This window comes from Symphalangus syndactylus, chromosome 13, assembly GCF_028878055.3.
Source record: "Symphalangus syndactylus isolate Jambi chromosome 13, NHGRI_mSymSyn1-v2.1_pri, whole genome shotgun sequence".
Lineage (NCBI taxonomy): Eukaryota > Metazoa > Chordata > Mammalia > Primates > Hylobatidae > Symphalangus > Symphalangus syndactylus.
Window position 1 is genome coordinate 8,162,214 of NC_072435.2, and position 1,153,433 is coordinate 9,315,646.

A 1,153,433-nucleotide genomic window follows, 5' to 3' on the forward strand; every position below is an offset into this window, starting at 1 on the left:
AGAGTTAAACCATACTTTTGATTGAGCAGTTTTGAAACACTCTGTCTGTAGGAAATGCAACTGGACATTCGTAGCGCTAAGTGGGTAATAGTGGAAAAAATATGTTCAAATATAAACTACACAGAAGCATTGTATGAAACTTCTTTCTGTTCTGTGCATTCAACTAACAGAGTTGAACCTTACTTTTGATTGAGCCTTTCTGAAACACTCTTTCTGTAGAAACTGCAATTGGACATTCTGAGCGCTAAGAGGCCTATATTGGGAAAAATAATATCTTCAAATAAAAACTACACAGAAGCATTGTGTGAAACTTATTTCTGATATGTTCATTTAGCTAACAGAGTTAAATCATACTTTTGATTGCGCAGTTCTGAACACTCTTTCTGTAGAAAATGCAAGTGGACATTCGGAGCGTTAAGAGGGTAATAGTGGAAAAAGGAATATATTCAAATATAAACTACACAGTAGCATTCTGTGAAAATTCTTTCTGTTCTGTGCATTCAACTAACAGAGTTGAACCTTACTTTTGATTGAGCCGTTCTGAAACACTCTTTCTGTAGAAACTGCAATTGGACATGCTAAGCGCTAAGAGGCCTACATTGGGAAAAAGAATATCTTCAAATAAAAACTACACAGATGCATTCTGTGAAACTTATTTCTGATCTGTAAATTCAGTTAACAGAGATAAAGCATATTTTTGATTGAGCAGTTATGAAACACTCTTTTTGTAGAAAATGCAAGTGGAGATTCGGAGCGCTAAGAGGGTAATAGTGGAAAAAGGAATGTCTTCAAATATAAACTACACAGAATCATTCGGTGAAACTTCTTTCTGATCTGTGCATTCAGCTAACAGAGTTAAACCATACTTTTGATTGAGCAGATCTGAACACTCTTTCTGTAGAAAATGCAACTGGACATTTGGAGCGCTAAGAGAGTAGTAGTGGAAAAAGGAATATATTCAAATATAAACTACACAGAAGCATTCTGTGAAACTTCTTTCTGATCTGAGCATTCAGCTAACAGAGTTAAACCATACTTTTGATTGAGCAGTTTTGAAACACTCTGTCTGTAGAAAATGCAACTGGACATTCGTAGCGCTAAGTGGGTAATAGTGGAAAAAAGAATATGTTCAAATATAAACTACACAGAAGCATTGTATGAAACTTCTTTCTGTTCTGTGCATTCAACTAACAGAGTTGAACCTTACTTTTGATTGAGCCTTTCTGAAACACTCATTCTGTAGAAACTGCAATTGGACATTCTGAGCGCTAAGAGGCCTATATTGGGAAAAATAATATCTTCAAATAAAAACTACACAGAAGCATTGTGTGAAACTTATTTCTGATATGTTCATTAAGCTAACAGAGTTAAACCATACTTTTGATTGCGCAGTTCTGAACACTCTTTCTGTAGAAAATGCAATTGGACATTCTGAGCGCTAAGAGGCCTATATTGGGAAAAATAATATCTTCAAATAAAAACTACACAGAAGCATTGTGTGAAACTTATTTCTGATATGTTCATTAAGCTAACAGAGTTAAACCATACTTTTGATTGCGCAGTTCTGAACACTCTTTCTGTAGAAAATGCAAGTGGACATTCGGAGCGCTAAGAGGGTAATAGTGGAAAAAGGAATATATTCAAATATAAACTACACAGTAGCACTCTGTGAAAATTCTTTCTGTTCTGTGCATTCAACTAACAGATTTGAACCTTACTTTTGATTGAGCCGTTCTGAAACTCTCTTTCTGTAGAAACTGCAATTGGACATGCTGAGCGCTAAGAGGCCTACATTGGGAAAAGGAATATCTTCAGATAAAAACTACACAGATGCATTCTGTGAAACTTATTTCTGATCTGTAAATTCAGTTAACAGAGATAAAACATATTATTGATTGAGCAGTTATGAAACACTCTTTTTGTAGATAATGCAAGTGGAGATTCGGAGCGCTAAGAGGGTAATAGTGGAAAAAGGAATGTCTTCAAATATATACTACACAGAATCATTCGGTGAAACTTCTTTCTGATCTGTGCATTCAGCTAACAGAGTTAAACCATACTTTTGATTGAGCAGATCTGAACACTCTTTCTGTAGAAAATGCAACTGGACATTCTGAGCGCTAAGAGGCCTATATTGGGAAAAATAATATCTTCAAATAAAAACTACACAGAAGCATTGTGTGAAACTTATTTCTAATATGTTCATTAAGCTAACAGAGTTAAACCATACTTTTGATTGCGCAGTTCTGAACACTCTTTCTGTAGAAAATGCAAGTGGACATTCTGAGCGCTAAGAGGGTAATAGTGGAAAAAGGAATATATTCAAATATAAACTACACAGTAGCACTCTGTGAAAATTCTTTCTGTTCTGTGCATTCAACTAACAGAGTTGAACCTTACTTTTGATTGAGCCGTTCTGAAACACTCTTTCTGTAGAAACTGCAATTGGACATGCTAAGCGCTAAGAGGCCTACATTGGGAAAAGGAATATCTTCAAATAAAAACTACACAGATGCATTCTGTGAAACTTATTTCTGATCTGTAAATTCAGTTAACAGAGATAAAACATATTTTTGATTGAGCAGTTATGAAACACTCTTTTTGTAGAAAATGCAAGTGGAGATTCGGAGCGCTAAGAGGGTAATAGTGGAAAAAGGAATGTCTTCAAATATAAACTACACAGAATCATTCGGTGAAACTTCTTTCTGATCTGTGCATTCAGCTAACAGAGTTAAACCATACTTTTGATTGAGCAGATCTGAACACTCTTTCTGTAGAAAATGCAACTGGACATTTGGAGCGCTAAGAGCGTAGTAGTGGAAAAAGGAATATATTCAAATATAAACTACACAGAAGCATTCTGTGAAACTTCTTTCTGATCTGAGCATTCAGCTAACAGAGTTAAACCATACTTTTGATTGAGCAGTTTTGAAACACTCTGTCTGTAGAAAATGCAACTGGACATTCGTAGCGCTAAGTGGGTAATAGTGGAAAAAAGAATACGTTCAAATATAAACTACACAGAAGCATTGTATGAAACTTCTTTCTGTTCTGTGCATTCAACTAACAGAGTTGAAGCTTACTTTTGATTGAGCCTTTCTCAAACACTCTTTCTGTAGAAACTGCAATTGGACAATCTGAGCGCTAAGAGGCCTATATTGGGAAATATAATATCTTCAAATAAAAACTACACAGAAGCATTGTGTGAAACTTATTTCTGATATGTTCATTAAGCTAACAGAGTTAAACCATACTTTTGATTGCGCAGTTCTGAACACTCTTTCTGTAGAAAATGCAAGTGGACATTCGGAGCGCTAAGAGGGTAATAGTGGAAAAAGGAATATATTCAAATATAAACTACACAGTAGCACTCTGTGAAAATTCTTTCTGTTCTGTGCATTCAACTAACAGAGTTGAACCTTACTTTTGATTGAGCCGTTCTGAAACACTCTTTCTTTAGAAACTGCAATTGGACATGCTAAGCGCTAAGAGGCCTACATTGGGAAAAAGAATATCTTCAAATAAAAACTACACAGATGCATTCTGTGAAACTTATTTCTGATCTGTAAATTCAGTTAACAGAGATAAAACATATTTTTGATTGAGCAGTTATGAAACACTCTTTTTGTAGAAAATGCAAGTGGAGATTCGGAGCGCTAAGAGGGTAATAGTGGAAAAAGGAATGTCTTCAAATATAAACTACACAGAATCATTCGGTGAAACTTCTTTCCGATCTGTGCATTCAGCTAACAGAGTTAAACCATACTTTTGATTGTGCAGATCTGAACACTCTTTCTGTAGAAAATGCACCTGGACATTTGGAGCGCTAAGAGAGTAGTAGTGGAAAAAGGAATATATTCAAATATAAACTACACAGAAGCATTCTGTGAAACTTCTTTCTGATCTGAGCATTCAGCTAACAGAGTTAAACCATACTTTTGATTGAGCAGTTTTGAAACACTCTGTCTGTAGAAAATGCAACTGGACATTCGTAGCGCTAAGTGGGTAATAGTGGAAAAAAGAATATGTTCAAATATGAACTACACAGAAGCATTGTATGAAACTTCTTTCTGTTCTGTGCATTCAACTAACAGAGTTGAACCTTACTTTTGATTGAGCCGTTCTGAAACACTCTTTCTGTAGAAACTGCAATTGGACATTCTGAGCGCTAAGAGGCCTATATTGGGAAAAAGAATGTCTACAAATAAAAACTACACAGAAGAATTGTGTGAAACTTCTTTCTGTTCTGTTTGTTCAACTAAAAGAGTTGAACCTTAGTTTTGATTGAGCCGTTCTGAAACACTCTTTCTGTAGAAAATGCAAGTGGAGATTCGGAGCGCTAAGAGGGTAATAGTGGAAAAAGGAATGTCTCCAAATATAAACTACACAGAATCATTCTGTGAAACTTCTTTCTGATCTGTGCATTCAGCTAACAGAGTTAAACCATACTTTTGATTGAGCAGATCTGAACACTCTTTATGTAGAAAATGCAACTGGACATTTGGAGCGCTAAGAGAGTAGTAGTGGAAAAAGGAATATATTCAAATATAAACTACACAGAAGCATTCTGTGAAACTTCTTTCTCATCTGTGCATTCAGCTAACAGAGTTAAACCATACTTTTGATTGAGCAGTTTTGAAACACTCTGTCTGTAGAAAATGCAACTGGACATTCGTAGCGCTAAGTGGGTAATAGTGGAAAAAAGGATATGTTCAAATATAAACTACACAGAAGCATTGTATGAAACTTCTTTCTGTTCTGTGCATTCAACTAACAGAGTTGAACCTTACTTTTGATTGAGCCTTTCTGAAACACTCATTCTGTAGAAACTGCAATTGGACATTCTGAGCGCTAAGAGGCCTATATTGGGAAAAATAATATCTTCAAATAAAAACTACACAGAAGCATTGTGTGAAACTTATTTCTGATAGGTTCATTAAGCTAACAGAGTTAAACCATACTTTTGATTGCGCAGTTCTGAACACTCTTTCTGTAGAAAATGCAATTGGACATTCTGAGCGCTAAGAGGCCTATATTGGGAAAAATAATATCTTCAAATAAAAACTACACAGAAGCATTGTGTGAAACTTATTTCTGATATGTTCATTAACCTAACAGAGTTAAACCATACTTTTGATTGCGCAGTTCTGAACACTCTTTCTGTAGAAAATGCAAGTGGACATTCGGAGCGCTAAGAGGGTAATAGTGGAAAAAGGAATATATTCAAATATAAACTACACAGTAGCACTCTGTGAAAATTCTTTCTGTTCTGTGCATTCAACTAACAGAGTTGAACCTTACTTTTGATTGAGCCGTTCTGAAACACTCTTTCTGTAGAAACTGCAATTGGACATGCTAAGCGCTAAGAGGCCTACATTGGGAAAAGGAATATCTTCAAATAAAAACTACACAGATGCATTCTGTGAAACTTATTTCTGATCTGTAAATTCAGTTAACAGAGATAAAACATATTTTTGATTGAGCAGTTATGAAACACTCTTTTTGTAGAAAATGCAAGTGGAGATTCGGAGCGCTAAGAGGGTAATAGTGGAAAAAGGAATGTCTTCAAATATAAACTACACAGAATCATTCGGTGAAACTTATTTCTGATCTGTGCATTCAGCTAACAGAGTTAAACCATACTTTTGATTGAGCAGATCTGAACACTCTTTCTGTAGAAAATGCAACTGGACATTTGGAGAGCTAAGAGAGTAGTAGTGGAAAAAGTAATATATTCAAATATAAACTACACAGAAGCATTCTGTGAAACTTCTTTCTGATCTGAGCATTCAGCTAACAGAGTTAAACCATACTTTTGATTGAGCAGTTTTGAAACACTCTGTCTGTAGAAAATGCAACTGGACATTCGTAGCGCTAAGTGGGTAATAGTGGAAAAAAAATATGTTCAAATATAAACTACACAGAAGCATTGTATGAAACTTCTTTCTGTTCTGTGCATTCAACTAACAGAGTTGAACCTTACTTTTGATTGAGCCTTTCTGAAACACTCATTCTGTAGAAACTGCAATTGGACATTCTGAGCGCTAAGAGGCCTATATTGGGAAAAATAATATCTTCAAATAAAAACTACACAGAAGCATTGTGTGAAACTTATTTCTGATATGTTCATTAAGCTAACAGAGTTAAACCATACTTTTGATTGCGCAGTTCTGAACACTCTTTCTGTAGAAAATGCAATTGGACATTCTGAGCGCTAAGAGGCCTATATTGGGAAAAATAATACCTTCAAATAAAAACTACACAGAAGCATTGTGTGAAACTTATTTCTGATATGTTCATTAAGCTAACAGATTTAAACCATACTTTTGATTGCGCAGTTCTGAACACTCTTTCTGTAGAAAATGCAACTGGACATTCTGAGCGCTAAGAGGCCTATATTGGGAAAAATAATATCTTCAAATAAAAACTACACAGAAGCATTGTGTGAAACTTATTTCTGATATGTTCATTAAGCTAACAGAGTTAAATCATACTTTTGATTGCGCATTTCTGAACACTCTTTCTGTAGAAAATGCAAGTGGACATTCGGAGCGCTAAGAGGGTAATAGTGGAAAAAGGAATATATTCAAATATAAACTACACAGTAGCACTCTGTGAAAATACTTTCTGTTCTGTGCATTCAATTAACAGAGTTGAACCTTACTTTTGATTGAGCCGTTCTGAAACACTCTTTCTGTAGAAACTGCATTTGGACATGCTAAGCGCTAAGAGGCCTACATTGGGAAAAGTAATATCTTCAAATAAAAACTACACAGATGTATTCTGTGAAACTTATTTCTGATCTGTAAATTCAGTTAACAGAGATAAAACATATTTTTGATTGAGCAGTTATGAAACACTCTTTTTGTAGAAAATGCAAGTGGAGATTCGGAGCGCTAAGAGGGTAATAGTGGAAAAAGGAATGTCTTCAAATATAAACTACACAGAATCATTCGGTGAAACTTCTTTCTGATCTGTGCATTCAGCTAACAGAGTTAAACCATACTTTTGATTGAGCAGATCTGAACACTCTTTCTGTAGAAAATGCAACTGGACATTTGGAGCGCTAAGAGAGTAGTAGTGGAAAAAGGAATATATTCAAATATAAACTACACAGAAGCATTCTGTGAAACTTCTTTCTGATCTGAGCATTCAGCTAACAGAGTTAAACCATACTTTTGATTGAGCAGTTTTGAAACACTCTGTCTGTAGAAAATGCAACTGGACATTCCTAGCGCTAAGTGGGTAATAGTGGAAAAAAGAATACGTTCAAATATAAACTACACAGAAACATTGTATGAAACTTATTTCTGTTCTGTGCATTCAACTAACAGAGTTGAACCTTACTTTTGATTGAGCCTTTCTGAAACACTCTTTCTGTAGAAAATGCAATTGGACATTCTGAGCGCTAAGAGGCCTATATTGGGAAAAATAATATCTTCAAATAAAAACTACACAGAAGCATTGTGTGAAACTTATTTCTGATATGTTCATTAAGCTAACAGAGTTAAACCATACTTTTGATTGCACAGTTCTGAACACTCTTTCTGTAGAAAATGCAGGTGGACATTCGGAGCGCTAAGAGGGTAATAGTGGAAAAAGGAATATATTCAAATATAAACAACACAGTAGCACTCTGTGAAAATTCTTTCTGTTCTGTGCATTCAACTAACAGAGTTGAACCTTACTTTTGATTGAGCCGTTCTGAAACACTCTTTCTGTAGAAACTGCAATTGGACATGCTAAGCGCTAAGAGGCCTACATTGGGAAAAAGAATATCTTCAAATAAAAACTACACAGATGCATTCTGTGAAACTTATTTCTGATCTGTAAATTCAGTTAACAGAGATAAAACATATTTTTGATTGAGCAGTTATGAAACACTCTTTTTGTAGAAAATGCAAGTGGAGATTCGGAGCGCTAAGAGGGTAATAGTGGAAAAAGGAATGTCTTCAAATATAAACTACACAGAATCATTCGGTGAAACTTCTTTCTGATCTGTGCATTCAGCTAACAGAGTTAAACCATACTTTTGATTGAGCAGATCTGAACACTCTTTCTGTCGAAAATGCAACTGGACATTTTGAGCGCTAAGAGAGTAGTAGTGGAAAAAGGAATATATTCAAATATAAACTACACAGAAGCATTCTGTGAAACTTCTTTCTGATCTGAGCATTCAGCTAACAGAGTTAAACCATACTTTTGATTGCGCAGTTCTGAACACTCTTTCTGTAGAAAATGCAAGTGGACATTCGGAGCGCTAAGAGGGTAAAAGTGGAAAAAGGAATATATTCAAATATAAACTACACAGTAGCATTCTGTGAAAATTCTTTCTGTTCTGTGCATTCAACTAACAGAGTTGAACCTTACTTTTGATTGAGCCGTTCTGAAACACTCTTTCTGTAGAAACTGCAATTGGACATGCTAAGCGCTAAGAGGCCTACATTGGGAAAAAGAATATCTTCAAATAAAAACTACACAGATGCATTCTGTGAAACTTATTTCTGATCTGTAAATTCAGTTAACAGAGATAAAACATATTTTTGATTGAGCAGTTATGAAACACTCTTTTGTAGAAAATGCAAGTGGAGATTCAGAGCGCTAAGAGGGTAATAGTGGAAAAAGGAATGTCTTCAAATATAAACTACACAGAATCATTCGGTGAAACTTCTTTCTGATCTGAGCATTCAGCTAACAGAGTTAAACCATACTTTTGATTGAGCAGTTTTGAAACACTCTGTCTGTAGAAAATGCAATTGGACATTCGTAGCGCTAAGTGGGTAATAGTGGAAAAAAGAATATGTTCAAATAGAAACTACACAGAAGCATTGTATGAAACTTCTTCTGTTCTGTGCATTCAACTAACAGAGTTGAACCTTACATTTCATTGAGCCGTTCTGAAACACTCTTTCTGTAGAAACTGCAATTGGACATTCTGAGCGCTAAGAGGCCTATATTGGGAAAAAGAATGTCTACAAATAAAAACTACACAGAAGAATTGTGTGAAACTTCTTTCTGTTCTGTTTGTTCAACTAAAAGAGTTGAACCTTAGTTTTGATTGAGCCGTTCTGAAACACTCTTTCTGTAGAAAATGCAAGTGGAGATTCGGAGCGCTAAGTGGGTAATAGTGGAAAAAGGAATGTCTCCCAATATAAACTACACAGAATCATTCTGTGAAACTTCTTTCTGATCTGTCCATTCAGCTAACAGAGGTAAACCATACTTTTGATTGAGCAGATCTGAACACTCTTTCTGTAGAAAATGCAACTGGACATTTGGAGCGCTAAGAGAGTAGTAGTGGAAAAAGGAATATATTCAAATATAAACTACACAGAAGCATTCTGTGAAACTTCTTTCTGATCTGAGCATTCAGCTAACAGAGTTAAACCATACTTTTGAATGAGCAGTTTTGAAACACTCTGTCTGTAGAAAATGCAACTGGACATTCGTAGCGCTAAGTGGGTAATAGTGGAAAAAAGAATATGTTCAAATATAAACTACACAGAAGCATTGTATGAAACTTCTTTCTGTTCTGTGCATTCAACTAACAGAGTTGAACCTTACTTTGATTGAGCCTTTCTGAAACACTCTTTCTGTAGAAACTGCAATTGGACATTCTGAGCGCTAAGAGGCCTCTATTGGGAAAAATAATATGTTCAAATAAAAACTACACAGAAGCATTGTGTGAAACTTATTTCTGATATGTTCATTAAGCTAACAGAGTTAAACCATACTTTTGATTGCGCAGTTCTGAACACTCTTTCTGTAGAAAATGCAAGTGGACATTCGGAGCGATAAGAGGGTAATAGTGGAAAAAGGAATATATTCTAATATAAACTACACAGTAGCATTCTGTGAAAATTCATTCTGTTCTGTGCATTCAACTAACAGAGTTGAACCTTACTTTTGATTGAGCCGTTCTGAAACACTCTTTCTGTAGAAACTGCAACTGGACATGCTAAGCGCTAAGAGGCCTACATTGGGAAAAAGAATATCTTCAAATAAAAACTACACAGATGCATTCTGTGAAACTTATTTCTGATCTGTAAATTCAGTTAACAGAGATAAAACATATTTTTGATTGAGCAGTTATGAAACACTCTTTTTGTAGAAAATGCAAGTGGAGATTCGGAGCGCTAAGAGGGTAATAGTGGAAAAAGGAATGTCTTCAAATATAAACTACACAGAATGATTCGGTGAAACTTCTTTCTGATCTGTGCATTCAGCTAACAGAGTTAAACCATACTTTTCATTGAGGAGATCTGAACACTCTTTCTGTAGAAAATGCAACTGGACATTTGGAGCGCTAAGAGCGTAATAGTGGAAAAAGGAATATATTCAAATATAAACTACACAGAAGCATTCTGTGAAACTTCTTTCTGATCTGAGCATTCAGCTAACAGAGTTAAACCATACTTTGGATTGAGCAGTTTTGAAACACTCTGTCTGTAGAAAATGCAACTGGACATTCGTAGCGCTAAGTGGGTAATAGTGGAAAAAAGAATATGTTTAAATAGAAACTGCACAGAAGCATTGTATGAAACTTCTTTCTGTTCTGTGCATTCAACTAACAGAGTTGAACCTTACTTTTGATTGAGCCTTTCTGAAACACTCTTTCTGTAGAAACTGCAATTGGACATTCTGAGCGCTAAGAGGCCTCTATTGGGAAAAATAATATCTTCAAATTAAAACTACACAGAAGCATTGTGTGAAACTTATTTCTGATATGTTCATTAAGCTAACAGAGTTAAACCATACTTTTGATTGCGCAGTTCTGAACACTCTTTCTGTAGAAAATGCAAGTGGACATTCGGAGCGCTAAGAGGGTAAAAGTGGAAAAAGGAATATATTCAAATATAAACTACACAGTAGCATTCTGTGAAAATTCTTTCTGTTCTGTGCATTCAACTAACAGAGTTGAACCTTACTTTTGATTGAGCCGTTCTGAAACACTGTTTCTGTAGAAACTGCAATTGGACATGCTAAGCGCTAAGAGGCCTACATTGGGAAAAAGAATATCTTCAAATAAAAACTACACAGATGCATTCTGTGAAACTTATTTCTGATCTGTAAATTCAGTTAACAGAGATAAAACATATTTTTGATTGAGCAGTTATGAAACACTCTTTTGTAGAAAATTCAAGTGGAGATTCAGAGCGCTAAGAGGGTAATAGTGGAAAAAGGAATGTCTTCAAATATAAACTACACAGAATCATTCGGTGAAACTTCTTTCTGATCTGAGCATTCAGCTAACAGAGTTAAACCATACTTTTGATTGAGCAGTTTTGAAACACTCTGTCTGTAGAAAATGCAATTGGACATTCGTAGCGCTAAGTGGGTAATAGTGGAAAAAAGAATATGTTCAAATAGAAACTACACAGAAGCATTGTATGAAACTTCTTCTGTTCTGTGCATTCAACTAACAGAGTTGAACCTTACATTTCATTGAGCCGTTCTGAAACACTCTTTCTGTAGAAACTGCAATTGGACATTCTGAGCGCTAAGAGGCCTATATTGGGAAAAAGAATGTCTACAAATAAAAACTACACAGAAGAATTGTGTGAAACTTCTTTCTGTTCTGTTTGTTCAACTAAAAGAGTTGAACCTTAATTTTGATTGAGCCGTTCTGAAACACTCTTTCTGTAGAAAATGCAAGTGGAGATTCGGAGCGCTAAGTGGGTAATAGTGGAAAAAGGAATGTCTCCAAATATAAACTACACAGAATCATTCTGTGAAACTTCTTTCTGATCTGTCCATTCAGCTAACAGAGGTAAACCATACTTTTGATTGAGCAGATCTGAACACTCTTTCTGTAGAAAATGCAACTGGACATTTGGAGCGCTAAGAGAGTAGTAGTGGAAAAAGGAATATATTCAAATATAAACTACACAGAAGCATTCTGTGAAACTTCTTTCTGATCTGAGCATTCAGCTAACAGAGTTAAACCATACTTTTGAATGAGCAGTTTTGAAACACTCTGTCTGTAGAAAATGCAACTGGACATTCGTAGCGCTAAGTGGGTAATAGTGGAAAAAAGAATATGTTCAAATATAAACTACACAGAAGCATTGTATGAAACTTCTTTCTGTTCTGTGCATTCAACTAACAGAGTTGAACCTTACTTTGATTGAGCCTTTCTGAAACACTCTTTCTGTAGAAACTGCAATTGGACATTCTGAGCGCTAAGAGGCCTCTATTGGGAAAAATAATATGTTCAAATAAAAACTACACAGAAGCATTGTGTGAAACTTATTTCTGATATGTTCATTAAGCTAACAGAGTTAAACCATACTTTTGATTGCGCAGTTCTGAACACTCTTTCTGTAGAAAATGCAAGTGGACATTCGGAGCGATAAGAGGGTAATAGTGGAAAAAGGAATATATTCAAATATAAACTACACAGTAGCATTCTGTGAAAATTCTTTCTGTTCTGTGCATTCAACTAACAGTGTTCAACCTTACTTTTGATTGAGCCGTTCTGAAACACTCTTTCTGTAGAAACTGCAATTGGACATGCTAAGCGCTAAGAGGCCTACATTGGGAAAAAGAATATCTTCAAATAAAAACTACACAGATGCAATCTGTGAAACTTATTTCTGATCTGTAAATTCAGTTAACAGAGATAAAACATATTTTTGATTGAGCAGTTATGAAAAACTCTTTTTGTAGAAAATGCAAGTGGAGATTCGGAGCGCTAAGAGGGTAATAGTGGAAAAAGGAATGTCTTCAAATATAAACTACACAGAATCATTCGGTGAAACTTCTTTCTGATCTGTGCATTCAGCTAACAGAGTTAAACCATACTTTTGATTGAGCAGATCTGAACACTCTTTCTGTAGAAAATGCAACTGGACATTTGGAGCGCTAAGAGCGTAGTAGTGGAAATAGGAATATATTCAAATATAAACTACACAGAAGCATTCTGTGAAACTTCTTTCTGATCTGAGCATTCAGCAAACAGAGTTAAACCATACTTTTGATTGAGCAGTTTTGAAACACTCTGTCTGTAGAAAATGCAACTGGACATTTGTCGCGCTAAGTGGGTAATAGTGGAAAAAAGAATATTTTCAAATAGAAACTACACAGAAGCATTGTATGAAACTTCTTTCTGTTCTGTGCATTCAACTAACAGAGTTGAACCTTACTTTTGATTGAGCCGTTCTGAAACACTCTTTCTGTAGAAACTGCAATTGGACATTCTGAGCGCTAAGAGGCCTATATTGGGAAAAATAATGTCTACAAATAAAAACTACACAGAAGAATTGTGTGAAACTTCTTTCTGTTCTGTTTGTTCAACTAAAAGAGTTGAACCTTAGTTTTGATTGAGCCGTTCTGAAACACTCTTTCTGTAGAAAATGCAAGTGGAGATTCGGAGCGCTAAGAGGGTAATAGTGGAAAAAGGAATGTCTCCAAATATAAACTACACAGAATCATTCTGTGAAACTTCTTTCTGATCTGTGCATTCAGCTAACAGAGGTAAACCATACTTTTGATTGAGCAGATCTGAACACTCTTTCTGTAGAAAATGCAACTGGACATTTGGAGCGCTAAGAGAGTGGTAGTGGAAAAAGGAATATATTCAAATATAAACTACACAGAAGCATTCTGTGAAACTTCTTTCTGATCTGAGCATTCAGCTAACAGAGTTAAACCATACTTTTGAATGAGCAGTTTTGAAACACTCTGTCTGTAGAAAATGCAACTGGACATTCGTAGCGCTAAGTGGGTAATAGTGGAAAAAAGAATATGTTCAAATATAAACTACACAGAAGCATTGTATGAAACTTCTTTCTGTTCAGTGCATTCAACTAACAGAGTTGAACCTTACATTTGATTGAGCCTTTCTGATACACTCTTTCTGTAGAAACTGCAATTGGACATTCTGAGCGCTAAGAGGCCTATATTGGGAAAAATAATATCTTCAAATAAAAACTACACAGAAGCATTGTGTGAAACTTATTTCTGATATGTTCATTAAGCTAACAGAGTTAAACCATACTTTTGATTGCGCAGTTCTGAACACTCTTTCTGTAGAAAATGCAAGTGGACATTCGGAGCGCTAAGAGGGTAATAGTGGAAAAAGGAATATATTCAAATATAAAATACACAGTAGCATTCTGTGAAAATTCTTTCTGTTCTGTGCATTCAACTAACAGAGTTGAACCTTACTTTTGATTGAGCCGTTCTGAAAAACTCTTTCTGTAGAAACTGCAATTGGACATGCTAAGCGCTAAGAGGCCTACATTGGGAAAAAGAATATCTTCAAATAAAAACTACACAGATGCATTCTGTGAAACTTATTTCTGATCTGTAAATTCAGTTAGCAGAGACAAAACATATTTTTGATTGAGCAGTTATGAAACACTCTTTTTGTAGAAAATGCAAGTGGAGATTCGGAGCGCTAAGAGGGTAATAGTGGAAAAAGGAATGTCTTCAAATATAAACTACACAGAATCATTCGGTGAAACGTCTTTCTGATCTGTGCATTCAGCTAACAGAGTTAAACCATACTTTTGATTGAGCAGATCTGAACACTCTTTCTGTAGAAAATGCAACTGGACATTTGGAGCGCTAAGAGCGTAGTAGTGGAAAAAGGAATATATTCAAATATAAACTACACAGAAGCATTCTGTGAAACTTCTTTCTGACCTGAGCATTCAGCTAACAGAGTTAAACCATACTTTTGATTGAGCAGTTTTGAAACACTCTGTCTGTAGAAAATGCAACTGGACATTCGTAGAGCTAAGTGGGTAATAGTGGACAAAAAATATGTTCAAATATAAACTACACAGAAGCATTGTATGAAACTTCTTTCTGTTCTGTGCATTCAACTAACAGAGTTGAACCTTACTTTTGATTGAGCCGTTCTGAAACACTCTTTCTGTAGAAACTGCAATTGGACATTCTGAGCACTAAGAGGCCTATATTGGGAAAAAGAATGTCTACAAATAAAAACTACACAGAAGAATTGTGTGAAACTTCTTTCTGTTCTGTTTGTTCAACTAAAAGAGTTGAAACTTAGTTTTGATTGAGCCGTTCTGAAACACTCTTTCTGTAGAAAATGCAAGTGGAGATTCGGAGCGCTAAGAGGGTAATAGTGGAAAAAGGAATGTCTCCAAATATAAACTACACAGAATCATTCTGTGAAACTTCTTTCTGATCTGTGCATTCAGCTAACAGAGTTAAACCATACTTTTGATTGAGCACATCTGAACACTCTTTCTGTAGAAATGCAACTGGACATTTGGAGCGCTAAGAGAGTAGTAGTGGAAAAAGGAATATATTCAAATATAAACTACACAGAAGCATTCTGTGAAACTTCTTTCTGATCTGAGCATTCAGCTAACAGAGTTAAACCATACTTTTGATTGAGCAGTTTTGAAACACTCTGTCTGTAGAAAATGCAACTGGACATTCGTAGCGCTAAGTGGGTAATAGTGGAAAAAAGAATATGTTCAAATATAAACTACACAGAAGCATTGTATGAAACTTCTTTCTGTCCTGTGCATTCAACTAACAGAGTTGAACATTACTTTTGATTGAGCCTTTCTGAAACACTCTTTCTGTAGAAACTGCAATTGGACATTCTGAGCGCTAAGAGGCCTCTATTGGGAAAAATAATATCTTCAAATAAAAACTACACAGAAGCATTTTTTGAAACTTATTTCTGATATGTTCATTAAGCTAACAGAGTTAAACCATACTTTTGATTGCGCAGTTCTGAACACTCTTTCTGTAGAAAATGCAAGTGGACATTCGGAGCGCTAAGAGGGTAATAGTGGAAAAAGGAATATATTCAAATATAAACTACACAGAAGCATTCTGTGAAAATTCATTCTGTTCTGTGCATTCAGCTAACAGAGTTGAACCTTACTTTTGATTGAGCCGTTCTGAAACACTCTTTCTGTAGAAACTGCAACTGGACATGCTAAGCGCTAAGAGGCCTACGTTGGGAAAAAGAATATCTTCAAATAAAAACTACACAGATGCATTCTGTGAAACTTATTTCTGATCTGTAAATTCAGTTAACAGAGATAAAACATATTTTTGATTGAGCAGTTATGAAACACTCTTTTTGTAGAAAATGCAAGTGGAGATTCGGAGCGCTAAGAGGGTAATAGTGGAAAAAGGAATGTCTTCAAATATAAACTACACAGAATGATTCGGTGAAACTTCTTTCTGATCTGTGCATTCAGCTAACAGAGTTAAACCATACTTTTCATTGAGCAGATCTGAACACTCTTTCTGTAGAAAATGCAACTGGACATTTGGAGCGCTAAGAGCGTAATAGTGGATAAAGGAATATATTCAAATATAAACTACACAGAAGCATTCTGTGAAACTTCTTTCTGATCTGAGCATTCAGCTAACAGAGTTAAACCATACTTTGGATTGAGCAGTTTTGAAACACTCTGTCTGTAGAAAATGCAACTGGACATTCGTAGCGCTAAGTGGGTAATAGTGGAAAAAAGAATATGTTTAAATATAAACTACACAGAAGCATTGTATGAAACTTCTTTCTGTTCTGTTCATTCAACTAACAGAGTTGAACCTTACTTTTGATTGAGCCGTTCTGAAACACTCTTTCTGTAGAAACTGCAATTGGACATTCTGAGCGCTAAGAGGCCTATATTGGGAAAAAGAATGTCTACAAATAAAAACTACACAGAAGAATTGTGTGAAACTTCTTTCTGTTCTGTTTGTTCAACTAAAAGAGTTGAACCTTAGTTTTGATTGAGCCGTTCTGAAACACTCTTTCTGTAGAAAATGCAAGTGGAGATTCGGAGAGCTAAGAGGGTAATAGTGGAAAAAGGAATGTCTCCAAATATAAACTACACAGAATCATTCGGTGAAACTTCTTTCTGATCTGTGCATTCAGCTAACAGAGTTAAACCATACTTTTGATTGAGCAGATCTGAACACTCTTTCTGTAGAAAATGCAACTGGACATTTGGAGCGCTAAGAGAGTAGTAGTGGAAAAAGGAATATATTCAAATATAAACTACACAGAAACATTCTGTGAAACTTCTTTCTGATCTGAGCATTCAGCTAACAGAGTTAAACCATACTTTTGATTGAGCAGTTTTGAAACACTCTGTCTGTAGAAAATGCAACTGGACATTCGTAGCGCTAAGTGGGTAATAGTGGAAAAAAGAATATGTTCAAATATAAACTACACAGAAGCATTGTATGAAACTTCTTTCTGTTCTGTGCATTCAACTAACAGAGTTGAACCTTACTTTTGATTGGGCCTTTCTGAAACACTCTTTCTGTAGAAACTGCAATTGGACATTCTGAGCGCTAAGAGGCCTCTATTGGGAAAAATAATATCTTCAAATAAAAACTACACAGAAGCATTGTGTGAAACTTATTTCTGATATGTTCATTAAGCTAACAGAGTTAAACCATACTTTTGATAGCGCAGTTCTGAACACTTTTCTGTAGAAAATGCAAGTGGAGATTCGGAGCGCTAAGGGGGTAATAGTGGAAAAAGGAATATATTCAAATATAAACTACACAGTAGCATTCTGTGAAAATTCTTTCTGTTCTGTGCATTCAACTAACAGAGTTGAACCTTACTTTTGATTGAGCCGTTCTGAAACACTCTTTCTGTAGAAACTGCAATTGGACATGCTAAGCGCTAAGAGGCCTACATTGGGAAAAAGAATATCTTCAAATAAAAACTACACAGATGCATTCTGTGAAACTTATTTCTGATCTGTAAATTCAGTTAACAGAGATAAAACATATTTTTGATTGAGCAGTTATGAAACACTCTTTTTGTAGAAAATGCAAGTGGAGATTCGGAGCGCTAAGAGGGTAATAGTGGAAAAAGGAATGTCTTCAAATATAAACTACACAGAATCATTCGGTGAAACTTCTTTCTGATCTGTGCATTCAGCTAACAGAGTTAAACCATACTTTTGATTGAGCAGATCTGAACACTCTTTCTGTAGAAAATGCAACTGGACATTTGGAGCGCTAAGAGCGTAGTAGTGGAAAAAGGAATATATTCAAATATAAACTACACAGAAGCATTCTGTGAAACTTCTTTCTGATCTGAGCATTCAGCTAACAGAGTTAAACCATACTTTTGATTGAGCAGTTTTGAAACACTCTGTCTGTAGAAAATGCAACTGGACATTCGTAGCGCTAAGTGGGTAATAGTGGAAAAAAGAATATGTTCAAATATAAACTACACAGAAGCATGGTATGAAACTTCTTTCTGTTCTGTGCATTCAACTAACAGAGTTGAACCTTACTTTTGATTGAGCCATTCATAAACACTCTTTCTGTAGAAACTGCAATTGGACATTCTGAGCGCTAAGAGGCCTATATTGGGAAAAAGAATGTCTACAAATAAAAACTACAGAGAAGAATTGTGTCAAACTTCTTTCTGATGTTTGTTCATCTAAAAGAGTTGAACCTTAGTTTTGATTGAGCCGTTCTGAAACACACTTTCTGTAGAAAATGCAAGTGGAGATTCGGAGCTCTAAGAGGGTAATAGTGGAAAAAGGAATGTCTCCAAATATAAACTACACAGAATCATTCTGTGAAACTTCTTTCTGATCTGTGCATTCAGCTAACAGAGTTAAACCATACTTTTGATTGAGCAGATCTGAACACTCTTTCTGTAGAAAATGCAACTGGACATTTGGAGCGCTAAGAGAGTAGTAGTGGAAAAAGGAATATATTCAAATATAAACTACACAGAAGCATTCTGTGAAACTTCTTTCTGATCTGAGCATTCAGCTAACAGAGTTAAACCATACTTTTGATTGAGCAGTTTTGAAACACTCTGTCTGTAGAAAATGCAACTGGACATTCGTAGCGCTAAGTGGGTAATAGTGGAAAAAAGAATATGTTCAAATATAAACTACACAGAAGCATGGTATGAAACTTCTTTCTGTTCTGTGCATTCAACTAACAGAGTTGAACCTTACTTTTGAATGAGCCGTTCTGAAACACTCTTTCTGTAGAAACTGCAATTGGACATTCTGAGCGCTAAGAGGCCTATATTGGGAAAAAGAATGTCTACAAATAAAAACTACACAGAAGAATTGTGTGAAACTTCTTTCTGTTGTTTGTTCATCTAAAAGAGTTGAACCTTAGTTTTGATTGAGCCGTTCTGAAACACTCTTTCTGTAGAAAATGCAAGTGGAGATTCGGAGCTCTAAGAGGGTAATAGTGGAAAAAGGAATGTCTTCAAATATAAACTACACAGAATCATTCGGTGAAACTTCTTTCTGATCTGTGCATTCAGCTAACAGAGTTAAACCATACTTTTGATTGAGCAGATATGAACACTCTTTCTGTAGAAAATGCAACTGGACATTTGGAGCGCTAAGAGAGTAGTAGTGGAAAAAGGAATATATTCAAATATAAACTACACAGAAGCATTCTGTGAAACTTCTTTCTGATCTGAGCATTCAGCTAACAGAGTTAAACAATACTTTTGATTGAGCAGTTTTGAAACACTCTGTCTGTAGAAAATGCAACTGGACATTCGTAGCGCTAAGTGGGTAATAGTGGAAAAAAGAATATGTTCAAATATAAACTACACAGAAGCATTGTATGAAACTTCTTTCTGTCCTGTGCATTCAACTAACAGAGTTGAACCTTACTTTTGATTGAGCCTTTCTGAAACACTCTTTCTGTAGAAACTGCAATTGGACATTCTGAGCGCTAAGAGGCCTCTATTGGGAAAAATAATATCTTCAAATAAAAACTACACAGAAGCATTTTTTGAAACTTATTTCTGATATGTTCATTAAGCTAACAGAGTTAAACCATACTTTTGATTGCGCAGTTCTGAACACTCTTTCTGTAGAAAATGCAAGTGGACATTCGGAGCGCTAAGAGGGTAATAGTGGAAAAAGGAATATATTCAAATATAAACTACACAGTAGCATTCTGTGAAAATTCATTCTGTTCTGTGCATTCAACTAACAGAGTTGAACCTTACTTTTGATTGAGCCGTTCTGAAACACTCTTTCTGTAGAAACTGCAACTGGACATGCTAAGCGCTAAGAGGCCTACATTGGGAAAAAAATATCTTCAAATAAAAACTACACAGATGCATTCTGTGAAAATTATTTCTGATCTGTAAATTCAGTTAACAGAGATAAAACATATTTTTGATTGAGCAGTTATGAAACACTCTTTTTGTAGAAAATGCAAGTGGAGATTCGGAGCGCTAAGAGGGTAATAGTGGAAAAAGGAATGTCTTCAAATATAAACTACACAGAATGATTCGGTGAAACTTCTTTCTGATCTGTGCATTCAGCTAACAGAGTTAAACCATACTTTTGATTGAGCAGATCTGAACACTCTTTCTGTAGAAAATGCAACTGGACATTTGGAGCGCTAAGAGCGTAATAGTGGAAAAAGGAATATATTCAAATATAAACTACACAGAAGCATTCTGTGAAACTTCTTTCTGATCTGAGCATTCAGCTAACAGAGTTAAACCATACTTTGGATTGAGCAGTTTTGAAACACTCTGTCTGTAGAAAATGCAACTGGACATTCGTAGCGCTAAGTGGGTAATAGTGGAAAAAATAATATGTTTAAATATAAACTACACAGAAGCATTGTATGAAACTTCTTTCTGTTCTGTGCATTCAACTAACAGAGTTGAACCTTACTTTTGATTGAGCCGTTCTGAAACACTCTTTCTGTAGAAACTGCAATTGGACATTCTGAGCGCTAAGAGGCCTATATTGGGAAAAAGAATGTCTACAAATAAAAACTACACAGAAGAATTGTGTGAAACTTCTTTCTGTTCTGTTTGTTCAACTAAAAGAGTTGAACCTTAGTTTTGATTGAGCCGTTCTGAAACACTCTTTCTGTAGAAAATGCAAGTGGAGATTCGGAGAGCTAAGAGGGTAATAGTGGAAAAAGGAATGTCTCCAAATATAAACTACACAGAATCATTCTGTGAAACTTCTTTCTGATCTGTGCATTCAGCTAACAGAGTTAAACCATACTTTTGATTGAGCAGATCTGAACACTCTTTCTGTAGAAAATGCAACTGGACATTTGGAGCGCTAAGAGAGTAGTAGTGGAAAAAGGAATATATTCAAATATAAACTACACAGAAGCATTCTGTGAAACTTCTTTCTGATCTGAGCATTCAGCTAACAGAGTTAAACCATACTTTTGATTGAGCAGTTTTGAAAAACTCTGTCTGTAGAAAATGCAACTGGACATTCGTAGCGCTAAGTGGGTAATAGTGGAAAAAAGAATATGTTCAAATATAAACTACACAGAAGCATTGTATGAAACTTCTTTCTGTTCTGTGCATTCAACTAACAGAGTTGAACCTTACTTTTGATTGGGCCTTTCTGAAACACTCTTTCTGTAGAAACTGCAATTGGACATTCTGAGCGCTAAGAGGCCTCTATTGGGAAAAATGATATCTTCAAATAAAAACTACACAGAAGCATTGTGTGAAACTTATTTCTGATATGTTCATTAAGCTAACAGAGTTAAACCATACTTTTGATAGCGCAGTTCTGAACACTCTTTCTGTAGAAAATGCAAGTGGAGATTCGGAGCGCTAAGAGGGTAATAGTGGAAAAAGGAATATATTCAAATATAAACTACACAGTAGCATTCTGTGAAAATTCTTTCTGTTCTGTGCATTCAACTAACAGAGTTGAACCTTACTTTTGATTGAGCCGTTCTGAAACACTCTTTCTGTAGAAACTGCAATTGGACATGCTAAGCGCTAAGAGGCCTACATTGGGAAAAAGAATATCTTCAAATAAAAACTACACAGATGCATTCTGTGAAACTTATTTCTGATCTGTAAATTCAGTTAACAGAGATAAAACATATTTTTGATTGAGCAGTTATGAAACACTCTTTTTGTAGAAAATGCAAGTGGAGATTCGGAGCGCTAAGAGGGTAATAGTGGAAAAAGGAATGTCTTCAAATATAAACTACACAGAATCATTCGGTGAAACTTCTTTCTGATCTGTGCATTCAGCTAACAGAGTTAAACCATACTTTTGATTGAGCAGATCTGAACACTCTTTCTGTAGAAAATGCAACTGGACATTTGGAGCGCTAAGAGCGTAGTAGTGGAAAAAGGAATATATTCAAATATAAACTACACAGAAGCATTCTGTGAAACTTCTTTCTGATCTGAGCATTCAGCTAACAGAGTTAAACCATACTTTTGATTGAGCAGTTTTGAAACACTCTGTCTGTAGAAAATGCAACTGGACATTCGTAGCGCTAAGTGGGTAATAGTGGAAAAAAGAGTATGTTCAAATATAAACTACACAGAAGCATGGTATGAAACTTCTTTCTGTTCTGTGCATTCAACTAACAGAGTTGAACCTTACTTTTGATTGAGCCGTTCTGAAACACTCTTTCTGTAGAAACTGCAATTGGACATTCTGAGCGCTAAGAGGCCTATATTGGGAAAAAGAATGTCTACAAATAAAAACTACACAGAAGAATTGTGTGAAACTTCTTTCTGTTGTTTGTTCATCTAAAAGAGTTGAACCTTAGTTTTGATTGAGCCGTTCTGAAACACTCTTTCTGTAGAAAATGCAAGTGGAGATTCGGAGCTCTAAGAGGGTAATAGTGGAAAAAGGAATGTCTTCAAATATAAACCACACAGAATCATTCGGTGAAACTTCTTTCTGATCTGTGCATTCAGCTAACAGAGTTAAACCATACTTTTGATTGAGCAGATCTGAACACTCTTTCTGTAGAAAATGCAACTGGACATTTGGAGCGCTAAGAGAGTAGTAGTGGAAAAAGGAATATATTCAAATATAAACTACACAGAAGCATTCTGTGAAACTTCTTTCTGATCTGAGCATTCAGCTAACAGAGTTAAACCATACTTTTGATTGAGCAGTTTTGAAACACTCTGTCTGTAGAAAATGCAACTGGACATTCGTAGCGCTAAGTGGGTAATAGTGGAAAAAAGAATATGTTCAAATATAAACTACACAGAAGAATTGTATGAAACTTCTTTCTGTCCTGTGCATTCAACTAACAGAGTTGAACCTTACTTTTGATTGAGCCTTTCTGAAACACTCTTTCTGTACAAACTGCAATTGGACATTCTGAGCGCTAAGAGGCCTCTATTGGGAAAAATAATATCTTCAAATAAAAACTACACAGAAGCATTTTTTGAAACTTATTTCTGATATGTTCATTAAGCTAACAGAGTTAAACCATACTTTTGATTGCGCAGTTCTGAACACTGTTTCTGTAGGAAATGCAAGTGGACATTCGGAGCGCTAAGAGGGTAATAGTGGAAAAAGGAATATATTCATACATAAACTACACAGTAGCATTCTGTGAAAATTCATTCTGTTCTGTGCATTCAACTAACAGAGTTGAACCTTACTTTTGATTGAGCCGTTCTGAAACACTCTTTCTGTAGAAACTGCAACTGGACATGCTAAGCGCTAAGAGGCCTACATTGGGAAAAAGAATATCTTCAAATAAAAACTACACAGATGCATTCTGTGAAACTTATTTCTGATCTGTAAATTCAGTTAACAGAGATAAAACATATTTTTGATTGAGCAGTTATGAAACACTCTTTTTGTAGAAAATGCAAGTGGAGATTCGGAGCGCTAAGAGGGTAATAGTGGAAAAAGGAATGTCTTCAAATATAAACTACACAGAATGATTCGGTGAAACTTCTTTCTGATCTGTGCATTCAGCTAACAGAGTTAAACCATACTTTTGATTGAGCAGATCTGAACACTCTTTCTGTAGAAAATGCAACTGGACATTTGGAGCGCTAAGAGCGTAGTAGTGGAAAAAGGAATATATTCAAATATAAACTACACAGAAGCATTCTGTGAAACTTCTTTCTGATCTGAGCATTCAGCTAACAGAGGTAAACCATACTTTTGATTGAGCAGATTTGAAACACTCTGTCTGTAGAAAATGCAACTGGACATTCGTAGCGCTAAGTGGGTAATAGTGGAAAAAAGAATATGTTCAAATATAAACTACACAGAAGCATTGTATGAAACTTCTTTCTGTTCTGTGCATTCAACTAACAGAGTTGAAACTTACGTTTGATTGGGCCTTTCTGAAACACTCTTTCTGTAGAAACTGCAATTGGACATTCTGAGCGCTAAGAGGCCTCTATTGGGAAAAATAATATCTTCAAATAAAAACTACACAGAAGCATTGTGTGAAACTTATTTCTGATATGTTCATTAAGCTAACAGAGTTAAACCATACTTTTGTTAGCGCAGTTCTGAACACTCTTTCTGTAGAAAATGCAAGTGGAGATTCGGAGCGCTAAGAGGGTAATAGTGGAAAAAGGAATATATTCAAATATAAACTACACAGTAGCATTCTGTGAAAATTCTTTCTGTTCTGTGCATTCAACTAACAGAGTTGAACCTTACTTTTGATTGAGCCGTTCTGAAACACTCTTTCTGTAGAAACTGCAATTGGACATGCTAAGCGCTAAGAGGCCTACATTGGGAAAAAGAATATCTTCAAATAAAAACTACACAGATGCATTCTGTGAAACTTATTTCTGATCTGTAAATTCAGTTAACAGAGATAAAACATATTTTTGATTGAGCAGTTATGAAACACTCTTTTTGTAGAAAATGCAAGTGGAGATTCGGAGCGCTAAGAGGGTAATAGTGGAAAAAGGAATGTCTTCAAATATAAACTACACAGAATCATTCGGTGAAACTTCTTTCTGATCTGTGCATTCAGCTAACAGAGTTAAACCATACTTTTGATTGAGCAGATCTGAACACTCTTTCTGTAGAAAATGCAACTGGACATTTGGAGCGCTAAGAGCGTAGTAGTGGAAAAAGGAATATATTCAAATATAAACTACACAGAAGCATTCTGTGAAACTTCTTTCTGATCTGAGCATTCAGCTAACAGAGTTAAACCATACTTTTGATTGAGCAGTTTTGAAACACTCTGTCTGTAGAAAATGCAACTGGACATTCGTAGCGCTAAGTGGGTAATAGTGGAAAAAAGAATATGTTCAAATATAAACTACACAGAAGCATGGTATGAAACTTCTTTCTGTTCTGTGCATTCAACTAACAGAGTTGAACCTTACTTTTGATTGAGCCATTCATAAACACTCTTTCTGTAGAAACTGCAATTGGACATTCTGAGCGCTAAGAAGCCTATATTGGGAAAAAGAATGTCTACAAATAAAAACTACACAGAAGAATTGTGTGAAACTTCTTTCTGTTGTTTGTTCATCTAAAAGAGTTGAACCTTAGTTTTGATTGAGCCGTTCTGAAACACTCTTTCTGTAGAAAATGCAAGTGGAGATTCGGAGCTCTAAGATGGTAATAGTGGAAAAAGGAATGTCTCCAAATATAAACTACACAGAATCATTCTGTGAAACTTCTTTCTGATCTGTGCATTCAGCTAACAGAGTTAAACCATACTTTTGATTGAGCAGATCTGAACACTCTTTCTGTAGAAAATGCAACTGGACATTTGGAGCGCTAAGAGAGTAGTAGTGGAAAAAGGAATATATTCAAATATAAACTACACAGAAGCATTCTGTGAAACTTCTTTCTGATCTGAGCATTCAGCTAACAGAGTTAAACCTTACTTTTGATTGAGCAGTTTTGAAACACTCTGTCTGTAGAAAATGCAACTGGACATTCGTAGCGCTAAGTGGGTAATAGTGGAAAAAAGAATATGTTCAAATATAAACTACACAGAAGCATTGTATGAAACTTCTTTCTGTTCTGTGCATTCAACTAACAGAGTTGAACCTTACATTTGATTGAGCCTTTCAGAAACACTCTTTCTGTAGAAACTGCAATTGGACATTCTGAGCGCTAAGAGGCCTCTATTGGGAAAAATAATATCTTCAAATAAAAACTACACAGAAGCATTTTTTGAAACTTATTTCTGATATGTTCATTAAGCTAACAGAGTTAAACCATACTTTTGATTGCGCAGTTCTGAACACTCTTTCTGTAGAAAATGCAAGTGGACATTCGGAGCGCTAAGAGGGTAATAGTGGAAAAAGGAATATATTCAAATATAAACTACACAGTAGCATTCTGTGAAAATTCATTCTGTTCTGTGCATTCAACTAACAGAGTTGAACCTTACTTTTGATTGAGCCGTTCTGAAACACTCTTTCTGTAGAAACTGCAATTGGACATGCTAAGCGCTAAGAGGCCTACATTTTGAAAAAGAATATCTTCAAATAAAAACTACACAGATGCATTCTGTGAAACTTATTTCTGATCTGTAAATTCAGTTAACAGAGATAAAACATATTTTTGATTGAGCAGTTATGAAACACTCTTTTTGTAGAAAATGCAAGTGGAGATTCGGAGCGCTAAGAGGGTAATAGTGGAAAAAGGAATGTCTTCAAATATAAACTACACAGAATCATTCGGTGAAACTTCTTTCTGATCTGTGCATTCAGCTAACAGATTTAAACCATACTTTTGATTGAGCAGATCTGAACACTCTTTCTGTAGAAAATGCAACTGGACATTTGGAGCGCTAAGAGCGTAGTAGTGGAAAAAGGAATATATTCAAATATAAACTACACAGAAGCATTCTGTGAAACTTCTTTCTGATCTGAGCATTCAGCTAACAGAGTTAAACCATACTTTTGATTGAGCAGTTTTGAAACACTCTGTCTGTAGAAAATGCAACTGGACATTCGTAGCGCTAAGTGGGTTACAGTGGAAAAAAGAATATGTTCAAATATAAACTACACAGAAGCATGGTATGAAACTTCTTTCTGTTCTGTGCATTCAACTAACAGAGTTGAACCTTACTTTTGATTGAGCCATTCATAAACACTCTTTCTGTAGAAACTGCAATTGGACATTCTGAGCGCTAAGAGGCCTATATTGGGAAAAAGAATGTCTACAAATAAAAACTACAGAGAAGAATTGTGTGAAACTTCTTTCTGTTGTTTGTTCATCTAAAAGAGTTGAACCTTAGTTTTGATTGAGCCGTTCTGAAACACTCTTTCTGTAGAAAATGCAAGTGGAGATTCGGAGCTCTAAGAGGGTAATAGTGGAAAAAGGAATGTCTCCAAATATAAACTACACAGAATCATTCTGTGAAACTTCTTTCTGATCTGTGCATTCAGCTAACAGAGTTAAACCATACTTTTGATTGAGCAGATCTGAAAACTCTTTCTGTAGAAAATGCAACTGGACATTTGGAGCGCTAAGAGAGTAGTAGTGGAAAAAGGAATATATTCAAATATAAACTACACAGAAGCATTCTGTGAAACTTCTTTCTGATCTGAGCATTCAGCTAACAGAGTTAAACCATACTTTTGATTGAGCAGTTTTGAAACACTCTGTCTGTAGAAAATGCAACTGGACATTCGTAGCGCTAAGTGGGTAATAGTGGAAAAAAGAATATGTTCAAATATAAACTACACAGAAGCATGGTATGAAACTTCTTTCTGTTCTGTGCATTCAACTAACAGAGTTGAACCTTACTTTTGATTGAGCCGTTCTGAAACACTCTTTCTGTAGAAACTGCAATTGGACATTCTGAGCGCTAAGAGGCCTATATTGGGAAAAAGAATGTCTACAAATAAAAACTACACAGAAGAATTGTGTGAAACTTCTTTCTGTTGTTTGTTCATCTAAAAGAGTTGAACCTTAGTTTTGATTGAGCCGTTCTGAAACACTCTTTCTGTAGAAAATGCAAGTGGAGATTCGGAGCTCTAAGAGGGTAATAGTGGAAAAAGGAATGTCTTCAAATATAAACTACACAGAATCATTCGGTGAAACTTCTTTCTGATCTGTGCATTCAGCTAACAGAGTTAAACCATACTTTTGATTGAGCAGATCTGAACACGCTTTCTGTAGAAAATGCAACTGGACATTTGGAGCGCTAAGAGAGTAGTAGTGGAAAAAGGAATATATTCAAATATAAACTACACAGAAGCATTCTGTGAAACTTTTTTCTGATCTGAGCATTCAGCTAACAGAGTTAAACCATACTTTTGATTGAGCAGTTTTGAAACACTCTGTCTGTAGAAAATGCAACTGGACATTCGTAGCGCTAAGTGGGTAATAGTGGAAAAAAGTATATGTTCAAATATAAACTACACAGAAGCATTGTATGAAACTTCTTTCTGTCCTGTGCATTCAACTAACAGAGTTGAACCTTACTTTTGATTGAGCCTTTCTGAAACACTCTTTCTGTAGAAACTGCAATTGGACATTCTGAGCGCTAAGAGGCCTCTATTGGGAAAAATAATATCTTCAAATAAAAACTACACAGAAGCATTTTTTGAAACTTATTTCTGATATTTTCATTAAGCTAACAGATTTAAACCATACTTTTGATTGCGCAGTTCTGAACACTCTTTCTGTAGAAAATGCAAGTGGACATTCGGAGCGCTAAGAGGGTAATAGTGGAAAAAGGAATATATTCAAACATAAACTACACAGTAGCATTCTGTGAAAATTCATTCTGTTCTGTGCATTCAACTAACAGAGTTGAACCTTACTTTTGATTGAGCCGTTCTGAAACACTCTTTCTGTAGAAACTGCAACTGGACATGCTAAGCGCTAAAAGGCCTACATTGGGAAAAAGAATATCTTCAAATAAAAACTACACAGATGCATTCTGTGAAACTTATTTCTGATCTGTAAATTCAGTTAACAGAGATAAAACATATTTTTGATTGAGCAGTTATGAAACACTCTTTTTGTAGAAAATGCAAGTGGAGATTCGGAGCGCTAAGAGGGTAATAGTGGAAAAAGGAATGTCTTCAAATATAAACTACACAGAATGATTCGGTGAAACTTCTTTCTGATCTGTGCATTCAGCTAACAGAGTTAAACCATACTTTTGATTGAGCAGATCTGAACACTCTTTCTGTAGAAAATGCAACTGGACATTTGGAGCGCTAAGAGCGTAATAGTGGAAAAAGGAATATATTCAAATATAAACTACACAGAAGCATTCTGTGAAACTTCTTTCTGATCTGAGCATTCAGCTAACAGAGTTAAACCATACTTTGGATTGAGCAGTTTTGAAACACTCTGTCTGTAGAAAATGCAACTGGACATTCGTAGCGCTAAGTGGCTAATAGTGGAAAAAAGAATATGTTTAAATATAAACTACACAGAAGCATTGTATGAAACTTCTTTCTGTTCTGTGCATTCAACTAACAGAGTTGAACCTTACTTTTGATTGAGCCGTTCTGAAACACTCTTTCTGTAGAAACTGCAATTGGACATTCTGAGCGCTAAGAGGCCTATATTGGGAAAAAGAATGTCTACAAATAAAAACTACACAGAAGAATTTTGTGAAACTTCTTTCTGTTCTGTTTGTTCAACTAAAAGAGTTGAACCTTAGTTTTGATTGAGCCGTTCTGAAACACTCTTTCTGTAGAAACTGCAAGTGGAGATTCGGAGAGCTAAGAGGGGAATAGTGGAAAAAGGAATGTCTCCAAATATAAACTACACAGAATCATTCTGTGAAACTTCTTTCTGATCTGAGCATTCAGCTAACAGAGTTAAACCATACTTTTGATTGAGCAGTTTTGAAACACTCTGTCTGTAGAAAATGCAACTGGACATTCGTAGCGCTAAGTGGGTAATAGTGGAAAAAAGAATATGTTCAAATATAAACTACACAGAAGCATTGTATGAAACTTCTTTCTGTTCTGTGCTTTCAACTAACAGAGTTGAACCTTACATTTGATTGAGCCTTTCAGAAACACTCTTTCTGTAGAAACTGCAATTGGACATTCTGAGCGCTAAGAAGCCTCTATTGGGAAAAATAATATCTTCAAATAAAAACTACACAGAAGCATTTTTTGAAACTTATTTCTGATATGTTCATTAAGCTAACAGAGTTAAACCATACTTTTGATTGCGCAGTTCTGAACACTCTTTCTGTAGAAAATGCAAGTGGACATTCGGAGCGCTAAGAGGGTAATAGTGGAAAAAGGAATATATTCAAATATAAACTACACAGTAGCATTCTGTGAAAATTCTTTCTGTTCTGTGCATTCAACTAACAGAGTTGAACCTTACTTTTGATTGAGCCGTTCTGAAACACTCTTTCTGTAGAAACTGCAATTGGACATGCTAAGCGCTAAGAGGCCTACATTGGGAAAAAGAATATCTTCAAATAAAAACTACACAGATGCATTCTGTGAAACTTATTTCTGATCTGTAAATTCAGTTAACAGAGATAAAACATATTTTTGATTGAGCAGTTATGAAACACTCTTTTTGTAGAAAATGCAAGTGGAGATTCGGAGCGCTAAGAGGGTAATAGTGGAAAAAGGAATGTCTTCAAATATAAACTACACAGAATCATTCGGTGAAACTTCTTTCTGATCTGTGCATTCAGCTAACAGAGTTAAACCATACTTTTGATTGAGCAGATCTGAACACTCTTTCTGTAGAAAATGCAACTGGACATTTGGAGCGCTAAGAGCGTAGTAGTGGAAAAAGGAATATATTCAAATATAAACTACACAGAAGCATTCTGTGAAACTTCTTTCTGATCTGAGCATTCAGCTAACAGAGTTAAACCATACTTTTGATTGAGCAGTTTTGAAACACTCTGTCTGTAGAAAATGCAACTGGACATTCGTAGCGCTAAGTGGGTAATAGTGGAAAAAAGAATATGTTCAAATATAAACTACACAGAAGCATGGTATGAAACTTCTTTCTGTTCTGTGCATTCAACTAACAGAGTTGAACCTTACTTTTGATTGAGCCATTCATAAACACTCTTTCTGTAGAAACTGCAATTGGACATTCTGAGCGCTAAGAGGCCTATATTGGGAAAAAGAATGTCTACAAATAAAAACTACAGAGAAGAATTGTGTGAAACTTCTTTCTGTTGTTTGTTCATCTAAAAGAGTTGAACCTTAGTTTTGATTGAGCCGTTCTGAAACACTCTTTCTGTAGAAAATGCAAGTGGAGATTCGGAGCTCTAAGAGGGTAATAGTGGAAAAAGGAATGTCTCCAAATATAAACTACACAGAATCATTCTGTGAAACTTCTTTCTGATCTGTGCATTCAGCTAACAGAGTTAAGCCATACTTTTGATTGAGCAGATCTGAAAACTCTTTCTGTAGAAAATGCAACTGGACATTTGGAGCGCTAAGAGAGTAGTAGTGGAAAAAGGAATATATTCAAATATAAACTACACAGAAGCATTCTGTGAAACTTCTTTCTGATCTGAGCATTCAGCTAACAGAGTTAAACCATACTTTTGATTGAGCAGTTTTGAAACACTCTGTCTGTAGAAAATGCAACTGGACATTCGTAGCGCTAAGTGGGTAATAGTGGAAAAAAGAATATGTTCAAATATAAACTACACAGAAGCATGGTATGAAACTTCTTTCTGTTCTGTGCATTCAACTAACAGAGTTGAACCTTACTTTTGATTGAGCCGTTCTGAAACACTCTTTCTGTAGAAACTGCAATTGGACATTCTGAGCGCTAAGAGGCCTATATTGGGAAAAAGAATGTCTACAAATAAAAACTACACAGAAGAATTGTGTGAAACTTCTTTCTGTTGTTTGTTCATCTAAAAGAGTTGAACCTTAGTTTTGATTGAGCCGTTCTGAAACACTCTTTCTGTAGAAAATGCAAGTGGAGATTCGGAGCTCTAAGAGGGTAATAGTGGAAAAAGGAATGTCTTCAAATATAAACTACACAGAATCATTCGGTGAAACTTCTTTCTGATCTGTGCATTCAGCTAACAGAGTTAAACCATACTTTTGATTGAGCAGATCTGAACACTCTTTCTGTAGAAAATGCAACTGGACATTTGGAGCGCTAAGAGAGTAGTAGTGGAAAAAGGAATATATTCAAATATAAACTACACAGAAGCATTCTGTGAAACTTTTTTCTGATCTGAGCATTCAGCTAACAGAGTTAAACCATACTTTTGATTGAGCAGTTTTGAAACACTCTGTCTGTAGAAAATGCAACTGGACATTCGTAGCGCTAAGTGGGTAATAGTGGAAAAAAGTATATGTTCAAATATAAACTACACAGAAGCATTGTATGAAACTTCTTTCTGTCCTGTGCATTCAACTAACAGAGTTGAACCTTACTTTTGATTGAGCCTTTCTGAAACACTCTTTCTGTAGAAACTGCAATTGGACATTCTGAGCGCTAAGAGGCCTCTATTGGGAAAAATAATATCTTCAAATAAAAACTACACAGAAGCATTTTTTGAAACTTATTTCTGATATTTTCATTAAGCTAACAGAGTTAAACCATACTTTTGATTGCGCAGTTCTGAACACTCTTTCTGTAGAAAATGCAAGTGGACATTCGGAGCGCTAAGAGGGTAATAGTGGAAAAAGGAATATATTCAAACATAAACTACACAGTAGCATTCTGTGAAAATACATTCTGTTCTGTGCATTCAACTAACAGAGTTGAACCTTACTTTTGATTGAGCCGTTCTGAAACACTCTTTCTGTAGAAATTGCAACTGGACATGCTAAGCGCTAAGAGGCCTACATTGGGAAAAAGAATATCTTCAAATAAAAACTACACAGATGCATTCTGTGAAACTTATTTCTGATCTGTAAATTCAGTTAACAGAGATAAAACATATTTTTGATTGAGCAGTTATGAAACACTCTTTTTGTAGAAAATGCAAGTGGAGATTCGGAGCGCTAAGAGGGTAATAGTGGAAAAAGGAATGTCTTCAAATATAAACTACACAGAATGATTCGGTGAAACTTCTTTCTGATCTGTGCATTCAGCTAACAGAGTTAAACCATACTTTTGATTGAGCAGATCTGAACACTCTTTCTGTAGAAAATGCAACTGGACATTTGGAGCGCTAAGAGCGTAGTAGTGGAAAAAGGAATATATTCAAATATAAACTACACAGAAGCATTCTGTGAAACTTCTTTCTGATCTGAGCATTCAGCTAACAGAGTTAAACCATACTTTTGATTGAGCAGTTTTGAAACACTCTGTCTGTAGAAAATGCAACTGGACATTCGTAGCGCTAAGTGGGTAATAGTGGAAAAAAGAATATGTTCAAATATAAACTACACAGAAGCATGGTATGAAACTTCTTTCTGTTCTGTGCATTCAACTAACAGAGTTGAACCTTACTTTTGATTGAGCCATTCATAAACACTCTTTCTGTAGAAACTGCAATTGGACATTCTGAGCGCTAAGAGGCCTATATTGGGAAAAAGAATGTCTACAAATAAAAACTACACAGAAGAATTGTGTGAAACTTCTTTCTGTTGTTTGTTCATCTAAAAGAGTTGAACCTTAGTTTTGATTGAGCCGTTCTGAAACACTCTTTCTGTAGAAAATGCAAGTGGAGATTCGGAGCTCTAAGAGGGTAATAGTGGAAAAAGGAATGTCTCCAAATATAAACTACACAGAATCATTCTGTGAAACTTCTTTCTGATCTGTGCATTCAGCTAACAGAGTTAAACCATACTTTTGATTGAGCAGATCTGAACACTCTTTCTGTAGAAAATGCAACTGGACATTTGGAGCGCTAAGAGAGTAGTAGTGGAAAAAGGAATATATTCAAATATAAACTACACAGAAGCATTCTGTGAAACTTCTTTCTGATCTGAGCATTCAGCTAACAGAGTTAAACCATACTTTTGATTGAGCAGTTTTGAAACACTCTGTCTGTAGAAAATGCAACTGGACATTCGTAGCGCTAAGTGGGTAATAGTGGAAAAAAGAATATGTTCAAATATAAACTACACAGAAGCATTGTATGAAACTTCTTTCTGTTCTGTGCATTCAACTAACAGAGTTGAACCTTACATTTGATTGAGCCTTTCAGAAACACTCTTTCTGTAGAAACTGCATTTGGACATTCTGAGCGCTAAGAGGCCTCTATTGGGAAAAATAATATCTTCAAATAAAAACTACACAGAAGCATTTTTTGAAACTTATTTCTGATATGTTCATTAAGCTAACAGAGTTAAACCATACTTTTGATTGCGCAGTTCTGAACACTCTTTCTGTAGAAAATGCAAGTGGACATTCGGAGCGCTAAGAGGGTAATAGTGGAAAAAGGAATATATTCAAATATAAACTACACAGTAGCATTCTGTGAAAATTCATTCTGTTCTGTGCATTCAACTAACAGAGTTGAACCTTACTTTTGATTGAGCCATTCTGAAACACTCTTTCTGTAGAAACTGCAATTGGACATGCTAAGCGCTAAGAGGCCTACATTGGGAAAAAGAATATCTTCAAATAAAAACTACACAGATGCATTCTGTGAAACTTATTTCTGATCTGTAAATTCAGTTAACAGAGATAAAACATATTTTTGATTGAGCAGTTATGAAACACTCTTTTTGTAGAAAATGCAAGTGGAGATTCGGAGCGCTAAGAGGGTAATAGTGGAAAAAGGAATGTCTTCAAATATAAACTACACAGAATCATTCGGTGAAACTTCTTTCTGATCTGTGCATTCAGCTAACAGAGTTAAACCATACTTTTGATTGAGCAGATCTGAACACTCTTTCTGTAGAAAATGCAACTGGACATTTGGAGCGCTAAGAGCGTAGTAGTGGAAAAAGGAATATATTCAAATATAAACTACACAGAAGCATTCTGTGAAACTTCTTTCTGATCTGAGCATTCAGCTAACAGAGTTAAACCATACTTTTGATTGAGCAGTTTTGAAACACTCTGTCTGTAGAAAATGCAACTGGACATTCGTAGCGCTAAGTGGGTAATAGTGGAAAAAAGAATATGTTCAAATATAAACTACACAGAAGCATGGTATGAAACTTCTTTCTGTTCTGTGCATTCAACTAACAGAGTTGAACCTTACTTTTGATTGAGCCATTCATAAACACTCTTTCTGTAGAAACTGCAATTGGACATTCTGAGCGCTAAGAGGCCTATATTGGGAAAAAGAATGTCTACAAATAAAAACTACAGAGAAGAATTGTGTGAAACTTCTTTCTGTTGTTTGTTCATCTAAAAGAGTTGAACCTTAGTTTTGATTGAGCCGTTCTGAAACACTCTTTCTGTAGAAAATGCAAGTGGAGATTCGGAGCTCTAAAAGGGTAATAGTGGAAAAAGGAATGTCTCCAAATATAAACTACACAGAATCATTCTGTGAAACTTCTTTCTGATCTGTGCATTCAGCTAACAGAGTTAAACCATACTTTTGATTGAGCAGATCTGAAAACTCTTTCTGTAGAAAATGCAACTGGACATTTGGAGCGCTAAGAGAGTAGTAGTGGAAAAAGGAATATATTCAAATATAAACTACACAGAAGCATTCTGTGAAACTTCTTTCTGATCTGAGCATTCAGCTAACAGAGTTAAACCATACTTTTGATTGAGCAGTTTTGAAACACTCTGTCTGTAGAAAATGCAACTGGACATTCGTAGCGCTAAGTGGGTAATAGTGGAAAAAAGAATATGTTCAAATATAAACTACACAGAAGCATGGTATGAAACTTCTTTCTGTTCTGTGCATTCAACTAACAGAGTTGAACCTTACTTTTGATTGAGCCGTTCTGAAACACTCTTTCTGTAGAAACTGCAATTGGACATTCTGAGCGCTAAGAGGCCTATATTGGGAAAAAGAATGTCTACAAATAAAAACTACACAGAAGAATTGTGTGAAACTTCTTTCTGTTGTTTGTTCATCTAAAAGAGTTGAACCTTAGTTTTGATTGAGCCGTTCTGAAACACTCTTTCTGTAGAAAATGCAAGTGGAGATTCGGAGCTCCAAGAGGGTAATAGTGGAAAAAGGAATGTCTTCAAATATAAACTACACAGAATCATTCGGTGAAACTTCTTTCTGATCTGTGCATTCAGCTAACAGAGTTAAACCATACTTTTGATTGAGCAGATCTGAACACTCTTTCTGTAGAAAATGCAACTGGACATTTGGAGCGCTAAAAGAGTAGTAGTGGAAAAAGGAATATATTCAAATATAAACTACACAGAAGCATTCTGTGAAACTTCTTTCTGATCTGAGCATTCAGCTAACAGAGTTAAACCATACTTTTGATTGAGCAGTTTTGAAACACTCTGTCTGTAGAAAATCCAACTGGACATTCGTAGCGCTAAGTGGGTAATAGTGGAAAAAAGTATATGTTCAAATATAAACTACACAGAAGCATTGTATGAAACTTCTTTCTGTCCTGTGCATTCAACTAACAGAGTTGAACCTTACTTTTGATTGAGCCTTTCTGAAACACTCTTTCTGTAGAAACTGCAATTGGACATTCTGAGCGCTAAGAGGCCTCTATTGGGAAAAATAATATCTTCAAATAAAAACTACACAGAAGCATTTTTTGAAACTTATTTCTGATATTTTCATTAGGCTAACAGAGTTAAACCATACTTTTGATTGCGCAGTTCTGAACACTCTTTCTGTAGAAAATGCAAGTGGACATTCGGAGCGCTAAGAGGGTAATAGTGGAAAAAGGAATATATTCAAACATAAACTACACAGTAGCATTCTGTGAAAATTCATTCTGTTCTGTGCATTCAACTAACAGAGTTGAACCTTACTTTTGATTGAGCCGTTCTGAAACACTCTTTCTGTAGAAACTGCAACTGGACATGCTAAGCGCTAAGAGGCCTACATTGGGAAAAAGAATATCTTCAAATAAAAACTACACAGATGCATTCTGTGAAACTTATTTCTGATCTGTAAATTCAGTTAACAGAGATAAAACATATTTTTGATTGAGCAGTTATGAAACACTCTTTTTGTAGAAAATGCAAGTGGAGATTCGGAGCGCTAAGAGGGTAATAGTGGAAAAAGGAATGTCTTCAAATATAAACTACACAGAATGATTCGGTGAAACTTCTTTCTGATCTGTGCATTCAGCTAACAGAGTTAAACCATACTTTTGATTGAGCAGATCTGAACACTCTTTCTGTAGAAAATGCAACTGGACATTTGGAGCGCTAAGAGCGTAATAGTGGAAAAAGGAATATATTCAAATATAAACTACACAGAAGCATTCTGTGAAACTTCTTTCTGATCTGAGCATTCAGCTAACAGAGTTAAACCATACTTTGGATTGAGCAGTTTTGAAACACTCTGTCTGTAGAAAATGCAACTGGACATTCGTAGCGCTAAGTGGCTAATAGTGGAAAAAAGAATATGTTTAAATATAAACTACACAGAAGCATTGTATGAAACTTCTTTCTGTTCTGTGCATTCAACTAACAGAGTTGAACCTTACTTTTGATTGAGCCGTTCTGAAACACTCTTTCTGTAGAAACTGCAATTGGACATTCTGAGCGCTAAGAGGCCTATATTGGGAAAAAGAATGTCTACAAATAAAAACTACACAGAAGAATTGTGTGAAACTTCTTTCTGTTCTGTTTGTTCAACTAAAAGAGTTGAACCTTAGTTTTGATTGAGCCGTTCTGAAACACTCTTTCTGTAGAAACTGCAAGTGGAGATTCGGAGAGCTAAGAGGGTAATAGTGGAAAAAGGAATGTCTCCAAATATAAACTACACAGAATCATTCTGTGAAACATCTTTCTGATCTGTGCATTCAGCTAACAGAGTTAAACCATACTTTTGATTGAGCAGATCTGAACACTCTTTCTGTAGAAAATGCAACTGGACATTTGGAGCGCTAAGAGAGTAGTAGTGGAAAAAGGAATATATTCAAATATAAACTACACAGAAGCATTCTGTGAAACTTCTTTCTGATCTGAGCATTCAGCTAACAGAGTTAAACCATACTTTTGATTGAGCAGTTTTGAAACACTCTGTCTGTAGAAAATGCAACTGGACATTCGTAGCGCTAAGTGGGTAATAGTGGAAAAAAGAATATGTTCAAATATAAACTACACAGAAGCATTGTATGAAACTTCTTTCTGTTCTGTGCATTCAACTAACAGAGTTGAACCTTACTTTTGATTGGGCCTTTCTGAAACACTCTTTCTGTAGAAACTGCAATTGGACATTCTGAGCGCTAAGAGGCCTCTATTGGGAAAAATAATATCTTCAAATAAAAACTACACAGAAGCATTGTGTGAAACTTATTTCTGATATGTTCATTAAGCTAACAGAGTTAAACCATACTTTTGATAGCGCAGTTCTGAACACTCTTTCTGTAGAAAATGCAAGTGGAGATTCGGAGCGCTAAGAGGGTAATAGTGGAAAAAGGAATATATTCAAATATAAACTACACAGTAGCATTCTGTGAAAATTCTTTCTGTTCTGTGCATTCAACTAACAGAGTTGAACCTTACTTTTGATTGAGCCGTTCTGAAACACTCTTTCTGTAGAAACTGCAATTGGACATGCTAAGCGCTAAGAGGCCTACATTGGGAAAAAGAATATCTTCAAATAAAAACTACACAGATGCATTCTGTGAAACTTATTTCTGATCTGTAAATTCAGTTAACAGAGATAAAACATATTTTTGATTGAGCAGTTATGAAACACTCTTTTTGTAGAAAATGCAAGTGGAGATTCGGAGCGCTAAGAGGGTAATAGTGGAAAAAGGAATGTCTTCAAATATAAACTACACAGAATCATTCGGTGAAACTTCTTTCTGATCTGTGCATTCAGCTAACAGAGTTAAACCATACTTTTGATTGAGCAGATCTGAACACTCTTTCTGTAGAAAATGCAACTGGACATTTGGAGCGCTAAGAGCGTAGTAGTGGAAAAAGGAATATATTCAAATATAAACTACACAGAAGCATTCTGTGAAACTTCTTTCTGATCTGAGCATTCAGCTAACAGAGTTAAACCATACTTTTGATTGAGCAGTTTTGAAACACTCTGTCTGTAGAAAATGCAACTGGACATTCGTAGCGCTAAGTGGGTAATAGTGGAAAAAAGAATATGTTCAAATATAAACTACACAGAAGCATGGTATGAAACTTCTTTCTGTTCTGTGCATTCAACTAACAGAGTTGAACCTTACTTTTGATTGAGCCATTCATAAACACTCTTTCTGTAGAAACTGCAATTGGACATTCTGAGCGCTAAGAGGCCTATATTGGGAAAAAGAATGTCTACAAATAAAAACTACACAGAAGAATTGTGTGAAACTTCTTTCTGTTGTTTGTTCATCTAAAAGAGTTGAACCTTAGTTTTGATTGAGCCGTTCTGAAACAGTCTTTCTGTAGAAAATGCAAGTGGAGATTCGGAGCTCTAAGAGGGTAATAGTGGAAAAAGGAATGTCTCCAAATATAAACTACACAGAATCATTCTGTGAAACTTCTTTCTGATCTGTGCATTCAGCTAACAGAGTTAAACCATACTTTTGATTGAGCAGATCTGAACACTCTTTCTTTAGAAACTGCAACTGGACATGCTAAGCGCTAAGAGGCCTACATTGGGAAAAAGAATATCTTCAAAAAAAACTACACAGATGCATTCTGTGAAACTTATTTCTGATCTGTAAATTCAGTTAACAGAGATAAAACATATTTTTGATTGAGCAGTTATGAAACACTCTTTTTGTAGAAAATGCAAGTGGAGATTCGGAGCGCTAAGAGGGTAATAGTGGAAAAAGGAATGTCTTCAAATATAAACTACACAGAATGATTCGGTGAAACTTCTTTCTGATCTGTGCATTCAGCTAACAGAGTTAAACCATACTTTTGATTGAGCAGATCTGAACACTCTTTCTGTAGAAAATGCAACTGGACATTTGGAGCGCTAAGAGCGTAATAGTGGAAAAAGGAATATATTCAAATATAAACTACACAGAAGCATTCTGTGAAACTTCTTTCTGATCTGAGCATTCAGCTAACAGAGTTAAACCATACTTTGGATTGAGCAGTTTTGAAACACTCTGTCTGTAGAAAATGCAACTGGACATTCGTAGCGCTAAGTGGCTAATAGTGGAAAAAAGAATATGTTTAAATATAAACTACACAGAAGCATTGTATGAAACTTCTTTCTGTTCTGTGCATTCAACTAACAGAGTTGAACCTTACTTTTGATTGAGCCGTTCTGAAACACTCTTTCTGTAGAAACTGCAATTGGACATTCTGAGCGCTAAGAGGCCTATATTGGGAAAAAGAATGTCTACAAATAAAAACTACACAGAAGAATTGTGTGAAACTTCTTTCTGTTCTGTTTGTTCAACTAAAAGAGTTGAACCTTAGTTTTGATTGAGCCGTTCTGAAACACTCTTTCTGTAGAAACTGCAAGTGGAGATTCGGAGCGCTAAGAGGGTAATAGTGGAAAAAGGAATGTCTTCAAATATAAACTACACAGAATCATTCGGTGAAACTTCTTTCTGATCTGTGCATTCAGCTAACAGAGTTAAACCATACTTTTGATTGAGCAGATCTGAACACACTTTCTGTAGAAAATGCAACTGGACATTTGGAGCGCTAAGAGCGTAGTAGTGGAAAAAGGAATATATTCAAATATAAACTACACAGAAGCATTCTGTGAAACTTCTTTCTGACCTGAGCATTCAGCTAACAGAGTTAAACCATACTTTTGATTGAGCAGTTTTGAAACACTCTGTCTGTAGAAAATGCAACTGGACATTCGTAGCGCTAAGTGGGTAATAGTGGAAAAAAGAATATGTTCAAATATAAACTACACAGAAGCATTGTATGAAACTTCTTTCTGTTCTGTGCATTCAACTAACAGAGATGAACCTTACTTTTGATTGGGCCTTTCTGAAACACTCTTTCTGTAGAAACTGCAATTGGACATTCTGAGCGCTAAGAGGCCTCTATTGGGAAAAATAATATCTTCAAATAAAAACTTCACAGAAGCATTGTGTGAAACTTATTTCTGATATGTTCATTAAGCTAACAGAGTTAAACCATACTTTTGATAGCGCAGTTCTGAACACTCTTTCTGTAGAAAATGCAAGTGGAGATTCGGAGCGCTAAGAGGGTAATAGTGGAAAAAAGAATATATTCAAATATAAACTACACAGTAGCATTCTGTGAAAATTCTTTCTGTTCTGTGCATTCAACTAACAGAGTTGAACCTTACTTTTGATTGAGCCGTTCTGAAACACTCTTTCTCTAGAAACTGCAATTGGACATGCTAAGCGCTAAGAGGCCTACATTGGGAAAAAGAATATCTTCAAATAAAAACTACACAGATGCATTCTGTGAAACTTATTTCTGATCTGTAAATTCAGTTAACAGAGATAAAATATATTTTTGATTGAGCAGTTATGAAACACTCTTTTTGTAGAAAATGCAAGTGGAGATTCGGAGCGCTAAGAGGGTAATAGTGGAAAAAGGAATGTCTTCAAATATAAACTACACAGAATCATTCGGTGAAACTTCTTTCTGATCTGTGCATTCAGCTAACAGAGTTAAACCATACTTTTGATTGAGCAGATCTGAACACTCTTTCTGTAGAAAATGCAACTGGACATTTGGAGCGCTAAGAGCGTAGTAGTGGAAAAAGGAATATATTCAAATATAAACTACACAGAAGCATTCTGTGAAACTTCTTTCTGATCTGAGCATTCAGCTAACAGAGTTAAACCATACTTTTGATTGAGCAGTTTTGAAACACTCTGTCTGTAGAAAATGCAACTGGACATTCGTAGCGCTAAGTGGGTAATAGTGGAAAAAAGAATATGTTCAAATATAAACTACACAGAAGCATGGTATGAAACTTCTTTCTGTTCTGTGCATTCAACTAACAGAGTTGAACCTTACTTTTGATTGAGCCATTCATAAACACTCTTTCTGTAGAAACTGCAATTGGACATTCTGAGCGCTAAGAGGCCTATATTGGGAAAAAGAATGTCTACAAATAAAAACTACACAGAAGAATTGTGTGAAACTTCTTTCTGTTGTTTGTTCATCTAAAAGAGTTGAACCTTAGTTTTGATTGAGCCGTTCTGAAACACTCTTTCTGTAGAAAATGCAAGTGGAGATTCGGAGCTCTAAGAGGGTAATAGTGGAAAAAGGAATGTCTCCAAATATAAACTACACAGAATCATTCTGTGAAACTTCTTTCTGATCTGTGCATTCAGCTAACAGAGTTAAACCATACTTTTGATTGAGCAGATCTGAACACTCTTTCTGTAGAAAATGCAACTGGACATTTGGAGCGCTAAGAGAGTAGTAGTGGAACAAGGAATATATTCAAATATAAACTACACAGAAGCATTCTGTGAAACTTCTTTCTGATCTGAGCATTCAGCTAACAGAGTTAAACCATACCTTTGATAGAGCAGTTTTGAAACACTCTGTCTCTAGAAAATGCAACTGGACATTCGTAGCGCTAAGTGGGTAATAGTGGAAAAAGAATATGTTCAAATATAAACTACACAGAAGCATTGTATGAAACTTCTTTCTGTTCTGTGCATTCAACTAACAGAGTTGAACCTTACTTTTGATTGAGCCTTTCTGAAACACTCTTTCTGTAGAAACTGCAATTGGACATTCTGAGCGCTAAGAGGCCTCTATTTGGAAAAATAATATCTTCAAATAAAAACTACACAGAAGCATTGTGTGAAACTTATTTCTGATATGTTCATTAAGCTAACAGAGTTAAACCATACTTTTGATTGCGCAGTTCTGAACACTCTTTCTGTAGAAAATGCAAGTGGACATTCGGAGCGCTAAGAGGGTAATAGTGGAAAAAGGAATATATTCAAATATAAACTACACAGTAGCATTCTGTGAAAATACTTTCTGTTCTGTGCATTCAACTAACAGAGTTGAACCTTACTTTTGATTGAGCGGTTATGAAACACTCTTTCTGTAGAAACTGCAATTGGACATGCTAAGCGCTAAGAGGCCTACATTGGGAAAAAGAATATCTTCAAATAAAAACTACACAGATGCATTCTGTGAAACTTATTTCTGATCTGTAAATTCAGTTAGCAGAGACAAAACATATTTTTGATTGAGCAGTTATGAAACACTCTTTTTGTAGAAAATGCAAGTGGAGATTCGGAGCGCTAAGAGGGTAATAGTGGAAAAAGGAATGTCTTCAAATATAAACTACACAGAATCATTCGGTGAAACTTCTTTCTGATCTGTGCATTCAGCTAACAGAGTTAAACCATACTTTTGATTGAGCAGATCTGAACACACTTTCTGTAGAAAATGCAACTGGACATTTGGAGCGCTAAGAGCGTAGTAGTGGAAAAAGGAATATATTCAAATATAAACTACACAGAAGCATTCTGTGAAACTTCTTTCTGACCTGAGCATTCAGCTAACAGAGTTAAACCATACTTTTGATTGAGCAGTTTTGAAACACTCTGTCTGTAGAAAATGCAACTGGACATTCGTATAGCTAAGTGGGTAATAGTGGACAAAAAATATGTTCAATTATAACCTACACAGAAGCATTGTATGAAACTTCTTTCTGTTCTGTGCATTCAACTAACAGAGTTGAACCTTACTTTTGATTGAGCCGTTCTGAAACACTCTTACTGTAGAAACTGCAATTGGACATTCTGAGCACTAAGAGGCCTATATTGGGAAAAAGAATGTCTACAAATAAAAACTACACAGAAGAATTGTGTGAAACTTCTTTCTGTTCTGTTTGTTCAGCTAAAAGAGTTGAAACTTAGTTTTGATTGAGCCGTTCTGAAACACTCTTTCTGTAGAAAATGCAAGTGGAGATTCGGAGCGCTAAGAGGGTAATAGTGGAAAAAGGAATGTCTCCAAATATAAACTACACAGAATCATTCTGTGAAACTTCTTTCTGATCTGTGCATTCAGCTAACAGAGTTAAACCATACTTTTGATTGAGCACATCTGAACACTCTTTCTGTAGAAAATGCAACTGGACATTTGGAGCGCTAAGAGAGTAGTAGTGGAAAAAGGAATATATTCAAATATAAACTACACAGAAGCATTCTGTGAAACTTCTTTCTGATCTGAGCATTCAGCTAACAGAGTTAAACCATACTTTTGATTGAGCAGTTTTGAAACACTCTGTCTGTAGAAAATGCAACTGGACATTCGTAGCGCTAAGTGGGTAATAGTGGAAAAAAGAATATGTTCAAATATAAACTACACAGAAGCATTGTATGAACCTTCTTTCTGTTCTGTGCATTCAACTAACAGAGTTGAACCTTACTTTTGGTTGAGCCGTTCTGAAACACTCTTTCTGTAGAAACTGCAATTGGACATTCTGAGCGCTAAGAGGCCTCTATTTGGAAAAATAATATCTTCAAATAAAAACTACACAGAAGCATTGTGTGAAACTTATTTCTGATATGTTCATTAAGCTAACAGAGTTAAACCATACTTTTGATTGCGCAGTTCTGAACACTCTTTCTGTAGAAAATGCAAGTGGACATTCGGAGCGCTAAGAGGGTAATAGTGGAAAAAGGAATATATTCAAATATAAACTACACAGTAGCATTCTGTGAAAATACTTTCTGTTCTGTGCATTCAACTAACAGAGTTGAACCTTACTTTTGATTGAGCGGTTATGAAACACTCTTTCTGTAGAAACTGCAATTGGACATGCTAAGCGCTAAGAGGCCTACATTGGGAAAAAGAATATCTTCAAATAAAAACTACACAGATGCATTCTGTGAAACTTATTTCTGATCTGTAAATTCAGTTAGCAGAGACAAAACATATTTTTGATTGAGCAGTTATGAAACACTCTTTTTGTAGAAAATGCAAGTGGAGATTCGGAGCGCTAAGAGGGTAATAGTGGAAAAAGGAATGTCTTCAAATATAAACTACACAGAATCATTCGGTGAAACTTCTTTCTGATCTGTGCATTCAGCTAACAGAGTTAAACCATAATTTTGATTGAGCAGATCTGAACACTCTTTCTGTAGAAAATGCAACTGGACATTTGGAGCGCTAAGAGCGTAGTAGTGGAAAAAGGAATATATTCAAATACAAACTACACAGAAGCATTCTGTGAAAATTCTTTCTGACCTGAGCATTCAGCTAACAGAGTTAAACCATACTTTTGATTGAGCAGTTTTGAAACACTCTGTCTGTAGAAAATGCAACTGGACATTCGTAGAGCTAAGTGGGTAATAGTGGACAAAAAATATGTTCAAATATAAACTACACAGAAGCATTGTATGAAACTTCTTTCTGTTCTGTGCATTCAACTAACAGAGTTGAACCTTACATTTGATTGAGCCGTTCTGAAACACTCTTACTGTAGAAACTGCAATTGGACATTCTGAGCACTAAGAGGCCTATATTGGGAAAAAGAATGTCTACAAATAAAAACTACACAGAAGAATTGTGTGAAACTTCTTTCTGTTCTGTTTGTTCAACTAAAAGAGTTGAAACTTAGTTTTGATTGAGCCGTTCTGAAACACTCTTTCTGTAGAAAATGCAAGTGGAGATTCGGAGCGCTAAGAGGGTAATAGTGGAAAAAGGAATGTCTCCAAATATAAACTACACAGAATCATTCTGTGAAACTTCTTTCTAATCTGTGCATTCAGCTAACAGAGTTAAACCATACTTTTGATTGAGCACATCTGAACACTCTTTCTGTAGAAAATGCAACTGGACATTTGGAGCGCTAAGAGAGTAGTAGTGGAAAAAGGAATATATTCAAATATAAACTACACAGAAGCATTCTGTGAAACTTCTTTCTGATCTGAGCATTCAGCTAACAGAGTTAAACCATACTTTTGATTGAGCAGTTTTGAAACACTCTGTCTGTAGAAAATGCAACTGGACATTCGTAGCGCTAAGTGGGTAATAGTGGAAAAAAGAATATGTTCAAATATAAACTACACAGAAGCATTGTATGAACCTTCTTTCTATTCTGTGCATTCAACTAACAGAGTTGAACCTTACTTTTGGTTGAGCCGTTCTGAAACACTCTTTCTGTAGAAACTGCAATTGGACATTCTGAGCGCTAAGAGGCCTCTATTGGGAAAAATAATATGTTCAAATAAAAACTACACAGAAGCATTGTGTGAAACTTATTTCTGATATGTTCATTAAGTTAACAGAGTTAAACCATACTTTTGATTGCGCAGTTCTGAACACTCTTTCTGTAGAAAATGCAAGTGGACATTCGGAGCGCTAAGAGGGTAATAGTGGAAAAAGAAATATATTCAAATATAAACTACACAGTAGCATTCTGTGAAAATTCTTTCTGTACTGTGCATTCAACAAACAGAGTTGAACCTTACTTTTGATTGAGCCGTTCTGAAACACTCTTTCTGTAGAAACTGCAATTGGACATGCTAAGCGCTAAGAGGCCTACATTGGGAAAAAGAATATCTTCAAATAAAAACTACACCGATGCATTCTGTGAAACTTATTTCTGATATGTAAATTCAGTTAACAGAGATAAAACATATTTTTGATTGAGCAGTTATGAAACACTCTTTTTGTAGAAAATGCAAGTGGAGATTCGGAGCGCTAAGAGGGTAATAGTGGAAAAAGGAATGTCTTCAAATATAAACTACACAGAATAATTCGGTGAAACTTCTTTCTGATCTGTGCATTCAGCTAACAGGGTTAAACCATACTTTTGATTGAGCAGATCTGAACACTCTTTCTGTAGAAAATGCAACTGGACATTTGGAGCGCTAAGAGCGTAGTAGTGGATAAAGGAATATATTCAAATATAAACTACACAGAAGCATTCTGTGAAACTTCTTTCTGATCTGAGCATTCAGCTAACAGAGTTAAACCATACTTTTGATTGAGCAGTTTTGAAACACTCTGTCTGTAGAAAATGCAACTGGACATTCGTAGCGCTAAGTGGGTAATAGTGGAAAAAAGAATATGTTCAAATATAAACTACACAGAAGCATTGTATGAAACTTCTTTCTGTTCTGTGCATTCAACTAACAGAGTTGAACCTTACTTTTGATTGAGCCGTTCTGAAACACTCTTTCTGTAGAAACTGCAATTGGACATTCTGAGCGCTAAGAGGCCTATATTGGGAAAAAGAATGTCTACAAATAAAAACTACACAGAAGAATTGTGTGAAACTTCTTTCTGTGGTTTGTTCATCTAAAAGAGTTGAACCTTAGTTTTGATTGAGCCGTTCTGAACACTCTTTCTGTAGAAAATGCAAGTGGAGATTCGGAGCGCTAAGAGGGTAATAGTGGAAAAAGGAATGTCTTCAAATATAAACCACACAGAATCATTCGGTGAAACTTCTTTCTGATCTGTGCATTCAGCTCACAGAGTTAAACCATACTTTTGATTGAGCAGATCTGAACACTCTTTCTGTAGAAAATGCAACTGGACATTTGGAGTCTAAGAGTGTAGTAGTGGAAAAAGGGATATATTCAAATATAAACTACACAGAAGCATTCTGTGAAACTTCTTTCTGATCTGAGCATTCAGCTAACAGAGTTAAACCATAGTTTTGATTGATCAGTTTTGAAACACTCTGTCTGTAGAAAATGCAACTGGACATTCGTAGCGCTAAGTGGGTTATAGTGGACAAAAGAATATGTTCAAATATAAACTACACAGAAGCATTGTATGAAACTTCTTTCTGTTCTGTGCATTCAACTAACAGAGTTGAACCTTACTTTTGATTGAGCCGTTCTGAAACACTCTTTCTGTAGAAACTGCAATTGGACATTCTGAGCGCTAAGAGGCCTATATTGGGAAAAAGAATGTCTACAAATAAAAACTACACAGAAGAATTGTGTGAAACTTCTTTCTGTTCTGTTTGTTCAACTAAAAGAGTTGAACCTTAGTTTTGATTGAGCCGTTCTGAAACACTCTTTCTGTAGAAAATGCAAGTGGAGATTCGGAGCGCTAAGAGGGTAATAGTGGAAAAAGGAATGTCTCCAAATATAAACTACACAGAATCATTCTGTGAAACTTCTTTCTGACCTGTGCATTCAGCTAACAGAGTTAAACCATACTTTTGATTGAGCAGATCTGAACACTCTTTCTGTAGAAAATGCAACTGGACATTTGGAGCGCTAAGAGAGTAGTAGTGGATAAAGGAATATATTCAAATATAAACTACACAGAAGCATTCTGTGAAACTTCTTTCAGATCTGAGCATTCAGCTAACAGAGTTAAACCATACTTTTGATTGAGCAGTTTTGAAACACTCTGTCTGTAGAAAATGCAACTGGACATTCGTAGCGCTAAGTGGGTAGTAGTGGAAAAAAGAATATGTTCAAATATAAACTACACAGAAGCATTGTATGAAACTTCTTTCTGTTCTGTGCATTCAACTAACAGAGTTGAACTTTAGTTTTGATTGAGCCTTTCTGAATCACTCCTTCTGTAGAAACTGCAATTGGACATTCTGAGCGCTAAGAGGCCTATATTGGGAAAAATAATATCTTCAAATAAAAACTACACAGAAGCATTGTGTGAAACTTATTTCTGATATGTTCATTAAGCAAACAGAGTTAAACCATACTTTTCATTGCGCAGTTCTGAACACTCTTTCTGTAGAAAATGCAAGTGGACATTCGGAGCGCTAAGAGGGTAATAGTGGAAAAAGGAATATATTCAAATATAAACTACACAGTAGCATTCTGTGAAAATACTTTCTGTTCTGTGCATTCAACCAACAGAGTTGAACCTTACTTTTGATTGAGCCGTTCTGAAACACTCTTTCTTTAGAAACTGCAATTGGACATGCTAAGCGCTAAGTGGCCTATATTGGGAAAAAGAATATCTTCAAATAAAAACTACACAGATGCATTCTGTGAAACTTATTTCTGATCTGTAAATTCAGTTAACAGAGATAAAACATATTTTTGATTGAGCAGTTATGAAACACTCTTTTTGTAGAAAATGCAAGTGGAGATTCGGAGCGCTAAGAGGGTAATAGTGGAAAAAGGAATGTCTTCAAATATAAACTACACAGAATCATTCGGTGAAACTTCTTTCTGATCTGTGCATTCAGCTAACAGAGTTAAACCATACTTTTGATTGAGCAGATCTGAACACACTTTCTGTAGAAAATGCAACTGGACATTTGGAGCGCTAAGAGCGTAGTAGTGGAAAAAGGAATATATTCAAATATAAACTACACAGAAGCATTCTGTGAAACTTCTTTCTGACCTGAGCATTCAGCTAACAGAGTTAAACCATACTTTTGATTGAGCAGTTTTGAAACACTCTGTCTGTAGAAAATGCAACTGGACATTCGTAGCGCTAAGTGGGTAATAGTGGAAAAAAGAATATGTTCAAATATAAACTACACAGAAGCATTGTATGAAACTTCTTTCTGTTCTGTGCATTCAACTAACAGAGATGAACCTTACTTTTGATTGGGCCTTTCTGAAACACTCTTTCTGTAGAAACTGCAATTGGACATTCTGAGCGCTAAGAGGCCTCTATTGGGAAAAATAATATCTTCAAATAAAAACTTCACAGAAGCATTGTGTGAAACTTATTTCTGATATGTTCATTAAGCTAACAGAGTTAAACCATACTTTTGATAGCGCAGTTCTGAACACTCTTTCTGTAGAAAATGCAAGTGGAGATTCGGAGCGCTAAGAGGGTAATAGTGGAAAAAAGAATATATTCAAATATAAACTACACAGTAGCATTCTGTGAAAATTCTTTCTGTTCTGTGCATTCAACTAACAGAGTTGAACCTTACTTTTGATTGAGCCGTTCTGAAACACTCTTTCTCTAGAAACTGCAATTGGACATGCTAAGCGCTAAGAGGCCTACATTGGGAAAAAGAATATCTTCAAATAAAAACTACACAGATGCATTCTGTGAAACTTATTTCTGATCTGTAAATTCAGTTAACAGAGATAAAATATATTTTTGATTGAGCAGTTATGAAACACTCTTTTTGTAGAAAATGCAAGTGGAGATTCGGAGCGCTAAGAGGGTAATAGTGGAAAAAGGAATGTCTTCAAATATAAACTACACAGAATCATTCGGTGAAACTTCTTTCTGATCTGTGCATTCAGCTAACAGAGTTAAACCATACTTTTGATTGAGCAGATCTGAACACTCTTTCTGTAGAAAATGCAACTGGACATTTGGAGCGCTAAGAGCGTAGTAGTGGAAAAAGGAATATATTCAAATATAAACTACACAGAAGCATTCTGTGAAACTTCTTTCTGATCTGAGCATTCAGCTAACAGAGTTAAACCATACTTTTGATTGAGCAGTTTTGAAACACTCTGTCTGTAGAAAATGCAACTGGACATTCGTAGCGCTAAGTGGGTAATAGTGGAAAAAAGAATATGTTCAAATATAAACTACACAGAAGCATGGTATGAAACTTCTTTCTGTTCTGTGCATTCAACTAACAGAGTTGAACCTTACTTTTGATTGAGCCATTCATAAACACTCTTTCTGTAGAAACTGCAATTGGACATTCTGAGCGCTAAGAGGCCTATATTGGGAAAAAGAATGTCTACAAATAAAAACTACACAGAAGAATTGTGTGAAACTTCTTTCTGTTGTTTGTTCATCTAAAAGAGTTGAACCTTAGTTTTGATTGAGCCGTTCTGAAACACTCTTTCTGTAGAAAATGCAAGTGGAGATTCGGAGCTCTAAGAGGGTAATAGTGGAAAAAGGAATGTCTCCAAATATAAACTACACAGAATCATTCTGTGAAACTTCTTTCTGATCTGTGCATTCAGCTAACAGAGTTAAACCATACTTTTGATTGAGCAGATCTGAACACTCTTTCTGTAGAAAATGCAACTGGACATTTGGAGCGCTAAGAGAGTAGTAGTGGAACAAGGAATATATTCAAATATAAACTACACAGAAGCATTCTGTGAAACTTCTTTCTGATCTGAGCATTCAGCTAACAGAGTTAAACCATACCTTTGATAGAGCAGTTTTGAAACACTCTGTCTCTAGAAAATGCAACTGGACATTCGTAGCGCTAAGTGGGTAATAGTGGAAAAAGAATATGTTCAAATATAAACTACACAGAAGCATTGTATGAAACTTCTTTCTGTTCTGTGCATTCAACTAACAGAGTTGAACCTTACTTTTGATTGAGCCTTTCTGAAACACTCTTTCTGTAGAAACTGCAATTGGACATTCTGAGCGCTAAGAGGCCTCTATTTGGAAAAATAATATCTTCAAATAAAAACTACACAGAAGCATTGTGTGAAACTTATTTCTGATATGTTCATTAAGCTAACAGAGTTAAACCATACTTTTGATTGCGCAGTTCTGAACACTCTTTCTGTAGAAAATGCAAGTGGACATTCGGAGCGCTAAGAGGGTAATAGTGGAAAAAGGAATATATTCAAATATAAACTACACAGTAGCATTCTGTGAAAATACTTTCTGTTCTGTGCATTCAACTAACAGAGTTGAACCTTACTTTTGATTGAGCGGTTATGAAACACTCTTTCTGTAGAAACTGCAATTGGACATGCTAAGCGCTAAGAGGCCTACATTGGGAAAAAGAATATCTTCAAATAAAAACTACACAGATGCATTCTGTGAAACTTATTTCTGATCTGTAAATTCAGTTAGCAGAGACAAAACATATTTTTGATTGAGCAGTTATGAAACACTCTTTTTGTAGAAAATGCAAGTGGAGATTCGGAGCGCTAAGAGGGTAATAGTGGAAAAAGGAATGTCTTCAAATATAAACTACACAGAATCATTCGGTGAAACTTCTTTCTGATCTGTGCATTCAGCTAACAGAGTTAAACCATACTTTTGATTGAGCAGATCTGAACACACTTTCTGTAGAAAATGCAACTGGACATTTGGAGCGCTAAGAGCGTAGTAGTGGAAAAAGGAATATATTCAAATATAAACTACACAGAAGCATTCTGTGAAACTTCTTTCTGACCTGAGCATTCAGCTAACAGAGTTAAACCATACTTTTGATTGAGCAGTTTTGAAACACTCTGTCTGTAGAAAATGCAACTGGACATTCGTAGAGCTAAGTGGGTAATAGTGGACAAAAAATATGTTCAATTATAACCTACACAGAAGCATTGTATGAAACTTCTTTCTGTTCTGTGCATTCAACTAACAGAGTTGAACCTTACTTTTGATTGAGCCGTTCTGAAACACTCTTACTGTAGAAACTGCAATTGGACATTCTGAGCACTAAGAGGCCTATATTGGGAAAAAGAATGTCTACAAATAAAAACTACACAGAAGAATTGTGTGAAACTTCTTTCTGTTCTGTTTGTTCAGCTAAAAGAGTTGAAACTTAGTTTTGATTGAGCCGTTCTGAAACACTCTTTCTGTAGAAAATGCAAGTGGAGATTCGGAGCGCTAAGAGGGTAATAGTGGAAAAAGGAATGTCTCCAAATATAAACTACACAGAATCATTCTGTGAAACTTCTTTCTGATCTGTGCATTCAGCTAACAGAGTTAAACCATACTTTTGATTGAGCACATCTGAACACTCTTTCTGTAGAAAATGCAACTGGACATTTGGAGCGCTAAGAGAGTAGTAGTGGAAAAAGGAATATATTCAAATATAAACTACACAGAAGCATTCTGTGAAACTTCTTTCTGATCTGAGCATTCAGCTAACAGAGTTAAACCATACTTTTGATTGAGCAGTTTTGAAACACTCTGTCTGTAGAAAATGCAACTGGACATTCGTAGCGCTAAGTGGGTAATAGTGGAAAAAAGAATATGTTCAAATATAAACTACACAGAAGCATTGTATGAACCTTCTTTCTGTTCTGTGCATTCAACTAACAGAGTTGAACCTTACTTTTGGTTGAGCCGTTCTGAAACACTCTTTCTGTAGAAACTGCAATTGGACATTCTGAGCGCTAAGAGGCCTCTATTTGGAAAAATAATATCTTCAAATAAAAACTACACAGAAGCATTGTGTGAAACTTATTTCTGATATGTTCATTAAGCTAACAGAGTTAAACCATACTTTTGATTGAGCAGATCTGAACACTCTTTCTGTAGAAAATGCAACTGGACATTTGGAGCGCTAAGAGAGTAGTAGTGGATAAAGGAATATATTCAAATATAAACTACACAGAAGCATTCTGTGAAACTTCTTTCAGATCTGAGCATTCAGCTAACAGAGTTAAACCATACTTTTGATTGAGCAGTTTTGAAACACTCTGTCTGTAGAAAATGCAACTGGACATTCGTAGCGCTAAGTGGGTAGTAGTGGAAAAAAGAATATGTTCAAATATAAACTACACAGAAGCATTGTATGAAACTTCTTTCTGTTCTGTGCATTCAACTAACAGAGTTGAACTTTAGTTTTGATTGAGCCTTTCTGAATCACTCCTTCTGTAGAAACTGCAATTGGACATTCTGAGCGCTAAGAGGCCTATATTGGGAAAAATAATATCTTCAAATAAAAACTACACAGAAGCATTGTGTGAAACTTATTTCTGATATGTTCATTAAGCAAACAGAGTTAAACCATACTTTTCATTGCGCAGTTCTGAACACTCTTTCTGTAGAAAATGCAAGTGGACATTCGGAGCGCTAAGAGGGTAATAGTGGAAAAAGGAATATATTCAAATATAAACTACACAGTAGCATTCTGTGAAAATACTTTCTGTTCTGTGCATTCAACCAACAGAGTTGAACCTTACTTTTGATTGAGCCGTTCTGAAACACTCTTTCTTTAGAAACTGCAATTGGACATGCTAAGCGCTAAGTGGCCTATATTGGGAAAAAGAATATCTTCAAATAAAAACTACACAGATGCATTCTGTGAAACTTATTTCTGATCTGTAAATTCAGTTAACAGAGATAAAACATATTTTTGATTGAGCAGTTATGAAACACTCTTTTTGTAGAAAATGCAAGTGGAGATTCGGAGCGCTAAGAGGGTAATAGTGGAAAAAGGAATGTCTTCAAATATAAACTACACAGAATCATTCGGTGAAACTTCTTTCTGATCTGTGCATTCAGCTAACAGAGTTAAACCATACTTTTGATTGAGCAGATCTGAACACACTTTCTGTAGAAAATGCAACTGGACATTTGGAGCGCTAAGAGCGTAGTAGTGGAAAAAGGAATATATTCAAATATAAACTACACAGAAGCATTCTGTGAAACTTCTTTCTGACCTGAGCATTCAGCTAACAGAGTTAAACCATACTTTTGATTGAGCAGTTTTGAAACACTCTGTCTGTAGAAAATGCAACTGGACATTCGTAGCGCTAAGTGGGTAATAGTGGAAAAAAGAATATGTTCAAATATAAACTACACAGAAGCATTGTATGAAACTTCTTTCTGTTCTGTGCATTCAACTAACAGAGATGAACCTTACTTTTGATTGGGCCTTTCTGAAACACTCTTTCTGTAGAAACTGCAATTGGACATTCTGAGCGCTAAGAGGCCTCTATTGGGAAAAATAATATCTTCAAATAAAAACTTCACAGAAGCATTGTGTGAAACTTATTTCTGATATGTTCATTAAGCTAACAGAGTTAAACCATACTTTTGATAGCGCAGTTCTGAACACTCTTTCTGTAGAAAATGCAAGTGGAGATTCGGAGCGCTAAGAGGGTAATAGTGGAAAAAAGAATATATTCAAATATAAACTACACAGTAGCATTCTGTGAAAATTCTTTCTGTTCTGTGCATTCAACTAACAGAGTTGAACCTTACTTTTGATTGAGCCGTTCTGAAACACTCTTTCTCTAGAAACTGCAATTGGACATGCTAAGCGCTAAGAGGCCTACATTGGGAAAAAGAATATCTTCAAATAAAAACTACACAGATGCATTCTGTGAAACTTATTTCTGATCTGTAAATTCAGTTAACAGAGATAAAATATATTTTTGATTGAGCAGTTATGAAACACTCTTTTTGTAGAAAATGCAAGTGGAGATTCGGAGCGCTAAGAGGGTAATAGTGGAAAAAGGAATGTCTTCAAATATAAACTACACAGAATCATTCGGTGAAACTTCTTTCTGATCTGTGCATTCAGCTAACAGAGTTAAACCATACTTTTGATTGAGCAGATCTGAACACTCTTTCTGTAGAAAATGCAACTGGACATTTGGAGCGCTAAGAGCGTAGTAGTGGAAAAAGGAATATATTCAAATATAAACTACACAGAAGCATTCTGTGAAACTTCTTTCTGATCTGAGCATTCAGCTAACAGAGTTAAACCATACTTTTGATTGAGCAGTTTTGAAACACTCTGTCTGTAGAAAATGCAACTGGACATTCGTAGCGCTAAGTGGGTAATAGTGGAAAAAAGCATATGTTCAAATATAAACTACACAGAAGCATGGTATGAAACTTCTTTCTGTTCTGTGCATTCAACTAACAGAGTTGAACCTTACTTTTGATTGAGCCATTCATAAACACTCTTTCTGTAGAAACTGCAATTGGACATTCTGAGCGCTAAGAGGCCTATATTGGGAAAAAGAATGTCTACAAATAAAAACTACACAGAAGAATTGTGTGAAACTTCTTTCTGTTGTTTGTTCATCTAAAAGAGTTGAACCTTAGTTTTGATTGAGCCGTTCTGAAACACTCTTTCTGTAGAAAATGCAAGTGGAGATTCGGAGCTCTAAGAGGGTAATAGTGGAAAAAGGAATGTCTCCAAATATAAACTACACAGAATCATTCTGTGAAACTTCTTTCTGATCTGTGCATTCAGCTAACAGAGTTAAACCATACTTTTGATTGAGCAGATCTGAACACTCTTTCTGTAGAAAATGCAACTGGACATTTGGAGCGCTAAGAGAGTAGTAGTGGAACAAGGAATATATTCAAATATAAACTACACAGAAGCATTCTGTGAAACTTCTTTCTGATCTGAGCATTCAGCTAACAGAGTTAAACCATACCTTTGATAGAGCAGTTTTGAAACACTCTGTCTCTAGAAAATGCAACTGGACATTCGTAGCGCTAAGTGGGTAATAGTGGAAAAAGAATATGTTCAAATATAAACTACACAGAAGCATTGTATGAAACTTCTTTCTGTTCTGTGCATTCAACTAACAGAGTTGAACCTTACTTTTGATTGAGCCTTTCTGAAACACTCTTTCTGTAGAAACTGCAATTGGACATTCTGAGCGCTAAGAGGCCTCTATTTGGAAAAATAATATCTTCAAATAAAAACTACACAGAAGCATTGTGTGAAACTTATTTCTGATATGTTCATTAAGCTAACAGAGTTAAACCATACTTTTGATTGCGCAGTTCTGAACACTCTTTCTGTAGAAAATGCAAGTGGACATTCGGAGCGCTAAGAGGGTAATAGTGGAAAAAGGAATATATTCAAATATAAACTACACAGTAGCATTCTGTGAAAATACTTTCTGTTCTGTGCATTCAACTAACAGAGTTGAACCTTACTTTTGATTGAGCGGTTATGAAACACTCTTTCTGTAGAAACTGCAATTGGACATGCTAAGCGCTAAGAGGCCTACATTGGGAAAAAGAATATCTTCAAATAAAAACTACACAGATGCATTCTGTGAAACTTATTTCTGATCTGTAAATTCAGTTAGCAGAGACAAAACATATTTTTGATTGAGCAGTTATGAAACACTCTTTTTGTAGAAAATGCAAGTGGAGATTCGGAGCGCTAAGAGGGTAATAGTGGAAAAAGGAATGTCTTCAAATATAAACTACACAGAATCATTCGGTGAAACTTCTTTCTGATCTGTGCATTCAGCTAACAGAGTTAAACCATACTTTTGATTGAGCAGATCTGAACACACTTTCTGTAGAAAATGCAACTGGACATTTGGAGCGCTAAGAGCGTAGTAGTGGAAAAAGGAATATATTCAAATATAAACTACACAGAAGCATTCTGTGAAACTTCTTTCTGACCTGAGCATTCAGCTAACAGAGTTAAACCATACTTTTGATTGAGCAGTTTTGAAACACTCTGTCTGTAGAAAATGCAACTGGACATTCGTAGAGCTAAGTGGGTAATAGTGGACAAAAAATATGTTCAATTATAACCTACACAGAAGCATTGTATGAAACTTCTTTCTGTTCTGTGCATTCAACTAACAGAGTTGAACCTTACTTTTGATTGAGCCGTTCTGAAACACTCTTACTGTAGAAACTGCAATTGGACATTCTGAGCACTAAGAGGCCTATATTGGGAAAAAGAATGTCTACAAATAAAAACTACACAGAAGAATTGTGTGAAACTTCTTTCTGTTCTGTTTGTTCAGCTAAAAGAGTTGAAACTTAGTTTTGATTGAGCCGTTCTGAAACACTCTTTCTGTAGAAAATGCAAGTAGAGATTCGGAGCGCTAAGAGGGTAATAGTGGAAAAAGGAATGTCTCCAAATATAAACTACACAGAATCATTCTGTGAAACTTCTTTCTGATCTGTGCATTCAGCTAACAGAGTTAAACCATACTTTTGATTGAGCACATCTGAACACTCTTTCTGTAGAAAATGCAACTGGACATTTGGAGCGCTAAGAGAGTAGTAGTGGAAAAAGGAATATATTCAAATATAAACTACACAGAAGCATTCTGTGAAACTTCTTTCTGATCTGAGCATTCAGCTAACAGAGTTAAACCATACTTTTGATTGAGCAGTTTTGAAACACTCTGTCTGTAGAAAATGCAACTGGACATTCGTAGCGCTAAGTGGGTAATAGTGGAAAAAAGAATATGTTCAAATATAAACTACACAGAAGCATTGTATGAACCTTCTTTCTGTTCTGTGCATTCAACTAACAGAGTTGAACCTTACTTTTGGTTGAGCCGTTCTGAAACACTCTTTCTGTAGAAACTGCAATTGGACATTCTGAGCGCTAAGAGGCCTCTATTTGGAAAAATAATATCTTCAAATAAAAACTACACAGAAGCATTGTGTGAAACTTATTTCTGATATGTTCATTAAGCTAACAGAGTTAAACCATACTTTTGATTGCGCAGTTCTGAACACTCTTTCTGTAGAAAATGCAAGTGGACATTCGGAGCGCTAAGAGGGTAATAGTGGAAAAAGGAATATATTCAAATATAAACTACACAGTAGCATTCTGTGAAAATACTTTCTGTTCTGTGCATTCAACTAACAGAGTTGAACCTTACTTTTGATTGAGCGGTTATGAAACACTCTTTCTGTAGAAACTGCAATTGGACATGCTAAGCGCTAAGAGGCCTACATTGGGAAAAAGAATATCTTCAAATAAAAACTACACAGATGCATTCTGTGAAACTTATTTCTGATCTGTAAATTCAGTTAGCAGAGACAAAACATATTTTTGATTGAGCAGTTATGAAACACTCTTTTTGTAGAAAATGCAAGTGGAGATTCGGAGCGCTAAGAGGGTAATAGTGGAAAAAGGAATGTCTTCAAATATAAACTACACAGAATCATTCGGTGAAACTTCTTTCTGATCTGTGCATTCAGCTAACAGAGTTAAACCATACTTTTGATTGAGCAGATCTGAACACTCTTTCTGTAGAAAATGCAACTGGACATTTGGAGCGCTAAGAGCGTAGTAGTGGAAAAAGGAATATATTCAAATACAAACTACACAGAAGCATTCTGTGAAAATTCTTTCTGACCTGAGCATTCAGCTAACAGAGTTAAACCATACTTTTGATTGAGCAGTTTTGAAACACTCTGTCTGTAGAAAATGCAACTGGACATTCGTAGAGCTAAGTGGGTAATAGTGGACAAAAAATATGTTCAAATATAAACTACACAGAAGCATTGTATGAAACTTCTTTCTGTTCTGTGCATTCAACTAACAGAGTTGAACCTTACATTTGATTGAGCCGTTCTGAAACACTCTTACTGTAGAAACTGCAATTGGACATTCTGAGCACTAAGAGGCCTATATTGGGAAAAAGAATGTCTACAAATAAAAACTACACAGAAGAATTGTGTGAAACTTCTTTCTGTTCTGTTTGTTCAACTAAAAGAGTTGAAACTTAGTTTTGATTGAGCCGTTCTGAAACACTCTTTCTGTAGAAAATGCAAGTGGAGATTCGGAGCGCTAAGAGGGTAATAGTGGAAAAAGGAATGTCTCCAAATATAAACTACACAGAATCATTCTGTGAAACTTCTTTCTGATCTGTGCATTCAGCTAACAGAGTTAAACCATACTTTTGATTGAGCACATCTGAACACTCTTTCTGTAGAAAATGCAACTGGACATTTGGAGCGCTAAGAGAGTAGTAGTGGAAAAAGGAATATATTCAAATATAAACTACACAGAAGCATTCTGTGAAACTTCTTTCTGATCTGAGCATTCAGCTAACAGAGTTAAACCATACTTTTGATTGAGCAGTTTTGAAACACTCTGTCTGTAGAAAATGCAACTGGACATTCGTAGCGCTAAGTGGGTAATAGTGGAAAAAAGAATATGTTCAAATATAAACTACACAGAAGCATTGTATGAACCTTCTTTCTATTCTGTGCATTCAACTAACAGAGTTGAACCTTACTTTTTGTTGAGCCGTTCTGAAACACTCTTTCTGTAGAAACTGCAATTGGACATTCTGAGCGCTAAGAGGCCTCTATTGGGAAAAATAATATGTTCAAATAAAAACTACACAGAAGCATTGTGTGAAACTTATTTCTGATATGTTCATTAAGTTAACAGAGTTAAACCATACTTTTGATTGCGCAGTTCTGAACACTCTTTCTGTAGAAAATGCAAGTGGACATTCGGAGCGCTAAGAGGGTAATAGTGGAAAAAGAAATATATTCAAATATAAACTACACAGTAGCATTCTGTGAAAATTCTTTCTGTACTGTGCATTCAACAAACAGAGTTGAACCTTACTTTTGATTGAGCCGTTCTGAAACACTCTTTCTGTAGAAACTGCAATTGGACATGCTAAGCGCTAAGAGGCCTACATTGGGAAAAAGAATATCTTCAAATAAAAACTACACCGATGCATTCTGTGAAACTTATTTCTGATATGTAAATTCAGTTAACAGAGATAAAACATATTTTTGATTGAGCAGTTATGAAACACTCTTTTTGTAGAAAATGCAAGTGGAGATTCGGAGCGCTAAGAGGGTAATAGTGGAAAAAGGAATGTCTTCAAATATAAACTACACAGAATCATTCGGTGAAACTTCTTTCTGATCTGTGCATTCAGCTAACAGGGTTAAACCATACTTTTGATTGAGCAGATCTGAACACTCTTTCTGTAGAAAATGCAACTGGACATTTGGAGCGCTAAGAGCGTAGTAGTGGAAAAAGGAATATATTCAAATATAAACTACACAGAAGCATTCTGTGAAACTTCTTTCTGATCTGAGCATTCAGCTAACAGAGTTAAACCATACTTTTGATTGAGCAGTTTTGAAACACTCTGTCTGTAGAAAATGCAACTGGACATTCGTAGCGCTAAGTGGGTAATAGTGGAAAAAAGAATATGTTCAAATATAAACTACACAGAAGCATTGTATGAAACTTCTTTCTGTTCTGTGCATTCAACTAACAGAGTTGAACCTTACTTTTGATTGAGCCGTTCTGAAACACTCTTTCTGTAGAAACTGCAATTGGACATTCTGAGCGCTAAGAGGCCTATATTGGGAAAAAGAATGTCTACAAATAAAAACTACACAGAAGAATTGTGTGAAACTTCTTTCTGTTGTTTGTTCATCTAAAAGAGTTGAACCTTAGTTTTGATTGAGCCGTTCTGAACACTCTTTCTGTAGAAAATGCAAGTGGAGATTCGGAGCGCTAAGAGGGTAATAGTGGAAAAAGGAATGTCTTCAAATATAAACCACACAGAATCATTCGGTGAAACTTCTTTCTGATCTGTGCATTCAGCTCACAGAGTTAAACCATACTTTTGATTGAGCAGATCTGAACACTCTTTCTGTAGAAAATGCAACTGGACATTTGGAGTCTAAGAGTGTAGTAGTGGAAAAAGGGATATATTCAAATATAAACTACACAGAAGCATTCTGTGAAACTTCTTTCTGATCTGAGCATTCAGCTAACAGAGTTAAACCATAGTTTTGATTGATCAGTTTTGAAACACTCTGTCTGTAGAAAATGCAACTGGACATTCGTAGCGCTAAGTGGGTTATAGTGGACAAAAGAATATGTTCAAATATAAACTACACAGAAGCATTGTATGAAACTTCTTTCTGTTCTGTGCATTCAACTAACGGAGTTGAACCTTACTTTTGATTGAGCCGTTCTGAAACACTCTTTCTGTAGAAACTGCAATTGGACATTCTGAGCGCTAAGAGGCCTATATTGGGAAAAAGAATGTCTACAAATAAAAACTACACAGAAGAATTGTGTGAAACTTCTTTCTGTTCTGTTTGTTCAACTAAAAGAGTTGAACCTTAGTTTTGATTGAGCCGTTCTGAAACACTCTTTCTGTAGAAAATGCAAGTGGAGATTCGGAGCGCTAAGAGGGTAATAGTGGAAAAAGGAATGTCTCCAAATATAAACTACACAGAATCATTCTGTGAAACTTCTTTCTGACCTGTGCATTCAGCTAACAGAGTTAAACCATACTTTTGATTGAGCAGATCTGAACACTCTTTCTGTAGAAAATGCAACTGGACATTTGGAGCGCTAAGAGAGTAGTAGTGGATAAAGGAATATATTCAAATATAAACTACACAGAAGCATTCTGTGAAACTTCTTTCAGATCTGAGCATTCAGCTAACAGAGTTAAACCATACTTTTGATTGAGCAGTTTTGAAACACTCTGTCTGTAGAAAATGCAACTGGACATTCGTAGCGCTAAGTGGGTAGTAGTGGAAAAAAGAATATGTTCAAATATAAACTACACAGAAGCATTGTATGAAACTTCTTTCTGTTCTGTGCATTCAACTAACAGAGTTGAACTTTAGTTTTGATTGAGCCTTTCTGAATCACTCCTTCTGTAGAAACTGCAATTGGACATTCTGAGCGCTAAGAGGCCTATATTGGGAAAAATAATATCTTCAAATAAAAACTACACAGAAGCATTGTGTGAAACTTATTTCTGATATGTTCATTAAGCAAACAGAGTTAAACCATACTTTTCATTGCGCAGTTCTGAACACTCTTTCTGTAGAAAATGCAAGTGGACATTCGGAGCGCTAAGAGGGTAATAGTGGAAAAAGGAATATATTCAAATATAAACTACACAGTAGCATTCTGTGAAAATACTTTCTGTTCTGTGCATTCAACCAACAGAGTTGAACCTTACTTTTGATTGAGCCGTTCTGAAACACTCTTTCTTTAGAAACTGCAATTGGACATGCTAAGCGCTAAGTGGCCTATATTGGGAAAAAGAATATCTTCAAATAAAAACTACACAGATGCATTCTGTGAAACTTATTTCTGATCTGTAAATTCAGTTAACAGAGATAAAACATATTTTTGATTGAGCAGTTATGAAACACTCTTTTTGTAGAAAATGCAAGTGGAGATTCGGAGCGCTAAGAGGGTAATAGTGGAAAAAGGAATGTCTTCAAATATAAACTACAAAGAATCATTCGGTGAAACTTCTTTCTGATCTGTGCATTCAGCTAACAGAGTTAAACCATACTTTTGATTGAGCAGATCTGAACACTCTTTCTGTAGAAAATGCAACTGGACATTTGGAGCGCTAAGAGCGTAGTAGTGGAAAAAGGAATATATTCAAATATAAACTACACAGAAGCATTCTGTGAAACATCTTTCTGATCTGAGCATTCAGCTAACAGAGTTAAACCATACTTTTGATTGAGCAGTTTTGAAACACTCTGTCTGTAGAAAATGCAACTGGACATTCGTAGCGCTAAGTGGGTAATAGTGGAAAAAAGAATATGTTCAAATATACACTACACAGAAGCATTGTATGAAACTTCTTTCTGTTCTGTGCATTCAACTAACAGAGTTGAACCTTACTTTTGATTGAGCCGTTCTGAAACACTCTTTCTGTAGAAACTGCAATTGGACATTCTGAGCGCTAGGAGGCCTATATTGAGCAAAAGAATGTCTACAAATAAAAACTACACAGAAGAATTGTGTGAAACTTCTTTCTGTTCTGTTTGTTAAACTAAAAGAGTTGAACCTTAGTTTTGATTGAGCCGTTCTGAAACACTCTTTCTGTAGAAAATGCAAGTGGAGATTCGGAGCGCTAAGAGGGTAATAGTGGAAAAAGGAATGTCTCCAAATATAAACTACACAGAATCATTCTGTGAAACTTCTTTCTGATCTGTGCATTCAGCTAACAGAGTTAAACCATACTTTTGATTGAGCAGATCTGAACACTCTTTCTGTAGAAAATGCAACTGGACATTTGGAGTGCTAAGAGAGTAGTAGTGGAAAAAGGAATATATTCAAATATAAACTACACAGAAGCATTCTGTGAAACTTCTTTCTGATCTGAGCATTCAGCTAACAGATTTAAACCATACTTTTGATTGAGCAGTTTTGAAACACTCAGTCTGTAGAAAATGCAACTGGACATTCGTAGCGCTAAGTGGGTAATAGTGCAAAAAAGAAAATGTTCAAATATAAACTACACAGAAGAATTGTATGAAACTTCTTTCTGTTCTGTGCATTCAACTAACAGAGTTGAACCTTACATTTGATTGAGCCTTTCTGAAACACTATTTCTTTAGAAACTGCAATTGGACATTCTGAGCGCTAAGAGGCCTCTATTGGAAAAAATAATAACTTCAAATAAAAACTACACAGAAGCATTGTGTGAAACTTATTTCTGATATGTTCATTAAGCTAACACAGTTAAACCATAATTTTGATTGCGCAGTTCTGAACACTCTTTCTGTAGATAATGCAAGTGGACATTCGGAGCGCAAAGAGGGTAATAGTGGAAAAAGGAATATCTTCAACTAAATACTACACAGAAGCATTCTGTGAAACTTCTTCTGTTCTGTGCATTCAACTAATAGAGTTGAAGCTTAGTTTTGATTGAGCCTTTCTGAAACACTCTTTCTGTAGAAAATGCAAGTGGAGATTCGGAGCCCTAAGAGGGTAGTATTGGAAAAAGGAATATCTTCAAATATAAACTACACAGAATCATTCTGTGAAACATCTTTCTGATCTCTGCATTCAGCTAACAGAGTTAAACCATACTTTTGATTGAGCAGATCTGAACACTCTTTCTGTAGAAAATGCAACTGGACATTTGGAGTCTAAGAGTGTAGTAGTGGAAAAAGGAATATATTCAAATATAAACTACACAGAAGCATTCTGTGAAACTTCTTTCTGATCTGAGCATTCAGCTAACAGAGTTAAACCATACTTTTGATTGAGCAGTTTTGAAACACTCTGTCTGTAGAAAATGCAACTGGACATTCGTAGCGCTAAGTTGGTTATATTGGACAAAAGAATATGTTCAAATATAAACTACACAGAAGCATTGTATGAAACTTCTTTCTGTTCTGTGCATTCAACTAACAGTGTTGAACCTTACTTTTGATTGAGCCGTTCTGAAACACTCTTTCTGTAGAAACTGCAATTGGACATTCTGAGCGCTAAGAGGCCTATATTGGGAAAAAGAATGTCTACAAATAAAAACTACACAGAAGAATTGTGTGAAACTTCTTTCTGTTGTTTGTTCATCTAAAAGACTTGAACCTTAGTTTTGATTGAGCCGTTCTGAAACACTCTTTCTGTAGAAAATGCAAGTGGAGATTCGGAGCGCTAAGAGGGTAATAGTGGAAAAAGGAATGTCTCCACATATAAACTACACAGAATCATTCTGTGAAACTTCTTTCTGACCTGTGCATTCAGCTAACAGAGTTAAACCATACTTTTGATTGAGCAGATCTGAACACTCTTTCTGTAGAAAATGCAACTGGACATTTGGAGCGCTAAAAGAGTAGTAGTGGAAAAAGGAATATATTCAAATATAAACTACACAGAAGCATTCTGTGAAACTTCTTTCTGATCTGAGCATTCAGCTAACAGAGTTAAACCATACTTTTGATTGAGCAGTTTTGAAACACTCTGTCTGTAGAAAATGCAACTGGACATTCGTAGCGCTAAGTGGGTAATAGTGGAAAAAAGAATATGTTCAAATATAAACTACACAGAAGCATTGTATGAAACTTCTTTCTGTTCTGTGCATTCAACTAACAGAGTTGAACTTTAGTTTTGATTGAGCCTTTCTGAATCACTCCTTCTGTAGAAACTGCAATTGGACATTCTGAGCGCTAAGAGGCCTATATTGGGAAAAATAATATCTTCAAATAAAAACTACACAGAAGCATTGTGTGAAACTTATTTCTGATATGTTCATTAAGCTAACAGAGTTAAACCATACTTTTCATTGCGCAGTTCTGAACACTCTTTCTGTAGAAAATGCAAGTGGACATTCGGAGCGCTAAGAGGGTAATAGTGGAAAAAGGAATATATTCAAATATAAACTACACAGTAGCATTCTGTGAAAATACTTTCTGTTCTGTGCATTCAACCAACAGAGTTGAACCTTACTTTTGATTGAGCCGTTCTGAAACACTCTTTCTTTAGAAACTGCAATTGGACATGCTAAGCGCTAAGAGGCCTATATTGGGAAAAAGAATATCTTCAAATAAAAACTACACAGATGCATTCTGTGAAACTTTTTTCTGATCTGTAAATTCAGTTAACAGAGATAAAACATATTTTTGATTGAGCAGTTATGAAACACTCTTTTTGTAGAAAATGCAAGTGGAGATTCGGAGCGCTAAGAGGGTAATAGTGGAAAAAGGAATGTCTTCAAATATAAACTACAAAGAATCATTCGGTGAAACTTCTTTCTGATCTGTGCATTCAGCTAACAGAGTTAAACCATACTTTTGATTGAGCAGATCTGAACACTCTTTCTGTAGAAAATGCAACTGGACATTTGGAGCGCTAAGAGCGTAGTAGTGGAAAAAGGAATATATTCAAATATAAACTACACAGAAGCATTCTGTGAAACATCTTTCTGATCTGAGCATTCAGCTAACAGAGTTAAACCATACTTTTGACTGAGCAGTTTTGAAACACTCTGTCTGTAGAAAATGCAACTGGACATTCGTAGCGCTAAGTGGGTAATAGTGGAAAAAAGAATATGTTCAAATATACACTACACAGAAGCATTGTATGAAACTTCTTTCTGTTCTGTGCATTCAACTAACAGAGTTGAACCTTACATTTGATTGAGCCGTTCTGAAAGACTCTTTCTGTAGAAACTGCAATTGGACATTCTGAGCGCTAGGAGGCCTATATTGGGAAAAAGAATGTCTACAAATAAAAACTACACAGAAGAATTGTGTGAAACTTTTTTCTGTTCTGTTTGTTAAACTAAAAGAGTTGAACCTTAGTTTTGATTGAGCCGTTCTGAAACACTCTTTCTGTTGAAAATGCAAGTGGAGATTCGGAGCGCTAAGAGGGTAATAGTGGAAAAAGGAATGTCTCCAAATATAAACTACACAGAATCATTCTGTGAAACTTCTTTCTGATCTGTGCATTCAGCTAACAGAGTTAAACCATACTTTTGATTGAGCAGATCTGAACACTCTTTCTGTAGAAAATGCAACTGGACATTTGGAGTGCTAAGAGAGTAGTAGTGGAAAAAGGAATATATTCAAATATAAACTACACAGAAGCATTCTGTGAAACTTCTTTCTGATCTGAGCATTCAGCTAACAGATTTAAACCATACTTTTGATTGAGCAGTTTTGAAACACTCAGTCTGTAGAAAATGCAACTGGACATTCGTAGCGCCAAGTGGGTAATAGTGCAAAAAAGAATATGTTCAAATATAAACTACACAGAAGAATTGTATGAAACTTCTTTCTGTTCTGTGCATTCAACTAACAGAGTTGAACCTTACATTTGATTGAGCCTTTCTGAAACTCTATTTCTGTAGAAACTGCAATTGGACATTCTGAGCGCTAAGAGGCCTCTATTGGAAAAAATAATAACTTCAAATAAAAACTACACAGAAGCATTGTGTGAAACTTATTTCTGATATGTTCATTAAGCTAACAGAGTTAAACCATAATTTTGATTGCGCAGTTCTGAACACTCTTTCTGTAGATAATGCAAGTGGACATTCCGAGCGCAAAGAGGGTAATAGTGGAAAAAGGAATATATTCAAATATATACTACACAGTAGCATTCTGTGAAAATTCTTTCTGTTCTGTGCATTCAACTAACAGAGTTGAACCTTACTTTTCATTGAGCCGTTCTGAAACACTCTTTCTGTAGAAACTGCAATTGGACATGCTAAGCGCTAAGAGGCCTACATTGGGAAAAAGAATATCTTCAAATAAAAACTACACAGATGCATTCTGTGAAACTTATTTCTGATCTGTAAATTCAGTTAACAGAGATAAAACATATTTTTGATTGAGCAGTTATGAAACACTCTTTTTGTAGAAAATGCAAGTGGAGATTCGGAGCGCTAAAAGGGTAATAGTGGAAAAAGGAATGTCTTCAAATATAAACTACACAGAATCATTCGGTGAAACTTCTTTCTGATCTGTGCATTCAGCTAACAGAGTTAAACCATACTTTTGATTGAGCAGATCTGAACACTCTTTCTGTAGAAAATGCAACTGGACATTTGGAGTCTAAGAGTGTAGTAGTGGAAAAAGGAATATATTCAAATATAAACTACACAGAAGCATTCTGTGAAACTTCTTTCTGATCTGAGCATTCAGCTAACAGAGTTAAACCATACTTTTGATTGAGCAGTTTTGAAACACTCTGTCTGTAGAAAATGCAACTGGACATTCGTAGCGCTAAGTTGGTTATATTGGACAAAAGAATATGTTCAAATATAAACTACACAGAAGCATTGTATGAAACTTCTTTCTGTTCTGTGCATTCAACTAACAGAGTTGAACCTTACTTTTGATTGAGCCGTTCTGAAACACTCTTTCTGTAGAAACTGCAATTGGACATTCTGAGCGCTAAGAGGCCTATATTGGGAAAAAGAATGTCTACAAATAAAAACTACACAGAAGAATTGTGTGAAACTTCTTTCTGTTGTTTGTTCATCTAAAAGAGTTGAACCTTAGTTTTGATTGAGCCGTTCTGAAACACTCTTTCTGTAGAAAATGCAAGTGGAGATTCGGAGCGCTAAGAGGGTAATAGTGGAAAAAGGAATGTCTCCAAATATAAACTACACAGAATCATTCTGTGAAACTTCTTTCTGACCTGTGCATTCAGCTAACAGAGTTAAACCATACTTTTGATTGAGCAGATCTGAACACTCTTTCTGTAGAAAATGCAACTGGACATTTGGAGCGCTAAAAGAGTAGTAGTGGAAAAAGGAATATATTCAAATATAAACTACACAGAAGCATTCTGTGAAACTTCTTTCTGATCTGAGCATTCAGCTAACAGAGTTAAACCATACTTTTGATTGAGCAGTTTTGAAACACTCTGTCTGTAGAAAATGCAACTGGACATTCGTAGCGCTAAGTGGGTAATAGTGGAAAAAAGAATATGTTCAAATATAAACTACACAGAAGCATTGTATGAAACTTCTTTCTGTTCTGTGCATTCAACTAACAGAGTTGAACTTTAGTTTTGATTGAGCCTTTCTGAATCACTCCTTCTGTAGAAACTGCAATTGGACATTCTGAGCGCTAAGAGGCCTATATTGGGAAAAATAATATCTTCAAATAAAAACTACACAGAAGCATTGTGTGAAACTTATTTCTGATATGTTCATTAAGCTAACAGAGTTAAACCATACTTTTCATTGCGCAGTTCTGAACACTCTTTCTGTAGAAAATGCAAGTGTACATTCGGAGCGCTAAGAGGGTAATAGTGGAAAAAGGAATATATTCAAATATAAACTACACAGTAGCATTCTGTGAAAATACTTTCTGTTCTGTGCATTCAACCAACAGAGTTGAACCTTACTTTTGATTGAGCCGTTCTGAAACACTCTTTCCTTAGAAACTGCAATTGGACATGCTAAGCGCTAAGAGGCCTATATTGGGAAAAAGAATATCTTCAAATAAAAACTACACAGATGCTTTCTGTGAAACTTATTTCTGATCTGTAAATTCAGTTAACAGAGATAAAACATATTTTTGATTGAGCAGTTATGAAACACTCTTTTTGTAGAAAATGCAAGTGGAGATTCGGAGCGCTAAGAGGGTAATAGTGGAAAAAGGAATGTCTTCAAATATAAACTACAAAGAATCATTCGGTGAAACTTCTTTCTGATCTGTGCATTCAGCTAACAGAGTTAAACCATACTTTTGATTGAGCAGATCTGAACACTCTTTCTGTAGAAAATGCAACTGGACATTTGGAGCGCTAAGAGCGTAGTAGTGGAAAAAGGAATATATTCAAATATAAACTACACAGAAGCATTCTGTGAAACATCTTTCTGATCTGAGCATTCAGCTAACAGAGTTAAACCATACTTTTGACTGAGCAGTTTTGAAACACTCTGTCTGTAGAAAATGCAACTGGACATTCGTAGCGCTAAGTGGGTAATAGTGGAAAAAAGAATATGTTCAAATATACACTACACAGAAGCATTGTATGAAACTTCTTTCTGTTCTGTGCATTCAACTAACAGAGTTCAACCTTACATTTGATTGAGCCTTTCTGAAACACTCTTTCTGTAGAAACTGCAATTGTACATTCTGAGCGCTAAGAGGCCTATATTGGGAAAAATAATATCTTCAAATAAAAACTACACAGAAGCATTGTGTGAAACTTATTTCTGATATGTTCATTAAGCTAACAGAGTTAAACCATACTTTTGATTGCGCAGTTCTGAACACTCTTTCTGTAGAAAATGCAAGTGGACATTCGGAGCGCTAAGAGGGTAATAGTGGAAAAAGGAATATATTCAATTATAAACTACACAGTAGCATTCTGTGAAAATTCTTTCTGTTCTGTGCATTCAACCAACAGAGTTGAACCTTACTTTTGATTGAGCCGTTCTGAAACACTCTTTCTGTAGAAACTGCAATTGGACATGCTAAGCGCTAAGAGGCCTACATTGGGAAAAAGAATATCTTTAAATAAAAACTACACAGATGCATTCTGTGAAACTTATTTCTGATCTGTAAATTCAGTTAACAGAGATAAAACATATTTTTGATTGAGCAGTTATGAAACACTCTTTTTGTAGAAAATGCAAGTGGAGATTCGGAGCGCTAAGTGGGTAATAGTGGAAAAAGGAATGTCTTCAAATATAAACTACACCGAATCATTCGGTGTAACTTCTTTCTGTTCTGTGCATTCAGCTAACAGAGTTAAACCATACTTTTGATTGAGCAGATCTGAACACTCTTTCTGTAGAAAATGCAACTGGACATTTGGAGCGCTAAGAGCGTAGTAGTGGAAAAAGGAATATATTCAAATATAAACTACACAGAAGCATTCTGTGAAACATCTTTCTGATCTGAGCATTCAGCTAACAGAGTTAAACCATACTTTTGATTGAGCAGTTTTGAAACACTCTGTCTGTAGAAAATGCAACTGGACATTCGTAGCGCTAAGTGGGTAATAGTGGAAAAAAGAATATGTTCAAATATACACTACACAGAAGCATTGTATGACACTTCTTTCTGTTCTGTGCATTCAACTAACAGAGTTGAACCTTACTTTTGATTGAGCCGTTCTGAAAGACTCTTTCTGTAGAAACTGCAATTGGACATTCTGAGCGCTAGGAGGCCTATATTGGGAAAAAGAATGTCTACAAATAAAAACTACACAGATGCATTCTGTGAAACTTATTTCTGATCTGTAAATTCAGTTAACAGAGATAAAACATATTTTTGATTGAGCAGTTATGAAACACTGTTTTTGTAGAAAATGCAAGTGGAGATTCGGAGCGCTAAGAGGGTAATAGTGGAAAAAGGAATGTCTTCAAATATAAACTACACAGAATCATTCGGTGAAACTTCTTTCTGATCTGTGCATTCAGCTAACAGAGTTAAACCATACTTTCGATTGAGCAGATCTGAACACTCTTTCTGTAGAAAATGCAACTGGACATTTGGAGCGCTAAGAGCGTAGTAGTGGAAAAAGGAATATATTCAAATATAAACTACACAGAAGCATTCTGTGAAACTTCTTTCTGATCTGAGCATTCAGCTAACAGAGTTAAACCATACTTTTGATTGAGCAGTTTTGAAACACTCTGTCTGTAGAAAATGCAACTGGACATTCGTAGCGCTAAGTGGGTAATAGTGGAAAAAAGAATATGTTCAAATATAAACTACACAGAAGCATTGTATGAAACTTCTTTCTGTTCTGTGCATTCAACTAACAGAGTTGAACCTTACTTTGATTGAGCCGTTCTGAAACACTCTTTCTGTAGAAACTGCAATTGGACATTCTGAGCGCTAAGAGGCCTATAATGGGAAAAAGAATGTCTACAAATAAAAACTACACAGAAGAATTGTGTGAAACTTCTTTCTGTTCTGTTTGTTCAACTAAAAGAGTTGAACCTTAGTTTTGATTGAGCCGTTCTGAAACACTCTTTCTGTAGAAAATGCAAGTGGAGATTCGGAGCGCTAAGAGGGTAATAGTGGAAAAAGGAATGTCTCCAAATATAAACTACACAGAATCATTCTGTGAAACTTGTTTCTGATCTGTGCGTTCAGCTAACAGATTTAAACCATACTTTGGATTGAGCAGATCTGAACACTCTTTCTGTAGAAAATGCAACTGGACATTTGGAGCGCTAAGAGAGTAGTAGTGGAAAAAGGAATATATTCAAATATAAACTACACAGAAGCATTCTGTGAAACTTCTTTCTGATCTGAGCATTCAGCTAAAAGACTTAAACCATACTTTTGATTGAGCAGTTTTGAAACTCTCTGTCTGTAGAAAATGCAACTGGACATTCGTAGCGCTAAGTGGGTAATAGTGGAAAAAAGAATATGTTCAAATATAAACTACACAGAAGCATTGTATGAAACTTCTTTCTGTTCTGTGCATTCAACTAAAAGAGTTGAACCTTACTTTTGATTGAGCCGTTCTGAAACCCTCTTTCTGTAGAAACTGCAATTGGACATTCTGAGCGCTAAGAGGCCTATATTGGGAAAAATAATAACTTCAAATAAAAACTACACAGAAGCATTGTGTGAAACTTATTTCTGATATGTTCATTAAGCTAACAGAGTTAAACCATACTTTTGATTGCGGAGTTCTGAACACTCTTTCTGTAGAAAATGCAAGTGGACATTCGGAACGCTAAGAGGGTAATAGTGGAAAAAGGAATATATTCAAATATAAACTACACAGTAGCATTCTGTGAAAATTCTTTCTGTTCTGTGCATTCAACCAACAGAGTTGAACCTTACTTTTGATTGAGCCGTTCTGAAACACTCTTTCTGTAGAAACTGCAATTGGACATGCTAAGCGCTAAGAGGCCTATATTGGGAAAAAGAATATCTTCAAATAAAAACTACACAGATGCATTCTGTGAAACTTATTTCTGATCTCTAAATTCAGTTAACAGAGATATAACATATTTTTGATTGAGCAGTTATGAAACACTCTTTTTGTAGGAAATGCAAGTGGAGATTCGGAGCGCTAAGAGGGTAATAGTGGAAAAAGGAATGTCTTCAAATATAAACTACACAGAATCATTCGGTGAAACTTCTTTCTCATCTGTGCATTCAGCTAACAGAGTTCAACCATACTTTTGATTGAGCAGATCTGAACACTCTTTCTGTAGAAAATGCAACTGGACATTTGGAGCGCTAAGAGCGTTGTAGTGGAAAAAGGAATATATTCAAATATAAACTACACAGAAGCATTCTGTGAAACATCTTTCTGATCTGAGCATTCAGCTAACAGAGTAAAACCATACTTTTGATTGAGCAGTTTTGAAACACTCTGTCTGTAGAAAATGCAACTAGACATTCGTAGCGCTAAGTGGGTAATAGTGGAAAAAAGAATATGTTCAAATATACACTACACAGAAGCATTGTATGAAACTTCTTTCTGTTCTGTGCATTCAACTAACAGAGTTGAACCTTACATTTGATTGAGCCTTTCTGAAACACTCTTTCTGTAGAAACTGCAATTGGACATTCTGAGCGCTAAGAGGCCTATATTGGGAAAAATAATATCTTCAAATAAAAACTACACAGAAGCATTGTGTGAAACTTATTTCTGATATGTTCATTAAGCTAACAGAGTTAAACCATACTTTTGATTGCGCAGTTCTGAACACTCTTTCTGTAGAAAATGCAAGTGGACATTCGGAGCGCTAAGAGGGTAATAGTGGAAAAAGGAATATATTCAAATATAAACTACACAGTAGCATTCTGTGAAAATTCTTTCTGTTCTGTGCATTCAACCAACAGAGTTGAACCTTACTTTTGATTGAGCCGTTCTGAAACACTCTTTCTGTAGAAACTGCAATTGGACATGCTAAGCGCTAAGAGGCCTACATTGGGAAAAAGAATATCTTTAAATAAAAACTACACAGATGCATTCTGTGAAACTTATTTCTGATCTGTAAACTCAGTTAACAGAGATAAAACATATTTTTGATTGAGCAGTTATGAAACACTCTTTTTGTAGAAAATGCAAGTGGAGATTCGGAGCGCTAAGTGGGTAATAGTGGAAAAAGGAATGTCTTCAAATATAAACTACACCGAATCATTCGGTGTAACTTCTTTCTGTTCTGTGCATTCAGCTAACAGAGTTAAACCATACTTTTGATTGAGCAGATCTGAACACTCTTTCTGTAGAAAATGCAACTGGACATTTGGAGCGCTAAGAGCGTAGTAGTGTAAAAAGGAATATATTCAAATATAAACTACACAGAAGCATTCTGTGAAACATCTTTCTGATCTGAGCATTCAGCTAACAGAGTTAAACCATACTTTTGATTGAGCAGTTTTGAAACACTCTGTCTGTAGAAAATGCAACTGGACATTCGTAGCGCTAAGTGGGTAATAGTGGAAAAAAGAATATGTTCAAATATACACTACACAGAAGCATTGTATGAAACTTCTTTCTGTTCTGTGCATTCAACTAACAGAGTTGAACCTTACATTTGATTGAGCCGTTCTGAAACACTCTTTCTGTAGAAACTGCAATTGGACATTCTGAGCGCTAGGAGGCCTATATTGGGAAAAAGAATGTCTACAAATAAAAACTACACAGAAGAATTGTGTGAAACTTCTTTCTGTTCTGTTTGTTAAACTAAAAGAGTTGAACCTTAGTTTTGATTGAGCCGTTCTGAAACACTCTTTCTGTAGAAAATGCAAGTGGAGATTCGGAGCGCTAAGAGGGTAATAGTGGAAAAAGGAATGTCTCCAAATATAAACTACACAGAATCATTATGTGAAACTTCTTTCTGATCTGTGCATTCAGCTAACAGAGTTAAAGCATACTTTTGATTGAGCAGATCTGAACACTCTTTCTGTAGAAAATGCAACTGGACATTTGGATTGCTAAGAGAGTAGTAGTGGAAAAAGGAATATATTCAAATATAAACTACACAGAAGCATTCTGTGAAACTTCTTTCTGATCTGAGCATTCAGCTAACAGATTTAAACCATACTTTTGATTGAGCAGTTTTGAAACACTCAGTCTGTAGAAAATGCAACTGGACATTCGTAGCGCTAAGTGGGTAATAGTGGAAAAAAGAATATGTTCAAATATAAACTACACAGAAGAATTGTATGAATCTTCTTTCTGTTCTGTGCATTCAACTAACAGAGTTGAACCTTACATTTGATTGAGCCTTTCTGAAACACTCTTTCTGTAGAAACTGCAATTGGACATTCTGAGCGCTAAGAGGCCTATATTGGGAAAAATAATATCTTCAAATAAAAACTACACAGAAGCATTGTGTGAAACTTATTTCTGATATGTTCATTAAGCTAACAGAGTTAAACCATACTTTTGATTGCGCAGTTCTGAACACTCTTTCTGTAGAAAATGCAAGTGGACATTCGGAGCGCTAAGAGGGTAATAGTGGAAAAAGGAATATATTCAAATATAAACTACACAGTAGCATTCTGTGAAAATTCTTTCTGTTCTGTGCATTCAACCAACAGAGTTGAACCTTACTTTTGATTGAGCCGTTCTGAAACACTCTTTCTGTAGAAACTGCAATTGGACATGCTAAGCGCTAAGAGGCCTACATTGGGAAAAAGAATATCTTTAAATAAAAACTACACAGATGCATTCTGTGAAACTTATTTCTGATCTGTAAACTCAGTTAACAGAGATAAAACATATTTTTGATTGAGCAGTTATGAAACACTCTTTTTGTAGAAAATGCAAGTGGAGATTCGGAGCGCTAAGTGGGTAATAGTGGAAAAAGGAATGTCTTCAAATATAAACTACACCGAATCATTCGGTGTAACTTCTTTCTGTTCTGTGCATTCAGCTAACAGAGTTAAACCATACTTTTGATTGAGCAGATCTGAACACTCTTTCTGTAGAAAATGCAACTGGACATTTGGAGCGCTAAGAGCGTAGTAGTGTAAAAAGGAATATATTCAAATATAAACTACACAGAAGCATTCTGTGAAACATCTTTCTGATCTGAGCATTCAGCTAACAGAGTTAAACCATACTTTTGATTGAGCAGTTTTGAAACACTCTGTCTGTAGAAAATGCAACTGGACATTCGTAGCGCTAAGTGGGTAATAGTGGAAAAAAGAATATGTTCAAACATACACTACACAGAAGCATTGTATGACACTTCTTTCTGTTCTGTGCATTCAACTAACAGAGTTGAACCTTACTTTTGATTGAGCCGTTCTGAAACACTCTTTCTGTAGAAACTGCAATTGGACATTCTGAGCGCTAAGAGGCCTATATTGGGAAAAAGAATGTCTACAAATAAAAACTACACAGATGCATTCTGTGAAACTTATTTCTGATCTGTAAATTCAGTTAACAGAGATAAAACATATTTTTGATTGAGCAGTTATGAAACACTGTTTTTGTAGAAAATGCAAGTGGAGATTCGGAGCGCTAAGAGGGTAATAGTGGAAAAAGGAATGTCTTCAAATATAAACTACACAGAATCATTCGGTGAAACTTCTTTCTGATCTGTGCATTCAGCTAACAGAGTTAAACCATACTTTCGATTGAGCAGATCTGAACACTCTTTCTGTAGAAAATGCAACTGGACATTTGGAGCGCTAAGAGCGTAGTAGTGGAAAAAGGAATATATTCAAATATAAACTACACAGAAGCATTCTGTGAAACTTCTTTCTGATCTGAGCATTCAGCTAACAGAGTTAAACCATACTTTTGATTGAGCAGTTTTGAAACACTCTGTCTGTAGAAAATGCAACTGGACATTCGTAGCGCTAAGTGGGTAATAGTGGAAAAAAGAATATGTTCAAATATAAACTACACAGAAGCATTGTATGAAACTTCTTTCTGTTCTGTGCATTCAACTAACAGAGTTGAACCTTACTTTGATTGAGCCGTTCTGAAACACTCTTTCTGTAGAAACTGCAATTGGACATTCTGAGCGCTAAGAGGCCTATAATGGGAAAAAGAATGTCTACAAATAAAAACTACACAGAAGAATTGTGTGAAACTTCTTTCTGTTCTGTTTGTTCAACTAAAAGAGTTGAACCTTAGTTTTGATTGAGCCGTTCTGAAACACTCTTTCTGTAGAAAATGCAAGTGGAGATTCGGAGCGCTAAGAGGGTAATAGTGGAAAAAGGAATGTCTCCAAATATAAACTACACAGAATCATTCTGTGAAACTTGTTTCTGATCTGTGCATTCAGCTAACAGATTTAAACCATACTTTGGATTGAGCAGATCTGAACACTCTTTCTGTAGAAAATGCAACTGGACATTTGGAGCGCTAAGAGAGTAGTAGTGGAAAAAGGAATATATTCAAATATAAACTACACAGAAGCATTCTGTGAAACTTCTTTCTGATCTGAGCATTCAGCTAAAAGACTTAAACCATACTTTTGATTGAGCAGTTTTGAAACTCTCTGTCTGTAGAAAATGCAACTGGACATTCGTAGCGCTAAGTGGGTAATAGTGCAAAAAAGAATATGTTCAAATATAAACTACACAGAAGCATTGTATGAAACTTCTTTCTGTTCTGTGCATTCAACTAAAAGAGTTGAACCTTACTTTTGATTGAGCCGTTCTGAAACACTCTTTCTGTAGAAACTGCAATTGGACATTCTGAGCGCTAAGAGGCCTCTATTGGAAAAAATAATAACTTCAAATAAAAACTACACAGAAGCATTGTGTGAAACTTATTTCTGATATGTTCATTAAGCTAACAGAGTTAAACCATAATTTTGATTGCGCAGTTCTGAACACTCTTTCTGTAGATAATGCAAGTGGACATTCGGAGCGCAAAGAGGGTAATAGTGGAAAAAGGAATATATTCAAATATAAACTACACAGTAGCATTCTGTGAAAATTCTTTCTGTTCTGTGCATTCAACTAACAGAGTTGAACCTTACTTTTGATTGAGCCGTTCTGAAACACTCTTTCTGTAGAAACTGCAATTGGACATGCTAAGCGCTAAGAGGCCTACATTGGGAAAAAGAATATCTTCAAATAAAAACTACACAGATGCATTCTGTGAAACTTATTTCTGATCTGTAAATTCAGTTAACAGAGATAAAACATATTTTTGATTGAGCAGTTATGAAACACTCTTTTTGTAGAAAATGCAAGTTGAGATTCGGAGCGCTAAAAGGGTAATAGTGGAAAAAGGAATGTCTTCAAATATAAACTACACAGAATCATTCGGTGAAACTTCTTTCTGATCTGTGCATTCAGCTAACAGAGTTAAACCATACTTTTGATTGAGCAGATCTGAACACTCTTTCTGTAGAAAATGCAACTGGACATTTGGAGTCTAAGAGTGTAGTAGTGGAAAAAGGAATATATTCAAATATAAACTACACAGAAGCATTCTGTGAAACTTCTTTCTGATCTGAGCATTCAGCTAACAGAGTTAAACCATACTTTTGATTGAGCAGTTTTGAAACACTCTGTCTGTAGAAAATGCAACTGGACATTCGTAGCGCTAAGTTGGTTATATTGGACAAAAGAATATGTTCATATATAAACTACACAGAAGCATTGTATGAAACTTCTTTCTGTTCTGTGCATTCAACTAACAGAGTTGAACCTTACTTTTGATTGAGCCGTTCTGAAACACTCTTTCTGTAGAAACTGCAATTGGACATTCTGAGCGCTAAGAGGCCTATATTGGGAAAAAGAATGTCTACAAATAAAAACTACACAGAAGAATTGTGTGAAATTTCTTTCTGTTGTTTGTTCATCTAAAAGAGTTGAACCTTAGTTTTGATTGAGCCGTTCTGAAACACTCTTTCTGTAGAAACTGCAATTGGACATGCTAAGCGCTAAGAGGCCTATATTGGGAAAAAGAATATCTTCAAATAAAAACTACACAGAAGCATTGTGTGAAACTTATTTCTGATCTGTAAATTCAGTTAACAGAGATAAAACATATTTTTGATTGAGCAGTTATGAAACACTCTTTTTGTAGAAAATGCAAGTGGAGATTCGGAGCGCTAAGGGGGTAATAGTGGAAAAAGGAATGTCTTCAAATATAAACTACAAAGAATCATTCGGTGAAACTTCTTTCTGATCTGTGCATTCAGCTAACAGAGTTAAACCATACTTTTGATTGAGCAGATCTGAACACTCTTTCTGTGGAAAATGCAACTGGACATTTGGAGCGCTAAGAGCGTAGTAGTGGAAAAAGGAATATATTCAAATATAAACTACACAGGAGCATTCTGTGAAACATCTTTCTGATCTGAGCATTCAGCTAACAGAGTTAAACCATACTTTTGACTGAGCAGTTTTGAAACACTCTGTCTGTAGAAAATGCAACTGGACATTCGTAGCGCTAAGTGGGTAAGAGTGGAAAAAAGAATATGTTCAAATATACACTACACAGAAGCATTGTATGAAACTTCTTTCTGTTCTGTGCATTCAACTAACAGAGTTGAACCTTACATTTGATTGAGCCGTTCTGAAACACTCTTTCTGTAGAAACTGCAATTGGACATTCTGAGCGCTAGGAGGCCTATATTGGGAAAAAGAATGTCTACAAATAAAAACTACACAGAAGAATTGTGTGAAACTTCTTTCTGTTCTGTTTGTTAAACTAAAAGAGTTGAACCTTAGTTTTGATTGAGCCGTTCTGAAACACTCTTTCTGTAGAAAATGCAAGTGGAGATTCGGAGCGCTAAGAGGGTAATAGTGGAAAAAGGAATGTCTCCAAATATAAACTACACAGAATCATTATGTGAAACTTCTTTCTGATCTGTGCATTCAGCTAACAGAGTTAAAGCATACTTTTGATTGAGCAGATCTGAACACTCTTTCTGTAGAAAATGCAACTGGACATTTGGATTGCTAAGAGAGTAGTAGTGGAAAAAGGAATATATTCAAATATAAACTACACAGAAGCATTCTGTGAAACTTCTTTCTGATCTGAGCATTCAGCTAACAGATTTAAACCATACTTTTGATTGAGCAGTTTTGAAACACTCAGTCTGTAGAAAATGCAACTGGACATTCGTAGCGCTAAGTGGGTAATAGTGGAAAAAAGAATATGTTCAAATATAAACTACACAGAAGAATTTTATGAATCTTCTTTCTGTTCTGTGCATTCAACTAACAGAGTTGAACCTTACTTTTGATTGAGCCTTTCTGAAACACTCTTTCTGTAGAAACTGCAATTGGACATTCTGAGCGCTAAGAGGCCTATATTGGGAAAAATAATATCTTCAAATAAAAACTACACAGAAGCATTGTGTGAAACTTATTTCTGATATGTTCATTAAGCTAACAGAGTTAAACCATACTTTTGATTGCGCAGTTCTGAACACTCTTTCTGTAGAAAATGCAAGTGGACATTCGGAGCGCTAAGAGGTTAATAGTGGAAAAAGGAATATATTCAAATATAAACTACACAGTAGCATTCTGTGAAAATTCTTTCTGTTCTGTGCATTCAACCAACAGAGTTGAACCTTACTTTTGATTGAGCCGTTCTGAAACACTCTTTCTGTAGAAACTGCAATTGGACATGCTAAGCGCTAAGAGGCCTACATTGAGAAAAAGAATATCTTTAAATAAAAACTACACAGATGCATTCTGTGAAACTTATTTCTGATCTGTAAATTCAGTTAACAGAGATAAAACATATTTTTTATTGAGCAGTTATGAAACACTCTTTTTGTAGAAAATGCAAGTGGAGATTCGGAGCGCTAAGTGGGTAATAGTGGAAAAAGGAATGTCTTCAAATATAAACTACACCGAATCATTCGGTGTAACTTCTTTCTGTTCTGTGCATTCAGCTAACAGAGTTAAACCATACTTTTGATTGAGCAGATCTGAACACTCTTTCTGTAGAAAATGCAACTGGACATTTGGAGCGCTAAGAGCGTAGTAGTGTAAAAAGTAATATATTCAAATATAAACTACACAGAAGCATTCTGTGAAACATCTTTCTGATCTGAGCATTCAGCTAACAGAGTTAAACCATACTTTTGATTGAGCAGTTTTGAAACACTCTGTCTGTAGAAAATGCAACTGGACATTCGTAGCGCTAAGTGGGTAATAGTGGAAAAAAGAATATGTTCAAATATACACTACACAGAAGCATTGTATGAAACTTCTTTCTGTTCTGTGCATTCAACTAACAGAGTTGAACCTTACTTTTGATTGAGCCGTTCTGAAACACTCTTTCTGTAGAAACTGCAATTGGACATTCTGAGCGCTAAGAGGCCTATATTGGGAAAAAGAATGTCTACAAATAAAAACTACACAGATGCATTCTGTGAAACTTATTTCTGATCTGTAAATTCAGTTAACAGAGATAAAACATATTTTTGATTGAGCAGTTATGAAACACTGTTTTTGTAGAAAATGCAAGTGGAGATTCGGAGCGCTAAGAGGGTAATAGTGGAAAAAGGAATGTCTTCAAATATAAACTACACAGAATCATTCGGTGAAACTTCTTTCTGATCTGTGCATTCAGCTAACAGAGTTAAACCATACTTTTGATTGAGCAGATCTGAACACTCTTTCTGTAGAAAATGCAACTGGACATTTGGAGCGCTAAGAGCGTAGTAGTGGAAAAAGGAATATATTCAAATATAAACTACACAGAAGCATTCTGTGAAACTTGTTTCTGATCTGAGCATTCAGCTAACAGAGTTAAACCATACTTTTGATTGAGCAGTTTTGAAACACTCTGTCTGTAGAAAATGCAACTGGACATTCGTAGCGCTAAGTGGGTAATAGTGGAAAAAAGAATATGTTCAAATATAAACTACACAGAAGCATTGTATGAAACTTCTTTCTGTTCTGTGCATTCAACTAACAGAGTTGAACCTTACTTTGATTGAGCCGTTCTGAAACACTCTTTCTGTAGAAACTGCAATTGGACATTCTGAGCGCTAAGAGGCCTATAATGGGAAAAAGAATGTCTACAAATAAAAACTACACAGAAGAATTGTGTGAAACTTCTTTCTGTTCTGTTTGTTCAACTAAAAGAGTTGAACCTTAGTTTTGATTGAGCCGTTCTGAAACACTCTTTCTGTAGAAACTGCAATTGGACATTCTGAGCGCTAAGAGGCCTATATTGGGAAAAATAATATCTTCAAATAAAAACTACACAGAAGCATTGTGTGAAACTTATTTCTGATATGTTCATTAAGCTAACAGAGTTAAACCATACTTTTGATTGCGCAGTTCTGAACACTCTTTCTGTAGAAAATGCAAGTGGACATTCGGAGCGCTAAGAGGGTAATAGTGGAAAAAGGAATATATTCAAATATAAACTACACAGTAGCATTCTGTGAAAATTCTTTCTGTTCTGTGCATTCAACCAACAGAGTTGAACCTTACTTTTGATTGAGCCGTTCTGAAACACTCTTTCTGTAGAAACTGCAATTGGACATGCTAAGCGCTAAGAGGCCTACATTGGGAAAAAGAATATCTTTAAATAAAAACTACACAGATGCATTCTGTGAAACTTATTTCTGATCTGTAAACTCAGTTAACAGAGATAAAACATATTTTTGATTGAGCAGTTATGAAACACTCTTTTTGTAGAAAATGCAAGTGGAGATTCGGAGCGCTAAGTGGGTAATAGTGGAAAAAGGAATGTCTTCAAATATAAACTACACCGAATCATTCGGTGTAACTTCTTTCTGTTCTGTGCATTCAGCTAACAGAGTTAAACCATACTTTTGATTGAGCAGATCTGAACACTCTTTCTGTAGAAAATGCAACTGGACATTTGGAGCGCTAAGAGCGTAGTAGTGTAAAAAGGAATATATTCAAATATAAACTACACAGAAGCATTCTGTGAAACATCTTTCTGATCTGAGCATTCAGCTAACAGAGTTAAACCATACTTTTGATTGAGCAGTTTTGAAACACTCTGTCTGTAGAAAATGCAACTGGACATTCGTAGCGCTAAGTGGGTAATAGTGGAAAAAAGAATATGTTCAAACATACACTACACAGAAGCATTGTATGACACTTCTTTCTGTTCTGTGCATTCAACTAACAGAGTTGAACCTTACTTTTGATTGAGCCGTTCTGAAACACTCTTTCTGTAGAAACTGCAATTGGACATTCTGAGCGCTAAGAGGCCTATATTGGGAAAAAGAATGTCTACAAATAAAAACTACACAGATGCATTCTGTGAAACTTATTTCTGATCTGTAAATTCAGTTAACAGAGATAAAACATATTTTTGATTGAGCAGTTATGAAACACTGTTTTTGTAGAAAATGCAAGTGGAGATTCGGAGCGCTAAGAGGGTAATAGTGGAAAAAGGAATGTCTTCAAATATAAACTACACAGAATCATTCGGTGAAACTTCTTTCTGATCTGTGCATTCAGCTAACAGAGTTAAACCATACTTTCGATTGAGCAGATCTGAACACTCTTTCTGTAGAAAATGCAACTGGACATTTGGAGCGCTAAGAGCGTAGTAGTGGAAAAAGGAATATATTCAAATATAAACTACACAGAAGCATTCTGTGAAACTTCTTTCTGATCTGAGCATTCAGCTAACAGAGTTAAACCATACTTTTGATTGAGCAGTTTTGAAACACTCTGTCTGTAGAAAATGCAACTGGACATTCGTAGCGCTAAGTGGGTAATAGTGGAAAAAAGAATATGTTCAAATATAAACTACACAGAAGCATTGTATGAAACTTCTTTCTGTTCTGTGCATTCAACTAACAGAGTTGAACCTTACTTTGATTGAGCCGTTCTGAAACACTCTTTCTGTAGAAACTGCAATTGGACATTCTGAGCGCTAAGAGGCCTATAATGGGAAAAAGAATGTCTACAAATAAAAACTACACAGAAGAATTGTGTGAAACTTCTTTCTGTTCTGTTTGTTCAACTAAAAGAGTTGAACCTTAGTTTTGATTGAGCCGTTCTGAAACACTCTTTCTGTAGAAAATGCAAGTGGAGATTCGGAGCGCTAAGAGGGTAATAGTGGAAAAAGGAATGTCTCCAAATATAAACTACACAGAATCATTCTGTGAAACTTGTTTCTGATCTGTGCATTCAGCTAACAGATTTAAACCATACTTTGGATTGAGCAGATCTGAACACTCTTTCTGTAGAAAATGCAACTGGACATTTGGAGCGCTAAGAGAGTAGTAGTGGAAAAAGGAATATATTCAAATATAAACTACACAGAAGCATTCTGTGAAACTTCTTTCTGATCTGAGCATTCAGCTAAAAGACTTAAACCATACTTTTGATTGAGCAGTTTTGAAACTCTCTGTCTGTAGAAAATGCAACTGGACATTCGTAGCGCTAAGTGGGTAATAGTGCAAAAAAGAATATGTTCAAATATAAACTACACAGAAGCATTGTATGAAACTTCTTTCTGTTCTGTGCATTCAACTAAAAGTGTTGAACCTTACTTTTGATTGAGCCGTTCTGAAACACTCTTTCTGTAGAAACTGCAATTGGACATTCTGAGCGCTAAGAGGCCTCTATTGGAAAAAATAATAACTTCAAATAAAAACTACACAGAAGCATTGTGTGAAACTTATTTCTGATATGTTCATTAAGCTAACAGAGTTAAACCATAATTTTGATTGCGCAGTTCTGAACACTCTTTCTGTAGATAATGCAAGTGGACATTCGGAGCGCAAAGAGGGTAATAGTGGAAAAAGGAATATATTCAAATATAAACTACACAGTAGCATTCTGTGAAAATTCTTTCTGTTCTGTGCATTCAACTAACAGAGTTGAACCTTACTTTTGATTGAGCCGTTCTGAAACACTCTTTCTGTAGAAACTGCAATTGGACATGCTAAGCGCTAAGAGGCCTACATTGGGAAAAAGAATATCTTCAAATAAAAACTACACAGATGCATTCTGTGAAACTTATTTCTGATCTGTAAATTCAGTTAACAGAGATAAAACATATTTTTGATTGAGCAGTTATGAAACACTCTTTTTGTAGAAAATGCAAGTGGAGATTCGGAGCGCTAAAAGGGTAATAGTGGAAAAAGGAATGTCTTCAAATATAAACTACACAGAATCATTCGGTGAAACTTCTTTCTGATCTGTGCATTCAGCTAACAGAGTTAAACCATACTTTTGATTGAGCAGATCTGAACACTCTTTCTGTAGAAAATGCAACTGGACATTTGGAGTCTAAGAGTGTAGTAGTGGAAAAAGGAATATATTCAAATATAAACTACACAGAAGCATTCTGTGAAACTTCTTTCTGATCTGAGCATTCAGCTAACAGAGTTAAACCATACTTTTGATTGAGCAGTTTTGAAACACTCTGTCTGTAGAAAATGCAACTGGACATTCGTAGCGCTAAGTTGGTTATATTGGACAAAAGAATATGTTCAAATATAAACTACACAGAAGCATTGTATGAAACTTCTTTCTGTTCTGTGCATTCAACTAACAGAGTTGAACCTTACTTTTGATTGAGCCGTTCTGAAACACTCTTTCTGTAGAAACTGCAATTGGACATTCTGAGCGCTAAGAGGCCTATATTGGGAAAAAGAATGTCTACAAATAAAAACTACACAGAAGAATTGTGTGAAACTTCTTTCTGTTCTGTTTGTTAAACTAAAAGAGTTGAACCTTAGTTTTGATTGAGCCGTTCTGAAACACTCTTTCTGTAGAAAATGCAAGTGGAGATTCGGAGCGCTAAGAGGGTAATAGTGGAAAAAGGAATGTCTCCAAATATAAACTACACAGAATCATTCTGTGAAACTTCTTTCTGATCTGTGCATTCAGCTAACAGAGTTAAAGCATACTTTTGATTGAGCAGATCTGAACACTCTTTTTGTAGAAAATGCAACTGGACATTTGGATTGCTAAGAGAGTAGTAGTGGAAAAAGGAATATATTCAAATATAAACTACACAGAAGCATTCTGTGAAACTTCTTTCTGATCTGAGCATTCAGCTAACAGATTTAAACCATACTTTTGATTGAGCAGTTTTGAAACACTCAGTCTGTAGAAAATGCAACTGGACATTCGTAGCGCTAAGTGGGTAATAGTGGAAAAAAGAATATGTTCAAATATAAACTACACAGAAGAATTGTATGAATCTTCTTTCTGTTCTGTGCATTCAACTAACAGAGTTGAACCTTACTTTTGATTGAGCCTTTCTGAAACACTCTTTCTGTAGAAACTGCAATTGGACATTCTGAGCGCTAAGAGGCCTATATTGGGAAAAATAATATCTTCAAATAAAAACTACACAGAAGCATTGTGTGAAACTTATTTCTGATATGTTCATTAAGCTAACAGAGTTAAACCATACTTTTCATTGCGCAGTTCTGAACACTCTTTCTGTAGAAAATGCAAGTGGACATTCGGAGCGCTAAGAGGGTAATAGTGGAAAAAGGAATATATTCAAATATAAACTACACAGTAGCATTCTGTGAAAATTCTTTCTGTTCTGTGCATTCAACCAACAGAGTTGAACCTTACTTTTGATTGAGCCGTTCTGAAACACTCTTTCTGTAGAAACTGCAATTGGACATGCTAAGCGCTAAGAGGCCTACATTGAGAAAAAGAATATCTTTAAATAAAAACTACACAGATGCATTCTGTGAAACTTATTTCTGATCTGTAAATTCAGTTAACAGAGATAAAACATATTTTTGATTGAGCAGTTATGAAACACTCTTTTTGTAGAAAATGCAAGTGGAGATTCGGAGCGCTAAGTGGGTAATAGCGGAAAAAGGAAAGTCTTCAAATATAAACTACACAGAATCATTCGGTGTAACTTCTTTCTGTTCTGTGCATTCAGCTAACAGAGTTAAACCATACTTTTGATTGAGCAGATCTGAACACTCTTTCTGTAGAAAATGCAACTGGACATTTGGAGCGCTAAGAGCGTAGTAGTGTAAAAAGGAATATATTCAAATATAAACTACACAGAAGCATTCTGTGAAACATCTTTCTGATCTGAGCATTCAGCTAACAGAGTTAAACCATACTTTTGATTGAGCAGTTTTGAAACACTCTGTCTGTAGAAAATGCAACTGGACATTCGTAGCGCTAAGTGGGTAATAGTGGAAAAAAGAATATGTTCAAATATACACTACACAGAAGCATTGTATGAAACTTCTTTCTGTTCTGTGCATTCAACTAACAGAGTTGAACCTTACTTTTGATTGAGCCGTTCTGAAACACTCTTTCTGTAGAAACTGCAATTGGACATTCTGAGCGCTAAGAGGCCTATATTGGGAAAAAGAATGTCTACAAATAAAAACTACACAGATGCATTCTGTGAAACTTATTTCTGATCTGTAAATTCAGTTAACAGAGATAAAACATATTTTTGATTGAGCAGTTATGAAACACTGTTTTTGTAGAAAATGCAAGTGGAGATTCGGAGCGCTAAGAGGGTAATAGTGGAAAAAGGAATGTCTTCAAATATAAACTACACAGAATCATTCGGTGAAACTTCTTTCTGATCTGTGCATTCAGCTAACAGAGTTAAACCATACTTTTGATTGAGCAGATCTGAACACTCTTTCTGTAGAAAATGCAACTGGACATTTGGAGCGCTAAGAGCGTAGTAGTGGAAAAAGGAATATATTCAAATATAAACTACACAGAAGCATTCTGTGAAACTTCTTTCTGATCTGAGCATTCAGCTAACAGAGTTAAACCATACTTTTGATTGAGCAGTTTTGAAACACTCTGTCTGTAGAAAATGCAACTGGACATTCGTAGCGCTAAGTGGGTAATAGTGGAAAAAAGAATATGTTCAAATATAAACTACACAGAAGCATTGTATGAAACTTCTTTCTGTTCTGTGCATTCAACTAACAGAGTTGAACCTTACTTTGATTGAGCCGTTCTGAAACACTCTTTCTGTAGAAACTGCAATTGGACATTCTGAGCGCTAAGAGGCCTATAATGGGAAAAAGAATGTCTACAAATAAAAACTACACAGAAGAATTGTGTGAAACTTCTTTCTGTTCTGTTTGTTCAACTAAAAGAGTTGAACCTTAGTTTTGATTGAGCCGTTCTGAAACACTCATTCTGTAGAAAATGCAAGTGGAGATTCGGAGCGCTAAGAGGGTAATAGTGGAAAAAGGAATGTCTCCAAATATAAACTACACAGAATCATTCTGTGAAACTTGTTTCTGATCTGTGCATTCAGCTAACAGGTTTAAACCATACTTTGGATTGAGCAGATCTGAACACTCTTTCTGTAGAAAATGCAACTGGACATTTGGAGCGCTAAGAGAGTAGTAGTGGAAAAAGGAATATATTCAAATATAAACTACACAGAAGCATTCTGTGAAACTTCTTTCTGATCTGAGCATTCAGCTAAAAGACTTAAACCATACTTTTGATTGAGCAGTTTTGAAACTCTCTGTCTGTAGAAAATGCAACTGGACATTCGTAGCGCTAAGTGGGTAATAGTGGAAAAAAGAATATGTTCAAATATAAACTACACAGAAGCATTGTATGAAACTTCTTTCTGTTCTGTGCATTCAACTAAAAGAGTTGAACCTTACTTTTGATTGAGCCGTTCTGAAACACTCTTTCTGTAGAAACTGCAATTGGACATTCTGAGCGCTAAGAGGCCTATAATGGGAAAAAGAATGTCTACAAATAAAAACTACACAGAAGAATTGTGTGAAACTTCTTTCTGTTCTGTTTGTTCAACTAAAAGAGTTGAACCTTAGTTTTGATTGAGCCGTTCTGAAACACTCTTTCTGTAGAAAATGCAAGTGGAGATTCGGAGCGCTAAGAGGGTAATAGTGGAAAAAGGAATGTCTCCAAATATAAACTACACAGAATCATTCTGTGAAACTTGTTTCTGATCTGTGCATTCAGCTAACAGATTTAAACCATACTTTGGATTGAGCAGATCTGAACACTCTTTCTGTAGAAAATGCAACTGGACATTTGGAGCGCTAAGAGAGTAGTAGTGGAAAAAGGAATATATTCAAATATAAACTACACAGAAGCATTCTGTGAAACTTCTTTCTGATCTGAGCATTCAGCTAAAAGACTTAAACCATACTTTTGATTGAGCAGTTTTGAAACTCTCTGTCTGTAGAAAATGCAACTGGACATTCGTAGCGCTAAGTGGGTAATAGTGGAAAAAAGAATATGTTCAAATATAAACTACACAGAAGCATTGTATGAAACTTCTTTCTGTTCTGTGCATTCAACTAAAAGAGTTGAACCTTACTTTTGATTGAGCCGTTCTGAAACACTCTTTCTGTAGAAACTGCAATTGGACATTCTGAGCGCTAAGAGGCCTATATTGGGAAAAATAATAACTTCAAATAAAAACTACACAGAAGCATTGTGTGAAACTTATTTCTGATATGTTCATTAAGCTAACAGAGTTAAACCATACTTTTGATTGCGCAGTTCTGAACACTCTTTCTGTAGAAAATGCAAGTGGACATTCGGAACGCTAAGAGGGTAATAGTGGAAAAAGGAATATATTCAAATATAAACTACACAGTAGCATTCTGTGAAAATTCTTTCTGTTCTGTGCATTCAACCAACAGAGTTGAACCTTACTTTGATTGAGCCGTTCTGAAACACTCTTTCTGTAGAAACTGCAATTGGACATGCTAAGCGCTAAGAGGCCTATATTGGGAAAAAGAATATCTTCAAATAAAAACTACACAGATGCATTCTGTGAAACTTATTTCTGATCTCTAAATTCAGTTAACAGAGATATAACATATTTTTGAATGAGCAGTTATGAAACACTCTTTTTGTAGGAAATGCAAGTGGAGATTCGGAGCGCTAAGTGGGTAATAGTGGAAAAAGGAATGTCTTCAAATATAAACTACACAGAATCATTCGGTGAAACTTCTTTCTCATCTGTGCATTCAGCTAACAGAGTTAAACCATACTTTTGATTGAGCAGATCTGAACACTCTTTCTGTAGAAAATGCAACTGGACATTTGGAGCGCTAAGAGCGTTGTAGTGGAAAAAGGAATATATTCAAATATAAACTACACAGAAGCATTCTGTGAAACATCTTTCTGATCTGAGCATTCAGCTAACAGAGTAAAACCATACTTTTGATTGAGCAGTTTTGAAACACTCTGTCTGTAGAAAATGCAACTAGACATTCGTAGCGCTAAGTGGGTAATAGTGGAAAAAAGAATATGTTCAAATATACACTACACAGAAGCATTGTATGAAACTTCTTTCTGTTCTGTGCATTCAACTAACAGAGTTGAACCTTACTTTTGATTGAGCCGTTCTGAAACACTCTTTCTGTAGAAACTGCAATTGGACATTCTGAGCGCTAGGAGGCCTATATTGGGAAAAAGAATGTCTACAAATAAAAACTACACAGAAGAATTGTGTGAAACTTCTTTCTGTTCTGTTTGTTCAACTAAAAGAGTTGAACCTTAGTTTTGATTGAGCCGTTCTGAAACACACTTTCTGTAGAAAATGCAAGTGGAGTTTCGGAGCGCTAAGAGTGTAATAGTGGAAAAAGGAATGTCTCCAAATATAAACTACACAGAATCATTCTGTGAAACTTCTTTCTGATCTGTGCATTCAGCTAACAGAGTTAAACCATACTATTGATTGAGCAGATCTGAACACTCTTTCTGTAGAAAATGCAACTGGACATTTGGAGCGCTAAGAGAGTAGTAGTGGAAAAAGTAATATATTCAAATATAAACTACACAGAAGCATTCTGTGAAAATTCTTTCTGATCTGAGCATTCAGCTAACAGAGTTAAACCATACTTTTGATTGAGCAGTTTGGAAACACTCAGTCTGTAGAAAATGCAACTGGACATTCGTAGCGCTAAGTGGGTAATAGTGGAAAAAAGAATATGTTCAAATATAAACTACACAGAAGCATTGTATGAAACTTCTTTCTGTTCTGTGCATTCAACTAACAGAGTTGAACCTTACTTTTGATTGAGCCTTTCTGAAACACTCTTTCTGTAGAAACTGCAATTGGACATTCTGAGCGCTAAGAGGCCTATATTGGGAAAAATAATATCTTCAAATAAAAACTACACAGAAGCATTGTGTGAAATTTATTTCTGATATGTTCATTAAGCTAACAGAGTTAAACCATACTTTTGATTGCGCAGTTCTGAACACTCTTTCTGTAGAAAATGCAAGTGGACATTCGGAGCGCTAAGAGGGTAATAGTGGAAAAAGGAATATATTCAAATATAAACTACACAGTAGCATTCTGTGATAATACTTTCTGTTCTGTGCATTCAACCAACAGAGTTGAACCTTACTTTTGATTGAGCCGTTCTGAAACACTCTTTCTGTAGAAACTGCAATTGGACATGCTAAGCGCCAAGAGGCCTACATTGGGAAAAAGAATATCTTCAAATAAAAACTACACAGATTCATTCTGTGAAACTTATTTCTGATCTGTAAATTCAGTTAACAGAGATAAAACATATTTTTGATTGAGCAGTTATGAAACACTGTTTTTGTAGAAAATGCAAGTGGAGATTCGGAGCGCTTAGAGGGTAATAGTTGAAAAAGGAATGTCTTCAAAGATAAACTACACAGAATCATTCGGTGAAACTTCTTTCTGATCTGTGCATTCAGCTAACAGAGTTAAACCATACTTTTGATTGAGCAGTTTTGAAACACTCTGTCTGTAGAAAATGCAACTGGACATTCGTAGCGCTAAGTGGGTAATAGTGGAAAAAAGAATATGTTCAAATATAAACTACACAGAAGCATTGTATGAAACTTCTTTCTGTTCTGTGCATTCAACTAACAGAGTTGAACCTTACTTTGATTGAGCCGTTCTGAAACACTCTTTCTGTGGAAACTGCAATTGGACATTCTGAGCGCTAAGAGGCCTATATTGGGAAAAAGAATGTCTACAAATAAAAACTACACAGAAGAATTGTGTGAAACTTCTTTCTGTTCTGTTTGTTCAACTAAAAGAGTTGAACCTCTGTTTTGATTGAGCCGTTCTGAAACACTCTTTCTGTAGAAAATGCAAGTGGAGATTCGGAGCGCTAAGAGGGAAATAGTGGAAAAAGGAATATCTCCAAATATAAACTACACAGAATCATTCTGTGAAACTTGTTTCTGATCTGTGCATTCAGCTAACAGATTTAAACCATAATTTGGATTGAGCAGATCTGAACACTCTTTCTGTAGAAAATGCAACTGGACATTTGGAGCGCTAAGAGAGTAGTAGTGGAAAAAGGAATATATTCAAATATAAACTACACAGAAGCATTCTGTGAAACTTCTTTCTGATCTGAGCATTCAGCTAAAAGAGTTAAACCATACTTTTGATTGAGCAGTTTTGAAACTCTCTGTCTGTAGAAAATGCAACTGGACATTCGTAGCGCTAAGTGCGTAATAGTGGAAAAAAGTATATGTCCAAATATAAACTACACAGAAGCATTGTATGAAACTTCTTTCTGTTCTGTGCATTCAACTAAAAGAGTTGAACCTTACTTTTGATTGAGCCGTTCTGAAACACTCTTTCTGTAGAAACTGCAATTGGACATTCTGAGCGCTAAGAGGCCTATATTGGGAAAAATAATAACTTCAAATAAAAACTACACAGAAGCATTGTGTGAAACTTATTTCTGATATGTTCATTAAGCTAACAGAGTTAAACCATACTTTTGATTGCGCAGTTCTGAACACTCTTTCTGTAGAAAATGCAAGTGGACATTCGGAACGCTAAGAGGGTAATAGTGGAAAAAGGAATATTTTCAAATATAAACTACACAGTAGCATTCTTTGAAAATTCTTTCTGTTCTGTGCATTAAACCAACAGAGTTGAACCTTACTTTTGATTGAGCCGTTCTGAAACACTCTTTCTGTAGAAACTGCAATTGGACATGCTAAGCGCTAAGAGGCCTATATTGGGAAAAAAAATATCTTCAAATAAAAACTACACAGATGCATTCTGTGAAACTTATTTCTGATCTCTAAATTCAGTTAACAGAGATATAACATATTTTTGATTGAGCAGTTATGAAACACTCTTTTTGTAGGAAATGCAAGTGGAGATTCGGAGCGCTAAGAGGGTAATAGTGGAAAAAGGAATGTCTTCAAATATAAACTACACAGAATCATTCGGTGAAACTTCTTTCTCATCTGTGCATTCAGCTAACAGAGTTCAACCATACTTTTGATTGAGCAGATCTGAACACTCTTTCTGTAGAAAATGCAACTGGACATTTGGAGCGCTAAGAGCGTAGTAGTGGAAAAAGGAATATATTCAAATATAAACTACACAGAAGCATTCTGTGAAACATCTTTCTGATCTGAGCATTCAGCTAACAGAGTAAAACCATACTTTTGATTGAGCAGTTTTGAAACACTCTGTCTGTAGAAAATGCAACTAGACATTCGTAGCGCTAAGTGGGTAATAGTGGAAAAAAGAATATGTTCAAATATACACTACACAGAAGCATTGTATGAAACTTCTTTCTGTTCTGTGCATTCAACTAACAGAGTTGAACCTTACTTTTGATTGAGCCGTTCTGAAACACTCTTTCTGTAGAAACTGCAATTGGACATTCTGAGCGCTAGGAGGCCTATATTGGGAAAAAGAATGTCTACAAATAAAAACTACACAGAAGAATTGTGTGAAACTTCTTTCTGTTCTGTTGGTTCAACTAAAAGAGTTGAACCTTAGTTTTGATTGAGCCGTTCTGAAACACTCTTTCTGTAGAAAATGCAAGTGGAGTTTCGGAGCGCTAAGAGGGTAATAGTGGAAAAGGGAATGTCTCCAAATATAAACTACACAGAATCATTCTGTGAAACTTCTTTCTGATCTGTGCATTCAGCTAACAGAGTTAAACCATACTATTGATTGAGCAGATCTGAACACTCTTTCTGTAGAAAATGCAACTGGACATTTGGAGCGCTAAGAGAGTAGTAGTGGAAAGAGTAATATATTCAAATATAAACTACACAGAAGCATTCTGTGAAACTTCTTTCTGATCTGAGCATTCAGCTAACAGAGTTAAACCATACTTTTGATTGAGCAGTTTTGAAACACTCAGTCTGTAGAAAATGCAACTGGACATTCGTAGCGCTAAGTGGGTAATAGTGGAAAAAAGAATATGTTCAAATATAAACTACACAGAAGCATTGTATGAAACTTCTTTCTGTTCTGTGCATTCAACTAACAGAGTTGAACCTTACTTTTGATTGATCCTTTCTGAAACACTCTTTCTGTAGAAACTGCAATTGGACATTCTGAGCGCTAAGAGGCCTATATTGGGAAAAATAATATCTTCAAATAAAAACTACACAGAAGTATTGTGTGAAACTTATTTCTGATATGTTCATTAAGCTAACAGAGTTAAACCATACTTTTGATTGCGCAGTTCTGAACACTCTTTCTGTAGAAAATGCAAGTGGACATTCGGAGCGCTAAGAGGGTAATAGTGGAAAAAGGAATATATTCAAATATAAACTACACAGTAGCATTCTGTGAAAATTCTTTCTGTTCTGTGCATTCAACCAACAGAGTTGAACCTTACTTTTGATTGAGCCGTTCTGAAACACACTTTCTGTAGAAACTGCAATTGGACATGCTAAGCGCTAAGAGGCCTATATTGGGAAAAAGAATATCTTCAAATAAAAACTACACAGATGCATTCTGTGAAACTTATTTCTGATCTGTAAATTCAGTTAACAGAGATAAAACATATTTTTGATTGAGCAGTTATGAAACACTGTTTTTGTAGAAAATGCAAGTGGAGATTCGGAGCGCTAAGAGGGTAATAGTGGAAAAAGGAATGTCTTCAAATATAAACTACACAGAATCATTCGGTGAAACTTCTTTCTGATCTGTGCATTCAGCTAACAGATTTAAACCATACTTTTGATTGAGCAGATCTGAACACTCTTTCTGTAGAAAATGCAACTGGACATTTGGAGCGCTAAGAGCGTAGTAGTGGAAAAAGGAATATATTCAAATATAAACTACACAGAAGCATTCTGTGAAACTTCTTTCTGATCTGAGCATTCAGCTAACAGAGTTAAACCATAGTTTTGATTGAGCAGTTTTGAAACACTCTGTCTGTAGAAAATGCAACTGGACATTCGTAGCGCTAAGTGGGTAATAGTGGAAAAAAGAATATGTTCAAATATAAACTACACAGAAGCATTGTATGAAACTTCTTTCTGTTATGTGCATTCAACTAACAGAGTTGAACCTTACTTTTGATTGAGCCGTTCTGAAACACTCTTTCTGTAGAAACTGCAATTGGACATTCTGAGCGCTAAGAGGCCTATATTGGGAAAAAGAATGTCTACAAATAAAAACTACGCAGAAGAATTGTGTGAAACTTCTTTCTGTTCTGTTTGTTCAACTAAAAGCGTTGAACCTTAGTTTTGATTGAGCCGTTCTGAAACACTCTTTCTGTAGAAAATGCAAGTGGAGATTCGGAGCGCTAAGAGGGTAATAGTGGATAAAGGAATGTCTCCAAATATAAACTACACAGAATCATTCTGTGAAACTTGTTTCTGATCTGTGCATTCAGCTAACAGAGTTAAAACATACTTTGGATTGAGCAGATCTGAACACTCTTTCTGTAGAAAATGCAACTGGACATTTGGAGCGCTAAGAGAGTAGTAGTGGAAAAAGGAATATATTCAAATATAAACTACACAGAAGCATTCTGTGAAACTTCTTTCTGATCTGAGCATTCAGCTAACAGAGTTAAACCATACTTTTGATTGAGCAGTTTTGAAACTCTCTGTCTGTAGAAAATGCAACTGGACATTCGTAGCGCTAAGTGGGTAATAGTGCAAAAAAGAATATGTTCAAATATAAACTACACAGAAGCATTGTATGAAACTTCTTCCTGTTCTGTGCATTCAACTAACAGAGTTGAACCTTACTTTTGATTGAGCCGTTCTGAAACACTCTTTCTGTAGAAACTGCAATTGGACATGCTAAGCGCTAAGAGGCCTACATTGGGAAAAAGAATATCTTCAAATAAAAACTACACAGATGCATTCTGTGAAACTTATTTCTGATCTGTAAATTCAGTTAACAGAGATAAAACATATTTTTGATTGAGCAGTTATGAAACACTGTTTTTGTAGAAAATGCAAGTGGAGATTCGGAGCGCTAAGAGGGTAATAGTGGAAAAAGGAATGTCTTCAAATATAAACTACACAGAATCATTCGGTGAAACTTCTTTCTGATCTGTGCATTCAGCTAACAGAGTTAAACCATACTTTTGATTGAGCAGATCTGAACACTCTTTCTGTAGAAAATGCAACTGGACATTTGGAGCGCTAAGAGCGTAGTAGTGGAAAAAGGAATATATTCAAATATAAACTACACAGAAGCATTCTGTGAAACTTCTTTCTGATCTGAGCATTCAGCTAACAGAGTTAAACCATACTTTTGATTGAGCAGTTTTGAAACACTCTGTCTGTAGAAAATGCAACTGGACATTCGTAGCGCTAAGTGGGTAATAGTGGAAAAAAGAATATGTTCAAATATAAACTACACAGAAGCATTGTATGAAACTTCTTTCTGTTCTGTGCATTCAACTAACAGAGTTGAACCTTACTTTTGATTGAGCCTTTCTGAAACACTCTTGCTGTAGAAACTGCAATTGCACATTCTGAGCGCTAAGAGGCCTATATTGGGAAAAATAATATCTTCAAATAAAAACTACACAGAAGCATTGTGTGAAACTTATTTCTGATATGTTCATTAAGCTAACAGAGTTAAACCATACTTTTGATTGCTCAGTTCTGAACACTCTTTCTGTAGAAAATGCAAGTGGACATTCGGAGCGCTAAGAGGGTAATAGTGGAAAAAGGAATATATTCAAATATAAACTACACAGTAGCATTCTGTGAAAATTCTTTCTCTTCTGTGCATTCAACCAACAGAGTTGAATCTTACTTTTGATTGAGCCGTTCTGAAACACTCTTTCTGTAGAAACTGCAATTGGACATGCTAAGCGCTAAGAGGCCTATATTGGGAAAAAGAATATCTTCAAATAAAAACTACACAGATGCATTCTGTGAAACTTATTTCTGATCTGTAAATTCAGTTAACAGAGATAAAACATATTTTTGATTGAGCAGTTATGAAATACTCTTTTTGTAGAAAATGCAAGTGGAGATTCGGAGCGCTAAGAGGGTAAGAGTGGAAAAAGGAATGTCTTCAAATGTAAACTACACAGAATCATTCGGTGAAACTTCTTTCTGATCTGTGCATTCAGCTAACAGAGTTAAACCATACTTTTGATTGAGCAGGTCTGAACACTCTTTCTGTAGAAAATGCAACTGGACATTTGGAGCGCTAAGAGCGTAGTAGTGGAAAAAGGAATATATTCAAATATAAACTACACAGAAGCATTCTGTGAAACTTCTTTCTAATCTGAGCATTCAGCTAACAGAGTTAAACCATACTTTTGATTGAGCAGTTTTGAAACACTCTGTCTGTAGAAAATGCAACTGGACATTCGTCGCGCTAAGTGGGTAATAGTGGAAAAAAGAATATGTTCAAATATAAAATACACAGAAGCATTGTATGAAACTTCTTTCTGTTCTGTGCATTCAACTAACAGAGTTGAACCTTACTTTTGATTGAGCCTTTCTGAAACACTCTTTCTGTAGAAACTGCAATTGGACATTCTGAGCGCTAAGAGGCCTATATTGGGAAAAATAATATCTTCAAATAAAAACTACACAGAAGCGTTGTGTGAAACTTATTTCTGATATGTTCATTGAGCTAACAGAGTTAAACCATACTTTTGATTGCGCAGTTCTGAACACTCTTTCTGTAGAAAATGCAAGTGGACATTCGGAGCGCTAAGAGGGTAATAGTGGAAAAAGGAATATATTCAAATATAAACTACACAGTATCATTCTGTGAAAATTCTTTCTGTTCTGTGCATTCAACTAACAGAGTTGAACCTTACTTTTGATTGAGCCGTTCTGAAACACTCTTTCTGTAGAAACTGCAATTGGACATGCTAAGAGCTTAGAGGCCTACATTGGGAAAAAGAATATCTTCAAATAAAAACTACACAGATGCATTCTGTGAAACTTATTTCTGATCTGTAAATTCAGTTAACAGAGATAAAACATATTTTTGATTGAGCAGTTATGAAACACTCTTTTTGTAGAAAATGCAAGTGGAGATTCGGAGCGCTAAGAGGGTAATAGTGGAAACAGGAATGTCTTCAAATATAAACTACACAGAATCATTCGGTGAAACTTCTTTCTGATATGTGCATTCAGCTAACAGAGTTAAACCATACTTTTGATTGAGCAGATCTGAACACTCTTTCTGTAGAAAATGCAAGTGGACATTTGGAGCGCTAAGAGCGTAGTAGTGGAAAAAGGAATATATTCAAATATAAACTACACAGAAGCATTCTGTGAAACTTCTTTCTGATCTGAGCATTCAGCTAACATAGTTAAACCATACTTTTGATTGAGCAGTTTTGAAACACTCTGTCTGTAGAAAATGCAACTGGACATTCGTAGCGCTAAGTGGGTAATAGTGGAAAAAAGAATATGTTCAAATATAAACTACACAGAAGCATTGTATGAAACTTCTTTCTGTTCTGTGCATTCAACTAACAGAGTTGAACCTTACTTTTGATTGAGCCGTTCTGAAACACTCTTTCTGTAGAAACTGCAATTGGACATTCTGAGCGCTAAGAGGCCTATATTGGGAAAAAGAATGTCTACAAATAAAAACTACGCAGAAGAATTGTGTGAAACTTCTTTCTGTTCTGTTTGTTCAACTAAAAGCGTTGAACCTTAGTTTTGATTGAGCCGTTCTGAAACACTCTTTCTGTAGAAAATGCAAGTGGAGATTCGGAGCGCTAAGAGGGTAATAGTGGAAAAAGGAATGTCTCCAAATATAAACTACACAGAATCATTCTGTGAAACTTGTTTCTGATCTGTGCATTCAGCTAACAGAGTTAAACCATACTTTGGATTGAGCAGATCTGAACACTCTTTCTGTAGAAAATGCAACTGGACATTTGGAGCGCTAAGAGAGTAGTAGTGGAAAAAGGAATATATTCAAATATAAACTACACAGAAGCATTCTGTGAAACTTCTTTCTGATCTGAGCATTCAGCTAACAGAGTTAAACCATACTTTTGATTGAGCAGTTTTGAAACACTCTGTCTGTAGAAAATGCAACTGGACATTCGTAGCGCTAAGTGGGTAATAGTGGAAAAAAGAATATGTTCAAATATAAACTACACAGAAGCATTGTATGAAACTTCTTTCTGTTCTGTGCATTCAACTAACAGAGTTGAACCTTACTTTTGATTGAGCCTTTCTGAAACACTCTTGCTGTAGAAACTGCAATTGCACATTCTGAGCGCTAAGAGGCCTATATTGGGAAAAATAATATCTTCAAATAAAAACTACACAGAAGCATTGTGTGAAACTTATTTCTGATATGTTCATTAAGCTAACAGAGTTAAACCATACTTTTGATTGCTCAGTTCTGAACACTCTTTCTGTAGAAAATGCAAGTGGACATTCGGAGCGCTAAGAGGGTAATAGTGGAAAAAGGAATATATTCAAATATAAACTACACAGTAGCATTCTGTGAAAATTCTTTCTCTTCTGTGCATTCAACCAACAGATTTGAATCTTACTTTTGATTGAGCCGTTCTGAAACACTCTTTCTGTAGAAACTGCAATTGGACATGCTACGCGCTAAGAGGCCTATATTGGGAAAAAGAATATCTTCAAATAAAAACTACACAGATGCATTCTGTGAAACTTATTTCTGATCTGTAAATTCAGTTAACAGAGATAAAACATATTTTTGATTGAGCAGTTATGAAATACTCTTTTTGTAGAAAATGCAAGTGGAGATTCGGAGCGCTAAGAGGGTAAGAGTGGAAAAAGGAATGTCTTCAAATGTAAACTACACAGAATCATTCGGTGAAACTTCTTTCTGATCTGTGCATTCAGCTAACAGAGTTAAACCATACTTTTGATTGAGCAGGTCTGAACACTCTTTCTGTAGAAAATGCAACTGGACATTTGGAGCGCTAAGAGCGTAGTAGTGGAAAAAGGAATATATTCAAATATAAACTACACAGAAGCATTCTGTGAAACTTCTTTCTAATCTGAGCATTCAGCTAACAGAGTTAAACCATACTTCTGATTGAGCAGTTTTGAAACACTCTGTCTGTAGAAAATGCAACTGGACATTCGTCGCGCTAAGTGGGTAATAGTGGAAAAAAGAATATGTTCATATATAAAATACACAGAAGCATTGTATGAAACTTCTTTCTGTTCTGTGCATTCAACTAACAGAGTTGAACCTTACTTTTGATTGAGCCTTTCTGAAACACTCTTTCTGTAGAAACTGCAATTGGACATTCTGAGCGCTAAGAGGCCTATATTGGGAAAAATAATATCTTCAAATAAAAACTACACAGAAGCGTTGTGTGAAACTTATTTCTGATATGTTCATTGAGCTAACAGAGTTAAACCATACTTTTGATTGCGCAGTTCTGAACACTCTTTCTGTAGAAAATGCAAGTGGACATTCGGAGCGCTAAGAGGGTAATAGTGGAAAAAGGAATATATTCAAATATAAACTACACAGTATCATTCTGTGAAAATTCTTTCTGTTCTGTGCATTCAACTAACAGAGTTGAACCTTACTTTTGATTGAGCCGTTCTGAAACACTCTTTCTGTAGAAACTGCAATTGGACATGCTAAGAGCTTAGAGGCCTACATTGGGAAAAAGAATATCTTCAAATAAAAACTACACAGATGCATTCTGTGAAACTTATTTCTGATCTGTAAATTCAGTTAACAGAGATAAAACATATTTTTGATTGAGCAGTTATGAAACACTCTTTTTGTAGAAAATGCAAGTGGAGATTCGGAGCGCTAAGAGGGTAATAGTGGAAACAGGAATGTCTTCAAATATAAACTACACAGAATCATTCGGTGAAACTTCTTTCTGATATGTGCATTCAGCTAACAGAGTTAAACCATACTTTTGATTGAGCAGATCTGAACACTCTTTCTGTAGAAAATGCAAGTGGACATTTGGAGCGCTAAGAGCGTAGTAGTGGAAAAAGGAATATATTCAAATATAAACTACACAGAAGCATTCTGTGAAACTTCTTTCTGATCTGAGCATTCAGCTAACAGAGTTAAACCATACTTTTGATTGAGCAGTTTTGAAACACTCTGTCTGTAGAAAATGCAACTGGACATTCGTAGCGCTAAGTGGGTAATAGTGGAAAAAAGAATATGTTCAAATATAAACTACACAGAAGCATTGTATGAAACTTCTTTCTGTTCTGTGCATTCAACTAACAGAGTTGAACCTTACTTTTGATTGAGCCGTTCTGAAACACTCTTTCTGTAGAAACTGCAATTGGACATTCTGAGCGCTAAGAGGCCTATATTGGGAAAAAGAATGTCTACAAATAAAAACTACGCAGAAGAATTGTGTGAAACTTCTTTCTGTTCTGTTTGTTCAACTAAAAGCGTTGAACCTTAGTTTTGATTGAGCCGTTCTGAAACACTCTTTCTGTAGAAAATGCAAGTGGAGATTCGGAGCGCTAAGAGGGTAATAGTGGAAAAAGGAATGTCTCCAAATATAAACTACACAGAATCATTCTGTGAAACTTGTTTCTGATCTGTGCATTCAGCTAACAGAGTTAAACCATACTTTGGATTGAGCAGATCTGAACACTCTTTCTGTAGAAAATGCAACTGGACATTTGGAGCGCTAAGAGAGTAGTAGTGGAAAAAGGAATATATTCAAATATAAACTACACAGAAGCATTCTGTGAAACTTCTTTCTGATCTGAGCATTCAGCTAACAGAGTTAAACCATACTTTTGATTGAGCAGTTTTGAAACACTCTGTCTGTAGAAAATGCAACTGGACATTCGTAGCGCTAAGTGGGTAATAGTGGAAAAAAGAATATGTTCAAATATAAACTACACAGAAGCATTGTATGAAACTTCTTTCTGTTCTGTGCATTCAACTAACAGAGTTGAACCTTACTTTTGATTGAGCCTTTCTGAAACACTCTTGCTGTAGAAACTGCAATTGCACATTCTGAGCGCTAAGAGGCCTATATTGGGAAAAATAATATCTTCAAATAAAAACTACACAGAAGCATTGTGTGAAACTTATTTCTGATATGTTCATTAAGCTAACAGAGTTAAACCATACTTTTGATTGCTCAGTTCTGAACACTCTTTCTGTAGAAAATGCAAGTGGACATTCGGAGCGCTAAGAGGGTAATAGTGGAAAAAGGAATATATTCAAATATAAACTACACAGTAGCATTCTGTGAAAATTCTTTCTCTTCTGTGCATTCAACCAACAGAGTTGAATCTTACTTTTGATTGAGCCGTTCTGAAACACTCTTTCTGTAGAAACTGCAATTGGACATGCTAAGCGCTAAGAGGCCTATATTGGGAAAAAGAATATCTTCAAATAAAAACTACACAGATGCATTCTGTGAAACTTATTTCTGATCTGTAAATTCAGTTAACAGAGATAAAACATATTTTTGATTGAGCAGTTATGAAATACTCTTTTTGTAGAAAATGCAAGTGGAGATTCGGAGCGCTAAGAGGGTAAGAGTGGAAAAAGGAATGTCTTCAAATGTAAACTACACAGAATCATTCGGTGAAACTTCTTTCTGATCTGTGCATTCAGCTAACAGAGTTAAACCATACTTTTGATTGAGCAGGTCTGAACACTCTTTCTGTAGAAAATGCAACTGGACATTTGGAGCGCTAAGAGCGTAGTAGTGGAAAAAGGAATATATTCAAATATAAACTACACAGAAGCATTCTGTGAAACTTCTTTCTAATCTGAGCATTCAGCTAACAGAGTTAAACCATACTTTTGATTGAGCAGTTTTGAAACACTCTGTCTGTAGAAAATGCAACTGGACATTCGTCGCGCTAAGTGGGTAATAGTGGAAAAAAGAATAGGTTCAAATATAAAATACACAGAAGCATTGTATGAAACTTCTTTCTGTTCTGTGCATTCAACTAACAGAGTTGAACCTTACTTTTGATTGAGCCTTTCTGAAACACTCTTTCTGTAGAAACTGCAATTGGACATTCTGAGCGCTAAGAGGCCTATATTGGGAAAAATAATATCTTCAAATAAAAACTACACAGAAGCGTTGTGTGAAACTTATTTCTGATATGTTCATTGAGCTAACAGAGTTAAACCATACTTTTGATTGCGCAGTTCTGAACACTCTTTCTGTAGAAAATGCAAGTGGACATTCGGAGCGCTAAGAGGGTAATAGTGGAAAAAGGAATATATTCAAATATAAACTACACAATATCATTCTGTGAAAATTCTTTCTGTTCTGTGCATTCAACTAACAGAGTTGAACCTTACTTTTGATTGAGCCGTTCTGAAACACTCTTTCTGTAGAAACTGCAATTGGACATGCTAAGAGCTTAGAGGCCTACATTGGGAAAAAGAATATCTTCAAATAAAAACTACACAGATGCATTCTGTGAAACTTATTTCTGATCTGTAAATTCAGTTAACAGAGATAAAACATATTTTTGATTGAGCAGTTATGAAACACTCTTTTTGTAGAAAATGCAAGTGGAGATTCGGAGCGCTAAGAGGGTAATAGTGGAAACAGGAATGTCTTCAAATATAAACTACACAGAATCATTCGGTGAAACTTCTTTCTGATCTGTGCATTCAGCTAACAGAGTTAAACCATACTTTTGATTGAGCAGATCTGAACACTCTTTCTGTAGAAAATGCAAGTGGACATTTGGAGCGCTAAGAGCGTAGTAGTGGAAAAAGGAATATATTCAAATATAAACTACACAGAAGCATTCTGTGAAACTTCTTTCTGATCTGAGCATTCAGCTAACAGAGTTAAACCATACTTTTGATTGAGCAGTTTTGAAACACTCTGTCTGTAGAAAATGCAACTGGACATTCGTAGCGCTAAGTGGGTAATAGTGGAAAAAAGAATATGTTCAAATATAAACTACACAGAAGCATTGTATGAAACTTCTTTCTGTTCTGTGCATTCAACTAACAGAGTTGAACCTTACTTTTGATTGAGCCGTTCTGAAACACTCTTTCTGTAGAAACTGCAATTGGACATTCTGAGCGCTAAGAGGCCTATATTGGGAAAAAGAATGTCTACAAATAAAAACTACGCAGAAGAGTTGTGTGAAACTTCTTTCTGTTCTGTTTGTTCAACTAAAAGCGTTGAACCTTAGTTTTGATTGAGCCGTTCTGAAACACTCTTTCTGTAGAAAATGCAAGTGGAGATTCGGAGCGCTAAGAGGGTAATAGTGGAAAAAGGAATGTCTCCAAATATAAACTACACAGAATCATTCTGTGAAACTTGTTTCTGATCTGTGCATTCAGCTAACAGAGTTAAACCATACTTTGGATTGAGCAGATCTGAACACTCTTTCTGTAGAAAATGCAACTGGACATTTGGAGCGCTAAGAGAGTAGTAGTGGAAAAAGGAATATATTCAAATATAAACTACACAGAAGCATTCTGTGAAACTTCTTTCTGATCTGAGCATTCAGCTAACAGAGTTAAACCATACTTTTGATTGAGCAGTTTTGAAACACTCTGTCTGTAGAAAATGCAACTGGACATTCGTAGCGCTAAGTGGGTAATAGTGGAAAAAAGAATATGTTCAAATATAAACTACACAGAAGCATTGTATGAAACTTCTTTCTGTTCTGTGCATTCAACTAACAGAGTTGAACCTTACTTTTGATTGAGCCTTTCTGAAACACTCTTGCTGTAGAAACTGCAATTGCACATTCTGAGCGCTAAGAGGCCTATATTGGGAAAAATAATATCTTCAAATAAAAACTACACAGAAGCATTGTGTGAAACTTATTTCTGATATGTTCATTAAGCTAACAGAGTTAAACCATACTTTTGATTGCTCAGTTCTGAACACTCTTTCTGTAGAAAATGCAAGTGGACATTCGGAGCGCTAAGAGGGTAATAGTGGAAAAAGGAATATATTCAAATATAAACTACACAGTAGCATTCTGTGAAAATTCTTTCTCTTCTGTGCATTCAACCAACAGAGTTGAATCTTACTTTTGATTGAGCCGTTCTGAAACACTCTTTCTGTAGAAACTGCAATTGGACATGCTAAGCGCTAAGAGGCCTATATTGGGAAAAAGAATATCTTCAAATAAAAACTACACAGATGCATTCTGTGAAACTTATTTCTGATCTGTAAATTCAGTTAACAGAGATAAAACATATTTTTGATTGAGCAGTTATGAAATACTCTTTTTGTAGAAAATGCAAGTGGAGATTCGGAGCGCTAAGAGGGTAAGAGTGGAAAAAGGAATGTCTTCAAATGTAAACTACACAGAATCATTCGGTGAAACTTCTTTCTGATCTGTGCATTCAGCTAACAGAGTTAAACCATACTTTTGATTGAGCAGGTCTGAACACTCTTTCTGTAGAAAATGCAACTGGACATTTGGAGCGCTAAGAGCGTAGTAGTGGAAAAAGGAATATATTCAAATATAAACTACACAGAAGCATTCTGTGAAACTTCTTTCTAATCTGAGCATTCAGCTAACAGAGTTAAACCATACTTTTGATTGAGCAGTTTTGAAACACTCTGTCTGTAGAAAATGCAACTGGACATTCGTCGCGCTAAGTGGGTAATAGTGGAAAAAAGAATATGTTCAAATATAAAATACACAGAAGCATTGTATGAAACTTCTTTCTGTTCTGTGCATTCAACTAACAGAGTTGAACCTTACTTTTGATTGAGCCTTTCTGAAACACTCTTTCTGTAGAAACTGCAATTGGACATTCTGAGCGCTAAGAGGCCTATATTGGGAAAAATAATATCTTCAAATAAAAACTACACAGAAGCGTTGTGTGAAACTTATTTCTGATATGTTCATTGAGCTAACAGAGTTAAACCATACTTTTGATTGCGCAGTTCTGAACACTCTTTCTGTAGAAAATGCAAGTGGACATTCGGGGCGCTAAGAGGGTAATAGTGGAAAAAGGAATATATTCAAATATAAACTACACAGTATCATTCTGTGAAAATTCTTTCTGTTCTGTGCATTCAACTAACAGAGTTGAACCTTACTTTTGATTGAGCCGTTCTGAAACACTCTTTCTGTAGAAACTGCAATTGGACATGCTAAGAGCTTAGAGGCCTACATTGGGAAAAAGAATATCTTCAAATAAAAACTACACAGATGCATTCTGTGAAACTTATTTCTGATCTGTAAATTCAGTTAACAGAGATAAAACATATTTTTGATTGAGCAGTTATGAAACACTCTTTTTGTAGAAAATGCAAGTGGAGATTCGGAGCGCTAAGAGGGTAATAGTGGAAACAGGAATGTCTTCAAATATAAACTACACAGAATCATTCGGTGAAACTTCTTTCTGATCTGTGCATTCAGCTAACAGAGTTAAACCATACTTTTGATTGAGCAGATCTGAACACTCTTTCTGTAGAAAATGCAAGTGGACATTTGGAGCGCTAAGAGCGTAGTAGTGGAAAAAGGAATATATTCAAATATAAACTACACAGAAGCATTCTGTGAAACTTCTTTCTGATCTGAGCATTCAGCTAACAGAGTTAAACCATACTTTTGATTGAGCAGTTTTGAAACACTCTGTCTGTAGAAAATGCAACTGGACATTCGTAGCGCTAAGTGGGTAATAGTGGAAAAAAGAATATGTTCAAATATAAACTACACAGAAGCATTGTATGAAACTTCTTTCTGTTCTGTGCATTCAACTAACAGAGTTGAACCTTACTTTTGATTGAGCCGTTCTGAAACACTCTTTCTGTAGAAACTGCAATTGGACATTCTGAGCGCTAAGAGGCCTATATTGGGAAAAAGAATGTCTACAAATAAAAACTACGCAGAAGAATTGTGTGAAACTTCTTTCTGTTCTGTTTGTTCAACTAAAAGCGTTGAACCTTAGTTTTGATTGAGCCGTTCTGAAACACTCTTTCTGTAGAAAATGCAAGTGGAGATTCGGAGCGCTAAGAGGGTAATAGTGGAAAAAGGAATGTCTCCAAATATAAACTACACAGAATCATTCTGTGAAACTTGTTTCTGATCTGTGCATTCAGCTAACAGAGTTAAACCATACTTTGGATTGAGCAGATCTGAACACTCTTTCTGTAGAAAATGCAACTGGACATTTGGAGCGCTACGAGAGTAGTAGTGGAAAAAGGAATATATTCAAATATAAACTACACAGAAGCATTCTGTGAAACTACTTTCTGATCTGAGCATTCAGCTAACAGAGTTAAACCATACTTTTGATTGAGCAGTTTTGAAACTCTCTGTCTGTAGAAAATGCAACTGGGCATTCGTAGCGCTAAGTGGGTAATAGTGGAAAAAAGAATATGTTCAAATATAAACTACACAGAAGCATTGTATGAAACTTCTTCCTGTTCTGTGCATTCAACTAACAGAGTTGAACCTTACTTTTGATTGAGCCGTTCTGAAACACTCTTTCTGTAGAAACTGCAATTGGACATGCTAAGCGCTAAGAGGCCTACATTGGGAAAAAGTATATCTTCAAATAAAAACTACACAGATCCATTCTGTGAAACTTATTTCTGATCTGTAAATTCAGTTAACAGAGATAAAACATATTTTTGATTGAGCAGTTATGAAACACTGTTTTTGTAGAAAATGCAAGTGGAGATTCGGAGCGCTAAGAGGGTAATAGTGGAAAAAGGAATGTCTTCAAATATAAACTACACAGAATCATTCGGTGAAACTTCTTTCTGATCTGTGCATTCAGCTAACAGAGTTAAACCATACTTTTGATTGAGCAGATCTGAACACTCTTTCTGTAGAAAATGCAACTGGACATTTGGAGCGCTAAGAGCGTAGTAGTGGAAAAAGGAATATATTCAAATATAAACTACACAGAAGCATTCTGTGAAAGTTCTTTCTGATCTGAGCATTCAGCTAACAGAGTTAAACCATACTTTTGATTGAGCAGTTTTGAAACACTCTGTCTGTAGAAAATCCAACTGGACATTCGTAGCGCTAAGTGGGTAATAGTGGAAAAAAGAATATGTTCAAATATAAACTACACAGAAGCATTGTATGAAACTTCTTTCTGTTCTGTGCATTCAACTAACAGAGTTGAACCTTACTTTTGATTGAGCCTTTCTGAAACACTCTTGCTGTAGAAACTGCAATTGCACATTCTGAGTGCTAAGAGGCCTATATTGGGAAAAATAATATCTTCAAATAAAAACTACACAGAAGCATTGTGTGAAACTTATTTCTGATATGTTCATTAAGCTAACAGAGTTAAACCATACTTTTGATTGCGCAGTTCTGATCACTCTCTCTGTAGAAAATGCAAGTGGACATTCGGAGCGCTAAGAGGGTAATAGTGGAAAAAGGAATATATTCAAATATAAACTACACAGTAGCATTCTGTGAAAATTCTTTCTGTTCTGTGCATTCAACTAACAGAGTTGAACCTTACTTTTGATTGAGCCGTTCTGAAACACTCTTTCTGTAGAAACTGCAATTGGACATGCTAAGCGCTAAGAGGCCTACATTGGAAAAAAGAATATCTTCAAATAAAAACTACACAGATGCATTCTGTGAAACTTATTTCTGATCTGTAAATTCAGTTAACAGAGATAAAACATATTTTTGATTGAGCAGTTATGAAACACTGTTTTTGTAGAAAATGCAAGTGGAGATTCGGAGCGCTAAGAGGTTAATAGTGGAAAAAGGAATGTCTTCAAATATAAACTACACAGAATCATTCGGTGAAACTTCTTTCTGATCTGTGCATTCAGCTAACAGAGTTAAACCATACTTTTGATTGAGCAGATCTGAACACTCTTTCTGTAGAAAATGCAAGTGGACATTTGGAGCGCTAAGAGCGTAGTAGTGGAAAAAGGAATATATTCAAATATAAACTACACAGAAGCATTCTGTGAAACTTCTTTCTGATCTGAGCATTCAGCTAACAGAGTTAAACCATACTTTTGATTGAGCAGTTTTGAAACTCTCTCTCTGTAGAAAATGCCACTGGACATTCGTAGCACTAAGTGGGTAATAGTGGAAAAAAGAATATGTTCAAATATAAACTACACAGAAGCATTGTATGAAACTTCTTTCTGTTCTGTGCATTCAACTAACAGAGTTGAACCTTACTTTTGATTGAGCCGTTCTGAAACACTCTTTCTGTAGAAACTGCAATTGGACATCCTGAGCGCTAAGAGGCCTATATTGGGAAAAAGAATGTCTACAAATAAAAACTACACAGAAGAATTGTGTGAAACTTCTTTCTGTTCTGTTTGTTCCACTAAAAGAGTTGAACCTTAGTTTTGATTGAGCCGTTCTGAAACACTCTTTCTGTAGAAAATGCAAGTGGAGATTCGGAGCGCTAAGAGGGTAATAGTGGAAAAAGGAATGTCTCCAAATATAAACTACACAGAATCATTCTGTGAAACTTCTTTCTGATCTGTGCATTCAGCTAACAGAGTTAAACCATACTTTTGATTGAGCAGATCTGAACACTCTTTCTGTAGAAAATGCAACTGGACATTTGGAGCGCTAAGAGAGTAGTAGTGGAAAAAGGAATATATTCAAATATAAACTACACAGAAGCATTCTGTGAAACTTCTTTCTGATCTGAGCATTCAGCTAACAGAGTTAAACCATAATTTTGATTGAGCAGTTTTGAAACACTCTGTCTGTAGAAAATGCAACTGGACATTCGTAGCGCTAAGTGGGTAATAGTGGAAAAAAGAATATGTTCAAATATAAACTACACAGAAGCATTGTATGAAACTTCTTTCTGTTCTGTGCATTCAACTAACAGAGTTGAACCTTACTTTTGATTGAGCCTTTCTGAAACACTCTTGCTGTAGAAACTGCAATTGCACATTCTGAGCGCTAAGAGGCCTATATTGGGAAAAATAATATCTTCAAATAAAAACTACACAGAAGCATTGTGTGAAACTTATTTCTGATATGTTCATTAAGCTAACAGAGTTAAACCATACTTTTGATTGCTCAGTTCTGAACACTCTTTCTGTAGAAAATGCAAGTGGACATTCGGAGCGCTAAGAGGGTAATAGTGGAAAAAGGAATATATTCAAATATAAACTACACAGTAGCATTCTGTGAAAATTCTTTCTCTTCTGTGCATTCAACCAACAGAGTTGAATCTTACTTTTGATTGAGCCGTTCTGAAACACTCTTTCTGTAGAAACTGCAATTGGACATGCTAAGCGCTAAGAGGCCTATATTGGGAAAAAGAATATCTTCAAATAAAAACTACACAGATGCATTCTGTGAAACTTATTTCTGATCTGTAAATTCAGTTAACAGAGATAAAACATATTTTTGATTGAGCAGTTATGAAATACTCTTTTTGTAGAAAATGCAATGGAGATTCGGAGCGCTAAGAGGGTAAGAGTGGAAAAAGGAATGTCTTCAAATGTAAACTACACAGAATCATTCGGTGAAACTTCTTTCTGATCTGTGCATTCAGCTAACAGAGTTAAACCATACTTTTGATTGAGCAGGTCTGAACACTCTTTCTGTAGAAAATGCAACTGGACATTTGGAGCGCTAAGAGCGTAGTAGTGGAAAAAGGAATATATTCAAATATAAACTACACAGAAGCATTCTGTGAAACTTCTTTCTAATCTGAGCATTCAGCTAACAGAGTTAAACCATACTTTTGATTGAGCAGTTTTGAAACACTCTGTCTGTAGAAAATGCAACTGGACATTCGTCGCGCTAAGTGGGTAATAGTGGAAAAAAGAATATGTTCAAATATAAAATACACAGAAGCATTGTATGAAACTTCTTTCTGTTCTGTGCATTCAACTAACAGAGTTGAACCTTACTTTTGATTGAGCCTTTCTGAAACACTCTTTCTGTAGAAACTGCAATTGGACATTCTGAGCGCTAAGAGGCCTATATTGGGAAAAATAATATCTTCAAATAAAAACTACACAGAAGCGTTGTGTGAAACTTATTTCTGATATGTTCATTGAGCTAACAGAGTTAAACCATACTTTTGATTGCGCAGTTCTGAACACTCTTTCTGTAGAAAATGCAAGTGGACATTCGGAGCGCTAAGAGGGTAATAGTGGAAAAAGGAATATATTCAAATATAAACTACACAGTATCATTCTGTGAAAATTCTTTCTGTTCTGTGCATTCAACTAACAGAGTTGAACCTTACTTTTGATTGAGCCGTTCTGAAACACTATTTCTGTAGAAACTGCAATTGGACATGCTAAGAGCTTAGAGGCCTACATTGGGAAAAAGAATATCTTCAAATAAAAACTACACAGATGCATTCTGTGAAACTTATTTCTGATCTGTAAATTCAGTTAACAGAGATAAAACATATTTTTGATTGAGCAGTTATGAAACACTCTTTTTGTAGAAAATGCAAGTGGAGATTCGGAGCGCTAAGAGGGTAATAGTGGAAACAGGAATGTCTTCAAATATAAACTACACAGAATCATTCGGTGAAACTTCTTTCTGATCTGTGCATTCAGCTAACAGAGATAAACCATACTTTTGATTGAGCAGATCTGAACACTCTTTCTGTAGAAAATGCAAGTGGACATTTGGAGCGCTAAGAGCGTAGTAGTGGAAAAAGGAATATATTCAAATATAAACTACACAGAAGCATTCTGTGAAACTTCTTTCTGATCTGAGCATTCAGCTAACAGAGTTAAACCATACTTTTGATTGAGCAGTTTTGAAACACTCTGTCTGTAGAAAATGCAACTGGACATTCGTAGCGCTAAGTGGGTAATAGTGGAAAAAAGAATATGTTCAAATATAAACTACACAGAAGCATTGTATGAAACTTCTTTCTGTTCTGTGCATTCAACTAACAGAGTTGAACCTTACTTTTGATTGAGCCGTTCTGAAACACTCTTTCTGTAGAAACTGCAATTGGACATGCTAAGCGCTAAGAGGCCTACATTGGGAAAAAGAATATCTTCAAATAAAAACTACACAGATGCATTCTGTGAAACTTATTTCTGATCTGTAAATTCAGTTAACAGAGATAAAACATATTTTTGATTGAGCAGTTATGAAACACTGTTTTTGTAGAAAATGCAAGTGGAGATTCGGAGCGCTAAGAGGGTAATAGTGGAAAAAGGAATGTCTTCAAATATAAACTACACAGAATCATTCGGTGAAACTTCTTTCTGATCTGTGCATTCAGCTAACAGAGTTAAACCATACTTTTGATTGAGCAGATCTGAACACTCTTTCTGTAGAAAATGCAAGTGGACATTTGGAGCGCTAAGAGCGTAGTAGTGGAAAAAGGAATATATTCAAATATAAACTACACAGAAGCATTCTGTGAAACTTCTTTCTGATCTGAGCATTCAGCTAACAGAGTTAAACCATACTTTTGATTGAGCAGTTTTGAAACACTCTGTCTGTAGAAAATGCAACTGGACATTCGTAGCGCTAAGTGGGTAATAGTGGAAAAAAGAATATGTTCAAATATAAACTACACAGAAGCATTGTATGAAACTTCTTTCTGTTCTGTGCATTCAACTAACAGAGTTGAACCTTACTTTTGATTGAGCCGTTCTGAAACACTCTTTCTGTAGAAACTGCAATTGGACATGCTAAGCGCTAAGAGGCCTACATTGGGAAAAAGAATATCTTCAAATAAAAACTACACAGATGCATTCTGTGAAACTTATTTCTGATCTGTAAATTCAGTTAACAGAGATAAAACATATCTTTGATTGAGCAGTTATGAAACACTGTTTTTGTAGGAAATGCAAGTGGAGATTCGGAGCGCTAAGAGGGTAATAGTGGAAAAAGGAATGTCTTCAAATATAAACAACACAGAATCATTCGGTGAAACTTCTTTCTGATCTGTGCATTCAGCTAACAGAGTTAAACCATACTTTTGATTGAGCAGATCTGAACACTCTTTCTGTAGAAAATGCAACTGGACATTTGGAGCACTAAGAGCGTAGTAGTGGAAAAAGGAATATATTCAAATATAAACAACACAGAAGCATTCTGTGAAACTTCTTTCTGATCTGAGCATTCAGCTAACAGAGTTAAACCATACTTTTGATTGAGCAGTTTTGAAACACTCTGTCTGTAGAAAATGCAACTGGACATTCGTAGCGCTAAGTGGGTAATAGTGGAAAAAAGAATATGTTCAAATATAAACTACACAGAAGCATTGTATGAAACTTCTTTCTGTTCTGTGCATTCAACTAACAGAGTTGAGCCTTACTTTTGATTGAGCCGTTCTGAAACACTCTTTCTGTAGAAAATGCAATTGGACATTCTGAGCGCTAAGAGGCCTATATTGGGAAAAAGAATGTCTACAAATAAAAACTACGCAGAAGAATTGTGTGAAACTTCTTTCTGTTCTGTTTGTTCAACTAAAAGCGTTGAACCATAGTTTTGATTGAGCCGTTCTGAAACACTCTTTCTGTAGAAAATGCAAGTGGAGATTCGGAGCGCTAAGAGGGTAATAGTGGAAAAAGGAATGTCTCCAAATATAAACTACACAGAATCATTCTGTGAAACTTGTTTCTGATCTGTGCATTCAGCTAACAGAGTTAAACCATACTTTGGATTGAGCAGATCTGAACACTCTTTCTGTAGAAAATGCAACTGGACATTTGGAGCGCTAAGAGAGTAGTAGTGGAAAAAGGAATATATTCAAATATAAACTACACAGAAGCATTCTGTGAAACTTCTTTCTGATCTGAGCATTCAGCTAACAGAGTTAAACCATACTTTTGATTGAGCAGTTTTGAAACTCTCTGTCTGTAGAAAATGCAACTGGACATTCGTAGCGCTAAGTGGGTAATAGTGGAAAAAAGAATATGTTCAAATATAAACTACACAGAAGCATTGTATGAAACTTCTTCCTGTTCTGTGCATTCAACTAACAGAGTTGAACCTTACTTTTAATTGAGCCGTTCTGAAACACTCTTTCTGTAGAAACTGCAATTGAACATGCTAAGCGCTAAGAGGCCTACATTGGGAAAAAGAATATCTTCAAATAAAAACTACACAGATGCATTCTGTGAAACTTATTTCTGATCTGTAAATTCAGTTAACAGAGATAAAACATATTTTTGATTGAGCAGTTATGAAACACTGTTTTTGTAGAAAATGCAAGTGGAGATTCGGAGCGCTAAGAGGGTAATAGTGGAAAAAGGAATGTCTTCAAATATAAACTACACAGAATCATTCGGTGAAACTTCTTTCTGATCTGTGCATTCAGCTAACAGAGTTAAACCATACTTTTGATTGAGCAGATCTGAACACTCTTTCTGTAGAAAATGCAACTGGACATTTGGAGCGCTAAGAGCGTAGTAGTGGAAAAAGGAATATATTCAAATATAAACTACACAGAAGCATTCTGTGAAACTTCTTTCTGATCTGAGCATTCAGCTAACAGAGTTAAACCATACTTTTGATTGAGCAGGTTTGAAACACTCTGTCTGTAGAAAATCCAACTGGACATTCGTAGCGCTAAGTGGGTAATAGTGGAAAAAAGAATATGTTCAAATATAAACTACACAGAAGCATTGTATGAAACTTCATTCTGTTCTGTGCATTCAACTAACAGAGTTGAACCTTACTTTTGATTGAGCCTTTCTGAAACACTCTTGCTGTAGAAACTGCAATTGCACATTCTGAGTGCTAAGAGGCCTATATTGGGAAAAATAATATCTTCAAATAAAAACTACACAGAAGCATTGTGTGAAACTTATTTCTGATATGTTCATTAAGCTAACAGAGTTAAACCATACTTTTGATTGCGCAGTTCTGATCACTCTCTCTGTAGAAAATGCAAGTGGACATTCGGAGCGCTAAGAGGGTAATAGTGGAAAAAGGAATATATTCAAATATAAACTACACAGTAGCATTCTGTGAAAATTCTTTCTGTTCTGTGCATTCAACTAACAGAGTTGAACCTTACTTTTGATTGAGCCGTTCTGAAACACTCTTTCTGTAGAAACTGCAATTGGACATGCTAAGCGCTAAGAGGCCTACATTGGAAAAAAGAATATCTTCAAATAAAAACTACACAGATGCATTCTGTGAAACTTATTTCTGATCTGTAAATTCAGTTAACAGAGATAAAACATATTTTTGATTGAGCAGTTATGAAACACTGTTTTTGTAGAAAATGCAAGTGGAGATTCGGAGCGCTAAGAGGTTAATAGTGGAAAAAGGAATGTCTTCAAATATAAACTACACAGAATCATTCGGTGAAACTTCTTTCTGATCTGTGCATTCAGCTAACAGAGTTAAACCATACTTTTGATTGATCAGATCTGAACACTCTTTCTGTAGAAAATGCAAGTGGACATTTGGAGCGCTAAGAGCGTAGTAGTGGAAAAAGGAATATATTCAAATATAAACTACACAGAAGCATTCTGTGAAACTTCTTTCTGATCTGAGCATTCAGCTAACAGAGTTAAACCATACTTTTGATTGAGCAGTTTTGAAACACTCTGTCTGTAGAAAATGCAACTGGACATTCGTAGCGCTAAGTGGGTAATAGTGGAAAAAAGAATATGTTCAAATATAAACTACACAGAAGCATTGTATGAAACTTCTTTCTGTTCTGTGCATTCAACTAACAGAGTTGAACCTTACTTTTGATTTAGCCGTTCTGAAACACTCTTTCTGTAGAAACTGCAATTGGACATGCTAAGCGCTAAGAGGCCTACATTGGGAAAAAGAATATCTTCAAATAAAAACTACACAGATGCATTCTGTGAAACTTATTTCTGATCTGTAAATTCAGTTAACAGAGATAAAACATACTTTTGATTGAGCAGTTATGAAACACTGTTTTTGTAGAAAATGCAAGTGGAGATTCGGAGCGCTAAGAGGGTAATAGTGGAAAAAGGAATGTCTTCAAATATAAACTACACAGAATCATTCGGTGAAACTTCTTTCTGATCTGTGCATTCAGCTAACAGAGTTAAACCATACTTTTGATTGAGCAGATCTGAACACTCTTTCTGTAGAAAATGCAACTGGACATTTGGAGCGCTAAGAGCGTAGTAGTGGAAAAAGGAATATATTCAAATATAAACTACACAGAAGCATTCTGTGAAACTTCTTTCTGATCTGAGCATTCAGCTAACAGAGTTAAACCATACTTTTGATTGAGCAGTTTTGAAACACTCTGTCTGTAGAAAATGCAACTGGACATTCGTAGCGCTAAGTGGGTAATAGTGGAAAAAAGAATATGTTCAAATAGAAACTACACAGAAGCATTGTATGAAACTTCTTTCTGTTCTGTGCATTCAACTAACAGAGTTGAACCTTACTTTTGATTGAGCCGTTCTGAAACACTCTTTCTGTAGAAACTGCAATTGGACATTCTGAGCGCTAAGAGGCCTATATTGGGAAAAAGAATGTCTACAAATAAAAACTACGCAGAAGAATTGTGTGAAACTTCTTTCTGTTCTGTTTGTTCAACTAAAAGCGTTGAACCTTAGTTTTGATTGAGCCGTTCTGAAACACTCTTTCTGTAGAAAATGCAAGTGGAGATTCGGAGCGCTAAGAGGGTAATAGTGGAAAAAGGAATGTCTCCAAATATAAACTACACAGAATCATTCTGTGAAACTTGTTTCTGATCTGTGCATTCAGCTAACAGAGTTAAACCATACTTTGGATTGAGCAGATCTGAACACTCTTTCTGTAGAAAATGCAACTGGACATTTGGAGCGCTAAGAGAGTAGTAGTGGAAAAAGGAATATATTCAAATATAAACTACACAGAAGCATTCTGTGAAACTTCTTTCTGATCTGAGCATTCAGCTAACAGAGTTAAACCATACTTTTGATTGAGCAGTTTTGAAACTCTCTGTCTGTAGAAAATGCAACTGGACATTCGTAGCGCTAAGTGGGTAAGAGTGGAAAAAAGAATATGTTCAAATATAAACTACACAGAAGCATTGTATGAAACTTCTTCCTGTTCTGTGCATTCAACTAACAGAGTTGAACCTTACTTTTGATTGAGCCGTTCTGAAACACTCTTTCTGTAGAAACTGCAATTGGACATGCTAAGCGCTAAGAGGCCTACATTGGGAAAAAGAATATCTTCAAATAAAAACTACACAGATGCATTCTGTGAAACTTATTTCTGATCTGTAAATTCAGTTAACAGAGATAAAACATATTTTTGATTGAGCAGTTATGAAACACTGTTTTTGTAGAAAATGCAAGTGGAGATTCGGAGCGCTAAGAGGGTAATAGTGGAAAAAGGAATGTCTTCAAATATAAACTACACAGAATCATTCGGTGAAACTTCTTTCTGATCTGTGCATTCAGCTAACAGAGTTAAACCATACTTTTGATTGAGCAGATCTGAACACTCTTTCTGTAGAAAATGCAACTGGACATTTGGAGCGCTAAGAGCGTAGTAGTGGAAAAAGGAATATATTCAAATATAAACTACACAGAAGCATTCTGTGAAACTTCTTTCTGATCTGAGCATTCAGCTAACAGAGTTAAACCATACTTTTGATTGAGCAGTTTTGAAACACTCTGTCTGTAGAAAATCCAACTGGACATTCTTAGCGCTAAGTGGGTAATAGTGGAAAAAAGAATATGTTCAAATATAAACTACACAGAAGCATTGTATGAAACTTCTTTCTGTTCTGTGCATTCAACTAACAGAGTTGAACCTTACTTTTGATTGAGCCTTTCTGAAACACTCTTGCTGTAGAAACTGCAATTGCACATTCTGAGTGCTAAAAGGCCTATATTGGGAAAAATAATATCTTCAAATAAAAACTACACAGAAGCATTGTGTGAAACTTATTTCTGATATGTTCATTAAGCTAACAGAGTTAAACCATACTTTTGATTGCGCAGTTCTGATCACTCTCTCTGTAGAAAATGCAAGTGGACATTCGGAGCGCTAAGAGGGTAATAGTGGAAAAAGGAATATATTCAAATATAAACTACACAGTAGCATTCTGTGAAAATTCTTTCTGTTCTGTGCATTCAACTAACAGAGTTGAACCTTACTTTTGATTGAGCCGTTCTGAAACACTCTTTCTGTAGAAACTGCAATTGGACATGCTAAGCGCTAAGAGGCCTACATTGGAAAAAAGAATATCTTCAAATAAAAACTACACAGATGCATTCTGTGAAACTTATTTCTGATCTGTAAATTCAGTTAACAGAGATAAAACATATTTTTGATTGAGCAGTTATAAAACACTGTTTTTGTAGAAAATGCAAGTGGAGATTCGGAGCGCTAAGAGGGTAATAGTGGAAACAGGAATGTCTTCAAATATAAACTACACAGAATCATTCGGTGAAACTTCTTTCTGATCTGTGCATTCAGCTAACAGAGTTAAACCATACTTTTGATTGAGCAGATCTGAACACTCTTTCTGTAGAAAATGCAAGTGGACATTTGGAGCGCTAAGAGCGTAGTAGTGGAAAAAGGAATATATTCAAATATAAACTACACAGAAGCATTCTGTGAAACTTCTTTCTGATCTGAGCATTCAGCTAACAGAGTTAAACCATACTTTTGATTGAGCAGTTTTGAAACACTCTGTCTGTAGAAAATGCAACTGGACATTCGTAGCGCTAAGTGGGTAATAGTGGAAAAAAGAATATGTTCAAATATAAACTACACAGAAGCATTGTATGAAACTTCTTTCTGTTCTGTGCATTCAACTAACAGAGTTGAACCTTACTTTTGATTGAGCCGTTCTGAAACACTCTTTCTGTAGAAACTGCAATTGGACATTCTGAGCGCTAAGAGGCCTATATTGGGAAAAAGAATGTCTACAAATAAAAACTACGCAGAAGAATTGTGTGAAACTTCTTTCTGTTCTGTTTGTTCAACTAAAAGCGTTGAACCTTAGTTTTGATTGAGCCGTTCTGAAACACTCTTTCTGTAGAAAATGCAAGTGGAGATTCGGAGCGCTAAGAGGGTAATAGTGGAAAAAGGAATGTCTCCAAATATAAACTACACAGAATCATTCTGTGAAACTTGTTTCTGATCTGTGCATTCAGCTAACAGAGTTAAACCATACTTTGGATTGAGCAGATCTGAACACTCTTTCTGTAGAAAATGCAACTGGACATTTGGAGCGCTAAGAGAGTAGTAGTGGAAAAAGGAATATATTCAAATATAAACTACACAGAAGCATTCTGTGAAACTTCTTTCTGATCTGAGCATTCAGCTAACAGATTTAAACCATACTTTTGATTGAGCAGTTTTGAAACTCTCTGTCTGTAGAAAATGCAACTGGACATTCGTAGCGCTAAGTGGGTAATAGTGGAAAAAATAATATGTTCAAATATAAACTACACAGAAGCATTGTATGAAACTTCTTCCTGTTCTGTGCATTCAACTAACAGAGTTGAACCTTACTTTTGATTGAGCCGTTCTGAAACACTCTTTCTGTAGAAACTGCAATTGGACATGCTAAGCGCTAAGAGGCCTACATTGGGAAAAAGAATATCTTCAAATAAAAACTACACAGATGCATTCTGTGAAACTTATTTCTGATCTGTAAATTCAGTTAACAGAGATAAAACATATTTTTGATTGAGCAGTTATGAAACACTGTTTTTGTAGAAAATGCAAGTGGAGATTCGGAGCGCTAAGAGGGTAATAGTGGAAAAAGGAATGTCTTCAAATATAAACTACACAGAATCATTCGGTGAAACTTCTTTCTGATCTGTGCATTCAGCTAACAGAGTTAAACCATACTTTTGATTGAGCAGATCTGAACACTCTTTCTGTAGAAAATGCAACTGGACATTTGGAGCGCTAAGAGCGTAGTAGTGGAAAAAGGAATATATTCAAATATAAACTACACAGAAGCATTCTGTGAAACTTCTTTCTGATCTGAGCATTCAGCTAACAGAGTTAAACCATACTTTTGATTGAGCAGTTTTGAAACACTCTGTCTGTAGAAAATCCAACTGGACATTCGTAGCGCTAAGTGGGTAATAGTGGAAAAAAGAATATGTTCAAATATAAACTACACAGAAGCATTGTATGAAACTTCTTTCTGTTCTGTGCATTCAACTAACAGAGTTGAACCTTACTTTTGATTGAGCCTTTCTGAAACACTCTTGCTGTAGAAACTGCAATTGCACATTCTGAGTGCTAAGAGGCCTATATTGGGAAAAATAATACCTTCAAATAAAAACTACACAGAAGCATTGTGTGAAATTGATTTCTGATATGTTCATTAAGCTAACAGAGTTAAACCATACTTTTGATTGCGCAGTTCTGATCACTCTCTCTGTAGAAAATGCAAGTGGACATTCGGAGCGCTAAGAGGGTAATAGTGGAAAAAGGAATATATTCAAATATAAACTACACAGTAGCATTCTGTGAAAATTCTTTCTGTTCTGTGCATTCAACTAACAGAGTTGAACCTTACTTTTGATTGAGCCGTTCTGAAACACTCTTTCTGTAGAAACTGCAATTGGACATGCTAAGCGCTAAGAGGCCTACATTGGAAAAAAGAATATCTTCAAATAAAAACTACACAGATGCATTCTGTGAAACTTATTTCTGATCTGTAAATTCAGTTAACAGAGATAAAACATATTTTTGATTGAGCAGTTATGAAACACTGTTTTTGTAGAAAATGCAAGTGGAGATTCGGAGCGCTAAGAGGTTAATAGTGGAAAAAGGAATGTCTTCAAATATAAACTACACAGAATCATTCGGTGAAACTTCTTTCTGATCTGTGCATTCAGCTAACAGAGTTAAACCATACTTTTGATTGAGCAGATCTGAACACTCTTTCTGTAGAAAATGCAAGTGGACATTTGGAGCGCTAAGAGCGTAGTAGTGGAAAAAGGAATATATTCAAATATAAACTACACAGAAGCATTCTGTGAAACTTCTTTCTGATCTGAGCATTCAGCTAACAGAGTTAAACCATACTTTTGATTGAGCAGTTTTGAAACACTCTGTCTGTAGAAAATGCAACTGGACATTCGTAGCGCTAAGTGGGTAATAGTGGAAAAAAGAATATGTTCAAATATAAACTACACAGAAGCATTGTATGAAACTTCTTTCTGTTCTGTGCATTCAACTAACAGAGTTGAACCTTACTTTTGATTGAGCCGTTCTGAAACACTCTTTCTGTAGAAACTGCAATTGGACATGCTAAGCGCTAAGAGGCCTACATTGGGAAAAAGAATATCTTCAAATAAAAACTACACAGATGCATTCTGTGAAACTTATTTCTGATCTGTAAATTCAGTTAACAGAGATAAAACATATTTTTGATTGAGCAGTTATGAAACACTGTTTTTGTAGAAAATGCAAGTCGAGATTCGGAGCGCTAAGAGGGTAATAGTGGAAAAAGGAATGTCTTCAAATATAAACTACACAGAATCATTCGGTGAAACTTCTTTCTGATCTGTGCATTCAGCTAACAGAGTTAAACCATACTTTTGATTGAGCAGATCTGAACACTCTTTCTGTAGAAAATGCAACTGGACATTTGGAGCGCTAAGAGCGTAGTAGTGGAAAAAGGAATATATTCAAATATAAACTACACAGAAGCATTCTGTGAAACTTCTTTCTGATCTGAGCATTCAGCTAACAGAGTTAAACCATACTTTTGATTGAGCAGTTTTGAAACACTCTGTCTGTAGAAAATGCAACTGGACATTCGTAGCGCTAAGTGGGTAATAGTGGAAAAAAGAATATGTTCAAATATAAACTACACAGAAGCATTGTATGAAACTTCTTTCTGTTCTGTGCATTCAACTAACAGAGTTGAACCTTACTTTTGATTGAGCCGTTCTGAAACACTCTTTCTGTAGAAACTGCAATTGGACATTCTGAGCGCTAAGCGGCCTATATTGGGAAAAAGAATATCTACAAATAAAAACTACGCAGAAGAATTGTGTGAAACTTCTTTCTGTTCTGTTTGTTCAACTAAAAGCGTTGAACCTTAGTTTTGATTGAGCCGTTCTGAAACACTCTTTCTGTAGAAAATGCAAGTGGAGATTCGGAGCGCTAAGAGGGTAATAGTGGAAAAAGGAATGTCTTCAAATATAAACTACACAGAATCATTCGGTGAAACTTCTTTCTGATCTGTGCATTCAGCTAACAGAGTTAAACCATACTTTTGATTGAGCAGATCTGAACACTCTTTCTGTAGAAAATGCAATTGCACATTCTGAGTGCTAAGAGGCCTATATTGGGAAAAATAATATCTTCAAATAAAAACTACACAGAAGCATTGTGTGAAACTTATTTCTGATATGTTCATTAAGCTAACAGAGTTAAACCATACTTTTGATTGCGCAGTTCTGATCACTCTCTCTGTAGAAAATGCAAGTGGACATTCGGAGCGCTAAGAGGGTAATAGTGGAAAAAGGAATATATTCAAATATAAACTACACAGTAGCATTCTGTGAAAATTCTTTCTGTTCTGTGCATTCAACTAACAGAGTTGAACCTTACTTTTGATTGAGCCGTTCTGAAACACTCTTTCTGTAGAAACTGCAATTGGACATGCTAAGCGCTAAGAGGCCTACATTGGAAAAAAGAATATCTTCAAATAAAAACTACACAGATGCATTCTGTGAAACTTATTTCTGATCTGTAAATTCAGTTAACAGAGATAAAACATATTTTTGATTGAGCAGTTATGAAACACTGTTTTTGTAGAAAATGCAAGTGGAGATTCGGAGCGCTAAGAGGTTAATAGTGGAAAAAGGAATGTCTTCAAATATAAACTACACAGAATCATTCGGTGAAACTTCTTTCTGATCTGTGCATTCAGCTAACAGAGTTAAACCATACTTTTGATTGAGCAGATCTGAACACTCTTTCTGTAGAAAATGCAAGTGGACATTTGGAGCGCTAAGAGCGTAGTAGTGGAAAAAGGAATATATTCAAATATAAACTACACAGAAGCATTCTGTGAAACTTCTTTCTGATCTGAGCATTCAGCTAACAGAGTTAAACCATACTTTTGATTGAGCAGTTTTGAAACACTCTGTCTGTAGAAAATGCAACTGGACATTCGTAGCGCTAAGTGGGTAATAGTGGAAAAAAGAATATGTTCAAATATAAACTACACAGAAGCATTGTATGAAACTTCTTTCTGTTCTGTGCATTCAACTAACAGAGTTGAACCTTACTTTTGATTGCGCCGTTCTGAAACACTCTTTCTGTAGAAACTGCAATTGGACATGCTAAGGGCTAAGAGGCCTACATTGGGAAAAAGAATATCTTCAAATAAAAACTACACAGATGCATTCTGTGAAACTTATTTCTGATCTGTAAATTCAGTTAACAGAGATAAATCATATTTTTGATTGAGCAGTTATGAAACACTGTTTTTGTAGAAAATGCAAGTGGAGATTCGGAGCGCTAAGAGGGTAATAGTGGAAAAAGGAATGTCTTCAAATATAAACTACACAGAATCATTCGGTGAAACTTCTTTCTGATCTGTGCATTCAGCTAACAGAGTTAAACCATACTTTTGATTGAGCAGATCTGAACACTCTTTCTGTAGAAAATGCAACTGGACATTTGGAGCGCTAAGAGCGTAGTAGTGGAAAAAGGAATATATTCAAATATAAACTACACAGAAGCATTCTGTGAAACTTCTTTCTGATCTGAGCATTCAGCTAACAGAGTTAAACCATACTTTTGATTGAGCAGTTTTGAAACACTCTGTCTGTAGAAAATGCAACTGGACATTCGTAGCGCTAAGAGGGTAATAGTGGAAAAAAGAATATGTTCAAATATAAACTACACAGAAGCATTGTATGAAACTTCTTTCTGTTCTGTGCATTCAACTAACAGAGTTGAACCTTACTTTTGATTGAGCCGTTCTGAAACACTCTTTCTGTAGAAACTGCAATTGGACATTCTGAGCGCTAAGAGGCCTATATTGGGAAAAAGAATGTCTACAAATAAAAACTACGCAGAAGAATTGTGTGAAACTTCTTTCTGTTCTGTTTGTTCAACTAAAAGCGTTGAACCTTAGTTTTGATTGAGCCGTTCTGAAACACTCTTTCTGTAGAAAATGCAAGTGGAGATTCGGAGCGCTAAGAGGGTAATAGTGGAAAAAGGAATGTCTCCAAATATAAACTACACAGAATCATTCTGTGAAACTTGTTTCTGATCTGTGCATTCAGCTAACAGAGTTAAACCATACTTTGGATTGAGCAGATCTGAACACTCTTTCTGTAGAAAATGCAACTGGACATTTGGAGCGCTAAGAGAGTAGTAGTGGAAAAAGGAATATATTCAAATATAAACTACACAGAAGCATTCTGTGAAACTTCTTTCTGATCTGAGCATTCAGCTAACAGAGTTAAACCATACTTTTGATTGAGCAGTTTTGAAACTCTCTGTCTGTAGAAAATGCAACTGGACATTCGTAGCGCTAAGTGGGTAATAGTGGAAAAAAGAATATGTTCAAATATAAACTACACAGAAGCATTGTATGAAACTTCTTCCTGTTCTGTGCATTCAACTAACAGAGTTGAACCTTACTTTTGATTGAGCCGTTCTGAAACACTCTTTCTGTAGAAACTGCAATTGGACATGCTAAGCGCTAAGAGGCCTACATTGGGAAAAAGAATATCTTCAAATAAAAACTACACAGATGCATTCTGTGAAACTTATTTCTGATCTGTAAATTCAGTTAACAGAGATAAAACATATTTTTGATTGAGCAGTTATGAAACACTGTTTTTGTAGAAAATGCAAGTGGAGATTCGGAGCGCTAAGAGGGTAATAGTGGAAAAAGGAATGTCTTCAAATATAAACTACACAGAATCATTCGGTGAAACTTCTTTCTGATCTGTGCATTCAGCTAACAGAGTTAAACCATACTTTTGATTGAGCAGATCTGAACACTCTTTCTGTAGAAAATGCAACTGGACATTTGGAGCGCTAAGAGCGTAGTAGTGGAAAAAGGAATATATTCAAATATAAACTACACAGAAGCATTCTGTGAAACTTCTTTCTGATCTGAGCATTCAGCTAACAGAGTTAAACCATACTTTTGATTGAGCAGTTTTGAAACACTCTGTCTGTAGAAAATCCAACTGGACATTCGTAGCGCTAAGTGGGTAATAGTGGAAAAAAGAATATGTTCAAATATAAACTACACAGAAGCATTGTATGAAACTTCTTTCTGTTCTGTGCATTCAACTAACAGAGTTGAACCTTACTTTTGATTGAGCCTTTCTGAAACACTCTTGCTGTAGAAACTGCAATTGCACATTCTGAGTGCTAAGAGGCCTATATTGGGAAAAATAATATCTTCAAATAAAAACTACACAGAAGCATTGTGTGAAATTTATTTCTGATATGTTCATTAAGCTAACAGAGTTAAACCATACTTTTGATTGCGCAGTTCTGATCACTCTCTCTGTAGAAAATGCAAGTGGACATTCGGAGCGCTAAGAGGGTAATAGTGGAAAAAGGAATATATTCAAATATAAACTACACAGTAGCATTCTGTGAAAATTCTTTCTGTTCTGTGCATTCAACTAACAGAGTTGAACCTTACTTTTGATTGAGCCGTTCTGAAACACTCTTTCTGTAGAAACTGCAATTGGACATGCTAAGCGCTAAGAGGCCTACATTGGAAAAAAGAATATCTTCAAATAAAAACTACACAGATGCATTCTGTGAAACTTATTTCTGATCTGTAAATTCAGTTAACAGAGATAAAACATATTTTTGATTGAGCAGTTATGAAACACTGTTTTTGTAGAAAATGCAAGTGGAGATTCGGAGCGCTAAGCGGTTAATAGTGGAAAAAGGAATGTCTTCAAATATAAACTACACAGAATCATTCGGTGAAACTTCTTTCTGATCTGTGCATTCAGCTAACAGAGTTAAACCATACTTTTGATTGAGCAGATCTGAACACTCTTTCTGTAGAAAATGCAACTGGACATTTGGAGCGCTAAGAGCGTAGTAGTGGAAAAAGGAATATATTCAAATATAAACTACACAGAAGCATTCTGTGAAACTTCTTTCTGATCTGAGCATTCAGCTAACAGAGTTAAACCATACTTTTGATTGAGCAGTTTTGAAACACTCTGTCTGTAGAAAATGCAACTGGACATTCGTAGCGCTAAGTGGGTAATAGTGGAAAAAAGAATATGTTCAAATATAAACTACACAGAAGCATTGTATGAAACTTCTTTCTGTTCTGTGCATTCAACTAACAGAGTTGAACCTTACTTTTGATTGAGCCGTTCTGAAACACTCTTTCTGTAGAAACTGCAATTGGACATGCTAAGGGCTAAGAGGCCTACATTGGGAAAAAGAATATCTTCAAATAAAAACTACACAGATGCATTCTGTGAAACTTATTTCTGATCTGTAAATTCAGTTAACAGAGATAAAACATATTTTTGATTGAGCAGTTATGAAACACTGTTTTTGTAGAAAATGCAAGTGGAGATTCGGAGCGCTAAGAGGGTAATAGTGGAAAAAGGAATGTCTTCAAATATAAACTACACAGAATCATTCGGTGAAACTTCTTTCTGATCTGTGCATTCAGCTAACAGAGTTAAACCATACTTTTGATTGAGCAGATCTGAACACTCTTTCTGTAGAAAATGCAACTGGACATTTGGAGCGCTAAGAGCGTAGTAGTGGAAAAAGGAATATATTCAAATATAAACTACACAGAAGCATTCTGTGAAACTTCTTTCTGATCTGAGCATTCACCTAACAGAGTTAAACCATACTTTTGATTGAGCAGTTTTGAAACACTCTGTCTGTAGAAAATGCAACTGGACATTCGTAGCGCTAAGTGGGTAATAGTGGAAAAAAGAATATGTTCAAATATAAACTACACAGAAGCATTGTATGAAACTTCTTTCTGTTCTGTGCATTCAACTAACAGAGTTGAACCTTACTTTTGATTGAGCCGTTCTGAAACACTCTTTCTGTAGAAACTGCAATTGGACATTCTGAGCGCTAAGAGGCCTATATTGGGAAAAAGAATGTCTACAAATAAAAACTACGCAGAAGAATTGTGTGAAACTTCTTTCTGTTCTGTTTGTTCAACTAAAAGCGTTGAACCTTAGTTTTGATTGAGCCGTTCTGAAACACTCTTTCTGTAGAAAATGCAAGTGGAGATTCGGAGCGCTAAGAGGGTAATAGTGGAAAAAGGAATCTCTCCAAATATAAACTACACAGAATCATTCTGTGAAACTTGTTTCTGATCTGTGCATTCAGCTAACAGAGTTAAACCATACTTTGGATTGAGCAGATCTGAACACTCTTTCTGTAGAAAATGCAACTGGACATTTGGAGCGCTAAGAGAGTAGTAGTGGAAAAAGGAATATATTCAAATATAAACTACACAGAAGCATTCTGTGAAACTTCTTTCTGATCTGAGCATTCAGCTAACAGAGTTAAACCATACTTTTGATTGAGCAGTTTTGAAACTCTCTGTCTGTAGAAAATGCAACTGGACATTCGTAGCGCTAAGTGGGTAATAGTGGAAAAAAGAATATGTTCAAATATAAACTACACAGAAGCATTGTATGAAACTTCTTCCTGTTCTGTGCATTCAACTAACAGAGTTGAACCTTACTTTTGATTGAGCCGTTCTGAAACACTCTTTCTGTAGAAACTGCAATTGGACATGCTAAGCGCTAAGAGGCCTACATTGGGAAAAAGAATGTCTTCAAATAAAAACTACACAGATGCATTCTGTGAAACTTATTTCTGATCTGTAAATTCAGTTAACAGAGATAAAACATATTTTTGATTGAGCAGTTATGAAACACTGTTTTTGTAGAAAATGCAAGTGGAGATTCGGAGCGCTAAGAGGGTAATAGTGGAAAAAGGAATGTCTTCAAATATAAACTACACAGAATCATTCGGTGAAACTTCTTTCTGATCTGTGCATTCAGCTAACAGAGTTAAACCATACTTTTGATTGAGCAGATCTGAACACTCTTTCTGTAGAAAATGCAACTGGACATTTGGAGCGCTAAGAGCGTAGTAGTGGAAAAAGGAATATATTCAAATATAAACTACACAGAAGCATTCTGTGAAACTTCTTTCTGATCTGAGCATTCAGCTAACAGAGTTAAACCATAATTTTTATTGAGCAGTTTTGAAACACTCTGTCTGTAGAAAATCCAACTGGACATTCGTAGCGCTAAGTGGGTAATAGTGGAAAAAAGAATATGTTCAAATATAAACTACACAGAAGCATTGTATGAAACTTCTTTCTGTTCTGTGCATTCAACTAACAGAGTTGAACCTTACTTTTGATTGAGCCTTTCTGAAACACTCTTGCTGTAGAAACTGCAATTGCACATTCTGAGTGCTAAGAGGCCTATATTGGGAAAAATAATATCTTCAAATAAAAACTACACAGAAGCATTGTGTGAAATTTATTTCTGATATGTTCATTAAGCTAACAGAGTTAAACCATACTTTTGATTGCGCAGTTCTGATCACTCTCTCTGTAGAAAATGCAAGTGGACATTCGGAGCGCTAAGAGGGTAATAGTGGAAAAAGGAATATATTCAAATATAAACTACACAGTAGCATTCTGTGAAAATTCTTTCTGTTCTGTGCATTCAACTAACAGAGTTGAACCTTACTTTTGATTGAGCCGTTCTGAAACACTCTTTCTGTAGAAACTGCAATTGGACATGCTAAGCGCTAAGAGGCCTACATTGGAAAAAAGAATATCTTCAAATAAAAACTACACAGATGCATTCTGTGAAACTTATTTCTGATCTGTAAATTCAGTTAACAGAGATAAAACATATTTTTGATTGAGCAGTTATGAAACACTGTTTTTGTAGAAAATGCAAGTGGAGATTCGGAGCGCTAAGAGGTTAATAGTGGAAAAAGGAATGTCTTCAAATATAAACTACACAGAATCATTCGGTGAAACTTCTTTCTGATCTGTGCATTCAGCTAACAGAGTTAAACCATACTTTTGATTGAGCAGATCTGAACACTCTTTCTGTAGAAAATGCAACTGGACATTTGGAGCGCTAAGAGCGTAGTAGTGGCAAAAGGAATATATTCAAATATAAACTACACAGAAGCATTCTGTGAAACTTCTTTCTGATCTGAGCATTCAGCTAACAGAGTTAAACCATACTTTTGATTGAGCAGTTTTGAAACACTCTGTCTGTAGAAAATGCAACTGGACATTCGTAGCGCTAAGTGGGTAATAGTGGAAAAAAGAATATGTTCAAATATAAACTACACAGAAGCATTGTATGAAACTTCTTTCTGTTCTGTGCATTCAACTAACAGAGTTGAACCTTACTTTTGATTGAGCCGTTCTGAAACACTCTTTCTGTAGAAACTGCAATTGGACATGCTAAGCGCTAAGAGGCCTACATTGGGAAAAAGAATATCTTCAAATAAAAACTACACAGATGCATTCTGTGAAACTTATTTCTGATCTGTAAATTCAGTTAACAGAGATAAAACATATTTTTGATTGAGCAGTTATGAAACACTGTTTTTGTAGAAAATGCAAGTGGAGATTCGGAGCGCTAAGAGGGTAATAGTGGAAAAAGGAATGTCTTCAAATATAAACTACACAGAATCATTCGGTGAAACTTCTTTCTGATCTGTGCATTCAGCTAACAGAGTTAAACCATACTTTTGATTGAGCAGAACTGAACACTCTTTCTGTAGAAAATGCAACTGGACATTTGGAGCGCTAAGAGCGTAGTAGTGGAAAAAGGAATATATTCAAATATAAACTACACAGAAGCATTCTGTGAAACTTCTTTCTGATCTGAGCATTCAGGTAACAGAGTTAAACCATACTTTTGATTGAGCAGTTTTGAAACACTCTGTCTGTAGAAAATGCAACTGGACATTCGTAGCGCTAAGTGGGTAATAGTGGAAAAAAGAATATGTTCAAATATAAACTACACAGAAGCATTGTATGAAACTTCTTTCTGTTCTGTGCATTCAACTAACAGAGTTGAACCTTACTTTTGATTGAGCCGTTCTGAAACACTCTTTCTGTAGAAACTGCAATTGGACATTCTGAGCGCTAAGAGGCCTATATTGGGAAAAAGAATGTCTACAAATAAAAACTACGCAGAAGAATTGTGTGAAACTTCTTTCTGTTCTGTTTGTTCAACTAAAAGCGTTGAACCTTAGTTTTGATTGAGCCGTTCTGAAACACTCTTTCTGTAGAAAATGCAAGTGGAGATTCGGAGCGCTAAGAGGGTAATAGTGGAAAAAGGAATGTCTCCAAATATAAACTACACAGAATCATTCTGTGAAACTTGTTTCTGATCTGTGCATTCAGCTAACAGAGTTAAACCATACTTTGGATTGAGCAGATCTGAACACTCTTTCTGTAGAAAATGCAACTGGACATTTGGAGCGCTAAGAGAGTAGTAGTGGAAAAAGGAATATATTCAAATATAAACTACACAGAAGCATTCTGTGAAACTTCTTTCTGATCTGAGCATTCAGCTAACAGAGTTAAACCATACTTTTGATTGAGCAGTTTTGAAACTCTCTGTCTGTAGAAAATGCAACTGGACATTCGTAGCGCTAAGTGGGTAATAGTGGAAAAAAGAATATGTTCAAATATAAACTACACAGAAGCATTGTATGAAACTTCTTCCTGTTCTGTGCATTCAACTAACAGAGTTGAACCTTACTTTTGATTGAGCCGTTCTGAAACACTCTTTCTATAGAAACTGCAATTGGACATGCTAAGCGCTAAGAGGCCTACATTGGGAAAAAGAATATCTTCAAATAAAAACTACACAGATGCATTCTGTGAAACTTATTTCTGATCTGTAAATTCAGTTAACAGAGATAAAACATATTTTTGATTGAGCAGTTATGAAACACTGTTTTTGTAGAAAATGCAAGTGGAGATTCGGAGCGCTAAGAGGGTAATAGTGGAAAAAGGAATGTCTTCAAATATGAACTACACAGAATCATTCGGTGAAACTTCTTTCTGATCTGTGCATTCAGCTAACAGAGTTAAACCATACTTTTGATTGAGCAGATCTGAAACACTCTTTCTGTAGAAACTGCAATTGGACATGCTAAGCGCTAAGAGGCCTACATTGGGAAAAAGAATATCTTCAAATAAAAACTACACAGATGCATTCTGTGAAACTTATTTCTGATCTGTAAATTCAGTTAACAGAGATAAAACATATTTTTGATTGAGCAGTTATGAAACACTGTTTTTGTAGAAAATGCAAGTGGAGATTCGGAGCGCTAAGAGGGTAATAGTGGAAAAAGGAATGTCTTCAAATATAAACTACACAGAATCATTCGGTGAAACTTCTTTCTGATCTGTGCATTCAGCTAACAGAGTTAAACCATACTTTTGATTGAGCAGAACTGAACACTCTTTCTGTAGAAAATGCAACTGGACATTTGGAGCGCTAAGAGCGTAGTAGTGGAAAAAGGAATATATTCAAATATAAACTACACAGAAGCATTCTGTGAAACTTCTTTCTGATCTGAGCATTCAGCTAACAGAGTTAAACCATACTTTTGATTGAGCAGTTTTGAAACACTCTGTCTGTAGAAAATGCAACTGGACATTCGTAGCGCTAAGTGGGTAATAGTGGAAAAAAAGTATATGTTCAAATATAAACTACACAGAAGCATTGTATGAAACTTCTTTCTGTTCTGTGCATTCAACTAACAGAGTTGAACCTTACTTTTGATTGAGCCGTTCTGAAACACTCTTTCTGTAGAAACTGCAATTGGACATTCTGAGCGCTAAGAGGCCTATATTGGGAAAAAGAATGTCTACAAATAAAAACTACGCAGAAGAATTGTGTGAAACTTCTTTCTGTTCTGTTTGTTCAACTAAAAGCGTTGAACCTTAGTTTTGATTGAGCCGTTCTGAAACACTCTTTCTGTAGAAAATGCAAGTGGAGATTCGGAGCGCTAAGAGGGTAATAGTGGAAAAAGGAATGTCTCCAAATATAAACTACACAGAATCATTCTGTGAAACTTGTTTCTGATCTGTGCATTCAGCTAACAGAGTTAAACCATACTTTGGATTGAGCAGATCTGAACACTCTTTCTGTAGAAAATGCAACTGGACATTTGGAGCGCTAAGAGAGTAGTAGTGGAAAAAGGAATATATTCAAATATAAACTACACAGAAGCATTCTGTGAAACTTCTTTCTGATCTGAGCATTCAGCTAACAGAGTTAAACCATACTTTTGATTGAGCAGTTTTGAAACTCTCTGTCTGTAGAAAATGCAACTGGACATTCGTAGCGCTAAGTGGGTAATAGTGGAAAAAAGAATATGTTCAAATATAAACTACACAGAAGCATTGTATGAAACTTCTTCCTGTTCTGTGCATTCAACTAACAGAGTTGAACCTTACTTTTGATTGAGCCGTTCTGAAACACTCTTTCTGTAGAAACTGCAATTGGATATGCTAAGCGCTAAGAGGCCTACATTGGGAAAAAGAATATCTTCAAATAAAAACTACACAGATGCATTCTGTGAAACTTATTTCTGATCTGTAAATTCAGTTAACAGAGATAAAACATATTTTTGATTGAGCAGTTATGAAACACTGTTTTTGTAGAAAATGCAAGTGGAGATTCGGAGCGCTAAGAGGGTAATAGTGGAAAAAGGAATGTCTTCAAATATAAACTACACAGAATCATTCGGTGAAACTTCTTTCTGATCTGTGCATTCAGCTAACAGAGTTAAACCATACTTTTGATTGAGCAGATCTGAACACTCTTTCTGTAGAAAATGCAACTGGACATTTGGAGCGCTAAGAGCGTAGTAGTGGAAAAAGGAATATATTCAAATATAAACTACACAGAAGCATTCTGTGAAACTTCTTTCTGATCTGAGCATTCAGCTAACAGAGTTAAACCATACTTTTGATTGAGCAGTTTTGAAACACTCTGTCTGTAGAAAATCCAACTGGACATTCGTAGCGCTAAGTGGGTAATAGTGGAAAAAAGAATATGTTCAAATATAAACTACACAGAAGCATTGTATGAAACTTCTTTCTGTTCTGTGCATTCAACTAACAGAGTTGAACCTTACTTTTGATTGAGCCTTTCTGAAACACTCTTGCTGTAGAAACTGCAATTGCACATTCTGAGTGCTAAGAGGCCTATATTGGGAAAAATAATATCTTCAAATAAAAACTACACAGAAGCATTGTGTGAAACTTATTTCTGATATGTTCATTAAGCTAACAGAGTTAAACCATACTTTTGATTGCGCAGTTCTGATCACTCTCTCTGTAGAAAATGCAAGTGGACATTCGGAGCGCTAAGAGGGTAATAGTGGAAAAAGGAATATATTCAAATATAAACTACACAGTAGCATTCTGTGAAAATTCTTTCTGTTCTGTGCATTCAACTAACAGAGTTGAACCTTACTTTTGATTGAGCCATTCTGAAACACTCTTTCTGTAGAAACTGCAATTGGACATGCTAAGCGCTAAGAGGCCTACATTGGAAAAAAGAATATCTTCAAATAAAAACTACACAGATGCATTCTGTGAAACTTATTTCTGATCTGTAAATTCAGTTAACAGAGATAAAACATATTTTTGATTGAGCAGTTATGAAACACTGTTTTTGTAGAAAATGCAAGTGGAGATTCGGAGCGCTAAGTGGTTAATAGTGGAAAAAGGAATGTCTTCAAATATAAACTACACAGAATCATTCGGTGAAACTTCTTTCTGATCTGTGCATTCAGCTAACAGAGTTAAACCATACTTTTGATTGAGCAGATCTGAACACTCTTTCTGTAGAAAATGCAAGTGGACATTTGGAGCGCTAAGAGCGTAGTAGTGGAAAAAGGAATATATTCAAATATAAACTACACAGAAGCATTCTGTGAAACTTCTTTCTGATCTGAGCATTCAGCTAACAGAGTTAAACCATACTTTTGATTGAGCAGTTTTGAAACACTCTGTCTGTAGAAAATGCAACTGGACATTCGTAGCGCTAAGTGGGTAATAGTGGAAAAAAGAATATGTTCAAATATAAACTACACAGAAGCATTGTATGAAACTTCTTTCTGTTCTGTGCATTCAACTAACAGAGTTGAACCTTACTTTTGATTGAGCCGTTCTGAAACACTCTTTCTGTAGAAACTGCAATTGGACATGCTAAGCGCTAAGAGGCCTACATTGGGAAAAAGAATATCTTCAAATAAAAACTACACAGATGCATTCTGTGAAACTTATTTCTTATCTGTAAATTCAGTTAACAGAGATAAAACATATTTTTGATTGAGCAGTTATGTAACACTGTTTTTGTAGAAAATGCAAGTGGAGATTCGGAGCGCTAAGAGGGTAATAGTGGAAAAAGGAATGTCTTCAAATATAAACTACACAGAATCATTCGGTGAAACTTCTTTCTGATCTGTGCATTCAGCTAACAGAGTTAAACCATACTTTTGATTGAGCAGATCTGAACACTCTTTCTGTAGAAAATGCAACTGGACATTTGGAGCGCTAAGAGCGTAGTAGTGGAAAAAGGAATATATTCAAATATAAACTACACAGAAGCATTCTGTGAAACTTCTTTCTGATCTGAGCATTCAGCTAACAGAGTTAAACCATACTTTTGATTGAGCAGTTTTGAAACACTCTGTCTGTAGAAAATGCAACTGGACATTCGTAGCGCTAAGTGGGTAATAGTGGAAAAAAGAATATGTTCAAATATAAACTACACAGAAGCATTGTATGAAACTTCTTTCTGTTCTGTGCATTCAACTAACAGAGTTGAACCTTACTTTTGATTGAGCCGTTCTGAAACACTCTTTCTGTAGAAACTGCAATTGGACATTCTGAGCGCTAAGAGGCCTATATTGGGAAAAAGAATGTCTACAAATAAAAACTACGCAGAAGAATTGTGTGAAACTTCTTTCTGTTCTGTTTGTTCAACTAAAAGCGTTGAACCTTAGTTTTGATTGAGCCGTTCTGAAACACTCTTTCTGTAGAAAATGCAAGTGGAGATTCGGAGCGCTAAGAGGGTAATAGTGGAAAAAGGAATGTCTCCAAATATAAACTACACAGAATCATTCTGTGAAACTTGTTTCTGATCTGTGCATTCAGCTAACAGAGTTAAACCATACTTTGGATTGAGCAGATCTGAACACTCTTTCTGTAGAAAATGCAACTGGACATTTGGAGCGCTAAGAGAGTAGTAGTGGAAAAAGGAATATATTCAAATATAAACTACACAGAAGCATTCTGTGAAACTTCTTTCTGATCTGAGCATTCAGCTAACAGAGTTAAACCATACTTTTGATTGAGCAGTTTTGAAACTCTCTGTCTGTAGAAAATGCAACTGGACATTCGTAGCGCTAAGTGGGTAATAGTGGAAAAAAGAATATGTTCAAATATAAACTACACGGAAGCATTGTATGAAACTTCTTCCTGTTCTGTGCATTCAACTAACAGAGTTGAACCTTACTTTTGATTGAGCCGTTCTGAAACACTCTTTCTGTAGAAACTGCAATTGGACATGCTAAGCGCTAAGAGGCCTACATTGGGAAAAAGAATATCTTCAAATAAAAACTACACAGATGCATTCTGTGAAACTTATTTCTGATCTGTAAATTCAGTTAACAGAGATAAAACATATTTTTGATTGAGCAGTTATGAAACACTGTTTTTGTAGAAAATGCAAGTGGAGATTCGGAGCGCTAAGAGGGTAATAGTGGAAAAAGGAATGTCTTCAAATATAAACTACACAGAATCATTCGGTGAAACTTCTTTCTGATCTGTGCATTCAGCTAACAGAGTTAAACCATACTTTTGATTGAGCAGATCTGAACACTCTTTCTGTAGAAAATGCAACTGGACATTTGGAGCGCTAAGAGCGTAGTAGTGGAAAAAGGAATATATTCAAATATAAACTACACAGAAGCATTCTGTGAAACTTCTTTCTGATCTGAGCATTCAGCTAACAGAGTTAAACCATACTTTTGATTGAGCAGTTTTGAAACTCTCTGTCTGTAGAAAATGCAACTGGACATTCGTAGCGCTAAGTGGGTAATAGTGGAAAAAAGAATATGTTCAAATATAAACTACACAGAAGCATTGTATGAAACTTCTTCCTGTTCTGTGCATTCAACTAACAGAGTTGAACCTTACTTTTGATTGAGCCGTTCTGAAACACTCTTTCTGTAGAAACTGCAATTGGACATGCTAAGCGCTAAGAGGCCTACATTGGGAAAAAGAATATCTTCAAATAAAAACTACACAGATGCATTCTGTGAAACTTATTTCTGATCTGTAAATTCAGTTAACAGAGATAAAACATATTTTTGATTGAGCAGTTATGAAACACTGTTTTTGTAGAAAATGCAAGTGGAGATTCGGAGCGCTAAGAGGGTAATAGTGGAAAAAGGAATGTCTTCAAATATAAACTACACAGAATCATTCGGTGAAACTTCTTTCTGATCTGTGCATTCAGCTAACAGAGTTAAACCATACTTTTGATTGAGCAGATCTGAACACTCTTTCTGTAGAAAATGCAACTGGACATTTGGAGCGCTAAGAGCGTAGTAGTGGAAAAAGGAATATATTCAAATATAAACTACACAGAAGCATTCTGTGAAACTTCTTTCTGATCTGAGCATTCAGCTAACAGAGTTAAACCATACTTTTGATTGAGCAGTTTTGAAACACTCTGTCTGTAGAAAATCCAACTGGACATTCGTAGCGCTAAGTGGGTAATAGTGGAAAAAAGAATATGTTCAAATATAAACTACACAGAAGCATTGTATGAAACTTCTTTCTATTCTGTGCATTCAACTAACAGAGTTGAACCTTACTTTTGATTGAGCCTTTCTGAAACAATCTTGCTGTAGAAACTGCAATTGCACATTCTGAGTGCTAAGAGGCCTATATTGGGAAAAATAATATCTTCAAATAAAAACTACACAGAAGCATTGTGTGAAACTTATTTCTGATATGTTCATTAAGCTAACAGAGTTAAACCATACTTTTGATTGCGCAGTTCTGATCACTCTCTCTGTAGAAAATGCAAGTGGACATTCGGAGCGCTAAGAGGGTAATAGTGGAAAAAGGAATATATTCAAATATAAACTACACAGTAGCATTCTGTGAAAATTCTTTCTGTTCTGTGCATTCAACTAACAGAGTTGAACCTTACTTTTGATTGAGCCGTTCTGAAACACTCTTTCTGTAGAAACTGCAATTGGACATGCTAAGCGCTAAGAGGCCTACATTGGAAAAAAGAATATCTTCAAATAAAAACTACACAGATGCATTCTGTGAAACTTATTTCTGATCTGTAAATTCAGTTAACAGAGATAAAACATATTTTTGATTGAGCAGTTATGAAACACTGTTTTTGTAGAAAATGCAAGTGGAGATTCGGAGCGCTAAGAGGTTAATAGTGGAAAAAGGAATGTCTTCAAATATAAACTACACAGAATCATTCGGTGAAACTTCTTTCTGATCTGTGCATTCAGCTAACAGAGTTAAACCATACTTTTGATTGAGCAGATCTGAACACTCTATCTGTAGAAAATGCAAGTGGACATTTGGAGCGCTAAGAGCGTAGTAGTGGAAAAAGGAATATATTCAAATATAAACTACACAGAAGCATTCTGTGAAACTTCTTTCTGATCTGAGCATTCAGCTAACAGAGTTAAACCATACTTTTGATTGAGCAGTTTTGAAACAGTCTGTCTGTAGGAAATGCAACTGGACATTCGTAGCGCTAAGTGGGTAATAGTGGAAAAAAGAATATGTTCAAATATAAACTACACAGAAGCATTGTATGAAACTTCTTTCTGTTCTGTGCATTCAACTAACAGAGTTGAACCTTACTTTTGATTGAGCCGTTCTGAAACACTCTTTCTGTAGAAACTGCAATTGGACATGCTAAGCGCTAAGAGGCCTACATTGGGAAAAAGAATATCTTCAAATAAAAACTACACAGATGCATTCTGTGAAACTTATTTCTGATCTGTAAATTCAGTTAACAGAGATAAAACTTATTTTTGATTGAGCAGTTATGAAACACTGTTTTTGTAGAAAATGCAAGTGGAGATTCGGAGCGCTAAGAGGGTAATAGTGGAAAAAGGAATGTCTTCAAATATAAACTACACAGAATCATTTGGTGAAACTTCTTTCTGATCTGTGCATTCAGCTAACAGAGTTAAACCATACTTTTGATTGAGCAGAACTGAACACTCTTTCTGTAGAAAATGCAACTGGACATTTGGAGCGCTAAGAGCGTAGTAGTGGAAAAAGGAATATATTCAAATATAAACTACACAGAAGCATTCTGTGAAACTTCTTTCTGATCTGAGCATTCAGCTAACAGAGTTAAACCATACTTTTGATTGAGCAGTTTTGAAACACTCTGTCTGTAGAAAATGCAACTGGACATTCGTAGCGCTAAGTGGGTAATAGTGGAAAAAAGAATATGTTCAAATATAAACTACACAGAAGCATTGTATGAAACTTCTTTCTGTTCTGTGCATTCAACTAACAGAGTTGAACCTTACTTTTGATTGAGCCGTTCTGAAACACTCTTTCTGTAGAAACTGCAATTGGACATTCTGAGCGCTAAGAGGCCTATATTGGGAAAAAGAATGTCTACAAATAAAAACTACGCAGAAGAATTGTGTGAAACTACTTTCTGTTCTGTTTGTTCAACTAAAAGCGTTGAACCTTAGTTTTGATTGAGCCGTTCTGAAACACTCTTTCTGTAGAAAATGCAAGTGGAGATTCGGAGCGCTAAGAGGGTAATAGTGGAAAAAGGAATGTCTCCAAATATAAACTACACAGAATCATTCTGTGAAACTTGTTTCTGATCTGTGCATTCAGCTAACAGAGTTAAACCATACTTTGGATTGAGCAGATCTGAACACTCTTTCTGTAGAAAATGCAACTGGACATTTGGAGCGCTAAGAGAGTAGTAGTGGAAAAAGGAATATATTCAAATATAAACTACACAGAAGCATTCTGTGAAACTTCTTTCTGATCTGAGCATTCAGCTAACAGAGTTAAACCATACTTTTGATTGAGCAGTTTTGAAACTCTCTGTCTGTAGAAAATGCAACTGGACATTCGTAGAGCTAAGTGGGTAATAGTGGAAAAAAGAATATGTTCAAATATAAACTACACAGAAGCATTGTATGAAACTTCTTCCTGTTCTGTGCATTCAACTAACAGAGTTGAACCTTACTTTTGATTGAGCCGTTCTGAAACACTCTTTCTGTAGAAACTGCAATTGGACATGCTAAGCGCTAAGAGGCCTACATTGGGAAAAAGAATATCTTCAAATAAAAACTACACAGATGCATTCTGTGAAACTTATTTCTGATCTGTAAATTCAGTTAACAGAGATAAAACATATTTTTGATTGAGCAGTTATGAAACACTGTTTTTGTAGAAAATGCAAGTGGAGATTCGGAGCGCTAAGAGGGTAATAGTGGAAAAAGGAATGTCTTCAAATATAAACTACACAGAATCATTCGGTGAAACTTCTTTCTGATCTGTGCATTCAGCTAACAGAGTTAAACCATACTTTTGATTGAGCAGAACTGAACACTCTTTCTGTAGAAAATGCAACTGGACATTTGGAGCGCTAAGAGCGTAGTAGTGGAAAAAGGAATATATTCAAATATAAACTACACAGAAGCATTCTGTGAAACTTCTTTCTGATCTGAGCATTCAGCTAACAGAGTTAAACCATACTTTTGATTGAGCAGTTTTGAAACACTCTGTCTGTAGAAAATGCAACTGGACATTCGTAGCGCTAAGTGGGTAATAGTGGAAAAAAAGTATATGTTCAAATATAAACTACACAGAAGCATTGTATGAAACTTCTTTCTGTTCTGTGCATTCAACTAACAGAGTTGAACCTTACTTTTGATTGAGCCGTTCTGAAACACTCTTTCTGTAGAAACTGCAATTGGACATTCTGAGCGCTAAGAGGCCTATATTGGGAAAAAGAATGTCTACAAATAAAAACTACGCAGAAGAATTGTGTGAAACTTCTTTCTGTTCTGTTTGTTCAACTAAAAGCGTTGAACCTTAGTTTTGATTGAGCCGTTCTGAAACACTCTTTCTGTAGAAAATGCAAGTGGAGATTCGGAGCGCTAAGAGGGTAATAGTGGAAAAAGGAATGTCTCCAAATATAAACTACACAGAATCATTCTGTGAAACTTGTTTCTGATCTGTGCATTCAGCTAACAGAGTTAAACCATACTTTGGATTGAGCAGATCTGAACACTCTTTCTGTAGAAAATGCAACTGGACATTTGGAGCGCTAAGAGAGTAGTAGTGGAAAAAGGAATATATTCAAATATAAACTACACAGAAGCATTCTGTGAAACTTCTTTCTGATCTGAGCATTCAGCTAACAGAGTTAAACCATACTTTTGATTGAGCAGTTTTGAAACTCTCTGTCTGTAGAAAATGCAACTGGACATTCGTAGCGCTAAGTGGGTAATAGTGGAAAAAAGAATATGTTCAAATATAAACTACACAGAAGCATTGTATGAAACTTCTTCCTGTTCTGTGCATTCAACTAACAGAGTTGAACCTTACTTTTGATTGAGCCGTTCTGAAACACTCTTTCTGTAGAAACTGCAATTGGATATGCTAAGCGCTAAGAGGCCTACATTGGGAAAAAGAATATCTTCAAATAAAAACTACACAGATGCATTCTGTGAAACTTATTTCTGATCTGTAAATTCAGTTAACAGAGATAAAACATATTTTTGATTGAGCAGTTATGAAACACTGTTTTTGTAGAAAATGCAAGTGGAGATTCGGAGCGCTAAGAGGGTAATAGTGGAAAAAGGAATGTCTTCAAATATAAACTACACAGAATCATTCGGTGAAACTTCTTTCTGATCTGTGCATTCAGCTAACAGAGTTAAACCATACTTTTGATTGAGCAGATCTGAACACTCTTTCTGTAGAAAATGCAACTGGACATTTGGAGCGCTAAGAGCGTAGTAGTGGAAAAAGGAATATATTCAAATATAAACTACACAGAAGCATTCTGTGAAACTTCTTTCTGATCTGAGCATTCAGCTAACAGAGTTAAACCATACTTTTGATTGAGCAGTTTTGAAACACTCTGTCTGTAGAAAATCCAACTGGACATTCGTAGCGCTAAGTGGGTAATAGTGGAAAAAAGAATATGTTCAAATATAAACTACACAGAAGCATTGTATGAAACTTCTTTCTGTTCTGTGCATTCAACTAACAGAGTTGAACCTTACTTTTGATTGAGCCTTTCTGAAACACTCTTGCTGTAGAAACTGCAATTGCACATTCTGAGTGCTAAGAGGCCTATATTGGGAAAAATAATATCTTCAAATAAAAACTACACAGAAGCATTGTGTGAAACTTATTTCTGATATGTTCATTAAGCTAACAGAGTTAAACCATACTTTTGATTGCGCAGTTCTGATCACTCTCTCTGTAGAAAATGCAAGTGGACATTCGGAGCGCTAAGAGGGTAATAGTGGAAAAAGGAATATATTCAAATATAAACTACACAGTAGCATTCTGTGAAAATTCTTTCTGTTCTGTGCATTCAACTAACAGAGTTGAACCTTACTTTTGATTGAGCCATTCTGAAACACTCTTTCTGTAGAAACTGCAATTGGACATGCTAAGCGCTAAGAGGCCTACATTGGAAAAAAGAATATCTTCAAATAAAAACTACACAGATGCATTCTGTGAAACTTATTTCTGATCTGTAAATTCAGTTAACAGAGATAAAACATATTTTTGATTGAGCAGTTATGAAACACTGTTTTTGTAGAAAATGCAAGTGGAGATTCGGAGCGCTAAGTGGTTAATAGTGGAAAAAGGAATGTCTTCAAATATAAACTACACAGAATCATTCGGTGAAACTTCTTTCTGATCTGTGCATTCAGCTAACAGAGTTAAACCATACTTTTGATTGAGCAGATCTGAACACTCTTTCTGTAGAAAATGCAAGTGGACATTTGGAGCGCTAAGAGCGTAGTAGTGGAAAAAGGAATATATTCAAATATAAACTACACAGAAGCATTCTGTGAAACTTCTTTCTGATCTGAGCATTCAGCTAACAGAGTTAAACCATACTTTTGATTGAGCAGTTTTGAAACACTCTGTCTGTAGAAAATGCAACTGGACATTCGTAGCGCTAAGTGGGTAATAGTGGAAAAAAGAATATGTTCAAATATAAACTACACAGAAGCATTGTATGAAACTTCTTTCTGTTCTGTGCATTCAACTAACAGAGTTGAACCTTACTTTTGATTGAGCCGTTCTGAAACACTCTTTCTGTAGAAACTGCAATTGGACATGCTAAGCGCTAAGAGGCCTACATTGGGAAAAAGAATATCTTCAAATAAAAACTACACAGATGCATTCTGTGAAACTTATTTCTGATCTGTAAATTCAGTTAACAGAGATAAAACATATTTTTGATTGAGCAGTTATGTAACACTGTTTTTGTAGAAAATGCAAGTGGAGATTCGGAGCGCTAAGAGGGTAATAGTGGAAAAAGGAATGTCTTCAAATATAAACTACACAGAATCATTCGGTGAAACTTCTTTCTGATCTGTGCATTCAGCTAACAGAGTTAAACCATACTTTTGATTGAGCAGATCTGAACACTCTTTCTGTAGAAAATGCAACTGGACATTTGGAGCGCTAAGAGCGTAGTAGTGGAAAAAGGAATATATTCAAATATAAACTACACAGAAGCATTCTGTGAAACTTCTTTCTGATCTGAGCATTCAGCTAACAGAGTTAAACCATACTTTTGATTGAGCAGTTTTGAAACACTCTGTCTGTAGAAAATGCAACTGGACATTCGTAGCGCTAAGTGGGTAATAGTGGAAAAAAGAATATGTTCAAATATAAACTACACAGAAGCATTGTATGAAACTTCTTTCTGTTCTGTGCATTCAACTAACAGAGTTGAACCTTACTTTTGATTGAGCCGTTCTGAAACACTCTTTCTGTAGAAACTGCAATTGGACATTCTGAGCGCTAAGAGGCCTATATTGGGAAAAAGAATGTCTACAAATAAAAACTACGCAGAAGAATTGTGTGAAACTTCTTTCTGTTCTGTTTGTTCAACTAAAAGCGTTGAACCTTAGTTTTGATTGAGCCGTTCTGAAACACTCTTTCTGTAGAAAATGCAAGTGGAGATTCGGAGCGCTAAGAGGGTAATAGTGGAAAAAGGAATGTCTCCAAATATAAACTACACAGAATCATTCTGTGAAACTTGTTTCTGATCTGTGCATTCAGCTAACAGAGTTAAACCATACTTTGGATTGAGCAGATCTGAACACTCTTTCTGTAGAAAATGCAACTGGACATTTGGAGCGCTAAGAGAGTAGTAGTGGAAAAAGGAATATATTCAAATATAAACTACACAGAAGCATTCTGTGAAATTTCTTTCTGATCTGAGCATTCAGCTAACAGAGTTAAACCATACTTTTGATTGAGCAGTTTTGAAACTCTCTGTCTGTAGAAAATGCAACTGGACATTCGTAGCGCTAAGTGGGTAATAGTGGAAAAAAGAATATGTTCAAATATAAACTACACGGAAGCATTGTATGAAACTTCTTCCTGTTCTGTGCATTCAACTAACAGAGTTGAACCTTACTTTTGATTGAGCCGTTCTGAAACACTCTTTCTGTAGAAACTGCAATTGGACATGCTAAGCGCTAAGAGGCCTACATTGGGAAAAAGAATATCTTCAAATAAAAACTACACAGATGCATTCTGTGAAACTTATTTCTGATCTGTAAATTCAGTTAACAGAGATAAAACATATTTTTGATTGAGCAGTTATGAAACACTGTTTTTGTAGAAAATGCAAGTGGAGATTCGGAGCGCTAAGAGGGTAATAGTGGAAAAAGGAATGTCTTCAAATATAAACTACACAGAATCATTCGGTGAAACTTCTTTCTGATCTGTGCATTCAGCTAACAGAGTTAAACCATACTTTTGATTGAGCAGATCTGAACACTCTTTCTGTAGAAAATGCAACTGGACATTTGGAGCGCTAAGAGCGTAGTAGTGGAAAAAGGAATATATTCAAATATAAACTACACAGAAGCATTCTGTGAAACTTCTTTCTGATCTGAGCATTCAGCTAACAGAGTTAAACCATACTTTTGATTGAGCAGTTTTGAAACACTCTGTCTGTAGAAAATGCAACTGGACATTCGTAGCGCTAAGTGGGTAATAGTGGAAAAAAGAATATGTTCAAATATAAACTACACAGAAGCATTGTATGAAACTTCTTTCTGTTCTGTGCATTCAACTAACAGAGTTGAACCTTACTTTTGATTGAGCCGTTCTGAAACACTCTTTCTGTAGAAACTGCAATTGGACATTCTGAGCGCTAAGAGGCCTATATTGGGAAAAAGAATGTCTACAAATAAAAACTACGCAGAAGAATTGTGTGAAACTACTTTCTGTTCTGTTTGTTCAACTAAAAGCGTTGAACCTTAGTTTTGATTGAGCCGTTCTGAAACACTCTTTCTGTAGAAAATGCAAGTGGAGATTCGGAGCGCTAAGAGGGTAATAGTGGAAAAAGGAATGTCTCCAAATATAAACTACACAGAATCATTCTGTGAAACTTGTTTCTGATCTGTGCATTCAGCTAACAGAGTTAAACCATACTTTGGATTGAGCAGATCTGAACACTCTTTCTGTAGAAAATGCAACTGGACATTTGGAGCGCTAAGAGAGTAGTAGTGGAAAAAGGAATATATTCAAATATAAACTACACAGAAGCATTCTGTGAAACTTCTTTCTGATCTGAGCATTCAGCTAACAGAGTTAAACCATACTTTTGATTGAGCAGTTTTGAAACTCTCTGTCTGTAGAAAATGCAACTGGACATTCGTAGAGCTAAGTGGGTAATAGTGGAAAAAAGAATATGTTCAAATATAAACTACACAGAAGCATTGTATGAAACTTCTTCCTGTTCTGTGCATTCAACTAACAGAGTTGAACCTTACTTTTGATTGAGCCGTTCTGAAACACTCTTTCTGTAGAAACTGCAATTGGACATGCTAAGCGCTAAGAGGCCTACATTGGGAAAAAGAATATCTTCAAATAAAAACTACACAGATGCATTCTGTGAAACTTATTTCTGATCTGTAAATTCAGTTAACAGAGATAAAACATATTTTTGATTGAGCAGTTATGAAACACTGTTTTTGTAGAAAATGCAAGTGGAGATTCGGAGCGCTAAGAGGGTAATAGTGGAAAAAGGAATGTCTTCAAATATAAACTACACAGAATCATTCGGTGAAACTTCTTTCTGATCTGTGCATTCAGCTAACAGAGTTAAACCATACTTTTGATTGAGCAGAACTGAACACTCTTTCTGTAGAAAATGCAACTGGACATTTGGAGCGCTAAGAGCGTAGTAGTGGAAAAAGGAATATATTCAAATATAAACTACACAGAAGCATTCTGTGAAACTTCTTTCTGATCTGAGCATTCAGCTAACAGAGTTAAACCATACTTTTGATTGAGCAGTTTTGAAACACTCTGTCTGTAGAAAATGCAACTGGACATTCGTAGCGCTAAGTGGGTAATAGTGGAAAAAAAGTATATGTTCAAATATAAACTACACAGAAGCATTGTATGAAACTTCTTTCTGTTCTGTGCATTCAACTAACAGAGTTGAACCTTACTTTTGATTGAGCCGTTCTGAAACACTCTTTCTGTAGAAACTGCAATTGGACATTCTGAGCGCTAAGAGGCCTATATTGGGAAAAAGAATGTCTACAAATAAAAACTACGCAGAAGAATTGTGTGAAACTTCTTTCTGTTCTGTTTGTTCAACTAAAAGCGTTGAACCTTAGTTTTGATTGAGCCGTTCTGAAACACTCTTTCTGTAGAAAATGCAAGTGGAGATTCGGAGCGCTAAGAGGGTAATAGTGGAAAAAGGAATGTCTCCAAATATAAACTACACAGAATCATTCTGTGAAACTTGTTTCTGATCTGTGCATTCAGCTAACAGAGTTAAACCATACTTTGGATTGAGCAGATCTGAACACTCTTTCTGTAGAAAATGCAACTGGACATTTGGAGCGCTAAGAGAGTAGTAGTGGAAAAAGGAATATATTCAAATATAAACTACACAGAAGCATTCTGTGAAACTTCTTTCTGATCTGAGCATTCAGCTAACAGAGTTAAACCATACTTTTGATTGAGCAGTTTTGAAACTCTCTGTCTGTAGAAAATGCAACTGGACATTCGTAGCGCTAAGTGGGTAATAGTGGAAAAAAGAATATGTTCAAATATAAACTACACAGAAGCATTGTATGAAACTTCTTCCTGTTCTGTGCATTCAACTAACAGAGTTGAACCTTACTTTTGATTGAGCCGTTCTGAAACACTCTTTCTGTAGAAACTGCAATTGGATATGCTAAGCGCTAAGAGGCCTACATTGGGAAAAAGAATATCTTCAAATAAAAACTACACAGATGCATTCTGTGAAACTTATTTCTGATCTGTAAATTCAGTTAACAGAGATAAAACATATTTTTGATTGAGCAGTTATGAAACACTGTTTTTGTAGAAAATGCAAGTGGAGATTCGGAGCGCTAAGAGGGTAATAGTGGAAAAAGGAATGTCTTCAAATATAAACTACACAGAATCATTCGGTGAAACTTCTTTCTGATCTGTGCATTCAGCTAACAGAGTTAAACCATACTTTTGATTGAGCAGATCTGAACACTCTTTCTGTAGAAAATGCAACTGGACATTTGGAGCGCTAAGAGCGTAGTAGTGGAAAAAGGAATATATTCAAATATAAACTACACAGAAGCATTCTGTGAAACTTCTTTCTGATCTGAGCATTCAGCTAACAGAGTTAAACCATACTTTTGATTGAGCAGTTTTGAAACACTCTGTCTGTAGAAAATCCAACTGGACATTCGTAGCGCTAAGTGGGTAATAGTGGAAAAAAGAATATGTTCAAATATAAACTACACAGAAGCATTGTATGAAACTTCTTTCTGTTCTGTGCATTCAACTAACAGAGTTGAACCTTACTTTTGATTGAGCCTTTCTGAAACACTCTTGCTGTAGAAACTGCAATTGCACATTCTGAGTGCTAAGAGGCCTATATTGGGAAAAATAATATCTTCAAATAAAAACTACACAGAAGCATTGTGTGAAACTTATTTCTGATATGTTCATTAAGCTAACAGAGTTAAACCATACTTTTGATTGCGCAGTTCTGATCACTCTCTCTGTAGAAAATGCAAGTGGACATTCGGAGCGCTAAGAGGGTAATAGTGGAAAAAGGAATATATTCAAATATAAACTACACAGTAGCATTCTGTGAAAATTCTTTCTGTTCTGTGCATTCAACTAACAGAGTTGAACCTTACTTTTGATTGAGCCATTCTGAAACACTCTTTCTGTAGAAACTGCAATTGGACATGCTAAGCGCTAAGAGGCCTACATTGGAAAAAAGAATATCTTCAAATAAAAACTACACAGATGCATTCTGTGAAACTTATTTCTGATCTGTAAATTCAGTTAACAGAGATAAAACATATTTTTGATTGAGCAGTTATGAAACACTGTTTTTGTAGAAAATGCAAGTGGAGATTCGGAGCGCTAAGTGGTTAATAGTGGAAAAAGGAATGTCTTCAAATATAAACTACACAGAATCATTCGGTGAAACTTCTTTCTGATCTGTGCATTCAGCTAACAGAGTTAAACCATACTTTTGATTGAGCAGATCTGAACACTCTTTCTGTAGAAAATGCAAGTGGACATTTGGAGCGCTAAGAGCGTAGTAGTGGAAAAAGGAATATATTCAAATATAAACTACACAGAAGCATTCTGTGAAACTTCTTTCTGATCTGAGCATTCAGCTAACAGAGTTAAACCATACTTTTGATTGAGCAGTTTTGAAACACTCTGTCTGTAGAAAATGCAACTGGACATTCGTAGCGCTAAGTGGGTAATAGTGGAAAAAAGAATATGTTCAAATATAAACTACACAGAAGCATTGTATGAAACTTCTTTCTGTTCTGTGCATTCAACTAACAGAGTTGAACCTTACTTTTGATTGAGCCGTTCTGAAACACTCTTTCTGTAGAAACTGCAATTGGACATGCTAAGCGCTAAGAGGCCTACATTGGGAAAAAGAATATCTTCAAATAAAAACTACACAGATGCATTCTGTGAAACTTATTTCTGATCTGTAAATTCAGTTAACAGAGATAAAACATATTTTTGATTGAGCAGTTATGTAACACTGTTTTTGTAGAAAATGCAAGTGGAGATTCGGAGCGCTAAGAGGGTAATAGTGGAAAAAGGAATGTCTTCAAATATAAACTACACAGAATCATTCGGTGAAACTTCTTTCTGATCTGTGCATTCAGCTAACAGAGTTAAACCATACTTTTGATTGAGCAGATCTGAACACTCTTTCTGTAGAAAATGCAACTGGACATTTGGAGCGCTAAGAGCGTAGTAGTGGAAAAAGGAATATATTCAAATATAAACTACACAGAAGCATTCTGTGAAACTTCTTTCTGATCTGAGCATTCAGCTAACAGAGTTAAACCATACTTTTGATTGAGCAGTTTTGAAACACTCTGTCTGTAGAAAATGCAACTGGACATTCGTAGCGCTAAGTGGGTAATAGTGGAAAAAAGAATATGTTCAAATATAAACTACACAGAAGCATTGTATGAAACTTCTTTCTGTTCTGTGCATTCAACTAACAGAGTTGAACCTTACTTTTGATTGAGCCGTTCTGAAACACTCTTTCTGTAGAAACTGCAATTGGACATTCTGAGCGCTAAGAGGCCTATATTGGGAAAAAGAATGTCTACAAATAAAAACTACGCAGAAGAATTGTGTGAAACTTCTTTCTGTTCTGTTTGTTCAACTAAAAGCGTTGAACCTTAGTTTTGATTGAGCCGTTCTGAAACACTCTTTCTGTAGAAAATGCAAGTGGAGATTCGGAGCGCTAAGAGGGTAATAGTGGAAAAAGGAATGTCTCCAAATATAAACTACACAGAATCATTCTGTGAAACTTGTTTCTGATCTGTGCATTCAGCTAACAGAGTTAAACCATACTTTGGATTGAGCAGATCTGAACACTCTTTCTGTAGAAAATGCAACTGGACATTTGGAGCGCTAAGAGAGTAGTAGTGGAAAAAGGAATATATTCAAATATAAACTACACAGAAGCATTCTGTGAAACTTCTTTCTGATCTGAGCATTCAGCTAACAGAGTTAAACCATACTTTTGATTGAGCAGTTTTGAAACTCTCTGTCTGTAGAAAATGCAACTGGACATTCGTAGCGCTAAGTGGGTAATAGTGGAAAAAAGAATATGTTCAAATATAAACTACACGGAAGCATTGTATGAAACTTCTTCCTGTTCTGTGCATTCAACTAACAGAGTTGAACCTTACTTTTGATTGAGCCGTTCTGAAACACTCTTTCTGTAGAAACTGCAATTGGACATGCTAAGCGCTAAGAGGCCTACATTGGGAAAAAGAATATCTTCAAATAAAAACTACACAGATGCATTCTGTGAAACTTATTTCTGATCTGTAAATTCAGTTAACAGAGATAAAACATATTTTTGATTGAGCAGTTATGAAACACTGTTTTTGTAGAAAATGCAAGTGGAGATTCGGAGCGCTAAGAGGGTAATAGTGGAAAAAGGAATGTCTTCAAATATAAACTACACAGAATCATTCGGTGAAACTTCTTTCTGATCTGTGCATTCAGCTAACAGAGTTAAACCATACTTTTGATTGAGCAGATCTGAACACTCTTTCTGTAGAAAATGCAACTGGACATTTGGAGCGCTAAGAGCGTAGTAGTGGAAAAAGGAATATATTCAAATATAAACTACACAGAAGCATTCTGTGAAACTTCTTTCTGATCTGAGCATTCAGCTAACAGAGTTAAACCATACTTTTGATTGAGCAGTTTTGAAACTCTCTGTCTGTAGAAAATGCAACTGGACATTCGTAGCGCTAAGTGGGTAATAGTGGAAAAAAGAATATGTTCAAATATAAACTACACAGAAGCATTGTATGAAACTTCTTCCTGTTCTGTGCATTCAACTAACAGAGTTGAACCTTACTTTTGATTGAGCCGTTCTGAAACACTCTTTCTGTAGAAACTGCAATTGGACATGCTAAGCGCTAAGAGGCCTACATTGGGAAAAAGAATATCTTCAAATAAAAACTACACAGATGCATTCTGTGAAACTTATTTCTGATCTGTAAATTCAGTTAACAGAGATAAAACATATTTTTGATTGAGCAGTTATGAAACACTGTTTTTGTAGAAAATGCAAGTGGAGATTCGGAGCGCTAAGAGGGTAATAGTGGAAAAAGGAATGTCTTCAAATATAAACTACACAGAATCATTCGGTGAAACTTCTTTCTGATCTGTGCATTCAGCTAACAGAGTTAAACCATACTTTTGATTGAGCAGATCTGAACACTCTTTCTGTAGAAAATGCAACTGGACATTTGGAGCGCTAAGAGCGTAGTAGTGGAAAAAGGAATATATTCAAATATAAACTACACAGAAGCATTCTGTGAAACTTCTTTCTGATCTGAGCATTCAGCTAACAGAGTTAAACCATACTTTTGATTGAGCAGTTTTGAAACACTCTGTCTGTAGAAAATCCAACTGGACATTCGTAGCGCTAAGTGGGTAATAGTGGAAAAAAGAATATGTTCAAATATAAACTACACAGAAGCATTGTATGAAACTTCTTTCTATTCTGTGCATTCAACTAACAGAGTTGAACCTTACTTTTGATTGAGCCTTTCTGAAACAATCTTGCTGTAGAAACTGCAATTGCACATTCTGAGTGCTAAGAGGCCTATATTGGGAAAAATAATATCTTCAAATAAAAACTACACAGAAGCATTGTGTGAAACTTATTTCTGATATGTTCATTAAGCTAACAGAGTTAAACCATACTTTTGATTGCGCAGTTCTGATCACTCTCTCTGTAGAAAATGCAAGTGGACATTCGGAGCGCTAAGAGGGTAATAGTGGAAAAAGGAATATATTCAAATATAAACTACACAGTAGCATTCTGTGAAAATTCTTTCTGTTCTGTGCATTCAACTAACAGAGTTGAACCTTACTTTTGATTGAGCCGTTCTGAAACACTCTTTCTGTAGAAACTGCAATTGGACATGCTAAGCGCTAAGAGGCCTACATTGGAAAAAAGAATATCTTCAAATAAAAACTACACAGATGCATTCTGTGAAACTTATTTCTGATCTGTAAATTCAGTTAACAGAGATAAAACATATTTTTGATTGAGCAGTTATGAAACACTGTTTTTGTAGAAAATGCAAGTGGAGATTCGGAGCGCTAAGAGGTTAATAGTGGAAAAAGGAATGTCTTCAAATATAAACTACACAGAATCATTCGGTGAAACTTCTTTCTGATCTGTGCATTCAGCTAACAGAGTTAAACCATACTTTTGATTGAGCAGATCTGAACACTCTATCTGTAGAAAATGCAAGTGGACATTTGGAGCGCTAAGAGCGTAGTAGTGGAAAAAGGAATATATTCAAATATAAACTACACAGAAGCATTCTGTGAAACTTCTTTCTGATCTGAGCATTCAGCTAACAGAGTTAAACCATACTTTTGATTGAGCAGTTTTGAAACACTCTGTCTGTAGGAAATGCAACTGGACATTCGTAGCGCTAAGTGGGTAATAGTGGAAAAAAGAATATGTTCAAATATAAACTACACAGAAGCATTGTATGAAACTTCTTTCTGTTCTGTGCATTCAACTAACAGAGTTGAACCTTACTTTTGATTGAGCCGTTCTGAAACACTCTTTCTGTAGAAACTGCAATTGGACATGCTAAGCGCTAAGAGGCCTACATTGGGAAAAAGAATATCTTCAAATAAAAACTACACAGATGCATTCTGTGAAACTTATTTCTGATCTGTAAATTCAGTTAACAGAGATAAAACTTATTTTTGATTGAGCAGTTATGAAACACTGTTTTTGTAGAAAATGCAAGTGGAGATTCGGAGCGCTAAGAGGGTAATAGTGGAAAAAGGAATGTCTTCAAATATAAACTACACAGAATCATTTGGTGAAACTTCTTTCTGATCTGTGCATTCAGCAAACAGAGTTAAACCATACTTTTGATTGAGCAGAACTGAACACTCTTTCTGTAGAAAATGCAACTGGACATTTGGAGCGCTAAGAGCGTAGTAGTGGAAAAAGGAATATATTCAAATATAAACTACACAGAAGCATTCTGTGAAACTTCTTTCTGATCTGAGCATTCAGCTAACAGAGTTAAACCATACTTTTGATTGAGCAGTTTTGAAACACTCTGTCTGTAGAAAATGCAACTGGACATTCGTAGCGCTAAGTGGGTAATAGTGGAAAAAAGAATATGTTCAAATATAAACTACACAGAAGCATTGTATGAAACTTCTTTCTGTTCTGTGCATTCAACTAACAGAGTTGAACCTTACTTTTGATTGAGCCGTTCTGAAACACTCTTTCTGTAGAAACTGCAATTGGACATTCTGAGCGCTAAGAGGCCTATATTGGGAAAAAGAATGTCTACAAATAAAAACTACGCAGAAGAATTGTGTGAAACTACTTTCTGTTCTGTTTGTTCAACTAAAAGCGTTGAACCTTAGTTTTGATTGAGCCGTTCTGAAACACTCTTTCTGTAGAAAATGCAAGTGGAGATTCGGAGCGCTAAGAGGGTAATAGTGGAAAAAGGAATGTCTCCAAATATAAACTACACAGAATCATTCTGTGAAACTTGTTTCTGATCTGTGCATTCAGCTAACAGAGTTAAACCATACTTTGGATTGAGCAGATCTGAACACTCTTTCTGTAGAAAATGCAACTGGACATTTGGAGCGCTAAGAGAGTAGTAGTGGAAAAAGGAATATATTCAAATATAAACTACACAGAAGCATTCTGTGAAACTTCTTTCTGATCTGAGCATTCAGCTAACAGAGTTAAACCATACTTTTGATTGAGCAGTTTTGAAACTCTCTGTCTGTAGAAAATGCAACTGGACATTCGTAGAGCTAAGTGGGTAATAGTGGAAAAAAGAATATGTTCAAATATAAACTACACAGAAGCATTGTATGAAACTTCTTCCTGTTCTGTGCATTCAACTAACAGAGTTGAACCTTACTTTTGATTGAGCCGTTCTGAAACACTCTTTCTGTAGAAACTGCAATTGGACATGCTAAGCGCTAAGAGGCCTACATTGGGAAAAAGAATATCTTCAAATAAAAACTACACAGATGCATTCTGTGAAACTTATTTCTGATCTGTAAATTCAGTTAACAGAGATAAAACATATTTTTGATTGAGCAGTTATGAAACACTGTTTTTGTAGAAAATGCAAGTGGAGATTCGGAGCGCTAAGAGGGTAATAGTGGAAAAAGGAATGTCTTCAAATATAAACTACACAGAATCATTCGGTGAAACTTCTTTCTGATCTGTGCATTCAGCTAACAGAGTTAAACCATACTTTTGATTGAGCAGATCTGAACACTCTTTCTGTAGAAAATGCAACTGGACATTTGGAGCGCTAAGAGCGTAGTAGTGGAAAAAGGAATATATTCAAATATAAACTACACAGAAGCATTCTGTGAAACTTCTTTCTGATCTGAGCATTCAGCTAACAGAGTTAAACGATACTTTTGATTGAGCAGTTTTGAAACACTCTGTCTGTAGAAAATCCAACTGGACATTCGTAGCGCTAAGTGGGTAATAGTGGAAAAAAGAATATGTTCAAATATAAACTACACAGAAGCATTGTATGAAACTTCTTTCTGTTCTGTGCATTCAACTAACAGAGTTGAACCTTACTTTTGATTGAGCCTTTCTGAAACACTCTTGCTGTAGAAACTGCAATTGCACATTCTGAGTGCTAAGAGGCCTATATTGGGGAAAATAATATCTTCAAATAAAAACTACACAGAAACATTGTGTGAAACTTATTTCTGATATGTTCATTAAGCTAACAGAGTTAAACCATACTTTTGATTGCGCAGTTCTGATCACTCTCTCTGTAGAAAATGCAAGTGGACATTCGGAGCGCTAAGAGGGTAATAGTGGAAAAAGGAATATATTCAAATATAAACTACACAGTAGCATTCTGTGAAAATTCTTTCTGTTCTGTGCATTCAACTAACAGAGTTGAACCTTACTTTTGATTGAACCGTTCTGAAACACTCTTTCTGTAGAAACTGCAATTGGACATGCTAAGCGCTAAGAGGCCTACATTGGAAAAAAGAATATCTTCAAATAAAAACTACACAGATGCATTCTGTGAAACTTATTTCTGATCTGTAAATTCAGTTAACAGAGATAAAAGATATTTTTGATTGAGCAGTTATGAAACACTGTTTTTGTAGAAAATGCAAGTGGAGATTCGGAGCGCTAAGTGGTTAATAGTGGAAAAAGGAATGTCTTCAAATATAAACTACACAGAATCATTCGGTGAAACTTCTTTCTGATCTGTGCATTCAGCTAACAGAGTTAAACCATACTTTTGATTGAGCAGATCTGAACACTCTTTCTGTAGAAAATGCAAGTGGACATTTGGAGCGCTAAGAGCGTAGTAGTGGAAAAAGGAATATATTCAAATATAAACTACACAGAAGCATTCTGTGAAACTTCTTTCTGATCTGAGCATTCAGCTAACAGAGTTAAACCATACTTTTGATTGAGCAGTTTTGAAACACTCTGTCTGTAGAAAATGCAACTGGACATTCGTAGCGCTAAGTGGGTAATAGTGGAAAAAAGAATATGTTCAAATATAAACTACACAGAAGCATTGTATGAAACTTCTTTCTGTTCTGTGCATTCAACTAACAGAGTTGAACCTTACTTTTGATTGAGCCGTTCTGAAACACTCTTTCTGTAGAAACTGCAATTGGACATGCTAAGCGCTAAGAGGCCTACATTGGGAAAAAGAATATCTTCAAATAAAAACTACACAGATGCATTCTGTGAAACTTATTTCTGATCTGTAAATTCAGTTAACAGAGATAAAACTTATTTTTGATTGAGCAGTTATGAAACACTGTTTTTGTAGAAAATGCAAGTGGAGATTCGGAGCGCTAAGAGGGTAATAGTGGAAAAAGGAATGTCTTCAAATATAAACTACACAGAATCATTCGGTGAAACTTCTTTCTGATCTGTGCATTCAGCTAACAGAGTTAAACCATACTTTTGATTGAGCAGAACTGAACACTCTTTCTGTAGAAAATGCAACTGGACATTTGGAGCGCTAAGAGCGTAGTAGTGGAAAAAGGAATATATTCAAATATAAACTACACAGAAGCATTCTGTGAAACTTCTTTCTGATCTGAGCATTCAGCTAACAGAGTTAAACCATACTTTTGATTGAGCAGTTTTGAAACACTCTGTCTGTAGAAAATGCAACTGGACATTCGTAGCGCTAAGTGGGTAATAGTGGAAAAAAGAATATGTTCAAATATAAACTACACAGAAGCATTGTATGAAACTTCTTTCTGTTCTGTGCATTCAACTAACAGAGTTGAACCTTACTTTTGATTGAGCCGTTCTGAAACACTCTTTCTGTAGAAACTGCAATTGGACATTCTGAGCGCTAAGAGGCCTATATTGGGAAAAAGAATGTCTACAAATAAAAACTACGCAGAAGAATTTTGTGAAACTTCTTTCTGTTCTGTTTGTTCAACTAAAAGCGTTGAACCTTAGTTTTGATTGAGCCGTTCTGAAACACTCTTTCTGTAGAAAATGCAAGTGGAGATTCGGAGCGCTAAGAGGGTAATAGTGGAAAAAGGAATGTCTCCAAATATAAACTACACAGAATCATTCTGTGAAACTTGTTTCTGATCTGTGCATTCAGCTAACAGAGTTAAACCATACTTTGGATTGAGCAGATCTGAACACTCTTTCTGTAGAAAATGCAACTGGACATTTGGAGCGCTAAGAGAGTAGTAGTGGAAAAAGGAATATATTCAAATATAAACTACACAGAAGCATTCTGTGAAACTTCTTTCTGATCTGAGCATTCAGCTAACAGAGTTAAACCATACTTTTGATTGAGCAGTTTTGAAACTCTCTGTCTGTAGAAAATGCAACTGGACATTCGTAGAGCTAAGTGGGTAATAGTGGAAAAAAGAATATGTTCAAATATAAACTACACAGAAGCATTGTATGAAACTTCTTCCTGTTCTGTGCATTCAACTAACAGAGTTGAACCTTACTTTTGATTGAGCCGTTCTGAAACACTCTTTCTGTAGAAACTGCAATTGGACATGCTAAGCGCTAAGAGGCCTACATTGGGAAAAAGAATATCTTCAAATAAAAACTACACAGATGCATTCTGTGAAACTTATTTCTGATCTGTAAATTCAGTTAACAGAGATAAAACATATTTTTGATTGAGCAGTTATGAAACACTGTTTTTGTAGAAAATGCAAGTGGAGATTCGGAGCGCTAAGAGGGTAATAGTGGAAAAAGGAATGTCTTCAAATATAAACTACACAGAATCATTCGGTGAAACTTCTTTCTGATCTGTGCATTCAGCTAACAGAGTTAAACCATACTTTTGATTGAGCAGATCTGAACACTCTTTCTGTAGAAAATGCAACTGGACATTTGGAGCGCTAAGAGCGTAGTAGTGGAAAAAGGAATATATTCAAATATAAACTACACAGAAGCATTCTGTGAAACTTCTTTCTGATCTGAGCATTCAGCTAACAGAGTTAAACCATACTTTTGATTGAGCAGTTTTGAAACACTCTGTCTGTAGAAAATCCAACTGGACATTCGTAGCGCTAAGTGGGTAATAGTGGAAAAAAGAATATGTTCAAATATAAACTACACAGAAGCATTGTATGAAACTTCTTTCTGTTCTGTGCATTCAACTAACAGAGTTGAACCTTACTTTTGATTGAGCCTTTCTGAAACACTCTTGCTGTAGAAACTGCAATTGCACATTCTGAGTGCTAAGAGGCCTATATTGGGGAAAATAATATCTTCAAATAAAAACTACACAGAAACATTGTGTGAAACTTATTTCTGATATGTTCATTAAGTTAACAGAGTTAAACCATACTTTTGATTGCGCAGTTCTGATCACTCTCTCTGTAGAAAATGCAAGTGGACATTCGGAGCGCTAAGAGGGTAATAGTGGAAAAAGGAATATATTCAAATATAAACTACACAGTAGCATTCTGTGAAAATTCTTTCTGTTCTGTGCATTCAACTAACAGAGTTGAACCTTACTTTTGATTGAACCGTTCTGAAACACTCTTTCTGTAGAAACTGCAATTGGACATGCTAAGCGCTAAGAGGCCTACATTGGAAAAAAGAATATCTTCAAATAAAAACTACACAGATGCATTCTGTGAAACTTATTTCTGATCTGTAAATTCAGTTAACAGAGATAAAACATATTTTTGATTGAGCAGTTATGAAACACTGTTTTTGTAGAAAATGCAAGTGGAGATTCGGAGCGCTAAGTGGTTAATAGTGGAAAAAGGAATGTCTTCAAATATAAACTACACAGAATCATTCGGTGAAACTTCTTTCTGATCTGTGCATTCAGCTAACAGAGTTAAACCATACTTTTGATTGAGCAGATCTGAACACTCTTTCTGTAGAAAATGCAAGTGGACATTTGGAGCGCTAAGAGCGTAGTAGTGGAAAAAGGAATATATTCAAATATAAACTACACAGAAGCATTCTGTGAAACTTCTTTCTGATCTGAGCATTCAGCTAACAGAGTTAAACCATACTTTTGATTGAGCAGTTTTGAAACACTCTGTCTGTAGAAAATGCAACTGGACATTCGTAGCGCTAAGTGGGTAATAGTGGAAAAGAGAATATGTTCAAATATAAACTACACAGAAGCATTGTATGAAACTTCTTTCTGTTCTGTGCATTCAACTAACAGAGTTGAACCTTACTTTTGATTGAGCCGTTCTGAAACACTCTTTCTGTAGAAACTGCAATTGGACATGCTAAGCGCTAAGAGGCCTACATTGGGAAAAAGAATATCTTCAAATAAAAACTACACAGATGCATTCTGTGAAACTTATTTCTGATCTGTAAATTCAGTTAACAGAGATAAAACATATTTTTGATTGAGCAGTTATGAAACACTGTTTTTGTAGAAAATGCAAGTGGAGATTCGGAGCGCTAAGAGGGTAATAGTGGAAAAAGGAATGTCTTCAAATATAAACTACACAGAATCATTCGGTGAAACTTCTTTCTGATCTGTGCATTCAGCTAACAGAGTTAAACCATACTTTTGATTGAGCAGATCTGAACACTCTTTCTGTAGAAAATGCAACTGGACATTTGGAGCGCTAAGAGCGTAGTAGTGGAAAAAGGAATATATTCAAATATAAACTACACAGAAGCATTCTGTGAAACTTCTTTCTGATCTGAGCATTCAGCTAACAGAGTTAAACCATACTTTTGATTGAGCAGTTTTGAAACACTCTGTCTGTAGAAAATGCAACTGGACATTCGTAGCGCTAAGTGGGTAATAGTGGAAAAAAGAATATGTTCAAATATAAACTACACAGAAGCATTGTATGAAACTTCTTTCTGTTCTGTGCATTCAACTAACAGAGTTGAACCTTACTTTTGATTGAGCCGTTCTGAAACACTCTTTCTGTAGAAACTGCAATTGGACATTCTGAGCGCTAAGAGGCCTATATTGGGAAAAAGAATGTCTACAAATAAAAACTACGCAGAAGAATTTTGTGAAACTTCTTTCTGTTCTGTTTGTTCAACTAAAAGCGTTGAACCTTAGTTTTGATTGAGCCGTTCTGAAACACTCTTTCTGTAGAAAATGCAAGTGGAGATTCGGAGCGCTAAGAGGGTAATAGTGGAAAAAGGAATGTCTCCAAATATAAACTACACAGAATCATTCTGTGAAACTTGTTTCTGATCTGTGCATTCAGCTAACAGAGTTAAACCATACTTTGGATTGAGCAGATCTGAACACTCTTTCTGTAGAAAATGCAACTGGACATTTGGAGCGCTAAGAGAGTAGTAGTGGAAAAAGGAATATATTCAAATATAAACTACACAGAAGCATTCTGTGAAACTTCTTTCTGATCTGAGCATTCAGCTAACAGAGTTAAACCATACTTTTGATTGAGCAGTTTTGAAACTCTCTGTCTGTAGAAAATGCAACTGGACATTCGTAGAGCTAAGTGGGTAATAGTGGAAAAAAGAATATGTTCAAATATAAACTACACAGAAGCATTGTATGAAACTTCTTCCTGTTCTGTGCATTCAACTAACAGAGTTGAACCTTACTTTTGATTGAGCCGTTCTGAAACACTCTTTCTGTAGAAACTGCAATTGGACATGCTAAGCGCTAAGAGGCCTACATTGGGAAAAAGAATATCTTCAAATAAAAACTACACAGATGCATTCTGTGAAACTTATTTCTGATCTGTAAATTCAGTTAACAGAGATAAAACATATTTTTGATTGAGCAGTTATGAAACACTGTTTTTGTAGAAAATGCAAGTGGAGATTCGGAGCGCTAAGAGGGTAATAGTGGAAAAAGGAATGTCTTCAAATATAAACTACACAGAATCATTCGGTGAAACTTCTTTCTGATCTGTGCATTCAGCTAACAGAGTTAAACCATACTTTTGATTGAGCAGATCTGAACACTCTTTCTGTAGAAAATGCAACTGGACATTTGGAGCGCTAAGAGCGTAGTAGTGGAAAAAGGAATATATTCAAATATAAACTACACAGAAGCATTCTGTGAAACTTCTTTCTGATCTGAGCATTCAGCTAACAGAGTTAAACCATACTTTTGATTGAGCAGTTTTGAAACACTCTGTCTGTAGAAAATCCAACTGGACATTCGTAGCGCTAAGTGGGTAATAGTGGAAAAAAGAATATGTTCAAATATAAACTACACAGAAGCATTGTATGAAACTTCTTTCTGTTCTGTGCATTCAACTAACAGAGTTGAACCTTACTTTTGATTGAGCCTTTCTGAAACACTCTTGCTGTAGAAACTGCAATTGCACATTCTGAGTGCTAAGAGGCCTATATTGGGGAAAATAATATCTTCAAATAAAAACTACACAGAAACATTGTGTGAAACTTATTTCTGATATGTTCATTAAGTTAACAGAGTTAAACCATACTTTTGATTGCGCAGTTCTGATCACTCTCTCTGTAGAAAATGCAAGTGGACATTCGGAGCGCTAAGAGGGTAATAGTGGAAAAAGGAATATATTCAAATATAAACTACACAGTAGCATTCTGTGAAAATTCTTTCTGTTCTGTGCATTCAACTAACAGAGTTGAACCTTACTTTTGATTGAACCGTTCTGAAACACTCTTTCTGTAGAAACTGCAATTGGACATGCTAAGCGCTAAGAGGCCTACATTGGAAAAAAGAATATCTTCAAATAAAAACTACACAGATGCATTCTGTGAAACTTATTTCTGATCTGTAAATTCAGTTAACAGAGATAAAACATATTTTTGATTGAGCAGTTATGAAACACTGTTTTTGTAGAAAATGCAAGTGGAGATTCGGAGCGCTAAGTGGTTAATAGTGGAAAAAGGAATGTCTTCAAATATAAACTACACAGAATCATTCGGTGAAACTTCTTTCTGATCTGTGCATTCAGCTAACAGAGTTAAACCATACTTTTGATTGAGCAGATCTGAACACTCTTTCTGTAGAAAATGCAAGTGGACATTTGGAGCGCTAAGAGCGTAGTAGTGGAAAAAGGAATATATTCAAATATAAACTACACAGAAGCATTCTGTGAAACTTCTTTCTGATCTGAGCATTCAGCTAACAGAGTTAAACCATACTTTTGATTGAGCAGTTTTGAAACACTCTGTCTGTAGAAAATGCAACTGGACATTCGTAGCGCTAAGTGGGTAATAGTGGAAAAGAGAATATGTTCAAATATAAACTACACAGAAGCATTGTATGAAACTTCTTTCTGTTCTGTGCATTCAACTAACAGAGTTGAACCTTACTTTTGATTGAGCCGTTCTGAAACACTCTTTCTGTAGAAACTGCAATTGGACATGCTAAGCGCTAAGAGGCCTACATTGGGAAAAAGAATATCTTCAAATAAAAACTACACAGATGCATTCTGTGAAACTTATTTCTGATCTGTAAATTCAGTTAACAGAGATAAAACATATTTTTGATTGAGCAGTTATGAAACACTGTTTTTGTAGAAAATGCAAGTGGAGATTCGGAGCGCTAAGAGGGTAATAGTGGAAAAAGGAATGTCTTCAAATATAAACTACACAGAATCATTCGGTGAAACTTCTTTCTGATCTGTGCATTCAGCTAACAGAGTTAAACCATACTTTTGATTGAGCAGATCTGAACACTCTTTCTGTAGAAAATGCAACTGGACATTTGGAGCGCTAAGAGCGTAGTAGTGGAAAAAGGAATATATTCAAATATAAACTACACAGAAGCATTCTGTGAAACTTCTTTCTGATCTGAGCATTCAGCTAACAGAGTTAAACCATACTTTTGATTGAGCAGTTTTGAAACACTCTGTCTGTAGAAAATGCAACTGGACATTCGTAGCGCTAAGTGGGTAATAGTGGAAAAAAGAATATGTTCAAATATAAACTACACAGAAGCATTGTATGAAACTTCTTTCTGTTCTGTGCATTCAACTAACAGAGTTGAACCTTACTTTTGATTGAGCCGTTCTGAAACACTCTTTCTGTAGAAACTGCAATTGGACATTCTGAGCGCTAAGAGGCCTATATTGGGAAAAAGAATGTCTACAAATAAAAACTACGCAGAAGAATTTTGTGAAACTTCTTTCTGTTCTGTTTGTTCAACTAAAAGCGTTGAACCTTAGTTTTGATTGAGCCGTTCTGAAACACTCTTTCTGTAGAAAATGCAAGTGGAGATTCGGAGCGCTAAGAGGGTAATAGTGGAAAAAGGAATGTCTCCAAATATAAACTACACAGAATCATTCTGTGAAACTTGTTTCTGATCTGTGCATTCAGCTAACAGAGTTAAACCATACTTTGGATTGAGCAGATCTGAACACTCTTTCTGTAGAAAATGCAACTGGACATTTGGAGCGCTAAGAGAGTAGTAGTGGAAAAAGGAATATATTCAAATATAAACTACACAGAAGCATTCTGTGAAACTTCTTTCTGATCTGAGCATTCAGCTAACAGAGTTAAACCATACTTTTGATTGAGCAGTTTTGAAACTCTCTGTCTGTAGAAAATGCAACTGGACATTCGTAGAGCTAAGTGGGTAATAGTGGAAAAAAGAATATGTTCAAATATAAACTACACAGAAGCATTGTATGAAACTTCTTCCTGTTCTGTGCATTCAACTAACAGAGTTGAACCTTACTTTTGATTGAGCCGTTCTGAAACACTCTTTCTGTAGAAACTGCAATTGGACATGCTAAGCGCTAAGAGGCCTACATTGGGAAAAAGAATATCTTCAAATAAAAACTACACAGATGCATTCTGTGAAACTTATTTCTGATCTGTAAATTCAGTTAACAGAGATAAAACATATTTTTGATTGAGCAGTTATGAAACACTGTTTTTGTAGAAAATGCAAGTGGAGATTCGGAGCGCTAAGAGGGTAATAGTGGAAAAAGGAATGTCTTCAAATATAAACTACACAGAATCATTCGGTGAAACTTCTTTCTGATCTGTGCATTCAGCTAACAGAGTTAAACCATACTTTTGATTGAGCAGATCTGAACACTCTTTCTGTAGAAAATGCAACTGGACATTTGGAGCGCTAAGAGCGTAGTAGTGGAAAAAGGAATATATTCAAATATAAACTACACAGAAGCATTCTGTGAAACTTCTTTCTGATCTGAGCATTCAGCTAACAGAGTTAAACCATACTTTTGATTGAGCAGTTTTGAAACACTCTGTCTGTAGAAAATCCAACTGGACATTCGTAGCGCTAAGTGGGTAATAGTGGAAAAAAGAATATGTTCAAATATAAACTACACAGAAGCATTGTATGAAACTTCTTTCTGTTCTGTGCATTCAACTAACAGAGTTGAACCTTACTTTTGATTGAGCCTTTCTGAAACACTCTTGCTGTAGAAACTGCAATTGCACATTCTGAGTGCTAAGAGGCCTATATTGGGGAAAATAATATCTTCAAATAAAAACTACACAGAAACATTGTGTGAAACTTATTTCTGATATGTTCATTAAGTTAACAGAGTTAAACCATACTTTTGATTGCGCAGTTCTGATCACTCTCTCTGTAGAAAATGCAAGTGGACATTCGGAGCGCTAAGAGGGTAATAGTGGAAAAAGGAATATATTCAAATATAAACTACACAGTAGCATTCTGTGAAAATTCTTTCTGTTCTGTGCATTCAACTAACAGAGTTGAACCTTACTTTTGATTGAACCGTTCTGAAACACTCTTTCTGTAGAAACTGCAATTGGACATGCTAAGCGCTAAGAGGCCTACATTGGAAAAAAGAATATCTTCAAATAAAAACTACACAGATGCATTCTGTGAAACTTATTTCTGATCTGTAAATTCAGTTAACAGAGATAAAACATATTTTTGATTGAGCAGTTATGAAACACTGTTTTTGTAGAAAATGCAAGTGGAGATTCGGAGCGCTAAGTGGTTAATAGTGGAAAAAGGAATGTCTTCAAATATAAACTACACAGAATCATTCGGTGAAACTTCTTTCTGATCTGTGCATTCAGCTAACAGAGTTAAACCATACTTTTGATTGAGCAGATCTGAACACTCTTTCTGTAGAAAATGCAAGTGGACATTTGGAGCGCTAAGAGCGTAGTAGTGGAAAAAGGAATATATTCAAATATAAACTACACAGAAGCATTCTGTGAAACTTCTTTCTGATCTGAGCATTCAGCTAACAGAGTTAAACCATACTTTTGATTGAGCAGTTTTGAAACACTCTGTCTGTAGAAAATGCAACTGGACATTCGTAGCGCTAAGTGGGTAATAGTGGAAAAGAGAATATGTTCAAATATAAACTACACAGAAGCATTGTATGAAACTTCTTTCTGTTCTGTGCATTCAACTAACAGAGTTGAACCTTACTTTTGATTGAGCCGTTCTGAAACACTCTTTCTGTAGAAACTGCAATTGGACATGCTAAGCGCTAAGAGGCCTACATTGGGAAAAAGAATATCTTCAAATAAAAACTACACAGATGCATTCTGTGAAACTTATTTCTGATCTGTAAATTCAGTTAACAGAGATAAAACATATTTTTGATTGAGCAGTTATGAAACACTGTTTTTGTAGAAAATGCAAGTGGAGATTCGGAGCGCTAAGAGGGTAATAGTGGAAAAAGGAATGTCTTCAAATATAAACTACACAGAATCATTCGGTGAAACTTCTTTCTGATCTGTGCATTCAGCTAACAGAGTTAAACCATACTTTTGATTGAGCAGATCTGAACACTCTTTCTGTAGAAAATGCAACTGGACATTTGGAGCGCTAAGAGCGTAGTAGTGGAAAAAGGAATATATTCAAATATAAACTACACAGAAGCATTCTGTGAAACTTCTTTCTGATCTGAGCATTCAGCTAACAGAGTTAAACCATACTTTTGATTGAGCAGTTTTGAAACACTCTGTCTGTAGAAAATGCAACTGGACATTCGTAGCGCTAAGTGGGTAATAGTGGAAAAAAGAATATGTTCAAATATAAACTACACAGAAGCATTGTATGAAACTTCTTTCTGTTCTGTGCATTCAACTAACAGAGTTGAACCTTACTTTTGATTGAGCCGTTCTGAAACACTCTTTCTGTAGAAACTGCAATTGGACATTCTGAGCGCTAAGAGGCCTATATTGGGAAAAAGAATGTCTACAAATAAAAACTACGCAGAAGAATTGTGTGAAACTTCTTTCTGTTCTGTTTGTTCAACTAAAAGCGTTGAACCTTAGTTTTGATTGAGCCGTTCTGAAACACTCTTTCTGTAGAAAATGCAAGTGGAGATTCGGAGCGCTAAGAGGGTAATAGTGGAAAATGGAATGTCTCCAAATATAAACTACACAGAATCATTCTGTGAAACTTGTTTCTGATCTGTGCATTCAGCTAACAGAGTTAAACCATACTTTGGATTGAGCAGATCTGAACACTCTTTCTGTAGAAAATGCAACTGGACATTTGGAGTGCTAAGAGGGTAGTAGTGGAAAAAGGAATATATTCAAATATAAACTACACAGAAGCATTCTGTGAAACTTCTTTCTGATCTGAGCATTCAGCTAACAGAGTTAAACCATACTTTTGATTGAGCAGTTTTGAAACTCTCTGTCTGTAGAAAATGCAACTGGACATTCGTAGCGCTAAGTGGGTAATAGTGGAAAAAAGAATATGTTCAAATATAAACTACACAGAAGCATTGTATGAAACTTCTTCCTGTTCTGTGCATTCAACTAACAGAGTTGAACCTTACTTTTGATTGAGCCGTTCTGAAACACTCTTTCTGTAGAAACTGCAATTGGACATGCTAAGCGCTAAGAGGCCTACATTGGGAAAAAGAATATCTTCAAATAAAAACTACACAGATGCATTCTGTGAAACTTATTTCTGATCTGTAAATTCAGTTAACAGAGATAAAACATATTTTTGATTGAGCAGTTATGAAACACTGTTTTTGTAGAAAATGCAAGTGGAGATTCGGAGCGCTAAGAGGGTAATAGTGGAAAAAGGAATGTCTTCAAATATAAACTACACAGAATCATTCGGTGAAACTTCTTTCTGATCTGTGCATTCAGCTAACAGAGTTAAACCATACTTTTGATTGAGCAGATCTGAACACTCTTTCTGTAGAAAATGCAACTGGACATTTGGAGCGCTAAGAGCGTAGTAGTGGAAAAAGGAATATATTCAAATATAAACTACACAGAAGCATTCTGTGAAACTTCTTTCTGATCTGAGCATTCAGCTAACAGAGTTAAACCATACTTTTGATTGAGCAGTTTTGAAACACTCTGTCTGTAGAAAATCCAACTGGACATTCGTAGCGCTAAGTGGGTAATAGTGGAAAAAAGAATATGTTCAAATATAAACTACACAGAAGCATTGTATGAAACTTCTTTCTGTTCTGTGCATTCAACTAACAGAGTTGAACCTTACTTTTGATTGAGCCTTTCTGAAACACTCTTGCTGTAGAAACTGCAATTGCACATTCTGAGTGCTAAGAGGCCTATATTGGGAAAAATAATATCTTCAAATAAAAACTACACAGAAGCATTGTGTGAAACTTATTTCTGATATGTTCATTAAGCTAACAGAGTTAAACCATACTTTTGATTGCGCAGTTCTGATCACTCTCTCTGTAGAAAATGCAAGTGGACATTCGGAGCGCTAAGAGGGTAATAGTGGAAAAAGGAATATATTCAAATATAAACTACACAGTAGCATTCTGTGAAAATTCTTTCTGTTCTGTGCATTCAACTAACAGAGTTGAACCTTACTTTTGATTGAGCCGTTCTGAAACACTCTTTCTGTAGAAACTGCAATTGGACATGCTAAGCGCTAAGAGGCCTACATTGGAAAAAAGAATATCTTCAAATAAAAACTACACAGATGCATTCTGTGAAACATATTTCTGATCTGTAAATTCAGTTAACAGAGATAAAACATATTTTTGATTGAGCAGTTATGAAACACTGTTTTTGTAGAAAATGCAAGTGGAGATTCGGAGCGCTAAGAGGTTAATAGTGGAAAAAGGAATGTCTTCAAATATAAACTACACAGAATCATTCGGTGAAACTTCTTTCTGATCTGTGCATTCAGCTAACAGAGTTAAACCATACTTTTGATTGAGCAGATCTGAACACTCTTTCTGTAGAAAATGCAAGTGGACATTTGGAGCGCTAAGAGCGTAGTAGTGGAAAAAGGAATATATTCAAATATAAACTACACAGAAGCATTCTGTGAAACTTCTTTCTGATCTGAGCATTCAGCTAACAGAGTTAAACCATACTTTTGATTGAGCAGTTTTGAAACACTCTGTCTGTAGAAAATGCAACTGGATATTCGTAGCGCTAAGTGGGTAATAGTGGAAAAAAGAATATGTTCAAATATAAACTACACAGAAGCATTGTATGAAACTTCTTTCTGTTCTGTGCATTCAACTAACAGAGTTGAACCTTACTTTTGATTGAGCCGTTCTGAAACACTCTTTCTGTAGAAACTGCAATTGGACATGCTAAGCGCTAAGAGGCCTACATTGGGAAAAAGAATATCTTCAAATAAAAACTACACAGATGCATTCTGTGAAACTTATTTCTGATCTGTAAATTCAGTTAACAGAGATAAAACATATTTTTGATTGAGCAGTTATGAAACACTGTTTTTGTAGAAAATGCAAGTGGAGATTCGGAGCGCTAAGTGGTTAATAGTGGAAAAAGGAATGTCTTCAAATATAAACTACACAGAATCATTCGGTGAAACTTCTTTCTGATCTGTGCATTCAGCTAACAGAGTTAAACCATACTTTTGATTGAGCAGATCTGAACACTCTTTCTGTAGAAAATGCAACTGGACATTTGGAGCGCTAAGAGCGTAGTAGTGGAAAAAGGAATATATTCAAATATAAACTACACAGAAGCATTCTGTGAAACTTCTTTCTGATCTGAGCATTCAGCTAACAGAGTTAAACCATACTTTTGATTGAGCAGTTTTGAAACACTCTGTCTGTAGAAAATGCAACTGGACATTCGTAGCGCTAAGTGGGTAATAGTGGAAAAAAGAATATGTTCAAATATAAACTACACAGAAGCATTGTATGAAACTTCTTTCTGTTCTGTGCATTCAACTAACAGAGTTGAACCTTACTTTTGATTGAGCCGTTCTGAAACACTCTTTCTGTAGAAACTGCAATTGGACATTCTGAGCGCTAAGAGGCCTATATTGGGAAAAAGAATGTCTACAAATAAAAACTACGCAGAAGAATTGTGTGAAACTTCTTTCTGTTCTGTTTGTTCAACTAAAAGCGTTGAACCTTAGTTTTGATTGAGCCGTTCTGAAACACTCTTTCTGTAGAAAATGCAAGTGGAGATTCGGAGCGCTAAGAGGTTAATAGTGGAAAAAGGAATGTCTCCAAATATAAACTACACAGAATCATTCTGTGAAACTTGTTTCTGATCTGTGCATTCAGCTAACAGAGTTAAACCATACTTTGGATTGAGCAGATCTGAACACTCTTTCTGTAGAAAATGCAACTGGACATTTGGAGCGCTAAGAGAGTAGTAGTGGAAAAAGGAATATATTCAAATATAAACTACACAGAAGCATTCTGTGAAACTTCTTTCTGATCTGAGCATTCAGCTAACAGAGTTAAACCATACTTTTGATTGAGCAGTTTTGAAACTCTCTGTCTGTAGAAAATGCAACTGGACATTCGTAGCGCTAAGTGGGTAATAGTGGAAAAAAGAATATGTTCAAATATAAACTACACAGAAGCATTGTATGAAACTTCTTCCTGTTCTGTGCATTCAACTAACAGAGTTGAACCTTACTTTTGATTGAGCCGTTCTGAAACACTCTTTCTGTAGAAACTGCAATTGGACGTTCTAAGCGCTAAGAGGCCTACATTGGGAAAAAGAATATCTTCAAATAAAAACTACACAGATGCATTCTGTGAAACTTATTTCTGATCTGTAAATTCAGTTAACAGAGATAAAACATATTTTTGATTGAGCAGTTATGAAACACTGTTTTTGTAGAAAATGCAAGTGGAGATTCGGAGCGCTAAGAGGGTAATAGTGGAAAAAGGAATGTCTTCAAATATAAACTACACAGAATCATTCGGTGAAACTTCTTTCTGATCTGTGCATTCAGCTAACAGAGTTAAACCATACTTTTGATTGAGCAGATCTGAACACTCTTTCTGTAGAAAATGCAACTGGACCTTTGGAGCGCTAAGAGCGTAGTAGTGGAAAAAGGAATATATTCAAATATAAACTACACAGAAGCATTCTGTGAAACTTCTTTCTGATCTGAGCATTCAGCTAACAGAGTTAAACCATACTTTTGATTGAGCAGTTTTGAAACACTCTGTCTGTAGAAAATCCAACTGGACATTCGTAGCGCTAAGTGGGTAATAGTGGAAAAAAGAATATGTTCAAATATAAACTACACAGAAGCATTGTATGAAACTTCTTTCTGTTCTGTGCATTCAACTAACAGAGTTGAACCTTACTTTTGATTGAGCCTTTCTGAAACACTCTTGCTGTAGAAACTGCAATTGCACATTCTGAGTGCTAAGAGGCCTATATTGGGGAAAATAATATCTTCAAATAAAAACTACACAGAAGCATTGTGTGAAACTTATTTCTGATATGTTCATTAAGCTAACAGAGTTAAACCATACTTTTGATTGCGCAGTTCTGATCACTCTCTCTGTAGAAAATGCAAGTGGACATTCGGAGCGCTAAGAGGGTAATAGTGGAAAAAGGAATATATTCAAATATAAACTACACAGTAGCATTCTGTGAAAATTCTTTCTGTTCTGTGCATTCAACTAACAGAGTTGAACCTTACTTTTGATTGAGCCGTTCTGAAACACTCTTTCTGTAGAAACTGCAATTGGACATGCTAAGCGCTAAGAGGCCTACATTGGAAAAAAGAATATCTTCAAATAAAAACTACACAGATGCATTCTGTGAAACTTATTTCTGATCTGTAAATTCAGTTAACAGAGATAAAACATATTTTTGATTGAGCAGTTATGAAACACTGTTTTTGTAGAAAATGCAAGTGGAGATTCGGAGCGCTAAGTGGTTAATAGTGGAAAAAGGAATGTCTTCAAATATAAACTACACAGAATCATTCGGTGAAACTTCTTTCTGATCTGTGCATTCAGCTAACAGAGTTAAACCATACTTTTGATTGAGCAGATCTGAACACTCTTTCTGTAGAAAATGCAAGTGGACATTTGGAGCGCTAAGAGCGTAGTAGTGGAAAAAGGAATATATTCAAATATAAACTACACAGAAGCATTCTGTGAAACTTCTTTCTGATCTGAGCATTCAGCTAACAGAGTTAAACCATACTTTTGATTGAGCAGTTTTGAAACACTCTGTCTGTAGAAAATGCAACTGGACATTCGTAGCGCTAAGTGGGTAATAGTGGAAAAAAGAATATGTTCAAATATAAACTACACAGAAGCATTGTATGAAACTTCTTTCTGTTCTGTGCATTCAACTAACAGAGTTGAACCTTACTTTTGATTGAGCCGTTCTGAAACACTCTTTCTGTAGAAACTGCAATTGGACATGCTAAGCGCTAAGAGGCCTACATTGGGAAAAAGAATATCTTCAAATACAAACTACACAGATGCATTCTGTGAAACTTATTTCTGATCTGTAAATTCAGTTAACAGAGATAAAACATATTTTTGATTGAGCAGTTATGAAACACTGTTTTTGTAGAAAATGCAAGTGGAGATTCGGAGCGCTAAGAGGGTAATAGTGGAAAAAGGAATGTCTTCAAATATAAACTACACAGAATCATTCGGTGAAACTTCTTTCTGATCTGTGCATTCAGCTAACAGAGTTAAACCATACTTTTGATTGAGCAGATCTGAACACTCTTTCTGTAGAAAATGCAACTGGACATTTGGAGCGCTAAGAGCGTAGTAGTGGAAAAAGGAATATATTCAAATATAAACTACACAGAAGCATTCTGTGAAACTTCTTTCTGATCTGAGCATTCAGCTAACAGAGTTAAACCATACTTTTGATTGAGCAGTTTTGAAACACTCTGTCTGTAGGAAATGCAACTGGACATTCGTAGCGCTAAGTGGGTAATAGTGGAAAAAAGAATATGTTCAAATATAAACTACACAGAAGCATTGTATGAAACTTCTTTCTGTTCTGTGCATTCAACTAACAGAGTTGAACCTTACTTTTGATTGAGCCGTTCTGAAACACTCTTTCTGTAGAAACTGCAATTGGACATTCTGAGCGCTAAGAGGCCTATATTGGGAAAAAGAATGTCTACAAATAAAAACTACGCAGAAGAATTGTGTGAAACTTCTTTCTGTTCTGTTTGTTCAACTAAAAGCGTTGAAGCTTAGTTTTGATTGAGCCGTTCTGAAACACTCTTTCTGTAGAAAATGCAAGTGGAGATTCGGAGCGCTAAGAGGGTAATAGTGGAAAAAGGAATGTCTCCAAATATAAACTACACAGAATCATTCTGTGAAACTTGTTTCTGATCTGTGCATTCAGCTAACAGAGTTAAACCATACTTTGGATTGAGCAGATCTGAACACTCTTTCTGTAGAAAATGCAACTGGACATTTGGAGTGCTAAGAGGGTAGTAGTGGAAAAAGGAATATATTCAAATATAAACTACACAGAAGCATTCTGTGAAACTTCTTTCTGATCTGAGCATTCAGCTAACAGAGTTAAACCATACTTTTGATTGAGCAGTTTTGAAACTCTCTGTCTGTAGAAAATGCAACTGGACATTCGTAGCGCTAAGTGGGTAATAGTGGAAAAAAGAATATGTTCAAATATAAACTACACAGAAGCATTGTATGAAACTTCTTCCTGTTCTGTGCATTCAACTAACAGAGTTGAACCTTACTTTTGATTGAGCCGTTCTGAAACACTCTTTCTGTAGAAACTGCAATTGGACATGCTAAGCGCTAAGAGGCCTACATTGGGAAAAAGAATATCTTCAAATAAAAACTACACAGATGCATTCTGTGAAACTTATTTCTGATCTGTAAATTCAGTTAACAGAGATAAAACATATTTTTGATTGAGCAGTTATGAAACACTGTTTTTGTAGAAAATGCAAGTGGAGATTCGGAGCGCTAAGAGGGTAATAGTGGAAAAAGGAATGTCTTCAAATATAAACTACACAGAATCATTCGGTGAAACTTCTTTCTGATCTGTGCATTCAGCTAACAGAGTTAAACCATACTTTTGATTGAGCAGATCTGAACACTCTTTCTGTAGAAAATGCAACTGGACATTTGGAGCGCTAAGAGCGTAGTAGTGGAAAAAGGAATATATTCAAATATAAACTACACAGAAGCATTCTGTGAAACTTCTTTCTGATCTGAGCATTCAGCTAACAGAGTTAAACCATACTTTTGATTGAGCAGTTTTGAAACACTCTGTCTGTAGAAAATCCAACTGGACATTCGTAGCGCTAAGTGGGTAATAGTGGAAAAAAGAATATGTTCAAATATAAACTACACAGAAGCATTGTATGAAACTTCTTTCTGTTCTGTGCATTCAACTAACAGAGTTGAACCTTACTTTTGATTGAGCCTTTCTGAAACACTCTTGCTGTAGAAACTGCAATTGCACATTCTGAGTGCTAAGAGGCCTGTATTGGGAAAAATAATATCTTCAAATAAAAACTACACAGAAGCATTGTGTGAAACTTATTTCTGATATGTTCATTAAGCTAACAGAGTTAAACCATACTTTTGATTGCGCAGTTCTGATCACTCTCTCTGTAGAAAATGCAAGTGGACATTCGGAGCGCTAAGAGGGTAATAGTGGAAAAAGGAATATATTCAAATATAAACTACACAGTAGCATTCTGTGAAAATTCTTTCTGTTCTGTGCATTCAACTAACAGAGTTGAACCTTACTTTTGATTGAACCGTTCTGAAACACTCTTTCTGTAGAAACTGCAATTGGACATGCTAAGCGCTAAGAGGCCTACATTGGAAAAAAGAATATCTTCAAATAAAAACTACACAGATGCATTCTGTGAAACATATTTCTGATCTGTAAATTCAGTTAACAGAGATAAAACATATTTTTGATTGAGCAGTTATGAAACACTGTTTTTGTAGAAAATGCAAGTGGAGATTCGGAGCGCTAAGAGGTTAATAGTGGAAAAAGGAATGTCTTCAAATATAAACTACACAGAATCATTCGGTGAAACTTCTTTCTGATCTGTGCATTCAGCTAACAGAGTTAAACCATACTTTTGATTGAGCAGATCTGAACACTCTTTCTGTAGAAAATGCAAGTGGACATTTGGAGCGCTAAGAGCGTAGTAGTGGAAAAAGGAATATATTCAAATATAAACTACACAGAAGCATTCTGTGAAACTTCTTTCTGATCTGAGCATTCAGCTAACAGAGTTAAACCATACTTTTGATTGAGCAGTTTTGAAACACTCTGTCTGTAGAAAATGCAACTGGACATTCGTAGCGCTAAGTGGGTAATAGTGGAAAAAAGAATATGTTCAAATATAAACTACACAGAAGCATTGTATGAAACTTCTTTCTGTTCTGTGCATTCAACTAACAGAGTAGAACCTTACTTCTGATTGAGCCGTTCTGAAACACTCTTTCTGTAGAAACTGCAATTGGACATGCTAAGCGCTAAGAGGCCTACATTGGGAAAAAGAATATCTTCAAATAAAAACTACACAGATGCATTCTGTGAAACTTATTTCTGATCTGTAAATTCAGTTAACAGAGATAAAACATATTTTTGATTGAGCAGTTATGAAACACTGTTTTTGTAGAAAATGCAAGTGGAGATTCGGAGCGCTAAGAGGGTAATAGTGGAAAAAGGAATGTCTTCAAATATAAACTACACAGAATCATTCGGTGAAACTTCTTTCTGATCTGTGCATTCAGCTAACAGAGTTAAACCATACTTTTGATTGAGCAGATCTGAACACTCTTTCTGTAGAAAATGCAACTGGACATTTGGAGCGCTAAGAGCGTAGTAGTGGAAAAAGGAATATATTCAAATATAAACTACACAGAAGCATTCTGTGAAACTTCTTTCTGATCTGAGCATTCAGCTAACAGAGTTAAACCATACTTTTGATTGAGCAGTTTTGAAACACTCTGTCTGTAGAAAATGCAACTGGACATTCGTAGCGCTAAGTGGGTAATAGTGGAAAAAAGAATATGTTCAAATATAAACTACACAGAAGCATTGTATGAAACTTCTTTCTGTTCTGTGCATTCAACTAACAGAGTTGAACCTTACTTTTGATTGAGCCGTTCTGAAACACTCTTTCTGTAGAAACTGCAATTGGACATTCTGAGCGCTAAGAGGCCTATATTGGGAAAAAGAATGTCTACAAATAAAAACTACGCAGAAGAATTGTGTGAAACTTCTTTCTGTTCTGTTTGTTCAACTAAAAGCGTTGAACCTTAGTTTTGATTGAGCCGTTCTGAAACACTCTTTCTGTAGAAAATGCAAGTGGAGATTCGGAGCGCTAAGAGGGTAATAGTGGAAAAAGGAATGTCTCCAAATATAAACTACACAGAATCATTCTGTGAAACTTGTTTCTGATCTGTGCATTCAGCTAACAGAGTTAAACCATACTTTGGATTGAGCAGATCTGAACACTCTTTCTGTAGAAAATGCAACTGGACATTTGGAGCGCTAAGAGAGTAGTAGTGGAAAAAGGAATATATTCAAATATAAACTACACAGAAGCATTCTGTGAAACTTCTTTCTGATCTGAGCATTCAGCTAACAGAGTTAAACCATACTTTTGATTGAGCAGTTTTGAAACTCTCTGTCTGTAGAAAATGCAACTGGACATTCGTAGCGCTAAGTGGGTAATAGTGGAAAAAAGAATATGTTCAAATATAAACTACACAGAAGCATTGTATGAAACTTCTTCCTGTTCTGTGCATTCAACTAACAGAGTTGAACCTTACTTTTGATTGAGCCGTTCTGAAACACTCTTTCTGTAGAAACTGCAATTGGACATGCTAAGCGCTAAGAGGCCTACATTGGGAAAAAGAATATCTTCAAATAAAAACTACACAGATGCATTCTGTGAAACTTATTTCTGATCTGTAAATTCAGTTAACAGAGATAAAACATATTTTTGATTGAGCAGTTATGAAACACTGTTTTTGTAGAAAATGCAAGTGGAGATACGGAGCGCTAAGAGGGTAATAGTGGAAAAAGGAATGTCTTCAAATATAAACTACACAGAATCATTCGGTGAAACTTCTTTCTGATCTGTGCATTCAGCTAACAGAGTTAAACCATACTTTTGATTGAGCAGATCTGAACACTCTTTCTGTAGAAAATGCAACTGGACATTTGGAGCGCTAAGAGCGTAGTAGTGGAAAAAGGAATATATTCAAATATAAACTACACAGAAGCATTCTGTGAAACTTCTTTCTGATCTGAGCATTCAGCTAACAGAGTTAAACCATACTTTTGATTGAGCAGTTTTGAAACACTCTGTCTGTAGAAAATGCAACTGGACATTCGTAGCGCTAAGTGAGTAATAGTGGAAAAAAGAATATGTTCAAATAGAAACTACACAGAAGCATTCTATGAAACTTCTTTCTGTTCTGTGCATTCAACTAACAGAGTTGAACCTTACTTTTGATTGAGCCGTTCTGAAACACTCTTTCTGTAGAAACTGCAATTGGACATTCTGAGCGCTAAGAGGCCTATATTGGGAAAAAGAATGTCTAGAAATAAAAACTACACAGAAGAATTGTGTGAAACTTCTTTCTGTTCTGTATGTTCCACTAAAAGAGTTGAACCTTAGTTTTTATTGAGCCGTTCTGAAACACTCTTTCTGTAGAAAATGCAAGTGGAGATTCGGAGCGCTAAGAGGGTAATAGTGGAAAAAGGAATGTCTCCAAATATAAACTACACAGAATCATTCTGTGAAACTTCTTTCTGATCTGTGCATTCAGCTAACAGAGTTAAACCATACTTTTGATTGAGCAGATCTGAACACTCTTTCTGTAGAAAATGCAACTGGACATTTGGAGCGCTAAGAGAGTAGTAGTGGAAAAAGGAATATATTCAAATATAAACTACACAGAATAATTCTGTGAAACTTCTTTCTGATCTGAGCATTCAGCTAACAGAGTTAAACCATACTTTTGATTGAGCAGTTTTGAAACACTCTGTCTGTAGAAAATGCAACTGGACATTCGTAGCGGTAAGTGGGTAATAGTGGAAAAAAGAATATGTTCAAATATAAACTACACAGAAGCATTGTATGAAACTTCTTTCTGTTCTGTGCATTCAACTAACAGAGTTGAATCTTACTTTTGATTGAGCCTTTCTGAAACACTCTTGCTGTAGAAACTGCAATTGCACATTCTGAGCGCTAAGAGGCCTATATTGGGAAAAATAATATCTTCCAAGAAAAACTACACAGAATCATTGTGTGAAACGTATTTCTGATATGTTCATTAAGCTAACAGAGTTAAACCATACTTTTGATTGCGCAGTTCTGAACACTCTTTCTGTAGAAAATGCAAGTGGACATTCGGAGCGCTAAGAGGGTAATAGTGGAAAAAGGATTATATTCAAATATAAACTACACAGTAGCATTCTGTGAAAATTCTTTCTGTTCTGTGCATTCAACCAACAGAGTTGAATCTTACTTTTGATTGAGCCGTTCTGAAACACTCTTTCTGTAGAAACTGCAATTGGACATGCTAAGCGCTAAGAGGCCTATATTGGGAAAAAGAATATCTTCAAATAAAAACTACACAGATGCATTCTGTGAAACTTATTTCTGATCTGTAAATTCAGTTAACAGAGATAAAACATATTTTTGATTGAGCAGTTATGAAACACTCTTTTTGTAGAAAATGCAAGTGGAGATTCGGAGCGCTAAGAGAGTAATAGTGGAAAAAGGAATGTCTTCAAATATAAACTACACAGAATCATTCGGTGAAACTTCTTTCTGATCTGTGCATTCAGCTAACAGAGTTAAACCATACTTTAGATTGAGCAGGTCTGAACACTCTTTCTGTAGAAAATGCAACTGGACATTTGGAGCGCTAAGAGCGTAGTAGTGGAAAAAGGAATATATTCAAATATAAACTACACAGAAGCATTCTGTGAAACTTCTTTCTGATCTGAGCATTCAGCTAACAGAGTTAAACCATACTTTTGATTGAGCAGTTTTGAAACACTCTGTCTGTAGAAAATGCAACTGGACATTCGTCGCGCTAAGTGGGTAATAGTGGAAAAAAGAATATGTTCAAATATAAACTACACAGAAGCATTGTATGAAACCTCTTTCTGTTCTGTGCATTCAACTAACAGAGTTGAACCTTACTTTTGATTGAGCCGTTCTGAAACACTCTTTCTGTAGAAACTGCAATTGGACATGCTAAGCGCTAAGAGGCCTACATTGGGAAAAAGAATATCTTCAAATAAAAACTACACAGATGCATTCTGTGAAACTTATTTCTGATCTGTAAATTCAGTTAACAGAGATAAAACATATTTTTGATTGAGCAGTTATGAAACACTGTTTTTGTAGAAAATGCAAGTGGAGATTCGGAGCGCTAAGAGGGTAATAGTGGAAAAAGGAATGTCTTCAAATATAAACTACACAGAATCATTCGGTGAAACTTCTTTCTGATCTGTGCATTCAGCTACCAGTGTTAAACCATACTTTTGATTGAGCAGATCTGAACACTCTTTCTGTAGAAAATGCAACTGGACATTTGGAGCGCTAAGAGCGTAGTAGTGGAAAAAGGAATATATTCAAATATAAACTACACAGAAGCATTCTGTGAAACTTCTTTCTGATCTGAGCATTCAGCTAACAGAGTTAAACCATACTTTTGATTGAGCAGTTTTGAAACACTCTGTCTGTAGAAAATGCAACTGGACATTCGTAGCGCTAAGTGGGTAATAGTGGAAAAAAGAATATGTTCAAATATAAACTACACAGAAGCATTGTATGAAACTTCTTTCTGTTCTGTGCATTCAACTAACAGAGTTGAACCTTACCTTTGATTGAGCCGTTCTGAAACACTCTTTCTGTAGAAACTGCAATTGGACATTCTGAGCGCTAAGAGGCCTATATTGGGAAAAAGAATGTCTACAAATAAAAACTACACAGAAGAATTGTGTGAAACTTCTTTCTGTTCTGTTTGTTCCACTAAAAGAGTTGAACCTTAGTTTTGATTGAGCCGTTCTGAAACACTCTTTCTGTAGAAAATGCAAGTGGAGATTCGGAGCGCTAAGAGGGTAATAGTGGAAAAAGGAATGTCTCCAAATATAAACTACACAGAATCATTCTGTGAAACTTCTTTCTGATCTGTGCATTCAGCTAACAGTGTTAAACCATACTTTTGATTGAGCAGATCTGAACACTCTTTCTGTAGAAAATGCAACTGGACATTTGGAGCGCTAAGAGAGTAGTAGTGGAAAAAGGAATATATTCAAATATAAACTACACAGAAGCATTCTGTGAAACTTCTTTCTGATTTGAGCATTCAGCTAACAGAGTTAAACCATACTTTTGATTGAGCAGTATTGAAACACTCTGTCTATAGAAAATGCAACTGGACATTCGTAGCGCTAAGTGGGTAATAGTGGAAAAAAGAATATGTTCAAATATAAACTACACAGAAGCATTGTATGAAACTTCTTTCTGTTCTGTGCATTCAACTAACAGAGTTGAACCTTACTTTTGATTGAGCCTTTCTGAAACACTCTTGCTGTAGAAACTGCAATTGCACATTCTGAGCGCTAAGAGGCCTATATTGGGAAAAATAATATCTTCCAAGAAAAACTACACAGAAGCATTGTGTGAAACGTATTTCTGATATGTTCATTAAGCTAACAGATTTAAACCATACTTTTGATTGCGCAGTTCTGAACACTCTTTCTGTAGAAAATGCAAGTGGACATTCGGAGCGCTAAGAGGGTAATAGTGGAAAAAGGAATATATTCAAATATAAACTACACAGTAGCATTCTGTGAAAATTCTTTCTGTTCTGTGCATTCAACCAACAGAGTTGAATCTTACTTTTGATTGAGCCGTTCTGAAACACTCTTTCTGTAGAAAGTGCAATTGGACATGCTAAGCGCTAAGAGGCCTATATTGGGAAAAAGAATATCTTCATATAAAAACTACACAGATGCATTCTGTGAAACTTATTTCTGATCTGTAAATTCAGTTAACAGAGATAAAACATATTTTTGATTGAGCAGTTATGAAACACTCTTTTTGTAGAAAATGCAAGTGGAGATTCGGAGCGCTAAGTGGGTAATAGTGGAAAAAGGAATGTCTTCAAATATAAACTACACAGAATCATTCGGTGAAACTTCTTTCTGATCTCTGCACTCAGCTAACAGAGTTAAAACATACTTTTGATTGAGCAGGTCTGAACACTCTTTCTGTAGAAAATGCAACTGGACATTTGGAGCGCTAAGAGCGTAGTAGTGGAAAAAGGAATATATTCAAACATAAACTACACAGAAGCATTCTGTGAAACTTCTTTCTGATCTGAGCATTCAGCTAACAGAGTTAAACCATACTTTTGATTGAGCAGTTTGGAAACACTCTGTCTGTAGAAAATGCAACTGGACATTCGTCGCGCTAAGTGGGTAATAGTGGAAAAAAGAATATGTTCAAATATAAACTACACAGAAGCATTGTATGAAACTTCTTTCTGTTCTGTGCATTCAACTAACAGAGTTGAACCTTACTTTTGATTGAGCCTTTCGGAAACACTCTTTCTGTAGAAACTGCAATTGGACATTCTGAGCGCTAAGAGGCCTATATTGGGAAAAATAATATCTTCAAATAAAAACTACACAGAAGCATTGTGTGAAACTTATTTCTGATATGTTCATTAAGCTAACAGAGTTAAACCATACTTTTGATTGCGCAGTTCTGAACACTCTCTCTGTAGAAAATGCAAGTGGACATTCGGAGCGCTAAGAGGGTAATATTGGAAAAAGGAATATATTCAAATATAAACTACACAGTAGCATTCTGTGAAAATTCTTTCTGTTCTGTGCATTCAACTAACAGAGTTGTACCTTACTTTTGATTGAGCCGTTCTGAAACACTCTTTCTGTAGAAACTGCAATTGGACATGCTAAGCGCTAAGAGGCCTACATTGGGAAAAAGAATATCTTCAAATAAAAACTACACAGATGCATTCTGTGAAACTTATTTCTGATCTGTAAATTCAGTTAACAGAGATAAAACATATTTTTGATTGAGCAGTTATGAAACACAGTTTTTGTAGAAAATGCAAGTGGAGATTCGGAGCGCTAAGAGGGTAATAGTGGAAAAAGGAATGTCTTCAAATATAAACTACACAGAATCATTCGGTGAAACTTCTTTCTGATCTGTGCATTCAGCTAACAGAGTTAAACCATACTTTTGATTGAGCAGATCTGAACACTCTTTCTGTAGAAAATGCAACTGGACATTTGGAGCGCTAAGAGCGTAGTAGTGGAAAAAGGAATATATTCAAATATAAACTACACAGAAGCATTCTGTGAAACTTCTTTCTGATCTGAGCATTCAGCTAACAGAGTTAAACCATACTTTTGATTGAGCAGTTTTGAAACACTCTGTCTGTAGAAAATGCAACTGGACATTCGTAGCGCTAAGTGGGTAATAGTGGAAAAAAGAATATGTTCAAGTATAAACTACACAGAAGCATTGTATGAAACTTCTTTCTGTTCTGTGCATTCAACTAACAGAGTTGAACCTTACTTTTGATTGAGCCGTTCTGAAACACTCTTTCTGTAGAAACTGCAATTGGACATTCTGAGCGCTAAGAGTCCTATATTGGGAAAAAGAATGTCTACAAATAAAAACTACACAGAAGAATTGTGTGAAACTTCTTTCTGTTCTGTTTGTTCCACTAAAAGAGTTGAACCTTAGTTTTGATTGAGCCGTTCTGAAACACTCTTTCTGTAGAAAATGCAAGTGGAGATTCGGAGCGCTAAGAGGGTAATAGTGGAAAAAGGAATGTCTCCAAATATAAACTACACAGAATCATTCTGTGAAACTTCTTTCTGATCTGTGCATTCAGCTAACAGAGTTAAACCATACTTTTGATTGAGCAGATCTGAACACTCTTTCTGTAGAAAATGCAACTGGACATTTGGAGCGCTAAGAGAGTAGTAGTGGAAAAAGGAATATATTCAAATATAAACTACACAGAAGCATTCTGTGAAACTTCTTTCTGATCTGAGCATTCAGCTAACAGAGTTAAACCATACTTTGATTGAGCAGTTTTGAAACACTCTGTCTGTAGAAAATGCAACTGGACATTCGTAGCGCTAAGTGGGTAATAGAGGAAAAAAGAATATGTTCAAATATAAACTACACAGAAGCATTGTATGAAACTTCTTTCTGTTCTGTGCATTCAACTAACAGAGTTGAACCTTACTTTTGATTGAGCCTTTCTGAAACACTCTTGCTGTAGAAACTGCAATTGCACATTCTGAGTGCTAAGAGGCCTATATTGGGAAAAATAATATGTTCAAATAAAAACTACACAGAAGCATTGTGTGAACCTTATTTCTGATATGTTCATTAAGCTAACAGAGTTAAACCATACTTTTTATTGCGCAGTTCTGAACACTCTTTCTGTAAAAAATGCAAGTGGACATTCGGAGCGTTAAGAGTGTAATAGTGGAAAAAGGAATATATTCAAATATAAACTACACAGTAGCATTCTGTGAAAATTCTTTCTGTTCTGTGCATTCAACCAACAGAGTTGAATCTTACTTTTGATTGAGCCGTTCTGAAACACTCTTTCTGTAGAAACTGCAATTGGACATGCTAAGCGCTAAGAGGCCTATATTGGGAAAAAGAATATCTTCAAATAAAAACTACACAGATGCATTCTGTGAAACTTATTTCTGATCTGTAAATTCAGTTAACAGAGATAAAACATATTTTTGATTGAGCAGTTATGAAACACTCTTTTTGTAGAAAATGCAAGTGGAGATTCGGAGCGCTAAGAGAGTAATAGTGGAAAAAGGAATGTCTTCAAATATAAACTACACAGAATCATTCGGTGAAACTTCTTTCTGATCTGTGCATTCAGCTAACAGAGTTAAACCATACTTTTGATTGAGCAGGTCTGAACACTCTTTCTGTAGAAAATGCAACTGGACATTTGGAGCGCTAAGAGCGTAGTAGTGGAAAAAGGAATATATTCAAATATAAACTACACAGAAGCATTCTGTGAAACTTCTTTCTGATCTGAGCATTCAGCTAACAGAGTTAAACCATACTTTTGATTGAGCAGTTTTGAAACACTCTGTCTGTAGAAAATGCAACTGGACATTCGTCGCGCTAAGTGGGTAATAGTGGAAAAAAGAATATGTTCAAATATAAACTACACAGAAGCATTGTATGAAACTTCTTTCTGTTCTGTGCATTCAACTAACAGAGTTGAACCTTACTTTTTATTGAGCCTTTCTGAAACACTCTTTCTGTAGAAACTGCAATTGGACATTCTGAGCGCTAAGAGGCCTATATTGGGAAAAATAATATCTTCAAATAAAAACTACACAGAAGCATTTTGTGAAACTTATTTCTGATATGTTCATTAAGCTAACAGAGTTAAACCATACTTTTGATTGCGCAGTTCTGAACACTCTCTCTGTAGAAAATGCTAGTGGACATTCGGAGCGCTAAGAGGGTAATAGTGGAAAAAGGAATATATTCAAATATAAACTACACAGTAGCATTCTGTGAAAATTCTTTCTGTTCTGTGCATTCAACTAACAGAGTTGAACCTTACTTTTTATTGAGCCTTTCTGAAACACTCTTTCTGTAGAAACTGCAATTGGACATTCTGAGCGCTAAGAGGCCTATATTGGGAAAAATAATATCTTCAAATAAAAACTACACAGAAGCATTTTGTGAAACTTATTTCTGATATGTTCATTAAGCTAACAGAGTTAAACCATACTTTTGATTGCGCAGTTCTGAACACTCTCTCTGTAGAAAATGCTAGTGGACATTCGGAGCGCTAAGAGGGTAATAGTGGAAAAAGGAATATATTCAAATATAAACTACACAGTAGCATTCTGTGAAAATTCTTTCTGTTCTGTGCATTCAACTAACAGAGTTGAACCTTACTTTTGATTGAGCCGTTCTGAAACACTCTTTCTGTAGAAACTGCAATTGGACATGCTAAGCGCTAAGAGGCCTACATTGGGAAAAAGAATATCTTCAAATAAAAACTACACAGATGCATTCTGTGAAACTTATTTCTGATCTGTAAATTCAGTTAACAGAGATAAAACATATTTTTGATTGAGCAGTTATGAAACACAGTTTTTGTAGAAAATGCAAGTGGAGATTCGGAGCGCTAAGAGGGTAATAGTGGAAAAAGGAATGTCTTCAAATATAAACTACACAGAATCATTCGGTGAAACTTCTTTCTGATCTGTGCATTCAGCTAACAGAGTTAAACCATACTTTTGATTGAGCAGATCTGAACACTCTTTCTGTAGAAAATGCAACTGGACATTTGGAGCGCTAAGAGCGTAGTAGTGGAAAAAGGAATATATTCAAATATAAACTACACAGAAGCATTCTGTGAAACTTCTTTCTGATCTGAGCATTCAGCTAACAGAGTTAAACCATACTTTTGATTGAGCAGTTTTGAAACACTCTGTCTGTAGAAAATGCAACTGGACATTCGTAGCGCTAAGTGGGTAATAGTGGAAAAAAGAATATGTTCAAATATAAACTACACAGAAGCATTGTATGAAACTTCTTTCTGTTCTGTGCATTCAACTAACAGAGTTGAACCTTACTTTTGATTGAGCCGTTCTGAAACACTCTTTCTGTAGAAACTGCAATTGGACATTCTGAGCGCTAAGAGGCCTATATTGGGAAAAAGAATGTCTACAAATAAAAACTACACAGAAGAATTGTGTGAAACTTCTTTCTGTTCTGTTTGTTCCCTTAAAAGAGTTGAACCTTAGTTTTGATTGAGCCGTTCTGAAACACTCTTTCTGTAGAAAATGCAAGTGGAGATTCGGAGCGCTAAGTGGGTAATAGTGGAAAAAGGAATGTCTCCAAATATAAACTACACAGAATCATCCTGTGAAACTTCTTTCTGATCTGTGCATTCAGCTAACAGAGTTAAACCATACTTTTGATTGAGCAGATCTGAACACTCTTTCTGTAGAAAATGCAACTGGACATTTGGAGCGCTAAGAGAGTAGTAGTGGAAAAAGGAATATATTCAAATATAAACTACACAGAAACATTCTGTGAAACTTCTTTCTGATCTGAGCATTCAGCTAACAGAGTTAAACCATACTTTGGATTGAGCAGTTTGGAAACACTCTGTCTGTAGAAAATGCAACTGGACATTCGTAGCGCTAAGTGGGTAACAGTGGAAGAAAGAATATGTTCAAATATAAACTACACAGAAGCATTGTATGAAATTTCTTTCTGTTCTGTGCATTCAACTAACAGAGTTGAACCTTACTTTTGATTGAGCCTTTCTGAAACACTCTTGCTGTAGAAACTGCAATTGCACATTCTGAGCGCTAAGAGGCCTATATTGGGAAAAATAATATCTTCAAATAAAAACTACACAGAAGCATTGTGTGAAACTTATTTCTGATATGTTCATTAAGCTAACAGAGTTAAACCATACTTTTGATTGCTCAGTTCTGAACACTCTCTCTGTAGAAAATGCAAGTGGACATTCGGAGCGCTAAGAGGGTAATAGTGGAAAAAGGAATATATTCAAATATAAACTACACAGTAGCATTCTGTGAAAATTCTTTCTGTTCTGTGCATTCAACCAACAGAGTTGAATCTTACTTTGATTGAGCCGTTCTGAAACACTCTTTCTGTAGAAACTGCAATTGGACATGCTAAGCGCTAAGAGGCCTATATTGGGAAAAAGAATATCTTCAAATAAAAACTACACAGATGCATTCTGTGAAACTTATTTCTGATCTGTAAATTCAGTTAACAGAGATAAAACATATTTTTGATTGAGCAGTTATGAAACACTCTTTTTGTAGAAAATGCAAGTGGAGATTCGGAGCGCTAAGAGGGTAATAGTGGAAAAAGTAATGTCTTCAAATATAAACTACACAGAATCATTCGGTGAAACTTCTTTCTGATCTTTGCATTCAGCTAACAGAGTTAAACCATACTTTTAATTGAGCAGATCTGAACACTCTTTCTGTAGAAAATGCAACTGGACATTTGGAGCGCTAAGAGCGTAGTAGTGGAAAAAGGAATATATTCAAATATAAACTACACAGAAGCATTCTGTGAAACTTCTTTCTGATCTGAGCATTCAGTTAACAGAGTTAAACCATACTTTTGATTGAGCAGTTTTGAAACACACTGTCTGTAGAAAATGCAACTGGACGTTCGTCGCGCTAAGTGGGTAATAGTGGAAAAAAGAATATGTTCAAATATAAACTACACAGAAGCATTGTATGAAACTTCTTTCTGTTCTGTGCATTCAACTAACAGAGTTGAACCTTACTTTTGATTGAGCCTTTCTGAAACACTCTTTCTGTAGAAACTGCAATTGGACATTATGAGCGCTAAGAGGCCTATATTGGGAAAAATAATATCTTCAAATAAAAACTACACAGAAGCATTGTGTGAAACTTATTTCTGATATGTTCATTAAGCTAACAGAGTTAAACCATACTTTTGATTGTGCAGTTCTGAACACTCTCTCTGTAGAAAATGCAAGTGGACATTCGGAGCGCTAAGAGGGTAATAGTGGAAAAAGGAATATATTGAAATATAAGCTACACAGTAGCATTCTGTGAAAATTCTTTCTGTTCTGTGCATTCAGCTAACAGAGTTGAACCTTACTTTTGATTGAGCCGTTCTGAAACACTCTTTCTGTAGAAACTGCAATTGGACATGCTAAGCGCTAAGAGGCCTACATTGGGAAAAAGAATATCTTCAAATAAAAACTACACAGATGCATTCTGTGAAACTTATTTCTGATCTGTAAATTCAGTTAACAGAGATAAAACATATTTTTGATTGAGCAGTTATGAAACACTGTTTTTGTAGAAAATGCAAGTGGAGATTCGGAGCGCTAAGAGGGTAATAGTGGAAAAAGGAATGTCTTCAAATATAAACTACACAGAATCATTCGGTGAAACTTCTTTCTGATCTGTGCATTCAGCTAACAGAGTTAAACCATACTTTTGATTGAGCAGATCTGAACACTCTTTCTGTAGAAAATGCAACTGGACATTTGGAGCGCTAAGAGCGTAGTAGTGGAAAAAGGAATATATTCAAATATAAACTACACAGAAGCATTCTGTGAAACTTCTTTCTGATCTGAGCATTCAGCTAACAGAGTTAAACCATACTTTTGATTGAGCAGTTTTGAAACACTCTGTCTGTAGAAAATGCAACTGGACATTCGTCGCGCTAAGTGGGTAATAGTGGAAAAAAGAATATGTTCAAATATAAACTACACAGAAGCATTGTATGAAACTTCTTTCTGTTCTGTGCATTCAACTAACAGAGTTGAACCTTACTTTTGATTGAGCCTTTCTGAAACACTCTTTCTGTAGAAACTGCAATTGGACATTCTGAGCGCTAAGAGGCCTATATTGGGAAAAATAATATCTTCAAATAAAAACTACACGGAAGCATTTTGTGAAACTTATTTCTGATATGTTCATTAAGCTAACAGAGTTAAACCATACTTTTGATTGCGCAGTTCTGAACACTCTCTCTGTAGAAAATGCAAGTGGACATTCGGAGCGCTAAGAGGGTAATAGTGGAAAAAGGAATATATTCAAATATAAACTACACAGTAGCATTCTGTGAAAATACTTTCTGTTCTGTGCGTTCAACTAACAGAGTTGAACCTTACTTTTGATTGAGCCGTTCTGAAACACTCTTTCTGTAGAAACTGCAATTGGACATGCTAAGCGCTAAGAGGCCTACATTGGGAAAAAGAATATCTTCAAATAAAAACTACACAGATGCATTCTGTGAAACTTATTTCTGATCTGTAAATTCAGTTAACAGAGATAAAACATATTTTTGATTGAGCAGTTATGAAACACTGTTTTTGTAGAAAATGCAAGTGGAGATTAGGAGCGCTAAGAGGGTAATAGTGGAAAAAGGAATGTCTTCAAATATAAACTACACAGAATCATTCGGTGAAACTTCTTTCTGATCTGTGCATTCAGCTACCAGAGTTAAACCATACTTTTGATTGAGCAGATCTGAACACTCTTTCTGTAGAAAATGCAACTGGACATTTGGAGCGCTAAGAGCGTAGTAGTGGAAAAAGGAATATATTCAAATATAAACTACACAGAAGCATTCTGTGAAACTTCTTTGTGATCTGAGCATTCAGCTAACAGAGTTAAACCATACTTTGGATTGAGCAGTTTTGAAACACTCTGTCTGTAGAAAATGCAACTGGACGTTCGTCGCGCTAAGTGGGTAATAGTGGAAAAAAGAATATGTTCAAATATAAACTACACAGAAGCATTGTATGAAACTTCTTTCTGTTCTGTGCATTCAACTAACAGAGTTGAACCTTACTTTTGATTGAGCCTTTCTGAAACACTCTTTCTGTAGAAACTGCAATTGGACATTATGAGCGCTAAGAGGCCTATATTGGGAAAAATAATATCTTCAAATAAAAACTACACAGAAGCATTGTGTGAAACTTATTTCTGATATGTTCATTAAGCTAACAGAGTTAAACCATACTTTTGATTGTGCAGTTCTGAACACTCTCTCTGTAGAAAATGCAAGTGGACATTCGGAGCGCTAAGAGGGTAATAGTGGAAAAAGGAATATATTGAAATATAAGCTACACAGTAGCATTCTGTGAAAATTCTTTCTGTTCTGTGCATTCAGCTAACAGAGTTGAACCTTACTTTTGATTGAGCCGTTCTGAAACACTCTTTCTGTAGAAACTGCAATTGGACATGCTAAGCGCTAAGAGGCCTACATTGGGAAAAAGAATATCTTCAAATAAAAACTACACAGATGCATTCTGTGAAACTTATTTCTGATCTGTAAATTCAGTTAACAGAGATAAAACATATTTTTGATTGAGCAGTTATGAAACACTGTTTTTGTAGAAAATGCAAGTGGAGATTCGGAGCGCTAAGTGGGTAATAGTGGAAAAAGGAATGTCTTCAAATATAAACTACACAGAATCATTCGGTGAAACTTCTTTCTGATCTGTGCATTCAGCTAACAGAGTTAAACCATACTTTTGATTGAGCAGATCTGAACACTCTTTCTGTAGAAAATGCAACTGGACATTTGGAGCGCTAAGAGCGTAGTAGTGGAAAAAGGAATATATTCAAATATAAACTACACAGAAGCATTCTGTGAAACTTCTTTCTGATCTGAGCATTCAGCTAACAGAGTTAAACCATACTTTTGATTGAGCAGTTTTGAAACACTCTGTCTGTAGAAAATGCAACTGGACATTCGTCGCGCTAAGTGGGTAATAGTGGAAAAAAGAATATGTTCAAATATAAACTACACAGAAGCATTGTATGAAACTTCTTTCTGTTCTGTGCATTCAACTAACAGAGTTGAACCTTACTTTTGATTGAGCCTTTCTGAAACACTCTTTCTGTAGAAACTGCAATTGGACATTCTGAGTGCTAAGAGGCCTATATTGGGAAAAATAATATCTTCAAATAAAAACTACACAGAAGCATTTTGTGAAACTTATTTCTGATATGTTCATTAAGCTAACAGAGTTAAACCATACTTTTGATTGCGCAGTTCTGAACACTCTCTCTGTAGAAAATGCAAGTGGACATTCGGAGCGCTAAGAGGGTAATAGTGGAAAAAGGAATATATTCAAATATAAACTACACAGTAGCATTCTGTGAAAATACTTTCTGTTCTGTGCATTCAACTAACAGAGTTGAACCTTACTTTTGATTGAGCCGTTCTGAAACACTCTTTCTGTAGAAACTGCAATTGGACATGCTAAGCGCTAAGAGGCCTACATTGGGAAAAAGAATATCTTCAAATAAAAACTACACAGATGCATTCTGTGAAACTTATTTCTGATCTGTAAATTCAGTTAACAGAGATAAAACATATTTTTGATTGAGCAGTTATGAAACACTGTTTTTGTAGAAAATGCAAGTGGAGATTCGGAGCGCTAAGAGGGTAATAGTGGAAAAAGGAATGTCTTCAAATATAAACTACACAGAATCATTCGGTGAAACTTCTTTCTGATCTGTGCATTCAGCTACCAGAGTTAAACCATACTTTTGATTGAGCAGATCTGAACACTCTTTCTGTAGAAAATGCAACTGGACATTTGGAGCGCTAAGAGCGTAGTAGTGGAAAAAGCAATATATTCAAATATAAACTACACAGAAGCATTCTGTGAAACTTCTTTGTGATCTGAGCATTCAGCTAACAGAGTTAAACCATACTTTGGATTGAGCAGTTTTGAAACACTCTGTCTGTAGAAAATGCAACTGGACATTCGTAGCGCTAAGTGGGTAATAGTGGAAAAAAGAATATGTTCAAATATAAACTACACAGAAGCATTGTATGAAACTTCTTTCTGTTCTGTGCATTCAACTAACAGAGTTGAACCTTACCTTTGATTGAGCCGTTCTGAAACACTCTTTCTGTAGAAACTGCAATTGGACATTCTGAGCGCTAAGAGGCCTATATTGGGAAAAAGAATGTCTACAAATAAAAACTACACAGAAGAATTGTGTGAAACTTCTTTCTGTTCTGTTTGTTCCACTAAAAGAGTTGAACCTTAGTTTTGATTGAGCCGTTCTGAAACACTCTTTCTGTAGAAAATGCAAGTGGAGATTCGGAGCGCTAAGAGGGTAATAGTGGAAAAAGGAATGTCTCCAAATATAAACTACACAGAATCATTCTGTGAAACTACTTTCTGATCTGTGCATTCAGCTAACAGTGTTAAAACATACTTTTGATTGAGCAGATCTGAACACTCTTTCTGTAGAAAATGCAACTGGACATTTGGAGCGCTAAGAGAGTAGTAGTGGAAAAAGGAATATATTCAAATATAAACTACACAGAAGCATTCTGTGAAACTTCTTTCTGATCTGAGCATTCAGCTAACAGAGTTAAACCATACTTTTGATTGAGCAGTATTGAAACACTCTGTCTGTAGAAAATGCAACTGGACATTCGTAGCGCTAAGTGGGTAATAGTGGAAAAAAGAATATGTTCAAATATAAACTACACAGAATCATTGTATGAAACTTCTTTCTGTTCTGTGCATTCAACTAACAGAGTTGAACCTTACTTTTGATTGAGCCTTTCTGAAACACTCTTGCTGTAGAAACTGCAATTGCACATTCTGAGCGCTAAGAGGCCTATATTGGGAAAAATAATATCTTCCAAGAAAAACTACACAGAAGCATTGTGTGAAACGTATTTCTGATATGTTCATTAAGCTAACAGATTTAAACCATACTTTTGATTGCGCAGTTCTGAACACTCTTTCTGTAGAAAATGCAAGTGGACATTCGGAGCGCTAAGAGGGTAATAGTGGAAAAAGGAATATATTCAAATATAAACTACACAGTAGCATTCTGTGAAAATTCTTTCTGTTCTGTGCATTCAACCAACAGAGTTGAATCTTACTTTTGATTGAGCCGTTCTGAAACACTCTTTCTGTAGAAAGTGCAATTGGACATGCTAAGCGCTAAGAGGCCTATATTGGGAAAAAGAATATCTTCAAATAAAAAGTACACAGATGCATTCTGTGAAACTTATTTCTGATCTGTAAATTCAGTTAACAGAGATAAAACATATTTTTGATTGAGCAGTTATGAAACACTCTTTTTGTAGAAAATGCAAGTGGAGATTCGGAGCGCTAAGTGGGTAATAGTGGAAAAAGGAATGTCTTCAAATATAAACTACACAGAATCATTCGGTGAAACTTCTTTCTGATCTGTGCATTCAGCTAACAGAGTTAAACCATACTTTTGATTGAGCAGATCTGAACACTCTTTCTGTAGAAAATGCAACTGGACATTTGGAGCGCTAAGAGCGTAGTAGTGGAAAAAGGAATATATTCAAATATAAACTACACAGAAGCATTCTGTGAAACTTCTTTCTGATCTGAGCATTCAGCTAACAGAGTTAAACCATACTTTTGATTGAGCAGTTTTGAAACACTCTGTCTGTAGAAAATGCAACTGGACATTCGTCGCGCTAAGTGGGTAATAGTGGAAAAAAGAATATGTTCAAATATAAACTACACAGAAGCATTGTATGAAACTTCTTTCTGTTCTGTGCATTCAACTAACAGAGTTGAACCTTACTTTTGATTGAGCCTTTCTGAAACACTCTTTCTGTAGAAACTGCAATTGGACATTCTGAGTGCTAAGAGGCCTATATTGGGAAAAATAATATCTTCAAATAAAAACTACACAGAAGCATTTTGTGAAACTTATTTCTGATATGTTCATTAAGCTAACAGAGTTAAACCATACTTTTGATTGCGCAGTTCTGAACACTCTCTCTGTAGAAAATGCAAGTGGACATTCGGAGCGCTAAGAGGGTAATAGTGGAAAAATGAATATATTCAAATATAAACTACACAGTAGCATTCTGTGAAAATACTTTCTGTTCTGTGCATTCAACTAACAGAGTTGAACCTTACTTTTGATTGAGCCGTTCTGAAACACTCTTTCTGTAGAAACTGCAATTGGACATGCTAAGCGCTAAGAGGCCTACATTGGGAAAAAGAATATCTTCAAATAAAAACTACACAGATGCATTCTGTGAAACTTATTTCTGATCTGTAAATTCAGTTAACAGAGATAAAACATATTTTTGATTGAGCAGTTATGAAACACTGTTTTTGTAGAAAATGCAAGTGGAGATTCGGAGCGCTAAGAGGGTAATAGTGGAAAAAGGAATGTCTTCAAATATAAACTACACAGAATCATTCGGTGAAACTTCTTTCTGATCTGTGCATTCAGCTAACAGAGTTAAACCATACTTTTGATTGAGCAGATCTGAACACTCTTTCTGTAGAAAATGCAACTGGACATTTGGAGCGCTAAGAGCGTAGTAGTGGAAAAAGCAATATATTCAAATATAAACTACACAGAAGCATTCTGTGAAACTTCTTTGTGATCTGAGCATTCAGCTAACAGAGTTAAACCATACTTTGGATTGAGCAGTTTTGAAACACTCTGTCTGTAGAAAATGCAACTGGACATTCGTAGCGCTAAGTGGGTAATAGTGGAAAAAAGAATATGTTCAAATATAAACTACACAGAATCATTGTATGAAACTTCTTTCTGTTCTGTGCATTCAACTAACAGAGTTGAACCTTACCTTTGATTGAGCCGTTCTGAAACACTCTTTCTGTAGAAACTGCAATTGGACATTCTGAGCGCTAAGAGGCCTATATTGGGAAAAAGAATGTCTACAAATAAAAACTACACAGAAGAATTGTGTGAAACTTCTTTCTGTTCTGTTTGTTCCACTAAAAGAGTTGAACCTTAGTTTTGATTGAGCCGTTCTGAAACACTCTTTCTGTAGAAAATGCAAGTGGAGATTCGGAGCGCTAAGAGGGTAATAGTGGAAAAAGGAATGTCTCCAAATATAAACTACACAGAATCATTCTGTGAAACTACTTTCTGATCTGTGCATTCAGCTAACAGTGTTAAAACATACTTTTGATTGAGCAGATCTGAACACTCTTTCTGTAGAAAATGCAACTGGACATTTGGAGCGCTAAGAGAGTAGTAGTGGAAAAAGGAATATATTCAAATATAAACTACACAGAAGCATTCTGTGAAACTTCTTTCTGATCTGAGCATTCAGCTAACAGAGTTAAACCATACTTTTGATTGAGCAGTATTGAAACACTCTGTCTGTAGAAAATGCAACTGGACATTCGTAGCGCTAAGTGGATAATAGTGGAAAAAAGAATATGTTCAAATATAAACTAAACAGAAGCATTGTATGAAACTTCTTTCTGTTCTGTGCATTCAACTAACAGAGTTGAACCTTACTTTTGATTGAGCCTTTCTGAAACACTCTTGCTGTAGAAACTGCAATTGCACATTCTGAGCGCTAAGAGGCCTATATTGGGAAAAATAATATCTTCCAAGAAAAACTACACAGAAGCATTGTGTGAAACGTATTTCTGATATGTTCATTAAGCTAACAGATTTAAACCATACTTTTGATTGCGCAGTTCTGAACACTCTTTCTGTAGAAAATGCAAGTGGACATTCGGAGCGCTAAGAGGGTAATAGTGGAAAAAGGAATATATTCAAATATAAACTACACAGTAGCATTCTGTGAAAATTCTTTCTGTTCTGTGCATTCAACCAACAGAGTTGAATCTTACTTTTGATTGAGCCGTTCTGAAACACTCTTTCTGTAGAAAGTGCAATTGGACATGCTAAGCGCTAAGAGGCCTATATTGGGAAAAAGAATATCTTCAAATAAAAAGTACACAGATGCATTCTGTGAAACTTATTTCTGATCTGTAAATTCAGTTAACAGAGATAAAACATATTTTTGATTGAGCAGTTATGAAACACTCTTTTTGTAGAAAATGCAAGTGGAGATTCGGAGCGCTAAGAGGGTAATAGTGGAAAAAGGAATGTCTTCAAATATAAACTACACAGAATCATTCGGTGAAACTTCTTTCTGATCTGTGCACTCAGCTAACAGAGTTAAAACATACTTTTGATTGAGCAGGTCTGAACACTCTTTCTGTAGAAAATGCAACTGGACATTTGGAGCGCTAAGAGCGTAGTAGTGGAAAAAGGAATATATTCAAATATAAACTACACAGAAGCATTCTGTGAAACTTCTTTCTGATCTGAGCATTCAGCTAACAGAGTTAAACCATACTTTTGATTGAGCAGTTTGGAAACACTCTGTCTGTAGAAAATGCAACTGGACATTCGTCGCGCTAAGTGGGTAATAGTGGAAAAAAGAATATGTTCAAATATAAACTACACAGAAGCATTGTATGAAACTTCTTTCTGTTCTGTGCATTCAACTAACAGAGTTGAACCTTACTTTTGATTGAGCCTTTCGGAAACACTCTTTCTGTAGAAACTGCAATTGGACATTCTGAGCGCTAAGAGGCCTATATTGGGAAAAATAATATCTTCAAATAAAAACTACACAGAAGCATTGTGTGAAACTTATTTCTGATATGTTCATTAAGCTAACAGAGTTAAACCATACTTTTGATTGCGCAGTTCTGAACACTCTCTCTGTAGAAAATGCAAGTGGACATTCGGAGCGCTAAGAGGGTAATATTGGAAAAAGGAATATATTCAAATATAAACTACACAGTAGCATTCTGTGAAAATTCTTTCTGTTCTGTGCATTCAACTAACAGAGTTGAACCTTACTTTTGATTGAGCCGTTCTGAAACACTCTTTCTGTAGAAACTGCAATTGGACATGCTAAGCGCTAAGAGGCCTACATTGGGAAAAAGAATATCTTCAAATAAAAACTACACAGATGCATTCTGTGAAACTTATTTCTGATCTGTAAATTCAGTTAACAGAGATAAAACATATTTTTGATTGAGCAGTTATGAAACACAGTTTTTGTAGAAAATGCAAGTGGAGATTCGGAGCGCTAAGAGGGTAATAGTGGAAAAAGGAATGTCTTCAAATATAAACTACACAGAATCATTCGGTGAAACTTCTTTCTGATCTGTGCATTCAGCTAACAGAGTTAAAACATACTTTTGATTGAGCAGATCTGAACACTCTTTCTGTAGAAAATGCAACTGGACATTTGGAGCGCTAAGAGCGTAGTAGTGGAAAAAGGAATATATTCAAATATAAACTACACAGAAGCATTCTGTGAAACTTCTTTCTGATCTGAGCATTCAGCTAACAGAGTTAAACCATACTTTTGATTGAGCAGATTTGAAACACTCTGTCTGTAGAAAATGCAACTGGACATTCGTAGCGCTAAGTGGGTAATAGTGGAAAAAAGAATATGTTCAAATATAAACTACACAGAAGCATTGTATGAAACTTCTTTCTGTTCTGTGCATTCAACTAACAGAGTTGAACCTTACCTTTGATTGAGCCGTTCTGAAACACTCTTTCTGTAGAAACTGCAATTGGACATTCTGAGCGCTAAGAGGCCTATATTGGGAAAAAGAATGTCTACAAATAAAAACTACACAGAAGAATTGTGTGAAACTTCTTTCTGTTCTGTTTGTTCCCCTAAAAGAGTTGAACCTTAGTTTTGATTGAGCCGTTCTGAAACACTCTTTCTGTAGAAAATGCAAGTGGAGATTCGGAGCGCTAAGTGGGTAATAGTGGAAAAAGGAATGTCTCCAAATATAAACTACACAGAATCATCCTGTGAAACTTCTTTCTGATCTGTGCATTCAGCTAACAGAGTTAAACCATACTTTTGATTGAGCAGATCTGAACACTCTTTCTGTAGAAAATGCAACTGGACATTTGGAGCGCTAAGAGAGTAGTAGTGGAAAAAGGAATATATTCAAATATAAACTACACAGAAACATTCTGTGAAACTTCTTTCTGATCTGAGCATTCAGCTAACAGAGTTAAACCATACTTTGGATTGAGCAGTTTTGAAAAACTCTGTCTGTAGAAAATGCAACTGGACATTCGTAGCGCTAAGTGGGTAATAGTGGAAAAAAGAATATGTTCAAATATAAACTACACAGAAGCATTGTATGAAACTTCTTTCTGTTCTGTGCATTCAACTAACAGAGTTGAACCTTACCTTTGATTGAGCCTTTCTGAAACACTCTTGCTGTAGAAACTGCAATTGCACATTCTGAGCGCTAAGAGGCCTATATTGGGAAAAATAATATCTTCAAATAAAAACTACACAGAAGCATTGTGTGAAACTTAATTCTGATATGTTCATTAACCTAACAGAGTTAAACCATACTTTTGATTGCTCAGTTCTGAACACTCTTTCTGTAGAAAATGCAAGTGGACATTCGGAGCGCTAAGAGGGTAATAGTGGAAAAAGGAATATATTCAAATATAAACTACACAGTAGCATTCTGTGAAAATTCTTTCTGTTCTGTGCATTCAACCAACAGAGTTGAATCTTACTTTGATTGAGCCGTTCTGAAACACTCTTTCTGTAGAAACTGCAATTGGACATTATGAGCGCCAAGAGGCCTATATTGGGAAAAATAATATCTTCAAATAAAAACTACACAGAAGCATTGTGTGAAACTTATTTCTGATATGTTCATTAAGCTAACAGAGTTAAACCATACTTTTGATTGTGCAGTTCTGAACACTCTCTCTGTAGAAAATGCAAGTGGACATTCGGAGCGCTAAGAGGGTAATAGTGGAAAAAGGAATATATTCAAATATAAGCTACACAGTAGCATTCTGTGAAAATTCTTTCTGTTCTGTGCATTCAGCTAACAGAGTTGAACCTTACTTTTGATTGAGCCGTTCTGAAACACTCTTTCTGTAGAAACTGCAATTGGACATGCTAAGCGCTAAGAGGCCTACATTGGGAAAAAGAATATCTTCAAATAAAAACTACACAGATGCATTCTGTGAAACTTATTTCTGATCTGTAAATTCAGTTAACAGAGATAAAACATATTTTTGATTGAGCAGTTATGAAACACTGTTTTTGTAGAAAATGCAAGTGGAGATTCGGAGCGCTAAGAGGGTAATAGTGGAAAAAGGAATGTCTTCAAATATAAACTACACAGAATCATTCGGTGAAACTACTTTCTGATCTGTGCATTCAGCTAACAGAGTTAAACCATACTTTTGATTGAGCAGATCTGAACACTCTTTCTGTAGAAAATGCAACTGGACATTTGGAGCGTTAAGAGCGTAGTAGTGGAAAAAGGAATATATTCAAATATAAACTACACAGAAGCATTCTGTGAAACTTCTTTCTGATCTGAGCATTCAGCTAACAGAGTTAAACCATACTTTTGATTGAGCAGTTTTGAAACACTCTGTCTGTAAAAAATGCAACTGGACATTCGTAGCGCTAAGTGGGTAATAGTGGAAAAAAGAATATGTTCAAATATAAACTACACAGAAGCATTGTATGAAACTTCTTTCTGTTCTGTGCATTCAACTAACAGAGTTGAACCTTACTTTTGATTGAGCCGTTCTGAAACACTCTTTCTGTAGAAACTGCAATTGGACATTCTGAGCGCTAAGAGGCCTATATTGGGAAAAAGAATGTCTACAAATAAAAACTACACAGAAGAATTGTGTGAAACTTCTTTCTGTTCTGTTTGTTCCACTAAAAGATTTGAACCTTAGTTTTTATTGAGCCGTTCTGAAACACTCTTTCTGTAGAAAATGCAAGTGGAGATTCGGAGCGTTAAGAGGGTAATAGTGGAAAAAGGAATGTCTCCAAATATAAACTACACACAATCATTCTGTGAAACTTCTTTCTGATCTGTGCATTCAGCTAACAGAGTTAAACCATACTTTTGATTGAGCAGATCTGAACACTCTTTCTGTAGAAAATGCAACTGGACATTTGGAGCGCTAAGAGAGTAGTAGTGGAAAAAGGAATATATTCAAATATAAACTACACAGAAGCATTCTGTGAAACTTCTTTCTGATCTGAGCATTCAGCTAACAGAGTTAAACCATACTTTTGATTGCGCAGTTCTGAACACTCTTTCTGTAGAAAATGCAAGTGGACATTCGGAGCGCTAAGAGGGTAATAGTGGAAAAAGGAATATATTCAAATATAAACTACACAGTAGCATTCTGTGAAAATTCTTTCTGTTCTGTGCATTCAACTAACAGAGTTGAACCTTACTTTTGATTGAGCCGTTCTGAAACACTCTTTCTGTAGAAACTGCAATTGGACATGCTAAGCGCTAAGAGGCCTACTTTGAAAAAAAGAATATCTTCAAATAAAAACTACACAGATGCATTCTGTGAAACTTATTTCTGATCTGTAAATTCAGTTAACAGAGATAAAACATATTTTTGATTGAGCAGTTATGAAACACTCTTTTTGTAGAAAATTCAAGTGGAGATTCGGAGCGCTAAGAGGGTAATAGTGGAAAAAGGAATGTCTTCAAATATAAACTACACAGAATCATTCGGTGAAACTTCTTTCTGATCTGTGCATTCAGCTAACAGAGTTAAACCATACTTTTGATTGAGCAGATCTGAACACTCTTTCTGTAGAAAATGCAACTGGACATTTGGAGCGCTAAGAGCGTAGTAGTGGAAAAAGGAATATATTCAAATATAAACTACACTGAAGCATTCTGTGAAACTTCTTTCTGATCTGAGCATTCAGCTAACAGAGTTAAACCATACTTTGGATTGAGCAGTTTTGAAACACTCTGTCTGTAGAAAATGCAACTGGACATTCGTAGCGCTAAGTGGGTAATAGTGGAAAAAAGAATATGTTCAAATATAAACTACACAGAAGCATTGTATGAAACTCCTTTCTGTTCTGTGCATTCAACTAACAGAGTTGAACCTTACTTTAGATTGAGCCGTTCTGAAACACTCTTTCTGTAGAAACTGCAATTGGACATTCTGAGCGCTAAGAGGACTATATTGGGAAAAAGAATGTCTACAAATAAAAACTACACAGAAGAATTGTGTGAAACTTCTTTCTGTTCTGTTTGTTCAACTAAAAGAGTTGAACCTTAGTTTTGATTGAGCCGTTCTGAAACACTTTTTCTGTAGAAAATGCAAGTGGAGATTCGGAGCGCCAAGAGGGTAATAGTGGAAAAAGGAATGTCTCCAAATATAAACTACACAGAATCATTCTGTGAAACTTCTTTCTGATCTGTGCATTCAGCTAACAGAGTTAAACCATATTTTGATTGAGCAGATCTGAACACTCTTTCTGTAGAAAATGCAACTGGACATTTGGAGCGCTAAGAGTGTAGTAGTGGAAAAAGGAATATATTCAAATATAAACTACACAGAAGCATTCTGTGAAACTTCTTTCTGATCTGAGCATTCAGCTAACAGAGTTAAACCATACTTTTGATTGAGCAGTTTTGAAACACTCTGTCTGTAGAAAATGCAACTGGACATTCGTAGTGCTAAGTGGGTAATAGTGGAAAAAAGAATATGTTCAAATATAAACTACACAGAAGCATTGTATGAAACTTCTTTCTGTTCTGTGCATTCAACTAACAGAGTTGAACCTTACTTTTGATTGTGCCTTTCTGAAACACTCTTTCTGTAGAAACTGCAATTGGACATTCTGAGCGCTAAGAGGCCTATATTGGGAAAAATAATATCTTCAAATAAAAACTACACAGAAGCATTGTGTGAAACTTATTTCTGATATGTTCATTAAGCTAACAGAGTTAAACCATACTTTTGATTGCGCAGTTCTGAACACTCTTTCTGTAGAAAATGCAAGTGGACATTCGGAGCGCTAAGAGGGTAATAGTGGAAAAAGGAATATATTCAAATATAAACTACACAGTAGCATTCTGTGAAAATTCTTTCTGTTCTGTGCATTCAACTAACAGAGTTGAACCTTACTTTTGATTGAGCCGTTCTGAAACACTCTTTCTGTAGAAACTGCAATTGGACATGCTAAGCGCTAAGAGGCCTACTTTGGGAAAAAGAATATCTTCAAATAAAAACTACACAGATGCATTCTGTGAAACTTATTTCTGATCTGTTAATTCAGTTAACAGAGATAAAACATATTTTTGATTGAGCAGTTATGAAACACTCTTTTTGTAGGAAATGCAAGTGGAGATTCGGAGCGCTAAGAGGGTAATAGTGGAAAAAGGAATGTCTTCAAATATAAACTACACAGAATCATTCGGTGAAACTTCTTTCTGATCTGTGCATTCAGCTAACAGAGTTAAACCATACTTTTGATTGAGCAGATCTGAACACTCTTTCTGTAGAAAATGCAACTGGACATTTGGAGCGCTAAGAGCGTAGTAGTGGAAAAAGGAATATATTCAAATATAAACTACACAGAAGCATTCTGTGAAACTTCTTTCTGATCTGAGCATTCAGCTAACAGAGTTAAACCATACTTTTGATTGAGCAGTTTTGAAACACTCTGTCTGTAGAAAATGCAACTGGACATTCGTAGCGCTAAGTGGGTAATAGTGGAAAAAAGAATATGTTCAAATATAAACTACACAGAAGCATTGTATGAAACTTCTTTCTGTTCTGTGCATTCAACTAACAGAGTTGAACCTTACTTTTGATTGAGCCGTTCTGAAACACTCTTTCTGTAGAAACTGCAATTGGACATTCTGAGCGCTAATAGGCCTATATTGGGAAAAAGAATGTCTACAAATAAAAACTACACAGAAGAATTGTGTGAAACTTCTTTCTGTTCTGTTTGTTCAACTAAAAGAGTTGAACCTTAGTTTTGATTGAGCCGTTCTGAAACACTCTTTCTGTAGAAAATGCAAGTGGAGATTCGGAGCGCTAAGAGGGTAATAGTGGAAAAAGGAATGTCTCCAAATATAAACTACACAGAATCATTCTGTGAAACTTCTTTCTGATCTGTGCATTCAGCTAACAGAGTTAAACCATACTTTTGATTGAGTAGATCTGAACACTCTTTCTGTAGAAAATGCAACTGGACATTTGGAGCGCTAAGAGAGTAGTAGTGGAAAAAGGAATATATTCAAATATAAACTACACAGAAGCATTCTGTGAAACTTCTTTCTGATCTGAGCATTCAGCTAACAGATTTAAACCGTAATTTTGATTGAGCAGTTTTGAAACACTCTGTCTGTAGAAAATGCAACTGGACATTCGTAGCGCTAAGTGGATAATAGTGCAAAAAAGAATATGTTCAAATATAAACTACACAGAAGCATTGTATGAAACTTCTTTCTGTTCTGTGCATTCAACTAACAGAGTTGAACCTTACTTTTGATTGAGCCTTTCTGAAACACTCTTTCTGTAGAAACTGCAATTGGACATTCTGAGCGCTAAGAGGCCTATATTGGGAAAAATAATATCTTCAAATAAAAACTACACAGAAGCATTGTGTGAAACTTATTTCTGATATGTTCATTAAGCTAAGAGAGTTAAACCATACTTTTGATTGCGCAGTTCTGAACACTCTTTCTGTAGAAAATGCAAGTGAACATTCGCAGCGCTAAGAGGGTAAGAGTGGAAAAAGGAATATATTCAAATATAAACTACACAGTAGCATTCTGTGAAAATTCTTTCTGTTCTGTGCATTCAACTAACAGAGTTGAACCTTACTTTTGATTGAGCCGTTCTGAAACACTCTTTCTGTAGAAACTCCAATTGGGCATGCTAAGCGCTAAGAGGCCTACATTGGGAAAAGGAATATCTTCAAATAAAAACTACACAGATGCATTCTCTGAAACTTATTTCTGATCTGTAAATTCAGTTAACAGAGATAAAACATATTTTTGATTGAACAGTTATGAAACACTCTTTTTGTAGAAAATTCAAGTGGAGATTCGGAGCGCTAAGAGGGTAATAGTGGAAAAAGGAATGTCTTCAAATATAAACTACACAGAATCATTCGGTGAAACTTCTTTCTGATCTGTGCATTCAGCTAACAGAGTTAAACCATACTTTTGATTGAGCAGATCTGAACACTCTTTCTGTAGAAAATGCAACTGGACATTTGGAGCGCTAAGAGCGTAGTAGTGGAAAAAGGAATATATTCAAATATAAACTACACAGAAGCATTCTGTGAAACTTCTTTCTGATCTGAGCATTCAGCTAACAGAGTTAAACCATACTTTGGATTGAGCAGTTTTGAAACACTCTGTCTGTAGAAAATGCAACTGGACATTCGTAGCGCTAAGTGGGTAATAGTGGAAAAAAGAATATGTTCAAATATAAACTACACAGAAGCATTGTATGAAACTTCTTTCTGTTCTGTGCATTCAACTAACAGAGTTGAACCTTACTTTTGATTGAGCCGTTCTGAAACACTCTTTCTGTAGAAACTGCAATTGGACATTCTGAGCGCTAAGAGGCCTATATTGGGAAAAAGAATGTCTACAAATAAAAACTACACAGTAGAATTGTGTGAAACTTCTTTCTGTTCTGTTTGTTCAACTAAAGATTTGAACCTTAGTTTTGATTGAGCCGTTCTGAAACACTCTTTCTGTAGAAAATGCAAGTGGAGATTCAGAGCGCTAAGAGGGTAATAGTGGAAAAAGGAATGTCTCCAAATATAAACTACACACAATAATTCTGTGAAACTTCTTTGTGATCTGTGCATTCAGCTAACAGAGTTAAACCATACTTTTGATTGAGCAGATCTGAACCCTCTTTCTGTAGAAAATTCAACTGGACATTTGGAGCGCTAAGAGAGTAGTAGTGGAAAAAGGAATATATTCAAATATAAACTACACAGAAGCATTCTGTGAAACTTTTTTCTGATCTGAGCATTCAGCTAACAGAGTTAAACCATACTTTTGATTGAGCAGTTTTGAAACACTCTGTCTGTAGAAAATGCAACTGGACATTCGTAGCGCTAAGTGGGTAATAGTGGAAAAAAAATATGTTCAAATATAAACTACACAGAAGCATTGTATGAAACTTCTTTCTGTTCTGTGCATTCAACTAAAAGAGTTGAACCTTACTTTTGATTGAGCCGTTCTGAAACAGTCTTTCTGTAGAAACTGCAATTGGACATTCTGAGTGCTAAGAGGCCTATATTGGGAAAAAGAATGTCTACAAATAAAAACTACACAGAAGAATTGTGTGAAACTTCTTTCTGTTCTGTTTGTTCAACTAAAAGAGTTGAACCTTAGTTTTGATTGAGCCGTTCTGAAACACTCTTTCTGTAGAAAATGCAAGTGGAGATTCGGAGCGCTAAGAGGGTAATAGTGGAAAAAGGAATGTTTCCAAATATAAACTACACAGAATCATTCTGTGAAACTTCTTTCTGATCTGTGCATTCAGCTAACAGAGTTAAACCATACTTTTGATTGCGCAGTTCTGAACACTCTTTCTGTAGAAAATGCAAGTGGACATTCGGAGCGCTAAGAGGGTAATAGTGGAAAAAGGAATATATTCAAATATAAACTACACAGTAGCATTCTGTGAAAATTCTTTCTGTTCTGTGCATTCAACTAACAGAGTTGAACCTTACTTTTGATTGAGCCGTTCTGAAACACTCTTTCTGTAGAAACTGCAATTGGACATGCTAAGCGCTAAGAGGCCTACATTGGGAAAAAGAATATCTTCAAATAAAAACTACACAGATGCATTCTGTGAAACTTATTTCTGATCTGTAAATTCAGTTAACAGAGATAAAACATATTTTTGATTGAGCAGTTATGAAACACTCTTTTTGTAGAAAATGCAAGTGGAGATTCGGAGCGCTAAGAGGGTAATAGTGGAAAAAGGAATGTCTTCAAATATAAACTACACAGAATCATTCGGTGAAACTTCTTTCTGAACTGTGCATTCAGCTAACAGAGTTAAACCATACTTTTGATTGAGCAGATCTGAACACTCTTTCTGTAGAAAATGCAACTGGACATTTGGAGCGCTAAGAGCGTAGTAGTGGAAAAAGGAATATATTCAAATATAAACTACACAGAAGCATTCTGTGAAACTTCTTTCTGATCTGAGCATTCAGCTAACAGAGTTAAACCATACTTTGGATTGAGCAGTTTTGAAACACTCTGTCTGTAGAAAATGCAACTGGACATTCGTAGCGCTAAGTGGGTAATAGTGGAAAAAAGAATATTTTCAAATATAAACTACACAGAAGCATTGTATGAAACTTCTTTCTGTTCTGTGCATTCAACTAACAGAGTTGAACCTTACTTTTGATTGAGCCGTTCTGAAACACTCTTTCTGTAGAAACTGCAATTGGACATTCTGAGCGCTAAGAGGCCTATATTGGGAAAAAGAATGTCTACAAATAAAAACTACACAGAAGAATTGTGTGAAACTTCTTTCTGTTCTGTTTGTTCCACTAAAAGAGTTGAACCTTAGTTTTGATTGAGCCGTTCTGAAACACTCTTTCTGTAGAAAATGCAAGTGGAGATTCGGAGCGCTAAGAGGGTAATAGTGGAAAAAGGAATGTCTCCAAATATAAACTACACAGAATCATTCTGTGAAACTTCTTTCTGATCTGTGCATTCAGCTAACAGAGTTAAACCATACTTTTGATTGAGCAGATCTGAACACTCTTTCTGTAGAAAATGCAACTGGACATTTGGAGCGCTAAGAGAGTACTAGTGGAAAAAGGAATATATTCAAATATAAACTACACAGAAGCATTCTGTGAAACTTCTTTCTGATCTGAGCATTCAGCTAACAGAGTTAAACCATACTTTTGATTGAGCAGTTTTGAAACACTCTGTCTGTAGAAAATGCAACTGGACATTCGTAGCGGTAAGTGGATAATAGTGCAAAAAAGAATATGTTCAAATATAAACTACACAGAAGCATTGTATGAAACTTCTTTCTGTTCTGTGCATTCAACTAACAGAGTTGAACCTTACATTTGATAGAGCCTTTCTGAAACACTCTTTCTGTAGAAACTGCAATTGGACATTCTGAGCGCTAAGAGGCCTATATTGGGAAAAATAATATCTCCAAATAAAAGCTACGCAGAAGAATTGTGTGAAACTTATTTCTGATATGTTCATTAAGCTAACAGAGTTAAACCATACTTTTGATTGCGCAGTTCTGAACACTCTTTCTGTAGAAAATGCAAGTGGACATTCGGAGCGCTAACAGGGTAATAGTGGAAAAAGGAATATATTCAAATATAAACTACACAGTAGCATTCTGTGAAAATTCTTTCTGTTCTGTGCATTCAACTAACAGTGTTGAACCTTACTTTTGATTGAGCCGTTCTGAAACACTCTTTCTGTAGAAACTCCAATTGGGCATGCTAAGCGCTATGAGGCCTACATTGGGAAAAAGTATATCTTCAAATAAAAACTACACAGATGCATTCTCTGAAACTTATTTCTGATCTGTAAATTCAGTTAACAGAGATAAAACATATTTTTGATTGAACAGTTATGAAACACTCATTTTGTAGAAGATGCAAGGGGAGATTCGGAGCGCTAAGAGGGTAATAGTGGAAAAAGGAATGTCTTCAAATATAAACTACACAGAATCATTCGGTGAAACTTCTTTCTGATCTGTGCATTCAGCTAACAGAGTTAAACCATACTTTTGATTGAGCAGATCTGAACACTCTTTCTGTAGAAAATGCAACTGGACATTTGGACCGCTAAGAGCGTACTAGTGGAAAAAGGAATATATTCAAATATAAACTACACAGAAGCATTCTGTGAAACTTCTTTCTGATCTGAGCATTCAGCTAACAGGGTTAAACCATACTTTTGATTGAGCAGTTTTGAAACACTCTGTCTGTAGAAAATGCAACTGGACATTCGTAGTGCTAAGTGGGTAATAGTGGAAAAAAGAATATGTTCAAATATAAACTACACAGAAGCATTGTATGAAACTTCTTTCTGTTCTGTGCATTCAACTAACAGAGTTGAACCTTACTTTTGATTGAGCCGTTCTGAAACACTCTTTCTGTAGAAACTGCAATTGGACATTCTGAGCGCTAAGAGGCCTATATTGGGAAAAAGAATGTCTACAAATAAAAACTACACAGAAGAATTGTGTGAAACTTCTTTCTGTTCTGTTTGTTCAACTAAAAGAGTTGAAACTTAGTTTTGATTGAGCCGTTCTGAAACACTCTTTCTGTAGAAAATGCAAGTGGAGATTCGGAGCGCTAAGAGGGTAATAGTGGAAAAAGGAATGTCTCCAAATATAAACTACACACAATCATTCTGTGAAACTTCTTTCTGATCTGTGCATTCAGCTAACAGAGTTAAACCATACTTTTGATTGAGCAGATCTGAACACTCTTTCTGTAGAAAATTCAACTGGACATTTGGAGCGCTAAGAGAGTAGTAGTGGAAAAAGGAATATATTCAAATATAAACTACACAGAAGCATTCTGTGAAACTTCTTTCTGATCTGAGCATTCAGCTAACAGAGTTAAACCATACTTTTGATTGAGCAGTTTTGAAACACACTGTCTGTAGAAAATGCAACTGGACATTCGTAGCGCTAAGTGGGTAATAGTGGAAAAAAGAATATGTTCAAATATAAACTACACAGAAGCATTGTATGAAACTTCTTTCTGTTCTGTGCATTCAACTAACAGAGTTGAACCTTACTTTTGATTGAGCCTTTCTGAAACACTCTTTCTGTAGAAACTGCAATTGGACATTCTGAGCGCTAAGAGGCCTATATTGGGAAAAATAATATCTTCAAATAAAAACTACACAGAAGCATTGTGTGAAACTTATTTCTGATATGTTCATTAAGCTAACAGAGTTAAACCATACTTTTGATTGCGCAGTTCTGAACACTCTTTCTGTAGAAAATGCAAGTGGACATTCGGAGCGCTAAGAGGGTAATAGTGGAAAAAGGAATATATTCAAATATAAACTACACAGTAGCATTCGGTTAAAATTCTTTCTGTTCTGTGCATTCAACTAACAGAGTTGAACCTTACTTTTGATTGAGCCGTTCTGAAACACTCTTTCTGTAGAAACTGCAATTGGACATGCTAAGCGCTAAGAGGCCTACATTGGGAAAAAGAATACCTTGAAATAAAAACTACACAGATGCATTCTGTGAAACTTATTTCTGATCTGTAAATTCAGTTAACAGAGATAAAACATATTTTTGATTGAGCAGTTATGAAACACTCTTTTTGTAGAAAATGCAAGTGGAGATTCGGAGCGCTAAGAGGGTAACAGTGGAAAAAGGAATGTCTTCAAATATAAACTACACAGAATCATTCTGTGAAACTTCTTTCTGATCTGTGCATTCAGCTAACAGAGTTAAACCATACTTTTGATTGAGCAGATCTGAACACTCTTTCTGTAGAAAATGCAACTGGACATTTGGAGCGCTAAGAGAGTAGTAGTGGAAAAAGGAATATATTCAAATATAAACTACACAGAAGCATTCTGTGAAACTTCTTTCTGATCTGAGCATTCAGCTAACAGAGTTAAACCATACTTTTGATTGAGCAGTTTTGAAACACTCTGTCTGTAGAAAATGCAACTGGACATTCGTAGCGCTAAGTGGATAATAGTGCAAAAAAGAATATGTTCAAATATAAACTACACAGAAGCATTGTATGAAACTTCTTTCTGTTCTGTGCATTCAACTAACAGAGTTGAACCTTACTTTTGATTGAGCCTTTCTGAAACACTCTTTCTGTAGAAACTGCAATTGGACATTCTGAGCGCTAAGAGGACTATATTGGGAAAAATAATATCTTCAAATAAAAACTACACAGAAGCATTGTGTGAAACTTATTTCTGATATGTTCATTAAGCAAACAGAGTTAAACCATACTTTTGATTGCGCAGTTCTGAACACTCTTTCTGTAGAAAATGCAAGTGGACATTCGGAGCGCTAACAGGGTAATAGTGGAAAAAGGAATATATTCAAATATAAACTACACAGTAGCATTCTGTGAAAATTCTTTCTGTTCTGTGCATTCAACTAACAGTGTTGAACCTTACTTTTGATTGAGCCGTTCTGAAACACTCTTTCTGTAGAAACTCCAATTGGGCATGCTAAGCGCTAAGAGGCCTACATTGGGAAAAAGTATATCTTCAAATAAAAACTACACAGATGCATTCTCTGAAACTTATTTCTGATCTGTAAATTCAGTTAACAGAGATAAAACATATTTTTGATTGAACAGTTATGAAACACTCTTTCTGTAGAAGATGCAAGTGGAGATTCGGAGCGCTAAGAGGGTAATAGTGGAAAAAGGAATGTCTCCAAATATAAACTACAGAGAATCATTCGGTGAAACTTCTTTCTGATCTGTGCATTCAGCTAACAGAGTTAAACCATACTTTTGATTGAGCAGATCTGAACACTCTTTCTGTAGAAAATGCAACTGGACATTTGGAGCGCTAAGAGCGTAGTAGTGGAAAAAGGAATATATTCAAATATAAAATACACAGAAGCATTCTGTGAAACTTCTTTCTGATCTGAGCATTCAGCTAACAGAGTTAAACCATACTTTTGATTGAGCAGTTTTGAAACACTCTGTCTGTAGAAAATGCAACTGGACATTCGTAGCGCTAAGTGGATAATAGTGCAAAAAAGAATATGTTCAAATATAAACTACACAGAAGCATTGTATGAAACTTCTTTCTGTTCTGTGCATTCAACTAACAGAGTTGAACCTTACTTTTGATTGAGCCTTTCTGAAACACTCTTTCTGTAGAAACTGCAATTGGACATTCTGAGCGCTAAGAGGACTATATTGGGAAAAATAATATCTTCAAATAAAAACTACACAGAAGCATTGTGTGAAACTTATTTCTGATATGTTCATTAAGCAAACAGAGTTAAACCATACTTTTGATTGCGCAGTTCTGTACACTCTTTCTGTAGAAAATGCAAGTGGACATTCGGAGCGCTAACAGGGTAATAGTGGAAAAAGGAATATATTCAAATATAAACTACACAGTAGCATTCTGTGAAAATTCTTTCTGATCTGTGCATTCAGCTAACAGAGTTAAACCATACTTTTGATTGAGCAGATCTGAACACTCTTTCTGTAGAAAATGCAACTGGACATTTGGAGCGCTAAGAGCGTAGTAGTGGAAAAAGGAATATATTCAAATATAAAATACACAGAAGCATTCTGTGAAACTTCTTTCTGATCTGAGCATTCAGCTAACAGAGTTAAACCATACTTTGGATTGAGCAGTTTTGAAACACTCTGTCTGTAGAAAATGCAACTGGACATTCGTAGCGCTAAGTGGATAATAGTGCAAAAAAGAATATGTTCAAATATAAACTACACAGAAGCATTGTATGAAACTTCTTTCTGTTCTGTGCATTCAACTAACAGAGTTGAACCTTACTTTTGATTGAGCCTTTCTGAAACACTCTTTCTGTAGAAACTGCAATTGGACATTCTGAGCGCTAAGAGGACTATATTGGGAAAAATAATATCTTCAAATAAAAACTACACAGAAGCATTGTGTGAAACTTATTTCTGATATGTTCATTAAGCAAACAGAGTTAAACCATACTTTTGATTGCGCAGTTCTGAACACTCTTTCTGTAGAAAATGCAAGTGGACATTCGGAGCGCTAACAGGGTAATAGTGGAAAAAGGAATATATTCAAATATAAACTACACAGTAGCATTCTGTGAAAATTCTTTCTGTTCTGTGCATTCAACTAACAGTGTTGAACCTTACTTTTGATTGAGCCGTTCTGAAACACTCTTTCTGTAGAAACTCCAATTGGGCATGCTAAGCGCTAAGAGGCCTACATTGGGAAAAAGTATATCTTCAAATAAAAACTACACAGATGCATTCTCTGAAACTTATTTCTGATCTGTAAATTCAGTTAACAGAGATAAAACATATTTTTGATTGAACAGTTATGAAACACTCTTTTTGTAGAAGATGCAAGTGGAGATTCGGAGCGCTAAGAGGGTAATAGTGGAAAAAGGAATGTCTTCAAATATAAACTACACAGAATCATTCGGTGAAACTTCTTTCTGATCTGTGCATTCAGCTAACAGAGTTAAACCATACTTTTGATTGAGCAGATCTGAACACTCTTTCTGTAGAAAATGCAACTGGACATTTGGAGCGCTAAGAGCGTACTAGTGGAAAAAGGAATATATTCAAATATAAACTACACAGAAGCATTCTGTGAAACTTCTTTCTGATCTGAGCATTCAGCTAACAGAGTTAAACCATACTTTTGATTGAGCAGTTTTGAAACACACTGTCTGTAGAAAATGCAACTGGACATTCGTAGCGCTAAGTGGGTAATAGTGGAAAAAAGAATATGTTCAAATATAAACTACACAGAAGCATTGTATGAAACTTCTTTCTGTTCTGTGCATTCAACTAACAGAGTTGAACCTTACTTTTGATTGAGCCTTTCTGAAACACTCTTTCTGTAGAAACTGCAATTGGACATTCTGAGCGCTAAGAGGACTATATTGGGAAAAATAATATCTTCAAATAAAAACTACACAGAAGCATTGTGTGAAACTTATTTCTGATATGTTCATTAAGCAAACAGAGTTAAACCATACTTTTGATTGCGCAGTTCTGAACACTCTTTCTGTAGAAAATGCAAGTGGACATTCGGAGCGCTAAGAGGGTAATAGTGGAAAAAGGAATATATTCAAATATAAACTACACAGTAGCATTCTGTGAAAATTCTTTCTGTTCTGTGCATTCAACTAACAGTGTTGAACCTTACTTTTGATTGAGCCGTTCTGAAACACTCTTTCTGTAGAAACTCCAATTGGGCATGCTAAGCGCTAAGAGGCCTACATTGGGAAAAAGTATATCTTCAAATAAAAACTACACAGATGCATTCTCTGAAACTTATTTCTGATCTGTAAATTCAGTTAACAGAGATAAAACATATTTTTGATTGAACAGTTATGAAACACTCTTTTTGTAGAAAATGCAAGTGGAGATTCGGAGCGCTAAGAGGGTAATAGTGGAAAAAGGAATGTCTTCAAATATAAACTACAGAGAATCATTCGGTGAAACTTCTTTCTGATCTGTGCATTCAGCTAACAGAGTTAAACCATACTTTTGATTGAGCAGATCTGAACACTCTTTCTGTAGAAAATGCAACTGGACATTTGGAGCGCTAAGAGCGTAGTAGTGGAAAAAGGAATATATTCAAATATAAAATACACAGAAGCATTCTGTGAAACTTCTTTCTGATCTGAGCATTCAGCTAACAGAGTTAAACCATACTTTTGATTGAGCAGTTTTGAAACACTCTGTCTGTAGAAAATGCAACTGGACATTCGTAGCGCTAAGTGGATAATAGTGCAAAAAAGAATATGTTCAAATATAAACTACACAGAAGCATTGTATGAAACTTCTTTCTGTTCTGTGCATTCAACTAACAGAGTTGAACCTTACTTTTGATTGAGCCTTTCTGAAACACTCTTTCTGTAGAAACTGCAATTGGACATTCTGAGCGCTAAGAGGACTATATTGGGAAAAATAATATCTTCAAATAAAAACTACACAGAAGCATTGTGTGAAACTTATTTCTGATATGTTCATTAAGCAAACAGAGTTAAACCATACTTTTGATTGCGCAGTTCTGAACACTCTTTCTGTAGAAAATGCAAGTGGACATTCGGAGCGCTAACAGGGTAATAGTGGAAAAAGGAATATATTCAAATATAAACTACACAGTAGCATTCTGTGAAAATTCTTTCTGATCTGTGCATTCAGCTAACAGAGTTAAACCATACTTTTGATTGAGCAGATCTGAACACTCTTTCTGTAGAAAATGCAACTGGACATTTGGAGCGCTAAGAGCGTAGTAGTGGAAAAAGGAATATATTCAAATATAAAATACACAGAAGCATTCTGTGAAACTTCTTTCTGATCTGAGCATTCAGCTAACAGAGTTAAACCATACTTTGGATTGAGCAGTTTTGAAACACTCTGTCTGTAGAAAATGCAACTGGACATTCGTAGCGCTAAGTGGATAATAGTGCAAAAAAGAATATGTTCAAATATAAACTACACAGAAGCATTGTATGAAACTTCTTTCTGTTCTGTGCATTCAACTAACAGAGTTGAACCTTACTTTTGATTGAGCCTTTCTGAAACACTCTTTCTGTAGAAACTGCAATTGGACATTCTGAGCGCTAAGAGGACTATATTGGGAAAAATAATATCTTCAAATAAAAACTACACAGAAGCATTGTGTGAAACTTATTTCTGATATGTTCATTAAGCAAACAGAGTTAAACCATACTTTTGATTGCGCAGTTCTGAACACTCTTTCTGTAGAAAATGCAAGTGGACATTCGGAGCGCTAACAGGGTAATAGTGGAAAAAGGAATATATTCAAATATAAACTACACAGTAGCATTCTGTGAAAATTCTTTCTGTTCTGTGCATTCAACTAACAGTGTTGAACCTTACTTTTGATTGAGCCGTTCTGAAACACTCTTTCTGTAGAAACTCCAATTGGGCATGCTAAGCGCTAAGAGGCCTACATTGGGAAAAAGTATATCTTCAAATAAAAACTACACAGATGCATTCTCTGAAACTTATTTCTGATCTGTAAATTCAGTTAACAGAGATAAAACATATTTTTGATTGAACAGTTATGAAACACTCTTTTTGTAGAAGATGCAAGTGGAGATTCGGAGCGCTAAGAGGGTAATAGTGGAAAAAGGAATGTCTTCAAATATAAACTACACAGAATCATTCGGTGAAACTTCTTTCTGATCTGTGCATTCAGCTAACAGAGTTAAACCATACTTTTGATTGAGCAGATCTGAACACTCTTTCTGTAGAAAATGCAACTGGACATTTGGAGCGCTAAGAGCGTACTAGTGGAAAAAGGAATATATTCAAATATAAACTACACAGAAGCATTCTGTGAAACTTCTTTCTGATCTGAGCATTCAGCTAACAGAGTTAAACCATACTTTAGATTGAGCAGTTTTGAAACACTCTGTCTGTAGAAAATGCAACTGGACATTCGTAGCGCTAAGTGGGTAATAGTGGAAAAAAGAATATGTTCAAATATAAACTACACAGAAGCATTGTATGAAATTTCTTTCTGTTCTGTGCATTCAACTAACAGAGTTGAACCTTACTTTTGATTGAGCCGTTCTGAAACACTCTTTCTGTAGAAACTGCAATTGGACATTCTGAGCGCTAAGAGGCCTATATTGGGAAAAAGAATGTCTACAAATAAAAACTACACAGAAGAATTGTGTGAAACTTCTTTCTGCTCTGTTTGTTCAACTAAAAGAGTTGAAACTTAGTTTTGATTGAGCCGTTCTGAAACACTCTTTCTGTAGAAAATGCAAGTGGAGATTCGGAGCGCTAAGAGGGTAATAGTGGAAAAAGGAATGTCTCCAAATATAAACTACACACAATCATTCTGTGAAACTTCTTTCTGATCTGTGCATTCAGCTAACAGAGTTAAACCATACTTTTGATTGAGCAGATCTGAACACTCTTTCTGAAGAAAATTCAACTGGACATTTGGAGCGCTAAGAGAGTAGTAGTGGAAAAAGGAATATATTCAAATATAAACTACACAGAAGCATTCTGTGAAACTTCTTTCTGATCTGAGCATTCAGCTAACAGAGTTAAACCATACTTTTGATTGAGCAGTTTTGAAACACTCTGTCTGTAGAAAATGCAACTGGACATTCGTAGCGCTAAGTGGGTAATAGTGGAAAAAAGAATATGTTCAGATATAAACTACACAGAAGCATTGTATGAAACTTCTTTCTGTTCTGTGCATTCAACTAACAGAGTTGAACCTTACTTTTGATTGAGCCGTTCTGAAACAGTCTTTCTGTAGAAACTGCAATTGGACATTCTGAGCGCTAAGAGGCCTATATTGGGAAAAAGAATGTCTACAAATAAAAACTACACAGAAGAATTGTGTGAAACTTCTTTCTGTTCTGTTTGTTCAACTAAAAGAGTTGAACCTTAGTTTTGATTGAGCCGTTCTGAAACACTCTTTCTGTAGAAATGCAAGTGGAGATTCGGAGCGCTAAGAGGGTAATAGTGGAAAAAGGAATATATTCAAATATAAACTACACAGTAGCATTCTGTGAAAATTCTTTCTGTTCTGTGCATTCAACTAACAGAGTTGAACCTTACTTTTGATTGAGCAGTTCTGAAACACTCTTTCTGTAGAAACTGCAATTGGACATGCTAAGCGCTAAGAGGCCTACATTGGGAAAAAGAATATCTTCAAATAAAAACTACACAGATGCATTCTGTGAAACTTATTTCTGATCTGTAAATTCAGTTAACAGAGATAAAACATATTTTTGATTGAGCAGTTATGAAACACTCTTTTTGTAGAAAATGCAAGTGGAGATTCGGAGCGCTAAGAGGGTAATAGTGGAAAAAGGAATGTCTTCAAATATAAACTACACAGAATCATTCGGTGAAACTTCTTTCTGATCTGTGCATTCAGCTAACAGAGTTAAACCATACTTTTGATTGAGCAGATCTGAACACTCTTTCTGTAGAAAATGCAACTGGACATTTGGAGCGCTAAGAGCGTAGTAGTGGAAAAAGGAATATATTCAAATATAAACTACACAGAAGCATTCTGTGAAACTTCTTTCTGATCTGAGCATTCAGCTAACAGAGTTAAACCATACTTTGGATTGAGCAGTTTTGAAACACTCTGTCTGTAGAAAATGCAACTGGACATTCGTAGCGCTAAGTGGGTAATAGTGGAAAAAAGAATATGTTCAAATAGAAACTACACAGAAGCATTGTATGAAATTTCTTTCTGTTCTGTGCATTCAACTAACAGAGTTGAACCTTACTTTTGATTGAGCCGTTCTGAAACACTCTTTCTGTAGAAACTGCAATTGGACATTCTGAGCGCTAAGAGGCCTATATTGGGAAAAAGAATGTCTACAAATAAAAACTACACAGAAGAATTGTGTGAAACTTCTTTCTGTTCTGTTTGTTCAACTAAAAGAGTTGAACCTTAGTTTTGATTGAGCCGTTCTGAAACACTCTTTCTGTAGAAAATGCAAGTGGAGATTCGGAGCGCTAAGAGGGTAATAGTGGAAAAAGGAATGTCTCCAAATATAAACTACACAGAATCATTCTGTGAAACTTCTTTCTGATCTGTGCATTCAGCTAACAGAGTTAAACCATACTTTTGATTGAGCAGATCTGAACACTCTGTAGAAAATGCAACTGGACATTTGGAGCGCTAAGAGAGTAGTAGTGGAAAAAGGAATATATTCAAATATAAACTACACAGAAGCATTCTGTGAAACTTCTTTCTGATCTGAGCATTCAGCTAACAGAGTTAAACCATACTTTTGATTGAGCAGTTTTGAAACACTCTGTCTGTAGAAAATGCAACTGGACATTCGTAGCGCTAAGTGGATAATAGTGCAAAAAAGAATATGTTCAAATATAAACTACACAGAAGCATTGTATGAAACTTCTTTCTGTTCTGTGCATTCAACTAACAGAGTTGAACCTTACTTTTGATAGAGCCTTTCTGAAACACTCTTTCTGTAGAAACTGCAATTGGACATTCTGAGCGCTAAGAGGCCTATATTGGGAAAAATAATATCTTCAAATAAAAGCTACACAGAAGCATTGTGTGAAACTTATTTCTGATATGTTCATTAAGCTAACAGAGTTAAACCATACTTTTGATTGCGCAGTTCTGAACACTCTTTCTGTAGAAAATGCAAGTGGACATTCGGAGCGCTAACAGGGTAATAGTGGAAAAAGGAATATATTCAAATATAAACTACACAGTAGCATTCTGTGAAAATTCTTTCTGTTCTGTGCATTCAACTAACAGTGTTGAACCTTACTTTTGATTGAGCTGTTCTGAAACACTCTTTCTGTAGAAACTCCAATTGGGCATGCTAAGCGCTATGAGGCCTACATTGGGAAAAAGTATATCTTCAAATAAAAACTACACAGATGCATTCTCTGAAACTTATTTCTGATCTGTAAATTCAGTTAACAGAGATAAAACATATTTTTGATTGAACAGTTATGAAACACTCTTTTTGTAGAAGATGCAAGTGGAGATTCGGAGCGCTAAGAGGGTAATAGTGGAAAAAGGAATGTCTTCAAATATAAACTACACAGAATCATTCGGTGAAACTTCTTTCTGATCTGTGCATTCAGCTAACAGAGTTAAACCATACTTTTGATTGAGCAGATCTGAACACTCTTTCTGTAGAAAATGCAACTGGACATTTGGACCGCTAAGAGCGTACTAGTGGAAAAAGGAATATATTCAAATATAAACTACACAGAAGCATTCTGTGAAACTTCTTTCTGATCTGAGCATTCAGCTAACAGGGTTAAACCATACTTTTGATTGAGCAGTTTTGAAACACTCTGTCTGTAGAAAATGCAACTGGACATTCGTAGTGCTAAGTGGGTAATAGTGGAAAAAAGAATATGTTCAAATATAAACTACACAGAAGCATTGTATGAAACTTCTTTCTGTTCTGTGCATTCAACTAACAGAGTTGAACCTTACTTTTGATTGAGCCGTTCTGAAACACTCTTTCTGTAGAAACTGCAATTGGACATTCTGAGCGCTAAGAGGCCTATATTGGGAAAAAGAATGTCTACAAATAAAAACTACACAGAAGAATTGTGTGAAACTTCTTTCTGTTCTGTTTGTTCAACTAAAAGAGTTGAAACTTAGTTTTGATTGAGCCGTTCTGAAACACTCTTTCTGTAGAAAATGCAAGTGGAGATTCGGAGCGCTAAGAGGGTAATAGTGGAAAAAGGAATGTCTCCAAATATAAACTACACACAATCATTCTGTGAAACTTCTTTCTGATCTGTGCATTCAGCTAACAGAGTTAAACCATACTTTTGATTGAGCAGATCTGAACACTCTTTCTGTAGAAAATTCAACTGGACATTTGGAGCGCTAAGAGAGTAGTAGTGGAAAAAGGAATATATTCAAATATAAACTACACAGAAGCATTCTGTGAAACTTCTTTCTGATCTGAGCATTCAGCTAACAGAGTTAAACCATACTTTTGATTGAGCAGTTTTGAAACACACTGTCTGTAGAAAATGCAACTGGACATTCGTAGCGCTAAGTGGGTAATAGTGGAAAAAAGAATATGTTCAAATATAAACTACACAGAAGCATTGTATGAAACTTCTTTCTGTTCTGTGCATTCAACTAACAGAGTTGAACCTTACTTTTGATTGAGCCTTTCTGAAACACTCTTTCTGTAGAAACTGCAATTGGACATTCTGAGCGCTAAGAGGCCTATATTGGGAAAAATAATATCTTCAAATAAAAACTACACAGAAGCATTGTGTGAAACTTATTTCTGATATGTTCATTAAGCTAACAGAGTTAAACCATACTTTTGATTGCGCAGTTCTGAACACTCTTTCTGTAGAAAATGCAAGTGGACATTCGGAGCGCTAAGAGGGTAATAGTGGAAAAAGGAATATATTCAAATATAAACTACACAGTAGGATTCGGTGAAAATTCTTTCTGTTCTGTGCATTCAACTAACAGAGTTGAACCTTACTTTTGATTGAGCCGTTGTGAAACACACTTTCTGTAGAAACTGCAATTGGACATGCTAAGCGCTAAGAGGCCTACATTGGGAAAAAGAATATCTTGAAATAAAAACTACACAGATGCATTCTGTGAAACTTATTTCTGATCTGTAAATTCAGTTAACAGAGATAAAACATATTTTTGATTGAGCAGTTATGAAACACTCTTTTTGTAGAAAATGCAAGTGGAGATTCGGAGCGCTAAGAGGGTAACAGTGGAAAAAGGAATGTCTTCAAATATAAACTACACAGAATCATTCTGTGAAACTTCTTTCTGATCTGTGCATTCAGCTAACAGAGTTAAACCATACTTTTGATTGAGCAGATCTGAACACTCTTTCTGTAGAAAATGCAACTGGACATTTGGAGCGCTAAGAGAGTAGTAGTGGAAAAAGGAATATATTCAAATATAAACTACACAGAAGCATTCTGTGAAACTTCTTTCTGATCTGAGCATTCAGCTAACAGAGTTAAACCATACTTTTGATTGAGCAGTTTTGAAACACTCTGTCTGTAGAAAATGCAACTGGACATTCGTAGCACTAAGTGGATAATAGTGCAAAAAAGAATATGTTCAAATATAAACTACACAGAAGCATTGTATGAAACTTCTTTCTGTTCTGTGCATTCAACTAACAGAGTTGAACCTTACTTTTGATTGAGCCTTTCTGAAACACTCTTTCTGTAGAAACTGCAATTGGACATTCTGAGCGCTAAGAGGACTATATTGGGAAAAATAATATCTTCAAATAAAAACTACACAGAAGCATTGTGTGAAACTTATTTCTGATATGTTCATTAAGCAAACAGAGTTAAACCATACTTTTGATTGCGCAGTTCTGAACACTCTTTCTGTAGAAAATGCAAGTGGACATTCGGAGCGCTAACAGGGTAATATTGGAAAAAGGAATATATTCAAATATAAACTACACAGTAGCATTCTGTGAAAATTCTTTCTGTTCTGTGCATTCAACTAACAGTGTTGAACCTTACTTTTGATTGAGCCGTTCTGAAACACTCTTTCTGTAGAAACTCCAATTGGGCATGCTAAGCGCTAAGAGGCCTACATTGGGAAAAAGTATATCTTCAAATAAAAACTACACAGATGCATTCTCTGAAACTTATTTCTGATCTGTAAATTCAGTTAACAGAGATAAAACATATTTTTGATTGAACAGTTATGAAACACTCTTTTTGAAGAAAATGCAAGTGGAGATTCGGAGCGCTAAGAGGGTAATAGTGGAAAAAGGAATGTCTTCAAATATAAACTACAGAGAATCATTCGGTGAAACTTCTTTCTGATCTGTGCATTCAGCTAACAGAGTTAAACCATACTTTTGATTGAGCAGATCTGAACACTCTTTCTGTAGAAAATGCAACTGGACATTTGGAGCGCTAAGAGCGTAGTAGTGGAAAAAGGAATATATTCAAATATAAAATACACAGAAGCATTCTGTGAAACTTCTTTCTGATCTGAGCATTCAGCTAACAGAGTTAAACCATACTTTTGATTGAGCAGTTTTGAAACACTCTGTCTGTAGAAAATGCAACTGGACATTCGTAGCGCTAAGTGGATAATAGTGCAAAAAAGAATATGTTCAAATATAAACTACACAGAAGCATTGTATGAAACTTCTTTCTGTTCTGTGCATTCAACTAACAGAGTTGAACCTTACTTTTGATTGAGCCTTTCTGAAACACTCTTTCTGTAGAAACTGCAATTGGACATTCTGAGCGCTAAGAGGACTATATTGGGAAAAATAATATCTTCAAATAAAAACTACACAGAAGCATTGTGTGAAACTTATTTCTGATATGTTCATTAAGCAAACAGAGTTAAACCATACTTTTGATTGCGCAGTTCTGAACACTCTTTCTGTAGAAAATGCAAGTGGACATTCGGAGCGCTAACAGGGTAATAGTGGAAAAAGGAATATATTCAAATATAAACTACACAGTAGCATTCTGTGAAAATTCTTTCTGATCTGTGCATTCAGCTAACAGAGTTAAACCATACTTTTGATTGAGCAGATCTGAACACTCTTTCTGTAGAAAATGCAACTGGACATTTGGAGCGCTAAGAGCGTAGTAGTGGAAAAAGGAATATATTCAAATATAAAATACACAGAAGCATTCTGTGAAACTTCTTTCTGATCTGAGCATTCAGCTAACAGAGTTAAACCATACTTTGGATTGAGCAGTTTTGAAACACTCTGTCTGTAGAAAATGCAACTGGACATTCGTAGCGCTAAGTGGATAATAGTGCAAAAAAGAATATGTTCAAATATAAACTACACAGAAGCATTGTATGAAACTTCTTTCTGTTCTGTGCATTCAACTAACAGAGTTGAACCTTACTTTTGATTGAGCCTTTCTGAAACACTCTTTCTGTAGAAACTGCAATTGGACATTCTGAGCGCTAAGAGGACTATATTGGGAAAAATAATATCTTCAAATAAAAACTACACAGAAGCATTGTGTGAAACTTATTTCTGATATGTTCATTAAGCAAACAGAGTTAAACCATACTTTTGATTGCGCAGTTCTGAACACTCTTTCTGTAGAAAATGCAAGTGGACATTCGGAGCACTAACAGGGTAATAGTGGAAAAGGAATGTATTCAAATATAAACTACACAGTAGCATTCTGTGAAAATTCTTTCTGTTCTGTGCATTCAACTAACAGTGTTGAACCTTACTTTTGATTGAGCCGTTCTGAAACACTCTTTCTGTAGAAACTCCAATTGGGCATGCTAAGCGCTAAGAGGCCTACATTGGGAAAAAGTATATCTTCAAATAAAAACTACACAGATGCATTCTCTGAAACTTATTTCTGATCTGTAAATTCAGTTAACAGAGATAAAACATATTTTTGATTGAACAGTTATGAAACACTCTTTTTGTAGAAGATGCAAGTGGAGATTCGGAGCGCTAAGAGGGTAATAGTGGAAAAAGGAATGTCTTCAAATATAAACTACACAGAATCATTCGGTGAGACTTCTTTCTGATCTGTGCATTCAGCTAACAGAGTTAAACCATACTTTTGATTGAGCAGATCTGAACACTCATTCTGTAGAAAATGCAACTGGACATTTGGAGCGCTAAGAGCGTACTAGTGGAAAAAGGAATATATTCAAATATAAACTACACAGAAGCATTCTGTGAAACTTCTTTCTGATCTGAGCATTCAGCTAACAGAGTTAAACCATACTTTTGATTGAGCAGTTTTGAAACACTCTGTCTCTAGAAAATGCAACTGGACATTCGTAGCGCTAAGTGGGTAATAGTGGAAAAAAGAATATGTTCAAATATAAACTACACAGAAGCATTGTATGAAATTTCTTTCTGTTCTGTGCATTCAACTAACAGAGTTGAACCTTACTTTTGATTGAGCCGTTCTGAAACACTCTTTCTGTAGAAACTGCAATTGGACATTCTGAGCGCTAAGAGGCCTATATTGGGAAAAAGAATGTCTACAAATAAAAACTACACAGAAGAATTGTGTGAAACTTCTTTCTGCTCTGTTTGTTCAACTAAAAGAGTTGAAACTTAGTTTTGATTGAGCCGTTCTGAAACACTCTTTCTGTAGAAAATGCAAGTGGAGATTCGGAGCGCTAAGAGGGTAATAGTGGAAAAAGGAATGTCTCCAAATATAAACTACACACAATCATTCTGTGAAACTTCTTTCTGATCTGTGCATTCAGCTAACAGAGTTAAACCATACTTTTGATTGAGCAGATCTGAACACTCTTTCTGAAGAAAATTCAACTGGACATTTGGAGCGCTAAGAGAGTAGTAGTGGAAAAAGGAATATATTCAAATATAAACTTCACAGAAGCATTCTGTGAAACTTCTTTCTGATCTGAGCATTCAGCTAACAGAGTTAAACCATACTTTTGATTGAGCAGTTTTGAAACACTCTGTCTGTAGAAAATACAACTGGACATTCGTAGCGCTAAGTGGGTAATAGTGGAAAAAAGAATATGTTCAAATATAAACTACACAGAAGCATTGTATGAAACTTCTTTCTGTTCTGTGCATTCAACTAACAGAGTTGAACCTTACTTTTGATTGAGCCTTTCTGAAACACTGTTTCTGTAGAAACTGCAATTGGACATTCTGAGCGCTAAGAGGCCTATATTGGGAAAAATAATATCTTCAAATAAAAACTACACAGAAGCATTGTGTGAAACTTATTTCTGATATGTTCATTAAGCTAACAGAGTTAAACCATACTTTTGATTGCGCAGTTCTGAACACTCTTTCTGTAGAAAATGCAAGTGGACATTCGGAGCGCTAAGAGGGTAATAGTGGAAAAAGGAATATATTCAAATATAAACTACACAGTAGCATTCTGTGAAAATTCTTTCTGTTCTGTGCATTCAACTAACAGAGTTGAACCTTACTTTTGATTGAGCCGTTCTGAAACACTCTTTCTGTAGAAACTCCAATTGGGCATGCTAAGCGCTAAGAGGCCTACATTGGGAAAAGGAATATCTTCAAATAAAAACTACACAGATGCATTCTCTGAAACTTATTTCTGATCTGTAAATTCAGTTAACAGAGATAAAACATATTTTTGATTGAACAGTTATGAAACACTATTTTGTAGAAAATGCAAGTGGTGATTCGGAGCGCTAAGAGGGTAATAGTGGAAAAAGGAATGTCTTCAAATATAAACTACACAGAATCATTCGGTGAAACTTCTTTCTGATCTGTGCATTCAGCTAACAGAGTTAAACCATACTTTTGATTGAGCAAATCTGAACACTCTTTCTGTAGAAAATGCAACTGGACATTTGGAGCGCTAAGAGCGTAGTAGTGGAAAAAGGAATATATTCAAATATAAAATACACAGAGGCATTCTGTGAAACTTCTTTCTGATCTGAGCATTCAGCTAACAGAGTTAAACCATACTTTTGATTGAGCAGTTTTGAAACACTCTGTCTGTAGAAAATGCAACTGGACATTCGTAGCGCTAAGTGGGTAATAGTGGAAAAAAGAATATGTTCAAATATAAACTACACAGAAGCATTGTATGAAACTTCTTTCTGTTCTGTGCATTCAACTAACAGAGTTGAACCTTACTTTTGATTGAGCCGTTCTGAAACACTCTTTCTGTAGAAACTGCAATTGGACATTCTGAGCGCTAAGAGGCCTATATTGGGAAAAAGAATGTCTACAAATAAAAACTACACAGAAGAATTGTGTGAAACTTCTTTCTGTTTTGTTTGTTCAACTAAAAGAGTTGAACCTTAGTTTTGATTGAGCCGTTCTGAAACACTCTTTCTGTAGAAAATGCAAGTGGAGATTCGGAGCGCTAAGAGGGTAATAGTGGAAAAAGGAATGTCTCCAAATATAAACTACACACAATCATTCTGTGAAACTTCTTTCTGATCTGTGCATTCAGCTAACAGAGTTAAACCATACTTTTGATTGAGCAGATCTGAACACTCTTTCTGTAGAAAATTCAACTGGACATTTGGAGCGCTAAGAGAGTAGTAGTGGAAAAAGGAATATATTCAAATATAAACTACACAGAAGCATTCTGTGAAACTTCTTTCTGATCTGAGCATTCAGTTAACAGAGTTAAACCATACTTTTGATTGAGCAGTTTTGAAACACTCTGTCTGTAGAAAATGCAACTGGACATTCGTAGCGCTAAGTGGGTAATAGTGGAAAAAAGAATATGTTCAGATATAAACTACACAGAAGCATTGTATGAAACTTCTTTCTGTTCTGTGCATTCAACTAACAGAGTTGAACCTTACTTTTGATTGAGCCGTTCTGAAACAGTCTTTCTGTAGAAACTGCAATTGGACATTCTGAGCGCTAAGAGGCCTATATTGGGAAAAAGAATGTCTACAAATAAAAACTACACAGAAGAATTGTGTGAAACTTCTTTCTGTTCTGTTTGTTCAACTAAAAGAGTTGAACCTTAGTTTTGATTGAGCCGTTCTGAAACACTCTTTCTGTAGAAATGCAAGTGGAGATTCGGAGCGCTAAGAGGGTAATAGTGGAAAAAGGAATATATTCAAATATAAACTACACAGTAGCATTCTGTGAAAATTCTTTCTGTTCTGTGCATTCAACTAACAGAGTTGAACCTTACTTTTGATTGAGCAGTTCTGAAACACTCTTTCTGTAGAAACTGCAATTGGACATGCTAAGCGCTAAGAGGCCTACATTGGGAAAAAGAATATCTTCAAATAAAAACTACACAGATGCATTCTGTGAAACTTATTTCTGATCTGTAAATTCAGTTAACAGAGATAAAACATATTTTTGATTGAGCAGTTATGAAACACTCTTTTTGTAGAAAATGCAAGTGGAGATTTGGAGCGCTAAGAGGGTAATAGTGGAAAAAGGAATGTCTTCAAATATAAACTACACAGAATCATTCGGTGAAACTTCTTTCTGATCTGTGCATTCAGCTAACAGAGTTAAACCATACTTTTGATTGAGCAGATCTGAACACTCTTTCTGTAGAAAATGCAACTGGACATTTGGAGCGCTAAGAGCGTAGTAGTGGAAAAAGGAATATATTCAAATATAAACTACACAGAAGCATTCTGTGAAACTTCTTTCTGATCTGAGCATTCAGCTAACAGAGTTAAACCATACTTTGGATTGAGCAGTTTTGAAACACTCTGTCTGTAGAAAATGCAACTGGACATTCGTAGCGCTAAGTGGGTAATAGTGGAAAAAAGAATATGTTCAAATATAAACTACACAGAAGCATTGTATGAAATTTCTTTCTGTTCTGTGCATTCAACTAACAGAGTTGAACCTTACTTTTGATTGAGCCGTTCTGAAACACTCTTTCTGTAGAAACTGCAATTGGACATTCTGAGCGCTAAGAGGCCTATATTGGGAAAAAGAATGTCTACAAATAAAAACTACACAGAAGAATTGTGTGAAACTTCTTTCTGTTCTGTTTGTTCAACTAAAAGAGTTGAACCTTAGTTTTGATTGAGCCGTTCTGAAACACTCTTTCTGTAGAAAATGCAAGTGGAGATTCGGAGCGCTAAGAGGGTAATAGTGGAAAAAGGAATGTCTCCAAATATAAACTACACAGAATCATTCTGTGAAACTTCTTTCTGATCTGTGCATTCAGCTAACAGAGTTAAACCATACTTTTGATTGAGCAGATCTGAACACTCTTTCTGTAGAAAATGCAACTGGACATTTGGAGCGCTAAGAGAGTAGTAGTGGAAAAAGGAATATATTCAAATATAAACTAAACAGAAGCATTCTGTGAAACTTCTTTCTGATCTGAGCATTCAGCTAACAGAGTTAAACCATACTTTTGATTGAGCAGTTTTGAAACACTCTGTCTGTAGAAAATGCAACTGGACATTCGTAGCGCTAAGTGGATAATAGTGCAAAAAAGAATATGTTCAAATATAAACTACACAGAAGCATTGTATGAAATTTCTTTCTGTTCTGTGCATTCAACTAACAGAGTTGAACCTTACTTTTGATTGAGCCTTTCTGAAACACTCTTTCTGTAGAAACTGCAATTGGACATTCTGAGCGCTAAGAGGCCTATATTGGGAAAAATAATATCTTCAAATAAAAACTACACAGAAGCATTGTGTGAAACTTATTTCTGATATGTTCATTAAGCTAACAGAGTTAAAACATACTTTTGATTGCGCAGTTCTGAACACTCTTTCTGTAGAAAACGCAAGTGGACATTCGGAGCGCTAAGAGGGTAATAGTGGAAAAAGGAATATATTCAAATATAAACTACACAGTAGCATTCTGTGAAAATTCTTTCTGTTCTGTGCATTCAACTAACAGAGTTGAACCTTACTTTTGATTGAGCCGTTCTGAAACACTCTTTCTGTAGAAACTCCAATTGGGCATGCTAAGCGCTAAGAGGCCTACATTGGGAAAAAGAATATCTTCAAATAAAAACTACACAGATGCATTCTCTGAAACTTATTTCTGATCTGTAAATTCAGTTAACAGAGATAAAACATATTTTTGATTGAACAGTTATGAAACACTCTTTTTGTAGAAAATGCAAGTGGAGATTCGGAGCGCTAAGTGGGTAATAGTGGAAAAAGGAATGTCTTCAAATATAAACTACACAGAATCATTCGGTGAAACTTCTTTCTGATCTGTGCATTCAGCTAACAGAGTTAAACCATACTTTTGATTGAGCAGATCTGAACACTCTTTCTGTAGAAAATGCAACTGGACATTTGGAGCGCTAAGAGCGTAGTAGTGGAAAAATTAATATATTCAAATATAAACTACACAGAAGCATTCTGTGAAACTTCTTTCTGATCTGAGCATTCAGCTAACAGAGTTAAACCATACTTTTGATTGAGCAGTTTTGAAACACTCTGTCTGTAGAAAATGCAACTCGACATTCGTAGCGCTAAGTGGATAATAGTGGAAAAAAGAATATGTTCAAATATAAACTACACAGAAGCATTGTATGAAACTTCTTTCTGTTCTGTGCATTCAACTAACAGAGTTGAACCTTACTTTTGATTGAGCCATTCTGAAACACTCTTTCTGTAGAAACTGCAATTGGACATTCTGAGCGCTAAGAGGCCTATATTGGGGAAAAGAATGTCTACAAATAAAAACTACACAGAAGAATTGTGTGAAACTTCTTTCTGTTCTGTTTGTTCAACTAAAAGAGTTGAACCTTAGTAAGATTGAGCCGTTCTGAAACACTCTTTCTGTAGAAAATGCAAGTGGAGATTCGGAGCGCTAAGAGGGTAATAGTGGAAAAAGGAATGTCTCCAAATATAAACTACACACAATCATTCTGTGAAACTTCTTTCTGATCTGTGCATTCAGCTAACAGAGTTAAACCATACTTTTGATTGAGCAGATCTGAACACTCTTTCTGTAGAAAATTCAACTGGACATTTGGAGCGCTAAGAGAGTAGTAGTGGAAAAAGTAATATATTCAAATATAAACTACACAGAAGCATTCTGTGAAACTTCTTTCTGATCTGAGCATTCAGCTAACAGAGTTAAACCATACTTTTGATTGAGCAGTTTTGAAACACTCTGTCTGTAGAAAATGCAACTGGACATTCGTAGCGCTAAGTGGGTAATAGTGGAAAAAAGAATATGTTCAAATATAAACTACACAGAAGCATTGTATGAAACTTCTTTCTGTTCTGTGCATTCAACTAACAGAGTTGAACCTTACTTTTGATTGAGCCGTTCTGAAACACTCTTTCTGTAGAAACTGCAATTGGACATTCTGAGCGCTAAGAGGCCTATATTGGGAAAAATAATATCTTCAAATAAAAACTACACAGAAGCATTGTGTGAAACTTATTTCTGATATGTTCATTAAGCTAACAGAGTTAAACCATACTTTGATTGCGCAGTTCTGAACACTCTTTCTGTAGAAAATGCAAGTGGACATTCGGAGCGCTAAGAGGGTAATAGTGGAAAAAGGAATATATTCAAATATAAACTACACAGTAGCATTCTGTGAAAATTCTTTCTGTTCTGTGCATTCAACTAACAGAGTTGAAACTTACTTTTAATTGAGCCGTTCTGAAACACTTTTTCTGTAGAAAATGCAAGTGGAGATTCGGAGCGCTAAGAGGGTAATAGTGGAAAAAGGAATGTCTCCAAATATAAACTACACAGAATCATTCTGTGAAACTTCTTTCTGATCTGTGCATTCAGCTAACAGAGTTAAACCATACTTTTGATTGAGCAGATCTGAACACTCTTTCTGTAGAAAATGCAACTGGACATTTGGAGCGCTAAGAGAGTAGTAGTGGAAAAAGGAATATATTCAAATATAAACTAAACAGAAGCATTCTGTGAAACTTCTTTCTGATCTGAGCATTCAGCTAACAGAGTTAAACCATACTTTTGATTGAGCAGTTTTGAAACACTCTGTCTGTAGAAAATGCAACTGGACATTCGTAGCGCTAAGTGGATAATAGTGCAAAAAAGAATATGTTCAAATATAAACTACACAGAAGCATTGTATGAAATTACTTTCTGTTCTGTGCATTCAACTAACACAGTTGAACCTTACTTTTGATTGAGCCTTTCTGAAACACTCTTTCTGTAGAAACAGCAATTGGACATTCTGAGCGCTAAGAGGCCTATATTGGGAAAAATAATATCTTCAAATAAAAACTACACAGAAGCATTGTGTGAAACTTATTTCTGATATGTTCATTAAGCTAACAGAGTTAAACCATACTTTGATTGCGCAGTTCTGAACACTCTTTCTGTAGAAAATGCAAGTGGACATTCGGAGCGCTAAGAGGGTAATAGTGGAAAAAGGAATATATTCAAATATAAACTACACAGTAGCATTCTGTGAAAATTCTTTCTGTTCTGTGCATTCAACTAACAGAGTTGAAACTTACTTTTAATTGAGCCGTTCTGAAACACTCTTTCTGTAGAAAATGCAAGTGGAGATTCGGAGCGCTAAGAGGGTAATAGTGGAAAAAGGAATGTCTCCAAATATAAACTACACAGAATCATTCTGTGAAACTTCTTTCTGATCTGTGCATTCAGCTAACAGAGTTAAACCATACTTTTGATTGAGCAGATCTGAACACTCTTTCTGTAGAAAATGCAACTGGACATTTGGAGCGCTAAGAGAGTAGTAGTGGAAAAAGGAATATATTCAAATATAAACTAAACAGAAGCATTCTTTGAAACTACTTTCTGATCTGAGCATTCAGCTAACAGAGTTAAACCATACTTTTGATTGAGCAGTTTTGAAACACTCTGTCTGTAGAAAATGCAACTGGACATTCGTAGCGCTAAGTGGATAATAGTGCAAAAAAGAATATGTTCAAATATAAACTACACAGAAGCATTGTATGAAATTTCTTTCTGTTCTGTGCATTCAACTAACAGAGTTGAACCTTACTTTTGATTGAGCCTTTCTGAAACACTCTTTCTGTAGAAACTGCAATTGGACATTCTGAGCGCTAAGAGGCCTATATTGGGAAAAATAATATCTTCAAATAAAAACTACACAGAAGCATTGTGTGAAACTTATTTCTGATATGTTCATTAAGCTAACAGAGTTAAACCATACTTTTGATTGCGCAGTTCTGAACACTCTTTCTGTAGAAAATGCAAGTGGACATTCGGAGCGCTAAGAGGGTAATAGTGGAAAAAGGAATATATTCAAATATAAACTACACAGTAGCATTCTGTGAAAATTCTTTCTGTTCTGTGCATTCAACTAACAGAGTTGAACTTTACTTTTGATTGAGCCGTTCTGAAACACTCTTTCTGTAGAAACTCCAATTGGGCATGCTAAGCGCTAGGAGGCCTACATTGGGAAAAAGAATATCTTCAAATAAAAACTGCACAGATGCATTCTCTGAAACTTATTTCTGATCTGTAAATTCAGTTAACAGAGATAAAACATATTTTTGATTGAACAGTTATGAAACACTCTTTTTGTAGAAAATGCAAGTGGAGATTCGGAGCGCTAAGAGGGTAATAGTGGAAAAAGGAATGTCTTCAAATATAAACTACACAGAATCATTCGGTGAAAATTCTTTCTGATCTGTGCATTCAGCTAACAGAGTTAAACCATACTTTTGATTGAGCAGATCTGAACACTCTTTCTGTAGAAAATGCAACTGGACATTTGGAGCGCTAAGAGCGTAGTAGTGGAAAAAGGAATATATTCAAATATAAACTACACAGAAGCATTCTGTGAAACTTCTTTCTGATCTGAGCATTCAGCTAACAGAGTTAAACCATACTTTTGATTGAGCAGTTTTGAAACACTCTGTCTGTAGAAAATGCAACTGGACATTCGTAGCGCTAAGTGGATAATAGTGGAAATAAGAATATGTTCAAATATAAACTACACAGAAGCATTCTATGAAACATCTTTCTGTTCTGTGCATTCAACTAACAGAGTTGAACCTTACTTTTGATTGAGCCGTTCTGAAACACTCTTTCTGTAGAAACTGCAATTGGACATTCTGAGCGCTAAGAGGCCTATATTGGGAAAAAGAATGTCTACAAATAAAAACTACACAGAAGAATTGCGTGAAACTTCTTTCTGTTCTGTTTGTTCAACTAAAAGAGTTGAACCTTACTTTTGATTGAGCCGTTCTGAAACACTCTTTCTGTAGAAACTCCAATTGGGCATGCTAAGCGCTAAGAGGCCTACATTGGGAAAAGGAATATCTTCAAATAAAAACTACACAGATGCATTCTCTGAAACTTATTTCTGATCTGTAAATTCAGTTAACAGAGATAAAACATATTTTTGATTGAACAGTTATGAAACACTCTTTTTGTAGAAAATGCAAGTGGAGATTCGGAGCGCTAAGAGGGTAATAGTGGAAAAAGGAATGTCTTCAAATATAAACTACACAGAATCATTCGGTGAAACTTCTTTCTGATCTGTGCATTCAGCTAACAGAGTTAAACCATACTTTTGATTGAGCAAATCTGAACACTCTTTCTGTAGAAAATGCAACTGGACATTTGGAGCGCTAAGAGCGTAGTAGTGGAAAAAGGAATATATTCAAATATAAAATACACAGAAGCATTCTGTGAAACTTCTTTCTGATCTGAGCATTCAGCTAACAGAGTTAAACCATACTTTTGATTGAGCAGTTTTGAAACACTCTGTCTGTAGAAAATGCAACTGGACATTCGTAGCGCTAAGTGGGTAATAGTGGAAAAAAGAATATGTTCAAATATAAACTACACAGAAGCATTGTATGAAACTTCTTTCTGTTCTGTGCATTCAACTAACGGAGTTGAACCTTACTTTTGATTGAGCCGTTCTGAAACACTCTTTCTGTAGAAACTGCAATTGGACATTCTGAGCGCTAAGAGGCCTATATTGGGAAAAAGAATGTCTACAAATAAAAACTACACAGAAGAATTGTGTGAAACTTCTTTCTGTTCTGTTTGTTCAACTAAAAGAGTTGAACCTTAGTTTTGATTGAGCCGTTCTGAAACACTCTTTCTGTAGAAAATGCAAGTGGAGATTCGGAGCGCTAAGAGGGTAATAGTGGAAAAAGGAATGTCTCCAAATATAAACTACACACAATCATTCTGTGAAACTTCTTTCTGATCTGTGCATTCAGCTAACAGAGTTAAACCATACTTTTGATTGAGCAGATCTGAACACTCTTTCTGTAGAAAATTCAACTGGACATTTGGAGCGCTAAGAGAGTAGTAGTGGAAAAAGGAATATATTCAAATATAAACTACACAGAAGCATTCTGTGAAACTTCTTTCTGATCTGAGCATTCAGTTAACAGAGTTAAACCATACTTTTGATTGAGCAGTTTTGAAACACTCTGTCTGTAGAAAATGCAACTGGACATTCGTAGCGCTAAGTGGGTAATAGTGGAAAAAAGAATATGTTCAGATATAAACTACACAGAAGCATTGTATGAAACTTCTTTCTGTTCTGTGCATTCAACTAACAGAGTTGAACCTTACTTTTGATTGAGCCGTTCTGAAACAGTCTTTCTGTAGAAACTGCAATTGGACATTCTGAGCGCTAAGAGGCCTATATTGGGAAAAAGAATGTCTACAAATAAAAACTACACAGAAGAATTGTGTGAAACTTCTTTCTGTTCTGTTTGTTCAACTAAAAGAGTTGAACCTTAGTTTTGATTGAGCCGTTCTGAAACACTCTTTCTGTAGAAATGCAAGTGGAGATTCGGAGCGCTAAGAGGGTAATAGTGGAAAAAGGAATATATTCAAATATAAACTACACAGTAGCATTCTGTGAAAATTCTTTCTGTTCTGTGCATTCAACTAACAGAGTTGAACCTTACTTTTGATTGAGCCGTTCTGAAACACTCTTTCTGTAGAAACTGCAATTGGACATGCTAAGCGCTAAGAGGCCTACATTGGGAAAAAGAATATCTTCAAATAAAAACTACACAGATGCATTCTGTGAAACTTATTTCTGATCTGTAAATTCAGTTAACAGAGATAAAACATACTTTTGATTGCGCAGTTCTGAACACTCTTTCTGTAGAAAACGCAAGTGGACATTCGGAGCGCTAAGAGGGTAATAGTGGAAAAAGGAATATATTCAAATATAAACTACACAGTAGCATTCTGTGAAAATTCTTTCTGTTCTGTGCATTCAACTAACAGAGTTGAACCTTACTTTTGATTGAGCCGTTCTGAAACACTCTTTCTGTAGAAACTCCAATTGGGCATGCTAAGGGCTAAGAGGCCTACATTGGGAAAAAGAATATCTTCAAATAAAAACTACACAGATGCATTCTCTGAAACTTATTTCTGATCTGTAAATTCAGTTAACAGAGATAAAACATATTTTTGATTGAGCAGTTATGAAACACTCTTTTTGTAGAAAATGCAAGTGGAGATTCGGAGCGCTAAGTGGGTAATAGTGGAAAAAGGAATGTCTTCAAATACAAACTACACAGAATCATTCGGTGAAACTTCTTTCTGATCTGTGCATTCAGCTAACAGAGTTAAACCATACTTTTGATTGAGCAGATCTGAACACTCTTTCTGTAGAAAATGCAACTGGACATTTGGAGCGCTAAGAGCGTAGTAGTGGAAAAATTAACATATTCAAATATAAACTACACAGAAGCATTCTGTGAAACTTCTTTCTGATCTGAGCATTCAGCTAACAGAGTTAAACCATACTTTTGATTGAGCAGTTTTGAAACACTCTGTCTGTAGAAAATGCAACTCGACATTCGTAGCGCTAAGTGGATAATAGTGGAAAAAAGAATATGTTCAAATATAAACTACACAGAAGCATTGTATGAAACTTCTTTCTGTTCTGTGCATTCAACTAACAGAGTTGAACCTTACTTTTGATTCAGCCGTTCTGAAACACTCTTTCTGTAGAAACTGCAATTGGACATTCTGAGCGCTAAGAGGCCTATATTGGGAAAAAGAATGTCTACAAATAAAAACTACACAGAAGAATTGTGTGAAACTTCTTTCTGTTCTGTTTGTTCAACTAAAAGAGTTGAACCTTAGTTAGATTGAGCCGTTCTGAAACACTCTTTCTGTAGAAAATGCAAGTGGAGATTCGGAGCGCTAAGAGGGTAATAGTGGAAAAAGGAATGTCTCCAAATATAAACTACACACAATCATTCTGTGAAACTTCTTTCTGATCTGTGCATTCAGCTAACAGAGTTAAACCATACTTTTGATTGAGCAGATCTGAACACTCTTTCTGTAGAAAATTCAACTGGACATTTGGAGCGCTAAGAGAGTAGTAGTGGAAAAAGTAATATATTCAAATATAAACTACACAGAAGCATTCTGTGAAACTTCTTTCTGATCTGAGCATTCAGCTAACAGAGTTAAACCATACTTTTGATTGAGCAGTTTTGAAACACTCTGTCTGTAGAAAATGCAACTGGACATTCGTAGCGCTAAGTGGGTAATAGTGGAAAAAAGAATATGTTCAAATATAAACTACACAGAAGCATTGTATGAAACTTCTTTCTGTTCTGTGCATTCAACTAACAGAGTTGAACCTTACTTTTGATTGAGCCGTTCTGAAACACTCTTTCTGTAGAAACTGCAATTGGACATTCTGAGCGCTAAGAGGCCTATATTGGGAAAAATAATATCTTCAAATAAAAACTACACAGAAGCATTGTGTGAAACTTATTTCTGATATGTTCATTAAGCTAACAGAGTTAAACCATACTTTGATTGCGCAGTTCTGAACACTCTTTCTGTAGAAAATGCAAGTGGACATTCGGAGCGCTAAGAGGGTAATAGTGGAAAAAGGAATATATTCAAATATAAACTACACAGTAGCATTCTGTGAAAATTCTTTCTGTTCTGTGCATTCAACTAACAGAGTTGAAACTTACTTTTAATTGAGCCGTTCTGAAACACTCTTTCTGTAGAAAATGCAAGTGGAGATTCGGAGCGCTAAGAGGGTAATAGTGGAAAAAGGAATGTCTCCAAATATAAACTACACAGAATCATTTTGTGAAACTTCTTTCTGATCTGTGCATTCAGCTAACAGAGTTAAACCATACTTTTGATTGAGCAGATCTGAACACTCTTTCTGTAGAAAATGCAACTGGACATTTGGAGCGCTAAGAGAGTAGTAGTGGAAAAAGGAATATATTCAAATATAAACTAAACAGAAGCATTCTGTGAAACTTCTTTCTGATCTGAGCATTCAGCTAACAGAGTTAAACCATACTTTTGAATGAGCAGTTTTGAAACACTCTGTCTGTAGAAAATGCAACTGGACATTCGTAGCGCTAAGTGGATAATAGTGCAAAAAAGAATATGTTCAAATATAAACTACACAGAAGCATTGTATGAAATTTCTTTCTGTTCTGTGCATTCAACTAACAGAGTTGAACCTTACTTTTGATTGAGCCTTTCTGAAACACTATTTCTGTAGAAACTGCAATTGGACATTCTGAGCGCTAAGAGGCCTATATTGGGAAAAATAATATCTTCAAATAAAAACTACACAGAAGCATTGTGTGAAACTTATTTCTGATATGTTCATTAAGCTAACAGAGTTAAACCATACTTTTGATTGCGCAGTTCTGAACACTCTTTCTGTAGAAAATGCAAGTGGACATTCGGAGCGCTAAGAGGGTAATAGTGGAAAAAGGAATATATTCAAATATAAACTACACAGTAGCATTCTGTGAAAATTCTTTCTGTTCTGTGCATTCAACTAACAGAGTTGAACTTTACTTTTGATTGAGCCGTTCTGAAACACTCTTTCTGTAGAAACTCCAATTGGGCATGCTAAGCGCTAAGAGGCCTACATTGGGAAAAAGAATATCTTCAAATAAAAACTGCACAGATGCATTCTCTGAAACTTATTTCTGATCTGTAAATTCAGTTAACAGAGATAAAACATATTTTTGATTGAACAGTTATGAAACACTCTTTTTGTAGAAAATGCAAGTGGAGATTCGGAGCGCTAAGAGGGTAATAGTGGAAAAAGGAATGTCTTCAAATATAAACTACACAGAATCATTCGGTGAAAATTCTTTCTGATCTGTGCATTCAGCTAACAGAGTTAAACCATACTTTTGATTGAGCAGATCTGAACATTCTTTCTGTAGAAAATGCAACTGGACATTTGGAGCGCTAAGAGCGTATTAGTGGAAAAAGGAATATATTCAAATATAAACTACACAGAAGCATTCTGTGAAACTTCTTTCTGATCTGAGCATTCAGCTAACAGAGTTAAACCATACTTTTTATTGAGCAGTTTTGAAACACTCTGTCTGTAGAAAATGCAACTGGACATTCGTAGCGCTAAGTGGATAATAGTGGAAAAAAGGATATGTTCAAATATAAACTACACAGAAGCATTCTATGAAACTTCTTTCTGTTCTGTGCATTCAACTAACAGAGTTGAACCTTACCTTTGATTGAGCCGTTCTGAAACACTCTTTCTGTAGAAACTGCAATTGGACATTCTGAGCGCTAAGAGGCCTATATTGGGAAAAAGAATGTCTACAAATAAAAACTACACAGAAGAATTGCGTGAAACTTCTTTCTGTTCTGTTTGTTCAACTAAAAGAGTTGAACCTTAGTTTTGATTGAGCCGTTCTGAAACACTCTTTCTGTAGAAAATGCAAGTGGAGATTCGGAGCGCTAAGAGGGTAATAGTGGAAAAAGGAATGTCTCCAAATATAAACTACACACAATCATTCTGTGAAACTTCTTTCTGATCTGTGCATTCAGCTAACAGATTTAAACCATACTTTTGACTGAGCAGATCTGAACACTCTTTCTGTAGAAAATTCAACTGGACATTTGGAGCGCTAAGAGAGTAGTAGTGGAAAAAGGAATATATTCAAATATAAACTACACAGAAGCATTCTGTGAAACTTCTTTCTGATCTGAGCATTCAGCTAACAGAGTTAAACCATACTTTTGATTGAGCAGATGTGAACACTCTTTCTGTAGAAAATGCAACTGGACATTTGGAGCGCTAAGAGAGTAGTAGTGGAAAAAGGAATATATTCAAATATAAACTACACAGAAGCATTCTGTGAAACTTCTTTCTGATCTGAGCATTCAGCTAACAGAGTTAAACCATACTTTTGATTGAGCAGTTTTGAAACACTCTGTCTGTAGAAAATACAACTGGACATTCGTAGCGCTAAGTGGGTAATAGTGGAAAAAAGAATATGTTCAAATATAAACTACACAGAAGCATTGTATGAAACTTCTTTCTGTTCTGTGCATTCAACTAACAGAGTTGAACCTTACTTTTGATTGAGCCTTTCTGAAACACTCTTTCTGTAGAAACTGCAATTGGACATTCTGAGCGCTAAGAGGCCTATATTGGGAAAAATAATATCTTCAAATAAAAACTACACAGAAGCATTGTGTGAAACTTATTTCTGATATGTTCATTAAGCTAACAGAGTTAAACCATACTTTTGATTGCGCAGTTCTGAACACTCTTTCTGTAGAAAATGCAAGTGGACATTCGGAGCGCTAAGAGGGTAATAGTGGAAAAAGGAATATATTCAAATATAAACTACACAGTAGCATTCTGTGAAAATTCTTTCTGTTCTGTGCATTCAACTAACAGAGTTGAACCTTACTTTTGATTGAGCCGTTCTGAAACACTCTTTCTGTAGAAACTGCAATTGGACATGCTAAGCGCTAAGAGGCCTACATTGGGAAAAAGAATATCTTCAAATAAAAACTACACAGATGCATTCTGTGAAACTTATTTCTGATCTGTAAATTCAGTTAACAGAGATAAAACATATTTTTGATTGAGCAGTTATGAAACACTATTTTTGTAGAAAATGCAAGTGGAGATTCGGAGCGCTAGGAGGGTAATAGTGGAAAAAGGAATGTCTTCAAATATAAACTACACAGAATCATTCGGTGAAACTTCTTTCTTATCTGTGCATTCAGCTAACAGAGTTAAACCATACTTTTGATTGAGCAGATCTGAACACTCTTTCTGTAGAAAATGCAACTGGACATTTGGAGCGCTAAGAGCGTAGTAGTGGAAAAAGGAATATATTCAAATATAAACTACACAGAAGCATTCTGTGAAACTTCTTTCTGATCTGAGCATTCAGCTAACAGAGTTAAACCATACTTTTGATTGAGCAGTTTTGAAACACTCTGTCTGTAGAAAATGCAACTGGACATTCGTAGCGCTAAGTGGGTAATAGTGGAAAAAAGAATATGTTCCAATATAAACTACACAGAAGCATTGTATGAAACTTCTTTCTGTTCTGGGCATTCAACTAACAGAGTTGAACATTACTTTTGATTGAGCCGTTCTGAAACACTCTTTCTGTAGAAACTGCAATTGGACATTCTGAGCGCTAAGAGGCCTATATTGGGAAAAAGAATGTCTACAAATAAAAACTACACAGAAGAATTGTGTGAAACTTCTTTCTGTTCTGTTTGTTCAACTAAAAGAGTTGAACCTTAGTTTTGATTGAGCCGTTCTGAAACACTCTTTCTGTAGAAAATGCAAGTGGAGATTCGGAGCGCTAAGAGGTTAATAGTGGAAAAAGGAATGTCTCCAAATATAAACTACACAGAATCATTCTGTGAAACTTCTTTCTGATCTGTGCATTCAGCTAACAGAGTTAAACCATACTTGTGATTGAGCAGATCTGAACACTCTTTCTGTAGAAAATGCAACTGGACATTTGGAGCGCTAAGAGAGTAGTAGTGGAAAAAGGAATATATTCAAATATAAACTACACAGAAGCATTCTGTGAAACTTCTTTCTGATCTGAGCATTCAGCTAACAGAGTTAAACCATACTTTGGATTGAGCAGATTTGAAACACTCTGTCTGTAGAAAATGCTACTGGACATTCGTAGCGCTAAGTGGGTAATAGTGGAAAAAAGAATATGTTCAAATATAAACTACACAGAAGCATTGTATGAAACTTCTTTCTGTTCTGTGCATTCAACTAACAGAGTTGAACCTTACTTTTGATTGAGCCTTTCTGAAACACTCTTTCTGTAGAAACTGCAATTGGACATTCTGAGCGCTAAGAGGCCTATATTGGGAAAAATAATATCTTCGAATAAAAACTACACAGAAGCATTTTGTGAAACTTATTTCTGATATGTTCATTAAGCTAACAGAGTTAAACCATACTTTTGATTGCGCAGTTCTGAACACTCTTTCTGTAGATAATGCAAGTGGATATTCGGAGCGCTAAGAGGGTAATAGTGGAAAAAGGAATATATTCAAATATAAACTACACAGTAGCATTCTGTGCAAATTCTTTCTGTTCTGTGCATTCAACTAACAGAGTTGAACCTTACTTTTGATTGAGCCGTTCTTAAACACTCTTTCTGTAGATACTGCAATTGGACATGCTAAGCGCTAAGAGGTCTATATTGGGAAAAAGAATATCTTCAAATAAAAACTACACAGATGCATTCTGTGAAACTTATTTCTGATCTGTAAATTCAGTTAACCGAGATAAAACATATTTTTGATTGAGCAGTTAAGAAACACTCTTTTTATAGAAAATGCAAGTGGAGATTCGGAGCGCTAAGAGGGTAATAGTGGAAAAAGGAATGTCTTCAAATATAAACTACACAGAATCATTCGGTGAAACTTCTTTCTGTTCTGTGCATTCAGCTAACAGAGTTAAACCATACTTTTGATTGAGCAGATCTGAACACTCTTTCTGTAGAAAATGCAACTGGACATTTGGAGCGCTAAGAGCGTAGTAGTGGAAAAAGGAATATATTCAAATATAAACTACACAGAAGCATTCTGTGAAACTTCTTTCTGATCTGAGCATTGAGCTAACAGAGTTAAACCATACTTTGGATTGAGCAGTTTTGAAACACTCTGTCTGTAGAAAATGCAACTGGACATTCGTCGCGCTAAGTGGGTAATAGTAGAAAAAAGAATATGTTCAAATATAAACTACACAGAAGCATTGTATGAAACTTCTTTCTGTTCTGTGCATTCAACTAACAGAGTTGAACCCTACTTTTGATTGAGCCGTTCTGAAACACTCTTTCTGTAGAAACTGCAATTGGACATTCTGAGCGCTAAGAGGCCTATATTGGGAAAAAGAATGTCTACAAATAAAAACTACACAGAAGAATTGTGTGAAACTTCTTTCTGTTCTGTTTGTTCAACTAAAAGAGTTGAACCTTAGTTTTGATTGAGCCGTTCTGAAACACTATTTCTGTAGAAAATGCAAGTGGAGATTCGGAGCGCTAAGAGGTTAATAGTGGAAAAAGGAATGTCTCCAAATATAAACTACACAGAATCATTCGGTGAAACTTCTTTCTGATCTGTGCATTCAGCTAACAGAGTTAAACCATACTTTTGATTGAGCAGATCTGAACACTCTTTCTGTAGAAAATGCAACTGGACATTTGGAGCGCTAAGAGCGTAGTAGTGGAAAAAGGAATATATTCAAATATAAACTACACAGAAGCATTCTGTGAAACTTCTTTCTGATCTGAGCATTCAGCTAACAGAGTTAAACCATACTTTTGATTGAGCAGTTTTGAAACACTCTGTCTGTAGAAAATGCAACTGCACATTCGTAGCGCTAAGTGGGTAGTAGTGGAAAAAAGAATATGTTCAAATATAAACTACACAGAAGCATTGTATGAAACTTCTTTCTGTTCTGTGCATTCAACTAACAGAGTTGAACCTTACTTTTGATTGAGCCTTTCTGAAACACTCTTTCTGTAGAAACTGCAATTGGACATTCTGAGCGCTAAGAGGCCTATATTGGGAAAAATAATATCTTCAAATAAAAACTACACAGAAGCATTGTGTGAAACTTATTTCTGATATGTTCATTAAGCTAACAGAGTTAAACCATACTTTTGATTGCGCAGTTCTGAACACTCTTTCTGTAGAAAATGCAAGTGGACATTCGGAGCGCTAAGAGGGTAATAGTGGAAAAAGGAATATATTCAAATATAAACTACACAGTAGCATTCTGTGAAAATTCTTTCTGTTCTGTGCATTCAACTAACAGAGTTGAACCTTACTTTTGATTGAGCCGTTCTGAAACACTCTTTCTGTAGAAACTGCAATTGGACATGCTAAGCGCTAAGAGGCCTACATTGGGAAAAAGAATATCTTCAAATAAAAACTACACAGATGCATTCTGTGAAACTTATTTCTGATCTGTAAATTCAGTTAACAGAGATAAAACATATTTTTGATTGAGCAGTTATGAAACACTCTTTTTGTAGAAAATGCAAGTGGAGATTCGGAGCGCTAAGAGGGTAATAGTGGAAAAAGGAATGTCTTCAAATATAAACTACACAGAATCATTCGGTGAAACTTCTTTCTTATCTGTGCATTCAGCTAACAGAGTTAAACCATACTTTTGATTGAGCAGATCTGAACACTCTTTCTGTAGAAAATGCAACTGGACATTTGGAGCGCTAAGAGCGTAGTAGTGGAAAAAGGAATATATTCAAATATAAACTACACAGAAGCATTCTGTGAAACTTCTTTCTGATCTGAGCATTCAGCTAACAGAGTTAAACCATACTTTTGATTGAGCAGTTTTGAAACACTCTGTCTGTAGAAAATGCAACTGGATATTCGTAGCGCTAAGTGGGTAATAGTGGAAAAAAGAATATGTTCCAATATAAACTACACAGAAGCATTGTATGAAACTTCTTTCTGTTCTGTGCATTCAACTAACAGAGTTGAACCTTACTTTTGATTGAGCCGTTCTGAAACACTCTTTCTGTAGAAACTGCAATTGGACATTCTGAGTGCTAAGAGGCCTATATTGGGAAAAAGAATGTCTACAAATAAAAACTACACAGAAGAATTGTGTGAAACTTCTTTCTGTTCTGTTTGTTCAACTAAAAGAGTTGAACCTTAGTTTTGATTGAGCCGTTCTGAAACACTCTTTCTGTAGAAAATGCAAGTGGAGATTCGGAGCGCTAAGAGGTTAATAGTGGAAAAAGGAATGTCTCCAAATATAAACTACACAGAATCATTCTGTGAAACTTCTTTCTGATCTGTGCATTCAGCTAACAGAGTTAAACCATACTTGTGATTGAGCAGATCTGAACACTCTTTCTGTAGAAAATGCAACTGGACATTTGGAGCGCTAAGAGAGTAGTAGTGGAAAAAGGAATATATTCAAATATAAACTACACAGAAGCATTCTGTGAAACTTCTTTCTGATCTGAGCATTCAGCTAACAGAGTTAAACCATACTTTGGATTGAGCAGTTTTGAAACACTCTGTCTGTAGAAAATGCTACTGGACATTCGTAGCGCTAAGTGGGTAATAGTGGAAAAAAGAATATGTTCAAATATAAACTACACAGAAGCATTGTATGAAACTTCTTTCTGTTCTGTGCATTCAACTAACAGAGTTGAACCTTACTTTTGATTGAGCCTTTCTGAAACACTCTTTCTGTAGAAACTGCAATTGGACATTCTGAGCGCTAAGAGGCCTATATTGGGATAAATAATATCTTCAAATAAAAACTACACAGAAGGATTGTGTGAAACTTATTTCTGATATGTTCATTAAGCTAACAGAGTTAAACCATACTTTTGATTGCACAGTTCTGAACACTCTTTCTGTAGAAAATGCAAGTGGACATTCGGAGCGCTAAGAGGGTAATAGTGGAAAAAGGAATATATTCAAATATAAACTACACAGTAGCATTCTGTGAAAATTCTTTCTGTTCTGTGCATTCAACTAACAGAGTTGAACCTTACTTTTGATTGAGCCGTTCTGAAACACTCTTTCTGTAGAAACTGCAATTGGACATGCTAAGCGCTAAGAGGCCTACATTGGGAAAAAGAATATCTTCAAATAAAAACTACACAGATGCATTCTGTGAAACTTATTTCTGATCTGTAAATTCAGTTAACAGAGATAAAACATATTTTTGATTGAGCAGTTATGAAACACTCTTTTTGTAGAAAATGCAAGTGGAGATTCGGAGCGCTAAGAGGGTAATAGTGGAAAAAGGAATGTCTTCAAATATAAACTACACAGAATCATTCGGTGAAACTTCTTTCTGATCTGTGCATTCAGCTAACAGAGTTAAACCATACATTTGATTGAGCAGATCTGAACACTCTTTCTGTAGAAAATGCAACTGGACATTTGGAGCGCTAAGAGCGTAGTAGTGGAAAAAGGAATATATTCAAATATAAACTACACAGAAGCATTCTGTGAAACTTCTTTCTGATCTGAGCATTCAGCAAACAGAGTTAAACCATACTTTTGATTGAGCAGTTTTGAAACACTCTGTCTGTAGAAAATGCAACTGGACATTCGTAGCGCTAAGTGGGTAGTAGTGGAAAAAAGAATATGTTCAAATATAAACTACACAGAAGCATTGTATGAAACTTCCTTCTGTTCTGTGCATTCAACTAACAGAGTTGAACCTTAATTTTGATTGAGCCGTTCTGAAACACTCTTTCTGTAGAAACTGCAATTGGACATTCTGAGCGCTAAGAGGCCTATATTGGGAAAATGAATGTCTACAAATAAAAACTACACAGAAGAATTGTGTGAAACTTCTTTCTGTTCTGTTTGTTCAACTAAAAGAGTTGAACCTTAGTTTTGATTGAGCCGTTCTGATACACTCTTTCTGTAGAAAATGCAAGTGGAAATTCGGAGCGCTAAGAGGGTAATAGTGGAAAAAGGAATGTCTCCAAATATAAACTACACAGAATCATTCTGTGAAACTTCTTTCTGATCTGTGCATTCAGCTAACAGAGTTAAACCATACTTGTGATTGAGCAGATCTGAACACTCTTTCTGTAGAAAATGCAACTGGACATTTGGAGCGCTAAGAGAGTAGTAGTGGAAAAAGGAATATATTCAAATATAAACTACACAGAAGCATTCTGTGAAACTTCTTTCTGATCTGAGCATTCAGCTAACAGAGTTAAACCATACTTTTGATTGAGCAGTTTTGAAACACTCTGTCTGTAGAAAATGCAACTGGACATTCGTAGCGCTAAGTGGGTAATAGTGGAAAAAAGAATATGTTCAAATATAAACTACACAGAAGCATTGTATGAAACTTCTTTCTGTTCTGTGCATTCAACTAACAGAGTTGAACCTTACTTTTGATTGAGCCTTTCTGAAACACTCTTTCTGTAGAAACTGCAATTGGACATTCTGAGCGCTAAGAGGCCTATATTGGGAAAAATAATATCTTCAAATAAAAACTACACAGAAGCATTGTGTGAAACTTATTTCTGATATGTTCATTAAGCTAACAGAGTTAAACCATACTTTTGATTGCGCAGTTCTGAACACTCTTTCTGTAGAAAATGCAAGTGGACATTCGGAGCGCTAAGAGGGTAATAGTGGAAAAAGGAATATATTCAAATATAAACTACACAGTAGCATTCTGTGAAAATTCTTTCTGTTCTGTGCATTCAACTAACAGAGTTGAACCTTACTTTTGATTGAGCCGTTCTGAAACACTCTTTCTGTAGAAACTGCAATTGGACATGCTAAGCGCTAAGAGGCCTACATTGGGAAAAAGAATATCTTCAAATAAAAACTACACAGATGCATTCTGTGAAACTTATTTCTGATCTGTAAATTCAGTTAACAGAGATAAAACATATTTTTGATTGAGCAGTTATGAAACACTCTTTTTGTAGAAAATGCAAGTGGAGATTCGGAGCGCTAAGAGGGTAATAGTGGAAAAAGGAATGTCTTCAAATATAAACTACACAGAATCATTCGGTGAAACTTCTTTCTGATCTGTGCATTCAGCAAACAGAGTTAAACCATACTTTTGATTGAGCAGATCTGAACACTCTTTCTGTAGAAAATGCAACTGGACATTTGGAGCGCTAAGAGCGTAGTAGTGGAAAAAGGAATATATTCAAATATAAACTACACAGAAGCATTCTGTGAAACTTCTTTCTGATCTGAGCATTCAGCTAACAGAGTTAAACCATACTTTTGATTGAGCAGTTTTGAAACACTCTGTCTGTAGAAAATGCAACTGGACATTCGTAGCGCTAAGTGGGTAGTAGTGGAAAAAAGAATATGTTCAAATATAAACTACACAGAAGCATTGTATGAAACTTCTTTCTGTTCTGTGCATTCAACTAACAGAGTTGAACCTTACTTTTGATTGAGCCGTTCTGAAACACTCTTTCTGTAGAAACTGCAATTGGACATTCTGAGCGCTAAGAGGCCTATATTGGGAAAATGAATGTCTACAAATAAAAACTACACAGAAGAATTGTGTGAAACTTCTTTCTGTTCTGTTTGTTCAACTAAAAGATTTGAACCTTAGTTTTGATTGAGCCGTTCTGAAACACTCTTTCTGTAGAAAATGCAAGTGGAGATTCGGAGCGCTAAGAGGGTAATAGTGGAAAAAGGAATGTCTCCAAATATAAACTACACAGAATCATTCTGTGAAACTTCTTTCTGATCTGTGCATTCAGCTAACAGAGTTAAACCATACTTTTGATTGAGCAAATCTGAACACTCTTTCTGTAGAAAATTCAACTGGACATTTGGAGCGCTAAGAGAGTAGTAGTGGAAAAAGGAATATATTCAAATATAAACTACACAGAAGCATTCTGTGAAACTTCTTTCTGATCTGAGCATTCAGCTAACAGAGTTAAACCATACTTTTGATTGAGCAGTTTTGAAACACTCTGTCTGTAGAAAATGCAACTGGACATTCGTAGCGCTAAGTGGGTAACAGTGGAAAAAAGAATATGTTCAAATATAAACTACACAGAAGCATTGTATGAAACTTCTTTCTGTTCTGTGCATTCAACTAACAGAGTTGAACCTTACTTTTGATTGAGCCTTTCTGAAACACTCTTTCTGTAGAAACTGCAATTGGACATTCTGAGCGCTAAGAGGCCTATATTGGGAAAAATAATATGTTCAAATAAAAACTACACAGAAGCATTGTGTGAAACTTATTTCTGATATGTTCATTAAGCTAACAGAGTTAAACCATACTTTTGATTGCGCAGTTCTGAACACTCTTTCTGTAGAAAATGCAAGTGGACATTCGGAGCGCTAAGAGGGTAATAGTGGAAAAAGGAATATATTCAAATATAAACTACACAGTAGCATTCTGTGAAAATTCTTTCTGTTCTGTGCATTCAACTAACAGAGTTGAACCTTACTTTTGATTGAGCCGTTCTGAAACACTCTTTCTGTAGAAACTGCAATTGGACATGCTAAGCGCTAAGAGGCCTACATTGGGAAAAAGAATATCTTCAAATAAAAACTACACAGATGCATTCTGTGAAACTTATTTCTGATCTGTAAATTCAGTTAACAGAGATAAAACATATTTTTGATTGAGCAGTTATGAAACACTCTTTTTGTAGAAAATGCAAGTGGAGATTCGGAGCGCTAAGAGGGTAATAGTGGAAAAAGGAATGTCTTCAAATATAAACTACACAGAATCATTCGGTGAAACTTCTTTCTGATCTGTGCATTCAGCTAACAGAGTTAAACCATACTTTTGATTGAGCAGATCTGAACACTCTTTCTGTAGAAAATGCAACTGGACATTTGGAGCGCTAAGAGCGTAGTAGTGGAAAAAGGAATATATTCAAATATAAACTACACAGAAGCATTCTGTGAAACTTCTTTCTGATCTGAGCATTCAGCTAACAGAGTTAAACCATACTTTTGATTGAGCAGTTTTGAAACACTCTGTCTGTAGAAAATGCAACTGCACATTCGTAGCGCTAAGTGGGTAGTAGTGGAAAAAAGAATATGTTCAAATATAAACTACACAGAAGCATTGTATGAAACTTCTTTCTGTTCTGTGCATTCAACTAACAGAGTTGAACCTTACTTTTGATTGAGCCTTTCTGAAACACTCTTTCTGTAGAAACTGCAATTGGACATTCTGAGCGCTAAGAGGCCTATATTGGGAAAAATAATATCTTCAAATAAAAACTACACAGAAGCATTGTGTGAAACTTATTTCTGATATGTTCATTAAGCTAACAGAGTTAAACCATACTTTTGATTGCGCAGTTCTGAACACTCTTTCTGTAGAAAATGCAAGTGGACATTCGGAGCGCTAAGAGGGTAATAGTGGAAAAAGGAATATATTCAAATATAAACTACACAGTAGCATTCTGTGAAAATTCTTTCTGTTCTGTGCATTCAACTAACAGAGTTGAACCTTACTTTTGATTGAGCCGTTCTGAAACACTCTTTCTGTAGAAACTGCAATTGGACATGCTAAGCGCTAAGAGGCCTACATTGGGAAAAAGAATATCTTCAAATAAAAACTACACAGATGCATTCTGTGAAACTTATTTCTGATCTGTAAATTCAGTTAACAGAGATAAAACATATTTTTGATTGAGCAGTTATGAAACACTCTTTTTGTAGAAAATGCAAGTGGAGATTCGGAGCGCTAAGAGGGTAATAGTGGAAAAAGGAATGTCTTCAAATATAAACTACACAGAATCATTCGGTGAAACTTCTTTCTGATCTGTGCATTCAGCAAACAGAGTTAAACCATACTTTTGATTGAGCAGATCTGAACACTCTTTCTGTAGAAAATGCAACTGGACATTTGGAGCGCTAAGAGCGTAGTAGTGGAAAAAGGAATATATTCAAATATAAACTACACAGAAGCATTCTGTGAAACTTCTTTCTGATCTGAGCATTCAGCTAACAGAGTTAAACCATACTTTTGATTGAGCAGTTTTGAAACACTCTGTCTGTAGAAAATGCAACTGGACATTCGTAGCGCTAAGTGGGTAGTAGTGGAAAAAAGAATATGTTCAAATATAAACTACACAGAAGCATTGTATGAAACTTCTTTCTGTTCTGTGCATTCAACTAACAGAGTTGAACCTTACTTTTGATTGAGCCGTTCTGAAACACTCTTTCTGTAGAAACTGCAATTGGACATTCTGAGCGCTAAGAGGCCTATATTGGGAAAATGAATGTCTACAAATAAAAACTACACAGAAGAATTGTGTGAAACTTCTTTCTGTTCTGTTTGTTCAACTAAAAGATTTGAACCTTAGTTTTGATTGAGCCGTTCTGAAACACTCTTTCTGTAGAAAATGCAAGTGGAGATTCGGAGCGCTAAGAGGGTAATAGTGGAAAAAGGAATGTCTCCAAATATAAACTACACAGAATCATTCTGTGAAACTTCTTTCTGATCTGTGCATTCAGCTAACAGAGTTAAACCATACTTGTGATTGAGCAGATCTGAACACTCTTTCTGTAGAAAATGCAACTGGACATTTGGAGCGCTAAGAGAGTAGTAGTGGAAAAAGGAATATATTCAAATATAAACTACACAGAAGCATTCTGTGAAACTTCTTTCTGATCTGAGCATTCAGCTAACAGAGTTAAACCATACTTTTGATTGAGCAGTTTTGAAACACTCTGTCTGTAGAAAATGCAACTGGACATTCGTAGCGCTAAGTGGGTAACAGTGGAAAAAAGAATATGTTCAAATATAAACTACACAGAAGCATTGTATGAAACTTCTTTCTGTTCTGTGCATTCAACTAACAGAGTTGAACCTTACTTTTGATTGAGCCTTTCTGAAACACTCTTTCTGTAGAAACTGCAATTGGACATTCTGAGCGCTAAGAGGCCTATATTGGGAAAAATAATATCTTCAAATAAAAACTACACAGAAGCATTGTGTGAAACTTATTTCTGATATGTTCATTAAGCTAACAGAGTTAAACCATACTTTTGATTGCGCAGTTCTGAACACTCTTTCTGTAGAAAATGCAAGTGGACATTCGGAGCGCTAAGAGGGTAATAGTGGAAAAAGGAATGTATTCAAATATAAACTACACAGTAGCATTCTGTGAAAATTCTTTCTGTTCTGTGCATTCAACTAACAGAGTTGAACCTTACTTTTGATTGAGCCGTTCTGAAACACTCTTTCTGTAGAAACTGCAATTGGACATGCTAAGCGCTAAGAGGCCTACATTGGGAAAAAGAATATCTTCAAATAAAAACTACACAGATGCATTCTGTGAAACTTATTTCTGATCTGTAAATTCAGTTAACAGAGATAAAACATATTTTTGATTGAGCAGTTATGAAACACTCTTTTTGTAGAAAATGCAAGTGGAGATTCGGAGCGCTAAGAGGGTAATAGTGGAAAAAGGAATGTCTTCAAATATAAACTACACAGAATCATTCGGTGAAACTTCTTTCTGATCTGTGCATTCAGCTAACAGAGTTAAACCATACATTTGATTGAGCAGATCTGAACACTCTTTCTGTAGAAAATGCAACTGGACATTTGGAGCGCTAAGAGCGTAGTAGTGGAAAAAGGAATATATTCAAATATAAACTACACAGAGGCATTCTGTGAAACTTCTTTCTGATCTGAGCATTCAGCAAACAGAGTTAAACCATACTTTTGATTGAGCAGTTTTGAAACACTCTGTCTGTAGAAAATGCAACTGGACATTCGTAGCGCTAAGTGGGTAGTAGTGGAAAAAAGAATATGTTCAAATATAAACTACACAGAAGCATTGTATGAAACTTCCTTCTGTTCTGTGCATTCAACTAACAGAGTTGAACCTTAATTTTGATTGAGCCGTTCTGAAACACTCTTTCTGTAGAAACTGCAATTGGACATTCTGAGCGCTAAGAGGCCTATATTGGGAAAATGAATGTCTACAAATAAAAACTACACAGAAGAATTGTGTGAAACTTCTTTCTGTTCTGTTTGTTCAACTAAAAGAGTTGAACCTTAGTTTTGATTGAGCCGTTCTGATACACTCTTTCTGTAGAAAATGCAAGTGGAAATTCGGAGCGCTAAGAGGGTAATAGTGGAAAAAGGAATGTCTCCAAATATAAACTACACAGAATCATTCTGTGAAACTTCTTTCTGATCTGTGCATTCAGCTAACAGAGTTAAACCATACTTGTGATTGAGCAGATCTGAACACTCTTTCTGTAGAAAATGCAACTGGACATTTGGAGCGCTAAGAGAGTAGTAGTGGAAAAAGGAATATATTCAAATATAAACTACACAGAAGCATTCTGTGAAACTTCTTTCTGATCTGAGCATTCAGCTAACAGAGTTAAACCATACTTTTGATTGAGCAGTTTTGAAACACTCTGTCTGTAGAAAATGCAACTGGACATTCGTAGCGATAAGTGGGTAATAGTGGAAAAAAGAATATGTTCAAATATAAACTACACAGAAGCATTGTATGAAACTTCTTTCTGTTCTGTGCATTCAACTAACAGAGTTGAACCTTACTTTTGATTGAGCCTTTCTGAAACACTCTTTCTGTAGAAACTGCAATTGGACATTCTGAGCGCTAAGAGGCCTATATTGGGAAAAATAATATCTTCAAATAAAAACTACACAGAAGCATTGTGTGAAACTTATTTCTGATATGTTCATTAAGCTAACAGAGTTAAACCATACTTTTGATTGCGCAGTTCTGAACACTCTTTCTGTAGAAAATGCAAGTGGACATTCGGAGCGCTAAGAGGGTAATAGTGGAAAAAGGAATATATTCAAATATAAACTACACAGTAGCATTCTGTGAAAATTCTTTCTGTTCTGTGCATTCAACTAACAGAGTTGAACCTTACTTTTGATTGAGCCGTTCTGAAACACTCTTTCTGTAGAAACTGCAATTGGACATGCTAAGCGCTAAGAGGCCTACATTGGGAAAAAGAATATCTTCAAATAAAAACTACACAGATGCATTCTGTGAAACTTATTTCTGATCTGTAAATTCAGTTAACAGAGATAAAACATATTTTTGATTGAGCAGTTATGAAACACTCTTTTTGTAGAAAATGCAAGTGGAGATTCGGAGCGCTAAGAGGGTAATAGTGGAAAAAGGAATGTCTTCAAATATAAACTACACAGAATCATTCGGTGAAACTTCTTTCTGATCTGTGCATTCAGCAAACAGAGTTAAACCATACTTTTGATTGAGCAGATCTGAACACTCTTTCTGTAGAAAATGCAACTGGACATTTGGAGCGCTAAGAGCGTAGTAGTGGAAAAAGGAATATATTCAAATATAAACTACACAGAAGCATTCTGTGAAACTTCTTTCTGATCTGAGCATTCAGCTAACAGAGTTAAACCATACTTTTGATTGAGCAGTTTTGAAACACTCTGTCTGTAGAAAATGCAACTGGACATTCGTAGCGCTAAGTGGGTAGTAGTGGAAAAAAGAATATGTTCAAATATAAACTACACAGAAGCATTGTATGAAACTTCTTTCTGTTCTGTGCATTCAACTAACAGAGTTGAACCTTACTTTTGATTGAGCCGTTCTGAAACACTCTTTCTGTAGAAACTGCAATTGGACATTCTGAGCGCTAAGAGGCCTATATTGGGAAAATGAATGTCTACAAATAAAAACTACACAGAAGAATTGTGTGAAACTTCTTTCTGTTCTGTTTGTTCAACTAAAAGATTTGAACCTTAGTTTTGATTGAGCCGTTCTGAAACACTCTTTCTGTAGAAAATGCAAGTGGAGATTCGGAGCGCTAAGAGGGTAATAGTGGAAAAAGGAATGTCTCCAAATATAAACTACACAGAATCATTCTGTGAAAGTTCTTTCTGATCTGTGCATTCAGCTAACAGAGTTAAACCATACTTGTGATTGAGCAGATCTGAACACTCTTTCTGTAGAAAATGCAACTGGACATTTGGAGCGCTAAGAGAGTAGTAGTGGAAAAAGGAATATATTCAAATATAAACTACACAGAAGCATTCTGTGAAACTTCTTTCTGATCTGAGCATTCAGCTAACAGAGTTAAACCATACTTTTGATTGAGCAGTTTTGAAACACTCTGTCTGTAGAAAATGCAACTGGACATTCGTAGCGCTAAGTGGGTAACAGTGGAAAAAAGAATATGTTCAAATATAAACTACACAGAAGCATTGTATGAAACTTCTTTCTGTTCTGTGCATTCAACTAACAGAGTTGAACCTTACTTTTGATTGAGCCTTTCTGAAACACTCTTTCTGTAGAAACTGCAATTGGACATTCTGAGCGCTAAGAGGCCTATATTGGGAAAAATAATATCTTCAAATAAAAACTACACAGAAGCATTGTGTGAAACTTATTTCTGATATGTTCATTAAGCTAACAGAGTTAAACCATACTTTTGATTGCGCAGTTCTGAACACTCTTTCTGTAGAAAATGCAAGTGGACATTCGGAGCGCTAAGAGGGTAATAGTGGAAAAAGGAATATATTCAAATATAAACTACACAGTAGCATTCTGTGAAAATTCTTTCTGTTCTGTGCATTCAACTAACAGAGTTGAACCTTACTTTTGATTGAGCCGTTCTGAAACACTCTTTCTGTAGAAACTGCAATTGGACATGCTAAGCGCTAAGAGGCCTACATTGGGAAAAAGAATATCTTCAAATAAAAACTACACAGATGCATTCTGTGAAACTTATTTCTGATCTGTAAATTCAGTTAACAGAGATAAAACATATTTTTGATTGAGCAGTTATGAAACACTCTTTTTGTAGAAAATGCAAGTGGAGATTCGGAGCGCTAAGAGGGTAATAGTGGAAAAAGGAATGTCTTCAAATATAAACTACACAGAATCATTCGGTGAAACTTCTTTCTGATCTGTGCATTCAGCTAACAGAGTTAAACCATACTTTTGATTGAGCAGATCTGAACACTCTTTCTGTAGAAAATGCAACTGGACATTTGGAGCGCTAAGAGCGTAGTAGTGGAAAAAGGAATATATTCAAATATAAACTACACAGAAGCATTCTGTGAAACTTCTTTCTGATCTGAGCATTCAGCTAACAGAGTTAAACCATACTTTTGATTGAGCAGTTTTGAAACACTCTGTCTGTAGAAAATGCAACTGCACATTCGTAGCGCTAAGTGGGTAGTAGTGGAAAAAAGAATATGTTCAAATATAAACTACACAGAAGCATTGTATGAAACTTCTTTCTGTTCTGTGCATTCAACTAACAGAGTTGAACCTTACTTTTGATTGAGCCGTTCTGAAACACTCTTTCTGTAGAAACTGCAATTGGACATTCTGAGCGCTAAGAGGCCTATATTGGGAAAATGAATGTCTACAAATAAAAACTACACAGAAGAATTGTGTGAAACTTCTTTCTGTTCTGTTTGTTCAACTAAAAGATTTGAACCTTAGTTTTGATTGAGCCGTTCTGAAACACTCTTTCTGTAGAAAATGCAAGTGGAGATTCGGAGCGCTAAGAGGGTAATAGTGGAAAAAGGAATGTCTCCAAATATAAACTACACAGAATCATTCTGTGAAACTTCTTTCTGATCTGTGCATTCAGCTAACAGAGTTAAACCATACTTTTGATTGAGCAGATCTGAACACTCTTTCTGTAGAAAATGCAACTGGACATTTGGAGCGCTAAGAGAGTAGTAGTGGAAAAAGGAATATATTCAAATATAAACTACACAGAAGCATTCTGTGAAACTTCTTTCTGATCTGAGAATTCAGCTAACAGAGTTAAACCATACTTTTGATTGAGCAGTTTTGAAACACTCTGTCTGTAGAAAATGCAACTGGACATTCGTAGCGCTAAGTGGGTAATAGTGGAAAAAAGAATATGTTCAAATATAAACTACACAGAAGCATTGTATGAAACTTCTTTCTTTTCTGTGCATTCAACTAACACAGTTGAACCTTACTTTTGATTGAGCCTTTCTGAAACACTCTTTCTGTAGAAACTGCAATTGGACATTCTGAGCGCTAAGAGGCCTATATTGGGAAAAATAATATCTTCAAATAAAAACTACACAGAAGCATTGTGTGAAACTTATTTCTGATATGTTCATTAAGCTAACAGAGTTAAACCATACTTTTGATTGGGCAGTTCTGAACACTCTTTCTGTAGAAAATGCAAGTGGACATTCGGAGCGCTAAGAGGGTAATAGTGGAAAAAGGAATATATTCAAATATAAACTACACAGTAGCATTCTGTGAAAATTCTTTCTGTTCTGTGCATTCAACTAACAGAGTTGAACCTTACTTTTGATTGAGCCGTTCTGAAACACTCTTTCTGTAGAAACTGCAATTGGACATGCTAAGCGCTAAGAGGCCTACATTGGGAAAAACAATATCTTCAAATAAAAACTACACAGATGCATTCTGTGAAACATATTTCTGATCTGTAAATTCAGTTAACAGAGATAAAACATATTTTTGATTGAGCAGTTATGAAACACTCTTTTTGTAGAAAATGCAAGTGGAGATTCGGAGCGCTAAGAGGGTAATAGTGGAAAAAGGAATGTCTTCAAATACAAACTACACAGAATCATTCGGTGAAACTTCTTTCTGATCTGTGCATTCAGCTAACAGAGTTAAACCATACTTTTGATTGAGCAGATCTGAACACTCTTTCTGTAGAAAATGCAACTGGACATTTGGAGCGCTAAGAGCGTAGTAGTGGAAAAAGGAATATATTCAAATATAAACTACACAGAAGCATTCTGTGAAACTTCTTTCTGATCTGAGCATTCAGCTAACAGAGTTAAACCATACTTTTGATTGAGCAGTTTTGAAACACTCTGTCTGTAGAAAATGCAACTGGACATTCGTAGCGCTAAGTGGATAATAGTGGAAAAAATAATATGTTCAAATATAAACTTCACAGAAGCATGGTATGAAACTTCTTTCTGTTCTGTGCATTCAACTAACAGAGTTGAACCTTACTTTTGATTGAGCCGTTCTGAAACACTCTTTCTGTAGAAACTGCAATTGGACATTCTGAGCGCTAAGAGGCCTATATTGGGAAAATGAATGTCTACAAATAAAAACTACACAGTAGAATTGTGTGAAACTTCTTTCTGTTCTGTTTGTTCAACTGAAAGAGTTGAACCTTAGTTTTGATTGAGCCGTTCTGATACACTCTTTCTGTAGAAAATGCAAGTGGAGATTCGGAGCGCTAAGAGGGTAATAGTGGAAAAAGGAATGTCTCCAAATATAAACTACACAGAATCATTCTGTGAAACTTCTTTCTGATCTGTGCATTCAGCTAACAGAGTTAAACCATACTTGTGATTGAGCAGATCTGAACACTCTTTCTGTAGAAAATGCAACTGGACATTTGGAGCGCTAAGAGAGTAGTAGTGGAAAAAGGAATATATTCAAATATAAACTACACAGAAGCATTCTGTGAAACTTCTTTCTGATCTAAGCATTCAGCTAACAGAGTTAAACCATACTTTTGATTGAGCAGTTTTGAAACACTCTGTCTGTAGAAAATGCAACTGGACATTCGTAGCGCTAAGTGGGTAATAGTGGAAAAAAGAATATGTTCAAATATAAACTACACAGAAGCATTGTATGAAACGTCTTTCTGTTCTGTGCATTCAACTAACAGAGTTGAACCTTACTTTTGATTGAGCCTTTCTGAAACACTCTTTCTGTAGAAACTGCAATTGGACATTCTGAGCGCTAAGAGGCCTATATTGGGAAAAATAATATCTTCAAATAAAAACTACACAGAAGCATTGTGTGAAACTTATTTCTGATATGTTCATTAAGCTAACAGAGTTAAACCATACTTTTGATTGCGCAGTTCTGAACACTCTTTCTGTAGAAAATGCAAGTGGACATTCGGAGCGCTAAGAGGGTAATAGTGGAAAAAGGAATATATTCAAATATAAACTACACAGTAGCATTCTGTGAAAATTCTTTCTGTTCTGTGCATTCAACTAACAGAGTTGAACCTTACTTTTGATTGAGCCGTTCTGAAACACTCTTTCTGTAGAAACTGCAATTGGACATGCTAAGCGCTAAGAGGCCTACATTGGGAAAAAGAATATCTTCAAATAAAAACTACACAGATGCATTCTGTGAAACTTATTTCTGATCTGTAAATTCAGTTAACAGAGATAAAACATATTTTTGATTGAGCAGTTATGAAACACTCTTTTTGTAGAAAATGCAAGTGGAGATTCGGAGCGCTAAGAGGGTAATAGTGGAAAAAGGAATGTCTTCAAATATAAACTACACAGAATCATTCGGTGAAACTTCTTTCTGATCTGTGCATTCAGCTAACAGAGTTAAACCATACTTTTGATTGAGCAGATCTGAACACTCTTTCTGTAGAAAATGCAACTGGACATTTGGAGCGCTAAGAGCGTAGTAGTGGAAAAAGGAATATATTCAAATATAAACTACACAGAAGCATTCTGTGAAACTTCTTTCTGATCTGAGCATTCAGCTAACAGAGTTAAACCATACTTTTGATTGAGCAGTTTTGAAACACTCTGTCTGTAGAAAATGCAACTGGACATTCGTAGCGCTAAGTGGGTAGTAGTGGAAAAAAGAATATGTTCAAATATAAACTACACAGAAGCATTGTATGAAACTTCTTTCTGTTCTGTGCATTCAACTAACAGAGTTGAACCTTACTTTTGATTGAGCCGTTCTGAAACACTCTTTCTGTAGAAACTGCAATTGGACATTCTGAGCGCTAAGAGGCCTATATTGGGAAAATGAATGTCTACAAATAAAAACTACACAGAAGAATTGTGTGAAACTTCTTTCTGTTCTGTTTGTTCAACTAAAAGATTTGAACCTTAGTTTTGATTGAGCCGTTCTGAAACACTCTTTCTGTAGAAAATGCAAGTGGAGATTCGGAGCGCTAAGAGGGTAATAGTGGAAAAAGGAATGTCTCCAAATATAAACTACACAGAATCATTCTGTGAAACTTCTTTCTGATCTGTGCATTCAGCTAACAGAGTTAAACCATACTTTTGATTGAGCAGATCTGAACACTCTTTCTGTAGAAAATGCAACTGGACATTTGGAGCGCTAAGAGAGTAGTAGTGGAAAAAGGAATATATTCAAATATAAACTACACAGAAGCATTCTGTGAAACTTCTTTCTGATCTGAGAATTCAGCTAACAGAGTTAAACCATACTTTTGATTGAGCAGTTTTGAAACACTCTGTCTGTAGAAAATGCAACTGGACATTCGTAGCGCTAAGTGGGTAATAGTGGAAAAAAGAATATGTTCAAATATAAACTACACAGAAGCATTGTATGAAACTTCTTTCTTTTCTGTGCATTCAACTAACAGAGTTGAACCTTACTTTTGATTGAGCCTTTCTGAAACACTCTTTCTGTAGAAACTGCAATTGGACATTCTGAGCGCTAAGAGGCCTATATTGGGAAAAATAATATCTTCAAATAAAAACTACACAGAAGCATTGTGTGAAACTTATTTCTGATATGTTCATTAAGCTAACAGAGTTAAACCATACTTTTGATTGCGCAGTTCTGAACACTCTTTCTGTAGAAAATGCAAGTGGACATTCGGAGCGCTAAGAGGGTAATAGTGGAAAAAGGAATATATTCAAATATAAACTACACAGTAGCATTCTGTGAAAATTCTTTCTGTTCTGTGCATTCAACTAACAGAGTTGAACCTTACTTTTGATTGAGCCGTTCTGAAACACTCTTTCTGTAGAAACTGCAATTGGACATGCTAAGCGCTAAGAGGCCTACATTGGGAAAAACAATATCTTCAAATAAAAACTACACAGATGCATTCTGTGAAACATATTTCTGATCTGTAAATTCAGTTAACAGAGATAAAACATATTTTTGATTGAGCAGTTATGAAACACTCTTTTTGTAGAAAATGCAAGTGGAGATTCGGAGCGCTAAGAGGGTAATAGTGGAAAAAGGAATGTCTTCAAATACAAACTACACAGAATCATTCGGTGAAACTTCTTTCTGATCTGTGCATTCAGCTAACAGAGTTAAACCATACTTTTGATTGAGCAGATCTGAACACTCTTTCTGTAGAAAATGCAACTGGACATTTGGAGCGCTAAGAGCGTAGTAGTGGAAAAAGGAATATATTCAAATATAAACTACACAGAAGCATTCTGTGAAACTTCTTTCTGATCTGAGCATTCAGCTAACAGAGTTAAACCATACTTTTGATTGAGCAGTTTTGAAACACTCTGTCTGTAGAAAATGCAACTGGACATTCGTAGCGCTAAGTGGATAGTAGTGGAAAAAAGAATATGTTCAAATATAAACTACACAGAAGCATTGTATGAAACTCCTTTCTGTTCTGTGCATTCAACTAACAGAGTTGAACCTTACTTTTGATTGAGCCTTTCTGAAACACTCTTTCTGTAGAAACTGCAATTGGACATTCTGAGCGCTAAGAGGCCTATATTGGGAAAAATAAAATCTTCAAATAAAAACTACACAGAAGCATTGTGTGAAACTTATTTCTGATATGTTCATTAAGCTAACAGAGTTAAACCATACTTTAGATTGCGCAGTTCTGAACACTCTTTCTGTAGAAAATGCAAGTGGACATTCGGAGCGCTAAGAGGGTAATAGTGGAAAAAGGAATATATTCAAATATAAACTACACAGTAGCATTCTGTGAAAATTCTTTCTGTTCTGTGCATTCAACTAACAGAGTTGAACCTTACTTTTGATTGAGCCGTTCTGAAACACTCTTTCTGTAGAAACTGCAATTGGGCATGCTAAGCGCTAAGAGGCCTACATTGGGAAAAAGAATATCTTCAAATAAAAACTACACAGATGCATTCTGTGAAACTTATTTCTGATCTGTAAATTCAGTTAAGAGAGATAAAACATATTTTTGATTGAGGAGTTATGAAATATTCTTTTTGTAGAAAATGCAAGTGGAGATTCGGAGCTCTAAGAGGGTAATAGTGGAAAAAGGAATGTCTCCAAATATAAACTACACAGAATCATTCGGTGAAACTTCCTTCTGATCTGTGCATTCAGCTAACAGAGTTAAACCATACTTTTGATTGTGTAGATCTGAAAACTCTTTCTGTAGAAAATGCAACTGGACATTTGGAGCGCTAAGAGCGAAGTAGTGGAAAAAGGAATATATTCAAATATAAACTACACAGAAGCATTCTGTGAAACTTCTTTCTGATCTGAGCATTCAGCTAACAGAGTTAAACCATACTTTTGATTGAGCAGTTTTGAAACACTCTGTCTGTAGAAAATGCAACTGGACATTCGTAGCGCTAAGTGGGTAATAGTGGAAAAAAGAATATGTTCAAATAGAAACTACACAGAAACATTCTATGAAACTTCTTTCTGGTCTGTGCATTCAAATAACAGAGTTGAACCTTACTTTTGATTGAGCCGTTCTGAAACACTCTTTCTGTAGAAACTGCAATTGGACATTCTGAGCGCTAAGAGGCCTATATTGGGAAAAAGAATGTCTACAAATAAAAACTACACAGAAGAATTGTGTGAAACTTCTTTCTGTTCTGTTTGTTCAACTAAAAGAGTTGAACCTTAGTTTTGATTGAGCCGTTCTGAAACACTCTTTCTGTAGAAAATGCAAGTGGAGATTCGGAGCGCTAAGAGGGTAATAGTGGAAAAAGGAATGTCTCCAAATATAAACTACACAGAATCATTCTGTGAAAATTCTTTCTGATCTGTGCATTCAGCTAACAGAGTTAAACCATACTTGTGATTGAGCAGATCTGAACACTCTTTCTGTAGAAAATGCAACTGGACATTTGGAGCGCTAAGAGAGTAGTAGTGGAAAAAGGAATATATTCAAATATAAACTACACAGAAGCATTCTGTGAAACTTCTTTCTGATCTGAGCATTCAGCTAACAGAGTTAAACCATACTTTTGATTGAGCAGTTTTGAAACACTCTGTCTGTAGAAAATGCAACTGGACATTCGTAGCGCTAAGTGGGTAATAGTGGAAAAAAGAATATGTTCAAATATAAACTACACAGAAGCATTGTATGAAACTTCTTTCTGTTCTGTGCATTCAACTAACAGAGTTGAACCTTACTTTTGATTGAGCCTTTCTGAAACACTCTTTCTGTAGAAACTGCAATTGGACATTCTGAGCGCTAAGAGGCCTATATTGGGAAAAATAATATCTTCAAATAAAAACTACACAGAAGCATTGTGTGAAACTTATTTCTGATATGTTCATTAAGCTAACAGAGTTAAACCATACTTTTGATTGCGCAGTTCTGAACACTCTTTCTGTAGAAAATGCAAGTGGACATTTGGAGCGCTAAGAGGGTAATAGTGGAAAAAGGAATATATTCAAATATAAACTACACAGTAGCATTCTGTGAAAATTCTTTCTGTTCTGTGCATTCAACTAACAGAGTTGAACCTTACTTTTGATTGAGCCGTTCTGAAACACTCTTTCTGTAGAAACTGCAATTTGGCATGCTAAGCGCTAAGAGGCCTACATTGGGAAAAAGAATATCTTCAAATAAAAACTACACAGATGCATTCTGTGAAACTTATTTCTGATCTGTAAATTCAGTTAACAGAGATAAAACATATTTTTGATTGAGCAGTTATGAAACACTCTTTTTGTAGAAAATGCAAGTGGAGATTCGGAGCGCTAAGAGGGTAATAGTGGAAAAAGGAATGTCTCCAAATATAAACTACACAGTATCATTCGGTGAAACTTCTTTCTGATCTGTGCATTCAGCTAACAGAGTTAAACCATACTTGTGATTGAGCAGATCTGAACACTCTTTCTGTAGAAAATGCAACTGGACATTTGGAGCGCTAAGAGAGTAGTAGTGGAAAAATGAATATATTCAAATATAAACTACACAGAAGCATTCTGTGAAACTTCTTTCTGATCTGAGCATTCAGCTAACCGAGTTAAACCATACTTTTGATTGAGCAGTTTTGAAACACTCTGTCTGTAGAAAATGCAACTGGACATTCGTAGCGCTAAGTGGGTAGTAGTGGAAAAAAGTATATGTTCAAATATTAACTACACAGAAGCATTGTATGAAACTTCTTTCTGTTCTGTGCATTCAACTAACAGAGTTGAACCTTACTTTTGATTGAGCCTTTCTGAAACACTCTTTCTGTAGAAACTGCAATTGGACATTCTGAGCGCTAAGAGGCCTATATTGGGAAAAATAATATCTTCAAATAAAAACTACACAGAAGCATTGTGTGAAACTTATTTCTGATATGTTCATTAAGCTAACAGAGTTAAACCATACTTTTGATTGCGCAGTTCTGAACACTCTTTCTGTAGAAAATGCAAGTGGACATTCGGAGCGCTAAGAGGGTAATAGTGGAAAAAGGAATATATTCAAATATAAACTACACAGTAGCATTCTGTGAAAATTCTTTCTGTTCTGTGCATTCAACTAACAGAGTTGAACCTTACTTTTGATTGAGCCGTTCTGAAACACTCTTTCTGTAGAAACTGCAATTGGGCATGCTAAGCGCTAAGAGGCCTACATTGGGAAAAAGAATATCTTCAAATAAAAACTACACAGATGCATTCTGTGAAACTTATTTCTGATCTGTAAATTCAGTTAACAGAGATAAAACATATTTTTGATTGAGCAGTTATGAAACACTCTTTTTGTAGAAAATGCAAGTGGAGATTCGGAGCGCTAAGAGGGTAATAGTGGAAAAAGGAATGTCTCCAAATATAAACTACACAGAATCATTCGGTGAAACATCTTTCTGATCTGTGCATTCAGCTAACAGAGTTAAACCATACTTTTGATTGAGTAGATCTGAACACTCTTTCTGTAGAAAATGCAACTGGACATTTGGAGCGCTAAGAGCGAAGTAGTGGAAAAAGGAATATATTCAAATATAAACTACACAGAAGCATTCTGTGAAACTTCTTTCTGATCTGAGCATTCAGCTAACAGAGTTAAACCATACTTTTGATTGAGCAGTTTTGAAACACTCTGTCTGTAGAAAATGCAACTGGACATTCGTAGCGCTAAGTGGGTAATAGTGGAAAAAAGAATATGTTCAAATAGAAACTACACAGAAGCATTCTATGAAACTTCTTTCTGTTCTGTGCATTCAACTAACAGAGTTGAACCTTACTTTTGATTGAGCCGTTCTGAAACACTCTTTCTGTAGAAACTGCAATTGGACATTCTGAGGGCTAAGAGGCCTATATTGGGAAAAAGAATGTCTACAAATAAAAACTACACAGAAGAATTGTGTGAAACTTCTTTCTGTTCTGTTTGTTCAACTAAAAGAGTTGAACCTTAGTTTTGATTGAGCCGTTCTGAAACACTCTTTCTGTAGAAAATGCAAGTGGAGATTCGGAGCGCTAAAAGGGTAATAGTGGAAAAAGGAATGTCTCCAAATATAAACTACACAGAATCATTCTGTGAAACTTCTTTCTGATCTGTGCATTCAGCTAACAGAGTTAAACCATACTTTTGATTGAGCAGATCTGAACACTCTTTCTGTAGAAAATGCAACTGGACATTTGGAGCGCTAAGAGCGTAGTAGTGGAAAAAGAAATATATTCAAATATAAACTACACAGAAGCATTCTGTGAAACTTCTTTCTGATCTGAGCATTCAGCTAACAGAGTTAAACCATACTTTGGATTGAGCAGTTTTGAAACACTCTGTCTGTAGAAAATGCAACTGGACATTCGTAGCGCTAAGTGGGTAATAGTGGAAAAAAGAATATGTTCAAATATAAACTACACAGAAGCATTGTATGAAACTTCTTTCTGTTCTGTGCATTCAACTAACAGAGTTGAACCTTACTTTTGATTGAGCCTTTCTGAAACACTCTTTCTGTAGAAACTGCATTGGACATTCTGAGCGCTAAGAGGCCTATACTGGGAAAAATAATATCTTCAAATAAAAACTACACAGAAGCATTTTGTGAAACTTATTTCTGATATGTTCATTAAGCTAACAGAGTTAAACCATACTTTTGATTGCGCAGTTCTGAACACTCTTTCTGTAGAAAATGCAAGTGGATATTCGGAGCGCTAAGAGGGTAATAGTGGAAAAAGGAATATATTCAAATATAAACTACACAGTAGCATTCTGTGCAAATTCTTTCTGTTCTGTGCATTCAACTAACAGAGTTGAACCTTACTTTTGATTGAGCCGTTCTGAAACACTCTTTCTGTAGAAACTGCAGTTGGACATGCTAAGCGCTAAGAGGCCTATATTGGGAAAAAGAATATCTTCAAATAAAAACTACACAGATGCATTCTGTGAAACTTATTTCTGATCTGTAAATTCAGTTAACAGAGATAAAACATATTTTTGATTGAGCAGTTATGAAACACTCTTTTTGTAGAAAATGCAAGTGGAGATTCGGAGCGCTAAGAGGGTAATAGTGGAAAAAGGAATGTCTTCAAATATAAACTACACAGAATCATTCGGTGAAACTTCTTTCTGATCTGTGCATTCAGCTAACAGAGTTAAACCATACTTTTGATTGAGCAGATCTGAACACTCTTTCTGTAGAAAATGCAACTGGACATTTGGAGCGCTAAGAGCGTAGTAGTGGAAAAGGAATATATTCAAATATAAACTACACAGAAGCATTCTGTGAAACTTCTTTCTGATCTGAGCATTCAGCTAACAGAGTTAAACCATACTTTGGATTGAGCAGTTTTGAAACACTCTGTCTGTAGAAAATGCAACTGGACATTCGTAGCGCTAAGTGGGTAATAGTGGAAAAAAGGATATGTTCAAATATAAACTACACAGAAGAATGTTATGAAACTTCTTTCTGTTCTGTGCATTCAACTAACAGAGTTGAACCTTACTTTTGATTGAGCCGTTCTGAAACACTCTTTCTGTAGAAACTGCAATTGGACATTCTGAGCGCTAAGAGGCCTATATTGGGAAAAAGAATGTCTACAAATAAAAACTACGCAGAAGAATTGTGTGAAACTTCTTTCTGTTCTGTTTGTTCAACTAAAAGTGTTGAACCTTAGTTTTGATTGAGCCGTTCTGAAACACTCTTTCTGTAGAAAATGCAAGTGGAGATTCGGAGCGCTAAGAGGGTAATAGTGGAAAAAGGAATGCCTCCAAATATAAACTACACAGAATCATTCTGTGAAACTTCTTTCTGATCTGTGCATTCAGCTAACAGAGTTAAACCATACTTTTGATTGAGCAGATCTGAACACTCTTTCTGTAGAAAATGCAACTGGACATTTGGAGCGCTAAGAGAGTAGTAGTGGAAAAAGGAATATATTCAAATATAAACTACACAGAAGCATTCTGTGAAACTTCTTTCTGATCTGAGCATTCAGCTAACAGAGTTAAACCATACTTTTGATTGAGCAGTTTTGAAACACTCTGTCTGTAGAAAATGCAACTGGACATTCGTAGCGCTAAGTGGGTAATAGTGGAAAAAAGAATATGTTCAAATATAAACTACACAGAAGCATTGTATGAAACTTCTTTCTGTTCTGTGCATTCAACTAACAGAGTTGAACCTTACTTTTGATTGAGCCTTTCTGAAACACTCTTTCTGTAGAAACTGCAATTGGACATTCTGAGCGCTAAGAGGCCTATATTGGGAAAAATAATATCTTCAAATAAAAACTACACAGAAGCATTTTGTGAAACTTATTTCTGATATGTTCATTAAGCTAACAGAGTTAAACCATACTTTTGATTGCGCAGTTCTGAACACTCTTTCTGTAGAAAATGCAAGTGGATATTCGGAGCGCTAAGAGGGTAATAGTGGAAAAAGGAATATATTCAAATAAACAACTACACAGTAGCATTCTGTGCAAATTCTTTCTGTTCTGTGCATTCAACTAACAGAGTTGAACCTTACTTTTGATTGAGCCATTCTGAAACACTCTTTCTGTAGAAACTGCAATTGGACATGCTAAGCGCTAAGAGGCCTATATTGGGAAAAAGAATATCTTCAAATAAAAACTACACAGATGCATTCTGTGAAACTTATTTCTGATCTGTAAATTCAGTTAACAGAGATAAAACATATTTTTGATTGAGCAGTTATGAAACACTCTTTTTGTAGAAAATGCAAGTGGAGATTCGGAGCGCTAAGAGGGTAATAGTGGAAAAAGGAATGTCTTCAAATATAAACTACACAGAATCATTCGGTGAAACTTCTTTCTGATCTGTTCATTCAGCTAACAGAGTTAAACCATACTTTTGATTGAGCAGATCTGAACACTCTTTCTGTAGAAAATGCAACTGGACATTTGGAGCGCTAAGAGCGTAGTAGTGGAAAAGGAATATATTCAAATATAAACTACACAGAAGCATTCTGTGAAACTTCTTTCTGATCTGAGCATTCAGCTAACAGAGTTAAACCATACTTTGGATTGAGCAGTTTTGAAACACTCTGTCTGTAGAAAATGCAACTGGACATTCGTAGCGCTAAGTGGGTAATAGTGGAAAAAAGAATATGTTCAAATATAAACTACACAGAAGCATGTTATGAAACTTCTTTCTGTTCTGTGCATTCAACTAACAGAGTTGAACCTTACTTTTGATTGAGCCGTTCTGAAATTCTCTTTCTGTAGAAACTGCAATTGGACATTCTGAGCGCTAAGAGGCCTATATTGGGAAAAAGAATGTCTACAAATAAAAACTACACAGAAGAATTGTGTGAAACTTCTTTCTGTTCTGTTTGTTCAACTAAAAGAGTTGAACCTTAGTTTTGATTGAGCCGTTCTGAAACACTCTTTCTGTAGAAATTGCAAGTGGAGATTCGGAGCGCTAAGAGGGTAATAGTGGAAAAAGAAATGTCTCCAAATATAAACTACACAGAATAATTCTGTGAAACTTCTTTCTGATCTGTGCATTCAGCTAACAGAGTTAAACCATACTTTTGATTGAGCAGATCTGAACACTCTTTCTGTAGAAAATGCAACTGGACATTTGGAGCGCTAAGAGAGTAGTAGTGGAAAAAGGAATATATTCAAATATAAACTACACAGAAGCATTCTGTGAAACTTCTTTCTGATCTGAGCATTCAGCTAACAGAGTTAAACCATACTTTTGATTGAGCAGTTTTCAAACACTCTGTCTGTAGAAAATGCAACTGGACATTCGTAGCGCTAAGTGGGTAATAGTGGAAAAAAGAATATGTTCAAATATAAACTACACAGAAGCATTGTATGAAACTTCTTTCTGTTCTGTGCATTCAACTAACAGAGTTGAACCTTACTTTTGATTGAGCCTTTCTGAAACACTCTTTCTGTAGAAACTGCAATTGGACATTCTGAGCGCTAAGAGGCCTATATAGGGAAAAATAATATCTTCAAATAAAAACTACACAGAAGCATTGTGTGAAACTTATTTCTGATATGTTCATTAAGCTAACAGAGTTAAACCATACTTTTGATTGCGCAGTTCTGAACACTCTTTCTGTAGAAAATGCAAGTGGACATTCGGAGCGCTAAGAGGGTAATACTGGAAAAAGGAATATATTCAAATATAAACTACACAGTAGCATTCTGTGAAAATTCTTTCTGTTCTGTGCATTCAACTAACAGAGTTGAACCTTACTTTTGATTGAGCCGTTCTGAAACACTCTTTCTGTAGAAACTGCAATTGGACATGCTAAGCGCTAAGAGGCCTACATTGGGAAAAACAATATCTTCAAATAAAAACTACACAGATGCATTCTGTGAAACTTATTTCTGATCTGTAAATTCAGTTAACAGAGATAAAACATATTTTTGATTGAGCAGTTATGAAACACTCTTTTTGTAGAAAATGCAAGTGGAGATTCGGAGCGCTAAGAGGGTAATAGTGGAAAAAGCAATGTCTTCAAATATAAACTACACAGAATCATTCGGTGAAACTTCTTTCTGATCTGTGCATTCAGCTAACAGAGTTAAACCATACTTTTGATTGAGCAGATCTGAACACTCTTTCTGTAGAAAATGCAACTGGATATTTGGAGCGCTAAGAGAGTAGTAGTGGAAAAAGGAATATATTCAAATATAAACTACAGAGAAGCATTCTGTGAAACTTCTTTCTGATCTGAGCATTCAGCTAACAGAGTTAAACCATACTTTTGATTGAGCAGTTTTGAAACACTCTGTCTGTAGAAAATGCAACTGGACATTCGTAGCGCTAAGTGGGTAATAGTGGAAAAAATAATATGTTCAAATATAAACTTCACAGAAGCATGGTATGAAACTTCTTTCTGTTCTGTGCATTCAACTAACAGAGTTGAACCTTACTTTTGATTGAGCCGTTCTGAAACACTCTTTCTGTAGAAACTGCAATTGGACATTCTGAGCGCTAAGAGGCCTATATTGGGAAAAAGAATGTCTACAAATAAAAACTACACAGAAAAATTGTGTGAAACTTCTTTCTGTTCTGTTTGTTCAACTAAAAGAGTTGAACCTTAGTTTTGATTGAGCCGTTCTGAAACTCTCTTTCTGTAGAAAATGCAAGTGGAGATTCGGAGCGCTAAGAGGGTAATAGTGGAAAAAGGAATGTCTCCAAATATAAACTACACAGAATCATTCTGTGAAACTTCTTTCTGATCTGTGCATTCAGCTAACAGAGTTAAACCATACTTGTGATTGAGCAGATCTGAACACTCTTTCTGTAGAAAATGCAACTGGACATTTGGAGCGCTAAGAGAGTAGTAGTGGAAAAAGGAATATATTCAAATATAAACTACACAGAAGCATTCTGTGAAACTTCTTTCTGATCTGAGCATTCAGCTAACCGAGTTAAACCATACTTTTGATTGAGCAGTTTTGAAACACTCTGTCTGTAGAAAATGCAACTGGACATTCGTAGCGCTAAGTGGGTAATAGTGGAAAAAAGAATATGTTCAAATATAAACTACACAGAAGCATTGTATGAAACTTCTTTCTGTTCTGTGCATTCAACTAACAGAGTTGAATCTTACTTTTGATTGAGCCTTTCTGAAACACTCTTTCTGTAGAAACTGCAATTGGACATTCTGAGCGCTAAGAGGCCTATATTGGGATATATAATATCTTCAAATAAAAACTACACAGAAGCATTGTGTGAAACTTATTTCTGATATGTTCATTAAGCTAACAGAGTTAAACCATACTTTTGATTGCGCAGTTCTGAACACTCTTTCTGTAGAAAATGCAAGTGGACATTCGGAGCGCTAAGATGGTAATAGTGGAAAAAGGAATATATTCAAATATAAACTACACAGTAGCATTCTGTGAAAATTCTTTCTGTTCTGTGCATTCAACTAACAGAGTTGAACCTTACTTTTGATTGAGCCGTTCTGAAACACTCTTTCTGTAGAAACTGCAATTGGGCATGCTAAGCGCTAAGAGGCCTACATTGGGAAAAAGAATATCTTCAAATAAAAACTACACAGATGCATTCTGTGAAACTTATTTCTGATCTGTAAATTCAGTTAACAGAGATAAAACATATTTTTGATTGAGCAGTTATGAAACACTCTTTTTGTAGAAAATGCAAGTGGAGATTCGGAGCGCTAAGAGGGTAATAGTGGAAAAAGGAATGTCTCCAAATGTAAACTACACAGAATCATTCGGTGAAACTTCTTTCTGATCTGTGCATTCAGCTAACAGAGTTAAACCATACTTGTGATTGAGCAGATCTGAACACTCTTTCTGTAGAAAATGCAACTGGACATTTGGATCGCTAAGAGAGTAGTAGTGGAAAAAGGAATATATTCAAATATAAACTACACAGAAGCATTCTGTGAAACTTCTTTCTGATCTGAGCATTCAGCTAACAGAGTTAAACCATACTTTTGATTGAGCAGTTTTGAAACACTCTGTCTGTAGAAAATGCAACTGGACATTCGTAGCGCTAAGTGGGTAATAGTGGAAAAAAGAATATGTTCAAATATAAACTACACAGAAGCATTGTATGAAACTTCTTTCTGTTCTGTGCATTCAACTAACAGAGTTGAACCTTACTTTTGATTGAGCCTTTCTGAAACACTCTTTCTGTAGAAACTGCAATTGGACATTCTGAGCGCTAAGAGGCCTATATTGGGAAAAATAATATCTTCAAATAAAAACTACACAGAAGCATTGTGTGAAACTTATTTCTGATATGTTCATTAAGCTAACAGAGTTAAACCATACTTTTGATTGCGCAGTTCTGAACACTCTTTCTGTAGAAAATGCAAGTGTACATTCGGAGCGCTAAGAGGGTAATAGTGGAAAAAGGAATATATTCAAATATAAACTACACAGTAGCATTCTGTGAAAATTCTTTCTGTTCTGTGCATTCAACTAACAGAGTTGAACCTTACTTTTGATTGAGCCGTTCTGAAACACTCTTTCTGTAGAAACTGCAATTGGACATGCTAAGCGCTAAGAGGCCTACATTGGGAAAAAGAATATCTTCAAATAAAAACTACACAGATGCATTCTGTGAAACTTATTTCTGATCTGTAAATTCAGTTAACAGAGATAAAACATATTTTTGATTGAGCAGTTATGAAACACTCTTTTTGTAGAAAATGCAAGTGGAGATTCGGAGCGCTAAGAGGGTAATAGTGGAAAAAGGAATGTCTTCAAATATAAACTACACAGAATCATTCGGTGAAACTTCTTTCTGATCTGTGCATTCAGCTAACAGAGTTAAACCATACTTTTGATTGAGCAGATCTGAACACTCTTTCTGTAGAAAATGCAACTGGACATTTGGAGCGCTAAGAGCGTAGTAGTGGAAAAAGGAATATATTCAAATATAAACTACACAGAAGCATTCTGTGAAACTTCTTTCTGATCTGAGCATTCAGCTAACTGAGTTAAACCATACTTTTGATTGAGCAGTTTTGAAACACTCTGTCTGTAGAAAATGCAACTGGACATTCGTAGCGATAAGTGGGTAGTAGTGGAAAAAAGAATATGTTCAAATATAAACTACACAGAAGCATTGTATGAAACTTCTTTCTGTTCTGTGCATTCAACTAACAGAGTTGAACCTTACTTTTGATTGAGCCGTTCTGAAACACTCTTTCTGTAGAAACTGCAATTGGACATTCTGAGCGCTAAGAGGCCTATATTGGGAAAATGAATGTCTACAAATAAAAACTACAGAGAAGAATTGTGTGAAACTTCTTTCTGTTCTGTTTGTTCAACTAAAAGAGTTGAACCTTAGTTTTGATTGAGCCGTTCTGAAACACTCTTTCTGTAGAAAATGCAAGTGGAGATTCGGAGCGCTAAGAGGGTAATAGTGGAAAAAGGAATGTCTCCAAATATAAACTACACAGAATCATTCTGTGAAACTTCTTTCTGATCTGTGCATTCAGCTAACAGAGTTAAACCATACTTTTGATTGAGCAGATGTGAACACTCTTTCTGTAGAAAATGCAACTGGACATTTGGAGCGCTAAGAGAGTAGTAGTGGAAAAAGGAATATATTCAAATATAAACTACACAGAAGCATTCTGTGAAACTTCTTTCTGATCTGAGCATTCAGCTAACAGAGTTAAACCATACTTTTGATTGAGCAGTTTTGAAACACTCTGTCTGTAGAAAATGCAACTGGACATTCGTAGCGCTAAGTGGGTAAGAGTGGAAAAAAGAATATGTTCAAATATAAACTACACAGAAGCATTGTATGAAACTTCTTTCTGTTCTGTGCATTCAACTAACAGAGTTGAACCTTACTTTTGATTGAGCCTTTCTGAAACACTCTTTCTGTAGAAACTGCAATTGGACATTCTGAGCGCTAAGAGGCCTATATTGGGAAAAATAATATCTTCAAATAAAAACTACACAGAAGCATTGTGTGAAACTTATTTCTGATATGTTCATTAAGCTAACAGAGTTAAACCATAATTTTGATTGCGCACTTCTGAACACTCTTTCTGTAGAAAATGCAAGTGGACATTCGGAGCGCTAAGAGGTTAATAGTGGAAAAAGGAATATATTCAAATATAAACTACACAGTAGCATTCTGTGAAAATTCTTTCTGTTCTGTGCATTCAACTAACAGAGTTGAACCTTACTTTTGATTGAGCCGTTCTGAAACACTCTTTCTGTAGAAACTGCAATTGGACATGCTAAGCGCTAAGAGGCCTACATTGGGAAAATCAATATCTTCAAATAAAAACTACACAGATGCATTCTGTGAAACTTATTTCTGATCTGTAAATTCAGTTAACAGAGATAAAACATATTTTTGATTGAGCAGTTATGAAACACTCTTTTTGTAGAAAATGCAAGTGGAGATTCGGAGCGCTAAGAGGGTAATAGTGGAAAAAGGAATGTCTTCAAATATAAACTACACAGAATCATTCGGTGAAACTTCTTTCTGATCTGTGCATTCAGCTAACAGAGTTAAACCATACTTTTGATTGAGCAGATCTGAACACTCTTTCTGTAGAAAATGCAACTGGACATTTGGAGCGCTAAGAGCGTAGTAGTGGAAAAAGGAATATATTCAAATATAAACTACACAGAATCATTCTGTGAAACTTCTTTCTGATCTGAGCATTCAGCTAACAGAGTTAAACCATACATTTGATTGAGCAGTTTTGAAACACTCTGTCTGTAGAAAATGCAACTGGACATTCGTAGCGCTAAGTGGGTAATAGTGGAAAAAATAATATGTTCAAATATAAACTTCACAGAAGCATGGTATGAAACTTCTTTCTGTTCTGTGCATTCAACTAACAGAGTTGAACCTTACTTTTGATTGAGCCGTTCTGAAACACTCTTTCTGTAGAAACTGCAATTGGACATTCTGAGCGCTAAGAGGCCTATATTGGGAAAAAGAATGTCTACAAATAAAAACTACACAGAAGAATTGTGTGAAACTTCTTTCTGTTCTGTTTGTTCAACTAAAAGAGTTGAACCTTAGTTTTGATTGAGCCGTTCTGAAACACTCTTTCTGTAGAAAATGCAAGTGGAGATTCGGAGCGCTAAGAGGGTAATAGTGGAAAAAGGAATGTCTCCAAATATAAACTACACAGAATCATTCTGTGAAACTTCTTTCTGATCTGTGCATTCAGCTAACAGAGTTAAACCATACTTGTGATTGAGCAGATCTGAACACTCTTTCTGTAGAAAATGCAACTGGACATTTGGAGCGCTAAGAGAGTAGTAGTGGAAAAAGGAATATATTCAAATATAAACTACACAGAAGCATTCTGTGAAACTTCTTTCTGATCTGAGCATTCAGCTAACCGAGTTAAACCATACTTTTGATTGAGCAGTTTTGAAACACTCTGTCTGTAGAAAATGCAACTGGACATTCGTAGCGCTAAGTGGTTAATAGTGGAAAAAAGAATATGTTCAAATATAAACTACACAGAAGCATTGTATGAAACTTCTTTCTGTTCTGTGCATTCAACTAACAGAGTTGAATCTTACTTTTGATTGAGCCTTTCTGAAACACTCTTTCTGTAGAAACTGCAATTGGACATTCTGAGCGCTAAGAGGCCTATATTGGGATATATAATATCTTCAAATAAAATCTACACGGAAGAATTGTGTGAAACTTATTTCTGATATGTTCATTAAGCTAACAGAGTTAAACCATACTTTTGATTGCGCAGTTCTGAACACTCTTTCTGTAGAAAATGCAAGTGGACATTCGGAGCGCTAAGATGGTAATAGTGGAAAAAGGAATATATTCAAATATAAACTACACAGTAGCATTCTGTGAAAATTCTTTCTGTTCTGTGCATTCAACTAACAGAGTTGAACCTTACTTTTGATTGAGCCGTTCTGAAACACTCTTTCTGTAGAAACTGCAATTGGGCATGCTAAGCGCTAAGAGGCCTACATTGGGAAAAAGAATATCTTCAAATAAAAACTACACAGATGCATTCTGTGAAACTTATTTCTGATCTGTAAATTCAGTTAACAGAGATAAAACATATTTTTGATTGAGCAGTTATGAAACACTCTTTTTGTAGAAAATGCAAGTGGAGATTCGGAGCGCTAAGAGGGTAATAGTGGAAAAAGGAATGTCTCCAAATATAAACTAGACAGAATCATTCGGTGAAACTTCTTTCTGATCTGTGCATTCAGCTAACAGAGTTAAACCATACTTGTGATTGAGCAGATCTGAACACTCTTTCTGTAGAAAATGCAACTGGACATTTGGAGCGCTAAGAGAGTAGTAGTGGAAAAATGAATATATTCAAATATAAACTACACAGAAGCATTCTGTGAAACTTCTTTCTGATCTGAGCATTCAGCTAACCGAGTTAAACCATACTTTTGATTGAGCAGTTTTGAAACACTCTGTCTGTAGAAAATGCAACTGGACATTCGTAGCGCTAAGTGGGTAGTAGTGGAAAAAAGAATATGTTCAAATATAAACTACACAGAAGCATTGTATGAAACTTCTTTCTGTTCTGTGCATTCAACTAACAGAGTTGAACCTTACTTTTGATTGAGCCTTTCTGAAACACTCTTTCTGTAGAAACTGCAATTGGACATTCTGAGCGCTAACAGGCCTATATTGGGAAAAATAATATCTTCAAATAAAAACTACACAGAAGCATTGTGTGAAACTTATTTCTGATATATTCATTAAGCTAACAGAGTTAAACCACACTTTTGATTGCGCAGTTCTGAACACTCTTTCTGTAGAAAATGCAAGTGGACATTCTTAGCGCTAAGAGGGTAATAGTGGAAAAAGGAATATATTCAAATATAAACTACACAGTAGCATTCTGTGAAAATTCTTTCTGTTCTGTGCATTCAACTAACAGAGTTGAACCTTACTTTTGATTGAGCCGTTCTGAAACACTCTTTCTGTAGAAACTGCAATTGGGCATGCTAAGCGCTAAGAGGCCTACATTGGGAAAAAGAATATCTTCAAATAAAAACTACACAGATGCATTCTGTGAAACTTATTTCTGATCTGTAAATTCAGTTAACAGAGATAAAACATATTTTTGATTAAGCAGTTATGAAACACTCTTTTTGTAGAAAATGCAAGTGGAGATTCGGAGCGCTAAGTGGGTAATAGTGGAAAAAGGAATGTCTCCAAATATAAACTACACAGAATCATTCGGTGAAACATCTTTCTGATCTGTGCATTCAGCTAACAGATTTAAACCATACTTTTGATTGAGTAGATCTGAACACTCTTTCTGTAGAAAATGCAACTGGACATTTGGAGCGCTAAGAGCGAAGTAGTGGAAAAAGGAATATATTCAAATATAAACTACACAGAAGCATTCTGTGAAACTTCTTTCTGATCTGAGCATTCAGCTAACAGAGTTAAACCATACTTTTGATTGAGCAGTTTTGAAACACTCTGTCTGTAGAAAATGCAACTGGACATTCGTAGCGCTAAGTGGGTAATAGTGGAAAAAAGATTATGTTCAAATAGAAACTACACAGAAGCATTCTATGAAACTTCTTTCTGTTCTGTGCATTCAACTAACAGAGTTGAACCTTACTTTTGATTGAGCCGTTCTGAAACACTCTTTCTGTAGAAACTGCAATTGGACATTCTGAGCGCTCAGAGGCCTATATTGGGAAAAAGAATGTCTACAAATAAAAACTACACAGAAGAATTGTGTGAAACTTCTTTCTGTTCTGTTTGTTCAACTAAAAGAGTTGAACCTTAGTTTTGTTTGAGCCGTTCTGAAACACTCTTTCTGTAGAAAATTCAAGTGGAGATTCGGAGCGCTAAGAGGGTAATAGTGGAAAAAGGAATGTCTCCAAATATAAACTACACAGAATCATTCTGTGAAACTTATTTCTGATCTGTGCATTCAGCTAACAGAGTTAAACCATACTTGTGATTGAGCAGATCTGAACACTCTTTCTGTAGAAAATGCAACTGGACATTTGGAGCGCTAAGAGAGTAGTAGTGGAAAAAGGAATATATTCAAATATAAACTACACAGAAGCATTCTGTGAAACTTCTTTCTGATCTGAGCACTCAGCTAACAGAGTTAAACCATACTTTTGATTGAGCAGTTTTGAAACACTCTGTCTGTAGAAAATGCAACTGGACATTCGTAGCGCTAAGTGGGTAATAGTGGAAAAAAGAATATGTTCAAATATAAACTACACAGAAGCATTGTATGAAACTTCTTTCTGTTCTGTGCATTCAACTAACAGAGTTGAACCTTACTTTTGATTGAGCCTTTCTGAAACACTCTTTCTGTAGAAACTGCAATTGGACATTCTGAGCGCTAAGAGGCATATATTGGGAAAAATAATATCTTCAAATAAAAACTACACAGAAGCATTGTGTGAAACTTATTTCTGATATGTTCATTAAGCTAACAGAGTTAAACCATACTTTTGATTGCGCAGTTCTGAACACTCTTTCTGTAGAAAATGCAAGTGGACATTCGGAGCGCTAAGAGGGTAATAGTGGAAAAAGGAATATATTCAAATATAAACTACACAGTAGCATTCTGTGAAAATTCTTTCTGTTCTGTGCATTCAACTAACAGAGTTGAACCTTACTTTTGATTTAGCCGTTCTGAAACACTCTTTCTGTAGAAACTGCAATTGGGCATGCTAAGCGCTAAGAGGCCTACATTGGGAAAAAGAATATCTTCAAATAAAAACTACACAGATGCATTCTGTGAAAGTTATTTCTGATCTGTAAATTCAGTTAACAGAGATAAAACATATTTTTGGTTGAGCAGTTATGAAACACTCTTTTTGTAGAAAATGCAAGTGGAGATTCGGAGCGCTAAGAGGGTAATAGTGGAAAAAGGAATGTCTCCAAATATAAACTACACAGAATCATTCGGTGAAACTTCTTTCTGATCTGTGCATTCAGCTAACAGAGTTAAACCATACTTTTGATTGAGCAGATCTGAACACACTTTCTGTAGAAAATGCAACTGGACATTTGGAGCGCTAAGAGCGAAGTAGTGGAAAAAGGAATATATTCAAATATAAACTACACAGAAGCATTCTGTGAAACTTCTTTCTGATCTGAGCATTCAGCTAACAGAGTTAAACCATACTTTTGATTGAGCAGTTTTGAAACACTCTGTCTGTAGAAAATGCAACTGGACATTCGTAGCGCTAAGAGGGTAATAGTGGAAAAAAGAATATGTTCAAATATAAACTACACAGAAGCATTGTATGAAACTTCTTTCTGTTCTGTGCATTCAACTAACAGAGTTGAACCTTACTTTTGATTGAGCCGTTCTGAAACACTCTTTCTGTAGAAACTGCAATTGGACATTCTGAGCGCTAAGAGGCCTATATTGGGAAAAAGAATGTCTACAAATAAAAACTACACAGAAGAATTGTGTGAAACTTCTTTCTGTTCTGTTTGTTCAACTAAAAGAGTTGAACCTTAGTTTTGATTGAGCCGTTCTGATACACTCTTTCTGTAGAAAATGCAAGTGGAGTTTCGGAGCGCTAAGAGGGTAATAGTGGAAAAAGGAATGTCTCCAAATATAAACTACACAGAATCATTCTGTGAAACTTCTTTCTGATCTGTGTATTCAGCTAACAGAGTTAAACCATACTTGTGATTGAGCAGATCTGAACACTCTTTCTGTAGAAAATGCAACTGGACATTTGGAGCGCTAAGAGAGTAGTAGTGGAAAAATGAATATATTCAAATATAAACTACACAGAAGCATTCTGTGAAACTTCTTTCTGATCTGAGCATTCAGCTAACCGAGTTAAACCATACTTTTGATTGAGCAGTTTTGAAACACTCTGTCTGTAGAAAATGCAACTGGACATTCGTAGCGCTAAGTTGGTAGTAGTGGAAAAAAGAATATGTTCAAATATAAACTACACAGAAGCATTGTATGAAACTTCTTTCTGTTCTGTGCATTCAACTAACAGAGTTGAACCTTACTTTTGATTGAGCCTTTCTGAAACACTCTTTCTGTAGAAACTGCAATTGGACATTCTGAGCGCTAAGAGGCCTATATTGGGAAAAATAATATCTTCAAATAAAAACTACACAGAAGCATTGTGTGAAACTTATTTCTGATATGTTCATTAAGCTAACAGAGTTAAACCACACTTTTGATTGCGCAGTTCTGAACACTCTTTCTGTAGAAAATGCAAGTGGACATTCGGAGCGCTAAGAGGGTAATAGTGGAAAAAGGAATATATTCAAATATAAACTACACAGTAGCATTCTGTGAAAATTCTTTCTGTTCTGTGCATTCAACTAACAGAGTTGAACCTTACTTTTGATTGAGCCGTTCTGAAACACTCTTTCTGTAGAAACTGCAATTGGGCATGCTAAGCGCTAAGAGGCCTACATTGGGAAAAAGAATATCTTCAAATAAAAACTACACAGATGCATTCTGTGAAACTTATTTCTGATCTGTAAATTCAGTTAACAGAGATAAAACATATTTTTGATTGCGCAGTTATGAAACACTCTTTTTGTAGAAAATGCAAGTGGAGATTCGGAGCGCTAAGAGGGTAATAGTGGAAAAAGGAATGTCTCCACATATAAACTACACAGAATCATTCGGTGAAACTTCTTTCTGATCTGTGCATTCAGCTAACAGAGTTAAACCATACTTTTGATTGAGTAGATCTGAACACTCTTTCTGTAGAAAATGCAACTGGACATTTGGAGCGCTAAGAGCGAAGTAGTGGAAAAAGTAATATATTCAAATATAAACTACACAGAAGCATTCTGTGAAACTTTTTTCTGATCTGAGCATTCAGCTAACAGAGTTAAACCATACTTTTGATTGAGCAGTTTTGAAACACTCTGTCTGTAGAAAATGCAACTGGACATTCGTAGCGCTAAGTGGGTAATAGTGGAAAAAAGAATATGTTCAAATAGAAACTACACAGAAGCATTCTATGAAACTTCTTTCTGTTCTGTGCATTCAACTAACAGAGTTGAACCTTACTTTTGATTGAGCCGTTCTGAAACACTCTTTCTGTAGAAACTGCAATTGGACATTCTGAGCGCTAAGAGGCCTATATTGGGAAAAAGAATGTCTACAAATAAAAACTACACAGAAGAATTGTGTGAAACTTCTTTCTGTTCTGTTTGTTCAACTAAAAGAGTTGAACCTTAGTTTTGATTGAGCCGTTCTGAAACACTCTTTCTGTAGAAAATTCAAGTGGAGATTCGGAGCGCTAAGAGGGTAATAGTGGAAAATGGAATGTCTCCAAATATAAACTACACAGAATCATTCTGTGAAACTTCTTTCTGATCTGTGCATTCAGCTAACAGAGTTAAACCATACTTGTGATTGAGCAGATCTGAACACTCTTTCTGTAGAAAATGCAACTGGACATTTTGAGCGCTAAGAGAGTAGTAGTGGAAAAAGGAATATATTCAAATATAAACTACACAGAAGCATTCTGTGAAACTTCTTTCTGATCTGAGCATTCAGCTAACAGAGTTAAACCATACTTTTGATTGAGCAGTTTTGAAACACTCTGTCTGTAGAAAATGCAACTGGACATTCGTAGCGCTAAGTGGGTAATAGTGGAAAAAAGAATATGTTCAAATATAAACTACACAGAAGCATTGTATGAAACTTCTTTCTGTTCTGTGCATTCAACTAACAGAGTTGAACCTTACTTTTGATTGAGCATTTCTGAAACACTCTTTCTGTAGAAACTGCAATTGGACATTCTGAGCGCTAAGAGGCCTATATTGGGAAAAATAATATCTTCAAATAAAAACTACACAGAAGCATTGTGTGAAACTTAGTTCTGATATGTTCATTAAGCTAACAGAGTTAAACCATACATTTGATTGCGCAGTTCTGAACACTCTTTCTGTAGAAAATGCAAGTGAACATTCGGAGCGCTAAGAGGGTAATAGTGGAAAAAGGAATATATTCAAATATAAACTACACAGTAGCATTCTGTGAAAATTCTTTCTGTTCTGTGCATTCAACTAACAGAGTTGAACCTTACTTTTGATTGAGCCGTTCTGAAACACTCTTTCTGTAGAAACTGCAATTGGGCATGCTAAGCGCTAAGAGGCCTACATTGGGAAAAAGAATATCTTCAAATAAAAATTACACAGATGCATTCTGTGAAACTTATTTCTGATCTGTAAATTCAGTTAACAGAGATAAAACATATTTTTGATTGAGCAGTTATGAAACACTCTTTTTGTAGAAAATGCAAGTGGAGATTCGGAGCGCTAAGAGGGTAATAGTGGAAAAAGGAATGTCTCCAAATATAAACTACACAGAATCATTCGGTGAAACTTCTTTGTGATCTGTGCATTCAGCTAACAGAGTTAAACCATACTTCTGATTGAGCAGATCTGAACACTCTTTCTGTAGAAAATGCAACTGGACATTTTGAGCGCTAAGAGAGTAGTAGTGGAAAAATGAATATATTCAAATATAAACTACACAGAAGCATTCTGTGAAACTTCTTTCTGATCTGAGCATTCAGCTAACCGAGTTAAACCATACTTTTGATTGAGCAGTTTTGAAACACTCTGTCTGTAGAAAATGCAACTGGACATTCGTAGCGCTAAGTGGGTAGTAGTGGTAAAAAGAATATGTTCAAATATAAACTACACAGAAGCATTGTATGAAACTTCTTTCTGTTCTGTGCATTCAACTAACAGAGTTGAACCTTACTTTTGATTGAGCCTTTCTGAAACACTCTTTCTGTAGAAATTGCAATTGGACATTCTGAGCGCTAAGAGGCCTATATTGGGAAAAATAATATCTTCAAATAAAAACTACACAGAAGCATTGTGTGAAACTTATTTCTGATATGTTCATTAAGCTAACAGAGTTAAACCATACTTTTGATTGCGCAGTTCTGAACACTCTTTCTGTAGAAAATGCAAGTGGACATTCGGAGCGCTAAGAGGTTAATAGTGGAAAAAGGAATATATTCAAATATAAACTACACAGTAGCATTCTGTGAAAATTCTTTCTGTTCTGTGCATTCAACTAACAGAGTTGAACCTTACTTTTGATTGAGCCGTTCTGAAACACTCTTTCTGTAGAAACTGCAATTGGGCATGCTAAGCGCTAAGAGGCCTACATTGGGAAAAAGAATATCTTCAAATAAAAACTACACAGATGCATTCTGTGAAACTTATTTCTGATCTGTAAATTCAGTTAACAGAGATAAAACATATTTTTGATTGAGCAGTTATGAAACACTATTTTTGTAGAAAATGCAAGTGGAGATTCGGAGCGCTAAGAGGGTAATAGTGGAAAAAGGAATGTCTCCAAATATAAACTACACAGAATCATTCGGTGAAACTTCTTTCTGATCTGTGCATTCAGCTAACAGAGTTAAACCATACTTTTGATTGAGCAGATCTGAACACACTTTCTGTAGAAAATGCAACTGGACATTTGGAGCGCTAAGAGCGAAGTAGTGGAAAAAGGAATATATTCAAATATAAACTACACAGAAGCATTCTGTGAAACTTCTTTCTGATCTGAGCATTCAGCTAACAGAGTTAAACCATACTTTTGATTGAGCAGTTTTGAAACACTCTGTCTGTAGAAAATGCAACTGGACATTCGTAGCGCTAAGAGGGTAATAGTGGAAAAAAGAATATGTTCAAATATAAACTACACAGAAGCATTGTATGAAACTTCTTTCTGTTCTGTGCATTCAACTAACAGAGTTGAACCTTACTTTTGATTGAGCCGTTCTGAAACACTCTTTCTGTAGAAACTGCAATTGGACATTCTGAGCGCTAAGAGGCCTATATTGGGAAAAAGAATGTCTACAAATAAAAACTACACAGAAGAATTGTGTGAAACTTCTTTCTGTTCTGTTTGTTCAACTAAAAGAGTTGAACCTTAGTTTTGATTGAGCCGTTCTGATACACTCTTTCTGTAGAAAATGCAAGTGGAGTTTCGGAGCGCTAAGAGGGTAATAGTGGAAAAAGGAATGTCTCCAAATATAAACTACACAGAATCATTCTGTGAAACTTCTTTCTGATCTGTGTATTCAGCTAACAGAGTTAAACCATACTTGTGATTGAGCAGATCTGAACACTCTTTCTGTAGAAAATGCAACTGGACATTTGGAGCGCTAAGAGAGTAGTAGTGGAAAAAGGAATATATTCAAATATAAACTACACAGAAGCATTCTGTGAAACTTCTTTCTGATCTGAGCCTTCAGCTTACCGAGTTAAACCATACTTTTGATTGAGCAGTTTTGAAACACTCTGTCTGTAGAAAATGCAACTGGACATTCGTAGCGCTAAGAGGGTAATAGTGGAAAAAAGAATATGTTCAAATATAAACTACACAGAAGCATTGTATGAAACTTCTTTCTGTTCTGTGCATTCAACTAACAGAGTTGAACCTTACTTTTGATTGAGCCTTTCTGAAACACTCTTTCTGTAGAAACTGCAATTGGACATTCTGAGCGCTAAGAGGTCAATATTGGGATATATAATATCTTCAAATAAAAACTACACAGAAGCATTGTGTGAAACTTATTTCTGATATGTTCATTAAGCTAACAGAGTTAAACCATACTTTTGATTGCGCAGTTCTGAACACTCTTTCTGTAGAAAATGCAAGTGGACATTCGGAGCGCTAAGATGGTAATAGTGGAAAAAGGAATATATTCAAATATAAACTACACAGTAGCATTCTGTGAAAATTCTTTCTGTTCTGTGCATTCAACTAACAGAGTTGAACCTTACTTTTGATTGAGCCGTTCTGAAACACTCTTTCTGTAGAAACTGCAATTGGGCATGCTAAGCGCTAAGAGGCCTACATTGGGAAAAAGAATATCTTCAAATAAAAACTACACAGATGCATTCTGTGAAAGTTATTTCTGATCTGTAAATTCAGTTAACAGAGATAAAACATATTTTTGGTTGAGCAGTTATGAAACACTCTTTTTGTAGAAAATGCAAGTGGAGATTCGGAGCGCTAAGAGGGTAATAGTGGAAAAAGGAATGTCTCCAAATATAAACTACACAGAATCATTCGGTGAAACTTCTTTCTGATCTGTGCATTCAGCTAACAGAGTTAAACCATACTTTTGATTGAGCAGATCTGAACACACTTTCTGTAGAAAATGCAACTGGACATTTGGAGCGCTAAGAGCGAAGTAGTGGAAAAAGGAATATATTCAAATATAAACTACACAGAAGCATTCTGTGAAACTTCTTTCTGATCTGAGCATTCAGCTAACAGAGTTAAACCATACTTTTGATTGAGCAGTTTTGAAACACTCTGTCTGTAGAAAATGCAACTGGACATTCGTAGCGCTAAGAGGGTAATAGTGGAAAAAAGAATATGTTCAAATATAAACTACACAGAAGCATTGTATGAAACTTCTTTCTGTTCTGTGCATTCAACTAACAGAGTTGAACCTTACTTTTGATTGAGCCGTTCTGAAACACTCTTTCTGTAGAAACTGCAATTGGACATTCTGAGCGCTAAGAGGCCTATATTGGGAAAAAGAATGTCTACAAATAAAAACTACACAGAAGAATTGTGTGAAACTTCTTTCTGTTCTGTTTGTTCAACTAAAAGAGTTGAACCTTAGTTTTGATTGAGCCTTTCTGAAACACTCTTTCTGTAGAAAATGCAAGTGGAGTTTCGGAGCGCTAAGAGGGTAATAGTGGAAAAAGGAATGTCTCCAAATATAAACTACACAGAATCATTCTGTGAAACTTCTTTCTGATCTGTGTATTCAGCTAACAGAGTTAAACCATACTTGTGATTGAGCAGATCTGAACACTCTTTCTGTAGAAAATGCAACTGGACATTTGGAGCGCTAAGAGAGTAGTAGTGGAAAAAGGAATATATTCAAATATAAACTACAAAGAAGCATTCTGTGAAACTTCTTTCTGATCTGAGCATTCAGCTAACAGAGTTAAACCATACTTTTGATTGAGCAGTTTTGAAACACTCTGTCTGTAGAAAATGCAACTGGACATTCGTAGCGCTAAGAGGGTAATAGTGGAAAAAAGAATATGTTCAAATATGAACTACACAGAAGCATTGTATGAAACTTCTTTCTGTTCTGTGCATTCAACTAACAGAGTTGAACCTTACTTTTGATTGAGCCGTTCTGAAACACTCTTTCTGTAGAAACTGCAATTGGACATTCTGAGCGCTAAGAGGCCTATATTGGGAAAAAGAATGTCTAGAAATAAAAACTACACAGAAGAATTGTGTGAAACTTCTTTCTGTTCTGTTTGTTCAACTAAAAGAGTTGAACCTTAGTTTTGATTGAGCCGTTCTGAAACACTCTTTCTGTAGAAAATGCAAGTGGATATTCGGAGCGCTAAGAGGGTAATAGTGGAAAAAGGAATGTCTCCAAATATAAACTACACAGAATCATTGTATGAAACTTCTTTCTGTTCTGTGCATTCAACTAACAGAGTTGAACCTTACTTTTGATTGAGCCTTTCTGAAACACTCTTACTGTAGAAACTGCAATTGGACATTCTGAGCGCTAAGAGGCCTATATTGGGATATATAATATCTTCAAATAAAAACTACACAGAAGCATTGTGTGAAACTTATTTCTGATATGTTCATTAAGCTAACAGAGTTAAACCATACTTTTGATTGCGCAGTTCTGAACACTCTTTCTGTAGAAAATGCAAGTGGACATTCGGAGCGCTAAGAGGGTAATAGTGGAAAAAGGAATATATTCAAATATAAACTACACAGTAGCATTCTGTGAAAATTCTTTCTGTTCTGTGCATTCAACTAACAGAGTTGAACCTTACTTTTGATTGAGCCGTTCTGAAACACTCTTTCTGTAGAAACTGCAATTGGGCATGCTAAGTGCTAAGAGGCCTACATTGGGAAAAAGAATATCTTCAAATAAAAACTACACAGATGCATTCTGTGAAACTTATTTCTGATCTGTAAATTCAGTTAACAGAGATAAAACATATTTTTGATTGAGCAGTTATGAAACACTCTTTTTGTAGAAAATGCAAGTGGAGATTCGGAGCGCTAAGAGGGTAATAGTGGAAAAAGGAATGTCTCCAAATATAAACTACACAGAATCATTCGGTGAAACTTCTTTCTCATCTGTGCATTCAGCTAACAGAGTTAAACCATACTTTTGATTGAGCAGATCTGAACACTCTTTCTGTAGAAAATGCAACTGGACATTTGGAGCGCTAAGAGCGAAGTAGTGGAAAAAGGAATATATTCAAATATAAACTAAACAGAAGCATTCTGTGAAACTTCTTTCTGATCTGAGCATTCAGCTAACAGAGTTAAACCATACTTTTGATTGAGCAGTTTTGAAACACTCTGTCTGTAGAAAATGCAACCGGACATTCGTAGCGCTAAGAGGGTAATAGTGGAAAAAAGAATATGTTCAAATATAAACTACACAGAAGCATTGTATGAAACTTCTTTCTGTTCTGTGCATTCAACTAACAGAGTTGAACCTTACTTTTGATTGAGCCTTTCTGAAACACTCTTTCTGTAGAAATTGCAATTGGACATTCTGAGCGCTAAGAGGCCTATATTGGAAAAATAATATCTTCAAATAAAAACTACACAGAAGCATTGTGTGAAACTTATTTCTGATATGTTCATTAAGCTAACAGAGTTAAACCATACTTTTGATTGCGCAGTTCTGAACACTCTTTCTGTAGAAAATGCAAGTGGACATTCGGAGCGCTAAGAGGGTAATAGTGGAAAAAGGAATATATTCAAATATAAACTACACAGTAGCATTCTGTGAAAATTCTTTCTGTTCTGTGCATTCAACTAACAGAGTTGAACCTTACTTTTGATTGAGCCGTTCTGAAACACTCTTTCTGTAGAAACTGCAATTGGGCATGCTAAGCGCTAAGAGGCCTACATTGGGAAAAAGAATATCTTCAAATAAAAACTACACAGATGCATTCTGTGAAAGTTATTTCTGATCTGTAAATTCAGTTAACAGAGATAAAACATATTTTTGATTGAGCAGTTATGAAACACTCTTTTTGTAGAAAATGCAAGTGGAGATTCGGAGCGCTAAGAGGGTAATAGTGGAAAAAGGAATGTCTCCAAATATAAACTACACAGAATCATTCGGTGAAACTTCTTTCTGATCTGTGCATTCAGCTAACAGAGTTAAACCATACTTTTGATTGAGCAGATCTGAACACTCTTTCTGTAGAAAATGCAACTGGACATTTGGAGCGCTAAGAGCGAAGTAGTGGAAAAAGGAATATATTCAAATATAAACTACACAGAAGCATTCTGTGAAACTTCTTTCTGATCTGAGCATTCAGCTAACAGAGTTAAACCATACTTTTGATTGAGCAGTTTTGAAACACTCTGTCTGTAGAAAATGCAACTGGACATTCGTAGCGCTAAGAGGGTAATAGTGGAAAAAAGAATATGTTCAAATATAAACTACACAGAAGCATTGTATGAAACTTCTTTCTGTTCTGTGCATTCAACTAACAGAGTTGAACCTTACTTTTGATTGAGCCGTTCTTAAACACTCTTTCTGTAGAAACTGCAATTGGACATTCTGAGCGCTAAGAGGCGTATATTGGGAAAAAGAATGTCTACAAATAAAAACTACACAGAAGAATTGTGTGAAACTACTTTCTGTTCTGTTTTTTCAACTAAAAGAGTTGAACCTTAGTTTTGATTGAGCCGTTCTGAAACACTCTTTCTGTAGAAAATGCAAGTGGAGTTTCGGAGCGCTAAGAGGGTAATAGTGGAAAAAGGAATGTCTCCAAATATAAACTACACAGAATCATTCGGTGAAACTTCTTTCTGATCTGTGCATTCAGCTAACAGAGTTAAACCATACTTGTGATTTAGCAGATCTGAACACTCTTTCTGTAGAAAATGCAACTGGACATTTTGAGCGCTAAGAGAGTAGTAGTGGAAAAATGAATATATTCAAATATAAACTACACAGAAGCATTCTGTGAAACTTCTTTCTGATCTGAGCATTCAGCTAACCGAGTTAAACCATACTTTTGATTGAGCAGTTTTGAAACACTCTGTCTGTAGAAAATGCGACTGGACATTCGTAGCGCTAAGTGGGTAGTAGTGGAAAAAAGAATATGTTCAAATATAAACTACACAGAAGCATTGTATGAAACTTCTTTCTGTTCTGTGCATTCAACTAACAGAGTTGAACCTTACTTTTGATTGAGCCTTTCTGAAACACTCTTTCTGTAGAAATTGCAATTGGACATTCTGAGCGCTAAGAGGCCTATATTGGGAAAAATAATATCTTCAAATAAAAACTACACAGAAGCATTGTGTGAAACTTATTTCTGATATGTTCATTAAGCTAACAGAGTTAAACCATACTTTTGATTGCGCAGTTCTGAACACTCTTTCTGTAGAAAATGCAAGTGGACATTCGGAGCGCTAAGAGGGTAATAGTGGAAAAAGGAATATATTCAAATATAAACTACACAGTAGCATTCTGTGAAAATTCTTTCTGTTCTGTGCATTCAACTAACAGAGTTGAACCTTACTTTTGATTGAGCCGTTCTGAAACACTCTTTCTGTAGAAACTGCAATTGGACATTCTGAGCGCTAAGAGGCCTATATTGGGAAAAAGAATGTCTACAAATAAAAACTACACAGAAGAATTGTGTGAAACTTCTTTCTGTTCTGTTTGTTCAACTAAAAGAGTTGAACCTTAGTTTTGATTGAGCCGTTCTGAAACACTCTTTCTGTAGAAAATGCAAGTGGAGATTCGGAGCGCTAAGAGGGTAATAGTGGAAAAAGGAATGTCTCCAAATATAAACTACACAGAATCATTGTATGAAACTTCTTTCTGTTCTGTGCATTCAACTAACAGAGTTGAACCTTACTTTTGATTGAGCCTTTCTGAAACACTCTTTCTGTAGAAACTGCAATTGGACATTCTGAGCGCTAAGAGGCCTATATTGGGATATATAATATCTTCAAATAAAAACTACACAGAAGCATTGTGTGAAACTTATTTCTGATATGTTCATTAAGCTAACAGAGTTAAACCATACTTTTGATTGCGCAGTTCTGAACACTCTTTCTGTAGAAAATGCAAGTGGACATTCGGAGCGCTAAGAGGGTAATAGTGGAAAAAGGAATATATTCAAATATAAACTACACAGTAGCATTCTGTGAAAATTCTTTCTGTTCTGTGCATTCAACTAACAGAGTTGAACCTTACTTTTGATTGAGCCGTTCTGAAACACTCTTTCTGTAGAAACTGCAATTGGGCATGCTAAGCGCTAAGAGGCCTACATTGGGAAAAAGAATATCTTCAAATAAAAACTACACAGATGCATTCTGTGAAAGTTATTTCTGATCTGTAAATTCAGTTAACAGAGATAAAACATATTTTTGATTGAGCAGTTATGAAATACTCTTTTTGTAGAAAATGCAAGTGGAGATTCGGAGCGCTAAGAGGGTAATAGTGGAAAAAGGAATGTCTCCAAATATAAACTACACAGAATCATTCGGTGAAACTTCTTTCTGATCTGTGCATTCAGCTAACAGAGTTAAACCATACTTGTGATTGAGCAGATCTGAACACTCTTTCTGTAGAAAATGCAACTGGACATTTTGAGCGCTAAGAGAGTAGTAGTGGAAAAATGAATATATTCAAATATAAACTACACAGAAGCATTCTGTGAAACTTCTTTCTGATCTGAGCATTCAGCTAACCGAGTTAAACCATACTTTTGATTGAGCAGTTTTGAAACACTCTGTCTGTAGAAAATGCAACTGGACATTCGTAGCGCTAAGTGGGTAGTAGTGGAAAAAAGAATATGTTCAAATATAAACTACACAGAAGCATTGTATGAAACTTCTTTCTGTTCTGTGCATTCAACTAACAGAGTTGAACCTTACTTTTGATTGAGCCTTTCTGAAACACTCTTTCTGTAGAAATTGCAATTGGACATTCTGAGCGCTAAGAGGCCTATATTGGGAAAAATAATATCTTCAAATAAAAACTACACAGAAGCATTGCGTGAAACTTATTTCTGATATGTTCATTAAGCTAACAGAGTTAAACCATACTTTTGATTGCGCAGTTCTGAACACTCTTTCTGTAGAAAATGCAAGTGGACATTCGGAGCGCTAAGATGGTAATAGTGGAAAAAGGAATATATTCAAATATAAACTACACAGTAGCATTCTGTGAAAATTCTTTCTGTTCTGTGCATTCAACTAACAGAGTTGAACCTTACTTTTGATTGAGCCGTTCTGAAACACTCTTTCTGTAGAAAATGCAATTGGGCATGCTAAGCGCTAAGAGGCCTACATTGGGAAAAAGAATATCTTCAAATAAAAACTACACAGATGCATTCTGTGAAAGTTATTTCTGATCTGTAAATTCAGTTAACAGAGATAAAACATATTTTTGATTGAGCAGTTATGAAACACTCTTTTTGTAGAAAATGCAAGTGGAGTTTCGGAGCGCTAAGAGGGTAATAGTGGAAAAAGGAATGTCTCCAAATATAAACTACACAGAATCATTCGGTGAAACTTCTTTCTGATCTGTTCATTCAGCTAACAGAGTTAAACCATACTTTTGATTGAGCAGATCTGAACACACTTTCTGTAGAAAATGCAACTGGACATTTGGAGCGCTAAGAGCGAAGTAGTGGAAAAAGGAATATATTCAAATATAAACTACACAGAAGCATTCTGTGAAACTTCTTTCTGATCTGAGCATTCAGCTAACAGAGTTAAACCATACTTTTGATTGAGCAGTTTTGAAACACTCTGTCTGTAGAAAATGCAACTGGACATTCGTAGCGCTAAGTGGGTAATAGTGGAAAAAAGAATATGTTCAAATATAAACTACACAGAAGCATTGTATGAAACTTCTTTCTGTTCTGTGCATTCAACTAACAGAGTTGAACCTTACTTTTGATTGAGCCGTTCTGAAACACTCTTTCTGTAGAAACTGCAATTGGACATTCTGAGCGCTAAGAGGCCTATATTGGGAAAAAGAATGTCTACAAATAAAAACTACACAGAAGAATTGTGTGAAACTTCTTTCTGTTCTGTTTGTTCAACTAAAAGAGTTGAACCTTAGTTTTGATTGAGCCGTTCTGAAACACTCTTTCTGTAGAAAATGCAAGTGGAGTTTCGGAGCGCTAAGAGGGTAATAGTGGAAAAAGGAATGTCTCCAAATATAAACTACACAGAATCATTCTGTGAAACTTCTTTCTGATCTGTGTATTCAGCTAACAGAGTTAAACCATACTTGTGATTGAGCAGATCTGAACACTCTTTCTGTAGAAAATGCAACTGGACATTTGGAGCGCTAAGAGAGTAGTAGTGGAAAAAGGAATATATTTAAATATAAACTACACAGAAGCATTCTGTGAAACTTCTTTCTGATCTGAGCCTTCAGCTTACCAAGTTAAACCATACTTTTGATTGAGCAGTTTTGAAACACTCTGTCTGTAGAAAATGCAACTGGACATTCGTAGCGCTAAGTGGGTAATAGTGGAAAAAAGAATATGTTCAAATATAAACTACACAGAAGCATTGTATGAAACTTCTTTCTGTTCTGTGCATTCAACTAACTGAGTTGAACCTTACTTTCGATTGAGCCTTTCTGAAACACTCTTTCTGTAGAAACTGCAATTGGACATTCTGAGCGCTAAGAGGTCAATATTGGGATATATAATATCTTCAAATAAAAACTACACAGAAGCATTGTGTGAAACTTATTTCTGATATGTTCATTAAGCTAACAGAGTTAAACCATACTTTTGATTGCGCAGTTCTGAACACTCTGTCTGTAGAAAATGCAAGTGGACATTCGGAGCGCTAAGATGGTAATAGTGGAAAAAGGAATATAATCAAATATAAACTACACAGTAGCATTCTGTGAAAATTCTTTCTGTTCTGTGCATTCAACTAACAGAGTTGAACCTTACTTTTGATTGAGCCGTTCTGAAACACTCTTTCTGTAGAAACTGCAATTGGGCATGCTAAGCGCTAAGAGGCCTACATTGGGAAAAAGAATATCTTCAAATAAAAACTACACAGATGCATTCTGTGAAAGTTATTTCTGATCTGTAAATTCAGTTAACAGAGATAAAACATATTTTTGGTTGAGCAGTTATGAAACACTCTTTTTGTAGAAAATGCAAGTGGAGATTCGGAGCGCTAATAGGGTAATAGTGGAAAAAGGAATGTCTCCAAATATAAACTACACAGAATCATTCGGTGAAACTTCTTTCTGATCTGTGCATTCAGCTAACAGAGTTAAACCATACTTTTGATTGAGCAGATCTGAACACTCTTTCTGTAGAAAATGCAACTGGACATTTGGAGCGCTAAGAGCGAAGTAGTGGAAAAAGGAATATATTCAAATATAAACTACACAGAAGCATTCTGTGAAACTTCTTTCTGATCTGAGCATTCAGCTAACAGAGTTAAACCATACTTTTGATTGAGCAGTTTTGAAACACTCTGTCTGTAGAAAATGCAACTGGACATTCGTAGCGCTAAGAGGGTAATAGTGGAAAAAAGAATATGTTCAAATATAAACTACACAGAAGCATTGTATGAAACTTCTTTCTGTTCTGTGCATTCAACTAACAGAGTTGAACCTTACTTTTGATTGAGCCGTTCTGAAACACTCTTTCTGTAGAAACTGCAATTGGACATTCTGAGCGCTAAGAGGCCTATATTGGGAAAAAGAATGTCTACAAATAAAAACTACACAGAAGAATTTTGTGAAACTTCTTTCTGTTCTGTTTGTTCAACTAAAAGAGTTGAACCTTAGTTTTGATTGAGCCGTTCTGAAACACTCTTTCTGTAGAAAATGCAAGTGGAGATTCGGAGCGCTAAGAGGGTAATAGTGGAAAAAGGAATGTCTCCAAATATAAACTACACAGAATCATTGTATGAAACTTCTTTCTGTTCTGTGCATTCAACTAACAGAGTTGAACCTTACTTTTGATTGAGCCTTTCTGAAACACTCTTTCTGTAGAAACTGCAATTGGACATTCTGAGCGCTAAGAGGCCTATATTGGGATATATAATATCTTCAAATAAAAACTACACAGAAGCATTGTGTGAAACTTATTTCTGATATGTTCATTAAGCTAACAGAGTTAAACCATACTTTTGATTGCGCAGTTCTGAACACTCTTTCTGTAGAAAATGCAAGTGGACATTCGGAGCGCTAAGAGGGTAATAGTGGAAAAAGGAATATATTCAAATATAAACTACACAGTAGCATTCTGTGAAAATTCTTTCTGTTCTGTGCATTCAACTAACAGAGTTGAACCTTACTTTTGATTGAGCCGTTCTGAAACACTCTTTCTGTAGAAACTGCAATTGGGCATGCTAAGCGCTAAGAGGCCTACATTGGGAAAAGGAATATCTTCAAATAAAAACTACACAGATGCATTCTGTGAAAGTTATTTCTGATCTGTAAATTCAGTTAACAGAGATAAAACATATTTTTGATTGAGCAGTTATGAAACACTCTTTTTGTAGAAAATGCAAGTGGAGATTCGGAGCGCTAAGAGGGTAATAGTGGAAAAAGGAATGTCTCCAAATATAAACTACACAGAATCATTCGGTGAAACTTCTTTCTGATCTGTGCATTCAGCTAACAGAGTTAAACCATACTTCTGATTGAGCAGATCTGAACACTCTTTCTGTAGAAAATGCAACTGGACATTTGGAGCGCTAAGAGAGTAGTAGTGGAAAAATGAATATATTCAAATATAAACTACACAGAAGCATTCTGTGAAACTTCTTTCTGATCTGAGCATTCAGCTAACCGAGTTAAACCATACTTTTGATTGAGCAGTTTTGAAACACTCTGTCTGTAGAAAATGCAACTGGACATTCGTAGCGCTAAGTGGTTAATAGTGGAAAAAAGAATATGTTCAAATATAAACTACACAGAAGCATTGTATGAAACTTCTTTCTGTTCTGTGCATTCAACTAACAGAGTTGAACCTTACTTTTGATAGAGCCGTTCTGAAACACTCTTTCTGTAGAAACTGTAATTATACATTCTGAGCGCTAAGAGGCCTATATTGGGAAAAAGAATGTCTACAAATAAAAACTACACAGAAGAATTGTGTGAAACTTCTTTCTGTTCTGTTTGTTCAACTAAAAGAGTTGAACCTTAGTTTTGATTGAGCCGTTCTGAAACACTCTTTCTGTAGAAAATGCAAGTGGAGATTCGGAGCGCTAAGAGGGTAATAGTGGAAAAAGGAATGTCTCCAAATATAAACTACACAGAATCATTCTGTGAAACTTCTTTCTGATCTGTGTATTCAGCTAACAGAGTTAAACCATACTTGTGATTGAGCAGATCTGAACACTCTTTCTGTAGAAAATGCAACTGGACATTTGGAGCGCTAAGAGAGTAGTAGTGTAAAAAGGAATATATTCAAATATAAACTACACAGAAGCATTCTGTGAAACTTCTTTCTGATCTGAGCATTCAGCTAACAGAGTTAAACCATACTTTTGATTGAGCAGTTTTGAAACACTCTGTCTGTAGAAAATGCAACTGGACATTCGTAGCGCTAAGTGGGTAATAGTGCAAAAAAGAATATGTTCAAATATAAACTACACAGAAGCATTGTATGAAACTTCTTTCTGTTCTGTGCATTCCACTAACAGAGTTGAACCTTACTTTTGATTGAGCCTTTCTGAAACACTCTTTCTGTAGAAACTGCAATTGGACATTCTGAGCGCTAAGAGGCCTATATTGGGATATAAAATATCTTCAAATAAAAACTACACAGAAGCATTGTGTGAAACTTATTTCTGATATGTTCATTAAGCTAACAGAGTTAAACCATACTTTTGATTGCGCAGTTCTGAACACTCTTTCTGTAGAAAATGCAAGTGGACATTCGGAGCGCTAAGATGGTAATAGTGGAAAAAGGAATATATTCAAATATAAACTACACAGTAGCATTCTGTGAAAATTCTTTCTGTTCTGTGCATTCAACTAACAGAGTTGAACCTTACTTTTGATTGAGCCGTTCTGAAACACTCTTTCTGTAGAAAATGCAATTGGGCATGCTAAGCGCTAAGAGGCCTACATTGGGAAAAAGAATATCTTCAAATAAAAACTACACAGATGCATTCTGTGAAAGTTATTTCTGATCTGTAAATTCAGTTAACAGAGATAAAACATATTTTTGATTGAGCAGTTATGAAACACTCTTTTTGTAGAAAATGCAAGTGGAGTTTCGGAGCGCTAAGAGGGTAATAGTGGAAAAAGGAATGTCTCCAAATATAAACTACACAGAATCATTCGGTGAAACTTCTTTCTGATCTGTTCATTCAGCTAACAGAGTTAAACCATACTTTTGATTGAGCAGATCTGAACACACTTTCTGTAGAAAATGCAACTGGACATTTGGAGCGCTAAGAGCGAAGTAGTGGAAAAAGGAATATATTCAAATATAAACTACACAGAAGCATTCTGTGAAACTTCTTTCTGATCTGAGCATTCAGCTAACAGAGTTAAACCATACTTTTGATTGAGCAGTTTTGAAACACTCTGTCTGTAGAAAATGCAACTGGACATTCGTAGCGCTAAGTGGGTAATAGTGGAAAAAAGAATATGTTCAAATATAAACTACACAGAAGCATTGTATGAAACTTCTTTCTGTTCTGTGCATTCAACTAACAGAGTTGAACCTTACTTTTGATTGAGCCGTTCTGAAACACTCTTTCTGTAGAAACTGCAATTGGACATTCTGAGCGCTAAGAGGCCTATATTGGGAAAAAGAATGTCTACAAATAAAAACTACACAGAAGAATTGTGTGAAACTTCTTTCTGTTCTGTTTGTTCAACTAAAAGAGTTGAACCTTAGTTTTGATTGAGCCGTTCTGAAACACTCTTTCTGTAGAAAATGCAAGTGGAGTTTCGGAGCGCTAAGAGGGTAATAGTGGAAAAAGGAATGTCTCCAAATATAAACTACACAGAATCATTCTGTGAAACTTCTTTCTGATCTGTGTATTCAGCTAACAGAGTTAAACCATACTTGTGATTGAGCAGATCTGAACACTCTTTCTGTAGAAAATGCAACTGGACATTTGGAGCGCTAAGAGAGTAGTAGTGGAAAAAGGAATATATTTAAATATAAACTACACAGAAGCATTCTGTGAAACTTCTTTCTGATCTGAGCCTTCAGCTTACCAAGTTAAACCATACTTTTGATTGAGCAGTTTTGAAACACTCTGTCTGTAGAAAATGCAACTGGACATTCGTAGCGCTAAGTGGGTAATAGTGGAAAAAAGAATATGTTCAAATATAAACTACACAGAAGCATTGTATGAAACTTCTTTCTGTTCTGTGCATTCAACTAACTGAGTTGAACCTTACTTTCGATTGAGCCTTTCTGAAACACTCTTTCTGTAGAAACTGCAATTGGACATTCTGAGCGCTAAGAGGTCAATATTGGGATATATAATATCTTCAAATAAAAACTACACAGAAGCATTGTGTGAAACTTATTTCTGATATGTTCATTAAGCTAACAGAGTTAAACCATACTTTTGATTGCGCAGTTCTGAACACTCTGTCTGTAGAAAATGCAAGTGGACATTCGGAGCGCTAAGATGGTAATAGTGGAAAAAGGAATATAATCAAATATAAACTACACAGTAGCATTCTGTGAAAATTCTTTCTGTTCTGTGCATTCAACTAACAGAGTTGAACCTTACTTTTGATTGAGCCGTTCTGAAACACTCTTTCTGTAGAAACTGCAATTGGGCATGCTAAGCGCTAAGAGGCCTACATTGGGAAAAAGAATATCTTCAAATAAAAACTACACAGATGCATTCTGTGAAAGTTATTTCTGATCTGTAAATTCAGTTAACAGAGATAAAACATATTTTTGGTTGAGCAGTTATGAAACACTCTTTTTGTAGAAAATGCAAGTGGAGATTCGGAGCGCTAATAGGGTAATAGTGGAAAAAGGAATGTCTCCAAATATAAACTACACAGAATCATTCGGTGAAACTTCTTTCTGATCTGTGCATTCAGCTAACAGAGTTAAACCATACTTTTGATTGAGCAGATCTGAACACTCTTTCTGTAGAAAATGCAACTGGACATTTGGAGCGCTAAGAGCGAAGTAGTGGAAAAAGGAATATATTCAAATATAAACTACACAGAAGCATTCTGTGAAACTTCTTTCTGATCTGAGCATTCAGCTAACAGAGTTAAACCATACTTTTGATTGAGCAGTTTTGAAACACTCTGTCTGTAGAAAATGCAACTGGACATTCGTAGCGCTAAGAGGGTAATAGTGGAAAAAAGAATATGTTCAAATATAAACTACACAGAAGCATTGTATGAAACTTCTTTCTGTTCTGTGCATTCAACTAACAGAGTTGAACCTTACTTTTGATTGAGCCGTTCTGAAACACTCTTTCTGTAGAAACTGCAATTGGACATTCTGAGCGCTAAGAGGCCTATATTGGGAAAAAGAATGTCTACAAATAAAAACTACACAGAAGAATTTTGTGAAACTTCTTTCTGTTCTGTTTGTTCAACTAAAAGAGTTGAACCTTAGTTTTGATTGAGCCGTTCTGAAACACTCTTTCTGTAGAAAATGCAAGTGGAGATTCGGAGCGCTAAGAGGGTAATAGTGGAAAAAGGAATGTCTCCAAATATAAACTACACAGAATCATTGTATGAAACTTCTTTCTGTTCTGTGCATTCAACTAACAGAGTTGAACCTTACTTTTGATTGAGCCTTTCTGAAACACTCTTTCTGTAGAAACTGCAATTGGACATTCTGAGCGCTAAGAGGCCTATATTGGGATATATAATATCTTCAAATAAAAACTACACAGAAGCATTGTGTGAAACTTATTTCTGATATGTTCATTAAGCTAACAGAGTTAAACCATACTTTTGATTGCGCAGTTCTGAACACTCTTTCTGTAGAAAATGCAAGTGGACATTCGGAGCGCTAAGAGGGTAATAGTGGAAAAAGGAATATATTCAAATATAAACTACACAGTAGCATTCTGTGAAAATTCTTTCTGTTCTGTGCATTCAACTAACAGAGTTGAACCTTACTTTTGATTGAGCCGTTCTGAAACACTCTTTCTGTAGAAACTGCAATTGGGCATGCTAAGCGCTAAGAGGCCTACATTGGGAAAAGGAATATCTTCAAATAAAAACTACACAGATGCATTCTGTGAAAGTTATTTCTGATCTGTAAATTCAGTTAACAGAGATAAAACATATTTTTGATTGAGCAGTTATGAAACACTCTTTTTGTAGAAAATGCAAGTGGAGATTCGGAGCGCTAAGAGGGTAATAGTGGAAAAAGGAATGTCTCCAAATATAAACTACACAGAATCATTCGGTGAAACTTCTTTCTGATCTGTGCATTCAGCTAACAGAGTTAAACCATACTTCTGATTGAGCAGATCTGAACACTCTTTCTGTAGAAAATGCAACTGGACATTTGGAGCGCTAAGAGAGTAGTAGTGGAAAAATGAATATATTCAAATATAAACTACACAGAAGCATTCTGTGAAACTTCTTTCTGATCTGAGCATTCAGCTAACCGAGTTAAACCATACTTTTGATTGAGCAGTTTTGAAACACTCTGTCTGTAGAAAATGCAACTGGACATTCGTAGCGCTAAGTGGTTAATAGTGGAAAAAAGAATATGTTCAAATATAAACTACACAGAAGCATTGTATGAAACTTCTTTCTGTTCTGTGCATTCAACTAACAGAGTTGAACCTTACTTTTGATAGAGCCGTTCTGAAACACTCTTTCTGTAGAAACTGTAATTATACATTCTGAGCGCTAAGAGGCCTATATTGGGAAAAAGAATGTCTACAAATAAAAACTACACAGAAGAATTGTGTGAAACTTCTTTCTGTTCTGTTTGTTCAACTAAAAGAGTTGAACCTTAGTTTTGATTGAGCCGTTCTGAAACACTCTTTCTGTAGAAAATGCAAGTGGAGATTCGGAGCGCTAAGAGGGTAATAGTGGAAAAAGGAATGTCTCCAAATATAAACTACACAGAATCATTCTGTGAAACTTCTTTCTGATCTGTGTATTCAGCTAACAGAGTTAAACCATACTTGTGATTGAGCAGATCTGAACACTCTTTCTGTAGAAAATGCAACTGGACATTTGGAGCGCTAAGAGAGTAGTAGTGTAAAAAGGAATATATTCAAATATAAACTACACAGAAGCATTCTGTGAAACTTCTTTCTGATCTGAGCATTCAGCTAACAGAGTTAAACCATACTTTTGATTGAGCAGTTTTGAAACACTCTGTCTGTAGAAAATGCAACTGGACATTCGTAGCGCTAAGTGGGTAATAGTGCAAAAAAGAATATGTTCAAATATAAACTACACAGAAGCATTGTATGAAACTTCTTTCTGTTCTGTGCATTCCACTAACAGAGTTGAACCTTACTTTTGATTGAGCCTTTCTGAAACACTCTTTCTGTAGAAACTGCAATTGGACATTCTGAGCGCTAAGAGGCCTATATTGGGATATAAAATATCTTCAAATAAAAACTACACAGAAGCATTGTGTGAAACTTATTTCTGATATGTTCATTAAGCTAACAGAGTTAAACCATACTTTTGATTGCGCAGTTCTGAACACTCTTTCTGTAGAAAATGCAAGTGGACATTCGGAGCGCTAAGAGGGTAATAGTGGAAAAAGGAATATATTCAAATAAAACTACACAGTAGCATTCTGTGAAAATTCTTTCTGTTCTGTGCATTCAACTAACAGAGTTGAACCTTACTTTTGATTGAGCCGTTCTGAAACACTCTTTCTGTAGAAACTGCAATTGGGCATGCTAAGCGCTAAGAGGCCTACATTGGGAAAAAGAATATCTTCAAATAAAAACTACACAGATGCATTCTGTGAAAGTTATTTCTGATCTGTAAATTCAGTTAACAGAGATAAAACATATTTTTGATTGAGCAGTTATGAAACACTCTTTTTGTAGAAAATGCAAGTGGAGATTCGGAGCGCTAAGAGGGTAATAGTGGAAAAAGGAATGTCTCCAAATATAAACTACACAGAATCATTCGGTGAAACTTCTTTCTGATCTGTGCATTCAGCTAACAGAGTTAAACCATACTTTTGATTGAACAGATCTGAACACTCTTTCTGTAGAAAATGCAACTGGACATTTGGAGCGCTAAGAGCGAAGTAGTGGAAAAAGGAATATATTCAAATATAAACTACACAGAAGCATTCTGTGAAACTTCTTTCTGATCTGAGCATTCAGCTAACAGAGTTAAACCATACTTTTGATTGAGCAGTTTTGAAACACTCTGTCTGTAGAAAATGCAACTGGACATTCGTAGCGCTAAGAGGGTAATAGTGGAAAAAAGAATATGTTCAAATATAAACTACACAGAAGCATTGTATGAAACTTCTTTCTGTTCTGTGCATTCAACTAACAGAGTTGAACCTTACTTTTGATTGAGCCGTTCTGAAACACTCTTTCTGTAGAAACTGCAATTGGACATTCTGAGCGCTAAGAGGCCTATATTGGGAAAAAGAATGTCTACAAATAAAAACTACACAGAAGAATTGTGTGAAACTTCTTTCTGTTCTGTTTGTTCAACTAAAAGAGTTGAACCTTAGTTTTGATTGAGCCGTTCTGAAACACTCTTTCTGTAGAAAATGCAAGTGGAGATTCGGAGCGCTAAGAGGGTAATAGTGGAAAAAGGAATGTCTCCAAATATAAACTACACAGAATCATTCTGTGAAACTTCTTTCTGATCTGTGTATTCAGCTAACAGAGTTAAACCATACTTGTGATTGAGCAGATCTGAACACTCTTTCTGTAGAAAATGCAACTGGACATTTGGAGCGCTAAGAGAGTAGTAGTGGAAAAAGGAATATATTTAAATATAAACTACACAGAAGCATTCTGTGAAACTTCTTTCTGATCTGAGCCTTCAGCTTACCAAGTTAAACCATACTTTTGATTGAGCAGTTTTGAAACACTCTGTCTGTAGAAAATGCAACTGGACATTCGTAGCGCTAAGTGGGTAATAGTGGAAAAAAGAATATGTTCAAATATAAACTACACAGAAGCATTGTATGAAACTTCTTTCTGTTCTGTGCATTCAACTAACTGAGTTGAACCTTACTTTCGATTGAGCCTTTCTGAAACACTCTTTCTGTAGAAACTGCAATTGGACATTCTGAGCGCTAAGAGGTCAATATTGGGATATATAATATCTTCAAATAAAAACTACACAGAAGCATTGTGTGAAACTTATTTCTGATATGTTCATTAAGCTAACAGAGTTAAACCATACTTTTGATTGCGCAGTTCTGAACACTCTGTCTGTAGAAAATGCAAGTGGACATTCGGAGCGCTAAGATGGTAATAGTGGAAAAAGGAATATAATCAAATATAAACTACACAGTAGCATTCTGTGAAAATTCTTTCTGTTCTGTGCATTCAACTAACAGAGTTGAACCTTACTTTTGATTGAGCCGTTCTGAAACACTCTTTCTGTAGAAACTGCAATTGGGCATGCTAAGCGCTAAGAGGCCTACATTGGGAAAAAGAATATCTTCAAATAAAAACTACACAGATGCATTCTGTGAAAGTTATTTCTGATCTGTAAATTCAGTTAACAGAGATAAAACATATTTTTGGTTGAGCAGTTATGAAACACTCTTTTTGTAGAAAATGCAAGTGGAGATTCGGAGCGCTAATAGGGTAATAGTGGAAAAAGGAATGTCTCCAAATATAAACTACACAGAATCATTCGGTGAAACTTCTTTCTGATCTGTGCATTCAGCTAACAGAGTTAAACCATACTTTTGATTGAGCAGATCTGAACACTCTTTCTGTAGAAAATGCAACTGGACATTTGGAGCGCTAAGAGCGAAGTAGTGGAAAAAGGAATATATTCAAATATAAACTACACAGAAGCATTCTGTGAAACTTCTTTCTGATCTGAGCATTCAGCTAACAGAGTTAAACCATACTTTTGATTGAGCAGTTTTGAAACACTCTGTCTGTAGAAAATGCAACTGGACATTCGTAGCGCTAAGAGGGTAATAGTGGAAAAAAGAATATGTTCAAATATAAACTACACAGAAGCATTGTATGAAACTTCTTTCTGTTCTGTGCATTCAACTAACAGAGTTGAACCTTACTTTTGATTGAGCCGTTCTGAAACACTCTTTCTGTAGAAACTGCAATTGGACATTCTGAGCGCTAAGAGGCCTATATTGGGAAAAAGAATGTCTACAAATAAAAACTACACAGAAGAATTTTGTGAAACTTCTTTCTGTTCTGTTTGTTCAACTAAAAGAGTTGAACCTTAGTTTTGATTGAGCCGTTCTGAAACACTCTTTCTGTAGAAAATGCAAGTGGAGATTCGGAGCGCTAAGAGGGTAATAGTGGAAAAAGGAATGTCTCCAAATATAAACTACACAGAATCATTGTATGAAACTTCTTTCTGTTCTGTGCATTCAACTAACAGAGTTGAACCTTACTTTTGATTGAGCCTTTCTGAAACACTCTTTCTGTAGAAACTGCAATTGGACATTCTGAGCGCTAAGAGGCCTATATTGGGATATATAATATCTTCAAATAAAAACTACACAGAAGCATTGTGTGAAACTTATTTCTGATATGTTCATTAAGCTAACAGAGTTAAACCATACTTTTGATTGCGCAGTTCTGAACACTCTTTCTGTAGAAAATGCAAGTGGACATTCGGAGCGCTAAGAGGGTAATAGTGGAAAAAGGAATATATTCAAATATAAACTACACAGTAGCATTCTGTGAAAATTCTTTCTGTTCTGTGCATTCAACTAACAGAGTTGAACCTTACTTTTGATTGAGCCGTTCTGAAACACTCTTTCTGTAGAAACTGCAATTGGGCATGCTAAGCGCTAAGAGGCCTACATTGGGAAAAGGAATATCTTCAAATAAAAACTACACAGATGCATTCTGTGAAAGTTATTTCTGATCTGTAAATTCAGTTAACAGAGATAAAACATATTTTTGATTGAGCAGTTATGAAACACTCTTTTTGTAGAAAATGCAAGTGGAGATTCGGAGCGCTAAGAGGGTAATAGTGGAAAAAGGAATGTCTCCAAATATAAACTACACAGAATCATTCGGTGAAACTTCTTTCTGATCTGTGCATTCAGCTAACAGAGTTAAACCATACTTCTGATTGAGCAGATCTGAACACTCTTTCTGTAGAAAATGCAACTGGACATTTGGAGCGCTAAGAGAGTAGTAGTGGAAAAATGAATATATTCAAATATAAACTACACAGAAGCATTCTGTGAAACTTCTTTCTGATCTGAGCATTCAGCTAACCGAGTTAAACCATACTTTTGATTGAGCAGTTTTGAAACACTCTGTCTGTAGAAAATGCAACTGGACATTCGTAGCGCTAAGTGGTTAATAGTGGAAAAAAGAATATGTTCAAATATAAACTACACAGAAGCATTGTATGAAACTTCTTTCTGTTCTGTGCATTCAACTAACAGAGTTGAACCTTACTTTTGATAGAGCCGTTCTGAAACACTCTTTCTGTAGAAACTGTAATTATACATTCTGAGCGCTAAGAGGCCTATATTGGGAAAAAGAATGTCTACAAATAAAAACTACACAGAAGAATTGTGTGAAACTTCTTTCTGTTCTGTTTGTTCAACTAAAAGAGTTGAACCTTAGTTTTGATTGAGCCGTTCTGAAACACTCTTTCTGTAGAAAATGCAAGTGGAGATTCGGAGCGCTAAGAGGGTAATAGTGGAAAAAGGAATGTCTCCAAATATAAACTACACAGAATCATTCTGTGAAACTTCTTTCTGATCTGTGTATTCAGCTAACAGAGTTAAACCATACTTGTGATTGAGCAGATCTGAACACTCTTTCTGTAGAAAATGCAACTGGACATTTGGAGCGCTAAGAGAGTAGTAGTGTAAAAAGGAATATATTCAAATATAAACTACACAGAAGCATTCTGTGAAACTTCTTTCTGATCTGAGCATTCAGCTAACAGAGTTAAACCATACTTTTGATTGAGCAGTTTTGAAACACTCTGTCTGTAGAAAATGCAACTGGACATTCGTAGCGCTAAGTGGGTAATAGTGCAAAAAAGAATATGTTCAAATATAAACTACACAGAAGCATTGTATGAAACTTCTTTCTGTTCTGTGCATTCCACTAACAGAGTTGAACCTTACTTTTGATTGAGCCTTTCTGAAACACTCTTTCTGTAGAAACTGCAATTGGACATTCTGAGCGCTAAGAGGCCTATATTGGGATATAAAATATCTTCAAATAAAAACTACACAGAAGCATTGTGTGAAACTTATTTCTGATATGTTCATTAAGCTAACAGAGTTAAACCATACTTTTGATTGCGCAGTTCTGAACACTCTTTCTGTAGAAAATGCAAGTGGACATTCGGAGCGCTAAGAGGGTAATAGTGGAAAAAGGAATATATTCAAATAAAACTACACAGTAGCATTCTGTGAAAATTCTTTCTGTTCTGTGCATTCAACTAACAGAGTTGAACCTTACTTTTGATTGAGCCGTTCTGAAACACTCTTTCTGTAGAAACTGCAATTGGGCATGCTAAGCGCTAAGAGGCCTACATTGGGAAAAAGAATATCTTCAAATAAAAACTACACAGATGCATTCTGTGAAAGTTATTTCTGATCTGTAAATTCAGTTAACAGAGATAAAACATATTTTTGATTGAGCAGTTATGAAACACTCTTTTTGTAGAAAATGCAAGTGGAGATTCGGAGCGCTAAGAGGGTAATAGTGGAAAAAGGAATGTCTCCAAATATAAACTACACAGAATCATTCGGTGAAACTTCTTTCTGATCTGTGCATTCAGCTAACAGAGTTAAACCATACTTTTGATTGAACAGATCTGAACACTCTTTCTGTAGAAAATGCAACTGGACATTTGGAGCGCTAAGAGCGAAGTAGTGGAAAAAGGAATATATTCAAATATAAACTACACAGAAGCATTCTGTGAAACTTCTTTCTGATCTGAGCATTCAGCTAACAGAGTTAAACCATACTTTTGATTGAGCAGTTTTGAAACACTCTGTCTGTAGAAAATGCAACTGGACATTCGTAGCGCTAAGAGGGTAATAGTGGAAAAAAGAATATGTTCAAATATAAACTACACAGAAGCATTGTATGAAACTTCTTTCTGTTCTGTGCATTCAACTAACAGAGTTGAACCTTACTTTTGATTGAGCCGTTCTGAAACACTCTTTCTGTAGAAACTGCAATTGGACATTCTGAGCGCTAAGAGGCCTATATTGGGAAAAAGAATGTCTACAAATAAAAACTACACAGAAGAATTGTGTGAAACTTCTTTCTGTTCTGTTTGTTCAACTAAAAGAGTTGAACCTTAGTTTTGATTGAGCCGTTCTGAAACACTCTTTCTGTAGAAAATGCAAGTGGAGATTCGGAGCGCTAAGAGGGTAATAGTGGAAAAAGGAATGTCTCCAAATATAAACTACACAGAATCATTCTGTGAAACTTCTTTCTGATCTTTGTATTCAGCTAACAGAGTTAAACCATACTTGTGATTGAGCAGATCTGAACACTCTTTCTGTAGAAAATGCAACTGGACATTTGGAGCGCTAAGAGGATAGTAGTGGAAAAAGGAATATATTCAAATATAAACTACACAGAAGCATTCTGTGAAACTTCTTTCTGATCTGAGCATTCAGCTTACCGAGTTAAACCATACTTTTGATTGAGCAGTTTTGAAACACTCTGTCTGTAGAAAATGCAACTGGACATTCGTAGCGCTAAGTGGGTAATAGTGGAAAAAAGAATATGTTCAAATATAAACTACACAGAAGCATTGTATGAAACTTCTTTCTGTTCTGTGCATTCAACTAACAGAGTTGAACCTTACTTTTGATTGAGCCTTTCTGAAACACTCTTTCTGTAGAAACTGCAATTGGACATTCTGAGCGCTAAGAGGCCAATATTGGGATATATAATATCTTCAAATAAAAACTACACAGAAGCATTGTGTGAAACTTATTTCTGATATGTTCATTAAGCTAACAGAGTTAAACCATACTTTTGATTGCGCAGTTCTGAACACTCTTTCTGTAGAAAATGCAAGTGGACATTCGGAGCGCTAAGAGGGTAATAGTGGAAAAAGGAATATATTCAAATATAAACTACACAGTAGCATTCTGTGAAAATTCTTTCTGTTCTGTGCATTCAACTAACAGAGTTGAACCTTACTTTTGATTGAGCCGTTCTGAAACACTCTTTCTGTAGAAACTGCAATTGGGCATGCTAAGCGCTAAGAGGCCTACATTGGGAAAAAGAATATCTTCAAATAAAAACTACACAGATGCATTCTGTGAAACTTATTTCTGATCTGTAAATTCAGTTAACAGAGATAAAACATATTTTTGATTGAGCAGTTATGAAACACTCTTTTTGTAGAAAATGCAAGTGGAGATTCGGAGCGCTAAGAGGGTAATAGTGGAAAAAGGAATGTCTCCAAATATAAACTAGACAGAATCATTCGGTGAAACTTCTTTCTGATCTGTGCATTCAGCTAACAGAGTTAAACCATACTTGTGATTGAGCAGATCTGAACACTCTTTCTGTAGAAAATGCAACTGGACATTTGGAGCGCTAAGAGAGTAGTAGTGGAAAAATGAATATATTCAAATATAAACTACACAGAAGCATTCTGTGAAACTTCTTTCTGATCTGAGCATTCAGCTAACCGAGTTAAACCATACTTTTGATTGAGCAGTTTTGAAACACTCTGTCTGTAGAAAATGCAACTGGACATTCGTAGCGCTAAGTGGGTAGTAGTGGAAAAAAGAATATGTTCAAATATAAACTACACAGAAGCATTGTATGAAACTTCTTTCTGTTCTGTGCATTCAACTAACAGAGTTGAACCTTACTTTTGATTGAGCCTTTCTGAAACACTCTTTCTGTAGAAATTGCAATTGGACATTCTGAGCGCTAAGAGGCCAATATTGGGAAAAATAATATCTTCAAATAAAAACTACACAGAAGCATTGTGTGAAACTTATTTCTTATATGTTCATTAAGCTAACAGAGTTAAACCATACTTTTGATTGCGCAGTTCTGAACACTCTTTCTGTAGAAAATGCAAGTGGACATTCGGAGCGCTAAGAGGGTAAGAGTGGAAAAAGGAATATATTCAAATATAAACTACACAGTAGCATTCTGTGAAAATTCTTTCTGTTCTGTGCATTCAACTAACAGAGTTGAACCTTACTTTTGATTGAGCCGTTCTGAAACACTCTTTCTGTAGAAACTGCAATTGGGCATGCTAAGCGCTAAGAGGCCTACATTGGGAAAAAGAATATCTTCAAATAAAAACTACACAGATGCATTCTGTGAAAGTTATTTCTGATCTGTAAATTCAGTTAACAGAGATAAAACATATTTTTGATTGAGCAGTTATGAAACACTCTTTTTGTAGAAAATGCAAGTGGAGATTCGGAGCGCTAAGAGGGTAATAGTGGAAAAAGGAATGTCTTCAAATATAAACTACACAGAATCATTCGGTGAAACTTCTTTCTGATCTGTGCATTCAGCTAACAGAGTTAAACCATACTTTTGATTGAGCAGATCTGAACACTCTTTCTGTAGAAAATGCAACTGGACATTTGGAGCGCTAAGAGCGAAGTAGTGGAAAAAGGAATATATTCAAATATAAACTACACAGAAGCATTCTGTGAAACTTCTTTCTGATCTGAGCATTCAGCTAACAGAGTTAAACCATACTTTTGATTGAGCAGTTTTGAAACACTCTGTCTGTAGAAAATGCAACTGGACATTCGTAGCGCTAAGTGGGTAATAGTGGAAAAAAAATATGTTCAAATATAAACTACACAGAAGCATTGTATGAAACTTCTTTCTGTTCTGTGCATTCAACTAACAGAGTTGAACCTTACTTTTGATAGAGCCTTTCTGAAACACTCTTTGTGTAGAAACTGCAATTGGACATTCTGAGCGCTAAGAGGCCTATATTGGGAAAAAGAATGTCTACAAATAAAAACTACACAGAAGAATTGTGTGAAACTTCTTTCTGTTCTGTTTGTTCAACTAAAAGAGTTGAACCTTAGTTTTGATTGAGCCGTTCTGAAACACTCTTTCTGTAGAAAATGCAAGTGGAGATTCGGAGCGCTAAGAGGGTAATAGTGGAAAAAGGAATATCTCCAAATATAAACTACACAGAATCATTCTGTGAAACTTCTTTCTGATCTGTGTATTCAGCTAACAGGGTTAAACCATACTTGTGATTGAGCAGATCTGAACACTCTTTCTGTAGAAAATGCAACTGGACATTTGGAGCGCTAAGAGAGTAGTAGTGGAAAAAGGAATATATTCAAATATAAACTACACAGAAGCATTCTGTGAAACTTCTTTCTGATCTGAGCATTCAGCTAACAGAGTTAAACCATACTTTTGATTGAGCAGTTTTGAAACACTCTGTCTGTAGAAAATGCAACTGGACATTCTTAGCGCTAAGTGGGTAATAGTGCAAAAAAGAATATGTTCAAATATAAACTACAAAGAAGCATTGTATGAAACTTCTTTCTGTTCTGTGCATTCAACTAACAGAGTTGAACCTTACTTTTGATTGAGCCTTTCTGAAACACTCTTTCTGAAGAAACTGCAATTGGACATTCTGAGCGCTAAGAGGCCTATATTGGGAAAAATAATATCTTCAAATAAAAACTACACAGAAGCATTGTGTGAAACTTATTTCTGATATGTTCATTAAGCTAACAGAGTTAAACCATACTTTTGATTGCGCAGTTCTGAACACTCTTTCTGTAGAAAATGCAAGTGGACATTCGGAGCGCTAAGAGGGTAGTAGTGGAAAAAGGAATATATTCAAATATAAACTACACAGTAGCATTCTGTGAAAATTCTTTCTGTTCTGTGCATTCAACTAACAGAGTTGAACCTTACTTTTGATTGAGCCGTTCTGAAACACTCTTTCTGTAGAAACTGCAATTGGGCATGCTAAGCGCTAAGAGGCCTACATTGGGAAAAAGAATATCTTCAAATAAAAACTACACAGATGCATTCTGTGAAACTTATTTCTGATCTGTAAATTCAGTTAACAGAGATAAAACATATTTTTGATTGAGCAGTTATGAAACACTCTTTTTGTAGAAAATGCAAGTGGAGATTCGGAGCGCTAAGAGGGTAATAGTGGAAAAAGTAATGTCTCCAAATATAAACTACACAGAATCATTCGGTGAAACTTCTTTCTGATCTGTGCATTCAGCTAACAGAGTTAAACCATACTTGTGATTGAGCAGATCTGAACACTCTTTCTGTAGAAAATGCAACTGGACATTTGGAGCGCTAAGAGAGTAGTAGTGGAAAAATGAATATATTCAAATATAAACTACACAGAAGCATTCTGTGAAACTTCTTTCTGATCTGAGCATTCAGCTAACCGAGTTAAACCATACTTTTGATTGAGCAGTTTTGAAACACTCTGTCTGTAGAAAATGCAACTGGACATTCGTAGCACTAAGTGGGTAGTAGTGGAAAAAAGAATATGTTCAAATATAAACTACACAGAAGCATTGTATGAAACTTCTTTCTGTTCTGTGCATTCAACTAACAGAGTTGAACCTTACTTTTGATTGAGCCTTTCTGAAACACTCTTTCTGTAGAAATTGCAATTGGACATTCTGAGCGCTAAGAGGCCTATATTGGGAAAAATAATATCTTCAAATAAAAGCTACACAGAAGCATTGTGTGAAACTTATTTCTGATATGTTCATTAAGCTAACAGACTTAAACCATACTTTGGATTGCGCAGTTCTGAACACTCTTTCTGTAGAAAATGCAAGTGGACATTCGGAGCGCTAAGAGGGTAATAGTGGAAAAAGGAATATATTCAAATATAAACTACACAGTAACATTCTGTGAAAATTCTTTCTGTTCTGTGCATTCAACTAACAGAGTTGAACCTTACTTTTGATTGAGCCGTTCTGAAACACTCTTTCTGTAGAAACTGCAATTGGGCATGCTAAGCGCTAAGAGGCCTACATTGGGAAAAAGAATATCTTCAAATAAAAACTACACAGATGCATTCTGTGAAAGTTATTTCTGATCTGTAAATTCAGTTAACAGAGATAAAACATATTTTTGATTGAGCAGTTATGAAACACTCTTTTTGTAGAAAATGCAAGTGGAGATTCGGAGCGCTAAGAGGGTAATAGTGGAAAAAGGAATGTCTCCAAATATAAACTACACAGAATCATTCGGTGAAACTTCTTTCTGATCTGTGCATTCAGCTAACAGAGTTAAACCATACTTTTGATTGAACAGATCTGAACACTCTTTCTGTAGAAAATGCAACTGGACATTTGGAGCGCTAAGAGCGAAGTAGTGGAAAAAGGAATATATTCAAATATAAACTACACAGAAGCATTCTGTGAAACTTCTTTCTGATCTGAGCATTCAGCTAACAGAGTTAAACCATACTTTTGACTGAGCAGTTTTGAAACACTCTGTCTGTAGAAAATGCAACTGGACATTCGTAGCGCTAAGAGGGTAATAGTGGAAAAAAGAATATGTTCAAATATAAACTACACAGAAGCATTGTATGAAACTTCTTTCTGTTCTGTGCATTCAACTAACAGAGTTGAACCTTACTTTTGATTGAGCCGTTCTGAAACACTCTTTCTGTAGAAACTGCAATTGGACATTCTGAGCGCTAAGAGGCCTATATTGGGAAAAAGAATGTCTACAAATAAAAACTACACAGAAGAATTGTGTGAAACTTCTTTCTGTTCTGTTTGTTCAACTAAAAGAGTTGAACCTTAGTTTTGATTGAGCCGTTCTGAAACACTCTTTCTGTAGAAAATGCAAGTGGAGATTCGGAGCGCTAAGAGGGTAATAGTGGAAAAAGGAATGTCTCCAAATATAAACTACACAGAATCATTCTGTGAAACTTCTTTCTGATCTGTGTATTCAGCTAACAGAGTTAAACCATACTTGTGATTGAGCAGATCTGAACACTCTTTCTGTAGAAAATGCAACTGGACATTTGGAGTGCTAAGAGAGTAGTAGTGTAAAAAGGAATATATTCAAATATAAACTACACAGAAGCATTCTGTGAAACTTCTTTCTGATCTGAGCATTCAGCTAACAGAGTTAAACCATACTTTTGATTGAGCAGTTTTGAAACACTCTGTCTGTAGAAAATGCAACTGGACATTCGTAGCGCTAAGTGGGTAATAGTGCAAAAAAGAATATGTTCAAATATAAACTACACAGAAGCATTGTATGAAACTTCTTTCTGTTCTGTGCATTCAACTAACAGAGTTGAACCTTACTTTTGATTGAGCCTTTCTGAAACACTCTTTCTGTAGAAACTGCAATTGGACATTCTGAGCGCTAAGAGGCCTATATTGGGGAAAATAATATCTTCAAATAAAAACTACACAGAAGCATTGTGTGAAACTTATTTCTGATATGTTCATTAAGCTAACAGAGTTAAACCATACTTTTGATTGCGCAGTTCTGAAAACTCTTTCTGTAGAAAATGCAAGTGGACATTCGGAGCACTAAGAGGGTAATAGTGGAAAAAGGAATATATTCAAATATAAACTACACAGTAGCATTCTGTGAAAATTCTTTCTGTTCTGTGCATTCAACTAACAGATTTGAACCTTACTTTTGATTGAGCCGTTCTGAAACACTCTTTCTGTAGAAACTGCAATTGGGCATGCTAAGCGCTAAGAGGCCTACATTGGGAAAAAGAATATCTTCAAATAAAAACTACACAGATGCATTCTGTGAAAGTTATTTCTGATCTGTAAATTCAGTTAACAGAGATAAAACATATTTTTGATTGAGCAGTTATGAAACACACTTTTTGTAGAAAATGCAAGTGGAGATTCGGAGCGCTAAGAGGGTAATAGTGGAAAAAGGAATGTCTCCAAATATAAACTACACAGAATCATTCGGTGAAACTTCTTTCTGATCTCTGCATTCAGCTAACAGAGTTAAACCATACTTTTGATTGAGCAGATCTGAACCCTCTTTCTGTAGAAAATGCAACTGGACATTTGGAGCGCTAAGAGCGTAGTAGTGGAAAAAGGAATATATTCAAATATAAACTACACAGAAGCATTCTGTGAAACTTCTTTCTGATCTGAGCATTCAGCTAACAGAGTTAAACCATACTTTTGATTGAGCAGTTTTGAAACACTCTGTCTGTAGAAAATGCAACTGGACATTCGTAGCGCTAAGTGGGTAATAGTGCAAAAAAAATATGTTCAAATATAAACTACAAAGAAGCATTGTATGAAACTTCTTTCTGTTCTGTGCATTCAACTAACAGAGTTGAACCTTACTTTTGATTGAGCCTTTCTGAAACACTCTTTCTGAAGAAACTGCAATTGGACATTCTGAGCGCTAAGAAGCCTATATTGGGAAAAATAATATCTTCAGATAAAAACTACACAGAAGCATTGTGTGAAACTTATTTCTGATATGTTCATTAAGCTAACAGAGTTAAACCATACTTTTGATTGCGCAGTTCTGAACACTCTTTCTGTAGAAAATGCAAGTGGACATTCGGAGCGCTAAGAGGGTAGTAGTGGAAAAAGGAATATATTCAAATATAAACTACACAGTAGCATTCTGTGAAAATTCTTTCTGTTCTGTGCATTCAACTAACAGAGTTGAACCTTACTTTTGATTGAGCCGTTCTGAAACACTCTTTCTGTAGAAACTGCAATTGGGCATGCTAAGCGCTAAGAGGCCTACATTGGGAAAAAGAATATCTTCAAATAAAAACTACACAGATGCATTCTGTGAAAGTTATTTCTGATCTGTAAATTCAGTTAACAGAGATAAAACATATTTTTGATTGAGCAGTTATGAAACACTCTTTTTGTAGAAAATGCAAGTGGAGATTCGGAGCGCTAAGAGGGTAATAGTGGAAAAAGGAATGTCTCCAAATATAAACTACACAGAATCATTCGGTGAAACTTCTTTCTGATCTGTGCATTCAGCTAACAGAGTTAAACCATACTTTTGATTGAGCAGATCTGAACACTCTTTCTGTAGAAAATGCAACTGGACATTTGGAGCGCTAAGAGAGTAGTAGTGGAAAAATGAATATATTCAAATATAAACTACACAGAAGCATTCTGTGAAACTTCTTTCTGATCTGAGCATTCAGCTAACCGAGTTAAACCATACTTTTGATTGAGCAGTTTTGAAACACTCTGTCTGTAGAAAATGCAACTGGACATTCGTAGCGCTAAGTGGGTAATAGTGGAAAAAAGAATATGTTCAAATATAAACTACACAGAAGCATTGTATGAAACTTCTTTCTGTTCTGTGCATTCAACTAACAGAGTTGAACCTTACTTTTGATAGAGCCGTTCTGAAACACTCTTTCTGTAGAAACTGCAATTATACATTCTGAGCGCTAAGAGGCCTATATTGGGAAAAAGAATGTCTACAAATAAAAACTACACAGAAGAATTGTGTGAAACTTCTTTCTGTTCTGTTTGTTCAACTAAAAGAGTTGAACCTTAGTTTTGATTGAGCCGTTCTGAAACACTCTTTCTGTAGAAAATGCAAGTGGAGATTCGGAGCGCTAAGAGGGTAATAGTGGAAAAAGGAATGTCTCCAAATATAAACTACACAGAATCATTCTGTGAAACTTTTTTCTGATCTGTGTATTCAGCTAACAGAGTTAAACCATACTTGTGATTGAGCAGATCTGAACACTCTTTCCGTAGAAAATGCAACTGGACATTTGGAGCGCTAAGAGAGTAGTAGTGTAAAAAGGAATATATTCAAATATAAACTACACAGAAGCATTCTGTGAAACTTCTTTCTGATCTGAGCATTCAGCTAACAGAGTTAAACCATACTTTTGATTGAGCAGTTTTGAAACACTCTGTCTGTAGAAAATGCAACTGGACATTCGTAGCGCTAAGTGGGTAATAGTGCAAAAAAGAATATGTTCAAATATAAACTACACAGAAGCATTGTATGAAACTTCTTTCTGTTCTGTGCATTCAACTAACAGAGTTGAACCTTACTTTTGATTGAGCCTTTCTGAAACACTCTTTCTGTAGAAACTGCAATTGGACATTCTGAGCGCTAAGAGGCCTATATTGGGGAAAATAATATCTTCAAATAAAAACTACACAGAAGCATTGTGTGAAACTTATTTCTGATATGTTCATTAAGCTAACAGAGTTAAACCATACTTTTGATTGCGCAGTTCTGAACACTCTTTCTGTAGAAAATGCAAGTGGACATTCGGAGCACTAAGAGGGTAATAGTGGAAAAAGGAATATATTCAAATATAAACTACACAGTAGCATTCTGTGAAAATTCTTTCTGTTCTGTGCATTCAACTAACAGAGTTGAACCTTACTTTTGATTGAGCCGTTCTGAAACACTCTTTCTGTAGAAACTGCAATTGGGCATGCTAAGCGCTAAGAGGCCTACATTGGGAAAAAGAATATCTTCAAATAAAAACTACACAGATGCATTCTGTGAAAGTTATTTCTGATCTGTAAATTCAGTTAACAGAGATAAAACATATTTTTGATTGAGCAGTTATGAAACACTCTTTTTGTAGAAAATGCAAGTGGAGATTCGGAGCGCTAAGAGGGTAATAGTGGAAAAAGGAATGTCTCCAAATATAAACTACACAGAATCATTCGGTGAAACTTCTTTCTGATCTCTGCATTCAGCTAACAGAGTTAAACCATACTTTTGATTGAGCAGATCTGAACACTCTTTCTGTAGAAAATGCAACTGGACATTTGGAGCTCTAAGAGCGAAGTAGTGGAAAAAGGAATATATTCAAATATAAACTACACAGAAGCATTCTGTGAAACTTCTTTCTGATCTGAGCATTCAGCTAACAGAGTTAAACCATACTTTTGATTGAGCAGTTTTGAAACACTCTGTCTGTAGAAAATGCAACTGGACTTTCGTAGCGCTAAGTGGGTAATAGTGGAAAAAAGAATATGTTCAAATATAAACTACACAGAAGCATTGTATGAAACTTCTTTCTGTTCTGTGCATTCAACTAACAGAGTTGAACCTTACTTTTGATAGAGCCGTTCTGAAACACTCTTTCTGTAGAAACTGCAATTGGACATTCTGAGCGCTAAGAGGCCTATATTGGGAAAAAGAATGTCTACAAATAAAAACTACACAGAAGAATTGTGTGAAATTTCTTTCTGTTCTGTTTGTTCAACTAAAAGAGTTGAACCTTAGTTTTGATTGAGCCGTTCTGAAACACTCTTTCTGTAGAAAATGCAAGTGGAGATTCGGAGCGCTAAGAGGGTAATAGTGGAAAAAGGAATGTCTTCAAATATAAACTACACAGAATCATTCAGTGAAACTTCTTTCTGATCTGTGCATTCAGCTAACAGAGTTAAACCATACTTTTGATTGAGCAGATCTGAACACTCTTTCTGTAGAAAATGCAACTGGACATTTGGAGCGCTAAGAGCGTAGTAGTGGAAAAAGAAATATATTCAAATATAAACTACACAGAAGCATTCTGTGAAACTTCTTTCTGATCTGAGCATTCAGCTAACAGAGTTAAACCATACTTTGGATTGAGCAGTTTTGAAACACTCTGTCTGTAGAAAATGCAACTGGACATTCGTAGCGCTAAGTGGGTAATAGTGGAAAAAAGATTATGTTCAATATAAACTTCACAGAAGCATTGTATGAAACTTCTTTCTGTTCTGTGCATTCAACTAACAGAGTTGAACCTTACTTTTGATTGAGCCGTTCTGAAACACTCTTTCTGTAGAAACTGCATTTGGACATTCTGAGCGCTAAGAGGCCTATATTGGGAATAAGAATGTCTACAAATAAAAACTACACAGAAGAATTGTGTGAAACGTATTTCTGATATGTTCATTAAGCTAAAAGAGTTAAACCATACTTTTGATTGCGCAGTTCTGAAACACTCTTTCTGTAGAAAATGCAAGTGGAGATTCGGAGCGCTAAGAGGGTAATAGTGGAAAAAGGAATGTCTCCAAATATAAACTACACAGAATCATTCTGTGAAACTTCTTTCTGATCTGTGCATTCAGCTAACAGAGGTAAACCATACTTTTGATTGAGCAGATCTGAACACTCTTTCTGTAGAAAATGCAACTGGTCATTTGGAGCGCTAAGAGAGTAGTAGTGGAAAAATGAATATATTCAAATATAAACTACACAGAAGCATTCTGTGAAACTTCTTTCTGATCTGAGCATTCAGCTAACCGAGTTAAACCATACTTTTGATTGAGCAGTTTTGAAACACTCTGTCTGTAGAAAATGCAACTGGACATTCGTAGCGCTAAGTGGGTAATAGTGGAAAAAAGAATATGTTCAAATATAAACTACACAGAAGCATTGTATGAAACTTCTTTCTGATCTGTGCATTCAACTAACAGAGTTGAACCTTACTTTTGATTGAGCCTTTCTGAAACACTCTTTCTGTAGAAACTGCAATTGGACATTCTGAGCGCTAAGAGGCCTATATTGGGAAAAAAAATATCTTCAAATAAAAACTACACAGAAGCATTGTGTGAAACTTATTTCTGATATGTTCATTAAGCTAACAGAGTTAAACCATACGTTTGATTGCGCAGTTCTGAACACTCTTTCTGTAGAAAATGCAAGTGGAGATTCGGAGCGCTAAGAGGGTAATAGTGGAAAAAGGAATGTCTCCAAATATAAACTACACAGAATCATTCTGTGAAACTTCTTTCTGATCTTTGTATTCAGCTAACAGTGTTAAACCATACTTGTGATTGAGCAGATCTGAACACTCTTTCTGTAGAAAATGCAACTGGACATTTGGAGCGCTAAGAGGATAGTAGTGGAAAAAGGAATATATTCAAATATAAACTACACAGAAGCATTCTGTGAAACTTCTTTCTGATCTGAGCATTCAGCTTACCGAGTTAAACCATACTTTTGATTGAGCAGTTTTGAAACACTCTGTCTGTAGAAAATGCAACTGGACATTCGTAGCGCTAAGTGGGTAATAGTGGAAAAAAGAATATGTTCAAATATAAACTACACAGAAGCATTGTATGAAACTTCTTTCTGTTCTGTGCATTCAACTAACAGAGTTGAACCTTACTTTTGATTGAGCCTTTCTGAAACACTCTTTCTGTAGAAACTGCAATTGGACATTCTGAGCGCTAAGAGGCCAATATTGGGATATATAATATCTTCAAATAAAAACTACACAGAAGCATTGTGTGAAACTTATTTCTGATATGTTCATTAAGCTAACAGAGTTAAACCATACTTTTGATTGCGCAGTTCTGAACACTCTTTCTGTAGAAAATGCAAGTGGACATTCGGAGCGCTAAGAGGGTAATAGTGGAAAAAGGAATATATTCAAATATAAACTACACAGTAGCATTCTGTGAAAATTCTTTCTGTTCTGTGCATTCAACTAACAGAGTTGAACCTTACTTTTGATTGAGCCGTTCTGAAACACTCTTTCTGTAGAAACTGCAATTGGGCCTGCTAAGCGCTAAGAGGCCTACATTGGGAAAAAGAATATCTTCAAATAAAAACTACACAGATGCATTCTGTGAAACTTATTTCTGATCTGTAAATTCAGTTAACAGAGATAAAACATATTTTTGATTGAGCAGTTATGAAAAACTCTTTTTGTAGAAAATGCAAGTGGAGATTCGGAGCGCTAAGAGGGTAATAGTGGAAAAAGGAATGTCTCCAAATATAAACTAGACAGAATCATTCGGTGAAACTTCTTTCTGATCTGTGCATTCAGCTAACAGAGTTAAACCATACTTGTGATTGAGCAGATCTGAACACTCTTTCTGTAGAAAATGCAACTGGACATTTGGAGCGCTAAGAGAGTAGTAGTGGAAAAATGAATATATTCAAATATAAACTACACAGAAGCATTCTGTGAAACTTCTTTCTGATCTGAGCATTCAGCTAACCGAGTTAAACCATACTTTTGATTGAGCAGTTTTGAAACACTCTGTCTGTAGAAAATGCAACTGGACATTCGTAGCGCTAAGTGGGTAATAGTGGAAAAAAAATATGTTCAAATATAAACTACACAGAAGCATTGTATGAAACTTCTTTCTGTCCTGTGCATTCAACTAACAGAGTTGAACCTTACTTTTGATAGAGCCTTTCTGAAACACTCTTTCTGTAGAAACTGCAATTGGACATTCTGAGCGCTAAGAGGCCTATATTGGGAAAAAGAATGTCTACAAATAAAAACTACACAGAAGAATTGTGTGAAACTTCTTTCTGTTCTGTTTGTTCAACTAAAAGAGTTGAACCTTAGTTTTGATTGAGCCGTTCTGAAACACTCTTTCTGTAGAAAATGCAAGTGGAGATTCGGAGCGCTAAGAGGGTAATAGTGGAAAAAGGAATGTCTCCAAATATAAACTACACAGAATCATTCTGTGAAACTTCTTTCTGATCTGTGTATTCAGTTAACAGGGTTAAACCATACTTGTGATTGAGCAGATCTGAACACTCTTTCTGTAGAAAATGCAACTGGACATTTGGAGCGCTAAGAGAGTAGTAGTGGAAAAAGGAATATATTCAAATATAAACTACACAGAAGCATTCTGTGAAACTTCTTTCTGATCTGAGCATTCAGCTAACAGAGTTAAACCATACTTTTGATTGAGCAGTTTTGAAACACTCTGTCTGTAGAAAATGCAACTGGACATTCGTAGCGCTAAGTGGGTAATAGTGCAAAAAAGAATATGTTCAAATATAAACTACAAAGAAGCATTGTATGAAACTTCTTTCTGTTCTGTGCATTCAACTAACAGAGTTGAACCTTACTTTTGATTGAGCCTTTCTGAAACACTCTTTCTGAAGAAACTGCAATTGGACATTCTGAGCGCTAAGAAGCCTATATTGGGAAAAATAATATCTTCAAATAAAAACTACACAGAAGCATTGTGTGAAACTTATTTCTGATATGTTCATTAAGCTAACAGAGTTAAACCATACTTTTGATTGCGCAGTTCTGAACACTCTTTCTGTAGAAAATGCAAGTGGACATTCGGAGCGCTAAGAGGGTAGTAGTGGAAAAAGGAATATATTCAAATATAAACTACACAGTAGCATTCTGTGAAAATTCTTTCTGTTCTGTGCATTCAACTAACAGAGTTGAACCTTACTTTTGATTGAGCCGTTCTGAAACACTCTTTCTGTAGAAACTGCAATTGGGCATGCTAAGTGCTAAGAGGCCTACATTGGGAAAAAGAATATCTTCAAATAAAAACTACACAGATGCATTCTGTGAAAGTTATTTCTGATCTGTAAATTCAGTTAACAGAGATAAAACATATTTTTGATTGAGCAGTTATGAAACACTCTTTTTGTAGAAAATGCAAGTGGAGATTCGGAGCGCTAAGAGGGTAATAGTGGAAAAAGGAATGTCTCCAAATATAAACTACACAGAATCATTCGGTGAAACTTCTTTCTGATCTGTGCATTCAGCTAACAGAGTTAAACCATACTTCTGATTGAGCAGATCTGAACACTCTTTCTGTAGAAAATGCAACTGGACATTTGGAGCGCTAAGAGAGTAGTAGTGGAAAAATGAATATATTCAAATATAAACTACACAGAAGCATTCTGTGAAACTTCTTTCTGATCTGAGCATTCAGCTAACCGAGTTAAACCATACTTTTGATTGAGCAGTTTTGAAACACTCTGTCTGTAGAAAATGCAACTGGACATTCGTAGCGCTAAGTGGGTAATAGTGGAAAAAAGAATATGTTCAAATATAAACTACACAGAAGCATTGTATGAAACTTCTTTCTGTTCTGTGCATTCAACTAACAGAGTTGAACCTTACTTTTGATAGAGCCGTTCTGAAACACTCTTTCTGTAGAAACTGCAATTATACATTCTGAGCGCTAAGAGGCCTATATTGGGAAAAAGAATGTCTACAAATAAAAACTACACAGAAGAATTGTGTGAAACTTCTTTCTGTTCTGTTTGTTCAACTAAAAGAGTTGAACCTTAGTTTTGATTGAGCCGTTCTGAAACACTCTTTCTGTAGAAAATGCAAGTGGAGATTCGGAGCGCTAAGAGGGTAATAGTGGAAAAAGGGATGTCTCCAAATATAAACTACACAGAATCATTCTGTGAAACTTCTTTCTGATCTGTGTATTCAGCTAACAGAGTTAAACCATACTTGTGATTGAGCAGATCTGAACACTCTTTCTGTAGAAAATGCAACTGGACATTTGGAGCGCTAAGAGAGTAGTAGTGTAAAAAGGAATATATTCAAATATAAACTACACAGAAGCATTCTGTGAAACTTCTTTCTGATCTGAGCATTCAGCTAACAGAGTTAAACCATACTTTTGATTGAGCAGTTTTGAAACACTCTGTCTGTAGAAAATGCAACTGGACATTCGTAGCGCTAAGGGGGTAATAGTGCAAAAAAGAATATGTTCAAATATAAACTACACAGAAGCATTGTATGAAACTTCTTTCTGTTCTGTGCATTCAACTAACAGAGTTGAACCTTACATTTGATTGAGCCTTTCTGAAACACTCTTTCTGTAGAAACTGCAATTGGACATTCTGAGCGCTAAGAGGCCTATATTGGGGAAAATAATATCTTCAAATAAAAACTACACAGAAGCATTGTGTGAAACTTATTTCTGATATGTTCATTAAGCTAACAGAGTTAAAACATACTTTTGATTGCGCAGTTCTGAACACTCTTTCTGTAGAAAATTCAAGTGGACATTCGGAGCACTAAGAGGGTAATAGTGGAAAAAGGAATATATTCAAATATAAACTACACAGTAGCATTCTGTGAAAATTCTTTCTGTTCTGTGCATTCAACTAGCAGAGTTGAACCTTACTTTTGATTGAGCCGTTCTGAAACACTCTTTCTGTAGAAACTGCAATTGGGCATGCTAAGCGCTAAGAGGCCTACATTGGGAAAAAGAATATCTTCAAATAAAAACTACACAGATGCATTCTGTGAAAGTTATTTCTGATCTGTAAATTCAGTTAACAGAGATAAAACATATTTTTGATTGAGCAGTTATGAAACACTCTTTTTGTAGAAAATGCAAGTGGAGATTCGGAGCGCTAAGAGGGTAATAGTGGAAAAAGGAATGTCTCCAAATATAAACTACACAGAATCATTCGGTGAAACTTCTTTCTGATCTCTGCATTCAGCTAACAGAGTTAAACCATACTTTTGATTGAGCAGATCTGAACACTCTTTCTGTAGAAAATGCAACTGGACATTTGGAGCGCTAAGAGCGTAGTAGTGGAAAAAGGAATATATTCAAATATAAACTACACAGAAGCATTCTGTGAAACTTCTTTCTGATCTGAGCATTCAGCTAACAGAGTTAAACCATACTTTTGATTGAGCAGTTTTGAAACACTCTGTCTGTAGAAAATGCAACTGGACATTCGTAGCGCTAAGTGGGTAATAGTGCAAAAAAGAATATGTTCAAATATAAACTACAAAGAAGCATTGTATGAAACTTCTTTCTGTTCTGTGCATTCAACTAACAGAGTTGAACCTTACTTTTGATTGAGCCTTTCTGAAACACTCTTACTGAAGAAACTGCAATTGGACATTCTGAGCGCTAAGAAGCCTATATTGGGAAAAATAATATCTTCAAATAAAAACTACACAGAAGCATTGTGTGAAACTTATTTCTGATATGTTCATTAAGCTAACAGAGTTAAACCATACTTTTGATTGCGCAGTTCTGAACACTCTTTCTGTAGAAAATGCAAGTGGACATTCGGAGCGCTAAGAGGGTAGTAGTGGAAAAAGGAATATATTCAAATATAAACTACACAGTAGCATTCTGTGAAAATTCTTTCTGTTCTGTGCATTCAACTAACAGAGTTGAACCTTACTTTTGATTGAGCCGTTCTGAAACACTCTTTCTGTAGAAACTGCAATTGGGCATGCTAAGCGCTAAGAGGCCTACATTGGGAAAAAGAATATCTTCAAATAAAAACTACACAGATGCATTCTGTGAAAGTTATTTCTGATCTGTAAATTCAGTTAACAGAGATATAACATATTTTTGATTGAGCAGTTATGAAACACTCTTTTTGTAGAAAATGCAAGTGGTGATTCGGAGCGCTAAGAGGGTAATAGTGGAAAAAGGAATGTCTCCAAATATAAACTACACAGAATCATTCGGTGAAACTTCTTTCTGATCTGTGCATTCAGCTAACAGAGTTAAACCATACTTCTGATTGAGCAGATCTGAACACTCTTTCTGTAGAAAATGCAACTGGACATTTGGAGCGCTAAGAGAGTAGTAGTGGAAAAATGAATATATTCAAATATAAACTACACAGAAGCATTCTGTGAAACTTCTTTCTGATCTGAGAATTCAGCTAACCGAGTTAAACCATACTTTTGATTGAGCAGTTTTGAAACACTCTGTCTGTAGAAAATGCAACTGGACATTCGTAGCGCTAAGTGGGTAATAGTGGAAAAAAGAATATGTTCAAATATAAACTACACAGAAGCATTGTATGAAACTTCTTTCTGTTCTGTGCATTCAACTAACAGAGTTGAACCTTACTTTTGATAGAGCCGTTCTGAAACACTCTTTCTGTAGAAACTGCAATTGGACATTCTGAGCGCTAAGAGGCCTATATTGGGAAAAAGAATGTCTACAAATAAAAACTACACAGAAGAATTGTGTGAAATTTCTTTCTGTTCTGTTTGTTCAACTAAAAGAGTTGAACCTTAGTTTTGATTGAGCCGTTCTGAAACACTCTTTCTGTAGAAAATGCAAGTGGAGATTCGGAGCGCTAAGAGGGTATTAGTGGAAAAAGGAATGTCTTCAAATATAAACTACACAGAATCATTCAGTGAAACTTCTTTCTGATCTGTGCATTCAGCTAACAGAGTTAAACCATACTTTTGATTGAGCAGATCTGAACACTCTTTCTGTAGAAAATGCAACTGGACATTTGGAGCGCTAAGAGCGTAGTAGTGGAAAAAGAAATATATTCAAATATAAACTACACAGAAGCATTCTGTGAAACTTCTTTCTGATCTGAGCATTCAGCTAACAGAGTTAAACCATACTTTGGATTGAGCAGTTTTGAAACACTCTGTCTGTAGAAAATGCAACTGGACATTCGTAGCGCTAAGTGGGTAATAGTGGAAAAAAGAATATGTTCAATATAAACTTCACAGAAGCATTGTATGAAACTTCTTTCTGTTCTGTGCATTCAACTAACAGAGTTGAACCTTACTTTTGATTGAGCCGTACTGAAACACTCTTTCTGTAGAAACTGCATTTGGACATTCTGAGCGCTAAGAGGCCAATATTGGGAATAAGAATGTCTACAAATAAAAACTACACAGAAGAATTGTGTGAAACTTATTTCTGATATGTTCATTAAGCTAAAAGAGTTAAACCATACTTTTGATTGCGCAGTTCTGAAACACTCTTTCTGTAGAAAATGCAAGTGGAGATTCGGAGCGCTAAGAGGGTAATAGTGGAAAAAGGAATGTCTCCAAATATAAACTACACAGAATCATTCTGTGAAACTTCTTTCTGTTCTGTGCATTCAGCTAACAGAGGTAAACCATACTTTTGATTGAGCAGATCTGAACACTCTTTCTGTAGAAAATGCAACTGGTCATTTGGAGCGCTAAGAGAGTAGTAGTGGAAAAATGAATATATTCAAATATAAACTACACAGAAGCATTCTGTGAAACTTCTTTCTGATCTGAGCATTCAGCTAACCGAGTTAAACCATACTTTTGATTGAGCAGTTTTGAAACACTCTGTCTGTAGAAAATGCAACTGGACATTCGTAGCGCTAAGTGGGTAATAGTGGAAAAAAGAATATGTTCAAATATAAACTACACAGAAGCATTGTATGAAACTTCTTTCTGATCTGTGCATTCAACTAACAGAGTTGAACCTTACTTTTGATTGAGCCTTTCTGAAACACTCTTTCTGTAGAAACTGCAATTGGACATTCTGAGCGCTAAGAGGCCTATATTGGGAAAAAAAATATCTTCAAATAAAAACTACACAGAAGCATTGTGTGAAACTTATTTCTGATATGTTCATTAAGCTAACAGAGTTAAACCATACGTTTGATTGCGCAGTTCTGAACACTCTTTCTGTAGAAAATGCAAGTGGACATTCGGAGCGCTAAGAGGGTAATAGTGGAAAAAGGAATATATTCAAATATAAACTACACAGTAGCATTCTGTGAAAATTCTTTCTGTTCTGTGCATTCAACTAACAGAGTTGAACCTTACTTTTGATTGAGCCGTTCTGAAACACTCTTTCTGTAGAAACTGCAATTGGGCATGCTAAGCGCTAAGAGGCCTACATTGGGAAAAAGAATATCTTCAAATAAAAACTACACAGATGCATTCTGTGAAACTTATTTCTGATCTGTAAATTCAGTTAACAGAGATAAAACATATTTTTGATTGAGAAGTTATGAAACACTCTTTTTGTAGAAAATGCAAGTGGAGATTCGGAGCGCTAAGAGGGTAATAGTGGAAAAAGGAATGTCTTCAAATATAAACTACACAGAATCATTCGGTGAAACTTCTTTCTGATCTGTGCATTCAGCTAACAGAGTTAAACCATACTTTTGATTGAGGAGATCTGAACACTCTTTCTGTAGAAAATGCAACTGGACATTTGGAGCGCTAAGAGCGAAGTAGTGGAAAAAGGAATATATTCAAATATAAACTACACAGAAGCATTCTGTGAAACTTCTTTCTGATCTGAGCATTCAGCTAACAGAGTTAAACCATACTTTTGATTGAGCAGTTTTGAAACACTCTGTCTGTAGAAAATGCAACTGGACATTCGTAGCGCTAAGTGGGTAATAGTGGAAAAAAGAATATGTTCAAATATAAACTACACAGAAGCATTGTATGAAACTTCTTTCTGTTCTGTGCATTCAACTAACAGAGTTGAACCTTACTTTTGATTGAGCCTTTCTGAAACACTCTTTCTGTAGAAACTGCAATTGGACATTCTGAGCGCTAAGAGGCCTATATTGGGAAAAAGAATGTCTACAAATAAAAACTACACAGAAGAATTGTGTGAAACTTATTCCTGTTCTGTTTGTTCCACTAAAAGAGTTGAACCTTAGTTTTGATTGAGCCGTTCTGAAACACTCTTTCTGTAGAAAATGCAAGTGGAGATTCGGAGCGCTAAGAGGGTAATAGTGGAAAAAGGAATGTCTCCAAATATAAACTACACAGAATCATTCTGTGAAACTTCTTTCTGATCTGTGCATTCAGCTAACAGAGTTAAACCATACTTTTGATTGAGCAGATCTGAACACTCTTTCTGTAGAAAATGCAACTGGACATTTGGAGCGCTAAGAGAGTAGTAGTGGAAAAAGGAATATATTCAAATACAAACTACACAGAAGCATTCTGTGAAACTTCTTTCTGATCTGAGCATTCAGCTAACAGAGTTAAACCATACTTTTGATTGAGCAGTTTTGAAACACTCTGTCTGTAGAAAATGCAACTGGACATTCGTAGCGCTAAGTGGGTAATAGTGCAAAAAAGAATATGTTCAAATATAAACTACACAGAAGCATTGTATGAAACTTCTTTCTGTTCTGTGCATTCAACTAACAGAGTTGAACCTTACTTTTGATTGAGCCTTTCTGAAACACTCTTTCTGTAGAAACTGCAATTGGACATTCTGAGCGCTAAGAGGCCTCTATTGGGAAAAATAATATCTTCAAATAAAAACTACACAGAAGAATTGTGTGAAACTTATTTCTGATATGTTCATTAAGCTAACAGAGTTAAACCATACTTTTGATTGCGCAGTTCTGAACACTCTTTCTGTAGAAAATTCAAGTGGACATTCGGAGCGCTAAGAGGGTAATAGTGGAAAAAGGAATATTTTCAAATATAAACTACACAGCAGCATTCTGTGAAAATTCTTTCTGTTCTGTGCATTCAACTAACAGAGTTGAACCTTACTTTTGATTGAGCCGTTCTGAAACACTCTTTCTGTAGAAACTGCAATTGGGCATGCTAAGTGCTAAGAGGCCTACATTGGGAAAAAGAATATCTTCAAATAAAAACTACACAGATGCATTCTGTGAAACTTATTTCTGATCTGTAAATTCAGTTAACAGAGATAAAACATATTTTTGATTGAGCAGTTATGAAACACTCTTTTTGTAGAAAATGCAAGTGGAGATTCGGAGCGCTAAGAGGGTAATAGTGGAAAAAGGAATGTCTTCAAATATAAACTACACAGAATCATTCGGTGAAACTTCTTTCTGATCTGTGCATTCAGCTAACAGAGTTAAACCATACTTTTGATTGAGCAGATCTGAACACTCTTTCTGTAGAAAATGCAACTGGACATTTGGAGCGCTAAGAGAGAAGTAGTGGAAAAAGGAATATATTCAAATATAAACTACACAGAAGCATTCTGTGAAACTTCTTTCTGATCTGAGCATTCAGCTAACAGAGTTAAACCATACTTTTGATTGAGCAGTTTTGAAACACTCTGTCTGTAGAAAATGCAACTGGACATTCGTAGCGCTAAGTGGGTAATAGTGGAAAAAAGAATATGTTCAAATATAAACTACACAGAAGCATTGTATGAAACTTCTTTCTGTTCTGTGCATTCAACTAACAGAGTTGAACCTTACTTTTGATTGAGCCTTTCTGAAACACTCTTTCTGTAGAAACTGCAATTGGACATTCTGAGCGCTAAGAGGCCTATATTGGGAAAAATAATATCTTCAAATAAAAACTACACAGAAGCATTGTGTGAAACTTATTTCTGATATGTTCATTAAGCTAACACTGTTAAACCATACTTTTGATTGCGCAGTTCTGAACACTCTTTTTGTAGAAAATGCAAGTGGACATTCGGAGCGCTAAGAGGGTAATAGTGGAAAAAGGAATATATTCAAATATAAACTACACAGTAGAATTCTGTGAAAATTCTTTCTGTTCTGTGCATTCAGCTAACAGAGTTAAACCATACTTTTGATTGAGCAGATCTGAACACTCTTTCTGTAGAAAATGCAACTGGACATTTGGAGCGCTAAGAGAGTAGTAGTGGAAAAAGGAATATATTCAAATATAAACTACACAGAAGCATTCTGTGAAACTTCTTTCTGTTCTGAGCATTCAGCTAACAGAGTTAAACCATACTTTTGATTGAGCAGTTTTGAAACACTCTGTCTGTAGAAAATGCAACTGGACATTCGTAGCGCTAAGTGGGTAATAGTGGAAAAAATAATATGTTCAAATATAAACTACACAGAAGCATTGTATGAAACTTCTTTCTGTTCTGTGCATTCAAGTAACAGAGTTGAACCTTACTTTTGATTGAGCCTTTCTGAAACACTCTTTCTGTAGAAACTGCAATTGGACATTATGAGCGCTAAGAGGCATATATTGGGAAAAATAATATCTTCAAATAAAAACTACACAGAAGCATTGTGTGAAACTAATTTCTGATATGTTCATTAAGCTAACAGAGTTAAACCATACTTTTGATTGCGCAGTTCTGAACACTCTTTCTGTAGATAATGCAAGTGGACATTCGGAGCGCAAAGAGGGTAATAGTGGAAATAGGAATATATTCAAATATAAACTACACAGTAGCATTCTGTGAAAATTCTTTCTGTTCTGTGCATTCAACTAACAGAGTTGAACCTTACTTTTGATTGAGCCGTTCTGAAACACTCTTTCTGTAGAAACTGCAATTGGACATGCTAAGCGCTAAGAGGCCTATATTGGGAAAAAGAATATCTTCAAATAAAAACTACACAGATGCATTCTGTGAAACTTATTTCTGATCTGTAAATTCAGTTAACAGAGATAAAACATATTTTTGATTGAGCAGTTATGAAACACTCTTTTTGTAGAAAATGCAAGTGGAGATTCGGAGCGCTAAGAGGTTAATAGTGGAAAAAGGAATGTCTTCAAATATAAACTACACAGAAGCATTCTGTGAAACTTCTTTCTGATCTGAGCATTCAGCTAACAGAGTTAAATCATACTTTTGATTGAGCAGTTTTGAAACACTCTGTCTGTAGAAAATGCAACTGGACATTCGTAGCGCTAAGTGGGTAATAGTGGAAAAAAGAATATGTTCAAATATAAACTACACAGAAGCATTGTATGAAACTTCTTTCTGTTCTGTGCATTCAACTAACAGAGTTGAAACTTACTATTGATTGAGCCTTTCTGAAACACTCTTTCTGTAGAAACTGCAATTGGACATTCTGAGCGCTAAGAGGCCTATATTGGGAAAAATATTATCTTCAAATAAAAACTACACAGAAGCATTGTGTGAAACTTATTTCTGATATGTTCATTAAGCTAACAGAGTTAAACCATACTTTTGATTGCGCAGTTCTGAACACTCTTTCTGTAGAAAATGCAAGTGGACATTCGGAGCGCTAAGAGGGTAATAGTGGAAAAAGGAATATATTCAAATATAAACTACACAGTAGCATTCTGTGAAAATTCTTTCTGTTCTGTGCATTCAGCTAACAGAGTTAAACCATACTTTTGATTGAGCAGATCTGAACACTCTTTCTGTAGAAAATGCAACTGGACATTTGGAGCGCTAAGAGAGTAGTAGTGGAAAAAGTAATATATTCAAATATAAACTACACAGAAGCATTCGGTGAAACTTCTTTCTGATCTGAGCATTCAGCTAACAGAGTTAAACCATACTTTTGATTGAGCAGTTTTGAAACACTCTGTCTGTAGAAAATGCAACTGGACATTCGTAGCGCTAAGTGGGTAATAGTGGAAAAAGGAATGTCTTCAAATATAAACTACACAGAATCATTCGGTGAAACTTCTTTCTGATCTGTGCATTCAGCTAACAGAGTTAAACCATACTTTTGATTGAGCAGATCTGAACACTCTTTCTGTAGAAAATGCAACTGGACATTTGGAGCGCTAAGAGCGTATTAGTGGAAAAAGGAATATATTCAAATATAAACTACACAGAAGCATTCTGTGAAACTTCTTTCTGATCTGAGCATTCAGCTAGCAGAGTTAAACCATACTTTTGATTGAGCAGTTTTGAAACACTCTGTCTGTAGAAAATGCAACTGGACATTGGTAGCGCTAAGTGGGTAATAGTGGAAAAAAGAATATGTTCAAATATAAACTACACAGAAGCATTGTATGAAACTTCTTTCTGTTCTGTGCATTCAACTAACAGAGTTGAACCTTACTTTTGATTGAGCCGTTCTGAAACACTCTTCCTGTAGAAACTGCAATTGGACATTCTGAGCGCTAAGAGGCCTATATTGGGAAAAAGAATGTCTACAAATAAAAACTACACAGAAGAATTGTGTGAAACTTCTTTCTGTTCTGTTTGTTCAACTAAAAGATTTGAAACTTAGTTTTGATTGAGCCGTTCTGAAACACTCTTTCTGTAGAAAATGCAAGTGGAGATTCGGAGCGCTAAGAGGGTAATAGTGGAAAAAGGAATGTCTCCAAATATAAACTACACAGAATCATTCTGTGAAACTTCTTTCTGATCTGTGCATTCAGCTAACAGAGTTAAACCATACTTTTGATTGAGCAGATCTGAACACTCTTTCTGTAGAAAATGCAACTGGACATTTGGAGCGCTAAGAGAGTAGTAGTGGAAAAAGGAATATATTCAAATATAAACTACACAGAAGCATTCTGTGAAACTTCTTTCTGATCTGAGCATTCAGCTAACCGAGTTAAACCATACTTTTGATTGAGCAGTTTTGAAACACTCTGTCTGTAGAAAATGCAACTGGACATTCGTAGCGCTAAGTGGGTAATAGTGGAAAAAAGAATATGTTCAAATATAAACTACACAGAAGCATTGTATGAAACTTCTTTCTGTTCCGTGCATTCAAGTAACAGAGTTGAACCTTACTTTTGATTGAGCCTTTCTGAAACACTCTTTCTGTAGAAACTGCAATTGGACATTATGAGCGCTAAGAGGCCTCTATTGGGTAAAATAATATCTTCAAATAAAAACTACACAGAAGCATTGTGTGAAACTTATTTCTGATATGTTCATTAAGCTAAAAGAGTTAAACCATACTTTTGATTGCGCAGTTCTGAACACTCTTTCTGTGGAAAATGCAAGTGGACATTCAGAGCGCTAAGAGTTTAATAGTGGAAAAAGGAATATATTCAAGTATAAACTACACAGTAGCATTCTGTGAAAATTCTTTCTGTTCTGTGCATTCAACTATCAGAGTTGAACCTTACTTTTGATTGAGCCGTTCTGAAACACTCTTTCTGTAGAAACTGCAATTGGACATGCTAAGCGCTAAGAGGCCTACATTGGGAAAAAAATATCTTCAAATAAAAACTACACAGATGCATTCTGTGAAACTTATTTCTGATCTGTAAATTCAGTTAACAGAGATAAAACATATTTTTGATTGAGCAGTTATGAAACACTCTTTTTGTAGAAAATGCAAGTGGAGATTCGGAGCGCTAAGAGGGTAATAGTGGAAAAAGGAATGTCTTCAAATATAAACTACACAGAATCATTCGGTGAAACTTCTTTCTGATCTGTGCATTCAGCTAACAGAGTTAAACCATACTTTTGATTGAGCAGATCTGAACACTCTTTCTGTAGAAAATGCAACTGGACATTTGGAGCGCTAAGAGCGTAGCAGTGGAAAAAGGAATATATTCAAATATAAACTACACAGAAGCATTCTGTGAAACTTCTTTCTGATCTGAGCATTCAGCTAGCAGAGTTAAACCATACTTTTGATTGAGCAGTTTTGAAACACTCTGTCTGTAGAAAATGCAACTGGACATTCGTAGCGCTAAGTGGGTAATAGTGGAAAAAAGAATATGTTCAAATATAAACTACACAGAAGCATTGTATGAAACTTCTTTCTGTTCTGTGCATTCAACTAACAGAGTTGAACCTTACTTTTGATTGAGCCGTTCTGAAACACTCTTTCTGTAGAAACTGCAATTGGACATTCTGAGCGCTAAGAGGCCTATATTGGGAAAAAGAATGTCTACAAATAAAAACTACACAGAAGAATTGTGTGAAACTTCTTTCTGTTCTGTTTGTTCAACTAAAAGAGTTGAAACTTAGTTTTGATTGAGCCGTTCTGAAACACTCTTTCTGTAGAAAATGCAAGGGGAGATTCGGAGCGCTAAGAGGTTAATAGTGGAAAAAGGAATGTCTCCAAATATAAACTACACAGAATCATTCTGTGAAACTTCTTTCTGATCTGTGCATTCAGCTAACAGAGTTAAACCATACTTTTGATTGAGCAGATCTGAACACTCTTTCTGTAGAAAATGCAACTGGACATTTGGAGCGCTAAGAGAGTAGTAGTGGAAAAAGGAATATATTCAAATATAAACTACAGAGAAGCATTCTGTGAAACTTCTTTCTGATCTGAGCATTCAGCTAACAGAGTTAAACCATACTTTTGATTGAGCAGTTTTGAAACACTCTGTCTGTAGAAAATGCAACTGGACATTCGTAGCGCTAAGTGGGTAATAGTGGAAAAAAGAATATGTTCAAATATAAACTACACAGAAGCATTGTATGAAACTTCTTTCTGTTCTGTGCATTCAACTAACAGAGTTGAACATTACTTTGATTGAGCCTTTCTGAAACACTCTTTCTGTAGAAACTGCAATTGGACATTCTGAGTGCTAAGAGGCCTCTATTGGGAAAAATAATATCTTCAAATAAAAACTACACAGAAGCATTGTGTGAAACATATTTCTGATATGTTCATTAAGCTAACAGAGTTAAACCATACTTTTGATTGAGCAGTTTTGAAACACTCTGTCTGTAGAAAATGCAACTGGACATTGGTAGCGCTAAGTGGGTAATAGTGGAAAAAAGAATATGTTCAAATATAAACTACACAGAAGCATTGTATGAAACTTCTTTCTGTTCTGTGCATTCAACTAACAGAGTTGAACCTTACTTTTGATTGAGCCGTTCTGAAACACTCTTCCTGTAGAAACTGCAATTGGACATTCTGAGCGCTAAGAGGCCTATATTGGGAAAAAGAATGTCTACAAATAAAAACTACACAGAAGAATTGTGTGAAACTTCTTTCTGTTCTGTTTGTTCAACTAAAAGATTTGAAACTTAGTTTTGATTGAGCCGTTCTGAAACACTCTTTCTGTAGAAAATGCAAGTGGAGATTCGGAGCGCTAAGAGGGTAATAGTGGAAAAAGGAATGTCTCCAAATATAAACTACACAGAATCATTCTGTGAAACTTCTTTCTGATCTGTGCATTCAGCTAACAGAGTTAAACCATACTTTTGATTGAGCAGATCTGAACACTCTTTCTGTAGAAAATGCAACTGGACATTTGGAGCGCTAAGAGAGTAGTAGTGGAAAAAGGAATATATTCAAATATAAACTACACAGAAGCATTCTGTGAAACTTCTTTCTGATCTGAGCATTCAGCTAACCGAGTTAAACCATACTTTTGATTGAGCAGTTTTGAAACACTCTGTCTGTAGAAAATGCAACTGGACATTCGTAGCGCTAAGTGGGTAATAGTGGAAAAAAGAATATGTTCAAATATAAACTACACAGAAGCATTGTATGAAACTTCTTTCTGTTCCGTGCATTCAAGTAACAGAGTTGAACCTTACTTTTGATTGAGCCTTTCTGAAACACTCTTTCTGTAGAAACTGCAATTGGACATTATGAGCGCTAAGAGGCCTCTATTGGGTAAAATAATATCTTCAAATAAAAACTACACAGAAGCATTGTGTGAAACTTATTTCTGATATGTTCATTAAGCTAAAAGAGTTAAACCATACTTTTGATTGCGCAGTTCTGAACACTCTTTCTGTGGAAAATGCAAGTGGACATTCAGAGCGCTAAGAGTTTAATAGTGGAAAAAGGAATATATTCAAGTATAAACTACACAGTAGCATTCTGTGAAAATTCTTTCTGTTCTGTGCATTCAACTATCAGAGTTGAACCTTACTTTTGATTGAGCCGTTCTGAAACACTCTTTCTGTAGAAACTGCAATTGGACATGCTAAGCGCTAAGAGGCCTACATTGGGAAAAAAATATCTTCAAATAAAAACTACACAGATGCATTCTGTGAAACTTATTTCTGATCTGTAAATTCAGTTAACAGAGATAAAACATATTTTTGATTGAGCAGTTATGAAACACTCTTTTTGTAGAAAATGCAAGTGGAGATTCGGAGCGCTAAGAGGGTAATAGTGGAAAAAGGAATGTCTTCAAATATAAACTACACAGAATCATTCGGTGAAACTTCTTTCTGATCTGTGCATTCAGCTAACAGAGTTAAACCATACTTTTGATTGAGCAGATCTGAACACTCTTTCTGTAGAAAATGCAACTGGACATTTGGAGCGCTAAGAGCGTAGCAGTGGAAAAAGGAATATATTCAAATATAAACTACACAGAAGCATTCTGTGAAACTTCTTTCTGATCTGAGCATTCAGCTAGCAGAGTTAAACCATACTTTTGATTGAGCAGTTTTGAAACACTCTGTCTGTAGAAAATGCAACTGGACATTCGTAGCGCTAAGTGGGTAATAGTGGAAAAAAGAATATGTTCAAATATAAACTACACAGAAGCATTGTATGAAACTTCTTTCTGTTCTGTGCATTCAACTAACAGAGTTGAACCTTACTTTTGATTGAGCCGTTCTGAAACACTCTTTCTGTAGAAACTGCAATTGGACATTCTGAGCGCTAAGAGGCCTATATTGGGAAAAAGAATGTCTACAAATAAAAACTACACAGAAGAATTGTGTGAAACTTCTTTCTGTTCTGTTTGTTCAACTAAAAGAGTTGAAACTTAGTTTTGATTGAGCCGTTCTGAAACACTCTTTCTGTAGAAAATGCAAGGGGAGATTCGGAGCGCTAAGAGGTTAATAGTGGAAAAAGGAATGTCTCCAAATATAAACTACACAGAATCATTCTGTGAAACTTCTTTCTGATCTGTGCATTCAGCTAACAGAGTTAAACCATACTTTTGATTGAGCAGATCTGAACACTCTTTCTGTAGAAAATGCAACTGGACATTTGGAGCGCTAAGAGAGTAGTAGTGGAAAAAGGAATATATTCAAATATAAACTACAGAGAAGCATTCTGTGAAACTTCTTTCTGATCTGAGCATTCAGCTAACAGAGTTAAACCATACTTTTGATTGAGCAGTTTTGAAACACTCTGTCTGTAGAAAATGCAACTGGACATTCGTAGCGCTAAGTGGGTAATAGTGGAAAAAAGAATATGTTCAAATATAAACTACACAGAAGCATTGTATGAAACTTCTTTCTGTTCTGTGCATTCAACTAACAGAGTTGAACATTACTTTGATTGAGCCTTTCTGAAACACTCTTTCTGTAGAAACTGCAATTGGACATTCTGAGTGCTAAGAGGCCTCTATTGGGAAAAATAATATCTTCAAATAAAAACTACACAGAAGCATTGTGTGAAACATATTTCTGATATGTTCATTAAGCTAACAGAGTTAAACCATACTTTTGATTGCGCAGTTCTGAACACTCTTTCTGTAGAAAATGCAAGTGGACATTCGGAGCGCTAAGAGGGTAATAGTGGAAAAAGGAATATATTCAAATATAAACTACACAGTAGCATTCTGTGAAAATTCTTTCTGTTCTGTGCATTCAACTAACAGAGTTGAACCTTACTTTTGATTGAGCCGTTCTGAAACACTCTTTCTGTAGAAACTGCAATTGGACATGCTAAGCGCTAAGAGGCCTACATTGGGAAAAAGAATATCTTCAAATAAAAACTACACAGATGCATTCTGTGAAACTTATTTCTGATCTGTAAATTCAGCTAACAGAGATAAAACATATTTTTGATTGAGCAGTTATGAAACACTCTTTTTGTAGAAAATGCAAGTGGAGATTCGGAGCGCTAAGAGGGTAATAGTGGAAAAAGGAATGTCTTCAAATATAAACTACACAGAAACATTCGGTGAAACTTCTTTCTGATCTGTGCATTCAGCTAACAGAGTTAAACCATACTTTTGATTGAGCAGATCTGAACACTCTTTCTGTAGAAAATGCAACTGGACATTTGGAGCGCTAAGAGCGTAATAGTGGAAAAAGGAATATATTCAAATATAAACTACACAGAAGCATTCTGTGAAACTTCTTTCTGATCTGAGCATTCAGCTAACAGAGTTAAACCATACTTTTGATTGAGCAGTTTTGAAACACTCTGTCTGTAGAAAATGCAACTGGACATTCGTAGCGCTAAGTGGGTAATAGTGGAAAAAAGAATATGTTCAAATATAAACTACACAGAAGCATTGTATGAAACTTCTTTCTGTTCTGTGCATTCAACTAACAGAGTTGAACCTTACTTTTGATTGAGCCGTTCTGAAACACTCTTTCTGTAGAAACTGCAATTGGACATTCTGAGCGCTAAGAGGCCTATATTGGGAAAAAGAATGTCTACAAATAAAAACTACACAGAAGAATTGTGTGAAACTTCTTTCTGTTCTGTTTGTTCAACTAAAGGAGTTGAAACTTAGTTTTGATTGAGCCGTTCTGAAACACTCTTTCTGTAGAAAATGCAAGTGGAGATTCGGAGCGCGAAGAGGGTAATAGTGGAAAAAGCAATGTCTACAAATATAAACTACACAGAATCATTCTGTGAAACTTCTTTCTGATCTGTGCATTCAGCTAACAGAGTTAAACCATACTTTTGATTGAGCAGATCTGAACACTCTTTCTATAGAAAATGCAAATGGACTTTTGGAGCGCTAAGAGAGTAGTAGTGGAAAAAGGAATATATTCAAATATAAACTACAGAGAAGCATTCTGTGAAACTTCTTTCTGATCTGAGCATTCAGCTAACAGAGTTAAACCATACTTTTGATTGAGCAGATCTGAACACTCTTTCTGTAGAAAATGCAACTGGACATTTGGAGCGCTAAGAGCGTAGTAGTGGAAAAAGGAATATATTCAAATATAAACTACACAGAAGCATTCTGTGAAACTTCTTTCTGATCTGAGCATTCAGCTAACAGAGTTAAACCATACTTTTGATTGAGCAGTTTGGAAACACTCTGTCTGTAGAAAATGCAACTGGACATTCGTAGCGCTAAGTGGGTAATAGTGGAAAAAAGATTATGTTCAATATAAACTACACAGAAGCATTGTATGAAACTTCTTTCTGTTCTGTGCATTCAACAAACAGAGTTGAACCTTACTTTTGATTGAGCCGTTCTGAAACACTCTTTCTGTAGAAACTGCAATTGGACATTCTGAGCGCTAAGAGGCCTATATTGGGAAAAAGAATGTCTACAAATAAAAACTACACAGAAGAATTGTGTGAAACTTCTTTCTGTTCTGTTTGTTCAACTAAAAGAGTTGAACCTTAGTTTTGATTGAGCCGTTCTGAAACACTCTTTCTGTAGAAAATGCAAGTGGAGATTCGGAGCGCTAAGAGGGTAATAGTGGAAAAAGGAATGTCTCCAAATATAAACTACACAGAATCATTCTGTGAAACTTCTTTCTGATCTGTGCATTCAGCTAACAGAGTTAAACCATACTTTTGATTGAGCAGATCTGAACACTCTTTCTATAGAAAATGCAAATGGACTTTTGGAGCGCTAAGAGAGTAGTAGTGGAAAAAGGAATATATTCAAATATAAACTACGCAGAAGCATTCTGTGAAACTTCTTTCTGATCTGAGCATTCAGCTAACAGAGTTAAACCATACTTTTGATTGTGCAGTTTTGAAACACTCTGTCTGTAGAAAATGCAACTGGACATTCGTAGCGCTAAGTGGGTAATAGTGGAAAAAAGAATATGTTCAAATATAAACTACACAGAAGCATTGTATGAAACTTCTTTCTGTTCTGTGCATTCAACTAACAGAGTTGAACCTTACTTTTGATTGAGCCTTTCTGAAACACTCTTTCTGTAGAAACTGCAATTGGACATACTGAGCGCTAAGAGGCCTATATTGGGAAAAATAATATCTTCGAATAAAAACTACCCAGAAGCATTGTGTGAAACTTATTTCTGATATGTTCATTAAGCTAAAAGAGTTAAACCATACTTTTGATTGCCCAGTTCTGAACACTCTTTCTGTAGAAAATGCAAGTGGACATTCGGATCCTTAAGAGGGTAATAGTGGAAAAAGGAATATATTCAAATATAAACTACACAGTAGCATTCTGTGAAAATTCTTTCTGTTCTGTGCATTCAACTAACAGAGTTGAAGCTTACTTTTGATTGAGCCGTTCTGAAACACTCTTTCTGTACAAACTGCAATTGGACATACTAAGCGCTAAGAGGCCTAAATTGGGAAAAAGAATATCTTCAAATAAAAACTACACAGATGCATTCTGTGAAACTTATTTCAGATCTGTAAATTCAGTTAACAGAGATAAAACATATTTTTGATTGAGCAGTTCTGAAACACTCTTTTTGTAGAAAATGCAAGTGGAGATTCGGAGCGCTAAGAGGGTAATAGTGGAAAAAGGAATGTCTTCAAATATAAACTACACAGAATCATTCGGTGAAACTTCTTTCTGATCTGTGCATTCAGCTAACAGATTTAAACCATACTTTTGATTGAGCAGATCTGAACACTCTTTCTGTAGAAAATGCAACTGGACATTTGGAGCGCTAAGAGCGTAGTAGTGGAAAAAGGAATATATTCAAATATAAACTACACAGAAGCATTCTGTGAAACTTCTTTCTGATCTGAGCATTCAGCTAACAGAGTTAAACCATACTTTTGATTGAGCAGTTTTGAAACACTCTGTCTGTAGAAAATGCAACTGGACATTCGTAGCGCTAAGTGGGTAATAGTGGAAAAAAGAATATGTTCAAATATAAACTACACAGAAGCATTGTATGAAACTTCTTTCTGTTCTGTGCATTCAACTAACAGAGTTGAACCTTACTTTTGATTGAGCCTTTCTGAAACATTCTTTCTGTAGCAACTGCAATTGGACATTCTGAGCGCTAAGAGGCCTATATTGGGAAAAATTATATCTTCGAATAAAAACTACCCAGAAGCATTGTGTGAAACTTATTTCTGATATGTTCATTAAGCTAAAAGAGTTAAACCATACTTTTGATTGCGCAGTTCTGAACACTCTTTCTGTAGAAAATGCAAGTGGACATTCGGATCCTTAAGAGGGTAATAGTGGAAAAAGGAATATATTCAAATATAAACTACACAGTAGCATTCTGTGAAAATTCTTTCTGTTCTGTGCATTCAACTAACAGAGTTGAACCTTACTTTTGATTGAGCCGTTCTGAAACACTCTTTCTGTAGAAACTGCAATTGGACATACTAAGCGCTAAGAGGCCTACATTGGGAAAAAGAATATCTTCAAATAAAAACTACACAGATGCATTCTGTGAAACTTATTTCTGATCTGTAAATTCAGTTAACAGAGATAAAACATATTTTTGATTGAGCAGTTATGAAACACTCTTTTTGTAGAAAATGCAAGTGGAGATTCGGAGCGCTAAGAGGGTAATAGTGGAAAAAGGAATGTCTTCAAATATAAACTACACAGAATCATTCGGTGAAACTTCTTTCTGATCTGTGCATTCAGCTAACAGAGTTAAACCATACTTTTGATTGAGCAGATCTGAACACTCTTTCTGTAGAAAATGCAACTGGACATTTGGAGCGCTAAGAGCGTAGTAGTGGAAAAAGGAATATATTCAAATATAAACTACACAGAAGCATTCTGTGAAACTTCTTTCTGATCTGAGCATTCAGCTAACAGAGTTAAACCATACTTTTGATTGAGCAGTTTTGAAACACTCTGTCTGTAGAAAATGCAACTGGACATTCGTAGCGCTAAGTGGGTAATAGTGGAAAAAAGAATATGTTCAAATATAAACTACACAGAAGCATTGTATGAAACTTGTTTCTGTTCTGTGCATTCAACTAACAGAGTTGAACCTTACTTTTGATTGAGCCGTTCTGAAACACTCTTTCTGTAGAAACTGCAATTGGACATTCTGAGCGCTAAGAGGCCTATATTGGGAAAAAGAATGTCTACAAATAAAAACTACACAGAAAAATTGTGTGAAACTTCTTTCTGTTCTGTTTGTTCAACTAAAAGAGTTGAACCTTAGTTTTGATTGAGCCGTTCTGAAACACTCTTTCTGTAGAAAATGCAAGTGGAGATTCGGAGCGCTAAGAGGGTAATAGTGGAAAAAGGAATGTCTCCAAATATAAACTACACAGAATCATTCTGTGAAACTTCTTTCTGATCTGTGCATTCAGCTAACAGTGTTAAAACATACTTTTGATTGAGCAGATCTGAACACTCTTTCTGTAGAAAATGCAACTGGACATTTGGAGCGCTAAGAGAGTAGTAGTGGAAAAAGGAATATATTCAAATATAAACTACACAGAAGCATTCTGTGAAACTTCTTTCTGATCTGAGCATTCAGCTAACAGAGTTAAACCATACTTTTGATTGAGCAGTTTTGAAACACTCTGTCTGTAGAAAATGCAACTGGACATTCGTAGCGCTAAGTGGGTAATAGTGGAAAAATGAATATGTTCAAATATAAACTACACAGAAACATTGTATGAAACTTCTTTCTGTTCTGTGCATTCAACTAACAGAGTTGAACCTTACTTTTGTTTGAGCCTTTCTGAAACACTCTTTCTGTAGAAACTGCAATTGGACATTCTGAGCGCTAAGAGGCCTATATTGGGAAAAATAATATCTTCAAATAAAAACTACACAGAAGCATTGTGTGAAACTTATTTCTGATATGTTCATTAAGCTAACAGAGTTAAACCATACTTTTGATTGCGCAGTTCTGAACACTCTTTCTGTAGAAAATGCAAGTACACATTCGGATCCTTACGAGGGTAATAGTGGAAAAAGGAATATATTCAAATATAAACTACACAGTAGCATTCTGTGAAAATTCTTTCTGTTCTGTGCATTCAACTAACAGAGTTGAACCTTACTTTTGATTGAGCCGTTCTGAAACACTCTTTCTGTAGAAACTGCAATTGGACATACTAAGCGCTAAGAGGCCTACATTGGGAAAAAGAATATCTTCAAATAAAAACTACACAGATGCATTCTGTGAAACTTATTTCTGATCTGTAAATTCAGTTAACAGAGATAAAACATATTTTTGATTGAGCAGTTATGAAACACTCTTTTTGTAGAAAATGCAAGTGGAGATTCGGAGCGCTAAGAGGGTAATAGTGGAAAAAGGAATGTCTTCAAAGATAAACTACACAGAATCATTCGGTGAAACTTCTTTCTGATCTGTGCATTCAGCTAACAGTGTTAAACCATACTTTTGATTGAGCAGATCTGAACACTCTTTCTGTAGAAAATGCAACTGGACATTTGGAGCGCTAAGAGCGTAGTAGTGGAAAAAGGAATATATTCAAATATAAACTACACAGAAGCATTCTGTGAAACTTCTTTCTGATCTGAGCATTCAGCTAACAGAGTTAAACCATACTTTTGATTGAGCAGTTTTGAAACACTCTGTCTGTAGAAAATGCAACTGGACATTCTTAGCGCTAAGTGGGTAATAGTGGAAAAAAGAATATGTTCAAATATAAACTACACAGAAGCATTGTATGAAACTTCTTTCTGTTCTGTGCATTCAACTAACAGAGTTGAACCTTACTTTTGATTGAGCCGTTCTGAAACCCTCTTTCTGTAGAAACTGCAATTGGACATTCTGAGCGCTAAGAGGCCTATATTGGGAAAAAGAATGTCTACAAATAAAAACTACACAGAAGAATTGTGTGAATCTTCTTTCTGTTCTGTTTGTTCAACTAAAAGATTTGAACCTTAGTTTTGATTGAGCCGTTCTGAAACACACTTTCTGTAGAAAATGCAAGTGGAGATTCGGAGCGCTAAGAGGGTAATAGTGGAAAAAGGAATGTCTCCAAATATAAACTACACAGAATCATTCTGTGAAACTTCTTTCTGATCTGTGCATTCAGCTAACAGAGTTAAACCATACTTTTGATTGAGCAGATCTGAACACTCTTTCTGTAGAAAATGCAACTGGACATTTGGAGCGCTAAGAGAGTAGTAGTGGAAAAAGGAATATATTCAAATATAAACTACACAGAAGCATTCTGTGAAACTTCTTTCTGATCTGAGCATTCAGCTAACAGAGTTAAACCATACTTTTGATTGAGCAGTTTTGAAACACTCTGTCTGTAGAAAATGCAACTGGACATTCGTAGCGCTAAGTGGGTAATACTGGAAAAAAGAATATGTTCAAATATAAACTACACAGAAGCATTGTATGAAACTTCTTTCTGTTCTGTGCATTCAACTAACAGAGTTGAACCTTACTTTTGATTGAGCCTTTCTGAAACACTCTTTCTGTAGAAACTGCAATTGGACATTCTGAGCGCTAAGAGGCCTCTATTGGGAAAAATAATATCTTCAAATAAAAACTACACAGAAGCATTGTGTGAAACTTATTTCTGATATGTTCATTAAGCTAACAGAGTTAAACCATACTTTTGATTGCGCAGTTCTGAACACTCTTTCTGTAGAAAATGCAAGTGGACATTCGGAGCGCTAAGAGGGTAATAGTGGAAAAAGGAATATATTCAAATATAAACTACACAGTAGCATTCTGTGAAAATTCTTTCTGTTCTGTGCATTCAACTAACAGAGTTGAACCTTACTTTTGATTGAGCCGTTCTGAAACACTCTTTCTGTAGAAACTGCAATTGGACATGCTAAGCGCTAAGAGGCCTACATTGGGAAAAAGAATATCTTCAAATAAAAACTACACAGATGCATTCTGTGAAACTTATTTCTGATCTGTAAATTCAGTTAACAGAGATAAAACATATTTTTGATTGAGCAGTTATGAAACACTCTTTTTGTAGAAAATGCAAGTGGAGATTCGGAGCGCTAAGGGGGTAATAGTGGAAAAAGGAATGTCTTCAAATATAAACTACACAGAATCATTCGGTGAAACTTCTTTCTGATCTGTGCATTCAGCTAACAGAGTTAAACCATACGTTTGATTGAGCAGATCTGAACACTCTTTCTGTAGAAAATGCAACTGGACATTTGGAGCGCTAAGAGAGTAGTAGTGGAAAAAGGAATATATTCAAATATAAACTACACAGAAGCATTCTGTGAAACTTCTTTCTGATCTGAGCATTCAGCTAACAGAGTTAAACCATACTTTTGATTGAGCAGTTTTGAAACACTCTGTCTGTAGAAAATGCAACTGGACATTCGTAGCGCTAAGTGGGTAATAGTGGAAAAAAGAATATGTTCAAATATAAACTACACAGAAGCATTGTATGAAACTTCTTTCTGTTCTGTGCATTCAACTAACAGAGTTGAACCTTACTTTTGATTGAGCCGTTCTGAAACACTCTTTCTGTAGAAACTGCAATTGGATATTCTGAGCGCTAAGAGAACTATATTGGGAAAAAGAATGTCTACAAATAAAAACTACACAGAAGAATTGTGTGAAACTTCTTTCTGTTCTGTTTGTTCAACTAAAAGATTTGAACCTTAGTTTTGATTGAGCCGTTCTGAAACACTCTTTCTGTAGAAAATGCAAGTGGAGATTCGGAGCACTAAGAGGGTAATAGTGGAAAAAGGAATGTCTCCAAATATAAACTAAACAGAATCATTCTGTGAAACTTCTTTCTGATCTGTGCATTCAGCTAACAGAGTTAAACCATACTTTTGATTGAGCAGATCTGAACACTCTTTCTGTAGAAAATGCAACTGGACATATGGAGCGCTAAGAGAGTAGTAGTGGAAAAAGGAATATATTCAAATATAAACTACACAGAAGCATTCTGTGAAACTTCTTTCCGATCTGAGCATTCAGCTAACAGAGTTAAACCATACTTTTGATTGAGCAGTTTTGAAACACTCTGTCTGTAGAAAATGCAACTGGACATTCGAAGCGCTAAGTGGGTAATACTGGAAAAAAGAATATGTTCAAATATAAACTACACAGAAGCATTGTATGAAACTTCTTTCTGTTCTGTGCATTCAACTAACAGAGTTGAACCTTACTTTTGATTGAGCCGTTCTGAAACACTCTTTCTGTAGAAACTGCAATTGGACATTCTGAGCGCTAAGAGGCCTATATTGGGAAAAAGAATGTCTACAAATAAAAACTACACAGAAGAAATGTGTGAAACTTCTTTCTGTTCTGTTTGTTCAACTAAAAGTGTTGAACCTTAGTTTTGATTGAGCCGTTCTGAAACACTCTTTCTGTAGAAAATGCAAGTGGAGATTCGGAGCGCTAAGAGGGTAATAGTGGAAAAAGGAATGTCTCCAAATATAAACTACACAGAATCATTCTGTGAAACTTCTTTCTGATCTGTGCATTCAGCTAACAGAGTTAAACCATACTTTTGATTGAGCAGATCTGAACACTCTTTCTGTAGAAAATGCAACTGGACATTTGGAGCGCTAAGAGAGTAGTAGTGGAAAAAGGAATATATTCAAATATAAACTACACAGAAGCATTCTGTGAAACTTCTTTCTGATCTGAGCATTCAGCTAACAGAGTTAAACCATACTTTTGATTGTGCAGTTTTGAAACACTCTGTCTGTAGAAAATGCAACTGGACATTCGTAGCGCTAAGTGGGTAATAGTGGAAAAAAGAATATGTTCAAATATAAACTACACAGAAGCATTGTATGAAACTTCTTTCTGTTCTGTGCATTCAACTAACAGAGTTGAACCTTACTTTTGATTGAGCCTTTCTGAAACACTCTTTCTGTAGAAACTGCAATTGGACATTCTGAGCGCTAAGAGGCCTCTATTGAGAAAAATAATATCTTCAAATAAAAACTACACAGAAGCATTGTGTGAAACTTATTTCTGATATGTTCATTAAGCTAACAGAGTTAAACCATACTTTTGATTGCGCAGTTCTGAACACTCTTTCTGTAGAAAATGCAAGTGGACATTCGGAGCGCTAAGAGGGTAATAGTGGAAAAAGGAATATATTCAAATATAAACTACACAGTAGCATTATGTGAAAATTCTTTCTGTTCTGTGCATTCTACTAACAGAGTTGAACCTTATTTTGATTGAGCCGTTCTGAAACACTCTTTCTGTAGAAACTGCAATTGGACATGCTAAGCGCTAAGAGGCCTACATTGGGAAAAAGAATATCTTCAAATAAAAACTACACAGATGCATTCTGTGAAACTAATTTCTGATCTGTAAATTCAGTTAACAGAGATAAAACATATTTTTGATTGAGCAGTTATGAAACACTCTTTTTGTAGAAAATGCAAGTGGAGATTCGGAGCGCTAAGAGGGTAATAGTGGAAAAAGGAATGTCTTCAAATATAAACTACACAGAATCATTCGGTGAAACTTCTTTCTGATCTGTGCATTCAGCTAACAGAGTTAAACCATACTTTTGATTGAGCAGATCTGAACACTCTTTCTGTAGAAAATGCAACTGGACATTTGGAGCGCTAAGAGCGTAGTAGTGGAAAAAGGAATATATTCAAATATAAACTACACAGAAGCATTCTGTGAAACTTCTTTCTGATCTGAGCATTCAGCTAACAGAGTTAAACCATACTTTTGATTGAGCAGTTTTGAAACACTCTGTCTGTAGAAAATGCAACTGGACATTCGTAGCGCTAAGTGGGTAATAGTGGAAAAAAGAATATGTTCAAATATAAACTACACAGAAGCATTGTATGAAACTTCTTTCTGTTCTGTGCATTCAACTAACAGAGTTGAACCTTACTTTTGATTGAGCCGTTCTGTAACACTCTTTCTGTAGAAACTGCAATTGGACATTCTGAGCGCTAAGAGGCCTATATTGGGAAAAAGAATGTCTACAAATAAAAACTACACAGAAGAATTGTGTGAAACTTCTTTCTGTTCTGTTTGTTCAACTAAAAGAGTTGAATCTTAGTTTTGATTGAGCCGTTCTGAAACACTCTTTCTGTAGAAAATGCAAGTGGAGATTCGCAGCGCTAAGAGGGTAATAGTGGAAAAAGGAATGTCTCCAAATATAAACTACACAGAATCATTCTGTGAAACTTCTTTCTGATCTGTGCATTCAGCTAACAGTGTTAAACCATACTTTGGATTGAGCAGATCTGAACACTCTTTCTGTAGAAAATGCAACTGGACATTTGGAGCGCTAAGAGAGTAGTAGTGGAAAAAGGAATATATTCAAATATAAACTACACAGAAGCATTCTGTGAAACTTCTTTCTGATCTGAGCATTCAGCTAACAGAGTTAAACCATACTTTTGATTGAGCAGTTTTGAAACACTCTGTCTGTAGAAAATGCAACTGGACATTCGTAGCGCTAAGTGGGTAATACTGGAAAAAAGTATATGTTCAAATATAAACTACACAGAAGCATTGTATGAAACTTCTTTCTGTTCTGTGCATTCAACTAACAGAGTTGAACCTTAGTTTGATTGAGCCTTTCTGAAACACTCTTTCTGTAGAAACTGCAATTGGACATTCTGAGCGCTAAGAGGCCTCTATTGGGAAAAATAAAATCTTCAAATAAAAACTACACAGAAGCATTGTGTGAAACTTATTTCTGATATGTTCATTAAGCTAACAGAGTTAAACCATACTTTTGATTGCGCAGTTCTGAACACTCTTTCTGTAGAAAATGCAAGGGGACATTCGGAGCTCTAAGAGGGTAATAGTGGAAAAAGGAATATATTCAAATATAAACTACACAGTAGCATTCTGTGAAAATTCTTTCTGTTCTGTGCATTCAACTAACAGAGTTGAACCTTACTTTTGATTGAGCCGTTCTGAAACACTCTTTCTGTAGAAACTGCAATTGGACATGCTAAGCGCTAAGAGGCCTACATTGGGAAAAAGAATATCTTCAAATAAAAACTACACAGATGCATTCTGTGAAACTTATTTCTGATCTGTAAATTCAGTTAACAGAGATAAAACATATTTTTGATTGAGCAGTTATGAAACACTCTTTTTGTAGAAAATGCAAGTGGAGATTCGGAGCTCTAAGAGGGTAATAGTGGAAAAAGGAATGTCTTCAAATATAAACTACACAGATTCATTCGGTGAAACTTCTTTCTGATCTGTGCATTCAGCTAACAGAGTTAAACCATACTTTTGATTGAGCAGATCTGAACACTCTTTCTGTAGAAAATGCAACTGGACATTTGGAGCGCTAAGAGCGTAGTAGTGGAAAAAGGAATATATTCAAATATAAACTACACAGAAGCATTCTGTGAAACTTCTTTTTGATCTGAGCATTCAGCTAACAGAGTTAAACCATACTTTGATTGAGCAGTTTTGAAACACTCTGTCTGTAGAAAATGCAACTGGACATTCGTAGCGCTAAGTGGGTAATAGTGGAAAAAAGAATATGTTCAAATATAAACTACACAGAAGCATTGTATGAAACTTCTTTCTGTTCTGTGCATTCAACTAACAGAGTTGAACCTTACTTTTGATTGAGCCGTTCTGAAACACTCCTTCTGTAGAAACTGCAATTGGACATTCTGAGCGCTAAGAGGCCTATATTGGGAAAAAGAATGTCTACAAATAAAAACTACACAGAAGAATTGTGTGAAACTTCTTTCTGTTCTGTTTGTTCAACTAAAAGTGTTGAACCTTAGTTTTGATTGAGCCGTTCTGAAACACTCTTTCTGTAGAAAATGCAAGTGGAGATTCGGAGCGCTAAGAGGGTAATAGTGGAAAAAGGAATGTCTCCAAATATAAACTACACAGAATCATTCTGTGAAACTTCTTTCTGATCTGTGCATTCAGCTAACAGAGTTAAACCATACTTTTGATTGAGCAGATCTGAACACTCTTTCTGTAGAAAATGCAACTGGACATTTGGAGTGCTAAGAGATTAGTAGTGGAAAAAGGAATATATTCAAATATAAACTACACAGAAGCATTCTGTGAAACTTCTTTCTGATCTGAGCATTCAGCTAACAGAGTTAAACCATACTTTTGATTGAGCAGTTTTGGAACACTCTGTCTGTAGAAAATGCAACTGGACATTCGTAGCGCTAAGTGGGTAATACTGGAAAAAAGAATAAGTTCAAATATAAACTACACAGAAGCATTGTATGAAACTTCTTTCTGTTCTGTGCATTCAACTAACAGAGTTGAACCTTACTTTTGATTGAGCCTTTCTGAAACACTCTTTCTGTAGAAACTGCAATTGGACATTCTGAGCGCTAAGAGGCCTCTATTGGGAAAAATAAAATCTTCAAATAAAAACTACACAGAAGCATTGTGTGAAACTTATTTCTGATATGTTCATTAAGCTAACAGAGTTAAAACATACTTTTGATTGCGCAGTTCTGAACACTCTTTCTGTAGAAAATGCAAGTGGACATTCGGAGCGCTAAGAGGGTAATAGTGGAAAAATGAATATATTCAAATATAAACTACACAGTAGCATTCTGTGAAAATTCTTTCTGTTCTGGGCATTCAACTAACAGAGTTGAACCTTACTTTTGATTGAGCCGTTCTGAAACACTCTTTCTGTAGAAACTGCAATTGGACATGCTAAGCGCTAAGAGGCCTACATTTTGAAAAAGAATATCTTCAAATAAAAACTACACAGATGCATTCTGTGAAACTTATTTCTGATCTGTAAATTCAGTTAACAGAGATAAAACATATTTTTGATTGAGCAGTTATGAAACACTCTTTTTGTAGAAAATGCAAGTGGAGATTCGGAGCGCTAAGAGGGTAATAGTGGAAAAAGGAATGTCTTCAAATATAAACTACACAGATTCATTCGGTGAAACTTCTTTCTGATCTGTGCATTCAGCTAACAGAGTTAAACCATACTTTTGATTGAGCAGATCTGAACACTCTTTCTGTAGAAAATGCAACTGGACATTTGGAGCGCTAAGAGCGTAGTAGTGGAAAAAGGAATATATTCAAATATAAACTACACAGAAGCATTCTGTGAAACTTCTTTCTGATCTGAGCATTCAGCTAACAGAGTTAAACCATACTTTTGATTGAGCAGTTTTGAAACACTCTGTCTGTAGAAAATGCAACTGGACATTCGTAGCGCTAAGTGGGTAATAGTGGAAAAAAGAATATGTTCAAATATAAACTACACAGAAGCATTGTATGAAACTTCTTTCTGTTCTGTGCATTCAACTAACAGAGTTGAACCTTACTTTTGATTGAGCCCTTCTGAAACTCTCTTTCTGTAGAAACTGCAATTGGACATTCTGAGCGCTAAGAGGCCTATATTGGGAAAAAGAATGTCTACAAATAAAAACTACACAGAAGAATTGTGTGAAACTTCTTTCTGTTCTGTTTGTTCAACTAAAAGAGTTGAACCTTAGTTTTGATTGAGCCGTTCTGAAACACTCTTTCTGTAGAAAATGCAAGTGGAGATTCGGAGCGCTAAGAGGGTAATAGTGGAAAAAGGAATGTCTCCAAATATAAACTACACAGAATCATTCTGTGAAACTTCTTTCTGATCTGTGAATTCAGCTAACAGAGTTAAACCATACTTTTGATTGAGCAGATCTGAACACTCTTTCTGTAGAAAATGCAACTGGACATTTGGAGCGCTAAGAGAGTAGTAGTGGAAAAAGGAATATATTCAAATATAAACTACACAGAAGCATTCTGTGAAACTTCTTTCTGATCTGAGTATTCAGCTCACAGAGTTAAACCATACTTTTGATTGAGCAGTTTTGAAACACTCTGTCTGTAGAAAATGCAACTGGACATTCGTAGCGCTAAGTGGGTAATAGTGGAAAAAGGAATATATTCAAATATAAACTACACAGAAGCATTGTATGAAACTTCTTTCTGTTCTGTGCATTCAACTAACAGATTTGAAACTTTCTTTTGATTGAGCCTTTCTGAAACACTCTTTCTGTAGAAACTGCAATTGGACATTCTGAGCGCTAAGAGGCCTCTATTGGGAAAAATAATATCTTCAAATAAAAACTACACAGAAGCATTGTGTGAAACTTATTTCTGATATGTTCATTAAGCAAACAGAGTTAAACCATACTTTTGATTGCGCAGTTCTGAACACTCTTTCTGTAGAAAATGCAAGTGCACATTCGGAGCGTTAAGAGGGTAATAGTGGAAAAAGGAATATATTCAAATATAAACTACACAGTAGCATTCTGTGAAAATTCTTTCTGTTCTGTGCATTCAACTAACAGAGTTGAACCTTACTTTTGATTGAGCCGTTCTGAAACACTCTTTCTGTAGAAATTGCAATTGGACATGCTAAGCGCTAGGAGGACTACATTAGGAAAAAGAATATCTTCAAATAAAAACTACACAGATGCATTCTGTGAAATTTATTTCTGATCTCTAAATTCAGTTAACAGAGTTAAAACATATTTTTGATTGAGCAGTTATGAAACACTCTTTTTGTAGAAAATGCAAGTGGAGATTCGGAGCGCTAAGAGGGTAATAGTGGAAAAAGGAATGTCTTCAAATATAAACTACACAGAATCATTCGGTGAAACTTCTTTCTGATCTGTGCATTCAGCTAACAGAGTTAAACCATACTTTTGATTGAGCAGATCTGAACACTCTTTCTGTAGAAAATGCAACTGGACATTTGGAGCGCTAAGAGCGTAGTAGTGGAAAAAGGAATATATTAAAATATAAACTACACAGAAGCATTCTGTGAAACTTCTTTCTGATCTGAGCATTCAGCTAACAGAGTTAAACCATACTTTTGATTGAGCAGTTTTGAAACACTCTGTCTTTTGAAAATGCAACTGGACATCCGTAGCGCTAAGTGGGTAATAGTGGAAAAAAGAATATGTTCAAATATAAACTACACAGAAGCATTGTATGAAACTTCTTTCTGTTCTGTGCATTCAACTAACAGAGTTGAACCTTACTTTTGATTGAGCCGTTCTGAAACACTCTTTCTGTAGAAACTGCAATTGGACATTCTGAGCGCTAAGAGGCCTATATTGGGAAAAAGAATGTCTACAAATAAAAACTACACAGAAGAATTGTGTGAAACTTCTTTCTGTTCTGTTTGTTCAACTAAAAGAGTTGAATCTTAGTTTTGATTGAGCCGTTCTGAAACACTCTTTCTGTAGAAAATGCAAGTGGAGATTCGGAGCGCTAAGAGGGTAATAGTGGAAAAAGGAATGTCTCCAAATATAAACTACACAGAATCATTCGGTGAAACTTCTTTCTGATCTGTGCATTCAGCTAACAGTGTTACACCATACTTTTGATTGAGCAGATCTGAACACTCTTACTGTAGAAAATGCAACTGGACATTTGGAGCGCTAAGAGAGTAGTAGTGGAAAAAGGAATATATTCAAATATAAACTACACAGAAGCATTCTGTGAAACTTCTTTCTGATCTGAGCATTCAGCTAACAGAGTTAAACCATACTTTTGATTGAGCAGTTTTGAAACACTCTGTCTGTAGAAAATGCAACTGGACATTCGTAGCGCTAAGTGGGTAATAGTGGAAAAAAGAATATGTTCAAATATAAACTACACAGAAGCATTGTATGAAACTTCTTTCTGTTCTGTGCATTCAACTAACAGAGTTGAACCTTACTTTTGATTGAGCGTTTCTGAAACACTCTTTCTGTAGAAACTGCAATTGGACATTCTGAGCGCTAAGAGGCCTCTATTGGGAAAAATAATATCTTCAAATAAAAACTACACAGAAGCATTGTGTGAAACTTATTTCTGATATGTTCATTAAGCTAACAGATTTAAACCATACTTTTGATTGCGCAGTTCTGAACACTCTTTCTGTAGAAAATGCAAGTGGACATTCGGAGCGCTAAGAGGGTAATTGTGGAAAAAGGAATATATTCAAATATAAACTACACAGTAGCATTCTGTGAAAATTCTTTCTGTTCTGTGCATTCAACTAACAGAGTTGAACCTTACTTTTGATTGAGCCGTTCTGAAACACTCTTTCTGTAGAAACTGCAATTGGACATGCTAAGCGCTAAGAGGCCTACATTGGGAAAAAGAATATCTTCAAATAAAAACTACACAGATGCATTCTGTGAAACTTATTTCTGATCTGTAAATTCAGTTAACAGAGATAAAACATATTTTTGATTGAGCAGTTATGAAACACTCTTTTTGTAGAAAATGCAAGTGGAGATTCGGAGCTCTAAGAGGGTAATAGTGGAAAAAGGAATGTCTTCAAATATAAACTACACAGATTCATTTGGTGAAACTTCTTTCTGATCTGTGCATTCAGCTAACAGAGTTAAACCATACTTTTGATTGAGCAGATCTGAACACTCTTTCTGTAGAAAATGCAACTGGACATTTGGAGCGCTAAGAGCGTAGTAGTGGAAAAAGGAATATATTCAAATATAAACTACACAGAAGCATTCTGTGAAACTTCTTTCTGATCTGAGCATTCAGCTAACAGAGTTAAACCATACTTTTGATTGAGCAGTTTTGAAACACTCTGTCTGTAGAAAATGCAACTGGACATTCGTAGCGCTAAGTGGGTAATAGTGGAAAAAAGAATATGTTCAAATATAAACTACACAGAAGCATTGTATGAAACTTCTTTCTGTTCTGTGCATTCAACTAACAGAGTTGAACCTTACTTTTGATTGAGCCGTTCTGAAACACTCCTTCTGTAGAAACTGCAATTGGACATTCTGAGCGCTAAGAGGCCTATATTGGGAAAAAGAATGTCTACAAATAAAAACTACACAGAAGAATTGTGTGAAACTTCTTTCTGTTCTGTTTGTTCAACTAAAAGAGTTGAACCTTAGTTTTGATTGAGCCGTTCTGAAACACTCTTTCTGTAGAAAATGCAAGTGGAGATTCGGAGCGCTAAGAGGGTAATAGTGGAAAAAGGAATGTCTCCAAATATAAACTACACAGAATCATTCTGTGAAACTTCTTTCTGATCTGTGCATTCAGCTAACAGAGTTAAACCATACTTTTGATTGAGCAGATCTGAACACTCTTTCTGTAGAAAATGCAACTGGACATTTGAGCGCTAAGAGATTAGTAGTGGAAAAAGGAATATATTCAAATATAAACTACACAGAAGCATTCTGTGAAACTTCTTTCTGATCTGAGCATTCAGCTAACAGAGTTAAACCATACTTTTGATTGAGCAGTTTTGGAACACTCTGTCTGTAGAAAATGCAACTGGACATTCGTAGCGCTAAGTGGGTAATACTGGAAAAAAGAATAAGTTCAAATATAAACTACACAGAAGCATTGTATGAAACTTCTTTCTGTTCTGTGCATTCAACTAACAGAGTTGAACCTTACTTTTGATTGAGCCTTTCTGAAACACTCTTTCTGTAGAAACTGCAATTGGACATTCTGAGCGCTAAGAGGCCTCTATTGGGAAAAATAAAATCTTCAAATAAAAACTACACAGAAGCATTGTGTGAAACTTATTTCTGATATGTTCATTAAGCTAACAGAGTTAAACCACACTTTTGATTGCGCAGTTCTGAACACTCTTTCTGTAGAAAATGCAAGTGGACATTCGGAGCGCTAAGAGGGTAATAGTGGAAAAATGAATATATTCAAATATAAACTACACAGTAGCATTCTGTGAAAATTCTTTCTGTTCTGTGCATTCAACTAACAGAGTTGAACCTTACTTTTGATTGAGCCGTTCTGAAACACTCTTTCTGTAGAAACTGCAATTGGACATGCTAAGCGCTAAGAGGCCTACATTGGGAAAAAGAATATCTTCAAATAAAAACTACACAGATGCATTCTGTGAAACTTATTTCTGATCTGTAAATTCAGTTAACAGAGATAAAACATATTTTTGATTGAGCAGTTATGAAACACTCTTTTTGTAGAAAATGCAAGTGGAGATTCGGAGCGCTAAGAGGGTAATAGTGGAAAAAGGAATGTCTTCAAATATAAACTACACAGATTCATTCGGTGAAACTTCTTTCTGATCTGTGCATTCAGCTAACAGAGTTAAACCATACTTTTGATTGAGCAGATCTGAACACTCTTTCTGTAGAAAATGCAACTGGACATTTGGAGCGCTAAGAGCGTAGTAGTGGAAAAAGGAATATATTCAAATATAAACTACACAGAAGCATTCTGTGAAACTTCTTTCTGATCTGAGCATTCAGCTAACAGAGTTAAACCATACTTTTGATTGAGCAGTTTTGAAACACTCTGTCTGTAGAAAATGCAACTGGACATTCGTAGCGCTAAGTGGGTAATAGTGGAAAAAAGAATATGTTCAAATATAAACTACACAGAAGCATTGTATGAAACTTCTTTCTGTTCTGTGCATTCAACTAACAGAGTTGAACCTTACTTTTGATTGAGCCGTTCTGAAACACTCTTTCTGTAGAAACTGCAATTGGACATTCTGAGCGCTAAGAGGCCTATATTGGGAAAAAGAATGTCTACAAATAAAAACTACACAGAAGAATTGTGTGAAACTTCTTTCTGTTCTGTTTGTTCAACTAAAAGAGTTGAACCTTAGTTTTGATTGAGCCGTTCTGAAACACTCTTTCTGTAGAAAATGCAAGTGGAGATTCGGAGCGCTAAGAGGGTAATAGTGGAAAAAGGAATGTCTCCAAATATAAACTACACAGAATCATTCTGTGAAACTTCTTTCTGAACTGTGAATTCAGCTAACAGAGTTAAAGCATACTTTTGATTGAGCAGATCTGAACACTCTTTCTGTAGAAAATGCAACTGGACATTTGGAGCGCTAAGAGAGTAGTAGTGGAAAAAGGAATATATTCAAATATAAACTACACAGAAGCATTCTGTGAAACTTCTTTCTGATCTGAGTATTCAGCTCACAGAGTTAAACCATACTTTTGATTGAGCAGTTTTGAAACACTCTGTCTGTAGGAAATGCAACTGGACATTCGTAGCGCTAAGTGGGTAATAGTGGAAAAAAGAATATATTCAAATATAAACTACACAGAAGCATTGTATGAAACTTCTTTCTGTTCTGTGCATTCAACTAACAGAGTTGAAACTTTCTTTTGATTGAGCCTTTCTGAAACACTCTTTCTGTAGAAACTGCAATTGGACATTCTGAGCGCTAAGAGGCCTCTATTGGGAAAAATAATATCTTCAAATAAAAACTACACAGAAGCATTGTGTGAAACTTATTTCTGATATGTTCATTAAGCAAACAGAGTTAAACCATACTTTTGATTGCGCAGTTCTGAACACTCTTTCTGTAGAAAATGCAAGTGGACATTCCGAGCGTTAAGAGGGTAATAGTGGAAAAAGGAATATATTCAAATATAAACTACACAGTAGAATTCTGTGAAAATTCTTTCTGTTCTGTGCATTCAACTAACAGAGTTGAACCTTACTTTTGATTGAGCCGTTCTGAAACACTCTTTCTGTAGAAATTGCAATTGGACATGCTATGCGCTAGGAGGACTACATTGGGAAAAAGAATATCTTCAAATAAAAACTACACAGATGCATTCTGTGAAATTTATTTCTGATCTCTAAATTCAGTTAACAGAGTTAAAACATATTTTTGATTGAGCAGTTATGAAACACTCTTTTTGTAGAAAATGCAAGTGGAGATTCGGAGCGCTAAGAGGGTAATAGTTGAAAAAGGAATGTCTTCAAATATAAACTACACAGAATCATTCGGTGAAACTTCTTTCTGATCTGTGCATTCAGCTAACAGAGTTAAACCATACTTTTGATTGAGCAGATCTGAACACTCTTTCTGTAGAAAATGCAACTGGACATTTGGAGCGCTAAGAGCGTAGTAGTGGAAAAAGGAATATATTCAAATATAAACTACACAGAAGCATTCTGTGAAACTTCTTTCTGATCTGAGCATTCAGCTAACAGAGTTAAACCATACTTTGGATTGAGCAGTTTTGAAACACTCTGTCTGTAGAAAATGCAACTGGACATTCGTAGCGCTAAGTGGGTAATAGTGGAAAAAAGAATATGTACAAATATAAACTACACAGAAGCATTGTATGAAACTTCTTTCTGTTCTGTGCATTCAACTAACAGAGTTGAACCTTACATTTGATTGAGCCGTTCTGAAACACTCTTTCTGTAGAAACTGCAATTGGACATTCTGAGCGCTAAGAGGCCTATATTGGGAAAAAGAATGTCTACAAATAAAAACTACACAGAAGAATTGTGTGAAACTTCTTTGTGTTCTGTTTGTTCAACTAAAAGAGTTGAACCTTAGTTTTGATTGAGCCGTTCTGAAACACTCTTTCTGTAGAAAATGCAAGTGGAGATTCGGAGCGCTAAGAGGGTAATAGTGGAAAAAGGAATGTCTCCAAATATAAACTACACAGAATCATTCTGTGAAACTTCTTTCTGATCTGTGCATTCAGCTAACAGAGTTAAACCATACTTTTGATTGAGCAGATCTGAACACTCTTTCTGTAGAAAATGCAACTGGACATTTGGAGCGCTAAGAGAGTAGTAGTGGAAAAAGGAATATATTCAAATATAAACTACACAGAAGCATTCTGTGAAACTTCTTTCTGATCTGAGCATTCAGCTAACAGAGTTAAACCATACTTTTGATTGAGCAGTTTTGAAACACTCTGTCTGTAGAAAATGCAACTGCACATTCGTAGCGCTAAGTGGGTAATACTGGAAAAAAGAATATGTTCAAATATAAACTACACAGAAGCATTGTATGAAACTTCTTTCTGTTCTGTGCATTCAACTAACAGAGTTGAACCTTACTTTTGATTGAGCCTTTCTGAAACACTCTTTCTGTAGAAACTGCAATTGGATATTCTGAGCGCTAAGAGGCCTCTATTGGGAAAAATAATATCTTCAAATAAAAACTACACAGAAGCATTGTGTGAAACTTATTTCTGATATGTTCATTAAGCTAACAGAGTTAAACCATACTTTTGATTGCGCAGTTCTGAACACTCTTTCTGTAGAAAATGCAAGTGGACATTCGGAGCGCTAAGAGGGTAATAGTGGAAAAAGGAATATATTCAAATATAAACTACACAGTAGCATTCTGTGAAAATTCTTTCTGTTCTGTGCATTCAACTAACAGAGTTGAACCTTACTTTTGATTGAGCCGTTCTGAAACACTCTTTCTGTAGAAACTGCAATTGGACATGCTAAGCGCTAAGAGGCCTACATTGGGAAAAAAAATATCTTCAAATAAAAACTACACAGATGCATTCTGTGAAATTTATTTCTGATCTCTAAATTCAGTTAACAGAGTTAAAACATATTTTTGATTGAGCAGTTATGAAACACTCTTTTTGTAGAAAATGCAAGTGGAGATTCGGAGCGCTAAGAGGGTAATAGTGGAAAAAGGAATGTCTTCAAATATAAACTACACAGAATCATTCGGTGAAACTTCTTTCTGATCTGTGCATTCAGCTAACAGAGTTAAACCATACTTTTTATTGAGCAGATCTGAACACTCTTTCTGTAGAAAATGCAACTGGACATTTGGAGCGCTAAGAGCGTAGTAGTGGAAAAAGGAATATATTCAAATATAAACTACACAGAAGCATTCTGTGAAACTTCTTTCTGATCTGAGCATTCAGCTAACAGAGTTAAACCATACTTTGTATTGAGCAGTTTTGAAACACTCTGTCTGTAGAAAATGCAACTGGACATTCGTAGCGCTAAGTGGGTAATAGTGGAAAAAAGAATATGTACAAATATAAACTACACAGAAGCATTGTATGAAACTTCTTTCTGTTCTGTGCATTCAACTAACAGAGTTGAACCTTACTTTTGATTGAGCCGTTCTGAAACACTCTTTCTGTAGAAACTGCAATTGGACATTCTGAGTGCTAAGAGGCCTATATTGGGAAAAAGAATGTCTACAAATAAAAACTACACAGAAGAATTGTGTGAAACTTCTTTCTGTTCTGTTTGTTCAACTAAAAGAGTTGAACCTTAGTTTTGATTGAGCCGTTCTGAAACACTCTTTCTGTAGAAAATGCAAGTGGAGATTCGGAGCGCTAAGAGGGTAATAGTGGAAAAAGGAATGTCTCCAAATATAAACTACACAGAATCATTCTGTGAAACTTCTTTCTGATCTGTGCATTCAGCTAACAGAGTTAAACCATACTTTTGATTGAGCAGATCTGAACACTCTTTCTGTAGAAAATGCAACTGGACATTTGGAGCGCTAAGAGAGTAGTAGTGGAAAAAGGAATATATTCAAATATAAACTACACAGAAGCATTCTGTGAAACTTCTTTCTGATCTGAGCATTCAGCTAACAGAGTTAAACCATACTTTTGATTGAGCAGTTTTGAAACACTCTGTCTGTAGAAAATGCAACTGGACATTCGTAGCGCTAAGTGGGTAATAGTGGAAAAAAGAATATGTTCAAATATAAAGTACACAGAAGCATTGTATGAAACTTCTTTCTGTTCTGTGCATTCAACTAACAGAGTTGAACCTTACTTTTGATTGAGCCTTTCTGAAACACTCTTTCTGTAGAAACTGCAATTGGACATTCTGAGCGCTAAGAGGCCTCTATTGGGAAAAATAATATCTTCAAATAAAAACTACACAGAAGCATTGTGTGAAACTTATTTCTGATATGTTCATTAAGCTAACAGAGTTAAACCATACTTTTGATTGCGCAGTTCTGAACACTCTTTCTGTAGAAAATGCAAGTGGACATTCGGAGCGCTAAGAGGGTAATAGTGGAAAAAGGAATATATTCAAATATAAACTACACAGTAGCATTATGTGAAAATTCTTTCTGTTCTGTGCATTCAACTAACAGAGTTGAACCTTACTTTTGATTGAGCCGTTCTGAAACACTCTTTCTGTAGAAACTGCAATTGGACATGCTAAGCGCTAAGAGGCCTACATTGGGAAAAAGAATATCTTCAAATAAAAACTACACAGATGCATTCTGTGAAACTTATTTCTGATCTGTAAATTCAGTTAACAGAGATAAGACATATTTTTGATTGAGCAGTTATGAAACACTCTTTTTGTAGAAAATGCAAGGAGAGATTCGGAGCGCTAAGAGGGTAATAGTGGAAAAAGGAATGTCTTCAAATATAAACTACACAGAATCATTCGGTGAAACTTCTTTCTGAACTATGCATTCAGCTAACAGGGTTAAACCATACTTTTGATAGAGCAGATCTGAACACTCTTTCTGTAGAAAATGCAACTGGACATTTGGAGCGCTAAGAGCGTAGTAGTGGAAAAAGGAATATATTAAAATATAAACTACACAGAAGCATTCTGTGAAACTTTTTTCTGATCTGAGCATTCAGCTAACAGAGTTAAACCATACTTTTGATTGAGCAGTTTTGAAACACTCTGTTGAAAATGCAACTGGACATCCGTAGCGCTAAGTGGGTAATAGTGGAAAAAAGAATATGTTCAAATATAAACTACACAGAAGCATTGTATGAAACTTCTTTCTGTTCTGTGCATTCAACTAACAGAGTTGAACCTTACTTTTGATTGAGCCGTTCTGAAACACTCTTTCTGTAGAAACTGCAATTGGACATTCTGAGTGCTAAGAGGCCTATATTGGGAAAAAGAATGTCTACAAATAAAAACTACACAGAAGAATTGTGTGAAACTTCTTTCTGTTCTGTTTGTTCAACTAAAAGAGTTGAACCTTAGTTTTGATTGAGCCGTTCTGAAACACTCTTTCTGTAGAAAATGCAAGTGGAGATTCGGAGCGCTAAGAGGGTAATAGTGGAAAAAGGAATGTCTCCAAATATAAACTACACAGAATCATTCGGTGAAACTTCTTTCTGATCTGTGCATTCAGCTAACAGTGTTACACCATACTTTTGATTGAGCAGATCTGAACACTCTTACTGTAGAAAATGCAACTGGACATTTGGAGCGCTAAGAGAGTAGTAGTGGAAAAAGGAATATATTCAAATATAAACTACACAGAAGCATTCTGTGAAACTTCTTTCTGATCTGAGCATTCAGCTAACAGAGTTAAACCATACTTTTGATTGAGCAGTTTTGAAACACTCTGTCTGTAGAAAATGCAACTGGACATTCGTAGCGCTAAGTGGGTAATAGTGGAAAAAAGAATATGTTCAAATATAAACTACACAGAAGCATTGTATGAAACTTCTTTCTGTTCTGTGCATTCAACTAACAGAGTTGAACCTTACTTTTGATTGAGCGTTTCTGAAACACTCTTTCTGTAGAAACTGCAATTGGACATTCTGAGCGCTAAGAGGCCTCTATTGGGAAAAATAATATCTTCAAATAAAAACTACACAGAAGCATTGTGTGAAACTTATTTCTGATATGTTCACTAAGCTAACAGATTTAAACCATACTTTTGATTGCGCAGTTCTGAACACTCTTTCTGTAGAAAATGCAAGTGGACATTCGGAGCGCTAAGAGGGTAATTGTGGAAAAAGGAATATATTCAAATATAAACTACACAGTAGCATTCTGTGAAAATTCTTTCTGTTCTGTGCATTCAACTAACAGAGTTGAACCTTACTTTTGATTGAGCCGTTCTGAAACTCTCTTTCTGTAGAAAATGCAATTGGAAATGCTAAGCGCTAAGAGGCCTACATTGGGAAAAAGAATATCTTCAAATAAAAACTACACAGATGCATTCTGTGAAACTTATTTCTGATCTGTAAATTCAGTTAACAGAGATAAGACATATTTTTGATTGAGCAGTTATGAAACACTCTTTTTGTAGAAAATGCAAGTGGAGATTCGGAGCGCTAAGAGGGTAATAGTGGAAAAAGGAATGTCTTCAAATATAAACTACACAGAATCATTCGGTGAAACTTCTTTCTGATCTGTGCATTCAGCTAACAGAGTTAAACCATACTTTTGATTGAGCAGATCTGAACACTCTTTCTGTAGAAAATGCAACTGGACATTTGGAGCGCTAAGAGCGTAGTAGTGGAAAAAGGAATATATTCAAATATAAACTACACAGAAGCATTCTGTGAAACTTCTTTCTGATCTGAGCATTCAGCTAACAGAGTTAATCCATACTTTGGATTGAGCAGTTTTGAAACACTCTGTCTGTAGAAAATGCAACTGGACATTCGTAGCGCTAAGTGGGTAATAGTGGAAAAAAGAATATGTTCAAATATAAACTACACAGAAGCATTGAATGAAACTACTTTCTGTTCTGTGCATTCAACTAACAGAGTTGAACCTTACTTTTGATGGAGCCCTTCTGAAACACTCTTTCTGTAGAAACTGCAATTGGACATTCTGAGCGCTAAGAGGCCTATATTGGGAAAAAGAATGTCTACAAATAAAAACTACACAGAAGAATTGTGTGAAACTTCTTTCTGTTCTGTTTGTTCAACTAAAAGTGTTGAACCTTAGTTTTGATTGAGCCGTTCTGAAACACCCTTTCTGTAGAAAATGCAAGTGGAGATTCGGAGCGCTAAGAGGGTAATGGTGGAAAAAGGAATGTCTCCAAATATAAACTACACAGAATCATTCTGTGAAACTTCTTTCTGATCTGTGCATTCAGCTAACAGAGTTAAACCATACTTTTGATTGAGCAGATCTGAACACTCTTTCTGTAGAAAATGCAACTGGACATTTGGAGCGCTAAGAGAGTAGTAGTGGAAAAAGGAGTATATTCAAATATAAACTACACAGAAGCATTCTGTGAAACTTCTTCCTGATCTGAGCATTCTGCTAACAGATTTAAACCATACTTTTGATTGAGCAGTTTTGAAACACTCTGTCTGTAGAAAATGCAACTGGACATTCATAGCGCTAAGTGGGTAATAGTGGAAAAAAGAATATGTTCAAATATAAACTACACAGAAGCATTGTATGAAACTTCTTTCTGTTCTGTGCATTCAACTAACAGAGTGGAACCTTACTTTTGATTGAGCCTTTCTGAAACACTCTTTCTGTAGAAACTGCAATTGGACATTCTGAGCGCTAAGAGGCCTATATTGGGAAAAATAATATCTTCAAATAAAAACTACACAGAAGCATTGTGTGAAACTTATTTCTGATATGTTCATTAAGCTAACAGAGTTAAACCATACTTTTGATTGCGCAGTTCTGAACACTCTTTCTGCAGAAAATTCAAGTGGACATTCGGAGCGCTAAGATGGTAATAGTGGAAAAAGGAATATATTCAAATATAAACTACACAGTAGCATTCTGTGAAAATACTTTCTGTTCTGTGCATTCAACTAACAGAGTTGAACCTTACATTTGATTGAGCCTTTCTGAAACACTCTTTCTGTAGAAACTGCAATTGGACATTCTGAGGGCTAAGAGGCCTATATTGGGAAAAATAATATCTTCAAATAAAAACTACACAGAAGCATTGTGTGAAACTTATTTCTGATATGTTCATTAAGCTAACAGAGTTAAACCATACTTTTGATTGCGCAGTTCTGAACACTCTTTCTGCAGAAAATGCAAGTGGACATTCGGAGCGCTAAGAGGGTAATAGTGGAAAAAGGAATATATTCAAATATAAACTACACAGTAGCATTCTGTGAAAATTCATTCTGTTCTCTGCATTCAACTAACAGAGTTGAACCTTACTTTTGATTGAGCCGTTCTGAAACACTCTTTCTGTAGAAACTGCAATTGGACATGCTAAGCGCTAAGAGGCCTACATTGGGAAAAAGAATATCTTCAAATAAAAACTACACAGATGCATTCTGTGAAACTTATTTCTGATCTGTAAATTCAGTTAACAGAGATAAAACATATTTTTGATTGAGCAGTTATGAAACACTCTTTTTGTAGAAAATGCAAGTGGAGATTCGGAGCGCTAAGTGGGTAATAGTGGAAAAAGGAATGTCTTCAAATATAAACTACACAGAATCATTCGGTGAAACTTCTTTCTGAACTGTGCATTCAGCTAACAGAGTTAAACCATACTTTTGATTGAGCAGATCTGAACACTCTTTCTGTAGAAAATGCAACTGGACATTTGGAGCGCTATGAGAGTAGTAGTGGAAAAAGGAATATATTCAAATATAAACTACACCGAAGCATTCTGTGAAACTTCTTTCTGATCTGAGCATTCAGCTAACAGAGTTAAACCATACTTTTGATTGAGCAGTTTTGAAACACTCTGTCTGTAGAAAATGCAACTGGACATTCGTAGCGCTAAGTGGGTAATAGTGGAAAAAAGAATATGTTCAAATATAAACTACACAGAAGCATTGTATGAAACTTCTTTCTGTTCTGTGCATTCAACTAACAGAGTGGAACCTTACTTTTGATTGAGCCTTTCTGAAACACTCTTTCTGTAGAAACTGCAATTGGACATTCTGAGCGCTAAGAGGCCTATATTGGGAAAAATAATATCTTCAAATAAAAACTACACAGAAGCATTGTGTGAAACTTATTTCTGATATGTTCATTAAGCTAACAGAGTTAAACCATACTTTTGATTGCGCAGTTCTGAACACTCTTTCTGCAGAAAATGCAAGTGGACATTCGGAGCGCTAAGATGGTAATAGTGGAAAAAGGAATATATTCAAATATAAACTACACAGTAGCATTCTGTGAAAATGCTTTCTGTTCTGTGCATTCAACTAACAGAGTTGAACCTTACTTTTGATTGAGCCGTTCTGAAACACTCTTTCTGTAGAAACTGCAATTGGACATGCTAAGCGCTAAGAGGCCTACATTGGGAAAAAGAATATCTTCAAATAAAAACTACACAGATGCATTCTGTGAAACTTATTTCGATCTGTAAATTCAGTTAACAGAGATAAGACATATTTTTGATTGAGCAGTTATGAAACACTCTTTTTGTAGAAAATGCAAGGAGAGATTCGGAGCGCTAAGAGGGTAATAGTGGAAAAAGGAATGTCTTCAAATATAAACTACACAGAATCATTCGGTGAAACTTCTTTCTGAACTATGCATTCAGCTAACAGGGTTAAACCATACTTTTGATAGAGCAGATCTGAACACTCTTTCTGTAGAAAATGCAACTGGACATTTGGAGCGCTAAGAGCGTAGTAGTGGAAAAAGGAATATATTAAAATATAAACTACACAGAAGCATTCTGTGAAACTTCTTTCTGATCTGAGCATTCAGCTAACAGAGTTAAACCATACTTTTGATTGAGCAGTTTTGAAACACTCTGTCTGTTGAAAATGCAACTGGACATCCGTAGCGCTAAGTGGGTAATAGTGGAAAAAAGAATATGTTCAAATATAAACTACACAGAAGCATTGTATGAAACTTCTTTCTGTTCTGTGCATTCAACTAACAGAGTTGAACCTTACTTTTGATTGAGCCGTTCTGAAACACTCTTTCTGTAGAAACTGCAATTGGACATTCTGAGCGCTAAGAGGCCTATATTGGGAAAATGAATGTCTACAAATAAAAACTACACAGAAGAATTGTGTGAAACTTCTTTCTGTTCTGTTTGTTCAACTAAAAGAGTTGAACCTTAGTTTTGATTGAGCCGTTCTGAAACACTCTTTCTGTAGAAAATGCAAGTGGAGATTCGGAGCGCTAAGAGGGTAATAGTGGAAAAAGGAATGTCTCCAAATATAAACTACACAGAATCATTCGGTGAAACTTCTTTCTGATCTGTGCATTCAGCTAACAGTGTTACACCATACTTTTGATTGAGCAGATCTGAACACTCTTACTGTAGAAAATGCAACTGGACATTTGGAGCGCTAAGAGAGTAGTAGTGGAAAAAGGAATATATTCAAATATAAACTACACAGAAGCATTCTGTGAAACTTCTTTCTGATCTGAGCATTCAGCTAACAGAGTTAAACCATACTTTTGATTGAGCAGTTTTGAAACACTCTGTCTGTAGAATATGCAACTGGACATTCGTAGCGCTAAGTGGGTAATAGTGGAAAAAAGAATATGTTCAAATATAAACTACACAGAAGCATTGTATGAAACTTCTTTCTGTTCTGTGCATTCAACTAACAGAGTTGAACCTTACTTTTGATTGAGCGTTTCTGAAACACTCTTTCTCTAGAAACTGCAATTGGACATTCTGAGCGCTAAGAGGCCTCTATTGGGAAAAATAATATCTTCAAATAAAAACTACACAGAAGCATTGTGTGAAACTTATTTCTGATATGTTCATTAAGCTAACAGATTTAAACCATACTTTTGATTGCGCAGTTCTGAACACTCTTTCTGTAGAAAATGCAAGTGGACATTCGGAGCGCTAAGAGGGTAATTGTGGAAAAAGGAATATATTCAAATATAAACTACACAGTAGCATTCTGTGAAAATTCTTTCTGTTCTGTGCATTCAACTAACAGAGTTGAACCTTACTTTTGATTGAGCCGTTCTGAAACTCTCTTTCTGTAGAAAATGCAATTGGACATGCTAAGCGCTAAGAGGCCTACATTGGGAAAAAGAATATCTTCAAATAAAAACTACACAGATGAATTCTGTGAAACTTATTTCTGATCTGTAAATTCAGTTAACAGAGATAAGACATATTTTTGATTGAGCAGTTATGAAACACTCTTTTTGTAGAAAATGCAAGTGGAGATTCGGAGCGCTAAGAGGGTAATAGTGGAAAAAGGAATGTCTTCAAATATAAACTACACAGAATCATTCGGTGAAACTTCTTTCTGATCTGTGCATTCAGCTAACAGAGTTAAACCATACTTTTGATTGAGCAGATCTGAACACTCTTTCTGTAGAAAATGCAACTGGACATTTGGAGCGCTAAGAGCGTAGTAGTGGAAAAAGGAATATATTCAAATATAAACTACACAGAAGCATTCTGTGAAACTTCTTTCTGATCTGAGCATTCAGCTAACAGAGTTAATCCATACTTTGGATTGAGCAGTTTTGAAACACTCTGTCTGTAGAAAATGCAACTGGACATTCGTAGCGCTAAGTGGGTAATAGTGGAAAAAAGAATATGTTCAAATATAAACTACACAGAAGCATTGAATGAAACTACTTTCTGTTCTGTGCATTCAACTAACAGAGTTGAACCTTACTTTTGATGGAGCCCTTCTGAAACACTCTTTCTGTAGAAACTGCAATTGGACATTCTGAGCGCTAAGAGGCCTATATTGGGAAAAAGAATGTCTACAAATAAAAACTACACAGAAGAATTGTGTGAAACTTCTTTCTGTTCTGTTTGTTCAACTAAAAGTGTTGAACCTTAGTTTTGATTGAGCCGTTCTGAAACACCCTTTCTGTAGAAAATGCAAGTGGAGATTCGGAGCGCTAAGAGGGTAATGGTGGAAAAAGGAATGTCTCCAAATATAAACTACACAGAATCATTCTGTGAAACTTCTTTCTGATCTGTGCATTCAGCTAACAGAGTTAAACCATACTTTTGATTGAGCAGATCTGAACACTCTTTCTGTAGAAAATGCAACTGGACATTTGGAGCGCTAAGAGAGTAGTAGTGGAAAAAGGAGTATATTCAAATATAAACTACACAGAAGCATTCTGTGAAACTTCTTCCTGATCTGAGCATTCTGCTAACAGATTTAAACCATACTTTTGATTGAGCAGTTTTGAAACACTCTGTCTGTAGAAAATGCAACTGGACATTCATAGCGCTAAGTGGGTAATAGTGGAAAAAAGAATATGTTCAAATATAAACTACACAGAAGCATTGTATGAAACTACTTTCTGTTCTGTGCATTCAACTAACAGAGTGGAACCTTACTTTTGATTGAGCCTTTCTGAAACACTCTTTCTGTAGAAACTGCAATTGGACATTCTGAGCGCTAAGAGGCCTATATTGGGAAAAATAATATCTTCAAATAAAAACTACACAGAAGCATTGTGTGAAACTTATTTCTGATATGTTCATTAAGCTAACAGAGTTAAACCATACTTTTGATTGCGCAGTTCTGAACACTCTTTCTGCAGAAAATTCAAGTGGACATTCGGAGCGCTAAGATGGTAATAGTGGAAAAAGGAATATATTCAAATATAAACTACACAGTAGCATTCTGTGAAAATACTTTCTGTTCTGTGCATTCAACTAACAGAGTTGAACCTTACATTTGATTGAGCCTTTCTGAAACACTCTTTCTGTAGAAACTGCAATTGGACATTCTGAGGGCTAAGAGGCCTATATTGGGAAAAATAATATCTTCAAATAAAAACTACACAGAAGCATTGTGTGAAACTTATTTCTGATATGTTCATTAAGCTAACAGAGTTAAACCATACTTTTGATTGCGCAGTTCTGAACACTCTTTCTGCAGAAAATGCAAGTGGACATTCGGAGCGCTAAGAGGGTAATAGTGGAAAAAGGAATATATTCAAATATAAACTACACAGTAGCATTCTGTGAAAATTCATTCTGTTCTCTGCATTCAACTAACAGAGTTGAACCTTACTTTTGATTGAGCCGTTCTGAAACACTCTTTCTGTAGAAACTGCAATTGGACATGCTAAGCGCTAAGAGGCCTACATTGGGAAAAAGAATATCTTCAAATAAAAACTACACAGATGCATTCTGTGAAACTTATTTCTGATCTGTAAATTCAGTTAACAGAGATAAAACATATTTTTGATTGAGCAGTTATGAAACACTCTTTTTGTAGAAAATGCAAGTGGAGATTCGGAGCGCTAAGTGGGTAATAGTGGAAAAAGGAATGTCTTCAAATATAAACTACACAGAATCATTCGGTGAAACTTCTTTCTGAACTGTGCATTCAGCTAACAGAGTTAAACCATACTTTTGATTGAGCAGATCTGAACACTCTTTCTGTAGAAAATGCAACTGGACATTTGGAGCGCTATGAGAGTAGTAGTGGAAAAAGGAATATATTCAAATATAAACTACACCGAAGCATTCTGTGAAACTTCTTTCTGATCTGAGCATTCAGCTAACAGAGTTAAACCATACTTTTGATTGAGCAGTTTTGAAACACTCTGTCTGTAGAAAATGCAACTGGACATTCGTAGCGCTAAGTGGGTAATAGTGGAAAAAAGAATATGTTCAAATATAAACTACACAGAAGCATTGTATGAAACTTCTTTCTGTTCTGTGCATTCAACTAACAGAGTGGAACCTTACTTTTGATTGAGCCTTTCTGAAACACTCTTTCTGTAGAAACTGCAATTGGACATTCTGAGCGCTAAGAGGCCTATATTGGGAAAAATAATATCTTCAAATAAAAACTACACAGAAGCATTGTGTGAAACTTATTTCTGATATGTTCATTAAGCTAACAGAGTTAAACCATACTTTTGATTGCGCAGTTCTGAACACTCTTTCTGCAGAAAATGCAAGTGGACATTCGGAGCGCTAAGATGGTAATAGTGGAAAAAGGAATATATTCAAATATAAACTACACAGTAGCATTCTGTGAAAATGCTTTCTGTTCTGTGCATTCAACTAACAGAGTTGAACCTTACTTTTGATTGAGCCGTTCTGAAACACTCTTTCTGTAGAAACTGCAACTGGACATGCTAAGCGCTAAGAGGCCTACATTGGGAAAAAGGATATCTTCAAAAGAAACTACACAGATGCATTCTGTGAAACTTATTCCTGATCTGTAAATTCAGTTAACAGAGATAAAACATATTTTTGATTGAGCAGTTATGAAACACTCTTTTTGTAGAAAATGCAAGTGGAGATTCGGAGCGCTAAGAGGGTAATAGTGGAAAAAGGAATGTCTTCAAATATAAACTACACAGAATCATTCGGTAAAACTTCTTTCTGATCTGTGCATTCAGCTAACAGAGTTAAACCATACTTTTGATTGAGCAGATCTGAACACTCTTTCTGTAGAAAATGCAACTGGACATTCGTAGCGCTAAGTGGGTAATAGTGGAAAAAAGAATATGTTCAAATATAAACTACACAGAAGCATTGTATGAAACTTCTTTCTGTTCTGTGCATTCAACTAACAGAGTTGAACCTTACTTTTGATTGAGAAGTTCTGAAACACTCTTTCTGTAGAAACTGCAATTGGACATCCTGAGCGCTAAGAGGCCTATATTGGGAAAAAGAATGTCTACAAATAAAAACTACACAGAAGAATTGTGTGAAACTTCTTTCTGTTCTGTTTGTTCAACTAAAAGAGTTGAACCTTAGTTTTGATTGAGCCGTTCTGAAACACTCTTTCTGTAGAAAATGCAAGTGGAGATTCGGAGCGCTAAGAGGGTAATAGTGGAAAAAGGAATGTCTCCAAATATAAACTACACAGAATCATTCTGTGAAACTTTTTTCTGATCTGTGCATTCAGCTAACAGAGTTAAACCATACTTTTGATTGAGCAGATCTGAACACTCTTTCTGTAGAAAATGCAACTGGACATTTGGAGCGCTAAGAGAGTAGTAGTGGAAAAAGGAATATATTCAAATATAAACTACACAGAAGCATTCTGTGAAACTTCTTTCTGATCTGAGCATTCCGCTAACAGAGTTAAACCATACTTTTAATTGAGCAGTTTTGAAGCACTCTGTCTGTAGAAAATGCAACTGGACATTCGCAGCGCTAAGTGGGTAATAGTGGAAAAAAGAATATGTTGAAATATAAACTACACAGAAGCATTGTATGAAACTTCTTTCTGTTCTGTGCATTCAACTAACAGAGTTGAACCTTACATTTGATTGAGCCTTTCTGAAACACTCTTTCTGTAGAAACTGCAATTGGACATTCTGAGCGCTAAGAGGCCTATATTGGGAAAAATAATATCTTTAAATAAAAACTACACAGAAGCATTGTGTGAAACTTACTTCTGATATGTTCATTAAGCTAACAGAGTTAAACCATACTTTTGACTGCGCAGTTCTGAACACTCTTTCTGCAGAAAATGCAAGTGGACATTCGGAGCGCTAAGAGGGTAATAGTGGAAAAAGGAATATATTCAAATATAAACTACACAGTAGCATTCTGTGAAAATTCATTCTGTTCTCTGCATTCAACTAACAGAGTTGAACCTTACTTTTGATTGAGCCGTTCTGAAACACTCTTTCTGTAGAAACTGCAATTGGACATGCTAAGCGCTAAGAGGCCTACATTGGGAAAAAGAATATCTTCAAATAAAAACTACACAGATGCATTCTGTGAAACTTATTTCTGATCTGTAAATTCAGTTAACAGAGATAAAACATATTTTTGATTGAGCAGTTATGAAACACTCTTTTTGTAGAAAATGCAAGTGGAGATTCGGAGCGCTAAGAGGGTAATAGTGGAAAAAGGAATGTCTTCAAATATAAACTACACAGAATCATTCGGTGAAACTTCTTTCTGAACTGTGCATTCAGCTAACAGAGTTAAACCATACTTTTGATTGAGCAGATCTGAACACTCTTTCTGTAGAAAATGCAACTGGACATTTGGATCGCTAAGAGCGTAGTAGTGGAAAAAGGAATATATTAAAATATAAACTACACAGAAGCATTCTGTGAAACTTCTTTCTGATCTGAGCATTCAGCTAACAGAGTTAAACCATACTTTGGATTGAGCAGTTTTGAAACACTCTGTCTGTAGAAAATGCAACTGGACATTCGTAGCGCTAACTGGGTAATAGTGGAAAAAAGAATATGTTCAAATATAAACTACACAGAAGCATTGTATGAAACTTCTTTCTGTTCTGTGCATTCAACTAACAGAGTTGAACCTTACTTTTGATGGAGCCGTTCTGAAACACTCTTTCTGTACAAACTGCAATTGGAAATTCTGAGCGCTAAGAGGCCTATATTGGGAAAAAGAATGTCTACAAATAAAAACTACACAGAAGAATTGTGTGAAACTTCTTTCTGTTCTGTTTGTTCAACTAAAAGAGTTGAACCTTAGTTTTGATTGAGCCGTTCTGAAACACTCTTTCTGTAGAAAATGCAAGTGGAGATTCGGAGCGCTAAGAGGGTAATAGTGGAAAAAGGAATGTCTCCAAATATAAACTACACAGAATCATTCTGTGAAACATCTTTCTGATCTGTGCATTCAGCTAACAGAGTTAAACCATACTTTTGATTGAGCAGATCTGAACACTCTTTCTGTAGAAAATGCAACTGGACATTTGGAGCGCTAAGAGAGTAGTAGTGGAAAAAGGAATATATTCAAATATAAACTACACAGAAGGATTCTGTGAAACTTCTTTCTGATCTGAGCATTCAGCTAACAGAGTTAAACCATACTTTTGATTGAGCAGTTTTGAAACACTCTGTCTGTAGAAAATGCAACTGGACATTCGTAGCGCTAACTGGGTAATAGTGGAAAAAAGAATATGTTCAAATATAAACTACACAGAAGCATTGTATGAAACTTCTTTCTGTTCTGTGCATTCAACTAACAGAGTGGAACCTTACTTTTGATTGAGCCTTTCTGAAACACTCTTTCTGTAGAAACTGCAATTTGACATTCTGAGCGCTAAGAGGCCTATATTGGGAAAAATAATATCTTCAAATAAAAACTACACAGAAGCATTGTGTGAAACTTATTTCTGATATGTTCATTAAGCTAACAGAGTTAAACCATACTTTTGATTGCGCAGTTCTGAACACTCTTTCTGCAGAAAATGCAAGTGGACATTCGGAGCGCTAAGATGGTAATAGTGGAAAAAGGAATATATTCAAATATAAACTACACAGTAGCATTCTGTGAAAATTCTTTCTGTTCTGTGCATTCAACTAACAGAGTTGAACCTTACTTTTGATTGAGCCGTTCTGAAACACTCTTTCTGTAGAAACTGCAACTGGACATGCTAAGTGCTAAGAGGCCTACATTGGGAAAAAGAATATCTTCAAATAAAAACTACACAGATGCATTCTGTGAAACTTATTTCTGATCTGTAAATTCAGTTAACAGAGATAACACATATTTTTGATTGAGCAGTTACGAAACACTCTTTTTGTAGAAAATGCAAGTGGAGATCCGGAGCGCTAAGAGGGTAATAGTGGAAAAAGGAATGTCTTCAAATATAAACTTCACAGAATCATTCGGTGAAACTTCCTTCTGATCTGTGCATTCAGCTAACAGAGTTAAACCATACTTTTGATTGAGCAGATCTGAACACTCTTTCTGTAGAAAATGCAACTGGACATTCGTAGCGCTAAGTGGGTAATAGTGGAAAAAGGAATATATTCAAATATAAACTACACAGTAGCATTCTGTGAAAATGCTTTCTGTTCTGTGCATTCAACTAACAGAGTTGAACCTTACTTTTGATTGAGCCGTTCTGAAACACTCTTTCTGTAGAAACTGCAACTGGACATGCTAAGCGCTAAGAGGCCTACATTGGGAAAAAGAATATCTTCAAATAAAAACTACACAGATGCATTCTGTGAAACTTATTTCTGATCTGTAAATTCAGTTAACAGAGATAAAACATATTTTTGATTGAGCAGTTATGAAACACACTTTTTGTAGAAAATGCAAGTGGGGATCCGGAGCGCTAAGAGGGTAATAGTGGAAAAAGGAATGTCTTCAAATATAAACTACACAGAATCATTCGGTGAAACTTCTTTCTGATCTGTGCATTCAGCTAACAGAGTTAAACCATACTTTTGATTGAGCAGATCTGAACACTCTTTCTGTAGAAAATGCAACTGGACATTTGGTGCGCTAAGAGCGTAGTAGTGGAAAAAGGAATATATTCAAATATAAACTACACAGAAGCATTCTGTGAAACTTCTTTCTGATCTGAGCATTCAGCTAACAGAGTTAAACCATACTTTTGATTGAGTAGTTTTGAAACACTCTGTCTGTAGAAAATGCAACTGGACATTCGTAGCGCTAAGTGGGTAATAGTGGAAAAAAGAATATGTTCAAATATAAACTACACAGAAGCATTGTATGAAACTTCTTTCTGTTCTGTGCATTCAACTAACAGAGTTGAACCTTACTTTTGATTGAGCCGTTCTGAAACACTCTTTCTGTAGAAAATGCAATTGGACATTCTGAGCGCTAAGAGACCTATATTGGGAAAAAGAATGTCTACAAATAAAAACTACACAGAAGAATTGTGTGAAACTTCTTTCTGTTCTGTTTGTTCAACTAAAAGAGTTGGACCTTAGTTTTGATTGAGCCGTTCTGAAACACTCTTTCTGTAGAAAATGCAAGTGGATATTCGGAGCGCTAAGAGTGTAATAGTGGAAAAAGGAATGTCTCCAAATATAAACTACACAGAATCATTCTGTGAAACTTTTTCTGATCTGTGAATTCAGCTAACAGAGTTAAACCATACTTTCGATTGAGCAGATCTGAACACTCTTTCTGTAGAAAATGCAACTGGACATTCGTAGCGCTAAGCGGGTAATAGTGGAAAAAAGAATATGTTCAAATATAATCTACACAGAAGCATTGTATGAAACTTCTTTCTGTTCTGTGCATTCAACTAACAGAGTTGAACCTTACTTTGATTGAGCCTTTCTGAAACACTCTTTCTGTAGAAACTGCAATTGGACATTCTGAGCGCTAAGAGGCCTCTATTGGGAAAAATAATATCTTCAAATAAAAACTACACAGAAGCATTGTGTGAAACTTATTTCTGATATGTTCATTAAGCTAACAGAGTTAAACCATACTTTTGATTGCGCAGTTCTGAACACTCTTTCTGTAGAAAATGCAAGTGGACATTCGGAGCGCTAAGAGGGTAATAGTGGAAAAAGGAATATATTCAAATATAAACTACACAGTAGCATTCTGTGAAAATTCTTTCTGTTCTGTGCATTCAACTAACAGAGTTGAACCTTACTTTTGATTGAGCCGTTCTGAAACACTCTTTCTGTAGAAACTGCAATTGGACATGCTAAGCGCTAAGAGGCCTACATTGGGAAAAATAATATCTTCAAATAAAAACTACACAGATGCATTCTGTGAAACTTATTTCTGATCTGTAAATTCAGTTAACAGAGATAAAACATATTTTTGATTGAGCAGTTATGAAACACTCTTTTTGTAGAAAATGCAAGTGGAGATTCGGAGCGCTAAGAGGGTAATAGTGGAAAAAGGAATGTCTTCAAATATAAACTACACAGAATCATTCGGTGAAACTTCTTTCTGATCTGTGCATTCAGCTAACAGAGTTAAACCATACTTTTGATTGAGCAGATCTGAACACTCTTTCTGTAGAAAATGCAACTGGACATTTGGAGCGCTAAGAGCGTAGTAGTGGAAAAAGGAATATATTCAAATATAAACTACACAGAAGCATTCTGTGAAACTTCTTTCTGATCTGAGCATTCAGCTAACAGAGTTAAACCATACTTTTGATTGAGCAGTTTTGAAACACTCTGTCTGTAGAAAATGCAACTGGACATTCGTAGCGCTAAGTGGGTAATAGTGGAAAAAAGAATATGTTCAAATATAAACTACACAGAAGCATTGTATGAAACTTCTTTCTGTTCTGTGCATTCAACTAACAGAGTTGAACCTTACTTTTGATTGAGCCGTTCTGAAACACTCTTTCTGTAGAAACTGCAATTGGACATTCTGAGCGCTAAGAGACCTATATTGGGAAAAAGAATGTCTACAAATAAAAACTACACAGAAGAATTGTGTGAAACTTCTTTCTGTTCTATTTGTTCAACTAAAAGAGTTGGACCTTAATTTTGATTGAGCCGTTCTGAAACACTCTTTCTGTAGAAAATGCAAGTGGATATTCGGAGCGCTAAGAGGGTAATAGTGGAAAAAGGAATGTCTCCAAATATAAACTACACAGAATCATTCTGTGAAACTTCTTTCTGATCTGTGAATTCAGCTAACAGAGTTAAACCATACTTTTGATTGAGCAGATCTGAACACTCTTTCTGTAGAAAATGCAACTGGACATTCGTAGCGCTAAGTGGGTAATAGTGGAAAAAAGAATATGTTCAAATATAAACTACACAGAATCATTGTATGAAACTTCTTTCTGTTCTGTGCATTCAACTAACAGAGTTGAACCTTACTTTGATTGAGCCTTTCTGAAACACTCTTTCTGTAGAAACTGCAATTGGACATTCTGAGCGCTAAGAGGCCTCTATTGGGAAAAATAATATCTTCAAATAAAAACTACACAGAAGCATTGTGTGAAACTTATTTCTGATATGTTCATTAAGCTAACAGAGTTAAACCATACTTTTGATTGCGCAGTTCTGAACAATCTTTCTGTAGAAAATGCAAGTGGACGTTCGGAGCGCTAAGAGGGTAATAGTGGAAAAAGGAATATATTCAAATATAAACTACACAGTAGCATTCTGTGAAAATTCTTTCTGTTCTGTGTATTCAACTAACAGAGTTGAACCTTACTTTTGATTGAGCCGTTCTGAAACACACTTTCTGTAGAAACTGCAATTGGACATGCTAAGCGCTATGAGGCCTACATTGGGAAAAAGAATATCTTCAAATAAAAACTACACAGATGCATTCTGTGAAACTTATTTCTGATCTGTAATTTCAGTTAACAGAGATAAAACATATTTTTGATTGAGCAGTTATGAAACACTCTTTTTGTAGAAAATGCAAGTGGAGATTCGGAGCGCTAAGAGGGTAATAGTGGAAAAAGGAATGTCTTCAAATATAAACTACACAGAATCATTCGGTGAAACTTCTTTCTGATCTGTGCATTCAGCTAACAGAGTTAAACCCTACTTTTGATTGAGCAGATCTGAACACTCTTTCTGTAGAAAATGCAACTGGACATTTGGAGCGCTAAGAGCGTAGTAGTGGAAAAAGGAATATATTAAAATATAAACTACACAGAAGCATTCTGTGAAACTTCTTTCTGATCTGAGCATTCAGCTAACAGAGTTAAACCATACTTTGGATTGAGCAGTTTTGAAACACTCTGTCTGTAGAAAATGCAACTGGACATTCGTAGCGCTAAGTGGGTAATAGTGGAAAAAAGAGTATGTTCAAATATAAACTACACAGAAGCATTGAATGAAACTTCTTTCTGTTCTGTGCATTCAACTAACAGAGTTGAACCTTACTTTTGATGGAGCCGTTCTGAAACACTCTTTCTGTAGAAATTGCAATTGGACATTCTGAGCGCTAATAGGCCTATATTGGGAAAAAGAATGTCTACAAATAAAAACTACACAGAAGAATTGTGTGAAACTTCTTTCTGTTCTGTTTGTTCAACTAAAAGGGTTGAACCTTAGTTTTGATTGAGCCGTTCTGAAACACTCTTTCTGTAGAAAATGCAAGTGGAGATTCGGAGCGCTAAGAGGGTAATAGTGGAAAAAGGAATGTCTCCAAATATAAACTACACAGAATCATTCGGTGAAACTTCTTTCTGATCTGTGCATTCAGCTAACAGAGTTAAAACATACTTTTGATTGAGCAGATCTGAGCACTCTTTCTGTAGAAAATGCAACTGGACATTTGGAGCGCTAAGAGAGTAGTAGTGGAAAAAGGAATATATTCAAATATAAACTACACAGAAGCATTCTGTGAAACTTCTTCCTGATCTGAGCATTCAGCTAACAGAGTTAAACCATACTTTTGATTGAGCAGTTTTGAAACACTCTGTCTGTAGAAAATGCAACTGGACATTCGTAGCGCTAAGTGGGTAATAGTGGAAAAAAGAATATGTTCAAATATAAACTACACAGAAGCATTGTATGAAACTTCTTTCTGTTCTGTGAATTCAACTAACAGAGTTGAACCTTACTTTTGATTGAGCCTTTCTGAAACACTCTTTCTGTAGAAACTGCAATTGGACATTCTGAGCGCTAAGAGGCCTCTATTGGGAAAAATAATATCTTCAAATAAAAACTACACAGAAGCATTGTGTGAAACTTATTTCTGATATGTTCATTAAGCTAACAGAGTTAAACCATACTTTTGATTGCGCAGTTCTGAACACTCTTTCTGTAGAAAATGCAAGTGGACATTCGGAGCGCTAAGAGGGTAATAGTGGAAAAAGGAATATATTCAAATATAAACTACACAGTAGCATTCTGTGAAAATTCTTTCTGTTCTGTGCATTCAACTAACAGAGTTGAACCTTACTTTTGATTGAGCCGTTCTGAAACACTCTTTCTGTAGAAACTGCAATTGGACATGCTAAGCGCTAAGAGGCCTACATTGGGAAAAAGAATATCTTCAAATAAAAACTACACAGATTCATTCTGTGAAACTTATTTCTGATCTGTAAATTCAGTTAACAGAGATAAGACATATTTTTGATTGAGCAGTTATGAAACACTCTTTTTGTAGAAATTCAAGTGGAGATTCGGAGCGCTAAGAGGGTAATAGTGGAAAAAGGAATGTCTTCAAATATAAACTACACAGAATCATTCGGTGAAACTTCTTTCTGATCTCTGCATTCAGCTAACAGTGTTAAACCATACTTTTGATAGAGCAGATCTGAACACTCTTTCTGTAGAAAATGCAACTGTACATTTGGAGCGCTAAGAGCGTAGTAGTGGAAATAGGAATATATTAAAATATAAACTACACAGAAGCATTCTGTGAAACTTCTTTCTGATCTGAGCATTCAGCTAACAGAGTTAAACCATACTTTTGATTGAGCAGTTTTGAAACACTCTGTCTGTTGAAAATGCAACTGGACATCCGTAGCGCTAAGTGGGTAATAGTGGAAAAAAGATTATGTTCAAATATAAACTACACAGAAGCATTGTATGAAACTTCTTTCTGTTCTGTGCATTCAACTAACAGAGTTGAACCTTACTTTTGATTGAGCCGTTCTGAAACACTCTTTCTGTAGAAACTGCAATTAGACATTCTGAGCGCTAAGAGGCTTATATTGGGAAAAAGAATGTCTACAAATAAAAACTACACAGAAGAATTGTGTGAAACTTCTTTCTGTTCTGTTTGTTCAACTAAAAGAGTTGAACCTTAGTTTTGATTGAGCCGTTCTGAAACACTCTTTCTGTAGAAAATGCAAGTGGAGATTCGGAGCGCTAAGAGGGTAATAGTGGAAAAAGGAATGTCTCCAAATATAAACTACACAGAGTCATTCGGTGAAACTTCTTTCTGATCTGTGCATTCAGCTAACAGTTTTAAACCATACTTTTGATTGAGCAGATCTGAACACTCTTACTGTAGAAAATGCAACTGGACATTTGGAGCGCTAAGAGAGTAGTAGTGGGAAAAGGAATATATTCAAATATAAACTACACAGAAGCATTCTGTGAAAGTTCTTTCTGATCTGAGCATTCAGCTAACAGAGTTATACCATACATTTGATTGAGCAGTTTTGAAACACTCTGTCTGTAGAAAATGCAACTGGACATTCGTAGCGCTAAGTGGGTAATAGTGGAAAAAAGAATATGTTAAAATATAAACTACACAGAAGCATTGTATGAAACTTCTTTCTGTTCTGTGCATTCAACTAACAGAGTTGAACCTTACTTTTGATTGAGCGTTTCTGAAACACTCTTTCTGTAGAAACTGCAATTGGACATACTGAGCGCTAAGAGGCCTCTATTGGGAAAAATAATATCTTCAAATAAAAACTACACAGAAGCATTGTGTGAAACTTATTTCTGATATGTTCATTAAGCTAACAGAGTTAAACCATACTTTTGATTGCGCAGTTCTGAACACTCTTTCTGTAGAAAATGCAAGTGGACATTCGGAGCGCTAAGAGGGTAATTGTGGAAAAAGGAATATATTCAAATATAAACTACACAGTAGCATTCTGTGTAAATTCTTTCTGTTCTGTGCATTCAACTAACAGAGTTGAACCTTACTTTTGATTGAGCCGTTCTGAAACACTCTTTCTGTAGAAAATGCAATTGGACATGCTAAGCGCTAAGAGGCCTACATTGGGAAAAAGAATTTCTTCAAATAAAAACTACACAGATGCATTCTGTGAAACTTATTTCTGATCTGTAAATTCAGTTAACAGAGATAAAAAATATTTTTGATTGAGCAGTTATGAAACACTCTTTTTGTAGAAAATGCAAGTGGAGATTCGGAGCGCTAAGAGGGTAATAGTGGAAAAAGGAATGTCTTCAAATATAAACTACACAGAATCATTCGGTGAAACTTCTTTCTGATCTGTGCATTCAGCTAACAGAGTTAAACCATACTTTTGATTGAGCAGATCTGAACACTCTTTCTGTAGAAAATGCTACTGGACATTTGGAGCGCTAAGAGCGTAGTAGTGGAAAAAGGAATATATTCAAATATAAACTACACAGAAGCATTCTGTGAAACTTCTTTCTGATCTGAGCATTCAGCTAACAGAGTTAAACCATACTTTGGATTGAGCAGTTTTGAAACACTCTGTCTGTAGAAAATGCAACTGGACATTCGTAGCGCTAAGTGGGTAATAGTGGAAAAAAGAATATGTTCAAATATAAACTACACAGAAGCATTGAATGAAACTTCTTTCTGTTCTGTGCATTCAACTAACAGAGTTGAACCTTACTTTTGATGGAGCCCTTCTGAAACACTCTTTCTGTAGAAACTGCAATTGGACATTCTGAGCGCTAAGAGGCCTATATTGGGAAAAAGAATGTCTACAAATAAAAACTACACAGAAGAATTGTGTGAAACTTCTTTCTGTTCTGTTTGTTCAACTAAAAGAGTTGAACCTTAGTTTTGATTGAGCCGTTCTGATACACCCTTTCTGTAGAAAATGCAAGTGGAGATTCGGAGCGCTAAGAGGGTAATAGTGGAAAAAGGAATGTCTCCAAATATAAACTACACAGAATCATTCTGTGAAACTTCTTTCTGATCTGTGCATTCAGCTAACAGAGTTAAACCATACTTTTGATTGAGCAGATCTGAACACTCTTTCTGTAGAAAATGCAACTGGACATTTGGAGCGCTAAGAGAGTAGTAGTGGAAAAAGGAATATATTCAAATATAAACTACACAGAAGCATTCTGTGAAACTTCTTTCTGATCTGAGCATTCAGCTAACAGATTTAAACCATACATTTGATTGAGCAGTTTTGAAACACTCTGTCTGTAGAAAATGCAACTGGACATTCATAGCGCTAAGTGGGTAATAGTGGAAAAAAGAATATGTTCAAATATAAACTACACAGAAGCATTGTATGAAACTTCTTTCTGTTCTGTGCATTCAACTAACAGAGTTGAACCTTACTTTTGATTGAGCCTTTCTGAAACACTCTTTCTGTAGAAACTGCAATTGTACATTCTGAGCGCTAAGAGGCCTATATTGGGAAAAATAATATCTTCAAATAAAAACTACACAGAAGCATTGTGTGAAACTTATTTCTGATATGTTCATTAAGCTAACAGAGTTAAACCATACTTTTGATTGCGCAGTTCTGAACACTCTTTCTGCAGAAAATTCAAGTGGACATTCGGAGCGCTAAGATGGTAATAGTGGAAAAAGGAATATATTCAAATATAAACTACACAGTAGCATTCTGTGAAAATTCTTTCTGTTCTGTGCATTCAACTAACAGAGTTGAACCTTACTTTTGATTGAGCCGTTCTGAAACACTCTTTCTGTAGAAACTGCAACTGGACATGCTAAGCGCTAAGAGGCCTACATTGGGAAAAAGGATATCTTCAAATAAAAACTACACAGATGCATTCTGTGAAACTTATTTCTGATCTGTAAATTCAGTTAACAGAGATAAAACATATTTTTGATAGAGCAGTTATGAAACACTCTTTTTGTAGAAAATGTAAGTGGAGATTCGGAGCGCTAAGAGGGTAATAGTGGAAAAAGGAATGTCTCCAAATATAAACTACACAGAATCATTCTGTGAAACTTCTTTCTGATCTGTGCATTCAGCTAACAGAGTTAAACCATACTTTTGATTGAGCAGATCTGAACACTCTTTCTGTAGAAAATGCAACTGGACATTTGGAGCGCTAAGAGAGTAGTTGTGGAAAAAGGAATATATTCAAATATAAACTACACAGAAGGATTCTGTGAAACTTCTTTCTGATCTGAGCATTCAGCTAACAGAGTTAAACCATACTTTTGATTGAGCAGTTTTGAAACACTCTGTCTGTAGAAAATGCAACTGGACATTCGTAGCGCTAAGTGGGTAATAGTGGAAAAAAGAATATGTTCAAATATAAACTACACAGAAGCATTGTATGAAACTACTTTCTGTTCTGTGCATTCAACTAACAGAGTGGAACCTTACTTTTGATTGAGCCTTTCTGAAACACTCTTTCTGTAGAAACTGCAATTGGACATTCTGAGCGCTAAGAGGCCTATATTGGGAAAAATAATATCTTCAAATAAAAACTACACAGAAGCATTGTGTGAAACTTATTTCTGATATGTTCATTAAGCTAACAGAGTTAAACCATACTTTTGATTGCACAGTTCTGAACACTCTTTCTGCAGAAAATGCAAGTGGACATTCGGAGCGCTAAGATGGTAATAGTGGAAAAAGGAATATATTCAAATATAAACTACACAGTAGCATTCTGTGAAAATTCTTTCTGTTCTGTGCATTCAACTAACAGAGTTGAACCTTACTTTTGATTGAGCCGTTCTGAAACACTCTTTCTGTAGAAACTGCAACTGGACATGCTAAGCGCTAAGAGGCCTACATTGGGAAAAAGAATATCTTCAAATAAAAACTACACAGATGCATTCTGTGAAACTTATTTCTGATCTGTAAATTCAGTTAACAGAGATAAAACATATTTTTGATTGAGCAGTTATGAAACACTCTTTTTGTAGAAAATGCAAGTGGAGATCCGGAGCGCTAAGTGGGTAATAGTGGAAAAAGGAATGTCTTCAAATATAAACTACACAGAATCATTCGGTGAAACTTCCTTCTGATCTGTGCATTCAGCTAACAGAGTTAAACCATACTTTTGATTGAGCAGATCTGAACACTCTTTCTGTAGAAAATGCAACTGGACATTCGTAGCGCTAAGTGGGTAATAGTGGAAAAAAGAATATGTTCAAATATAAACTACACAGAAGCATTGTATGAAACTTCTTTCTGTTCTGTGCATTCAACTAACAGAGTTGAACCTTACTTTTGATTGAGCCGTTCTGAAACACTCTTTCTGTAGAAACTGCAATTGGACATTCTGAGCGCTAAGAGGCCTATATTGGGAAAAAGAATGTCTACAAATAAAAACTACACAGAAGAATTGTGTGAAACTTCTTTCTGTTCTGTTTGTTCAACTAAAGGAGTTGAACCTTAGTTTTGATTGAGCCGTTCTGAAACACTCTTTCTGTAGAAAATGCAAGTGGAGATTCCGAGCGCTAAGAGGGTAATAGTGGAAAAAGGAATATCTCCAAATATAAACTACACAGAATCATTCTGTGAAACTTTTTTCTGATCTGTGCATTCAGCTAACAGAGTTAAACCATACTTTTGATTGAGCAGATCTGAACACTCTTTCTGTAGAAAATGCAACTGTACATTTGGAGCGCTAAGAGAGTAGTAGTGGAAAAAGGAATATATTCAAATATAAACTACACAGAAGCATTCTGTGAAACTTCTTTCTGATCTGAGCATTCAGCTAACAGAGTTAAACCATACTTTTGATTGAGCAGTTTTGGAACACTCTGTCTGTAGAAAATGCAACTGGACATTCGTAGCGCTAAGTGGGTAATAGTGGAAAAAAGAATTTGTTCAAATATAAACTACACAGAAGCATTGTATGAAACTTCTTTCTGTTCTGTGCATTCAACTAACAGAGTTGAACCTTACTTTTGATTGAGCCGTTCTGAAACACTCTTTCTGTAGAAACTGCAATTGGACATTCTGAGCGCTAAGAGGCCTATATTGGGAAAAATAATATCTTCAAATAAAAACTACACAGAAGCATTGTGTGAAACTTATTTCTGATATGTTCATTAAGCTAACAGAGTTAAACCATACGTTTGATTGCGCAGTTCTGAACACTCTTTCTGTAGAAAATGCAAGTGGACATTCGGAGCGCTAAGAGGGTAATAGTGGAAAAAGGAATATATTCAAATATAAACTACACAGTAGCATTCTGTGAAAATTCTTTCTGTTCTGTGCATTCAACTAACAGAGTTGAACATTACTTTTGATTGAGCCGTTCTGAAACACTCTTTCTGTAGAAACTGCAATTGGACATGCTAAGCGCTAAGATGCCTACATTGGGAAAAAGAATATCTTCAAATAAAAACTACACAGATGCATTCTGTGAAACTTATTTCTGATCTGTAAATTCAGTTAACAGAGATAAAACATATTTTTGATTGAGCAGTTATGAAACACTCTTTTTGTAGAAAATGCAAGTGGAGATTCGGAGCGCTAAGAGGGTAATAGTGGAAAAAGGAATGTCTTCAAATATAAACTACACAGAATCATTCGGTGAAACTTCTTTCTGAACTGTGCATTCAGCTAACAGAGTTAAACCATACTTTTCATTGAGCAGATCTGAACACTCTTTCTGTAGAAAATGCAACTGGACATTTGGATCGCTAAGAGCGTAGTAGTGGAAAAAGGAATATATTAAAATATAAACTACACAGAAGCATTCTGTGAAACTTCTTTCTGATCTGAGCATTCAGCTAACAGAGTTAAACCATACTTTGGATTGAGCAGTTTTGAAACACTCTGTCTGTAGAAAATGCAACTGGACATTCGTAGCGCTAAGTGGGTAATAGTGGAAAAAAGAATATGTTCAAATATAAACTACACAGAAGCATTGAATGAAACTTCTTTCTGTTCTGTGCATTCAACTAACAGAGTTGAACCTTACTTTTGATGGAGCCGTTCTGAAACACTCTTTCTGTAGAAACTGCAATTGGACATTCTGAGCGCTAAGAGGCCTATATTGGGAAAAAGAATGTCTACAAATAAAAACTACACAGAAGAATTGTGTGAAACTTCTTTCTGTTCTGTTTGTTCAACTAAAAGAGTTGAACCTTAGTTTTGATTGAGCCGTTCTGAAACACTCTTTCTGTAGAAAATGCAAGTGGAGATTCGGAGCGCTAAGAGGGTAATAGTGGAAAAAGAAATGTCTCCAAATATAAACTACACAGAATCATTCTGTGAAACTTCTTTCTGATCTGTGCATTCAGCTAACAGAGTTAAACCATACTTTTGATTGAGCAGATCTGAACACTCTTTCTGTAGAAAATGCAACTGGACATTTGGAGCGCTAAGAGAGTAGTAGTGGAAAAAGGAATATATTCAAATATAAACTACACAGAAGGATTCTGTGAAACTTCTTTCTGATCTGAGCATTCAGCTAACAGAGTTAAACCATACTTTTGATTGAGCAGTTTTGAAACACTCTGTCTGTAGAAAATGCAACTGGACATTCGTAGCGCTAAGTGGGTAATAGTGGAAAAAAGAATATGTTCAAATATAAACTACACAGAAGCATTGTATGAAACTACTTTCTGTTCTGTGCATTCAACTAACAGAGTGGAACCTTACTTTTGATTGAGCCTTTCTGAAACACTCTTTCTGTTGAAACTGCAATTGGACATTCTGAGCGCTAAGAGGCCTATATTGGGAAAAATATTATCTTCAAATAAAAACTACACAGAAGCATTGTGTGAAACTTATTTCTGATATGTTCATTAAGCTAACAGAGTTAAACCATACTTTTGATTGCGCAGTTCTGAACACTCTTTCTGCAGAAAATGTAAGTGGACATTCGGAGCGCTAAGATGGTAATAGTGGAAAAAGGAATATATTCAAATATAAACTACACAGTAGCATTCTGTGAAAATTCTTTCTGTTCTGTGCATTCAACTAACAGAGTTGAACCTTACTTTTGATTGAGCCGTTCTGAAACACTCTTTCTGTAGAAACTGCAACTGGACATGCTAAGCGCTAAGAGGCCTACATTGGGAAAAAGAATATCTTCAAATAAAAACTACACAGATGCATTCTGTGAAACTTATTTCTGATCTGTAAATTCAGTTAACAGAGATAAAACATATTTTTGATTGAGCAGTTATGAAACACTCTTTTTGTAGAAAATGCAAGTGGAGATCCGGAGCGCTAAGAGGGTAATAGTGGAAAAAGGAATGTCTTCAAATATAAACTACACAGAATCATTCGGTGAAACTTCCTTCTGATCTGTGCATTCAGCTAACAGAGTTAAACCATACTTTTGATTGAGCAGATCTGAACACTCTTTCTGTAGAAAATGCAACTGGACAATCGTAGCGCTAAGTGGGTAATAGTGGAAAAAAGAATATGTTCAAATATAAACTACACAGAAGCATTGTATGAAACTTCTTTCTGTTCTGTGCATTCAACTAACAGAGTTGAACCTTACTTTTGATTGAGCCGTTCTGAAACACTCTTTCTGTAGAAACTGCAATTGGACATTCTGAGCGCTAAGAGGCCTATATTGGGAAAAAGAATGTCTACAAATAAAAACTACACAGAAGAATTGTGTGAAACTTCTTTCTGTTCTGTTTGTTCAACTAAAGGAGTTGAACCTTAGTTTTGATTGAGCCGTTCTGAAACACTCTTTCTGTAGAAAATGCAAGTGGAGATTCCGAGCGCTAAGAGGGTAATAGTGGAAAAAGGAATATCTCCAAATATAAACTACACAGAATCATTCTGTGAAACTTTTTTCTGATCTGTGCATTCAGCTAACAGAGTTAAACCATACTTTTGATTGAGCAGATCTGAACACTCTTTCTGTAGAAAATGCAACTGTACATTTGGAGCGCTAAGAGAGTAGTAGTGGAAAAATGAATATATTCAAATATAAACTACACAGAAGCATTCTGTGAAACTTCTTTCTGATCTGAGCATTCAGCTAACAGAGTTAAACCATACTTTTGATTGAGCAGTTTTGGAACACTCTGTCTGTAGAAAATGCAACTGGACATTCGTAGCGCTAAGTGGGTAATAGTGGAAAAAAGAATATGTTCAAATATAAACTACACAGAAGCATTGTATGAAACTTCTTTCTGTTCTGTGCATTCAACTAACAGAGTTGAACCTTACTTTTGATTGAGCCGTTCTGAAACACTCTTTCTGTAGAAACTGCAATTGGACATTCTGAGCGCTAAGAGGCCTATATTGGGAAAAATAATATCTTCAAATAAAAACTACACAGAAGCATTGTGTGAAACTTATTTCTGATATGTTCATTAAGCTAACAGAGTTAAACCATACGTTTGATTGCGCAGTTCTGAACACTCTTTCTGTAGAAAATGCAAGTGGACATTCGGAGCGCTAAGAGGGTAATAGTGGAAAAAGGAATATATTCAAATATAAACTACACAGTAGCATTCTGTGAAAATTCTTTCTGTTCTGTGCATTCAACTAACAGAGTTGAACATTACTTTTGATTGAGCCGTTCTGAAACACTCTTTCTGTAGAAACTGCAATTGGACATGCTAAGCGCTAAGATGCCTACATTGGGAAAAAGAATATCTTCAAATAAAAACTACACAGATGCATTCTGTGAAACTTATTTCTGATCTGTAAATTCAGTTAACAGAGATAAAACATATTTTTGATTGAGCAGTTATGAAACACTCTTTTTGTAGAAAATGCAAGTGGAGATTCGGAGCGCTAAGAGGGTAATAGTGGAAAAAGGAATGTCTTCAAATATAAACTACACAGAATCATTCGGTGAAACTTCTTTCTGAACTGTGCATTCAGCTAACAGAGTTAAACCATACTTTTCATTGAGCAGATCTGAACACTCTTTCTGTAGAAAATGCAACTGGACATTTGGATCGCTAAGAGCGTAGTAGTGGAAAAAGGAATATATTAAAATATAAACTACACAGAAGCATTCTGTGAAACTTCTTTCTGATCTGAGCATTCAGCTAACAGAGTTAAACCATACTTTGGATTGAGCAGTTTTGAAACACTCTGTCTGTAGAAAATGCAACTGGACATTCGTAGCGCTAAGTGGGTAATAGTGGAAAAAAGAATATGTTCAAATATAAACTACACAGAAGCATTGTATGAAACTTCTTTCTGTTCTGTGCATTCAACTAACAGAGTTGAACCTTACTTTTGATGGAGCCGTTCTGAAACACTCTTTCTGTAGAAACTGCAATTGGTCATTCTGAGCGCTAAGAGGCCTATATTGGGAAAAAGAATGTCTACAAATAAAAACTACACAGAAGAATTGTGTGAAACTTCTTTCTGTTCTGTTTGTTCAACTAAAAGAGTTGAACCTTAGTTTTGATTGAGCCGTTCTGAAACACTCTTTCTGTAGAAAATGCAAGTGGAGATTCGGAGCGCTAAGAGGGTAATAGTGGAAAAAGGAATGTCTCCAAATATAAACTACACAGAATCATTCTGTGAAACTTCTTTCTGATCTGTGCATTCAGCTAACAGAGTTAAACCATACTTTTGATTGAGCAGATCTGAACACTCTTTCTGTAGAAAATGCAACTGGACATTTGGAGCGCTAAGAGAGTAGTAGTGGAAAAAGGAATATATTCAAATATAAACTACACAGAAGGATTCTGTGAAACTTCTTTCTGATCTGAGCATTCAGCTAACAGAGTTAAACCATACTTTTGATTGAGCAGTTTTGAAACACTCTGTCTGTAGAAAATGCAACTGGACATTCGTAGCGCTAAGTGGGTAATAGTGGAAAAAAGAATATGTTCAAATATAAACTACACAGAAGCATTGTATGAAACTACTTTCTGTTCTGTGCATTCAACTAACAGAGTGGAACCTTACATTTGATTGAGCCTTTCTGAAACACTCTTTCTGTAGAAACTGCAATTGGACATTCTGAGCGCTAAGAGGCCTATATTGGGAAAAATATTATCTTCAAATAAAAACTACACAGAAGCATTGTGTGAAACTTATTTCTGATATGTTCATTAAGCTAACAGAGTTAAACCATACTTTTGATTGCGCAGTTCTGAACACTCTTTCTGCAGAAAATGTAAGTGGACATTCGGAGCGCTAAGATGGTAATAGTGGAAAAAGGAATATATTCAAATATAAACTACACAGTAGCATTCTGTGAAAATTCTTTCTGTTCTGTGCATTCAACTAACAGAGTTGAACCTTACTTTTGATTGAGCCGTTCTGAAACACTCTTTCTGTAGAAACTGCAACTGGACATGCTAAGCGCTAAGAGGCCTACATTGGGAAAAAGAATATCTTCAAATAAAAACTACACAGATGCATTCTGTGAAACTTATTTCTGATCTGTAAATTCAGTTAACAGAGATAAAACATATTTTTGATTGAGCAGTTATGAAACACTCTTTTTGTAGAAAATGCAAGTGGAGATCCGGAGCGCTAAGAGGGTAATAGTGGAAAAAGGAATGTCTTCAAATATAAACTACACAGAATCATTCGGTGAAACTTCCTTCTGATCTGTGCATTCAGCTAACAGAGTTAAACCATACTTTTGATTGAGCAGATCTGAACACTCTTTCTGTAGAAAATGCAACTGGACAATCGTAGCGCTAAGTGGGTAATAGTGGAAAAAAGAATATGTTCAAATATAAACTACACAGAAGCATTGTATGAAACTTCTTTCTGTTCTGTGCATTCAACTAACAGAGTTGAACCTTACTTTTGATTGAGCCGTTCTGAAACACTCTTTCTGTAGAAACTGCAATTGGACATTCTGAGCGCTAAGAGGCCTATATTGGGAAAAAGAATGTCTACAAATAAAAACTACACAGAAGAATTGTGTGAAACTTCTTTCTGTTCTGTTTGTTCAACTAAAGGAGTTGAACCTTAGTTTTGATTGAGCCGTTCTGAAACACTCTTTCTGTAGAAAATGCAAGTGGAGATTCCGAGCGCAAAGAGGGTAATAGTGGAAAAAGGAATATCTCCAAATATAAACTACACAGAATCATTCTGTGAAACTTTTTTCTGATCTGTGCATTCAGCTAACAGAGTTAAAACATACTTTTGATTGAGCAGATCTGAACACTCTTTCTGTAGAAAATGCAACTGGACATTTGGAGCGCTAAGAGAGTAGTAGTGGAAAAAGGAATATATTCAAATATAAACTACACAGAAGCATTCTGTGAAACTTCTTTCTGATCTGAGCATTCCACTAACAGAGTTAAACCATACTTTTGATTGAGCAGTTTTGAAGCACTCTGTCTGTAGAATATGCAACTGTACATTCGCAGCGCTAAGTGGGTAATAGTGGAGAAAAGAATATGTTCAAATATAAACTACACAGAAGCATTGTATGAAACTTCTTTCTGTTCTGTGCATTCAACTAACAGAGTTGAACCTTACTTTTGATTGAGCCTTTCTGAAACACTCTTTCTGTAGAAACTGCAATTGGACATTCTGAGCGCGAAGAGGCCTATATTGGGAAAAAAAATATCTTCAAATAAAAACTACACAGAAGCATTGTGTGAAACTTATTTCTGATATGTTCATTAAGATAACAGAGTTAAACCATACTTTTGATTGCGCAGTTCTGAACACTCTTTCTGCAGAAAATGCAAGTGGACATTCGGAGCGCTAAGAGGGTAATAGTGGAAAAAGGAATATATTCAAATATAAACTACACAGTAGCATTCTGTGAAAATTCTTTCTGTTCTGTGCATTCAACTAACAGAGTTGAACCTTACTTTTAATTGAGCCGTTCTGAAACACTCTTTCTGTAGAAACTGCAATTGGACATGCTAAGCGGTAAGAGGCCTACATTGGGAAAAAGAATATCTTCAAATAAAAACTACACAGATGCATTCTGTGAAACTTATTTCTGATCTGTAAATTCAGTTAACAGAGATAAAACATATTTTTGATTGAGCAGTTATGAAACACTCTTTTTGTAGAAAATGCAAGTGGAGATTCGGAGCGCTAAGAGGGTAATAGTGGAAAAAGGAATGTCTTCAAATATAAACTACACAGAATAATTCGGTGAAACTTCTTTCTGATCTGTGCATTCAGCTAACAGAGTTAAACCATACTTTTGATTGAGGAGATCTGAACACTCTTTCTGTAGAAAATGCAACTGGACATTTGGAGCGCTAAGAGCGTAGTAGTGGAAAAAGGAATATATTCAAATATAAACTACACAGAAGCATTCTGTGAAACTTCTTTCTGATCTGAGCATTCAGCTAACAGAGTTAAACCATACTTTTGATTGGGCAGTTTTGAAACACTCTGTCTGTAGAAAATGCAACTGGACATTCGTAGCGCTAAGTGGGTAATAGTGGAAAAAAGAATATGTTCAAATATAAACTACACAGAAGCATTGTATGAAACTTCTTTCTGTTCTGTGCATTCAACTAACAGAGTTGAACCTTACTTTTGATTGAGCCGTTCTGAAACACTCTTTCTGTAGAAAGTGCAATTGGACATTCTGAGCGCTAAGAGGCCTATATTGGGAAAAAGAATGTCTACAAATAAAAACTACACAGAAGAATTGTGTGAAACTTCTTTCTGTTCTGTTTGTTCAACTAAAAGAGTTGAACCTTAGTTTTGATTGAGCCGTTCTGAAACACTCTTTCTGTAGAAAATGCAAGTGGAGATTCGGAGCGCTAAGAGGGTAATAGTGGAAAAAGGAATGTCTCCAAATATAAACTACACAGAATCATTCTGTGAAACTTCTTTCTGATCTGTGCATTCAGCTAACAGAGTTAAACCATACTTTTGATTGAGCAGATCTGAACACTCTTTCTGTAGAAAATGCAACTGGACATTTGGAGCGCTAAGAGAGTAGTAGTGGAAAAAGGAATATATTCAAATATAAACTACACAGAAGCATTCTGTGAAACTTCTTTCTGATCTGAGCATTCAGCTAACAGAGTTAAACCATACTTTTGATTGAGCAGTTTTGGAACACTCTGTCTGTAGAAAATGCAACTGGACATTCGTAGCGCTAAGTGGGTAATAGTGGAAAAAAGAATATGTTCAAATATAAACTACACAGAAGCATTGTATGAAACTTCTTTCTGTTCTGTGCATTCAACTAACAGAGTTGAACCTTACTTTTGATTGAGCCGTTCTGAAACACTCTTTCTGTAGAAACTGCAATTGGACATTCTGAGCGCTAAGAGGCCTATATTGGGAAAAATAATATCTTCAAATAAAAACTACACAGAAGCATTGTGTGAAACTTATTTCTGATATGTTCATTAAGCTAACAGAGTTAAACCATACTTTTGATTGCGCAGTTCTGAACACTCTTTCTGTAGAAAATGCAAGTGGACATTCGGAGCGCTAAGAGGGTAATAGTGGAAAAAGGAATATATTCAAATATAAACTACACAGTAGCATTCTGTGAAAATTCTTTCTGTTCTGTGCATTCAACTAACAGAGTTGAATATTACTTTTGATTGAGCCGTTCTGAAACACTCTTTCTGTAGAAACTGCAATTGGACATGCTAAGCACTAAGATGCCTACATTGGGAAAAAGAATATCTTCAAATAAAAACTACACAGATGCATTCTGTGAAACTTATTTCTGATCTGTAAATTCAGTTAACAGAGATAAAACATATTTTTGATTGAGCAGTTATGAAACACTCTTTTTGTAGAAAATGCAAGTGGAGATTCGGAGCACTAAGAGGGTAATAGTGGAAAAAGGAATGTCTTCAAATATAAATTACACAGAATCATTCGGTGAAACTTCTTTCTGATCTGTGCATTCAGCTAACAGAGTTAAACGATACTTTTGATTGAGCAGATCTGAACACTCTTTCTGTAGAAAATGCAACTGGACATTTGGAGCGCTAAGTGCGTAGTAGTGGAAAAAGGAATATATTCAAATATAAACTACACAGAAGCATTCTGTGAAACTTCTTTCTGATCTGAGCATTCAGCTAACAGAGTTAAACCATACTTTGGATTGAGCAGTTTTGAAACATTCTGTCTGTAGAAAATGCAACTGGACATTCGTAGCGCTAAGTGGGTAATAGTGGAAAAAAGATTATGTTCAAATATAAACTACACAGAAGCATTGAATGAAACTTCTTTCTGTTCTGTGCATTCAACTAACAGAGTTGAACCTTACTTTTGATGGAGCCGTTCTGAAACACTCTTTCTGTAGAAACTGCAATTGGACATTCTGAGCGCTAAGAGGCCTATATTGGGAAAAAGAATGTCTACAAATAAAAACTACACAGAAGAATTGTGTGAAACTTCTTTCTGTTCTGTTTGTTCAACTAAAAGAGTTGAACCTTAGTTTTGATTGAGCCGTTCTGAAACACTCTTTCTGTAGAAAATGCAAGGGGAGATTCGGAGCGCTAAGAGGGTAATAGTGGAAAAAGGAATGTCTCCAAATATAAACTACACAGAATCATTCTGTGAAACTTCTTTCTGATCTGTGCATTCAGCTAACAGAGTTAAACCATACTTTTGATTGAGCAGATCTGAACACTCTTTCTGTAGAAAATGCAACTGGACATTTGGAGCGCTAAGAGAGTAGTAGTGGAAAAAGGAATATATTCAAATATAAACTACACAGAAGCATTCTGTGAAACTTCTTTCTGATCTGAGCATTCCACTAACAGAGTTAAACCATACTTTTGATTGAGCAGTTTTGAAGCACTCTGTCTGTAGAATATGCAACTGTACATTCGCAGCGCTAAGTGGGTAATAGTGGAGAAAAGAATATGTTCAAATATAAACTACACAGAAGCATTGTATGAAACTTCTTTCTGTTCTGTGCATTCAACTAACAGAGTTGAACCTTACTTTTGATTGAGCCTTTCTGAAACACTCTTTCTGTAGAAACTGCAATTGGACATTCTGAGCGCGAAGAGGCCTATATTGGGAAAAATAATATCTTCAAATAAAAACTACACAGAAGCATTGTGTGAAACTTATTTCTGATATGTTCATTAAGATAACAGAGTTAAACCATACTTTTGATTGCGCAGTTCTGAACACTCTTTCTGCAGAAAATGCAAGTGGACATTCGGAGCGCTAAGAGGGTAATAGTGGAAAAAGGAATATATTCAAATATAAACTACACAGTAGCATTCTGTGAAAATTCTTTCTGTTCTGTGCATTCAACTAACAGAGTTGAACCTTACTTTTGATTGAGCCGTTCTGAAACACTCTTTCTGTAGAAACTGCAATTGGACATGCTAAGCGGTAAGAGGCCTACATTGGGAAAAAGAATATCTTCAAATAAAAACTACACAGATGCATTCTGTGAAACTTATTTCTGATCTGTAAATTCAGTTAACAGAGATAAAACATATTTTTGATTGAGCAGTTATGAAACACTCTTTTTGTAGAAAATGCAAGTGGAGATTCGGAGCGCTAAGAGGGTAATAGTGGAAAAAGGAATGTCTTCAAATATAAACTACACAGAATAATTCGGTGAAACTTCTTTCTGATCTGTGCATTCAGCTAACAGAGTTAAACCATACTTTTGATTGAGGAGATCTGAACACTCTTTCTGTAGAAAATGCAACTGGACATTTGGAGCGCTAAGAGCGTAGTAGTGGAAAAAGGAATATATTCAAATATAAACTACACAGAAGCATTCTGTGAAACTTCTTTCTGATCTGAGCATTCAGCTAACAGAGTTAAACCATACTTTTGATTGGGCAGTTTTGAAACACTCTGTCTGTAGAAAATGCAACTGGACATTCGTAGCGCTAAGTGGGTAATAGTGGAAAAAAGAATATGTTCAAATATAAACTACACAGAAGCATTGTATGAAACTTCTTTCTGTTCTGTGCATTCAACTAACAGAGTTGAACCTTACTTTTGATTGAGCCGTTCTGAAACACTCTTTCTGTAGAAAGTGCAATTGGACATTCTGAGCGCTAAGAGGCCTATATTGGGAAAAAGAATGTCTACAAATAAAAACTACACAGAAGAATTGTGTGAAACTTCTTTCTGTTCTGTTTGTTCAACTAAAAGAGTTGAACCTTAGTTTTGATTGAGCCGTTCTGAAACACTCTTTCTGTAGAAAATGCAAGTGGAGATTCGGAGCGCTAAGAGGGTAATAGTGGAAAAAGGAATGTCTCCAAATATAAACTACACAGAATCATTCTGTGAAACTTCTTTCTGATCTGTGCATTCAGCTAACAGAGTTAAACCATACTTTTGATTGAGCAGATCTGAACACTCTTTCTGTAGAAAATGCAACTGGACATTTGGAGCGCTAAGAGAGTAGTAGTGGAAAAAGGAATATATTCAAATATAAACTACACAGAAGCATTCTGTGAAACTTCTTTCTGATCTGAGCATTCAGCTAACAGAGTTAAACCATACTTTTGATTGAGCAGTTTTGGAACACTCTGTCTGTAGAAAATGCAACTGGACATTCGTAGCGCTAAGTGGGTAATAGTGGAAAAAAGAATATGTTCAAATATAAACTACACAGAAGCATTGTATGAAACTTCTTTCTGTTCTGTGCATTCAACTAACAGAGTTGAACCTTACTTTTGATTGAGCCGTTCTGAAACACTCTTTCTGTAGAAACTGCAATTGGACATTCTGAGCGCTAAGAGGCCTATATTGGGAAAAATAATATCTTCAAATAAAAACTACACAGAAGCATTGTGTGAAACTTATTTCTGATATGTTCATTAAGCTAACAGAGTTAAACCATACTTTTGATTGCGCAGTTCTGAACACTCTTTCTGTAGAAAATGCAAGTGGACATTCGGAGCGCTAAGAGGGTAATAGTGGAAAAAGGAATATATTCAAATATAAACTACACAGTAGCATTCTGTGAAAATTCTTTCTGTTCTGTGCATTCAACTAACAGAGTTGAATATTACTTTTGATTGAGCCGTTCTGAAACACTCTTTCTGTAGAAACTGCAATTGGACATGCTAAGCACTAAGATGCCTACATTGGGAAAAAGAATATCTTCAAATAAAAACTACACAGATGCATTCTGTGAAACTTATTTCTGATCTGTAAATTCAGTTAACAGAGATAAAACATATTTTTGATTGAGCAGTTATGAAACACTCTTTTTGTAGAAAATGCAAGTGGAGATTCGGAGCACTAAGAGGGTAATAGTGGAAAAAGGAATGTCTTCAAATATAAATTACACAGAATCATTCGGTGAAACTTCTTTCTGATCTGTGCATTCAGCTAACAGAGTTAAACGATACTTTTGATTGAGCAGATCTGAACACTCTTTCTGTAGAAAATGCAACTGGACATTTGGAGCGCTAAGTGCGTAGTAGTGGAAAAAGGAATATATTCAAATATAAACTACACAGAAGCATTCTGTGAAACTTCTTTCTGATCTGAGCATTCAGCTAACAGAGTTAAACCATACTTTGGATTGAGCAGTTTTGAAACATTCTGTCTGTAGAAAATGCAACTGGACATTCGTAGCGCTAAGTGGGTAATAGTGGAAAAAAGATTATGTTCAAATATAAACTACACAGAAGCATTGAATGAAACTTCTTTCTGTTCTGTGCATTCAACTAACAGAGTTGAACCTTACTTTTGATGGAGCCGTTCTGAAACACTCTTTCTGTAGAAACTGCAATTGGACATTCTGAGCGCTAAGAGGCCTATATTGGGAAAAAGAATGTCTACAAATAAAAACTACACAGAAGAATTGTGTGAAACTTCTTTCTGTTCTGTTTGTTCAACTAAAAGAGTTGAACCTTAGTTTTGATTGAGCCGTTCTGAAACACTCTTTCTGTAGAAAATGCAAGGGGAGATTCGGAGCGCTAAGAGGGTAATAGTGGAAAAAGGAATGTCTCCAAATATAAACTACACAGAATCATTCTGTGAAACTTCTTTCTGATCTGTGCATTCAGCTAACAGAGTTAAACCATACTTTTGATTGAGCAGATCTGAACACTCTTTCTGTAGAAAATGCAACTGGACATTTGGAGCGCTAAGAGAGTAGTAGTGGAAAAAGGAATATATTCAAATATAAACCACACAGAAGCATTCTGTGAAACTTCTTTCTGTTCTGAGCATTCCACTAACAGAGTTAAACCATACTTTTGATTGAGCAGTTTTGAAGCACTCTGTCTGTAGAAAATGCAACTGGACATTCGCAGCGCTACGTGGGTAATAGTGGAAAAAAGAATATGTTCAAATATAAACTACACAGAAGCATTGTATGAAACTTCTTTCTGTTCTGTGCATTCAACTAACAGAGTTGAACCTTACTTTTGATTGAGCCTTTCTGAAACACTCTTTCTGTAGAAACTGCAATTGGACATTCTGAGCGCGAAGAGGCCTATATTGGGAAAAATAATATCTTCAAATAAAAATTACACAGAAGCATTGTGTGAAACTTATTTCTGATATGTTCATTAAGATAACAGAGTTAAACCATACTTTTGATTGCGCAGTTCTGAACACTCTTTCTGCAGAAAATGCAAGTGGACATTCGGAGCGCTAAGAGGGTAATAGTGGAAAAATGAATATATTCAAATATAAACTACACAGTAGCATTCTGTGAAAATTCTTTCTGTTCTGTGCATTCAACTAACAGAGGTGAACCTTACTTTTGATTGAGCCGTTCTGAAACACTCTTTCTGTAGAAACTGCAATTGGACATGCTAAGCGCTAAGAGGCCTACGTTGGGAAAAAGAATATCTTCAAATAAAAACTACACAGATGCATTCTGTGAAACTTATTTCTGATCTGTAAATTCAGTTATCAGAGATAAAACATATTTTTGATTGAGCAGTTATGAAACACTCTTTTTGTAGAAAATGCAAGTGGAGATTCGGAGCGCTAAGAGGGTAATAGTGGAAAAAGGAATGTCTTCAAATATAAACTACACAGAATAATTCGGTGAAACTTCTTTCTGATCTGTGCATTCAGCTAACAGTGTTATACCATACTTTTGATTGAGGAGATCTGAACACTCTTTCTGTAGAAAATGCAACTGGACATTTGGAGCGCTAAGAGCGTAGTAGTGGAAAAAGGAATATAGTCAAATATAAACTACACAGAAGCATTCTGTGAAACTTCTTTCTGATCTGAGCATTCAGCTAACAGAGTTAAACCATACTTTTGATTGGGCAGTTTTGAAACACTCTGTCTGTAGAAAATGCAACTGGACATTCGTAGCGCTAAGTGGGTAATAGTGGAAAAAAGAATATGTTCAAATATAAACTACACAGAAGCATTGTATGAAACTTCTTTCTCTTCTGTGCATTCAACTAACAGAGTTGAACCTTACTTTTGATTGAGCCGTTCTGAAACACTCTTTCTGTAGAAACTGCAATTGGACATTCTGAGCGCTAAGAGGCCTATATTGGGAAAAAGAATGTCTACAAATAAAAACTACACAGAAGAATTGTGTGAAACTTCTTCCTGTTCTTTTTGTTCAACTAAAAGATTTGAACCTTAGTTTTGATTGAGCCGTTCTGAAACACTCTTTCTGTAGAAAATGCAAGTGGAGATTCGGAGCGCTAAGAGGGTAATAGTGGAAAAAGGAATGTCTCCAAATATAAACTACACAGAATCATTCTGTGAAACTTCTTTCTGATCTGTGCATTCAGCTAACAGAGTTAAACCATACTTTTGATTGAGCAGATCTGAACACTCTTTCTGTAGAAAATGCAACTGGACATTTGGAGCGCTAAGAGAGTAGTAGTGGAAAAAGGAATATATTCAAATATAAACTACACAGAAGCCTTCTGTGAAACTTCTTTCTGATCTGAGCATTCAGCTAACAGAGTTAAACCATAATTTTGATTGAGCAGTTTTGAAACACTCTGTCTGTAGAAAATGCAACTGGACATTCGTAGCGCTAAGTGGGTAATAGTGGAAAAAAGAATATGTTCAAATATAAACTACACAGAAGCATGGTATGAAACTTCTTTCTGTTCTGTGCATTCAACTAACAGAGTTGAACCTTACTTTTGATTGAGCCGTTCTGAAACACTCTTTCTGTAGAAACTGCAATTGGACATTCTGAGCGCTAAGAGGCCTATATTGGGAAAAAGAATGTCTACAAATAAAAACTACACAGAAGAATTGTGTGAAACTTCTTTCTGTTCTGTTTGTTCAACTAAAAGAGTTGAACCTTAGTTTTGATTGAGCCGTTCTGAAACACTCTTTCTGTAGAAAATGCAAGTGGAGATTCGGAGCGCTAAGAGGGTAATAGTGGAAAAAGGAATGTCTCCAAATATAAACTACACAGAATCATTCTGTGAAACTTCTTTCTGATCTGTGCATTCAGCTAACAGAGTTAAACCATACTTTGGATTGAGCAGATCTGAACACTCTTTCTGTAGAAAATGCAACTGGACATTTGGAGCGCTAAGAGAGTAGTAGTGGAAAAAGGAATATATTCAAATATAAACTACACAGAAGCATTCTGTGAAACTTCTTTCTGATCTGAGCATTCAGCTAACAGAGTTAAACCATACTTTTGATTGAGCAGTTTTGAAACACTCTGTCTGTAGAAAATGCAACTGGACATTCGTAGCGCTAAGTGGGTAATACTGGAAAAAAGAATATTTTCAAATATAAACTACACAGAAGCATTGTATGAAACTTCTTTCTGTTCTGTGCATTCAACTAACAGAGTTGAACCTTACTTTTGATTGAGCCTTTCTGAAACACTCTTTCTGTAGAAACTGCAATTGGACATTCTGAGCGCTAAGAGGCCTCTATTGGGAAAAATAATATCTTCAAATAAAAACTACACAGAAGCATTGTGTGAAACTTATTTCTGATATGTTCATTAAGCTAACAGAGTTAAACCATACTTTTGATTGCGCAGTTCTGAACACTCTGTCTGTAGAAAATGCAAGTGGACATTCGGAGCGCTAAGAGGGTAATAGTGGAAAAAGGAATATATTCAAATATAAACTACACAGTAGCATTCTGTGAAAATTCTTTCTGTTCTGTGCATTCAACTAACAGAGTTGAACCTTACTTTGGATTGAGCCGTTCTGAAACACTCTTTCTGTAGAAACTGCAATTGGACATGCTAAGCGCTAAGAGGCCAACATTGGGAAAAAGAATATCTTCAAATAAAAACTACACAGATGCATTCTGTGAAACTTATTTCTGATCTGTAAATTCAGTTAACAGAGATAAAACATATTTTTGATTGAGCAGTTATGAAACACTCTTTTTGTAGAAAATGCAAGTGGAGATTCGGAGCGCTAAGAGGGTAATAGTGGAAAAAGGAATGTCTTCAAATATAAACTACACAGAATCATTCGGTGAAACTTCTTTCTGATCTGTGCATTCAGCTAACAGAGTTAAACCATACTTTTGATTGAGCAGATCTGAACACTCTTTCTGTAGAAAATGCAACTGGACATTTGGAGCGCTAAGAGCGTACTAGTGGAAAAATTAATATATTCAAATATAAACTACACAGAAGCATTCTGTGAAACTTCTTTCTGATCTGAGCATTCAGCTAACAGAGTTAAACCATACTTTTGATTGAGCAGTTTTGAAACACTCTGTCTGTAGAAAATGCAACTGGACATTCGTAGCGCTAAGTGGGTAATAGTGGAAAAAAGAATATGTTCAAATATAAACTACACAGAAGCATGGTATGAAACTTCTTTCTGTTCTGTGCATTCAACTAACAGAGTTGAACCTTACTTTTGATTGAGCCGTTCTGAAACACTCTTTCTGTAGAAACTGCAATTGGACATTCTGAGCGCTAAGAGGCCTATATTGGGAAAAAGAATGTCTACAAATAAAAACTACACAGAAGAATTGTGTGAAACTTCTTTCTGTTCTGTTTGTTCAACTAAAAGAGTTGAACCTTAGTTTTGATTGAGCCGTTCTGAAACACTCTTTCTGTAGAAAATGCAAGTGGAGATTCGGAGCGCTAAGAGGGTAATAGTGGAAAAAGGAATGTCTCCAAATATAAACTACACAGAATCATTCTGTGAAACTTCTTTCTGATCTGTGCATTCAGCTAACAGAGTTAAACCATACTTTGGATTGAGCAGATCTGAACACTCTTTCTGTAGAAAATGCAACTGGACATTTGGAGCGCTAAGAGAGTAGTAGTGGAAAAAGGAATATATTCAAATATAAACTACACAGAAGCATTCTGTGAAACTTCTTTCTGATCTGAGCATTCAGCTAACAGAGTTAAACCATACTTTTGATTGAGCAGTTTTGAAACACTCTGTCTGTAGAAAATGCAACTGGACATTCGTAGCGCTAAGTGGGTAATACTGGAAAAAAGAATATTTTCAAATATAAACTACACAGAAGCATTGTATGAAACTTCTTTCTGTTCTGTGCATTCAACTAACAGAGTTGAACCTTACTTTTGATTGAGCCTTTCTGAAACACTCTTTCTGTAGAAACTGCAATTGGACATTCTGAGCGCTAAGAGGCCTCTATTGGGAAAAATAATATCTTCAAATAAAAACTACACAGAAGCATTGTGTGAAACTTATTTCTGATATGTTCATTAAGCTAACAGAGTTAAACCATACTTTTGATTGCGCAGTTCTGAACACTCTTTCTGTAGAAAATGCAAGTGGACATTCGGAGCGCTAAGAGGGTAATAGTGGAAAAAGGAATATATTCAAATATAAACTACACAGTAGCATTCTGTGAAAATTCTTTCTGTTCTGTGCATTCAACTAACAGAGTTGAACCTTACTTTTGATTGAGCCGTTCTGAAACACTCTTTCTGTAGAAACTGCAATTGGACATGCTAAGCGCTAAGAGGCCTACATTGGGAAAAATAATATCTTCAAATAAAAACTACACAGATGCATTCTGTGAAACTTATTTCTGATCTGTAAATTCAGTTAACAGAGATAAAACATATTTTTGATTGAGCAGTTATGAAACACTCTTTTTGTAGAAAATGCAAGTGGAGATTCGGAGCGCTAAGAGGGTAATAGTGGAAAAAGGAATGTCTTCAAATATAAACTACACAGAATCATTCGGTGAAACTTCTTTCTGATCTGTGCATTCAGCTAACAGAGTTAAACCATACTTTTGATTGAGCAGATCTGAACACTCTTTCTGTAGAAAATGCAACTGGACATTTGGAGCGCTAAGAGCGTAGTAGTGGAAAAAGGAATATATTCAAATATAAACTACACAGAAGCATTCTGTGAAACTTCTTTCTGATCTGAGCATTCAGCTAACAGAGTTAAACCATACTTTTGATTGAGCAGTTTTGAAACACTCTGTCTGTAGAAAATGCAACTGGACATTCGTAGCGCTAAGTGGGTAATAGTGGAAAAAAGAATATGTTCAAATATAAACTACACAGAAGCATGGTATGAAACTTCTTTCTGTTCTGTGCATTCAACTAACAGAGTTGAACCTTATTTTTGATTGAGCCGTTCTGAAACACTCTTTCTGTAGAAACTGCAATTGGACATTCTGAGCGCTAAGAGGCCTATATTGGGAAAAAGAATGTCTACAAATAAAAACTACACAGAAGAATTGTGTGAAACTACTTTCTGTTCTGTTTGTTCAACTATAAGAGTTGAACCTTAGTTTTGATTGAGCCGTTCTGAAACACTCTTTCTGTAGAAAATGCAAGTGGAGATTCGGAGCGCTAAGAGGGTAATAGTGGAAAAAGGAATGTCTCCAAATATAAACTACACAGAATCATTCTGTGAAACTTCTTTCTGATCTGTGCATTCAGCTAACAGAGTTAAACCATACTTTTGATTGAGCAGATCTGAACACTCTTTCTGTAGAAAATGCAACTGGACATTTGGAGCGCTAAGAGAGTAGTAGTGGAAAAAGGAATATATTCAAATATAAACTACACAGAAGCCTTCTGTGAAACTTCTTTCTGATCTGAGCATTCAGCTAACAGAGTTAAACCATACTTTTGATTGAGAAGTTTTGAAACACTCTGTCTGTAGAAAATGCAACTGGACATTCGTAGCGCTAAGTGGGTAATAGTGGAAAAAAGAATATGTTCAAATATAAACTACACAGAAGCATTGTATGAAACTTCTTTCTGTTCTGTGCATTCAACTAACAGAGTTGAACCTTACTTTTGATTGAGCCGTTCTGAAACACTCTTTCTGTAGAAACTGCACTTGGACATTCTGAGCGCTAAGAGGCCTATATTGGGAAAAAGAATGTCTACAAATAAAAACTACACAGAAGAATTGTGTGAAACTTCTTTCTGTTCTGTTTGTTCAACAAAAAGAGTTGAACCTTTGTTTTGATTGAGCCGTTCTGAAACACTCTTTCTGTAGAAAATGCAAGTGGAGATTCGTAGCGCTAAGAGGGTAATAGTGGAAAAAAGAATGTCTCCAAATATAAACTACACAGAATCATTCTGTGAAACTTCTTTCTGATCTGTGCATTCAGCTAACAGAGTTAAACCATACTTTTGATTGAGCAGATCTGAACACTCTTTCTGTAGAAAATGCAACTGGATATTTGGAGCGCTAAGAGAGTAGTAGTGGAAAAAGGAATATATTCAAATATAAACTACACAGAAGCATTCTGTGAAACTTCTTTCTGATCTGAGCATTCAGCTAACAGAGTTAAACCATACTTTTGATTGAGCTGTTTTGAAACACTCTGTCTGTAGAAAATGCACCTGGACATTCATAGCGCTAAGTGGGTAATACTGGAAAAAAGAATATGTTCAAATATAAACTACACAGAAGCATTGTATGAAATTTCTTTCTGTTCTGTGCATTCAACTAACAGATTTGAACCTTACTTTTGATTGAGCCTTTCTGAAACACTCTTTCTGTAGAAACTGCAATTGGACATTCTGAGCGCTAAGAGGCCTCTATTGGGAAAAATAATATCTTCAAATAAAAACTACACAGAAGCATTGTGTGAAACTTATTTCTGATATGTTCATTAAGCTAACAGAGTTAAACCATACTTTTGATTGCGCAGTTCTGAACACTCTTTCTGTAGAAAATGCAAGTGGACATTCGGAGCGCTAAGAGGGTAATAGTGGAAAAAGGAATATATTCAAATATAAACTACACAGTAGCATTCTGTGAAAATTCTTTCTGTTCTCTGCATTCAACTAACAGAGTTGAACCTTACTTTTGATTGAGCCGTTCTGAAACACTCTTTCTGTAGAAACTGCAATTGGACATGCTAAGCGCTAAGAGGCCTACATTGGGAAAAAGAATATCTTCAAATAAAAACTACACAGATGCATTCTGTGAAACTTATTTCTGATCTGTAAATTCAGTTAACAGAGATAAAACATATTTTTGATTGAGCAGTTATGAAACACTCTTTTTGTAGAAAATGCAAGTGGAGATTCGGAGCGCTAAGAGGGTAATAGTGGAAAAAGGAATGTCTTCAAATATAAACTACACAGAATCATTCGGTGAAACTTCTTTCTGATCTGTGCATTCAGCTAACAGAGTTAAACCATACTTTTGATTGAGCAGATCTGAACACTCTTTCTGTAGAAAATGCAACTGGACATTTGGAGCGCTAAGAGCGTAGTAGTGGAAAAAGGAATATATTCAAATATAAACTACACAGAAGCATTCTGTGAAACTTCTTTCTGATCTGAGCATTCAGCTAACAGAGTTAAACCATACATTTGATTGAGCAGTTTTGAAACACTCTGTCTGTAGAAATTACAACTGGACATTCGTAGCGCTAAGTGGGTAATAGTGGAAAAAAGAATATGTTCAAATATAAACTACACAGAAGCATGGTATGAAACTTCTTTCTGTTCTGTGCATTCAACTAACAGAGTTGAACCTTACTTTTGATTGAGCCGTTCTGAAACACTCTTTCTGTAGAAACTGCAATTGGACATTCTGAGCGCTAAGAGGCCTATATTGGGAAAAAGAATGTCTACAAATAAAAACTACACAGAAGAATTGTGTGAAACTTCTTTCTGTTCTGTTTGTTCAACTAAAAGAGTTGAACCTTAGTTTTGATTGAGCCGTTCTGAAACACTCTTTCTGTAGAAAATGCAAGTGGAGATTCGGAGCGCTAAGAGGGTAATAGTGGAAAAAGGAATGTCTCCAAATATAAACTACACAGAATCATTCTGTGAAACTTCTTTCTGATCTGTGCATTCAGCTAACAGAGTTAAACCATACTTTTGATTGAGCAGATCTGAACACTCTTTCTGTAGAAAATGCACCTGGACATTTGGAGCGCTAAGAGAGTAGTAGTGGAAAAAGGAATATATTCAAATATAAACTACACAGAAGCATTCTGTGAAACTTCTTTCTGATCTGAGCATTCAGCTAACAGAGTTAAACCATACTTTTGATTGAGCAGTTTTGAAACACTCTGTCTGTAGAAAATGCAACTGGACATTCGTAGCGCTAAGTGGGTAATACTGGAAAAAAGAATATGTTCAAATATAAACTACACAGAAGCATTGTATGAAACTTCTTTCTGTTCTGTGCATTCAACTAACAGAGTTGAACCTTACTTTTGATTGAGCCTTTCTGAAACACTCTTTCTGTAGAAACTGCAGTTGGACATTCTGAGCGCTAAGAGGCCTCTATTGGGAAAAATAATATCTTCAAATAAAAACTACACAGAAGCATTGTGTGAAACTTATTTCTGATATGTTCATTAAGCTAACAGAGTTAAACCATACTTTTGATTGCGCAGTTCTGAACACTCTTTCTGTAGAAAATTCAAGTGGACATTCGGAGCGCTAAGAGGGTAATAGTGGAAAAAGGAATATATTCAAATATAAACTACACAGTAGCATTCTGTGAAAATTCTTTCTGTTCTGTGCATTCAACTAACAGAGTTGAACCTTACTTTGGATTGAGCCGTTCTGAAACACTCTTTCTGTAGAAACTGCAATTGGACATGCTAAGCGCTAAGAGGCCAACATTGGGAAAAAGAATATCTTCAAATAAAAACTACACAGATGCATTCTGTGAAACTTATTTCTGATCTGTAAATTCAGTTAACAGACATAAAACATATTTTTGATTGAGCAGTTATGAAACACTCTTTTTGTAGAAAATGCAAGTGGAGATTCGGAGCGCTAAGAGGGTAATAGTGGAAAAAGGAATGTCTTCAAATATAAACTACACAGAATCATTCGGTGAAACTTCTTTCTGATCTGTGCATTCAGCTAACAGAGTTAAACCATACTTTTGATTGAGCAGATCTGAACACTCTTTCTGTAGAAAATGCAACTGGACATTTGGAGCGCTAAGAGCGTAGTAGTGGAAAAAGGAATATATTCAAATATAAACTACACAGAAGCATTCTGTGAAACTTCTTTCTGATCTGAGCATTCAGCTAACAGAGTTAAACCATACTTTTGATTGAGCAGTTTTGAAACACTCTGTCTGTAGAAATTACAACTGGACATTCGTAGCGCTAATTGGGTAATAGTGGAAAAAAGAATATGTTCAAATATAAACTACACAGAAGCATGGTATGAAACTTCTTTCTGTTCTGTGCATTCAACTAACAGAGTTGAACCTTACTTTTGATTGAGCCGTTCTGAAACACTCTTTCTGTAGAAACTGCAATTGGACATTCTGAGCGCTAAGAGGCCTATATTGGGAAAAAGAATGTCTACAAATAAAAACTACACAGAAGAATTGTGTGAAACTTCTTTCTGTTCTGTTTGTTCAACTAAAAGAGTTGAACCTTAGTTTTGATTGAGCCGTTCTGAAACACTCTTTCTGTAGAAAATGCAAGTGGAGATTCGGAACGCTAAGAGGGTAATAGTGGAAAAAGGAATGTCTCCAAATATAAACTACACAGAATCATTCTTTGAAACTTCTTTCTGATCTGTGCATTCAGCTAACAGAGTTAAACCATACTTTTGATTGAGCAGATCTGAACACTCTTTCTGTAGAAAATGCACCTGGACATTTGGAGCGCTAAGAGAGTAGTAGTGGAAAAAGGAATATATTCAAATATAAACTACACAGAAGCATTCTGTGAAACTTCTTTCTGATCTGAGCATTCAGCTAACAGAGTTAAACCATACTTTTGATTGAGCAGTTTTGAAACACTCTGTCTGTAGAAAATGCAACTGGACATTCGTAGCGCTAAGTGGGTAATACTGGAAAAAAGAATATGTTCAAATATAAACTACACAGAAGCATTGTATGAAACTTCTTTCTGTTCTGTGCATTCAACTAACAAAGTTGAACCTTACTTTTGATTGAGCCTTTCTGAAACACTCTTTCTGTAGAAACTGCAATTGGACATTCTGAGCGCTAAGAGGCCTCTATTGGGAAAAATAATATCTTCAAATAAAAACTACACAGAAGCATTGTGTGAAACTTATTTCTGATATGTTCATTAAGCTAACAGAGTTAAACCATACTTTTGATTGCGCAGTTCTGAACACTCTTTCTGTAGAAAATGCAAGTGGACATTCGGAGCGCTAAGAGGGTAATAGTGGAAAAAGGAATATATTCAAATATAAACTACACAGTAGCATTCTGTGAAAATTCTTTCTGTTCTGTGCATTCAACTAACAGAGTTGAACCTTACTTTGGATTGAGCCGTTCTGAAACACTCTTTCTGTAGAAACTGCAATTGGACATGCTAAGCGCTAAGAGGCCAACATTGGGAAAAAGAATATCTTCAAATAAAAACTACACAGATGCATTCTGTGAAACTTATTTCTGATCTGTAAATTCAGTTAACAGAGATAAAACATATTTTTGATTGAGCAGTTATGAAACACTCTTTTTGTAGAAAATGCAAGTGGAGATTCGGAGCGCTAAGAGGGTAATAGTGGAAAAAGGAATGTCTTCAAATATAAACTACACAGAATCATTCGGTGAAACTTCTTTCTGATCTGTGCATTCAGCTAACAGAGTTAAACCATACTTTTGATTGAGCAGATCTGAACACTCTTTCTGTAGAAAATGCAACTGGACATTTGGAGCGCTAAGAGCGTAGTAGTGGAAAAATTAATATATTCAAATATAAACTACACAGAAGCATTCTGTGAAACTTCTTTCTGATCTGAGCATTCAGCTAACAGAGTTAAACCATACTTTTGATTGAGCAGTTTTGAAACACTCTGTCTGTAGAAAATGCAACTGGACATTCGTAGCGCTAAGTGGGTAATAGTGGAAAAAAGAATATGTTCAAATATAAACTACACAGAAGCATGGTATGAAACTTCTTTCTGTTCTGTGCATTCAACTAACAGAGTTGAACCTTACTTTTGATTGAGCCGTTCTGAAACACTCTTTCTGTAGAAACTGCAATTGGACATTCTGAGCGCTAAGAGGCCTATATTGGGAAAAAGAATGTCTACAAATAAAAACTACACAGAAGAATTGTGTGAAACTTCTTTCTGTTCTGTTTGTTCAACTAAAAGAGTTGAACCTTAGTTTTGATTGAGCCGTTCTGAAACACTCTTTCTGTAGAAAATGCAAGTGGAGATTCGGAGCGCTAAGAGGGTAATAGTGGAAAAAGGAATGTCTCCAAATATAAACTACACAGAATCATTCTGTGAAACTTCTTTCTGATCTGTGCATTCAGCTAACAGAGTTAAACCATACTTTGGATTGAGCAGATCTGAACACTCTTTCTGTAGAAAATGCAACTGGACATTTGGAGCGCTAAGAGAGTAGTAGTGGAAAAAGGAATATATTCAAATATAAACTACACAGAAGCATTCTGTGAAACATCTTTCTGATCTGAGCATTCAGCTAACAGAGTTAAACCATACTTTTGATTGAGCAGTTTTGAAACACTCTGTCTGTAGAAAATGCAACTGGACATTCGTAGCGCTAAGTGGGTAATAGTGGAAAAAAGAATATGTTCAAATATAAACTACACAGAAGCATGATATGAAACTTCTTTCTGTTCTGTGCATTCAACTAACAGAGTTGAACCTTACTTTTGATTGAGCCTTTCTGAAACACTCTTTCTGTAGAAACTGCAATTGGACATTCTGAGCGCTAAGAGGCCTCTATTGGGAAAAATAATATCTTCAAATAAAAACTACACAGAAGCATTGTGTGAAACTTATTTCTGATATGTTCATTAAGCTAACAGAGTTAAACCATACTTTTGATTGCGCAGTTCTGAACACTCTTTCTGTAGAAAATGCAAGTGGACATTCGGAGCGCTAAGAGGGTAATAGTGGAAAAAGGAATATATTCAAATATAAACTACACAGTAGCATTCTGTGAAAATTCTTTCTGTTCTGTGCATTCAACTAACAGAGTTGAACCTTACTTTTGATTGAGCCGTTCTGAAACACTCTTTCTGTAGAAACTGCAATTGGACATGCTAAGCGCTAAGAGGCCTACATTGGGAAAAAGAATATCTTCAAATAAAAACTACACAGATGCATTCTGTGAAACTTATTTCTGATCTGTAAATTCAGTTAACAGAGATAAAACATATTTTTGATTGAGCAGTTATGAAACACTCTTTCTGTAGAAAATGCAAGTGGAGATTCGGAGCGCTAAGAGGGTAATAGTGGAAAAAGGAACGTCTCCAAATATAAACTACACAGAATCATTCTGTGAAACTTCTTTCTGATCTGTGCATTCAGCTAACAGAGTTAAACCATACTTTTGATTGAGCAGATCTGAACACTCTTTCTGTAGAAAATGCAACTGGACATTTGGAGCGCTAAGAGAGTAGTAGTGGAAAAAGGAATATATTCAAATATAAACTACACAGAAGCCTTCTGTGAAACTTCTTTCTGATCTGAGCATTCAGCTAACAGAGTTAAACCATACTTTTGATTGAGCAGTTTTGAAACACTCTGTCTGTAGAAAATGCAACTGGACATTCGTAGCGCTAAGTGGGTAATAGTGGAAAAAAGAATATGTTCAAATATAAACTACACAGAAGCATTGTATGAAACTTCTTTCTTTTCTGTGCATTCAACTAACAGAGTTGAACCTTACTTTTGATTGAGCCGTTCTGAAACACTCTTTCTGTAGAAACTGCAATTGGACATTCTGAGCGCTAAGAGGCCTATATTGGGAAAAAGAATGTCTACAAATAAAAACTACACAGAAGAATTGTGTGAAACTTCTTTCTGTTCTGTTTGTTCAACTAAAAGAGTTGAACCTTAGTTTTGATTGAGCCGTTCTGAAGCACTCTTTCTGTAGAAAATGCAAGTGGAGATTCGGAGCGCTAAGAGGGTAATAGTGGAAAAAGGAATGTCTCCAAATATAAACTACACAGAATCATTCTGTGAAACTTCTTTCTGATCTGTGCATTCAGCTAACAGAGTTAAACCATACTTTTGATTGAGCAGATCTGAACACTCTTTCTGTAGAAAATGCAACTGGATATTTGGAGCGCTAAGAGAGTAGTAGTGGAAAAAGGAATATATTCAAATATAAACTACACAGAAGCATTCTGTGATACTTCTTTCTGATCTGAGCATTCAGCTAACAGAATTAAACCATACTTTTGATTGAGCTGTTTTGAAACACTCTGTCTGTAGAAAATGCAACTGGACATTCGTAGCGCTAAGTGGGTAATACTGGAAAAAAGAATATGTTCAAATACAAACTACACAGAAGCATTTTATGAAACTTCTTTCTGTTCTGTGCATTCAACTAACAGAGTTGAACCTTACTTTTGATTGAGCCTTTCTGAAACACTCTTTCTGTAGAAACTGCAATTGGACATTCTGAGCGCTAAGAGGCCTCTATTGGGAAAAATAATATCTTCAAATAAAAACTACACAGAAGCATTGTGTGAAACTTATTTCTGATATGTTCATTAAGCTAACAGAGTTAAACCATACTTTTGATTGCGCAGTTCTGAACACTCTTTCTGTAGAAAATGCAAGTGGACATTCGGAGCGCTAAGAGGGTAATAGTGGAAAAAGGAATATATTCAAATATAAACTACAAAGTAGCATTCTGTGAAAATTCTTTCTGTTCTGTGCATTCAACTAACAGAGTTGAACCTTACTTTTGATTGAGCCGTTCTGAAACACTCTTTCTGTAGAAACTGCAATTGGACATGCTAAGCGCTAAGAGGCCTACATTGGGAAAAAGAATATCTTCAAATAAAAACTACACAGATGCATTCTGTGAAACTTATTTCTGATCTGTAAATTCAGTTAACAGAGATAAAACATATTTTTGATTGAGCAGTTATGAAACACTCTTTCTGTAGAAAATGCAAGTGGAGATTCGGAGCGCTAAGAGGGTAATAGTGGAAAAAGGAACGTCTCCAAATATAAACTACACAGAATCATTCTGTGAAACTTCTTTCTGATCTGTGCATTCAGCTAACAGAGTTAAACCATACTTTTGATTGAGCAGATCTGAACACTCTTTCTGTAGAAAATGCAACTGGACATTTGGAGCGCTAAGAGAGTAGTAGTGGAAAAAGGAATATATTCAAATATAAACTACACAGAAGCCTTCTGTGAAACTTCTTTCTGATCTGAGCATTCAGCTAACAGAGTTAAACCATACTTTTGATTGAGCAGTTTTGAAACACTCTGTCTGTAGAAAATGCAACTGGACATTCGTAGCGCTAAGTGGGTAATAGTGGAAAAAAGAATATGTTCAAATATAAACTACACAGAAGCATTGTATGAAACTTCTTTCTTTTCTGTGCATTCAACTAACAGAGTTGAACCTTACTTTTGATTGAGCCGTTCTGAAACACTCTTTCTGTAGAAACTGCAATTGGACATTCTGAGCGCTAAGAGGCCTATATTGGGAAAAAGAATGTCTACAAATAAAAACTACACAGAAGAATTGTGTGAAACTTCTTTCTGTTCTGTTTGTTCAACTAAAAGAGTTGAACCTTAGTTTTGATTGAGCCGTTCTGAAGCACTCTTTCTGTAGAAAATGCAAGTGGAGATTCGGAGCGCTAAGAGGGTAATAGTGGAAAAAGGAATGTCTCCAAATATAAACTACACAGAATCATTCTGTGAAACTTCTTTCTGATCTGTGCATTCAGCTAACAGAGTTAAACCATACTTTTGATTGAGCAGATCTGAACACTCTTTCTGTAGAAAATGCAACTGGATATTTGGAGCGCTAAGAGAGTAGTAGTGGAAAAAGGAATATATTCAAATATAAACTACACAGAAGCATTCTGTGATACTTCTTTCTGATCTGAGCATTCAGCTAACAGAATTAAACCATACTTTTGATTGAGCTGTTTTGAAACACTCTGTCTGTAGAAAATGCAACTGGACATTCGTAGCGCTAAGTGGGTAATACTGGAAAAAAGAATATGTTCAAATACAAACTACACAGAAGCATTTTATGAAACTTCTTTCTGTTCTGTGCATTCAACTAACAGAGTTGAACCTTACTTTTGATTGAGCCTTTCTGAAACACTCTTTCTGTAGAAACTGCAATTGGACATTCTGAGCGCTAAGAGGCCTCTATTGGGAAAAATAATATCTTCAAATAAAAACTACACAGAAGCATTGTGTGAAACTTATTTCTGATATGTTCATTAAGCTAACAGAGTTAAACCATACTTTTGATTGCGCAGTTCTGAACACTCTTTCTGTAGAAAATGCAAGTGGACATTCGGAGCGCTAAGAGGGTAATAGTGGAAAAAGGAATATATTCAAATATAAACTACAAAGTAGCATTCTGTGAAAATTCTTTCTGTTCTGTGCATTCAACTAACAGAGTTGAACCTTACTTTTGATTGAGCCGTTCTGAAACACTCTTTCTGTAGAAACTGCAATTGGACATGCTAAGCGCTAAGAGGCCTACATTGGGAAAAAGAATATCTTCAAATAAAAACTACACAGATGCATTCTGTGAAACTTATTTCTGATCTGTAAATTCAGTTAACAGAGATAAAACATATTTTTGATTGAGCAGTTATGAAACACTCTTTTTGTAGAAAATGCAAGTGGAGATTCGGAGCGCTAAGAGGGTAATAGTGGAAAAAGGAATGTCTTCAAATATAAACTACACAGAATCATTCGGTGAAACTTCTTTCTGATCTGTGCATTCAGCTAACAGAGTTAAACCATACTTTTGATTGAGCAGATCTGAACACTCTTTCTGTAGAAAATGCAACTGGACATTTGGAGCGCTAAGAGCGTAGTAGTGGAAAAAGGAATATATTCAAATATAAACTACACAGAAGCATTCTGTGAAACTTCTTTCTGATCTGAGCATTCAGCTAACAGAGTTAAACCATACTTTTGATTGAGCAGTTTTGAAACACTCTGTCTGTAGAAAATGCAACTGGACATTCATAGCGCTAAGTGGGTAATAGTGGAAAAAAGAATATGTTCAAATATAAACTACACAGAAGCATGGTATGAAACTTCTTTCTGTTCTGTGCATTCAACTAACAGAGTTGAACCTTACTTTTGATTGAGCCGTTCTGAAACACTCTTTCTGTAGAAACTGCAATTGGACATTCTGAGCGCTAAGAGGCCTATATTGGGAAAAAGAATGTCTACAAATAAAAACTACACAGAAGAATTGTGTGAAACTTCTTTCTGTTCTGTTTGTTCAACTAAAAGAGTTGAACCTTAGTTTTGATTGAGCCGTTCTGAAACACTCTTTCTGTAGAAAATGCAAGTGGAGATTCGGAGCGCTAAGAGGGTAATAGTCTAAAAAGGAATGTCGCCAAATATAAACTACACAGAATCATTCTGTGAAACTTCTTTCTGATCTGTGCATTCAGCTAACAGAGTTAAACCACACTTTTGATTGAGCAGATCTGAACACTCTTTCTGTAGAAAATGCAACTGGACATTTGGAGCGCTAAGAGAGTAGTAGTGGAAAAAGGAATATATTCAAATATAAACTACACAGAAGCATTCTGTGAAACTTCTTTCTGATCTGAGCATTCAGCTAACAGAGTTAAACCATACTTTTGATTGAGCAGTTTTGAAACACTCTGTCTGTAGAAAATGCAACTGGACATTCGTAGCGCTAAGTGGGTAATAGTGGAAAAAAGAATATGTTCAAATATAAACTACACAGAAACATTGTATGAAACTTCTTTCTGTTCTGTGCATTCAACTAACAGAGTTGAACCTTACTTTTGATTGAGCCTTTCTGAAACACTCTTTCTGTAGAAACTGCAATTGGACATTCTGAGCGCTAAGAGGCCTCTATTGGGAAACATAATATCTTCAAATAAAAACTACACAGAAGCATTGTGTGAAACTTATTTCTGATATGTTCGTTAAGCTAACAGAGTTAAACCATACTTTTGATTGCGCAGTTCTGAACACTCTTTCTGTAGAAAATGCAAGTGGACATTCGGAGCGCTAAGAGGGTAATAGTGGAAAAGGGAATATATTCAAATATAAACTACACAGTAGCATTCTGTGAAAATTCTTTCTGTTCTGTGCATTCAACTAACAGAGTTGAACCTTACTTTTGATTGAGCCGTTCTGAAACACTCTTTCTGTAGAAACTGCAATTGGACATGATAAGCGCTAAGAGGCCTACATTGGGAAAAAGAATATCTTCAAATAAAAACTACACAGATGCATTCTGTGAAACTTATTTCTGATCTGTAAATTCAGTTAACAGAGATAAAACATATTTTTGATTGAGCAGTTATGAAACACTCTTTCTGTAGAAAATGCAAGTGGAGATTCGGAGCGCTAAGAGGGTAATAGTGGAAAAAGGAATGTCTCCAAATATAAACTACACAGAATCATTCTGTGAAACTTCTTTCTGATCTGTGCATTCAGCTAACAGAGTTAAACCATACTTTTGATTGAGCAGATCTGAACACTCTTTCTGTAGAAAATGCAACTGGACATTTGGAGCGCTAAGAGAGTAGTAGTGGAAAAAAGAATATATTCAAATATAAACTACACAGAAGCATTCTGTGAAACTTCTTTCTGATCTGAGCATTCAGCTAACAGAGTTAAACCATACTTTTGATTGAGCAGTTTTGAAACACTCTGTCTGTAGAAAATGCAACTGGACATTCGTAGCGCTAAGTGGGTAATAGTGGAAAAAAGAATATGTTCAAATATAAACTACACAGAAGCATTGTATGAAACTTCTTTCTGTTCTGTGCATTCAACAAACAGAGTTGAAACTTTCTTTTGATTGAGCCTTTCTGAAACACTCTTTCTGTAGAAACTGCAATTGGACATTCTGAGCGCTAAGAGGCCTATATTGGGAAAAAGAATGTCTACAAATAAAAACTACACAGAAGAATTGTGTGAAACTTCTTTCTGTTCTGTTTGTTCAACTAAAAGAGTTGAACCTTAGTTTTGATTGAGCCGTTCTGAAACACTCTTTCTGTAGAAAATGCAAGTGGAGATTCGGAGCGCTAAGAGGGTAATAGTGGAAAAAGGAATGTCTAAAAATATAAACTACACAGAATCATTCTGTGAAACTTCTTTCTGATCTGTGCATTCAGCTAACAGATTTAAACCATACTTTTGATTGAGCAGATCTGAACACTCTTTCTGTAGAAAATGCAACTGGACATTTGGAGCGCTAAGAGAGTAGTAGTGGAAAAAGGAATATATTCAAATATAAACTACACAGAAGCATTCTGTGAAACATCTTTCTGATCTGAGCATTCAGCTAACAGAGTTAAACCATACTTTTGATTGAGCAGTTTTGAAACACTCTGTCTGTAGAAAATGCAACTGGACATTCGTAGCGCTAAGTGGGTAATAGTGGAAAAAAGAATATGTTCTAATATAAACTACACAGAAGCATTGTATGAAACTACTTTCTGTTCTGTGCATTCAACTAACAGAGTTGAACCTTACTTTTGATTGAGCCTTTCTGAAACACTCTTTCTGTAGAAACTGCAATTGGACATTCTGAGCGCTAAGAGGCCTATATTGGGAAAAATAATATCTTCAAATAAAAACTACACAGAAGCGTTGTGTGAAAACTATTTCTGATATGTTCATTAAGCTAACAGAGTTAAACCATACTTTTGATTGCGCAGTTCTGAACACTCTTTCTGTAGAAAATGCAAGTGGACATTCGGAGCGCTAAGAGGGTAATAGTGGAAAAAGGAATATATTCAAATATAAACTACACAGTAGCATTCTGTGAAAATTCTTTCTGTTCTGTGCATGCAACTAACAGAGTTGAACCTTACTTTTGATTGAGCCATTCTGAAACACTCTTTCTGTAGAAACTGCAATTGGACATGCTAAGCGCTAGGAGGCCTACATTCGGAAAAAGAATATCTTCAAATAAAAACTACACAGATGCATTCTGTGAAACTTATTTCTGATCTGTAAATTCAGTTAACAGAGATAAAACATATTTTTGATTGAGCAGTTATGAAACACTCTTTTTGTAGAAAATGCAAGTGGAGATTCGGAGCGCTAAGAGGGTAATAGTGGAAAAAGGAATGTCTTCAAATATAAACTACACAGAATCATTCGGTGAAACTTCTTTCTGATCTGTGCATTCAGCTAACAGAGTTAAACCATACTTTTCATTGAGCAGATCTGAACACTCTTTCTGTAGAAAATGCAACTGGACATTTGGAGCGCTGAGAGCGTAGTAGTGGAAAAAGGAATATATTCAAATATAAACTACACAGAAGCATTCTGTGAAACTTCTTTCTGATCTGAGCATTCAGCTAACAGAGTTAAACCATACTTTTGATTGAGCAGTTTTGAAACACTCTGTCTGTAGAAAATGCAACTGGACATTCGTAGCACTAAGTGGGTAATAGTCGAAAAAAGAATATGTTCAAATATAAACTACACAGAAGCATTGTATGAAACTTCTTTCTGTTCTGTGCATTCAACTAACCGAGTTGAACCTTACTTTTGATTGAGCCGTTCTGAAACACTCTTTCTGTAGAAACTGTAATTGGACATTCTGAGCGCTAAGAGGCCTATATTGGGAAAAAGAATGTCTACAAACAAAAACTACACAGAAGAATTGTGTGAAACTTCTTTCTGTTCTGTTTGTTCAACTAAAAGAGTTGAACCTTAGTTTTGATTGAGCCGTTCTGAAACACTCTTTCTGTAGAAAATGCAAGTGGAGATTCGGAGCGCTAAGAGGGTAATAGTGGAAAAAGGATTGTCTCCAAATATAAACTACACAGAATAATTCTGTGAAACTTCTTTCTGATCTGTGCATTCAGCTAACAGTGTTAAACCATACTTTTGATTGAGCAGATCTGAACACTCTTTCTGTAGAAAATGCAACTGGACATTTGGAGCGTTAAGAGATTAGTAGTGGAAAAAGGAATATATTCAAATATAAACTACACAGAAGCATTCTGTGAAACTTCTTTCTGATCTGAGCATTCAGCTAACAGAGTTAAACCATACTTTTGATTGAGCAGTTTTGAAACACTCTGTCTGTAGAAAATGCAACTGGACATTCGTAGCGCTAAGTGGGTAATAGTGGAAAAAAGAATATGTTCAAATATAAACTACACAGAAGCATTGTATGAAACTTCTTTCTGTTCTGTGCATTCAACTAACAGAGTTGAAACTTACTTTTGATTGAGCCTTTCTGAAACACTCTTTCTGTAGAAACTGCAATTGGACATTCTGAGCGCTAAGAGGCCTATATTGGGAAAAATAATATCTTCAAATAAAAACTACACAGAAGCATAGTGTGAAACTTATTTCTGATATGTTCATTAAGCTAACAGAGTTAAACCATACTTTTGATTGCACAGTTCTGAACACTCTTTCTGTAGAAAATGCAAGTGGACATTCGGAGCGCTAAGAGGGTAACAGTGGAAAAAGGAATATATTCAAATATAAACTACACAGTAGCATTCTGTGAAAATTCTTTCTGTTCTGTGCATTCAACTAACAGAGTTGAACCTTACTTTTGATTGAGCCGTACTGAAAAATTCTATCTGTAGAAACTGCAATTGGACATGCTAAGCGCTAAGAGGCCTATATTGGGAAAAAGAATATCTTCAAATAAAAACTACACAGATGCATTCTGTGACACTTATTTCTGATCTGTAAATTCAGTTAACAGAGATAAAACATATTTTTGATTGAGCAGTTATGAAACACTCTTTTTGTAGAAAATGCAAGTGGAGATTCGGAGCGCTAAGAGGGTAATAGTGGAAGAAGGAATGTCTTCAAATATAAACTACACAGAATCATTCGGTGAAACATCTTTCTGATCTGTGCATTCAGCTAACAGAGTTAAACCATACTTTTGATTGAGCATATCTGAACACTCTTTCTGTAGAAAATGCAACTGGACATTTGGAGCCCTAAGAGCGTAGTAGTGGAAAAAGAATACATTCAAATATAAACTACACAGAAGCATTCTGTGAAACTTCTTTCTGATCTGAGCATTCAGCTAACAGAGTTAAACCATACTTTTGATTGAGCAGTTTTGAAACACTCTGTCTGTAGAAAATGCAACTGGACATTCGTAGCGCTAAGTGGGTAATAGTGGAAAAAAGAATATGTTCAAATATAAACTACACAGAAGCATGGTATGAAACTTCTTTCTGTTCTGTGCATTCAACTAACAGAGTTGAACCTTACTTTTGATTGAGCCGTTCTGAAACACTCTTTCTGTAGAAACTGCAATTGGACATTCTGAGCGCTAAGAGGCCTATATTGGGAAAAAGAATGTCTACAAATAAAAACTACACAGAAGAATTGTGTGAAACTTCTTTCTGTTCTGTTTGTTCAACTAAAAGAGTTGAACCTTAGTTTTGATTGAGCCGTTCTGAAACACTCTTTCTTTAGAAAATGCAAGTGGAGATTCGGAGCGCTAAGAGGGTAATAGTGGAAAAAGGAATGTCTCCAAATATAAACTACACAGAATCATTCTGTGAAACTTCTTTCTGATCTGTGCATTCAGCTAACAGAGTTAAACCATACTTTTGATTGAGCAGATCTGAACACTCTTTCTGTAGAAAATGCAACTGGACATTTGGAGCGCTAAGAGAGTAGTAGTGGAAAAAGGAATATATTCAAATATAAACTACACAGAAGCATTCTGTGAAACTTCTTTCTGATCTGAGCATTCAGCTAACAGAGTTAAACCATACTTTTGATTGAGCAGTTTTGAAACACTCTGTCTGTAGAAAATGCAACTGGACATTCATAGCGCTAAGAGGGTAATAGTGGAAAAAAGAATATGTTCAAATATAAACTACACAGAAGCATTGTATGAAAATTCTTTCTGTTCTGTGCATTCAACTAACAGAGTTGAACCTTACTTTTGATTGAGCCTTTCTGAAACACTCTTTCTGTAGAAACTGCAATTGGACATTCTGAGCGCTAAGAGGCCTATATTGGGAAAAATAATATCTTCAAATAAAAACTACACAGAAGCATTGTGTGAAACTTATTTCTGATATGTTCATTAAGCTAACAGAGTTAAACCATACTTTTGATTGCGCAGTTCTGAACACTCTTTCTGTAGAAAATGCAAGTGGACATTCTGAGCGCTAAGAGGGTAATAGTGGAAAAAGGAATATATTCAAATATAAACTACACAGTAGCATTCTGTGAAAATTCTTTCTGTTCTGTGCATTCAACTAACAGTGTTGAACCTTACATTTGATTGAGCCGTTCTGAAACACTCTTTCTGTAGAAACTGCAATTGGACATGCTAAGCGCTAAGAGGCCTATATTGGGAAAAAGAATATCTTCAAATAAAAACTACACAGATGCATTCTGTGAAACTTATTTCTGATCTGTAAATTCAGTTAACAGAGATAAAACATATTTTTGATTGAGCAGTTATGAAACACTCTTTTTGTAGAAAATGCAAGTGGAGATTCGGAGCGCTAAGAGGGTAATAGTGGAAAAAGGAATGTCTTCAAATATAAACTACACAGAATCATTCGGTGAAACTTCTTTCTGATCTGTGCATTCAGCTAACAGAGTTAAACCATACTTTTGATTGAGCAGATCTGAACACTCTTTCTGTAGAAAATGCAACTGGACATTTGGAGCGCTAAGAGCGTAGTAGTGGAAAAAGGAATATATTCAAATATAAACTACACAGAAGCATTCTGTGAAACTTCTTTCTTATCTGAGCATTCAGCTAACAGAGTTAAACCATACTTTTGATTGAGCAGTTTTGAAACACTATTTCTGTAGTAATGCAACTGGACATTCGTAGCGCTAAGTGGGTAATAGTGGAAAAAAAATATGTTCAAATATAAACTACACAGAAGCATGGTATGAAACTTCTTTCTGTTCTGTGCATTCAACTAACAGAGTTGAACCTTACTTTTGATTGAGCCGTTCTGAAACACTCTTTCTGTAGAAACTGCAATTGGACATTCTGAGCGCTAAGAGGCCTATATTGGGAAAAAGAATGTCTACAAATAAAAACTACACAGATGCATTCTGTGAAACTTATTTCTGATCTGTAAATTCAGTTAACAGAGATAAAACATATTTTTGATTGAGCAGTTATGAAACACTCTTTTTGTAGAAAATGCAAGTGGAGATTCGGAGCGCTAAGAGGGTAATAGTGGAAAAAGGAATGTCTTCAAATATAAACTACACAGAATCATTCGGTGAAACTTCTTTCTGATCTGTGCATTCAGCAAACAGAGTTAAACCATACTTTTGATTGAGCAGATCTGAACACTCTTTCTGTAGAAAATGCAACTGGACATTTGGAGCGCTAAGAGCGTAGTAGTGGAAAAAGGAATATATTCAAATATAATCTACAAGGAAGCATTCTGTGAAACTTCTTTCTGATCTGAGCATTCAGCTAACAGAGTTAAACCATACTTTTGATTGAGCAGTTTTGAAACACTCTGTCTGTAGAAAATGCAACTGGACATTCGTAGCGCTAAGTGGGTAATAGTGGAAAAAAGAATACGTTCAAATATAAACTACACAGAAGCATGGTATGAAACTTCTTTCTGTTCTGTGCATTCAACTAACAGAGTTGAACCTTACTTTTGATTGAGCCGTTCTGAAACACTCTTTCTGTAGAAACTGCAATTGGACATTCTGAGCGCTAAGAGGCCTATATTGGGAAAAAGAATGTCTACAAATAAAAACTACACAGAAGAATTGTGTGAAACTTCTTTCTGTTCTGTTTGTTCAACTAAAAGAGTTGAACCTTAGTTTTGATTGAGCCGTTCTGAAACACTCTTTCTTTAGAAAATGCAAGTGGAGATTCGGAGCGCTAAGAGGGTAATAGTGGAAAAAGGAATGTCTCCACATATAAACTACACAGAATCATTCTGTGAAACTTCTTTCTGATCTGTGCATTCAGCTAACAGAGTTAAACCATACTTTTGATTGAGCAGATCTGAACACTCTTTCTGTAGAAAATGCAACTGGACATTTGGGGCGCTAAGAGAGTAGTAGTGGATAAAGGAATATATTCAAATATAAACTACACAGAAGCATTCTGTGAAACTTCTTTCTGATCTGAGCATTCAGCTAACAGAGTTAAACCATACTTTTGATTGAGCAGTTTTGAAACACTCTGTCTGTAGAAAATGCAACTGGACATTCGTAGCGCTAAGTGGGTAATAGTGGAAAAAAGAATATGTTCAAATATAAACTACACAGAAGCATTGTATGAAACTTCTTTCTGTTCTGTGCATTCAACTAACAGAGTTGAACCTTACTTTTGATTGAGCCGTTCTGAAACACTCTTTCTGTAGAAACTGCAATTGGACATTCTGAGCGCTAAGAGGCCTATATTGGGAAAAATAATATCTTCAAATAAAAACTACACAGAAGCATTGTGTGAAACTTATTTCTAATATGTTCATTAAGCTAACAGAGTTAAACCATACTTTTGATTGCGCAGTTCTGAACACTCTTTCTGTAGAAAATGCAAGTGGACATTCGGAGCGCTAAGAGGGTAATAGTGGAAAAAGGAATATATTCAAATATAAACTACACAGTAGCATTCTGTGAAAATTCTTTCTGTTCTGTGCATTCAACTAACAGTGTTGAACCTTACTTTTGATTGAGCCGTTCTGAAACACTCTTTCTGTAGAAACTGCAATTGGACATGCTAAGCGCTAAGAGGCCTATATTGGGAAAAAGAATATCTTCAAATAAAAACTACACAGATGCATTCTGTGAAACTTATTTCTGATCTGTAAATTCAGTTAACAGAGATAAAACATATTTTTGATTGAGCAGTTATGAAACACTCTTTTTGTAGAAAATGCAAGTGGAGATTCGGAGCGCTAAGAGGGTAATACTGGAAAAAGGAATGTCTTCAAATATAAACTACACAGAATCATTCGGTGAAACTTCTTTCTGATCTGTGCATTCAGCTAACAGAGTTAAACCATACTTTTGATTGAGCAGATCTGAACACTCTTTCTGTAGAAAATGCAACTGGACATTTGGAGCGCTAAGAGCGTAGTAGTGGAAAAAGGAATATATTCAAATATAAACTACACAGAAGCATTCTGTGAAACTTCTTTCTGATCTGAGCATTCAGCTAACAGAGTTAAACCAAACTTTTGATTGAGCAGATCTGAACACTCTTTCTGTAGAAAATGCAACTGGACATTTGGAGCGCTAAGAGAGTAGTAGTGGTAAAAGGAATATATTCAAATATAAACTACACAGAAGCATTCTGTGAAACTTCTTTCTGATCTGAGCATTCAGCTAACAGAGTTAAACCATACTTTTGATTGAGCAGTTTTGAAACACTCTGTCTGTAGAAAATGCAACTGGACATTCGTAGCGCTAAGTGGGTAATACTGGAAAAAAGAATATGTTCAAATATAAACTACACAGAATCATTGTATGAAACTTCTTTCTGTTCTGTGCATTCAACTAACAGAGTTGAACCTTACTTTTGATTGAGCCTTTCTGAAACACTCTTTCTGTAGAAACTGCAATTGGACATTCTGAGCGCTAAGAGGCCTATATTGGGAAAAATAATATCTTCAAATAAAAACTACACAGAAGCGTTGTGTGAAACTTATTTCTGATATGTTCATTAAGCTAACAGAGTTAAACCATACTTTTGATTGCGCAGTTCTGAACACTCTCTCTGTAGAAAAAGCAAGTGGACATTCGGAGCGCTAAGACGGTAATAGTGGAAAAAGGAATATATTCAAATATAAACTACACAGTAGCATTCTGTGAAAATTCTTTCTGTTCTGTGCATTCAACTAACAGAGTTGAACCTTACTTTTGATTGAGCCGTTCTGAAACACTCTTTCTGTAGAAACTGCAATTGGACATGCTAAGCGCTAAGATGCCTACATTGGGAAAATGAATATCTTCAAATAAAAACTACACAGATGCATTCTGTGAAACTTATTTCTGATCTGTAAATTCAGTTAACAGAGATAAAACATATTTTTGATTGAGCAGTTATGAAACACTCTTTTTGTAGAAAATGCAAGTGGAGATTCGGAGCGCTAAGTGGGTAATAGTGGAAAAATGAATGTCTTCAAATATAAACTACACAGAATCATTCGGTGAAACTTCTTTCTGATCTGTGCATTCCACTAACAGAGTTAAACCATACTTTTGATTGAGCAGATCTGAACACTCTTTCTGTAGAAAATGCAACTGGACATTTGGAGTGCTAAGAGCGTAGTAGTGGAAAAAGGAATATATTCAAATATAAACTACACAGAAGCATTCTGTGAAACTTCTTTCTGATCTGAGCATTCAGCTAACAGAGTTAAACCATACTTTTGATTGAGTAGTTTTGAAACACTCTGTCTGTAGAAAATGCAACTGTACATTCGTAGCGCTAAGTGGGTAATAGTGGAAAAAAGAATATGTTCAAATATAAACTACACAGAAGCATTGTATGAAACTTCTTTCTGTTCTGTGCATTCAACTAACAGAGTTGAACCTTACTTTCGATTGAGCCTTTCTGAAACACTCTTTCTGTAGAAACTGCAATTGGACATTCTGAGCGCTAAGAGGCCTATATTGGGAAAAATAATATCTTCAAATAAAAACTACACAGAAGCATTGTGTGAAACTTATTTCTGATATGTTCATTAAGCTAACAGAGTTAAACCATACTTTTGATTGCGCAGTTCTGAACACTCTTTCTATAGAAAATGCAAGTGGACATTCGGAGCGCTAAGAGGGTAATAGTGGAAAAAGGAATATATTCAAATATAAACTACACAGTAGCATTCTGTGAAAATTCTTTCTGTTCTGTGCATTCAACTAACAGAGTTGAACCTTACTTTTGATTGAGCCGTTCTGAAACACTCTTTCTGTAGAAACTGCAATTGGACATGCTAAGCGCTAAGAGGCCTATATTAGGAAAAAGAATATCTTCAAATAAAAACTACACAGATGCATTCTGTGAAACTTATTTCTGATCTGTAAATTCAGTTAACAGAGATAAAACATATTTTTGATTGAGCAGTTATGAAACACTCTTTTTGTAGAAAATGCAAGTGGAGATTCGGAGCGCTAAGAGGGTAATAGTGGAAAAAGGAATGTCTTCAAATATAAACTACACAGAATCATTCGGTGAAACTTCTTTCTGATCTGTGCATTCAGCTAACAGAGTTAAACCATACTTTTGATTGAGCAGATCTGAACACTCTTTCTGTAGAAAATGCAACTGGACATTTGGAGCGCTAAGAGCGTAGTAGTGGAAAAAGGAATATATTCAAATATAAACTACACAGAAGCATTCTGTGAAACTTCTTTCTGATCTGAGCATTCAGCTAACAGAGTTAAACCATACTTTTGATTGAGCAGTTTTGAAACACTCTGTCTGTAGAAAATGCAACTGGACATTCGTAGCGCTAAGTGGGTAATAGTGGAAAAAAGAATATGTTCAAATATAAACTACACAGAAGCATGGTATGAAACTACTTTCTGTTCTGTGCATTCAACTAACAGAGTTGAACCTTACTTTTGATTGAGCCGTTCTGAAACACTCTTTCTGTAGAAACTGCAATTGGACATTCTGAGCGCTAAGAGGCCTATATTGGGAAAAAGAATGTCTACAAATAAAAACTACACAGAAGAATTGTGTGAAACTTCTTTCTGTTCTGTTTGTTCAACTAAAAGAGTTGAACCTTAGTTTTGATTGAGCCGTTCTGAAGCACTCTTTCTTTAGAAAATGCAAGTGGGGTTTCGGAGCGCTAAGAGGGTAATAGTGGAAAAAGGAATGTCTCCAAATATAAACTACACAGAATCATTCTGTGAAACTTCTTTCTGATCTGTGTATTCAGCTAACAGAGTTAAACCATACTTTTGATTGAGCAGATCTGAAAACTCTTTCTGTAGAAAATGCAACTGGACATTTGGAGCGCTAAGAGAGTAGTAGTGGAAAAAGGAATATATTCAAATATAAACTACACAGAAGCATTCTGTGAAACTTCTTTCTGATCTGAGCATTCAGCTAACAGATTTAAACCATACTTTTGATTGAGCAGTTTTGAAACACTCTGTCTGTAGAAAATGCAACTGGACATTCGTAGCGCTTAGTGGGTAATAGTGGAAATAAGAATATGTTCAAATATAAACTACACAGAAGTATTGTATGAAACTTCTTTCTGTTCTGTGCATTCAACTAACAGAGTTGAACCTTACTTTTGATTGAGCCTTTCTGAAACACTCTTTCTGTAGAAACTGCAATTGGACATTCTGAGCGCTAAGAGGCCTATATTGTGAAAAATAATATCTTCAAATAAAAACTACACAGAAGCATTGTGTGAAACTTATTACTGATATGTTCATTTAGCAAACAGAGTTAAACCATACTTTTGATTGCGCAGTTCTCAACACTCTTTCTGTAGAAAATGCAAGTGGACATTCGGAGCGCTAAGAGGGTAATAGTGGAAAAAGGAATATATTCAAATATAAACTACACAGTAGCATTCTGTGAAAATTCTTTCTGTTCTGTGCATTCAACTAACAGAGTTGAACCTTACTTTTGATTGAGCCGTTCTGAAACACTCTTTCTGTAGAAACTGCAATTGGACATGCTAAGCGCTAAGAGGCCTATATTGGGAAAAAGAATATCTTCAAATAAAAACTACACAGATGCATTCTGTGAAACTTAGTTCTGATCTGTAAATTCAGTTAACAGAGATAAAACATATTTTTGATTGAGCAGTTATGAAACACACTTGTTGTAGAAAATGCAAGTGTAGATTCGTAGCGCTAAGAGGGTAATAGTGGAAAAAGAAATGTCTTCAAATATAAACTACACAGAATCATTCGGTGAAACTTTTTTCTGATCTGTGCATTCAGCTAACAGAGTTAAACCATACTTTTGATTGAGCAGATATGAACACTCTTTCTGTAGAAAATGCAACTGGACATTTGGAGCGCTAAGAGCGTAGTAGTGGAAAAAGTAATATATTCAAATATAAACTACACAAAAGCATTCTGTGAAACTTCTTTCTGATCTGAGCATTCAGCTAACAGAGTTAAACCATACCTTTGATTGAGCAGTTTTGAAACACTCTGTCTGTAGAAAATGCAACTGGACATTCGTAGCGCTAAGTGGGTAATAGTGGAAAAAAGAATATGTTCAAATATAAACTACACAGAAGCATTGTATGAACCTTCTTTCTGTTCTGTGCATTCAACTAACAGAGTAGAACCTTACTTTTGATTGAGCCGTTCTGAAACACTCTTTCTGTAGAAACTGTAATTGGACATTCTGAGCGCTAAGAGGCCTATATTGGGAAAAAGAATGTCTACAAATAAAAACTACACAGAAGAATTGTGTGAAACTTCTTTCTGTTCTGTTTGTTCAACTAAAAGAGTTGAACCTTAGTTTTGATTGAGCCTTTCTGAAACACTCTTTCTGTAGAAAATGCAAGTGGAGATTCGGAGCGCTAAGAGGGTAATAGTGGAATAAGGAATGTCTCCAAATATAAACTACACAGAATCATTCTGTGAAACTTCTTTCTGATCTGTGCATTCAGCTAACAGAGTTAAACCATACTTTTGATTGAGCAGATCTGAACACTCTTTCTGTAGAAAATGCAACTGGACATTTGGAGCGCTAAGAGAGTAGTAGTGGAAAAAGGAATATATTCAAATATAAACTACACAGAAGCATTCTGTGAAACTTCTTTCTGATCTGAGCATTCAGCTAACAGAGTTAAACCATACTTTTGATTGAGCAGTTTTGAAACACTCTGTCTGTAGAAAATGCAACTGGACATTCGTAGCGCTAAGTGGGTAATAGTGGAAAAAAGAATATGTTCAAATATAAACTACACAGAAGCATTGTATGAAACTTCTTTCTGTTCTGTGCATTCAACTAACAGAGTTGAACCTTACTTTTGATTGAGCCTTTCTGAAACACTCTTTCTGTAGAAACTGCAATTGGACATTCTGAGCACTAAGAGGCCTATATTGGGAAAAATAATATCTTCAAATAAAAACTACACAGAAGCTTTGTGTGAAACTTATTTCTGATATGTTCATTAGGCTAACAGAGTTAAACCATACTTTTGATTGCGCAGTTCTGAACACTCTTTCTGTAGAAAATGCAAGTGGACATTCGGAGCGCTAAGAGGGTAATAGTGGAAAAAGGAATATATTCAAATATAAACTACACAGTAGCATTCTGTGAAAATTCTTTCTGTTCTGTGCATTCAACTAACAGAGTTGAACCTTACTTTTGATTGAGCCGTTCTGAAACACTCTTTCTGTAGAAACTGCAATTGGACATGCTAAGCGCTAAGAGGCCTATATTGGGAAAAAGAATATCTTCAAATAAAAACTACACAGATGCATTCTGTGAAACTTATTTCTTATCTGTAAATTCAGTTAACAGAGATAAAACATATTTTTGATTGAGCAGTTATGAAACACTCTTTTTGTAGAAAATGCAAGTGGAGATTCGGAGCGCTAAGAGGGTAATAGTGGAAAAAGGAATGTCTTCAAATATAAACTACACAGAATCATTCGGTGAAACTTCTTTCTGATCTGTGCATTCAGCTAACAGAGTTAAACCATACTTTTGATTGAGCAGATCTGAACACTCTTTCTGTAGAAAATGCAACTGGACATTTGGAGCGCTAAGAGCGTAGTAGTGGAAAAAGGAATATATTCAAATATAAACTACACAGAAGCATTCTGTGAAACTTATTTCTGCTCTGAGCATTCAGCTAACAGAATTAAATCATACTTTTGATTGAGCAGTTTTGAAACACTCTGTCTGTAGAAAATGCAACTGGACATTCGTAGCGCTAAGTGGGTAATAGTGGAAAAAAGAATATGTTCAAATATAAACTACACAGAAGCATGGTATGAAACTTCTTTCTGTTCTGTGCATTCAACTAACAGAGTTGAACCTTACTTTTGATTGAGCCGTTCTGAAACACTCTTTCTGTAGAAACTGCAATTGGACATTCTGAGCGCTAAGAGGCCTATATTGGGAAAAAGAATGTCTACAAATAAAAACTACACAGAAGAATTGTGTGAAACTTCTTTCTGTTCTGTTTGTTCAACTAAAAGAGTTGAACATTAGTTTAGATTGAGCCGTTCTGAAACGCTCTTTCTGTAGAAAATGCAAGTGGAGATTCGGAGCGCTAAGAGGGTAATAGTGGAAAAAGGAATGTCTCCAAATATAAACTACACAGAATCATTCTGTGAAACTTCTTTCTGATCTGTGCATTCAGCTAACAGATTTAAACCATACTTTTGATTGAGCAGATCTGAACACTCTTTCTGTAGAAAATGCAACTGGACATTTGGAGCGCTAAGAGAGTAGTAGTGGAAAAAGGAATATATTCAAATATAAACTACACAGAAGCATTCTGTGAAACTTCTTTCTGATCTGAGCATTCAGCTAACAGAGTTAAACCATACTTTTGATTGAGCAGTTTTGAAACACTCTGTCTGTAGAAAATGCAACTGGACATTCATAGCGCTAAGTGGGTAATAGTGGAAAAAAGAATATGTTCAAATATAAACTACACAGAAGCATTGTATGAAACTTCTTTCTGTTCTGTGCATTCAACTAACAGAGTTGAACCTTACTTTTGATTGAGCCTTTCTGAAACACTCTTTCTGTAGAAACTGCAATTGGACATTCTGAGCGCTAAGAGGCCTATATTGGGAAAAATAATATCTTCAAATAAAAACTACACAGAAGCATTGTGTGAAACTTATTTCTGATATGTTCATTAAGCTAACAGAGTTAAACCATACTTTTGATTGCGCAGTTCTGAACACTCTTTCTGTAGAAAATGCAAGTGGACATTCGGAGCACTAAGAGGGTAATAGTGGAAAAAGGAATATATTCAAATATAAACTACACAGTAGCATTCTGTGAAACTTCTTTCTGTTCTGTGCATTCAACTAACAGAGTTGAAACTTACTTTTGATTGAGCCGTTCTGAAACACTCTTTCTGTAGAAACTGCAATTGGACATGCTAAGCGCTAAGAGGCCTATATTGGGAAAAAGAATATCTTCAAATAAAAACTACACAGATGCATTCTGTGAAACTTATTTCTTATCTGTAAATTCAGTTAACAGAGATAAAACATATTTTTGATTGAGCAGTTATGAAACACTCTTTTTGTAGAAAATGCAAGTGGAGATTCGGAGCGCTAAGAGGGTAATAGTGGAAAAAGGAATGTCTTCAAATATAAACTACACAGAATCATTCGGTGAAACTTCTTTCTGATCTGTGCATTCAGCTAACAGAGTTAAACCATACTTTTGATTGAGCAGATCTCAACACTCTTTCTGTAGAAAATGCAACTGGACATTTGGAGCGCTAAGAGCGTAGTAGTGGAAAAAGGAATATATTCAAATATAAACTACACAGAAGCATTCTGTGAAACTTCTTTCTGATCTGAGCATTCAGCTAACAGAGTTAAACCATACTTTTGATTGAGCAGTTTTGAAACACTCTGTCTGTAGAAAATGCAACTGGACATTCGTAGCGCTAAGTGGGTAATAGTGGAAAAAAGAATATGTTCAAATATAAACTACACAGAAGCATGGTATGAAACTACTTTCTGTTCTGTGCATTCAACTAACAGAGTTGAACCTTACTTTTGATTGAGCCGTTCTGAAACACTCTTTCTGTAGAAACTGCAATTGGACATTCTGAGCGCTAAGAGGCCTATATTGGGAAAAAGAATGTCTACAAATAAAAACTACACAGAAGAATTGTGTGAAACTTCTTTCTGTTCTGTTTGTTCAACTAAAAGAGTTGAACCTTAGTTTTGATTGAGCCGTTCTGAAGCACTCTTTCTTTAGAAAATGCAAGTGGGGTTTCGGAGCGCTAAGAGGGTAATAGTGGAAAAAGGAATGTCTCCAAATATAAACTACACAGAATCATTCTGTGAAACTTCTTTCTGATCTGTGTATTCAGCTAACAGAGTTAAACCATACTTTTGATTGAGCAGATCTGAAAACTCTTTCTGTAGAAAATGCAACTGGACATTTGGAGCGCTAAGAGAGTAGTAGTGGAAAAAGGAATATATTCAAATATAAACTACACAGAAGCATTCTGTGAAACTTCTTTCTGATCTGAGCATTCAGCTAACAGATTTAAACCATACTTTTGATTGAGCAGTTTTGAAACACTCTGTCTGTAGAAAATGCAACTGGACATTCGTAGCGCTTAGTGGGTAATAGTGGAAATAAGAATATGTTCAAATATAAACTACACAGAAGTATTGTATGAAACTTCTTTCTGTTCTGTGCATTCAACTAACAGAGTTGAACCTTACTTTTGATTGAGCCTTTCTGAAACACTCTTTCTGTAGAAACTGCAATTGGACATTCTGAGCGCTAAGAGGCCTATATTGTGAAAAATAATATCTTCAAATAAAAACTACACAGAAGCATTGTGTGAAACTTATTACTGATATGTTCATTTAGCAAACAGAGTTAAACCATACTTTTGATTGCGCAGTTCTCAACACTCTTTCTGTAGAAAATGCAAGTGGACATTCGGAGCGCTAAGAGGGTAATAGTGGAAAAAGGAATATATTCAAATATAAACTACACAGTAGCATTCTGTGAAAATTCTTTCTGTTCTGTGCATTCAACTAACAGAGTTGAACCTTACTTTTGATTGAGCCGTTCTGAAACACTCTTTCTGTAGAAACTGCAATTGGACATGCTAAGCGCTAAGAGGCCTATATTGGGAAAAAGAATATCTTCAAATAAAAACTACACAGATGCATTCTGTGAAACTTAGTTCTGATCTGTAAATTCAGTTAACAGAGATAAAACATATTTTTGATTGAGCAGTTATGAAACACACTTGTTGTAGAAAATGCAAGTGTAGATTCGTAGCGCTAAGAGGGTAATAGTGGAAAAAGAAATGTCTTCAAATATAAACTACACAGAATCATTCGGTGAAACTTTTTTCTGATCTGTGCATTCAGCTAACAGAGTTAAACCATACTTTTGATTGAGCAGATATGAACACTCTTTCTGTAGAAAATGCAACTGGACATTTGGAGCGCTAAGAGCGTAGTAGTGGAAAAAGTAATATATTCAAATATAAACTACACAAAAGCATTCTGTGAAACTTCTTTCTGATCTGAGCATTCAGCTAACAGAGTTAAACCATACCTTTGATTGAGCAGTTTTGAAACACTCTGTCTGTAGAAAATGCAACTGGACATTCGTAGCGCTAAGTGGGTAATAGTGGAAAAAAGAATATGTTCAAATATAAACTACACAGAAGCATTGTATGAACCTTCTTTCTGTTCTGTGCATTCAACTAACAGAGTAGAACCTTACTTTTGATTGAGCCGTTCTGAAACACTCTTTCTGTAGAAACTGTAATTGGACATTCTGAGCGCTAAGAGGCCTATATTGGGAAAAAGAATGTCTACAAATAAAAACTACACAGAAGAATTGTGTGAAACTTCTTTCTGTTCTGTTTGTTCAACTAAAAGAGTTGAACCTTAGTTTTGATTGAGCCTTTCTGAAACACTCTTTCTGTAGAAAATGCAAGTGGAGATTCGGAGCGCTAAGAGGGTAATAGTGGAATAAGGAATGTCTCCAAATATAAACTACACAGAATCATTCTGTGAAACTTCTTTCTGATCTGTGCATTCAGCTAACAGAGTTAAACCATACTTTTGATTGAGCAGATCTGAACACTCTTTCTGTAGAAAATGCAACTGGACATTTGGAGCGCTAAGAGAGTAGTAGTGGAAAAAGGAATATATTCAAATATAAACTACACAGAAGCATTCTGTGAAACTTCTTTCTGATCTGAGCATTCAGCTAACAGAGTTAAACCATACTTTTGATTGAGCAGTTTTGAAACACTCTGTCTGTAGAAAATGCAACTGGACATTCGTAGCGCTAAGTGGGTAATAGTGGAAAAAAGAATATGTTCAAATATAAACTACACAGAAGCATTGTATGAAACTTCTTTCTGTTCTGTGCATTCAACTAACAGAGTTGAACCTTACTTTTGATTGAGCCTTTCTGAAACACTCTTTCTGTAGAAACTGCAATTGGACATTCTGAGCACTAAGAGGCCTATATTGGGAAAAATAATATCTTCAAATAAAAACTACACAGAAGCTTTGTGTGAAACTTATTTCTGATATGTTCATTAGGCTAACAGAGTTAAACCATACTTTTGATTGCGCAGTTCTGAACACTCTTTCTGTAGAAAATGCAAGTGGACATTCGGAGCGCTAAGAGGGTAATAGTGGAAAAAGGAATATATTCAAATATAAACTACACAGTAGCATTCTGTGAAAATTCTTTCTGTTCTGTGCATTCAACTAACAGAGTTGAACCTTACTTTTGATTGAGCCGTTCTGAAACACTCTTTCTGTAGAAACTGCAATTGGACATGCTAAGCGCTAAGAGGCCTATATTGGGAAAAAGAATATCTTCAAATAAAAACTACACAGATGCATTCTGTGAAACTTATTTCTTATCTGTAAATTCAGTTAACAGAGATAAAACATATTTTTGATTGAGCAGTTATGAAACACTCTTTTTGTAGAAAATGCAAGTGGAGATTCGGAGCGCTAAGAGGGTAATAGTGGAAAAAGGAATGTCTTCAAATATAAACTACACAGAATCATTCGGTGAAACTTCTTTCTGATCTGTGCATTCAGCTAACAGAGTTAAACCATACTTTTGATTGAGCAGATCTGAACACTCTTTCTGTAGAAAATGCAACTGGACATTTGGAGCGCTAAGAGCGTAGTAGTGGAAAAAGGAATATATTCAAATATAAACTACACAGAAGCATTCTGTGAAACTTATTTCTGCTCTGAGCATTCAGCTAACAGAATTAAATCATACTTTTGATTGAGCAGTTTTGAAACACTCTGTCTGTAGAAAATGCAACTGGACATTCGTAGCGCTAAGTGGGTAATAGTGGAAAAAAGAATATGTTCAAATATAAACTACACAGAAGCATGGTATGAAACTTCTTTCTGTTCTGTGCATTCAACTAACAGAGTTGAACCTTACTTTTGATTGAGCCTTTCTGAAACACTCTTTCTGTAGAAACTGCAATTGGACATTCTGAGCGCTAAGAGGCCTATATTGTGAAAAATAATATCTTCAAATAAAAACTACACAGAAGCATTGTGTGAAACTTATTACTGATATGTTCATTTAGCAAACAGAGTTAAACCATACTTTTGATTGCGCAGTTCTCAACACTCTTTCTGTAGAAAATGCAAGTGGACATTCGGAGCGCTAAGAGGGTAATAGTGGAAAAAGGAATATATTCAAATATAAACTACACAGTAGCATTCTGTGAAAATTCTTTCTGTTCTGTGCATTCAACTAACAGAGTTGAACCTTACTTTTGATTGAGCCGTTCTGAAACACTCTTTCTGTAGAAACTGCAATTGGACATGCTAAGCGCTAAGAGGCCTATATTGGGAAAAAGAATATCTTCAAATAAAAACTACACAGATGCATTCTGTGAAACTTAGTTCTGATCTGTAAATTCAGTTAACAGAGATAAAACATATTTTTGATTGAGCAGTTATGAAACACACTTGTTGTAGAAAATGCAAGTGTAGATTCGTAGCGCTAAGAGGGTAATAGTGGAAAAAGAAATGTCTTCAAATATAAACTACACAGAATCATTCGGTGAAACTTTTTTCTGATCTGTGCATTCAGCTAACAGAGTTAAACCATACTTTTGATTGAGCAGATATGAACACTCTTTCTGTAGAAAATGCAACTGGACATTTGGAGCGCTAAGAGCGTAGTAGTGGAAAAAGTAATATATTCAAATATAAACTACACAAAAGCATTCTGTGAAACTTCTTTCTGATCTGAGCATTCAGCTAACAGAGTTAAACCATACCTTTGATTGAGCAGTTTTGAAACACTCTGTCTGTAGAAAATGCAACTGGACATTCGTAGCGCTAAGTGGGTAATAGTGGAAAAAAGAATATGTTCAAATATAAACTACACAGAAGCATTGTATGAACCTTCTTTCTGTTCTGTGCATTCAACTAACAGAGTAGAACCTTACTTTTGATTGAGCCGTTCTGAAACACTCTTTCTGTAGAAACTGTAATTGGACATTCTGAGCGCTAAGAGGCCTATATTGGGAAAAAGAATGTCTACAAATAAAAACTACACAGAAGAATTGTGTGAAACTTCTTTCTGTTCTGTTTGTTCAACTAAAAGAGTTGAACCTTAGTTTTGATTGAGCCTTTCTGAAACACTCTTTCTGTAGAAAATGCAAGTGGAGATTCGGAGCGCTAAGAGGGTAATAGTGGAATAAGGAATGTCTCCAAATATAAACTACACAGAATCATTCTGTGAAACTTCTTTCTGATCTGTGCATTCAGCTAACAGAGTTAAACCATACTTTTGATTGAGCAGATCTGAACACTCTTTCTGTAGAAAATGCAACTGGACATTTGGAGCGCTAAGAGAGTAGTAGTGGAAAAAGGAATATATTCAAATATAAACTACACAGAAGCATTCTGTGAAACTTCTTTCTGATCTGAGCATTCAGCTAACAGAGTTAAACCATACTTTTGATTGAGCAGTTTTGAAACACTCTGTCTGTAGAAAATGCAACTGGACATTCGTAGCGCTAAGTGGGTAATAGTGGAAAAAAGAATATGTTCAAATATAAACTACACAGAAGCATTGTATGAAACTTCTTTCTGTTCTGTGCATTCAACTAACAGAGTTGAACCTTACTTTTGATTGAGCCTTTCTGAAACACTCTTTCTGTAGAAACTGCAATTGGACATTCTGAGCACTAAGAGGCCTATATTGGGAAAAATAATATCTTCAAATAAAAACTACACAGAAGCTTTGTGTGAAACTTATTTCTGATATGTTCATTAGGCTAACAGAGTTAAACCATACTTTTGATTGCGCAGTTCTGAACACTCTTTCTGTAGAAAATGCAAGTGGACATTCGGAGCGCTAAGAGGGTAATAGTGGAAAAAGGAATATATTCAAATATAAACTACACAGTAGCATTCTGTGAAAATTCTTTCTGTTCTGTGCATTCAACTAACAGAGTTGAACCTTACTTTTGATTGAGCCGTTCTGAAACACTCTTTCTGTAGAAACTGCAATTGGACATGCTAAGCGCTAAGAGGCCTATATTGGGAAAAAGAATATCTTCAAATAAAAACTACACAGATGCATTCTGTGAAACTTATTTCTTATCTGTAAATTCAGTTAACAGAGATAAAACATATTTTTGATTGAGCAGTTATGAAACACTCTTTTTGTAGAAAATGCAAGTGGAGATTCGGAGCGCTAAGAGGGTAATAGTGGAAAAAGGAATGTCTTCAAATATAAACTACACAGAATCATTCGGTGAAACTTCTTTCTGATCTGTGCATTCAGCTAACAGAGTTAAACCATACTTTTGATTGAGCAGATCTGAACACTCTTTCTGTAGAAAATGCAACTGGACATTTGGAGCGCTAAGAGCGTAGTAGTGGAAAAAGGAATATATTCAAATATAAACTACACAGAAGCATTCTGTGAAACTTATTTCTGCTCTGAGCATTCAGCTAACAGAATTAAATCATACTTTTGATTGAGCAGTTTTGAAACACTCTGTCTGTAGAAAATGCAACTGGACATTCGTAGCGCTAAGTGGGTAATAGTGGAAAAAAGAATATGTTCAAATATAAACTACACAGAAGCATGGTATGAAACTTCTTTCTGTTCTGTGCATTCAACTAACAGAGTTGAACCTTACTTTTGATTGAGCCGTTCTGAAACACTCTTTCTGTAGAAACTGCAATTGGACATTCTGAGCGCTAAGAGGCCTATATTGGGAAAAAGAATGTCTACAAATAAAAACTACACAGAAGAATTGTGTGAAACTTCTTTCTGTTCTGTTTGTTCAACTAAAAGAGTTGAACATTAGTTTAGATTGAGCCGTTCTGAAACGCTCTTTCTGTAGAAAATGCAAGTGGAGATTCGGAGCGCTAAGAGGGTAATAGTGGAAAAAGGAATGTCTCCAAATATAAACTACACAGAATCATTCTGTGAAACTTCTTTCTGATCTGTGCATTCAGCTAACAGATTTAAACCATACTTTTGATTGAGCAGATCTGAACACTCTTTCTGTAGAAAATGCAACTGGACATTTGGAGCGCTAAGAGAGTAGTAGTGGAAAAAGGAATATATTCAAATATAAACTACACAGAAGCATTCTGTGAAACTTCTTTCTGATCTGAGCATTCAGCTAACAGAGTTAAACCATACTTTTGATTGAGCAGTTTTGAAACACTCTGTCTGTAGAAAATGCAACTGGACATTCATAGCGCTAAGTGGGTAATAGTGGAAAAAAGAATATGTTCAAATATAAACTACACAGAAGCATTGTATGAAACTTCTTTCTGTTCTGTGCATTCAACTAACAGAGTTGAACCTTACTTTTGATTGAGCCTTTCTGAAACACTCTTTCTGTAGAAACTGCAATTGGACATTCTGAGCGCTAAGAGGCCTATATTGGGAAAAATAATATCTTCAAATAAAAACTACACAGAAGCATTGTGTGAAACTTATTTCTGATATGTTCATTAAGCTAACAGAGTTAAACCATACTTTTGATTGCGCAGTTCTGAACACTCTTTCTGTAGAAAATGCAAGTGGACATTCGGAGCACTAAGAGGGTAATAGTGGAAAAAGGAATATATTCAAATATAAACTACACAGTAGCATTCTGTGAAACTTCTTTCTGTTCTCTGCATTCAACTAACAGAGTTGAAACTTACTTTTGATTGAGCCGTTCTGAAACACTCTTTCTGTAGAAACTGCAATTGGACATGCTAAGCGCTAAGAGGCCTATATTGGGAAAAAGAATATCTTCAAATAAAAACTACACAGATGCATTCTGTGAAACTTATTTCTTATCTGTAAATTCAGTTAACAGAGATAAAACATATTTTTGATTGAGCAGTTATGAAACACTCTTTTTGTAGAAAATGCAAGTGGAGATTCGGAGCGCTAAGAGGGTAATAGTGGAAAAAGGAATGTCTTCAAATATAAACTACACAGAATCATTCGGTGAAACTTCTTTCTGATCTGTGCATTCAGCTAACAGAGTTAAACCATACTTTTGATTGAGCAGATCTCAACACTCTTTCTGTAGAAAATGCAACTGGACATTTGGAGCGCTAAGAGCGTAGTAGTGGAAAAAGGAATATATTCAAATATAAACTACACAGAAGCATTCTGTGAAACTTCTTTCTGATCTGAGCATTCAGCTAACAGAGTTAAACCATACTTTTGATTGAGCAGTTTTGAAACACTCTGTCTGTAGAAAATGCAACTGGACATTCGTAGCGCTAAGTGGGTAATAGTGGAAAAAAGAATATGTTCAAATATAAACTACACAGAAGCATGGTATGAAACTTCTTTCTGTTCTGTGCATTCAACTAGCAGAGTTGAACCTTACTTTTGATTGAGCCGTTCTGAAACACTCTTTCTGTAGAAACTGCAATTGGACATTCTGAGCGCTAAGAGGCCTATATTGGGAAAAAGAATGTCTACAAATAAAAACTACACAGAAGAATTGTGTGAAACTTCTTTCTGTTCTGTTTCTTCAACTAAAAGAGTTGAACCTTAGTTTTGATTGAGCCGTTCTGAAGCACACTTTCTTTAGAAAATGCAAGTGGGGATTCGGAGCGCTAAGAGGGTAATAGTGGAAAAAGGAATGTCTCCAAATATAAACTACACAGAATCATTCTGTGAAACTTCTTTCTGATCTGTGCATTCAGCTAACAGAGTTAAACCATACTTTTGATTGAGCAGATCTGAAAACTCTTTCTGTAGAAAATGCAACTGGACATTTGGAGCGCTAAGAGAGTAGTAGTGGAAAAAGGAATATATTCAAATATAAACTACACAGAAGCATTCTGTGAAACTTCTTTCTGATCTGAGCATTCAGCTAACAGAGTTAAACCATACTTTTGATTGAGCTGTTTTGAAACACTCTGTCTGTAGAAAATTCAACTGGACATTCGTAGCGCTTAGTGGGTAATAGTGGAAATAAGAATATGTTCAAATATAAACTACACAGAAGTATTGTATGAAACTTCTTTCTGTTCTGTGCATTCAACTAACAGAGTTGAACCTTACATTTGATTGAGCCTTTCTGAAACACTCTTTCTGTAGAAACTGCAATTGGACATTCTGAGCGCTAAGAGGCCTATATTGGGAAAAATAATATCTTCAAATAAAAACTACACAGAAGCATTGTGTGAAACTTATTACTGATATGTTCATTAAGCTAACAGAGTTAAACCATACTTTTGATTGCGCAGTTCTCAACACTCTTTCTGTAGAAAATGCAAGTGGACATTCGGAGCGCTAAGAGGGTAATAGTGGAAAAAGGAATATATTCAAATATAAACTACACAGTGGCATTCTGTGAAAATTCTTACTGTTCTGTGCATTCAACTAACAGAGTTGAACCTTACTTTTGATTGAGCCGTTCTGAAACACTCTTTCTGTAGAAACTGCAATTGGACATGCTAAGCGCTAAGAGGCCTATATTGGGAAAAAGAATATCTTCAAATAAAAACTACACAGATGCATTCTGTGAAACTTATTTCTGATCTGTAAATTCAGTTAACAGAGATAAAACATATTTTTGATTGAGCAGTTATGAAACACACTTTTTGTAGAAAATGCAAGTGTAGATTCGTAGCGCTAAGAGGGTAATAGTGGAAAAAGGAATGTCTTCAAATATAAACTACCCAGAATCATTCGGTGAAACTTCTTTCTGATCTGTGCATTCAGCTAACAGAGTTAAACCATACTTTTGATTGAGCAGATCTGAACACTCTTTCTGTAGAAAATGCAACTGGACATTTGGAGCGCTAAGAGCGTAGTAGTGGAAAAAGTAATATATTCAAATATAAACTACACAGAAGCATTCTGTGAAACTTCTTTCTGATCTGAGCATTCAGCTAACAGAGTTAAACCATACCTTTGATTGAGCAGTTTTGAAACACTCTGTCTGTAGAAAATGCAACTGGACATTCGTAGCGCTAAGTGGGTAATAGTGGAAAAAAGAATATGTTCAAATATAAACTACACAGAAGCATTGTATGAAACTTCTTTCTGTTCTGTGCATTCAACTAACAGAGTTGTACCTTACTTTTGATTGAGCCTTTCTGAAACACTCTTTCTGTAGAAACTGCAATTGGACATTCTGAGCGCTAAGAGGCCTATATTGGGAAAAATAATATCTTCAAATAAAAACTACACAGAAGCATTGTGTGAAACTTATTTCTGATATGTTCATTAAGCTAACAGAGTTAAACCATACTTTTGATTGCGCAGTTCTGAACACTCTTTCTGTAGAAAATGCAAGTGGACTTTCGGAGCGCTAAGAGGGTAATAGTGGAAAAAGGAATATATTCAAATATAAACTACACAGTAGCATTCTGTGAAAATTCTTTCTGTTCTGTGCATTCAACTAACAGAGTTGAACCTTACTTTGGATTGAGCCGTTCTGAAACACTCTTTCTGTAGAAACTGCAATTGGACATGCTAAGCGCTAAGAGGCCTATATTGGGAAAAAGAATATCTTCAAATAAAAACTACACAGATGCATTCTGTGAAACTTATTTCTGATCTGTAAATTCAGTTAACAGAGATAAAACATATTTTTGATTGAGCAGTTATGAAACACTCTTTTTGTAGAAAATGCAAGTGGAGATTCGGAGCGCTAAGAGGGTAATAGTGGAAAAAGGAATGTCTTCAAATATAAACTACACAGAATCATTCGGTGAAACTTCTTTCTGATCTGTGCATTCAGCTAACAGAGTTAAACCATACTTTTGATTGAGCAGATCTGAACACTCTTTCTGTAGAAAATGCAACTGGACATTTGGAGCGCTAAGAGCGTAGTAGTGGAAAAAGGAATATATTCAAATATAAACTACACAGAAGCATTCTGTGAAACTTCTTTCTGATCTGAGCATTCAGCTAACAGAGTTAAATCATACTTTTGATTGAGCAGTTTTGAAACACTCTGTCTGTAGAAAATGCAACTGGACATTCGTAGCGCTAAGTGGGTAATAGTGGAAAAAAGAATATGTTCAAATATAAACTACACAGAAGCATGGTATGAAACTTCTTTCTGTTCTGTGCATTCAACTATCAGAGTTGAACCTTACTTTTGATTGAGCCGTTCTGAAACACTCTTTCTGTAGAAACTGCAATTGGACATTCTGAGCGCTAAGAGGCCTATATTGGGAAAAAGAATGTCTACAAATAAAAACTACACAGAAGAATTGTGTGAAACTTCTTTCTGTTCTGTTTGTTCAAATAAAGAGTTGAACCTTAGTTTAGATTGAGCCGTTCTGAAACACTCTTTCTGTAGAAAATGCAAGTGGAGATTCGGAGCGCTAAGAGGGTAATAGTGGAAAAAGGAATGTCTCCAAATATAAACTACACAGAATCATTCTGTGAAACTTCTTTCTGATCTGTGCATTCAGCTAACAGAATTAAACCATACTTTTGATTGAGCAGATCTGAACACTCTTTCTGTAGAAAATGCAACTGGACATTTGGAGCGCTAAGAGAGTAGTAGTGGAAAAAGGAATATATTCAAATATAAACTACACAGAAGCATTCTGTGAAACTTCTTTCTGATCTGAGCATTCAGCTAACAGAGTTAAACCATACTTTTGATTGAGCAGTTTTGAAACACTCTGTCTGTAGAAAATGCAAATGGACATTCGTAGCGCTAAGTGGGTAATAGTGGAAAAAAGAATATATTCAAATATAAACTACACAGAAGCATTGTATGAAACTTCTTTCTGTTCTGTGCATTCAACTAACAGAGTTGAACCTTACTTTTGATTGAGCCTTTCTGAAACACTCTTTCTGTAGAAACTGCAATTGGACATTCTGAGCGCTAAGAGGCCTATATTGGGAAAAATAATATCTTCAAATAAAAACTACACAGAAGCATTGTGTGAAACTTATTTCTGATATGTTCATTAAGCTAACAGAGTTAAACCATACTTTTTATTGCGCAGTTCTGAACACTCTTTCTGTAGAAAATGCAAGTGGACATTCGGAGCGCTAAGAGGGTAATAGTGGAAAAAGGAATATATTCAAATATAAACTACACAGTAGCATTCTGTGAAACTTCTTTCTGTTCTGTGCATTCAACTAACAGAGTTGAAACTTACTTTTGATTGAGCCGTTCTTAAACACTCTTTCTGTAGAAACTGCAATTGGACATGCTAAGCGCTAAGAGGCCTATATTGGGAAAAAGAATATCTTCAAATAAAAACTACACAGATGCATTCTGTGAAACTTATTTCTGATCTGTAAATTCAGTTAACAGAGATAAAACATATTTTTGATTGAGCAGTTATGAAACACTCTTTTTGTAGAAAATGCAAGTGGAGATTCGGAGCGCTAAGAGGGTAATAGTGGAAAAAGGAATGTCTTCAAATATAAACTACACAGAATCATTCGGTGAAACTTCTTTCTGATCTGTGCATTCAGCTAACAGAGTTAAACCATACTTTTGATTGAGCAGATCTGAACACTCTTTCTGTAGAAAATGCAACTGGACATTTGGAGCGCTAAGAGCGTAGTAGTGGAAAAAGGAATATATTCAAATATAAACTACACAGAAGCATTCTGTGAAACTTATTTCTGCTCTGAGCATTCAGCTAACAGAATTAAATCATACTTTTGATTGAGCAGTTTTGAAACACTCTGTCTGTAGAAAATGCAACTGGACATTCGTAGCGCTAAGTGGGTAATAGTGGAAAAAAGAATATGTTCAAATATAAACTACACAGAAGCATGGTATGAAACTTCTTTCTGTTCTGTGCATTCAACTAACAGAGTTGAACCTTACTTTTGATTGAGCCGTTCTGAAACACTCTTTCTGTAGAAACTGCAATTGGACATTCTGAGCGCTAAGAGGCCTATATTGGGAAAAAGAATGTCTACAAATAAAAACTACACAGAAGAATTGTGTGAAACTTCTTTCTGTTCTGTTTGTTCAACTAAAAGAGTTGAACATTAGTTTAGATTGAGCCGTTCTGAAACGCTCTTTCTGTAGAAAATGCAAGTGGAGATTCGGAGCGCTAAGAGGGTAATAGTGGAAAAAGGAATGTCTGCAAATATAAACTACACAGAATCATTCTGTGAAACTTCTTTCTGATCTGTGCATTCAGCTAACAGATTTAAACCATACTTTTGATTGAGCAGATCTGAACACTCTTTCTGTAGAAAATGCAACTGGACATTTGGAGCGCTAAGAGAGTAGTAGTGGAAAAAGGAATATATTCAAATATAAACTACACAGAAGCATTCTGTGAAACTTCTTTCTGATCTGAGCATTCAGCTAACAGAGTTAAACCATACTTTTGATTGAGCAGTTTTGAAACACTCTGTCTGTAGAAAATGCAACTGGACATTCATAGCGCTAAGTGGGTAATAGTGGAAAAAAGAATATGTTCAAATATAAACTACACAGAAGCATTGTATGAAACTTCTTTCTGTTCTGTGCATTCAACTAACAGAGTTGAACCTTACTTTTGATTGAGCCTTTCTGAAACACTCTTTCTGTAGAAACTGCAATTGGACATTCTGAGCGCTAAGAGGCCTATATTGGGAAAAATAATATCTTCAAATAAAAACTACACAGAAGCATTGTGTGAAACTTATTTCTGATATGTTCATTAAGCTAACAGAGTTAAACCATACTTTTGATTGCGCAGTTCTGAACACTCTTTCTGTAGAAAATGCAAGTGGACATTCGGAGCACTAAGAGGGTAATAGTGGAAAAAGGAATATATTCAAATATAAACTACACAGTAGCATTCTGTGAAACTTCTTTCTGTTCTGTGCATTCAACTAACAGAGTTGAAACTTACTTTTGATTGAGCCGTTCTGAAACACTCTTTCTGTAGAAACTGCAATTGGACATGCTAAGCGCTAAGAGGCCTATATTGGGAAAAAGAATATCTTCAAATAAAAACTACACAGATGCATTCTGTGAAACTTATTTCTTATCTGTAAATTCAGTTAACAGAGATAAAACATATTTTTGATTGAGCAGTTATGAAACACTCTTTTTGTAGAAAATGCAAGTGGAGATTCGGAGCGCTAAGAGGGTAATATTGGAAAAAGGAATGTCTTCAAATATAAACTACACAGAATCATTCGGTGAAACTTCTTTCTGATCTGTGCATTCAGCTAACAGAGTTAAACCATACTTTTGATTGAGCAGATCTCAACACTCTTTCTGTAGAAAATGCAACTGGACATTTGGAGCGCTAAGAGCGTAGTAGTGGAAAAAGGAATATATTCAAATATAAACTACACAGAAGCATTCTGTGAAACTTCTTTCTGATCTGAGCATTCAGCTAACAGAGTTAAACCATACTTTTGATTGAGCAGTTTTGAAACACTCTGTCTGTAGAAAATGCAACTGGACATTCGTAGCGCTAAGTGGGTAATAGTGGAAAAAAGAATATGTTCAAATATAAACTACACAGAAGCATGGTATGAAACTTCTTTCTGTTCTGTGCATTCAACTAGCAGAGTTGAACCTTACTTTTGATTGAGCCGTTCTGAAACACTCTTTCTGTAGAAACTGCAATTGGACATTCTGAGCGCTAAGAGGCCTATATTGGGAAAAAGAATGTCTACAAATAAAAACTACACAGAAGAATTGTGTGAAACTTCTTTCTGTTCTGTTTCTTCAACTAAAAGAGTTGAACCTTAGTTTTGATTGAGCCGTTCTGAAGCACACTTTCTTTAGAAAATGCAAGTGGGGATTCGGAGCGCTAAGAGGGTAATAGTGGAAAAAGGAATGTCTCCAAATATAAACTACACAGAATCATTCTGTGAAACTTCTTTCTGATCTGTGCATTCAGCTAACAGAGTTAAAACATACTTTTGATTGAGCAGATCTGAAAACTCTTTCTGTAGAAAATGCAACTGGACATTTGGAGCGCTAAGAGAGTAGTAGTGGAAAAAGGAATATATTCAAATATAAACTACACAGAAGCATTCTGTGAAACTTCTTTCTGATCTGAGCATTCAGCTAACAGAGTTAAACCATACTTTTGATTGAGCTGTTTTGAAACACTCTGTCTGTAGAAAATTCAACTGGACATTCGTAGCGCTTAGTGGGTAATAGTGGAAATAAGAATATGTTCAAATATAAACTACACAGAAGTATTGTATGAAACTTCTTTCTGTTCTGTGCATTCAACTAACAGAGTTGAACCTTACATTTGATTGAGCCTTTCTGAAACACTCTTTCTGTAGAAACTGCAATTGGACATTCTGAGCGCTAAGAGGCCTATATTGGGAAAAATAATATCTTCAAATAAAAACTACACAGAAGCATTGTGTGAAACTTATTACTGATATGTTCATTAAGCTAACAGAGTTGAACCATACTTTTGATTGCGCAGTTCTCAACACTCTTTCTGTAGAAAATGCAAGTGGACATTCGGAGCGCTAAGAGGGTAATAGTGGAAAAAGGAATATATTCAAATATAAACTACACAGTGGCATTCTGTGAAAATTCTTACTGTTCTGTGCATTCAACTAACAGAGTTGAACCTTACTTTTGATTGAGCCGTTCTGAAACACTCTTTCTGTAGAAACTGCAATTGGACATGCTAAGCGCTAAGAGGCCTATATTGGGAAAAAGAATATCTTCAAATAAAAACTACACAGATGCATTCTGTGAAACTTATTTCTGATCTGTAAATTCAGTTAACAGAGATAAAACATATTTTTGATTGAGCAGTTATGAAACACACTTTTTGTAGAAAATGCAAGTGTAGATTCGTAGCGCTAAGAGGGTAATAGTGGAAAAAGGAATGTCTTCAAATATAAACTACCCAGAATCATTCGGTGAAACTTCTTTCTGATCTGTGCATTCAGCTAACAGAGTTAAACCATACTTTTGATTGAGCAGATCTGAACACTCTTTCTGTAGAAAATGCAACTGGACATTTGGAGCGCTAAGAGCGTAGTAGTGGAAAAAGTAATATATTCAAATATAAACTACACAGAAGCATTCTGTGAAACTTCTTTCTGATCTGAGCATTCAGCTAACAGAGTTAAACCATACCTTTGATTGAGCAGTTTTGAAACACTCTGTCTGTAGAAAATGCAACTGGACATTCGTAGCGCTAAGTGGGTAATAGTGGAAAAAAGAATATGTTCAAATATAAACTACACAGAAGCATTGTATGAAACTTCTTTCTGTTCTGTGCATTCAACTAACAGAGTTGTACCTTACTTTTGATTGAGCCTTTCTGAAACACTCTTTCTGTAGAAACTGCAATTGGACATTCTGAGCGCTAAGAGGCCTATATTGGGAAAAATAATATCTTCAAATAAAAACTACACAGAAGCATTGTGTGAAACTTATTTCTGATATGTTCATTAAGCTAACAGAGTTAAACCATACTTTTGATTGCGCAGTTCTGAACACTCTTTCTGTAGAAAATGCAAGTGGACTTTCGGAGCGCTAAGAGGGTAATAGTGGAAAAAGGAATATATTCAAATATAAACTACACAGTAGCATTCTGTGAAAATTCTTTCTGTTCTGTGCATTCAACTAACAGAGTTGAACCTTACTTTGGATTGAGCCGTTCTGAAACACTCTTTCTGTAGAAACTGCAATTGGACATGCTAAGCGCTAAGAGGCCTATATTGGGAAAAAGAATATCTTCAAATAAAAACTACACAGATGCATTCTGTGAAACTTATTTCTGATCTGTAAATTCAGTTAACAGAGATAAAACATATTTTTGATTGAGCAGTTATGAAACACTCTTTTTGTAGAAAATGCAAGTGGAGATTCGGAGCGCTAAGAGGGTAATAGTGGAAAAAGGAATGTCTTCAAATATAAACTACACAGAATCATTCGGTGAAACTTCTTTCTGATCTGTGCATTCAGCTAACAGAGTTAAACCATACTTTTGATTGAGCAGATCTGAACACTCTTTCTGTAGAAAATGCAACTGGACATTTGGAGCGCTAAGAGCGTAGTAGTGGAAAAAGGAATATATTCAAATATAAACTACACAGAAGCATTCTGTGAAACTTCTTTCTGATCTGAGCATTCAGCTAACAGAGTTAAATCATACTTTTGATTGAGCAGTTTTGAAACACTCTGTCTGTAGAAAATGCAACTGGACATTCGTAGCGCTAAGTGGGTAATAGTGGAAAAAAGAATATGTTCAAATATAAACTACACAGAAGCATGGTATGAAACTTCTTTCTGTTCTGTGCATTCAACTATCAGAGTTGAACCTTACTTTTGATTGAGCCGTTCTGAAACACTCTTTCTGTAGAAACTGCAATTGGACATTCTGAGCGCTAAGAGGCCTATATTGGGAAAAAGAATGTCTACAAATAAAAACTACACAGAAGAATTGTGTGAAACTTCTTTCTGTTCTGTTTGTTCAAATAAAGAGTTGAACCTTAGTTTAGATTGAGCCGTTCTGAAACACTCTTTCTGTAGAAAATGCAAGTGGAGATTCGGAGCGCTAAGAGGGTAATAGTGGAAAAAGGAATGTCTCCAAATATAAACTACACAGAATCATTCTGTGAAACTTCTTTCTGATCTGTGCATTCAGCTAACAGAATTAAACCATACTTTTGATTGAGCAGATCTGAACACTCTTTCTGTAGAAAATGCAACTGGACATTTGGAGCGCTAAGAGAGTAGTAGTGGAAAAAGGAATATATTCAAATATAAACTACACAGAAGCATTCTGTGAAACTTCTTTCTGATCTGAGCATTCAGCTAACAGAGTTAAACCATACTTTTGATTGAGCAGTTTTGAAACACTCTGTCTGTAGAAAATGCAAATGGACATTCGTAGCGCTAAGTGGGTAATAGTGGAAAAAAGAATATATTCAAATATAAACTACACAGAAGCATTGTATGAAACTTCTTTCTGTTCTGTGCATTCAACTAACAGAGTTGAACCTTACTTTTGATTGAGCCTTTCTGAAACACTCTTTCTGTAGAAACTGCAATTGGACATTCTGAGCGCTAAGAGGCCTATATTGGGAAAAATAATATCTTCAAATAAAAACTACACAGAAGCATTGTGTGAAACTTATTTCTGATATGTTCATTAAGCTAACAGAGTTAAACCATACTTTTTATTGCGCAGTTCTGAACACTCTTTCTGTAGAAAATGCAAGTGGACATTCGGAGCGCTAAGAGGGTAATAGTGGAAAAAGGAATATATTCAAATATAAACTACACAGTAGCATTCTGTGAAACTTCTTTCTGTTCTGTGCATTCAACTAACAGAGTTGAAACTTACTTTTGATTGAGCCGTTCTTAAACACTCTTTCTGTAGAAACTGCAATTGGACATGCTAAGCGCTAAGAGGCCTATATTGGGAAAAAGAATATCTTCAAATAAAAACTACACAGATGCATTCTGTGAAACTTATTTCTGATCTGTAAATTCAGTTAACAGAGATAAAACATATTTTTGATTGAGCAGTTATGAAACACTCTTTTTGTAGAAAATGCAAGTGGAGATTCGGAGCGCTAAGAGGGTAATAGTGGAAAAAGGAATGTCTTCAAATATAAACTACACAGAATCATTCGGTGAAACTTCTTTCTGATCTGTGCATTCAGCTAACAGAGTTAAACCATACTTTTGATTGAGCAGATCTGAACACTCTTTCTGTAGAAAATGCAACTGGACATTTGGAGCGCTAAGAGCGTAGTAGTGGAAAAAGGAATATATTCAAATATAAACTACACAGAAGCATTCTGTGAAACTTCTTTCTGATCTGAGCATTCAGCTAACAGAGTTAAATCATACTTTTGATTGAGCAGTTTTGAAACACTCTGTCTGTAGAAAATGCAACTGGACATTCGTAGCGCTAAGTGGGTAATAGTGGAAAAAAGAATATGTTCAAATATAAACTACACAGAAGCATGGTATGAAACTTCTTTCTGTTCTGTGCATTCAACTATCTGAGTTGAACCTTACTTTTGATTGAGCCGTTCTGAAACACTCTTTCTGTAGAAACTGCAATTGGACATTCTGAGCGCTAAGAGGCCTATATTGGGAAAAAGAATGTCTACAAATAAAAACTACACAGAAGAATTGTGTGAAACTTCTTTCTGTTCTGTTTGTTCGACTAAAAGAGTTGAACCTTAGTTTAGATTGAGCCGTTCTGAAACACTCTTTCTGTAGAAAATGCAAGTGGAGATTCGGAGCGCTAAGAGGGTAATAGTGGAAAAAGGAATGTCTCCAAATATAAACTACACAGAATCATTCTGTGAAACTTCTTTCTGATCTGTGCATTCAGCTAACAGAATTAAACCATACTTTTGATTGAGCAGATCTGAACACTCTTTCTATAGAAAATGCAACTGGACATTTGGAGCGCTAAGAGAGTAGTAGTGGAAAAAGGAATATATTCAAATATAAACTACACAGAAGCATTCTGTGAAACTTCTTTCTGATCTGAGCATTCAGCTAACAGAGTTAAACCATACTTTTGATTGAGCAGTTTTGAAACACTCTGTCTGAAGAAAATGCAACTGGACATTCGTAGCGCTAAGTGGGTAATAGTGGAAAAAAGAATATGTTCAAATATAAACTACACAGAAGCATTGTATGAAACTGCTTTCTGTTCTGTGCATTCAACTAACAGAGTTGAACCTTACTTTTGATTGAGCCTTTCTGAAACACTCTTTCTGTAGAAACTGCAATTGGACATTCTGAGCGCTAAGAGGCCTATATTGGGAAAAATAATATCTTCAAATAAAAACTACACAGAAGCATTGTGTGAAACTTATTTCTGATATGTTCATTAAGCTAACAGAGTTAAACCATACTTTTGATTGCGCAGTTCTGAACACTCTTTCTGTAGAAAATGCAAGTGGACATTCGGAGCGCTAAGAGGGTAATAGTGGAAAAAGGAATATATTCAAATATAAACTACACAGTAGCATTCTGTGAAACTTCTTTCTGTTCTGTGCATTCAACTAACAGAGTTGAAATTTACTTTTGATTGAGCCGTTCTGAAACACTCTTTCTGTAGAAACTGCAATTGGAAATGCTAAGCGCTAAGAGGCCTACATTGGGAAAAAGAATATCTTCAAATAAAAACTACACAGATGCATTCTGTGAAACTTATTTCTGATCTGTAAATTCAGTTAACAGAGATAAAGCATATTTTTGATTGAGCAGTTGTGAAACACTCTTTTTGTAGAAAATGCAAGTGGAGATTCGGAGCGCTAAGAGGGTAATAGTGGAAAAAGGAATGTCTTCAAATATAAACTACACAGAATCATTCGGTGAAACTTCTTTCTGATCTTTGCATTCAGCTAACAGAGTTAAACCATACTTTTGATTGAGCAGATCTGAACACTCTTTCTGTAGAAAATGCACCTGGACATTTGGAGCGCTAAGAGCGCAGTAGTGGAAAAAGGAATATATTCAAATATAAACTACACAGAAGCATTCTGTGAAACTTCTTTCTGATCTGAGCATTCAGCTAACAGAGTTAAACCATACTTTTGATTGAGCAGTTTTGAAACACTCTGTCTGTAGAAAATGCAACTGGACATTCGTAGCGCTAAGTGGGTAATAGTGAAAAAAGAATATGTTCAAATATAAACTACACAGAAGCATTGTATGAAACTACTTTCTGTTCTGTGCATTCAACTAACAGAGTTGAACCTTACTTTTGATTGAGCCGTTCTGAAACACTCTTTCTGTAGAAACTGCAATTGGACATTCTGAGCGCTAGGAGGCCTATATTGGGAAAAAGAATGTCTACAAATAAAAACTACACAGAAGAATTGTGTGAAACTTCTTTCTGTTCTGTTTGTTCAACTAAAAGAGTTGAACCTTAGTTTAGATTGAGCCGTTCTGAAACACTCTTTCTGTAGAAAATGCAAGTGGAGATTCGGAGCGCTAAGAGGGTAATAGTGGAAAAAGGAATGTCTCCAAATATAAACTACACAGAATCATTCTGTGAAACTTCTTTCTGATCTGTGCATTCAGCTAACAGAGTTAAACCATACTTTTGATTGAGCAGATCTGAACACTCTTTCTGTAGAAAATGCAACTGGACATTTGGAGCGCTAAGAGAGTAGTAGTGGAAAAAGGAATATATTCAAATATAAACTACACAGAAGCATTCTGTGAAACTTCTTTCTGATCTGAGCATTCAGATAACAGAGTTAAACCATACTTTTGATTGAGCAGTTTTGAAACACTCTGTCTGTAGAAAATGCAACTGGACATTCGTAGCGCTAAGTGGGTAATAGTGGAAAAAAGAATATGTTCAAATATAAACTACACAGAAGCATTGTATGAAACTTCTTTCTGTTCTGTGCATTCAACTAACAGAGTTGAACCTTACTTTTGATTGAGCCGTTCTGAAACACTCTTTCTGTAGAAACTGCAATTGGACATTCTGAGCGCTAAGAGGCCTGTATTGGGAAATATAATATCTTCAAATAAAAACTACACAGAAGCATTGTGTGAAACTTATTTCTGATATGTTCATTAAGCTAACAGAGTTAAACCATACTTTTGATTGCGCAGTTCTGAACACTCTTTCTGTAGAAAATGCAAGTGGACATTCGGAGCGCTAAGAGGGTAATAGTGGAAAAAGGAATATATTCCAATATAAACTACACAGTAGCATTCTGTGAAAATTCTTTCTGTTCTGTGCATTCAACTAACAGAGTTGAACCTTACTTATGATTGAGCCGTTCTGAAACACTCTTTCTGTAGAAACTGCAATTGGACATGCTAAGCGCTAAGAGGCATACATTGGGAAAAAGAATATCTTCAAATAAAAACTACACAGATGCATTCTGTGAAACTTATTTCTGATCTGTAAATTCAGTTAACAGAGATAAAACATATTTTTGATTGAGCAGTTATGAAACACTCTTTATGTAGAAAATGCAATTGGCGATTCGGAGCGCTAAGAGGGTAATAGTGGAAAAAGGAATGTCTTCAAATATAAACTACACAGAATCATTCGGTGAAACTTCTTTCTAATCTGTGCATTCAGCTAACAGAGTTAAACCATACTTTTGATTGAGCAGATCTGAACACTCTTTCTGTAGAAAATGCAACTGGACATTTGGAGCGCTAAGAGCGTAGTAGTGGAAAAAGGAATATATTCAAATATAAACTACACAGAAGCATTCTGTGAAACTTCTTTCTGATCTGAGCATTCAGCTAACAGAGTTAAATCATACTTTTGATTGATCAGTTTTGAAACACTCTGCCTGTAGAAAATGCAACTGGACATTCGTAGCGCTAAGTGGGTAATAGTGGAAAAAAGAATATGTTCAAATATAAACTACACAGAAGCATGGTATGAAACTTCTTTCTGTTCTGTGCATTCAACTAACAGAGTTGAACCTTACTTTTGATTGAGCCGTTCTGAAACACTCTTTCTGTAGAAACTGCAATTGGACATTCTGAGCGCTAAGAGGCCTATATTGGGAAAAAGAATGTCTACAAATAAAAACTACACAGAAGAATTGTGTGAAACTTCTTTCTGTTCTGTTTGTTCAACTAAAAGAGTTGAACCTTAGTTTAGATTGAGCCGTTCTGAAACAATCTTTCTGTAGAAAATGCAAGTGGAGATTCGGAGCGCTAAGAGGGTAATAGTGGAAAAAGGAATGTCTCCAAATATAAACTACACAGAATCATTCTGTGAAACTTCTTTCTGATCTGTGCATTCAGCTAACAGAGTTAAACCATACTTTTGATTGAGCAGATCTGAACACTCTTTCTGTAGAAAATGCAACTGGACATTTGGAGCACTAAGAGTGTAGTAGTGGAAAAAGGAATATATTCAAATATAAACTACACAGAAGCATTCTGTGAAACTTCTTTCTGATCTGAGCATTCAGCTAACAGAGTTAAACCATACTTTTGATTGAGCAGTTTTGAAACACTCTGTCTGTAGAAAATGCAACTGGACATTCGTAGCGCTAAGTGGGTAATAGTGGAAAAAAGAATATGTTCAAATATAAACTACACAGAAGCATTGTATGAAACTTCTTTCTGTTCTGTGCATTCAACTAACAGAGTTGAACCTTACTTTTGATTGAGCATTTCTGAAACACTCTTTCTGTAGAAACTGCAATTGGACATTCTGAGTGCTAAGAGGCCTATATTGGGAAAAATAATATCTTCAAATAAAAACTACACAGAAGCATTGTGTGAAACTTATTTCTGATATGTTCATTAAGCTAACAGAGTTAAACCATAGTTTGATTGCGCAGTTCTGAACACTCTTTCTGTAGAAAATGTAAGTGGACATTCGGAGCGCTAAGAGGGTAATAGTGGAAAAAGAAATATATTCAAATATAAACTACACAGTAGCATTCTGTGAAAATTCTTTCTCTTCTGTGCATTCAACTAACAGAGTTGAACCTTACTTTTGATTGAGCCGTTCTGAAACACTCTTTCTGTGGAAACTGCAATTGGACATGCTAAGCGCTAAGAGGCCTACATTGGGAAAAAGAATATCTTCAAATAAAAACTACACAGATGCATTCTGTGAAACTTATTTCTGATCTGTAAATTCAGTTAACAGAGATAAAACATATTTTTGATTGAGCAGTTATGAAACACTCTTTTTGTAGAAAATGCAAGTGGAGATTCGGAGCGCTAAGAGGGTAATAGTGGAAAAAGGAATGTCTTCAAATATAAACTACACAGAATCATTCGGTGAAACTTCTTTCTGATCTGTGCATTCAGCTAACAGAGTTAAACCATACTTTTGTTTGAGCAGATCTGAACACTCTTTCTGTAGAAAATTCAACTGGACATTTGGAGCGCTAAGAGAGTAGTAGTGGAAAAAGGAATATATTCAAATATAAACTACACAGAAGCATTCTGTGAAACACCTTTCTGATCTGAGCATTCAGCTAACAGAGTTAAACCATACTTTTGATTGAGCAGTTTTGAAACACTCTGTCTGTAGAAAATGCAACTGGACATTCGTAGCGCTAAGTGGGTAATAGTGGAAAAAAGAATATGTTCAAATATAAACTACACAGAAGCATTGTATGAAACTTTTTTCTGTTCTGTGCATTCAACTAACAGAGTTGAACCTCACTTTTGATTGAGCCTTTCTGAAACACTCTTTCTGTAGAAACTGCAATTGGACATTCTGAGCGCTAAGAGGCCTATATGGGGAAAAATAATATCTTCAAATAAAAACTACACAGAAGCATTGTGTGAAACTTATTTCTGATATGTTCATTAAGCTAACAGAGTTAAACCATACTTTTGATTGCGCAGTTCTGAACACTCTTTCTGTAGAAAATGCAAGTGGACATTCGGAGCGCTGAGAGGGTAATAGTGGAAAAGGGAATATATTCAAATATAAACTACACAGTTGCATTCTGTGAAACCTCTTTCTGTTCTGTGCATTCAACTAACAGAGTTGAACCTTTCTTTTGATTGAGCCGTTCTGAAACACTCTTTCTGTAGAAACTGCAATTGGACATGCTAAGCGCTAAGAGGCCTACATTGGGAAAAAGAATATCTTCAAATAAAAACTACACAGATGCATTCTGTGAAACTTATTTCTGATCTGTAAATTCAGTTAACAGAGATAAAACATATTTTTGATTGAGCAGTTATGAAACACTCTTTTTGTAGAAAATGCAAGTGGAGATTCGGAGCGCTAAGAGGGTAATAGTGGAAAAAGGAATATATTCAAATATAAACTACACAGAATCATTCTGTGAAACTTCTTTCTGATCTGTGCATTCAGCTAACAGAGTTAAACCATACTTTTGATTGAGCAGATCTGAACACTCTTTCTGTAGAAAATGCAACTGGACATTTGGAGCGCTAAGAGAGTAGTAGTGGAAAAAGGAATATATTCAAATATAAACTACACAGAAGCATTCTGTGAAACTTCTTTCTGATCTGAGCATTCAGCTAACAGAGTTAAACCATACTTTTGATTGAGCAGTTTTGAAACACTCTGTCTGTAGAAAATGCAACTGGACATTCGTAGCGCTAAGTGGGTAATAGTGGAAAAAAGAATATGTTCAAATATAAACTACAAAGAAACATTGTATGAAACTTCTTTCTGTTCTGTGCATTCAACTAACAGAGTTGAACCTTACTTTTGATTGAGCCTTCCTGAAACACTCTTTCTGTAGAAACTGCAATTGGACATTCTTCGCGCTAAGAGGACTATATTGGGAAAAATAATATCTTCAAATAAAAACTACACAGAAGCATTGTGTGAAACTTATTTCTGATATGTTCATTAAGCTAACAGAGTTAAACCATACTTTTGATTGCGCAGTTCTGAACACTCTTTCTGTAGAAAATGCAAGTGGACATTCGGAGCGCTAAGAGGGTAATAGTGGAAAAAGGAATATATTCAAATATAAACTACACAGTAGCATTCTGTGAAACTTCTTTCTGTTCTGTGCATTCAACTAACAGAGTTGAACCTTACTTTTGATTGAGCCGTTCTGAAACACTCTTTCTGTAGAAACTGCAATTGGACATGCTAAGCGCTAAGAGGCCTACATTGGGAAAAATAATATCTTCAAATAAAAACTACACAGATGCATTCTGTGAAACTTATTTCTGATCTGTAAATTCAGTTAACAGAGATAAAACATATTTTTGATTGAGCAGTTATGAAACACTCTTTTTGTAGAAAATGCAAGTGGAGATTCGGAGCGCTAAGAGGGTAATAGTGGAAAAAGAAATGTCTTCAAATATAAACTACACAGAATCATTCAGTGAAACTTCTTTCTGATCTGTGCATTCAGCTAACAGAGTTAAACCATACTTTTGATTGAGCAGATCTGAACACTCTTTCTGTAGAAAATGCAACTGGACATTTGGAGCGCAAAGAGCGTAGAAGTGGAAAAAGGAATATATTCAAATATAAACTACACAGAAGCATTCTGTGAAACTTCTTTCTGATCTGAGCATTCAGCTAACAGAGTTAAACCATACTTTTGATTGAGCAGTTTTGAAACACTCTGTCTATAGAAAATGCAACTGGACATTCGTAGCGCAAAGTGGGTAATAGTGGAAAAAAGAATATGTTCAAATATAAACTACACAGAAGCATTGTATGAAACTTCTTTCTGTTCTGTGCATTCAACTAACAGAGTTGAACCTTACTTTTGATTGAGCCGTTCTGAAACACTCTTTCTGTAGAAACTGCAATTGGACATTCTGAGCGCTAAGAGGCCTATATTGGGAAAAAGAATGTCTACAAATAAAAACTACACAGAAGAATTGTGTGAAACTTCTTTCTGTTCTGTTTGTTCAACTAAAAGAGTTGAACCTTAGTTTTGATTGAGCCGTTCTGAAACACTCTTTCTGTAGAAAATGCAAGTGGAGATTCGGAGCGCTAAGAGGGTTATAGTGGAAAAAGGAATGTCTCCAAATATAAACTACACAGAATGATTCTGTGAAACTTCTTTCTGATCTGTGCATTCAGCTAACAGAGTTAAACCATACTTTTGATTGAGCAGATCTGAACACTCTTTCTGTAGAAAATTCAACTGGACATTTGGAGCGCTAAGAGAGTAGTAGTGGAAAAAGGAATATATTCAAATATAAACTACACAGAAGCATTCTGTGAAACACCTTTCTGATCTGAGCATTCAGCTAACAGAGTTAAACCATACTTTTGATTGAGCAGTTTTGAAACACTCTGTCTGTAGAAAATGCAACTGGACATTCGTAGCGCTAAGTGGGTAATAGTGGAAAAAAGAATATGTTCAAATATAAACTACACAGAAGCATTGTATGAAACTTTTTTCTGTTCTGTGCATTCAACTAACAGAGTTGAACCTCACTTTTGATTGAGCCTTTCTGAAACACTCTTTCTGTAGAAACTGCAATTGGACATTCTGAGCGCTAAGAGGCCTATATGGGGAAAAATAATATCTTCAAATAAAAACTACACAGAAGCATTGTGTGAAACTTATTTCTGATATGTTCATTAAGCTAACAGAGTTAAACCATACTTTTGATTGCGCAGTTCTGAACACTCTTTCTGTAGAAAATGCAAGTGGACATTCGGAGCGCTGAGAGGGTAATAGTGGAAAAGGGAATATATTCAAATATAAACTACACAGTTGCATTCTGTGAAACCTCTTTCTGTTCTGTGCATTCAACTAACAGAGTTGAACCTTTCTTTTGATTGAGCCGTTCTGAAACACTCTTTCTGTAGAAACTGCAATTGGACATGCTAAGCGCTAAGAGGCCTACATTGGGAAAAAGAATATCTTCAAATAAAAACTACACAGATGCATTCTGTGAAACTTATTTCTGATCTGTAAATTCAGTTAACAGAGATAAAACATATTTTTGATTGAGCAGTTATGAAACACTCTTTTTGTAGAAAATGCAAGTGGAGATTCGGAGCGCTAAGAGGGTAATAGTGGAAAAAGGAATATATTCAAATATAAACTACACAGAATCATTCTGTGAAACTTCTTTCTGATCTGTGCATTCAGCTAACAGAGTTAAACCATACTTTTGATTGAGCAGATCTGAACACTCTTTCTGTAGAAAATGCAACTGGACATTTGGAGCGCTAAGAGAGTAGTAGTGGAAAAAGGAATATATTCAAATATAAACTACACAGAAGCATTCTGTGAAACTTCTTTCTGATCTGAGCATTCAGCTAACAGAGTTAAACCATACTTTTGATTGAGCAGTTTTGAAACACTCTGTCTGTAGAAAATGCAACTAGACATTCGTAGCGCTAAGTGGGTAATAGTGGAAAAAAGAATATGTTCAAATATAAACTACAAAGAAACATTGTATGAAACTTCTTTCTGTTCTGTGCATTCAACTAACAGAGTTGAACCTTACTTTTGATTGAGCCTTCCTGAAACACTCTTTCTGTAGAAAATGCAATTGGACATTCTTCGCGCTAAGAGGACTATATTGGGAAAAATAATATCTTCAAATAAAAACTACACAGAAGCATTGTGTGAAACTTATTTCTGATATGTTCATTAAGCTAACAGAGTTAAACCATACTTTTGATTGCGCAGTTCTGAACACTCTTTCTGTAGAAAATGCAAGTGGACATTCGGAGCGCTAAGAGGGTAATTGTGGAAAAAGGAATATATTCAAATATAAACTACACAGTAGCATTCTGTGAAACTTCTTTCTGTTCTGTGCATTCAACTAACAGAGTTGAACCTTACTTTTGATTGAGCCGTTCTGAAACACTCTTTCTGTAGAAACTGCAATTGGACATTCTGAGCGCTAAGAGGCCTATATTGGGAAAAAGAATGTCTACAAATAAAAACTACACAGAAGAATTGTGTGAAACTTCTTTCTGTTCTGTTTGTTCAACTAAAAGAGTTGAACCTTAGTTTTGATTGAGCCGTTCTGAAACATTCTTTCTGTGGAAAATGCAAGTGGAGATTCGGAGCGCTAAGAGGTTAATAGTGGAAAAACGAATGTCTCCAAATATAAACTACACAGAATCATTCTGTGAAACTTCTTTCTGATCTGTGCATTCAGCTAACAGAATTAAACCATACTTTTGATTGAGCAGATCTGAAAATTCTTTCTGTACAAAATGCAACTGGACATTTGGAGCGCTAAGAGAGTAGTAGTGGAAAAAGGAATATATTCAAATATAAACTACACAGAATCATTCTGTGAAACATCTTTCTGATCTGAGCATTCAGCTAACAGAGTTAAACCATACTTTTGATTGAGCAGTTTTGAAACACTCTGTCTGTAGAAAATGCAACTGGACATTCGTAGCGCTAAGTGGGTAATAGTGGAAAAAAGAATATGTTCAAATATAAACTACACAGAAGCATTGTATGAAACTTCTTTCTGTTCTGTGCATTCAACTAACAGAGTTGAACCTTACTTTTGATTGAGCATTTCTGAAACACTCTTTCTGTAGAAACTGCAATTGGACATTCTGAGTGCTAAGAGGCCTATATTGGGAAAAATAATATCTTCAAATAAAAACTACACAGAAGCATTGTGTGAAACTTATTTCTGATATGTTGATTAAGCTAACAGAGTTAAACCATACTTTTGATTGCGCAGTTCTGAACACTCTTTCTGTAGAAAATGTAAGTGGACATTCGGAGCGCTAAGAGGGTAATAGTGGAAAAAGAAATATATTCAAATATAAACTACACAGTAGCATTCTGTGAAAATTCTTTCTCTTCTGTGCATTCAACTAACAGAGTTGAACCTTACTTTTGATTGAGCCGTTCTGAAACACTCTTTCTGTGGAAACTGCAATTGGACATGCTAAGCGCTAAGAGGCCTACATTGGGAAAAAGAATATCTTCAAATAAAAACTACACAGATGCATTCTGTGAAACTTATTTCTGATCTGTAAATTCAGTTAACAGAGATAAAACATATTTTTGATTGAGCAGTTATGAAACACTCTTTTTGTAGAAAATGCAAGTGGAGATTCGGAGCGCTAAGAGGGTAATAGTGGAAAAAGAAATGTCTTCAAATATAAACTACACAGAATCATTCAGTGAAACTTCTTTCTGATCTGTGCATTCAGCTAACAGAGTTAAACCATACTTTTGATTGAGCAGATCTGAACACTCTTTCTGTAGAAAATGCAACTGGACATTTGGAGCGCAAAGAGCGTAGAAGTGGAAAAAGGAATATATTCAAATATAAACTACACAGAAGCATTCTGTGAAACTTCTTTCTGATCTGAGCATTCAGCTAACAGAGTTAAACCATACTTTTGATTGAGCAGTTTTGAAACACTCTGTCTATAGAAAATGCAACTGGACATTCGTAGCGCAAAGTGGGTAATAGTGGAAAAAAGAATATGTTCAAATATAAACTACACAGAAGCATTGTATGAAACTTCTTTCTGTTCTGTGCATTCAACTAACAGAGTTGAACCTTACTTTTGATTGAGCCGTTCTGAAACACTCTTTCTGTAGAAACTGCAATTGGACATTCTGAGCGCTAAGAGGCCTATATTGGGAAAAAGAATGTCTACAAATAAAAACTACACAGAAGAATTGTGTGAAACTTCTTTCTGTTCTGTTTGTTCAACTAAAAGAGTTGAACCTTAGTTTTGATTGAGCCGTTCTGAAACACTCTTTCTGTAGAAAATGCAAGTGGAGATTCGGAGCGCTAAGAGGGTTATAGTGGAAAAAGGAATGTCTCCAAATATAAACTACACAGAATGATTCTGTGAAACTTCTTTCTGATCTGTGCATTCAGCTAACAGAGTTAAACCATACTTTTGATTGAGCAGATCTGAACACTCTTTCTCTAGAAAATTCAACTGGACATTTGGAGCGCTAAGAGAGTAGTAGTGGAAAAAGGAATATATTCAAATATAAACTACACAGAAGCATTCTGTGAAACACCTTTCTGATCTGAGCATTCAGCTAACAGAGTTAAACCATACTTTTGATTGAGCAGTTTTGAAACACTCTGTCTGTAGAAAATGCAACTGGACATTCGTAGCGCTAAGTGGGTAATAGTGGAAAAAAGAATATGTTCAAATATAAACTACACAGAAGCATTGTATGAAACTTTTTTCTGTTCTGTGCATTCAACTAACAGAGTTGAACCTCACTTTTGATTGAGCCTTTCTGAAACACTCTTTCTGTAGAAACTGCAATTGGACATTCTGAGCGCTAAGAGGCCTATATGGGGAAAAATAATATCTTCAAATAAAAACTACACAGAAGCATTGTGTGAAACTTATTTCTGATATGTTCATTAAGCTAACAGAGTTAAACCATACTTTTGATTGCGCAGTTCTGAACACTCTTTCTGTAGAAAATGCAAGTGGACATTCGGAGCGCTGAGAGGGTAATAGTGGAAAAGGGAATATATTCAAATATAAACTACACAGTTGCATTCTGTGAAACCTCTTTCTGTTCTGTGCATTCAACTAACAGAGTTGAACCTTTCTTTTGATTGAGCCGTTCTGAAACACTCTTTCTGTAGAAACTGCAATTGGACATGCTAAGCGCTAAGAGGCCTACATTGGGAAAAAGAATATCTTCAAATAAAAACTACACAGATGCATTCTGTGAAACTTATTTCTGATCTGTAAATTCAGTTAACAGAGATAAAACATATTTTTGATTGAGCAGTTATGAAACACTCTTTTTGTAGAAAATGCAAGTGGAGATTCGGAGCGCTAAGAGGGTAATAGTGGAAAAAGGAATATATTCAAATATAAACTACACAGAATCATTCTGTGAAACTTCTTTCTGATCTGTGCATTCAGCTAACAGAGTTAAACCATACTTTTGATTGAGCAGATCTGAACACTCTTTCTGTAGAAAATGCAACTGGACATTTGGAGCGCTAAGAGAGTAGTAGTGGAAAAAGGAATATATTCAAATATAAACTACACAGAAGCATTCTGTGAAACTTCTTTCTGATCTGAGCATTCAGCTAACAGAGTTAAACCATACTTTTGATTGAGCAGTTTTGAAACACTCTGTCTGTAGAAAATGCAACTGGACATTCGTAGCGCTAAGTGGGTAATAGTGGAAAAAAGAATATGTTCAAATATAAACTACAAAGAAACATTGTATGAAACTTCTTTCTGTTCTGTGCATTCAACTAACAGAGTTGAACCTTAGTTTTGATTGAGCCTTCCTGAAACACTCTTTCTGTAGAAACTGCAATTGGACATTCTTCGCGCTAAGAGGACTATATTGGGAAAAATAATATCTTCAAATAAAAACTACACAGAAGCATTGTGTGAAACTTATTTCTGATATGTTCATTAAGCTAACAGAGTTAAACCATACTTTTGATTGCGCAGTTCTGAACACTCTTTCTGTAGAAAATGCAAGTGGACATTCGGAGCGCTAAGAGGGTAATAGTGGAAAAAGGAATATATTCAAATATAAACTACACAGTAGCATTCTGTGAAACTTCTTTCTGTTCTGTGCATTCAACTAACAGAGTTGAACCTTACTTTTGATTGAGCCGTTCTGAAACACTCTTTCTGTAGAAACTGCAATTGGACATTCTGAGCGCTAAGAGGCCTATATTGGGAAAAAGAATGTCTACAAATAAAAACTACACAGAAGAATTGTGTGAAACTTCTTTCTGTTCTGTTTGTTCAACTAAAAGAGTTGAACCTTAGTTTTGATTGAGCCGTTCTGAAACACTCTTTCTTTGGAAAATGCAAGTGGAGATTCGGAGCGCTAAGAGGTTAATAGTGGAAAAACGAATGTCTCCAAATATAAACTACACAGAATCATTCTGTGAAACTTCTTTCTGATCTGTGCATTCAGCTAACAGAATTAAACAATACTTTTGATTGAGCAGATCTGAAAATTCTTTCTGTACAAAATGCAACTGGACATTTGGAGCGCTAAGAGAGTAGTAGTGGAAAAAGTAATATATTCAAATATAAACTACACAGAATCATTCTGTGAAACATCTTTCTGATCTGAGCATTCAGCTAACAGAGTTAAACCATACTTTTGATTGAGCAGTTTTGAAACACTCTGTCTGTAGAAAATGCAACTGGACATTCGTAGCGCTAAGTGGGTAATAGTGGAAAAAAGAATATGTTCAAATATAAACTACACAGAAGCATTGTATGAAACATCTTTCTGTTCTGTGCATTGAACTAACAGAGTTGAACCTTACTTTGATTGAGCCTTTCTGAAACACTCTTTCTGTAGAAACTTCAATTGGACATTCTGAGCGCTAAGAGGCCTATATTGGGAAAAATAATATCTTCAAATAAAAACTACACAGAAGCTTTGTGTGAAACTTATTTCTGATATGTTCATTAGGCTAACAGAGTTAAACCATACTTTTGATTGCGCAGTTCTGAACACTCTTTCTGTAGAAAATGCAAGTGGACATTCGGAGCGCTAAGAGGGTAATAGTGGAAAAAGGAATATATTCAAATATAAACTACACAGTAGCATTCTGTGAAAATTCTTTCTGTTCTGTGCATTCAACTAACAGAGTTGAACCTTACTTTTGATTGAGCCGTTCTGAAACACTCTTTCTGTAGAAACTGCAATTGGACATGCTAAGCGCTAAGAGGCCTATATTGGGAAAAAGAATATCTTCAAATAAAAACTACACAGATGCATTCTGTGAAACTTATTTCTGATCTGTAAATTCAGTTAACAGAGATAAAACATATTTTTGATTGAGCAGTTATGAAACACTCTTTTTGTAGAAAATGCAAGTGGAGATTCGGAGCGCTAAGAGGGTAATAGTGGAAAAAGGAATGTCTTCAAATATAAACTACACAGAATCATTCGGTGAAACTTCTTTCTGATCTGTGCATTCAGCTAACAGAGTTAAACCATACTTTTGATTGAGCAGATCTGAACACTCTTTCTGTAGAAAATGCAACTGGACATTTGGAGCGCTAAGAGCGTAGTAGTGGAAAAAGGAATATATTCAAATATAAACTACACAGAAGCATTCTGTGAAACTTATTTCTGCTCTGAGCATTCAGCTAACAGAATTAAATCATACTTTTGATTGAGCAGTTTTGAAACACTCTGTCTGTAGAAAATGCAACTGGACATTCGTAGCGCTAAGTGGGTAATAGTGGAAAAAAGAATATGTTCAAATATAAACTACACAGAAGCATGGTATGAAACTTCTTTCTGTTCTGTGCATTCAACTAACAGAGTTGAACCTTACTTTTGATTGAGCCGTTCTGAAACACTCTTTCTGTAGAAACTGCAATTGGACATTCTGAGCGCTAAGAGGCCTATATTGGGAAAAAGAATGTCTACAAATAAAAACTACACAGAAGAATTGTGTGAAACTTCTTTCTGTTCTGTTTGTTCAACTAAAAGAGTTGAACCTTAGTTTAGATTGAGCCGTTCTGAAACAATCTTTCTGTAGAAAATGCAAGTGGAGATTCGGAGCGCTAAGAGGGTAATAGTGGAAAAAGGAATGTCTCCAAATATAAACTACACAGAATCATTCTGTGAAACTTCTTTCTGATCTGTGCATTCAGCTAACAGAGTTAAACCATACTTTTGATTGAGCAGATCTGAACACTCTTTCTGTAGAAAATGCAACTGGACATTTGGAGCGCTAAGAGATTAGTAGTGGAAAAAGGAATATATTCAAATATAAACTACACAGAAGCATTCTGTGAAACTTCTTTCTGATCTGAGCATTCAGCTAACAGAGTTAAACCATACTTTTGATTGAGCAGATCTGAACACTCTTTCTCTAGAAAATTCAACTGGACATTTGGAGCGCTAAGAGAGTAGTAGTGGAAAAAGGAATATATTCAAATATAAACTACACAGAAGCATTCTGTGAAACACCTTTCTGATCTGAGCATTCAGCTAACAGAGTTAAACCATACTTTTGATTGAGCAGTTTTGAAACACTCTGTCTGTAGAAAATGCAACTGGACATTCGTAGCGCTAAGTGGGTAATAGTGGAAAAAAGAATATGTTCAAATATAAACTACACAGAAGCATTGTATGAAACTTTTTTCTGTTCTGTGCATTCAACTAACAGAGTTGAACCTCACTTTTGATTGAGCCTTTCTGAAACACTCTTTCTGTAGAAACTGCAATTGGACATTCTGAGCGCTAAGAGGCCTATATGGGGAAAAATAATATCTTCAAATAAAAACTACACAGAAGCATTGTGTGAAACTTATTTCTGATATGTTCATTAAGCTAACAGAGTTAAACCATACTTTTGATTGCGCAGTTCTGAACACTCTTTCTGTAGAAAATGCAAGTGGACATTCGGAGCGCTGAGAGGGTAATAGTGGAAAAGGGAATATATTCAAATATAAACTACACAGTTGCATTCTGTGAAACCTCTTTCTGTTCTGTGCATTCAACTAACAGAGTTGAACCTTTCTTTTGATTGAGCCGTTCTGAAACACTCTTTCTGTAGAAACTGCAATTGGACATGCTAAGCGCTAAGAGGCCTACATTGGGAAAAAGAATATCTTCAAATAAAAACTACACAGATGCATTCTGTGAAACTTATTTCTGATCTGTAAATTCAGTTAACAGAGATAAAACATATTTTTGATTGAGCAGTTATGAAACACTCTTTTTGTAGAAAATGCAAGTGGAGATTCGGAGCGCTAAGAGGGTAATAGTGGAAAAAGGAATATATTCAAATATAAACTACACAGAATCATTCTGTGAAACTTCTTTCTGATCTGTGCATTCAGCTAACAGAGTTAAACCATACTTTTGATTGAGCAGATCTGAACACTCTTTCTGTAGAAAATGCAACTGGACATTTGGAGCGCTAAGAGAGTAGTAGTGGAAAAAGGAATATATTCAAATATAAACTACACAGAAGCATTCTGTGAAACTTCTTTCTGATCTGAGCATTCAGCTAACAGAGTTAAACCATACTTTTGATTGAGCAGATCTGAACACTCTTTCTGTAGAAAATGCAACTGGACATTTGGAGCGCTAAGAGCGTAGTAGTGGAAAAAGGAATATATTCAAATATAAACTACACAGAAGCATTCTGTGAAACTTATTTCTGCTCTGAGCATTCAGCTAACAGAATTAAATCATACTTTTGATTGAGCAGTTTTGAAACACTCTGTCTGTAGAAAATGCAACTGGACATTCGTAGCGCTAAGTGGGTAATAGTGGAAAAAAGAATATGTTCAAATATAAACTACACAGAAGCATGGTATGAAACTTCTTTCTGTTCTGTGCATTCAACTAACAGAGTTGAACCTTACTTTTGATTGAGCCGTTCTGAAACACTCTTTCTGTAGAAACTGCAATTGGACATTCTGAGCGCTAAGAGGCCTATATTGGGAAAAAGAATGTCTACAAATAAAAACTACACAGAAGAATTGTGTGAAACTTCTTTCTGTTCTGTTTGTTCAACTAAAAGAGTTGAACCTTAGTTTAGATTGAGCCGTTCTGAAACAATCTTTCTGTAGAAAATGCAAGTGGAGATTCGGAGCGCTAAGAGGGTAATAGTGGAAAAAGGAATGTCTCCAAATATAAACTACACAGAATCATTCTGTGAAACTTCTTTCTGATCTGTGCATTCAGCTAACAGAGTTAAACCATACTTTTGATTGAGCAGATCTGAACACTCTTTCTGTAGAAAATGCAACTGGACATTTGGAGCGCTAAGAGATTAGTAGTGGAAAAAGGAATATATTCAAATATAAACTACACAGAAGCATTCTGTGAAACTTCTTTCTGATCTGAGCATTCAGCTAACAGAGTTAAACCATACTTTTGATTGAGCAGATCTGAACACTCTTTCTCTAGAAAATTCAACTGGACATTTGGAGCGCTAAGAGAGTAGTAGTGGAAAAAGGAATATATTCAAATATAAACTACACAGAAGCATTCTGTGAAACACCTTTCTGATCTGAGCATTCAGCTAACAGAGTTAAACCATACTTTTGATTGAGCAGTTTTGAAACACTCTGTCTGTAGAAAATGCAACTGGACATTCGTAGCGCTAAGTGGGTAATAGTGGAAAAAAGAATATGTTCAAATATAAACTACACAGAAGCATTGTATGAAACTTTTTTCTGTTCTGTGCATTCAACTAACAGAGTTGAACCTCACTTTTGATTGAGCCTTTCTGAAACACTCTTTCTGTAGAAACTGCAATTGGACATTCTGAGCGCTAAGAGGCCTATATGGGGAAAAATAATATCTTCAAATAAAAACTACACAGAAGCATTGTGTGAAACTTATTTCTGATATGTTCATTAAGCTAACAGAGTTAAACCATACTTTTGATTGCGCAGTTCTGAACACTCTTTCTGTAGAAAATGCAAGTGGACATTCGGAGCGCTGAGAGGGTAATAGTGGAAAAGGGAATATATTCAAATATAAACTACACAGTTGCATTCTGTGAAACCTCTTTCTGTTCTGTGCATTCAACTAACAGAGTTGAACCTTTCTTTTGATTGAGCCGTTCTGAAACACTCTTTCTGTAGAAACTGCAATTGGACATGCTAAGCGCTAAGAGGCCTACATTGGGAAAAAGAATATCTTCAAATAAAAACTACACAGATGCCTTCTGTGAAACTTATTTCTGATCTGTAAATTCAGTTAACAGAGATAAAACATATTTTTGATTGAGCAGTTATGAAACACTCTTTTTGTAGAAAATGCAAGTGGAGATTCGGAGCGCTAAGAGGGTAATAGTGGAAAAAGGAATATATTCAAATATAAACTACACAGAATCATTCTGTGAAACTTCTTTCTGATCTGTGCATTCAGCTAACAGAGTTAAACCATACTTTTGATTGAGCAGATCTGAACACTCTTTCTGTAGAAAATGCAACTGGACATTTGGAGCGCTAAGAGAGTAGTAGTGGAAAAAGGAATATATTCAAATATAAACTACACAGAAGCATTCTGTGAAACTTCTTTCTGATCTGAGCATTCAGCTAACAGAGTTAAACCATACTTTTGATTGAGCAGTTTTGAAACACTCTGTCTGTAGAAAATGCAACTGGACATTCGTAGCGCTAAGTGGGTAATAGTGGAAAAAAGAATATGTTCAAATATAAACTACAAAGAAACATTGTATGAAACTTCTTTCTGTTCTGTGCATTCAACTAACAGAGTTGAACCTTAGTTTTGATTGAGCCTTCCTGAAACACTCTTTCTGTAGAAACTGCAATTGGACATTCTTCGCGCTAAGAGGACTATATTGGGAAAAATAATATCTTCAAATAAAAACTACACAGAAGCATTGTGTGAAACTTATTTCTGATATGTTCATTAAGCTAACAGAGTTAAACCATACTTTTGATTGCGCAGTTCTGAACACTCTTTCTGTAGAAAATGCAAGTGGACATTCGGAGCGCTAAGAGGGTAATAGTGGAAAAAGGAATATATTCAAATATAAACTACACAGTAGCATTCTGTGAAACTTCTTTCTGTTCTGTGCATTCAACTAACAGAGTTGAACCTTACTTTTGATTGAGCCGTTCTGAAACACTCTTTCTGTAGAAACTGCAATTGGACATTCTGAGCGCTAAGAGGCCTATATTGGGAAAAAGAATGTCTACAAATAAAAACTACACAGAAGAATTGTGTGAAACTTCTTTCTGTTCTGTTTGTTCAACTAAAAGAGTTGAACCTTAGTTTTGATTGAGCCGTTCTGAAACACTCTTTCTTTGGAAAATGCAAGTGGAGATTCGGAGCGCTAAGAGGTTAATAGTGGAAAAACGAATGTCTCCAAATATAAACTACACAGAATCATTCTGTGAAACTTCTTTCTGATCTGTGCATTCAGCTAACAGATTTAAACCATACTTTTGATTGAGCAGATCTGAACACTCTTTCTGTAGAAAATGCAACTGGACATTTGGAGCGCTAAGAGCGTAGTAGTGGAAAAAGGAATATATTCAAATATAAACTACACAGAAGCATTCTGTGAAACTTCTTTCTGATCTGAGCATTCAGCTAACAGAGTTAAACCATACTTTTGATTGAGCAGTTTTGAAACACTCTGTCTGTAGAAAATGCAACTGGACATTCGTAGCGCTAAGTGGGTAATAGTGGAAAAAAGAATATGTTCAAATATAAACTACACAGAAGCATGGTATGAAACTTCTTTCTGTTCTGTGCATTCAACTAACAGAGTTGAACCTTACTTTTGATTGAGCCGTTCTGAAACACTCTTTCTGTAGAAACTGCAATTGGACATTCTGAGCGCTAAGAGGCCTATATTGGGAAAAAGAATGTCTACAAATAAAAACTACACAGAAGAATTGTGTGAAACTTCTTTCTGTTCTGTTTCTTCAACTAAAAGAGTTGAACCTTAGTTTTGATTGAGCCGTTCTGAAGCACTCTTTCTTTAGAAAATGCAAGTGGGGATTCGGAGCGCTAAGAGGGTAATAGTGGAAAAAGGAATGTCTCCAAATATAAACTACACAGAATCATTCTGTGAAACTTCTTTCTGATCTGTGCATTCAGCTAACCGAGTTAAACCATACTTTTGATTGAGCAGATCTGAAAACTCTTTCTGTAGAAAATGCAACTGGACATTTGGAGCGCTAAGAGAGTAGTAGTGGAAAAAGGAATATATTCAAATATAAACTACACAGAAGCATTCTGTGAAACTTCTTTCTGATCTGAGCATTCAGCTAACAGAGTTAAACCATACTTTTGATTGAGCTGTTTTGAAACACTCTGTCTGTAGAAAATGCAACTGGACATTCGTAGCGCTTAGTGGGTAATAGTGGAAATAAGAATATGTTCAAATATAAACTACACAGAAGTATTGTATGAAACTTCTTTCTGTTCTGTGCATTCAACTAACAGAGTTGAACCTTACATTTGATTGAGCCTTTCTGAAACACTCTTTCTGTAGAAACTGCAATTGGACATTCTGAGCGCTAAGAGGCCTATATTGGGAAAAATAATATCTTCAAATAAAAACTACACAGAAGCATTGTGTGAAACTTATTACTGATATGTTCATTAAGCTAACAGAGTTAAACCATACTTTTGATTGCGCAGTTCTCAACACTCTTTCTGTAGAAAATGCAAGTGGACATTCGGAGCGCTAAGAGGGTAATAGTGGAAAAAGGAATATATTCAAATATAAACTACACAGTGGCATTCTGTGAAAATTCTTTCTGTTCTGTGCATTCAACTAACAGAGTTGAACCTTACTTTTGATTGAGCCGTTCTGAAACACTCTTTCTGTAGAAACTGCAATTGGACATGCTAAGCGCTAAGAGGCCTATATTGGGAAAAAGAATATCTTCAAATAAAAACTACACAGATGCATTCTGTGAAACTTATTTCTGATCTGTAAATTCAGTTAACAGAGATAAAACATATTTTTGATTGAGCAGTTATGAAACACACTTTTTGTAGAAAATGCAAGTGTAGATTCGTAGCGCTAAGAGGGTAATAGTGGAAAAAGGAATGTCTTCAAATATAAACTACACAGAATCATTCGGTGAAACTTCTTTCTGATCTGTGCATTCAGCTAACAGAGTTAAACCATACTTTTGATTGAGCAGATCTGAACACTCTTTCTGTAGAAAATGCAACTGGACATTTGGAGCGCTAAGAGCGTAGTAGTGGAAAAAGTAATATATTCAAATATAAACTACACAGTAGCATTCTGTGAAACTTCTTTCTGATCTGAGCATTCAGCTAACAGAGTTAAACCATACCTTTGATTGAGCAGTTTTGAAACACTCTGTCTGTAGAAAATGCTACTGGACATTCGTAGCGCTAAGTGGGTAATAGTGGAAAAAAGAATATGTTCAAATATAAACTACACAGAAGCATTGTATGAAACTTCTTTCTGTTCTGTGCATTCAACTAACAGAGTTGTACCTTACTTTTGATTGAGCCTTTCTGAAACACTCTTTCTGTAGAAACTGCAATTGGACATTCTGAGCGCTAAGAGGCCTATATTGGGAAAAATAATATCTTCAAATAAAAACTACACAGAAGCATTGTGTGAAACTTATTTCTGATATGTTCATTAAGCTAACAGAGTTAAACCATACTTTTGATTGCGCAGTTCTGAACACTCTTTCTGTAGAAAATGCAAGTGGACATTCGGAGCGCTAAGAGGGTAATAGTGGAAAAAGGAATATATTCAAATATAAACTACACAGTAGCATTCTGTGAAAATTCTTTCTGTTCTGTGCATTCAACTAACAGAGTTGAACCTTACTTTGGATTGAGCCGTTCTGAAACACTCTTTCTGTAGAAACTGCAATTGGACATGCTAAGCGCTAAGAGGCCTATATTGGGAAAAAGAATATCTTCAAATAAAAACTACACAGATGCATTCTGTGAAACTTATTTCTGATCTGTAAATTCAGTTAAAAGAGATAAAACATATTTTTGATTGAGCAGTTATGAAACACTCTTTTTGTAGAAAATGCAAGTGGAGATTCGGAGCGCTAAGAGGGTAATAGTGGAAAAAGGAATGTCTTCAAATATAAACTACACAGAATCATTCGGTGAAACTTCTTTCTGATCTGTGCATTCAGCTAACAGAGTTAAACCATACTTTTGATTGAGCAGATCTGAACACTCTTTCTGTAGAAAATGCAACTGGACATTTGGAGCGCTAAGAGCGTAGTAGTGGAAAAAGGAATATATTCAAATATAAACTACACAGAAGCATTCTGTGAAACTTCTTTCTGATCTGAGCATTCAGCTAACAGAGTTAAATCATACTTTTAATTGAGCAGTTTTGAAACACTCTGTCTGTAGAAAATGCAACTGGACATTCGTAGCGCTAAGTGGGTAATAGTGGAAAAAAGAATATGTTCAAATATAAACTACACAGAAGCATGGTATGAAACTTCTTTCTGTTCTGTGCATTCAACTATCAGAGTTGAACCTTACTTTTGATTGAGCCGTTCTGAAACACTCTTTCTGTAGAAACTGCAATTGGACATTCTGAGCGCTAAGAGGCCTATATTGGGAAAAAGAATGTCTACAAATAAAAACTACACAGAAGAATTGTGTGAAACTTCTTTCTGTTCTGTTTGTTCAACTAAAAGAGTTGAACCTTAGTTTAGATTGAGCCGTTCTGAAACACTCTTTCTGTAGAAAATGCAAGTGGAGATTCGGAGCGCTAAGAGGGTAATAGTGGAAAAAGGAATGTCTCCAAATATAAACTACACAGAATCATTCTGTGAAACTTCTTTCTGATCTGTGCATTCAGCTAACAGAATTAAACCATACTTTTGATTGAGCAGATCTGAACACTCTTTCTGTAGAAAATGCAACTGGACATTTGGAGCGCTAAGAGAGTAGTAGTGGAAAAAGGAATATATTCAAATATAAACTACACAGAAGCATTCTGTGAAACTTCTTTCTGATCTGAGCATTCAGCTAACAGAGTTAAACCATACTTTTGATTGAGCAGTTTTGAAACACTCTGTCTGTAGAAAATGCAAATGGACATTCGTAGCGCTAAGTGGGTAATAGTGGAAAAAAGAATATGTTCAAATATAAACTACACAGAATCATTGTATGAAACTTCTTTCTGTTCTGTGCATTCAACTAACAGAGTTGAACCTTACTTTTGATTGAGCCTTTCTGAAACACTCTTTCTGTAGAAACTGCAATTGGACATTCTGAGCGCTAAGAGGCCTATATTGGGAAAAATAATATCTTCAAATAAAAACTACACAGAAGCATTGTGTGAAACTTATTTCTGATATGTTCATTAAGCTAACAGAGTTAAACCATACTTTTTATTGCGCAGTTCTGAACACTCTTTCTGTAGAAAATGCAATTGGACATTCGGAGCGCTAAGAGGGTAATAGTGGAAAAAGGAATATATTCAAATATAAACTACACAGTAGCATTCTGTGAAACTTCTTTCTGTTCTGTGCATTCAACTAACAGAGTTGAAACTTACTTTTGTTTGAGCCGTTCTGAAACACTCTTTCTGTAGAAACTGCAATTGGACATGCTAAGCGCTAAGAGGCCTATATTGGGAAAAAGAATGTCTTCAAATAAAAACTACACAGATGCATTCTGTGAAACTTATTTCTGATCTGTAAATTCAGTTAACAGAGATAAAACATATTTTTGATTGAGCAGTTATGAAACACTCTTTTTGTAGAAAATGCAAGTGGAGATTCGGAGCGCTAAGAGGGTAATAGTGGAAAAAGGAATGTCTTCAAATATAAACTACACAGAATCATTCGGTGAAACTTCTTTCTGATCTGTGCATTCAGCTAACAGAGTTAAACCATACTTTTGATTGAGCAGATCTGAACACTCTTTCTGTAGAAAATGCACCTGGACATTTGGAGCGCTAAGAGCGCAGTAGTGGAAAAAGGAATATATTCAAATATAAACTACACAGAAGCATTCTGTGAAACTTCTTTCTGATCTGAGCATTCAGCTAACAGAGTTAAATCATACTTTTGATTGAGCAGTTTTGAAACACTCTGTCTGTAGAAAATGCAACTGGACATTCGTAGCGCTAAGTGGGTAATAGTGGAAAAAAGAATATGTTCAAATATAAACTACACAGAAGCATTGTATGAAACTTCTTTCTGTTCTGTGCATTCAACTAACAGAGTTGAACCTTACTTTTGATTGAGCCGTTCTGAAACACTCTTTCTGTAGAAACTGCAATTGGACATTCTGAGCGCTAAGAGGCCTATATTGGGAAAAAGAATGTCTACAAATAAAAACTACACAGAAGAATTGTGTGAAACTTCTTTCTGTTCTGTTTGTTCAACTAAAAGAGTTGAACCTTAGTTTTGATTGAGCCGTTCTGAAACACTCTTTCTGTAGAAAATGCAAGTGGAGATTCGGAGCGCTATGAGGGTAATAGTGGAAAAAGGAATGTCTCCAAATATAAACTACACAGAATCATTCTGTGAAACTTCTTTCTGATCTGTGCATTCAGCTAACAGAGTTAAACCATACTTTTGATTGAGCAGATCTGAACACTCTTTCTGTAGAAAATGCAACTGGACATTTGGAGCGCTAAGAGAGTAGTAGTGGAAAAAGGAATATATTCAAATATAAACTACACAGAAGCATTCTGTGAAACTTCTTTCTGATCTGAGCATTCAGCTAACAGAGTTAAACCATACTTTTGATTGAGCAGTTTTGAAACACTCTGTCTGTAGAAAATGCAACTGGACATTCGTAGCGCTAAGTGGGTAATAGTGGAAAAAAGAATATGTTCAAATATAAACTACACAGAAGCATTGTATGAAACTTCTTTCTGTTCTGTGCATTCAACTAACAGAGTTGAACCTTACTTTTGATTGAGCCGTTCTGAAACACTCTTTCTGTAGAAACTGCAATTGGACATGCTAAGCGCTAAGAGGCCTATATTGGGAAAAAGAATATCTTCAAATAAAAACTACACAGATGCATTCTGTGAAACTTATTTCTGATCTGTAAATTCAGTTAACAGAGATAAAACATATTTTTGATTGAGCAGTTATGAAACACTCTTTTTGTAGAAAATGCAAGTGGAGATTCGGAGCGCTAAGAGGGTAATAGTGGAAAAAGGAATGTCTTCAAATATAAACTACACAGAATCATTCGGTGAAACTTCTTTCTGATCTGTGCATTCAGCTAACAGAGTTAAACCATACTTTTGATTGAGCAGATCTGAACACTCTTTCTGTAGAAAATGCAACTGGACATTTGGAGCGCTAAGAGCGTAGTAGTGGAAAAAGGAATATATTCAAATATAAACTACACAGAAGCATTCTGTGAAACTTATTTCTGCTCTGAGCATTCAGCTAACAGAATTAAATCATACTTTTGATTGAGCAGTTTTGAAACACTCTGTCTGTAGAAAATGCAACTGGACATTCGTAGCGCTAAGTGGGTAATAGTGGAAAAAAGAATATGTTCAAATATAAACTACACAGAAGCATGGTATGAAACTTCTTTCTGTTCTGTGCATTCAACTAACAGAGTTGAACCTTACTTTTGATTGAGCCGTTCTGAAACACTCTTTCTGTAGAAACTGCAATTGGACATTCTGAGCGCTAAGAGGCCTATATTGGGAAAAAGAATGTCTACAAATAAAAACTACACAGAAGAATTGTGTGAAACTTCTTTCTGTTCTGTTTGTTCAACTAAAAGAGTTGAACCTTAGTTTAGATTGAGCCGTTCTGAAACAATCTTTCTGTAGAAAATGCAAGTGGAGATTCGGAGCGCTAAGAGGGTAATAGTGGAAAAAGGAATGTCTCCAAATATAAACTACACAGAATCATTCTGTGAAACTTCTTTCTGATCTGTGCATTCAGCTAACAGAGTTAAACCATACTTTTGATTGAGCAGATCTGAACACTCTTTCTGTAGAAAATGCAACTGGACATTTGGAGCGCTAAGAGAGTAGTAGTGGAAAAAGGAATATATTCAAATATAAACTACACAGAAGCATTCTGTGAAACTTCTTTCTGATCTGAGCATTCAGCTAACAGAGTTAAACCATACTTTTGATTGAGCAGTTTTGAAACACTCTGTCTGTAGAAAATGCAACTGGACATTCATAGCGCTAAGTGGGTAATAGTGGAAAAAAGAATATGTTCAAATATAAACTACACAGAAGCATTGTATGAAACTTCTTTCTGTTCTGTGCATTCAACTAACAGAGTTGAACCTTACTTTTGATTGAGCCTTTCTGAAACACTCTTTCTGTAGAAACTGCAATTGGACATTCTGAGCGCTAAGAGGCCTATATTGGGAAAAATAATATCTTCAAATAAAAACTACACAGAAGCATTGTGTGAAACTTATTTCTGATATGTTCATTAAGCTAACAGAGTTAAACCATACTTTTGATTGCGCAGTTCTGAACACTCTTTCTGTAGAAAATGCAAGTGGACATTCGGAGCACTAAGAGGTTAATAGTGGAAAAAGGAATATATTCAAATATAAACTACACAGTAGCATTCTGTGAAACTTCTTTCTGTTCTGTGCATTCAACTAACAGAGTTGAAACTTACTTTTGATTGAGCCGTTCTGAAACACTCTTTCTGTAGAAACTGCAATTGGACATGCTAAGCGCTAAGAGGCCTATATTGGGAAAAAGAATATCTTCAAATAAAAACTACACAGATGCATTCTGTGAAACTTATTTCTTATCTGTAAATTCAGTTAACAGAGATAAAACATATTTTTGATTGAGCAGTTATGAAACACTCTTTTTGTAGAAAATGCAAGTGGAGATTCGGAGCGCTAAGAGGGTAATAGTGGAAAAAGGAATGTCTTCAAATATAAACTACACAGAATCATTCGGTGAAACTTCTTTCTGATCTGTGCATTCAGCTAACAGAGTTAAACCATACTTTTGATTGAGCAGATCTGAACACTCTTTCTGTAGAAAATGCAACTGGACATTTGGAGCGCTAAGAGCGTAGTAGTGGAAAAAGGAATATATTCAAATATAAACTACACAGAAGCATTCTGTGAAACTTCTTTCTGATCTGAGCATTCAGCTAACAGAGTTAAACCATACTTTTGATTGAGCAGTTTTGAAACACTCTGTCTGTAGAAAATGCAACTGGACATTCGTAGCGCTAAGTGGGTAATAGTGGAAAAAAGAATATGTTCAAATATAAACTACACAGAAGCATGGTATGAAACTTCTTTCTGTTCTGTGCATTCAACTAACAGAGTTGAACCTTACTTTTGATTGAGCCGTTCTGAAACACTCTTTCTGTAGAAACTGCAATTGGACATTCTGAGCGCTAAGAGGCCTATATTGGGAAAAAGAATGTCTACAAATAAAAACTACACAGAAGAATTGTGTGAAACTTCTTTCTGTTCTGTTTCTTCAACTAAAAGAGTTGAACCTTAGTTTTGATTGAGCCGTTCTGAAGCACTCTTTCTTTAGAAAATGCAAGTGGGGATTCGGAGCGCTAAGAGGGTAATAGTGGAAAAAGGAATGTCTCCAAATATAAACTACACAGAATCATTCTGTGAAACTTCTTTCTGATCTGTGCATTCAGCTAACAGAGTTAAACCATACTTTTGATTGAGCAGATCTGAAAACTCTTTCTGTAGAAAATGCAACTGGACATTTGGAGCGCTAAGAGAGTAGTAGTGGAAAAAGGAATATATTCAAATATAAACTACATAGAAGCATTCTGTGAAACTTCTTTCTGATCTGAGCATTCAGCTAACAGAGTTAAACCATACTTTTGATTGAGCTGTTTTGAAACACTCTGTCTGTAGAAAATGCAACTGGACATTCGTAGCGCTTAGTGGGTAATAGTGGAAATAAGAATATGTTCAAATATAAACTACACAGAAGTATTGTATGAAACTTCTTTCTGTTCTGTGCATTCAACTAACAGAGTTGAACCTTACATTTGATTGAGCCTTTCTGAAACACTCTTTCTGTAGAAACTGCAATTGGACATTCTGAGCGCTAAGAGGCCTATATTGGGAAAAATAATATCTTCAAATAAAAACTACACAGAAGCATTGTGTGAAACTTATTACTGATATGTTCATTAAGCTAACAGAGTTAAACCATACTTTTGATTGCGCAGTTCTCAACACTCTTTCTGTAGAAAATGCAAGTGGACATTCGGAGCGCTAAGAGGGTAATAGTGGAAAAAGGAATATATTCAAATATAAACTACACAGTGGCATTCTGTGAAAATTCTTTCTGTTCTGTGCATTCAACTAACAGAGTTGAACCTTACTTTTGATTGAGCCGTTCTGAAACACTCTTTCTGTAGAAACTGCAATTGGACATGCTAAGCGCTAAGAGGCCTATATTGGGAAAAAGAATATCTTCAAATAAAAACTACACAGATGCATTCTGTGAAACTTATTTCTGATCTGTAAATTCAGTTAACAGAGATAAAACATATTTTTGATTGAGCAGTTATGAAACACACTTTTTGTAGAAAATGCAAGTGTAGATTCGTAGCGCTAAGAGGGTAATAGTGGAAAAAGGAATGTCTTCAAATATAAACTACACAGAATCATTCGGTGAAACTTCTTTCTGATCTGTGCATTCAGCTAACAGAGTTAAACCATACTTTTGATTGAGCAGATCTGAACACTCTTTCTGTAGAAAATGCAACTGGACATTTGGAGCGCTAAGAGCGTAGTAGTGGAAAAAGTAATATATTCAAATATAAACTACACAGTAGCATTCTGTGAAACTTCTTTCTGATCTGAGCATTCAGCTAACAGTGTTAAACCATACCTTTGATTGAGCAGTTTTGAAACACTCTGTCTGTAGAAAATGCTACTGGACATTCGTAGCGCTAAGTGGGTAATAGTGGAAAAAAGAATATGTTCAAATATAAACTACACAGAAGCATTGTATGAAACTTCTTTCTGTTCTGTGCATTCAACTAACAGAGTTGTACCTTACTTTTGATTGAGCCTTTCTGAAACACTCTTTCTGTAGAAACTGCAATTGGACATTCTGAGCGCTAAGAGGCCTATATTGGGAAAAATAATATCTTCAAATAAAAACTACACAGAAGCATTGTGTGAAACTTATTTCTGATATGTTCATTAAGCTAACAGAGTTAAACCATACTTTTGATTGCGCAGTTCTGAACACTCTTTCTGTAGAAAATGCAAGTGGACATTCGGAGCGCTAAGAGGGTAATAGTGGAAAAAGGAATATATTCAAATATAAACTACACAGTAGCATTCTGTGAAAATTCTTTCTGTTCTGTGCATTCAACTAACAGAGTTGAACCTTACTTTGGATTGAGCCGTTCTGAAACACTCTTTCTGTAGAAACTGCAATTGGACATGCTAAGCGCTAAGAGGCCTATATTGGGAAAAAGAATATCTTCAAATAAAAACTACACAGATGCATTCTGTGAAACTTATTTCTGATCTGTAAATTCAGTTAAAAGAGATAAAACATATTTTTGATTGAGCAGTTATGAAACACTCTTTTTGTAGAAAATGCAAGTGGAGATTCGGAGCGCTAAGAGGGTAATAGTGGAAAAAGGAATGTCTTCAAATATAAACTACACAGAATCATTCGGTGAAACTTCTTTCTGATCTGTGCATTCAGCTAACAGAGTTAAACCATACTTTTGATTGAGCAGATCTGAACACTCTTTCTGTAGAAAATGCAACTGGACATTTGGAGCGCTAAGAGCGTAGTAGTGGAAAAAGGAATATATTCAAATATAAACTACACAGAAGCATTCTGTGAAACTTCTTTCTGATCTGAGCATTCAGCTAACAGAGTTAAATCATACTTTTAATTGAGCAGTTTTGAAACACTCTGTCTGTAGAAAATGCAACTGGACATTCGTAGCGCTAAGTGGGTAATAGTGGAAAAAAGAATATGTTCAAATATAAACTACACAGAAGCATGGTATGAAACTTCTTTCTGTTCTGTGCATTCAACTATCAGAGTTGAACCTTACTTTTGATTGAGCCGTTCTGAAACACTCTTTCTGTAGAAACTGCAATTGGACATTCTGAGCGCTAAGAGGCCTATATTGGGAAAAAGAATGTCTACAAATAAAAACTACACAGAAGAATTGTGTGAAACTTCTTTCTGTTCTGTTTGTTCAACTAAAAGAGTTGAACCTTAGTTTAGATTGAGCCGTTCTGAAACACTCTTTCTGTAGAAAATGCAAGTGGAGATTCGGAGCGCTAAGAGGGTAATAGTGGAAAAAGGAATGTCTCCAAATATAAACTACACAGAATCATTCTGTGAAACTTCTTTCTGATCTGTGCATTCAGCTAACAGAATTAAACCATACTTTTGATTGAGCAGATCTGAACACTCTTTCTGTAGAAAATGCAACTGGACATTTGGAGCGCTAAGAGAGTAGTAGTGGAAAAAGGAATATATTCAAATATAAACTACACAGAAGCATTCTGTGAAACTTCTTTCTGATCTGAGCATTCAGCTAACAGAGTTAAACCATACTTTTGATTGAGCAGTTTTGAAACACTCTGTCTGTAGAAAATGCAAATGGACATTCGTAGCGCTAAGTGGGTAATAGTGGAAAAAAGAATATGTTCAAATATAAACTACACAGAAGCATTGTATGAAACTTCTTTCTGTTCTGTGCATTCAACTAACAGAGTTGAACCTTACTTTTGATTGAGCCTTTCTGAAACACTCTTTCTGTAGAAACTGCAATTGGACATTCTGAGCGCTAAGAGGCCTATATTGGGAAAAATAATATCTTCAAATAAAAACTACACAGAAGCATTGTGTGAAACTTATTTCTGATATGTTCATTAAGCTAACAGAGTTAAACCATACTTTTTATTGCGCAGTTCTGAACACTCTTTCTGTAGAAAATGCAATTGGACATTCGGAGCGCTAAGAGGGTAATAGTGGAAAAAGGAATATATTCAAATATAAACTACACAGTAGCATTCTGTGAAACTTCTTTCTGTTCTGTGCATTCAACTAACAGAGTTGAAACTTACTTTTGATTGAGCCGTTCTGAAACACTCTTTCTGTAGAAACTGCAATTGGACATGCTAAGCGCTAAGAGGCCTATATTGGGAAAAAGAATATCTTCAAATAAAAACTACACAGATGCATTCTGTGAAACTTATTTCTGATCTGTAAATTCAGTTAACAGAGATAAAACATATTTTTGATTGAGCAGTTATGAAACACTCTTTTTGTAGAAAATGCAAGTTGAGATTCGGAGCGCTAAGAGGGTAATAGTGGAAAAAGGAATGTCTTCAAATATAAACTACACAGAATCATTCGGTGAAACTTCTTTCTGATCTGTGCATTCAGCTAACAGAGTTAAACCATACTTTTGATTGAGCAGATCTGAACACTCTTTCTGTAGAAAATGCACCTGGACATTTGGAGCGCTAAGAGCGCAGTAGTGGAAAAAGGAATATATTCAAATATAAACTACACAGAAGCATTCTGTGAAACTTCTTTCTGATCTGAGCATTCAGCTAACAGAGTTAAATCATACTTTTGATTGAGCAGTTTTGAAACACTCTGTCTGTAGAAAATGCAACTGGACATTCGTAGCGCTAAGTGGGTAATAGTGGAAAAAAGAATATGTTCAAATATAAACTACACAGAAGCATTGTATGAAACTTCTTTCTGTTCTGTGCATTCAACTAACAGAGTTGAACCTTACTTTTGATTGAGCCGTTCTGAAACACTCTTTCTGTAGAAACTGCAATTGGACATTCTGAGCGCTAAGAGGCCTATATTGGGAAAAAGAATGTCTACAAATAAAAACTACACAGAAGAATTGTGTGAAACTTCTTTCTGTTCTGTTTGTTCAACTAAAAGAGTTGAACCTTAGTTTTGATTGAGCCGTTCTGAAACACTCTTTCTGTAGAAAATGCAAGTGGAGATTCGGAGCGCTATGAGGGTAATAGTGGAAAAAGGAATGTCTCCAAATATAAACTACACAGAATCATTCTGTGAAACTTCTTTCTGATCTGTGCATTCAGCTAACAGAGTTAAACCATACTTTTGATTGAGCAGATCTGAACACTCTTTCTGTAGAAAATGCAACTGGACATTTGGAGCGCTAAGAGAGTAGTAGTGGAAAAAGGAATATATTCAAATATAAACTACACAGAAGCATTCTGTGAAACTTCTTTCTGATCTGAGCATTCAGCTAACAGAGTTAAACCATACTTTTGATTGAGCAGTTTTGAAACACTCTGTCTGTAGAAAATGCAACTGGACATTCGTCGCGCTAAGTGGGTAATAGTGGAAAAAAGAATATGTTCAAATATAAACTACACAGAAGCATTGTATGAAACTTCTTTCTGTTCTGTGCATTCAACTAACAGAGTTGAACCTTACTTTTGATTGAGCCTTTCTGAAACACTCTTTCTGTAGAAACTGCAATTGGACATTCTGAGCGCTAAGAGGCCTATATTGGGAAAAATAATATCTTCAAATAAAAACTACACAGAAGCATTGTGTGAAACTTATTTCTGATATGTTCATTAAGCTAACAGAGTTAAACCATACTTTTGATTGCGCAGTTCTGAACACTCTTTCTGTAGAAAATGCAAGTGGACATTCGGAGCGCTAAGAGGGTAATAGTGGAGAAAGGAATATATTCAAATATAAACTACACAGTAGCATTCTGTGAAACTTCTTTCTGTTCTGTGCATTCAACTAACAGAGTTGAAACTTACTTTTGATTGAGCTGTTCTGAAACACTCTTTCTGTAGAAACTGCAATTGGAAATGCTAAGCGCTAAGAGGCCTACATTGGGAAAAAGAATATCTTCAAATAAAAACTACACAGATGCATTCTGTGAAACTTATTTCTGATCTGTAAATTCAGTTAACAGAGATAAAGCATATTTTTGATTGAGCAGTTATGAAACACTCTTTTTGTAGAAAATGCAAGTGGATATTCGGAGCGCTAAGAGGGTAATAGTGGAAAAAGGAATGTCTTCAAATATAAACTACACAGAATCATTCGGTGAAACTTCTTTCTGATCTTTGCATTCAGCTAACAGAGTTAAAACATACTTTTGATTGAGCAGATCTGAACACTCTTTCTGTAGAAAATGCAACTGGACATTTGGAGCGCTAAGAGCGTAGTAGTGGAAAAAGGAATATATTCAAATATAAACTACACAGAAGCATTCTGTGAAACTTCTTTCTGATCTGAGCATTCAGCTAACAGAGTTAAATCATACTTTTGATTGAGCAGTTTTGAAACACTCTGTCTGTAGAAAATGCAACTGGACATTCGTAGCGCTAAGTGGGTAATAGTGGAAAAAAGAATATGTTCAAATATAAACTACACAGAAACATTGTATGAAACTTCTTTCTGTTCTGTGCATTCAACTAACAGAGTTGAACCTTACTTTTGATTGAGCCGTTCTGAAACACTCTTTCTGTAGAAACTGCAATTGGACATTCTGAGCGCTAAGAGGCCTATATTGGGAAAAAGAATGTCTACAAATAAAAACTACACAGAAGAATTGTGTGAAACTTCTTTCTGTTCTGTTTGTTCAACTAAAAGAGTTGAACCTTAGTTTTGATTGAGCCGTTCTGAAACACTCTTTCTGTAGAAACTGCAATTGGACATTCTGAGCGCTAAGAGGCCTATATTGGGAAATATAATATCTTCAAATAAAAACTACACAGAAGCATTGTGTGAAACTTATTTCTGATATGTTCATTAAGCTAACAGAGTTAAACCATACTTTTGATTGCGCAGTTCTGAACACTCTTTCTGTAGAAAATGCAAGTGGACATTCGGAGCGCTAAGAGGGTAATAGTTGAAAAAGGAATATATTCAAATATAAACTACACAGTAGCATTCTGTGAAAATTCTTTCTGTTCTGTGCATTCAACTAACAGAGTTGAACCTTACTTTTGATTGAGCCGTTCTGAAACACTCTTTCTGTAGAAACTGCAATTGGACATGCTAAGCGCTAAGAGGCCTACATTGGGAAAAAGAATATCTTCAAATAAAAACTACACAGATGCATTCTGTGAAACTTATTTCTGATCTGTAAATTCAGTTAACAGAGATAAAACATATTTTTGATTGAGCAGTTATGAAACACTCTTTTTGTAGAAAATGCAAGTGGCGATTCGGAGCGCTAAGAGGGTAAGAGTGGAAAAAGGAATGTCTTCAAATATAAACTACACAGAATCATTCGGTGAAACTTCTTTCTGATCTGTGCATTCAGCTAACAGAGTTAAACCATACTTTTGATTGAGCAGATCTGAACACTCTTTCTGTAGAAAATGCAACTGGACATTTGGAGCGCTAAGAGCGTAGTAGTGGAAAAAGGAATATATTCAAATATAAACTACACAGAAGCATTCTGTGAAACTTCTTTCTCATCTGAGCATTCAGCTAACAGAGTTAAACCATACTTTGGATTGAGCAGTTTTGAAACACTCTCTCTGTAGAAAATGCAACTGGACATTCGTAGCGCTAAGTGGGTAATAGTGGAAAAAAGAATATGTTCAAATATAAACTACACGGAAGCATTGTATGAAACTTCTTTCTGTTCTGTGCATTCAACTAACAGAGTTGAACCTGACTTTTGATTGAGCCGTTCTGAAACACTCTTTCTGTAGAAACTGCAATTGGACATTCTGAGCGCTAAGAGGCCTATATTGGGAAAAAGAATGTCTACAAATAAAAACTACACAGAAGAATTGTGTGAAACTTCTTTCTGTTGTGTTTGTTCAACTAAAAGAGTTGAACCTTAGTTTAGATTGAGCCGTTCTGAATCACTCTTTCTGTAGAAAATGCAAGTGGAGATTCGGAGCGCTAAGAGGGTAATAGTGGAAAAAGGAATGTCTCCAAATATAAACTACACAGAATCATTCTGTGAAACTTCTTTCTGATCTGTGCATTCAGCTAACAGAGTTAAACCATACTTTTGATTCAGCAGATCTGAACACTCTTTCTGTAGAAAATGCAACTGGACATTTGGAGCGCTAAGAGAGTAGTAGTGGAAAAAGGAATATATTCAAATATAAACTACACAGAAGCATTCTGTGAAACTTCTTTCTGATCTGAGCATTCAGCTAACAGAGTTAAACCATACTTTTGATTGAGCAGTTTTGAAACACTCTGTCTTTAGAAAATGCAACTGGACATTCGTAGCGCTAAGTGGGTAATAGTGGAAAAAAGAATATGTTCAAATATAAACTACACAGAAGCATTGTATGAAACTTCTTTCTGTTCTGTGCATTCAACTAACAGAGTTGAACCTTACTTTTGATTGAGCCTTTCTGAAACACTCTTTCTGTAGAAACTGCAATTGGACATTCTGAGCGCTAAGAGGCCTCTATTGGGAAAAATAATATCTTCAAATAAAAACTACACAGAAGCATTGTGTGAAACTTATTTCTGATATGTTCATTAAGCTAACAGAGTTAAACCATACTTTTGATTGCGCAGTTCTGAACACTCTTTCTGTAGAAAATGCAAGTGGACATTCGGAGCGCTAAGAGGGTAATAGTGGAAAAAGGAATATATTCAAATATAAACTACACAGTAGCATTCTGTGAAAATTCTTTCTGTTCTGTGCATTCAACTAACAGAGTTGAACCTTACTTTTGATTGAGCCGTTCTGAAACACTCTTTCTGTAGAAACTGCAATTGGACATGCTAAGCGCTAAGAGGCCTATATTGGGAAAAAGAATATCTTCAAATAAAAACTACACAGATGCATTCTGTGAAACTTATTTCTGATCTGTAAATTCAGTTAACAGAGATAAAACATATTTTTGATTGAGCAGTTATGAAACACTCTTTTTGTAGAAAATGCAAGTGGACATTCGGAGCGCTAAGATTGTAATAGAGGAAAAAGGAATATCTCCAATTAGAAACTACACAGAAGCATTCTCTGAAACCCCTTTCTGTTCTCCGCATTCAACTAACAGAGTTGAGCCTTACTTTTGAAGGAGCAGTTCTGAAACACTCTTTGTGTAGAAACTGCCAGTGGATATTCGGAGCGCTAAGAGGGTAATAGTCCAAAAAGGAGTATCTTCAACTAAATACTACACAGAAACATTCTGTGAAACTTCTTTCTTTTCCGTGCATTCAACTAAGAGATTTGAACCTTACATTTGATTGAGCCGTTCTGAAACACTCTTTCTGTAGAAACTGCAATTGGACATTCTGAGCGCTAAGAGGCCTATATTGGGAAAAATAATATCTTCAAATAAAAACTACACAGAAGCATTGTTTGAAACTTATTTCTGATATGTGCATTCAGTTAACAGAGTTAAACCATACTTTTGATTGCGCAGTTCCGTATACTCTTTCTGTAGAAAATGCAAGTGGACATTCGGAGCGCTAAGAGTGTAATAGTTGAAAAAGGAATATATTCAAATATAAACTACACAGTAGCATTCTGTGAAACTTCTTTCTGTTCTGTGCATTCAACTACCAGGGTTGAACCTTACTTTTGATTGAGCCGTTCTGAAGCACTCTTTCTGTAGAAACTGCAATTGGACATTCTGAGCGCTAAGAGGCCTATATTGGGAAAAAGAATATCTACAAATAAAAACTACACAGAAGCATTCTGTGAAACTTCCTTCTGTTCTGTTCATTCAACTAAAGAGTTGAACCTTAGTTTTGATTGAGCCGTTCTGAAACACTCTTTCTGTAGAAAATGCAAGTGGAGATTCGGAGAGCTAAGAAGGTAATAGTGGAAAAAGGAATGTCTTCAAATATAAACTACACAGAATCATTCTGTGAAACTTCTTTCTGATCTGTGCATTCAGCTAACAGAGTTAAACCATACTTTTGATTGAGCAGATCTGAACACTCTTTCTGTAGAAAATGCACCTGGACATTTGGAGCGCTAAGAGGGTAGTAGTGGAAAAAGGAATATATTCAAATATAAACTACACAGAAGCATTCTGTGAAACTTCTTTCTGATCTGAGCATTCAGCTAACAGAGTTAAACCATACTTTTGATTGAGCAGTTTAGAAACACTCTGTCTGTAGAAAATGCAACTGGACATTCGTAGCGCTAAGTGGGTAATAGTGGAAAAAAGAATATGTTCAAATATAAACTACACAGAAGCATTGTATGAAACTTCTTTCTGTTCTGTGCATTCAACTAACAGAGTTGAACCTTCCTTTTGATTGAGCCGTTCTGACACACTCTTTCTGTAGAAACAGCAATTGGACAGTCTGAGCGCTAAGAGGCCTATATTGGGAAAAATAATATCTGCAAATAAAAACTACACAGAAGCATTGTTTGAAACTTATTTCTGATATGTGCATTCAGCTAACAGAGTTAAACCATACTGTTGATTGCGCAGTTCCGAACACTCTTTCTGTAGAAAATGCAAGTGGACATTCGGAGGGCTAAGAGGGTAATAGTGGAAAAAGGAATATATTCAAATATAAACTAAACAGAAGGATTCTGTGAAACTTCTTTCTGTTCTGTGCATTCAGCTAACAGAATTGAACCTTACTTTTGATGGAGCCGTTCTGAAACACTCTTTCTGTAGAAACTGGAATTGGACATTCTGAGCGCTAAGAGGCCTATATTGGGAAAAAGAATATCTTCAAATAAAAATTACACAGAAGCATTCTGTGAAACTAATTTCTGATATGGGCATTCAACTAATAGAGTAAAACCATACTTTTGATTGAGCCGTTCTCAACACTCTTTCTGTAGAAAATGCAAGTGGACATTCGGAGCGCTAAGAGGGCAATACTGGAAAAAGTAATTTCTTCAAATATAAACTACACAGAATCATTCTGTGAAACTTCTTTCTGATCTGTGCATTCAGCTAACAGAGTTAAACCATACTTTTGATTGAGCAGTTCTGAACACTCTTTCTGTGGAAAATGCAACTGGACATTTGGAGCGCTAAGAGGGTAGTAGTGGAAAAAGAATATATTCAAATATAAACTACACAGAAGCATTCTGTGAAACTTCTTTCTGATATGTGCATTCAGCTAACAGATTTAAACCATACTTTTGATTGAGCAGTTCTGAAACACTCTTTCTGTAGAAAATGCAACTGGACATTTGGAGTGCTAAGTGGGTAATAGTGGAAAAAGGAGTATCTTCAAATATAAACTACACAGAATAATTCTGTGAAACTTATTTCTGATCTGTGCATTCAGCTAACAGAGTTAAACCATACTTTTGATTGAGCAGTTCTGAACATTCTTTCTGTAGAAATTGCAACTGGATATATGGAGCGCTAAGAGGGTAGTAGTGGAAAAAGGAATATATTCAAATATAAACTACACAGAAGCATTGTATGAAACTTCTTTCTGTTCTGTGCATTCAACTAACAGAGTTGAACCTTATTTTTGATTGAGCCGTTCTGAAACACTCTTTCTGTAGAAAATGCAAGTGGATATTCGGAGCGCTAAGACGGTAATACTGGAAGAGGAATATATTCAAATATAAACTACACAGAAGCATTCTGTGAAACTACTTTCTGTTCTGTGCATTCAACTAACTGAGTTGAACCTTACTTTTGATGGAGCCATTCTGAAACACTCTTTCTGTAGAAACTGCAATTGGACATTCTGAGCGCTACGAGGCCTATATTCGGAAAAAGAATATTTTCAAATAAAAACTACACAGAAGCATTCTGTGAAACTTATTTCTGATATGGGCATTCAACTAATAGAGTAAAACCATACTTTTGATTGAGCCTTTCTGAACACTCTTTCTGTAGAAAATGCAAGTGGACATTCGGAGCGCTAAGAGGGTAATACTGGAAAAAGTAATATCTTCAAATATGAACTACACAGAATCGTTCTGTGAAATTTCTTTCTGATCTGTGCATTCAGCTAACAGAGTTAAACCGTACTTTTGATTGAGCAGTTCTGAACACCCTTTCTGTAGAAAATGCAACTGGCCATTTGGAGCGCTAGGAGGGTAGTAGTGGAAAAAGAATATATTCAAATATAAACTACACAGAAACATTCTGTGAATCTTCTTTCTGATATGAGCATTCAGCTAACAGAGTTAAACCATACTTTTGATTGAGCAGTTTTGAAACACTCTGTCTGTAGAAAATGCAACTGGACATTCGGAGCGCTAATTGGGTAATAGTGGAAAAAAGAATATGTTCAAATATAAACTACCCAGAAGCATTGTATGAAACAACTTTGTGTACTGTACATTCAACTAACAGAGTTGAACCTTACTTTTGATTGAGCCGTTCTTAAACACTGTTTCTGTAGAAACTGTAATTGGACATTCTGAGCGCTAGGAGGCCTATATTGCGAAAAATAATATATTCAAATAAAAACTACACAGAAGCATTGTGTGAAACTTATTTCTGATATGTGCATTCAGCTAACAGATTTAAACCATTCATTTGATTGCACAGTTCTGAACACTCTTTCTGTAGAAAATGCAAGTGGACTTTCGGAGCGCTAAGAGGGTAATAGTGGAAAAAGGAATATATTCAAATATAAATTACACAGAAGCATTCTGTGAAACTTCTTTCTGATCTCTGCATTCAACTAACTGAGTTAAAACTTGCTTTTGATTGAGCCGTTCTGAAACACTATTTCTGTAGAAAATGCAATTGGACATTCTGAGCGCTAAGAGGCCTATATTGGGAAAAATAATATCTACACATGAATACTACACAGAAGCATTCTGTGAAACTTCTTTCTGTTCTGTGAATTCAACTAAAAGTGTTGAACCTTAGTTTTGATTGAGCCGTTCTGAAACACTCTTTCTGTAGAAAATGCAAGTGGACATTCGGAGCGCTACGATTGTAATAGTGAAAAAAGGAATATCTCCAAATAAAAACTACACAGAAGCATTCTCTGAAACTCCTTTCTGTTCTCTGCATTCAACTAACAGAGCTGAGCCTTACTTTTGAAGGAGCAGTTCTGAAACACTCTTTGTGTAGGAACTGCCAGTGGACATTCGGAGCGCTAAGACGGTAATGGTCGAAAAAGGAATATCTTCAACTAAATACTACACAGAAGCATTCTGTGAAACTTCTTTCTGTTCTGTGCATTCAACTAAAAGAGTTCAACATTAGTTTTGATTGAGCCGTTCTGAAACACTCTTTCTGTAGAAAATGAAAGTGGAGATTTGGAGCGCTAACAGTGTAATAGTGGAAAAAGGAATATCTTCAAATATAAACTACACAGAATCATTCTGTGAAACTTCTTTCTGATCTGAGCATTCAGGTAACAGAGTTAAAACATACTTTTGATTGAGCAGTTCTGAACACTCTTTCTGTAGAAAATACAACTGGACATTTGGAGCGCTAAGAGGGTAGTAGTGGAAAAAGGTGTATATTCAAATATAAACTACACAGAAGCATTCTGTGAAACTTCTATCTGATCTGAGCATGCAGCTAACAGAGTTAAACCATACTTTTGATTGAGCAGTTTTGAAAAACTCTGTCTGTAGAAAATTCAATTGGATATTCGGAGCGCTAAGTGGGTAATAATGGAAAAAGGAATATGTTCAAATATAAACTACACAGAAGCATTGTATGAAACTTCTTTCTGTTCTGTGCATTCAACTAACAGATTTGAATCTTACTTTTGATTGAGCCGTTCTGAAACACTTTCTGTAGAAACTGCAATTGGACATTCTGAGCGCTAAGAGGCCTATATTGGGAAAAATAATATCTTCAAATAAAAATTACACAGCAGCATTGTGTGAAACTTATTTCTGATATGTTCATTAAGCTAACAGAGTTAAACCATACTTTTGATTGCGCAGTTCTCAACACTCTTTCTGTAGAAAATGCAAGTGGACATTCGGATCGCTAAGAGGGTAATAGTGGAAAAAGCAATATATTCATATATAAACTACACAGAAGCATTCTGTGAAACTTCTTTCTGATCTCTGCATTCAACTAACTGAGTTAAACCTTGCTTTTGATTGAGCCGTTCTGAAACTCTTTTTCTGTAGAAAATGCAATTGGACATTCTGAGCGCTAAGAGGCCTATATTGGGAAAAAGAATATCTACACATAAAAACTACACAGAAGCATTCTGTGAAACTTTTTCTGTTCAGTGCATTCAACTAAAAGTGTTGAACCTTTGTTTTGATTGAGCCGTTCTGAAACACTCTTTCTGTAGAAAATGAAAGTGGACATTCGGAGCGCTAAGATTGTATTAGTGGAAAAAGGAATATCTCCAAATAAAAACTACACAGAAGCATTCTCTGAAACTTATTTCTGATTTGTGCATTCAGTTAACAGATCTAAACCATACTTTTGATTGAGCAGTTATGAAACACTCTTTGTGTAGAAAATGCAAGGGGACCTTCGGAGCGCTAAGATTGTAATAGAGGAAAAAGGAATATCTCCAAATAAAAACTACACAGAAGCATTCTCAGAAACTCCTTTCTGTTCTCTGAATTCAACTAACAGAGTTTAGCCTTACTTTTGAAGGAACAGTTTTGAAACACTCTTTGTGTAGAAACTGCCAGTGGACATTCGGAGCGCTAAGTGGGTAATAGTCAATAAAGGAATATCTTCAACTAAATACTACACAGAAGCATTCTGTGAAAATACTTTCTGTTCTGTGCATTCAACTAAAAGAAGTGAACCTTACTTTTCATTGAGCCGTTCTGAAACACTCTTTCTATAGAAACTGCAATTGGACATTCTGAGCGCTAAGAGGCATATATTGGTAAAAAGAATATTTTCATATAAACACTACACAGAAGCATTCTGTTAAACTTCTTTCTGATCTGTGCATTCAGCTAACAGAGTTAAACCATACTTTTGATTGAGCAGTTCTGAAACACTCTTTCTGTAGAAAATGCTACTGGACATTTGGAGCGCTAAGTGGGTAATAGTGGAAAAAGGAATATGTTCAAATATAAACTACACAGAAGCATTCTGTGAAACTTCTTTCTGTTCTGTGCATTCAAATAACTGAGTTGAACCTTACTTTTGATGGAGCGGTTCTCAAACACTCTTTCTGTAGAAACTGCAATTGGACATTCTGAGCGCTAAGAGGCCTATATTGGGAAAAGGAATATCTTCAAATAAAAACTACACAGAAGCATTCTGTGAAACTTATTTCTGATATGGGCATTCAACTAATAGAGTAAAACCATACTTTTGATTGAGCCGTTGTGAACACTCCTTCTGTAGATAATGCAAGTGGACCTTCGGAGCGCTAAGAGGGTAATACTGGAAAAAGTAATATCTTCAAATATAAAGTACACAGAATCATTCTGTGAAACTTCTTTCTGTTCTGTGCATTCAACTAAAAGTGTTGAACCTTAGTTTTGATAGAGCCGTTCTGAAACACTCTTTCTGTAGAAAATGCAAGTGGACATTCGCAACGCTAAGATTGTAATAGTGGAAAAAGGAATATCTCCAAATAAAAACTACACAGAAGCATTCTCTGAAACTCCTTTCTGTTCTCTGCATTCAACTAACAAAGCTGAGTCTCAGTTTTGAAGGAGCAGTTCTGAAACACTCTTTGCGTAGGAACTGCCAGTGGACATTCGGAGCGCTAAGACGGTAATAGTCGAAAAAGGAATATCTTCAACTAAATACTACGCAGAAGCATTCTGTGAAACTACTTTCTGTTCTGTGCATTCAACTAACAGAGTTGAACCTTACATTTGATTGAGCCGTTCTGAAACACTCTTTCTGTAGAAACTGCAATTGGACATTCTGAGCGCTAAGAGGCCTATATTGGGAAAAAGAATGTCTACAAATAAAAACTACACAGAAGAATTGTGTGAAACTTCTTTCTGTTCTGTTTGTTCAACTAAAAGAGTTGAACCTTAGTTTTGATTGAGCCGTTCTGAAACACTCTTTCTGTAGAAACTGCAATTGGACATTCTGAGCGCTAAGAGGCCTATATTGGGAAATATAATATCTTCAAATAAAAACTACACAGAAGCATTGTGTGAAACTTATTTCTGATATGTTCATTAAGCTAACAGAGTTAAACCATACTTTTGATTGCGCAGTTCTGAACACTCTTTCTGTAGAAAATGCAAGTGGACATTCGGAGCGCTAAGAGGGTAATAGTTGAAAAAGGAATATATTCAAATATAAACTACACAGTAGCATTCTGTGAAAATTCTTTCTGTTCTGTGCATTCAACTAACAGAGTTGAACCTTACTTTTGATTGAGCCGTTCTGAAACACTCTTTCTGTAGAAACTGCAATTGGACATGCTAAGCGCTAAGAGGCCTACATTGGGAAAAAGAATATCTTCAAATAAAAACTACACAGATGCATTCTGTGAAACTTATTTCTGATCTGTAAATTCAGTTAACAGAGATAAAACATATTTTTGATTGAGCAGTTATGAAACACTCTTTTTGTAGAAAATGCAAGTGGCGATTCGGAGCGCTAAGAGGGTAAGAGTGGAAAAAGGATTATCTTCAAATAAAAACTACACAGAATCATTCTGTGAAACTTATTTCTGATCTGTGCATTCAGCTAACAGAGTTAAACCATACTTTTGATTGAGCAGTTCTGAACACTCTTTCTGTGGAAAATGCAACTGGACATTTGGAGCGCTGAAAGGGTAGTAGTGGAAAAAGGAATATAATCAAATATAAACTACACAGAAGCATTGTATGAAACTTCATTCACTTCTGTGCATTCAACTAACAGAGTTGAACCTTATTTTTGATTCAGCCGTTCTGAAACACTCTTTCTGTAGAAAATGCAAGTGGATATTCGGAGCGCTAAGACGGTAATACTGGAAAAGGAATATATTCAAATATAAACTACACAGAAGCATTCTGTGAAACTTCTTTCTGTTCTGTGCATTCAAATAACTGAGTTGAACCTTACTTTTGATGGAGGGGTTCTGAAAAGCTCTTTCTGTAGAAACTGCAATTGGACATTCTGAGAGCTAAGAGGCCTATATTGGGAAAAAGAATATCTTCAAATAAAAATTACACGGAAGCATTCTGTGAAACTTATTTCTGATATGGGCATTCAACTAACAGAGTAAAACCATACTTTTGATTGAGCAGTTCTGAACACTCTTTCTGTAGAAAATGCAAGTGTACATTCGGAGCTCTAAGAGGGTAATACTGGAAATAGTAATATCTTCAAATATAAACTACACAGAATCATTCTGTGAAACTTCTTTCTGATATGTGCATTCAGCTAACAGAATTAAACCATACTTTTGATTGAGCAGTTCTGAACACTCTTTCTGTAGAAAATGCAACTGGACATTTGGAGCGCTAAGAGGGTAGTAGTGGAAAAAGAAATATATTCAAATATAAACTACACAGAAGCATTCTGTGAAAGTTCTTTCTGATCTGAGCATTCAGCTAACAGAGTTAAACCATACTTTTGACTGAGCAGTTTTGAAACACTCTGTCTGTAGAAAATGCTACTGGACATTCGGAGCGCTAAGTTGGTAATAGTGGAAAAAGGAATATGTTCAAATATAAACTACACAGAAGCAGTGTATGAAACATCTTTCTGTTCTGTACATTCAACTAACTGAGTTGAACCTTGCTTTTGATTGAGCCGTTCTGACACTCTTTCTGTAGAAACTGCATTTGGACATTATGAGCCCAAAGAGGCCTATATTGGGAAAAATAATATATTCAAATAAAAACTACACAGAAGCATTGTGTGAAACTTACTTCTGATATGTGCATTCAGCTAACAGAGTTAAACCATACTTTTGATTGCGCAGTTCTGAACACTCTTTCTGTAGAAAATGCAAGTGGACATTCGGAGCGCTAAGAGGGTAACAGTGGAAAAAGAAATATACTCAAATATAAACTACACAGAAGCATTCTGTGAAACTTCCTTCTGTTCTCTGCATTCAACTAACTGAGTTGAACCTTGCTTTTGATTGAGCCGTTCTGGAACACTCTATCTGTAGAAAATGCAATTGGACATTCTGAGCGCTAAGAGGCCTATATTGGGTAAAAGAATATCTACAAATAAAAACTACACAGAATCATTCCATGAAACTTCTTTCTGTTCTGTGCATTCAACTAAAAGTGTTGAACCTTAGTTTTGATTGAGCCGTTCTGAAACACTCTTTCTGTAGAAAATGCAAGAGGACATTCGGAGCGGTAAGATAGTAATAGTGGAAAAAGGAATATATCCAAATAAAAACTACACAGAAGCATTCTCTGAAACTCCTTTCTGTTCTCTGCATTCAACTAACAGAGCTGAGCCTTACTTTTGAAGGAGCAGTTCTGAAACACTCTTTGTGTAGAAACTGCCAGTGGAAATTCAGAGCGCTAAGAGGGTAATAGTCGAAAAAGGAATATCTTCAACTAAATACTACACAGAAGCATTCTGTGAAACTTATTTCTGTTCTGTGCATTCAACTAAAAGAGCTGAACCTTAGTTTTGATTGAGCCGTTCTGAAACGCTCTTTCTGTAGAAAATGAAAGTGGAGATTCGGAGTGCTAAGTGGGTAATAGTGGAAAAAAGATTATCTTCAAATATAAACTACACAGAATCATTCTGTGAAACTTCTTTCTGATATGTGCATTCAGCTAACAGAGTTAAACCATACTTTTGATAGTGCAGTTCTGAACACTCTTTCTGTAGAAAATGCAACTGGACAGTTGGAGCGCTAAGAGGGTAGTAGTGGAAAAAGGAATATATTCAAATATAAGCTACACAGAAGCATTCTGGGAAACTTCTTTCTGATCTGAGCATTCAGCTAACAGAGTTAAACCATACTTTTGATTGCGCAGTTCTGAACACTCTTTCTGTAGAAAATGCAAGTGGACATTCGGAGCGCTAATACGGTAATAGTGGAAAAATTAATATATTCAATTATAAACTACACAGAAGCATTCTGTGAAATTTCTTTCTGTTCTGTGCATTCAATTAACTGAGTTGAACCTTACTTTTGATGGAGCCGTTGTGAAACACTCTTTCTCTAGAAATTGCAATTGGACATTCTGACCGCTAAAAGGCCTATATTGGGAAAAAGAATATCTACAAATTAAAACTACACAGAAACATTCTGTGAAACTTATTTCTGATATGTGCATTCAGCTAACAGAGTTAAACCATACTTTTGATTGCGCAGTTTTGAACATTCTTTCTGTAGAAAATGCAAGTCAACATACGGAGCGCTAAGAGGGTAATAGTGGAAAAAGCAATATACTCAAATATAAACTACACAGAAGCATTCTGTGAAACTTATTTCTGTTCTCTGCATTCAACTAACTGAGTTGAACCTTGCTTTTGATTGAGCCGTTCTGGAACACTCTTTCTGTAGAAAATGCAATTGGACATTCTTAGCGCTAAGAGGCCTATATTGGGAAAAAGAATATCTACAAATAAAAACTACACAGAAGCATTCTGTGAATCATATTTCTGATATGTGCATTCAGTTAACAGAGCTAAACCATACTTTTGATTGAGCAGTTATGAAACACTCTTTGTGTAGAAAATATAAGTGGACTTTGGAGCGCTAAGATTGAAATAGGGGAAAAAGGATTATCTCCAAATAAAAACCACACAGAAGCATTCTCTGAAACTCCTTTCTGTTCTCTGAATTCAACTAATAGAGTTGATCCTTCCTTTTGAAGGAACAGTTCTGAAACACTCTTTGTGTAGAAACTGCCAGTGGACATTCAGAGCGCTAAGTGGGTAATAGTCAATAAAGTAATATCTTCAACTAAATACTACACAGAAACATTCTGTGAAACTACTTTCTGTTCTGTGCATTCAACTAAAAGAGGTGAACCTTACTTTTCATTGAGCCGTTCTGAAACACTCTTTCTATAGAAACTGCAATTGGACATTCTGAGCGCTAAGAGGCCTATATTGGTAAAAAGAATATTTTCATATAAACACTACACAGAAGCATTCTGTGAAACTTCTTTCTGATCTGTGCATTCAGCTAACAGAGTTAAACCATACTTTGGATTGAGCAGTTCTGAAACACTCTTTCTGTAGAAAATGCTACTGGACATTTGGAGCGCTAAGTGGGTAATAGTGGAAAAAGGAATATCTTCAAATATAAACTACACAGAATCATTCTGTTAAACTTCTTTCTGATCTGTGCATTCAGCTAACAGAGTTAAAGCATACTTTTGATTGAGCCGTTCTGAACACTCTTTCTGTAGAAAATGCAACTGGACATTTGGAGCGCTAAGAGGGTAGTAGTAGTGGAAAAAGTAATATATTCAAATATAAAATACACAGAAGCATTGTATGAAACTCCTCTCTCTTCTGTGCATTTAACTAACAGAGTTGAACCTTATTTTTGATTGAGCCGTTCTGAAACACTCTTTCTTTAGAAAATGCAAGTGGATATTCGCAGCGCTAAGACGGTAATACTGGAAAAGGAATATCTCCAAATAAAAACTACACAGAAGCATTCTCTGAAACTCCTTTCTGTTCTCTGCATTCAACTAACAGAGCTGAGCCTTACTTTTGAAGGAGCAGTTCTGAAACACTCTTTGTGTAGAAACTGCCGGTGGAAATTCAGAGCGCTAAGAGGGTAATAGTCGAAAAAGGAATATCTTCAACTAAATACTACACAGAAGCATTCTGTGAAACTGCTTTCTGTTCTGTGCATTCAACTAAAAGAGTTGAAACTTAGTTTTGATTGAGCCGTTCTGAAACACTCTTTCTGTAGAAAAGGAAAGTGGAGATTCGTAGCGCTAAGAGGATAATAGTGGAAAAAGGATTATATACAAATATAAACTACACAGAATCATTCTGTGAAACTTCTTTCTGATATGTGCATTCAGCTAACAGAGTTAAACCATACTTTTGATAGAGCAGTTGTGAACACTCTTCCTGTAGAAAATGCAACTGGACATTTGGAGCGATAAGACGGTAGTAATGGAAAAAGGAATATATTCAAATATAAGCTACACAGAAGCATTCTGTGAAACTTCTTTCTGATCTGAGCACTCAGCTAACAGAGTTAAACCATACTTTTGATTGAGGAGATTTGAAACACTCTGTCTGTAGAAAATGCAACTGGACATTCGGAGCGCTAAGTGGGTAAAAATGGAAAAAGGAATATGTTCAAATATAAACTACACAGAAGCATTGTATGAAACTTCTTTCTGTTCTGTGCATTCAACTAACAGAGTTGAACCTTTCTTTCAATTGAGCCGTTCTGAAACACTCTTTCTGTAGAAACTGCAATTGGACATTCTGAGCTCTAAGAGGCCTATATTGGGAAAAATAATATCTTCAAATAAAAACTACACAGCAGCATTGTGTGAAACTTATTTCTGATATGTGCATTCAGCTAACAGAGTTAAACCATACTTTTGATTGCGCAGTTCTCAACACTCTTTCTGTAGAAAATGCAAGTGGACATTCAGAGCGCTAATACGGTAATAGTGGAAAAAGGAATATATTCAATTATAAACTACACAGAAGCATTCTTTGAAACTTCTTTCTGTTCTGTGCATTCAACTAACTGAGTTGAACCTTACTTTTGATGGAGCCGTTGTGAAACACTCTTTCTGTAGAAACTGCAATTGGACATTCTGACCGCTAAAAGGCCTATATTGGGAAAAAGAATATCTACAAATAAAAACTACACAGAAGCATTCTGTGAAACTTCTTTCGGATCTGTGCATTCAACTAACAGAGTAAAACCATACTTTTGATTGAGCCGTTCTGAACACTCTTTCTGTAGAAAATGCAAGTGGACATTCGGAGCGCTAAGAGGGTAATAGTTGAAAAAGGAATATATTCAAATATAAACTACACAGAAGCATTCTGTGAAACTTCTTTCTGTTCTGTGCATTCAACTAACAGAGTTGAACCTTACTTTTGATTGAGCCGTTCTGAAACACTCTTTCTGTAGAAACTGCAATTGGACTTTCTAAGCGCTAAGAGGCCTACATTGTTAAAAAGAATATCTTCAAATAAAAACTACACAGAAGCATTCTGTGAAACTTATTTCTGATCTGTGCATTCAGTTAACAGAGCTAAACCATACTTTTGATTGAGCAGTTATGAAACACTCTTTGTGTAGAAAATGCAAGTGGACTTTCGGAGCGCTAAGATTGTAATAGAGGAAAAAGGAATATCTCCAAATAAAAACCACACAGAAGCATTCTCTGAAATTCCTTTCTGTTCTCTGAATTCAACCAACAGAGTTTAGCCTTACTTTTGAAGGAGCAGTTCTGAAACACTCTTTGTGTAGAACCTGCCAGTGGACATTCGGAGCGCTAAGTGGGTAATAGTCAATAAAGGTATATCTTCAACTAAATACTACACAGAAGCATTCTGTGAAACTTCTTTCTGTTCTGTGCATTCAACTAACTGAGTTGAACCTTACTTTTGATGGAGCCGTCCTGAAACACTCTTTCTGTAGAAACTGCAATTGGACATTCTGAGCGCTAAGAGGCCTATATTGGGAAAAAGAATATCTACAAATAAAAACTACACAGAAGCATTCTGTGAAACATAGTTCTGATATGGGCATTCAACTAATAGAGTAAAACCATACTGTTGATTGAGTCGTTCTGAACATTCTTTCTGTAGAAAATGCAAGTGGACATTGGGAGCTCTAAGAGTGTAATACTGGAAATAGTAATATCTACAAATATAAACTACACAGAATCATTCTGTGAAAATTCTTTCTGATCTGTGCATTCAGCTAACAGAATTAAACCATACTTTTCATTGAGCAGTTCTGAACACTCTTTCTGTAGAAAATGCAACTGGACATTTGGAGCGCTAAGAGGGTAGTAGTGGAAAAAGGAATATATTCAAATATAAACTACACAGAAGCATTCTGTGAAACTTATTTCTGATCTGAGCATTCAGCTAACAGAGTTAAACCATATTTTGACTGAGAAGTTTTGAAACACTCTGTCTGTAGAAAATGCAACTGGACACTCGGAGCGCTAATTGGGTAATAGTGGAAAAAGGAATATGTTCAAATATAAACTACACAGAAGCATTGTATGAAACATATTTCAGTTCTGTACATTCAACTAACAGAGTTGAACCTTACTTTTGATTTAGCCGTTCTGAAACACTCTTTCTGTAGAAACTGCAATTGGACATTCTGAGCCCTAAGAGGCCCATATTGGGAAAAATGATATATTCAAATAAAAACTACACAGAATCATTGTGTGAAACTTATTTCTGATATGTGCATTCAGCTAACAGAGTTAAACGATACTTTTGATTGCGCAGTTCTGAACACTCTTTCTGTAGAAAATGCAAGTTGACATTCGGAGCGCTAAGAGGGTAATAGTGGAAAAAGCAATATACTCAAATATAAACTACACAGAAGCATTCTGTGAAACTTCTTTCTGTCCTCTGCATTCAACTAACTGAGTTGAACCTTGCTTTTGATTGAGCCGTTCTGGAACACTCTTTCTGTAGAAAATGCAATTGGACATTCTGAGCGCTAAGAGGCCTATATTGGGAAAAAGAATATCTACAAATAAAAACTACACAGAAGCATTCTGTGAAACTTATTTCTGATATGGGCATTCAACTAAAAGTGTTGACCCTTAGTTTTTATTGAGCCGTTCTGAAACTCTCTTTCTGTAGAAAATGCAAGTGGACATTCGGAGCGCTAAGATAGTAATAGTGGAAAAAGGAATATCTCCAAATAAAAACTACACAGAAGCATTCTCTGAAACTCCTTTCTGTTCTCTGCATTCAACTAACAGAGCTGAGACTTACTTTTGATGGAGCCGTTCTGAAACACTCTTTCTGTAGAAACTGCCAGTGGAAATTCAGAGCGCTAAGAGGGTGATAGTCGAAAAAGGAATATCTTCAACTAAATACTACACAGAAGCATTCTGTGAAACTCCTTTCTGTTCTGTGCATTCAACTAAAAGAGTTGAACCTTAGTGTTGATTGAGCCGTTCTGAAACACTCTTTCTGTAGAAAATGAAAGTGGAGATTCGGAGCGCTAAGAGGGTAATAGTGGAAAAAGGACTATCTTCAAATATAAACTACACAGAATCATTCTGTGAAACTTCTTTCTGATATGTGCATTCAGCTAACAGATTTAAACCATACTTTTGATAGAGTAGTTCTGAACACTCTTTCTGTAGAAAATGCAACTGGACATTTGGAGCGCTAAGCGGGTAGTAGTGGAAAAAGGAATATATTCAAATATAAGCTACACAGAAGCATTCTGTGAAACTTCTTTCTGATCTGAGCATTCAGCTAACAGAGTTAAACCATACTTTTGATTGAGGAGATTTGAAACACTCTGTCTGTAGAAAATGCAACTAGACATTCGGAGCGCTAAGTGGGTAATAATGGAAAAAGAATATGTTCAAATATAAACTACACAGAAGCATTGTATGAAACTTCTTTCTGTTCTGTGCATTCAAGTAACAGAGTTGAACCTTACTTTTGATTGAGCCGTTCTGAAACACTCGTTCTGTAGAAACTGCAATTGGGCATTCTGAGCTCTAAGAGGCCTATATTGGGAAAAATAATATCTTCAAATAAAAACTACATAGCAGCATTGTGTGAAACTTATTTCTGTTATGTGCATTCAGCTAACAGAGTTAAACGATACTTTTGATTGCGCAGTTCAGAACACTCTTTCTGTAGAAAATGCAAGTGGACATTTGGAGCGCTAATACGGTAATAGTCGAAAAAGGAATATATTCAATTATAAACTACACAGAAGCATTCTGTGAAACTTCTTTATGTTCTGTGCATTCAACTAAAAGAGTTGAACCTTAGTTTTGATTGAGCCGTTCTGAAACACTCTTTCTGTAGAAAATGAAAGTGGAGACTCGGAGCGCTAAGAGGGTAATAGTGGAAAAAGGATTATCTTCAAATATAAACTACACAGAATCATTCTGTGAAACTTCTTTCTGATATGTGCATTCAGCTAACAGAGTTAAACCATACTTTTGATAGAGCAGTTCTGAACACTCTTTCTGTAGAAAATGCAACTGGACATTTGGAGCGCTAAGAGGGTAGTAGTGGAAAAAGGAATATATTCAAATATAAGCTACACAGAAGCATTCTGTGAAACTTCTTTCTGATCTGAGCATTCAGCGAACAGAGTTAAACCATACTTTTGATTGAGGAGATTTGAAACACTCTGTCTGTAGAAAATGCAACTGGACATTCGGAGCGCTAAGTGGGTAATAATGGAAAAATGAATATGTTCAAATATAAACTACACAGAAGCATTGTATGAAACTTATTTCTGTTCTGTGCATTCAACTAACAGAGTTGAACCTTACTTTTGATTGAGCCGTTCTGAAACACTCTTTCTGTAGAAAATGCAACTGGACATTTGGAACGCTAAGAGGGTAGTAGTGGAAAAAGGAATATATTCAAATATAAACTACACAGAAGCATTCTGTGAAACTTCTTTCTGATCTGAGCATTCACCTAACAGAGTTAAACCATACTATTGACTGAGAAGTTTTGAAACACTCTGTCTGTAGAAAATGCAACTGGACATTCGGAGCGCTAATTGGGTAATAGTGGAAAAAGGAATATATTCAAATATAAGCTACACAGAAGCATTCTGTGAAATTTCTTTCTGATCTTAGAATTCAGCTAACAGAGTTAAACCATACTTTTGATTGAGGAGATTTGAAACACTCTGTCTGTAGAAAATGCAACTGGACATTCGGAGCGCTAATTGGGTAATAGTGGAAAAAGGAATATATTCAAATATAAGCTACACTGAAGCATTCTGTGAAATTTCTTTCTGATCTTAGAATTCAGCTAACAGAGTTAAACCATACTTTTGATTGGGCAGATCTGAACACTCTTTCTGTAGAAAATGCAACTGGACATTCGGAGCGCTAAGTCGGTAATAATGGAAAAAGGAATATGTTCAAATATAAACTACACAGAAGCATTGTATGAAACTTCTTTCTGTTCTGTGCATTCAAGTAACAGAGTTGAACCTTACTTTTGATTGGCCGTTCTGAAACACTCGTTCTGTAGAAACTGCAACTGGGCATTCTGAGCTCTAAGAGGCCTATATTGGGAAAAATAATATCTTCAAATAAAAACTACATAGCAGCATTGTGTGAAACTTATTTCTGATATGTGCATTCAGCTAACAGAGTTAAACGATACTTTTGATTGCACAGTTCTGAACACTCTTTCTTTAGAAAATGCAAATGGACATTCGGAGCGCTAATACAGTAATAGTGGAAAAAGGACTATATTCAATTATAAACTACACAGAAGCATTCTGTGAAACTTCTTTCTGTTCTGTGCATTCAACTAAAAGAGTTGAACCTTAGTTTTGATTGAGCCGTTCTGAAACACTCTTTCTGTAGAAAATGAAACTGGAGATTCGGAGCGCTAAGAGGGTAATAGTGGAAAAAGGATTATCTTCAAATATAAACTACCCAGAATCATTCTGTGAAACTTCTTTCTGATATGTGCATTCAGCTAACAGAGTTAAACCATACTTTTGATAGAGCAGTTCTGAACACTCTTTCTGTAGAAAATGCAACTGGACATTTGGAGCGCTAAGAGGGTAGTAGTGGAAAAAGGCATATATTCAAATATAAGCTACACAGAAGCATTCTGTGAAACTTCTTTCTGATCTGAGCATTCAGCTAACAGATTTAAACCATACTTTTGATTGAGCAGTTTTGAAACACTCCGTCTGTAGAAAATGCAACTGGACATTCGTAGCTCTCAGTGGGTAATAGTGGAAAAAAGAATATGTTCAAATATAAACTACACAGAAGCATTGTATGAAACTTCTGTTCTGTGCATTCAACTAACAGAGTTGAACCTTACTTTTGATGGAGCCGTTGTGAAACACTCTTTCTGTAGAAACTGCAATTGGACATTCTGACCGCTAAAAGGCCTATATTGGGAAAAAGAATATCTACAAATAAAAACTACACAGAAGCATTCTGTGAAACTTCTTTCGGATCTGTGCATTCAACTAACAGAGTAAAACCATACTTTTGATTGAGCCGTTCTGAACACTCTTTCTGTAGAAAATGCAAGTGGACATTCGGAGCGCTAAGAGGGTAATAGTTGAAAAAGGAATATATTCAAACATAAACTACACAGAAGCATTCTGTGAAACTTCTTTCTGTTCTGTGCATTCAACTAACAGAGTTGAACCTTACTTTTGATTGAGCCGTTCTGAAACACTCTTTCTGTAGAAACTGCAATTGGACTTTCTAAGCGCTAAGAGGCCTATGTTGTTAAAAAGAATATCTTCAAATAAAAACTACACAGAAGCATTCTGTGAAACTTATTTCTGATCTGTGCATTCAGTTAACAGAGCTAAACCATACTTTTGATTGAGCAGTTATGAAACACTCTTTGTGTAGAAAATATAAGTGGACCTTCGGAGCGCTAAGATTGTAATAGGGGAATAAGGATTATCTCCAAATAAAAACCACACAGAAGCATTCTCTGAAACTCCTTTCTGTTCTCTGAATTCAACTAACAGAGTTTAGCCTTACTTTTGAAGGAACAGTTCTGAAACACTCTTTGTGTAGAAACTGCCATTGGACATTCGGAGCGCTAAGTAGGTAATAGTCAATAAAGGAATATCTTCAACTAAGTACTACACAGAAGCATTCTGTGAAACTTCTTTCTGTTCTGTGCATTCAACTAAAAGAGGTGAACCTTACTTTTCATTGAGCCGTTCTGAAACACTCTTTCTATAGAAACTGCAATTGGACATTCTGAGCGCTAAGAGGCCTATATTGGTAAAAAGAATATTTTCATATAAACACTACACAGAAGCATTTTGTGAAACTTCTTTCTGATCTGTGCATTCAGCTAACAGAGTTAAACCATACTTTTAATTGAGCAGTTCTGAAACACTCTTTCTGTAGAAAATGCTACTGGATATTTGGAGAGCTAAGTGGGTAATAGTGGAAAAAGGAATATCTTCAAATATAAAATACACAGAATCATTCAGTGAAAATTCTTTCTCATCTGTGCATTCAGCTAACAGAGTTAAACCATACTTTTGATTGAGCAGTTCTGAACACTCTTTCTGTACAAAATACAACTGGACATTTGGAGCGCTAAGAGGGTAGTAGTGGAAAAAGGAATATATTCAAATATAAACTACACAGAAGCATTGTATGAAACTTCTTTCTCTTCTGTGCATTCAACTAACAGAGTTGAACCTTATTTTAGATTGAGCCGTTCTGAAACACTCTTTCTGTAGAAAATGCAAGTGGATATTTGGAGCGCTAAGACGGTAATACTGGAAAAGGAATATATTCAAATACAAACTACACAGAATCCTTCTGTGAAACTACTTTCTGTTCTGTGCATTCAACTAACTGAGTTGAACCTTACTTTTCATGGAGCCGTTCTGAAACACTCTTTCTGTAGAAACTGCAATTGGACATTCTGAGCGCTAAGAGGCCTATATTGGGAAAAAGAATATCTTCAAATAAAAACTACACAGAAGCATTCTGTGAAACTTATTTCTGATATGGGCATTCAACTAATAGAGTAAAACCATACTTTTGACTGAGCCGTTCTGAACACTCTTTCTGTAGAAAATGCAAGTGGACATTCCGAGCGCTAAGAGGGTAATACTAGAAAAAGTAATATCTTCAAATATAAACTACACAGAATCATTCTGTGAAACTTCTTTCTGATCTGTGCATTCAGCTAACAGAATTAAAACATACTTTTCATTGAGCAGTTCTAAACACTCTTTCTGTAGAAAATGCAACTAGACATTTGGAGCGATAAGACGGTAGTTGTGGAAAAAGGAATATATTCAAATATAAACTACACGGAAGCATTCTGTGAAACTACTTTCTGATCTGAGCATTCAGCTAACAGAGTTAAACCATACTTTTGACTGAGCAGTTTTGAAACACTCTGTCTGTAGAAAATGCAACTGGACATTCGGAGCGCTAAGTGGGTAATAGTGGAAAAAGGAATATGTTCAAATATAAACTACACAGAAGCATTGTATGAAACATCTTTCTGTTCTGTACATTCAACTAACAGAGTTGAAACTTACTTTTGATTGAGCCGTTCTGAAACACTCTTTCTGTAGAAACTGCAATTGGACATTCTGAGCCCTAAGAGGCCTATATTGGGAAAAATAATATATTCAAATAAAAACTACACAGAGGCATTGTGTGAAACTTATTTCTGATATGTGCATTCAGCTAACAGAGTTAAACCATACTTTTGATTGCGCAGTTCTGAACACTCATTCTGTAGAAAATGCAAGTTGACATTCGGAGCACTAAGAGTGTAATAGTGGAAAAAGCAATATACTCAAATATAAACTACACAGAAGCATTCTGTGAAACTTCTTTCTGTTCTCTGCATTCAACTAACTGAGTTGAACCTTGCTTTTGATTGAGCCGTTCTGGAACACTCTTTCTGTAGAAAATGCAATTGGACATTCTGAGCGCTAAGAGGCCTATATTGGGGAAAAGAATATCAACAAATAAAAACTACACAGAAGCATTCTGTGAAACTTCTTTCTGTTCTGTGCATTCAACTAAAAGTGTTGAACCTTAGTTTTGATTGAGCCGTTCTGAAACACTCTTTCTGTAGAAAATGCAAGTGGACATTCGGAGCGCTAAGTTAGTAATAGTGGAAAAAGGAATATCTCCAAATAAAAACTACACAGAAGCATTCTCTGAAACTCCTTTCTGTTCTGTGCATTCAACTAACAGAGCTGAGCCTTACTTTTGGAGGAGCAGTTCTGAAACACTCTTTGTGTAGAAACTGCCAGTGGAAATACAGAGCGCTAAGAGGGTAATATTCGAAAAAGGAATATCTTCAACTAAATACTACACAGAAGCATTCTGTGAAACTTCTTTCTGTTCTGTGCATTCAACTAAAAGGGTTGAACCTTAGTTTTGATTGAGCCGTTCTGAAACACTCTTTCTGTAGAAAATGAAAGTGGAGATTCGGAGCGCTAAGAGGGTAATAGTGGAAAAAGGATTATCTTCAAATATAAACTACACAGAATCATTCTGTGAAACTTCTTTCTGATATGTGCATTCAGCTAACAGAGTTAAACCATAATTTTGATAGTGCAGTTCTGAACACTCTTTCTGTAGAAAATGCAACTGGACATTTGGAGCGCTAAGAGGGTAGTATTGGAAAAAGGAATATATTCAATTATAAGCTACACAGAAGCATTCTGTGAAACTTCTTTCTGATCTGAGCATTCCGCTAACAGAGTTAAACCATACTTTTGATTGAGGAGATTTGAAACACTCTGACTGTAGAAAATGCAACTGGACATTCGGAGCGCTAAGTGGGTAATAATGGAAAAAGGAATATGTTCAAATATAAACAACACAGAAGCATTGTATGAAACTTCTTTCTGTTCTGTGCATTCAACTAACAGTGTTGAACCTTACTTTTGATTGAGCCGTTCTGAAACACTCTTTCTGTAGAAACTGCAATTGGACATTCTCAGCTCTAAGAGGCCTATATTGGGAATAATAATATCTTCAAATAAAAACTACACAGCAGCATTGTGTGAAACTTATTTCTGATATGTGCATTCAGCTAACAGAGTTAAACCATACTTTTGATAGCGCAGTTCTGAACACTCTTTCTGTAGAAAATGCAAGTGGACATTCGGAGCGCTAATACGGTAATAGTGGAAAAAGGAATATATTCAATTATAAACTACACAGAAGCATTCTGTGAAACTTCTTTCTGTTCTGTGCATTCAACTAACTGAGTTGAACCTTACTTTTGATGGAGCCGTTGTGAAACACTCTTTCTGTAGAAACTGCAGTTGGACATTCTGACCACTAAAAGGCCTATATTGGGAAAAAGAATATCTACAAATAAAAACTACACAGAATCATTCTGTGAAAATTCTTTCGAATCTGTGCATTCAAATAACAGTTAAAACCATACTTTTGATTGAGCCGTTCTGAACACTCTTTCTGTAGAAAATGCAAGTGGACATTCGGAGCACTAAGAGGGTAATAGTTGAAAAAGGAATATATTCAAATATAAACTACACAGAAGCATTCTGTGAAACTTCTTTCTGTTCTGTGCATTCAACTAACAGAGTTGAACCTTACTTTTGATTGAGCCGTTCTGAAACACTCTTTCTGTAGAAACTGCAATTGGACTTTCTTAGCGCTAAGAGGCCTACATTGTTAAAAAGAATATCTTCAAATAAAAACTACACAGAAGCATTCTGTGAAACATATTTCTGATATGTGCATTCAGTTAACAGAGCTAAACCATACTTTTGATTGAGCAGTTATGAAACACTCTTTGTGTAGAAAATATAAGTGGACTTTGGAGCGCTAAGATTGAAATAGGGGAAAAAGGATTATCTCCAAATAAAAACCACACAGAAGCATTCTCTGAAACTCCTTTCTGTTCTCTGAATTCAACTAATAGAGTTGATCCTTCCTTTTGAAGGAACAGTTCTGAAACACTCTTTGTGTAGAAACTGCCAGTGGACATTCAGAGCGCTAAGTGGGTAATAGTCAATAAAGTAATATCTTCAACTAAATACTACACAGAAACATTCTGTGAAACTACTTTCTGTTCTGTGCATTCAACTAAAAGAGGTGAACCTTACTTTTCATTGAGCCGTTCTGAAACACTCTTTCTATAGAAACTGCAATTGGACATTCTGAGCGCTAAGAGGCCTATATTGGTAAAAAGAATATTTTCATATAAACACTACACAGAAGCATTCTGTGAAACTTCTTTCTGATCTGTGCATTCAGCTAACAGAGTTAAACCATACTTTGGATTGAGCAGTTCTGAAACACTCTTTCTGTAGAAAATGCTACTGGACATTTGGAGCGCTAAGTGGGTAATAGTGGAAAAAGGAATATCTTCAAATATAAACTACACAGAATCATTCTGTTAAACTTCTTTCTGATCTGTGCATTCAGCTAACAGAGTTAAAGCATACTTTTGATTGAGCCGTTCTGAACACTCTTTCTGTAGAAAATGCAACTGGACATTTGGAGCGCTAAGAGGGTAGTAGTAGTGGAAAAAGTAATATATTCAAATATAAAATACACAGAAGCATTGTATGAAACTCCTTTCTCTTCTGTGCATTTAACTAACAGAGTTGAACCTTATTTTTGATTGAGCCGTTCTGAAACACTCTTTCTTTAGAAAATGCAAGTGGATATTCGCAGCGCTAAGACGGTAATACTGGAAAAGGAATATCTCCAAATAAAAACTACACAGAAGCATTCTCTGAAACTCCTTTCTGTTCTCTGCATTCAACTAACAGAGCTGAGCCTTACTTTTGAAGGAGCAGTTCTGAAACACTCTTTGTGTAGAAACTGCCGGTGGAAATTCAGAGCGCTAAGAGGGTAATAGTCGAAAAAGGAATATCTTCAACTAAATACTACACAGAAGCATTCTGTGAAACTGCTTTCTGTTCTGTGCATTCAACTAAAAGAGTTGAAACTTAGTTTTGATTGAGCCGTTCTGAAACACTCTTTCTGTAGAAAAGGAAAGTGGAGATTCGTAGCGCTAAGAGGATAATAGTGGAAAAAGGATTATATACAAATATAAACTACACAGAATCATTCTGTGAAACTTCTTTCTGATATGTGCATTCAGCTAACAGAGTTAAACCATACTTTTGATAGAGCAGTTGTGAACACTCTTTCTGTAGAAAATGCAACTGGACATTTGGAGCGATAAGACGGTAGTAATGGAAAAAGGAATATATTCAAATATAAGCTACACAGAAGCATTCTGTGAAACTTCTTTCTGATCTGAGCACTCAGCTAACAGAGTTAAACCATACTTTTGATTGAGGAGATTTGAAACACTCTGTCTGTAGAAAATGCAACTGGACATTCGGAGCGCTAAGTGGGTAAAAATGGAAAAAGGAATATATTCAAATATAAACTACACAGAAGCATTGTATGAAACTTCTTTCTGTTCTGTGCATTCAACTAACAGAGTTGAACCTTTCTTTCAATTGAGCCGTTCTGAAACACTCTTTCTGTAGAAACTGCAATTGGACATTCTGAGCTCTAAGAGGCCTATATTGGGAAAAATAATATCTTCAAATAAAAACTACACAGCAGCATTGTGTGAAACTTATTTCTGATATGTGCATTCAGCTAACAGAGTTAAACCATACTTTTGATTGCGCAGTTCTCAACACTCTTTCTGTAGAAAATGCAAGTGGACATTCAGAGCGCTAATACGGTAATAGTGGAAAAAGGAATATATTCAATTATAAACTACACAGAAGCATTCTTTGAAACTTCTTTCTGTTCTGTGCATTCAACTAACTGAGTTGAACCTTACTTTTGATGGAGCCGTTGTGAAACACTCTTTCTGTAGAAACTGCAATTGGACATTCTGACCGCTAAAAGGCCTATATTGGGAAAAAGAATATCTACAAATAAAAACTACACAGAAGCATTCTGTGAAACTTCTTTCGGATCTGTGCATTCAACTAACAGAGTAAAACCATACTTTTGATTGAGCCGTTCTGAACACTCTTTCTGTAGAAAATGCAAGTGGACATTCGGAGCGCTAAGAGGGTAATAGTTGAAAAAGGAATATATTCAAATATAAACTACACAGAAGCATTCTGTGAAACTTCTTTCTGTTCTGTGCATTCAACTAACAGAGTTGAACCTTACTTTTGATTGAGCCGTTCTGAAACACTCTTTCTGTAGAAACTGCAATTGGACTTTCTAAGCGCTAAGAGGCCTACATTGTTAAAAAGAATATCTTCAAATAAAAACTACACAGAAGCATTCTGTGAAACTTATTTCTGATCTGTGCATTCAGTTAACAGAGCTAAACCATACTTTTGATTGAGCAGTTATGAAACACTCTTTGTGTAGAAAATGCAAGTGGACTTTCGGAGCGCTAAGATTGTAATAGAGGAAAAAGGAATATCTCCAAATAAAAACCACACAGAAGCATTCTCTGAAATTCCTTTCTGTTCTCTGAATTCAACCAACAGAGTTTAGCCTTACTTTTGAAGGAGCAGTTCTGAAACACTCTTTGTGTAGAACCTGCCAGTGGACATTCGGAGCGCTAAGTGGGTAATAGTCAATAAAGGTATATCTTCAACTAAATACTACACAGAAGCATTCTGTGAAACTTCTTTCTGTTCTGTGCATTCAACTAACTGAGTTGAACCTTACTTTTGATGGAGCCGTTCTGAAACACTCTTTCTGTAGAAACTGCAATTGGACATTCTGAGCGCTAAGAGGCCTATATTGGGAAAAAGAATATCTACAAATAAAAACTACACAGAAGCATTCTGTGAAACATAGTTCTGATATGGGCATTCAACTAATAGAGTAAAACCATACTGTTGATTGAGTCGTTCTGAACACTCTTTCTGTAGAAAATGCAAGTGGACATTGGGAGCTCTAAGAGTGTAATACTGGAAATAGTAATATCTACAAATATAAACTACACAGAATCATTCTGTGAAAATTCTTTCTGATCTGTGCATTCAGCTAACAGAATTAAACCATACTTTTCATTGAGCAGTTCTGAACACTCTTTCTGTAGAAAATGCAACTGGACATTTGGAGCGCTAAGAGGGTAGTAGTGGAAAAAGGAATATATTCAAATATAAACTACACAGAAGCATTCTGTGAAACTTATTTCTGATCTGAGCATTCAGCTAACAGAGTTAAACCATATTTTGACTGAGAAGTTTTGAAACACTCTGTCTGTAGAAAATGCAACTGGACACTCGGAGCGCTAATTGGGTAATAGTGGAAAAAGGAATATGTTCAAATATAAACTACACAGAAGCATTGTATGAAACATATTTCAGTTCTGTACATTCAACTAACAGAGTTGAACCTTACTTTTGATTTAGCCGTTCTGAAACACTCTTTCTGTAGAAACTGCAATTGGACATTCTGAGCCCTAAGAGGCCCATATTGGGAAAAATGATATATTCAAATAAAAACTACACAGAATCATTGTGTGAAACTTATTTCTGATATGTGCATTCAGCTAACAGAGTTAAACCATACTTTTGATTGCGCAGTTCTGAACACTCTTTCTGTAGAAAATGCAAGTTGACATTCGGAGCGCTAAGAGGGTAATAGTGGAAAAAGCAATATACTCAAATATAAACTACACAGAAGCATTCTGTGAAACTTCTTTCTGTCCTCTGCATTCAACTAACTGAGTTGAACCTTGCTTTTGATTGAGCCGTTCTGGAACACTCTTTCTGTAGAAAATGCAATTGGACATTCTGAGCGCTAAGAGGCCTATATTGGGAAAAAGAATATCTACAAATAAAAACTACACAGAAGCATTCTGTGAAACTTATTTCTGATATGGGCATTCAACTAAAAGTGTTGACCCTTAGTTTTTATTGAGCCGTTCTGAAACTCTCTTTCTGTAGAAAATGCAAGTGGACATTCGGAGCGCTAAGATAGTAATAGTGGAAAAAGGAATATCTCCAAATAAAAACTACACAGAAGCATTCTCTGAAACTCCTTTCTGTTCTCTGCATTCAACTAACAGAGCTGAGCCTTACTTTTGATGGAGCCGTTCTGAAACACTCTTTCTGTAGAAACTGCCAGTGGAAATTCAGAGCGCTAAGAGGGTGATAGTCGAAAAAGGAATATCTTCAACTAAATACTACACAGAAGCATTCTGTGAAACTCCTTTCTGTTCTGTGCATTCAACTAAAAGAGTTGAACCTTAGTGTAGATTGAGCCGTTCTGAAACACTCTTTCTGTAGAAAATGAAAGTGGAGATTCGGAGCGCTAAGAGGGTAATAGTGGAAAAAGGACTATCTTCAAATATAAACTACACAGAATCATTCTGTGAAACTTCTTTCTGATATGTGCATTCAGCTAACAGATTTAAACCATACTTTTGATAGAGTAGTTCTGAACACTCTTTCTGTAGAAAATGCAACTGGACATTTGGAGCGCTAAGCGGGTAGTAGTGGAAAAAGGAATATATTCAAATATAAGCTACACAGAAGCATTCTGTGAAACTTCTTTCTGATCTGAGCATTCAGCTAACAGAGTTAAACCATACTTTTGATTGAGGAGATTTGAAACACTCTGTCTGTAGAAAATGCAACTAGACATTCGGAGCGCTAAGTGGGTAATAATGGAAAAAGAATATGTTCAAATATAAACTACACAGAAGCATTGTATGAAACTTCTTTCTGTTCTGCGCATTCAAGTAACAGAGTTGAACCTTACTTTTGATTGAGCCGTTCTGAAACACTCGTTCTGTAGAAACTGCAATTGGGCATTCTGAGCTCTAAGAGGCCTATATTGGGAAAAATAATATCTTCAAATAAAAACTACATAGCAGCATTGTGTGAAACTTATTTCTGTTATGTGCATTCAGCTAACAGAGTTAAACGATACTTTTGATTGCGCAGTTCAGAACACTCTTTCTGTAGAAAATGCAAGTGGACATTTGGAGCGCTAATACGGTAATAGTCGAAAAAGGAATATATTCAATTATAAACTGCACAGAAGCATTCTGTGAAACTTCTTTATGTTCTGTGCATTCAACTAAAAGAGTTGAACCTTAGTTTTGATTGAGCCGTTCTGAAACACTCTTTCTGTAGAAAATGAAAGTGGAGACTCGGAGCGCTAAGAGGGTAATAGTGGAAAAAGGATTATCTTCAAATATAAACTACACAGAATCATTCTGTGAAACTTCTTTCTGATATGTGCATTCAGCTAACAGAGTTAAACCATACTTTTGATAGAGCAGTTCTGAACACTCTTTCTGTAGAAAATGCAACTGGACATTTGGAGCGCTAAGAGGGTAGTAGTGGAAAAAGGAATATATTCAAATATAAGCTACACAGAAGCATTCTGTGAAACTTCTTTCTGATCTGAGCATTCAGCGAACAGAGTTAAACCATACTTTTGATTGAGGAGATTTGAAACACTCTGTCTGTAGAAAATGCAACTGGACATTCGGAGCGCTAAGTGGGTAATAATGGAAAAATGAATATGTTCAAATATAAACTACACAGAAGCATTGTATGAAACTTATTTCTGTTCTGTGCATTCAACTAACAGAGTTGAACCTTACTTTTGATTGAGCCGTTCTGAAACACTCTTTCTGTAGAAAATGCAACTGGACATTTGGAGCGCTAAGAGGGTAGTAGTGGAAAAAGGAATATATTCAAATATAAACTACACAGAAGCATTCTGTGAAATTTCTTTCTGATCTTAGAATTCAGCTAACAGAGTTAAACCATACTTTTGATTGAGGAGATTTGAAACACTCTGTCTGTAGAAAATGCAACTGGATATTCGGAGCGCTAATTGGGTAATAGTGGAAAAAGGAATATATTCAAATATAAGCTACACTGAAGCATTCTGTGAAATTTCTTTCTGATCTTAGAATTCAGCTAACAGAGTTAAACCATACTTTTGATTGGGCAGATCTGAACACTCTTTCTGTAGAAAATGCAACTGGACATTCGGAGCGCTAAGTGGGTAATAATGGAAAAAGGAATATGTTCAAATATAAACTACACAGAAGCATTGTATGAAACTTCTTTCTGTTCTGTGCATTCAAGTAACAGAGTTGAACCTTACTTTTGATTGGCCGTTCTGAAACACTCGTTCTGTAGAAACTGCAACTGGGCATTCTGAGCTCTAAGAGGCCTATATTGGGAAAAATAATATCTTCAAATAAAAACTACATAGCAGCATTGTGTGAAACTTATTTCTGATATGTGCATTCAGCTAACAGAGTTAAACGATACTTTTGATTGCACAGTTCTGAACACTCTTTCTGTAGAAAATGCAAATGGACATTCGGAGCGCTAATACAGTAATAGTGGAAAAAGGACTATATTCAATTATAAACTACACAGAAGCATTCTGTGAAACTTCTTTCTGTTCTGTGCATTCAACTAAAAGAGTTGAACCTTAGTTTTGATTGAGCCGTTCTGAAACACTCTTTCTGTAGAAAATGAAACTGGAGATTCAGAGCGCTAAGAGGGTAATAGTGGAAAAAGGATTATCTTCAAATATAAACTACCCAGAATCATTCTGTGAAACTTCTTTCTGATATGTGCATTCAGCTAACAGAGTTAAACCATACTTTTGATAGAGCAGTTCTGAACACTCTTTCTGTAGAAAATGCAACTGGACATTTGGAGCGCTAAGAGGGTAGTAGTGGAAAAAGGCATATATTCAAATATAAGCTACACAGAAGCATTCTGTGAAACTTCTTTCTGATATGAGCATTCAGCTAACAGATTTAAACCATACTTTTGATTGAGCAGTTTTGAAACACTCCGTCTGTAGAAAATGCAACTGGACATTCGTAGCTCTCAGTGGGTAATAGTGGAAAAAAGAATATGTTCAAATATAAACTACACAGAAGCATTGTATGAAACTTCTGTTCTGTGCATTCAACTAACAGAGTTGAACCTTACTTTTGATGGAGCCGTTGTGAAACACTCTTTCTGTAGAAACTGCAATTGGACATTCTGACCGCTAAAAGGCCTATATTGGGAAAAAGAATATCTACAAATAAAAACTACACAGAAGCATTCTGTGAAACTTCTTTCGGATCTGTGCATTCAACTAACAGAGTAAAACCATACTTTTGATTGAGCCGTTCTGAACACTCTTTCTGTAGAAAATGCAAGTGGACATTCGGAGCGCTAAGAGGGTAATAGTTGAAAAAGGAATATATTCAAACATAAACTACACAGAAGCATTCTGTGAAACTTCTTTCTGTTCTGTGCATTCAACTAACAGAGTTGAACCTTACTTTTGATTGAGCCGTTCTGAAACACTCTTTCTGTAGAAACTGCAATTGGACTTTCTAAGCGCTAAGAGGCCTATGTTGTTAAAAAGAATATCTTCAAATAAAAACTACACAGAAGCATTCTGTGAAACTTATTTCTGATCTGTGCATTCAGTTAACAGAGCTAAACCATACTTTTGATTGAGCAGTTATGAAACACTCTTTGTGTAGAAAATATAAGTGGACCTTCGGAGCGCTAAGATTGTAATAGGGGAATAAGGATTATCTCCAAATAAAAACCACACAGAAGCATTCTCTGAAACTCCTTTCTGTTCTCTGAATTCAACTAACAGAGTTTAGCCTTACTTTTGAAGGAACAGTTCTGAAACACTCTTTGTGTAGAAACTGCCATTGGACATTCGGAGCGCTAAGTAGGTAATAGTCAATAAAGGAATATCTTCAACTAAGTACTACACAGAAGCATTCTGTGAAACTTCTTTCTGTTCTGTGCATTCAACTAAAAGAGGTGAACCTTACTTTTCATTGAGCCGTTCTGAAACACTCTTTCTATAGAAACTGCAATTGGACATTCTGAGCGCTAAGAGGCCTATATTGGTAAAAAGAATATTTTCATATAAACACTACACAGAAGCATTTTGTGAAACTTCTTTCTGATCTGTGCATTCAGCTAACAGAGTTAAACCATACTTTTAATTGAGCAGTTCTGAAACACTCTTTCTGTAGAAAATGCTACTGGACATTTGGAGAGCTAAGTGGGTAATAGTGGAAAAAGGAATATCTTCAAATATAAACTACACAGAATCATTCAGTGAAAATTCTTTCTCATCTGTGCATTCAGCTAACAGAGTTAAACCATACTTTTGATTGAGCAGTTCTGAACACTCTTTCTGTACAAAATACAACTGGACATTTGGAGCGCTAAGAGGGTAGTAGTGGAAAAAGGAATATATTCAAATATAAACTACACAGAAGCATTGTATGAAACTTCTTTCTCTTCTGTGCATTCAACTAACAGAGTTGAACCTTATTTTAGATTGAGCCGTTCTGAAACACTCTTTCTGTAGAAAATGCAAGTGGATATTTGGAGCGCTAAGACGGTAATACTGGAAAAGGAATATATTCAAATACAAACTACACAGAATCCTTCTGTGAAACTACTTTCTGTTCTGTGCATTCAACTAAGTGAGTTGAACCTTACTTTTCATGGAGCCGTTCTGAAACACTCTTTCTGTAGAAACTGCAATTGGACATTCTGAGCGCTAAGAGGCCTATATTGGGAAAAAGAATATCTTCAAATAAAAACTACACAGAAGCATTCTGTGAAACTTATTTCTGATATGGGCATTCAACTAATAGAGTAAAACCATACTTTTGACTGAGCCGTTCTGAACACTCTTTCTGTAGAAAATGCAAGTGGACATTCCGAGCGCTAAGAGGGTAATACTAGAAAAAGTAATATCTTCAAATATAAACTACACAGAATCATTCTGTGAAACTTCTTTCTGATCTGTGCATTCAGCTAACAGAATTAAACCATACTTTTCATTGAGCAGTTCTAAACACTCTTTCTGTAGAAAATGCAACTAGACATTTGGAGCGATTAGACGGTAGTTGTGGAAAAAGGAATATATTCAAATATAAACTACACGGAAGCATTCTGTGAAACTACTTTCTGATCTGAGCATTCAGCTAACAGAGTTAAACCATACTTTTGACTGAGCAGTTTTGAAACACTCTGTCTGTAGAAAATGCAACTGGACATTCGGAGCGCTAAGTGGGTAATAGTGGAAAAAGGAATATGTTCAAATATAAACTACACAGAAGCATTGTATGAAACATCTTTCTGTTCTGTACATTCAACTAACAGAGTTGAAACTTACTTTTGATTGAGCCGTTCTGAAACACTCTTTCTGTAGAAACTGCAATTGGACATTCTGAGCCCTAAGAGGCCTATATTGGGAAAAATAATATATTCAAATAAAAACTACACAGAGGCATTGTGTGAAACTTATTTCTGATATGTGCATTCAGCTAACAGAGTTAAACCATACTTTTGATTGCGCAGTTCTGAACACTCATTCTGTAGAAAATGCAAGTTGACATTCGGAGCACTAAGAGGGTAATAGTGGAAAAAGCAATATACTCAAATATAAACTACACAGAAGCATTCTGTGAAACTTCTTTCTGTTCTCTGCATTCAACTAACTGAGTTGAACCTTGCTTTTGATTGAGCCGTTCTGGAACACTCTTTCTGTAGAAAATGCAATTGGACATTCTGAGCGCTAAGAGGCCTATATTGGGGAAAAGAATATCAACAAATAAAAACTACACAGAAGCATTCTGTGAAACTTCTTTCTGTTCTGTGCATTCAACTAAAAGTGTTGAACCTTAGTTTTGATTGAGCCGTTCTGAAACACTCTTTCTGTAGAAAATGCAAGTGGACATTCGGAGCGCTAAGTTAGTAATAGTGGAAAAAGGAATATCTCCAAATAAAAACTACACAGAAGCATTCTCTGAAACTCCTTTCTGTTCTGTGCATTCAACTAACAGAGCTGAGCCTTACTTTTGGAGGAGCAGTTCTGAAACACTCTTTGTGTAGAAACTGCCAGTGGAAATACAGAGCGCTAAGAGGGTAATATTCGAAAAAGGAATATCTTCAACTAAATACTACACAGAAGCATTCTGTGAAACTTCTTTCTGTTCTGTGCATTCAACTAAAAGGGTTGAACCTTAGTTTTGATTGAGCCGTTCTGAAACACTCTTTCTGTAGAAAATGAAAGTGGAGATTCGGAGCGCTAAGAGGGTAATAGTGGAAAAAGGATTATCTTCAAATATAAACTACACAGAATCATTCTGTGAAACTTCTTTCTGATATGTGCATTCAGCTAACAGAGTTAAACCATAATTTTGATAGTGCAGTTCTGAACACTCTTTCTGTAGAAAATGCAACTGGACATTTGGAGCGCTAAGAGGGTAGTATTGGAAAAAGGAATATATTCAATTATAAGCTACACAGAAGCATTCTGTGAAACTTCTTTCTGATCTGAGCATTCCGCTAACAGAGTTAAACCATACTTTTGATTGAGGAGATTTGAAACACTCTGACTGTAGAAAATGCAACTGGACATTCGGAGCGCTAAGTGGGTAATAATGGAAAAAGGAATATGTTCAAATATAAACAACACAGAAGCATTGTATGAAACTTCTTTCTGTTCTGTGCATTCAACTAACAGTGTTGAACCTTACTTTTGATTGAGCCGTTCTGAAACACTCTTTCTGTAGAAACTGCAATTGGACATTCTCAGCTCTAAGAGGCCTATATTGGGAAAAATAATATCTTCAAATAAAAACTACACAGCAGCATTGTGTGAAACTTATTTCTGATATGTGCATTCAGCTAACAGAGTTAAACCATACTTTTGATAGCGCAGTTCTGAACACTCTTTCTGTAGAAAATGCAAGTGGACATTCGGAGCGCTAATACGGTAATAGTGGAAAAAGGAATATATTCAATTATAAACTACACAGAAGCATTCTGTGAAACTTCTTTCTGTTCTGTGCATTCAACTAACTGAGTTGAACCTTACTTTTGATGGAGCCGTTGTGAAACACTCTTTCTGTAGAAACTGCAATTGGACATTCTGACCACTAAAAGGCCTATATTGGGAAAAAGAATATCTACAAATAAAAACTACACAGAATCATTCTGTGAAAATTCTTTCGAATCTGTGCATTCAACTAACAGTTAAAACCATACTTTTGATTGAGCCGTTCTGAACACTCTTTCTGTAGAAAATGCAAGTGGACATTCGGAGCACTAAGAGGGTAATAGTTGAAAAAGGAATATATTCAAATATAAACTACACAGAAGCATTCTGTGAAACTTCTTTCTGTTCTGTGCATTCAACTAACAGAGTTGAACCTTACTTTTGATTGAGCCGTTCTGAAACACTCTTTCTGTAGAAACTGCAATTGGACTTTCTAAGCGCTAAGAGACCTACATTGTTAAAAAGAATATCTTCAAATAAAAACTACACAGAAGCATTCTGTGAAACATATTTCTGATATGTGCATTCAGTTAACAGAGCTAAACCATACTTTTGATTGAGCAGTTATGAAACACTCTTTGTGTAGAAAATATAAGTGGACTTTGGAGCGCTAAGATTGAAATAGGGGAAAAAGGATTATCTCCAAATAAAAACCACACAGAAGCATTCTCTGAAACTCCTTTCTGTTCTCTGAATTCAACTAATAGAGTTGATCCTTCCTTTTGAAGGAACAGTTCTGAAACACTCTTTGTGTAGAAACTGCCAGTGGACATTCAGAGCGCTAAGTGGGTAATAGTCAATAAAGTAATATCTTCAACTAAATACTACACAGAAGCATTCTGTGAAACTACTTTCTGTTCTGTGCATTCAACTAAAAGAGGTGATCCTTACTTTTCATTGAGCCGTTCTGAAACACTCTTTCTACAGAAACTGCAATTGGACATTCTGAGCGCTAAGAGGCCTATATTGGTAAAAAGAATATTTTCATATAAACACTACACAGAAGCATTCTGTGAAACTTCTTTCTGATCTGTGCATTCAGCTAACAGAGTTAAACCATACTTTGGATTGAGCAGTTCTGAAACACTCTTTCTGTAGAAAATGCTACTGGACATTTGGAGCGCTAAGTGGGTAATAGTGGAAAAAGGAATATCTTCAAATATAAACTACACAGAATCATTCTGTTAAACTTCTTTCTGATCTGTGCATTCAGCTAACAGAGTTAAAGCATACTTTTGATTGAGCCGTTCTGAACACTCTTTCTGTAGAAAATGCAACTGGACATTTGGAGCGCTAAGAGGGTAGTAGTGGAAAAAGTAATATATTCAAATATAAAATACACAGAAGCATTGTATGAAACTCCTTTCTCTTCTGTGCATTTAACTAACAGAGTTGAACCTTATTTTTGAATGAGCCGTTCTGAAACACTCTTTCTTTAGAAAATGCAAGTGGATATTCGCAGCGCTAAGACGGTAATACTGGAAAAGGAATATATTCAAATATAAACTACACAGAAGCATTCTGTGAAGCTTCTTTCTGTTCTGTGCATTCAACTAACAGAGTTGAACCTTACTTTTGATGGAGCCGTTCTGAAAATCTCTTTCTATAGAAACTGCAATTGGACATTCTGAGAGCTAAGAGGCCTATATTTTGAAAAAGAATATCTTCAAATAAAAACTACACAGAAGCATTCTGTGAAACTTATTTCGGATATGGGCATTCAACTAATAGAGTAAAACCATACTTTTGACTGAGCCGTTCTGAACACTCTTTCTGTAGAAAATGCAAGTGGACAATCTGAGCGCTAAGAGGGTAATACTAGAAAAAGTAATATCTTCAAATATAAACTACACAGAATCATTCTGTGAAATTTGTTTCTGATCTGTGCATTCAGCTAACAGAATTAAAGCATACTTTTCATTGAGCAGTTCTGAACACTCTTTCTGTAGAAAATGCAACTAGACATTTGGAGCGATAAGAGGGTAGTAGTGGAAAAAGGAATATATTCAAATATAAACTACACGGAAGCATTCTGTGAAACTTCTTTCTGATCTGAGCATTCAGCAAACAGTGTTAAACCATACTTTTGACTGAGCAGTTTTGAAACACTCTGTCTGTAGAAAATGCAACTGGACATTCGGAGCGCTAAGTGGGTAATAGTGGAAAAAGGAATATGTTCAAATATAAACTACACAGAAGCATTGTATGAAACATCTTTCTGTTCTGTACATTCAACTAACAGAGTTGAAACTTACTTTTGATTGAGCCGTTCTGAAACACTATTTCTGTAGAAACTGCAATTGGACATTCTGAGCCCTAAGAGGCCTATATTGGGAAAAATAATATATTCAAATAAAAACTACACAGAGGCATTGTGTGAAACTTATTTCTGATATGTGCATTCAGCTAACAGAGTTAAACCACACTTTTGATTGCGCAGTTCTGAACACTCTTTCTGTAGAAAATGCAAGTTGAAATTCTGAGCGCTAAGAAGGTAATAGTGGAAAAAGCAATATACTCAAATATAAACTACAAAGAAGCATTCTGTGAAACTTCTTTCTGTTCTCTGCATTCAACTAACTGAGTTGAACCTTGCTTTTGATTGAGCCGTTCTGGAACACTCTTTCTGTAAAAAATGCAATTGGACATTCTGAGCGCTAAGAGGCCTATATTGGGAAAAAAAATATCTACAAATAAAAACTACACAGAAGCATTCTGTGAAACTTCTTTCTGTTCTGTGCATTCAACTAAAAGTGTTGAACCTTAGATTTGATTGAGCCGTTCTGAAACACTCTTTCTGTAGAAAATGCAAGTGGACATTCGGAGCGCTAAGTTAGTAATAGTGGAAAAAGGAATATCTCCATATAAAAACTACACAGAAGCATTCTCTGAAACTCCTTTCTGTTCTGTGCATTCAACTAACAGAGCTGAGCCTTACTTTTGGATGAGCAGTTCTGAAACACTCTTTGTGTAGAAACTGCCATTGGAAATTCAGAGCGCTAAGAGGGTAATAGTCGAAAAAGGAATATCTTCAACTAAATACTACACAGAAGCATTCTGTGAAACTACTTTCTGTTCTGTGCATTCAACTAAAAGAGTTGAAACTTAGTTTTGATTGAGCCGTTCTGAAACACTCTTTCTGTAGAAAATGAAAGTGGAGATTCGGAGCGCTAAGAGGGTAATAGTGGAAAAAGGATTATCTTCAAATATAAACTACACAGAATCATTCTGTGAAACTTCTTTCTGATATGTGCATTCAGCTAACAGAGTTAAACCATACTTTTGATTGAGCAGTTCTGAACACTGTTTCTGTAGAAAATGCAACTGGACATTTAGAGCGCTAAGAGGGTAGTAGTGGAAAAAGGAATATATTCAAATATAAGCTACACAGAAGCATTCTGTGAAACTTGTTTCTGATCTGAGCATTCCGCTAACAGAGTTAAACCATACTTTGATTGAGGAGATTTGAAACACTCTGACTGTAGAAAATTCAACTGGACATTCGGAGCGCTAAGTGGGTAATAATGGAAAAAGGAATATGTTCAAATATAAACAACACAGCAGCACTGTATGAAACTTCTTTCTGTTCTGTGCATTCAACGAACAGAGTTGAACCTTACTTTTGATTGAGCCGTTCTGAAACACTCTTTCTGTAGAAACTGCAATTGGACATTCTCAGCTCTAAGAGGCCTATATTGGGAATAATAATATCTTCAAATAAAAACTACACAGCAGCATTGTGTGAAACTTATTTCTGATATGTGCATTCAGCTAACAGAGTTAAACCATACTTTTGATTGCACAGTTCTGAACACTCTTTCTGTAGAAAATGCAAGTGGACATTCGGAGCGCTAATTCGGTAATAGTGGAAAAAGGAATATATTCAATTATAAACTACACAGAATCATTCTGTGAAACTTCTTTCTGATATGTGCATTCAGCAAACAGAGTTAAACCATACTTTTGATTGAGCAGTTCTGAACACTGTTTCTGTAGAAAATGCAACTGGACATTTAGAGCGCTAAGAGGGTAGTAGTGGAAAAAGGTATATATTCAAATATAAGCTACACAGAAGCATTCTGTGAAACTTCTTTCTGATCTGAGCATTCCGCTAACAGAGTTAAACCATACTTTTGATTGAGGAGATTTGAAACACTCTGACTGTAGAAAATGCAAGTTGACATTCGGAGCGCTAAGAGGGTAATAGTGGAAAATCAATATACTCAAATATAAACTACACAGAAGCATTCTGTGAAACTTCTTTCTGTTCTCTGCATTCAACTAACTGAGTTGAACCTTGCTTTTGATTGAGCCGTTCTGGAACACTCTTTCTGAAGAAAATGCAATTGGACATTCTGAGCGCTAAGAGGCCTATATTGGGAAAAATAATATCTACAAATAAAAACTACACAGAAGCATTCTGTGAAACTTCTTTCTGTTCTGTGCATTCAACTAAAAGTGTTGAACCTTAGTTTTGATTGAGCCGTTCTGAAACACTCTTTCTGTAGAAAATGCAAGTGGACATTCGGAGCGCTAAGTTAGTAATAGTGGAAAAAGGAATATCTCCAAATAAAAACTACACAGAAGCATTCTCTGAAACATATTTCTGATATGTGCATTCAGTTAACAGAGCTAAACCATACTTTTGATTGAGCAGTTATGAAACACTCTTTGTGTAGAAAATATAAGTGGACCTTCGGAGCGCTAAGATTGTAATAGAGGAAAAAGGACTATCTCCAAATAAAAACCACACAGAAGCATTCTCTGAAACTCCTTTCTGTTCTCTGAATTCAACTAACAGAGTTGAGCCTTACTTTTGAAGGAACAGTTCTGAAACACTCTTTGTGTAGAAACTGCCAGTGGACATTCGGAGCGCTAAGTGGGTAATAGTCAATAAAGGAATATCTTCAACTAAATACTACACAGAAGCATTCTGTGAAACTACTTTCTGTTCTGTGCATTCAACTAAAAGAGGTGAACCTTACTTTTCATTGAGCCGTTCTGAAACACTCTTTCTATAGAAACTGCAATTGGACATTCTGAGCGCTAAGAGGCCTATATTGGTAAAAAGAATATTTTCATATAAACACTACACAGAAGCATTCTGTGAAACTTCTTTCTGATCTGTGCATTCAGCTAACAGAGTTAAACCATACTTTGGATTGAGCAGTTCTGAAACACTCTTTCTGTAGAAAATGCTACTGGACATGTGGAGCGCTAAGTGGGTAATAGTGGAAAAAGGAATATCTTCAAATTTAAACTACACAGAATCATTCTGTTAAACTTCTTTCTGATCTGTGCATTCAGCTAACAGAGTTAAAGCATACTTTTGATTGAGCAGTTCTGAACACTCTTTGTGTAGAAAATGCAACTGGACATTCAGAGCGCTAAGAGGGTAGTAGTGGAAAAAGTAATATATTCAAATATAAACTACACAGAAGAATTGTATGAAACTCCTTTCTCTTCTGTGCATTTAACTAACAGAGTTGAACCTTATTTTTGATTGAGCCGTTCTGAAACACTCTTTCTTTAGAAAATGCCAGTGGATATTCGCAGCGCTAAGATGGTAATACTGGAAAAGGAATATATTCAAATATAAACTACACAGAAGCATTCTGTGAAACTTATTTCTGTTCTGTGCATTCAACTAACTGAGTTGAACCTTACTTTTGATGGAGCCGTTCTGAAAAGCTCTTTCTGTAGAAACTGCAATTGGACATTCTGAGCGCTAAGAGGCCTATATTGGTAAAAAGAATATCTTCATAGAAACACTACACAGAAGCATTCTGTGAAACTTCTTTCTGATCTGTACATTCAGCTAACAGAATTAAACCATACTTTTGATTGAGCAGTTCGGAACACTCTTTCTGTAGAAAATGCAACTGGACATTTGGAGCGCTAAGAGTGTAGTAGTGGAAAAAGTGATATATTCAAATATAAACTACACAGAAGCATTCTGTGAAACTTCTTTCTGTTCCTTGCATTCAACTAACTGAGTTGAAACTTACTTTTGATGCAGCCGTTCTGAAACACTCTTTCTGTAGAAACTGCAATTGGATATTCTGAGCGCTAAGAGGCCTATATTGGGAAAAAGAATATCTTCAAATAAAAACTACACAGAAGCATTCTGTGAAACTTATTTCTGATATGGGCATTCAACTAATAGAGTAAAACCATATTTTTGATTGAGCCGTTCTGAACACTCTTTCTGTAGAAAATGCAAGTGGACATTCCGAGCGCTAAGAGGTTAATACTAGAAAAAGTAATATCTTCAAATATAAACTACACAGAATCATTCTGTGAAACTTCTTTCTGATCTGTGCATTCAGCTAACAGAATTAAACCATACTTTTCATTGACCAGTTCTGAACAATCTTTCTGTAGAAAATGCAACTGGACATTTTAGCGCTAAGAGGGTAGTAGTGGAAAAAGGGTTATATTCAAATATAAACTACACAGAAGCATTCTGTGAAACTTCTTTCTGATCTGAGCATTCAGCTAACAGAGTTAAACCATAGTTTTGACTGAGCAGTTTTGAAACACTCTGTCTGTAGAAAATCCAACTGGACATTCGGAGCGCTAAGTGGGTAATAGTGGAAAAAGGAATATGTTCAAATATAAACTACACAGAAGCATTGTATGAAACATCTTTCTGTTCTGTACATTCAACTAACAGAGTTGAAACTTTCTTTTGATTTAGCCGTTCTGAAACACTCTTTCTGTAGAAACTGCAATTGGACATTCTGAGCCCTAAGAGGCCTATATTGGGAAAAATAATATATTCAAATAAAAACTACACAGAAGCATTGTGTGAAACTTATTTCTCATATGTGCGTTCAGGTAACAGAGTTAAACCATACATTTGATTGCGCAGTTCTGAACCCTCTTTCTGTAGAAAATGCAATGTACATTCGGAGCGCTAAGAGGGTAATAGTGGAAAAAGCAATATATTCAAATATAAACTACACAGAAGCATTCTGTGAAACTTCTTTCTGTTCTTTGCATTCAACTAACTGAGTTGAACCTTGCTTTTGATTGAGCCGTTCTGGAACACTCTTTCTGTAGAAAATGCAATTGGACATTCTGAGCGCTAAGAGGCCTATATTGGGAAAAAGAATATCTACAAATAAAAACTACAGAGAAGCATTCTGTGAAACTTGTTTCTGTTCTGTGCATTCAACTAAAAGTGTTGAACCTTAGTTTTGATTGAGCCGTTCTGAAACACTATTTCTGTAGAAAATGCAAGTGGACATTTGGAACGCTAAGATAGTAATAGTGGAAAAAAGAATATCTCCAAATAAAAACTACACAGAAGCATTCTCTGAAACTCCTTTCTGTTCTCTGCATTCAACTAACAGAGCTGAGCCTTACTTTTGAAGGAGCAGTTCTGAAACACTCTTTGTGTAGAAACTGCCAGTGGAAATTCAGAGCGCTAATAGGGTAATAGTCGAAAAAGGAATATCTTCAACTAAATACTACAGAGAAGCATTCTGTCAAACTTCTTTCTGTTCTGTGCATTCAACTAAAAGAGTTGAACCTTAGTTTTGATTGAGCCGTTCTGAAACACTCTTTCTGTAGAAAATGAAAGTGGAGATTCGGAGCGCTAAGAGGGTAATAGTGGAAAAAGGAATATCTTAAAATATAAACTACACAGAATCATTCTGTGAAACTTCTTTCTGATATGTGCATTCAGCTAACAGAGTTAAACCATAGTTTTGATAGAGCAGTTCTGAACACTCTTTCTGTAGAAAATGCAACTGGACATTTGGAGCGCTAAGAGTTTAGTAGTGGAAAAAGGAATATATTCAAATATAAGCTACACAGAAGCATTCTGTGAAACTTCATTCTGATCTGAGCATTCAGATAACAGTGTTAAACCATACTTTTGATTGAGGAGATTTGAAACACTCTGTGTGTAGAAAATGCAACTGGACATTCGAAGCGCTAAGTGGGTAATAATGGAAAAAGGAATATGTTCAAATATAGACTACACAGAAGCATTGTATGAAACTTCTTTCTGTTCCGTGCATTCATGAAACAGAGTTGAGCCTTACTTTTGATTGAGCCGTTCTGAAACACTCTTTCTGTAGAAACTGCAATTGGACATTCAGAGCGCTAGGAGGACTATATTGGGAAAAATAATATCTTCAAATAAAAACTACACAGCAGCATTGTGTGAAACTTATTTCTGATATGTGCATTCAGCTAACACAGCTAAACCATACTTTTGATTGCGCAGTTCTGAACACTCTTTCTGTAGAAAATGTAAGTGGACATTCGGAGCGCTAATACGGTAATAGTGGGAAAAGGAATATATGAAATTATAAACTACACAGAAGCATTCTGTGAAACTTCTCTCAGTTCTGTGCATTCACCTAACTGATTTGAACCTTGCTTTTGATGGAGCCGTTGCGAAACACTCTTTCTGTAGAAACTGCAATCGGACATTCTGACCGCTAAAAGGCCTATATTGGGAAAAAGAATATCTACAAATAAAAACTACACAGAAGCATTCTGTGAAACTTCTTTCGGATCTGTGCATTGAACTAAAAGTGTAAAACCATACTTTTGATTTAGCCGTTCTGAACACTCTTTCTGTAGAAAATGTAAGTGGACATTCAGAGCGCTAAGAGGGTAATAGTTGAAAAAGGAATATATTCAAATAAAAAGTACACAGAAGCATTCTTTGAAACTTCTTTCTGTTCTGTGCATTCAACTAACAGAGTTGAACCTTACTTTTGATTGAGCCGTTCTGAAACACTCTTTCTGTAGAAACTGCAATTGAACTTTCTAAGCGCTAAGAGGCCAACATTGTTAAAAAGCATATCTTCAAATAAAAACTACACAGAAGCATTCTGTGAAACTTATTTCTGATCAGTGCATTCAGTTAACAGAGCTAAAGCATACTTTTGATTGAGCAGTTATGAAACACTCGTTCTGTAGAAAATGCAAGTGGACATTCGGAGCGCTAAGACTGTAATAGAGGAAAAGGGAATATCTCCAAATAAAAACTACACAGAAGCATTCTCTGAGACTCCTTTCTGTTCTCTGCATTCAACTAACAGAGTTTAGCCTTACTTTTGAAGGAGCAGTTCTGAAACACTCTTTGTGTAGAAACTGCCAGTGGATATTCGGAGCGCTAAGTGGGTAATAGTAAAAAAGGAATATCTTCAACTAAATACTACACAGAATCATTCTGTGAAACTTCTTTCTGATATGTGCATTCAGCTAACAGATTTAAACCATAGTTTTGATAGAGCAGTTCTGAACACTCTTTCTGTAGAAAATGCAACTGGACATTTGGAGCGCTAAGAGAGTAGTAGTGGAAAAAGGAATATATTCAAATATAAGCTACACAGAAGCATTCTGTGAAACTTCATTCTGATCTGAGCATTCAGCTAACAGAGTTAAAGCATACTTTTGATTGTGGAGATTTGAAACACTCTGTCTGTAGAAAATGCAACTGGACATTCGGAGCGCTAAGTGGGTAATAATGGAAAAAGGAATATGTTCAAATATAAACTACACAGAAGCATTGTATGAAACTTTCTTCTGTTCTGTGCATTCAAGTAACAGAGTTGAGCCTTACTTTTGATTGAGCCGTTCTGAAACACTCTTTCTGTAGAAACTGCAATTGGACATTCTGAGCGCTAAGAGGCCTATATTGGGAAAAATAATATCTTCAAATAAAAACTACACAGCAGCATTGTGTGAAACTTATTTCTGATATGTGCATTCAGCTAACAGAGCTAAACCAAACTTTTGATTGCGCAGTTCTGAACACTCTTTCTGTAGAAAATGCAAGTGGACATTCGGAGCGCTAATACGGTAATAGTGGGAAAAGGAATATATGAAATTATAAACTACACAGAAGCATTCTGTGAAACTTCTTTCAGTTCTGTGCATTCAACTAACTGATTTGAACCTTACTTTTGCTGGAGCCGTTGTGAAACACTCTTTCTGTAGAAACTGCAAACGGACATTCTGACCGCTAAAAGTCTTATATTGGGAAAAATAATATCTACAAATAAAAACTACACACAAGCATTCTGTGAAACTTCTTTCGGATCTGTGCATTGAACTAACAGAGTAAAACCATACTTTTGATTGAGCCGTTCTGAACACTCTTTCTGTAGAAAATGTAAGTGGACATTCAGAGCGCTAAGAGGGTAATAGTTGAAAAAGGAATATATTCAAATAAAAAGTACACAGAAGCATTCTGTGAAACTTCTTTCTGTTCTGTGCATTCAACTAACAGAGTTGAACCTTACTTTTGATTGAGCCGTTCTGAAACACTCTTTCTGTAGAAACTGCAATTGGACTTTCTAAGCGCTAAGAGGCCTACATTGTTAAAAAGAATATCTTCAAATAAAAACTACAAAGAAGCATTCTGTGAAACTTATTTCTGATCAGTGCATTCAGTTAACAGAGCTAAACCATACTTTTGATTGAGCAGTTATGAAACACTCGTTCTGTAGAAAATGCAAGTGGACATTCGGAGCGCTAAGATTGTAATAGAGGAAAAGGGAATATCTCCAAATAAAAACTACACAAAAGCATTCTCTGAGACTCCTTTCTGTTCTCTGCATTCAACTAACAGAGTTTAGCCTTACTTTTGAAGGAGCAGTTCTGAAACACTCTTTGTGTAGAAACTGCCAGTGGACATTCGGAGCGCTAAGTGGGTAATAGTCAATAAAGGAATATCTTCAACTAAATACTACACAGAAGCATTCTGTGAAACTTCTTTCTGTTCTGTGCATTCAACTAAAATAGGTGAACCTTATTTTTATTGAGCCGTTCTGAAACACTCTTTCTATAGAAACTGCAATTGGACATTCTGAGCGCTAAGAGGCCTATATTGGTAAAAAGAATATTTTCATATAAACACTACACAGAAGCATTCTGTGAAACTTCTTTCTGATCTGTGCATTCAGCTAACAGAGTTAAACCATACTTTGGATTGAGCAGTTCTGAAACACTCTTTCTGTAGAAAATGCTACTGGACATGTGGAGCGCTAAGTGGGTAATAGTGGAAAAAGGAATATCTTCAAATTTAAACTACACAGAATCATTCTGTTAAACTTCTTTCTGATCTGTGCATTCAGCTAACAGAGTTAAAGCATACTTTTGATTGAGCAGTTCTGAACACTCTTTGTGTAGAAAATGCAACTGGACATTCAGAGCGCTAAGAGGGTAGTAGTGGAAAAAGTAATATATTCAAATATAAACTACACAGAAGAATTGTATGAAACTCCTTTCTCTTCTGTGCATTTAACTAACAGAGTTGAACCTTATTTTTGATTGAGCCGTTCTGAAACACTCTTTCTTTAGAAAATGCCAGTGGATATTCGCAGCGCTAAGATGGTAATACTGGAAAAGGAATATATTCAAATATAAACTACACAGAAGCATTCTGTGAAACTTATTTCTGTTCTGTGCATTCAACTAACTGAGTTGAACCTTACTTTTGATGGAGCCGTTCTGAAAAGCTCTTTCTGTAGAAACTGCAATTGGACATTCTGAGCGCTAAGAGGCCTATATTGGTAAAAAGAATATCTTCATAGAAACACTACACAGAAGCATTCTGTGAAACTTCTTTCTGATCTGTACATTCAGCTAACAGAATTAAACCATACTTTTGATTGAGCAGTTCGGAACACTCTTTCTGTAGAAAATGCAACTGGACATTTGGAGCGCTAAGAGTGTAGTAGTGGAAAAAGTGATATATTCAAATATAAACTACACAGAAGCATTCTGTGAAACTTCTTTCTGTTCCTTGCATTCAACTAACTGAGTTGAAACTTACTTTTGATGCAGCCGTTCTGAAACACTCTTTCTGTAGAAACTGCAATTGGATATTCTGAGCGCTAAGAGGCCTATATTGGGAAAAAGAATATCTTCAAATAAAAACTACACAGAAGCATTCTGTGAAACTTATTTCTGATATGGGCATTCAACTAATAGAGTAAAACCATATTTTTGATTGAGCCGTTCTGAACACTCTTTCTGTAGAAAATGCAAGTGGACATTCCGAGCGCTAAGAGGTTAATACTAGAAAAAGTAATATCTTCAAATATAAACTACACAGAATCATTCTGTGAAACTTCTTTCTGATCTGTGCATTCAGCTAACAGAATTAAACCATACTTTTCATTGACCAGTTCTGAACAATCTTTCTGTAGAAAATGCAACTGGACATTTTAGCGCTAAGAGGGTAGTAGTGGAAAAAGGGTTATATTCAAATATAAACTACACAGAAGCATTCTGTGAAACTTCTTTCTGATCTGAGCATTCAGCTAACAGAGTTAAACCATAGTTTTGACTGAGCAGTTTTGAAACACTCTGTCTGTAGAAAATCCAACTGGACATTCGGAGCGCTAAGTGGGTAATAGTGGAAAAAGGAATATGTTCAAATATAAACTACACAGAAGCATTGTATGAAACATCTTTCTGTTCTGTACATTCAACTAACAGAGTTGAAACTTTCTTTTGATTTAGCCGTTCTGAAACACTCTTTCTGTAGAAACTGCAATTGGACATTCTGAGCCCTAAGAGGCCTATATTGGGAAAAATAATATATTCAAATAAAAACTACACAGAAGCATTGTGTGAAACTTATTTCTCATATGTGCGTTCAGGTAACAGAGTTAAACCATACATTTGATTGCGCAGTTCTGAACCCTCTTTCTGTAGAAAATGCAATGTACATTCGGAGCGCTAAGAGGGTAATAGTGGAAAAAGCAATATATTCAAATATAAACTACACAGAAGCATTCTGTGAAACTTCTTTCTGTTCTTTGCATTCAACTAACTGAGTTGAACCTTGCTTTTGATTGAGCCGTTCTGGAACACTCTTTCTGTAGAAAATGCAATTGGACATTCTGAGCGCTAAGAGGCCTATATTGGGAAAAAGAATATCTACAAATAAAAACTACAGAGAAGCATTCTGTGAAACTTGTTTCTGTTCTGTGCATTCAACTAAAAGTGTTGAACCTTAGTTTTGATTGAGCCGTTCTGAAACACTATTTCTGTAGAAAATGCAAGTGGACATTTGGAACGCTAAGATAGTAATAGTGGAAAAAAGAATATCTCCAAATAAAAACTACACAGAAGCATTCTCTGAAACTCCTTTCTGTTCTCTGCATTCAACTAACAGAGCTGAGCCTTACTTTTGAAGGAGCAGTTCTGAAACACTCTTTGTGTAGAAACTGCCAGTGGAAATTCAGAGCGCTAATAGGGTAATAGTCGAAAAAGGAATATCTTCAACTAAATACTACAGAGAAGCATTCTGTCAAACTTCTTTCTGTTCTGTGCATTCAACTAAAAGAGTTGAACCTTAGTTTTGATTGAGCCGTTCTGAAACACTCTTTCTGTAGAAAATGAAAGTGGAGATTCGGAGCGCTAAGAGGGTAATAGTGGAAAAAGGAATATCTTAAAATATAAACTACACAGAATCATTCTGTGAAACTTCTTTCTGATATGTGCATTCAGCTAACAGAGTTAAACCATAGTTTTGATAGAGCAGTTCTGAACACTCTTTCTGTAGAAAATGCAACTGGACATTTGGAGCGCTAAGAGTTTAGTAGTGGAAAAAGGAATATATTCAAATATAAGCTACACAGAAGCATTCTGTGAAACTTCATTCTGATCTGAGCATTCAGATAACAGTGTTAAACCATACTTTTGATTGAGGAGATTTGAAACACTCTGTGTGTAGAAAATGCAACTGGACATTCGAAGCGCTAAGTGGGTAATAATGGAAAAAGGAATATGTTCAAATATAAACTACACAGAAGCATTGTATGAAACTTCTTTCTGTTCCGTGCATTCATGAAACAGAGTTGAGCCTTACTTTTGATTGAGCCGTTCTGAAACACTCTTTCTGTAGAAACTGCAATTGGACATTCAGAGCGCTAGGAGGACTATATTGGGAAAAATAATATCTTCAAATAAAAACTACACAGCAGCATTGTGTGAAACTTATTTCTGATATGTGCATTCAGCTAACACAGCTAAACCATACTTTTGATTGCGCAGTTCTGAACACTCTTTCTGTAGAAAATGTAAGTGGACATTCGGAGCGCTAATACGGTAATAGTGGGAAAAGGAATATATGAAATTATAAACTACACAGAAGCATTCTGTGAAACTTCTCTCAGTTCTGTGCATTCACCTAACTGATTTGAACCTTGCTTTTGATGGAGCCGTTGCGAAACACTCTTTCTGTAGAAACTGCAATCGGACATTCTGACCGCTAAAAGGCCTATATTGGGAAAAAGAATATCTACAAATAAAAACTACACAGAAGCATTCTGTGAAACTTCTTTCGGATCTGTGCATTGAACTAAAAGTGTAAAACCATACTTTTGATTTAGCCGTTCTGAACACTCTTTCTGTAGAAAATGTAAGTGGACATTCAGAGCGCTAAGAGGGTAATAGTTGAAAAAGGAATATATTCAAATAAAAAGTACACAGAAGCATTCTTTGAAACTTCTTTCTGTTCTGTGCATTCAACTAACAGAGTTGAACCTTACTTTTGATTGAGCCGTTCTGAAACACTCTTTCTGTAGAAACTGCAATTGAACTTTCTAAGCGCTAAGAGGCCAACATTGTTAAAAAGCATATCTTCAAATAAAAACTACACAGAAGCATTCTGTGAAACTTATTTCTGATCAGTGCATTCAGTTAACAGAGCTAAAGCATACTTTTGATTGAGCAGTTATGAAACACTCGTTCTGTAGAAAATGCAAGTGGACATTCGGAGCGCTAAGACTGTAATAGAGGAAAAGGGAATATCTCCAAATAAAAACTACACAGAAGCATTCTCTGAGACTCCTTTCTGTTCTCTGCATTCAACTAACAGAGTTTAGCCTTACTTTTGAAGGAGCAGTTCTGAAACACTCTTTGTGTAGAAACTGCCAGTGGATATTCGGAGCGCTAAGTGGGTAATAGTAAAAAAGGAATATCTTCAACTAAATACTACACAGAATCATTCTGTGAAACTTCTTTCTGATATGTGCATTCAGCTAACAGAGTTAAACCATAGTTTTGATAGAGCAGTTCTGAACACTCTTTCTGTAGAAAATGCAACTGGACATTTGGAGCGCTAAGAGAGTAGTAGTGGAAAAAGGAATATATTCAAATATAAGCTACACAGAAGCATTCTGTGAAACTTCATTCTGATCTGAGCATTCAGCTAACAGAGTTAAAGCATACTTTTGATTGTGGAGATTTGAAACACTCTGTCTGTAGAAAATGCAACTGGACATTCGGAGCGCTAAGTGGGTAATAATGGAAAAAGGAATATGTTCAAATATAAACTACACAGAAGCATTGTATGAAACTTTCTTCTGTTCTGTGCATTCAAGTAACAGAGTTGAGCCTTACTTTTGATTGAGCCGTTCTGAAACACTCTTTCTGTAGAAACTGCAATTGGACATTCTGAGCGCTAAGAGGCCTATATTGGGAAAAATAATATCTTCAAATAAAAACTACACAGCAGCATTGTGTGAAACTTATTTCTGATATGTGCATTCAGCTAACAGAGCTAAACCAAACTTTTGATTGCGCAGTTCTGAACACTCTTTCTGTAGAAAATGCAAGTGGACATTCGGAGCGCTAATACGGTAATAGTGGGAAAAGGAATATATGAAATTATAAACTACACAGAAGCATTCTGTGAAACTTCTTTCAGTTCTGTGCATTCAACTAACTGATTTGAACCTTACTTTTGCTGGAGCCGTTGTGAAACACTCTTTCTGTAGAAACTGCAAACGGACATTCTGACCGCTAAAAGTCTTATATTGGGAAAAATAATATCTACAAATAAAAACTACACACAAGCATTCTGTGAAACTTCTTTCGGATCTGTGCATTGAACTAACAGAGTAAAACCATACTTTTGATTGAGCCGTTCTGAACACTCTTTCTGTAGAAAATGTAAGTGGACATTCAGAGCGCTAAGAGGGTAATAGTTGAAAAAGGAATATATTCAAATAAAAAGTACACAGAAGCATTCTGTGAAACTTCTTTCTGTTCTGTGCATTCAACTAACAGAGTTGAACCTTACTTTTGATTGAGCCGTTCTGAAACACTCTTTCTGTAGAAACTGCAATTGGACTTTCTAAGCGCTAAGAGGCCTACATTGTTAAAAAGAATATCTTCAAATAAAAACTACAAAGAAGCATTCTGTGAAACTTATTTCTGATCAGTGCATTCAGTTAACAGAGCTAAACCATACTTTTGATTGAGCAGTTATGAAACACTCGTTCTGTAGAAAATGCAAGTGGACATTCGGAGCGCTAAGATTGTAATAGAGGAAAAGGGAATATCTCCAAATAAAAACTACACAAAAGCATTCTCTGAGACTCCTTTCTGTTCTCTGCATTCAACTAACAGAGTTTAGCCTTACTTTTGAAGGAGCAGTTCTGAAACACTCTTTGTGTAGAAACTGCCAGTGGACATTCGGAGCGCTAAGTGAATAATAGTCAAAAAAGGAATATCTTCAACTAAATACTACACAGAAGCATTCTGTGAAACTTCTTTCTGTTCTGTGCATTCAACTAAAATAGGTGAACCTTATTTTTATTGAGCCGTTCTGAAACACTCTTTCTATAGAAACTGCAATTGGACATTCTGAGCGCTAAGAGGCCTATATTGGTAAAAAGAATATTTTCATATAAACACTACACAGAAGCATTCTGTGAAACTTCTTTCTGATCTGTGCATTCAGCTAACAGAGTTAAACCATACTTTGGATTGAGCAGTTCTGAAACACTCTTTCTGTAGAAAATGCTACTGGACATGTGGAGCGCTAAGTGGGTAATAGTGGAAAAAGGAATATCTTCAAATTTAAACTACACAGAATCATTCTGTTAAACTTCTTTCTGATCTGTGCATTCAGCTAACAGAGTTAAAGCATACTTTTGATTGAGCAGTTCTGAACACTCTTTGTGTAGAAAATGCAACTGGACATTCAGAGCGCTAAGAGGGTAGTAGTGGAAAAAGTAATATATTCAAATATAAACTACACAGAAGAATTGTATGAAACTCCTTTCTCTTCTGTGCATTTAACTAACAGAGTTGAACCTTATTTTTGATTGAGCCGTTCTGAAACACTCTTTCTTTAGAAAATGCCAGTGGATATTCGCAGCGCTAAGATGGTAATACTGGAAAAGGAATATATTCAAATATAAACTACACAGAAGCATTCTGTGAAACTTATTTCTGTTCTGTGCATTCAACTAACTGAGTTGAACCTTACTTTTGATGGAGCCGTTCTGAAAAGCTCTTTCTGTAGAAACTGCAATTGGACATTCTGAGCGCTAAGAGGCCTATATTGGTAAAAAGAATATCTTCATAGAAACACTACACAGAAGCATTCTGTGAAACTTCTTTCTGATCTGTACATTCAGCTAACAGAATTAAACCATACTTTTGATTGAGCAGTTCGGAACACTCTTTCTGTAGAAAATGCAACTGGACATTTGGAGCGCTAAGAGTGTAGTAGTGGAAAAAGTGATATATTCAAATATAAACTACACAGAAGCATTCTGTGAAACTTCTTTCTGTTCCTTGCATTCAACTAACTGAGTTGAAACTTACTTTTGATGCAGCCGTTCTGAAACACTCTTTCTGTAGAAACTGCAATTGGATATTCTGAGCGCTAAGAGGCCTATATTGGGAAAAAGAATATCTTCAAATAAAAACTACACAGAAGCATTCTGTGAAACTTATTTCTGATATGGGCATTCAACTAATAGAGTAAAACCATATTTTTGATTGAGCCGTTCTGAACACTCTTTCTGTAGAAAATGCAAGTGGACATTCCGAGCGCTAAGAGGTTAATACTAGAAAAAGTAATATCTTCAAATATAAACTACACAGAATCATTCTGTGAAACTTCTTTCTGATCTGTGCATTCAGCTAACAGAATTAAACCATACTTTTCATTGACCAGTTCTGAACAATCTTTCTGTAGAAAATGCAACTGGACATTTTAGCGCTAAGAGGGTAGTAGTGGAAAAAGGGTTATATTCAAATATAAACTACACAGAAGCATTCTGTGAAACTTCTTTCTGATCTGAGCATTCAGCTAACAGAGTTAAACCATAGTTTTGACTGAGCAGTTTTGAAACACTCTGTCTGTAGAAAATCCAACTGGACATTCGGAGCGCTAAGTGGGTAATAGTGGAAAAAGGAATATGTTCAAATATAAACTACACAGAAGCATTGTATGAAACATCTTTCTGTTCTGTACATTCAACTAACAGAGTTGAAACTTTCTTTTGATTTAGCCGTTCTGAAACACTCTTTCTGTAGAAACTGCAATTGGACATTCTGAGCCCTAAGAGGCCTATATTGGGAAAAATAATATATTCAAATAAAAACTACACAGAAGCATTGTGTGAAACTTATTTCTCATATGTGCGTTCAGGTAACAGAGTTAAACCATACATTTGATTGCGCAGTTCTGAACCCTCTTTCTGTAGAAAATGCAATGTACATTCGGAGCGCTAAGAGGGTAATAGTGGAAAAAGCAATATATTCAAATATAAACTACACAGAAGCATTCTGTGAAACTTCTTTCTGTTCTTTGCATTCAACTAACTGAGTTGAACCTTGCTTTTGATTGAGCCGTTCTGGAACACTCTTTCTGTAGAAAATGCAATTGGACATTCTGAGCGCTAAGAGGCCTATATTGGGAAAAAGAATATCTACAAATAAAAACTACAGAGAAGCATTCTGTGAAACTTGTTTCTGTTCTGTGCATTCAACTAAAAGTGTTGAACCTTAGTTTTGATTGAGCCGTTCTGAAACACTATTTCTGTAGAAAATGCAAGTGGACATTTGGAACGCTAAGATAGTAATAGTGGAAAAAAGAATATCTCCAAATAAAAACTACACAGAAGCATTCTCTGAAACTCCTTTCTGTTCTCTGCATTCAACTAACAGAGCTGAGCCTTACTTTTGAAGGAGCAGTTCTGAAACACTCTTTGTGTAGAAACTGCCAGTGGAAATTCAGAGCGCTAATAGGGTAATAGTCGAAAAAGGAATATCTTCAACTAAATACTACAGAGAAGCATTCTGTCAAACTTCTTTCTGTTCTGTGCATTCAACTAAAAGAGTTGAACCTTAGTTTTGATTGAGCCGTTCTGAAACACTCTTTCTGTAGAAAATGAAAGTGGAGATTCGGAGCGCTAAGAGGGTAATAGTGGAAAAAGGAATATCTTAAAATATAAACTACACAGAATCATTCTGTGAAACTTCTTTCTGATATGTGCATTCAGCTAACAGAGTTAAACCATAGTTTTGATAGAGCAGTTCTGAACACTCTTTCTGTAGAAAATGCAACTGGACATTTGGAGCGCTAAGAGTTTAGTAGTGGAAAAAGGAATATATTCAAATATAAGCTACACAGAAGCATTCTGTGAAACTTCATTCTGATCTGAGCATTCAGATAACAGTGTTAAACCATACTTTTGATTGAGGAGATTTGAAACACTCTGTGTGTAGAAAATGCAACTGGACATTCGAAGCGCTAAGTGGGTAATAATGGAAAAAGGAATATGTTCAAATATAAACTACACAGAAGCATTGTATGAAACTTCTTTCTGTTCCGTGCATTCATGAAACAGAGTTGAGCCTTACTTTTGATTGAGCCGTTCTGAAACACTCTTTCTGTAGAAACTGCAATTGGACATTCAGAGCGCTAGGAGGACTATATTGGGAAAAATAATATCTTCAAATAAAAACTACACAGCAGCATTGTGTGAAACTTATTTCTGATATGTGCATTCAGCTAACACAGCTAAACCATACTTTTGATTGCGCAGTTCTGAACACTCTTTCTGTAGAAAATGTAAGTGGACATTCGGAGCGCTAATACGGTAATAGTGGGAAAAGGAATATATGAAATTATAAACTACACAGAAGCATTCTGTGAAACTTCTCTCAGTTCTGTGCATTCACCTAACTGATTTGAACCTTGCTTTTGATGGAGCCGTTGCGAAACACTCTTTCTGTAGAAACTGCAATCGGACATTCTGACCGCTAAAAGGCCTATATTGGGAAAAAGAATATCTACAAATAAAAACTACACAGAAGCATTCTGTGAAACTTCTTTCGGATCTGTGCATTGAACTAAAAGTGTAAAACCATACTTTTGATTTAGCCGTTCTGAACACTCTTTCTGTAGAAAATGTAAGTGGACATTCAGAGCGCTAAGAGGGTAATAGTTGAAAAAGGAATATATTCAAATAAAAAGTACACAGAAGCATTCTTTGAAACTTCTTTCTGTTCTGTGCATTCAACTAACAGAGTTGAACCTTACTTTTGATTGAGCCGTTCTGAAACACTCTTTCTGTAGAAACTGCAATTGAACTTTCTAAGCGCTAAGAGGCCAACATTGTTAAAAAGCATATCTTCAAATAAAAACTACACAGAAGCATTCTGTGAAACTTATTTCTGATCAGTGCATTCAGTTAACAGAGCTAAAGCATACTTTTGATTGAGCAGTTATGAAACACTCGTTCTGTAGAAAATGCAAGTGGACATTCGGAGCGCTAAGACTGTAATAGAGGAAAAGGGAATATCTCCAAATAAAAACTACACAGAAGCATTCTCTGAGACTCCTTTCTGTTCTCTGCATTCAACTAACAGAGTTTAGCCTTACTTTTGAAGGAGCAGTTCTGAAACACTCTTTGTGTAGAAACTGCCAGTGGATATTCGGAGCGCTAAGTGGGTAATAGTAAAAAAGGAATATCTTCAACTAAATACTACACAGAATCATTCTGTGAAACTTCTTTCTGATATGTGCATTCAGCTAACAGAGTTAAACCATAGTTTTGATAGAGCAGTTCTGAACACTCTTTCTGTAGAAAATGCAACTGGACATTTGGAGCGCTAAGAGAGTAGTAGTGGAAAAAGGAATATATTCAAATATAAGCTACACAGAAGCATTCTGTGAAACTTCATTCTGATCTGAGCATTCAGCTAACAGAGTTAAAGCATACTTTTGATTGTGGAGATTTGAAACACTCTGTCTGTAGAAAATGCAACTGGACATTCGGAGCGCTAAGTGGGTAATAATGGAAAAAGGAATATGTTCAAATATAAACTACACAGAAGCATTGTATGAAACTTTCTTCTGTTCTGTGCATTCAAGTAACAGAGTTGAGCCTTACTTTTGATTGAGCTGTTCTGAAACACTCTTTCTGTAGAAACTGCAATTGGACATTCTGAGCGCTAAGAGGCCTATATTGGGAAAAATAATATCTTCAAATAAAAACTACACAGCAGCATTGTGTGAAACTTATTTCTGATATGTGCATTCAGCTAACAGAGCTAAACCAAACTTTTGATTGCGCAGTTCTGAACACTCTTTCTGTAGAAAATGCAAGTGGACATTCGGAGCGCTAATACGGTAATAGTGGGAAAAGGAATATATGAAATTATAAACTACACAGAAGCATTCTGTGAAACTTCTTTCAGTTCTGTGCATTCAACTAACTGATTTGAACCTTACTTTTGCTGGAGCCGTTGTGAAACACTCTTTCTGTAGAAACTGCAAACGGACATTCTGACCGCTAAAAGTCTTATATTGGGAAAAATAATATCTACAAATAAAAACTACACACAAGCATTCTGTGAAACTTCTTTCGGATCTGTGCATTGAACTAACAGAGTAAAACCATACTTTTGATTGAGCCGTTCTGAACACTCTTTCTGTAGAAAATGTAAGTGGACATTCAGAGCGCTAAGAGGGTAATAGTTGAAAAAGGAATATATTCAAATAAAAAGTACACAGAAGCATTCTGTGAAACTTCTTTCTGTTCTGTGCATTCAACTAACAGAGTTGAACCTTAGTTTTGATTGAGCCGTTCTGAAACACTATTTCTGTAGAAAATGCAAGTGGACATTTGGAACGCTAAGATAGTAATAGTGGAAAAAAGAATATCTCCAAATAAAAACTACACAGAAGCATTCTCTGAAACTCCTTTCTGTTCTCTGCATTCAACTAACAGAGCTGAGCCTTACTTTTGAAGGAGCAGTTCTGAAACACTCTTTGTGTAGAAACTGCCAGTGGAAATTCAGAGCGCTAATAGGGTAATAGTCGAAAAAGGAATATCTTCAACTAAATACTACAGAGAAGCATTCTGTCAAACTTCTTTCTGTTCTGTGCATTCAACTAAAAGAGTTGAACCTTAGTTTTGATTGAGCCGTTCTGAAACACTCTTTCTGTAGAAAATGAAAGTGGAGATTCGGAGCGCTAAGAGGGTAATAGTGGAAAAAGGAATATCTTAAAATATAAACTACACAGAATCATTCTGTGAAACTTCTTTCTGATATGTGCATTCAGCTAACAGAGTTAAACCATAGTTTTGATAGAGCAGTTCTGAACACTCTTTCTGTAGAAAATGCAACTGGACATTTGGAGCGCTAAGAGTTTAGTAGTGGAAAAAGGAATATATTCAAATATAAGCTACACAGAAGCATTCTGTGAAACTTCATTCTGATCTGAGCATTCAGATAACAGTGTTAAACCATACTTTTGATTGAGGAGATTTGAAACACTCTGTGTGTAGAAAATGCAACTGGACATTCGAAGCGCTAAGTGGGTAATAATGGAAAAAGGAATATGTTCAAATATAAACTACACAGAAGCATTGTATGAAACTTCTTTCTGTTCCGTGCATTCATGAAACAGAGTTGAGCCTTACTTTTGATTGAGCCGTTCTGAAACACTCTTTCTGTAGAAACTGCAATTGGACATTCAGAGCGCTAGGAGGACTATATTGGGAAAAATAATATCTTCAAATAAAAACTACACAGCAGCATTGTGTGAAACTTATTTCTGATATGTGCATTCAGCTAACACAGCTAAACCATACTTTTGATTGCGCAGTTCTGAACACTCTTTCTGTAGAAAATGTAAGTGGACATTCGGAGCGCTAATACGGTAATAGTGGGAAAAGGAATATATGAAATTATAAACTACACAGAAGCATTCTGTGAAACTTCTCTCAGTTCTGTGCATTCACCTAACTGATTTGAACCTTGCTTTTGATGGAGCCGTTGCGAAACACTCTTTCTGTAGAAACTGCAATCGGACATTCTGACCGCTAAAAGGCCTATATTGGGAAAAAGAATATCTACAAATAAAAACTACACAGAAGCATTCTGTGAAACTTCTTTCGGATCTGTGCATTGAACTAAAAGTGTAAAACCATACTTTTGATTTAGCCGTTCTGAACACTCTTTCTGTAGAAAATGTAAGTGGACATTCAGAGCGCTAAGAGGGTAATAGTTGAAAAAGGAATATATTCAAATAAAAAGTACACAGAAGCATTCTTTGAAACTTCTTTCTGTTCTGTGCATTCAACTAACAGAGTTGAACCTTACTTTTGATTGAGCCGTTCTGAAACACTCTTTCTGTAGAAACTGCAATTGAACTTTCTAAGCGCTAAGAGGCCAACATTGTTAAAAAGCATATCTTCAAATAAAAACTACACAGAAGCATTCTGTGAAACTTATTTCTGATCAGTGCATTCAGTTAACAGAGCTAAAGCATACTTTTGATTGAGCAGTTATGAAACACTCGTTCTGTAGAAAATGCAAGTGGACATTCGGAGCGCTAAGACTGTAATAGAGGAAAAGGGAATATCTCCAAATAAAAACTACACAGAAGCATTCTCTGAGACTCCTTTCTGTTCTCTGCATTCAACTAACAGAGTTTAGCCTTACTTTTGAAGGAGCAGTTCTGAAACACTCTTTGTGTAGAAACTGCCAGTGGATATTCGGAGCGCTAAGTGGGTAATAGTAAAAAAGGAATATCTTCAACTAAATACTACACAGAATCATTCTGTGAAACTTCTTTCTGATATGTGCATTCAGCTAACAGAGTTAAACCATAGTTTTGATAGAGCAGTTCTGAACACTCTTTCTGTAGAAAATGCAACTGGACATTTGGAGCGCTAAGAGAGTAGTAGTGGAAAAAGGAATATATTCAAATATAAGCTACACAGAAGCATTCTGTGAAACTTCATTCTGATCTGAGCATTCAGCTAACAGAGTTAAAGCATACTTTTGATTGTGGAGATTTGAAACACTCTGTCTGTAGAAAATGCAACTGGACATTCGGAGCGCTAAGTGGGTAATAATGGAAAAAGGAATATGTTCAAATATAAACTACACAGAAGCATTGTATGAAACTTTCTTCTGTTCTGTGCATTCAAGTAACAGAGTTGAGCCTTACTTTTGATTGAGCCGTTCTGAAACACTCTTTCTGTAGAAACTGCAATTGGACATTCTGAGCGCTAAGAGGCCTATATTGGGAAAAATAATATCTTCAAATAAAAACTACACAGCAGCATTGTGTGAAACTTATTTCTGATATGTGCATTCAGCTAACAGAGCTAAACCAAACTTTTGATTGCGCAGTTCTGAACACTCTTTCTGTAGAAAATGCAAGTGGACATTCGGAGCGCTAATACGGTAATAGTGGGAAAAGGAATATATGAAATTATAAACTACACAGAAGCATTCTGTGAAACTTCTTTCAGTTCTGTGCATTCAACTAACTGATTTGAACCTTACTTTTGCTGGAGCCGTTGTGAAACACTCTTTCTGTAGAAACTGCAAACGGACATTCTGACCGCTAAAAGTCTTATATTGGGAAAAATAATATCTACAAATAAAAACTACACACAAGCATTCTGTGAAACTTCTTTCGGATCTGTGCATTGAACTAACAGAGTAAAACCATACTTTTGATTGAGCCGTTCTGAACACTCTTTCTGTAGAAAATGTAAGTGGACATTCAGAGCGCTAAGAGGGTAATAGTTGAAAAAGGAATATATTCAAATAAAAAGTACACAGAAGCATTCTGTGAAACTTCTTTCTGTTCTGTGCATTCAACTAACAGAGTTGAACCTTACTTTTGATTGAGCCGTTCTGAAACACTCTTTCTGTAGAAACTGCAATTGGACTTTCTAAGCGCTAAGAGGCCTACATTGTTAAAAAGAATATCTTCAAATAAAAACTACAAAGAAGCATTCTGTGAAACTTATTTCTGATCAGTGCATTCAGTTAACAGAGCTAAACCATACTTTTGATTGAGCAGTTATGAAACACTCGTTCTGTAGAAAATGCAAGTGGACATTCGGAGCGCTAAGATTGTAATAGAGGAAAAGGGAATATCTCCAAATAAAAACTACACAAAAGCATTCTCTGAGACTCCTTTCTGTTCTCTGCATTCAACTAACAGAGTTTAGCCTTACTTTTGAAGGAGCAGTTCTGAAACACTCTTTGTGTAGAAACTGCCAGTGGACATTCGGAGCGCTAAGTGAATAATAGTCAAAAAAGGAATATCTTCAACTAAATACTACACAGAAGCATTCTGTGAAACTTCTTTCTGTTCTGTGCATTCAACTAAAATAGGTGAACCTTATTTTTATTGAGCCGTTCTGAAACACTCTTTCTATAGAAACTGCAATTGGACATTCTGAGCGCTAAGAGGCCTATATTGGTAAAAAGAATATTTTCATATAAACACTACACAGAAGCATTCTGTGAAACTTCTTTCTGATCTGTGCATTCAGCTAACAGAGTTAAACCATACTTTGGATTGAGCAGTTCTGAAACACTCTTTCTGTAGAAAATGCTACTGGACATGTGGAGCGCTAAGTGGGTAATAGTGGAAAAAGGAATATCTTCAAATTTAAACTACACAGAATCATTCTGTTAAACTTCTTTCTGATCTGTGCATTCAGCTAACAGAGTTAAAGCATACTTTTGATTGAGCAGTTCTGAACACTCTTTGTGTAGAAAATGCAACTGGACATTCAGAGCGCTAAGAGGGTAGTAGTGGAAAAAGTAATATATTCAAATATAAACTACACAGAAGAATTGTATGAAACTCCTTTCTCTTCTGTGCATTTAACTAACAGAGTTGAACCTTATTTTTGATTGAGCCGTTCTGAAACACTCTTTCTTTAGAAAATGCCAGTGGATATTCGCAGCGCTAAGATGGTAATACTGGAAAAGGAATATATTCAAATATAAACTGCACAGAAGCATTCTGTGAAACTTATTTCTGTTCTGTGCATTCAACTAACTGAGTTGAACCTTACTTTTGATGGAGCCGTTCTGAAAAGCTCTTTCTGTAGAAACTGCAATTGGACATTCTGAGCGCTAAGAGGCCTATATTGGTAAAAAGAATATCTTCATAGAAACACTACACAGAAGCATTCTGTGAAACTTCTTTCTGATCTGTACATTCAGCTAACAGAATTAAACCATACTTTTGATTGAGCAGTTCGGAACACTCTTTCTGTAGAAAATGCAACTGGACATTTGGAGCGCTAAGAGTGTAGTAGTGGAAAAAGTGATATATTCAAATATAAACTACACAGAAGCATTCTGTGAAACTTCTTTCTGTTCCTTGCATTCAACTAACTGAGTTGAAACTTACTTTTGATGCAGCCGTTCTGAAACACTCTTTCTGTAGAAACTGCAATTGGATATTCTGAGCGCTAAGAGGCCTATATTGGGAAAAAGAATATCTTCAAATAAAAACTACACAGAAGCATTCTGTGAAACTTATTTCTGATATGGGCATTCAACTAATAGAGTAAAACCATATTTTTGATTGAGCCGTTCTGAACACTCTTTCTGTAGAAAATGCAAGTGGACATTCCGAGCGCTAAGAGGTTAATACTAGAAAAAGTAATATCTTCAAATATAAACTACACAGAATCATTCTGTGAAACTTCTTTCTGATCTGTGCATTCAGCTAACAGAATTAAACCATACTTTTCATTGACCAGTTCTGAACAATCTTTCTGTAGAAAATGCAACTGGACATTTTAGCGCTAAGAGGGTAGTAGTGGAAAAAGGGTTATATTCAAATATAAACTACACAGAAGCATTCTGTGAAACTTCTTTCTGATCTGAGCATTCAGCTAACAGAGTTAAACCATAGTTTTGACTGAGCAGTTTTGAAACACTCTGTCTGTAGAAAATCCAACTGGACATTCGGAGCGCTAAGTGGGTAATAGTGGAAAAAGGAATATGTTCAAATATAAACTACACAGAAGCATTGTATGAAACATCTTTCTGTTCTGTACATTCAACTAACAGAGTTGAAACTTTCTTTTGATTTAGCCGTTCTGAAACACTCTTTCTGTAGAAACTGCAATTGGACATTCTGAGCCCTAAGAGGCCTATATTGGGAAAAATAATATATTCAAATAAAAACTACACAGAAGCATTGTGTGAAACTTATTTCTCATATGTGCGTTCAGGTAACAGAGTTAAACCATACATTTGATTGCGCAGTTCTGAACCCTCTTTCTGTAGAAAATGCAATGTACATTCGGAGCGCTAAGAGGGTAATAGTGGAAAAAGCAATATATTCAAATATAAACTACACAGAAGCATTCTGTGAAACTTCTTTCTGTTCTTTGCATTCAACTAACTGAGTTGAACCTTGCTTTTGATTGAGCCGTTCTGGAACACTCTTTCTGTAGAAAATGCAATTGGACATTCTGAGCGCTAAGAGGCCTATATTGGGAAAAAGAATATCTACAAATAAAAACTACAGAGAAGCATTCTGTGAAACTTGTTTCTGTTCTGTGCATTCAACTAAAAGTGTTGAACCTTAGTTTTGATTGAGCCGTTCTGAAACACTATTTCTGTAGAAAATGCAAGTGGACATTTGGAACGCTAAGATAGTAATAGTGGAAAAAAGAATATCTCCAAATAAAAACTACACAGAAGCATTCTCTGAAACTCCTTTCTGTTCTCTGCATTCAACTAACAGAGCTGAGCCTTACTTTTGAAGGAGCAGTTCTGAAACACTCTTTGTGTAGAAACTGCCAGTGGAAATTCAGAGCGCTAATAGGGTAATAGTCGAAAAAGGAATATCTTCAACTAAATACTACAGAGAAGCATTCTGTCAAACTTCTTTCTGTTCTGTGCATTCAACTAAAAGAGTTGAACCTTAGTTTTGATTGAGCCGTTCTGAAACACTCTTTCTGTAGAAAATGAAAGTGGAGATTCGGAGCGCTAAGAGGGTAATAGTGGAAAAAGGAATATCTTAAAATATAAACTACACAGAATCATTCTGTGAAACTTCTTTCTGATATGTGCATTCAGCTAACAGAGTTAAACCATAGTTTTGATAGAGCAGTTCTGAACACTCTTTCTGTAGAAAATGCAACTGGACATTTGGAGCGCTAAGAGTTTAGTAGTGGAAAAAGGAATATATTCAAATATAAGCTACACAGAAGCATTCTGTGAAACTTCATTCTGATCTGAGCATTCAGATAACAGTGTTAAACCATACTTTTGATTGAGGAGATTTGAAACACTCTGTGTGTAGAAAATGCAACTGGACATTCGAAGCGCTAAGTGGGTAATAATGGAAAAAGGAATATGTTCAAATATAAACTACACAGAAGCATTGTATGAAACTTCTTTCTGTTCCGTGCATTCATGAAACAGAGTTGAGCCTTACTTTTGATTGAGCCGTTCTGAAACACTCTTTCTGTAGAAACTGCAATTGGACATTCAGAGCGCTAGGAGGACTATATTGGGAAAAATAATATCTTCAAATAAAAACTACACAGCAGCATTGTGTGAAACTTATTTCTGATATGTGCATTCAGCTAACACAGCTAAACCATACTTTTGATTGCGCAGTTCTGAACACTCTTTCTGTAGAAAATGTAAGTGGACATTCGGAGCGCTAATACGGTAATAGTGGGAAAAGGAATATATGAAATTATAAACTACACAGAAGCATTCTGTGAAACTTCTCTCAGTTCTGTGCATTCACCTAACTGATTTGAACCTTGCTTTTGATGGAGCCGTTGCGAAACACTCTTTCTGTAGAAACTGCAATCGGACATTCTGACCGCTAAAAGGCCTATATTGGGAAAAAGAATATCTACAAATAAAAACTACACAGAAGCATTCTGTGAAACTTCTTTCGGATCTGTGCATTGAACTAAAAGTGTAAAACCATACTTTTGATTTAGCCGTTCTGAACACTCTTTCTGTAGAAAATGTAAGTGGACATTCAGAGCGCTAAGAGGGTAATAGTTGAAAAAGGAATATATTCAAATAAAAAGTACACAGAAGCATTCTTTGAAACTTCTTTCTGTTCTGTGCATTCAACTAACAGAGTTGAACCTTACTTTTGATTGAGCCGTTCTGAAACACTCTTTCTGTAGAAACTGCAATTGAACTTTCTAAGCGCTAAGAGGCCAACATTGTTAAAAAGCATATCTTCAAATAAAAACTACACAGAAGCATTCTGTGAAACTTATTTCTGATCAGTGCATTCAGTTAACAGAGCTAAAGCATACTTTTGATTGAGCAGTTATGAAACACTCGTTCTGTAGAAAATGCAAGTGGACATTCGGAGCGCTAAGACTGTAATAGAGGAAAAGGGAATATCTCCAAATAAAAACTACACAGAAGCATTCTCTGAGACTCCTTTCTGTTCTCTGCATTCAACTAACAGAGTTTAGCCTTACTTTTGAAGGAGCAGTTCTGAAACACTCTTTGTGTAGAAACTGCCAGTGGATATTCGGAGCGCTAAGTGGGTAATAGTAAAAAAGGAATATCTTCAACTAAATACTACACAGAATCATTCTGTGAAACTTCTTTCTGATATGTGCATTCAGCTAACAGAGTTAAACCATAGTTTTGATAGAGCAGTTCTGAACACTCTTTCTGTAGAAAATGCAACTGGACATTTGGAGCGCTAAGAGAGTAGTAGTGGAAAAAGGAATATATTCAAATATAAGCTACACAGAAGCATTCTGTGAAACTTCATTCTGATCTGAGCATTCAGCTAACAGAGTTAAAGCATACTTTTGATTGTGGAGATTTGAAACACTCTGTCTGTAGAAAATGCAACTGGACATTCGGAGCGCTAAGTGGGTAATAATGGAAAAAGGAATATGTTCAAATATAAACTACACAGAAGCATTGTATGAAACTTTCTTCTGTTCTGTGCATTCAAGTAACAGAGTTGAGCCTTACTTTTGATTGAGCCGTTCTGAAACACTCTTTCTGTAGAAACTGCAATTGGACATTCTGAGCGCTAAGAGGCCTATATTGGGAAAAATAATATCTTCAAATAAAAACTACACAGCAGCATTGTGTGAAACTTATTTCTGATATGTGCATTCAGCTAACAGAGCTAAACCAAACTTTTGATTGCGCAGTTCTGAACACTCTTTCTGTAGAAAATGCAAGTGGACATTCGGAGCGCTAATACGGTAATAGTGGGAAAAGGAATATATGAAATTATAAACTACACAGAAGCATTCTGTGAAACTTCTTTCAGTTCTGTGCATTCAACTAACTGATTTGAACCTTACTTTTGCTGGAGCCGTTGTGAAACACTCTTTCTGTAGAAACTGCAAACGGACATTCTGACCGCTAAAAGTCTTATATTGGGAAAAATAATATCTACAAATAAAAACTACACACAAGCATTCTGTGAAACTTCTTTCGGATCTGTGCATTGAACTAACAGAGTAAAACCATACTTTTGATTGAGCCGTTCTGAACACTCTTTCTGTAGAAAATGTAAGTGGACATTCAGAGCGCTAAGAGGGTAATAGTTGAAAAAGGAATATATTCAAATAAAAAGTACACAGAAGCATTCTGTGAAACTTCTTTCTGTTCTGTGCATTCAACTAACAGAGTTGAACCTTACTTTTGATTGAGCCGTTCTGAAACACTCTTTCTGTAGAAACTGCAATTGGACTTTCTAAGCGCTAAGAGGCCTACATTGTTAAAAAGAATATCTTCAAATAAAAACTACAAAGAAGCATTCTGTGAAACTTATTTCTGATCAGTGCATTCAGTTAACAGAGCTAAACCATACTTTTGATTGAGCAGTTATGAAACACTCGTTCTGTAGAAAATGCAAGTGGACATTCGGAGCGCTAAGATTGTAATAGAGGAAAAGGGAATATCTCCAAATAAAAACTACACAAAAGCATTCTCTGAGACTCCTTTCTGTTCTCTGCATTCAACTAACAGAGTTTAGCCTTACTTTTGAAGGAGCAGTTCTGAAACACTCTTTGTGTAGAAACTGCCAGTGGACATTCGGAGCGCTAAGTGAATAATAGTCAAAAAAGGAATATCTTCAACTAAATACTACACAGAAGCATTCTGTGAAACTTCTTTCTGTTCTGTGCATTCAACTAAAATAGGTGAACCTTATTTTTATTGAGCCGTTCTGAAACACTCTTTCTATAGAAACTGCAATTGGACATTCTGAGCGCTAAGAGGCCTATATTGGTAAAAAGAATATTTTCATATAAACACTACACAGAAGCATTCTGTGAAACTTCTTTCTGATCTGTGCATTCAGCTAACAGAGTTAAACCATACTTTGGATTGAGCAGTTCTGAAACACTCTTTCTGTAGAAAATGCTACTGGACATGTGGAGCGCTAAGTGGGTAATAGTGGAAAAAGGAATATCTTCAAATTTAAACTACACAGAATCATTCTGTTAAACTTCTTTCTGATCTGTGCATTCAGCTAACAGAGTTAAAGCATACTTTTGATTGAGCAGTTCTGAACACTCTTTGTGTAGAAAATGCAACTGGACATTCAGAGCGCTAAGAGGGTAGTAGTGGAAAAAGTAATATATTCAAATATAAACTACACAGAAGAATTGTATGAAACTCCTTTCTCTTCTGTGCATTTAACTAACAGAGTTGAACCTTATTTTTGATTGAGCCGTTCTGAAACACTCTTTCTTTAGAAAATGCCAGTGGATATTCGCAGCGCTAAGATGGTAATACTGGAAAAGGAATATATTCAAATATAAACTACACAGAAGCATTCTGTGAAACTTATTTCTGTTCTGTGCATTCAACTAACTGAGTTGAACCTTACTTTTGATGGAGCCGTTCTGAAAAGCTCTTTCTGTAGAAACTGCAATTGGACATTCTGAGCGCTAAGAGGCCTATATTGGTAAAAAGAATATCTTCATAGAAACACTACACAGAAGCATTCTGTGAAACTTCTTTCTGATCTGTACATTCAGCTAACAGAATTAAACCATACTTTTGATTGAGCAGTTCGGAACACTCTTTCTGTAGAAAATGCAACTGGACATTTGGAGCGCTAAGAGTGTAGTAGTGGAAAAAGTGATATATTCAAATATAAACTACACAGAAGCATTCTGTGAAACTTCTTTCTGTTCCTTGCATTCAACTAACTGAGTTGAAACTTACTTTTGATGCAGCCGTTCTGAAACACTCTTTCTGTAGAAACTGCAATTGGATATTCTGAGCGCTAAGAGGCCTATATTGGGAAAAAGAATATCTTCAAATAAAAACTACACAGAAGCATTCTGTGAAACTTATTTCTGATATGGGCATTCAACTAATAGAGTAAAACCATATTTTTGATTGAGCCGTTCTGAACACTCTTTCTGTAGAAAATGCAAGTGGACATTCCGAGCGCTAAGAGGTTAATACTAGAAAAAGTAATATCTTCAAATATAAACTACACAGAATCATTCTGTGAAACTTCTTTCTGATCTGTGCATTCAGCTAACAGAATTAAACCATACTTTTCATTGACCAGTTCTGAACAATCTTTCTGTAGAAAATGCAACTGGACATTTTAGCGCTAAGAGGGTAGTAGTGGAAAAAGGGTTATATTCAAATATAAACTACACAGAAGCATTCTGTGAAACTTCTTTCTGATCTGAGCATTCAGCTAACAGAGTTAAACCATAGTTTTGACTGAGCAGTTTTGAAACACTCTGTCTGTAGAAAATCCAACTGGACATTCGGAGCGCTAAGTGGGTAATAGTGGAAAAAGGAATATGTTCAAATATAAACTACACAGAAGCATTGTATGAAACATCTTTCTGTTCTGTACATTCAACTAACAGAGTTGAAACTTTCTTTTGATTTAGCCGTTCTGAAACACTCTTTCTGTAGAAACTGCAATTGGACATTCTGAGCCCTAAGAGGCCTATATTGGGAAAAATAATATATTCAAATAAAAACTACACAGAAGCATTGTGTGAAACTTATTTCTCATATGTGCGTTCAGGTAACAGAGTTAAACCATACATTTGATTGCGCAGTTCTGAACCCTCTTTCTGTAGAAAATGCAATGTACATTCGGAGCGCTAAGAGGGTAATAGTGGAAAAAGCAATATATTCAAATATAAACTACACAGAAGCATTCTGTGAAACTTCTTTCTGTTCTTTGCATTCAACTAACTGAGTTGAACCTTGCTTTTGATTGAGCCGTTCTGGAACACTCTTTCTGTAGAAAATGCAATTGGACATTCTGAGCGCTAAGAGGCCTATATTGGGAAAAAGAATATCTACAAATAAAAACTACAGAGAAGCATTCTGTGAAACTTGTTTCTGTTCTGTGCATTCAACTAAAAGTGTTGAACCTTAGTTTTGATTGAGCCGTTCTGAAACACTATTTCTGTAGAAAATGCAAGTGGACATTTGGAACGCTAAGATAGTAATAGTGGAAAAAAGAATATCTCCAAATAAAAACTACACAGAAGCATTCTCTGAAACTCCTTTCTGTTCTCTGCATTCAACTAACAGAGCTGAGCCTTACTTTTGAAGGAGCAGTTCTGAAACACTCTTTGTGTAGAAACTGCCAGTGGAAATTCAGAGCGCTAATAGGGTAATAGTCGAAAAAGGAATATCTTCAACTAAATACTACAGAGAAGCATTCTGTCAAACTTCTTTCTGTTCTGTGCATTCAACTAAAAGAGTTGAACCTTAGTTTTGATTGAGCCGTTCTGAAACACTCTTTCTGTAGAAAATGAAAGTGGAGATTCGGAGCGCTAAGAGGGTAATAGTGGAAAAAGGAATATCTTAAAATATAAACTACACAGAATCATTCTGTGAAACTTCTTTCTGATATGTGCATTCAGCTAACAGAGTTAAACCATAGTTTTGATAGAGCAGTTCTGAACACTCTTTCTGTAGAAAATGCAACTGGACATTTGGAGCGCTAAGAGTTTAGTAGTGGAAAAAGGAATATATTCAAATATAAGCTACACAGAAGCATTCTGTGAAACTTCATTCTGATCTGAGCATTCAGATAACAGTGTTAAACCATACTTTTGATTGAGGAGATTTGAAACACTCTGTGTGTAGAAAATGCAACTGGACATTCGAAGCGCTAAGTGGGTAATAATGGAAAAAGGAATATGTTCAAATATAAACTACACAGAAGCATTGTATGAAACTTCTTTCTGTTCCGTGCATTCATGAAACAGAGTTGAGCCTTACTTTTGATTGAGCCGTTCTGAAACACTCTTTCTGTAGAAACTGCAATTGGACATTCAGAGCGCTAGGAGGACTATATTGGGAAAAATAATATCTTCAAATAAAAACTACACAGCAGCATTGTGTGAAACTTATTTCTGATATGTGCATTCAGCTAACACAGCTAAACCATACTTTTGATTGCGCAGTTCTGAACACTCTTTCTGTAGAAAATGTAAGTGGACATTCGGAGCGCTAATACGGTAATAGTGGGAAAAGGAATATATGAAATTATAAACTACACAGAAGCATTCTGTGAAACTTCTCTCAGTTCTGTGCATTCACCTAACTGATTTGAACCTTGCTTTTGATGGAGCCGTTGCGAAACACTCTTTCTGTAGAAACTGCAATCGGACATTCTGACCGCTAAAAGGCCTATATTGGGAAAAAGAATATCTACAAATAAAAACTACACAGAAGCATTCTGTGAAACTTCTTTCGGATCTGTGCATTGAACTAAAAGTGTAAAACCATACTTTTGATTTAGCCGTTCTGAACACTCTTTCTGTAGAAAATGTAAGTGGACATTCAGAGCGCTAAGAGGGTAATAGTTGAAAAAGGAATATATTCAAATAAAAAGTACACAGAAGCATTCTTTGAAACTTCTTTCTGTTCTGTGCATTCAACTAACAGAGTTGAACCTTACTTTTGATTGAGCCGTTCTGAAACACTCTTTCTGTAGAAACTGCAATTGAACTTTCTAAGCGCTAAGAGGCCAACATTGTTAAAAAGCATATCTTCAAATAAAAACTACACAGAAGCATTCTGTGAAACTTATTTCTGATCAGTGCATTCAGTTAACAGAGCTAAAGCATACTTTTGATTGAGCAGTTATGAAACACTCGTTCTGTAGAAAATGCAAGTGGACATTCGGAGCGCTAAGACTGTAATAGAGGAAAAGGGAATATCTCCAAATAAAAACTACACAGAAGCATTCTCTGAGACTCCTTTCTGTTCTCTGCATTCAACTAACAGAGTTTAGCCTTACTTTTGAAGGAGCAGTTCTGAAACACTCTTTGTGTAGAAACTGCCAGTGGATATTCGGAGCGCTAAGTGGGTAATAGTAAAAAAGGAATATCTTCAACTAAATACTACACAGAATCATTCTGTGAAACTTCTTTCTGATATGTGCATTCAGCTAACAGAGTTAAACCATAGTTTTGATAGAGCAGTTCTGAACACTCTTTCTGTAGAAAATGCAACTGGACATTTGGAGCGCTAAGAGAGTAGTAGTGGAAAAAGGAATATATTCAAATATAAGCTACACAGAAGCATTCTGTGAAACTTCATTCTGATCTGAGCATTCAGCTAACAGAGTTAAAGCATACTTTTGATTGTGGAGATTTGAAACACTCTGTCTGTAGAAAATGCAACTGGACATTCGGAGCGCTAAGTGGGTAATAATGGAAAAAGGAATATGTTCAAATATAAACTACACAGAAGCATTGTATGAAACTTTCTTCTGTTCTGTGCATTCAAGTAACAGAGTTGAGCCTTACTTTTGATTGAGCTGTTCTGAAACACTCTTTCTGTAGAAACTGCAATTGGACATTCTGAGCGCTAAGAGGCCTATATTGGGAAAAATAATATCTTCAAATAAAAACTACACAGCAGCATTGTGTGAAACTTATTTCTGATATGTGCATTCAGCTAACAGAGCTAAACCAAACTTTTGATTGCGCAGTTCTGAACACTCTTTCTGTAGAAAATGCAAGTGGACATTCGGAGCGCTAATACGGTAATAGTGGGAAAAGGAATATATGAAATTATAAACTACACAGAAGCATTCTGTGAAACTTCTTTCAGTTCTGTGCATTCAACTAACTGATTTGAACCTTACTTTTGCTGGAGCCGTTGTGAAACACTCTTTCTGTAGAAACTGCAAACGGACATTCTGACCGCTAAAAGTCTTATATTGGGAAAAATAATATCTACAAATAAAAACTACACACAAGCATTCTGTGAAACTTCTTTCGGATCTGTGCATTGAACTAACAGAGTAAAACCATACTTTTGATTGAGCCGTTCTGAACACTCTTTCTGTAGAAAATGTAAGTGGACATTCAGAGCGCTAAGAGGGTAATAGTTGAAAAAGGAATATATTCAAATAAAAAGTACACAGAAGCATTCTGTGAAACTTCTTTCTGTTCTGTGCATTCAACTAACAGAGTTGAACCTTAGTTTTGATTGAGCCGTTCTGAAACACTATTTCTGTAGAAAATGCAAGTGGACATTTGGAACGCTAAGATAGTAATAGTGGAAAAAAGAATATCTCCAAATAAAAACTACACAGAAGCATTCTCTGAAACTCCTTTCTGTTCTCTGCATTCAACTAACAGAGCTGAGCCTTACTTTTGAAGGAGCAGTTCTGAAACACTCTTTGTGTAGAAACTGCCAGTGGAAATTCAGAGCGCTAATAGGGTAATAGTCGAAAAAGGAATATCTTCAACTAAATACTACAGAGAAGCATTCTGTCAAACTTCTTTCTGTTCTGTGCATTCAACTAAAAGAGTTGAACCTTAGTTTTGATTGAGCCGTTCTGAAACACTCTTTCTGTAGAAAATGAAAGTGGAGATTCGGAGCGCTAAGAGGGTAATAGTGGAAAAAGGAATATCTTAAAATATAAACTACACAGAATCATTCTGTGAAACTTCTTTCTGATATGTGCATTCAGCTAACAGAGTTAAACCATAGTTTTGATAGAGCAGTTCTGAACACTCTTTCTGTAGAAAATGCAACTGGACATTTGGAGCGCTAAGAGTTTAGTAGTGGAAAAAGGAATATATTCAAATATAAGCTACACAGAAGCATTCTGTGAAACTTCATTCTGATCTGAGCATTCAGATAACAGTGTTAAACCATACTTTTGATTGAGGAGATTTGAAACACTCTGTGTGTAGAAAATGCAACTGGACATTCGAAGCGCTAAGTGGGTAATAATGGAAAAAGGAATATGTTCAAATATAAACTACACAGAAGCATTGTATGAAACTTCTTTCTGTTCCGTGCATTCATGAAACAGAGTTGAGCCTTACTTTTGATTGAGCCGTTCTGAAACACTCTTTCTGTAGAAACTGCAATTGGACATTCAGAGCGCTAGGAGGACTATATTGGGAAAAATAATATCTTCAAATAAAAACTACACAGCAGCATTGTGTGAAACTTATTTCTGATATGTGCATTCAGCTAACACAGCTAAACCATACTTTTGATTGCGCAGTTCTGAACACTCTTTCTGTAGAAAATGTAAGTGGACATTCGGAGCGCTAATACGGTAATAGTGGGAAAAGGAATATATGAAATTATAAACTACACAGAAGCATTCTGTGAAACTTCTCTCAGTTCTGTGCATTCACCTAACTGATTTGAACCTTGCTTTTGATGGAGCCGTTGCGAAACACTCTTTCTGTAGAAACTGCAATCGGACATTCTGACCGCTAAAAGGCCTATATTGGGAAAAAGAATATCTACAAATAAAAACTACACAGAAGCATTCTGTGAAACTTCTTTCGGATCTGTGCATTGAACTAAAAGTGTAAAACCATACTTTTGATTTAGCCGTTCTGAACACTCTTTCTGTAGAAAATGTAAGTGGACATTCAGAGCGCTAAGAGGGTAATAGTTGAAAAAGGAATATATTCAAATAAAAAGTACACAGAAGCATTCTTTGAAACTTCTTTCTGTTCTGTGCATTCAACTAACAGAGTTGAACCTTACTTTTGATTGAGCCGTTCTGAAACACTCTTTCTGTAGAAACTGCAATTGAACTTTCTAAGCGCTAAGAGGCCAACATTGTTAAAAAGCATATCTTCAAATAAAAACTACACAGAAGCATTCTGTGAAACTTATTTCTGATCAGTGCATTCAGTTAACAGAGCTAAAGCATACTTTTGATTGAGCAGTTATGAAACACTCGTTCTGTAGAAAATGCAAGTGGACATTCGGAGCGCTAAGACTGTAATAGAGGAAAAGGGAATATCTCCAAATAAAAACTACACAGAAGCATTCTCTGAGACTCCTTTCTGTTCTCTGCATTCAACTAACAGAGTTTAGCCTTACTTTTGAAGGAGCAGTTCTGAAACACTCTTTGTGTAGAAACTGCCAGTGGATATTCGGAGCGCTAAGTGGGTAATAGTAAAAAAGGAATATCTTCAACTAAATACTACACAGAATCATTCTGTGAAACTTCTTTCTGATATGTGCATTCAGCTAACAGAGTTAAACCATAGTTTTGATAGAGCAGTTCTGAACACTCTTTCTGTAGAAAATGCAACTGGACATTTGGAGCGCTAAGAGAGTAGTAGTGGAAAAAGGAATATATTCAAATATAAGCTACACAGAAGCATTCTGTGAAACTTCATTCTGATCTGAGCATTCAGCTAACAGAGTTAAAGCATACTTTTGATTGTGGAGATTTGAAACACTCTGTCTGTAGAAAATGCAACTGGACATTCGGAGCGCTAAGTGGGTAATAATGGAAAAAGGAATATGTTCAAATATAAACTACACAGAAGCATTGTATGAAACTTTCTTCTGTTCTGTGCATTCAAGTAACAGAGTTGAGCCTTACTTTTGATTGAGCCGTTCTGAAACACTCTTTCTGTAGAAACTGCAATTGGACATTCTGAGCGCTAAGAGGCCTATATTGGGAAAAATAATATCTTCAAATAAAAACTACACAGCAGCATTGTGTGAAACTTATTTCTGATATGTGCATTCAGCTAACAGAGCTAAACCAAACTTTTGATTGCGCAGTTCTGAACACTCTTTCTGTAGAAAATGCAAGTGGACATTCGGAGCGCTAATACGGTAATAGTGGGAAAAGGAATATATGAAATTATAAACTACACAGAAGCATTCTGTGAAACTTCTTTCAGTTCTGTGCATTCAACTAACTGATTTGAACCTTACTTTTGCTGGAGCCGTTGTGAAACACTCTTTCTGTAGAAACTGCAAACGGACATTCTGACCGCTAAAAGTCTTATATTGGGAAAAATAATATCTACAAATAAAAACTACACACAAGCATTCTGTGAAACTTCTTTCGGATCTGTGCATTGAACTAACAGAGTAAAACCATACTTTTGATTGAGCCGTTCTGAACACTCTTTCTGTAGAAAATGTAAGTGGACATTCAGAGCGCTAAGAGGGTAATAGTTGAAAAAGGAATATATTCAAATAAAAAGTACACAGAAGCATTCTGTGAAACTTCTTTCTGTTCTGTGCATTCAACTAACAGAGTTGAACCTTACTTTTGATTGAGCCGTTCTGAAACACTCTTTCTGTAGAAACTGCAATTGGACTTTCTAAGCGCTAAGAGGCCTACATTGTTAAAAAGAATATCTTCAAATAAAAACTACAAAGAAGCATTCTGTGAAACTTATTTCTGATCAGTGCATTCAGTTAACAGAGCTAAACCATACTTTTGATTGAGCAGTTATGAAACACTCGTTCTGTAGAAAATGCAAGTGGACATTCGGAGCGCTAAGATTGTAATAGAGGAAAAGGGAATATCTCCAAATAAAAACTACACAAAAGCATTCTCTGAGACTCCTTTCTGTTCTCTGCATTCAACTAACAGAGTTTAGCCTTACTTTTGAAGGAGCAGTTCTGAAACACTCTTTGTGTAGAAACTGCCAGTGGACATTCGGAGCGCTAAGTGAATAATAGTCAAAAAAGGAATATCTTCAACTAAATACTACACAGAAGCATTCTGTGAAACTTCTTTCTGTTCTGTGCATTCAACTAAAATAGGTGAACCTTATTTTTATTGAGCCGTTCTGAAACACTCTTTCTATAGAAACTGCAATTGGACATTCTGAGCGCTAAGAGGCCTATATTGGTAAAAAGAATATTTTCATATAAACACTACACAGAAGCATTCTGTGAAACTTCTTTCTGATCTGTGCATTCAGCTAACAGAGTTAAACCATACTTTGGATTGAGCAGTTCTGAAACACTCTTTCTGTAGAAAATGCTACTGGACATGTGGAGCGCTAAGTGGGTAATAGTGGAAAAAGGAATATCTTCAAATTTAAACTACACAGAATCATTCTGTTAAACTTCTTTCTGATCTGTGCATTCAGCTAACAGAGTTAAAGCATACTTTTGATTGAGCAGTTCTGAACACTCTTTGTGTAGAAAATGCAACTGGACATTCAGAGCGCTAAGAGGGTAGTAGTGGAAAAAGTAATATATTCAAATATAAACTACACAGAAGAATTGTATGAAACTCCTTTCTCTTCTGTGCATTTAACTAACAGAGTTGAACCTTATTTTTGATTGAGCCGTTCTGAAACACTCTTTCTTTAGAAAATGCCAGTGGATATTCGCAGCGCTAAGATGGTAATACTGGAAAAGGAATATATTCAAATATAAACTACACAGAAGCATTCTGTGAAACTTATTTCTGTTCTGTGCATTCAACTAACTGAGTTGAACCTTACTTTTGATGGAGCCGTTCTGAAAAGCTCTTTCTGTAGAAACTGCAATTGGACATTCTGAGCGCTAAGAGGCCTATATTGGTAAAAAGAATATCTTCATAGAAACACTACACAGAAGCATTCTGTGAAACTTCTTTCTGATCTGTACATTCAGCTAACAGAATTAAACCATACTTTTGATTGAGCAGTTCGGAACACTCTTTCTGTAGAAAATGCAACTGGACATTTGGAGCGCTAAGAGTGTAGTAGTGGAAAAAGTGATATATTCAAATATAAACTACACAGAAGCATTCTGTGAAACTTCTTTCTGTTCCTTGCATTCAACTAACTGAGTTGAAACTTACTTTTGATGCAGCCGTTCTGAAACACTCTTTCTGTAGAAACTGCAATTGGATATTCTGAGCGCTAAGAGGCCTATATTGGGAAAAAGAATATCTTCAAATAAAAACTACACAGAAGCATTCTGTGAAACTTATTTCTGATATGGGCATTCAACTAATAGAGTAAAACCATATTTTTGATTGAGCCGTTCTGAACACTCTTTCTGTAGAAAATGCAAGTGGACATTCCGAGCGCTAAGAGGTTAATACTAGAAAAAGTAATATCTTCAAATATAAACTACACAGAATCATTCTGTGAAACTTCTTTCTGATCTGTGCATTCAGCTAACAGAATTAAACCATACTTTTCATTGACCAGTTCTGAACAATCTTTCTGTAGAAAATGCAACTGGACATTTTAGCGCTAAGAGGGTAGTAGTGGAAAAAGGGTTATATTCAAATATAAACTACACAGAAGCATTCTGTGAAACTTCTTTCTGATCTGAGCATTCAGCTAACAGAGTTAAACCATAGTTTTGACTGAGCAGTTTTGAAACACTCTGTCTGTAGAAAATCCAACTGGACATTCGGAGCGCTAAGTGGGTAATAGTGGAAAAAGGAATATGTTCAAATATAAACTACACAGAAGCATTGTATGAAACATCTTTCTGTTCTGTACATTCAACTAACAGAGTTGAAACTTTCTTTTGATTTAGCCGTTCTGAAACACTCTTTCTGTAGAAACTGCAATTGGACATTCTGAGCCCTAAGAGGCCTATATTGGGAAAAATAATATATTCAAATAAAAACTACACAGAAGCATTGTGTGAAACTTATTTCTCATATGTGCGTTCAGGTAACAGAGTTAAACCATACATTTGATTGCGCAGTTCTGAACCCTCTTTCTGTAGAAAATGCAATGTACATTCGGAGCGCTAAGAGGGTAATAGTGGAAAAAGCAATATATTCAAATATAAACTACACAGAAGCATTCTGTGAAACTTCTTTCTGTTCTTTGCATTCAACTAACTGAGTTGAACCTTGCTTTTGATTGAGCCGTTCTGGAACACTCTTTCTGTAGAAAATGCAATTGGACATTCTGAGCGCTAAGAGGCCTATATTGGGAAAAAGAATATCTACAAATAAAAACTACAGAGAAGCATTCTGTGAAACTTGTTTCTGTTCTGTGCATTCAACTAAAAGTGTTGAACCTTAGTTTTGATTGAGCCGTTCTGAAACACTATTTCTGTAGAAAATGCAAGTGGACATTTGGAACGCTAAGATAGTAATAGTGGAAAAAAGAATATCTCCAAATAAAAACTACACAGAAGCATTCTCTGAAACTCCTTTCTGTTCTCTGCATTCAACTAACAGAGCTGAGCCTTACTTTTGAAGGAGCAGTTCTGAAACACTCTTTGTGTAGAAACTGCCAGTGGAAATTCAGAGCGCTAATAGGGTAATAGTCGAAAAAGGAATATCTTCAACTAAATACTACAGAGAAGCATTCTGTCAAACTTCTTTCTGTTCTGTGCATTCAACTAAAAGAGTTGAACCTTAGTTTTGATTGAGCCGTTCTGAAACACTCTTTCTGTAGAAAATGAAAGTGGAGATTCGGAGCGCTAAGAGGGTAATAGTGGAAAAAGGAATATCTTAAAATATAAACTACACAGAATCATTCTGTGAAACTTCTTTCTGATATGTGCATTCAGCTAACAGAGTTAAACCATAGTTTTGATAGAGCAGTTCTGAACACTCTTTCTGTAGAAAATGCAACTGGACATTTGGAGCGCTAAGAGTTTAGTAGTGGAAAAAGGAATATATTCAAATATAAGCTACACAGAAGCATTCTGTGAAACTTCATTCTGATCTGAGCATTCAGATAACAGTGTTAAACCATACTTTTGATTGAGGAGATTTGAAACACTCTGTGTGTAGAAAATGCAACTGGACATTCGAAGCGCTAAGTGGGTAATAATGGAAAAAGGAATATGTTCAAATATAAACTACACAGAAGCATTGTATGAAACTTCTTTCTGTTCCGTGCATTCATGAAACAGAGTTGAGCCTTACTTTTGATTGAGCCGTTCTGAAACACTCTTTCTGTAGAAACTGCAATTGGACATTCAGAGCGCTAGGAGGACTATATTGGGAAAAATAATATCTTCAAATAAAAACTACACAGCAGCATTGTGTGAAACTTATTTCTGATATGTGCATTCAGCTAACACAGCTAAACCATACTTTTGATTGCGCAGTTCTGAACACTCTTTCTGTAGAAAATGTAAGTGGACATTCGGAGCGCTAATACGGTAATAGTGGGAAAAGGAATATATGAAATTATAAACTACACAGAAGCATTCTGTGAAACTTCTCTCAGTTCTGTGCATTCACCTAACTGATTTGAACCTTGCTTTTGATGGAGCCGTTGCGAAACACTCTTTCTGTAGAAACTGCAATCGGACATTCTGACCGCTAAAAGGCCTATATTGGGAAAAAGAATATCTACAAATAAAAACTACACAGAAGCATTCTGTGAAACTTCTTTCGGATCTGTGCATTGAACTAAAAGTGTAAAACCATACTTTTGATTTAGCCGTTCTGAACACTCTTTCTGTAGAAAATGTAAGTGGACATTCAGAGCGCTAAGAGGGTAATAGTTGAAAAAGGAATATATTCAAATAAAAAGTACACAGAAGCATTCTTTGAAACTTCTTTCTGTTCTGTGCATTCAACTAACAGAGTTGAACCTTACTTTTGATTGAGCCGTTCTGAAACACTCTTTCTGTAGAAACTGCAATTGAACTTTCTAAGCGCTAAGAGGCCAACATTGTTAAAAAGCATATCTTCAAATAAAAACTACACAGAAGCATTCTGTGAAACTTATTTCTGATCAGTGCATTCAGTTAACAGAGCTAAAGCATACTTTTGATTGAGCAGTTATGAAACACTCGTTCTGTAGAAAATGCAAGTGGACATTCGGAGCACTAAGACTGTAATAGAGGAAAAGGGAATATCTCCAAATAAAAACTACACAGAAGCATTCTCTGAGACTCCTTTCTGTTCTCTGCATTCAACTAACAGAGTTTAGCCTTACTTTTGAAGGAGCAGTTCTGAAACACTCTTTGTGTAGAAACTGCCAGTGGATATTCGGAGCGCTAAGTGGGTAATAGTAAAAAAGGAATATCTTCAACTAAATACTACACAGAATCATTCTGTGAAACTTCTTTCTGATATGTGCATTCAGCTAACAGAGTTAAACCATAGTTTTGATAGAGCAGTTCTGAACACTCTTTCTGTAGAAAATGCAACTGGACATTTGGAGCGCTAAGAGAGTAGTAGTGGAAAAAGGAATATATTCAAATATAAGCTACACAGAAGCATTCTGTGAAACTTCATTCTGATCTGAGCATTCAGCTAACAGAGTTAAAGCATACTTTTGATTGTGGAGATTTGAAACACTCTGTCTGTAGAAAATGCAACTGGACATTCGGAGCGCTAAGTGGGTAATAATGGAAAAAGGAATATGTTCAAATATAAACTACACAGAAGCATTGTATGAAACTTTCTTCTGTTCTGTGCATTCAAGTAACAGAGTTGAGCCTTACTTTTGATTGAGCCGTTCTGAAACACTCTTTCTGTAGAAACTGCAATTGGACATTCTGAGCGCTAAGAGGCCTATATTGGGAAAAATAATATCTTCAAATAAAAACTACACAGCAGCATTGTGTGAAACTTATTTCTGATATGTGCATTCAGCTAACAGAGCTAAACCAAACTTTTGATTGCGCAGTTCTGAACACTCTTTCTGTAGAAAATGCAAGTGGACATTCGGAGCGCTAATACGGTAATAGTGGGAAAAGGAATATATGAAATTATAAACTACACAGAAGCATTCTGTGAAACTTCTTTCAGTTCTGTGCATTCAACTAACTGATTTGAACCTTACTTTTGCTGGAGCCGTTGTGAAACACTCTTTCTGTAGAAACTGCAAACGGACATTCTGACCGCTAAAAGTCTTATATTGGGAAAAATAATATCTACAAATAAAAACTACACACAAGCATTCTGTGAAACTTCTTTCGGATCTGTGCATTGAACTAACAGAGTAAAACCATACTTTTGATTGAGCCGTTCTGAACACTCTTTCTGTAGAAAATGTAAGTGGACATTCAGAGCGCTAAGAGGGTAATAGTTGAAAAAGGAATATATTCAAATAAAAAGTACACAGAAGCATTCTGTGAAACTTCTTTCTGTTCTGTGCATTCAACTAACAGAGTTGAACCTTACTTTTGATTGAGCCGTTCTGAAACACTCTTTCTGTAGAAACTGCAATTGGACTTTCTAAGCGCTAAGAGGCCTACATTGTTAAAAAGAATATCTTCAAATAAAAACTACAAAGAAGCATTCTGTGAAACTTATTTCTGATCAGTGCATTCAGTTAACAGAGCTAAACCATACTTTTGATTGAGCAGTTATGAAACACTCGTTCTGTAGAAAATGCAAGTGGACATTCGGAGCGCTAAGATTGTAATAGAGGAAAAGGGAATATCTCCAAATAAAAACTACACAAAAGCATTCTCTGAGACTCCTTTCTGTTCTCTGCATTCAACTAACAGAGTTTAGCCTTACTTTTGAAGGAGCAGTTCTGAAACACTCTTTGTGTAGAAACTGCCAGTGGACATTCGGAGCGCTAAGTGAATAATAGTCAAAAAAGGAATATCTTCAACTAAATACTACACAGAAGCATTCTGTGAAACTTCTTTCTGTTCTGTGCATTCAACTAAAATAGGTGAACCTTATTTTTATTGAGCCGTTCTGAAACACTCTTTCTATAGAAACTGCAATTGGACATTCTGAGCGCTAAGAGGCCTATATTGGTAAAAAGAATATTTTCATATAAACACTACACAGAAGCATTCTGTGAAACTTCTTTCTGATCTGTGCATTCAGCTAACAGAGTTAAACCATACTTTGGATTGAGCAGTTCTGAAACACTCTTTCTGTAGAAAATGCTACTGGACATGTGGAGCGCTAAGTGGGTAATAGTGGAAAAAGGAATATCTTCAAATTTAAACTACACAGAATCATTCTGTTAAACTTCTTTCTGATCTGTGCATTCAGCTAACAGAGTTAAAGCATACTTTTGATTGAGCAGTTCTGAACACTCTTTGTGTAGAAAATGCAACTGGACATTCAGAGCGCTAAGAGGGTAGTAGTGGAAAAAGTAATATATTCAAATATAAACTACACAGAAGAATTGTATGAAACTCCTTTCTCTTCTGTGCATTTAACTAACAGAGTTGAACCTTATTTTTGATTGAGCCGTTCTGAAACACTCTTTCTTTAGAAAATGCCAGTGGATATTCGCAGCGCTAAGATGGTAATACTGGAAAAGGAATATATTCAAATATAAACTACACAGAAGCATTCTGTGAAACTTATTTCTGTTCTGTGCATTCAACTAACTGAGTTGAACCTTACTTTTGATGGAGCCGTTCTGAAAAGCTCTTTCTGTAGAAACTGCAATTGGACATTCTGAGCGCTAAGAGGCCTATATTGGTAAAAAGAATATCTTCATAGAAACACTACACAGAAGCATTCTGTGAAACTTCTTTCTGATCTGTACATTCAGCTAACAGAATTAAACCATACTTTTGATTGAGCAGTTCGGAACACTCTTTCTGTAGAAAATGCAACTGGACATTTGGAGCGCTAAGAGTGTAGTAGTGGAAAAAGTGATATATTCAAATATAAACTACACAGAAGCATTCTGTGAAACTTCTTTCTGTTCCTTGCATTCAACTAACTGAGTTGAAACTTACTTTTGATGCAGCCGTTCTGAAACACTCTTTCTGTAGAAACTGCAATTGGATATTCTGAGCGCTAAGAGGCCTATATTGGGAAAAAGAATATCTTCAAATAAAAACTACACAGAAGCATTCTGTGAAACTTATTTCTGATATGGGCATTCAACTAATAGAGTAAAACCATATTTTTGATTGAGCCGTTCTGAACACTCTTTCTGTAGAAAATGCAAGTGGACATTCCGAGCGCTAAGAGGTTAATACTAGAAAAAGTAATATCTTCAAATATAAACTACACAGAATCATTCTGTGAAACTTCTTTCTGATCTGTGCATTCAGCTAACAGAATTAAACCATACTTTTCATTGACCAGTTCTGAACAATCTTTCTGTAGAAAATGCAACTGGACATTTTAGCGCTAAGAGGGTAGTAGTGGAAAAAGGGTTATATTCAAATATAAACTACACAGAAGCATTCTGTGAAACTTCTTTCTGATCTGAGCATTCAGCTAACAGAGTTAAACCATAGTTTTGACTGAGCAGTTTTGAAACACTCTGTCTGTAGAAAATCCAACTGGACATTCGGAGCGCTAAGTGGGTAATAGTGGAAAAAGGAATATGTTCAAATATAAACTACACAGAAGCATTGTATGAAACATCTTTCTGTTCTGTACATTCAACTAACAGAGTTGAAACTTTCTTTTGATTTAGCCGTTCTGAAACACTCTTTCTGTAGAAACTGCAATTGGACATTCTGAGCCCTAAGAGGCCTATATTGGGAAAAATAATATATTCAAATAAAAACTACACAGAAGCATTGTGTGAAACTTATTTCTCATATGTGCGTTCAGGTAACAGAGTTAAACCATACATTTGATTGCGCAGTTCTGAACCCTCTTTCTGTAGAAAATGCAATGTACATTCGGAGCGCTAAGAGGGTAATAGTGGAAAAAGCAATATATTCAAATATAAACTACACAGAAGCATTCTGTGAAACTTCTTTCTGTTCTTTGCATTCAACTAACTGAGTTGAACCTTGCTTTTGATTGAGCCGTTCTGGAACACTCTTTCTGTAGAAAATGCAATTGGACATTCTGAGCGCTAAGAGGCCTATATTGGGAAAAAGAATATCTACAAATAAAAACTACAGAGAAGCATTCTGTGAAACTTGTTTCTGTTCTGTGCATTCAACTAAAAGTGTTGAACCTTAGTTTTGATTGAGCCGTTCTGAAACACTATTTCTGTAGAAAATGCAAGTGGACATTTGGAACGCTAAGATAGTAATAGTGGAAAAAAGAATATCTCCAAATAAAAACTACACAGAAGCATTCTCTGAAACTCCTTTCTGTTCTCTGCATTCAACTAACAGAGCTGAGCCTTACTTTTGAAGGAGCAGTTCTGAAACACTCTTTGTGTAGAAACTGCCAGTGGAAATTCAGAGCGCTAATAGGGTAATAGTCGAAAAAGGAATATCTTCAACTAAATACTACAGAGAAGCATTCTGTCAAACTTCTTTCTGTTCTGTGCATTCAACTAAAAGAGTTGAACCTTAGTTTTGATTGAGCCGTTCTGAAACACTCTTTCTGTAGAAAATGAAAGTGGAGATTCGGAGCGCTAAGAGGGTAATAGTGGAAAAAGGAATATCTTAAAATATAAACTACACAGAATCATTCTGTGAAACTTCTTTCTGATATGTGCATTCAGCTAACAGAGTTAAACCATAGTTTTGATAGAGCAGTTCTGAACACTCTTTCTGTAGAAAATGCAACTGGACATTTGGAGCGCTAAGAGTTTAGTAGTGGAAAAAGGAATATATTCAAATATAAGCTACACAGAAGCATTCTGTGAAACTTCATTCTGATCTGAGCATTCAGATAACAGTGTTAAACCATACTTTTGATTGAGGAGATTTGAAACACTCTGTGTGTAGAAAATGCAACTGGACATTCGAAGCGCTAAGTGGGTAATAATGGAAAAAGGAATATGTTCAAATATAAACTACACAGAAGCATTGTATGAAACTTCTTTCTGTTCCGTGCATTCATGAAACAGAGTTGAGCCTTACTTTTGATTGAGCCGTTCTGAAACACTCTTTCTGTAGAAACTGCAATTGGACATTCAGAGCGCTAGGAGGACTATATTGGGAAAAATAATATCTTCAAATAAAAACTACACAGCAGCATTGTGTGAAACTTATTTCTGATATGTGCATTCAGCTAACACAGCTAAACCATACTTTTGATTGCGCAGTTCTGAACACTCTTTCTGTAGAAAATGTAAGTGGACATTCGGAGCGCTAATACGGTAATAGTGGGAAAAGGAATATATGAAATTATAAACTACACAGAAGCATTCTGTGAAACTTCTCTCAGTTCTGTGCATTCACCTAACTGATTTGAACCTTGCTTTTGATGGAGCCGTTGCGAAACACTCTTTCTGTAGAAACTGCAATCGGACATTCTGACCGCTAAAAGGCCTATATTGGGAAAAAGAATATCTACAAATAAAAACTACACAGAAGCATTCTGTGAAACTTCTTTCGGATCTGTGCATTGAACTAAAAGTGTAAAACCATACTTTTGATTTAGCCGTTCTGAACACTCTTTCTGTAGAAAATGTAAGTGGACATTCAGAGCGCTAAGAGGGTAATAGTTGAAAAAGGAATATATTCAAATAAAAAGTACACAGAAGCATTCTTTGAAACTTCTTTCTGTTCTGTGCATTCAACTAACAGAGTTGAACCTTACTTTTGATTGAGCCGTTCTGAAACACTCTTTCTGTAGAAACTGCAATTGAACTTTCTAAGCGCTAAGAGGCCAACATTGTTAAAAAGCATATCTTCAAATAAAAACTACACAGAAGCATTCTGTGAAACTTATTTCTGATCAGTGCATTCAGTTAACAGAGCTAAAGCATACTTTTGATTGAGCAGTTATGAAACACTCGTTCTGTAGAAAATGCAAGTGGACATTCGGAGCACTAAGACTGTAATAGAGGAAAAGGGAATATCTCCAAATAAAAACTACACAGAAGCATTCTCTGAGACTCCTTTCTGTTCTCTGCATTCAACTAACAGAGTTTAGCCTTACTTTTGAAGGAGCAGTTCTGAAACACTCTTTGTGTAGAAACTGCCAGTGGATATTCGGAGCGCTAAGTGGGTAATAGTAAAAAAGGAATATCTTCAACTAAATACTACACAGAATCATTCTGTGAAACTTCTTTCTGATATGTGCATTCAGCTAACAGAGTTAAACCATAGTTTTGATAGAGCAGTTCTGAACACTCTTTCTGTAGAAAATGCAACTGGACATTTGGAGCGCTAAGAGAGTAGTAGTGGAAAAAGGAATATATTCAAATATAAGCTACACAGAAGCATTCTGTGAAACTTCATTCTGATCTGAGCATTCAGCTAACAGAGTTAAAGCATACTTTTGATTGTGGAGATTTGAAACACTCTGTCTGTAGAAAATGCAACTGGACATTCGGAGCGCTAAGTGGGTAATAATGGAAAAAGGAATATGTTCAAATATAAACTACACAGAAGCATTGTATGAAACTTTCTTCTGTTCTGTGCATTCAAGTAACAGAGTTGAGCCTTACTTTTGATTGAGCCGTTCTGAAACACTCTTTCTGTAGAAACTGCAATTGGACATTCTGAGCGCTAAGAGGCCTATATTGGGAAAAATAATATCTTCAAATAAAAACTACACAGCAGCATTGTGTGAAACTTATTTCTGATATGTGCATTCAGCTAACAGAGCTAAACCAAACTTTTGATTGCGCAGTTCTGAACACTCTTTCTGTAGAAAATGCAAGTGGACATTCGGAGCGCTAATACGGTAATAGTGGGAAAAGGAATATATGAAATTATAAACTACACAGAAGCATTCTGTGAAACTTCTTTCAGTTCTGTGCATTCAACTAACTGATTTGAACCTTACTTTTGCTGGAGCCGTTGTGAAACACTCTTTCTGTAGAAACTGCAAACGGACATTCTGACCGCTAAAAGTCTTATATTGGGAAAAATAATATCTACAAATAAAAACTACACACAAGCATTCTGTGAAACTTCTTTCGGATCTGTGCATTGAACTAACAGAGTAAAACCATACTTTTGATTGAGCCGTTCTGAACACTCTTTCTGTAGAAAATGTAAGTGGACATTCAGAGCGCTAAGAGGGTAATAGTTGAAAAAGGAATATATTCAAATAAAAAGTACACAGAAGCATTCTGTGAAACTTCTTTCTGTTCTGTGCATTCAACTAACAGAGTTGAACCTTACTTTTGATTGAGCCGTTCTGAAACACTCTTTCTGTAGAAACTGCAATTGGACTTTCTAAGCGCTAAGAGGCCTACATTGTTAAAAAGAATATCTTCAAATAAAAACTACAAAGAAGCATTCTGTGAAACTTATTTCTGATCAGTGCATTCAGTTAACAGAGCTAAACCATACTTTTGATTGAGCAGTTATGAAACACTCGTTCTGTAGAAAATGCAAGTGGACATTCGGAGCGCTAAGATTGTAATAGAGGAAAAGGGAATATCTCCAAATAAAAACTACACAAAAGCATTCTCTGAGACTCCTTTCTGTTCTCTGCATTCAACTAACAGAGTTTAGCCTTACTTTTGAAGGAGCAGTTCTGAAACACTCTTTGTGTAGAAACTGCCAGTGGACATTCGGAGCGCTAAGTGAATAATAGTCAAAAAAGGAATATCTTCAACTAAATACTACACAGAAGCATTCTGTGAAACTTCTTTCTGTTCTGTGCATTCAACTAAAATAGGTGAACCTTATTTTTATTGAGCCGTTCTGAAACACTCTTTCTATAGAAACTGCAATTGGACATTCTGAGCGCTAAGAGGCCTATATTGGTAAAAAGAATATTTTCATATAAACACTACACAGAAGCATTCTGTGAAACTTCTTTCTGATCTGTGCATTCAGCTAACAGAGTTAAACCATACTTTGGATTGAGCAGTTCTGAAACACTCTTTCTGTAGAAAATGCTACTGGACATGTGGAGCGCTAAGTGGGTAATAGTGGAAAAAGGAATATCTTCAAATTTAAACTACACAGAATCATTCTGTTAAACTTCTTTCTGATCTGTGCATTCAGCTAACAGAGTTAAAGCATACTTTTGATTGAGCAGTTCTGAACACTCTTTGTGTAGAAAATGCAACTGGACATTCAGAGCGCTAAGAGGGTAGTAGTGGAAAAAGTAATATATTCAAATATAAACTACACAGAAGAATTGTATGAAACTCCTTTCTCTTCTGTGCATTTAACTAACAGAGTTGAACCTTATTTTTGATTGAGCCGTTCTGAAACACTCTTTCTTTAGAAAATGCCAGTGGATATTCGCAGCGCTAAGATGGTAATACTGGAAAAGGAATATATTCAAATATAAACTACACAGAAGCATTCTGTGAAACTTATTTCTGTTCTGTGCATTCAACTAACTGAGTTGAACCTTACTTTTGATGGAGCCGTTCTGAAAAGCTCTTTCTGTAGAAACTGCAATTGGACATTCTGAGCGCTAAGAGGCCTATATTGGTAAAAAGAATATCTTCATAGAAACACTACACAGAAGCATTCTGTGAAACTTCTTTCTGATCTGTACATTCAGCTAACAGAATTAAACCATACTTTTGATTGAGCAGTTCGGAACACTCTTTCTGTAGAAAATGCAACTGGACATTTGGAGCGCTAAGAGTGTAGTAGTGGAAAAAGTGATATATTCAAATATAAACTACACAGAAGCATTCTGTGAAACTTCTTTCTGTTCCTTGCATTCAACTAACTGAGTTGAAACTTACTTTTGATGCAGCCGTTCTGAAACACTCTTTCTGTAGAAACTGCAATTGGATATTCTGAGCGCTAAGAGGCCTATATTGGGAAAAAGAATATCTTCAAATAAAAACTACACAGAAGCATTCTGTGAAACTTATTTCTGATATGGGCATTCAACTAATAGAGTAAAACCATATTTTTGATTGAGCCGTTCTGAACACTCTTTCTGTAGAAAATGCAAGTGGACATTCCGAGCGCTAAGAGGTTAATACTAGAAAAAGTAATATCTTCAAATATAAACTACACAGAATCATTCTGTGAAACTTCTTTCTGATCTGTGCATTCAGCTAACAGAATTAAACCATACTTTTCATTGACCAGTTCTGAACAATCTTTCTGTAGAAAATGCAACTGGACATTTTAGCGCTAAGAGGGTAGTAGTGGAAAAAGGGTTATATTCAAATATAAACTACACAGAAGCATTCTGTGAAACTTCTTTCTGATCTGAGCATTCAGCTAACAGAGTTAAACCATAGTTTTGACTGAGCAGTTTTGAAACACTCTGTCTGTAGAAAATCCAACTGGACATTCGGAGCGCTAAGTGGGTAATAGTGGAAAAAGGAATATGTTCAAATATAAACTACACAGAAGCATTGTATGAAACATCTTTCTGTTCTGTACATTCAACTAACAGAGTTGAAACTTTCTTTTGATTTAGCCGTTCTGAAACACTCTTTCTGTAGAAACTGCAATTGGACATTCTGAGCCCTAAGAGGCCTATATTGGGAAAAATAATATATTCAAATAAAAACTACACAGAAGCATTGTGTGAAACTTATTTCTCATATGTGCGTTCAGGTAACAGAGTTAAACCATACATTTGATTGCGCAGTTCTGAACCCTCTTTCTGTAGAAAATGCAATGTACATTCGGAGCGCTAAGAGGGTAATAGTGGAAAAAGCAATATATTCAAATATAAACTACACAGAAGCATTCTGTGAAACTTCTTTCTGTTCTTTGCATTCAACTAACTGAGTTGAACCTTGCTTTTGATTGAGCCGTTCTGGAACACTCTTTCTGTAGAAAATGCAATTGGACATTCTGAGCGCTAAGAGGCCTATATTGGGAAAAAGAATATCTACAAATAAAAACTACAGAGAAGCATTCTGTGAAACTTGTTTCTGTTCTGTGCATTCAACTAAAAGTGTTGAACCTTAGTTTTGATTGAGCCGTTCTGAAACACTATTTCTGTAGAAAATGCAAGTGGACATTTGGAACGCTAAGATAGTAATAGTGGAAAAAAGAATATCTCCAAATAAAAACTACACAGAAGCATTCTCTGAAACTCCTTTCTGTTCTCTGCATTCAACTAACAGAGCTGAGCCTTACTTTTGAAGGAGCAGTTCTGAAACACTCTTTGTGTAGAAACTGCCAGTGGAAATTCAGAGCGCTAATAGGGTAATAGTCGAAAAAGGAATATCTTCAACTAAATACTACAGAGAAGCATTCTGTCAAACTTCTTTCTGTTCTGTGCATTCAACTAAAAGAGTTGAACCTTAGTTTTGATTGAGCCGTTCTGAAACACTCTTTCTGTAGAAAATGAAAGTGGAGATTCGGAGCGCTAAGAGGGTAATAGTGGAAAAAGGAATATCTTAAAATATAAACTACACAGAATCATTCTGTGAAACTTCTTTCTGATATGTGCATTCAGCTAACAGAGTTAAACCATAGTTTTGATAGAGCAGTTCTGAACACTCTTTCTGTAGAAAATGCAACTGGACATTTGGAGCGCTAAGAGTTTAGTAGTGGAAAAAGGAATATATTCAAATATAAGCTACACAGAAGCATTCTGTGAAACTTCATTCTGATCTGAGCATTCAGATAACAGTGTTAAACCATACTTTTGATTGAGGAGATTTGAAACACTCTGTGTGTAGAAAATGCAACTGGACATTCGAAGCGCTAAGTGGGTAATAATGGAAAAAGGAATATGTTCAAATATAAACTACACAGAAGCATTGTATGAAACTTCTTTCTGTTCCGTGCATTCATGAAACAGAGTTGAGCCTTACTTTTGATTGAGCCGTTCTGAAACACTCTTTCTGTAGAAACTGCAATTGGACATTCAGAGCGCTAGGAGGACTATATTGGGAAAAATAATATCTTCAAATAAAAACTACACAGCAGCATTGTGTGAAACTTATTTCTGATATGTGCATTCAGCTAACACAGCTAAACCATACTTTTGATTGCGCAGTTCTGAACACTCTTTCTGTAGAAAATGTAAGTGGACATTCGGAGCGCTAATACGGTAATAGTGGGAAAAGGAATATATGAAATTATAAACTACACAGAAGCATTCTGTGAAACTTCTCTCAGTTCTGTGCATTCACCTAACTGATTTGAACCTTGCTTTTGATGGAGCCGTTGCGAAACACTCTTTCTGTAGAAACTGCAATCGGACATTCTGACCGCTAAAAGGCCTATATTGGGAAAAAGAATATCTACAAATAAAAACTACACAGAAGCATTCTGTGAAACTTCTTTCGGATCTGTGCATTGAACTAAAAGTGTAAAACCATACTTTTGATTTAGCCGTTCTGAACACTCTTTCTGTAGAAAATGTAAGTGGACATTCAGAGCGCTAAGAGGGTAATAGTTGAAAAAGGAATATATTCAAATAAAAAGTACACAGAAGCATTCTTTGAAACTTCTTTCTGTTCTGTGCATTCAACTAACAGAGTTGAACCTTACTTTTGATTGAGCCGTTCTGAAACACTCTTTCTGTAGAAACTGCAATTGAACTTTCTAAGCGCTAAGAGGCCAACATTGTTAAAAAGCATATCTTCAAATAAAAACTACACAGAAGCATTCTGTGAAACTTATTTCTGATCAGTGCATTCAGTTAACAGAGCTAAAGCATACTTTTGATTGAGCAGTTATGAAACACTCGTTCTGTAGAAAATGCAAGTGGACATTCGGAGCGCTAAGACTGTAATAGAGGAAAAGGGAATATCTCCAAATAAAAACTACACAGAAGCATTCTCTGAGACTCCTTTCTGTTCTCTGCATTCAACTAACAGAGTTTAGCCTTACTTTTGAAGGAGCAGTTCTGAAACACTCTTTGTGTAGAAACTGCCAGTGGATATTCGGAGCGCTAAGTGGGTAATAGTAAAAAAGGAATATCTTCAACTAAATACTACACAGAATCATTCTGTGAAACTTCTTTCTGATATGTGCATTCAGCTAACAGAGTTAAACCATAGTTTTGATAGAGCAGTTCTGAACACTCTTTCTGTAGAAAATGCAACTGGACATTTGGAGCGCTAAGAGAGTAGTAGTGGAAAAAGGAATATATTCAAATATAAGCTACACAGAAGCATTCTGTGAAACTTCATTCTGATCTGAGCATTCAGCTAACAGAGTTAAAGCATACTTTTGATTGTGGAGATTTGAAACACTCTGTCTGTAGAAAATGCAACTGGACATTCGGAGCGCTAAGTGGGTAATAATGGAAAAAGGAATATGTTCAAATATAAACTACACAGAAGCATTGTATGAAACTTTCTTCTGTTCTGTGCATTCAAGTAACAGAGTTGAGCCTTACTTTTGATTGAGCCGTTCTGAAACACTCTTTCTGTAGAAACTGCAATTGGACATTCTGAGCGCTAAGAGGCCTATATTGGGAAAAATAATATCTTCAAATAAAAACTACACAGCAGCATTGTGTGAAACTTATTTCTGATATGTGCATTCAGCTAACAGAGCTAAACCAAACTTTTGATTGCGCAGTTCTGAACACTCTTTCTGTAGAAAATGCAAGTGGACATTCGGAGCGCTAATACGGTAATAGTGGGAAAAGGAATATATGAAATTATAAACTACACAGAAGCATTCTGTGAAACTTCTTTCAGTTCTGTGCATTCAACTAACTGATTTGAACCTTACTTTTGCTGGAGCCGTTGTGAAACACTCTTTCTGTAGAAACTGCAAACGGACATTCTGACCGCTAAAAGTCTTATATTGGGAAAAATAATATCTACAAATAAAAACTACACACAAGCATTCTGTGAAACTTCTTTCGGATCTGTGCATTGAACTAACAGAGTAAAACCATACTTTTGATTGAGCCGTTCTGAACACTCTTTCTGTAGAAAATGTAAGTGGACATTCAGAGCGCTAAGAGGGTAATAGTTGAAAAAGGAATATATTCAAATAAAAAGTACACAGAAGCATTCTGTGAAACTTCTTTCTGTTCTGTGCATTCAACTAACAGAGTTGAACCTTACTTTTGATTGAGCCGTTCTGAAACACTCTTTCTGTAGAAACTGCAATTGGACTTTCTAAGCGCTAAGAGGCCTACATTGTTAAAAAGAATATCTTCAAATAAAAACTACAAAGAAGCATTCTGTGAAACTTATTTCTGATCAGTGCATTCAGTTAACAGAGCTAAACCATACTTTTGATTGAGCAGTTATGAAACACTCGTTCTGTAGAAAATGCAAGTGGACATTCGGAGCGCTAAGATTGTAATAGAGGAAAAGGGAATATCTCCAAATAAAAACTACACAAAAGCATTCTCTGAGACTCCTTTCTGTTCTCTGCATTCAACTAACAGAGTTTAGCCTTACTTTTGAAGGAGCAGTTCTGAAACACTCTTTGTGTAGAAACTGCCAGTGGACATTCGGAGCGCTAAGTGAATAATAGTCAAAAAAGGAATATCTTCAACTAAATACTACACAGAAGCATTCTGTGAAACTTCTTTCTGTTCTGTGCATTCAACTAAAATAGGTGAACCTTATTTTTATTGAGCCGTTCTGAAACACTCTTTCTATAGAAACTGCAATTGGACATTCTGAGCGCTAAGAGGCCTATATTGGTAAAAAGAATATTTTCATATAAACACTACACAGAAGCATTCTGTGAAACTTCTTTCTGATCTGTGCATTCAGCTAACAGAGTTAAACCATACTTTGGATTGAGCAGTTCTGAAACACTCTTTCTGTAGAAAATGCTACTGGACATGTGGAGCGCTAAGTGGGTAATAGTGGAAAAAGGAATATCTTCAAATTTAAACTACACAGAATCATTCTGTTAAACTTCTTTCTGATCTGTGCATTCAGCTAACAGAGTTAAAGCATACTTTTGATTGAGCAGTTCTGAACACTCTTTGTGTAGAAAATGCAACTGGACATTCAGAGCGCTAAGAGGGTAGTAGTGGAAAAAGTAATATATTCAAATATAAACTACACAGAAGAATTGTATGAAACTCCTTTCTCTTCTGTGCATTTAACTAACAGAGTTGAACCTTATTTTTGATTGAGCCGTTCTGAAACACTCTTTCTTTAGAAAATGCCAGTGGATATTCGCAGCGCTAAGATGGTAATACTGGAAAAGGAATATATTCAAATATAAACTGCACAGAAGCATTCTGTGAAACTTATTTCTGTTCTGTGCATTCAACTAACTGAGTTGAACCTTACTTTTGATGGAGCCGTTCTGAAAAGCTCTTTCTGTAGAAACTGCAATTGGACATTCTGAGCGCTAAGAGGCCTATATTGGTAAAAAGAATATCTTCATAGAAACACTACACAGAAGCATTCTGTGAAACTTCTTTCTGATCTGTACATTCAGCTAACAGAATTAAACCATACTTTTGATTGAGCAGTTCGGAACACTCTTTCTGTAGAAAATGCAACTGGACATTTGGAGCGCTAAGAGTGTAGTAGTGGAAAAAGTGATATATTCAAATATAAACTACACAGAAGCATTCTGTGAAACTTCTTTCTGTTCCTTGCATTCAACTAACTGAGTTGAAACTTACTTTTGATGCAGCCGTTCTGAAACACTCTTTCTGTAGAAACTGCAATTGGATATTCTGAGCGCTAAGAGGCCTATATTGGGAAAAAGAATATCTTCAAATAAAAACTACACAGAAGCATTCTGTGAAACTTATTTCTGATATGGGCATTCAACTAATAGAGTAAAACCATATTTTTGATTGAGCCGTTCTGAACACTCTTTCTGTAGAAAATGCAAGTGGACATTCCGAGCGCTAAGAGGTTAATACTAGAAAAAGTAATATCTTCAAATATAAACTACACAGAATCATTCTGTGAAACTTCTTTCTGATCTGTGCATTCAGCTAACAGAATTAAACCATACTTTTCATTGACCAGTTCTGAACAATCTTTCTGTAGAAAATGCAACTGGACATTTTAGCGCTAAGAGGGTAGTAGTGGAAAAAGGGTTATATTCAAATATAAACTACACAGAAGCATTCTGTGAAACTTCTTTCTGATCTGAGCATTCAGCTAACAGAGTTAAACCATAGTTTTGACTGAGCAGTTTTGAAACACTCTGTCTGTAGAAAATCCAACTGGACATTCGGAGCGCTAAGTGGGTAATAGTGGAAAAAGGAATATGTTCAAATATAAACTACACAGAAGCATTGTATGAAACATCTTTCTGTTCTGTACATTCAACTAACAGAGTTGAAACTTTCTTTTGATTTAGCCGTTCTGAAACACTCTTTCTGTAGAAACTGCAATTGGACATTCTGAGCCCTAAGAGGCCTATATTGGGAAAAATAATATATTCAAATAAAAACTACACAGAAGCATTGTGTGAAACTTATTTCTCATATGTGCGTTCAGGTAACAGAGTTAAACCATACATTTGATTGCGCAGTTCTGAACCCTCTTTCTGTAGAAAATGCAATGTACATTCGGAGCGCTAAGAGGGTAATAGTGGAAAAAGCAATATATTCAAATATAAACTACACAGAAGCATTCTGTGAAACTTCTTTCTGTTCTTTGCATTCAACTAACTGAGTTGAACCTTGCTTTTGATTGAGCCGTTCTGGAACACTCTTTCTGTAGAAAATGCAATTGGACATTCTGAGCGCTAAGAGGCCTATATTGGGAAAAAGAATATCTACAAATAAAAACTACAGAGAAGCATTCTGTGAAACTTGTTTCTGTTCTGTGCATTCAACTAAAAGTGTTGAACCTTAGTTTTGATTGAGCCGTTCTGAAACACTATTTCTGTAGAAAATGCAAGTGGACATTTGGAACGCTAAGATAGTAATAGTGGAAAAAAGAATATCTCCAAATAAAAACTACACAGAAGCATTCTCTGAAACTCCTTTCTGTTCTCTGCATTCAACTAACAGAGCTGAGCCTTACTTTTGAAGGAGCAGTTCTGAAACACTCTTTGTGTAGAAACTGCCAGTGGAAATTCAGAGCGCTAATAGGGTAATAGTCGAAAAAGGAATATCTTCAACTAAATACTACAGAGAAGCATTCTGTCAAACTTCTTTCTGTTCTGTGCATTCAACTAAAAGAGTTGAACCTTAGTTTTGATTGAGCCGTTCTGAAACACTCTTTCTGTAGAAAATGAAAGTGGAGATTCGGAGCGCTAAGAGGGTAATAGTGGAAAAAGGAATATCTTAAAATATAAACTACACAGAATCATTCTGTGAAACTTCTTTCTGATATGTGCATTCAGCTAACAGAGTTAAACCATAGTTTTGATAGAGCAGTTCTGAACACTCTTTCTGTAGAAAATGCAACTGGACATTTGGAGCGCTAAGAGTTTAGTAGTGGAAAAAGGAATATATTCAAATATAAGCTACACAGAAGCATTCTGTGAAACTTCATTCTGATCTGAGCATTCAGATAACAGTGTTAAACCATACTTTTGATTGAGGAGATTTGAAACACTCTGTGTGTAGAAAATGCAACTGGACATTCGAAGCGCTAAGTGGGTAATAATGGAAAAAGGAATATGTTCAAATATAAACTACACAGAAGCATTGTATGAAACTTCTTTCTGTTCCGTGCATTCATGAAACAGAGTTGAGCCTTACTTTTGATTGAGCCGTTCTGAAACACTCTTTCTGTAGAAACTGCAATTGGACATTCAGAGCGCTAGGAGGACTATATTGGGAAAAATAATATCTTCAAATAAAAACTACACAGCAGCATTGTGTGAAACTTATTTCTGATATGTGCATTCAGCTAACACAGCTAAACCATACTTTTGATTGCGCAGTTCTGAACACTCTTTCTGTAGAAAATGTAAGTGGACATTCGGAGCGCTAATACGGTAATAGTGGGAAAAGGAATATATGAAATTATAAACTACACAGAAGCATTCTGTGAAACTTCTCTCAGTTCTGTGCATTCACCTAACTGATTTGAACCTTGCTTTTGATGGAGCCGTTGCGAAACACTCTTTCTGTAGAAACTGCAATCGGACATTCTGACCGCTAAAAGGCCTATATTGGGAAAAAGAATATCTACAAATAAAAACTACACAGAAGCATTCTGTGAAACTTCTTTCGGATCTGTGCATTGAACTAAAAGTGTAAAACCATACTTTTGATTTAGCCGTTCTGAACACTCTTTCTGTAGAAAATGTAAGTGGACATTCAGAGCGCTAAGAGGGTAATAGTTGAAAAAGGAATATATTCAAATAAAAAGTACACAGAAGCATTCTTTGAAACTTCTTTCTGTTCTGTGCATTCAACTAACAGAGTTGAACCTTACTTTTGATTGAGCCGTTCTGAAACACTCTTTCTGTAGAAACTGCAATTGAACTTTCTAAGCGCTAAGAGGCCAACATTGTTAAAAAGCATATCTTCAAATAAAAACTACACAGAAGCATTCTGTGAAACTTATTTCTGATCAGTGCATTCAGTTAACAGAGCTAAAGCATACTTTTGATTGAGCAGTTATGAAACACTCGTTCTGTAGAAAATGCAAGTGGACATTCGGAGCGCTAAGACTGTAATAGAGGAAAAGGGAATATCTCCAAATAAAAACTACACAGAAGCATTCTCTGAGACTCCTTTCTGTTCTCTGCATTCAACTAACAGAGTTTAGCCTTACTTTTGAAGGAGCAGTTCTGAAACACTCTTTGTGTAGAAACTGCCAGTGGATATTCGGAGCGCTAAGTGGGTAATAGTAAAAAAGGAATATCTTCAACTAAATACTACACAGAATCATTCTGTGAAACTTCTTTCTGATATGTGCATTCAGCTAACAGAGTTAAACCATAGTTTTGATAGAGCAGTTCTGAACACTCTTTCTGTAGAAAATGCAACTGGACATTTGGAGCGCTAAGAGAGTAGTAGTGGAAAAAGGAATATATTCAAATATAAGCTACACAGAAGCATTCTGTGAAACTTCATTCTGATCTGAGCATTCAGCTAACAGAGTTAAAGCATACTTTTGATTGTGGAGATTTGAAACACTCTGTCTGTAGAAAATGCAACTGGACATTCGGAGCGCTAAGTGGGTAATAATGGAAAAAGGAATATGTTCAAATATAAACTACACAGAAGCATTGTATGAAACTTTCTTCTGTTCTGTGCATTCAAGTAACAGAGTTGAGCCTTACTTTTGATTGAGCCGTTCTGAAACACTCTTTCTGTAGAAACTGCAATTGGACATTCTGAGCGCTAAGAGGCCTATATTGGGAAAAATAATATCTTCAAATAAAAACTACACAGCAGCATTGTGTGAAACTTATTTCTGATATGTGCATTCAGCTAACAGAGCTAAACCAAACTTTTGATTGCGCAGTTCTGAACACTCTTTCTGTAGAAAATGCAAGTGGACATTCGGAGCGCTAATACGGTAATAGTGGGAAAAGGAATATATGAAATTATAAACTACACAGAAGCATTCTGTGAAACTTCTTTCAGTTCTGTGCATTCAACTAACTGATTTGAACCTTACTTTTGCTGGAGCCGTTGTGAAACACTCTTTCTGTAGAAACTGCAAACGGACATTCTGACCGCTAAAAGTCTTATATTGGGAAAAATAATATCTACAAATAAAAACTACACACAAGCATTCTGTGAAACTTCTTTCGGATCTGTGCATTGAACTAACAGAGTAAAACCATACTTTTGATTGAGCCGTTCTGAACACTCTTTCTGTAGAAAATGTAAGTGGACATTCAGAGCGCTAAGAGGGTAATAGTTGAAAAAGGAATATATTCAAATAAAAAGTACACAGAAGCATTCTGTGAAACTTCTTTCTGTTCTGTGCATTCAACTAACAGAGTTGAACCTTACTTTTGATTGAGCCGTTCTGAAACACTCTTTCTGTAGAAACTGCAATTGGACTTTCTAAGCGCTAAGAGGCCTACATTGTTAAAAAGAATATCTTCAAATAAAAACTACAAAGAAGCATTCTGTGAAACTTATTTCTGATCAGTGCATTCAGTTAACAGAGCTAAACCATACTTTTGATTGAGCAGTTATGAAACACTCGTTCTGTAGAAAATGCAAGTGGACATTCGGAGCGCTAAGATTGTAATAGAGGAAAAGGGAATATCTCCAAATAAAAACTACACAAAAGCATTCTCTGAGACTCCTTTCTGTTCTCTGCATTCAACTAACAGAGTTTAGCCTTACTTTTGAAGGAGCAGTTCTGAAACACTCTTTGTGTAGAAACTGCCAGTGGACATTCGGAGCGCTAAGTGAATAATAGTCAAAAAAGGAATATCTTCAACTAAATACTACACAGAAGCATTCTGTGAAACTTCTTTCTGTTCTGTGCATTCAACTAAAATAGGTGAACCTTATTTTTATTGAGCCGTTCTGAAACACTCTTTCTATAGAAACTGCAATTGGACATTCTGAGCGCTAAGAGGCCTATATTGGTAAAAAGAATATTTTCATATAAACACTACACAGAAGCATTCTGTGAAACTTCTTTCTGATCTGTGCATTCAGCTAACAGAGTTAAACCATACTTTGGATTGAGCAGTTCTGAAACACTCTTTCTGTAGAAAATGCTACTGGACATGTGGAGCGCTAAGTGGGTAATAGTGGAAAAAGGAATATCTTCAAATTTAAACTACACAGAATCATTCTGTTAAACTTCTTTCTGATCTGTGCATTCAGCTAACAGAGTTAAAGCATACTTTTGATTGAGCAGTTCTGAACACTCTTTGTGTAGAAAATGCAACTGGACATTCAGAGCGCTAAGAGGGTAGTAGTGGAAAAAGTAATATATTCAAATATAAACTACACAGAAGAATTGTATGAAACTCCTTTCTCTTCTGTGCATTTAACTAACAGAGTTGAACCTTATTTTTGATTGAGCCGTTCTGAAACACTCTTTCTTTAGAAAATGCCAGTGGATATTCGCAGCGCTAAGATGGTAATACTGGAAAAGGAATATATTCAAATATAAACTGCACAGAAGCATTCTGTGAAACTTATTTCTGTTCTGTGCATTCAACTAACTGAGTTGAACCTTACTTTTGATGGAGCCGTTCTGAAAAGCTCTTTCTGTAGAAACTGCAATTGGACATTCTGAGCGCTAAGAGGCCTATATTGGTAAAAAGAATATCTTCATAGAAACACTACACAGAAGCATTCTGTGAAACTTCTTTCTGATCTGTACATTCAGCTAACAGAATTAAACCATACTTTTGATTGAGCAGTTCGGAACACTCTTTCTGTAGAAAATGCAACTGGACATTTGGAGCGCTAAGAGTGTAGTAGTGGAAAAAGTGATATATTCAAATATAAACTACACAGAAGCATTCTGTGAAACTTCTTTCTGTTCCTTGCATTCAACTAACTGAGTTGAAACTTACTTTTGATGCAGCCGTTCTGAAACACTCTTTCTGTAGAAACTGCAATTGGATATTCTGAGCGCTAAGAGGCCTATATTGGGAAAAAGAATATCTTCAAATAAAAACTACACAGAAGCATTCTGTGAAACTTATTTCTGATATGGGCATTCAACTAATAGAGTAAAACCATATTTTTGATTGAGCCGTTCTGAACACTCTTTCTGTAGAAAATGCAAGTGGACATTCCGAGCGCTAAGAGGTTAATACTAGAAAAAGTAATATCTTCAAATATAAACTACACAGAATCATTCTGTGAAACTTCTTTCTGATCTGTGCATTCAGCTAACAGAATTAAACCATACTTTTCATTGACCAGTTCTGAACAATCTTTCTGTAGAAAATGCAACTGGACATTTTAGCGCTAAGAGGGTAGTAGTGGAAAAAGGGTTATATTCAAATATAAACTACACAGAAGCATTCTGTGAAACTTCTTTCTGATCTGAGCATTCAGCTAACAGAGTTAAACCATAGTTTTGACTGAGCAGTTTTGAAACACTCTGTCTGTAGAAAATCCAACTGGACATTCGGAGCGCTAAGTGGGTAATAGTGGAAAAAGGAATATGTTCAAATATAAACTACACAGAAGCATTGTATGAAACATCTTTCTGTTCTGTACATTCAACTAACAGAGTTGAAACTTTCTTTTGATTTAGCCGTTCTGAAACACTCTTTCTGTAGAAACTGCAATTGGACATTCTGAGCCCTAAGAGGCCTATATTGGGAAAAATAATATATTCAAATAAAAACTACACAGAAGCATTGTGTGAAACTTATTTCTCATATGTGCGTTCAGGTAACAGAGTTAAACCATACATTTGATTGCGCAGTTCTGAACCCTCTTTCTGTAGAAAATGCAATGTACATTCGGAGCGCTAAGAGGGTAATAGTGGAAAAAGCAATATATTCAAATATAAACTACACAGAAGCATTCTGTGAAACTTCTTTCTGTTCTTTGCATTCAACTAACTGAGTTGAACCTTGCTTTTGATTGAGCCGTTCTGGAACACTCTTTCTGTAGAAAATGCAATTGGACATTCTGAGCGCTAAGAGGCCTATATTGGGAAAAAGAATATCTACAAATAAAAACTACAGAGAAGCATTCTGTGAAACTTGTTTCTGTTCTGTGCATTCAACTAAAAGTGTTGAACCTTAGTTTTGATTGAGCCGTTCTGAAACACTATTTCTGTAGAAAATGCAAGTGGACATTTGGAACGCTAAGATAGTAATAGTGGAAAAAAGAATATCTCCAAATAAAAACTACACAGAAGCATTCTCTGAAACTCCTTTCTGTTCTCTGCATTCAACTAACAGAGCTGAGCCTTACTTTTGAAGGAGCAGTTCTGAAACACTCTTTGTGTAGAAACTGCCAGTGGAAATTCAGAGCGCTAATAGGGTAATAGTCGAAAAAGGAATATCTTCAACTAAATACTACAGAGAAGCATTCTGTCAAACTTCTTTCTGTTCTGTGCATTCAACTAAAAGAGTTGAACCTTAGTTTTGATTGAGCCGTTCTGAAACACTCTTTCTGTAGAAAATGAAAGTGGAGATTCGGAGCGCTAAGAGGGTAATAGTGGAAAAAGGAATATCTTAAAATATAAACTACACAGAATCATTCTGTGAAACTTCTTTCTGATATGTGCATTCAGCTAACAGAGTTAAACCATAGTTTTGATAGAGCAGTTCTGAACACTCTTTCTGTAGAAAATGCAACTGGACATTTGGAGCGCTAAGAGTTTAGTAGTGGAAAAAGGAATATATTCAAATATAAGCTACACAGAAGCATTCTGTGAAACTTCATTCTGATCTGAGCATTCAGATAACAGTGTTAAACCATACTTTTGATTGAGGAGATTTGAAACACTCTGTGTGTAGAAAATGCAACTGGACATTCGAAGCGCTAAGTGGGTAATAATGGAAAAAGGAATATGTTCAAATATAAACTACACAGAAGCATTGTATGAAACTTCTTTCTGTTCCGTGCATTCATGAAACAGAGTTGAGCCTTACTTTTGATTGAGCCGTTCTGAAACACTCTTTCTGTAGAAACTGCAATTGGACATTCAGAGCGCTAGGAGGACTATATTGGGAAAAATAATATCTTCAAATAAAAACTACACAGCAGCATTGTGTGAAACTTATTTCTGATATGTGCATTCAGCTAACACAGCTAAACCATACTTTTGATTGCGCAGTTCTGAACACTCTTTCTGTAGAAAATGTAAGTGGACATTCGGAGCGCTAATACGGTAATAGTGGGAAAAGGAATATATGAAATTATAAACTACACAGAAGCATTCTGTGAAACTTCTCTCAGTTCTGTGCATTCACCTAACTGATTTGAACCTTGCTTTTGATGGAGCCGTTGCGAAACACTCTTTCTGTAGAAACTGCAATCGGACATTCTGACCGCTAAAAGGCCTATATTGGGAAAAAGAATATCTACAAATAAAAACTACACAGAAGCATTCTGTGAAACTTCTTTCGGATCTGTGCATTGAACTAAAAGTGTAAAACCATACTTTTGATTTAGCCGTTCTGAACACTCTTTCTGTAGAAAATGTAAGTGGACATTCAGAGCGCTAAGAGGGTAATAGTTGAAAAAGGAATATATTCAAATAAAAAGTACACAGAAGCATTCTTTGAAACTTCTTTCTGTTCTGTGCATTCAACTAACAGAGTTGAACCTTACTTTTGATTGAGCCGTTCTGAAACACTCTTTCTGTAGAAACTGCAATTGAACTTTCTAAGCGCTAAGAGGCCAACATTGTTAAAAAGCATATCTTCAAATAAAAACTACACAGAAGCATTCTGTGAAACTTATTTCTGATCAGTGCATTCAGTTAACAGAGCTAAAGCATACTTTTGATTGAGCAGTTATGAAACACTCGTTCTGTAGAAAATGCAAGTGGACATTCGGAGCGCTAAGACTGTAATAGAGGAAAAGGGAATATCTCCAAATAAAAACTACACAGAAGCATTCTCTGAGACTCCTTTCTGTTCTCTGCATTCAACTAACAGAGTTTAGCCTTACTTTTGAAGGAGCAGTTCTGAAACACTCTTTGTGTAGAAACTGCCAGTGGATATTCGGAGCGCTAAGTGGGTAATAGTAAAAAAGGAATATCTTCAACTAAATACTACACAGAATCATTCTGTGAAACTTCTTTCTGATATGTGCATTCAGCTAACAGAGTTAAACCATAGTTTTGATAGAGCAGTTCTGAACACTCTTTCTGTAGAAAATGCAACTGGACATTTGGAGCGCTAAGAGAGTAGTAGTGGAAAAAGGAATATATTCAAATATAAGCTACACAGAAGCATTCTGTGAAACTTCATTCTGATCTGAGCATTCAGCTAACAGAGTTAAAGCATACTTTTGATTGTGGAGATTTGAAACACTCTGTCTGTAGAAAATGCAACTGGACATTCGGAGCGCTAAGTGGGTAATAATGGAAAAAGGAATATGTTCAAATATAAACTACACAGAAGCATTGTATGAAACTTTCTTCTGTTCTGTGCATTCAAGTAACAGAGTTGAGCCTTACTTTTGATTGAGCCGTTCTGAAACACTCTTTCTGTAGAAACTGCAATTGGACATTCTGAGCGCTAAGAGGCCTATATTGGGAAAAATAATATCTTCAAATAAAAACTACACAGCAGCATTGTGTGAAACTTATTTCTGATATGTGCATTCAGCTAACAGAGCTAAACCAAACTTTTGATTGCGCAGTTCTGAACACTCTTTCTGTAGAAAATGCAAGTGGACATTCGGAGCGCTAATACGGTAATAGTGGGAAAAGGAATATATGAAATTATAAACTACACAGAAGCATTCTGTGAAACTTCTTTCAGTTCTGTGCATTCAACTAACTGATTTGAACCTTACTTTTGCTGGAGCCGTTGTGAAACACTCTTTCTGTAGAAACTGCAAACGGACATTCTGACCGCTAAAAGTCTTATATTGGGAAAAATAATATCTACAAATAAAAACTACACACAAGCATTCTGTGAAACTTCTTTCGGATCTGTGCATTGAACTAACAGAGTAAAACCATACTTTTGATTGAGCCGTTCTGAACACTCTTTCTGTAGAAAATGTAAGTGGACATTCAGAGCGCTAAGAGGGTAATAGTTGAAAAAGGAATATATTCAAATAAAAAGTACACAGAAGCATTCTGTGAAACTTCTTTCTGTTCTGTGCATTCAACTAACAGAGTTGAACCTTACTTTTGATTGAGCCGTTCTGAAACACTCTTTCTGTAGAAACTGCAATTGGACTTTCTAAGCGCTAAGAGGCCTACATTGTTAAAAAGAATATCTTCAAATAAAAACTACAAAGAAGCATTCTGTGAAACTTATTTCTGATCAGTGCATTCAGTTAACAGAGCTAAACCATACTTTTGATTGAGCAGTTATGAAACACTCGTTCTGTAGAAAATGCAAGTGGACATTCGGAGCGCTAAGATTGTAATAGAGGAAAAGGGAATATCTCCAAATAAAAACTACACAAAAGCATTCTCTGAGACTCCTTTCTGTTCTCTGCATTCAACTAACAGAGTTTAGCCTTACTTTTGAAGGAGCAGTTCTGAAACACTCTTTGTGTAGAAACTGCCAGTGGACATTCGGAGCGCTAAGTGAATAATAGTCAAAAAAGGAATATCTTCAACTAAATACTACACAGAAGCATTCTGTGAAACTTCTTTCTGTTCTGTGCATTCAACTAAAATAGGTGAACCTTATTTTTATTGAGCCGTTCTGAAACACTCTTTCTATAGAAACTGCAATTGGACATTCTGAGCGCTAAGAGGGTAATAGTGGAAAAAGGAATGTCTTCAAATATAAACTACACAGAATCATTCTGTGAAACTTCTTTCTGATCTGTGCATTCAGCTAACAGAGTTAAACCATACTTTGGATTGAGCAGTTCTGAAACACTCTTTCTGTAGAAAATGCTACTGGACATGTGGAGCGCTAAGTGGGTAATAGTGGAAAAAGGAATATCTTCAAATTTAAACTACACAGAATCATTCTGTTAAACTTCTTTCTGATCTGTGCATTCAGCTAACAGAGTTAAAGCATACTTTTGATTGAGCAGTTCTGAACACTCTTTGTGTAGAAAATGCAACTGGACATTCAGAGCGCTAAGAGGGTAGTAGTGGAAAAAGTAATATATTCAAATATAAACTACACAGAAGAATTGTATGAAACTCCTTTCTCTTCTGTGCATTTAACTAACAGAGTTGAACCTTATTTTTGATTGAGCCGTTCTGAAACACTCTTTCTTTAGAAAATGCCAGTGGATATTCGCAGCGCTAAGATGGTAATACTGGAAAAGGAATATATTCAAATATAAACTACACAGAAGCATTCTGTGAAACTTATTTCTGTTCTGTGCATTCAACTAACTGAGTTGAACCTTACTTTTGATGGAGCCGTTCTGAAAAGCTCTTTCTGTAGAAACTGCAATTGGACATTCTGAGCGCTAAGAGGCCTATATTGGTAAAAAGAATATCTTCATAGAAACACTACACAGAAGCATTCTGTGAAACTTCTTTCTGATCTGTACATTCAGCTAACAGAATTAAACCATACTTTTGATTGAGCAGTTCGGAACACTCTTTCTGTAGAAAATGCAACTGGACATTTGGAGCGCTAAGAGTGTGGTAGTGGAAAAAGTGATATATTCAAATATAAACTACACAGAAGCATTCTGTGAAACTTCTTTCTGTTCCTTGCATTCAACTAACTGAGTTGAAACTTACTTTTGATGCAGCCGTTCTGAAACACTCTTTCTGTAGAAACTGCAATTGGATATTCTGAGCGCTAAGAGGCCTATATTGGGAAAAAGAATATCTTCAAATAAAAACTACACAGAAGCATTCTGTGAAACTTATTTCTGATATGGGCATTCAACTAATAGAGTAAAACCATATTTTTGATTGAGCCGTTCTGAACACTCTTTCTGTAGAAAATGCAAGTGGACATTCCGAGCGCTAAGAGGTTAATACTAGAAAAAGTAATATCTTCAAATATAAACTACACAGAATCATTCTGTGAAACTTCTTTCTGATCTGTGCATTCAGCTAACAGAATTAAACCATACTTTTCATTGACCAGTTCTGAACAATCTTTCTGTAGAAAATGCAACTGGACATTTTAGCGCTAAGAGGGTAGTAGTGGAAAAAGGGTTATATTCAAATATAAACTACACAGAAGCATTCTGTGAAACTTCTTTCTGATCTGAGCATTCAGCTAACAGAGTTAAACCATAGTTTTGACTGAGCAGTTTTGAAACACTCTGTCTGTAGAAAATCCAACTGGACATTCGGAGCGCTAAGTGGGTAATAGTGGAAAAAGGAATATGTTCAAATATAAACTACACAGAAGCATTGTATGAAACATCTTTCTGTTCTGTACATTCAACTAACAGAGTTGAAACTTTCTTTTGATTTAGCCGTTCTGAAACACTCTTTCTGTAGAAACTGCAATTGGACATTCTGAGCCCTAAGAGGCCTATATTGGGAAAAATAATATATTCAAATAAAAACTACACAGAAGCATTGTGTGAAACTTATTTCTCATATGTGCGTTCAGGTAACAGAGTTAAACCATACATTTGATTGCGCAGTTCTGAACCCTCTTTCTGTAGAAAATGCAATGTACATTCGGAGCGCTAAGAGGGTAATAGTGGAAAAAGCAATATATTCAAATATAAACTACACAGAAGCATTCTGTGAAACTTCTTTCTGTTCTTTGCATTCAACTAACTGAGTTGAACCTTGCTTTTGATTGAGCCATTCTGGAACACTCTTTCTGTAGAAAATGCAATTGGACATTCTGAGCGCTAAGAGGCCTATATTGGGAAAAAGAATATCTACAAATAAAAACTACAGAGAAGCATTCTGTGAAACTTGTTTCTGTTCTGTGCATTCAACTAAAAGTGTTGAACCTTAGTTTTGATTGAGCCGTTCTGAAACACTATTTCTGTAGAAAATGCAAGTGGACATTTGGAACGCTAAGATAGTAATAGTGGAAAAAAGAATATCTCCAAATAAAAACTACACAGAAGCATTCTCTGAAACTCCTTTCTGTTCTCTGCATTCAACTAACAGAGCTGAGCCTTACTTTTGAAGGAGCAGTTCTGAAACACTCTTTGTGTAGAAACTGCCAGTGGAAATTCAGAGCGCTAATAGGGTAATAGTCGAAAAAGGAATATCTTCAACTAAATACTACAGAGAAGCATTCTGTCAAACTTCTTTCTGTTCTGTGCATTCAACTAAAAGAGTTGAACCTTAGTTTTGATTGAGCCGTTCTGAAACACTCTTTCTGTAGAAAATGAAAGTGGAGATTCGGAGCGCTAAGAGGGTAATAGTGGAAAAAGGAATATCTTAAAATATAAACTACACAGAATCATTCTGTGAAACTTCTTTCTGATATGTGCATTCAGCTAACAGAGTTAAACCATAGTTTTGATAGAGCAGTTCTGAACACTCTTTCTGTAGAAAATGCAACTGGACATTTGGAGCGCTAAGAGTTTAGTAGTGGAAAAAGGAATATATTCAAATATAAGCTACACAGAAGCATTCTGTGAAACTTCATTCTGATCTGAGCATTCAGATAACAGTGTTAAACCATACTTTTGATTGAGGAGATTTGAAACACTCTGTGTGTAGAAAATGCAACTGGACATTCGAAGCGCTAAGTGGGTAATAATGGAAAAAGGAATATGTTCAAATATAAACTACACAGAAGCATTGTATGAAACTTCTTTCTGTTCCGTGCATTCATGAAACAGAGTTGAGCCTTACTTTTGATTGAGCCGTTCTGAAACACTCTTTCTGTAGAAACTGCAATTGGACATTCAGAGCGCTAGGAGGACTATATTGGGAAAAATAATATCTTCAAATAAAAACTACACAGCAGCATTGTGTGAAACTTATTTCTGATATGTGCATTCAGCTAACACAGCTAAACCATACTTTTGATTGCGCAGTTCTGAACACTCTTTCTGTAGAAAATGTAAGTGGACATTCGGAGCGCTAATACGGTAATAGTGGGAAAAGGAATATATGAAATTATAAACTACACAGAAGCATTCTGTGAAACTTCTCTCAGTTCTGTGCATTCACCTAACTGATTTGAACCTTGCTTTTGATGGAGCCGTTGCGAAACACTCTTTCTGTAGAAACTGCAATCGGACATTCTGACCGCTAAAAGGCCTATATTGGGAAAAAGAATATCTACAAATAAAAACTACACAGAAGCATTCTGTGAAACTTCTTTCGGATCTGTGCATTGAACTAAAAGTGTAAAACCATACTTTTGATTTAGCCGTTCTGAACACTCTTTCTGTAGAAAATGTAAGTGGACATTCAGAGCGCTAAGAGGGTAATAGTTGAAAAAGGAATATATTCAAATAAAAAGTACACAGAAGCATTCTTTGAAACTTCTTTCTGTTCTGTGCATTCAACTAACAGAGTTGAACCTTACTTTTGATTGAGCCGTTCTGAAACACTCTTTCTGTAGAAACTGCAATTGAACTTTCTAAGCGCTAAGAGGCCAACATTGTTAAAAAGCATATCTTCAAATAAAAACTACACAGAAGCATTCTGTGAAACTTATTTCTGATCAGTGCATTCAGTTAACAGAGCTAAAGCATACTTTTGATTGAGCAGTTATGAAACACTCGTTCTGTAGAAAATGCAAGTGGACATTCGGAGCGCTAAGACTGTAATAGAGGAAAAGGGAATATCTCCAAATAAAAACTACACAGAAGCATTCTCTGAGACTCCTTTCTGTTCTCTGCATTCAACTAACAGAGTTTAGCCTTACTTTTGAAGGAGCAGTTCTGAAACACTCTTTGTGTAGAAACTGCCAGTGGATATTCGGAGCGCTAAGTGGGTAATAGTAAAAAAGGAATATCTTCAACTAAATACTACACAGAATCATTCTGTGAAACTTCTTTCTGATATGTGCATTCAGCTAACAGAGTTAAACCATAGTTTTGATAGAGCAGTTCTGAACACTCTTTCTGTAGAAAATGCAACTGGACATTTGGAGCGCTAAGAGAGTAGTAGTGGAAAAAGGAATATATTCAAATATAAGCTACACAGAAGCATTCTGTGAAACTTCATTCTGATCTGAGCATTCAGCTAACAGAGTTAAAGCATACTTTTGATTGTGGAGATTTGAAACACTCTGTCTGTAGAAAATGCAACTGGACATTCGGAGCGCTAAGTGGGTAATAATGGAAAAAGGAATATGTTCAAATATAAACTACACAGAAGCATTGTATGAAACTTTCTTCTGTTCTGTGCATTCAAGTAACAGAGTTGAGCCTTACTTTTGATTGAGCCGTTCTGAAACACTCTTTCTGTAGAAACTGCAATTGGACATTCTGAGCGCTAAGAGGCCTATATTGGGAAAAATAATATCTTCAAATAAAAACTACACAGCAGCATTGTGTGAAACTTATTTCTGATATGTGCATTCAGCTAACAGAGCTAAACCAAACTTTTGATTGCGCAGTTCTGAACACTCTTTCTGTAGAAAATGCAAGTGGACATTCGGAGCGCTAATACGGTAATAGTGGGAAAAGGAATATATGAAATTATAAACTACACAGAAGCATTCTGTGAAACTTCTTTCAGTTCTGTGCATTCAACTAACTGATTTGAACCTTACTTTTGCTGGAGCCGTTGTGAAACACTCTTTCTGTAGAAACTGCAAACGGACATTCTGACCGCTAAAAGTCTTATATTGGGAAAAATAATATCTACAAATAAAAACTACACACAAGCATTCTGTGAAACTTCTTTCGGATCTGTGCATTGAACTAACAGAGTAAAACCATACTTTTGATTGAGCCGTTCTGAACACTCTTTCTGTAGAAAATGTAAGTGGACATTCAGAGCGCTAAGAGGGTAATAGTTGAAAAAGGAATATATTCAAATAAAAAGTACACAGAAGCATTCTGTGAAACTTCTTTCTGTTCTGTGCATTCAACTAACAGAGTTGAACCTTACTTTTGATTGAGCCGTTCTGAAACACTCTTTCTGTAGAAACTGCAATTGGACTTTCTAAGCGCTAAGAGGCCTACATTGTTAAAAAGAATATCTTCAAATAAAAACTACAAAGAAGCATTCTGTGAAACTTATTTCTGATCAGTGCATTCAGTTAACAGAGCTAAACCATACTTTTGATTGAGCAGTTATGAAACACTCGTTCTGTAGAAAATGCAAGTGGACATTCGGAGCGCTAAGATTGTAATAGAGGAAAAGGGAATATCTCCAAATAAAAACTACACAAAAGCATTCTCTGAGACTCCTTTCTGTTCTCTGCATTCAACTAACAGAGTTTAGCCTTACTTTTGAAGGAGCAGTTCTGAAACACTCTTTGTGTAGAAACTGCCAGTGGACATTCGGAGCGCTAAGTGAATAATAGTCAAAAAAGGAATATCTTCAACTAAATACTACACAGAAGCATTCTGTGAAACTTCTTTCTGTTCTGTGCATTCAACTAAAATAGGTGAACCTTATTTTTATTGAGCCGTTCTGAAACACTCTTTCTATAGAAACTGCAATTGGACATTCTGAGCGCTAAGAGGGTAATAGTGGAAAAAGGAATGTCTTCAAATATAAACTACACAGAATCATTCTGTGAAACTTCTTTCTGATCTGTGCATTCAGCTAACAGAGTTAAACCATACTTTGGATTGAGCAGTTCTGAAACACTCTTTCTGTAGAAAATGCTACTGGACATGTGGAGCGCTAAGTGGGTAATAGTGGAAAAAGGAATATCTTCAAATTTAAACTACACAGAATCATTCTGTTAAACTTCTTTCTGATCTGTGCATTCAGCTAACAGAGTTAAAGCATACTTTTGATTGAGCAGTTCTGAACACTCTTTGTGTAGAAAATGCAACTGGACATTCAGAGCGCTAAGAGGGTAGTAGTGGAAAAAGTAATATATTCAAATATAAACTACACAGAAGAATTGTATGAAACTCCTTTCTCTTCTGTGCATTTAACTAACAGAGTTGAACCTTATTTTTGATTGAGCCGTTCTGAAACACTCTTTCTTTAGAAAATGCCAGTGGATATTCGCAGCGCTAAGATGGTAATACTGGAAAAGGAATATATTCAAATATAAACTACACAGAAGCATTCTGTGAAACTTATTTCTGTTCTGTGCATTCAACTAACTGAGTTGAACCTTACTTTTGATGGAGCCGTTCTGAAAAGCTCTTTCTGTAGAAACTGCAATTGGACATTCTGAGCGCTAAGAGGCCTATATTGGTAAAAAGAATATCTTCATAGAAACACTACACAGAAGCATTCTGTGAAACTTCTTTCTGATCTGTACATTCAGCTAACAGAATTAAACCATACTTTTGATTGAGCAGTTCGGAACACTCTTTCTGTAGAAAATGCAACTGGACATTTGGAGCGCTAAGAGTGTGGTAGTGGAAAAAGTGATATATTCAAATATAAACTACACAGAAGCATTCTGTGAAACTTCTTTCTGTTCCTTGCATTCAACTAACTGAGTTGAAACTTACTTTTGATGCAGCCGTTCTGAAACACTCTTTCTGTAGAAACTGCAATTGGATATTCTGAGCGCTAAGAGGCCTATATTGGGAAAAAGAATATCTTCAAATAAAAACTACACAGAAGCATTCTGTGAAACTTATTTCTGATATGGGCATTCAACTAATAGAGTAAAACCATATTTTTGATTGAGCCGTTCTGAACACTCTTTCTGTAGAAAATGCAAGTGGACATTCCGAGCGCTAAGAGGTTAATACTAGAAAAAGTAATATCTTCAAATATAAACTACACAGAATCATTCTGTGAAACTTCTTTCTGATCTGTGCATTCAGCTAACAGAATTAAACCATACTTTTCATTGACCAGTTCTGAACAATCTTTCTGTAGAAAATGCAACTGGACATTTTAGCGCTAAGAGGGTAGTAGTGGAAAAAGGGTTATATTCAAATATAAACTACACAGAAGCATTCTGTGAAACTTCTTTCTGATCTGAGCATTCAGCTAACAGAGTTAAACCATAGTTTTGACTGAGCAGTTTTGAAACACTCTGTCTGTAGAAAATCCAACTGGACATTCGGAGCGCTAAGTGGGTAATAGTGGAAAAAGGAATATGTTCAAATATAAACTACACAGAAGCATTGTATGAAACATCTTTCTGTTCTGTACATTCAACTAACAGAGTTGAAACTTTCTTTTGATTTAGCCGTTCTGAAACACTCTTTCTGTAGAAACTGCAATTGGACATTCTGAGCCCTAAGAGGCCTATATTGGGAAAAATAATATATTCAAATAAAAACTACACAGAAGCATTGTGTGAAACTTATTTCTCATATGTGCGTTCAGGTAACAGAGTTAAACCATACATTTGATTGCGCAGTTCTGAACCCTCTTTCTGTAGAAAATGCAATGTACATTCGGAGCGCTAAGAGGGTAATAGTGGAAAAAGCAATATATTCAAATATAAACTACACAGAAGCATTCTGTGAAACTTCTTTCTGTTCTTTGCATTCAACTAACTGAGTTGAACCTTGCTTTTGATTGAGCCATTCTGGAACACTCTTTCTGTAGAAAATGCAATTGGACATTCTGAGCGCTAAGAGGCCTATATTGGGAAAAAGAATATCTACAAATAAAAACTACAGAGAAGCATTCTGTGAAACTTGTTTCTGTTCTGTGCATTCAACTAAAAGTGTTGAACCTTAGTTTTGATTGAGCCGTTCTGAAACACTATTTCTGTAGAAAATGCAAGTGGACATTTGGAACGCTAAGATAGTAATAGTGGAAAAAAGAATATCTCCAAATAAAAACTACACAGAAGCATTCTCTGAAACTCCTTTCTGTTCTCTGCATTCAACTAACAGAGCTGAGCCTTACTTTTGAAGGAGCAGTTCTGAAACACTCTTTGTGTAGAAACTGCCAGTGGAAATTCAGAGCGCTAATAGGGTAATAGTCGAAAAAGGAATATCTTCAACTAAATACTACAGAGAAGCATTCTGTCAAACTTCTTTCTGTTCTGTGCATTCAACTAAAAGAGTTGAACCTTAGTTTTGATTGAGCCGTTCTGAAACACTCTTTCTGTAGAAAATGAAAGTGGAGATTCGGAGCGCTAAGAGGGTAATAGTGGAAAAAGGAATATCTTAAAATATAAACTACACAGAATCATTCTGTGAAACTTCTTTCTGATATGTGCATTCAGCTAACAGAGTTAAACCATAGTTTTGATAGAGCAGTTCTGAACACTCTTTCTGTAGAAAATGCAACTGGACATTTGGAGCGCTAAGAGTTTAGTAGTGGAAAAAGGAATATATTCAAATATAAGCTACACAGAAGCATTCTGTGAAACTTCATTCTGATCTGAGCATTCAGATAACAGTGTTAAACCATACTTTTGATTGAGGAGATTTGAAACACTCTGTGTGTAGAAAATGCAACTGGACATTCGAAGCGCTAAGTGGGTAATAATGGAAAAAGGAATATGTTCAAATATAAACTACACAGAAGCATTGTATGAAACTTCTTTCTGTTCCGTGCATTCATGAAACAGAGTTGAGCCTTACTTTTGATTGAGCCGTTCTGAAACACTCTTTCTGTAGAAACTGCAATTGGACATTCAGAGCGCTAGGAGGACTATATTGGGAAAAATAATATCTTCAAATAAAAACTACACAGCAGCATTGTGTGAAACTTATTTCTGATATGTGCATTCAGCTAACACAGCTAAACCATACTTTTGATTGCGCAGTTCTGAACACTCTTTCTGTAGAAAATGTAAGTGGACATTCGGAGCGCTAATACGGTAATAGTGGGAAAAGGAATATATGAAATTATAAACTACACAGAAGCATTCTGTGAAACTTCTCTCAGTTCTGTGCATTCACCTAACTGATTTGAACCTTGCTTTTGATGGAGCCGTTGCGAAACACTCTTTCTGTAGAAACTGCAATCGGACATTCTGACCGCTAAAAGGCCTATATTGGGAAAAAGAATATCTACAAATAAAAACTACACAGAAGCATTCTGTGAAACTTCTTTCGGATCTGTGCATTGAACTAAAAGTGTAAAACCATACTTTTGATTTAGCCGTTCTGAACACTCTTTCTGTAGAAAATGTAAGTGGACATTCAGAGCGCTAAGAGGGTAATAGTTGAAAAAGGAATATATTCAAATAAAAAGTACACAGAAGCATTCTTTGAAACTTCTTTCTGTTCTGTGCATTCAACTAACAGAGTTGAACCTTACTTTTGATTGAGCCGTTCTGAAACACTCTTTCTGTAGAAACTGCAATTGAACTTTCTAAGCGCTAAGAGGCCAACATTGTTAAAAAGCATATCTTCAAATAAAAACTACACAGAAGCATTCTGTGAAACTTATTTCTGATCAGTGCATTCAGTTAACAGAGCTAAAGCATACTTTTGATTGAGCAGTTATGAAACACTCGTTCTGTAGAAAATGCAAGTGGACATTCGGAGCGCTAAGACTGTAATAGAGGAAAAGGGAATATCTCCAAATAAAAACTACACAGAAGCATTCTCTGAGACTCCTTTCTGTTCTCTGCATTCAACTAACAGAGTTTAGCCTTACTTTTGAAGGAGCAGTTCTGAAACACTCTTTGTGTAGAAACTGCCAGTGGATATTCGGAGCGCTAAGTGGGTAATAGTAAAAAAGGAATATCTTCAACTAAATACTACACAGAATCATTCTGTGAAACTTCTTTCTGATATGTGCATTCAGCTAACAGAGTTAAACCATAGTTTTGATAGAGCAGTTCTGAACACTCTTTCTGTAGAAAATGCAACTGGACATTTGGAGCGCTAAGAGAGTAGTAGTGGAAAAAGGAATATATTCAAATATAAGCTACACAGAAGCATTCTGTGAAACTTCATTCTGATCTGAGCATTCAGCTAACAGAGTTAAAGCATACTTTTGATTGTGGAGATTTGAAACACTCTGTCTGTAGAAAATGCAACTGGACATTCGGAGCGCTAAGTGGGTAATAATGGAAAAAGGAATATGTTCAAATATAAACTACACAGAAGCATTGTATGAAACTTTCTTCTGTTCTGTGCATTCAAGTAACAGAGTTGAGCCTTACTTTTGATTGAGCCGTTCTGAAACACTCTTTCTGTAGAAACTGCAATTGGACATTCTGAGCGCTAAGAGGCCTATATTGGGAAAAATAATATCTTCAAATAAAAACTACACAGCAGCATTGTGTGAAACTTATTTCTGATATGTGCATTCAGCTAACAGAGCTAAACCAAACTTTTGATTGCGCAGTTCTGAACTCTCTTTCTGTAGAAAATGCAAGTGGACATTCGGAGCGCTAATACGGTAATAGTGGGAAAAGGAATATATGAAATTATAAACTACACAGAAGCATTCTGTGAAACTTCTTTCAGTTCTGTGCATTCAACTAACTGATTTGAACCTTACTTTTGCTGGAGCCGTTGTGAAACACTCTTTCTGTAGAAACTGCAAACGGACATTCTGACCGCTAAAAGTCTTATATTGGGAAAAATAATATCTACAAATAAAAACTACACACAAGCATTCTGTGAAACTTCTTTCGGATCTGTGCATTGAACTAACAGAGTAAAACCATACTTTTGATTGAGCCGTTCTGAACACTCTTTCTGTAGAAAATGTAAGTGGACATTCAGAGCGCTAAGAGGGTAATAGTTGAAAAAGGAATATATTCAAATAAAAAGTACACAGAAGCATTCTGTGAAACTTCTTTCTGTTCTGTGCATTCAACTAACAGAGTTGAACCTTACTTTTGATTGAGCCGTTCTGAAACACTCTTTCTGTAGAAACTGCAATTGGACTTTCTAAGCGCTAAGAGGCCTACATTGTTAAAAAGAATATCTTCAAATAAAAACTACAAAGAAGCATTCTGTGAAACTTATTTCTGATCAGTGCATTCAGTTAACAGAGCTAAACCATACTTTTGATTGAGCAGTTATGAAACACTCGTTCTGTAGAAAATGCAAGTGGACATTCGGAGCGCTAAGATTGTAATAGAGGAAAAGGGAATATCTCCAAATAAAAACTACACAAAAGCATTCTCTGAGACTCCTTTCTGTTCTCTGCATTCAACTAACAGAGTTTAGCCTTACTTTTGAAGGAGCAGTTCTGAAACACTCTTTGTGTAGAAACTGCCAGTGGACATTCGGAGCGCTAAGTGAATAATAGTCAAAAAAGGAATATCTTCAACTAAATACTACACAGAAGCATTCTGTGAAACTTCTTTCTGTTCTGTGCATTCAACTAAAATAGGTGAACCTTATTTTTATTGAGCCGTTCTGAAACACTCTTTCTATAGAAACTGCAATTGGACATTCTGAGCGCTAAGAGGCCTATATTGGTAAAAAGAATATTTTCATATAAACACTACACAGAAGCATTCTGTGAAACTTCTTTCTGATCTGTGCATTCAGCTAACAGAGTTAAACCATACTTTGGATTGAGCAGTTCTGAAACACTCTTTCTGTAGAAAATGCTACTGGACATGTGGAGCGCTAAGTGGGTAATAGTGGAAAAAGGAATATCTTCAAATTTAAACTACACAGAATCATTCTGTTAAACTTCTTTCTGATCTGTGCATTCAGCTAACAGAGTTAAAGCATACTTTTGATTGAGCAGTTCTGAACACTCTTTGTGTAGAAAATGCAACTGGACATTCAGAGCGCTAAGAGGGTAGTAGTGGAAAAAGTAATATATTCAAATATAAACTACACAGAAGAATTGTATGAAACTCCTTTCTCTTCTGTGCATTTAACTAACAGAGTTGAACCTTATTTTTGATTGAGCCGTTCTGAAACACTCTTTCTTTAGAAAATGCCAGTGGATATTCGCAGCGCTAAGATGGTAATACTGGAAAAGGAATATATTCAAATATAAACTACACAGAAGCATTCTGTGAAACTTATTTCTGTTCTGTGCATTCAACTAACTGAGTTGAACCTTACTTTTGATGGAGCCGTTCTGAAAAGCTCTTTCTGTAGAAACTGCAATTGGACATTCTGAGCGCTAAGAGGCCTATATTGGTAAAAAGAATATCTTCATAGAAACACTACACAGAAGCATTCTGTGAAACTTCTTTCTGATCTGTACATTCAGCTAACAGAATTAAACCATACTTTTGATTGAGCAGTTCGGAACACTCTTTCTGTAGAAAATGCAACTGGACATTTGGAGCGCTAAGAGTGTAGTAGTGGAAAAAGTGATATATTCAAATATAAACTACACAGAAGCATTCTGTGAAACTTCTTTCTGTTCCTTGCATTCAACTAACTGAGTTGAAACTTACTTTTGATGCAGCCGTTCTGAAACACTCTTTCTGTAGAAACTGCAATTGGATATTCTGAGCGCTAAGAGGCCTATATTGGGAAAAAGAATATCTTCAAATAAAAACTACACAGAAGCATTCTGTGAAACTTATTTCTGATATGGGCATTCAACTAATAGAGTAAAACCATATTTTTGATTGAGCCGTTCTGAACACTCTTTCTGTAGAAAATGCAAGTGGACATTCCGAGCGCTAAGAGGTTAATACTAGAAAAAGTAATATCTTCAAATATAAACTACACAGAATCATTCTGTGAAACTTCTTTCTGATCTGTGCATTCAGCTAACAGAATTAAACCATACTTTTCATTGACCAGTTCTGAACAATCTTTCTGTAGAAAATGCAACTGGACATTTTAGCGCTAAGAGGGTAGTAGTGGAAAAAGGGTTATATTCAAATATAAACTACACAGAAGCATTCTGTGAAACTTCTTTCTGATCTGAGCATTCAGCTAACAGAGTTAAACCATAGTTTTGACTGAGCAGTTTTGAAACACTCTGTCTGTAGAAAATCCAACTGGACATTCGGAGCGCTAAGTGGATAATAGTGGAAAAAGGAATATGTTCAAATATAAACTACACAGAAGCATTGTATGAAACATCTTTCTGTTCTGTACATTCAACTAACAGAGTTGAAACTTTCTTTTGATTTAGCCGTTCTGAAACACTCTTTCTGTAGAAACTGCAATTGGACATTCTGAGCCCTAAGAGGCCTATATTGGGAAAAATAATATATTCAAATAAAAACTACACAGAAGCATTGTGTGAAACTTATTTCTCATATGTGCGTTCAGGTAACAGAGTTAAACCATACATTTGATTGCGCAGTTCTGAACCCTCTTTCTGTAGAAAATGCAATGTACATTCGGAGCGCTAAGAGGGTAATAGTGGAAAAAGCAATATATTCAAATATAAACTACACAGAAGCATTCTGTGAAACTTCTTTCTGTTCTTTGCATTCAACTAACTGAGTTGAACCTTGCTTTTGATTGAGCCGTTCTGGAACACTCTTTCTGTAGAAAATGCAATTGGACATTCTGAGCGCTAAGAGGCCTATATTGGGAAAAAGAATATCTACAAATAAAAACTACAGAGAAGCATTCTGTGAAACTTGTTTCTGTTCTGTGCATTCAACTAAAAGTGTTGAACCTTAGTTTTGATTGAGCCGTTCTGAAACACTATTTCTGTAGAAAATGCAAGTGGACATTTGGAACGCTAAGATAGTAATAGTGGAAAAAAGAATATCTCCAAATAAAAACTACACAGAAGCATTCTCTGAAACTCCTTTCTGTTCTCTGCATTCAACTAACAGAGCTGAGCCTTACTTTTGAAGGAGCAGTTCTGAAACACTCTTTGTGTAGAAACTGCCAGTGGAAATTCAGAGCGCTAATAGGGTAATAGTCGAAAAAGGAATATCTTCAACTAAATACTACAGAGAAGCATTCTGTCAAACTTCTTTCTGTTCTGTGCATTCAACTAAAAGAGTTGAACCTTAGTTTTGATTGAGCCGTTCTGAAACACTCTTTCTGTAGAAAATGAAAGTGGAGATTCGGAGCGCTAAGAGGGTAATAGTGGAAAAAGGAATATCTTAAAATATAAACTACACAGAATCATTCTGTGAAACTTCTTTCTGATATGTGCATTCAGCTAACAGAGTTAAACCATAGTTTTGATAGAGCAGTTCTGAACACTCTTTCTGTAGAAAATGCAACTGGACATTTGGAGCGCTAAGAGTTTAGTAGTGGAAAAAGGAATATATTCAAATATAAGCTACACAGAAGCATTCTGTGAAACTTCATTCTGATCTGAGCATTCAGATAACAGTGTTAAACCATACTTTTGATTGAGGAGATTTGAAACACTCTGTGTGTAGAAAATGCAACTGGACATTCGAAGCGCTAAGTGGGTAATAATGGAAAAAGGAATATGTTCAAATATAAACTACACAGAAGCATTGTATGAAACTTCTTTCTGTTCCGTGCATTCATGAAACAGAGTTGAGCCTTACTTTTGATTGAGCCGTTCTGAAACACTCTTTCTGTAGAAACTGCAATTGGACATTCAGAGCGCTAGGAGGACTATATTGGGAAAAATAATATCTTCAAATAAAAACTACACAGCAGCATTGTGTGAAACTTATTTCTGATATGTGCATTCAGCTAACACAGCTAAACCATACTTTTGATTGCGCAGTTCTGAACACTCTTTCTGTAGAAAATGTAAGTGGACATTCGGAGCGCTAATACGGTAATAGTGGGAAAAGGAATATATGAAATTATAAACTACACAGAAGCATTCTGTGAAACTTCTCTCAGTTCTGTGCATTCACCTAACTGATTTGAACCTTGCTTTTGATGGAGCCGTTGCGAAACACTCTTTCTGTAGAAACTGCAATCGGACATTCTGACCGCTAAAAGGCCTATATTGGGAAAAAGAATATCTACAAATAAAAACTACACAGAAGCATTCTGTGAAACTTCTTTCGGATCTGTGCATTGAACTAAAAGTGTAAAACCATACTTTTGATTTAGCCGTTCTGAACACTCTTTCTGTAGAAAATGTAAGTGGACATTCAGAGCGCTAAGAGGGTAATAGTTGAAAAAGGAATATATTCAAATAAAAAGTACACAGAAGCATTCTTTGAAACTTCTTTCTGTTCTGTGCATTCAACTAACAGAGTTGAACCTTACTTTTGATTGAGCCGTTCTGAAACACTCTTTCTGTAGAAACTGCAATTGAACTTTCTAAGCGCTAAGAGGCCAACATTGTTAAAAAGCATATCTTCAAATAAAAACTACACAGAAGCATTCTGTGAAACTTATTTCTGATCAGTGCATTCAGTTAACAGAGCTAAAGCATACTTTTGATTGAGCAGTTATGAAACACTCGTTCTGTAGAAAATGCAAGTGGACATTCGGAGCGCTAAGACTGTAATAGAGGAAAAGGGAATATCTCCAAATAAAAACTACACAGAAGCATTCTCTGAGACTCCTTTCTGTTCTCTGCATTCAACTAACAGAGTTTAGCCTTACTTTTGAAGGAGCAGTTCTGAAACACTCTTTGTGTAGAAACTGCCAGTGGATATTCGGAGCGCTAAGTGGGTAATAGTAAAAAAGGAATATCTTCAACTAAATACTACACAGAATCATTCTGTGAAACTTCTTTCTGATATGTGCATTCAGCTAACAGAGTTAAACCATAGTTTTGATAGAGCAGTTCTGAACACTCTTTCTGTAGAAAATGCAACTGGACATTTGGAGCGCTAAGAGAGTAGTAGTGGAAAAAGGAATATATTCAAATATAAGCTACACAGAAGCATTCTGTGAAACTTCATTCTGATCTGAGCATTCAGCTAACAGAGTTAAAGCATACTTTTGATTGTGGAGATTTGAAACACTCTGTCTGTAGAAAATGCAACTGGACATTCGGAGCGCTAAGTGGGTAATAATGGAAAAAGGAATATGTTCAAATATAAACTACACAGAAGCATTGTATGAAACTTTCTTCTGTTCTGTGCATTCAAGTAACAGAGTTGAGCCTTACTTTTGATTGAGCCGTTCTGAAACACTCTTTCTGTAGAAACTGCAATTGGACATTCTGAGCGCTAAGAGGCCTATATTGGGAAAAATAATATCTTCAAATAAAAACTACACAGCAGCATTGTGTGAAACTTATTTCTGATATGTGCATTCAGCTAACAGAGCTAAACCAAACTTTTGATTGCGCAGTTCTGAACACTCTTTCTGTAGAAAATGCAAGTGGACATTCGGAGCGCTAATACGGTAATAGTGGGAAAAGGAATATATGAAATTATAAACTACACAGAAGCATTCTGTGAAACTTCTTTCAGTTCTGTGCATTCAACTAACTGATTTGAACCTTACTTTTGCTGGAGCCGTTGTGAAACACTCTTTCTGTAGAAACTGCAAACGGACATTCTGACCGCTAAAAGTCTTATATTGGGAAAAATAATATCTACAAATAAAAACTACACACAAGCATTCTGTGAAACTTCTTTCGGATCTGTGCATTGAACTAACAGAGTAAAACCATACTTTTGATTGAGCCGTTCTGAACACTCTTTCTGTAGAAAATGTAAGTGGACATTCAGAGCGCTAAGAGGGTAATAGTTGAAAAAGGAATATATTCAAATAAAAAGTACACAGAAGCATTCTGTGAAACTTCTTTCTGTTCTGTGCATTCAACTAACAGAGTTGAACCTTACTTTTGATTGAGCCGTTCTGAAACACTCTTTCTGTAGAAACTGCAATTGGACTTTCTAAGCGCTAAGAGGCCTACATTGTTAAAAAGAATATCTTCAAATAAAAACTACAAAGAAGCATTCTGTGAAACTTATTTCTGATCAGTGCATTCAGTTAACAGAGCTAAACCATACTTTTGATTGAGCAGTTATGAAACACTCGTTCTGTAGAAAATGCAAGTGGACATTCGGAGCGCTAAGATTGTAATAGAGGAAAAGGGAATATCTCCAAATAAAAACTACACAAAAGCATTCTCTGAGACTCCTTTCTGTTCTCTGCATTCAACTAACAGAGTTTAGCCTTACTTTTGAAGGAGCAGTTCTGAAACACTCTTTGTGTAGAAACTGCCAGTGGACATTCGGAGCGCTAAGTGAATAATAGTCAAAAAAGGAATATCTTCAACTAAATACTACACAGAAGCATTCTGTGAAACTTCTTTCTGTTCTGTGCATTCAACTAAAATAGGTGAACCTTATTTTTATTGAGCCGTTCTGAAACACTCTTTCTATAGAAACTGCAATTGGACATTCTGAGCGCTAAGAGGCCTATATTGGTAAAAAGAATATTTTCATATAAACACTACACAGAAGCATTCTGTGAAACTTCTTTCTGATCTGTGCATTCAGCTAACAGAGTTAAACCATACTTTGGATTGAGCAGTTCTGAAACACTCTTTCTGTAGAAAATGCTACTGGACATGTGGAGCGCTAAGTGGGTAATAGTGGAAAAAGGAATATCTTCAAATTTAAACTACACAGAATCATTCTGTTAAACTTCTTTCTGATCTGTGCATTCAGCTAACAGAGTTAAAGCATACTTTTGATTGAGCAGTTCTGAACACTCTTTGTGTAGAAAATGCAACTGGACATTCAGAGCGCTAAGAGGGTAGTAGTGGAAAAAGTAATATATTCAAATATAAACTACACAGAAGAATTGTATGAAACTCCTTTCTCTTCTGTGCATTTAACTAACAGAGTTGAACCTTATTTTTGATTGAGCCGTTCTGAAACACTCTTTCTGTAGAAACTGCAATTGGACATTCTGAGCGCTAAGAGGCCTATATTGGGAAAAAGAATATCTTCAAATAAAAACTACACAGAAGCATTCTGTTAAACTTATTTCTGATATTGGCATTCAGCTAATAGCGTTAAACCACTGTTTGATTGAGCAGTTCTGAACACTCTTTCTGTAGAAAATGCAAGTGGACATTCGGAGCGCTAAGAGGGTAATAGTGGAAAAAGGAATATATTCAAATATAAACTACACAGAAGCATTCTGTGAAACGTCTTTCTGTTCTGTGCATTCAACTTAAAGAGTTGAACCTTACTTTTGATTGAGCAGTTCTGAAACACTCTTTCGGTAGATAATGCAACTGGACATTTGGAGCACTAAGTGGGTAATAGTGGAAAAAGGAATATCTTCAAATATAAACTACACAGAAGCATTGTATGAAACTTCTTTCTGTTCTGTGCATTCAACTAACACTATTGAACCTTATTTTTGATTGAACTGTTCTGTAACACTCTTTCTGTAGATACTGCAATTGGACATTCAGAGCGCTAAGTGCCCTATATTGGGAAAAAGAATTTCTTCAAATAAAAACTACACAGAAGCATTCTGTGAAACTTCTTTCTGATCTGTTCATACAGCTAACAGAGTTAAACCATTCTTTTGATTGAGCAGTTCTGACCACTCTTTCTGTAGAAAATGCAAGTGGACATTCGGAACGCTAAGATTGTAATAGTGGAAAATGGAATATCTCCAAATAAAAACTACACAGAAGCATTCTCTGAAACTCCTTTCTGTTCTCTGCATTCAACTAACAGAGCTGAGCCTTTCTTTTGAAGTAGCAGTTCTGAAACACTCTTTGTGTAGAAACTGCCAGTGGACATTCGGAGCGCTAAGACGGTAATAGTCGAAAAAGGAATATCTTCAACTAAATACTACACTGAAGCATTCTGTGAAACTTCTTTCTGTTCTGTGCATTCAACTAAAAGAGTTGAACCTTAGTTTTGATTGAGCCGTTCTGAAACACTCTTTCTGTAGAAAATGCAAGTGGAGATTCAGAGCGCTAAGAGGGTAATAGTGGAAAAAGTAATATCTTCAAATATCAACTACACAGAATCATTCTGTGAAACTTCTTTCTGATCTGTGCATTCAGCTAACAGAGTTAAACCATACTTTTGATTGAGCAGTTCTGAACACTCTTTCTGTAGAAAATGCAACTGGACATTTGGAGCGCTAAGAGGGTATTAGTGGAAAAAGGAATATATTCAAATATAAACTACACAGAAGCATTCTGTGAAACTTCTTTCTGATGTGAGCATTGAGCTAACAGAGTTAAACCATACTTTTGATTGAGCAGTTTTGAAACACTCTGTCTGTAGAAAATGCAACTGGACATTCGGAGCGCTAAGTGGGTAACAGTGGAAAAAGGAATATGTTCAAATATAAACGACACAGAAGCATTGTATGAAACTTCTTTCTGTTCTGTGCATTCAACTAACAGTGTTGAACCTTACTTTTGATTGAGCCGTTCTGAAACACTCTTTCTGTAGAAACTGCAATTGGACATTCTGTGCGCTAAGAGGCCTATATTGGGAAAAATAATATCTTCAAATAAAAACTACACAGAAGCATTGTGTGAAACTTATTTCTGATATGTGCATTCAGCTAACAGAATTAAACCATACTTTTGATTGCGCAGTTCTGAACACTCTTTCTGTAGAAAATGCAAGTGGACATTCGGAGCGCTAAGAGGGTAATAGTGAAAAAGGAATATATTCAAATCTAAACTACACAGAAGCATTCTGTGAAACTTCGTTCTGTTCTTTGCATTCAACTAAAAGAGTTGAACTATATTTTTGATTGAGCCTTTCTGAAACACTCTTCCTGTAGAAACATTCAGGCTGTAGATATCACCAGTGTACCTTGCCTTCCTGGTAATAATGACATAATCTTTCTTCCTCCCCTGGCTACTCTCAGCCTTGGAAGTTACTGGCTAGTGGATAGTAGATACTGGATGAGCCATCACACGGTGGCCCTGGCACAGAAAGCCTGGGTGACACGGCTCCACACAGCATAATTCAGACGGGCTGTGGGAAATATCATGTGGGGAAGCAATGTCGTTTCAACAAGGAACTCAGCAGGATAAATACGACCAATCTCATGTCTCACAAATGATCACTTGTGTCTGAATGTCTTCCATTTCTGTTCGTATTCATGCCTTATGGGTTAAGTCTCATCCCCAAGTATGTTTCTAGTGAATATGAAAGACCCTATTGTCACATATTTCTTTCTTTATATGCAACTACCACCATTTCATTAACTTTTGCTTAAAGGAACAATTTTTAAAAGTAATCTGACATGTTACTTTACCATTTTTTGATCAATTTATTTTGTGTCTTCTTTACATATATTTTGAAGGGCCATATCTGAAACAGAACTTTCCTTTTTCATTAAAAAACTAGCATATGTGGGCTATGTGCCTTTATATTCATTTTATTGACTATTTTACAATGAACAGTATTATATTTTACTTTATACTAATTCCTCCAGATTAATGACAAGTATTTAACCTAACATATTGATCCATCTCACTTAATATTAGTTTAACTTCAATTAATTCCTTCCTTTTTACTCATAATCAACATTTTTCCTGATGAGAAATTAAGAAAGAAGATATGTTTGGCACCTCTGTCCATATCTTTGCCCATTTCTTACTCCTCTAAGAAGGCAAGAGATTCTAATCTGATTACACATTACCAATTAATTGGGCCACATTTACTTGTGGGCCATCTGGCTGAATATTTTTTAATCATGAGCAAACCATGGTGCTCTTCTTCTCTCTTGCCCCTGCCTTAACGCAGTAAGGCATTTTCCTTGGCTTATTTCCTTCTCATTGCAGCAGAGTTGAAATGTGAGACGGGGTGTAGCTTCTCCTAACCCCTGGCACATCATCTGATGGAACTGAAGAGTGAGAAATGACCTCCACGGACCTGGAGCCTCAGCTTCAGGTCTCCACCGAGATGCCACATTGGAGGCAAGCTCAACGCAATGCCTTTATTAGAAACGTTTTTAAAAGGGAACCCGTATTCACGTTTGTCAGGACACTGCTTATCTCTCTAGTTGAACCCGTATAACTTACTTTATAAGATGGTAAGATACAAAGACTCTTAATCTTCCATCTACCAGGACTCTTGACATAAATTGAAAGCTCACTTATAACAGCTCTAGCATCCCAAGTGCCTTTGACTACACTCCAATTTAACTTATTGTTCAGTTTTTATATAAATGTCTTCCTTATATTGTGCTTAATTTTCTTATTAATTTAACATTTTCAGAAGAATACTCATTCTGAGAAGTTCACAAATCAGTTAGGCTTAAGTTTTTAAATAAATGTTTTAAAAATATTAAAGGCACACGTATGAAACAATGATACTAGACTTAATTATGGAGAGCAGCCTCCCCTACAAATTTCAGCCACAACACAAGAGCAGTAAGCAGATCAGTCCCCTCACCTTCATTCCAACATTTCAAGTGACTGGGGAAAGAATAGGGACAAAATAAAATAAATCAAAATAAAGGTTTCTTGTGGAACACTGAAAAATTATTATGTGCTAAAGTGTAAGAATGCTTTATATCCATCCCATCGTTTGTCCTGGGAGGTACTTTCTATTATTGATTTCATTTGACAAATGAGGAAACAGAGGTCTGAATAGGTAGAGAAACAATTGTCAACTTTCTACTTCTTAGTATAACTTTACTACCTCTGAGGCCTGCCTGCATTCCTGCACTGGGGTTTCATGGACATTGCTCGAGACCACTGGCCCTATGTCTGTCATCTTTTATGTTTCATTTATAAACACCCTCAGCTCTTGATCTGTGAGGGTCTTAATAAATAGAGCTGTATTAAATTTTTGCGCTTTAAAAATAATATATGATATTAAGAAATAGTATTTCTGATAACAGCTTAAGCCATAATATGAAGTGTGCTGATACAAGAGGAGTTTGTAGGTCTTAAAAAAAAAAACAAAAAAAAAACTAAGCTTTAATTTAGTACAAGTTTCTGACTTTCCTGCTAAAATTTATCTAGGAGTATATATAAAGAAAAGGCCTTATTGAATAAACTGGTAAATGCATCTCTCAAGTTTTATTTTATATTCAACATAATATGAAGTAAAAATAAAAATAAAATACAACTAAGAAATATAGCATTGGCTACTTTTTGAAACATTTCTCCACAAAATAGGGGGTAAAATATGAAAAAGTTTTGACACAATGTTTTGAGTCTCTATTTATTTATAACCTAAAGGAAATAAGAATTTGATATGCCTCAAGGAAAAAAAATCCAACGAAGAGTTTTTTTGTGGGGGAAAGAAAGCCTACTATCCAGCCTCAGAGATTAGATTTAAAAGCCAAAGAAAACTTTGTTAGATTATAGTGTGACAGAGCAAACCAATCTTTAAATCTACCAAAACACTTCTAGAATGCTAGAACACAGTATGTGTGAGAAAATAACAAGTGTTTTGAGAAACATCATTTTTTAATGTCCTAAACCACTGACTTACAACATATGAAAAGATGTGGCATGACACGAATTTGAGAATATATACTGTAGAACAGCTATTAACAAGCTTTTCTTGGTACTGAAGTGTGTTCCACAAAACAGTTTTTACTCTTACATGAAGAAGACAGTGAACCAAAGTAAATTAAACTACCAGAAACAGGTGTTAGCTTGACATTAAGAACCCACAAATCTACACTTGTTTCCATTCCTAAAAATCAGCTTTCAATTAATAATAATATAATCATTAAAAAATATATATTTTTAAAGCGTCTGTTTACTTTCCTTAACTTGTAAATCACTACTGGTGTTTCCAACTCTCTTAGTGAATTTAAATGACAATATCATTCCTTAATTTTTCTATGACCTGAAAACGTCCGATTAGAAAATGAGCAAATTGCTCACAATGCTGATAAAAATCAAAGTAAAAGCTTGTATTTAAGAACATCAGTCTCTACTAAAACGAGAAATACCTAAAAATACGAATATATCCGAAATGTCGCAAAGCACATAAACCAGGTTGAAATAAAAATTTGAATGGGCAATTATGTAACATAAAGCCAGATAACCCAACCAGTTCATACATTTTATACTCAATATAGGATATTATAAATTAGATAGTTACTGATGAGATAATAGCTTTTATAGTTAACTCTGTAGTAATTAAGCAGGATGGCAAGGCAGCAAAGAGGTCAAATTAATTTCTGAGTTCTTCCATTTATCTTTAGAAATGATAGGGAAAATTCTAACTCCAAAAGTGTTTTGTGGGAATCTAAAGAACAGTTTTGACAAAGAGGGGGTCTCAAGAAAGCATTTATGATTAAGCAACCTGACATAAACAGTAACTGCAAATTATTAGAACCAGTTGATGTTTATCTAAATGGATAAATCATTCATCTGAATAATTATCAACCCAGACAAACTATAGGCCCTGAAATTGCAATTATGAAAGAGAACCAATCAAATGTTAAGACCAAATTTAAAATTTTAGCAATGGTAGAAACTATGAATCATAAAATGCTACCTTTGACTCAAGAAATGCAACCCTTGGTTAGACAGCATATTAAAAACTAGATGGCTAATGAGGTATTTGTATGGTTTCTTTTTATACTTGTTTTTGTGACATTAAGAATCTCAAAGAATCACAAATTCAAATAAAGCAATAGGCCTCTTCTCTCTGAGTTTAGCTTAGACCTTCCCTTACCTAACACGTCTGAACGTGTTCTTTGTTCTTGAACAAGATTTCGCCATTAAAACTCACACAGAAAGAACTTGGCAAGACTTTACTAAACAAAGTTTAGGATGTTTCTAATTTTCATTAAAAAATAGTGTAGGAATTTTAATGAGATTACATAATTTCTAAGTCAGTTATTTAAGACCCACCAAATTACAATAATTTATTTCTTTCAGGAAAAAAAAAAAACTAGCCATCAGCCTGCTGTCCGGCTTCATCAGCTCTAGACGCAAACAGGAAACTAAGGCAATATTCCATTGAGAGCTGATGGTGGTTTATACCAAGTAGTGTCAGTGCAAATTACCTCAACAGGCATTCAGTTTAAAAGTAGACTTGCAGGATTTCCTGATGGATTGAATCTGGGAAAACTAGAAATAGCAGGTAAGGATAACTTCATAGAGTTTGGTTTAAATTATCGAAGAATAAAACTGTCATTTATTGAGCTGGCCAAGTTGCGGCAGAACCAGGTTTAGGGAGAAAATCAGAGGGTCAATTTTGCAAATAATAACCTTGAGTTACTTATTAGATTTCAAGAAGTGATATCAACTAGGTGGCTCAATGTACAATTCTAGAGTTCTACAGCACAATGAAGGCTGGGGATTAAACACTTGAAAATCGGCAGTATACGCATAGGAGTTAAAGCATGACACCATCTGAGATAAAAAAGAAAATGCATTTAAATAAAGTAAATAAATGCCAGAATCATCCCTTCTGTGCTGTAACTGAGAAATCAGGAAGATGGTGGTGAACGAAGGAACGCAGGAAGCAGCAGCTGTAACAAGGTGAATGGAACTGACAATACTGTGACCTGGAACCCAGGTGACAAACATGTTTCAAGGAGAAGTCAGTGATTACCTGTGTCAAATTCTGTGAAAAGGACTAAAAGTTGAAGAATATGGAGATCAATGTTGTCCTTGGCAACAACAAATTTTGGACAGTAGAAAAGGAGAAGGCAGATTGGGGTGGAATCTTTAAAAACCAAGATGAAAGGATTTGGGTATAATGGGTGCATGGAGTTTTGCTCTGAGGATCAGAGAACGGAGGCAGTATCTTGAGAGATTTGTAGAATGTGGAAAGGTATTTTAAAATAAGAATAATTGTAGCATGTTTGCATATGAAGAATATTATTAATTAGCAAGAGGAGAATTGATGATGCAGAAGAAAGGGAAAAGTTGGGGGAATGATGTTCCTGCATTAGGTGAGAGGTGACAGTGTCTGGCACACAGGTAGAAGGCTTAGCATTTCCTATGAACACACTGTGGCCTCTTAGGGCACCTTCTCCATGGCACCCACAGTGACAGTTTCTCGTATTAAACCAGACCATAAGGTATGGCTGGTTACAAACTCCTCAGTGGCTTTCCATCTCATTCAAAGTAAAAGCCTGAGGTGTTACGGAGGCCTACAAGGAACTATGTAATTTGGCTCCATTACCCCGCTGTCCCCTTCTGCTCTCACTGTCCTTTTGCTGACTACAGCCCAGTCAGACAGAACTCCTTACCCTCCCTCAAACACACCAGACACCTGCACGCCTCTGTACCTGCAAAGTCTGTGCTCTTAACAACTAGGCTATTCTGCAGGGCTTGCCTTCTCTTTTCATTTGTGCCTTTGCTCACATTTCACCTGCTTAATGAAGTCTTTCCTGACCTTGTAACCCTCCACCCTCCACGTGTACTTCTTCTCCTTAGCACTCACCAATACACGACATATTAAGAGTTTTAAATATTTTCTTTGATAATTGTCTTACCCCTTTAGATTTTAAGAGAACACAAATTTTTACCCGTCGTTCACTGCTATATATCCAGCAGCTAAATTACTATCCATCACATATTACATGTTCAGTAAGTTTGCCAGATAAATGAATAAAATGATATTTTAGGGCTTAACCTCAAATTTTTACTACTTTGCATAAAAATCCTAAAACAACAATGTTTAAACTATATGCAATCATGTACACTAGAGGGTATTGTAGTTTTCAGTGAGATTTCTCGTAAGACTAGAAGGCAAAAATAAATACTGGTAACTAGAGCACTGGTGAAAGTTTACAAAATAAATACATTTCCTACTTTGTAATTGGAAGAAACCAGGCCCTCTCGCAAAGGTTTTTGATATGACACCAAGTACAGATAAATGCTACAGGATAATAATAATATAAAAAAGATTCTTTTTCTACTTAATTGTGCGGAGCCTGATATATTTATGGATCTTTAGGTAAACAATAGTTTTTTTTAAAAAAAACATTTCCAAGGCTCTGGTATCTATTGTAAAGAAAAGCAGTGAATCGCAGGAATTCTGTAAACTATTTGACTAAATTTGGCTGCCAATCTCTACCATGTTTTCCAAACATTTGTTCAGAAAGATTCCTCTTAGTCCCTGTTACTAGTATACACAATAGCTGTTATTTGCTGATTATTATGCAGATATTGTCCTCCTTTGATCTTGATATACAATAATTAATCATACAACAGATGTGAGCTGTGTTGTATTCTTTATTATCCCCATTTTTAACAGAAGGGAACTGGGGCTTAGAAAAATCAGATAACTGGCCTGTGATCACATTTCTGATTTGTGTCTAATCTGGGATTCAAACCAAAAAAGCCGACTCCAGAATTCACAACCTGAACCACTTTGCTCAGCTATTGCCTCGGGCTTCCTGTGTCAGCCACACAACCTCAGGAACCCTACAGTCATCGAGCTGGAGACTCGTATTTGTCCATGGAAAGTGTCTTTGTTTCGAAAGAGCTAATAAAGAATTCACATTAAGGCAAAAGACAATTGAAAAGAAATTGCTGGCTTCAAACACGCAGCCAAGAAGATAACACCCGGATTCCAAAAGATTCTGATGCAATCTAAGCTAACTTGATTGATTATATCTATCAGCTTAATTATCTTTTAATATTTATATATTATTTCTTAAATTCTTAAAACTCAACATGAAATTTTAAAGAGAACAGAAAAGAACTTATTATAAAGTACCACTAAGATAAATGTCTGAAAACCTAATTTCTAATTTCATTTCTTTGTCAGTCTAACTGATTGCATTCCTTAACATAGGTGAGCCTATGTTTTTTCACATATAAAATTGGCAGACTAAATCATATTTCTCTATTCCTTTCTTCTCTGTGGATTCTAATATCCTTAAAATAAAGTTTTCTCTTAAATTTATTCTTGCTAATTTGAAAAATGTTCAACAAACATCTCAATTTTTGCAAAGTCTTATTAGACTTATGTCTATTGTATTATTCTTAAGAAAATGGTTCATTATAAAAAATATTTGGTTCCGTAATTTAGTATTTTGTACAACTAAAGAAGTTAACTTATATAAAATATTAGCAAATAATTAAATAATTTTGAGTATTCATTTGCATTATCCATTCTAAGTTATAAATTGGTGTAAGACTACAGATTTAATGCAGAGACTGGATGCTGACTAATCATTTTGATGTAAGCTTACAAAGAATAATTTCAACACTCTCCAAACTGGAATGATTTATTAGCATGTCATGCTATTTATTGTGTGATATGATAAATATAATATGATTCATCATGACATTCTATAAATATTGCAAAGGATTATTAAAGCGATAAAATCCATTGGCAGAAATATAATGAGACCATGTCACATTTGTACGAAAGCTACATGATAAGAGGCTGTTGTAACCTTAGACGGATTTAAAGTGAGAATTCTTAGAACAACAAAGCAAAAGAAAACAATCCTAAATCGTACCTAGGGTTCAATTAAGAGCAGCTGTTGAGAGCAGGGAATAATACAGAAGTACAGAAAGCTTATCATCTGCACTGCCATGGGATGGACAATTTTTCAATACAGGGACTATTCTTTAAATAGTTAATCTAAAATATTTCAGACAAAATTTGGAATAACCACTGCACTGAATCAACATGTCTAAGTAAAACTACAAATGGCAGCATATATGTGAGTATATATATATATACACATATGCTTATATTTAGTTTAAAAATTGGTATGAATGTGAAAACTCATATCAGGCTGTATTTTTAGACATTTAAAATTTTACTTTGTCAAATAATTTTTATTTCTTCCATAACATTACAAAAATATAACCCTTTGGAGGAAAGGTTATTATAAGGGAAATTTTATTTTCTAAGTAGAGGCTTTTTAGGTTTCTGATGCTTTTACAGACAGAATTTGCCAAAGATTTTGTTTCTTATAGTTCAAAATATGGTTAACTAGTGGCCAACAATCTTTGGCATCGATTTGGAAGTAAGTATTCAACACAACACGATTGTTATGTCTTTACCAATGATTTTTGAATCATATACACAGTGTTTTAAAAGCCGCTTTGCAGTCATCTTCCTTGAGATTGTAAATTGTTCTCGCACATTATTTAAAATATCCTGAGAATAAGCACTAATTACTACTTTACAATTGAGCAAAGAAAAACATATTCTATAATTCTAGGATAAGCAACCACAATGATTGTTGAAAGCACTTTTTTGTGAGGAAATCAAGTTAACTCTGACAACAGAGAGATACGGAGCCTGTGTCTCTCACCACATTAATGAAATCTTTACGGGCTACAAATCTTTCGGTTTCTTACAATAATTTTTATGCTATTATATTTATTAACCACTTTTGCTTCATTTCTTTCTGAAAGTTGTTTCAACTTATCTATTTCCCTATATATGGACAATCTGGAATGCAAATATATATATAATAACAATCTGGAATGCAAATTGATTAATGACTATACATATAATCTTTGTTATACTCCTGTGATAAAGATATACAAGTCAAACACAAACAAACAAAGAAAAAAAACTTACCTTTATTTTATGGCAGCATGGCACATTTGAAATAAAATTGGAAAAGATAGGTATTATTAGGTACATACACCCTTTAAAATATTTAGATCTTTCTCTTTTTTATTTTTAAAATGTTATTTCCAGGAGCATAGATTCAAGCTGCCCTGAATAGACACTTCCTCAAATATCTTAGCTCTATTGTGCTTTTACATTGTATGTATTCTTTCAGGCCCCCAACTTTTATTTTCATTAAAAGAAAATCAGTTTAAAAGACCTGATTCAGATGTACTTATATTTGCTAAAGGAATAAAAGTAATTATTAGAAAATCTTTCTTTCTTTTTAAGGATTGTTAGAGCTAATCATATATTAGCATTCAGATAAATTTCAAATCACCAATAATTTGTCTTTAAATTTGGTCATCAGAGGACCAAACCGTAATTCTCTAATGAGAGTGGAACTACCTAGGAGCTTGGCCCAGAGGACAAGGGTTGTGCTAGTTCCCTGGACTGGTTCACGGCTGAGTCCTCGAATTTGAAGGCAACCATCTATAATGGGAGAGGCCAGAGGATTTGCAGCTGAGCTTCCTCAGCAAAATACTTAACTCCTCATCAGCTGTGTAACCTTCATAATATGTCAGTTTCCTCTTGCTGCATAACAGATTACAACAAAATTAGAAGTGTAACACAACACAAGTGTATTATTTCACATTTTCCATGGGTCAGGAATCTGAGTGTGTGACTCAACTGCATCCTCTGCTCTGGGTCTCACAAGTCTGAAATCAAGGTGTCAACCGGTCTGCAATTCTCACATGAAACTCGGAGGTCTTTTTCCAGTCTCATTCTGATTGATGGCAGAACTCAGCTTCTTGCAGTTAGAGGACTGACGTCCCTGTTTCTCTGCTGGTTGTCAACGAGAGTTGCTTTCAGCTCTTGGAGGCCACCTTCAGATCCAAGCCATATGGCCCTCTCAACACATAGCAGCTTACTTCTCTAAAGCTAGAGGAAACTCTCCAGCCTGCTATAAGGGAGGCTTATGTAACAAGAAATAATCCCAAGAGGATCACTCTTGTGGTATAATTTGCTTAGTTATATTCACACACACCAATTCCACTTAAAGGTAGGGTATTAAACAAAGCACATGTACACAGGAGACAAAACAGATGTACAGAGATTTTACTCTGCCATAAGTCTGCTGAGTGACCTTTGTCAAGTTACATCTCAGTATATGAATAAGCTTAGCACCTATCTCAAAAGTTTGGTAGAAAGAAAAGTTAACACAGGCTGGGTACAGTGGCTTATGCCTGTATTGCCAGCACTTTGGGAGGTCGAAATGGGAGGACAGCTTGAGGCCAGGAGTTCAAGACAAGCCTGGATCGCAGAGTGAGGTCTCATCTCTACAAAAAAAATAATAAAATTGGTCATGTGTGGTGGCAACACCTGCAGTCTCAGCTACCTGGGGGTCTGAGGTGGGAGGATTGCTTGAGCCCAAAGGGAGTCAAGACTGCAGTCAGCCACCGTTGCACCACTGCACTCCAGCCTGGGCAGCAAAGTGAGACTCTGTCTCAAAAAAAAAAAAAAAAAAAGGCCGGGCGCGGTGGCTCACGCTTGTAATCCCAGCACTTTGGGAGGCTGAGGCGGGCGGATCACGAGGTCAGGAGATCGAGACCACGGTGAAACCCCGTCTCTACTAAAAATACAAAAAAATTAGCCGGGCGTGGTGGTGGCGCCTGTAGTCCCAGCTACTTGGAGGCTGAGGCAGGAGAATGGCGTGAACCCGGGAGGTGGAGTTTGCAGTGAGCCAAGATTGTGCCACTGCACTCCAACCTGGGTGACAGAGTGAGACTCCGCTTCAAAAAAAAAAAAAAAGGGGGAGGAGGGCAGCATAAAAAAATTCTCAGAGCAACGTCTACGGTCTGGACTCAGTGAATGGCAGCTATTTTTAGACTTCGCCCAGTAACTCAAAAGGCCCCATGCCCTCCGCCACATTACATTACGCTCATGATTAACAATGCAAAACTTTTGCATAGCTGCCAAGTATGGTGACTCATTCCCTCTTTAAAGACTATAGTTAGTGTTACCTTGCATAAACATAGGTTAAGTATTTGAGTATCAGTTGTTTAAATGAGCTGATATGTGACAAAATGTAACCAGGCTTTTAGAATGAATGAATCTAATAAGCTTAATCAAGAACTTACAGTAATAGATTTCTTACTTATGAATAGAAAATCACTTAAATGAACTCTGATTGTTAAAAATGACATAGACAAATATTAGTATCAGTAGGCATAATTTTCTCCTATATTAACTCCAACATATATGATTTTAACAATTTTGAAATCTCCCCAAATGTTTTCTGTGATTTCTCACCATTATCTGGGGGAAAACAGAACAAAGCTATGATTTGCTAGGGTCAAGCAACGATTCCGTTCTGACAGCCCTATAGCTAACACTGTTCATGCTTTTTGATCTGCATTTCTTTGAATACTGTGCCTGTGTCTGGGAAAATTTCACCTTATAAATTCTTCTCTAAGATGAAAGCAAAAACCCAATTTCCTTTGCATCTAGAACACAGGCCTATAACCCAAGTAAGAAGAAGAATGCCAGGTAAGACTGAGTATTGACTTCACTTTTTATCAATGAAGGAGGGAGAAACTTGGATTTGAAATTTCGCGTTTTGTGACTGACAAAACCTGGTACAAAGTTTTGCTAATGTCGTAAAACTACAGTGACTCGTATACCTGTAATTGTTTGGGGATCACATTAGTGAAGTAGTCGGACAGCATATAACTCTGCTAGGATTTCTGATAAAAAAAATTATGTTTCAATTGAAATTTGTAAGTTAACTTTTAAAACAAATTATTTTAGACGTGCTGTTTTGATTATCTTATTAATATTTAAATTTTACTGTTGCACCCAAAAATCAGTTATGCCTTTCAAAGATTGTTTTAAGAGTTGGCTCCATCTTTGTGGTGGGCAGAACTAGGCCATATCCCCCAAGAATGTCCGCATTCTAATCTCTGTACACCTGTGAATATGTTAGGTTACATGGCACAGGGAAAGTTAAGATTGCTAGCCAATTGGCCTCAAAATAGGTAGATTATTTAGAGTCATCCCAGCAAGCCCAGTGACATCAGAATGGTCTTTAAAATGGGAAAGAGAAGCTGAAGAGCGAGAGTCAGAGGGAGATGTGACTATGGAAGAAAGAAACAGAGAGAGCAGTGTTGCTGGCTTTGAGGATGCTGTGGGACCACAGGAATGCGGGTGGCCCCTGCCGGATAGAAAATGAAAGGAAATGGACCCTGTAGAACCTCCAGAAAGGAATTCAGTCCTGCTGATACCTCGATTTCAGCCTACTGAGACCCTTGTTGAATTTCTAAGGTACATAATTTAAGATAATGGATTTCTGGGGTTTTAGCCACCAAGCCATTAGAGGTAATTTGTTACAGCAGCTGCATAGAACTAATACAATTAAAAAGTGTGACTTTACTTTCTCCAGGAGGGAAATTTCTGGTGCTTCCAGCTGTATATCCAAAAAGTATTTGGTAAACAGGTTCATCTAGATAAAATATGTTTTTTTCACAAATTTCAACAGAACATGTCTCTACTATCAAACAACTCTGTTAATAACTCCTGGTCAAATATAGAAAATACAGGCAAGCAATATTTTATATCTGTGTCCACCTTTAGTTACAGAGTAAACAATGACTAAAGGTTCCTTTAAAAGTAAAAAATACCTCTTACCAAAAAAAGAGAAAAACAATCTGAATAATGAGACTATACTTAAACACAGAGAGCTCAAACAACTCAGCTGAAATGCGATGTGTTTCCTAATTATTAACTTGGTTGCTGACCATGAGATGCAGGATGCAGGTGTTCAAAGGAAGCATGCACTTTACCTGAATTTATTCAGTAAAACAATTCCAGCTTCTAAAATTGGTTTTAGGAATGATAACGACATTTTTTTTAAACTTTGACATTAAATTAACTTGTTGCTGAGAATTTGCACATGTGAATTCACCTTGACATTGATTTTTCGCAATCTTTATAAAGAAGAATAACATAAATAAACATGGCATTTTCCAGGTGGCTGCAAATCATACCAGGGAAAATAAAATCCTCAAATCGAGTGGAGTTTTGCAATAATCTTGTCCTTGGGGTGAAACTATAGCAAGAACATGCTTCTAGGATTTCTAATGTTGAAACACTGACCGCTGTCCAAGGTGAAAGAACATTAAATCAAATTCCAAGGTGGGAACAGGGATGATCATGAGATGGCGAAGTTTGAGATTTCTTATTCTCTGTTATTTCTCTGCCCATAACAAATCATTTTTCCAAGTTAAGAGTCACAGACAAGATCTATTAATTATCTTTCACACAGCAGTAAGAAGGAGATGTCTATTCCTGACTTGAAAAAATTCAAAAGAGTTGTAACATTGGTGTGACACCTTAAGCAAAAACCTTGGACTAGTTATTTACAGTTGTAAAGGGACCCAAATTAGCCACAGCAGTCAGATTATATTTACACTTCCCATTGTTAGGGATGAAAATCCTCGGTGACAGTCACCAGCAGAAATCGCTGCCAGCCTTCAAAACGACCACCTTCTGTGGAAGCCAATGTTTTCCCAGAAGACAACAGATCCGGGGCCAAAATGTCCTGTGCTGATTAAAATAACTAACCCTAGCATAATTTTATAAACCTCAGAGAGATGCAACAGCAGATGGGTTTTATTATTTACTAAAAGGTAAGATATTTCTCAAGATTATGGTTACAGATATAGTTAATCGTTCCTTCACCACATGGGATTATTAATACAATACCCATATTAGGTTTTATTCTATTTCTGATGTACACAAAATTCAGGTCTCTGTGTGAAAATGCTTTTTAATTTATGTATGAATGATCATTCAGCATAGATGTGATTGCTAATAATTTTCCCACAGGTAGTTTTTGGATTATAAGAGCATGGAAATGATTTATAGTTATAGTCAGTGATGATAATCAAATACTCAAATCACATTGTCTTTTTTTAAAAAAAAACATTTTCTAGCCGATTCTGCTGGAAATCACACCAAAATACCTTGATGTGATAATGTCTTAAAAATATATAAAAGAATTTCTCTGGTACCAAAACAGAGATATAGACCAATGAAACAGAACAGAGCCCTCAGAAATAACACCACACATCTACAACCATCCGATCTTTGACAAACCTGACAAAAACAAGAAATGGGGAAAGGATTCCCTATTTAATAAATGGTGCTGGGAAAACTGGCTAGCCATATGGAGAAAGCTGAAACTGGATCCCTTCCTTACACCTTATACAAAAACTAATTCAAGATGGATTAAAGACTTACATGTTAGACCTAAAACCATACAAACCCTAGAAGAAAACCTAGGTAATACCATTCAGGACATAGGCATGGGCAAGGATTTCATGTCTAAAACACCAAAAGCAATGGCAATAAAAGCCAAAATTGACAAATGGGATCTAATTAAACTCAAGAGCTTCTGCACAGCAAAAGAAACCACCATCAGAGTGAACAGGCAACCTACAGAAAGGGAGAAAATTTTCACAACCTACTCATCTGACAAAGGGCTAATATCCAGAATCTACAATGAACTCAAACAAATTTACAAGAAAAAAACAAACAACCCCATCAGAAAGTGGGTGAAGGACATGAAAAGACACTTCTCAAAAGAAGACATTTATTCAGCCAAAAAACACATGAAAAAATGCTCATCATCACTGGCCATCAGAGAAATGCAAATCAAAACCACAGTGAGATACCATCTCACACCAGTTAGAATGGCCATCATTAAAAAGTCAGGAAACAACAGGTGCTGGAGAGGATGTGGATAAATGGATAAATAGGAACACTTTTACACTGTTGGTGGGACTGTAAACTAGTTCAACCATTGTGGAAGTCAGTGTGGCGATTTCTCAGGGATCTAGAACTAGAAATACCATTTGACCCAGCCATCCCATTACTGGGCATATACCCAAAGGATTATAAATCATTGCTACTATAAAGACACATGCACACATATGTTTACTGAGGCACTATTCACAATAGCAAAGACTTGGAACCAACCCAAATGTCCATCAGTGATAGACTGGATTAAGAAAATGTGGCACATATACACCATGGAATACTATGCAGCCATAAAAAAGGATGAGTTCATGTCCTTTGTAGGGACATGGATGAAGCTGGAAACCATCATTCTCAGTAAACTGTCACAAGGACAAAAACCAAACACCACATGTTCTCACTCATAGGTGGGAATTGAACAATGAGAACACATGGACACAGGAAGGGGAACATCACACTCCGGGGACTGTTGTGGGGTGGGGAGAGGGACAGCATTAGGAGATATACCTAATGTTAAATGACGAGTTAATGGGTGCAGCAAACCAACACGGCACATGGATACATATGTAACAAACCTGCACGTTGTGCACATGGACCCTAAAACCTAAAGTATAATAATAATTAAAAGAAAAAGGCAAAGAAACCATCTTGCAACCAAATAGCAAAAAAAAAAAAAAAAGAGTTTCTACTGTTTCGACATGTGATAGTTCATGTGTAACGTTCATCAACAAGTGGAAATTGTCACTCTACCTATTTAATCAATTAGGTCGCAATGAGTTTTATAATTACCCACTAGGTGCTTCAGGCAAAAGGCAGTATTACATTCATAATATGAACTTATTAGAACTTCTAAATACATTCAGTAGTAATAACTATAGTATCTGTTTTCCTTTTAAAAATATTCTCTACAGAAAACCAAACACCGCGTGTTCTCACTCCTAAGTGGGAGTTGAACAATTAGAACACGTGGACACAGGGAGGGGACATCACACACTGGGGCCTGTCAGGGGTGGGAGTTATGGGAGGGAGAGCATTAGGAGAAATGCCTAATGGAGGTGATGGGTTGATGGGTGCAGCTATCCACCATGGCACGTGTAGACCTACGTAACAAACCTTCACATTCTGCACATGTGTCCCAGAAGTGAATGTATAGTTTAAAAAAGGGGAAAAAAAAAGCTCTTTATAATGATTACAATTCTGAAAGTTACAACACTATCCTCCTAAAATAACATTATTGGATTTCTTTTATCTACCTCACTCAGGTTCCATTTTTAATCATAACCCTTCACAAACACATGGTAAAAGCAGTGATTTACTGTACTGGATTTTTAACTACCTATCTACATTTATGCTTTGCTGTTAAATCTGTCATTCCTGACAAACACAGCTAAACAAAAATATTTGTTTATGGTATGAGATTAGGAACAAAAATCAAGAAAAATGATTTAGAACAGGGAATGATCTTATTTTTCAGACCAAAAAACTAATTGAATTGTTACTTCAACAAGGAAAGATAAAACAAAGGACATTTGGTGAATATTTGCAAAAAGGGAAAAAAAAGCTGGTCTCATTGTTCAGCAGCAGTGATCTACAGCTCTGTATAATACGGTTCCAGCTCTATAAATCTGTTCTACTCCACAATACTTTCCCGAGAAAGTGATATATCTCTAAAAAAGTTCCATCTACGTGTCACCCTGAAAGCTTACTATGCTGAGGATAATTCCAAATGCAGAAGTGTGCAGCACAACCCCTTTTTGTGACCCAAAACTGACTTATTTATCAACCATGAACATGTTTATAAAGGAAATATGGAAATATTCTAGCTTTTTAAGAGAATGCTTGTCTCCTTTAAAGTATTTCGAACCTTCCAAAGCTTCTAAATATTAACATCTCTAAGCATAAGAGCTTTGTTCCTCCTGAGGTACTGAGGATCATTCATACTGAATTACTGAAGTAACAAATGTGTCGTATAAACCCAAGGATGGAGAGTCTAAATGACTTTAAGAAACTCCTTCAATGTCATAGGCACTGCAGGCTGTGAGTGGCACACATTTGAATAAGCCTGCATACGCCTAGTATCAGATTGAAGCACGTATAAATAAAAGGCCCTAGAAGGTGAGAGATGATGGTAACTTAAAATATTACACACAAAGGAACGGAATCCAGATGCTCATGATAAAATATTTTAAGATCTCATTTTGTTTCTAACTGGTCTTTAGAAAATTTGGGGAACTCCAAAATTAAGTAGACAGAATATTTAGGTAAATAACATATTTTAAATACATACACATGCATACACAACATAATTATTTTTTTTTTAAAAAGACCATAATTTTTAGCTGTTTTGTTTTGTTTTAATGAAGGATTGAAACTGCATACTATTAACATATGCCCCAAAATTGCAATTTGCTACATCTGACATTACACTTTCCTCTATTATAGGGTAGACTTTAGCAAATCAATTTGCAGATTATAAAGTGCTACCAATCACCACTTCTGAATTCATAATCTACTGATGTATGTTTAAGATGTGTACCTCCTTAAATTGCCATAAACATCTGCAACCCTCCCATCGTAAATGTTCCTCAGAATGTTACAAGACTCAAATTTAAGTCTATGCTAAGTATTCTGAAGGCAATTGCTTCAGTGTAGTGATACATGTAAGATCCTTTTTCTTTTCTTTTTTTTGGTAACCTCCACTATAAACAGGCAACAAAACCTCAGTATTTTAAAAGTGAATGGGTTATTTTTTTTCGATTTTATTTTGGAGACCCTTTTAGAACATGTAGTTAAAATTAAATACAACCAACATGATCGTGCCTTTTAAAAAGTCACCATTTTTTAAAGAAAATATCATGTAATTTAAAAGTTTTAAAAGCAGGGTTAGTATTAGAACTATATTATATGGGCCAATGGCTTCTGTTTAAGAATATTTTGTTTCAGTCTGAATACAGTCATCCCTTGGTACCTGTGGGGCGCTTGTTCCAGAACGGACCCTCCTCAGAATCTGCAGATACTCAAGTCCTTTACATAAAATGGTGTAATATGTGTATATAATCTATGCACATCCTCCCGTATACTTTAAATTATCTACAGAGTTGTTATAATACTTAATACAATATGAATGCTATGTAGTTGTTATACTGTATTGTTTTTAATTTGTGTTATTTGTATCTTTTTTTGTTTTTCATTTTTTCAAATATTTTCAATTAGCACTTGGTTGAATCCATGGATGCAAAACCAGAGGATGTATTTTTAATCTCCAAAGTGTTGAATGAGTCGTGAGTCACAAAAACTAGTAAAATTAGTCAATCAAGTTTGTTTTTAAAAGCTGGTGGTCCAGCCGGGTGTGGTGGTGGTGCCTGTAGTCCCAGCTACTTGGGAGGCTGAAGCAGGAAAATCGCTTGAACCCAGGAGGTGGAGGTTGCAGCTAGCCGAGATGGCACCACTGCACTCCAGCCTGGCAACAGAGTGAGACTCCATCTCAAAAAATGAAATTAAAAAAATAAATAAATAAAATAAAAGCTGGTAGTCAACAGTTGATTAGATTTAAAAAATGTATATATACACCATGGAATACCATACAGTCATAAAAATAATAAAATCATGCCCTTTGCAGCAATGTGGATGGAGCTAGAGGCTATTATTCTAAGTGAACAAACCCAGAAGCAGGAAATCAAATCATTTCATATTCTCACAAGTAGGAGCTAAATAATGGGGACACATGGACATAAAGATGGAGATAACAGACACTGAAAACTCCAAAAGCGGGGAGGGCGATGGGAATGAGGGTTCATAAACTGCCTATTGTGTATAATGTTCACCATTTGGGTGACAGGTGTACTAGAAGCACATTCCCTACCATCACGCATGGAATAGCCATGTAACAAATAATCTATGTATCTAAAATTAGACATAAGATAAATACAATAAAAAGATGGTGGTGACAATTAGTAAGGTCTGCCTGATATGGTTTGGCTTTGTGTCCCCACCCAAATCTCATCTTGAATTGTAGCTCCCAGAATCCCCACAGGTTGTGGGAGGGACCCCGTGCGAGATACTGAATCATGGAGGTGGTTATTTTCCATGCTGTTCTCGTGATGTTGAATAAGTCTCATGAGAGCTGATGGTTTTATAAAGCACATGCCCTCTTCCCTGCTGCCATGTAAGATGTGACTTTGCTCCTCATTCACCTTCAGCCATGATTGTGAGGCCTCTCCAGCAATGTAGAACTGTGAGTCCATTAAACCTCTTTCCTTCATAAATGACCCAGTCTCGGGTGTGTCTTTATTAGCAGCATGAGAACAGACTAGTACACTGCCCTTTCAAACTGATAATCAATCAACTCAAGGATATGTCCAGAGATTCCTCACCTCCCCAAACTCCAGCTTAAGGGTTTCAGGGCTGACACGGGATGTGTCAGTTTACGCAAGCTAATGCATAAGCAAGCATACCAAGAGGACAGCTAGAAAATCTCTGCTCTTCTCTCCAACTTTCCCTGATAAACTATGCCAAAAATGCGTTTCAAACTTCCATGTTTAAAATTATTTTTGAAATAATTATTATGCACCTCCACTGATAGGCTCATAGGACTTAATGTGAATAATATAATACATAATCCAAATCCTGTTGGAATTCCCAGTGTCTGTTATCTCTGTTTATGTCCATGTGTCCTTACTCTTCAGCTCCTACTTATAAGTGACAACATGCAATAGGCATGTAAACAAGAAGGCATTAAACTTGGAGGGAATAAAACTAGAAGTATTTTTGGCCGGATAGAAAAATGAAAGTCATGATAACAGTGAACAACAGGGGTATAGTTAACTTCAGTTGACGTTTCTGAATTTCTGTCTAAACTCACTCTATGACTACTACTTTTAGAAGTTTATTCCTCAAGAGAAGTGACTTGACATGTCAGTAAGTAGATTTTCCAATTATTGGAGGTGGGGCTAGGCAGGAGAGGTTTTTCAATCTGAACTAAAGAACTAAATTCAGATAAAATATTTTATACAAATTACACAATACTGTATACAATTTATACAAACATAAACTAAGACATTTCACCTCACCAAATCAGGATTCATTCATGATAGGGGTTGCCTTATGATTGTAATTACTTATAACATTTAAATATTCGAGTAAAAATATAACTCTCAATTACAAAAAGGCAGGACTTAAAACATATTTCCATAAAGACATAAAACTTAAATTTCCCTATGTGTTTGTTAATGTCTTTGGTCAATTTAGTTTCAAATAGATAAATTACATTGTTAGACAATGGTAATAGATATATAAAGTACGGATTATTGACTTAAATTTAGTATGTTTGCACGATATTTTTGGGAAATAGGCAAATGTTTATTAAACTATAAAAAGCTCTGAAAAACTATTTTATGAGTACTACTGTATCTGCTAGCCCACTTAATCTACATCAACAAGAGTTCATACAAGAAGATATATCATCAGGAAGCCAGGATTTCAATTTGCCTCTTATCACAGTAATATGAAGTCAATCTCCAAAATAAAAAAGATGGGTGGAAGAAGTTAATGAACGCATTTATCTTCATGTATGGAAAATCTAATGCCAAAACAGCACATGATATTGTATTCACTATTTTCCTAGTGCATCCTACATTATGGAAGAGTTATTTTATAGCATCTGATAACATTTCTTTTGACTTCTATTTGTATGAAATAATAGTTTAAATATAAAGAAATGTTGTCATGTAGAATGTATTCAAATGCTAAAATATACATACATGTTATTCTCATCACAGTTGTAACAAATCTTTGCTTATTAATGAACTACCTTTAAATAATAGAACATTGTTTAGGTTTTGAAATGAAAGGAAAAGAACATCTACAATGCAGTTTTAACCTTTTTACAACTAGAAAATAGTCTCAGACTTTAAGTGTTTTATTTAAATTTAACTCTAGAAATAACAGTGCACTTCTCAAAGCTCTGTAAGTCTCAGTAACTTTGTATTAGTTGTAAAATTTAAAGAACTAAGTCAGCAGACTTGGCCCTCAGATATTTTATTTTAAAAACAAAAACTAAATGAATCATGTACTTTAACGTAAAAAGTAAAACTGACCCTGAATAAGTTCAGTGGATTATATCAATGTCAGCATCTTTGTTACGATACTGTCCTATAGTTTGGCCTACATGACCACTGCGGGAAGCTAGGCAAGTGGCAATAAAATATCTCTGTATTATTTCTTATAACTGCCTATGAACATATAATTATCTCAGAATTAAAGCTTAATTCATAAAACTAGCTTCTTTCAAATATAAATAACCAAAGGTTATATTTCCAGAGGAAAAATCCAGACTTGAACACTTTCAATGTTTAGAATTTCCCCAGTCAATTTAACATGTGATATGACCATTAGCTATTTTGAAGGTGACAACTTTGTGTTCCCTTGTCCGAAACACAGAATGAGTTTTACAAAATATCACTTACAAAGAGATTGGTCAGTTTATCACATCAGATCTGAAGATATGAATGTTAGATTATGCAGGGAAAATTTCAATTTGGAACCACAAACAATAATTCCTGAGAAATCTGCTGTAAAAAGACATCAACATAGTGAAGGATTACAAAGATTTCTGGTTCTTATATTTTGCTTTATAAAGCAGAAAGAGTATTTGCCAAAGTCCTTACAGAAACACTGAGAAATTTTACTTTAATCAGAAAATAAGGAGATACCCTAAGTTTTAAAAATACTTCACGCAAAATGTGTATCATGCAGTTTAACAAAAAGAAGCTCAAGGACAGCATCTGAAATAATTGGGGTAGGAAATTCCATAAGCAAACATTACTAATTTAGATTAACCAAGCATTTCTTTGCTAGAAATTAAACCCATTATTTTATTTCACCAATTAACTTTATTATGGAACACAAACCATCTATGCGTGCATGTGTCAGTCCCAGCATACACATTTGATGCTAGATGATAAATGTTGCAATTTGCAGGGTAAAGTTAGTATTTGCATTACTCCGTTGTCTCTTAATTTTAAACAGAATTGGCACCTCTTCCTGGAAGACATCCTGTCCTTTCCTGTGCCATTTCAAGGGTTGTTAACTTTTTCTGACTGCTGTAGTTCTTAACACATCCTATGACACTGTTGTTTACATATGGGTTTTTAAAATAGATTGAGAACTTTTTAATTTATGAAGTGTGTGTAAAAGAATGTATGATCATTCATATTCCCATTTCATGAAAAAATAAATCATATTTTGGACGTAAAAATTGTTAAAGGAAAGCTTTTCTATAAATATTTTCTTTTAATAGTACTTTTAATCATTGAAATTTAGATCATTCAATTATGGAGATTTCTTCATTGAAGAGAAAATATCTCTTCAAAACTCTAAATAAGCTGAGCTTTATCAACTAAATTTATAGGAATACAGGCTTCAGAGGTATTAATTTATCTTACAATATTTTCCCTTCTAAAATTTGTCATGTTTTGTCACAGGTTTAAAGTGCAAGGCAACTATTGACATGAAAGATAATGTGGCATATGTAGTATAAGTGAACCTGATCTTTTCTCAAATATTTATTATTTTTATTTTCTTTGCTGTCAAGAAGAGTGGTAACAAATACGTATTATTTGTAAAGCCCCACAAAATTTGCATGAAAATAATTGTTGCATGAACTAGACATGCTTTCTGTGATATTAATCTGCAATATTCTGCAAGCCCCCAAAAAAATTCACATTCATTACAAGAAGCTTATTTCAGCATTTTACCTGTCAGAAACAGTGATTAATGTAGTTCAAATTATTTCATCAGCTAAATTCCTTTGAGATGTGTAAGATAAGGTGGTTCTTCAGAGGAACTTTGGACGGGAACTTATGACTGTAGTGACATGAATACATATGAAAGTACTTCATTTTTAAAATATAGAAAACAGACATGAAGAAAATGTACTTTAGAGTTTCATATCACTGAAATCATCATTTTTTTCAAATGAGGCACTAAGTAAGTGCATACGTCAATTTTTTTCCCAGCCTAGGCAATATGGCAATATATATAAGAACAAGTAAATATAACAAACAGTACAAGATTCATCTGGAGAAAAATAATTATACACGTGATAAAATACGAAAGAACAGAAGAAAACTCAATTGTTGATGTGGGATAAACTCATCACAGGATATCAATATATCACCAAGGTTTGCACATTTAAAACATGGGCAGGCCACAAGGAGGAGCTCTTGTGCAGGGATAGTGGCCTTTAATCTTCTATCTTCACTGTTTAATGAAAACGATAGGAATGTTAGTAATTTCAAAAAGCATCACAGCAGTATTCATTAGAGAAGAATTGTGTGAACTGCCTTTCACCTGCTGAGCCCTGTTGGAAGGAATCAGCTGTAGGAGGGAAGAAGGCATTTATAAAGGCAAAGATCTGGAAACAGCTCTGGCCATCAGGTACTGAGAGAGAAGAGGGAGAGCACAGCAAGCACACAGCCGTTGCGAACTCGATGGAGAAATAAACACTGTAAGAGGCAGTGGCCACAAGAACCAGCCTGTGGGTGGTATTTACAACTTAACTGTACCTCCTAGCTGGGTGTATTAGTCAGGGTTCTCTAGGGCGACAGGACTAATAGGATAGATGTATGCATGAAAGGGAGTTTATTAGGAGAATTGACTCACATGATCTTAAGGTGAAGCCCCCAATACGCCATCTGCAAGCTGAGGACCCAGGAAGCCAGTCTGAGTCCTAAACTGCAAAAGCAGGGAAGCCAGCAGTGTCCCCTTCAGTGTGTGGCCGAAGACGCGAGAGCCCCTGGCAAATCACTGGTGTAATCCAAGAGTCTGAAAGCTGAAGAACTCAGAGTCCGATGTTCGAGGGCAGAAAGCACCCAGCACGGGAGAAAGATGGAGACCTGAGGACTTAGCCAGTCTGGTCCTTCTGCGTTCTCCTGCCTGCTTTTATCTTAGCCACAATGGCAGCTGCTTAGACAGCGCCCACTCAGATTGACGGTGGGTCTGTGTCTCTCAGTCCACTGACTCAAATGCTAATGTCCTTTGGCAATACCCTCAAAGACACACCCAGGAACAGTTATTTGCATCTTTCAACCCAATCAAGTTGACACTCGTTATTAACCATCACACTGGGGAATAGCAAGCATCAGCTACCAACTATTCTGTACTCATTTAATCAAAGCTTTGCTATGCTTGGGTTGTATTACAACACGAAGAAGAAGAGGCCTATCTTTTTATCATTTTTAATACACTGGGGCAGGAGGCAGAAATACAGAGGACTCTACCAATTGACCTGATTTCCAGAGAGGGACTATGCACTACCAGGAGTGAAAAATTTGCAACATGCCACCCAGGGTACGAGGACACACACATATCTTCCTCGTTTGATGAAAAAGTGGCACAAATTAGAGGACACTGGACAATAACTTTTATGAATTAAATTCAGAGAAGAATATGTGTAAATAATAAAGTAAGAGGAGGTGCTTCTCTAAAGAGCGTGATATAAATAACTTTACTTAGAAAATATTTAAGGTCTAAATATTTTCTCATTGTTTGTCCTTGTTGGAATATTGAATACATAGACACTAAAGGAACGCTTGTGGCCAGGCTCTGTGGCTCTCGCCTGTAATCCCAGCACTTTGGGAGACTGAGGGAGATGGATCACTTGAGTCCAGGAGTTTGAGATCAGCCTGGGCAATATGGAAAACTCTGTCTCTACACACACAAAATATATATATATACACTTAAATTAGCCAGGGGTGGTGGCATGCGCCTGTGGTCTCAGCTACTCCAGAGGCTGAGGTGACAGGACTGCTTGAGCCCAAGAGGTCGTGGCTGAAGCAGTGAGCTGTGGTCACATCATTGCACTCCAGCCTGGGCAGCACAGCAAAACCCTGTCTCAAAAAAACAAAAGCAAAAACAAAAAATGCTTGTGATAAACGTGAGACACTGAGATTAAATGTAAAAGGGTGTTCCTTACACCCACCGCCTAGCTACCCAGCTCAAAATAAGAAGTTGCTGAGGCTGGGCACGGTGGCTCACGCTTGTAATCCCAGCACTTTGGGAGGCCGAGGCGGGCGGATCACGAGGTCAGGAGATCGAGACCACGGTGAAACCCCGTCTCTACTAAAAATACAAAAAATTAGCCGGGCGTGGTGGCGGCGCCTGTAGTCCCAGCTACTCAGAGAGGCTGAGGCAGGAGAATGGCGGGAACCCGGGAGGCGGAGCTTGAAGTGAGCCGAGATCGCGCCACTACACTCCAGCCTGGGTGACAGAGCGGGACTCCGTCTCAAAAAAAAATAAAAAAAAAAGAAGTTGCCGAAACCCTTAGGGTCCCTGAGGGTCCCTCAGCCTGACAACTCTCTCCCCCAAAGAGATTACCATTATCCTGTATCTTGTGTGGTTTTTAATTCCTCTTTATTTTTATTAATAGTTGTACCATCATATGTGCCTCTAATATGTTGTTTAGTGTTGCATGCTTTGAACTTTATTCAAGTATACTCAAGAAGTATGTATCTTTCTGTGGTGTGCTATTTTCATTCAACATTGTGTTCCTGAGATTAATCTTGTTAACATTTACAGTTCCGGTCCCTCATTCACACTGCTGTGTAGTATTCCATTTGTAAACATGCTATGATTTGTTAACTTGCTCTCCTGCTAATCTTCAGTGCCCCGTTACCGTAGACAGAGCTGCCATGGATGCTCTTGTGTGTCCTTATGCACATGTGTCTGAGCTTCCTTGCTAGCTTTTTAGGGGTTGTGAGCATCTTAAAACATATTGTATAATTTCATATTGTTTTTTCAACCAGTGTGACAATCCATAATCTCATCTGCAGTGCATAAGGGCTGCAATATTCCCATGTTCAAATTGTCATTCATATGATCAAAAACATTGACTAATTATTTACTGCTTACTATATTAAGTAAAAATATTTGCAGTTTACGTACAAACTCATTTTTCTGGCTTATCACTGTCTGTTTGCTACTCTAAAACATAAACCTGAGTGCCAATCATGATGTGTGCCTCCCTGTCATTGCAGGAAAAATTCACAATTTTCAAGTTATACAAATACAAGTTTAATTTTAATTTTATCTAAAATGGTATGATTTCAATCAGAATTGCCCTATCACTAGCAGAAGATAGAGCTTTGCCAAACCCCACCGTGCAAAGGAAGTGTGCATATAGGTTAAGAGATGTGAATGCAACTATTTTCTTTTTTTTTTTAGCATAAAATACCTGCCCACCTAAGGGAATGCAAACAATTTACTCCACTTATCATTCTCAACATGTTGACAATGCATTCCATAAAATGTTTTACGATGACTAAATGAGATAATATATGAAAAGCCGCTAATACAACGCTCAGTATCAAGCAGACATTCAATAAAGCTATTGTTATTCAGCAGCAACGCATTGATAAATCACCAACTTTGAGGGCTACTCTAATAACGAACAGGTATAATATAACCATATTCATTAAAAATATAATTTCTCCAAAGTTGTAACTTCAATAATATTTAATATTCCAGGTAAGATAACCTTACTATATTTTAAAAGCCCAGGTGTTCTTTATCGTAATAAAAATGTAGTAATCTGCAGATGAGATTATTAGATCAGAGACTAACACACTTCTTCGTAGAAATTAACTGGGGTCAAAGAATGTACATGCTTTCCAGACATACACCATGCACACAGGCATATTGTCTCTGGTCTCAAGACTGAATTCAAGGCTAGCCTTTTGAATATCTACATCTTATTAAATTATGTTTACACTAAGTTAAAAGCATTTTAATATAATTATCGCTGAGGCCTGTCGTCACTTACAAATCCCAGAAGGATTGTGTTGCATGACAAAGCAGACCAGAGATCCAGATCCTAAGTGGTAAACAAGACTCCTTCTCACCTCCACACAGTGCTGTCAATCTGCACTGAGGGCAATCTCTGTATCACTAACATCTATTAATGTCACACACATGTTGAGGGCAGGCTAGGTCTTTTCATAGAACCAGACGGACAGAGAGAAATGGAGAATGAATATTAGCTTTAATGAATGGATGCAGAGGATCAAATATTATCCTTAAAAGAATATTTTTGGTTCTTTTCATCTCTTTCTCCCTATTTAGCTATATTTTTCATGAGGAATATTAATGCATTATTAGTCCACAAGTTCCACCTCTGTGCACTGAGAAATAGGATTAGCATGGCTTATAAAATTAATCTGGGGGGAGGATTCAGCTATCGAGGAATTATAGGGTGTATTAATTCTTACTTATTTAGGTTACAGACGGTTAAGCCAGGAATTATGTACTTATAATTAGGTACAGAATCGATAGCGATCCCATGGTTGCTACTTATCTATCACTTCTGTTCCCAATGCATTTAAGTTGCTTGCAAATGCATACAATATAGCAATATAAAATACTTAAACTCTTTAGAAAGAACCTTTAGAAAATACAAAAAATAGGGAAGCAAGATGGTGTCACAAACGTGGTCAGTGAACAAATGGACACTTTGACGAATCATGCACTGAGTCAGGGCAGAGCACAAATTTGACTTTGAGTTTTCTAATTAACATGCAGAAAGGAGAAAATATAACCAGTAACAAGACCGTGCATGATATATTCTAGTTATTTGGGAGAACACCAATATGAAATAAGAGAAAATATTTCCTACGGCCCCTCAAGAAGAGAAGGTTTTATGATGGCTAAAGCAGTTCAGTAAGAAGCGACTGTGTTGGGCCCAGTATGATGTGGTCCAGTTAGGCTTCTTTTTCTTTTTTCTTTTTTTTTTTTTTTGAGACAGAGTCTCACTCTGTCGCCCAGGCTGGAGTGCAGTGGTGCAATCTCGGCTCACTGCAAGCTCCGCCTCCCGGGTTCACACCATTCTCCCACCTCAGCCTCCCAAGTAGCTGGGACTACAGGCGCCGCCACCACGCCTGGCTAATTTTTTGTGTTTTTAGTAGAGACGGGGTTTCACCGTGTTAGCCAGGATGGTCTCGATCTCCTCATCTCATGATCCGCCCGCCTCAGCCTCCCAAAGTGCTGGGATTACAGGGGTGAGCCACCGCACCCGGCCAGTTAGGCATTTTTGATGGTCTCACTTCATCTTGAAACAGATTTTAGATAACAATGCAGAATAGATGGCTTCGTTTCCTCCAGGCCATCTTTCATAAATATTATTTATCTTATCCACGTGTCTGAAAAGTATCCAGCTGCAGTGAATTCGTGATTATAGCCCCTGACAAGTACCGGGAAAGCTGTAATTCTATGTTTTCATTTGCAAACAAAGCATTACACTCCAAAAGTCAACAAAATTGCATGTAGCACAAACATCCTCATGTGAAAAGCAGGAGCTGGATAAAGATGGGCCTGAACAGACCGCTCAATTTCTGACTTGAAAGGTACACAAGCAGCGCTGGCAGTCAAAGTGAAGAGTTCCTCAGAAAACAATTTTGGGACTACTTTAATGCAAAGAAAAGCAGGAAATAAAGTTCAACAGCTGCATTCCATAAAGCATACTGGCAGTCATTTGTCAAAAAAAATAAATAAAAATAAAATTAAAAATAAAACTCTTCTAGTGAAAAATGGCTCAAGCCTTAGGAAGGAAGAAGGAAGAGAGAGGAAGGGAGAGGAGGAAAGAAACCAGCTCCAGCTACAGTGCTTGGTTTTGAGCAACAAAGATTCCTGAAATACTTTCCAAAATAAACCTGTGGCAAAATGCTGAACTTGGAAACAGAAATAGACAACTTGATGCACAAAATAATCAGTTCTAAAATAGTCAAAATGTACAAAAGGATACAAAGCATTTGTGGTGTTGACTGAGAAATTAACCATGTACATTTGCTAAACGTAGAAATCTGGGGACAGAGACTGAAAAATACAATGATCCCCAAGGCTATTTATTTTGGCATTACTTATTTATAAAGTAAATACATAAAATTGAAAGTCTTTCCTATAACCTGCTTCTCCAAATCTCTCGGAGTCTTTGTTTCAGGTCTAGTCTGGCCTCCCTCATTTTTGTTCTCAGTCTGCCTGGATCCTGAGGTCACTGGAGTCTGTGCTCCCAGCGCGTGTCCATTCCACAGTGGAATGTGAGAAAGTAGTAAAACACAAAAATACAAATAAATAAGATTCTATGTTTGAGTCTGAGTGAGAGCAGCTAGAGGTGACTTAGATTAACTGAAAAAGGTGTAAAAGAATTTTGCTAAAATCATGCCTCAAAGAGTCTACAGTATTAATCGTGTAATACAGCACTACGCCACACGAGGGCACTATATGGTCAGCTTACTCAGACGAAAGCAAAATGTAAACGGAGTTTATAAGAACAAGATTTGATGAAAATAAAATTACATTCTCTCCCAGGTAATAAAAAAAATCAAAATTCTGGAACATTTAAAGACCCTATGTGTGGTTTGTAATAAAATGGTAATAGCTTGACTTGCTCTCATCCATTTCACCTGCAACTTGGCCGCTATCAGTTTTTCAAACAGCTTAGGAATTTTTCAACGTAAAGTCATTTACGCATTCTATTTATCTCTGCCTAGGACACTCTCCGACCTCATTGTAATCTTTTAGGTCTCAGCTGAAATGCAATTTCCTCAGAGACAGCTAACCTAGACACCTTACCTAACGCAAGTCTCTCTTACGCAACATGCAACTGTATGTCAGCCCTCGGTGTATTTTAGTCATGGCACTTACCGAAAGTATTTTATTTATGCACATCGCACATTCCTATGTGAGTTTTGTCTGTTCCCTTCAATATGCTTTAAGCTCCATGAGGCTAAATACCTGTCAGTTTTGGTCACTGTCTAATCCCCAGAGCCTAGGACACTGGGGCATAATAGAAACAAAGCTATGTGTTGAATGAATGAATGAATCTCTGTGACTGTGGCTTATTTCTCCCTACAAAGTTTGACTGAGCCCCACACTCTCACAGAAATCTTTAAAATAATAACAAAAAAGTAGTGAATGTCACCATGTGTTTTCTGACCAATAAACCTGAGAGCTTGTCTGGAGGTTATATGAATTATGGAGCGTCATGATATACTCTTTATTCAACATTGCTTCTCTTCTATTTAAAAACCTGCCCTTCTTTGGAAAGGGTGAAGTGGGACAGGCTGAAGAACACAGATGTTTGAGGGAAGAATGCTTACATTCACCTACTTTGTGATAACTTTACCCTTGTTAAAACGGAAATACAGAAAAGAGGTTACGGAGGAGTTTAATGCTGCCCTTTCTTAGAACAAGAACAACACAATTCTCTTTTCTTTGTCTCCAACTTTACAGGTACTTACTGTGGCGTATAAAATGGTCACTTACAAATTAGACCAACAAAAGGGTATTAAAAGTATTTGTTTATGGGACATCGGGGTGTAAAACACACCACTCAACATCGTGATGTAACTTTACACGACAATAGGGAAGGAGATAGAAAAGACAAAATGCACGGGGTGGGGGGACAACAGCAGGGCAAAGTGATCCGAAGACAATCTCCACAGAGTTCCAAGATCATGTGGATTCCAAAAGGCCAGAGGCCATTTGCTCCTTGATATTAACTCCAGGCTTAGCGTGATACTACAATGTAATTGTGGATGAAGTAGATAAGTGCGTCTTGAAGGCTTAAACCAAAACTATGGTTGGTCATAAAGAGGTGGCCGTGTTTTTTTGTTTTGTTTTGTTTGGTTTTTGGTTTTTTTTTTTTTTTGGCCGAGGAAGAATTTGTTAGGGTATAAGGTCTGCATTTCAGGCTTCCATCATCAAAGACTGACAAATTCAGGCGAGCTGGAGTGAAGGTTAGGTCTTCCCCAGCCGTGGTCTTCACAGAGTGGGGGATCAGACCAGCAGGATTAAGGGGAATTCGGTGACCTTGTTACTCATAGGTCAGTAGCTTGGGGTTGCGCTTTCTCCTTTTTTCAACCTGTAGTCGACACAGCAAAAAGGCCCAGAACTGGCGAAGGAACAAAGCAGCAAAAAGTGAGCCCCAATAAAAGCTTCAGGCTCAAGAAGACCCCTGAGAAACGAAAGGGAGAGACTATTCCAGGGGACAGTAGGTGAAAAGGAGATAACTAAAAGCGCAGTGGCAAAATGTTCTTACACGTAAGGGATGTTCGTTAATGGACAAATATTCATGGCACTATGATCTGTTAGGACAAATGTAGAATCATCTGTATGCTTTAAATACCGTGTGTGTAAGATTTTAACTGTTTATTAGAAGTCCGAGAACCCCGTTTAAGGTATCTGGATATTCCCTCCCCTTCCTTTCCAAGATTCAGACACTACTAAGTGTGTAGCAGGATGAGCCGCAGACAAAACCCCTCAGACGCCGAGTTGTAGAAGGAAGGGCTTTATTCAGTGGGGAGCATCAGCAAGCTACTGCCTCAAAACCCGAGCTCCCCAAGTGCACAATTTCTGTCCCTTTTAAGGGCTCACAACCCTAAGGATTTCACAAGAAAGGGTCGTGATTGATTTGAGCAAGCAAGGGGTACGTGGCAGGGGCTGCATGCACCGGTGGTCAGAGTGAAACGGAACAGGGCAGGGAGTTTCACAATGTTCTTCCATACAATGCCTGAAATCTATGGGTAACATCGGGTTCTAAGTCATGAGTTGATTTTTAGCTACTAGGTTTAGGCCAGGCAGGCCCAGGCCTGGTTTTGGGTCTGGCGCTGGGCTGCCTGTCTTTGATTTCACTTCCTTGTTTTTTTCTTAAAACAGGTACTGAGTATAAAACAGTATAAAATAATATGAGAGGGTCTCTCTCTTCCCTCAAGGGTAAAAATAAGATTGCGACAAATCTAAACTTTATGGAAGTCAAATAAAAAACACTTAAACATATGTAAATAATTGCATACATAAAATATTGCATTAAAATGCCTCCTAAGTGTCACGTAGTCTTTAAACAAATACATTTTCAATGATGGCACAGCTTTTTGGTTCCATTTCTATTTTAATCTCTGATATTCGCACATACCTGTGCACACGTGGAAACATCTATTACTGTTTCAAAAAGACAACTATTAGCAAAGTTCTTACATACACCTGCATATCATGCATTAGAATCAAGTACTTTATTCATTTCATGTCTTCAAAATTACGTTAATGTACTAATCAGGTATTCCATCCTTTCTACAGTATGGTCTTCCTAGAATAAGCTACCCAACTTTCTCAAAGGTGCAAAATGACCATATTTAAAGTTTGGATGAAATTTAATTCATCTTTAATTTGTTTCTGTCACTTTACTATGTTCTGGGGTGTTTTTTAATCTCTCTCTCTCTCGCTCTCTCTCTCCATCTCTCACTGTCACACACACACAAACACACATGCCTGGTGCTGTCAGCTCTGAGATTTCTGATGATCAAGAGAAACAGGACATCTTTTAAACTTGAAGTACATTCATATGTCAATGAATGACAATGTGTTTGCGCCATTACAGACAAAATCACAGCAGTCTTTATTTCCAAAAGCCAAAAATGTAGGGCTCAATCAACATAAAATGTCATAAGCAATAATTAAATAAATGCCAATAGAATGACCTTATAATTTTCAAACCCATGTCAGATAAAGCTATAAGAGATATCCAAATGCCAATACATATGATATTAATACCTGTGTTTTGTGGTATTAAGAACACGAAAAAATAGAAAATTCTATGAAGTTCAAAGTTCTTTAAAGTTAGATGGAAAAGGCATTCATTGGTATTCCCACGAAGTTTTACGGTTTAGTTGGAAAATACACATATGTTTCTTAAGAGCTAAAATAATGCATTCGACATACAGACAAATGACCAATGTAGGTGGGAGGGCAGAGTTCTGTGATTAGACAGGAGAATTAGAAAATCTGTTCCAAGGAACTCCAGGGAATGGGTGGTATAACTTCCTCCTTGAGGTCCGAGGGTCACCAACATAAAAGCTCTACATAAGTTTTTATTAGTAGCTCAGAAAAAAAAATAGAATCTAAAAAGATCAAAATCCTGGCAAAGATTTCCGGTCATAATAAATCATAGTCGCACAGGATGACATGATCTCCCACAGCATAAGATTTAGAATTAAGCGTTTGGTATTGTGAGTATCTTCAGTTACTAGATAGTCGTTGCTTTCATGATGTGTACACGTCTCCTTAGCCTCGGCAGGGTTTCCAATTAAGCATAGAAATACTTTAAAAATTTGAAATCCTAGTAAAGATAGTTTGGCATTGGAAAGGATCCAATCTGTGTTGGAAATCGACATACGTGTAATGTTTAAGAGAACTTCGCTTATGAGAGAAAGCTTCGTTTTGTTTTTTGAGAGAGAGTCTCACTCTGTCGCCCAGGCTGGAGGGCAGTGGTGGGATCTCAGCTCACTGCAACCTCCCCTCCCAGTTCAAGCAATTCTCCTGCCTCAGCCTCCTGAGTAACTGGCACTACAGATGCACCCCACCACGCCCGGCTAATTTTTGTATTTTTAGTAGAGACAAGGTTTCTCCAGGTTGGCCAGGCTGGTCTTGAACTCCTGACCTCAGGTGATCTGCCCTCCTTTGCCTTCCAAAGTGCTGGGATTACAGGCATGAGCCCCCATGCCCAGCAGAGAGTGAGTTTTAAAGGTACAATATCTAATATGCAGTTGAGTACTTGAAACAGATATTTGATTTTAAATTTCTTACTAATATAAACAATATTGGAACATTTGGCAAAGCGTTTGGATTCACCATATTGATTGTTCTTACAAAAATAAAATTATCGGGGAAATTTTGTTTGTAGATGCAGACACTAAAGAACTTAAGTGAAATAAAATATATTACATTTGGAATTCCTAGTGAATTGGAATGATGGTTTCATAATTTCAAACTTAAAATATGTAATTATTTGCTTGATTTTGACATGGTATTTTAAATTGATATTTTAGTATTTATATATTATTTTGGAACAACTAGATGCATTTTAGGGTCACTATTTTTATTAATTAGATTTATAAAAGTTATTTAGATATGCAGAAAAAATTTACTGTCCTAAATCTGAAGCACTCAAAAAATAAGTTATAAAGGTTTATAAATAAATTTAAAAATATTTGAAAATGTTTTACATTTGTAAACAAGATTAAAAAAATTCATAAGCCCTTAAAATGATTGCTGCAATTTCCCATTTTAAAAATAAAATAATCTCAGTAATGAAAGAGACCTAGAGAAGAACTAGGCTTATAAATCTATAAATTGAATAGCAAATGTTAAAAATGAGCTTTAGAAGTTTTCTCTGCACAAAAAAGAAGACAAAAGAAGTCATTAAACCCTACATTCATTTTTAATTACAAGTCGGATATTATTTAAGAGAGCAATAATATGTCCCCTTTCATGTAATGTCCAGAATTCAAAGGAACCACAGGATGTCATGTCGTTTATTCTCCGAAGTGGAATGCCATCACTTCCGCAGATAATACTGATTAATTTGAGCCAGCCTTCCACCTACATACCCTATGCAAATAAACTTTACAAAGCCTTTCATTACATTATATACAAATATTTCTTCTCTTCATCAGTCATATTCTAATTATAGAGGCTCAACCAGGTAAGTTTAGCCTGACAAATATCTATGCTTATTATTATAGATTCACAAAGAGCTCCTTCTTCCTTATTAGTCAGATAATGTTCTTTCCTTTTACCCTATAGACAAAGGATGCGATTCATTAGGAAGTATTCCCCAACAGAGAAAATGTTTATATAAGCTTATTGATGTGTTCTTTTCAAATGCAATGTAATTTAAATTTTCTTTAAATGGTATTTTTCTTAAGAGAGTAAAAAAAAAGGGAAACAGATGTTTTCATCACAAACACCATTTACCAACCAACCCAAAATGCATGGCCATTTATATTAAACAAGAAAACAAGTAGAACATGTGATTGCCTACATTTGTGCCGTATAAATTCGTTGTCATTACTCTCAACTGAACTCCTGATGCTGCCTAAAAAAAAAGAGACCACGTTTATTTTCTCAATTCAACCCATCACCCTTCAGAATGACTATTTTAATCTTTCACCACAAACACAACCTGTATTTCCCTCTGCTGTCCTTAATCTTTGTCTCTTTCTTCCCTGAAACAAACAAAAGCCAAGACAGGAAACTGTGCTGCATCCTCCTCTAGTCAACCTAACGCCAGTCTTTCCTATGGCCCCTCCGCCACCTGTGGAGGAACATTCCAAAGTCAATGTCATTTCTTCCACCTGAAACAAATTTTACATGTGTTACCACTGTCCTGATTTTGTGTTTCCTCCTAAGCTCTTCAGGAAGATTGTCAACATTACCCATCCTAAGTCTCCCTCTCTTATTCCTCTACACGGTCCAATTCCATTGCTGCTGGCATGACTTGACCAATTTAGCTGCATTCACTACTGAAACAAAAGGGCGAATCACTACTTTGTTCCTATTGCAGACATTATTTATTGACTGTGCAAGATTACTAGACACAATCTAGCACACTCTTTTAACACACACATACACACACACATAAACACACATACACACACATACACACACACATACATACACACACATACACACACATACACACATACATACACACACATACACACACACATACACACACATACATAAAAACACATACACACACATACATACACATACACACACACATACACACACAGATACACACACACACACATACACACACACACACATGCAGTTTTCCATGTGCTACCAGTTGTGTTCCCAGGGAAGGAGAATGTCAGATGGATACTAACAAGAAGGATGTCTTTTATGGAATTCTCTTGGGATCAATACCTAGGAAAGTAGAGAGAAGCATGGTAGGACAAGGAGAGAAAGTGGGCTGGACGCAGCTTCAGCCTATGGGGACACTGGTAAAATAACACTTCAGAGTTGTATAAAGGCCAAGTTCTAGTTGGAACGGGTAGACTGTGCCTTCATATCCGTCTATTGATCAGTCATTGGTTGCAGGCAGTTGAGACCACCCTTAAAGAGGGCTGTGATCACAGCACCCATCATACAATGTAACCTCATTCTGAGGATGATCCTCACACCTCTATCATTCTTGCATCTTGATTGTTCCTTACCAGGTCCTACTTTTCTACTTAATTTTAAAGTGTTGAAGTTCCTCATAATTTCTTTTCCCCACTCTTCATGCAATATACACTCAATGCAATCTCACCTACTCCCATTCTTTCCTTTAATAATGATAGACTGAAGGGACCCAAATTTATATCTGTACCAGATATTTCTTCTAGCTCTACACATATATTTGCAAAACCTACTTGTAGAATTCTACTCACCATCTTCCCCCACTTCCTGTTCCTTCCCAAACAATCTTTCTTTTTTCTTGCTCCACAAACAGAAACTAGAATGATTTCTTTAAAAATACAAATGAGGTCAAGTTACCCTTCTGCTGAAACTTTTCGGTATCTTCCCAGTACCCTTCAGAAAAGGTAAGAACATTCTTAAAATGACTCTTTCAAAGCTCTGCACATTCTGATCTACGTTTCTTCCTTAAGTTCCTCTCTAGGTTAATTTTACTTATTGATACGTCCTCCTTGATCCCTGTCATTCGGTGAATCTTTCTTTATTTTTAAAGTATCTGTTTAAATGGCATTTCTTTAAAAACTCTTACTCATTGTCCAAAAGTAGTTAAGGATTTTGTTCTATAATATCACTCTATCTTTGTGTTTATTCAAATGACAAAATTATTTACTTTATTCTTTTGTTTCATATATTTTTCTTCTGTTTGACCGTGAGTTTCAAGGGTGCAGGGGAACAGATTATCCTATTTTGTTTGTTTTTAGTCTATCCCCAGTGCCTAGAATAAGGCTTGATGCACAGAAAACATTTTATGTATGTATACGCTGAGAAAAGCAGTATGATTGAAGAATGCGTAAATAGTGACTGGAAAATGAACATGTGAATCCCAGCACTTTGGGAGTCCGAGGAGGGCAGATCACGAGGTCAGGAGTTTGAGACCAGCCCAGCCCACAGGTGAAACCCCGTCTCTAGTAAAAATACAAAAATTAGCCAGGCATGGTGGTGGACACCTGTAATCCCAGCTACTTGGGAGGCTGAGGCAGCAGAATCGCTTGAAGCCAGGAGGCAGAGGTTGCAGTGAGCCAAGATCGTGCCAGTGCACTCCAGCCTGGGCAACAGAGTGATACTCTGTCTAAAAAAAAAAAGAAAAAAGAAAATGTACATGCATAATTTAGCATGTGTTTCTACCACTGAACACAGTGTGGGAAACATAGGAATGTAAATCAGGATGATGCAGATGAGTAAATAATTCTGAATTATTTAATAGTCAGGATTTATAGCTAGGATTATTTTCAAAGGCCTATTGATATGCAATGGAGATGGATGAGCATGTACTACTTGAGGGCAGAAGAAAATCTCAATGAAAAATAGGGAGTAGAAATCTGAAGACAACAAAGAGGATGGCAAGATAATTGCTTTTCCAAAGTAATACAAATGAACACACTTAAAAACAGGCATGGGTAAGTTCACTATGGCAAAATGTCCAAATATATACTGGGAAGCAAATGGAAAGTTTTATCTTGACTTTCGAGGTGAACAGAGATCTACAGGGATAAATATTTTATAGCTGAGAAAACATGTGAAAAAGGGGAGAAATGGCTGGGCACGGTGGCTCATGCCTGTAATCCCAGCACTTTGGGAGGCCGAGGCTGGCGGATCACCTGAGGGCGGGAGTCTGAGACCAGCCTCACCAACATGGAGAAACCCCGTCTCTACTAAAAACATGAAATTAGCTGGGCATGGTGGCGCATGCCTGTAATCCCAGCTACTAGGGAAGCTGAGGCAGGAGAGTCGCTTGACCCTGGGAGGCAGAGGTTGTGGTGAGCTGAGATTGCGCCATTGAACTCCAGCCTGGGCAACAAGAATGAAACTCTATTTCAAAAAAAAAAAGAAAAACAGGAGAAACTTGCCCCAAATCATTTGGTTAAAAAGTTGCATATTTAAAATGTGAACCAGCCAGGCGCGTTGGCTCACACCTGTAATACCAGCACTTTGGGAGGCCGAGGCAGGCAGATCACCTGAGGTCAGGAGTTTGAGACCAGCCTGGCCAACATGGTGAAACCCCATTTCTACTAAAAATACAAAAATTAACTGGGCGTGGTGGCGGGTGCCTGTAATCCCAGCTACTTGGGAGGCTGAGGCAGGAGAATCACTTGAACCCGGGAGGCGGTGGTTGCAGTGAGCCGGGATCGCACCACTGCACTCCACCCTGGGCAAGAGTGAGATCCTGCCTCAAAAAAAAAAGAAGTGAAACAGTTTCTTTCTAACCTCCAAATGCACAATATTCCACGACACCAACCCTACACCAAAGAAATGTGTAGAAGTTTATAAAAATGGTTATTAACTGATTTTTTTCAGCACCAGAATCAACTATCCTGACTCTAGCTTTAGAAACGTAAGTTAAAAAAAGAGGAAAATAACTTCGAAGGAAGTAATTCTTTGAAAGCCGTTAGGACAACACAATGATTTGAGGGTCTTGTGCTTTTCCACGAAAAGGTGGGGCTAAGTCTGTTGTAGAGGGTGAAGGAGACACAGGAGTTAAAAATGTGCCAACACCGTGGCCCTTGGAAATAACTTGTAAGATCAAATGAAAATCGCAATCGAGACTGTCACTTTTCGATCAGATTGTTTTCAATCGATAATGAGTGCAGGCCCGCAAATGTGTATGGGTGTTATGTGGCATATCAAGGTACATTTCTGCAGAACATACTCAGTGCAATATGGCTTGTGGGTACAACATTCCTTTATATAATTGCACTCAACTAATGTATGCCTTGGAAAGCAAGCACATCAAACATTATGTCTTAACAGACTTCTGAAAGAAAAACTGGAGTTCCTGGTGGCTCTTAAACAGTCTGCTGGTTATTTTATGGCATAGAGGAGAAAATTTACCCTGCAGAAATCTAGCCGAGCACATCCTCAGACTGATCACATTCACCTTCTCATCATGGTTCCAGTCTCAATTAAAAAAAAAACAACAACAAAGAATCATATTTGAGTAATCTGTTCTGAATCATACAGGGAAAGTCCATGCTGAGATAATACTTATGCATCTGTCTTAGAACATGTCTAGAATATTTACTAGGAAGACTCACTATCAAAAGGGATTTTGGCATATGTGCATTAATTCAGCAAGCCTCATTTCTTCAATACCAAACATGCGCCAGACATTGTCCTAGGAAGAGAGGATTTAGAAAAAAAAAAAATAAAGATATATTTACCGCAGTCCAGCCATAGAAAAAGATAAGTAAGTAATTAAATGCAGGAGTATACTATAGCTTCAAAGATAAAACTTATGAAGGTCTGGAAATTAGCACACATGGGATAAAACAGTCACTTCTACATAAGAGGAGGCGATTATAAAGAAGATTCACTTAAGATTCAGTATTGAGCTAAGGTTAAAGAGAGAAGCATTGTTCTTGGACCAAGTTTTCTGGGAGGTGGGAGAGTAAAAGAAGTCCGGAACCAAAGGAAGCTACAACAGAGAGCACTGAACGAGCAGCCTTGCAGGTCTGACCCAGACTGCCATCTGAGAAAATTACAGGCAGTTTGATTGGCTGGGGCACAGGCCGTGAGGTGGGGCATGATGAGTGACAGCTGGAACCAGGCAAGGCTCATAAATGTCACACTAAGGAATTTTCACTGTTTTCTACCAGCCACTGGAAGAAACTGAAGAGCTTAAAGCAAGATAATGGCACATCACAAAACACATGGATTCGAGGTGGTAAGACAAAAAGAAGTTACTGTAGCAGAAGCATCAGGAAGTAGACTTGTATTAATTTAACTGCAAAATAATTACTTCTCCTACCCCCACAACAACATTCCAACACACAGAACTAATGTGGGTTATTAATTATTTCCCACTGTTCCCTACTGAAACAACATACTTTCAACTTTATTCTTTCAGTTCTGAGCGTGCTTATCTGCAAAGATATATAACCTAGTCTCCACGTCTTATCATAGAAAATTAGTACAGGTGACTTGTCTATTTTCAAACAGGGAGAAAAATAGAAATAGATGCATTTAGTCCTTCTGAATTAACCAGCTAAGCTACTTGAGGAGGAAGAGATTATATCAAAGTTGTAAACTTTTAAAACTAATTTAACATTATAACCACAAATGGATATATAAATTTTTTTCCTTCAGGGAATACTTGGGAGAAAAATTAGAATCCATGCTCCTGCCTTATTCAAAGCAAAATGATATTGGGTACAGCTGTTCATTTCAAAGGCCACTGCACATCTCCCATAAAAGCAGTGTGCTACAGTGATAAAAGCTGCCCACCAATGGTCATGCCTATGCGCGTTTTCTAAGGTGTTTGCCACCCTCCTGTCAAGAGGTGAAGTCTGTTTCTTTAACTCCTGAATCTGGGTTGCCCACGTGGCTTGCTTTGATCAATGAAATGTCACAGAAGTTATGTTCTAGGACTTTTGAGCTCAGGTCTTCAGTTTCTACTTTCCCTTTCAGAACTCAGCTCCGAATAAAGAATTCCGGAATCTCCTATTAAGGAGGGTAACCACACAGAGAGACGGGAGAGTGACAGGCCACAGGCAGAAACACAATCTACATGGAAGAGACCCATGGCATTCCAGCCAACAGCAAGTACCAGGCCCCACGTGCAAATGAGGCCAATGGGTTCCACTATGTCCAGCTGAGCTGTCCCAGCCAAAACCATGTCAATCATGGACGAGTTCTCTCTTCTTCATCCTGCCCATACTGCTGTCTCATGGCATCATACCCAATGAAATGGCTGTGATTTGAAGTCATTAAGCTTTGCGGTGCTTTATTACACAGCAACATATAAATAATAATGAGTAGTGAAATGCTTATTGCTAACTTTTCAGTGTAAAATTCCAGTGGCAGACCATGATGCCATGTAGAAAATATCTGGCTCAATTCGTACAAAAATGGCACAGCGTGTGGGACTCAGAGGAAACACCACGGTAGCAGGCCCTATATGCACAGCAGGACACACAGGAAGCCAGTGTCCAAGGAGCTGAAGGTGACCCTGTGGCCTTTCAATATTCACACGAAGAAGCAAAAGCAATAGCACAGCATATCCTGGTCGGTGATGTGTGTGTGTGTGTATGTGTCAGAGCTGCATTAGACCAGACCACGTGGTAATATTGTCTAAAGAAAGAAATAGAAAATACATAGAAAGCTCTAAACTTGTTTTTCTTTAGAAGTTATGTCCCAACCATGATAAAAGTGTTATTTTTCCTCCTTGAGGAAACAAAGAAAAATCAACGATAACATTTCTACCCATTTTTTTTTTTTTTTGCTGTTATATCCATTTTATGATGCTTTGCAAGTACTATTTATTCTTACTTTTACAGCCAGTCAGAATGTGTTTGGGTTTCTCTTATTTCTGTCTTTTTAAAGCTTCAACATTAAAGTTCTTTAGTACATCACACATTGCAATATTAAAAGAAAACACTATCTTGCCTAAATAAGCAGTATCGTATAATATCCAGTCGAAACTAACTTCAATGTACGTGATATGAATATTGCTTTCTGAAAACTTTACGGTCTGTTTGGACCACTCAATATGTAATTTTTAAACTAGGATGCCATAGTGTTTAAACAGTTTTCACATCAGAAATGTAAGAAGTGCTTCTCCTCAGCAAATGTAAAAGAACACAAATCACAACAAACTATCTCTCAGACCACAGTGCAATCAAATTAGAACTCAGGATTAAGAAACTCACTCAAAACTGCACAACTACATGGAAACTGAACAACCTGCTCCTGAATGACTACTGGGTACATAACGAAATGAAGGCAGAAATAAAGATGTTCTTTGAAACCAATGAGAAAAAAGACACAACATACCAGAATCTCTGGGACACATTCAAAGCAGTATGTAGAGGGAAATTTATAGCACTAAATGCCCACAAGAGAAAGCAGGAAAGATCTAAAATCAACACCCTAACATGACTATTAAAAGAACAAGAGAAGCAAGAGCAAACACATCCCAAAGCTAGCAGAAGTCAGGAAATAACTAAGATCAGAGCAGAACTGAAGGAAATAGAGACACAAAACACCCTTCAAAAAAACCAATGAATCCAGGAGCTGGTTTTTTTTAAAAGATCAACAAAATTGATAGACCGCTAGCAAGACAAATAAAGAAGAAAAGAGAGAAGAATCAAATAGACGCAATAAAAAATGATAAAGGGGATATCACCACCGATCCCACAGAAATACAAACTACCATCAGAGAATACTATAAATGCCTCTATGCAAATAAATTAGAAAATCTAGAAGAAATGGATAACTTCCTGGACACATACATCCTCCCAAGACTAAACCAGAAAGATGCTGAATCCCTGAATAGACCAACAACAGACTCTGAAATTGAGGCAATAATTAATAGCCTACCAACCAAAAAAAGGCCAGGATTCACAACTGAATTCTACTAGAGGTACAAAGAGGAACTGGTACCATGCCTTCTGAAACTATTCCAAACAATAGTAAAACAGGGAATCCTCCCTAACTCATTTTATGAGGCCAGCTTCATCCTGATACCAAAGCCTGTCAGAGACACAACAAAAAAAGAGAATTTTAGACCAATATCCCTGATGAACATCGATGCGAAAATCCTCAATAAAATACTGGCAAACCGAATCCAGCAGCACATCAAAAAGCTTATCCACCAAGATCAAGTTGGCTTCATCCCTGGGATGCAATGCTGGTTTAACATACGCAAATCAATAAATATAATCCATCACATAAACAGAACCAAAGACAAAAACCACATGATTATCTCAATAGATTTAGAAAAGGCCCTTGACAAAATTCAACAGCGCTTCGTGCTAAAAACTCTCAATAAATTTGGTATTGATGGGACGTATCTCAAAATAATAAGAGCTATTTATGACAAACGCACAGCCAATATCTTACTGAATGTGCAAAAACTGGAAGCATTCCCTTTGAAAACTGGCACAAGACAGGGATGCCCTCTCTCACCACTCCTATTCAACATAGTGCTGGAAGTTCTGGCCAGGGCAATCAGGCAAGAGAAAGAAATAAAGAAATAAAGAGAAATAAATATTCAATTAGGAAAAGAGAAAGTCAAATTGTCCCTGTTTGCAGACGACATGATTTATATTTAGAAAACCCCATCATCTCAGCCCAAAATCTCCTTAAGCTGATAAGTAACTTCAGCAAAGTCTCAGGATACAAAATCAATGTGCAAAAATCACAAGCATTCCTATACACCAGTAACAGAGAGCTAAATCATGAGTGAACTCCCATTCACAATTGCCACAAAGAGAATAAAATACCTAAGAATCCAATTCACAAGGGATGTGAAGGACCTCTTTAAGAAGAACTACAAACCACTGCTCAATGAAATAAAAGAGGATACAAACAAATGGAAGAACATTCCATGCTCATGGATAGGAAGAATCACTATTGTGAAAGTGGCCATACTCCCCAAGGTAATTTATAGATTCAATGCCATCCCCATCAAACTACCAATGACTTTCTTCACAGAATTGGAAAAAAACTACTTTAAAACTCATATGGAACCAAAAAAGAGCCTGTATTGCCAAGCCAATCCTAAGCAAAAACAACAAAGCTGGAGGAATCATGTTACCTGACTTCCAACTATACTACAAGGCTACAGTAACCAAAACAGCATGGTACTGGTACCAAAACAGATACATACACAAATGGAACAGAACAGAGGCCTCAGAAATACCACCACACATCTAAAACCATCTGATCTTTGACAAACCTGACTAAAACAAGAAATGGGGAAATGATTTCCTATTTAATAAATGGTGCTGGGAAAACTGGCTAGCCATAGGTAGAAAGCTGAAACTGGATCCCTTCCTTACACCTTATACAAAAATTAATTCAAGATGGATTAAAGACTTAAATGTTATATGTAAAACCATGAAAACCCAGAAGAAAACCTATGCAAAGCCATTCAGATCATAGGCATGGGCAAGGACTTCATGACTAAAACACCAAAAGCAGTGGCAACAAAAGCCAAGATAGACAAATGGGATCTAATTAAACTAAAGAGCTTCTGCACAGCAAAAGAAACTACCATCAGAGTGAACAGGCAACCTACAGAATGGGAGGCAATTTTTGCAATCTACCCATCTGACAAAGGGCTAATATCCAGAATCAACGAAGACTTTAACAAATTTACAAGAAAAAATCGAACAGCCCCATCAAAACGTGGGCAAAGGATATGAACAGACACTTTTCAAAAGAAGACCTTTATTCAGCCAACACACACATGAAAAAAGGCTCATCATCACTGGTCATCAGAGAAATGCAAATCAAAACCACAATGAGATACCATCTCACATCAGTTAGGATGGCCATCATTAAAAAGTCAGGAAACAACAGGTGCTGGAGAGGATGTGGAGAAATAGGAAGGATTTACACTGTTGGTGGGACTGTAAAGTAGTTCAACCATTGTGGAAGACAGTGTGGTGATTCCTCAAGGATCTCGAATTAGAAATACCATTTGACCCAGCAATTCCATTACTGGGTATATACCCAAAGGATTATAAATCATGGTACTATAAAGACATGCACACATATGTTTATTGTGGCACTATTCACAATAGCAAAGACTTGCAACCAACCCAAGTGTCCATCAATGATAGATTAGATTAAGAAAATGTGGCACATATACACCATGGAATACTATGCAGCTGTAAAAAAGGATGAGTTCATGTCCTTTGTAGGGACATGGATGAAGTTGGAAACCATCATTCTGAGCAAACTATCGCAAGGACAGAAAACCAAACACTGCATGTTCTCACTCACAGGTGGGAATTGAACAATGAGAACATTTGAACACTGGGTTGGGAAAATCACACACCAGAGCCTGTCATGGGGCGGGGGGTCGGGGGAGGGATAGCATTAGGAGAAATACCTAATGTAAATGAGGAGTTAACGGGTACAGCACACCAACATGGCACATGTATACAAACCTGCACATTGTGCACATGTACCCTAGAACTTAAAGTATAATAATAATAATAAAGAAATGTAAGAAGTGCTAAATTACACATTTTCAAATATTTACGAGACATTAATATAATACCATGCTTTTTCTGAACACTTATTAAGCACAGTTAACAAAAACAAATAGAAATGATTAAGTTTTGTTAATTTTTCATGTTAACTTCCATTTTTATTTTAATTCATTTCTGGCTTGGTACCATTGGAAATTTGTTTTTAACAAACAAAACTGAATATATTAGGTCCTTGATAGAATTATTTTCCTCCAAAGTATATCCCCATCCCCCACTTTTACCTAAGTGTCATAATATGTTCTTTTTTTTTCAGATGCTTCTTGTTCCAGAACTGTATACACAAGTTGGATGACTAAACTGATATTTGCATAACAAGAAAAGTGGTCTTTAGACAATTTGGCAAATATGCTCATAGCGTCATTGCCAGGAACTAGCCCCCAAAATAGGATCACAGCAGAGTTGGAACGCCAGTGATAGGGCTTTAATTCCAAGCACACAACCAGAGTTAGAGAACACATTCAAATAACCCAGGCCTTTTTTTAATGTAGAAATTTTTAATAATCATGGCATTTTCAATGCAAATTTAAAATCTAGTCAGTAGCTTATTTTATTAAGAGACTTCATGGTTTTGACAGGTAATGATCTTTGCTAGAAAGGTCCCCCTCCTCCTCCTCCTCCTCTTCCTTCTCAGGTCTATTCTTGATTCTGAAATTCACACCACTGGAATTTTATACCACACCACAGTTAAACATTTTTTTCTGAATTTTACTATATTGCATTTTCCTGAAGATTTCTTTAATGCATGCCTTAGTTCTTTGGAGATTTTCAATGCCTGTTTAACAGCTTTCCTTATTCATTAGCAACTTCCTTTAGAATCTAACAAGTCTCTTATGATCCTGGAGTTCTGTCAATTGTAGTAATTTTTTAATGTTTTTATCACACGGTTGGGAATATTTCTGTTACTTTTTAACCTCACTTAGAAGCTTAGTATAACTACTAAAAATGTTATATAACTCTTATTAGTGTCTTCATCTTTTGTCATTATGAGTGGCCTAGCCCCTCCATAGACAATTTGAGCCTATGATTTTTCATGGAAGAGGGCCTAGTGTAGCTTCATGTCTTATTATCCTCTCTCATATTTGCTCTATCAGTATATATTTGAATATGGTTGAATTCTATAGCATGTATTTTATTGCTTTCACACGTTTTATTGTGCTTATGTTTGGATTTCTTCTCATCTGAGAAAGGATTGATTTTCTCATCTCAGTATATTTTAAATAAAATCATAGCTAAGAAAGAACATTTCATCCATCTAAAAGCTAACGTCCTTTCTTTTGTCTTGAAAAATACTACACCCACACTTTTTGCCAATAGACTAAGGCATTTAGCTGTACTAATCTATCTTATTGGCTCCTTGGCTTTGATTGATGGACTAACAAAAATAGGTTGCTTGATGTTTCCAGAAAAAGTATCTTACCCTCATCTGTCTAAAGTATTCCTAACATAGGATTGTCAGATTTAGCAAATAAAAATAGAGGATTTCTACTTATATTTCAATTTCATGTAAAAAACAAATCACTTTTTAGTATAAGAACATCTTAAATACTTACAAGCTTATCTGAAGTTCACATTTAAATGGGTGTCCTGTAAGTTACCAGGCAATCCTGTCCTAATGGAATAATATTCAAATCTCTCTTTAGCTTTTCCTCCAAATGGTGCTTAAAAATTTTCTGGGAAAATCATTACCTTTATCTCCAGAAGCAGGACACTGTTGTCAGAAAAGGATGGGTTTCATTTTCTATTATTTTCATGTACTTGATTATTTATGATATTAGAACTGGGATCTCAGGAGTGGCCATGCGCAGCAATCAATCGTGGCTGACCATTGGTTGCTCTTTAGGAAAAAGGGTCATAAGCCCCCTTTTGCTCACTTCCCTGCCCCTTGAAATTACCTTATTGATTTAAATTAAAAGCATTGCATGCCTACTCTACGATGAATATTGTGATGTCAAGAATCCCACACAAGCAGCAAGATTCTGTCCACCAGAAATGTTAAGCATATGTAAACCGGGGGCGGGCGACTGGAAGGTACCGGAATATGCTCTTTGTATTGATTTTAGTACCTGAACTTATGTGCTTTAATTGAGTTATACTTACCTATAAATTGATGCTCCCATCATTGAAAACAGCTTATGCTGTTACAGAATACATTGCGTAAGTGTATGGATTTCTTTACAGTCAACAAAAGGGTAAACGTGACATGAAGAAGAAAAAATACGCTAACTAAATGAAAATTGGGAGTCATAAAAATACTTTTATAGAACTGTAGAAATGATCTAAATCTCTTTTGGTGGGCTTTCTTTGCATCAGTACTACAAATGTTGGATTGTCCCAGCTCAGTCCTCAGACATCTCTGTAATCAGTATCTTGTCAGAGATCCCTGAAGAGGGGTTCTGGAGAGCCCTGGAAGGTTCTTGAGACCTCTCGAGGCAATCCAAAATGTCTTCCCCAAGTGACTTGGCCCATCATTTCACTCAGATATCTATATAAAGTCTCCCCTTAGACAGATCTTCTCTGACAACCCATTAGAAAATAGCAGCCTCTGTTACTTCATCACCTTCCCTACTTCACATTTTGTATAGTTCTGTTGCAACCTGAAATAAAATAAGTTAAACCAAAATATAAATAGCACATTTGTTTATATTGGGTTTCCCACACAAGCTCAAAGAATGTAAGAACACGTACTTTTGTTTATTACTTTATCCCCAACACATTCAATAGTACATACCATATTGCATGTCTACAGAAATCGTTCATAATTTTTTTGTACAATGAATGTATTTTATCTGATAGTTTTTCTTGGCAGTGAAAATATGCTTTTTCCTTACAGATGCTCTTATTGAAAGACATTCCTCTTAAGTGAGTTTCCTCACTCCCGTAATTCAAGAAGAAAAAGTGTATATAGAGAAAAAGCATTAATAGTATTTTATAACTTATTCCTAAAAAAGAGTTGATTAAATTTTTATCATTAGTGCAGCAATGAAATTTCTTTTAAACTCTGAAAATGAGGGCACATTCAGTGCCTTATATTTTCAATGCCTTGTGTGGACCAAAAATAGATAAAAACAAGAATCAGTAGGAAAGTAATATTGTATAAGCCAATCTCTAACAGAGTCACAATAAAACAAATTAATGTTTGAAATTATCACCATTAGGTCAAATCTATGTCTTGAGCTTCAAAATACTTCATTCATTCAATGGTTAATCGGTCTCTGACTACTGCAGGCTGGGTACTGGAGAGCCAAAAGAGAAATTAATCACGGTCATCAATTTAAAAACCAAAAACTCTGTCAGCAAGTGTATGCAACAGTTTTGCAGAATAAACACAGTGAGATTGGTTTAAGACAAAGAGAAATTTAAGTTTCCAGAATATTGGGGAGAAAGTGTCTAATAGGATGGTGGAGTTCATGTAGAGATTCTGGACTGGAAAAATGATTTGGCCACCATTAGCACAGGACTAGATGCCACTGAAGTGGCAGAGATCACTTAGAATAAATGGCAAACAAAAAAGAGGCCTTACTTCCTTCGGATTCCTGTGACTAGGAGCCAGACACTACAGAGCATGGAAAATATTTTGTAAGGTAGAGTTACCGAAGACGGCCTTTTTCTCCGAGATATGCTGACATGCTTAATGTGGGCTTTCTTTACAACAATGTGATCATTCCAACAACTACTAGTTCCACGATGTTTTTAGAGTTTACAAATGTATTACTATAGTGAGTTTTATTGTATCTGAGCCTCATGAGAGATTTACGATTATTCCTATTTTATGCAAAACTTCAGAAAGTTTAAATGAAAGGTCACAAATAGATGATTGATACCTAATCCACAGCTCTTGGATGACCTATAGCGTGAATGTTTTCAATGAAGAGAAGGCGATTTTCACCCCGTCCTTCACTTCTAGTTTTTCCTAATTGCTCTATATGACTTTATTGAAAGGTTCACTTCAAAATCAATCTCTCACCTTCTCAAGCTATCTTTCTTAATAATGATAATTTTTAGGAAGTTCCCACAGCTACCTAACACCCTCTAATTCCCAAGACCTTGTGAATGCTTCTGACTATTAATTTTGAAGGCATCCCAGAAATAGAGTTTCAGTTTGATTATAAAGAAAATAACATCTTCAATATTATTATATTTAAATATTTAGAATTATTTAAAATTAATTTTCTGCAAAAAATTCTTGGAGGGAAATGAGAACAAGAGCTTATTTAAGAAGTAGTATTTTATTTTTTTTCTACAGATCGACTTACTAACACTGTGGTTCTCCATAGAAATAAATAAAATTCACATACATTAAAAACGGTAGGGAATACTAAATATGCCAAATAACGAATTCCTTTAAGCATACATATATATATACACATATATACACACACGTATACATATATATATACACACACATATATATACATATATATACACACACACATACATACATATGTATATATACACACACACATATATATATATACTTTTATACCTGCCCAGAAAGGTAAGTTTGTCACTGCTTAGAGATTGCTGAAAGCGAAATGAAAGAGTTCCATCAAGTGGTCATATCAAGACACAGCAGTTAGTATTTCACCAATACAAAGAGGAAAACAATTTCTCTGAAATCTAGTTCAGACATACATTTCCAACCGAGCTATCAAAATTTTATGCCATGCAACATTAAAAAACACAATTAAATGCATTTTAAACATTATTACTAATTCATTTTCCAATTCATTTTTAAACTGCAAAGAAAATAGAAACTATGTAATTTTTATTTTTTGTCTTTTTCATATCGAGTACTCTCTCCATATAGTTTGCAGTGGAAAATGCGTGGTTATAATCTTAATTTGCATGTTATAGTCATCTGTTTAAATTAGCAGGTAAACCACAGGTAATACTAAACTAAGTATTTGGATTGCACCGAAAATTCAGAAACTAACTACTTGCAAATGACCTACACATCTTAAAATAGTACAAAATAAATACAAAGAAAACTCAACTCAAGGTTGTTTTAAAAAATAAGTTATAAAACATAAACATGAGTTAACTTGCTTCTTTTAACAACCTCAAGTTTTTGCCTTCCCAAATTTCATCTCCTTCATAAAGATAGACAAAACAGGCATCTTTCTTTTTAAAGTATAATTGATTTAAGGGGTCATTTTCTCGTTATTTTGGAAAAACCATCATGGCTTATTTTAATGTTATAAATGCTACTTCTAAATATATATTACAGATTAAGATTTGTTTCTTGCTTAATAAAGCAGTAGTTCATTTAAGCAACCATTGTTTAAACTTTCTGAATATAATATATATATAACTAATGAGATGATGTTAAACAATAGATTTTTATATAAAACCTATGAAATATATATTATCTAGACATAAAATTGGAAGCAATGTATTTAATGATTAAGATCATGGATTTTGGCATCAGAGAGATTTGATTTGAATCTAATCTCTTCCACTTTTCTTCTCTGTAACCTGCAGCAATGGCAAGCGTACTTTGTTTTATTGCACTTTTCTTGTAGATACTGTGTTTTTTACAAATTGAAGGTTTGTGGCCAGCCTGCCTTGAGCAATTCTATCCACACCATTTTTTCCAACAGCATGTGCTCACTTTTGGTTTCTGTGTCATATTCCAGTAATTCTCACAATATTTCAGATTTTTTCATTGTCGTTATATTACTTATGGTTATCTGTGATCAATGATCTTTTATGTCACTATTGTAATTGTGGGACACCATACACTCTGCACATATAAGACAGTGAACTTAATTAATATCATGTGTGTTCTCACTTCTTCAGCAACTAGCTGTTCTTCTATCTCTCTTCTTCTCCTCCAGCCTCACTATTCCCTGAGACACAACAATATTAAAATTAGACCAAGTAATAACCCTACAATGGCCTGTAAGTGTTCAAGTGAGAAGAAAAGCATCATACATCTCTCACTTTAAGTCAAAAGCTGGAAATGATTAAACTTAATGAAGAAGGCATGTTGAAAGCTGAGAGAGGCTAAAAGCTAAGTCTCTTATAACAAACAGCCAACTTAGGAAGACAAAGGGAAAGTTCTGGAAGGTAATTGAAAGTGCTACTACAGTGAACAAACGAACGATAAAGAATGTAAAACAGACTTGTTGCTGATATGAAGAACGTTGTATTAGTCTGGATAGAAAATCAAACCAACTACAACAAGGCCCAAATTATCTTCAATTCTCTTCAGGCTGAGAGAAATGAAGAAGAAAAGTGAGAAGCTAGAAGAAGTTGGCTGATAATTTTTAAGGAAAGAAGCCATCCCTAAATAAAAGAAAAAGTGCAAGGTGAAGTACTAGCATGTGCTGATGTAGAAGCTTTAGCACATAATCTGGAAAATCTAGCTAACATAATAGATGAAGGTTGTTACACTAAACAAGAGATTTTCAGTGTAGATGAAACAGACTTATATTGAAAGAAGATGCAGTCTAGGACATTCATGGCTAGAAAATAAGTCAATGACTGTCTTTAAAGCTTCAGTGCACAGGGTGACACTCTTGGTAGGGGCTATTGCAGCTGGTAAATTGAAGTTGAGGCCAATACTGATTTACGATTCTTAAAATAGTAAAAATTATGCTAAATCTACTGTGCCTGTACTCTATAAATGGAGCAAAGTCTGAATGACAGCATATCTGTTAACAGTATGGTCTACTGGATATTTTTATCCCGCTCTTGAGACCTACTTCTCAGAAATAAAAGAGTCCTTTCAAACTATTGCTGTTCATTGACAATGTACCAGAACACCCAAGAGTTCTGATGGAGATGAACAAGGATAGTCGTGTTTTTAAGCTCGTTAACACAACATCCATTCTGTAGCCTCTGAATCAAGGAGTAATCACAACTTTCAAGTTTTATTACATAAGAACTAAACATGGTAAGGTTATTGCTGCCATAATGGCTCCTCTGATGAATCTGGGTAAAATAAATTGAAAATCTTCAGGAAAGGATTCACCACTCTAGATGACACTAAGGACATTTGTGATTTCTGGGAGGAGCCCAAAATATCAATAATAACAGGAGTTTATAAGAAGTTGACTCCAACTCTCACAGATGACTTTGAGGGGTTTAACTCTTCAGTGGAAGTAAATGCGGATGTGGTGGAAACAGCAAGACAACTAGAATTAGAAGTGGAGCCTGAAGATGTGACTGAGTTGCTGCAGTTTCAAGATACAACTTTAATGCACTAGGAGTTGTTTCTTACAGATGAGCAAAGAAAGTTGTTCCTTGAGATAGAATCTACTCCTGGTAATGATGCTGTGAACATTCCTGAAATAACAACAAAGAATTTAGAATATTACAGAAACTTAGTTGATAAAGCAGTGGCAGAATTTGGGTTTGAAAGAAGTTCTACTGTGGGGAAAAAGCTATCAAACAGCATCACATGTTACAAAAAAAAAAAAAAAATCTTTCACGAAAGGAAAAGTCAACCAATGTGGCAAACTTCATTGCTACCTTGTTAGATGAAATTGCCACAGCCACATTAACCTTAAGAAACCACCACCCTGATTGGTCAGCTGCTACCAACACTGGGACCAAACCTTTTACCTGTGAAAAATCACAACTTGATGAAGGAACAGATAATCATTAGCATTTTAGCAATAAGGTATTTGAAAATTAAAGTATGCATTGTTTTTTAAACATACTTCTATTGCACACTCAGCTGGTTATATTGTAATGTAAACATGACTTTTTTATGCATTGGAAAACCAACAAATTTGTATGACTCATTTTATTGCAATGTTTGCTTTACTGCAGTGGTCTGGAACTGAATCTGCAATATCTCCAAGGTATGCCTGTATATCTTCACGTATAATAGGGAAGTAATTCTACTGATGTAGGTATGGTAGAGCTTAGATAATGTCTCTTATATCAAGCATCTAGATTAGTAGCTGACTATCATCAAAATGAAAACACATGTTTGGGAAATAATATTTCCATTGTTCTATCTTGTTATTGATAGGTGAGAGTGGTGGTGAACTTTCACCTCAAATTGTTTGATTTAAATAGTTGAAAAAATATAAAGAAGTAAGGAGACAAAAGACAAATGTATTGCTTCTATGATGGCAATGCGATCATATTTCTTCTGAGTGCTCTATGACCTTCCTCCAATCTAAGCAATATTTCCATTTCTACTAGAAGCCATAGAGAGATTCACACTGTTACCCTTCTTTCTCTCTTTTGGAAATTTGCAGTGATAATAAGCTGATTTAAAATCCTTACTTAATATCAAGAACAACTCTTCCTGTCAACATGGTAATAAAATGAACACTGAGGATGAAGAAAGAGAGAGAGAGAATGATAAAGTGCATTCAGTAAAACATAAACAAGTAAAGGATGTGGGCGCAAGGTATATAGGAAGTATTAATATTTGTACTCCTCTCACATATTTTGTCATGTTTGAAATAATTCAAAAGTAAGATGTAAGTAAACCTAAAAGAAAAACGAAAACTCCCTTTAGGAAATCTAAAAGTGAATAGATTCACACTTCAACAAACTTTTGAAGATATGTCAGCAAGATGGAAAATAACCACAAAAGGAAAGCTGGAGATACAAGAAGAAATGTTGAGTGAAGAACGTGGAAAGCATGTAGATAAACCACAGAGTCTGCGTGAAATAACAAAAATATTAAATTTGGGAGTAAAGAAAGGATATAATTAAAATATGGGACAATAAGTAAGACTAAATAGCAGGTGATTTGATTTTTATAATTCTAAGGTCCCTATGTTATATAAAGAAGGAATAGAGAAAATGATTAATGTAGACTTTAAGTAAATAAATTTGTTAAAATTTCATGGTAGCTATTAAAAGAATAAAGAGGGAAATAGAATTTAAATAAAAACTTCATGTAAAGGATGCAGAAAATGTGATAAAACGTAAAAGCGATGAAGCAAAAGAGGAATATACAAAACAAGAAATAAGATGGTAGTGAATCCAAATATAACAGCAATTCTAATAAATGTAAATTAATTAACTTACTAGTTAAAGGTTAAATTCAATAAAAGATAAGATCCAGGATTATACTATCGAAGAATCACACATGAAAATAAAAACATGGGAAAACTGATACACAAAGGATAAGAAATTAGGCAGCTTAAATATTAGTCAAAGGAAAGCTGGTGTATCTATATTAATATTATAGAGTGAAGTCTTTAAGGCACAAAGCATCACATAGAATGGAAAACATCATAAAACAATGATGATTATACACTCATTTCAACTTTGATGCCTCTAATAACTTGCCTCAAAACACATAAAGAAGTCAACAAACCCATCATACCAAGGAATACACAGTGTTCTCAGGTACGCACAGAGCTTCAGAGAAAGCCGAACCACGTGGGAAAGACATAATGCACATATCAGCCAATTCCAAGGAATTATCAGACAGATATATTTATCTAAGCACAAAGAAGTTCAAAGTCAGAAATAAACAATTTTTTTTGAAAAATTTGTAGATTTGGAAATAGGAAAGCATATTTAAAACATACAAGAAAGCAATAAAGTCTGAAAACAGATAAATTCAACAGTTAACTTATTAGGGAAAAAATAAGAAACCCAAGCAGAAGAAATGCAATTATAAAAACCAACAATAATAATGAATGAAATAGTAAATAGAGATACAGCAGATTAAAACAAAAAGGTTAACAAATCCAAAGGCTAATTCTTATATACTTAATATATGTGTGTGTCTAATCTACTCTCAATATTAAACTATTAATCCTTTCTTTCCTAAATATATATCAACAATGATTGTTATATTTTTTCTATTTTTATATTTGCACAGGGAAATGTGATATTCACCATGTTTCACTTAGTGTTTTTTAACTCAGTATCATTTTTGAGGCCAATTCTCAGACTCATGTATATAGAGATACTTTATTCCCTTTAACTATTGTCCTGTAATATATAGATTAAATTTTTATCCATCTATCCCCCATTTGCTATCTACTAATAGTATTTCAAAGCACATCCCTGAATTTTCCTATGCATGTCTGTTACACGTTACCCTAAAGAGAAATCACAAGTTTTTAGAGAAGTGGCATACTCGATTTCCCTAAATGTTGGCAAATTGATTATTTAAATGGCATTTAGCAGAAAATCTAACAAAAAGTTTTTCTTCACATTAAAAAAGAAATCCTTAAATTGCTTCTTAGTTTCTATAAAAATGGAGGAGTGGAGAAGTATTCAGGGCTTTATGTTTTATTCAATTGGATCAATATCCTCCATAATCCTGTGAATCATCTTTTTAAAAAATTTATAAAACTTAAGACAATATTTTATAGTTTTGCTCCACATTATTTGATTAGAAACTTTTATTTCTAATTAGTTTGCTATGACATTGAGTGTGTGTGTGTGTGTGTGTGATTGGTATGTATATAAATTATCTACTACATGCAAGATATAAAAATATGATAAAGTGTTTGGACCTTACCCTTAGAAAACAATATCTCAATAACTGTGGTGTGGCTGAGATGATGTTCAGGTATCATCTCATATTTGCCTACATTTCTAAGTTTATTTCTACATTGCCAAGTTTGTAACTATAACATGGCCATTTCTTGTATAGGAGACAGATGCTCTTTAGGTGTGCCCATCATAAAACTAGTTTAATAAATCAGGACACATTGAAAATAACATAAGCCTCAAGCATAAAGCAGGACCAATCCTTGAACAACGTGTATATTCAATATATACTCCATTGGCTTCAATAGTGAAAATATACTGTGAGCTGTCACAAAGTTGGTAGGCTCTGATCCCCAGCGGGTACTGTGCCTGTCCTTTGCATAACTAGAGGGATTGTTAGTCCTCTTTGCATACATCACGATTGTTAATAAAGTGACATTTGTCAAAATGAGTAAGCACCTGTTGCCATGGAAGGTGCCATAAGCAAGATTATAAAACAAATTGTTGTAGTTGGCTAGGAACCAGGAGGAAGATGAACACCAGAAGAAAAGGCATTCTTTCCTTAATTCCTCATACCCATTTTACAATACATTGCATACAGTTGTTTATGCAGAACACAGGCTGTTTTCTTTTTTTCTGAAACCTCATGTAACCGATGGTATTTTAAATGAGCTCTAATACAAAATGCCTCACACACTGCTATCCTGTGCCTCATTTAACCAATTATATGGGTTCCCTCTTGAAACATTTAGCCTTCATTTGTCTATTTTTCCTGTAACTTATTTTTAGGAATAGAAAAATCATGTCCTGGGAAGCATGTCTTCTGGCACATATTTAAAATACCTAAGGGGGCTCAGGTAACATCAAGACCCTAGTAGGTGCAGACGGGTCCCCACCAATATCTCGGCATTTTATTTCAATTATTTACTATCTTTCAATATGGCCCACAGCATGAAGACTTTGCATATACCAGTTTATTTTTTTAATTGAAAATTGAAATAATACCAATACTCATAAAAAAATCCATTCAATTATATTCAGTAAACAGTCTTCCTCCTCATGCCAGTAGATATCTGTAACTCTTTCCCCAGGTTCCTTATTTAAAGTATCTTTACCAAAAAAAGCAGACAGGCTTCAAATAACTGTCTGACATTGGAGAATGACAATATTTTTTCTTGTGAATTAGCATCCTAGCTAGGCACTGATATGAGATATACTGACATAGCTTTCATGCCAAATCTCATTCTTGTATTGTTCATGAATAGATTCATTATTTTGGTACAAAGACTTTAAATATCAAGTTTAATTGAGCTTTGATATCACACTTCTCCAGAATTTTTTACTGAAGGGTAAAGTTGTTCCTCTAAAAAGCACAGCCTGTCCCGAGCAGATGCATGCCATTAAAAAAAAAAAATCACCTAAATGCCTTCTTTTGGTTCTATCAAAGCCTAACATATGAATCCATGTTTATTGTGGTAATGATTCAAACTAGTAAAATGGGGTATAATTTTTGTTTGTATTATAATTGCAATGGTCCTCATTTCTAGGTACCCCATACTGGCTATTCTCATGTTTTATGTGAATCACATGGTGTATTGACTAGCTCTGTGATCTTGGAAAAAATCACTAACTGCAAAACGTTCTCTCATTTTTTCTGCCAATCCCATTCTGTGAATAGTAAAATGTAAGACTATGTGTGCAAAAATTCTAAGACACTGAGAGTCCAAAGAAAATAGAGAATAGATTTTTAAGCTTGAGAACAGAAAGCATTTGTGATTATTAAGACTGAATTCTTGTGACTTTGAGTAGAATAGCTTGTTTTAGTTGGAAGTTACCTTCTAGATCCTTATTCTCTGATTATATGCAATTTGGAAATGTCCTACATAAAAACTGCTGCCTAACTTGTCACCTGGTTTTCTTCCAATGCATGGAAAGAACTAGAAGCCCTGCAACAAATGGATTGTGTGCACCATCTGGCCATTTTTTGTCACATACTAAATTTTAAACTAAAAATGCCTTTCTTCTTCCCATACCAGAACATAAGAAATTTGCTATCTTTTCTGGCTTGATGTATAACTTAATTTAGTTGTTAATATAAGTTGTTGATGGCTAAAATTGTGTAAAATGCAGTTATGCATAATTTTTAGCTTCAAAGTCACAAATTCTGTCACTTTATTATGGAGGAATTGCAAATATCTCTAGGGTATAAACTCAGCCTGATTTCTGGATATCTGTTTTTTTCTATTTGCAACTTCAAATATGTGTGTAACACCATTGCGAACTCTCCAATTTGTTAGGTATATTTCAAGTATATATGACAAGTTAACATATGCATATTTTATATAATTTTTACATGTAAGTGCATATGAGTTCCTCTGAACTTTGAGAAACTAAACTGTCCAGAAAGCTATGTTTTTACATGTAGCCATTTGTAATTTGGTAACCACAGGAAATGTAAATCTGAAAATAACTATAAAACAGTTAAGGATAAGTATATAGTGTGATTCTTTTCCTTATCTAATATAAATTTTTAAAGCCACAGGAAAAGGAGCCGAGGACTGGACTATAACAGGTTTGGAGGCTATGGATACATAGAATGATACCAATTTATGGAAATACAGATTGATATTAGCTCGTGTTATTGAGGGCCTACTCTTTGCCTTATTTTTTATGTATGTATGTATGGCTTTATTTATGTATTTATTTATTTTTAGAGACAGGGTCTCACTCTGTGGTTCAGGTTGGAGGGCAGTAGCGTGATCACAGCTCACTGCAACCTCAACCTCCCAGGCCAAAGCAATCCTTCTGCTACAGCCTCCCAAGTAGCTGAGACTACAGGCACGTGCCACTGAACCCAGCTAACTTTAAAAATACTTTGTAGAAACTGGGTGTTTCCCTGTTGCCCAGGCTGATCTTGAACTCCCGGGCTAAAGAGATCGTCCCACCTGGGACTCCCAAAGTGCGGGGATTACATGCATAAGCCACCGTGCCCAGCCGCCATTGCCTTTATACATATTACCTCATTTAAATATGCATTTTTCCAATGGAAGGAACTGGAGTTTAGATAAAGTCTATGCCTCTCAAAATAACACCACGTGGATTTTTTTAAAAATCTAAGCACTTAACTACTTATTTATTTGGCTAATGGGAAAAAAAAGCTTCCAGTCACAAACATCCCCTCTTCACAAACATCACGATCCATGATGATAGAGCAAAATCAGATATGCTAAATTTAGCCAAATATATTGCATACAGTAGGTCATCAATACATGGTTATTGAATTAATTAAAATCCAACTTGAAAAGGAAATTGACCCTGTCAAATATTTGTATATTTTATCTCATCAAATTTAGTTGTGAGCCAAAGAAAACCTATAAAAAGTATTTTGCAGGGACAGATGTATAAAATATTATCTAATTTTAATATGCTAAAGGCATAGTTATAGTTTTCCTTTAAATATCATTTTGATCTTAATGATATGACTTACTATTTTACCCTCCAAAAACAGTACACTTTATAATTATAATTGCTGGAACATGCCACTTTCTAGAATTATGAAAAATAATTCATTACACATAAAGGCTTTATTTTGGAATGAAGAAATGAATTTTGGCTGTCGTCCTAATTTGTGCCTCCCGAAAGATTGTTTTCCTACCTCTAGATAGAGATAAAATAAAATTTAATCTTTAAGCATTCACATTTCTTGTTTGGCAAGAGTTTGTATTGCTACTAATTAGCTGAAATAGAAATTAAAGAATCTCGGCTACATTGAACAACTGGGCTTTGAATGTCTAAAACTGTTTCCTCAGAAGAGAACTGGTGACGTCATTGCATCAAGTCACTGGGCTGAATTGCTGAAAGGAAGATGCATGGAAACAATATTGTACCCTCAAAATTTCCACTGAGGAGCACAATGTCTCCATATACACTATTACCAGTTTCCCTTCAGAATTTTCTCTATGTCTGCTTTTAATTATCCCAAATTCATTTATCCCCAATATTTAAGTTCCCCCTCCCTCTTCCCCAATATTTCCCTTTGAACCTATCTTTTCTGTATCCATTGCAGAGAGATCACTTCGTTGTAACTGAATACAGATCTGAATGCTTACCACTTGCAGAGTCCAATTCACAAGAGTGAGGTCTGGTAGAAAGAAAGGGATTTTACTAACCAAAACTAGTAAAGGGGATGTGGCCGGATTCCCATCCAAGCCAACCACTTCAATTTTGGGGGTGAGGGTAGGGGTTTAAGTGTGGAAAAATTGATATGGAAGGCGTGCAAGAATTGTGCTGAGTACAATGTCTGTGTGTCTTGCTCTGGTGGCTATTTTGTGTCTCAGTCCTCCTGAATCACGAGCTGGCAGCATCTCAACAATGGCGGGGTTGTTGACTAGCCAGCCACCTTGCAGTAATCTTGGGAATTTTGCAGCTGAGTCTCCAAGCTTCCTTTGTCAGACTCAAGATTAGCCCCTGCAACTTCTAAGAAGGCATATAGATGACAGCATAGAATTAGATAAATGTGAAGGGAGTATACATGGTAGGAAAGGGAGGGATATGGAGTCTATTTTATGGCTAAGAGAAAAGGCTTCTGCAGTTTTCTTCAAGGTTTTATCTTGAAACCCAAGATTAAAAAAAAAATGCATTTTGAAGTTAAGCTGTCTGGTTTTTTAATGACTTATAGCTCTGGGGGTCTTCTCTTTTCTAAATATCCCCAACCCCTAGGATGTATTTTGGGCAACATTTTGTACTAAATATGTGAGTTCAAAATGAGATATTTATTTACCTTGTACTTTATGTTGCAAATTTCCTAAAACTGCAATTTTAACAATCTACACGTTTATATTTATATGATGGTTTTGTTAATTTCATTTCAACACTTTTCTCCAACAAGTGGATTTATACAAAACTGACAATGTGAATCTTCTTCAGCATCCCCCTTCAACATCTTAATAGGAAAAAATGAATCATAATTTTAAACTACATTTCTTAATTTAAAGAAAAAAATTATGTGGACATATTCACATTCAAGGTGAGCATCCAGCAAACAGTAAATCAGGCAGGTGGTTATGTTGGGAAATGGTAGCAAAACATTTACAATTGATGCCATATGGCTTTCAGCCTAGCAGGGCCAACTAGCTGTGTTCAATGACTCTGGGGAAATTAAGCTGTTTGAAGGTCATGAATGCTAATTCTAAACCTCTGGGGCAGTGACAGGAAGTTGGCAGCAATATGCAGGGAAACCGTACTTCCAACTGAGTGGATAAGCCTCCTTCATAAGTGGACCGAGGATTGTTCTTGTTGGGCCTGTGCTCTGATTTGGAGACAAAGAACCAGGTATAACCACTATTGCTGCATATACACAGCAGGCAGTAACGTATATTCTGATCCTGTCATTGTCTTTCTGAAACTGACCAGGAGTCCTTATCATAAAGTTCAAATCCCCTTCCATTATCTTCCTGTTTGTGCTGATACCACTGTCCTCTGGACTAAGCCCCAGGCACATTAAGTTTCTAAGTTGATATTTTTAATTAAGTTTTAAAGACATATTTGGAGAATTTTTTAATGCACAAGTATACAGCAAAAGCTAAAGCTTTGCAGCAATTAAGTTCACCAATTTTCAGTAAATAACTCAAGTGAAAAAAATTAATTTATCTACTTGAAAATGGCTAATGCAGAGTCAAAGATTAAAATGTTGGAAATAAATTTTCTTCTTACACGCCAACCTTTAAGGAAAATATTATTGAACTCTTCTGGAACACAAAAACTTTGCAACCAGCATTATTATGTATCTTATCCACTTACATTAAACTAAAACTATATATGCATGAGGGAATGTTTCTTCAAATACTAACCATAAATAGAAATTAGAAAAATGTATAAAATTAGGTTGTATATTTCATTCCTAAGGTTTTCTAGACTGGGTTTTCTGAAAGATGCAACACCATTCTCTGGATATTCTACAAATAAAAACACGCTACCCCAGAGCATTGGGTTCAGAATGTGCTACCCCAGAAGATGGCACCTTCGCATTTGAGAAAATCACATAGGACAAAGGTCTCTGACCTTCTCCAATCCTTCTTCTCTGAAGCAAGCTGTAAAAGAATCTGATCTTCAGCTGGGTGCCGTGGCTCACGCCTGTAATCCCAGCACTTTGGGAGGCCGAGGTGGGTGGATCACGAGGTCAGGAGATCAAGACCATCCTGGCTAACAGGGTGAAACCCCGTCTCTACTAAAAATACAAAAAATTATCCGGGTGTGGTGGCGGCGCCTGTAGTCCCAGCTACTCTGGAGGCTGAGGCAGGAAAACGGTGTGAACCCAGGAGGTGTAGCTTGCAGTGAGTCGAGATCACACCACTGCACTCCAGCCTGGGAGAGAGAGCGAGACTCTGTCTCAAAAAAAAAATAAAATAAAAAGAATCTGATCTTTCTCTGAAGTATGTGATAAGAGCTTCATGTCCCTCATATCTGGAGACAAGGAATGTCACACTGGGACACAGAAAGTAATATGAACAAACAGGCCTTGCTAAGTTCCCCCAGCTTATTACCATTAGATCATACTCCCTCTGTTCAATCATGCTTCCTCATGACTGTCTACTCCCCATCCAACCTAAGCACAAATATACATAGATTTCCCCATTTCTTTGGGTCTTCATTTCTGAAGGTCCACATGTCACATAAAATTTACATTAAATAAATGTGTATGCTTTTCTGTTGTTAAACTGTCTTTTGTTATAGGTGCTTCAGCCATGAACCTAGTGATGGATGAGAAAAAAATATCCCTTCTACCCTACACTAACAAGGAAGGACGAGAGAGAGAATTCTAATTTCTTACCATAGGTATTCAATGTGATGAGAGGGCGGTCATTTGATGTATCAAATTAGGAATTCATTCTAAAACATGTTTGAAACTTTTGTGTTTAGGTTATTGCAGAGGAAGGGGCAAGTTTGGTGCTCCAAATTCCTGTTTTATTTGCCATCATACGAAGGATTTGAATTTGCAAGACACTTCACAAAAGTCTGATTTTTTTTTCACTTTAAATGTGGTATTGTGGTTACTGTAATGAGGTGGCATCGACACTGCTAATACTTACCCTTTGGAGTTTACCCCAAGGCTTTACCATAAGACATCATCCAGATCACTGTGCTTTCTTTTAAAAAACAAGTCTTTATTAAAAAGAAAAGCACAAATTAGACCATCACAAATAGAAATTAGTAATAGCAACAAATGTATTTAGCAGCGACTTTTTTTTTCTTTTTTGTTTTAACAGAGTCTTGCTCTGTCTCTCAGGCTGGAGTGCAGTGGCGCGATCTCGCCTCACTGTAACCTCCACCTCCCAGGTTCAAGCAATTCTCTTGCCTCAGCCTCCCAGAGTAGTTGTAACTAGAGGTATCCACCACCACACACAGGTAATTTGCATATTTTTAGTAGAGTTGGGGTATCACCATGTTGGCCAGGCTGGTCTTGAACTCCTGACCTCAGGTGACCCGCCTACTAAAGTGCCGTGATTACAGGAGTGAGGCACTGCGCCCAGACTATTTAACATCAGTTCTAAACATTGTTGACACATTGCAGTATCTTTCTAATTTTCTCTAATATCCTTAATTAATTATATAATGTGATTTTTGAAGAATTCTTATATACATTAAGATAAAGTTCAAGAAGGCCATTAGCAAAGGATTTTAAAAAGAGTAGTTTTTTTACAAAGATTTTCCATTTTAAATAGATTTTGCTTATGAAATTAATTTCTCCATGTCTTTTAAAAATATGAAACTTGGCTTCCATTAAATATGCTCATTTTTAGTTACCCATGGGATACCCTTATTTATCTATGAAAACAGACACTTCTCATAATTTCCTGTACACTCCTAATGTCAGAGGTATGTTTACAAGTGGTATCATTTAGTTCTGGATTTCATTTCCAGCTATTTAATCTCCAGATTCATGAAAAAGCATTTTTAAGATTATCTCTGAAAACAATACCTGCTTTTTATCTACTCAAAATATATCTACACTTAACATAAGTACACTTTGGATAAGCAGTTATTTTTAGGCAAAACTTTTACTAAGATAAGTATATGACAACATAAATAATGGAGGATATCCATGTGTAACTAAAAGTGAAAATATTTACTTTACCTGGAAGATGTGTTTTTTTTTTTTAAAAAAAACCCTGAAATAATTGATTTCATGCAAAAAAAGTGCTAAAAGAAAAATGCGTAATCTCTGTATGATAAAAACGTTTTCTCGAGCTGTGCAAATGACCTTGCTGATTTTTATTTTATCTAAGAATGGTTTTAATATGCAATAATACAACTTACAGCAACATATAACAATGCATTTAATAGTAATGCACAAAAGTAACAAAGCAATGCAGATAAAAATGTTATACTGAACTCATCATTTGACATACTTCATGTATTAGAAAAATTTGCTGAATAATGTCAATTATCAAAACATGTAGCTGCTATGTAGTCCCTTAAAAACTGATATTTCCAGCATGTATATAATACACATATAAGTATATTCGTGTTGCACATAGTTTTAATACATTTTTTTTTCTTTTGAGACGGAGTCTCACTCTGTCACCCAGGCTGGAGTGCAGTGGCGCAATCTCGGCTCACTGCAAGCTCCGCCTCCCGGGTTCACGCCATTCTCCCGCCTCAGCCTCTCCGAGTAGCTGGGACTACAGGTGCCTGCCACCGCGCCCGGCTAATTTTTTGTATTTTTAGTAGAGACGGGGTTTCACCGCGGTCTCGATCTCCTGACCTCGTGATCCGCCCGCCTCGGCCTCCCAAAGTGCTGGGATTACAAGCGTGAGCCACCGCGCCCGGCCTAATACTTTTTATATTTTTTAAAAAAGAAATTGTATGCCTTTTGTTCAAAACCACTATAACTTACTTGACCTGTGTGTGATTTTTATTTTCCATTAAAATATTTAATTTCCAATATAGTTTGGATGCAGGATAGTCTGCATTTTAGGAAGCAAAAAAATAAATTTTAGAAAGGTAAAATATCCAAGCCAGTTTTGTAGTAATAGTGATTTCTAAAAGTTGAAATAGCAGTAGCTGTCATTAAATGAGCACCTACTATATTTCAGGCACTAAACTGGATTCTTATAGACTCTTTAATATTAATATCATACTTTATAAATGTGAAATTTTAGACTGCAAAGTACATAACTTGCTAAAAGTCACAGATGTAATTAACTATCAATCCAGAATTTGAACTTAAATCTTTTGGCTGCAGATAGGAAAACAAAAGAAGGGTAGGTAAATAGCTAGACGAATCCGTTGACTGACAGTCGTATCAGCTTCCCTTTACTGAATGCTGATCTCATCACACCAGTATAACTTTGTAAAATGTGTTTATTATTTCCATGTTCAAAGTGAGTGATTTAAGGCTAAAAATGATAAGAAATGTGTCCTTGATGGCAGCTATCACTGGAAGATCCAGAATTTTAACCAATATTTCACTATCCAGTATTACTCATTTCAAAGCACTCTGCCTTTCTGCTATCACATACAATTTCTACTTTAAGTAACAAATTCAAATATAATCGGTACAAAGTTTATTCTACCCTGAAAATGAAATGTATACTATTCAAGAACAACTTGATGATTCACATCTGAGAAAACATAGTACTCTCAAAGTGACAAATACTGAATAAATAAATATTACCTCTGTATTGGATGTCTAAAAATGCGTAAGGACAAGATACTTCAAGCTGGAAAATTAGAGTGCAACCAAAAGACAACGGAGAAACCAAACATAGCTGGTCACATATGTATTTTTGTAACGATTTTTAAGTCTGGGAGTCTTTTGTTTCCTAAGCAAACATTTATTTTGTTGTTAGCCAGAAGTTTATATCTCCCTAGATTATGTAAAATACTGAAAAAAGAAATATGAAAACTTTATTTTTGGTTGTGTCATCAAACAGTGCCTGACATATTTGAATGACTACACTTTCAAAAGCTGCCAAACTTTAATTTCTTCTGTTAGTATCTCTATATCTGCACATATTCAACATTCAAAGTAAGGAATCTTGTAGTGTGTGTAATATTGTTCAAGTATTGATCATTTTGTTGCAACTCTGGAAGCACTTTTTAGCCCCTGAAGCCTGAATTAGGGGTATCTATATAGAGAGGAAATTATTGGCTTATCAAAAGTGTGCATAGATTCTGTAGGTCAAGTCTATCCATCATAGACTTCCTAAAAGGTGGATTAGATTTGAAGCTCTCTCAATTTATTTTGTTATGGTTTATTGGCACATTCATTTTGCACAACTGTTTATACAAACTAAATGGCTGCTCATATCTTAAGCCCCTCCATTAGTTTAGTCCAATTCACCATCTAAGATAACAAAAACATAGGAATATTCAGTTCCTACTGCTACCATTACAGAAGGCTCAAGCTGTAGAATATTTGATGCTTTCTGCTCTCAAAGTTCTGATCCAGTCCTTTCTCTTACATAACATCTGTCCATGTCCTTGCTCAGAGGGACCCAGTGCTCAAAGATCCCTTTATTGTGGTGAATGTTTAATTTCTTACTAATATTCATTCAAATGCAATACATGTATAGTTCCATTCAGTCTGTGCTGCTATAATGGAATATAAGAGACTGGGCAATTTGTAGAGATTCTTCATGGTTCTGGAAACTGGAAAATCCAAGATGCAAAGGCAAGGGTCTGGTGAGGACCTTCTTTCTGTGTCATCTCATGGTGGAAGATGAGACAGCAAGAGATTGAACTCCCAGCCTTAAGTTATTTTGAATCAGCATGAATCTGTTCACAAGGCTTCAGCCTTCATGACCTAAACACCTCCCATTGGGCCCCACCTCCCAACAGTGGTTCATTGGATTATGTTCCAACACATGCCTTTTGGAGGGACACAGCCAAACCATAATGATATATAACAGCATTTTCTAAGTGTTCATTTTGATGATTTTTGACAAATGTTTACAGTAGTGTAACAACCACTTCAATGGAGACATTTCATCCTAAAAATTCCCTTGTTCTATAGATTCAATTTTTATATTCTTCTGAAATTTTATGCTGAAATCTAATACCCAATATAATGGTATTGGGAGTTGGAGGCTTTGGAAGATGATTACGTCATAAGAACAGAGACTTAATCAAAGGAGTTAGTGCTTTTTATAAGAGACCCTGGAGATATCCCGTCCTTCTACAATGTGAGGACACAAAAGAATGACAGCCAACTCTGAATCAGGAAGTGAGTCATTACCAGGCACTGAATCTGTCAGTAACGTGAATTTGAACTTCTAGTCTCCAAAACTGTGAAAAATAAATTTTGGTTGTTTATAAACTACCCAGTCTATGATATTCTGTTACAGCAACCTAAAGTACTATGTTACCTAGTGCCCCTTTGAAATCAGTCCTCGCCCCCAACCTGACACCTAGCCCCTGTCTACCCCACTCAGATTTGGGTGGCTACAGTTTTGGCTATTAAATAATGTCACAAAAATTGAAGCATATACTATGTAGCCTTGATTGTTTTTTGTTGAGTTTACTTAATGCGTTGGAGATTTATTCATGCTGTTACATATGTCTATATTGTATTTTTTTATTGCAAACTAGTGTTCCATTTGATTATACCTTTACTAATACATGGGCCTCTGGATTATTTCTAGTTTAAGGCCATGCAAATAAAGTTGCTGTAAACATTAGCAAATGGATCTCTGTATGAACATGCTTTTATTTCTCTTGGGTAAACATCCAGGAATTGATAGTTGAGTCATATGATAAATGTATATTTAAATTTAAAAGAAACTTCCCTATTGTTTTCCAAAGCAACTATACCACTGATTTTCTACATATCCTCATCAGTACTCCGTATTCTTTGATTTTATTATAGCCATCCTAGTAGCTGTATAGGGCATCTCATTGCAGTTTTAATTGCATTTTCCTAATGACTAGTGGCGTTAAGCAAATTTTCACTGCTTATTTGCCATTGGTATATACAGTGGTTCCACGTTCTCCATGAGGGATTAGTTCTAGAACCCTGATGGATGCCAAAATCCAGAAATGCTAAAATTCCAACATTGGTCCTGTATAACCTGGGAAAATTAAAACTGAGCCCTCTGCATCCTTGGGCTGCCCAATCTGGGAATACTATATTTTCTATCCATAGTTGGTTGAATCTGTGAATGTGGAGCTCGTACACATGAAAGGCCAACTGTATTTTTTGAAAGTCCAGTTTTTAGTCTCTTTCTACCAGTTATAAAAATTTCCAGTTCGCATATATGGAAACTGTTTTTATGTGGATGGCTGAGGATTCTTCTGGAAAAACATACTGTCAAGAAAAGAACATAGGGATTATAAGCCTGACTTTATAGCAAAATCTGATTTTTTAAAAAGGAATTTTTATTAAAATGTCTAAAAACATTGGGGCCCTGTTGACATCACTTGGATACCCGGCTGGTATAATCTATGACAGTATAAAGAGCCTGTCTATGTACTCTTGCATGGAATATGAGATAATGAGGACTTTGGCATGTCGGTAATTATGTCCACTGGTATTTATTTAGGCAGAATATGGGGGGCTGCCAGGATTAAGAGAGGGCATAGGGTCAAGTGTGCAACCTGAGAAGCCATAAACAGAAAAGAATGTGTAACCTAGTAAACCGTGCAGTTCCTGCAGGTATCTGGCAGGAATGGGACACAGTGGGCCCAGCATGGTCTACCAACCCCCTGCTGAATCCTTGAAATGCCTTCTGAAAACCTCCAGGAAGAAAGGATAGAGTACTGCATGGAGAGTTGAAGGTTCTGGTTTCTCCTGGCTCTTGTTTCTGTTTACGATTTGTATCTGTAGTACTTTCCTGGGACTGCCCTAACAAAACAGCGCACAGTGGGTGGCTTAATCAGAAGTGTACTGTCTCAGAGTTCTGGAGGGTAGAAGTCTAAAATCATGGTGTTGAAAAGGTGGCTCCTTCTGAGAGCCACAAGGAAAAAGCTATTCCAGAGAAGTCTCTCTCCTAATGTCTTGCAGCTTTGGGTGTTTCTTGGTGTTTTAGTCTGTTCTCCTGCTGCTCATGAAGACATACCAGAGACTGGGTTATTTGTACAGAAAAAGAGGTTTAGTGAACTCAGAGTTCCATGTGCTGGGAAGGCCTCATAGTCATGGCAGAAGACGAAAGTCTCATTTCACATGGCGGCAGGCAAGAGAGAATGAGAACCAAGCAAAGAGGAGACCCCTTATCAAACCAACAGATCTTGTGAGACTCATTCACCACCACAAGAACAGTATGGGGAAAACCACACCGTGATTCAATGATCTCTCACCAGATCCCTCCCACAACACATGGGAGTTACGAAAGCTACAACCATGATTCAATTACCTCCCCCAGATCCCTCCCACAACACATAGGAGTTACGGGAGCTAAGACAGACCATATCGCTTGGCTTATCAATGGCATTCTTCCTGTGTCTTCACATCGCCTTCTCTGTATGCCTATCTTTCCCTGTGTCCACATTTCTCCTTTTTGTAACTACAGAGTCATATTGGATTGGGCCCATCCTAATGACCTCATCCTGACTTGGTCATCTGCAAAGGCTGTATTTCCATACAAGGTCACATTCACAGCTACTGGAATTACCGCCTCATTATTTGCTGAAGGTACACAATTCAACCCATAACACTGTCAGTCTAGTAATTGTGCCCTTTTAGGTAATTTCTGTTTTCCACTCATAATTTAAAATGAAAGTATCTTGAAATTATAAAAGACAATAGTGCTAAGAGAAAATTTCCATCAACCTATGATTTTAAACTCTTCAAAGTGCTAAGAGAAAATATCCATCAATCTATTATTTTAAACCTTTCTAAATTATTAAGAGTAAGATATATAAAATAAGATAATTTTCAGGACAGCCATGGTTGTTCATGCCTGTAATCTCAGCACTTTGGGAGGCTCGGGAGAGCAGACTGCTTGAGCTCAAGAGTTCAAGACCAGCCTGGACAAGATGGTGAAACTTCATTTCTACTAAAAATACAAACAATTAGCCTGGTGTGGGCGTGGTGGCAAATGCCTGTAGTCCCAGTTACCCAAGAGGCTGAGGTGGGAGACCTGCTTGAGCCCAGAAAGTCAAGGCTGCAGTGAACCATGATTGCACCACAGCACTGCAGCCTGGGTGACAGCCTGAGACCCTGCCACAGACACACACACACACACACACACATTCAAATAAATGATTGAGTTTACATACCAAAGAGCACCAAAACATATGCTTCAATGAGAAGAAAAGAGTGAGATCTAAGTGTCACTGAGTTATACAGAAACTTGAAAACACGTTGGTGTATCTAAATAATCAATAACCAAAGTAACAGCAATAATAACATTAAGGATAATGACTATTTAGCTTGGAACTTAAAAAACAATACATAATTATATTTACAAATTGCAATAATATAAAAACTGGAAGAGATGATCATATCTAAAATTTTCTATAGCCCTTAAATTGTTCAGGTAGAAGGAGATGATTGATTCAAGTTGTACTTTGTTAATGCAACCTTCTGCTTCATTAGTGCTAATGCACTTTGTTCAACATTTAATAACTAAAGAGCAATGAAAAGCGACACAGATTAAATGGAAAAGGAAATATACAAACAACACACCCCCCAAAAATATGAAATCAAGTCAATGAAAAGCAGAAAAGAAACGAAAAAAGTAAAGAAGTAAAAATAAAGTGAAATTTTATTAAAGATGCAGAAATATATCCATATGTGTCAAAATCATATTTAGTATGAATAGATTAACTTCACTATTAAAAGACAGAGAGTACAAGCTATAATGACAAAGGATTTTTAAATGCTGAGGGACATAAAATGATATGCCAAAATTTAGATTGTATAGTGACATTAATATCTCATTAAATATGCTAGAGCAAAACCTGAAATATATTCAAAAATTAACTTTGGGAGCCCGAGGTGGGTGGATCACGAGGTCAGCAGATCGAGACCATCCTGGCTAACATGGTGAAATACCGTCTCTACTAAAAATACAAAAAATTAGCCAGGCATGGTGGCAGGCGCCTGTAGTCCCAGCTACTAGGGAGGCTGAGGCAGGAGAACAGGGTGAACCCGGGAGGTGGAGCTTGCAGTGAGCCGAGATCTTGCCCCTGCACTCCAGCCTGGGCGACAGAGCCAGACTCCGTCTCAAAAAAAAAAAAAAAAAAAAAAAGGCTTTCCAGTTGAAATATCTTTATAACGTAATATTGAATTCCCATGGCTAAGGAAAAATAATTTTAAAATTAATCAGGTCTAAATAAAATAAATTAAATACTGAAAGGGCAAAAAATTATCTTAAAGATTTTACTCTTCAATGCTCAGTTTTGCTGTGAACGTAAAACTGTTTTAAAATTAAAGTATGTTAAATAGAAATAGTTATTTGGGGGACATTTAATGTTTCTTGATTAAACCTTGGAATGGTAGAGATTTTAGCTTAGAACAGGCATAAAAATTTTAACAATTGTTATTGTGAATATAATAGAATATTGTTCTGAGAACAGTAAATATTTCTTGAGAATTTCGATGTGTCCGAGGCTGGAATATTTTCACATATTGTTTAACTCTTTTGTCTTCTATGCTATTTTGTCTTTAAAACAATCAGATGAGGAAAATGAGGCTCAGATAGCAACTAGCCTGACCCAAATCCCACAGCTAGAAAGCAGAGGATGCAGGATTTAAACCCAGAACCTGTTTGACCATTCACTACACTCTACCACCTCCAAGGAACGTGGTGCGTATATGATACTTGAGGACATATCAACAATCACGACTAAGATTTAGTAAAACGGTGGAGAAATGAAGACAATGTTGAAAGAGAAAGAGTTCTAAGCCAACCACAATTAAAGTCTGAGTATGAAGAAGTCATGCAAGATATTTAACAATTTTACAAATGAAGAAGATGAGGCTAAGAGAGAATTCATTGCTTGCCTTATCGGACATCACTGTCCTCAATAATTATTTTAGTTTGTGTTTTCTTTCACGTCTTGAAACTTGCATCATCCTATAATAGCCACTAGAATTTAGTACTTAATTTTTCTCTCGTTTCTGTGCATCTGTGCATGGAGAGGGATATGCCTGCTGCATGCTGACAGAAACTGACATTGTTTGAAAACACCTACTTTCATTTCCTAAATATGTGATTTCAAATATAACATAATTAAATATATAAATACTTAGGATATTTTTCTCTCTCTTAAAATTTATCTTAGCTTTGCAGGCCATAAGCTCAGAAATATGTGTTCCTTGTAAAAGCCACCATCTTGACCTCTTATTCTCCAACCATTAGCACAGTAAGTGTGCATTTAAACAGTTAACTAGCTATGAAATTGTTGGTAGAGGAGTTCTACAAAAACTGCAATGTATTAAAACCCTGTTTGGTCACAACTTTCTGAGAGAGGGAAGAAAACTTCATATGAGTTATGGCGATGGAATTTATGTTTATTATAAGAAAAAATTGCTTTAGGCCAATAAAATTCAAATTAACAAAACATTCAGAAACGAGGTTTAAAACATAAATAGCATGAAATAGGGGAGATTAGAGCTAACATTTTCCAGTAGCTAAATAAACACACGAGCTCATATAGAATTTATTGTGAAGGTTAGAAGAGAAATCTAATTCAATATATTTTATGTAGATATAGAATGATTAGAATCTGTCTGGTTCTTGATAAATATAATCTAAAGAATTAGTTTAGAGATCTTTCTCCCATCTTCAGTCAGAGATTTATAAATTAATGAAATAATCTATTATCATTTCACCTTAGATGTCATAAGACTTTGGAAACAGGGGGTATTAGGGACTAATTTACAACACATAAATAGCTTGAACAGGTGGTACTTAATACCATTACAGATACTGGTCACTGGGTAGAGTTCACAGTTATGGAAGTTAATGCCAATTAGAAAAATGTTCATATCCTCGTCACTGAATAAACTTAAACTAAGTGAAAAGATACCACTTGCCAGGTTCGGTGGCTCAGGCCTGTAATCCCAGCACTTTGGGAGGCCGAGGCAGGCAGATCACAAGGTCAGGAGATCGAGACCATCCTGGCTAACAGGGTGAAACCCCGTCTCTACTAAAAATGCAAAAGAAATTAGCCGGGTGTGGTGGCGGACGCCTGTAGTCCCAGCTGCTCGGGAGGCTGAGTCAGGAGAATGGTGTGAACCCAGGAGGCGGAGCTTGCAGTGAGCCGAGATCGCACCACTGCACTCCAGCCTGGGCAACACAGCGAGACTCCGTCTCAGGAAAAAGAAAAAAAGAATGGACAAACAATACAAATGCCTTTAATTCCGTTCAGACTTAAGACTTCATAGTTCTCAGAGACACCAAAGAAATTCTTTCCAAAAGTTTTTTTTGCAGAGGTATATTTAAAGGCATAATTAGATTTTTAAGAGCTTCCCAGATTGTAACAAATATAAGTAACTTCAACTAGCAAATAAATTCATAAATATAGCTAGCTGCTCAGTATTGCTGATTTGATATCATTTGATATCTTTGAACTGTACCAACATTTAATGAGGATATAACTGAGTGAATCCTGCAACAGAAATATTAACATATGTGCTAAAATGAGCTATAATGGATATATATATTTCCAATGTCATTTAGAGCAAATACTTATATTAATCAGGCTGAATTATATGATTCCTACATTGAATCTTTGAACAATTGAGTTACAGGGGCAAATAATAGACAAATAAAGAAATGACATAATTAGATCATAAATTGATTTAGTAGTCTTATATAATTTTTAAGTAGAGCCTGAAGGAAGAGTACTGATCATGAAATAGTATCCTAAGAGAATGCAGCTATTACTTAATAATACAAGGAAATCAGAAAATTTGTCAAGGATCATGCAGCATAGTGAGTAGTAATGATTTACATATATCCGAATAGATGATTTACATATATCAGAATAGATTATTTACATATATCAGAACTGATGATTTACATATATCAGAATAGATGATTCACATATATCAGAATTGATGACTTACATATATCAGAATATTCATTACTTTAGGAGGGAAAGGTAAATTATTAAGAAATATTTGTACAGTGTACACTATTAGAGAATAAAGTTATAATCAAATAATTACGAATACTTTTAAATCTTATACATCTCATGATATAGATACGGAAAGTCCTAAATTAATGGATTTATGAGGATGTCTTAGTCACTGAGGTCTATTATTAGCTAATTCTCACATTGCTATAAGGAACTAACAGAGCCAGGGTAATTTATAAATGAAAGACGTTTAATTGACTCACAGTTCCACATGTCTGGGGAGGCCTCAGGAATCTTACAATCATGGAGGAAGTCACCTCTTCACGGGGCAGCAGGACAGAGAATGAGTGCCAGGAGGGGAAATGCCATATGCTTATGAAACCATGTGAGCTCATCAGAACTCACTCACTGTCATGAGAACAGCATGAGGGAAACCACCCACACTATTCAGTTACCTCCCACTAGGTCCCTCCCATGGCATGTAGAGATTATAGGAATTAAAATTCAAGATGAGATTTAGGTGGGCAGACAAACCATATCATTCTGCCCCTGTCTTCTCCAAAATCTGATGTCCTCACGTTTCAAAACAAACCATGCCTTCCCAACACTCCCCCAAAGTCCTAACTCCTTCCAGAATTAACCTAAAAGTCCAAGTCCAAAGTCTTACCGGAGACAAAGCAGTTCCCTTCCACCTAGGAGCTTGTAACATCAAATCAAGTTAGTTGCTCCCATGATACAAAGTGGTTATAAGCATTGGGTAAATGCACCCATTCCAAAAGGGAGAAATTGGCCAAAACAAAAGGGATACAGGCCCACGCAAGTCCAAAATCCAGTGAGGTAATAATTAAATCTTAAAGCTCCAGAATAATCTCCTTCAATTCCATGTCTCATATCTAGGACACACTGATGCAAGAAGTGGGCTCCCACAGCCTTGGAAACTCTGCCCGTGAGGCTTTTCAGAGTACAACCCCTCTCCCAACTGCTTTTGTGGGCTGGCTTTCAGTATCTGCAGCTTTTCCTGGGGCACAGTGCAAGCTATCAGTGGATCTACGATTCTGGGGTCTGGAGGATTGTAGACCTCTTCTCACAGCTCCACTAGGCAGTGCGCCAGTAGGGACTCTCTGTGGGGGCTCCAACCCCACATTTCCCTTCTGCACTTCCCTAGCAGAGGTTCTCCATGAGGGCTCCACCCATGCAGCAGACTTCTGCCTAGACGTTCTGGTGTTTCCACACATCTTCTGAAATCTAGGCAGAGGTTCCCAAACCTCAGTTTTTAACTTATGTGTACCCATGGGCCCAACATCACATGTAAGTTGCCAAGGCTTGGGGCTTGTGCCCTCTGAAGCAATGGCCTGAGCTTTATATTGGCCCATTTTAGCTACAGCTGGGATGCAGAGCACCAAGCCCTGAGACTGCACACAGCAGCAAGGTCCTGGACCCGGCCCTGGACACCATTTTTTCCTTCTAGACTTCCAGGCCTGTGATGGGAGGGGCTGCTGTGAAGACCTCTGACATTTTCCCTGGAGACATTTTCCCTACTCTCTTGGTGATTAGCATTTAGCTCCTCATTACTTATGCAAATTTCTGCAGCTGGCTTTAATTTCTCCCCAGAAAATGTTTTTCTTGTCTATCACATTGTCAGGCTGGAAATTTTCCAAACTTTTATGCTTTGTCACCTCTTGAATGCTTAGAAATTCCTTCTGCCAGATACCTGAAATCATCTCTCTCTAGTTCAAGGTTCCATAGATCTCTAGGGCAGGGACAAAATGCTACCAGTCTTTTTACTAAAGCTTTCCATTTCCCAACAAGTTCCTCATTTCCATCTGATAGCACCTCAGCCTAGACTTCATTGTCCATATTGCTATCAACATTTTGGACAAAGCCATTCAACAAGTCTCTAGGAAGTTCCAAGCTATCTCATCTCTTCCTGTCTTCTGAACACCCCAAACTGTACCAACTTCTGCCTATTACTCAGTTCCAAAGCTGCTTCCACATTTTCAGGTATCCTTATAGCATTACCCGACTCCTGGTGCCAATTTACTATATTAGTCCATTTTTACATTGCTATAAGGAAATACCTGACACTGGATAATTTGTAAAGAAAAGATGTTTCATTAACTATACATGGCTGAGGAAGCCTCAGGAAACTTACAATCATGGTGGAAGCCACTTCTTCAAAGGGTGAACAGAGAAAATGAGTGCCAGAAGGGGAGAGGCCAAATGCTTATAAAACCGTCATATCTTGTGAGAACTCACTCACTATCATGAGAACAGCATGGTGGAAAACCACCATCCTGATTCAATTACCTCCCACTGGGTCTCTCCCATGACATGGGATTATGAGAATTAAAATTCATTTGGGTTGGGCCACAGCCAAAGCATATCAATTTTTGTGTAAGTGTTGAAAAAGTCTGCAGAGTGATGACAAATTTTGAAATTATAAGAATGAAATAAGGCACCTTCAAAGGTGGAGTTTGAATGAATGAAGCAAAAAGCTCATCTCAGGAAAAAGCTGCTCTGATGAAACTCCAGATTAAATTTGGCATGAACCCCTAATGTTAATTGGATCATGCTTATGAACATGTAACCTGTACAGTTCCCACAGAGCCCTATACTTAGAAGGTTCCTGCATTGGTTTTGTGCTTGGCTGTCCTTTTCTTTATATTCTTAATATATTTTTTAAAAGTGCTCTAGATATTACCACAGCTGGCCCTGTGCTTTAAAAGGAATAGAATGAAAAAAGCAACCTGTAAATAAAGTAAATAGTATTGATAAACAAAGCAGCATACACACTCCTAATGTAACTTTGGTGGAGGGGTTGGGACTGGGAGTAGTTTGAGAAAAAGAGCAAGAACATATGAGAAAGAAAATAGCTGGTAAATCAACAGGCCACTGGAAGCCTGTGTGTTTTTGGATATCATGACCACCAGTCATTTCTTCTCATTGTCATGAGGTGGTTCAATGTATTAAGTCAAGAGGTCAGAAGTCTGCATTGCCACACCTTCTCTGCCTACCACCACTGCTTAATGACAAGAAACTCTACAGGAAGTGAAAAGGTATAGTTAACAAGAAAGCTGGTACAGTTTCCACCTAAAATTGAAGAATTGAAAAAACTGAAAGGGGCTTAGATAGTTAAGGGACTAGTCCTAGAAATTAATTTACTGCTTTATTAGTCCATTTTCTTGCTTCTAATAAAGACATACCTGAGACTGGGAAGAAAAAGAGGTTTAGTGGACTTACAGGTCCACATGGCTGGGGAGGCCTGACACTCACGGCAGAAGGAAAGCAGGAGTAAGTCATATCTTACATGCATGGCAGCAGGCAAAAAGAGAGAGCTGGCTTGTGCAGGGGAACACTTCTTTTTAAAACCATCAGATCTCATAAGACTTATTCCCTATTATGAGAACAGCACAAGAAAGATCCACCCCCATGATTCAAATACTTCCCACTGGGTCCCTCCCATGACACACAGGAATTATGAAAGTTCCAACTTCAGATGAGATTTGGGTGGGGACACAGCCAAACCATACCATTCCACCCCTGGACCCTCCCAAATCTCATGTCCTCACATTTCAAAACCCATCATGCCTTCCCAACAGCCCCCAAAGTCTTAAGTCATTTCAGCATTAACCCAAAAGTCCACAGCCCAAAGTTTCATGTGAGACAAGGCAGGTCACTTTTGCCTATGAGGTTGTAAAATCAAAATCAAGCTAGTTACTTCCTAGATACAATGGGGTACAGGTATTGTGTAAATACAACATTGGCCATAACAAAGTGGCTAAAGGCCCCATGCAGGTCCAAAATCCAGCAGGGCAGTTAAAACTTAAAGTGCCAAAAGATCTCCTTTGACTTCATGTCTCACATCCATGTCATGCTGATAGAAGAGGTGGATTAGCATGGTCTTGGGCAGCTCTGCCCCTGTGGCTTTGCAGGGTTTAGCCCATCACCTGGCTGCATTCACAGGCTGCCATTGAGTGCCTGTGGCTTTTCCAGGTGCATGGTGCAAGCTTTCAGTGGATCTATGATTCTGAGTTCTGGAGGATGGTGGCCCTCTTCTCACAGCTCCACTAGGTGGTGTCCCAGGACTCACTGTGGGGGCTCCAACTCCACATTTCCCTTCTGCACTTTCCTAGCAGAGGTTCTCCCTGAGGGCCCCACCCATGCAGCGAACTTCTGCCTGGGCATACAGATGTTTCCATACATCCTCTGAAATCTAGATGGAGGTTCCCCCACCTCAACTCTTGACTTTTGTGCACCTGCAGGCTCAACACCATGTGGGAGATGCCAAGGATTGGGGGCTCCACCCTCAGAAGCAATGGGCTGAGCTTGGCCTCTGTTAGTCATGGCTGGTGTGACTGAGATACAGGGCACCAAGTCCCTAGACTGCACACAAGAGGGGGACCCTGAGCTCCACCCATGAAACCATTTATTTCTCCTAAACCTCTGGGCCTGTGATGGGAAGGGCTACCACAAAGACCTTTCATATGCCCTAGAGACATTTTCCCCATTGTCTTGGTGATTAACATTCAGCTCCCGGTTTCTTATGCAAATTTTGTAGCTGGCTTGAATTTCTCCTCAGAAAATGGGATTTTCTTTTCTATCTCATTGACAGGCTGCAAATTTTCCAAACTTTTATGTTCTGTGTCTCTTTTAAAACTGACTTCCTTTAACAGCACCTGTCACTTCTTGAATGCTTTGCTGCTTAGAAATTTCTTCCACCAGATACTCCAAATCATTTCTCTGAAGTTCAAAGTTCCACAAATCTCTAGGATGGGGCAAAATGTCACCAGTCTCTTTGCTAAAGCATAACAAGAGTAACCTTTTTCCAAACGAGTCTAGTTCCTCATCTCCATCTCAGAACTCCCCCACCTGGATATTATTGTCTGTATCATTATCAGCATTTTAGTCAAAGCCATTCAACAAGTCTCTAGGGAGTTCCAAACTTTCCCACATTGTCCTGACTTTTGAGCCCTTCCAACCGCTGCTTGTTACCCAATTCAAAAGTTGATTCCACATTTTGGGGTATCTTTTCAGCAACACTCCACTCTACTGGTACCAATTTACTATATTAGTTTGCTTTCATGCTGCTCATGAAGACATACTTGAGACTGGGAAGAAAAAAATTTTAATAGATTTACTGTTCCACATGCCTGGGGAGGCCTCACAATCATGGTGGAAGTTAAGGAGGAGAAGATCACTTCTTACATGGATGGCAACAGGCAAAGAGAGAGCTTGTGCAGGGAACATGTGTTTTATAACCATCAGATCTTGTGAGACTTATTCACGGTCAAAAGAACAGTGTGGGAAACACCTGACCCCATAATTCAATTACCTCTCACTGGATTCCTCCCATGACACATGTGAATTGTAGGAGTTACAATTCAAAATGAGATTTGGGTGGGGACACAGCCAAACCATATCAACTGTCATCTTGTATCTTTTCCTTATTATAATTATTGTACTAGTCAAGGTTCTTTAGAGAAATTGACCAATAATAAATAGATACATACATACACACATAGATGAAGAGATTTATTATGGGACTTGGCTCACAAGGCTAGGGAGACCCACCAGTCCCACCATCTGATGTCTGAAAGGTAAGAACCAGGAAAGCAGGTACTACATATAATTCAGGCTCAGTTTCAAGGTCAAAGAACCAGGAGTGCCAATGTTTAAAGTCATCATGGATGAATTTCCAGTTAGAGCAAATTCACACGTAGTCTACCTTTTTGTTCTATTTAGGACCTCAGTGGATTAGAAGATGCCTGTTCACATTTATGAGGGCAGATCTTCTTCACTCAGTTTACTGATTCAAGTACTAATCTCTTATGGAAAGACTCCCACAGACACACTCATAAATAATGTCTTACCAGCTCCCTGGGTATTCCTTAGGTGAATAAAGTTAACACAAAAAATTAAATATTTCATGAAAAAGACAAGGACTAGACAAAGAACAAAAAGATTAATGTATATTTTATTTTTAGTTTTTTTTTTGTTTTTGTTTGTTTGTTTGTTTTGAGATGGAGTTTTGCTCTTGTTGCCCAGGCTAGAGTGCAATGGCATGATCTCCGGGTAACTACAACCTCCGCCTCCTGGGTTCAAGTGATTCTCCTGCCTCAGCCTCCCGAGCAGCTGAGATTACAGGCCACCACACCCAGCTAATTTTGTATTTTTAGTAGAGACAGGGTTTCTCCACGTTGGTCAGGGTGATCTCGAACTCCCAACCTCAGGTGATCCGCCCGCCTTGGCCTCCCAAAGTGCTGGGATTACAAGCGTGAGCCACCGCACCTGGCTATTTTTAGTTTAAAGCATAAATACAACTCTTACCTTACCTTCCAATGGTGGTAATTCTAGCTGAGTGTTTTTTTTTAAGCTCACAATTAAATTACTTATTTCCATTTTAGCAATGGACTACAAAAGGTTAGTCTATCTTTCAGTAATTTATTAGAAAAAAAATCACCATTTTGTTATTGAACCCTTGGCAACATTAAATTGAGCATTAATGCACTCCACCTCAATCTATGCTGGAGCAAAAAATAAGCCACTTTTAGAGGCCAACTCTATAAATGCGTTTCACAAAAGCCTAGTCATCCCTAAGTTTCCCCTTTATTGTTCCAGAGCCAGTCCCCAACAAATGTGTGGACAAAACTCAAAGACAGGTGACCCAAAACAAATTATATCCCCTCTGAAGTCTAATCTCTATAATTCTGTTAGCCCTTAAGCGGAATTTTCAGGAAATCATGTGAGATAAACCAAAGTATTAAAAACATACCTTATAAGCTTAATTTTTAAAAGGATTTTAATTATAGTTTTTAGAAAAGTTAAAGTTTAGTAATTCTGTAATAAATACAGTTGAGATATACTTTATGCCTTGAGAATGTTAAGTATGTTTCTAGGAACATAATTGATGAGATTATTTAATTTTTAAAAGGATTTTAACAGTGGTTTTAAGAAAAGTTACAGTTTAGAAATTCTGTAATGAATACAATTGAGATATTTTTTATACCTTGAGAAATCAATTATTAATTTGAAGAAAAAAGAGACACATGCCAATTAAAAGGAAATTCCTAGCTGTGATCAGTAACAGTGTGGCAGAAACATCGCCAAAAATAGGCCTGCAATTGCTGACATGCAAAACCGCCACCAATCACAGAATGTGTGTTACGCATCCTTATCACATACTTCTATAACTTCTCATCAGTTCGTCTGTTTTTCTGTCCGCAGCCCCTCTGATATCTCTGTGAATTTTGTAGGCCAGATTCAAATTTTATTTTGTATTGATATCATTCTTATATTAACATGGTTCCAGCAAAACTGAAGTGAGAACGGACAAACCTGAGAGACAAATCTTTCTTTGGTAAACTCCATACTTCTTTAACGTGTTCTTTTAAAACCTGCAACTCCTAAGAAGTTATTAACTTCTATTTTTTCTTGTTGTAAATTATAAAGTAGCTTAATATCCACCAGGTATTATTGGAAAACAGTCATTTTTGAGCTGTGTTTGAGAAGCAAGAACACTGTTGGGTTAATCAATTTTAAATGCTCCTAAAACATAGAGCCCCTTTAAGAATATTTGGCCATGCGCAATGGCTCTTGCCTGTAATCCCAGCACTTTGGGAGGCTGAGGCAGGTGGATCATGATGTCAAGAGTTCGAGACCAGCCTGGCCAACGTGGTGAAACCTCATCTCTAGTAAATGTACAAAAATTAGCCAGGCATGGTGGCGTGCTCCTGTAGTCCCAGCTACTCGGGAGGCTGAGGCAGGAGAATTGCTTGAACCTGACGGGTGAAGGTTGCAGTGAGCCAGATCGCACCATTGCACTCCAGCCTGGTCAACAGAGCAAGACTCCATCTCAAAAACAAACAAAACAACAACAACAACAAAACGAATATTTAATAATGCAATACTTCATGGAAAAATAGAGTAGCGAAAACACATTTTTAAAATTAACATATATATTAACGTGAAGTATCTTTATAAAACAAATCCAAGAAAAATCAGTCTTACACATTTGATTTATAAAAAATCCAATATAAGATTTTAAATTTATATTAATAGTAATGTTTATAATATTTCAGTTAAAATAGAACTGACATAATAAATTATATATCATCAGATTTTAATATATAAACATCATACAAAATATATTCTCCAACCACCAGAGGATGAAGTTAGAAATCAGTAACGGAGAACTAGAAAACTTCAATTTCTGAGAATTAAAAACACTCTCTAAACAACTAATGGATCATTACAGAAATCATAAAAAGAAATTAGAAAATACTTAGAGATGAATAAAAACAAAAACAAAACAAAAATTATGGGACATAGTAAAATAAGTGCTAAGGAGAAAAGTTATAGTTAAAAAGCTTCCATTTAAACAGAATGCAGATCTTAAATCAAGAACCCATTTGTACAACTAGAAAAAGAAGAACAAAGAAAACCCAAAGGCAGCAGATGCAGAGAGTTTAAAATGTAGAGAAAAATCAATGAAATCAAAAGTTGATTCTTCAAAAAAAATCAATGTGAAAAACCTTTAGCTAGATTGACTTAAAATAAAGAAGACTCAAATCACCAAAATCACAAATGAAAGTGAGAACATTATTACTTACTCTGCATGAATAAAAAGTATTATAAGGGTACTATGAAAAATTATATGTCAACAATTGCATGTACCAGATGAAACCGACAAATTCCTAAAAATATGCAACATACCAAGACTAAATCATGAAAAATAGAAAATCTGAATAGATCTATAATTAGTTAGGATTATGGATCTGTAATAAAAAATCTAGCAACAAGGAAAATTCCTGGACCTGGCAGCTTCGCTGCTGAATTATACTAAACATTTAAAGAGGAACTATAATAATGCCAGTCTTTCATAAACGTTTCCAAAAACGTAAAGAGGAGGAATACTTCATGTGAGGCCAGCATTACCATACTACCAAAACCAGACAAAGAAGTTGCGAAAAAACAAAAAACAAGAAAACACAACAGACTAATATCTATTATGAACATCAACGCAAAAATCCTCCACAAAATACTAGCAAACCAAATTCAGCAGCATATTAGAATGACCAAGTGGGATTTATTCCTGGAATCTAAGCATGGTTCAACACACGAAAATTGATCAATGTAATACCCCATATTAACAGAAGGGAAAAAATAAGCATAATTGTCTCAATTATGCATTTGGTAAAATTCAACATCTTTCATATCAAAAACACTCAACGAACTAGGAACTGAAGAAAACTACCTTAACATAATAAAATCCATATATAAATATTCAATAGCCAACATCACACTCACTGTTAAAAGACTGAAAGTTTTACCTCTAAGATCAGAGACAAGACAATGACGCATACATTGCCACTTGTATTCAACAAAATACTGAAAGTCCTAACCAGTGAAATCGGGCAAGGAAAAGACATAAAAGGCACCCAAATTGGAAAGGAAGAAGTACAATTATCTCTGTTTGTACACAGCATAATACTTTAGGTATAAAACTCTAAAGATCACACACACACTCACATGCACACACACATAGTTAAAACTAAGAAACAAATTTAGGAAAGCAGTAGGATACAAAAGCAACACATAAACATTAGTTTCATTTTTACTTACTAACAATGAACAATCAGAAAAGAAAGTTTAAAAAATAATTCCATTGATTATAGCATCAAAAAGAATGAAATACTTATCAACTTAGCCAGGGATATGAAAGACTTGTAAAATGAAAACTATGGAAGACTTAAATAAACAGAAAGATATTCCATGTCCATGTGTTGGAAGACTTAATATTTTTAAGATGTTAACACTAACCAAAGCAATCTTAACATTAAATGCTATGCCTTTCAAAACTTCAGCAATTTTTATAGAAAGAAATAATCTATTCTAAAATGTATATGGAAAAACCAAGGGACACCAAATAGCCAAAACAATCTTGAAAAAGAACAAAGCTGGAGAACTCACACTTTCTGGTTTCAAAATTACAAAGCTTCAGTAATCAAAACAGGGTGCCACACGCATAAAGACAGACTTACAGGCCAATGAAGTAAAATCGAGATCCCAGAAATAAATCTTCACATATATGGTGAAATGATTTTTGACCATGGGTCCAAAATCATTCAATGAGAGAAAGAGCAATCTTGAAAAAATAAAAATAAAATGGTGGGATGCTGGTGGAACAACTGAAAAATCACATATAAAATAATGAAGTTGGACCCTTGTATAACACTATGTGGAAAAATTGACTCAAAATTAATCAAAGACCTAAATGTAATACAAAAAATACTATAAAACTCTGAGAAGAAATAATAGAACAAAAGCTTCACAACATCGGAGTTGGCAATAATTTCTGCAATGTGACATCAAAGGCACAGGCAAGAAAAGAAAAAAATTTAAAAATTGTAGTTGATAAACTTTTTTAAAAAACTGTATTCAAAAAATACTATCATCAGAATAAAACGGCAACCCAGAGAATGAAAAAAAAATTTGCAAATGATATTTGACAAGGGACTGAGATCCAGAGTAGATGGGGAATTTTAAAAACTCATCAACAAAATAAAACAAATAGCCTGATTCAAAAATGGGCAAAGAACTTTTCTCCAAAGAATAGAAATGGTCAATAAGTACATAAAAGGAGCCTCAACATAATTAATCATTAATCAACATAATTAATCAATTAGCAAATCAAAGCTACAATAACATAACACCTCATACCCATTATGATAGTTACTATTAAAAAAACAGAAAATAAATCTGTTGGCAAGAATGTGGGAAAATGTAACACTTGTGCACTGTTGGTGAGGATGTAAAATGATACAGCCACTGTAGAAAGCAGTATGTCAGTTCTTGTAAAGATTAAAAATATAAGTACATATAACCCAGCAACCCCAATCCAGGTATATACCCAAGAAAATTTAAAGCAAGGTCTTGAAGAGATATTTGTACACACATGTTCACAGCAATATTATTCAAAATAGCTAAAACGGAAGCAATCCAAGTGTCTGTCAGTGGATTAATGGATAAGCAAAATGTAGTGTACACAAACAAAAGAATATTATTCAGCCTTAAAAATGAATACAAGTCTGAGATATTCTACAATAGGATGAAATGGAGGTCATTATGCTAAATTAAATAAGCCAATAACAAAAGACAAATGCTGTATGATTTCATTTGTATGAGGTTCTTAGAATAGTCAAAATCACAGACAAAACCAATGGTAGTTTCCAGAGATATATATTGACTAATGGGTCGAAAGCTTCGGTTTCACAAGACTAAAGAGCTCTGGAGATGGACGGTTATGATTATTGCACAATATAAATGTACTTAGTATCACTGACCTATATATAGCCATACACCACATAATGATGCTTCTGTCAACAACAGACCACTTACAGGTCATTGTTGCCATAAGTTTGTTATGCAGCTGAAAAATTCCTATTGCCTAGTGAAACTGAAGCTATCATGTCACAGTACAATGCATCAATGCATTGCCTTTTCTATGTTTAGATACACAAATATTTAACATTGTCTTACAATTATCTGTAATATTCAGTACAGTAACATGCTTTACAGGTTTGTAACCTATGGACAGAATGTATCACTGTCTTTTAAGTGATGCATGGTCTACTTTAAAATAATTAAGATAATAAATTTCACATTAAGTGTATTTTATTTTGCAAAGTTACCATCTCTGTCTTCACTTACGGATATTGGCCAAAGTCTGAAGCAGGTGAGAGCCGTGATAATAAAATGAGTAGGAAAGTTTGTTAGGTGGGGCAGTGAGAGTTTGACAGAATTTACTGTCAAGATCCGATGCATAAGAACAGTCATTCATTATTACATGAAGAATAACAATTTTTAGAAGAGCATATGCAACATTATTCTATTTAGATAAATCTAAATAAAAATGACATATGTGTGTATATTTTATATGATTAGAATAAAGATCTCCAAGGAAACATGCAGATACTAATAGGGATTAGAAAGCTTTGGTAGAATTGATGTCCATTTAAATAAAAGAGTATTACCCTTATGTTCCAAGTGTATATCATGCTTGTAAAATAAACCAATACATTATACAAAATATGCTACTATTAAATTGAAACCAAATTCTTCTAATTATCTAAGAAAGGCAGAATTATGTAATGATCAGAAATAGATCCCTAAGCCAGATTTTCCGGGTTGGATTTTCAGGTCTTCTATCACTCACCAGTTGTGTGATTAACCATTAGCGTTAACTTCTCCATTCCTCGTAAATTTCTGTCAAGAATTAAGTATGCGAATACATGTACTCATAGATATATGCATGTACACAGCATGCAGAAAAATACTGGTTTTTGTACTGTTATTATCCTATTCAGCTATTTGTGTTCATTCCAGTTAATGATCATAGTATAAAAATTTAAATTTATGCTACAAATTTATTTTAAATATTTACGCTTATATCATCGTACTGAGTATTCGAATGCTCTCAGTTCTTTTTATCAGATGCTAATCACTGGCTTATCCAGAGATCCGAATCTGTGTTACAGTCATTTTCCAAGCTTGCCTCTGAAAACTCAAACAAAGAATAAATATCACTCTGTGTTTTTTACAGTTAAAAAACAAGGGAAATAAACTACCATCATGGGCACTTTACTCTAACCATACTGGTTATTTCAAAAACTAAAGTAAAAGGCAAATCAACTTAGTGATTAGTTTAATAACTCCTTTAAAGCAGTGAGTTTTTAATTAACAGAAATGTGGCTGCTCAACAATGTACTCTATTATTCTTCTAACTGTACATCTCTGAATAACACATTGACCTGTTCAGTGATATTAAGGTTTGACAGTGGCCTTTATGGAAACGTGGGCGTGTTCCAGCTTCCACTTGCAGTGGTGTGTTGTAACGATGTTTCAGTCACTTCCAGATGGGAATATTTAGGTATCCCCCTACTGGAAAGGTTTGAAGACTGCTATTATTTCTCAAGGAGCACATAGATAAACCGAATTAGTGAGCAAAGGATCAGGCAGAGTGATTGTGTCTAACCAGCTTGGCCATGCCAAAAATAAGACAAACGAAACTAATTATGAATCAGTAATTAAATGTCTGTGTTTTCCAGACTTTTGACAAGTGAGTTTTAATAGTTTTCAGATAACGTCATGCCAACTCTATGAATGTGCATAAAGGAATGAAATAAGCTGTTTAAATGCAGACTTCAAAATGTCTACCCTGTGATGACTGCAGTTGACATCAGAAACTTAGTTAGGAAAACCAGGATGTGGGTTAGTGAGACTGGCCAGGATCTCAGTGGAACAAGGAAACAGTCAATATTCAATTATTATACACAGTTTATTATTTATCCTGAAGCTGGCAATGTAAGGGGCACAATTCAGTTTTTTAGAACATAATGTGAAATGTTAAATACCATCAAATCAATTCTAATTTCAACAGGACTTCTGACTGTACAGTTAGTCTGTTACTATCTTTACCTTAAAGAGAAACATACACCACACAAGTTTATCATAACTTCACTTTAAAACTAAAGAATATTTTAAATCTATTTTGGGAGCGGTTTTACACATTTCATTGTGCCAGTCTATAATGTATACTTCCCTTTCAGAAAATGTGCTTTCAGTACACTGCCAACTAGTAAAAATTACCATCTGGTTATGTTAAAAGCAGTTCTTCCTTCTTTTTCATTTCAGCTTACCCTCAATCCACTCAGAATGATTCTTCACATACTTCGAAAGCTTTTGACTCAAGGTCAGAATGAAGTAAAATATTGCACTTTTCTTCTAAGGAAAAAGATCTGAGTCAAATATACTCTATCCTACTGTACACTTAAGCTTTCTTGTTAAATTAAAATTGGGATGTAAAACGTCTAGGGCAACCTTTTCCTGATTACTGATGACAAATGATTTTGTTGGACTCAACTGCATTTCTACTGCATTAGAAATGCACAGCATATAACCTTCCTCACATCGTGGGTGCTAGTAGAATGTCCAATTTAAAATTGGAAAACATTTCCATCAAATTGCAGCTTAAATTAAGCTAATTTTATCATTTCCAGAGGAACCATTAAATACCACTTATGAAGGTCACAAGACCTGCTTTCTTTCCTAATCTTAAATGCTGAGGACTTGCATAGGTACATTAAAACGCTCTTAAGCTGATTGGATTTGCTGGCAAGGTTGAAGGGTGACTAGCAGACAACTGCCACAGTCAAGTGTCAAAAGTGTTACCAAACTTTTGCATTCATCCTAGGAAGAAGACAACAGTAGTGATTTATTAGGTAAAACATAGATGTGATTGAAATCAGAAATGGAAGACAGAATCCTGGGACTTATTTTCTTCTACTGAAAAATCGGGGCTTTAAAAATTTAAATATATTATTAAAAGAACACATTAAGCATAGCAAACAAGCCTGTGAAAAGATGTTCAACATCACTGATCACCAGAGAAATGCAAACCAAAGCTACAATAGATATTATCTTACCCCAGTTAAAATGGCTTTTATCCAAAAGACAGGCAGTAACAAATGCTGAGAAGGGTGTGGAAAAAAGGAAACATTTGTACACTGTTGACGGGAATGTAAATTTGTACAACCACCCACGACGGAGAACAGTTTGGCAGTTCCTCAAAAAACTAAAAATTGAGCTACCACATGATCCAGCAATCCCACTGGTGAGTGTATACCAAAGAGAAAAAAATGAGTAAATCAAAGAGATATCTGCACTCCTTTGTTTATTGCAGCACTGTTTACAATAGCTAAGATTTGGAAGAAAGCTAAGTGTCCATCAACAGAAGAATGGATGAAGAAAATGTGGTTCATATACACAATGGAGTACTATGCAGCCATAAAAAAGAATGAGAGTCAGTTATTTGCAACAATATGGATGGAAATGGAGATCATTAGGTTACTGGAAACAAGCCAGGCACTGAAGGACAAACATTGCATGTTCTCAATTATTTGTGGGATCTAAAAATCAAAACAGTTGAATTCATGGACATAGAAAGTAGAAGGGTGGTTACCAGAGGCTGGGAAGGGTAGTGGGTTTTTGGGAGGGGGCGGAGGGTGGAGATTGTTAATAGGTACAAAAAATAGAATGAATGAGACCTACTACTTGATAGCACAATAGGGTGACTATAGTCAATAATAACTTAATTGTATATTTCAAATTCACCTAAAGAGTGGAACTGGATTGTTTGTAACTCAAAGGATAAATGCTAAGGGAATGGATACCCCATTCTCGATGATGTACATATTTCACGTTGCATGCTTGTATCAAAATATCTCAGGTACCCCATAAATATACACACCTACTATGTACCCACAAAAAATTTAAAAATAATAAAAATAAAAAAATTTAAATATATATTACAGTCTTACAGTACTTGTGTAATATCAATACAAATATTAATATTTAATAATTAATTAAAATATTTATATAAACTGCAACCCACATCTCTCACACATAGTAGGCATTCAACATAGAGTCACATCAGTTAATTTTTGTAAATAATAATAATCAAAACCTAACATTTAATACATACTATATAACTAACACTGTCTTTCAAGATATACGAACATCCTACTTTATTCCTCACAACAACCCTATGATGTAGATATAGAATATAGGACATAGATAATTCCTTTGTACAAATGGAAAACTTGGGAAACTGAATAGTTAAATAATTATTTCCAGCAATTAAATGGCAGAACAAGGAATAAAATATAAGGTTGTGTAATTATTTTGCCCAATTTCTTCACCACTGTGAATGCTAACGCTCTAAAATATTGCTGAAAAAACACACGGGCCCTTGTCTTCATTGATCTTGCATAATACAGAAAATGATGTTACATTATGGCAAATATAATCTGTTTATTCATTTCTGTTATTAAAATAGAAATGCTTGGCTAACATTTGAGCTAGTTGTAATGTTATCATATAAAAAGTATTAACCATCTGGTTTCTGTTGCACAAAATAATATTTGAATACTTCACATGGTAAAAATAGTTGCAAAAATATTTTCTACATAGAAGTGTGAATATTAATTTATTTTAACATCAATGTGTATCTTATAATACATGGTTATTATTCCCTATCTTATTAATAATGTTTGTTCCTGCACTTAACAGTGTATTCTTCAGAAAATAGTGAGAGAAGTGGTGGGGAGAAGTTACTGGCCGAGAATCAAGGAACGCCAACATAAACATCTACATGGCACTCGGACTTTTGTCAGAGATATATGTGTCCAGTCAGATCCTCTTCGGATTTAAGTGAATAGCAATGCTTTGAGTCTTCTAAATTATCACTGTTTAGATGCCTTATGTAATTTATACCAATAATTAGGTGCAGCCCAGCTTTGTATAGTTTGACTACAGAAACTTGACATATTTCATGCGAAAATAAACTGCTGCCTCTTCCACAGTCATGGATGCTGACGCATGAAAAGATTTGAGGTAACTTACTCACTTCTGTTTGCTTCACAACAGTTTTTTATAATTTCAAGAGTAAGTGTGACAATGAATACTAAGCAGAAAAAGAAGCCATATACATTTGGCTCAGACTGAAAGTAAAATTCAAACATCATCAGAAATGCTTCTATAGAAGATGAATGGAATAAGTAATTGTTGGATGAGGAACCCCTAAAGACACTGAACTGTTTTCCGTTTTCAAGCACTGACATCATTCTGAAAGCAGAAGGCAGAGAGGGAGGCTCATGTTCCACATACTCATAAAGTTTATACATTTTAGGAGTTCAGAGAATTCATTTAATAAGAGAAATGGAAGCACTTTCTTTATGAAATCTGAAGTCCATGATGGCAAAATACTTTGCCCTGTATCACTTGGAAATGTGGAACGTGAGGACTTCAACTGGTATTACTACTCATCCAGCTAATAGTAACACGAAACACCTACTACAAATGGAAGACAAGTTTATGTAACTTGAAAAACGTCACTGATTTTTAATTTTGTATTTTATGCATATAATTTAGCATTTTCATCCTTATCCAAGGCTCCCATGGGTATTTTTTAGGAAATGGAATTTCTTGAAAAAACAGTGTGAGAAAATAAACTAAGCAACTTACATAAAATTAAATGGCATACTTCCTAAATACTGGATTAAAGGATATCAACATTATCTCTACAAAATTTATACTTTGGAAGAAATTAAGAATTTAACTGAAACAATATGTAGCTTTCAGGCTTAGAAGAAATAAAGGTTGTGTTTTACTGGTCATTATCTGAATTTCACAATGCTGAGGCTCTTAAGAAGTTTATATAGACATTGAAGGGACACAAGAAACACACAAAGCACCCAACTTATTTTGGACACCAGTAGACAAGTCATTTTAATGCATGTTATGTCCTAAATCTCCATTAACAACTCTAAAAATTATGTGCCAGAAGAGAATTTCCATGTGCTCCCGATAGGTTAGAGTGTGAAAAAAACCTGTCCTCGGAAGCACTTTTCCAACGTAAACACTTACTAGATAAACTTATCCATTCTTGTGGGTTTCAACACTATCCACTGGGGCTGATCCTATTCTCTCCTGCCTATTCAAGACATTGTACAGCACTTCCCCTGCCTGTCTTGGATAAGATAATTAGTATACAATTAAATAAGCAAGTCTATTATTATCTCTCTCTGTATATGTGTGTATATTCCCTTCCTTTAAAAATGTAAGGTTCACTCATCCCTTTATCCTTCAACAGTTACTGTCCCACATATCTTTATCATGCCATCCTAGTATGATAGAGCATGTTAGTTATCAGTGCCATAACTTTTTATAACATAACACCTCCAAATTTAATGGCTTAAAACAATCACTTATTATTTTTCAAATGTCTATAGATTAGTTAAGTGGTTCTGCCTATCTGAGCTGGGAGCAGTGGATCTTACACATGCATCGGTTTTCAGCTGGTGGGTCAAGTAGACATTGGTTGACATAGTTTGCCCTCAGCTGAAAGTATTCACCTGTGTTCTAATCTCTCATTCTTTAGCACACTAACCCAGGTATGATCTCACGGTGGAGGGAGAGGAGCCAGTGAGGAAGCAAAAATGCACAAGCACTTACTCCCGCTCCATCCTACATGTGCTCTGCTCCATTCCAGTGATACTCAATAACAAGATGTGAGCTTGCCAAGAAAATGGCATAGTTTTGTAGCAACACCTCACTTTAAAGAGATTACTGGTATAAATCACTGTGTCTATTTATTCTGTAAAGTCATTCACTTGGTTGGTAAAATTTTCATGAAACTTGCATGTGTCTTCACCACAACAGTGCAGTTTTACTACTGTTGAGAGTTCAGATCAATTATTAACTCTTAAGGACGGATATCAGTTAATAAGCTGAATACCAAATACTGCATATTAAAAATATATAACTACAGTAATTTTAAAATTTTCAGACAGCTTTTTACTTTTTTGTTTCAGTTCCTTTAATCAATTTTTTAAATATTTTGCTTTATTTTAAAATTGTGAAGCATTTAGAAAATATTTTGTTTTTGTAAAACATAGGTAAAATTTTATTGAACACCATCAATTGCATATTAAATTAAAAATGAAAGATCTTGAAGTTTGAAATACTAGCTGACATAAAATACTAGTAAAATAATAACTAAACCCTATTGAATAATTTTGGCATTGTGAGTACTTTTTAAAAATTATTGACTGCTCTACAAAGCCCTGTAAAAGGAGAGCCCATTATTATATTCACTAGACTTATGAAAAAACAGAAAAACAAAGAAGTGAAATGTTTAACAAAAGCCAACCAGTTTTTAAGCGGAGGCACCATGATTCTAATTCAAGTTACTCTGAACTATAATTCTCGACACCATATTTATGACGGTAAAATTTAATATCTACAGAAAACTACTATTGCTGATTTTTTCAGATATAGCTTTACAAACTGTTTTTATGTGTAATATATCATTATTTTGAAAAATTGGGACATATTTGAACTAACGTTGTATTACTTCTTGCTAATTTAACTTCCTCTACATTATAACATCTTTCCATAGAGATGGTTTCAGGATAGTGTCTCTAAATTGACAAGTTCAATGAGAAAATGTTAAAGCTATAATAATTTACTCATTGTTTTCAAAATTGTTCATGTGGTATACAAGAATGTCTCATTGTAACCCAAAATACCACAAGTTGTAAATAGTGAAAATAATCAATAGCAGAAAATAATGTATAGTGCAATTTATCTTTGTCACTCTACCTTTTCTGGATCTTTGAGTACAAAGTATATGCTGATGTGTATGTATCAATATGGCAGTTCACGCTTTTCAAATTTCCTTATCATGAACATTGATCCATCCTAGTTAAATTGCAACTAGCATACCCCTACTCATTTATTTAGCTAAATTCATATCCTTATATTTTAAGTAAATTCAAATAATGGCTCTAACTATTATAAAATATGGCATGTAGAAAGAGTTGCTTGTGGCAGAAAAACCTTTTTAAGCATTTTCAAAAAGGAAGAGTTTTCAACTTTATGGATTCAAAACTAAAATTATTCTCCATTGAATCAACTGAAAACCAAATATGGAGACGCAACTTTTTTATGTCTACAATTAGCTATTTGACTTTAAGTTAGATATTTCCGACAAGTAGTAGTAGGTTGAGATAATCCATTGTACCAAGCACAGACCATGAATTTTTTTTCAACTTTACTTTTCAGCTATGTGTTTGGTGTATGTTTGGACCTTTCTTGTGATCTGTGCTCTAGTCGTATCAGAACCTATCAAGTGTCTATTACGTTGCCAGGCACATTTGTGAGACAGAGTAAGGCCAGGCGAGAATTCCTTTCGTTAAGTGTTTGATCTGTTAATTAGCATGTTTTCCTGAAATGGTTGCTTTTAGTCATATTGTAGAACTCTATGCACAAAAGTATTATTTTGCAATTCTTTGATACTATATGAAAGAGTGATCCAACACAACACATTATAAAGAACGGAGGGATAATTGAGAATACCTAAGCTACATAATGGGAAGCAAACACTAAGCCATTTCCTTGATAGGTAACGTAACTTTAGAGGCAACCAGCTAAAAATAAAACACACCATATAGATAATGAGTCTTTAATTATTCCATTCTATGGTATTGAGTAACCCTTTCCACAGACGTGTGGCAAAGAAACATGGTTTGTGCCATACATAAGTGGATTTCCCTCCCTTTTATTTCCTCCGAGTCTTCTTTTTGTTTCTAATTCCTCTTCCGTATATTACATCCTCCTTGTCTTACAATGCTCTGTGTCACAATGGAACTTCCTTAGATTTGGGTTTTTAATATGAATTATTGAAAATGACCATTCTTTCTTTGTGACAACGAAAAATTGATTTTTAAACTTTTATTAACATGTAATACATTTGGAGAATGTATTATACGTTAATACCCATGTAGCCAATAGTCAAATCAGATAAGAAATATTGCTAATGGCTCTGAAGTTCGTCTCTTCCACTCCAAGAGTCACAAAAAATTTCCCTCCTTTCTACTTTGTATAAGTGGAATTAAACAGTATGTATCTTCTGTGTCTAGATTTCTTCACTCAACACTGTATTTTGGAGAGTCATTTAACTACAGCCCACGGTTGTAGTTCAATCTTATTGCTTAATAGTATTACACTGCATGAATGTGCAATAATTAATTTATCTCTTCTACATTTTCTGGGCATTTGAGTGATCTCCAGTGTGTGCCTATTTTGAATACTGCTAACACAAACATTTCAGTACGGTTTTTTAAACACATGTACACATTTTTATTGAGTTTCTGGGTCATGGTATATGCATAGTCACATGTAAATTTTTGGCAGAGTTTCTTTTCTTTTTTTTTTTTTTTCTGAGACGGAGTCTCGCTCTGTCGCCCAGGCTGGAGTGCAGTGGCGCGATCTCGGCTCACTGCAAGCTCCGCCTTCCGGGTTCACGCCATTCTCCTGCCTCAGCCTCTCCGAGTAGCTGGGACTACAGGCGCCGCCACCACGCCCGGCTAATTTTTTGTATTTTTAGTAGAGACGGGGTTTCACCATGGTCTGGATATCCTGACCTCGTGATCCGCCCTCCTCGGCCTCCCAAAGTGCTGGGATTACAAGCGTGAGCCACCGCGCCCAGCGGCAGAGTTTCTTTTTAATTAAGTTTTATAACTTGTGCTTCTGCTGTTCCCATTTGCATTTATATTGACACTATTCTCTCCTCTCCAATGAAAGCTCATAGGCACAAGCCAAAGACCTCTATTACCTGGCAATGGGACTTCTGCTTCATGTACACTGAGAGTTGCTATTCAATGATTTTCAGAATTTCATGGCAGTGACTGGAGTTCTATGGCCCCAAATCCTTGGGATTTGATGGGAATAGAACAGTCTCCAAATTAGGCTCAACCAATAAAAAGCCCCCTGGTCCTGTAGAAATCAGATTAATACTACTTCCTGTCTTCCATTAGTGAGTATCTCTCCCAATTATAGCCAGATGGGATTTTGCTCTTTAGTGATTTTATGCTAACAAATTACAGATCACAGATTCACACATAATCTTTGATTTAATTCTCACACACTATTTCTATATGGTCATGTTATCATCTCCTGTTCACTGAGAAGTAATCAGAGCAGGTAATTTTCTTAAGGCTTGTATCAACAACATTGTTGATTGAATGTCGTAATTGTTGATATCAAGGATCAAATTACTTGAAAAAATAAACATTGGTAACTAGTGATAGCCAAATAATGGGAAAAAAAGAGTTTATATCTAAAGTATATTTAATATATATGAATAAAGTATATATAAAGAGTATATATAAAGTATATATATATAAAGAGTACATATAAATAAAGAGTAGATGAAATTGATCTAAACAGAGGCTACCAAAATATATTAGTACATATAAATAAAGGGTAGACGAAATTGCTCTTCAAATATTCAAATATATTAGTCATTTATAAAAATTATTCATTTTTAAATAAATAATTTGATAAAGAATTTGGCCTTGCAAAATTACAGATAAAGAGGCCAACAAACTATTAAATTGGTACAAATATGTTTAAATTTGTATCTGTGGAAGACCTTATTTGCCCAATTAGCCAATATTCATGTATTGTACCCAATTACAAAATAAACCAATATATGACAGTGATAATTGTCTAGATATCTGCCAACTATTTTATATCTAGCCAATTCTAATCCCAAAGTATGTATCTTCTTCCAAATTTTAAGCATACATTATGAATCTCAAAAATAATTCCATTTTTTTCAGCCATTGTGAAAAAGATTATTATACTTGTTAACAAGTTCATTTTACTTGTTATTATTTATATTTTGAGGACAGGTTAAAAATATGTTATAGCCCGACAAAAATAAAATAAAGCTCATCAATTTATCAAAAATACTATCTGTATAAACACACATCTCTGTATGTTTTACATGGCATCAACAAACTATTTTCCTACTGCCATCGAATAAACATAATGTGACTTAAGTCTAAAAAGTTGTGAAAGTAAATGTATCTACATATTTTAGCCTCTCAAAACTGCCTCTTATTGTGCAATATGGAAATTTACAACACACTAAACTTTTCAATAAATCTCTTGCAAAATTAAACTCAAATAATTGAAAACATTATAAATGTTTACCTAACATTAGAGAATAACTGCTAACAGTAAAATTTGAAACATTGTTTAGCCAAATTTACATTTGACGCAGTACATAGAATTACAAGACAAGCCATAATTCATAAAATTAAATTGTCTGTTAATGCCAACAATACTTTGACAAATTTTTGATAAATTTTACTTAATTAATGGATTTTAACCCCCGAAACATTCCCATGATAGCTACTTTGAAGTATAGCTACTCTCAACTGTTCAAATGCACCTATCTTTCAAAATACAGGGTGCATAATATTTCCTCCTATTATGCTGATAATTGCAACAGCAAACATAATTTCTTTTGTAACTGAGTGCCTCTGAACAAAAATTTAATACTTATCTATCTGTTTCTATGCACTGCTATGCATTTTCTGCCTACTATATTTTACATTTACCAAATGCCTGAATCTATTCTTTCTTGCGTTTAAATATATTCATACATTGCTTCTTTCACCCTCTACATTTTGTATTCACCAAATGCACTATATTTAGCAATCATAATGACCTCACAATGGTCAATCCCAATGTCCCTTCAGTTTCAGCAAACTGTAAGCTGTTCGCAGTATTTGGTCCTCACCATTACCTATTGCTGTTTTCCTTCACTTTCTTCTGTAAAATAATTACCCCTTCCTTCCATATTATTCTCATGTTATATAACCACATTACCATGGTTTTTCTCCTCCCTCATCCCTACCTTAACTACTCAGGAGCCCTATCCCACCATCTTTACTGGCTTCTTTTTTACGATTTTTTTCTAACCCTGGGTAATTAATTTTAATCTTCTGCCTTCAAATTTTCTCTTTTCTTCTACCTCTGAAATCTCAACTATTATTTTATTTGATGAGTCGGAAGCCACTCCATCTAAAACTTTATATCACCAATTCCCTCTGCTACTTAGCTCCTTTCATTTCCATGGCCTGCTGTCATTTCAGTAATCCAAAATCAAATTAACATTCTTTCTATAAAATTAGTTTCCTTTTCTTACTCTCCTGTTTTTTTCAAAATTTCTATTATTCCGGACAAAATTTTCACTGTTGCTTTCATGTAACAGCGTCTATCTATACTTTTTTTGTTGTTTTAATTTTTATATTTGGTGCGAGGTCTCACATCTCTCCCTCTTGCTCCTTCCATCACTATTCCTTGCCTTTTTAGTTTCTGGGCTTTTAGGCCTTCTGTAGGGCAATTCCTCTTTCCTGTCGCTCATAACACACACTATTGCCAGGTTAGGCTTCCTAAAAGCCTAATTCTATCTTTATACTCCGACACCAGATTCATTAATTGAATCATCAAATTCCTGGATAGTCTGGCCAAAATCAGCTGTACTAGACTCAACTAGAGATGGCAAACAAAACCATATCTGCCATCACGAATGGCCACAACTCTGCACATTGCCACCTGGACAACCTTTTACATTTTCATACTTTGCATGGATCATGTTTCAGCATTTGAATACCCTTGCTCTCAACCTTATTATTTGCTATCAACCTTACTTTACAATTAGTCTTCCATAAAGCCCAAATTACTTCCTCTAAGAAACGTCCCTGAACTTGCCTCCGTGCAACACTATTTATCACGAAGCACAAACTTACCTTCCTCTGACCCCTCACTCTTATTGAAGTGGACATCCACTTGGTTCTTTCACATGTAGCCTTATGTTGTTGTTGTTCATATACAGGACACCAAATATTAGCTAACCTACATGTTAGTATTTTTTAAAAAGAATACATCGTTGTGTTGTAAATATCTTTGGATTCGAGTATTTTTATGATTATAAACCTTACATAATTTTTATACTTTTATTTTAAAAAATTTATTGAATATTTTATTTATTGAGTAATTACAACACCAAGCACCTTCCCAACCCCTATAAAAAATTTGTCCATTTAGCCCTGATTAACGATAGGCATTACCTTATCACTATTTTAGAGATGGAAAAACTGAGGTTCTGAGAGGCTAAATTACTTGAGTTCACCACAAAGTGACAGCATCAAGGTTCATGTGAGTTAGTCCGTCTCTAGAGAGTGCTCTGTTCAACACTATGCTGCAAATCAATAATGATACTAATAATATTTATGATTATGTAATTACCAATGAATCTGCCAGTGTGAGATAATCAGCCTTATGCATTGTTTTGCTGAATTAACTTTTCATTTTTTCTGTGCATGTTTTATTTTGACAAAGTTGACAATTCCATGTATAATTTATTTCTTGATTTATGATTTCATGGTTTTATGTCTATATATTATGGCATCATGTGGCCATAAAATAAATGGTGCTGATTTGTGGGAATTTAAGTCTATCCACACACACACAATTATTTGTCAGTGCTTGATGAACTCTCTGTATCAGAGAGTGATCCACAATCAAACTTCACATTCTATAAAATGAGGTTCCTTTTCTTACTCTCCTGCTTTTACAAAATTTCTATTATTCTAGACAACATTTTGACTGTTACTTTTCCTTTATGTTCATATTCAGGTAACAGAGTCTATCTATACTTTTCGTTGTTGTAGTTTTAAGTTTTATCTTTGGTGCAAGGTCTCACATCTCTCCCTCTTGCTCTTTCCATCACTTAGTCCCTTTTGCCTTTTCTGTTCCTGGTTCTTTAGTTCTTGGCTTAGATTTCTATTCCCTTAAGATGATTGTTTAACCATATTATTGTGTCAATGGTCATATTTTTTAAACTCTTGATAAATTCTGCCAAACCGAGCCTAGAAAATTTGTACTAAAGCACTCTTCCAATAATGAAGATAAACCACTGTGAAGGAATCTTACAATATTTGTTCATTTGATAATTAAATTTTTGTCATTTTTATAATTTCTAGTGTTACAGAATAGATTTGTAGTTATTCATCTTATAATCCTTCTAATATGATCTACCTACCTGGCTATGCTTTGCCTACGTAAATGACATTCTGATAATAGTTTTATTTATTTCTTGTTAACTAACCACTAATTAGTAATTGATTGCCTCGTCCTTTGACTCTATGTCTTCTTAATTCAGAAAAATGTTGTTATTTAGAATAGCTTAAATTCAAGTGAAGTACCTTCTAGTTAGAAGATTGAAAATAGATTATTTCGCAGATTATGGTTTAGATACAAAATTGTACCCTATCATTTGTTATCTTTCCATCTGCCACTAAACTTTAATAGACAGAGTGAACAAGGGATGGTCCTGCAGGAGCCACACTTAACGGGCTGCCACAGCTAGTGCCAGACGGCCTTCGAGGGACTTCGGTTATTTGTCCACAGCAGTGGTTTTCAAACTCCACTGTGCAATGGAGTCACCCAGGGGACGTGCTGCAAAAGAGACTGCTGAGATTTCCTGAGTTTCTGATTCAACAGATCTGGGGGTCCAAGAATTGACGTCTCAATGTAACACCGATGTTGTTGGATCAAAGACCACTCTTTGAGAATCAATGATCTACATGATTTGAATCCAAGAAAATTATGCCCTGAATTTCTCCAAAATCCAAGTCTCTGTCCAGGCAATCCCTAACATAATCAAATTTGGTTTCATTTATTTAGAAGTTGCTTATATAAGAGTAATAAGTCAAGCTGGTAGCACAAACATAATTTTTCTCTCAAGAGGCCATCCGTTTTCCAGAATGTGTCTTTGGTCTTTACTATTTGTTCAACATGATGCCCAGTGTCCCTGCCTCAACACTCCCTTCTTGCTTCCTTCATTGAAACAAAGTCCTCGTCAATGGCCAAAAAGTACTTTCCAGAACTTCACACTCACCTTAGAATACTTTAACTTTGCAACCCCATAACAATCAAGTATACTATTGTGTGCTATTTCACACATTTTGATTTTATTGATCATTTCTATGCATATTTCTTAACTCTCTTAAAAATGCTTGTGTCTTAATAATATTGCTTCTAAATTATGTTGCTCAAAATAGTTTTTTGATAAGCACTTTTTCAATAATCATTTACTGGACCCCCAGGAGAAGGGAAAGAAAGAACAAATAACTGACTGAACAACGTTTTCCATTTCCATGATGATGGCAAATTATCTAAAATTGGGTCTGAAATCTCACTTTTATAAACACAGAAGAGAATAATTTATTTGATTTACTTTGCAATAAGCTTCGATTTCACAACATAAGCAATAAAAATAACAAATACTTATTTCAGGATGCTATATTTTATTATGTACTTTGGACAGGTGGGACTCTGATTATATAATGTTTTCCAATTAATGGAAGAGGCTGAAGAATATATTTCTGAATTTGTAGCAACCCTTTTTGTGAATAAGCTTCTGTAAAACTTAAGAATCTCTAAAATGTTACAAGAAAAATTTGATATATATTGGTGTATACATGCTGTATTGCCCTCTGATTTAGCCACATAGACTGAAGTTTTCCAAACTTGAAAAATTATTTTTTCAAAGTTATAGAATTTATTAGAATTTGTACTTCAAAAAACAGCTAATTTTTAAATGAATTTTTAATAATCTAGATGCTTAAAAAATTCTATGCCACCACAAAATTTCAAGGTTATGCAGCTTTCTCACAGAGTTTGGCAAAGTAGGATAAATTGAATTTTTCTGTCTTTATAGATGAAGAAAATGAGAAATCAGAGGTTACTTACTTGACCAAAGTTTTGCCACAAGGAAGAGAACTAGAATTTAGACCTAATTTTTAAGCTATTATTCTGCTTTAATCTTATTTTTTTCCAAGTTTTTGATGCCTTCATGACTCAAATATTACTGAAAAGAAACATGTCCAGGTTTTATGATGTTGTTCAGAGATCTCTGAGAGAGATGATACCTCATTATTATATTTTGATATATAACACGATGATTTTCTTTTCTTTCATGGTACAAAGAACATGATTTAACCATAAAATTCTAACAAGTGTTTTACTTTTAAAGCCTGAAATCTAAAAATGTATATTGTTCTTAGTTATTTAGTGGTCATAATCACACCTAATTGTTTATGTCCTAAACATTAGAAATATAGGGATACACAACTTTGATGAAGAATAAAAGTAAAATTTTTTTTATTCTAAGAAGATCTTTTAAATATTCTCCATTAAAAGTTTTGAATTTATTGTCAAAATTTCTCAAAGAACAAATAGGAGGATTAAAAATGTTTTGGCCAAAGATATTTAATTAGCAAGAAATAAGAGTTCAAAAATAAATTATTTATTGAGGTTAATTTCATATTCATGAGAATAGTTTCAAAAAGCATATTTCCTGAAAACATGCAACTAGATATAAGACAGGCTTTTGGTCTTTAAATGCTACAAGAATAATAAAAAGTAAAAATGGCCTTCAGTTTCATATATAATTGGATATGTTTTCCTCTAGAATTGGCATTTCAGCTGAAGAGAATGTGTGCTTCAAACTTGGAAATAAATAATGCATTTACTTATTTGATTAAAGATTGAACAGTGAATTTAATAAAGACATTATGGTCTTGTAATATAATATAAACTCAATCTTCTACTTACAAACAACTTTAAGACAGAATTTAGGAGGAATGTCCTTTGGAAAATTGTCTTTCCTTCCCCCACAGATGATTCAAATAAACAATATATACTGTTTGGAACATTTAATTTTATCTGGAACTAACCCTCTGTTGGCATGTCTTCTTCATCACTGAAAATGTAAGAAAGCACAGCCTCATCATGAAAATGCTGGGTATCCACGTCACACAACTTAAAAATCATAATGAGTTGCAGGTTTCATTGTCAAGAGTTACCCTGTGCTTCAAAAATGTGCTTGCTCCTTATGAAGCAATATAAACCTTGTTTTTAATCTTGCAAACTGTATATTCTATTGGATATGTCTATTAAAGACCGAATTATGAGTGAACAATAAATGTCTTTTCTGAGAAACGTGCATTTTCTGTTGCACTTAGACTTGAAGGTGGTGTACAAGGTACTTGGCCAAACTTGGGGCAAAGAATGGTTCCTGTGAAGAAGCAACAGTGAGAGTCTGGTTATCTACATATAAAAGAATAAAACTGGACCCTTATCTTAGACTGTACACAAAACCAACTCAAGGTGGATTAAAGGCCTACCTGTAAGACCTGCAAGTATAAAATTAACAGAAGAAAACACAGAGAAAACAACTCCTTGATATGGGCCTTGACAATGGTTTTTTGGCTATCACACCAAAAGCTCAGGCAACAAAAGCAAAAATAAACAAGTGAGACTGCATCAAAATGCAGTGCATAAAAAGCTTCTGCACAGCAAACACTCAACAAAATGAAAAGACAGCCTGCAGAATGGGAGAGAATATTTACAAACCATATGTCAGATAGGGGTTGACATGTGAAATAAAAATCTCACACAACTCAATGTCAAAAAACAATCCGACTGATAAATAGCCAAAGTATCTGAATAGACGTTATTTAAAAGACATACGAAGGGCAACAAGTGTATGAAAAGGTGCTCAACATCATTAATCAGAAAAATGTTTATCAAAACAAATATATCACTTCACAACTGTTAGGATGGTTATTATATAAAAAAGAGAGAAGTGTGATGAGGGTGTGGAAAAAGGAAACCCATGTTCACTGCTGGTGGGAACGTAAACTGATACATCCATTTTGGGAAACGGTATGAGGGTTCCTCAAAAATTTAAAATAGTTACTGTATGACTCCACAATCCCCCTGCTGGGTATACACCCAAAGGAATTGAAATCAGTGTATGAAAGATATATCTGTATTCTCATGTTTATTGCAGTATATTTCACAATAGTCAAGCTATGAATACAATTGGATAAACAAATTATGATATATAGTTATATATCATATTATAATCTTATAAACTCTGTAATAATAATATAAATATTATGTATATAGTATTCAATCTTAAAAAAAGATTAAAATTGCCATTTTTGATGATATGGATGAACCTGGATGGCATTATGCTAAGTAAAATAAAACCAGACATGGAAAGAAAAATGCTTCATGATCTCACTTCTATGTGCTATCTAAAAACAAGCCAAGTATACAGAAACAGTAGAATGGTGGTCATCAGGGATAAGGACTAAGAGGAAACGAAAAAAAGCAGATCAAAGGGTACAAACTGGCAGTCATGTAGGATGAGTAAGTTGTATCTAACCTATAGTATGATACCAATAGTTAATAATATTGTATTCTGTACTGAAAATTTTCTAAAAGTATATTTTTTAGGTGCTCTTGCCAATCACATAAAAATAAAGCTATGAAAGGTGATGGATATGTTAATTGGCTTGATTGTAGTAATAATTTCACGGCATATATTTATGCCTTAAATATGTACCATGAAAATAAGTAAATAAACTAAAATGTAGGTTATCAAAACTTAACAATTTATACACTAAAAATTTCAAAACTTGAAAAAATAACTCAATGGGAGAGATTTACAATTACTTCAATCCTATTAGAGCGGCAATGACGGAAGATAAGTAGAGGAAGGAGACAACCTGATACATGTAGACTCATCAGCAAAGCCTGAGGGACAGTAATAACATCCATAGCGTTGACAGCCAAACCATCAAAAACTTTGCTGTGAATATATTATTTTTACAACATATGAAACACAAACAGAACAGCAAATCTTGATTCAGGCATCTATCGTCCTAATTAACTGCCTCTCTGATCATGTATGCATGTGTCACCTTGATCGCAACCATTTTCGAAAACATCGAAACAAAAATAAACTATTGTAATTTTAAAAAATAAATTATCACGTGAAGTTTATATTTGAAGTTATTTTTCAGGAAAACTTCTGGACACTGAAGATACTTATAGTCAATATTACCTCAAGGCAATTATGGCACCCTAACTACTGTTTTTAGTAATATCTGCTTCCAAATACTCTTAGAAATGGGCAACTTGATAAGGTGATCCCTGAAAATCTCTGCCATCTTGATTGGGTTAACTGTGTTTATTTAAAGAGGCTAAAAAGAAGGTTGGTTTTTAATGCATGGTAACTATGCATTAAAAACAAAATTATATATGAAAAATGAAATTATATATGAAATTATAATGAATAATGCAAGGTTATTCCATGCCTTCTAACATTATTCTTCCTACTTGGGTACCTTTTTGCCATCAGAACAAATTATTAGGATAAATAAATGTGTAAGGGCCATACATACCTACTAAATCTGAGTGCCATGAATTTGTTTGTAATTTTATGTTATTTTAATTATTGTAGTTATTGTAGTATGTGGTTATAACCCTTTTTGCGTTAATATTCAGTAATCCTAGAGACACCTAGAATTATTTTAAAAGTTGAGTCAGTTGTCTCCAGTTATAGAAAATTGACTTACACACTTTTAGTAGTGAAGTCAAAATATCTGAACTGAGTTCACTTCTGCACAAAGGAAAACTCTGCAAGTAACTGAAATTTTCTCAAGACTGGCATATAGACAATCCTAAAAAAGTCCTGGGATATGAACTATCTCAAATTGGCAGCATATATTGGCATGTGCCTCATCCTGCTCACCATCATTTCAGCTTGAGATACTTACAAAAAAGAGAAAAAAGATAGCTTAATAGTTCCAAGTTTAAATAGTTATATTGGTATACTCCTTAAAAGAAAAATCAGCACCTTATCGTGGAGTAAAAATTTTACTTATGATTTCTTCACTTTTCTCCCATCAACTCAACAGCCAGAAAATAAAGCATATTAATAAATACACATGCAGACACACACATTGTGGAAATCAAAGACCTGGGTCTATGTGTAGCAGTGTGTTGATAAACTATCTGTAGAGACCGGAGGTCAAATTAATTGTATATATGAAAATTATATAACTCTAGAGACTCAAGAAGATATGCAGATAAAAGTTACTACATAAGAAAATACAGATTTCTCTATTTTTCCACAACAGAAATTATAGAGTGGAATAGTGATTTTAAATGTAGCTTCTGTTATCATTTGGGGGAATAGAAAAGTGAGGGCAACAGAGATCAGAATATAGGCACTAATACTTGAATGCCTGTTATGTGTAGCTATTGTGCTTTGACAGTTTTACATAACTTTCTTATTTAACCAACACAAAACATTATGAGATTGATGTTTCTATGACTATTTTTCTGTATGAGAAAACCCAGGTTCTGACTTCACATCACTCATGCCATATTGGGTGGCTGAGGCAGGATTCAAATGCAAACGTGGCAGCACCACAGTCTATATTTTATTAATCATACAACCACTATATCCAACTAATTATAAAGTCTGTATGGAAGCCCAGAAAAATAGGCCAGCATTAAATTGAAAACAGCATTAAAGAGAAAACTATTGATCTAAAAACATTTAGTTTTACAACTTTTAATTTACCATAATTGTGGTTGCTACTGTGACTATTTTATAGGGAAACCATGCACAAATTAATTCATGATACATTCATGTTTTTTTGCATATGTCTCTTTAAAAAAAATCGTTATTTAGGCAAAGTGCTAAAGAGAAGTTACTTCACCTTGCTGACACTGTGTCTTACAGTTTTACCCAACACGTTTGAGTCATTACTTCTTTAGCTTAACAGGATTACTTAATTGCCTAGTCATGGAATGAATGATTTGGCTACTTCTATAGATGTATTAATAAAGCCTTATTGGTATAATAGTCAAGTTAAGATGAACATGCTTGTGACCTCTTGCAGAAATAATGAAGATTCTGCCATTTAAAGAGCAATAAAATGTAAAGATGTAATTACCAGCTCTTCATTATCTTATGGAATCTCAAGATAAACTCACTTTATTTCAATGTCAAAAGAGCATTAAAGTCCTTTTCAAAATACCGTTTAATTGGATAGATTAAGATACCTTAATACATTAATTTCATTCCTTGTTACTGTATATTTCACGATAAGAATGCAGGGATATATATTAGAGTTCTGGGAAACTGAAACTTGTGTAACTTACCAGTTAATTCTAAAATCTATTAATCATGTGCTTTGCTTATCTTTCTTCCTTGGTAAAATAAGGATGTTCAAAGATATTTTCATGTTGTCTAAAGCATCTGTATCTCATATGAAAATATACAAAATATATAAAATATTAAGAGAAGTATGCCAAATATATACAAAATAAAAATATACAAAATATTAATCTAGCAGAAAAAAAACTGTTGCATGAAGATAAAGTACAGGATGAGTAGCTGAGTTTGAATGACCAAGAGACTCACACAAAGATGGGTATGCACAGTTATACTAATCACAAAGGACAAAGATCCCTGTGCACGTGCACATCACACATATCTGAATAGGTCATATACAATATTGACCGCACATTTAACAATTCAATGAATGGTAACTATAGAACAAGACAAATATGTCCATTCCTAAAGAAACAGTAATCAGTCACTAAAGTGCAAAATACCCAGCCTATATAAACTTGTAGCAGTAGGCCTCTTCATATCCATATCTGCAACACAGAGTTAGAAATGTTTGGATTTAAACAGTAGTGAAAATATTACTACATTTCAGAAAGGTATGACCTTAACAGTATGGAGTTTGAAATTTAGAAAAATATATTTCTAACTAGGTTAAAGCTTGAGTGAAAATTTCAATTGCTTAAGATAAGCAAGAATTAGGGAGTGCTGATGAGGTAAGTATAGATGAAAAATAAATTAGCAGGCTAGTCCAAATGTAGTGGTGTTCAAAACTAATTAATCACAACCAGTTACAGATTTCTTGTTTTCTTTTCCACTCGCACTTAGCCTTAAAAATAAACAGAAAAAATAAATAAAATAAATAAATAAGTAAATTGACAGTTGGATAATAGTACGACTTCCTGAAACCACTATTCTGGGAAACATATACCTATAATGGGAATACTTAGGAATATTTGTCATGAAAAATTCATGCATAAATCGTGGCAAAATATAAACTTTGAGATTATATGTACAATATAAATAAATGTAACAATATGCAACAAGATGGTGTTTTCTGTATATTTCATGGTAAGAATGCAGGGATATATATTAGAGTTCTGGGAAATTGAAACTCGTGTAACTTACCAGTTAATTCTAAAATCTATTAAATCATGTGCTTTGCTTATCTTTCTTCCTTGGTAAAATAGGGATGTTCAAAGATATTTTCATGTTGTCTAAGGCATCTGCATCTCATATACAAATATGCAAAATATATAAAATATTAACAGAATTATACCAAATATATACAAAATAATATACAAAATATTAATTTAGCAGAAAAAAACTGTCGCAAGAAAATAAGGTACAGGATGGTACTTTATCTTATGGTTTTTTTGTGAACCATAGTCAGAAAAATCAAGGGATCATAAATAATAAAACAAAATATACCCATTGCCTTAGGGAAATCGGTAAATGAGAATTATATTTTTAAGGGAACTATATAAAAGCTTTATATAAAAACCACAACCATATTTCTTGTTCCCACACACTCCAATCAATTCATTAGATTGTTTTACACATTCTGCAAAATTATTCTAATGCAGGCAGAGAATTTGAAATGTAAAAATTATCATACTGTCTCCTATATTTAGAGCTCAGCTACGCATCTTACATGTTAAAATGCTACTTCTGTGTGACACACTCTTACACCTACTGAGGAAAAAAATTGCTTTGTATTAACAAAGTGAATTATCTCTCTTGAGTAACATGAGTAACTTGGTCAATAGTTACTTACCGTGTGTTAGTTATGGGCTGAACTGTGCTCCCCTCTCTCCAAATTCATATGGTGAAATTCTAAATCCTAGTATTTCTGAAAGTAACCATATTTGGATGTTTTAAATAAGAATTCAGTTAAAATGAGGCCCTCAGGGTGGGTTCCAATCCAACAAAAATGAAGTCCATATAAAATAAAATTTGGAAAGGGGTAAAAATCAGCTACATGCATGCACAGAAGTACAACTCCATGAAGCCAGACACCTACAAGCCAAGAAGAGAGGCCTAAAACAGATCCTTCCATCATGGTCCTCAGAGGAGCACTTTGACCTTGGATTTACAGCCCCTAGAACTGTGGGAAAATAAATATCTGTTGTTTAAGCCACCCAGTCTGTGCATGTGTGCACGTGTTTAAGTGCCACCTTAGAAAACGGACATAATGGACTTTTTAAAGCCAGCACCCAACTATGTCAGCATCATTTTCAGATGTTTATGTTATTTTATTTTATCAAGTATTATAATGATAATTTAAAAAAACAGTTTCTTGAGGTGGCTCACACTTTTAATCCCAGCACTTTGGGAGGCAAAGATGGGGGGATCACTTGAGGTTGGAAGTTCAAGACCAGCCAGAGCAACATAATGAAAGCTAAGGTCTACAATTTTTTTTCTTTAATAAAAAATAAAGCCGGGTGTGGTGGCACACACCTGTAGTTCTAGCTACTTGGGGGCTGAGTTGAGAGGACTGCTTGAGCCCAGGAGATCAAGAGTACAGTGAGCCATAATTGCACCACTGCACTCCACCCTGGGTGACAGAGTGAAAACCTAATAAAAATAGACAAAAACAATTTCAAAACTTAAGACTAAAAGAAACTCAGAAAACCGTCAATTACATTTTGTTCTGATTTTTCTATTTTATATAGTATGATGAAATGTTACATCAACTTGCCATTTTTAAAAATAAAAATCAGATGGATTTAACTGTGCACAATACGAACTGTATTGAGAAATTCTAATGTGTTCAGATGAGAGACCTGAAGGAAAGGAGACAGATTTAGAAGGAATGATGGTTAATCAGATCAGTCATTCAAATAATCTACCTACTAGTAAAGTTAGACAAACAAACAAATGGCAAAAACAACAACAAAATCCCACCCATCATCTATAGAGAAAAATCATAGTCTCCCACTTGAAATAACACATCTGTCTGGCAGCTTCAATAAAAGGATGCATATTTTCACACAGCACAAAAGAATTATTTTTATATTTGGAAAACAATTGCTACAGAACTATGAAAAGAAAAAAATACAGACTGTAGAGAAAAAAATAAGACAAGCTTCCATCAAGAAGGAAACATAAAATATACTAACTTGAAATAACAGATATACACAATATTTGGAGTCCAAGCTTTTAGTGTTGACTCCAGCCCAGTTATATCGGAGGCAAAGATAACTTGAAATAACAGATATACACAATATTGAGAGTTCAAGCTTTTTAGTGTTGACTCCAGCCCTGTTATATTGGATGCAAAGAAACAAAGATTTGCAAAGGATTCCTGAATTATCCAAAGTTAAATGCGTTATATCTAACCAAGCCAGATCTAGAACACATTATTGGTAATATTCTTTCCATTGACTACGTCTAATTCCTCTTAAAGTTTTTCCCCTTTAAATATAAATCCTACGCACATTACAACTTTGGTAACATAAATAGAACAAGACACTTATTCTTTCTTTCAGCACTTTGGATGTGCTATCCCATTGTGTTCTGACTATCATTGTTTCTGATGAAAAGTCAGGTGTTAATCACAAAGTCGTTTCCTTGTATGGATGAGTTCTTTTCCTTTTGTTTCAAGATTAACTCCCTCACATTTTATTTAATCCAGAATTATTAGAAACTTCTCTAATTTTGAGACTCAAGGTCACTCGTCAGATCACCACAAAATTTCAAAATATACATTCTAAGTGCTTGTAAACTATCAATATACTACTTGAATGTCTTCTTTTATTAATATAAGGTCATGGTTTGGAATATTTGGGAAAGGAATATAAGTCAGAGCAAGAGCATCCTAGATTAGTGATTGATACATATTAATCAATCAATTAATATTTTTGTGACAATCAAATAATAAATTACTTCTAGTATTTTTGCTGACATATTTCTTTCCCTACTTTCAAGATTCACACAGAAATATACCTTAAATAATATAATTTGATTCTCTTGAAAAAAATTTTCTTTCTCCTCAATCTTTCTCAATATTTTTAATACAATATTTTTTGTTTCTATATCCATCAAAAAGTTTCAATTTGATGAGATAGCATAAAAAAATCTATTTAGAGGATCAGTTTGGAAGTCAGATGTGCAAAGTATTTCTTATCTGCTCTGTTCTCTTTTCATTATCTTCTCCCTGACCCAACCCCAGACATTATAAAGAATGCTAAACCCTTTATAAAGAATTTTACCAGAATCAATATTAAAATTGAGTGAGCTATTTATTACTTAGAAGTAATTCTCAAACTTTAACCTGTAATTTTATGTATTTACAGTGGAGCATAGTATTTAGAAGAAACATGGTTCAATTATAGGTCAATCACTCCTTAGCAATGTATCAGAGTTCGGCAAGTTACCCAACCTCTGCTAATAACAATCTATTAATCTGTAAAAATAAATATAAATATATCCACGAAGTATTCTTAAGGTTAAATGAAATAACTTATATAAAAGTAAATCACTTAGTGTAATGTTGAATATATTATATGTTCTAGCTTGAATTACTACTACTAATGAAAAACTACATTTTGAAATTTTTGAAGCTGAGATCAATAAAAAAAATAGTGCCATTCTCCAACTTTTGCTAGGTAGTTTGCTAGAAATAAGAAAGTAAAATAAACTAGGACCCAGTTTCTGGATTTAAGGATCAGAAATCATCTGCTGTGTTTATTATGAACCCTTCATATCCCTTCAGTTCTTCCTATAAATTTTTACAAAGAACTTACTGAATAAAGAGTTAAAACACCTCAAATTAACAAAATCTTCTCTACTACATCTCCATTATTTCAAAACAGAAAAGAATAATAATTTTGCCAATGATAGTTAAGTACATGTCAGTCACTAACACTACAGCAGATTCCTTCTTATTCCTATTTCTAATATTTCCAATACCTTCATATTTCTATTTCTCATTCATATTTGAACCCAACTCTGTAATTTAGGAAGTTCTCTTTTTTCTTTTAGAAATTAAGGCATAAAGTGTCAGGTGACTTGCACAAGATTGCACCACTAGTAAATTTAAAAATATAATTTACTTGCCTACTGTCTTAGTGATATAGTTTACTTGCCTACTGTTTTAGTGAATTATTGATCATGCACAATTCTTTTTGAAAACAGAAATTCATTTAGCATACCACATTTCAAGATCCATTGGTAAAAGCCATCTTATTAGCTTAATCAACAAAAATGTCTAGAAAATGTGAGCTTTTATTAACTGATAAAATATTAGAAGTTATATATATATATATATATATAAACCACCCCTATAATCTTTATAAAATTATTTGGGAAAGAGGGAGGGGATGAAATAAAAAGAAGCTTCCAGCACATCCAGCCTTAAACATTAAGTTAACTTGATATCTGTCCTGCTTCCTCAAAATTGTTTATTAGGTACAGCCCCACAATCATTTATATCTTGTCACAAGATTATAGTTTAACTACTCATAGATAACAACTTGAGCATTGTGAAATATTAAGTTTTCTCTCTGAGGTATTCTTTCAGATCCTACATACCAGTGAAACTACTGACATCAGCTCCTCCGAAGGGCTCCAGGAGAAGCTGACTCACTAAAGGGCGAAGTTTCCACATCCTGCTGATTTAATCCCCCTAACCCAAACCAGTCAGTGAGCCCATTTATCCAGCCCGTGGTCCTCTACAATCCCTTCACCCCAACCAAGTACTCTCTGGAAAGACAGATTTGAGGGTGCTCGCATCTCCTCACTCAGCTGTCCTGCAATCATTAAACTCCTTCTTTACTGCAAACTCTGTTTATCAATTTATCAGACTGTGACTGCACAGCAGTCAGAGCATACAAATATGTGAGTCCTGTATCATTTATAAATATTTAACTTTTATATATATTTAACTTCTATACACATAACTGACTATTTTGTATATTAATATTAGTAGGTAATAATAATATTTATATTTCTTCCATAGGTAGCTTCTGGGGCATTTCTGCCTGGTAAATTTTTATTCTTTAATGACAAAGACTAAAGTAACTTTAAAATATTATTGAGAATTTTTTTTCTATTGACGGGACACTGAATTTGTAGGTAGAAATAAAAACCTAGCTTTTAACTAAACTTAATTTTAAACACAATTCAAAATATAAACATAAAATTAAGAATTTCCAAAATTAAACTTAGTTTTAGAAACTCACATAAGCAAGTGTAATACTGAGGAGCAAAGAAACTGTGGTCTACAAAAAAAATTATAAGCAATTCATGAAATCTAAGGGCTAATTTGTGAAGTAAATTTGGAGGATATTTTATGCTGTAGCTCCATCCTAGAGACCGAGAGAATCGCTCTAGGAAAACCTGCTCAACTCTTTTTAACCAGAAATTCTTTCTTTCTCCAGAAATCCCTTTCAGGTAATGCCTAATAATATCTCACTGAACATGTATTAGAAATCGTAGTTTAATTTTTAATTAAATAATTCAGTGAAAGTATATTAATTGTAAAGATAAGTTTTAACACAAATGGGAATACTAGACTTACGGTGGTCATCAACCCAAAATGCTACAAAATTACATGGAATGGTTGGTTTGGCAAAAATAAATATCACCGCTACCACCAAAAACCTAGGTTTCAAAAAGAAATAGAAGCATTCCAAAATGTTAAAAATTTTTCATTTGTCTACTTTCTAAATGGTCTTTAAAATACTTACATCATCATAATTTTGAAGTTTAAAAGTAAAGAAATAGATCTCCTAGTTAATATACTGCCTTAAAGTTACCCTGGCTCACAAACAGAACAAATCAAAGCATGACTTGACAGCCGTCAAATTACAGGAAATTGAAGCTAAATGAAATTGGACACCTCACCTCATCTAAACTCCTTACTTTATAAGAAGGAAAAGCCTCACAAAATGTTGAGGTCATTTAACTTCAAGTCATCAGGTGAGTTAGAGATAATCTGAGAACACCACTTTTTTTCTCTTTGTTACTATTCTCTCATGAAGTTTTGCCTGAAAACAGGTCTACTAAAGATAGAAGAATTTGTAATGAAGATGAACATATATCATTGCGTTTCTGCTTAGGGTTGTTCAATATTTTCCCATTGATAATATATAAAATCCTACCTACTTTGACCTCCTCTCCTACCATTTCCTTGCTATCTCCTAGAACTTCATTCTTGACTCCAAAGCTGCACCCTCCTTCATCAGTTTCTTTTGTTTGAAATTTTCAGCCCTTCATAAATTTCATCCACCAAACTCCTATTTATCCTTTAACTCCCTATTATTTTTTCTTACAGTGCCACAGTTTCCTTCATTATCACAGATCCAATTTAAAGTTATATAGTTTGAGTTTTTGCTTGACTTTCTGTTTCTCCATTAAAGTATAAGCTCCACAAAAGCAAGTATCATGTCTGATTTAACAGGGTATATTCTATTCTTATAAGAGTGCTGCCACGTAAGTGTCAATGAATGTTTGTGAAATAAATGAAGGACTAAAGGAGTGACTAAACAAATAAAAATAAGTTCTCTGTGTGTATTGTATGTGTGAATAAGATTTTGAGTTTGGCCAAGGCAGTTAATCACATATTAACAACTCATTAGATACATAAGGTTTATAGCAATGAGGTACAAAATTGGTTCAACACCAAATTCTAAGATGAAACAAGGTTTGTGTTCAGAAATATAGTGTCACTTTTTCTAATATCAGCTGCCCCCCAACTATCAGCATGACAAATGCAAACCATTGATATGTGTTTTTCTGGTATTTTGTATTGAAGATTCCACATGAATGAAAATTATTATATTTCTAATAGGAAGTCCTGTTCTAAATGACAACAAATCTGAGGGTGAACACATTTGTTTAAAAGAGAGAGATTAAAAAGATGAGATTCTGTGTGTACAGTATATAACTGAAGAGAGTTGTATCTAGCAATTTGACAAGAAAGGTGAAACAGAACATTAACCTGAGCACACAAGTTCAGCTAATGATCTGGGATGGGGAGTTGTGGGTAGAGAGGAGGACAAAGACGAAAGACAACCATTTACCCCAAGTTACTCTCCAAAGATGAGAAAAAGCCCTCTTAGTAATGTCTTTCAAAATCTAACTACTTTCAAGAACACATCGATGAGATACAGAGAGATACCAATCAAGTTGCACAGTAACTTAAAAGTCAGATGACTTTTTAAGCATAAGTAACTTAGAACTGTAAAGTAAAAAACACTAAATGTCATTGACTTTAAAGTGGATACTGAAGCAAAAAAAAAAACCCTTGTATTAAAAACTAGACTATATGCAGTAACTTATGTAGAAAACGTAGCATAAATATTTATACAAAATTGCCCTACCATATTTTATTAAAGTATTACATTATAAATTAAGAGAAAATCATTTTAAAAATGAGTTATATTTTAGGCCTTTTTTCTCAAATTGAGTTTCATAAATTTATATGGTTATTAGCATAGGAATTTCAATAATAGGAACAAAGAAACCAAATGAAAACCTAATGTGTGTGTATGTGTCTGTGTGTGTGTATACAATTACCTGGCATTCCAACTTCAACATGTTTAAAAATATTTCACTAAAAAATGTTAGATTTATTTTAAGGTAGTTTGTAAGAGATTTATTAGGTTTATTTGTAGGCCTTCCACACTAAGTTAAGCAACACTATCATAAAATAAATTATTTAATAATGAAACAGAAACTCAAAACTTCATATTATAATTAAATAAACTCTAAAAGATCTAGTAACTTCAACTGTATGCCCTAAAATAACATCAGGACTACAGTGTCTATCAATGTGCCCACAGAAAACGCAACAATGAAAGAAAGAAAGATATCTATTTTTTCATAAAAGATCAACACACTTTGTCCAATTTTTTTGTCCAACTGCTATAAAGTGGGCCAACGCTAATGGCAAATAAAAGAGCTGCCATTCAACATGCATTCTAGTAGTGAATATTAACTGACTACTATGTGAAGGCAGTGTTCGTTGAACAAATAAAAGAATCTTTGCCTGCGTGACGCTTATATTTTGGTCACTTTACATTTTACTGGAGGAAACGTGAAGAATAGAATACCAGCAATATTAACAACATTATCCCACTAGAACGTCTCCAGTGACTGATACTTTCAGACTCATCTCAATGACCCTATATGATCTTTATATTCCAAGGAGCATGGCAATGGATTTTAACATTTCCAGATTAAAAAGTAATGGTAAAGTAATGATAATGAACATAAAAATGACTCCCTGGAAACGACAGCAACTCATTTCAAATGGCTTTGGAATGCCATTAGGACAGCACCTTTTCCTTTGTAATGCAAAAGTCTCACAATCCAGAGAGCAGGTCTTGTGAATTTTGTGAATTTTGATGAGAGGTAAGGTATTACAGAAAGACCCAAAAGTCATGCTCCAGATCCCGGCAATATAGCTAGTAGGACAGACACAGAGTACATAGTTTTACTACTGATCACGGTGATTTAGAGATTGGAACCCATAGTTCTGTGAGATCAGGCATCATTTCAAGATAAAATTTACATTTTTAATAAATGCAAACTTTGGCTCAGCTAAACAAGGTACCTTGGGCTATATTTACTGTAGATAGATAAATTTGGCATAATTAACCCTTCTGCAGTCTAAACATATCAGGTGCCAAAAATGATGTAAAGCACTGAATATGTGAGATAAAGTATGATGAATTCTATTGACAAATACAGGCAATAGCTTCCATTTAATTGAGAAGAAACCGTATACCTAGCACAAGTCTTTTTCTGTGCATTAACTTTTCATAATACAACTATGTGAAGTCATAGCCTATTTTATATGTAAATACAAGTGTTTCCAAAGGTTAAGAAAGGGCACGGTGAGAGTGAGAAGCACAGTCTGGGTGGGCAGGACAATCTAGTTGTCTATCTGTGCTTTAAACTCCTATAAACATCATCTCCCACACCACGGCATCTAACTCAGAGTCACGTTTCAATTGCCAGCAAATGGAAGCCTCATAAACCCAAAATGTGAACGGCAATGAAGTTCACAGAGCACGCTTTGAGTGCACAGAGTATCTTTGCAAACATTATCTTTTTTTTTATTATACTTTAAGTTTTAGGGTACATGTGCACAACGTGGAGGTTTGTTACATATGTATACATGTGCCATGTTGGTGTGCTGCACCCATTAACTCATCATTTAACATTAGGTATATCTCCTAATGCTATCCCTTCTCCTCCCCCCAAACATTATCTTTTAAGACTTTCACAATCACGCCATGAGATTATTCCCATATCAAAAAGTAGGAAATGAAAGCCTGGAAAGAAGTTATATTGACATTAAACTGCTCTCAAAACCAAGTGTACAAATGATTTTTCTTGCAAAGAAATTCATATTTTACACAAAGTTCTATTTCAAAATGAATTCTGGAATTCAATTAAACACTCATCTTGAAAACAAGAGCTTAAGTGGAAATTCCTCACTGGTATTCAAGCAAATAAATTAAATAATGATATTAAATCTACATCTAATCTCTTATGACATATTGAAAGTTTGCTATACAGCTACCACTAAGTTATACATTTCCAGTGACACTAACCATAAAATGAATTTGTTTCTATTGGTACTAGCAAAAAAACAAAACAAAACAAACAAAAAAAAACCTACATAGACAGCAAAGAGGTCAATCTACTAATTTATCTTCTAATCACTTTCCCCCCAGGAGCATTCGTCCCTCTCATTAGACAGTTGTTCTATGCTTTTTTTCACATTCTAATTGCCTCACCTGAACCAAAAAAAGAATATGGATCTAGGATCAATACCTTTTGAAAAGTCATTTATTTCATTATATTATTTTTTCATATATCTGCATTATTGCATAGAATACCTGATTGGTCTTATGCTAAGTTTTTCATGTAACATTACCTCTGCAAGATGTTAATAAGTATCCTTCCAAAAATGTTCGAAAAATCTTGGGTAAAACATATTAAGTAAGTTCCTGTTTTATAGTTTTCCAGGAGTTTAACTATCCTTGGCCAATGACAAAATTCAAAGCAGAGATACAGTACACAACTTTTGTAAAACTTACCTATTTTTCTTGTAAGACTGTGGCTTTGTTTTGTTTTGCTTTGAACTTCTTTTCTGTGATGTGACGTAAGACTGTGTGTTGAGTTAGGGGTGGGGACATACATTAACAGAGGTTTAAGGAGAAAGCAAGTTTGAGGAGAAAATGGGGAGACTAATACAAGATTTTCCTTTAAGCAGTGGGAGTTGAAGGGGTAGGTGGTTTTTGGAGAAAGAAGAGACCCATTCATGGCACAGGCTTCTTTACGTTTCCGCTCTGTGTGATACATAATGAGGATACAGACATTCACTTCCTCTATTTCCCACCCCTGGCTGGGGGTAACCCAAAGGTACCTGATAAAGACACAGCCTTATAGCTGTATCAAGTATCCCTGAGTGTGTTAGGACTGGAGAGGCCTGAGGAATAAAAAGCATACATGCATTAAATGGAACAAATACAGAGAAGAAGAAAACTCAGACATGGTACATTAATTGTGTACCTTTCCTTACAACCCAGCACATCACAGGGTACATGACCTGCTTCCTTTTGACCTGCTTCCTTTATGTTGACTGCATGAACAGGGAAGGGGGTTGGGGTACACGTGGGAGATAATTGTGTTTATTATGTACCTGGTATTAATACATCTATAGAGACAATTGGAATGACTATACTGGAGAAACAGCAAGGGAAGAACTGAAAAGGCTAAAACAAATACTTGGTTCTCTAAAAAATACTACAAAAAGATTTCTCATGTCTGACAAATTACATTTTAGTCTAATAGTAATAAGTGACCAAAACTAAGGCGATTTGATAAATATCATAAGGTATTTTATTGTGAAATTGATATCTATACGTATTGCTTATAAAGCTCAGTAATCTGTTCTTGAATTGAGAAATTACTGAGACAACATCAAAAGCTGTCATTTTTGTTTCTATGTTGTTGTTGTTATTGTTTGTGAGGTGAGAGCTTCTAAACTTTATGACTGTTTGAAAGGGGCCTATATAGACCTTGCCTGAATATTAAGTCATGTGTAATGATAAAAAGATTTCTGATTTATTGGGTTAGACAAAGAAAAAATTGAGAAATTGAGCATCATTAAAATTAAAGACTTTTGTTATTCAAACTGTGCTTAGAATGAAAAGAAAAGCCACAGGTTGGGAGAAAACCTTTTCAAAACATATTCAAAACATATCAGATAAATTAGTGGTATTTAAAGTATACAAAGAACTCGAAAATAAGAAAGAAAACAACTCATTTAAAAGATAGGCCAAAGGTCTAAATACAGCTGTCAAATAGGGATATTGAAGTTACTAGTCATGTATCATTAGGGAACTGCAAGTCACAGCAACCGTGAGATATTATTACATGACTATTAAAATGACCAATATCTAAAAGTCTGATAATACCAAAAGCTGGCAAATGTGAGAAGAAACAGCAACTTTATTCATTGCTGGCGAGAATGCAGAATAGTACAGCTACTTTGGGAGTCAGTTTGGCAGTTTCTTATTAACTAAACATACTCCTACCACACAACCCAGCAATTACATTCCCTGGTATTTACTTAAAGGATTTGAAAACTTACATGCACACAAAAACTTCTTCCCATGAATGTTACAGGAGCCTTATTCATGATCAGTAAAATCGAAATGTCCTTCAGGAAGTGAATGGAAAAATAAACTGTGGTATATCCAGGCAATGGAATAGTATTCTGTCAAGCTACAGAAGACACACAGGAACCTTTAAATGCATATTGCCAAGTGAAAGAAGCCAGTCTGAAAAGTCTACATACTGTATGATTCAACTACATGACCTTCTGGAGAAAGCAAAACTATGGAGACAGTAAAGAGATCAGTGGCTATTAGGGATTTGGAGGAGATTTGTGCAGTCTAAACATGTCATGTGCCAACAATGACGTAAAGATATGTGAGATAAAGTATGACGAATTCTATTGACAAACACATGCAATGGCTTCCATTTAACTGAGAAGAAACCATATACCTAGCACAAGTCTTTTTCTGTGCATTAACTTTTTGTAATACAACTATATGAAGTTATAGCCTATTTTATATACGAATAAAAGCATTTCCAAAGGTTAAGAAAGGGCACAGTGAGAGTGAGAAGCACAGTCTGGGTAGGTAGGACAATCTAGTTTTCTATCTGTGCTTTAAACTCCTATAACCATCATCTCAATCTACTAATTTATCTTCTACATAAATTAGTAGAGGAAGCGATGAACGGATGGATCAAGGAAGAATTTTAGGAGAGTGAATCCATTATTCTGTGTGACACTGTAGTGAGGATTATTTGTCATTACACATTTGACAAAACCTATAGAATTCATAAGACAAGGAGTAAACTCTAATATAAACTACATACTTTAGTCAATAATAATGTACCAATATTGACTCATCAACTATAACAAATGTACAACACTACTGCAAGGTGTTAAAAATCGGGGAAATTGGGGTAAAGGCTGAGGATGACGTGTGAATGCTTATTCACTTCTTTCTACAAACCTAAAATTGCTTTTAAAAAGTCGATACAAATTAAAACAAGGCAGGGTTTTCATGCAATGGAAAAAAAACACACAACTTTAGTAGGTGACTGATAATTATGCTTATGCCACTTTGCTAGATTACACTTCATTAATAAATATAGTTTCATTCTTCATGTTATAAAGCAGAATAAAGTCAGATATCTAGAGAAATTGATTTTAATGATTAGAGTAAAAGCATTTTCACCTCCAGTGTCAGAATGAGTTCTTCAGAATCAGTCCATTTTATAGTTAAATCAATCATTGATTTTAAAAAAATATTGAGAAAAACATTAACTTCACTTTTTCCATCAAACTCAATGTCATGACAGCATTGTGAGTCATTTCAATCTAGGATTAAAACCTATTTCTGGACCCAGTGGACTTACTGTGATAGATTCTGAAAATGTAAGACGTTAAAGTCCAGTCTTTGATCTGCTGTCCTCTGCAGTTATCAAAAGGTCAGTTTATCCTGCTTCTTTTCTCTCTTTTTCATATATCTTGCACTTCAGCTTAATATTAGTATTAAACTAAATTTCTTATTTTATTTTGATTGATAAAGGAAAACAGATTGTTTCAATACAGTTACTGAGAATAAGCAGCAAAAGGTACTTATAAAGTACACAAGAGAGCTATCAGATAAAAATTGGTTCAAAAAAAGATTTGGAAATTTTTATTGCATGAATGTTCAAACGGAAAGGAAAACTTTCTGGATTCTTTTTCCACCACACATGAGTAGCAGCACTAAAGTAGTGAATAATGTCCGTTCAATTGGTAGTTTTCATGTATTTCTGATATCAGAAATGGACTGTTAGTAACTAGTTTTGAAAGCAGAGCATTTTTGTGCATGGCATTCCCGTGAATTCCAAAGCCCAAACTTAACTTAGGCTAATTTCTCTCTGCTGGGAGCACCATTAATTTCTCATAGATAACATTTCATATATATGCGGCATTCTGATGATGTAAAGGAATTCACACATTATGGGCCTACAAGCCAAATTTAATCAACGGCTTGCTTCATATGGCTGAGAGCTAAAAATTGTTTTGGCATTTTGGAAGTGTTTAAAGAAGGAGAAGGAAGGGGAGAAGAAGAATGAGTAGATGAAGGAGAGACAGAGACTACATATGGCCAGCCAAGCCTATAATATTTACTGTCTAGTTCTTTACACAAAGAACTTTTCCAATCTTGAACAAAACACACACATCTTTGTTATGCCAAAAGGACTACAATAAGTCTTCCTTTAACGTCATCGACAGGTGCTTGAAAACTGGTCATAGGTATATAGATTTATGGTCACGTGACGTTTTGATACACGCATACGGGGGGATAAATTGGGGATGGTTAATTGGTACAAAAATACAGTAAGCGAAAACGATTTTACCATAGGTTGACATCAAAAGAGTTAAGCTTCTATGGCTTTTGGTAACTAAAACGTCAACAAACTTGTAAATAAAGATCAAAACACTTCTAATATTAAATGCTGAAATAAATTTCAGCTATTCATACATTTCAGATTAATAAAAGCTAGTAAAATCATTATTTACCTACTTATTTCAGTTTAGGGTTGCAGTTGAGCGCAGCCTATCCTGTCAGCTCAGGAAGCAATGTGGGAACCAGCCCTGGACAGGACGCCGTCGCATTGCAGGTGCACTCACACATACCCACAGTTACTCAGACTGGGACCACATAGACATGTCAATCAACCGCACATGCACAGCCTTGGGAAGTGAGAGGAAACTGGAGCATCCAGAGAATATCCATGCAGACATGGGGAGAATACATACGCTCTACACAGACAGTGAACCCCAATTGGAATCAATTTGTTTTTTCTCATCAACATTATAATGAAATGACATTGAATGAAACGTCGTTATTCGAAGACCTGTTGTACTCAGTTCTAAACATTTCAGAATTAAGAGATCTACACACATCCTCTTCTATATAATGGAGTGGGTCTCTTAAAATTTCCTGGCAACATACTCTTAGCCTGCCTAGGAAACACTTTAGAATAGAACTGCATTATAATAAATTTTCATATTCTATTTACATCTTCATATTTCTCCCTCTACTTATTAAGGTATAGTCTTGTCTATGTAATCCTTCAGTTCCTGAACAAGGCGAACATATGATCTCATGATGTGTGTTTTAATTTCTTAACTTTGTTGAGATTTGGGAATGTGAGGATGATGGAAAGGAAAGAAAGGAACTCAGCATGTATAAAAGAAATCTGACCTTTAATTTTTTTATTGAATTTGTTTGTTTTATTTTTCCTTCCTTTGCACAAATGGGAGCTTCCAGTTTTACAAAGGGTACCACCAATTTTAGGACAAAACTTTGTATTTGTGGGATAACAAAAGTTGGAGACACAATGATTTAGAGATTGCATATCAATTTTATCAAATAAATGTGATAAAGTAGGGGATATGCGCACACACACACACACACACACGTAGTGACAAAACCATTGACACAGATACCCAGATGGCACTTAATGTACTTTCAGCCTTAAATTCTTTCTCAAGGACAAGCCATTTGTTTGCAAATGATTTAGCATTCAAAAATGATTAAACATGAGAAAAAATGCATTGCACATAAAGTTCAGATTACAAATGAATTAAAGTCATACTAATATAACTATAATTTATAATGAATTCAAATGGCTTTCAGAAGGGTCATCTGTGGCATGTGAAGAGCAATCTGAATTGATTTTTCTGGTAACTGGTCACAGCAATGTTTTCTAGACTAGTAAGTGAGTGCTCAGACAGCACCATGTGTGTTCAACAACACATAAAATTGGATGACAAAAGCTACTTGAGTGAGAAGGCAGCTATTTCCAGGGGCACCAATACTAATGTCTTTTTTGAGTCTTGGGTTTGCTTTTGTTTGTTTACAAGGCAATGTAATGTTTAAGGAAAAAAAAAAAATTCTACCAATCCATGTTGAGTGAACATTTCAATCCATGTAAAGGCAAAAGTCAGCTGCCACCATGCCATGCAAACCTTATAGTACATGACATGTTAAATCGGTAACCTCGAAAGGGACTTCTGAGAAGCTATGAGTAAAAGGCACACACAAAATACCTCTGAGATGAATTCACAAATGAAAAGGAAAAGGATATCTGTGTACATCCAAGAAGAATAGTAATTATCAGAAAACAAGAACACTTCTAAATTGAAAGAATCCCTAAAGTAAAAGAAGACCAAAGAAAAAGAAATAAAGATGAGAAGTGAGATGCGGCGAAAATGGTGAGCAACAAGGAGACATACTGAGAAAAAAAGTACCTAAAGATAGTGTGTTATTATTTCAGCAAAATTAAGTATATCAATACTGAGAAATATGACTTGAAATAGATTCAGTACCTCAAGCAGAAACATAAACAAATAACATCTGGGTTTTTCTTTTGATAACCAGTATTTTAAATACAAAAATCTAAAAATTTTATCTTTGTGTAAGAGTTACACATTTATCATACCAATCAATAACAAAAAGGCGCTATAAATACTTTATGGAAATAAATGTCCTAGCAGATGTTAACCAGACATCAGTCTTCACCGGTAAGGATTAGATTTGAAGGTGTTTGCAGATAATTAAAACTTGTTTTTATAACATAACTTAGCAGCTAAATAGTATAATGAAAATGGGATATTCAAATTATAAGATATAAAATATTAAAGATAGAAGAACATGTTTACTTTTTCAATATAAATATTGTTACAGCTCAGAGAAACAGTATGAAATCTCAGGGCTCATGAAAGGCCACATTCTAGAGATAGTGATTGACAGGTGTGGTAATTCCCCTACAGCGTGGTGCCTGTTGTCATGGAGTAGCATGTCTCCTACAGGGTACTACCAGCAGGTTCAAGTAGGAAGAGCCAATAGTCCATGTGAGAAACCCCGGAAGGCTAAAGATAAAAGGAAATATTTGTGCCACGTTGAAGAGCAAGTTCACCAGGTGAATTGGCATGTGGCTAGGGTACAACTTCCCATACATATATAAATAATGAAACACACAAAAAATTATCAGAAAAGTATTTTATTATTATTAGAGTCATGATTAGCACTCTCCTCATCAGGAGAGTTTTATGTTTTTTTTTCTAGCCCTACTCTATACTTTTTAAACACAGTCTCTAAGTTTGAAAATAAAAGTTTCTTATTTTTAATTCAAACCTCAATTAAAATAAAACAAAAACCGAAAATGTAGAAGTTCCTTATTTTGACCATCTATATATCATACACAACAAAAAGACATAAAATTCCACTAAACACAACAGATAGATCCGTATTCCCGTTACTGCTTAAGCCCATTCCAATAAGGATTTTGTACCAAATCTGCCCTTGCAAAGGCTACCTGGGGCCTTCATTTTATTATCTGCAATGGACAATTTTAACTTCACATCCATGTTGGCTTCCTTACATCCTAGATGCACACACAGCCAGATTTTTTCCCATCAGATGTGATTTGATCTTCCAACTTCGGAATGCCTTGATGACCTCCTCTTTATCTAAAGATCACTTTAAAAAGCCTGAAATATTTGGCTCTTCCCTAAATCCTTGGCCAGACGTAATGTGATCCTCCCATTGGCTTTCTTTGTCCAAACTACATTAGCCTTATCTCAGATCTTCAAACAAGTTATATTTCCTGCCTAAGATCTTTCTATGAGTGAGTGAAAGGTCTGATGAAGATAGTTCCTCTTTGCCCCCAAAGGTTTCATTGATCACGCTGATAATGAATTTACTGTTATTTTAATCTCTTACTGTTATACTCAGCCTTAAATTCTCTACCCTACACTCTTCAGTTGACATAATTTTAATTTCCACTATGGTGCTTCTCTCTCTTCTATCAACACTCTCTCCTCACAGGGTTTCATCCAGATCACGAGTCAGCAACATTTTTGACAAAGAGCCAGATAGTAAATATTGCAGGCTTTGTGTTGCCAAGAGGCAAATTTATGGAACTTTCCCTGCTGAAAAATTTCCCTGTATTTTACATTTTAGACTTATAAATGCCACACGTACTTATAACTCATGAGCCATACAAAAACAGGCGGCAGACCAGATCTGGCTCATGGGCTATAATTGTTTGCCAACCCCTCACCTAGATTCATGACTTTAGGCATGATCTATAGGCTACGATGGTCTAACTCAAATCTCTAGCCAAGTCGACTTGTCAGTGCCTACTTGATGTCTCCACTTGGATTCTAACTAGCGTCTTAATTTAAGATTAAAAAATGTAAAATCAATCACACATACGCACCTACCCACACCTCTGTCACTTGCAAACTGCCTCATGTCATCAAGACTTTGCCATATCACTAAAAGTGACCATAATCCCCCATGTCCCTAAATCCAAATACCTTGATATAATTCTTGCTCAGTAAATTTAATCATCTTCAAATCAACTTCCAATCTCAACTGATTTTCTCCAACTTTATTGCTACACTCATAATCCCAACCACCATCATCCTTCAACTGGACAGGTGCAATAGTCAGCTAAATGAACCCCCTTCCTTCACTACTGTACCCTTCCACAATAGTACACCCTCTTAAGAGCTAAACTCATCGTATCACACATCCATCATACACTTTTCAATGTAGTTAATTTATATTCACACTTTGATATAAGATCTAGATTTGGTCCCTGAGAACACTCATGTAATCTCTCTCCATGCTCTTCCTTCATGGACATTCCAGCCAAATCGGCCTTCTTTTCTTTGTAAGAAACTATCAAGCTCTCTTTTTAAATTACAGAATCTTTATATCTGCCCTTCTTTCTGCTCAGAGCACCGCAGATCTTCAAAGTACCTTCCTATTTGTCTTCACTCAACTCTAAATGAAATATCACCTCCTCAGAGAGAAAAATGCTCTGAAATACCTACAGCCAGATCAGTGCCTTCCTACTTGCCTGTTTCACTCAGCCATGTTATCACATGTAATCTTCTTCGTAGTAGTGTACTTTATAGCCCTTCACACCATTGCTTTGTTTAGGTATTTGTATGTCTTCCTCCTCTTTCCCTCCTCACTACAGTATAGCCAACTGTGTCTTTGCCTTCTTCACTGCTATATCCCCTAGTGCCTGGTAGGCTTTCTATAAACAGCCATTTATTGACTTATTGACTACATGTATATGCTAATCCTTTTTACTAATTTTTGTTACACTATATATTTCTCTTCTCCTTCTCTTTGCTTCCCTCTTCTCATGTCCCTTGATGCTTCCTACTCAATATTAACATGGACATCATTTTGTGTCTTCAGCATTTCTCTTTTCATTATTTTATGATAGGTTAATTTTCCTAAGAAAACACTATTTTGACGAAAGCAAAGCATTAAAGCAGCATAGGATCAATTTTTTCCTATTGAAAAGGAAACACCATCTTTCCGAGAAGACAATTACACCAGGAAACAAAACAAACACACACATTTCCGGTAAGTCCTAGTTCCCAAGACTTGAAGCCAGTAGGTTTTTCCACTTTCAAGTATACTTGACTGTAGAGATAAAAGGTATCCACTTAGAGATATTAACTCATTACCACTGCCTAAATTTGGCTTCCAGAAACACAACTTAATATGATATCAATGGATGTGATAATCATTTGAAAGTAGCTTTATCAAAATCACCCAACAGAACAAGTTACTTTCCTAATTAGCATCTTCAGTTTAATACCTAAATCTGATGAATAATAAGTTATGCATTATGCTAAATTGCATTGGCTCACTATCCTAGAATGCGTTCAAATTAATTAAAAATGAGATATTCAGTGATGAGAAATATAAAAAGATAAAAACCTATTTCAATCAGTTTAAATTAGAATTTAACATTTCTTCAATACACTATTTTGTAGTCAATTGCAAGAGTAATAAAGCAAAATTATTGAGTCTTTAATAGTGACCATTCAAAATTCATAATGAATTATTAAAAAGAAAACTAAGGTCCCTACCAACTTTCCACCTCACTTCAAAGCACAGCCAAGGTCATTACAACAGGAAGTAAGACTCCACACAATTCCCACTTCTTCGCCTCTATTCTGTTACTTCTGGAATCTTCTACTACTCCAAATTGTGTGTTTGCTCCAGACTCAGCAGTTCTCACCACCTTGTTCTTCCAATTGCCATCTTCTCTGTGCGGCCTTTCTTGACTACCCAGTTAAAAATTACCCTTTGAAAATTATCTGATCCCCATCCAGGATTACTTTTCACCATCTAACTTACAATACTTTGCATATTTATGTGGCTCATTGTCTGTTATCTGTCTCCCTAAGTTAGAATGCGATCTTCATGATGGCAGAGTTTTGGTCAATTCCCTTCACTCAATAATTCCTGACCCAAAGTAAACATTTCATAAGTATTTTTTGAATATACAAATATATAGTCCGAATTATCAAGGAGCTTATAAATAAATAAAGACACAACCCAGCATATAGTGCAGTTTGAGAAATATCGATAGTGTGGTATAGGAGGAGGTATGTAAACTATGAGAAGCAACAGTTAAATAAGAAGCAATCCAGAAAGACACACAGTGTGGGTGACATCTGAGTTAAAGGACAGAAGGTAAGAAGATAACCAGATGGAGAAAAGAGAGGAAGATCTTACAAAAAAGCATCAGAAGTTACCATAAGAAAAGCAAGTCCAAAATCATCAGAAGAAAAACAATTGCATCCCAGTTATTGTGACAAACATAATTAACTATGAAATCCCAGAACAGTTCATGCTTTGATAATGCTAAAGTTGACACGTAGATTAAGATGTGATATAACAATCTGCAAATCTTAGTGCTTCCTAACTTTTGAGAAAACCTTTTTAGGCAAGATATAATGATTTAAGGAAGAAAAGTTGCTGATGGATGAGGCACGTCCCTTAAAGAAAAACAATATGGGCTGGGCGCGGTGGCTCACGCTTGTAATCCCAGCTCTTTGGGAGGCCGAGGCCGTTGAATCACGAGGTCAGGAGATCGAGACCACGGTGAAACCCCATCTCAACTAAAAAAAAAAAATACAAAAAATTAGCCGGGCGTGGTGGCGGGCGCCTGTAGTCCCAGCTACTTGGAGAGGCTGAGGCAGGAGAATGGCGTAAACCCGGGAGGTGGAGCTTACAGTGAGCCGAGATTGCGCCACTGCACTCCAGCCTGGGTGACAGAGCGAGACTTCGTCTCAAAAAAAAAAAAAAAAAAAAAGAAAAGAAAAACACTATGAAGACTGCGTACAGCCTTTATAATGGAAAGGTGCCAGGTTTTTTTTTTAAGTCCTTGGAATCTCAGTTGGCAACTTTGAAATTCATGTGTAATTCATGAGTTTTTTAAAAGAAATGTAATAAGCAACACGAGTGATTCTAGAGCTTGTCTTTAGGCTGAGGTAGATATTGGCATTATAAGTTGAAGTGTTAGAAAGGAACAGTAAGAATTAAGAATAAGCAGTAATTTCTGCCAAGATCTGTGGCACCCAGTCTCACACATAAGGCTTTTTGGAATCTCTTCGTTTCCAAGGTTCAGGCTCTCATACTTTAGTTTGTACATAAAGGACTTAAGTTATTCTTAAAGCACAGTTTTAGCACTTCACACCAGGAGATGGTTATGAGACTGATCACAGGATAAAATGAAATAGGATGTGTGCCTGCTTGTAGAAGGAACCTCGTTCCTTCTGCCATTCTATTCCTACTTTTCTGGCAGGAAAGTCCTAGAAAAAATTTCATATACAGATTAATTTTAAACAATTTACATTATATTTTACTATTATTAGCTTCTAGAATATCTTAGCTTAGGCTGGCCCTGGTGGCTCACACTTGAAATCCCAGCACTTTGGGAGGCTGAAGCAGGTGGATCACTTGAAGTCAGGAGTTTGAGACTAGCCTAGCCAACATGGTAAAACCTAGTCTACTAAAAATCCAAAAATTAGCCGGGTGTGGTGATGCGTACCTGTAATCCCAGCTATGCGGGAGGCTGAGGCAGGAGAACCATTGACCCTGGGAGGTGGAGGCCGCAGTGAGCCAAGATTGTGTCACTGCACTCCAGCCTGGGCAACAGAGCAAGACTCTGTCTCACAAAAACAAAAAACAAACAAACAAAAAAAGAGTATCTTAGCTTATATATTTCTCACATCTGATCCTACCACTTTACTTTTTTCCCGTTTACACCAATTATTTCTAGTCCTCTTTACATACAGGCAGAAAGATAAGACTAAAATGTGTCATAGACAATGACATCTAGTAAATTGACATATTCTTCATGTTTAATTCCACAACAGATTTCAAATACAACCAAAATCTCCAAATAAAATCTTAATTCTAAATTGAGTGCTTGTATAGTCTTCAAATATGTTCAAATAGAACATCAAAGCTCAATAAAAATAGTTATATCACTTGGGATGGTGTTTAAAATATTTTTTCCTAAATAAATTCAGCTTCAGAGGATGAGAAAACCTTCATTAGGAGATGTTTTAAAGAACAAATTAAGTTAAATATGAAGGAAATCATACTTTATTAGGTTGAATAGTAAGTTTTTTTGTTACTATTGTGAATTAATGCCATCCAAATATTGAGTGATATAATTCAATTTAGTAAAAGAAAAAAGTCTAAATTATCAACTTCTTTCCTTATAAAAATGAAATATGCTATAACTTGCATTTTTTCCATGGCAATGACCCTGATGATCAGAGAGGTTAAAACCTAAAAACATTTAAAATCATCTAATCTAAATTATAAAAAATAAATCCCTTTCTTCAGAAAAAATAATTTTTTAAGGAAGCACTCAAAAACCAATCTCTACTAGTAGATATACAGCATACACATCTCTTACTATCTCCCATGCAGACTGCATAAAAAGGCTTGCTGGCTACTTTTAAGAAAACAACATTCAGATGTCTGGAAAGTATCTGAAATGCATGATTAATCTACACAGATAATTTTCTCAAGAAACCAAATTTTGAAGACAAGTAATTCAAAAGTCTATTGTCTTTAAAGTAAATCCGCTGGTATTCTTAAACTGCTGTAATCCTTTCTCTGTTTACCTTATAGTGTGCACCTCTCAAGCTATGGGAATGCATGTCATCTCTAAGAATAGCTGACTTCTTTTGTGGGAAAAAGCTGTTGGAAATGACTGTTAGGATTTCAAATGTTTGGGAGTGTGTATTCATGTGGGTTTTATGTGTTGAATATTTGCATTTATAATTTTAAGATGCTTAAATCAAAAACTAAAATGACCTATGTAACATAATTCTGCCATAGGATAAATTAAATTCAATTAACTGTTCCCATACAAATTATTATCTACCACAATTTAAAAATATTTATATATCATAAAGATGTAAGAAACACTGACTTCTATTTTACAGCAGAGTTCAATTTCACTACTACTTAGCTTGATGATATTTTAAGGTCATGTCTCTTGGAATACACATTCAATATGCATTGCCAAATGTCTGAGCTCACCTCTCTTGAAGCAATATTCAATTATCAAATGAAAATAATTTACCAAGCAACCTCACAAATCACAAACTCTAGGTAGCATCAAGGTTTTTCAAAGTGATTATTCCTTACTGGTCGCGATCCTAAGATATTAAAACTCATAGATCACATGATCTGAGATTTTCTAATTGAAAAGCCGTAGCTGTAAACCTTTCATTCAAAGTCGGATACTACCTTCAGCTGTCAAAAGAATTATGCAATCACTTAAACTTCTGGAATGAAAGAGAAAATGAAGGGAACAATAAAAGTAACTGAAATGCACTGGGAAATGAACATAAGGAACCAAATGGAGGCAAAGACAGAGAGAGAGAGAGAGAGGGCTGTTTATCTAACCTTCCCTTCTTCAGTGGGTTTTCTCTGATATCTCTAGAGAACAATTGGATGTGTAACAATGAAATACAAAACACAAGACACTGTCTTCGTATAATTACTTGTAATGATTCCAAGATGGCATAATTTGAGAACCTGCTAAATAGGACAACAAAGTAATCTGCTTTTCCAAAATTCTGCCCCTTACCTTCTATATTATTTCATGGTGAAGATCAATAAAACTGAAAATTGGAATTGCCAGATATTATCAGATTTTATTTTTTGAATGCTTAACAGCTGACCCAAAATCTGGTCATAAAAATGGAAGTTAAATTAAATTGTCCTCAAAATTTAAGTTTATACATTTGTAAGAACCACTTGCTTCTTCAAAATCTCAAACTTTCTCATATCGAGCAGCAAATTGAAATTAGGAATTTAGGCATGTAAATTCATCGTGGAAACCAAATTGATTAAAATTTTCTGTGTATTCATGATAATGTTTAAAATTTTTGCTACATTTAAACCCTAAGTTAGTTACAAAAACTCTAAAATTATGCTTTTTTAAAAATTCGGCTAACTTGCTTTTGAAAACATACTGACATATTCGTTCCATTCTTCTTATAATTATTTTTGTGTCACTCCCAAACAGCACACCATTGTATATATCCCCAAAATGGCACTTCTTTGTTAAAGCCATTAAGACAGAAATATTTTTGAGCCAGGTGCAATGGCTCATGCCTGTAATCTCAGTACATTGGGAGGCCTAGGTTAGAGGACTGCTTGAGGATAGGAGTTTGTGACCTGCCTGGGCAACATAGCAAGACCCAGTCTTTACAAATGAAATGAAAATAAAATATAAAATAAACTGGCTGGACAAAGTAGTGCACACCTGTGGTCATAGCTACCAGAAGGCTGAGATGAGAGGACCATATGAACCCTGGAGTTTGGGGCTGTGAATGAGCTATGACTGCACCACTGCACTTCAGCCAGAACTATGGGTTGGTGACTTAGAAATAAGTTCTCAGTTCTGAATATAATAACTGCTCCTGGCACTCCCCAGAATGAGCTGGGTTTTCTTTTGCCTCTCTATAGTCCCTCTTCCTCAGGAAATACCCCCATGGTTCTGCCCGCTGTGCTATTAATTACACCAATGCTTATTATATGTCAGTTCAGTTTTATCTAGATTCTCCCAAAGTCAGTGCTGAACTTAGTTGTTTGAAAATGTATATATTGTAATAGTTACCAAAAAGACCAAATACAGCTAGATATTTATGCTATTTGTTTTATTTCCATCGTAGGTATATTTCCTTTTAAAATTCATATATATCTTTCTCTAAGCATTGTCTCCGTTTTCAGATGTTAAGCACTTTCTCATGCACACACCACCTAAGCAGCAAAGACACAGAGTCCACGTCAGGGAATGTCACATTCAGGATAAGTACCTATTATTCTGTAACTCAGAAGTAGGAAAATGGATGTCCTCAAGCAGATGCTTTTCTTGACAGATACAAAAAATTGACAAGGATCACTGACTTACTTCCAACCCACCATTCATCCCTTTTCTCTTATTTTGACCCTAAGGGTCCCAGAGGGATAATGGCACTACATTCCTATTTAGAATTCAGATTTCAGACTGCATTTCTTCTATCATTGTTTATAAGTAGTGGTTGCACACAGTCGCGATAATACTATGACATTAATCTACATTCCGCGTTAAATCGATCTTTGTCTTCCGTTTTTGAGCTTAGCTACAATTTCTCACACGGTTTCTCTAGGAAGATTCCCCAATGACTGAAACATTTAGAACATGGTCCATTCATAAATATGTCATTGGGATTCCCCAATGACTGAAACATTTTGAACATGGTCCATTCATAAATACGACACTGGGATTCCCCAATGACTGAAACATTTAGAACATGGTCCATTCATAAATACGACACTGGGATTCCCCAATGACTGAAACATTTTGAACATGGTCCATTCATAAATACGACACTGGGATTCCCCATTGACTGAAACATTTAGAACATGGTCCATTCATAAATACGACACTGTGATTCCCCAATGATTGAAACATTTAGAACATGGTCCATTCATAAATACGACACTGGGATTCCCCAATGACTGAAACATTTAGAACATGATCCATTCATAAATACGACAGTGGGATTCCCCAATGACTGAAACATTTAGAACATGGTCCAGTCATAAACATGACACTGGGATTCCCCAATGACTGAAACATTTAGAACATGGTCCATTCATAAATACGACACTGGGATTCCCCAATGACTGAAACATTTTGAACATGGTCCATTCATAAATACGACACTGGGATTCCCCATTGACTGAAACATTTAGAACATGGTCCATTCATAAATACGACACTGTGATTCCCCAATGATTGAAACATTTAGAACATGGTCCATTCATAAATACGACACTGGGATTCCCCAATGACTGAAACATTTAGAACATGATCCATTCATAAATACGACAGTGGGATTCCCCAATGACTGAAACATTTAGAACATGGTCCATTCATAAACATGACACTGGGATTCCCCAATGACTGAAACATTTAGAACATGGTCCATTCATAAATATGATATTGGGATTCCCCAATGACTGAAACATTTAGAACATTGTCCATTCATGAATATGACATTGGGATTCCCCAATAACTGAAATATTTGGAACATGGTCTTTTCATAAATATGAAGAACTTGTGTAGAAACTATAATTTATTTATCCTATTATGCTTAAGAAATTATGTGAAATAATGTGAAAATAATCTTATAACATTTGCATGCATATTTGCTGCAAGAGTCATACTTCATTGATACTTAATCATAATCTTGGACACGGTGGGTCCCAATAACCAATATTTAATGAAAGACTGTAAACTTAATAGAGAGAAAACCTTATTTATAAATTTTCATATGTTCTTTTCTTGACAATAAGGAGCTGTGAGATTTGTATTTTAAAAGATACTTAGTAATAAAAACTTTAATTTTTAAAACTTTTATTTTTAAATTCTGCTTCATTGCATAAAAGTTAAAAGGTAATATTTAATATTTAATGAGGCTTATTGAGCTAAATGATGATATGCAGCTTGGGTTATACTTGCAATGATAAGATTTGCTCATTATACCGAAGCAATCTCCTTCACTCAATCTAGCTACCACTAAGGAAGCAAAATTCCCTGAATCAGAATATCAAAGCATTCCATTATGTTTTCTGCTAAGTTGTTTTGTTCTTTGAATCATTGTCTATTTTAATTTATCCTTTTAGAAAGAAAACAAATTACTTAACTTGCATTTACCGCTAGAAGCTTCACTACAGCCAGACTTGAAATTGATTTCACGCCATTTTTGAATAAATGAAGGTCCCTGGTGAAAGACAGAATACTTGAGTCATCAATATTGAGTAAATAAAAGGGTTTGGGTAAATAAGAGAGAAGATACCTATTTTTCTCAAATATTTTATATATCTAATAACCTATTCCTCATCTAAAACAAGCCACAATTACTGGAAATGATGGTCAGAGGAAGGTTTTAGCAACCTTGTGTAATACTACATGTCATGTTGGATCGCTATTACAGAGAAACAGTTGTCATGCTGCATTTTAGTAATTCTACACATCACCAGAGAAATAGACAACTCTTATAGCCACAGAAATCCAACGTAGCTACTGTCTACATATTCTTGTTTTAGACCATTGGTGAAAAAAACTACTATGTGTATTGAATATATTTTACATTAGTTTTATCACAAAAAATAATAATGAGAATTCTATTAGATGCAAATACAAATTCTGAATGACAGGAAAGAAAAATTAAAATCAAAGCTGATCTTAATTAACAAAATGTATTATCTGCTTACATGTATATACAACTGTTCATATACAAAGGCACAGATGCATTTGTGGTTTTGAAAAATATCTATTTCATTTCAAAACTTCATTGAACAATATTACATATGGCAAGAAAACTGCTCTTTTTGAAGGATCTTTTAAAAAGTGTTAAACTTTATTAGATACTCCAAACTAGCAAAGCTCAACTTCATCACAATTATATAATAACACTGCACACTTTCAATTTTATCTGGAGAAATATACCTATCCCTTGAAATAACTCTGTAAACTTCCTGCTCACCGATTTCACTTCAAGCCTTGAAAATGCAGAAAATCAATGCCGAATATACTTGCTCCAAAAGGAAAAGAAAATTTCAGGGGTGTCAGGATGTTTTATCACATAAAATACAGAATGGCAATTTGTATCTGAGCAGGCAACACACCTCCAAAAATAATACAATACTTATCACAAAATACATTCACAGATACTGGATTTGGCACAAACCACTCCATACAGGTATTGATGAAATCAGTATTGAAAGCCTTATTCCAAAATCTACGGCCCTTTTCTACTCTCCAACAGACATTTCAGGATGCCACAACCTTGCAGCTCCACTCTCTCATTAATTTCCCCTAAATACACTTGGCAGAAGAGTGAGAAACGTCACATTTTTCATTTAATTTCTAAAGAACATCACATCCTTTAAGAATAGGTTCTTGAAATTTTAAAATGTAAAACATAAAAACCCTAAAGAGACAAACATCCAAAAACATAAAAACCCTAAAGAGACAAACATCCAAAAACTTTTCTTCAACATCACAACAACTTTATATGCTACGTGTTCCTGTAAAATACCACACACACAAACTCACAGGCACACCCACCCACCCAAAACCCACACACCCGCATATATATGGCCTCGTAATACCTCACATATATATACATATCACCAACTACAACAGAGAAAAGCCAATTTCAGAAAGATGGCTTCAATTTTGGTGCATTTACTCACACCTAATTCTATTTCAATTTAACTGGTGCAGAGATATTACAATGCCCTGTAACAAAAACCTGACGGAAGATTGTAACAAATTGCTTAAACATCAAACCAAAGACTCAACATAATTTCATCACAAAGTGAAATTCGCATCCAACTCGCAAAGAATTAGAAAATCCTTGCACTTACCTTGGCCTTGTCCATTCCCCAGATGACCCCAAAACACCACCGTCATCATCAACAGCCCCGGAGCCCACGTCCACATCCTTCTAGTGACACGCTCATGTCTTCTGGCCATTGCATCTTAAACTCTGCATATTCAGTGGGGTGGATGTGAAAGTACAATAAATTACATTCTTAGAGAAATACATTATGACTCAAATCCCATATCTAATATGCACTGTGCATTTCTGAATTATCCTGCCTACAAGGAGGTACATTTGAAAATCATGCTTCCCTTTAGGGTTGTCATATTGATGATTAATACGAAAGCTCATTCATTTTTAATCTTTAAGCATTCATCTGAATTACACTTTTAATATCATTTTCCAAAACAGGCCACTTAACCTATGAATGTTAAAAAGTACTCCGGATATACATATTGGAGTTCAGTCAAGCAAAATCATGGTGTATGGACACTACTTAAGTATAACTTGATATTTAGGCAAATTGATGAATTTAACATACCATGTAATCTCTACATATATACAAAGGGACTTTTCAACACATTTATGTAAGTTTTGCATAAATACCCTTGAAAATATTCTCAAGTTTTAAGTGGTATTCTAATTATGTCAGTAATTTTAACTGAATAAAGAGATGCATCATGTGCAAAAACTAATCTTGTTTACTTAAAATTGAGAGTAAAATTAATTATAGAAGGTACAAAACACTTGTAATTTTGATTTCAGATATATGACCCACAGGAACCTTCATATATACAAATATTATACACATATATGACAATGTATATTTGAATGTTCATTTTGAAACTGCTTTTCATACTGATACATGAAAATACTTAAATGTCCACCAAAGCAAGGTTATTTATTCATACATTTGAATGATATACAGTAGCTCAAAAGAATAAACTTGAGTTGCATGTACTAATGTGGATAAGTGTCCAAAATGAATAGTGAAGCAAAACTAGCAAATTTAATAATGATAAATTCAAAACTACACCTTTCATATGTAAACATGTGCAATAATTAAAACTATACATTTTATGTTGCATAAATATATAGTACTGTATAATAACGCATAAGAATGAGAAACACCTTCAAGACCAAAGTTAGGAAATTACAAGACTACAATTTAAATGGTTAGTAGGTGGAATTTTAAATCAGAAGTTACTCCTAAATCCCAATTTTTCCACAGTTGACAAAATACGGAGTTAAGAAAAGTAAACTTAATGATTTCCAGAATGAACGCTTTATTCAAAATGCTACGTAATTACAATTCTATTAAACTTGCAAGGGAGTCTAGTCACACAGAAATTTTTTATGCCTTTCTCCTACATCACGAAAGGGGAAGATTTAATTACCAACTTTGCATTACTTAACGTCAGACTCATAGTATCAGAGCTAAAGAGAAATTTAAGAAACACCTAACTCAACCTTTCTATTTTAAATGACCAAATGAGTTGAGAAGGTTACAATGACATTTCTAAGTTCATATGTAAAAACAGAATTTGATGACAATGACAGTTTAAGTACTAATAAACACTCCTTGAAAAGTTACTGTAATCCAGGTTATTTGACTGTGCTAAATGCCTTACATTCTTTACCCAATTCAGTTTTCACAGAAATCCTATGAACAAAGCACTTCCACAATTTACCACTTCACAGCTAAGAAAACAAGGCTTAGAGAAATGCTACACGATCCCCTAGTCATGAGGTTAGTAGGTACCACTGTGGAGACTGAGGCAAAACAGGACGATTTCAAAGCCTATGCTCTGAACAAGTAAACACTAAGCAGGAATTTAGTTCTAGATATCCCAGATGTAGTCCAATAATCAGCCAAAAAATGATGCTGAGAAGAGGGGAAAGAAAGATGTCTTCTATATGGAGCCTCATGTATTTGATCCCAAATACATCTTCAAATTGAAAATCATTAGAGCACAAGGCAATAGAATTATTAGTTTGTTTCTAAAATAATCAACCTTTCCCAAGTTGAACATACAAGTATATTTTATCATACATATAGTATATGTGTGTATAACGTGTGTTTATCTAAGTATTCCTGTGGTTTATATATCTGGATTTGGAATTACAAGTGTTTTGTGATTTATTATTTATTTATTATTGTACTTTGAGTTTTGGGGTACATGTGCACAACGTGCAGGTTTGTTACATATGTATCCATGTGCCATGTTGGTGTGCTGCACCCATTAACTCGTCATTTAACATTAGGTGTATCTCATAATGCTGTCCCTGCCCCCTCCCCCCACCCCACAACAGTCCCCAGAGTGTGATGTTCCCCTTCCTGTGTCCACGTGTTCTCATTGTCTCCCTCTGTTGCTCTGGCTGGAGTCAGTGGTGTGATCATAGCTCACTGCAGACTCCAAGTCCTAGGCTCAAGTGATACTTTTGCCTCGGCCTCTCAAGTAGCTCGGACTACAGGCACGCACCACCATCCCCGGCTAATTGTTTTACAGAGATGGGGTCCCACCGTGTTGCTTGACTGGTCTCAGCCTCCTTAAGTCAAGGGATCCTCCCACCTAGACTTCCGAAAGCACTGAGATTACAGGTGTCAGCCACCGTGCGTTTTTTGATTTCTTCAATTAATTTTACTTATACACTTGATTACACAAGATTAATTTTGTGTACATAATGAATCTCTTTTGAGGTTTAAGTTACTGATTAATTAGAGTACCACTTAACAAGCGTGTCATCCCAGCACTTTGGGAGGCTGAGGTGGGCGGCTCACCTGAGGTCAGGCATGAGCCACCGTGCCCGGCTTACACACATTCTTTTCACTCCTGCTTTCAGATCTCTATTCCCTTCTAATTCCAGTGGAACCACTTTCACTTAGTATCAAAATATCCAGATCCACTCATCAAAGTGTAAATAATCCTCCAGCAAATTACCTTTGCAAATCTACTTTTATGTAATATTTCCTTAACTTCTTCTTACCTACATCCAGTAGTCATTTTACAAGGCAGAATTTTTTCTATTTTATATAGAACTGAGGCAGTATTTGAAAAAAATCTCAAAACACTCTTCAGGAAGGACTGGCATCTAAAACACCAGTTCCAATATATATTTTAGTAACATTTTAAAGGACAGATGGTTTTCAAAATGTTATTATAATTTAAAAAAATGTAACCTTCCTCTCTGAGTTCATGTTTATGGAAAACTAATATTTCATAAATGCCAAGTTACTATGATGTATTATCTAAATGCTGCCCCTGCCATTCTATAAATATAAAAATCATAACCTTCTAACTAACTTTGGTATTAGTCAACAACTGTGCTGATGAAAAGTAAAATCAATTCTTTTAAAAAAAATTTTCCATGAAAAAAAAACAAGTAACTTGTAAGCAGTATGGTAGATGAACCAAAAAATAAAGTAGCATTAACCAGAAAGACATGCCATGGACTTCTCTAATCTTTTTTTGGAACACCCTTTTCATGCATATGAAAATAAAAATTAAATATAAAATACCTACTTTATGTATGTACTTTCACTTGTGTCTATTGTTCTTTAAAGATTAAAATAACTCCTAAAGCCTGGATAGCTGAGCCCATTGTGCTCTTCTGCCCATAAAATAGTTTGGATGTGCAGTGAAAGAGGTAAAACTTAGGCTTTCAGATTAGTTATGACGATGGAAACACAATTCTATTCAATAGTGTTCATCTTGGTCTTTCAAATGTTTAAGGTCACAAGGCAAAACAGAACAGACTTTAAGAATGTTCGTGTGTTACTTCTCGTCTTACCCAATAGCTACATTAGTTCAATTAGGCCAGTGTTTTGGAGTAAATAGCATTGTGAAATGTGTCGTGGAGTCCGGAGGCTCCACCACCTACCTCCAGGTAGTTGTTCTGTCCGATGGAGCCTAGAGTAATACATTAGGAGATGCATTACATCTACAGGTACCAACTAGGAAGGGTAGTCTTGAATTAAAGGGCTTTAGACACGTTATAAGAGCAAATCGAAGCTTCCAGGTATTAGAACCACTTCAATCACAGAGCGTCTCTGGGTTCTATCTATGGACAGCATCAAGTATCTCTCTGCCCTCCCCGAATACTTTCTCTCATCATGTGGATCTTCTAGATGGTTTTATTCTTCCCCAGCCAGCCAACTTGATCAACAAGCCTAGGTATATTAGGTATGTATAAAGTTGGTTCTTAAAGTCCATTTCTGTATCTAGGTAAGTAAGGTCTTCAGAATTACAATTTCATTGATAACTAGAAAGAGTGACTCTAGTTAGCTTCTAGTGTCAGTTTTTCTAGCAGCTTCTTTAAAAAAAAAAATCCTCTCTGGAACAAAGCTTCCTTGCAAGTATTGCTGTTGGCAATAGTCCTCTTTACTGAAATGCTTATCCGGTGAAACTTGCGCTGTGCCAGTGAGCCTGCAGGTTGATGGTCCTTTTGTTCAACTTCTCCATTATAAAGCAACCCCTATGATCACCCTTTTAAAACTAAAGACCAAAGAATCAAATGAGATCAGGAAGTGACCAGAGCTCACAGGTCATCAACTCCTCTTCTTAGCATATTATAGCACACAGTCTAAGCATGAAAAACACAGCAGAACCCATTACAGCTCTCGAGTTCCAGCTATTAACATTGATTTTTTTCAATGGAAAATTTTCATTAGAAGCTATCACAGGACTCACATTCAGTAATAACTTAGATTAGGATACATTCTGGAGCCTTTGTCCTTAGAGTAGGTGCCACTGAGTCACTATTAAAAGGAGTCTTTTTGACCTTAGTAAATTCTCACAGTGCTTATCTCAGTCTAAACTGTAACTGGACTTTACTAGTGATGTCATGTGTAATTCAAATTAATATTGTAATGTATATAAATTGTATATATAGGTATAATACATGCATGTATTTACAATTATTTATTTTATTTTATTTTTTAATAAGATGAAACTTAGAGGTTAAAATATGACTCTAGGCCATTGTGCTTTAGAATGAAGAGCACAGACATGGGTTGGAAATGTAAATTTTGACCCCATTTAATTTCTGTGACAAATTCATTAATGTCTTCAAGGTTCAGGCTCTATGTATGAGACAATGAAAACAGCTCTAAGATTCCTGAAAACCCTAAAGTATTAAAATTCCACTCTGCCATTAGTTCAGATAAATCATTTGCCAATTTGCCCCACAAGAACCAGGCATCTTTAAATGGTAACATAACATGCACTTCTCTCTCCCAAAGTGTGGTGCATAAACGTTCTGCTTCTGAATAACACAGGATGCCTGCTAAAATGTGCTGTCAGGGGTATTAGTAAGGAAATGTTGTATCAAAACTTCTGCAGATGTGGCCCTGAAATAGACATTATAATAAATCCTCCAGGCCTCTCAAGTTAGGAATAACTGGTTTATGAAATTGTACTTACTTAAAAATTATAGATAAACAGATTTCACCGTAACCCAGTTTTTCTGATCTGAATGAAATAAGGCTCTATATTCAGACTGACTTTTCAGTGAAAAACAACTTAAAATAGTCACAAATCATCTATAAGTTTAAATGAATATATGTAGGAGACCTGAAAACTCAGGTTTAGCAGTCATCTTCCAACAGTTTGAGAGCCCACAGGAGCCACAGAGCCCTCATGTCTCTCCAGAGAAGCAGGGAGATTCTTCCCCCTAAACACCATGCAATTCTTTTTTTTTTTTTTTTTTTTTTTTGAGACGGAGTCTCGCTCTGTCACCCAGGCTGGAGTGCAGTGGCGCGATCTCGGCTCACTGCAAGCTCCGCCTCCTGGGTTCACGCCATTCTCCTGCCTCAGCCTCTCCAAGTAGCTGGGACTACAGGCGCCCGACACCACGCCCGGCTAATTTTTTTTGTATTTTTAGTAGAGACGGGGTTTCACCGTGGTCTCGATCTTCTGCCCTCGTGATCCGCCCGCCTCGGCCTCCCAAAGTGCTGGGATTACAAGCGAGAGCCACTGCGCCCGACCAACACCATGCAATTCTTGAAGTGAGTGAAAGCATTCCTGCTCACACTGGTACCCTCTCAAGTGAACTCAAAGTTAAGCCATCTCCAGCCAGACCAGATACCCTGGCCCATATCTCATTCATTAATATATGTTGAGAAGCCTTTGTTCCTTGGAAACTACATGAAGTGAATAGGCTGTGGACTCCACTGGTCCTAGTGGTCTATATTTAACCAATTTCCTTCACACATATGTATCAGATGCTCTCTTAGTTATGGAGCTGCGGTGGTGAATAAGAAAGACAGAGTCCTGTACTCCTAGGGTTTCAATTCTGAAGATGAAGACAGGCACAGAAACCCAACTGAGCAAAGAGAAGAGATTATTACAAAATGTGTTCACATGCAAAGTGAAGCAAGGGACTGAATATACAACAAGGGTGTTGGGGCGAACATTAGATATCATCTTAATTCAGATTATATAATATTCATACATATAATTTTTATATATAGATATATTAATTTGGGCCGGGCGTGGTGGCTTATGCCTGTAATCCCAGCATTTTGGGAGGCCAAGGCGGATGGATCACTTCAGTCCAGGAGTTTCAGACCAGTCTGATCAACATGGCAAAACCCCATCTCTACTAAAAATAAAAAAGTTAGCCGGGTGTAGTGGTGTGCGCTTGTAGTCCCAGCTACTCAGGAGGCTGAGAAAGGAAAACTGCTTGAACCCAGGAGGCAGAGGTTTCAGTGAGCCAAGATTGTGCCACTGCACTCCAGCCTGGGTGACACAGCAAAACCCTGTCTCAAAAGAAAAAGAAAAAAAGAAATATTAATTTGGATTATACAGATTCTAACCACTTCTTTCAAGTGAGAATATTTAAGCTAAGACCTGAGAATCAAAAGAGTTAGCTTTTCATACAATACAGAAAGATTCATCTTTCAGGAAATACCCCCAGTGTTCAAGGACCCTAATATATGAGCAAGATCTTGGCATGTAGAAGAAACCTGTGAATTGGATGAAATGAAAAACTGAAAAGTAGGAATCTGGATGAAGTACAGAAGGGAGAAAGACTAATGTGAGACGTGGCTGAAAGAGAAGGATATGTGAAACAGTACAGGTCTTCATTAGTAATGATGAGGAACATAAATCTCAGTCCAAGTACACCAGAAAAGTGGGAGAGTTGGAAACTGAAAGACATGTTAAGAGATCACTTTGGTTTCTCTGTAGCTAACAGGGTGTAGGAGATTAAGAATTCAAGTAGGTTGACTAAGGATGACCTAAGAAAATAAGCGTAGGTAAGAAAATATGTGGCTCTGGCTAGGCTGCGGACATTGGAAATCAAAAGAGGTGGAGGAAATTACAGATGTATTTGGAACCAAAATATTTTTTAGATGAATGTTGAATTGGATATTGTCAGAATATTGAGGAAGGGCCAAAAATGACTTATAAGCGTCTAGCATGGCTGGCAGTGCCACTTACTGACATGTGGGAAACCAGGACATGTTACCTCTGAATTATTCGAGTGCTATTGTCATGTAAATCATCAACTCCCAGAATAAAGGTCTGGGCCAAACTCTAAGACTGGAAATTATGAGCTGTTTAGTAGTGTTTAGAGCTTAGAGAGAGTATGTGTGTGGAGAGAAAAGAAGAGCAATTAGGACAGAACCCTTAGAAATATCAATATTTAAAATATGGGAAGAGAAACAGAAACAAATAAATTGTGGGAAAATGAAGCTCAGGGTAGTTGCAAGGGAATGCTAAAAATGAACTACGGCATTTGAGGAGGAAAACGTGGAAACTGAAAGCAAGAGAGTACGGATGGATCGTGAGGGAGCAGCAGCATCTGTGTCCTAAGGAGAGTCTCAGTGAAAATGAAGGGTTGTAGGAATGAGGACATCTGGGCCAACGAGCTGGCAAGGAGTGATGTCCAGGAGGCAGAATATTTGCATCTAGATCCTGGTGGTACATACCCTTATAGAAAATGTTTCAGATTTGATGACAATAAAGTGGAGGAAAGAAAAAAGTAATGGAAATAAAGATGTCAAAAAACGGGGAACCGAGGTTTGTACTGGTCCTTTCACGTGAAACCTGAGCCACTAAAATGATGGCTGAACTTGCCTGAAGATGATATTGAGCAAAAGATCTAAAGCCTTAAATAAATGACAAGAGGCCAGGTGCAGTGGATCATGCCTGTAATCCCAGCACTTTGGGGGGCTGAGGCAGGCAGATCACCTGAGGTCAGGAGTTCGAGACCAGCCTGGCCAACATGGCGAAACCCCGTCTCTACCAAAAATACAAAAATTAGCTGGGTGTGGTGGTATGCACCTTTAATCCCAGTTACTCAGGAACCTGAGGCAGGAGAATCACTTGAAACCGGGAGGAGGAGGTTGCAGTGAGCCGAGATCACACCATTACACTCCAGCATGGCTGACAGAGCAAGACTCCATCTCAAAAAAAAAAAAAAAAAGACCAGAGTGCCCAGGAGGGAGGTCTGTTGATGATGGTAATACCAAAGGGGCATGGCTGATATTTCCAAGGGGTTTGAGTTTCAAAGGAACAGTCTAATTTGCAAGGAGCGGAGAAATTAACAGTCTAGAAGTTGTAACGGGAATCAAGAACAACCACCTCAGCTTCCAGCCATAGGTATGTGGAGGGTGAGAAAAAGACCTGTCTCAATTTATGAAAGCTAGAGGAACAATTGCACTTTGGTATCAACCAACTTTTGTTTTAAAATAATTACAAACAATATGGAACTTAGCAACAGTCAATTTTGACAGTTTCCTGCAGCTTAGTAAATTCTGCACAAAATTAAGATTTAACACAAAAATATAGAAAAATTTTAATGGCATAGCACCTTTCTTCACAATTCCTTAAACCAAATAATTCCCTGTTCTTCTAACTCTCTCCTTACACTATCAACTAGGCTTCTTATTCAATGAACGGTTTAAGTCTACTAAGACACACACACACACACACACACACGTCTCATCCAGCTGCAGATATCATTTTTGAAGGTACATTGAAAGTACATAGATCATTCTATAATCATCAACTATGAAGATTGTGAGCAACTGGAACAAGTATTCTTGGAAAAGAAGCTTCCTGTGTAAAAGAAAAAAAAGAGTCCAACTATGGGAACTGACTTGGCTGAGTCATCATTATATGCCACTGGCAAGAAATGAAGAAGTAACACAGGACTGATAAACTTTGTTAAAGGAAATGGAAACAGCCTATCTGTGAGGCTTAATTCTTGATAATCTGGCAAACATATAGCATCTGGATAAGAGTTCACTGACTCAACTAAATTTTGTGAAGGTGAAGTACTTGTTAAAATGAAAGATCTATTTAGAGAGAAATAAGTAGACATAATGTCTGCACTATGGATAGGTGTATACCTGCTTTTTGCAAAAACAGTTTGTATCTTTGAAATGCTGGTTTGCCCTGGACAGAGCTAACTTAAATAGAGACCAGGCGCGGTGGTTCATGCCTGTAATCCCAGCACTTTGGGAGGCCGAGGAGGGTGGATCATGAGGTCAGGAGATCGAGACCATCCTGGCTAACACGGTGAAACCCCGTCTGTACTAAAAATGCAAAAAATTAGCCGGGCATGGTGGCGGGCACCTGTAGTCCCAGCTACTCTGGAGGCTGAGGCAGGAGAATGGTGTGAACCCGGGAGGCGGAGCTTGCAGTGAGCCGAGATCGCGCCACTGCACTCCAGCTGGGTGACAGAGCAAAACTCCGTCCCAAAAATATGTATATATAGTTTTTTATATATATATATGTATATATACCCAAAGGATGATAAATCATGCTGCTATAAAGACACATGCACACGTATGTTTATTGTGGCACTATTCACAATAGCAAAGACTTGGAACCGACCCAAACGTCCAACAATGACAGACTGGATTAAGAAAATGTGGCTGGATACATATGTAACAAACCTGCACATTGTGCATATGTACCCTAAAACCTAAAGTATAATAAAAAAAAAAGAAAAGAAAAAAAAGAAAATGTGGCACATATACACCATGGAATACTACGCAGCCATAAAAAAGGATGAGTTCATGTCCTTTGTAGACACATGGATGAAGCTGGAAACCATAATTCTCAGCAAACTATCACAAGGACAAAAAATACCAAACGCTGCATGTTCTCACTCATAGGTGTGAATTGAACAATGAGAACACATGGACCCAGGAAGGGGAACATCACACTCCGGGGCCTGTCATGGGGTGGGGTGAGGGGGAGGGACAACATTTGGAGATATACCAAATGTAAATGATGAGTTACTGGGTGCAGCACAGCAACATGGCACATGTATACATATGTAACAAACCTGCACGTTGTGCACATGTGTCCTAGAACTTAAAGTATATATATATATAAAAAGAGAAAACCATTAAAGAAAGGCTATAATACACAGGAACACACAGACATACATACACCTATGTGTCTATATCTTCAATTATCACACTTTTTCTATACAGACTCCACACGAGACAAACATGTTACATTTTATGAGAAACTATAAGTGGAAAGAGGAGAATTTATTAAATCAATATAGAATGTTCCTTGTTTAGCATAATTCTAACTGTTTCTCATTAGAGGTCTGAGTATCAATCTGTATTATATGTGGCCATGCTGGCATTTGGGAAATTCCACAAGAAATTTTTAAATATGAATTTGGAAAAGGGAAAAGGATTTTTAAAGTGTCTTTTTTTGTTCTGCATTCTATGTGGAACATATATTTTGTGCTAACTGCTCGTGTTAGCATGTGATTGCCTGTGACTATGTGGAAGATATACTTTACGTGACTATGTGAGCAATAGTCTTAAAGTTAAGAAATCTAAAATTTGGTTGGTTTAGTTGCTAATTAGGTAAATTACCTTGTAATGGTTACTTAACTTCTCAAAGATTAATTATCTTCAGTGGCACATTGAAGGTTCCATTCCTATGGATTTTAGTAGACTTATCCTGCTAAAAAGTAAATTTAACAGTAATTATTCTAGACCTCATTATTTCAGGAGACCCCACCCCAGCTTTTATTCCTAACTTCAAGAAAGGCACAGAAATTTACAAATTCGATGTTCTCCCAATTCAACAGAATATAACTGAACTAAATAGATTTATGTATAATTCATTATTTCAACCTTTAACGCTATATCCAAGCGGTTTGTTTTCACCATAAAGTTATAGCTGTTTAGGCCAATAATTAAAGAGGACCTTGATAGAGAATGACAAGAGGGGATGATCGCCCTATTGTCTATCTTCCAGCTGCTTTCAATGCCCTGAAGTTTTATTCACACCCAAATATTAGAATCTTATCTGAGAGAGCGTACTCAAATGACGAATCATTCTACTTTCTCAAGAAAAGTGTTACAGAATAATAAATGCCTTTCTGGTCAAAGCACTGATGCTCTGGTAATAATCTTTTTCCAAATGAGGTACAGGAATTGTTAGGACTATTAAAAGTTTGTATATGATATCTGCCAGGTTCGACTGAGCTTCACTTAAAATCTACTATATTAGGGCCAAGTGTAATGACACAAATTAGTGAACTTAAAAATTGTTTTAAAATGTTTCATGGAGACATTTCAAATATTGCTCTCTGATTTATCACTGTTACTTTTGCTGAATTCAATTTGATGCCAAGATTTATTCAGATTAATCAAATGCCATAAACTCTGATACCTAATGTTCCTTAACACCTTAAGAACTTTTAAACAGATCAAATGTTGAAGATACGCTTTTAGTGAAACTGTACCTAAGCACATGAATTCTATTGAATATAGCTTTTCAGAAGACTAACAAAGAAAGAAGACTTAGGAAATTCGGAAACATTTTTTAAACCTTCTAGAGGGAATTAAATTGCTGAAAAATAATTTCAATTGGTGAATCTAATGGCACTAATCAGAAGATAAGAAAAAAGTAACCATAAAACTTTATGGGGGTAATATTTTCTATGAGGATCAGGAAAACAACTAATGGATATTAGGCTTAATACCTGGGTGATGAAATAAACTGTACAACCAACCCCATGGCACAAGCTTACCTCTGTAACAAACCTACACTTGTACCCCTGAACTTAAAAGTTAAAATTTAAATAAAAAACGTTGTGCTATTAATTTCAACCAGAGCCTTTCCAAGGTGCAGGGAACTTTTGAGAATTTTATTTCTTCCAAGAGGAAATTAGATTCCTTGCTTAGGGCCTTCCTAGCAAAACCTCTATTCTTTGGAGAAGCATCATACTCCTACAAAATTTAAGGACCATCATATTTGTCAGGCGTTTTTTCTGTTTTACTGTGAGCAGTTTACAGAATATCAAGAAAAATCAAATCCGAAGGTGCACTACACGTGTTTTATCAAAAGGAACATTTTTGTGTACTTTTAAGAAAATATGACAAATTTAGTTTTCTGACCTATTACCAAGTTAGACATCTTGAGTGAATGGAATCTGTTGTAATCCTGTTTGGTTTTCATCCCATGGCTCTGGAAAACTGACATTTATCTCCAATTTTTCAACTCTGCTTCTTTCCAGTACCTCATCTATACGACTATTGTAGTACTTTTCATCTGCTTCTACCACTACACTATGGCTGCATTACTTTTAACACAGTGTCCCACATGTTACCCATTTCTACCTAATATAAAGAGTAGAAATTGAATTATAATTGAGTATCCAGTTGCCTCATATTCTGGTCTTCAACTGAAATAACTCCAGCTATCTCAAAACTTCAACCCTCCCTGGAAGTATTGGACCAAATTATCCCAGATTATAGCACTCTCAGGCTAAAATTACTAATGCTTCTATAGTTTCAGAGACAGTATCAGGTTATTCAACACAACCTTCCATGCACCATCCCAGCCTCATATAATCAGAGGACACTTAGACGACTTTAATAGCCTTCAAAAGACACCCTCCTCTTTTACTTATATATATATTTATTTGTCTATTTATTTAATGGAGACAGGGTCTCACTCTGTCACCCAGACTGGAGCGCAGTGGCATAATCACGGTCCACCACAGCCTGCACCTGCCGGGCTCCGATCCTTCCACCGCAGCCTCCTGAGTGTCTGGGACCACAGGCGCCGCCACCACGTCTGCCTGGTTTTTGTATTTTTGTGGAGATGGGGTTTCACATGTTGCCCAGGCTGATCTGAGACTTCTGGGCTCAAGAGATCCACCTGCCCCGGCCTCCCAAAGTGCTGGGATTACATGAACGAGCCATTGTGCCCAGCCAGCCCCGCCCGGTTTTTAACCTTCGTACTGTTTATATAATCATCCTTCACAAAATAGAACACTTCATTACTCGATGGTTCTCATTATTCTAATATGAAGAACTATATTAAGAAAATAAATTCCCGGCCGGGCGCGGTGGCTCACGCTTGTAATCCCAGCACTTTGGGAGGCCGAGGCGGGCGGATCACGAGGTCAGGAGATCGAGACCACGGTGAAACCCCGTCTCTACTAAAAATACAGAAAATTAGCCGGCGTGGTGGCGGCGCCTGTAGTCCCAGCTACTCCGGAGGCTGAGGCAGGAGAATGGTGGGAGCCCGGGAGGCAGAGCTTGCAGTGAGCCGAGATCGCGTCCCTTCACTCCAGCCTGGGAGACAGAGGGAGACTCCAGCTCAGACAAAAAAATAAATCAATAAATTTCCAATATTTCCTAGCATATCCAATTTAATTCTATACATCACATAAAAATAAAAGCCGTCTTACTGTGTTAGTTTCTTACTGCTGTCACAGTAAATTAACATAAACTCAGAGGCTTAAAACAACACATTACTTTCTTTATACTTCTGGGAGTCAGAAGTCCAAAATGGGTCTTAGTGTGCTAAAATCAAGTTATCATCAAGTCTATATTTTGTCTGGAGATTCCAGGAGAGAATTCACCGAGTTTGAGGGGTCACAGGTATCCCTGAGCTCTTGGCCTCTGCACATCTTGGACAAAGCACATCACTTCAGCCTCGGCTCCAGTTTACCCAAGCTCTTCTGCTCACTCTGGTCTCTCCGCCTTCCTGTCTGAAGGTTCTTTGTGACTACAGTGGGCCCACCTAGATAATTCAGGATAATCGCTCCAGTTTAAGGTGAGGTGATTAGCAATCTTAATTCCACCTCTAACCATAATGCTTCCATGCTGCCTAACAACACATTCAAAAGGTCATCCTGCTAAGGGTCATTATTCTACCTACACACTAAGTGACTGAGAAAAAGTAAAGTTATGTATCATGCCTTACCTATGGCGAGGAAATAATAACTTATAATGATTTATCTACGAAAACCTGTTTTTAAAAGCTTTGGTCCTAGTCTATTGATTAAAGTTTTGGTATATTCCAGATAAATTTCATGTCCTTGATGCTAACACATTGTGCACAGTAGATGGCCTTTTTAAAATATTACTGCATAAAGGAATATTTAAGGTTGTCTGGACAATAGAAAAGGAACTTTAGTTGCTATGCCACAAAAGGCCGGATTTCTGCACATTACACCTCCTACCTGTGCACACAGGTGCCAAACTCCTTCCTGAAAGCATGGTTTATGTTTCCTATGTGCTTAGCAATAGTTTTACTCTCACGACTGTTTATATTAAGTCCTATTTTTTAAAGCATATCCTCATTTGTTTGTTTTCCTGGGCCTCTGAACTGGATTTCATCTGGTATGTATTGCACAGGTTTTCACACTTGATTGTACGCTACCTAAAAGCATCCTCTTGTGTTCTGGACACGGTTATTTTTCTCCATGGTAAGGTGATAAGTGACTTCTCTGAGGACTTGCCACCTTAGAATGCAGTGGTGACATCACCTGCTCAGGATCTGTCTGCAATGTGGAATTTACTATTTTCCAACTTCTGTTCTAACTTGAACTTCATAATTAAGCAGAGCCGCCTTTTGAGGGAACAGTAGGGTGTCTGCCCCTAAACGTCTGTGTAAATGCAGAGACACATTTGGGAACATAACTGACTTTTATGTACAGAAGCCAGATGCATTTCATGCCCATGCATGCTTAGGGAAGCAAGTTCATCTCATCTATCACAATAAGCATCTGTGCCACTAAATTCCACTGCAGGATACTTTTCACACTTAGACAACAAAACATTTAAGGAAATAAAAGCTCTTTCCAATAAAAATGTGCATCAAAAACTGTGTGTATGTTTAAAAAAAAACCTTCCTCTATAAGATAAGGCCACAAGAACTACTAAAAAAGCATTCTTGAAATACATTTTCTGATAGGCATCTAGGCCCTTGCCTTATATAAGATTTAAGGAAAGTGATGTGTGTGTCTTTATACTTGAAAGGCTGCTTTCAACAGCAAAGGGTATGCTTTGAGGTATCAATATAGTTTTGAGAATGCAAAAGTTTAAAAGAAATGGAATGCATATTCTCCAGGTATGAACATGCAATTGTCATTATTTTCCTACCATCTACTAGATTAGAAACAGAAGAAAAATTATGGAAATGTCTGTTTTCCCTCAATAGGAGTACCTATTTATTAAAGTTAATTAATTACTATTCTTTAAACATTTTCAAAATAGACTCATAAGTGACAACTTTCAGAGAAAACAAGGGTTTTTGGATGTATATATTTACTTATAACATGGATAAAATAATTTTGTTAAATATTAACTCCATATTAATAATGTTCTCTATTGTTTTTGCATTTTGTTTAACAATAGAAAATCTAAGACATTTAGTGTTCATGAGTTTCATACAGTTTTCTGTCAATGTACTTTGTCTTTTTTTTATTGGACTACTAATCATTTATTTATGATTTGTTGGAACTACTCATATTTTAAATATGTCAAGTGAATTGCAAGCACTTGTTGCTGATTTGATATTTGTTTTTACACATATTCATGGTATCCTCTGAAAAAGAAAAGTTTTATATTTTAACAAATTCCAATCCATAAATTTTTTTTTAAATTTTCTGTTATTTGTTAGGGCTATGTTTGAATATTTAATTTTTTTTTTTTATTATACTTTAGGATTTTAGGGTACATGTGCACAATGTGCAGGTTTGTTACATATGTATCCATGTGCCATGTTGATTTCCTGCACCCATTAATTCGTCATTTAGCATTAGGTGTATCTCCTAATGCTGTCCCTCTCCCCTCCCCCCACCCCACAACAGTCCCCGGAGTGTGATGTTCCCCTTCCTGTGTCCATGAGTTCTCATTGTTCAATTCCCACCTATGAGTGAGAACATGCGGTGTTTGGTTTTTTGTCCTTGCGATAGTTTACTGAGAATGATGTTTTCCAGTTTCATCCATGTCCCTACAAAGGACACGAACTCATCATTTTTTATGGCTGCATAGTATTCCATGGTGTATATGTGCCACGTTTTCTTAATCCAGTCTATCGTTGTTGGACATTTGGGTTGGTTCCAACTCTTTGCTATTGTGAGTAGTGCCGCAATAAACATACGTGTGCATCATTAAAAAATCAGGAAACAACAGGTGCTGGAGAGGATGTGGAGAAATAGGAACACTTTTATACTGTTGGTGGGACTGTAAACTAGTTCAACCATTGTGGAAGTCAGTGTGGCGATTCCTCAGGGATCTAGAACTAGAAATACCATTTGACCCAGCCATCCCATTACTGGGTATATACCCAAAGGACTATAAATCATGCTGCTATAAAGACACATGGATATTTAATTTTAACCGTAATGTTGCAAGTGATATTTGTCTATGGTATTTTTTCTTTATATTTTGAAAAAGTGTATTTGACATCCACTCTGGAATTAATATTTATTAATGAAATATTATACCTTTGTGCAACTATAAAATACATATAGCCAATTATCTGAACACCATTTTATGAACTGTTTATCACTTATCCACTGATTTGAAACACTATCTTTATCATATATTGGATTTTAGGTTTATCGAGATTATGTAACATGAAATTATTTAATTATGAAATTATGTGAATTCAAGCATGACAGTCAGCTCTTCTTCCCCACCACTACCCTGTAAAAGGATGGATGGAATAATTGCTTCCCTATGGCTTAAGTGTATGAGAGGTATACAACATGGTCTTGATGAAGTGGGAACTACACGGAAACTCTTTTTGGTCCTGAAATGTACTCCAGCTTTACCAATTTGTTCTACACATATACCATTGAGGGTAGAAGCTGAATTTTGCTAATGATTATATTTACACTACTTAACATTGTGCCAGATACTGAGTAGATGCTTAGAAACATGTTTAATGACTTGTTTTATTGCTAGAGACCTAATTATCTGCTGTAGTGGTACTATCTCATTCAGAATCATTTTGACCAGCCTTTCTCCATCATGAATAAAACACTTATTTACACACTTGTGTACATGCACATGTGCATAGAAACACACACACCATTTGCAGAGACAAACTGCATCGAAAGCATGTACAAACATTATAGTATTTTTGTTGATTCTGACCTGATTCTGATTCTATTGTATACATTTTCATTCTGATCACAATAACAATAAAAATAGAAAACTATAAGTTGTGAAGCTGGAAGATGCAGAACATGAAAGACCGAATTACCAATTCTTTTTTCTATTGTCTTTAGTTGGCTGCTGATAAAATCAGAAAAGAAATGGACACAAAAATGAAAGTATGCAATGTGTGTGCGTGTGTGTGTGTGTGTATCACATGCACTCGTTTCCATGATGTACATATGGAATTTCATAACCAGCCAAACTAAGCTTCATAAGTGAACGAGAAATAAAATCCTTTACAGACAAGCAGATGCTGACAGATTTAGTCACCATCAGACCTGCCTTCCAAGAGCTCATAAAGGAAGCACTAAACATGGAAAGGAAAAACCAGTACCAGCCACTGCAAAAACACACCAAAATATAAAAACCAATGAAACTAGGAAGAAACTGCTTCAACTAATGTGCAGAATAACCAGCTAGCATCATGATGACAGGATCAAATTCACACATAACAATATTAACTGTAAATATAAATGAGCTAAATGCCCCAATTAAAAGACATACACTGGCAAATTGGATAAAGAGTCAATACCCACAGGTGTGCTGTATTCAGGAGACACATCTCACTTGCAAGGACACACATAGGCTCAAAATAAAGGGATGGAGGAATATTTACCAAGCAAATGGAAAGAAAGAAAAAAAAAGCAGGAGTTGCAATCCTAGTCTCTAATAAAACAGACTTTAAACCAACAAGGATAAAAAAGGACAAAGAAGGGCATTACACAGTAGTAAAGGGATCAATGCAACAAGAAGAGCTAACTATCCTAAATATATATATATGCCAAATACAGGAGCACCAGGATTCATAAAACGAGTTCCTAGAGACCTACGAGGAGACTTAGACTCCCACACAATAATAGTGGGAAACTTTCACAACCCACTATCAATATTAGAGAGATCAACAAGAAAGGAAATTAACAAGGATATTCAGACTTGAACTCAGCTCTGGTCCAAGTGGACCTAATAGATACCTACAGAACTCTCCACCCCAAATCAACAGAATATACATTCTTCTCAGCACCACATAGCACTTATTCTAAAATCAACCACATAATTGGAAGTAAAACACTCCTCAGCAAATGCAAAAGAATGAAAATCATAACAAACAATCTCTCAAACCACAGTGTAATCAAATTAGAACTCAGAATTAAGAAACTCACTCAAAACTGCACAACTACATGGAAACTGAACAACCTGCTTATGAATGACTACTGGGTAAATAGCAAAATTAAGGCAGAAATAAATAAGTTCTTTGAAACCAATGAGAACAAAGACACAACATATCAGAATCTCTGGGATACAGGTAAAACAGTGTTTAGAGGGAAATTTACAGCATTAAATGTCCACATTAGAAAGTGGGAAAGATCCAAAATAGACACCCTAACATCACAATCAAAAGAAGCATTGGAAAACACATTAAAAACCTAGTATAAGACAAGAAATAACTAAGATCACAGCAGAACCGAATGGGAGAGAAACACAAAAAAACCTTCAAAAAAAAATCAATGAATCTAGGAGTGGGTTTTTTGAAAAGATTAACAAAATAGATAGACCGGTAGCCAGACTAACAAGGAAGAAAAGAGAGAAAGATCAAATAGACACATTAAAAAACGATAAAGGGGATATCACCACTGATCCCACAGAAATACAAACTATTATTAGAGAATACTGTAAACACCTCTACACAAATAAACTAGAAAATCTAGAAGAAATGGATAAATTCCTGGACACATACACCCTCCAAAGACTAAACCAGGAAGAAGTCAAATCCCTGAATAGTCCAATAACAAGTTCTGAAATTGACTCAGGAATTACTAGCCTACCAACCAAAAAAAGCCCAGGACCAGATGTATTCACAGCCGAGTTCTACCAGAGGTACAAAGAGGAGCTGGTACCATTCTTTCTGAAACTATTCTGAACAATAGAAAAAGAAGGACTCCTCCCTAACTCATTTTATGAGGCCAGCATCACTCTGATTCCAAAACATGGCAGAGACCCAATAGAAAAAGAAAATTTCAGGCCAATATCACTGATGAACATCGATGCGAAAATCCTGAATAAAATACTGGCAAGAGAATCCAGCAGCACATCAAAAAACTTATCCACCACGATCAAGTTGGCTTCATGCCTGGCATGCAAGGCTGGTTCAACATATGCAAATCAATAAACATAATCCATCACATAAACAGAACCAATGACAAAAACCACATGATTATCTCAATAGATGCAGAAAAGGCCTTCAATAAAGTTCAACACCCCTCATACTAAAAACTCTCAATAAACTAGGTATTGATGGAACATATCTCACAAAAATAAGAGCTATTTATGACAAATGCATAGCTAATATCATGCCAAATGGCCAAAAGCTAGAAGCATTCCCTTTGAAAACTGGCCCAAGAGAAGGATGCCCTCTCTCCCCACTCTTATCAACATAGTATTGGAAGTTCTGGCCAGGGCAATCGAGTAAGAGAATGAAATAAAAGCATGCAAATAGGAAGAGAGGAAATCAAATTGTCTCTGTCTGCAGATGACATGATTGTATATTTACAAAACGCCACCACCTCAGCCCAAAAATTCCTTAACCTGATAAGCAACTTTGGCAAAGTCTCAGGATATAAAATTAATGTGCAAAAATCACAATCATTCTTATATACCAATAACAGACAAGCAGAGAGCCAAATCATTAGTAAACTCCCATTCACAATTGCTATAAAGAAAACAAAATACCTAGGAATACAACCTACAAGGGATGTGAAGGACCTCTTCAAGGAGAACTACAAACCAGAGCTCAAGGAAATGACAGGAAACAAACATATAGAGAAACATTCCATCCTCATGGATAGGAAGACTCAATATCATGAAAATGGCCATATTGCCCAAAGTAATTTATAGATTCAATGCTATTCCCATCAAGCTACCATTGACTTTCTTCACAGAACTAGAAAAAAACTATGTTAAATTTCATATGGAAGCAAAAAAGAGCCTGTGGAGCCAAGGCTAACCTAAGCAAAAAGAACAAAGCTGGAGGCATGACGCTGCCTGACTTCAAACTATATTACAAAGCTAAAGTAACCAAAACAGCATGGTGCTAATATCAAAACAGATATATAGACCAATGAAACAGAATAGAGGCCTCAGAAATAACACCACACATCTACAACAATCTGATCTTCAACTAACCCGACAAAAGCAAGCAATGGGGAAAGGATTCCCTATGTAATAAATGGCGCTGGGAAAACTGGCTAGCCATATGCAGAAAGGAGAAACTGGACCCCTTCATTATACCTTATAAAAGAATTAACTCAAGGTGGATTAAAAACATAAATGTAAAACCTAAAACTATAAAAACCCTAGAAGAAAACCTAGGCAATATGATTCAGGACATAGGTGTGGGCAAAGACTTCATGACTAAATCACCAACAGCACTAGAAACAACAGCCAAAATTGACAGATGGAATCTAATCAAACTAAAGAGCTTCTGCTTAGTAAAATAAACTATCACAAGAGTGAACAGGCAACCTACAAAATATGAGAAAATTTTTGCAATCTATCCATCTGACAAAGGTCTAATATCCAGAATCTAGAAGGAACTTAAACAAATTTACAAGAAAAAAAAAACAAACAACCCCATCAAAAAGTGGGCAAAGGATATGAACAGACACTCCTCAAAAGAAGACATATATGTGGCCAATAAACATATGAAAAAAGCTTATTCTCACTGGTCATTAGAGAAATGTAAATCAAAACCACAATGACATACCATCTCACACCAGTTAGAATGGTGATCATTAAAAATTCTGGAAACAGCAGTTGCTGGAGAAGATGCAGAGAAATAGGAACACTTTTACACTGTTGGTGGGCTTGTAAAATAGTTCAACCATTGTGGAATACAATGTGGTGATTCCTCAAGGATATAAAACCAGAAATACCATTTGACTCAGCAATCCCATTACTGGGTATATACCAAAGGATTATAAATCATTCTACTCTAAAGACACATGTACACATATGTTTCTCATGGCACTATTTACAATAGCAAAGACTTGGAACCAACATAATGCCCATCAATGATAGACTGGATGAAGAAAATGTGGCACATATTCACCATGGAATACTACACAGCCATAAAAAGATGAGTTCACGTCCTTTGCAGGGATATGAATGAAGCTGGAAACCATCATCCTCAGCAAACTAACACAGGAACAGAAAACCAAACACTGCATGTTCTCACTCATAAGTGGGTGCTGAACAATGAGAACATGTTGACACAGGGAGAGGAACATCACACACTGGGGTCTGTAGGTGGGTGGGGGGAAAGGGGAGGGAGAGCATTAGGACAAATAGCTAATGCATGTGGAGCTTAAAACCTAGATGGCGGGTTGATGGGTGCAGCAAACTACCATGGCACAAGTATACCTATGTAACAAACCTGCATGTTCAGCACATGTATCCCAGAACATAAAGTAAAATTTTAAAAACTGAAAGTATGCAATATGTGTATGTGTGTGTATACATACATATAAAACAAGCACTCATTTTCATTATGTACATATATGCACATTATGAGTCTGAATATATGTTAAATAATATCCTATCAGTTTTGTATTTGTAACACATATATGTACATGCATATACAACAAATAGAGGTGTTTTGCATAATAATTTCATTGATATTCATTTCATCAGCTAAGAACTAAAGAGAATTTAAATCAAAATCAATTATTCATTTACAGGTGTTTTTAACCATCATCTCCCCCTTTATCTTCACTTTTATGCCTCCTTGTATTGCCATTTTGTGACTTTTTTGCCATAAATTATACATATTTGGAACCGTCAGTTTAAGAAATTCAATCTTTGGATAAGATCTCTAAGATTGATTTAGTATGAATACGTGTGTGGGCCCACACTGGACAAAGAAAGGTCAGTTATAAATATATGTGTACACTTATCAAAATAATTCACATAAAATCTCTGAATAAAATTATCCGTATGCTTTTTCTGTCAATAAAAGCAATATAGTATAATTCTTGGTAGTAAACCTGTTTGTTTTCATTCTGTTGCCTACCATGTGAGCTGCCATGTTGGTATAAAACATCGATCATTTGATATTTTACTACAGCAAATAATAGTGATCCCCCCGAAATAATAAATAAATCAGTGAGTTTCAAGGAAATAAGTTTTTGGATGGATCAGATAATTTGAAGTTGTTAGTTTATTCTCCAGCAAGGTGAAAGAAAAAAGCTGTTAGTTTGTTCTCTATCAGGTGATCGAAGATGAAAACTAAAGTTCTCAAGGCCAGTGCATAATAATGGTGCCGTATTCTGTGCATCAATCACCATTACCAAATACCTATATTGCCAAATATTTCATGTACCGCTTTAGTGGTGATTAATCAATGTGCCATGGCACTGAAACTGAAACGAGACTTTGTAGTACAAGTGATATTCAAAGGGTTTTGAAAATTTATCAGCTCTATAGATATAGATGAAAATTTATCATCATCTATCTAGAAATCCTGTTTTTATAAATGTTACCTAGCCAAATATTGGTTTTATTTACTTAATATTTAGAAAACATGAGTTTAGTAAAAATTGTTCAGATTTTCTTAATGTAGTGTGTGAAATTACTATGTAATTATACAAGAAATATGCTACACAGCTGAATACACAAATAGGTCAGCAGAGGGAGCAAAAGGTGCCTTTCCACTATAATCCACAGCAACATCACCCGCTCTTCTCTCTACATCATCGATGTATGTTATCTAAAGTCCTGTGCAAATGCCACCTCAACACAAGTCCTCTAGCCTTGCCTTCTTATCAGAAGCAGCTCGAAAGCCCCGATAATTCTAGAACCACTGAAAAATACACACTTGTTGCAAGGATTGAAAAGCCTCATATTGCAAATTCAGAATTCACAGTACTGAAAAAATTCATAATTTTTTTAAAGTTACAATACTGTGAACTATACAAAATGAATTATGTTGGGATCCGATGACTCTCTTCATTCCAGCCTATCTTATATTTTCTCATTCATTTCTCCACATAGTCACAACAACAGACTCACTATTACATTTCATTAATGGCTATTTTATAATAAATGATCTCAATAGCATTTCTGAAACCTCTGCTGTTCTGGTTTTACATAACTCTTGAATTTTTGAATGAGTTAGTTTTTGATTGAAAAAGACCTGACTCTTATGCTTAGAAAAGCCATCATTTCTTTCTGTAAGCTTTCCGTCTTCTATAAGCTTTACATGTTCCATAAGCAAACATTCGCTGGTTTTGTGATCAAACTAGAGAGGCAAATTCAGTTAATAATAACAACGTCATTTATCATCCTCAAATCTAGTGTTATGGATAATACGATCTCCACAAGGAGACGGTTGCACGAGCGACAAGAGAAAGACAATCAACAGTCTTTTACTCATACCAAGATATGTCCACACACACTTGTTTCAACAGTCAAAGTAACGCCATATGTCCCCAGTGATGTGGGTGGGCAAAAGGAACAGTTGGCCTGCTAATGAGGGCCATATGTACACGCAGCCTATCGTACCATCCTTCTTACTTATGGTTGCTGAAAACTCAGTGGAAGAGCTTGCTCTGAGGAATGGCATGGCTGGAGGAGGAGAGGCTTCCTTAAGAGCAGGAAAGGACCATTTGTTGTACAACTACTGTATCTCTGAAACTGGGAGCTAAAGATATGCATGTACGTTACTCATTCTTATTAAGAGTTCCTTACGCATCCGTAGAGTTCTTTACTCCAGTTTCACCTTCTTTCACTAAATTCTTTTGCATTTATGTGCAAAGGGATTTGGGGCCCTTTTCAAAAATTACTTTTCCTAATCAATCTTGTTAATTTGATGTTCATTTACATCGGCTTCTCTTTATTTTTAGCTTGATTTCCAGAAAAATTATACTTTCTTTGACATTGTTAAATGTTACAATATTAAAAGAAATGAAAAAGACTTAAAAACTTAGAATATTTGAATGAGGGTTTCTGGAAGGCAGAGAGAACAATAAGGCAAAAGTACTTACTGCACTACTGTTCCAAAGTAAAAGAAAAACAAAGATTTTAAAAATGATTATAGCAGCTTTGTATCTCAACCAGGGTTTCCTTTGAAATTTCTACAACTGCAAACACTATTCAGCAATTTGCACTGATTATAAAATTTATTGTTTTAAGGTCAATTGTGATACTATGATCAGATAATATAATTTACTTTACTCTTAATGGCTTCATTTTGACAACTGAGGGAGCTTTCAGGAAGGACAACGCTTCCTGCACAACAACCAGTAAAGCAGGTCACATCCATTTTCAATATAATTTTAAGAAAGATGAAGGACAAACTACTTGTGAGGCAGCAAGAATTCATTTGCATTAAATTAATTTGAACAGGGCATTTCAAGTTCTCTCTGGCAACAATGGAATAAAGGGGAAAATGAATCTATCTTATGCAATGATCCTCTTCTAGGTTACAGAAAGATTTGAAAGGCTGACATGACCATTGCTAAATTTCTTCTAGAAGTCTATGATTAGTGTCATAGATATAACTCATGAGATAAAATATTCACAAAGAATGTCTGTGAACTGCATCAATTGTGATGGAACTACTGTCTAACATCCCTTTGAAAAGTTATATTCTGCAAAGGTTAAAAAAACACCAACCTTTCGATGCTTTCTTATATGGATGAGCTTTTGTCAACAAGAACTAAGCTTCACAATTAAGCACTATGGAAGATAATGTTCTAGGTTTATTTAAACCTAACTAATCCAGGACTTGGCCTTGATAAATAATGGGTTTAATTAATATTTTTGACCCTAGCAGTGCAAATACTTTTACTTATATTTTACTAAAGCTAGTTTTGACAAATCTAAGGGTATTTAATTTATCAGTATCTGTTGTCAGATGAAAACTTCCCCATCAATACCTTCTAATGGTTCAAAAATAAACTGTTACCCCCACAGATACATTGTTTTTCCATGCGTAAGCAAGTACATTAATTTCAGGGTCTCAAGGCATAAAAGTGATATTACCACTTGTGATAGGCTGCATAATAGTCCCAAAAGATGTTCTTCACCTAATCTCCCAGCCCTGGGAATGTGCTGCCTTACACAGCCAAAGGACTTGTAGATACGATTCATTTAAATATCTGGAGACAAGGTGATTATCCCAGATCATCCACGTGAGTCCAAAGTAATCACAGGAGTCCTTAGATGAAGTGGAGAGAAGGACTCAAAGTAAAAGGAGGAGACAGCGCGGAGACAGAAACAGAAATAAAAGCAACGCACCTTGAAAATGGAGGAATGGGGAAAAGACAATGAAGACAGGTGCCACCAGAAGCAGAAAATGCAAGAGAATGGATTCTCCCCTCAGCACCTCCAGAAGGAACCCACACTGCAGACACATTGACTTAGCCTAATTAAAGTGATTTTGGACTTCTGACCTTTGAAACTGCAAGACAATAAATATGTGTTAAGTTATGTAAATGTGTCGTAATTTGTTATAGCAGCAGTAATACAACTAATACACCACTACAATAAGCAAAGGAAATAAAGTGCAATAGTGACAAACTTAAGGGTTTCCAGGAAAGAGAAACGAAGTGGTAAACTCAATCACAGGATTATATTAGTAACTGTAGTATATGTTACTTGCTTACCCTTTCAATCACATTATTGCTGTAATTATCATTATCATCCAATCAATATGATTACACCAGTATGTATAACTTAGACATGAAAATTTTTTTCTATTTCACTCTTCCCATAATTCCATGCAGCTACCCCTAAACAACTATGTATCTGATGAAGCTAATATTTTCAGGGAACATCTTCCATGTTAAGCAGAAAATTTACATCTAAAATTAAATTCTTTTAAGCCAGTCTGGGGACAATACCTAGAAAATTCAAACATTACTTCTCAAGAATACCACTAGCAGTGAGTTTGTGACGCTATCTTCCACCAACTGAATCAAAATTAATTTTAAATATTTTCAAAGCAATATTTTAAAAAATCGTGTACACATTTTTTCCTCTTGGTAAAAATAAACCACTTCTCAACCATCCATTATATTTATGTTAGTTACATGAAGTCCATACATGAATTATCATACCACAAATAGAAAACTATTTAAAGAGAAAAATCTCACTTGGTGCTGACAGAATGACAGCATAAAACTGTGAAGCATGAGGAGAAAGTTGTTTGCAGTGTAAATATCTCCCTTTTCCTATCAAAGTATGTCCTGTGATCTAGCGCTCTTCTCTCCACATGCTTAAGTACAGCAAAAGTTATAAAAACACTCATTCTAGTTTTCTATACTTTAATGGTTGTAGAACATCAGAAGAGAATTGGGAGATGGGAATGTTTTGTGCTTGACATTGCATTTGAGGGGAAAATAAAAACTTGGACATAATATGTGGGATGTCTCCACAGTAATACATGGGAGGGCAAGAAAAAAATGCTATCAAATTTCTACCATGCGCTGAGCCCCTTATATCAACAAATATCCAGCCTTTCTAATGTACTAACAACCACTCTTCATAGCAGGTATTCTATTCCCAGCTTGTAGGTAAGAAACAAAGCTTCAGAAAGGGATCTTCACCAATTTCACACAGTCAATAAAAGGCAGAACTAGGGCAAATATCAATAATAAAAATAGCAATCTAATCCTAATTGGACCTGGCACTGTTCTAAGAAGAAAATCATTAACAAAGGATTTTGAGTTACCACACTCTTAGTCTCCCCGTTTTACAAAAGAAGCAACTGGGGTAAAGTGAAGCTATGCCGTTTCTTTTCAAGCTCATATACCTAACAAGATACCACTTTAATCATGGGTCTCTGATAGATCGTGTACCTCATTTCTAGCGTTTGCTGAGATTTTTCTTATTAACCCTAAGCAAGTATTTGATCCCTGGTAAGTATGCTGTAATTTTTTCACCGCTCATTCTTATCACGGTTCTTCAAGAAAAGTACAGTTCAACACATTTGTCCTATTTGGTTACAAATTTTGAAATTCAAAATATGTATCACACTAAGCTGTTAGCTCCATTTGGAATTTTAAAAAACTAAATTTTTCACTCAGTTAAAAAAAATTGCATTGTTTACTCCCATATCTACAATATAGCTTATAAGTGTATATTTGTATTGAAAACATAATTTTCTACAACTTTTATAATATTTAAATATTATTTAAGGTTTTAATAATATTTAAATATTTAAATAATACATTTAAAAACATAGTTCAACAAGTCCGAATAATCCATCACTTACTTATGACAGAATATTTGTTCAGTATCTTCTGTTTGTTCACTCTTGTGTAATATATCCTATTTTAAGAATCAAAAACTTCTCTTAATGTCAACACTACAGCCTCTTCACAATTCCTACTTATTCCTAATTACCCTTCAGGAGCAAATAAAATGAATTTATCCCAAATTTCTTTGCTTTGAAACAACTTCAGTGAAAATGGTGGTTGTCAACCTTATCTACCATTCATATATCCCATTGTTTTCTGCATTAAATTTCATCTAATACTCCTTATGCCATCAGTGTCACTACAAAGGGGGACAGGGGATGAATCTCATCATGAACAAAGGTATATACACTAGATCTTAGGATGTTCAATCATTTCCTTACTCTATTATGTCCCATCTGAACTACTCATATTAAAATGAGCAACTATATGAACATGGTACTTTTAAGAAAGGATGTTCAAAAATTAATTCATATCTTGTACAAATTGGTATCCAAGAAATCATGACCTAATAGGCATCACATATGTGAATGAAAAAATTCACTTTCAGCAATGAATGTTGATGACACTCCTTTAGCAAGAGTTGTACCGAGCTACCCACAACTCCTCAGCACTCACTATTCTCATACATGCGGTCGGACAATGTCCAAGGGTGCAGTGATTCTGTCCAGAGGCTTTTCTGGGCCGTTAGAGCTGTCTCAGCCTGTGTACAGGGTTATACAGACACTCTAGGGCATTCATGACTCTGATCACTGGAGCAGCCCTGTACTAACTGCAAATTTATGGAGGAAACTTTCAAGTCCTCTTGCCCCCCAGTTGGGGTAACTCTGTTACCTATTTCATGTGGTCTCAGTTCTCCAACAAAAATGATCTCGGCCTGCTCATCTTACTTCCATTTCACTACATGGCACAACTAGAAGTTGACTAGGTATTCTGCTTTAATGTATATGCAAAGCCCTCTTGTTCAGGAATGTTTGTAGAATAATATTTCTAAATTAGGAATACAATTGGTCTTGTTCTTTCCTGAGGGATAAAATGTCATCTCTCTTCTTCTCTCCCTCTCTCCTTTCTTCCTAACTCAGCTAACCCTCTATCTGAAAGAATTACAAAGGAAGAAATCTAGGGCATTGTTTAGCATTCTCAGGAGGATTGGAAATGTTGGAATGACAGCGAGTATCACACATACACTGCTTGAAGTATTTTGTAGGATCCAAGGGAAGAGAAAATTTTGACATTCCAGAAAATTTAAGTCATCCTTTTAATATCAGGACCAGAAAGAAACAGGTCACACGGGCAAGAGCCATAAAACTAATTATCTTGACTCTTTCCAGAATACCTGAGCTATAAATGTACAGGGAATCCTGTAATCAGATGCAAAGTTGTGTATAATATACTTAGTTCCCAAATGTAACTAGGAATTTTATGTATATAATGTGAAAAATCGTTCCAAAGTATTTGAGACTCCAAAAACTTTCCTAGCTAGCATTCAATATTCTTGCTTAACTTCTCCTTATACCCCTAACTGTATTGAGCATGCATAGACACACAAAAGCTAGGATCAACTATTACCGCTTAAGAAAGAAAAGGAGGAAAAAGGCTGTATTATAGGGATTTAGTTTTCTTCCTCAACTCTTGAAGAAGCCTATTTGTATCAGCCCGTGTCAGACAACAAAGTACTTATCAATAAAGTTTTATGAATGTGGTCACATATGAAATATAAGAGCATTCAGTTTCTACCTCTCCTTTTCTCATAAATCCTACATCAGATAGACATTAGCTATATCTGCCAATGTTTCCACGGAATCTTAAAGACTATTCACTGCAAAGCTGGCAGTGTAGCCTGAAAGCAAGTTATGTCTGCGTTGCAACTTCACACTAAGTGGTTTAAAAATACAACTAAATGTGGCCTGTCTTTATCTTGATTATAAGACATAAATTATCCCAAGAATATTCTTAGTAAAAATTGGGTCTCCCGGTCAAGCCACTTCTATTAAGAAGGACACAGGTCAGTTTTTAGGAGTTTAGGTGTTATTTGGAAGTTAGGAGCATCTAAATATGGAATATAACTCCATTAAATTATAGTATATTTTATATCAAAGAGAAACGACAAAAATAAGAAATGTTTTAAGTATTTTTTCGTATAGCGTGTTCATACAAAATTACTTCAGTAGTCTCAATGTAGTCATGCAATTGTTTGGGTAAAGAACTAAACTTGAAGTTAAATAGCATAGGTCTGAATTCTTATGGTTTATAACATTCATATATTTCATATGTTCCAGAATAATATGTAATTTCTAAGTTTATAACATAATAATTACAGAAATCTAGGTAAAGTAATACTTCTGTGACACAGTCTCTTCATCTACAAAATGGAATATTGCTTTTCTCCTTAAATTTATATTAAAAATTGGAGAAGTAATATATGTGAAAGAACCTTACATTAAATATGCAAGTTTTATTTGTTGAATTCAAACAGTCATTAAAGAACAAAATAAAACATTACATTTGGATTAACAAAGTAGATACATATATCTCAATCTGAGAAACCTTTAAGCTCTCTTGACCATAAAATGACATTGGATCCTATAAGAGAGTTTGGTAAATATTTGAAAGATATTTCAATTTCACACCTAAATGTTGATTCTGACATTTATTTCCTAAACATATCATTTGTATACTTACCTGCTATTAAATCCACAGGGGTCATGTCACTAACTGTATGCCCACCGATTTTATTGAGAGGTATTCAGCAAGGCCCACAAAGTAAGTATTGAATTTTTTTAAAAAACAGACCCAAAACACCTAAAAGCAAAACACTTAGTAAATTCTTATAATCATGAAGATCACAAATTAGTGCTATTAGTAAGAAAGAAACTTCTAAACCAAATAAAGTCCTAATACCTCCAACGAATTTTGTCTCTCTGATACACACACACACGATTAAAAAAAAAATGAAGGAAATGTAAAAAAATAAATAAATGAATGAAGTTCTGTGGGAAATGTCCATAATTTTATGCCCAGAATTTCTCTATCAATCTCTTTCCCCAAAGTTCTTCCGAGAAAATAAAGTTGCCTTTCTCTCAACGTTAACTCATCACTTTTCTCATAGCATTTTCAAAAGAAATATTTCCTGTCAGCCGGCCACTTAAACTTTGTGCTGTTAAAGAAATCCAAAAAGGTATCAATTTTGCAACAAAGGATAAAGAGGAGACGAAGTGAACCAACATGGCTTTTAAGCTAAATTGCCGTCACCTGTCACAGGTTGTCTAGCGAGCCTCAAGTTCCCTCTAATAAGCTTATGGAGGGTGCGGAGCAAAGGCACCTCAAGGTGCTCTGCGGGTTTTCCCCTGGTAAATTAGGCTGAAAGGAAAAGAGTCCCACCCCCCACCCCCAAACTTGGAGACCAGGGCTGCCCTGCCGAATGCTGTGCCCAGACCTCCTACTTCCACGCCCTTCCAGTCCTTTCCTCGGCTTGGAAAATTGGGCATGAGGCAAGCAAAAGGAAGGACAGAAGGCCAAAACGGGCATCCGGGAAGCCAAATTTCTGTCTCAAAAGCTCGTCTAGAAACGCGTACATAGCGCGTGCCTTGCGGACATCTCCTAAAACCCCGTTCACTGAAGCTAATTCCTCCCGAACGCCCCCAAGCCGGCTGAGGATCGCAACCGCCCATCCGCCCCTCCAGCCTGTGCAGCCGCCCCCAAAACCTCCCGTGAATCGGGAAATGTCAAGGCAGCAGCGCTTGGGGAGCTGAGCAGCCTCGCCAGTTCCAAGTCTCTGGTTCGAGACCCCTCGCTTCGCCTCTTTGGGGAACTCACCTGGAGTCAGGTTTAGATGGCAGCCTCCACCCAGGGGACCGGGAAGCGGCCCCGGGAAGCGCCGCCGCGTCCTGTGAATAACGAGCGCAGCGCAGCGGAGCAGCTCCCCCTGGACTGGCCGCTCCCCGATTCCTCCCGCTCTGTCCGGGAACCGTCCCTCCGTTCTTTCCTCTCCCTCCCCTGCCTGCAGCCGCCGCGCTCCCTCCTCCTGCTGGCGGCACAGGGCTGTGCTTCCGCCTCCCTCCTGCGGGCGCACGAGCTGCCCGCGCTGCTAATGAGCAGGCTCCAGGCTCCGCCCGGCCAGGGGTGCGCACACGCCCCACGCCGGAGACGAGCTCCCGGGAGCGGAGCTATGGATACGCCTGGTGCGGCCGCTGGAGAAATGAACTGGAGGAGGCATCCAGCATCTCACACTTTCTGGCCACTCAGCTTAACTAAGCCATAACCCCAGACTTCTTCCTAAATCTCCAGTAATTTACAGGTGCTGAAAAGTCAATGAGGGGTTTGAGCACAATCTGTGTTAACAGTATTGCCAGTATAGAGATGCTAATCTGGCTAGATTCTAGGGATGAAATGTTCAAGGGACGGTATATGATTCTTTCTGGTGGTTATTTTGACATATTTTGGCTATACTTACAGATCTGTAAAATAAACCAGCAATCTTCTAATCATGACAACACAGATTCCTAATTGAAGGCAGCTGATACTTATTAAATACCAGGCTCTGTTTAATAGGCTCTTCTTTCCCAGCTGATCTTTACTACAATTCTGTGAGCACTACTAGCACCCCTATTCTATATTTTAAGAATTTGGGTTTAACTTTTAAAACAAGACGGTCTTAAAACAAGACTAAGGATCATGTCCAACCTTGCAGAGATTCTAAGTTTCTGAGCCTAAATAATAACTGAAATCTGTAGCTCCCACAACCCATAGCCTGTGTATAATGTGTTGCAGCATCTTGGATGGTACTGTGTAACTGAACCAACAAAGATAATAGGACCATCAGCAAATACACACCACGAGACTAATGAATACCTAGAATCCTAGTGAGACTTGTAAATAGTCAAGCACCCTAAGTAACAATAGTTCAAGTGCATGCTAAACATGGTGATTACTTATAAAAGAACAGCAACCAGTATGAGTGAAGACAGGCAAATAATGTTCAAAATGTTCAGAATCAATGTCCAGCCACTTATGAGTTGAATTCCTCACTCTAAAAAGGAGGCCAGATGTGATGTATTCTAAGAAGTCTACAATGGGCGTGGTCTTTTCGCAACCAAAAAGGGCTTTTTAAACACTTATTTCCCATTAAGAATATGCAATAGCTAATTAATATTAAATCTGAAAATCAGTGATAATTTATTTCAACTAACCTTACATGAAAAAATCATTACTCATTCAAGCTTTTAGAATTAGATTAAATAGCATTGAGTATCAAATTTACTTCAACCCATAGAAATAATAGACAGTTAATTAATAAAGTAAGTAATTTAATTAACTTTACTTTTGTGTCATGATGTATTTTTCCTTAGGAAAAGGATAAGACATTTTTTCCATGGTATAAAATACTAGAATATGACTCTTATATTTTTCTTCATGAAGATTAAAGAATTAATAAAATAAGTACAGACATATTGTCAACAAATCTATCCAGATCATTCATTCTCCACTCAAGAAATTATGCTAGGCAAGCTTTATTTCTCCATATGTACAAGGCAATTCAGAGGTCAAAAATTTGAAAACACTTCAATGAACATCAACCATTAATTAACTAAGAGTAGATTTTATTTATAAACAACTTTAAAAGACTATAAAAAAGGTATAACAAACTTCTACTTTATCAGTACTGCTACTCCTGTTGAACACAAAGATATATAATTATAGTTTTCTCCCTATTTAAAATATTTATTGATTCTGGCATAATAATGTCATACTCATCCCTCAATAATCAGTGTACATGGAACCAGAAATCTTTTCTTTCACCTAGTCAATTTAAGTATTTCTGTGTTTTGCATGTTAACACTCTATTTATTCTGTGTTTCTAGTGCTTATCCTCAAAATTTTTATAGTTCCGTTCACATATGAATTCTACCAATCAGCACTATATATAAATAATGCAACGTATAAAATGTGTTAAATAAATGGATGTAAGATTTATGCTAAATTTTTCACATAGTAAGTACTTCAAAACCCTTATTATTTTTCCTTAAGCTTTTATGTGCATATATTTTATCTCTCCAACTAAAGAATAAACTTCTAAATATGAAGAGTTTTGTCTATAAATTTTACGCATTTTAATACATTATTAATCTAAAACCTTGGACTAGAGTTTGGAATTCTTTTATGTATTCATTTATTGATTCAAAAAATAGGTGTCCATGCCATTTTTTCTAAACCTTGTGCAAGATGTAGGGTATACAATGATGTCCAGACTTTAGAGTCCTTGACCTCATGGCGTTTAAAGTGCAGTAATGTACAGTAATTTTAAAATCTATTTATTATTATTTAAAACAATCAATGAATACATTCTTGTCGAAAATAACTGAAAAGTCTGTCTGAATTCCCTGGCCAAGGCCAAAACATGAAAGCAAAAGAGCTGCCTGAAAACAGTGCAAGCCACTCTCCAGAGGGTTTCTCTGTTGAAACAGCACATCGCATTATGGAAATAATGAGAAAAATTAGTAACTGTGCAAACGACAACACATATGCATCTTTGTGGTTTCTGACCTTTTAGCATCGTCGAAGCAAGACCACAAACCTTTCAACACCAGGCGTGGTATTAATCTTGCACAGAATATAATGTTTTCACATATTTTATTCTGATTTCCTACAAAGTAATTTCAATTTCTAGCTAAAGCTAATGGATTTTTCTAGTGAAAACATTGTGTACCGAATGACTTTCCAGTGAGATCCGCGTACCATGCGCCATTTTCATGTTCGTGCTCATTTCTCTGAAGTCTGTTTGCCTTTAATTCACCATAATAAAATTCCTTGTGTACTTTTATTGGCAACCATTGCATAGTGACACTTGCATCCAAATGTAATTCCATTTGAGCTTGGCAGTGTTTGCTTTTTTATCAGAAGAGGAAAGTTAGAGGGAACAAGGGGCAAAGATGTGTGTAAGAATATCTGAGGGACCATCACAGCATCATCACAAATTCAAGATTTTTTTGAAACATTAGACAAGGGACTCACAGCCATGCCCTGGGATGGCTGAAACACTTCACAACCTGCTCATGTTTATGACCAAAATCATCACCTAAAATGAATTCAATGTGTCAATATCATAATATTGTTTGTGTATAAGTAATCATGAAGCAGTTAGGGAAGGGAGTATAATCTAGTAAGAAATTGGAACAAAAAGTGTTAGACAAAATTCAAGAAGATTTAAAAGAAGAAAATTAACCTGTCTGATCTGAACAGAATTGGAAAAGCACATCAATCATAGCTCTATACATTGACCATAGACTTAAAGCATAACATAAAAATAAAGAAGGCAGATAACTCAGGAAAACATTTCTATTAAATCTACTCCGTAAAGTTTTCCCATACTTTTATTTTACTAACAGGAGCATACATTTAAATCTGACAAAATCATATATATTTTGTTGATTCAATTTGTAGCAGATAGAGGAGCATGTCCCAGTGCTATGACAGTGAGTTGTCACTATAACATACCACTGCTTTACATCTTACCCACAGGCTAAAATGTTTACCCCTAGAGTCGTGACTTTGTATATGACAGGAGATTGCTACTAAAAGTAAATATATTTGGCTGAAGGGTAGATACAACTTTAGGCCATTATATCATTCACTAAAATTTAGCTGGCATTTACATATTTACCTGCTTAGTTCATATGACAAATATGTTTGAGAGACTGCCATATACAAAAAAAAAAAGATGGAACCATCTTACAAATTTAGAGATTACTTAAAGAAATGGAACTGAAGGGTTAACTGTGATGGCAAGAATGAAGAGAGCAAAACCAGAGGGTACTTCAAGGAGAACAGGCATGAGAGAGGCATTATAATTTGGAGGGTGCTATGATTTGAACCTATGTGCCCATCCAAAGTTTGTATGTTGAAACTAAAATCCCAGGACAATGACATCAAGAGATGGGGCTTTTGGTTAAGTGATTAAGTGAAGAAGGATCCACCCTCATGAATGAGATAAACGTCCTCGTAAAAGATGCTTTAGAGGAATGCCGGGCTCCTCAGTCTCTTCTGCCATGTCGTTACATTGTCCGTTTTTGCCCACTTTTGTCACGTGAAGACGAAGCAAGAAGGTGCCACCTCGGGACCAACTGCCAAATCTCCACTGCCTTGATTTCGGAATTCTCAGCCCCAGAACTGTGAGAAATACATTTCTGTTTTTTATGAATTACTCAATCTGTGGCATTTTGTTATAGCAGCATACAGACAAAAACAGGGTAAACAGCCTGGTGAGAGTGGATATTTTAGAAACTTGAGATGATTCAATGTCGCTGATTCTCCATTTTCTCATATGTAAAATGAAGGAAATAATGCTGATTACTTCATAGTTCATTGTACAAATTAAATTAACTATGTAAACAAAGCAAGCAATATAGTTCCTTTTATCTAGTATACATTGTTTAAGTGTTGTTGTCATTACATGAGGAAAACAAGAACTTCCCCAAACAGAAGGATGTGGGAACCAAAACTAAGATATAAGAAAGGACCAAAGTTCACTGTGACAATCTGGTCAAGCGCTGGTTAGGGAAGATAGCATAATGTTACGCATAGATATTATTTGAGGATAATTTTCCTCCACCCCGAACTCCTGTAGCACTTTCCCTACGTCTTTCATTGCACTTCTTCATTTGTCTCTTTAATTACGGTTATTTATATAAATCTTTTAGCTTCCTACAAAAATAAGCTTGTAGTGGGACAGATTCTTGAGGATCTATGTCAAAGCAATTTTTCTATTTCCTACAGCAAGTAACCCAGTAGTAATCACACAGAATTTGTTAAAAGAATAAACATAGGAAGATTAATTTCCATTTTTTTCTTTGCTAATATTTAATCAGAATTATACCATTGTTAGGGAGGGAGAAATTATAAATTGAGGACATGAGTATTAACATTTAAATCTGTTATTCTGCTTTATTTTAGAGCTTGCCATGTTTTGTGATTAAAAAAAGAAACAGGACATTCTATATAGCTGTTGCAAAACGTGTGGTCTGTTGGTGAACTAGCAGCACCAGCATTACCAAGAGTTCCTTAGTTTGCAGGACTACTGAGTCAGAATTCGCATTTTGACAAAACTCCAGGTGATTCATGCTCTGCATTTAAGTTGGAGAAGCACTGTTCTATAGTTCTCCTTATGTCCTAAATGCATTGTCAGTGAAAGAAAATACTATACGTATGATAATAATAACGGTAATATTAACAAAAATGTAACTATTAGTAATTTTCTATGCTCTCCCAGATACTAAGTCCTTTATTTAATACTTGTGATATTTCTGCGAAGTTGCAATTGATATCACCTACTAAACTGATACTCAGAAATCTGAAGTAATTCTCCAAGGTCACAAAGCTAGTGAATCACAAACCAGATTTTTAAACTCTTGCTGCTTCATTCCAAAGACTAAACCGTTTCTAACTCACGGTTAATACATTTGCTTCTGCCTTCCATTTCCTAAATATGGTTTCCTTTCTATTTCATTAGCTTTACTTATACATGACTGATTTTTAACCCTCTCTAACATTTGCAGAATATGGTGTACTATGGTTAATAAGGACAATACCAAGTAATATCATGTTGAGAAAGCGTGCAGATGTAGCATCAAAAAACAGACTTTTTCCAAAATGTTTACTAAAAACTTTCAATAAAAACAAGATTTTCTACTTAGAATTTCTACCTTGCATAACTCAAATGGAGCATGATTATTAAAATGACAAAAAGATTCCGTAATTGCCTAAGAGCTAAGAATAAGAATTGCTATATAAAAAAGCATAAATATGCCATATGAATGACATGTATAAGAATCATGGGAGTGCTATTTGGTATTTAGTATTTAGTTCCATTCTGCAGCATGATCAAAAAGAAGCATCTGTATAGTTCACTGTGCATTATAGCACAATAAATCACCTCATTAGGCTCAGATATATGTAAAGATTTACAGTCTGGGAAAGTCCACTAGATATTCTTAATCACTTCTTAGACTGTACTGTCCCCCATATTTCTCTTTTTCTATAGAAAGGTTGCACATGGAAAAGCTTTATTTGAAATCCAGCAATGAATGGAATGTCTGTGAAGCAAGAAATAGATGGAAATTGACATTTTAAAAGAAAGTTTGGCTTCTGAAGAGATACAGCTGTGACCTTGGTCTTTTTGTTGGAGAGAAGTATTCCCTAGCCTTACTGTACTATTTTTCCCAAAGCACCCTCTCTATTGTTCTCCCTTCATCTCTGGCTCGTATCATATGGCCCCTCCCTCATTCTATCTGGTGAGTTCTGAGAAAAATGCTTAAATTCTGCAGAGAAGATTGAGAACAATGCTAAATATTCCTCAGAGAAGCAAAATATTATGTTAACAGTTTATATTTTCACATGAAATTGTCTATCTCTTCTCTCTGTCTCATGTGTGTATGTGTGTATGTGTATATATATATATACATATAATATACAGTAGATATGTATATATAGAGTATAATATTCAGTATATATGTATATATAGTATAATATACCGTATATATGTATATATATACAGTGTGTGTGTGTGTGTATATATATATACATATATATATACTACCATTTACCTCCCAGGCTATACGTCCTGACATCTTAAAAGTAGAAAGCCCTCACAGGCCGCGGTTGCTCATGCCTGTAATCCCAGCACTTTGGGAGGCCGAGGCGTGCAGATCACCTGAGGTCGGGAGTTCAAGACCAGCCTGACCAACATGGTGAAACCCCATCTCTACTAAAAATACAAAAAATTAGCTGGGCGTTGTGTTGCGCACCTGTAATCCCAGCTACTCAGGAGGTGGAGGCAGGAGAATCACATGAACCCGGGAGTCGGAGGTTGTGTGAGCCGAGACCATGACATTGCACTGCAGCCTGGGCAATGAGAGCAAAACTCCATCTGAAAAATAAAGGTGGAAAGGCCTTAAAAGACTTTTGAAAATGAGATTTGTCAAATATTTATTAGAGATGAAGAAAATAAGTGCGGACCCACACGTAACTTGTCTGAGGTCACAGAAGTAGGGACCCACACGTAACTTGTCTGAGGTCACAGAGGTAGTAATGCTGCAGCAGCCTTATTGGTTTTCCTCTATGACATGCATTATTATTGTTTTTGATCATTTCAAGAGGTTTCTAGTCGATAGTGGGACAAAATTTCTAATTTGGGAACCTAATTTTCTCTGCAAATCTTCTTTACATCTCTAGCTTATTAATACACCTCAGAAGTGTTACAGGAATTAATTCGCAGGATTTTGAAGAATATTTTGAGGTATGCTGGGAAAAATCATGTCAAGTATCAATGATTAGAAACTAAACAATCAATATTAGATATTGTAAAATTATATTTAATCTTCCATATGGCATAAATATGTTATTTTAATGTACAGTCGTTGTACTTTGTAAACTTGCATATAAAATATTTGAAAAAATAACTTTCAATATGTAAAATGTAAATATACAAAGGAAAGGATCGGAAAAAATAGATAAAAATAATCAGGCTAAGAAAACACTACAGTGTCACCCTCAGAAGACTATAGAAGGATTCTCACCCTCGAGAAACAGAGGAACTTGAACATGGAAATGACCCTCTGCTGGCCATACTGATTATGGTACATAATTTTAAAAGGCTTTTAGAGAGAAGGGAAATGTTTTATTATGCATTCAGCACAGTGTTATGGTGATGTTTCTTAACTATCAGCTATTTTTAAAATTCCTATAATCTTTCTATAGATGACAAAGTTACATAAATATGAAGGATAAGAAGGGCCCCTGCAAACCTGATAATACAATTCTCTTTTCAATGATAACGTATTTCTAAGCGCGCATCTCCTAATCATATTGATGTGCATTTAGTGTTCTTTTACCTACACCTGTCAAAGTGGCTAAAGTAATCCTTCATGAGGAGATAATTTTTTCCTTTAGGTGATTTTTTCCGCATAATACTCTAACATTTCCAATTCCATCTTTCTCAAAAAAGCTTACATGATATACATATACAATTACTAAAACTTTGGCTGCATAAATAATTTAAATGGACTTTACTTCAAAGATAATATTTACTTTTAAAGTTGTAAACCTTTGAATCATCAATTAATTAGAATTATCTTTTTCTTTATAAATAAAGTTTTTTGTCCCTACATATTTATGATTTGGAAATTTTCACCTGGAAAATTTCATTTTCAGTTGGATGCCTTGTCTTTACTATAAAATTCAGTATTTCAATTTCAATATAATTTTTTGATTGATTTTAATGCAGAGAACAGAAAGGAATATCTTCAAATATAAACTACACAGAATCATTCTGTGAAACTTCTTTCTGATCTGTGCATTCAGCTAACAGAGTTAAACCGTACTTTTGATTGAGCAGTTCTGAACACACTTTCTGTAGAAAATGCAACTGGACATTTGGAGCGCTAAGAGGGTAGTAGTGGAAAAAGGAATATATTCAAATATAAAGTACACAGAAGCATTCTGTGAAATTTCTTTCTGTTCTCTGCAACTTCTTTCTGTTCTCTGCATTCAACTAACAGAGTTGAGCCTTACTTTTGAAGGAGCAGTTCTGAAACACTCTTTGTGTACAAACTGAAATTGGACATTCAGAGAGCTAAGAGGATAATAGTCGAAAAAGGAATATCTTCAGCTAAATACTACACAGAAGCATTCTGTGAAACTTATTTCTGATATGTGCATTCAACTAACAGAGTAAAACCACACTTTTGATTGAGCCGTTATGAACACTCTTTCTGAAGAAAATGCAAGTGGACATTCGGAGCACTAAGAAGGTAATACTGGAAAAAGGAATATATTAAAATATAAACTACACAGAAGAATTCTGTGAAACTTCTTTCTGTTCTGTGCATTCAACTAACAGAGTTGAACCTTACTTTTGATTGAGCCGTTCTGAAACACTCATTCTGTAGAAACTGCAATTGGACATTCTGAGCGCTAAGTGGCCTATATTGGGAAAAAGAATATCTCCAAATAAAAACTACTCAGAAGAATTCTGTGAAACTTATTCCTGATCTGTGCATTCAGCTAACAGAGTTAAACCATACTTTTGATTGAGCAGTTATTAAACACTGTTTCTGTAGGAAATGCAAGTGGACATTAGGATCGCTAAGATTGTAATAGTGGAAAAAGGAATATCCCCAAATAAAAACTACACAGAAGAATTCTCTGAAACTCCTTTCTGTTCTCTGCATTAAACTAACAGAGTTGAGCCTTACTTTTGAAGGAGCTGTTCTGAAACACTCTTTATGTAGAAACTGCCAGTGGACATTCGGAACGCTAAGAGGGTAATAGTCGAAAAAGGAATATCTTCAACTAAATACTAAACAGAAGCATTCTGTGAAACTTCTTTCTGTTCTGTGCATTCAACTAAAAGAGTTGAACCTTACTTTTGATTGAGCCGTTCTGAAACACACTTTCTGTAGAAAATGCAAGTGGTGATTCGGAGCGCTAAGAGGGTAATAGTGGAAAAAGGAATATCTTCAAATATAAACTACACAGAAGCATTCTGTAAAACTTCTTTCTGTTCCTTGCATTCAACTAACAATATTGAACCTTACTTTTGATTGACCAGTTCTGAAACTCTCTTTCTGTAGATACTGCAATTGGACATTCTGAGCGCTAAGAGTCCTATATTGGAAAAAGGAATATCTTCAAATAAAAACTACACAGAAGAATTCTGTGAAACTTCTTTCTGATCTGTGCATTCAACTAACAGAGTTAAACCATACTTTTGATTGAGCAGTTCTGAAACACTCTTTCTGTAGAAAATGCAAGTGGACTTTAGGACCGCTAATTGGCCTATAGTGAAAAAAGGAATATCTCCAAATAAAAACTACACAGGAGCATTCTCTGAAACTTCTTTCTGTTCTCTGCATTCAACTAACAGAGTTGAGCCTTACTTTTGATTCAGCAGTTCTGAAATACTCTTTCTATAGAAACTGCAAGTGGACATTCGGAGCGCTAATTGGCATAAAGTGCAAAAACAAATATCTTCAAATAAAACTTGACAGAAGCATTCTGTGAAACTTCTTTCTGTTCTGTGCATTCAACTAACAGAGTTGAACCTTACTTTTGATTGAGCAGTTCTGAAACTCTCTTTATGAAGAAACTGCAAGTGGACATTCGGAGCGTTAAGAGGCCTATATTGGAAAAAGGAATATCTACACATAAAAACTACAAGGAAGCATTCTGTGAAAGTTCTTTCTGATCTGTGCATTCAACTAACAAAGTTAAACCATACTTTTGATGGAGCAGTTCTGAAACACTCTTTCTGTAGAAAATGCAGGTGGACATTTGAGCTCTAAGAGGCCTATAGTGGAAAAAGGAATATCTCCAAATAAATACTACACAGAAACCTTTTCTGAAACTTCTTTCTCTTCTCTGCATTCAACTAACAGAGTTTGTCTCACTTTTCATTGAGTAGTTCTGAAACACTCTTTCCGTAGAAACTGCAAGTGGACATTCGGATCGCTAAGAGGCGTATAGTGGAAAAACAAATATCTTCCAATAAATCTACACAGAAACATTCTGTGAAACTTCTTTCTGTTCCGTGCATTCAGCTAACGGATTTGAACCTAACTTTGGTTGAGCCGTTATGAAACACTCTTTCTGTAGAGACTGCAAGTGGACTTTCGGAGCACTAAGAGGCCTATAGTGGAAAAACGAATATCTTCAATGAAATACTACACAGAAGCATTCTGTGAAACCTCTTTCTGTTCTGTGCATTCAACTAACAGAGTTGAATCTTACTTTTGATTGAGCAGTTCTGAAACATTCTTTCTGTAGAAACTGCAAGTGGACATTCGGAGCGCTAAGAGGGTAATAGTGGAAAAAGGAATATCTTCAAATATAAACTACACAGAAGCATTCTGTGAAACTTCTTTCCGTTCTGTGCATTCAACTAACAGAGTTGAACCTTACTTTTGATTGAGCAGTTCTGAAACACTCTTTCTGTAGAAACTGCAAGTGGATATTCGGAGCGCTAAGAGGCCTATATTGGTAAAAGGAATATCTTCAAATAAAAACTACACGGAAGCATTCTGTGAAACTTCATTTTGTTCTGTGCATTCAACTAACAGAGTTGAACCTTACTTTTGATTGAGCTGTTCTGAAACGCTCTTTCTGTAGAAACTGCAATTGGACATTCAGGGCGCTAAGAGGCCTATATTGGAAAAAGGAATATCTTTTAATAAAAACTACACAGAAGCATTCTGTGAAACTTCTTTCTGATCTGTGCCTTCAACTAACAGAGTTAAACCATACATTTGCTTGAGCAGTTCTGAAACACTCTTTCTATAGGAAATGCAAGTGGACGTTCCCAGCGCTAAGAGGGTAATAGTGGAAAAAGGAATATCTTCAAATATAAACTACACAGAGGCATTCTGTGAAACTTCTTTCTGTTCTGTGCATTCAGCTTTCAGAGTTGAACCTTACTTTTGATTGAGCAGTTCTGAAACACTCTTTCTGCAGAAACTGCAAGTGGAAATTCGGAGCGCTAAGAGACCAGTAGTGGAAAAAGGAATATCTTCAATTAAACACTACACAGAAGCATTCTGTGAAGCTTCTTTCTGTTCTGTGCATTCAACTAACAGAGTTGAACCTTACTTTTGATTGAGGAGTTGTCAAACACTCTTTCTGTAGAAACTGGAAGTGGACATTTGGAGCAATATAACATGAATATATTTTCACTTTAAGCATAGGAGTGTAAGAGTAAGGGAATATGCCTGCAATTCCGCAAGGTTTGATTTTATCTTACAAGTAGTTCGTTATCCAGTCAGTAAGTGTTTGTTGTACTCGATCCTGTGCCAAGTGCTGGGAATTGAGGTATGGGGACATAGTTGTAGAAACTCGGCCTATTGAGATTCTATTCAAAAGGCTCTCCTCAGTATAAGTTAGTAAGCACATAAATAGACGAGATATTGACATATTATATGGTATGAAGAAAAATCAGATTGAAGATTTTTAAAAGAGGTTGAAGGTAAAGTGAGATAAGGTGGGATCAAGAAAGGCCTGTTTGAGGAAATTAATCTCTGGCCTGAAAGAGGAGAAGATGACAAGAGATTTCCAGGCAACCAGAAGAACACATGACAAGGCCTTCTAACAGGAGAATGTTCAGCGTGTATGAGTAGTAGAAGTCCATGGTGGCCGGAGCATATTAAGTGAGGGATGCATGACATGAGGTTATACACACATTTAGAGTTAGGAGGTCCGAATATGGGGTGTGAGCTTTCTTGCACAAGTATTGGGAAGCTTCTGCAAGATTTTTCTAGGGCATTGACCTGATGTTATTCCTTTCCTGTTTTCTTTTTCTTTTTCTTTTTTTGGTGATTACTTTCTTTGCTTTCTAGAGAACAGATGGTAGAAGGGGGAAGTGGAAATATGCAGACACATTAGGGATCCATCAAAATATTGAACTGAACTGATGGGTTTGGCCGTGGTTTGACCTAGAGTGGTTATTATAGAGAATGAGCAGAGTGGATGCATTAGAAAGATTTCTCAAGTTTGATATGGTTGAGCTACAGATTGGATACAGGTAGGAAGATGGTAAAGGAAGGGATGACATCAGGTATACTTCGAGTTTGGTGTTGACAAGCAGGGTGCATGGTAGAGCCGTTTATGAGAAGGCTTCAGGAGAAAAAGGAGACTTGGAAACTATTCAGAAAGGTCAGAGACTGTGTTCTGAATCTCATGGTAGAAACAGGAAGGATTCTATTGTATACAGTAACAGGAAGGAGAATGCAAATGCAACTTTTTTGACCAGCTTTACAGAGTTCAGCCAAACAAGCCATACCTAGTTCAACCTCATGTTAGAGATGAGTAAACTGAACTTCAGAACCTGTAAACAACTTGCCAGAATCAAAAACGAGCCAGAAGAATATTTCGCCCATTACATGATACTTTGTTTATTTAAATACTTATAATTATTTTAGATATTTTACTTTCTTGATTTTATTATTAAGCACAAATAACATTGTACTTAAAGTTTATCTCTATTTTTCACTTTTCTTATTTTATCATAATTTCAGGTAAAAATCAATCAAAAAATTATATTGAAATTGAAATACTGAATTTTATAGTAAAGACAAGGCATCCAACTGAAAATGAAATTTTCCAGGTGAAAATTTCCAAATCATAAATATGTAGGGACAAAAAACTTTATTTATAAAGAAAAAGATAATTCTAATTAATTGATGATTCAAAGGTTTACAACTTTAAAAGTAAATATTATCTTTGAAGTAAAGTCCATTTAAATTATTTATGCAGCCAAAGTTTTAGTAATTGTATATGTATATCATGTAAGCTTTTTTGAGAAAGATGGAATTGGAAATGTTAGAGTATTATGCGGAAAAAATCACCTAAAGGAAAAAATTATCTCCTCATGAAGGATTACTTTAGCCACTTTGACAGGTGTAGGTAAAAGAACACTAAATGCACATCAATATGATTAGGAGATGCGCGCTTAGAAATACGTTATCATTGAAAAGAGAATTGTATTATCAGGTTTGCAGGGGCCCTTCTTATCCTTCATATTTATGTAACTTTGTCATCTATAGAAAGATTATAGGAATTTTAAAAATAGCTGATAGTTAAGAAACATCACCATAACACTGTGCTGAATGCATAATAAAACATTTCCCTTCTCTCTAAAAGCCTTTTAAAATTATGTACCATAATCAGTATGGCCAGCAGAGGGTCATTTCCATGTTCAAGTTCCTCTGTTTCTCGAGGGTGAGAATCCTTCTATAGTCTTCTGAGGGTGACACTGTAGTGTTTTCTTAGCCTGATTATTTTTATCTATTTTTTCCGATCCTTTCCTTTGTATATTTACATTTTACATATTGAAAGTTATTTTTTCAAATATTTTATATGCAAGTTTACAAAGTACAACGACTGTACATTAAAATAACATATTTATGCCATATGGAAGATTAAATATAATTTTACAATATCTAATATTGATTGTTTAGTTTCTAATCATTGATACTTGACATGATTTTTCCCAGCATACCTCAAAATATTCTTCAAAATCCTGCGAATTAATTCCTGTAACACTTCTGAGGTGTATTAATAAGCTAGAGATGTAAAGAAGATTTGCAGAGAAAATTAGGTTCCCAAATTAGAAATTTTGTCCCACTATCGACTAGAAACCTCTTGAAATGATCAAAAACAATAATAATGCATGTCATAGAGGAAAACCAATAAGGCTGCTGCAGCATTACTACCTCTGTGACCTCAGACAAGTTACGTGTGGGTCCCTACTTCTGTGACCTCAGACAAGTTACGTGTGGGTCCGCACTTATTTTCTTCATCTCTAATAAATATTTGACAAATCTCATTTTCAAAAGTCTTTTAAGGCCTTTCCACCTTTATTTTTCAGATGGAGTTTTGCTCTCATTGCCCAGGCTGCAGTGCAATGTCATGGTCTCGGCTCACACAACCTCCGACTCCCGGGTTCATGTGATTCTCCTGCCTCCACCTCCTGAGTAGCTGGGATTACAGGTGCGCAACACAACGCCCAGCTAATTTTTTGTATTTTTAGTAGAGATGGGGTTTCACCATGTTGGTCAGGCTGGTCTTGAACTCCCGACCTCAGGTGATCTGCACGCCTCGGCCTCCCAAAGTGCTGGGATTACAGGCATGAGCAACCGCGGCCTGTGAGGGCTTTCTACTTTTAAGATGTCAGGACGTATAGCCTGGGAGGTAAATGGTAGTATATATATACATATATATATATATATGTATATATATATACACACACACACACACTGTATATATATACATATATACGGTATATTATACTATATATACATATATACTGAATATTATACTCTATATATACATATCTACTGTATATTATATGTATATATATATATACACATACACACATACACACATGAGACAGAGAGAAGAGATAGACAATTTCATGTGAAAATATAAACTGTTAACATAATATTTTGCTTCTCTGAGGAATATTTAGCATTGTTCTCAATCTTCTCTGCAGAATTTAAGCATTTTTCTCAGAACTCACCAGATAGAATGAGGGAGGGGCCATATGATACGAGCCAGAGATGAAGGGAGAACAATAGAGAGGGTGCTTTGGGAAAAATAGTACAGTAAGGCTAGGGAATACTTCTCTCCAACAAAAAGACCAAGGTCACAGCTGTATCTCTTCAGAAGCCAAACTTTCTTTTAAAATGTCAATTTCCATCTATTTCTTGCTTCACAGACATTCCATTCATTGCTGGATTTCAAATAAAGCTTTTCCATGTGCAACCTTTCTATAGAAAAAGAGAAATATGGGGGACAGTACAGTCTAAGAAGTGATTAAGAATATCTAGTGGACTTTCCCAGACTGTAAATCTTTACATATATCTGAGCCTAATGAGGTGATTTATTGTGCTATAATGCACAGTGAACTATACAGATGCTTCTTTTTGATCATGCTGCAGAATGGAACTAAATACTAAATACCAAATAGCACTCCCATGATTCTTATACATGTCATTCATATGGCATATTTATGCTTTTTTATATAGCAATTCTTATTCTTAGCTCTTAGGCAATTACGGAATCTTTTTGTCATTTTAATAATCATGCTCCATTTGAGTTATGCAAGGTAGAAATTCTAAGTAGAAAATCTTGTTTTTATTGAAAGTTTTTAGTAAACATTTTGGAAAAAGTCTGTTTTTTGATGCTACATCTGCACGCTTTCTCAACATGATATTACTTGGTATTGTCCTTATTAACCATAGTACACCATATTCTGCAAATGTTAGAGAGGGTTAAAAATCAGTCATGTATAAGTAAAGCTAATGAAATAGAAAGGAAACCATATTTAGGAAATGGAAGGCAGAAGCAAATGTATTAACCGTGAGTTAGAAACGGTTTAGTCTTTGGAATGAAGCAGCAAGAGTTTAAAAATCTGGTTTGTGATTCACTAGCTTTGTGACCTTGGAGAATTACTTCAGATTTCTGAGTATCAGTTTAGTAGGTGATATCAATTGCAACTTCGCAGAAATATCACAAGTATTAAATAAAGGACTTAGTATCTGGGAGAGCATAGAAAATTACTAATAGTTACATTTTTGTTAATATTACCGTTATTATTATCATACGTATAGTATTTTCTTTCACTGACAATGCATTTAGGACATAAGGAGAACTATAGAACAGTGCTTCTCCAACTTAAATGCAGAGCATGAATCACCTGGAGTTTTGTCAAAATGCGAATTCTGACTCAGTAGTCCTGCAAACTAAGGAACTCTTGGTAATGCTGGTGCTGCTAGTTCACCAACAGACCACACGTTTTGCAACAGCTATATAGAATGTCCTGTTTCTTTTTTTAATCACAAAACATGGCAAGCTCTAAAATAAAGCAGAATAACAGATTTAAATGTTAATACTCATGTCCTCAATTTATAATTTCTCCCTCCCTAACAATGGTATAATTCTGATTAAATATTAGCAAAGAAAAAAATGGAAATTAATCTTCCTATGTTTATTCTTTTAACAAATTCTGTGTGATTACTACTGGGTTACTTGCTGTAGGAAATAGAAAAATTGCTTTGACATAGATCCTCAAGAATCTGTCCCACTACAAGCTTATTTTTGTAGGAAGCTAAAAGATTTATATAAATAACCGTAATTAAAGAGACAAATGAAGAAGTGCAATGAAAGACGTAGGGAAAGTGCTACAGGAGTTCGGGGTGGAGGAAAATTATCCTCAAATAATATCTATGCGTAACATTATGCTATCTTCCCTAACCAGCGCTTGACCAGATTGTCACAGTGAACTTTGGTCCTTTCTTATATCTTAGTTTTGGTTCCCACATCCTTCTGTTTGGGGAAGTTCTTGTTTTCCTCATGTAATGACAACAACACTTAAACAATGTATACTAGATAAAAGGAACTATATTGCTTGCTTTGTTTACATAGTTAATTTAATTTGTACAATGAACTATGAAGTAATCAGCATTATTTCCTTCATTTTACATATGAGAAAATGGAGAATCAGCGACATTGAATCATCTCAAGTTTCTAAAATATCCACTCTCACCAGGCTGTTTACCCTGTTTTTGTCTGTATGCTGCTATAACAAAATGCCACAGATTGAGTAATTCATAAAAAACAGAAATGTATTTCTCACAGTTCTGGGGCTGAGAATTCCGAAATCAAGGCAGTGGAGATTTGGCAGTTGGTCCCGAGGTGGCACCTTCTTGCTTCGTCTTCACGTGACAAAAGTGGGCAAAAACGGACAATGTAACGACATGGCAGAAGAGACTGAGGAGCCCGGCATTCCTCTAAAGCATCTTTTACGAGGACGTTTATCTCATTCATGAGGGTGGATCCTTCTTCACTTAATCACTTAACCAAAAGCCCCATCTCTTGATGTCATTGTCCTGGGATTTTAGTTTCAACATACAAACTTTGGATGGGCACATAGGTTCAAATCATAGCACCCTCCAAATTATAATGCCTCTCTCATGCCTGTTCTCCTTGAAGTACCCTCTGGTTTTGCTCTCTTCATTCTTGCCATCACAGTTAACCCTTCAGTTCCATTTCTTTAAGTAATCTCTAAATTTGTAAGATGGTTCCATCTTTTTTTTTTTGTATATGGCAGTCTCTCAAACATATTTGTCATATGAACTAAGCAGGTAAATATGTAAATGCCAGCTAAATTTTAGTGAATGATATAATGGCCTAAAGTTGTATCTACCCTTCAGCCAAATATATTTACTTTTAGTAGCAATCTCCTGTCATATACAAAGTCACGACTCTAGGGGTAAACATTTTAGCCTGTGGGTAAGATGTAAAGCAGTGGTATGTTATAGTGACAACTCACTGTCATAGCACTGGGACATGCTCCTCTATCTGCTACAAATTGAATCAACAAAATATATATGATTTTGTCAGATTTAAATGTATGCTCCTGTTAGTAAAATAAAAGTATGGGAAAACTTTACGGAGTAGATTTAATAGAAATGTTTTCCTGAGTTATCTGCCTTCTTTATTTTTATGTTATGCTTTAAGTCTATGGTCAATGTATAGAGCTATGATTGATGTGCTTTTCCAATTCTGTTCAGATCAGACAGGTTAATTTTCTTCTTTTAAATCTTCTTGAATTTTGTCTAACACTTTTTGTTCCAATTTCTTACTAGATTATACTCCCTTCCCTAACTGCTTCATGATTACTTATACACAAACAATATTATGATATTGACACATTGAATTCATTTTAGGTGATGATTTTGGTCATAAACATGAGCAGGTTGTGAAGTGTTTCAGCCATCCCAGGGCATGGCTGTGAGTCCCTTGTCTAATGTTTCAAAAAAATCTTGAATTTGTGATGATGCTGTGATGGTCCCTCAGATATTCTTACACACATCTTTGCCCCTTGTTCCCTCTAACTTTCCTCTTCTGATAAAAAAGCAAACACTGCCAAGCTCAAATGGAATTACATTTGGATGCAAGTGTCACTATGCAATGGTTGCCAATAAAAGTACACAAGGAATTTTATTATGGTGAATTAAAGGCAAACAGACTTCAGAGAAATGAGCACGAACATGAAAATGGCGCATGGTACGCGGATCTCACTGGAAAGTCATTCGGTACACAATGTTTTCACTAGAAAAATCCATTAGCTTTAGCTAGAAATTGAAATTACTTTGTAGGAAATCAGAATAAAATATGTGAAAACATTATATTCTGTGCAAGATTAATACCACGCCTGGTGTTGAAAGGTTTGTGGTCTTGCTTCGACGATGCTAAAAGGTCAGAAACCACAAAGATGCATATGTGTTGTCGTTTGCACAGTTACTAATTTTTCTCATTATTTCCATAATGCGATGTGCTGTTTCAACAGAGAAACCCTCTGGAGAGTGGCTTGCACTGTTTTCAGGCAGCTCTTTTGCTTTCATGTTTTGGCCTTGGCCAGGGAATTCAGACAGACTTTTCAGTTATTTTCGACAAGAATGTATTCATTGATTGTTTTAAATAATAATAAATAGATTTTAAAATTACTGTACATTACTGCACTTTAAACGCCATGAGGTCAAGGACTCTAAAGTCTGGACATCATTGTATACCCTACATCTTGCACAAGGTTTAGAAAAAATGGCATGGACACCTATTTTTTGAATCAATAAATGAATACATAAAAGAATTCCAAACTCTAGTCCAAGGTTTTAGATTAATAATGTATTAAAATGCGTAAAATTTATAGACAAAACTCTTCATATTTAGAAGTTTATTCTTTAGTTGGAGAGATAAAATATATGCACATAAAAGCTTAAGGAAAAATAATAAGGGTTTTGAAGTACTTACTATGTGAAAAATTTAGCATAAATCTTACATCCATTTATTTAACACATTTTATACGTTGCATTATTTATATATAGTGCTGATTGGTAGAATTCATATGTGAACGGAACTATAAAAATTTTGAGGATAAGCACTAGAAACACAGAATAAATAGAGTGTTAACATGCAAAACACAGAAATACTTAAATTGACTAGGTGAAAGAAAAGATTTCTGGTTCCATGTACACTGATTATTGAGGGATGAGTATGACATTATTATGCCAGAATCAATAAATATTTTAAATAGGGAGAAAACTATAATTATATATCTTTGTGTTCAACAGGAGTAGCAGTACTGATAAAGTAGAAGTTTGTTATACCTTTTTTATAGTCTTTTAAAGTTGTTTATAAATAAAATCTACTCTTAGTTAATTAATGGTTGATGTTCATTGAAGTGTTTTCAAATTTTTGACCTCTGAATTGCCTTGTACATATGGAGAAATAAAGCTTGCCTAGCATAATTTCTTGAGTGGAGAATGAATGATCTGGATAGATTTGTTGACAATATGTCTGTACTTATTTTATTAATTCTTTAATCTTCATGAAGAAAAATATAAGAGTCATATTCTAGTATTTTATACCATGGAAAAAATGTCTTATCCTTTTCCTAAGGAAAAATACATCATGACACAAAAGTAAAGTTAATTAAATTACTTACTTTATTAATTAACTGTCTATTATTTCTATGGGTTGAAGTAAATTTGATACTCAATGCTATTTAATCTAATTCTAAAAGCTTGAATGAGTAATGATTTTTTCATGTAAGGTTAGTTGAAATAAATTATCACTGATTTTCAGATTTAATATTAATTAGCTATTGCATATTCTTAATGGGAAATAAGTGTTTAAAAAGCCCTTTTTGGTTGCGAAAAGACCACGCCCATTGTAGACTTCTTAGAATACATCACATCTGGCCTCCTTTTTAGAGTGAGGAATTCAACTCATAAGTGGCTGGACATTGATTCTGAACATTTTGAACATTATTTGCCTGTCTTCACTCATACTGGTTGCTGTTCTTTTATAAGTAATCACCATGTTTAGCATGCACTTGAACTATTGTTACTTAGGGTGCTTGACTATTTACAAGTCTCACTAGGATTCTAGGTATTCATTAGTCTCGTGGTGTGTATTTGCTGATGGTCCTATTATCTTTGTTGGTTCAGTTACACAGTACCATCCAAGATGCTGCAACACATTATACACAGGCTATGGGTTGTGGGAGCTACAGATTTCAGTTATTATTTAGGCTCAGAAACTTAGAATCTCTGCAAGGTTGGACATGATCCTTAGTCTTGTTTTAAGACCGTCTTGTTTTAAAAGTTAAACCCAAATTCTTAAAATATAGAATAGGGGTGCTAGTAGTGCTCACAGAATTGTAGTAAAGATCAGCTGGGAAAGAAGAGCCTATTAAACAGAGCCTGGTATTTAATAAGTATCAGCTGCCTTCAATTAGGAATCTGTGTTGTCATGATTAGAAGATTGCTGGTTTATTTTACAGATCTGTAAGTATAGCCAAAATATGTCAAAATAACCACCAGAAAGAATCATATACCGTCCCTTGAACATTTCATCCCTAGAATCTAGCCAGATTAGCATCTCTATACTGGCAATACTGTTAACACAGATTGTGCTCAAACCCCTCATTGACTTTTCAGCACCTGTAAATTACTGGAGATTTAGGAAGAAGTCTGGGGTTATGGCTTAGTTAAGCTGAGTGGCCAGAAAGTGTGAGATGCTGGATGCCTCCTCCAGTTCATTTCTCCAGCGGCCGCACCAGGCGTATCCATAGCTCCGCTCCCGGGAGCTCGTCTCCGGCGTGGGGCGTGTGCGCACCCCTGGCCGGGCGGAGCCTGGAGCCTGCTCATTAGCAGCGCGGGCAGCTCGTGCGCCCGCAGGAGGGAGGCGGAAGCACAGCCCTGTGCCGCCAGCAGGAGGAGGGAGCGCGGCGGCTGCAGGCAGGGGAGGGAGAGGAAAGAACGGAGGGACGGTTCCCGGACAGAGCGGGAGGAATCGGGGAGCGGCCAGTCCAGGGGGAGCTGCTCCGCTGCGCTGCGCTCGTTATTCACAGGACGCGGCGGCGCTTCCCGGGGCCGCTTCCCGGTCCCCTGGGTGGAGGCTGCCATCTAAACCTGACTCCAGGTGAGTTCCCCAAAGAGGCGAAGCGAGGGGTCTCGAACCAGAGACTTGGAACTGGCGAGGCTGCTCAGCTCCCCAAGCGCTGCTGCCTTGACATTTCCCGATTCACGGGAGGTTTTGGGGGCGGCTGCACAGGCTGGAGGGGCGGATGGGCGGTTGCGATCCTCAGCCGGCTTGGGGGCGTTCGGGAGGAATTAGCTTCAGTGAACGGGGTTTTAGGAGATGTCCGCAAGGCACGCGCTATGTACGCGTTTCTAGACGAGCTTTTGAGACAGAAATTTGGCTTCCCGGATGCCCGTTTTGGCCTTCTGTCCTTCCTTTTGCTTGCCTCATGCCCAATTTTCCAAGCCGAGGAAAGGACTGGAAGGGCGTGGAAGTAGGAGGTCTGGGCACAGCATTCGGCAGGGCAGCCCTGGTCTCCAAGTTTGGGGGTGGGGGGTGGGACTCTTTTCCTTTCAGCCTAATTTACCAGGGGAAAACCCGCAGAGCACCTTGAGGTGCCTTTGCTCCGCACCCTCCATAAGCTTATTAGAGGGAACTTGAGGCTCGCTAGACAACCTGTGACAGGTGACGGCAATTTAGCTTAAAAGCCATGTTGGTTCACTTCGTCTCCTCTTTATCCTTTGTTGCAAAATTGATACCTTTTTGGATTTCTTTAACAGCACAAAGTTTAAGTGGCCGGCTGACAGGAAATATTTCTTTTGAAAATGCTATGAGAAAAGTGATGAGTTAACGTTGAGAGAAAGGCAACTTTATTTTCTCGGAAGAACTTTGGGGAAAGAGATTGATAGAGAAATTCTGGGCATAAAATTATGGACATTTCCCACAGAACTTCATTCATTTATTTATTTTTTTACATTTCCTTCATTTTTTTTTTAATCGTGTGTGTGTGTATCAGAGAGACAAAATTCGTTGGAGGTATTAGGACTTTATTTGGTTTAGAAGTTTCTTTCTTACTAATAGCACTAATTTGTGATCTTCATGATTATAAGAATTTACTAAGTGTTTTGCTTTTAGGTGTTTTGGGTCTGTTTTTTAAAAAAATTCAATACTTACTTTGTGGGCCTTGCTGAATACCTCTCAATAAAATCGGTGGGCATACAGTTAGTGACATGACCCCTGTGGATTTAATAGCAGGTAAGTATACAAATGATATGTTTAGGAAATAAATGTCAGAATCAACATTTAGGTGTGAAATTGAAATATCTTTCAAATATTTACCAAACTCTCTTATAGGATCCAATGTCATTTTATGGTCAAGAGAGCTTAAAGGTTTCTCAGATTGAGATATATGTATCTACTTTGTTAATCCAAATGTAATGTTTTATTTTGTTCTTTAATGACTGTTTGAATTCAACAAATAAAACTTGCATATTTAATGTAAGGTTCTTTCACATATATTACTTCTCCAATTTTTAATATAAATTTAAGGAGAAAAGCAATATTCCATTTTGTAGATGAAGAGACTGTGTCACAGAAGTATTACTTTACCTAGATTTCTGTAATTATTATGTTATAAACTTAGAAATTACATATTATTCTGGAACATATGAAATATATGAATGTTATAAACCATAAGAATTCAGACCTATGCTATTTAACTTCAAGTTTAGTTCTTTACCCAAACAATTGCATGACTACATTGAGACTACTGAAGTAATTTTGTATGAACACGCTATACGAAAAAATACTTAAAACATTTCTTATTTTTGTCGTTTCTCTTTGATATAAAATATACTATAATTTAATGGAGTTATATTCCATATTTAGATGCTCCTAACTTCCAAATAACACCTAAACTCCTAAAAACTGACCTGTGTCCTTCTTAATAGAAGTGGCTTGACCGGGAGACCCAATTTTTACTAAGAATATTCTTGGGATAATTTATGTCTTATAATCAAGATAAAGACAGGCCACATTTAGTTGTATTTTTAAACCACTTAGTGTGAAGTTGCAACGCAGACATAACTTGCTTTCAGGCTACACTGCCAGCTTTGCAGTGAATAGTCTTTAAGATTCCGTGGAAACATTGGCAGATATAGCTAATGTCTATCTGATGTAGGATTTATGAGAAAAGGAGAGGTAGAAACTGAATGCTCTTATATTTCATATGTGACCACATTCATAAAACTTTATTGATAAGTACTTTGTTGTCTGACACGGGCTGATACAAATAGGCTTCTTCAAGAGTTGAGGAAGAAAACTAAATCCCTATAATACAGCCTTTTTCCTCCTTTTCTTTCTTAAGCGGTAATAGTTGATCCTAGCTTTTGTGTGTCTATGCATGCTCAATACAGTTAGGGGTATAAGGAGAAGTTAAGCAAGAATATTGAATGCTAGCTAGGAAAGTTTTTGGAGTCTCAAATACTTTGGAACGATTTTTCACATTATATACATAAAATTCCTAGTTACATTTGGGAACTAAGTATATTATACACAACTTTGCATCTGATTACAGGATTCCCTGTACATTTATAGCTCAGGTATTCTGGAAAGAGTCAAGATAATTAGTTTTATGGCTCTTGCCCGTGTGACCTGTTTCTTTCTGGTCCTGATATTAAAAGGATGACTTAAATTTTCTGGAATGTCAAAATTTTCTCTTCCCTTGGATCCTACAAAATACTTCAAGCAGTGTATGTGTGATACTCGCTGTCATTCCAACATTTCCAATCCTCCTGAGAATGCTAAACAATGCCCTAGATTTCTTCCTTTGTAATTCTTTCAGATAGAGGGTTAGCTGAGTTAGGAAGAAAGGAGAGAGGGAGAGAAGAAGAGAGATGACATTTTATCCCTCAGGAAAGAACAAGACCAATTGTATTCCTAATTTAGAAATATTATTCTACAAACATTCCTGAACAAGAGGGCTTTGCATATACATTAAAGCAGAATACCTAGTCAACTTCTAGTTGTGCCATGTAGTGAAATGGAAGTAAGATGAGCAGGCCGAGATCATTTTTGTTGGAGAACTGAGACCACATGAAATAGGTAACAGAGTTACCCCAACTGGGGGGCAAGAGGACTTGAAAGTTTCCTCCATAAATTTGCAGTTAGTACAGGGCTGCTCCAGTGATCAGAGTCATGAATGCCCTAGAGTGTCTGTATAACCCTGTACACAGGCTGAGACAGCTCTAACGGCCCAGAAAAGCCTCTGGACAGAATCACTGCACCCTTGGACATTGTCCGACCGCATGTATGAGAATAGTGAGTGCTGAGGAGTTGTGGGTAGCTCGGTACAACTCTTGCTAAAGGAGTGTCATCAACATTCATTGCTGAAAGTGAATTTTTTCATTCACATATGTGATGCCTATTAGGTCATGATTTCTTGGATACCAATTTGTACAAGATATGAATTAATTTTTGAACATCCTTTCTTAAAAGTACCATGTTCATATAGTTGCTCATTTTAATATGAGTAGTTCAGATGGGACATAATAGAGTAAGGAAATGATTGAACATCCTAAGATCTAGTGTATATACCTTTGTTCATGATGAGATTCATCCCCTGTCCCCCTTTGTAGTGACACTGATGGCATAAGGAGTATTAGATGAAATTTAATGCAGAAAACAATGGGATATATGAATGGTAGATATGGTTGACAACCACCATTTTCACTGAAGTTGTTTCAAAGCAAAGAAATTTGGGATAAATTCATTTTATTTGCTCCTGAAGGGTAATTAGGAATAAGTAGGAATTGTGAAGAGGCTGTAGTGTTGACATTAAGAGAAGTTTTTGATTCTTAAAATAGGATATATTACACAAGAGTGAACAAACAGAAGATACTGAACAAATATTCTGTCATAAGTAAGTGATGGATTATTCGGACTTGTTGAACTATGTTTTTAAATGTATTATTTAAATATTTAAATATTATTAAAACCTTAAATAATATTTAAATATTATAAAAGTTGTAGAAAATTATGTTTTCAATACAAATATACACTTATAAGCTATATTGTAGATATGGGAGTAAACAATGCAATTTTTTTTAACTGAGTGAAAAATTTAGTTTTTTTAAAATTCCAAATGGAGCTAACAGCTTAGTGTGATACATATTTTGAATTTCAAAATTTGTAACCAAATAGGACAAATGTGTTGAACTGTACTTTTCTTGAAGAACCGTGATAAGAATGAGCGGTGAAAAAATTACAGCATACTTACCAGGGATCAAATACTTGCTTAGGGTTAATAAGAAAAATCTCAGCAAACGCTAGAAATGAGGTACACGATCTATCAGAGACCCATGATTAAAGTGGTATCTTGTTAGGTATATGAGCTTGAAAAGAAACGGCATAGCTTCACTTTACCCCAGTTGCTTCTTTTGTAAAACGGGGAGACTAAGAGTGTGGTAACTCAAAATCCTTTGTTAATGATTTTCTTCTTAGAACAGTGCCAGGTCCAATTAGGATTAGATTGCTATTTTTATTATTGATATTTGCCCTAGTTCTGCCTTTTATTGACTGTGTGAAATTGGTGAAGATCCCTTTCTGAAGCTTTGTTTCTTACCTGCAAGCTGGGAATAGAATACCTGCTATGAAGAGTGGTTGTTAGTACATTAGAAAGGCTGGATATTTGTTGATATAAGGGGCTCAGCGCATGGTAGAAATTTGATAGCATTTTTTTCTTGCCCTCCCATGTATTACTGTGGAGACATCCCACATATTATGTCCAAGTTTTTATTTTCCCCTCAAATGCAATGTCAAGCACAAAACATTCCCATCTCCCAATTCTCTTCTGATGTTCTACAACCATTAAAGTATAGAAAACTAGAATGAGTGTTTTTATAACTTTTGCTGTACTTAAGCATGTGGAGAGAAGAGCGCTAGATCACAGGACACACTTTGATAGGAAAAGGGAGATATTTACACTGCAAACAACTTTCTCCTCATGCTTAACAGTTTTATGCTGTCATTCTGTCAGCACCAAGTGAGATTTTTCTATTTAAATAGTTTTCTATTTGTGGTATGATAATTCATGTATGGACTTCATGTAATTAACATAAATATAATGGATGGTTGAGAAGTGATTTATTTTTACCAAGAGGAAAAAATGTGTACACGATTTTTTAAAATATTGCTTTGAAAATATTTAAAATTAATTTTGATTCAGTTGGTGGAAGATAGCGTCACAAACTCACTGCTAGTGGTATTCTTGAGAAGTAATGTTTGAATTTTCTAGGTATTGTCCCCAGACTGGCTTAAAAGAATTTAATTTTAGATGTAAATTTTCTGCTTAACATGGAAGATTTTCCCTGAAAATATTAGCTTCATCAGATACATAGTTGCTTAGGGGTAGCTGCATGGATTTATGGGAAGAGTGAAATAGAAAAAAATTTTCATGTCTAAGTTATACATACTGGTGTAATCATATTGATTGGATGATAATGATAATTACAGCAATAATGTGATTGAAAGGGTAAGCAAGTAACATATACTACAGTTACTAATATAATCCTGTGATTGAGTTTACCACTTCGTTTCTCTTTCCTGGAAACCCTTAAGTTTGTCACTATTGCACTTTATTTCCTTTGCTTATTGTAGTGGTGTATTAGTTGTATTACTGCTGCTATAACAAATTACGACACATTTACATAACTTAACACATATTTATTGTCTTGCAGTTTCAAAGGTCAGAAGTCCAAAATCACTTTAATTAGGCTAAGTCAATGTGTCTGCAGTGTGGGTTCCTTCTCGAGGTGCTGAGGGGAGAATCCATTCTCTTGCATTTTCTGCTTCTGGTGGCACCTGTCTTCATTGTCTTTTCCCCATTCCTCCATTTTCAAGGTGCGTTGCTTTTATTTCTGTTTCTGTCTCCGCGCTGTCTCCTCCTTTAACTTTGAGTCCTTCTCTCCACTTCATCTAAGGACTCCTGTGATTACTTTGGACTCACGTGGATGATCTGGGATAATCACCTTGTCTCCAGATCCTTAAATGAATCGTATCTACAAGTCCTTTGGCTGTGTAAGGCAGCACATTCCCAGGGCCGGGAGATTAGGTGAAGAACATCTTTTGGGACTATTATGCAGCCTATCACAAGTGGTAATATCACTTTTATGCCTTGAGACCCTGAAATTAATGTACTTGCTTACGCATGGAAAAACAATGTATCTGTGGGGGTAACAGTTTATTTTTGAACCATTAGAAGGTATTGATGGGGAAGTTTTCATCTGACAACAGATACTGATAAATTAAATATCCTTAGATTTGTCAAAACTAGCTTTAGTAAAATATAAGTAAAAGTATTTGCACTGCTAGGGTCAAAAATATTAATTAAACCCATTATTTATCAAGGCCAAGTCCTGGATTAGTTAGGTTTAAATTAACCTAGAACATTATCTTCCATAGTGCTTAATTGTGAAGCTTAGTTCTTGTTGACAAAAGCTCATCCATATAAGAAAGCATCGAAAGGTTGGTGTTTTTTTAACCTTTGCAGAATATAACTTTTCAAAGGGATGTTAGACAGTAGTTCCATCACAATTGATGCAGTTCACAGACATTCTTTGTGAATATTTTATCTCATGAGTTATATCTATGACACTAATCATAGACTTCTAGAAGAAATTTAGCAATGGTCATGTCAGCCTTTCAAATCTTTCTGTAACCTAGAAGAGGATCATTGCATAAGATAGATTCATTTTCCCCTTTATTCCATTGTTGCCAGAGAGAACTTGAAATGCCCTGTTCAAATTAATTTAATGCAAATGAATTCTTGCTGCCTCACAAGTAGTTTGTCCTTCATCTTTCTTAAAATTATATTGAAAATGGATGTGACCTGCTTTACTGGTTGTTGTGCAGGAAGCGTTGTCCTTCCTGAAAGCTCCCTCAGTTGTCAAAATGAAGCCATTAAGAGTAAAGTAAATTATATTATCTGATCATAGTATCACAATTGACCTTAAAACAATAAATTTTATAATCAGTGCAAATTGCTGAATAGTGTTTGCAGTTGTAGAAATTTCAAAGGAAACCCTGGTTGAGATACAAAGCTGCTATAATCATTTTTAAAATCTTTGTTTTTCTTTTACTTTGGAACAGTAGTGCAGTAAGTACTTTTGCCTTATTGTTCTCTCTGCCTTCCAGAAACCCTCATTCAAATATTCTAAGTTTTTAAGTCTTTTTCATTTCTTTTAATATTGTAACATTTAACAATGTCAAAGAAAGTATAATTTTTCTGGAAATCAAGCTAAAAATAAAGAGAAGCCGATGTAAATGAACATCAAATTAACAAGATTGATTAGGAAAAGTAATTTTTGAAAAGGGCCCCAAATCCCTTTGCACATAAATGCAAAAGAATTTAGTGAAAGAAGGTGAAACTGGAGTAAAGAACTCTACGGATGCGTAAGGAACTCTTAATAAGAATGAGTAACGTACATGCATATCTTTAGCTCCCAGTTTCAGAGATACAGTAGTTGTACAACAAATGGTCCTTTCCTGCTCTTAAGGAAGCCTCTCCTCCTCCAGCCATGCCATTCCTCAGAGCAAGCTCTTCCACTGAGTTTTCAGCAACCATAAGTAAGAAGGATGGTACGATAGGCTGCGTGTACATATGGCCCTCATTAGCAGGCCAACTGTTCCTTTTGCCCACCCACATCACTGGGGACATATGGCGTTACTTTGACTGTTGAAACAAGTGTTTGTGGACATATCTTGGTATGAGTAAAAGACTGTTGATTGTCTTTCTCTTGTCGCTCGTGCAACCGTCTCCTTGTGGAGATCGTATTATCCATAACACTAGATTTGAGGATGATAAATGACGTTGTTATTATTAACTGAATTTGCCTCTCTAGTTTGATCACAAAACCAGCGAATGTTTGCTTATGGAACATGTAAAGCTTATAGAAGACGGAAAGCTTACAGAAAGAAATGATGGCTTTTCTAAGCATACGTCTCCTTGTGGAGATCGTATTATCCATAACACTAGATTTGAGGATGATAAATGACGTTGTTATTATTAACTGAATTTGCCTCTCTAGTTTGATCACAAAACCAGCGAATGTTTGCTTATGGAACATGTAAAGCTTATAGAAGACGGAAAGCTTACAGAAAGAAATGATGGCTTTTCTAAGCATAAGAGTCAGGTCTTTTTCAATCAAAAACTAACTCATTCAAAAATTCAAGAGTTATGTAAAACCAGAACAGCAGAGGTTTCAGAAATGCTATTGAGATCATTTATTATAAAATAGCCATTAATGAAATGTAATAGTGAGTCTGTTGTTGTGACTATGTGGAGAAATGAATGAGAAAATATAAGATAGGCTGGAATGAAGAGAGTCATCGGATCCCAACATAATTCATTTTGTATAGTTCACAGTATTGTAACTTTAAAAAAATTATGAATTTTTTCAGTACTGTGAATTCTGAATTTGCAATATGAGGCTTTTCAATCCTTGCAACAAGTGTGTATTTTTCAGTGGTTCTAGAATTATCGGGGCTTTCGAGCTGCTTCTGATAAGAAGGCAAGGCTAGAGGACTCGTGTTGAGGTGGCATTTGCACAGGACTTTAGATAACATACATCGATGATGTAGAGAGAAGAGCGGGTGATGTTGCTGTGGATTATAGGGGAAAGGCACCTTTTGCTCCCTCTGCTGACCTATTTGTGTATTCAGCTGTGTAACATATTTCTTGTATAATTACATAGTAATTTCACACACTACATTAAGAAAATCTGAACAATTTTTACTAAACTCATGTTTTCTAAATATTAAGTAAATAAAACCAATATTTGGCTAGGTAACATTTATAAAAACAGGATTTCTAGATAGATGATGATAAATTTTCATCTATATCTATAGAGCTGATAAATTTTCAAAACCCTTTGAATATCACTTGTACTACAAAGTCTCGTTTCAGTTTCAGTGCCATGGCACATTGATTAATCACCACTAAAGCGGTACATGAAATATTTGGCAATATAGGTATTTGGTAATGGTGATTGATGCACAGAATACGGCACCATTATTATGCACTGGCCTTGAGAACTTTAGTTTTCATCTTCGATCACCTGATAGAGAACAAACTAACAGCTTTTTTCTTTCACCTTGCTGGAGAATAAACTAACAACTTCAAATTATCTGATCCATCCAAAAACTTATTTCCGTGAAACTCACTGATTTATTTATTATTTCGTGGGAATCACTATTATTTGCTGTAGTAAAATATCAAATGATCGATGTTTTATACCAACATGGCAGCTCACATGGTAGGCAACAGAATGAAAACAAACAGGTTTACTACCAAGAATTATACTATATTGCTTTTATTGACAGAAAAAGCATACGGATAATTTTATTCAGAGATTTTATGTGAATTATTTTGATAAGTGTACACATATATTTATAACTGACCTTTCTTTGTCAAGTGTGTGCCCACACACGTATTCATACTAAATCAATCTTAGAGATCTTATCCAAAGATTGAATTTCTTAAAGTGACTGTTCCAAATATGTATAATTTATGGCAAAAAAGTCACAAAATGGCAATACAAGGAGGCATAAAAGTGAAGATAAAGGGGGAGATGATGGTTAAAAACACCTGTAAATGAATAATTGATTTTGATTTAAATTCTTTTTAGTTCTTAGCTGATGAAATGAATATCAATGAAATTATTATGCAAAACACCTCTATTTGTTGTATATGCATGTACATATATGTGTTACAAATACAAAACTGATAGGATATTATTTAACATATATTCAGACTCATAATGTGCATATATGTACATAATGAAAATGAGTGCTTGTTTTATATGTATGTATACACACACATACACATATTGCATACTTTCATTTTTTAAAATTTTACTTTAAGTTTTGGGATACATATGCTGAACATGCAGGTTTGTTACATAGGTATACTTGTGCCATGGTAATTTGCTGCACCCATCAACCCGTCATCTAGGTTTTAAGCTCCACATGCATTAGCTATTTGTCCTAATGCTCTCCCTCCCCTTTCCCCACACCCACCTACAGACCCCAGTGTGTGATGTTCCTCTCCCTGTGTCAACATGTTCTCATTGTTCAGCACCCACTTATGAGTGAGAACATGCAGTGTTTGGTTTTCTGTTCCTGTGTTAGTTTGCTGAGGATGATGGTTTCCAGCTTCATCCATATCCCCGCAAAGGACGTGAACTCATCCTTTTTTATGGCTGTGTAGTATTCCATGGTGAATATGTGCCACATTTTCTTCATCCAGTCTATCATTGATGGGCATTATGTTGGTTCCAAGTCTTTGCTATTGTAAATAGTCCCATGATAAACATATATGTACATGTGTCTTTAGAGTAGAATGATGTATAATCCTTTGGTATATACCCAGTAATGGGATTGCTGGGTCAAATGGTATTTCTGGTTTTATATCCTTGAGGAATCACCACATTGTATTCCACAATGGTTGAACTATTTTACAAGCCCACCAACAGTGTAAAAGTGTTCCTATTTCTCTGCATCTTCTCCAGCATCTGCTGTTTCCAGAATTTTTAATGATCACCATTCTAACTGGTGTGAGATGGTATGTCATTGTGGTTTTGATTTGCATTTCTCTAATGAACAGTGATAATGAGCTTTTTTCATATGTTTATTGGCCACATACATGTCTTCTTTTGAGGAGTGTCTGTTCATATCCTTTGCCCACTTTTTGATGGGGTTGTTTGTTTTTTTTTTCTTGTAAATTTGTTTAAGTTCCTTCTAGATTCTGGATATTAGACCTTTGTCAGATGGATAGATTGCAAAAATTTTCTCATATTTTGTAGGTTGCCTGTTCACTCTTGTGATAGTTTATTTTACTGAGCAGAAGCTCTTTAGTTTGATTAGATTCCATCTGTCAATTTTGGCTGTTGTTTCAAGTGCTGTTGGTGATTTAGTCATGAAGTCTTTGCCCACACCTATGTCCTGAATCATATTGCCTAGGTTTTCTTCTAGGGTTTTTATAGTTTTAGGTTTTACATTTATGTTTTTAATCCACCTTGAGTTAATTCTTTTATAAGGTATAATGAAGGGGTCTAGTTTCTCTTTTCTGCATATGGCTACCCAGTTTTCCCAGCGCCATTTATTACATAGGGAATCCTTTCCCCATTGCTTGCTTTTGTCAGGTTTGTTGAAGATCAGATTGTTGTAGATGTGTGGTGTTATTTCTGAGGCCTCTATTCTGTTTCATTGGTCTATATATCTGTTTTGGTATTAGCACCATGCTGTTTTGGTTACTTTAGCTTTGTAATATAGTTTGAAGTCAGGCAGCGTCATGCCTCCAGCTTTGTTCTTTTTGCTTAGGTTAGCCTTGGCTCCACAGGCTCTTTTTTGCTTCCATATGAAATTTAACATAGTTTTTTTCTAGTTCTGTGAAGAAAGTCAATGGTAGCTTGATGGGAATAGCATTGAATCTATAAATTACTTTGGGCAATATGGCCATTTTCATGATATTGAGTCTTCCTATCCATGAGGATGGAGTGTTTCTCTATATGTTTGTGTCCTGTCATTTCCTTGAGCTCTGGTTTGTAGTTTTCCTTGAAGAGGTCCTTCACATCCCTTGTAGGTTGTATTCCTAGGTATTTTGTTTTCTTTATAGCAATTGTGAATGGGAGTTTACTAATGATTTGGCTCTCTGCTTGTCTGTTATCGGTATATAAGAATGATTGTGATTTTTGCACATTAATTTTATATCCTGAGACTTTGCCAAAGTTGCTTATCAGGTTAAGGAATTTTTGGGCTGAGGTGGTGGCGTTTTGTAAATATACAATCATGTCATCTGCAGACAGAGACAATTTGATTTCCTCTCTTCCTATTTGCATGCTTTTATTTCTTTCTCTTACTCGATTGCCCTGGCCAGAACTTCCAATACTATGTTGATAAGAGTGGGGAGAGAGGGCATCCTACTCTTGGGCCAGTTTTCAAAGGTAATGCTTCCAGCTTTTGGCCATTTAGCATGATATTAGCTATGCATTTGTCATAAATAGCTCTTATTTTTGTGAGATATGTTCCATCAATACCTAGTTTATTGAGAGTTTTTAGTATGAGGGGTGTTGAACTTTATTGAAGGCCTTTTCTGCATCTATTGAGATAATCATGTGGTTTTTGTCATTGGTTCTGTTTATGTGATGGATTATGTTTATTGATTTGCATATGTTGAACCAGCCTTGCATGCCAGGCATGAAGCCAACTTGATCGTGGTGGATAAGTTTTTTGATGTGCTGCTGGATTCTCTTGCCAGTATTTTATTCAGGATTTTCGCATCGATGTTCATCAGTGATATTGGCCTGAAATTTTCTTTTTCTATTGGGTCTCCGCCAGGTTTTGGAATCAGAGTGATTCTGGCCTCATAAAATGATTTAGGGAGGAGTCTTTCTTTTTCTATTGTTCAGAATAGTTTCAGAAGGAATGGTACCAGCTCCTCTTTGTACCTCTGGTAGAACTCGGCTGTGAAGACATCTGGTCCTGGGCTTTTTTTGGTTGGTAGGCTAGTAATTACTGAGTCAATTTCAGAACTTGTTATTGGTCTATTCAGGGATTTGACTTCTTCCTGCTTTAGTCTTGGGAGGGTGTATGTGTCCAGGACTTTATCCATTTCTTCTAGATTTTCTAGTTTATTTGTGTAGAGGTGTTTACAGTATTCTCTAATAATAGTTTGTATTTCTGTGGGATCAGTGGTGATATCCCCTTTATCGTTTTTTAATGTGTCTATTTGATCTTTCTCTCTTTTCTTCCTTGTTAGTCTGGCTACCGGTCTATCTATTTTGTTAATCTTTTCAAAAAACCCACTCCTAGATTCATTGATTTTTTTTTGAAGGTTTTTTTGTGTTTCTCTCCCATTCGGTTCTGCTGTGATCTTAGTTATTTCTTGTTTTATACTAGGTTTTTAATGTGTTTTCCAATGCTTCTTTTGATTGTGATGTTAGGGTGTCTATTTTAGATCTTTCCCACTTTCTAATGTGGACATTTAATGCTGTAAATTTCCCTCTAAACACTGTTTTAACTGTATCCCAGAAATTCTGATATGTTGTGTCTTTGTTCTCATTGGTTTCAAAGAACTTATTTATTTCTGCCTTAATTTTGCTATTTACCCAGTAGTCATTCATAAGCAGGTTGTTCAGTTTCCATGTAGTTGTGCAGTTTTGAGTGAGCTTCTTAATTCTGAGTTCTAATTTGATTACACTGTGGTTTGAGAGATTGTTTGTTATGATTTTCATTCTTTTGCGTTTGCTGAGGAGTGTTTTACTTCCAATTATGTGGTTGATTTTAGAATAAGTGCTATGTGGTGCTGAGAAGAATGTATATTCTGTTGATTTGGGGTGGAGAGTTCTGTAGGTATCTATTAGGTCCACTTGGACCAGAGCTGAGTTCAAGTCTGAATATCCTTGTTAATTTCCTTTCTTGTTGATCTGTCTAATATTGATAGTGGGTTGTTAAAGTTTCCCACTATTATTGTGTGGGAGTCTAAGTCTCCTTGTAGGTCTCTAGGAACTCGTTTTATGAATCCTGGTGCTCCTGTATTTGGCATATATATATATTTAGGATACTTAGCTCTTCTTGTTGCATTGATCCCTTTACTACTATGTAATGCCCTTCTTTGTCCTTTTTTATCCTTGTTGGTTTAAAGTCTGTTTTATTAGAGACTAGGATTGCAACTCCTGCTTTTTTTTTCTTTCTTTCCATTTGCTTGGTAAATATTCCTCCATCCCTTTATTTTGAGCCTATGTGTGTCCTTGCAAGTGAGATGTGTCTCCTGAATACAGCACACCTGTGGGTATTGACTCTTTATCCGATTTGCCAGTGTATGTCTTTTAATTGGGGCATTTAGCTCATTTATATTTACCGTTAATATTGTTATGTGTGAATTTGGTCCTGTCATCATGATGTTAGCTGGTTATTCTGCACATTAGTTGAAGCAGTTTCTTCCTAGTTTCATTGGTTTATATATTTTGGTGTGTTTTTGCAGTGGCTGGTACTGGTTTTTCCTTTCCATGTTTAGTGCTTCCTTTAGGAGCTCTTGGAAGGCAGGTCTGATGGTGACTAAATCTGTCAGCATCTGCTTGTCTGTAAAGGATTTTATTTCTCATTCACTTATGAAGCTTAGTTTGGCTGGTTATGAAATTCCATATGTACATCATGGAAACGAGTGCATGTGATACACACACACACACACGCACACACATTGCATACTTTCATTTTTGTGTCCATTTCTTTTCTGATTTTATCAGCAGCCAACTAAAGAAAATAGAAAAAAAAATTGGTAATTCGATCTTTCATGTTCTGCATCTTCCAGCTTCACAAATTATAGTTTTCTATTTTCATTGTTATTGTGATCAGAATGAAAATGTATACAATAGAATCAGAATCAGGTCAGAATCAACAAAAATACTATAATGTTTGTACATGCTTTCGATGCAGTTTGTCTCTGCAAAGGGTGTGTGTGTTTCTATGCACATGTGCATGTACACAAGTGTGTAAATAAGTGTTTTATTCATGATGGAGAAAGGCTGGTCAAAATGATTCTGAATGAGATAGCACCACTACAGCAGATAATTAGGTCTCTAGCAATAAAACAAGTCATTAAACATGTTTCTAAGCATCTACTCAGTATCTGGCACAATGTTAAGTAGTATAAATATAATCATTAGCAAAATTCAGCTTCTACCCTCAATGGTATATGTGTAGAACAAATTGGTAAAGCTGGAGTACATTTCAGGACCAAAAACAGTTTCTGTGTAGTTCCCACTTCATCAAGACCATGTTGTATACCTCTCATACACTTAAGCCATAGGGAAGCAATTATTCCATCCATCCTTTTACAGGGTAGTGGTGGGGAAGAAGAGCTGACTGTCATGCTTGAATTCACATAATTTCATAATTAAATAATTTCATGTTACATAATCTCGATAAACCTAAAATCCAATATATGATAAAGATAGTGTTTCAAATCAGTGGATAAGTGATAAACAGTTCATAAAATGGTGTTCAGATAATTGGCTATATGTATTTTATAGTTGCACAAAGGTATAATATGTCATTAATAAATATTAATTCCATAATGGATGTCAAATACACTTTTTCAAAATATAAAGAAAAAATACCATAGACAAATATCACTTGCAACATTACGGTTAAAATTAAATATCCAAACATAGCCCTAACCAATAACAGAAAATTTAAAAAAAAAATTATGGATTGGAATTTGTTAAAATATAAAACTTTTCTTTTTCAGAGGATACAATGAATATGTGTAAAAAGCAAATATCAAATCAGCAACAAGTGCTTGCAATTCACTTGACATATTTAAAATATGAGTAGTTCCAACAAATAATAAATAAATGATTAGTAGTCCAATAAAAAAAGACAAAGTACATTGACAGGAAACTGTATGAAACTCATGAACACTAAATGTCTTAGATTCTCTATTGTTAAACAAAATGCAAAAACAATAGAGAACATTATGAATATGGAGTTAATATTTAACAAAATTATTTTATCCATGTTATAAGTAAATATTTACATCCAAAAACCCTTGTTTTCTCTGAAAGTTGTCACTTATGAGTCTATTTTGAAAATGTTTAAAGAATAGTAATTAATTAACTTTAATAAATAGGTACTCCTGTTGAGGGAAAACAGACATTTCCATAATTTTTCTTCTGTTTCTAATCTAGTAGATGGTAGGAAAATAATGACAATTGCATGTTCATACCTGGAGAATATGCATTCCATTTCTTTTAAACTTTTGCATTCTCAAAACTATATTGATACCTCAAAGCATACCCTTTGCTGTTGAAAACAGCCTTTCAAGTATAAAGACACACACATCACTTTCCTTAAATCTTATATAAGGCAAGGGCCTAGATTCCTATCAGAAAATGTATTTCAAGAATGCTTTTTTAGTAGTTCCTGTGGCCTTATCTTATAGAGGAAGGTTTTTTTTTAAACATACACACAGTATTTGATGCACATTTTTATTGGAAAGAGCTTTTATTTCCTTAAATGTTTTGTTGTCTATGTGTGAAAAGTATCCTGCAGTGGAATTCAGTGGCACAGATGCTTATTGTGATAGATGAGATGAACTTGCTTCCCTAAGCATGCATGGGCATGAAATGCATCTGGCTTCTGTACATAAAAGTCAGTTATGTTCCCAAATGTGTCTCTGCATTTACACAGACGTTTAGGGGCAGACACCCTACTGTTCCCTCAAAAGGCGGCTCTGCTTAATTATGAAGTTCAAGTTAGACCAGAAGTTGGAAAATACTAAATTCCACATTGCAGACAGAGCCTGAACAGGTGATGTCACCACTGCATTCTAAGGTGGCAAGTCCTCAGAGAAGTCACTTATCACCTTACCATGGAGAAAAATAACCGTGTCCAGAACACAAGAGGATGCTTTAAGGTAGCGTACAATCAAGTGTGCAAACCTGTGCAATACATACCAGATGAAATCCAGTTCAGAGGCTCAGGAAAACAAACAAATGAGGATATGCTTTAAAAAATAGGACTTAATATAAACAGTCGTGAGAGTAAAACTATTGCTAAGCACATAGGAAACATAAACCAGGCTTTCAGGAAGGAGTTTGGCACATGTGTGCACAGGTAGGAGGTGTAATGTGCAGAAATCCGGCCTTTTGTGGCATAGCAACTAAAGTTCCTTTTCTATTGTCCAGACAACCTTAAATATTCCTTTATGCAGTACTATTTTAAAAAGGCCATCTACTGTGCACAATGTGTTAGCATCAAGGACATGAAATTTATCTGGAATATACCAAAACTTTAATCAATAGACTAGGACCAAAGCTTTTAAAAACAGGTTTTCGTAGATAAATCATTATAAGTTATTATTTCCTCGCCATAGGTAAGGCATGATAGATAACTTTACTTTTTCTCAGTCACTTAGTGTGTAGGTAGAATAATGACCCTTAGCAGGATGACCTTTTGAATGTGTTGTTAGGCAGCATGGAAGCATTATGGTTAGAGGTGGAATTAAGATTGCTAATCACCTCACCTTAAACTGGAGCGATTATCCTGAATTATCTAGGTGGGCCCACTGTAGTCACAAAGAACCTTCAGACAGGAAGGCGGAGAGACCAGAGTGAGCAGAAGAGCTTGGGGAAACTGGAGCCGAGGCTGAAGTGATGTGCTGTGTCCAAGATGTGCAGAGGCTAAGAGCTCAGGGATACATGTGACCCCTCAAACCTGGTGAATTCTCTCCTGGAATCTCTAGACACAATATACACTTGATGATACCTTGATTTTAGCACACTAAGACCCATTTTGGACTTCTGACCCCCAGAAGTATAAAGAAAAAAATGTGTTGTTTTAAGCCTCTGAGTTTATGTTAATTTACTGTAACAGCAGTAAGAAACTAACACAGTAAGACGGCTTTTATTTTTATGTGATGTATAGAATTAAATTGGATATGCTAGGAAATATTGGAAATTTATTGATTTATTTTTTTGTCTGAGCTGGAGTCTGGCTCTGTCGCCCAGGCTGGAGTGCAGTGGCGCGATCTCGGCTCACTGCATGCTCTGCCTCCCGGGTTCCCGCCATTCTCCTGCCTCAGCCTCCCGAGTAGCTGGGACTACAGGCGCCGCCACCACGCCGGCTAATTTTCTGTATTTTTAGTACAGACGGGGTTTCACCGTGGTCTCGATCTCCTGACCTCGTGATCCGCCCGCCTCGGCCTCCCAAAGTGCTGGGATTACAAGTGTGAGCCACCGCGCCTGGCCAGGAATTTATTTTCTTATTATAGTTCTTCATATTAGAATAATGAGAACCATCGAGTAATGAAGTGTTCTATTTTGTGAAGGATGATTATATAAACAGTACGAAGGTTAAAAACCGGGCGGGACCGGCTGGGCACAATGGCTCGTTCATGTAATCCCAGCACTTTGGGAGGCCGGGGCAGGTGGATCTCTTGAGCCCAGGAGTCTCAGATCAGCCTGGGCAACATGTGAAACCCCATCTCCACAAAAATACAAAAACCAGGCAGACGTGGTGGCGGCGCCTGTGGTCCCAGACACTCAGGAGGCTGCGGTGGAAGGATCGGAGCCCGGCAGGTGCAGGCTGCGGTGGACCGTGATTATGCCACTGCGCTCCAGTCTGGGTGACAGAGTGAGACCCTGTCTCCATTAAATAAATAGACAAATAAATATATATATAAGTAAAAGAGGAGGGTGTCTTTTGAAGGCTATTAAAGTCGTCTAAGTGTCCTCTGATTATATGAGGCTGGAATGGTGCATGGAATGTTGTGTTGAATAACCTGATACAGTCTCTGAAACTATAGAAGCATTAGTAATTTTAGCCTGAGAGTGCTATAATCTGGGATAATTTGGTCCAATACTTCCAGAGAGGGTTGAAGTTTTGAGATAGCTGGAGTTATTTCAGTTGAAGACCTGAATATGAGGCAACTGCATACTCAATTACAATTCAATTTCTACTCTTTATATAAGGTAGAAATGGGTAACATGTGGGACACTGTGTTAAAAGTAATGCAGCCATAGTGTAGTGGTAAAAGCAGATGAAAAGTACTATAATAGTCGTATAGATGAGGTACTGGAAAGAAGCAGAGTTGAAAAATTGGAGATAAATGTCAGTTTTCCAGAGCCATGGGATGAAAACCAAACAGGATTACAACAGATTCAATTCACTCAAGATGTCTAACTTGGTAATAGGTCAGAAAACTCAATTTGTCGTATTTTCTTAAAAGTACACAAAAATGTTCCTTTTGATAAAACACGTGTAGTGCACCTTCGGATTTGATTTTTCTTTATGTTCTGTAAACTGCTCACAGTAAAACAGAAAAAAAGTCTGACAAATATGATGGTCCTTAAATCTTGTAGGAGTATGATGCTTCTCCAAAGAATAGAGGTTTTCCTAGGAAGGCCCTAAGCAAGGAATCAAGTTTCCTTTTGCAAGAAATAAAATTCTCAAAAGTTCCCTGCACCTTGGAAAGGCTCTGGTTGAAATTAATAGCACAACGTTATTTATTTAAATTTTAACTTCTAAGTTCAGGGGTACAAGTGTAGGTTTGTTACAGAGGTAAGCTTATGCCATGGGATTGGTTGTACAGTTTATTTCATCACCCAGATATTAAGCCTAATATCCATTAGTTGTTTTTCCTGATCCTCATAGCAAATATTACCCCCATAAAGTTTTATGGTTACTTTTTTCTTATCTTCTGATTAATGCCATTAGATTCACCAATTGAAATTATTTTTCAGTAGTTTAATTCCCTCTAGAAGGTTTAAAAAATGTTTCCGAATTTCCTAAGTCTTCTTTCTTTGTTAGTCTTCTAAAAAGCTATATTCAATAGAATTCATGTGCTTAGGTACAGTTTCACTAAAAGCGTATCTTCAACATTTGATCTGTTTAAAAGTTCTTAAGGTGTTAAGGAACATTAGGTATCAGAGTTTATGGCATTTGATTAATCTGAATAAATCTTGGCATCAAATTGAATTCAGCAAAATAACAGTGATAAATCAGAGAGCAATATTTGAAATGTCTCCAGGAAACATTTTAAAACAATTTTTAAGTTCACTAATTTGAGTCATTACACTTGGCCCTAATATGGTAGATTTTAAGTGAAGCTCAGTCGAACCTGGCAGATATCATATACAAACTTTTAATAGTCCTAACAATTCCTGTACCTCATTTGGATAAAGATTATTTCCAGAGCATCAGTGCTTTGACCAGAAAGGCATTTATTATTCTGTAACACTTTTCTTGAGAAATTAGCATGATTCATCATTTGAGTACGCTCTCTCAGATAAGATTCTAATATTTGGGTGTGAATAAAACTTCAGGGCATTGAAAACAGCTGGAAGATAGACAATAGGGTGATCATCCTCTCTTGTCATTCTCTATCAAGGTCCTCTTTAATTATTGGCCTAAACAGCTATAACTTTATGGTGAAAACAAACCGCTCGGATATAGCGTTAAAGGTTGAAATAATGAATTATACATAAATCGATTTAGTTCAGTTATATTCTGTTGAATTGGGAGAACATCGAATTTTTAAATTTCTCTGCATTTCTTGAAGTTAGGAATAAAAGCTGGGGTGGGGTCTCCTGAAATAATGAGGTCTAGAATAATTTCTGTTAAATTTACCTTTTAGTAGGATAAGTCTACTAAAATCAATATGAATGGAACCTTCAATGTACCACTGAAGATAATTAATCTTTGAGAGGTTAAGTAACCATTACAAGGTAATTTACCTAATTAGCAACTAAACCAACCAAATTTTAGATTTCTTAACTTTAAGACTATTGCTCACATAGTCACGTAAAGTATATCTTCCACATAGTCACAGGCAATCACAAGCTAACACGAGCAGTTAGCACAAAATAGATGTTCCACATAGAATGCAGAACAAAAAAAGACACTTTAAAAATCCTTTTCCCTTTTCCAAATTCATATTTAAAAAGTTTCTTGTGGAATTTCCCAAATGCCAGCATGGCCACATATAATACAGATTGATACTCAGACCTCTAATGAGAAACAGTTAGAATTATGCTAAACAAGGAACATTCTATATTGATTTCACAAATTCTCCTCTTTCCACTTATAGTTTCTCATAAAATGTAACATGTTTGTCTCGTGTGGAGTCTGTATAGAAAAAGTGTGATAACTGAAGATATAGACACACAGGTGTATGTATGTCTGTGTGTTCCTGTGTATTATAGCCTTTCTTTAATGGTTTTCTCTTTATATATATATATATATATATATATACTTTAAGTTCTAGGACACATGTGCACAACGTGCAGGTTTGTTACATATGTATACATGTGCCATGTTGCTGTGCTGCACCCAGTAACTCATCATTTACATTAGGTATATCTCCAAATGCTGTCCCTCCCCCTCACCCCATCCCATGACAGGCCCCGGAGGGTGATGTTCCCCTTCCTGGGTCCATGTGTTCTCATTGTTCAATTCACACCTATGAGTGAGAACATGCAGCGTTTGGTTTTTTTTGTCCTTGTGATAGTTTGCTGAGAATTATGGTTTCCAGCTTCATCCATGTGTCTACAAAGGACATGAACTCATCCTTTTTTATGGCTGCATAGTATTCCATGGTGTATATGTGCCATATTTTCTTTTTTTTTTCTTTTTTTTTATTATACTTTAGGTTTTAGGGTACATGTGCACAATGTGCAGGTTTGTTACATATGTATCCAGCCACATTTTCTTAATCCAGTCTATCATCGTTGGACGTTTGGGTCGGTTCCAAGTCTTTGCTATTGTGAATAGTGCCACAATAAACATACGTGTGCATGTGTCTTTATAGCAGCATGACTTATAATCCTTTGGGTATATATACATATATATATATAAAAAACTATATATACATATTTTTGGGACGGAGTTTTGCTCTGTCACCCAGCTGGAGTGCAGTGGCGCGATCTCGGCTCACTGCAAGCTCCGCCTCCCGGGTTCACACCATTCTCCTGCCTCAGCCTCCAGAGTAGCTGGGACTACAGGTGCCCGCCACCATGCCCGGCTAATTTTTTGCATTTTTAGTACAGACGGGGTTTCACCGTGTTAGCCAGGATGGTCTCGATCTCCTGACCTCATGATCCACCCTCCTCGGCCTCCCAAAGTGCTGGGATTACAGGCATGAACCACCGCGCCTGGTCTCTATTTAAGTTAGCTCTGTCCAGGGCAAACCAGCATTTCAAAGATACAAACTGTTTTTGCAAAAAGCAGGTATACACCTATCCATAGTGCAGACATTATGTCTACTTATTTCTCTCTAAATAGATCTTTCATTTTAACAAGTACTTCACCTTCACAAAATTTAGTTGAGTCAGTGAACTCTTATCCAGATGCTATATGTTTGCCAGATTATGAAGAATTAAGCCTCACAGATAGGCTGTTTCCATTTCCTTTAACAAAGTTTATCAGTCCTGGGTTACTTCTTGATTTCTTGCCAGTGGCATATAATGATGACTCAGACAAGTCAGTTCCCAGAGTTGGACTCTTTTTTTTCTTTTACACAGGAAGCTTCTTTTCCAAGAATACTTGTTCCAGTTGCTCACAATCTTCATAGTTGATGATTATAGAATGATCTATGTACTTTCAATGTACCTTCAAAAATGATATCTGCAGCTGGATGAGACGTGTGTGTGTGTGTGTGTGTGTGTCTTAGTAGACTTAAACCGTTCATTGAATAAGAAGCCTAGTTGATAGTGTAAGGAGAGAGTTAGAAGAACAGGGAATTATTTGGTTTAAGGAATTGTGAAGAAAGGTGCTATGCCATTAAAATTTTTCTATATTTTTGTGTTAAATCTTAATTTTGTGCAGAATTTACTAAGCTGCAGGAAACTGTCAAAATTGACTGTTGCTAAGTTCCATATTGTTTGTAATTATTTTAAAACAAAAGTTGGTTGATACCAAAGTGCAATTGTTCCTCTAGCTTTCATAAATTGAGACAGGTCTTTTTCTCACCCTCCACATACCTATGGCTGGAAGCCGTGGTGGTTGTTCTTGATTCCCGTTACAACTTCTAGACTGTTAATTTCTCCGCTCCTTGCAAATTAGACTGTTCCTTTGAAACTCAAACCCCTTGGAAATATCAGCCATGCCCCTTTGGTATTATCATCATCAACAGACCTCCCTCCTGGGCACTCTGGTCTTTTTTTTTTTTTTTGAGATGAAGTCTTGCTCTGTCACCCATGCTGGAGTGTAATGGTGTGATCTCGGCTCACTGCAACCTCCTCCTCCCGGTTTCAAGTGATTCTCCTGCCTCAGGTTCCTGAGTAACTGGGATTAAAGGTTCATACCACCACACCCAGCTAATTTTTGTATTTTTGGTAGAGACGGGGTTTCGCCATGTTGGCCAGGCTGGTCTCGAACTCCTGACCTCAGGTGATCTGCCTGCCTCAGCCCCCCAAAGTGCTGGGATTACAGGCATGATCCACTGCACCTGGCGTCTTGTCATTTATTTAAGGCTTTAGATCTTTTGCTCAATATCATCTTCAGGCAAGTTCAGCCATCATTTTAGTGGCTCAGGTTTCACGTGAAAGGACCAGTACAAACCTCGGTTCCCCGTTTTTTGACATCTTTATTTCCATTACTTTTTTCTTTCCTCCACTTTATTGTCATCAAATCTGAAACATTTTCTATAAGGGTATGTACCACCAGGATCTAGATGCAAATATTCTGCCTCCTGGACATCACTCCTTGCCAGCTCGTTGGCCCAGATGTCCTCATTCCTACAACCCTTCATTTTCACTGAGACACTTCTTAGGACACAGCTGCTGCTGCTCCCTCACGATCCATCCGTACTCTCTTGCTTTCAGTTTCCACGTTTTCCTCCTCAAATGCCGTAGTTCATTTTTAGCATTCCCTTGCAACTACCCTGAGCTTCATTTTCCCACAATTTATTTGTTTCTGTTTCTCTTCCCATATTTTAAATATTGATATTTCTAAGGGTTCTGTCCTAATTGCTCTTCTTTTCTCTCCACACACATACTCTCTCTAAGCTCTAAACACTACTAAACAGCTCATAATTTCCAGTCTTAGAGTTTGGCCCAGACCTTTATTCTGGGAGTTGATGATTTACATGACAATAGCACTCGAATAATTCAGAGGTAACATGTCCTGGTTTCCCACATGTCAGTAAGTGGCACTGCCAGCCATGCTAGACGCTTATAAGTCATTTTTGGCCCTTCCTCAATATTCTGACAATATCCAATTCAACATTCATCTAAAAAATATTTTGGTTCCAAATACATCTGTAATTTCCTCCACCTCTTTTGATTTCCAATGTCCGCAGCCTAGCCAGAGCCACATATTTTCTTACCTACGCTTATTTTCTTAGGTCATCCTTAGTCAACCTACTTGAATTCTTAATCTCCTACACCCTGTTAGCTACAGAGAAACCAAAGTGATCTCTTAACATGTCTTTCAGTTTCCAACTCTCCCACTTTTCTGGTGTACTTGGACTGAGATTTATGTTCCTCATCATTACTAATGAAGACCTGTACGGTTTCACATATCCTTCTCTTTCAGCCACGTCTCACATTAGTCTTTCTCCCTTCTGTACTTCATCCAGATTCCTACTTTTCAGTTTTTCATTTCATCCAATTCACAGGTTTCTTCTACATGCCAAGATCTTGCTCATATATTAGGGTCCCTGAACACTGGGGGTATTTCCTGAAAGACGAATCTTTCTGTATTGTATGAAAAGCTAACTCTTTTTATTCTCAGGTCTTATCTTAAATATTCTCACTTGAAAGAAGTGGTTAGAATCTGTATAATCCAAATTAATATTTCTTTTTTTCTTTTTCTTTTGAGACAGGGTTTTGCTGTGTCACCCAGGCTGGAGTGCAGTGGCACAATCTTGGCTCACTGAAACCTCTGCCTCCTGGGTTCAAGCAGTTTTCCTTTCTCAGCCTCCTGAGTAGCTGGGACTACAAGCGCACACCACTACACCCGGCTAACTTTTTTATTTTTAGTAGAGATGGGGTTTTGCCATGTTGATCAGACTGGTCTGAAACTCCTGGACTGAAGTGATCCATCCGCCTTGGCCTCCCAAAATGCTGGGATTACAGGCATAAGCCACCACGCCCGGCCCAAATTAATATATCTATATATAAAAATTATATGTATGAATATTATATAATCTGAATTAAGATGATATCTAATGTTCGCCCCAACACCCTTGTTGTATATTCAGTCCCTTGCTTCACTTTGCATGTGAACACATTTTGTAATAATCTCTTCTCTTTGCTCAGTTGGGTTTCTGTGCCTGTCTTCATCTTCAGAATTGAAACCCTAGGAGTACAGGACTCTGTCTTTCTTATTCACCACCGCAGCTCCATAACTAAGAGAGCATCTGATACATATGTGTGAAGGAAATTGGTTAAATATAGACCACTAGGACCAGTGGAGTCCACAGCCTATTCACTTCATGTAGTTTCCAAGGAACAAAGGCTTCTCAACATATATTAATGAATGAGATATGGGCCAGGGTATCTGGTCTGGCTGGAGATGGCTTAACTTTGAGTTCACTTGAGAGGGTACCAGTGTGAGCAGGACTGCTTTCACTCACTTCAAGAATTGCATGGTGTTGGTCGGGCGCAGTGGCTCTCGCTTGTAATCCCAGCACTTTGGGAGGCCGAGGCGGGCGGATCACGAGGGCAGAAGATCGAGACCACGGTGAAACCCCGTCTCTACTAAAAATGCAAAAAAAAATTAGCCGGGCGTGGTGTCGGGCGCCTGTAGTCCCAGCTACTTGGAGAGGCTGAGGCAGGAGGATGGCGTGAACCCAGGAGGCGGAGCTTGCAGTGAGCCGAGATCGCGCCACTGCACTCCAGCCTGGGTGACAGAGCGAGACTCCGTCTCAAAAAAAAAAAAAAAAAAAAAAAAAAAAGAATTGCATGGTGTTTAGGGGGAAGAATCTCCCTGCTTCTCTGGAGAGACATGAGGGCTCTGTGGCTCCTCTGGGCTCTCAAACTGTTGGAAGATGACTGCTAAACCTGAGTTTTCAGGTCTCCTACATATATTCATTTAAACTTATAGATGATTTGTGACTATTTTAAGTTGTTTTTCACTGAAAAGTCAGTCTGAATATAGAGCCTTATTTCATTCAGATCAGAAAAACTGGGTTACGGTGAAATCTGTTTATCTATAATTTTTAAGTAAGTACAATTTTATAAACCAGTTATTCCTAACTTGAGAGGCCTGGAGGATTTATTATAATGTCTATTTCAGGGCCACATCTGCAGAAGTTTTGATACAACATTTCCTTACTAATACCCCTGACAGCACATTTTAGCAGGCATCCTGTGTTATTCAGAAGCAGAACGTTTATGCACCACACTTTGGGAGAGAGAAGTGCATGTTATGTTACCATTTAAAGATGCCTGGTTCTTGTGGGGCAAATTGGCAAATGATTTATCTGAACTAATGGCAGAGTGGAATTTTAATACTTTAGGGTTTTCAGGAATCTTAGAGCTGTTTTCATTGTCTCATACATAGAGCCTGAACCTTGAAGACATTAATGAATTTGTCACAGAAATTAAATGGGGTCAAAATTTACATTTCCAACCCATGTCTGTGCTCTTCATTCTAAAGCACAATGGCCTAGAGTCATATTTTAACCTCTAAGTTTCATCTTATTAAAAAATAAAATAAAATAAATAATTGTAAATACATGCATGTATTATACCTATATATACAATTTATATACATTACAATATTAATTTGAATTACACATGACATCACTAGTAAAGGCCAGTTACAGTTTAGACTGAGATAAGCACTGTGAGAATTTACTAAGGTCAAAAAGACTCCTTTTAATAGTGACTCAGTGGCACCTACTCTAAGGACAAAGGCTCCAGTATGTATCCTAATCTAAGTTATTACTGAATGTGAGTCCTGTGATAGCTTCTAATGAAAATTTTCCATTGAAAAAAATCAATGTTAATAGCTGGAACTCGAGAGCTGTAATGGGTTCTGCTGTGTTTTTCAGGCTTAGACTGTGTGTTATAATATGCTAAGAAGAGGAGTTGATGACCTGTGAGCTCTGGTCACTTCCTGATCTCATTTGATTCTTTGGTCTTTAGTTTTAAAAGGGTGATCATAGGGGTTGCTTTATAATGGAGAAGTTGAACAAAAGGACCATCAACCTGCAGGCTCACTGGCACAGCGCAAGTTTCACCGGATAAGCATTTCAGTAAAGAGGACTATTGCCAACAGCAATACTTGCAAGGAAGCTTTGTTCCAGAGAGGATTTTTTTTTTTAAAGAAGCTGCTAGAAAAACTGACACTAGAAGCTAACTAGAGTCACTCTTTCTAGATATCAATGAAATTGTAAGTCTGAAGACCTTACTTACCTAGATACAGAAATGGACTTTATTTAAGAACCAACTTTATACATACCTAATATACCTAGGCTTGTTGATCAAGTTGGCTGGCTGGGGAAGAATAAAACCATCTAGAAGATCCACATGATGAGAGAAAGTATTCGGGGAGGGCAGAGAGATACTTGATGCTGTCCATAGATAGAACCCAGAGACGCTCTGTGATTGAAGTGGTTCTAATACCTGGAAGCTTCGATTTGCTCTTATAACGTGTCTAAAGCCCTTTAATTCAAGACTACCCTTCCTAGTTGGTACCTGTAGATGTAATGCATCTCCTAATGTATTACTCTAGGCTCCATCGGACAGAACAACTACCTGGAGGTAGGTGGTGGAGCCTCCGGACTCCACGACACATTTCACAATGCTATTTACTCCAAAACACTGGCCTAATTGAACTAATGTAGCTATTGGGTAAGACGAGAAGTAACACACGAACATTCTTAAAGTCTGTTCTGTTTTGCCTTGTGACCTTAAACATTTGAAAGACCAAGATGAACACTATTGAATAGAATTGTGTTTCCATCGTCATAACTAATCTGAAAGCCTAAGTTTTACCTCTTTCACTGCACATCCAAACTATTTTATGGGCAGAAGAGCACAATGGGCTCAGCTATCCAGGCTTAGGAGTTATTTTAATCTTTAAAGAACAATAGACACAAGTGAAAGTACATACATAAAGTAGGTATTTTATATTTAATTTTTATTTTCATATGCATGAAAAGAGTGTTCCAAAAAAAGATTAGAGAAGTCCATGGCATGTCTTTCTGGTTAATGCTACTTTATTTTTTGGTTCATCTACCATACTGCTTACAAGTTACTTGATTTTTTTTCATGGAAAATTTTTTTTAAAAGAATTGATTTTACTTTTCATCAGCACAGTTGTTGACTAATACCAAAGTTAGAAGGTTATGATTTTTATATTTATAGAATGGCAGGGGCAGCATTTAGATAATACATCATAGTAACTTGGCATTTATGAAATATTAGTTTTCCATAAACATGAACTCAGAGAGGAAGGTTACATTTTTTTAAATTATAATAACATTTTGAAAAGCATCTGTCCTTTAAAATGTTACTAAAATATATATTGGAACTGGTGTTTTAGATGCCAGTCCTTCCTGAAGAGTGTTTTGAGATTTTTTTCAAATACTGCCTCAGTTCTATATAAAATAGAAAAAATTCTGCCTTGTAAAATGACTACTGGATGTAGGTAAGAAGAAGTTAAGGAAATATTACATAAAAGTAGATTTGCAAAGGTAATTTACTGAAGGATTATTTACACTTTGATGAGTGGATCTGGATATTTTGATACTAAGTGAAAGTGGCTCCACTGGAATTAGAAGGGAACAGAGATCTGCAAGCAGGAGTGAAAAGAATGTGTGTAAGCCGGGCACGGTGGCTCATGCCTGACCTCAGGTGAGCCGCCCACCTCAGCCTCCCAAAGTGCTGGGATGACACGCTTGTTAAGTGGTACTCTAATTAATCAGTAACTTAAACCTCAAAAGAGATTCATTATGTACACAAAATTAATCTTGTGTAATCAAGTGTATAAGTAAAATTAATTGAAGAAATCAAAAAACGCACGGTGGCTGACACCTGTAATCTCAGTGCTTTCGGAAGTCTAGGTGGGAGGATCCCTTGACTTAAGGAGGCTGAGACCAGTCAAGCAACACGGTGGGACCCCATCTCTGTAAAAAAATTAGCCGGGGATGGTGGTGCGTGCCTGTAGTCCGAGCTACTTGAGAGGCCGAGGCAAAAGTATCGCTTGAGCCTAGGACTTGGAGTCTGCAGTGAGCTATGATCACACCACTGACTCCAGCCAGAGCAACAGAGGGAGACAATGAGAACACGTGGACACAGGAAGGGGAACATCACACTCTGGGGACTGTTGTGGGGTGGGGGGAGGGGGCAGGGACAGCATTATGAGATACACCTAATGTTAAATGACGAGTTAATGGGTGCAGCACACCAACATGGCACATGGATACATATGTAACAAACCTGCACGTTGTGCACATGTACCCCAAAACTCAAAGTACAATAATAAATAAATAATAAATCACAAAACACTTGTAATTCCAAATCCAGATATATAAACCACAGGAATACTTAGATAAACACACGTTATACACACATATAGTATATGTATGATAAAATATACTTGTATGTTCAACTTGGGAAAGGTTGATTATTTTAGAAACAAACTAATAATTCTATTGCCTTGTGCTCTAATGATTTTCAATTTGAAGATGTATTTGGGATCAAATACATGAGGCTCCATATACAAGACATCTTTCTTTCCCCTCTTCTCAGCATCATTTTTTGGCTGATTATTGGACTACATCTGGGAGATCTAGAACTAAATTCCTGCTTAGTGTTTACTTGTTCAGAGCATAGGCTTTGAAATCGTCCTGTTTTGCCTCAGTCTCCACAGTGGTACCTACTAACCTCATGACTAGGGGATCGTGTAGCATTTCTCTAAGCCTTCTTTTCTTAGCTGTGAAGTGGTAAATTGTGGAAGTGCTTTGTTCATAGGATTTCTGTGAAAACTGAATTGGGTAAAGAATGTAAGGCATTTAGCACAGTCAAATAACCTGGATTACAGTAACTTTTCAAGGAGTGTTTATTAGTACTTAAACTGTCATTGTCATCAAATTCTGTTTTTACATATGAACTTAGAAATGTCATTGTAACCTTCTCAACTCATTTGGTCATTTAAAATAGAAAGGTTGAGTTAGGTGTTTCTTAAATTTCTCTTTAGCTCTGATACTATGAGTCTGACGTTAAGTAATGCAAAGTTGGTAATTAAATCTTCCCCTTTCGTGATGTAGGAGAAAGGCATAAAAAATTTCTGGGTGACTAGACTCCCTTGCAAGTTTATTAGAATTGTAATTACGTAGCATTTTGAATAAAGCGTTCATTCTGGAAATCATTAAGTTTACTTTTCTTAACTCCGTATTTTGTCAACTGTGGAAAAATTGGGATTTAGGAGTAACTTCTGATTTAAAATTCCACCTACTAACCATTTAAATTGTAGTCTTGTAATTTCCTAACTTTGGTCTTGAAGGTGTTTCTCATTCTTATGCGTTATTATACAGTACTATATATTTATGCAACATAAAATGTATAGTTTTAATTATTGCACATGTTTACATATGAAAGGTGTAGTTTTGAACTTATCATTATTAAATTTGCTAGTTTTGCTTCACTATTCATTTTGGACACTTATCCACATTAGTACATGCAACTCAAGTTTATTCTTTTGAGCTACTGTATATCATTCAAATGTATGAATAAATAACCTTGCTTTGGTGGACATTTAAGTATTTTCATGTATCAGTATGAAAAGCAGTTTCAAAATGAACATTCAAATATACATTGTCATATATGTGTATAATATTTGTATATATGAAGGTTCCTGTGGGTCATATATCTGAAATCAAAATTACAAGTGTTTTGTACCTTCTATAATTAATTTTACTCTCAATTTTAAGTAAACAAGATTAGTTTTTGCACATGATGCATCTCTTTATTCAGTTAAAATTACTGACATAATTAGAATACCACTTAAAACTTGGGAATATTTTCAAGGGTATTTATGCAAAACTTACATAAATGTGTTGAAAAGTCCTTTTGTATATATGTAGAGATTACATGGTATGTTAAATTCATCAATTTGCCTAAATATCAAGTTATACTTAGGTAGTGTCCATACACCATGATTTTGCTTGACTGAACTCCAATATGTATATCCGGAGTACTTTTTAACATTCATAGGTTAAGTGGCCTGTTTTGGAAAATGATATTAAAAGTGTAATTCAGATGAATGCTTAAAGATTAAAAATGAATGAGCTTTCGTATTAATCATCAATATGACAACCCTAAAGGGAAGCATGATTTTCAAATGTACCTCCTTGTAGGCAGGATAATTCAGAAATGCACAGTGCATATTAGATATGGGATTTGAGTCATAGTGTATTTCTCTAAGAATGTAATTTATTGTACTTTCACATCCACCCCACTGAATATGCAGAGTTTAAGATGCAATGGCCAGAAGACATGAGCGTGTCACTAGAAGGATGTGGACGTGGGCTCCGGGGCTGTTGATGATGACGGTGGTGTTTTGGGGTCATCTGGGGAATGGACAAGGCCAAGGTAAGTGCAAGGATTTTCTAATTCTTTGCGAGTTGGATGCGAATTTCACTTTGTGATGAAATTATGTTGAGTCTTTGGTTTGATGTTTAAGCAATTTGTTACAATCTTCCGTCAGGTTTTTGTTACAGGGCATTGTAATATCTCTGCACCAGTTAAATTGAAATAGAATTAGGTGTGAGTAAATGCACCAAAATTGAAGCCATCTTTCTGAAATTGGCTTTTCTCTGTTGTAGTTGGTGATATGTATATATATGTGAGGTATTACGAGGCCATATATATGCGGGTGTGTGGGTTTTGGGTGGGTGGGTGTGCCTGTGAGTTTGTGTGTGTGGTATTTTACAGGAACACGTAGCATATAAAGTTGTTGTGATGTTGAAGAAAAGTTTTTGGATGTTTGTCTCTTTAGGGTTTTTATGTTTTTGGATGTTTGTCTCTTTAGGGTTTTTATGTTTTACATTTTAAAATTTCAAGAACCTATTCTTAAAGGATGTGATGTTCTTTAGAAATTAAATGAAAAATGTGACGTTTCTCACTCTTCTGCCAAGTGTATTTAGGGGAAATTAATGAGAGAGTGGAGCTGCAAGGTTGTGGCATCCTGAAATGTCTGTTGGAGAGTAGAAAAGGGCCGTAGATTTTGGAATAAGGCTTTCAATACTGATTTCATCAATACCTGTATGGAGTGGTTTGTGCCAAATCCAGTATCTGTGAATGTATTTTGTGATAAGTATTGTATTATTTTTGGAGGTGTGTTGCCTGCTCAGATACAAATTGCCATTCTGTATTTTATGTGATAAAACATCCTGACACCCCTGAAATTTTCTTTTCCTTTTGGAGCAAGTATATTCGGCATTGATTTTCTGCATTTTCAAGGCTTGAAGTGAAATCGGTGAGCAGGAGGTTTACAGAGTTATTTCAAGGGATAGGTATATTTCTCCAGATAAAATTGAAAGTGTGCAGTGTTATTATATAATTGTGATGAAGTTGAGCTTTGCTAGTTTGGAGTATCTAATAAAGTTTAACACTTTTTAAAAGATCCTTCAAAAAGAGCAGTTTTCTTGCCATATGTAATATTGTTCAATGAAGTTTTGAAATGAAATAGATATTTTTCAAAACCACAAATGCATCTGTGCCTTTGTATATGAACAGTTGTATATACATGTAAGCAGATAATACATTTTGTTAATTAAGATCAGCTTTGATTTTAATTTTTCTTTCCTGTCATTCAGAATTTGTATTTGCATCTAATAGAATTCTCATTTTTCTTTTTTGTGATAAAACTAATGTAAAATATATTCAATACACATAGTAGTTTTTTTCACCAATGGTCTAAAACAAGAACATGTAGACAGTAGCTACGTTGGATTTCTGTGGCTATAAGAGTTGTCTATTTCTCTGGTAATGTGTAGAATTACTAAAATGCAGCATGACAACTGTTTCTCTGTAATAGCGATCCAACATGACATGTAGTATTACACAAGGTTGCTAAAACCTTCCTCTGACCATCATTTCCAGTAATTGTGGCTTGTTTTAGATGAGGAATAGGTTATTAGATATATAAAATATTTGAGAAAAATAGGTATCTTCTCTCTTATTTACCCAAACCCTTTTATTTACTCAATATTGATGGCTCAAGTATTCTATCTTTCACTAGGGACCATCATTTATTCAAAAATGGCGTGAAATCAATTTCAAGTCTAGCTGTAGTCAAGCTTCTAGCGGTAAATGCAAGTTAAGTAATTTGTTTTCTTTCTAAAAGGATAAATTAAAATAGACAATGATTCAAAGAACAAAACAACTTAGCAGAAAACATAATGGAATGCTTTGATATTCTGATTCAGGGAATTTTGCTTCCTTAGTGGTAGCTAGATTGAGTGAAGGAGATTGCTTCGGTATAATGAGCAAATCTTATCATTGCAAGTATAACCCAAGCTGCATATCATCATTTAGCTCAATAAGCCTCATTAAATATTAAATATTACCTTTTAACTTTTATGCAATGAAGCAGAATTTAAAAATAAAAGTTTTAAAAATTAAAGTTTTTATTACTAAGTATCTTTTAAAATACAAATCTCACAGCTCCTTATTGTCAAGAAAAGAACATATGAAAATTTATAAATAAGGTTTTCTCTCTATTAAGTTTACAGTCTTGCATTAAATATTGGTTATTGGGACCCACCGTGTCCAAGATTATGATTAAGTATCAATGAAGTATGACTCTTGCAGCAAATATGCATGCAAATATTATAAGATTATTTTCACATTATTTCACATAATTTCTTAAGCATAATAGGATAAATAAATTATAGTTTCTACACAAGTTCTTCATATTTATGAAAAGACCATGTTCCAAATGTTTCAGTTATTGGGGAATCCCAATGTCATATTCATGAATGGACAATGTTCTAAGTGTTTCAGTCATTGGGGAATCCCAATATCATATTTATGAATGGACCATGTTCTAAATGTTTCAGTCATTGGGGAATCCCAGTGTCATGTTTATGAATGGACCATGTTCTAAATGTTTCAGTCATTGGGGAATCCCACTGTCGTATTTATGAATGGACCATGTTCTAAATGTTTCAATCATTGGGGAATCACAGTGTCGTATTTATGAATGCACCATGTTCTAAATGTTTCAGTCAATGGGGAATCCCAGTGTCGTATTTATGAATGGACCATGTTCAAAATGTTTCAGTCAATGGGGAATCCCAGTGTCGTATTTATGAATGGACCATGTTCTAAATGTTTCAGTCATTGGGGAATCCCAGTGTCGTATTTATGAATGGACCATGTTCAAAATGTTTCAGTCATTGGGGAATCCCAATGACATATTTATGAATGGACCATGTTCAAAATGTTTCAGTCATTGGGGAATCCCAATGACATATTTATGAATGGACCATGTTCTAAATGTTTCAGTCATTGGGGAATCTTCCTAGAGAAACCGTGTGAGAAATTGTAGCTAAGCTCAAAAACGGAAGACAAAGATCGATTTAACGCGGAATGTAGATTAATGTCATAGTATTATCGCGACTGTGTGCAACCACTACTTATAAACAATGATAGAAGAAATGCAGTCTGAAATCTGAATTCTAAATAGGAATGTAGTGCCATTATCCCTCTGGGACCCTTAGGGTCAAAATAAGAGAAAAGGGATGAATGGTGGGTTGGAAGTAAGTCAGTGATCCTTGTCAATTTTTTGTATCTGTCAAGAAAAGCATCTGCTTGAGGACATCCATTTTCCTACTTCTGAGTTACAGAATAATAGGTACTTATCCTGAATGTGACATTGCCTGACGTGGACTCTGTGTCTTTGCAGCTTAGGTGGTGTGTGCATGAGAAAGTGCTTAACATCTGAAAACGGAGACAATGCTTAGAGAAAGATATATATGAATTTTAAAAGGAAATATACCTATGATGGAAATAAAACAAATGGCATAAATATCTAGCTGTATTTTGTCTTTTTGGTAACTATTTCAATATATACATTTTCAAACAACTAAGTTCAGCACTGACTTTGGGAGAATCTAGATAAAACTGAACTGACATATAATAAGCATTGGTGTAATTAATAGCACAGCAGGCAGAACCATGGGGGTATTTCCTGAGGAAGAGGGACTATAGAGAGGCAAAAGAAAACCCAGCTCATTCTGGGGAGTGCCAGGAGCAGTTATTATATTCAGAACTGAGAACTTATTTCTAACTCACCAACCCATAGTTCTGGCTGAAGTGCAGTGGTGCAATCATAGCTCATTCACAGCCCCAAATTCCAGGGTTCATATGGTCCTCTCATCTCAGCCTTCTGGTAGCTATGACCACAGGTGTGCACTACTTTGTCCAGCCAGTTTATTTTATATTTTATTTTCATTTCATTTGTAAAGACTGGGTCTTGCTATGTTGCCCAGGCAGGTCACAAACTCCTATCCTCAAGCAGTCCTCTAACCTAGGCTTCCCAAAGTACTGAGATTACAGGCATGAGCCATTGCATCTGGCTCAAAAATATTTCTGTCCTAATGGCTTTAACAAAGAAGTGCCGTTTTGGGGATATATACAATGGTGTGCTGCTTGGGAGTGACAAAAAAATAATTATAAGAAGAATGGAACGAATATGTCAGTATGTTTTCAAAAGCAAGTTAGCCCAAGTTTTTAAACAAGCATAATTTTAGGGTTTTTGTAACTAACTTAGGGTTTAAATGTAGCAAAAATTTTAAACATTATCATGAATACACAGAAAATTTTAATCAATTTGGTTTCCATGATGAATTTACATGCTTAAATTCCTAATTTCAATTTGCTGCTAGATATGAGAAAGTTTGAGATTTTGAAGAAGCAAGTGGTTCTTACAAATGTAGCAAACTTAAATTTTGAGGACAATTTAATTTAACTTCCATTTTTATGACCAGATTTTGGGTCAGCTGTTAAGCATTCAAAAAATAAAATCTGATAATATCTGGCAATTCCAATTTTCAGTTTTATTGATCTTCACCATGAAATAATATATAAGGTAAGGGGCAAAATTTTGGAAAAGCAGATCACTTTGTTGTCCTATTTAGCAGGTTCTCAAATTATGCCATCCTGGAATCATTACAAGTAATTATAGGAAGACAATATCTTGTGTTTGTATTTCATTGTTACCCATCCAATTGTTCTCTAGAGATATCAGAGAAAACCCACTCAAGAAGGGAAGGTTAGATAAACAGCCCTCTCTCTCTCTCTCTCTGTCTTTGCCTCCATTTGGTTCCTTATGTTCATTTCTCAGTGCATTTCAGTTACTTTTATTGTTCCCTTCATTTTCTCTTTCATTCCAGAAGTTTAAGTGATTGCATAATTCTTTTGACAGCTGAAGGTAGTATCCGACTTTGAATGAAAGCTTTACGGCTACAGCTTTTCAATTAGAAAATCTCAGATCATGTGATCTATGAGTTTTAATATCTTAGGATCGCGACCAGTAAGGAATAATCACTTTGAAAAACCTTGATGCTACCTAGAGTTTGTGTTTTGTGAGGTTGCTTGGTAAAGTATTTTCAATTGATAATTGAATATTGCTTCAAGAGAGGTGAGCTCAGACATTTGGCAATGAATATTGAATGTGTATTCCAAGAGACATGACCTTAAAATATCATCAAGCTAAGTAGTAGTGAAATTGAACTCTGCTGTATAATAGAAGTCAGTGTTTCTTACATCTTTGTGATATATAAATATTTTTACATTGTGGTAGATAATAATTTGTATGGGAACATTTAATTGAATTTAATTTATCCTATGGCAGAATTATGTTACATAGGTCATTTTAGTTTTTGATTTAAGCATCTTAAAATTATAAATGCAAATATTCAACACATAAAACCCACATGAATACACACTCCCAAACATTTGAAATCCTAACAGTCATTTCCAACACCTTTTTCCTACAAAAGCAGTCAGCTCTTCTTAGAGATGACATGCATTCCCATAGCTTGAGAGGTGCACAATATAAGGTAAACAGAGAAAGGATTACAGCGGTTTAAGAATACCAGCGGATTTACTTTAAAGACAATAGACTTTTGAATTACTTGTCTTCAAAATTTGTTTTCTTGAGAAAAGTATCTGTGTAGATTAATCATGCATTTCAGATACTTTCCAGACATCTGAATGTTGTTTTCTTAAAAGTAGCCAGCAAGCCTTTTTATGCAGTCTGCATGGGAGATAGTAAGACATGTGTATGCTGTAAATCTACTAGTAGAGATTTGGTTTTGAGTGCTTCCTTAAAAAATTATTTTTTCTGAAGAGAGGGATTTATTTTTTATAATTTAGTTTAGATGATTTTAAATGTTTTTAGGTTATAACCTCTCTGATCATCAGGGTCATTGCCATGGAAAAAATGCAAGTTATAGCATATTTCATTTTTATAAGGAAAGAAGTTGATAATTTAGACTTTTTTCTTTTACTAAATTGAATTACATCCCTCAATATTTAGATGGCATTAATTCACAATAGTAATAAAAAAATTTTACTATTCAACCTAATAAAGTATGATTTCCTTTATATTTAACTTAATTTGTTCTTTAAAACATCTCCTAATGAAGGTTTTCTCATCCTCTGAAGCTGAATTTATTTAGGAAAAAATATTTTAAACACCATCCCAAGTGATATAACTATTTTTATTGAGCTTTGATGTTCTATTTGAACATATTTGAAGACTGTACAAGCACTCAATTTAGAATTAAAATTTTATTTGGAGATTTTGGTTGTATTTGAAATCTGTTGTGGAATTAAACATGAAGAATACGTCAATTTACTAGATGTCATTGTCTATGACACATTTTAGTCTTATCTTTCTGCCTATATGTAAAGAGGAATTGAAATAATTGGTATAAACAGGAAAAAAGAAGTAAAGTGGTAGGATCAGATGTGAGAAATATATAAGCTAAGATACTCTTTGTTTGTTTGTTTGTTTTTTGTTTTTTGTTTTTGTGAGACAGAGTCTTGCTCTGTTGCCCAGGCTGGAGTGCAGTGACACAATCTTGGCTCACTGCGGCCTCCACCTCCCAGGCTCAATGGTTCTCCTGCCTCAGCCTCCTGCGTAGTTGGGATTACAGGTACGCATCACCACACCCGGCTAATTTTTGGATTTTTAGTAGAGACTATGTTTGACCATGTTGGCTAGGCTAGTCTCAAACTCCTGACTTCAGGTGATCCGCCCACTTCAGCCTCCCAAAGTGCCGGGATTTCAAGTGTGAGCCACCAGGGCCAGCCTAAGCTAAGATATTCTAGAAGCTAATAATAGTAAAATATAATGTAAATTGTTTAAAATTAATCTGTATATGAAATTTTTTCTAGGAGTTTCCTGCCAGAAAAGTAGGAATAGAATGGCAGAAGGAACGAGGTTCCTTCTACAAGCAGGCACACATCCTATTTCACTTTATCCTGTGATCAGTCTCATAACCATATCCTGGTGTGAAGTGCTAAAACTGTGCTTTAAGAATAACTTAAGTCCTTTATGTACAAACTAAAGTATGAGAGCCTGAACCTTGGAAATCAAGAGATTCCAAAAAGCCTTATGTGTGAGACTGGGTGTCACAGATCTTGGCAGAAATTACTGCTTATTCTTAATTCTTATCGTTCCTTTCTAGCACTTCAACTTATAATGCCAATATCTACCTCAGCCTAAAGACAAGCTCTAGAATCACTTGTGTTACTTATTACATTTCTTTTAAAAAACTCATGAATTACACATGAATTTCAAAGTTGCCAACTGAGATTCCAAGGACTTGAAAAAAAAACCTGGCACCTTTCCATTATAAAGGCTATACGCAGTCTTCATAGTGTTTGTCTTTAAGGGACGTGCCTCATCCATCAGCAACTTTTCTTCCTTAAATCATCATATCTTGCCTAAAAATGTTTTCTCAAAAGTTAGGAAGCACTAAGATTTGCAGATTGTTATATCACATCTTAATCTACGTATCAACTTTAGCATTATCAAAGCATGAACTGTTCTGGGTTTTCATAGTTAATTATGTTTGTGGTAATAACTGGGATGCAATTGTTTTTCTTATGATGATTTTGTACTTGCTTTTCTTATGGTAACTTCTGATGCTTCTTTGTAAGATCTTCCTCTCTCTTCTCCATCTGTTTATCTTCTTACCTTCTGTCCTTTAACTCAGATGTCACCCACACTGTGTGTCTTTCTGGATTGCTTCTTATTTAACTGTTGCTTCTCATAGTTTACATAACTCGTCCTATACCACACTATCGATATTTCTCAGACTGCATTATATGCTGGGTTGTGTCTTTATTGATTTATAAGCTCCTTGATAATTCGGACTATATATTTGTATATTCAAAAAATACTTATGAAGTGTTTACTTTGGGTCAGGAATTATTGAGTGAAGGAAATTGACCAAAACTCTGCCATCATGAAGCTCGCATTCTAACTTAGGGAGACAGATAACAGACAATGAGCCACATAAATATGCAAAGTATCGTAAGTTAGATGGTGAAAAGTAATCCTGGATGGGGATCAAATAATTTTCAAAGGGTAATTTTTAACTGGGTAGTCAAGAAAGGCCGCACAGAGAAGATGGCAATTGGAAGAACAAGGTGGTGAGAACTGCTGAGTCTGGAGCAAACACACAATTTGGAGTAGTAGAAGATTCCAGAAGTAACAGAATAGAGGCAAAGAAGTGTGAATTGTGTGGAGTCTTTTACTTCCTGTTGTAATCACCTTGGCTGTGCTTTGAAGTGAGGTGGAACGTTGGTAGGGACCTTAGTTTTCTTTTTAATAATTCATTATGAATTTTGAACGGTCACTATTAAAGACTCAATAATTTTGCTTTATTACTCTTGCAATTGACTACAAATAGTGTATTGAAGAAATGTTAAATTCTAATTTAAACTGATTGAAATAGGTTTTTATCTTTTCATATTTCTCATCACTGAATATCTCATTTTTAATTAATTTGAAAGCATTCTAAGATAGTGAGCCAATGCAATTTAGCATAATGAATAACTTATTATTCATCAGATTTAGGTATTTAACTGAAGATGCTAATTAGGAAAGTAACTTGTTCTGTTGGAAGATTTTGATAAAGCTACTTTCAAATGATTATCACATCCATTGTTGTCATATTAAGTTGTGTTTCTGGAAGCCAAATTTAGGCAGTGGTAATGAGTTAATATCTTTAAGTGGATACCTTTTATCTGTACAGTCAAGGATACTCGAAAGTGGAAAAACATACTGGCTTCAAGTCTTGGGAACTAGGACTTACCGGAAATGTGTTTGTTTGTTTTGTTTCCTGGTGGAATTGTCTTCTCGGAAAGATGCTGTTTCATTTTCAATAGGAAAAAATTGATCCTATGCTGCTTTACTTTAATGCTTTGCTTTGTCAAAATAGTGTTTTCTTAGGAAAATTAACCTATCATAATATAATGAAAAGAGAAATGCTGAAGATACAAAATGATGTCCATGTTAATATTGAGTAGGAAGCATCAAGGGACATGAGAAGAGGGAAGCGAAGAGAGGGAGAAGAGAAATATATAGTGTAACAAAAATTAGTAAGAAGGATTAGCATATACATGTAGTCAATAAGTCAATAAATGGCTGTTTATAGAAAGCCTACCAGGTTCTAGGGGATATAGCAGTGAAGAAGGCAAAGACACAATTGGCTATACTGTAGTGAGGAGGGAAAGAGGACGAAGACATACAAATACCTAAACAAAGCAATGGTGTGAAGGGCTATAAAGTACACTACTACGAAGAAGATTACATGTGATAACATGGCTGAGTAAAACTGTCAAGGAGGAAGGCACTGATCTGGCTGTAGGTATTTCAGAGCATTTTTCTCTCTGAGGAGGTAATATTACATTTGGGAGTTGAGTGAAGACAAAGAGGAAGGTACTTTGAAGATCTGGGGTGCTCTGAGCAGAAAGAAGGGCAGATATAAAGATTCTGTAATTTAAAAAGAGAGCTTGATAGTTTCTTACAAAGAAAAGAAGGCCGGTTTGGCTGGAATGTCCATGAAGGAAGAGCATGGAGAGAGATTACATGAGTGTTCTCAGGGACCAAATCTAGATCTTATATCAAAGTGTGAATATAAATTAACTACATTGAAAAGTGTATGATGGATGTGTGATACGATGAGGTTAGCCCTTAGGAGGGTGTACTATTGTGGAAGGGTACAGTAGTGAAGGAAGGGGGTTCATTTAGCTGACTATTGCACCTGTCCAGTTGAAGGATGATGGTAGTTGGGATTATGAGTGTAGCAATAAAGTTGGAGAAAATCAGTTGAGATTGGAAGTTGATTTGAAGATGATTGAATTTACTGAGCAAGAATTATATCAAGGTATTTGGATTTAGGGACATGGGGGATTATGGTCACTTTTAGTGATATGGCAAAGTCTTGATGACATGAGGCAGTTTGCAAGTGACAGAGGTGTGGGTAGGTGCGTATGTGTGATTGATTTTACATTTTTTAATCTTAAATTAAGACGCTAGTTAGAATCCAAGTGGAGACATCAAGTAGGCACTGACAAGTTGACTTGGCTAGAGATGTGAGTTAGATCATCGTAGCCTATAGATCATGCCTAAAGTCATGAATCTAGGTGAGGGGTTGGCAAACTATTATAGCCCATGAGCCAGATCTGGTCTGCTGCCTGTTTTTGTATGGCTCATGAGTTATAAGTACGTGTGGCATTTATAAGTCTAAAATATAAAATACAGGGAAATTTTTCAGCAGGGAAAGTTCCATAAATTTGCCTCTTGGCAACACAAAGCCTGCAATATTTGCTATCTGGCTCTTTGTCAAAAATGTTGCTGACTCCTGATCTGGATGAAACCCTGTGAGGAGAGAGTGTTGATAGAAGAGAGAGAAGCATCACAGTGGAAATTAAAATTATGTCAACTGAAGTGTGTAGGGTAGAGAATTTAAGCCTGAGTATAACAGTAAGAGATTAAAATAACAGTAAATTCATTATCAGCATGATCAATGAAACCTTTGGGGGCAAAGAGGAACTATCTTCATCAGACCTTTCACTCACTCATAGAAAGATCTTAGGCAGGAAATATAACTTGTTTGAAGATATGAGATAAGTTTAATGTAGTTTGGACAAAGAAAGCCAATGGGAGGATGACATTACATCTGGCCAAGGATTTAGGGAAGAGCCAAATACTTCAGGCTTTTTAAAGTGATCTTTAGATAAAGAGGAGGTCATCAAGGCATTCCGAAGTTGCAAGATGAAATCACATCTGATGGGAAAAAGATCTGGCTGTATGTGCATCTAGGATGTAAGGAAGCCAACATGGATGTGAAGTTAAAATTTTCCATTGCAAATAATAAAATGAAGGCCCCAGGTAGCCTTGGCAAGGGCAGATTTGGTATAAAATCCTTATGGGAATGGGCTTAAGCAGTAACGGGTATACGGATCTAGCTGTTGTGTTTAGTGGAATTTTATCAGTCTTTTTGTTGTGTATGGTATATAGAAGGTCAAAATAAGGAACTTCTACATTTTCGGTTTTTGTTTTATTTTAATTGAGATTTGAATTAAAAATAAGAAACTTTTATTTTCAAAATTGGAGACTGTGTTTAAAAAGTATAGAGTAGGGCTAGAAAAAAACATAAAACTCTCCTGATGAGGAGAGTGCTAATCGTGACTCTAATAATAATAAAACACTTTTCTGATAATTTTTTGTGTGTCTCATTATTTATATATGTATGGGAAGTTGTACCCTAGCCACATGCCAATTCACCTGGTGAACTTGCTCTTCAACGTGGCACAAATATTTCCTTCTATCTTTAGCCTTCCGGGGTTTCTCACATGGACTATTGGCTCTTCCTACTTGAACCTGCTGGTAGTACCCTGTAGGAGACATGCTACTCCATGACAACAGGCACCACGCTGTAGGGGATTTACCACACCTGTCAATCACTATCTCTAGAATGTGGCCTTTCATGAGCCCTGAGATTTCCTACTGTTTCTCTGAGCTCTAACAATATTTATATTGAAAAAATAAACATGTTCTTCTATCTTTAATATTTTATATCTTATAATTTGAATATCCCATTTCCATTATACTACTTAGCTGCTAAGTTATGTTATAAAAACAAGTTTTAATTATCTGCAAACACCTTCAAATCTAATCCTTACCGGTGAAGACTGATGTCTGGTTAACGTCTGCTAGGACATTTATTTCCATAAAGTATTTATAGCGCCTTTTTGTTATTGATTGGTATGATAAATGTGTAAATCTTACACAAAGATAAAATTTTTAGATTTTCGTATTTAAAATACTGGTTATCAAAAGAAAAACCCAGATATTATTTGTTTATGTTTCTGCTTGAGGTACTGAATCTATTTCAAGTCATATTTCTCAGTATTGATATACTTAATATTGCTGAAATAATAACACACTATATTTAGCTACTTTTTTTCTCAGTAGGTCTCCCTGTCGCTCACCATTTTCGCCTCATCTCACTTGCATCTTTATTTCTTTTTCTTTTGTCTTCTTTTACTTTAGGGATTCTTTCAATTTAGAAGTGTTCTTGTTTTCTGATAATTACTATTCTTCTTGGATATACACAGATATCCTTTTCCGTTTCATTTGTGAATTTATCTCAGAGGCATTTTGTGTGGGCCTTTTACTCATAGCTTCTCAGAAGTCCCTTTCGAGGTTACCGATTTAACATGTCATGTACTATAAGGTTTGCATGGCATGGTGGCAGCTGACTTTTGCCTTTACATGGATTGAAATGTTCACTCAACATGGATTGGTAGAATTTTTTTTTCCTTAAACATTACATTGCCTTGTAAACAAACAAAAGCAAACCCAAGACTCAAAACTGACATTACTATTGGTGCCCCTGGAAATAACTGCCTTCTCACTAAAAGTAGATTTTGTCACCCAACTTTATGTATTGTTGAACACACATGGTGCTGTATGAGCACTCACTTACTAGTCTAGAAAACAATGCTGTGACCAGTTACCAGAAAAACCAATTCAGATTGCTCTTCACATGCCACAGATGACCCTTTTGAAAGCCATTTGAATTCATTATAAATTATAGTTATATTAGTATGACTTTAATTCATTTGTAGTCTGAACTTTATGTGCAATGCATTTTTTCTCATGTTTAATCATTTTTAAATGCTAAATCATTTGCAAACAAATGGCTTGTCCTTGAGAAAGAATTTAAGGCTGAAAGTACATTAAGTGCCATCTGGGTATCTGTGTCAATGGTTTTGTCACTACGTGTGTGTGTGTGTGTGTGTGTGCATATCCCCTACTTTATCACATTTATTTGATAAAATTGATATGCAATCTCTAAATCATTGTGTCTCCAACTGGTGTTATCCCACAAATACAAATTTTTGTCCTAAAATTCGTGGTACCCTTTGTAAAACTGGAAGCTCCCATTTGTGCAAAGGAAGGAAAAATAAAACAAACAAATTCAATAAAAAAATTAAAGGTCAGATTTCTTTTATAGCTGCTGAGTTCCTTTCTTTGCTTTCCATCATCCACACATTCCCAAATCTCAACAAAGTTAAGAAATTAAAACACACATCATGAGATCATATGTTCACCTTGTTCAGGAACTGAAGGATTACATAGACAAGACTATACCTTAATAAGTAGAGGGAGAAATATGAAGATATAAATAGAATATGAAAATTTATTATAATGCAGTTCTATTCTAAAGTGTTTCCTAGGCAGGCTAAGAGTATGTTGCCAGGAAATTTTAAGAGACCCACTCCATTATATAGAAGAGGATGTGTGTAGATCTCTTAATTCTGAAATGTTTAGAACTGAGTACAACAGGTCTTCGAATAACGACGTTTCATTCAATGTCATTTCATTATAATGTTGATGAGAAAAAACAAATTGATTCCAATTGGGGTTCACTGTCTGTGTAGAGCGTATGTATTCTCCCCATGTCTGCATGGATATTCTCTGGATGCTCCAGTTTCCTCTCACTTCCCAAGGCTGTGCATGTGAGGTTGATTGACGTGTCTATGTGGTCCCAGTCTGAGTAACTGTGGGTATGTGTGAGTGCACCTGCAATGCGACGGCGTCTTGTCCAGGGCTGGTTCCCACATTGCGTCCTGAGCTGACAGGATAGGCTGCGCTCAACTGCAACCCTAAACTGAAATAAGTAGGTAAATAATGATTTTACTAGCTTTTATTAATCTGAAATGTATGAATAGCTGAAATTTATTTCAGCATTTAATATTAGAAGTGTTTTGATCTTTAGTTACAAGTTTGTTGACGTTTTAGTTACCAAAAGCCATAGAAGCTTAACTCTTTTGATGTCAACCTATGGTAAAATCGTTTTCGCTTACTGTATTTTTGTACCAATTAACCATCCCCAATTTATCCCCCCGTATGCGTGTATCAAAACATCACGTGACCATAAATCTATATACCTATGACCAGTTTTCAAGCACCTGTCGATGATGTTAAATGAAGACTTATTGTAGTCCTTTTGGCATAACAAAGATGTGTGTGTTTTGTTCAAGATTGGAAAACTTCTTTCTGTAAAGAACTAGACAGTAAATATTATAGGCTTTGCTGGCCATATGTAGTCTCTGTCTCTCCTTCATCTACTCATTCTTCTTCTCCCCTTCCTTCTCCTTCTTTAAACACTTCCAAAATGCCAAAACAATTTTTAGCTCTCAGCCACATGTAGCAAGCCATTGATTAAATTTGGCTAGTAGGCCCATAATGTGTGAATTCCTTTACATCATCAGAATGCCACATATATATGAAATGTTATCTATGAGAAATTAATGGTGCTCCCAGCAGAGAGAAATTAGCCTAAGTTAATTTTGGGCTTTGGAATTCAGGGGAATGCCATGCACAAAAATGCTCTGCTTTTAAAACTAGTTACTAACAGTCCATTTCTGATATCAGAAATACATGAAAACTACGAATTGAACGGACATTATTCACTACTTTAGTGCTGCTACTCATGTGTGGTGGAAAAAGAATCCAGAAAGTTTTCCTTTCCGATTGAACATTCATGCAATAAAAATTTCCAAATCTTTTTTTGAACAAATTTTTATCTGATAGCTCTCTTGTGTACTTTATAAGTACCTTTTGCTTCTTATTCTCAGTAACTATATTGAAACAATCTGTTTTCCTTTATCAATCAAAATAAAATAAGAAATTTAGCTTAATACTAATATTAAGCTGAAGTGCAAGATATATGAAAAAGAGAGAAAAGAAGCAGGATAAACTGACCTTTTGATAACTGCAGAGGACAGCAGATCAAAGACTGGACTTTAACGTCTTACATTTTCAGAATCTATCACAGTAAGACCACTGGGTCCAGAAATAGGTTTCAATCCTAGATTGAAATGACTCACAATGCTGTCATGACATTGAGTTTGATGGAAAAAGTGAAGTTAATGTTTTTCTCAATATTTTTTTAAAATCAATGATTGATTTAACTGTAAAATGGTCTGATTCTGAAGAACTCATTCTGACACTGGAGGTGAAAATGCTTTTACTCTAATCATTAAAATCAATTTCTCTAGATATCTGACTTTATTCTGCTTTATAACATGAAGAATGAAACTATATTAATGAAGTGTAATCTAGCAAAATGGCATAAGCATAATTATCAGTCACTTACTAAAATTTTGTGTTTTTTTCCATTGCATGAAAACTCTGCCTTGTTTTAATTTGTATCGACTTTTTAAAAGCAATTTTAGGTTTGTAGAAAGAAGTGAATAAGCATTCACACGTCATCCTCAGCCTCTACCCCAATTTCCCCGATTTTTAACATCTTGCAGTAGTGTTGTACATTTGTTATAGTTGATGAGTCAATATTGGTACATTATTATTGACTAAAGTATGTAGTTTATATTAGAGTTTACTCCTTGTCTTATGAATTCTATAGGTTTTGTCAAATGTGTAATGACAAATAATCCTCACTACACTGTCACACAGAATAATGGATTCACTCTACTAAAATTCTTCCTTGCTCCATCCGTTCATCGCTTCCTCTACTAATTTATGTAGAAGATAAATTAGTAGATTGAGATGATGGTTATAGGAGTTTAAAGCACAGATAGAAAACTAGATTGTCCTACCTACCCAGACTGTGCTTCTCACTCTCACTGTGCCCTTTCTTAACCTTTGGAAATGCTTTTATTCATATATAAAATAGGCTATAACTTCATATAGTTGTATTACAAAAAGTTAATGCACAGAAAAAGACTTGTGCTAGGTATACGGTTTCTTCTCAGTTAAATGGAAGCCATTGCGGGTGTTTGTCAATAGAATTCATCATACTTTATCTCACATATCTTTACGTCATTGTTGGCACATGACATGTTTAGACTGCACAAATCTCCTCCAAATCCCTAATAGCCACTGATCTCTTTACTGTCTCCATAGTTTTGCTTTCTCCAGAAGGTCATGTAGTTGAATCATACGGTATGTAGACTTTTCAGACTGGCTTCTTTCACTTGGCAATATGCATTTAAAGGTTCCTGTGTGTCTTCTGTAGCTTGACAGAATAATATTCTATTGCCTGGATATACCACAGTTTATTTTTCCATTCACTTCCTGAAGGACATTTCAATTTTACTGATCATGAATAAGGCTCCTGTAACATTCATGGGAAGAAGTTTTTGTGTGCATGTAAGTTTTCAAATCCTTTAAGTAAATACCAGGGAATGTAATTGCTGGGTTGTGTGGTAGGAGCATGTTTAGTTAATAAGAAACTGCCAAACTGACTCCCAAAGTAGCTGTACTATTCTGCATTCTCGCCAGCAATGAATAAAGTTCCTGTTTCTTCTCACATTTGCCAGCTTTTGGTATTATCAGACTTTTAGATATTGGTCATTTTAATAGTCATGTAATAATATCTCACGGTTGCTGTGACTTGCAGTTCCCTAATGATACATGACTAGTAACTTCAATATCCCTATTTGACAGCTGTATTTAGACCTTTGGCCTATCTTTTAAATGAGTTGTTTTCTTTCTTATTTTCGAGTTCTTTGTATACTTTAAATACCACTAATTTATCTGATATGTTTTGAATATGTTGTGAAAAGATTTTCTCCCAACCTGTGGCTTTTCTTTTCATTCTAAGCACAGTTGGAATAACAAAGGTCTTTAATTTTAATGATGCTCAATTTCTCAATGTTTTCTTTGTCTAACCCAATAAATCAGAAAACTTTTTATCATTTCACATGACTTAATATTCAGGCAAGGTCTATATAGGCCCCTTTCAAACAGTCATAAAATTTAGAAGCTCTGACCTCACAAACAATAACAACAACAGCATAGAAACAAAAATGACAGCTTTTGATGTTGTCTCAGTAATTTCTCAATTCAAGAACAGATTACTGAGCTTTATAAGCAATACGTATAGATATCAATTTCACAATAAAATACCTTATGATATTTATCAAATCACCTTAGTTTTGGTCACTTATTACTATTAGACTAAAATGTAATTTGTCAGACATGAGAAATCTTTTTGTAGTATTTTTTAGAGAACGAAGTATTTATTTTAGCCTTTTCAGTTCTTCCCTTGCTGTTTCTCCAGTATAGTCATTCCAATTGTCTCTATAGATATATTAATACCAGGTACATAATAAACACAATTATCTCCCACGTGTACCCCAGCCCCCTTCCCTGTTCATGCAGTCAACATAAAGGAAGCAGGTCAAAAGGAAGCAGGTCATGTACCCTGTGATGTGCTTGGTTGTAAGGAAAGGTACACAATTAATGTACCATGTCTGAGTTTTCTTCTTCTCTGTATTTGTTCCATTTAATGCATGTATGCTTTTTATTCCTCAGGCCTCTCCAGTCCTAACACACTCAGGGATACTTGATACAGCTGTAAGGCTGTCTTTATCAGGTACCTTTGGGTTACCCCCTGCCAGGGGTGGGAAATAGAGGAAGTGAATGTCTGTATCCTCATTATGTATCACACAGAGCAGAAACGTAAAGAAGCCTGTGCCATGAATGGGTCTCTTCTTTCTCCAAAAACCACCTACCCCTTCAACTCCCACTGCTTAAAGGAAAATCTTGTATTAGTCTCCCCATTTTCTCCTCAAACTTGCTTTAGCAAAGCAGTTCCTAAACCTCTGTTAATGTATGTCCCCACCCCTAACTCAACACACAGTCTTATATCACATCACAGAAAAGAAGTTCAAAGCAAAACAAAACAAAGCCACAGTCTTACAAGAAAAATAGGTAAGTTTTACAAAAGTTGTGTACTGTATCTCTGCTTTGAATTTTGTCATTGGCCAAGGATAGTAAAACTCCTGGAAAACTATAAAACAGGAACTTACTTAATATGTTGTACCCAAGATTTTTCAAACATTTTTGGAAGGATACTTATTAACATCTTGCAGAGGTAATGTTACATGAAAAACTTAGCATAAGACCAATCAGGTATTCTATGCAATAATGCAGATATATGAAAAAATAATATAATGAAATAAATGACTTTTCAAAAGGTATTGATCCTAGATCCATATTCATTTTTTGGTTCAGGTGAGGCAATTAGAATGTGAAAAAAAGAAGCATAGAACAACTGTCTAATGAGACGGACGAATGCTCCTGGGGGGAAAGTGATTAGAAGATAAATTAGTAGATTGACCTCTTTGCTGTCTATGTAGGTTTTTTTTTGTTTGTTTTGTTTTGTTTTTTTGCTAGTACCAATAGAAACAAATTCATTTTATGGTTTGTGTCACTGGAAATATATAACTTAGTGGTAGCTATATAGCAAACTTTCAATATGTCATAAGAGATTAGATGTAGATTTAATATCATTATTTTATTTATTTGCTTGAATACCAGTGAGGAATTTCCACTTAAGCTCTCGTTTTCAAGATGAGTGTTTAATTGAATTCCAGAATTCATTTTGAAATAGAACTTTGTGTAGAATATGAATTTCTTTGCAAGAAAAATCATTTGTACACTTGGTTTTGAGAGCAATTTAATGTCAATATAACTTCTTTCCAGGCTTTCATTTCCTACTTTTTGATATGGGAATAATCTCATGGCGTGATTGTGAAAGTCTTAAAAGATAATGTTTGGGGGGAGGGGAAGGGATAGCATTAGGAGATATACCTAATGTTAAATGATGAGTTAATGGGTGCAGCACACTAACATGGCACATGTATACATATGTAACAAACCTCCACGTTGTGCACATGTACCCTAAAACTTAAAGTATAATAAAAATAAGATAATGTTTGCAAAGATACTCTGTGCACTCAAAGCGTGCTCTATGAACTTCATTGCCGTTCACATTTTGGGTTTATGAGGCTTCCGTTTGCTGGCAATTGAAATGTGACTCTGAGTTATATGCCGTGGTGTGGGAGATGATGTTTATAGGAGTTTAAAGCACAGATAGACAACTAGATTGTCCTGCCCACCCAGTCTGTGCTTCTCACTCTCACCGTGCCCTTTCTTAACCTTTGGAAACACTTGTATTTACATATAAAATAGGCTATGACTTCATATAGTTGTATTATGAAAAGTCAATGCACAGAAAAAGACTTGTGCTAGGTATACGGTTTCTTCTCAATTAAATGGAAGCTATTGCCTGTATTTGTCAATAGAATTCATCATACTTTATCTCACATATTCAGTGTTTTACATCATTTTTGGCACCTGGTATGTTTAGACTGCAGAAGGGTTAATTATGCCAAATTTATCTATCTACAGTAAATATAGCCCAAGGTAACTTGTTTAGCTGAGCCAAAGTTTGCATTTATTAAAAATGTAAATTTTATCTTGAAGTGATGCCTGATCTCACAGAACTATGGGTTCCAATCTCTAAATCACTGTGACCAGTAGTAAAACTATGTACTTTGTGTCTGTCCTACTAGCTATATTGCCGGGATCTGGAGCATGACTTTTGGGTCTTTCTGTAATGCCTTACCTCTCATCAAAATTCACAAGACCTGCTATCTGGATTGTGAGACTTTTGCATTACAAAGGAAAAGGTGCTGTCCTAATGGCATTCCAAAGCCATTTGAAATGAGTTGCTGTCGTTTCCAGGGAGTCATTTTTATGTTGGTTATCATTACTTTACCATTACCTTTTAATCTGGAAATGTTAAAATCCATTGCCATGCTCCTTGGAATATAACGATCATATAGGGTCATTGAGATGAGTCTGAAAGTATCAGTCACTGAAGACGTTCTAGTGGGATAATGTTGTTAATATTGCTGGTATTCTATTCTTCACGTTTCCTCCAGTAAAATGTAAAGTGACCAAAATATAAGCGTCACGCAGGCAAAGATTCTTTTATTTGTTCAACGAACACTGCTTTCACAGAGTAGTCAGTTAATATTCACTACTAGAATGCATGTTGAATGGCAGCTCTTTTATTTGCCATTAGCGTTGGCCCACTTTATAGCAGTTGGACAAAAAAATTGGACAAAGTGTGTTGATCTTTTATGAAAAAATAGATATTTTTCTTTCTTTCATTGTTGCGTTTTCTGTGGGCAAGTTGATAGACACTGTGGTCCTGATGTTATTTTAGGGCATACAGTTGAAGTTACTAGATACTTTAGAGTTTATTTAATTATAATATGAAGTTTTGAGTTTCTGTTTCATTATTAAATAATTTATTTTATGATAGTGTTGCTTAACTTAGTGTGGAAGGCCTACAAATAAACCTAATAAATCTCTTACAAACTACCTTAAAATAAATCTAACATTTTTTACTGAAATATTTTTAAACATATTGAAGTTGGAATGCCAGGTAATTGTATACACACACACAGACACATACACACACATTAGGTTTTCATTTGGTTTCTTTGTTCCTATTATTGAAATTCCTATGCTAATAACCATATCAATTTATGAAACTCATTTTGAGAAAAAAGGCCTAAAATATAACTCATTTTTAAAATGATTTTCTCTTAATTTATAATGTAATACTTTAATAAAATATGGTAGGGCAATTTTGTATAAATATTTCTGCTAAGTTTTCTACATAAGTTACTGCATATAGTCTAGTTTTTAATAGAAGGGTTTTTTTTTGCTTCAGTATCCACTTTAAAGTCAATGACATTTAGTGTTTTTTACTTTACAGTTCCAAGTTACTTATGCTTAAAAAGTCATCTGACTTTTAAGTTACTGTCCAACTTGATTGGTATCTCTCTGTATCTTATCGCTGTGTTCTTGAAAGTAGATTTTGAAAGACATTACTAAGAGGGCTTTTTCTCTTCTTTAGAGAGTAACTTGGGGTAAATGGTTGTCTTTCGTCTTTGTCCTCCTCTCTACCCACAACTCCCCATCCCAGATCATTAGCTGAACTTGTGTGCTCAGGTTAATGTTCTGTTTCACCTTTCTTGTCAAATTGCTAGATACAACTCTCTTCAGTTATATACTGTACACACAGAATCTCATCTTTTTAATCTCTCTCTTTTAAACAAATGTGTTCACCCTCAGATTTGTTGTCATTTAGAACAGGACTTCCTATTAGAAATATAATAATTTTCCTTCATGTGGAATCTTCAATACAAAAAAAAACCAGAAAAACACATATCAATGGTTTGCATTTGTCATGCTGATAGTTGGGGGGCAGCTGATATTAGAAAAAGAGACACTATATTTCTGAACACAAACCTTGTTTCATCTTAGAATTTGGTGTTGAACCAATTTTGTACCTCATTGCTATAAACCTTATGTATCTAATGAGTTGTTAATATGTGATTAACTGCCTTGGCCAAACTCAAAATCTTATTCACACATACAATACACACAGAGAACTTATTTTTATTTGTTCAGTCACTCTTTAGTCCTTCATTTATTTCACAAACATTCATTGACACTTACGTGGCAGCACTCTTATAAGAATAGAATATACCCTGTTAAATCAGACATGATATTTGCTTTTGTGGAGCTTATACTTTAATGGAGAAACAGAAAGTCAAGCAAAAACTCAAACTATATAACTTTAAATTGGATATGTGCCAATGAAGGAAACTGTGGCACTGTAAGAAAAAATAATAGGGAGTTAAAGGATAAATAGGAGTTTGGTGGATGAAATTTATGAAGGGCTGAAGATTTCAAACAAAAACTGATGCAGGGGGGTGCAGCTTTGGAGTCAAGAATGAAGTTCTAGGAGATAGCAAGGAAATGGTAGGAGAGGAGGTCAAAGTAGGTAGGATTTTATATATTATCAATGGGAAAATATTGAACAACCCTAAGCAGAAACGCAATGATATATGTTCATCTTCATTACAAATTCTTCTATCTTTAGTAGACCTGTTTTCAGGCAAAACTTCATGAGAGAATAGTAACAAAGAGAAAAAAAGTGGTGTTCTCAGATTATCTCTAACTCACCTGATGACTTGAAGTTAAATGACCTCAACATTTTGTGAGGCTTTTCCTTCTTATAAAGTAAGGAGTTTAGATGAGGTGAGGTGTCCAATTTCATTTAGCTTCAATTTCCTGTAATTTGACGGCTGTCAAGTCATGCTTTGATTTGTTCTGTTTGTGAGCCAGGGTAACTTTAAGGCAGTATATTAACTAGGAGAACTATTTCTTTACTTTTAAACTTCAAAATTATGATGATGTAAGTATTTTAAAGAGCATTTAGAAAGTAAACAAATGAAAAATTTTTAACATTTTGGAATGCTTCTATTTCTTTTTGAAACCTAGGTTTTTGGTGGTAGTGGTGATATTTATTTTTGCCAAACTAACCATTCCATGTAATTTTGTAGCATTTTGGGTTGATGACCACCGTAAGTCTAGTATTCCCATTTGTGTTAAAACTTATCTTTACAATTAATATACTTTCACTGAATTATTTAATTAAAAATTAAACTACGATTTCTAATACATGTTCAGTGAGATATTATTAGGCATTACCTGAAAGGGATTTCTGGAGAAAGAAAGAATTTCTGGTTAAAAAGAGTTGAGCAGGTTTTCCTAGAGCGATTCTCTCGGTCTCTAGGATGGAGCTACAGCATAAAATATCCTCCAAATTTACTTCACAAATTAGCCCTTAGATTTCATGAATTGCTTATAATTTTTTTTGTAGACCACAGTTTCTTTGCTCCTCAGTATTACACTTGCTTATGTGAGTTTCTAAAACTAAGTTTAATTTTGGAAATTCTTAATTTTATGTTTATATTTTGAATTGTGTTTAAAATTAAGTTTAGTTAAAAGCTATGTTTTTATTTCTACCTACAAATTCAGTGTCCCGTCAATAGAAAAAAAATTCTCAATAATATTTTAAAGTTACTTTAGTCTTTGTCATTAAAGAATAAAAATTTACCAGGCAGAAATGCCCCAGAAGCTACCTATGGAAGAAATATAAATATTATTATTACCTACTAATATTAATATACAAAACAGTCAGTTATGTGTATAGAAGTTAAATATATATAAAAGTTAAATATTTATAAATGATACAGGACTCACATATTTGTATGCTCTGACTGCTGTGCAGTCACAGTCTGATAAATTGATAAACAGAGTTTGCAGTAAAGAAGGAGTTTAATGATTGCAGGACAGCTGAGTGAGGAGATGCGAGCACCCTCAAATCTGTCTTTCCAGAGAGTACTTGGTTGGGGTGAAGGGATTGTAGAGGACCACGGGCTGGATAAATGGGCTCACAGACTGGTTTGGGTTAGAGGGATTAAATCAGCAGGATGTGGAAACTTCGCCCTTTAGTGAGTCAGCTTCTCCTGGAGCCCTTCGGAGGAGCTGATGTCAGTAGTTTCACTGGTATGTAGGATCTGAAAGAATACCTCAGAGAGAAAACTTAATATTTCACAATGCTCAAGTTGTTATCTATGAGTAGTTGAGTTTAACTATAATCTTGTGACAGGATATAAATGATTGTGGGGCTGTACCTAATAAACAATTTTGAGGAAGCAGGACAGATATCAAGTTAACTTAATGTTTAAGGCTGGATGTGCTGGAAGCTTCTTTTTATTTCATCCCCTCCCTCCTTTCCCAAATAATTTTATAAAGATTATAGGGGTGGTTTATATATATATATATATATAACTTCTAATATTTTATCAGTTAATAAAAGCTCACATTTTCTAGACATTTTTGTTGATTAAGCTAATAAGATGGCTTTTACCAATGGATCTTGAAATGTGGTATGCTAAATGAATTTCTGTTTTCAAAAAGAATTGTGCATGATCAATAATTCACTAAAACAGTAGGCAAGTAAACTATATCACTAAGAGAGTAGGCAAGTAAATTATATTTTTAAATTTACTAGTGGTGCAATCTTGTGCAAGTCACCTGACACTTTATGCCTTAATTTCTAAAAGAAAAAAGAGAACTTCCTAAATTACAGAGTTGGGTTCAAATATGAATGAGAAATAGAAATATGAAGGTATTGGAAATATTAGAAATAGGAATAAGAAGGAATCTGCTGTAGTGTTAGTGACTGACATGTACTTAACTATCATTGGCAAAATTATTATTCTTTTCTGTTTTGAAATAATGGAGATGTAGTAGAGAAGATTTTGTTAATTTGAGGTGTTTTAACTCTTTATTCAGTAAGTTCTTTGTAAAAATTTATAGGAAGAACTGAAGGGATATGAAGGGTTCATAATAAACACAGCAGATGATTTCTGATCCTTAAATCCAGAAACTGGGCCCTAGTTTATTTTACTTCTTATTTCTAGCAAACTACCTAGCAAAAGTTGGAGAATGGCACTATTTTTTTTATTGATCTCAGCTTCAAAAATTTCAAAATGTAGTTTTTCATTAGTAGTAGTAATTCAAGCTAGAACATATAATATATTCAACATTACACTAAGTGATTTACTTTTATATAAGTTATTTCATTTAACCTTAAGAATACTTCGTGGATATATTTATATTTATTTTTACAGATTAATAGATTGTTATTAGCAGAGTTTGGGTAACTTGCCGAAATCTGATACATTGCTAAGGAGTGATTGACCTATAATTGAACCATGTTTCTTCTAAATACTATGCTCCACTGTAAATACATAAAATTACAGGTTAAAGTTTGAGAATTACTTCTAAGTAATAAATAGCTCACTCAATTTTAATATTGATTCTGGCAAAATTCTTTATAAAGGGTTTAGCATTCTTTATAATGTCTGGGGTTGGGTCAGGGAGAAGATAATGAAAAGAGAACAGAGCAGATAAGAAACACTTTGCACATCTGACTTTCAAACTGATCCTCTAAATAGATTTTTTATGCTATCTCATCAAATTGAAACTTTTTGATGGATATAGAAACAAAAACTATTGTATTAAAAATATTGAGAAAGATTGAGGAGAAAGAAAATTTTTTTCAAGAGAATCAAATTATATTATTTAAGGTATATTTCTGTGTGAATCTTGAAAGTAGGGAAAGAAATATGTCAGCAAAAATACTAGAAGTAATTTATTATTTGATTGTCACAAAAATATTAATTGATTGATTAATATGTATCAATCACTAATCTAGGATGCTCTTGCTCTGACTTATATTCCTTTCCCAAATATTCCAAACCATGACCTTATATTAATAAAAGAAGACATTCAAGTAGTATATTGATAGTTTACAAGCACTTAGAATGTATATTTTGAAATTTTGTGGTGATCTGACGAGTGACCTTGAGTCTCAAAATTAGAGAAGTTTCTAATAATTCTGGATTAAATAAAATGTGAGGGAGTTAATCTTGAAACAAAAGGAAAAGAACTCATCCATACAAGGAAACGACTTTGTGATTAACACCTGACTTTTCATCAGAAACAATGATAGTCAGAACACAATGGGATAGCACATCCAAAGTGCTGAAAGAAAGAATAAGTGTCTTGTTCTATTTATGTTACCAAAGTTGTAATGTGCGTAGGATTTATATTTAAAGGGGAAAAACTTTAAGAGGAATTAGACGTAGTCAATGGAAAGAATATTACCAATAATGTGTTCTAGATCTGGCTTGGTTAGATATAACGCATTTAACTTTGGATAATTCAGGAATCCTTTGCAAATCTTTGTTTCTTTGCATCCAATATAACAGGGCTGGAGTCAACACTAAAAAGCTTGAACTCTCAATATTGTGTATATCTGTTATTTCAAGTTATCTTTGCCTCCGATATAACTGGGCTGGAGTCAACACTAAAAGCTTGGACTCCAAATATTGTGTATATCTGTTATTTCAAGTTAGTATATTTTATGTTTCCTTCTTGATGGAAGCTTGTCTTATTTTTTTCTCTACAGTCTGTATTTTTTTCTTTTCATAGTTCTGTAGCAATTGTTTTCCAAATATAAAAATAATTCTTTTGTGCTGTGTGAAAATATGCATCCTTTTATTGAAGCTGCCAGACAGATGTGTTATTTCAAGTGGGAGACTATGATTTTTCTCTATAGATGATGGGTGGGATTTTGTTGTTGTTTTTGCCATTTGTTTGTTTGTCTAACTTTACTAGTAGGTAGATTATTTGAATGACTGATCTGATTAACCATCATTCCTTCTAAATCTGTCTCCTTTCCTTCAGGTCTCTCATCTGAACACATTAGAATTTCTCAATACAGTTGGTATTGTGCCCAGTTAAATCCATCTGATTTTTATTTTTAAAAATGGCAAGTTGATGTAACATTTCATCATACTATATAAAATAGAAAAATCAGAACAAAATGTAATTGACGGTTTTCTGAGTTTCTTTTAGTCTTAAGTTTTGAAATTGTTTTTGTCTATTTTTATTAGGGTTTCACTCTGTCACCCAGGGTGGAGTTCAGTGGTGCAATTATGGCTCACTGTACTCTTGATCTCCTGGGCTCAAGCAGTCCTCCCAACTCAGCCCCCAAGTAGCTAGAACTACAGGTGTGTGCCACCACACCCGGCTTTATTTTTTATTAAAGAAAAAAAATTGTAGACCTTAGCTTTCATTATGTTGCTCTGGCTGGTCTTGAACTTCCAACCTCAAGTGATCCTCCCATCTTTGCCTCCCAAAGTGCTGGGATTAAAAGTGTGAGCCACCTCAAGAAACTGTTTTTTTAAATTATCATTATAATACTTGATAAAATAAAATAACATAAACATCTGAAAATGATGCTGACATAGTTGGGTGCTGGCTTTAAAAAGTCCATTATGTCCGTTTTCTAAGGTGGCACTTAAACACGTGCACACATGCACAGACTGGGTGGCTTAAACAACAGATATTTATTTTCCCACAGTTCTAGGGGCTGTAAATCCAAGGTCAAAGTGCTCCTCTGAGGACCATGATGGAAGGATCTGTTTTAGGCCTCTCTTCTTGGCTTGTAGGTGTCTGGCTTCATGGAGTTGTACTTCTGTGCATGCATGTAGCTGATTTTTACCCCTTTCCAAATTTTATTTTATATGGACTTCATTTTTGTTGGATTGGAACCCACCCTGAGGGCCTCATTTTAACTGAATTCTTATTTAAAACATCCAAATATGGTTACTTTCAGAAATACTAGGCTTTAGAATTTCACCATATGAATTTGGAGAGAGGGGAGCACAGTTCAGCCCATAACTAACACACGGTAAGTAACTATTGACCAAGTTACTCATGTTACTCAAGAGAGATAATTCACTTTGTTAATACAAAGCAATTTTTTTCCTCAGTAGGTGTAAGAGTGTGTCACACAGAAGTAGCATTTTAACATATAAGATGCGTAGCTGAGCTCTAAATATAGGAGACAGTATGATAATTTTTACATTTCAAATTCTCTGCCTGCATTAGAATAATTTTGCAGAATGTGTAAAACAATCTAATGAATTGATTGGAGTGTGTGGGAACAAGAAATATGGTTGTGGTTTTTATATAAAGCTTTTATATAGTTCCCTTAAAAATATAATTCTCATTTACCGATTTCCCTAAGGCAATGGGTATATTTTGTTTTATTATTTATGATCCCTTGATTTTTCTGACTATGGTTCACAAAAAAACCATAAGATAAAGTACCATCCTGTACCTTATTTTCTTGCGACAGTTTTTTTCTGCTAAATTAATATTTTGTATATTATTTTGTATATATTTGGTATAATTCTGTTAATATTTTATATATTTTGCATATTTGTATATGAGATGCAGATGCCTTAGACAACATGAAAATATCTTTGAACATCCCTATTTTACCAAGGAAGAAAGATAAGCAAAGCACATGATTTAATAGATTTTAGAATTAACTGGTAAGTTACACGAGTTTCAATTTCCCAGAACTCTAATATATATCCCTGCATTCTTACCATGAAATATACAGAAAACACCATCTTGTTGCATATTGTTACATTTATTTATATTGTACATATAATCTCAAAGTTTATATTTTGCCACGATTTATGCATGAATTTTTCATGACAAATATTCCTAAGTATTCCCATTATAGGTATATGTTTCCCAGAATAGTGGTTTCAGGAAGTCGTACTATTATCCAACTGTCAATTTACTTATTTATTTATTTTATTTATTTTTTCTGTTTATTTTTAAGGCTAAGTGCGAGTGGAAAAGAAAACAAGAAATCTGTAACTGGTTGTGATTAATTAGTTTTGAACACCACTACATTTGGACTAGCCTGCTAATTTATTTTTCATCTATACTTACCTCATCAGCACTCCCTAATTCTTGCTTATCTTAAGCAATTGAAATTTTCACTCAAGCTTTAACCTAGTTAGAAATATATTTTTCTAAATTTCAAACTCCATACTGTTAAGGTCATACCTTTCTGAAATGTAGTAATATTTTCACTACTGTTTAAATCCAAACATTTCTAACTCTGTGTTGCAGATATGGATATGAAGAGGCCTACTGCTACAAGTTTATATAGGCTGGGTATTTTGCACTTTAGTGACTGATTACTGTTTCTTTAGGAATGGACATATTTGTCTTGTTCTATAGTTACCATTCATTGAATTGTTAAATGTGCGGTCAATATTGTATATGACCTATTCAGATATGTGTGATGTGCACGTGCACAGGGATCTTTGTCCTTTGTGATTAGTATAACTGTGCATACCCATCTTTTTGTGAGTCTCTTGGTCATTCAAACTCAGCTACTCATCCTGTACTTTATCTTCATGCAACAGTTTTTTTTCTGCTAGATTAATATTTTGTATATTTTTATTTTGTATATATTTGGCATACTTCTCTTAACATTTTATATATTTTGTATATTTTCATATGAGATACAGATGCTTTAGACAACATGAAAATATCTTTGAACATCCTTATTTTACCAAGGAAGAAAGATAAGCAAAGCACATGATTAATAGATTTTAGAATTAACTGGTAAGTTACACAAGTTTCAGTTTCCCAGAACTCTAATATATATCCCTGCATTCTTATCGTGAAATATACAGTAACAAGGAATGAAATTAATGTATTAAAGTATCTTAATCTGTCCAATTAAACGGTATTTTGAAAAGGACTTTAATGCTCTTTTGACATTGAAATAAAGTGAGTTTATCTTGAGATTCCATAAGATAATGAAGAGCTGGTAATTACATCTTTACATTTTATTGCTCTTTAAATGGCAGAATCTTCATTATTTCTGCAAGAGGTCACAAGCATGTTCATCTTAACTTGACTATTATACCAATAAGGCTTTATTAATACATCTATAGAAGTAGCCAAATCATTCATTCCATGACTAGGCAATTAAGTAATCCTGTTAAGCTAAAGAAGTAATGACTCAAACGTGTTGGGTAAAACTGTAAGACACAGTGTCAGCAAGGTGAAGTAACTTCTCTTTAGCACTTTGCCTAAATAACGATTTTTTTTAAAGAGACATATGCAAAAAAACATGAATGTATCATGAATTAATTTGTGCATGGTTTCCCTATAAAATAGTCACTGTAGCAACCACAATTATGGTAAATTAAAAGTTGTAAAACTAAATGTTTTTAGATCAATAGTTTTCTCTTTAATGCTGTTTTCAATTTAATGCTGGCCTATTTTTCTGGGCTTCCATACAGACTTTATAATTAGTTGGATACAGTGGTTGTATGATTAATAAAACATAGACTGTGGTGCTGCCACGTTTGCATTTGAATCCTGCCTCAGCCACCCAATATGGCATGAGTGATGTGAAGTCAGAACCTGGGTTTTCTCATACAGAAAAATAGTCATAGAAACATCAATCTCATAATGTTTTGTGTTGGTTAAATAAGAAAGTTATGTAAAACTGTCAAAGCACAATAGCTACACATAACAGGCATTCAAGTATTAGTGCCTATATTCTGATCTCTGTTGCCCTCACTTTTCTATTCCCCCAAATGATAACAGAAGCTACATTTAAAATCACTATTCCACTCTATAATTTCTGTTGTGGAAAAATAGAGAAATCTGTATTTTCTTATGTAGTAACTTTTATCTGCATATCTTCTTGAGTCTCTAGAGTTATATAATTTTCATATATACAATTAATTTGACCTCCGGTCTCTACAGATAGTTTATCAACACACTGCTACACATAGACCCAGGTCTTTGATTTCCACAGTGTGTGTGTCTGCATGTGTATTTATTAATATGCTTTATTTTCTGGCTGTTGAGTTGATGGGAGAAAAGTGAAGAAATCATAAGTAAAATTTTTACTCCACGATAAGGTGCTGATTTTTCTTTTAAGGAGTATACCAATATAACTATTTAAACTTGGAACTATTAAGCTATCTTTTTTCTCTTTTTTGTAAGTATCTCAAGCTGAAATGATGGTGAGCAGGATGAGGCACATGCCAGTATATGCTGCCAATTTGAGATAGTTAATATCCCAGGACTTTTTTAGAATTGTCTATATGCCAGTCTTCAGAAAATTTCAGTTACTTGCAGAGTTTTCCTTTGTGCAGAAGTGAACTCAGTTCAGATATTTTGACTTCACTACTAAAAGTGTGTAAGTCAATTTTCTATAACTGGAGACAACTGACTCAACTTTTAAAATAATTCTAGGTGTCTCTAGGATTACTGAAAATTAAAGCAAAAAGGGTTATAACCACATACTACAATAACTACAATAATTAAAATAACATAAAATTACAAACAAATTCATGGCACTCAGATTTAGTAGGTATGTATGGCCCTTACACATTTATTTATCCTAATAATTTGTTCTGATGGCAAAAAGGTACCCAAGTAGGAAGAATAATGTTAGAAGGCATGGAATAACCTTGCATTATTCATTATAATTTCATATATAATTTCATTTTTCATATATAATTTTGTTTTTAATGCATAGTTACCATGCATTAAAAACCAACCTTCTTTTTAGCCTCTTTAAATAAACACAGTTAACCCAATCAAGATGGCAGAGATTTTCAGGGATCACCTTATCAAGTTGCCCATTTCTAAGAGTATTTGGAAGCAGATATTACTAAAAACAGTAGTTAGGGTGCCATAATTGCCTTGAGGTAATATTGACTATAAGTATCTTCAGTGTCCAGAAGTTTTCCTGAAAAATAACTTCAAATATAAACTTCACGTGATAATTTATTTTTTAAAATTACAATAGTTTATTTTTGTTTCGTTGTTTTCGAAAATGGTTGCGATCAAGGTGACACATGCATACATGATCAGAGGGGCAGTTAATTAGGACGATAGATGCCTGAATCAAGATTTGCTGTTCTGTTTGTGTTTCATATGTTGCAAAAATAATATATTCACAGCAAAGTTTTTGATGGTTTGGCTGTCAACGCTATGGATGTTATTACTGTCCCTCAGGCTTTGCTGATGAGTCTACATGTATCAGGTTGTCTCCTTCCTCTACTTATCTTCCGTCATTGCCGCTCTAATAGGATTGAAGTAATTGTAAATCTCTCCCATTGAGTTATTTTTTCAAGTTTTGAAATTTTTAGTGTATAAATTGTTAAGTTTTGATAACCTACATTTTAGTTTATTTACTTATTTTCATGGTACATATTTAAGGCATAAATATATGCCGTGAAATTATTACTACAATCAAGCCAATTAACATATCCATCACCTTTCATAGCTTTATTTTTATGTGATTGGCAAGAGCACCTAAAAAATATACTTTTAGAAAATTTTCAGTACAGAATACAATATTATTAACTATTGGTATCATACTATAGGTTAGATACAACTTACTCATCCTACATGACTGCCAGTTTGTACCCTTTGATCTGCTTTTTTTCGTTTCCTCTTAGTCCTTATCCCTGATGACCACCATTCTACTGTTTCTGTATACTTGGCTTGTTTTTAGATAGCACATAGAAGTGAGATCATGAAGCATTTTTCTTTCCATGTCTGGTTTTATTTTACTTAGCATAATGCCATCCAGGTTCATCCATATCATCAAAAATGGCAATTTTAATCTTTTTTTAAGATTGAATACTATATACATAATATTTATATTATTATTACAGAGTTTATAAGATTATAATATGATATATAACTATATATCATAATTTGTTTATCCAATTGTATTCATAGCTTGACTATTGTGAAATATACTGCAATAAACATGAGAATACAGATATATCTTTCATACACTGATTTCAATTCCTTTGGGTGTATACCCAGCAGGGGGATTGTGGAGTCATACAGTAACTATTTTAAATTTTTGAGGAACCCTCATACCGTTTCCCAAAATGGATGTATCAGTTTACGTTCCCACCAGCAGTGAACATGGGTTTCCTTTTTCCACACCCTCATCACACTTCTCTCTTTTTTATATAATAACCATCCTAACAGTTGTGAAGTGATATATTTGTTTTGATAAACATTTTTCTGATTAATGATGTTGAGCACCTTTTCATACACTTGTTGCCCTTCGTATGTCTTTTAAATAACGTCTATTCAGATACTTTGGCTATTTATCAGTCGGATTGTTTTTTGACATTGAGTTGTGTGAGATTTTTATTTCACATGTCAACCCCTATCTGACATATGGTTTGTAAATATTCTCTCCCATTCTGCAGGCTGTCTTTTCATTTTGTTGAGTGTTTGCTGTGCAGAAGCTTTTTATGCACTGCATTTTGATGCAGTCTCACTTGTTTATTTTTGCTTTTGTTGCCTGAGCTTTTGGTGTGATAGCCAAAAAACCATTGTCAAGGCCCATATCAAGGAGTTGTTTTCTCTGTGTTTTCTTCTGTTAATTTTATACTTGCAGGTCTTACAGGTAGGCCTTTAATCCACCTTGAGTTGGTTTTGTGTACAGTCTAAGATAAGGGTCCAGTTTTATTCTTTTATATGTAGATAACCAGACTCTCACTGTTGCTTCTTCACAGGAACCATTCTTTGCCCCAAGTTTGGCCAAGTACCTTGTACACCACCTTCAAGTCTAAGTGCAACAGAAAATGCACGTTTCTCAGAAAAGACATTTATTGTTCACTCATAATTCGGTCTTTAATAGACATATCCAATAGAATATACAGTTTGCAAGATTAAAAACAAGGTTTATATTGCTTCATAAGGAGCAAGCACATTTTTGAAGCACAGGGTAACTCTTGACAATGAAACCTGCAACTCATTATGATTTTTAAGTTGTGTGACGTGGATACCCAGCATTTTCATGATGAGGCTGTGCTTTCTTACATTTTCAGTGATGAAGAAGACATGCCAACAGAGGGTTAGTTCCAGATAAAATTAAATGTTCCAAACAGTATATATTGTTTATTTGAATCATCTGTGGGGGAAGGAAAGACAATTTTCCAAAGGACATTCCTCCTAAATTCTGTCTTAAAGTTGTTTGTAAGTAGAAGATTGAGTTTATATTATATTACAAGACCATAATGTCTTTATTAAATTCACTGTTCAATCTTTAATCAAATAAGTAAATGCATTATTTATTTCCAAGTTTGAAGCACACATTCTCTTCAGCTGAAATGCCAATTCTAGAGGAAAACATATCCAATTATATATGAAACTGAAGGCCATTTTTACTTTTTATTATTCTTGTAGCATTTAAAGACCAAAAGCCTGTCTTATATCTAGTTGCATGTTTTCAGGAAATATGCTTTTTGAAACTATTCTCATCAATATGAAATTAACCTCAATAAATAATTTATTTTTGAACTCTTATTTCTTGCTAATTAAATATCTTTGGCCAAAACATTTTTAATCCTCCTATTTGTTCTTTGAGAAATTTTGACAATAAATTCAAAACTTTTAATGGAGAATATTTAAAAGATCTTCTTAGAATAAAAAAAATTTTACTTTTATTCTTCATCAAAGTTGTGTATCCCTATATTTCTAATGTTTAGGACATAAACAATTAGGTGTGATTATGACCACTAAATAACTAAGAACAATATACATTTTTAGATTTCAGGCTTTAAAAGTAAAACACTTGTTAGAATTTTATGGTTAAATCATGTTCTTTGTACCATGAAAGAAAAGAAAATCATCGTGTTATATATCAAAATATAATAATGAGGTATCATCTCTCTCAGAGATCTCTGAACAACATCATAAAACCTGGACATGTTTCTTTTCAGTAATATTTGAGTCATGAAGGCATCAAAAACTTGGAAAAAAATAAGATTAAAGCAGAATAATAGCTTAAAAATTAGGTCTAAATTCTAGTTCTCTTCCTTGTGGCAAAACTTTGGTCAAGTAAGTAACCTCTGATTTCTCATTTTCTTCATCTATAAAGACAGAAAAATTCAATTTATCCTACTTTGCCAAACTCTGTGAGAAAGCTGCATAACCTTGAAATTTTGTGGTGGCATAGAATTTTTTAAGCATCTAGATTATTAAAAATTCATTTAAAAATTAGCTGTTTTTTGAAGTACAAATTCTAATAAATTCTATAACTTTGAAAAAATAATTTTTCAAGTTTGGAAAACTTCAGTCTATGTGGCTAAATCAGAGGGCAATACAGCATGTATACACCAATATATATCAAATTTTTCTTGTAACATTTTAGAGATTCTTAAGTTTTACAGAAGCTTATTCACAAAAAGGGTTGCTACAAATTCAGAAATATATTCTTCAGCCTCTTCCATTAATTGGAAAACATTATATAATCAGAGTCCCACCTGTCCAAAGTACATAATAAAATATAGCATCCTGAAATAAGTATTTGTTATTTTTATTGCTTATGTTGTGAAATCGAAGCTTATTGCAAAGTAAATCAAATAAATTATTCTCTTCTGTGTTTATAAAAGTGAGATTTCAGACCCAATTTTAGATAATTTGCCATCATCATGGAAATGGAAAACGTTGTTCAGTCAGTTATTTGTTCTTTCTTTCCCTTCTCCTGGGGGTCCAGTAAATGATTATTGAAAAAGTGCTTATCAAAAGACTATTTTGAGCAACATAATTTAGAAGCAATATTATTAAGACACAAGCATTTTTAAGAGAGTTAAGAAATATGCATAGAAATGATCAATAAAATCAAAATGTGTGAAATAGCACACAATAGTATACTTGATTGTTATGGGGTTGCAAAGTTAAAGTATTCTAAGGTGAGTGTGAAGTTCTGGAAAGTACTTTTTGGCCATTGACGAGGACTTTGTTTCAATGAAGGAAGCAAGAAGGGAGTGTTGAGGCAGGGACACTGGGCATCATGTTGAACAAATAGTAAAGACCAAAGACACATTCTGGAAAACGGATGGCCTCTTGAGAGAAAAATTATGTTTGTGCTACCAGCTTGACTTATTACTCTTATATAAGCAACTTCTAAATAAATGAAACCAAATTTGATTATGTTAGGGATTGCCTGGACAGAGACTTGGATTTTGGAGAAATTCAGGGCATAATTTTCTTGGATTCAAATCATGTAGATCATTGATTCTCAAAGAGTGGTCTTTGATCCAACAACATCGGTGTTACATTGAGACGTCAATTCTTGGACCCCCAGATCTGTTGAATCAGAAACTCAGGAAATCTCAGCAGTCTCTTTTGCAGCACGTCCCCTGGGTGACTCCATTGCACAGTGGAGTTTGAAAACCACTGCTGTGGACAAATAACCGAAGTCCCTCGAAGGCCGTCTGGCACTAGCTGTGGCAGCCCGTTAAGTGTGGCTCCTGCAGGACCATCCCTTGTTCACTCTGTCTATTAAAGTTTAGTGGCAGATGGAAAGATAACAAATGATAGGGTACAATTTTGTATCTAAACCATAATCTGCGAAATAATCTATTTTCAATCTTCTAACTAGAAGGTACTTCACTTGAATTTAAGCTATTCTAAATAACAACATTTTTCTGAATTAAGAAGACATAGAGTCAAAGGACGAGGCAATCAATTACTAATTAGTGGTTAGTTAACAAGAAATAAATAAAACTATTATCAGAATGTCATTTACGTAGGCAAAGCATAGCCAGGTAGGTAGATCATATTAGAAGGATTATAAGATGAATAACTACAAATCTATTCTGTAACACTAGAAATTATAAAAATGACAAAAATTTAATTATCAAATGAACAAATATTGTAAGATTCCTTCACAGTGGTTTATCTTCATTATTGGAAGAGTGCTTTAGTACAAATTTTCTAGGCTTGGTTTGGCAGAATTTATCAAGAGTTTAAAAAATATGACCATTGACACAATAATACGGTTAAACAATCATCTTAAGGGAATAGAAATCTAAGCCAAGAACTAAAGAACCAGGAACAGAAAAGGCAAAAGGGACTAAGTGATGGAAAGAGCAAGAGGGAGAGATGTGAGACCTTGCACCAAAGATAAAACTTAAAACTACAACAACGAAAAGTATAGATAGACTCTGTTACCTGAATATGAACATAAAGGAAAAGTAACAGTCAAAATGTTGTCTGGAATAATAGAAATTTTGTAAAAGCAGGAGAGTAAGAAAAGGAACCTCATTTTATAGAATGTGAAGTTTGATTGTGGATCACTCTCTGATACAGAGAGTTCATCAAGCACTGACAAATAATTGTGTGTGTGTGGATAGACTTAAATTCCCACAAATCAGCACCATTTATTTTATGGCCACATGATGCCATAATATATAGACATAAAACCATGAAATCATAAATCAAGAAATAAATTATACATGGAATTGTCAACTTTGTCAAAATAAAACATGCACAGAAAAAATGAAAAGTTAATTCAGCAAAACAATGCATAAGGCTGATTATCTCACACTGGCAGATTCATTGGTAATTACATAATCATAAATATTATTAGTATCATTATTGATTTGCAGCATAGTGTTGAACAGAGCACTCTCTAGAGACGGACTAACTCACATGAACCTTGATGCTGTCACTTTGTGGTGAACTCAAGTAATTTAGCCTCTCAGAACCTCAGTTTTTCCATCTCTAAAATAGTGATAAGGTAATGCCTATCGTTAATCAGGGCTAAATGGACAAATTTTTTATAGGGGTTGGGAAGGTGCTTGGTGTTGTAATTACTCAATAAATAAAATATTCAATAAATTTTTTAAAATAAAAGTATAAAAATTATGTAAGGTTTATAATCATAAAAATACTCGAATCCAAAGATATTTACAACACAACGATGTATTCTTTTTAAAAAATACTAACATGTAGGTTAGCTAATATTTGGTGTCCTGTATATGAACAACAACAACATAAGGCTACATGTGAAAGAACCAAGTGGATGTCCACTTCAATAAGAGTGAGGGGTCAGAGGAAGGTAAGTTTGTGCTTCGTGATAAATAGTGTTGCACGGAGGCAAGTTCAGGGACGTTTCTTAGAGGAAGTAATTTGGGCTTTATGGAAGACTAATTGTAAAGTAAGGTTGATAGCAAATAATAAGGTTGAGAGCAAGGGTATTCAAATGCTGAAACATGATCCATGCAAAGTATGAAAATGTAAAAGGTTGTCCAGGTGGCAATGTGCAGAGTTGTGGCCATTCGTGATGGCAGATATGGTTTTGTTTGCCATCTCTAGTTGAGTCTAGTACAGCTGATTTTGGCCAGACTATCCAGGAATTTGATGATTCAATTAATGAATCTGGTGTCGGAGTATAAAGATAGAATTAGGCTTTTAGGAAGCCTAACCTGGCAATAGTGTGTGTTATGAGCGACAGGAAAGAGGAATTGCCCTACAGAAGGCCTAAAAGCCCAGAAACTAAAAAGGCAAGGAATAGTGATGGAAGGAGCAAGAGGGAGAGATGTGAGACCTCGCACCAAATATAAAAATTAAAACAACAAAAAAAGTATAGATAGACGCTGTTACATGAAAGCAACAGTGAAAATTTTGTCCGGAATAATAGAAATTTTGAAAAAAACAGGAGAGTAAGAAAAGGAAACTAATTTTATAGAAAGAATGTTAATTTGATTTTGGATTACTGAAATGACAGCAGGCCATGGAAATGAAAGGAGCTAAGTAGCAGAGGGAATTGGTGATATAAAGTTTTAGATGGAGTGGCTTCCGACTCATCAAATAAAATAATAGTTGAGATTTCAGAGGTAGAAGAAAAGAGAAAATTTGAAGGCAGAAGATTAAAATTAATTACCCAGGGTTAGAAAAAAATCGTAAAAAAGAAGCCAGTAAAGATGGTGGGATAGGGCTCCTGAGTAGTTAAGGTAGGGATGAGGGAGGAGAAAAACCATGGTAATGTGGTTATATAACATGAGAATAATATGGAAGGAAGGGGTAATTATTTTACAGAAGAAAGTGAAGGAAAACAGCAATAGGTAATGGTGAGGACCAAATACTGCGAACAGCTTACAGTTTGCTGAAACTGAAGGGACATTGGGATTGACCATTGTGAGGTCATTATGATTGCTAAATATAGTGCATTTGGTGAATACAAAATGTAGAGGGTGAAAGAAGCAATGTATGAATATATTTAAACGCAAGAAAGAATAGATTCAGGCATTTGGTAAATGTAAAATATAGTAGGCAGAAAATGCATAGCAGTGCATAGAAACAGATAGATAAGTATTAAATTTTTGTTCAGAGGCACTCAGTTACAAAAGAAATTATGTTTGCTGTTGCAATTATCAGCATAATAGGAGGAAATATTATGCACCCTGTATTTTGAAAGATAGGTGCATTTGAACAGTTGAGAGTAGCTATACTTCAAAGTAGCTATCATGGGAATGTTTCGGGGGTTAAAATCCATTAATTAAGTAAAATTTATCGAAAATTTGTCAAAGTATTGTTGGCATTAACAGACAATTTAATTTTATGAATTATGGCTTGTCTTGTAATTCTATGTACTGCGTCAAATGTAAATTTGGCTAAACAATGTTTCAAATTTTACTGTTAGCAGTTATTCTCTAATGTTAGGTAAACATTTATAATGTTTTCAATTATTTGAGTTTAATTTTGCAAGAGATTTATTGAAAAGTTTAGTGTGTTGTAAATTTCCATATTGCACAATAAGAGGCAGTTTTGAGAGGCTAAAATATGTAGATACGTTTACTTTCACAACTTTTTAGACTTAAGTCACATTATGTTTATTCGATGGCAGTAGGAAAGTAGTTTGTTGATGCCATGTAAAACATAGAGATGTGTGTTTATACAGATAGTATTTTTGATAAATTGATGAGCTTTATTTTATTTTTGTCGGGCTATAATATATTTTTAACCTGTCCTCAAAATATAAATAATAACAAGTAAAACGAACTTGTTAACAAGTATAATAATCTTTTTCACAATGGCTGAAAAAAATGGAATTATTTTTGAGATTCATAATGTATGCTTAAAATTTGGAAGAAGATACATACTTTGGGATTAGAATTGGCTAGATATAAAATAGTTGGCAGATATCTAGACAATTATCACTGTCATATATTGGTTTATTTTGTAATTGGGTACAATACATGAATATTGGCTAATTGGGCAAATAAGGTCTTCCACAGATACAAATTTAAACATATTTGTACCAATTTAATAGTTTGTTGGCCTCTTTATCTGTAATTTTGCAAGGCCAAATTCTTTATCAAATTATTTATTTAAAAATGAATAATTTTTATAAATGACTAATATATTTGAATATTTGAAGAGCAATTTCGTCTACCCTTTATTTATATGTACTAATATATTTTGGTAGCCTCTGTTTAGATCAATTTCATCTACTCTTTATTTATATGTACTCTTTATATATATATACTTTATATATACTCTTTATATATACTTTATTCATATATATTAAATATACTTTAGATATAAACTCTTTTTTTCCCATTATTTGGCTATCACTAGTTACCAATGTTTATTTTTTCAAGTAATTTGATCCTTGATATCAACAATTACGACATTCAATCAACAATGTTGTTGATACAAGCCTTAAGAAAATTACCTGCTCTGATTACTTCTCAGTGAACAGGAGATGATAACATGACCATATAGAAATAGTGTGTGAGAATTAAATCAAAGATTATGTGTGAATCTGTGATCTGTAATTTGTTAGCATAAAATCACTAAAGAGCAAAATCCCATCTGGCTATAATTGGGAGAGATACTCACTAATGGAAGACAGGAAGTAGTATTAATCTGATTTCTACAGGACCAGGGGGCTTTTTATTGGTTGAGCCTAATTTGGAGACTGTTCTATTCCCATCAAATCCCAAGGATTTGGGGCCATAGAACTCCAGTCACTGCCATGAAATTCTGAAAATCATTGAATAGCAACTCTCAGTGTACATGAAGCAGAAGTCCCATTGCCAGGTAATAGAGGTCTTTGGCTTGTGCCTATGAGCTTTCATTGGAGAGGAGAGAATAGTGTCAATATAAATGCAAATGGGAACAGCAGAAGCACAAGTTATAAAACTTAATTAAAAAGAAACTCTGCCGCTGGGCGCGGTGGCTCACGCTTGTAATCCCAGCACTTTGGGAGGCCGAGGAGGGCGGATCACGAGGTCAGGATATCCAGACCATGGTGAAACCCCGTCTCTACTAAAAATACAAAAAATTAGCCGGGCGTGGTGGCGGCGCCTGTAGTCCCAGCTACTCGGAGAGGCTGAGGCAGGAGAATGGCGTGAACCCGGAAGGCGGAGCTTGCAGTGAGCCGAGATCGCGCCACTGCACTCCAGCCTGGGCGACAGAGCGAGACTCCGTCTCAGAAAAAAAAAAAAAAAGAAAAGAAACTCTGCCAAAAATTTACATGTGACTATGCATATACCATGACCCAGAAACTCAATAAAAATGTGTACATGTGTTTAAAAAACCGTACTGAAATGTTTGTGTTAGCAGTATTCAAAATAGGCACACACTGGAGATCACTCAAATGCCCAGAAAATGTAGAAGAGATAAATTAATTATTGCACATTCATGCAGTGTAATACTATTAAGCAATAAGATTGAACTACAACCGTGGGCTGTAGTTAAATGACTCTCCAAAATACAGTGTTGAGTGAAGAAATCTAGACACAGAAGATACATACTGTTTAATTCCACTTATACAAAGTAGAAAGGAGGGAAATTTTTTGTGACTCTTGGAGTGGAAGAGACGAACTTCAGAGCCATTAGCAATATTTCTTATCTGATTTGACTATTGGCTACATGGGTATTAACGTATAATACATTCTCCAAATGTATTACATGTTAATAAAAGTTTAAAAATCAATTTTTCGTTGTCACAAAGAAAGAATGGTCATTTTCAATAATTCATATTAAAAACCCAAATCTAAGGAAGTTCCATTGTGACACAGAGCATTGTAAGACAAGGAGGATGTAATATACGGAAGAGGAATTAGAAACAAAAAGAAGACTCGGAGGAAATAAAAGGGAGGGAAATCCACTTATGTATGGCACAAACCATGTTTCTTTGCCACACGTCTGTGGAAAGGGTTACTCAATACCATAGAATGGAATAATTAAAGACTCATTATCTATATGGTGTGTTTTATTTTTATCTGGTTGCCTCTAAAGTTACGTTACCTATCAAGGAAATGGCTTAGTGTTTGCTTCCCATTATGTAGCTTAGGTATTCTCAATTATCCCTCCGTTCTTTATAATGTGTTGTGTTGGATCACTCTTTCATATAGTATCAAAGAATTGCAAAATAATACTTTTGTGCATAGAGTTCTACAATATGATTAAAAGCAACCAATTCAGGAAAACATGCTAATTAACAGATCAAACACTTAACGAAAGGAATTCTCGCCTGGCCTTACTCTGTCTCACAAATGTGCCTGGCAACGTAATAGACACTTGATAGGTTCTGATACGACTAGAGCACAGATCACAAGAAAGGTCCAAACATACACCAAACACATAGCTGAAAAGTAAAGTTGAAAAAAAATTCATGGTCTGTGCTTGGTACAATGGATTATCTCAACCTACTACTACTTGTCGGAAATATCTAACTTAAAGTCAAATAGCTAATTGTAGACATAAAAAAGTTGCGTCTCCATATTTGGTTTTCAGTTGATTCAATGGAGAACAATTTTAGTTTTGAATCCATAAAGTTGAAAACTCTTCCTTTTTGAAAATGCTTAAAAAGGCTTTTCTGCCACAAGCAACTCTTTCTACATGCCATATTTTATACTAGTTAGAGCCATTATTTGAGTTTACTTAAAATATAAGGATATGAATTTAGCTAAATAAATGAGTAGGGGTATGCTAGTTGCAAGTTAACTAGGATGGATCAATGTTCATGATAAGGAAATTTGAAAAGCGTGAACTGCCATATTGATACATACACATCAGCATATACTTTGTACTCAAAGATCCAGAAAACGTAGAGTGACAAAGATAAATTGCACTATACATTACTTTCTGCTATTGATTATTTTCACTATTTACAACTTGTGGTATTTTGGGTAACAATGAGACATTCTTGTATACCACATGAACAATTTTGAAAACAATGAGTAAATTATTATAGCTTTAACATTTTCTCATTGAACTTGTCAATTTAGAGACACTATCCTGAAACCAGCTCTATGGAAAGATGTTATAATGTAAAGGAAGTTAAATGAGCAAGAAGTAATACAACGTTAGTTCAAATATGTCCCAATTTTTCAAAATAGTGATGTATTACACATCAAAACAGTTTGTAAAGCTATATCTGAAAAAATCAGCAATAGTAGTTTTCTGTAGATATTAAATTTTACCATCGTAAATATGGTGTAGAGAATTATAGTTCACAGTAACTTGAATTGGAATCATGGTGCTTCCACTTAAAAACTGGTTGGCTTTTGTTAAACATTTCACTTCTTTGTTTTTCTGTTTTTTCATAAGTCTAGTGAATATAATAATGGGCTCTCTTTTTGCAGGGTTTTGTAGAGTAGTCAATAATTTTAAAAAAGTACTTAGAATGCCAAAATTATTCAATAAGGTTTAGTTATTATTTTACTAATATTTTATCTTAGCTAGTATTTCAAACTTCAAGATCTTTCATTTTTAATTTAATATGCAATTGATGGTGTTCAACAAAATTTTACCTATGTTTTACAAAAATAATATATTTTCTTTTTTTTTTTATTATACTTTAGGTTTTAGGGTACATGTGCACAATGTGCATGTTTGTTACATATGTATCCATGTGCCATGTTGATTTCCTGAACCCATTAACTTGTCATTTAGCATTAGGTATATCTCCTAATGCTGTCCCTCCCCCCTTCCCCCACCCCACAACAGTCCCCGGAGTGTGATGTTCCCCTTCCTGGGTCCATGAGTTCTCATTGTTCAATTCCCACCTATGAGTGAGAACATGCGGTGTTTGGTTTTTTGTCCTTGTGATAGTTTACTGAGAATGATGTTTTCCAATTTCATCCATGTCCCTACAAAGGACATGAACTCATCCTTTTTTATGGCTGCATAGAATTCCACGGTGTATATGTGCCACATTTTCTTAATCCAGTCTATTGTTGTTGGACATTTGGGTTGGTTCCAAGTCTTTGCTATTGTGAATAGTGCCGCAATAAACATACGTGTGCATGTGTCTTTATAGCAGCATGATTTATAGTCCTTTGGGTATATACCCAGTAATGGGATGGCTGGGTCAAATGGTATTTCTAGTTCTAGATCCCTGAGGAATCGCCACACTGACTTCCACAATGGTTGAACTAGTTTACAGTCCCACCAACAGTGTAAAAGTGTTCCTATTTCTCCACATCCTCTCCAGCACATGTTGTTTCCTGATTTTTTAATGATGGCCATTCTAACTGGTGTGAGATGGTATCTCACTGTGGTTTGGATTTGCATTTCTCTGATGGCCAGTGATGATGAGCATTTCTTCATGTGTTTTTTGGCTGCATGAATGTCTTCTTTTGAGAAGTGTCTGTTCATGTCCTTCGCCCACTTTTTGATGGGGTTGTTTGTTTTTTTCTTGTAAATTTGTTTGAGTTCATTGTAGATTCTGGATATTAGCCCTTTGTCAGATGAGTAGGTTGCAAAAATTTTCTCCCATTCTGTAGGTTGCCTGTTCACTCTGATGGTAGTTTCTTTTGCTGTGCAGAAGCTCTTTAATTGGATCCCATTTGTCAATTTTGGCTTTTGTTGCCATTGCTTTTGGAGTTTTAGACATGAAGTCTTTGCCCACGCCTATGTCCTGAATGGTATTGCCTAGGTTTTCTTGTAGGATTTTAATGGTTTTAGGTCTAACATTTAAGTCTTTAATCCATCTTGAATTAATTTTTGTATAAGGGATAAGGAAGGGATCCAGGTTCAGCTTTCTACATATGGCTAGCCAGTTTTCCCAGCACCATTTATTAAATAGGGAATCCTTTCCCCATTTCTTGTTTTTGTCAGGTTTGTCAAAGATCAGATAGTTGTAGATATGTGGCATCATTTCTGAGGGCTCTGTTCTGTTCCATTGATCTATGTCTCTGTTGTGGTACCAGTACCATGCTGTTTTGGTTACTGTAGCCTTGTAGTATAGTTTGAAGTCAGGTAGCGTGATGCCTCCAGCTTTGTTCTTTTGGCTTAGGATTGACTTGGCGATGCGGGCTCTTTTTTGGTTCCATATGAACTTTAAAGTAGTTTTTTCCAATTCTGTGAAGAAAGTCATTGGTAGCTTGATGGGGATGGCATTGAATCTATAAATTACCTTGGGCAGTATGGCCATTTTCACGATATTGATTCTTCCAATCCATGAGCATGGAAGGCTCTTCCATTTGTTTGTATCCTCTTTTATTTCATTGAGCAGTGGTTTGTAGTTCTTGAAGAGGTCCTTCATGTCCCTTGTAAGTTGGATTCCTAGGTATTTCATTCTCTTTGAAGCAATTGTGAATGGGAGTTCACTCATGATTTGGCTCTCTGTCTGTCTGTGATTGGTGTACAAGAATGCTTGTGATTTTTGTACATTGATTTTGTATCCTGAGACTTTGCTGAAGTTGCTAATCAGCTTAAGGAGATTTTGGGCTGAGACAATGGGGTTTTCTAGATATACAATCATGTCATCTGCAAACAGGGACAATTTGACTTCCTCTTTTCCTAACTGAATACCCTTTATTTCCTTCTCCTGCCTGATTGCTCTGGCCAGAACTTCCAACACTATGTTGAATAGGAGCAGTGAGAAAGGGCATCCCTGTCTTGTGCCAGTTTTCAGAGGGAATGCTTCCAGTTTTTGACCATTCAGTATGATATTGGCTGTGGGTTTGTCGTAGATAGCTCTTATTATTTTGAGATACGTCCCATCAATACCTAATTTATTGAGAGTTTTTAGCATGAAGGGTTGTTGAATTTTGTCAAAGGCCTTTTCTGCATCTATTGAGACAAACATGTGGTTTTTGTCTTTGGTTCTGTTTATATGCTGGATTACATTTATTGATTTGTGTATGTTGAACCAGCCTTGCATCCCAGGGATGAAGCCCACTTGATTATGGTGGATAAGCTTTTTGATGTGCTGCTGGATTCGGTTTGCCAGTATTTTATTGAGGATTTTTGCAGCAATGTTCATCAAGGATATTGGTCTGAAATTCTCTTTTGTGGTTATGTCTCTGCCAGGCTTTGGTATCAGGACGATGCTCGCTTCATAAAATGTGTTAGGGAGGATTCCCTCTTTTTCTATCGATTGGAATAGTTTCAGAAGGAATGGTACCAGTTCCTCCTTGTACCTCTTGTAGAATTCGGCTGTGAATCCATCAGGACCTGGACTCTTTTTGGTTGGTAAGCTATTGATTATTGCCACAATTTCAGAACCTGTTATTGGTCTATTCAGAGATTCAACTTCTTCCTGATTTAGTCTTGGGAGGGTGTATTTGTCGAGGAATTTATCCATTTCTTCTAGATTTTCTAGTTTATTTGCATAGAGGTGTTTGTAGTATTCTCTGATGGTAGATTGTATTTCTGTGGGATCAGTGGTGATATCCCCTTTTTCATTTTTTATTGCATCTATTTGATTCTTCTCTCTTTTCTTCTTTATTCGTCTTGCTAGCGGTCTATCAATTTTGTTGATCTTTTCAAATAACCAGCTCCTGGATTCATTAATTTTTTGAAGGGTTTTTTGTGTCTCTATTTCCTTCAGTTCTGCTCTGATTTTAGTTATTTCTAGCCTTCTGCTAGCTTTTGAATGTGTTTGCTCTTGCTTTTCTAGTTCTTTTAATTGTGATGTTAGGGTGTCAGTTTTGGATCTTTCCTGCTTTCTCTTGTGGGCATTTAGTGCTATAAATTTCCCTCTACACACTGCTTTGAACGTGTCCCAGAGATTCTGGTATGTTGTGTCTTTGTTCTCGTTGGTTTCAAAGAACATCTTTATTTCTGCCTTCATTTCATTATGTACCCAGTAGACATTCAGGAGCAGGTTGTTCAGTTTCCATGTACTTGAGCGGTCTTGAGTGAATTTCTTAATCCTGAGTTCTAGTTTGATTGCACTGTGGTCTGAGAGAGAGTTTGTTATAATTACTGTTCTTTTACATTTGCTGAGGAGAGCTTTACTTCCAACGATGTGGTCAATTTTGGAATAGGTGTGGTGTGGTGCTGAAAAAAATGTATATTCTGTTGATTTGGGGTGGAGAATTCTGTAGATGTCTATTAGGTCCACTTTATGTAGAGCTGAGTTCAATTCCTGGATATCCTTGTTAACTTTCTGTCTCATTGATCTGTCTAATGTTGACAGTGGGGTGTTAAAATCTCCCATTATTATTGTGTGGGAGTTTAAGTCCCTTTGTAGGTCACTCAGGACTTGCTTTATGAATCTGGGTGCTCCTGTGTTGGCTGCATATATATTTAGGATAGTTAGCTCTTCTTTTTGAATTGATCCCTTTACCATTATGTAATGGCCTTCTTTGTCTCTTTTGATCTTTGTTGGTTTAAAGTCTATTTTATCAGAGACTAGGATTGCAACCCCTGCCTTTTTTTGTTTTCCATTTACTTGATAGATCTTCCTCCATCCCTTTATTTTGAGTCTATTTGTGTCTCTGCACGTGAGATGGGTTTCCTGAATACAGCACACTGATGGGTCCTGACTCCTTATCCAGTTTGCTGGTCTATGTCTTTTAACTGGAGCATTTAGCCCATTTACATTTAACGTGAATATTGTTATGTGTGAATCTGATCCTGTCATTATGATGTTAGTTGGTTACTTTGCTCGTTAGTTGCTGCAGTTTCTTCCTAGCCTCGATGGTCTTTACAATTTGGCGTGTTTTTGCAGGGGCTGGTACCGGTTGTTCCTTTCCATATTTAGTACTTCCTTCAGGAGCTCTTTTAGGGCAGGCCTGGTGGTGACAAAATCACTCAGCGTTTGCTTGTCTGTAAAGTATTTTATTTCTCCTTCACTTATGAAGCTTAGTTTGGCTGGATAGGAAATTCTGGGCTGAAAATTCTTTTCTTTAAGAATGTTGAATATTGGCCCCCACTCTGTTCTGGCTTGTAGAGTTTCTGCCGAGAGATCAGCTGTTAGTCTGATGGGCTTCCCTTTGTGGGTAACCCGACCTTTCTCACTGGCTGCCCTTAACATTTTTTCCTTCATTTCAACTTTGGTGAATCTGACAATTATGTGTCTTGGAGTTGCTCTTCTCAAGGAGTATCTTTGTGGCATTCTCTGTATTTCCTGAATCTGAATGTTGGCCTGCCTTGCTAGATTGGGGAAGTTCTCCTGGATAATATCTTGCAGAGTGTTTTCCAACTTGGTTCCATTCTCCCCATCATTTTCAGGTACACCAATCAGACGTAGGTTTGGTCTTTTCACATAGTCCCAAATTTCTTGGAGGCTTTGTTCATTTCTTTTTATTCTTTTTTCTCTAAACTTCCCTTCTCTCTTCATTTCATTCATTTCATCTTCCATCAGGGATACCCTTTCTTCCAGTTGATCGCATCTGCTACTGAGATATCTGCAATCTTTGCGTAGTTCCCGATACTTGGCTTTCAGCTCCATTAGCTCCTTTAAGCCCTTCTCTCCATTGGTTATTCTAGTTATCCAGTCTTCTAATTTTTTTTTCAAAGTTTTTAACTTCTTTGCTATTGTTTTGAATTTCCTCTCGTAGCTCAGAGTAGTTTGATCGTCTGAAGCCTTCTTCTCTCAACTCGTCAAAGTCATCCTCCATCCAGCTTTGTTCTGTTGCTGGTGAGGAACTGTGTTCCTTTGGAGGAGGAGAGGTGCTCTGTTTTTTAGAGTTTCCAGTTTTTCTGCTCTGTTTTTTCCCCATCTTTGTGGTTTTATCTACTTTTTGTCTTTGATGATGGTGATGTACAGATGCGTTTTTGGTGTGGATGTCCTTTCTGTTTGTTAGTTTTCCTTCTACCAGACGGGACCCTCAGCTGCAGGTCTGTTGGAGTTTGCTAGAGGTCCACTCCAGACCCTGTTTGGCTGGGTGTCAGCAGTGGTGGCTGCAGAACAGGGGATTTTCGTGAGACCACAAATTCAGCTGTCTGATAGTTCCTCTGGAAGTTTTGTCTCAGAGGAGTACCTGGCCGAGTGAGGTGTCATTCTGTCCCTACTGGGGGGGTGCCTCCCAGTTAGGCTGCTCAGGGGTGAGGGACCCACTTTAGAAGGCAGTCTGTCCGTTCTCAGATCTCCAGCTGTGTGCTGGGAGAACCACTACTCACTTCAAAGCTGTCAGTCAGACAGGGACATTTAAGTGTGAGGAGGTTCCTGCTGACTTTTTGTTTGTCTGTGTCCTGCCCCCAGAGGTGGAGCCTACAGAGGCAGGCTGGCCTCCTTGAGCTGTGGTGGGCTCCACCCAGTTCGAGCTTCCTGGCTGCTTTGTTTACCTAAGCAAGCCTGGGCAATGGCGGGCGGCCCTCCCCCAGCGTCGCTGCCGCCTTGCAGCTTGATCTCAGACTGCTGTGCTAGCAATCAGTGAGACTCCGTGGGCATAGGACCCTCCGAGCCAGGTGCGGGACACAATCTCCTAGTGTGCCATTTTCCAGGCCCGTTGGAAAAGCACAGTATTAGGATGGGACTGACCCGATATTCCAGGTGCCGTCTGTTACCCCTTTCTTTGACTAGGAAAGGGAACTCCTTGACCCCTTGTGCTTCCCGAGTGAGGCAATGCCTCGCCCTGCTTCGGCTCGCGCACAGTGCGTTTCACCGACTGTCCTGCACCCACTGTTTGGCACTCCCTAGTGAGATGAAACCGGTACCTCAAGCAGAAATGCAGAAATCACCCGTCTTCTGTGTCGCTGGGGCTGGGAGCTGGAGACCGGAGCTGTTCTTATTCGGCCATCTTGGCTCCACCCCCCAAAAACAAAATATTTTCTAAATGCTTCACAATTTTAAAATAAAGCAAAATATTTAAAAAATTGATTAAAGGAAGTGAGACAAAAAAGTAAAAAGCTGTCTGAAAATTTTAAAATTACTGTAGTTATATATATTTAATATGCAGTATTTGGTATTCAGCTTATTAACTGATATCCGTCCTTAAGAGTTAATAATTGATCTGAACTCTCAACAGTAGTAAAACTGCACTGTGTGGTAAAGCCACATGGAAGTTCCATGAAAATTTTACCAACCAAGTGAATAACTTTACAGAATACATAGACACAGTGATTTATACCAGTAATCTCTTTAAAGTGAGGTTTTGCTAGGAAACTATGCCATTTTCTTGGCAAGCTCACATCTTGTTATTGAGTATCACTGGAATGGGGCAGAGCACATGTGGGATGGAGCGGGAGTAAGTGCTTGTGCATTTTTGCTTCCTCACTGGCTCCTCTCCCTCCACCGTGAGATCATACCTGGGTTAGTGTGCTAAAGAATGAGAGATTAGAACACAGGTGAATACTTTCAGCTGAGGGCAAACTATGTCAACCAATGTCTGCCTGACCCACCAGCTGAAAACCGATGCATGTGTAAGATCCACTGCTCCCAGCTCAGATAGGCAGAACCAGTTAACTAATCTATAGACATTTGAAAAATAATAAGTGATTGTTTTAAGCTATTAAATTTGGAGGTGGTATGTTATAAAAAGTTATGGCAGTGATAACTAACAGATGCTCTATCATACTAGGATGGCATGATAAAGATATGTGGGACAGTAACTGGCTAGGGATAAAGGGATGAGTGAACCTTATATTTTTAAAGGAAGGGAATATACACACATATACAGAGAGAGATAATAATAAACTTGCTTATTTAATTGTATACTAATTATCTTATCCAAGACAGGCAGGGGAAGTGCTGTACAATGTCTTGAATAGAAAGCAGAGAATAGGATCAGCCCAAGTGGATAGTGTTGAACCCCACAAGAATGGATATAAGTTTATCTAGTAAGTGATTACATTGGAAAAATGGTTCCGAGGACAGGTTTTTTTTCACACTCTAACCTATCGGGAGCACATGGAAATTCTCTTCTGGCACATAATTTTTAGAGTTGTTAATGGAGATTTAGGACATAACATGCGTTAAAATGCCTTGTCTACTAGTGTCCAAAATAAGTTGGGTGCTTTGTGTTTTTCTTGTGTCCCTTCAATGTCTATATAAACTTCTTAAGAGCCTCAGCATTCTGAAATTCAGATAATGACCAGTAAAACACAACCTTTATTTCTTCTAAGCCTGAAAGCTACACATTGTTTTAGTTAATTCTTAATTTCTTCCAAAGTATAAATTTTGTAGAGATGTTGATATCCTTTAATCCAGTATTTAGGAAGTATGCCATTTAATTTTATGTAAGTTGCTTAGTTTATTTTTTCAGACTGTTTTTTCAAGAAATTCCATTTCCTAAAAAATACCCATGGGAGCCTTGGATAAGGATGAAAATGCTAAATTATATGCATAAAATACAAAATTAAAAATCAGTGACGTTTTTCAAGTTACATAAACTTGTCTTCCATTTGTAGTAGGTGTTTCGTGTTACTATTAGCTGGATGAGTAGTAATACCAGTTAAAGTCCTCACGTTCCACATTTCCAAGTGATACAGGGCAAAGTATTTTGCCATCATGGACTTCAGATTTCATAAAGAAAGTGCTTCCATTTCTCTTATTAAATGAATTCTCTGAACTCCTAAAATGTATAAACTTTATGAGTATGTGGAACATGAGCCTCCCTCTCTGCCTTCTGCTTTCAGAATGATGTCAGTGCTTGAAAACGGAAAACAGTTCAGTGTCTTTAGGGGTTCCTGATCCAACAATTACTTATTCCATTCATCTTCTATAGAAGCATTTCTGATGATGTTTGAATTTGACTTTCAGTCTGAGCCAAATGTATATGGCTTTTTTTTCTGCTTAGTATTCATTATCACACTTACTCTTGAAATTATAAAAAACTGTTGTGAAGCAAACAGAAGTGAGTAAGTTACCTCAAATCTTTTCATGCATCAGCATCCATGACTGTGGAAGAGGCAGCAGTTTATTTTCGCATGAAATATGTCAAGTTTCTGTAGTCAAACTATACAAAGCTGTACTGCACCTAATTATTGGTATAAATTACATAAGGCATCTAAACAGTGATAATTTAGAAGACTCAAAGCACTGCTATTCACTTAAATCTGAAGAGGATCTGACTGGACACATGTATCTCTGACAAAAAGTCCGAGTGCCATGTAGATGTTTATGTTGGCTTTCCTTGATTCTCGGCCAGTAACTTCTGTGAGGTCCGATAAGGCAAGCAATGAATTCTCTCTTAGCCTCATCTTCTTCATTTGTAAAATTGTTAAATATTTTGCAGGACTTCTTCATACTCAGACTTTAATTGTGGTTGGCTTAGAACTCTTTCTCTTTCAACATTGTCTTCATTTCTCCACCGTTTTACTAAACCTTAGTCGTGACTGTTGATATGTCCTCAAGTATCATATACGCACCACGTTCCTTGGAGGTGGTAGAGTGTAGTGAATAGTCAAACAGGTTCTGGGTTTAAATCCTGCATCTTCTGCTTCCTAGCTGTGTGATTTGGGTCAGGCTAGTTGCTATCTGAGCCTCATTTTCCTCATCTGATTGTTTTAAAGACAAAATAGTATATAAGACAAAAGAGATAAACAATATGTGAAAATATTCCAGCCTCTGACACATCGAAATTCTCAAGAAATATTTACTGTTCTCAGAACAATATTCTATTCTATTCACAATAACAATTGTTAAAATTTTTATGCCTGTTCTAAGCTAAAATCTCTACAAGTCCAAGGGTTAATCAAGAAACATTAAATGTCCCCCAAATAATTATTTCTATTTAACATACTTTAATTTTAAAACAGTTTTAGGTTCACAGCAAAACTGAGCATTGAAGTGTAAAAGCTTTAAGATAATTTTTTGCCCTTTCAGTATTTAATTTATTTTATTTAGACCTGATTAATTATAAAATTATTTTTCCTTAGCCATGGGAATTCAATATTATGTTATAAAGATATTTCAACTGGAAAGCGTTTTTTTTTTTTTTTTTTTTTTGAGACGGAGTCTGGCTCTGTCGCCCAGGCTGGAGTGCAGGGGCACGATTTCGGCTCACTGCAAGCTCCGCCTCCCAGGTTCACCCTGTTCTCCTGCCTCAGCCTCCCTAGTAGCTGGGACTACAGGCGCCTGCCACCATGCCTGGCTAATTTTTTGTATTTTTAGTAGAGATGGTATTTCACCATGTTAGCCAGGATGGTCTCGATCTCCTGACCTCGTGATCCACCCACCTCGGGCTCCCAAAGTTTTTGAATATATTTCAGATTTTGCTCTAGCATATTTAATGAGATATTAATGTTACTATACAATCTAAATTTTGGCATATCATTTTATATCCCTCAGCGTTTAAAAATCCTTTGTCATTATAGCTTGTACTCTCTGTCTTTTAATAGTGAACTTAATCTATTCATACTAAATATGATTTTGACATATATGGATATATTTCTGCATCTTTAATAAAATTTCACTGTATTTTTACTTCTTTACTTTTTTCGTTTGTTTTCTGCTTTTCATTGACTTGATTGCATATTTTTTGGGGGTGTGTTGTTTGTATATTTCCTTTTCTATTTAATCTGTGTCGCTTTTCATTGCTCTTTAGTTATTAAATGTTGAATAAAGTGCATTAGCACTAATGAAGCACAAGGTTGCATTAACAAAGTACAACTTGAATCAATCATCTCCTTCTACCTGAACAATTTAAGGGCTATAGAAAATTTTAGATATGATCATCTCTTCCAGTTTTTATGTTATTGCAACTTGTAAATATAATTATGTTTTGTTTTTTAAGTTCCAAGCTAAATAGTCATTATCCTTAATGTTATTATTGCTGTTACTTTGGTTATTGATTATTTAGATACACCAACGTGTTTTCAAGTTTCTGTATAACTCAGTGCCACTTAGATCTCACTCTTTTCTTCTCATTGAAGCTTATGTTTTGGTGCTCTTTGGTATGTAAACTCAATCACTTATTTGAATGTGTGTGTGTGTGTCTGTGGCAGGGTCTCAGGCTTTCACCCAGGCTGCAGTGCTGTGGTGCAATCATGGTTCACTGCAGCCTTGACTTTCTGGGCTCAAGCAGGTCTCCCACCTCAGCCTCCTGGGTAACTGGGACTACAGGCATTTGCCACCACGCCCACCCCAGGATAATTGTTTGTATTTTTAGTAGAAATGAAGTTTCGCCATCTTGTCCAGGCTGGTCTTGAACTCTTGAGCTCAAGCAGTCTGCTCTCCCCAGCCTCCCAAAGTGCTGAGATTACAGGCATGAACAACCATGGCTGTCCTGAAAATTATCTTATTTTATATATCTTACTCTTAATAATTTAGAAAGGTTTAAAATAATAGATTGATGGATATTTTCTGTTAGCACTTTGAAGAGTTTAAAATCATAGGTTGATGGAAATTTTCTCTTAGCACTATTGTCTTTTATAATTTCAAGATACTTTCATTTTAAATTATGAGTGGAAAACAGAAATTACCTAAAAGGGCACAATTACTAGACTGACAGTATTATGGGTTGAATTGTGTACCTTCAGCAAATAATGAGGCGGTAATTCCAGTAGCTGTGAATGTGACCTTGTATGGCAATACAGCCTTTGCAGATGACCAAGTCAGGATGAGGTCATTAGGATGGGTCCAATCCAATATGACTCTGTCCTTTCAAAAAGGAGAAATGTGGACACAGGGAAAGATAGGCATACAGAGAAGGCGATGTGAAGACACAGGAATAATGCCATTGATAAGCCAAGCGATATGGTCTGGCTTAGCTCCCGTAACTCCCATGTGTTGTGGGAGGGATCTGGGGGAGGTAATTGAATCATGGTTGTAGCTTCCATAACTCCCATGTGTTGTGGGAGGGACCTGGTGAGAGATCATTGAATCACGGTGTTTTTTTCCCCATGCTGTTCTTGTGGTGGTGAATGAGTCTCACAAGATCTGTTGGTTTGATAAGGGGTCTCCTCTTTGCTTGGTTCTCATTCTCTCTTGCCTGCCGCCATGTGAAATGAGACTTTCGTCTTCTGCCATGACTATGAGGCCTTCCCAGCACATGGAACTGTGAGTTCAGTAAACCTCTTTTTCTGTATAAATTACCCAGTCTCTGGTATGTCTTCATGAGCAGCAGGAGAACAGACTAAAACACCAAGAAACACCCAAAGCTGCAAGACATTAGGAGAGAGACTTCTCTGGAAAGCTTTTTCCTTTTGGCTCTCAGAAAGAGCCACCTTTTCAACACCATGATTTTAGACTTCTACCCTCCAGAACTCTGAGACAGTACACTTCTGATTAAGCCACCCACTGTGCGCTGTTTTGTTAGGGCAGTCCCAGGGAAGTACTACAGCTACAAATCGTAAACAGAAACAAGAGCCAGGAGAAACCAGAACCTTCAACCCTCCATGTAGTACTCTATCCTTTCTTTCTGGAGGTTTTCAGAAGGCATTTCAAGGATTCAGCAGGGGGTTGGTAGACCATGCTGGGCCCACTGTGTCCCATTCCTGCCAGATTCCTGCAGGAACTACACGGTTTACTAGGTTACACTTTCTTTTCTGTTTATGGCTTCTCAGGATGCACACTTGACCCTATGCCCTCTCTTAATCCTGGCAGCCCCCCATACTCTGCCTAAATAAATACCAGTGGACATAACTACCAACATGCCAAAGTCCTCAACATCTCATATTCCATGCAAGAATACGTAGAGAGGCTCTTTATACTGTCATAGATTATACCAGCCGGGTATCCAAGTGATGTCAACAGGGCCCCAGTGTTTTTAGACATTTTAATAAAAATTCCTTTTTAAAAAATCAGATTTTGCTATAAAGTCATGCTTATAATCCCTATGTTCTTTTCTTGACAGTATGTTTTTCCAAAAGAATCCTCAGCCATCCACATAAAAACAGTTTCCATATATGCGAACTGGAAATTTTTATAACTGGTAGAAACAGACTAAAAACTGGACTTTCAAAAAATACAGTTGGCCTTTCATGTTTACGAGCTCCACATCCATAGGTTCAACCAACTATGGATAGAAAATACAGTATTCCCAGATTGGGCAGCCCAAGGATGCAGAGGGCTCAGTTTTAATTTTCCCAGGTTATACAGGACCAATGTTGGAATTTTAGCATTTCTGGATTTTGGCATCCATCAGGGTTCTAGAACTATTCCCTCATGGAGAACGTGGAAGCACTGTATATACCAATGGCAAATAAGCAGTGAAAATTTGCTTAACGCCACTAGTCATTAGGAAAACGCAATTAAAACTTCAATGAGATGCCCTATACAGCTACTAGGATGGCTATAATAAAATCACAGAAGACGGAGTACTGATGAGGATATGTAGAAACATCAGTGGTATAGTTGCTTTGGAAAACAATAGGGAAGTTTCTTTTAAATTTAAATATACATTTATCACATGACTCAACTATCAATTCCTGGATGTTTACCCAAGAGAAATAAAAGCATATTCATACAGAGACCCATTTGCTAATGTTTATAGCAACTTTATTTGCATGGCCTTAAACTAGAAATAATCCAGAGGCCCATGTATTAGTAAAGGTATAATCAAATGGAACACTAGTTTGCGATAAAAAAAATACAATATAGACATATGTAACAGCATGAATAAATCTCCAACGCATTAAGTAAACTCAATAAAAAACAATCAAGGCTACATAGTATATGATTCAATTTTTGTGACATTATTTAATAGCCAAAACTGTAGCCACCCAAATCTGAGTGGGGTAGACAGGGGCTAGGTGTCAGGTTGGGGGTGAGGACTGATTACAAAGGGGCACCAGGTAACATAGTACTTTAGGTTGCTGTAACAGAATATCATAGACTGGGTAGTTTATAAACAACCAAAATTTATTTTTCACAGTTTTGGAGACTAGAAGTTCAAATTCAAGTTACTGACAGATTCAGTGCCTGGTAATGACTCACTTCCTGATTCAGAGGTGGCTGTCATTCTTTGGTCTCCTCACATTGTAGAAGGACGGGATATCTCCAGGGTCTCTTATAAAAAGCACTATCTCCTTTGATTAAGTCTCTGTTCTAATGACCTAATCACCCTCCATAGCCTCCAACTCCCAATACCGTTATATTGGGTATTAGATTTCAGCATAAAATTTCAGAAGAATATAAAAATTGAATCTATAGAAGAAGGGAATTTTTAGGATGAAATGTCTCCATTGAAGTGGTTGTTACACTACTGTAAACATTTGTCAAAAATCATCAAAATGAACACTTAGAAAATGCTGTTATATATAATTATCGTTTGGTTGTGTCCCTCCAAAAGGCATGTGTTGGAACATAATCCAATGAACCACTGTTGGGAGGTGGGGCCCAATGGGAGGTGTTTAGGTCATGAAGGCAGAAGCCTTGTGAACAGATTCATGCTGATTTAAAATAACTTAAGGCTGGGAGTTCAATCTCTTGCTGTCTCACCTTCCACCATGAGATGACACAGAAAGAAGGTCCTCACCAGACACTTGCCTTTGCATCTTGGATTTTCCAGTTTCCAGAACCATGAAGAATCTCTACAAATTGCCCAGTCTCTTATATTCCATTATAGCAGCACAGACTGAATGGAACTATACATGCATTGCATTTGAATGAATATTAGTAAGAAATTAAACTTTCACCACAATAAAGGAATCTTTGAATGAGCACTGGGTCCCTCTGAGCAAGGACATGGACAGATGTTATGTAAGAGAAAGGACTGGATCAGAACTTTGAGAGCAGAAAGCATCAAATATTCTACAGCTTGAGCCTTCTGTAATGGTAGCAGTAGGAACTGAAGATTCCTATGTTTTTGTTATCTTAGATGGTGAATTGGACTCCACTAATGGAGGGGCTTAAGATATGAGCAGCCATTTATTTTGTATAAACAGTTGTGCAAAATGAATGTGCCAATAAACCATAACAAAATAAATTGGGAGAGCTTCAAATCTAATCCACCTTTTAGGAAGTCTATGATGGATAGACTTGACCTACAGAATCTAGGCACACTTTTGATAAGCCAATAATTTCCTCTCTATATAGATACCCCTAATTCAGGCTTCAGGGGCTAAAAAGTGTTTCCAGAGTTGCAACAAAATGATCAATACTTGAACAATATAACACACACTACAAGATTCCTTACTTTGAATGTTGAATATGTGTAGATATAGAGATACTAACTGAAGAAATTAAAGTTTGGCAGCTTTTGAAAATGTAGTCATTCAAATATGTAAGGCATTGTTTGATGACACAGCCAAAAATAAAGTTTTCATATTTCTTTATTCAGTATTTTACATAATCTAGGGAGATATAAACTTCTGGCTAACAACAAAATAAATGTTCGCTTAGGAAACAAGACTCCCAGACTTAAACAGCGTTACAAAAATACATATGTGACCAGCTATGTTTGGTTTCTCCACTGTCTTTTGGTTGCACTCTAATTTTTCCAGCTTGAAGTATCTTGTCCTTACGCATTTTTAGACATCCAATACAGAGGTAATATTTATTTATTCAGTATTTGTCACTTTGAGAGTACTATGTTTTCTCAGATCCGAATCATCAAGTTGTTCTTGAATATTATACATTTCATTTTCAGGGTAGAATAAACTTTGTACTGATTATATTTGAATTTGTTACTTGAAGTGGAAATTGTAAGTGATAGCAGAAAGCCTGAGTGCTTTGAAATGAGGAATACTGGATAGTGAAATATTGGTTTAAATTCTGGATCTTCCAGTGATAGCTGCCATCAAGGACACAATTTCTTATCATTTTTAGCTTTAAATCACTCAATTTGGACATAGAAATAATAAACACATTTTACAAAGTTATGCTGGTGTGATGAGATCAGCATTCAGTAAAGGGAAGCTGATACGACTGTCAGTCAACGGATTCATCTAGCTATTTACCTACCCTTCTTTTGTTTTCCTCTCTGCAGCCAAAAGATTTAAGTTCAAATTCTGGATTGATGGTTTATTACATCTGTGACTTTTAGCAAGTTATGTACTTTGCAGTCTAAAATTTCACACTTATAAAGTATGATATTAACATTAAAGAGTCTATAAGAATCTAGTTTAGTGCCTGAAATATAGTAGGTGCTCATTTAATGACAGCTACTGCTATTTTAACTTTTAGACATCACTATTACTACAAAACTGGCTTTGATATTTTACCTTTCTAAAATCTATTTTTTTGCTTCCTAAAATGCAGACTGTCCTGCATCCAAACTATATTGGAAATTAAATATTTTAATGGAAAATAAAAATCACACACAGGTCAAGTAAGTTATAGTGGTTTTGAACAAAAGGCATACAATTTCTTTTTAAAAAAATATAAAAAGTATTAAAACTATGTTCAACACGAATATACTTATATGTGTATTATATACATGCTGGAAATATCAGTTTTTAAGGGACTACATAGCAGCTACATGTTTTGATAATTGACATTATTCAGCAAATTTTTCTAATACATGAAGTATGTCAAATGATGAGTTCAGTATAACATTTTTATCTGCATTGCTTTGTTACTTTTGTGCATTACTATTAAATGCATTGTTATATGTTGCTGTAAGTTGTATTATTGCATATTAAAATCATTCTTAGATAAAATAAAAATCAACAAGGTCATTTGCACAGCTCGAGAAAATGTTTTTATCATACAGAGATTACGCATTTTTCTTTTAGCACTTTTTTTTGCACGAAATCAATTATTTCAGGTTTTTTTTTTAAAAAAAACAGCTTCCAGGTAAAGTAAATATTTTCACTTTTAGCTACACATGGATATCCTCCATTATTTATGTTGTCATATACTTATCTTAGTAAAAGGTTTGACTAAAAATAACTGCTTATCCAAAGTGTACTTATGTTAAGTGTAGATATATTTTGAGTAAATAAAAAGCAGGTATTTTTTTCAGAGATAATCTTAAAAATGCTTTTTCATGAATCTGGAAGTTAAATAGCTGGAAATGAAATCCAGAAGTAAATGATACCACTTGTAAACATACCTCTGACATTAGGAGTATACAGGAAATTATGACAAGTGTCTGTTATCATAGATAAGTAAGGGTATCCCATGGGTAACTAAAAATGAGCATATTTAATGGGAGCCAAGTTTCGTATTTTTAAAAGACATGGAGAAATTTATTTCATAAGAAAAATCTGTTTAAAATGGAAAATCTTTGTAAAAAAACTACTCTTTTTAAAATCCTTTGCTAATGGCCTTCTTGAACTTTATCTTAATGTATATAAGAATTCTTCAAAAATCACATTATATAATTAATTAAGGATTTTAGAGAAAATTAGAAAGATACTGCAATATGTCAACAATGTTTAAAACTGATGTTAAATAAGTCTGGGCGCAGTGCCTCACTCCTGTAATCCCAGCACTTTTGTAGGCGGGTCACCTGAGGTCAGGAGTTCAAGACCAGCTTGGCCAACATGGTGATACCCCAACTCCACTAAAATTATGCAAATTACCTGTGTGTGGTGGTGGATACCTCTAGTTACAACTACTCTGGGAGGCTGAGGCAGGAGAATTGCTTGAACCTGGGAGGTGGAGGTTACAGTGAGCCGAGATCACACCACTGCACTCCAGCCTGAGAGACAGAGCAAGACTGTTAAAAAAAAAAAAAAGAAAAAAATATCGCTGCTAAATACGTTTCTGGCTATTACTAATTTCTATTTGTGATGGTCTAGTTTGTGCTTTTCTTTTTTAATAAAGACTTGTTTTTTAAAAGAAAGCACAGTGATCTGGATGATGTCTTATGGTAAAGCCTTGGGGTAAACTCCAAAGGGTAAGTATTAGCAGTGTCGATGCCACCTCATTACAGTAACCACAATACCACATTTAAAGTGAAAAAAAAATCAGACTTTTGTGAAGTGTCTTGCAAATTCAAATCCTTTCTATGATGGCAAATAAAACAGGAATTTGGAGCACCAAACTTGCCCCTTCCTCTGCAATAAACTAAACACAAAAGTTTCAAACATGTTTTAGAATGAATTCCTAATTTTATACATCAAATGACCACCCTCTCATCACATTGAATACCTATGGTAAGAAATTAGAATTCTCTCTCTCGTCCTTCCTTGTTAGTGTAGGGTAGAAGGGATTTTTTTTTCTCATCCATCACTAGGTTCATGGCTGAAGCACCTATAACAAAAGACAGTTTAACAACAGAAAAGCGTACATATTTATTTAATGTAAATTTTATGTGACATGTGGACCTTCAGAAATGAAGACCCAAAGAAATGGCGAAATCTATGTATATTTATGCTTAGGTTGGATGGGGAGTAGACAGTCATGAGGAAGCATGATTGAACACAGGGAGTATGATCTAATGATAATAAGCTGGGGGAACTTAGCAAGGCCTGTTTGTTCATATTACTTTCTGTGTCCCAGTGTGACATTCCTTGTCTCCAGATATGAGGCACATGAGGCTCTTATCACATACTTCAGAGGAAGATCAGATTTTTTTTTTTTTTTTGAGACAGTGTCTCCTCTGTCGCCCAGGCTGGAGGGCAGTGGCGTGATCTCCGCTCACTGCAAGCTGCACCTCCCGGGTTCACACCGTTTTCCTGCCTCAGCCTCCCGAGTAGCTGGGACTACAGGCACTGCCACCACACCCGGATAATTTTTTGTATTTTTAGTAGAGACGAGGTTTCACCGTGTTAGCCAGGATGGTCTCGATCTCCTGACCTCGTGATCCACCCACCTCGGCCTCCCAAAGTGCTGGGATTACAGGCGTGAGCCACCGCACCCAGGTGAAGATCAGATTCTTTTACAGCTTGCTTCAGAGAAGAAGGATTGGAGAAGGTCAGAGACCTTTGTCCTTTGTGATTTTCTCAAATGTGAAGGTGCCATCTTCTGGGGTAGCACGTTCTGAACCCAATGCTCTGGGGTAGCGTGTTTTTATTTGTAGAATATCAAGAGAATGGTGTTGCATCTTTCAGAAAACCCAGTCTAGAAAATCTTAGGAATGAAATATACAACCTAATTTTATACATTTTTCTAATTTCTGTTTATGGTTAATATTTGAAGAAACATTCCCTCATGCATATATAGTTTTAGTTTAATGTAAGTGGATAAGATACATAATAATGCTGGTTGCAAAGATTTTGTGTTCCAGAAGAGTTCAATAATATTTTCCTTAAAGGTTGGCTTGTAAGAAGAAAATTTATTTCCAACATTTTAATCTCTGACTCTGCATTAGCCATTTTCAAGTAGATAAATTAATTTTTTTCACTTGAGTTATTTACTGAAAATTCGTGAACTTAATTGCTGAAAAGCTTCAGCTTTTGCTGTTTTTTTTTTTGCTAATCAGTGATTCAGTGATTACTATTTCTTTTCTATTTTCTTTATATGTACTGTAATTTCTCAATGGCATATAAAAAACCCTGGAAAGCACATTGAAAGTGGAATTATTTGAGCTGGACATATACTTGTGCATTAAAAAATTCTCCAAATATGTCTTTAAAACTTAATTAAAAATGTCAACTTAGAAACTTAATGTGCCTGGGTCTTAGTCCAGAGGACAGTGGTATCAGCTCAAACAGGAAGATAATGGAAGGGGATTTGAACTTTATGATAAGGACTCCTGGTCAGTTTAAGAAAGACAATGACAGGATCAGAATATACGTTACTGCCTGCTGTGTATATGCAGCAATAGCGGTTATACCTGGTTCTTTGTCTCCAAATCAGAGCACAGGCCCAACAAGAACAATCCTCGGTCCACTTATGAGGGAGTCTTATCCACTCAGTTGGAGGGATGGTTTCCCTGCATATTGCTGCAAACTTCCTGTCACTGCACCAGAGGTTTAGAATTAGCATTAATGACCTTCAAACAGCTTAATTTCCCCAGAGTCATTGAACACAGCTAGTTGGCCCTACTAGGCTGAAAGCCATATGGCATCAATTGTAAATGTTTTGCTACCATTTCCCAACATAACCACCTGCCTGATTTACTGTTTGCTGGATGCTCACCTTGAATGTGAATATGTCCACATAATTTTTTTCTTTAAATTAAGAAATGTAGTTTAAAATTATGATTCATTTTATCCTATTAAGATGTTGAAGGGGGATGCTGAAGAAGATTCACATTGTCAGTTTTGTATAAATCCACTTGTTGGAGAAAAGTGTTGAAATGAAATTAACAAAACCATCATATAAATATAAACGTGTAGATTGTTAAAATTACAGTTTTAGGAAATTTGCAACATAAAGTACAAGGTAAATAAATATCTCATTTTGAACTCACATATTTAGTACAAAATATTGCCCAAAATCCATCCTAGGGCTTGGGGATATTTAGAAAAGAGAAGACCCCCAGAGCTATAAATCATTAAAAAACCAGATAGCTTAACTTCAAAATGCATTTTATTTTTCTTAATCTTGGGTTTCAAGATAAAACCTTGAAGAAAACTGTAGAAGCCTTTACTCTTAGCCATAAAATAAACTCCATTTCCCCCCCTTTCCTACCATGTATACTCCCTTCACATTTATCTAATTGTATGCTGTCGTCTATATGCCTTCTTAGAAGTTGCAGGGGCTAATCTTGAGTCTGACAAAGGAAGCTTGGAGACTCAGCTGCAAAATTCCCAAGATTGCTGCAAGGTGGCTGGCTAGTCAACAACCCCGCCATTGTTGAGATGCTGCCAGCTCGTGATTCAGGAGGACTGAGACACAAAATAGCCACCAGAGCAAAACACACAGACACTGTACTCAGCACAATTCTTGCGCGCCTTCCTTATCAATTTTTCCACACTTAAACCCCTACCCTCACCCCCAAAATTGAAGTGGTTGGTTTGAATGGGAATCCGGCCACATCCCCTTTACTAGTTTTGTTTAGTAAAATCCCTTTCTTTCTACCAGACCTCACTCTTGTGAATTGGACTCTGCAAGTGGTAAGCATTCAGATCTGTATTCAGTTACAACGAAGTGATCTCTCTGCAATGGATACAGAAAAGATAGGTTCAAGGGGAAATATAGGGGAAGAGGGAGCGGGAACTTAAATATTGGGGATAAATGAATTTGGGATAATTAAAAGCAGACATAGAGAAAATTCTGAAGGGAAACTGGTAATAGTGTATATGGAGACATTGTGCTCCTCAATGGAAATGTTGAGGATACAATATTGCTTCCATGCATCTCCCTTTCAGCAATTCAGCCCAGTGACTTGATGCAATGACGTCACCCGTTCTCTTCTGAGGAAACAGTTTTAGACATTCAAAGCCCAGTTGTTCAATGTAGCCGAGATTCTTTAATTTCTATTTCAGCTAATTAGTAGCAATACAAACTCTTGCCAAACAAGAAATGTGAATTCTTAAAGATTAAATTTTATTTTATCTCTATCTAGAGGTAGGAAACCAATCTTTTGGGAGGCACAAATTAGGATGACAGCCAAAATTCATTTATTCATTCCAAAATAAAGCCTTTATGTGTAGCGAATTATTTTTCATAATTCTAGAAAGTGGCATGTTCCAGCAATTATAATTATAAAGTGTACTGTTTTTGGAGGGTAAAATAGTAAGTCACATCATTAAGGTCAAAATGATGTTTAAAGGAAAACTATAACTATGCCTTTAGTATATTAAAATTAGATAATATTTTGTACATCTGTCCCTGCAAAATAAAACACTTTTTATATGTTTTCTTTGGCTCACACACAACTAAATTTGATGAGATAAAATATACAAATATTTGACAGGGTCAATTTCCTTTTCAAGTTGGATTTTAATTAATTCAATAAGCATGTATTGATGACCTACTGTATGCAATACATTTGGCTATATTTAGCATATCTGATTTTGCTCTATCATCATGGATCGTGATGTTTGTGACGGGGGATGTTTGCGACTGGAAGCTTTTTTTTCCCATTAGCCAAATAAATAAGTAGGTAAATGCTTAAAGATTTTTTTAAAAATCCACGTGGTGTTATTTTGAGAGGTATAGAATTTATCTAAGCTCCAGTTCCTTCCATTGGAAAAATGAGTATTTAAATGAGGTAATATGTATAAAGGCAATGGCGGCTGGGCACGGTGGCTTGTGCGTGTAATCCCCGCAATTTGGGAGGCCCAGGTGGGACGATCGCTTTAGCCCGGGAGTTCAAGATCAGCCTGGGCAACAGGGAAAGACCCAGTTTCTACAAAATATTTTTAAAGTTAGCTGGGTGCAGTGGCACGTGCCTGTAGTCCCAGCTACTTGGGAGGCTGTGGCAGAAGGATTGCTTAGGCCTGGGAGGTTAAGGTTGCAGTGAGCTGTGATCGCGCTACTGCACTCCAATCTGAACCACAGAGTGAGACCCTGTCTCTAAAAATAAATACAGAAATAAAGACATACATACATACATACATAAAAAATAAGGCAAAGAGTAGGCCCTCAATAACATGAGCTAATATCAATCTGTATTTCCATAAATTGGTATCATTCTATGTATCCATAGCCTCCAAACCTGTTATAGTCCAGTCTTTGGCTCCTTTTCCTGTGGCTTTAAAAATTTATATTAGATAAGGAAAAGAATCACACTATATACTTACCCTTAACTGTTTTATAGTTATTTTCAGATTTACATTTCCTGTGGTTACCAAATTACAAATGGCTACATGTAAAAACATACCTTTCTGGACAGTTTAGTTTCTCAAAGTTCAGAGCAACTCATATGCACTTACATGTAAAAATTATATAAAATATGCATATGTTAACTTCTCATATATACTTAAAAGATACCTAACAAAATTGAGAGTTCGCAATGGTGTTACACACATATTTGAAGTTGCAAATAGAAAAAAACAGATATCCAGAAATCAGGCTGAGTTTATACCCTAGAGATATTTGCAATTCCTCCATAATAAAGTGACAGAATTTGTGACTTTGAAGCTAAAAATTATGCATAACTGCATTTTACACCATTTTAGCCATCAACAACTTATATTAACAACTAAATTAAGTTATACAGCAAGCCAGAAAAGATCGCAAATTTCTTATGTTCTAGTATTGGAAGAAGAAAGGCATTTTTAGTTTAAAATTTAGTATGTGACACAAAATGGCCAGATGGTGCACACAATCCATTTGTTGCAGGGCTTCTAGTTCTTTCCATGCATTGGAAGAAAACCAGGTGACAAGTTAGGCAGCAGTTTTTATGTAGGACATTTCCAAATTGCATATAATCAGAGAATAAGGATCTAGAAGGTAACTTCCAACTAAAACAAGCCATTCTGACTCAAAGTCACAAGAATTCAGTCTTAATAATCACAAATGCTTTCTGTTCTCAAGCTTAAAAATCTATTCTCTATTTTCTTTGGACTCACAGTGTCTTAGAATTTTTGCACACATAGTCTTACATTTTCCTCTTCACAGAATGGGATTGGCAGAAAAAATGAGAGAACGTTTTGCAGTTAGTGATTTTTTCCAAGATCACAGAGCTAGTCAATACACCATGTGATTCACATAAAACATGAGAATAGCCAGTATGGGGTACCTAGAAATGAGGAGCATTGCAATTATAATACAAACAAAAATTATACCCCATTTTACTAGTTTGAATCATTACCACAATAAACATGGATTCATAAGTTAGGCTGTGATAGAACCGAAAGAAGACATTTATGTGATTTTTTTTTAATGGCATGCATCTGCTCAGGACAGGCTGTACTTTTTAGAGGAACAACTTTATCCTTCAGTAAAAAATTCTGAAGAAGTGTGATATCAAAGCTCAATTAAACTTGATATTTAAAGTCTTTATACCAAAATAATGAATCTATTCATGAACAATACAAGAATGAGATTTGGCAGGAAAGCTATGTCAGTATATCTCATGTCAGTGCCTAGCTAGGATGCTAATTCACAAGAAAAAATATTGTCATTCTCCAATGTCGGACAGTTATTTGAAGCCTGTCTGCTTTTTTTGGTAGAGATACTTTAAATAAGGAACCTGGGGAAAGAGTTACAGATATCTACTGGCATGAAGAGGAAGACTGTTTACTGAATAGAATTGAATGGATATTTTTATGAGTATTGGTATTATTTCAATTTTCAATTAAAAAAATAAACTGGTATATGCAAAATCTTCATGCTCTGGGCCATATTGAAAGATAGTAAATAATTGAAATAAAATGCCGAGATATTGGTGGGGACCCGTCTGCACCTACTAGGGTCTTGATGTTACCTGAGCCCCCTTAGGTATTTTAAATATGTGCCAGAAGACAGTGCTTCTCAGGACATGATTTTTCTATTCCTAAAAATAAGTTACAGGAACAATAGACAAATGAAGACTAAATGTTTCAAGAGGGAACCCATATAATGGGTTAAATGAGGCACAGGATAGCAGTGTGTGAGGCATTTTGTATTAGAGCTCATTTAAAATACCATCGGTTACATGAGGTTTCAGAAAAAAAGAAAACAGCCTGTGTTCTGCATAAACAACTGTATGCAATGTATTGTAAAACGGGTATGAGGAATTAAGGAAAGAATGCCTTTTCTTCTGGTGTTCATCTTCCTCCTGGTTCCTAGTCAACTACAACAATTTGTTTTCTAATCTTGCTTATGGCACCTTCCATGGCAACAGGTGTTTACTCATTTTGACAAATGCCACTTTATTAACAATCGTGATGTATGCAAAGAGGACTAACAATCCCTCTAGTTATGCAAAGGACAGGCACAGTACCCGCTGGGGATCAGAGCCTACCAACTTTGTGACAGCTCACAGTATATTTTCACTATTGAAGCCAATGGAGTATATATTGAATATACACGTTGTTCAAGGATTGGTCCTGCTTTATGCTTGAGGCTTATTTTATTTTCAATGTGTCCTGATTTATTAAACTAGTTTTATGATGGGCACACCTAAAGAGCATCTGTCTCCTATACAAGAAATGGCCATGTTATAGTGACAAACTTGGCAATGTAGAAATAAACTTAGAAATGTAGGCAAATATGAGATGATACCTGAACATCATCTCAGCCACACCACAGTTATTGAGATATTGTTTTCTAAGGGTAAGGTCCAAACACTTTATCATATTTTTATATCTTGCATGTAGTAGATAATTTATATACATACCAATCACACACACACACACACACACACAGACACTCAATGTCATAGCAATCTAATTAGAAATAAAAGCTTCTAAATTTCAAATAATGTGGAGCAAAACTATAAAATATTGTCTTAAGTTGTACAAATTTTTTAAAAAGATGATTCACAGAATTATGGAGGATATTGATCCAATTGAATAAAACATAAAGCCCTGAATACTTCTCCACTCTTCCATTTTTATAGAAACTAAGAAGCAATTTAAAGATTTCTTTTTTAATGTGAAGAAAAATGTTTTGTTAGATTTTCTGCTAAATGCCATTTAAATAATCAATTTGCCAACATTTAGGGAAATTGAGTATGCCACTTCCCTAAAAAGCTTGTCATTTCTCTTTAGGGTAACGTGTAACAGAGATGCATAGGAAAATTCAGGGATGTGCTTTGAAATACTATTAGTAGATAGCAAATGGGGGATAGATGGATAAAAATTTATTCTATATATTACTGGGCAATAGTTAAAGGGAATAATGTATCTCTCTATATACATGGGTCTCAAAATTGGCCTCAAAAATGATACTGAGTTAAAAAACACTAAGTGAAACATGGTGAATATCACATTTCCCTGTGTAAATATAAAAATAGAAAAAATATAACAATCATTGTTGATATATATTTAGGAAAGAAAGGATTAATTGTTTAATATTGAGAGTAGATTAGACACACACATATATTAAGTATATAAGAATTAGCCTTTGGATTTGTTAATTTTTTGTTTTAATCTGCTGTATCTCTATTTACTATTTCATTCATTATTATTTTTGGTTTTTATAATTGCATTTCTTCTGCTTGGGTTTCTTATGTTTTCCCTAATATCTTAAGTTAACTGTTGAATTTATCTGTTTTCAGACTTTATTGCTTTCTTGTATGTTTTAAATATGCTTTCCTATTTCCAAATCTACAAATTTTTCAAAAAAAATTGTTTTTTTCTGACTTTGAACTTCGTTGTGCTTAGAGAAGTATATCTGTCTGATAATTCCTTGGAATTGGCTGATATGTGCATTATGTCTTCCCCACGTGGTTCGGTTTTCTCTGAAGCTCCGTGCGTACCTGAGAACACTGTGTATTCCTTGGTATGATGGGTTTGCTGACTTCTTCATATGTTTTGAGGAAAGTTATTAGAGGCATCGAAGTTGAAATCAGTGTATAATTATCATTGCTTTATGATGTTTTCCATTCTATGTGATGCTTTGTGCCTTAAAGACTTCACTCTATAATATTAATATAGATACACCAGCTTTCCTTTGACTAATATTTAAGCTGCCTAATTTCTTATCCATTGTGTATAAGTTTTCCCATGTTTTTATTTTCATGTGTGATTCTTCGATAGTATAATCCTGGATCTTATCTTTTATTGAATTTAACCTTTAACTAGAAAGTTAATTTATTTACATTTATTAGGATTGCTGTTATATTTGGATTCATTACCATCCTATTTCTTTTTATGTATATTCCTATTTTGCTTCATCGCTTTTACTTTTTATCACTTTTTCTGCATCCTTTACATGAAGTTTTTATTTAAATTCTATTTCCCTCTTTATTCTTTTAATAGCTACCATGAATTTTTAACAGATTTATTTAAAGTCTACATTAATCATTTTCTCTATTCCTTCTTTATATAACATAGGGAACTTCGAATTATAAAAATCAAATCACCTGCTATTTAGTCTTACTTATTGTCCCATATTTTAATTATATCCTTTCTTTATTCCCAAATTTCATATTTTTGTTATTTCACGCAGACTCTGTGGTTTATCTACATGCTTTCCACGTTCTTCACTCAGCATTTCTTCTTGTATCTCCAGCTTTCCTTTTGTGGTTATTTTCCATCTTGTTGACATATCATCAAAAGTTTGTTGAAGTGTGAATCTATTCACTTTTAGGTTTCCTAAAGGGAGTTTTAGTTTTTCTTTTAGGTTTACTTACATCTTACTTTTGAATTATTTCAAACATGACAAAATATGTGAGAGGAGTACAAATATTAATACTTCCTATATACCTTGCGCCCACATCCTTTACTTGTTTATGTTTTACTGAATGCACTTTATCATTCTCTCTCTCTCTCTCTTTCTTCATCCTCAGTGTTCATTTTATTACCATGTTGACAGGAAGAGTTGTTCTTGACATTAAGTAAGGATTTTAAATCAGCTTATTATCACTGCAAATTTCCAAAAGACAGAAAGAAGGGTAACAGTGTGAATCTCTCTATGGCTTCTAGTAAAAATGGAAATATTGCTTAGATTGGAGGAAGGTCATAGAGCACTCTCAGAAGAAATATGATCGTATTGCCATCATAGAAGCAATACATTTGTCTTTTGTCTCCTTACTTGTTTATATTTTTTCAACTATTTAAATCAAACCATTTGAGGTGAAAGTGCACCACCACTCTCACATACCAATAACAAGATAGAACACTGGAAATATTATTTCCCAAACATGAGTTTTCATTTTGATGATAGTCAGCTACTAATCTAGATGCTTGATATAAGAGATATTATCTAAGCTCTACCATACCTGTATCAGTAGAATTACTTCCCTATTATACATGAAGATATACAGGCATACCTTGGAGATATTGCAGATTCAGTTCCAGACCACTGCAGTAAAGCAAACATTGCAATAAAATGAGTCATATAAATTTGTTGCTTTTCCAATGCATAAAAAAGTCATGTTTACATTACAATATAAGCAGCTGAGTGTGCAATAGAAGTATGTCTAAAAAACAATGCACATACTTTAATTTTAAAATACTTTATTGCTAAAATGCTCAGGATTATCTGTTCCTTGATCAAGTTGTGATTTTTCACAGGTAAAGGGTTTGGTCCCAGTGTTGGTGGCAGCTGACCAATCAGGGTGGTGGTTTCTTAAGGTTAATGTGGCTGTGGCAATTTCTTCTAACAAGGCAGCAATGAAGTTTGCCACATTGGTTGATTTTTCCTTTCGTGAAAGATTTTTTTTTTTTTTTTTGTAGCATGTGATGCTGTTTGATAACTTTTTCCCCACAGTAGAACTTCTTTCAAACCCAAATTCTGCCACTGCTTTATCAATTCAGTTTCTGTAATATTCTAAATTCTTTGTTGTTATTTCAGGAATGTTCACAGCATTATTACCAGGAGTAGATTCTATCTCATGGAACAACTTTCTTTGCTCATCTGTAAGAAACAACTCCTAATGCATTAAAATTGTATCTTGAAACTGCAGCAACTCAGTCACATCTTCAGGCTCCACTTCTAATTCTAGTTGTCTTGCTGTTTCCACCACATCCGCATTTACTTCCACTGAAGAGTTAAACCCCTCAAAGTCATCTGTGAGAGTTGGACTCAACTTCTTCTAAACTCCTGTTATTGTTGATATTTTGGACTCCTCCCAGGAATCACAAATGTCCTTAGTGTCATCTAGAGTGGTGAATCCTTTCCTGAAGATTTTCAATTTATTTTACCCAGATTCATCAAGGGAGTCATTATGGCAGCAATAATCTTACTATGTTTAGTTCTTATGTAATAAAACTTGAAAGTTGAAATTACTCCTTGATTCAGAGGCTACAGAATGGATGTTGTGTTAACGAGCTTAAAAACACGAATATCCTTGTTCATCTCCATCAGAACTCTTGGGTGTTCAGGTACATTGTCAATGAACAGCAATATTTTGAAAGGACTCTTTTTTTTCTGAGCAGTAGGTCTCAAGAGCAGGATAAAAATATCCAGTAGACCATACTGTTAACAGATATGCTGTCATTCAGACTTTGCTCCATTTATAGAGTACAGGGACAGTAGATTTAGCACAATTTTTACTATTTTCAGAATCGTTAATCAGTATTGGCTTCAACTTCAATTTACCAGCTGAATTAGCCCCTACCAAGAGTGTCACCCTGTGCACTGAAGCTTTAAAGCCAGGCATTGACTTATTTTCTAGCCATGAACGTCCTAGACAGCATCTCCTTTCAATATAAGTCTGTTTCATCTACACTGAAAATCTCTTGTTTAGTGTAACAACCTTCATCTATTATCTTAGCTAGATTTTCCAGATTATGTGCTAAAGCTTCTACATCAGCACATGCTACTACTTCACCTTGCACTTTTTCTTTTATTTTGGGATGGCTTCTTTCCTTAAAAATTATCAACCAACTTCTTCTAGCTTCCAACTTTTCTACTTCATTTCTCTCAGCCTGAAGATAATTGAAAATAATTTGGGCCTTGTTGTAGTTGGTTTGGTTTTCTATCCAGACTAATAAAACGTTCTTCCTATCAGCAACAAGTCTGTTTTACATTCTTTGTCGTTCATTTGTTCACTGTAGTAGCACTTTCAATTACCTTCAAGAACTTTTCCTTTGTGTTCCTAAGTTGGCTGTTTGTTATAAGAGACCTAGCTTTTAGCCTCTCTCAGCTTTCAACATGCTTTCTTCATTAAGTTTAATCATTTCCAGCTTTTGACTTAAAGTGAGAGATGTATGATGCTTTTCTTCTCACTTGAACACTTACAGGCCATTGTAGGCTTATTACTTGGCCTAATTTTAATATTGTTGTGTCTCAGGGAATAGTGAGGCTTGAGGAGAAGAAGAGAGATGGAAGAACAGCTAGTTGCTGAAGAAGTGGGAACACACATGATATTAATTAAGTTCACTGTCTTATATGTGCAGAGTGTATGGTGTCCCACAAACAATTACAATAGTGACATAAAAGATCATTGATCACAGATAACCATAACTAATATAATGACAATGAAAAAATCTGAAATATTGTGAGAGGTACTGAACTGTGACCCAGAAACCAAAAGTGAGCACATATTGTTGGAAAAAATGGTGTGGATAGAATTGCTCAAGGCAGGCTGGTCAAAACCTTCAATTTGTAAAATCACAACATCTACAAGAAAAGTGCAATGAAACAAAGTACGCTTGCCATTGCTCCAGGTTACAGAGAGAAAAAGTGGAAGAGATTAGATTCAAATCAAATCTCTGTGATGCCAAAATCCATGATCTTAATCATTAAATACATTGCTTCCAATTTTATGTCTAGATAATATATATTTCATAGGTTTTATATAAAAATCTATTGTTTAACATCATCTCATTAGTAATATATATATAATATTCAGAAAGTTTAAACAATGGTTACTTAAATGAACTACTGCTTTATTAAGCAAGATACAAATCTTAATCTGTAATATATATTTAGAAGTAGGATTTATAACATTAAAATAAGCCATGATGGTTTTTCCAAAATAATGAGAAAATGACCCCTTAAATCAATTATACTTTAAAAAGAAAGATGCCTGTTTTATCTGTCTTTATGAAGGAGATGAAATTTGGCAAGGCAAAAACTTTAGGTTGTTAAAAGAAGCAAGTTAACTCATGTTTATGTTTTATAACTTATTTTATTTTTTAAAACAACCTTGAGTTGAGTTTTCTTTGTATTTATTTTGTACTATTTTAAGATGTATAGGTCATTTGCAAGTAGTTAGTTGCTGAATTTTCGGTGCAATCCAAATACTTAGTTTAGTATTACCTGTGGTTTACCTGCTAATTTAAACAGATGACTATAACATGCAAATTAAGATTATAACCACGCATTTTCAACTGCAAACTATATGGAAAGAGTATTCGATATGAAAAAGACAAAATAAAAATTACATAGTTTCTATTTTCTTTGCAGTTTAAAAATGAATTGGAAAATGAATTAGTAATAATGTTTAAAATGCATTTAATTGTGTTTTTTAATGTTGCATGGCATAAAATTTTGATAGCTCGGTTAGAAATGTATGTCTGAACTAGATTTCACAGAAACTGTTTTCCTCTTTGTATTGGTGAAATACTAACTGCTGTGTCTTGATATGACCACTTGATGGAACTCTTTCATTTTGCTTTCAGCATTCTCTAAGCAGTGACAAACTTACCTTTCTGGGCAGGTATAAAAGTATATATATGTATGTGTGTGTGTATATATACATGTGTATGTATGTGTGTGTGTATATATATGTATATATATGTGTGTGCCTATATATATGTATATATATGTGTGTATATATGTGTATATATATGTATGCTTAAAGGAATTCGTTATTTGGCATATTTAGTATTCTCTACCTTTTTTATGTATGTCAATTTTATTTATTTCTATGGAGAACCACAGTGTTAGTAAGTCGATCTGTAGAAAAAAAAATACTACTTCTTAAATAAACTCTTGTTCTCATTTCCCTCCAAGAATTTTTGGCAGAAAATTAATTTTAAATAATTCTTAATATTTAAATATAATAATATCCAAAATGTTATTTTCTTTATAATCAAACTGAAACTCTATTTCTGGGATGCCTTCAAAATTAATAGTCAGAAGCATTCACAAGGTCTTGGGAATTAGAGGGTGTTAGGTAGTTGTGGGAACTTCCTAACAATTATCCTTATTAAGAAAGATAGCTTGAGAAGGGGAGAGATTGATTTTGAAGTGAAGCTTTCAATAAAGTCATATAGAACAATTAGGAAAAACTAGAAGTGAAGGACGGGGTGAAAATCACCTTCTCTTCTTTGAAAACATTGACGCTATAGGTCATCCAAGAGGTGTGGATTAGGTATCAATCATCTATTTGTGACCTTTCATTTAAACTTTCTGAAGTTTTGCATAAAATAGGGATAATCGTAAATCTCTCACGAGGCTCAGATACAATAAAACTCACTATAGTAACACATTTGTAAACTCTAAAAACATCGTGGAACTAGTAGTTGTTGGAATGATCACATTGTTGTAAAGAAAGCCCACATTAAGCATGTCAGCATATCTCGGAGAAAAAGGCCGTCTTCGGTAACTCTACCTTACAAAATATTTTCCATGCTCTGTAGTGTCTGGCTCCTAGTCACAAGAATCTCAAGGAAGTAAGGCCTCTTTTTTGTTTGCCATTTATTCTAAGTGATCTCTGCCACTTCAGTGGCATCTAGTCCTATGCTAATGGTGGCCAAATCATTTCTCCAGTCCAGAATCTCTACATGAACTCCATCATCCTATTAGACACTTTCTCCCCAATATTCTGAAAACTTAAATTTCTCTTTGCTTAAACCAAACTCACTGTGTTTATTCTGCAAAACTGTTGCATACACTTGGCTGACAGAGTTTTTGGTTTTTAAATTGATGACTGTGATTAATTTCTCTTTTGGCTCCCCAGTACCCAGCCTACAGTAGTCAGTCACTGATTAACCATTGAATGAATGAAGTATTTTGAAGCTCAAGACATAGATTTGACCGAATGGTGATAATTTCAAACATTAATTTGTTTTATTGTGACTCTGTTAGAGATTGGCTTATACAATATTACTTTCCTACTGATTCTTGTTTTTATCTATTTTTGGTCTACACAAGGCATTGAAAATATAAGGCACTGAATGTGCCCTCATTTTCAGAGTTTAAAAGAAATTTCATTGCTGCACTAATGATAAAAATTTAATCAACTCTTTTTTAGGAATAAGTTATAAAATACTATTCATGCTTTTTCTCAATATACACTTTTTCTTCTTCAATTACTGGAGTGAGGAAACTCACTTAAGAGGAATGTCTTTCAATAAGAGCATCTGTAAGGAAAAAGCATATTTTCACTGCCAAGAAAAACTATCAGATAAAATACATTCATTGTACAAAAGAATTATGAACGATTTCTGTAGACATGCAATATGGTATGTACTATTGAATGTGTTGAGGATAAAGTAATAAACAAAAGTACATGTTCTTACATTCTTTGAGCTTGTGTGGGAAACCCAATATAAACAAATGTGCTATTTATATTTTGGTTTAACTTACTTTATTTCAGGTTGCAACAGAACTATACAAAATGTGAAGTAGGGAAGGTGATGAAGTAACACAGGCTGCTATTTTCTAATGGGTTGTCAGAGAAGATCTGTCTAAGGGGAGACTTTATATAGATATCTGAGTGAAATGATGGGCCAAGTCATTTGGGGAAGACATTTTGGATTGCCTCGAGAGGTCTCAAGAACCTTCCAGGGCTCTCCAGAACCCCTCTTCAGGGATCTCTGAAAAGATACTGATTACAGAGATGTCTGAGGACTGAGCTGGGACAATCCAACATTTGTAGTACTGATGCAAAGAAAGCCCACCAAAAGAGATTTAGATCATTTCTACAGTTCTATAAAAATATTTTTATGACTCCTAATTTTCATTTAGTTAGCGTATTTTTTCTTCTTCATGTCACCTTTACCCTTTTGTTGACTGTAAAGAAATCCATACACTTACGCAATGTATTCTGTGACAGCATAAGCTGTTTTCAATGATGGGAGCATCAATTTATAGGTAAGTATAACTCAATTAAAGCACATAAGTTCAGGTACTAAAATCAATACAAAGAGCATATTCTGCTACCTCCCAGTCGCCCGCCCCCGGTTTACATATGCTTAACATTTCTGGTGGACAGAATCTTGCTGCTTGTGTGGGATTCTTGACATCACAATATTCATCGTAGAGTAGGCATGCAATGCTTTTAATTTAAATCAATAAGTTAATCTCAAGGGGCAGGGAAGTGAGCAAAAGGGGGCTTATGACCCTTTTTCCTAAAGAGCAACCAATGGTCAGCCATCGTTGATTGCTACACAAGGCCACTCCTGAGATCCCAGTTCTAATATCATAAATAATCAAGTACATGAAAATAATAGAAAGTGAAACCCATGCTTTCCTGACAACAGTGTCTTGCTTCTGGAGATAAAACTAATGATTTTCCCAGAAAATTTTTAAGCAACATTTGGAGGAAAAGCTAAAGAGAGATTTGAATATTATTCCTTTAGGACAGGATTGCCTGGTAACTTACAGGGCACCTATTTAAATGTGAACTTCAGATAAGCCTCTAAGTATTTAAGATGTTCTTATACTAAAAAGTTATTTGTTTTTTACATGAAATTGAAATATAACTAGAAATCCTCTATTTATATTTGCTAAATCTGACAATCCTATGTTAGGAATACTTTAGACAGATTAGGGTAAGATACATTTTCTGGAAACATCAAGCAACCTATTTTTGTTCGTCCATCAATCAAAGCCAAGGAGCCAATAGGATAGATTAGTATGGCTAAATGTCTTAGGCTATTGGCAAAAAGTGTGGGTGTAGTATTTTTCAAGACAAAATAAAAGAAAGGAAGTTAGCTTTTAGATGTATGAAATGTTCTTTCTTAGCTGTGATTTTATTAAAAAATATACTGAGATGAGAAAATCAATCCTTTCTCAGATGAGAAGAAATCCAAACATAAGCACAATAAAACGTGTGAAAGCAATAAAATACATGCTATAGAATTCAACCATATTCAAATATATACTGATAGAGCAAATATGAGAGAGGATAATAGTACATGAAGCTACACTAGGCCCTCTTCCATGAAAAATCATAGGCTCAAATTGTCTGTGGAGGGGCTAGGCCATTCATAATGACAAAAGATGAAGACAATAATAAGAGTTATATAACATTTTTAGTAGTTATATTAAGCTTCTAAGTGAGGTTAAAAAGTAACAGAAATATTCCCAACCGTGTGATAAAAACATTAAAAAATTACTACAATTGACAGAACTCCAGGATCATAAGAGACTTGTTAGATTCTAAAGGAAGTTGCTAATGAATAAGGAAAGCTGTTAAACAGGCATTGAAAATCTCCAAAGAACTAGGGCATGCATTAAAGAAATCTTCAGGAAAATGCAATATAGTAAAATTCAGAAAAAAATGTTTAACTGTGGTGTGGTATAAAACTCCAGTGGTGTGAATTTCAGAATCAAGAATAGACCTGAGAAGGAAGAGGAAGAGGAGTAGGAGGGGGACCTTTCTACCAAAGATCATTACCTGTCAAAACCATGAAGTCTCTTAATAAAATAAGCTACTGACTAGATTTTAAATTTGCATTGGAAATGCCATGACGATTAAAAATTTTTACATAAAAAAAGGCCTTGGTTATTTGAATGTGTTCTCTAACTCTGGTTGTGTGCTTGGAATTAAAGCCCTATCACTGGCGTTCCAACTCTGCTGTGATCCTATTTTGGGGGCTAGTTCCTGGCAATGATGCTATGAGCATATTTGCCAAATTGTCTAAAGACCACTTTTCTTGTTATGCAAATATCAGTTTAGTCATCCAACTTGTGTATACAGTTCTGGAACAAGAAGCATCTGGAAAAAAAAGAACATATTATGACACTTAGCTAAAAGTGGGGGATGGGGATATTCTTTGGAGGAAAAGAATTCTATCAAGGACCTAACATATTTAATTCTGTTCGTTAAAAACAAATTTCCAATGGTTTCAAACCAGAAATTAATTAAAATAAAAATGGGAGTTAACATGAAATATTAACAAAACTTTATCATTCCTATTTGTTTTTGTTAACTGTGATTAATAAGTGTTCAGAAAAAACATGGCATTATATTAATGTCTCCTAAATATTTGAAAATCTATAATTTAGCACTTCTTACATTTCTTTATTATTATTATTATACTTTAAGTTCTAGGGTACATGTGCACAATGTGCAGGTTTGTATACATGTGCCATGTTGGTGTGCTGCACCCATTAACTCCTCATTTACGTTAGGTATTTCTCCTAATGCTATCCCTCCGCCAACCCCCCACCCCATGACAGGCTGTGGTGTGTGATATTCCCAACCCAGTGTTCAAATGTTCTCATTGTTCAATTCCCACCTGTGAGTGAGAACATGCAGTGTTTGGTTTTCTGTCCTTGCGATAGTTTGCTCAGAATGATGGTTTCCAGCTTCATCCATGTCCCTACAAAGGACATGAACTCATCCTTTTTACAGCTGCATAGTATTCCATGGTGTATATGTGCCACATTTTCTTAATCTAATCTATCATTGATGGACACTTGGGTTGATTGCAAGTCTTTGCTATTGTGAATAGTGCCACAATAAACATATGTGTGCATGTCTTTGTAGCAGCATGATTTATAATCCTTTGTGTATATACCCAGTAATGGAATTGCTGGGTCAAATGGTATTTCTAGTTTGAGATCCTTGAGGAATCACCACACTGTCTTCCACAATGGTTGAACTACTTTACAGTCCCACCAACAGTGTAAAAGCCTTCCTATTTCTACACATCCTCTCCAGCACCTATTGTTTCCTGACTTTTTAATGATCGCCATTCTAACTGGTGTGAGATGGCATCTCATTGTGGTTTTGATTTGCATTTCTCTGATGACCAGTGATGATGAGCCTTTTTTCATGTGTGTGTTGGCTGAATAAAGGTCTTCTTTTGAAAAGTGTCTGTTCATATCCTTTGCCCATGTTTTGATGGGGCTGTTCGATTTTTTCTTGTAAATTTGTTAAAGTCTTCGTTGATTCTGGATATTAGCCCTTTGTCAGATGGGTAGATTGCAAAAATTTCCTCCCATTCTGTAGGTTGCCTGTTCACTCTGATGGTAGTTTCTTTTGCTGTGCAGAAGCTCTTTAGTTTAATTAGATCCCATTTGTCTATCTTGGCTTTTGTTGCCACTGCTTTTGGTGTTTTAGTCATGAAGTCCTTGCCCATGCCTATGTCCTGAATGGTATTGCCTAGGTTTTCTTCTGGGTTTTCATGGTTTTACATATCACATTTAAGTCTTTAATCCATCTTGAATTAATTTTTGTATAAGGTGTAAGGAAGGGATCCAGTTTCAGCTTTCTACATATGGCTAGCCAGTTTTCCCAGCACCATTTATTAAATAGGAAATCATTTCCCCATTTCTTGTTTTAGTCAGGTTTGTCAAAGATCAGACGGTTTTAGATGTGTGGTGGTATTTCTGAGGCCTCTGTTCTATTCCATTCGTCTATGTTTCTGTTTTGGTACCAGTACCATGCTGTTTTGGTTACTGTAGCCTTGTAGTATAGTTGGAAGTCGGGTAGCATGATTCCTCCAGCTTTCTTGTTTTTGCTTAGGATTGGCTTGGCAATACAGGCTCTTTTTTGGTTCCATATGAACTTTAAAGTAGTTTGTTTCCAATTCTGTGAAGAAAGTCATTGGTAGCTTGATGGGGATGGCATTGAATCTATAAATTACCTTGGGGAGTATGGCCATTTTCACAATAGTGATTCTTCCTATCCATGAGCATGGAATGTTCTTCCATTTGTTTGTATCCTCTTTTATTTCATTGAGCAGTGGTTTGTAGTTCTCCTTGAAGAGGTCCTTCACATCCCTTGTGAATTGGATTCTTAGGTATTTTATTCTCTTTGTAGCAATTGTGAATGGGAGTTCACTCATGATTTAGCTCTCTGTCTGTTACTGGTGTATAGGAATGCTTGTGATTTTTGCAGATTGATTTTGTATCCTGAGACTTTGCTGAAGTTACTTATCAGATTAAGGAGATTTTGGGCTGAGATGATGGGGTTTTCTAAATATAAATCATGTCGTCTGCAAACAGGGACAATTTGACTTTCTCTTTTCCTAATTGAATATTTATTTCTCTTTATTTCTTTATTTCTTTCTCTTGCCTGATTGCCCCGGCCAGAACTTCCAGCACTATGTTGAATAGGAGTGGTGAGAGAGGGCATCCCCGTCTTGTGCCAGTTTTCAAAGGGAATGCTTCCAGTTTTTGCACATTCAGTAAGATATTGGCTGTGCGTCTGTCATAAATAGCTCTTATTATTTTGAGATACGTCCCATCAATACCAAATTTATTGAGAGTTTTTAGCACGAAGCGCTGTTGAATTTTGTCAAGGGCCTTTTCTAAATCTATTGAGATAATCATGTGGTTTTTGTCTTTGGTTCTGTTTATCTGATGGATTATATCTATTGATTTGCGTATGTTAAACCAGCATTGCATCCCAGGGATGAAGCCAACTTGATCTTGGTGGATAAGCTTTTTGATGTGCTGCTGGATTCGGTTTGCCAGTATTTTATTGAGGATTTTCGCATCGATGTTCATCAGGGATATTGGTCTAAAATTCTCTTCTTTTGTTGTGTCTCTGACAGGCTTTGGTATCAGGATGAAGCTGGCCTCATTAAATGAGTTAGGGAGGATTCCCTCTTTTCCTATTGTTTGGAATAGTTTCAGAAGGAATGGTACCACTTCCTCTTTGTACCTCTAGTAGAATTCAGCTGTGAATCCTGGCCTTTTTTTGGTTGGTAGCTATTAATTATTGCCTCAATTTCAGAGTCTGTTGTTGGTCTATTCAGGGGTTCAGCATCTTTCTGGTTTAGTCTTGGGAGGGTGTATGTGTCCAGGAATTTATCCATTTCTTCTAGATTTTCTAATTTATTTGCATAGAGGCATTTATATTATTCTCTGAGGGTAGTTTGTATTTCTGTGGGATCGGTGGTGATATCCCCTTTATTATTTTTTATTGAGTCTATTTGATTCTTCTCTCTTTTCTTCTTTATTAGTCTTGCTAGTGGTCTATCAGTTTTGTTGATCTTTTCAGAAAACCAGCTCCTGGATTCATTGATTTTTTGAAAGGTGTTTTGTGTCTCTATTTCCTTCAGTTCTGCTCTGATCTTAGTTATTTCCTGACTTCTGCTAGCTTTGGGATGTGTTTGCTCTTGCTTCTCTAGTTCTTTTAATAGTGATATTAGGGTGTCGATTTTGGATCTTTGCTGCTTTCTCTTGTGGGCATTTAGTGCTATAAATTTCCCTCTACACACTGCTTTGTATGTGTGCCAGAGATTCTGGTATGTTGTGTCTTTGTTCTCATTGGTTTCAAAGAACATCTTTATTTCTACCTTCATTTCGTTATGTACCCAGTAGTCATTCAGGAGCAGGTTGTTCAGTTTCTATGTAGTTGTGCAGTTTTGAGTGAGTTTCTTAATCCTGAGTTCTAATTTGATTGCACTGTGGTCTGAGAGATAGTTTGTTGTGATTTGTGTTCTTTTACATTTGCTGAGGAGAAGCACTTCTTACATTTCTGATGTGAAAACTGTTAAACACTATGGCATCCTAGTTTAATAATTACATATTGAGTGGTCCAAACAGACCATAAATTTTTCCGAAAGCAATATTCATATCACACACATTGAAGTTATTTTCGACTGGATATTATACGATGCTGCTTATTTAGGCAAGATAGGGTTTTCTTTTAATATTGAAATGTGTGATGTACTAAAGAACGTTTATGTTGAAGCTTTAAAAAGACAGAAATAAGAGAAACCCAAACACATTCTGACTGGCTTTAAAAGTAAGAATAAATAGTCCTTCCAAAGCATCATAAAATGGATATAACAGCAAAAAAAAAAAAAATGGGTAGAAATGTTATCGTTGTTTATTCTTTGTTTCCTCAAGGGGAAAAAATAGCACTTTTATCATGGTTGGGACATAACTTCTAAAGAAAAACAAGTTTAGAGCTTTCTATGTATTTTCTATTTCTTTCTTTAGACAATATTACCACGTGGTCTGGTCTAATGCAGCTGTGACACATACACACACACACACATCACCGACCAGGATAGGCTGTGTTATTGCTTTTGCTTCTTAGTGTGAATATTGAAAGGCCACAGGGTCACCTTCAGCTCTTTGGACACTGGCTTCCTGTACGTCCTGCTGTGTTTCCTGCTTGAATGCACAAGCCTTATTGCACCGAGTATGTTTTGCAGAAATGTACCTTGATATGCCACATAATTCCCATACACATTTGCGGGCCTGCACTCATTATCTATTGAAAACAATCTGACCGAAAAGTGACAGTCTCGATTGCGATTTTCATTTGATCTTACAAATTATTTCCAAGGGCCACGGTGTTGGCACATTTGTAACTCCTGTGTCTCCTTCACCCTCTACAACAGACTTAGCCCCACCTTTTCATGGAAAAGCACAAGACCCTCAAATCATTGTGTTGTCCTAACGGCTTTCAAAGAATTACTTCCTTCGAAGTTATTTTCCTCTTTTTTTAACTTACATTTCTAAAGCTAGAGTCAGGATAGTTGATTCTGGTGCTGAAAAAAAATCAGTTAATAACGATTTTTATAAACTTCTACACATTTCTTTTGTGTAGGGTTGGTGTCATGGAATATTGTGCATTTGGAGGTTAGAAAGAAACTGGTTCACTTTTTTTTTTTGAGGCAGGATTTCACTCTGTTGCCCAGGCTGGAGTGCAGTGGTGCGATCTCGGCTCACTGCAACCACCGCCTCCCGGGTTCAAGTGATTCTCCTGCCTCAGCCTCCCAAGTAGCTGGGATTACAGGCACCCGCCACCACGCCCAGTTAATTTTTGTATTTTTAGTAGAAATGGGGTTTCACCATGTTGGCCAGGCTGGTCTCCAACTCCTGACCTCAGGTGATCTGCCTTCCTCGGCCTCCCAAAGTGCTGGTATTACAGGTGAGAGCCAACACGCCTGGCTGGTTCACATTTTAAATATGTTACTTTTTAACCAAATGATTTGGGGCAAGTTTCTCCTGTTTTTCTTTTTTTTTTGAAATAGAGTTTCATTCTTGTTGCCCAGGGTGGAGTTCAATGGCGCGATCTCAGCTCACCACAACCTCCGCCTCCCAGGTTCAAGCGATTCTCCTGCCTCAGCTTCCCTAGTAGCTGGGATTGCAGGCATGCGCCACCATGCCCAGCTAATTTCATGTTTTTAGTAGAGACGGGGTTTCTCCATGTTGGTGAGGCTGGTCTCAAACTCCCGACGTCAGGTGATCCGCCCGCCTTGGCCTCCCAAAGTGCTGGGATTACAGGCATGAGCCACTGCGCCCGGCCATTTCTCCCCTTTTTCACATGTGTTTTCTCAGCTATAAAATATTATTTATCCCTGTAGATCTCTATTCACCTCGAAAGTCAAGATAAAACTTTCCATTTTCTTCCCAGTATATATTTGGACATTTTGCCATACTGAACTTACCCATGCCTGTTTTTCAGTGTGTTCATTTGTATTACTTTGGAAAAGCTATTATCTTGCCATCCTCTTTGTTGTCTTCTGATTTCTACTCCCTATTTTTCATTGAGATTTTCTTCTGCCCTCAGGTAGTACATGCTCATCCATCTCCATTGTATATCAATAGGCCTTTGAAAATAATCCTAGCTGTAAATCCTGACGATTAAATAATTCAGAATTATTTCCTCATCTGCATCATCCTGATATATATTCCTATGTTGCCCACACTGTGTTCAGTGGTAGAAACACATGCTAAATTATGCATGTACATTTTCTTTTTTCTTTTTTTTTTTAGACAGAGTATCACTCTGTTGCCCAGGCTGGAGTGCACTGGCACGATCTTGGCTCACTGCAACCTCTGCCTCCTGGCTTCAAGCGATTCTGCTGCCTCAGCCTCCCAAGTAGCTGGGATTACAGGTGTCCACCACCATGCCTGGCCAATTTTTGTATTTTTACTAGAGACGGGGTTTCATTTGTGGGCTGGGCTGATCTCAAATTCTTGACCTCGTTATCTGCCCTCCTCGGACTCCCAAAGTGCTGGGATTCGCATGTTCATTTTCCAGTCACTATTTATGCATTCTTCAATCATACTGCTTTTCTCAGCATATACATACATAAAATGTTTTCTGTGCATGAAGCCTTATTCTAGGCACTGGGTATAGACTAAAAACAAAAAAAGTAGGATAATCTATTCCCCTGCCCCCTTGAAACTCACAGTCAAAGAGGAGAAAAATATATGAAACAAAAGAATAAAGTACATAATTTTGTCATTTGAATAAACACAAAGATAGAGTGATATTATAGAACAAAATCCTTAAGTACTTTTGGACAATGAGTAAGAGGTTTTAAAGAAATGCCATTTAAACAGATACTTTAAAAATAAAGAAAGATTCACCGAATGACAGGGATCAAGGAGGAAGTATGAATAAGTAAAATTAACCTAGAGAGGAACTTAAGGAAGAAACGTAGATCAGAATGTGCAGAACTTTGAAAGAGTCATTTTAAGAATGTTCTTACCTTATCTGAAGGGTACTGGGAAGATACCGAAAAGTTTCAGCAGAAGGGTAACTTGACCTCAATTGTATTTTTAAAGAAATCATTCTAGTTTCTGTTTGTGGAGCAAGAAAAAAGAAAGATTGTTTGGGAAAGAACAGGAAGTGGGGGAAAATCATGAGTAGAATTCTACAAGCAGGTTTTGCAAATATATGTCTAGAGCTAGAAGAAATATCTGGTACAGATATAAATTTGGGTCCCTTCAGTCTATCATTATTAAAGGAAAGAATGGGAGTAGGTGAGATTCCATTGAGTGTATATTGCAAGAAGAGTGGGGAAAAGTGTGGGGAAAACACTTTAAAAATAAGTAGAAAAGTAAGACCTGGTAACGAACAATCTAGAAGCAAGAATTATAGAGGTGTGAGGAACATCCTCAGAATGAGGTTACATTGTATGATGGGTGTTGTGATCACAGCCCTCTTTAAGGGTGGCCTCAACTGCCTGCAACAAATGACTGATCAACAGACGGATATGAAGGCACAGTCTACCCGTTCCAACTAGAACTTGGCCTTTATGCAACTCTGAAGTGTTATTTTAACACCAGTGTCCCCATAGGCTGAAGCTGCATCCAGCCCACTTTCTCTCCTTGTCCTACCATGCTTCTCTCTACTTTCCTAGATATTGCTCCCAAGAGAATTCCATAAAAGACATCCTTCTTGTTAGTATCAATCTGACATTCTCCTTCCCTGGGAACACAACTGGTAGCACATGGAAAACTGCGTGTGTGTGTGTGTGTATGTGTGTGTATGTATGTGTGTATGTGTGTGTATGTGTGTGTATGTGTGTGTGTGTATGTGTGTGTTTAAAGAGTGTGCTAGATTGTGTCTAGTAATCCTGCACAGTCAATAAATAATGTCTGCAATAGGAACAAAGTAGTGATTAGCCCTTTTGTTTCAGTAGTGAATGCAGCTAAATTGGTCAAGTCATGCCAGCAGCAATGGAATTGGACCGTGTAGAGGAATAAGAGAGGGAGACTGAGGATGGGTAATGTTGACAATCTTCCTGAAGAGCTTAGGAGGAAACACAAAATCAGGACAGTGGTAGCACATGTAAAATTTGTTTCAGGTGGAAGAAATGACATTGACTTTGGAATGTTCCTCCACAGGTGGGGGAGCGGCCATAGGAAAGACTGGCGTTAGGTTGACTAGAGGAGGATGCAGCACAGTTTCCTGTCTTGGCTTTTGTTTGTTTCAGGGAAGAAAGAGACAAAGATTAAGGACAGCAGAGGGAAATACAGAGTTGTGTTTGTGGTAAAAGATTAAAATAGTCATTCTGAAGGGTGATGGGTTGAATTGAGAAAATAAACGTGGTCTCTTTTTTTTAGGCAGCATCAGGAGTTCAGTTGAGAGTAACGACAATGAATTTATATGGCACAAATGTAGGCAATCACATATTCTACTTGTTTTCTTGTTTAATATAAATGGCCATGCATTTTGGGTTGGTTGGTAAATGGTGTTTGTGATGAAAACATCTGTTTCCCTTTTTTTTACTCTCAAGAAAAGAAAAACATTTAAAGAATATTTAAATTATCTTGCATTTGAAAAGAACACATGAATAAGCTTACATAAACATTTTCTCTGTTGGGGAATACTTCCTAATGAATCACATCCTTTGTCTATAGGGTAAAAGGAAAGAACATTATCTGACTAATAAGGAAGAAGGAGCTCTTTGTGAATCTATAACAATAAGCATAGATATTTGTCAGTCTAAACTTACCTTGTTGAGCCTCTATAATTAGAATATGACTGATGAAGAGAATAAATATTTGTATATAATGTAATGAAAGGCCTTGTAAAGTTTATTTGCATAGGAGATGTAGGTGGAAGCCTGGCTCAAATTAATCAGTATTATCTGCAGAACTGATTGCATTCCACTTCGGAGAATAAACGACAGGACATCCTGTGGTTCCTTTGAATTCTGGATATTACATGAAAGGGGACATATTATTGTTCTCTTAAATAATATCCGACTTGTAATTAAAAATGAATGTAGGGTTTAATGACTTCTTTTGTCTTCTTTTTTGTGCAGAGAAAACTTCTAAAGCTCATTTTTAACATTTGCTATTCAATTTATAGATTTATAAGCCTAGTTCTTCTCTAGGTCTCTTTCATTACTGAGATTATTTTATTTTTAAAATGGGAAATTGCAGCAATTATTTTAAGGGCTTATGAATTTTTTTAATCTTGGTTACAAATGTAAAACATTTTCAAATATTTTTAAATTTATTTATAAACCTTTATAACTTATTTTTCGAGTGCTTCAAATTTAGGACAGTAAATTTTTTCTGCATATCTAAATAACTTTTATAAATCTAATTAATAAAAATAGTGACCTTAAAATGCATCTAGTTGTTCCAAAATAATATATAAATACTAAAATATCAATTTAAAATACCATGTCAAAATCAAGCGAATAATTACATATTTTAAGTTTGAAATTATGAAACCATCATTCCAATTCACTAAGAATTCCAAATGTAATATATTTTATTTCACTTAAGTTCTTTAGTGTCTGCATCTACAAACAAAATTTCCCCGATAATTTTATTTTTGTAAGAACAATCAATATGGTGAATCCAAACGCTTTGCCAAATGTTCCAATATTGTTTATATTAGTAAGAAATTTAAAATCAAATATCTGTTTCAAGTACTCAACTGCACATTAGATATTGTACCTTTAAAACTCACTCTCTGCTGGGCATGGGGGCTCATGCCTGTAACCCCAGCACTTTGGGAGGCCAAGGAGGGCAGATCACCTGAGGTCAGGAGTTCAAGCCCAGCCTGGCCAACATGGAGAAACCTTGTCTCTACTAACAATACAAAAATTAGCCCGGCGTGGTGGGGTGCATCTGTAGTGCCAGTTACTCAGGAGGCTGAGGCAGGAGAATTGCTTGAACTGGGAGGGGGAGGTTGCAGTGAGCTGAGATCCCACCACTGCCCTCCAGCCTGGGCGACAGAGTGAGACTCTCTCTCAAAAAACAAAACGAAGCTTTCTCTCATAAGCGAAGTTCTCTTAAACATTACACGTATGTAGATTTCCAACACAGATTGGATCCTTTCCAATGCCAAACTATCTTTACTAGGATTTCAAATTTTTAAAGTATTTCTATGCTTAATTGGAAACCCTGCCGAGGCTAAGGAGACATGTACACATCATGAAAGCAACGACTATCTGGTAACTGAAGATACTCACAATACCAAACACTTAATTCTAAGTCTTATGCTGTGGGAGATCATGTCATCCTGTGCGACTATGATTTATTATGACCGGAAATCTTTGCCAGGATTTTGATCTTTTTAGATTCTATTTTGTTTTCTGAGCTACTAATAAAAACTTATGTAGAGCTTTTATGTTGGTGACCCTCGGACCTCAAGGAGGAAGTTATACCACCCATTCCCTGGAGTTCCTTGGAACAGATTTTCTAATTCTCCTGTCTAATCACAGAACTCTGCCCTCCCACCTACATTGGTCATTTGTCTGTATGTCGAATGCATTATTTTAGCTCTTAAGAAACATATGTGCATTTTCCAACTAAACCGTAAAACTTCGTGAGAATACCAATGAATGCCTTTTCCATCTAACTTTAAAGAACTTTGAACTTCATAGAATTTTCTATTTTTTCGTGTTCTTAATACCACAAAACACAGGTATTAATATCATATGTATTGGCATTTGGATATCTCTTATAGCTTTATCTGACATGGGTTTGAAAATGATAAGGTCATTCTATTGGCATTTATTTAATTATTGCTTATGACATTTTATGTTGATTGAGCCCTACATTTTTGGCTTTTGGAAATAAAGACTGCTGTGATTTTGTCTGTAATGGCGCAAACACATTGTCATTCATTGACATATGAATGTACTTCAAGTTTAAAAGATGTCCTGTTTCTCTTGATCATCAGAAATCTCAGAGCTGACAGCACCAGGCATGTGTGTTTGTGTGTGTGTGACAGTGAGAGAGGGAGAGAGAGAGCGAGAGAGAGAGAGATTAAAAAACACCCCAGAACATAGTAAAGTGACAGAAACAAATTAAAGATGAATTAAATTTCATCCAAACTTTAAATATGGTCATTTTGCACCTTTGAGAAAGTTGGGTAGCTTATTCTAGGAAGACCATACTGTAGAAAGGATGGAATACCTGATTAGTACATTAACGTAATTTTGAAGACATGAAATGAATAAAGTACTTGATTCTAATGCATGATATGCAGGTGTATGTAAGAACTTTGCTAATAGTTGTCTTTTTGAAACAGTAATAGATGTTTCCACGTGTGCACAGGTATGTGCGAATATCAGAGATTAAAATAGAAATGGAACCAAAAAGCTGTGCCATCATTGAAAATGTATTTGTTTAAAGACTACGTGACACTTAGGAGGCATTTTAATGCAATATTTTATGTATGCAATTATTTACATATGTTTAAGTGTTTTTTATTTGACTTCCATAAAGTTTAGATTTGTCGCAATCTTATTTTTACCCTTGAGGGAAGAGAGAGACCCTCTCATATTGTTTTATACTGTTTTATACTCAGTACCTGTTTTAAGAAAAAAACAAGGAAGTGAAATCAAAGACAGGCAGCCCAGCGCCAGACCCAAAACCAGGCCTGGGCCTGCCTGGCCTAAACCTAGTAGCTAAAAATCAACTCATGACTTAGAACCCGATGTTACCCATAGATTTCAGGCATTGTATGGAAGAACATTGTGAAACTCCCTGCCCTGTTCCGTTTCACTCTGACCACCGGTGCATGCAGCCCCTGCCACGTACCCCTTGCTTGCTCAAATCAATCACGACCCTTTCTTGTGAAATCCTTAGTGTTGTGAGCCCTTAAAAGGGACAGAAATTGTGCACTTGGGGAGCTCGGGTTTTGAGGCAGTAGCTTGCTGATGCTCCCAACTGAATAAAGCCCTTCCTTCTACAACTCGGCGTCTGAGGGGTTTTGTCTGCGGCTCATCCTGCTACACACTTAGTAGTGTCTGAATCTTGGAAAGGAAGGGGAGGGAATATCCAGATACCTTAAACGGGGTTCTCGGACTTCTAATAAACAGTTAAAATCTTACACACACGGTATTTAAAGCATACAGATGATTCTACATTTGTCCTAACAGATCATAGTGCCATGAATATTTGTCCATTAACGAACATCCCTTACGTGTAAGAACATTTTGCCACTGTGCTTTTAGTTATCTCCTTTTCACCTACTGTCCCCTGGAATAGTCTCTCCCTTTCGTTTCTCAGGGGTCTTCTTGAGCCTGAAGCTTTTATTGGGCCTCACTTTTTGCTGCTTTGTTCCTTCGCCAGTTCTGGGCCTTTTTGCTGTGTCGACTACAGGTTGAAAAAAGGAGAAATCGCAACCCCAAGCTACTGACCTATGAGTAACAAGGTCACCGAATTCCCCTTAATCCTGCTGGTCTGATCCCCCACTCTGTGAAGACCACGGCTGGGGAAGACCTAACCTTCACTCCAGCTCGCCTGAATTTGTCAGTCTTTGATGATGGAAGCCTGAAATGCAGACCTTATACCCTAACCAATTCTTCCTCGGCCAAAAAAAAAAAAACAACCAAAAACCAAACAAAACAAAACAAAAAAACACGGCCACCTCTTTATGACCAACCATAGTTTTGGTTTAAGCCTTCAAGACGCACTTATCTACTTCATCCACAATTACATTGTAGTATCACGCTAAGCCTGGAGTTAATATCAAGGAGCAAATGGCCTCTGGCCTTTTGGAATCCACATGATCTTGGAACTCTGTGGAGATTGTCTTCGGATCACTTTGCCCTGCTGTTGTCCCCCCACCCCGTGCATTTTGTCTTTTCTATCTCCTTCCCTATTGTCGTGTAAAGTTACATCACGATGTTGAGTGGTGTGTTTTACACCCCGATGTCCCATAAACAAATACTTTTAATACCCTTTTGTTGGTCTAATTTGTAAGTGACCATTTTATACGCCACAGTAAGTACCTGTAAAGTTGGAGACAAAGAAAAGAGAATTGTGTTGTTCTCGTTCTAAGAAAGGGCAGCATTAAACTCCTCCGTAACCTCTTTTCTGTATTTCCGTTTTAACAAGGGTAAAGTTATCACAAAGTAGGTGAATGTAAGCATTCTTCCCTCAAACATCTGTGTTCTTCAGCCTGTCCCACTTCACCCTTTCCAAAGAAGGGCAGGTTTTTAAATAGAAGAGAAGCAATGTTGAATAAAGAGTATATCATGACGCTCCATAATTCATATAACCTCCAGACAAGCTCTCAGGTTTATTGGTCAGAAAACACATGGTGACATTCACTACTTTTTTGTTATTATTTTAAAGATTTCTGTGAGAGTGTGGGGCTCAGTCAAACTTTGTAGGGAGAAATAAGCCACAGTCACAGAGATTCATTCATTCATTCAACACATAGCTTTGTTTCTATTATGCCCCAGTGTCCTAGGCTCTGGGGATTAGACAGTGACCAAAACTGACAGGTATTTAGCCTCATGGAGCTTAAAGCATATTGAAGGGAACAGACAAAACTCACATAGGAATGTGCGATGTGCATAAATAAAATACTTTCGGTAAGTGCCATGACTAAAATACACCGAGGGCTGACATACAGTTGCATGTTGCGTAAGAGAGACTTGCGTTAGGTAAGGTGTCTAGGTTAGCTGTCTCTGAGGAAATTGCATTTCAGCTGAGACCTAAAAGATTACAATGAGGTCGGAGAGTGTCCTAGGCAGAGATAAATAGAATGTGTAAAGGACTTTACGTTGAAAAATTCCTAAGCTGTTTGAAAAACTGATAGCGGCCAAGTTGCAGGTGAAATGGATGAGAGCAAGTCAAGCTATTACCATTTTATTACAAACCACACATAGGGTCTTTAAATGTTCCAGAATTTTGATTTTTTTTATTACCTGGGAGAGAATGTAATTTTATTTTCATCAAATCTTGTTCTTATAAACTCCGTTTACATTTTGCTTTCATCTGAGTAAGCTGACCATATAGTGCCCTCGTGTGGCGTAGTGCTGTATTACACGATTAATACTGTAGACTCTTTGAGGCATGATTTTAGCAAAATTCTTTTACACCTTTTTCAGTTAATCTAAGTCACCTCTAGCTGCTCTCACTCAGACTCAAACATAGAATCTTATTTATTTGTATTTTTGTGTTTTACTACTTTCTCACATTCCACTGTGGAATGGACACGCGCTGGGAGCACAGAATCCAGTGACCTCAGGATCCAGGCAGACTGAGAACAAAAATGAGGGAGGCCAGACTAGACCTGAAACAAAGACTCCGAGAGATTTGGAGAAGCAGGTTATAGGAAAGACTTTCAATTTTATGTATTTACTTTATAAATAAGTAATGCCAAAATAAATAGCCTTGGGGATCATTGTATTTTTCAGTCTCTGTCCCCAGATTTCTACGTTTAGCAAATGTACATGGTTAATTTCTCAGTCAACACCACAAATGCTTTGTATCCTTTTGTACATTTTGACTATTTTAGAACTGATTATTTTGTGCATCAAGTTGTCTATTTCTGTTTCCAAGTTCAGCATTTTGCCACAGGTTTATTTTGGAAAGTATTTCAGGAATCTTTGTTGCTCAAAACCAAGCACTGTAGCTGGAGCTGGTTTCTTTCCTCCTCTCCCTTCCTCTCTCTTCCTTCTTCCTTCCTAAGGCTTGAGCCATTTTTCACTAGAAGAGTTTTATTTTTAATTTTATTTTTATTTATTTTTTTTGACAAATGACTGCCAGTATGCTTTATGGAATGCAGCTGTTGAACTTTATTTCCTGCTTTTCTTTGCATTAAAGTAGTCCCAAAATTGTTTTCTGAGGAACTCTTCACTTTGACTGCCAGCGCTGCTTGTGTACCTTTCAAGTCAGAAATTGAGCGGTCTGTTAAGGCCCATCTTTATCCAGCTCCTGCTTTTCACATGAGGATGTTTGTGCTACATGCAATTTTGTTGACTTTTGGAGTGTAATGCTTTGTTTGCAAATGAAAACATAGAATTACAGCTTTCCCGGTACTTGTCAGGGGCTATAATCACGAATTCACTGCAGCTGGATACTTTTCAGACACGTGGATAAGATAAATAATATTTATGAAAGATGGCCTGGAGGAAACGAAGCCATCTATTCTGCATTGTTATCTAAAATCTGTTTCAAGATGAAGTGAGACCATCAAAAATGCCTAACTGGCCGGGTGCGGTGGCTCACCCCTGTAATCCCAGCACTTTGGGAGGCTGAGGCGGGCGGATCATGAGATGAGGAGATCGAGACCATCCTGGCTAACACGGTGAAACCCCGTCTCTACTAAAAACACAAAATATTAGCCGGGTGTGGTGGTGGGTGCCTGTAGTCCCAGCTACTCAGGAGGCTGAGGCAGGAGAATGGGGTGGACCCGGAAGGTGGAGCCTGCAGTGAGCCGAGATTGCGCCACTGCACTCCAGCCTGGGGGACAGAGAGAGACTCCGTCTCAAAAAAAAAAAAAAAAAAAGGACCACATCATACTGGGCCCAACACAGTCGCTTCTTACTGAACTGCTTTAGCCATCATAAAACCTTCTCTTCATGAGGGGCCGTAGGAAATATTTTCTCTTATTTCATATTGGTGTTCTCCCAAATAACTAGAATATATCATGCACGGTCTTGTTACTGGTTATATTTTCTCCTTTCTGCATGTTAATTAGAAAACTAAAAGTCAAATTTGTGCTCTGCCCTGACTCAGTGCATGATTCGTCAAAGTGTCCATTTGTTCACTGACCACGTTTCTGACACCATCTTCCTTCCCTATTTTTTGTATTTTCTAAAGGTTCTTTCTAAAGAGTTTAAGTATTTTATATTGCTATATTGTATGCATTTGCAAGCAACTTAAATGCATTTGGAACAGAAGTGATAGATAAGTAGCAACCATGGGATCGCTATCGATTCTGTACCTAATTATAAGTACATAATTCCTGGCTTAACCGTCTGTAACCTAAATAAGTAAGAATTAATACACCCTATAATTCCTCGATAGCTGAAACCTCCCCCCAGATAAATTTTATAAGCCATGCTAATCCTATTTCTCAGTGCACAGAGGTTGAACTTGTGGACTAATAATGCATTAATATTCCTCATGAAAAATATAGCTAAATAGGGAGAAAGAGATGAAAAGAACCAAAAATATTCTTTTAAGGATAATATTTGATCCTCTGCATCCATTCATTAAAGCTAATATTCATTCTCCATTTCTCTCTGTCCGTCTGGTTCTATGAAAAGACCTAGCCTGCCCTCAACATGTGTGTGACATTAATAGATGTTAGTGATACAGAGATTGCCCTCAGTGCAGATTGACAGCACTGTGTGGAGGTGAGAAGGAGTCTTGTTTACCACTTAGGATCTGGATCTCTGGTCTGCTTTGTCATGCAACACAATCCTTCTGGGATTTGTAAGTGACGACAAGCCTCAGCGATAATTATATTAAAATGCTTTTAACTTAGTGTAAACATAATTTAATAAGATGTAGATGTTCAAAAGGCTAGCCTTGAATTCAGTCTTGAGACCAGAGACAATATGCCTGTGTGCATGGTGTATGTCTGGAAAGCATGTACATTCTTTGACCCCAGTTAATTTCTACGAAGAAGTGTGTTAGTCTCTGATCTAATAATCTCATCTGCAGATTACTACATTTTTATTACGATAAAGAACACCTGGGCTTTTAAAATATAGTAAGGTTATCTTACCTGGAATATTAAATATTATTGAAGTTACAACTTTGGAGAAATTATATTTTTAATGAATATGGTTATATTATACCTGTTCGTTATTAGAGTAGCCCTCAAAGTTGGTGATTTATCAATGCGTTGTTGCTGAATAACAATAGCTTTATTGAATGTCTGCTTGATACTGAGCGTTGTATTAGCGGCTTTTCATATATTATCTCATTTAGTCATCGTAAAACATTTTATGGAATGCATTGTCAACATTTTGAGAATGATAAGTGGAGTAAATTGTTTGCATTCCCTTAGGTGGGCAGGTATTTTATGCTAAAAAAAAAGAAAATAGTTGCATTCACATCTCTTAACCTATATGCACACTTCCTTTGCACGGTGGGGTTTGGCAAAGCTCTATCTTCTGCTAGTGATAGGGCAATTCTGATTGAAATCATACCATTTTAGATAAAATTAAAAATTAAACTTGTATTTGTATAACTTGAAAATTGTGAATTTTTCCTGCAATGACAGGGAGGCACACATCATGATTGGCACTCAGGTTTATGTTTTAGAGTAGCAAACAGACAGTGATAAGCCAGAAAAATGAGTTTGTACGTAAACTGCAAATATTTTTACTTAATATAGTAAGCAGTAAATAATTAGTCAATGTTTTTGATCATATGAATGACAATTTGAACATGGGAATATTGCAGCCCTTATGCACTGCAGATGAGATTATGGATTGTCACACTGGTTGAAAAAACAATATGAAATTATACAATATGTTTTAAGATGCTCACAACCCCTAAAAAGCTAGCAAGGAAGCTCAGACACATGTGCATAAGGACACACAAGAGCATCCATGGCAGCTCTGTCTACGGTAACGGGGCACTGAAGATTAGCAGGAGAGCAAGTTAACAAATCATAGCATGTTTACAAATGGAATACTACACAGCAGTGTGAATGAGGGACCGGAACTGTAAATGTTAACAAGATTAATCTCAGGAACACAATGTTGAATGAAAATAGCACACCACAGAAAGATACATACTTCTTGAGTATACCTGAATAAAGTTCAAAGCATGCAACACTAAACAACATATTAGAGGCACATATGATGGTACAACTATTAATAAAAATAAAGAGGAATTAAAAACCACACAAGATACAGGATAATGGTAATCTCTTTGGGGGAGAGAGTTGTCAGGTTGAGGGACCCTCAGGGACCCTAAGGGTTTCGGCAACTTCTTTTTTTTTTATTTTTTTTTGAGACGGAGTCCCGCTCTGTCACCCAGGCTGGAGTGTAGTGGCGCGATCTCGGCTCACTTCAAGCTCCGCCTCCCGGGTTCCCGCCATTCTCCTGCCTCAGCCTCTCCGAGTAGCTGGGACTACAGGCGCCGCCACCACGCCCGGCTAATTTTTTGTATTTTTAGTAGAGACGGGGTTTCACCGTGGTCTCGATCTCCTGACCTCGTGATCCGCCCGCCTCGGCCTCCCAAAGTGCTGGGATTACAAGCGTGAGCCACCGTGCCCAGCCTCAGCAACTTCTTATTTTGAGCTGGGTAGCTAGGCGGTGGGTGTAAGGAACACCCTTTTACATTTAATCTCAGTGTCTCACGTTTATCACAAGCATTTTTTGTTTTTGCTTTTGTTTTTTTGAGACAGGGTTTTGCTGTGCTGCCCAGGCTGGAGTGCAATGATGTGACCACAGCTCACTGCTTCAGCCACGACCTCTTGGGCTCAAGCAGTCCTGTCACCTCAGCCTCTGGAGTAGCTGAGACCACAGGCGCATGCCACCACCCCTGGCTAATTTACGTGTATATATATATATTTTGTGTGTGTAGAGACAGAGTTTTCCATATTGCCCAGGCTGATCTCAAACTCCTGGACTCAAGTGATCCATCTCCCTCAGTCTCCCAAAGTGCTGGGATTACAGGCGAGAGCCACAGAGCCTGGCCACAAGCGTTCCTTTAGTGTCTATGTATTCAATATTCCAACAAGGACAAACAATGAGAAAATATTTAGACCTTAAATATTTTCTAAGTAAAGTTATTTATATCACGCTCTTTAGAGAAGCACCTCCTCTTACTTTATTATTTACACATATTCTTCTCTGAATTTAATTCATAAAAGTTATTGTCCAGTGTCCTCTAATTTGTGCCACTTTTTCATCAAACGAGGAAGATATGTGTGTGTCCTCGTACCCTGGGTGGCATGTTGCAAATTTTTCACTCCTGGTAGTGCATAGTCCCTCTCTGGAAATCAGGTCAATTGGTAGAGTCCTCTGTATTTCTGCCTCCTGCCCCAGTGTATTAAAAATGATAAAAAGATAGGCCTCTTCTTCTTCGTGTTGTAATACAACCCAAGCATAGCAAAGCTTTGATTAAATGAGTAGAGAATAGTTGGTAGCTGATGCTTGCTATTCCCCAGTGTGATGGTTAATAACGAGTGTCAACTTGATTGGGTTGAAAGATGCAAATAACTGTTCCTGGGTGTGTCTTTGAGGGTATTGCCAAAGGACATTAGCATTTGAGTCAGTGGACTAAGAGACACAGACCCACCGTCAATCTGAGTGGGCGCTGTCTAAGCAGCTGCCATTGTGGCTAAGATAAAAGCAGGCAGGAGAACGCAGAAGGACCAGACTGGCTAAGTCCTCAGGTCTCCATCTTTCTCCCGTGCTGGGTGCTTTCTGCCCTCGAACATCGGACTCTGAGTTCTTCAGCTTTCAGACTCTTGGATTACACCAGTGATTTGCCAGGGGCTCTCGCGTCTTCGGCCACACACTGAAGGGGACACTGCTGGCTTCCCTGCTTTTGCAGTTTGGGACTCAGACTGGCTTCCTGGGTCCTCAGCTTGCAGATGGCGTATTGGGGGCTTCACCTTAAGATCATGTGAGTCAATTCTCCTAATAAACTCCCTTTCATGCATACATCTATCCTATTAGTCCTGTCGCCCTAGAGAACCCTGACTAATACACCCAGCTAGGAGGTACAGTTAAGTTGTAAATACCACCCACAGGCTGGTTCTTGTGGCCACTGCCTCTTACAGTGTTTATTTCTCCATCGAGTTCGCAACGGCTGTGTGCTTGCTGTGCTCTCCCTCTTCTCTCTCAGTACCTGATGGCCAGAGCTGTTTCCAGATCTTTTGCCTTTATAAATGCCTTCTTCCCTCCTACAGCTGATTCCTTCCAACAGGGCTCAGCAGGTGAAAGGCAGTTCACACAATTCTTCTCTAATGAATACTGCTGTGATGCTTTTTGAAATTACTAACATTCCTATCGTTTTCATTAAACAGTGAAGATAGAAGATTAAAGGCCACTATCCCTGCACAAGAGCTCCTCCTTGTGGCCTGCCCATGTTTTAAATGTGCAAACCTTGGTGATATATTGATATCCTGTGATGAGTTTATCCCACATCAACAATTGAGTTTTCTTCTGTTCTTTCGTATTTTATCACGTGTATAATTATTTTTCTCCAGATGAATCTTGTACTGTTTGTTATATTTACTTGTTCTTATATATATTGCCATATTGCCTAGGCTGGGAAAAAAATTGACGTATGCACTTACTTAGTGCCTCATTTGAAAAAAATGATTTCAGTGATATGAAACTCTAAAGTACATTTTCTTCATGTCTGTTTTCTATATTTTAAAAATGAAGTATTTTCATATGTATTCATGTCACTACAGTCATAAGTTCCCGTCCAAAGTTCCTCTGAAGAACCACCTTATCTTACACATCTCAAGGGAATTTAGCTGATGAAATAATTTGAACTACATTAATCACTGTTTCTGACAGGTAAAATGCTGAAATAAGCTTCTTGTAATGAATGTGAATTTTTTTGGGGGCTTGCAGAATATTGCAGATTAATATCACAGAAAGCATGTCTAGTTCATGCAACAATTATTTTCATGCAAATTTTGTGGGGCTTTACAAATAATACGTATTTGTTACCACTCTTCTTGACAGCAAAGAAAATAAAAATAATAAATATTTGAGAAAAGATCAGGTTCACTTATACTACATATACCACATTATCTTTCATGTCAATAGTTGCCTTGCACTTTAAACCTGTGACAAAACATGACAAATTTTAGAAGGGAAAATATTGTAAGATAAATTAATACCTCTGAAGCCTGTATTCCTATAAATTTAGTTGATAAAGCTCAGCTTATTTAGAGTTTTGAAGAGATATTTTCTCTTCAATGAAGAAATCTCCATAATTGAATGATCTAAATTTCAATGATTAAAAGTACTATTAAAAGAAAATATTTATAGAAAAGCTTTCCTTTAACAATTTTTACGTCCAAAATATGATTTATTTTTTCATGAAATGGGAATATGAATGATCATACATTCTTTTACACACACTTCATAAATTAAAAAGTTCTCAATCTATTTTAAAAACCCATATGTAAACAACAGTGTCATAGGATGTGTTAAGAACTACAGCAGTCAGAAAAAGTTAACAACCCTTGAAATGGCACAGGAAAGGACAGGATGTCTTCCAGGAAGAGGTGCCAATTCTGTTTAAAATTAAGAGACAACGGAGTAATGCAAATACTAACTTTACCCTGCAAATTGCAACATTTATCATCTAGCATCAAATGTGTATGCTGGGACTGACACATGCACGCATAGATGGTTTGTGTTCCATAATAAAGTTAATTGGTGAAATAAAATAATGGGTTTAATTTCTAGCAAAGAAATGCTTGGTTAATCTAAATTAGTAATGTTTGCTTATGGAATTTCCTACCCCAATTATTTCAGATGCTGTCCTTGAGCTTCTTTTTGTTAAACTGCATGATACACATTTTGCGTGAAGTATTTTTAAAACTTAGGGTATCTCCTTATTTTCTGATTAAAGTAAAATTTCTCAGTGTTTCTGTAAGGACTTTGGCAAATACTCTTTCTGCTTTATAAAGCAAAATGTAAGAACCAGAAATCTTTGTAATCCTTCACTATGTTGATGTCTTTTTACAGCAGATTTCTCAGGAATTATTGTTTGTGGTTCCAAATTGAAATTTTCCCTGCATAATCTAACATTCATATCTTCAGATCTGATGTGATAAACTGACCAATCTCTTTGTAAGTGATATTTTGTAAAACTCATTCTGTGTTTCGGACAAGGGAACACAAAGTTGTCACCTTCAAAATAGCTAATGGTCAATCACATGTTAAATTGACTGGGGAAATTCTAAACATTGAAAGTGTTCAAGTCTGGATTTTTCCTCTGGAAATATAACCTTTGGTTATTTATATTTGAAAGAAGCTAGTTTTATGAATTAAACTTTAATTCTGAGATAATTATATGTTCATAGGCAGTTATAAGAAATAATACAGAGATATTTTATTGCCACTTGCCTAGCTTCCCGCAGTGGTCATGTAGGCCAAACTATAGGACAGTATCGTAACAAAGATGCTGACATTGATATAATCCACTGAACTTATTCAGGGTCAGTTTTACTTTTTACGTTAAAGTACATGATTCATTTAGTTTTTGTTTTTAAAATAAAATATCTGAGGGCCAAGTCTGCTGACTTAGTTCTTTAAATTTTACAACTAATACAAAGTTACTGAGACTTACAGAGCTTTGAGAAGTGCACTGTTATTTCTAGAGTTAAATTTAAATAAAACACTTAAAGTCTGAGACTATTTTCTAGTTGTAAAAAGGTTAAAACTGCATTGTAGATGTTCTTTTCCTTTCATTTCAAAACCTAAACAATGTTCTATTATTTAAAGGTAGTTCATTAATAAGCAAAGATTTGTTACAACTGTGATGAGAATAACATGTATGTATATTTTAGCATTTGAATACATTCTACATGAAAACATTTCTTTATATTTAAACTATTATTTCATACAAATAGAAGTCAAAAGAAATGTTATCAGATGCTATAAAATAACTCTTCCATAATGTAGGATGCACTAGGAAAATAGTGAATACAATATCATGTGCTGTTTTGGCATTAGATTTTCCATACATTAAGATAAATGCGTTCATTAACTTCTTCCACCCATCTTTTTTATTTTGGAGATTGACTTCATATTACTGTGATAAGAGGCAAATTGAAATCCTGGCTTCCTGATGATATATCTTCTTGTATGAACTCTTGTTGATGTAGATTAAGTGGGCTAGCAGATACAGTAGTACTCATAAAATAGTTTTTCAGAGCTTTTTATAGTTTAATAAACATTTGCCTATTTCCCAAAAATATCGTGCAAACATACTAAATTTAAGTCAATAATCCGTACTTTATATATCTATTACCATTGTCTAACAATGTAATTTATCTATTTGAAACTAAATTGACCAAAGACATTAACAAACACATAGGGAAATTTAAGTTTTATGTCTTTATGGAAATATGTTTTAAGTCCTGCCTTTTTGTAATTGAGAGTTATATTTTTACTCGAATATTTAAATGTTATAAGTAATTACAATCATAAGGCAACCCCTATCATGAATGAATCCTGATTTGGTGAGGTGAAATGTCTTAGTTTATGTTTGTATAAATTGTATACAGTATTGTGTAATTTGTATAAAATATTTTATCTGAATTTAGTTCTTTAGTTCAGATTGAAAAACCTCTCCTGCCTAGCCCTACCTCCAATAATTGGAAAATCTACTTACTGACATGTCAAGTCACTTCTCTTGAGGAATCAACTTCTAAAAGTAGTAGTCATAGAGTGAGTTTAGACAGAAATTCAGAAACGTCAACTAAAGTTAACTATACCCCTGTTGTTCACTGTTATCATGACTTTCATTTTTCTATCCGGCCAAAAATACTTCTAGTTTTATTCCCTCCAAGTTTAATGCCTTCTTGTTTACATGCCTATTGCATGTTGTCACTTATAAGTAGGAGCTGAAGAGTAAGGACACATGGACATAAACAGAGATAACAGACACTGGGAATTCCAACAGGATTTGGATTATGTATTATATTATTCACATTAAGTCCTATGAGCCTATCAGTGGAGGTGCATAATAATTATTTCAAAAATAATTTTAAACATGGAAGTTTGAAACGCATTTTTGGCATAGTTTATCAGGGAAAGTTGGAGAGAAGAGCAGAGATTTTCTAGCTGTCCTCTTGGTATGCTTGCTTATGCATTAGCTTGCATAAACTGACACATCCCGTGTCAGCCCTGAAACCCTTAAGCTGGAGTTTGGGGAGGTGAGGAATCTCTGGACATATCCTTGAGTTGATTGATTATCAGTTTGAAAGGGCAGTGTACTAGTCTGTTCTCATGCTGCTAATAAAGACACACCCGAGACTGGGTCATTTATGAAGGAAAGAGGTTTAATGGACTCACGGTTCTACATTGCTGGAGAGGCCTCACAATCATGGCTGAAGGTGAATGAGGAGCAAAGTCACATCTTACATGGCAGCAGGGAAGAGGGCATGTGCTTTATAAAACCATCAGCTCTCATGAGACTTATTCAACATCACGAGAACAGCATGGAAAATAACCACCTCCATGATTCAGTATCTCGCACGGGGTCCCTCCCACAACCTGTGGGGATTCTGGGAGCTACAATTCAAGATGAGATTTGGGTGGGGACACAAAGCCAAACCATATCAGGCAGACCTTACTAATTGTCACCACCATCTTTTTATTGTATTTATCTTATGTCTAATTTTAGATACATAGATTATTTGTTACATGGCTATTCCATGCGTGATGGTAGGGAATGTGCTTCTAGTACACCTGTCACCCAAATGGTGAACATTATACACAATAGGCAGTTTATGAACCCTCATTCCCATCGCCCTCCCCGCTTTTGGAGTTTTCAGTGTCTGTTATCTCCATCTTTATGTCCATGTGTCCCCATTATTTAGCTCCTACTTGTGAGAATATGAAATGATTTGATTTCCTGCTTCTGGGTTTGTTCACTTAGAATAATAGCCTCTAGCTCCATCCACATTGCTGCAAAGGGCATGATTTTATTATTTTTATGACTGTATGGTATTCCATGGTGTATATATACATTTTTTAAATCTAATCAACTGTTGACTACCAGCTTTTATTTTATTTATTTATTTTTTTAATTTCATTTTTTGAGATGGAGTCTCACTCTGTTGCCAGGCTGGAGTGCAGTGGTGCCATCTCGGCTAGCTGCAACCTCCACCTCCTGGGTTCAAGCGATTTTCCTGCTTCAGCCTCCCAAGTAGCTGGGACTACAGGCACCACCACCACACCCGGCTGGACCACCAGCTTTTAAAAACAAACTTGATTGACTAATTTTACTAGTTTTTGTGACTCACGACTCATTCAACACTTTGGAGATTAAAAATACATCCTCTGGTTTTGCATCCATGGATTCAACCAAGTGCTAATTGAAAATATTTGAAAAAATGAAAAACAAAAAAAGATACAAATAACACAAATTAAAAACAATACAGTATAACAACTACATAGCATTCATATTGTATTAAGTATTATAACAACTCTGTAGATAATTTAAAGTATACGGGAGGATGTGCATAGATTATATACACATATTACACCATTTTATGTAAAGGACTTGAGTATCTGCAGATTCTGAGGAGGGTCCGTTCTGGAACAAGCGCCCCACAGGTACCAAGGGATGACTGTATTCAGACTGAAACAAAATATTCTTAAACAGAAGCCATTGGCCCATATAATATAGTTCTAATACTAACCCTGCTTTTAAAACCTTTAAATTACATGATATTTTCTTTAAAAAATGGTGACTTTTTAAAAGGCACGATCATGTTGGTTGTATTTAATTTTAACTACATGTTCTAAAAGGGTCTCCAAAATAAAATCGAAAAAAAATAACCCATTCACTTTTAAAATACTGAGGTTTTGTTGCCTGTTTATAGAGGAGGTTACCAAAAAAAAAGAAAAGAAAAAGGATCTTACATGTATCACTACACTGAAGCAATTGCCTTCAGAATACTTAGCATAGACTTAAATTTGAGTCTTGTAACATTCTGAGGAACATTTATGATGGGAGGGTTGCAGATGTTTATGGCAATTTAAGGAGGTACACATCTTAAACATACATCAGTAGATTATGAATTCAGAAGTGGTGACTGGTAGCACTTTATAATCTGCAAATTGATTTGCTAAAGTCTACCCTATAATAGAGGAAAGTGTAATGTCAGATGTAGCAAATTGCAATTTTGGGGCATATGTTAATAGTATGCAGTTTCAATCCTTCATTAAAACAAAACAAAACAGCTAAAAATTATGGTCTTTTTTAAAAAAAGTAATTATGTTGTGTATGCATGTGTATGTATTTAAAATATGTTATTTACCTAAATATTCTGTCTACTTAATTTTGGAGTTCCCCAAATTTTCTAAAGACCAGTTAGAAACAAAATGAGATCTTAAAATATTTTATCATGAGCATCTGGATTCCGTTCCTTTGTGTGTAATATTTTAAGTTACCATCATCTCTCACCTTCTAGGGCCTTTTATTTATACGTGCTTCAATCTGATACTAGGCGTATGCAGGCTTATTCAAATGTGTGCCACTCACAGCCTGCAGTGCCTATGACATTGAAGGAGTTTCTTAAAGTCATTTAGACTCTCCATCCTTGGGTTTATACGACACATTTGTTACTTCAGTAATTCAGTATGAATGATCCTCAGTACCTCAGGAGGAACAAAGCTCTTATGCTTAGAGATGTTAATATTTAGAAGCTTTGGAAGGTTCGAAATACTTTAAAGGAGACAAGCATTCTCTTAAAAAGCAAGAATATTTCCATATTTCCTTTATAAACATGTTCATGGTTGATAAGTCAGTTTTGGGTCACAAAAAGGGGTTGTGCTGCACACTTCTGCATTTGGAATTATCCTCAGCATAGTAAGCTTTCAGGGTGACACGTAGATGGAACTTTTTTAGAGATATATCACTTTCTCGGGAAAGTATTGTGGAGTAGAACAGATTTATAGAGCTGGAACCGTATTATACAGAGCTGTAGATCACTGCTGCTGACCAATGAGACCAGCTTTTTTTTCCCTTTTTGCAAATATTCACCAAATGTCCTTTGTTTTATCTTTCCTTGTTGAAGTAACAATTCAATTAGTTTTTTGGTCTGAAAAATAAGATCATTCCCTGTTCTAAATCATTTTTCTTGATTTTTGTTCCTAATCTCATACCATAAACAAATGTTTTTGTTTAGCTGTGTTTGTCAGGAATGACAGATTTAACAGCAAAGCATAAATGTAGATAGGTAGTTAAAAATCCAGTACAGTAAATCACTGCTTTTACCATGTGTTTGTGAAGGGTTATGATTAAAAATGGAACCTGAGTGAGGTAGATAAAAGAAATCCAATAATGTTATTTTAGGAGGATAGTGTTGTAACTTTCAGAATTGTAATCATTATAAAGAGCTTTTTTTTTCCCCTTTTTTAAACTATACATTCACTTCTGGGACACATGTGCAGAATGTGAAGGTTTGTTACGTAGGTCTACACGTGCCATGGTGGATAGCTGCACCCATCAACCCATCACCTCCATTAGGCATTTCTCCTAATGCTCTCCCTCCCATAACTCCCACCCCTGACAGGCCCCAGTGTGTGATGTCCCCTCCCTGTGTCCACGTGTTCTAATTGTTCAACTCCCACTTAGGAGTGAGAACACGCGGTGTTTGGTTTTCTGTAGAGAATATTTTTAAAAGGAAAACAGATACTATAGTTATTACTACTGAATGTATTTAGAAGTTCTAATAAGTTCATATTATGAATGTAATACTGCCTTTTGCCTGAAGCACCTAGTGGGTAATTATAAAACTCATTGCGACCTAATTGATTAAATAGGTAGAGTGACAATTTCCACTTGTTGATGAACGTTACACATGAACTATCACATGTCGAAACAGCAGAAACTCTTTTTTTTTTTTTTTGCTATTTGGTTGCAAGATGGTTTCTTTGCCTTTTTCTTTTAATTATTATTATACTTTAGGTTTTAGGGTCCATGTGCACAACGTGCAGGTTTGTTACATATGTATCCATGTGCCGTGTTGGTTTGCTGCACCCATTAACTCGTCATTTAACATTAGGTATATCTCCTAATGCTGTCCCTCTCCCCACCCCACAACAGTCCCCGGAGTGTGATGTTCCCCTTCCTGTGTCCATGTGTTCTCATTGTTCAATTCCCACCTATGAGTGAGAACATGTGGTGTTTGGTTTTTGTCCTTGTGACAGTTTACTGAGAATGATGGTTTCCAGCTTCATCCATGTCCCTACAAAGGACATGAACTCATCCTTTTTTATGGCTGCATAGTATTCCATGGTGTATATGTGCCACATTTTCTTAATCCAGTCTATCACTGATGGACATTTGGGTTGGTTCCAAGTCTTTGCTATTGTGAATAGTGCCTCAGTAAACATATGTGTGCATGTGTCTTTATAGTAGCAACGATTTATAATCCTTTGGGTATATGCCCAGTAATGGGATGGCTGGGTCAAATGGTATTTCTAGTTCTAGATCCCTGAGAAATCTCCACACTGACTTCCACAATGGTTGAACTAGTTTACAGTCCCACCAACAGTGTAAAAGTGTTCCTATTTATCCATTTATCCACATCCTCTCCAGCACCTGTTGTTTCCTGACTTTTTAATGATGGCCATTCTAACTGGTGTGAGATGGTATCTCACTGTGGTTTTGATTTGCATTTCTCTGATGGCCAGTGATGATGAGCATTTTTTCATGTGTTTTTTGGCTGCATAAATGTCTTCTTTTGAGAAGTGTCTTTTCATGTCCTTCACCCACTTTCTGATGGGGTTGTTTGTTTTTTTCTTGTAAATTTGTTTGAGTTCATTGTAGATTCTGGATATTAGCCCTTTGTCAGATGAGTAGGTTGTGAAAATTTTCTCCCTTTCTGTAGGTTGCCTGTTCACTCTGATGGTGGTTTCTTTTGCTGTGCAGAAGCTCTTGAGTTTAATTAGATCCCATTTGTCAATTTTGGCTTTTGTTGCCATTGCTTTTGGTGTTTTAGACATGAAATCCTTGCCCATGCCTATGTCCTGAATGGTATTACCTAGGTTTTCTTCTAGGGTTTGTATGGTTTTAGGTCTAACATGTAAGTCTTTAATCCATCTTGAATTAGTTTTTGTATAAGGTGTAAGGAAGAGATCCAGTTTCAGCTTTCTCCATATGGCTAGCCAGTTTTCCCAGCACCATTTATTAAATAGGGAATCCTTTCCCCATTTCTTGTTTTTGTCAGGTTTGTCAAAGATCAGATGGTTGTAGATGTGTGGTGTTATTTCTGAGGGCTCTGTTCTGTTCCATTGGTCTATATCTCTGTTTTGGTACCAGAGAAATTCTTTTATATATTTTTAAGACATTATCACATCAAGGTATTTTGGTGTGATTTCCAGCAGAATCGGCTAGAAAATGTTTTTTTTTAAAAAAAGACAATGTGATTTGAGTATTTGATTATCATCACTGACTATAACTATAAATCATTTCCATGCTCTTATAATCCAAAAACTACCTGTGGGAAAATTATTAGCAATCACATCTATGCTGAATGTTCATTCATACATAAATTAAAAAGCATTTTCACACAGAGACCTGATTTTTGTGTACATCAGAAATAGAATAAAACCTAATATGGGTATTGTATTAATAATCCCATGTGGTGAAGGAACGATTAACTATATCTGTAACCATAATCTTGAGAAATATCTTACCTTTTAGTAAATAATAAAACCCATCTGCTGTTGCATCTCTCTGAGGTTTATAAAATTATGCTAGGGTTAGTTATTTTAATCAGCACAGGACATTTTGGCCCCGGATCTGTTGTCTTCTGGGAAAACATTGGCTTCCACAGAAGGTGGTCGTTTCGAAGGCTGGCAGCGATTTCTGCTGGTGACTGTCACCGAGAATTTTCATCCCTAACAATGGGAAGTGTAAATATAATCTGACTGCTGTGGCTAATTTGGGTCCCTTTACAACTGTAAATAACTAGTCCAAGGTTTTTGCTTAAGGTGTCACACCAATGTTACAACTCTTTTGAATTTTTTCAAGTCAGGAATAGACATCTCCTTCTTACTGCTGTGTGAAAGATAATTAATAGATCTTGTCTGTGACTCTTAACTTGGAAAAATGATTTGTTATGGGCAGAGAAATAACAGAGAATAAGAAATCTCAAACTTCGCCATCTCATGATCATCCCTGTTCCCACCTTGGAATTTGATTTAATGTTCTTTCACCTTGGACAGCGGTCAGTGTTTCAACATTAGAAATCCTAGAAGCATGTTCTTGCTATAGTTTCACCCCAAGGACAAGATTATTGCAAAACTCCACTCGATTTGAGGATTTTATTTTCCCTGGTATGATTTGCAGCCACCTGGAAAATGCCATGTTTATTTATGTTATTCTTCTTTATAAAGATTGCGAAAAATCAATGTCAAGGTGAATTCACATGTGCAAATTCTCAGCAACAAGTTAACTTAATGTCAAAGTTTAAAAAAAATGTCGTTATCATTCCTAAAACCAATTTTAGAAGCTAGAATTGTTTTACTGAATAAATTCAGGTAAAGTGCATGCTTCCTTTGAACACCTGCATCCTGCATCTCATGGTCAGCAACCAAGTTAATAATTAGGAAACACATCGCATTTCAGCTGAGTTGTTTGAGCTCTCTGTGTTTAAGTATAGTCTCATTATTCAGATTGTTTTTTTCTTTTTTTGGTAAGATGTATTTTTTACTTTTAAAGGAACCTGTAGTCATTGTTTACTCTGTAACTAAAGGTGGACACAGATATAAAATATTGCTTGCCTGTATTTTCTATATTTGACCAGGAGTTATTAACAGAGTTGTTTGATAGTAGAGACATGTTCTGTTGAAATTTGTGAAAAAAACATATTTTATCTAGATGAACCTGTTTACCAAATACTTTTTGGATATACAGCTGGAAGCACCAGAAATTTCCCTCCTGGAGAAAGTAAAGTCACACTTTTTAATTGTGTTAGTTCTATGCAGCTGCTGTAACAAATTACCTCTAATGGCTTGGTGGCTAAAACCCCAGAAATCCATTATCTTAAATTATGTATCTTAGAAATTCAACAAGGGTCTCAGTGGGCTGAAATCGAGGTATCAGCAGGACTGAATTCCTTTCTGGAGGTTCTACAGGGTCCATTTCCTTTCTTTTTCTATCCGGCAGGGGCCACCCGCATTCCTGTGGTCCCACAGCATCCTCAAAGCCAGCAACACTGCTCTCTCTGTTTCTTTCTTCCATAGTCACATCTCCCTCTGACTCTCGCTCTTCAGCTTCTCTTTCCCATTTTAAAGACCATTCTGATGTCACTGGGCTTGCTGGGATGACTCTAAATAATCTACCTATTTTGAGGCCAATTGGCTAGCAATCTTAACTTTCCCTGTGCCATGTAACCTAACATATTCACAGGTGTACAGAGATTAGAATGCGGACATTCTTGGGGGATATGGCCTAGTTCTGCCCACCACAAAGATGGAGCCAACTCTTAAAACAATCTTTGAAAGGCATAACTGATTTTTGGGTGCAACAGTAAAATTTAAATATTAATAAGATAATCAAAACAGCACGTCTAAAATAATTTGTTTTAAAAGTTAACTTACAAATTTCAATTGAAACATATTTTTTTTTATCAGAAATCCTAGCAGAGTTATATGCTGTCCGACTACTTCACTAATGTGATCCCCAAACAATTACAGGTGTACGAGTCACTGTAGTTTTACGACATTAGCAAAACTTTGTACCAGGTTTTGTCAGTCACAAAACGCGAAATTTCAAATCCAAGTTTCTCCCTCCTTCATTGATAAAAAGTGAAGTCAATACTCAGTCTTACCTGGCATTCTTCTTCTTACTTGGGTTATAGGCCTGTGTTCTAGATGCAAAGGAAATTGGGTTTTTGCTTTCATCTTAGAGAAGAATTTATAAGGTGAAATTTTCCCAGACACAGGCACAGTATTCAAAGAAATGCAGATCAAAAAGCATGAACAGTGTTAGCTATAGGGCTGTCAGAACGGAATCGTTGCTTGACCCTAGCAAATCATAGCTTTGTTCTGTTTTCCCCCAGATAATGGTGAGAAATCACAGAAAACATTTGGGGAGATTTCAAAATTGTTAAAATCATATATGTTGGAGTTAATATAGGAGAAAATTATGCCTACTGATACTAATATTTGTCTATGTCATTTTTAACAATCAGAGTTCATTTAAGTGATTTTCTATTCATAAGTAAGAAATCTATTACTGTAAGTTCTTGATTAAGCTTATTAGATTCATTCATTCTAAAAGCCTGGTTACATTTTGTCACATATCAGCTCATTTAAACAACTGATACTCAAATACTTAACCTATGTTTATGCAAGGTAACACTAACTATAGTCTTTAAAGAGGGAATGAGTCACCATACTTGGCAGCTATGCAAAAGTTTTGCATTGTTAATCATGAGCGTAATGTAATGTGGCAGAGGGCATGGGGCCTTTTGAGTTACTGGGCGAAGTCTAAAAATAGCTGCCATTCACTGAGTCCAGACCGTAGACGTTGCTCTGAGAATTTTTTTATGCTGCCCTCCTCCCCCCCTTTTTTTTTTTTGAGGCGGAGTCTCACTCTGTCACCCAGGTTGGAGTGCAGTGGCACAATCTTGGCTCACTGCAAACTCCACCTCCCGGGTTCACGCCATTCTCCTGCCTCAGCCTCCAAGTAGCTGGGACTACAGGCGCCACCACCACGCCCGGCTAATTTTTTTGTATTTTTAGTAGAGACGGGGTTTCACCGTGGTCTCGATCTCCTGACCTCGTGATCCGCTCGCCTCAGCCTCCCAAAGTGCTGGGATTACAAGCGTGAGCCACCGCGCCCGGCCTTTTTTTTTTTTTTTTTGAGACAGAGTCTCACTTTGCTGCCCAGGCTGGAGTGCAGTGGTGCAACGGTGGCTGACTGCAGTCTTGACTCCCTTTGGGCTCAAGCAATCCTCCCACCTCAGACCCCCAGGTAGCTGAGACTGCAGGTGTTGCCACCACACATGACCAATTTTATTATTTTTTTTGTAGAGATGAGACCTCACTCTGCGATCCAGGCTTGTCTTGAACTCCTGGCCTCAAGCTATCCTCCCATTTCGACCTCCCAAAATGCTGGCAATACAGGCATAAGCCACTGTACCCAGCCTGTGTTAACTTTTCTTTCTACCAAACTTTTGAGATAGGTGCTAAGCTTATTCATATACTGAGATGTAACTTGACAAAGGTCACTCAGCAGACTTATGGCAGAGTAAAATCTCTGTACATCTGTTTTGTCTCCTGTGTACATGTGCTTTGTTTAATACCCTACCTTTAAGTGGAATTGGTGTGTGTGAATATAACTAAGCAAATTATACCACAAGAGTGATCCTCTTGGGATTATTTCTTGTTACATAAGCCTCCCTTATAGCAGGCTGGAGAGTTTCCTCTAGCTTTAGAGAAGTAAGCTGCTATGTGTTGAGAGGGCCATATGGCTTGGATCTGAAGGTGGCCTCCAAGAGCTGAAAGCAACTCTCGTTGACAACCAGCAGAGAATCAGGGACGTCAGTCCTCTAACTGCAAGAAGCTGAGTTCTGCCATCAATCAGAATGAGACTGGAAAAAGACCTCCGAGTTTCATGTGAGAATTGCAGACCGGTTGACACCTTGATTTCAGACTTGTGAGACCCAGAGCAGAGGATGCAGTTGAGTCACACACTCAGATTCCTGACCCATGGAAAATGTGAAATAATACACTTGTGTTGTGTTACACTTCTAATTTTGTTGTAATCTGTTATGCAGCAAGAGGAAACTGACATATTATGAAGGTTACACAGCTGATGAGGAGTTAAGTATTTTGCTGAGGAAGCTCAGCTGCAAATCCTCTGGCCTCTCCCATTATAGATGGTTGCCTTCAAATTCGAGGACTCAGCCGTGAACCAGTCCAGGGAACTAGCACAACCCTTGTCCTCTGGGCCAAGCTCCTAGGTAGTTCCACTCTCATTAGAGAATTACGGTTTGGTCCTCTGATGACCAAATTTAAAGACAAATTATTGGTGATTTGAAATTTATCTGAATGCTAATATATGATTAGCTCTAACAATCCTTAAAAAGAAAGAAAGATTTTCTAATAATTACTTTTATTCCTTTAGCAAATATAAGTACATCTGAATCAGGTCTTTTAAACTGATTTTCTTTTAATGAAAATAAAAGTTGGGGGCCTGAAAGAATACATACAATGTAAAAGCACAATAGAGCTAAGATATTTGAGGAAGTGTCTATTCAGGGCAGCTTGAATCTATGCTCCTGGAAATAACATTTTAAAAATAAAAAAGAGAAAGATCTAAATATTTTAAAGGGTGTATGTACCTAATAATACCTATCTTTTCCAATTTTATTTCAAATGTGCCATGCTGCCATAAAATAAAGGTAAGTTTTTTTTCTTTGTTTGTTTGTGTTTGACTTGTATATCTTTATCACAGGAGTATAACAAAGATTATATGTATAGTCATTAATCAATTTGCATTCCAGATTGTTATTATATATATATTTGCATTCCAGATTGTCCATATATAGGGAAATAGATAAGTTGAAACAACTTTCAGAAAGAAATGAAGCAAAAGTGGTTAATAAATATAATAGCATAAAAATTATTGTAAGAAACCGAAAGATTTGTAGCCCGTAAAGATTTCATTAATGTGGTGAGAGACACAGGCTCCGTATCTCTCTGTTGTCAGAGTTAACTTGATTTCCTCACAAAAAAGTGCTTTCAACAATCATTGTGGTTGCTTATCCTAGAATTATAGAATATGTTTTTCTTTGCTCAATTGTAAAGTAGTAATTAGTGCTTATTCTCAGGATATTTTAAATAATGTGCGAGAACAATTTACAATCTCAAGGAAGATGACTGCAAAGCGGCTTTTAAAACACTGTGTATATGATTCAAAAATCATTGGTAAAGACATAACAATCGTGTTGTGTTGAATACTTACTTCCAAATCGATGCCAAAGATTGTTGGCCACTAGTTAACCATATTTTGAACTATAAGAAACAAAATCTTTGGCAAATTCTGTCTGTAAAAGCATCAGAAACCTAAAAAGCCTCTACTTAGAAAATAAAATTTCCCTTATAATAACCTTTCCTCCAAAGGGTTATATTTTTGTAATGTTATGGAAGAAATAAAAATTATTTGACAAAGTAAAATTTTAAATGTCTAAAAATACAGCCTGATATGAGTTTTCACATTCATACCAATTTTTAAACTAAATATAAGCATATGTGTATATATATATACACTCACATATATGCTGCCATTTGTAGTTTTACTTAGACATGTTGATTCAGTGCAGTGGTTATTCCAAATTTTGTCTGAAATATTTTAGATTAACTATTTAAAGAATAGTCCCTGTATTGAAAAATTGTCCATCCCATGGCAGTGCAGATGATAAGCTTTCTGTACTTCTGTATTATTCCCTGCTCTCAACAGCTGCTCTTAATTGAACCCTAGGTACGATTTAGGATTGTTTTCTTTTGCTTTGTTGTTCTAAGAATTCTCACTTTAAATCCGTCTAAGGTTACAACAGCCTCTTATCATGTAGCTTTCGTACAAATGTGACATGGTCTCATTATATTTCTGCCAATGGATTTTATCGCTTTAATAATCCTTTGCAATATTTATAGAATGTCATGATGAATCATATTATATTTATCATATCACACAATAAATAGCATGACATGCTAATAAATCATTCCAGTTTGGAGAGTGTTGAAATTATTCTTTGTAAGCTTACATCAAAATGATTAGTCAGCATCCAGTCTCTGCATTAAATCTGTAGTCTTACACCAATTTATAACTTAGAATGGATAATGCAAATGAATACTCAAAATTATTTAATTATTTGCTAATATTTTATATAAGTTAACTTCTTTAGTTGTACAAAATACTAAATTACGGAACCAAATATTTTTTATAATGAACCATTTTCTTAAGAATAATACAATAGACATAAGTCTAATAAGACTTTGCAAAAATTGAGATGTTTGTTGAACATTTTTCAAATTAGCAAGAATAAATTTAAGAGAAAACTTTATTTTAAGGATATTAGAATCCACAGAGAAGAAAGGAATAGAGAAATATGATTTAGTCTGCCAATTTTATATGTGAAAAAACATAGGCTCACCTATGTTAAGGAATGCAATCAGTTAGACTGACAAAGAAATGAAATTAGAAATTAGGTTTTCAGACATTTATCTTAGTGGTACTTTATAATAAGTTCTTTTCTGTTCTCTTTAAAATTTCATGTTGAGTTTTAAGAATTTAAGAAATAATATATAAATATTAAAAGATAATTAAGCTGATAGATATAATCAATCAAGTTAGCTTAGATTGCATCAGAATCTTTTGGAATCCGGGTGTTATCTTCTTGGCTGCGTGTTTGAAGCCAGCAATTTCTTTTCAATTGTCTTTTGCCTTAATGTGAATTCTTTATTAGCTCTTTCGAAACAAAGACACTTTCCATGGACAAATACGAGTCTCCAGCTCGATGACTGTAGGGTTCCTGAGGTTGTGTGGCTGACACAGGAAGCCCGAGGCAATAGCTGAGCAAAGTGGTTCAGGTTGTGAATTCTGGAGTCGGCTTTTTTGGTTTGAATCCCAGATTAGACACAAATCAGAAATGTGATCACAGGCCAGTTATCTGATTTTTCTAAGCCCCAGTTCCCTTCTGTTAAAAATGGGGATAATAAAGAATACAACACAGCTCACATCTGTTGTATGATTAATTATTGTATATCAAGATCAAAGGAGGACAATATCTGCATAATAATCAGCAAATAACAGCTATTGTGTATACTAGTAACAGGGACTAAGAGGAATCTTTCTGAACAAATGTTTGGAAAACATGGTAGAGATTGGCAGCCAAATTTAGTCAAATAGTTTACAGAATTCCTGCGATTCACTGCTTTTCTTTACAATAGATACCAGAGCCTTGGAAATGTTTTTTTTAAAAAAAACTATTGTTTACCTAAAGATCCATAAATATATCAGGCTCCGCACAATTAAGTAGAAAAAGAATCTTTTTTATATTATTATTATCCTGTAGCATTTATCTGTACTTGGTGTCATATCAAAAACCTTTGCGAGAGGGCCTGGTTTCTTCCAATTACAAAGTAGGAAATGTATTTATTTTGTAAACTTTCACCAGTGCTCTAGTTACCAGTATTTATTTTTGCCTTCTAGTCTTACGAGAAATCTCACTGAAAACTACAATACCCTCTAGTGTACATGATTGCATATAGTTTAAACATTGTTGTTTTAGGATTTTTATGCAAAGTAGTAAAAATTTGAGGTTAAGCCCTAAAATATCATTTTATTCATTTATCTGGCAAACTTACTGAACATGTAATATGTGATGGATAGTAATTTAGCTGCTGGATATATAGCAGTGAACGACGGGTAAAAATTTGTGTTCTCTTAAAATCTAAAGGGGTAAGACAATTATCAAAGAAAATATTTAAAACTCTTAATATGTCGTGTATTGGTGAGTGCTAAGGAGAAGAAGTACACGTGGAGGGTGGAGGGTTACAAGGTCAGGAAAGACTTCATTAAGCAGGTGAAATGTGAGCAAAGGCACAAATGAAAAGAGAAGGCAAGCCCTGCAGAATAGCCTAGTTGTTAAGAGCACAGACTTTGCAGGTACAGAGGCGTGCAGGTGTCTGGTGTGTTTGAGGGAGGGTAAGGAGTTCTGTCTGACTGGGCTGTAGTCAGCAAAAGGACAGTGAGAGCAGAAGGGGACAGCGGGGTAATGGAGCCAAATTACATAGTTCCTTGTAGGCCTCCGTAACACCTCAGGCTTTTACTTTGAATGAGATGGAAAGCCACTGAGGAGTTTGTAACCAGCCATACCTTATGGTCTGGTTTAATACGAGAAACTGTCACTGTGGGTGCCATGGAGAAGGTGCCCTAAGAGGCCACAGTGTGTTCATAGGAAATGCTAAGCCTTCTACCTGTGTGCCAGACACTGTCACCTCTCACCTAATGCAGGAACATCATTCCCCCAACTTTTCCCTTTCTTCTGCATCATCAATTCTCCTCTTGCTAATTAATAATATTCTTCATATGCAAACATGCTACAATTATTCTTATTTTAAAATACCTTTCCACATTCTACAAATCTCTCAAGATACTGCCTCCGTTCTCTGATCCTCAGAGCAAAACTCCATGCACCCATTATACCCAAATCCTTTCATCTTGGTTTTTAAAGATTCCACCCCAATCTGCCTTCTCCTTTTCTACTGTCCAAAATTTGTTGTTGCCAAGGACAACATTGATCTCCATATTCTTCAACTTTTAGTCCTTTTCACAGAATTTGACACAGGTAATCACTGACTTCTCCTTGAAACATGTTTGTCACCTGGGTTCCAGGTCACAGTATTGTCAGTTCCATTCACCTTGTTACAGCTGCTGCTTCCTGCGTTCCTTCGTTCACCACCATCTTCCTGATTTCTCAGTTACAGCACAGAAGGGATGATTCTGGCATTTATTTACTTTATTTAAATGCATTTTCTTTTTTATCTCAGATGGTGTCATGCTTTAACTCCTATGCGTATACTGCCGATTTTCAAGTGTTTAATCCCCAGCCTTCATTGTGCTGTAGAACTCTAGAATTGTACATTGAGCCACCTAGTTGATATCACTTCTTGAAATCTAATAAGTAACTCAAGGTTATTATTTGCAAAATTGACCCTCTGATTTTCTCCCTAAACCTGGTTCTGCCGCAACTTGGCCAGCTCAATAAATGACAGTTTTATTCTTCGATAATTTAAACCAAACTCTATGAAGTTATCCTTACCTGCTATTTCTAGTTTTCCCAGATTCAATCCATCAGGAAATCCTGCAAGTCTACTTTTAAACTGAATGCCTGTTGAGGTAATTTGCACTGACACTACTTGGTATAAACCACCATCAGCTCTCAATGGAATATTGCCTTAGTTTCCTGTTTGCGTCTAGAGCTGATGAAGCCGGACAGCAGGCTGATGGCTAGTTTTTTTTTTTTCCTGAAAGAAATAAATTATTGTAATTTGGTGGGTCTTAAATAACTGACTTAGAAATTATGTAATCTCATTAAAATTCCTACACTATTTTTTAATGAAAATTAGAAACATCCTAAACTTTGTTTAGTAAAGTCTTGACAAGTTCTTTCTGTGTGAGTTTTAATGGCGAAATCTTGTTCAAGAACAAAGAACACGTTCAGACGTGTTAGGTAAGGGAAGGTCTAAGCTAAACTCAGAGAGAAGAGGCCTATTGCTTTATTTGAATTTGTGATTCTTTGAGATTCTTAATGTCACAAAAACAAGTATAAAAAGAAACCATACAAATACCTCATTAGCCATCTAGTTTTTAATATGCTGTCTAACCAAGGGTTGCATTTCTTGAGTCAAAGGTAGCATTTTATGATTCATAGTTTCTACCATTGCTAAAATTTTAAATTTGGTCTTAACATTTGATTGGTTCTCTTTCATAATTGCAATTTCAGGGCCTATAGTTTGTCTGGGTTGATAATTATTCAGATGAATGATTTATCCATTTAGATAAACATCAACTGGTTCTAATAATTTGCAGTTACTGTTTATGTCAGGTTGCTTAATCATAAATGCTTTCTTGAGACCCCCTCTTTGTCAAAACTGTTCTTTAGATTCCCACAAAACACTTTTGGAGTTAGAATTTTCCCTATCATTTCTAAAGATAAATGGAAGAACTCAGAAATTAATTTGACCTCTTTGCTGCCTTGCCATCCTGCTTAATTACTACAGAGTTAACTATAAAAGCTATTATCTCATCAGTAACTATCTAATTTATAATATCCTATATTGAGTATAAAATGTATGAACTGGTTGGGTTATCTGGCTTTATGTTACATAATTGCCCATTCAAATTTTTATTTCAACCTGGTTTATGTGCTTTGCGACATTTCGGATATATTCGTATTTTTAGGTATTTCTCGTTTTAGTAGAGACTGATGTTCTTAAATACAAGCTTTTACTTTGATTTTTATCAGCATTGTGAGCAATTTGCTCATTTTCTAATCGGACGTTTTCAGGTCATAGAAAAATTAAGGAATGATATTGTCATTTAAATTCACTAAGAGAGTTGGAAACACCAGTAGTGATTTACAAGTTAAGGAAAGTAAACAGACGCTTTAAAAATATATATTTTTTAATGATTATATTATTATTAATTGAAAGCTGATTTTTAGGAATGGAAACAAATGTAGATTTGTGGGTTCTTAATGTCAAGCTAACACCTGTTTCTGGTAGTTTAATTTACTTTGGTTCACTGTCTTCTTCATGTAAGAGTAAAAACTGTTTTGTGGAACACACTTCAGTACCAAGAAAAGCTTGTTAATAGCTGTTCTACAGTATATATTCTCAAATTCGTGTCATGCCACATCTTTTCATATGTTGTAAGTCAGTGGTTTAGGACATTAAAAAATGATGTTTCTCAAAACACTTGTTATTTTCTCACACATACTGTGTTCTAGCATTCTAGAAGTGTTTTGGTAGATTTAAAGATTGGTTTGCTCTGTCACACTATAATCTAACAAAGTTTTCTTTGGCTTTTAAATCTAATCTCTGAGGCTGGATAGTAGGCTTTCTTTCCCCCACAAAAAAACTCTTCGTTGGATTTTTTTTCCTTGAGGCATATCAAATTCTTATTTCCTTTAGGTTATAAATAAATAGAGACTCAAAACATTGTGTCAAAACTTTTTCATATTTTACCCCCTATTTTGTGGAGAAATGTTTCGAAAAGTAGCCAATGCTATATTTCTTAGTTGTATTTTATTTTTATTTTTACTTCATATTATGTTGAATATAAAATAAAACTTGAGAGATGCATTTACCAGTTTATTCAATAAGGCCTTTTCTTTATATATACTCCTAGATAAATTTTAGCAGGAAAGTCAGAAACTTGTACTAAATTAAAGCTTAGTTTTTTTTTTGTTTTTTTTTTTAAGACCTACAAACTCCTCTTGTATCAGCACACTTCATATTATGGCTTAAGCTGTTATCAGAAATACTATTTCTTAATATCATATATTATTTTTAAAGCGCAAAAATTTAATACAGCTCTATTTATTAAGACCCTCACAGATCAAGAGCTGAGGGTGTTTATAAATGAAACATAAAAGATGACAGACATAGGGCCAGTGGTCTCGAGCAATGTCCATGAAACCCCAGTGCAGGAATGCAGGCAGGCCTCAGAGGTAGTAAAGTTATACTAAGAAGTAGAAAGTTGACAATTGTTTCTCTACCTATTCAGACCTCTGTTTCCTCATTTGTCAAATGAAATCAATAATAGAAAGTACCTCCCAGGACAAACGATGGGATGGATATAAAGCATTCTTACACTTTAGCACATAATAATTTTTCAGTGTTCCACAAGAAACCTTTATTTTGATTTATTTTATTTTGTCCCTATTCTTTCCCCAGTCACTTGAAATGTTGGAATGAAGGTGAGGGGACTGATCTGCTTACTGCTCTTGTGTTGTGGCTGAAATTTGTAGGGGAGGCTGCTCTCCATAATTAAGTCTAGTATCATTGTTTCATACGTGTGCCTTTAATATTTTTAAAACATTTATTTAAAAACTTAAGCCTAACTGATTTGTGAACTTCTCAGAATGAGTATTCTTCTGAAAATGTTAAATTAATAAGAAAATTAAGCACAATATAAGGAAGACATTTATATAAAAACTGAACAATAAGTTAAATTGGAGTGTAGTCAAAGGCACTTGGGATGCTAGAGCTGTTATAAGTGAGCTTTCAATTTATGTCAAGAGTCCTGGTAGATGGAAGATTAAGAGTCTTTGTATCTTACCATCTTATAAAGTAAGTTATACGGGTTCAACTAGAGAGATAAGCAGTGTCCTGACAAACGTGAATACGGGTTCCCTTTTAAAAACGTTTCTAATAAAGGCATTGCGTTGAGCTTGCCTCCAATGTGGCATCTCGGTGGAGACCTGAAGCTGAGGCTCCAGGTCCGTGGAGGTCATTTCTCACTCTTCAGTTCCATCAGATGATGTGCCAGGGGTTAGGAGAAGCTACACCCCGTCTCACATTTCAACTCTGCTGCAATGAGAAGGAAATAAGCCAAGGAAAATGCCTTACTGCGTTAAGGCAGGGGCAAGAGAGAAGAAGAGCACCATGGTTTGCTCATGATTAAAAAATATTCAGCCAGATGGCCCACAAGTAAATGTGGCCCAATTAATTGGTAATGTGTAATCAGATTAGAATCTCTTGCCTTCTTAGAGGAGTAAGAAATGGGCAAAGATATGGACAGAGGTGCCAAACATATCTTCTTTCTTAATTTCTCATCAGGAAAAATGTTGATTATGAGTAAAAAGGAAGGAATTAATTGAAGTTAAACTAATATTAAGTGAGATGGATCAATATGTTAGGTTAAATACTTGTCATTAATCTGGAGGAATTAGTATAAAGTAAAATATAAGACTGTTCATTGTAAAATAGTCAATAAAATGAATATAAAGGCACATAGCCCACATATGCTAGTTTTTTAATGAAAAAGGAAAGTTCTGTTTCAGATATGGCCCTTCAAAATATATGTAAAGAAGACACAAAATAAATTGATCAAAAAATGGTAAAGTAACATGTCAGATTACTTTTAAAAATTGTTCCTTTAAGCAAAAGTTAATGAAATGGTGGTAGTTGCATATAAAGAAAGAAATATGTGACAATAGGGTCTTTCATATTCCCTAGAAACATACTTGGGGATGAGACTTAACCCATAAGGCATGAATACGAACAGAAATGGAAGACATTCAGACACAAGTGATCATTTGTGAGACATGAGATTGGTCGTATTTATCCTGCTGAGTTCTTTGTTGAAACGACATTGCTTCCCCACATGATATTTCCCACAGCCCGTCTGAATTATGCTGTGTGGAGCCGTGTCACCCAGGCTTTCTGTGCCAGGGCCACCGTGTGATGGCTCATCCAGTATCTACTATCCACTAGCCAGTAACTTCCAAGGCTGAGAGTGGCCAGGGGAGGAAGAAAGATTATGTCATTATTACCAGGAAGGCAAGGAACACTGGTGATATCTACAGCCTGAATATTTCTACAGGAAGAGTGTTTCAGAAAGGCTCAATCAAAAATATAGTTCAACTCTTTTAGTTGAATGCAAAGAACAGAACGAGGTTTCACAGAATGCTTCTGTGTAGTTTAGATTTGAATATATTCCTTCTTCACTATAACCCTCTTAGCGCTCCGAATGTCCACTTGCATTTTCTACAGAAAGAGTGTTCAGAACTGCGCAATCAAAAGTATGGTTTAATTCTGTTAGCTGAATGCACATATCAGAAATAAGTTTCACACAATGCTTCTGTGTAGTTTTTATTTGAAGATATTATTTTTCCCAATATAGGCCTCTTAGCGCGCAGAATGTCCAATTGCAGTTTCTACAGAAAGAGTGTTTCAGAACGGCTAAATCAAAAGTAAGGTTCAACTCTGTTAGTTGAATGCACAGAACAGAAAGAAGTTTCATACAATGCTTCTGTGTAGTTTATATTTGAACATATTCCTTTTTCCACTGTTACCCACTTAGCGCTCCGAATGTCCAGTTGCATTTTCTACACACAGAGTGTTTCAAAACTGCTCAATCAAAAGTATGGTTTAACTCTGTTAGCTCAATGCTCAGATCAGAAAGAAGTTTCACAGAATGCTTCTGTGTAGTTTATATTTGAATATATTCCTTTTTCCACTACTACCCTCTTAGCGCTCCAAATGTCCAGTTGCATTTTCTACAGAAAGAGTGTTCAGAACTGCTCAATCAAAAGTATGGTTTAACTCTGTTAGCTGAATGCACAGATCAGAAAGAAGTTTCACAGAATGATTCTGTGTAGTTGATATTTGAAGATATTACTTTTTCCACTATTACCCTCTTAGCGCTCCGAATCTCCACTTGCATTTTCTACAGAAAGAGTGTTTCAGAACGGCTCAATCAAAACTAAGGTTCAACTCTTTTAGTTGAATGCACAGAACAGAAAGAAGTTTCACAGAATGCTTCAGTGTAGTATTTAGTTGAAGATATTCCTTTTTCGACTATTACCGTCTTAGTGCTCCGAATGTCCACTGGCAGTTTCTACACAAAGAGTGTTTCAGAACTGCTACTTCAAAAGTAAGGCTCAGCTCTGTTAGTTGAATGCAGAGAACAGAAAGGAGTTTCAGAGAATGCTTCTGTGTAGTTTTTATTTGGAGATATTCCATTTTCCACTATTACAATCTTAGCGTTCCGAATGTCCACTTGCATTTTCTACAGAAAGAGTGGTCAGAACTGCTCAATCAAAAGAATGGTTTAACTCTGTTAGCTGTATGAACAGATCAGAAAGAAGTTTCACAGAATGCTTCTGTGTAGTTTTTATTTGAAGAAATTCTTTTTCCCAATATAGGGCACTTAGCGCTCTGAATGTCCAATTGCAGTATCTACAGAAAGAGTGTTACAGAACTGTTCAATCAAAAATAAGGTTCAATAGTGTTAGTTGAATGCACAGAACAGAAAGAAGTTTCATACAATGCTTCTGTGTAGTTTATATTTGAAGATATTCCTTTTTCCACTATTACCCACTTAGCGTTCCAAATGTCCAGTTGCATTATCTACCGAAAGAGTGTTTCAGAACTGCTCAATCAAAAGTAAGGTTCAACTCTTTTAGTTGAATGCACAGAACAGAAAGAATTTTCACAGAATGCTTCTGTGTAGTTTATATTTGAATATATTCCTTTTTCCACTATTACCCTCTTAGCGCTCCGAATGTCCACTTGCATTTTCTACAGAAAGAGTGTTCAGAACTGCTCAATCAAACTGTGGTTTAACTCTATTAGCTGAATGCCAATATCAGAAATAAGTTTAACAGAATGCTTCTGTGTAGTTTTTATTTGAAGATATTCTTTTTCCCAATATAGGCCTCTTAGCGCTCAGAATGTCCAATTGCAGTTTCTACAGAAAGAGTATTTCAGAACGGCTGCATCAAAAGTAAGGTTCAACTCAGTTAGTTGAATGCAAAGAACAGAAAGAAGTTTCACAGAATGCTTCTGTGTAGTTTGTATTTGAATATATCCCTTTTTCCACTACTACCCTCTTAGCGCTCCAAATGTCCAGTTGCATTTTCTACAGAAAGAGTGTTCAGAGCTGCTCAATCAAAAGTATGGTTTAATTCTGTTAGCTGAATGCACAGATCAGAAAGAAGTTTCACAGAATGATTCTGTGTAGTTGATATTTGAAGATATTACTTTTTCCACTATTACCCACTTACCGCTCCAAATGTCCAGTTGCATTTTCTACAGAAAGAGTGTTTCAGAACTGCTCAATCAAAAGTATGGTTTAACTCTGTTAGTTGAATGCAGAGATCAGAAAGTAGTTTCACAGAATGCTTCTGTGTAGTGTTTATATGAAGATATTCTTTTTACCAATATAGGCCTCTTAGCGCTCAGAATGTCCAATTGCAGTTTCTATAGAAAGAGTGTTTCAGAACGGCTCAATCAAAAGTATGGTTTTACTCTGTTAGTTCAATGCACAGATCCGAAAGAAGTTTCACAGAATGCTTCTGTGTAGTTTTTATTTGTAGATATTCTTTTTCCCAATATAGGACTTTTAGCGGTCAGAATGTCCGTTTGCAGTTTCTACAGAAAGAGTGTTTCACAACGGCTCCATCAAAAGTAAGGTTCAAATCAGTTAGTTGAATGCACAGAACTGAAAGAAGTTTCACAGAATGCTTCTGTGTAGTTTATAATTTCATATATTCCTTTTCCCACTATTACCGTATTAGCGCTCCGAATGTCCACTTGCATTTTCTACAGAAAGAGTGTTCAGAACTGCGCAATCAAAAGTATGGTTTAGCTCTGTTAGCTGAATGCACATATCAGAAATAAGTTTCACACAATGCTGCTGTGTAGTTTTTATTTGAAGATATTATTTTGCCCAATATAGGCCTCTTAGCGCTCAGAATGTCCAATTGCAGTTTCTACAGAAAGAGTGTTTCAGAACGGCTCAATCAAAAGTAAGGCTCAACTCTGTTACTTGAATGCACAGAACAGAAGGAAGTTTCATACAATGCTTCTGTGTAGTTTATATTTGAACATATTCCTTTTTCCATTATTACCCACTTAGCGCTCCGAATGTCCAGTTGCATTTTCTACAGACAGAGTGTTTCAAATCTCCACAATCAAAAGTATGCTTTAACTCTGTTAGCTGAATGCTCAGATCAGAATGAAGTTTCACAGAATGCTTCTGTGTAGCTTATGTTTGAATATATTCCTTTTTCCACTACTAAACTCTTAGCGCTCAAAATGTCCAGTTGCATTTTCTACAGAAAGAGTGTTCAGAACTGCTCTATCAATACTATGGTTTAACTCTGTTAGCTGAATGCACATATCAGAAAGAAGTTTCACGGAATGATTCTGTGTAGTATTTAGTTGAAGATATTCCTTTTTTACTATTACCCACTTAGCGCTCCGAATATCCACTGGCAGTTTCTACACAAAGAGTGTTTCAGAACTGCTCCTTCAAAAGTAAGGCTAAACCCTGTTAGTTGAATGCAGAGAACAGAAAGGAGTCTCAGAGAATGCTTCTGTGTAGTTTTTATTTGGAGATATTCCCTTTTCCTCTATTACAATCTTAGCGCTCCGAATGTCCACTTGCATTTTCTACAGAACGAGTGTTTCATAACTGCTCAATCAAAAGTATGGTTTAGCTCTGTTAACTGAATGCACTGATCAGAAATAAGTTTCACAGAATGCTTCTGTGTAGTTTTTATTTGAAGATATGCTTTTTAACAATGTTGGCCTCTTAGCGCTTAGAAAGTTCAATTGCAGTTTCTACAGAAAGAGTGTTTCAGAACGGCTCAATCAAAAGTAAGGTTCAACTCTGTTAGTTGAATGCACAGAACAGAAAGAAGTTTCAAAGAATGCTTCTGTGTACTTTTTATTTGAATATATTCCTTTTTCAACTATTACCCTCTTAGCGCTCTGAATGTCCACTTACATTTTCTACAGAAAGAGTGTTCAGCACGGCTCAATCAAAAGTATGGTTTTACTCTGTTAGTTCAATGCACAGATCCGAAAGAAGTTTCACAGAATGCTTCTGTGTAGTTTTTATTTGTAGATATTCTTTTTCCCAATATAGGCCTTTTAGCGGTCAGAATGTCCGATTGCAGTTTCTACAGAAAGAGTGTTTCACAACGGCTCCATCAAAAGCAAGGTTCAAATCAGTTAGTTGAATGCACAGAACTGAGAGAAGTTTCACAGAATGCTTCTGTGTAGTTTATAATTTCATATATTCCTTTTGCCACTATTACCGTATTAGCGCTCCGAATGTCCACTTACATTTTCTACAGAAAGAGTGTTCAGAACTGCGCAATCAAAAGTATGGTTTAGCTGTGTTAGCTGAATGCACATATCAGAAATAAGTTTCACACAATGCCGCTGTGTAGTTTTAATTTGTAGATATTCTTTTTCCCAATATAGGCCTCTTAGCGCTCTGAATGTCTAATTGCAGTTTCTACAGAAAGAGTGTTTCAGAACGGCTCAATCAAAAGTAAGGCTCAACTCTGTTACCTGAATGCACAGAACAGAAAGAAGTTTCATACAATGCTTCTGTGTAGTTTATATTTGAACATATTCCTTTTTCCATTATTACCCACTTAGCGCTCCGAATGTCCAGTTGCATTTTCTACACACAGAGTGTTTCAAATCTCCTCAATCAAAAGTATGGATTAACACTGTTAGCTGAATGCTCAGATCAGAATGAAGTTTCACAGAATGCTTCTGTGTAGCTTATATTTGAATATATTCCTTTTTCCACTACTAAACTCTTAGCGCTCCAAATGTCCAGTTGCATTTTCTACAGAAAGAGTGTTCAGAACTGCTCTATCAAAACTATGGTTTAACTCTGTTAGCTGAATGCACATATCAGAAAGAAGTTTCACAGAATGATTCTGTGTAGTTTATATTTTAAGATATTCCTTTTTCCACTATTACCCTCTTAGCGCTCCGAACCTCCACTTTCATTTTCTACAGAAAGAGTGTTTCAGAACGGCTCAATCAAAACTAAGGTTCAACTCTTTTAGTTGAATGCACAGAACAGAAAGAAGTTTCACAGAATGCTTCTGTGTAGTATTTAGTAGAAGATATTCCTTTTTCGACTATTACCCTCTTAGCGCTCTGAATTTCCACTGGCAGTTTCTACACAAAGAGTGTTTCAGAACTGCTCCTTCAAAAGTAAGGCTCAGCTCTGTTAGTTGAATGCAGAGAACAGAAAGGAGTTTCAGAGAATGCTTCTGTGTAGTTTTTATTTGGAGATATTCTTTTTTCCACTAGTACTATCTTAGCGCTCCAAATGTCCACTTGCATTTTCTACAGAAAGAGTGTTTCAGAACGGCTCAATCAAAACTAAGGTTCAACACTTTTAGTTGAATGCACAGAACAGAAACAAGTTTCACAGAATGCTTCTCTGTAGTTTATATTTGTAGATATTCTTTTTCCCAATATAGGCCTCTTAGCGCTCAGAATGTCCAATTGCATTTTCTACAGAAAGAGTGTTCCAGAACGGCTCAATCAAAAGCAAGGTTCAACTCAGTTAGTTGAATGCAAAGAACAGAAAGAAGTTAACAGAATGCTTCTGTGTAGTTTATATTTGAATATATTGCTTTTTCCACTATTACCCTCTTAGCGCTCAGAATGTACATTGCATTTTCTACAGAAAGAGGGTTCAGAACTGCGCAATCAAAAGTATGGTTTAACTCTGTTACCTGAACGCACATATGAGAAATAAGTTTCACACAATGCTTCTGTGTAGTTTTTATTTGAATATATTATTTTTCCCAATATAGGCCTCTTAGGGCTCAGAATGTCCAATTGCAGTTTCTACAGAAAGAGTGTTTCAGAACGGCTAAATCAAAAGTAAGTTTCAACTCTGTTAGTTGAATGTACAGAACAGAAAGATGTTTCATACAATGCTTCTGTGTAGTTTATATTTGAACATATTCCTTTTTCCACTATTACCGTATTAGCGCTCCGAATGTCCACTTGCATTTTCTACAGAAAGAGTGTTCAGAACTGCGCAATCAAAAGTATGGTTTAACTCTGTTAGCTGAATGCACATATCAGAAATAAGTTTCACACAATGCTGCTGTGTAGTTTTTATTTGAAGATATTATTATTCCCAATATAGGCCTCTTAGAGCTGAGAATGTCTAATTGCAGTTTCTACAGAAAGAGTGTTTCAGAACGGCTCAATCAAAAGTAAGGTTCAACTCTGTTAGTTGAATGCACAGAACAGAAAGGAGTTTCATACAATGCTTCTGTGTTGTTTATATTTGAACATATTCCTTTTTCCATTATTACCCACTTAGCGCTCCGAATGTCCAGTTGCATTTTCTACAGTCAGAGTGTTTCAAATCTCCTCAATCAAAAGTATGGTTTAACTCTGTTAGCGGAATGCTCAGATCAGAAAGAAGTTTCACAGAATGCTTCTGTGTAGCTTATATTTGAATATATTCCTTTTTCCACTACTACCCTCTTAGCTCTCCAAATGTCCAGTTGCATTTTCAACAGAAAGAGTGTTCAGAACTGCACTATCAAAACTATGGTTTAACTCTGTTAGCTGAATGCACATATGAGGAAGAAGTTTCACAGAATGATTCTGTGTAGTTTATATTTGAAGATAATCCTTTTTCCACTATTACCCTCTTAGCGCTCCGAATCTCCACTTTCATTTTCTACAGAAAGAGTGTTTCAGAACGGCTCAATCAAAACTAAGGTTCAACTCTTTTAGTTGAATGCACAGAACAGAAAGAAGTTTCACAGAATGCTTCTGTGTAGTATTTAGTTGAAGATATTCCTTTTTCGACTATTACCCTCTTAGCGCTCTGAATTTCCACTGGCAGTTTCTACACAAAGAGTGTTTCAGAACTGCTCCTTCAAAAGTAAGGCTCAGCTCTGTTATTTGAATGCAGAGAACAGAAAGGAGTTCCAGAGAATGCTTCTGTGTAGTTTTTATTTGGAGATATTCCTTTTTCCACTATTACTAACTTAGCGCTCCGAATGTCCACTTGCATTTTCTACAGAAAGAGTGTTTCAGAACGGCTCAATCAAAACTAAGGTTCAAAACTTTTAGTTGAATGCACAGAACAGAAATAAGTTTCACAGAATGCTTCTGTGTAGTTTTTATTTGTAGATATTCTTTTTCCCAATATAGGCCTCTTAGCGCTCAGAATGTCCAATTGCATTTTCTACAGAAAGAGTGTTCCAGAACGGCTCAATCAAAAGCAAGGTTCAACTCAGTTAGTTGAATGCAGAGAACAGAAAGAAGTTTCACAGAATGCTTCTGTGTTGCTTATATTTGAGTATATTGCTTTTTCCACTATTACCCTCTTAGCGCTCCGAATGTCAACTTGATTTTCTACAGAAAGAGTGTTCAGAACTGCGCAATCAAAAGTATGGTTTAACTCTGTTAGCTGAATGCACATATCAGAAATAAGTTTCACACAATACCTCTGTGTAGTTTTTATTTGAATATATTATTTTTCCCAATATAGGCCTCTTTGGGATCCGAATGTCCAATTGCACTTTCTACAGAAAGAGTGTTTCAGAACGGCTCAATCAAAAGTAAGTTTCAACTCTGTTAGTTGAATGTACAGAACAGAAAGATGTTTCATACAATGCTTCTGTGTAGTTTATATTTGAACATATTCCTTTTTCCACTATTACCCACTAAGCGCTCCGAATCTCCAGTTGCATTTTCTACAGACAGAGTGTTTCAAAACTGCTCAGTCAAAAGTATGGTTTAACTCTGTTAGCTGAATGCTCAGATCAGAAAGTAGTTTCACAGAATGCTTCCGTGTAGTTTATATTTGAATATATTCCTTTTTCCACTACTACCCTCTTATCGCTCCAAATGTCTAGTTGCATTTTCTACAGAAAGAGTGTTCAGAACTGCTCAATGAAAAGTATGGTTTAATTCTGTTAGCTGAATGCACAGATCAGAAAGAAGTTTCACAGAATGATTCTGTGTAGTTTATATTTGAAGATATTACTTTTTCTAGTATTACCCTCTTAGCGCTCAGAATGTCCACTTGCATTTTCTACAGAAAGAGTGTTCAGAACGGCTCAATCAAAAGTATGGTTTTACTCTATTTGTTGAATGCACATATCCGAAATAAGTTTCACAGAATGCTTCTGTGTAGTTTTTATTTGAAGATATTCTTTTTCAAAATATAGGCCTCTTAGCGCTCAGAATGTCCAATTGCAGTTTCTACAGAAAGAGCTTTTCAGAACGGCTCCATCAAAAGTAAGGTTCAACTCAGTTAGTTGAATGCACAGAACAGAAAGAAGTTTCACAGAATGTTTCTGTGTAGTTTATATTTGAATATATACCTTTTCCAGTATTACCGTCTTAGCGCTGCGAATATCCACTTGCATTTTCTAAAGAAAGAGTGTTTCAGAACGGCTCAATCAAAAATAAGGTTCAACTCTGTTAGTTAAATGCACAGAAGAGAAAGGAGTTTCATACAATGCTTCTGTGTAGTTTATATTTGAATATATTACTTTTTCCACTACTACCATCTTAGCGCTCCAAATGTCCAGTTGCATTTTCTACAGAAAGAGTGTTCAGAACGGCTCAATCAAAAGTATGCTTTAACTCTGTTAGCTGAATGCACAGATCAGAAAGAAGTTTCACAGAATGATTCTGTGTAGTTTATATTTGAAGATATTCCTTTTTCCACTATTACCCACTTAGCGCTCCAAATGTCCAGTAGCATTTTCTACAGAAAGAGTGTTTCAGAACTGCTCAATCCAAAGTATGGTTTAACTCTGTTAGCTGAATGCACAGATCAGAAAGAAGTTTCACAGAATGCTTCTGTGTAGTGTTTATATGAAAATATTCTTTTTACCAATATAGGCCTCTTAGCGCTCAGAATGTCCAATTGCAGTTTCTATAGAAAGAGTGTTTCAGAACGGCTCAATGAAAAGTAAGGTTCACCTCTTTTAGTTGAATGCACAGAACAGAAAGGAGTTTCACAGAATGCTTCTGTGTAGTATTTAGTTGAAGATATTCCTTTATTGACTATTACCCACTTAGCGCTCCGAATGTCCACTGGCAGTTTCTACACAAAGAGTGTTTCAGAACTGTTCCTTCAAAAGTAAGGCTCAACTCTGTTAGTTGAATTCAGAGAACAGAAAGGAGTTTCAGAGAATGCTTCTGTGTGGTTTTTATTTGGAGATAATCCTTTTTCCTCTATTACAATCTTAGCGCTCCGTAGGTCCACTTATATTTTCTACACAAAGAGTGTTTCATAACTGCTCAATCAAAAGTATGGTTTAGCTCTGTTAACTGAATGCACATATCAGAAATATGTTTCACAGAATGCTTCTGTGTAGTTTTTATTTGAAGTTATTCTTTTTAACAATGTAGGCCTCTTAGCGCTTAGAAAGTCCAATTGCAGTTTCTACAGAAAGAGTGTTTCAGAACGTCTCAATCAAAAGTAAGGTTCAACTCTGTTAGTTGAATGCACAGAACAGAAAGAAGTTTCACAGAATGCTTCTGTGTAGTTTATATTTGAATATATTCCTTTTACAACTATTACCCTCTTAGCGCTCCGAATGTCCACTTGCATTTTCTACAGAAAGAGGGTTCAGAACGGCTCAATGAAAAGTATGGTTTTACTCTGTTAGTTGAATGCACAGATCCGAAAGAAGTTTCACAGAATGCTTCTGTGTAGTTTTTATTTGTAGATATTCTTTTTCCCAATATAGGCCTTTAACAGTCAGAATGTCCAATTGCAGTTTCTACAGAAAGAGTGTTTCACAACGGCTCCATCAAAAGTAAGGTTCAACTCAGTTAGTTGAATGCACAGAACAGAAAGAAGTTTCCCAGTATGCTTCTGTGTAGTTTATAATTGAATATATTCCTTTTTCCACTATTACCGTATTAGCGCTCCGAATGTCCACTTGCATTTTCTACAGAAAGAGTGTTCAGAACTGCGCAATCAAAAGTTTGGTTTAACTCTGTTAGCTGAATGCACATATCAGAAATAAGTTTCACACAATGCTGCTGTGTAGTTTTTATTTGAAGATATTATTATTCCCAACATAGGCCTCTTAGAGCTGAGAATGTCTAATTGCAGTTTCTACAGAAAGAGTGTTACAGAACGGCTCAATCAAAAGTAAGGTTCAACTCTGTTAGTTGAATGCACAGAACAGAAAGAAGTTTCATACAATGCTTCTGTGTTGTTTATATTTGAACATATTCCTTTTTCCATTATTACCCACTTAGCGCTCCGAATGTCCAGTTGCATTTTCTACAGTCAGAGTGTTTCAAATCTCCTCAATCAAAATTATGGTTTAACTCTGTTAGCGGAATGCTCAGATCAGAAAGAAGTTTCACAGAATACTTCTGTGTAGCTTATATTTGAATATATTCCTTTTTCCACTACTACCCTCTTAGCGCTCCAAATGTCCAGTTGCATTTTCTACAGAAAGAGTGTTCAGATCTGCTCAATCAAAAGTATGGTTTAACTCTGTTAGCTGAATGCACATATCAGAAAGAAGTTTCACAGAATGATTCTGTGTAGTTTATATTTGAAGATAATATTTTTTCCACTATTACCCTCTTAGCGCTCCGAATCTCCACTTTCATTTTCTACAGAAAGAGTGTTTAAGAACGGCTCAATCAAAACTAAGGTTCAATTCTTTTAGTTGAATGCACAGAACAGAAAGAAGTTTCACAGAATGCTTCTGTGTAGTATTTAGTTGAAGATATTCCTTTTTCGAATATTACCCTCTTAGCGCTCTGAATTTCCACTGGCAGTTTCTACACAAAGAGTGTTTCAGAACTGCTCCTTCAAAAGTAAGGCTCAGCTCTGTTAGTTGAATGCAGAGAACAGAAAGGAGTTTCAGAGAATGCTTCTGTGTAGTTTTTATTTGGAGATATTCCTTTTTCCACTATTACTATCTTAGCCCTCTGAAAGTCAACTTGCATTTTCTACAGAAAGAGTGTTTCAGAACGGCTCAATCAAAACTAAGGTTCAACACTTTTAGTTGAATGCAGAGAAGAGAAAGAAGTTTCACAGAATGCTTCTGTGTAGTTTTTATTTGTAGATATTCTTTTTCCCAATATAGGCCTCTTAGCGCTCAGAATATCCAATTGCATTTTCTACAGAAAGAGTGATCCAGAACGGCTCAATCAAAAGCAAGGTTCAACTCAGTTAGTTGAATGCAGAGAACAGAAAGAAGTTTCACAGAATGCTTCTGTGTAGTTTATATTTGAGTATATTGCTTTTTCCACTATTACCCTCTTAGCGCTCCGAATGTCAACTTGAATTTTCTACAGAAAGAGTGTTCAGAACTGCGCAATCAAAAGTATGTTTTAACTCTGTTATCTGAATGCACATATCAGAAATAAGTTTCACACAATACCTCTGTGTAGTTTTTATTTGAATATATTATTTTTCCCAATATAGGCCTCTTAGGGCTGCGAATGTCCAATTGCAGTTTCTACAGAAAGAGTGTTTCAGAACGGCTCAATCAAAAGTAAGTTTCAACACTGTTAGTTGAATGTACAGAACAGAAAGATGTTTCATACAATGCTTCTGTGTAGTTTATATTTGAACATATTCTTTTTTCCACTATTACCCACTAAGCGCTCCGAATGTCCAGTTGCATTTTCTACAGACAGAGTGTTTCAAAACTGCTCAGTCAAAAGTATGGTTTAACTCTGTTAGCTGAATGCTCAGATCAGAAAGTAGTTTCACAGAATGCTTCCGTGTAGTTTATATTTGAATATATTCCTTTTTCCACTACTACCCTCTTATCGCTCCAAATGTCTAGTTGCATTTTCTACAGAAAGAGTGTTCAGAACTGCTCAATGAAAAGTATGGTTTAATTCTGTTAGCTGAATGCACAGATCAGAAAGAAGTTTCACAGAATGATTCTGTGTAGTTTATATTTGAAGATATTACTTTTGCTAGTATTACCCTCTTAGCGCTCAGATTGTCCACTTGCATTTTCTACAGAGTGTTCAGAACGGCTCAATCAAAAGTATGGTTTTACTCTATTAGTTGAATGCCCATATCCGAAATAAGTTTCACAGAATGCTTCTGTGTGGTTTTTATTTGAAGATATTCTTTTTCAAAATATAGGCCTCTTAGCGCTCAGAATGTCCAATTGCAGTTTCTACAGAAAGAGCTTTTCAGAACGGCTCCATCAAAAGTAAGGTTCAACTCAGTTAGTTGAATGCACAGAACAGAAAGAAGTTTCACAGAATGTTTCTGTGTAGTTTATATTTGAATATATTCCTTTGCCAGTATTACCGTCTTAGCGCTGCGAATATCCACTTGCATTTTCTAAAGAAAGAGTGTTTCAGAACGGCTCAATCAAAAATAAGGTTCAACTCTGTTAGTTAAATGCACAGAAGAGAAAGGAGTTTCATACAATGCTTCTGTGTAGTTTATATTTGAATATATTACTTTTTCCACTACTACCCTCTTAGCGCTCCAAATGTCCAGTTGCATTTTCTACAGAAAGAGTGTTCAGAACGGCTCAATCAAAAGTATGCTTTAACTCTGTTAGCTGAATGCACAGATCAGAAAGAAGTTTCACAGAATGATTCTGTGTAGTTTATATTTGAAGATATTCCTTTTTCCACTATTACCCACTTAGCGCTCCAAATGTCCAGTAGCATTTTCTACAGAAAGAGTGTTTCAGAACTGCTCAATCCAAAGTATGGTTTAACTCTGTTAGCTGAATGCACAGATCAGAAAGAAGTTTCACAGAATGCTTCTGTGTAGTGTTTATATGAAAATATTCTTTTTACCAATATAGGCCTCTTAGCGCTCAGAATGTCCAATTGCAGTTTCTATAGAAAGAGTGTTTCAGAACGGCTCAATGAAAAGTAAGGTTCACCTCTTTTAGTTGAATGCACAGAACAGAAAGGAGTTTCACAGAATGCTTCTGTGTAGTATTTAGTTGAAGATATTCCTTTATTGACTATTACCCACTTAGCGCTCCGAATGTCCACTGGCAGTTTCTACACAAAGAGTGTTTCAGAACTGTTCCTTCAAAAGTAAGGCTCAACTCTGTTAGTTGAATTCAGAGAACAGAAAGGAGTTTCAGAGAATGCTTCTGTGTGGTTTTTATTTGGAGATAATCCTTTTTCCTCTATTACAATCTTAGCGCTCCGAAGGTCCACTTATATTTCCTACACAAAGAGTGTTTCATAACTGCTCAATCAAAAGTATGGTTTAGCTCTGTTAACTGAATGCACATATCAGAAATATGTTTCACAGAATGCTTCTGTGTAGTTTTTATTTGAAGTTATTCTTTTTAACAATGTAGGCCTCTTAGCGCTTAGAAAGTCCAATTGCAGTTTCTACAGAAAGAGTGTTTCAGAACGTCTCAATCAAAAGTAAGGTTCAACTCTGTTAGTTGAATGCACAGAACAGAAAGAAGTTTCACAGAATGCTTCTGTGTAGTTTATATTTGAATATATTCCTTTTACAACTATTACCCTCTTAGCGCTCCGAATGTCCACTTGCATTTTCTACAGAAAGAGGGTTCAGAACGGCTCAATGAAAAGTATGGTTTTACTCTGTTAGTTGAATGCACAGATCCGAAAGAAGTTTCACAGAATGCTTCTGTGTAGTTTTTATTTGTAGATATTCTTTTTCCCAATATAGGCCTTTAACAGTCAGAATGTCCAATTGCAGTTTCTACAGAAAGAGTGTTTCACAACGGCTCCATCAAAAGTAAGGTTCAACTCAGTTAGTTGAATGCACAGAACAGAAAGAAGTTTCCCAGTATGCTTCTGTGTAGTTTATAATTCAATATATTCCTTTTTCCACTATTACCGTATTAGCGCTCCGAATGTCCACTTGCATTTTCTACAGAAAGAGTGTTCAGAACTGCGCAATCAAAAGTATGGTTTAACTCTGTTAGCTGAATGCACATATCAGAAATAAGTTTCACACAATGCTGCTGTGTAGTTTTTATTTGAAGATATTATTATTCCCAACATAGGCCTCTTAGAGCTGAGAATGTCTAATTGCAGTTTCTACAGAAAGAGTGTTACAGAACGGCTCAATCAAAAGTAAGGTTCAACTCTGTTAGTTGAATGCACAGAACAGAAAGAAGTTTCATACAATGCTTCTGTGTTGTTTATATTTGAACATATTCCTTTTTCCATTATTACCCACTTAGCGCTCCGAATGTCCAGTTGCATTTTCTACAGTCAGAGTGTTTCAAATCTCCTCAATCAAAACTATGGTTTAACTCTGTTAGCTGAATGCACATATGGGAAAGAAGTTTCACAGAATGATTCTGTGTAGTTTATATTTGAAGATAATCCTTTTTCCACTATTACCCTCTTAGCGCTCCGAATCTCCACTTTCATTTTCTAGAGAAAGAGTGATTCAGAAAGGCTCTATCAAAACTAAGTTTCAACTCTTTTAGTTTCATGCACAGAGCAGAAAGAAGTTTCACAGGATGCTTCTGTGTAGTATTTAGTTGAAGATATTCCTTTTTCGACTATTACCCTCTTAGCGCTCTGAATTTCCAATGGCAGTTTCTACACAAAGAGTGTTTCAGAACTGCTCCTCCAAAAGTAAGGCTCAGCTCTGTTAGTTGAATGCAGAGAACAGAAAGGAGTTTCAGAGTATGTTTCTGTGTAGTTTTTATATGGAGATATTCCTTTTTCCACTATAACTAACTTAGCGCTCCGAATGTCCACTTGCATTTTCTACAGAAAGAGTGTTTCAGAACGGCTCAATCAAAACTAAGGTTCAACACTTATAGTTGAATGCACAGAACAGAAAGAAGTTTCACAGAATGCTTCTGTGTAGTTTTTATTTGTAGATATTATTTTTCCCAATATAGGCCTCTTAGCGCTCAGAATGTCCAATTGCATTTTCTACAGAAAGAGTGTTCCAGAACGGCTCAATCAAAAGCAAGATTCAACTCAGTTAGTTGAATGCAGTGAACAGAAAGAAGTTTCACAGAATGCTTCTTTGTAGTTTATATTTGAATATATTCCTTTGTCCACTATTACCCTCTTAGCGCTCCGAATGTCAACTTGCATTTTCTACAGAAAGAGTGTTCAGAACTGCACAATCAAAAGTATGGTTTAACTCTGTTAGCTGAATGCACATATCAGAAATAAGTTTCACACAATGCCTCACTGTAGTTTTTATTTGAATATATTATTTTTCCCAATATAGGCCTCTTAGGGCTCAGAATGTCCAATTGCAGTTTCTACAGAAAGAGTGTTTCAGAACGGCTCAATCAAAAGTAAGTTTCAACTCTGTTAGTTGAATGTACAGAACAGAAAGATGTTTCATACAATGCTTCTGTGTAGTTTATATTTGAACATATTCCTTTTTCCACTATTACCCACTTAGCGCTCCGAATGTCCAGTTGCATTTTCTACAGACAGAGTGTTTCAAAACTGCTCAGTCAAAAGTATGGTTTAACTCTGTTAGCTGAATGCTCAGATCAGAAAAAGTATCACAGAATGCTTCCGTGTAGTTTATATATGAATATATTCCTTTTTCCACTACTACCCTCTTATCGCTCCAAATGTCTAGTTGCATTTTCTACAGAAAGAGTGTTCAGAACTGCTCAATGAAAAGTATGGTTTAATTCTGTTAGCTGAATGCACAGATCAGAAAGAAGTTTCACAGAATGATTCTGTGTAGTTTATATTTGAAGATATTACTTTTTCTAGTATTACACTCTTAGCGCTCAGAATGTCCACTTGCATTTCCTACAGAAAGAGTCTTCAGAACGGCTCAATCAAAAGTATGGTTTTACTCTATTAGTTGAATGCCCATATCCGAAATAAGTTTCACAGAATGCTTCTGTGTAGTTTTTATTTGAAGATATTCTTTTTCAAAATATAGGCCTCTTAGCGCTCAGAATGTCCAATTGCAGTTTCTACAGAAAGAGATTTTCAGAACGGCTCCATCAAAAGTAAGGTTCAACTCAGTTAATTGAATGCACAGAACAGAAATATGTTTCACAGAATGCTTCTGTGTAGTTTATATTTGAATATATTCCTTTTCCAGTATTACCGTCTTAGCGCTGCGAATATCCACTTGCATTTTCTAAAGAAAGAGTGTTTCAGAACGGCTCAATCAAAAATAAGGTTCAACTCTGTTAGTTAAATGCACAGAAGAGAAAGGAGTTTCATACAATGCTTCTGTGTAGTTTATATTTGAATATATTACTTTTTCCACTACTACCCTCTTAGCGCTCCAAATGTCCAGTTGCATTTTCTACAGAAAGAGTGTTCAGAACTGCTCAATCAAAAGTATGCTTTAACTCTGTTAGCTGAATGCACAGATCAGAAAGAAGTTTCACAGAATGATTCTGTGTAGTTTATATTTGAAGATATTCCTTTTTCCACTATTACCCACTTAGCGCTCCAAATGTCCAGTAGCATTTTCTACAGAAAGAGTGTTTCAGAACTGCTCAATCCAAAGTACGGTTTAACTCTGTTAGCTGAATGCACAGATCAGAAAGAAGTTTCACAGAATGCTTCTGTGTAGTGTTTATATGAAAATATTCTTTTTACCAATATAGGCCTCTTAGCGCTCAGAATGTCCAATTGCAGTTTCTATAGAAAGAGTGTTTCAGAACGGCTCAATGAAAAGTAAGGTTCACCTCCTTTAGTTGAATGCACAGAACAGAAAGTAGTTTCACAGAATGCTTCTGTGTAGTATTTAGTTGAAGTTATTCCTTTATTGACTATTTCCCACTTAGCGCTCTGAATGTCCACTGGCAGTTTCTACACAAAGAGTGTTTCAGAACTGTTCCTTAAAAAGTAAGGCTCAACTCTATTAGTTGAATTCAGAGAACAGAAAGGAGTTTCAGAGAATGCTTCTGTGTGGTTTTTATTTGGAGATAATCCTTTTTCCCCTATTACAATCTTAGCGCTCCGAAGGTCCACTTATATTTTCTACACAAAGAGTGTTTCATAACTGCTCAATCAAAAGTATGGTTTAGCTCTGTTAACTGAATGCACATATCAGAAATATGTTTCACAGAATGCTTCTGTGTTGTTTTTATTTGAAGATATTCTTTTTAACAATGTAGGCCTCTTAGCGCTTAGAAAGTCCAATTGCAGTTTCTACAGAAAGAGTGTTTCAGAACGGCTCAATCAAAAGTAAGGTTCAACTCTGTTAGTTGAATGCACAGAACAGAAAGAAGTTTCACAGAATGCTTCTGTGTAGTTTATATTTGAATATATTCCTTTTTCAACTATTACGCTCTTAGCGCTCCGAAAGTCCACTTGCATTTTCTACAGAAAGAGTGTTCAGAACGGCTCAATCAAAAGTATGGTTTTACTCTGTTAGTTGAATGCACAGATCCGAAAGAAGTTTCACAGAATGCTTCTGTGTAGTTTTTATTTGTAGATATTCTTTTTCCCAATATAGGCCTTTTAGCGGTCAGAATGTCCAATTGCAGTTTCTACAGAAAGAGTGTTTCACAACGGCTCCATCAAAAGTAAGGTTGAACTCAGTTAGTTGAATGCACAGAACAGAAAGAAGTTTCACAGAATGCTTCTGTGTAGTTTATAATTGAATATATTCCTTTTTCCTCTATTACCGTATTAGCGCTCCGAATGTCCACTTGCATTTTCTACAGAAAGAGTGTTCAGAACTGCGCAATCAAAAGTATGGTTTAACTCTGTTAGCTGAATGCACATATCAGAAATAAGTTTCACACAATTCTGCTGTGTAGTTTTTATTTGAATATATTATTATTCCCAATATAGGCCTCTTAGAGCTGAGAATGTCCAATTGCAGTTTCTAAAGAAAGAGTGTTTCAGAACGGCTCAATCAAAAGTAAAGTTCAACTCGGTTAGTTGAATGCACAGAACAGAAAGAAGTTTCATACAATGCTTCTGTGTTGTTTATATTTGAACATATTCCTTTTTCCGTTATTACCCACTTAGCGCTCCGAATGTCCAGTTGCATTTTCTACAGTCAGAGTGTTTCAAATCTCCTCAATCAAAAGTATGGTTTAACTCTGTTAGCGGAATGCTCAGATCAGAAAGAAGTTTCACAGAATGCTTCTGTGTAGCTTATATTTGAATATATTCCTTTTTCCAATACTACCCTCTTAGCGCTCCAAATGTCCAGTTGCATTTTCTACAGAAAGAGTGTTCAGAACTGCACTATCAAAAGTATGGTTTAACTCTGTTAGCTGAATGCACATATCAGAAAGAAGTTTCACAGAATGATTCTGTGTAGTTTATATTTGAAGATAATCCTTTTTCCACTATTACCCTCTCAGCGCTCCGAATCTCCACTTTCATTTTCTACAGAAAGAGTGTTTCAGAACGGCTCAATCAAAACTAAGGTTCAACTCTTTTAGTTGAATGCACAGAACAGAAAGAAGTTTCACAGAATGCTTCTGTGTAGTATTTAGTTGAAGATATTCCTTTTTCGACTATTACCCTCTTAGCGCTCTGAATTTCCACTGGCAGTTTCTACACAAAGAGTGTTTCAGAACTGCTCCTCCAAAACTAAGGCTCAGCTCTGTTAGTTGAATGCAGAGAACAGAAAGGAGTTTCAGAGAATGCTTCTGTGTAGTTTTTATTTGGAGATATTCCTTTTTCCACTATTACTAACTTAGCGCTCCGAATGTCCACTTGCATTTTCTACAGAAAGAGTGTTTCAGAACGGCTCAATCAAAACTAAGGTTCAACTCTGTTAGTTGAATGTACAGAACAGAAAGGTGTTTCATACAATGCTTCTGTGTAGTTTATATATGGACATATTCCTTTTTCCACTGTTACCCACTTAGCACTCCGAATGTCCAGTTGCATTTTCTACAGACAGAGTGTTTCAAAACTGCTCAGTCAAAAGTATGGTTTAACTCTGTTAGCTGAATTCTCAGATCAGAAAGAAGTTTCACAGAATGCTTCCGTGTAGTTTATATTTGAATATATTCCTTTTTCCACCATTACCCTCTTATCGCTCCAAATGTCTAGTTGCATTTTCTACAGAAAGAGTGTTCAGAACTGCTCAATGAAAAGTATGGTTTAATTCTGTTAGCTGAATGCACAGAACAGAAATAAGTTTCACAGAATGCTTCTGTGTAGTTTATATTTGAATATATTCCTTTTCCAGTATTACCGTCTTAGCGCTGCGAATGTCCACTTGCATTTTCTAAAGAAAGAGTGTTTCAGAGTGGCTCAATCAAAAATAAGGTTCAACTCTGTTAGTTAAATGCACAGAAGAGAAAGGAGTTTCATACAATTCTTCTCTGTAGTTTATATTTGAATATATTGCTTTTTCCACTACTACCCTCTTAGCGCTCCAAATGTCCAGTTGCATTTTCTACACAAAGAGTGTTCAGAACTGCTCAATCAAAAGTATGCTTTAACTCTGTTAGCTGAATGCACAGATCAGAAAGAAGTTTAACAGAATGATTCTGTGTAGTTTAAATTTGAAGATATTCCTTTTTCCACTATTACCCACTTAGCGCTCCAAATGTCCAGTAGCATTTTCTACAGAAAGAGTGTTTCAGAACTGCTCAATCCAAAGTATGGTTTAACTCTGTTAGCTGAATGCACAGATCAGAAAGAAGTTTCACAGAATGCTTCTGTGTAGTGTTTATATGAAAATATTCTTTTTACCAATATAGGCCTCTTAGCGCTCAGAATGTCCAATTGCAGTTTCTATAGAAAGAGTGTTTCAGAACGGCTCAATGAAAAGTAAGGTACACCTCTTTTAGTTGAATGCACAGAACAGAAAGTAGTTTCACAGAATGCTTCTGTGTAGTATTTAGTTGAAGATATTCCTTTATTGACTATTACCCACTTAGCACTCCGAATGTCCACTGGCAGTTTCTACACAAAGAGTGTTTCAGAACTGTTCCTTCAAAAGTAAGGCTCAACTCTGTTAGTTGAATTCAGAGAACAGAAAGTAGTTTCAGAGAATGCTTCTGTGTAGTTTTTATTTGGAGATATTCCTTTTTCCACTATTACTAACTTAGCGCTCCGAATGTCCACTTGCATTTTCTACAGAAAGAGTGTTTCAGAACGGCTCAATCAAAACTAAGGTTCAACTCTGTTAGTTGAATGTACAGAACAGAAAGGTGTTTCATACAATGCTTCTGTGTAGTTTATATTTGAATATATTCCTTTTTCCACTACTACCCTCCTATCACTCCAAATGTCTAGTTGCATTTTCTACAGAAAGAGTGTTCAGAACTGCTCAATGAAAAGTATGGTTTAATTCTGTTAGCTGAATGCACAGATCAGAAAGAAGTTTCACAGAATGATTCTGTGTAGTTTCTATTTGAAGATATTACTTTTTCTAGTATTACCCTCTTAGCGCTCAGAATGTCCACTTGCATTTTCTACAGAAAGTGTGTTCAGAACGGCTCAATCAAAAGTATGGTTTTATTCTATTAGTTGAATGCCCATATCCGAAATAAGTTTCACAGAATGCTTCTGTGTAGTTTTTATTTGAAGATATTCTTTTTCAAAATATAGGCCTCTTAGCGCTCAGAATGTCCAATTGCAGTTTCTACAGAAAGAGCTTTTCAGAACGGCTCCATCAAAAGTAAGGTTCAACTCAGTTAGTTGAATGCACAGAACAGAAATAAGTTTCACAGAATGCTTCTGTGTAGTTTATATTTGAATATTTTCCTTTTCCAGTATTACCGTCTTAGCGCTGCGAATATCCACTTGCATTTTCTAAAGAAAGAGTGTTTCAGAACGGCTCAATCAAAAATAAGGTTCAACTCTGTTAGTTAAATGCACAGAAGAGAAAGGAGTTTCATACAATGCTTCTGTGTTTTTTATATTTGAATATATTACTTTTTCCACTACTACCCTCTTAGCACTACAAATGTCCAGTTGCATTTTCTACAGAAAGAGTGTTCAGAACTGCTCAATCAAAAGTATGCTTTAACTCTGTTAGCTGAATGCACAGATCAGAAAGAAGTTTAACAGAATGATTCTGTGTAGTTTATATTTGAAGATATTCCTTTTTCCACCATTACCCACTTAGCGCTCCAAATGTCCAGTAGCATTTTCTACAGAAAGAGTGTTTCAGAACTGCTCAATCCAAAGTACGGTTTAACTCTGTTAGCTGAATGCACAGATCAGAATGAAGTTTCACAGAATGCTTCTGTGTAGTGTTTATATGAAAATATTCTTTTTACCAATATAGGCCTCTTAGCGCTCAGAATGTCCAATTGCAGTTTCTATAGAAAGAGTGTTTCAGAACGGCTCAATGAAAAGTAAGGTTCACCTCTTTTAGTTGAATGCACAGAACAGAAAGTAGTTTCACAGAATGCTTCTGTGTAGTATTTAGTTGAAGATATTCCTTTATTGACTATTACCCACTTAGCGCTCTGAATGTCCGCTGGCAGTTTCTACACAAAGAGTGTTTCAGAACTTTTACTTCAAAAGTAAGGCTCAACTCTATTAGTTGAATTCAGAGAACAGAAAGGAGTTTCAGAGAATGCTTCTGTGTGGTTTTTATTTGGAGATAATCCTTTTTCCCCTATTACAATCTTAGCGCTCCGAAGGTCCACTTATATTTTCTACACAAAGAGTGTTTCATAACTGCTCAATCAAAAGTATGGTTTAGCTCTGTTAACTGAATGCACATATCAGAAATATGTTTCACAGAATGCTTCTGTGTTGTTTTTATTTGAAGATATTCTTTTTAACAATGTAGGCCTCTTAGCGCTTAGAAAGTCCAATTGCAGTTTCTACAGAAAGAGTGTTTCAGAACGGCTCAATCAAAAGTAAGGTTCAACTCTGTTAGTTGAATGCACAGAACAGAAAGAAGTTTCACAGAATGCTTCTGTGTAGTTTATATTTGAATATATTCCTTTTTCAACTATTACGCTCTTAGCGCTCCGGAAGTCCACTTGCATTTTCTACAGAAAGAGTGTTCAGAACGGCTCAATCAAAAGTATGGTTTTACTCTGTTAGTTGAATGCACAGATCCGAAAGAAGTTTCACAGAATGCTTCTGTGTAGTTTTTATTTGTAGATATTCTTTTTCCCAATATAGGCCTTTTAGCGGTCAGAATGTCCAATTGCAGTTTCTACAGAAAGAGTGTTTCACAACGGCTCCATCAAAAGTAAGGTTCAAATCTGTTAGTTGAATGCACAGAACAGAAAGAATTTTCACAGAATGCTTCTGTGTAGTTTATAATTGAATATATTCCTTTTTCCACTATTACCGTATTAGCGCTCCGAATGTCCACTTGCATTTTCTACAGAAAGAGTGTTCAGAACTGTGCAATCAAAAGTATGGTTTAACTCTGTTAGCTGAATGCACATATCAGAAATAAGTTTCACACAATGCTGCTGTGTAGTTTTTATTTGAAGATATTATTATTCCCAATATAGGCCTCTTAGAGCTGAGAATGTCCAATTGCAGTTTCTACAGAAAGAGTGTTTCAGAACGGCTCAATCAAAAGTAAAGTTCAACTCTGTTAGTTGAATGCACAGAACAGAAAGAAGTTTCATACAATGCTTCTGTGTTGTTTATATTTGAACATATTCCTTTTTCCATTATTACCCACTTAGCGCTCCGAATGTCCAGTTGCATTTTCTACAGTCAGAGTGTTTCAAATCTCCTCAATCAAAAGTATGGTTTAACTCTGTTAGCGGAATGCTCAGATCAGAAAGAAGTTTCACAGAATGCTTCAGTGTAGCTTATATTTGAATATATTCCTTTTTCCACTACTACCCTCTTAGCGCTCCAAATGTCCAGTTGCATTTTCTACAGAAAGAGTGTTCAGAACTGCTCAATCAAAAGTATGGTTTAACACTGTTAGCTGAATGCACATATCAGAAAGAAGTTTCACAGAATGATTCTGTGTAGTTTATATTTGAAGATAATCCTTTTTCCACTATTACCCTCTTAGCGCTCCGAATCTCCACTTTCATTTTCTACAGAAAGAGTGTTTCAGAACGGCTCAATCAAAACTAAGTTTCAACTCTTTTAGTTGAATGCACAGAACAGAAAGAAGTTTCACAGAATGCTTCTGTGTAGTATTTAGTTGAAGATATTCGTTTTTCGACTATTACCCTCTTAGCGCTCTGAATTTCCACTGGCAGTTTCTACACAAAGAGTTTTTCAGAACTGCTCCTCCAAAAGTAAGGCTCAGCTCTGTTAGTTGAATGCAGAGAACAGAAAGGAGTTTCAGAGAATGCTTCTGTGTAGTTTTTATATGGAGATAATCCTTTTTCCACTATTACTAACTTAGCGCTCCGAATGTCCACTTGCATTTTCTACAGAAAGAGTGTTTCAGAACGGCTCAATCAAAACTAAGGTTCAACACTTTTAGTTGAATGCACAGAACAGAAAGATGTTTCACAGAATGCTTCTGTGTAGTTTATATTTGTAGATATTATTTTTCCCAATATAGGCCTCTTAGTGCTCAGAATGTCCAATTGCATTTTCTACAGAAAGAGTGTTCCAGAACGGCTCAATCAAAAGCAAGGTTCAACTCAGTTAGTTGAATGCAGAGAACAGAAAGAAGTTTCACAGAATGCTTCTTTGTAGTTTATATTTGAGTATATTGCTTTTTCCACTATTACCCTCTTAGCGCTCCGAATTTCAACTTGCATTTTCTACAGAAAGAGTGTTCAGAACTGCGCAATCAAAAGTATGGTTTAACTCTGTTAGCTGAATGCACATATCAGAAATAAGTTTCACACAATGCCTCTGTGTAGTTTTTATTTGAATATATTATTTTTCCCAATATAGGCCTCTTAGGGCTCAGAATGTCCAATTGCAGTTTCTACAGAAAGAGTGTTTCAGAACGGCTCAATCAAAAGTAAGTTTCAACTCTGTTAGTTGAATGTACAGAACAGAAAGATGTTTCATACGATGCTTCTGTGTAGTTTATATTTGAACATATTCCTTTTTCCACTATTACCCACTTAGCGCTCCGAATGTCCAGTTGCATTTTCTACAGACAGAGTGTTTCAAAACTGCTCAGTCAAAAGTATGGTTTAACTCTGTTAGCTGAATGCTCAGATCAGAAAGAAGTTTCACAGAATGCTTCCGTGTAGTTTATATTTGAATATATTCCTTTTTCCACTACTACCCTCTTATCGCTCCAAATGTCTAGTTGCATTTTCTACAGAAAGAGTGTTCAGAACTGCTCAATGAAAAGTATGGTTTAATTCTGTTAGCTGAATGCACAGATCAGAAAGAAGTTTCACAGAATGATTCTGTGTAGTTTATATTTGAAGATATTACTTTTTCTAGTATTACCCTCTTAGCGCTCAGAATGTCCACTTGCATTTTCTACAGAAAGAGTGTTCAGAACGGCTCAATCAAAAGTATGGTTTTACTCTATTAGTTGAATGCCCATATCCGAAATAAGTTTCACAGAATGCTTCTGTGTAGTTTTTATTTGAAGATATTCTTTTTCAAAATATAGGCCTCTTAGCGCTCAGAATGTCCAATTGCAGTTTCTACAGAAAGAGCATTTCAGAACGGCTCCATCAAAAGTATGGTTCAACTCAGTTAGTTGAATGCACAGAACAGAAATAAGTTTCACAGAATGCTTCTGTGTAGTTTATATTTGAATATATTCCTTTTCCAGTATTACCGTCTTAGCGCTGCGAATATCCACTTGCATTTTCTAAAGAAAGAGTGTTTCAGAACGGCTCAATCAAAAATAAGGTTCAACTCTGTTAGTTAAATGCACAGAAGAGAAAGGAGTTTCATACAATGCTTCTGTGTAGTTTATATTTGAATATATTACTTTTTCCACTACTACCCTCTTAGCGCTCCAAATGTCCAGTTGCATTTTCTACAGAAAGAGTGTTCAGAACTGCTCAATCAAAAGTATGCTTTAACTCTGTTAGCTGAATTCACAGATCAGGAAGAAGTTTCACAGAATGATTCTGTGTAGTTTATATTTGAAGATATTCCTTTTTCCACTATTACCCACTTAGCGCTCATAATGTCCAGTAGCATTTTCTACAGAAAGAGTGTTTCAGAACTGCTCAATCCAAAGTATGGTTTAACTCTGTTAGCTGAATGCACAGATCAGAAAGAAGTTTCACAGAATGCTTCTGTGTAGTGTTTATATGAAAATATTCTTTTAACCAATATAGGCCTCTTAGCTCTCAGAATGTCCTATTGCAGTTTGTGTAGAAAGAGTGTTTCAGAACGGCTCAATGAAAAGTAAGGTTCACCTCTTTTAGTTGAATGCACAGAACAGAAAGTAGTTTCACAGAATGCTTCTGTGTAGTATTTAGTTGAAGATATTCCTTTATTGACTATTACCCACTTAGCGCTCCGAATGTCCACTGGCAGTTTCTACACAAAGAGTGTTTCAGAACTGTTCCTTCAAAAGTAAGGCTCAACTCTATTAGTTGAATTCAGAGAACAGAAAGTAGTTTCAGAGAATGCTTCTGTGTGGTTTTTATTTGGAGATAATCCTTTTTCCCCTATTACAATCTTAGCGCTCCGAAGGTCCACTTATATTTTCTACACAAAGAGTGTTTCATCACTGCTCAATCAAAAGTATGGTTTAGCTCTGTTAACTGAATGCACATATCAGAAATATGTTTCACAGAATGCTTCTGTGTTGTTTTTATTTGGAGATATTCTTTTTAACAATGTAGGCCTCTTAGCGCTTAGAAAGTCCAATTGCAGTTTCTACAGAAAGAGTGTTTCAGAATGGCTCAATCAAAAGTAAGGTTCAACTCTGTTAGTTGAATGCACAGAACAGAAAGAAGTTTGACAGAATGCTTCTGTGTAGTTTATATTTGAATATATTCCTTTTTCAACTATTACGCTCTTAGCGCTCCGAAAGTCCACTTGCATTTTCTACAGAAAGAGTGTTCAGAACGGCTCAATCAAAAGTATGGTTTTACTCTGTTAGTTGAATGCACAGATCCGAAAGAAGTTTCACGGAATGCTTCTGTGTAGTTTTTATTTGTAGATATTCTTTTTCCCAATATAGGCCTTTTAGCGGTCAGAATGTCCAATTGCAGTTTCTACAGAAAGAATGTTTCACAACGGCTCCATCAAAAGTAAGGTTCAACTCAGTTAGTTGAATGCACAGAACAGAAAGCAGTTTCACAGAATGCTTCTGTGTAGTTTATAATTGAATATATTCCTTTTTCCACTATTAGCGTATTAGCGCTCCGAATGTCCACTTGCATTTTCTACAGAAAGAGTGTTCAGAACTGCGCAATCAAAAGTATGGTTTAACTCTGTTAGCTGAATGCACATATCAGAAATAAGTTTCACACAATTCTGCTGTGTAGTTTTTATTTGAAGATATTATTATTCCCAATATAGGCCTCTTAGATCTGAGAATGTCCAATTGCAGTTTCTACAGAAAGAGGGTTTCAGAACGGCTCAATCAAAAGTAAGGTTCAACTCGGTTAGTTGAATGCACAGAACAGAAAGAAGTTTCATACAATGCTTCTGTGTTGTTTATATTTGAACATATTCCTTTTTCCATTATTACCCACTTAGCGCTCCGAATGTCTAGTTGCATTTTCTACAGTCAGAGTGTTTCAAATCTCCTCAATCAAAAGTATGGTTTAACTCTGTTAGCGGAATGCTCAGATCAGAAAGAAGTTTCACAGAATGCTTCTGTGTAGCTTATATTTGAATATATTCCTTTTTCCAATACTACCCTCTTAGCGCTCCAAATGTCCAGTTGCATTTTCTACAGAAAGAGTGTTCAGAACTGCACTATCAAAACTATGGTTTAACTCTGTTAGCTGAATGCACATATCAGAAAGAAGTTTCACAGAATGATTCTGTGTAGTTTATATTTGAAGATAATCCTTTTTCCACTATTACCCTCTTATCGCTCCGAATCTCCACTTTCATTTTCTACAGAAAGAGTGTTTCAGAACGGCTCAATCAAAACTAAGGTTCAACTCTTTTAGTTGAATGCACAGAACAGAAAGAAGTTTCACAGAATGCTTCTGTGTAGTATTTAGTTGAAGATATTCCTTTTTCGACTATTACCCTCTTAGCGCTCTGAATTTCCACTGGCAGTTTCTACACAAAGAGTGTTTCAGAACTGCTCCTCCAAAAGTAAGGCTCAGCTCTGTTAGTTGAATGCAGAGAACAGAAAGGAGTTTCAGAGAATGCTTCTGTGTAGTTTTAATATGGAGATATTCCTTTTTCCACTATTACTAACTTAGCGCTCCGAATGTCCACTTGCATTTTCTACAGAAAGAGTGTTTCAGAACGGCTCAATCAAAACTAAGGTTCAACACTTTTAGTTGAATGCACAGAACAGAAATAAGTTTCACAGAATGCTTCTGTGTAGTTTTTATTTGTAGATATTATTTTTCCCAATATAGGCCTCTTAGCGCTCAGAATGTCCAATTGCATTTTCTACAGAAAGAGTGTTCCAGAACGGCTCAATCAAAAGCAAGGTTCAACTCAGTTAGTTGAATGCAGAGAACAGAAAGAAGTTTCACAGAATGCTTCTTTGTAGTTTATATTTGAGTATATTGCTTTTTCCACTATTACCCTCTTAGCGCTCCGAATTTCAACTTGCATTTTCTACAGAAAGAGTGTTCAGAACTGCGCAATCAAAAGTATGGTTTAACTCTGTTAGCTGAATGCACATATCAGAAATAAGTTTCACACAATGCCTCTGTGTAGTTTTTATTTGAATATATTATTTTTCCCAATATAGGCCTCTTAGGGCTCAGAATGTCCAATTGCAGTTTCTACAGAAAGAGTGTTTCAGAAAGGCTCAATCAAAAGTAAGTTTCAACTCTGTTAGTTGAATGTACAGAACAGAAAGAAGTTTCATACAATGCTTCTGTGTAGTTTATATTTGAACATATTCCTTTTTCCACTATTACCCACTTAGCGCTCCGAATGTCCAGTTGCATTTTCTATAGACAGAGTGTTTCAAAACTGCTCAGTCAAAAGTATGGTTTAACTCTGTTAGCTGAATGCTCAGATCAGAAAGAAGTTTCACAGAATGCTTCCGTGTAGTTTATATTTGAATATATTCCTTTTTCCACTACTACCCTCTTATCGCTCCAAATGTCTAGTTGCATTTTCTACAGAAAGAGTGTTCAGAACTGCTCAATGAAAAGTATGGTTTAATTCTGTTAGCTGAATGCACAGATCAGAAAGAAGTTTCACAGAATGCTTCTGTGTAGTTTATATTTGAATATATTCCCTTTCCAGTATTACCGTCTTAGCGCTGCGAATATCCACTTGCATTTTCTAAAGAAAGAGTGTTTCAGAACGGCTCAATCAAAAATAAGGTTCAACTCTGTTAGTTAAATGCACAGAAGAGAAAGGAGTTTCATACAATTCTTTTGTGTAGTTTATATTTGAATATATTACTTTTTCCACTAATAACCTCTTAGCGCTCCAAATGTCCAGTTGCATTTTCTACACAAAGAGTGTTCAGAACTGCTCAATCAAAAGTATGCTTTAACTCTGTTAGCTGAATGCACAGATCAGAAAGAAGTTTCACAGAATGATTCTGTGTAGTTTATATTTGAAGATATTCCTTTTTCCACTATTACCCACTTTGCGCTCCAAATGTACAGTAGCATTTTCTACAGAAAGAGTGTTTCAGAACTGCTCAATCCAAAGTATGGTTTAACTCTGTTAGCTGAATGCACAGATCAGAAAGAAGTTTCACAGAATGCTTCTGTGTAGTGTTTATATGAAAATATTCTTTTTACCAATATAGGCCTCTTAGCGCTCAGAATGTCCAATTGCAGTTTCAATAGAAAGAGTGTTTCAGAGCGGCTCAATGAAATGTAAGGTTCACCTCTTTTAGTTGAATGCACAGAACAGAAAGTAGTTTCACAGAATGCTTCTGTGTAGTATTTAGTTGAAGATATTCCTTTATTGACTATTACCCACTTAGCGCTCCGAATGTCCACTGGCAGTTTCTACACAAAGAGTGTTTCAGAACTGTTCCTTCAAAAGTAAGGCTCAACTCTGTTAGTTGAATTCAGAGAACAGAAAGGAGTTTCAGAGAATGCTTCTGTGTGGTTTTTATTTGGAGATAATCCTTTTTCCCCTATTAAAATCTTAGCGCTCCGAAGGTCCACTTATATTTTCTACACAAAGAGTGTTTCATAACTGCTCAATCAAAAGTATGGTTTAGCTCTGTTAACTGAATGCACATATCAGAAATATGTTTCACAGAATGCTTCTGTGTAGTTTTTATTTGAAGATATTCTTTTTAACAATGTAGGCCTCTTAGCGCTTAGAAAGTCCAATTGCAGTTTCTACAGAAAGAGTGTTTCAGAACGGCTCAATCAAAAGTAAGGTTCAACACAGTTAGTTGAATGCACAGAACAGAAAGAAGTTTCACAGAATGCTTCTGTGTAGTTTATATTGGAATATGTTCCTTTTTCAACTATTACCCTCTTAGCGCTCCGAATGTCCACTTGCATTTTCTACAGAAAGAGTGTTCAGATCTGCTCAATCAAAAGTATGGTTTAACTCTGTTGGCTGAATGCACAGATCAGAAAGAAGTTTCACAGAATGATTCTGTGTAGTTTATATTTGGAGACATTCCTTTTTCCACTATTACCCTCTTAGCGCTCTGAATCTCCACTTGCATTTTCTACAGAAAGAGTGTTTCAGAACGGCTCAATCAAAACTAAGGTTCAACTCTTTTAGTTGAACAAACAGAACAGAAAGAAGTTTCACACAATTCTTCTGTGTAGCTTTTATTTGTAGACATTCTTTTTCCCAATATAGGCCTCTTAGCGCTCAGAATGTCCAATTGCAGTTTCTACAGAAAGAGTGTTTCAGAACGGTTCAATCAAAAGTAAGGTTCAACTCTGTTAGTTGAATGCACAGAACAGAAAGTAGTTTCATACAATGCTTCTGTGTAGTTAATATTTGAACATATTCTTTTTTCCACTACTACCCACTTAGTGCTACGAATGTCCAGTTGCATTTTCTACAGACAGAGTGTTTCAAAACTGCTCAATCAAAAGTATGGTTTAACTCTGTTAGCTGAATGCTCAGATCAGAAAGAAGTTTCACAGAATGCTTCTGTGTAGTTTATATTTGAATATATTCCTTTTTCCACTACTACGCTCTTAGCGCTCCAAATGTCCAGTTGCATTTTCTACAGAAACAGTGTTCAGATCTGCTCAATCAAAAGTATGGTTTAACTCTGTTAGCTGCATGCACAGATCAGAAAGAAGTTTCACCGAATGATTCTGTGTAGTTTATATTTGAAGACATTCCTTTTTCCACTATTACCCTCTTAGCGCTCCGAATCTCCACTTGCATTTTCTACAAAAAGAGTGTTTCATAACTGCTCAATCAAAAATATGTTTTATCTCTGTTAACTGAATTTACAGATCAGAAATAAGTTTCACAGAATGCATCTGTGTAGTTTTTATTTGAAGATATTCTTTTTCCCAATATAGGCCTGTTAGCGCTTAGCATGTCCAATTGCAGTTTCTACAGAAAGAGTGTTTCAGAACGGCTCCATCAAAAGTAAGGTTCAACACTGTTAGTTGAATGCACAGAACAGAAAGAATTTTCACAGAATCCTACTGTGTAGTTTATATTTGAATATATTCCTTTTTCCAATATTACCCTCTTAGCGCTCCGAATGTCCATTTGCATTTTCTACAGAAAGAGTGTTCAGAACTGCGCAATCAAAAGTATGGTTTAACTCTGTTAGCTTAATGAACATATCAGAAATAAGTTTCACACAATGCTTCTGTGTAGTTTTTATTTGAAGATATTATTTTTCCCAATATAGGCCTCTTAGCGCTCAGAATGTCCAATTGCAGTTTCTACAGAAAGAGTGTTTCAGAAAGGCTCAATCAAAAGTAAGGTTCAACTCTGTTAGTTGAATGCACAGAACAGAAAGCAGTTTCATACAATGCTTCTGTGTAGTTTATATTTGAACATATTCTTTTTTCCACTATTACCCACTTAGCGCTACGAATGTCCAGTTGCATTTTCTACAGACAGAGTGTTTCAAAACTGCTCAATCAAAAGTATGGTTTAACTCTGTTAGCTGAATGCTCAGATCAGAAAGAAGTTTCACAGAATGCTTCTGTGTAGTTTATATTTGAATATATTCCTTTTTCCACTACTACTCTCTTAGCGCTCCAAATGTCCAGTTGCATTTTCTACAGAAAGAGTGTTCAGATCTGCTCAATCAAAAGTATGGTTTAACTCTGTTAGCTGAATGCACAGATCAGAAAGAAGTTTCACCGAATGATTCTGTGTAGTTTATATTTGGAGACATTCCTTTTTCCACTATTACCCTCTTAGCGCTCCGAATCTCCACTTGCATTTTCTACAGAAAGAGTGTTTCAGAACGGCTCAATCAAAACTAAGGTTCAACTCTTTTAGTTGAACAAACAGAACAGAAAGAAGTTTCACACAATTCTTCTGTGTAGTTTTTATTTGTAGACATTCTTTTTCCCAATATAGGCCTCTTAGCGCTCAGAATGTCCAATTGCAGTTTCTACAGAAAGAGTGTTTCAGAACGGCTCAATCAAAAGTAAGGTTCAACTCTGTTAGTTGAATGAACAGAACAGAAAGAAGTTTCATACAATGCTTCTGTGTAGTTTATATTTGAACATATTCTTTTTTTCACTATTACCCACTTAGCGCTACGAATGTCCAGTTGCATTTTCTACAGACAGAGTGTCTCAAAACTGCTCAATCAAAAGTATGGTTTAACTCTGTTAGCTGAATGCTCAGATCAGAAAGAAGTTTCACAGAATGCTTCTGTGTAGTTTATATTTGAATATATTCCTTTTTCCACTACTACGCTCTTAGCGCTCCAAATGTCCAGTTGCATTTTCTACAGAAAGAGTGTTCAGATCTGCTCAATCAAAAGTATGGTTTAACTCTGTTAGCTGCATGCACAGATCAGAAAGAAGTTTCACCAAATGATTCTGTGTAGTTTATATTTGAAGACATTCCTTTTTCCACTATTACCCTCTTAGCGCTCCGAATCTCCACTTGCATTTTCTACAAAAAGAGTGTTTCATAACTGCTCAATCAAAAATATGTTTTATCTCTGTTAACTGAGTTTACAGATCAGAAATAAGTTTCACAGAATGCATCTGTGTAGTTTTTATTTGAAGATATTCTTTTTCCCAATATAGGCCTCTTAGCGCTTAGCATGTCCAATTGCAGTTTCTACAGAAAGAGTGTTTCAGAACGGCTCAATCAAAAGTAAGGTTCAACCCAGTTAGTTGAATGCACAGAACAGAAAGAATTTTCACAGAATGCTACTGTGTAGTTTATATTTGAATATATTCCTTTTTCCACTGTTACCCTCTTAGCGCTAAGAATGTCCACTTGCATTTTCTACAGAAAGAGTGTTCAGAGCTGCGCAATCAAAAGTATGGTTTAACTCTGTTAGCTTAATGAACATATCAGAAATAAGTTTCACACAATGCTTCTGTGTAGTTTTTATTTGAAGATATTATTTTTCCCAATAGAGGCCTCTTAGCGCTCAGAATGTCCAATTGCAGTTTCTACAGAAAGAGTGTTTCAGAAAGGCTCAATCAAAAGTAAGGTTCAACTCTGTTAGTTGAATGCACAGAACAGAAAGAAGTTTCATACAATGCTTCTGTGTAGTTTATATTTGAACATATTCTTTTTTCCACTATTACCCACTTAGCGCTACGAATGTCCAGTTGCATTTTCTACAGACAGAGTGTTTCAAAACTGCTCAATCAAAAGTATGGTTTAACTCTGTTAGCTGAATGCTCAGATCAGAAAGAAGTTTCACAGAATGCTTCTGTGTAGTTTATATTTGAATATATTCCTTTTTCCACTACTACTCTCTTAGCGCTCCAAATGTCCAGTTGCATTTTCTACAGAAAGAGTGTTCAGATCTGCTCAATCAAAAGTATGGTTTAACTCTGTTAGCTGAATGCACAGATCAGAAAGAAGTTTCACCGAATGATTCTGTGTAGTTTATATTTGGAGACATTCCTTTTTCCACTATTACCCTCTTAGCGCTCCGAATCTCCACTTGCATTTTCTACAGAAAGAGTGTTTCAGAACGGCTCAATCAAAACTAAGGTTCAACTCTTTTAGTTGAACAAACAGAACAGAAAGAAGTTTCACACAATTCTTCTGTGTAGTTTTTATTTGTAGACATTCTTTTTCCCAATATAGGCCTCTTAGCGCTCAGAATGTCCAATTGCAGTTTCTACAGAAAGAGTGTTTCAGAACGGCTCAATCAAAAGTAAGGTTCAACTCTGTTAGTTGAATGCACAGAACAGAAAGAAGTTTCATACAATGCTTCTGTGTAGTTTATATTTGAACATATTCTTTTTTCCACAATTACCCACTTAGCGCTACGAATGTCCAGTTGCATTTTCTACAGACAGAGTGTTTCAAAACTGCTCAATCAAAAGTATGGTTTAACTCTGTTAGCTGAATGCTCAGATCAGAAAGAAGATTCACAGAATGCTTCTGTGTGGTTTATATTTGAATATATTCCTTTTTCCACTATTACGCTCTTAGCGCTCCAAATGTCCAGTTGCATTTTCTACAGAAAGAGTGTTCAGATCTGCTCAATCAAAAGTATGGTTTAACGCTGTTAGCTGAATGCACAGATCAGAAAGAAGTTTCACCGAAAGATTCTGTGTAGTTTATATTTGAAGACATTCTTTTTCCACTATTACCTTCTTAGCGCTCCGAATCTCCACTTGCATTTTCTACAAAAAGAGTGTTTCATAACTGCTCAATCAAAAATATGTTTTATCTCTGTTAACTGAATTTACAGATCAGAAATAAGTTTCACAGAATGCATCTGTGTAGTTTTTATTTGAAGATATTCTTTTTCCCAATGTAGGCCTCTTAGCGCTTAGCATGTCCAATTGCAGTTTCTACAGAAAGAGTGTTTCAGAACGGCTCAATCAACAGTAAGGTTCAACTCTGTTAGTTGAATGCACAGAACAGAAAGAATTTTCACAGAATGCTACTGTGTAGTTTATATTTGAATATATTCCTTTTTCCACTATTACCCTCTTAGCGCTCCGAATGTCCACTTGCATTTTCTACAGAAAGAGAGTTCAGAACTGCGCAATCAAAAGTATGGTTTATCTCTGTTAGCTTAATGAACATATCAGAAATAAGTTTCACACAGTGCTTCTGTGTAGTTTTTATTTGAAGATATTATTTTTCCCAATATAGGCCTCTTAGCGCTCAGAATGTCCAATTGCAGTTTCTACAGAAAGAGTGTTTCAGAAAGGCTCAATCAAATGTAAGGTTCAACTCTGTTAGTTGAATGCACAGAACAGAAAGAAGTTTCATACAATGCTTCTGTGTAGTTTATATTTGAACATATTCTTTTTTCCACTATTACCCACTTAGCGCTACGAATGTCCAGTTGCATTTTCTACAGACAGAGTGTTTCAAAACTGCTCAATCAAAAGTATGGTTTAACTCTGTTAGCTGAATGCTCAGATCAGAAAGAAGTTTCACAGAATTCTTCTGTGTAGTTTATATTTGAATATATTCCTTTTTCCACTACTACTCTCTTAGCGCTCCAAATGTCCAGTTGCATTTTCTACAGAAAGAGTGTTCAGATCTGCTCAATCAAAAGTATGGTTTAACTCTGTTGGCTGAGTGCACAGATCAGAAAGAAGTTTCACAGAATGATTCTGTGTAGTTTATATTTGGAGACATTCCTTTTTCCACTATTACCCTCTTAGCGCTCCGAATCTCCACTTGCATTTTCTACAGAAAGAGTGTTTCAGAACGGCTCAATCAAAACTAAGATTCAACTCATTTAGTTGAACAAACAGAACAGAAAGAAGTTTCACACAATTCTTCTGTGTAGTTTTTATTTGTAGACATTCTTTTTCCCAATATAGGCCTCTTAGCGCTCAGAATGTCCAATTGCAGTTTCTACAGAAAGAGTGTTTCAGAACGGCTCAATCAAAAGTAAGGTTCAACTCTGTTAGTTGAATGCACAGAACGGAAAGAAGTTTCATACAATGCTTCTGTGTAGTTTATATTTGAACATATTCTTTTTTTCACTATTACCCACTTAGCGCTACGAATGTCCGGTTGCATTTTCTACAGACAGAGTGTTTCAAAACTGCTCAATCAAAAGTATGGTTTAACTCTGTTAGCTGAATGCTCAGAACAGAAAGAAGTTTCACAGAATGCTTCTGTGTAGTTTATATTTGAATATATTCCTTTTTCCACTATTACGCTCTTAGCGCTCCAAATGTCCAGTTGCATTTTCTACAGAAAGAGTGTTCAGATCTGCTCAATCAAAAGTATGGTTTAACGCTGTTAGCTGAATGCACAGATCGGAAAGAAGTTTCACCGAATGATTCTGTGTAGTTTATATATGAAGACATTCCTTTTTCCACTATTACCCTCTTAGCGCTCCGAATCTCCACTTGCATTTTCTACAAAAAGAGTGTTTCATAACTGCTCAATCAAAAATATGTTTTATCTCTGTTAACTGAATTTACAGATCAGAAATAAGTTTCACAGAATGCATCTGTGTAGTTTTTATTTGAAGATATTTTTTTCCCAATGTAGGCCTCTTAGCGCTTAGCATGTCCAATTGCAGTTTCTACAGAAAGAGTGTTTCAGAACGGCTCAATCAAAAGAAAGGTTCAACTCTGTTAGTTGAATGCACAGAACAGAAAGAATTTTCACAGAATGCTACTGTGTAGTTTATATTTGAATATATTCCTTTTTCCACTATTACCCTCTTAGCGCTCCGAATGTCCACTTGCATTTTCTACAGAAAGAGTGTTCAGAACTGCGCAATCAAAAGTATGGTTTAACTCTGTTATCTTAATGAACATATCAGAAATAAGTTTCACACAATGCTTCAGTGTAGTTTTTATTTGAAGATATTATTTTTCCCAATATAGGCCTCTTAGCGCTCAGAATGTCCAATTGCAGTTTCTACAGAAAGAGTGTTTCAGAAAGGCTCAATCAAAAGTAAGGTTCAACTCTGTTAGTTGAATGCACAGAACAGAAAGAAGTTTCATACAATGCTTCTGTGTAGTTTATATTTGAACATATTCTTTTTTCCACTATTACCCACTTAGCGCTACGAATGTCCAGTTGCATTTTCTATAGACAGAGTGTTTCAAAACTGCTCAATCAAAAGTATGGTTTAACTCTGTTAGCTGAATGCTCAGATCAGAAAGAAGTTTCACAGAATGCTTCTGTGTAGTTTATATTTGAATATATTCCTTTTTCCACTACTACTCTCTTAGCGCTCCAAATGTCCAGTTGCATTTTCTACAGAAAGAGTGTTCAGATCTGCTCAATCAAAAGTATGGTTTAACTCTGTTAGCTGAATGCACAGATCAGAAAGAATTTTCACAGAATGATTCTGTGTAGTTTATATTTGGAGACATTCGTTTTTCCACTATTACCCTCTTAGCGCTCCGAATCTCCACTTGCATTTTCTACAGAAAGAGTGTTTCAGAATGGCTCAATCAAAACTAAGGTTCAACTCTTTTAGTTGAACAAACAGAACAGAAAGTAGTTTCACACAATTCTTCTGTGTAGTTTTTATTTGTAGACATTCTTTTTCCCAATATAGGCCTCTTAGCGCTCAGAATGTCCAATTGCAGTTTCTACAGAAAGAGTGTTTCAGAACGGCTCAATCAAAAGTAAGGTTCAACTCTGTTAGTTGAATGCACAGAACAGAAAGAAGTTTCATACAATGCTTCTGTGTAGTTTATATTTGAACATATTCTTTTTTCCACTATTACCCACTTAGTGCTACGAATGTCCAGTTGCATTTTCTACAGACAGAGTGTTTCAAAACTGCTCAATCAAAAGTATGGTTTAACTCTGTTAGCTGAATGCTCAGATCAGAAAGAAGTTTCACAGAATGCTTCTGTGTAGTTTATATTTGAATATATCCCTTTTTCCACTACTACGCTCTTAGCGCTCCAAATGTCCAGTTGCATTTTCTACAGAAAGAGTGTTCAGATCTGCTCAATCAAAAGTATGGTTTAACTCTGTTAGCTGAATGCACAGATCAGAAAGAAGTTTCACCGAATGATTCTATGTAGTTTATATTTGAAGATATTCCTTTTTCCACTATTACCCCCTTAGCGCTCCGAATCTCCACTTGCATTTTCTACAAAAAGAGTGTTTCATAACTGCTCAATCAAAAATATGTTTTATCTCTGTTAACTGAATTTACAGATCAGAAATAAGTTTCACAGAATGCATCTGTGTAGTTTTTATTTGAAGATATTCTTTTTCCCAATGTAGGCCTCTTAGCGCTTAGCATGTCCAATTGCAGTTTCTACAGAAAGAGTGTTTCAGAACGGCTCAATCAGAAGAAAGGTTCAACTCTGTTAGTTGAATGCACAGAACAGAAAGAATTTTCACAGAATGCTACTGTGTAGTTTATATTTGAATATATTCCTTTTTCCACTATTACCCTCTTAGCGCTCCGAATGTCCACTTGCATTTTCTACAGAAAGAGTGTTCAGAACAGCTCAATCAAAACTAAGGTTCAACTCTTTTAGTTGAACAAACAGAACAGAAAGAAGTTTCACACAATTCTTTTGTGTAGTTTTTATTTGTAGACATTCTTTTTCCCAATATAGGCCTCTTAGCGCTCAGAATGTCCAATTGCAGTTTCTACAGAAAGAGTGTTTCAGAACGGCTCAATCAAAAGTAAGGTTCAACTCTGTTAGTTGAATGCATAGAACAGAAAGAAGTTTCATACAATGCTTCTGTGTAGTTTATATTTGAACATATTCTTTTTTCCACTATTATCCACTTAGCGCTACGAACGTCCAGTTGCATTTTCTACAGACAGAGTGTTTCAAAACTGCTCAATCAAAAGTATGGTTTAACTCTGTTAGCTAAATGCTCAGATCAGAAAGAAGTTTAACAGAATGCTTCTGTGTAGTTTATATTTGAATATATTCCTTTTTCCACTACTACGCTCTTAGTGCTCCAAATGTCCAGTTGCATTTTCTACAGAAAGAGTGTTCAGATCTGCTCAATCAAAAGTATGGTTTAACTCTTTTAGCTGAATGCACAGATCAGAAAGAAGTTTCACCGAATGATTCTGTTTAGTTTATATTTGAAGACATTCCTTTTTCCACTATTACCCTCTTAGCGCTCCGAATCTCCACTTGCATTTTCTACAAAAAGAGTGTTTCATAACTGCTCAATCAAAAATATGTTTTATCTCTGTTAACTGAATTTACAGATCAGAAATAAGTTTCACAGAATGCATCTGTGTAGTTTTCATTTGAAGATATTCTTTTTCCCAATGTAGGCCTCTTAGCGCTTAGCATGTCCAATTGCAGTTTCTACAGAAAGAGTGTTTCAGAACGGCTCAATCAAAAGTAAGGTTCAACTCTGTTAGTTGAATGCACAGAACAGAAAGAATTTTCACAGAATGCTACTGTGTAGTTTATATTTGAATATATTCCTTTTTCCACTATTACCCTCTTAGCGCTCCGAATGTCCACTTGCATTTTCTACAGAAAGAGTGTTCAGAAATGCGCAATCAAAAGTATGGTTTAACTCTGTTAGCTTAATGAACATATCAGAAATAAGTTTCACACAATGCCTCTGTGTAGTTTTTATTTGAAGATATTATTTTTCCCAATATAGGCCTCTTAGCGCTCAGAATGTCCAATTGCAGTTTCTACAGAAAGAGTGTTTCAGAAAGGCTCAATCAAAAGTAAGGTTCAACTCTGTTAGTTGAATGCACAGAACAGAAAGAAGTTTCATACAATGCTTCTGTGTAGTTTATATTTGAACATATTCTTTTTTCCACTATTACCCACTTAGCGCTACGAATGTCCAGTTGCATTTTCTACAGACAGAGTGTTTCAAAACTGCTCAATCAAAAGTATGGTTTAACTCTGTTAGCTGAATGCTCAGATCAGAAAGAAGTTTCACAGAATGCTTCTGTGTAGTTTATATTTGAATATATTCCTTTTTCCACTACTACCCTCTTAGCGCTCCAAATGTCCAGTTGCATTTTCTACAGAAAGAGTGTTCAGATCTGCTCAATCAAAAGTATGGTTTAACTCTGTTAGCTGAATGCACAGATCAGAAAGAAGTTTCACAGAATGATTCTGTGTAGTTTATATTTGGAGACATTCCATTTTCCACTATTACCCTCTTAGCGCTCCGAATCTCCACTTGCCTTTTCTACAGAAAGAGTGTTTCAGAACGGCTCAATCAAAACTAAGGTTCAACTCTTTTAGTTGAACAAACAGAACAGAAAGAAGTTTCACACAATTCTTCTGTGTAGTTTTTTTTTGTAGACATTCTTTTTCCCAATATAGGCCTCTTAGCGCTCAGAATGTCCAATTGCAGTTTCTACAGAAAGAGTGTTTCAGAACGGCTCAATCAAAAGTAAGGTTCAACTCTGTTAGTTGAATGCACAGAACAGAAAGAAGTTTCATACAATGCTTCTGTGTAGTTTATATTTGAACATATTCTTTATTCCACTATTACCCACTTAGCGCTACGAATGTCCAGTTGCATTTTCTACAGACAGAGTGTTTCAAAACTGCTCCATCAAAAGTATGGTTTAACTCTGTTAGCTGAATGCTCAGATCAGAAAGAAGTTTCACAGAATGCTTCTGTGTAGTTTATATTTGAATATATTCCTTTTTCCACTACTACGCTCTTAGCGCTCCAAATGTCCAGTTGCATTTTCTACAGAAAGAGTGTTCAGATCTGCTCAATCAAAAGTATGGTTTAACTCTGTTAGCTGCATGCACAGATCAGAAAGAAGTTTCACCAAATGATTCTGTGTAGTTTATATTTGAAGACATTCCTTTTTCCACTATTACCCTCTTAGCGCTCCGAATCTCCACTTGCATTTTCTACAAAAAGAGTGTTTCATAACTGCTCAATCAAAAATATGTTTTATCTCTGTTAACTGAGTTTACAGATCAGAAATAAGTTTCACAGAATGCATCTGTGTAGTTTTTATTTGAAGATATTCTTTTTCCCAATATAGGCCTCTTAGCGCTTAGCATGTCCAATTGCAGTTTCTACAGAAAGAGTGTTTCAGAAAGGCTCAATCAAAAGTAAGGTTCAACCCAGTTAGTTGAATGCACAGAACAGAAAGAATTTTCACAGAATGCTACTGTGTAGTTTATATTTGAATATATTCCTTTTTCCACTATTACCCTCTTAGCGCTCCGAATGTCCACTTGCATTTTCTACAGAAAGAGTGTTCAGAGCTGCGCAATCAAAAGTATGGTTTAACTCTGTTAGCTTAATGAACATATCAGAAATAAGTTTCACACAATGCTTCTGTGTAGTTTTTATTTGAAGATATTATTTTTCCCAATAGAGGCCTCTTAGCGCTCAGAATGTCCAATTGCAGTTTCTACAGAAAGAGTGTTTCAGAAAGGCTCAATCAAAAGTAAGGTTCAACTCTGTTAGTTGAATGCACAGAACAGAAAGAAGTTTCATACAATGCTTCTGTGTAGTTTATATTTGAACATATTCTTTTTTCCACTATTACCCACTTAGCGCTACGAATGTCCAGTTGCATTTTCTACAGACAGAGTGTTTCAAAACTGCTCAATCAAAAGTATGGTTTAACTCTGTTAGCTGAATGCTCAGATCAGAAAGAAGTTTCACAGAATGCTTCTGTGTAGTTTATATTTGGAGACATTCCTTTTTCCACTATTACCCTCTTAGCGCGCCGAATCTCCACTTGCATTTTCTACAGAAAGAGTGTTTCAGAACGGCTCAATCAAAACTAAGGTTCAACTCTTTTAGTTGAACAAACAGAACAGAAAGAAGTTTCACACAATTGTTCTGTGTAGTTTTTATTTGTAGACATTCTTTTTCCCAATATAGGCCTCTTAGCGCTCAGAATGTCCAATTGCAGTTTCTACAGAAAGAGTGTTTCAGAACGGCTCAATCAAAAGTAAGGTTCAACTCTGTTAGTTGAATGCACAGAACAGAAAGAAGTTTCATACAATGCTTCTGTGTAGTTTATATTTGAACATAATCTTTTTTCCACAATTACTCACTTAGCGCTACGAATGTCCAGTTGCATTTTCTACAGACAGAGTGTTTCAAAACTGCTCAATCAAAAGTATGGTTTAACTCTGTTAGCTGAATGCTCAGATCAGAAAGAAGTTTCACAGAATGCTTCTGTGTGGTTTATATTTGAATATATTCCTTTTTCCACTATTACGCTCTTAGCGCTCCAAATGTCCAGTTGCATTTTCTACAGAAAGAGTGTTCAGATCTGCTCAATCAAAAGTATGGTTTAACGCTGTTAGCTGAACGCACAGATCAGAAAGAAGTTTCACCGAATGATTCTGTGTAGTTTATATTTGAAGACATTCTTTTTCCACTATTACCCTCTTAGCGCTCCGAATCTCCACTTGCATTTTCTACAAAAAGAGTGTTTCATAACTGCTCAATCAAAAATATGTTTTATCTCTGTTAACTGAATTTACAGATCAGAAATAAGTTTCACAGAATGCATCTGTGTAGTTTTTATTTGAAGATATTCTTTTTCCCAATGTAGGCCTCTTAGCGCTTAGCATGTCCAATTGCAGTTTCTACAGAAAGAGTGTTTCAGAACGGCTCAATCAACAGTAAGGTTCAACTCTGTTAGTTGAATGCACAGAACAGAAAGAATTTTCACAGAATGCTACTGTGTAGTTTATATTTGAATATATTCCTTTTTCCACTATTACCCTCTTAGCGCTCCGAATGTCCACTTGCATTTTCTACAGAAAGAGTGTTCAGAACTGCGCAATCAAAAGTATGGTTTATCTCTGTTAGCTTAATGAACATATCAGAAATAAGTTTCACACAGTGCTTCTGTGTAGTTTTTATTTGAAGATATTATTTTTCCCAATATAGGCCTCTTAGCGCTCAGAATGTCCAATTGCAGTTTCTACAGAAAGAGTGTTTCAGAAAGGCTCAATCAAAAGTAAGGTTCAACTCTGTTAGTTGAATGCACAGAACAGAAAGAAGTTTCATACAATGCTTCTGTGTAGTTTATATTTGAACATATTCTTTTTTCCACTATTACCCACTTAGCGCTACGAATGTCCAGTTGCATTTTCTACAGACAGAGTGTTTCAAAACTGCTCAATCAAAAGTATGGTTTAACTCTGTTAGCTGAATGCTCAGATCAGAAAGAAGTTTCACAGAATTCTTCTGTGTAGTTTATATTTGAATATATTCCTTTTTCCACTACTACTCTCTTAGCGCTCCAAATGTCCAGTTGCATTTTCTACAGAAAGAGTGTTCAGATCTGCTCAATCAAAAGTATGGTTTAACTCTGTTGGCTGAATGCACAGATCAGAAAGAAGTTTCACAGAATGATTCTGTGTAGTTTATATTTGGAGACATTCCTTTTTCCACTATTACCCTCTTAGCGCTCCGAATCTCCACTTGCATTTTCTACAGAAAGAGTGTTTCAGAACGGCTCAATCAAAACTAAGGTTCAACTCATTTAGTTGAACAAACAGAACAGAAAGAAGTTTCACACAATTCTTCTGTGTAGTTTTTATTTGTAGACATTCTTTTTCCCAATATAGGCCTCTTAGCGCTCAGAATGTCCAATTGCAGTTTCTACAGAAAGAGTGTTTCAGAACGGCTCAATCAAAAGTAAGGTTCAACTCTGTTAGTTGAATGCACAGAACGGAAAGAAGTTTCATACAATGCTTCTGTGTAGTTTATATTTGAACATATTCTTTTTTTCACTATTACCCACTTAGCGCTACGAATGTCCAGTTGCATTTTCTACAGACAGAGTGTTTCAAAACTGCTCAATCAAAAGTATGGTTTAACTCTGTTAGCTGAATGCTCAGAACAGAAAGAAGTTTCACAGAATGCTTCTGTGTAGTTTATATTTGAATATATTCCTTTTTCCACTATTACGCTCTTAGCGCTCCAAATGTCCAGTTGCATTTTCTACAGAAAGAGTGTTCAGATCTGCTCAATCAAAAGTATGGTTTAACTCTGTTAGCTGAATGCACAGATCGGAAAGAAGTTTCACCGAATGATTCTGTGTAGTTTATATATGAAGACATTCCTTTTTCCACTATTACCCTCTTAGCGCTCCGAATCTCCACTTGCATTTTCTACAAAAAGAGTGTTTCATAACTGCTCAATCAAAAATATGTTTTATCTCTGTTAACTGAATTTACAGATCAGAAATAAGTTTCACAGAATGCATCTGTGTAGTTTTTATTTGAAGATATTTTTTTCCCAATGTAGGCCTCTTAGCGCTTAGCATGTCCAATTGCAGTTTCTACAGAAAGAGTGTTTCAGAACGGCTCAATCAAAAGAAAGGTTCAACTCTGTTAGTTGAATGCACAGAACAGAAAGAATTTTCACAGAATGCTACTGTGTAGTTTATATTTGAATATATTCCTTTTTCTACTATTACCCTCTTAGCGCTCCGAATGTCCACTTGCATTTTCTACAGAAAGAGTGTTCAGAACTGCGCAATCAAAAGTATGGTTTAACTCTGTTAGCTTAATGAACATATCAGAAATAAGTTTCACACAATGCTTCTGTGTAGTTTTTATTTGAAGATATTATTTTTCCCAATACAGGCCTCTTAGCGCTCAGAATGTCCAATTGCAGTTTCTACAGAAAGAGTGTTTCAGAAAGGCTCAATCAAAAGTAAGGTTCAACTCTGTTAGTTGAATGCACAGAACAGAAAGAAGTTTCATACAATGCTTCTGTGTAGTTTATATTTGAACATATTCTTTTTTCCACTATTACCCACTTAGCGCTACGAATGTCCAGTTGCATTTTCTACAGACAGAGTGTTTCAAAACTGCTCAATCAAAAGTATGGTTTAACTCTGTTAGCTGAATGCTCAGATCAGAAAGAAGTTTCACAGAATGCTTCTGTGTAGTTTATATTTGAATATATTCCTTTTTCCACTACTACTGTCTTAGCGCTCCAAATGTCCAGTTTCATTTTCTACAGAAAGAGTGTTCAGATCTGCTCAATCAAAAGTATGGTTTAACTCTGTTAGCTGAATGCACAGATCAGAAAGAAGTTTCACAGAATGATTCTGTGTAGTTTATATTTGGAGACATTCCTTTTTCCACTATTACCCTCATAGCGCTCCGAATCTCCACTTGCATTTTCTACAGAAAGAGTGTTTCAGAATGGCTCAATCAAAACTAAGGTTCAACTCTTTTAATTGAACAAACAGAACAGAAAGTAGTTTCACACAATTCTTCTGTGTAGTTTTTATTTGTAGACATTCTTTTTCCCAATATAGGCCTCTTAGCGCTCAGAATGTCCAATTGCAGTTTCTACAGAAAGAGTGTTTCAGAACGGCTCAATCAAAAGTAAGGTTCAACTCTGTTAGTTGAATGCACAGAACAGAAAGAAGTTTCACACAATTGTTCTGTGTAGTTTTTATTTGTAGACATTCTTTTTCCCAATATAGGCCTCTTAGCGCTCAGAATGTCCAATTGCAGTTTCTACAGAAAGAGTGTTTCAGAACGGCTCAATCAAAAGTAAGGTTCAACTCTGTTAGTTGAATGCACAGAACAGAAAGAAGTTTCATACAATGCTTCTGTGTAGTTTATATTTGAACATATTCTTTTTTCCACAATTACTCACTTAGCGCTACGAATGTCCAGTTGCATTTTCTACAGACAGAGTGTTTCAAAACTGCTCAATCAAAAGTATGGTTTAACTCTGTTAGCTGAATGCTCAGATCAGAAAGAAGTTTCACAGAATGCTTCTGTGTGGTTTATATTTGAATATATTCCTTTTTCCACTATTACGCTCTTAGCGCTCCAAATGTCCAGTTGCATTTTCTACAGAAAGAGTGTTCAGATCTGCTCAATCAAAAGTATGGTTTAACGCTGTTAGCTGAATGCACAGATCAGAAAGAAGTTTCACCGAATGATTCTGTGTAGTTTATATTTGAAGACATTCTTTTTCCACTATTACCATCTTAGCGCTCCGAATCTCCACTTGCATTTTCTACAAAAAGAGTGTTTCATAACTGCTCAATCAAAAATATGTTTTATCTCTGTTAACTGAATTTACAGATCAGAAATAAGTTTCACAGAATGCATCTGTGTAGTTTTTATTTGAAGATATTCTTTTTCCCAATGTAGGCCTCTTAGCGCTTAGCATGTCCAATTGCAGTTTCTACAGAAAGAGTGTTTCAGAACGGCTCAATCAACAGTAAGGTTCAACTCTGTTAGTTGAATGCACAGAACAGAAAGAATTTTCACAGAATGCTACTGTGTAGTTTATATTTGAATATATTCCTTTTTCCACTATTACCCTCTTAGCGCTCCGAATGTCCACTTGCATTTTCTACAGAAAGAGTGTTCAGAACTGCGCAATCAAAAGTATGGTTTATCTCTGTTAGCTTAATGAACATATCAGAAATAAGTTTCACACAGTGCTTCTGTGTAGTTTTTATTTGAAGATATTATTTTTCCCAATATAGGCCTCTTAGCGCTCAGAATGTCCAATTGCAGTTTCTACAGAAAGAGTGTTTCAGAAAGGCTCAATCAAAAGTAAGGTTCAACTCTGTTAGTTGAATGCACAGAACAGAAAGAAGTTTCATACAATGCTTCTGTGTAGTTTATATTTGAACATATTCTTTTTTCCACTATTACCCACTTAGCGCTACGAATGTCCAGTTGCATTTTCTACAGACAGAGTGTTTCAAAACTGCTCAATCAAAAGTATGGTTTAACTCTGTTAGCTGAATGCTCAGATCAGAAAGAAGTTTCACAGAATTCTTCTGTGTAGTTTATATTTGAATATATTCCTTTTTCCACTACTACTCTCTTAGCGCTCCAAATGTCCAGTTGCATTTTCTACAGAAAGAGTGTTCAGATCTGCTCAATCAAAAGTATGGTTTAACTCTGTTGGCTGAATGCACAGATCAGAAAGAAGTTTCACAGAATGATTCTGTGTAGTTTATATTTGGAGACATTCCTTTTTCCACTATTACCCTCTTAGCGCTCCGAATCTCCACTTGCATTTTCTACAGAAAGAGTGTTTCAGAACGGCTCAATCAAAACTAAGGTTCAACTCATTTAGTTGAACAAACAGAACAGAAAGAAGTTTCACACAATTCTTCTGTGTAGTTTTTATTTGTAGACATTCTTTTTCCCAATATAGGCCTCTTAGCGCTCAGAATGTCCAATTGCAGTTTCTACAGAAAGAGTGTTTCAGAACGGCTCAATCAAAAGTAAGGTTCAACTCTGTTAGTTGAATGCACAGAACGGAAAGAAGTTTCATACAATGCTTCTGTGTAGTTTATATTTGAACATATTCTTTTTTTCACTATTACCCACTTAGCGCTACGAATGTCCAGTTGCATTTTCTACAGACAGAGTGTTTCAAAACTGCTCAATCAAAAGTATGGTTTAACTCTGTTAGCTGAATGCTCAGAACAGAAAGAAGTTTCACAGAATGCTTCTGTGTAGTTTATATTTGAATATATTCCTTTTTCCACTATTACGCTCTTAGCGCTCCAAATGTCCAGTTGCATTTTCTACAGAAAGAGTGTTCAGATCTGCTCAATCAAAAGTATGGTTTAACTCTGTTAGCTGAATGCACAGATCGGAAAGAAGTTTCACCGAATGATTCTGTGTAGTTTATATATGAAGACATTCCTTTTTCCACTATTACCCTCTTAGCACTCCGAATCTCCACTTGCATTTTCTACAAAAAGAGTGTTTCATAACTGCTCAATCAAAAATATGTTTTATCTCTGTTAACTGAATTTACAGATCAGAAATAAGTTTCACAGAATGCATCTGTGTAGTTTTTATTTGAAGATATTTTTTTCCCAATGTAGGCCTCTTAGCGCTTAGCATGTCCAATTGCAGTTTCTACAGAAAGAGTGTTTCAGAACGGCTCAATCAAAAGAAAGGTTCAACTCTGTTAGTTGAATGCACAGAACAGAAAGAATTTTCACAGAATGCTACTGTGTAGTTTATATTTGAATATATTCCTTTTTCTACTATTACCCTCTTAGCGCTCCGAATGTCCACTTGCATTTTCTACAGAAAGAGTGTTCAGAACTGCGCAATCAAAAGTATGGTTTAACTCTGTTAGCTTAATGAACATATCAGAAATAAGTTTCACACAATGCTTCTGTGTAGTTTTTATTTGAAGATATTATTTTTCCCAATACAGGCCTCTTAGCGCTCAGAATGTCCAATTGCAGTTTCTACAGAAAGAGTGTTTCAGAAAGGCTCAATCAAAAGTAAGGTTCAACTCTGTTAGTTGAATGCACAGAACAGAAAGAAGTTTCATACAATGCTTCTGTGTAGTTTATATTTGAACATATTCTTTTTTCCACTATTACCCACTTAGCGCTACGAATGTCCAGTTGCATTTTCTACAGACAGAGTGTTTCAAAACTGCTCAATCAAAAGTATGGTTTAACTCTGTTAGCTGAATGCTCAGATCAGAAAGAAGTTTCACAGAATGCTTCTGTGTAGTTTATATTTGAATATATTCCTTTTTCCACTACTACTGTCTTAGCGCTCCAAATGTCCAGTTTCATTTTCTACAGAAAGAGTGTTCAGATCTGCTCAATCAAAAGTATGGTTTAACTCTGTTAGCTGAATGCACAGATCAGAAAGAAGTTTCACAGAATGATTCTGTGTAGTTTATATTTGGAGACATTCCTTTTTCCACTATTACCCTCATAGCGCTCCGAATCTCCACTTGCATTTTCTACAGAAAGAGTGTTTCAGAATGGCTCAATCAAAACTAAGGTTCAACTCTTTTAATTGAACAAACAGAACAGAAAGTAGTTTCACACAATTCTTCTGTGTAGTTTTTATTTGTAGACATTCTTTTTCCCAATATAGGCCTCTTAGCGCTCAGAATGTCCAATTGCAGTTTCTACAGAAAGAGTGTTTCAGAACGGCTCAATCAAAAGTAAGGTTCAACTCTGTTAGTTGAATGCACAGAACAGAAAGAAGTTTCACACAATTGTTCTGTGTAGTTTTTATTTGTAGACATTCTTTTTCCCAATATAGGCCTCTTAGCGCTCAGAATGTCCAATTGCAGTTTCTACAGAAAGAGTGTTTCAGAACGGCTCAATCAAAAGTAAGGTTCAACTCTGTTAATTGAATGCACAGAACAGAAAGAAGTTTCATACAATGCTTCTGTGTAGTTTATATTTGAACATATTCTTTTTTCCACAATTACTCACTTAGCGCTACGAATGTCCAGTTGCATTTTCTACAGACAGAGTGTTTCAAAACTGCTCAATCAAAAGTATGGTTTAACTCTGTTAGCTGAATGCTCAGATCAGAAAGAAGTTTCACAGAATGCTTCTGTGTGGTTTATATTTGAATATATTCCTTTTTCCACTATTACGCTCTTAGCGCTCCAAATGTCCAGTTGCATTTTCTACAGAAAGAGTGTTCAGATCTGCTCAATCAAAAGTATGGTTTAACGCTGTTAGCTGAATGCACAGATCAGAAAGAAGTTTCACCGAATGATTCTGTGTAGTTTATATTTGAAGACATTCTTTTTCCACTATTACCATCTTAGCGCTCCGAATCTCCACTTGCATTTTCTACAAAAAGAGTGTTTCATAACTGCTCAATCAAAAATATGTTTTATCTCTGTTAACTGAATTTACAGATCAGAAATAAGTTTCACAGAATGCATCTGTGTAGTTTTTATTTGAAGATATTCTTTTTCCCAATGTAGGCCTCTTAGCGCTTAGCATGTCCAATTGCAGTTTCTACAGAAAGAGTGTTTCAGAACGGCTCAATCAACAGTAAGGTTCAACTCTGTTAGTTGAATGCACAGAACAGAAAGAATTTTCACAGAATGCTACTGTGTAGTTTATATTTGAATATATTCCTTTTTCCACTATTACCCTCTTAGCGCTCCGAATGTCCACTTGCATTTTCTACAGAAAGAGTGTTCAGAACTGCGCAATCAAAAGTATGGTTTATCTCTGTTAGCTTAATGAACATATCAGAAATAAGTTTCACACAGTGCTTCTGTGTAGTTTTTATTTGAAGATATTATTTTTCCCAATATAGGCCTCTTAGCGCTCAGAATGTCCAATTGCAGTTTCTACAGAAAGAGTGTTTCAGAAAGGCTCAATCAAAAGTAAGGTTCAACTCTGTTAGTTGAATGCACAGAACAGAAAGAAGTTTCATACAATGCTTCTGTGTAGTTTATATTTGAACATATTCTTTTTTCCACTATTACCCACTTAGCGCTACGAATGTCCAGTTGCATTTTCTACAGACAGAGTGTTTCAAAACTGCTCAATCAAAAGTATGGTTTAACTCTGTTAGCTGAATGCTCAGATCAGAAAGAAGTTTCACAGAATTCTTCTGTGTAGTTTATATTTGAATATATTCCTTTTTCCACTACTACTCTCTTAGCGCTCCAAATGTCCAGTTGCATTTTCTACAGAAAGAGTGTTCAGATCTGCTCAATCAAAAGTATGGTTTAACTCTGTTGGCTGAATGCACAGATCAGAAAGAAGTTTCACAGAATGATTCTGTGTAGTTTATATTTGGAGACATTCCTTTTTCCACTATTACCCTCTTAGCGCTCCGAATCTCCACTTGCATTTTCTACAGAAAGAGTGTTTCAGAACGGCTCAATCAAAACTAAGGTTCAACTCATTTAGTTGAACAAACAGAACAGAAAGAAGTTTCACACAATTCTTCTGTGTAGTTTTTATTTGTAGACATTCTTTTTCCCAATATAGGCCTCTTAGCGCTCAGAATGTCCAATTGCAGTTTCTACAGAAAGAGTGTTTCAGAACGGCTCAATCAAAAGTAAGGTTCAACTCTGTTAGTTGAATGCACAGAACGGAAAGAAGTTTCATACAATGCTTCTGTGTAGTTTATATTTGAACATATTCTTTTTTTCACTATTACCCACTTAGCGCTACGAATGTCCAGTTGCATTTTCTACAGACAGAGTGTTTCAAAACTGCTCAATCAAAAGTATGGTTTAACTCTGTTAGCTGAATGCTCAGAACAGAAAGAAGTTTCACAGAATGCTTCTGTGTAGTTTATATTTGAATATATTCCTTTTTCCACTATTACGCTCTTAGCGCTCCAAATGTCCAGTTGCATTTTCTACAGAAAGAGTGTTCAGATCTGCTCAATCAAAAGTATGGTTTAACTCTGTTAGCTGAATGCACAGATCGGAAAGAAGTTTCACCGAATGATTCTGTGTAGTTTATATATGAAGACATTCCTTTTTCCACTATTACCCTCTTAGCGCTCCGAATCTCCCCTTGCATTTTCTACAAAAAGAGTGTTTCATAACTGCTCAATCAAAAATATGTTTTATCTCTGTTAACTGAATTTACAGATCAGAAATAAGTTTCACAGAATGCATCTGTGTAGTTTTTATTTGAAGATATTTTTTTCCCAATGTAGGCCTCTTAGCGCTTAGCATGTCCAATTGCAGTTTCTACAGAAAGAGTGTTTCAGAACGGCTCAATCAAAAGAAAGGTTCAACTCTGTTAGTTGAATGCACAGAACAGAAAGAATTTTCACAGAATGCTACTGTGTAGTTTATATTTGAATATATTCCTTTTTCTACTATTACCCTCTTAGCGCTCCGAATGTCCACTTGCATTTTCTACAGAAAGAGTGTTCAGAACTGCGCAATCAAAAGTATGGTTTAACTCTGTTAGCTTAATGAACATATCAGAAATAAGTTTCACACAATGCTTCTGTGTAGTTTTTATTTGAAGATATTATTTTTCCCAATACAGGCCTCTTAGCGCTCAGAATGTCCAATTGCAGTTTCTACAGAAAGAGTGTTTCAGAAAGGCTCAATCAAAAGTAAGGTTCAACTCTGTTAGTTGAATGCACAGAACAGAAAGAAGTTTCATACAATGCTTCTGTGTAGTTTATATTTGAACATATTCTTTTTTCCACTATTACCCACTTAGCGCTACGAATGTCCAGTTGCATTTTCTACAGACAGAGTGTTTCAAAACTGCTCAATCAAAAGTATGGTTTAACTCTGTTAGCTGAATGCTCAGATCAGAAAGAAGTTTCACAGAATGCTTCTGTGTAGTTTATATTTGAATATATTCCTTTTTCCACTACTACTGTCTTAGCGCTCCAAATGTCCAGTTTCATTTTCTACAGAAAGAGTGTTCAGATCTGCTCAATCAAAAGTATGGTTTAACTCTGTTAGCTGAATGCACAGATCAGAAAGAAGTTTCACAGAATGATTCTGTGTAGTTTATATTTGGAGACATTCCTTTTTCCACTATTACCCTCATAGCGCTCCGAATCTCCACTTGCATTTTCTACAGAAAGAGTGTTTCAGAATGGCTCAATCAAAACTAAGGTTCAACTCTTTTAATTGAACAAACAGAACAGAAAGTAGTTTCACACAATTCTTCTGTGTAGTTTTTATTTGTAGACATTCTTTTTCCCAATATAGGCCTCTTAGCGCTCAGAATGTCCAATTGCAGTTTCTACAGAAAGAGTGTTTCAGAACGGCTCAATCAAAAGTAAGGTTCAACTCTGTTAGTTGAATGCACAGAACAGAAAGAAGTTTCATACAATGCTTCTGTGTAGTTTATATTTGAACATATTCTTTTTTCCACTATTACCCACTTAGCGCAACGAATGTCCAGTTGCATTTTCTACAGACAGACTGTTTCAAAACTGCTCAATCAAAAGTATGGTTTAACTCTGTTAGCTGAATGCTCAGATCAGAAAGAAGTTTCACAGAATGCTTCTGTGTAGTTTATATTTGAATATATTCCTTTTTCCACTATTACGCTCTTAGCGCTCCAAATGTCCAGTTGCATTTTCTACAGAAAGAGTGTTCAGATCTGCTCAATCAAAAGTATGGTTTAACTCTGTTAGCTGAATGCACAGATCAGAAAAAAGTTTCACCGAATGATTCTGTGTAGTTTATATTTGAAGACATTCCTTTTTCCACTATTACCCTCTTAGCGCTCCGAATCTCCACTTGCATTTTCTACAAAAAGAGTGTTTCATAACTGCTCAATCAAAAATATGTTTTATCTCTGTTAACTGAATTTACAGATCAGAAATAAGTTTCACAGAATGCATCTGTGTAGTTTTTATTTGAAGATATTTTTTTCCCAATGTAGGCCTCTAAGCGCTTAGCATGTCCAATTGCTGTTTCTACAGAAAGAGTGTTTCAGAACGGCTCAATCAGAAGAAAGGTTCAACTCTGTTAGTTGAATGCACAGAACAGAAAGAATTTTCACAGAATGCTACTGTGTAGTTTATATTTGAATATATTCCTTTTTCCACTATTACCCTCTTAGCGCTCCGAATGTCCACTTGCATTTTCTACAGAAAGAGTGTTCAGAACTGCGCAATCAAAAGTATGGTTTAACTCTGTTATCTTAATGAACATATCAGAAATAAGTTTCACACAATGCTTCAGTGTAGTTTTTATTTGAAGATATTATTTTTCCCAATATAGGCCTCTTAGCGCTCAGAATGTCCAATTGCAGTTTCTACAGAAAGAGTGTTTCAGAAAGGCTCAATCAAAAGTAAGGTTCAACTCTGTTAGTTGAATGCACAGAACAGAAAGAAGTTTCATACAATGCTTCTGTGTAGTTTATATTTGAACATATTCTTTTTTCCACTATTACCCACTTAGCGCTACGAATGTCCAGTTGCATTTTCTATAGACAGAGTGTTTCAAAACTGCTCAATCAAAAGTATGGTTTAACTCTGTTAGCTGAATGCTCAGATCAGAAAGAAGTTTCACAGAATGCTTCTGCGTAGTTTATATTTGAATATATTCCTTTTTCCACTACTACTCTCTTAGCGCTCCAAATGTCCAGTTGCATTTTCTACAGAAAGAGTGTTCAGATCTGCTCAATCAAAAGTATGGTTTAACTCTGTTAGCTGAATGCACAGATCAGAAAGAATTTTCACAGAATGATTCTGTGTAGTTTATATTTGGAGACATTCGTTTTTCCACTATTACCCTCTTAGCGCTCCGAATCTCCACTTGCATTTTCTACAGAAAGAGTGTTTCAGAACGGCTCAATCAAAACTAAGGTTCAACTCTTTTAGTTGAACAAACAGAACAGAAAGTAGTTTCACACAATTCTTCTGTGTAGTTTTTATTTGTAGACATTCTTTTTCCCAATATAGGCCTCTTAGCGCTCAGAATGTCCAATTGCAGTTTCTACAGAAAGAGTGTTTCAGAACGGCTCAATCAAAAGTAAGGTTCAACTCTGTTAGTTGAATGCACAGAACAGAAAGAAGTTTCATACAATGCTTCTGTGTAGTTTATATTTGAACATATTCTTTTTTCCACTATTACCCACTTAGTGCTACGAATGTCCAGTTGCATTTTCTACAGACAGAGTGTTTCAAAACTGCTCAATCAAAAGTATGGTTTAACTCTGTTAGCTGAATGCTCAGATCAGAAAGAAGTTTCACAGAATGCTTCTGTGTAGTTTATATTTGAATATATCCCTTTTTCCACTACTACGCTCTTAGCGCTCCAAATGTCCAGTTGCATTTTCTACAGAAAGAGTGTTCAGATCTGCTCAATCAAAAGTATGGTTTAACTCTGTTAGCTGAATGCACAGATCAGAAAGAAGTTTCACCGAATGATTCTATGTAGTTTATATTTGAAGATATTCCTTTTTCCACTATTACCCCCTTAGCGCTCCGAATCTCCACTTGCATTTTCTACAAAAAGAGTGTTTCATAACTGCTCAATCAAAAATATGTTTTATCTCTGTTAACTGAATTTACAGATCAGAAATAAGTTTCACAGAATGCATCTGTGTAGTTTTTATTTGAAGATATTCTTTTTCCCAATGTAGGCCTCTTAGCGCTTAGCATGTCCAATTGCAGTTTCTACAGAAAGAGTGTTTCAGAACGGCTCAATCAGAAGAAAGGTTCAACTCTGTTAGTTGAATGCACAGAACAGAAAGAATTTTCACAGAATGCTACTGTGTAGTTTATATTTGAATATATTCCTTTTTCCACTATTACCCTCTTAGCGCTCCGAATGTCCACTTGCATTTTCTACAGAAAGAGTGTTCAGAACGGCTCAATCAAAACTAAGGTTCAACTCTTTTAGTTGAACAAACAGAACAGAAAGAAGTTTCACACAATTCTTTTGTGTAGTTTTTATTTGTAGACATTCTTTTTCCCAATATAGGCCTCTTAGCGCTCAGAATGTCCAATTGCAGTTTCTACAGAAAGAGTGTTTCAGAACGGCTCAATCAAAAGTAAGGTTCAACTCTGTTAGTTGAATGCATAGAACAGAAAGAAGTTTCATACAATGCTTCTGTGTAGTTTATATTTGAACATATTCTTTTTTCCACTATTATCCACTTAGCGCTACGAACGTCCAGTTGCATTTTCTACAGACAGAGTGTTTCAAAACTGCTCAATCAAAAGTATGGTTTAACTCTGTTAGCTAAATGCTCAGATCAGAAAGAAGTTTAACAGAATGCTTCTGTGTAGTTTATATTTGAATATATTCCTTTTTCCACTACTACGCTCTTAGTGCTCCAAATGTCCAGTTGCATTTTCTACAGAAAGAGTGTTCAGATCTGCTCAATCAAAAGTATGGTTTAACTCTTTTAGCTGAATGCACAGATCAGAAAGAAGTTTCACCGAATGATTCTGTTTAGTTTATATTTGAAGACATTCCTTTTTCCACTATTACCCTCTTAGCGCTCCGAATCTCCACTTGCATTTTCTACAAAAAGAGTGTTTCATAACTGCTCAATCAAAAATATGTTTTATCTCTGTTAACTGAATTTACAGATCAGAAATAAGTTTCACAGAATGCATCTGTGTAGTTTTCATTTGAAGATATTCTTTTTCCCAATGTAGGCCTCTTAGCGCTTAGCATGTCCAATTGCAGTTTCTACAGAAAGAGTGTTTCAGAACGGCTCAATCAAAAGTAAGGTTCAACTCTGTTAGTTGAATGCACAGAACAGAAAGAATTTTCACAGAATGCTACTGTGTAGTTTATATTTGAATATATTCCTTTTTCCACTATTACCCTCTTAGCGCTCCGAATGTCCACTTGCATTTTCTACAGAAAGAGTGTTCAGAAATGCGCAATCAAAAGTATGGTTTAACTCTGTTAGCTTAATGAACATATCAGAAATAAGTTTCACACAATGCCTCTGTGTAGTTTTTATTTGAAGATATTATTTTTCCCAATATAGGCCTCTTAGCGCTCAGAATGTCCAATTGCAGTTTCTACAGAAAGAGTGTTTCAGAAAGGCTCAATCAAAAGTAAGGTTCAACTCTGTTAGTTGAATGCACAGAACAGAAAGAAGTTTCATACAATGCTTCTGTGTAGTTTATATTTGAACATATTCTTTTTTCCACTATTACCCACTTAGCGCTACGAATGTCCAGTTGCATTTTCTACAGACAGAGTGTTTCAAAACTGCTCAATAAAAAGTATGGTTTAACTCTGTTAGCTGAATGCTCAGATCAGAAAGAAGTTTCACAGAATGCTTCTGTGTAGTTTATATTTGAATATATTCCTTTTTCCACTACTACCCTCTTAGCGCTCCAAATGTCCAGTTGCATTTTCTACAGAAAGAGTGTTCAGATCTGCTCAATCAAAAGTATGGTTTAACTCTTTTAGCTGAATGCACAGATCAGAAAGAAGTTTCACAGAATGATTCTGTGTAGTTTATATTTGGAGACATTCCATTTTCCACTATTACCCTCTTAGCGCTCCGAATCTCCACTTGCCTTTTCTACAGAAAGAGTGTTTCAGAACGGCTCAATCAAAACTAAGGTTCAACTCTTTTAGTTGAACAAACAGAACAGAAAGAAGTTTCACACAATTCTTCTGTGTAGTTTTTTTTTGTAGACATTCTTTTTCCCAATATAGGCCTCTTAGCGCTCAGAATGTCCAATTGCAGTTTCTACAGAAAGAGTGTTTCAGAACGGCTCAATCAAAAGTAAGGTTCAACTCTGTTAGTTGAATGCACAGAACAGAAAGAAGTTTCATACAATGCTTCTGTGTAGTTTATATTTGAACATATTCTTTTTTCCACTATTACCCACTTAGCGCTACGAATGTCCAGTTGCATTTTCTACAGACAGAGTGTTTCAAAACTGCTCCATCAAAAGTATGGTTTAACTCTGTTAGCTGAATGCTCAGATCAGAAAGAAGTTTCACAGAATGCTTCTGTGTAGTTTATATTTGAATATATTCCTTTTTCCACTACTACGCTCTTAGCGCTCCAAATGTCCAGTTGCATTTTCTACAGAAAGAGTGTTCAGATCTGCTCAATCAAAAGTATGGTTTAACTCTGTTAGCTGCATGCACAGATCAGAAAGAAGTTTCACCAAATGATTCTGTGTAGTTTATATTTGAAGACATTCCTTTTTCCACTATTACCCTCTTAGCGCTCCGAATCTCCACTTGCATTTTCTACAAAAAGAGTGTTTCATAACTGCTCAATCAAAAATATGTTTTATCTCTGTTAACTGAGTTTACAGATCAGAAATAAGTTTCACAGAATGCATCTGTGTAGTTTTTATTTGAAGATATTCTTTTTCCCAATATAGGCCTCTTAGCGCTTAGCATGTCCAATTGCAGTTTCTACAGAAAGAGTGTTTCAGAACGGATCAATCAAAAGTAAGGTTCAACCCAGTTAGTTGAATGCACAGAACAGAAAGAATTTTCACAGAATGCTACTGTGTAGTTTATATTTGAATATATTCCTTTTTCCACTATTACCCTCTTAGCGCTCCGAATGTCCACTTGCATTTTCTACAGAAAGAGTGTTCAGAGCTGCGCAATCAAAAGTATGGTTTAACTCTGTTAGCTTAATGAACATATCAGAAATAAGTTTCACACAATGCTTCTGTGTAGTTTTTATTTGAAGATATTATTTTTCCCAATAGAGGCCTCTTAGCGCTCAGAATGTCCAATTGCAGTTTCTACAGAAAGAGTGTTTCAGAAAGGCTCAATCAAAAGTAAGGTTCAACTCTGTTAGTTGAATGCACAGAACAGAAAGAAGTTTCATACAATGCTTCTGTGTAGTTTATATTTGAACATATTCTTTTTTCCACTATTACCCACTTAGCGCTACGAATGTCCAGTTGCATTTTCTACAGACAGAGTGTTTCAAAACTGCTCAATCAAAAGTATGGTTTAACTCTGTTAGCTGAATGCTCAGATCAGAAAGAAGTTTCACAGAATGCTTCTGTGTAGTTTATATTTGGAGACATTCCTTTTTCCACTATTACCCTCTTAGCGCGCCGAATCTCCACTTGCATTTTCTACAGAAAGAGTGTTTCAGAACGGCTCAATCAAAACTAAGGTTCAACTCTTTTAGTTGAACAAACAGAACAGAAAGAAGTTTCACACAATTGTTCTGTGTAGTTTTTATTTGTAGACATTCTTTTTCCCAATATAGGCCTCTTAGCGCTCAGAATGTCCAATTGCAGTTTCTACAGAAAGAGTGTTTCAGAACGGCTCAATCAAAAGTAAGGTTCAACTCTGTTAGTTGAATGCACAGAACAGAAAGAAGTTTCATACAATGCTTCTGTGTAGTTTATATTTGAACATATTCTTTTTTCCACAATTACCCACTTAGCGCTACGAATGTCCAGTTGCATTTTCTACAGACAGAGTGTTTCAAAACTGCTCAATCAAAAGTATGGTTTAACTCTGTTAGCTGAATGCTCAGATCAGAAAGAAGTTTCACAGAATGCTTCTGTGTGGTTTATATTTGAATATATTCCTTTTTCCACTATTACGCTCTTAGCGCTCCAAATGTCCAGTTGCATTTTCTACAGAAAGAGTGTTCAGATCTGCTCAATCAAAAGTATGGTTTAACGCTGTTAGCTGAATGCACAGATCAGAAAGAAGTTTCACCGAATGATTCTGTGTAGTTTATATTTGAAGACATTCTTTTTCCACTATTACCCTCTTAGCGCTCCGAATCTCCACTTGCATTTTCTACAAAAAGAGTGTTTCATAACTGCTCAATCAAAAATATGTTTTATCTCTGTTAACTGAATTTACAGATCAGAAATAAGTTTCACAGAATGCATCTGTGTAGTTTTTATTTGAAGATATTCTTTTTCCCAATGTAGGCCTCTTAGCGCTTAGCATGTCCAATTGCAGTTTCTACAGAAAGAGTGTTTCAGAACGGCTCAATCAACAGTAAGGTTCAACTCTGTTAGTTGAATGCACAGAACAGAAAGAATTTTCACAGAATGCTACTGTGTAGTTTATATTTGAATATATTCCTTTTTCCACTATTACCCTCTTAGCGCTCCGAATGTCCACTTGCATTTTCTACAGAAAGAGTGTTCAGAACTGCGCAATCAAAAGTATGGTTTATCTCTGTTAGCTTAATGAACATATGAGAAATAAGTTTCACACAGTGCTTCTGTGTAGTTTTTATTTGAAGATATTATTTTTCCCAATATAGGCCTCTTAGCGCTCAGAATGTCCAATTGCAGTTTCTACAGAAAGAGTGTTTCAGAAAGGCTCAATCAAAAGTAAGGTTCAACTCTGTTAGTTGAATGCACAGAACAGAAAGAAGTTTCATACAATGCTTCTGTGTAGTTTATATTTGAACATATTCTTTTTTCCACTATTACCCACTTAGCGCTACGAATGTCCAGTTGCATTTTCTACAGACAGAGTGTTTCAAAACTGCTCAATCAAAAGTATGGTTTAACTCTGTTAGCTGAATGCTCAGATCAGAAAGAAGTTTCACAGAATTCTTCTGTGTAGTTTATATTTGAATATATTCCTTTTTCCACTACTACTCTCTTAGCGCTCCAAATGTCCAGTTGCATTTTCTACAGAAAGAGTGTTCAGATCTGCTCAATCAAAAGTATGGTTTAACTCTGTTGGCTGAATGCACAGATCAGAAAGAAGTTTCACAGAATGATTCTGTGTAGTTTATATTTGGAGACATTCTTTTTCCACTATTACCCTCTTAGCGCTCCGAATCTCCACTTGCATTTTCTACAGAAAGAGTGTTTCAGAACGGCTCAATCAAAACTAAGGTTCAACTCATTTAGTTGAACAAACAGAACAGAAAGAAGTTTCACACAATTCTTCTGTGTAGTTTTTATTTGTAGACATTCTTTTTCCCAATATAGGCCTCTTAGCGCTTAGCATGTCCAATTGCAGTTTCTACAGAAAGAGTGTTTCAGAACGGCTCAATCAAAAGAAAGGTTCAACTCTGTTAGTTGAATGCACAGAACAGAAAGAATTTTCACAGAATGCTACTGTGTAGTTTATATTTGAATATATTCCTTTTTCTACTATTACCCTCTTAGCGCTCCGAATGTCCACTTGCATTTTCTACAGAAAGAGTGTTCAGAACTGCGCAATCAAAAGTATGGTTTAACTCTGTTAGCTTAATGAACATATCAGAAATAAGTTTCACACAATGCTTCTGTGTAGTTTTTATTTGAAGATATTATTTTTCCCAATACAGGCCTCTTAGCGCTCAGAATGTCCAATTGCAGTTTCTACAGAAAGAGTGTTTCAGAAAGGCTCAATCAAAAGTAAGGTTCAACTCTGTTAGTTGAATGCACAGAACAGAAAGAAGTTTCATACAATGCTTCTGTGTAGTTTATATTTGAACATATTCTTTTTTCCACTATTACCCACTTAGCGCTACGAATGTCCAGTTGCATTTTCTACAGACAGAGTGTGTCAAAACTGCTCAATCAAAAGTATGGTTTAACTCTGTTAGCTGAATGCTCAGATCAGAAAGAAGTTTCACAGAATGCTTCTGTGTAGTTTATATTTGAATATATTCCTTTTTCCACTACTACTGTCTTAGCGCTCCAAATGTCCAGTTTCATTTTCTACAGAAAGAGTGTTCAGATCTGCTCAATCAAAAGTATGGTTTAACTCTGTTAGCTGAATGCACAGATCATAAAGAAGTTTCACAGAATGATTCTGTGTAGTTTATATTTGGAGACATTCCTTTTTCCACTATTACCCTCATAGCGCTCCGAATCTCCAATTGCATTTTCTACAGAAAGAGTGTTTCAGAATGGCTCAATCAAAACTAAGGTTCAACTCTTTTAATTGAACAAACAGAACAGAAAGTAGTTTCACACAATTCTTCTGTGTAGTTTTTATTTGTAGACATTCTTTTTCCCAATATAGGCCTCTTAGCGCTCAGAATGTCCAATTGCAGTTTCTACAGAAAGAGTGTTTCAGAACGGCTCAATCAAAAGTAAGGTTCAACTCTGTTAGTTGAATGCACAGAACAGAAAGAAGTTTCATACAATGCTTCTGTGTAGTTTATATTTGAACATATTCTTTTTTCCACTATTACCCACTTAGCGCAACGAATGTCCAGTTGCATTTTCTACAGACAGACTGTTTCAAAACTGCTCAATCAAAAGTATGGTTTAACTCTGTTAGCTGAATGCTCAGATCAGAAAGAAGTTTCACAGAATGCTTCTGTGTAGTTTATATTTGAATATATTCCTTTTTCCACTATTACGCTCTTAGCGCTCCAAATGTCCAGTTGCATTTTCTACAGAAAGAGTGTTCAGATCTGCTCAATCAAAAGTATGGTTTAACTCTGTTAGCTGAATGCACAGATCAGAAAAAAGTTTCACCGAATGATTCTGTGTAGCTTATATTTGAAGACATTCCTTTTTCCACTATTACCCTCTTAGCGCTCCGAATCTCCACTTGCATTTTCTACAAAAAGAGTGTTTCATAACTGCTCAATCAAAAATATGTTTTATCTCTGTTAACTGAATTTACAGATCAGAAATAAGTTTCACAGAATGCATCTGTGTAGTTTTTATTTGAAGATATTCTTTTTCCCAATGTAGGCCTCTTAGCGCTTAGCATGTCCAATTGCAGTTTCTACAGAAAGAGTGTTTCAGAACGGCTCAATCAGAAGAAAGGTTCAACTCTGTTAGTTGAATGCACAGAACAGAAAGAATTTTCACAGAATGCTACTGTGTAGTTTATATTTGAATATATTCCTTTTTCCACTATTACCCTCTTAGCGCTCCGAATGTCCACTTGCATTTTCTACAGAAAGAGTGTTCAGAACTGCGCAATCAAAAGTATGGTTTAACTCTGTTATCTTAATGAACATATCAGAAATAAGTTTCACACAATGCTTCAGTGTAGTTTTTATTTGAAGATATTATTTTTCCCAATATAGGCCTCTTAGCGCTCAGAATGTCCAATTGCAGTTTCTACAGAAAGAGTGTTTCAGAAAGGCTCAATCAAAAGTAAGGTTCAACTCTGTTAGTTGAATGCACAGAACAGAAAGAAGTTTCATACAATGCTTCTGTGTAGTTTATATTTGAACATATTCTTTTTTCCACTATTACCCACTTAGCGCTACGAATGTCCAGTTGCATTTTCTATAGACAGAGTGTTTCAAAACTGCTCAATCAAAAGTATGGTTTAACTCTGTTAGCTGAATGCTCAGATCAGAAAGAAGTTTCACAGAATGCTTCTGTGTAGTTTATATTTGAATATATTCCTTTTTCCACTACTACTCTCTTATCGCTCCAAATGTCCAGTTGCATTTTCTACAGAAAGAGTGTTCAGATCTGCTCAATCAAAAGTATGGTTTAACTCTGTTAGCTGAATGCACAGATCAGAAAGAATTTTCACAGAATGATTCTGTGTAGTTTATATTTGGAGACATTCGTTTTTCCACTATTACCCTCTTAGCGCTCCGAATCTCCACTTGCATTTTCTACAGAAAGAGTGTTTCAGAACGGCTCAATCAAAACTAAGGTTCAACTCTTTTAGTTGAACAAACAGAACAGAAAGTAGTTTCACACAATTCTTCTGTGTAGTTTTTATTTGTAGACATTCTTTTTCCCAATATAGGCCTCTTAGCGCTCAGAATGTCCAATTGCAGTTTCTACAGAAAGAGTGTTTCAGAACGGCTCAATCAAAAGTAAGGTTCAACTCTGTTAGTTGAATGCACAGAACAGAAAGAAGTTTCATACAATGCTTCTGTGTAGTTTATATTTGAACATATTCTTTTTTCCACTATTACCCACTTAGTGCTACGAATGTCCAGTTGCATTTTCTACAGACAGAGTGTTTCAAAACTGCTCAATCAAAAGTATGGTTTAACTCTGTTAGCTGAATGCTCAGATCAGAAAGAAGTTTCACAGAATGCTTCTGTGTAGTTTATATTTGAATATATCCCTTTTTCCACTACTACGCTCTTAGCGCTCCAAATGTCCAGTTGCATTTTCTACAGAAAGAGTGTTCAGATCTGCTCAATCAAAAGTATGGTTTAACTCTGTTAGCTGAATGCACAGATCAGAAAGAAGTTTCACCGAATGATTCTACGTAGTTTATATTTGAAGATATTCCTTTTTCCACTATTACCCCCTTAGCGCTCCGAATCTCCACTTGCATTTTCTACAAAAAGAGTGTTTCATAACTGCTCAATCAAAAATATGTTTTATCTCTGTTAACTGAATTTACAGATCAGAAATAAGTTTCACAGAATGCATCTGTGTAGTTTTTATTTGAAGATATTCTTTTTCCCAATGTAGGCCTCTTAGCGCTTAGCATGTCCAATTGCAGTTTCTACAGAAAGAGTGTTTCAGAACGGCTCAATCAGAAGAAAGGTTCAACTCTGTTAGTTGAATGCACAGAACAGAAAGAATTTTCACAGAATGCTACTGTGTAGTTTATATTTGAATATATTCCTTTTTCCACTATTACCCTCTTAGCGCTCCGAATGTCCACTTGCATTTTCTACAGAAAGAGTGTTCAGAACGGCTCAATCAAAACTAAGGTTCAACTCTTTTAGTTGAACAAACAGAACAGAAAGAAGTTTCACACAATTCTTTTGTGTAGTTTTTATTTGTAGACATTCTTTTTCCCAATATAGGCCTCTTAGCGCTCAGAATGTCCAATTGCAGTTTCTACAGAAAGAGTGTTTCAGAACGGCTCAATCAAAAGTAAGGTTCAACTCTGTTAGTTGAATGCACAGAACAGAAAGAAGTTTCATACAATGCTTCTGTGTAGTTTATATTTGAACATATTCTTTTTTCCACTATTATCCACTTAGCGCTACGAACGTCCAGTTGCATTTTCTACAGACAGAGTGTTTCAAAACTGCTCAATCAAAAGTATGGTTTAACTCTGTTAGCTGAATGCTCAGATCAGAAAGAAGTTTCACAGAATGCTTCTGTGTAGTTTATATTTGAATATATTCCTTTTTCCACTACTACCCTCTTAGCGCTCCAAATGTCCAGTTGCATTTTCTACAGAAAGAGTGTTCAGATCTGCTCAATCAAAAGTATGGTTTAACTCTTTTAGCTGAATGCACAGATCAGAAAGAAGTTTCACAGAATGATTCTGTGTAGTTTATATTTGGAGACATTCCATTTTCCACTATTACCCTCTTAGCGCTCCGAATCTCCACTTGCCTTTTCTACAGAAAGAGTGTTTCAGAACGGCTCAATCAAAACTAAGGTTCAACTCTTTTAGTTGAACAAACAGAACAGAAAGAAGTTTCACACAATTCTTCTGTGTAGTTTTTTTTTGTAGACATTCTTTTTCCCAATATAGGCCTCTTAGCGCTCAGAATGTCCAATTGCAGTTTCTACAGAAAGAGTGTTTCAGAACGGCTCAATCAAAAGTAAGGTTCAACTCTGTTAGTTGAATGCACAGAACAGAAAGAAGTTTCATACAATGCTTCTGTGTAGTTTATATTTGAACATATTCTTTTTTCCACTATTACCCACTTAGCGCTACGAATGTCCAGTTGCATTTTCTACAGACAGAGTGTTTCAAAACTGCTCCATCAAAAGTATGGTTTAACTCTGTTAGCTGAATGCTCAGATCAGAAAGAAGTTTCACAGAATGCTTCTGTGTAGTTTATATTTGAATATATTCCTTTTTCCACTACTACGCTCTTAGCGCTCCAAATGTCCAGTTGCATTTTCTACAGAAAGAGTGTTCAGATCTGCTCAATCAAAAGTATGGTTTAACTCTGTTAGCTGCATGCACAGATCAGAAAGAAGTTTCACCAAATGATTCTGTGTAGTTTATATTTGAAGACATTCCTTTTTCCACTATTACCCTCTTAGCGCTCCGAATCTCCACTTGCATTTTCTACAAAAAGAGTGTTTCATAACTGCTCAATCAAAAATATGTTTTATCTCTGTTAACTGAGTTTACAGATCAGAAATAAGTTTCACAGAATGCATCTGTGTAGTTTTTATTTGAAGATATTCTTTTTCCCAATATAGGCCTCTTAGCGCTTAGCATGTCCAATTGCAGTTTCTACAGAAAGAGTGTTTCAGAACGGCTCAATCAAAAGTAAGGTTCAACCCAGTTAGTTGAATGCACAGAACAGAAAGAATTTTCACAGAATGCTACTGTGTAGTTTATATTTGAATATATTCCTTTTTCCACTATTACCCTCTTAGCGCTCCGAATGTCCACTTGCATTTTCTACAGAAAGAGTGTTCAGAGCTGCGCAATCAAAAGTATGGTTTAACTCTGTTAGCTTAATGAACATATCAGAAATAAGTTTCACACAATGCTTCTGTGTAGTTTTTATTTGAAGATATTATTTTTCCCAATAGAGGCCTCTTAGCGCTCAGAATGTCCAATTGCAGTTTCTACAGAAAGAGTGTTTCAGAAAGGCTCAATCAAAAGTAAGGTTCAACTCTGTTAGTTGAATGCACAGAACAGAAAGAAGTTTCATACAATGCTTCTGTGTAGTTTATATTTGAACATATTCTTTTTTCCACTATTACCCACTTAGCGCTACGAATGTCCAGTTGCATTTTCTACAGACAGAGTGTTTCAAAACTGCTCAATCAAAAGTATGGTTTAACTCTGTTAGCTGAATGCTCAGATCAGAAAGAAGTTTCACAGAATGCTTCTGTGTAGTTTATATTTGGAGACATTCCTTTTTCCACTATTACCCTCTTAGCGCGCCGAATCTCCACTTGCATTTTCTACAGAAAGAGTGTTTCAGAACGGCTCAATAAAAACTAAGGTTCAACTCTTTTAGTTGAAAAAACAGAACAGAAAGAAGTTTCACACAATTGTTCTGTGTAGTTTTTATTTGTAGACATTCTTTTTCCCAATATAGGCCTCTTAGCGCTCAGAATGTCCAATTGCAGTTTCTACAGAAAGAGTGTTTCAGAACGGCTCAATCAAAAGTAAGGTTCAACTCTGTTAGTTGAATGCACAGAACAGAAAGAAGTTTCATACAATGCTTCTGTGTAGTTTATATTTGAACATATTCTTTTTTCCACAATTACCCACTTAGCGCTACGAATGTCCAGTTGCATTTTCTACAGACAGAGTGTTTCAAAACTGCTCAATCAAAAGTATGGTTTAACTCTGTTAGCTGAATGCTCAGATCAGAAAGAAGTTTCACAGAATGCTTCTGTGTGGTTTATATTTGAATATATTACTTTTTCCACTATTACGCTCTTAGCGCTCCAAATGTCCAGTTGCATTTTCTACAGAAAGAGTGTTCAGATCTGCTCAATCAAAAGTATGGTTTAACGCTGTTAGCTGAATGCACAGATCAGAAAGAAGTTTCACCGAATGATTCTGTGTAGTTTATATTTGAAGACATTCTTTTTCCACTATTACCCTCTTAGCGCTCCGAATCTCCACTTGCATTTTCTACAAAAAGAGTGTTTCATAACTGCTCAATCAAAAATATGTTTTATCTCTGTTAACTGAATTTACAGATCAGAAATAAGTTTCACAGAATGCATCTGTGTAGTTTTTATTTGAAGATATTCTTTTTCCCAATGTAGGCCTCTTAGCGCTTAGCATGTCCAATTGCAGTTTCTACAGAAAGAGTGTTTCAGAACGGCTCTATCAACAGTAAGGTTCAACTCTGTTAGTTGAATGCACAGAACAGAAAGAATTTTCACAGAATGCTACTGTGTAGTTTATATTTGAATATATTCCTTTTTCCACTATTACCCTCTTAGCGCTCCGAATGTCCACTTGCATTTTCTACAGAAAGAGTGTTCAGAACTGCGCAATCAAAAGTATGGTTTATCTCTGTTAGCTTAATGAACATATCAGAAATAAGTTTCACACAGTGCTTCTGTGTAGTTTTTATTTGAAGATATTATTTTTCCCAATATAGGCCTCTTAGCGCTCAGAATGTCCAATTGCAGTTTCTACAGAAAGAGTGTTTCAGAAAGGCTCAATCAAAAGTAAGGTTCAACTCTGTTAGTTGAATGCACAGAACAGAAAGAAGTTTCATACAATGCTTCTGTGTAGTTTATATTTGAACATATTCTTTTTTCCACTATTACCCACTTAGCGCTACGAATGTCCAGTTGCATTTTCTACAGACAGAGTGTTTCAAAACTGCTCAATCAAAAGTATGGTTTAACTCTGTTAGCTGAATGCTCAGATCAGAAAGAAGTTTCACAGAATTCTTCTGTGTAGTTTATATTTGAATATATTCCTTTTTCCACTACTACTCTCTTAGCGCTCCAAATGTCCAGTTGCATTTTCTACAGAAAGAGTGTTCAGATCTGCTCAATCAAAAGTATGGTTTAACTCTGTTGGCTGAATGCACAGATCAGAAAGAAGTTTCACAGAATGATTCTGTGTAGTTTATATTTGGAGACATTCTTTTTCCACTATTACCCTCTTAGCGCTCCGAATCTCCACTTGCATTTTCTACAGAAAGAGTGTTTCAGAACGGCTCAATCAAAACTAAGGTTCAACTCTTTTAGTTGAACAAACAGAACAGAAAGTAGTTTCACACAATTCTTCTGTGTAGTTTTTATTTGTAGACATTCTTTTTCCCAATATAGGCCTCTTAGCGCTCAGAATGTCCAATTGCAGTTTCTACAGAAAGAGTGTTTCAGAACGGCTCAATCAAAAGTAAGGTTCAACTCTGTTAGTTGAATGCACAGAACAGAAAGAAGTTTCATACAATGCTTCTGTGTAGTTTATATTTGAACATATTCTTTTTTCCACTATTACCCACTTAGTGCTACGAATGTCCAGTTGCATTTTCTACAGACAGAGTGTTTCAAAACTGCTCAATCAAAAGTATGGTTTAACTCTGTTAGCTGAATGCTCAGATCAGAAAGAAGTTTCACAGAATGCTTCTGTGTAGTTTATATTTGAATATATCCCTTTTTCCACTACTACGCTCTTAGCGCTCCAAATGTCCAGTTGCATTTTCTACAGAAAGAGTGTTCAGATCTGCTCAATCAAAAGTATGGTTTAACTCTGTTAGCTGAATGCACAGATCAGAAAGAAGTTTCACCGAATGATTCTACGTAGTTTATATTTGAAGATATTCCTTTTTCCACTATTACCCCCTTAGCGCTCCGAATCTCCACTTGCATTTTCTACAAAAAGAGTGTTTCATAACTGCTCAATCAAAAATATGTTTTATCTCTGTTAACTGAATTTACAGATCAGAAATAAGTTTCACAGAATGCATCTGTGTAGTTTTTATTTGAAGATATTCTTTTTCCCAATGTAGGCCTCTTAGCGCTTAGCATGTCCAATTGCAGTTTCTACAGAAAGAGTGTTTCAGAACGGCTCAATCAGAAGAAAGGTTCAACTCTGTTAGTTGAATGCACAGAACAGAAAGAATTTTCACAGAATGCTACTGTGTAGTTTATATTTGAATATATTCCTTTTTCCACTATTACCCTCTTAGCGCTCCGAATGTCCACTTGCATTTTCTACAGAAAGAGTGTTCAGAACGGCTCAATCAAAACTAAGGTTCAACTCTTTTAGTTGAACAAACAGAACAGAAAGAAGTTTCACACAATTCTTTTGTGTAGTTTTTATTTGTAGACATTCTTTTTCCCAATATAGGCCTCTTAGCGCTCAGAATGTCCAATTGCAGTTTCTACAGAAAGAGTGTTTCAGAACGGCTCAATCAAAAGTAAGGTTCAACTCTGTTAGTTGAATGCACAGAACAGAAAGAAGTTTCATACAATGCTTCTGTGTAGTTTATATTTGAACATATTCTTTTTTCCACTATTATCCACTTAGCGCTACGAACGTCCAGTTGCATTTTCTACAGACAGAGTGTTTCAAAACTGCTCAATCAAAAGTATGGTTTAACTCTGTTAGCTGAATGCTCAGATCAGAAAGAAGTTTCACAGAATGCTTCTGTGTAGTTTATATTTGAATATATTCCTTTTTCCACTACTACCCTCTTAGCGCTCCAAATGTCCAGTTGCATTTTCTACAGAAAGAGTGTTCAGATCTGCTCAATCAAAAGTATGGTTTAACTCTTTTAGCTGAATGCACAGATCAGAAAGAAGTTTCACAGAATGATTCTGTGTAGTTTATATTTGGAGACATTCCATTTTCCACTATTACCCTCTTAGCGCTCCGAATCTCCACTTGCCTTTTCTACAGAAAGAGTGTTTCAGAACGGCTCAATCAAAACTAAGGTTCAACTCTTTTAGTTGAACAAACAGAACAGAAAGAAGTTTCACACAATTCTTCTGTGTAGTTTTTTTTTGTAGACATTCTTTTTCCCAATATAGGCCTCTTAGCGCTCAGAATGTCCAATTGCAGTTTCTACAGAAAGAGTGTTTCAGAACGGCTCAATCAAAAGTAAGGTTCAACTCTGTTAGTTGAATGCACAGAACAGAAAGAAGTTTCATACAATGCTTCTGTGTAGTTTATATTTGAACATATTCTTTTTTCCACTATTACCCACTTAGCGCTACGAATGTCCAGTTGCATTTTCTACAGACAGAGTGTTTCAAAACTGCTCCATCAAAAGTATGGTTTAACTCTGTTAGCTGAATGCTCAGATCAGAAAGAAGTTTCACAGAATGCTTCTGTGTAGTTTATATTTGAATATATTCCTTTTTCCACTACTACGCTCTTAGCGCTCCAAATGTCCAGTTGCATTTTCTACAGAAAGAGTGTTCAGATCTGCTCAATCAAAAGTATGGTTTAACTCTGTTAGCTGCATGCACAGATCAGAAAGAAGTTTCACCAAATGATTCTGTGTAGTTTATATTTGAAGACATTCCTTTTTCCACTATTACCCTCTTAGCGCTCCGAATCTCCACTTGCATTTTCTACAAAAAGAGTGTTTCATAACTGCTCAATCAAAAATATGTTTTATCTCTGTTAACTGAGTTTACAGATCAGAAATAAGTTTCACAGAATGCATCTGTGTAGTTTTTATTTGAAGATATTCTTTTTCCCAATATAGGCCTCTTAGCGCTTAGCATGTCCAATTGCAGTTTCTACAGAAAGAGTGTTTCAGAACGGCTCAATCAAAAGTAAGGTTCAACCCAGTTAGTTGAATGCACAGAACAGAAAGAATTTTCACAGAATGCTACTGTGTAGTTTATATTTGAATATATTCCTTTTTCCACTATTACCCTCTTAGCGCTCCGAATGTCCACTTGCATTTTCTACAGAAAGAGTGTTCAGAGCTGCGCAATCAAAAGTATGGTTTAACTCTGTTAGCTTAATGAACATATCAGAAATAAGTTTCACACAATGCTTCTGTGTAGTTTTTATTTGAAGATATTATTTTTCCCAATAGAGGCCTCTTAGCGCTCAGAATGTCCAATTGCAGTTTCTACAGAAAGAGTGTTTCAGAAAGGCTCAATCAAAAGTAAGGTTCAACTCTGTTAGTTGAATGCACAGAACAGAAAGAAGTTTCATACAATGCTTCTGTGTAGTTTATATTTGAACATATTCTTTTTTCCACTATTACCCACTTAGCGCTACGAATGTCCAGTTGCATTTTCTACAGACAGAGTGTTTCAAAACTGCTCAATCAAAAGTATGGTTTAACTCTGTTAGCTGAATGCTCAGATCAGAAAGAAGTTTCACAGAATGCTTCTGTGTAGTTTATATTTGGAGACATTCCTTTTTCCACTATTACCCTCTTAGCGCGCCGAATCTCCACTTGCATTTTCTACAGAAAGAGTGTTTCAGAACGGCTCAATAAAAACTAAGGTTCAACTCTTTTAGTTGAACAAACAGAACAGAAAGAAGTTTCACACAATTGTTCTGTGTAGTTTTTATTTGTAGACATTCTTTTTCCCAATATAGGCCTCTTAGCGCTCAGAATGTCCAATTGCAGTTTCTACAGAAAGAGTGTTTCAGAACGGCTCAATCAAAAGTAAGGTTCAACTCTGTTAGTTGAATGCACAGAACAGAAAGAAGTTTCATACAATGCTTCTGTGTAGTTTATATTTGAACATATTCTTTTTTCCACTATTACCCACTTAGCGCAACGAATGTCCAGTTGCATTTTCTACAGACAGACTGTTTCAAAACTGCTCAATCAAAAGTATGGTTTAACTCTGTTAGCTGAATGCTCAGATCAGAAAGAAGTTTCACAGAATGCTTCTGTGTAGTTTATATTTGAATATATTCCTTTTTCCACTATTACGCTCTTAGCGCTCCAAATGTCCAGTTGCATTTTCTACAGAAAGAGTGTTCAGATCTGCTCAATCAAAAGTATGGTTTAACTCTGTTAGCTGAATGCACAGATCAGAAAAAAGTTTCACCGAATGATTCTGTGTAGCTTATATTTGAAGACATTCCTTTTTCCACTATTACCCTCTTAGCGCTCCGAATCTCCACTTGCATTTTCTACAAAAAGAGTGTTTCATAACTGCTCAATCAAAAATATGTTTTATCTCTGTTAACTGAATTTACAGATCAGAAATAAGTTTCACAGAATGCATCTGTGTAGTTTTTATTTGAAGATATTCTTTTTCCCAATGTAGGCCTCTTAGCGCTTAGCATGTCCAATTGCAGTTTCTACAGAAAGAGTGTTTCAGAACGGCTCAATCAGAAGAAAGGTTCAACTCTGTTAGTTGAATGCACAGAACAGAAAGAATTTTCACAGAATGCTACTGTGTAGTTTATATTTGAATATATTCCTTTTTCCACTATTACCCTCTTAGCGCTCCGAATGTCCACTTGCATTTTCTACAGAAAGAGTGTTCAGAACTGCGCAATCAAAAGTATGGTTTAACTCTGTTATCTTAATGAACATATCAGAAATAAGTTTCACACAATGCTTCAGTGTAGTTTTTATTTGAAGATATTATTTTTCCCAATATAGGCCTCTTAGCGCTCAGAATGTCCAATTGCAGTTTCTACAGAAAGAGTGTTTCAGAAAGGCTCAATCAAAAGTAAGGTTCAACTCTGTTAGTTGAATGCACAGAACAGAAAGAAGTTTCATACAATGCTTCTGTGTAGTTTATATTTGAACATATTCTTTTTTCCACTATTACCCACTTAGCGCTACGAATGTCCAGTTGCATTTTCTATAGACAGAGTGTTTCAAAACTGCTCAATCAAAAGTATGGTTTAACTCTGTTAGCTGAATGCTCAGATCAGAAAGAAGTTTCACAGAATGCTTCTGTGTAGTTTATATTTGAATATATTCCTTTTTCCACTACTACTCTCTTATCGCTCCAAATGTCCAGTTGCATTTTCTACAGAAAGAGTGTTCAGATCTGCTCAATCAAAAGTATGGTTTAACTCTGTTAGCTGAATGCACAGATCAGAAAGAATTTTCACAGAATGATTCTGTGTAGTTTATATTTGGAGACATTCGTTTTTCCACTATTACCCTCTTAGCGCTCCGAATCTCCACTTGCATTTTCTACAGAAAGAGTGTTTCAGAACGGCTCAATCAAAACTAAGGTTCAACTCTTTTAGTTGAACAAACAGAACAGAAAGTAGTTTCACACAATTCTTCTGTGTAGTTTTTATTTGTAGACATTCTTTTTCCCAATATAGGCCTCTTAGCGCTCAGAATGTCCAATTGCAGTTTCTACAGAAAGAGTGTTTCAGAACGGCTCAATCAAAAGTAAGGTTCAACTCTGTTAGTTGAATGCACAGAACAGAAAGAAGTTTCATACAATGCTTCTGTGTAGTTTATATTTGAACATATTCTTTTTTCCACTATTACCCACTTAGTGCTACGAATGTCCAGTTGCATTTTCTACAGACAGAGTGTTTCAAAACTGCTCAATCAAAAGTATGGTTTAACTCTGTTAGCTGAATGCTCAGATCAGAAAGAAGTTTCACAGAATGCTTCTGTGTAGTTTATATTTGAATATATCCCTTTTTCCACTACTACGCTCTTAGCGCTCCAAATGTCCAGTTGCATTTTCTACAGAAAGAGTGTTCAGATCTGCTCAATCAAAAGTATGGTTTAACTCTGTTAGCTGAATGCACAGATCAGAAAGAAGTTTCACCGAATGATTCTACGTAGTTTATATTTGAAGATATTCCTTTTTCCACTATTACCCCCTTAGCGCTCCGAATCTCCACTTGCATTTTCTACAAAAAGAGTGTTTCATAACTGCTCAATCAAAAATATGTTTTATCTCTGTTAACTGAATTTACAGATCAGAAATAAGTTTCACAGAATGCATCTGTGTAGTTTTTATTTGAAGATATTCTTTTTCCCAATGTAGGCCTCTTAGCGCTTAGCATGTCCAATTGCAGTTTCTACAGAAAGAGTGTTTCAGAACGGCTCAATCAGAAGAAAGGTTCAACTCTGTTAGTTGAATGCACAGAACAGAAAGAATTTTCACAGAATGCTACTGTGTAGTTTATATTTGAATATATTCCTTTTTCCACTATTACCCTCTTAGCGCTCCGAATGTCCACTTGCATTTTCTACAGAAAGAGTGTTCAGAACGGCTCAATCAAAACTAAGGTTCAACTCTTTTAGTTGAACAAACAGAACAGAAAGAAGTTTCACACAATTCTTTTGTGTAGTTTTTATTTGTAGACATTCTTTTTCCCAATATAGGCCTCTTAGCGCTCAGAATGTCCAATTGCAGTTTCTACAGAAAGAGTGTTTCAGAACGGCTCAATCAAAAGTAAGGTTCAACTCTGTTAGTTGAATGCACAGAACAGAAAGAAGTTTCATACAATGCTTCTGTGTAGTTTATATTTGAACATATTCTTTTTTCCACTATTATCCACTTAGCGCTACGAACGTCCAGTTGCATTTTCTACAGACAGAGTGTTTCAAAACTGCTCAATCAAAAGTATGGTTTAACTCTGTTAGCTGAATGCTCAGATCAGAAAGAAGTTTCACAGAATGCTTCTGTGTAGTTTATATTTGAATATATTCCTTTTTCCACTACTACCCTCTTAGCGCTCCAAATGTCCAGTTGCATTTTCTACAGAAAGAGTGTTCAGATCTGCTCAATCAAAAGTATGGTTTAACTCTTTTAGCTGAATGCACAGATCAGAAAGAAGTTTCACAGAATGATTCTGTGTAGTTTATATTTGGAGACATTCCATTTTCCACTATTACCCTCTTAGCGCTCCGAATCTCCACTTGCCTTTTCTACAGAAAGAGTGTTTCAGAACGGCTCAATCAAAACTAAGGTTCAACTCTTTTAGTTGAACAAACAGAACAGAAAGAAGTTTCACACAATTCTTCTGTGTAGTTTTTTTTTGTAGACATTCTTTTTCCCAATATAGGCCTCTTAGCGCTCAGAATGTCCAATTGCAGTTTCTACAGAAAGAGTGTTTCAGAACGGCTCAATCAAAAGTAAGGTTCAACTCTGTTAGTTGAATGCACAGAACAGAAAGAAGTTTCATACAATGCTTCTGTGTAGTTTATATTTGAACATATTCTTTTTTCCACTATTACCCACTTAGCGCTACGAATGTCCAGTTGCATTTTCTACAGACAGAGTGTTTCAAAACTGCTCCATCAAAAGTATGGTTTAACTCTGTTAGCTGAATGCTCAGATCAGAAAGAAGTTTCACAGAATGCTTCTGTGTAGTTTATATTTGAATATATTCCTTTTTCCACTACTACGCTCTTAGCGCTCCAAATGTCCAGTTGCATTTTCTACAGAAAGAGTGTTCAGATCTGCTCAATCAAAAGTATGGTTTAACTCTGTTAGCTGCATGCACAGATCAGAAAGAAGTTTCACCAAATGATTCTGTGTAGTTTATATTTGAAGACATTCCTTTTTCCACTATTACCCTCTTAGCGCTCCGAATCTCCACTTGCATTTTCTACAAAAAGAGTGTTTCATAACTGCTCAATCAAAAATATGTTTTATCTCTGTTAACTGAGTTTACAGATCAGAAATAAGTTTCACAGAATGCATCTGTGTAGTTTTTATTTGAAGATATTCTTTTTCCCAATATAGGCCTCTTAGCGCTTAGCATGTCCAATTGCAGTTTCTACAGAAAGAGTGTTTCAGAACGGCTCAATCAAAAGTAAGGTTCAACCCAGTTAGTTGAATGCACAGAACAGAAAGAATTTTCACAGAATGCTACTGTGTAGTTTATATTTGAATATATTCCTTTTTCCACTATTACCCTCTTAGCGCTCCGAATGTCCACTTGCATTTTCTACAGAAAGAGTGTTCAGAGCTGCGCAATCAAAAGTATGGTTTAACTCTGTTAGCTTAATGAACATATCAGAAATAAGTTTCACACAATGCTTCTGTGTAGTTTTTATTTGAAGATATTATTTTTCCCAATAGAGGCCTCTTAGCGCTCAGAATGTCCAATTGCAGTTTCTACAGAAAGAGTGTTTCAGAAAGGCTCAATCAAAAGTAAGGTTCAACTCTGTTAGTTGAATGCACAGAACAGAAAGAAGTTTCATACAATGCTTCTGTGTAGTTTATATTTGAACATATTCTTTTTTCCACTATTACCCACTTAGCGCTACGAATGTCCAGTTGCATTTTCTACAGACAGAGTGTTTCAAAACTGCTCAATCAAAAGTATGGTTTAACTCTGTTAGCTGAATGCTCAGATCAGAAAGAAGTTTCACAGAATGCTTCTGTGTAGTTTATATTTGGAGACATTCCTTTTTCCACTATTACCCTCTTAGCGCGCCGAATCTCCACTTGCATTTTCTACAGAAAGAGTGTTTCAGAACGGCTCAATAAAAACTAAGGTTCAACTCTTTTAGTTGAAAAAACAGAACAGAAAGAAGTTTCACACAATTGTTCTGTGTAGTTTTTATTTGTAGACATTCTTTTTCCCAATATAGGCCTCTTAGCGCTCAGAATGTCCAATTGCAGTTTCTACAGAAAGAGTGTTTCAGAACGGCTCAATCAAAAGTAAGGTTCAACTCTGTTAGTTGAATGCACAGAACAGAAAGAAGTTTCATACAATGCTTCTGTGTAGTTTATATTTGAACATATTCTTTTTTCCACAATTACCCACTTAGCGCTACGAATGTCCAGTTGCATTTTCTACAGACAGAGTGTTTCAAAACTGCTCAATCAAAAGTATGGTTTAACTCTGTTAGCTGAATGCTCAGATCAGAAAGAAGTTTCACAGAATGCTTCTGTGTGGTTTATATTTGAATATATTACTTTTTCCACTATTACGCTCTTAGCGCTCCAAATGTCCAGTTGCATTTTCTACAGAAAGAGTGTTCAGATCTGCTCAATCAAAAGTATGGTTTAACGCTGTTAGCTGAATGCACAGATCAGAAAGAAGTTTCACCGAATGATTCTGTGTAGTTTATATTTGAAGACATTCTTTTTCCACTATTACCCTCTTAGCGCTCCGAATCTCCACTTGCATTTTCTACAAAAAGAGTGTTTCATAACTGCTCAATCAAAAATATGTTTTATCTCTGTTAACTGAATTTACAGATCAGAAATAAGTTTCACAGAATGCATCTGTGTAGTTTTTATTTGAAGATATTCTTTTTCCCAATGTAGGCCTCTTAGCGCTTAGCATGTCCAATTGCAGTTTCTACAGAAAGAGTGTTTCAGAACGGCTCTATCAACAGTAAGGTTCAACTCTGTTAGTTGAATGCACAGAACAGAAAGAATTTTCACAGAATGCTACTGTGTAGTTTATATTTGAATATATTCCTTTTTCCACTATTACCCTCTTAGCGCTCCGAATGTCCACTTGCATTTTCTACAGAAAGAGTGTTCAGAACTGCGCAATCAAAAGTATGGTTTATCTCTGTTAGCTTAATGAACATATCAGAAATAAGTTTCACACAGTGCTTCTGTGTAGTTTTTATTTGAAGATATTATTTTTCCCAATATAGGCCTCTTAGCGCTCAGAATGTCCAATTGCAGTTTCTACAGAAAGAGTGTTTCAGAAAGGCTCAATCAAAAGTAAGGTTCAACTCTGTTAGTTGAATGCACAGAACAGAAAGAAGTTTCATACAATGCTTCTGTGTAGTTTATATTTGAACATATTCTTTTTTCCACTATTACCCACTTAGCGCTACGAATGTCCAGTTGCATTTTCTACAGACAGAGTGTTTCAAAACTGCTCAATCAAAAGTATGGTTTAACTCTGTTAGCTGAATGCTCAGATCAGAAAGAAGTTTCACAGAATTCTTCTGTGTAGTTTATATTTGAATATATTCCTTTTTCCACTACTACTCTCTTAGCGCTCCAAATGTCCAGTTGCATTTTCTACAGAAAGAGTGTTCAGATCTGCTCAATCAAAAGTATGGTTTAACTCTGTTGGCTGAATGCACAGATCAGAAAGAAGTTTCACAGAATGATTCTGTGTAGTTTATATTTGGAGACATTCTTTTTCCACTATTACCCTCTTAGCGCTCCGAATCTCCACTTGCATTTTCTACAGAAAGAGTGTTTCAGAACGGCTCAATCAAAACTAAGGTTCAACTCTTTTAGTTGAACAAACAGAACAGAAAGTAGTTTCACACAATTCTTCTGTGTAGTTTTTATTTGTAGACATTCTTTTTCCCAATATAGGCCTCTTAGCGCTCAGAATGTCCAATTGCAGTTTCTACAGAAAGAGTGTTTCAGAACGGCTCAATCAAAAGTAAGGTTCAACTCTGTTAGTTGAATGCACAGAACAGAAAGAAGTTTCATACAATGCTTCTGTGTAGTTTATATTTGAACATATTCTTTTTTCCACTATTACCCACTTAGTGCTACGAATGTCCAGTTGCATTTTCTACAGACAGAGTGTTTCAAAACTGCTCAATCAAAAGTATGGTTTAACTCTGTTAGCTGAATGCTCAGATCAGAAAGAAGTTTCACAGAATGCTTCTGTGTAGTTTATATTTGAATATATCCCTTTTTCCACTACTACGCTCTTAGCGCTCCAAATGTCCAGTTGCATTTTCTACAGAAAGAGTGTTCAGATCTGCTCAATCAAAAGTATGGTTTAACTCTGTTAGCTGAATGCACAGATCAGAAAGAAGTTTCACCGAATGATTCTACGTAGTTTATATTTGAAGATATTCCTTTTTCCACTATTACCCCCTTAGCGCTCCGAATCTCCACTTGCATTTTCTACAAAAAGAGTGTTTCATAACTGCTCAATCAAAAATATGTTTTATCTCTGTTAACTGAATTTACAGATCAGAAATAAGTTTCACAGAATGCATCTGTGTAGTTTTTATTTGAAGATATTCTTTTTCCCAATGTAGGCCTCTTAGCGCTTAGCATGTCCAATTGCAGTTTCTACAGAAAGAGTGTTTCAGAACGGCTCAATCAGAAGAAAGGTTCAACTCTGTTAGTTGAATGCACAGAACAGAAAGAATTTTCACAGAATGCTACTGTGTAGTTTATATTTGAATATATTCCTTTTTCCACTATTACCCTCTTAGCGCTCCGAATGTCCACTTGCATTTTCTACAGAAAGAGTGTTCAGAACGGCTCAATCAAAACTAAGGTTCAACTCTTTTAGTTGAACAAACAGAACAGAAAGAAGTTTCACACAATTCTTTTGTGTAGTTTTTATTTGTAGACATTCTTTTTCCCAATATAGGCCTCTTAGCGCTCAGAATGTCCAATTGCAGTTTCTACAGAAAGAGTGTTTCAGAACGGCTCAATCAAAAGTAAGGTTCAACTCTGTTAGTTGAATGCACAGAACAGAAAGAAGTTTCATACAATGCTTCTGTGTAGTTTATATTTGAACATATTCTTTTTTCCACTATTATCCACTTAGCGCTACGAACGTCCAGTTGCATTTTCTACAGACAGAGTGTTTCAAAACTGCTCAATCAAAAGTATGGTTTAACTCTGTTAGCTGAATGCTCAGATCAGAAAGAAGTTTCACAGAATGCTTCTGTGTAGTTTATATTTGAATATATTCCTTTTTCCACTACTACCCTCTTAGCGCTCCAAATGTCCAGTTGCATTTTCTACAGAAAGAGTGTTCAGATCTGCTCAATCAAAAGTATGGTTTAACTCTTTTAGCTGAATGCACAGATCAGAAAGAAGTTTCACAGAATGATTCTGTGTAGTTTATATTTGGAGACATTCCATTTTCCACTATTACCCTCTTAGCGCTCCGAATCTCCACTTGCCTTTTCTACAGAAAGAGTGTTTCAGAACGGCTCAATCAAAACTAAGGTTCAACTCTTTTAGTTGAACAAACAGAACAGAAAGAAGTTTCACACAATTCTTCTGTGTAGTTTTTTTTTGTAGACATTCTTTTTCCCAATATAGGCCTCTTAGCGCTCAGAATGTCCAATTGCAGTTTCTACAGAAAGAGTGTTTCAGAACGGCTCAATCAAAAGTAAGGTTCAACTCTGTTAGTTGAATGCACAGAACAGAAAGAAGTTTCATACAATGCTTCTGTGTAGTTTATATTTGAACATATTCTTTTTTCCACTATTACCCACTTAGCGCTACGAATGTCCAGTTGCATTTTCTACAGACAGAGTGTTTCAAAACTGCTCCATCAAAAGTATGGTTTAACTCTGTTAGCTGAATGCTCAGATCAGAAAGAAGTTTCACAGAATGCTTCTGTGTAGTTTATATTTGAATATATTCCTTTTTCCACTACTACGCTCTTAGCGCTCCAAATGTCCAGTTGCATTTTCTACAGAAAGAGTGTTCAGATCTGCTCAATCAAAAGTATGGTTTAACTCTGTTAGCTGCATGCACAGATCAGAAAGAAGTTTCACCAAATGATTCTGTGTAGTTTATATTTGAAGACATTCCTTTTTCCACTATTACCCTCTTAGCGCTCCGAATCTCCACTTGCATTTTCTACAAAAAGAGTGTTTCATAACTGCTCAATCAAAAATATGTTTTATCTCTGTTAACTGAGTTTACAGATCAGAAATAAGTTTCACAGAATGCATCTGTGTAGTTTTTATTTGAAGATATTCTTTTTCCCAATATAGGCCTCTTAGCGCTTAGCATGTCCAATTGCAGTTTCTACAGAAAGAGTGTTTCAGAACGGCTCAATCAAAAGTAAGGTTCAACCCAGTTAGTTGAATGCACAGAACAGAAAGAATTTTCACAGAATGCTACTGTGTAGTTTATATTTGAATATATTCCTTTTTCCACTATTACCCTCTTAGCGCTCCGAATGTCCACTTGCATTTTCTACAGAAAGAGTGTTCAGAGCTGCGCAATCAAAAGTATGGTTTAACTCTGTTAGCTTAATGAACATATCAGAAATAAGTTTCACACAATGCTTCTGTGTAGTTTTTATTTGAAGATATTATTTTTCCCAATAGAGGCCTCTTAGCGCTCAGAATGTCCAATTGCAGTTTCTACAGAAAGAGTGTTTCAGAAAGGCTCAATCAAAAGTAAGGTTCAACTCTGTTAGTTGAATGCACAGAACAGAAAGAAGTTTCATACAATGCTTCTGTGTAGTTTATATTTGAACATATTCTTTTTTCCACTATTACCCACTTAGCGCTACGAATGTCCAGTTGCATTTTCTACAGACAGAGTGTTTCAAAACTGCTCAATCAAAAGTATGGTTTAACTCTGTTAGCTGAATGCTCAGATCAGAAAGAAGTTTCACAGAATGCTTCTGTGTAGTTTATATTTGGAGACATTCCTTTTTCCACTATTACCCTCTTAGCGCGCCGAATCTCCACTTGCATTTTCTACAGAAAGAGTGTTTCAGAACGGCTCAATAAAAACTAAGGTTCAACTCTTTTAGTTGAACAAACAGAACAGAAAGAAGTTTCACACAATTGTTCTGTGTAGTTTTTATTTGTAGACATTCTTTTTCCCAATATAGGCCTCTTAGCGCTCAGAATGTCCAATTGCAGTTTCTACAGAAAGAGTGTTTCAGAACGGCTCAATCAAAAGTAAGGTTCAACTCTGTTAGTTGAATGCACAGAACAGAAAGAAGTTTCATACAATGCTTCTGTGTAGTTTATATTTGAACATATTCTTTTTTCCACAATTACCCACTTAGCGCTACGAATGTCCAGTTGCATTTTCTACAGACAGAGTGTTTCAAAACTGCTCAATCAAAAGTATGGTTTAACTCTGTTAGCTGAATGCTCAGATCAGAAAGAAGTTTCACAGAATGCTTCTGTGTGGTTTATATTTGAATATATTACTTTTTCCACTATTACGCTCTTAGCGCTCCAAATGTCCAGTTGCATTTTCTACAGAAAGAGTGTTCAGATCTGCTCAATCAAAAGTATGGTTTAACGCTGTTAGCTGAATGCACAGATCAGAAAGAAGTTTCACCGAATGATTCTGTGTAGTTTATATTTGAAGACATTCTTTTTCCACTATTACCCTCTTAGCGCTCCGAATCTCCACTTGCATTTTCTACAAAAAGAGTGTTTCATAACTGCTCAATCAAAAATATGTTTTATCTCTGTTAACTGAATTTACAGATCAGAAATAAGTTTCACAGAATGCATCTGTGTAGTTTTTATTTGAAGATATTCTTTTTCCCAATGTAGGCCTCTTAGCGCTTAGCATGTCCAATTGCAGTTTCTACAGAAAGAGTGTTTCAGAACGGCTCAATCAACAGTAAGGTTCAACTCTGTTAGTTGAATGCACAGAACAGAAAGAATTTTCACAGAATGCTACTGTGTAGTTTATATTTGAATATATTCCTTTTTCCACTATTACCCTCTTAGCGCTCCGAATGTCCACTTGCATTTTCTACAGAAAGAGTGTTCAGAACTGCGCAATCAAAAGTATGGTTTATCTCTGTTAGCTTAATGAACATATCAGAAATAAGTTTCACACAGTGCTTCTGTGTAGTTTTTATTTGAAGATATTATTTTTCCCAATATAGGCCTCTTAGCGCTCAGAATGTCCAATTGCAGTTTCTACAGAAAGAGTGTTTCAGAAAGGCTCAATCAAAAGTAAGGTTCAACTCTGTTAGTTGAATGCACAGAACAGAAAGAAGTTTCATACAATGCTTCTGTGTAGTTTATATTTGAACATATTCTTTTTTCCACTATTACCCACTTAGCGCTACGAATGTCCAGTTGCATTTTCTACAGACAGAGTGTTTCAAAACTGCTCAATCAAAAGTATGGTTTAACTCTGTTAGCTGAATGCTCAGATCAGAAAGAAGTTTCACAGAATTCTTCTGTGTAGTTTATATTTGAATATATTCCTTTTTCCACTACTACTCTCTTAGCGCTCCAAATGTCCAGTTGCATTTTCTACAGAAAGAGTGTTCAGATCTGCTCAATCAAAAGTATGGTTTAACTCTGTTGGCTGAATGCACAGATCAGAAAGAAGTTTCACAGAATGATTCTGTGTAGTTTATATTTGGAGACATTCTTTTTCCACTATTACCCTCTTAGCGCTCCGAATCTCCACTTGCATTTTCTACAGAAAGAGTGTTTCAGAACGGCTCAATCAAAACTAAGGTTCAACTCATTTAGTTGAACAAACAGAACAGAAAGAAGTTTCACACAATTCTTCTGTGTAGTTTTTATTTGTAGACATTCTTTTTCCCAATATAGGCCTCTTAGCGCTTAGCATGTCCAATTGCAGTTTCTACAGAAAGAGTGTTTCAGAACGGCTCAATCAAAAGAAAGGTTCAACTCTGTTAGTTGAATGCACAGAACAGAAAGAATTTTCACAGAATGCTACTGTGTAGTTTATATTTGAATATATTCCTTTTTCTACTATTACCCTCTTAGCGCTCCGAATGTCCACTTGCATTTTCTACAGAAAGAGTGTTCAGAACTGCGCAATCAAAAGTATGGTTTAACTCTGTTAGCTTAATGAACATATCAGAAATAAGTTTCACACAATGCTTCTGTGTAGTTTTTATTTGAAGATATTATTTTTCCCAATACAGGCCTCTTAGCGCTCAGAATGTCCAATTGCAGTTTCTACAGAAAGAGTGTTTCAGAAAGGCTCAATCAAAAGTAAGGTTCAACTCTGTTAGTTGAATGCACAGAACAGAAAGAAGTTTCATACAATGCTTCTGTGTAGTTTATATTTGAACATATTCTTTTTTCCACTATTACCCACTTAGCGCTACGAATGTCCAGTTGCATTTTCTACAGACAGAGTGTGTCAAAACTGCTCAATCAAAAGTATGGTTTAACTCTGTTAGCTGAATGCTCAGATCAGAAAGAAGTTTCACAGAATGCTTCTGTGTAGTTTATATTTGAATATATTCCTTTTTCCACTACTACTGTCTTAGCGCTCCAAATGTCCAGTTTCATTTTCTACAGAAAGAGTGTTCAGATCTGCTCAATCAAAAGTATGGTTTAACTCTGTTAGCTGAATGCACAGATCAGAAAGAAGTTTCACAGAATGATTCTGTGTAGTTTATATTTGGAGACATTCCTTTTTCCACTATTACCCTCATAGCGCTCCGAATCTCCAATTGCATTTTCTACAGAAAGAGTGTTTCAGAATGGCTCAATCAAAACTAAGGTTCAACTCTTTTAATTGAACAAACAGAACAGAAAGTAGTTTCACACAATTCTTCTGTGTAGTTTTTATTTGTAGACATTCTTTTTCCCAATATAGGCCTCTTAGCGCTCAGAATGTCCAATTGCAGTTTCTACAGAAAGAGTGTTTCAGAACGGCTCAATCAAAAGTAAGGTTCAACTCTGTTAGTTGAATGCACAGAACAGAAAGAAGTTTCATACAATGCTTCTGTGTAGTTTATATTTGAACATATTCTTTTTTCCACTATTACCCACTTAGCGCAACGAATGTCCAGTTGCATTTTCTACAGACAGACTGTTTCAAAACTGCTCAATCAAAAGTATGGTTTAACTCTGTTAGCTGAATGCTCAGATCAGAAAGAAGTTTCACAGAATGCTTCTGTGTAGTTTATATTTGAATATATTCCTTTTTCCACTATTACGCTCTTAGCGCTCCAAATGTCCAGTTGCATTTTCTACAGAAAGAGTGTTCAGATCTGCTCAATCAAAAGTATGGTTTAACTCTGTTAGCTGAATGCACAGATCAGAAAAAAGTTTCACCGAATGATTCTGTGTAGCTTATATTTGAAGACATTCCTTTTTCCACTATTACCCTCTTAGCGCTCCGAATCTCCACTTGCATTTTCTACAAAAAGAGTGTTTCATAACTGCTCAATCAAAAATATGTTTTATCTCTGTTAACTGAATTTACAGATCAGAAATAAGTTTCACAGAATGCATCTGTGTAGTTTTTATTTGAAGATATTCTTTTTCCCAATGTAGGCCTCTTAGCGCTTAGCATGTCCAATTGCTGTTTCTACAGAAAGAGTGTTTCAGAACGGCTCAATCAGAAGAAAGGTTCAACTCTGTTAGTTGAATGCACAGAACAGAAAGAATTTTCACAGAATGCTACTGTGTAGTTTATATTTGAATATATTCCTTTTTCCACTATTACCCTCTTAGCGCTCCGAATGTCCACTTGCATTTTCTACAGAAAGAGTGTTCAGAACTGCGCAATCAAAAGTATGGTTTAACTCTGTTATCTTAATGAACATATCAGAAATAAGTTTCACACAATGCTTCAGTGTAGTTTTTATTTGAAGATATTATTTTTCCCAATATAGGCCTCTTAGCGCTCAGAATGTCCAATTGCAGTTTCTACAGAAAGAGTGTTTCAGAAAGGCTCAATCAAAAGTAAGGTTCAACTCTGTTAGTTGAATGCACAGAACAGAAAGAAGTTTCATACAATGCTTCTGTGTAGTTTATATTTGAACATATTCTTTTTTCCACTATTACCCACTTAGCGCTACGAATGTCCAGTTGCATTTTCTATAGACAGAGTGTTTCAAAACTGCTCAATCAAAAGTATGGTTTAACTCTGTTAGCTGAATGCTCAGATCAGAAAGAAGTTTCACAGAATGCTTCTGTGTAGTTTATATTTGAATATATTCCTTTTTCCACTACTACTCTCTTAGCGCTCCAAATGTCCAGTTGCATTTTCTACAGAAAGAGTGTTCAGATCTGCTCAATCAAAAGTATGGTTTAACTCTGTTAGCTGAATGCACAGATCAGAAAGAATTTTCACAGAATGATTCTGTGTAGTTTATATTTGGAGACATTCGTTTTTCCACTATTACCCTCTTAGCGCTCCGAATCTCCACTTGCATTTTCTACAGAAAGAGTGTTTCAGAACGGCTCAATCAAAACTAAGGTTCAACTCTTTTAGTTGAACAAACAGAACAGAAAGTAGTTTCACACAATTCTTCTGTGTAGTTTTTATTTGTAGACATTCTTTTTCCCAATATAGGCCTCTTAGCGCTCAGAATGTCCAATTGCAGTTTCTACAGAAAGAGTGTTTCAGAACGGCTCAATCAAAAGTAAGGTTCAACTCTGTTAGTTGAATGCACAGAACAGAAAGAAGTTTCATACAATGCTTCTGTGTAGTTTATATTTGAACATATTCTTTTTTCCACTATTACCCACTTAGTGCTACGAATGTCCAGTTGCATTTTCTACAGACAGAGTGTTTCAAAACTGCTCAATCAAAAGTATGGTTTAACTCTGTTAGCTGAATGCTCAGATCAGAAAGAAGTTTCACAGAATGCTTCTGTGTAGTTTATATTTGAATATATCCCTTTTTCCACTACTACGCTCTTAGCGCTCCAAATGTCCAGTTGCATTTTCTACAGAAAGAGTGTTCAGATCTGCTCAATCAAAAGTATGGTTTAACTCTGTTAGCTGAATGCACAGATCAGAAAGAAGTTTCACCGAATGATTCTACGTAGTTTATATTTGAAGATATTCCTTTTTCCACTATTACCCCCTTAGCGCTCCGAATCTCCACTTGCATTTTCTACAAAAAGAGTGTTTCATAACTGCTCAATCAAAAATATGTTTTATCTCTGTTAACTGAATTTACAGATCAGAAATAAGTTTCACAGAATGCATCTGTGTAGTTTTTATTTGAAGATATTCTTTTTCCCAATGTAGGCCTCTTAGCGCTTAGCATGTCCAATTGCAGTTTCTACAGAAAGAGTGTTTCAGAACGGCTCAATCAGAAGAAAGGTTCAACTCTGTTAGTTGAATGCACAGAACAGAAAGAATTTTCACAGAATGCTACTGTGTAGTTTATATTTGAATATATTCCTTTTTCCACTATTACCCTCTTAGCGCTCCGAATGTCCACTTGCATTTTCTACAGAAAGAGTGTTCAGAACGGCTCAATCAAAACTAAGGTTCAACTCTTTTAGTTGAACAAACAGAACAGAAAGAAGTTTCACACAATTCTTTTGTGTAGTTTTTATTTGTAGACATTCTTTTTCCCAATATAGGCCTCTTAGCGCTCAGAATGTCCAATTGCAGTTTCTACAGAAAGAGTGTTTCAGAACGGCTCAATCAAAAGTAAGGTTCAACTCTGTTAGTTGAATGCACAGAACAGAAAGAAGTTTCATACAATGCTTCTGTGTAGTTTATATTTGAACATATTCTTTTTTCCACTATTATCCACTTAGCGCTACGAACGTCCAGTTGCATTTTCTACAGACAGAGTGTTTCAAAACTGCTCAATCAAAAGTATGGTTTAACTCTGTTAGCTAAATGCTCAGATCAGAAAGAAGTTTAACAGAATGCTTCTGTGTAGTTTATATTTGAATATATTCCTTTTTCCACTACTACGCTCTTAGTGCTCCAAATGTCCAGTTGCATTTTCTACAGAAAGAGTGTTCAGATCTGCTCAATCAAAAGTATGGTTTAACTCTTTTAGCTGAATGCACAGATCAGAAAGAAGTTTCACCGAATGATTCTGTTTAGTTTATATTTGAAGACATTCCTTTTTCCACTATTACCCTCTTAGCGCTCCGAATCTCCACTTGCATTTTCTACAAAAAGAGTGTTTCATAACTGCTCAATCAAAAATATGTTTTATCTCTGTTAACTGAATTTACAGATCAGAAATAAGTTTCACAGAATGCATCTGTGTAGTTTTCATTTGAAGATATTCTTTTTCCCAATGTAGGCCTCTTAGCGCTTAGCATGTCCAATTGCAGTTTCTACAGAAAGAGTGTTTCAGAACGGCTCAATCAAAAGTAAGGTTCAACTCTGTTAGTTGAATGCACAGAACAGAAAGAATTTTCACAGAATGCTACTGTGTAGTTTATATTTGAATATATTCCTTTTTCCACTATTACCCTCTTAGCGCTCCGAATGTCCACTTGCATTTTCTACAGAAAGAGTGTTCAGAAATGCGCAATCAAAAGTATGGTTTAACTCTGTTAGCTTAATGAACATATCAGAAATAAGTTTCACACAATGCCTCTGTGTAGTTTTTATTTGAAGATATTATTTTTCCCAATATAGGCCTCTTAGCGCTCAGAATGTCCAATTGCAGTTTCTACAGAAAGAGTGTTTCAGAAAGGCTCAATCAAAAGTAAGGTTCAACTCTGTTAGTTGAATGCACAGAACAGAAAGAAGTTTCATACAATGCTTCTGTGTAGTTTATATTTGAACATATTCTTTTTTCCACTATTACCCACTTAGCGCTACGAATGTCCAGTTGCATTTTCTACAGACAGAGTGTTTCAAAACTGCTCAATCAAAAGTATGGTTTAACTCTGTTAGCTGAATGCTCAGATCAGAAAGAAGTTTCACAGAATGCTTCTGTGTAGTTTATATTTGAATATATTCCTTTTTCCACTACTACCCTCTTAGCGCTCCAAATGTCCAGTTGCATTTTCTACAGAAAGAGTGTTCAGATCTGCTCAATCAAAAGTATGGTTTAACTCTGTTAGCTGAATGCACAGATCAGAAAGAAGTTTCACAGAATGATTCTGTGTAGTTTATATTTGGAGACATTCCATTTTCCACTATTACCCTCTTAGCGCTCCGAATCTCCACTTGCCTTTTCTACAGAAAGATTGTTTCAGAACGGCTCAATCAAAACTAAGGTTCAACTCTTTTAGTTGAACAAACAGAACAGAAAGAAGTTTCACACAATTCTTCTGTGTAGTTTTTTTTTGTAGACATTCTTTTTCCCAATATAGGCCTCTTAGCGCTCAGAATGTCCAATTGCAGTTTCTACAGAAAGAGTGTTTCAGAACGGCTCAATCAAAAGTAAGGTTCAACTCTGTTAGTTGAATGCACAGAACAGAAAGAAGTTTCATACAATGCTTCTGTGTAGTTTATATTTGAACATATTCTTTTTTCCACTATTACCCACTTAGTGCTACGAATGCCCAGTTGCATTTTCTACAGACAGAGTGTTTCAAAACTGCTCAATCAAAAGTATGGTTTAACTCTGTTAGCTGAATGCTCAGATCAGAAAGAAGTTTCACAGAATGCTTCTGTGTAGTTTATATTTGAATATATTCCTTTTTCCACTACTACGCTCTTAGCGCTCCAAATGTCCAGTTGCATTTTCTACAGAAAGAGTGTTCAGATCTGCTCAATCAAAAGTATGGTTTAACTCTGTTAGCTGAATGCACAGATCAGAAAGAAGTTTCACCGAATGATTCTGTGTAGTTTATATTTGAAGACATTCCTTTTTCCACTATTACCCTCTTAGCGCTCCGAATCTCCACTTGCATTTTCTACAAAAAGAGTGTTTCATAACTGCTCAATCAAAAATATGTTTTAACTCTTTTAACTGAATTTACAGATCAGAAATAAGTTTCACAGAATGCATCTGTGTAGTTTTTATATGAAGATATTCTTTTTCCCAATATAGGCCTCTTAGCGCTTAGCATGTCCAATTGCAGTTTCTACAGAAAGAGTGTTTCAGAACGGCTCAATCAAAAGTAAGGTTCAAATCTGTTAGTTGAATGCACAGAACAGAAAGAATTTTCACAGAATGCTACTGTGTAGTTTATATTTGAATATATTCCTTTTTCCACTATTACCCTCTTAGCGCTCCGAATGTCCATTTGCATTTTCTACAGAAAGAGTGTTCAGAACTGCGCAATCCAAAGTATGGTTTAACTCTGTTAGCTTAATGAACATATCAGTAATAAGTTTCACACAATGCTTCTGTGTAGTTTTTATTTGAAGATATTATTTTTCCCAATATAGGCCTCTTAGCGCTCAGAATGTCCAATTGCAGTTTCTACAGAAAGAGTGTTTCAGAAAGGCTCAATCAAAAGTAAGGTTCAACTCTGTTAGTTGAATGCACAGAACAGAAAGAAGTTTCATACAATGCTTCTGTGTAGTTTATATTTGAACGTATTCTTTTTTCCATTATTACCCACTTAGCGCTACGAATGTCCAGTTGCATTTTCTACAGACAGAGTGTTTCAAAACTGCTCAATCAAAAGTATGGTTTAACTCTGTTAGCTGAATGCTCAGATCAGAAAGAAGTTTCACAGAATGCTTCTGTGTAGTTTATATTTGAATATATTCCTTTTTCCACTACTACTCTCTTAGCGCTCCAAATGTCCAGTTGCATTTTCTACAGAAAGAGTGTTCAGATCTGCTCAATCAAAAGTATGGTTTAACTCTGTTAGCTGAATGCACAGATCAGAAAGAAGTTTCACAGAATGATTCTGTGTAGTTTATATTTGGAGACATTCCTTTTTCCACTATTACCCTCTTAGCGCTCCGAATCTCCACTTGCATTTTTACAGAAAGAGTGTTTCAGAACGGCTCAATCAAAACTAAGGTTCAACTCTTTTAGTTGAACAAACAGAAGAGAAAGAAGTTTCACACAATTCTTCTGTGTAGTTTTTATTTGTAGACATTCTTTTTCCCAATATAGGCCTCTTAGCGCTCAGAATGTCCAATTGCAGTTTCTACAGAAAGAGTGTTTCAGAACGGCTCAATCAAAAGTAAGGTTCAACTCTGTTAGTTGAATGCACAGAACAGAAAGAAGTTTCATACAATGCTTCTGTGTAGTTTATATTTGAACATATTCTTTTTTTCACTATTACCCACTTAGCGCTACGAATGTCCAGTTGCATTTTCTACAGACAGAGTGTTTCAAAACTGCTCAATCAAAAGTATGGTTTAACTCTGTTAGCTGAATGCTCAGATCAGAAAGAAGTTTCACAGAATGCTTCTGTGTAGTTTATATTTGAATATATTCCTTTTTCCACTATTACGCTCTTAGCGCTCCAAATGTCCAGTTGCATTTTCTACAGAAAGAGTGTTCAGATCTGCTCAATCAAAAGTATGGTTTAACTCTGTTAGCTGAATGCACAGATCAGAAAGAAGTTTCACCGAATGATTCTGTGTAGTTTATATATGAAGACATTCCTTTTTCCGCTATTACCTTCTTAGCGCTCCGAATCTCCACTTGCATTTTCTACAAAAAGAGTGTTTCATAACTGCTCAATCAAAAATATGTTTTATCTCTGTTAACTGAATGTACAGATCAGAAATAAGTTTCACAGAATGCATCTGTGTAGTTTTTATTTGAAGATATTTTTTTCCCAATGTAGTCCTCTTAGCGCTTAGCATGTCCAATTGCAGTTTCTACAGAAAGAGTGTTTCAGAATGGCTCAATCAAAAGAAAGGTTCAACTCTGTTAGTTGAATGCACAGAACAGAAAGAGTTTTCACAGAATGCTACTGTGTAGTTTATATTTGAATATATTCCTTTTTCCACTATTACCCTCTTAGCGCTCCGAATGTCCACTTGCATTTTCTACAGAAAGAGTGTTCAGAACTGCGCAATCAAAAGTATGGTTTAACTCTGTTAGCTTAATGAACATATCAGAAATAAGTTTCACACAATGCTTCTGTGTAGTTTTTATTTGAAGATATTATTTTTCCCAATATAGGTCTCTTAGCGCTCAGAATGTCCAATTGCAGTTTCTACAGAAAGAGTGTTTCAGAAAGGCTCAATCAAAAGTAAGGTTCAACTCTGTTAGTTGAATGCACAGAACAGAAAGAAGTTTCATACAATGCTTCTGTGTAGTTTATATTTGAACATATTCTTTTTTCCACTATTACCCACTTAGCGCTACGAATGTCCAGTTGCATTTTCTACAGACAGAGTGTTTCAAAACTGCTCAATCAAAAGTATGGTTTAACTCTGTTAGCTGAATGCTCAGATCAGAAAGAAGTTTCACAGAATGCTTCTGTGTAGTTTATATTTGAATATATTCCTTTTTCCACTACTACTCTCTTAGCGCTCCAAATGTCCAGTTGCATTTTCTACAGAAAGAGTGTTCAGATCTGCTCAATCAAAAGTATGGTTTAACTCTGTTAGCTGAATGCACAGATCAGAAAGAAGTTTCACAGAATGATTCTGTGTAGTTTATATTTGGAGACATTCCTTTTTCCACTATTACCCTCATAGCGCTCCGAATCTCCACTTGCATTTTCTACAGAAAGAGTGTTTCAGAACGGCTCAATCAAAACTAAGGTTCAACTCTTTTAATTGAACAAACAGAACAGAAAGAAGTTTCACACAATTCTTCTGTGTAGTTTTTATTTGTAGACATTCTTTTTCCCAATATAGGCCTCTTAGCGCTCAGAATGTCCAATTGCAGTTTCTACAGAAAGAGTGTTTCAGAACGGCTCAATCAAAAGTAAGGTTCAACTCTGTTAGTTGAATGCACAGAACAGAATGAAGTTTCATACAATGCTTCTGTGCAGTTTATATTTGAACATATTCTTTTTTCCACTATTACCCACTTAGCGCTACGAATGTCCAGTTGCATTTTCTACAGACAGACTGTTTCAAAACTGCTCAATCAAAAGTATGGTTTAACTCTGTTAGCTGAATGCTCAGATCAGAAAGAAGTTTCACAGAATGCTTCTGTGTAGTTTATATTTGAATATATTCCTTTTTCCACTATTACGCTCTTAGTGCTCCAAATGTCCAGTTGCATATTCTACAGAAAGAGTGTTCAGATCTGCTCAATCAAAAGTATGGTTTAACTCTGTTAGCTGAATGCACAGATCAGAAAAAAGTTTCACCGAATGATTCTGTGTAGTTTATATTTGAAGACATTCCTTTTTGCACTATTACCCTCTTAGCGCTCCGAATCTCCACTTGCATTTTCTACAAAAAGAGTGTTTCATAACTGCTCAATCAAAAATATGTTTTATCTCTGTTAACTGAATTTACAGATCAGAAATAAGTTTCACAGAATGCATCTGTGTAGTTTTTATTTGAAGATATTCTTTTTCCCAATGTAGGCCTCTTAGCGCTTAGCATGTCCAATTGCAGTTTCTACAGAAAGAGTGTTTCAGAACGGCTCAATCAGAAGAAAGGTTCAACTCTGTTAGTTGAATGCACAGAACAGAAAGAATTTTCACAGAATGCTACTGTGTAGTTTATATTTGAATATATTCCTTTTTCCACTATTACCGTCTTAGCGCTCCGAATGTCCACTTGCATTTTCTACAGAAAGAGTGTTCAGAACTGCGCAATCAAAAGTATGGTTTAACTCTGTTATCTTAATGAACATATCAGAAATAAGTTTCACACAATGCTTCAGTGTAGTTTTTATTTGAAGATATTATTTTTCCCAATAGAGGCCTCTTAGCGCTCAGAATGTCCAATTGCAGTTTCTACAGAAAGAGTGTTTCAGAAAGGCTCAATCAAAAGTAAGGTTCAACTCTGTTAGTTGAATGCACAGAACAGAAAGAAGTTTCATACAATGCTTCTGTGTAGTTTATATTTGAACATATTCTTTTTTCCACTATTACCCACTTAGCGCTACGAATGTCCAGTTGCATTTTCTACAGACAGAGTGTTTCAAAACTGCTCAATCAAAAGTATGGTTTAACTCTGTTAGCTGAATGCTCAGATCAGAAAGAAGTTTCACAGAATGCTTCTGTGTAGTTTATATTTGAATATATTCCTTTTTCCACTACTACTCTCTTAGCGCTCCAAATGTCCAGTTGCATTTTCTACAGAAAGAGTGTTCAGATCTGCTCAATCAAAAGTATGGTTTAACTCTGTTAGCTGAATGCACAGATCAGAAAGAAGTTTCACAGAATGATTCTGTGTAGTTTATATTTGGAGACATTCCTTTTTCCACTATTACCCTCTTAGCGCTCCGAATCTCCACTTGCATTTTCTACAGAAAGAGTGTTTCAGAACGGCTCAATCAAAACTAAGGTTCAACTCTTTTAGTTGAACAAACAGAACAGAAAGAAGTTTCACACAATTCTTCTGTGTAGTTTTTATTTGTAGACATTCTTTTTCCCAATATAGGCCTCTTAGCGCTCAGAATGTCCAATTGCAGTTTCTTCAGAAAGAGTGTTTCAGAACGGCTCAATCAAAAGTAAGGTTCAACTCTGTTACTTGAATGCACAGAACAGAAAGAAGTTTCATACAATGCTTCTGTGTAGTTTATATTTGAACATATTCTTTTTTCCACTATTACCCACTTAGTGCTACGAATGTCCAGTTGCATTTTCTACAGACAGAGTGTTTCAAAACTGCTCAATCAAAAGTATGGTTTAACTCTGTTAGCTGAATGCTCAGATCAGAAAGAAGTTTCACAGAATGCTTCTGTGTAGTTTATATTTGAATATATTCCTTTTTCCACTACTACGCTCTTAGCGCTCCAAATGTCCAGTTGCATTTTCTACAGAAAGAGTGTTCAGATCTGCTCAATCAAAAGTATGGTTTAACTCTGTTAGCTGAATGCACAGATCAGAAAGAAGTTTCACCGAATGATTCTGTGTAGTTTATATTTGAAGACATTCCTTTTTCCACTATTACCCCCTTAGCGCTCCGAATCTCCACTTGCATTTTCTACAAAAAGAGTGTTTCATAACTGCTCAATCAAAAATATGTTTTATCTCTGTTAACTGAATTTACAGATCAGAAATAAGTTTCACAGAATGCATCTGTGTAGTTTTTATTTGAAGATATTTTTTTCCCAATGTAGGCCTCTTAGCGCTTAGCATGTCCAATTGCAGTTTCTACAGAAAGAGTGTTTCAGAACGGCTCAATCAAAAGAAAGGTTCAACTCTGTTAGTTGAATGCACAGAACAGAAAGAATTTTCACAGAATGCTACTGTGTAGTTTATATTTGAATATATTCCTTTTTCCACTATTACCCTCTTAGCGCTCCGAATGTCCACTTGCATTTTCTACAGAAAGAGTGTTCAGAACTGCGCAATCAAAAGTATGGTTTAACTCTGTTAGCTTAATGAACATATCAGAAATAAGTTTCACACAATGCTTCTGTGTAGTTTTTATTTGAAGATAATATTTTTCCCAATATAGGCCTCTTAGCGCTCAGAATGTCCAATTGCAGTTTCTACAGAAAGAGTGTTTCAGAAAGGCTCAATCAAAAGTAAGGTTCAACTCTGTTAGTTGAATGCACAGAACAGACAGAAGTTTCATACAATGCTTCTGTGTAGTTTATATTTGAACATATTCTTTTTTCCACTATTACCCACTTAGCGCTACGAATGTCCAGTTGCATTTTCTACAGAGTGTTTCAAAACTGCTCAATCAAAAGTATGGTTTAACTCTGTTAGCTGAATGCTCAGATCAGAAAGAAGTTTCACAGAATGCTTCTGTGTAGTTTATATTTGAATATATTCCTTTTTCCACTACTACTCTCTTAGCGCTCCAAATGTCCAGTTGCATTTTCTACAGAAAGAGTGTTCAGATCTGCTCAATCAAAAGTATGGTTTAAATCTGTTAGCTGAATGCACAGATCAGAAAGAAGTTTCACAGAATGATTCTGTGTAGTTTATATTTGGAGACATTCCTTTTTCCACTATTACCCTCATAGCGCTCCGAATCTCCACTTCCATTTTCTACAGAAAGAGTGTTTCAGAACGGCTCAATCAAAACTAAGGTTCAACTCTTTTAGTTGAACAAACAGAACAGAAAGAAGTTTCACACAATTCTTCTGTGTAGTTTTTATTTGTAGACATTCTTTTTCCCAATATAGGCCTCTTAGCGCTCAGAATGTCCAATTGCAGTTTCTACAGAAAGAGTGTTTCAGAACGGCTCAATCAAAAGTAAGGTTCAACTCTGTTAGTTGAATGCACAGAACAGAAAGAAGTTTCATACAATGCTTCTGTGTAGTTTATATTTGAACATATTCTTTTTTTCACTATTACCCACTTAGCGCTACGAATGTCCAGTTGCATTTTCTACAGACAGAGTGTTTCAAAACTGCTCAATCAAAAGTATGGTTTAACTCTGTTAGCTGAATGCTCAGATCAGAAAGAAGTTTCACAGAATGCTTCTGTGTAGTTTATATTTGAATATATTCCTTTTTCCACTATTACGCTCTTAGCGCTCCAAATGTCCAGTTGCATTTTCTACAGAAAGAGTGTTCAGATCTGCTCAATCAAAAGTATGGTTTAACTCTGTTAGCTGAATGCACAGATCAGAAAGATGTTTCACCGAATGATTCTGTGTAGTTTATATATGAAGACATTCCTTTTTCCACTATTACCCTCTTAGCGCTCCGAATCTCCACTTGCATTTTCTACAAAAAGAGTGTTTCATAACTGCTCAATCAAAAATATGTTTTATCTCTGTTAACTGAATGTACAGATCAGAAATAAGTTTCACAGAATGCATCTGTGTAGTTTTTATTTGAAGATATTTTTTTCCCAATGTAGTCCTCTTAGCGCTTAGCATGTCCAATTGCAGTTTCTACAGAAAGAGTGTTTCAGAATGGCTCAATCAAAAGAAAGGTTCAACTCTGTTAGTTGAATGCACAGAACAGAAAGAGTTTTCACAGAATGCTACTGTGTAGTTTATATTTGAATATATTCCTTTTTCCACTATTACCCTCTTAGCGCTCCGAATGTCCACTTGCATTTTCTACAGAAAGAGTGTTCAGAACTGCGCAATCAAAAGTATGGTTTAACTCTGTTAGCTTAATGAACATATCAGAAATAAGTTTCACACAATGCTTCTGTGTAGTTTTTATTTGAAGATATTATTTTTCCCAATATAGGTCTCTTAGCGCTCAGAATGTCCAATTGCAGTTTCTACAGAAAGAGTGTTTCAGAAAGGCTCAATCAAAAGTAAGGTTCAACTCTGTTAGTTGAATGCACAGAACAGAAAGAAGTTTCATACAATGCTTCTGTGTAGTTTATATTTGAACATATTCTTTTTTCCACTATTACCCACTTAGCGCTACGAATGTCCAGTTGCATTTTCTACAGACAGAGTGTTTCAAAACTGCTCAATCAAAAGTATGGTTTAACTCTGTTAGCTGAATGCTCAGATCAGAAAGAAGTTTCACAGAATGCTTCTGTGTAGTTTATATTTGAATATATTCCTTTTTCCACTACTACTCTCTTAGCGCTCCAAATGTCCAGTTGCATTTTCTACAGAAAGAGTGTTCAGATCTGCTCAATCAAAAGTATGGTTTAACTCTGTTAGCTGAATGCACAGATCAGAAAGAAGTTTCACAGAATGATTCTGTGTAGTTTATATTTGGAGACATTCCTTTTTCCACTATTACCCTCATAGCGCTCCGAATCTCCACTTGCATTTTCTACAGAAAGAGTGTTTCAGAACGGCTCAATCAAAACTAAGGTTCAACTCTTTTAATTGAACAAACAGAACAGAAAGAAGTTTCACACAATTCTTCTGTGTAGTTTTTATTTGTAGACATTCTTTTTCCCAATATAGGCCTCTTAGCGCTCAGAATGTCCAATTGCAGTTTCTACAGAAAGAGTGTTTCAGAACGGCTCAATCAAAAGTAAGGTTCAACTCTGTTAGTTGAATGCACAGAACAGAATGAAGTTTCATACAATGCTTCTGTGCAGTTTATATTTGAACATATTCTTTTTTCCACTATTACCCACTTAGCGCTACGAATGTCCAGTTGCATTTTCTACAGACAGACTGTTTCAAAACTGCTCAATCAAAAGTATGGTTTAACTCTGTTAGCTGAATGCTCAGATCAGAAAGAAGTTTCACAGAATGCTTCTGTGTAGTTTATATTTGAATATATTCCTTTTTCCACTATTACGCTCTTAGTGCTCCAAATGTCCAGTTGCATATTCTACAGAAAGAGTGTTCAGATCTGCTCAATCAAAAGTATGGTTTAACTCTGTTAGCTGAATGCACAGATCAGAAAAAAGTTTCACCGAATGATTCTGTGTAGTTTATATTTGAAGACATTCCTTTTTGCACTATTACCCTCTTAGCGCTCCGAATCTCCACTTGCATTTTCTACAAAAAGAGTGTTTCATAACTGCTCAATCAAAAATATGTTTTATCTCTGTTAACTGAATTTACAGATCAGAAATAAGTTTCACAGAATGCATCTGTGTAGTTTTTATTTGAAGATATTCTTTTTCCCAATGTAGGCCTCTTAGCGCTTAGCATGTCCAATTGCAGTTTCTACAGAAAGAGTGTTTCAGAACGGCTCAATCAGAAGAAAGGTTCAACTCTGTTAGTTGAATGCACAGAACAGAAAGAATTTTCACAGAATGCTACTGTGTAGTTTATATTTGAATATATTCCTTTTTCCACTATTACCGTCTTAGCGCTCCGAATGTCCACTTGCATTTTCTACAGAAAGAGTGTTCAGAACTGCGCAATCAAAAGTATGGTTTAACTCTGTTATCTTAATGAACATATCAGAAATAAGTTTCACACAATGCTTCAGTGTAGTTTTTATTTGAAGATATTATTTTTCCCAATAGAGGCCTCTTAGCGCTCAGAATGTCCAATTGCAGTTTCTACAGAAAGAGTGTTTCAGAAAGGCTCAATCAAAAGTAAGGTTCAACTCTGTTAGTTGAATGCACAGAACAGAAAGAAGTTTCATACAATGCTTCTGTGTAGTTTATATTTGAACATATTCTTTTTTCCACTATTACCCACTTAGCGCTACGAATGTCCAGTTGCATTTTCTACAGACAGAGTGTTTCAAAACTGCTCAATCAAAAGTATGGTTTAACTCTGTTAGCTGAATGCTCAGATCAGAAAGAAGTTTCACAGAATGCTTCTGTGTAGTTTATATTTGAATATATTCCTTTTTCCACTACTACTCTCTTAGCGCTCCAAATGTCCAGTTGCATTTTCTACAGAAAGAGTGTTCAGATCTGCTCAATCAAAAGTATGGTTTAACTCTGTTAGCTGAATGCACAGATCAGAAAGAAGTTTCACAGAATGATTCTGTGTAGTTTATATTTGGAGACATTCCTTTTTCCACTATTACCCTCTTAGCGCTCCGAATCTCCACTTGCATTTTCTACAGAAAGAGTGTTTCAGAACGGCTCAATCAAAACTAAGGTTCAACTCTTTTAGTTGAACAAACAGAACAGAAAGAAGTTTCACACAATTCTTCTGTGTAGTTTTTATTTGTAGACATTCTTTTTCCCAATATAGGCCTCTTAGCGCTCAGAATGTCCAATTGCAGTTTCTTCAGAAAGAGTGTTTCAGAACGGCTCAATCAAAAGTAAGGTTCAACTCTGTTACTTGAATGCACAGAACAGAAAGAAGTTTCATACAATGCTTCTGTGTAGTTTATATTTGAACATATTCTTTTTTCCACTATTACCCACTTAGTGCTACGAATGTCCAGTTGCATTTTCTACAGACAGAGTGTTTCAAAACTGCTCAATCAAAAGTATGGTTTAACTCTGTTAGCTGAATGCTCAGATCAGAAAGAAGTTTCACAGAATGCTTCTGTGTAGTTTATATTTGAATATATTCCTTTTTCCACTACTACGCTCTTAGCGCTCCAAATGTCCAGTTGCATTTTCTACAGAAAGAGTGTTCAGATCTGCTCAATCAAAAGTATGGTTTAACTCTGTTAGCTGAATGCACAGATCAGAAAGAAGTTTCACCGAATGATTCTGTGTAGTTTATATTTGAAGACATTCCTTTTTCCACTATTACCCCCTTAGCGCTCCGAATCTCCACTTGCATTTTCTACAAAAAGAGTGTTTCATAACTGCTCAATCAAAAATATGTTTTATCTCTGTTAACTGAATTTACAGATCAGAAATAAGTTTCACAGAATGCATCTGTGTAGTTTTTATTTGAAGATATTTTTTTCCCAATGTAGGCCTCTTAGCGCTTAGCATGTCCAATTGCAGTTTCTACAGAAAGAGTGTTTCAGAACGGCTCAATCAAAAGAAAGGTTCAACTCTGTTAGTTGAATGCACAGAACAGAAAGAATTTTCACAGAATGCTACTGTGTAGTTTATATTTGAATATATTCCTTTTTCCACTATTACCCTCTTAGCGCTCCGAATGTCCACTTGCATTTTCTACAGAAAGAGTGTTCAGAACTGCGCAATCAAAAGTATGGTTTAACTCTGTTAGCTTAATGAACATATCAGAAATAAGTTTCACACAATGCTTCTGTGTAGTTTTTATTTGAAGATAATATTTTTCCCAATATAGGCCTCTTAGCGCTCAGAATGTCCAATTGCAGTTTCTACAGAAAGAGTGTTTCAGAAAGGCTCAATCAAAAGTAAGGTTCAACTCTGTTAGTTGAATGCACAGAACAGACAGAAGTTTCATACAATGCTTCTGTGTAGTTTATATTTGAACATATTCTTTTTTCCACTATTACCCACTTAGCGCTACGAATGTCCAGTTGCATTTTCTACAGAGTGTTTCAAAACTGCTCAATCAAAAGTATGGTTTAACTCTGTTAGCTGAATGCTCAGATCAGAAAGAAGTTTCACAGAATGCTTCTGTGTAGTTTATATTTGAATATATTCCTTTTTCCACTACTACTCTCTTAGCGCTCCAAATGTCCAGTTGCATTTTCTACAGAAAGAGTGTTCAGATCTGCTCAATCAAAAGTATGGTTTAAATCTGTTAGCTGAATGCACAGATCAGAAAGAAGTTTCACAGAATGATTCTGTGTAGTTTATATTTGGAGACATTCCTTTTTCCACTATTACCCTCATAGCGCTCCGAATCTCCACTTCCATTTTCTACAGAAAGAGTGTTTCAGAACGGCTCAATCAAAACTAAGGTTCAACTCTTTTAGTTGAACAAACAGAACAGAAAGAAGTTTCACACAATTCTTCTGTGTAGTTTTTATTTGTAGACATTCTTTTTCCCAATATAGGCCTCTTAGCGCTCAGAATGTCCAATTGCAGTTTCTACAGAAAGAGTGTTTCAGAACGGCTCAATCAAAAGTAAGGTTCAACTCTGTTAGTTGAATGCACAGAACAGAAAGAAGTTTCATACAATGCTTCTGTGTAGTTTATATTTGAACATATTCTTTTTTTCACTATTACCCACTTAGCGCTACGAATGTCCAGTTGCATTTTCTACAGACAGAGTGTTTCAAAACTGCTCAATCAAAAGTATGGTTTAACTCTGTTAGCTGAATGCTCAGATCAGAAAGAAGTTTCACAGAATGCTTCTGTGTAGTTTATATTTGAATATATTCCTTTTTCCACTATTACGCTCTTAGCGCTCCAAATGTCCAGTTGCATTTTCTACAGAAAGAGTGTTCAGATCTGCTCAATCAAAAGTATGGTTTAACTCTGTTAGCTGAATGCACAGATCAGAAAGATGTTTCACCGAATGATTCTGTGTAGTTTATATATGAAGACATTCCTTTTTCCACTATTACCCTCTTAGCGCTCCGAATCTCCACTTGCATTTTCTACAAAAAGAGTGTTTCATAACTGCTCAATCAAAAATATGATTTATCTCTGTTAACTGAATTTACAGATCAGAAATAAGTTTCACAGAATGCATCTGTGTAGTTTTTATTTGAAGATATTTTTTTCCCAATGTAGGCCTCTTAGCGCTTAGCATGTCCAATTGCAGTTTCTACAGAAAGAGTGTTTCAGAACGGCTCAATCAAAAGAAAGGTTCAACTCTGTTAGTTGAATGCACAGAACAGAAAGAATTTTCACAGAATGCTACTGTATAGTTTATATTTGAATATATTCCTTTTTCCACTATTACCCTCTTAGCGCTCCGAATGTCCACTTGCATTTTCTACAGAAAGAGTGTTCAGAACTGCGCAATCAAAAGTATGGTTTAACTCTGTTAGCTTAATGAACATATCAGAAATAAGTTTCACACAATGCTTCTGTGTAGTTTTTATTTGAAGATATTATTTTTCCCAATATAGGCCTCTTAGCGCTCAGAATGTCCAATTGCAGTTTCTACAGAAAGAGTGTTTCAGAAAGGCTCAATCAAAAGTAAGGTTCAACTCTGTTAGTTGAATGCACAGAACAGACAGAAGTTTCATACAATGCTTCTGTGTAGTTTATATTTGAACATATTCTTTTTTCCACTATTACCCACTTAGCGCTACGAATGTCCAGTTGCATTTTCTACAGACAGAGTGTTTCAAAACTGCTCAATCAAAAGTATGGTTTAACTCTGTTAGCTGAATGCTCAGATCAGAAAGAAGTTTCACAGAATGCTTCTGTGTAGTTTATATTTGAATATATTCCTTTTTCCACTACTACTCTCTTAGCGCTCCAAATGTCCAGTTGCATTTTCTACAGAAAGAGTGTTCAGATCTGCTCAATCAAAAGTATGGTTTAAATCTGTTAGCTGAATGCACAGATCAGAAAGAAGTTTCACAGAATGATTCTGTGTAGTTTATATTTGGAGACATTCCTTTTTCCACTATTACCCTCATAGCGCTCCGAATCTCCACTTGCATTTTCTACAGAAAGAGTGTTTCAGAACGGCTCAATCAAAACTAAGGTTCAACTCTTTTAGTTGAACAAACAGAACAGAAAGAAGTTTCACACAATTCTTCTGTGTAGTTTTTATTTGTAGACATTCTTTTTCCCAATATAGGCCTCTTAGCGCTCAGAATGTCCAATTGCAGTTTCTACAGAAAGAGTGTTTCAGAACGGCTCAATCAAAAGTAAGGTTCAACTCTGTTAGTTGAATGCACAGAACAGAAAGAAGTTTCATACAATGCTTCTGTGTAGTTTATATTTGAACATATTCTTTTTTTCACTATTACCCACTTAGCGCTACGAATGTCCAGTTGCATTTTCTACAGACAGAGTGTTTCAAAACTGCTCAATCAAAAGTATGGTTTAACTCTGTTAGCTGAATGCTCAGATCAGAAAGAAGTTTCACAGAATGCTTCTGTGTAGTTTATATTTGAATATATTCCTTTTTCCACTATTACGCTCTTAGCGCTCCAAATGTCCAGTTGCATTTTCTACAGAAAGAGTGTTCAGATCTGCTCAATCAAAAGTATGGTTTAACTCTGTTAGCTGAATGCACAGATCAGAAAGAAGTTTCACCGAATGATTCTGTGTAGTTTATATATGAAGACATTCCTTTTTCCACTATTACCCTCTTAGCGCTCCGAATCTCCACTTGCATTTTCTACAAAAAGAGTGTTTCATAACTGCTCAATCAAAAATATGATTTATCTCTGTTAACTGAATTTACAGATCAGAAATAAGTTTCACAGAATGCATCTGTGTAGTTTTTATTTGAAGATATTTTTTTCCCAATGTAGGCCTCTTAGCGCTTAGCATGTCCAATTGCAGTTTCTACAGAAAGAGTGTTTCAGAACGGCTCAATCAAAAGAAAGGTTCAACTCTGTGAGTTGAATGCACAGAACAGAAAGAATTTTCACAGAATGCTACTGTATAGTTTATATTTGAATATATTCCTTTTTCCACTATTACCCTCTTAGCGCTCCGAATGTCCACTTGCATTTTCTACAGAAAGAGTGTTCAGAACTGCGCAATCAAAAGTATGGTTTAACTCTGTTAGCTTAATGAACATATCAGAAATAAGTTTCACACAATGCTTCTGTGTAGTTTTTATTTGAAGATATTATTTTTCCCAATATAGGCCTCTTAGCGCTCAGAATGTCCAATTGCAGTTTCTACAGAAAGAGTGTTTCAGAAAGGCTCAATCAAAAGTAAGGTTCAACTCTGTTAGTTGAATGCACAGAACAGAAAGAAGTTTCATACAATGCTTCTGTGTAGTTTATATTTGAACATATTCTTTTTTCCACTATTACCCACTTAGCGCTACGAATGTCCAGTTGCATTTTCTACAGACAGAGTGTTTCAAAACTGCTCAATCAAAAGTATGGTTTAACTCTGTTAGCTGAATGCTCAGATCAGAAAGAAGTTTCACAGAATGCTTCTGTGTAGTTTATATTTGAATATATTCCTTTTTCCACTACTACTCTCTTAGCGCTCCAAATGTCCAGTTGCATTTTCTACAGAAAGAGTGTTCAGATCTGCTCAATCAAAAGTATGGTTTAACTCTGTTAGCTGAATGCACAGATCAGAAAGAAGTTTCACAGAATGATTCTGTGTAGTTTATATTTGGAGACATTCCTTTTTCCACTATTACCCTCTTAGCGCTCCGAATCTCCACTTGCATTTTCTACAGAAAGAGTGTTTCAGAACGGCTCAATCAAAACTAAGGTTCAACTCTTTTAATTGAACAAACAGAACAGAAAGAAGTTTCACACAATTCTTCTGTGTAGTTTTTATTTGTAGACATTCTTTTTCCCAATATAGTCCTCTTAGCGCGCAGAATGTCCAATTGCAGTTTCTACAGAAAGAGTGTTTCAGAACGGCTCAATCAAAAGTAAGGTTCAACTCTGTTAGTTGAATGCACAGAACAGAAAGAAGTTTCATACAATGCTTCTGTGTAGTTTATATTTGAACATATTCTTTTTTCCACTATTACCCACTTAGCGCTACGAATGTCCAGTTGCATTTTCTACAGACAGAGTGTTTCAAAACTGCTCAATCAAAAGTATGGTTTAACTCTGTTAGCTGAATGCTCAGATCAGAAAGAAGTTTCACAGAATGCTTCTGTGTAGTTTATATTTGAATATATTACTTTTTCCACTATTACGCTCTTAGCGCTCCAAATGTCCAGTTGCATTTTCTACAGAAAGAGTGTTCAGATCTGCTCAATCAAAAGTATGGTTTAACTCTGTTAGCTGAATGCACAGATCAGAAAAAAGTTTCACCGAATGATTCTGTGTAGTTTATATTTGAAGACAGTCCTTTTTCCACTATTAGCCTCTTAGCGCTCCGAATCTCCACTTGCATTTTCTACAAAAAGAGTGTTTCATAACTGCTCAATCAAAAATATGTTTTATCTCTGTTAACTGAATTTACAGATCAGAAATAAGTTTCACAGAATGCATCTGTGTAGTTTTTATTTGAAGATATTTTTTTCCCAATGTAGGCCTCTTAGCGCTTAGCATGTCCAATTGCAGTTTCTACAGAAAGAGTGTTTCAGAACGGCTCAATCAAAAGAAAGGTTCAACTCTGTGAGTTGAATGCACAGAACAGAAAGAATTTTCACAGAATGCTACTGTATAGTTTATATTTGAATATATTCCTTTTTCCACTATTACCCTCTTAGCGCTCCGAATGTCCACTTGCATTTTCTACAGAAAGAGTGTTCAGAACTGCGCAATCAAAAGTATGGTTTAACTCTGTTAGCTTAATGAACATATCAGAAATAAGTTTCACACAATGCTTCTGTGTAGTTTTTATTTGAAGATATTATTTTTCCCAATATAGGCCTCTTAGCGCTCAGAATGTCCAATTGCAGTTTCTACAGAAAGAGTGTTTCAGAAAGGCTCAATCAAAAGTAAGGTTCAACTCTGTTAGTTGAATGCACAGAACAGAAAGAAGTTTCATACAATGCTTCTGTGTAGTTTATATTTGAACATATTCTTTTTTCCACTATTACCCACTTAGCGCTACGAATGTCCAGTTGCATTTTCTACAGACAGAGTGTTTCAAAACTGCTCAATCAAAAGTATGGTTTAACTCTGTTAGCTGAATGCTCAGATCAGAAAGAAGTTTCACAGAATGCTTCTGTGTAGTTTATATTTGAATATATTCCTTTTTCCACTACTACTCTCTTAGCGCTCCAAATGTCCAGTTGCATTTTCTACAGAAAGAGTGTTCAGATCTGCTCAATCAAAAGTATGGTTTAACTCTGTTAGCTAAATGCACAGATCAGAAAGAAGTTTCACAGAATGATTCTGTGTAGTTTATATTTGGAGACATTCCTTTTTCCACTATTACCCTCTTAGCGCTCCGAATCTCCACTTGCATTTTCTACAGAAAGAGTGTTTCAGAACGGCTCAATCAAAACTAAGGTTCAACTCTTTTAATTGAACAAACAGAACAGAAAGAAGTTTCACACAATTCTTCTGTGTAGTTTTTATTTGTAGACATTCTTTTTCCCAATATAGTCCTCTTAGCGCGCAGAATGTCCAATTGCAGTTTCTACAGAAAGAGTGTTTCAGAACGGCTCAATCAAAAGTAAGGTTCAACTCTGTTAGTTGAATGCACAGAACAGAAAGAAGTTTCATACAATGCTTCTGTGTAGTTTATATTTGAACATATTCTTTTTTCCACTATTACCCACTTAGCGCTACGAATGTCCAGTTGCATTTTCTACAGACAGAGTGTTTCAAAACTGCTCAATCAAAAGTATGGTTTAACTCTGTTAGCTGAATGCTCAGATCAGAAAGAAGTTTCACAGAATGCTTCTGTGTAGTTTATATTTGAATATATTCCTTTTTCCACTATTACGCTCTTAGCGCTCCAAATGTCCAGTTGCATTTTCTACAGAAAGAGTGTTCAGATCTGCTCAATCAAAAGTATGGTTTAACTCTGTTAGCTGAATGCACAGATCAGAAAAAAGTTTCACCGAATGATTCTGTGTAGTTTATATTTGAAGACATTCCTTTTTCCACTATTAGCCTCTTAGCGCTCCGAATCTCCACTTGCATTTTCTACAAAAAGAGTGTTTCATAACTGCTCAATCAAAAATATGTTTTATCTCTGTTAACTGAATTTACAGATCAGAAATAAGTTTCACAGAATGCATCTGTGTAGTTTTCATTTGAAGATATTCTTTTTCCCAATGTAGGCCTCTTAGCGCTTAGCATGTCCAATTGCAGTTTCTACAGAAAGAGTGTTTCAGAACGGCTCAATCAAAAGTAAGGTTCAACTCTGTTAGTTGAATGCACAGAACAGAAAGAATTTTCACAGAATGCTACTGTGTAGTTTATATTTGAATATATTCCTTTTTCCACTATTACCCTCTTAGCGCTAGGAATGTCCACTTGCATTTTCTACAGAAAGAGTGTTCAGAAATGCGCAATCAAAAGTATGGTTTAACTCTGTTAGCTTAATGAACATATCAGAAATAAGTTTCACACAATGCCTCTGTGTAGTTTTTATTTGAAGATATTATTTTTCCCAATATAGGCCTCTTAGCGCTCAGAATGTCCAATTGCAGTTTCTACAGAAAGAGTGTTTCAGAACGGCTCAATCAAAAGTAAGGTTCAACTCTGTTACTTGAATGCACAGAACAGAAAGAAGTTTCATACAATGCTTCTGTGTAGTTTATATTTGAACATATTCTTTTTTCCACTATTACCCACTTAGTGCTACGAATGTCCAGTTGCATTTTCTACTGACAGAGTGTTTCAAAACTGCTCAATCAAAAGTATGGTTTAACTCTGTTAGCTGAATGCTCAGATCAGAAAGAAGTTTCACAGAATGCTTCTGTGTAGTTTATATTTGAATATATTCCTTTTTCCACTACTACGCTCTTAGCGCTCCAAATGTCCAGTTGCATTTTCTACAGAAAGAGTGTTCAGATCTGCTCAATCAAAAGTATGGTTTAACTCTGTTAGCTGAATGCACAGATCAGAAAGAAGTTTCACCGAATGATTCTGTGTAGTTTATATTTGAAGACATTCCTTTTTCCACTATTACCCCCTTAGCGCTCCGAATCTCCACTTGCATTTTCTACAAAAAGAGTGTTTCATAACTGCTCAATCAAAAATATGTTTTATCTCTGTTAACTGAATTTACAGATCAGAAATAAGTTTCACAGAATGCATCTGTGTAGTTTTTATTTGAAGATATTTTTTTCCCAATGTAGGCCTCTTAGCGCTTAGCATGTCCAATTGCAGTTTCTACAGAAAGAGTGTTTCAGAACGGCTCAATCAAAAGAAAGGTTCAACTCTGTTAGTTGAATGCACAGAACAGAAAGAATTTTCACAGAATGCTACTGTGTAGTTTATATTTGAATATATTCCTTTTTCCACTATTACCCTCTTAGCGCTCCGAATGTCCACTTGCATTATCTACAGAAAGAGTGTTCAGAACTGCGCAATCAAAAGTATGGTTTAACTCTGTTAGCTTAATGAACATATCAGAAATAAGTTTCACACAATGCTTCTGTGTAGTTTTTATTTGAAGATAATATTTTTCCCAATATAGGCCTCTTAGCGCTCAGAATGTCCAATTGCAGTTTCTACAGAAAGAGTGTTTCAGAAAGGCTCAATCAAAAGTAAGGTTCAACTCTGTTAGTTGAATGCACAGAACAGACAGAAGTTTCATACAATGCTTCTGTGTAGTTTATATTTGAACATATTCTTTTTTCCACTATTACCCACTTAGCGCTACGAATGTCCAGTTGCATTTTCTACAGACAGAGTGTTTCAAAACTGCTCAATCAAAAGTATGGTTTAACTCTGTTAGCTGAATGCTCAGATCAGAAAGAAGTTTCACAGAATGCTTCTGTGTAGTTTATATTTGAATATATTCCTTTTTCCACTACTACTCTCTTAGCGCTCCAAATGTCCAGTTGCATTTTCTACAGAAAGAGTGTTCAGATCTGCTCAATCAAAAGTATGGTTTAAATCTGTTAGCTGAATGCACAGATCAGAAAGAAGTTTCACAGAATGATTCTGTGTAGTTTATATTTGGAGACATTCCTTTTTCCACTATTACCCTCATAGCGCTCCGAATCTCCACTTGCATTTTCTACAGAAAGAGTGTTTCAGAACGGCTCAATCAAAACTAAGGTTCAACTCTTTTAGTTGAACAAACAGAACAGAAAGAAGTTTCACACAATTCTTCTGTGTAGTTTTTATTTGTAGACATTCTTTTTCCCAATATAGGCCTCTTAGCGCTCAGAATGTCCAATTGCAGTTTCTACAGAAAGAGTGTTTCAGAACGGCTCAATCAAAAGTAAGGTTCAACTCTGTTAGTTGAATGCACAGAACAGAAAGAAGTTTCATACAATGCTTCTGTGTAGTTTATATTTGAACATATTCTTTTTTTCACTATTACCCACTTAGCGCTACGAATGTCCAGTTGCATTTTCTACAGACAGAGTGTTTCAAAACTGCTCAATCAAAAGTATGGTTTAACTCTGTTAGCTGAATGCTCAGATCAGAAAGAAGTTTCACAGAATGCTTCTGTGTAGTTTATATTTGAATATATTCCTTTTTCCACTATTACGCTCTTAGCGCTCCAAATGTCCAGTTGCATTTTCTACAGAAAGAGTGTTCAGATCTGCTCAATCAAAAGTATGGTTTAACTCTGTTAGCTGAATGCACAGATCAGAAAGAAGTTTCACCGAATGATTCTGTGTAGTTTATATATGAAGACATTCCTTTTTCCACTATTACCCTCTTAGCGCTCCGAATCTCCACTTGCATTTTCTACAAAAAGAGTGTTTCATAACTGCTCAATCAAAAATATGATTTATCTCTGTTAACTGAATTTACAGATCAGAAATAAGTTTCACAGAATGCATCTGTGTAGTTTTTATTTGAAGATATTTTTTTCCCAATGTAGGCCTCTTAGCGCTTAGCATGTCCAATTGCAGTTTCTACAGAAAGAGTGTTTCAGAACGGCTCAATCAAAAGAAAGGTTCAACTCTGTTAGTTGAACGCACAGAACAGAAAGAAGTTTCATACAATGCTTCTGTGTAGTTTATATTTGAACATATTCTTTTTTCCACTATTACCCACTTAGCGCTACGAACGTCCAGTTGCATTTTCTACAGACAGAGTGTTTCAAAACTGCTGAATCAAAAGTATGGTTTAACTCTGTTAGCTAAATGCTCAGATCAGAAAGAAGTTTCACAGAATGCTTCTGTGTAGTTTATATTTGAATATATTCCTTTTTCCACTACTACGCTCTTAGTGCACCAAATGTCCAGTTGCATTTTCTACAGAAAGAGTGTTCAGATCTGCTCAATCAAAAGTATGGTTTAACTCTTTTAGCTGAATGCACAGATCAGAAAGAAGTTTCACCGAATGATTCTGTGTAGTTTATACTTGAAGACATTCCTTTTTCCACTATTACCCTCTTAGCGCTCCGAATCTCCACTTGCATTTTCTACAAAAAGAGTGTTTCATAACTGCTCAATCAAAAATATGTTTTATCTCTGTTAACTGAATTTACAGATCAGAAATAAGTTTCACAGAATGCATCTGTGTAGTTTTTATTTGAAGATATTCTTTTTCCCAATGTTGGCCTCTTAGCGCTTAGCATGTCCAATTGCAGTTTCTACAGAAAGAGTGTTTCAGAACGGCTCAATCAAAACTAAGTTTCAACTCTGTTAGTTGAATGCACAGAACAGAAAGTATTTTCACAGAATGCTACTGTGTAGTTTATATTTGAATATATTCCTTTTTCCACTATTACCCTCTAAGCGCTCCGAATGTCGACTTGCATTTTCTACAGAAAGAGTGTTCAGAACTGCGCAATCAAAAGTATGGTTTAACTCTGTTAGCTTAATGAACATATCAGAAATAAGTTTCACACAGTGCTTCTGTGTAGTATTTATTTGAAGATATTATTTTTCCCAATATAGGCCTCTTATGGCTCAGAATGTCCAATTGCAGTTTCTACAGAAAGAGTGTTTCAGAAAGGCTCAATCAAAAGTAAGCTTCAACTCTGTTAGTTGAATGCACAGAACAGAAAGAAGTTTCATACAATGCTTCTGTGTAGTTTATATTTGAACATATTTTTTTTCCACTATTACCCACTTAGCGCTACGAATGTCCAGTTGCATTTTCTACAGACAGAGTGTTTCAAAACTGCTCAATCAAAAGTATGGTTTAACTCTGTTAGCTGAATGCTCAGATCAGAAAGAAGTTTCACAGAATGCTTCTGTGTAGTTTATATTTGAATATATTCCTTTTTCCACTACTATTCTCTTAGCGCTCCAAATGTCCAGTTGCATTTTCTACAGAAAGAGTGTTCAGATCTGCTCAATCAAAAGTATGGTTTAACTCTGTTGGCTGAATGCACAGATCAGAAAGAAGTTTCACAGAATGATTCTGTGTAGTTTATATTTGGAGATATTCCTTTTTCCACTATTACCCTCTTAGCGCTCCGAATCTCCACTTGCATTTTCTACAGAAAGAGTGTTTCAGAACGGCTCAATCAAAACTAAGGTTCAACTCTTTTAGTTGAACAAACAGAACAGAAAGTAGTTTCACACAATTCTTCTGTGTAGTTTTTATTTGTAGACATTCTTTTTCCCAATATAGGCCTCTTAGCGCTCAGAATGTCCAATTGCAGTTTCTACAGAAAGAGTGTTTCAGAACGGCTCAATCAAAAGTAAGGTTCAACTCTGTTAGTTGAATGCACAGAACAGAAAGAAGTTTCATACAATGCTTCTGTGTAGTTTATATTTGAACATATTCTTTTTTTCACTATTACCCACTTAGCGCTACGAATGTCCAGTTGCATTTTCTACAGACAGAGTGTTTCAAAACTGCTCAATCAAAAGTATGGTTTAACACTGTTAGCTGAATGCTCAGATCAGAAAGAAGTTTCACAGAATGCTTCTGTGTAGTTTATATTTGAATATATTCCTTTTTCCACTATTACGCTCTTAGCGCTCAAAATGTCCAGTTGCATTTTCTACAGAAAGAGTGTTCAGATCTGCTCAATCAAAAGTATGGTTTAACTCTGTTAGCTGAATGCACAGATCAGAAAGAAGTTTCACCGAATGATTCTGTGTAGTTTATATATGAAGACATTCCTTTTTCCACTATTACCTTCTTAGCGCTCCGAATCTCCACTTGCATTTTCTACAAAAAGAGTGTTTCATAACTGCTCAATCAAAAATATGTTTTATCTCTGTTAACTGAATTTACAGATCAGAAATAAGTTTCACAGAATGCATCTGTGTAGTTTTTATTTGAAGATATTCTTTTTCCCAATGTAGGCCTCTTAGCGCTTAGCATGTCCAATTGCAGTTTCTACAGAAAGAGTGTTTCAGAACGGCTCAATCAAAAGAAAGGTGCAACTCTTTTAGTTGAATGCACAGAACAGAAAGAATTTTCACAGAATGCTACTGTGTAGTTTATATTTGAATATATTCCTTTTTCCACTATTACCCTCTTAGCGCTCCGAATGTCCACTTGCATTTTCTACAGAAAGAGTGTTCAGAACTGCGCAATCAAAAGTATGGTTTAACTCTGTTAGCTTGATGAACATATCAGAAATAAGTTTCACACAATGCTTCTGTGTAGTTTTTATTTGAAGATATTATTTTTCCCAATATAGGCCTCTTAGCGCTCAGAATGTCCAATTGCAGTTTCTACAGAAAGAGTGTTTCAGAAAGGCTCAATCAAAAGTAAGGTTCAACTCTGTTAGTTGAATGCACAGAACAGAAAGAAGTTTCATACAATGCTTCTGTGTAGTTTATATTTGAACATATTCTTTTTTCCACTATTACCCACTTAGCGCTACGAATGTCCAGTTGCATTTTCAACAGACAGAGTGTTTCAAAACTGCTCAATCAAAAGTATGGTTTAACTCTGTTAGCTGAATGCTCAGATCAGAAAGAAGTTTCACAGAATGCTTCTGTGTAGTTTATATTTGAATATATTCCTTTTTCAACTACTACTCTCTTAGCGCTCCAAATGTCCAGTTGCATTTTCTACAGAAAGAGTGTTCAGATCTGCTCAATCAAAAGTATGGTTTAACTCTGTTAGATGAATGCACAGATCAGAAAGAAGTTTCACAGAATGATTCTGTGTAGTTTATATTTGGAGACATTCCTTTTTCCACTATTACCCTCTTAGCGCTCCGAATCTCCACTTGCATTTTCTACAGAAAGAGTGTTTCAGAACGGCTCAATCAAAACTAAGGTTCAACACTTTTAATTGAACAAACAGAACAGAAAGTAGTTTCACACAATTCTTCTGTGTAGTTTTTATTTGTAGATATTCTTTTTCCCAATGTAGGCCTCTTAGCGCTTAGCATGTCCAATTGCAGTTTCTACAGAAAGAGTGTTTCAGAACGGCTCAATAAAAAGAAAGGTTCAACTCTGTTAGTTGAATGCACAGAACAGAAAGAATTTTCACAGAATGCTACTGTGTAGTTTATATTTGAATATATTCCTTTTTCCACTATTACCCTCTTAGCGCTCCGAATGTCCACTTGCATTTTCTACAGAAAGAGTGTTCAGAACTGCTCAATCAAAAATATGTTTTATCTCTGTTAACTGAATTTACAAATCAGAAATAAGTTTCACACAATGCTTCTGTGTAGTTTTTATTTGAAGATATTATTTTTCCCAATAGAGGCCTCTTAGCGCTCAGAATGTCCAATTGCAGTTTCTACAGAAAGAGTGTTTCAGAACGGCTCAATCAAAAGTAAGGTTCAACTCTGTTAGTTGAATGCACAGAACAGAAAGAAGTTTCATACAATGCTTCTGTGTAGTTTATATTTGAACATATTCTTTTTTCCACTATTACCCACTTAGCGCTACGAATGTCCAGTTGCATTTTCTACAGACAGAGTGTTTCAAAACTGCTCAATCAAAAGTATGGTTTAACTCTGTTAGCTGAATGCTCAGATCAGAAGGAAGTTTCACAGAATGCTTCTGTGTAGTTTATATTTGAATATATTCCTTTTTCCACTACTACTCTCTTAGCGCTCCAAATGTCCAGGTGCATTTTCTAAAGAAAGAGTGTTCAGATCTGCTCAATCAAAAGTATGGTTTAACTCTGTTGGCTGAATGCACAGATCAGAAAGAAGTTTCACAGAATGATTCTGTGTAGTTTATATTTGGAGACATTCCTTTTTCCACTATTACACTCTTAGCGCTCCGAATCTCCACTTGCATTTTCTACAGAAAGTGTGTTTCAGAAGGGCTCAATCAAAACTAAGGTTCAACTCTTTTAGTTGAACAAACAGAACAGAAAGAAATTTCACACAATTCTTCTGTGTAGTTTTTATTTGTAGACATTCTTTTTCCCAATATAGGCCTCTTAGCGCTCAGAATGTCCAATTGCAGTTTCTACAGAAAGAGTGTTTCAGAACGGCTCAATCAAAAGTAAGGTTCAACTCTGTTAGTTGAATGCACAGAACAGAAAGAAGTTTCATACAATGCTTCTGTGTAGTTTATATTTGAACATATTCTTTTTTCCACTATTACCCACTTAGCGCTACGAACGTCCAGTTGCATTTTCTACAGACAGAGTGTTTCAAAACTGCTCAATCAAAAGTATGGTTTAACTCTGTTAGCTGAATGCTCAGATCAGAAAGAAGTTTCACAGAATGCTTCTGTGTAGTTTATATTTGGAGACATTCCTTTTTCCACTATTACCCTCTTAGCGCTCCGAATCTCCACTTGCATTTTCTACAGAAAGAGTGTTTCAGAACGGCTCAATCAAAACTAAGATTCAACTCTTTTAGTTGAACAAACAGAACAGAAAGAAGTTTCACACAATTCTTCTGTGTAGTTTTTATTTGTAGACATTCTTTTTCCCAATATGGGCCTCTTAGCGCTCAGAATGTCCAATTGCAGTATCTACAGAAAGAGTGTTTCAGAACGGCTCAATCAAAAGTAAGGTTCAACTCTGTTAGTTGAATGCACAGAACAGAAAGAAGTTTCATACAATGCTTCTGTGTAGTTTATATTTGAACATATTCTTTTTTCCACTATTACCCACTTAGCGCTACGAATGTCCAGTTGCATTTTCTACAGACAGAGTGTTTCAAAACTGCTCAATCAAAAGTATGGTTTAACTCTGTTAGCTGAATGCTCAGATCAGAAAGAAGTTTCACAGAATGCTTCTGTGTAGTTTATATTTGAATATATTCCTTTTTCCACTACTACGCTCTTAGCGCTCCAAATGTCCAGTTGCATTTTCTACAGAAAGAGTGTTCAGATCTGCTCAATCAAAAGTATGGTTTAACACTGTTAGCTGAATGCACAGATCAGAAAGAAGTTCACCGAATGATTCTGTGTAGTTTATATTTGAAGACATTCCTTTTTCCACTATTACCCTCTTAGCGCTCCGAATCTCCACTTGCATTTTCTACAAAAAGAGTGTTTCATTACTGCTCAATCAAAAATATGTTTTATCTCTGTTAACTGAATTTACAGATCAGAAATAAGTTTCACAGAATACATCTTTGTAGTTTTTATTTGAAGATATTCTTTTTCCCAATGTAGGCCTCTTAGCGCTTAGCATGCCCAATTGCAGTTTCTACAGAAAGAGTGTTTCAGAACGGCTCAATCAAAAGTAAGGTTCAACTCTGTTAGTTGAATGCACAGAACAGAAAGAATTTTCACAGAATGCTACTGTGTAGTTTATATTTGAATATATTCCTTTTTCCACTATTACCCTCTTAGCGCTCCGAATGTCCACTTGCATTTTCTACAGAAAGAGTGTTCAGAACTGCGCAATCAAAAGTATGGTTTAACTCTGTTAGCTTAATGAACATATCAGAAATAAGTTTCACACAATGCTTCTGTGTAGTTTTTATTTGAAGATATTATTTTTCCCAATAGAGGCCTCTTAGCGCTCAGAATGTCCAATTGCAGTTTCTACAGAAAGAGTGTTTCAGAAAGGCTCAATCAAAAGTAAGGTTCAACTCTGTTAGTTGAATGCACAGAATGGAAAGAAGTTTCATACAATGCTTCTGTGTAGTTTATATTTGAACATATTCCTTTTTCCACCATTATCCACTTAGCGCTACGAATGTCCAGTTGCATTTTTTACAGACAGAGTGTTTCAAAACTGCTCAATCAAAAGTATGGTTTAACTCTGTTAGCTGAATGCTCATATCAGAAAGAAGTTTCACAGAATGCTTCTGTGTAGTTTATATTTGAATATATTCCTTTTTCCACTACTACTCTTTTAGCGCTCCAAATGTCCAGTTGCATTTTCTACAGAAAGAGTGTTCAGATCTTCTCAAACAAAAGTATGGTTTAACTCTGTTAGCTGAATGCACAGATCAGAAAGAAGTTTCACCGAATGATTCTGTGTAGTTTATATTTGAAGACATTCCTTTTTCCACTATTACCCTCTTAGCGCTCCGAATCTCCACTTGCATTTTCTACAAAAAGAGTGTTTCATAACTGCTCAATCAAAAATATGTTTTATCTCTGTTAACTGAATTTACAGATCAGAAATAAGTTTCACAGAATGCATCTGTGTAGTTTTTATTTGAAGATATTCTTTTTCCCAATGTAGGCCTCTTAGCGCTTAGCATGTCCAATTGCAGTTTCTACAGAAAGAGTGTTTCAGAACGGCTCAATCAAAAGTAAGGTTCAACTCTGTTAGTTGAATGCACAGAACAGAAAGAATTTTCACAGAATGCTACTGTGTAGTTTATATTTGAATATATTCCTTTTTCCACTATTACCCTCTTAGCGCTCCGTATGTCCACTTGCATTTTCTACAGAAAGAGTTTTCAGAACTGCGCAATCAATAGTATGGTTGAACTCTGTTTGCTTAATGAACATATCAGAAATAAGTTTCACACAATGCTTCTGTGTAGTTTTTATTTGAAGATATTATTTTTCCCAATAGAGGCCTCCTAGCGCTCAGAATGTCCAATTGCAGTTTCTACAGAAAGAGTGTTTCAGAAAGGCTCAATCAAAAGTAAGGTTCAACTCTGTTAGTTGAATGCACAGAACAGAAAGAAGTTTCATACAATGCTTCTGTGTAGTTTATATTTGAACATATTCTTTTTTCCACTATTACCCACTTAGCGCTACGAATGTCCAGTTGCAGTTTCTACAGACAGAGTGTTTCAAAACTGCTCAATCAAAAGTATGGTTTAACTCTGTTAGCTGAATGCTCAGATCAGAAAGAAGTTTCACAGAATGCTTCTGTGTAGTTTATATTTGAATCTATTCCTTTTTCCACTACTACTCTCTTAGCGCTCCAAATGTCCAGTTGCATTTTCTACAGAAAGAGTGTTCAGATCTGCTCAATCAAAAGTATGGTTTAACTCTGTTAGCTTAATGCACAGATCAAAAAGAAGTTTCACAGAATGATTCTGTGTAGTTTATATTTGGAGACATTACTTTTTCCACTATTACCCTCTTAGCGCTCCGAATCTCCACTTGCATTTTCTACAGAAAGAGTGTTTCATAACTGCTCAATCAAAAATATGTTTTATCTCTGTTAACTGAATTTACAAATCAGAAATAAGTTTCACACAATGCTTCTGTGTAGTTTTTATTTGTAGATATTATTTTTCCCAATATAGGCCTCTTAGCGCTCAGAATGTCCAATTGCAGTTTCTACAGAAAGAGTGTTTCAGAAAGGCTCAATCAAAAGTAAGGTTCAACTCTGTTAGTTGAATGCACAGAACAGAAAGAAGTTTCATACAATGCTTCTGTGTAGTTTATATTTGAACATATTCTTTTTTCCACTATTACCCACTTAGCGCTACGAATGTCCAGTTGCATTTTCTACAGACAGAGTGTTTCAAAACTGCTCAATCAAAAGTATGGTTTAACTCTGTTAGCTGAATGCTCAGATCAGAAAGAAGTTTCACAGAATGCTTCTGTGTAGTTTATATTTGAATATATTCCTTTTTCCACTACTACTCTCTTAGCGCTCCAAATGTCCAGTTGCATTTTCTACAGAAAGAGTGTTCAGATCTGCTCAATCAAAAGTATGGTTTAACTCTGTTAGCTGAATGCACAGATCAGAAAGAAGTTTCACAGAATGATTCTGTGTAGTTTATATTTGGAGACATACCTTTTTCCACTATTACACACTTAGCGCTCCGAATTTCCACTTGCATTTTCTACAAAAAGAGTGTTTCATAACTGCTCAATCAAAAATATGTTTTATCTCTGTTAACTGAATTTACAGATCAGAAATAAGTTTCACAGAATGCATCTGTGTAGTTTTTATTTGAAGATATCCTTTTTCCCAATGTAGGCCTCTTAGCGCTTAGCATGTCCAATTGCAGTTTCTACAGAAAGAGTGTTTCAGAACGGCTCAATCAAAAGTAAGGTTCAACTCTGTTAGTTGAATGCACAGAACAGAAAGAAGTTTCATACAATGCTTCTGTGTAGTTTATATTTGAACATATTCTTTTTTCCACTATTACCCACTTAGCGCTACGAATGTCCAGTTGCATTTTCTACAGACAGAGTGTTTCAAAACTGCTCAATCAAAACTACGGTTTAACTCTGTTAGCTGAATGCTCAGATCAGAAAGAAGTTTCACAGAATGCTTCTGTGTAGTTTATATTTGAATATATTCCTTTTTCCACTACTACTCTCTTAGCGCTCCAAATGTCCAGTTGCATTTTCTACAGAAAGAGTGTTCAGATCTGCTCAATCAAAAGTATGGTTTAACACTGTTAGCTGAATGCACAGATCAGAAAGAAGTTTCACCGAATGATTCTGTGTAGTTTATATTTGAAGACATTCCTTTTTCCACTATTACCCTCTTAGCGCTCCGAATCTCCACTTGCATTTTCTACAAAAAGAGTGTTTCATAACTGCCCAATCAAAAATATGTTTTATCTCTGTTAACTGAATTTACAGATCAGAAATAAGTTTCACAGAATGCATCTTTGTAGTTTTTATTTGAAGATATTCTTTTTCCCAATATAGGCCTCTTAGCGCTTAGCATGCCCAATTGCAGTTTCTACAGAAAGAGTGTGTCAGAATGGCTCAATCAAAAGTAAGGTTCAACTCTGTTAGTTGAATGCACAGAACAGAAAGGATTTTCACAGAATGCTGCTGTGTAGTTTATATTTGAATATATTACTTTTTCCACTATTACCCTCTTAGCGCTCCGAATGTCCACTTGCATTTTCTACAGAAAGAGTGTTCAGAACTGCGCAATCAAAAGTATGGTTTAACTCTGTTAGCTTAATGAACATATCAGAAATAAGTTTCACACAATGCTTCTGTGTAGTTTTTATTTGAAGATATTATTTTTCCCAATAGAGGCCTCTTAGCGCTCAGAATGTCCAATTGCAGTTTCTACAGAAAGAGTGTTTCAGAAAGGCTCAATCAAAAGTAAGGTTCAACTCTGTTAGTTGAATGCACAGAACAGAAAGAAGTTTCATACAATGCTTCTGGGTAGTTTATATTTGAACATATTCTTTTTTCCACTATTACCCACTTAGCGCTACGAATGTCCAGTTGCATTTTCTACAGACAGAGTGTTTCAAAACTGCTCAATCAAAAGTATGGTTTAACTCTGTTAGCTGAATGCTCAGATCAGAAAGAAGTTTCACAGAATGCTTCTGTGTAGTTTATATTTGAATATATTCCTTTTTCCACTACTACTCTCTTAGCGCTCCAAAAGTCCAGTTGCATTTCCTACAGAAAGAGTGTTCAGATCTGCTCAAACAAAAGAATGGTTTAACTCTGTTAGCTGAATGCACAGATCAGAAAGAAGTTTCACCGAATGATTCTGTGTAGTTTATATTTGAAGACATTCCTTTTTCCATTATTACCTTCTTAGCGCTCCGAATCTCCACTTGCATTTTCTACAAAAAGATTGTTTCATAACTGCTCAATCAAAAATATGTTTTATCTCTGTTAACTGAATTTACAGATCAGAAATAAGTTTCACAGAATGCATCAGTGTAGTTTTTATTTGAAGATATTCTTTTTCCCAATGTAGGCCTCTTAGCCCTTAGCATGTCCAATTGCAGTTTCCACAGAAAGAGTGTTTCAGAACGGCTCAATCAAAAGTAAGGTTCAACTCTGTTAGTTGAATGCACAGAACAGAAAGAATTTTCACAGAATGCTACTGTGTAGTTTATATTTGAATATATTCCTTTTTCCACTATTACCCTCTTAGCGCTCCGAATGTCCACTTGCATTTTCTACAGAAAGAGTGTTCAGAACTGCGCAATCAAAAGTATGGTTGAACTCTGTTTGCTTAATGAACATATCAGAAATAAGTTTCACACAATGCTTCTGTGTAGTTTTTATTTGAAGATATTATTTTTCCCAATAGAGGCCTCCTAGCGCTCAGAATGTCCAATTGCAGTTTCTACAGAAAGAGTGTTTCAGAAAGGCTCAATCAAATGTAAGGTTCAACTCTGTTAGTTGAATGCACAGAACAGAAAGAAGTTTCATAGAATGCTTCTGGGTAGTTTATATTTGAACATATCCTTTTTTCCACTATTACCCACTTAGCGCTACGAATGTCCAGTTGCATTTTCTACAGACAGAGTGTTTCAAAACTGCTCAATCAAAAGTATGGTTTAACTCTGTTAGCTGAATGCTCAGATCAGAAAGAAGTTTCACAGAATGCTTCTGTGTAGTTTATATTTGAATATATTCCTTTTTCCACTACTACGCTCTTAGCGCTCCAAATGTCCAGTTGCATTTTCTACAGAAAGAGTGTTCAGATCTGCTCAATCAAAAGTATGGTTTAACTCTGTTAGCTGAATGCACAGATCAGAAAGAAGTTTCACCGAATGATTCTTTGTAGTTTATATTTGAAGACATTCCTTTTTCAACTATTACCCTCTTAGCGCACCGAATGTCCACTTGCATTTTCTACAGAAAGAGTGTTCAGAACTGCGCAATCAAAAGTATGGTTGAACTCTGTTTGCTTAATGAACATATCAGAAATAAGTTTCACACAATGCTTCTGTGTAGTTTTTATTTGAAGATATTATTTTTCCCAATAGAGGCCTCCTAGCGCTCAGAATGTCCAATTGCAGTTTCTACAGAAAGAGTGTTTCAGAAAGGCTCAATCAAATGTAAGGTTCAACTCTGTTAGTTGAATGCACAGAACAGAAAGAAGTTTCATACAATGCTTCTGTGTAGTTTATATTTGAACATATCCTTTTTTCCACTATTACCCACTTAGCGCTACGAATGTCCAGTTGCATTTTCTACAGACAGAGTGTTTCAAAACTGCTCAATCAAAAGTATGGTTTAACTCTGTTAGCTGAATGCCCAGATCAGAAAGAAGTTTCACAGAATGTTTCTGTGTAGTTTATATTTGAATCTATTCCTTTTTCCACTACTACTCTCTTAGCGCTCCAAATGTCCAGTTGCATTTTCTAGAGAAAGAGTGTTCAGATCTGCTCAATCAAAAGTATGTTTTAACTCTGTTAGCTGAATGCACAGATCAGAAAGAAGTTTCACAGAATGATTCTGTGTATTTTATATTTGGAGACATTACTTTTTCCACTATTACCCTCTTAGCGCTCCGAATCTCCACTTGCATTTTCTACAGAAAGAGTGTTTCATAACTGCTCAATCAAAAATATGTTTTATCTCTGTTAACTGAATTTACAAATCAGAAATAAGTTTCACACAATGCTTCTGTGTAGTTTTTATTTGAAGATATTATTTTTCCCAATATAGGCCTCTTAGCGCTCAGAATGTCCAATTGCAGTTTCTACAGAAAGAGTGTTTCAGAACGGCTCAATCAAAAGCAAGGTTCAACTCTGTTAGTTGAATGCACAGAACAGTAAGAAGTTTCATACAATGCTTCTGTGTAGTTTATATTTGAACATATTCTTTTTTCCACTATTACCCACTTAGCGCAACGAATGTCCAGTTGCATTTCCTACAGACAGAGTGTTTCAAAACTGCTCAATCAAAAGTATGGTTTAACTCTGTTAGCTGAATGCTCAGATCAGAAAGAAGTTTCACAGAATGCTTCTGTGTAGTTTATATTTGAATCTATTCCTTTTTCCACTACTACTCTCTTAGCGCTCCAAATGTCCAGTTGCATTTTCTACAGAAAGAGTGTTCAGATCTGCTCAATCAAAAGTATGGTTTAACACTGTTAGCTGAATGCACAGATCAGAAAGAAGTTTCACAGAATGATTCTGTGTAGTTTATATTTGGAGACATTCCTTTTTCCACTATTACCCTCTTAGCGCTCCGAATCTCCACTTGCATTTTCTACAAAAAGAGTGTTTCATAACTGCTCAATCAAAAATATGTTTTATCTCTGTTAACTGAATTTACAAATCAGAAATAAGTTTCACACAATGCTTCTGTGTAGTTTTTATTTGAAGATATTATTTTTCCCAATATAGGCCTCTTAGCGCTCAGAATGTCCAATTGCAGTTTCTACAGAAAGAGTGTTTCAGAACGGCTCAATCAAAAGTAAGGTTCAACTCTGTTAGTTGAATGCACAGAACAGAAAGAAGTTTCATACAATGCTTCTGTGTAGTTTATATTTGAACATATTCTTTTTTCCACTATTACCCACTTAGCGCTACGAATGTCCAGTTGTATTTACTACAGACAGAGTGTTTCAAAACTGCTCAATCAAAAGTATGGTTTAACTCTGTTAGCTGAATGCTCAGATCAGAAAGAAGTTTCACAGAATGCTTCTGTGTAGTTTATATTTGAATATATTCCTTTTTCCACTACTACTCTCTTAGCGCTCCAAATGTCCAGTTGCATTTTCTACAGAAAGAGTGTTCAGATCTGCTCAATCAAAAGTATGGTTTAACTCTGTTAGCTGAATGCACAGATCAGAAAGAAGTTTCACAGAATGATTCTGTGTAGTTTATATTTGGAGACATTCCTTTTTCCACTATTACCCTCTTAGCGCTCCGAATCTCCACTTGCATTTTCTACAGAAAGAGTGTTTCAGAACGGCTCAATCAAAACTAAGGTTCAACTCTTTTAGTTGAACAAACAGAACAGAAAGAAGTTTCACACAATTCTTCTGTGTAGTTTTTATTTTTAGACATTCTTTTTCCCAATATAGGCCTCTTAGCGCTCAGAATGTCCAATTGCAGTTTCTACAGAAAGAGTGTTTCAGAACGGCTCAATCAAAAGTAAGGTTCAACTCTCTTAGTTGAATGCACAGAACAGAAAGATGTTTCATACAATGCTTCTGTGTAGTTTATATTTGAACATATTCTTTTTTCCACTATTACCCACTTAGCGCTACGAATGTCCAGTTGCATTTTCTACAGACAGAGTGTTTCAAAACTGCTCAATCAAAAGTATGGTTTAACTCTGTTAGCTGAATGCTCAGATCAGAAAGAAGTTTCACAGAATGCTTCTGTGTAGTTTATATTTGAATATATTCCTTTTTCCACTATTACGCTCTTAGCGCTCCAAATATCCAGTTGCATTTTCTACAGAAAGAGTGTTCAGATCTGCTCAATCAAAAGTATGGTTTAACTCTGTTAGCTGAATGCACAGATCAGAAAGAAGTTTCACCGAATGATTCTGTGTAGTTTATATTTGAAGACATTCCTTTTTCCACTATTACCCTCTTAGCGCTCCGAATCTCCACTTGCATTTTCTACAAAAAGAGTGTTTCATAACTGCTCAATCAAAAATATGTTTTATCTCTGTTAACTGAATTTACAGATCAGAAATAAGTTTCACAGAATGCATCTGTGTAGTTTTTATTTGAAGATATTCTTTTTCCCAATGTAGGCCTCTTAGCGCTTAGCATGTCCAATTGCAGTTTCCACAGAAAGAGTGTTTCAGAACGGCTCAATCAAAAGTAAGGTTCAACTCTGTTAGTTTAATGCACAGAACAGAAAGAATTTTCACAGAATGCTACTGTGTAGTTTATATTTGAATATATTCCTTTTTCCACTATTACCCTCTTAGCGCTCCGAATGTCCACTTGCATTTTCTACAGAAAGAGTGTTCAGAACTGCGCAATCAAAAGTATGGTTGAACTCTGTTTTCTTAATGAACATATCAGAAATAAGTTTCACACAATGCTTCTGTGTAGTTTTTATTTGAAGATATTATTTTTCCCAATATAGGCCTCCTAGCGCTCAGAATGTCCAATTGCAGTTTCTACAGAAAGAGTGTTTCAGAAAGGCTCAATCAAATGTAAGGTTCAACTCTGTTAGTTGAATGCACAGAACAGAAAGAAGTTTCATACAATGCTTCTGTGTAGTTTATATTTGAACATATCCTTTTTTCCACTATTACCCACTTAGCGCTACGAATGTCCAGTTGCATTTTCTACAGACAGAGTGTTTCAAAACTGCTCAATCAAAAGTATGGTTTAACTCTGTTAGCTGAATTCTCAGATCAGAAAGAAGTTTCACAGAATGCTTCTGTGTAGTTTATATTTGAATATATTCCTTTTTCCACTACTACTCTCTTAGCGCTCCAAATGTCCAGTTGCATTTTCTACAGAAAGAGTGTTCAGATCTGCTCAATCAAAAGTATGGTTTAACACTGTTAGCTGAATGCACAGATCAGAAAGAAGTTTCACAGAATGATTCTGTGTAGTTTATATTTGGAGACATTCCTTTTTCCACTATTACCCTCTTAGCGCTCCGAATCTCCACTTGCATTTTCTACAGAAAGAGTGTTTCAGAACGGCTCAATCAAAACTAAGGTTCAACTCTTTTAGTTGAACAAACAGAACAGAAAGAAGTTTCACACAATTCTTCTGTGTAGTTTTTATTTGTAGACATTCTTTTTCCCAATATAGGCCTCTTAGCGCTCAGAATGTCCAATTGCAGTTTCTACAGAAAGAGTGTTTCAGAACGGCTCAATCAAAAGTAAGGATCAACTCTGTTAGTTGAATGCACAGAACAGAAAGAAGTTTCATACAATGCTTCTGTGTAGTTTATATTTGAACATATTCTTTTTTCCAATATTACCCACTTAGCGCTACGAATGTCCAGTTGCATTTTCTACAGACAGAGTGTTTCAAAACTGCTCAATCAAAAGTATGGTTTAACTCTGTTAGCTGAATGCTCAGATCAGAAAGAAGTTTCACAGAATGCTTCTGTGTAGTTTATATTTGAATATATTCCTTTTTCCACTACTACGCTCTTAGCGCTCCAAATGTCCAGTTGCATTTTCTACAGAAAGAGTGTTCAGATCTGCTCAATCAAAAATATGGTTTAACTCTGTTAGCTGAATGCACAGATCAGAAAGAAGTTTCACCGAATGATTCTTTGTAGTTTATATTTGAAGACATTCCTTTTCCCACTATTACCCTCTTAGCGCTCAGAATCTCCACTTGCATTTTCTACAAAAAGAGTGTTTCATAACTGCCCAATAAAAAATATGTTTTATCTCTGTTAACTGAATTTACAGATCAGAAATAAGTTTCACAGAATGCATCTTTGTAGTTTTTATTTGAAGATATTCTTTTTCCCAATGTAGGCCTCTTAGCGCTTAGCATGCCCAATTGCAGTTTCTACAGAAAGAGTGTGTCAGAACGGCTCAATCAAAAGTAAGGTTCAACTCTGTTAGTTGAATGCACAGAACAGAAAGTATTTTCACAGAATGCTGCTGTGTAGTTTATATTTGAATATATTCCTTTTTCCACTATTACCCTCTTAGCGCTCCGAATGTCCACTTGCATTTTCTACAGAAAGAGTGTTCAGAACTGCGCAATCAAAAGTATGGTTTAACTCTGTTAGCTTAATGAACATATCAGAAATTAGTTTCACACAATGCTTCTGTGTAGTTTTTATTTGAAGATATTATTTTTCCCAATAGAGGCCTCTTAGCGCTCAGAATGTCCAATTGCAGTTTCTACAGAAAGAGTGTTTCAGAACGGCTCAATCAAAAGCAAGGTTCAACTCTGTTATTTGAATGCACAGAACAGTAAGAAGTTTCATACAATGCTTCTGTGTAGTTTATATTTGAACATATTCTTTTTTCCACTATTACCCACTTAGCGCTACGAATGTCCAGTTGCATTTTCTACAGACAGAGTGTTTCAAAACTGCTCAATCAAAAGTATGGTTTAACTCTGTTAGCTGAATGCTCAGATCAGAAAGAAGTTTCACAGAATGCTTCTGTGTAGTTTATATTTGAATCTATTCCTTTTTCCACTACTACTCTCTTAGCGCTCCAAATGTCCAGTTGCACTTTCTACAGAAAGAGTGTTCAGATCTGCTCAATCAAAAGTATGGTTTAACTCTGTTAGCTGAATGCACAGATCAGAAAGAAGTTTCACAGAATGATTCTGTGTAGTTTATATTTGGAGACATTCCTTTTTCCACTATTACCCTCTTAGCGCTCCGAATCTCCACTTGCATTTTCTACAAAAAGAGTGTTTCATAACTGCTCAATCAAAAATATGTTTTATCTCTGTTAACTGAATTTACAGATCAGAAATAAGTTTCACACAATGCTTCTGTGTAGTTTTTATTTGAAGATATTATTTTTCCCAATATAGGCCTCTTAGCGCTCAGAATGTCCAATTGCAGTTTCTACAGAAAGAGTGTTTCAGAACGGCTCAATCAAAAGTAAGGTTCAACTCTCTTAGTTGAATGCACAGAACAGAAAGATGTTTCATACAATGCTTCTGTGTAGTTTATATTTGAACATATTCTTTTTTCCACTATTACCCACTTAGCGCTACGAATTTCCAGTTGCATTTTCTACAGACAGAGTGTTTCAAAACTGCTCAATCAAAAGTATGGTTTAACTCTGTTAGCTGAATGCTCAGATCAGAAAGAAGTTTCACAGAATGCTTCTGTGTAGTTTATATTTGAATATATTCCTTTTTCCACTATTACGCTCTTAGCGCTCCAAATATCCAGTTGCATTTTCTACAGAAAGAGTGTTCAGATCTGCTCAATCAAAAGTATGGTTTAACTCTGTTAGCTGAATGCACAGATCAGAAAGAAGTTTCACCGAATGATTCTGTGTAGTTTATATTTGAAGACATTCCTTTTTCCACTATTACCCTCTTAGCGCTCCGAATCTCCACTTGCATTTTCTACAGAAAGAGTGTTTCAGAACGGCTCAATCAAAACTAAGGTTCAACTCTTTTAGTTGAACAAACAGAACAGAAAGAAGTTTCACACAATTCTTCTGTGTAGTTTTTATCTGTAGACATTCTTTTTCCCAATATAGGCCTCTTAGCGCTCAGAATGTCAAATTGCAGTTTCTACAGAAAGAGTGTTTCAGAACGGCTCAATCAAAAGTAAGGTTCAACTCTGTTAGTTGAATGCACAGAACAGAAAGAAGTTTCATACAATGCTTCTGTGTAGTTTATATTTGAACATATTCTTTTTTCCAATATTACCCACTTAGCGCTACGAATGTCCAGTTGCATTTTCTACAGACAGAGTGTTTCAAAACTGCTCAATCAAAAGTATGGTTTAACTCTGTTAGCTGAATGCTCAGATCAGAAAGAAGTTTCACAGAATGCTTCTGTGTAGTTTATATTTGAATATATTCCTTTTTCCACTACTACGCTCTTAGCGCTCCAAATGTCCAGTTGCATTTTCTACAGAAAGAGTGTTCAGATCTGCTCAATCAAAAGTATGGTTTAACTCTGTTAGCTGAATGCACAGATCAGAAAGAAGTTTCACCGAATGATTCTGTGTAGTTTATATTTGGAGACATTCCTTTTTCCACTATTACCCTCTTAGCGCTCCGAATCTCCACTTGCATTTTCTACAAAAAGAGTGTTTCATAACTGCTCAATCAAAAATATGTTTTATCTCTGTTAACTGAATTTACAGATCAGAAATAAGTTTCACACAATGCTTCTGTGTAGTTTTTATTTGAAGATATTATTTTTCCCAATATAGGCCTCTTAGCGCTCAGAATGTCCAATTGCAGTTTCTACAGAAAGAGTGTTTCAGAACGGCTCAATCAAAAGTAAGGTTCAACTCTCTTAGTTGAATGCACAGAACAGAAAGATGTTTCATACAATGCTTCTGTGTAGTTTATATTTGAACATATTCTTTTTTCCACTATTACCCACTTAGCGCTACGAATTTCCAGTTGCATTTTCTACAGACAGAGTGTTTCAAAACTGCTCAATCAAAAGTATGGTTTAACTCTGTTAGCTGAATGCTCAGATCAGAAAGAAGTTTCACAGAATGCTTCTGTGTAGTTTATATTTGAATATATTCCTTTTTCCACTATTACGCTCTTAGCGCTCCAAATATCCAGTTGCATTTTCTACAGAAAGAGTGTTTCAGAAAGGCTCAATCAAAAGTAAGGTTCAACTCTGTTAGTTGAATGCACAGAACAGAAAGAAGTTTCATACAATGCTTCTGTGTAGTTTATATTTGAACATATTCTTTTTTCCACTATTACCCACTTAGCGCTACGAATGTCCAGTTGCATTTTCTACAGACAGAGTGTTTCAAAACTGCTCAATCCAAAGTATGGTTTAACTCTGTTAGCTGAATGCTCAGATCAGAAAGAAGTTTCACAGAATGCTTCTGTGTAGTTTATATTTGAATATATTCCTTTTTCCACTACTACTCTCTTAGCGCTCCAAATGTCCAGTTGCATTTTCTACAGAAAGAGTGTTCAGATCTGCTCAATCAAAAGTATGGTTTAACTCTGTTAGCTGAATGCACAGATCAGAAAGAAGTTTCACAGAATGATTCTGTGTAGTTTATATTTGGAGACATACCTTTTTCCACTATTACACTCTTAGCGCTCCGAATTTCCACTTGCATTTTCTACAAAAAGAGTGTTTCATAACTGCTCAATCAAAAATATGTTTTATCTCTGTTAACTGAATTTACAGATCAGAAATAAGTTTCACAGAATGCATCTGTGTAGTTTTTATTTGAAGATATTCTTTTTCCCAATGTAGGCCTCTTAGCGCTTAGCATGTCCAATTGCAGTTTCTACAGAAAGAGTGTTTCAGAACGGCTCAATCAAAAGTAAGGTTCAACTCTGTTAGTTGAATGCACAGAACAGAAAGAAGTTTCATACAATGCTTCTGTGTAGTTTATATTTGAACATATTCTTTTTTCCACTATTACCCACTTAGCGCTACGAATGTCCAGTTGCATTTTCTACAGACAGAGTGTTTCAAAACTGCTCAATCAAAAGTACGGTTTAACTCTGTTAGCTGAATGCTCAGATCAGAAAGAAGTTTCACAGAATGCTTCTGTGTAGTTTATATTTGAATATATTCCTTTTTCCACTACTACTCTCTTAGCGCTCCAAATGTCCAGTTGCATTTTCTACAGAAAGAGTGTTCAGATCTGCTCAATCAAAAGTATGGTTTAACACTGTTAGCTGAATGCACAGATCAGAAAGAAGTTTCACCGAATGATTCTGTGTAGTTTATATTTGAAGACATTCCTTTTTCCACTATTACCCTCTTAGCGCTCCGAATCTCCACTTGCATTTTCTACAAAAAGAGTGTTTCATAACTGCCCAATCAAAAATATGTTTTATCTCTGTTAACTGAATTTACAGATCAGAAATAAGTTTCACAGAATGCATCTTTGTAGTTTTTATTTGAAGATATTCTTTTTCCCAATATAGGCCTCTTAGCGCTTAGCATGCCCAATTGCAGTTTCTACAGAAAGAGTGTGTCAGAATGGCTCAATCAAAAGTAAGGTTCAACTCTGTTAGTTGAATGCACAGAACAGAAAGGATTTTCACAGAATGCTGCTGTGTAGTTTATATGTGAATATATTACTTTTTCCACTATTACCCTCTTAGCGCTCCGAATGTCCACTTGCATTTTCTACAGAAAGAGTGTTCAGAACTGCGCAATCAAAAGTATGGTTTAACTCTGTTAGCTTAATGAACATATCAGAAATAAGTTTCACACAATGCTTCTGTGTAGTTTTTATTTGAAGATATTATTTTTCCCAATAGAGGCCTCTTAGCGCTCAGAATGTCCAATTGCAGTTTCTACAGAAAGAGTGTTTCAGAAAGGCTCAATCAAAAGTAAGGTTCAACTCTGTTAGTTGAATGCACAGAACAGAAAGAAGTTTCATACAATGCTTCTGGGTAGTTTATATTTGAACATATTCTTTTTTCCACTATTACCCACTTAGCGCTACGAATGTCCAGTTGCATTTTCTACAGACAGAGTGTTTCAAAACTGCTCAATCAAAAGTATGGTTTAACTCTGTTAGCTGAATGCTCAGATCAGAAAGAAGTTTCACAGAATGCTTCTGTGTAGTTTATATTTGAATATATTCCTTTTTCCACTACTACTCTCTTAGCGCTCCAAATGTCCAGTTGCATTTTCTACAGAAAGAGTGTTCAGATCTGCTCAAACAAAAGAATGGTTTAACTCTGTTAGCTGAATGCACAGATCAGAAAGAAGTTTCACCGAATGATTCTGTGTAGTTTATATTTGAAGACATTCCTTTTTCCATTATTACCTTCTTAGCGCTCCGAATCTCCACTTGCATTTTCTACAAAAAGATTGTTTCATAACTGCTCAATCAAAAATATGTTTTATCTCTGTTAACTGAATTTACAGATCAGAAATAAGTTTCACAGAATGCATCAGTGTAGTTTTTATTTGAAGATATTCTTTTTCCCAATGTAGGCCTCTTAGCGCTTAGCATGTCCAATTGCAGTTTCCACAGAAAGAGTGTTTCAGAACGGCTCAATCAAAAGTAAGGTTCAACTCTGTTAGTTGAATGCACAGAACAGAAAGAATTTTCACAGAATGCTACTGTGTAGTTTATATTTGAATATATTCCTTTTTCCACTATTACCCTCTTAGCGCTCCGAATGTCCACTTGCATTTTCTACAGAAAGAGTGTTCAGAACTGCGCAATCAAAAGTATGGTTGAACTCTGTTTGCTTAATGAACATATCAGAAATAAGTTTCACACAATGCTTCTGTGTAGTTTTTATTTGAAGATATTATTTTTCCCAATAGAGGCCTCCTAGCGCTCAGAATGTCCAATTGCAGTTTCTACAGAAAGAGTGTTTCAGAAAGGCTCAATCAAATGTAAGGTTCAACTCTGTTAGTTGAATGCACAGAACAGAAAGAAGTTTCATAGAATGCTTCTGTGTAGTTTATATTTGAACATATCCTTTTTTCCACTATTACCCACTTAGCGCTACGAATGTCCAGTTGCATTTTCTACAGACAGAGTGTTTCAAAACTGCTCAATCAAAAGTATGGTTTAACTCTGTTAGCTGAATGCTCAGATCAGAAAGAAGTTTCACAGAATGCTTCTGTGTAGTTTATATTTGAATATATTCCTTTTTCCACTACTACGCTCTTAGCGCTCCAAATGTCCAGTTGCATTTTCTACAGAAAGAGTGTTCAGATCTGCTCAATCAAAAGTATGGTTTAACTCTGTTAGCTGAATGCACAGATCAGAAAGAAGTTTCACCGAATGATTCTTTGTAGTTTATATTTGAAGACATTCCTTTTTCAACTATTACCCTCTTAGCGCACCGAATGTCCACTCTCATTTTCTACAGAAAGAGTGTTCAGAACTGCGCAATCAAAAGTATGGTTGAACTCTGTTTGCTTAATGAACATATCAGAAATAAGTTTCACACAATGCTTCTGTGTAGTTTTTATTTGAAGATATTATTTTTCCCAATAGAGGCCTCCTAGCGCTCAGAATGTCCAATTGCAGTTTCTACAGAAAGAGTGTTTCAGAAAGGCTCAATCAAATGTAAGGTTCAACTCTGTTAGTTGAATGCACAGAACAGAAAGAAGTTTCATACAATGCTTCTGTGTAGTTTATATTTGAACATATCCTTTTTTCCACTATTACCCACTTAGCGCTACGAATGTCCAGTTGCATTTTCTACAGACAGAGTGTTTCAAAACTGCTCAATCAAAAGTATGGTTTAACTCTGTTAGCTGAATGCCCAGATCAGAAAGAAGTTTCACAGAATGTTTCTGTGTAGTTTATATTTGAATCTATTCCTTTTTCCACTACTACTCTCTTAGCGCTCCAAATGTCCAGTTGCACTTTCTACAGAAAGAGTGTTCAGATCTGCTCAATCAAAAGTATGTTTTAACTCTGTTAGCTGAATGCACAGATCAGAAAGAAGTTTCACAGAATGATTCTGTGTATTTTATATTTGGAGACATTACTTTTTCCACTATTACCCTCTTAGCGCTCCGAATCTCCACTTGCATTTTCTACAGAAAGAGTGTTTCATAACTGCTCAATCAAAAATATGTTTTATCTCTGTTAACTGAATTTACAAATCAGAAATAAGTTTCACACAATGCTTCTGTGTAGTTTTTATTTGAAGATATTATTTTTCCCAATATAGGCCTCTTAGCGCTCAGAATGTCCAATTGCAGTTTCTACAGAAAGAGTGTTTCAGAACGGCTCAATCAAAAGCAAGGTTCAACTCTGTTAGTTGAATGCACAGAACAGTAAGAAGTTTCATACAATGCTTCTGTGTAGTTTATATTTGAACATATTCTTTTTTCCACTATTACCCACTTAGCGCAACGAATGTCCAGTTGCATTTCCTACAGACAGAGTGTTTCAAAACTGCTCAATCAAAAGTATGGTTTAACTCTGTTAGCTGAATGCTCAGATCAGAAAGAAGTTTCACAGAATGCTTCTGTGTAGTTTATATTTGAATCTATTCCTTTTTCCACTACTACTCTCTTAGCGCTCCAAATGTCCAGTTGCATTTTCTACAGAAAGAGTGTTCAGATCTGCTCAATCAAAAGTATGGTTTAACACTGTTAGCTGAATGCACAGATCAGAAAGAAGTTTCACAGAATGATTCTGTGTAGTTTATATTTGGAGACATTCCTTTTTCCACTATTACCCTCTTAGCGCTCCGAATCTCCACTTGCATTTTCTACAAAAAGAGTGTTTCATAACTGCTCAATCAAAAATATGTTTTATCTCTGTTAACTGAATTTACAAATCAGAAATAAGTTTCACACAATGCTTCTGTGTAGTTTTTATTTGAAGATATTATTTTTCCCAATATAGGCCTCTTAGCGCTCAGAATGTCCAATTGCAGTTTCTACAGAAAGAGTGTTTCAGAACGGCTCAATCAAAAGTAAGGTTCAACTCTGTTAGTTGAATGCACAGAACAGAAAGAAGTTTCATACAATGCTTCTGTGTAGTTTATATTTGAACATATTCTTTTTTCCACTATTACCCACTTAGCGCTACGAATGTCCAGTAGTATTTACTACAGACAGAGTGTTTCAAAACTGCTCAATCAAAAGTATGGTTTAACTCTGTTAGCTGAATGCTCAGATCAGAAAGAAGTTTCACAGAATGCTTCTGTGTAGTTTATATTTGAATATATTACTTTTTCCACTACTACTCTCTTAGCGCTCCAAATGTCCAGTTGCATTTTCTACAGAAAGAGTGTTCAGATCTGCTCAATCAAAAGTATGGTTTAACTCTGTTAGCTGAATGCACAGATCAGAAAGAAGTTTCACAGAATGATTCTGTGTAGTTTATATTTGGAGACATTCCTTTTTCCACTATTACCCTCTTAGCGCTCCGAATCTCCACTTGCATTTTCTACAGAAAGAGTGTTTCAGAACGGCTCAATCAAAACTAAGGTTCAACTCTTTTAGTTGAACAAACAGAACAGAAAGAAGTTTCACACAATTCTTCTGTGTAGTTTTTATTTGTAGACATTCTTTTTCCCAATATAGGCCTCTTAGCGCTCAGAATGTCCAATTGCAGTTTCTACAGAAAGAGTGTTTCAGAACGGCTCAATCAAAAGTAAGGTTCAACTCTCTTAGTTGAATGCACAGAACAGAAAGATGTTTCATACAATGCTTCTGTGTAGTTTATATTTGAACATATTCTTTTTTCCACTATTACCCACTTAGCGCTACGAATGTCCAGTTGCATTTTCTACAGACAGAGTGTTTCAAAACTGCTCAATCAAAAGTATGGTTTAACTCTGTTAGCTGAATGCTCAGATCAGAAAGAAGTTTCACAGAATGCTTCTGTGTAGTTTATATTTGAATATATTCCTTTTTCCACTATTACGCTCTTAGCGCTCCAAATATCCAGTTGCATTTTCTACAGAAAGAGTGTTCAGATCTGCTCAATCAAAAGTATGGTTTAACTCTGTTAGCTGAATGCACAGATCAGAAAGAAGTTTCACCGAATGATTCTGTGTAGTTTATATTTGAAGACATTCCTTTTTCCACTATTACCCTCTTAGCGCTCCGAATCTCCACTTGCATTTTCTACAAAAAGAGTGTTTCATAACTGCTCAATCAAAAATATGTTTTATCTCTGTTAACTGAATTTACAGATCAGAAATAAGTTTCACAGAATGCATCTGTGTAGTTTTTATTTGAAGATATTCTTTTTCCCAATGTAGGCCTCTTAGCGCTTAGCATGTCCAATTGCAGTTTCCACAGAAAGAGTGTTTCAGAACGGCTCAATCAAAAGTAAGGTTCAACTCTGTTAGTTTAATGCACAGAACAGAAAGAATTTTCACAGAATGCTACTGTGTAGTTTATATTTGAATATATTCCTTTTTCCACTATTACCCTCTTAGCGCTCCGAATGTCCACTTGCATTTTCTACAGAAAGAGTGTTCAGAACTGCGCAATCAAAAGTATGGTTGAACTCTGTTTTCTTAATGAACATATCAGAAATAAGTTTCACACAATGCTTCTGTGTAGTTTTTATTTGAAGATATTATTTTTCCCAATATAGGCCTCCTAGCGCTCAGAATGTCCAATTGCAGTTTCTACAGAAAGAGTGTTTCAGAAAGGCTCAATCAAATGTAAGGTTCAACTCTGTTAGTTGAATGCACAGAACAGAAAGAAGTTTCATACAATGCTTCTGTGTAGTTTATATTTGAACATATCCTTTTTTCCACTATTACCCACTTAGCGCTACGAATGTCCAGTTGCATTTTCTACAGACAGAGTGTTTCAAAACTGCTCAATCAAAAGTATGGTTTAACTCTGTTAGCTGAATTCTCAGATCAGAAAGAAGTTTCACAGAATGCTTCTGTGTAGTTTATATTTGAATATATTCCTTTTTCCACTACTACTCTCTTAGCGCTCCAAATGTCCAGTTGCATTTTCTACAGAAAGAGTGTTCAGATCTGCTCAATCAAAAGTATGGTTTAACACTGTTAGCTGAATGCACAGATCAGAAAGAAGTTTCACAGAATGATTCTGTGTAGTTTATATTTGGAGACATTCCTTTTTCCACTATTACCCTCTTAGCGCTCCGAATCTCCACTTGCATTTTCTACAGAAAGAGTGTTTCAGAACGGCTCAATCAAAACTAAGGTTCAACTCTTTTAGTTGAACAAACAGAACAGAAAGAAGTTTCACACAATTCTTCTGTGTAGTTTTTATTTGTAGACATTCTTTTTCCCAATATAGGCCTCTTAGCGCTCAGAATGTCCAATTGCAGTTTCTACAGAAAGAGTGTTTCAGAACGGCTCAATCAAAAGTAAGGATCAACTCTGTTAGTTGAATGCACAGAACAGAAAGAAGTTTCATACAATGCTTCTGTGTAGTTTATATTTGAACATATTCTTTTTTCCAATATTACCAACTTAGCGCTACGAATGTCCAGTTGCATTTTCTACAGACAGAGTGTTTCAAAACTGCTCAATCAAAAGTATGGTTTAACTCTGTTAGCTGAATGCTCAGATCAGAAAGAAGTTTCACAGAATGCTTCTGTGTAGTTTATATTTGAATATATTCCTTTTTCCACTACTACGCTCTTAGCGCTCCAAATGTCCAGTTACATTTTCTACAGAAAGAGTGTTCAGATCTGCTCAATCAAAAGTATGGTTTAACTCTGTTAGCTGAATGCACAGATCAGAAAGAAGTTTCACCGAATGATTCTTTGTAGTTTATATTTGAAGACATTCCTTTTCCCACTATTACCCTCTTAGCGCTCAGAATCTCCACTTGCATTTTCTACAAAAAGAGTGTTTCATAACTGCCCAATCAAAAATATGTTTTATCTCTGTTAACTGAATTTACAGATCAGAAATAAGTTTCACAGAATGCATCTTTGTAGTTTTTATTTGAAGATATTCTTTTTCCCAATGTAGGCCTCTTAGCGCTTAGCATGCCCAATTGCAGTTTCTACAGAAAGAGTGTGTCAGAACGGCTCAATCAAAAGTAAGGTTCAACTCTGTTAGTTGAATGCACAGAACAGAAAGTATTTTCACAGAATGCTGCTGTGTAGTTTATATTTGAATATATTCCTTTTTCCACTATTACCCTCTTAGCGCTCCGAATGTCCACTTGCATTTTCTACAGAAAGAGTGTTCAGAACTGCGCAATCAAAAGTATGGTTTAACTCTGTTAGCTTAATGAACATATCAGAAATAAGTTTCACACAATGCTTCTGTGTAGTTTTTATTTGAAGATATTATTTTTCCCAATAGAGGCCTCTTAGCGCTCAGAATGTCCAATTGCAGTTTCTACAGAAAGAGTGTTTCAGAACGGCTCAATCAAAAGCAAGGTTCAACTCTGTTATTTGAATGCACAGAACAGTAAGAAGTTTCATACAATGCTTCTGTGTAGTTTATATTTGAACATATTCTTTTTTCCACTATTACCCACTTAGCGCTACGAATGTCCAGTTGCATTTTCTACAGACAGAGTGTTTCAAAACTGCTCAATCAAAAGTATGGTTTAACTCTGTTAGCTGAATGCTCAGATCAGAAAGAAGTTTCACAGAATGCTTCTGTGTAGTTTATATTTGAATCTATTCCTTTTTCCACTACTATTCTCTTAGCGCTCCAAATGTCCAGTTGCACTTTCTACAGAAAGAGTGTTCAGATCTGCTCAATCAAAAGTATGGTTTAACTCTGTTAGCTGAATGCACAGATCAGAAAGAAGTTTCACAGAATGATTCTGTGTAGTTTATATTTGGAGACATTCCTTTTTCCACTATTACCCTCTTAGCGCTCCGAATCTCCACTTGCATTTTCTACAAAAAGAGTGTTTCATAACTGCTCAATCAAAAATATGTTTTATCTCTGTTAACTGAATTTACAGATCAGAAATAAGTTTCACACAATGCTTCTGTGTAGTTTTTATTTGAAGATATTTTTTTTCCCAATATAGGCCTCTTAGCGCTCAGAATGTCCAATTGCAGTTTCTACAGAAAGAGTGTTTCAGAACGGCTCAATCAAAAGTAAGGTTCAACTCTCTTAGTTGAATGCACAGAACAGAAAGATGTTTCATACAATGCTTCTGTGTAGTTTATATTTGAACATATTCTTTTTTCCACTATTACCCACTTAGCGCTACGAATTTCCAGTTGCATTTTCTACAGACAGAGTGTTTCAAAACTGCTCAATCAAAAGTATGGTTTAACTCTGTTAGCTGAATGCTCAGATCAGAAAGAAGTTTCACAGAATGCTTCTGTGTAGTTTATATTTGAATATATTCCTTTTTCCACTATTACGCTCTTAGCGCTCCAAATATCCAGTTGCATTTTCTACAGAAAGAGTGTTCAGATCTGCTCAATCAAAAGTATGGTTTAACTCTGTTAGCTGAATGCACAGATCAGAAAGAAGTTTCACCGAATGATTCTGTGTAGTTTATATTTGAAGACATTCCTTTTTCCACTATTACCCTCTTAGCGCTCCGAATCTCCACTTGCATTTTCTACAGAAAGAGTGTTTCAGAACGGCTCAATCAAAACTAAGGTTCAACTCTTTTAGTTGAACAAACAGAACAGAAAGAAGTTTCACACAATTCTTCTGTGTAGTTTTTATCTGTAGACATTCTTTTTCCCAATATAGGCCTCTTAGCGCTCAGAATGTCAAATTGCAGTTTCTACAGAAAGAGTGTTTCAGAACGGCTCAATCAAAAGTAAGGTTCAACTCTGTTAGTTGAATGCACAGAACAGAAAGAAGTTTCATACAATGCTTCTGTGTAGTTTATATTTGAACATATTCTTTTTTCCACTATTACCCACTTAGCGCTACGAATGTCCAGTTGCATTTTCTACAGACAGAGTGTTTCAAAACTGCTCAATCAAAAGTACGGTTTAACTCTGTTAGCTGAATGCTCAGATCAGAAAGAAGTTTCACAGAATGCTTCTGTGTAGTTTATATTTGAATATATTCCTTTTTCCACTACTACTCTCTTAGCGCTCCAAATGTCCAGTTGCATTTTCTACAGAAAGAGTGTTCAGATCTGCTCAATCAAAAGTATGGTTTAACACTGTTAGCTGAATGCACAGATCAGAAAGAAGTTTCACCGAATGATTCTGTGTAGTTTATATTTGAAGACATTCCTTTTTCCACTATTACCCTCTTAGCGCTCCGAATCTCCACTTGCATTTTCTACAAAAAGAGTGTTTCATAACTGCCCAATCAAAAATATGTTTTATCTCTGTTAACTGAATTTACAGATCAGAAATAAGTTTCACAGAATGCATCTTTGTAGTTTTTATTTGAAGATATTCTTTTTCCCAATATAGGCCTCTTAGCGCTTAGCATGCCCAATTGCAGTTTCTACAGAAAGAGTGTGTCAGAATGGCTCAATCAAAAGTAAGGTTCAACTCTGTTAGTTGAATGCACAGAACAGAAAGGATTTTCACAGAATGCTGCTGTGTAGTTTATATGTGAATATATTACTTTTTCCACTATTACCCTCTTAGCGCTCCGAATGTCCACTTGCATTTTCTACAGAAAGAGTGTTCAGAACTGCGCAATCAAAAGTATGGTTTAACTCTGTTAGCTTAATGAACATATCAGAAATAAGTTTCACACAATGCTTCTGTGTAGTTTTTATTTGAAGATATTATTTTTCCCAATAGAGGCCTCTTAGCGCTCAGAATGTCCAATTGCAGTTTCTACAGAAAGAGTGTTTCAGAAAGGCTCAATCAAAAGTAAGGTTCAACTCTGTTAGTTGAATGCACAGAACAGAAAGAAGTTTCATACAATGCTTCTGGGTAGTTTATATTTGAACATATTCTTTTTTCCACTATTACCCACTTAGCGCTACGAATGTCCAGTTGCATTTTCTACAGACAGAGTGTTTCAAAACTGCTCAATCAAAAGTATGGTTTAACTCTGTTAGCTGAATGCTCAGATCAGAAAGAAGTTTCACAGAATGCTTCTGTGTAGTTTATATTTGAATATATTCCTTTTTCCACTACTACTCTCTTAGCGCTCCAAATGTCCAGTTGCATTTTCTACAGAAAGAGTGTTCAGATCTGCTCAAACAAAAGAATGGTTTAACTCTGTTAGCTGAATGCACAGATCAGAAAGAAGTTTCACCGAATGATTCTGTGTAGTTTATATTTGAAGACATTCCTTTTTCCATTATTACCTTCTTAGCGCTCCGAATCTCCACTTGCATTTTCTACAAAAAGATTGTTTCATAACTGCTCAATCAAAAATATGTTTTATCTCTGTTAACTGAATTTACAGATCAGAAATAAGTTTCACAGAATGCATCAGTGTAGTTTTTATTTGAAGATATTCTTTTTCCCAATGTAGGCCTCTTAGCGCTTAGCATGTCCAATTGCAGTTTCCACAGAAAGAGTGTTTCAGAACGGCTCAATCAAAAGTAAGGTTCAACTCTGTTAGTTGAATGCACAGAACAGAAAGAATTTTCACAGAATGCTACTGTGTAGTTTATATTTGAATATATTCCTTTTTCCACTATTACCCTCTTAGCGCTCCGAATGTCCACTTGCATTTTCTACAGAAAGAGTGTTCAGAACTGCGCAATCAAAAGTATGGTTGAACTCTGTTTGCTTAATGAACATATCAGAAATAAGTTTCACACAATGCTTCTGTGTAGTTTTTATTTGAAGATATTATTTTTCCCAATAGAGGCCTCCTAGCGCTCAGAATGTCCAATTGCAGTTTCTACAGAAAGAGTGTTTCAGAAAGGCTCAATCAAATGTAAGGTTCAACTCTGTTAGTTGAATGCACAGAACAGAAAGAAGTTTCATAGAATGCTTCTGTGTAGTTTATATTTGAACATATCCTTTTTTCCACTATTACCCACTTAGCGCTACGAATGTCCAGTTGCATTTTCTACAGACAGAGTGTTTCAAAACTGCTCAATCAAAAGTATGGTTTAACTCTGTTAGCTGAATGCTCAGATCAGAAAGAAGTTTCACAGAATGCTTCTGTGTAGTTTATATTTGAATATATTCCTTTTTCCACTACTACGCTCTTAGCGCTCCAAATGTCCAGTTGCATTTTCTACAGAAAGAGTGTTCAGATCTGCTCAATCAAAAGTATGGTTTAACTCTGTTAGCTGAATGCACAGATCAGAAAGAAGTTTCACCGAATGATTCTTTGTAGTTTATATTTGAAGACATTCCTTTTTCAACTATTACCCTCTTAGCGCACCGAATGTCCACTTGCATTTTCTACAGAAAGAGTGTTCAGAACTGCGCAATCAAAAGTATGGTTGAACTCTGTTTGCTTAATGAACATATCAGAAATAAGTTTCACACAATGCTTCTGTGTAGTTTTTATTTGAAGATATTATTTTTCCCAATAGAGGCCTCCTAGCGCTCAGAATGTCCAATTGCAGTTTCTACAGAAAGAGTGTTTCAGAAAGGCTCAATCAAATGTAAGGTTCAACTCTGTTAGTTGAATGCACAGAACAGAAAGAAGTTTCATACAATGCTTCTGTGTAGTTTATATTTGAACATATCCTTTTTTCCACTATTACCCACTTAGCGCTACGAATGTCCAGTTGCATTTTCTACAGACAGAGTGTTTCAAAACTGCTCAATCAAAAGTATGGTTTAACTCTGTTAGCTGAATGCCCAGATCAGAAAGAAGTTTCACAGAATGTTTCTGTGTAGTTTATATTTGAATCTATTCCTTTTTCCACTACTACTCTCTTAGCGCTCCAAATGTCCAGTTGCATTTTCTACAGAAAGAGTGTTCAGATCTGCTCAATCAAAAGTATGTTTTAACTCTGTTAGCTGAATGCACAGATCAGAAAGAAGTTTCACAGAATGATTCTGTGTATTTTATATTTGGAGACATTACTTTTTCCACTATTACCCTCTTAGCGCTCCGAATCTCCACTTGCATTTTCTACAGAAAGAGTGTTTCATAACTGCTCAATCAAAAATATGTTTTATCTCTGTTAACTGAATTTACAAATCAGAAATAAGTTTCACACAATGCTTCTGTGTAGTTTTTATTTGAAGATATTATTTTTCCCAATATAGGCCTCTTAGCGCTCAGAATGTCCAATTGCAGTTTCTACAGAAAGAGTGTTTCAGAACGGCTCAATCAAAAGCAAGGTTCAACTCTGTTAGTTGAATGCACAGAACAGTAAGAAGTTTCATACAATGCTTCTGTGTAGTTTATATTTGAACATATTCTTTTTTCCACTATTACCCACTTAGCGCAACGAATGTCCAGTTGCATTTCCTACAGACAGAGTGTTTCAAAACTGCTCAATCAAAAGTATGGTTTAACTCTGTTAGCTGAATGCTCAGATCAGAAAGAAGTTTCACAGAATGCTTCTGTGTAGTTTATATTTGAATCTATTCCTTTTTCCACTACTACTCTCTTAGCGCTCCAAATGTCCAGTTGCATTTTCTACAGAAAGAGTGTTCAGATCTGCTCAATCAAAAGTATGGTTTAACACTGTTAGCTGAATGCACAGATCAGAAAGAAGTTTCACAGAATGTTTCTGTGTAGTTTATATTTGGAGACATTCCTTTTTCCACTATTACCCTCTTAGCGCTCCGAATCTCCACTTGCATTTTCTACAAAAAGAGTGTTTCATAACTGCTCAATCAAAAATATGTTTTATCTCTGTTAACTGAATTTACAAATCAGAAATAAGTTTCACACAATGCTTCTGTGTAGTTTTTATTTGAAGATATTATTTTTCCCAATATAGGCCTCTTAGCGCTCAGAATGTCCAATTGCAGTTTCTACAGAAAGAGTGTTTCAGAACGGCTCAATCAAAAGTAAGGTTCAACTCTGTTAGTTGAATGCACAGAACAGAAAGAAGTTTCATACAATGCTTCTGTGTAGTTTATATTTGAACATATTCTTTTTTCCACTATTACCCACTTAGCGCTACGAATGTCCAGTAGTATTTACTACAGACAGAGTGTTTCAAAACTGCTCAATCAAAAGTATGGTTTAACTCTGTTAGCTGAATGCTCAGATCAGAAAGAAGTTTCACAGAATGCTTCTGTGTAGTTTATATTTGAATATATTCCTTTTTCCACTACTACTCTCTTAGCGCTCCAAATGTCCAGTTGCATTTTCTACAGAAAGAGTGTTCAGATCTGCTCAATCAAAAGTATTGTTTAACTCTGTTAGCTGAATGCACAGATCAGAAAGAAGTTTCACAGAATGATTCTGTGTAGTTAATATTTGGAGACATTCCTTTTTCCACTATTACCCTCTTAGCGCTCCGAATCTCCACTTGCATTTTCTACAGAAAGAGTGTTTCAGAACGGCTCAATCAAAACTAAGGTTCAACTCTTTTAGTTGAACAAACAGAACAGAAAGAAGTTTCACACAATTCTTCTGTGTAGTTTTTATTTGTAGACATTCTTTTTCCCAATATAGGCCTCTTAGCGCTCAGAATGTCCAATTGCAGTTTCTACAGAAAGAGTGTTTCAGAACGGCTCAATCAAAAGTAAGGTTCAACTCTCTTAGTTGAATGCACAGAACAGAAAGATGTTTCATACAATGCTTCTGTGTAGTTTATATTTGAACATATTCTTTTTTCCACTATTACCCACTTAGCGCTACGAATGTCCAGTTGCATTTTCTACAGACAGAGTGTTTCAAAACTGCTCAATCAAAAGTATGGTTTAACTCTGTTAGCTGAATGCTCAGATCAGAAAGAAGTTTCACAGAATGCTTCTGTGTAGTTTATATTTGAATATATTCCTTTTTCCACTATTACGCTCTTAGCGCTCCAAATATCCAGTTGCATTTTCTACAGAAAGAGTGTTCAGATCTGCTCAATCAAAAGTATGGTTTAACTCTGTTAGCTGAATGCACAGATCAGAAAGAAGTTTCACCGAATGATTCTGTGTAGTTTATATTTGAAGACATTCCTTTTTCCACTATTACCCTCTTAGCGCTCCGAATCTCCACTTGCATTTTCTACAAAAAGAGTGTTTCATAACTGCTCAATCAAAAATATGTTTTATCTCTGTTAACTGAATTTACAGATCAGAAATAAGTTTCACAGAATGCATCTGTGTAGTTTTTATTTGAAGATATTCTTTTTCCCAATGTAGGCCTCTTAGCGCTTAGCATGTCCAATTGCAGTTTCCACAGAAAGAGTGTTTCAGAACGGCTCAATCAAAAGTAAGGTTCAACTCTGTTAGTTTAATGCACAGAACAGAAAGAATTTTCACAGAATGCTACTGTGTAGTTTATATTTGAATATATTCCTTTTTCCACTATTACCCTCTTAGCGCTCCGAATGTCCACTTGCATTTTCTACAGAAAGAGTGTTCAGAACTGCGCAATCAAAAGTATGGTTGAACTCTGTTTTCTTAATGAACATATCAGAAATAAGTTTCACACAATGCTTCTGTGTAGTTTTTATTTGAAGATATTATTTTTCCCAATATAGGCCTCCTAGCGCTCAGAATGTCCAATTGCAGTTTCTACAGAAAGAGTGTTTCAGAAAGGCTCAATCAAATGTAAGGTTCAACTCTGTTAGTTGAATGCACAGAACAGAAAGAAGTTTCATACAATGCTTCTGTGTAGTTTATATTTGAACATATCCTTTTTTCCACTATTACCCACTTAGCGCTACGAATGTCCAGTTGCATTTTCTACAGACAGAGTGTTTCAAAACTGCTCAATCAAAAGTATGGTTTAACTCTGTTAGCTGAATTCTCAGATCAGAAAGAAGTTTCACAGAATGCTTCTGTGTAGTTTATATTTGAATATATTCCTTTTTCCACTACTACTCTCTTAGCGCTCCAAATGTCCAGTTGCATTTTCTACAGAAAGAGTGTTCAGATCTGCTCAATCAAAAGTATGGTTTAACACTGTTAGCTGAATGCACAGATCAGAAAGAAGTTTCACAGAATGATTCTGTGTAGTTTATATTTGGAGACATTCCTTTTTCCACTATTACCCTCTTAGCGCTCCGAATCTCCACTTGCATTTTCTACAGAAAGAGTGTTTCAGAACGGCTCAATCAAAACTAAGGTTCAACTCTTTTAGTTGAACAAACAGAACAGAAAGAAGTTTCACACAATTCTTCTGTGTAGTTTTTATTTGTAGACATTCTTTTTCCCAATATAGGCCTCTTAGCGCTCAGAATGTCCAATTGCAGTTTCTACAGAAAGAGTGTTTCAGAACGGCTCAATCAAAAGTAAGGATCAACTCTGTTAGTTGAATGCACAGAACAGAAAGAAGTTTCATACAATGCTTCTGTGTAGTTTATATTTGAACATATTCTTTTTTCCAATATTACCCACTTAGCGCTACGAATGTCCAGTTGCATTTTCTACAGACAGAGTGTTTCAAAACTGCTCAATCAAAAGTATGGTTTAACTCTGTTAGCTGAATGCTCAGATCAGAAAGAAGTTTCACAGAATGCTTCTGTGTAGTTTATATTTGAATATATTCCTTTTTCCACTACTACGCTCTTAGCGCTCCAAATGTCCAGTTGCATTTTCTACAGAAAGAGTGTTCAGATCTGCTCAATCAAAAGTATGGTTTAACTCTGTTAGCTGAATGCACAGATCAGAAAGAAGTTTCACCGAATGATTCTTTGTAGTTTATATTTGAAGACATTCCTTTTCCCACTATTACCCTCTTAGCGCTCAGAATCTCCACTTGCATTTTCTACAAAAAGAGTGTTTCATAACTGCCCAATCAAAAATATGTTTTATCTCTGTTAACTGAATTTACAGATCAGAAATAAGTTTCACAGAATGCATCTTTGTAGTTTTTATTTGAAGATATTCTTTTTCCCAATGTAGGCCTCTTAGCGCTTAGCATGCCCAATTGCAGTTTCTACAGAAAGAGTGTGTCAGAACGGCTCAATCAAAAGTAAGGTTCAACTCTGTTAGTTGAATGCACAGAACAGAAAGTATTTTCACAGAATGCTGCTGTGTAGTTTATATTTGAATATATTCCTTTTTCCACTATTACCCTCTTAGCGCTCCGAATGTCCACTTGCATTTTCTACAGAAAGAGTGTTCAGAACTGCGCAATCAAAAGTATGGTTTAACTCTGTTAGCTTAATGAACATATCAGAAATAAGTTTCACACAATGCTTCTGTGTAGTTTTTATTTGAAGATATTATTTTTCCCAATAGAGGCCTCTTAGCGCTCAGAATGTCCAATTGCAGTTTCTACAGAAAGAGTGTTTCAGAACGGCTCAATCAAAAGCAAGGTTCAACTCTGTTATTTGAATGCACAGAACAGTAAGAAGTTTCATACAATGCTTCTGTGTAGTTTATATTTGAACATATTCTTTTTTCCACTATTACCCACTTAGCGCTACGAATGTCCAGTTGCATTTTCTACAGACAGAGTGTTTCAAAACTGCTCAATCAAAAGTATGGTTTAACTCTGTTAGCTGAATGCTCAGATCAGAAAGAAGTTTCACAGAATGCTTCTGTGTAGTTTATATTTGAATCTATTCCTTTTTTAACTACTACTCTCTTAGCGCTCCAAATGTCCAGTTGCACTTTCTACAGAAAGAGTGTTCAGATCTGCTCAATCAAAAGTATGGTTTAACTCTGTTAGCTGAATGCACAGATCAGAAAGAAGTTTCACAGAATGATTCTGTGTAGTTTATATTTGGAGACATTCCTTTTTCCACTATTACCCTCTTAGCGCTCCGAATCTCCACTTGCATTTTCTACAAAAAGAGTGTTTCATAACTGCTCAATCAAAAATATGTTTTATCTCTGTTAACTGAATTTACAGATCAGAAATAAGTTTCACACAATGCTTCTGTGTAGTTTTTATTTGAAGATATTATTTTTCCCAATATAGGCCTCTTAGCGCTCAGAATGTCCAATTGCAGTTTCTACAGAAAGAGTGTTTCAGAACGGCTCAATCAAAAGTAAGGTTCAACTCTCTTAGTTGAATGCACAGAACAGAAAGATGTTTCATACAATGCTTCTGTGTAGTTTATATTTGAACATATTCTTTTTTCCACTATTACCCACTTAGCGCTACGAATTTCCAGTTGCATTTTCTACAGACAGAGTGTTTCAAAACTGCTCAATCAAAAGTATGGTTTAACTCTGTTAGCTGAATGCTCAGATCAGAAAGAAGTTTCACAGAATGCTTCTGTGTAGTTTATATTTGAATATATTCCTTTTTCCACTATTACGCTCTTAGCGCTCCAAATATCCAGTTGCATTTTCTACAGAAAGAGTGTTCAGATCTGCTCAATCAAAAGTATGGTTTAACTCTGTTAGCTGAATGCACAGATCAGAAAGAAGTTTCACCGAATGATTCTGTGTAGTTTATATTTGAAGACATTCCTTTTTCCACTATTACCCTCTTAGCGCTCCGAATCTCCACTTGCATTTTCTACAGAAAGAGTGTTTCAGAACGGCTCAATCAAAACTAAGGTTCAACTCTTTTAGTTGAACAAACAGAACAGAAAGAAGTTTCACACAATTCTTCTGTGTAGTTTTTATCTGTAGACATTCTTTTTCCCAATATAGGCCTCTTAGCGCTCAGAATGTCAAATTGCAGTTTCTACAGAAAGAGTGTTTCAGAACGGCTCAATCAAAAGTAAGGTTCAACTCTGTTAGTTGAATGCACAGAACAGAAAGAAGTTTCATACAATGCTTCTGTGTAGTTTATATTTGAACATATTCTTTTTTCCAATATTACCCACTTAGCGCTACGAATGTCCAGTTGCATTTTCTACAGACAGAGTGTTTCAAAACTGCTCAATCAAAAGTATGGTTTAACTCTGTTAGCTGAATGCTCAGATCAGAAAGAAGTTTCACAGAATGCTTCTGTGTAGTTTATATTTGAATATATTCCTTTTTCCACTACTACGCTCTTAGCGCTCCAAATGTCCAGTTGCATTTTCTACAGAAAGAGTGTTCAGATCTGCTCAATCAAAAGTATGGTTTAACTCTGTTAGCTGAATGCACAGATCAGAAAGAAGTTTCACCGAATGATTCTGTGTAGTTTATATTTGGAGACATTCCTTTTTCCACTATTACCCTCTTAGCGCTCCGAATCTCCACTTGCATTTTCTACAAAAAGAGTGTTTCATAACTGCTCAATCAAAAATATGTTTTATCTCTGTTAACTGAATTTACAGATCAGAAATAAGTTTCACACAATGCTTCTGTGTAGTTTTTATTTGAAGATATTATTTTTCCCAATATAGGCCTCTTAGCGCTCAGAATGTCCAATTGCAGTTTCTACAGAAAGAGTGTTTCAGAACGGCTCAATCAAAAGTAAGGTTCAACTCTCTTAGTTGAATGCACAGAACAGAAAGATGTTTCATACAATGCTTCTGTGTAGTTTATATTTGAACATATTCTTTTTTCCACTATTACCCACTTAGCGCTACGAATTTCCAGTTGCATTTTCTACAGACAGAGTGTTTCAAAACTGCTCAATCAAAAGTATGGTTTAACTCTGTTAGCTGAATGCTCAGATCAGAAAGAAGTTTCACAGAATGCTTCTGTGTAGTTTATATTTGAATATATTCCTTTTTCCACTATTACGCTCTTAGCGCTCCAAATATCCAGTTGCATTTTCTACAGAAAGAGTGTTTCAGAAAGGCTCAATCAAAAGTAAGGTTCAACTCTGTTAGTTGAATGCACAGAACAGAAAGAAGTTTCATACAATGCTTCTGTGTAGTTTATATTTGAACATATTCTTTTTTCCACTATTACCCACTTAGCGCTACGAATGTCCAGTTGCATTTTCTACAGACAGAGTGTTTCAAAACTGCTCAATCAAAAGTATGGTTTAACTCTGTTAGCTGAATGCTCAGATCAGAAAGAAGTTTCACAGAATGCTTCTGTGTAGTTTATATTTGAATATATTCCTTTTTCCACTACTACTCTCTTAGCGCTCCAAATGTCCAGTTGCATTTTCTACAGAAAGAGTGTTCAGATCTGCTCAATCAAAAGTATGGTTTAAATCTGTTAGCTGAATGCACAGATCAGAAAGAAGTTTCACCGAATGATTCTGTGTAGTTTATATTTGAAGACATTCCTTTTTCCACTATTACCCTCTTAGCGCTCCGAATCTCCACTTGCATTTTCTACAAAAAGAGTGTTTCATAACTGCTCAATCAAAACTATGTTTTATCTCTGTTAACTGAATTTACAGATCAGAAATAAGTTTCACAGAATGCATCTGTGTAGTTTTTATTTGAAGATATTCTTTTTCCCAATGTAGGCCTCTTAGCGCTTAGCATGTCCAATTGCAGTTTCCACAGAAAGAGTGTTTCAGAACGGCTCAATCAAAAGTAAGGTTCAACTCTGTTAGTTTAATGCACAGAACAGAAAGAATTTTCACAGAATGCTACTGTGTAGTTTATATTTGAATATATTCCTTTTTCCACTATTACCCTCTTAGCGCTCCGAATGTCCACTTGCATTTTCTACAGAAAGAGTGTTCAGAACTGCGCAATCAAAAGTATGGTTGAACTCTGTTTTCTTAATGAACATATCAGAAATAAGTTTCACACAATGCTTCTGTGTAGTTTTTATTTGAAGATATTATTTTTCCCAATATAGGCCTCCTAGCGCTCAGAATGTCCAATTGCAGTTTCTACAGAAAGAGTGTTTCAGAAAGGCTCAATCAAATGTAAGGTTCAACTCTGTTAGTTGAATGCACAGAACAGAAAGAAGTTTCATACAATGCTTCTGTGTAGTTTATATTTGAACATATCCTTTTTTCCACTATTACCCACTTAGCGCTACGAATGTCCAGTTGCATTTTCTACAGACAGAGTGTTTCAAAACTGCTCAATCAAAAGTATGGTTTAACTCTGTTAGCTGAATTCTCAGATCAGAAAGAAGTTTCACAGAATGCTTCTGTGTAGTTTATATTTGAATATATTCCTTTTTCCACTACTACTCTCTTAGCGCTCCAAATGTCCAGTTGCATTTTCTACAGAAAGAGTGTTCAGATCTGCTCAATCAAAAGTATGGTTTAACACTGTTAGCTGAATGCACAGATCAGAAAGAAGTTTCACAGAATGATTCTGTGTAGTTTATATTTGGAGACATTCCTTTTTCCACTATTACCCTCTTAGCGCTCCGAATCTCCACTTGCATTTTCTACAGAAAGAGTGTTTCAGAACGGCTCAATCAAAACTAAGGTTCAACTCTTTTAGTTGAACAAACAGAACAGAAAGAAGTTTCACACAATTCTTCTGTGTAGTTTTTATTTGTAGACATTCTTTTTCCCAATATAGGCCTCTTAGCGCTCAGAATGTCCAATTGCAGTTTCTACAGAAAGAGTGTTTCAGAACGGCTCAATCAAAAGTAAGGATCAACTCTGTTAGTTGAATGCACAGAACAGAAAGAAGTTTCATACAATGCTTCTGTGTAGTTTATATTTGAACATATTCTTTTTTCCAATATTACCCACTTAGCGCTACGAATGTCCAGTTGCATTTTCTACAGACAGAGTGTTTCAAAACTGCTCAATCAAAAGTATGGTTTAACTCTGTTAGCTGAATGCTCAGATCAGAAAGAAGTTTCACAGAATGCTTCTGTGTAGTTTATATTTGAATATATTCCTTTTTCCACTACTACGCTCTTAGCGCTCCAAATGTCCAGTTGCATTTTCTACAGAAAGAGTGTTCAGATCTGCTCAATCAAAAGTATGGTTTAACTCTGTTAGCTGAATGCACAGATCAGAAAGAAGTTTCACCGAATGATTCTTTGTAGTTTATATTTGAAGACATTCCTTTTCCCACTATTACCCTCTTAGCGCTCAGAATCTCCACTTGCATTTTCTACAAAAAGAGTGTTTCATAACTGCCCAATCAAAAATATGTTTTATCTCTGTTAACTGAATTTACAGATCAGAAATAAGTTTCACAGAATGCATCTTTGTAGTTTTTATTTGAAGATATTCTTTTTCCCAATGTAGGCCTCTTAGCGCTTAGCATGCCCAATTGCAGTTTCTACAGAAAGAGTGTGTCAGAACGGCTCAATCAAAAGTAAGGTTCAACTCTGTTAGTTGAATGCACAGAACAGAAAGTATTTTCACAGAATGCTGCTGTGTAGTTTATATTTGAATATATTCCTTTTTCCACTATTACCCTCTTAGCGCTCCGAATGTCCACTTGCATTTTCTACAGAAAGAGTGTTCAGAACTGCGCAATCAAAAGTATGGTTTAACTCTGTTAGCTTAATGAACATATCAGAAATAAGTTTCACACAATGCTTCTGTGTAGTTTTTATTTGAAGATATTATTTTTCCCAATAGAGGCCTCTTAGCGCTCAGAATGTCCAATTGCAGTTTCTACAGAAAGAGTGTTTCAGAACGGCTCAATCAAAAGCAAGGTTCAACTCTGTTATTTGAATGCACAGAACAGTAAGAAGTTTCATACAATGCTTCTGTGTAGTTTATATTTGAACATATTCTTTTTTCCACTATTACCCACTTAGCGCTACGAATGTCCAGTTGCATTTACTACAGACAGAGTGTTTCAAAACTGCTCAATCAAAAGTATGGTTTAACTCTGTTTGCTGAATGCTCAGATCAGAAAGAAGTTTCACAGAATGCTTCTGTGTAGTTTATATTTGAATCTATTCCTTTTTCCACTACTACTCTCTTAGCGCTCCAAATGTCCAGTTGCACTTTCTACAGAAAGAGTGTTCAGATCTGCTCAATCAAAAGTATGGTTTAACTCTGTTAGCTGAATGCACAGATCAGAAAGAAGTTTCACAGAATGATTCTGTGTAGTTTATATTTGGAGACATTCCTTTTTCCACTATTACCCTCTTAGCGCTCCGAATCTCCACTTGCATTTTCTACAAAAAGAGTGTTTCATAACTGCTCAATCAAAAATATGTTTTATCTCTGTTAACTGAATTTACAGATCAGAAATAAGTTTCACACAATGCTTCTGTGTAGTTTTTATTTGAAGATATTATTTTTCCCAATATAGGCCTCTTAGCGCTCAGAATGTCCAATTGCAGTTTCTACAGAAAGAGTGTTTCAGAACGGCTCAATCAAAAGTAAGGTTCAACTCTCTTAGTTGAATGCACAGAACAGAAAGATGTTTCATACAATGCTTCTGTGTAGTTTATATTTGAACATATTCTTTTTTCCACTATTACCCACTTAGCGCTACGAATTTCCAGTTGCATTTTCTACAGACAGAGTGTTTCAAAACTGCTCAATCAAAAGTATGGTTTAACTCTGTTAGCTGAATGCTCAGATCAGAAAGAAGTTTCACAGAATGCTTCTGTGTAGTTTATATTTGAATATATTCCTTTTTCCACTATTACGCTCTTAGCGCTCCAAATATCCAGTTGCATTTTCTACAGAAAGAGTGTTCAGATCTGCTCAATCAAAAGTATGGTTTAACTCTGTTAGCTGAATGCACAGATCAGAAAGAAGTTTCACCGAATGATTCTGTGTAGTTTATATTTGAAGACATTCCTTTTTCCACTATTACCCTCTTAGCGCTCCGAATCTCCACTTGCATTTTCTACAGAAAGAGTGTTTCAGAACGGCTCAATCAAAACTAAGGTTCAACTCTTTTAGTTGAACAAACAGAACAGAAAGAAGTTTCACACAATTCTTCTGTGTAGTTTTTATCTGTAGACATTCTTTTTCCCAATATAGGCCTCTTAGCGCTCAGAATGTCAAATTGCAGTTTCTACAGAAAGAGTGTTTCAGAACGGCTCAATCAAAAGTAAGGTTCAACTCTGTTAGTTGAATGCACAGAACAGAAAGAAGTTTCATACAATGCTTCTGTGTAGTTTATATTTGAACATATTCTTTTTTCCAATATTACCCACTTAGCGCTACGAATGTCCAGTTGCATTTTCTACAGACAGAGTGTTTCAAAACTGCTCAATCAAAAGTATGGTTTAACTCTGTTAGCTGAATGCTCAGATCAGAAAGAAGTTTCACAGAATGCTTCTGTGTAGTTTATATTTGAATATATTCCTTTTTCCACTACTACGCTCTTAGCGCTCCAAATGTCCAGTTGCATTTTCTACAGAAAGAGTGTTCAGATCTGCTCAATCAAAAGTATGGTTTAACTCTGTTAGCTGAATGCACAGATCAGAAAGAAGTTTCACCGAATGATTCTGTGTAGTTTATATTTGGAGACATTCCTTTTTCCACTATTACCCTCTTAGCGCTCCGAATCTCCACTTGCATTTTCTACAAAAAGAGTGTTTCATAACTGCTCAATCAAAAATATGTTTTATCTCTGTTAACTGAATTTACAGATCAGAAATAAGTTTCACACAATGCTTCTGTGTAGTTTTTATTTGAAGATATTATTTTTCCCAATATAGGCCTCTTAGCGCTCAGAATGTCCAATTGCAGTTTCTACAGAAAGAGTGTTTCAGAACGGCTCAATCAAAAGTAAGGTTCAACTCTCTTAGTTGAATGCACAGAACAGAAAGATGTTTCATACAATGCTTCTGTGTAGTTTATATTTGAACATATTCTTTTTTCCACTATTACCCACTTAGCGCTACGAATTTCCAGTTGCATTTTCTACAGACAGAGTGTTTCAAAACTGCTCAATCAAAAGTATGGTTTAACTCTGTTAGCTGAATGCTCAGATCAGAAAGAAGTTTCACAGAATGCTTCTGTGTAGTTTATATTTGAATATATTCCTTTTTCCACTATTACGCTCTTAGCGCTCCAAATATCCAGTTGCATTTTCTACAGAAAGAGTGTTTCAGAAAGGCTCAATCAAAAGTAAGGTTCAACTCTGTTAGTTGAATGCACAGAACAGAAAGAAGTTTCATACAATGCTTCTGTGTAGTTTATATTTGAACATATTCTTTTTTCCACTATTACCCACTTAGCGCTACGAATGTCCAGTTGCATTTTCTACAGACAGAGTGTTTCAAAACTGCTCAATCAAAAGTATGGTTTAACTCTGTTAGCTGAATGCTCAGATCAGAAAGAAGTTTCACAGAATGCTTCTGTGTAGTTTATATTTGAATATATTCCTTTTTCCACTACTACTCTCTTAGCGCTCCAAATGTCCAGTTGCATTTTCTACAGAAAGAGTGTTCAGATCTGCTCAATCAAAAGTATGGTTTAACTCTGTTAGCTGAATGCACAGATCAGAAAGAAGTTTCACAGAATGATTCTGTGTAGTTTATATTTGGAGACATACCTTTTTCCACTATTACACTCTTAGCGCTCCGAATTTCCACTTGCATTTTCTACAAAAAGAGTGTTTCATAACTGCTCAATCAAAAATATGTTTTATCTCTGTTAACTGAATTTACAGATCAGAAATAAGTTTCACAGAATGCATCTGTGTAGTTTTTATTTGAAGATATTCTTTTTCCCAATGTAGGCCTCTTAGCGCTTAGCATGTCCAATTGCAGTTTCTACAGAAAGAGTGTTTCAGAACGGCTCAATCAAAAGTAAGGTTCAACTCTGTTAGTTGAATGCACAGAACAGAAAGAAGTTTCATACAATGCTTCTGTGTAGTTTATATTTGAACATATTCTTTTTTCCACTATTACCCACTTAGCGCTACGAATGTCCAGTTGCATTTTCTACAGACAGAGTGTTTCAAAACTGCTCAATCAAAAGTACGGTTTAACTCTGTTAGCTGAATGCTCAGATCAGAAAGAAGTTTCACAGAATGCTTCTGTGTAGTTTATATTTGAATATATTCCTTTTTCCACTACTACTCTCTTAGCGCTCCAAATGTCCAGTTGCATTTTCTACAGAAAGAGTGTTCAGATCTGCTCAATCAAAAGTATGGTTTAACACTGTTAGCTGAATGCACAGATCAGAAAGAAGTTTCACCGAATGATTCTGTGTAGTTTATATTTGAAGACATTCCTTTTTCCACTATTACCCTCTTAGCGCTCCGAATCTCCACTTGCATTTTCTACAAAAAGAGTGTTTCATAACTGCCCAATCAAAAATATGTTTTATCTCTGTTAACTGAATTTACAGATCAGAAATAAGTTTCACAGAATGCATCTTTGTAGTTTTTATTTGAAGATATTCTTTTTCCCAATATAGGCCTCTTAGCGCTTAGCATGCCCAATTGCAGTTTCTACAGAAAGAGTGTGTCAGAATGGCTCAATCAAAAGTAAGGTTCAACTCTGTTAGTTGAATGCACAGAACAGAAAGGATTTTCACAGAATGCTGCTGTGTAGTTTATATGTGAATATATTACTTTTTCCACTATTACCCTCTTAGCGCTCCGAATGTCCACTTGCATTTTCTACAGAAAGAGTGTTCAGAACTGCGCAATCAAAAGTATGGTTTAACTCTGTTAGCTTAATGAACATATCAGAAATAAGTTTCACACAATGCTTCTGTGTAGTTTTTATTTGAAGATATTTTTTTTCCCAATAGAGGCCTCTTAGCGCTCAGAATGTCCAATTGCAGTTTCTACAGAAAGAGTGTTTCAGAAAGGCTCAATCAAAAGTAAGGTTCAACTCTGTTAGTTGAATGCACAGAACAGAAAGAAGTTTCATACAATGCTTCTGGGTAGTTTATATTTGAACATATTCTTTTTTCCACTATTACCCACTTAGCGCTACGAATGTCCAGTTGCATTTTCTACAGACAGAGTGTTTCAAAACTGCTCAATCAAAAGTATGGTTTAACTCTGTTAGCTGAATGCTCAGATCAGAAAGAAGTTTCACAGAATGCTTCTGTGTAGTTTATATTTGAATATATTCCTTTTTCCACTACTACTCTCTTAGCGCTCCAAATGTCCAGTTGCATTTTCTACAGAAAGAGTGTTCAGATCTGCTCAAACAAAAGAATGGTTTAACTCTGTTAGCTGAATGCACAGATCAGAAAGAAGTTTCACCGAATGATTCTGTGTAGTTTATATTTGAAGACATTCCTTTTTCCATTATTACCTTCTTAGCGCTCCGAATCTCCACTTGCATTTTCTACAAAAAGATTGTTTCATAACTGCTCAATCAAAAATATGTTTTATCTCTGTTAACTGAATTTACAGATCAGAAATAAGTTTCACAGAATGCATCAGTGTAGTTTTTATTTGAAGATATTCTTTTTCCCAATGTAGGCCTCTTAGCGCTTAGCATGTCCAATTGCAGTTTCCACAGAAAGAGTGTTTCAGAACGGCTCAATCAAAAGTAAGGTTCAACTCTGTTAGTTGAATGCACAGAACAGAAAGAATTTTCACAGAATGCTACTGTGTAGTTTATATTTGAATATATTCCTTTTTCCACTATTACCCTCTTAGCGCTCCGAATGTCCACTTGCATTTTCTACAGAAAGAGTGTTCAGAACTGCGCAATCAAAAGTATGGTTTAACTCTGTTAGCTTAATGAACATATCAGAAATAAGTTTCACACAATGCTTCTGTGTAGTTTTTATTTGAAGATATTTTTTTTCCCAATAGAGGCCTCTTAGCGCTCAGAATGTCCAATTGCAGTTTCTACAGAAAGAGTGTTTCAGAAAGGCTCAATCAAAAGTAAGGTTCAACTCTGTTAGTTGAATGCACAGAACAGAAAGAAGTTTCATACAATGCTTCTGGGTAGTTTATATTTGAACATATACTTTTTTCCACTATTACCCACTTAGCGCTACGAATGTCCAGTTGCATTTTCTACAGACAGAGTGTTTCAAAACTGCTCAATCAAAAGTATGGTTTAACTCTGTTAGCTGAATGCTCAGATCAGAAAGAAGTTTCACAGAATGCTTCTGTGTAGTTTATATTTGAATATATTCCTTTTTCCACTACTACTCTCTTAGCGCTCCAAATGTCCAGTTGCATTTTCTACAGAAAGAGTGTTCAGATCTGCTCAAACAAAAGAATGGTTTAACTCTGTTAGCTGAATGCACAGATCAGAAAGAAGTTTCACCGAATGATTCTGTGTAGTTTATATTTGAAGACATTCCTTTTTCCATTATTACCTTCTTAGCGCTCCGAATCTCCACTTGCATTTTCTACAAAAAGATTGTTTCATAACTGCTCAATCAAAAATATGTTTTATCTCTGTTAACTGAATTTACAGATCAGAAATAAGTTTCACAGAATGCATCAGTGTAGTTTTTATTTGAAGATATTCTTTTTCCCAATGTAGGCCTCTTAGCGCTTAGCATGTCCAATTGCAGTTTCCACAGAAAGAGTGTTTCAGAACGGCTCAATCAAAAGTAAGGTTCAACTCTGTTAGTTGAATGCACAGAACAGAAAGAATTTTCACAGAATGCTACTGTGTAGTTTATATTTGAATATATTCCTTTTTCCACTATTACCCTCTTAGCGCTCCGAATGTCCACTTGCATTTTCTACAGAAAGAGTGTTCAGAACTGCGCAATCAAAAGTATGGTTGAACTCTGTTTGCTTAATGAACATATCAGAAATAAGTTTCACACAATGCTTCTGTGTAGTTTTTATTTGAAGATATTATTTTTCCCAATAGAGGCCTCCTAGCGCTCAGAATGTCCAATTGCAGTTTCTACAGAAAGAGTGTTTCAGAAAGGCTCAATCAAATGTAAGGTTCAACTCTGTTAGTTGAATGCACAGAACAGAAAGAAGTTTCATAGAATGCTTCTGTGTAGTTTATATTTGAACATATCCTTTTTTCCACTATTACCCACTTAGCGCTACGAATGTCCAGTTGCATTTTCTACAGACAGAGTGTTTCAAAACTGCTCAATCAAAAGTATGGTTTAACTCTGTTAGCTGAATGCTCAGATCAGAAAGAAGTTTCACAGAATGCTTCTGTGTAGTTTATATTTGAATATATTCCTTTTTCCACTACTACGCTCTTAGCGCTCCAAATGTCCAGTTGCATTTTCTACAGAAAGAGTGTTCAGATCTGCTCAATCAAAAGTATGGTTTAACTCTGTTAGCTGAATGCACAGATCAGAAAGAAGTTTCACCGAATGATTCTTTGTAGTTTATATTTGAAGACATTCCTTTTTCAACTATTACCCTCTTAGCGCACCGAATGTCCACTTGCATTTTCTACAGAAAGAGTGTTCAGAACTGCGCAATCAAAAGTATGGTTGAACTCTGTTTGCTTAATGAACATATCAGAAATAAGTTTCACACAATGCTTCTGTGTAGTTTTTATTTGAAGATATTATTTTTCCCAATAGAGGCCTCCTAGCGCTCAGAATGTCCAATTGCAGTTTCTACAGAAAGAGTGTTTCAGAAAGGCTCAATCAAATGTAAGGTTCAACTCTGTTAGTTGAATGCACAGAACAGAAAGAAGTTTCATACAATGCTTCTGTGTAGTTTATATTTGAACATATCCTTTTTTCCACTATTACCCACTTAGCGCTACGAATGTCCAGTTGCATTTTCTACAGACAGAGTGTTTCAAAACTGCTCAATCAAAAGTATGGTTTAACTCTGTTAGCTGAATGCCCAGATCAGAAAGAAGTTTCACAGAATGTTTCTGTGTAGTTTATATTTGAATCTATTCCTTTTTCCACTACTACTCTCTTAGCGCTCCAAATGTCCAGTTGCATTTTCTACAGAAAGAGTGTTCAGATCTGCTCAATCAAAAGTATGTTTTAACTCTGTTAGCTGAATGCACAGATCAGAAAGAAGTTTCACAGAATGATTCTGTGTATTTTATATTTGGAGACATTACTTTTTCCACTATTACCCTCTTAGCGCTCCGAATCTCCACTTGCATTTTCTACAGAAAGAGTGTTTCATAACTGCTCAATCAAAAATATGTTTTATCTCTGTTAACTGAATTTACAAATCAGAAATAAGTTTCACACAATGCTTCTGTGTAGTTTTTATTTGAAGATATTATTTTTCCCAATATAGGCCTCTTAGCGCTCAGAATGTCCAATTGCAGTTTCTACAGAAAGAGTGTTTCAGAACGGCTCAATCAAAAGCAAGGTTCAACTCTGTTAGTTGAATGCACAGAACAGTAAGAAGTTTCATACAATGCTTCTGTGTAGTTTATATTTGAACATATTCTTTTTTCCACTATTACCCACTTAGCGCAACGAATGTCCAGTTGCATTTCCTACAGACAGAGTGTTTCAAAACTGCTCAATCAAAAGTATGGTTTAACTCTGTTAGCTGAATGCTCAGATCAGAAAGAAGTTTCACAGAATGCTTCTGTGTAGTTTATATTTGAATCTATTCCTTTTTCCACTACTACTCTCTTAGCGCTCCAAATGTCCAGTTGCATTTTCTACAGAAAGAGTGTTCAGATCTGCTCAATCAAAAGTATGGTTTAACACTGTTAGCTGAATGCACAGATCAGAAAGAAGTTTCACAGAATGATTCTGTGTAGTTTATATTTGGAGACATTCCTTTTTCCACTATTACCCTCTTAGCGCTCCGAATCTCCACTTGCATTTTCTACAAAAAGAGTGTTTCATAACTGCTCAATCAAAAATATGTTTTATCTCTGTTAACTGAATTTACAAATCAGAAATAAGTTTCACACAATGCTTCTGTGTAGTTTTTATTTGAAGATATTATTTTTCCCAATATAGGCCTCTTAGCGCTCAGAATGTCCAATTGCAGTTTCTACAGAAAGAGTGTTTCAGAACGGCTCAATCAAAAGTAAGGTTCAACTCTGTTAGTTGAATGCACAGAACAGAAAGAAGTTTCATACAATGCTTCTGTGTAGTTTATATTTGAACATATTCTTTCTTCCACTATTACCCACTTAGCGCTACGAATGTCCAGTTGTATTTACTACAGACAGAGTGATTCAAAACTGCTCAATCAAAAGTATGGTTTAACTCTGTTAGCTGAATGCTCAGATCAGAAAGAAGTTTCACAGAATGCTTCTGTGTAGTTTATATTTGAATATATTCCTTTTTCCACTACTACTCTCTTAGCGCTCCAAATGTCCAGTTGCATTTTCTACAGAAAGAGTGTTCAGATCTGCTCAATCAAAAGTATGGTTTAACTCTGTTAGCTGAATGCACAGATCAGAAAGAAGTTTCACAGAATGATTCTGTGTAGTTTATATTTGGAGACATTCCTTTTTCCACTATTACCCTCTTAGCGCTCCGAATCTCCACTTGCATTTTCTACAGAAAGAGTGTTTCAGAACGGCTCAATCAAAACTAAGGTTCAACTCTTTTAGTTGAACAAACAGAACAGAAAGAAGTTTCACACAATTCTTCTGTGTAGTTTTTATTTGTAGACATTCTTTTTCCCAATATAGGCCTCTTAGCGCTCAGAATGTCCAATTGCAGTTTCTACAGAAAGAGTGTTTCAGAACGGCTCAATCAAAAGTAAGGTTCAACTCTCTTAGTTGAATGCACAGAACAGAAAGATGTTTCATACAATGCTTCTGTGTAGTTTATATTTGAACATATTCTTTTTTCCACTATTACCCACTTAGCGCTACGAATGTCCAGTTGCATTTTCTACAGACAGAGTGTTTCAAAACTGCTCAATCAAAAGTATGGTTTAACTCTGTTAGCTGAATGCTCAGATCAGAAAGAAGTTTCACAGAATGCTTCTGTGTAGTTTATATTTGAATATATTCCTTTTTCCACTATTACGCTCTTAGCGCTCCAAATATCCAGTTGCATTTTCTACAGAAAGAGTGTTCAGATCTGCTCAATCAAAAGTATGGTTTAACTCTGTTAGCTGAATGCACAGATCAGAAAGAAGTTTCACCGAATGATTCTGTGTAGTTTATATTTGAAGACATTCCTTTTTCCACTATTACCCTCTTAGCGCTCCGAATCTCCACTTGCATTTTCTACAAAAAGAGTGTTTCATAACTGCTCAATCAAAAATATGTTTTATCTCTGTTAACTGAATTTACAGATCAGAAATAAGTTTCACAGAATGCATCTGTGTAGTTTTTATTTGAAGATATTCTTTTTCCCAATGTAGGCCTCTTAGCGCTTAGCATGTCCAATTGCAGTTTCCACAGAAAGAGTGTTTCAGAACGGCTCAATCAAAAGTAAGGTTCAACTCTGTTAGTTTAATGCACAGAACAGAAAGAATTTTCACAGAATGCTACTGTGTAGTTTATATTTGAATATATTCCTTTTTCCACTATTACCCTCTTAGCGCTCCGAATGTCCACTTGCATTTTCTACAGAAAGAGTGTTCAGAACTGCGCAATCAAAAGTATGGTTGAACTCTGTTTTCTTAATGAACATATCAGAAATAAGTTTCACACAATGCTTCTGTGTAGTTTTTATTTGAAGATATTATTTTTCCCAATAGAGGCCTCCTAGCGCTCAGAATGTCCAATTGCAGTTTCTACAGAAAGAGTGTTTCAGAAAGGCTCAATCAAATGTAAGGTTCAACTCTGTTAGTTGAATGCACAGAACAGAAATAAGTTTCATAGAATGCTTCTGTGTAGTTTATATTTGAACATATCCTTTTTTCCACTATTACCCACTTAGCGCTACGAATGTCCAGTTGCATTTTCTACAGACAGAGTGTTTCAAAACTGCTCAATCAAAAGTATGGTTTAACTCTGTTAGCTGAATGCTCAGATCAGAAAGAAGTTTCACAGAATGCTTCTGTGTAGTTTATATTTGAATATATTCCTTTTTCCACTACTACGCTCTTAGCGCTCCAAATGTCCAGTTGCATTTTCTACAGAAAGAGTGTTCAGATCTGCTCAATCAAAAGTATGGTTTAACTCTGTTAGCTCAATGCACAGATCAGAAAGAAGTTTCACCGAATGATTCTTTGTAGTTTATATTTGAAGACATTCCTTTTTCAACTATTACCCTCTTAGCGCACCGAATGTCCACTTGCATTTTCTACAGAAAGAGTGTTCAGAACTGCGCAATCAAAAGTATGGTTGAACTCTGTTTGCTTAATGAACATATCAGAAATAAGTTTCACACAATGCTTCTGTGTAGTTTTTATTTGAAGATATTATTTTTCCCAATAGAGGCCTCCTAGCGCTCAGAATGTCCAATTGCAGTTTCTACAGAAAGAGTGTTTCAGAAACGCTCAATCAAATGTAAGGTTCAACTCTGTTAGTTGAATGCACAGAACAGAAAGAAGTTTCATACAATGCTTCTGTGTAGTTTATATTTGAACATATCCTTTTTTCCACTATTACCCACTTAGCGCTACGAATGTCCAGTTGCATTTTCTACAGACAGAGTGTTTCAAAACTGCTCAATCAAAAGTATGGTTTAACTCTGTTAGCTGAATGCCCAGATCAGAAAGAAGTTTCACAGAATGTTTCTGTGTAGTTTATATTTGAATCTATTCCTTTTTCCACTACTACTCTCTTAGCGCTCCAAATGTCCAGTTGCTTTTTCTACAGAAAGAGTGTTCAGATCTGCTCAATCAAAAGTATGTTTTAACTCTGTTAGCTGAATGCACAGATCAGAAAGAAGTTTCACAGAATGATTCTGTGTATTTTATATTTGGAGACATTACTTTTTCCACTATTACCCTCTTAGCGCTCCGAATCTCCACTTGCATTTTCTACAGAAAGAGTGTTTCATAACTGCTCAATCAAAAATATGTTTTATCTCTGTTAACTGAATTTACAAATCAGAAATAAGTTTCACACAATGCTTCTGTGTAGTTTTTATTTGAAGATATTATTTTTCCCAATATAGGCCTCTTAGCGCTCAGAATGTCCAATTGCAGTTTCTACAGAAAGAGTGTTTCAGAACGGCTCAATCAAAAGCAAGGTTCAACTCTGTTAGTTGAATACACAGAACAGTAAGAAGTTTCATACAATGCTTCTGTGTAGTTTATATTTGAACATATTCTTTTTTCCACTATTACCCACTTAGCGCAACGAATGTCCAGTTGCATTTCCTACAGACAGAGTGTTTCAAAACTGATCAATCAAAAGTATGGTTTAACTCTGTTAGCTGAATGCTCAGATCAGAAAGAAGTTTCACAGAATGCTTCTGTGTAGTTTATATTTGAATCTATTCCTTTTTCCACTACTACTCTCTTAGCGCTCCAAATGTCCAGTTGCATTTTCTACAGAAAGAGTGTTCAGATCTGCTCAATCAAAAGTATGGTTTAACACTGTTAGCTGAATGCACAGATCAGAAAGAAGTTTCACAGAATGATTCTGTGTAGTTTATATTTGGAGACATTCCTTTTTCCACTATTACCCTCTTAGCGCTCCGAATCTCCACTTGCATTTTCTACAAAAAGAGTGTTTCATAACTGCTCAATCAAAAATATGTTTTATCTCTGTTAACTGAATTTACAAATCAGAAATAAGTTTCACACAATGCTTCTGTGTAGTTTTTATTTGAAGATATTATTTTTCCCAATATAGGCCTCTTAGCGCTCAGAATGTCCAATTGCAGTTTCTACAGAAAGAGTGTTTCAGAACGGCTCAATCAAAAGTAAGGTTCAACTCTGTTAGTTGAATGCACAGAACAGAAAGAAGTTTCATACAATGCTTCTGTGTAGTTTATATTTGAACATATTCTTTTTTCCACTATTACCCACTTAGCGCTACGAATGTCCAGTTGTATTTACTACAGACAGAGTGTTTCAAAACTGCTCAATCAAAAGTATGGTTTAACTCTGTTAGCTGAATGCTCAGATCAGAAAGAAGTTTCACAGAATGCTTCTGTGTAGTTTATATTTGAATATATTCCTTTTTCCACTACTACTCTCTTAGCGCTCCAAATGTCCAGTTGCATTTTCTACAGAAAGAGTGTTCAGATCTGCTCAATCAAAAGTATGGTTTAACTCTGTTAGCTGAATGCACAGATCAGAAAGAAGTTTCACAGAATGATTCTGTGTAGTTTATATTTGGAGACATTCCTTTTTCCACTATTACCCTCTTAGCGCTCCGAATCTCCACTTGCATTTTCTACAGAAAGAGTGTTTCAGAACGGCTCAATCAAAACTAAGGTTCAACTCTTTTAGTTGAACAAACAGAACAGAAAGAAGTTTCACACAATTCTTCTGTGTAGTTTTTATTTGTAGACATTCTTTTTCCCAATATAGGCCTCTTAGCGCTCAGAATGTCCAATTGCAGTTTCTACAGAAAGAGTGTTTCAGAACGGCTCAATCAAAAGTAAGGTTCAACTCTCTTAGTTGAATGCACAGAACAGAAAGATGTTTCATACAATGCTTCTGTGTAGTTTATATTTGAACATATTCTTTTTTCCACTATTACCCACTTAGCGCTACGAATGTCCAGTTGCATTTTCTACAGACAGAGTGTTTCAAAACTGCTCAATCAAAAGTATGGTTTAACTCTGTTAGCTGAATGCTCAGATCAGAAAGAAGTTTCACAGAATGCTTCTGTGTAGTTTATATTTGAATATATTCCTTTTTCCACTATTACGCTCTTAGCGCTCCAAATATCCAGTTGCATTTTCTACAGAAAGAGTGTTCAGATCTGCTCAATCAAAAGTATGGTTTAACTCTGTTAGCTGAATGCACAGATCAGAAAGAAGTTTCACCGAATGATTCTGTGTAGTTTATATTTGAAGACATTCCTTTTTCCACTATTACCCTCTTAGCGCTCCGAATCTCCACTTGCATTTTCTACAAAAAGAGTGTTTCATAACTGCTCAATCAAAAATATGTTTTATCTCTGTTAACTGAATTTACAGATCAGAAATAAGTTTCACAGAATGCATCTGTGTAGTTTTTATTTGAAGATATTCTTTTTCCCAATGTAGGCCTCTTAGCGCTTAGCATGTCCAATTGCAGTTTCCACAGAAAGAGTGTTTCAGAACGGCTCAATCAAAAGTAAGGTTCAACTCTGTTAGTTGAATGCACAGAACAGAAATAAGTTTCATAGAATGCTTCTGTGTAGTTTATATTTGAACATATCCTTTTTTCCACTATTACCCACTTAGCGCTACGAATGTCCAGTTGCATTTTCTACAGACAGAGTGTTTCAAAACTGCTCAATCAAAAGTATGGTTTAACTCTGTTAGCTGAATGCTCAGATCAGAAAGAAGTTTCACAGAATGCTTCTGTGTAGTTTATATTTGAATATATTCCTTTTTCCACTACTACGCTCTTAGCGCTCCAAATGTCCAGTTGCATTTTCTACAGAAAGAGTGTTCAGATCTGCTCAATCAAAAGTATGGTTTAACTCTGTTAGCTGAATGCACAGATCAGAAAGAAGTTTCACCGAATGATTCTTTGTAGTTTATATTTGAAGACATTCCTTTTTCAACTATTACCCTCTTAGCGCACCGAATGTCCACTTGCATTTTCTACAGAAAGAGTGTTCAGAACTGCGCAATCAAAAGTATGGTTGAACTCTGTTTGCTTAATGAACATATCAGAAATAAGTTTCACACAATGCTTCTGTGTAGTTTTTATTTGAAGATATTATTTTTCCCAATAGAGGCCTCCTAGCGCTCAGAATGTCCAATTGCAGTTTCTACAGAAAGAGTGTTTCAGAAACGCTCAATCAAATGTAAGGTTCAACTCTGTTAGTTGAATGCACAGAACAGAAAGAAGTTTCATACAATGCTTCTGTGTAGTTTATATTTGAACATATCCTTTTTTCCACTATTACCCACTTAGCGCTACGAATGTCCAGTTGCATTTTCTACAGACAGAGTGTTTCAAAACTGCTCAATCAAAAGTATGGTTTAACTCTGTTAGCTGAATGCCCAGATCAGAAAGAAGTTTCACAGAATGTTTCTGTGTAGTTTATATTTGAATCTATTCCTTTTTCCACTACTACTCTCTTAGCGCTCCAAATGTCCAGTTGCTTTTTCTACAGAAAGAGTGTTCAGATCTGCTCAATCAAAAGTATGTTTTAACTCTGTTAGCTGAATGCACAGATCAGAAAGAAGTTTCACAGAATGATTCTGTGTATTTTATATTTGGAGACATTACTTTTTCCACTATTACCCTCTTAGCGCTCCGAATCTCCACTTGCATTTTCTACAGAAAGAGTGTTTCATAACTGCTCAATCAAAAATATGTTTTATCTCTGTTAACTGAATTTACAAATCAGAAATAAGTTTCACACAATGCTTCTGTGTAGTTTTTATTTGAAGATATTATTTTTCCCAATATAGGCCTCTTAGCGCTCAGAATGTCCAATTGCAGTTTCTACAGAAAGAGTGTTTCAGAACGGCTCAATCAAAAGCAAGGTTCAACTCTGTTAGTTGAATGCACAGAACAGTAAGAAGTTTCATACAATGCTTCTGTGTAGTTTATATTTGAACATATTCTTTTTTCCACTATTACCCACTTAGCGCAACGAATGTCCAGTTGCATTTCCTACAGACAGAGTGTTTCAAAACTGATCAATCAAAAGTATGGTTTAACTCTGTTAGCTGAATGCTCAGATCAGAAAGAAGTTTCACAGAATGCTTCTGTGTAGTTTATATTTGAATCTATTCCTTTTTCCACTACTACTCTCTTAGCGCTCCAAATGTCCAGTTGCATTTTCTACAGAAAGAGTGTTCAGATCTGCTCAATCAAAAGTATGGTTTAACACTGTTAGCTGAATGCACAGATCAGAAAGAAGTTTCACAGAATGATTCTGTGTAGTTTATATTTGGAGACATTCCTTTTTCCACTATTACCCTCTTAGCGCTCCGAATCTCCACTTGCATTTTCTACAAAAAGAGTGTTTCATAACTGCTCAATCAAAAATATGTTTTATCTCTGTTAACTGAATTTACAAATCAGAAATAAGTTTCACACAATGCTTCTGTGTAGTTTTTATTTGAAGATATTATTTTTCCCAATATAGGCCTCTTAGCGCTCAGAATGTCCAATTGCAGTTTCTACAGAAAGAGTGTTTCAGAACGGCTCAATCAAAAGTAAGGTTCAACTCAGTTAGTTGAATGCACAGAACAGAAAGAAGTTTCATACAATGCTTCTGTGTAGTTTATATTTGAACATATTCTTTTTTCCACTATTACCCACTTAGCGCTACGAATGTCCAGTTGTATTTACTACAGACAGAGTGTTTCAAAACTGCTCAATCAAAAGTATGGTTTAACTCTGTTAGCTGAATGCTCAGATCAGAAAGAAGTTTCACAGAATGCTTCTGTGTAGTTTATATTTGAATATATTCCTTTTTCCACTACTACTCTCTTAGCGCTCCAAATGTCCAGTTGCATTTTCTACAGAAAGAGTGTTCAGATCTGCTCAATCAAAAGTATGGTTTAACTCTGTTAGCTGAATGCACAGATCAGAAAGAAGTTTCACAGAATGATTCTGTGTAGTTTATATTTGGAGACATTCCTTTTTCCACTATTACCCTCTTAGCGCTCCGAATCTCCACTTGCATTTTCTACAGAAAGAGTGTTTCAGAACGGCTCAATCAAAACTAAGGTTCAACTCTTTTAGTTGAACAAACAGAACAGAAAGTAGTTTCACACAATTCTTCTGTGTAGTTTTTATTTGTAGACATTCTTTTTCCCAATATAGGCCTCTTAGCGCTCAGAATGTCCAATTGCAGTTTCTACAGAAAGAGTGTTTCAGAACGGCTCAATCAAAAGTAAGGTTCAACTCTCTTAGTTGAATGCACAGAACAGAAAGATGTTTCATACAATGCTTCTGTGTAGTTTATATTTGAACATATTCTTTTTTCCACTATTACCCACTTAGCGCTACGAATGTCCAGTTGCATTTTCTACAGACAGAGTGTTTCAAAACTGCTCAATCAAAAGTATGGTTTAACTCTGTTAGCTGAATGCTCAGATCAGAAAGAAGTTTCACAGAATGCTTCTGTGTAGTTTATATTTGAATATATTCCTTTTTCCACTATTACGCTCTTAGCGCTCCAAATATCCAGTTGCATTTTCTACAGAAAGAGTGTTCAGATCTGCTCAATCAAAAGTATGGTTTAACTCTGTTAGCTGAATGCACAGATCAGAAAGAAGTTTCACCGAATGATTCTGTGTAGTTTATATTTGAAGACATTCCTTTTTCCACTATTACCCTCTTAGCGCTCCGAATCTCCACTTGCATTTTCTACAAAAAGAGTGTTTCATAACTGCTCAATCAAAAATATGTTTTATCTCTGTTAACTGAATTTACAGATCAGAAATAAGTTTCACAGAATGCATCTGTGTAGTTTTTATTTGAAGATATTCTTTTTCCCAATGTAGGCCTCTTAGCGCTTAGCATGTCCAATTGCAGTTTCTACAGAAAGAGTGTGTCAGAACGGCTCAATCAAAAGTAAGGTTCAACTCTGTTAGTTGAATGCACAGAACAGAAAGTATTTTCACAGAATGCTGCTGTGTAGTTTATATTTGAATATATTCCTTTTTCCACTATTACCCTCTTAGCGCTCCGAATCTCCACTTGCATTTCCTACAAAAAGAGTGTTTCATAACTGCTCAATCAAAAATATGTTTTATCTCTGTTAACTGAATTTACAGATCAGAAATAAGTTTCACACAATGCTTCTGTGTAGTTTTTATTTGAAGATATTATTTTTCCCAATATAGGCCTCTTAGCGCTCAGAATGTCCAATTGCAGTTTCTACAGAAAGAGTGTTTCAGAACGGCTCAATCAAAAGTAAGGTTCAACTCTCTTAGTTGAATGCACAGAACAGAAAGATGTTTCATACAATGCTTCTGTGTAGTTTATATTTGAACATATTCTTTTTTCCACTATTACCCACTTAGCGCTACGAATTTCCAGTTGCATTTTCTACAGACAGAGTGTTTCAAAACTGCTCAATCAAAAGTATGGTTTAACTCTGTTAGCTGAATGCTCAGATCAGAAAGAAGTTTCACAGAATGCTTCTGTGTAGTTTATATTTGAATATATTCCTTTTTCCACTATTACGCTCTTAGCGCTCCAAATATCCAGTTGCATTTTCTACAGAAAGAGTGTTCAGATCTGCTCAATCAAAAGTATGGTTTAACTCTGTTAGCTGAATGCACAGATCAGAAAGAAGTTTCACCGAATGATTCTGTGTAGTTTATATTTGAAGACATTCCTTTTTCCACTATTACCCTCTTAGCGCTCCGAATCTCCACTTGCATTTTCTACAGAAAGAGTGTTTCAGAACGGCTCAATCAAAACTAAGGTTCAACTCTTTTAGTTGAACAAACAGAACAGAAAGAAGTTTCACACAATTCTTCTGTGTAGTTTTTATTTGTAGACATTCTTTTTCCCAATATAGGCCTCTTAGCGCTCAGAATGTCCAATTGCAGTTTCTACAGAAAGAGTGTTTCAGAACGGCTCAATCAAAAGTAAGGTTCAACTCTGTTAGTTGAATGCACAGAACAGAAAGAAGTTTCATACAATGCTTCTGTGTAGTTTATATTTGAACATATTCTTTTTTCCAATATTACCCACTTAGCGCTACGAATGTCCAGTTGCATTTTCTACAGACAGAGTGTTTCAAAACTGCTCAATCAAAAGTATGGTTTAACTCTGTTAGCTGAATGCTCAGATCAGAAAGAAGTTTCACAGAATGCTTCTGTGTAGTTTATATTTGAATATATTGCTTTTTCCACTACTACGCTCTTAGCGCTCCAAATGTCCAGTTGCATTTTCTACAGAAAGAGTGTTCAGATCTGCTCAATCAAAAGTATGGTTTAACTCTGTTAGCTGAATGCACAGATCAGAAAGAAGTTTCACTGAATGATTCTTTGTAGTTTATATTTGAAGACATTCCTTTTCCCACTATTACCCTCTTAGCGCTCAGAATCTCCACTTGCATTTTCTACAAAAAGAGTGTTTCATAACTGCCCAATCAAAAATATGTTTTATCTCTGTTAACTGAATTTACAGATCAGAAATAAGTTTCACAGAATGCATCTTTGTAGTTTTTATTTGAAGATATTCTTTTTCCCAATGTAGGCCTCTTAGCGCTTAGCATGCCCAATTGCAGTTTCTACAGAAAGAGTGTGTCAGAACGGCTCAATCAAAAGTAAGGTTCAACTCTGTTAGTTGAATGCACAGAACAGAAAGTATTTTCACAGAATGCTGCTGTGTAGTTTATATTTGAATATATTCCTTTTTCCACTATTACCCTCTTAGCGCTCCGAATGTCCACTTGCATTTTCTACAGAAAGAGTGTTCAGAACTGCGCAATCAAAAGTATGGTTTAACTCTGTTAGCTTAATGAACATATCAGAAATAAGTTTCACACAATGCTTCTGTGTAGTTTTTATTTGAAGATATTATTTTTCCCAATAGAGGCCTCTTAGCGCTCAGAATGTCCAATTGCAGTTTCTACAGAAAGAGTGTTTCAGAACGGCTCAATCAAAAGCAAGGTTCAACTCTGTTATTTGAATGCACAGAACAGTAAGAAGTTTCATACAATGCTTCTGTGTAGTTTATATTTGAACATATTCTTTTTTCCACTATTACCCACTTAGCGCTACGAATGTCCAGTTGCATTTTCTACAGACAGAGTGTTTCAAAACTGCTCAATCAAAAGTATGGTTTAACTCTGTTAGCTGAATGCTCAGATCAGAAAGAAGTTTCACAGAATGCTTCTGTGTAGTTTATATTTGAATCTAATCCTTTTTCCACTACTACTCTCTTAGCGCTCCAAATGTCCAGTTGCACTTTCTACAGAAAGAGTGTTCAGATCTGCTCAATCAAAAGTATGGTTTAACTCTATTAGCTGAATGCACAGATCAGAAAGAAGTTTCACAGAATGATTCTGTGTAGTTTATATTTGGAGACATTCCTTTTTCCACTATTAAACTCTTAGCGCTCCGAATCTCCACTTGCATTTTCTACAAAAAGAGTGTTTCATAACTGCTCAATCAAAAATATGTTTTATCTCTGTTAACTGAATTTACAGATCAGAAATAAGTTTCACACAATGCTTCTGTGTAGTTTTTATTTGAAGATATTATTTTTCCCAATATAGGCCTCTTAGCGCTCAGAATGTCCAATTGCAGTTTCTACAGAAAGAGTGTTTCAGAACGGCTCAATCAAAAGTAAGGTTCAACTCTCTTAGTTGAATGCACAGAACAGAAAGATGTTTCATACAATGCTTCTGTGTAGTTTATATTTGAACATATTCTTTTTTCCACTATTACCCACTTAGCGCTACGAATTTCCTGTTGCATTTCCTACAGACAGAGTGTTTCAAAACTGCTCAATCAAAAGTATGGTTTAACTCTGTTAGCTGAATGCTCAGATCAGAAAGAAGTTTCACAGAATGCTTCTGTGTAGTTTATATTTGAATATATTCCTTTTTCCACTATTACGCTCTTAGCGCTCCAAATATCCAGTTGCATTTTCTACAGAAAGAGTGTTCAGATCTGCTCAATCAAAAGTATGGTTTAACTCTGTTAGCTGAATGCACAGATCAGAAAGAAGTTTCACCGAATGATTCTGTGTAGTTTATATTTGAAGACATTCCTTTTTCCACTATTACCCTCTTAGCGCTCCGAATCTCCACTTGCATTTTCTACAGAAAGAGTGTTTCAGAACGGCTCAATCAAAACTAAGGTTCAACTCTTTTAGTTGAACAAACAGAACAGAAAGTAGTTTCACACAATTCTTCTGTGTAGTTTTTATTTGTAGACATTCTTTTTCCCAATATAGGCCTCTTAGCGCTCAGAATGTCCAATTGCAGTTTCTACAGAAAGAGTGTTTCAGAACGGCTCAATCAAAAGTAAGGTTCAACTCTGTTAGTTGAATGCACAGAACAGAAAGAAGTTTCATACAATGCTTCTGTGTAGTTTATATTTGAACATATTCTTTTTTCCAATATTACCCACTTAGCGCTACGAATGTCCAGTTGCATTTTCTACAGACAGAGTGTTTCAAAACTGCTCAATCAAAAGTATGGTTTAACTCTGTTAGCTGAATGCTCAGATCAGAAAGAAGTTTCACAGAATGCTTCTGTGTAGTTTATATTTGAATATATTCCTTTTTCCACTACTACGCTCTTAGCGCTCCAAATGTCCAGTTGCATTTTCTACAGAAAGAGTGTTCAGATCTGCTCAATCAAAAGTATGGTTTAACTCCGTTAGCTGAATGCACAGATCAGAAAGAAGTTTCACCGAATGATTCTGTGTAGTTTATATTTGGAGACATTCCTTTTTCCACTATTACCCCCTTAGCGCTCCGAATCTCCACTTGCATTTTCTACAAAAAGAGTGTTTCATAACTGCTCAATCAAAAATATGTTTTATCTCTGTTAACTGAATTTACAGATCAGAAATAAGTTTCACACAATGCTTCTGTGTAGTTTTTATTTGAAGATATTATTTTTCCCAATATAGGCCTCTTAGCGCTCAGAATGTCCAATTGCAGTTTCTACAGAAAGAGTGTTTCAGAACGGCTCAATCAAAAGTAAGGTTCAACTCTCTTAGTTGAATGCACAGAACAGAAAGATGTTTCATACAATGCTTCTGTGTAGTTTATATTTGAACATATTCTTTTTTCCACTATTACCCACTTAGCGCTACGAATTTCCAGTTGCATTTTCTACAGACAGAGTGTTTCAAAACTGCTCAATCAAAAGTATGGTTTAACTCTGTTAGCTGAATGCTCAGATCAGAAAGAAGTTTCACAGAATGCTTCTGTGTAGTTTATATTTGAATATATTCCTTTTTCCACTATTACGCTCTTAGCGCTCCAAATATCCAGTTGCATTTTCTACAGAAAGAGTGTTCAGATCTGCTCAATCAAAAGTATGGTTTAACTCTGTTAGCTGAATGCACAGATCAGAAAGAAGTTTCACCGAATGATTCTGTGTAGTTTATATTTGAAGACATTCCTTTTTCCACTATTACCCTCTTAGCGCTCCGAATCTCCACTTGCATTTTCTACAGAAAGAGTGTTTCAGAACGGCTCAATCAAAACTAAGGTTCAACTCTTTTAGTTGAACAAACAGAACAGAAAGAAGTTTCACACAATTCTTCTGTGTAGTTTTTATTTGTAGACATTCTTTTTCCCAATATAGGCCTCTTAGCGCTCAGAATGTCCAATTGCAGTTTCTACAGAAAGAGTGTTTCAGAACGGCTCAATCAAAAGTAAGGTTCAACTCTGTTAGTTGAATGCACAGAACAGAAAGAAGTTTCATACAATGCTTCTGTGTAGTTTATATTTGAACATATTCTTTTTCCAATATTACCCACTTAGCGCTACGAATGTCCAGTTGCATTTTCTACAGACAGAGTGTTTCAAAACTGCTCAATCAAAAGTATGGTTTAACTCTGTTAGCTGAATGCTCAGATCAGAAAGAAGTTTCACAGAATGCTTCTGTGTAGTTTATATTTGAATATATTCCTTTTTCCACTACTACGCTCTTAGCGCTCCAAATGTCCAGTTGCATTTTCTACAGAAAGAGTGTTCAGATCTGCTCAATCAAAAGTATGGTTTAACTCTGTTAGCTGAATGCACAGATCAGAAAGAAGTTTCACCGAATGATTCTTTGTAGTTTATATTTGAAGACATTCCTTTTTCCATTATTACCCTCTTAGCGCTCCGAATCTCCACTTGCATTTTCTACAAAAAGAGAGTTTCATAACTGCTCAATCAAAAATATGTTTTATCTCTGTTAACTGAATTTACAGATCAGAAATAAGTTTCACAGAATGCATCAGTGTAGTTTTTATTTGAAGATATTCTTTTTCCCAATGTAGGCCTCTTAGCGCTTAGCATGTCCAATTGCAGTTTCCACAGAAAGTGTGTTTCAGAACGGCTCAATCAAAAGTAAGGTTCAACTCTGTTAGTTGAATGCACAGAACAGAAAGAATTTTCACAGAATGCTACTGTGTAGTTTATATTTGAATATATTCCTTTTTCCACTATTACCCTCTTAGCGCTCCGAATGTCCACTTGCATTTTCTACAGAAAGAGTGTTCAGAACTGCGCAATCAAAAGTATGGTTGAACTCTGTTTGCTTAATGAACATATCAGAAATAAGTTTCACACAATGCTTCTGTGTAGTTTTTATTTGAAGATATTATTTTTCCCAATAGAGGCCTCCTAGCGCTCAGAATGTCCAATTGCAGTTTCTACAGAAAGAGTGTTTCAGAAAGGCTCAATCAAATGTAAGGTTCAACTCTGTTAGTTGAATGCACAGAACAGAAAGAAGTTTCATACAATGCTTCTGTGTAGTTTATATTTGAACATATCCTTTTTTCCACTATTACCCACTTAGCGCTACGAATGTCCAGTTGCATTTTCTACAGACAGAGTGTTTCAAAACTGCTCAATCAAAAGTATGGTTTAACTCTGTTAGCTGAATGCTCAGATCAGAAAGAAGTTTCACAGAATGCTTCTGTGTAGTTTATATTTGAATATATTCCTTTTTCCACTACTACGCTCTTAGCGCTCCAAATGTCCAGTTGCATTTTCTACAGAAAGAGTGTTCAGATATGCTCAATCAAAAGTATGGTTTAACTCTGTTAGCTGCATGCACAGATCAGGAAGAAGTTTCACCGAATGATTCTGTGTAGTTTATATTTGAAGACATTCCTTTTTCCACTATTACCCTCTTAGCGCTCCGAATCTCCACTTGCATTTTCTACAAAAAGAGTGTTTCATAACTGCTCAATCAAAAATATGTTTTATCTCTGTTAACTGAATTTACAAATCAGAAATAAGTTTCACACAATGCTTCTGTGTAGTTTTTATTTGAAGATATTATTTTTCCCAGTATAGGCCTCTTAGCGCTCAGAATGTCCAATTGCAGTTTCTACAGAAAGAGTGTTTCAGAACGGCTCAATCAAAACTAAGGTTCAACTCTGTTAGTTGAATGCACAGAACAGAAAGAAGTTTCATACAATGATTCTGTGTAGTTTATATTTGAACATATTCTTTTTTCCACTATTACCCACTTAGCGCTACGAATGTCCAGTTGCATTTACTACAGACAGAGTGTTTCAAAACTGCTCAATCAAAAGTATGGTTTAACTCTGTTAGATGAATGCTCAGATCAGAAAGAAGTTTCACAGAATGCTTCTGTGTAGTTTATATTTGAATATATTCCTTTTTCCACTACTACTCTCTTAGCGCTCCAAATGTCCAGTTGCATTTTCTACAGAAAGAGTGTTCAGATCTGCTCAATCAAAAGTATGGTTTAACTCTGTTAGTTGAATGCACAGATCAGAAAGAAGTTTCACAGAATGATTCTGTGTAGTTTATATTTGGAGACATTCCTTTTTCCACTATTACCCTCTTAGCGCTCCGAATCTCCACTTGCATTTTCTACAGAAAGAGTGTTTCAGAACGGCTCAATCAAAACTAAGGTTCAACTCTTTTAGTTGAACAAACAGAACAGAAAGAAGTTTCACACAATTCTTCTGTGTAGTTTTTATTTGTAGACATTCTTTTTCCCAATATAGGCCTCTTAGCGCTCAGAATGTCCAATTGCAGTTTCTACAGAAAGAGTGTTTCAGAACGGCTCAATCAAAAGTAAGGTTCAACTCTCTTAGTTGAATGCACAGAACAGAAAGAAGTTTCATACAATGCTTCTGTGTAGTTTATATTTGAACATATTCTTTTTTCCACTATTACCCACTTAGCGCTACGAATGTCCAGTTGCATTTTCTACAGACAGAGTGTTTCAAAACTGCTCAATCAAAAGTATGGTTTAACTCTGTTAGCTGAATGCTCAGATCAGAAAGAAGTTTCACAGAATGCTTCTGTGTAGTTTATATCTGAATATATTCCTTTTTCCACTATTACGCTCTTAGCGCTCCAAATATCCAGTTGCATTTTCTACAGAAAGAGTGTTCAGATCTGCTCAATCAAAAGTATGGTTTAACTCTGTTAGCTGAATGCACAGATCAGAAAGAAGTTTCACCGAATGATTCTGTGTAGTTTATATTTGAAGACATTCCTTTTTCCACTATTACCCTCTTAGCGCTCAGAATCTCCACTTGCATTTTCTACAAAAGAGTGTTTCATAACTGCTCAATCAAAAATATGTTTTATCTCTGTTAACTGAATTTACAGATCAGAAATAAGTTTCACAGAATGCATCTGTGTAGTTTTTATTTGAAGATATTCTTTTTCCCAATGTAGGCCTCTTAGCGCTTAGCATGTCCAATTGCAGTTTCCACAGAAAGAGTGTTTCAGAACGGCTCAATCAAAAGTAAGGTTCAACTCTGTTAGTTGAATGCACAGAACAGAAAGAATTTTCACAGAATGCTACTGTGTAGTTTATATTTGAATATATTCCTTTTTCCACTATTACCCTCTTAGCGCTCCGAATGTCCACTTGCATTTTCTACAGAAAGAGTGTTCAGAACTGCGCAATCAAAAGTATGGTTGAACTCTGTTTGCTTAATGAACATATCAGAAATAAGTTTCACACAATGCTTCTGTGTAGTTTTTATTTGAAGATATTATTTTTCCCAATAGAGGCCTCCTAGCGCTCAGAATGTCCAATTGCAGTTTCTACAGAAAGAGTGTTTCAGAAAGGCTCAATCAAATGTAAGGTTCAACTCTGTTAGTTGAATGCACAGAACAGAAAGAAGTTTCATACAATGCTTCTGTGTAGTTTATATTTGAACATATCCTTTTTTCCACTATTACCCACTTAGCGCTACGAATGTCCAGTTGCATTTTCTACAGACAGAGTGTTTCAAAACTGCTCAATCAAAAGTATGGTTTAACTCTGTTAGCTGAATGCTCAGATCAGAAAGAAGTTTCACAGAATGCTTCTGTGTAGTTTATATTTGAATATATTCCTTTTTCCACTAATACGCTCTTAGCGCTCCAAATGTCCAGTTGCATTTTCTACAGAAAGAGTGTTCAGATATGCTCAATCAAAAGTATGGTTTAACTCTGTTAGCTGAATGCACAGATCAGGAAGAAGTTTCACCGAATGATTCTGTGTAGTTTATATTTGAAGACATTCCTTTTTCCACTATTACCCTCTTAGCGCTCCGAATCTCCACTTGCATTTTCTACAAAAAGAGTGTTTCATAACTGCTCAATCAAAAATATGTTTTATCTCTGTTAACTGAATTTACAAATCAGAAATAAGTTTCACACAATGCTTCTGTGTAGTTTTTATTTGAAGATATTATTTTTCCCAATAGAGGCCTCTTAGCGCTCAGAATGTCCAATTGCAGTTTCTACAGAAAGAGTGTTTCAGAACGGCTCAATCAAAAGCAAGGTTCAACTCTGTTATTTGAATGCACAGAACAGTAAGAAGTTTCATACAATGCTTCTGTGTAGTTTATATTTGAACATATTCTTTTTTCCACTATTACCCACTTAGCGCTACGAATGTCCAGTTGCATTTTCTACAGACAGAGTGTTTCAAAACTGCTCAATCAAAAGTATGGTTTAACTCTGTTAGCTGAATGCTCAGATCAGAAAGAAGTTTCACAGAATGCTTCTGTGTAGTTTATATTTGAATCTATTCCTTTTTCCACTACTACTCTCTTAGCGCTCCAAATGTCCAGTTGCACTTTCTACAGAAAGAGTGTTCAGATCTGCTCAATCAAAAGTATGGTTTAACTCTGTTAGCTGAATGCACAGATCAGAAAGAAGTTTCACAGAATGATTCTGTGTAGTTTATATTTGGAGACATTCCTTTTTCCACTATTACCCTCTTAGCGCTCCGAATCTCCACTTGCATTTCCTACAAAAAGAGTGTTTCATAACTGCTCAATCAAAAATATGTTTTATCTCTGTTAACTGAATTTACAGATCAGAAATAAGTTTCACACAATGCTTCTGTGTAGTTTTTATTTGAAGATATTATTTTTCCCAATATAGGCCTCTTAGCGCTCAGAATGTCCAATTGCAGTTTCTACAGAAAGAGTGTTTCAGAACGGCTCAATCAAAAGTAAGGTTCAACTCTCTTAGTTGAATGCACAGAACAGAAAGATGTTTCATACAATGCTTCTGTGTAGTTTATATTTGAACATATTCTTTTTTCCACTATTACCCACTTAGCGCTACGAATTTCCAGTTGCATTTTCTACAGACAGAGTGTTTCAAAACTGCTCAATCAAAAGTATGGTTTAACTCTGTTAGCTGAATGCTCAGATCAGAAAGAAGTTTCACAGAATGCTTCTGTGTAGTTTATATTTGAATATATTCCTTTTTCCACTATTACGCTCTTAGCGCTCCAAATATCCAGTTGCATTTTCTACAGAAAGAGTGTTCAGATCTGCTCAATCAAAAGTATGGTTTAACTCTGTTAGCTGAATGCACAGATCAGAAAGAAGTTTCACCGAATGATTCTGTGTAGTTTATATTTGAAGACATTCCTTTTTCCACTATTACCCTCTTAGCGCTCCGAATCTCCACTTGCATTTTCTACAGAAAGAGTGTTTCAGAACGGCTCAATCAAAACTAAGGTTCAACTCTTTTAGTTGAACAAACAGAACAGAAAGAAGTTTCACACAATTCTTCTGTGTAGTTTTTATTTGTAGACATTCTTTTTCCCAATATAGGCCTCTTAGCGCTCAGAATGTCCAATTGCAGTTTCTACAGAAAGAGTGTTTCAGAACGGCTCAATCAAAAGTAAGGTTCAACTCTGTTAGTTGAATGCACAGAACAGAAAGAAGTTTCATACAATGCTTCTGTGTAGTTTATATTTGAACATATTCTTTTTTCCAATATTACCCACTTAGCGCTACGAATGTCCAGTTGCATTTTCTACAGACAGAGTGTTTCAAAACTGCTCAATCAAAAGTATGGTTTAACTCTGTTAGCTGAATGCTCAGATCAGAAAGAAGTTTCACAGAATGCTTCTGTGTAGTTTATATTTGAATATATTGCTTTTTCCACTACTACGCTCTTAGCGCTCCAAATGTCCAGTTGCATTTTCTACAGAAAGAGTGTTCAGATCTGCTCAATCAAAAGTATGGTTTAACTCTGTTAGCTGAATGCACAGATCAGAAAGAAGTTTCACTGAATGATTCTTTGTAGTTTATATTTGAAGACATTCCTTTTCCCACTATTACCCTCTTAGCGCTCAGAATCTCCACTTGCATTTTCTACAAAAAGAGTGTTTCATAACTGCCCAATCAAAAATATGTTTTATCTCTGTTAACTGAATTTACAGATCAGAAATAAGTTTCACAGAATGCATCTTTGTAGTTTTTATTTGAAGATATTCTTTTTCCCAATGTAGGCCTCTTAGCGCTTAGCATGCCCAATTGCAGTTTCTACAGAAAGAGTGTGTCAGAACGGCTCAATCAAAAGTAAGGTTCAACTCTGTTAGTTGAATGCACAGAACAGAAAGTATTTTCACAGAATGCTGCTGTGTAGTTTATATTTGAATATATTCCTTTTTCCACTATTACCCTCTTAGCGCTCCGAATGTCCACTTGCATTTTCTACAAAAAGAGTGTTCAGAACTGCGCAATCAAAAGTATGGTTTAACTCTGTTAGCTTAATGAACATATCAGAAATAAGTTTCACACAATGCTTCTGTGTAGTTTTTATTTGAAGATATTATTTTTCCCAATAGAGGCCTCTTAGCGCTCAGAATGTCCAATTGCAGTTTCTACAGAAAGAGTGTTTCAGAACGGCTCAATCAAAAGCAAGGTTCAACTCTGTTATTTGAATGCACAGAACAGTAAGAAGTTTCATACAATGCTTCTGTGTAGTTTATATTTGAACATATTCTTTTTTCCACTATTACCCACTTAGCGCTACGAATGTCCAGTTGCATTTTCTACAGACAGAGTGTTTCAAAACTGCTCAATCAAAAGTATGGTTTAACTCTGTTAGCTGAATGCTCAGATCAGAAAGAAGTTTCACAGAATGCTTCTGTGTAGTTTATATTTGAATCTAATCCTTTTTCCACTACTACTCTCTTAGCGCTCCAAATGTCCAGTTGCACTTTCTACAGAAAGAGTGTTCAGATCTGCTCAATCAAAAGTATGGTTTAACTCTATTAGCTGAATGCACAGATCAGAAAGAAGTTTCACAGAATGATTCTGTGTAGTTTACATTTGGAGACATTCCTTTTTCCACTATTACCCTCTTAGCGCTCCGAATCTCCACTTGCATTTTCTACAAAAAGAGTGTTTCATAACTGCTCAATCAAAAATATGTTTTATCTCTGTTAACTGAATTTACAGATCAGAAATAAGTTTCACACAATGCTTCTGTGTAGTTTTTATTTGAAGATATTATTTTTCCCAATATAGGCCTCTTAGCGCTCAGAATGTCCAATTGCAGTTTCTACAGAAAGAGTGTTTCAGAACGGCTCAATCAAAAGTAAGGTTCAACTCTCTTAGTTGAATGCACAGAACAGAAAGATGTTTCATACAATGCTTCTGTGTAGTTTATATTTGAACATATTCTTTTTTCCACTATTACCCACTTAGCGCTACGAATTTCCTGTTGCATTTCCTACAGACAGAGTGTTTCAAAACTGCTCAATCAAAAGTATGGTTTAACTCTGTTAGCTGAATGCTCAGATCAGAAAGAAGTTTCACAGAATGCTTCTGTGTAGTTTATATTTGAATATATTCCTTTTTCCACTATTACGCTCTTAGCGCTCCAAATATCCAGTTGCATTTTCTACAGAAAGAGTGTTCAGATCTGCTCAATCAAAAGTATGGTTTAACTCTGTTAGCTGAATGCACAGATCAGAAAGAAGTTTCACCGAATGATTCTGTGTAGTTTATATTTGAAGACATTCCTTTTTCCACTATTACCCTCTTAGCGCTCCGAATCTCCACTTGCATTTTCTACAGAAAGAGTGTTTCAGAACGGCTCAATCAAAACTAAGGTTCAACTCTTTTAGTTGAACAAACAGAACAGAAAGTAGTTTCACACAATTCTTCTGTGTAGTTTTTATTTGTAGACATTCTTTTTCCCAATATAGGCCTCTTAGCGCTCAGAATGTCCAATTGCAGTTTCTACAGAAAGAGTGTTTCAGAACGGCTCAATCAAAAGTAAGGTTCAACTCTGTTAGTTGAATGCACAGAACAGAAAGAAGTTTCATACAATGCTTCTGTGTAGTTTATATTTGAACATATTCTTTTTTCCAATATTACCCACTTAGCGCTACGAATGTCCAGTTGCATTTTCTACAGACAGAGTGTTTCAAAACTGCTCAATCAAAAGTATGGTTTAACTCTGTTAGCTGAATGCTCAGATCAGAAAGAAGTTTCACAGAATGCTTCTGTGTAGTTTATATTTGAATATATTCCTTTTTCCACTACTACGCTCTTAGCGCTCCAAATGTCCAGTTGCATTTTCTACAGAAAGAGTGTTCAGATCTGCTCAATCAAAAGTATGGTTTAACTCCGTTAGCTGAATGCACAGATCAGAAAGAAGTTTCACCGAATGATTCTGTGTAGTTTATATTTGGAGACATTCCTTTTTCCACTATTACCCCCTTAGCGCTCCGAATCTCCACTTGCATTTTCTACAAAAAGAGTGTTTCATAACTGCTCAATCAAAAATATGTTTTATCTCTGTTAACTGAATTTACAGATCAGAAATAAGTTTCACACAATGCTTCTGTGTAGTTTTTATTTGAAGATATTATTTTTCCCAATATAGGCCTCTTAGCGCTCAGAATGTCCAATTGCAGTTTCTACAGAAAGAGTGTTTCAGAACGGCTCAATCAAAAGTAAGGTTCAACTCTCTTAGTTGAATGCACAGAACAGAAAGATGTTTCATACAATGCTTCTGTGTAGTTTATATTTGAACATATTCTTTTTTCCACTATTACCCACTTAGCGCTACGAATTTCCAGTTGCATTTTCTACAGACAGAGTGTTTCAAAACTGCTCAATCAAAAGTATGGTTTAACTCTGTTAGCTGAATGCTCAGATCAGAAAGAAGTTTCACAGAATGCTTCTGTGTAGTTTATATTTGAATATATTCCTTTTTCCACTATTACGCTCTTAGCGCTCCAAATATCCAGTTGCATTTTCTACAGAAAGAGTGTTCAGATCTGCTCAATCAAAAGTATGGTTTAACTCTGTTAGCTGAATGCACAGATCAGAAAGAAGTTTCACCGAATGATTCTGTGTAGTTTATATTTGAAGACATTCCTTTTTCCACTATTACCCTCTTAGCGCTCCGAATCTCCACTTGCATTTTCTACAGAAAGAGTGTTTCAGAACGGCTCAATCAAAACTAAGGTTCAACTCTTTTAGTTGAACAAACAGAACAGAAAGAAGTTTCACACAATTCTTCTGTGTAGTTTTTATTTGTAGACATTCTTTTTCCCAATATAGGTCTCTTAGCGCTCAGAATGTCCAATTGCAGTTTCTACAGAAAGAGTGTTTCAGAACGGCTCAATCAAAAGTAAGGTTCAACTCTGTTAGTTGAATGCACAGAACAGAAAGAAGTTTCATACAATGCTTCTGTGTAGTTTATATTTGAACATATTCTTTTTCCAATATTACCCACTTAGCGCTACGAATGTCCAGTTGCATTTTCTACAGACAGAGTGTTTCAAAACTGCTCAATCAAAAGTATGGTTTAACTCTGTTAGCTGAATGCTCAGATCAGAAAGAAGTTTCACAGAATGCTTCTGTGTAGTTTATATTTGAATATATTCCTTTTTCCACTATTACGCTCTTAGCGCTCCAAATATCCAGTTGCATTTTCTACAGAAAGAGTGTTCAGATCTGCTCAATCAAAAGTATGGTTTAACTCTGTTAGCTGAATGCACAGATCAGAAAGAAGTTTCACCGAATGATTCTGTGTAGTTTATATTTGAAGACATTCCTTTTTCCACTATTACCCTCTTAGCGCTCCGAATCTCCACTTGCATTTTCTACAGAAAGAGTGTTTCAGAACGGCTCAATCAAAACTAAGGTTCAACTCTTTTAGTTGAACAAACAGAACAGAAAGTAGTTTCACACAATTCTTCTGTGTAGTTTTTATTTGTAGACATTCTTTTTCCCAATATAGGCCTCTTAGCGCTCAGAATGTCCAATTGCAGTTTCTACAGAAAGAGTGTTTCAGAACGGCTCAATCAAAAGTAAGGTTCAACTCTGTTAGTTGAATGCACAGAACAGAAAGAAGTTTCATACAATGCTTCTGTGTAGTTTATATTTGAACATATTCTTTTTTCCAATATTACCCACTTAGCGCTACGAATGTCCAGTTGCATTTTCTACAGACAGAGTGTTTCAAAACTGCTCAATCAAAAGTATGGTTTAACTCTGTTAGCTGAATGCTCAGATCAGAAAGAAGTTTCACAGAATGCTTCTGTGTAGTTTATATTTGAATATATTCCTTTTTCCACTACTACGCTCTTAGCGCTCCAAATGTCCAGTTGCATTTTCTACAGAAAGAGTGTTCAGATCTGCTCAATCAAAAGTATGGTTTAACTCCGTTAGCTGAATGCACAGATCAGAAAGAAGTTTCACCGAATGATTCTGTGTAGTTTATATTTGGAGACATTCCTTTTTCCACTATTACCCCCTTAGCGCTCCGAATCTCCACTTGCATTTTCTACAAAAAGAGTGTTTCATAACTGCTCAATCAAAAATATGTTTTATCTCTGTTAACTGAATTTACAGATCAGAAATAAGTTTCACACAATGCTTCTGTGTAGTTTTTATTTGAAGATATTATTTTTCCCAATATAGGCCTCTTAGCGCTCAGAATGTCCAATTGCAGTTTCTACAGAAAGAGTGTTTCAGAACGGCTCAATCAAAAGTAAGGTTCAACTCTCTTAGTTGAATGCACAGAACAGAAAGATGTTTCATACAATGCTTCTGTGTAGTTTATATTTGAACATATTCTTTTTTCCACTATTACCCACTTAGCGCTACGAATTTCCAGTTGCATTTTCTACAGACAGAGTGTTTCAAAACTGCTCAATCAAAAGTATGGTTTAACTCTGTTAGCTGAATGCTCAGATCAGAAAGAAGTTTCACAGAATGCTTCTGTGTAGTTTATATTTGAATATATTCCTTTTTCCACTATTACGCTCTTAGCGCTCCAAATATCCAGTTGCATTTTCTACAGAAAGAGTGTTCAGATCTGCTCAATCAAAAGTATGGTTTAACTCTGTTAGCTGAATGCACAGATCAGAAAGAAGTTTCACCGAATGATTCTGTGTAGTTTATATTTGAAGACATTCCTTTTTCCACTATTACCCTCTTAGCGCTCCGAATCTCCACTTGCATTTTCTACAGAAAGAGTGTTTCAGAACGGCTCAATCAAAACTAAGGTTCAACTCTTTTAGTTGAACAAACAGAACAGAAAGAAGTTTCACACAATTCTTCTGTGTAGTTTTTATTTGTAGACATTCTTTTTCCCAATATAGGTCTCTTAGCGCTCAGAATGTCCAATTGCAGTTTCTACAGAAAGAGTGTTTCAGAACGGCTCAATCAAAAGTAAGGTTCAACTCTGTTAGTTGAATGCACAGAACAGAAAGAAGTTTCATACAATGCTTCTGTGTAGTTTATATTTGAACATATTCTTTTTCCAATATTACCCACTTAGCGCTACGAATGTCCAGTTGCATTTTCTACAGACAGAGTGTTTCAAAACTGCTCAATCAAAAGTATGGTTTAACTCTGTTAGCTGAATGCTCAGATCAGAAAGAAGTTTCACAGAATGCTTCTGTGTAGTTTATATTTGAATATATTCCTTTTTCCACTACTACGCTCTTAGCGCTCCAAATGTCCAGTTGCATTTTCTACAGAAAGAGTGTTCAGATCTGCTCAATCAAAAGTATGGTTTAACTCTGTTAGCTGAATGCACAGATCAGAAAGAAGTTTCACCGAATGATTCTTTGTAGTTTATATTTGAAGACATTCCTTTTTCCATTATTACCCTCTTAGCGCTCCGAATCTCCACTTGCATTTTCTACAAAAAGAGAGTTTCATAACTGCTCAATCAAAAATATGTTTTATCTCTGTTAACTGAATTTACAGATCAGAAATAAGTTTCACAGAATGCATCAGTGTAGTTTTTATTTGAAGATATTCTTTTTCCCAATGTAGGCCTCTTAGCGCTTAGCATGTCCAATTGCAGTTTCCACAGAAAGTGTGTTTCAGAACGGCTCAATCAAAAGTAAGGTTCAACTCTGTTAGTTGAATGCACAGAACAGAAAGAATTTTCACAGAATGCTACTGTGTAGTTTATATTTGAATATATTCCTTTTTCCACTATTACCCTCTTAGCGCTCCGAATGTCCACTTGCATTTTCTACAGAAAGAGTGTTCAGAACTGCGCAATCAAAAGTATGGTTGAACTCTGTTTGCTTAATGAACATATCAGAAATAAGTTTCACACAATGCTTCTGTGTAGTTTTTATTTGAAGATATTATTTTTCCCAATAGAGGCCTCCTAGCGCTCAGAATGTCCAATTGCAGTTTCTACAGAAAGAGTGTTTCAGAAAGGCTCAATCAAATGTAAGGTTCAACTCTGTTAGTTGAATGCACAGAACAGAAAGAAGTTTCATACAATGCTTCTGTGTAGTTTATATTTGAACATATCCTTTTTTCCACTATTACCCACTTAGCGCTACGAATGTCCAGTTGCATTTTCTACAGACAGAGTGTTTCAAAACTGCTCAATCAAAAGTATGGTTTAACTCTGTTAGCTGAATGCTCAGATCAGAAAGAAGTTTCACAGAATGCTTCTGTGTAGTTTATATTTGAATATATTCCTTTTTCCACTACTACGCTCTTAGCGCTCCAAATGTCCAGTTGCATTTTCTACAGAAAGAGTGTTCAGATATGCTCAATCAAAAGTATGGTTTAACTCTGTTAGCTGCATGCACAGATCAGGAAGAAGTTTCACCGAATGATTCTGTGTAGTTTATATTTGAAGACATTCCTTTTTCCACTATTACCCTCTTAGCGCTCCGAATCTCCACTTGCATTTTCTACAAAAAGAGTGTTTCATAACTGCTCAATCAAAAATATGTTTTATCTCTGTTAACTGAATTTACAAATCAGAAATAAGTTTCACACAATGCTTCTGTGTAGTTTTTATTTGAAGATATTATTTTTCCCAGTATAGGCCTCTTAGCGCTCAGAATGTCCAATTGCAGTTTCTACAGAAAGAGTGTTTCAGAACGGCTCAATCAAAAGTAAGGTTCAACTCTGTTAGTTGAATGCACAGAACAGAAAGAAGTTTCATACAATGATTCTGTGTAGTTTATATTTGAACATATTATTTTTTCCACTATTACCCACTTAGCGCTACGAATGTCCAGTTGCATTTACTACAGACAGAGTGTTTCAAAACTGCTCAATCAAAAGTATGGTTTAACTCTGTTAGATGAATGCTCAGATCAGAAAGAAGTTTCACAGAATGCTTCTGTGTAGTTTATATTTGAATATATTCCTTTTTCCACTACTACTCTCTTAGCGCTCCAAATGTCCAGTTGCATTTTCTACAGAAAGAGTGTTCAGATCTGCTCAATCAAAAGTATGGTTTAACTCTGTTAGTTGAATGCACAGATCAGAAAGAAGTTTCACAGAATGATTCTGTGTAGTTTATATTTGGAGACATTCCTTTTTCCACTATTACCCTCTTAGCGCTCCGAATCTCCACTTGCATTTTCTACAGAAAGAGTGTTTCAGAACGGCTCAATCAAAACTAAGGTTCAACTCTTTTAGTTGAACAAACAGAACAGAAAGAAGTTTCACACAATTCTTCTGTGTAGTTTTTATTTGTAGACATTCTTTTTCCCAATATAGGCCTCTTAGCGCTCAGAATGTCCAATTGCAGTTTCTACAGAAAGAGTGTTTCAGAACGGCTCAATCAAAAGTAAGGTTCAACTCTCTTAGTTGAATGCACAGAACAGAAAGAAGTTTCATACAATGCTTCTGTGTAGTTTATATTTGAACATATTCTTTTTTCCACTATTACCCACTTAGCGCTACGAATGTCCAGTTGCATTTTCTACAGACAGAGTGTTTCAAAACTGCTCAATCAAAAGTATGGTTTAACTCTGTTAGCTGAATGCTCAGATCAGAAAGAAGTTTCACAGAATGCTTCTGTGTAGTTTATATTTGAATATATTCCTTTTTCCACTATTACGCTCTTAGCGCTCCAAATATCCAGTTGCATTTTCCAGAGAAAGAGTGTTCAGATCTGCTCAATCAAAAGTATGGTTTAACTCTGTTAGCTGAATGCACAGATCAGAAAGAAGTTTCACCGAATGATTCTGTGTAGTTTATATTTGAAGACATTCCTTTTTCCACTATTACCCTCTTAGCGCTCCGAATCTCCACTTGCATTTTCTACAAAAGAGTGTTTCATAACTGCTCAATCAAAAATATGTTTTATCTCTGTTAACTGAATTTACAGATCAGAAATAAGTTTCACAGAATGCATCTGTGTAGTTTTTATTTGAAGATATTCTTTTTCCCAATGTAGGCCTCTTAGCGCTTAGCATGTCCAATTGCAGTTTCCACAGAAAGAGTGTTTCAGAACGGCTCAATCAAAAGTAAGGTTCAACTCTGTTAGTTGAATGCACAGAACAGAAAGAATTTTCACAGAATGCTACTGTGTAGTTTATATTTGAATATATTCCTTTTTCCACTATTACCCTCTTAGCGCTCCGAATGTCCACTTGCATTTTCTACAGAAAGAGTGTTCAGAACTGCGCAATCAAAAGTATGGTTGAACTCTGTTTGCTTAATGAACATATCAGAAATAAGTTTCACACAATGCTTCTGTGTAGTTTTTATTTGAAGATATTATTTTTCCCAATAGAGGCCTCCTAGCGCTCAGAATGTCCAATTGCAGTTTCTACAGAAAGAGTGTTTCAGAAAGGCTCAATCAAATGTAAGGTTCAACTCTGTTAGTTGAATGCACAGAACAGAAAGAAGTTTCATACAATGCTTCTGTGTAGTTTATATTTGAACATATCCTTTTTTCCACTATTACCCACTTAGCGCTACGAATGTCCAGTTGCATTTTCTACAGACAGAGTGTTTCAAAACTGCTCAATCAAAAGTATGGTTTAACTCTGTTAGCTGAATGCTCAGATCAGAAAGAAGTTTCACAGAATGCTTCTGTGTAGTTTATATTTGAATATATTCCTTTTTCCACTAATACGCTCTTAGCGCTCCAAATGTCCAGTTGCATTTTCTACAGAAAGAGTGTTCAGATATGCTCAATCAAAAGTATGGTTTAACTCCGTTAGCTGAATGCACAGATCAGAAAGAAGTTTCACCGAATGATTCTGTGTAGTTTATATTTGGAGACATTCCTTTTTCCACTATTACCCCCTTAGCGCTCCGAATCTCCACTTGCATTTTCTACAAAAAGAGTGTTTCATAACTGCTCAATCAAAAATATGTTTTATCTCTGTTAACTGAATTTACAGATCAGAAATAAGTTTCACACAATGCTTCTGTGTAGTTTTTATTTGAAGATATTATTTTTCCCAATATAGGCCTCTTAGCGCTCAGAATGTCCAATTGCAGTTTCTACAGAAAGAGTGTTTCAGAACGGCTCAATCAAAAGTAAGGTTCAACTCTCTTAGTTGAATGCACAGAACAGAAAGATGTTTCATACAATGCTTCTGTGTAGTTTATATTTGAACATATTCTTTTTTCCACTATTACCCACTTAGCGCTACGAATTTCCAGTTGCATTTTCTACAGACAGAGTGTTTCAAAACTGCTCAATCAAAAGTATGGTTTAACTCTGTTAGCTGAATGCTCAGATCAGAAAGAAGTTTCACAGAATGCTTCTGTGTAGTTTATATTTGAATATATTCCTTTTTCCACTATTACGCTCTTAGCGCTCCAAATATCCAGTTGCATTTTCTACAGAAAGAGTGTTCAGATCTGCTCAATCAAAAGTATGGTTTAACTCTGTTAGCTGAATGCACAGATCAGAAAGAAGTTTCACCGAATGATTCTGTGTAGTTTATATTTGAAGACATTCCTTTTTCCACTATTACCCTCTTAGCGCTCCGAATCTCCACTTGCATTTTCTACAGAAAGAGTGTTTCAGAACGGCTCAATCAAAACTAAGGTTCAACTCTTTTAGTTGAACAAACAGAACAGAAAGAAGTTTCACACAATTCTTCTGTGTAGTTTTTATTTGTAGACATTCTTTTTCCCAATATAGGCCTCTTAGCGCTCAGAATGTCCAATTGCAGTTTCTACAGAAAGAGTGTTTCAGAACGGCTCAATCAAAAGTAAGGTTCAACTCTGTTAGTTGAATGCACAGAACAGAAAGAAGTTTCATACAATGCTTCTGTGTAGTTTATATTTGAACATATTCTTTTTCCAATATTACCCACTTAGCGCTACGAATGTCCAGTTGCATTTTCTACAGACAGAGTGTTTCAAAACTGCTCAATCAAAAGTATGGTTTAACTCTGTTAGCTGAATGCTCAGATCAGAAAGAAGTTTCACAGAATGCTTCTGTGTAGTTTATATTTGAATATATTCCTTTTTCCACTACTACGCTCTTAGCGCTCCAAATGTCCAGTTGCATTTTCTACAGAAAGAGTGTTCAGATCTGCTCAATCAAAAGTATGGTTTAACTCTGTTAGCTGAATGCACAGATCAGAAAGAAGTTTCACCGAATGATTCTTTGTAGTTTATATTTGAAGACATTCCTTTTTCCATTATTACCCTCTTAGCGCTCCGAATCTCCACTTGCATTTTCTACAAAAAGAGAGTTTCATAACTGCTCAATCAAAAATATGTTTTATCTCTGTTAACTGAATTTACAGATCAGAAATAAGTTTCACAGAATGCATCAGTGTAGTTTTTATTTGAAGATATTCTTTTTCCCAATGTAGGCCTCTTAGCGCTTAGCATGTCCAATTGCAGTTTCCACAGAAAGTGTGTTTCAGAACGGCTCAATCAAAAGTAAGGTTCAACTCTGTTAGTTGAATGCACAGAACAGAAAGAATTTTCACAGAATGCTACTGTGTAGTTTATATTTGAATATATTCCTTTTTCCACTATTACCCTCTTAGCGCTCCGAATGTCCACTTGCATTTTCTACAGAAAGAGTGTTCAGAACTGCGCAATCAAAAGTATGGTTGAACTCTGTTTGCTTAATGAACATATCAGAAATAAGTTTCACACAATGCTTCTGTGTAGTTTTTATTTGAAGATATTATTTTTCCCAATAGAGGCCTCCTAGCGCTCAGAATGTCCAATTGCAGTTTCTACAGAAAGAGTGTTTCAGAAAGGCTCAATCAAATGTAAGGTTCAACTCTGTTAGTTGAATGCACAGAACAGAAAGAAGTTTCATACAATGCTTCTGTGTAGTTTATATTTGAACATATCCTTTTTTCCACTGTTACCCACTTAGCGCTACGAATGTCCAGTTGCATTTTCTACAGACAGAGTGTTTCAAAACTGCTCAATCAAAAGTATGGTTTAACTCTGTTAGCTGAATGCTCAGATCAGAAAGAAGTTTCACAGAATGCTTCTGTGTAGTTTATATTTGAATATATTCCTTTTTCCACTACTACGCTCTTAGCGCTCCAAATGTCCAGTTGCATTTTCTACAGAAAGAGTGTTCAGATATGCTCAATCAAAAGTATGGTTTAACTCTGTTAGCTGCATGCACAGATCAGGAAGAAGTTTCACCGAATGATTCTGTGTAGTTTATATTTGAAGACATTCCTTTTTCCACTATTACCCTCTTAGCGCTCCGAATCTCCACTTGCATTTTCTACAAAAAGAGTGTTTCATAACTGCTCAATCAAAAATATGTTTTATCTCTGTTAACTGAATTTACAAATCAGAAATAAGTTTCACACAATGCTTCTGTGTAGTTTTTATTTGAAGATATTATTTTTCCCAGTATAGGCCTCTTAGCGCTCAGAATGTCCAATTGCAGTTTCTACAGAAAGAGTGTTTCAGAACGGCTCAATCAAAAGTAAGGTTCAACTCTGTTAGTTGAATGCACAGAACAGAAAGAAGTTTCATACAATGATTCTGTGTAGTTTATATTTGAACATATTCTTTTTTCCACTATTACCCACTTAGCGCTACGAATGTCCAGTTGCATTTACTACAGACAGAGTGTTTCAAAACTGCTCAATCAAAAGTATGGTTTAACTCTGTTAGATGAATGCTCAGATCAGAAAGAAGTTTCACAGAATGCTTCTGTGTAGTTTATATTTGAATATATTCCTTTTTCCACTACTACTCTCTTAGCGCTATAAATGTCCAGTTGCATTTTCTACAGAAAGAGTGTTCAGATCTGCTCAATCAAAAGTATGGTTTAACTCTGTTAGTTGAATGCACAGATCAGAAAGAAGTTTCACAGAATGATTCTGTGTAGTTTATATTTGGAGACATTCCTTTTTCCACTATTACCCTCTTAGCGCTCCGAATCTCCACTTGCATTTTCTACAGAAAGAGTGTTTCAGAACGGCTCAATCAAAACTAAGGTTCAACTCTTTTAGTTGAACAAACAGAACAGAAAGAAGTTTCACACAATTCTTCTGTGTAGTTTTTATTTGTAGACATTCTTTTTCCCAATATAGGCCTCTTAGCGCTCAGAATGTCCAATTGCAGTTTCTACAGAAAGAGTGTTTCAGAACGGCTCAATCAAAAGTAAGGTTCAACTCTCTTAGTTGAATGCACAGAACAGAAAGAAGTTTCATACAATGCTTCTGTGTAGTTTATATTTGAACATATTCTTTTTTCCACTATTACCCACTTAGCGCTACGAATGTCCAGTTGCATTTTCTACAGACAGAGTGTTTCAAAACTGCTCAATCAAAAGTATGGTTTAACTCTGTTAGCTGAATGCTCAGATCAGAAAGAAGTTTCACAGAATGCTTCTGTGTAGTTTATATTTGAATATATTCCTTTTTCCACTATTACGCTCTTAGCGCTCCAAATATCCAGTTGCATTTTCTACAGAAAGAGTGTTCAGATCTGCTCAATCAAAAGTATGGTTTAACTCTGTTAGCTGAATGCACAGATCAGAAAGAAGTTTCACCGAATGATTCTGTGTAGTTTATATTTGAAGACATTCCTTTTTCCACTATTACCCTCTTAGCGCTCCGAATCTCCACTTGCATTTTCTACAAAAGAGTGTTTCATAACTGCTCAATCAAAAATATGTTTTATCTCTGTTAACTGAATTTACAGATCAGAAATAAGTTTCACAGAATGCATCTGTGTAGTTTTTATTTGAAGATATTCTTTTTCCCAATGTAGGCCTCTTAGCGCTTAGCATGTCCAATTGCAGTTTCCACAGAAAGAGTGTTTCAGAACGGCTCAATCAAAAGTAAGGTTCAACTCTGTTAGTTGAATGCACAGAACAGAAAGAATTTTCACAGAATGCTACTGTGTAGTTTATATTTGAATATATTCCTTTTTCCACTATTACCCTCTTAGCGCTCCGAATGTCCACTTGCATTTTCTACAGAAAGAGTGTTCAGAACTGCGCAATCAAAAGTATGGTTGAACTCTGTTTGCTTAATGAACATATCAGAAATAAGTTTCACACAATGCTTCTGTGTAGTTTTTATTTGAAGATATTATTTTTCCCAATAGAGGCCTCCTAGCGCTCAGAATGTCCAATTGCAGTTTCTACAGAAAGAGTGTTTCAGAAAGGCTCAATCAAATGTAAGGTTCAACTCTGTTAGTTGAATGCACAGAACAGAAAGAAGTTTCATACAATGCTTCTGTGTAGTTTATATTTGAACATATCCTTTTTTCCACTATTACCCACTTAGCGCTACGAATGTCCAGTTGCATTTTCTACAGACAGAGTGTTTCAAAACTGCTCAATCAAAAGTATGGTTTAACTCTGTTAGCTGAATGCTCAGATCAGAAAGAAGTTTCACAGAATGCTTCTGTGTAGTTTATATTTGAATATATTCCTTTTTCCACTAATACGCTCTTAGCGCTCCAAATGTCCAGTTGCATTTTCTACAGAAAGAGTGTTCAGATATGCTCAATCAAAAGTATGGTTTAACTCTGTTAGCTGAATGCACAGATCAGGAAGAAGTTTCACCGAATGTTTCTGTGTAGTTTATATTTGAAGACATTCCTTTTTCCACTATTACCCTCTTAGCGCTCCGAATCTCCACTTGCATTTTCTACAAAAAGAGTGTTTCATAACTGCTCAATCAAAAATATGTTTTATCTCTGTTAACTGAATTTACAAATCAGAAATAAGTTTCACACAATGCTTCTGTGTAGTTTTTATTTGAAGATATTATTTTTCCCAGTATAGGCCTCTTAGCGCTCAGAATGTCCAATTGCAGTTTCTACAGAAAGAGTGTTTCAGAACGGCTCAATCAAAAGTAAGGTTCAACTCTGTTAGTTGAATGCACAGAACAGAAAGAAGTTTCATACAATGATTCTGTGTAGTTTATATTTGAACATATTCTTTTTTCCACTATTACCCACTTAGCGCTACGAATGTCCAGTTGCATTTACTACAGACAGAGTGTTTCAAAACTGCTCAATCAAAAGTATGGTTTAACTCTGTTAGATGAATGCTCAGATCAGAAAGAAGTTTCACAGAATGCTTCTGTGTAGTTTATATTTGAATATATTCCTTTTTCCACTACTACTCTCTTAGCGCTCCAAATGTCCAGTTGCATTTTCTACAGAAAGAGTGTTCAGATCTGCTCAATCAAAAGTATGGTTTAACTCTGTTAGTTGAATGCACAGATCAGAAAGAAGTTTCACAGAATGATTCTGTGTAGTTTATATTTGGAGACATTCCTTTTTCCACTATTACCCTCTTAGCGCTCCGAATCTCCACTTGCATTTTCTACAGAAAGAGTGTTTCAGAACGGCTCAATCAAAACTAAGGTTCAACTCTTTTAGTTGAACAAACAGAACAGAAAGAAGTTTCACACAATTCTTCTGTGTAGTTTTTATTTGTAGACATTCTTTTTCCCAATATAGGCCTCTTAGCGCTCAGAATGTCCAATTGCAGTTTCTACAGAAAGAGTGTTTCAGAACGGCTCAATCAAAAGTAAGGTTCAACTCTCTTAGTTGAATGCACAGAACAGAAAGAAGTTTCATACAATGCTTCTGTGTAGTTTATATTTGAACATATTCTTTTTTCCACTATTACCCACTTAGCGCTACGAATGTCCAGTTGCATTTTCTACAGACAGAGTGTTTCAAAACTGCTCAATCAAAAGTATGGTTTAACTCTGTTAGCTGAATGCTCAGATCAGAAAGAAGTTTCACAGAATGCTTCTGTGTAGTTTATATTTGAATATATTCCTTTTTCCACTATTACGCTCTTAGCGCTCCAAATATCCAGTTGCATTTTCTACAGAAAGAGTGTTCAGATCTGCTCAATCAAAAGTATGGTTTAACTCTGTTAGCTGAATGCACAGATCAGAAAGAAGTTTCACCGAATGATTCTGTGTAGTTTATATTTGAAGACATTCCTTTTTCCACTATTACCCTCTTAGCGCTCCGAATCTCCACTTGCATTTTCTACAAAAGAGTGTTTCATAACTGCTCAATCAAAAATATGTTTTATCTCTGTTAACTGAATTTACAGATCAGAAATAAGTTTCACAGAATGCATCTGTGTAGTTTTTATTTGAAGATATTCTTTTTCCCAATGTAGGCCTCTTAGCGCTTAGCATGTCCAATTGCAGTTTCCACAGAAAGAGTGTTTCAGAACGGCTCAATCAAAAGTAAGGTTCAACTCTGTTAGTTGAATGCACAGAACAGAAAGAATTTTCACAGAATGCTACTGTGTAGTTTATATTTGAATATATTCCTTTTTCCACTATTACCCTCTTAGCGCTCCTAATGTCCACTTGCATTTTCTACAGAAAGAGTGTTCAGAACTGCGCAATCAAAAGTATGGTTGAACTCTGTTTTCTTAATGAACATATCAGAAATAAGTTTCACACAATGCTTCTGTGTAGTTTTTATTTGAAGATATTATTTTTCCCAATAGAGGCCTCCTAGCGCTCAGAATGTCCAATTGCAGTTTCTACAGAAAGAGTGTTTCAGAAAGGCTCAATCAAATGTAAGGTTCAACTCTGTTAGTTGAATGCACAGAACAGAAAGAAGTTTCATACAATGCTTCTGTGTAGTTTATATTTGAACATATCCTTTTTTCCACTATTACCCACTTAGCGCTACGAATGTCCAGTTGCATTTTCTACAGACAGAGTGTTTCAAAACTGCTCAATCAAAAGTATGGTTTAACTCTGTTAGCTGAATGCCAAGATCAGAAAGAAGTTTCACAGAATGTTTCTGTGTAGTTTATATTTGAATCTATTCCTTTTTCCACTACTACTCTCTTAGCGCTCCAAATGTCCAGTTGCATTTTCTACAGAAAGAGTGTTCAGATCTGCTCAATCAAAAGTATGTTTTAACTCTGTTAGCTGAATGCACAGATCAGAAAGAAGTTTCACAGAATGATTCTGTGTAGTTTATATTTGGAGACATTACTTTTTCCACTATTACCCTCTTAGCGCTCCGAATCTCCACTTGCATTTTCTACAGAAAGAGTGTTTCATAACTGCTCAATCAAAAATATGTTTTATCTCTGTTAACTGAATTTACAAATCAGAAATAAGTTTCACACAATGCTTCTGTGTAGTTTTTATTTGAAGATATTATTTTTCCCAATATAGGCCTCTTACCGCTCAGAATGTCCAATTGCAGTTTCTACAGAAAGAGTGTTTCAGAACGGCTCAATCAAAAGCAAGGTTCAACTCTGTTAGTTGAATGCACAGAACAGTAAGAAGTTTCATACAATGCTTCTGTGTAGTTTATATTTGAACATATTCTTTTTTCCACTATTACCCACTTAGCGCTACGAATGTCCAGTTGCATTTTCTACAGACAGAGTGTTTCAAAACTGCTCAATCAAAAGTATGGTTTAACTCTGTTAGCTGAATGCTCAGATCAGAAAGAAGTTTCACAGAATGCTTCTGTGTAGTTTATATTTGAATCTATTCCTTTTTCCACTACTACTCTCTTACCGCTCCAAATGTCCAGTTGCATTTTCTACAGAAAGAGTGTTCAGATCTGCTCAATCAAAAGTATGCTTTAACTCTGTTAGCTGAATGCACAGATCAGGAAGAAGTTTCACAGAATGATTCTGTGTAGTTTATATTTGGAGACATTCCTTTTTCCACTATTACCCTCTTAGCGCTCCGAATCTCCACTTGCATTTTCTACAAAAAGAGTGTTTCATAACTGCTCAATCAAAAATATGTTTTATCTCTGTTAACTGAATTTACAAATCAGAAATAAGTTTCACACAATGCTTCTGTGTAGTTTTTATTTGAAGATATTATTTTTCCCAGTATAGGCCTCTTAGCGCTCAGAATGTCCAATTGCAGTTTCTACAGAAAGAGTGTTTCAGAACGGCTCAATCAAAAGTAAGGTTCAACTCTGTTAGTTGAATGCACAGAACAGAAAGAAGTTTCATACAATGATTCTGTGTAGTTTATATTTGAACATATTCTTTTTTCCACTATTACCCACTTAGCGCTACGAATGTCCAGTTGCATTTACTACAGACAGAGTGTTTCAAAACTGCTCAATCAAAAGTATGGTTTAACTCTGTTAGATGAATGCTCAGATCAGAAAGAAGTTTCACAGAATGCTTCTGTGTAGTTTATATTTGAATATATTCCTTTTTCCACTACTACTCTCTTAGCGCTCCAAATGTCCAGTTGCATTTTCTACAGAAAGAGTGTTCAGATCTGCTCAATCAAAAGTATGGTTTAACTCTGTTAGTTGAATGCACAGATCAGAAAGAAGTTTCACAGAATGATTCTGTGTAGTTTATATTTGGAGACATTCCTTTTTCCACTATTACCCTCTTAGCGCTCCGAATCTCCACTTGCATTTTCTACAGAAAGAGTGTTTCAGAACGGCTCAATCAAAACTAAGGTTCAACTCTTTTAGTTGAACAAACAGAACAGAAAGAAGTTTCACACAATTCTTCTGTGTAGTTTTTATTTGTAGACATTCTTTTTCCCAATATAGGCCTCTTAGCGCTCAGAATGTCCAATTGCAGTTTCTACAGAAAGAGTGTTTCAGAACGGCTCAATCAAAAGTAAGGTTCAACTCTCTTAGTTGAATGCACAGAACAGAAAGAAGTTTCATACAATGCTTCTGTGTAGTTTATATTTGAACATATTCTTTTTTCCACTATTACCCACTTAGCGCTACGAATGTCCAGTTGCATTTTCTACAGACAGAGTGTTTCAAAACTGCTCAATCAAAAGTATGGTTTAACTCTGTTAGCTGAATGCTCAGATCAGAAAGAAGTTTCACAGAATGCTTCTGTGTAGTTTATATTTGAATATATTCCTTTTTCCACTATTACGCTCTTAGCGCTCCAAATATCCAGTTGCATTTTCTACAGAAAGAGTGTTCAGATCTGCTCAATCAAAAGTATGGTTTAACTCTGTTAGCTGAATGCACAGATCAGAAAGAAGTTTCACCGAATGATTCTGTGTAGTTTATATTTGAAGACATTCCTTTTTCCACTATTACCCTCTTAGCGCTCCGAATCTCCACTTGCATTTTCTACAAAAGAGTGTTTCATAACTGCTCAATCAAAAATATGTTTTATCTCTGTTAACTGAATTTACAGATCAGAAATAAGTTTCACAGAATGCATCTGTGTAGTTTTTATTTGAAGATATTCTTTTTCCCAATGTAGGCCTCTTAGCGCTTAGCATGTCCAATTGCAGTTTCCACAGAAAGAGTGTTTCAGAACGGCTCAATCAAAAGTAAGGTTCAACTCTGTTAGTTGAATGCACAGAACAGAAAGAATTTTCACAGAATGCTACTGTGTAGTTTATATTTGAATATATTCCTTTTTCCACTATTACCCTCTTAGCGCTCCGAATGTCCACTTGCATTTTCTACAGAAAGAGTGTTCAGAACTGCGCAATCAAAAGTATGGTTGAACTCTGTTTTCTTAATGAACATATCAGAAATAAGTTTCACACAATGCTTCTGTGTAGTTTTTATTTGAAGATATTATTTTTCCCAATAGAGGCCTCCTAGCGCTCAGAATGTCCAATTGCAGTTTCTACAGAAAGAGTGTTTCAGAAAGGCTCAATCAAATGTAAGGTTCAACTCTGTTAGTTGAATGCACAGAACAGAAAGAAGTTTCATACAATGCTTCTGTGTAGTTTATATTTGAACATATCCTTTTTTCCACTATTACCCACTTAGCGCTACGAATGTCCAGTTGCATTTTCTACAGACAGAGTGTTTCAAAACTGCTCAATCAAAAGTATGGTTTAACTCTGTTAGCTGAATGCCAAGATCAGAAAGAAGTTTCACAGAATGTTTCTGTGTAGTTTATATTTGAATCTATTCCTTTTTCCACTACTACTCTCTTAGCGCTCCAAATGTCCAGTTGCATTTTCTACAGAAAGAGTGTTCAGATCTGCTCAATCAAAAGTATGTTTTAACTCTGTTAGCTGAATGCACAGATCAGAAAGAAGTTTCACAGAATGATTCTGTGTAGTTTATATTTGGAGACATTACTTTTTCCACTATTACCCTCTTAGCGCTCCGAATCTCCACTTGCATTTTCTACAGAAAGAGTGTTTCATAACTGCTCAATCAAAAATATGTTTTATCTCTGTTAACTGAATTTACAAATCAGAAATAAGTTTCACACAATGCTTCTGTGTAGTTTTTATTTGAAGATATTATTTTTCCCAATATAGGCCTCTTACCGCTCAGAATGTCCAATTGCAGTTTCTACAGAAAGAGTGTTTCAGAACGGCTCAATCAAAAGCAAGGTTCAACTCTGTTAGTTGAATGCACAGAACAGTAAGAAGTTTCATACAATGCTTCTGTGTAGTTTATATTTGAACATATTCTTTTTTCCACTATTACCCACTTAGCGCTACGAATGTCCAGTTGCATTTTCTACAGACAGAGTGTTTCAAAACTGCTCAATCAAAAGTATGGTTTAACTCTGTTAGCTGAATGCTCAGATCAGAAAGAAGTTTCACAGAATGCTTCTGTGTAGTTTATATTTGAATCTATTCCTTTTTCCACTACTACTCTCTTAGCGCTCCAAATGTCCAGTTGCATTTTCTACAGAAAGAGTGTTCAGATCTGCTCAATCAAAAGTATGCTTTAACTCTGTTAGCTGAATGCACAGATCAGGAAGAAGTTTCACAGAATGATTCTGTGTAGTTTATATTTGGAGACATTCCTTTTTCCACTATTACCCTCTTAGCGCTCCGAATCTCCACTTGCATTTTCTACAGAAAGAGTGTTTCAGAACGGCTCAATCAAAACTAAGGTTCAACTCTTTTAGTTGAACAAACAGAACAGAAAGAAGTTTCACACAATTCTTCTGTGTAGTTTTTATTTGTAGACATTCTTTTTCCCAATATAGGCCTCTTAGTGCTCAGAATGTCCAATTGCAGTTTCTACAGAAAGAGTGTTTCAGAACGGCTCAATCAAAAGTAAGGTTCAACTCTCTTAGTTGAATGCACAGAACAGAAAGAAGTTTCATACAATGCTTCTGTGTAGTTTATATTTGAACATATTCTTTTTTCCACTATTACCCACTTAGCGCTACGAATGTCCAGTTGCATTTTCTACAGACAGAGTATTTCAAAACTGCTCAATCAAAAGTATGGTTTAACTCTGTTAGCTGAATGCTCAGATCAGAAAGAAGTTTCACAGAATGCTTCTGTGTAGTTTATATTTGAATATATTCCTTTTTCCACTATTACGCTCTTAGCGCTCCAAATATCCAGTTGCATTTTCTACAGAAAGAGTGTTCAGATCTGCTCAATCAAAAGTATGGTTTAACTCTGTTAGCTGAATGCACAGATCAGAAAGAAGTTTCACCGAATGATTCTGTGTAGTTTATATTTGAAGACATTCCTTTTTCCACTATTACCCTCTTAGCGCTCCGAATCTCCACTTGCATTTTCTACAAAAAGAGTGTTTCATAACTGCTCAATCAAAAATATGTTTTATCTCTGTTAACTGAATTTACAGATCAGAAATAAGTTTCACAGAATGCATCTGTGTAGTTTTTATTTGAAGATATTCTTTTTCCCAATGTAGGCCTCTTAGCGCTTAGCATGTCCAATTGCAGTTTCCACAGAAAGAGTGTTTCAGAACGGCTCAATCAAAAGTAAGGTTCAACTCTGTTAGTTGAATGCACAGAACAGAAAGAATTTTCACAGAATGCTACTGTGTAGTTTATATTTGAATATATTCCTTTTTCCACTATTACCCTCTTAGCGCTCCGAATGTCCACTTGCATTTTCTACAGAAAGAGTGTTCAGAACTGCGCAATCAAAAGTATGGTTGAACTCTGTTTTCTTAATGAACATATCAGAAATAAGTTTCACACAATGCTTCTGTGTAGTTTTTATTTGAAGATATTATTTTTCCCAATAGAGGCCTCCTAGCGCTCAGAATGTCCAATTGCAGTTTCTACAGAAAGAGTGTTTCAGAAAGGCTCAATCAAAAGTAAGGTTCAACTCTGTTATTTGAATGCACAGAACAGAAAGAAATTTCTTACAATGCTTCTGTGTAGTTTATATTTGAACATATCCTTTTTTCCACTATTACCCACTTAGCGCTACGAATGTCCAGTTGCATTTTCTACAGACAGAGTGTTTCAAAACTGCTCAATCAAAAGTATGGTTTAACTCTGTTAGCTGAATGCTCAGATCAGAAAGAAGTTTCACAGAATGCTTCTGTGTAGTTTATATTTGAATATATTCCTTTTTCCACTACTACTCTCTTAGCGCTCCAAATGTCCAGTTGCATTTTCTACAGAAAGAGTGTTCAGATCTGCTCAATCAAAAGTATGGTTTAACTCTGTTAGCTGAATGCACAGATCAGAAAGAAGTTTCACAGAATGATTCTGTGTAGTTTATATTTGGAGACATTCCTTTTTCCACTATTACCCTCTTAGCGCTCCGAATCTCCACTTGCATTTTCTACAGAAAGTGTGTTTCAGAACGGCTCAATCAAAACTAAGTTTCAACTCTTTTAGTTGAACAAACAGAACAGAAAGAAGTTTCACACAATTCTTCTGTGTAGTTTTTATTTGTAGACATTCTTTTTCCCAATATAGGCCTCTTAGCGCTCAGAATGTCCAATTGCAGTTTCTACAGAAAGAGTGTTTCAGAACGGCTCAATCAAAAGTAAGGTTCAACTCTGTTAGTTGAATGCACAGAACAGAAAGACGTTTCATGCAATGCTTCTGTGTAGTTTATAATTGAACATATTCTTTTTTCCACTATTACCCACTTAGCGCTACGAATGTCCAGTTGCATTTTCTACAGACAGAGTGTTTCAAAACTGCTCAATCAAAAGTATGGTTTAACTCTGTTAGCTGAATGCTCAGATCAGAGAGAAGTTTCACAGAATGCTTCTGTGTAGTTTATATTTGAATATATTACTTTTTCCACTACTACGCTCTTAGCGCTCCAAATGTCCAGTTGCATTTTCTACAGAAAGAGTGTTCAGATCTGCTCAAACAAAACTATGGTTTAACTCTGTTAGCTGAATGCACAGATCAGAAAGAAGTTTCACCGAATGATTCTGTGTAGTTTATATTTGAAGACATTCCTTTTTCCGCTATTACCCACTTAGCGCTCCGAATCTCCACTTGCATTTTCTACCAAAAGAGTGTTTCATAACTGCTCAATCAAAAATATGTTTTATCTCTGTTAACTGAATTTACAGATCAGAAATAAGTTTCACAGAATGCATCTGTGTAGTTTTTATTCGAAGATATTCTTTTTCCCATGTAGGCCTCTTAGCGCTTAGCATGTCCAATTGCAGTTTCTACAGTAAGAGTGTTTCAGAACGGCTCAATCAAAAGTAAGGTTCAACTCTGTTAGTTGAATGCACAGAACAGAAAGAATTTTCACAGAATGCTACTGTGTAGTTTATATTTGAATATATTCCCTTTTCCACTATTACCCTCTTAGCGCTCCGAATGTCCACTTGCATTTTCTACAGAAAGAGTGTTCAGAACTGCGCAATCAAAAGTATGGTTTAACTCTGTTAGCTTAATGAACATATCAGAAATAAGTTTCACACAATGCTTCTGTGTAGTTTTTATTTGAAGATATTATTTTTCCCAATATAGGCCTCTTAGCGCTCACAATGTATAATTGCAGTTTCTACAGAAAGAGTGTTTCAGAAAGGCTCAATCAAAAGTAAGGTTCAACTCTGTTAGTTGAATGCACAGAACAGAAAGAAGTTTCATACAATGCTTCTGTGTAGTTTATATTTGAACATATTCTTTTTTCCACTATTACCCACTTAGCGCTACGAATATCCAGTTGCATTTTCTACAGACAGAGTGTTTCAAAACTGCTCAATCAAAAGTATGGTTTAACTCTGTTAGCTGAATGCTCAGATCAGAAAGAAGTTTCACAGAATGCTTCTGTGTAGTTTATATTTGAATATATTCCTTTTTCCACTACTACTCTCTTAGCGCTTCAAATGTCCAGTTGCATTTTCTACAGAAAGAGTGTTCAGATCTGCTCAATCAAAAGTATGGTTTAACTCTTTTAGCTGAATGCACAGATCAGAAAGAAGTTTCACAGAATGATTCTGTGTAGTTTATATTTGGAGACATTCCTTTAACCACTATTACCCTATTAGCGCTCCGAATCTCCACTTGCATTTTCTACAGAAAGAGTGTTTCAGAACGGCTCAATCAAAACTAAGGTTCAACTCTTTTAGTTGAACAAACAGAACAGAAAAAAGTTTCACACAATTCTTCTGTGTAGTTTTTATTTGTAGACATTCTTTTTCCCAATATAGGCCTCTTAGCGCTCAGAATGTCCAATTGCAGTTTTAACAGAAAGAGTGTTTCAGAACGGCTCAATCAAAAGTAAGGTTCAACTCTCTTAGTTGAATGCACAGAACAGAAAGAAGTTTCATACAATGCTTCTGTGTAGTTTATATTTGAACATATTCTTTTTTCCACTATTACCCACTTAGCGCTACGAATGTCCAGTTGCATTTTCTACAGACAGAGTGTTTCAAAACTGCTCAATCAAAAGTATGGTTTAACTCTGTTAGCTGAATGCTCAGATCAGAAAGAAGTTTCACAGAATGCTTCTGTGTAGTTTATATTTGAATATATTCCTTTTTCCACTACTACGCTCTTAGCGCTCCAAATGTCCAGTTGCATTTTCTACAGTAAGAGTGTTCAGATCTGCTCAATCAATACTATGGTTTAACTCTGTTAGCTGAATGCACAGATCAGAAAGAAGTTTCACCAAATGATTCTGTGTAGTTCATATTTGAAGACATTCCTTTTTCCACTATTACCCTCTTAGCGCTCCGAATCTCCACTTGCATTTTCTACAAAAAGAGTGTTTAATAACTGCTCAATCAAAAATATGTTTTATCTCTGTTAACTGAATTTACAGATCAGAAATAAGTTTCACAGAATGCATCTGTGTAGTTTTTATTTGAAGATATTCTTTTTCCCAATGTAGGCCTCTTAGCGCTTAGCATGTCCAATTGCAGTTTCTACAGAAAGAGTGTTTCAGAACGGCTCAATCAAAAGTAAGGTTCAACTCTGTTAGTTGAATGCACAGAACAGAAAGAATTTTCACAGAATGCTACTGTGTAGTTTATATTTGAATATATTCCTTTTTCCACTATTACCCTCTTAGCGCTCCGAATGTCCACTTGCATTTTCTACAGAAAGAGTGTTCAGAACTGCGCAATCAAAAGTATGGTTTAACTCTGTTAGCTTAATGAACATATCAGAAATAAGTTTCACACAATGCTTCTGTGTAGTTTTTATTTGAAGATATTATTTTTCCCAATAGAGGCCTCTTAGCGCTCAGAATGTCCAATTGCAGTTTCTACAGAAAGAGTGTTTCAGAAAGGCTCAATCAAAAGTAAGGTTCAACTCTGTTAGTTGAATGCACAGAACAGAAAGAAGTTTCATACAATGCTTCTGTGTAGTTTATATTTGAACATATTCTTTTTTCCACTATTACCCACTTAGCGCTACGAATGTCCAGTTGCATTTTCTACAGACAGAGTGTTTCAAAACTGCTCAATCAAAACTATGGTTTAACTCGGTTAGCTGAATGCTCAGATCAGAAAGAAGTTTCACAGAATGCTTCAGTGTAGTTTATATTTGAATATATTCCTTTTTCCACTACTACTCTCTTAGCGCTCCAAATGTCCAGTTGCATTTTCTACAGAAAGAGTGTTCAGATCTGCTCAATCAAAAGTATGGTTTAACTCTGTTAGCTGAATGCACAGATCAGAAAGAAGTTTCACAGAATGATTCTGTGTAGTTTATATTTGGAGACATTCCTTTTTCCACTATTACCCTCTTAGCGCTCCGATTCTCCACTTGCATTTTCTACAGAAAGAGTGTTTCAGAACGGCTCATTCAAAACTAAGTTTCAACTCTTTTAGTTGAACAAACAGAACAGAAAGAAGTTTCACCCAATTCTTCTGTGTAGTTTTTATTTGTAGACATTCTTTTTCCCAATATAGGCCTCTTACCGCTCAGAATGTCCAATTGCAGTTTCTACAGAAAGAGTGTTTCAGAACGGCTCAATCAAAAGTAAGGTTCAACTCTGTTAGTTGAATGCACAGAACAGAAAGAAGTTTCATACAATGCTTCTGTGTAGTTTATATTTGAACATATTCTTTTTTCCAGTATTACCCACTTAGCGCTACGAATGTCCAGTTGCATTTTCTACAGACAGAGTGTTTCAAAACTGCTCAATCAAAAGTATGGTTTAACTCCGTTAGCTGAATGCTCAGATCAGAAAGAAGTTTCACAGAATGCTTCTGTGTAGTTTATATTTGAATATATTCCTTTTTCCACTACTACGCTCTTAGCGCTCCAAATGTCCAGTTGCATTTTCTACAGAAAGAGTGTTCAGATCTGCTCAATCAAAAGTATGGTTTAACTCTGTTAGCTGAATGCACAGATCAGAAAGAAGTTTCACCGAATGATTCTGTGTAGTTTATATTTGAAGACATTCCTTTTTCCACTATTACCCTCTTAGCGCTCCGAATCTCCACTTCCATTTTCTACAAAAAGAGTGTTTCATAACTGCTCATTCAAAAATATGTTTTATCTGTGTTAACTGAATTTACAGATCAGAAATAAGTTTCACACAATGCTTCTGTGTAGTTTTTATTTGAAGATATTATTTTTCCCAATATAGGCCTCTTAGCGCTCAGAATGTCCAATTGCAGTTTCTACAGAAAGAGTGTTTCAGAAAGGCTCAATCAAAAGTAAGGTTCAACTCTGTTAGTTGAATGCACAGAACAGAAAGAAGTTTCATACAATGCTTCTGTGTAGTTTATATTTGAACATATTCTTTTTTCCACTATTACCCACTTAGCGCTACGAATGTCCAGTTGCATTTTCTACAGACAGAGTGTTTCAAAACTGCTCAATCAAAAGTATGGTTTAACTCTGTTAGCTGAATGCTCAGATCAGAAAGAAGTTTCACAGAATGCTTCTGTGTAGTTTATATTTGAATATATTCCTTTTTCCACTACTACGCTCTTAGCGCTCCAAATGTCCAGTTGCATTTTCTACAGAAAGAGTGTTCAGATCTGCTCAATCAAAAGTATGGTTTAACTCTGTTAGCTGAATGCACAGATCAGAAAGAAGTTTCACCGAATGATTCTGTGTAGTTTATATTTGAATACATTCCTTTTTCCACTATTACCCTCTTAGCGCTCCGAATCTGCACTTGCATTTTCTACAAAAAGAGTGTTTCATAACTGCTCAATCAAAAATATGTTTTATCTGTGTTAACTGAATTTACAGATCAGAAATAAGTTTCACACAATGCTTCTGTGTAGTTTTTATTTGAAGATATTATTTTTCCCAATATAGGCCTCTTAGCGCTCAGAATGTCCAATTGCAGTTTCTACAGAAAGAGTGTTTCAGAAAGGCTCAATCAAAAGTAAAGTTCAACTCTGTTAGTTGAATGCACAGAACAGAAAGAAGTTTCATACAATGCTTCTGTGTAGTTTATATTTGAACATATTCTTTTTTCCACTATTACCCACTTAGCGCTACGAATGTCCAGTTGCATTTTCTACAGACAGAGTGTTTCAAAACTGCTCAATCAAAAGTATGGTTTAACTCTGTTAGCTGAATGCTCAGATCAGAAAGAAGTTTCACAGAATGCTTCTGTGTAGTTTATATTTGAATATATTCCTTTTTCCACTATTACGCTCTTAGCGCTCCAAATATCCAGTTGCATTTTCTACAGAAAGAGTGTTCAGATCTGCTCAATCAAAAGTATGGTTTAACTCTGTTAGCTGAATGCACAGATCAGAAAGAAGTTTCACCGAATGATTCTGTGTAGTTTATATTTGAAGACATTCCTTTTTCCACTATTACCCTCTTAGCGCTCCGAATCTCCACTTGCATTTTCTACAAAAGAGTGTTTCATAACTGCTCAATCAAAAATATGTTTTATCTCTGTTAACTGAATTTACAGATCAGAAATAAGTTTCACAGAATGCATCTGTGTAGTTTTTATTTGAAGATATTCTTTTTCCCAATGTAGGCCTCTTAGCGCTTAGCATGTCCAATTGCAGTTTCCACAGAAAGAGTGTTTCAGAACGGCTCAATCAAAAGTAAGGTTCAACTCTGTTAGTTGAATGCACAGAACAGAAAGAATTTTCACAGAATGCTACTGTGTAGTTTATATTTGAATATATTCCTTTTTCCACTATTACCCTCTTAGCGCTCCTAATGTCCACTTGCATTTTCTACAGAAAGAGTGTTCAGAACTGCGCAATCAAAAGTATGGTTGAACTCTGTTTTCTTAATGAACATATCAGAAATAAGTTTCACACAATGCTTCTGTGTAGTTTTTATTTGAAGATATTATTTTTCCCAATAGAGGCCTCCTAGCGCTCAGAATGTCCAATTGCAGTTTCTACAGAAAGAGTGTTTCAGAAAGGCTCAATCAAATGTAAGGTTCAACTCTGTTAGTTGAATGCACAGAACAGAAAGAAGTTTCATACAATGCTTCTGTGTAGTTTATATTTGAACATATCCTTTTTTCCACTATTACCCACTTAGCGCTACGAATGTCCAGTTGCATTTTCTACAGACAGAGTGTTTCAAAACTGCTCAATCAAAAGTATGGTTTAACTCTGTTAGCTGAATGCCAAGATCAGAAAGAAGTTTCACAGAATGTTTCTGTGTAGTTTATATTTGAATCTATTCCTTTTTCCACTACTACTCTCTTAGCGCTCCAAATGTCCAGTTGCATTTTCTACAGAAAGAGTGTTCAGATCTGCTCAATCAAAAGTATGTTTTAACTCTGTTAGCTGAATGCACAGATCAGAAAGAAGTTTCACAGAATGATTCTGTGTAGTTTATATTTGGAGACATTACTTTTTCCACTATTACCCTCTTAGCGCTCCGAATCTCCACTTGCATTTTCTACAGAAAGAGTGTTTCATAACTGCTCAATCAAAAATATGTTTTATCTCTGTTAACTGAATTTACAAATCAGAAATAAGTTTCACACAATGCTTCTGTGTAGTTTTTATTTGAAGATATTATTTTTCCCAATATAGGCCTCTTACCGCTCAGAATGTCCAATTGCAGTTTCTACAGAAAGAGTGTTTCAGAACGGCTCAATCAAAAGCAAGGTTCAACTCTGTTAGTTGAATGCACAGAACAGTAAGAAGTTTCATACAATGCTTCTGTGTAGTTTATATTTGAACAAATTCTTTTTTCCACTATTACCCACTTAGCGCTACGAATGTCCAGTTGCATTTTCTACAGACAGAGTGTTTCAAAACTGCTCAATCAAAAGTATGGTTTAACTCTGTTAGCTGAATGCTCAGATCAGAAAGAAGTTTCACAGAATGCTTCTGTGTAGTTTATATTTGAATCTATTCCTTTTTCCACTACTACTCTCTTAGCGCTCCAAATGTCCAGTTGCATTTTCTACAGAAAGAGTGTTCAGATCTGCTCAATCAAAAGTATGCTTTAACTCTGTTAGCTGAATGCACAGATCAGGAAGAAGTTTCACAGAATGATTCTGTGTAGTTTATATTTGGAGACATTCCTTTTTCCACTATTACCCTCTTAGCGCTCCGAATCTCCACTTGCATTTTCTACAAAAAGAGTGTTTCATAACTGCTCAATCAAAAATATGTTTTATCTCTGTTAACTGAATTTACAAATCAGAAATAAGTTTCACACAATGCTTCTGTGTAGTTTTTATTTGAAGATATTATTTTTCCCAATATAGGCCTCTTAGCGCTCAGAATGTCCAATTGCAGTTTCTACAGAAAGAGTGTTTCAGAACGGCTCAATCAAAAGTAAGGTTCAACTCTGTTAGTTGAATGCACAGAACAGAAAGAAGTTTCATACAATGTTTCTGTGTAGTTTATATTTGAACATATTCTTTTTTCCACTATTACCCACTTAGCGCTACGAATGTCCAGTTGCATTTTCTACAGACAGAGTGTTTCAAAACTGCTCAATCAAAAGTATGGTTTAACTCTGTTAGCTGAATGCTCAGATCAGAAAGAAGTTTCACAGAATGCTTCTGTGTAGTTTATATTTGAATCTATTCCTTTTTCCACTACTACTCTCTTAGCGCTCCAAATGTCCAGTTGCATTTTCTACAGAAAGAGTGTTCAGATCTGCTCAATCAAAAGTATGGTTTAACTCTGTTAGCTGAATGCACAGATCAGAAAGAAGTTTCACAGAATGATTCTGTGTAGTTTATATTTGGAGACATTCCTTTTTCCACTATTACCCTCTTAGCGCTCCGAATCTCCACTTGCATTTTCTACAGAAAGAGTGTTTCAGAACGGCTCAATCAAAACTAAGGTTCAACTCTTTTAGTTGAACAAACAGAACAGAAAGAAGTTTCACACAATTCTTCTGTGTAGTTTTTATTTGTAGACATTCTTTTTCCCAATATAGGCCTCTTAGCGCTCAGAATGTCCAATTGCAGTTTCTACAGAAAGAGTGTTTCAGAACGGCTCAATCAAAAGTAAGGTTCAACACTCTTAGTTGAATGCACACAACAGAAAGAAGTTTCATACAATGCTTCTGTGTAGTTTATATTTGAACATATTCTTTTTTCCACTATTACCCACTTAGCGCTACGAATGTCCAGTTGCATTTTCTACAGACAGAGTGTTTCAAAACTGCTCAATCAAAAGTATGGTTTAACTCTGTTAGCTGAATGCTCAGATCAGAAAGAAGTTTCACAGAATGCTTCTATGTAGTTTATATTTGAATATATTACTTTTTCCACTATTACGCTCTTAGCGCTCCAAATATCCAGTTGCATTTTCTACAGAAAGAGTGTTCAGATCTGCTCAATCAAAAGTATGGTTTAACTCTGTTAGCTGAATGCACAGATCAGAAAGAAGTTTCACCGAATGATTCTGTGTAGTTTATATTTGAAGACATTCCTTTTTCCACTATTACCCTCTTAGCGCTCCGAATCTCCACTTGCATTTTCTACAAAAAGAGTGTTTCATAACTGCTCAATCAAAAATATGTTTTATCTCTGTTAACTGAATTTACAGATCAGAAATAAGTTTCACAGAATGCATCTGTGTAGTTTTTATTTGAAGATATTCTTTTTCCCAATGTAGGCCTCTTAGCGCTTAGCATGTCCAATTGCAGTTTCCACAGAAAGAGTGTTTCAGAACGGCTCAATCAAAAGTAAGGTTCAACTCTGTTAGTTGAATGCACAGAACAGAAAGAATTTTCACAGAATGCTACTGTGTAGTTTATATTTGAATATATTCCTTTTTCCACTATTACCCTCTTAGCGCTCCGAATGTCCACTTGCATTTTCTACAGAAAGAGTGTTCAGAACTGCGCAATCAAAAGTATGGTTGAACTCTGTTTTCTTAATGAACATATCAGAAATAAGTTTCACACAATGCTTCTGTGTAGTTTTTATTTGAAGATATTATTTTTCCCAATAGAGGCCTCCTAGCGCTCAGAATGTCCAATTGCAGTTTCTACAGAAAGAGTGTTTCAGAAAGGCTCAATCAAATGTAAGGTTCAACTCTGTTAGTTGAATGCACAGAACAGAAAGAAGTTTCATACAATGCTTCTGTGTAGTTTATATTTGAACATATCCTTTTTTCCACTATTACCCACTTAGCGCTACGAATGTCCAGTTGCATTTTCTACAGACAGAGTGTTTCAGAACTGCTCAAACAAAAGTATGGTTTAACTCTGTTAGCTGAATGCCCAGATCAGAAAGAAGTTTCACAGAATGTTTCTGTGTAGTTTATATTTGAATCTATTCCTTTTTCCACTACTACTCTCTTAGCGCTCCAAATGTCCAGTTGCATTTTCTACAGAAAGAGTGTTCAGATCTGCTCAATCAAAAGTATGTTTTAACTCTGTTAGCTGAATGCACAGATCAGAAAGAAGTTTCACAGAATGATTCTGTGTAGTTTATATTTGGAGACATTACTTTTTCCACTATTACCCTCTTAGCGCTCCGAATCTCCACTTGCATTTTCTACAGAAAGGGTGTTTCATAACTGCTCAATCAAAAATATGTTTTATCTCTGTTAACTGAATTTACAAATCAGAAATAAGTTTCACACAATGCTTCTGTGTAGTTTTTATTTGAAGATATTATTTTTCCCAATATATTCCTCTTACCGCTCAGAATGTCCAATTGCAGTTTCTACAGAAAGAGTGTTTCAGAACGGCTCAATCAAAAGCAAGGTTCAACTCTGTTAGTTGAATGCACAGAACAGTAAGAAGTTTCATACAATGCTTCTGTGTAGTTTATATTTGAACATATTCTTTTTTCCACTATTACCCACTTAGCGCTACGAATGTCCAGTTGCATTTTCTACAGACAGAGTGTTTCAAAACTGCTCAATCAAAAGTATGGTTTAACTCTGTTAGCTGAATGCTCAGATCAGAAAGAAGTTTCACAGAATGCTTCTGTGTAGTTTATATTTGAATATATTCCTTTTTCCACTACTACTCTCTTAGCGCTCCAAATGTCCAGTTGCATTTTCTACAGAAAGAGTGTTCAGATCTGCTCAATCAAAAGTATGGTTTAACTCTGTTAGCTGAATGCACAGATCAGAAAGAAGTTTCACAGAATGATTCTGTGTAGTTTATATTTGGAGACATTCCTTTTTCCACTATTACCCTCTTAGCGCTCCGAATCTCCACTTGCATTTTCTACAGAAAGAGTGTTTCAGAACGGCTCAATCAAAACTAAGGTTCAACTCTTTTAGTTGAACAAACAGAACAGAAAGAAGTTTCACACAATTCTTCTGTGTAGTTTTTATTTGTAGACATTCTTTTTCCCAATATAGGCCTCTTAGTGCTCAGAATGTCCAATTGCAGTTTCTACAGAAAGAGTGTTTCAGAACGGCTCAATCAAAAGTAAGGTTCAACTCTCTTAGTTGAATGCACAGAACAGAAAGAAGTTTCATACAATGCTTCTGTGTAGTTTATATTTGAACATATTCTTTTTTCCACTATTACCCACTTAGCGCTACGAATGTCCAGTTGCATTTTCTACAGACAGAGTATTTCAAAACTGCTCAATCAAAAGTATGGTTTAACTCTGTTAGCTGAATGCTCAGATCAGAAAGAAGTTTCACAGAATGCTTCTGTGTAGTTTATATTTGAATATATTCCTTTTTCCACTATTACGCTCTTAGCGCTCCAAATATCCAGTTGCATTTTCTACAGAAAGAGTGTTCAGATCTGCTCAATCAAAAGTATGGTTTAACTCTGTTAGCTGAATGCACAGATCAGAAAGAAGTTTCACCGAATGATTCTGTGTAGTTTATATTTGAAGACATTCCTTTTTCCACTATTACCCTCTTAGCGCTCCGAATCTCCACTTGCATTTTCTACAAAAAGAGTGTTTCATAACTGCTCAATCAAAAATATGTTTTATCTCTGTTAACTGAATTTACAGATCAGAAATAAGTTTCACAGAATGCATCTGTGTAGTTTTTATTTGAAGATATTCTTTTTCCCAATGTAGGCCTCTTAGCGCTTAGCATGTCCAATTGCAGTTTCCACAGAAAGAGTGTTTCAGAACGGCTCAATCAAAAGTAAGGTTCAACTCTGTTAGTTGAATGCACAGAACAGAAAGAATTTTCACAGAATGCTACTGTGTAGTTTATATTTGAATATATTCCTTTTTCCACTATTACCCTCTTAGCGCTCCGAATGTCCACTTGCATTTTCTACAGAAAGAGTGTTCAGAACTGCGCAATCAAAAGTATGGTTGAACTCTGTTTTCTTAATGAACATATCAGAAATAAGTTTCACACAATGCTTCTGTGTAGTTTTTATTTGAAGATATTATTTTTCCCAATAGAGGCCTCCTAGCGCTCAGAATGTCCAATTGCAGTTTCTACAGAAAGAGTGTTTCAGAAAGGCTCAATCAAAAGTAAGGTTCAACTCTGTTATTTGAATGCACAGAACAGAAAGAAATTTCTTACAATGCTTCTGTGTAGTTTATATTTGAACATATCCTTTTTTCCACTATTACCCACTTAGCGCTACGAATGTCCAGTTGCATTTTCTACAGACAGAGTGTTTCAAAACTGCTCAATCAAAAGTATGGTTTAACTCTGTTAGCTGAATGCTCAGATCAGAAAGAAGTTTCACAGAATGCTTCTGTGTAGTTTATATTTGAATATATTCCTTTTTCCACTACTACTCTCTTAGCGCTCCAAATGTCCAGTTGCATTTTCTACAGAAAGAGTGTTCAGATCTGCTCAATCAAAAGTATGGTTTAACTCTGTTAGCTGAATGCACAGATCAGAAAGAAGTTTCACAGAATGATTCTGTGTAGTTTATATTTGGAGACATTCCTTTTTCCACTATTACCCTCTTAGCGCTCCGAATCTCCACTTGCATTTTCTACAGAAAGTGTGTTTCAGAACGGCTCAATCAAAACTAAGTTTCAACTCTTTTAGTTGAACAAACAGAACAGAAAGAAGTTTCACACAATTCTTCTGTGTAGTTTTTATTTGTAGACATTCTTTTTCCCAATATAGGCCTCTTAGCGCTCAGAATGTCCAATTGCAGTTTCTACAGAAAGAGTGTTTCAGAACGGCTCAATCAAAAGTAAGGTTCAACTCTGTTAGTTGAATGCACAGAACAGAAAGACGTTTCATGCAATGCTTCTGTGTAGTTTATAATTGAACATATTCTTTTTTCCACTATTACCCACTTAGCGCTACGAATGTCCAGTTGCATTTTCTACAGACAGAGTGTTTCAAAACTGCTCAATCAAAAGTATGGTTTAACTCTGTTAGCTGAATGCTCAGATCAGAGAGAAGTTTCACAGAATGCTTCTGTGTAGTTTATATTTGAATATATTACTTTTTCCACTACTACGCTCTTAGCGCTCCAAATGTCCAGTTGCATTTTCTACAGAAAGAGTGTTCAGATCTGCTCAAACAAAACTATGGTTTAACTCTGTTAGCTGAATGCACAGATCAGAAAGAAGTTTCACCGAATGATTCTGTGTAGTTTATATTTGAAGACATTCCTTTTTCCGCTATTACCCACTTAGCGCTCCGAATCTCCACTTGCATTTTCTACCAAAAGAGTGTTTCATAACTGCTCAATCAAAAATATGTTTTATCTCTGTTAACTGAATTTACAGATCAGAAATAAGTTTCACAGAATGCATCTGTGTAGTTTTTATTCGAAGATATTCTTTTTCCCATGTAGGCCTCTTAGCGCTTAGCATGTCCAATTGCAGTTTCTACAGTAAGAGTGTTTCAGAACGGCTCAATCAAAACTAAGGTTCAACTCTGTTAGTTGAATGCACAGAACAGAAAGAATTTTCACAGAATGCTACTGTGTAGTTTATATTTGAATATATTCCCTTTTCCACTATTACCCTCTTAGCGCTCCGAATGTCCACTTGCATTTTCTACAGAAAGAGTGTTCAGAACTGCGCAATCAAAAGTATGGTTTAAATCTGTTAGCTTAATGAACATATCAGAAATAAGTTTCACACAATGCTTCTGTGTAGTTTTTATTTGAAGATATTATTTTTCCCAATATAGGCCTCTTAGCGCTCACAATGTATAATTGCAGTTTCTACAGAAAGAGTGTTTCAGAAAGGCTCAATCAAAAGTAAGGTTCAACTCTGTTAGTTGAATGCACAGAACAGAAAGAAGTTTCATACAATGCTTCTGTGTAGTTTATATTTGAACATATTCTTTTTTCCACTATTACCCACTTAGCGCTACGAATATCCAGTTGCATTTTCTACAGACAGAGTGTTTCAAAACTGCTCAATCAAAAGTATGGTTTAACTCTGTTAGCTGAATGCTCAGATCAGAAAGAAGTTTCACAGAATGCTTCTGTGTAGTTTATATTTGAATATATTCCTTTTTCCACTACTACTCTCTTAGCGCTTCAAATGTCCAGTTGCATTTTCTACAGAAAGAGTGTTCAGATCTGCTCAATCAAAAGTATGGTTTAACTCTTTTAGCTGAATGCACAGATCAGAAAGAAGTTTCACAGAATGATTCTGTGTAGTTTATATTTGGAGACATTCCTTTAACCACTATTACCCTCTTAGCGCTCCGAATCTCCACTTGCATTTTCTACAGAAAGAGTGTTTCAGAACGGCTCAATCAAAACTAAGGTTCAACTCTTTTAGTTGAACAAACAGAACAGAAAAAAGTTTCACACAATTCTTCTGTGTAGTTTTTATTTGTAGACATTCTTTTTCCCAATATAGGCCTCTTAGCGCTCAGAATGTCCAATTGCAGTTTTAACAGAAAGAGTGTTTCAGAACGGCTCAATCAAAAGTAAGGTTCAACTCTCTTAGTTGAATGCACAGAACAGAAAGAAGTTTCATACAATGCTTCTGTGTAGTTTATATTTGAACATATTCTTTTTTCCACTATTACCCACTTAGCGCTACGAATGTCCAGTTGCATTTTCTACAGACAGAGTGTTTCAAAACTGCTCAATCAAAAGTATGGTTTAACTCTGTTAGCTGAATGCTCAGATCAGAAAGAAGTTTCACAGAATGCTTCTGTGTAGTCTATATTTGAATATATTCCTTTTTCCACTACTACGCTCTTAGCGCTCCAAATGTCCAGTTGCATTTTCTACAGTAAGAGTGTTCAGATCTGCTCAATCAATACTATGGTTTAACTCTGTTAGCTGAATGCACAGATCAGAAAGAAGTTTCACCAAATGATTCTGTGTAGTTCATATTTGAAGACATTCCTTTTTCCACTATTACCCTCTTAGCGCTCCGAATCTCCACTTGCATTTTCTACAAAAAGAGTGTTTAATAACTGCTCAATCAAAAATATGTTTTATCTCTGTTAACTGAATTTACAGATCAGAAATAAGTTTCACAGAATGCATCTGTGTAGTTTTTATTTGAAGATATTCTTTTTCCCAATGTAGGCCTCTTAGCGCTTAGCATGTCCAATTGCAGTTTCTACAGAAAGAGTGTTTCAGAACGGCTCAATCAAAAGTAAGGTTCAACTCTGTTAGTTGAATGCACAGAACAGAAAGAATTTTCACAGAATGCTACTGTGTAGTTTATATTTGAATATATTCCTTTTTCCACTATTACCCTCTTAGCGCTCCGAATGTCCACTTGCATTTTCTACAGAAAGAGTGTTCAGAACTGCGCAATCAAAAGTATGGTTTAACTCTGTTAGCTTAATGAACATATCAGAAATAAGTTTCACACAATGCTTCTGTGTAGTTTTTATTTGAAGATATTATTTTTCCCAATAGAGGCCTCCTAGCGCTCAGAATGTCCAATTGCAGTTTCTACAGAAAGAGTGTTTCAGAAAGGCTCAATCAAAAGTAAGGTTCAACTCTGTTATTTGAATGCACAGAACAGAAAGAAATTTCTTACAATGCTTCTGTGTAGTTTATATTTGAACATATCCTTTTTTCCACTATTACCCACTTAGCGCTACGAATGTCCAGTTGCATTTTCTACAGACAGAGTGTTTCAAAACTGCTCAATCAAAAGTATGGTTTAACTCTGTTAGCTGAATGCTCAGATCAGAAAGAAGTTTCACAGAATGCTTCTGTGTAGTTTATATTTGAATATATTCCTTTTTCCACTACTACTCTCTTAGCGCTCCAAATGTCCAGTTGCATTTTCTACAGAAAGAGTGTTCAGATCTGCTCAATCAAAAGTATGGTTTAACTCTGTTAGCTGAATGCACAGATCAGAAAGAAGTTTCACAGAATGATTCTGTGTAGTTTATATTTGGAGACATTCCTTTTTCCACTATTACCCACTTAGCGCTCCGAATCTCCACTTGCATTTTCTACAGAAAGTGTGTTTCAGAACGGCTCAATCAAAACTAAGTTTCAACTCTTTTAGTTGAACAAACAGAACAGAAAGAAGTTTCACACAATTCTTCTGTGTAGTTTTTATTTGTAGACATTCTTTTTCCCAATATAGGCCTCTTAGCGCTCAGAATGTCCAATTGCAGTTTCTACAGAAAGAGTGTTTCAGAACGGCTCAATCAAAAGTAAGGTTCAACTCTGTTAGTTGAATGCACAGAACAGAAAGACGTTTCATGCAATGCTTCTGTGTAGTTTATAATTGAACATATTCTTTTTTCCACTATTACCCACTTAGCGCTACGAATGTCCAGTTGCATTTTCTACAGACAGAGTGTTTCAAAACTGCTCAATCAAAAGTATGGTTTAACTCTGTTAGCTGAATGCTCAGATCAGAGAGAAGTTTCACAGAATGCTTCTGTGTAGTTTATATTTGAATATATTACTTTTTCCACTACTACGCTCTTAGCGCTCCAAATGTCCAGTTGCATTTTCTACAGAAAGAGTGTTCAGATCTGCTCAAACAAAACTATGGTTTAACTCTGTTAGCTGAATGCACAGATCAGAAAGAAGTTTCACCGAATGATTCTGTGTAGTTTATATTTGAAGACATTCCTTTTTCCGCTATTACCCACTTAGCGCTCCGAATCTCCACTTGCATTTTCTACCAAAAGAGTGTTTCATAACTGCTCAATCAAAAATATGTTTTATCTCTGTTAACTGAATTTACAGATCAGAAATAAGTTTCACAGAATGCATCTGTGTAGTTTTTATTCGAAGATATTCTTTTTCCCATGTAGGCCTCTTAGCGCTTAGCATGTCCAATTGCAGTTTCTACAGTAAGAGTGTTTCAGAACGGCTCAATCAAAAGTAAGGTTCAACTCTGTTAGTTGAATGCACAGAACAGAAAGAATTTTCACAGAATGCTACTGTGTAGTTTATATTTGAATATATTCCCTTTTCCACTATTACCCTCTTAGCGCTCCGAATGTCCACTTGCATTTTCTACAGAAAGAGTGTTCAGAACTGCGCAATCAAAAGTATGGTTTAAATCTGTTAGCTTAATGAACATATCAGAAATAAGTTTCACACAATGCTTCTGTGTAGTTTTTATTTGAAGATATTATTTTTCCCAATATAGGCCTCTTAGCGCTCACAATGTATAATTGCAGTTTCTACAGAAAGAGTGTTTCAGAAAGGCTCAATCAAAAGTAAGGTTCAACTCTGTTAGTTGAATGCACAGAACAGAAAGAAGTTTCATACAATGCTTCTGTGTAGTTTATATTTGAACATATTCTTTTTTCCACTATTACCCACTTAGCGCTACGAATATCCAGTTGCATTTTCTACAGACAGAGTGTTTCAAAACTGCTCAATCAAAAGTATGGTTTAACTCTGTTAGCTGAATGCTCAGATCAGAAAGAAGTTTCACAGAATGCTTCTGTGTAGTTTATATTTGAATATATTCCTTTTTCCACTACTACTCTCTTAGCGCTTCAAATGTCCAGTTGCATTTTCTACAGAAAGAGTGTTCAGATCTGCTCAATCAAAAGTATGGTTTAACTCTTTTAGCTGAATGCACAGATCAGAAAGAAGTTTCACAGAATGATTCTGTGTAGTTTATATTTGGAGACATTCCTTTAACCACTATTACCCTCTTAGCGCTCCGAATCTCCACTTGCATTTTCTACAGAAAGAGTGTTTCAGAACGGCTCAATCAAAACTAAGGTTCAACTCTTTTAGTTGAACAAACAGAACAGAAAAAAGTTTCACACAATTCTTCTGTGTAGTTTTTATTTGTAGACATTCTTTTTCCCAATATAGGCCTCTTAGCGCTCAGAATGTCCAATTGCAGTTTTAACAGAAAGAGTGTTTCAGAACGGCTCAATCAAAAGTAAGGTTCAACTCTCTTAGTTGAATGCACAGAACAGAAAGAAGTTTCATACAATGCTTCTGTGTAGTTTATATTTGAACATATTCTTTTTTCCACTATTACCCACTTAGCGCTACGAATGTCCAGTTGCATTTTCTACAGACAGAGTGTTTCAAAACTGCTCAATCAAAAGTATGGTTTAACTCTGTTAGCTGAATGCTCAGATCAGAAAGAAGTTTCACAGAATGCTTCTGTGTAGTTTATATTTGAATATATTCCTTTTTCCACTACTACGCTCTTAGCGCTCCAAATGTCCAGTTGCATTTTCTACAGTAAGAGTGTTCAGATCTGCTCAATCAATACTATGGTTTAACTCTGTTAGCTGAATGCACAGATCAGAAAGAAGTTTCACCAAATGATTCTGTGTAGTTCATATTTGAAGACATTCCTTTTTCCACTATTACCCTCTTAGCGCTCCGAATCTCCACTTGCATTTTCTACAAAAAGAGTGTTTAATAACTGCTCAATCAAAAATATGTTTTATCTCTGTTAACTGAATTTACAGATCAGAAATAAGTTTCACAGAATGCATCTGTGTAGTTTTTATTTGAAGATATTCTTTTTCCCAATGTAGGCCTCTTAGCGCTTAGCATGTCCAATTGCAGTTTCTACAGAAAGAGTGTTTCAGAACGGCTCAATCAAAAGTAAGGTTCAACTCTGTTAGTTGAATGCACAGAACAGAAAGAATTTTCACAGAATGCTACTGTGTAGTTTATATTTGAATATATTCCTTTTTCCACTATTACCCTCTTAGCGCTCCGAATGTCCACTTGCATTTTCTACAGAAAGAGTGTTCAGAACTGCGCAATCAAAAGTATGGTTTAACTCTGTTAGCTTAATGAACATATCAGAAATAAGTTTCACACAATGCTTCTGTGTAGTTTTTATTTGAAGATATTATTTTTCCCAATAGAGGCCTCTTAGCGCTCAGAATGTCCAATTGCAGTTTCTACAGAAAGAGTGTTTCAGAAAGGCTCAATCAAAAGTAAGGTTCAACTCTGTTAGTTGAATGCACAGAACAGAAAGAAGTTTCATACAATGCTTCTGTGTAGTTTATATTTGAACATATTCTTTTTTCCACTATTACCCACTTAGCGCTACGAATGTCCAGTTGCATTTTCTACAGACAGAGTGTTTCAAAACTGCTCAATCAAAACTATGGTTTAACTCGGTTAGCTGAATGCTCAGATCAGAAAGAAGATTCACAGAATGCTTCAGTGTAGTTTATATTTGAATATATTCCTTTTTCCACTACTACTCTCTTAGCGCTCCAAATGTCCAGTTGCATTTTCTACAGAAAGAGTGTTCAGATCTGCTCAATCAAAAGTATGGTTTAACTCTGTTAGCTGAATGCACAGATCAGAAAGAAGTTTCACAGAATGATTCTGTGTAGTTTATATTTGGAGACATTACTTTTTCCACTATTACCCTCTTAGCGCTCCGATTCTCCACTTGCATTTTCTACAGAAAGAGTGTTTCAGAACGGCTCATTCAAAACTAAGTTTCAACTCTTTTAGTTGAACAAACAGAACAGAAAGAAGTTTCACCCAATTCTTCTGTGTAGTTTTTATTTGTAGACATTCTTTTTCCCAATATAGGCCTCTT